We start from the raw sequence: 1,153,433 nt of genomic DNA on the forward strand, positions 1-1,153,433 counted from the left end.
CATGAGTTCTTGAGGCATGTTTCTATAGCATATACATACATATGCGGGAGGGTATGTGTGTGTGTAGCACAGCAAAGTGCATACTGGGAAGGGCAAAATACAAAGTATATGGAGGGCTGGAGAAGCACAAAACTGAAAATATAGATAGGGACATACATAATTGTACACAGACACAGAGGGGCACATACAGACAAAGAGGGGCGCACAGAAACATAGAGAGGAACACACAAACATAAAGGAGCACACACAGACATAGGGGGAGATGTACTCAGCAGTGATAAAAGTGAAGAAGTGAGCTAGTGGAGAAGTTGCCCATGGCAACCAATCAGCATTGACGTAACATTTATAATTTGCATACTATAAAAGTATACAGAGCAGCTGATTGGTTGGTATGGGCAACTTCTCCACTGGCTCACTTCTCCACTTTTATCACTGCTTAGTACATCTCCCCCATAGAGAGGCACACACAGACATAGAGGCATAGAGGGACGCCAGATGCTGGGATGCTGGGGAGTGACACCAAATTGCCGGCTGGGTGATGTGATGGCCACCGTGTTGCTGGATCAGGAGAGTATCCTTTGCTGAGGCAACGGGTGCTTTGCCCTGTGCAATTGCACGGCTCGCCTGGCCCTAGAAACAGCACTGTAACCGCTTCCTCCATGCTACGTGTGGTCTACGCTGCAGCCCAGGGGCTGCAGCAGCCACTGATAATGGCTAGAAGCTGGGTAACCTGTCTGGTCTTTTACTTACTGCTACGGAACATGCTCTTGCAGAAATTGCACATAACCATTTATTTGCATTATTTGTATTATTTTTCAACAAGTGTAGTCTTTGCTGAGATTCACAGCAACAACATTTCAGGGCGTCCAGGCATTAGTATGAAAATTGACTCTGTCTTGAGAAATCTGATGGTCAACCATAAAAATAGGAATACTTGGGTGTCTACAGTACATGGGTGTCTAAAACCATGCTAAATGCAATTTTATGTCCTTGCCTATACTCAACAGACCTGGATGCATCTGTGTACAGATTTACTGTAAAAATAAAAAAATGTATAATACTTTTTGGGTCATAACTGATCATTTAAGTAAGATGGGCCACTTTGAAGCCCCAAGGATATTGCATCTTCAAGCATCTGGCATGCTGTACATATCTTCACAGAACGTGGTTTGACTTTGGCATCTCTATAAATACAATGTCTTATAGAGACTCCTAGTTTATCTCCACATATAGAGCTTTCTGCATCAAATCTGATATTGATATGTCACCCGCAATCAGTGGACAGATGGAATGCATCAACTGACTCTTTAGCGATGTTTTAGGTATTTTGTTTCAAATCTGCAAGCTGATTTATTCATTTACAGTATTTACCATGTGTTGAATTTGCTGTAACAATATGACACACTCCTTTTCCAAAGTGTTTATGCATATATGTTTATCACTCATTGTTCACTTTTGTTGGTGCAATCTTCTGAGATTCCAGAAACTTTGGAGAAATATTAAAACTACCTTAAACCAATCTATATGCCAGTTCAAGAGGTTTGCTGATGAGCGATAGGGTTTAGACTTTAAATTTAAGTCAGGATAAGGTATGGTTACCCACTTGAAACATCTGGCTTAGACAGCCTTGTGCTAAACTAAACCCAGGTATATGGGTCCTTTAAGAATTAGAGATGAGCGGGTTCGGATGTAACGCCAGAATTAACGCCAGTTCGGTTTTATCTGGATTTTTCTGATTGGCTATCCAAGACACGTGACATCCGTGAGCCAATAAGATGCCGTTTTGAGAACCGAGTAAATTCGAGTAAAACCGAGTAAAACCGAGTAAAACCGAACCTGCTCATCTCTATTAAGAATATGTATAAATACGTATTAATCCTGTGGTTGTACAATAATTATCCATGAGGATACATCTGCATCTAGGGTATCTGCAAATGAAATGATACGCTACATTATTTTCACCTGTCATCGTCACTTATAAACTTGTACCCAGCTAGAAAAAAGGGAATTCTACATTTCTTCATGCAGAGGCTCCTCATAAATTAGTTGTAAATTAGCATATACTGTAGATCACTCCAGTCCAGTGTTCAAATGTGGTCTTCTGTCAGGGTAATCCCCCTCAGGAACATATTAACAATGGGGAGGATGATAATACAGCCCCAGGACGCCACATAAAAGTATATCTTAATAGCAGGATGATGACCAGCTGTCCAGCTGGCCAGTCAGCCATAAACCCTAATGGGTAAATTTACTAAAATGGGAGTTCTATTTAAGATGGAATGTTGCTCATAGCAACCAATCAGATCCTACTTCTCATTTACAGATTTAGCCCTGCTCATCTATCCCTTTAATAGGATTAAGTGAACCAGTGCTGTCGGACTTAATCCCCTGCTGTATTGTTCTCTCTGTATTGTTTGCATTGCAGCTGAGAACAATGCAAACCCCCCTTTTCTTTTGTTATGCTAATAAACCTTGGTGCACCTAGGCACAACAGGGAAGGCTAGATGAGCGAGGCTCCATCTATATCTGCCACCTTCTAGAAGATAATAGCTGGAATCTGATTGGTTCCTATCGGCAACATCCCTTCTTAAACAGAACTCCCTACTTAGTAAATTTACCCCAAAGTATCAAATTGGCAATGGGGACTGAAAGTGGGACATAGCCCCTTTAGCACTTGCTAAAGGGGTTATGTCTCATTGATAAATGGGGCCCTATGATACAATTTATCTACTTTTACTTATATAGAGAGACATTGGGGCTGATAGTGTAGGGGGTGTTTATGCCTACATACCACTGGTCCCACCCAAACTGGTCACAGCTTCTCCGCTTCTCACTATAAACCCTTGATGATTTTCAGCCACAGGGCCATGTGTCCCTTAATCCAACCCTGCCCTGAAGATAATGCACTGCATCATAAATGACTTCAGGGCAAGTATAAGGTGGATAGAGAACAATTTAAGCAAAATGTCATGTTTGACATTTAACTGACTATAGTGACAAAACCATTGTGTCCCTTGTGACCTCCTACACTATTTTTCCAGGAAAGATTAATTGACATTGGTAAAGCTTTAACATTTAGAAGGAAACCCAATGCCATGCAACCACTCGTAATAGCCGACAGCGTGGTTTCGTGGGTCGACTCCTTCAAATTCCTAGGGTCAAAAATTTCCCAGGACCTCAAATGGAGACCTAACATAAGCACTGTCATAAAGAAGGCCCAGCAGCAGATGTTCTTTCTGAGGCAACTCAGGAAATTCAACATCCCGCAGAAGCTGCTGCTCATATTCTACACAGCGATCGTAGAATCAGTCCTATGTTCCTCAATCACAGTCGGGTATGGAGCTGCCAATGAGAGTGACAGACAGAGGGTGCAAAGGGTGGTGAGGACAGCTGCAAAGATTGTTGGGGCTGACCTCCCTCCCGTCCAGGAATTATACAGGTCAAGGGTCAGGAAGCGAGTGGTGAATATTGTGGCAGATATGCAGCACCCAGGTCACAAACTGTTTGAACCGCTTCCATCAGGCAAACGCTACAGATCCATTCCCGCGAAGTCGTCCAGATTCATTTACAGCTTCTTCCCACTAGCTGTCCACCAGCTGAACAATATATAAAATGTCTAACATGTATAATATGTCTAATATGTCGAGTCTATCGTACAGTTGTAATGTGCAGTATGAACTCATATGTGTAACGTTTGTAATGTATGCTATGTTTTCCCCCCTTCTTATGCTATGTATTCCCCCTTCATGTTGCTGCTTGGCGATGCATTGTACCGCAAAAAATTTCTAGTGTACATGAGTGCACCTGGCCAATAAAGCTGATTCTGATTCTAATTTATAAACATCAGTCTCAAAGTGACTTGATTTGCTCCTTGACATGCTTTCATTTCAAACTTGTACAGTATTTAATATTTTATTCAGTTTAAAAATCACTATTTGTCATGTAATGTTTTGTGTGGAAATTTGTGGAGTAGCCCAATGGAATTTTATTTATAATAAATTAATTTTTAAAATAGTTTTTTCTTTTTATGGGGGGGGGGGGGTCATCTACTGAATTGATTTTACGTAGGTCCTTAATTTAAATTGTTGTCCTTATTTTTACAAATACATTTTATTTAAAGCAAAAAAAACTTTAAACGAGAGATATTTGTCTTTTTTTACATGTCCCCCCTCCCCAGTTACTAGAAAGCTGATATCCCATTGATATATCCTTATCAAGGAGGAATCCACTGACCTTCAGTACTTCTAGCAGAGTATTTGGTGCTGTATAAGTTGACTAGTTGATAAGAATTTCTGAAATCATTATTCTGATTACCATTATTTCTCAAGGAACGTGAAGTGTCCACAATTCAGACACCTCCTGATGGGAGGTGATAAAAAGACTTTACATCCAAAAATAGACTTTATATACTGTATAATTTGTTACTTTCACTAACAAATTATATTTCATGCTCTTTTATCTTTGTATATATTTGCTTCTTTGTGACATGCTTTTGAGTGTTCTGAAAAATTAATGAATAAATATATTTTCAGGGCATCATTTGATAAAATAAGTAACATAACTTTGCTTAGATCAAACCATCCTTGAGTCTGAAGCTTTTCAACCCTGCAGTAACAACATTTAAATAATGTTAGGGGTGAAAAACAGGATTAAAGTTAAAAGTTTATCATGATTAATGCAATGTGAGGCATGTTGATTTCAGAGTACTAAATAACAGAATGCCGATGCGGAGCATTAATAAGATTTGTGTTGTTTATTGACAAATCTGTATGCAAAATCTGATTGACTTAATTGAGGAGGCACATTTGCTCAAGAGCTTGCAATCTTGAGAGGGAAAGCAGAGAAAAGGTACCAATTGATCGTGGTGGTATTCATGTCTGAGGAATTTCACAATGTGTCCCGGCAATAGAAAATAGGATTTTAATACCTACCGGTAAATCCTTTTCTCTTAGTCCGTAGAGGATGCTGGGGACTCCAAACAGGACCATGGGGTATAGACGGGATCCGCATGGGCACACTATAAGACTTTGAATGGGTGTGAACTGGCTCCTCCCTCTATGCCCCTCCTCCAGACTCCAGTTAGAGAACTGTGCCCAGGGAGACGGACATTTAGAGGAAAGAATTTATTGTTTAAACACGGTGAGTGTCATACCAGCTCACACCTCGAACATGCCGCAGAACGTGGCATTCAATAGAACACCAGCTGACGGCATGAAAAACATACAGCAATATGCTGACCGAAAATGTAACACAACCTGTGTGTAAACAAGACCAATAATCACATACCGCATGCCACGGCATTAATAACAGCAGCAACAGACTTGACTGAAAAGAAACACCACATGAGTGTAACCACAACCAATAGCTGCAGATACAGTACGCACTGGGACAGGCGCCCAGCATCCTCTGTGGACTAAGAGAAAAGGATTTACCGGTAGGTATTAAAATCCTATTTTCTCATATGTCCTAGAGGATGCTGGGGACTCCAAAAAGGACCATGGGGTCTATACCAAAGCTCCAGACCGGGCAGGAGAGTGCGTATGACTCTGCAGCACCGATTGAGCACACATGCGGTCCTCATCAGCCAGGGTATCAAACTTGTAAAACTTAGCAAAAGTGTTTGAACCCGACCAAGTAGCTGCTCGGCAAAGTTGAACCGCCGAGCCTCCTTGGGCATCCACCCAAAAAGAACCCACCTTCCTGGTAGAATGGGCCTTCACTGACTTCGGTAACGGCAATCCAGCCGTAGAATGAGCATTCTGAATCGTATCACAGATCCAGCATGCAACCGTCTGCTTAGAAGCAGGAGCCCCAATTTTTGTTGGGAGCATACTGGGTAAACAGAGCCTCTGTTTCCCCAATCTGAGCCGTTCTGGCGACATAAATATTCCAAGCTCTGACTACCTCAAGAGACTTCGAATCACCCAAGGCTTCAGAAGCCACAGACACCACAATAGATTGGTTCATGTAAAACGCAGAAACCACTTTTGGCAGAAATTGTTGCCGAGTTCTCAACTCCGCTCTGTCCACATGGAAGATCAAATAGGGTCTCTTGTGAGACAAAGCCGCTAATTCCAACACCCACCAATACACATGACCACTTCCCAAGTGAGAAATTTTACCTCAACCTTTCGTAAAGGTTCCAACCAGTGTGACATAAGAAACTGCAACACCACGTTAAGGTCCCATGGTGCCACTGGAGGCACAAATGGAGGTTGGATGTGCAGCACTCCTTTCACGAAAGTCTGAACCTCTGGAAGGGTGGCCAATTCTTTTTGAAAGAAAATTGATTATGCCCAAATCTGCACTTTAATGGAGCCTAACTTTAGGCCTGCATCCACACCTGCTTGCAAAAAATGGAGAAAACGATGCAGCTGAAATTCTTCCGTAGGAGCCTTCTTGGATTCCCACCAAGACACATACTTCCTCCAAATACGGTGGTAAAGCTTTGTCGTTACTCCGCTCCGAGCCTGAAGCAATGTGGGAATGACTTTACCGGAAATACCCTATCGGACTAGGATATGGCGTTCAACCACCATGCCGTCAAACGCCGCCGTGTTAAGTCGTGATACATGCCCGATCCTTGCCGTAACAGGCCCTCTCGTAGAAGGCCAGGGATCTTCTATGAGTAAGTCTTGAAGATCTGGATACCAAGCCCTCCTTGGCTAGACCGGAACAATGAGGATCGCCTGAACCTTTGTTCTTCTCATGTTTATCACCTTTGGAAAGAGTGAAAATGGAGGGAACACATAGACCGACGGAAACACCCATGGTGTCACGAGGGCGTCCATTGCTATTGCTTGAGAGTCCCTTGACCTGGAACAATATTCCTGAAGTTTCTTGTTGAGGCGAGACGCCATCAAGTCTAATTGAGGAATTCCCCAAAGCCTTGCCACTTCTGTAAAAACTTCTTGATGAAGACCCCACTCTTCTGGATAGAGATCATGTCTGCTGAGGAAGTCTATTTCTCCATTGTCTACACCCGGAAAGAAGACCTCTAATAGAGCGTTTACATGCCTTTCCGCTCAGCGGAAACTTTTGCGGCTTCTACCATTTCTGCTTTTCTCCTCGTTCCGCCCTAGCGGCTTACTTACGCCACTGCTGTTAAGTCGTCGTCCAACAGAATTAAGACAGGCAGATTGCGAAGAAGATGTCCCGTTGTAAATAGCTCTTAATTCAAGAATGCTTATTGCAGACAAGCTTCCCGGCTTGACCTTTTCCCCTGGAAATTCTTCCCCTGGAAAGACTGCTTCTCAGCCTCGGAGACTTGTATCCATGGACACCAGGATCTAATCCTGGATCCCGAACCTTCGTCCCTCTAGAAGGTGAGAACTGTGAAGCCACCAAAGGAGATATATCCTAGTCCTGGAAAATAAGATAATTTCCCGGTGCATGTGCAGGTGAGACCCGGACCACATGTCCAACTGGTCCCGCAAAAAAACATTCTGGTATTTGACCTGCACACCGAAGGCCTCGTAGGCCTCAACCATCTTCTGCATCAACGGAACGTATTGATGGGTTTACACTATTGCAAATCCGATCCGACTCTGTATCCTCAGATCTCTTTCCACCGGAAAACAAACTCTTAACAGTTCAGTATCTAATCTTATTCCCAACTCCGACCTCTGTGTCGTTGGGATCAACAGCGATTCTCTGTGTTGAACAACTGTCATAGAGAAACAACGATTTGTACCACTTGTTTCTTGACCTCACCGTAGTCAGGAGAGTGTCCCAGTACAGACCCAAAATGGCTGCTACTATTGAAGGAAACCCATAATACTGCCATCACTCCTGTGAAAGGCAATGACAATCCCGAATAGCAAACCCAGATGAGCTTAATGCGGATGAAACCGCATTTAAATCCTCTTTCTTTTTGAGATTGTTCTGACCAAGCTGTCCGGGCTCATAAGCATGAAAAAGCTTGAATAATAGTTTTTGTTTTCTTGTGATAGGGACAGCAGGACAATGTCCTGACCCTGACCCAACTCTTGTATGGCGTCGCACACTACCTCCCCGTCCAGAGGAGAATTGATAAGATCTGTTTTAAAAATCAGCGAGGGGAATCATCTGGAAACTCCAGTATGTCCCCCTTTGGACTCTATTCTTAACTCACTGGTCCTAGTCCATTCCAGGACTTACCGAAGAGTATTAGACGAGTTCCCACCGGTGTGGGCTCCAGCAAGATAGACCCAGCGACATACGGTGGATGTGGTAGAAAACAGAGGACGATATCTGCTTCTGCGACCTTAAAAAGGCTGCAGACCTCTTACCTTTACACCTTCCTTTCCCTGCAAAGAAGGGGAAACAAACGGTATCCAACTGGCCAAAATGACTGCATCCTACAGAAAATGCGTCACCAACCACTGTGAGGGAACATAGCTCAAGAAGGTAAACTTACCAGTGGTATCTGCCGAGATCAACTTAACAAAGCATCCCCAAACCAGGTTTCACCTTCATAGGGAAGATACTCCAGTATTTCTCGGAGTCAGCCTCAGCATTCCCTTGGCGCATCCACCACGCCCTCCTAGTCGAGACGGTCATGGAATTGGCCTGCGAACCCAAGAGTCCCATACCTATTGTAGTCGCACGGCAGCAAGCTGCAATGTTCTAGATAAGACCCAACTCAAGGAATATCTCATCTCTCCCCAGGGTAATTATATCGGATGACAAGGTAACCAACCATTTCTGAATACAAGCACTCCCCCATACGTATGTAATGCCAATATCATCAAAGCATATAATTAAAATATCACTTAGCTTCCTGTATATGATCCTTTGTGACAGGGCCCCGTGCAGACCAGGGGTTGACTTTCACTTTATTCTATCCACGGCGGGAAAAGAATAAACACTCGGACTCCTCGTGAGGATTTGTCATCTTGTCACGGCTGACCAAGAGCTTTATCAACAGAGCGACCAGCACATGAGAAGGAACAACATCACTTCAGCATTCATTAGAATTGTAATAGAAATATACACATTTAAATACACATATACACACACATATATCTATATATACATCTCATATATATATATATATATTTTGTCAGGAACAGCAGGGTCCCTAGTGACACTAATGTGTTCTGAATGTGTATGAACATGTACTGAATGCCAAAGTTGTGGATCTAACGAGGAAACATTATGGTCGACATAAGACATAGTATTAGTCGACAACAGGGAGTAGTAACCGGGCAAAATAACATTCTTGCAACCCCGAGGGGTTTGAGGGAAATATATATATATATATATATATATATATATATATATACATAATTTTAATATCACGTATGTGCTCGAGTTACCTCTCAATGCAACTGTACCATACATATATACATATATACAGGTATAGGTTTTTACATTATCATGTTAAATTGCACCCAGTTAAAACAGTTGGTGTCGACAGGGTCAGCCACATATGACTGTGTCTCCAATACAGTGTTTACTTTGGAAAAGCTTACAATACTGACATTTCATCTCCTGAATCAAGTACAATCAGGAGTCGGCAATGCCGACAGAGGGATTCCCATAATTGTATGTGGCAGAGCACTCACACATGTCGACCAACGTGTACTAAAACACCGCCCGACATAGCTATAATGGGTAGTCCAGTGTGACAGGGAAAACACAGAAATCTTTAACAACTCCTTAACAACAACGCTCATTTATATATACAGTAAATGCACTAAACAACTGCGCCCACCCTCTTTTTTCACTGTTAGTGTTCAACAGTGTTCGTGGCGGGCCCAGCATCTCTGTGAGGAGAAAATGGCGCTGTATAGAGTTGTGAGGGCTAAGCCATGCCCCCTTCTCGGCGTGCTTCAGTCCCGCTATTTTTTTACTTTTTTATACTGGCGGGGGTCGGTATACAGTGCCTATTCACTGTCTACCTCTTTGCCAGGCATGTATGTGAGGTATTTTTGCTGCACAGGGCGCCCCCCCTGCGCCCTGCACCCTTGTAGTGCCGCTTGTGTGTGGGAGCAATGGCGCGCAGCGCGACCGCTGCGTGGTACCTCAGAGACCCTGAAGTCTTCTGCCGTCACTGAAGTCTTCTGTTCTTCTAATACTCACCCGGCTTCTTTCTTCTGGCTTTGTGAGGGGGGTGACGGCGCGGCTCCGGGAACAAGCAGCTAGGCGAACCAAGTGATCAGACCCTCTGGAGCTAATGGTATCCAGTGGCCTAAGAAGCAGAGCCCTTGAACTCAGAAGAAGTAGGTCTGCTTCTCTCCCCTCACTCCCACGATGCAGGGAGCCTGTAGCCAACAGGTCTCCCTGAAAATAATAAACCTAACAAAGTCTTTTCAGAGAAACTCAGGAGAGCTCCCCTAGTGTGTGTCCAGTCTTTCTGGGCACAGAGTCTAACTGGAGTCTGGAGGAAGGGCATAGAGGGAGGAGCCAGTTCACACCCATTCAAAGTCTTATAGTGTGCCCATGTCTCCTGCGGATTCCGTCTATACCCCATGGTCCTTTTTGGAGTCCCCAGCATCCTCTAGGACGTATGAGATACAGAGAATCTGACGGCAGATAAGAACCACTTGGCCCATCTAGTCTGCCTCCCCCCTTTTTTTTTTTTTTACATTATTATTATCTCTAACCTTGTTTGATCCTTATTTCTTTGTAGGGATATCCTTATGTCTATCCCATGCATGTTTAAATTGCTCTACTGTCTTAGCCTCTACCACCTCTGATAGGAGGCTATTCCACTTGTCCACTACCCTTTCTGTGAAGTCATTTTTCCTCAAATTTGCCCTGAACCTTCCCCCACCAGTCTCAGTGCATGTCCTCGTGTCCTGTTGCTTCTCTTCATTTGGAGAATGTTTCCCTCCTGGACTTTGTTAAAACCCTTGATATATTTGAAAGTTTCTGTCATGTCCCCCCTTTCCCTTCTCTGCTCCAAACTATACATATTGAGACTTCTTAGTATTTCTGGGTATGTTTTGTGATGTAGGCCATGCACCATTTTAGTTGCCCTTCTTTGTACAGTTTCTAATGTATTAATATCATTTTAAAGATATGGCCTCCAGAATTGAACACAGTATTCTAGATGAGGCCGTAGCAATGACATATGCAGTGGCATTATTACTTCTATCTGCTACTGATTCCCAGTGCTTAAAGTGGTCCTAGGGAGGTGGTGGAACTCACCCTCCCAGCCGCTGCCTTGTGGGTGCCATTTCACTAGCCCCTCCCTTTCTTGTCCACCTGGCAGAAGCCATGCCCATAGCCCCTCACCTTCTTGCCCACACTGCAAAACATAAATTTTCTGCTGCTCCACTCTGTCAGTCCCTCCATAGGCTGCCTGGAGTTTACCAATTTCCATATAAAATACTTCTACTGACACAATTCAATTAACAGAACTACACCAACATACATCTCTTCTGTTATCTTACAATATCTCCCAGCTCGCCCTTCCGTTATACACAAGATCTGCGTATCTCACACACGCATTACCTGCTCCCAGTCATAGTTACAGGACTTTTTTCGTGCAGCACCCACTCTGTGCAATACCCTCCCATGCACAAGACTTTCTTCAAGTCTCTAAACCTTTAATCGTTCCCTGAAAACTCAGACAGTTTATCATATTCCAGAACCACCACTACCTCCATAATCTATCCTACCCACTAACCTTCTACACAGTACACAAATAACTTTACATATTTTCTTTTTCTACACAGTGGTTGAAGTGGAAATTTTGAAGTGGGGGTATGCAAAAGTCAAGGACGCAATTATGCGCGCACCGAAGGTGTGTGCGCTCCAGAAATGGGCGCGTGGTCACACAAAAGGGGGCGTGTCCTGTGTAGTAGAATTCCTTATACTATCTAGTACTGGTGCCCCTTTCACCTTATAGCACACGGTACGAGCTGAAATTCCCATTATAGCACACGGTACAAGCTGAAATTCCCATTATAGCACACGGTACGAGCTGAAATTCCCATTATAGCACACGGTACGAGCTGAAATTCCCATTATAGCACACGGTACGAGCTGAAATTCCCATTGTAGCACACTGAACGAGCCAAAATTCACATTGTAGCACACTGAATGAGACGAAATTCACATTGTAGCACACTGAATGAGCCGAAATTCACATTGTAGCACACTAAATGAGCCGAAATTCACATTGTAGCACACTGAATGAGCCGAAATTCACATTGTAGCACACTGAATGAGCCGAAACTCACATTAAAGCACACTGAATGAGCCGAAATTCACATTGTAGCACACTGAATGAGCTGAAATTCACATTATAGCACACTGAATGAGCTGAAATTGTGACGACAGGGAGAGCCAGAGTGACGACAGGGAGAGCCAGAGTGACGACAGGGAGAGCCAGAGTGACGACAGGGAGAGAGACAGTGACGACAGGGAGAGAGACAGTGACGACAGGGAGAGGGAGTGACGACAGGGAGAGAGAGTGACGACAGTGACAGCAGGGAGAGAGTGACGACAGTAGGTACAGGGACGGTAACGACAGGGAGAGAGGTGACAGCAGGGGAACATTACCTCATTTGTTGCTGGTGGCTGGCAGCGGTGAGCGGTGGGCGGCGGCGGTGTGCGGCTGTGAGCTAATACAGCGCTCTACACAGCCGCCGGCCGCCGCGCAGGGACGGGGAGAACCATGTGCAGCAGGATGGCCACTTCCCTCGCCTCCTGCTGCACTTTCAGTTCCTCATTTCTGGGTCAGTGGAAGAAGTGGCGGTATACCATACCGCCGTATACCGCCCCACTTCGACCACTGTTTCTACACACACATATTGTCCCCAGACCAACATTTCTGTGTAACTGGATCATAGAGCCCACCAAACACCTCTGCAATCTGTCTAGACTCTAAATATAGACGCATACAATCCGACTCACAGCTCCCCCCTCCCGGCACATGTAATCCCTGAGTTTCCCCCTTCCCGGCAAAATAATCCCTAACACAGTTTATCCTACCCAGCGCATATAGTCTCTGACACAGATCCCCCTTCCCCAGCACATGTAATCCCACATACAGGTCCCCCCCACCAGCACATTTGATCCCTAACACAGATCCCCCCTCCCCAGCACATGTAATCCCACATACAGCTCCCCCCCCCCTCAATTCCTGACACAGCGCACAACATCTCTCCCTCTTCCGACACCCCCCTCTTTCCTACCTCTCTCCTTGTGCCAGTACTCCTGACTCTTGTCCCTGCCATTGAGAGCCACCAAGAACATGGGTCTCCTGTCCACTGTGCCTTTACACGGCAGGAGAGACAGACATGTGGAGATGACGCTGCATCGCCTGAATCCCGCAGCCGCGGCCGGCGGCGCTGTAGAAGGGAGGGGGACTTGTGGAGGTGGGCTATAAGGTAGTCCTAGTCCTGGCCGCCCCTCCCCATCTATTAATGTGGGTGGCGCGAGGCGGCGCAGCGCACAATGAGAGGCGGGGATGGTCTGCTCTAGTCAGTCAGGCAGCGCTGCCCCTAGAGTCACATGGCTGGGTAAAGTGGGCCGGAGGTGGCGGAACTAGTTCCGCCTCCCAATACAACTGACGGAACGCAGTTCCAGCCCGTACTTCCGGCCCACTTTAACCCCTACTGATTCCTCTCCCAATGCAGCCAAGCATCTGACTAGCCTTCCTCATTGCTTTGTTACATTGCTTACCTGCCTTTAAGTCACCTGAAATAGTGACATCTAGATCCCTTTCCTCCTCAGTAGTTTCCAGTATAGTGCCATTAATACGATATTTAGCCTTTGGAGTTTTGAGACCCAAGTGCATGATTTAGCATTTTTTGGCATTAAACTGTAATTGCCACACTCTTGACCATTCCTCTAGTCTACCTAGAATCTCAATAATATGTTTTACCCCACCTGGTGTGTCTCTACCCTGTTGCATACCTTTGTGTCATCTGCAAAAAGGCATACTTTCCCTTTAATACCATTTGCAATGTCACCAATGAAGATATTAAAAAGCACTGGTCCATAGAAACATAGAAACATAGAATTTGACGGCAGATAAGAACCACTTGGCCCATCTAGTCTGCCCCCGTTTTTTTTTTTTACATTATTTTTCTCTCTAAGCTTATTTGATCCTTATTTCTTTTTGTAAGGATGTCCTTATGTCTATCCCATGCATGTTTAAATTGCTCTGTCTTAGCCTCTACCACCTCTGATGGGAGGCTATTCCACTTGTCCACTACCCTTTCTATGAAGTCATTTTTCCTCAAATTTCTCCTGAACCGCCCCCCTTCCAGTCTCAGTGCATGTCCTTGCAGTGGCGGATCTTGCCACGGGCAAGCAGGACTTTTGCCCGGGGCGCCGCCTTCCGGAGGGCGCCGGCGCCATCCGGAGGGCGCCGCACCATGACAAGATCCTCCACTGTCAGTGTGCGCCCCAGCAGTGTCCCCCCGCTGTGCCCCCCCTCCCGCTGTGAGAAGGGAACCAGACGCTATGCGTCTGGTTTCCCTTCGTGGCGCTGGTCCTCCCCCGCTCTGAAGGGAATCAGACGCTAAGCGTCTAGTTTCCCTTCATGGAGAGGACCTTTGGTGTGCGGTGCGCGATGACGTCATCGCGCACCGCACAGCATTGTGGCATAGACGCTAGGGGTCATAATTGACCTCTAGCGCTTATGCTGTGCTATGGGAGAGACGTCATGACTGACGTCTCTCCCATAGATCCGAGGAGAAGAGCGGCGCCGGTCTGCAGGGTCTGGAAACAGGAGCGGGGTACAGTAAGTATACTTTTTTTTTTGTTTTTTTTTTCAGCGGCGCTACAAATGGGGGGCGTGACTGACCACGCCCCATGTTAAGCCACGCCCCTAACTTTTGCCCGGGGCGCCGCAAGGGCAAGAACCGGCCCTGTGTCCTTGTGTCCTATTGCTTCTCTTCATTTGGAGAATGTTTCCCTCCTGGACTTTAAAACCCTTAATATATTTGAAAGTTTCTATCATGTCCCCCCTTTCCCTTCTCTGCTCCAAACTATACGTATTGAGATTTCTTAGGTCTTTCTGGGTATGTTTTGTGATGTAGGCCATGCACCATTTTAGTTGCCCTTCTTTGTACAGTTTCTATTGTATTACTTTCCTTTTTGAAGATATGGCCTCCAGAATTGAACACAGTATTCTAGATGAGGCCGTACCAATGACCTATACAGTGGCATTATTACGTCTTTCTTTCTGCTGCTGTATCCTCTCCCAATGCAGCCAAGCTTCTGACTAGCTTTCCTTGAAGATGGGTGCAGGCAGTCACTTATGTATAAGCTCCTATCTTGCCAGATGGTGTGACTATGGCCTATAACTCCAAATCTCTCCTCATTGCACCATGTCCTTAGCCAAACATTGAAGTTTCTGATGCGATGAGTTCTGTTTTCCCCTCTGTGTACTGGCAATACTTCTGAAAAAGATACAGTGGTTTCCACCTGCTTCAGAGCAGTCCCTAACTTCCTAAATTCATCTTTTATGGCCATGAGTTATGCCAGGTCATTTGTCCCTAAGTGGACAATGACATCCACCTCCCCATCTTTTTTTGCTGCCTTCACAATTCTTAGCATGCACTTTTTATCCCTTGGAGCTGTGGCCCCAGGTAAGCAACTTACTTGTTTCTCTACTTCATTTGCATTTCCCAGATGTATTCCTCTAATAATGGAATCTCCCAAGAGAAGTGCAGTCCTTTTTGAAGATGCAATTTTCCTGTTCCATTTCCTGTTCCTATAGTTGGTAGAAATCCCCATATCCTCCTGTTATGTAGTGCCTCTATTTGTTGTATCTTCCAGCCCTGCAAGAGTAGCATATGAGTTTTGCAGTGTCACCGCTTGCGGGAGGTGTGCGTGTCCCTCTGTCCATGTACAGATCCCTGGGGTACTCCACTGGTAACATTTCCCTCTTGGGAATGCACTCCATTTACCACAACTCTCTGTTTTCTATCCTTCAACCAAGATCTTATCCATTCAATAATCCTAATATCCAATCCCAAACTTTCAAGTTTATTTAGCAGTCTGCGATGTGGAACAGTGTCAAAAGCCTTACTAAAGTCTAGATAAGCTATATCCATGGCTCCACCTTTATCCATCACTTTAGTCACACAGTCAAAAAAGTCAATAAGATTTGTTTGACATGCAACAGAGTGTCAGCTGAACAACCTGTCAAGAGGAAAGTGCAGTCAAGGGGTAATGTTAATAGCTATGAGTGGACAATGGGAGAGAGAGATCATGGGGCAATGGAATACAGAGATAAGCAGGGAAATGTCAGTGATATGCAGATTCTTTGATGTGGGACTTGTTTCCACCTTGTATATTCTATGTCCAAATGTTGCACCTCCTTTTATCTTTTAACTGCATATCCAGTCCCTGGCAGCATCTACATCAATCTACCCCAATCCAGTGAACAACTAAGATCGCAATCTTTTTACAGATACATCTGTTTTATTTTTCACTTTGGAATACTGTACAAGCACTTGCCACTTTTTTATTAGTCACAAATACATTAGAAGATATGTTATCAGGCACGTGTCCTTTTTCCATTTTTTTCACCCACTGTGTCTAGGTCTCCACCCCTAATGGGACTCTTTCATGTCTCCTTTCGGCCGTGTCCCTATTTCTAATTTCACTATGTTGGGATGTATTAGAATGAATGTTAAAAAAGTCATCATAGTCTAAATATTAAGTCGTTAAATTTGCAAATTAAAGTTGAAAGTGCATCAAAAGACCTAATTAGCCACATTATATGTTACAGTAAAACAACCAACAAACAAAGAGCAATGAGGACGTGAAATAAATGTATTTATACTAAATAATGTAGTGGTATGTTCAGATCACGTATTATATAGTGAACTATAAAAATAAAAGTCACAGCTCAAAAAGACAAGCATGAACAAAGTATGCGACAAGTACTCCCAACGGCAAAAACTTCATTAGTTAAGGCAAATAACAAAATAATGTAGAGTAACATATTTCTCCAGTGGGTATAGTGCAGCTGCACACAACTGCAATGAAGAATTCCTAGAGGAATTAGCACAGGTGGAAAATCTCAATGTTTTACTACTCCTGAAAATACATTGTATATATTTATAATGAATTTGGTGCCAAACACCTGCTTTCTGCACAAGACAATTTTGCTTTGACTTTCAAAGAAAAAGTAATTGAAGTTACAACTTTACAAACTGCAAGTGTGCACACTTCTGGAAGAACTAGTAGCTGTTTGCAGATAAATAATGGGCAATGCAGATCATGCAGAAGGCAGAGTGTAATGCATTGTGGGTTTTATTGCTCAAGTGGGTGAGATAGATTGAGCACTGTAGTACTATACTAATCAATGACAATAATAATAACAATTACCTTTACCCTCATATAGGGCTTCAAGGAGTATACCAATTGCATGTACTAATAAAATCAGTCTATAAACACTTTGTGGCAGATACAGGTTTGGTAACACAATAACTATAAAAAAAAGGTACACATAAAAATAGTGTAGCACATATATACAGAGCCATATACTGTAATTCTCAAGATGAGCATGCCTCGGCTTCCGCAGCTTCTACTCGTAGTTTAAATTGAATCCTCAGTGTGTATTTGCATCTCCATTCTAGCAGATATATAATTGCACATAGTTGTTTATTTGTATTTGCGTAAACACACCCTCTGTAGGAATGCATCTTCTGACTTGCATAGTCAAACAGTGCAATTTAACACCTTTGGTTAGTGAGACATTTGCATCACCTGTAGCCTGTGTTAATTTACCATAGTATATCTGTAAATGTAGCAAGGAATAGCTGTGCTGTCAGCTGTGCATTCAAATACTCAATGGTTTTCATATTGCTTAGTATTTTAAAAATTAACAGTTAAAAAAACAGTTGAACAATCATTGAACAACATCAAGAAAAGGTATTTAAAATTTAAGAACTTTAACTTAATTTGCACAAACCCCAAATAACTATAGACTTATTCAAACACACCATGCACTATAAATAGCTTTTTCTCATATCACTGCATGGTATTATTTGCTTCAAAAATATTATATCATTCAATCTACATGTAACTCACCCCTTGTTGCATATTGCTACCTCAATTATACACTCCCCTCTTATCAACACTCATGAGCTTTTTACTTGCTTATATACTTTGACTGTAACATCAACATCCTGTCACCATAAAAAAATCACAAATCTCCTATAACTATAACATATCACCAAATCCAGGCCCGACTGCTTGTCCCACTCACAGTCACCTGATTTGCAACAATATAGCTAACCTCATAAACCTCATATGTCTACCATCACCCTCCAAAACACTAAAAATGCCTTATGAAATGCACAAATTAACATCTATCCATGACCTCTTCATCTCTAATAGCCTCAATCTGCTGGCTATAACAGAAAACTTGGCTCACACAATCAGACACTGCCTCCCCTGCAGCACTGTCACATGGTGGGGTCTACTTTACATACACCACTAGGCCCGGCTATAGTAAAGGAGGTGGGGCTGGAATATTACCATCCCAATTTGTTACATACACTGTTCTACCACAGGCTCTTCTCGTCCTCTGTCTACACTACTTTCCTCTTATTTATTTATTTATTAACAGTTTCTTATATAGCGCAGCAAGTTCGGTTGCACTTTACAACTGGCCACAATAATAAGACAAAACTGGGTAATAACAAACAGTCAGAGGTAGGAATGCCCTGCTCGCAAGCTTACAATCTATGGGGAAATAGGCATTGATACACAAGGATAGGTGCTATCTGTTGCATAGTTGTCCACCAGATTGTAAAGGTTCTTGGTGGGCTGCATGATATCACAACACAGCAATGATGAACCAGGGTCAGAAGGAAGGGAGAGTGAAAAAAGAAAAAATATGTGGCGGATATGTGTGGACTGTACAATGGGGATATAATCAGATAGGAAAGCTTATGAAGGTAATGTGAGTGGTTCTGGAATTTGATAAGCTTGTCTGAATAGGTGAGTTTTCAGGAAACGCTTGAAGGTTTGAAGACTAGAAGAGAGTCTCATTGTATGTGCAATCGTGCATGGGAACAAGTAATGAATGTGGATGAGAGACTAGATCTTGTGAAGAGCGAAGGGGACGGGTTGGGAGATATTTTGAGATAAGAGAAAAGATGTATTTTGGTGTAGTATGGTTAATAGCCTTTTGTGTAAGTAAAAGAGTTTTATATTTAATACGGTAGAATACAGGTAACCAACGGAGGGACTGACATAGTAGATCTGCAGAAGATGAATGTCTAGCGAGGATGATTAGCCATACCATCACAAATCAGTAAAGCTCTGTCTCCTGTGCTCATCCTAACTTTAACTATAATCTGTAATCTCTCTTTCTCTCTCTCTCTCTCTCTCTCTCTCTCTCTCTCTCTCTCTCTCTCTCTCTCTCTCTCTGTCTTATGGTATCTTTCCATTACTGTTCAAGCACACAGTGATTACTCCCATTCTGAAGAAAACTCAATTCTGACCCTCACTCCATATCTCAGCTCCCATGCCTCTCCAAGCTGCTTGAGAGAATTGATTACACTCGCCTCACATACTTTTTTTTACTCACACAACTTATTGGACCCACTTCAGTCAGGTTTTCATTCCCAACACTCAACAGAGACAGCACTTTCTTTTTTTTTCCAATTTGACATCCTCTTGACCTCAGGTCAGCATTGCTGTGTGACTATATCATACAGCCCACCAGGGATGGTGCAAGGTCTCTCTGCACCCTAGGCACAGTTTTAGCTTTGCACCCCTAACCTGCAAACCCCAACACTACCACCTCTCAGAGGGGAGATGCCGGTGGCTACTAGGTGGGCTGGGGTGAATTGCACCATTAAACATATAAAGAAAAAAGGGACAACACTCAATGTCTTTTAAAGTGTAAAAGTATATTGAGCGATGACCATTCTTTCAGCCTATATATACATGCTAGCTGACATGTTAGGAATTTTATAGGACACTGAGGCCAATTTCACATTTTTGCTGAGTGCCACACACACACACACACACACACACACACACACACACACACACACACACACTGCTATTTTTATAGAAAAATAGGTTTAGGAACTCCTAGGGGTGGGAAGCGGTTGATGGAGCTGTCTGTAATATGGTAGGAAATGCAGTGTCGGGGCACCTTTGTAAAAATAAAGAATTATCCTGTGCAAGAACAAAGAATTTGCATGTGCCGTAGACGCGTGCCACAAACATTGCTGCAAGGGGCAAGGCCATGCATAAAAAGCCTAAATTATACCCCAGTTTTGCAAACTGCATACTCAGACATTGCCCACCACAGGAAAAAAAAATCCTAAATATGACCCTTACAATATTTGTCATTTTTCCTCCTTATAGTAATGCCCATTACGTTATTTCACACACCATAATGCCCATTACACATTATGCCATACACCATAATGCCATTACACAATATGCTAGACACTGTGTGACATTATTTCATACACCATAATGCCCACTACACATTATGCCATACACCATAATGCCATTACACAATATGCTAGACACTGTAATGCCCATTACACATTATGCCACACACCATAATGCCCATTACACAATATACCACACACCCTAATGCTCATTACACATTATTCCATACACCGTAATACCCATTACATATTATTCCATATGGTTTTGTACTGCGTTACCGGTGGTCGGGAGACTGCTGGTCACCATACGGATGCCAGCATCCCGTCATTGAAATGCCCGACAGGGGCGGGGGGGGATTGTCCTTGTTAGTAGGCATGCCGACTGTCGGGATTGTGGGTTGGCGGGATATAGGTGCCAGTATTGTGACCGGCAGTCTCCTGACCGCTGGTCACATAACTACATCCAATTGCACACAGTTATGCCCCTGATACCATTTTATGCCCCACACACAATAATACCCCTTACAAATTATGCCCCACAGTAAGGCTTTTAATTACTTTTAAATTATCTGCTCATTACCAAAGATTTCATGCTCGTTACCAGGGGTTCCAACTCATTGTCAGGGGTTTCATGCTCTGTGTTCCTTGCTCATTGTCAGAGGTTTCATGCTCGTTGCTCATCGGTTTCATGGCAGAAGATGCAGCTTTCTTCATTGTCTTGTGTTGGCAGCATTCCTGACACTTCCGGGTAACGCAAAATGCACTGTGCTTCCCTGATGCTAGAAGTCAAGTAGGCGGTCTCCATTTTTGGAGGGACGGTACCCCAAGCCACCGCGGGGTCTGCGGGGGCTAATGCTATGCCACTGTACATTACCCCTCCTCTCCCAGTGACAATATTTGGTCACTCTTCTCTAAACTGATTGTTATCCTTTCTCAGTTTGCAGATCACAGCGTGTAGTCACAGGGCTTATATACTGTATGCATGTGATCAAAGCACACTAGGGTGAAGTGCACCAAACAGTACAAACAATAGATCTATATATATATATATATTTTATTTTATTTTTTTAAATTACTTTTTTGTCTTATTTTTTACTTTTTTTGTTTTATTTTTTTTACTTTTTTCACAATGACAGAATACACACTGTAGTGCTGCTTATAAACAGACAGACACTTTAGATGGACACAGCACAGCCATTTTTACTAGCAGAGTACATTGCAGCATATAACAGTGTGCCACTACACATCAGTGACTATACAGAGCATTGGAGTCTGGAGTCTCAGCACAACCAATTTACAGCAGAGTACAGTGCAGCATACAGCAGTGTGCCATATACATCATTGACTATACAGAGCACTGGAGTCTCAGCATAAACAATTTACAGCAGAGTACAGTGCAGCATACAGCAGTGTGCCCTACACATCAGTGACTATACAGAGCATTGGAGTCTGGAGTCTCAGCACAACCAATTTACAGCAGAGTACAGTGCAGCATACAGCAGTGTTCCCTATACATCAGTGACTATACAGAGCACCGGAGTCTGGAGTTTCACTCTCAGCACAGCCAATCTACAGCAGAGTAAAGTGCAGCATGCCCCTCTACAGTCATCAGTGTGACTATACAGAGCACCAGAATCTGGAGTCTGTAAAATTGTTAGTGCTGAAGGTACGCTGCCCTGCCACTTAGCCTAGGGAGCTGACCGGCCTAGTGCAGGGGATAGTTAAGTATTAAAATCGCCACCAATAATCCCATGTGCCCTCAGCCCAACCTTGAAGTCTAACATAAAAAAATAAGAAAGCATTAGAACCCATGGGTGCATATTAATTAGCTACAGTGAAATGTTCCTCCTATAGTTGAAGATTGACAAAAATAAATCGTCCTTCCGGATCAAGTACACCAGGGGTAGGGAACCTTTTTTCTACCAAGGGCCATTTGGATATTTATAAAATCCTTCGGGGGCCATACAAAAATTATCAACTTAAAAATGACCCTGTCCCACAGTAGTTATGCCCCTTAGTGGTACTGAGTGCGCACGCCAAAAATGGGTGTGGCCAATTAAAATGGGACGTGATACACATATGCCCCCAATAGTGCAGTGCCAGATACACATATGCCAGTGCAGTGCCAGGTACACATATGCCAGTGCAGTGCCAGATACAATATGCTTCTACAGTGCCAGATACACATGCTGCCACAGTGCCAGATACACAAATGCCCTCACAGTGCCAGATACACAAATGCCCCACAGTGCCAGATACACAAATACCCCACAGTGCCAGATACACAAATGCCCCACAGTGCCAGATACACATTGCCCCACACAAGCCGCCCCCCCCCCCCCCAACCCACTGTGCTGCTCACCGCTGCTGCTGTGTGTCAGGGGAGGAGAGTGTAGCGTGCGCCTCTCCTGCCCCTTAGTGATCAGTCCAGCGGCGTGTCTCAGCTGTCAGGGGCCAGGCAGGGAGGAGAGCAGTGCTATGTCGGGCGGCGGCGGCGTGTAGGACATCAACCCAGATGCCGGTTTGTGAGCCAATCAGAGCTCATGGATAGGCAGCAGCAGCTCCTGATTGGCTGCCGGTGTGCGAGCTCTGATTGGCTCATGAACCAGTGGCTGGTTTGAGATCCTACCCGCCGCTGCCGCCGGACATAGCTGCGCTTTCCTCCCTGCCCTGACAGCTGAGACACAACGCCGCCGGACTGAGGGGTGGCCTGTCTAGCTGACATACAGCAGTTGGTGGGCCGGAACAAACAGCTTTGCGGGCCTTATACGGCCCGCGGGTCGGAGGTTCCCCACCCCTGAAGTAGACTGTCAACTATAGTGTAATGAGCCCTATTGCTAATCAATAGGACTAGCCTTCATTTTTTTTTGCTGTGAAAGGCCAACTGACAATCCCCTATCCATGAATCCCATAAAGTATTAGGGTCCCCCCACCTTCCAGTGGGTTTCCTGGAGGAGTACGACATCAGGAACGAGACGTTAAAAATGAATTTAATGTTTCCTCGTGATGGGTGTAAGGAGAACCTTAACATTCCAGGACAGGAATTTAATCGAGGTTTTCACTCTATGTTAGAAACCTGAGTAATATTTACATTGGCCATACTCGTCCATTGCAAAAATAAAGACCATTGCAAAAATAAGGACCTACCAATATTCCACACAAAAATTAGTGCAAATCAAAAACAAACCAAGGAAACTGGTGAACAGCAATAGAAAAATCTAAATGTGGACAATATAACCAACTATTCTATCTGAGAAGCTGAAGGTGAGGTACTGTAGACTGAAGGGAACCCGGGAAATATTTGCAGCAGTAGGAGAATCAAAATAATGGAGCTTGCCATTATGAGAGATCCAAAGTTTTACAGGGCACATGAGAGTGACGCGGACACCAGCTTCAAAAAGGGAACTACACACTGAGAACTCTCAATGTTTGGTCGCCATTTGATTAGAAAAATCTTGGAAAAGGAGAAGCTTGACTATATTGTGAGTGAGACCAGGATGTTTTCAATAAGCTTTAAAGATGTAAACTTTGGGCCTAATTCAGACCTGAGCGCAGCACCAAAATCTTTCTCTAATGGGCAAAACCATGGGCCTAAGTCAGACCTGATCGCTAGCAAGCGATTTTTGCACTGCTGCGATCAGATAGTCACCGCCGCCTACAGGGGGGAGTGTATTTTAGCTGTGTAAGTGTGCGAACGCATGTGTAGCAGAGCTGTACAAACAGATTTTGTGCAGTCGCTGCGCAGCCCAGGACTTACTCAGCCGCTGCGATCACATCAGCCTGTCCAGGACCAGAATTGACGTCAGGAACCCTCCCTGAAAACGCATGGACACTCCTGCGTTTTTACAAACACTCCGGTAAGTTGACACCCACAAATGCCTTCTTCCTGTGAATCTCCTTGTGATCGCCTGTGCGAATGGATCCATTCCACAAACCCGACGCTGAGTAGCGATCCGCTTTGTACCCGTGTGATGCGCCTGCGTATTATGGTGCATATGTATGCGCACTTTGGACCTGATTGCCTACTGTGCGAAAACGCACTGCATGAATCAGGTCTGAATTACCCCCTACGTGCAGTGCAGGTGGGGCAGATATAACATGTGCAGAGAGAGTTAGATTTGGGTGGGATGTGTTCAAACTGAAATCTAAATTGCACATGTTATATCTGCCCCACCTGCAGTGCACATGGGCCCTCATTCCGAGTTGTTCGCTCGCAAGCTGCTTTTAGCAGCTTTGCACACGCTAAGCCGCCGCCTACTGGGAGTGAATCTTAGCTTATCAAAATTGCGAACGAAAGATTAGCAATATTGCGAATAGACACTTCTTAGCAGTTTCTGAGTAGCTCCAGACTTACTCGGCATCTGCGATCAGTTCAGTGCTTGTCGTTCCTGGTTTGACGTCACAAACACACCCAGCGTTCGCCCAGACACTCCTCCATTTCTCCAGCCACTCCCGCGTTTTTCCCAGAAACGGTAGTGTTTTTTCGCACACACCCATAAAACGGCCAGTTTCCGCCCAGAAACACCCACTTCCTGTCAATCACATTACGATCACCAGAACGAAGAAAAAACCTTGTAATGCCGTGAGTAAAATACCTAACTGCATAGCAAATTTACTTGGCGCAGTCGCACTGCGGACATTGCGCATGCGCATTAGCGACTAATCGCTCTATTGCGAAAGAAAAAATAAGATTTTACTCACCGGTAAATCTATTTCTCGTAGTCCGTAGTGGATGCTGGGAACTCCGAAAGGACCATGGGGTATAGCGGCTCCGCAGGAGACTGGGCACAACTAAAGAAAGCTTTTAGGTCACCTGGTGTGCACTGGCTCCTCCCACTATGACCCTCCTCCAAGCCTCAGTTAGGACACTGTGCCCGGACGAGCTGACATAATAAGGAAGGATTTTGAATCCCGGGTAAGACTCTTACCAGCCACACCAATCACACCGTATAACTCGTGATACTATACCCAGTTTAACAGTATGAAAACAACTGAGCCTCTCAACAGATGGCTCAACAATAACCCTTTAGTTAACAATAACTATGTACAAGTATTGCAGACAATCCGCACTTGGGATGGGCGCCCAGCATCCACTACGGACTACGAGAAATAGATTTACCGGTGAGTAAAATCTTATTTTCTCTGACGTCCTAGTGGATGCTGGGAACTCCGAAAGGACCATGGGGATTATACCAAAGCTCCCAAACGGGCGGCAGAGTGCGGATGACTCTGCAGCACCGAATGAGAGAACTCAAGGTCCTCCTCAGCCAGGGTATCAAATTTGTAGAAGTTTGCAAACGTGTTTGCCCTTGACCAAGTAGCAGCTCGGCAAAGTTGTAAAGCCGAGACCCCTCGGGCAGCCGCCCAAGATGAGCCCACCTTCCTTGAGGAATGGGCTTTTACTGATTTAGGATGCGGCAGTCCAGCCGCAGAATGCGCCAGCTGAATTGTGCTACAAATCCAGCGAGCAATAGTCTGCTTAGAAGCAGGAGCACCCAGTTTGTTGGGTGCATACAGGATAAATAGCGAGTCAGTTTTCCCGACTCTAGCCATCCTGGAAACATAAATTTTCAAGGCCCTGACTACGTCCAGTAACTTGGAATCCTCCAAGTCCCTAGTAGCCGCAGGCACCACAATAGGTTGGTTCAAGTAAAAAGCTGATACCACCTTAGGGAGAAACTGGGGACGAGTCCTCAATTCCGCCCTATCCATATGGAAAATCAGATAAGGGCTTTTACATGACAAAGCTGTCAATTCTGACACACGCCTGGCCGAAGCCAAGGCCAATAACATGACCACTTTCCACGTGAGATATTTTAGATCCACGGTTTTAAGTGGCTCAAACCAATGTGATTTTAAGAAACTCAACACCACGTTGAGATCCCAAGGTGCCACTGGAGGCACAAACGGGGGCTGAATATGCAGCACTCCTTTCACAAACGTCTGAACATCAGGTAGTGAAGCTAGTTCTTTCTGGAAAAAAATCGACAGAGCCGAGATCTGTACCTTAATGGAGCCTAATTTCAGGCCCATAGTCACTCCTGCTTGTAGGAAATGCAGAAATCGACCTAGTTGAAATTCCTCTGTTGGGGCCTTTTTGGCCTCACACCAAGCAACATATTTCCGCCATATGCGGTGATAATGCTTTGCAGTTACATCTTTCCTGGCTTTAATCAGCGTAGGAATGACTTCCTCCGGAATGCCCTTTTCCTTCAGGATCCGGCGTTCAACCGCCATGCCGTCAAACGCAGCCGCAGTAAGTCTTGGAACAGACAGGGCCCCTGCTGCAGCAGGTCCTGTCTGAGCGGCAGAGGCCATGGGTCCTCTGAGATCATCTCTTGAAGTTCCGGGTACCACGCTCGTCTTGGCCAATCCGGAACCACGAGTATTGTTCTTACTCCTCGTTTTCTTATTATTCTCAGTACCCTTGGTATGAGAGGCAGAGGAGGGAACACATAAACTGACTGGTACACCCACGGTGTCACTAGAGCGTCCACAGCTATCGCCTGAGGGTCCCTTGACCAGGCGCAATATCTCTCTAGTTTTTTGTTTAGGCGGGACGCCATCATGTCCACCTGTGGCCGTTCCCATCGATTTACAATCAGCGTGAAGACTTCTGGATGAAGTCCCCACTCTCCCGGGTGGAGGTCGTGCCTGCTGAGAAAGTCTGCTTCCCAGTTGTCCACTCCCGAGATGAACACTGCTGACAGTGCTAGTACGTGATTTTCCGCCCATCGGAGAATCCTTGTGGCTTCTGCCATTGCCATCCTGCTTCTTGTGCCGCCCTGTCGATTTACATGGGCGACTGCCGTGATGTTGTCTGACTGGATCAGTACCGGCTGGTGTAGAAGCAGGGATTTTGCCTGACTTAGGGCATTGTAAATGGTAGAGATGTGCACCGGAAATTTTTCGGGTTTTGTGTAGTGATGAGCACCGGAAATTTTTCGGGTTTTGTGTTTTGGTTTTGGGTTCGGTTCCGCGGCCGTGTTTAGGGTTCGAACGCGTTTTGGCAAAACCTCACCGAATTTTTTTTGTCGGATTCGGGTGTTTTTTTCAAAAAACCCTAAAAAACAGCTTAAATCATAGAATTTGGGGGTCATTTTGATCCCAAAGTATTATTAACCTCAATAACCATAATTTCCACTCATTTTCAGTCTATTCTGAACACCTCACACCTCACAATATTATTTTTAGTCCTAAAATTTGCACCAAGGTCGCTGGATGACTAAGCTCAGCGACCCAAGTGGCCGACACAAACACCTGGCCCATCTAGGAGTGGCACTGCAGTGTCACGCAGGATGGCCCTTCCAAAAAACACCCCCCAAACAGCACATGACGCAAAGAAAAAAAGAGGCGCAATGAGGTAGCTGTGTGACTAAGATAAGCGACCCAAGTGGCCGACACAAACACCTGGCCCTTCTAGGAGTGTCACTGCAGCGTCACGCAGGATGGCCCTTCCAAAAAACACCCCCCAAACAGCACATGACGCAAAGAAAAAAAGAGGCGCAATGAGGTAGCTGTGTGACTAAGATAAGCAACCCAAGTGGCCGACACAAACACCTGGCCTATCTAGGAGTGGCACTGCAGTGTCACGCAGGATGGCCCTTCCAAAAACTACTCCCCAAACAGCACATGACGCAAAGAAAAATGAAAGAAAAAAGAGGTGCAAGATGGAATTGTCCTTGGGCCCTCCCACCCACCCTTATGTTGTATAAACAGGACATGCACACTTTAACCAACCCTTCATTTCAGTGACAGGGTCTGCCACACGACTGTGACTGAAATGACGGGTTGGTTTGGACCCCCACCAAAAAAGAAGCAATTAATCTCTCCTTGCACAAACTGGCTCTACAGAGGCAAGATGTCCACCTCATCATCATCCTCCGATATATCACCGTGTACATCCCCCTCCTCACAGATTATCAATTCGTCCCCACTGGAATCCACCATCTCAGCTCCCTGTGTACTTTGTGGAGGCAATTGCTGCTGGTGAATGTCTCCACGGAGGAATTGATTATAATTCATTTTAATGAACATCATCTTCTCCACATTTTCTGGATGTAACCTCGTACGCCGATTGCTGACAAGGTGAGCGGCGGCACTAAACACTCTTTCGGAGTACACACTTGTGGGAGGGCAACTTAGGTAGAATAAAGCCAGTTTGTGCAAGGGCCTCCAAATTGCCTCTTTTTCCTGCCAGTATAAGTACGGACTGTCTGACGTGCCTACTTGGATGCGGTCACTCATATAATCCTCCACCATTCTTTCAATGGGGAGAGAATCATATGCAGTGACAGTAGACGACATGTCCGTAATCGTTGTCAGGTCCTTCAGTCCGGACCAGATGTCAGCATCAGCAGTCGCTCCAGACTGCCCTGCATCACCGCCAGCGGGTGGGCTCGGAATTCTGAGCCTTTTCCTCGCACCCCCAGTTGCGGGAGAATGTGAAGGAGGAGATGTTGACAGGTCGCGTTCCGCTTGACTTGACAATTTTCTCACCAGCAGTTCTTTGAACCCCAGCAGACTTGTGTCTGCCGGAAAGAGAGATCCAAGGTAGGTTTTAAATCTAGGATCGAGCACGGTGGCCAAAATGTAGTGCTCTGATTTCAACAGATTGACCACCCGTGAATCCTTGTTAAGCGAATTAAGGGCTCCATCCACAAGTCCCACATGCCTAGCGGAATCGCTCTGTGTTAGCTCCTCCTTCAATGTCTCCAGCTTCTTCTGCAAAAGCCTGATGAGGGGAATGACCTGACTCAGGCTGGCAGTGTCTGAACTGACTTCACGTGTGGCAAGTTCAAAAGGTTGCAGAACCTTGCACACGTTGAAATCATTCTCCACTGTGCTTGAGACAGGTGCATTCCACCTCCTATATCGTGCTCAGTTGTATAGGCTTGAATGGCCTTTTGCTGCTCCTCCAACCTCTGAAGCATATAGAGGGTTGAATTCCACCTCGTTACCACTTCTTGCTTCAGATGATGGCAGGGCAGGTTCAGGCGTTTTTGGTGGTGCTCCAGTCTTCTGTACGTGGTGCCTGTACGCCGAAAGTGTCCCGCAATTCTTCTGGCCACCGACAGCATCTCTTGCACGCCCCTGTCGTTTTTTAAATAATTCTGCACCACCAAATTCAAGGTATGTGCAAAACATGGGACGTGCTGGAATTTGCCCAAATTTAATGCACACACAATATTGCTGGCGTTGTCCGATGCCACAAATCCACAGGAGAGTCCAATTGGGGTAAGCCATTCCGCGATGATCTTCCTCAGTTGCCGTAAGAGGTTTTCAGCTGTGTGCGTATTCTGGAAAGCGGTGATACAAAGCGTAGCCTGCCTAGGAAAGAGTTGGCGTTTGCGAGATGCTGCTACTGGTGCCGCCGCTGCTGTTCTTGCGGCGGGAGTCCATACATCTACCCAGTGGGCTGTCACAGTCATATAGTCCTGAGCCTGCCCTGCTCCACTTGTCCACATGTCCGTGGTTAAGTGGACATTGGGTACAACTGCATTTTTTAGGACACTGGTGAGTCTTTTTCTGAGGTCTGTGTACATTTTCAGTATCGCCTGCCTAGAGAAATGGAACCTAGATGGTATTTGGTACCGGGGACACAGTACCTCCAACAAGTCTCTAGTTGGCTCTGCAGTAATGATGGATACCGGAACCACGTTTCTCACCGCCCAGGATGCCAAGGCCTCAGTTATCCGCTTTGCAGCAGGATGACTGCTGTGATATTTCATCTTCCTCGCAAAGGACTGTTGGACAGTCAATTGCTTGGTGGAAGTAGTAAAAGTGGTCTTACGACTTCCCCTCTGGGATGACCATCGACTCCCAGCAGCAACAACAGCAGCGCCAGCAGCAGTAGGCGTTACACGCAAGGATGCATCGGAGGAATCCCAGGCAGGAGAGGACTCGTCAGAATTGCCAGTGACATGGCCTGCAGGACTATTGGCATTTCTGGGGAAGGAGGAAATTGACACTGAGGGAGTTGGTGGGGTGGTTTGCGTGAGCTTGGTTACAAGAGGAAGGGATTTACTGGTCAGTGGACTGCTTCCGCTGTCGCCCAAAGTTTTTGAACTTGTCACTGACTTATTATGAATGCGCTGCAGGTGACGTATAAGGGAGGATGTTCCGAGGTGGTTAACGTCCTTACCCCTACTTATTACAGCTTGACAAAGGCAACACACGGCTTGACAAATGTTGTCCGCATTTCTGTTGAAATACTTCCACACCGAAGAGCTGATTTTTTTGGTATTTTCACCAGGCATGTCAATGGCCATATTCCTCCCACGGACAACAGGTGTCTCCCCGGGTGCCTGACTTAAACAAACCACCTCACCATCAGAGTCCTCCTGGTCAATTTCCTCCCCAGCGCCAGCAACACCCATATCCTCCTCATCCTGGTGTACTTCAACACTGACATCTTCAATCTGACTATCAGGAACTGGACTGCGGGTGCTCCTTCCAGCACTTGCAGGGGGCGTGCAAATGAGGGAAAGGCGCATGCTCTTCACGTCCAGTGTTGGGAAGGTCAGGCATCGCAAACGACACAATTGGACTCTCCTTGTGGATTTGTGACTTCGAAGAACGCACAGTTCTTTGCTGTGCTTTTGCCAGCTTGAGTCTTTTCATTTTTCTAGCGAGAGACTGAGTGCTTCCATCCTCATGTGAAGCTGAACCACTAGCCATGAACATAGGCCAGGGCCTCAGCCGTTCCTTGCCACTCCGTGTGGTAAATGGCATATTGGCAAGTTTACGCTTCTCCTCCGACAATTTTATTTTAGATTTTTGAGTCCTTTTTTTACTGATATTTGGTGTTTTGGATTTTACATGCTCTGTACTATGACATTGGGCATCGGCCTTGGCAGACGACGTTGATGGCATTTCATCGTCTCGGCCATGACTAGTGGCAGCAGCTTCAGCACGAGGTGGAAGTCGATCTTGATCTTTCCCTATTTTTGGAACCTCAACATTTTTGTTCTCCATATTTTAATAGGCACAACTAAAAGGCACCTCAGGTAAACAATGGAGATGGATGGATACTAGTATACTTATGGATGATGAGCGACTGCCGACACAGAGGTAGCTACAGCCGTGGACTACCGTACTGCGTCTGCTGCTAGTATAGACTGGATGATAATGATATAAAAAATATATATATATATCACTACTGCAGGACAGGTATATATTATATAATGACGGACCTGCTGGACACTGTCAGCACTGCAGACTCCTAAAGTAAACTACTAGTATGAAGAAGATAGAAAAAAAAAAACACCACAGGTAGGTATACAATTATGGATGGACGAGCGACTGCCGACACAGAGGTAGCTACAGCCGTGGACTACCGTACTGCGTCTGCTGCTAGTATAGACTGGATGATAATGATATAAAAAATATATATATATCACTACTGCAGGACAGGTATATATTATATAATGACGGACCTGCTGGACACTGTCAGCACTGCAGACTCCTAAAGTAAACTACTAGTATGAAGAAGATAGGAAAAAAAAAAAACACCACAGGTAGGTATACAATTATGGATGGACGAGCGACTGCCGACACAGAGGTAGCTACAGCCGTGGACTACCGTACTGCGTCTGCTGCTAGTATAGACTGAATGATAATGATATAAAAAATATATATATATCACTACTGCAGGACAGGTATATATTATATAATGACGGACCTGCTGGACACTGTCAGCACTGCAGACTCCTAAAGTAAACTACTAGTATGAAGAAGATAGGAAAAAAATAACACCACAGGTAGGTATACAATTATGGATGGACGAGCGACTGCCGACACAGAGGTAGCTACAGCCGTGGACTACCGTACTGCGTCTGCTGCTAGTATAGACTGGATGATAATGATATAAAAATATATATATATATATCACTACTGCAGGACAGGTATATATTATATAATGACGGACCTGCTGGACACTGTCAGCACTGCAGACTCCTAAAGTAAACTACTAGTATGAAGAAGATAGAAAAAAAAAAACACCACAGGTAGGTATATAATTATGGATGGACGAGCGACTGCCGACACAGAGGTAGCTACAGCCGTGGACTACCGTACTGCGTCTGCTGCTAGTATAGACTGGATGATAATGATATAAAAAATATATATATCACTACTGCAGGACAGGTATATATTATATAATGACGGACCTGCTGGACACTGTCAGCACTGCAGACTCCTAAAGTAAACTACTAGTATGAAGAAGATAGAAAAAAAAACAAAACACCACAGGTAGGTATACAATTATGGATGGACGAGCGACTGCCGACACAGAGGTAGCTACAGCCGTGGACTACCGTACTGCGTCTGCTGCTAGTATAGACTGGATGATAATGATATAAAAAATATATATATATATCACTACTGCAGGACAGGTATATATTATATAATGACGGACCTGCTGGACACTGTCAGCACTGCAGACTCCTAAAGTAAACTACTAGTATGAAGAAGATAGAAAAAAAAAAAACACCACAGGTAGGTATACAATTATGGATGGACGAGCGACTGCCGACACAGAGGTAGCTACAGCCGTGGACTACCGTACTGCGTCTGCTGCTAGTATAGACTGGATGATAATGATATAAAAAATATATATATATCACTACTGCAGGACAGGTATATATTATATAATGACGGACCTGCTGGACACTGTCAGCAGAATTCGTTTATAGAATAAAAACACCACACGACGAGTGTTTAACTTTTTCAGGCAGACAATCACAATATACTGGAAAATTATATATAACAAGTATATATATTTATATATAACAAGTATATATATACAGGCGCTGTGATGAGTGTGCTTCTCCTAGCAGCTGAGTATATAAGGGGTAGTCAAACCCTTTGGTAACAAGAAGAGGAAAAGGAAAGGGATATGCAGCGCTTTTTGACACAATCTTTTCCAAAATAAATGTAAATATTTAATATTTTAAAAATGTAAAATACAGACATTAAACAGTTGTATAAACTATCAATCTAAAATATGTCTCAATAATGACTTCAGGTGGACTTGGATTTCTATTATTGCTGATGCCAAGAATATAGTACACTCATCAGATTGTTAACAACCAATATATCAACAGTCATGAATAAGGACCAAATAGAATTTGTTCATCCAATTAGATGTGATTACCGAGTCTGTGTTCCTGTTTAAAAGGAGCTCCCTTTAGGTGTAAGTCCGTATGGCAACGGCGGTAATTATTGGGGTCCTGGTTCACAGATCATTCGGAACTCCGTGTTCCAATAGGTGGATTCTCCTGTAGTTGTAATAGGCAATGGCAGTGCCTGTAGGAGTCCTGGTTCACGGATGTAGCAGATGGCAAGGTCCAGACTGTAGGTAATGGTATGATGATGGTGTTGGTCAGCAAAGGTCCAAAGGTTGAGACCTGTGTGGACCTTTGCTGACCAACACCATCATCATACCATTACCTACAGTCTGGACCTTGCCATCTGCTACATCCGTGAACCAGGACTCCTACAGGCACTGCCATTGCCTATTACAACTACAGGAGAATCCACCTATTGGAACACGGAGTTCCGAATGATCTGTGAACCAGGACCCCAATAATTGCCGCCGTTGCCATACGGACTTACACCTAAAGGGAGCTCCTTTTAAACAGGAACACAGACTCGGTAATCACATCCAATTGGATGAACAAATTCTATTTGGTCCTTATTCATGACTGTTGATATATTGGTTGTTAACAATCTGATGAGTGTACTATATTCTTGGCATCAGCAATAATAGAAATCCAAGTCCACCTGATGTCATTATTGAGACATATTTTAGATTGATAGTTTATACAACTGTTTAATGTCTGTATTTTACATTTTTAAAGTATTAAATATTTACATTTATTTTGGAAAAGATTGTGTCAAAAAGCGCTGTAAATCACAATATACTGGTGGTCAGTGGTCACTGGTCAGTCACACTGGCAGTGGCACTCTGGCAGCAAAAGTGTGCACTGTTAAATATGTACTCCTGCTATAACTGCTCCCCAGTCTCCCCCACAATTAAGCTGTGTGAGCAGTGAGCACTCAGCACAGTCAGATATACATAGATGATGCAGCACACTGAGGCTGAGCACAGATATGGTATGTGACTGTGTATCGTTTTTTTTTCAGGCAGAGAACGGATTATATTAAATAATAAAAATAAATAAAACTGCACTGGTGGTCAGTCACTAGTATAACTATCAGCAAAACTCTGCACTCTCTGAGTACTCCTCCTAATGCTCCAGTAAATCAAGTGTCTCACTCTCTATCTATTCTAAACGGAGAGGATGCCAGCCACGTCCTCTCCCTATCAATCTCAATGCACGTGTGAAAATGGCGGCGACGCGCGGCTCCTTATATAGAATCCGAGTCTCGCGATAGAATCCGAGCCTCGCGAGAATCCGACAGCGGGATGATGACGTTCGGGCGCGCTCGGGTTAACCGAGCAAGGCGGGAAGATCCGAGTCACTCGGACCCGTGTAAAAAAAGGTGAAGTTCGGGCGGGTTCGGATTCCGAGGAACCGAACCCGCTCATCACTAGTTTTGTGTTTTGGTTTTGGGTTCGGTTCCGTGGCCGTGTTTTGGGTTCGAACGCGTTTTGGCAAAACCTCACCGAATTTTTTTTGTCGGATTCGGGTATTTTTTTCAAAAAACCCTAAAAAACAGCTTAAATCATAGAATTTGGGGGTCATTTTGATCCCAAAGTATTATTAACCTCAATAACCATAATTTCCACTCATTTTCAGTCTATTCTGAACACCTCACACCTCACAATATTATTTTTAGTCCTAAAATTTGCACCGAGGTCGCTGGATGACTAAGCTCAGCGACCCAAGTGGCCAACACAAACACCTGGCCCATCTAGGAGTGGCACTGCAGTGTCACGCAGGTTGGCCCTTCCAAAAAACACCCCCCAAACAGCACATGACGCAAAGAAAAAAAGAGGTGCAATGAGGTAGCTGTGTGAGTAAGCTAAGCGACCCTAGTGGCCGACACAAACACCTGGCCCATCTAGGAGTGGCACTGCAGTGTCAGGCCGGATGGCCCTTCCAAAAAATACTCCCCAAACAGCACATGACGCAAAGAAGAAAAAAAAGAGGCGCAATGAGGTAGCTGTGTGACTAAGATAAGTGACCCTAGTGGCCGACACAAACACCTGGCCCATCTAGGAGTGGCACTGCAGTGTCACGCAGGATGGCCCTTCCAAAAAATACTCCCCAAACAGCACATGACGCAAAGTAGAAAAAAAAGAGGCGCAATGAGGTAGCTGTGTGACTAAGATAAGTGACCCTAGTGGCCGACACAAACACCTGGCCCATATAGGAGTGGCACTGCAGTGTCACGCAGGATGGCCCTTCCAAAAAATACTCCCCAAACAGCACATGACGCAAAGAAGAAAAAAAAGAGGCGCAATGAGGTAGCTGTGTGACTAAGATAAGCGACCCTAGTGGCCGACACAAACACCTGGCCCATCTAGGAGTGGCACTGCAGTGTAACGCAGGATGGCCCTTCCAAAAAACACTCCCCAAACAGCACATGACGCAAAGAAAAATGAAAGAAAAAAGAGGTGCAAGATGGAATTGTCCTTGGGCCCTCCCACCCACCCTTATGTTGTATAAACAGGACATGCACACTGTAACCAACCCATCATTTCAGTGACAGGGTCTGCCACACGACTGTGACTGAAATGACGGGTTGGTTTGGACCCCCACCAAAAAAGAAGCAATTAATCTCTCCTTGCACAAACTGGCTCTACAGAGGCAAGATGTCCACCTCATCATCATCCTCCGATTCATCACCGTGTACATCCCCCTCCTCACAGATTATCAATTCGTCCCCACTGGAATCCACCATCACAGCTCCCTGTGTACTTTGTGGAGGCAATTGCTGCTGGTGAATGTCTCCATGGAGGAATTGATTATAATTCATTTTAATGAACATCATCTTCTCCACATTTTCTGGAAGTAACCTCGTACGCCGATTGCTGACAAGGTGAGCGGCGGCACTAAACACTCTTTCGGAGTACGCACTTGTGGGAGGGCAACTTAGGTAGAATAAAGCCAGTTTGTGCAAGGGCCTCCAAATTGCCTCTTTTTCCTGCCAGTATACGTACGGACTGTGTGACGTGCCTACTTGGATGCGGTCACTCATATAATCCTCCACCATTCTTTCAATGGTGAGAGAATCATATGCAGTGACAGTAGACGACATGTCCGTAATCGTTGGCAGGTCCTTCAGTCTGGACCAGATGTCAGCATCAGCAGTCGCTCCAGACTGCCCTGCATCACCGCCAGTGGGTGGGCTCGGAATTCTGAGCCTTTTCCTCGCACCCCCAGTTGCGGGAGAATGTGAAGGAGGAGATGTTGACAGGTCGCGTTCCGCTTGGCTTGACAATTTTCTCACCAGCAGTTCTTTGAACCCCTGCAGACTTGTGTCTGCCGGAAAGAGAGATCCAAGGTAGGTTTTAAATCTAGGATCGAGCACGGTGGCCAAAATGTAGTGCTCTGATTTCAACAGATTGACCACCCGTGAATCCTTGTTAAGCGAATTAAGGGCTCCATCCACAAGTCCCACATGCCTAGCGGAATCGCTCAGTGTTAGCTCCTCCTTCAATGTCTCCAGCTTCTTCTGCAAAAGCCTGATGAGGGGAATGACATGACTCAGGCTGGCAGTGTCTGAACTGACTTCACGTGTGGCAAGTTCAAAAGGTTGCAGAACCTTGCACAACGTTGAAATCATTCTCCACTGCGCTTGAGACAGGTGCATTCCACCTCCTATATCGTGGTCAATTGTATAGGCTTGAATGGCCTTTTGCTGCTCCTCCAACCTCTGAAGCATATAGAGGGTTGAATTCCACCTCGTTACCACTTCTTGCTTCAGATGATGGCAGGGCAGGTTCAGGCGTTTTTGGTGTTGCTCCAGTCTTCTGTACGTGGTGCCTGTACGCCGAAAGTGTCCCGCAATTCTTCTGGCCACCGACAGCATCTCTTGCACGCCCCTGTCGTTTTTTAAATAATTCTGCACCACCAAATTCAAGGTATGTGCAAAACATGGGACGTGCTGGAATTTGCCCATATTTAATGCACACACAATATTGCTGGCGTTGTCCGATGCCACAAATCCACAGGAGAGTCCAATTGGGGTAAGCCATTCTGCGATGATCTTCCTCAGTTGCCGTAAGAGGTTTTCAGCTGTGTGCGTATTCTGGAAAGCGGTGATACAAAGCGTAGCCTGCCTAGGAAAGAGTTGGCGTTTGCGAGATGCTGCTACTGGTGCCGCCGCTGCTGTTCTTGCGGCGGGAGTCAATACATCTACCCAGTGGGCTGTCACAGTCATATAGTCCTGAGTCTGCCCTGCTCCACTTGTCCACATGTCCGTGGTTAAGTGGACATTGGGTACAACTGCATTTTTTAGGACACTGGTGAGTGTTTTTCTGAGGTCTGTGTACATTTTCGGTATCGCCTGCCTAGAGAAATGGAACCTAGATGGTATTTGGTACCGGGGACACAGTACCTCAATCAAGTCTATAGTTGGCTCTGCAGTAATGATGGATACCGGAACCACGTTTCTCACCGCCCAGGATGCCAAGGCCTCAGTTATCCGCTTTGCAGCAGGATGACTGCTGTGATATTTCATCTTCCTCGCAAAGGACTGTTGGACAGTCAATTGCTTGGTGGAAGTAGTAAAAGTCGTCTTACGACTTCCCCTCTGGGATGACCATCGACTCCCAGCAGCAACAACAGCAGCGCCAGCAGCAGTAGGCGTTACACGCAAGGATGCATCGGAGGAATCCCAGGCAGGAGAGGACTCGTCAGAATTGCCAGTGACATGGCCTGCAGGACTATTGGCATTCCTGGGGAAGGAGGAAATTGACACTGAGGGAGTTGGTGGGGTGGTTTGCGTGAGCTTGGTTACAAGAGGAAGGGATTTACTGGTCAGTGGACTGCTTCCGCTGTCGCCCAAAGTTTTTGAACTTGTCACTGACTTATGATGAATGCGCTGCAGGTGACGTATAAGGGAGGATGTTCCGAGGTGGTTAACGTCCTTACCCCTACTTATTACAGCTTGACAAAGGCAACACACGGCTTGACAAATGGTGTCCGCATTTCTGTTGAAATACTTCCACACCGAAGAGCTGATTTTTTTGGTATTTTCACCAGGCATGTCAATGGCCATATTCCTCCCACGGACAACAGGTGTCTCCCTGGGTGCCTGACTTAAACAAACCACCTCACCATCAGAATCCTCCTTGTCAATTTCCTCCCCAGCGCCAGCAACACCCATATCCTCCTCATCCTGGTGTACTTCAACACTGACATCTTCAATCTGACTATCAGGAACTGGACTGCGGGTGCTCCTTCCAGCACTTGCAGGGGGCGTGCAAATGGTGGAAGGCGCATGCTCTTCACGTCCAGTGTTGGGAAGGTCAGGCATCGCAACCGACACAATTGGACTCTCCTTGTGGATTTGTGATTTCGAAGAACGCACAGTTCTTTGCTGTGCTTTTGCCAGCTTAAGTCTTTTCATTTTTCTAGCGAGAGGATGAGTGCTTCCATCCTCATGTGAAGCTGAACCACTAGCCATGAACATAGGCCAGGGCCTCAGCCGTTCCTTGCCACTCCGTGTGGTAAATGGCATATTGGCAAGTTTACGCTTCTCCGACGACGATTTTATTTTAGATTTTTGAGTCCTTTTTTTACTGATATTTTGTGTTTTGGATTTTACATGCTCTGTACTATGACAATGGGCATCGGCCTTGGCAGACGACGTTGATGGAATTTCATCGTCTCGGCCATGACTAGTGGCAGCAGCTTCAGCACGAGGTGGAAGTGGATCTTGATCTTTCCCTATTTTTGGAACCTCAACATTTTTGTTCTCCATATTTTAATAGGCACAACTAAAAGGCACCTCAGGTAAACAATGGAGATGGATGGATACTAGTATACTTATGGATGACGAGTGACTGACGACACAGAGGTAGCTACAGCCGTGGACTACCGTACTGCATCTGCTAGTATAGAGATGATAATGATATAAAAAAAATATATATATCACTACTGCAGGTATATATAATATAATGACGGACCTGCTGGACACTGTCAGCAGACTCCTAAACTACTAGTATGAAGAAGATAGAAAAAAAAAACCCACCACAGGTAGGTATACAATTATGGACGAGCACTGACGACACAGAGGTAGCTACAGCCGTGGACTACCGTACTGCGTCTGCTAGTATAGAGATGATAATGATTTAAAAAATATATATATATATCACTACTGCAGGTATATATAATATAATGACGGACCAGCTGGACACTGTCAGCAGACTCCTAAACTACTAACCGTATATACTCGGCGCCTGTTCCTTTAGACCACTGGCAAACTACACCTGAGACTGAGCTGCAGCTTCCTAATCAGGGTTATTGCAAATACCCTTTGTAGCAAGCAAACTAAAATGTTGAAACCAAGGTTTCAATAGGAAGCGCTGTCCAGTCACAAATCAATTAATCAAATCAATTTAATTCCACAAACAACATATATGGCCATATATTAACATAAAATAAGAATTCATAAGACTTTAGTACAATGATAACAAATAAATAATTTAAAATTGTAAATCAATTATAAGCAATTAGTGTTGCTCCAAAATCACGGGCATGCAGTCTCATTCACTTATGTGGTTAGTCATCCACTCCTAATTTATATTCCAATAGCCAGATGGCAATCTTAATTAGTGAATCCAGAGAATGCAGGTGTCCTTTAAGAACAATGTTCAATGTCCTCCTCCCACCCGTATTTAACAATTAACGGGGGCTTTTTCGAAAGACGGGGACTGTTATTCCTTATAACTTTTTTGTTGTTCACTCCTTGCTGAGTGTTTAGAAAATACTCCTCCCTCCCGTAACTTTCTTACCGGGGATGTCTTGCTGAATGGAGGTTTTTCACGTGATTTGGCGTAGCAGTCCGGCAGTCTGAGAGTGCGAGTGTTCGTCTGCTGCTGTGTTAGAGCTGGGACCAGCAGTTGCACGGACATTGCAGAGGGTCGAATGCTCTCTGGCTGAGAGATCCCCTGTGTCCGGATATCCATAAGAAAAACCTCCATTCAGCAAGACATCCCCGGTAAGAAAGTTACGGGAGGGAGGAGTATTTTCTAAACACTCAGCAAGGAGTGAACAACAAAAAAGTTATAAGGAATAACAGTCCCCGTCTTTCGAAAAAGCCCCCGTTAATTGTTAAATACGGGTGGGAGGAGGACATTGAACATTGTTCTTAAAGGACACCTGCATTCTCTGGATTCACTAATTAAGATTGCCATCTGGCTATTGGAATATAAATTAGGAGTGGATGACTAACCACATAAGTGAATGAGACTGCATGCCCGTGATTTTGGAGCAACACTAATTGCTTATAATTGATTTACAATTTTAAATTATTTATTTGTTATCATTGTACTAAAGTCTTATGAATTCTTATTTTATGTTAATATATGGCCATATATGTTGTTTGTGGAATTAAATTGATTTGATTAATTGATTTGTGACTGGACAGCGCTTCCTATTGAAACCTTGGTTTCAACATTTTAGTTTGCTTCCTAAACTACTAGTATGAAGAAGATAGAAAAAAAAAACCCACCACAGGTAGGTATACAATTATGGACAAGCACTGACGACACAGAGGTAGCTACAGCCGTGGACTACCGTACTGCGTCTGCTAGTATAGAGATGATAATGATATAAAAAATATATATATATCACTACTGCAGGTATATATAATATAATGACGGACCAGCTGGACACTGTCAGCAGACTCCTAAACTACTAGTATGAAGAAGATAGAAAAAAAAACCCCACCACAGGTAGGTATACAATTATGGACAAGCACTGACGACACAGAGGTAGCTACAGCCGTGGACTACCGTACTGCGTCTGCTAGTATAGAGATGATAATGATATAAAAAATATATATATATCACTACTGCAGGTATATATAATATAATGACGGACCTGCTGGACACTGTCAGCAGACTCCTAAACTACTAGTATGAAGAAGATAGAAAAAAAAACCCCACCACAGGTAGGTATACAATTATGGACGAGCACTGACGACACAGAGGTAGCTACAGCCGTGGACTACCGTACTGCGTCTGCTAGTATAGAGATGATAATGATATAAAAAATATATATATATCACTACTGCAGGTATATATAATATAATGACGGACCTGCTGGACACTGTCAGCAGACTCCTAAACTACTAGTATGAAGAAGATAGAAAAAAAAAACCCACCACAGGTAGGTATACAATTATGGACGAGCACTGACGACACAGAGGTAGCTACAGCCGTGGACTACCGTACTGCGTCTGCTAGTATAGAGATGATAATGATATAAAAAATATATATATATCACTACTGCAGGTATATATAATATAATGACGGACCTGCTGGACACTGTCAGCAGACTCCTAAACTACTAGTATGAAGAAGATAGAAAAAAAACCCCACCACAGGTAGGTATACAATTATGGACGAGCACTGACGACACAGAGGTAGCTACAGCCGTGGACTACCGTACTGCGTCTGCTAGTATAGAGATGATAATGATATAAAAAATATATATATATCACTACTGCAGGTATATATAATATAATGACGGACCTGCTGGACACTGTCAGCAGACTCCTAAACTACTAGTATGAAGAAGATAGAAAAAAAAAACCCACCACAGGTAGGTATACAATTATGGACGAGCACTGACGACACAGAGGTAGCCACAGCCGTGGACTACCGTACTGCGTCTGCTAATATAGAGATGATAAAGATGATAGAGATGAACAAAAAAAATATAACACTACTGCAGGTAAATATTTATATAATATAATGAATGACGGACCTGCTGGACACTGTCAGCAGAATGCGTTTATAGAATTAAAAAAAAAAACACCACAGGAGTGTTTAACTTTTTCAGGCAGACAATATACTGGTGGTCACTGGTCAGTCACACTGGCAGCAAAAGTGTGCACTGTACTCCTGCTATAACTGCACCCCAGTCTCCCCCACAATTCAGCTGTGTGAGCAGTGAGCACTCAGCACAGTCAGATATACATATAGATGATATTATCATGCAGCACACTGAGGCTGAGCACAGATATGGTATGTGACTGTGTATCGTTTTTTTTCAGGCAGAGAACGGATTATATTAAATAATAAATAAAACTGGTGGTGGTCAGTCACTAGTAACTATCAGCAAAACTCTGCACTCTGAGTACTCCTAATGCTCCCCAAAATTACTAAGTAATCAACTCAAGTGTCTCTATCTATTCTAACGGAGAGGACGCCAGCCACGTCCTCTCCCTATCAATCTCAATGCACGTGTGAAAATGGCGGCGACGCGCGGCTCCTTATATAGAATCTGAGTCTCGCGATAGAATACGAGCCTCGCGAGAATCCGACAGCGGGATGATGACGTTCGGGCGCGCTCGGGTTAGCCGAGCAAGGCGGGAAGATCCGAGTCTGCCTCGGACCCGTGTAAAAAGGCTGAAGTTCGGGGGGGTTCGGATTCCGAGGATCCGAACCCGCTCATCTCTAGTAAATGGCCCTTAGTTCCAGAATATTTATGTGTAGGGAAGTCTCCTGACTCGACCATAGTCCTTGGAAGTTTCTTCCCTGTGTGACTGCCCCCCAGCCTCGAAGGCTGGCATCCGTGGTCACCAGGACCCAGTCCTGTATGCCGAATCTGCGGCCCTCTAGAAGATGAGCACTCTGCAGCCACCACAGCAGAGACACCCTGGTTCTTGGAGACAGGGTTATTAGGCGATGCATCTGAAGATGCGATCCGGACCATTGGTCCAACAGGTCCCACTGAAAGATTCTGGCATGGAACCTGCCGAAAGGAATTGCTTCGTAAGAAGCCACCATCTTTCCCAGGACCCGCGTGCAGTGATGCACCGATACCTGTTTTGGTTTCAGGAGGTCTCTGACTAGAGATGACAGCTCCTTGGCTTTCTCCTCCGGGAGAAACACTTTTTTCTGGACTGTATCCAGAATCATACCCAGGAACAGTAGACGTGTCGTCGGAACCAGCTGTGATTTTGGAATATTCAGAATCCAACCGTGTTGGTGTAGCACCTCCTGAGATAGTGCTACTCCCACCAACAACTGCTCCTTGGACCTCGCCTTTATTAGGAGATCGTCCAAGTACGGGATAATTAAAACTCCCTTTCTTCGAAGGAGTATTATCATTTCCGCCATTACCTTGGTAAACACCCTCGGTGCCGTGGAGAGTCCAAACGGCAGCGTCTGGAATTGGTAATGGCAATCCTGTACCACAAATCTGAGGTACTCCTGGTGAGGATAGTAAATGGGGACATGCAGGTAAGCATCCTTGATGTCCAGGGATACCATGTAATCCCCCTCGTCCAGGCTTGCAATAACCGCCCTGAGCGATTCCATCTTGAACTTGAATTTTTTTATGTATGTGTTCAAGGATTTCAAATTTAAAATGGGTCTCACCGAACCGTCCGGTTTCGGTACCACAAACAGTGTGGAATAGTAACCCCGTCCTTGTTGAAGTAGGGGCACCTTGATTATCACCTGCTGCTGGGAATACAGCTTGTGAATTGCCGCTAGCACAGCCTCCCTGTCTGAAGGAGTAATCGGCAAGGCAGATTTTAGGAACCGGTGGGGTGGAGACGCCTCGAATTCCAGTTTGTACCCTTGAGATACTATTTGCAGGATCCAGGGATCCACCTATGAGCGAGCCCACTGATCGCTGAAATTTTTGAGGCGGCCCCCCACCGTACCTGGCTCCGCCTGTGGAGCCCCACCGTCATGCGGCGGACTTGGAAGAAGCGGGGGAGGACTTTTGCTCCTGGGAACCTGCTGTTTGTTGCAGCCTTTTTCCCCTACCTCTGCCTCTGGACAGAAAGGACCCGCCTTTTCCACGCCTGTTTTTCTGAGTCCGAAAGGACTGTACCTGATAAAACTGCGCCTTTTTAGGCTGTGAGGGAACATGGGGTAAAAATGCTGACTTCCCAGCAGTTGCTGTGGAAACTAGGTCCGAGAGACCATCCCCAAATAACTCCTCACCCTTATAAGGCAAAACTTCCATGTGCCTTTTTGAATCTGCATCCCCTGTCCACTGGCGAGTCCATAAGCCTCTCCTAGCAGAAATGGACAATGCACTTATTTTAGATGCCAGCCGGCAGATCTCCCTCTGTGCATCTCTCATGTATAAGACTGAGTCTTTTATATGCTCTATGGTTAGCAGAATAGTGTCCCTGTCTAGGGATTTAATATTTTCTGACAGGGAATCTGACCACGCAGCGGCAGCACTGCACATCCATGCTGACGCAATAGCTGGTCTAAGTATAATGCCTGAGTGTGTATATACAGACTTCAGGATCGCCTCCTGCTTTCTATCAGCAGGTTCCTTGAGGGCGGCCGTATCCGGAGACGGTAGTGCCACCTTTTTAGACAAACGTGTGAGCGCTTTATCCACCCTAGGGGGTGTCTCCCAACGTGACCTATCCTCTGGCGGGAAAGGGAACGCCATTAGTAACTTCTTAGAGATTACCAATCTTTTATCAGGGAAAGCCCACGCTTCTTCACACACTTCATTTAATTCTTCTGATGGGGGAAAAACTACGGGTAGTTTTTTCTCCCCAAACATAATACCCTATTTAGTGGTACCTGGGTTTATATCAGAAATTTGTAACACCTCTTTCATTGCTTCAATCATGCAACGAATGGCCTTAGTGGACATTAGACTAGACTCATCGTCGTCGACACTGGTGTCAGTATCCGTGTCGACATCCGTGTCTGCCATCTGAGGTAGCGGGCGTTTTAGAGCCCCCGATGGCCTTTGAGACGCCTGGACAGGCACGAGCTGAGAAGCCGGCTGTCCCGCATTTGGCATGTCGTCAAATTTTTTGTGTAAGGAGTCGACACGTGCACGCAATTCCTTCCATAAGTCCATAAGTCCATCAGGGGGTGACATCCCTTCTATAGGCATCTGCTCCGCCTCCATATCATTATCCTCATCAAACATGTCGACACAGCCGTACCGACACACCGCACACACACAGGGAATGCTCTAACAGAGGACAGGACCCACAAAAGCCCTTTGGGGAGACAGAGTGAGAGTATGCCAGCACACACCAGAGCGCTATATAATGCAGGGACTAACTGAATTATGTCCCCTATAGCTGCTGTTATATATACTGCGCCTAAATTTAGTGCCCCCACCCTCTCTTTTTTACCCTTTTCTGTAGTGTAGACTGCAGGGGAGAGCCAGGGAGCTTCCTTCCAGCGGAGCTGTGAGGGAGAAATGGCGCCAGTGTGCTGAAGGAGATAGCTCCGCCCCTTTTTCGCAGACTATTCTCCCGCTTTTTTATGGATTCTGGCAGGGGTAATTATCACATATATAGCCTCTGGGGCTATATATTGTGGTATTTTTGCCAGCCAAGGTGTTTTTATTGCTACTCAGGGCGCCCCCCCTAGCGCCCTGCACCCTCAGTGACCGGAGTGTGAAGTGTGTATGAGGAGCAATGGCGCACAGCTGCAGTGCTGTGCGCTACCTTGGTGAAGACTGATGTCTTCTGCCGCCGATTTTCCGGACCTCTTCTTGCTTCTGGCTCTGTAAGGGGGACGGCGGCGCGGCTCCGGGACCGAACACCAAGGCCAGTTCCATGCGGTCGATCCCTCTGGAGCTAATGGTGTCCAGTAGCCTAAGAAGCCCAAGCTAGCTGCAAGCAGGTAGGTTCGCTTCTTCTCCCCTTAGTCCCTCGCTGCAGTGAGCCTGTTGCCAGCAGGTCTCACTGTAAAATAAAAAACCTAATTATATACTTTCTTTTTAGAAGCTCAGGAGAGCCCCTAGTGTGCATCCAACCTCGGCCGGGCACAAAATCTAACTGAGGCTTGGAGGAGGGTCATAGTGGGAGGAGCCAGTGCACACCAGGTGACCTAAAAGCTTTCTTTAGTTGTGCCCAGTCTCCTGCGGAGCCGCTATTCCCCATGGTTCTTTCGGAGTTCCCAGCATCCACTAGGACGTCAGAGAAATAACGAGCGAACAACTCGGAATGACCACCATTGTTTTGCCCATTAGATAAAGATTTTGCTGTGGCGATCAGGTCTGAATTAGACCCTTTATCCGCATAGCTCAAAATGCACATTATTACAGGTCTTGGGAGTTGCTCAGAGGTGGATTTAGACCTCATGGGGCCCTAAGCAAGACACTAATATGAGGTCCGCCTTCCTCAAACAATCCACTGTATTTTTGTTCCTGATTTATTTCTCTTTAAATTATGTGTGATTTTAAGTGATTAGCCTTCTGAGAAAAATAGCCCAAAAGAAAAAGAAAGCCTTCCTATGTTCTTTATTTCAGTGAATATCGGAAGAGCTGAAAATGTGAATGAGCTAGTATTCAGTCATCCCAATTAAATGCTATGGAGGGGAGTAATCACCTTAGTTCATACAAATTTCTTAAGTTGCAGCATTACATAACTATTGGGTCATCTATGAAGAGGAAGACTTTTATTTACTGTATTTTACAGCCAAGGTCCATCTGATCATTGAGCCTAATTCATGTTTGTATGAAATGGCCGATTATCACGCAATGGATTGATTATCGTCAAACTGTGCATGTTCTGTGATTGCAATGCTCATGCACCAAGATGCCACTGTAATCCTGCTCGTAATGATGATTTCCTGACCCCCATACATGAGCCAAGATCCTTACTCTTCCTGCCTGAGCTCCCTATTTAAAACTCAGTCAAATGGCAGTGATGCCCATTTTCTCCATCACTACTATCTCATCCCAGTAACTGCTTGCCATGAGTGGTACAGAGGCAGATCAGCTACTCTGTCCGGTTGGGATAAGTCTGTGTACATAACAGAGACATATATACAGTTACTGCGATCTTACAGCCATTCAATAAAATTTGCATTCACATGGGCATCCTGAGTGATCAGCAATGCAAGATGCACCTTACCACCAGTGTCTCCGGGTATTTACTCTGCTGCCAGACTATATGGAGGATCCTACCAGCACAACACACAATGCCCATACTGCCATCTGATGCTGGTGCATGGCTGGGGACATAGCAAGGCACAGTGTAACAGCACCGAGCTCCACCCACCAGTAGCACCTACAATTAACTGGTTGCTGAGTGCTGCTTTTTCTCTGCACTGCTGATGCACCCGCCAGGAGCCATCCCTGTCACTCTGACTGCTGCTGCTTCCTCCTTCCTGTTGCTCATTTTCCGAATCGCTTAGTGGGAGTGTCTGGCCAGCCTGCAAGGGCACAAAGTTGCCACCATCTGCTCCAGCCTGGTGGCGACACAGAGTCCTCCGTAGCAGCCGCACTCTCTTCACAGCAGGATATCACATAACCATGGCTGGATCTAGTGGCACAGCCTGCCCCAAAGTGCCCTCTCTAAAGCAAGGTTAACCTAGACAAGTGCTTATGCCCTGATGCCTGTTGCCGCTGTTACCACTTGCTTCCAAATGCTCCCTAACCCCCACCCCCCAGGCCACCCGCCCAGATACACACCTTTGCTACCAAAGCCCAACCATGGATAAGTCATCACTACCAATGCCCCTTCCCCCCACGGGATCTCCCACCTCCGCTACCAGATCTTGTATGTATTCCTATTTCCTATCTTATATCATCGCCTTTCTCAATTTTGTGGCTCTTCTCCCAGCGCAGCACACTGACAGTACACTGTGCAGAAGAACAGATGGAGCGGTGGGTGGCGCCAGCTCAAATAACACCCTCCATTCAATACACTTGCAGCAATCCCCCTGGAACCCGCCAGGCCCTTAGCAACCGATTGGGTTGCTTGGCGTTAAATTCGCTACTGGCGTTCTGATCAGAACAGTCTGGGCCAATACGATGACTCGCTCCACTGCCAGTGGCAGCATAGATTGCGGACAACCCAGTTCCTTAGGTAGCCTTTGTCTGACAAAATAATCCAAGTCCCTTGGTTTCACCATTTCAGATAAACCCATGATCCGAACACTATTTTTCCAGTTGCGATTTTCCAAAGCTAACATTTTATCACTTAAAGAGAAGATGACAGATTCCTGAGAGTGGAGTTGAGACTGGGCTGCATTCGAAACATCTTCTAGGGAAGATATGCATTGTTTAGCTTCATCTAATCGGTGAGAATGATTAGTAAGTTGTGACATGGCAGAGTCTATGGATTCCTTAAGACCGTCCAATTTAGTATCAAATAAGGGGCAAAGCAAGTCGTAAAGTTCCTGTGCCTTGTAGGTATATGGCGGCATAGATCCAGAGGGGTCAACTGTATCATCCAGAGACCCCAGCCCAGACGGTAAGGAAGGGGGACAAGCAAAGGCAGGCACAGGCTTGTTTTTCCCTTTGCAGACTAACTCCCCTTAGAACCACAAGATTGTTTGGCTACAAAATTCTCCATTGCACCAAGGCGGTAGGAGGGAAGGTCTCAGCCAAAGGATTGTAAATGTGGCTTAGCAACCATTAAAAAGGCAAATGTATGGTAGTATATACAGAATAAATGGCCTTAACATCAACCAACGGCAACAAAAAGGTACAATAGAAAATATATTGTAGATATAAAGTGGCAATATCACCAGGAAGCCCAGGTTCTAAATTGAAGGATGATGTGTTAATGCAGGCAAACAAATCAATGGCTACACGTTCTGACAGATTAGTTAGCTGCTCGTAAGTGATGTATTAGAACAAAACAGGTCGGAATACACACCAGGTAGAAGTGGATGTGCTGCAGGGAGGGAGCCATGCTTATGTCTCCAAGGTCTGCATCAGTGGCATGCGGTGAGGTCAGTGGCTGATGAGGCACTGCAGCCATAATGTTCGCCCAGTCCCTCTGATGACCCCTACCGCCGCTGAGGTGATGCCCACTACCACCCCCAAGCCGATGCCAGTTACCGCCGACGTCCCTTATGCGTCAGCTTGTGCAGGTCAGGGATCCCTGTCCGCTGTCTCCCCACCATTTCACAGCTCTACAGGACAGAGGAGGCAGGGACAGAACAGAGGGGTCAGGAGATAGGAGTGACAGGGACAAGACAGAGGTAATGGCAGAACAGAACAGAGAGGTCAGAAGACGGGAGGGACAGGACAGAGGTAACAGCACCAGGACAGTGGGAACAGGGACATGACAGTGAGGACTGGACAGAGGTAATAACACCAGAACTGTGGGGACAGGACAGTGAGGACAGGAAAGAGGTAATAGTGCCAGGACAGAGGGGACAGGACAGAACAGAGGAGATAAGAGTGACAGGGACAGGACAGAGGTAATAACACCAGAACTGTGGGGACAGGACAGTGAGGACAGGAAAGAGGTGATAGTGCCAGGACAGAGGGGACAGGACAGAACAGAGGAGATAAGAGTGACAGGGACAGGACAGAGGTAATAGCACCAGAAAAGTGGGGGCAGGGGCAGGACAGTGAGGACAGGAAAGAGGTGATAGTGCCAGGACAGAGGGGGCAGGAAAGAAGAGAGGCGACAGGAGTGACAGTGAAAGCACAACAGTGATATCGCCATTACAGTGGGGACAGGGACAGGACAGTGGGGACAGGACAGAGGTCATAGGACCAGGACAGAACAGAGGAGTCAGGATATAGGAATGACACGGACATGATTGAGATATATAGAGAAAATGTGGAGTGATAAAGCTATGTGTAATCATTTGAAGGTGGAATACCCTTTTCAAATATTTTAGATAATTCAGAAATTCCACTAGTAATTATGTCTGTCCTCCACACAATATAAACTGCTGGGTAGATAAGGCGATAGGATTGACTTACCTGTGAGAGATAGACAGAAGATGACAGAAAAAGAGACACAGAGGAAAGAAACAGACAGGCAGGCAGACAGAGGATGTGAAAGCATGGTGATAGAGAGACACAAAGGAAAGAGACAGACGGGCAGAGAAAGTGAGAGGAAGGTTGAAAGAGACACACATAGGAAAGAGACAGAAAGGCATACAGACACAGGATGTGAGAGGATGGTGGAAAGAGACAGACAGGTAGACAGAGGATGTGAGAGGATGGTGGAAAGAGACACACAGGCATACAGAGGATGTGAGAGGATGGTGGAAAGAGACACACAGAGGAAAGAGGCAGACAGAGGATGTGAGAGGATGGTGGAAAGAGACACACAGAGGATAGATAGATAGATAGATGATAGATAGATAGATAGATAGATAGATAGATAGATAGATAGATAGATAGATAGATAGACAGAGACAGACAGGCAGACAGAGGATGTGTGGGGATGGTGTAAAGAGACACATTGAAGAAAGAGGCAGGCAGAGGATGTGAAAGCATGGTGAAAGAGAGACACAAAGGAAATAGACAGACGGGCAGAGAATGTGAGAGGATGGTGGAAAGAGACACACATAGGAAAAAGACAGACAGGCAGACAGAGTATGTGAGAGGATTGTGGAAAGAGACACAGAGAGGATTGAGACAGACAGGCAGACAGACAGAGGATGTGAGAGGATGGTGGAAAGAGACAGACAGGCAGACAGAGGATGTGAGAGGATGATAGAAAGAGACACACAGGCAGACAGAGGATGTGAGAGGATGGTTGAAAGAGACACACAGAGGATAGAGACAGACAGGCAGACAGACAGAAGATGTGAGGGGATGGTGTAAAGAGACACATAGAGGAAAGAGACAGACAGAGAATGTAAGAGGATGGTGGAAAGAGACACATAGAGGAAAGAGACAGACAGACAGGCACACAGAAGATGTGAGAGGATGGTGGGAAGTCAGACACAGAGGAAAGAGACAGACAGAATGAAGAGGCAGGTGGCAGCGAGTAACAGAGAGATAGATGGGGAAGAGCAGTGGCGTAAGTTCATCACAGTTGCCCGGAGGCAAGATAAATGTTGGTGCCACTCTAATCCTGTGTGTGTGTGTGTGTGTGTGTGTGTGTGTGTGTGTGTGTGTGTGTGTGTGTGTGTGTGTGTGTGTGTGTGGTGTTCTGAAAACAATGTATATACTGTATTTATACATTTAATTGTCTTTTATTTTAAATCACACATTTCTTAGCAGTCAGACCCAGGATTAGAACCCATGACCTGTTACACTAACAGCAGACACTTTACTGATGGAGTTATTTGCTCCTGTAGAGGAAGCATGAGAATTCTAACTATATGAAGTTACGTGTAATTGTCAGAGAAGTAACTTCATATAGTTAAAATTCTCATATTTCCTGTACAGGAGCAAACAGCTTCATCAGTAAGGTGTCAGCTTCCAGTGTAATAGGTTGTGGTTTCTAATCCTGGGTGTGATACTTGTAAAATGAGTATATTCAGTATAATAAAGAGGGTGTGATTTGTAAGGTGCAGGGACCAGTGAGGAAGTCGGCCACTAAAAAGACAGCCACAGCTATCAATTAACCTAATTCAATGGTGTCACAGAATGGGAGTAGAGGTGCCCCCCTTCAGAGCAGGAGCCCGGCGGCAGATGACTCTGTTGCCTCCCAGAGTTCTGCCTCTGGGGAAGAGACAAACAGAAGGGACAGTCAGGCAGAAGAAAGATACAGAGGGAGGAAATCACATATCAGCCCCACAACCCTGAAGCCATTACATTGCTATGTATGCCCATACATGACACATCAACCTGCTCCTCGCTGGCACACTTTTTTTTTTTTATAAATCTGTTTATTTTGATTTTCATAGAATACAAGGCAATACAGGAACAAATCACAAGTATTTGATGAATTAAACAAGTAGATCACATAGGGGTGTACACCAATCCATATCAAGAAGTGAACATTCAACCTCGTCGGAGTAGGGAAACAGATGTAATGCAACAGTAACTACACCATATACTGGGATCCTGTAGTCACCAATGATATAAAAATCGGTAAATCCTGTACTCCAAGAATTAGCAATAAAATCATAGGGTGACAACAAAAAGAATAACACACGAAATTATAGGAATATGGGGGCAGAATAAGGTACATATACCCATAGATCAGGTTCACTGTACTTGAACCATAGCAACCCACAAGAAGTCACTCCTTGAAACTAAACATTAGTAACATCACATAAGACAAATTTCAATAAGAGAATAGGAGAAAGGAGAGTTTAGAGAGAGAAAGAGGAAGGCAGGGATACACACAAGGGTAAATAGGGAAGGAGGGTAAGGATGTACCCATCAATGAAAGTGAGGAAAGATAGCAATTAATACATCAATCTCAGGTCGGGGGGTAGGGGATCACAACCCTAGGGCTTATCATAATATAACGATAAAGATGGTCATGATATGGGCTCTTCCAATAACTTCCTATGGAGGAACCATTTGGTGCACTCAAAGACCTTAAATATTTGGGCCTGTGTGGTCTGATCCCGCGAATCTATATAGAGACCACACTTTTTGTAAAAAGATTTAACACCCAACTCTATATTAACTTGAGCCGATTTCCTATCGTAATATAATATCTGCAAAAGTTTACCATGAACTTCCACCAGTGTAGGGGAAGAGGACAATAACCAGTGGGATAGAATAATTTTCTTTGAGACTGTTACCAAAATAGTGAGAAACGGTATAACTCCCTGCTTCTCAGGTCCTAAGTTCCAGTCAGAAAAAATTGCACACAAACAAGATAAGGGTGTTGCTGATACATGTATATTTAACAGCTTATTAATGTAGGCCAGTAATTTGTGCCAAAAACGTCGGATCAGACCACACTCCCAAAACATATGGTAGAAGGAAGCCGTACGTACATGACATTTGGGGCATTCCCCAGTTTCCGTGGGGTGAAACCTGGCATGTTGACTTGGGGAGATATAGGCCCTCTGTAGGGTACGGAGGTGGACTTCCTGTAAGTAAGGTGACGCCAGAGCTTTTATGGTGGAAACATAATGATCACTAAGTTGGTGATGACTAGTCAGGCTAGGTATATCCTTATGCCATTGGGTAAGTAGTCTATCCCATCTACACTCTGTTGTACTGGATGTCAGAATGGTATAAATCTGTCTAATGCGTGTCGGGCCCGCCCTATGTATATTAAGCGAGAGTAGCAATGGGTAAGAAGAAGGGGGGGGTCACGTGGTATAGTGAACATATGGGTGACTGAGGCTAATTAGTGTCGGGTCTGGAGAAACATGAAAAAATTAGAATGAGGTAGGTCAAATTTCTCCTGAAGTGATGAGAATGAATATATAGAGCCTCCCGGGTCAAACACTTTGGAAGAGTTAGAGAGACCTTTCTCTTTCCAGAACCAGTAATTGGAGTTAATGAGAGACGAGGGAAAAGCTGGATTGCCCCATAGTGGGGTGCATATGGACATCTCGGGGTTACATTTAAATTTCTTGTGTAAGGAGCGCCAATTGTAATAAACATAGTGAAAAAGGGGGTTGTTGAGGATGTGATTCGGTATCAGTGAGGGCTTAGATAGGAGCAATGCCCCCGGGGAGTAGGGAGTAAATAGGGCCTCATCTAAAGCAGAGTCTGTAAAGAGTTCCCTGTCAAACAACCAGTCAGCAGCACATCGGAACAAAGACGCCATTGAGTAGGATGCGTAATCAGGAACACCAAAGCCACCTGCGGACTTAGGGGCCAGCAATTTATCTAAAGCAATGAACGCTTTTTTACCCTTCCATAAGAATTTTGACATAGCCTTCCGTAAATAGTGAATGTCATGTCTAGTAAGGCGGACTGGAAGAATCTGCATAAGATAAAATAGTTTTGGAAAGACTATACTTTGTTACACAGCTATTCTTCCCAACAGGAACAGGGGTAACAATTTCCAATTGTCCAACAGCGAGGTGACACGTGCCAGGACAGGAGTGTAATTTTCCTCATATAGTCTGGAGAGGTTTGCTGGGATTTGAATCCCTAGATAAGTAATCTTTGTGCGGGCAATTTTAAAGGAAAGAGATGGGAGGAGTGTGGAAATGGTACGGGAAGAGGGACCTAAGGGTAAAAGTTCCGACTTGGCCACATTAATCCTATACCCTGCCCTAATTCCGAATGCCTGTATCAGTCCAAGGATCTCTGGGATAGAGGTCGACGGATCTGAAACAAATAATAGCATATAATCGGCAAAAAGAGCAAGACGGAGGTCAACATTTCCAATTTTAATTCCCTTAAACACCTTTGACTGGCGTAAGGCTATCGCCAGAGGCTCCTGTGCTATTGCAAATAGTAGGGGTGATAAGGGGCAGCCCTGTCTGGTACCACGCTGAATCTCAAAGGGAGAAGAGAGAACTCCATTACAGGATATCTGAGTTTGTTGAGCAGTGTAAAGAAGTATTAGAAGATTTACAAAATCGGCAGGGAAACCAAAGTGAAGGAGAGTGGAAAAGAGGTGGTCCCAGTCCACCATGTCGAACGCTTTTTCAGCATCAAGGGAGAGAATAACTGGAAGAGAGGAAGGGGTGGCTGAAGAAGAAGCAGAAATGGCAGATAGTACTCTCCGTACGTTAATCTCAGAGTGTCTGCCCCAGATGAACCCAGTTTGATGCTTATGTATGATATGGGGGAGTAATAATTAAATCCGATTTGCCAAGATTTTAGTGAGTAGCTTGTAATCAAGATTTAACAGCGAAATTTGACGATATGATCCCGGTTGGGATAGGTCTCTACCAGGTTTGGGGAGGACCTTGAGTATAGCAGTGTTGAAATTTCTGGGAAGAGTGCCAGAAGACAAAATCACATTTAGGACAGACACCAGGGCGTCTCCTATTCGGGGTAGAAGAATTTTGTAAAAATCGGCACTAAAGCCATCAGGGCCTGGTGCCTTGTCTCTGCCAAATTGACCAATGACACTCTGGACTTCCTCCAACGAGATAGGAACGAGCAGTGATTGAACCATGGAAGAATGAAGCTGGGGAACAGAAATGTTGTCCCAAAATTCATTGGGCCATGGCGGCTGGGTGGGAGGAGTGGTGGGGGGGGGAGCCTGAGGAAGAGGAATATAAGTCCTCGTAAAAGGATTTCATAACATCAGAGATCTCCTGGTTATTAGTAGTTAATGAGCCAGCGGAGGTACGTAGGGGATGAGTTACCATGGGAGGGCGGGAGCCAGTGAGGAGTGTCGTTAATAATTTGCCAGTTCTATTGCCAAATTTGTAAAACCGATAGTTCACCGAAAAAGAGTATCTATTACCCATGGAAGACATGAATTCATCAAAGTGTGTTTTGGCTTCAATATATGTAAGACGATTATGAGGAGTTGGAAGAGATTTGTATTGCTGATAGGCTGCCGACAGGGGTCTCTGAAACTCTAAATACTGAGAGGCGTATTTTTTATTGGTGGCTGAGACATAGGATATGATGTCCCCCTGGAGGACCGATTTCGCGGTCATCCAGAACAAAATTGGATCGTCATCCAAATGGGATGCATTGTTAGTTTTAAAGGATTCCCAAGTAGATTCCAATCTTTGTTGAAATTTCAGGGAGTTTGCGAGGTATGAGGGGAATCTCCTCAGTTTAGGAGAGGAGGAAATGTCAGGAAAATGAAGTGTTGCAGTGACTAGGGCATGATCCGATAGGGAGATTGCCTCAATTTGAGAGTCTGACACATTTGTTAATAGAGAATGAGACAATAAAATATAGTCTATCCTAGATAGTGTGTGATGGGCCGCAGAAAGGCAAGTGTATTCCTTCTCTGTGGAATGTAGGGCTCTCCAAATATCTACCGCCTGTAGTCTGTCAGCCAGTAGAGGGACTCCAAATTTGGGCAGTAAAAGAGGTCTCGCTGGTATATGAGATTGGTCTAAATAGGAGGAGAAGATAAGGTTTAAATCTCCGCAGAGTATCAAGGGGTCTGTGAGAAGGGGAATCAGTTTGGCAAGTAAGGACTGAAAAAAATTCTTGGAGTAAACATTGGGTGCATATACATTACACAGTGAATAAGTTCTACCATTAATCTTAGCAGATATTATCACATAACGGCCATCATGGTCAATAGCAGTTGATAGGACTTCAGTGGGGATAGAACGTTTGACCAATATAACAACCCCTCTGGCCTTAGAATTGAAAGAGCTGAAACCCAGTACCCGCCAGTTCAAAGCATTTAATTTTGCCGTCTCCTCTGGAGTGAGGTGTGTTTCCTGGAGGAATGCCAGGTCTACCCGCTGTTTACCAAGATAGAGGAGTATTTTCCATCTCTTTGCTGGGGAATTAAAACCCCCAACATTCCAAGATCCCACCGTCAAATCTGGCATAATTCAGAGGAAAAGGCAAAACAGATGCATTCTATACCATCTTCACAAGAGGCATGAACGTAATCACATCCCAGTGGAGGGGGGTGGGAAAGAGGGGGGAGGGAAGAGACAAAACAAGAGAAGAAAGGAAGAAAGCAATAGTAAATAACAGGTCATACAATTGGAAAAGTAATACTGTAAAAAATTGCCAATACTTCTGTGACCAGCGACCTCCGGTCAACGAGCATGGGCGAACACCAATGGAACCGTTCCCGCACCGTGGCATTAAATATCGGGCACCAACAGTAAAGGAGGAGTCCCTCCCCACCGCGATATAAATAAACATACCCACCTAGAAACTCCTAACAAATAAGCAGTGTAATAGTATGCTCTAAAGAACAACATATTATAGGCGAGATGCAGTGAGCAGCATATAGTAGAATGTCAAATTTAGTGAATAAGCAAACATAACTACGGAAGTCCAGGATAGTGGGGTAAACCCCAGCCTGTGTAAAAGAAAACCCGGTGAGGATTTGTAGAATAAGCTTGTATATGAGAACATATCAAAAAATAGATCAAAACAGGATCCAAGAGCAGGCAAAACAATTACGGAGCAGCAACAGCTACTGTAGTGTCAGAGAATAATCGTTGCTATAACAAAATGAACCAAGGCAGTCCATGTGGAAGGAATGACTAGTCCGCAGGTAGAGGACCAGTGATATAAGATCAAGTTGCCGCTGAGAGGAGATCAGAAATATCCGCGTTGTCTTCTCTGGAGATATTACGGAGGTAGGCCACCGCATCAGCAGGCGACAGAAAATCTTTGTGGGAGGTACACTCATAAATGCGCAAGCAAGCGGGGTAGAGCAGGCCAAACTTGCGACCCTCTGATACAAGTTGAGTGCAAATAGGGGAAAAAGCTTTACGAGCCCGGGTCAATTCCACCGAATAGTACTGGAATATGAAAAGCTTATTACCCTCCCATTGGATATACTTCATTTTGCGGGATGCTGACCAGAATGCCAATTTATGAAGGTAGTTCAGACAGCCAAACAAAGTTACACGTGGACGCGGTCCGTTGGGGGTGGGAACAGGGCCCACACGGTGAACTCTCTCATTTACTAGATCACTACAGTCCCGTTCTATGCCCAAAATCGCAGGAAGGGTAACACGGACAAAATGAGCCAGCACTGTGCCTTTACGTGATTCCGGCAATCCCACTAGTCCAGAGGTTCCCAAACTGTGTGCCGTGGCTCCCTGGGGTGCCTCGGGACACTTGCAGGGGTGCCCTGGGTTGGCGGTCCAGGACCAATTCAAATTATGCATGGTCAATATAATAGGCAAAACCATTGCTGGTGGCTGCCAGTCATAAAATATGTGGCCAAACAGAAGCAAATCTTGTCCCTCACCACACAACTGACCCTAAGGATGACATATAAACGCGAACTACTTAATGTAATATTTCTTTCTAAATTTCTCAATAAGAAATTTTTGGATAAGGGGTGCCGTGAAAAAAATTCTGATATTCTAGGGCGCTGTGATTCAAAAAAGTTTGGAAACCACTGCACTAGTCTGATATTATTTCTTCTTGAACGATTCTCAATATCATCCAGTTTATTCCAAATCTGATAGTTCTCTGTAGTAAGAGATTTCACTGAGTGATGCAGCCCCTCTATGTCATGTGTAGCTGCTTGCAGCTGGGATTCAGTGTGGGAGACTCTCTGTTGCAGATGCTGCAGCTGTGTTGTTATATCACTAACAGCCTGTGAAAGCAGGGGGGCCATGGTGGCTTTTATCGCTGCCACAATGTCACGATCCGGGTATCTGGACGCCATTTCTTACCCATCAGATGCCTCCTAAGGCTGGCTCAGCGCTCCAGGACCGGATCCCATCTGTTATCCTGATGTGTACATTCCTGTATCCTCTCCTGTCACTCTGGGACGCTGTCAGTAAACGCCATATTACACCTGGCATGGCGTCTCCCGCGGCCTCCGCCGCCGTCCCTGAACTTCTGCATGCAGAGTGTCTGAGTGGCGATTACGTCAGCCGCGGCCTCCGCTGTGTCCGCGTGGTTGGATGTGCATCTGTCAGCCTGGCGCCTCCTGTCTCCGGTGGCCGGCGCCGCCATTACTGTTTTCATTACCACATGGATTACAAACCAAACTTCCCTCCAAGTGTCTGCATGGGCGCAGCCATCTTGGATTCTGTCAGCTGATCATTTCCACCAATCTGTTCTCAGTATTGATAATCTGCATAATTGCCTAGCCAATCCCTTCCTTGCTGCAGGTATAAATACACTGTGCCTGAGCAAGGAAGGCGTCAGTGCTTTGGTTGTCAAACCTAGTTCCTGTTTGTCTCTCTCCTGTGATTGTCTTCCAGGTTCCAGCTCCTGTCTCAAGACTTCCACCATAGAGACCCGCACCAGCATTCCACCTGCGGTGTAGCCTGACTCTCCAATCCATTGTGGATTCATCTGTTTCCAGCTACAACATTACCTGCTTCCAGCTCAGCTTCCAGCAGAGTACAGCTTCCCTTAAAGGGCCGGTGTCCTTTCTACACTTTACCACTCTCCACCGGTATTATTATTTCTCCGCTCTCAAGTTCTACATTTCAGTTCATATTTCATCGCTCCCAAGTTCATTTATTATTTAACTGGTTCCAGCCAGTATCCACTCCGTGCTAACAACAGTCTGGTTCCAGCCAGTATCCACAGCAGCTGTTTTATCTTCAGCAACCCAGCTTTTCCTGGAACACCAGCTGGCACAATCCTGGGTTATCTCCATTGCTACAGTCGGGCCTGGTAAGGACTTTCCATCTAGAAGATCATAAGAACTATCTCACACTACCAGTGCCCTGTGGCTCCTGCCATCCTGTAGTACCCAGGAACTGTATTTATTCTTTGCTGACTTTTACGTTTTCTTTTACTGCTGCTGTGTTGCGGAGTTGTCATAATAAACATCATTGACTTTTATCTAAGTTGTCGTGGTCACGCCTTCGGGCAGTTATTATTCATGTTACTTACATGTCCAGGGGTCTGATGCAACCTCCCAGGTTCCGGTACATCTCAGCCCCTACAACTGAGGCTGCCTCCCGTCAGCTCAGGCCCTCAGTTGTGACACACAACATCCCCATAAGTTACAGGGGCCTCAGGATTGCGGCATACCTGTGATCCTTCATGATCAGTCCCCTCTGCCGCAGCTTTCTTTGAAGCAGGAGAGGTGACTTCAGGGTCGGCGCCAGGCACCATATTGCTGCCCGCGCTGCGTTTCTCCAGCCTCGTGGCACCGCCGGCAGGAGCCTGTGGAGCCGCGGCTACGGGTGTCACGTAGCGGTCCATGGCGACCGCGGGTCTTGCCGGGGGTGATCTGGGCGGTGTGGAGGCTGCAGCAGCCGTTAAAAGATTAGTTGCGGTGGGCGGCGGGACGGAGCTCTGGCGGTGAGAGTCTCACTCCATGGGTCCCAGAACCGGAAGTCCACTGGCACACTTTTACATTTGCCACATGGGAGCTATTGCACAGTCAGGATCAGGAAGTGGAACAGTATCCTGCTCTGTAGAGGAATGGGGGGAGGTGCTGTAATGATGCTGCACAGTGGAAAGGGAGGAGCCCCAGAGACAGACTAGAAACTCAGTGTCTCACGAAATAGGGGAGGGAAGGGGCTGCAACTGGCCTCACAACCCCGATAGTTAAAATATAAAAAGTATGAGGAGAGACTTATGGGCTCCTGCATAGCCTTCCCCTGTATATGAGCCCACTACCCGGCTTCCGTGTATACTGGCTGCTGCGGCTGGAGTTCCGTGTGGGAGCTGCTGCTGCAGGGCATGCACAGCAGCCCTCCCACAGACATTGTACTGTAACCTGTGACTAAAGAAGGACCAGTGACCACTACCCGATCAGAGCATCGATCGCGGTAGCGGCCATCTGGCCCTGCACAAAGTGTGAACCAGCCCAGCAGAAGGGTGGCATGGGACCCAATGTCACAGGCACACACAGATCACCTTGGATCCACCACTGTCCCAGATGCTCTAGGCAATTGCTAGGGGCCAGCTCTGGGAAGGGGGTCACCGTGGCTGCAGACATGCCCCCTTCCTCACAGAGAACCTTTCTCATGCTGCCAGCCCAGGCAGACTTAGCAGTGATCCCTCCTTGCAAAAGAGCCATCTCACCCCACAGGGCTCCCAGAACCTGTAGAAATCCCCCTGTCACAGAGTCCGAACCATGGATCCATGAACCTCCCCTCCATGACACTCCCTGCTCATCTGGACTCCCGACCAATGCTCACCTGGACACCTACCGGTGGTGCAGTTTACAGAGAGGATCTGGGTATGGTGCAAGCAACTCTGTAACCAGGCACCCTCCTAAATGAGCCTTATACAGCATCGTACTAGGTCCAGAAGTAATGACAGGGCCGACCCTGCCCACTGCCCAATCACAGTTTTCTCAGGGACATGCTTTCATGTGAGCTGAAAGCACGTCCCTGTCAAAGCGGCACTTCTACTAAGTGCCGCTTCTGCCGCTTTTTTTAATGGGCTTTCTCTGCCCAATGCTTTTCCCCGCCCCCTGCTTCCTGCCTTTTCACACTGACAGCGGGAGGCACCGACAGCTGTGCCTCCAAAACACATTTAAAACAGTTATTTATAGGGTAAAAATTATTAAAATAATATAAAGGCTAAAGCAGATACATATGACATAGAATATGTGTCATAAGTATCTACGTTGTATTATTTTCATCATTAATGACAGCCTCCCCTGACTGCACGTGGTCGAGAGTAGGGATGTCCATTGGTGTGCCTACCATTAATGGTCACCATCAATGGAGAAATGGCATGTTTCCATCGATGGTCACATACTATGCAGTAGATGTCCATCGATGGTTACACAACCCGATGGTCATCCCTGTACTTTCACAAACTGGCCCATGTGCTCCATGTCTCTGCACTCTGTAGTGTGGGGGGGAAGAACCATTGGGTGGTTCTATACCATCGATGGCAGGAAACCATCAGGTTCTCCCCCATCGCAAAAAAAAATAGAAAAATTTACCATAAACCGTTGATTATTTTGAACCATTGATGGTCGAGGGCCATCCCTAATCGGGAGCAACAGGTGCATGGGAGCCACTGACGGGGCTTACCTGGCGATCCAAGTAGCAGGAGGACCCGCAGATGTGTTTTCAAGATGGTGGCTGGGTGTTTGCACCTTGCAATCGCGAGGTTAGGTTCTGGGAGGAATTACATAGTAATATAGTAACATAGGCCCTCATTCCGAGTTGATCGCACGTAGCAACTTTTTGCTGCTCGTGCGATCAACTTGACGCCGCCTATGGGGGAGTGTATTTTAGCATAGCAGGGCTGCGATCGCTTGTGCAGTCCTGCTATGCTAAAAAAGTTTCCTGCAAAACAACACCAGGGTCAGACCTACTTACCCTGTGTGACGGATCCAGCGATGAAGGTCCCGGGATTGACGACAGACATCCGCCCTCCAAACGCCTGGACACGCCTGCGTTTGGATCTCCACGTCCAGAAAACAGTGAGTAGACGCCCCGGAATGCCTCCCCGCCGTCAATCTTCTTGCAATTGCCGCTGCGATCGCTTTCTGCGCTGGCGGCGCTGCACAGCCACAGTCTTGGCCCGTTCGCACCGCTGCGTGCGAACAGGTCGGAATGACACCCATAGTTTCTGAGGTTGAATAAAGACAATTTGTCCATCGAGTTCAACCTGTTAGTGATCTCCTATACTGAACTATTTTTAAGACTAATTTTAACTGTGGTGAGTGATTAGCCGTAAACTAAAATACTGTTTCTCATATGTCCTAGAGGATGCTGGGGACGACATCAAGACCGTGGGGTATAGACGGGATCCGCAGGAGACATGGGCACTCTAAAGACTTTTCATTGGGTGTGAACTGGCTCCTCCCTCTATGCCCCTCCTCCAGACCTCAGTTTTAGAAATGTGCCCAGGTCGACTGGATGCACTCTGAGGAGCTCTACTGAGTTTCTCTGAAAAGACTTATGTTAGGTTTTTTATTTTCAGGGAGATCTGCTGGCATCAGACTCCCTGCTTCGTGGGACTGAGGGGGCAGAAGTAGGAACCAACTTCCTAAAGAGTTTCATGTCTCTGCTTCTGGCTGACAGGACACCATTAGCTCCTGAAGGGAACTAAACGCTAGCCGTGCCTAGATGCTCACTCCCACAGCACGCCGTCACCCCCCTCACAGAGCCAGAAGTCAGAAGACAGGTGAGTGTTAGAAGACAGATCTTCAATCAAGAAAGTGACGGCTAAAGGTACCGCGCGGCTGGCGGGAGCGCAGCGCGCCATGTTGCCCACACATACACAGGCACTGCAGGGTGCAGGGGGGGGGCACCCTGGGCAGCATGAAACCTATGGAAACTGGCATAAATAAGGGGCATAAGTTGCTGAGGCACAGTCCTACCCCCGCCAGTATAAAAAATTGCCTCATAAAAGCTGAGGAGAAACACACCATTGAAGAGTGGAGCTTCCTCCTCAGTCAGCCAGCACACTGCTCAGCGCCATTTTCTCTCTCTCCTCAGGCTGCAGAGACAAGGCTGGTCCTCCTCCACTACTGAACAAGTGTCAGGGTGCAAAACAGGGGGGCACAGTGAATTTGGTGCTATATAATTGTGTGATTAACATTATAAAAGCGCTGAATGGCAGTGGGTATTTTGTGTTCACAGACATTGTGTTACTGGCGCTGGGTTGTGAACTGGCAAATCCCATCTGTGTCCCTCTGACAGATTTTACTGTGGATCTGTCCCCCTATAAGTCCCGGAGTGTCTGTGGTGTGGTTCTGCACGTGTGTGACATGTCTTTGGCAGGGAACTCTGTGGAGACATGTTAGGGACACAGAGGTGTAATATGACACCAAGAGCCTGACTGGGTGAAAGGTTACATGATGGTGTGAATCATATCAGTAATAGGTTGGACTGAATCTCATACAGAAAATGAAAATAATCTGTTGAAGATGTGATTTTTAATAGTTCTGCCTTTCATCCACAGGGACCTTTCTGGGTCACATACAAATTTGCACAAGTAGTACAAACTGATACCGACACGGACTCTGATTCCTGTGTCGTCACAAGTGATTCCAGGGGAATAGGTCCTAAGTTAGCAAAAAAGCATTCAAAACATGTTTTAGCTATAAAGGAGGTGTTAGAAGTTACGAAGCCCCCTCTTTTACCACAAGGAGAGGGTTTACTTTAGTAAAGAAGTAATGTAATTTTCCCTCCACCTCAGGTCTGATTTAACATGAAAAGAAATTTCAGATTCCCAAAAGGAATTCAGGCAGCTTACCTTTTTTAAAAAAGGTGGGAGTCACCCCGCATTTTAGACAGGGCCCTGTCATAAAAGAGAAAAGGTGTTTCTCCCTGCGCCTGGAATGGCTTCACTTAAGGAGCCGACAGACCACAAGTGAGTGACGTGATTTATTGATGTGGCCAATGGGACACTACTCAGGCCTACCATTGTCTGTGAGTGGGTGAGTAGTGCTATTGAAAAGTGGTCAGAAAACTTGTCATTAGACATTGACACAATAGATGGAGATGAGATACTCCTAACGTTAGGTCATATCAAAGACGCTGCTGCGTACGTACTAGAATCCATGAAATATATTGGTTTCTTGGTATCAAGAACCGCTACCATGGCAGTATCGGCTCGGAGGGCATTGTGGATTCGCCAGTGGAATGCTGATGTAGATTCCAAAATAAAATATGGAGGCTCTCCCATATAAAGGTGAGGCCTTGTTTGGTGATGGGCTGGATGCGTTACTCTCGGCGGCTACTGCAGGTAAGTCAACATTCTTGCCTTATGCTCCTACACCGGCGAAAAAGACACATCACTCTCACATACAGTCCTTTCGGCCCAACAAATACAAAAAGGCCAAAGGTCTCCCCTGTTTTTGCAGGTAGGGGAAGGGCAAAAGGAAATAAATCTGCAGCGTCTCCCGGATCGCAGGAGCAGAAGTCCACCCCTGCTTCTGCCAAATCTGCAGCATAACGCTGGGGCTCCCTTGCGGGAGTCCGCTCGGGTGGGAGCACGTCTGAAACTTTTCAGCCAAATCTGGATTCAATCTGGCCTGGACCAATGGGTCTTACAAATAGTGTCCCATGGGTACAAACTAGAGTTTCAAGACGTCCCCCCATGCCGATTTTTCAAATCGACCTTGCCAGCTTCTCTTCCGGGAAAAGAGGCAGTAACAACGGCAATTAAAAAATTATGCCAGGATCAGGTCATTGTCCTGGTACCCTTGGCACAGTAAGGAGAAGGTTTTTTTTATTCAAGCCTCTTCGTAGTTCCGAAGCCGGACAGCTCGGTCAGACCGATTTTAAACCTGAAAATCTGAATCTCTACCTGAAAAGGTTCAAGTTCAAGATGGAATCCCTGAGATAGTGATTTCCAATCTGGAAGAGGGGGACTTCATGGTGTCAGTAGACATAAAAGATGCTTACTTGCATGTTCCCATTTATCCTCCTCACCAAGCTTATCTGAGATTCGCAGTACAGGATTGCCATTACCACTTTCAGACATTGCCGTTCGGACTCTCCACGGCACCGAGGGTATTCACCAAGGTGATGGTGGAGATGATGGTCCTCCTTCGTTAAAAAGGAGTCAATATAATTCCTTATCTGGACGATCTCCAGATAAAAGCGAGATCCAGGGAACAGTTGGTGCAGAACATCGCACTCTCCCTGTCAATACTCCAACAACACGGTTGGATCATGAATTTTCCAAAGTCGCAGTTGGAACCGACGACAAGATTGTCCTTTTTAGGGATGATTCTGGACACAGAAGTATGGAGAGTATTTCTTCCAGTGGAAAAAGCTCTGGAAATCCAGAAAATGGTCAAACAAATATTGAAACCAACAAGGGTGTTGATCCATCAATGCATTCGGTTGTTGGGGAAAATGGTAGCAGCCTACGAGGCCATACAGTTTGACCGATTTCATTCCAGAATATCCAGTGGGACCTGTTGGACAAGTGGTCTGGATGCCACCTACACATACACTGGAAAATAATCCTGCACCCAAAGCCAGGATTTTGCTCCTGTGGTGGCTGCACGGTTCTCACCTACTAGAGGGACGCAGGTTTGGGATTCACGATTGGGTCCTAATAACCACGGATGCAAGTCTCCGAGGCTGGAGAGCTGTCACACAGGGGGAAAGCTTCCAAGGAAAATGGTCAAGTCAGGAAGCCTGCCTTCACATAAACGTTCTGGAATTGAGAGCCATTTACAACGGCCTTCTACAAGCGGTACATCTTCTTCAAGATCCCGTGCAGATCCAGTCGGACAATGTAACAGCAGTTGCGTACATAAACAGGCAAGGCGGAACGAAAAGCAGAGCGGCAATGTCAGAGGTGACAAGGATTCTCCTCTGGGCAGAAAGACATGTTAGAGCTCTCTCAGCAATTTTCATTCCGGGAGTGGACAACTGGGAAGAAGACTTCCTCAGCAGACATGATCTCCATCCAGGAGAGTGGGGCCTCCACCAAGACGTCTTGGCAGAGGTGACGAGTCTTTGGGGAGTTCCTCAAATAGACATGATGGCATCTCGTCTAAACAAGAAGCTTCAGAGATATTGTTTCTGGTCGAGAGACCCTCAAGCAATGGCAGTGGATACACTGGTGACCCAGTGGGTCTTTCGGTCGGTATATGTTTTTCTTCCACTTCCACTCATTCCAAAAGTTCTCAAAATAATAATAAGAACAAGAGTTTGAGCAATCTTCATTGTCCCAGACTGGCCAAGGAGGGCTTGGTATCCAGATCTTCAGGAGTTGCTCATAGAAGATCCTCGGCCTCTTCCACCTCGAGAGGACCTACTACAGCAAGGGCCGTGTGTGTATCAAGACTTACCGTGGCTATGTTTGATGGCATGGCTGTTGAGCATCGGATCCTAGCCCGAAAGGGTATTCCCAAGGAAGTCATCCCCACTCTTATTCAGGCCAGGAAAGGAGTAACGTCTAAACATTACCACCGTATTTGGAGAAAATATGTGTTTTGGTGTGAATCCAAGAAGGGTCCTACGGAAGAGTTTGAGTTCGGATGTTTTCTCCATTTTCTGCAGGCTGGTGTGGATGCAGGCCTTAGATTGGGGTCAATCAAGGTCCTTATTTCGGCCTTATAAGTTTTCTTTCAAAAACAATTGGCCTCCTTTTCAGAAGTTCAGGTATTCGTGAAAGGGGTTCTGCACATCCAGCCTCCATTTGTGCCTCCAGTGGCACCATGGGACCTTAATGTGGTGTTGCAGTTCCTTCATTCGGGTTGGTTTGAGCCTCTACAAGAAATAGAGTTGAAGTTTCTCACTTGGAAAGTGGTGATGCTTTTGGCGTTGGCATCTGCAAAGCGGGTGTCTGAATTGGGGGCCTTGTCCCACAAGAGCCCTTACCTGATCTTCCATGAAGATAGGGCAGAGTTGAGAACTCGTCAACATTTTCTTCCAAAGGTGGTTTCCTCTTTCCACATAAACCAACCTATTGTGGTGCCAGTTGCTACTGACACGTTCGTTGAGTCTAAGTCTCTAGATGTGGTTAGAGCTTTGAAGATTTATGTCGCTAGAACAGCTCGAATATGGAAAACAGAGATTTTATTTGTCCTGTATGCTCCCAACAGACTATTGCACGCTGGATCAGAGGTACGATTCAGCAAGCTCATTCTACAGCTGGATTGCCGTTACCGATGTCAGTGAGGGCCCATTCTACTAGGAAGGTGGGCTCCTGCTGGGTGGCTGCCCGGGGGGTCTCGGCATTACAACTTTGCCGAGCAGCTACTTGGTCAGGGACAAACACATTTGCAAAATTCTACAAGTTTGACACCTTGGCCGATTAGGACCTAAAGTTTGGTCAATCGGTGCTGCAGGGTCATCCGCACTCTCCCGCCCGTACTGGAGCTTTGGTATAGACCCCATGGTCTTGATGTCATCCCCAGCATCCTCTAGGACGTATGAGAAAATAGGATTTTGATAACCTACCGGTAAATCCTTTTCTCCTAGTCCGTAGAGGATGCTGGGCGCCCGTCTCAGTGCGTACTTTACCTGCAGTTTAGTTATTACAGTTACACAAGTTGTGTTATCTTGGTTTCAGCATGTTGTTGCAATTAGTTCATGCCTGTTGGTGTGTGTTATGTTGAATGCCATGTGTGCGCCATGGTTGAGGGTGTGAGTTGGTAGATATCTCACCACTAGTTAAGTAATTCCTTTCCTCGAAATGTCAGTCTCCCTGGGCACAGTTCCTACAACTGAGGTCTGGAGGAGGGGCATAGAGGGAGGAGCCAGTTCACACCCAATGAAAAGTCTTTAGAGTGCCCATGTCTCTTGTGGAACCCGTCTATACCCCATGGTCTTGATGTCGTCCCAAGCATCCTCTACGGACTAGGAGAAAAGGATTTACTGGTAGGTTATCAAAATCCAATTTTTTTTATTACTATAGTACATGATTTAACCACCATAACCCTGTATATCCTTATCCATCAGGAATTTGTCAAGCCCATTTTTAAAAGTAGTGCTCTCTCTGGCAGGGAATTCCATATACGTATTGTCCTTACTGTGAAGAAACCTTTCTGTCTCTTTGTGCGAAATCTCCTCTCCAACCTAAACGGGTGACCATGTGTCCTTTTTGACGATCTTACCAAAAACAAATCCACCGCTAGCTCTGTGTATTGACCCCTGATATATTTGTAAATGTTAATCATGTCCCCTCTTCGTCTCCTTTTTTCCAATGTAAACATGCCTAGCCTAGCAAGCCTTTCCTCGAATTCTAGAGTCTCCATCCCCTTTATTAATTCAGTCGGTCATCTCTGAACCTTCTCTAGTTCCAGGAGATCCTTTTTGTAGTATGGTGCCCATAATTGTACACAGTATTCAAGATGTGGCCTCACTAGTGATTTATATAGTGGGAGTACAACACTCTCATCCCTTACATCAATTCCCCGCTTAATGCATGCTAATACTTTGCCTTTTTTTTTACTGCATTCCTACTTTGGGTACTGCTGTTAAGTTTGTTATCTATGTGAACCCCTACATCTTTTTCCAGTACAGAATTCCCTAGCTTCTTCCCATTTAGTATGTAGGTAGTGTTCTTATTTTTGTTACCGAACTGCATTACCTTACATTTTTCAATATTGACCCTCATTCTCCATTTTGAAGCCCAAGCTTCCAGTTTTAATAAGTCGTTCTGAAGAGACTCACCGAATTTATAACCTTACAGAATTTGGTATCGTCTGCATAAATTTACACTATATTCTCTAGATCTGTTAACAGATCATTCATTAAAATGTTGAACAATAGTGGTCCAAGTACAGACCCATGTGGCACACCGCTGAGTACCTCAATCCATTTAGAAAAAGTTCCATTTACCACCACTTGATGCTCCCTTTTATCCAACCAATTACTCTCCTAAGCGCATAATGTGTTCCCTAGCCCAAGTTCTCTTAACTTGTAGATTAGTCTCATGTGAGGTACTGTATCGAAAGCTTTAGCAAAGTCTAAAAATATAACATCCACCTCTTTACCCTGATCTAGGTTTGCACTGTTTCATAAAAGCCTATTAAGTTTGTTTGACATGATCTATCCTTCACCAATCCATGTTGGTTCCTATTAATTACCTTATTGGTTTCAAGGAACTCGTGTATTCTATCCCTTAAAATACTTTCCAGTACTTTCCCCACTATAGATGTAAGACTTACTGGTCTGTAATTACCTGGTTCAGATTTATTTCCCTTTCTAAATATTGGCACTACTTCCGCTATACGCCAGTCTTTGGGAACCATGCCTGATGTAAGTGAGTCAATGAAAATCAAATATAGGGGTCTTGCTAATTTGGAGTGTAGCTCCATGAGAACCCTTGGGTGAATTCCGTCGGGACCAGGTGATTTATTAATCTTAATTTTTCTTAATCGGTCACAGACTACTTCCTCACTTAAATAAGCATTTAGCAGTGGGACATTCTCATTGCTGAGGTTAAACGTCAATCCTGCCATCTGATCCTCTCTTCTGAATACTGATGAGAAAAAAGTATTTAATTCTTCCGCTATGTCAATGTCATCTTTGATTAGGACACCCAGCTAGCCATTTAAAGGGACTATACTCTCTTTCTTTAATCTTTTGCTGTTTATGTACTGTATTTAAAAAAACATTTTGGGGTTAAATATACTTTCCTTCGCTATTATCTTTTCCGTTTCTAATTTAAACGCTCTGATTTCTTTTTTGCATATTTTGTTACAATACTTATAGTACTGGAATGACTCCAGGACCAGGTACCGGGAGCCAAAACAAGATTCTGGAGGCTACTCCTCACTATGGCCCTCATTCCGAGTTGTTCGCTCGCAAGCTGCTTTTAGCAGCATTGCACACGCTAAGCCGCCGCCTACTGGGAGTGAATCTTAGTTTAGCAGAATAGCGAACGAAAGATTCTAAAAATTGCGAATAGAAATTTCTAAGCAGTTTCTGAGTAGCTCGGGACTTACTCTGCCACTGCGATCAGTTCAGTGAGTTTCGTTCCTGGTTTGACGTCACAAACACACCCAGCGTTCGCCCAGACACTCCCCCGTTTCTCCAGCCACTCCCGCGCTTTTCCCAGAAACGGCAGCGTTTTTTCACACACACCCATAAAACGGTCAGTTTCCGCCCAGAAACACCCACTTCCTGTCAATCACACTCCGATCACCAGAACAAAGAAAATTCCTCGTAATGCCGTGAGTAAAATACCTAACTGTTGAGTAAAATAACTAAGCGCATGCGCTCTGCGAACATTGCGCATGCGCAGTAAGCGACTAATCGCAAAATAGAGAAAATCGGCAACGAGCGAACAACTCGGAATGAGGGCCTATGTCCGAGTGGTGAACTGACTGTTGGGGCCTGGTAAAAAGGCATCCATAGATGGTAAGGAAGCACTGGGTGGGAGAATAGGTAAAATGCAGCTACACAGCTAGAAATCCCCTTTGATATATGTTTTACAGGTGTTTTTTTATATCTCTTTATTATCAATATAAGAAATATATAGAAAAAAGGGTATGGGAAACCATGAGTATTGACAATAATAGCAAAGTATAACAATCACAGATCAAGACATGTAGATTTTAAATGTATTTTTATATTTATTGATCTACTGTTTCGTGCTTTGAGTCATACATATATACAGTACAGCACTGTTTATTTTAAAGTTTTGTTTCTTGGTATAATATACAATCTATATTAGCCCCCTTTATCAATACAGATTAATTTCTATGATATAGCTAATAACAAAAGATTGGAGAGATATTTGGCCGAAGATTCCATTAAATGCTCATACATATGTTAAATATCATGATGAGGCAGAATTCACACCTGCCTTTAGGATATTAGCCAGGAAGCTGAGGGTGGGCTGGGTGCTCACACATGCACTGCAGCACTGGCCTCAGCAGACACACATGCAGCTCTGGCCTCAGCAGACACACATGCAGCTCTGGCCTCAGCAGACACACATGCAGCTCTGGCCTCAGCAGACACACATGCAGCTCTGGCCTCAGCAGACACACATGCTGCTCTGGCCCCAGCAGACACACATGCTGCTCTGGCCTCAGCAGACACACATGCTGCTCTGGCCTCAGCAGACACACATGCAGCACTGGCCTCAGCAGACACCCATGCTGCTCTGGCCTCAGCAGACACCCATGCTGCTCTGGCCTCAGCAGACACCCATGCTGCTCTGGCCTCAGCAGACACCCATGCTGCTCTGGCCTCAGCAGACACACATGCTGCTCTGGCCTCAGCAGACACACATGCAGCTCTGGCCTCAGCAGATACACACGCAGCTCTGGCCTCAGCAGACACACATGCTGCTCTGGCCTCAGTAGACACACATGCTGCTCTGGCCTCAGTAGACACACATGCTGCTCTGGCCTCAGCAGACACACATGCTGCTCTGGCCTCAGCAGACACACATGCAGCTCTGGCCTCAGCAGACACACATGTAGCTCTGGCCTCAGCAGACACACATGCAGCTCTGGCCTCAGCAGACACACATGCAGCTCTGGCCTCAGCAGACACACATGCAGCTCTGGCCTCAGCAGACACACATGCTGCTCTGGCCTCAGCAGACATACATGCAGCTCTGGCCCCAGCAGACACACATGCAGCTCTGGCCTCAGCAGACACACATGCAGCTCTGGCCTCAGCAGACACACATGCTGCTCTGGCCTCAGCAGACACACATGCTGCTCTGGCCTTAGCAGACATACATGCTGCTCTGGCCTCAGCAGACACACATGCCGCTCTGGCCTCAGAAGACACACATGCTGCTCTGGCCTCAGCAGACACACATGCAGACACACATGCAGCACTGGCCTCAGCAGACACACATGCAGCTCTGGCCTCAGCAGACACACATGCAGCTCTGGCCTCAGCAGACACACATGCTGCTCTGGCCTCAGCAGAAACACATGCAGCTCTGGCCTCAGCAGACACACATGCTGCTCTGGCCTCAGCAGACACACATGCAGCTCTGGCCCCAGCAGACACACATGCAGCTCTGGCCTCAGCAGACACACATGCAGCTCTGGCCTCAGCAGACACACATGCTGCTCTGGCCTCAGCAGACACACATGCTGCTCTGGCCTCAGCAGACATACATGCTGCTCTGGCCTCAGCAGACACACATGCCGCTCTGGCCTCAGAAGACACACATGCTGCTCTGGCCTCAGCAGACACACATGCAGACACACATGCAGCACTGGCCTCAGCAGACACACATGCAGCTCTGGCCTCAGCAGACACACATGCAGCTCTGGCCTCAGCAGACACACATGCTGCTCTGGCCTCAGTAGACACATATGCTGCTCTGGCCTCAGCAGACACACATGCTGCTCTGGCCTCAGCAGACACACATACGGACACACATGCAGCACTGGCCTCAGCAGACACACATGCTGCTCTGGCCTCAGCAGACACACATGCTGCTCTGGCCTCAGCAGACACACATGCTGCTCTGGCCTCAACAGACACACATGCAGCTCTGGCCTCAGTAGACACACATGCAGACACACATGCAGCTCTGGCCTCAGCAGACACACATGCAGCTCTGGCCTCAGCAGACACACATACAGCTCTGGCCTCAGCAGACACACATGCAGCTCTGGCTTCAGCAAACACAGATGCAGCTCTGGCCTCAGCAGACACACATGCAGCTCTGGCCTCAGCAGACACACATACAGCTCTGGCCTCAGCAGACACACATACAGCTCTGGCTTCAGCAAACACAGATGCAGCTCTGGCCTCAGCAGACACACATGCAGCTCTGGCCTCAGCAGACACACATACAGCTCTGGCCTCAGCAGACACACATACAGCTCTGGCCTCAGCAGACAAACATGCAGCTCTGGCTTCAGCAAACACAGATGCAGCTCTGGATGTATCTGAGCAGATGAAAACAAGCCAGGGTGAGCTTTTGGGGCTTTGAAGTGAACTGTAGAAAAAGTATGGGCCTAATTCTGAATCGCACACTATGTCATTGTCGGACATAGTTGTGCATTTTTTTTATTGTTCATGCATTTAAGTTGCATTCCAATCATGTTCGTAGAAAGTCGCAGTTATGATTTCATATGCACCAAAGTAGAAATGTATTGGAAATGTGCTGGGTGTTCGTGTGTGGTAACCGGGAGATTATGGGGGTGTTACAGGTGTGTTTCTCAAGTGTTTGCGTACACAGACATCGCAATCACTCATATTGAAAGCCACACTCAGACAGAGAATCTGCATATAGGCCCTCATTCCGAGTTGATCGGTCGCAAGGCGAATTTAGCAGAGTTACACACGCTAAGCCGCCGCCTACTGGGAGTGAATCTTAGCTTCTTAAAATTGCGACCGATGTATTCGCAATAATGCGATTACTAACTACTTAGCAGTTTCAGAGTAGCTCCAGACTTACTCTGCCTGTGCGATCATTTCAGTGCTTGTCGTTCCTGGTTGACGTCACAAACACACCCAGCGTTCGCCCAGGCACTCCCACCGTTTCTCCGGCCACTCCTGCGTTTTTTCCGGAAACGGTAGCGTTTTCAGCCACACGCCCCTGAAACGCCGTGTTTCCGCCCAGTAACACCCATTTCCTGTCAATCACATTACGATCGCCGGAGCGAAGAAAAAGCCGTGAGTAAAAATACTTTCTTCATAGTAAAGTTACTTGGCGCAGTCGCAGTGCGAACATTGCGCATGCGTACTAAGCGGATTTTCACTGCGATGCGATGAAAAATACCGAGCGAACAACTCGGAATGAGGGCCATAGCATAGGGCTGGTACAAGTTTCAATGGTGCAACGATGGTGTCACTGGGGTCTAAAAACACTCTTGGGGTAATGCAGACCTGATCCTAGCAGCAAATTTGTTAGCAGTTGGGCAAAACCGTGTGCACTGCGGGGGGGGGGGGGGGGGGGACAGATAAAACATGTGCAGAGAGATTTAGATTTGAGTGCGGTGTGTTCAAACTGAAATCTAAATTGCAGTGTAAAAATAAAGCAGGCAGTATTTACTCTGCACAGAAATAAAATAACTAGTGATGTGCACCGGAAATTTTTCGGGTTTTGTGTTTTGGTTTTGGATTCAGTCCGCGGCCGTGTTTTGGATTCGGACGCGTTTTGGCAAAACCTCCCTGAAATTTTTTTGTCGGATTCGGGTGTGTTTTGGATTCGGGTGTTTTTTTTTACAAAAAACCCTCAAAATCAGCATAAATCATAGAATTTGGGGGTCATTTTGATCCCATAGTATTATTAACCTCAATAACCATAATTTCCACTCATTTCCAGACTATTCTGAACACCTCACACCTCACAATATTATTTTTAGTCCTAAAATTTGCACCGAGGTCGCTGGATGGCTAAGCTAAGCGACCCAAGTGGCGGACACAAACACCTGTCCCATCTTGGAGTGGCACTGCAGTGTCAGACAGGATGGCAGATTTAAAAAATAGTCCCCAAACAGCACATGATGCAAAGAAAAAAAGAGGTGCAATGAGGTAGCTGTGTGACTAAGCTAAGCGACCCAAGTGGCCGACACAAACACCTGACCCATCTAGGAGTGGCACTGCAGTGTCAGACAGGATGGCAGATTTAAAAAATAGTCCCCAAACAGCACATGATGCAAAGAAAAAAAGCGGTGCACCAAGTTCGCTTGATGGCTAAGCTAAGCGACCCAAGTGGCCGACACAAACACCTGGCCTATCTAGGAGTGGCACTGCAGTGTCAGACAGGATGGCAGATTTAAAAAATAGTCCCCAAACAGCACATGATGCAAAGAAAAAAAGAGGTGCAATGAGGTAGCTGTGTGACTAAGCTAAGCGACCCAAGTGGCCGACACAAACACCTGACCCATCTAGGAGTGGCACTGCAGTGTCAGACAGGATGGCAGATTTAAAAAATAGTCCCCAAACAGCACATGATGCAAAGAAAAAAAGCGGTGCACCAAGTTCGCCTGATGGCTAAGCTAAGCGACCCAAGTGGCCGACACAAACACCTGGCCCATCTAGGAGTGGCACTGCAGTGTCAGACAGGATGGCAGATTTAAAAAATAGTCCCCAAACAGCACATGATGCAAAGAAAAAAAGAGGTGCACCAAGGTCGCTGGATGGCTAAGCTAAGCAACCCAAGTGGCCGACACAAACACCTGGCCCATCTAGGAGTGGCACTGCAGTGTCAGACAGGATGGCAGATTTAAAAAATAGTCACCAAACAGCACATGATGCAAAGAAAAAAAGAGGTGCAATGAGGTAGCTGTGTGACTAAGCTAAGCGACCCAAGTGGCCGACACAAACACCTGGCCCATCTAGGAGTGGCACTGCAGTTTTCTAGCGAGAGGATGAGTGCTTCCATCCTCATGTGAATCTGAACCACTAGCCATGAACATAGGCCAGGGCCTCAGCCGTTCCTTGCCACTCCGTGTCGTAAATGGCATATTGGCAAGTTTACGCTTCTCATCAGACGCTTTTAATTTTGATTTTTGGGTCATTTTGCTGAACTTTTGTAGTATACTTGACGACACAGAGGTAGAGCAGTGGACTACTGTACCGTACTGCTATATATATACTGGTGGTCAGCAAAATTCTGCACTGTCCTCCTACTATATACTGCGCACAACTAAAATGCAGCCCAGGTATGGATGCATAGTATACTTGACGACACTGAGGTAGGTAGAGCAGTGGACTACTGTACCGTACTGCTATATATATACTGGTGGTCAGCAAAATTCTGCACTGTCCTCCTACTATATACTGCGCACAACTAAAATGCAGCACAGGTATGAATGCATAGTATACTTGACGACACAGAGGTAGAGCAGTGGACTACTGTACCGTACTGCTATATATATACTGGTGGTCAGCAAAATTCTGCACTGTCCTCCTACTCTATACTGCACACAACTAAAATGCAGCACAGGTATGGATGCATAGTATACTTGACGACACAGAGGTAGAGCAGTGGACTACTGTACCGTACTGCTATATATATACTGGTGGTCAGCAAAATTCTGCACTGTCCTCCTACTCTATACTGCACACAACTAAAATGCAGCACAGGTATGGATGCATAGTATACTTGACGACACAGAGGTAGAGCAGTGGACTACTGTACCGTACTGCTATATATATACTGGTGGTCAGCAAAATTCTGCACTGTCCTCCTACTATATACTGCGCACAACTAAAATGCAGCACAGGTATGGATGCATAGTATACTTGACGACACAGAGGTAGAGCAGTGGACTACTGTACCGTACTGCTATATATATACTGGTGGTCAGCAAAATTCTGCACTGTCCTCCTACTATATACTGCGCACAACTAAAATGCAGCACAGGTATGGATGCATAGTATACTTGATGACACAGAGGTAGAGCAGTGGACTACTGTACCGTACTGCTATATATATACTGGTGGTCAGCAAAATTCTGCACTGTCCTCCTACTATATACTGCACACAACTAAAATGCAGCACAGGTATGGATGCATAGTATACTTGACGACACAGAGGTAGAGCAATGGACTACTGTACCGTACTGCTATATATATACTGGTGGTCACAGCAAAATTCTGCACTGTCCTCCTACTATATACTACAATGCAGCACAGATATGGAGCGTTTTTCAGGCAGAGAACGTAGATATTTTCAGCACACTGAGCACAGATATTTGCAGCACACTGAGCACAGATATTTGCAGCACACTGAACACAGAAACTGAGAGAACGCAGCCACGTCCTCTCGCTATCATCTCCAAAGCACGAGTGAAAATGGGGGCGACCCGCGGCTCCTTATATAGAATACGAATCTCGCGAGAATCCGACAGCGGGATGATGATGGTAGGGCGCGCTCGGGTTAACCGAGCAAGGCGGGAAGATTTGAGTCTGCCTCGGAACCGTGTAAAATGGGTGAAGTTCGGGGGGGTTCGGATCCCGAGGAACCGAACCCGCTCATCACTAAAAAATAAGATTTTAAACCTACCGGTAAATCTTTTTCTCGTAGTCCGTAGAGGATGCTGGGGACTCCCTAAGGACCATGGGGTATAGACGGGCTCCGCAGGAGACATGGGCACTTTAAGAAAGACTTCAGGTCTGGGTGTGCACTGGCTCCTCCCTCTATGCCCCTCCTCCAGACCTCAGTTAGAGAAACTGTGCCCAGAGGAGACGGACAGTACGAGGAAAGGATTTTTGTTAATCCAAGGGCAAGATTCATACCAGCCACACCAATCACACCGTATAACTTGTGATATACTACCCAGTTAACAGTATGAAAACAACATAGCATCAGTCCAAGACCGATGAAAACTATAACATAACCCTTATGTAAGCAAAACTATATACAAGTCTTGCAGTAGTAGTCCGCACTTGGGACGGGCGCCCAGCATCCTCTACGGACTACGAGAAAAAGATTTACCGGTAGGTTTAAAAATCTTATTTTCTCTTACGTCCTAGAGGATGCTGGGGACTCCGTAAGGACCATGGGGATTATACCAAAGCTCCAAAAACGGGCGGGAGAGTGCGGATGACTCTGCAGCACCGATTGAGCAAACAGGAGGTCCTCCTAAGCCAGGGTATCAAACTTATAAAACCTTGCAAGGTGTTTGAACCCGACCAAGTAGCCGCTCAGCACAGCTGTAGTGCCGAGACCCCTCGGGCAGCCGCCCAAAACCAGCCCACCTTCCTAGTGGAATGAGCCTTGACCAATTTAGGTAACGGCAATCCCGCCGTCGCACGCTCGCTGAATTGTGTTACAGATCCAGTGCGCAATAGTCTGCTTTGAAGCAGGAGCGCCAACCTTGTTGGCTGCATACAGGACAAACAGTGCTTCTGTTTTTTTCTGACTCTAGCCATTCTGGCTATGTAAGTTTTCAAAACCCTGACCACATCAAGGGACTCGGAATCCTCCAAGTCACGTGTAGCCACAGGCACCACAATAGGTTGGTTCATATAAAAAGATGACACCACCGTAGGCAAGAATTGAGGACGGTTCCGCAATTCCGCTCAATCCATATGGAAAAACCAGATAGGGGCTTTTATGAGACAAAGCCGCCAATTCCGACACTCGCCTATCCGAAGCCAAGGCTAACCACATGACCACCTTTCAAGTGAGATATTTTCACTCCACCATTTTAAGTGGTTCAAAACAGTGCGACTTAAGGAAACTCAACACCACGTTAAGGTCCCAATGCGCCACCGGAGGTACAAAAGGAGGCTGAATATGCAGCACTCCTTTCACAATAGTCTGTACTTCTGGGAGAGAAGCCAATTCTTTTTGAAAGAAAATGGATAAGGCCGAAATCTGAACCTTAATGGAGCCTAATTCTAGGACCAAATTCACTCCAGTTTGTAGCAAGTGAAGGAAAACGGCTCAGATGGAATTCTTCCGTAGGAGTATTCCTGGCCTCACACCAAGAAACATATTTTCGCCATATACGGTGATAATGTTTAGTTGTCACGTCTTTCCTAGCCTTTATCAGCGTAGGAATGACCTCATCCGGAATGCCCTTTTCCACTAGGATCCGGCGTTCAACCGCCATGCCGTGAAACGCAGCCGCGGTAAGTCTTGGAACAGACAGGGCCCCTGTAGCAACAAGTCCTGTCTTAGAGGAAGATGCCACTGATCTTCTGTGAGCATCTCCTGCAGATCCGGATATCAGGCCCTTCATGGCCAATCTGGAACAATGACAATTGTGTGCTCCTCTTTTTCCTATTATTCTCAACACCTTTGGGATGAGAGGAAGAGGAGGAAACACCTAGACCGACTGGAACACCACGGTGTCACTAGGGCGTCCACAGCTACCGTCTGAGGGTCTACTGACCTGGCGCAATACCTTTTCAGCTTTTTGTTGAGGTGGGACGCCCTCATGTCTATTTGGGCCAGTCCCCACTGACTTGCAATCTGTGTGGAGACCTCCTGATGAAGTCCCCACTCCTGGATGCAGGTCGTGTCTGCTAAAGAAGTCTGCTTCCCAGTTGTCCACTCCTGGAATGAACACTGCTGACAGTGCGCTTACATGATTTTTCGCCCAGCGAAGAATCCTGGTGGCTTCTTGCCACTCTGCTCCTTGTGCCGTCCTGGCGGTTTACATGAGCCACTGCGGTGATGTTGTCTGATTGGATCAGAACTGGTAAGTCGCGAAGCAAGGTCTCCGCTTGACGAAGGGCGTTGTATATGGCCCTCAGCTCCAGGACGTTGATGTGAAGACAAGTCTCTTGACTTGACCCAAGACCCTGGAAGTTTCTCCCCTGTGTGACTGCTCCCCAACCTCGGAAGCTCGCGTCTGTGGTCACCAGAATCCAGTCCTGAATGCCGAACCTGCGGCCCTCTAGAAGGTGAACACCATCACAGGAGAGATACCCTGGCCCTGGGGGACAGGGCGATCAAATGATGAATCTGTAGATGTGATTCGGACCACTTGCCAGTAAGTCCCATTGGAAGGCTTTGTATGACGCCACCATCTTTTCCAGGACTCGAGTGCAGTAATGCACTAACACCTGTTTTGGCTTCAATAGGTTCCTGACCAGAGTCATGAGTTCCTGAGCCTTTTCTATCTGAAGATAAACCCTTTTCTGGACCGTATCCAGAATCATGCCCAAGAAGGTCAGACCAGTTGTAGGAACCAACTGTGACTTCGGGATATTGAGAAAACAGCTATGTTGCTGTAACACCTTCAGTGAAAGTGATACGCTGTTTAGTGACTGCTTTCTTGATCTCACTTTTATGAGGAGATTGTCCAAGTACGGGATAATTGCGACATCCTGCTTGCGCAGGAGCACCATCATTTCCGCCATTACCTTGGTGAAAATCCTCGGTGGAAAGCCCTGGTAATGATAACCTGTACCGCAATTCTTAGGTACGCCTGATGAGGTGGATATATGGGAACATGAAGGTATGCATCCTTTATGTCCAGGGATACCATAAAATCTCCCCCTTTCTAGGCTGGTGATGACCGCTCTGAGCGATTGCACCTTGAACTTGAACCTTTTCAAGTATAGGTTCAAGGATTTTAAATGTAAAATGGGTCTGACCGAACCGTCCGGTTTCGGGACTACTAACAGGGTTGATTTACTACCCCTTCTCATGTAGAAGTAGGGGAACTTTGACCACCACCTGTTGATGATACACTTTGTGAATTGCATTTAACAGTAGCTCCCTTTCTGGGGGAGAAGCTGTTAAGGCCGATTTGAAAAACCGGCGAGGAGACACTTGTTCGAATTCCACCTTGTAACCCCGGGAAATAATTTCTATTGCCCCGGGGATCCACCTGTGAGTGAACCCAGATGTGGCTGACAAGTCGAAGACGTGCCCCACCTGGGGCAGACTCCCTCATCGGAGTTCCCGCATCACGCTGTGGATTTTATAGAGGCCGAGAAGTACTTCTGCTCTTGGGAACTAGCTGTGGTTGGCAGCTTGTTTTCCCTGACCTTACCTCTGCCAAGAAAAGACTATCTTCGTACTCTCTTGTTTTTATATAACCGAAAGGACCGCATGTGTTGATGTGGTGCTTTCTTATGCGAAAGAAAGGTAAAAAATACCCTGGAGTATTCGGGCGCTGTGAGATGAGGGGCTTAGCTAAGCAGCAGCCAATATTTAAGAGGGAAGTCACTCCCAATATATAATTACAAAGGAAAAAGGAGAGAAGGCTGCGCTTAGAGAGGAAATGAGCAATATCCACTAGTTGTGTAAAATTAATAACAATTTATTAAAAACATTAATTGCTTAAAAAAACAGTAATATTATGTGCAATTACATTATACCATAAGCATGCTATGGAATTGTAAAATTTTACCCAAGATGTTAGTTCCGGACATTTGTCATATAGACTCTGGAGGATCTGTTCCAAATATTGCCCAAGGATGGTTTATATCCAATAGTTTTCCACTATATGAGTCCCATTCAGATAATACCAGAAGAGTCCTTTGTAATTTCCATAGACCGCTAGAGGATTTTAAAAGGAATGAATGTTCCAAAAGTTTGTGGGTACCTCATGCAATGCGGTAGTTGGATGGTGCCTCTCTGGGATTCCTCTGGGTAGCTGGAAATTGTTGTGGGCTGGTTCAGATCCGGTTGGAGATAGTCGTGCTCAAAGCATGCAGTATCCTGGTAACCTGACGCGTTTCGCTGCATATGCCTTGCAGCTTTTTCAAAGGTATACAGTAATGCCTGGGTTTGGGCTTTATATACCCTAGACAAAATGGTGGCTTAATTGGCACCTGGATGCACATTTCCTGTTGATCATACATAGCTCTGTTTATAATAACAAAACCTGTTAAAATAGGTATAGGAGACAGACCTACTTGTAAATAAAAGCTTCTGGTGATATTATACTTTTGTTTTTAGTCCTAATCGGGGTTTGTTATACATCTAACTAATGCTTAGAGATATATTTTATCCAATCAATACTTTTGTTTACTAATGTGTAGTCGTGGAAACTGTCGGCTAAAGGATTTCATAGGTGGAATGGAAAGTCATGTGATTAGTGTTGGTCATGTGATTAATGTCACATGATCTAGTTAGAAACAACCTGTTGTTATATGTTCAATATTATGGAGGTAGTCAGACCATGCTGATCTACTATTTCAGGATGACCATTACTGATATCTTATTCCAGACCTTATTTTTACTCTTATATGCCGCTATATGCATTTTTTCTTTCTTGTGCGGAGGTTTCTTAGTTTACTCCCGGGCCGTTACCTAGGTAGTGGAAACCGGAAGTGACGTATCGTTAGTAAGTGGCCTATAAGGATTCCCCGGCCATCGTCATGGAGACGGGGCTTAGGTGTAACAATCCCCTTGTAGCGCCTCCCCCGGATGTGTCAGACGGGAGAGGTGTGTGCGGAAGTGCCTCCGTCGTCATGGTAACAATAAGACTCCGGCGAGGAGCGTGATTACGTATGCGGAAGTGTACGTGTCGCTCCCAGTCCGGTAGCCATGACAACCACATGCAAATAGATCGAGCAAGTTGTTAACCCCATTTCTGCGGGTGTGATCTCGCTAGACAATCTTTACTTGGGCTATAGTCTGCCCCGGGGATCCACCTGTGAGTGAACCCAGATGTGGCTGACAAGTCGAAGACGTGCCCCACCTGGGGCGGACTCCCTCATCGGAGTTCCCGCATCACGCTGTGGATTTTATAGAGGCCGGGAAGTACTTCTGCTCTTGGGAACTAGCTGTGGTTGGCAGCTTGTTTTGCCTGACCTTACCTCTGCCAAGAAAAGACTATCTTCGTACTCTCTTGTTTTTATATAACCGAAAGGACCGCATGTGTTAATGTGGTGCTTTCTTAGGCTGTGAGGAAATACATGGCAAAAATTTTATTCAGTTGCAGTAGTTGTGGAGACCAGGTCCGAGAGACCTTCCCCAACCAATTCCTCACCCTTGTAAGGTAAAACCTCCATATGCCTTCTGTCCATTGCCGGGTCCATAGGACTCGTCTAGCAGAAATCGACATAGCGGTGATTTCTAGAACTCAGTAAGCCAATGTCTCTTTGAGCATTTCCCATATATAAGACAGCATCTTTAATATGACCCAGGGTCTATAAACCGGTATCCTTATCCAGGGTATTAATTTCCGTCGATAAGGTACCTATCCTTGCTGCTACAGCGCTACAAACCCAAGCCGACACTAACGCCGGGTTCAGTAAGGTACTAGATTGTGTAAATAGACTTCCAGGTAGCCTGCTGTCTGCGATCAGCAGTATCCCTGAAGGTAGCCATAATGGCAGCGCTACATTTTTTGGATAAGCGTGTCCAAGCTTCTTACCGTATCCTGTCCATAGTCGGGAAAGGATACACCCTAAGAATCCATTTTTGGGAATCTGTAGTTTCTTATCTGGAGATTTACAAGCCTTTTCAATAACTCGTTCATGAGATGGGGGAAAGTTTACCTCAGGTTTCTTTACCCTATACATGTGTACCCTCGTGTCAGGGACAGGGGGTTTGATATGCAAATCATCTTTTATTACAATAATCATATAATGAATACTTTTAGCCAATTTTGGCAGTAACTTTGCATCATCGTAGTCGACACTGGAGTCAGAATCCGTGTCGGTATCTGTGACTATTATTTGGGATAGTGGGCGCTTTTGAGACCCTGAAGGCCCCTGCGACATAGGGACAGACATGGGTTGACTCCCTGGCTGTTCCTTCTCATCTTTTGTGCAATAAATTTACATTAGCACTTAAAACATTCCACATATCCATCCAGTCAGGTGTCGGCGTTGTCGACGGAGACATCACATTCATTTGTTCCCCCTCCTCCCTAGGAGAGCCTTTTACCTCAGACAAGTCGACACACGCGTACCGACACACCACACACTCAGGGAATCCTCTTATCTGAAGACAGTTCCCCCACAAGGCCCTTTGGAGAGACAGAGAGAGAGTATGCCAGCACACACCCCAGCGCTATATGACCCAGGAAAAAACACAATAAACATATGTTTACCCAGTAGCGCTGTGTATAAATGTATATATGCGCCTAATTATGTGCCCCCCTTCTTCTTTAAAACCCTCTTTAACCGTGGTATAAGCAGGGGAGAGTCAGGGGAGCTTCCTCTCAGCTGTGCTTTGGAGAAAATGGCGCTGGTGAGTGCTGAGGGAGAAGCCCCGCCCCCTCGACGGCGGGCTTCTGTCCCGCTTAAATATACTGAAAACTGGTGGGGGCTCTTATATATATACAGTGGCCAGCTGTATATATACTATTTTTGCCAGAAAAAAGGTTTATATGCTGCCCAGGGCGCCTCCCCTGCGCCCTGCACCCTTACAGTGACTGCCGTGTGTGAGGTGTATGGGAGCAATTGCGCACAGCTTCACCGCTGTGCGTTACCTCAGTGAAGAACATGAAGTCTTCTGCCGCCTCTGAAGTCTTCTTTTCTTCTCATACTCACGGCGCGGCTCCGGGACGAACTCCAGGGTGAGACCTGTGTTCTGACTCCCTCTGGAGCTAATGGTGTCCAGTAGCCTAAGAAGCAGAGCCTTGAAACTCACAGAAGTAGGTCTGCTTCTCTCCCCTAAGTCCCTCGATGCAGGGAGTCTGTTGCCAGCAGGCTCCCTGAAAATAAAAAACCTAACAAATATACTTTCTGTCAGAAAGCTCAGGAGAGCTCTCTGAAAAGCACCCAGTCTCCACTGGGCACAGTATCAAACTGAGGTCTGGAGCAGGGGCATAGAGGGAGGAGCCAGTGCACACCCAGACCTAAAGTCTTTCTTAAAGTGCCCATGTCTCCTGCGGAGCCCGTCTATTCCCCATGGTCCTTACAGAGTCCCCAGCATCCTCTAGGACGTAAAAGAAATAACCCACCCAAATCTAACTCTCTCTGCAAATGCTGTATCTGTCACACCTGAGGTGCACATGGGGGTCATTCCGAAGCCGTTCGCACGCAGCGGTTCTTCGCTGCAGTGCGAACAGGTCAGAAATGCGCATGCACGGTGGACGCATTGAGCACGCGCATTGTTGACGTCGCCGGGCTGCGACGACGCCAGCGAGAAAAGTGATCGCAGCGGCGATCGTGAGAAGACGGATAGGCGGGAGGCGTTCTGGGGTGGATACTCACCATTTTCCAGGCGGATCCAGGCGTTTGGAGGGCGGATGTCTGACGTCACAGCCAGGACCTTCATCAGTGGATCCGTCGCACTGGGTAAGTAGCTGCAGGGCTAGTCTTGTTTTACTTGAAACTTTTTTAGCATAGCAGGGCTGCACAAGCGATCGCAGCCCTGCTATGCTAAAATACACTCCCTCATAGGTGGCATCAGGTTGATCGCACGAGCAGCAAAAAGTTGCTACGTGCGATCAACTCGGAATGACCCCCCATGGTTTTGCCCAACTGCTAACAAATTTGCTGCTGCGATCAACTCTGAATTACCGCCTCTAAGCTGTACTACTACTCTGATGATGCACACAGTGGGTGTACTAGTCCCTGTACATTCAGATGCATGCTTTTATACAAGGGGAAGGGCTGATACTAGCTTTTGCATATAGGGCCAAAATCAGGGCTGTGATGTAGCTTGCTGAGCCCCAAAGGGGGGGTGGAGCAGGGGTTACTCAGATGACCGATGTTCATGTAGATGCTGTGTCCTCAGACGCAGCAGTGGACCAGAAAAGCCGTCAGGAGATGGGTATTTACTATTTATACAAGACACTGCCTGTGGCATTAGCATATTATTGCACAGCTGTGTGATATGCTTACATCTCTGAATTCGGCCTATAGTTGCAGACACAGATTACTGCAAAAGACACTACTAAGTGGTCACAGCAGCATGCAACTATATGTGCTCACATATGTATCATGTTTTACACTTTGCCCATTATTTATCAGTAAACACTTCAGATTGTTTCATGTAACTAAAATCAAACATGGGGGAGATGTATCAAGCCTTGGGAAGAGATAGAGTAGAAAAGTTGCCCAAAGGGACCAATCAACTTCTGCTTTCAACAGACTGTGCTAGATCAATGACAGAATTTGGTTGGTTGCTTTGGGCAACTTCTCTACTCTAGCTCTCACCAAGGCTTGATACATCTCCGCCAGATACTGTATATAACAGACAGAGTATCCAGACTATAGATCTACACTAAAAGGGTCTACAGTCAGTAGGTCTACCACTAATGGTAGACATGCATTAGGTCGACAGGGTCAAAAAGTCTAAATGACTGCATTGCAAATACTTCAGTATTTTTTGTATATTTTCATAATATTTCTGTGCTTGCAGCAATCCTATTCAGTCTCTATATTCCAGTTTTAAATGCAACCCTAGTCCCTTGCTCAGTATAAGCGTCCACCCATGCACTTCATACATCACAATCTGTGAACAGATGGATATGTATAACTGTCTATGCAAAAATAATTTTAAGTATACAAAAAAACATGACAGCAATGTTGCATTGAGCATCCGCAGTCTTTAGTGTCCATCCTGTGCACATATTGAAGGTCATCAATCAAGCCACTCCATGGCTTCACAAAAGTGGCAGCCCTCAGCCAAGCCAGCCATTGCGTGAGTGAGCTGTACAATTCATTGCTTGATCTGAGTAGACTGGACTCTGAGGGTCATTCAGATCTGATCGGAGATGTGCTAAATTTAACACATCTATGATCATTTACTCTGACATGCGGGGTGAAGCCCAGCACAGGGCTAGTCCACCCCGTATGTCTGGCCCTACCCCCCCGACACAGGTACAAAAGCATCACACTGCGGCAATGCTTTTGTACCTGGCGTGTAGCTCCCTGCCGGCACAGCTCCTGTGCACTGGCAGACCGCTACTCGCCGATTCCCGGGTCAGAGCGGCTGCATGTGATGTCATGCAGCCGCCGCAGCCCACCCCCACAAAGGTCTAGACACACCTCCGTTGTCCGCACCGTGCCCCACCAACAGCGTTCTAATGCCATTGGCACGCCCCATCCCGAACTGCGACCGCCTCTGCCTATCAATCAGGCAGAGGTGATCGCACCAGTGAGATGAGTTAGCATCTCACTGGGCTCCTGGGGTGCGCGAGCGCACTCCACAAAGTGATTCAGACTGTGATCGCTGCCGCTCTAGTGATGCAGTCTGAATTACCCCCTCTGCTCTTTTGCATTTCCAAGAAATCATGATCACTCGTATTGTCGGGTTTTGTTAAAATTAGGAGAATACTGTATATTTATCTCTACTAATGGAGTAGATTGACAATAAAGGTACGAGCTAGCCCCTGCTAGAGGAGGAAATGATGGTATAGGTGGTATGCTTTCTCCACAGCAAATTGCGCAGAGAATGCTTCTTCGTCAAACACTTTGGTCACCCATCTTTCTAAGAAAATAGTATTGCATCATTTAGCTCTCTCAGGCAGAGCCGTGATGTGCAGGTTGTAAATGCTGAATCTGCCCCCTAAATCTGCTAGCTCTGCTTGCAGAGGGTCACTTGTGTTGCTAGGTTGGCATCTTCCTCATTCATGGGTGCTGTAGTATTCTCAGTTGCACATTGTTTGATACCTTGCCAACATGTTGACTACAGAGATTGCTTGCTTTCATATGGTTATTGAAGGGACAAGACTCACAGAGGCAGTGTCAGACTGGGGCATGTAGGGCCCACCGGGGGTATGCAGTGGTAGGGGCCCATGTTTAGGGGTGTGACCAGTCCACAGAGGAGGCGTGGCCTGCTATCTCATTGGTCTGACTAACCATTAGAGAGTGCAACGTCTGGGCCCCTTCATAAGTATATACAGTAAATTCAGCAGCTGCATGCATGATAACATTCCAGATTAACAACAGAAATGCACTGTAGAAAATACACCATAGTCCAGCATAAGGTAACATATGTATGATGTACAATTCAAGTGCACAGTCTGGAACCTGATCCTTAGAGCAGGAGGTGGGCCCCCAGGCAGTGGGGCCCACCCAGAGCCGGATTAAGGCCCCGGGAGGCCTGGGGTACTAAATTGCAGGGGGCCCCCATGGACTAAAAAACTAATAATAAGAAAAAAAAATATATATATATATATATATATTTATTTATTTTTATTTTTTTTATTAGTTTTTTAGTCCACTGAAGGAGGAGGGATTTATAAATATATATATATATATATATATATATATATATATAAATAATTTATCTAAGAATCCCTCCTCCTTCAGTTCAGCGTGCGGCGCGCCAATGACTGAGCCGCAGGCTTGCTGAGCCGGACAGCAATTGGACAGCTGAGCCGTCGCTCAGCTGCCCTGACTACAGCTGTTAGAGCACTCTTCTTAGAGCTGTAGTCAGCGCAGCTGAGCGACGGCTCAGTTGTCCAATTGCTGTCCGGCTCAGCAAGCCTACGGCTCCGTCATCAGTGCGCCGCACGCAGGGCCGTTTCTAGACAATTTGGCTCCCAGTGTGAGATTTCAAAATACGCCCCCCCCCCCCCCCCTTGCTATAAAAAAAATTTGCGTGCCCCCCCCCCCCCCCCATATAGCCAGAAAAAGAAAAAGCATGCGCGCGCGCTCCCGACAAGGGTGTGTGGCCTGATTAAAATGGGCGTGGTCTCATTAAAGTGGGCGTGGCCTCGTCTGATATCATCACACCCACCACAGGGGGAAAAAATAAAAATAAAAAAAGTCCCCTTTTTACACATTACACCAGGCAAGTGTCCCCATATTACACAGTACACAGGCAGGTGTTCCCATTTTACACAGTACGATAGGCAGATATTCCCATTTTACACAGTACGCAGGCAGGTGTCCCCATTTTATACAGTACGCAGGCAGGTGTCCCCATTTTACACAGTACGCAGGCAGGTGTCCCCATTTTACACAGTACGCAGGCAGGTGTCCCCATTTTTCACAGTGCGGCTGGTGTCCCCATTTTACACAGTACGCAGGCAGGTGTCCCCATTTTACACAGTGCGGCAGGTATCCCCATTTTACACAGTACGCAGGCAGGTGTCCCCATTTTACACAGTACGCAGGCAGGTGTCCCCATTTTACACAGTGCGGCAGGTATCCCCATTTTACACAGTGCGGCAGGTATCCCCATTTTACACAGTGCGGAAGGTATCCCCATTTTACACAGTGCGGCAGGTGCCCCCATTTTACACAGTGCGGCAGGTATCCTCATTTTACATAGTGCGGCAGGCAGGTGTCAAGTGGGGGGGAGGAAGGGTGGAAGAGAGAGAGAGAAAGAGAGAAAAAAAAAATACTTACATCTTCCCGCTCTTCGGGTCCCGCCGACTCACGTCCCTCGCGCCGGCCGCCTCCTCCTTCGATGCTTATCTCCTCTCCTCCCTCTCTCTCCCCCCGAGCGCTCCTGCTCGGGGGGCGGGGCTTCGCGGAATGACGCGTTTGCGTCGTGACGTCACGACGCAAACGCGTTATTCCGCGAAGCCCCGCCCCCCACGCAGGAGCGCTCGGGAGGAGAGAGAGGGAGGAGAAAAGTAGTCACAAAGTGCCGCGGCGGGCGCCCCGTGCTCGCCCGCCGCTAAACGGCACTGGCCGCACGCTGTACTAAAGGAGGAGGAGGGACAGGGCAGCGTGGAGCCGGGGCTCGTGAGCGCTGCACCGCAGATCGGATTGAAGAAAGATCCGATCTGTGGTGTGGCAGGGGGCCCTTTTGGAAAGGGGGGCCCGGGGTACGTATCCCCGGGACCCCCCCCTTAATCCGGCTCTGGGGGGGAGGAAGGGTGGAAGAGAGAGAGAGAAAGAGAGAAAGAAAAAAAAATACTTACATCTTCCCGCTCTTCGGGTCCCGCCGACTCACGTCCCTCGCGCCGGCCGCCTCCTCCTTCGATGCTTATCTCCTCTCCTCCCTCTCTCTCCCCCCGAGCGCTCCTGCTCGGGGGGCGGGGCTTCGCGGAATGACGCGTTTGCGTTGTGACGTCACGACGCAAACGCGTTATTCCGCGAAGCCCCGCCCCCCGCGCAGGAGTGCTCGGGAGGAGAGAAAGGGAGGAGAAAAGTAGTCAAAAAGTGCCGCGGCGGGCGCCCCGTGCTCGCCCGCCGCTAAACGGCACTGGCCGCACACTGTACTGAAGGAGGAGGAGGGACAGGGCAGCGGGGAGCCGGGGCTCGTGAGCGCTGCACCGCAGATCGGATTGAAGAAAGATCCGATCTGTGGTGTGGCAGGGGGCCCTTTTGGAAAGGGGGGCCCGGGGTACGTATCCCCGGGACCCCCCCCCTTAATCCGGCTCTGGGCCCACCGGTGGTTTCCCCTGTACCCAGTGTGGGCCACTGGGCCAGTCCAAGCCTGCACAGAGGTAACAAGAAGCATATGTTGAATAAGTAGTGTTTACAAGAAGTAGACAACTAGACACAACCCTCTCTGGTGTTTGAATGTAATAATAGCAGCAGAGTTTTTTGTAGTCAGATCCCACATATTCTCCTTGCTAGTTTTGTTCCAGTATGCCAATGCAGCAAGTGTGCCAGGCTGATGAGTGTAAACAATACACTGCAGTTGCCGAGCAGGGTGTTTGCACCTCACACGTGCAGTACATTACAGTAAGACCTATAGAGGAGTAGATGTTCAAAAGAGAACATGTTCTTCAAATATACCACACACAGTATACAGTATGTTAGTGTATCAAATAAAAATTTATATTTTTTGATTGTCTAAACAAATGTGTCAATTATTACACATAAATTAATTATACTGGGAACAATATACATCTTGTCAGGTAAAACCCTAATGAGAATTAATTTTTGGGATTGGGTCGATTTATTTTTTATTGAGTCACTTAAAGAGGTAATTACTAAAATCAGACAGCCTGTCTGAGCCCCAGGGAGGCTGAAAGGGCAAAATTATTCTGCTGAAATTCTTCCGCTGTGTAATTACACCCATAAATACTCTTTATCATTGTAATCAGTTGTCACACATCCTTCTCAACAATCTAAAGGAAAACTCATTTTATTTCAACACTAAGGAGCGTCAGAAAACCTTTTTTTTAATTTATATAAAATATTAAATATTTATCAACACAGACCCTACAGTATAGTGAGTGTTTCTGTTTCGGTCAGATGCAGTTGCCGTAGAAACCACTAATCTGTTGGTATAAAAAGTGCTCACTCAGCAGTCCATGAAAGCCTGTCTCGACTAAGGCTAGACATATCATTAAAAAGTCAAAAGCCTTTTTCATTTTGAAACTCCGATCTCTCCCCCTCCCACTGCCATATGGTACGTGGAAGCTTTGCATTCATTCACAGGATTGGCAGCGAGCACGAGGCATTATTTAATTTAGTCTTCAAATAAATTCAGACTGTGACTCCAAAAATGTTCTGATTTCCACGTATTTTTTTTCTACTACCAGCTGGATTGTCATCTGTTCTTGAAAACAAAAACAAAACAAAAAGAGTCGCTATCTGGATGTTGATAGTGAGACAAGTCGAATCAGAGAAAGAAAACAAAACACTAATTCCAGTGAAATATTTGCTCCATATACAGTATATTCATAGATCTCTAAATAGCAATAAACAAATTCATAAAATGTGTCATTTCTGTAAATGAAACAATTTATTAGCATGATATGGATATCATTTTAGTGACACTTTGAGAGTCCCACTGTAAGAGGCTACAATTTAGTGACGCAGGGACTGATGGTTTGATAACAACTCCGATTGATGGAGTGCGCATGCACTGGAGCCATAGGACACATGTGCAATGATGCAGCTCCGGTCGCAGTTTTGGGGTAACAGCAGCCTCATTGGCAAGCTGCGGTAGTTTTGGGGGTGGGAGAAGGTAGCCGTTTCAGAGAACTGGAGGGCGTGTAAGCCCTATTTTCTGGATATACCAAGGCCAGTGTCTGCTTCTACTGACATAGCTTTACTGACCTTGGCTGCAGAGTTTGAGTGGCCATTCTGAGTAAGCTTAGGCTTATTACTCAGATGGCCAATGTTTGCCCGATGGTGATCTAATGCTTCATCTTCAGAAGCCGCACTGGGATGTGCAATGCCGGCCATGGCCATCATTTGTCCTCAGGGGCCTCCTGTGGCATTAGCATATTTTTGCATGGCTGCTGTGTCCAAAGTATTACAAATAGCGCACAGTATTATTGAGTACCATTGTCAAAGGACACATTTTAATGGTCACAAAAGAAGAAAGTAATACAAATTATAAAAACAGTAAACTACTGTATAGCAAGGCAAACCAAAAACGGGATTTTCGTACTTACCAGGTAAATCCTTATCTCGGAGTGCATAGGGGACACTGGGAAGCAGATTACAGTGGGTACAGACGGGGACCATGGAGCCTGTGCATTTTAAAATTTCACGTGTGTGAGTGTGTGTTTAGCTCCTCCCCTCTATGCCCCTCCTCACAGCTCAGTTCAGAAAAAAACATTTCCTCAAAGAGAGACAGAACCATATTGGAGAAGAGGAAATAGAGAAACCTTAACATCAGATGCCGCAAAAGTGTCAAAAGTATTTGCAACCTGGCATAATTGTAGCGCGGAAACCCAGCTGCCCAAGAGGAACCGACCAAGTGGAGTGTGCTGGAATAGAAGACAGCAATGAGCGAGAGGACACCACAGAAGCCTGGCGAATGGTGAATTTAATCCGACGAGCCAGAGTCTGCTTGGAAGCAGGCCAGCCCAGTTTGTTAGCATCATGCAAAACAAACAGAGTGTCAGATTTACGCAAATCATCAGTTCTGCTAACATAAATACGCAGAGCTCGCACCACATCCAAAGTAGGAGAAACCGCTGAGTCCCCTTGGTGAACGGGAACAACAATAGGCTTGTTAATATGGAAGGCCGAGACAACATTCAGCAAAAAGGCTGCACGGGTACGCAACTCTGAAAGTCTTCTAGCCGATGCCATGGCAAGGAGGAGAACGGTCTTCCAGGACAAGAACTTTAAGTCCGTAGTTTCCAGGGTTTCAAACATAGAGGACTGAAGGAACTGCAAAACCAAGTTCAGATCCCAAGGAGCAGTAGGCAGGACAAACGGAGGCTGTAACCTGAGAATTCCTTGCAGAAAAGTTTGGACATCTGAGAGGGAAGCCAAGCATCTCTGAAAATATATTGAAAGAACCGAAATCTGTACCTTTAGTGAGCCCAACCGCAAACCTGCGTCCAAGACTGTCTAAAGGAAGCGGAGAAGATGACCCTGTCAAAAATACGTTACCGGGAGCCGACATCTTTCGCATCAAACAATATATGCCTTCAAGATTCTGTATAATGCTTAGAAGATACTTCCTTCCTTGCTCACAGCATAGTGGGAATAGCAGCTGAAGGAATTCCTTTCTTCCTCAACAACGCCTTTTCAACAGCCAAGCCGTCATACTTACCTGCGGTAAGTCCAGATAAACGAAAAGACCCTGTTGAAGCAGATCATCTCTGAGAGGTAACGGCCAAGGTTTGTCCACTTGTAGAGACCGGAGATCTGCATATCACGCCTTGCGAGGCCATTCTGGGGAAATGAGTGTGAAGATACGGATTCTCAGATCACTCAGGTAAACAGTTTAGTAAAGTGGCAAATGCCTTTTATTGTAAAAATACACACACAGTACACAAAACAGCAACTATTACATGCCAGGATGGTATCTTACCTACTAGGTTCCCACAATAGTATAGGATTACAGATGTGTGAGGGAGTATCTGTATAGCAGAGCCAACAAGTCTGCACTCCCAGGAAAAGCTTGTCATCCAGTGTCCACAATGTATTCAGACACAATCCTCACTCAGCACACTGGCAGCCTCGTCCTCAGTGCACGTCCAGTAGCCTTTTTGAAACGAGAGGATAACAACAATACTTCTAGGCCTCAGCACACTGGAAGTGCTATCCTACCAGTAGCTTTCAGAAGCCATACACCTTATTCCTCTCAGGTCAAGAACTCCACTCTCTCTGCCCTTCTGTCCACAACTCTCCCCTGTCTGTTCATCACACAAGCTGGTCAGTCAGGAGGTTACAGAGGAGACGAGGTGTCTGGGCTCCTGCACACAATAGGGTGTATGTGATCAGATTACCTGCAGGCTCCATACATAACCTGTTTACTACTGAACCTACTCATCCTAATCACATCTGATTGTACAGCTAGGGGACTTACATTACAATGAATTGTTTACCATGTTAAATAACACTCTGGCACAGACTTATTCCTGTTAATTACACACATTGAACACAGTATAACCAAATAAACCGCATAGTCCAAATATAACATATAAAATATAACTGTACAATATAATAACACAACACAATACAATCATATATATATATACACATCTTCATATGCCTTCTGTACAAAACATCAGGCTAGACATATTATTCCCTGATAAACACAAACACATATAACAGAGGGATAATGTTTCACAATAATATGTGATGTCCATTTCTATTGGGAATCCAGGCAGCATGGTGTATAGGTGATAACCAAGTTCTGTCTTGTCTCTTTACCCTAACGCACTGAATCTAGAAACAGACTGGCAAAAAGTACTCCTCAAGAGCCAGCTGGGCTGCGTCCGTTACAGACCTCCCCTACTTTTTCCAGCCGCTGCGATTCAGTGACAAGAGTAACCCATTTGGGATGGGCAGACATCACATCTGGACCGCCTGGGTCAAACAAGTGTGGGCTTACATTTCCATCTGGCGGTGGAGGGTCTGGGCTCAGCAGTTCACAGTTTATAAGACCCCCTCCAGTATCCCAGGCACTGTGTTTAAACAGCCTGATTGGTGGTGGGTAACCCCTATCATCAGAGGTGCGTCCCTCACCACCCTCCTTTTTGGGTGACAACACTCCCTTTATCTTTGGTGCATCAGAGAGGAGAGTGAGCTGCATCAACAAAATCTGGTCTCTGGGGTCCTCACTCTCCCTCCCCAACACTATATTCCCTGGGAACTCCACCTCCATCACCTCTGGTGCATCTGGACAGTGGCTTACCTCCCCCTCCCCCATTTTGAGTGACGTTACTCCCTCTACTTCTGAGGTATCACAGGGTAGCACAATCTGCATCACCAGCCTTGCATCAGGAAAACTGGCAGGGATAGTCAGTGGCTGGGGCCCTTCTTCTGCACTTAACCACTGGGATGAATTTGACTGCAGGGGAGCAGTGAGTATCTGTAATTCTTCTCCACGTGCTCCCCCCTCAAAAGCCTCTACCCCCTCCCTTGGGTCTGAAATGTCTTCTACGCCCTCAATTGATAATTTCTGGGCCTCCCCTAGCATAGCAAACTGGACAGCTGGTTCAGGTGCCACTGGCAGACTAGACCTCACCTGCAGCAGTGAGTCCTCGGCCCTTATCAGCTCCTTGGTGCCCTTGACACCAACATCTTCTTGGAACTGGCATTCATTCACCATTTCTTCATTTTCCACCTCTGAAAAGGGAAAGCTGGGTAGCAGCACCTCTGCTTGGTCTGTAGTTATATCAAGCAGATCCTCACTCTGTGTCTTGTCCTCTGTGTGTGGGGTATCGAGCCCTCCCACCACAGGCACCTTAGCTGACTGGTTAGTACTTTGTAAAGGAATGCTATAACTCAGCTGTTCCTCAGATATTTCTTGCATAGAATAGCACAGGGTAGCATTCACTGCACTTACCCGCACAGTATGGTCCAGACTCCATGTACGCCTTTCTGGGGATAACTGCCTCCTGGAGTGATCCAACACACCTTGCTCCCTGGTCTGTTCATGCCACCTTAGAGTGGATTCCATCAGCCGACTGCTCGAGCTCTCCATCCTCTGACCCAGTCGCTGGTTTGGCAAATCTCCTCTGTATGAAACTTCAGGCGCCAGGTTGCGTCGCTGACAACTTCTCAGGGGCACATCCTGATGGGACAGGGCAGTCTGTAGAATGGTGTCTGCTGGTGCAAGAGTCCGCACTGTAGGACTGTCTTCTGGTAATCCCAGCACCTCCTTTATTACCCGCATCCGATCCTCGGGTGTCGCGCTATCTCCCAGTGCTTCTAGACGGGCCTGTAATAACTCTGGTGTCTTTTCAAACTTTTCTCCAACCTTCCCCTCTCCAAGGGCTTTCAGACGGGGTTGTACTAACCCTCGGGATCCCACCTCCGATCCTCCGCTATCCCTGCGGTTACTGGCATCGAATGTCCCGGCTGAAGGTCTCAACCATTCCGTCACTTGTTCCTCATCGTCCGACTCCTCAGAGTCCTCTTCTTCATTATCAGGGTGTTCTCGATCCCATAGAACCAATCTTGCAATTAGGGATTCCTTTACATCCATTACGGTCACCTTAATACCGCGCGCTCGGCAGACCATATGCAGGAATCTCTTGTTGAGGTTTATGTACATTTCTGTTTCTGCCTCCATGCTGCTGACTTTCCAAACGTACTAACAACTTTTCAGCAAGATACCTGGCTACTGTGTGCCAAACTGTTTACAAGGCTCTTAGGTGCCCTCCGCTGACACCTCTCGCAGCCTTACCCAGGGTAAACTGGGACTGAGTGATCCCACTGCTTGCCACCAATTGTGAAGATACGGATTCACAGATCACTCAGGTAAACAGTTTAGTAAAGTGGCAAATGCCTTTTATTGTAAAAATACACACACAGTACACAAAACAGCAACTATTACATGCCAGGATGGTATCTTACCTACTAGGTTCCCACAATAGTATAGGATTACAGATGTGTGAGGGAGTATCTGTATAGCAGAGCCAACAAGTCTGCACTCCCAGGAAAAGCTTGTCATCCAGTGTCCACAATGTATTCAGACACAATCCTCACTCAGCACACTGGCAGCCTCGTCCTCAGTGCACGTCCAGTAGCCTTTTTGAAACGAGAGGATAACAACAATACTTCTAGGCCTCAGCACACTGGAAGTGCTATCCTACCAGTAGCTTTCAGAAGCCATACACCTTATTCCTCTCAGGTCAAGAACTCCACTCTCTCTGCCCTTCTGTCCACAACTCTCCCCTGTCTGTTCATCACACAAGCTGGTCAGTCAGGAGGTTACAGAGGAGACGAGGTGTCTGGGCTCCTGCACACAATAGGGTGTATGTGATCAGATTACCTGCAGGCTCCATACATAACCTGTTTACTACTGAACCTACTCATCCTAATCACATCTGATTGTACAGCTAGGGGACTTACATTACAATGAATTGTTTACCATGTTAAATAACACTCTGGCACAGACTTATTCCTGTTAATTACACACATTGAACACAGTATAACCAAATAAACCGCATAGTCCAAATATAACATATAAAATATAACTGTACAATATAATAACACAACACAATACAATCATATATATATATACACATCTTCATATGCCTTCTGTACAAAACATCAGGCTAGACATATTATTCCCTGATAAACACAAACACATATAACAGAGGGATAATGTTTCACAATAATATGTGATGTCCATTTCTATTGGGAATCCAGGCAGCATGCTGTATAGGTGATAACCAAGTTCTGTCTTGTCTCTTTACCCTAACGCACTGAATCTAGAAACAGGCTGGCAAAAAGTACTCCTCAAGAGCCAGCTGGGCTGCGTCCGTTACAATGAGAATGGCAAGTACGTCCTCTCTCTTCAGCCACTTGAGAATTCAAGTAAGCAGAGGAAATGGTGGGAACAGGTAAACCCTGGGAGTTGATAGTACGTCCACCGCTGCCGTCTCAGGATCTGTTGTCTTGGAGCAGAAACAATGGAGCTTCTTGTTGTGTCGAGATGCCATAAGGTCTATCTGTGGCCTCCCCCATGAGAAACAAGTTGTTGGAAGAATTGGGGTTGGAGAACCTGTCTGCTGAGGAAGTCCGCTTCCCAGTTGTTGACGCCAGGTATGAAGATGGGCGATGTTGCGGTTGCATAGTTCTCTGTCCACTGCAGAATTCTGGAGACTTCTTTCATTGCCCCTCTACTCAGTGTACCAACCTGCCGGTTGATATAGGCCACAACCGTGGCATTGTCAAACGGAACTTGTATCACCAAACCCCGCAGAAGATGAAATGCCTGGCAGAGGGCATTGTAGACTGCTCTCAGCTCCAGGACATTGATTGGAAGAGAGGTTTCCTGGCAGGACCAACGGTCTTGGAATTGTAAATTCAGTGTCACTGCCCCTCAGCCCCTGAGACACGCATCTGTGGTAAGGAGTACCCAGTCCCACAAACCGAAGGAACGACCTCCCAGGAGGTGTGGGGTGTGTAACCACCACAGCAGGGAAATCCTGGATAGAGGGGAGAGTCGAATCAGCTTGTGCATGAAGAGATAAGATCCGGTCCATTTGGAGAGGAGGTCCAACTGAAATATTCTGGAATGGAACCGGCCATAAGGTATTGCTTCGAAGGCAGCTACCATCTTCCCCAGAACACGTATGCAAAGATGGATGGAGACACGCTGGGGTTGTAAGACAGCCCTGACAAGATGCTGAAGTGCCTGAACCTTGTCCCAAGGTAGGAAAACATGCTGGAGTGTCGTGTCTAGATTCATTCCCAGAAATTGAATCCTCTGGGTGGGTTCCAGGTGAGATTTCTGGAAGATGAGCATCCAGCCATGTTGTATCAGAAGATTATGTATAATCACAATGCTTTCTTGCAGTGCCTTCCTGGATAAAGCCTTTATTAACAGATCATCTAGATAGGTAAGATGTTTACTCCTTGTCTTCTCAAAAGCGCCATCATAACTGCCAACACCTTGGTGAAAACTCTCGGAGCTGATGACAGGCTGAAATGCAAGGCTTTGAATTAATAGTGAGAGTCCTGGATAGCAAAACGGAGATATGCCTGATGAGGCGTCCAAACGCGGACATGGAGGTATGCATCCTTGATATCCAAAGACACCAAGAATTCCTCCTTTTTCAAACCTGCAATTACAGAACATAGAGAATTCATCTTGAACTTGAAAACCCGCAGGCATGGATTGAGGAATTTCAAATTTAAGACTGGCTGGATGGACCCATCTGGCTTGGGAACCACGAACAAGTTTAAGTAAAAACCGTGGCCCCTCTAATGAGGGGAGACCAGGATGATAATTATTGACTCCAACAACCTGTTGATGGCTTTCTGCAGAGTAGCCCATCGTCTGAAGCTGGAAAACCTGACGTAGAAAACCGATTGGAGGGCTGGACCTTGAAATCTATCTTGTAATCCCTGAGATGTGCTCCCACTCTGGGATCCACCAGGTAAGAGATAAGACCGTCATGCAGTGTGTCAGCGTCCGGAGTCTTACTGGTATGCTGGGGCCGTGGGGCTGGCTTCTCTGGCGGTGTGCGGGCAGCGGCGGAGGTGGGCTGCTGCGCCGGATCCGTGGACAGCAGTGGCGGTGGTGAGGGGGTCCGCTCGTGGTGGCGGGACGCCGCTACAGCGGGTCGCTCTTGCTGAGCCGTTGCTAGGAGACCAGAGGCAGTGAGCAATGTGGCTTTGCAGAAAGGTCTGCATTACTGGGCGTCGCTATGTTGGAGACCAAGTTTTAAGCATAGTTCCTGTTTCCTGTTTCTTCCAGCCAATCCAGGGGAAGCTCTCCCTATAAAATGGGTCTGGTTTAGGACATGGACGCCAGTGCTTCAAGTTACAACCCTGTTGTAGGTGCTTTAGCCTGTGCTCCCAGGATCCTTGTCGTATTCTGGTTACTCCTGCTCCTGCTTGGTCGGTTCCCTATTGCTGCTGCAGTTCTGCCGTTCCTAACCTGCTACTGCCTGTGGCAGCGCTCCTGGAAAACCCGGTCAAGTAAGACTCTTTGGGCACAGTCGGTGCCTCGTCTTTCAAGCCACACTCCACAGTTCTACTTCACCAGCCACGTCTTTGTACCACCGACCACAACCTGCAGATTGTTATCTTCAGCCTCATTCTCCAAACCACAGTCCACAGTCCTTGTCTCCAGCCACTTCTTCAACTACCATCCACAGTTCCACAGTTCATCATCTACAGTCTCGTCTTTCATATCACAGTCCACAGTTCTTTACCTCCAGCCACGTCTTTTAACCACCATCCACAGTTCCGCAGTTCATTATTCACAACCTCGTCTTTCAAGCCACAGCCTGCAGTTCTTTATCCGCAACTACGTTCTTTAACCATCGTGCTCCAGTCACAGTTCTCAACCTCAGCCCTGTACATAATAAATACTATTTATTGACTTTCAACCCCACCTATGTTCTTCATTGCTCCGTGTCCCATGCGAAGGAATTATATCCAACCCCCTCATCTTGTTCACCCACAGCCATCTACCTCCTCGGGCAAGTCTCAGCTGCCGGATCCTCAAACTTTGCTAGACATGACAGTAAGCACTGGCCCAATGGATTCGACGGGTGATCAGGCCTCAGGAGGGGATTCAACTGCAGATATCTGGTCTCGCTTAAGTAAGCAGGAGGCCACACAGTCTCAAATTGTGCAGTTCTTGCAGAGTATGTCCGATCATCTCGACTCTCTCTGTGCTGCCATGACGGCCCCTCAAGTATCTACAGCTGCTCCCACATTAGCACCTCCGGTCCCGCTTCCTCCTGTACCAGTACCACTTCCACCGTTGCATTTGCTATCTCCCGGTAAGTTCGATGGGAATCCAAAACAATGCCGCGGGTTTCTTAACCAATGCGAAATCCAGTTCGAACTACAGTCGGACAATTTCCCATCAGCACGAACCAAAGTAGTTTATATAATTTCTTTACTTACCGGGCAAGCGTTGGAATGGGCTTCACCCTTGCGGGAGAGGATGGATCCCATCCTGTCTTACTATTCAGAATTCGTGGCCACCTTTCGAAGAATCTTCGACGAACCGGGCAGGACTTCTGCCGCCTCTTTGGAGATCCTGCGCCTGCATCAGGACACGTGTACGGTCAGTCAGTACGTGATCCAGTTTCGTACTCTCTCCTCAGAACTGCACTGGAACGAGGAGGCTCTCATTGCAGCTTTCTGGAGCGGTCTCTCCGAAAGATCAGAGATGACCTCGCAACTCAGGACGTACCTGATAAGTTGGATAAATTAATTTCTTTATGCAATAAATTAGACCTGAGGTACAGAGAACGCTGTATGGAGAGGCTCGCGGTCAGATCGCCCCAAGCCTAGAGTTGTTCTTCCACCAACACCATCATCACCAACTGCGGAAGAACCCATGCAGATCAATCGCTCCCGCCTCTCCAACGAAGAACGTCAGAGACAGCGACAAGGGAACCTCTGCTTGTATTGTGGTGCATCTGATCACTTTGTCAAAACTTGCAATCTACGTCCGGGAAAAAACACCCGCTTCTAGCTTGTGCTGGAGAGGTCAAGCTAGGAGAATTCTCAGAATTACATACCAAGAAAGAGTCTGTCTTGTTAACCTAATTGGAGCTCCCTTCTTCTTCTCTTCTCATCCCTGCACTACTCGACTCCGGAGCCACCGAAAGCTTCATTACATCAGCTCTGGTCAAATAATCTGGAATACAAATGGTTCCTTTGGATTGTACCATTTCTGTAACTGCAGTGGATGGAAGTTATATCCCTGAGGGTATTATATCCTTTCATACTAAACCCTCTCAAGATGAAGGTCGGAGTTCTTCATTCAGAAAAAAACTCTTTCCTTGTAATTCCTAAAGCCTCTCATGAACTGATCCTAGGGTTTCCATGTTTAATCAGGCACAATCCCCACATAGACTGGCAAACTATGGATGTTCTCTCTTGGAGACAAGACTGCTTCCAGAACTGTTTACCTTCAGTGAGACCTCTCTGTTCTTCTAGTCCTTCCAGCCTTCCTGTGTAATACCAAGCCTTTCAAGATGTTTTCAGTAAGCATGGGGCGGACACCTTGCACCCGCATCGTACTTGGGATTGTCCCATTGAGCTAGTACCTGGTAAGACTCCTCCCCGAGGTTGAATCTACCCTCTCTCACTTCCCAAGACACAGGCCATGTCGGAGTATATCCGGGAGAACTTCGATAAAGGGTTCATCAGGTCTTCCACATCTCCAGCCGGGGCGGGGTTTTTCTTCGTCAAAAAGAAGGATGGGGGTTTGTGACCCTGTATTGACTATAGAGGTCTCAATGACATAACAATTGAGAACAGATATCCGTTACCCCTGATTCCAGAACTGTTCGACCGTGTTAAAGGAGCTACTGTATTTACTAAGCTGGACTTACGGGGGGCCTACAATCTTATACGTATTCGTCCAGGTGACTAATGGAAGACGGCATTTAATACCCGCGACGGCCATTACGAATACCTGTAATGCCTTTTGGCCTATGTAACGCCCCAGCTGTCTTTCAAGAGTTCGTTAACAAAATCTTCAGAGACCTCCTCTATGACTGCTTGGTAGTGTATCTGGATAACATCCTAATTTTTTCTAGGGATCTGAAGACCCATCGGGAACAAGTCAGAGAAGTGCTAACTCGTTTACGAAGGAATCAATTATTCTGTAAATTAGAGAAGTGCACCTTCGAAGTACCCACGATTCCATTCCTCGGTTACATTCTTTCAGGGCAGAGGTTACAGATGGATCCCGCTAAAGTCCAGGCGATTCAGGATTGGGCACTTCCAGCTACCCTTAAAGGAGTTCAATGTTTCCTGGGTTTCGCTAACTTCTACCGAAGATTCATTCAAAATTATTCTTCTGTCATAGCTCCCATAACCGCATTAACTAGGAAAGGAGCCGATCCTGCCAAGTGGTCTCCGGAGGCTTTGGATGCCTTTTCGTCTTTAAAGGAAGCCTTCATGACCACTCCAGTTCTTCGACAACCTGATCTCAGCAGTCCGTTCTTGGTGGAGGTTGATGCCTCTACTGTAGGAGTAGGAGCAGTATTATCCCAGCTCTTCGAAGACAAGAAGGTCCATCCTTGTGCGTTCTTCTCGCAAAGATTTTCCCCTGCTGAACAGAATTACGCTATTGGGGAACAGGAATTACTGGCGATTAAGTTGGCCTTTGAGGAGTGGAGGTATTTGTTGGAGGGAGCTCAGCATCCAATCTCGGTAACCACGGATCACAAGAACCTCCTGTATCTACAGTCAGCCCAATGTCTGAACCCACGCCAAGCAAGATGGGCACTCTTCTTTACCCGTTTTAACTTCAAACTTAGCTACCGACCAGGTTCCCTCAACAAAAAGGCAGATGCAATATCTCGCTCCCTAAGTTCTGAAGAACCCTCTGACCGTTCAAAAGAGCAATTCATCCTGGAATCCACCTCTTTTTCAGCAACTAATACCTCTCCACTTCCTCCTCCAGGAAAGATTTTCGTTAAACCAAATCTTCACAAAAAACTTCTTACATGGGCTCACTCCTCCTCCTTCATAGGCCATGCAGGCAGTCATAAAACACTCAAATTCATTCAGCGCTCCTACTGGTGGCCTCATCTCAGGACTGACGTTTAGGAATTCGTGGCTGCCTGTCCAAAATGTGCCCAGAGGTCCTCCAGCCGGGTTACTCCATCCGTTACCTGTGCCACTAAGACCATGGACGCATATTTCTATGGACTTTATTACTGATTTACCTACGTTTGGTGGACGGAACACCGTATGGGTCATAGTTGACCGATTCTCTAAAAAGGCACACTTTGTTCCTCTGGCTAATCTTCCATCAGCATCCCAGTTGGCAAAATTATTTATAGCAGAGATCTTTCGACTTCATGGTCTACCGCAGGAAATCGTGTCTGATAGAGGTCCTCAGTTTGTGGCCAAGTTTTGGAGATCCCTATGTTCTGCTCTTGGTGTGAAATTAAACTTCTCCTCAGGATATCATCCCCAAACGGATGGTCAAACAGAGAGATTGAGTCAGGATATGGAGACTTTTCTGCGTTTATTTATGTCCTCCTCACAGGACGACTGGCTGGACTTCCTCCCATTCGCAGAGTTTGCCCATAACAATCTCTATCACTCTGCCACAAAATCTTCTCCATTCTTCATTAATTATGGTTACCATCTGAGAGTTCCTGACTTCTAACTTCTGCCTACGCTCGAGGTTCCTGCCGCAGAGTCAACACTTCGACAATTTACTGAAACCTGGAAACAAATTCACAAGGCCTTGCTCAAGACATCCAAGAGGTATAAGACTTATGCGGATTAGAAGCGAAAAGCTGTAACAAGCCTTAAGGTAGGAGATCGGGTTTGGGTTTCCACATGTAACCTAAGGTTAAAGGTTCCTACGAAAAAGTTTGCTCCCAGATTTATTGGGCCCTACCCAATCGAAAAAGTTTTGAATCCTGTGGCTTATAAAGTGAAGTTACCTCCGCAGTTAAGAATCCCTAATGCATTTCATATTTCTCTCTTAAAACCTCTGGTACCTAATCGATTCAGAGCTGCTTTGCCTAAAGCACCCAAGATCCAATCAGCACAAGGAGACGAATTTGAGATTCACAAGATCCTTGATTCTCGCAGGCATTATGGTCGCCTCCAGTACCTTGTTGATTGGAAGGGATATGGACCAGAGGAGAGATCTTGGGTAGAAGCAGAAGATGTCCATGCTCCAAGACTTCTTCGGACATTTCATGCCAAGTTCCCAACTAAACCATATAGGTGTCCGGAGTCCACCCGCAAAGGGGGGGTACTGTCAGCGTCCGGAGTCTTACTGGCACGCTGGGGCCGCTGGGCTGGCTTCTCTGGTGGTGTGCGGGCAGCGGCGTAGGTGGGATGCTGCGCCGGGTGCATGGACAGCAGTGGCGGCGGTGAGGGGGTCCGCTCGTGGTGGCGGGATGCCGCTACAGCGGGTCGCTCTTGCTGAGCCGTTGCTAGGAGACCAGAGGCAGTGAGCAGTGGGGCTTTGCAGAAACGTCTGCATTACTGGGCGCCGCCATGTTGGAGACCAAGTTTTAAGCATAGTTCCTGTGTCCTGTTTCTTCCAGCCAATCCAGGGGAAGCTCTCCCTATAAAAGGGGGCTGGTTTAGGACAGGGACCGTCAAAGTCGAAAAATATTGCAGTACACACATCACATACAAACTACACACAGATGGCCTCCGCGCGTGTACTTGTTCTGCCGTGCGTGCGCATATCCGCAATTTGCGTATGGTCGCTCCCGCGGTCCTGCGCATTAGCGCGTGGTATGAGTATTTACGGTAGAGTTTGTGAACGCATGGAAAGCTATCAAAACACATTACATATTTAATCCAAATAGTGCACAATGTACACATAGTCTCCCTGCACCACATCAGAAAGTAACAGCAGTTTAAATGGTAACAGAACAAAGGGATTCACCTTTACAGGATAGGAGGGGACAGAACAAGGTTATAAGGTGGTGTTTGGTATCCAGCTGTAGGGTATTTTAAGGGTAACATTCCGGTGTTGGTTTGAGAAAGATCGCATGTTCCTGTGGATAGTTATGTGCAGGAGCAGAATATAGATATAAACTGTATTTACTGTACATTATGTATGCGGCCGGAATCCAGAGGAGATCACCCACAAGAGCAGTTGGAATAGACATCGCCCACCTATTCAAACCGACCTATGACCTCTCCTGTACTGTAAATGACCATCCCTGTGTCCAATGGACAAAGAGATTACAGTATCCATTGTGTTAAATTTTGGATGAATTGTATAAAGAGAGCCTGCTGCAGGCCTGGTCAGACACAAGACTCACAAAGTTATCTATTAGATGACCGAGGACCGGACCGGGTAGCGCGGCGAATCCAATCACGTATGTACCATTGATTGTAGCCATTATTCTGTTGTATTGTATTGTTTATATTGTAACCCCCTTTCAGCTATAATACGCTGTGGTGTCAGAACCCAGTGGTTTAACTACAAACTGGTGTCGTGTCTTCCTTTCCCTGCTAAGGTTTAAAGTGTATTACTATCGCATTGCATTGCTGTAAAAGGTTTAAAATGTATCTCTGGGTGTGTACGCGCTGCGTGTACTCTGTACCGTCAGCGCGGCGTGTGTACGCAAAGTCCGTACACTGTACGGGACTCTGTACGCAAACAGTGTACAATGTACGTAGGGTGTGTATTAAGTTTAGCGGCCGCAGCGGCTTCATGGTAAAGTGTATTTGAAGTGTGTATAAGGTATAGCTTTTCATTCCTGCATATAAAACGGCATTATCAATTGGGGGCTCTCACGGGATATCACGTTCTTAATGATGCACTGTACATTACAAACGCGGCTGTAATTGACCGGCTCCAATGGACGCATCGCAAAGCTGATGAAAGTAACATCCACGTTAATGTATTGTTGTGTTATCAGTAAGCCGCTAATATGAAATTCAAGAGACAATGCGTTTCTCATAATATTTAAGATGCTAAAATGTATTTTTTTTGTGGCAAAACAAGGTTCAAATAAGTCATATTGTGTTTGATTCAGATTGGATTGTTTATCTGTTAAGTATATTTAAAAGTTGCTGCATAGCCTTGATATATATTTTTTTTAAACTCAGGCCTAAAATAACTTCTGTTGCTTGTATGATGTGTGATTTTTTTTGTGACAAAGGAAGCCGCATGGTCTGTCCTCCATTTTGGACTAGCCACATGGCCTGTCCACCATTTTGTGTAAAACTCATGGATGTGGATGGGGGAGGAGCAGCAGCCATTTTGGGAGGGTCATTTTCTGAATAGCTGATTTTCAGTCTGCTCAAAATAATCAGCTTTCCTTGGTCACATCAAGCACGATTTATGTGTTACCTATGCATTTATATAACCCATGCCATAGTCAATTACAAATAGTTTCAATTGGGCCTAGTGAAAGTTTATAGCGAGATGAATACTTGATGTAAGAATTACACACAGATACAGATGTATCCATGTTTATCTTGACGGTTAATAGGATTAACTGTGACTGGCCAGTCAGACTTAATCCCCTGCTGTAATGACTTAACCCCCTGCTGTATTGTATTGCAGTTGAGAACAATAGCTGAAGGGTTTATGCTAATAAGTCATGTTGTGACTAGGCACAGAAAACTACTCAAGTTACAGTGGATACATCTGTATAAACAAAGTTTTTGTTTTTTTTTACCTCTAGGATTTAGTTAACTCTGCTTGCTATAAGATAGACATTGAAATGCAAATTAACCTGTGTAACTGCTTTTTCTTAGCAGTGAAAACACACTTTTACAGGCAGGCAAAAAGCACATAGCATTGATATGCAAATTAGAAGCACTGAATGGGTAAATGAGTCTCATAGGAGACCAGTGAATGGTACATATATATATAATATTATAATTATGTGTGTGTTTATATCAATGTATGTTCTGCAAGATAGCTATCCAATCTGAATCATATCATTTAAATTATTGATCATTGCTAGATTCATATAGATCTGTGTGAAACCGAATACATTTGTTGCTATATAGTTAAGACAAAAAATAAATAAATAAATAAATAAATGTTTAAGGAAGTAAATGTAAAAGACACAAAACGCAGGTCTGGCCCAGTCGTAATAGGGTTTATACAGAAAGAATGTGTGTTGTGTTAAGTGAGCAATTATAGTTGGTATTGCTCACATTTATAGAAGTTGTGGGATTTGTTTAATTGCGGACGTACGGTTATATACACGTGTCTCGGACAAAGTACAGGACTGCGCACGCAGTGTAAGAGACACGCACGATCGCGTGTTTACGCAAATTGCGTAAGAGTACGGGCGCTAAGTACAAATTACACAATAATTCATTTAATTTAAAGGTGGGACAGTAGCCACGCTACAATAGCACAAAACTACCCGGTTTCTAAAAAAAAAAAAATTTAGTATAAAAACAAAATTTAGTATAAATAATTTTTTTAAATTGCCTCTGGGGGTAAAGCTGCCAACTTGAATGAATCCAAATTTTCTGTACAGAAAAACAAAGTATACCCGAATGAGCGAACGTAGGAGTGAGTGAAATTCGAACCCCGGAATTCGGGATCCCGTCGTTTGGTACACCAAGTAAGCTGAGGCTTGGTGGCGTGAAGTGGCTGGTTCATGTTAACATAGATTGAAATACGCAAATCGTGAGGTGATTTGTTGAGGAGCGTGATAGTGCATTGTATTGCGAATTATTGAAGTAAAAAGGTTTTTTTTGGTATTACGCTCCGGACTGAGGGTCCCAGTTTGTACAACGACCCGTGGTCGTATAGCAGATAAGTAACAAGTACCTATATGCTGTGCGATTGGACCACGCGTTTGTGGGTTCGATACATAGCGCAACGTGATATCCGTTTTACAAGCTTTTGTGTAAAATCGCGGTTTCATTAGCACTGTATAGAGCATTCGCAAGCGTGATTTGTGTATAATAAAGTGCATAGGGAGTTTTCGCTGGTCTCTCTCAGGAAAATCTCCAACAACCGATACTTTACTGGAAAAGGTAAGTTATTCCTAAAAACTTCCAGTAAATATAGGTTACTATAGAGCCCTAGGTTGGGTACATTGCCTTCGCTATCGACAGTGTATGGTAGTACTGGCCAACGTGGGCGTGAGTGGGTGGAAGCGCTCTGAGAACTTTCACCATCTATTCGGTGTGCATTGGGGATTGCGTTTATTGGCAAAAAGTCAGCGATGGGATCCAATTGCACAAGCGGTGGACGTTTTGTAACCAGGGTTCAGGTTGAATAGCCGCGGCCCAGGGGGTCAGCGAGGATTGTTATGTGTGAGAAATATGGTTCACACACGGAGGCTTTTTGCAATGAATGGGTATATATGACTGGCAAAGATAGGGTGCCATTCCCTAAAGTGGGCAGCTTTGAACCAGAGGCACTGCAGAATGTAGGCAGTAAAATATGTCTTCTTAAATCCAGAAAACAAAGGATTAGACATACAGATTGTTTAAATTTATGGCAACAGGAGGGGGATATACAAAGAGAATTAGCTCGCGCAGCAGGTTCCAATCCTAGCGGGAAAATAATGGCGACCACACCACCACCACTACCGTATATTGTGGGGGAGAAGATGGCTACAGTCAATGGTATATCCGTAAAATATAGTAGTATGTAAAAACAATGTATTAACCCTAATTATTTTTTGCAAGATGTATCCTGTTTTTGAAGTCTTTTCAAGGTTATAGGTCACAAGAGGATGATGGACTTGCTGGCAGATCAGTTCCTGTATTTATTTACAGAGAGAGAGAGACATAAGATGCATTGGAGGGAATGGTAATTGTATCGCTGGCCTGTAACTGTAATTGTATGTAACTGTATGTTTTAACTGCTTACTGTATGAGTTGTAACTATAGGTATACTGTACTTTGTAATATATATATTGAATTAATATCTTTTTTTAATAACAAATATATCCAGCCAAATCGCAGCTCTCCTCCAAGCAGTCACCTTGCTGCAGGAAACTCAGGTGGGGCCTGTCCAACCAGGTAGAGCAGTAACAATATTCCCCAATGAAAGAACTGGTGAGGTCACAGCTACCGGTAAGTGTGAGACAGTTCATTGCACAGAGACAACAACACCTCACAGTAAACAGATTAGGAACGGAATGGTAGGATTACACCCTGTCTTGGAGATAGTAACCCCCAATGGGGGAACCGATAGTCAGGGAATAATCCTCACCAGGAATAATGCAATGTATTGCCCGTGGCCCAGAGATGAGCTGCGATCAATCATTTCAGAATTCCCCGACCCTCGGAAGCATTTAGCCAGATGTCAGAAATTTATCAGAGATCTGGGTAATGCGTATGAACCGACAAACAAACAAACACTGGCGGATATTTTTTGAAAGCGTGCCTACCTCCTAATATTGACACCCAAAAATGTATCACTGATTGTAGATTAGAGTCGGATAGTCTTATGACTGACAAAACACAATCAGGAGAACTTAGAGCAAATTAACATGCAACTACAGTTGTATTTCCCCACAACTGTACAGTGGAGAAAAATTTTCTCCATAAAACAGAGGGAAAATGAAATGACATCTGAATATTTCCATCAGGACCTGCAAATAATAGATAGATACTTGGGGGTATCAGATACAGGGAACGATGCGAATTACAGGGAGGTAGCTGTTTCTGTATTAATGGACGGACTCAATTAGACAGTAAGGGACAGGGTACAAACATTTTTTGCCTGATTGGAGAGGGGCCACAGTAGCTTGTTGTAGAGAGTGCGCGATTGAACACCATAAGAATATTGCTAGGCGTAGAGAACTGCAGGAGGAAAGGCTGAGGATTGAAAGTATACAGGCTCTTACACCAGAGTCTCATCAGCCTATACCCCAAAACCCTGGTGGTAAGAAAAGACCGAGAAATTGTTACATTTGTAAAAAAATAAAGGACATTTTGCTAGAGATTGCAAGAGTAGTAGAGCACATAGCCAATATAGACCCCTAGACAGAGAAAAGAAGCCACGTTATTAAACACATAGACGGGATCAAGGGACATATAGTAAGGAGTCACGAGCCATATAGAAAACACAGATTCGGTTAATGGAAGAATGGAATAAATGCAACTTTACCCTTTTGACAGAACTTACTGGGGTTAGGAGGAGGTCTCTAAACTTCTGCTTCTTTCTCTAGCAGAAGTGACCTCTAATTAATTTAACAGAAGTTTTGTTAGAGATGGTATACATATAGCGCCCAGTAAGTACGAATTACATTGGATACCCACGAAGACTAATGTTGCATTTCATTCTTCTAGATACATGTCCATCACAGGTAGAGGAAATTATCTTAAAGATACCGGGTTCCCTAAGAACTTAGAATGGACAGGACACTGGATTGATGGCTGGGATAGTCCCAGTAGAGATATAACACACATAGATTTTTTTGGGGGGAGCAGACCGAGTAGAGAATCATTCCCCGTAGTGCCCAACGCAGATGTCAAACTTTGTAAAATCTTCTTCGCCTCTACCAACTTATCTGTTACTAAACTCTATGTGATTTGTCTTCAAATTTTCCTCTTCATCTCTTACGTTCACCGACAGGGTTACAGTTCAGACGCCACAGGCCTACTCGGTCTTTCAGAGTTCTGCCCAAATCCAGTATATCTCACCAGCATAGGGACACCACTATCAGTGTGCCTGGTCATGCACAAAGGGTGGAGAATGGGAATACGGGTGAAGGGAGACTGTATATAGACACCGATATGCAGGATGGCGTGACAGCCTGATGGTGAACGCAAATCTGAAAAATTTTCTTTTTATTATTTCCTTTCTCTTTTCACTTTCCACAGATGGTTTACTTCACACAACTGATAATACACAACAGTTAAACACATTGAAATGCAAGATTTATGTTCCCTACAGAAAGGTCGCTGACCCGGAGAGAACTCGTGACAAAGAGTAGAGTGTAGAGAACCTCGTATCACTGGAGTGTCTGTTCCGGGAAGGTTGAGAGGCAGGACTCTTGAAGGGCATCCGAGCACAGATCTAGAACGGTTGTAGTATCATTCTTTTTTTTCACCTCCTCCTGCATTTTCCTGTCTTTTCCCCTTCTTATTTTCCTCCTTTCCCTAAACGAAATGGATCGATCACAAGAGACTGCGTTTAGGGTTCTATTAGTAATTCTGGTTTTGATCAAGGACAGTTTGTTTTGGTGAGGGTCCCAGAGAGGTCGAGCAGGGATCTGGAATGGGTTCTGATGGCAAGTATGAATTTGTAGGATCTCAGGATCAGCACATCATTTTAGTAAAGGCTGGCATCAGTAAGCGCTCTGGTAGTCAGGGAGCTTGGAGGCACTGTGAGGGGTTATTGTCTAATGAATATTGTATTTGTAGGAATTGTGAGAATATAGTCAAAGATGGGTGCATCCAGAGATGTCAGTCCAACCTTAATATCAACATGGACCGTCATCCGTTGAGTGATTACCACTCACTAGTGGGTAAGGTCTTAAGCCAGACAGAATGCTGGGTGTGCTCGCAGGTACCTCAAGGTCAGAGCAAGTCAGGATTAGTACCGTACCCTTTAGCAATAGATGAGGTACTCGAATTACGGGGTGGGAGACCAGTGGACAAGAAATTCAATATTTCTAGGCCCCCTAGTTTGAAGCTTCACCAGTATCATGTAGACAGGTCCTTATTGTGTTTTAATATTTCCAATTACCGAAAACCAGGAAATTGGGAAGTGACGTGGAATAACCAGACAATGACCTTTTCACACAGAGCTGATAGGATACCCATAGACTCTGAACTTGTACCCCAAATAGCCAACAGTGGAAGGTATTTTCGGTATAGGTATACTCGTGGAAGCAAGACCATATGGGTTGGAAAAGTATCGCCAGGGTATTGTGCTCATATCATCCAGCCCGATACTTGTACTGAGCAGATGGGAGAACCAGGGATTGGTTTCTTCACGTGGAAAGTTTGTAATATGGTGATGTTATATTTTGTCCCCTATGTTCTCCCAGATGATGCCTATTTCATATGTGGGAGGAAGGCGTACAAGTGGCTTGCCCCGAGCTCAGAGGGATTGTGTTATATTGGGAGAGTACTGCCAGAGGTCATAACCATGACCCATGATAAAATGAAAGACGTTCACCGCAGTGCTCAGGCTCCTTATGCTCATACTCACTATGAACACATCATCAAGAGACACCTCATAGATAGGACAGAGCACGCAGCCTCTGATTTGATCCACGAATCCACCGGGATTCAATTCCTTCTCGCATTAGACATCACCCGCACTGCCAGAGGAATTATAAATTATAGGTATATCCATGCGCTAGCGAACTTGATAGATAATATCACTGAGATGTATGACGACACCTTCCGGTATACGGGAAGGGAGTTACAAGCTTACAAGAAGGAACTGATTCAGCACAGGATGGTCCTTAATTATATCACAGCCGTGACAGGTGGGTACTGTGTTACTCTGGCAACTCAATATGGTGTGAAGTGCTGTACGTATATTACGAACAGTACTGACGACCCCACGGAGATCATCGATCAAAAGATGGACGATATCTTGCAGTTGAAGTGGGAGTTCAGGAGGAAGCACAACCTTACCTTAGCGACTGTGAGTAATGAACTGACCGGCTGGGTCTCATGGTTGAATCCACGAAATTGGTTCTCAAGTTTAGGAGAGTGGGCTCAAAATGTTATTATGAGTGTAGGGAAGTTTCTCCTTTGTATCCTGGGAGTCATCATATTTATTGGTTCGATATTTAGGTGTGTTCGAATTCTGACGTGGCGCAAGCACGGCACAAAGTTGATTAGTCTAAGGAGCAAGGGTACTGTTACAGCAGTAGATTTAATTTACGACCCATCCATAGAGACTGTGATATGATAAGGATTGCAAATGAATTTCATGGCCTGTTTCGTTCACCCGTTTTTCTTTTGTCTCCCCCTCTACCCAGATACATCCATCCGGAAAAAGACATCAACCCTACCAAAATGTTTATGTAAATGTATTTTTATTTATATGTCTTATCTTCATCTCTGCAACCTCCAGTTAACAGCACACATAGTCGACAGGTGATATCCACATATACTAGCACTCACATATGTTTCCCCCTCCATGTATCATCAACTAAATATGCACCCCATTTGTTTTAACAAGAAGCCGAAAAGAGCTCGGTAGTGTTTGTTGGCCCACTTACAGACCCTTAATACGGGATAAGAAGGATTTAATGTATACTTCTCAATACCTCGAAGCTTATTTAGAACATATACGGCACGATGATACAGGCTCCTCAGACATGGATTCATACATACATGCTTTCTACTATCCCACTAGGTCATACATTTCCCACCTACAACTCTCCCCCGACCATCCAAACTTCTGTAGATATTGTATAGATATTTTTTTGTTTAGTGATTAGAAAGTGCCTGTTATTGGTGACTGCCAAAGGGTGGACTGTCAAAGTCGAAAAATATTGCAGTACACACATCATGTACAAACTACACACAGATGGCCTCCGCGCGTATACTTGTTCTGCCGTGCGTGCGCATATCCGCAATTTGCGTATGGTTGCTCCCGCGCAGGGCCGTCTTTTCGTATGGGTTCAATGGGCTCTTGCCCAAGGGCCCCAGGAGTATAAGGGCCCTAGGCTGATAGCTGAGGGTCCCCTCTTTCCAGGGGTACCAGATTTTTGAAAATCGGCCCTGGGGAACCGGAGATATCTGACTTGAAAGCAGAGGTCCCCATCCAAGCCTGTTTATTGCACTTCCCAGTCAGATATCTCAGGTTCTGTCTGACTTAGAGTTTTTCTGAGAGTATAATCCAAAAGCTGTGACTCTCCCCTTTCAGTGAACACTGGCAGCTTGTCTCTACTATGCACAGAACCAGAGATATCAGCCTTAAAGCAACTGGTCCTTGCTCCAGCTCCACACGCCTAATATGCACTTTTAGATTTTCGTTGGTGAATTGCTCTGGCTCCAGAACTCTGAACCTCAAGTCCCCAGTACCTCCTAAAAGATGGAACTACCTAGTTTTTTATCCCATTCAAATCTAAGAAATATATTTTCAGGAACTTGAGATATCTGTAGTAAAGCAAGCTGCCCTCCTACCGGAAAACAATAAATATTAAGCCCACTCCACTATCCACCCCTCCCCTACGAATTAAACACTCCCTAACACCCTGGAAGTCATGTACCAGGGCTTCTTCATTGAGCCCAATGCCCCCTTCTACAGTTTAGCCCCATCTGTGCAGTAAAGGAGTAATTAGCAGAAATTACTGCTCCAGGTCCTACATGCTGAGTGGAAGATAGAACACCCCCTACCGCCCGTGGGACATCAAAGCTGCCACTGATAGCACCCCCCCCCCACCCCTACCACTGGAGGATAGGTAGGGGGCCCAGTGCATTGCGGTGCCCAGGGGCCTACACTGCTGTTAGGACGGCCCTGCTCCCGCGGTCCTGCGCATTAGCGCGTGGTATGAGTATTTACAGTAGAGTTTGTGAACGCATGGAGAGCTATCAAAACACATTACATATTTAATCCAAATAGTGCACAATGTACACATAGTCTCCCTGCACCACATCAGAAAGTAACAGCAGTTTAAATGGTAACAGAACAAAGGGATTCACCTTTACAGGATAGGAGGGGACAGAACAAGGTTATAAGGTGGTGTTTGGTATCCAGCTGTAGGGTATTTTAAGGGTAACATTCCGGTGTTGGTTTGAGAAAGATCGCATGTTCCTGCGGATAGTTATGTGCAGGAGCAGAATATAGATATAAACTGTATTTACTGTACATTATGTATGCGGCCGGAATCCAGAGGAGACCACCCACAAGAGCAGTTGGAACAGACATCGCCCACCTATTCAAACCGACCTATGACCTCTCCTGTACTGTAAATGACCATCCCTGTGTCCAATGGACAAAGAGATTACAGTATCCATTGTGTTAAGTTTTGGATGAATTGTATAAAAAGAGCCTGCTGCAGGCCTGGTCAGACACAAGACTCACAAACTTATCTCTTAGATGACCGAGGACCGGACCGGGTAGCGCGGCGAATCCAATCACGTATGTACCATTGATTGTAGCCATTATTCTGTTGTATTGTATTGTTTATATTGTAACCCCCTTTCAGCAATAATACGCTGTGGTGTCAGAACCCAGTGGTTTAACTACAAACTGGTGTCGTGTCTTCCTTTCCCTGCTAAGGTTTAAAGTGTATTACTATCGCATTGCATTGCTGTAAAAGGTTTAAAATGTATCTCTGGGTGTGTACGCGCTGCGTGTACTCTGTACCGTCAGCGCGGCGTGTGTACGCAAAGTCCGTACACTGTACGGTACTCTGTACGCAAACAGTGTACAATGTGTATTAAGTTTAGCGGCATCAGCGGCTTCATGGTAAAGTGTATTTGAAGTGTGTATAAGGTATAGCTTTTCATTCCTGCATATAAAATGGCATTATCAGGACGCCAGTGCTTCAAGTTACAACCCTATTGTAGGTGCTTTAAGGTGCATACACACGGAGAGATTTTGACTATGAGAGATTTTGACTAACTTTTCCCTTGAACTGTCAGTAGGAGATTTTGACTAACTTGACCAGAGATTTTGTCTAACTATGCAAGAGATTTTGGCTATGGGAGATTTTGACTATCTCATTTAAAGAAGGGGATGAGTGTCATATATAGGACGATTTTACAGGGTGGCTGGTATTTAAATAGCTAAAAGTTAAAAAAATAATTTGCGTGGGGTCCCCCCTCCTATGTAAAACCAGCCTCGGGCTCTTTGAGCCAGTCCTGGTTGTTAAAATACAGAGGAAAAAATGAGTAGGGTTCCCCCATATTTAGACAACCAGCACCGGGCTCTGCGTCCGGTCCTGGTTTAAAAAATACGGGGGACAAAAGACATAGGGGTCCCCCGTATTTTTCAAACCAGCACCGGGCTCCACTAGCCAGGGAGATAATGCCACAGCCGGGGGACACTTTTATATTGGTCCCTGCGGCCGTGCCATTACCCCCCCCAACTAGTCACCCCTGGCCGGGGTACACTGGAGGAGTGAGGACCCCTTAAATCAACGGGTCCCCCCCTCCAGCCACCCAAGGGCCAGGGGTGAAGCCCGAGGCTGTCCCCCCCATCCGTGGGCGGTGGATGGGAGGCTGATAGCCTTTCAATAGTAATATTGTTCTTTACAGGTGGCCTACAGGTCCCAGCAAGCCTGCCCCAGCATGCTGGCACTTGGAGAACCACAAGTGCCAGCATGCCCGGACATAAAGGGCCCGCTGGCACCTGTAGTCCACCTGTAAAGAAAATATTGGGAAAAAAACACGACACATTCTTTAAAAAATCCTTTATTAAACTGGGTCTTCACCTGGGAGGCGGCGGCCTTTAAGCTCTTTTGCATGGCCGCCGCCTTCCCAGGACTTCCAGCATCTTCACCTGGTGGGCGGCGGCTGCTAAGCTCTTTTGCATAGCCGCCGCCCATCCAGGACTTCCACGGCGTCTTCAGTCTTCAGGAGCTCTTCTCCGCTCCTCCTCCGCCGTCGGACTGAAAGCCGCTGCCTCGCGCTGACTTATATAAGTCAGCGGGAGGGGGCGGGGCGATGACGCGGCGAGCCGTGATTGGCTCGCGGCGGCCATCTTGAATTTCAAAAATGACGCTGAGGCGCCATTTTTGAAACTGGTACTGCTCCGCTGCCAAACTCTGCAAGATAAAGGTAAATTTCCCCCGCCCGCACCGCTGCCGCAACCCGCCGCCGCCCACACCGCAACCCGCCGCCGCCCGCACCGCCGCCGCAACCCGCCGTCGCCCACACCGCCACCGCAACCCGCCGCCGCCCGCACCACCGCCGCCTGCAACATCGCTATCGCTGGGAAAAATCGCTGGCCTCTTAAAGTATTAGCGATTTTGACTAACTTTTGCAGCGACATAGCCAAAATTGACTTGCCTGCACTGACTATTTTTCCCAGCGATAGCGACCTAGCGGGGACGCGCATCGCTATCGCTGCCTGTATACACACGGAGCGATCTGCACTAACTTTCTGAGCGATTTTGACTATATAGTCAAAATCGCTCAGTTATATCGCTCCGTGTGTATGCACCTTTAGCCTGTGCTCCCAGGATCCTTGTCGTATTCTGGTTACTCCTGCTCCTGCTTGGTCGGTTCCCTATTGCTGCTGCAGTCCTGCCGTTCCTACCCTGCTACTGCCTGTGGAAGCGCTCCTGGAAAACCCGGTCAAGTAAGCCTCTTTAGGCACAGTCGGCCCCGGGTCTTCGGCCTCGTCTTTCCACACTCCACAGTTCTACTTCACCAGCCACGTCTTTGTACCACCAACCACAACCTGCAGATTGTTATCTTCAGCCTCATTCTCCAAACCACAGTCCACAGTCCTTGTCTCCAGCCACGTCTTCAACTACCATCCACAGTTCCACAGTTCATCATCTACAGTCTCGTCTATCATATCACAGTCCACAGTTCTTTACCTCCAGCCACGTCTTTTAACCACCATCCACAGTTCTGCAGTTCATTATTCACAACTTCGTCTTTCAAGCCACAACCTGCAGTTCTTTATCCGCAACTACATTCTTTAACCATCGTGCTCCAGCCACAGTTCTCTACCTCAGCCCTGTACATAATAAATACTATTTATTGACTTTCAACCCCGCCTACGTTCTTCATTGCTCCATGTTCCATGCGAAGGAACTATATCCAACCCCCTCATCTTGTTCACCCACAGCCATGTACCTCCTCGGGCAAGTCTCAGATGCCGGATCCTCAAACTTTGCTAGACGTGACACAGTGGTCTTTGTGGTGGGCTTAGTGTCCTGCTGGGAGGAGATCGCTGTTGTACGACCGCGACCTCTGGTTCCTTTGGCTGCTTTCGATGCTCCTCTGGTGCGGCCTCTGAATCTAGTATGAGGACGAAAGGACCAAAAGGAAGGACCTGTGTAGGGGCGTTGTTGTGGAGGCACTGCAGAGGGACGATATGTAGATTTACTGCCTGTAGCCTGCGATATCCACTTGTCCAGGTCAGGTCCAAACAGAGCCTCACCTCCATATGGTAACGCTTCTACACCCCGCTTGGATTCCGTGTCAGCCAGCCACTGGCGAAGCCACAAAGCCCTACAAGCAGAAATAGCCATAGTGGAAATATTTGAATTAAGCAGACCAACCTCACGTGAAGCCTCACTGAGGAATACAGCCGACTCTTGAATATGTTGAGCCAATGTCACTAAATCATTAGTGGAATGACCTTCCTGAATACCCATCAATAGCTTCTGAGCTCAGGCTCTGTTCACCGAGCAACTGACTATGATGGGACGTAGCGCAAATCCTGCAACTGATTTGATAGATTTCAGTGTATTTTCTAGTTTTCTATCAAATGGCTCTTTAAGAGTGATAGCTCCCGGTATTGAAAGTACAATTTTTTTAAAATAAGCGTGATACCGAAAGGTGTAACATAGGAGAAGTCTCCCACATACGCCTATTTTCTGAGGGAAAAGGATAAGTAATAATAAGTATTTTTGTTACCTGAAACTTCTTATCTGGATTCTTCCAGGCTTACACAAACTGGGAGTCCAGTTCCTGTGCAACAGGGTAAGTGAGAGAAGACCTCTGTTTCAGGCCAAAAAAACAAAGGTTGAGTAATTTCCGGATCCTCATTTGGAATCTTGAGTACTTCTCTAACCACCATAATGAGAGCTTCCACCCCTTGGGGGGCGTTATTCCTGCACAAACTCACCCTCTTCTAACTGTGGCATATCAGTGTCCGAATCGTCCGACTGCAACATTGCTGGCAGCTTACGTTTCTTTTGCACCTGTTGAGAAATTACAGGAGAAGTCTGTCTGGCCAAAGCCATGGCAGAAGCTAACCCCTTAACTGATTTCGTCACGTTTTGGACCCCAAACTGGTTCAGGGGCCTGAAAAGCATGCACCCAAAAATCAGCTCTATCTTTTCTGGCTGCAGCCAGCTCAGTAGAGATATTTGACATCACCCCGGTAAATGTAGATAACCAACCAGGGGCTGTGCCCTAGCATTAGCTTGTGGAGCAGATACCTAAGAGCACTGTTCACAATACAAAGAAATATCTGCGGAGGTCTGTGTAAACTTTACTGAGCAACCCTTACAGGTGAACACCTTTTGGGAAGCTTTAGATGTAGCACCCTTACCAGTCATTCTAACAGGAGAGCACTCAAGATACAGATCAGAATTTAATATATATGAATGAATCAAATAGACACAGAAAAACAGCGTAGCTATGGAGAAACAACACAGAAAAAGTAGGTGCCTTCACTACACCACACAGTTATTAAATAAAATTTAACAATATTGTTTTATGAACTTTCATCAGAAGTCTGGTGCTGTAATTCCTGCACTTCCGTCTTGCATCCTGTGGGGTCCTTTCCCCCTAGCCCCCACTGTAATCTTGTTTATGTGGGCGCTACGCCTGGATGCAGAAGCAGCAGCAGTCAGGCATGTAATGGCGGCCCCACATGTAACTCCGGGATGCTGGCACTGACTCTACTCCCCTTCACGCCGGGCACATTCAGCTGAGTGTATGGAGAGCGGAAAGGGACAACATCCCTTCCCATAACGCTCCCTTGCCATCCTAGCAATGCGCCAGCGCGCTGTTACACCATCCCGGGAGCGAAAAGGAAACTCACCCTTCAGCTGTATGCGGACACAGCGCGCAGCTGCTTGGACACCCGCCGCCCGCTGTGAAGAGAGGCGCTGGTTAAATGTACAGCAGCAGTTTGTAAGGGGCAAAAGAACAGTTAGTCCGAATTTACAATAGAGAGTCTCACTGCTTAAAAGTATATGCAACATGTACAGACTCCCAGGGACCCCACTAAAATCAACCAGGTTTGGTTAATGTCAGAGAGGCAGACCTGCTTTACCCCTCAGACACAATGACCACACACAAACACAGGATGCAAGTCCATTTTATTTATACATGAATAAAAGTAGCAACTTTACTTCTCACCAAAAGAGACTTCAATTTAGGAATGGTAATGATGAAACAGTGTCAATGACCGAACTCACAGTTTAATTAACTAGCATGTATGTGAATATGGAAAATACAATTTTGCATAACATTCCCTGCAATATAAACAGTTCACGTGCATAGTCCAATGCTTTGGGAAATGGAAAACGAGCGTTTATAGGTGGTCATTCCGAGTTGATCGCTAGCTACATTTGTTCGCAGCGCAGCGATCAGGCTAAAAATCGGCAGTTCTGCGCATGCGTATGCGGAAAAATGCGCGCGCGCATCGTACGGGCACAACGAACTATGTATTTTTGCACACGGTCTAGCGATGCATTTCAGTCGCGTTTCTGGGTGTCAACTGCCCGTTTTCAGGGAGTGTTTGGACAAAACGCAGGCGTGCCAGGAAAAATACAGGCGTGGCTGGCCGAACGCAAAAACAGGAACTAAACAGTCTGAAGTGATCGCAAGCGCTGAGTAGGTTTTGAGCTACTCTGAAACTGCACAAAAAAAAATCGGAGCTGCTCTGCGATACATTCGTTCGCACTTCTGTAAAGCTAAAATACACTCCCAGTGGGCGGCAGCATAGCGTTTGCACGGCTGCTAAAAACTGCTAGCGAGCGATCAACTCGGAATGACCACCATAGAGTGTAAGCATTAGGCTGAATCTTTGCAAGTTTAGCTCTTAGCAGAGCTAGCGCTACCTGCTCAGCAAGGTCTGCAAAGCAGGGAGGCACCACTCTGGAGAGGCGCTCTCCCCGCTCTGCTACCTTGCTGATGCGCCGCAAGTGTGAACAGAAGCTCTTCTGTCACTCAGTCACTCTGACAGTGTGATCTCCTCCTGTGAGTCAGGCTCCCACCCTCTCTCCTCCTTGCTCCTCCTCTGTGCCCATGTCTGCTGGAACACAGGCAGCAGCGTCGCCTCCCTGAACTCCTCTCTTCTCTCCCCTGCGTCACTGAAGACACAGCAGTCTTCAGCACCACCAACCTTTCTCCCCTTCCATCAGTGCTGGATTCAGAGAGGGGACATAGGAAGTCACATGATGTACATGTGACTGTGCAGTATGCACTGTCTGGAGGAGCAAGGCAAGCTGTCATCATGAGAAAAGGAGCAGCCAGCCTGTAGCAGCCTGCAGCCCTAGCAACAAGCCACAGAAGAGCTCAGACAGGTAACTTCTGCTGCAGATAAACAGAGGGGGGAATGCCCTATTCATGTGTCTGGGGAGGGGGTGGTAGTATCCTATTTGTGTGTTTGGGGAGGGGGGGTGTAGTATCTTATTCATGTGTCTGGGGAGGGAGGGTGTTAGTATCCTATTCATGTGTCTGGGGAGCGGGTGGTACAGAGGAGGAACTAGCGCCAGTGCAGGCAGTGCCTTGCACTGGGGCCCGCCTCTGTCAAGGGGCCCAAAGCCAGAGCGGCATGTAATGAGTCAAACCGACTCATTACATGCCGCCTGGCTGCCGCTGTGTGCCGCCGCCGAGGAGAGGATGCGCACCGGCTACAGGGGGGGAGGAGGGAGCCGCAGCAGCGCTATGTCATTGGTAGAAGCGCTGCTGCTGCTGGCCCTCTCCTTTACCATAGGCTGCCCTCCGCTGCTGTGAATGCTGGGATGCACATCCCAGCATTCACAGCGGCGGAGGGCAGCCTATGGTAAAGGAGAGGGCCAGCAGCAGCAGCGCTTCTACCAATGACATAGTGCTGCTGCGGCTCCCTCCTACACCACCCCTCCTCCTTCTTCTCCCCTGCCAGAGGAGCCTGAGCCAGCGGAAACGGTAAGTATACCGATTCTATCTATCTATCTATCTATCTATCTATCTATCTATCTATCTATCTATCTATCTGTCTATCTATCTATCTGTCTATCTATCTATCCTGTTTGCCATAATGTGTAAAAAAATGGGACGCTGTCTGCCGTAATGTGTAATAAATGGGACGCAGTCTGCCGTAATATGCAAAAAATGGGACGCTGTCTGCCGTAATATGCAAAAAATGGTACGCTGTCTGCCGTAATGTGCAAAAAATGGTACGCTGTCTGCCGTAATGTGCAAAAAATGGGACGCTGTCTGCCGTAATGTGCAAAAAATGGTACGCTGTCTGCCGTAATGTGCAAAAAATGGAACGCTGTCTGCCGTAATGTGCAAAAAATGGAACGCTGTCTGCCGTAATGTGTAAAAATGGGACGCTGTCTGCTGTAATGTGTAAAAAAGGAACGCTGTCTGCCGTAATGTGTAAAAAGGGGACGCTCTCTGCCGTAATGTGCAAAAAATGGGACGCTGTCTGCCGTAATGTTTAATAAATGTGACGTTGTCTGCCGTAATGTGCAAAAAATGGGACGCTGTCTGCCGTAATGTGTAATAAATGGGACGCTGTCTGCTGTAATGTGTTAAAAGGGGACGCTGTCTGCAGTAATGTGTAAAAAAGGGGACGCTGTCTGTCGTAATGTGTAAAAAAGGTACACTGTCTGCCGTAATGTGTAAAAAGGGGACACTGTCTGCCGTAATGTGTAAAAAGGGGGACGCTGTCTGCCGTATGTGTAAAAAAGGGGAAGCTGTCCGCCATAATGTTTAAAAGGGTCTCTACATGGTGTAGTGGTAGTACCGTGCGGCGTAATTTGAATAATGGAGACTACTGTGCACCGTTATATGAATTGGTATTATTGTGTGGCCACACCCCTTCCCCACGAAGCCACACCCTTATTTTTTTTGTGCGCCTGCGGTGCGCACTGCCCCTGTTTTACATAGATGAGCGGGGCTCCGATGCCGTTTCTTGCACACAGCACTAAAATGACTAATTACGGCACTGTTGCTAGGTATCCATTTCCCTGGCCCTGAGCAGGTCCCCCTCACCAGATCCTCTCCAGGGGTGAGGCGGTGGACTTAGATGGGGGGGGGCAAAGCATTTTGTCGCACATGGGCCCACCGCTCGCTAGTTCCGCCACTGGGGTGGTAGTATCCTATTCATGTGTCTGGGGGTAGGTGTAGTATCTTATTCATGTGTCTGGGGAGGGAGGGAGGTAGTATCCTATCCATGTGTCTGGGGGGGTAGTATCCTATTCATGTGTCTCGGGAAGGGGTGGTAGTATCCTATTCATGTGTCTGGGGAGGGGGTGTAGTATCCTATTCATGTGTCTGGGGGGGGTGGTATCCTATTCATGTGTCTCGAGAGGGGGTGGTAGTATCCTATTCATGTGTCTGGGGAGGGGGTGTAGTATCCTATTCATGTGTCTGGGGGTGTGGTATCCTATTCATGTGTCTCGGGAGGGGGTGGTAGTATCCTATTCATGTGTCTGGGGAGGGGGTGTAGTATCCTATTCATGTGTCTGGGGGGGGGGGGTAGTATCTAATTCATGTGTCTGGGGAGGGAGGGGGGTAGTATCCCATTCATGTGTCTGGGGAGAAACATAGAAACATAGAATTTGACGGCAGATAAGAACCACTTGGCCCATCTAGTCTGCCCCCTTTTTTTTTATCCTTTAGGTAATCTCAACCCTTTTTGAACCCTAATTCTTTGGTTGAAAAAGGGTTTGGTTCTTTGGGAGGGAGGGGGGTAGTATCCTATTCATGTATCATCTGGGGGGGTAGTATCCTATTCATGTTTTCTGGGGGGGTAGTATCTTATTCATGTGTCTGGGGGGTGGGGGGTAGTATCTTATTCATGTGTGTGGGGGAGGTAGTATCTTATTCATGTGTCTGGGGGGGTAGTATCCTATTCATGTGTCTGGGGAGGGAGTGTTGTATCCTATTCATGTGTCGGGGGGGTAGTATCTTATTCATGTGTCTGGGGGGTAGTATCTTATTCATGTGTCTGGGGGGTAGTATCTTATTCATGTGTCTGCGGAGGAAGAGGGGTAGTATCTTATTCATGTGTCTGGGGGGTAAGTATCTTATTCATGTGTCTGGGGGGGAAGTATCTTATTCATGTGTCTGAGGGGGGTAGTATCTTATTCATGTGTCTGGGGAGGAAGAGGGGTAGTAACTTATTCATGTGTCTGGGGGTGTAGTATCCTATACATGTGTCTTGGGAGTGGGGTGTAGTATCCTATTCATGTGTCTGGGGAGGGAGGGGGGGTAGTATCCTATTGGTGTGTCTGGTGAGGTAGGGGGTGTAGTATCCTATTTATGTGTTTGTGGAGAGAGGGGGGTAGTATCCTATACATGTGTCTGGGGAGGGAGGGGGGTAGTATCCTATTGGTGTGTCTGGTGAGGGAGGGGGTGTAGTATCCTATTTATGTGTCTGTGGAGAGAGGGGGGTAGTATCCTATACATGTGTCTGGGGAGGGAGGGGGTGGTAGTATCCTATTCATGTGTCTGGGGAGGGAGGGGGGGTAGTATCCTATTTATGTGTTTGTGGAGAGAGGGGGGTAGTATCCTATTGGTGTGTCTGGTGAGGGAGGGGGGGTAGTATCCTATTTATGTGTCTGTGGAGAGAGGGGGGTAGTATACTATTCATGTGTCTGGGGAGGGAGAGGATGGTAGTATCCTATTTGTGTGTCTGGGGATGGGGGGTAGTATCCTGTTCGTGTGTGCGGGAAGGGGGGCTGGTATGATATTCGTGTGTATAATCTGACACCCGTACTTGGACGTGTGGTGAGATAAATGGCTCAGGGGGCACTAGCTAGTACCAGCATTGGCGTTTCTATAATGGGTGCAATGTGTGCGGTGCACATGGGCCCCTGAGTCCAGGAGGGCCCACACCGCGCACATTGCACCCATTTAAAAACGTACCTTACCGGAGTCCAGTGGCGGGTGCAGCATTCACGGCGGAAATCGCCGACAAAATGACTGCCGCGCATGTGCAGTAGCCAAGTTGGTCTCTGGATCATGGTGGGCGCCATGTTTCCGGAGACCTGCGCATGCGCAGTAGACTCCGGCACAATGCCGGAGTTTACAGCGCCGTTCAGAGGAGGGGGCCCACACGGAGGTACACACGGGCCCCCTCCTCTGTAGAAACGGCCTTGAGTACCAGAGCAAGGTTTACACACAATGTATGAGCACAAGGGTATTAGGGCCCTCATTCCGAGTTGATCGGTCGCAAGGCGAATTTAGCAGAGTTACACACGCTTAGTCTACGCCTACTGGGAGTGTATCTTAGCATCTTAAAAGTGCGAACGAAGTTTACGCAATATTGCGAACAAAAAAAACTTAGCAGTTTTAGAGTAGCTCCAGACTTACTCTGCCTGTGCGATCAGTTCAGTGCTTGTCGTTCCTGGTTTGACGTCACAAACACTCCCAGCGTTCGCCCAGACACTCCCCCGTTTCTCCGGCCACTCCTGCGTTTTTTCCGGAAACGGTAGCGTTTTCAGCCACACGCCCATAAAACGCCGTGTTTCCGCCCAGTAACACCCATTTCCTGTCAATCACACTACGTTCGCCGGTGCGAACAAAAAGCCGTGAGTAAAAATCCTTTCTTCATAGCAGAATTACTTAGCGCAGTCGCAGTGCGAACATTGCGCATGCGCTCTAAGCTGATTTTCACTGCGATGCGAAAAAAAAGAACGAGCGAACGACTCGGAATGAGGGCCTATATACGGGTGCAGCAATATATACTGCTAGAAATTTGGTGAGTTTTGATCAGAGATGTGCGGATAAGGTAGACAGGGGAGGCACTGTCTTACCTGTCACAGACTTTTTACTTCAGAGTTTTGACTATAAAAATTCTTAGAATAATACAAAAAGATATTTCTTATATCTTATTTGTATTTTTCATATACTTTGTATAGTCACACCTTTGTCTTATACGTTAGTATGACAGGAAAGGCTCTGCCCTCCTGCCTCACCTCTCTGCACGTCACTGCCTCCCCATCACCTATCTTTCCTGTCACCCATTGATTCTCACCATTTCCCTGTTACCTCTCTCTCCTGTCACCCACTGACTCTCACCCTCTCCCTGTCATCCTCTCTTTTCACCCTCTGCTGGTCACTCTCTACCTCTCATTGTCACCTTCCGCCTCTCACTGTCATCCATTGCTTCTCCCAACGTCACTCTGTGCCCATCTCCCACTGCTTCTCCCTGCCGCTACCCTCTCCCTGTCACTTCTCTCTTGTTACCCACCGACTCTAATCTTATACCTGTCACCTTCTCTCTCCTGTCATCCTCTCTCTGTCACACACTGACTCTCACCCTCTCCCCATCACCCAATCATTCTTTTCACATTTTAATAGGCCCAAATGTTTTAAGACTTAAAGGTGATTAAGTGGAGATGGAAAAAGCGTGATAAAGTACCAGACAACCAGCCCTTAACTGTCATTTTTCAAACACAGCCTGTAACATCTCAATTAGGAAGCTGATTGGCTGGTTCTTTAGCCGTCTCCACATTATCACCTTTTAAGGCTTAATAAATTTGGGCCAATGACTATGATGCGGCCGTAAGAGGGCGCAAAATGTACAGTTTGCAGGAGGGCGCCGAACACCCTAGTACCGGCCCTGGCTCTTAGCATACGGAGGGCCCGATTTAGACCTGATCGCTGCTGTGCGTTTTCGCACAGCGGGCAATCAGCTATTAACTGCGCATGCACCGAAATGCGCACGTGCATCAGCAACAACAACAGGCATCGCTGGTCAGCGACAGGCTGGTGCAAAAAATCTAATCGAACATACACACTAGTTTGCAGGAATCTATGACCTGCAAACTCTCTTTGTTCTAGGGAATAGGATTGCCACCTAGCAACAGCTGGTGGGTTAGGTGCAAGCCTCCCTGACGATCGCTGGAAGGGTAAAGTGAAAGAAACTTTCACTTACCCTTCCACAGCCTGGGGAGAGCAGGGACAGAGCCGCGGCTAGCGGCCGCTCCCGGGACCCGTTCGCGCGCACCATATAAGGCGCTAGGCCACGCCCCCCCAGTTAGATTTTACGGAAGCTTACAGATGGCAATCCCAACTAGAACAAGAGAGTACATATTTAAAAAACGGGGAAAGATCACCCTAGCTCCTGTAACCTAGTAACAAAGGACACGGGAGACCATATATATGCAGAAAAGAAATGTGTTTACTGGAAAACCTTCAACGTTAATACATGTGATAAGAAGTAACAACTGGCGATGGCCAAGAAGGAACTGTTATGCTGTTGTGAAATTAGCATATAAGCAAAAACTCCTGCAACTTGCAGAACTTATTAAGGATATTTGTAAGGCTATTTCTGTTCTTTAGGTTGCTGCGTCTGCGGCTGCTTCTTCGGACCTTTCGGAGCGCCTGAAATTCAAAGAGATGAACAGGCATAATTAATGACTGTTGTTAGAGATTACAACCAACAGACCTAGCAAGGTATAGGGTGGGTAGGGTGGGAGCTTTTGCTAGGTGGCAATCCTATTCCCTAGAACAAAGAGAGTTTGCAGGTCATAGATTCCTGCAAACTAGTGTTTGTTCGTCGGGAGGCTTGCCACCTAGCAACAGCTGGTGGGTAGACTACCACATACCTGGTGGTTGCTCTAATGAATTCTATCCTTTGAGTATCAGAAGGCCTCCAATAATGTTTCACGAAGGTACGAGTGGACGACCAATGTGCGGCCTGCATTATGGATTGTAAGGTTAAGCCTCTTGCCGCTGCCGATGTGACGGCGGCTCCGCGGATGGAGTGTCCCTTGAAGATGGAGGTATCTATTCCTGAGCTTTTCATGGCAGAAACTATCCATCCCCTGATTGTAGAGGGTCTGGCCGGACAAAAAGGCTTTCGGCATGTGATAAAAAGGTTAGACATGTTATCTCTCCATGGAGCTGTTGTTGTGAGATAAACGGATAAGCACTCAACTATGCAAAGATCCGTGTCTGACTGGTCACTGATTAAGTCAAACTCTACCAAAGGGTTTTGAATAGAACTGGTCTTTGTGTGGCCTTTAAGGACGATATGGAACCCCATTGGAGTGGTTGTCATCCAGGGTTCGGATGTGTCTATCAAGGAAAGTTCGGCTCCTCTGGCTGCGAAAGCTAGAGCTAGTAGAGAAGCCAGTTTTCTTGAAAGATTGGAGATGTCGGAATCTGAAGGTATTGTGGCTAAATAATTTAGGAAAGGATTAATGTCCCACGTGGAAGAGTATCGCGGACATGGAGTCCTAGACAAGAAGATACCTTTGAGTAATCTAAGGTACATCTTGTTTTCCGTAAGCCCTGGAATGAGTAGAGCTAGGGCTGAGCCATAAGACCGTATGGTGGCGGATGCCAGGCCTGACTCGAACTTAACAGCTAGGAAGTCTATCGCTAAGTTAGGTTCGGAAAGAGAAGCTGAAGGAAGGTTTTGAGAAGCTTGCCAAGACATAAACTCATTTATGATGGACTGGTACCTGGATTTTGTTCTGGGTCTAAGGGAAGCATTGATCAAGGTTACTGAGGCGGTCGAAAGGTTAGTGGTGGTTAGCAACCGAGTAATGTCGCTATCCACATGCAATGTGGAAGTTTCTGAAGGAGGTCGGGAGTTCCTTGGAAACAATCCCTGGACATGCCTAGGGGAAGCTTGGGTCCCTTGCGAAGCGGGTTGATCAAGGGGAACCAAACTCGGGAAGGCCAAACGGGGTAAACCAAGACGAGTTGAGGCACTCTGTCTGTCTTGATCTTGTGAAGTACCTTCAATAGCATGGCTGGGGGAGGGAAAGCATATGGGAGAACTAGTTCTGTCCACGGAAAGGACATTGCGTCCGAGTGGAGAGCCCCTTGAGTCCAGATTTTGGACATGAAGGTTGGGACCTGTGTGTTTGATGGAGTTGCAAACAGGTCTACCTGCGGTTGACCAAAGGTTTTCACGATACTGGTGAAAACTTCCGGTCTCAGAGTCGCCCAATCCAGTGTTAATTTCTTCCTGGATAGGGAGTCGGCTAACTCGTTTAGCTCTCCTGGGACATACGTTGCAGAGAGAAGTATGGATCTTTCCACCGCCCAGTTCCATATGTCTATAGCTTCTTGACAGAGTGTTAGGGATCGAGTACCACCCATTTTGTTGAGGTAGGCCACTGCAGTCCTGTTGTCTAGACATAGGAGAACTGAGTTGTTCTGGAAGGTTGGGGGAACTAGAGAGGAAAGTGCTAACTTCGCCGCCCTCAATTCTAATAAATTGATGTGCGCTGTCGATTCTTGAGCGGACCATCTTCCCCTTACCGCTCGGTCTCTTGTAAATGCTCCCCAACCCGAGAGGGACGCATCCGATATGATGACGATATCTGGAGGAAGAGGTAGGAGAGGCCTGGGGGATGGTAGCTGAAGGTCCCTCCAACTGTGAATCTCTCTGAGAACCAAGGGTGTCAAGGTGATCTTGTCTGACCAAGTCCATCCCCGACGAAGGAGAGCTGAAAGAAGAATCCGAGAGTGTCTGCAGATGAGAGGAGCGTGGAGAAAGCCGGGATCTAAAGATCTCATCTTCCCTGTGACTCTGGCCAAGTCTCTCAGCGAGAAACGGTGTTTTAGGGTTTGAGTTACGAAGTCTTGAATGTCTTCCCATTTGTCTGGGGGAACTGCTATTGAGAAAGAAGGGGTATCTAGTAAGAATCCCAGAAAAACAATTGACTGGGTGGGTGTTAATATGGATTTGTCGTAATTTATTGTAAACCCTAAGTTCTGGAGGAGAGTAAGAATTAGTTCTTTGTGGAGCAGTAGGGTTTTGTGGTCTGCATGGACTACTAACAAGTCGTCTAGGTAGATTATACAACGGATCGTTTTCTGACGTAGGTGAGAGATCACTGCTTTCATAAGACGAGTGAACGTGTAGGGGGCGTTGGAGAGGCCGAAAACCATGACGGTCCACTGATAGAGAACGTCTTTCCACAGGAACCTTAGAAGTCTTCTGTGGTTTGGATGCATTTGGATTGTGTGAAAGGCCTCCTTGAGGTCTATTTTGATACAGAAATCGTTCCTTGTAAGTAGGAAAGGTATGTCGGCTAAGCCCTCCATACGGAAAGAGCGAGGTTTTATGTGTCGGTTGAGAGATTTGACATTTAAGACTGGTCTGTATGAACCATCCTGTTTCCTGACGGGAAAAAGGTGACTGACCCAGCCCTTTGTGGAAGTGTCTGCCAACTCTATTCTGCCTAACTGTAGGGCAAGGGACAGGACTCCATCTAAAAACGGACTGGCGTTTTTTGAGCAGGGAAAAATTTGTCGTGGAAAACGTAAAAGGGGGAGGGATAACCCTTTCTCCACGATTTTTAGCAACCATCTGTCTGTGGTAATCTGCCTCCAGGAGGCTATTGTATGGGAAAGACAAGGAGGAGGTTGCAAAGTAAAGTGACTTACCGTATCCTCTGTCTTTCCTGGGGGCGTATGTGCCGCCGGACCCTGTGCCTCTTGCGGTCCGTGTTCGGGGCGGACCGCCTCTGTGAGCTCTGGGTGCGCCTCTGTAGTCTCGGGTCGAGCTGCTGGCTCCCGCAGGACGACCCTCCTGATGAAAGGGCCGCCTGGAAGGCTGAGGTCCTTTCAGGTCCGCAAAGGATTTGCGAGCTTTATAGCGGATCTTCACTTCGTCTATGAAATCGGGTCTGAAAAGGTCAGAATCTATCAGATTGGGGACATCTACCGGTCTGGGTGCTAGGTTAGTTAGCCCTGCATTAGCTAGCCAGCGAGTTCTACGTGAGTTTGATATGAAATCAAATGCCTGACCAATTATTAAGGTAGCCCTGCTAATAGCTTTTATGAGTGCCATTTTGGAAGCTACCAGGGAATCTAGGGAGCCCCCTGAGACGCCTTCTTTTTCTGCTTTGTCAAGGACAAATAATAAAGGACCGGCGGCGTCTGACACCTTAAATTGAATTTTTCTTAGCAATTTATCCATAGCGTCACTCTGGACTTTTTCTCCCACGAGTGAAGTTAAGGCCGGATCGATGTCTGGGGCAAATAGGGCCGGAATATCTGGGATGCCTGTGTGGTTTCGGAGAACCATATCATCCTCCTTAACTAGTGCCGTTCTAAAGGCTAACTGGGCAAAATTGTATTCTTGGGAGCGTTCGCTCAAAGCCCAGTGGGCTGAATATATCTTGGAAGGTGGCATTCTACCTGCTAAGGCTACCCGGGCCATCTGCAGGTCACTATATTCGCCTCTGCGAGAGGATGCGCTAGTCCTGGTTACTTCCTCTGATTCCCAATCTACTGGAGGGTAACCAGTTTCCCTAAATGCATGGGTAAGGGGGGCTGTATGACTATGACTAGTCCCCTTATGAGCGCGGTCCTGCGCTGGTTGCCGATCAGTGACAGGGAATGTATGTCGGCTGTGGGCAGGAGAGGGGGGTTTGCTATGGCCCTTAGAGGTATTCCAAGCACTGGCAATACCTGGGAAAGAGATATTTCTACCTGAACAGGCATCTCTAGAAGAAACATGGTCAGTGTGTTTCTTTTTGCTTGTGCACTTTCTCACCACTCTGTGAGAATATGCAGGAGGAGAAGGAGTCTCAGCATTCTGACTGACTTGTCCCTCCTCAGAGCTGTCCCTGTTGTCATCCGACCTGACAGGGTTAATTATTTTTCTTCTTTTAAATATAATGTCCTCATCTGAGGAAGTGTCAGCAGGCTCTTCCAGGCTCTTCTTAGAAGGCTGCCTGCCTCTTTTGCTGCGCTGTGGGGACACTAGGAGGGTGTCTGTAGCTGACACAGACACTGTGTCCTCCATCCTGCAGCGCTGAGGTAAAATCTAACTGGGGGGGGCGTGGCCTAGCGCCTTATATGGTGCGCGCGCACGTGCCCAGCGTGCGCGTGCGTGCCCGGCGGTGCGCGCGCGCTCCCGTGACGCACGCAGTGCACGCGAACGGGTCACGGGAGCGGCCGCTAGCCGCGGCTCTGTCCCCGCTCTCCCCAGGCTGTGGAAGGGTAAGTGAAAGTTTCTTTCACTTTACCCTTCCAGCGATCGTCAGGGAGGCTTGCACCTAACCCACCAGCTGTTGCTAGGTGGCAAGCCTCCCGACGAACAAATTCTGGTGGCTACATTACTGCACTCCTCCCTGGCATGCTCCTATCTGTGTGTCTCTCTGAACTACATGGCTGCTCCTGCACAGGTACACTTCCCATCTGTGTTAGTTCTCTCTCTCACCTCAGCTGCTTCTCTCTCCTGCTACTGCTTGGTCCGCCTCTGCCTCAGGGTCTGCAGTCTCTCACTGGCCTTAGGACCCCTGGTAACAGCCAGCCCCTGCCCTGCAACCTAAGCATCCAATCCTCTGTGGGGGATTGTCTTGGGTAAAGGTTGTTGCTGGCCAAGGAAAAACTTTTCCTATGGGTGGCACCAAACACCCTGTCAGCTAGCCTGACAGGGTCAACTAAAGTTCACCCTACATTCTGCCATGGGTTTGTATTGAAGCAGCACTACTTGTGTGGAGAAAAAAACAGGGGGTCCCCTCTTTTTCCCCTTAATTCAATAAAATGGGGTATTACACATGCAAGTATTTTAGAGAGCATTATAAACCCTACCACAGAGATCACTTCTCAATAAAACCTATGACACCAGAGTTGTGAGACAGTAATACTAACCACTGTGCCACTATGCTACATGACAACAACATAAAACATGAAATTCTGTACTGAAGACTTGCAGTAAGGGGCTATATAACGTATACAATATCTGGGGAAGTTTTTTGGCATAAAGGGCCTTATGCAGAGATGGACTGCACTGCGTTCACACTGGCCATAGTGCACGACCCATCCCGAAAGGATGCGATTGCATAGTGATTGACAGCTGCTGGTGTCAGGTGGGAGGCACCGCAGTGTTTAGAGGGCTTAGTCCGGACAACACAGACGTGTCCGGACAATTTTGGGGGCATCTGCATGATGTCACATGCAGCCTCTCCAAGAAAAAAAATGGCACCGGACCATCTGCCAGCGCAGGGGTCATCCGCAAATGGCGCAACACACATGCTGGGCGGCCTTGCCCTGTACTGAACTGGCCACAGCAGGTGAATAGATAGATGTATATCTTGCTGTGGAAGCAAGATCTGCGTCCATCTCTGAATAATCCTCCCGAAATGCATGAACAAAATGAGTAAGAGGTCTACTAAATCATACTGTATAATAGAGATTAGGGGGTAAATTCACTAAGCTCCGTGTATGCCCGATTTTGCAAACACGGGAGTGTTTAGTAAATTTTTCAATCACAGATTTATCAAAGCAAAACATGGGAGTGTTGGCTCAAATAGAAGTTCAAAACATGGGTGTAATCACAAATATGATCAAATACATCGGTCAAACTCTGAGGTACTTTTCATAGAAAACAACAGAACACGGAAATTTACTAAGATTCGTGTTTGCAAACACAACCATGAATTGTCCAAACTCGCCCCAAAATAGAAGTTTCAAATGCACCACCTCACCAGCAGTATGCTTGCAAAATCACGTATCATCATTTTCTTACTTACAACAGAATATTTCTCATTTAACAAAAAAAGACATTAAGCATAAGCAATATACTTAAAACACAACAATAAAAAAAACAGCTCCCAATGATTTTGGATACAATAACCATACATGATTATTTTAGTTTTAACTTGATAAACTGATTATACACGTCTTTTTATTTTTTTTAAATGTGAAGGTGTTGTGACATGTTTTTTATTTTTATTTGGGTTACCCATATAATTGTTTAAAATAAATACACATATCCAGGCCCGGTGCAAGGTTTCATGGCAACCTAGGCAAAACTTTAGCCTACTACCCCCAACCACCACCAATGCCCACTTCCCAGTCCTTCTGATCAAAGTGCAACGTACAGTATAAGTTCCACAGCCACCACCATTAAGTACAACAAGGATGTTTCTTTCGGAGACATCCTTAATTATATGATAGGCAGACTCAGTGGCACCCCCCTGATCCCGGTGCCCTAGGAAGCTACCTAATGGTAGAGCCGGCCCTGCATATATCCTGACATATACAATAAATTGGCAGCAATGTTGCATTTAGCATCCATAGTCTTAGTGTCCATCCTGCTCACATATTGAAGGCCATCAATCAAGCCACTCCATGGCTTCACAAAGGTAACCTTTCATCAGTGACAACCCCCAGCCAAGCTAGCCATTGCGTGAGTGAGCTGTACATTTTGTTGCTTGACCTGAGTAGATTGGGCTCGCTCTTGCATTTCCCAAAAATTATGATCACTCGTATTGTCAGGATTGGTTAAAACTAGGAGAGTGCTGTATATCTATCTCTACTAATAAAGTAGATTGCCAATAAAGGTACTAGTTAGCCCCTGGTAGAGGAGCAAGTGATGGTATACGTGGTATGCTTTCTCCACAGTAAATTGCACAGAGAATGCCTCTTTGCCAAACACTTCGGTCACCCATCTAAGAAATTAGTATACCTTGCCCATGGATACTTAAAAATGTTAATATCTCAATGGGTTTTGTAGTCATGAATCACAAAAAATTTAATGTAAGCCTTTCTTTTGTAACATTTAAATGTAAGTGAAAAGGCTGTACTTTTCTTCAGAAATGACATATCAACAATGGTGTATGTACATTTTGCAAACACAGACTGGAATATGGACGTAATTGAAAAACACAGACTGGATTCAAACAAACCATTTACAGGAGTGTTTGGTGATTCTCGCCTGAAATACTCCTGTAAAATGTGATTACATATACCATTGGAAAGCACCCGAAACATGGGCTCATAGTAAATTTAAGTATTTCATTTAAAGAAAAATGCTCCTGTGTTCAGTTATTCCCACCCGTGTTTCATCTCAGACAAACATGGGTGAGATACGATTCTTAGCTAAGTAGGATGCCTCTGTCTGTTTCTCTTTACAGACATTTAGAAGTCACACATTTGGGGATTTAGGCAACATGTCAACATTGTGAGAATGTCAACATTAGAGTACAGCTGGGGGCTTGTTAGGTTAGACACTAGGGGGAAGTTATTGTGAAGCTATGAGGGGGGTTAGGGTTAGGTATTAGGGAGAAGATATGGTTATCTATGAGGTGAGTTAGGGTTAGAACTAGGGAGAAGTTATGATTAAACTATGAGGGTGGTTACAGTTAGGTACTAGAGGGAGATATAGGGCAGGTATAAACACCAGAACCGCTGCTCCATCAAATGGAAGGGACACTCACATAACTGCCAGTATCCAGAAGATGCTGCTACAGCCATCAGGTGCAGGTAAGTCACCACTGGGCCACCAGGCACGATATGTCTAACATGTCAACATTACATCAGCGTCTACATGATGAATATTGATATGTTCGATGTCGACGTTATGACAGCTGACATTCCATACCACACCCCAGTGGGACGTGCGGTGAGCTAAATGGCTCAGTAGGTACTGGCTAGCACCAGAGCCAGATTTACATGCAATATATGAGCCAAAGGGTACATGTGGGCATTATACACAGGCGCAGAGGTATAAACTCCTAGAAATTTGGTGGTTTGTGATCAGAGATGTGCGGAAAAGATAGGCAGGGGAGGCACTGCCTCACCTGCCATAGACTTTTTACTCCAGAGTTTTGGCAATAAAAATGATTAGAATAATGCAAAGACGATATTTCTAACATATTCTTTGTAGTTTATATATACTTTATACAGTCAAAACTCTGGCACAAACGTTAGTATGACAGGAAAGGCTCTGCCTCACCCCACCGCACATCACTCACTTCTATTAGAGGAAGTATAGTGCAAGCTGCTAGTATTCTCGTATCTTATTCTTACACTGTCATGGAGGATTTGGTTTGCCTGGTGCTATACTACAAGACATATTTATGACAATTGGGTTAAATGTATTCATGTTAATTATGTAATGACTCTAGAATCCCCGGTCCCAGAAAGGTTCATAGTGGTGATGTATAATATATCTTCTATCATCATGTAATGGTCATGTAATATTAATATTTATGATCATGTATCAGTAATTGTTTGGCGTTCTTGATGTAAGAAATAACCATATTTCCCCTGTATCTGCCATGTAAAAAAATGTAGCATGTTACTTTAGACCTACAGATTTTCAGCTAATGTATACTGTAGTTACTTGTTTTTTTTTTATATATATATATATATATATATATATATAGAAAAAGTATAAGACCTTTATCGCGCTATAGATATAAAGCTACACCAAGGGGAAGTACCCCCTGTTAGACGGGGTACAATGGTTAAGAATAAGAAAGGTAAAGTTTCCCCAGGGAGCTGGTGATTTTCTTTGGTATATCAAAAATTGTCACTTATAATGAAAATTTATAAGAAATAGACTTATTTATTTAATAAAATACAGTAAAATAAGCTGTATCACAATAATATGTCCAAAGTGACAATCAACAAAGTTTCATACAGATATTTGTGTTGGTAACAATTCATTTCAGTCACATATCAACATGATAATTGATCTTCCTTGAAGATAAGACAAAATCCGCTGTCTTAAACCAACGCGTTTCGTCCTACGGACTTCATCAGGGGTTATATTTATAATCTAAACAATGTAGAAAGCATTTCATAAATATATCGTTTTGTTTATCTGCAGTGTACTCATGTTAATTGCAGTTACAATGTATACATACCAAAGGATCACAGTATGGATAAGCAACTTAGCGTATCTTCAAAGATAAATAAAAACACATAAAAGCGATATCGAACTAGATCACCACATGGGATATCTGTAAATTCAAATAATGGCAGGATAAGAATATATATGAGGAGGAGTGGAGGATAACAACTGAATGATAGATAAATGGGGTTTCCTTTAATGGATCAAATCTGACCTATTAGGTCTGTGTTAACATTACAAACCAATATAGTTAAATTATTATAGGGATTTATTATATTCATCATTTATAAGCTAGATGGAACTGTTAGAATTTTTTTTATCATATTCATCATTTATAAACTAAAATGGGGGACGTATCATATTCAAATGATATATTTATACATACCAATTCAGCAGATAATTAGATGTAATTCATTCTACTGAGCCAAATTATGTTTGGAGATTTCTGAGAGCAATTGTATTTAAACCTATAATGGAAAACACATTTCCAATATTATATGGGTATGATATATACTTAAAAATGCTGGCCCATAATTTTTCATACATATACAGAATGGTAAAAAGATATATAAACCCTTTTTATCTAAATAACACATTATTTAATATTTAGATAAAAAGGGTTTATATATCTTTTTACCATTCTAAAATCAGATATGAATAAATTCTGGTAGAACCCTTCAGTATATTTTTGATAATGATTAACACCTTCCTAAAACATTAATTCTGACTAGAGCTTGAGCTGATCAGAATTATTTATGTATCCATATCTTTATTCCCTTATTTATACATTCTGCTCCACCATAGGTATAATTACCGTTTTCTGCCTTGTGTAAAATCCGCGTTTGGATGTGATTAAGTGAAAAGCTGCTCTATGAGCTATTTTTCAACGCAATTGGTATGTATGAAAAATTATGGGCCAGCATTTTTAAGAGGCGGGACTTGCCAGACGTGCATCTTCTCCCACCCGGCTCACACATCCCGGCTGCTTCACTGTGAGTGACCTGACGAGTTCGGCTTCTACCGGCGCGGTGCATGGTCCGGTCTTTGACTGCAGCAGGTTTGGTGGATAGCCTAGTGGATTGTTTCATGTGTTTTAACTGGCCCAAAGAGTGGGTCTGTTATGGTACGAGTCTTTTATAATCCATGGAATGTCCTGTTTTTAATTTGTGTGTGAAATAAATTTATCTGCACTATGGGCGCATTCTCCTGATTTTTTCCAGACACAATTTGCTCAAGGAGTTCTGAGCTTCATTTGGAGATTTGCAGCGGTGTTGGTTACACCAGTGCTACAGCCCAGGGATTCATTCACTGTGGACTGACAAACTATCATTATAGGATCACCAGCGCACCTGTACCTTTTTCTCCATATATATATATATATATATATATGTTAGGGTACTTTGACCACTCTAGGCCTGGTCTATCAACTCTCTTCAGTCATCAGTCAGAACTCTGTTCTTTTAGCAACCGGTTGGAGGTCAGTAAATGAAAAGATCACACACAGGTTTATGTGTAACCTAGACAGATCATGGCTGACCTGCCCAGGGCCCGTTAGGAGTTTATTTTATACTCTGAGAACAAAGAAACGATGCGTGCCAATAAATTTAGCCAATCAGAATACACCATGTATGTCTTGGAGTATGAAATACATCAACTGTCATATAAGATTATAATAAGCAATTAGAGCATCTTTGAATAGGTTTTATTGCTTCTCGTGCTATCAGCCTTCCGGACATATAGACAAGACATCCTTTCTGATGGTCAAATGGTCAGGGTCCCACTGTTCTCGATGTTCAGACATATTGGCGATCTGCCTGACTGGCCTTGAATACATCTTGTGTTGTATGTCCTTGAACAATTCATGCTTTTAATATAATATTCTGAATATTCAGTTTCTGAATATCTGTGCAGTATTTAAGGATACATCAATACATTTGTGATTAACAGTAAATATCTTAATCAATGCGAAAAAGCTTGAATCATTATATATATTTTTGCTATACTGCGAAAGCTCTTACACCATCATTTCCCCACTTTTTGATTCCACTTTTTCCCCCTATTCTACCTACACTAGGCTACATTAGTAATCCCTGTCATGATTCCGGCACCTATGTCACCACACTGGGGTGGGCAGCCTGCCATTAAATGCCCTCATGGCAAGAAAACTAATGCAACGAGTTCCATATTCTACAGAAGAACCTCTTGGGCATTTCTGATTGCATTCATCTTGTTCACATGTTTCCTGAACTTGCAAGAAAAATAGCAATTCCAAGCAACCAGCCCTATCAATACAATGACTATTGCCAGTAGTGGGTGTAGGACAGTTTTCATTAATCCTGTAGCTGATGGGGATTTTCCTGTGAAAATATTCCACCAGTGATGCTGTAAGTTATTTTTTAGCTGTGTGGCCATGTGTTTCAGTTCCCCTTATTCTACAACAGTTTGCATTTGCGCATGTCTTGTAGAATAATTAACTTCCCTTAAGTGCTCCTCCAATTTTTCCATATTGTTGATTATATTAATGATGTCCTGTATGTTTACAGTTATGTTATGGGGGGAAGAGTTAATGGCTTAAAAGCCTGGTCTAGGTAGTCAGTCTGATCCTTATAGAAAATAATGGTCTGATTTTTACATATTAAATGTGTTACATTAAACAGGCATCCTGAAAAAGAGTTTGGTAACTGGTATAGCTGGGTTATTTGTTTATCATATGTAATCATACAGACTATTTGTGGTGCCACTTCTATGAAGATGGGAACTACCTCAACGGCGCGCAGCTTAAAAAGTCCACTTAGATGTCTTACACGTTCAGGAATATGCCAGTCTGTAAAAAGAAAGGAGGTAGTCTTCCAATCTTTTTTTCTTTAGTCCATAGGATAAAAGAATTCTCTCTGGATTGATCCAATGTCCCTCAAAAGAAAAAAGGAAGAACAATATTGTGTAGTACGTCCTAGATTTTAGAGTGACTGGTCATTCTAGGTTTCGTGGTTTATCAAGATGGTTCGTACCGTACTCACGTCTAAAAAGAAAGAGTTTCCACACATAAAGGTTTCTTTATGGGTCCAAACTTCTCCTAACTGGATGGAGGGCTGTGCATATTCTTTCAATTCCTCCCAAGGTTGTACACCAACGTGAAAGATAATGGAGAGGAGAATAGCCCAATTAATAGACCACAGTGGAGTCTGTTCCACCAAACCCACTGATAGCCAGAGGGATAAACCAGCGTATCATACTTACACTCCAAGAGTGTTCAATAAACCCATAAGGGTATCTTTAACAGTAATTCACACTAGGACAGATCAATGAATGTCAGAATATAAATGGGCAAGCATACCCCACTTACAATCTTCTAATCGGTATCAAGCCTGTGAGAGCGTCCCTTATATATTCTGGGGGCATACCTAAAATTCATATAGATATCTTGTTTAGGCTTAAAAAACCCTAATTGGTGCCGCTGTGCGTTCCACCTTCCGATGGTGGAACGCACAGCTTCCGCCGGACCTACTATTTATGAGACATAAATAGTATGTCTCATTAAACCAGAAAAAGTTTACAACAACACGGTACAGCCATGGGCACCAGGTTCTCCCCAAGTTATGTCAATCTGTTCATGGCACACTGGGAGGAAAATTCCATATTCAGTGGCCATGAATTTGGGGCGGACCTGGTGCTATGGAAAAGATACATTGATGACATTTTCTTCATTTGGAAAGGGGACTCTGAGAGCCTGAATCTCTTTTGCGAACATCTCAACAATAATTATAAAAATATCCAACTCACTTTTGAGACCAGTCAGGAATCTGTTCATTTTTTGGATCTAACAATATTCATCAAAGATAACCAACTGAATACACGCACATACATCAAACCTACAGATTGTAATTCCTACATTCCCTCCTCCAGCAACCACCATCCTAATTGGCTCACCTCTGTCCCAAAAAGTCAGTTCCACAGAATACGGAAAAATTGTTCCAAACTCAATGATTACAAGGAACAAGGAAAGAACCTTATGAAACAATTTGAAGGAAAAGGCTATGTCAGGACACGATTAGAAGAACCTTATCAGGAATATGAGGCCACCGACAGAAACCTGATGTTGAAACCCAAAGAACAACCAGGAACCAAAATAGAAGAAAAGAAAGAGATTGTGTTCATAACCAAATTCAGTAGTCAATATAAGGAGGTGGAACAAATTATTAAGAAAAACTGGGACCTACTACTTCAAGACCCCATTATAAAGGACTACCTAACAGAAAAAACACGTTTTGTCTACCGGAAACCAGACAACATCAGAAAGAAGGTGGTCAGAAGTGTAGTAGAAGCACCCAAAAATCTCAGAACCATTCGGTCAAAGGGATTCTATAGATGCGGCATGTGCCAAATGTGTAGGAATTGAAGAGTAAAAATTCCACCATCACCGAGTACACATCCACATCAAATAAGAAGAATTTTGAGATTAAGGACTTCATTACTTGCGACAGCAAAAATGTTGTGTATCTGGTTCAATGTACTTGCAACAAGCAATACGTTGGAAGGACTACGCGGAAATTAAAAGAAAGGATGAATGAACACCTTAGGAACATCAAGAAAGGGGTGGAAACCCATGGAATCTCATCACATTTCAAAAAAGACCACATGTGTAAACCCTCGGAGATTGCTTTGTTTTGTGGAATACAACTAGCCCCAAGTAATTGGAGAAACACAGACATTGAGGAAAGACTAGCGAGGACGGAGATGAGGACCATCTTCAATCTGGGAACCCTACAACCCAGAGGCATGAACCTCGATTTTGAAATAAAATGGTTCCTGTAAAAACTCAGTCGAAACGCGTTGGTGTGAGGACTTATGCTCTATTGAAATAGAAAGGATCCTATCCACCTTTAGTCCCTCCTCCTTCCCCCTCCCCCCTTTTTTCTGACTGAACTCTTCTTTTCCTCCCATCATAGGCACCTGAAACATATTTTACCTATTTTCATGTGTGACATGAATTATTTTTCTCCATGTTTTCATTTTTATTCTCTCCATGTCTTTACATGTATTTTAAATCTATCAATGGACCTACATTTCCGTATATATTTCCCCCTGACAACATGGAGATTTACCTATTGGTGCCCTTGAACATTATTGCTAATGCACATTATATCAGTATGTATCATTTATATTATTCCTCATGTGTGAGTACTATTCAGTACAGTATGTCAACTTTATATACACTTTTATTGTTATCAATATGTATTTCGATCCATGAATATACATTCTCCATGTATTATTCCTTGGTAATATGGAGATTTATTCTACTGATGCTTATACATTATTGCTGCATTTTTATATATTTTTTATTGCATTCTATAGTCGTATGCATTATTGTTAATTTTACTTATATTTTATTGTGTGCTGTTGTATGAGCAATTTTAAATGTTTATCATGCTGTTGCACTATGCATGGAGACACTCCTTATGATACTGTGCCACTTCCGCCACACATGCGTTCCACTGGGACCTAGTGGAACACATGAAACCACCTCCCTATCTGCTACACACTTCCTTTCCCGAACTGCTAACCACAGCTAGCTATATGTTATTCCTAGAAATCCGAGCCGCGGCTAGCGATACGTCACTTCCTGGTGACGTCACCTCCGGCGGTAGTGCGTTCCACAGAGATCGAGTGGAACGCACGCCGTGCGCCGCATCCCGGACCTATGAGCACGTCCGGCGGAATCTGTGCATTCCACCATCGGCACCAATTAGGGTTTTTTAAGCCTAAAAAGATATCTACATGAATTTTAGGTATGCCCCCAGAATATATAAGGGGCGCTCTCACATACATAAGGACACATTGAATGTGATGTATTGTTTTAAATGTATTTTTTATTTGTTAATGAATTATGCACTAACCCCTCCCATATTGTGAGCACTTCCTGTTTAGGGGTATAAATAGATGTTAAGTTGCCCTCATTACACACCTTGACAAAGACCTCGGACGAAACGCGTTGGTGTGAGGGCTATGTACCACCTGCGGACCTTCCAGACCACCATTTATTGAGGTGAGGTAATCCGGATCTATCTCATCTTTCTGATTGTGGATGACATCTTCTGGACGGTCCATTTGGACTTTGCCTTAGTGTTATTGTTTTTACATCAAAAATTGTAATAAATTCCTTTTAATTACTTCCACTCTTGACACATATTTTATTATACCGAGATTGGAAGTAATCGACTTTGGAGTTTCACTTCCTGGGAAGGAAGTGGAAAAAGAAACCGCTACAGGCTTGATACCGATTAGAAGATTGTAAGTGGGGTACGCTTGCCCATTTATATTCTGACATTCATTGATCTGTCCTTGTGTGAATTACTGTTAAAGATACCCTTATGGGTTTATTGAACACTCTTGGAGTGTAAGTATGGTACGCTGGTTTATCCCTCTGGCTATCAGTGGGTTTGGTGGAACAGACTCCACTGTGGTCTATTAATTGGGCTATTCTCCTCTCCATTATCTTTCACGTTGGTGTACAACCTTGGGAGGAATTGAAAGAATACGAACAGCCCTCCATCCAGTTAGGAGAAGTTTGGACCCATAAAGAAACCTTTATGTGTGGAAACCCCTCCTTTTTAGACGTGAGTACGGTACGAACCATCTTGATAAACCACGAAACCTAGAATGACCAGTCACTCTAAAATCTAGGACATACTACACGATATTGTTCTTTCTTTTTTCTTTTGAGGGACATTGGATCAATCCAGAGAGAATTCTTTTATCCTATGGACTAAAGAAAAAAAAGATTGGAAGACTACCTCCTTTCTTTTTACAGACTGGCATATTCCTGAACGTGTAAGACATCTAAGTGGACTTTTTAAGCTGTGCGCCGTTGAGGTAGTTCCCATTTTCTCTATGTCTATTTATGTCTATGTCATATGGTGCTGAGTGACACTGGGTTCTACGCAACTGCAGCCGCCGTGAGCGCAGTGGTTTACTATCTCTTTATCTCCTGTGTAACTTTTATGAAGATGTCATCTTTTGGGTCATGCAACTCCCAATTACAAACACTAGTAGGATTCCTAAGCTGACATGACTCTGGTATGTAAGTAGTATGGGGACATGCCAGCCCATTATCAGTGCTAGTGCATAGGGATAGGTCATGAGTTTTGTTTTCTGGATCAATATACTGCCCTCTGAACTGTGGTGTCCATAAATCTTAGTTACCTGTTTTTGTGGTGAAGGGTACTGCTAAAATGAAGTATTTGCACATGAGCTTAGGTTCTGTTATGTTGTAGGTTTCAATTTGTCCCCAACACCACCTGTCTGTGCAATAAACCTCATGTCCATATTGCCTGACCCATAACTCAGATGCTATATTAAACATTTTTCTGTAAACCTGTATGTTCCCAGTCATTAACTGGGTCTGGGCTAGATTCTTCTGTTGTTCCTGATACACAGTTCTTATGGAGCATTCTGTCCACTTAAACAAACGAGAGATGTTTTTGGTCAGTTTTAACAAGACTGTGTTCATAAAAAGAACTATTGACCAAGGCTAGAAAAGAATGATCCCAATTAATGACCTTTAAAATTGGATTGAAGACAGTGGGCATCCATTTTGCCTGCATGTGAACCACTCTTTCCATATCACTGCCTGCATCACTCATTTTGTTAGTCAGTGTTTCTATGTCTATGGAATTTAGTGCTCCCATTGTTGCTCCTGCCCCACCCAACAGGATATCATACCATTCTCTTTTTATCCGGTTACACTTAGGGCCTTTGGGAAATGAAATATTAAATCGATGTAGTGTCCTAAATTGTTTTATTCCCACCTTCTGACAGGTTGCTGGTATTTTAACCAAAGTATCATTCTTTATTTCTGGCTTATTTTGCAAAATATAACATTTTGATCTGTGTCCTGTAATGTTACCAGGGAGACTGGATATGTTAGTACACACAATTACTGTGCTTGAGTAGTCTTGTGCGGACAATTCAGTATGAAAAGGTAGTTCCTTAGAGCCATTTATACATCTTGATATGGCCTAAGTTACCCCCTTATCTCTTATTGGGTTTGTGAATGGCTCTACACAGCATTTCATCTTAATTTTGGTACCACGGGACAATGTGAATGTGGTGCGGTTACTTGGCAATAGAAACAGATGCACTTCTGTACCGATTTTTTTCTTATACATTTTTCCTTCATTTATAATAATCTTAAGAGCTTTACATGCTCTCCACCGTTTTGTACCTTGCTCTGACATGTTTTTTGGTGTCTCATAAGTGAGAACTCCTCCTTTTTTATAAAAGTAAAAACAAACAGAGGGTTGTGTGGTTAGATTATAGTAATTCCACCATTGGTCATCAAAGCTCCACCAGCAGGAATCTGGTTTACCTTTACAGGGAGTCATATCATGACACTCCCTTTCAGTAAACCAGACCCCTGGATTTATAGCCCAAATCATGGGGATTACCCCTAACAACAACCAAAGGATATGCAACTTCATTCTTCTGGTTGGAGAGTTACTGTCAATTTCTTCGAGTGAGAGGCGTGTACCCAAGTATCGCATCCTTTCACCTTAATTGAGGCAGGCGTGGTTAGCAGCACTTGATATGGACCATCATATCTTGGTTCAAAGGTCTTTCTCACATGTCTTTTCAAATACACCCAATCTCCTGGATTTAGCTTATGTGTAGCTGATCCTTCTGGGTCTGGAATGGAAGAAAACACTTGGCAATGGAGGTTAGTGAACGCTTTACAGACCTTCTGTACATAACCTGTTAAATCACCATGATTATGTTGTAACTGTTGTGGATAATAACAACCTGTTCTTGGAGCTGATCCATACAATATCTCATATGGAGTCAGCTTGCTAGGTCTCATAGGTGTGGTCCTAATATTGAACAAAACTATAGGTAGGCATTCTGGCCCAGTTCTTTTGGTTTCTGTCATCATTTCCTGTAGTTTTAGCTTAAGGTCAAAGTTCAGACGTTCCACCCTCCCACTGGCCTGCGGCCTATAAGGTACGTGGAAAACCTGCTGTACCCCCAAATCTTTCATTATATGCTGCATGACTTCTCCTGTGAAATGTGTACCTCTATCTGATTCTATAACCTCAGGTACCCCAAATCTACAAAATACTTGTGCTGTCAGTTTCTTTGCAGTAGTTTTTGCTGTGGCTTTGCTCACTGGCCAGGCTTCGGCCCAGTGACTAAACATGACCGTTGCTACTAGTACATATTCATATGGACCGCTTCGTGGCAACTGTATATAGTCAATTTGTAGTCTCTGAAATTGGTAAGAGGCTTTGGGTATAGTTCCTAGAGGTGTCTTGGTTCTTTGTCCTGGATTGCTAATTTCACAGATCCAGCATCCTGCTACAAAGTTTGTTGCAGCTTTGTTGAAGCCTGGAGCTAGCCAATGCTCTTGTACTCTGTTCACCATGGCTTCCTTTGAATGATGTACTTGTCCATGAGCTACTTGTAACATAGGTGGAAATAGAGCTGCTGGTAGACAGTACTTCAATTCTCTTGATTTCCAGAGTCCATGTTCATCTTCTTCTGCTCCCAATTGTGTCCATTTTTCCTTTTCTCCTTGTGATGCTTGTTGTTGAATTTTGATCAACTCCTCTTCACTGGGCATTTGCTTCACATCTTGAGCTACTAAGACTTGCTCAGGTTCTTTTGATTGTAAGGCAATTCTCTTGGCTTTTGCATCTGCAAATGCATTTCCTTTAGCTTCCATGGTTTGGCTCTTAGTATGTGCTTGTACCTTGATTATTCCAATCCTTTTAGGTAGTTCCAATGCTCTAAAAAGTTCTATACTCAAACTGGCATGTTTGATGGGTTTTCCATTTGCACCTTTGAAGTCTCTACTTTTCCAAATAGGAACGTAATCCTGGGACACTCCCTAAGCATAGCGTGAATCCGTATTGATGTTAGCTGTCATGTTTTCAGCATGAATGCAGGCTTTAGTCATTGCTATGAGTTCTGCTTCTTGTGCTGACATGCTTGATGGCAATGGTCCAGAATCTATGACTTCAGTTTCAGTTGGTACTGCATATCCTGTCTTTGGGGATCCATTATCATAATATCTTGATCCATCGATGAACAGGTTCATGTCTGGATTGTCCAGTGGTGTATCTTGGACATTAGGAAGAGGTAAAGTCTCTAATTCCATGAGAGCTAGGCATTCATGTGGACATTTTTGTGTTATATTTTCTGCATCTGTAGCAGCATTTTCCTCATCTGACGATTCACCATCATCACCATTTCCCCCTCTCTTCCCCTCTTTTGAATCATTGATGGGAAGGAGTGTGGCTGGATTTAGCACAGTACATCTTGTGATGGTGACATGGGAGGTGCTTAATAGTGCTACTTCATATTTGGTAAGTCTGGCTGCAGAAAGATGCTTGGTTCTTGCTTGACTTAGTATTTCTGTTACAGCGTGAGGTACTTGTATACACAGTTGATGATCAAGCACAATGTCTGACACCGTTTCCTTGAGTATTGCTGCTGCTGCCACTGCTCGTACACAAGATGGCGCTACTCTGATAATTGGATCCAGCTGGGCTGAATAGTATGCCACTGGTCTTTGTTTTGTTCCGTGTCTCTGGGTGAGCACGCCTAAAGAATGTCCTTTGTCTTCATGGCAGAATAGGTTAAAAGGCTTCTTGTGATCAGGCAATCCCAATGCTGGGGCTGTTTTTATGGCTTGCTTTAGTTTTCTTACTGCTTCTTCAATGGTGTCCCTGTTTTCTGCTGACTCTTCTTTTTTTGTTAACTCATATAGAGGTTGCATCAGTAGAGATGCTGAGGGTATCCATTCTCTGCAGTATCCAATAAGGCCCAGGAAAGCTCTGATTTCTTTTAATGTTCTTGGAGTTTTTGCCTGAGTTATTGCTCTTGTCCTTTCATCAGTAAGGTGCCTTGTTCCTTGGGATATGCAATGTCCTAAAAAGACAACTTTTTCCTGTACTAGCTGTAGTTTGTCTTTTGACACTCTGCAATCTTCTTCTGCCAAAAAGATGAGTAGTGATACTGTTTCCTTTTTGCACTTCTCTTCTGTCTGTGCAGCAATAAGCAGATCATCGACATATTGAACCAACTTTGTGTATGTAAAGTGTGGTCTCCATTTCTGCAGGATTAATGCCATTGCTTCTGAGAAGTCTGATGGACTTGTTGCTCCCCCCTGGGGTAATCGTGTCCAACAGTATTGTTTACCTTCATGAGTGAATGTTAGGAACCTCTGGCTTTCTTCTGTAATTGGAACGGAAAAAAACGCGTTTGCTAGATCGATTACCGAGAACCATGCAGCTTCAGTTGGAATCTGATTGAGCAAAGTGTGAGGATTAGGTACTATTGGAGTATTGATAATCAGTCTTTTATTGATTTCTCTTAAATCATGCACAAGCCTGTATTGAACTTCATTTGTACTGGTTCATTTTTTCATGGGAAACAGAGGAAAGTTAAAAGGGGATCTGCATTGTTTAATGACCCCCACCTTCTTGTATTGTTCCACTTGCTGGGTTATGGCCTTTGATTGTGCTTCTGTGAGAGGATATTGTCTGATTGATACCGGTTGTGTTCCTGGTTTCAGCTGTAACTGTACTGGCTGAACCTGCATGTGTCCAACATCAGTCTTTCCTTTAGACCAGAGTTTTTCTGGTACTGTCTTCAACCAGTCAGGTACATCATCCAGATCTTATTTTGGTGCTGGGTTGGAATCTTGTCTCATATGATATATCTGCATGGCTGTTTCCATCTGTTGATGAACCTTTTCTGGTAACTTCCTGGAAAATGTAATTCCTTTTGGTGTGTACTGTATGCAGGCTTGAATCAACTTGAGAACAACTGCTCCTAATAAGTTTACTGGGTAAGTACTAGAGGTAAGGAATTGGACTGGAATGGGAGTTTCAACGTCTTCAATGGTTAATACCATAGGTTTTCTTTCCTATAATTCCACTGTAGTTCCTTCTATTAAACCAGTTGCTAGAAGTGTCTCAGTGGTCATTAATTCACTTGGTACCTCCTGTTGCTGTAAAATTGTTCGTCTTACTCCAGATTCTATAATGCATTGATATTGGTGACCTGTCGGCAGAACAAGGGTCACCTGATCATTTTCTTGTTCAGATGGTGTTTTGGCAGGGAGTTACCTCGGGAATCCACGTTTTCATGCTTTAGGTTTTTCTTGCTGGTTTTCACACCATTCCTTATATTTCCTGCAATTCTTCTTGAAATGTCCTTCTTGCTTGCAGAAATAACATTTTCTGTTATCTTGCTTGATTCCTTCTTTTGAGTTTCTCCTTGTGTTGGGCTCCTGATTTTCCACTTGCTTTGTTTCTGTACAACGTGTACTGTTACCTTCGGTATCGCATTCTTTTCTTTGGCTTTTCTTACTTTTTCATTCTCCCTTTCCTCCATTTCTTCTAGCACCTGACTATTGCGTTAAGTTCCATATAAGAGGTTTCTGGCCTGACCTGGAACAACTGAGTTCTGTAGGCTTCTGACAACCAATTTAGGAATTTAGTCTTCAACAGCCTTTTATGTTGAGGGTTATCCGCTGCATAACCTTCATCAGTGTGTCGTATAGTGACTTTATCATAGTAAGTTCTGATGGACTCAGTCTTTTCCTGTTTTAAATCTGGAGCTGCTGGTGCCCTGAGTTTCTGTTCGTGACACCATCTTTTAAGTCTTGTCATGTACATCTTTCCACTTTCAAACGTTGTTCTATTTTCCTCTGTCGGGGCGGCCACTATGGCTGGGCAATCATTTGCTGCTGCTGCTACTGGCATGGTGCTCACTGTTTGGGCGGTTCCTGGTCCTAGTATAGCCTCACACAACTGGTGATAGTCGACCCATGCCGGTGTCCATATGGATTTCATTCTTTCCATATAGGCATAAAATGCTGCTGAATTTTTTCTAGGATCTGGGGACTTGGCAACTATACTTATATTGATCGTTCACCCTGGCTGCATCATTTGGGTTGCGTATTCTCTGCACTTGTACTGGATACAGAGAAATAGGCAATGATGACCGTCTTTCAGCATTTCTAGTTGCATAGATATTTTGACATGGTGGTTCATGGGGTGAAACCCAGTTTCCACAATTCGGGGCAATGTGTTCATATCCTTCTGGAACACAAAACTGACATACTGGACACAATCTTTCTGGAAAATGTGTCATTTCATTTTGTACATTATGTACCTGGGTATGAAAAGCTGTAGAGGCTGTGTCTTGACTCTTTGTTTCTCCTCTCCATCTGAATTGCACCCTTTCGCTTATAGTTCCTGATTGTGGACTATTGTTTCCTGGACTCATAGCTTGATTCCAGGTGTCCACCACTCGTTTAAACATAAGGGGAGCTTTAGGTGGCCAATTTCTTTGATTTGATCTTGTTGGGGTTTCTTGTGAAAAAGTATCAGGACACTGGGGCATGCTCTGTACACATGGCCCAGGTAAATCATTCGGGTTTTCAACCACATATCCTTTCAAGATAGGGCTGACTATTCACCACTCCTTTCCTGGCTCATCTCTTCTTAATTTCACTGTTAGTGAGCTTGTAGATGATTCCATTCTGTTCATACTAGGGGTACCTGGGTGTGCATGCATGTCTGAGTATAGGGGTGAGGCATAGAGTGGAGGTGCTGTTGCTGATGTTACAGGCAGTGAGTTTAACGCTGGTTGTGGTGCTATTGGGTACTCTGGTACATTGGGGAAATCATTTTCCTCATCTCTTCTTCTATTTTCTGCTTCTAATTCTTTTGCTACAGTGATCCAGATGGATATTTTATCTCTACAATTATGTTTGATTATCCAACTCTTATTACAGGAGGCAAATTTTTCCCATTTTTCTAGGTCTAGTGTCCCCTCTGACGGAAAACCTGCTCTTTTGAAAATGTTACTTATTCCTTTCAGAGATTTCCTCCCCCCCTGTTACTAACAATATCCATGGGTTTGTCGGGCCCTGACATCTTTACAGACCGTGCTCCCATGCCTGGGTGTGCATGCGCGGAACCCTTCCTGATTTGGTATTTTAGTAACCCCGTATGAGGGACTCAAAATCTTCTTGTGAGACGCTGACTCTGAAGAATTTCTTCTATCCTTGCACCTAAAGAGATCCTTAAATCCGTCTGTGGACAAATGACTGGGGTTGTAGTATTGCCCCTTCCTCCCTGTAATGGCGGAAAATCTATTAGTACTGCTCCCCAAGTGAGACCTGCATAATAGATTATTTCTTCTGGATCACTGAGGTGCGTCCCTATAATTATAGTTAAATTACTCCAAGGGTCTATCCCCCTGCCTATATAGACTCCTGCTTGTACCAGTACCCCTGTTGTCCCTTGTGTTCTTGGTAAACTTCCCACTATTCTTGTAATATGTTCCCCTTGTGTTTGGAAAATGATGTGTCCTGTGTACCTTTGGCAATCATACCTGAGTCTCCTTGCTATTGGGTCTACCATAAATCTTATCCCTTGTTTCCTTTCAGACAGTAACTGTTCTTTGTTACTGACCCAATCCTACCCCTTAACTGTCTTGCACAGGGACATACAATAGGAGAATGCAAACCACCTTGTCCCCCTTGTTCAACTGGGGTGCCAACATGCGTTCCCACTATAAGTGTAAGGTTTTCCCAAGGGCGGATTTTTTTATTTAAAATATGCACCGGGAACTGCTTGGATTGGTAGAATTCCTACCACCTTAGGTGCTCTTGATCCTACAGTCTGAATTACAATATATGCAGTACAATGTGTGCAGGAGAATCTAGTTACTGGTACTGGTTCCATTGCCTAGCAGACACCGGACTCCCCTCACCTTTTCAAAAGCATATCGGCAGAGTACATACAACAGTCCAAGGATCCCAAGACAAAGAGTGACAATAAGTACTATATCTGACAGACTCTCGACCATCTCTTTTATCTGGTTTTCCTATCTTCTGGATACCCTCTCACTGCTATGTCTGTTATCTGTGTACGCGGCAGCTGTTTGAGGCTGTACGGGCAAATGGGTCTTAGACCTGGGATTATGTGGTTCCTAGGCCAATAGGTTATGATGTTAGACCAATCATTCTCAATGTAATGTTCCAACAATTCCCTTTTTAAATGACAACCTATTGTACAGTAAAATTCGTCATAATTTTCCACATAACCAAATGGGGCTTTACTACTTGTGATTGCTACCAATCTTGGTGCTACAGACCCTTTGTATTTTCTTAACACAACAACACAGGTACAAGATTTGCGCACACCTCTTTGGTTATTTATCAATTCAAACTGTTTATCAGCATCAGAGTATACCTTGGCCATACGCCACCTTGTGTTTTTTTCAAACAGTTTCGTTTTCTTAATAAACCTGTATTACTATTATCAAAATGTAAAAGTTTCCTGGATATTTGATTAATTCCCCCTGTGCACTTGTGATAAATCAGCTGAGGATATTTACCCACAATTCAACAATATACTTATACATGTATGGTACCTTAAAAAAAATTACTTCTGACAGACACTGGGTTCTTTAAGATATTCTCTGATCTTCCCAACTGGACTTCCACAGATACATACAAGAAGCGCTGAGTCAAGTGAGCAGGTAGAAATCTACACATTAAATCTCACTTACCGGTTTTTATCAGCGGTTCCTGAGAGATCAGAGGATTTTTTGCCAGTGGAGGAGTGTCACGATCCGGGTATCTGGACGCCATTTCTTACCTATCAGATGCCTCCTAAGGCTGGCTCAGCGCTCCAGGACCGGATCCCATCTGTTATCCTGATGTGCACATTCCCGCATCCTCTCCTGTCTCTCTGGACGCAGTCACAGTAACGCCTTATACATCTGGCATGGCGTCTCCCGCGGCCTCCGCCGCCGTCCCTGAGCTTCTGCATTCAGAGTGGCGATTACGTCAGCCGCGGCCTCCGCTGTGTCCGCGTGGTCGGATGTGCATCTGTCAGCCTGACGTCTCCTGTCTCCGGTGGCCGGCGCCGCCATTACTGTTTTCCAGACCACATGGATTACAATCCAAACTTCCCTCCAAGTGTCTGCATGGGCGCAGCCATCTTGGATTCTGTCAGCTGATCTTTCCTACCAATCCGTTGTCAGTATTATTAATTTGCATAATTGCCTAGCCAATGCCTTCCTTGCTGCAGGTATAAATAGGTTGTGCCTGAGCAAGGAAGGCGTCAGTGCTTTGGTTGTCAAACCTAGTTCCAGTTTGTCTCTCTTCTGTGAATGTCTTCCAGGTTCCAGCTCCTGTCTCCAGACTTCTGCTATAGAGACCCGCACCAGCATTCCATCTGCGGTGTAGCCTGACTCTCCGATCCGTTCTGGACTCACCTGTTTCTAGCTACAACATCACCTGCTTCCAGCTCAGCTTCCAGCAGTGTACAGCTTCTCTTAAAGGGCCGGTGTCCTTTCTGCAGTTTACCACTCTCCACCGGTATTATTATTTCTCCGCTCTCAAATTCTACATTTCATCTACATTGCATCGCTCTCAAGCTTTATTTATTATTTAACTGGTTCCAGCCAGTATCCACTCCGTGCCAACACCTGTCTGGTTCTAAGCAGTACCCACAGCTGCATTTTATCTACAGCAGTCCAGCTTTCCCTGGAACACCAGCTGGTACGACCCTGGGCTTTCCTCATTGCTACAGTTGAGCCTGGTAAGGACTTTCCAACTTGCAGATAATAAGAACTGTCTCATACCACCAGAGCTCTGTGGCCCCTGCCACCCTGTAGTACCCAGGAACTGTATTATTATTTCTCTGCTGATTTTTATGTTACTTTTTACTGCTACTGTGATGCATGGAGTTTGTCATAAATAAATATCATTGACTTTTACTCAAGTTGTCGTGGTCACGCCTTCGGGCGGTTTCTCTTCATGTTACTTACATGTCCAGGGGTCTGATACAACCTCCCAGGTTCCGGTACATCTCAGCCCCTACAACTGAGGCTGCCTTCCGTCAGCTCAGGCCCTCAGTTGTGACAGTAAGCACTGACCTAATGAATCCAGCCGGAGACCAGGATCAAGCGGCCAGGCCGATGCAAGAACTGGCATCCCGACTTGAACATCAGGAGGCTGCACAGGGCCACATCATCCGCTGTCTCCAGGATCTCTCTACTCGGCTGGATGGGATTCAGACAACTCTCCGTGGATCAGACGCATCTGGGGCGTCAACCACAGTGACTCCAACTATAACCCCACCCACCTTACCCGTTTCTGCTCCACGTCTTCATCTTCCAACGCCAGCAAAATTTGACGGATCTCCAAGATTCTGCAGGGGATTTCTCAACCAGTGTGAGATTCAGTTTGAGCTACAACCTGGCAATTTTCCCAGTGACCGTACAAAAATTGCCTACATCATCTCTCTTCTCAGTGGCTCCGCCCTTGACTGGGCATCACCGTTATGGGAGAGGTCCGACACCCTGCTATCTTCTTACACTGCATTCGTGTCAACATTCAGGCGCATCTTCGACGAGCCAGGCCGGGTAACTTCAGCTTCGTCTGAGATTCTCCGTTTACGCCAGGGATCACGTACTGTAGGACAATATCTTATACAGTTCCAGATCCTGGCATCTGAACTGGCATGGAACGACGAGGCCCTGTATGCTGCATTCTGGCATGGTTTATCCGAGCGTATTAAAGATGAGTTAGCTACCAGAGACTTACCCTCCAAGTTAGATGAGCTAATCTCACTTTGTACGAAAGTTGACTTACGTTTCAGAGAGAGAGCAATTGAGCGTGGAAGATCATCTGCTCCAAAATCTTCTGCTCCTCCTCCTCGCCAACTGTCACCAACTAAAGATGAACCCATGCAAATTGTCCGTTCCCGTTTAACTCCTGCTGAACGCCGAAGACGTCTCTCTGAGTCTCTTTGTCTTTACTGTGCAGCTCCGTGTCACACCATCAATGCCTGTCCCGAACGTCCGGGAAAACTCCAAACCCTAGCTCGCCCAGGAGAGGGCCGGCTAGGAGTAATGATCTCCTCTCCATCTCCTCATGATTGTAATCTCCCAGTCTCGCTTCAAGTTGCTCAACGTTATCGGAACGTCATTGCCCTCCTTGATTCCGGAGCAGCTGGGAACTTTATTACTGAAGCCTATGTTAAACGGTGGTCCCTACCCACCGAGAGACTTCCTTCCTCCTTTTCCTTAACTGCCGTGGATGGCAGTAAAATTTTTGATACTGTTATTGCTCTAAGGACTCTACCAGTTCGTCTGAGAGTGGGAGTTCTTCATTCCGAACTTATTTCACTTTTAGTCATTCCAAGAGCCACACATCCTGTGGTCCTGGGCCTTCCATGGCTCCGTCTTCACAATCCTACAATTGATTGGACGACTACGCAAATTCTGGCATGGGGTCCCTCCTGTGCTGAGACATGTTTGTTTAAAGTGTTGCCTGTCTGTTCTTCCTCCCCCAGGTCGTCTGATGTTCCACCTCCTCCATATCAAGATTTCACGGATGTGTTCAGTAAAGCTTCTGCTGATATCCTTCCTCCTCATAGAGAATGGGACTGCCCGATTGATCTCGTTCCAGGGAAGGTTCCACCTCGAGGCCGAACTTATCCGTTGTCTCTGCCTGAGACGCATTCTATGGAGGAATACATTAAAGAGAACCTAGTAAAGGGGTTCATTCGACCTTCTTCTTCTCCAGCCGGCGCAGGCTTCTTTTTTGTAAAAAAGAAAGATGGTGGTCTGCGGCCGTGCATCGACTACAGAGGTTTGAACGACATTACCATCAAGAACCGTTATCCTTTACCCCTGATTACTGAGCTCTTTGACAGAGTTAGCGGAGCTACCATCTTTACAAAGCTGGACTTGAGAGGTGCATACAATCTCATCCGGATCCGTGAGGGTGACGAGTGGAAGACCGCATTTAACACCCGTGACGGACATTATGAGTACCTCGTCATGCCCTTCGGATTGAGCAATGCTCCAGCTGTCTTCCAGCATTTCGTCAATGAGATCTTCAGAGACATTCTATACCGTCATGTCGTGGTCTATCTAGATGATATCCTCATTTTTGCCAACAATTTAGAGGAACATCGTTTTTGGGTAAAGGAGGTTCTGTCCCGTCTCCGTGTCAATCATCTCTATTGCAAATTAGAGAAATGCGTCTTTGAAGTCAACTCCATTCCGTTTCTAGGGTACATTGTGTCCGGTTCCGGACTAGAGATGGATCCTGAGAAACTACAAGCAATCCAGAATTGGCCGGTACCCTTAACCCTCAAAGGGGTCCAGAGGTTCTTAGGGTTCGCCAATTATTACCGAAAGTTTATACGAGACTTTTCCACCATTGTGGCGCCTATTACTGCTTTCACCAAGAAGGGTGCTAACCCGTCCAAGTGGTCTGAAGAAGCCATGCAAGCTTTTCATCTTTTAAAACAGAGGTTCATCTCTGCGCCTGTCCTGAAACAGCCTGACATCGACTCTCCTTTCATCTTAGAGGTGGATGCCTCCTCCGTTGGAGTAGGAGCGGTGTTATCTCAGAGGGCTAAAGATGGCCATTTACATCCTTGCAGTTTCTTCTCACGGAAGTTCTCCCCAGCGGAGCGCAACTATGCCATTGGCGACCAGGAGTTGCTAGCCGTCAAGCTCGCTCTAGAGGAGTGGAGATATCTGTTGGAGGGAGCTTCTCATTCTATCACCATCCTTACAGACCACAAGAACCTTCTATATCTGAAAGGCGCACAATGTCTCAACCCTCGTCAGGCCAGATTGGCACTTTTCTTTTCCAGGTACGACTTTAAACTCCAGTTCTGTCCGGGCTCTCAGAATCGCAAGGTCGATGCCCTTTCCCGCTCATGGGAGCAAGAAAATGAGTCAGAGTCTTCAGACAAGCATCCTATTATAAATCCGTTGGCATTCTCCACGGTAGGGATGGACTCTACGCCCCCATCAGGGAAAAGTTTTGTGAAGCCGACACTAAGGAAGAAGCTCTTGCATTGGGCCCATGCTTCCCGCTTTGCCGGACATACAGGTATCCAAAAAACCCTGGAGTTTATCTCTAGGTCCTATTGGTGGCCAACTCTGAAAAAGGACGTTTTGGAGTTTATTGCATCTTGCCCAAAGTGTGCTCAACATAAAGTATCCCGCCAGTCGCCTGCGGGGCAACTGGTTCCACTATCTGTTCCCCGTCGATCATGGACCCATTTGTCGATGGATTTTATTACAGATTTGCCCATGTGCAACAAGTTTAATACCATCTGGGTGGTAGTTGACCGGTTCACCAAGATGGCACACTTCATTCCTCTCACCGGTCTTCCGTCAGCTTCCAAGTTGGCTCAAGTATTCATACAAGAGATCTTTCGACTCCACGGTCTTCCAGAAGAAATTATCTCAGATCGAGGAGTTCAATTCACAGCCAAATTCTGGTGAAGTTTATGTCAAGTCCTCCAAGTCAAGCTAAAGTTTTCCACGGCTTACCATCCTCAGACCAATGGTCAAACTGAGAGGGTGAATCAGGACTTGGAGTCCTTCCTCCGCATCTATGTGTCCTCCTCTCAAGATGACTGGGTTCAATTACTTCCCTGGGCCGAGTTCTGTCATAACAACCAGTATCATTCTTCATCTTCTTCAACACCATTCTTCACCAACTTTGGATTCCACCCTAAAGTCCCTGAGTTCCAACCGCTTCCAGCAACTTCTGTTCCCGCAGTGGATATCACCTTGCATCAGTTTGCCAATATCTGGAAGAGTGTACGATCTGCTCTGCTCAAGGCATCGTTCAGGTACAAGAAGTTTGCGGATAAGAAGCGTCGGGCAGTTCCTGCTCTCAAGGTGGGTGATCGGGTATGGTTATCCACGAAGAATTTGAGGTTAGGAGTTCCCAGTATGAAGTTTGCACCTCGCTACATCGGTCCTTTTAAAATTGATCAAGTCATCAATCCTGTTGCTTACAGACTCCAGTTGCCTCCCTTCTTAAAAATACCCAGGACATTCCATGTTTCCCTGTTGAAACCGCTAATCTTGAATCGGTTTCATTCCTCACTTCCTCCAACTCCGAAAGTCCAAACTCAACGAGGCGTTGAGTATGAAGTAGCCAAGATCCTGGACTCACGTCACCGTTACGGTCAACTTCAGTATCTTATTGACTGGAAGGGTTATGGCCCTGAGGAACGTTCTTGGACCAATGCTTCTGATGTCCATGCTCCTGCCTTGGTCTGGAGATTCCATTCCAAGTTTCCTCAAAAGCCAAAGAAGTGTCCTGGGGCCACTCCTAAAGGGGGGGGGGGGTGCTGTCACGATCCGGGTATCTGGACGCCATTTCTTACCTATCAGATGCCTCCTAAGGCTGGCTCAGCGCTCCAGGACCGGATCCCATCTGTTATCCTGATGTGCACATTCCCGCATCCTCTCCTGTCTCTCTGGACGCAGTCACAGTAACGCCTTATACATCTGGCATGGCGTCTCCCGCGGCCTCCGCCGCCGTCCCTGAGCTTCTGCATTCAGAGTGGCGATTACATCAGCCGCGGCCTCCGCTGTGTCCGCGTGGTCGGATGTGCATCTGTCAGCCTGACGTCTCCTGTCTCCGGTGGCCGGCGCCGCCATTACTGTTTTCCAGACCACATGGATTACAATCCAAACTTCCCTCCAAGTGTCTGCATGGGCGCAGCCATCTTGGATTCTGTCAGCTGATCTTTCCTACCAATCCGTTGTCAGTATTATTAATTTGCATAATTGCCTAGCCAATGCCTTCCTTGCTGCAGGTATAAATAGGTTGTGCCTGAGCAAGGAAGGCGTCAGTGCTTTGGTTGTCAAACCTAGTTCCAGTTTGTCTCTCTACTGTGAATGTCTTCCAGGTTCCAGCTCCTTTCTCCAGACTTCTGCTATAGAGACCCGCACCAGCATTCCATCTGCGGTGTAGCCTGACTCTCCGATCCGTTCTGGACTCACCTGTTTCTAGCTACAACATCACCTGCTTCCAGCTCAGCTTCCAGCAGTGTACAGCTTCTCTTAAAGGGCCGGTGTCCTTTCTGCAGTTTACCACTCTCCACCGGTATTATTATTTCTCCGCTCTCAAATTCTACATTTCATCTACATTGCATCGCTCTCAAGCTTTATTTATTATTTAACTGGTTCCAGCCAGTATCCACTCCGTGCCAACACCTGTCTGGTTCTAACCAGTACCCACAGCAGCATTTTATCTACAGCAGTCCAGCTTTCCCTGGAACACCAGCTGGTACGACCCTGGGCTTTCCTCATTGCTACAGTTGAGCCTGGTAAGGACTTTCCAACTTGCAGATAATAAGAACTGTCTCATACCACCAGAGCTCTGTGGCCCCTGCCACCCTGTAGTACCCAGGAACTGTATTATTATTTCTCTGCTGATTTTTATGTTACTTTTTACTGCTACTGTGATGCATGGAGTTTGTCATAAATAAATATCATTGACTTTTACTCAAGTTGTCGTGGTCACGCCTTCGGGCGGTTTCTCTTCATGTTACTTACATGTCCAGGGGTCTGATACAACCTCCCAGGTTCCGGTACATCTCAGCCCCTACAACTGAGGCTGCCTTCCGTCAGCTCAGGCCCTCAGTTGTGACAGTAAGCACTGACCTAATGAATCCAGCCGGAGACCAGGATCAAGCGGCCAGGCCGATGCAAGAACTGGCAACCCGACTTGAACATCAGGAGGCTGCACAGGGCCACATCATCCGCTGTCTCCAGGATCTCTCTACTCGGCTGGATGGGATTCAGACAACTCTCCGTGGATCAGACGCATCTGGGGCGTCAACCACAGTGACTCCAACTATAACCCCACCCACCTTACCCGTTTCTGCTCCACGTCTTCATCTTCCAACGCCAGCAAAATTTGACGGATCTCCAAGATTCTGCAGGGGATTTCTCAACCAGTGTGAGATTCAGTTTGAGCTACAACCTGGCAATTTTCCCAGTGACCGTACAAAAATTGCCTACATCATCTCTCTTCTCAGTGGCTCCGCCCTTGACTGGGCATCACCGTTATGGGAGAGGTCCGACACCCTGCTATCTTCTTACACTGCATTCGTGTCAACATTCAGGCGCATCTTCGACGAGCCAGGCCGAGTAACTTCAGCTTCGTCTGAGATTCTCCGTTTACGCCAGGGATCACGTACTGTAGGACAATATCTTATACAGTTCCAGATCCTGGCATCTGAACTGGCATGGAACGACGAGGCCCTGTATGCTGCATTCTGGCATGGTTTATCCGAGCGTATTAAAGATGAGTTAGCTACCAGAGACTTACCCTCCAAGTTAGATGAGCTAATCTCACTTTGTACGAAAGTTGACTTACGTTTCAGAGAGAGAGCAATTGAGCGTGGAAGATCATCTGCTCCAAAATCTTCTGCTCCTCCTCCTCGCCAACTGTCACCAACTAAAGATGAACCCATGCAAATTGTCCGTTCCCGTTTAACTCCTGCTGAACGCCGAAGACGTCTCTCTGAGTCTCTTTGTCTTTACTGTGCAGCTCCGTCTCACACCATCAATGCCTGTCCCGAACGTCCGGGAAAACTCCAAACCCTAGCTCGCCCAGGAGAGGGCCGGCTAGGAGTAATGATCTCCTCTCCATCTCCTCATGATTGTAATCTCCCAGTCTCGCTTCAAGTTGCTCAACGTTATCGGAACGTCATTGCCCTCCTTGATTCCGGAGCAGCTGGGAACTTTATTACTGAAGCCTATGTTAAACGGTGGTCCCTACCCACCGAGAGACTTCCTTCCTCCTTTTCCTTAACTGCCGTGGATGGCAGTAAAATTTTTGATACTGTTATTGCTCTAAGGACTCTACCAGTTCGTCTGAGAGTGGGAGTTCTTCATTCCGAACTTATTTCACTTTTAGTCATTCCAAGAGCCACACATCCTGTGGTCCTGGGCCTTCCATGGCTCCGTCTTCACAATCCTACAATTGATTGGACGACTACGCAAATTCTGGCATGGGGTCCCTCCTGTGCTGAGACATGTTTGTTTAAAGTGTTGCCTGTCTGTTCTTCCTCCCCCAGGTCGTCTGATGTTCCACCTCCTCCATATCAAGATTTCACGGATGTGTTCAGTAAAGCTTCTGCTGATATCCTTCCTCCTCATAGAGAATGGGACTGCCCGATTGATCTCGTTCCAGGGAAGGTTCCACCTCGAGGCCGAACTTATCCGTTGTCTCTGCCTGAGACGCATTCTATGGAGGAATACATTAAAGAGAACCTAGTAAAGGGGTTCATTCGACCTTCTTCTTCTCCAGCCGGCGCAGGCTTCTTTTTTGTAAAAAAGAAAGATGGTGGTCTGCGGCCGTGCATCGACTACAGAGGTTTGAACGACATTACCATCAAGAACCGTTATCCTTTACCCCTGATTACTGAGCTCTTTGACAGAGTTAGCGGAGCTACCATCTTTACAAAGCTGGACTTGAGAGGTGCATACAATCTCATCCGGATCCGTGAGGGTGACGAGTGGAAGACCGCATTTAACACCCGTGACGGACATTATGAGTACCTCGTCATGCCCTTCGGATTGAGCAATGCTCCAGCTGTCTTCCAGCATTTCGTCAATGAGATCTTCAGAGACATTCTATACCGTCATGTCGTGGTCTATCTAGATGATATCCTCATTTTTGCCAACAATTTAGAGGAACATCGTTTTTGGGTAAAGGAGGTTCTGTCCCGTCTCCGTGTCAATCATCTCTATTGCAAATTAGAGAAATGCGTCTTTGAAGTCAACTCCATTCCGTTTCTAGGGTACATTGTGTCCGGTTCCGGACTAGAGATGGATCCTGAGAAACTACAAGCAATCCAGAATTGGCCGGTACCCTTAACCCTCAAAGGGGTCCAGAGGTTCTTAGGGTTCGCCAATTATTACCGAAAGTTTATACGAGACTTTTCCACCATTGTGGCGCCTATTACTGCTTTCACCAAGAAGGGTGCTAACCCGTCCAAGTGGTCTGAAGAAGCCATGCAAGCTTTTCATCTTTTAAAACAGAGGTTCATCTCTGCGCCTGTCCTGAAACAGCCTGACATCGACTCTCCTTTCATCTTAGAGGTGGATGCCTCCTCCGTTGGAGTAGGAGCGGTGTTATCTCAGAGGGCTAAAGATGGCCATTTACATCCTTGCAGTTTCTTCTCACGGAAGTTCTCCCCAGCGGAGCGCAACTATGCCATTGGCGACCAGGAGTTGCTAGCCGTCAAGCTCGCTCTAGAGGAGTGGAGATATCTGTTGGAGGGAGCTTCTCATTCTATCACCATCCTTACAGACCACAAGAACCTTCTATATCTGAAAGGCGCACAATGTCTCAACCCTCGTCAGGCCAGATTGGCACTTTTCTTTTCCAGGTACGACTTTAAACTCCAGTTCTGTCCGGGCTCTCAGAATCGCAAGGCCGATGCCCTTTCCCGCTCATGGGAGCAAGAAAATGAGTCAGAGTCTTCAGACAAGCATCCTATTATAAATCCGTTGGCATTCTCCACGGTAGGGATGGACTCTACGCCCCCATCAGGGAAAAGTTTTGTGAAGCCGACACTAAGGAAGAAGCTCTTGCATTGGGCCCATGCTTCCCGCTTTGCCGGACATACAGGTATCCAAAAAACCCTGGAGTTTATCTCTAGGTCCTATTGGTGGCCAACTCTGAAAAAGGACGTTTTGGAGTTTATTGCATCTTGCCCAAAGTGTGCTCAACATAAAGTATCCCGCCAGTCGCCTGCGGGGCAACTGGTTCCACTATCTGTTCCCCGTCGATCATGGACCCATTTGTCGATGGATTTTATTACAGATTTGCCCATGTGCAACAAGTTTAATACCATCTGGGTGGTAGTTGACCGGTTCACCAAGATGGCACACTTCATTCCTCTCACCGGTCTTCCGTCAGCTTCCAAGTTGGCTCAAGTATTCATACAAGAGATCTTTCGACTCCACGGTCTTCCAGAAGAAATTATCTCAGATCGAGGAGTTCAATTCACAGCCAAATTCTGGTGAAGTTTATGTCAAGTCCTCCAAGTCAAGCTAAAGTTTTCCACGGCTTACCATCCTCAGACCAATGGTCAAACTGAGAGGGTGAATCAGGACTTGGAGTCCTTCCTCCGCATCTATGTGTCCTCCTCTCAAGATGACTGGGTTCAATTACTTCCCTGGGCCGAGTTCTGTCATAACAACCAGTATCATTCTTCATCTTCTTCAACACCATTCTTCACCAACTTTGGATTCCACCCTAAAGTCCCTGAGTTCCAACCGCTTCCAGCAACTTCTGTTCCCGCAGTGGATATCACCTTGCATCAGTTTGCCAATATCTGGAAGAGCGTACGATCTGCTCTGCTCAAGGCATCGTTCAGGTACAAGAAGTTTGCGGATAAGAAGCGTCGGGCAGTTCCTGCTCTCAAGGTGGGTGATCAGGTATGGTTATCCACGAAGAATTTGAGGTTAAGAGTTCCCAGTATGAAGTTTGCACCTCGCTACATCGGTCCTTTTAAAATTGATCAAGTCATCAATCCTGTTGCTTACAGACTCCAGTTGCCTCCCTTCTTAAAAATACCCAGGACATTCCATGTTTCCCTGTTGAAACCGCTAATCTTGAATCGGTTTCATTCCTCACTTCCTCCAACTCTGAAAGTCCAAACTCAACGAGGCGTTGAGTATGAAGTAGCCAAGATCCTGGACTCACGTCACCGTTACGGTCAACTTCAGTATCTTATTGACTGGAAGGGTTATGGCCCTGAGGAACGTTCTTGGACCAATGCTTCTGATGTCCATGCTCCTGCCTTGGTCTGGAGATTCCATTCCAAGTTTCCTCAAAAGCCAAAGAAGTGTCCTGGGGCCACTCCTAAAGGGGGGGGGGTGCTGTCACGATCCGGGTATCTGGACGCCATTTCTTACCTATCAGATGCCTCCTAAGGCTGGCTCAGCGCTCCAGGACCGGATCCCATCTGTTATCCTGATGTGCACATTCCCGCATCCTCTCCTGTCTCTCTGGACGCAGTCACAGTAACGCCTTATACATCTGGCATGGCGTCTCCCGCGGCCTCCGCCGCCGTCCCTGAGCTTCTGCATTCAGAGTGGCGATTACGTCAGCCGCGGCCTCCGCTGTGTCCGCGTGGTCGGATGTGCATCTGTCAGCCTGACGTCTCCTGTCTCCGGTGGCCGGCGCCGCCATTACTGTTTTCCAGACCACATGGATTACAATCCAAACTTCCCTCCAAGTGTCTGCATGGGCGCAGCCATCTTGGATTCTGTCAGCTGATCTTTCCTACCAATCCGTTGTCAGTATTATTAATTTGCATAATTGCCTAGCCAATGCCTTCCTTGCTGCAGGTATAAATAGGTTGTGCCTGAGCAAGGAAGGCGTCAGTGCTTTGGTTGTCAAACCTAGCTCCAGTTTGTCTCTCTACTGTGAATGTCTTCCAGGTTCCAGCTCCTTTCTCCAGACTTCTGCTATAGAGACCCGCACCAGCATTCCATCTGCGGTGTAGCCTGACTCTCCGATCCGTTCTGGACTCACCTGTTTCTAGCTACAACATCACCTGCTTCCAGCTCAGCTTCCAGCAGTGTACAGCTTCTCTTAAAGGGCCGGTGTCCTTTCTGCAGTTTACCACTCTCCACCGGTATTATTATTTCTCCGCTCTCAAATTCTACATTTCATCTACATTGCATCGCTCTCAAGCTTTATTTATTATTTAACTGGTTCCAGCCAGTATCCACTCCGTGCCAACACCTGTCTGGTTCTAACCAGTACCCACAGCAGCATTTTATCTACAGCAGTCCAGCTTTCCCTGGAACACCAGCTGGTACGACCCTGGGCTTTCCTCATTGCTACAGTTGAGCCTGGTAAGGACTTTCCAACTTGCAGATAATAAGAACTGTCTCATACCACCAGAGCTCTGTGGCCCCTGCCACCCTGTAGTACCCAGGAACTGTATTATTATTTCTCTGCTGATTTTTATGTTACTTTTTACTGCTACTGTGATGCATGGAGTTTGTCATAAATAAATATCATTGACTTTTACTCAAGTTGTCGTGGTCACGCCTTCGGGCGGTTTCTCTTCATGTTACTTACATGTCCAGGGGTCTGATACAACCTCCCAGGTTCCGGTACATCTCAGCCCCTACAACTGAGGCTGCCTTCCGTCAGCTCAGGCCCTCAGTTGTGACAGTAAGCACTGACCTAATGAATCCAGCCGGAGACCAGGATCAAGCGGCCAGGCCGATGCAAGAACTGGCAACCCGACTTGAACATCAGGAGGCTGCACAGGGCCACATCATCCGCTGTCTCCAGGATCTCTCTACTCGGCTGGATGGGATTCAGACAACTCTCCGTGGATCAGACGCATCTGGGGCGTCAACCACAGTGACTCCAACTATAACCCCACCCACCTTACCCGTTTCTGCTCCACGTCTTCATCTTCCAACGCCAGCAAAATTTGACGGATCTCCAAGATTCTGCAGGGGATTTCTCAACCAGTGTGAGATTCAGTTTGAGCTACAACCTGGCAATTTTCCCAGTGACCGTACAAAAATTGCCTACATCATCTCTCTTCTCAGTGGCTCCGCCCTTGACTGGGCATCACCGTTATGGGAGAGGTCCGACACCCTGCTATCTTCTTACACTGCATTCGTGTCAACATTCAGGCGCATCTTCGACGAGCCAGGCCGGGTAACTTCAGCTTCGTCTGAGATTCTCCGTTTACGCCAGGGATCACGTACTGTAGGACAATATCTTATACAGTTCCAGATCCTGGCATCTGAACTGGCATGGAACGACGAGGCCCTGTATGCTGCATTCTGGCATGGTTTATCCGAGCGTATTAAAGATGAGTTAGCTACCAGAGACTTACCCTCCAAGTTAGATGAGCTAATCTCACTTTGTACGAAAGTTGACTTACGTTTCAGAGAGAGAGCAATTGAGCGTGGAAGATCATCTGCTCCAAAATCTTCTGCTCCTCCTCCTCGCCAACTGTCACCAACTAAAGATGAACCCATGCAAATTGTCCGTTCCCGTTTAACTCCTGCTGAACGCCGAAGACGTCTCTCTGAGTCTCTTTGTCTTTACTGTGCAGCTCCGTGTCACACCATCAATGCCTGTCCCGAACGTCCGGGAAAACTCCAAACCCTAGCTCGCCCAGGAGAGGGCCGGCTAGGAGTAATGATCTCCTCTCCATCTCCTCATGATTGTAATCTCCCAGTCTCGCTTCAAGTTGCTCAACGTTATCGGAACGTCATTGCCCTCCTTGATTCCGGAGCAGCTGGGAACTTTATTACTGAAGCCTATGTTAAACGGTGGTCCCTACCCACCGAGAGACTTCCTTCCTCCTTTTCCTTAACTGCCGTGGATGGCAGTAAAATTTTTGATACTGTTATTGCTCTAAGGACTCTACCAGTTCGTCTGAGAGTGGGAGTTCTTCATTCCGAACTTATTTCACTTTTAGTCATTCCAAGAGCCACACATCCTGTGGTCCTGGGCCTTCCATGGCTCCGTCTTCACAATCCTACAATTGATTGGACGACTACGCAAATTCTGGCATGGGGTCCCTCCTGTGCTGAGACATGTTTGTTTAAAGTGTTGCCTGTCTGTTCTTCCTCCCCCAGGTCGTCTGATGTTCCACCTCCTCCATATCAAGATTTCACGGATGTGTTCAGTAAAGCTTCTGCTGATATCCTTCCTCCTCATAGAGAATGGGACTGCCCGATTGATCTCGTTCCAGGGAAGGTTCCACCTCGAGGCCGAACTTATCCGTTGTCTCTGCCTGAGACGCATTCTATGGAGGAATACATTAAAGAGAACCTAGTAAAGGGGTTCATTCGACCTTCTTCTTCTCCAGCCGGCGCAGGCTTCTTTTTTGTAAAAAAGAAAGATGGTGGTCTGCGGCCGTGCATCGACTACAGAGGTTTGAACGACATTACCATCAAGAACCGTTATCCTTTACCCCTGATTACTGAGCTCTTTGACAGAGTTAGCGGAGCTACCATCTTTACAAAGCTGGACTTGAGAGGTGCATACAATCTCATCCGGATCCGTGAGGGTGACGAGTGGAAGACCGCATTTAACACCCGTGACGGACATTATGAGTACCTCGTCATGCCCTTCGGATTGAGCAATGCTCCAGCTGTCTTCCAGCATTTCGTCAATGAGATCTTCAGAGACATTCTATACCGTCATGTCGTGGTCTATCTAGATGATATCCTCATTTTTGCCAACAATTTAGAGGAACATCGTTTTTGGGTAAAGGAGGTTCTGTCCCGTCTCCGTGTCAATCATCTCTATTGCAAATTAGAGAAATGCGTCTTTGAAGTCAACTCCATTCCGTTTCTAGGGTACATTGTGTCCGGTTCCGGACTAGAGATGGATCCTGAGAAACTACAAGCAATCCAGAATTGGCCGGTACCCTTAACCCTCAAAGGGGTCCAGAGGTTCTTAGGGTTCGCCAATTATTACCGAAAGTTTATACGAGACTTTTCCACCATTGTGGTGCCTATTACTGCTTTCACCAAGAAGGGTGCTAACCCGTCCAAGTGGTCTGAAGAAGCCATGCAAGCTTTTCATCTTTTAAAACAGAGGTTCATCTCTGCGCCTGTCCTGAAACAGCCTGACATCGACTCTCCTTTCATCTTAGAGGTGGATGCCTCCTCCGTTGGAGTAGGAGCGGTGTTATCTCAGAGGGCTAAAGATGGCCATTTACATCCTTGCAGTTTCTTCTCACGGAAGTTCTCCCCAGCGGAGCGCAACTATGCCATTGGCGACCAGGAGTTGCTAGCCATCAAGCTCGCTCTAGAGGAGTGGAGATATCTGTTGGAGGGAGCTTCTCATTCTATCACCATCCTTACAGACCACAAGAACCTTCTATATCTGAAAGGCGCACAATGTCTCAACCCTCGTCAGGCCAGATGGGCACTTTTCTTTTCCAGGTTCGACTTTAAACTCCAGTTCTGTCCGGGCTCTCAGAATCGCAAGGCCGATGCCCTTTCCCGCTCATGGGAGCAAGAAAATGAGTCAGAGTCTTCAGACAAGCATCCTATTATAAATCCGTTGGCATTCTCCACGGTAGGGATGGACTCTACGCCCCCATCAGGGAAAAGTTTTGTGAAGCCGACACTAAGGAAGAAGCTCTTGCATTGGGCCCATGCTTCTGGCTTTGCCGGACATACAGGTATCCAAAAAACCCTGGAGTTTATCTCTAGGTCCTATTGGTGGCCAACTCTGAAAAAGGACGTTTTGGAGTTTATTGCATCTTGCCCAAAGTGTGCTCAACATAAAGTATCCCGCCAGTCGCCTGCGGGGCAACTGGTTCCACTATCTGTTCCCCGTCGACCATGGACCCATTTGTCGATGGATTTTATTACAGATTGCCCATGTGCAACAAGTTTAATACCATCTGGGTGGTAGTTGACCGGTTCACCAAGATGGCACACTTCATTCCTCTCACCGGTCTTCCGTCAGCTTCCAAGTTGGCTCAAGTATTCATACAAGAGATCTTTCGACTCCACGGTCTTCCAGAAGAAATTATCTCAGATCGAGGAGTTCAATTCACAGCCAAATTCTGGCGAAGTTTATGTCAAGTCCTCCAAGTCAAGCTAAAGTTTTCCACGGCTTACCATCCTCAGACCAATGGTCAAACTGAGAGGGTGAATCAGGACTTGGAGTCCTTCCTCCGCATCTATGTGTCCTCCTCTCAAGATGACTGGGTTCAATTACTTCCCTGGGCCGAGTTCTGTCATAACAACCAGTATCATTCTTCATCTTCTTCAACACCATTCTTCACCAACTTTGGATTCCACCCTAAAGTCCCTGAGTTCCAACCGCTTCCAGCAACTTCTGTTCCCGCAGTGGATATCACCTTGCATCAGTTTGCCAATATCTGGAAGAGCGTACGATCTGCTCTGCTCAAGGCATCGTTCAGGTACAAGAAGTTTGCGGATAAGAAGCGTCGGGCAGTTCCTGCTCTCAAGGTGGGTGATCGGGTATGGTTATCCACGAAGAATTTGAGGTTAAGAGTTCCCAGTATGAAGTTTGCACCTCGCTACATCGGTCCTTTTAAAATTGATCAAGTCATCAATCCTGTTGCTTACAGACTCCAGTTGCCTCCCTTCTTAAAAATACCCAGGACATTCCATGTTTCCCTGTTGAAACCGCTAATCTTGAATCGGTTTCATTCCTCACTTCCTCCAACTCCGAAAGTCCAAACTCAACGAGGCGTTGAGTATGAAGTAGCCAAGATCCTGGACTCACGTCACCGTTACGGTCAACTTCAGTATCTTATTGACTGGAAGGGTTATGGCCCTGAGGAACGTTCTTGGACCAATGCTTCTGATGTCCATGTTCCTGCCTTGGTCCGGAGATTCCATTCCAAGTTTCCTCAAAAGCCAAAGAAGTGTCCTGGGGCCACTCCTAAAGGGGGGGGTGCTGTCACGATCCGGGTATCTGGACGCCATTTCTTACCTATCAGATGCCTCCTAAGGCTGGCTCAGCGCTCCAGGACCGGATCCCATCTGTTATCCTGATGTGCACATTCCCGCATCCTCTCCTGTCTCTCTGGACGCAGTCACAGTAACGCCTTATACATCTGGCATGGCGTCTCCCGCGGCCTCCGCCGCCGTCCCTGAGCTTCTGCATTCAGAGTGGCGATTACGTCAGCCGCGGCCTCCACTGTGTCCGCGTGGTCGGATGTGCATCTGTCAGCCTGACGTCTCCTGTCTCCGGTGGCCGGCGCCGCCATTACTGTTTTCCAGACCACATGGATTACAATCCAAACTTCCCTCCAAGTGTCTGCATGGGCGCAGCCATCTTGGATTCTGTCAGTTGATCTTTCCTACCAATCCGTTGTCAGTATTATTAATTTGCATAATTGCCTAGCCAATGCCTTCCTTGCTGCAGGTATAAATAGGTTGTGCCTGAGCAAGGAAGGCGTCAGTGCTTTGGTTGTCAAACCTAGTTCCAGTTTGTCTCTCTTCTGTGAATGTCTTCCAGGTTCCAGCTCCTGTCTCCAGACTTCTGCTATAGAGACCCGCACCAGCATTCCATCTGCGGTGTAGCCTGACTCTCCGATCCGTTCTGGACTCACCTGTTTCTAGCTACAACATCACCTGCTTCCAGCTCAGCTTCCAGCAGTGTACAGCTTCTCTTAAAGGGCCGGTGTCCTTTCTTCAGTTTACCACTCTCCACCGGTATTATTATTTCTCCGCTCTCAAATTCTACATTTCATCTACATTGCATCGCTCTCAAGCTTTATTTATTATTTAACTGGTTCCAGCCAGTATCCACTCCGTGCCAACACCTGTCTGGTTCTCTAACCAGTACCCACAGCAGCATTTTATCTACAGCAGTCCAGCTTTCCCTGGAACACCAGCTGGTACGACCCTGGGCTTTCCTCATTGCTACAGTTGAGCCTGGTAAGGACTTTCCAACTTGCAGATAATAAGAACTGTCTCATACCACCAGAGCTCTGTGGCCCCTGCCACCCTGTAGTACCCAGGAACTGTATTATTATTTCTCTGCTGATTTTTATGTTACTTTTTACTGCTACTGTGATGCATGGAGTTTGTCATAAATAAATATCATTGACTTTTACTCAAGTTGTCGTGGTCACGCCTTCGGGCGGTTTCTCTTCATGTTACTTACATGTCCAGGGGTCTGATACAACCTCCCAGGTTCCGGTACATCTCAGCCCCTACAACTGAGGCTGCCTTCCGTCAGCTCAGGCCCTCAGTTGTGACAAGGAGATGCTGGAAGATCCCCGGATGATGCCCCCAGAAATGTTAGGGTACTTTGACCACTCTAGGTCTGGTCTATCAACTCTCTTCAGTCATCAGTCAGAACTCTGTTCTTTTAGCAACCGGTTGGAGGTCAGTAAATGAAAAGAACACACACAGGTTCATGTGTAACCTAGACAGATCATGGCTGACCTGCCCAGGGCCCGTTAGGAGTTTATTTTATACTCTGAGAACAAAGAAACAATGCATGCCAATACATTTAGCCAATCAGAATACGCCATGTATGTCTTGGAGTATGAAATACATCAACTGTCATATAAGATTATAATTAGCAATTAGAGCATCTTTGAATATGTTTTATTGCTTCTCGTGCTATCAGCCTTCCGGACATATAGACAAGACATCCTTTCTGATGGTCAAATGGTCAGGGTCCCACTGTTCTCGATGTTCAGACATATTGGCTATCTGCCTGACTGGCCTTTAATACATCTTGTGTTGTATGCCCTTGAACAATTCATGCTTTTAATATAATATTCTGAATATTCCGTTTCTGAATATCTGTGCAGTATTTAAGGATACATCAATACATTTGTGATTAACAGTAAATATCTTAATCAATGCGAAAAAGCTTGAATCAATATATATATTTTTGCTATACTGCGAAAGCTCTTACACCATTATTTATATATATATATATATATATATATATATTGCAGTACTTTTATGTTTACCGTTAATCAAATCCCTTTAACCTGCATATAGTCATTCAAAATGCACCAGATATAAGTTGTTGTATATTTGATATTTCTAGTTAGGATGCACAAGATGCAACTAATCCCAAAGTACTAAAGACAGAGGTAGGCAATAGTCCAACAGTACACGTAGTATGACAGGATTACACAGTACAGAGTTCCAGTCACTAAATAGGTCAGGATATTACACACTGCAGCAATCAGGCAGAAAGTAGAATAGGTCAGGACATTGCACACTGCAGCAATCAGGCAGAAAGTAGAACAAATACTTGGAATTCATGGTAAATATAGGCAGAGAGCTGCAGTGAGACCCAACCAAATTACCAAACCAAGTAATCCATCACAGATTCATTCCCAGATCACAGCACAAGTAGATAAACAATTATGATAAATAACAACAGAAAAGTAAAAAAAAAAGAACAACCCGAGTATTGGGCAACTACTGCACGCAGAACCAGTAAACAGCGCTTATGAAGAATAAAGTGTGTTTTATTTACACATGAAATTCATGTAAAACATACATAACAACAAACTAATGCACATTTATAACTACGGCCGTATCAGAAATAAAAAATAATAATAAAAAAGTTTTTTCTCATTAGAAACAGTTCATTCCCAGTTTGCTACTGGTATTTCAAAGGTTAGTAAAAAAAACTTTTCCTTTTTTGCCTCAGCTTGGTTAATGATTATTAGCAAGCAGGGGTTCTACAGCGCTGTTTGGTTAGTAGAGCATTAATTATATATCCATGTAGACATGCAGTCACTTATAGAGTGTTAGAGGCAGTCAAATAAACTTCACAGCTTAAATACCCGTTTTTGTTTGTTATGATCGGTTACCCAAGGTTAGTACAGTGGTTTCTCCCGGCTTCTGGTGCTCTCAACCGAATATAGGTACCATATCTGGAGAGTCCGTTTTTCTAAACAGGTAATGCCTGTGGTTTTTGCCATGGATAGCTGTACCGGTACCGGGTGCATCCATATTGCCTTTTTACTAATTTCTCCACCTATCTTGCTTCTCTGAGGAAGCCGCTGATGCACGATTTTGAAGCATGTGTCTACCTTCAGCTGTGATCATGTATGTAGTCAGTCTGCGTAGCTATAGGTCAACCCTAGAAGTCGATGTTCCTCATTATTGCATATGTGCTGCGTATGAATACGCAATTGTGGAGGACTTTCCGATGGCTCCGGTGGGCGTCTATCTTCTTTCCTAGATGACAGCTTCACTAGCGATGATTAGCAGTTCCGTAACCTGGAAAAACACAGCTGTATAGGCATTTGCGTACAGACATGAATTATGCCCTAAGTCAGAAAACAAGCAAATTCTGTAACTAAGCAGTCTGGCAAGAACTGACAGAGTATCCACCAGATAACTACACTACAGCAGGGCAGGTGGCTTCTGACAGGCAGAAGTTATAACCAGCAATGCACCAAAGCTCTGACTGTGCTTTGCTTATTCAGGGAGCCAATCAAAACCGAGACAGGCCCTGTGCAATACATTAGACTGAGCTAAGTAGCTGCATATACAGAGACAGACTCCTTACAATTAATCACAATTCATTAGACTGCAGCTGAGTCACTGCAAATACAGAGACAGACCCCCTTTAATTAGAGATGAGCGGGTTCGGTTTTCTGAAAACCGAACCCCCCTGAGCATCACGCCCCGAGCCCGGATCCAAGTCCTGCTCGGGACTTCCCGCCAGACTCTGAAACCAGAACGAGGCAAAACGTCATCATCCCGCTGTCAGATTCTTGCAGTTTTTGGATTCCATATAAGGAGCCGCGCGTCACCGCCATTTTCACTCCAGTCCTGGAGAGTGTAGTGAGAGAGCGTGTCTCCTCAGTGTGTCTGTGTGGGAAAGTGGTGTGGTGACCTGCTCTTATGTGTCCTACCAGTGCTGTCTTGTGCTGCTTCAGTCCAGTGGTGGTGTCTTGTGCTACATCAGTCCAGTCACAGTGGTGTGTCCTGTGCTGCCATAAGTCCAGTGCTGCTGTATAAGTCCAGTGCAGTGGTGCTGTGTTGTGCTGCATCAGTCCAGTGGTGGTGTCCTGTGCTTCCATAAGTCCAGTGTTGGTGTCCTGTGCTTCCATAAGTCCAGTGCTGCTGCTGTATAAGTCCAGTGCAGTGGTGCTGTGTTGTACTGCATCAGTCCAGTGGTGTTGTCCTGTGCTGCCATAAGTCCAGTGGTGATGTCCTGTGCTGCCATTAGTCCAGTTCTGCTGCTGTATAAGTCCAGTGCAGTGGTGGTGTCGTGTGCTGCCATAAGTCCAGTGGTGGTGTCCAGTGCTGCTGCCGTATATGTCCAGGGGTACTACCGTATAAGTCCATTCCAGTGGTACTGCCGTATAAGTCCAGTGGTACTGCCGTATAAGTCAAGTCCAGTGGTACTGCCGTATAAGTCCAGTGATGCTGCTGTATAAGTACAGTGGTACAGCCGTATAAGTTCAGGGGTACTGCCGTATAAGTCCAGACCAGTGGTGCAGCCGTATAGGTCCAGGGGTAATGCCGTATAAATCCAGTCCAGTGGTGCAGCCATATAATTCCAAGGCTACTGCCGTATAAGTCCAGTGGTACTGCCGTATAAGTCCAGTGGTACTGCCATATAAGTCCAGTGGTACTGCCGTATAAGTCCAGTCCAGTGGTGCAGCCGTATAAATCCAGTGGTACTGCCATATAATCCAGTGGTACTGCCTTACAAGTTCAGGGGTACTGCCGTATAAGTCCAATGGTACTGCCGGGGCCGGCGCTACCATTAGGCAGCTGCCTAGAGCGCTGGCCGCTGGAGGGCGGCACTTAGTCAGCAGCACAACTAGGAATGAGTGGCCGCCACTTTCCCCGCAACCCACAGCACCGATTTGTTTTAAAAAATTTAATCAGAGGCAGAAGCCGCCCGCCCCTCGACAGAAGCAACCAACTGCCCCGCTCCATCTGCAGCGCACTATGGACTCGGAGCCGGCGGCAGCAGCAGGAGCAGTGGCAGTGCCTCCCGGCCCTCCCCGCCAGCAGCAGCCGCCCACCCTCCCCTCACCAGCAACAGCCGTCCGTCCCCCCATCGGCTGCTGTGCACTATGGAGCCGGCAGCAGGAACAGCAGCAGCAGTGTCTTCCCGCTAGCAGCAGCGCTAACCGGGCGGCACCATGAGCTGGTTGATGGTGGCAGCAGCGGGAGCAGTAACCCCTCCACAGCATCCTGGCCAGCGGTAAGATTCCGCCCCTTTGGTGTGATTGTGGGGCACCCGGAGTAGTGGCTGCCTAGAGTCACACCCTGGTGAAGTGGTAGTGGCTAAAGTGTGCTCGGGGGAGGGGGAGAGGGTGGGTGATTGGATTTATGAACAGTATGTATGGAGCCATTATTTAAATGGATTTATGTATGGAGACAGTGTATATATGTGCGTATGCATGGAGGCAGTGTATGTATGTATGTATATATGTATGTACGTATGGAGGCAGTGTATGGATGTATAGAGGCAGTGTATGTACGTACGTACGTACGTACGTACGGAGGCAGTGTATGAATGTATGTACGTATGGATGTATTGTATATATGTCTGTATGTATGGAGGTAGTGTATGTATATGCATATATTTATGTATTGTACCTGCGTACGTGTATGGATACACTACCTCCATCCATATGAATGGATGCAGTGTATGGATGTATATATGTGTGTATGTATGGATGTATATATGTGTGTATGTATGGAGGCAGTGTATGGATGTATATATGTGTATGTATGGAGGCAGTGTATGGATGCATATATGTACGTACACATGTACGTAGGCAGTGTATGGATGTACTGTATGTATGTATGGAGGCAGTGTATGGATGTATATATGTATGTATGGAGGCAGTGTATGGATGTATAGAGGCAGTGTATGTTTATATATGTATGGTGGCAGTGTATGGATGCTCCCCCCCCCCTCCCCGCCGGCCATCTGACAGGATCCCGGCGTCTGTATGGTGACCGCGGTCTCCCAACTGCCGGTCACCTGATATCAACCCAGTGTTTATGTATGGAGGCAGTGTATGTATGTATGGATGGGGGCAATGTATGTATGTATGTATGTATGTATGTATGGAGGCCGTGTGTGTATGTATGGATGTATATATGAGTGTACAGATGTATGCATGGCGGCAGTGTATGGATGTATATTTGAAGGCAGTGTATGTATGTATGTATGGGGGCAATGTATGTATGTATGTATGTATGTGTGGAGGCCGTGTGTGTATGTATGGATGTATATATCAGTGTACAGATGTATGCATGGCGGCAGTGTATGGATGTATATTTGGAGGCAGTGTATGTATGTATGTATGTATGTATGTGTGTATGAGAGAGCCAGTGAATGTATGTATGTATTTATGAGAGTCAGTGTATGTATGTATGTATGTATGTATGTATGTGTGAGAGAGTCAGTGTATGTATGTATGTATGTATGTATGTATGTATGAGAGAGTCAGTGTGTGTATGTATGTATGTATGTATGTATGTATGTATGTATGAGAGAGTCACTGAATGTATGTATGAGAGAGTCAGTGTGTGTATGTATGAGAGAGGCAGTGTATGTATATACTATATGAATGTATGTATGTATGTATGAGAGAGTCAGTGTATGTATGTATGTATGTATGTATGAGAGTCAGTGTATGTATGAGAGAGTCAGTGTATGTATGAGAGGCAGTGTATGTATGTATGTATGTATGTATGAGAGAGGCAGTGTACTGTATGTATGTATGAGAGTCACTGAATGCATGTATGTATGTATGTATGAGAGAGTCAGTGTATGTATGTATGTATGTATGTATGTATGTATGAGAGTCACTGAATGTACGTACGAGAGAGGCAGTGTATGTATATATGTATGTACACTGCTCAAAAAAATAAAGGGAACACTAAAATAACACATCCTAGATCTGAATGAATGAAATATTCTTATTAAATACTTTGTTCTTTACATAGTTGAATGTGCTGACAACAAAATCACACAAAAATTATCAATGGAAATCAAATTTATTAACCCATGGAGGTCTGGATTTGGGGTCACACTCAAAATTAAAGTGGAAAAACACACTACAGGCTAATCCAACTTTGATGTAATGTCCTTAAAACAAGTCAAAATGAGGCTCAGTAGTGTGTGTGGTCTCCACGTGCCTGTATGACTTCCCTACAATGCCTGGGCATGCTCCTGATGAGGTGACAGATGGTCTCCTGAAGGATCTCCTCCCAGACCTGGACTAAAGCATCCGCCAACTCCTGGACAGTCTGTGGTGCAATGTGGCGTTGGTGGATGGAGCGAGACATGATGTGCCAGATGTGCTCAATTGGATTCAGGTCTGGGGAACGGGCGGGCCAGTCCATAGCATCAATGCCTTCGTCTTGCAGGAACTGCTGACACACTCCAGCCACATGAGGTCTAGCATTGTCTTGCATTAGGAGGAACCCAGGGCCAACCGCACCAGCATATGGTCTCACAAGGGTTCTGAGGATCTCCTCTCGGTACCTAATGGCAGTCAGGCTACCTCTGGCGACCACATGGAGGGCTGTGCGGCCCCCCAAAGAAATGTCACCCCACACTATTACTGACCCACTGCCAAACCGGTCATGCTGGAGGATGTTGCAGGCAGCAGAACGTTCTCCTTGGCGTCTCCAGACTCTGTCAAGTCTGTCACATGTGCTCAGTGAGAACCTGCTTTCATCTGTGAAGAGCACAGGGCGCCAGTGGCGAATTTGCCAATCTTGGTGTTCTCTGGCAAATGCCAAACGTCCTGCATGGTGTTGGGCTGTAAGCACAACCCCCACCTGTGGACGTCGGGCCCTCATACCACCCTCATGGAGTCTGTTTCTGATCGTTTGAGTAGATACATGCACATTTGTGGCTTGCTGGAGGTCATTTTGCAGGGCTCTGGCAGTGCTCCTCCTGTTCCTCCTTGCACAAAGGCGGAGGTAGCGGTCCTGCTGCTGGGTTGTTGCCCTCCTACGGCCTCCTCCACGTCTCCTGAAGTGATAAACCAGTGATAAATGCAAGGTGATACATGCACCAGCCAATCAGCTCCAATATGTAAATTAACAGGTAGGAGCTGATTGGCTGGTGCGTGTATCACCTTGCAGTCATCACTGGTTTATCACTTCCTTATGCCTTCTCCAGGTTAATACATCTGCCCCATTGTATTTAATAAGAATAATTCATTCATTCAGATCTAGGATGTATTGTTTAAGTGTTCCCTTTATTTTTTGAGCAGTGTATATATGTATGAGAGACAGAATGAAATAGAAAGAGAGATGTGTGTGTGGCAGAAATAAAGGGAGATAGTATATATGTAAAAGAGAGCGAGAACGAGAAAGACAGAGAAAAAGTAGAGAGATGTGAAGGAATGAGAGAGTATGAATGTATATATGAGAGAGGCAGTGTATGGATATGTATGTATGTATGAGAGACGAATGAAATAGAAAGAGATAAGCAGCTGCGTAGGGTGCCAGGATCTGGGAAGGGGGTGCCACTGAGTGTAGCTATAATATAATTAAGGATGTCTTTGAGCGATACATCCGTGTTGCACTCAATGTAGTCAGATGGCTGGGAAACGTATAAGACGCCGCCTATGAACTTTCACCTTAGTGACTGGGAAAGCGAGTAACTGATGATGTTGTGGGGCAGTAGGCAGAAATTTTGCCTAGGGTGCCAAGAAACCTTGCACCGGCCCCGGGTACTGCCGTATAAGTCCAGTCCAGTGGTGCAGCTGTATAAGCTCTTCTGTGCCGCATATTGGGGGTCATTCCGAGTTGTTCGCTCGTTAGTTTTTTTCGCTACGCAGCGATTAGTCGCAAACTGCGCATGTGCAATGTTCGCAGTGCGCCTGCGCCAAGTAAATTAGCACAAAAGTTTTGTATTTTACTCACGGCCTAACAAAGATTTTTCATCGTTCTGGTGATCGTAGTGTGATTGACAGGAAGTGGGTGTTTCTGGGCGGAAACTGGCCGTTTTATGGGAGTGTGCAGAAAAACGCAGGCGTGCCAGGATAAAACGCAGGAGTGGCTGGAGAAACGGGGGAGTGGCTTGCCGAACGCAGGGCGTGTTTGTGACATCAAACCAGGAACGAAACGGACTGAACTGATCGCAGTGTAGGAGTAAGTCTGGAGCTACTCAGAAACTGCTAAGAAATTTCTATTCGCAATTCTGCTAATCTTTCGTTCGCAATTCTGCTATGCTAAGATACACTCCCAGAGGGCGGCGGCTTAGCGTGTGCAATGCTGCTAAAAGCAGCTAGCGAGCGAACAACTCGGAATGAGGGCCATTGTTGTATATCTCCGTCCAAATAAATGGGTTATTATTATCCAAATTATTTTTACAGGCTTTGCCGTGTGTGTGTGTGTGTGTGTGTGTGTGTGTGTGTGTGTGTGTGTGTGTGTGTGTGTGTGTGTGTGTGTGTGTGTGTGTGTGTGGTTTAGGGGTATGCTCTTCCGTGATGCATATTGTTATCTATCGCCGTCCAAATAAATGGGTTATTATTATCCAAATTATTTTTACAGGCTTTGCCATGTGTGTGTGGTTTAGGGGTATGCTCTTCCGTGACGCATATTGTTATATAACTCCGTCCAAATAAAAGGGTTATTATTATCCAAATAATTTTACAGGCTTTGCCGTATGTGTGGGGTTTAGGGGTACACTCTCCTGTGCCACCAATATTGTTATATAAATCCATCCAAATAAAAGGGTTATTATTATCTAAATTATTTTTACAGGCTTTGCCTTGTGTGTGTGGTTTAGGGGTACACATTCCTGTGCCACCAATATTGTGCGTGTATTACATCTGGGCAAATTCCAGCACATCCCATGTTTTGCACATACAATTAATTTGGTGGTGCAGAATTGTTTGAGAAATGAAGGGTGCAGGTGCACCATACACCATTAAAATTATTATAACCATAATATAATATTTGAGGTTCTTGGCATATATTGGCCAGTATATGAGATTGCCCACCTGCTTCACGGTGACCTCATCGGACAGGTCCCTAACACTATAGGGGTTCACCTCCGGGACGCAGAGCACCCCAGACCACCCCAGCCACACCAACCCAGGGCACCACACAGAAAAAGGATAGGAGTGAAAGATCAGTGTTAAGCAAATGAAAGAGGCTGCTGAATGTAAAAGAAAAAAAAGGACAGCAGTAAAGTGTCAGAGTGTTAGAATGTGAAGTTTAGCTGAGCAGTGTTATAAGTGTAAAAGATATGTGAAAAATGCTACATAAATATACAACAAACACAATGTGATATAAGTTGTTTGAGAAATTGTTTGAGAAATGACAGGGGCGTGCAGGAGATGCACTCCTAGATGGGCCAGGTGTTTGTGCCGCACACTTGTGTTGCTTAGCTTATCCATCCAGCTACCTCATTGCACCTCTTTTTCTTCTTTGTATGAAGTGCTGTTTGGGGCCTATTTTTTAAATCTGCCATGCTGTCTGCCACTGCAGTGCCACTCCTAGATGGGCCAGGTGTTTGTGCCGCACGCTTGTGTCGCTTAGCTTAGCCATCCAGCTACCTCGTTGCACCTTTTTTTTTTCTTTGCATGATGTGCTGTTTGGGGCCTATTTTTTAAATCTGCCATCCTGTCTGCCACCACAGTGCCACTCCTAGATGGGCCAGGTGTTTGTGCCGCCCACTTGGGTCACTTAGCTTAGTCATCCAGCGACCTCGGTGCAACCTTTTGGCCTAAAAACAATATTGTGTGGTGTGAAGTGTTCACAATAGACTGGAAATGAGTGGAATTGAATGTTTTTGAGGTTAATAATACCGTAGGATCAAAATTACTCCCAAATTCTGTGATTTTAGCTGTTTTTGTGTTTCTTTCATCTAGATCCAAAACCAAAACCCAAAAGGGTGGTTTTGGCAAAACCAATCCAGATCCAAAACACGAGAGAGTATCTGGATCCAAAACACAAAACACGAAAAGTGCCCACCGCACATCTCTACTTACAATTAATAACACTGCAGCTGAGTCGCTGCAGGTACAATGGAAGCATCCCGGCTGCTTACTAACAGCCAGGACCAACAGACAGTGCTGCCATAGAGAGTCCCAGTTGCCAAGCAATCTTTGTGACCGTTGGCTGGCGTAATGTGGTGTTCAGACCAATGAGCCGCTGTGGCAGCTCCTAACAAGGAACCCCTATATCCATTTACACCCAGGAATGCTTTGAAGAAAGCCTTTATTGAGGTTATCTGCATATAAATGCCTTCTGGAAAACCACAACTTGTTTTAAGGGGGTAATTCAGACCTGATAGGTAGGTTGCGTTTTCATACAGCGGGCGATCAGGTCTAAACTGCGCATGCGTATGCACCACAATGTGCAGGCGTGTCGCACGGGTGCAAAGCAGATCGCCACTCAGCGATGGGTTTGTGTGAAGAATCCATTCGCACGGGCATTCGCAAGGAGATTGACAGGAAGAAGACGTTTCTGCGTGTCAACTGACTGTTTTCTGGGAGTGGTTGGAAAAACGCGGGCGTGTCCATGCGTTTGCAGGGAGGGTTCCTGACGTCAATTCCGGTCCCGGACAGGCTGAAGTGATCGCAGTAGCTAAGTAAGTACTGGGTGGTGCAGACCATATCTCCAGAAGGAAATAAATACATTAGAGAGTGTACAAAGAAGGGCAACTAAAATGGTTCATGGCCTACATCACAAAACTTACTCGGAAAGGCTAAAAGATCTTAACATGTATAGTTTGGAGGAGAGAAGGGAAAGGGGGACATGATAAAAACTTTCAAATATACAGTACCAAGAGTTTTAACAAAGATCAGGAGGGAAACAGTCTTCAAAGGAAGAGAAGTATTAGAACTCGAGGACATACACTGAAGCTCGAGGGAGGCAGGTTCAGGGGAAATTTAAGGAAAAATTACTTCACAGAAAGGGTAGTGGATAAGTGGAATAGCCTCCCATCAGAGGTGGTAGAGGCTAAGACTGTAGAGCAATTTAAACATGCTTGGGATAGGCGTATGAATATCCTTACAAAGAATTAAAGTTCAAAAAGGGTTGAGATTACCTAAAGGATAAAAAAAAGGGGCAGACTAGATGGGCCAAGTGGTTATTATTTGCCATCAAATTCTATATTTCTATGTATGTTTCTATGTGCAGAGACTGCACAAGATCTGTTTGTACAGCTCTGCTACACATGTGTTTACACACTTGCACAGCTAAAATACCCTCCCCCTGTAGGCGGCGACTATCTGTTCGCAGCAGTGCAAAAATCGCCTGCTAGCGATCAGGTCTGAATTAGACCCTTAAGGCCCATAGCCCTTCCAATGGACTAAGAAATGGACTTGGACTTGTACATTTTTGGAAACTAAGATTCTCTCAACAACATACTCTTGGTGGCCATCAGTCATAACTGAAGGTGGCTTCTTAGGATGGAAGAACTTGAATTTCCTGGAAACTAAACTAAACTCTTCATGGCTCTGGCTGTAATTACTTTGGCAAAATCATGTAGTTTAGACATTTAATGGGATATTGATTAATCTAATATAAGGTAACGAGAGACTCCAAAAATACAATGTTTTTAAATAGAGAGAATTCAATGCCGATGTGCGGATTGCCATCTACCACTGCCAAAAGGTTCCAGCATCCATGACACATTTTGGTCATTTAGAGCAACTACTTTTACCACACTAAAGGAGTTCCAGAGGTGTGTGATACATTCACTCTATGCAAAATGAATAGCTGTACCTGTCTGTGTTTACTAAGCATGGAGTCCCACTACTCATCACTAAACTATCCTAAGTCTGATTCCCAGTTGCTCCAACTTCCACCCTCAACTGTTCAGAAGAGTTAAAGCAATTGTTAACATAAAGCTGACCAAGTTCTGTGTCTTAATAACGGTGCCACATTGTAACTTTCCCAAGCTTAGGTATTCTGTAATGTTACAGTTATGCCAAAAAGATTAATCTGGGTTCACACCAGTACCATCCGTAGATTTAGATATCAAAAGCCAGATGGAGGAGTGGTTCAGATCACCTGGAAGCTGTGTTACCCAAAATGGTCTGTAAGGGAGAGTGGGAGGACCCTATATGTCCTTTCAGGAACCAACACAAGGTATCTCTGGGAGAGTCATCAATCTACAGTATTTGCTAAGATATGACAATTGTGTAGTCATGTATTTAGCTGTTGTAGGGTTGGCTCTGCACTGGACTGAAATGATAATTTCTTTAAAAACAAGCTAGTGTCAAAAACCAATGTTGAGTGTATACCACAAGTCCCAAATAGGGTATGAATAATTTCTCCTGTTGATGGTGCTCCCAGAGTCAGTGGTATTGGTAAACAAAGCAGAAAGGAAAAGAGGGACTCTGTATTGCGGCACACTTGTGTAGTCATGTAATAAGTTCTAAAATTAGGAAGGAGATCCAAACTATATCAGGAGGTAGATTTACTATAACTTCTGAAAATGGTGGTGTTGGCCATAGCAACCAATCAAATTCTGTCTATCATTTACTCGGATGCAATAGAAGAAATTATAACTAGAATCTGATTGGTTGATCTGGTGAACAACACCACTTTTGATCTTTAGAAGCTTTTGTAAATCTACCCTGGTGTTTTAACATTAATCCATGCCTTGCTTTCCCTCCAAACCAGAACAAAGAGGTATTATTAATCTTAAAAAAGGAATACAGATATAATAGAGAACACAGGAATTTATGTTGTAGACCATCTTAGTTTCACCCTTCCTGACAGTCAAAAACAGTATCTTATGATTATTAATTTTATCTCTGACATAATCCATAACCTGTTCTATATAAAAGTTTGAAGGTTCGGAGATTAACTCTGCTATTAATGAAATTGCTACGTGCAAAAGCCGCACCTTCCTTATCTGGGTTATATCCTAATAATCAAGATACTAAATAGAATAGGATTACATCTGGTGAGAACGCTAATGCATAGAGTAATGGATAAAATAGAGAAAATAAGGGGGCGTGATTTGGCTGGCAAGCGAAGCAGTTGCATCTCTCCTCAGCTCCTGCAGCCCTGCTACTTTGGGGACACTTAGAAAGGGGTACCACACCCCTATTTGGCTTAAAGTGCACCCTCATACTCCCTGATACTCAGGGGTACCTGACCTGCGGATTTTCTGGAAACTTGACCCTTGTCCGGTGTATCCCCGTGGCAAGGCCTACCTGTTGGGTGAAGCCGCGGCCTCAATTACAGCCTACTCCGGAGGTCACCGCAGAAGGTGATCTCCGCCTCCCACAGCACCAGGTTTGACACTGTTCGCGAACCCCTCTGACGCCTGCTGGGGTGAAGCTGTGCTTAATGGGTGGCTCCCTGCCATCTGAGACCCGAAGCTCCGGCAGCAGTACGGCACCCGAGTGACAGTGTCTTGCAGCAGAGGCTCCGCTTAAGAGACCTCCGTCAGTGTGCTTCAGTGAATGTCCGCTGCTCGCTACCCTGGACAGAAGCGGCCCCCCCTGCCCATTATCCGGACTACTGCGGCAGAGGAACTGCTTCATTACCAGCTGGTAGGGGCAGCGCTGGGCTCCTGCTCCCGTGACCGGAAGTGCTGGACCCGCCGTGACTGCTGCCTGTTATTCCCTTCAAGCTCTTCCGGATCACAGGGGCTCCGCTCTCTCTCCACCTTGCCTGGCTCTGGAAGCATTGGACTGGGCAGGTTCATGCCTGGGGTCTCCTGATTCTGCGGCTGCTCTCTGACGGTGAGTGTCTGACTACAAAGGTGACCCAGAGGGTCAATTCCTTATTCTAAAAGGTAGGTTGGGACATGAGGAGGTGACCCTAGCTAACATTTATGCTCCCAATTCAGGCCATTCCCAATTTTTCAATAAGTTATTTCATATCCTCTCTGAATTTAGAAGCGGTAAAACGCTAATATGTGGAGATTTCAATACAGCTCAACTCCCGTTGTTAGACAAATCAGGTATTCACAAGGAGAGGTCCCAAATCCCAGGCTTTGCAGCTCTACGTAAACACATGGCCGAGGCTGGTTTATTTTATATCTGGAGATCGCTCAATCCCTCAGTGAGGGACTATACTATCTATTCTAACCCCCATGATACTTACTCACGCATCGATTTATTTCTTGCTTGTGCTTTCTTGTCTCAAACAGCGATTCACTCCTCCATCTACCCTAATTCATGGTCTGACCACTCTATACTAAAAGCTTCTTTTGGGTTATTAGTAGGGATGAGCAGGTTCGGATTTTGGAAATATGAACCCCACCAAACACCCCCGATCTGAGTCAGAAACCGAGTCCGGCTCGGGTTTTCCCGCCAGACTTGGTTCCCAGAATGAGGTAAAAGTCATCATCCTGGTGTCGAATTCTCGCGAAATCAGGACTTTCTATATTTTGCGCCTCCTGCCCAGCCATCTTCACTCCAGTCCTGGAGAGTGTAGCGAGAGGACGTGCCTCCTCAGTGTCTTTGCGGGAAAGTGGCGTGGTGTGTGGGGTGGCAACCTGCTCTTTGGTATCATTCCAGTGGTGCTGTCTTGTGCTGCATCAGTTCAGTGGTGGTGTCTTGTGCTGCATTAGTCCAGTCACAGTGGTGCTGTCCTGTGCTGCCATAAGTCCAGTGGTGCTGCTGTATAATTCCAGTCCAGTGGTGCTATCTTGTGCTGCATCAGTCCAGTGGTGGTGTCTTGTGCTGCATCAGTCCAGTGGTGGTAACCTGTGCTGCCATAAGGCCAGTGGTGCTGCTGTATAAGCAGAGGTGTATCTACCCATTGGCCAGGATGGTACTCACCATGGGTGCCAGCTGAGCAGGGGGGCGCTGCCCGACGATGCTACCCTCGGCCGATGGGTGGAATCCCTTAAGCTGATGTGTCTGGCAATACCTGCTGTGCGAGCTGCCTGTGCATTGTCTGGGATGGAGGGCGGAAGATCGCTCAGCAGGCAGGAGCTGGCGCCGGTGTTCGGCACTGCAATGCACTACAGGGAAGAAACTGAAAATAAACTACAACTGCCAGCAACCCTTGCTGTTGGGAGCTCCCAGCGGCAAGGGCTGCTGGGAGCTGTAGATATTTTCAGCTTCTTCATGTAGTTTGGTGTGGTGCCAGACACCAGTGCCAGCTCCTGCCTGCTGAGCGATCCTCCGCCCTCCATCCCAGGCAGCTCGGCACAGCAGGTATTGCCAGACACTATGGCTATCTGCTGGGATGTTGTGGGGTGGGGAACTAGGGCTATGTGCTGTGTGGGGAGACTATGTATGTGCTGGGAGTGGGTGAGACTAATACTATGTGCTAAGGGTGGACTACAGCTATGTGCTGGGAGGGGGACTATGGCTATCTATGCTGGCAGGGAACTATTGTTATGGGATTGGAGGGGGTGGGGACAACTGTATGACTGTGTTGGGAGAGGTGGAGGCTAAGACTATGTGCTGGGGGACTATGGCTATTCCTTGGGGAGGTGGGGGCTATGGCTATTTACTGGGAGGGGGCTATGGCTATGTGCTGGGAGGGGGATGGGGACTATGACTATTTGACTGTGGGAGCTTATCTGGCACTGTGGGGGCATATGTGTATCTGGCACCGGGGGGGGGCATAGTTGGCACTATGAGGGCATATCTGGCAAAGTGGGGGCATATCTGTCACTGTGGGGGCATATCTAGCACTGTATGGGCATATCTGTCACTGTGGGGGCATATGTGTATCTGGCAATGTGGGTGCATATCTGGCAATGTGGGGGCATATCTGTCACTGTGGGGGCATATGTGTATCTGGCACTGTGGGGGCATATCTAGCAACAAGGGGGCATATCTGGCACTGTGGGGGCATATGTATCTGGCACTGTTGGGGCATATGTGTATCTGGCACTGTGGGGCATATGTGTATCTAGCACTGTTGGGGGTCATATGGCACTGCACTATTTGGGTTATGTGTATCATGCCCCCATTTTCATTGGCCATGCCCCATGAGGCCACACCCATTTTTTGGCATTCACTCGGCTTCGGCACGCGCACCCAATACCACTAAGATTTTTTTTATACTTGCACCACTGAGTAGTGCGCTGTACTGCACTTCTTTGCACCACTATTTGATTATACTACCTGGCCTTTGGTGGCATTGCCTACTCAGCCAGGCCAGGCACTGCTGATGTCTCCTCAGTGTTATAAGAATTACTGTGTAGGCATAATGTGTAAAGTGAACTACTACTGTGTGGGCATGATGTGTATAATTGCTACTACTGTGAATTGGGGGAACTATTGTATGGTCATGCCCCTTTCCCGCAAGATCATGTCCCTTTTTTGCACTTGCACCTTCCCAATTTCAAATATGGGGGGCGCCAGTCCCTTACTTTGCCAGGGGCACCCAGACCCCTAGATACACCCCTGTGTATAAGTCCAGTCGTGCTGCCGTATAAGTCCAGTTCAGTGGTACTGCCATATAAGTCCAGCGATACAACTGTGTAAGTCCAGTGGTACAGCCGTATAAGTCCAGCGGTACAGCCGTATAAGTCCAGCGGTACAGCCGTATAAGTCCAGCGGTACAGCCGTATAACCCAGTGGTACAGCCGTATAAGTCCAGCGGTACTGCCGTATAAGTCCAGCGGTACAGCCGTATAAGTCCAGCGATACAGCCGTATAAGTCCAGTAGTACTGCCATATAAGTCCAGTGGAACAGCCCTATAAGTTCAGCGATACTGCCATATAAGTCCAGCAGTACTGCCGTATACAGTAAGTCCAGTGGTACTGCCATATAAGTCCAGTGGTGCTGTTCTGTGCTGTATATTATTTGCTATAAAATAAAGGGGTTATTAATATTTAATCCAAATAATTTTTACAGGGTTTGCCCAGTGTGGTGTAGAGGTACGCTCTCCTGTGCTGCATATTATTATAATAACTCCAAATAAAAGGGTTATTATCCAAAATGTTTTTTACAGTCTTTGCTGTGTGTGTGGTTTAGGGGTACGCTCTCCTGTGACGCATATTGTTATATAACTCCAGAAAAATAATGGAGAACAAAAATTTGGAGGATAAAATAAGGACAGATCAAGAACCACTTCCTCCTAGTGCTGAAGCTGCTGCCACTAGTCATGACATAGATGATGAAATGCCATCAACATAGTCTGCCAAGGCCAATGCCCAATGTCATAGTAGAGGGCATTTAAAATCCAAATTTCAAAAAGTTCAGTAAAATGACCCAAAAAAATTAATTTAAATCGCCTGAGGAGAAATGTAAACTTGCCAATATGCCATTTACGATACGGAGTGGCAAGGAACGGCTAAGGCCCTGGCCTATGTTCATGACTAGCGGTTCAGCTTCACATGACGATGGAAGCCCTCATCATCCCCCTAAAAAAATGAATTGAGTTAAGCTGGCAAAAGCACAGCAAAGAACTGTGCTTTCTAAGATGGTATTAAAAATCTCCAAGGAGAGTCCAAGTGTGTCGGCGGTTGCGATGCCTGACCTTCCCAACACTGGATGGGAAGAGGTGGCTCGTTCCACCATTTGCAAGCCCTCTGCAAGTGCTGGAAGAAGCATCCATAGTTCAGTATCTGATATTCAAATTGAAGATGAAGTACACCAGGATGAGGATATGGGTGTAGCTGGCGTTGAGGAGGAAAGTTGACGAGGAGGATTCTGATGGTAATGTGGTTTGTTTAAATCAGGCACCGGGGGAGATAGTTGTTGTCCGTGTAATAAATAAGCCCATCATTATGCCTGGGCAGAAGACCAAAAAAATCCACCTCTTCGGTCTGGAATTATTTCTATCCAAATCCGGACAACTACTGTCTTGCCATATGTACCTTATGTAAAGGTGTAATAAGTAGGGGTAAGGGCGTTAACCACCTAGGAACATTCTCCCTTATACATCACCTGCAGCGCGTTCATAAAAAGTCACTGTCAAGTTCAGAAACTGTGGCTAAGACCGTAAGCAGTCCAGGGACACCTAAAACCCTTTGTCCTGTTGTATCCAAGCACCTGCAAACCACACCAGCAACTCCCTCCTTGTCAATTTCCTCCTCAATCAGGATCAGAAGTAGCCCTGCAGGCCATGTCACTGGCATGACTGACTCCTCTACTATCCGGGATTCCTCCGGAGGATCCTGTATTGCTATGCCTGCTACTGCTGCTGCTGTTGCTGCTGGGAGTCATTCATCATTCCGGAGAGGAAGTTAGAACACCACTACTTTCACTAAGCAACTGAGAGTCCAACAGTCATCCTGTTGAAAAGCGGATAACTAAGGCCTTGACAGCTATATTGGTGTTAGATGTGCATCCAGTATCCGCCATTAGTGCAGCGGGATTTAGACAATTGATAGAGGTAGTGTGTCCCATGTACCAAATCCCGTCTAGATTCCACTTCACTAGGCAGGCGATACTGAGATGTCAGAAAAAGTGTCCTCAGTGTTCTAAAAAATGCAGTTGTACCCACTGTCAACTTTACCACGGACATGTGGACAAGTGGAACAGGGCAGACTAAGGAATCCATGACTGTGACAGCCCACTGGGTAGATGTATCGCCTTGCGCAGCAACAACAGCAGCAGCACCAGTAGCAGCATCTCAGAAACACCAGCTCATTCCAAAGCAGGCTACGCTGTGTATCACCAGTTTCAGTAAGAGGTACACTGCCGACAAACTCTTAGAAAAACTGAGGGAAATCATCGCCTAATGGCTTACCCCACTTAGACTCTTCTGGGGATTTTTGATATCAGACAATGCCACCGATATTGTGTGGGCATTAAATCAGGACAAATTCCAGCATGTTCCATGTTTTGCTCACACAATAAATTTGGTGGTGCAGCATTTTTTGAGAAATGACAGGGCCATGCAGGAGATGCTTTCGGTGGGCAAAAAAATTTCGGGACACTTTTGCCATTCAGCGATTGCGTGCTGAATACTGGAGCGCCAGCAAACACTCTTGAACCTGTCCTGCCATCACCTGAAGCAAGAGGTTGAAATGCGGTGGAACTCAACCCTCTATATGCTTCAGAGGATGGAGAAGCAGCAAAAGGCCATTCAAGCTTATACATCCACCTATAACATAGGCAAAGGAGGAGTAATACACCTGACTCCAGGGCAGTGGAGATTGATTTGCGTGTTGTGCAAGGTTCTCTAACCCTTCGAACTTGCCACACTTGAAGTCAGTTCAGACACTGCCAGCTTGAGTCAGGTCATTCCTCTCATCAGGCTTTTGCAGAAACAGCTGGAGAAAGTGAAGGAGGAGCTAAGACGGAGCGATTCCGCCACCGTGCTCGATCCTAGGTTTAAAGCCTACGTGGTGTCTCTCTTTCTGGTGGATACAAGCCTGCAGAGGTGCAAAGACCTGCTGGTGAAAACACTTTCAGCTGAAGCAGAACGTGACACGGCAACAGCTCCTTCATTTTCTCCCACAACTGGGGCTCCCAGGAAATAACTTAGTTTATCCGATTCCTAACCAACCCACTGGCGGTGATGCAGGGCAGGCAGGACCAACTTTGGACTTCTGATCTGGACTGAAGGACCTGCCAACAATTTCTGACACGTCTACTGTCACTGCATATGATGCTGTAACCATTGAAAGCATGGTGGAGGATTACATCGGTGACAGCATCCAAGTAGACATGTCAGACAGTCCGTACCTGTACTGGCAGGAAAAAGAGGCAATTTGGAGGCCCCTGTACATACTGGCTTTATTTTACTTAAGTTGCCCCCCTCCAGTGTGTACTCTGAAAGAGTTTTTAGTGCAGCCGGTAACTTTGTAAGCGATAAGCGAGGTTACTTCCACACAATGTGGAGATGATGTTCATCAAAATGAATTATAAATTCTTCCGGGAAGACCAGCCTCCAGAAAGTACAGAGGGACCTGTGGTGGTGGATTCCAGTGGGGACGAATTAATACTCTGTGAGGATGAGGATGTACACAACACTAAAGGGGGTGAGGAATCAGTGGATGTGCAGGGACAGATTAATTGCCAGCTTGTTTTGTGGGTACCCGTCCCAAACGAACCAATAATTTCAGCCACAGTTGTGTGTATGTCCTGTTAATACAACATAAGGGTGGGTGGGAGGGCCCAAGGACAATACCAGGCTGCACCTCTTTTCTTTGGAGCATTGCCAGCTAGTGTTATGGGGGTCCAAACAAACCAATCATTTCAGCCAAAGTCGTGTGGCAGACCCTGGCGCTGAAATTATTGGTTTGTTAAAGTGGTAGTGTCCTGTTTATACAACATACGGGTGGGTGGGTGGGTGGGTCCAAGGACAATTCCATCTTACACATCTTTTTTTTCTTTGCATTATGTACTGTACTCTTTGTGGCCTAGTTTTTTAAACTGCCATCCTGTCTGCCACTGCAGTGCCACTCCTAGATGGGCCACATGTTTGTGCCGCCCATTTGTGTGACTTAGCATAGTCATCCAGTTACCTCGGTGCAACCTTTTGGCCTAAAAACAATATTGTGAGGTGTTCAGAATAGACTGGAAATGAGTGGAAATGAATGTTGAGGTTAATAATAGCATAGGCACACAAAAAAAAACAAATTCTGTGATTTTAGCTGTTTTTATGCTTTTTTCCAAAAAAATGACAGATCCAAAACCAGAACCCGCAAGGTTGGTTTTGGCAAAACCAATCCAGATCCAAAACACAAAGAAAGATCCAAAACCAAAACACAAAAATCTAATCTTCTGAATTGCAAACCTATGCCTCCCTTTCTGGGTACAAAGTTAATGGCTCTAAGTCTGAAGCCATGGCTCTCTGTGTTCCATCACAACAACTCTCTACACTTACTACAGTACCTCCTTTCCCTTCACTTGGCATCCTTCAGCAATTAAATACCTTGTCATTTCCATCACTAAGTCATATTCATTATATTATGCAAATTACTCCCCCATATTCCAAACACTAATAAAATATTTAACGCACTGGCAATCCCTCTTTATAGCATGGTTTGGTCGAATTAATACGATTAAAATGAATCTCCTTCCTAGACTGCTGTACCTATTCCAAACCTTACCCATACCTGTTCCGATCTCGGCTCTGGACTCCATGCAAGCCCTTTGGAACTGTTTTATTTGGGCACAAGCTAAACCTCGCATTCGTAGATCCATTTTAGCTAGGGCTGTTCCTGATGGAGGATTGGGTCTGCCAATTGAATCATATTATATTGTGGCACTCCGAACCCGGTTGTAAACGTTGGGTAGATTTAGAAAATTCCATGCTTCAGGTGGGTCGTGTGGACGGTATTGTATGGCTACCTAGATCACTTAGACCAGCCTCGGTCCGTACAAACCCGACCATACGGTTTACGCTTAACATATGGAATAAACGTTGCCCCTCATTGGATCTGGCCCAATTTCCCTCACCTATGTCCTCTATCTGGGACCACCCCTGATTTCCCCCGGGATGTGATGGTTCTATGGCATCCTTTTGGCAGAAATTACAAATTACAAGATTTAAGCATGTAAAAGGTCAATTTGCTCCGCCTTCATTTTTTGACCACCAAGTTAAACATTCAATCCCTGCCTCTTACCATTATCAATATAATCAAATTATGAGCTACATGAATTCACAATTCCCTTCTAGTAAACTTCATATGTTGACCAAATTAGAACGCCTTTATTCATACTCAGTAGGCCGCAAAGGTAACATTTATGTTATTTATCACTCAATTCTGGCCCCTGACTCTCCTGACCGAGAACCTCATGAACAGGCATGGGAGCCATATCTCCCGTCCCATTTTGACAATGAGGAGTGGTCCAATATTAGGACAAGAATTACTAAGGTTTCCATCAGTGTAGCTATCAGAGAGACGTGTTATAAAGTGTATACTAGATGGTATTTGGTACCTTCCAAGCTTTACACCCTCTTTCCATTAACCTCAAACCTATGCTGGAGGAATTGTGGAGAAGTTGGTACATTCCCCCACGTCTGGTGGTCTTGCCCGACCATTAAGGTTTTCTGGAATCAAGTGTGGGCACTTCTGTCACAGATTTTGGAGTCTCCAGTTTCAGGTAACAGCATTGTTATGTATGTGCCATGGTCCCATCGGTTAGCAAGCATCAAGACAAGCTTATCCTACATGTATGTATGTAATGCAGCTAAATCCCTGATAGCCAAAAACTGGAAGTGCTTGATGGCACCTTCAACTACTGCCCTTTTCAACCGTGTCCACTTTATTGCCTCAATGGAATATATTACTAGTTTGCAAAATAACACTGTGCCAACTTTTCACAAAATATGGTCCCCCTGGTACCTTATCCATTCCCCCCACTACCTGGACTCTGCTGATATTCCGTTGCCTCCACGTACCTTTTCCCTTAAGCCTTCAGCATATCATCTAAACTTAGTTTATCTTATTGTATTCCTGTTTTTCATTCTTACATTTTGTTATCTTTTTCTTTCTTTTTTATAAAGTTTTGTGCAGAGTCTGGCTATTTTGTTGTCAGTGCTATGTTTTTGTGCCCTTTCAGCTTCTCTATGATATCTTGAATGTCAATTCTTATAGTGCATCTTTGTATTGAAATTTTTTTTTCAAAAATAAATAAAAATACTGTTTTAAAAAAAAATAGAGAAAATAAATCACCAAAAGCAGTAAGAGAAAGTGGATGAAAATAAATAAACGTTACTTTCCTTTTGAGGTATATATATGTCTCTGTTGTTCTATGCTTTTTCTCCACATATGTATTTGTTGCTGTGTGGTGCTACATGTATAAGGAGTGCTACTGTGTGGTATAACGTGTATAAGTACTACTGTGCCTTGTAATGTGAATAAGGAGCACTACCATGTGATTTAACATGTATAAGAAGCACTACTGTGTGGCATAATATACATAAAGAGCCCCTTCTATATATAATTTTTTGGCATGCACTGTTCCTTTGTGGAATACTGGGAGGGGGCCCCAATGCATATTTTTGTACCTAGGCCCACCACTTTCTAGTTCCGCCATTGATAATGACAATAATTATACACAGGTAAAGATCTATGTGTGGGGTAACTAACGACTGTGGGGGTCATTTACTAACATGGGTCCGCATCACTTATTAGCACGGAAAAAAAACAACAATCACTAATCAGACCAGAACAAATCTTTACATAGTATACCTTAGGTGGATAGCATAATAATAATGACACTGATGGTAATGTAGGACAAGCTGTTGTTTCACATATCCCCCAGTGTAGGAAACAAGAGTGTGATTTTCAGGACAGAGAACAATTAGAGTCTCCTAGCTTCTCATCTGCTTCCTACCACATCCTTTCCCAGCTGCTGTTTCCAGCGTACAACATTGTCTGCTCAGATTGTCAGCATATTTTCTTGGCAGAACAAAATTATCCAGATTAAGACTGAAAGGACCTACTGTTTATGCCGCTGAGATCTTTCCTCTAAACTGAGAACTAGCTGTTCCAGATACAACTGGGCACCCTGATGTCTTAATAGGCTTTAACATTGTACGTTGTGCTTACTTTTCCAACAGATTATGTTAATAAACATAACAAACACAGTCCCGCTTTCTTTTGCCATATTTCTCCAAGGAGTCTTGTTGGAATGAATCTATCCAACTAAATGCAGTCATAAAAAAGATAATTATGTGGAAGTGATACAGTGCACTGCTGAATTCAATGGGCTGTGGGCACCTTAATCTAGCTCAGCCATGGTAACATGCAGGTGCCAACTCCAATACATTATTCAAGTTAAAATTTTATAGAAAAAGAAAGAAAAGTCTTAACCCAACACTTTTTCAGACAACATAACAGTAAAATACCAATAAAAATTATCAGAAAGGTAAAACGAATTAAGACATTAATGCAGAGTTGAATGTATGCATAGCGTACCCTGTGCAATTTGCATGGCGTTTTTTTGAAAATGCATTGTGACAGCAGTTACGGTTCGAGAGGTAGACGGGAGTGAAAATAAGATTTCTCATATAGGCAAAGTTCAGAAAGGGCATTCACATAAATGCGCCCCAAGTAGATAGGCAGCAAGCAAGTGTATTTACTGTTATTAGGAGACGTGTCTTTTGCACCTACTATAGGTCAGGTCAGGTGCAAGTACATGCTGGCACATTTTTGCATTGCCAAAGCATGCACTGCAATTTAAAAAAAAAAAAATTATCATAGCAACAGCATTTTCCCCTAAACTAAATATATAAATTTAAATTATCAAAATGACCAATGAGCTTCATGAATGTTATTTCTGTTTAATTTTTTTTAAAAAGGGATCCAGTTAAAAAATATAGGAGTCTATTTATCACGAACAGCCCCTTTGGGGCAATATGTAAGAAATATAATCGCTTCTTATCGCTTCAGTTTAACAAAAAATATATTGCAGGACAGCTGAGGGATCATACTCAGGCGCCACTAGCCTGGGGAGCTAATGATTTATATACAGCTTCACGGGCCAGTCACTGCAGATATGCCAGTACATGTGCTGACTTGCCAGATATGGCCCATCAGGTCCACTAATGTGGAAAAACTGGGAGAAAATAAAAAAACACCAGAATAAAAAACTTTTAAAACTTTGTGTTTTTTTTTTTTTTTTTTTAAAAAGCTATATTCATAAAATAAAGCATTTCTGAAAGTGTTTTATTTTGTTGCAGTCAGTCTCAGATGGTGATACAAGAAGCAGTAATCTTTAGCACATAGGGGAAAAAAATGTTCAAAAGGGCATCTCACGCATTGGCAAATCTTTAAAAATGCTTACAAGAATAATAGCAAAAAGAGTTGGGCTATTATTCAAAAAGAGGCACCACTATGTAGGGGTACCAGCGATCCGCAGGAGTGGGTGTGTGATATATAGGGGGTCAGGGTTGGACTGGCCCACAGGGGTACAGGGGAAACCACCGGTGCGCCCTACTGCCTGGGGCCCCACACCCTACTCTCGGAATCAGGTTCCAGACTGTGCTGTTAACTAATCTAGTACATTATCATGCATACACTACAGTATTTACTGTATATATTTATCTAGGGGACCAACCCATGCAATATGGTAAGGCAAACCAATGTGGTGGCTGGGCACACCACCTCTAGAGACTGGCCACACCCCTAAACATAGGCCCCTACCACTCTATTCCCCCGGGGGGCCATACATGCCCCAGTCCAACACTGTAGGGGGTACAGCCAGAACAAATGTACTGGGCCCAGGATCACAAGGGGGGCCGCAGTGTGTCAGTGATTTCACATTTTAACTGCTTCTTAACCACAGGCAAATGTCTACCTGTGAGTAAGAAGCAGTGTGTTATCGGGGTCACTGGCATGCTCTGAGTCCCCATGTCAGATACTGTGACTAGTGACAGTTGCATAATGGAATTATTTATATGAGGGCATGGGATGTGTGTGTCCCGTGCCCAGCTCTCACACCTATCCCTGCCAAAGTGTCTTTGACTCCCTATCCCCAAGTGTACCTGTGACACTCTAAAGAGTTATGTGACAATTCTGGTCTTACCGGTCGTACTTGGACTGCTGGTGTTCAGTTTGCTTCGCAGCGAGGTAAGTAAGATAATCTCACACCTTTCCCTTTGAATTGATGGGAACAACGATTTCCAAGGTTTCAAGTTTAATCAACTCAATAAACAGCACATATAGTACTCAATTCAATAACCAACATGCAAAGGCATATAATATCACATCTGAGTTGGAAATTATCTCTTGATTCGAATGACAATCAGGTAATGAATTACGAACACAAATGAGAATGCAACAGTCAAGTACAATTATAGGTGATGGTGATAGTCACGATGTCTCTTATGGTACAGCTGAATGCACTGGTTGGGTGTGAGATAATACACGATTTCCCAGATGAGTATAAACTCCACTTTGCGGAATTGGTTACTCGTGTGCAGGCCAGCAATATCGCCAAAGGCAAACACTAGCTTTACGGACGTCACGTGTATTACTGGTTAATATAGTGAAACAATTATTAGCACTATCAGTTTCACACAATATGAATGGCACAATAACTTGTTACTGTAAACAGTGTATCACTCTGTTATGGTATCCGGACTCCAGGTCGACAACAAAAAGGTCGACACACCTTAGGTCGATGCCAATTGGTCGACACACCTTAGGTCGACATGGACAAAAGGTCGACAGGAACAAGGTCGACATGGAAAAAGGTCGACATGAGTTTTTTATGTTTTTTTTCTTTTTTGGAACCTTTTCATACTTAACGATCCACGTGGACTACGATTGGAACGGTAATCTGTGCCGAGCGAAGCGAAGGCACCATGCCCGAAGCATGGCGAGCGAAGCGAGCCATGCGAGGGGACGCGGTGCACTAATTGGGGTTCTCGGTCACTCTACAAAGAAAACGACACCAAAAAAACATAAAAAACTCATGTCGACCTTTTTCCATGTCGACCTTGTTCCCGACGACCTTTTGCCCATGTCGACCTAAGGTGTGTCGACCAATTGGCGTCGACCTAAGGTGTGTCGACCTTTTTGTTGTCGACCCTGAGTCCCAGACCCCTCTGTTATTGGGTACCCGAATGTGATTATCAGTTCTGAACTTTATTTAGGAGCTGTAACCTGTGCACAGGATTTGCTCTGTTAGATGAGAAAAAGTTCATTTTTTCAAATAACTGAGGGGTCTCTCCAGGACACTGTCCAACTGAATTAAAGTCAACAATCCTCAAACAAGGCAAATGTATTAAGTAGGGAGAGCGGGTTTCAATATTGGATGTCTCTCTTTGAAGTGTAAACGATTCCAATAGCTGTCACTAGATGGCGAAGCATCTCTGTTAATCTCTAATTGAGGGAGGAAGGACCCCCTTTTCAAAGCCTCTTGTCAGGTGAAGCCTTTAACACAATTCCCATAAATAAGGGTATTAGAGATTTGGTGAAATCCTTCCATGTAGATAGTCTTGTAATGTTAGTAATGAGCATTAATACCGGACCCTCCCAGTTGGTACTCCACAGGGAATGCTTGTGAGGGGTCTGTGGAGTGTGTTCTACAATATATATATATATATATATATATATAAGAGCAATGGAGGTAAAGTGCCACATGTGTATGTGAAACAACAATAAATGCAGTCAGATATTGACAATAACCAAAAACACTCCCTTAGTTATAAGGCGTCAGCTATCCCTTAACTATTTAGCATAGGTAAAATGCTGTACAATTTAAAATATGTTGTGGGGAATAAGGTTCCAAGCAGCCAACGGTGTTCATAAAAGATTTTAAGAAAACAGTATCTTATGGTATAACATAAGGATGGGATATGGCTAATTACTTTTTAAAATAACATTTATTTATAGAGGACAATAAAAAAAAATCACATAAAAGAAGGTTGTTTAAACATAAATTAAAATAATTATTTTAAATGAACGAAAAATAAATTTAAAAAATACAGATTTTAAGAGAAACAATTGTTTTTTGTATGAAAGAATTTGCTTATCTTAGTATGGAGAGTCACATGAGAGATCACCCAATGCGTTTCGTCAGTCCGACTTCATCAAGGGGTAACAGTCAAGTGAGCAAGATCGATATTTATACCTAGTGGTAGTCTTGATACAGGAAATTACATAATTTCCTGTTAAAGTTTAAATTACTGAATTTCTTTTCTATTATACAGTCAGTTTAATCTGTTCATTAAACATGGATAAAGCTAGATATCAAAGTTCTTTAAAAAAAACGATCCAGGAGCGCATCCGGAAGAGAGGCAAAGATCAGACTCACAAAGGAACCCATATGACCGGAAGTGTGGCAGCGCAACCTGACGGAATGGCCGGAAGTGGGGCAGCTCATCAGTAGTATAGATGCATCACTGCCCACCTCAGCGGAAGTGGGGCCGCTGCGCATACTCAGTCCTCCGTCCACGATACAGGAAGGTTGGCTGAAGTACAATCAATTAAACAACGAACTTTGAATGATTCATTACTCGTGCTACAATGATCTTTTTTTAAAGAACTTTGATATCTAGCTATATCCATGTTTTATGAACAGATTAAACTGACTGTATAATAGAAAAGAAAATAAATTCAGTAGTTTAAACTTCAACAGGAAATTATGTCATTTCCTGTATCCAAACTACCACTAGGTATAAATATCGATCTTGCTCACTTGACTGTTACCCCTTGATGAAGTCGAACTGACGAAACGCGTTGGGTGATCTCTCATCTGACTCTCCATACTAAGATAAGCAAAGTCTTTCATACAAAAAACAATTGTTTCTCTTAAAATCTGCATTTTTTTATTTTTTGTTCATTTAATATAATTATTTTCATTTCTGTGTAAAGAACCCTCTTTTATGTGAATGTTTATTGTCCTCTATAAATAAATGTTATTTTAAAAAAGTAATTAGCCGTATCCCAGCCTTATGTTATACCATAAGATACTGCTTTCTTAAAATCTTTTATAAACACTGTTGGTCGCTTGGACCCTTATTCCCCACAACATATATATATATATATATATATATATATATATATATATATATAAAAGCAAAGAATGGGAGCACTCACCAGTCTTCATTAAGCAGAATTTTAATTACAGTCTCAGAGTCGTATTTGGTATGAGACTGTAATTAAAATTCTGCTTAATGAAGACTGGTGAGTGCTCCCATTCTTTGCTTGTATATTGAACTGGTGACCCTAAATAGGTCTCCAGTGTTGGATGGCACCCCAGCAGAAATCCTAAAACGTGAGTGTGGACCCAACGTCCGGTATATATATATATATATATATATATATATATATATATATATATACACACTGCTCAAAAAAATAAAGGGAACACTTAAACAACACATCTTAGATCTGAATGAATGAAATATTCTTATTAAATACTTTGTTCTTTACATAGTTGAATGTGCTGACAACAAAATCACACAAAAATTATCAATGGAAATCAGATTTATTAACCCATGGAGGTCTGGATTTGGAGTCACATTCAAAATTAAAGTGGAAAAACACACTACAGGCTGATCCAACTTTGATGTAATGTCCTTAAAACAAGTCAAAATGAGGCTCAGTAGTGTGTGTAGCCTCCACGTGCCTGTATGACCTCCCTACAATGCCTGGGCATGCTCCTGATGAGGTGGCGGATGGTCTCCTGAGTGATCTCCCAGAACTGGACTAAAGCATCCGCCAACTCCTGGACAGTCTGTGGTGCAACGTGGCGTTGGTGGATGGAGCGATACATGATGTCCCAGATGTGCTCAACTGGATTCAGGTCTGGGGAACGGGCGGGCCAGTCCATAGCATCAATGCCTTCATCTTGCAGGAACTGCTGACACACTCCAGCCACATGAGGTCTAGCATTGTCTTGCATTTGGAGGAACCCAGGGCCAACCGCACCAGCATATGGTCTCACAAGGGGTCTGAGGATCTCATCTTGGTACCTAATGGCAGTCAGGCTACCTCTGGCGACCACATGGAGGGCTGTGCGGCCCCCCCAAAGAAATGCCACCCCACACCATTACTGACCCACTGCCAAACCGGTCATGCTGGAGGATGTTGCAGGCAGCAGAACGTTCTCCTTGGCGTCTCCTGACTCTATCACGTCTGTCACATGTGCTCAGTGAGAACCTGCTTTCATCTGTGAAGAGCACAGGGCGCCAGTGGCGAATTTTCCAATCTTGGTGTTCTCTGGCAAATGCCAATCGTCCTGCACGGTGTTGGGCTGTAAGCACAACCCCCACCTGTGGACGTCGGGCCCTCATACCACCCTCATGGTGTCTGTTTGTGATCGTTTGAGTAGACACATGCACATTTGTGGCTTGCTGGAGGTCATTTTGCAGGGCTCTGGCAGTGCTCCTCCTGTTCCTCCTTGCACAAAGGCGGAGGTAGCGGTCCTGCTGCGGGGTTGTTGCCCTCCTACAGCCTCCTCCATGTCTCCTGATGTACTGGCCTGTCTCCTGGTAGCGCCTCCATGCTCTGGACACTACGCTGACAGACACAGCAAACCTTCTTGCCACAGCTCGCATTGATGTGCCATCCTGGATGAGCTGCACTACCTGAGCCACTTGTGTGGGTTGTAGACTCCGTCTCATGCTACCACTAGAGTGAAAGCACCGCCAGCTTTCAAAAGTGACCAAAACATCAGCCAGAAAGCATAGGAGCTGAGAAGTGGTCTGTGGTCACCACCTGCAGAACAACTCCTTTATTGGGGGTGTCTTGCTAATTGCCTATAATTTCCACCTGTTGTCTATTCCATTTGCACAACAGCATGTGAAATTGATTGTCAATCAGTGTTGCTTCCTAAGTGGACAGTTTGATTTCACAGAAGTGTGATTGACTTGGAGTTACATTGTGTTGTTTAAGTGTTCCCTTTATTTTTTTGAGCAGTGTATATACAGTGGGGCAAAAAAGTATTTGGACAGCCACCGATTGTGCAAGTTGACCCACTTAAAAAGATGATAGAGGTCTGTAATTTCCATCATAGGTACACTTCAACTGTGAGAGACAGAATCTGGAAAAAAAAAACAGGAAATCACATTGTATGATTTTTAAACAATTTACTTGTATATTCTTGTGGAAAATAAATATTTGAACACCTACCAAGCAGCAAGATTTCTGACTCTCACAGACCTGTTACTTCTTCTTTAAGAAGCTCTTCTATCCTCCACTCGTTACCTGTATTAATGGCACCTGTTTGAACTGGTTACCTGTATAAAAGACACCTGTCCACACCCTCAAACAGTCAGACTGCTACCTCTCCAACATGGCCAAGACCAGAGAGCTGTCTAAGGACACCAGGGACAAAATTGTAGAGCTGCACAAGGCTGGGATGAGCTACTCGACATTAGGCAAGCAGCTTGGTGAGAAGAAATCAACTGCTGACGCAATTATTAAAAAATTGAAGAAATACAAGATCACTGACAATCTCCCTTGACCTGGGGCTCCATGCAAGATCTCACCTCGTGGGGTATCAATTATCTTAAAAATGGTTAGGAATCAGCCCAGAACTACACGGGGGGACCTGGTCAATGACCTCAAGAGAGCTGGGACCACAGTCACAAAGGTTACCATTAGTAACACACTACATTGTCATGGATTGAAATCCTGCAGCGCCCAAAAGGTCCCCCTGCTTAAGCCAGCACATGTCCAGGCCCATCTAAAATTTGCCAGTGACCATCTGGATGATCCAGAGGAAGAATGTAATATGGTCAGATGAGAGCAAAATCAAACCTTTTGGTATAAACTCCACTCGCCGTGTTTGGAGGAAGAAGAATGATGAATGGCATCCCAAGAACACCATACCTACTGTGAAGCATGGGGGTGGAAACATCATGCTTTGGGGCTGCTTTTCTGCAAAGGGGAGAGGACGAATGATCCGTATTAAGGAGAGGATGAATGGGGCCATGTATTGTGAGATTTTGGGCAAAAACCTCCTTCCCTCAGTAAGAGCATTGAAGATGGAACGTGGCTGGGTCTTCCAGCATGACAATGACCCCAAACACACTGCCCGGGCAACTAAGGAGTGGCTCCGTAAGAAGCATTTCAAGGTCCTAACCCGCAGAAATACTAACAATATACATTTTCAACAACTTTCCACTTCTCTGCAACAACTTCTCTCACCAATCTCTACATTCACCACACCTGACACTGCTGTGTCCCACCTGCACCAGACCCTAGAGAGTGCCCTTGATGAAGTGGCTCCAGCTACCCATCACATTCCACGTAGGCTTAGATGCCAACCATGGCACTCTAAATCAACAAGAGACCTACAAAAACTGTCACGTAAAGTAGAACGTCAGTGGCGGAAATCTCTGAATCCAAGTGACTTTCTCACATATAAGACTACCTACCACTCCTATCGTCAGGCCCTGGACACTGCCAAACAAACATATTTCCAATCTCTCATCTCTTATCATGCCACCAACCCCAAGCGACCTTTTAATACATTTAAATCACTTTTTTACCCTCCCTCACCTCCCCCACTGGCTATCAGTGCACAAGAACTTGCTTCCTACTTCAAGGATAATATTGATAAAATCCAAGATGAAATGGTATGCTCTAACTCAGCCAGTGACCTGCTCAATTCCCTACCTGAACCCTCTGGCACTTTCTCTTCATTTGATCCCACAAGTGAAGATGAAGTATCAACACTCTTTTCATCCTCCTACTCCACTACCTCTCCCCTTGATCCTATACCCTCACAGGTCAGTAAAACATTGTCTCCTGTGCTTATCCCAACCTTAACTAAAATCTGTAATCTCTCTTTCTCTACTGGTATCTTTCCCTCTCTGTTTAAACATGCAGTGATTACTCCCATTCTAAAAAAACACAACTCTGACCCAAACACACTCTCTAACTACTGTCCCATTTCTCAGCTACCCTGTCCCTCCAAGCTACTTGAGAGACTTGCCTACACTCGCCTTACACACTTTCTTAACTCCCACAACTTATTAGACCCACTTCAGTCAGGCTTTCATGCCCAACACTCCACAGAGACGGCACTGACCAAAGTAGTGAATGATCTAGTCACTACTAGATCAAACGGCCATTGCACGCTACTTATTCTTCTAGATCTCTCTGCTGCTTTTGACACTGTTGACCACTCTCTTCTCATACAAACACTACAATCCCTAGGTCTTCAGGACACAGCCCTTACTTGGTTCTCATCCTACCTATCTAATCGCTCTTTCAGTGTTCACTTCTCCGATTCTACCTCCTCTTCTCTACCTCTATCAGTTGGAGTACCGCAAGGCTCAGTCTTAGGTCCTCTGCTTTTCTCAATCTATACCTCCTCTCTTGGTAAACTAATCAGCTCCTTTGGATTTTAGTATCATTTGTACGCTGATGATACTCAAATCTACCTATCCTCCCCAGATTTATCACCATCTGTATTGGCTCGTGTCACTGGATGCCTGTCTGCCATTTCATCTTGGATGTCATATTGCCACCTCAAACTCAACATTTCCTAAACAGAATTAATTATTTTCCCACCAGCTAAGAGTAGTAACCAGCCTGATATCTCCATAACTGTTGACAATGCAACTATCCACCCTACCCCACAAGCTCGCTGCCTAGGTGTCACCCTTGACTCTGAACTTTCCTTTGTTCCATACATTCAATCTGTCTCTAAATCATGTTACATGCACCTTAAAAACATATCCAAAATACGCCCTTATCTTACACAAGACACTGCAAAAACTCTAATCCATGCATTCATCATCTTCCGCATTGATTATTGTAATAGTCTCCTTACTGGTCTTCCCAAACATAGGCTCTCACCACTTCAATCCATTTTAAATGTAGCTGCGAGGCTAATCTTCCTCGCCAGACGTTCTTCATCTGCTGATCCGTTCTGTCAGTCACTCTATTGGTTACCGGTATTCTACCGTGTCAAATATAAAATACTTTTACTTACATACAAGGCTATTAACCAAACTGCACCATCATACATCTCCTCACTCATCTCAAAATATCTCCCTACCAGACCTCTCCGCTCTGCACAAGATCTGCGTCTCTCATCCACATGTATTACCTGTTCCCACTCAAAATTACAGGACTTTACACGGGCTTCACTCACTCTGTGGAATGCCCTCTGTCGCACAATAAGACTCTCCTCTAGTCTCCAAACCTTTAAACGTTCCCTGAAAACTCATCTCTTCAGACAAGCCTACCAAATTCCAGACCCACACACATAACCTTCAATGCTTCCCTATCCAGTTACATCCCCTCTGTACAGTCCACATAACCTCACATTTTGTCTTCCAACACTGCTGGGTGATCATATCATACAACCCATTAAGAACCTAGCAATCTGGGGAACCATTATGTAACAGGTAGCATCAATCCTTGTGTATCAATGCCTATTTCCCTATAGATTGTAAGCTTGCGAGCAGGGCCTTCCTACCTCTATGTCTGTCTGTCTTTGCCCAGTTTTTTTCTGTAACTGTTGTTCTAATTGTAAAACGCAATGGAATATGCTGCGCTATATAAGAAACTGCTAATAATAATAATAATAATAAGGTCCTGGAGTGGCCTAGCCAGTCTCCAGACCTCAACCCAATAGAAAATCTAAGGAGGGAGTTGAAAGTCCTAGTTGCCTGGCGACAGCCCCAAAACATGACAGATCTAGAGAAGATCTGCATGGAAGAGTGGGCCAAAATACCTGCTACAGTGTGTGCAAATCTGGTAAAGAACTACAGGAAACGTTTGACCTCTGTAATTGCCAACCGAGGTTATATTATAAAGTATTGAGTTAAACTTTTTTATTGTCCAAATATTTATTTTCCACAAGAATATACAAATAAATTGTTTAAAAATCATACAATGTGATTTCCTAGGCGAGTGGAGTTTATACCAAAAGGTTTGATTTTGCTCTCATCTGACCATATTACATTCTTCCTCTGGATCATCCAGATGGTCACTGGCAAATTTTAGATGGGCCTGGACATGTGCTGGCTTAAGCAGGGGGACCTTTTGGGCGCTGCAGGATTTCAATCCATGACAATGTAGTGTGTTACTAATGGTAACCTTTGTGACTGTGGTCCCAGCTCTCTTGAGGTCATTGACCAGGTCCCCCCGTGTAGTTCTGGGCTGATTCCTAACCATTCTTAAGATAATTGATACCCCACGAGGTGAGATCTTGCATGGAGCCCCAGGTCAAGGGAGATTGTCAGTGATCTTGTATTTCTTCAATTTTTTAATAATTGCGCCAGCAGTTGATTTCTTCTCACCAAGCTGCTTGCCTAATGTCGAGTAGCTCATCCCAGCCTTGTGCAGCTCTACAATTTTGTCCCTGGTGTCCTTAGACAGCTCTCTGGTCTTGGCCATGTTGGAGAGGTAGCAGTCTGACTGTTTGAGGGTGTGGACAGGTGTCTTTTATACAGGTAACCAGTTCAAACAGGTGCCATTAATACAGGTAACGAGTGGAGGATAGAAGAGCTTCTTAAAGAAGAAGTAACAGGTCTGTGAGAGTCAGAAATCTTGCTGCTTGGTAGGTGTTCAAATATTTATTTTCCACAAGAATATACAAGTAAATTGTTTAAAAATCATACAATGTGATTTCCTGTTTTTTTTTTCCAGATTCTGTCTCCCACAGTTGAAGTGTACCTATGATGGAAATTACAGACCTCTATCATCTTTTTAAGTGGGTCAACTTGCACAATCGGTGGTTATCCAAATACTTTTTTGCACCACTGTATATATATATATATATATATATATATATATATATATATATTAGAGATGTGAACAGGAAATTTTTCGGGTTTTGTGTTTTGGTTTTGGATTCGGTTCCGCGGCCGTGTTTTGGATTCGGACGCGTTTTGGCAAAACCTCCCTGAAATTTTTTTGTCGGATTCGGGTGTGTTTTGGATTCGGGTGTTTTTTTCAAAAACCCCTCAAAAACAGATTAAATCGTAGAATTTGGGGGTCATTTTGATCCCATAGTATTATTAACCTCAATAACCATAATTTCCACTCATTTCCAGTCTATTCTGAACACCTCACACCTCACAATAATATTTGTAGTCATAAAATTTGCACAGAGGTCGCTGGATGACTAAGCTAAGCGAACCAAGTGGCCGGCACAAACAACTGGCCCATCTAGGAGTGGCACTGCAGTGTCAGACAGGATGGCACTTAATAAAATTGGCCCCAAACATCATATGATGCAAAGATAAATTAAAGAAAAAAGAGGTGCAAGATGGAATTGTTCTTGGGCCCTCCCACCCACCCTTATGTTGTATAAACAGGACATGCACACTTAACAAACCCATCATTTCAGCGACAGGGTCTGCCACACGACTGTGGCTGAAATGACTGGTTGGTTTGGGCCCCCACCAAAAAAGAAGCAATCAATCTCTCCTTGCACAAACTGGCTCTACAGAGGCAAGATGTCCACCTCCTCCTCATCGTCCGATTCCTCACCCCTTTCACTGTGTACAGCCCCCTCCTCACAGATTATTAATCCGTCCCCACTGGCATCCACCATCTCAGGTCCCTGTATACTTTCTGGAGCCAATTGCTGGTGAATGTCTCCACGGAGGAATTGATTTTAATTCATTTTGATGAACATCATCTTCTCCACATTTTCTGGAAGTAACCTCGTACGCCGATTGTTGACAAGGTGACCAGCTGCACTAAACACTCTTTCGGAGTACAAACTGGAGGGGGGGGGGGCAATTTAGGTAAAATAAAGCCAGTTTGTGCAAGGGCCTCCAAATTGCCTCTTTTTCCTGCCAGTATACGTACGGACTGTCTGATGTACCTACTTGGATGTGGTCACTCATATAATCCTCCACCATTCTTTCAATGGTGACAGAATCATATGCAGTGACAGTAGACGACATGTCAGTAATCGTTGGCAGGTCCTTCAGTCCGGACCAGATGTCAGCACTCGCTCCAGACTGCCCTGCATCATCGCCAGCGGGTGTGCTCGGAATTCTTAGCCTTTTCCTCGCAGCCCCAGTTGCGGGAGAATGTGAAGGAGGAGCTGTTGATGGGTCACGTTCCGCTTGAGTTGACAAGTGTCTCACCAGCAGGTCTTTGAACCTCTGCAGACTTGTGTCTGCCGGAAAGAGAGATACAACGTAGGTTTTAAATCTAGGATCGAGCACGGTGGCCAAAATGTAGTGCTCTGATTTCAACAGATTGACCGCCCGTGAATCCTGGTTAAGCGAATAAAGGGCTCCATCCACAAGTCCCACATGCCTAGCGGAATCGCAACGTTTTAGCTCCTCCTTCAATCTCCAGCTTCTTCTGCAAAAGCCTGATGAGGGGAATGACCTGACCCAGGCTGGCAGTGTCTGAACTGACTTCACGTGTGGCAAGTTCAAAGGGTTGCAGAACCTTGCACAACGTTGAAATCATTCTCCACTGCGCTTGAGTCAGGTGCATTCCCCCTCCTTTGCCTATATCGTAGGTAGCTGTATAGGCTTGAATAGCCTTTTGCTGCTCCTCCATCCTCTGAAGCATACAGAGGGTTGAATTCCACCTCGTTACCACCTCTTGCTTCAGATGATGGCGGGCAGGTTCAGGAGCGTTTGCTGGTGCTCCAGTCTTCGGCACGCGGTGACTGAATGCTGAAAGTGGCCTGCAATTCTTCGGGCCACCGACAGCATCTCTTGCACGCCCCTGTCGTTTTTTTAAAAATTCTGCACCACCAAATTCAATGTATGTGCAAAACATGGGACGTGCTGTAATTTGCCCACATGTAATGCACGCACAATATTGGTGGCGTTGTCCGATGTCACAAATCCCCAGGAGAGTCCAATTGGGGTAAGCCATTCTGCAATGATGTTCCTCAGTTTCCATAAGAGGTTGTCAGCTGTGTGCCTCTTATGGAAAGCGGTGATACAAAGCATAGCCTGCCTAGGAAAGAGTTGGCGTTTGCAAGATGCTTCTACTGGTGCCGCTGCTGCTGTTCTTGCTGCGGGAGGCAATACATCTACCCAGTGGGCTGTCACAGTCATATAGCCATGAGTCTGCCCTGCTCAACTTGTCCACATGTCCGTGGTTAAGTGGTGATAGAGTCAGTTTTCTACCTTTTAACACAAGCTATTTACTAATACCTTCAAGCCGTAATGGCCGCTAAACCACGTGCACGTGTTACGCACTCCGTACGCTATTTGCGTACAAAGACCTTGCACGTGGCACCCAAGTTACGTACAAACGCTGCGCTGAGTGTACGGAATACACACAGCGAGCGTACACACAGATAATAACCTTTTAAACCTTAAACACAGAGTATGATTATACTGTAAGTCTTAGTATTGAGATACTGTAATGATATACCACTGGTTAACCTGGATATTTAAGCAAGCTGTTTGAGTGATTGAGATACTCAGAAACCCTTTGTACTAGCTAGAGAAACACAGACACCTTGCTGAGGTTCCAACACCTTTACTAACGAGATTTAGCTATGTAAAAAGGGAAAAATACAGTTAACAGCTTATACACTACACCACTAACATGAAACACCTAAACAGGATAACTGGACATAAATATACAATAGCGTCTTAATCCTAAACAATAACAGAGAGAGAGAGAGAGAGAGTATGGCAAATACAGACAGAGATTAAGTTGGTCACAGAGAAAAACTTACACACTGGGGAATGATCGCTGCGCAGTCCTGGAAACCAGCTCTCTAGTTAGTCAATGATGAAAACCTTTTGTGGAGAGTAGACTGAGCTGGCCCAGGCTGGCTTTTCTTATATACACAAAGTACAGTACACTACAAAGGGCCCCACAATCTTATTGTTCATTGGACACAGGAATCTGTCTTCGCATTATAACCAAAGGTCATAGGTTTGTTTGAACAGGTGGGCTGTGACTATTTCAAACTGCTCAGGTGGGAGGTATCCTCTGGATTCCCCCTGCATGTGTAATAAACAGCAAATACTTTTAAAGTCCATAAACTTCTTTTAAACATAACTATACGCTGGAGCGACCGATCTCTTCCTAACCAACACCGGAATGTTTCTAATAAAATACTCTTCGGTTAGGTACTAAACACCACCGCTCAGACCCTGTCTGACCCTTCGTATCATGCAAAGAGGAATTCCTTTGTCCCTGAACCAGTTACACTAATCATACTTACAGATATTATTAAGGGGATCATAACCTATAAAATACACTATTTAGATTAACTATGTAACGATCGAGTCGCCCGCCAGACGCACAAAAACTCTACCGTAAATGCACATACCACGCGCCTGAGCGCACGACCGTGGAGGCGCCGTCACGCAACTGCGAATATGCGCACGCACGGGAGAGAATGTGCACGTGCAGCGGGCAAGCGCATGGGGTTAGTACAAGGCATCATAGGTCGCTATATTTTTCGACTTTGACAGTCCACCCTTTGGCAGTCACCAATAACTGCCACTTCCTAAACAGTTCAAACAGAAAAATATATGTCATCATGTAAATACCTTTTTATGATTGGGTAAAGGGAGGAGAGGAGAAGGTGGGAAAAGTATGACCTAGTGAGACAGTAAAAGCATGTGTGTATGAAATCCATGTTTGAGGGGTCATGTATCATCGTGCCGTACGTGTTCTAAATCAAGCTTCGAGGTATTGCGAAGTATACATTTGAATCCTTCTTATCCCGTATTAAGGATCTGTGGATGGGCTGTCAAACTTTACCGAGTTCTTTTCGGCTTTTGGTTGCAACAAATGGGGGAGCACATTTAGTTGATGATACATGAATGGGGGGAACATGTGAATGCTGATATATGTGTCTATATTCCCTGTCGACTATGTGTGTCATTACCTGAAGGTTGTAGAAATGAGGATAAGAAACAATTGTTATAAATGCAGTCGTAAACTATGTGAGTTTAAATAAACAGTCGCCGATTGAGGTCTTGTCTGATGTCTTGTCTGATGTACATGTTGTCTGATGTCTCTCGGTGCTTTTGTTGTAAATGGCGAACAAAAGCTGTTCCCGTGTCCATAAAATTATAGTCTCTAAAGTATTGGGCTTTCGTAGAAAGTTAAAGTCACTAGGGATATTGGGGGTCTGTGACATAGTTCATCAATGGTCTGTATAAAAGAGGTTGTCAAATTCTTCTTCCAAGCGGATGTCTTTGTACCTTGGATGAAAACAAAGGAGAAACGGGTGAAAGAAACGGACCGTGGAATCACATTTTCATCACAACATTGTCTCTATCGTTGGGTCATAAATCAAATTAGTTGTTGTTATTACAGTGTCCTCGCTCCTCAGACTCATCACTCTGGTATTACCTTTACACTTCGTTAAAGTCCGAACGCATCTAAATATCAGACCAACCAATATGACGACTCCCAGAATACACAAGAGAAATTTCCCTACATCCATTATAATACCTTGGGCCCATTCTCCTAAACCAGAGAACCAATTTCGTGGGTTCAACCATGACACCCAACTGGTCAGCTCATTACCCACAGCAGCGAGAGTGAGATTGTGTTTCCTTCGAAACTCCCACTTCAGTTGCAAAATGTCATCCATCTTTTGGTCTATGACCTCGGCCGGGTCCTCAGTGCTGTTTGTAATATACGTGCAGCACTTTACTCCATATTGAGTTGCTAAGGTAACACAATACCCGCCTGTCACTGCTGTGAGATAATTGAGAATCATCCTATGCTGAACCAGCTCTGTTTTGTAGGCTTGTAACTCTCTCCCAGTATACCTTAACGCGTCGTCATACATTTCGGTGATATTGTCTATCAGGTTCGCAAGTGCGTTTATATACCTAAAGTTTATCACTCCTCTGGCGGTACGAGTGATATCCAACGCGAGTAGGAATTGAATCCCGGTGGATTCATGGATCAGATCAGAGGCCGGATGCTCTGTCCTCTCTATCAGGTGCCTTTTAACAACGTGCTCGTAATGAGTGTGAGTATAAGGAGCTTGGGCACCGCGGTGAATGTCTTTCATTTTGTTATGGGATACAGTCATTACTTCAGGCAGTACTTTTCCAATGCAACACAATCCCTCTGAGTTTGGGGCAAGGAACCTATACGCCTTTATCCCACATATGAAATATGAATCATCGGGGAGAACATATGGGACGGAGTATGACATAACCATGTTACAAACTTTCCATGTGAAATCTCCTAACCCTAATTCTCCCATCTGTCTAGTACACGTATCTGGTTGTACGATATGTGCACAGTATCCTGGTGATACTTCTCCAACTCGCATGGTCCTACTTCCTAGAGTGTACCTATACCGGAAATATTTTCCACTGTTGGCTATCTGGCGTATATGCTCTGAATCTATGGGCATTCTATCGGCTCTATGTGAAAATGTCATGGTTTGATTACTCCATGACACTTCCCAATTTCCCGGCTTTCGGGGATTGTAAATGTTAAAGCATACTAAGGACCTATCCACATGATATTGGTGGAGCTTCAAGCTAGGAGGACTAGAGATATTAAACCTCTTGTCCACCAGCCTCCCACCACTTAACTCAAGTACCTCTCCTACAGTTAAAGGGAATGGTACTAGTCCTGATTTGCTATGACCTTGAGGTACTTGAGAGCATACCCAACAGTCTGTCTGGTGTAACACTTTACCCACTAAGGAGTGATAGTCACTCAATGGATGCCGGTCCATGTGGATATTAAAACTGGACTGACATTTCTTGATGCACCCATCCTCAACTATATTGTCACAATGTCTACAGATGCAGTTCTCTTCAGCTAACAATCCTTCACAATTCCTTCTATTGTCAATGCTACCAGATCGTTTTCTGATACTCGCCTTTACTCGGTGATTATGTTGCTCTTGGAAATCTACGCCTCCATCCTGGTCATCAGAACCCATTCCAGATCCTTTCTCGACCTCCATGGTACTCTCACCGAAACAGACTGCTCTGGTCAACATCATGGTCAACAGGAAAATCCGGATCACAGTCTCTTGGGGCAAGTCCATCTTACAGGAGGAGAAGGAGAAATTTGTAATGGGGGTACAAAAAATAATTTGAGGGGAAAGAAAAATGTTACGATGCTTTTGTCCTCTAGTCTTGTTGTTCTTCTTGCTCTGTTGTCATCTTAAAGGTGCTGTCTCTCAATCTTCCAAACGAACATTCCGGTGATACAATATTCCTTCCAAATCTGCGATCTTTCTGTAAGGAGCAAAAATCTTGCATTACCATTTGTCTAACTGATGTGTGACATACCATCTGTAAAGCATGAGAACATGAGAGAGAAGAGGGAAAAAAAAAAACGAGAGAGAGAACAATTCATATATATGTTACATAAAACAACAAACAAAAAAACATTGTCAGATCTTCCGTTCACCATCAGGCTGTCACACCATCACATCCATTGGTATCTTTGCGCAGTCTCCCCCCACCAGTATTTCCACACTCCACCCTTTTGTGCCTGGCCAGGACACACCGATGACGGTAGGTCACACTGGGGTTGGGTAGACCTCTGAAAAGACCAAGTAGTCATGTGACGTTGGAGCTGTTGTGGTGAACGTCAGAGATGGGAAAAAGAAACATTTACAGATAAATTACAAAGCTTACCCGGCCGTTCCTGTGTCTACAAGGAACTGACCTCCCAATATCATTAGCTGTAACCTCAGGCTTACTATCAAGGCTACTGATTTACTGGCTGCAAATTACAGGTGCGGCCCAAAATTCTTCTTATATGATCCCTGATTACAATTTCGTGTGTCATAACTCTGCTCGTGTTCTTGTCTAGGGGGTCTGACTTTATGTGGGCTATTACAGTTGCTGGCATAATGTCCTTCTCTTTTACAAAGATAACAAACCCTTGGCTTCCTCCATGTGCCAGGGGCCTGGGGTTTTGGTCGATTTGATGCCTCCTCTAGTGCTTGGATGCTCATCACCATCAACCGCTCTCCCTGTGCTTCCCTGGTTCTTTGGATATTACGGTCATGCTCGATAGCGGACTCTCTTAATGCAGCCACCGAGATACCTCTCCAGTTAGGTAGAGAGGTCTGTACCCTGATTCTTAGTGTGTCTTTTAAGCCGTCCATTAATACGGACACAGCTACCTCCCTATGATGTACATTTGTTTTGATGTCCGTGATCCCAGTGTATCTAGATATTTCCTGCAGTGCTCGATGGAAATATTCCGCTGCCATTTCACCTTCTTTTTGTCGAATGGAGAAAATTTTGTTCCACTCGACAATAGTTGGGAAATATACTCCTAATTGCAGATTGATTCTTTTTACATTATCTTGGTTGTACGCATCCGTAAGGAGTACCTCTTCGTCTAATTTACAGTCAGCGATAAATTTCACTGAGTCGACATTGGAGGGTAAACATGCCCTCAGCAATGTCCGCCAATCTTTGTTTGTGGGTTCTGCGGCGTTACCTAATTCTTTAATAATCCTCTGACATGCGGCTAGATCTCTCCTGGGATCAGGAAATTCAGACATAATTGTCCTCAATTCCATCCGGGACCAGGGACAATGCATAGCAATGTCTCTGACGGGAGTGACTCCCTGAGCGTCAGTCTGTCCATTTGGGACTGTGATCACCCTGACAGGGTTAAGTTCAAATACATCATCTTGTGTTGGCTCTACAATATGAGGTACATTTGTTTGTGCGTGATATATAACACCGTACGTACCTGTGGACACGACCTCACCTGACCCTCCGTTAGGGGGTTCGACTACTGCCTTTACCGATTGGGTCGCGTCCACCTGGATGTCTTGTATGATGGCTGCTGGAAAAGGTGCCGACCTCGTGCTGGGCTCACTTTCTTGCTTGTAATCCTGAGGGAAGTTTAACATGGGGTGCAACTTGCATGGGTTAACAGTTGTACATTTAACAGTTTTACTTTTATCATTGTTACATTTGTTACAATTATTCTTATCATCAATACAGTTGCTAAGTGCATGTTTATCATACACCAGTGTGCCATTCTCTGTAACCACTTTCTCTCTTGTTGCCATATTTTTCTTACCAAAGTGAGAGTCAGCTGTGTAAGCTAATTCCCTTTGTATCTCACCTTCTTGTTGCCATATCTGTAAACAATCATAATGTCTAATCCGTTGCTTCCCGGATTTTATGAGACAGATCCTTCTCCTTAAATTATGCAATACCTCTGAGTCAAAACTACCTATCCCAGGAAATGGTGCTTTATCCCCCACAGTCATTCGTGTCCATTCATCACAAAAGGTCTCAGTGTGGGGACCATACTTCCCCCACATTACTAACCGAGCAGACCCTCGGGGTCTGCAAGCCTCTTCAGTCTGAACCCTGACTGCTAAACGTCCCTGTGTTGTGCACTTGGCTTCCATTGTGGACCTTTTTAACACATAAAAACTTCCTAAACTGCACCAAACACAGAAGTCTACGGTGGAAGTTTTCCAAGCTCTTCCACCAGCTTCTTCTGCTCCGAGTACAACGAATCCGCCCCTTTTAGCAGACCCACGTAATCGTTGCAGGCCCTAAAATTCCCTACCTTTATATTTTACGCAAATCACGCTTGCATGTGCTCCCTACAACACGTATGAGGGCAATTTAAATATACGACCTCATATCACGTTGCGTTATTGGTCACACATACAACCGTGCGGTCCAATCGTACCACTTATAGACACTTGTTGCCTATAAATGGTAGGATCATTGGAGTCTCCCTACTGTGCTCCAGAACAGCCGGGGTGTAATACCACAAAATTATCACACTTCGTCGCACGTGTTCACCAAGACCGTGCACGCACGTTTTCACCTAGACCGTGCTCATCACGTATACACCTAGACCGTGATTCACCAAGACTTACTTCACCAAGATTTACTTCACCAAGATTTCACCAAGACTTCACCAAGATTTCACCAAGACTTCACCAAGAGGAGTTCAATACACTCATACCGTTTTCAACCCACTATCATTCTATAGTTTTCTGATCAGAAAAAAAAAAAATCATTTCCCGTAATCTGATAGCTCTCCCCAGAGGTATTACAGTAAAGTAAGGTATTTAAACTAAATTTTGGAAACTGAAATCAATTTGTGCTATTATCGCGTTGCTTCCGTATCGCCTACTAAAACAATACTACTGTGTGATTTGTATTATGTGGGCGTACCCATACGCTCCGTTGCGTAATATACGCTATGTGTGTAAGCCCTTGCGTCGCGTACGCTTGTCCCGCCCTTTGTTAGGGACACGTGTACACAGGCCAGACACGTCCACAGTAACACAAGTAACACGTTTTTATCAATGCAAATGATATTTAACTGTAATCATTTACCGAACACCACACAGATTTCCCTTGTATCTTAGGCAAAGCCATGTGCGTGTTTTACAAATTACTCCCTTACGTATTAATTTTACTTTTAACTACCAATAGCAACAAATCTTTCTCAGCACGTTATCAATGATAAATGGCAAACAGGAAAGTGAGATATGTGAAAATACACAGATGAAAATGCAATTCTAAATTAATTTAATGACATACATTAATGTAAACACACACATATAATATTACATATATGTACTAATCACTATTACATCTATGAGACCTTATTCAGTGCTTCTAATTTGCATATGAATGTGCTTTTAACTATCTGTGAAGGCGATTTCTTTCACTGCTGGGAGAGAAAAAAAACCAAAACCCAGTTACACAGGTTCATTTGCATTTCAATGGCCCATCTCACAAGTAGCAGAGTTAAACAGGCTCTTGAAGGGAGAAAGAGAGAGAGAGAAAAAAAACCAACAACTTTGTTTTATTTGTGTATTTCCTAAATCAAATATTCATTTTACTATTATCTTACATTAAACTCTATCTAAACTATTTATAATTAATTATGATATGGATTAAATAAATGCATTAAAAAACTCATTAAATGGTGATTTCTTTTTTACAATGGATGGCTGATTATTTCCCGAGTCAACTGAAAATCAGCCATTCAGAAAAAAAAAATTGACCTTCCCAAAATGGCCGCTGCTCCTCCCCCTTCCACATTCATGAGGGTTACACAAAATGGAGGACAGACCATGCGGCTTCTTTTGTCACAACGAAAATCACCATGCCAGCCCCTAAAGTTATTTTAGGCCTGAGTTAAAAATAAAACTATCAAGCTATGCAGAGCGATTAAAAATACTTTTAAACCTATTTAAACAGACAAGCAATCCAATCTGCGTGTGCAGTTGGCACCAAATAGAAATTAAAATCAGATTTAAAAAGACAATAGCTTAATGTTCTTACCTTCTTCGGTTCCGGATTCCACCAGCACTCCTACAACGTAGCGATGCAGACGCTTATCTAGTCAGCACTACCATATCCCCAACCACCAACACGGATACCAAGGGATACTACCTTCCCCCTTTGCTGACAGATAAAGTCTGCTTGTGTTCGCTAGTGCGGATATGTGGAGGAAGGACGAGGCCCCAATTGATAGAGTCAGTTTTCTACCTTTTAACACAAGCTATTTACTAATACCTTCAAGCCGTAATGGCCGCTAAACCACGTGCACGTGCTACGCACTCCGTACGCTATTTGCGTACAAAGACCTCGCACGTGGCACGCAAGTTACGTACAAACGCTGCGCTGAGTGTACGGAATACACACAGCGAGCGTACACACAGATAATAACCTTTAAAACCTTAAACACAGAGTATGATTATACTGTAAGTCTTAGTATTGAGATACTGTAATGATATACCACTGGTTAACCTGGATATTTAAGCAAGCTGTTTGAGTGATTGAGATACTCAGAAACCCTTTGTACTAGCTAGAGAAACACAGACACCTTGCTGAGGTTCCAACACCTTTACTAACGAGATTTAGCTATGTAAAAAGGGAAAAATACAGTTAACAGCTTATACACTACAGCACTAACATGAAACACCTAAACAGGATAACTGGACATAAATATACAAAAGCGTCTTAATCCTAAACAATAACAGAGAGAGAGAGAGAGAGAGAGTATGGCAAATACAGACAGAGATTAAGTTGGTCACAGAGAAAAACTTACACACTGGGGAATGATCGCTGCGCAGTCCTGGAAACCAGCTCTCTAGTTAGTCAATGATGAAAACCTTTTGTGGAGAGTAGACTGAGCTGGCCCAGGCTGGCTTTTCTTATATACACAAAGTACAGTACACTACAAAGGGCCCCACAATCTTATTGTTCATTGGACACAGGAATCTGTCTTCGCATTATAACCAAAGGTCATAGGTTTGTTTGAACAGGTGGGCTGTGACTATTTCAAACTGTTCAGGTGGGAGGTATCCTCTGGATTCCCCCTGCATGTGTAATAAACAGCAAATACTTTTAAAGTCCATAAACTTCTTTTAAACATAACTATACGCTGGAGCGACCGATCTCTTCCTAACCAACACCGGAATGTTTCTAATAAAATACTCTTCGGTTAGGTACTAAACACCACCGCTCAGACCCTGTCTGACCCTTCGTATCATGCAAAGAGGAATTCCTTTTCCCTGAACCAGTTACACTAATCATACTTACAGATATTATTAAGGGGATCATAACCTATAAAATACACTATTTAGATTAACTATGTAACGATCGAGTCGCCCGCCAGACGCACACAAACTCTACCGTAAATGCACATACCACGCGCCTGAGCGCACGACCGTGGAGGCGCCGTCACGCAACTGCGAATATGCGCACGCACGGGAGAGAATGTGCACGTGCAGCGGGCAAGCGCATGGGGTTAGTACAAGGCATCATAGGTCGCTATATTTTTCGACTTTGACAGTGGACATTGGGTACAACTGCATTTTTTAGGACACTGGTGACTCTTTTTCTGACGTCTGTGTACATTCTAGGTATCGCCTGCCTAGAGAAGTGGAACCTAGATGGTATTTGGTACCGGGGACACACTAACTCAAGAAATTGTCTAATTCCCTGTGAATTAACGGTGGATACCGGACACACGTTTAACACCACCACAGCTGCCAAGGCCTGAGTTATCTGCTTTGCAGCAGGATGACTGCTGTGATATTTCATCTTCCTCGCAAAGGACTGTTGGACAGTCAATTGCTTACTGGAAGTAGTACAAGTGGTCTTCCGACTTCCCCTCTGGGATGACGATCGACTCCCAGCAGCAACAACAGCAGCGCCAGCAGCAGTAGGCGTTACACTCAAGGATGCATCGGAGAAATCCCAGGCAGGAGAGGACTCATCAGACTTGCCAGTGACATGGCCTGCAGGACTATTGGCTTTCCTGTCTAAGGAGGAAATTGACACTGAGGGAGTTGGTGGTGTGGTTTGCAGGAGCTTGGTTACAAGAGGAAGGGATTTAGTTGTCAGTGGACTGCTTCCGTTGTCACCCAAAGTTTTTGAACTTGTCAGTGACTTCTGATGAATGCGCTCCAGGTGACGTATAAGGGAGGATGTTCCTAGGTGGTTAACGTCCTTACCCCTACTTATTACAGCTTGACAAAGGCAACACACGGCTTGACACCTGTTGTCCGCATTTCTGTTAAAATAATTCCACACCGAATTTGTAATTTGTAATTTGACCAGGCATGTCAATGGCCATATTCGTCCCACGGACAACAGGTGTCTCCCCGGGTGCCTGACTTAAACAAACCACCTCACCATCAAAATCCTCCTTGTCAATTTCCTCCTCAGCGCCAGCAACGCCCATATCCTCATCCTGGTGTACTTCAACAGTGACATCTTCAATTTGACTATCAGGAACTGGACTGCGGGTGCTCCTTCCAGCACTTGCAGGGGGCGTGCAAATGGTGGAAGGCGCCACCTCTTCCCGTTCAGTGTTGGGAAGGTCAGGCATCGCAACCGACACAATTGGACTCTCCTTGGGGATTTGTGATTTAGAAGAATGCACAGTTCTTTGCTGTGCTTTTGCCAGCTTAAGTCTTTTCATTTTTCTAGCGAGAGGATGAGTGCTTCCATCCTCATGTGAATCTGAACCACTAGCCATGAACATAGGCGAGGGCCTCAGCCGTTCCTTGCCACTCCGTGTCGTAAATGGCATATTGGCAAGTTTACGTTTCTCATCAGACGCTTTTAATTTTGATTTTTGGGTCATTTTACTGAACTTTTGTTTTTTGGATTTTACATGCTCTCTACTATGACATTGGGCATCGGCCTTGGCAGACGACGTTGATGGCATTTCATCATCTCGGCCATAACTAGTGGCAGCAGCTTCAGCACGAGGTGGAAGTGGCTCTTGATCTTTCCCTATTTTACCCTACACATTTTTGTTCTCCATTTTTTAATGTGTGAAATTATATGCCAGTAAATATCAATAGCAATGGCCTACTGTACCGTGCTGCTATATATATATATATATATATATATATATATACTGGTGGTCAGCAAAATTCTGCACTGTCCTCCTACTATATACTGCGCACAACTACAATGCAGCACAGGTATGGATTGTATACTTGACGACACAGATGTAGAGCAATGGACTACTGTACCGTACTGCTATATATATATATATATATATATATATATATATACTGGTGGTCAGCAGAATTCTGCACTGTCCTCCTACTATATACTGCGCACAACTACAATGCAGCACAGGTATGGATTGTATACTTGACGACTCAGAGGTAGAGCAATGGACTACTGTACCATACTGCTATATATATACTGGTGGTCAGCAAAATTCTGCACTGGCCTCCTACTATATACTGCGCACAACTACAATGCAGCACAGGTATGGATTGTATACTTGACGACACAGAGGTAGAGCAATGGACTACTGTACCGTACTGCTATATATATACTGGTGGTCAGCAAAATTCTGCACTGTGCTCCTACTATATACTGCGCACAACTACAATGCAGCACAGATATGGATAGTATACTTGATGACACAGAGGTAGAGCAATGGACTACTGTATCGTACTGCTATATATATATATATATATATATACTGGTGGTCAGCAAAATTCTGCACTGTCCTCCTACTATATAATGCGCACAACTACAATGCAGCACAGATATGGACAGTATACTTGACGACACAGAGGTAGAGCAATGGACTACTGTACCATACTGCTATATATATATATACTGGTGGTCAGCAAAATTCTGCACTGTCCTCCTACTATATACTGCGCACAACTACAATGCAGCACAGATATGGATAGTATACTTGACAACACAGAGGTAGAGCAATGGACTACTGTACCGTACTGCTATATATATATACTGGTGGTCAGCAAAATTCTGCACTGTCCTCCTACTATATACTGCGCACAACTACAATGCAGCACAGATATGGATAGTATACTTGACAACACAGAGGTAGAGCAAAGGACTACTGTACCGTACTGCTATATATATATACTGGTGGTCAGCAAAATTCTGCACTGTCCTCCTACTATATACTGCGCACAACTACAATGCAGCACAGATATGGATAGTATACTTGACGACACAGAGGTAGAGCAATGGCCTACTGTACCGTACTGCTATATGTATATACTGGTGGTCAGCAAAATTCTGCACTGTCCTCCTACAATGCAGCACAGATATGGAGCGTTTTCAGGCAGAGAACGTAGATATTTGCAGCACACTGAGCACAGATATTTGCAGCACACTGAGCACAGATATTTGCAGCACACTGAGCACAGATATTTGCAGCACACTGAACAGTGAACACAGAAACTGAGAGAACGCAGCCACGTCCTCTCGCTATCATCTCCAAAGCACGAGTGAAAATGGCGGCGACGCGCGGCTCCGAATATAGAATACGAATCTCGCGAGAATACGACAGCGGGATGATGACGGGTTAACCGAACAAGGCGGGAAGATCCGAGGCTGCCTCGGAACCGTGTAAAATAGGTGAAGTTCGGGGGACCGAACCCGCTCATCTCTAATATATATATATATATATATATATATATATATATATATATGTATATATACACAGTACCACCCTCTCATTCAATGGTTTTTATTTATTTTAATTATTTTCTACAATGTAGATTGATACTGAAGACATCAAAACTATTAAAGAACACATATGGGGTTATGTTGTAAAAAAAAGTGTTAATCAAATCAAAATATGTTTTATATGTTAGATTCCTCAAAGTAGCCCCCTTTTGCTTTGATGACAGCTTTGCACACTCTTGGCATTCTCTCAATCAGCTTCATGAGGTAGTCTCCTGGAATGGTTTTGAATTAACAAGTGTGCCTTGTCAAGAGTCAATCTGTGGAATTACTTGCCTTCTTAATGTGTTTGAGACCATCAGTTGTGTTGTGCAGAGGTAGGGTTAGTACACAATGGACACCCCTATTTGACTACTGTTGTAATCCATATTATGGCACGAACCACTCAACTCAGCAAAGAGAAACGACAGTCCATCATTACTTTAAGACATGAAGGTCAGTCGATACGGAAAATTTCAAGAACTTTGGATGTATCCTCAAGTGCAGTTGCAAATACCATCAAACGTTATGATGAAACTGGCTCTCATGAGGACCACCCCAGGAAAGGAAGTCCAAAAGTAACCTTTGCTACAGAGGATAAGTTCATTAGAGTTACCAGCCTCTGAAACCGCTACTTAGCACCTCAGATTAGAGCCCACATAAATTCTTCACAGAGTTCAAGTAGCAGACAAATCTCAACATCAACTGTTCAGAGGAGACTGCGTGAATCAGGCCTTCATGGTCGAATTGCTGCGACGAAGCCCCTACTGAAGATGAACAACAAGAAGAAGAGAATTGTTTGGGCCAAGAAACACAAGGAATGGACATTAGACCAGTGGAAATCTGTATTTTGGTCTGATGAGTCCAAATTTGAGATTTTCGGTTCCAACCGCCATGTCTCTGTGAGAAGCAGAGAACATGAGCGGGTGGTTTCTGCATGTGTGGTTCCCACTGTGAAGCATGGAGGAGGAGGTGTGATGGTGTGGGGGTGCCCTGCTGGTGACACTGTTGGTGATTTATTCAAAATTCAAGGCACACTTAACCAGCATGGCTACCACAGCATTCTGCAGCACCATGCCATCCCATCTGGTTTGCGCTTACTGGGACCATCATTTGTTTTTCAACAAGACAATAACCCCAAACACACCTCCAGGCTATGTAAGGGCTACTTGACCAAGAAGGAAAGTGATGGAGTGCTGCATCAGATGACCTGGCCTCCACAATCACCCGACCTAAACCCAATTGAGATGGTTTGGGATGAGTTGGACTGCAGAGTGAAGGAAAAGCAGCCAACAAGTGCTCAGCACCTCTGGGAACTCCTTCAAGACTGTTGGAAAACCATTCCAGGAGACTACCTCATGAAGCTGATTGAGAGAATACCAAGAGTGTGCAAAGCTGTCATCAAAGCAAAAGGGGGCTACTTTGAGGAATCTAAAATATAAAACATATTTTGATTTGATTAACACTTTTTTTTACAACATAACCCCATATGTGTTCTTTTAAAGTTTTGATGTCTTCAGTATCAATCTACATTGTAGAAAATAATTAAAATAAATAAAAACCATTGAATGAGAAGGTGTGTCCAATCTTTTGACTGGTACTCCGTCAGACACTGGATGCTCTCCTCTGTATGGTGGGTCATTTAGCGCAGTGCAGCCCTCAAGTGCCACTCCACATTCGCGGGGTCACCGGACAAGGCGGACCCCCATGGTCACTCTGACCACAGCCTGAGTTGCCAGCCATCCAGTCAGATGCGGTCAATTCTAGCAGAGCCACCCTTGTGTATACATGCTCCACTCCCTGTTTTCTGCTCACTCTCTCTCCCCGGCGTCCTACGTCACACCACTCTTTAGCCAATACCGTTGTTCTCTCCCCACTCTCTCCTTCTAGGCTGGTCCTTTCTGCAGGGTCTCAGTGCCCACCAGATGGCCTCTTGTCGGAAGTCAGGGTTGCCTAGCAACCAGGTAGAGGACACCAGCCCCACAGTCGCAATTTAATAAGTTCACAAGCGGCACAGAGCACTTTCACAGTCTCATTGTCCTTGCAGTGGGATGCCACATACCTTTGCTTCCATCACTGCCACCACCCCAAGTGTGCTTCTGACTCCCCCTCTCCAAATGTACCTCTCAGTCCATCCCTGTCCAAGTATGCCTCTGTTCCTTTCATGTATGCCTCTGCCCCCATCCCTCCCCAATTGTGCCTTGATTCTCCCCAAGTGTGCCTCTGCCACTATCAGTAAGTGCCTCTGACTTCCCTCTATGGGGTAAATTTACTAAGGTCCCGATTTTGACCGAGATGCCGTTTTTTCTTCAAAGTGTCATCTCGGTAATTTACTAAACTGAAATCACGGCAGTGATGAGTGCATTCGTATTTTTTTGGAAGTTCAAGTTTAAAAATACGAATGAATACACCATCGGTCAAAACGCGGCTGTTTAGATATGAATCTCGGTCATTTACTAACCATTCGTATTTGTAATGTCTACCGTGAAAATGCATTTGCGGCCGCGAAAAAATACATTTCGTAAAAAAGTCCTAAAAAAAACCAGACCTGCTTTTGAGAAGCGTGTTTACATGTGTAGTCAATTATCCATTACTCACACCTGAATGTTTGGCCCTATAAAAGGGTCCCAGGAACATTTTGAATATCTCTCACTCTGAAATGGCTGCTGTGGTGTGTGCAACAGATTTTTTGTTTGCTGGGGGATACCTGAGAGTGCTCCATGACTCTTCAAGAAATCTGGCCCAGGTAAGTAAACATGGTCAGCAGGTTGAACAGGTGCCGCGGAGGCTGCACCAGCCACGTTTGTTTAGGGGACGTTTAAACTTAAACGCATTGTCTGATGATAGGGTCATACAGATGTTTCCCCTAAAAACATCCAACCTTTTCCGTCTGTATGACCTTGTCAAACTGGGACTAGATCCTGAGACAGCACGCTCACGCTCTGTCTCAGGCTTGCACAAACTCCTGGCTGTGTTGCACTTTATGGCTACTGGCAGCTTCCAGGCTGTGACAGGCGACGTCATTGGTATTTCCCAGCCAACCTTTTCAAAATTTTTGAAACAGGTGAGTTGAAAAATACATACACGTCTATGTCTAAGTGTTGCTTCTGGTAGGTCTTAGAACACAGTATTGTTTGTTCTTTATACTGGTGTGTAATTTTTTTTTTTTTTTTGAATAAAAACATTGACACTCATTACCCCATTAAACCATACACACATAGCGTGTTTTACAATGTTTGACACGGACACAGGATTTTTTGTGAAGACAATAGTTAAATTTTTATTGTGTTACACAAATGTCATGTCAGAATCATTATTTTTTCTTTTGTGTGCTGGGTGCCGAGGTTTGAGCAGGGTCGCTGGCCCGTGTTCTGGATGATCGTCGAACAGGGGAGGTAACTGGGGTCTAGCTAGGGGTAGTCGTTCCTGAGCTGGAGCTGAGATGTTGTGCTGACATCAGAGTGATGCTTTGGCTCAAGTTATGTATACTGGCATTCAGTTGATTATTACTGGCAGTGTGGCTGGCCACAATCCTAGACAAAGTCTCATTCACTACCTGATTGTGTTGGATCACTTGTATCAGGGCTTGTTGATGCCGCTGTTGCTCATCGATGATGCACGTCAAATTTGCCAGCATTTGCGTGTTGTCCGCCCTGATTTGCTCCATCGATGTAGCAATTCTGCCTACCTGAACAATCAGTCTGCCCGAGTTCCGACTAATGCGCGGAAGATGATGGGGCAGACTGGCAAGGTGTTGTGTGTGTGTGTTCAGGCAGGCAGTGTTTTGGGCCTGTTGTGTTGCCCAACTGGACCAAAAGTCTGCGGACATTTGTTGCTGGGGTGGAGTTGGTATCAATTGTGGACTTAAGGAGGCTTGGGGCATATCCTGCGGCTGGGTTGGCTGGGTAGAAACAACGGGCGTAAGTTGCAGTGTATAGGTTGCCTGTTGGTCTGGTTCCTGCTGGTCATCGTCTCCCATGAAGGTTGGTTCTGTATGGGGTGGCCAACAGGCACTGTTTAGTTATAATTAAATATCTTTGCTTGTCCTAAACATTCCATACTTAATAATATTTATTTAAATTTTTTATTTGAGGTGTGTTTTTTAAAACTAGGAATCTTTCCTTTACAAACACATATGTGCCATAACAGGCGTGCGCAGAGACTGACTGGCGGGTTCCGCACCGAACTTCCCCCCCTCCACAGCATTATAGTGTTCTCTCACCTCCCCTGTCCTCAGAGCCGGCCCTAACCAATATGATGCCCTAGGCAAGATTTTGGCTGGTGCCCCCTACACCACCGCTGGTTCACCTCTGACCTTGCACCTCTTTCCCAGCACCATCACCCCTCACCCATAGCAGTCCTTATTTTGGTGTTTGTACCCCCTATATTTTAAATAGGAACAGTTCGCACATTTGGTGCACAGCCCAAAAAGGGGTATGTTTTTGCTGGCAAGGGGCATGGTCACACAATAGTAACCCCAATTCCAATTACACCACGCAGTACTGCAACTTTATTCACATTTGATCATGCGATAGTGTCCATAATTCATATTACATCCCTCAGTAGTATCACTTTACCTTATAAACATTACTCCTCACAGTAGAGCCCCTTTTTCACATTACATCACACTGAATTGCTCCTTATTCACATTACCCCACACCTTATTGCTCTTTATTCATATTAGATGACCCTTTCTATACGCAACGCCACATAGTAGAGCACCTTATACACATAATGCCACACATTAGTAATGCATTTATATACATAATTCCACACAGTAATGCCCCTTACACATTATTAATGTACTTATAAACATAATGCGTCTTACACATTATGACAACCTTTATTAATGCCCTTTTACACATAATGTCCCTTACATATATGCCGCATATTATTAATGCCCTTATACACATGATGACACACATAGTGCCCCCTACACATTTGCTGCACATTATTAGTGCCCCTTTACACATAATGACACACATACAGTAGTACCCTGTTACACATATGCCGCACATTATTAATGCCCTTATACACATAATGACACACATAGTGCCCCTTACACATATGTTGCACATTATTAATGCATTTTTACATGACACACATAATGCTTCTTACACATATTCCGAACACTACTGCACAACCAACCCACTCACACGGCCGCTAACACTGTGACCTCTGCCTCTGCTTGGATACAGATGTGTCCTCATAAATCTTGCCTCAATGCTAACTTTGGGCACCTTTTTTTATGAAAATGCATCTTATTTGCATTGCTATGTGGCTAGGATGCACAAGCAGATTCTGCTGATTAAAATGATATGCAGCATGCCTATATATTGTGTGAGACTGTGGCTGTATCTGCATAACAAATGCTACACACAGAATATAGGCATGTCGCATATCATTTTAATCAGCAGAAGCTGCTGATGCCCCTAGGCATATCAAATGCCCTAGGCAATTGCCTAGTTTGCCTATGCCTATGGCCGGCTCTGCCTGTCCTGGATATAGACTTCTCACCTGGACGGACCAGAGGAGCGCATCAGGTAAGCAGTCTACATCCCGGACAGGGGAGGTGTGAGAACACTATAATGCTGTGGAGGGGGAAGGGGGTTAAGTCCGGTGAGAAACCCGCTATTCATATTCTGTGCACGTCTGTGGGTTCAATTTAGTAAGATGGGTGTTCTATTTAAAATGTGATGTGGCCCATAGCAACCAATAAGACTTTAATTCACATTTATTTGGCACCTTCAAAAAGATAATACCTGGAATCTGATTGGTTGCTACGGGAAACATGCCATCTCACATTGAGCTCACATCATAGTAAATGTACTGTGTCGAAATGTTTGAATGTATTTCTTTTAAGTTTTTACTCACCAGACAGCTGAGGTGATCGTGGCTCATCACTTTGGGGACTAGCCAAAATTGCCTGTGGTGGCTGGGGCAAGACTGCCGAGATGCGCCGCCTGGGTGGTGAAGAAGGAGGCGCAGATTCCGACTCCACACGCCACGTCTTAGTGGGCCTCCTAGTTAAAGTCACAGAGCCCTGTGATGGCCGCCTTAGAGGAGGGCGGCTTGCAGAAGAAGAACCTATGTGAAAATAGCAACATTAATATTTTGTGGTTCTATGTGTTTGCAGAATATGTGACTACACTGATTTCTTACCTGCATTCCCAGCAGCTTCATCAGTTGGCTGTGGCCTGTCTGTTGCGCTTCTCTGGCGTACTGTTGAAAAATTGCACAAAACATTATGACCATAGTTTGAATACTCATTGTTATCTGAAAATCATTATTGTAATGTAAACATCTTGCACCTAATGTTAAGTTAACTATTTTATGTTTAAGCTATTCAGGATTAATTAATTGGGTGTGTATTCTTAAATTAAGATGGTGTTGCACTAAATAATCCAGAAACATAGCTTAATTCGACACAATATATTGCAGAGAATTTTAATATTAAATTTCACACAAACAACATAAAAACCATATTAAAAAATGCAAAAATTTAAAGAAAAAGTAAAAAAAAAAAATGCCATTTGAAAAAACAGTTAGGGACAAGCAAAATCTATGATTATGTATTATAACTACACATACCAGCATGCACTGCAACAGATTTCACATTCACTAATAACAAAACTCTGGCAATGCATGATGGGACTTGTAGTTTTGAAACACATTTACAGCTACAGGTTGCACAGGCCTGCACGACATTACCAACACAATGTTTGCATATTTAAAAACACCGTAACAATTAGCAGCATTAACATTTTAAAAATAACAAGAGCCAACAAAATTAAATTAAAACTCACCATCCTGCCTTGGACGGTCCGAATCCCGGACATGAGTCGCTGACACCACTTCTGCAGGAATAAGTGACCGCACAGGCTCCTCCCAATCATGAAAAGTGGCACGGAAAGGGTGTCCACCCCCGGTTTGGCGGGCTGATTTGGCCTCCTTGGCCATCTTGGCCTTGACACGGCGCTTGATGTCATAAAATCTTTTTCTACACGTGTCCTCAGTCCGCCTCACCACACCCTCACTACGTGAGGACACCTTGGCAGCATCCTGCCCAAACAATTGGCGATGATGCCTCATCAGCTCCCGCACCAAAGCCATGTTTTCAGCATAGCTGAACTTCACATTGCGCCCAGTCTTGGTAGTGGTGCGTGGCTGCGGAGCCACAGCACCATCGCTATCACTGGAGAACGCTACAACAGGCACCCCCTCCTCCTCCTCACTAACCTTCTCCCTCTCACTAACCTCCTCCACCTCACTCACCTCCTCCCTCTCACTAACCTCCTCCACCTCACTCACCTCCTCCCTCTCACTAACCTCCTCCACCACACTGACCTCTGACTGAGACATAATCCCCACAAACTACACAAAACACTGAGAAAATAAAACAGAAAACACACTCCTCCACTACCACTACACACCACACACACAACACACAATCACTCACTCACAAACAATGACAATAGACTTGAAAAAAAAACAATGACAAAAAAGTAGACAAACTTCGAAAAAACTACACAACAAGTATGACAAGACTACTTACACACACAGTACAGCACTCAACAATCGCAAAACTCCGCTCCAAATCAACCAAAAACTCCACCAAACTCATCAACTCCTAATACACCTTCCTCTCTCCTCTCCACTAGCTAAACCCACGAGGTGCGGACGGTTTGGGGCGTTTTTATAGTAATGTGCACAGACACTCCTCCATCACGAATACAACCAATCACGGACGAGTGACAAAAACGAAACTTAGTAAAAAAACGCGTCCGGAAACGGAAAAACACTGCCGTAACAGACATGTGACGCAGTCGTAAAAAAACACTAAGAACACGGCCGCAAAACCACAAAATCGGCCGCATTACACATCAAAAAAACACGAATGACATCGACATCGGACAACACTAAAAATACAAATACGACAGCTTAGTAAATTAGTCGTAATCAATTCAAAAAGTTGCAGTTTTACACTTTCGATGTCATTCGTGATGATTCTCTCTCCAAATCGGTAACAATACGAATCTTAGTAAATTTACCCCTATGTATGCTTCTGACATCCTGTCCAATGTCTGCCTCTGACACCCCCTCTCCTTATGTTTCTCTTACCCCTTCCTATTCATGACCCTTCCACTACCCATCACAAACTCTCACTTTGACTCTACTTCCATAGCAAGTGGCTGACAATTAACAGTAGCATGGATGAATGGAGGAAAGAGTGTGTATAATTCCACATAACAACTTAATGATGAAGAGGAGGAGGAGAATCTTTAACACAACCCACACAAATCTAAATCTCTCTGCAGATATTACATCTGCCCAGTTGCTTGATTTTTTGCTTTACTTACACACATGAATCAGGTCCATTATACAGTACATAGATAATGAACATAGCACAGAGGTTTAGCTTTGCATGAAATACAGATACCATGGAGATAATGCAAAGGCTGTGGCAGCTGTTGTGGTTAATTATTTTCGGGATTATTCATCCCATCCACAAAGAATCCAGGTGATGCAGCCATTTTAGGATTACACTGGGCAGGATAGGCAATGCTTGAAACTGATGACACATAATGGGAGAGATATAAATTCTAGGCAAAGTCCTTGCAAGTTTATCAGAGCCATATATTTTTCACTGTACACAGAGCACCAGACTAGGCAGCCATGTTGGGTGCACTACATTGATTACAATGTGCAAATGAGCAATAACCAGTGATAAGACCTACAAGGGTAAAATTAATAATGAACTAATAATAATAATAATTAATAATTAAATAATTAAATGGTTTCAAAAAAATTAAATCAGTTAATCTAAATTTTAACTCCTGGGATGTCTATCATACAACATAATGTTTTTTTTTTCTTTAATATTATTTTTATTTATGTATAGTATTTTCCCATTCTTATAGGCCTAATAAAACAACAATACTGTGACGGTTTGGGGGCAATTGAAATCCAGGCGACGTGCATCCAAACTAACTGTACAATATGGCTGCGCGCATTTTGCCAACTTGCGTCCAATTCTTAGTGATGCCCAAAATGAATTAACTGACATTTTATTAAGCATGATCTTGATTGACATGGGAAAAACAAATGAAGTTACACATGTTTTATGTCATTCAACATATTAGCACAGCTCCTGGAAATTATCCACAATGGGGGTAATTCCAAGTTGATCGCAGCAGGAATTTTTTTAGCAGTTGGGCAAAACAATGTGCACTGCAGGTGAGGCAGATATAACATGTGCAGAGAGAGTTAGATTTGGGTGGGGTGCATTCAAACTGAAATCTAAATTGCAGTGTAAAAATAAAGCAGCCAGTATTTACCCTGCACAGAAACAAAATAACCCTCCCAAATCTAACTCTCTGCACATGTTATTTCTGCCCCCCCTGCAGTGCACATGGCTTTGCCCAATTGCTTACAAACTTGCTGCTGCGATCAACTCAGAATTACCCCCAATATTTTTAAGTTTGTTGTACAAGGAGTCCGAAAATGACAAGTTACAGATTACAAAAACTGAATAGTTCCAGGAGAAGGAAAATCCATGTTAATATTAATGTTACATTAATAAAAATGTGGATTATTCACAAATTAACTACTACCAATCAGATTATAATTCCCTTTTTCAGTGCAATTTACAAAAGGAAATGAAATATCTGCTTACACTGTTAGAGCACATTTGTGTACATGGCATTATATCATTGAATATGTCGCATTGTATCAAGTTATAATAACAAAATAGGTTTACAATTGCTACAAATTTTTGTCATGAATTTTCATTACATTACATAGTAGTGTTTTGCCCACAATTACAGGAAAATGCACATTCTGCTATACGTAATTCATTTCAAATCGAATTTATGAAGTGCATTAGTCCATAAATTGCTGACTTTTATACTGAAGACAATCTACCATTCCATGCCAATATTCTACCATGTCACCCTTCTTTTCTCAATATATTTCCCAGAAGACTGAATTATTCATTACAATTTTAATTCACAATTACTTTTTTTCCTGTATTCTATATTCATGTCATAAAATGAAAAGTCCAACTCTGAAACATTGTATTTATTATTTCAAGTCAGTTTATAAATGTAGTATGTTATGTGATTTATACATACAAATAATGGTCTCTTACACATGCTGTGTGATTGTAATACAACAAATGACATCCTATGTGAAAGAATAAGGAGCTCTAATAAAATGCCTGTCACTTATTTAGTGTAAGGGAATTTGGAGACCTCTAGTGTACAGAAGATTTGTTTGCATGATTTCTAAATACACTTTTTTATTTGTTTAACATATGCAAAAATTCATAATTAAAAAAATATTAATTGAAAAGATAAAATGATTGTATCATTATTGTTTAACTTCACGAACTGCATTTAAAGGTGGTTCTAATCGGGAGGTGTTTCCTTGGGGTGTAGTACGGGTGACCGGCGGTCTCCTGACCGCCGGTCACCTTACCGACGCCGGGATCCCGGCAGCATACCGACGCCGGGATCCCGGCGGGGAGGGGCGAGTGCAGCAAGCCCCTTGCGGGCTCGCTGCGCTCGCCACGCTGCGGGCTCGGTGGCGACCTGCGGTCGCCACGGGTTCTATTCCCACTCTATGGGTGTCGTGGACACCCACGAGTGGAAATAGTCCCTGTTGGTCGGCATGCCGACCATCGGGATAGTGAGCCGTCGGGCTCACGGAGGAGGTCATGTGACTGTCGGTCAGCCGACCGGCGGTCACATGACCACCACCCGTTTCCTTGCAAGAAAAAAACAGATTTCTGTATTGCTACTATTACTGATCACGATAGGGATGGCCATCAGTGGGCTTTCCATCGATGGTTGCAATCGATGGCACCATCGGTGATAACCATCGATGGCACTTAAACCATCTATGGTGAACCATCGATGGTTTGCACTACTCTGTGGCCATTGCTGTAAGGTGCTGGCCGGGCTGCGGACCAATAAAAAAATGGAGGCGGGCTTGGAGGGTGTCAGGGGCAGAGCTATGCTCCATGCCCCGTCACCTTTAAAAAAAAAAATTGTTTAGGCTGTGCCATCGATGGAGGGAAACCATCTGGTTCTCTTCCATTGAAGGCAAAAACATTCAACATCGACCATAAACCATCAATGATTTGGAATCATCGATGGATGATGGCCATCCTCGATCCTGTCCCATACCAATCCTCACTGCTAGATCACCCGCCACCCAAATTTCCAGACTACCCACACGCATTCAGAACCCAGCCAACCTGATCCCCATTTCCCCCGTCCCCTCTCTTCCCTTCTCCTGTGCACTCTGGAATGCTAGATCAATCTGCAACAAGTTGCCAACTATCCACGACCTCTTCATCTCCCACTCTTTTAACCTTCTCGCCATCACTGAAACCTGGCTCTCCTCCTCTGACACCACCTCCCCTGCTGCCCTCTCCTACGGAGGCCTCTCCTTCACCCACACGGTCAGACCTGATGGCCGCCAGGGTGGAGGCGTGGGCATTCTTCTCTCTCCTAACTGCACCTTTCGTGTCATCCCACCTGAGCCCTCCCTCACCTTCTCCACCTTTGAGCTCCACACTATCCGCCTCTTCTACCCCATTCACCTCCATGTGGCAGTGATCTACCGCCCCCCTGGCCGCTGTACACCTTTCCTTGACAACTTTGCTGCCTGGCTTCCCCACTTTCTCTCCTCCGACCTCCCCTCTATCATCCTCGGTGACTTTAACATCCCTATCGACATCACTAACGCAGCTTCCTCTAACCTTCTTGCTCTTTCCACCTCCTTTGGACTTTCTCAATGGTCCTCCACCCCTACTCACAATCTCGGCCACTCCCTCGACCTTGTCTTCACCCACCGATGTGATCTCTCTAATTTCTTCAACTCTTCCTTCCCTCTCTCTGACCACCATCTGCTTTCTTTCACCCTCTCATCTTCCCCTCTCTGCTCCACACCCAGACTCACCATCACCAGACGCAATCTCGGGTCCCTCAACCCCACTATCATGTCCTCCCTCGAGACCTTCCTCTCTCCTCTTTCCACTATGACTTGTCCCAACCAGGCAGCCTCCTTCTATAACTCTTCCCTTACTGCTGCTCTTGACTCTGTGGCCCCCCTCTCATCTGTCCCCCTCCGCCGCTCCAAACCCCAACCCTGGCACACCAAACTCACACGATTCCTACAAAAATGTTCACGGTCTGCAGAACGCTCCTGGAGGAGATCCCACTCTCTGGCGGACTTTCTCCATTTCAAGTTTATCCTCTCTTCCTATAGCTCTGCTCTTTCTCTAGCCAAGCAATCCTTTTTCCAAACACTCATCTCTTCTCAGTCCTCCAGTCCACGCCGACTCTTTGAAACTTTCAACACTCTCCTTCGCCCCCCTCCTCCTCCCCTCCCCTCTTCCCTCACTCCCACTGACTTTGCCTCCTTCTTCATCTCCAAAATTGAGGATATTCAAAATTACATCTCCTCCCGTCACCCCTCTGCTGCCCCCCTGCTCCCACCATCCCTCCCGTCCATCTATCCCACTCTGTCCTGCTTCCGTCCCACCTCAGACAAGGAAGTCCACTCCCTCATCTTATCCTCTCCCCCCACAACCTGCCACTTGGACCCCCTCCCCTCCCGTCTTCTCCGCTCCCTCCCCCCCTCTGCATGCTCCCACCTTGCTCACCTCTTTAACCTATCGCTCTCTACTGGCATCTTTCCCTCACCATTCAAACATGCTCTGGTGTCCCCTATTCTCAAAAAATCCAACCTCGACCCTTCATCACTCACTAGCTACCGCCCCATCTCTCTTCTCCCTTTCGCCTCCAAACTACTTGAACGACTGGTCTACAGCCGTCTCACAAGCTACCTCTCTGACCACTCCATCCTTGATCCACTACAATCTGGCTTTCGCCCACTCCACTCCACCGAGACTGCCCTGGTGAAAGTCACCAGTGACCTGCTTTCGGCCAAATCCAAGGGCCACTTCTCTTTGCTCATCCTTCTGGACCTCTCTGCTGCCTTTGACACCGTGGATCACCCTCTCCTCCTCCGCACACTCCAAAATGTTGGCCTCTCTAGCACCGTCCTTGACTGGTTTACCTCATACCTCACTAACCGCTCCTTCTCTGTGTCTGCCTCCGGAACCACCTCACACCCTTCCATCCTTCCTGTTGGTGTCCCTCAGGGTTCTGTCCTAGGCTCCCTTCTGTTCTCCCTCTACACCTCTTCCCTGGGTGCGCTCATTAACTCCTTTGGCCTTCAATACCACCTCTATGCTGATGACACACAACTCTACCTCTCCTCTCCTGATCTGTCCCCCTCTGTCCTCTCTCAGGTCTCCAGCTGCCTCTCTGCCATCTCCTCCTGGATGTCTGAGCGCTCTCTGAAGCTCAACATGGATAAAACTGAACTTATTATCTTTCCCCCAGCCAGAGCAACACCCCCTACAAACATCTCTATCACTGTTGACAACACTATCATCTCCCCCGTTCCCCAACTCCGCTGCCTGGGCGTCACTCTTGACTCCTCCCTCTCCTTTGCACCCTACATCCAAGCTCTGGCGCAATCTTGTCGGTTCCAGCTACGCAACATTGCTCGCATCAGGCCATTTCTCTCCCAGAGTGCAACTAAACTAATCATCCACTCACTGGTCATCTCACGACTTGACTACTGCAATGTGCTCCTCACTGGCCTCACTTGCTCCCACATCGCTCCCCTCCAATCTGTCCTCAACTCTGCAGCTAGGCTCATCTTCCTCTCCCGCCGCACCACTTCTGCCACTCCCCTTCAACAAAATCTACACTGGCTCCCATTCCCCTACAGAATCCTCTTCAAACTCCTCACCCTCACATACAAGGCCATCTCTAATTCCACTGCTCCCTACATCTCCAACCTCCTCTCCCTTCATACTCCCTCCCGCCCACTACGGTCGGCTGATGACCGTCGCCTCTCCTCTGCCTTGGTCACTGCTTCCCATGCACGAGTTCAGGATTTTGCCCGTGCTGCACCCCTTCATTGGAATGCGCTCCCCCGCTCCATTAGACTCTCCCCGACCTTGCAAAGCTTCAAACGGGCATTGAAAACCCACCTATTCATCAAAGCGTACCCCTCCAATGCATAACCTAGTCCTTAGGTTGCTCCTCCATCCCCCTGCCCCATGCCTTGGACATCTCTGCTTTGCTCGCATACCACCATCAGGCTTACCTGCTTGCACCTCATGTCATCTGTCTGTTGCCCCTCCCCACTAGATTGTTAGCTCTTCAGAGCAGGGCCCTCTTTCCTCTTGTCTAAACCCTCTTCTTGACACATTTCACTCAGCGACCATCTTTACCTGCTTTCTCTCCTGCTGGTAAAGGCTCATCTCTATCTATGGCCGCCAGCCCCAAGTAGTACAATGATTACTCCTTCACTACTTACATCTAAGCTGTATTATGTTTTGAGAATTGTGTTGCTCTTTGTTACCTGCACTCCATTTTTGTTATTTATTGTTATGCTAAGTTTTGTCTCCCTGTACTGTCCTTTGTACGGCGCTGCGAAACACTTGTGGCGCCCTATAAATAAAATGTAATAATAATAATAATCCCTAGATCAAGAACATGGCCATGGGAGGAATGCAGTAATGTACATAATTCCACAACCATTGGAAAAAAAATTAGGTTGTGTTTCTAAGATATTATAATGAATTTCAAGGTGTGGTTGTATTACTGATAATCACAGAGTCTTTTTTACAGATGAATTCAAGAATTTAAGCAGGAAGGAAGTACTACAGAGAGTAGCATATATCTATAACTTATTGTCAGTGTACATTGGAATAAGGCTTTTATTCTTGCTGTAGCTCTCCTGGAAGCTGCGGGAGGCTCCCGTTTTTTGGGGTAGACCCCCGCACACCCGGAAGAGTAGGCAGGTCTCCCGCATCCTGCTCACACCCTAGTGATGCGGGCAGTGGCGGATTTAGGGGGGGGGCACCAAGGCACGTGCCCCCCCTGTCATTTTTAGTGCAGACTGACATGCGGACGAGCGTCCGCATGTCAGTCTACGGTCTCGTTTCCTCCCCTGCTGTTAGGAGGGACACGGAGGGCACAGTGCGCGCCTCTCCTGTGTCCCTCCTGGGTCTCCGGCGGCCGCTGGTCTCATAAAGGAAGTGCCGTTCGTGAGCACTTCCTTTATTACAGTGACCCGCGGCCGCCGGAGACACAGGAGGGACACAGGGAGGCGTGCACTGTGCCCTCCGTGTCCCTCCTAACAGCAGGGGAGATGGGGGAACAGCGGCGGCGGCGGAGGAAGGAAGGGGGGGGGGACGCACTGGGGGGGAATATCTGGCACTGGGGGCATATTTGGCAGGGAGGGGGGGGAGAATATCTGGCACTGGGGACATATATGGCACTGGGGGGAATATCTGGCACTGGGGGCATATATGGCACTGGGGGGGGAATATCTGGCACTGGGGGCATATGTGGCACTGGGGGGGATATCTGGAACTGGGGGCATATGTGGCACTGGGGGGGGAATATCTGGCACTGGGGCATATGTGGCACTGGGGGCATATATAGCACTGGGGGGGGCGATATCTGGCACTGGGGGCATATGTGGCACTGTCGGGGAATATCTGGCACTGGGGGTATATGTGTACCTGGCACATGGGGGGGGGCTATATTTGGCACGGGGGGCATGTGAGTACCTGGCACCGTGGGGGAATATCTGGCACTGGGGACATATGTGGCACTGGGAGCACAGCCCTAGCAACAAGGACTACCTCCTAGCAACGAGCATGACACCCAGTGCATGAAACCCCTGGCAACGAGCATGACACCCAGTGCATGAAACGCCTGGCAACAAGCATGACACCCAGTGCATGAAACCCCTGGCAACGAGCATGACACCCTGAGCATGAAAACCCCTGGCACCGTGCATGGAACCAAGAGCATGAAACCCCTGGCAACGAGCATGACACCCAGTGCATGAAACCCCTGACAACGAGCAGGTATTTGAAAAGTAATTAGAAGCCTTACTGTAGGACTTAATGTGTAATGGGCATTACGGTGTGTGGCATAATGTATCACGGACATTGCGGTGTGTGTCATAATGTGTCACAGGCATTACGGTGTATGGTATACTATATCGCTGGCATTGTGATATGTGGTATAATGTCTCAGGGTCATTGCAGTGTGTGGCATAATGTATCACGGACATTGCGGTGTGTGTCATAATGTGTCAGGCATTACGGTGTGTGGTATACTATATCACGGGCATTGTGGTATGTGGTATAATGTCTCAGGGTCATTGCAGTGTGGCATAATATATAACGAGCATTGCGGTGTGTGGCATAGGGTATAACGGGCATTGCGGTATGTGTCACAGGCATTACGGTGTATGGTATACTATATCACGGGCATTGTGGTATAATGTCTCAAGGTCATTGCAGTGTGTGGCATAATGTATAACGGGCATTGCGATTCCTGTCATAATGTGTCACAGGCATTACGGTGTGTGGCATAATGTATCTGGGGCATTACAGTGTGTGCATATTGTGTCATGTGCATTATTGTGTGTGATATAATGTCTAAGGGCCATTGCAGTATGTGGAATAATGTATACTGGGCATTACTATAAGGAGGAAAAATGACAAATAATGTAAGGGGCATGAATCAGGATTATTTTTCTTTCCTGTGGTGGCCAACGTCTGGGCGTGCAGGTTGCAAAACTGGGGTATAAGGTAGCCTTTTCCTGCAATACCACGCCCATTCAAACAAAGCCACGCCCATTCCAATGAAGCCACGCCCCTTATGGTGCCCCCCCCCTGTAATTTTTTTCTGGATCCGCCCCTGGATGCGGGCAGGATGAAGAGATACACTACCATATTCGCGAGTCTGTGGGGTGGGGAATGGATTAAAATGACGCAAATTGCGTCATTTCAGCCCTGCCCCCTTCCCACAGACCCGCGAATTGTGGCGTTTCCCGATGTGGGGCGGGGCTTAATGATGTCACAGCCTGGCCCCGCCTCCTGAAGTCTCCTGCTGTGTCTCCTCTCCGGGCTTGTCCCGGAGAGGAGCTATTTAAAGTGGGCAACCCAGCTGTAGCATTATTGTCAGAAGGAACACTTTGAATGAAAACTAATTAGGAGAATCACACCATATCACAATTAAACTCATCTAAATCAGTGAAACACAGTCAATTAGGATTAAATATTTAAATAGAAAAGTATACAATTTTATTAGTACTCTATGATGCAGCTGGAAAAGGGCTTCTGTGAGTCTGGATATGCATTTAGGGGCAAACATTTTATTTTATGATGTGGGCACTATTCCTAAAAAAAATGAAATGTTGCCCTTGACATTATTATTTTTTTTGTACACCAATTAACAAGTAATATTGTTCCTTTAATATAATTAATAAATAATATTAATGTTAAAAAAGTAACCATTGTTTTTGTCCCCACATTTATTAAAATATAATGCTGCCCATATAAGAAAACTGTTAATGTTATTTGCCATTATTCAATACATAATGTATGCCCTCATTTTAAATGTGCTTTGTGATTCAGCACCTATTGATAGATGTAGTGGTTTCATGGAGTTTCCCTGGCATTTGAGAATGATCGTCCAAATTGTTTCATTGCAAATACAGTGATTTGGAGGTCAAAACCTCCAGAGATATACATACGGCAGTACAAATGCTTAATACATTTAGCCCACAGTCTTTAAAAGATGATGATTGTCAGCACACAAATCAGTTTTATTCTATAGATCAGTAAAACTCAAACTTTGAGGAATACTAATGTTCAATTACAGATAAGCATTTTCTTCAGGAGAAAAATACATATGGGGCTTATGCATCAATGCTTGGAGAGAGATAAAGTGGAGACAGATAAAATACCAGACAACCAGCTCCAAACAGGCTGTGTTTGAAAAATGACAGTTATGATCTAATTGGTTGGTACTTTATCTCTCTCCACTTTATCTCTCTCTGAGCATTGATGCAAATGCCCATGGCCAGAATAGGGGGAAGGTGCAGGGGATACTGTACCCCGGGTCCCCCTCTGTCTGGGGGCCCCTTAGCTGGGACACACTGATATCATTATCTCTCCCTCTTGTACAGCAGCAGAACCAGACAGCCAGAATGCATGCAGGACAGTATACAGTGCAGTCAGAGACACAGGAGGATTCATGAGCTACCGATGGAGCTTCCCGACCAGAAGAGAGATAGGAGGGGAGAGAGAGCTGTAAGTGATCCTGGGATCCCAGCTTCTTCTCACCCCCACCTGTGTGTCTGGGTCCTATGTAATCTGATTTCTAATGAGAGCATACGGGTCTAGAGGGACACACACACAAAGAGTCCTCCTGACTCCTGTTCCAGTGTGTAATAGTACAGAGGCTGCTGTGAATCTTCATGTGACTTGTAATCTTGTAAATTATATATATTTTACTTTTCTATGTGTATTTTAAGGTTGTTTAAGTTGTCTTTGTTCCAATACAAAAAAACTTTAGAAAATAGTTGTCTCTTAATCAGGTAGAGGTATAAACAGTATCCAGGCATTATTAAACTATTAATTTAAATCTAATATACATCATTGGTTTACATTTAATATACACAATCCATGCCTACCAACATGACCTATTCCAGGAGGGACAAAATACTTTCTACCTGGACTTCCCTATTAATTTGTGATTTGCAATCATCTTAAACATCTTAGTGATATTTGGTGGACCCCTTTCTTTGAAAGTAAAGCATTCATAACCTAGAACCAGAAATAACGACACTGAGACTTGAATTTTGGCAGAAAATTGCTAGCTATTTATTTGTCCCTATCCATTAGGAAACCTGTAATAAAGAAATTAATTTAATATGCCGCTCCAGCTGGCATATGGTGGCGGCCCAAAAGAACGGCTCAATTAATCTGAATTAACTTTAAATAACTAACCCTATAAATTTACTAAAACTTACTATAAACCGGTAATAGGTGACAACTCAACCCCCACAGTGACTACCCACCGCTCCTGGGTGCCCTGCCGCTGCCTTCCCGGACGGGTGGTCAAGCGGCCATAAGTCGATGGAGGTGAGTGCACCTAAACCACAACAAACTGTAAAAACACTACAGTTTTCCCTACAATACAAAACTGCCGTTCTTTTCCGCCAATAAATAGCCAACGAAAACAGCCAACAACTTAAAGCCAAAGCCCACGTGCCACAAATTCTTAATACCAGGGCGGGAGGGTGGGAAAGCAAATCACCAAGAGACTTAAGATGGCCTCTCCTTCCCTATATATAGCAAACCCTCCCCCTAAAGAAGGCTGTACTTTCCTCACAGCTAGGTCCACCCCTCCCCAGATGTTTAACTCTTTCCTCTCCTATGCAGTCAATACTCTCTCCTAAACATCTTAGTGATATTTGGTGGACCCCTTTCTTTGAAAGTAAAGCATTCATAACCTAGAACCAGAAATAACGACACTGAGACTTGAATTTTGGCAGAAAATTGCTAGCTATTTATTTGTCCCTATCCATTAGGAAACCTGTAATAAAGAAATTAATTTAATATGCCGCTCCAGCTGGCATATGGTGGCGGCCCAAAAGAACGGCTCAATTAATCTGAATTAACTTTAAATAACTAACCCTATAAATTTACTAAAACTTACTATAAACCGGTAATAGGTGACAACTCAACCCCCACAGTGACTACCCACCGCTCCTGGGTGCCCTGCCGCTGCCTTCCCGGACGGGTGGTCAAGCGGCCATAAGTCGATGGAGGTGAGTGCACCTAAACCACAACAAACTGTAAAAACACTACAGTTTTCCCTACAATACAAAACTGCCGTTCTTTTCCGCCAACAGCGAAAGACTCATCCCCAAAGTCTTTCGCACCGCCACCATAAACCTACCCTAACTCCTGCAAAGCGAAACCTAGATCCTCCAGAAAAAACATCATCCCCTCATTGGATAGATGTACTCCATCGCGCCGGAAAAGGTGGCTGTCTCTGAACCGTATCCTCGGGTGGCGAACCACCCTCCCACCGTGGGACAGCACCCACTTTGCCACCGCTCCGTTCACCTTTTTCCGGGCCTCATCAATCTGGCGACCATCCGCCACACCCCTCCAACACAATCTTGGCACCATCATGGAAAAAACCAACACACAATTGGTCCATGCCGCGGTCACACTTGCCAGATCCTGTATCATGGCCCACCGCAGATCCAAGGATGTCCTCTTCCCCAGGTCGTTGCCACCTAGATGGACAACCAAAACCCTAGGGACTCCATGCTTGCTGGCCTGACTCACTAACCTACTCCTCAGCTCACCCCACATCATTCCTCGCCAGCCAAGCCATCTGACACCCTGTGTTCCTAGCAATGCCTGAGACCCTTCCGAGGCCACAAACCTGGCCGCCCAGTAAATGTAAGAGTGGCCAACCACCCAAATGGGCAAATAGTCTCCGAACCATCCTGAAGGGAAAAAGAGGGGTAGAATTGATTACTAAGAGGCTTATTAATTGTTTATACTGAAGGATCTGCCAAAAAAGAAAACTTTAGATCTCGCCATTGCAGCAGTCACGGCCTAGCCGACTGCACCATGTTCCGTTGCCAATTTAAAGCGCAATTAAAGACACAAAGGGGAAGGATCAAATAAAACAAACGAAATAAAAAAAGGGGGGGGGGTATAAAATGGGAAACACATGTAATAACTCAGCTGGAGGTGAAACGTAAAGACCTGCTGAGGGACTCTGATTAGACCAAATTAGCCGAATTATAGATTAGAATTCAGTCCGTCAAGTCAGGCAAAAAATCGCAAATAACTCCAGACCCCCGCTGCCGACTCATGCCAGCAACGGCGAGTAGCTAATCCCTGAGTAGGATAAAAAAGGGGGAACACCAACAGACGCACAACGCCATAAAATCACAGAACTGGAACAACGTAATACATTGCCATTTAAACAAAGCCCCAAGCGCAAACCGACCTCTCATGTGACGGGGCGAATATATCGTCTGTAACTTGACGACTTCCATCGCCCCACCGCTTGGATTTCAGTTCTGGAGCAACCCGCCGCAGCAGCCGACGTCGCTGCGCCTATGCGAAAGGAATGGGTACCGAAAGCAGTGGGTGGGAGGCCCAAGCCCGCCAAACAACGACTCAGCATCCAACGAAACTGGTATTTCGTGACTGGCAGCCCATCATAATGCAACAGCCAAGACCCCTCCTTAACGGGTCGCACCACCACATATTGCCTTGCCAGCCAACTGGGCAAACGCTCTCCTCTAGCGCTGGAACCATTGTAACCCAGCGCCCTCTCCCCACTTGATCCGTCTTGGAGCGTCGCAACCTGCACAGCAAGGACCTCTCACCCACTACCACGTCCCCGACCAGCATGCGCGAATCTGCTCTCTTGGAAGGCGCTACCAACTCAGAAACTCGAAAGGCCCCGTGGTAAGCCATTGAGAACGCCAAACTAAACAAAAGCGTCTCAAACCTGGACGACGCGACTCGCCCTACCGCCTCGATGACGGCTTGCAACAAAGCCGCATCGATGGGCCGCCTCCTATCCGGTGGCGACGGCGCAACTCGCGCCCACCCTTTCATTGCCTTCCGCAGAACCTCGCTTTTCGTTACGTCAGGGACGCCTCGCAGCTTGCAGAAAAATGAGATGCCTGCCAAATACCGCGATACCACTGCTCGTGACCTACCGGAGACGTAAAGCTGCCACATAAAAGAAAGCATCAGCCGATGCCTACTCTTACCTTGATGCTGACGCCCTTGGACAAACTCCTCCCATTCACTCCAAGCTTGTTCGTAAGCCTTGAGCGTGGCTGGCGCTACTGACCGCAACGCTAGACCCTCCAGTCCGGCCCGATCACCTGCCAAACCTAACCGGGACAATGAAAACCTTGCTCGTTGGCCTCAGGTGCCAACAACCAACACCTCTCCCACTGTCCTCGCGACAAAGCGTCGACAATCCCATTCTCCAAACCGGGCACATGCTGCGCGCGGAACCACAGGTTCCTACGCAAGCATGTCAAAAGCAATTGCCCTAGCACCCGCATAACCACCAACGACTTTGCCCTCTGGTTATTAATCGCATGCACCACGCCCAGATAATCGCATCTAAACAAAATGCTGCGATTAGCCAGCCGATCGCCCCAGACCTCCAACGCCACCATAATGGGAAAAACTCCAGAAGCAAAAGGTCCTTCGTGAAACCCCCGCGATGCCATTCTGCCGGCCACGAGGCCGCGCACCAAGATCCCTCCAGATGGCAACCGAATCCAGAGGCGCCCGCTGCGTCGGTGAACAGCTGCAACCTAGCGCTGTCCGCCATTGGGGCCTGCCATATACACACCCCGTTGAAGTCCTCGAGGAACGAGGCCCATATTGCCAAATCCCTCTTAATCTCTGAGGACAAACGCACGAAATGGTGCGTTCTGGCACACTCCGCAGTCGCCCTTCACAGCTTCCGGCAGTACACACCTAAAAGCGAACTCAAATGAGCCGGAAGGCGCCTGGAGCCTTCTTAGGAACCACCCCCACTGGAGAGATGACCAAGTCATCCCCCGAAGGAACACGCCGCGTTGTTAAACGTGAAACATTTTCCTTTTGTGGTGGCACGCCCCCCTGCGCGGACTGCCGACCTACCTGACTTGGCCAATCCGCCGTCCGCGCCGAACCACTGGGAGGACGACCCTGCGTGGTGCCCGTCCGCCCCCGGCTTCCGGGGCTCCTCCGCCTGTAGCGAAGCCCGGGTGACCTTGAGCCCAACCTCAACGTCCTTGAACCCGAAGTCCATGACCTGCAAACCTTCCTGTTGTTCCCTGAATTCCTGATCGTACCTGCGCCACTCCGATCCCGAAGACGTGCGCTGCATGTCATGTACGAGATGCAGGTACCTAATTATATTCGTGTGCTCTGCCGGCCTGTCCTCCAGGTAAGATGCCGCGAAGACCCAGAACCCGGCCAGGCAATTATCGAAGGTACGGAATGCCTCAGCCCCGATGCCCTTCTTTGCGCCGCCACCTTATACTCTTTCTTCGCGACCTTCGTCAATACGAACACGTCCACGAAGTCCCCCCTCCAAATCTTCTTGCGGCAGCTATCTCGCAGCCCCCGCAGTACAGCAGTATAGACGAATCGCACGACACCGGGCAAATTGCGAGCTTCTTGGCCCTACGCGCTTCCTCGCTAAGCCGCTTGCGCCCGTTCCGCTGCCCTCTTGGCGAATTTATGCCCGCTTCTTTGCCCTAGTTGTGCTACTGACTTCGGACGCCTGTGACTACATTGAAGATGAGGAAGAGGAAGAACTACGCGAACTAGAGCTCGTGGAGGAACCCGAATACCGACTGCACCACCTTACCTGATGCCGCCGACTGCCCCGACATGGAATCTTCCGGCGCGTCCAAATCGTTGCCTTCCTCCTCGAAATCTGCCATCGCCTCATCCCCGAGCTCCCTTGAAAAAGAGGAAGAAGCGGAGGACCCCTCCAGCACTCGCGGCACATGCTGCGGCCTCAGTGCCGGGGGCGCTGCGGCCGTGAGCTCCCCCGCGTCCTGCCCTGGACCCTGTTGTAATTCTGCGGCAACCGTCCCGAGCTCACGGCAGGCGCGTGCCACCCGCTGCGCCGCCATAGCCCGCAGCCCGCCGGAACGAACAGCCGTTCTAGGGGAGGCAGCTGCGGCTAGCGGCCCTAACACCTTCACCGCTGTGGCCAGGGCCGAGCCAGCGCTCCGGAGGGGTCGTGACTGCCCCAAAACGCGGTCCTGGGTCCTTCGCCGGGGCCCACGTGCGACCACGCACTCGCCGCCCGACATGCGTGTGCCGGGCATCCGACGCACGCTGCCCTTGCGGGAAAGCGGAGGCACCGCTGTCGACGCCCGCACTGCCCTCGCCTCCGAATTTGTCCCCTCTTCCCGTGTATCGGAACTATCCGATGCCGCAGAGGGGGGGGGGGGGGACCGCCGCGAGCTCCTGCGGCGCGTGCAGCAGCCCCGCGGCCACTAACCCATTCCCTGTCCCCCCTCCTCCCCCGCAGGCCGCTAGATTCCGGCCCTGGGGGAGTGATCTGAAAAGACCGGGAACCCCGCGGCGCAGCAGAGCGCGCGCGCACTGCTCCGCTTTCAGTGGACACGGGCTCGCGCACCCGGTGACCTCTTGCTGCCGCACCCCTTCTCCTTGGTATCGCACTGCCCTGCCAGTGATCATAATTGCCCTGTCTCCCCTCTCCCCCCGGCTCCCGCCGGACTCCGGCTGCCTGGGAGATAGCAGGGGAGACAGCAGGGCCGGCGGCGCTGCTGCGCACACACGTGCGCGGCTAGCGGCGCCAGAGGCGAGCGTGGGCGCGCGCGCACCTCGGGCGCGCGCCCCACTGCTCTCTGTCACCACAAGGCCACTTGTCTGGGCTCCTGCATTAAGAGCTCCATTAGCTTAACCTGGTTGATCACTGCCTCTCCCCCTCCCTCCCCGCTCCACACCGTGTTCCGGCTGCGGGGGAGAGGGCTGAGGAGACAAGGAGGAAAGCGGCGCCGCTGCGCGCACACGTGCGCGAGCGGCGCCGCCGGAGCCGCGCGTGGGCGCGCGCGCGTCCCACCGCTTCCGGTCCGTGCTCTCTCAGCCGAAGCGTTTGGGGATGACGCCGTGCGAGGCCCTGCGACAGGCCTCGCTCGGCTGGCCACCGTCCCCCGCTCAGTGCCCTCCCCCCGCCTGGAACCACTAGCCGGCCCCGGCAAGGGGGAAGAGCTGGGCATCGAACTCAGTCTCCGGTCCCTGGATGAGCGCCTGGCGCGGCGCGCTCCCGCGGGCACCCGGCACTGGGGCTTCCCCGGCCATGCCCGGAGGCAAGGGCTGCTGCCCGCCCACCTCCGGGCGGCCTGACTCCCTCTCTGATCCTCCTCGTCGGCCGCTCCCGCCAGTCACATCCGGCCCGGCTTCCGCCAGATCCCTCGAGGAGGCCCTAGGAGACGGGACGCCGTCCCCAGGGCCAGCCAGCTCGCCCCCGGAACCAGCCCCCACCGCCCGATGAGCGGTAACGTGGGCGAGTGGCAGCCAGAGCACTGATGTGTGACCTAAATGTAGGGAGCTGACAATAGAGATGGCTACTGACTCTCTGTCTCAACACAGTGACTCGAATCATCAGGAAGTGTGAATGACTCGAGTCACTCACTGTTTCATGAGTCGAGACAGCAGCAGCAGCAGCAGCTTCTCTCAGACAGAGGGAGGAAACTCTGTGTCCTGTGTCCTTCAGTCAGTGTGTTCTGCTGTCTTTAGCTGTGATTGGCCAGAGGCTATACCAGGTGACACCCAGTGGGAGGGGGGAGGGAGCAGTCACGACTCACCAGTCAGTGAGTGCTGTGCTGCTGTGCCTGATCCATGTCATGAATCATGATTCATCCTGAGTCTGCCAGTGAGTGAGACAGTTGTACACTGTGTAGACTCAGTGAATGAATCTGATTCATGCAGCAGGAGGTGGAGCCCCTGTGGTACAGGGCTCTCGGCTCAGTGCTCACTGATCCTGCTCAGTGTGATTGTGGGTGGCAAACTCCCTGGAGGCTAGATAGTGGATAATATAATAAATCCAAGGCCACCTAAAATCATCCAATCAGCAAAGTATGCAAGATAAAAAAAAAAAAAAACGTTTTTATTTGGTTTAGTTACAGAATGAATTATGTGTTTCATGGCTGTTAAGCTTTCTCTCCTCAGCCAAAAGTAATGTCATATTCTATAACTAGTATGCAATAAGTGGTTATTAATAATATATCAACATAACAGTAAATCTATGTTAACATATTATTAACAATCAGGGCATAAGCAGCTGCCTCCCCCAGATACACTGTACAATCACTGCAGCTGAATAACTCCATGAGTCCAGCACTGATACTCCAGCACTGGCAACTCACTGATTCATGTGCAGTCTCTGCAACACATTCCACTACAGATGAGTCATGACTCATGTGCCGAGACACTGACTCCAGACACTTCACTGAACTGAGTCATGTGTCTCAGCTCAGTTCAGTGAATCACTTTGCCCATGACTAGCTGACAAAACACTGAAATGTATAAATCCGAAAAAGAAAATGGGGGGATTCTGCAAAGCAGCACTCACCCCAAAGCAAATCACCAAGAGACTTAAGATGGCCTCTCCTTCCCTATATATAGCAAACCCTCCCCCTAAAGAAGGCTGTACTTTCCTCACAGCTAGGTCCACCCCTCCCCAGATGTTTAACTCTTTCCTCTCCTATGCAGTCAATACTCTCTCCTTCTTATCAATTAAATAGTTCAACACAAGTGACGTCAATCATATATTAAGAAGAAAATCCAGGTAGAGAGCATTTTGTCCCTTCTGGAATGGGTCATGTTGGGAGGTATGCATAAGGTAACATACACCACCCCACCCCCTCCTATCCCCAGGTCCCCCTGTCTTAAGTGCCCTGCGGCCCCCCAAGTCTTAATCCAGCCCTGCATATGCCACATAATATCATAAGAGAGGAAAATAGCGTTTCATAATAATATTTCAAAAAGGCCATTCCCAGCTACAATGCTAACATCTTTGAAGCCAAGGATATGTCATTCAAATTAAGATCATCCACTCTGAGCTATGCAGCCATTTGCCATGCAGTAAGTGATCTAGATATTTCCCAAGAACCTCTCAGAAGTAGTCAGCTGCTGATTCACTCATCTGGAAAATACAGTTTGACTATAAATCTAAGTGCTTCAAAATCACCGCTCTGTAAGTAACTCCAGAACAGAAGTTTTACAGTCTTTTTCCAGTTACAGTCGAAACCCTGAGGCACTAGCAGTGGTGTGATTAATCTGCCTATACGTGTAGCAAAAAGACGTGTGAACATAACATTTGCAGTGATATGATTTGAAATTATATAATTTCCACATTAACACAAACTGCAAAAATGTGTTCCTTTGCAATCTAGCATAATTGTTTCATATCTAACTAGAGAAGTTAAAACTAGCATTGTTCACATAGACTTTCATCTGCAATGGACTATAAGTGTACATGTACAGTATGCTATATGCTTGGGAATTTGCTTTTTTCAGATACAGTAAGCTTTTACTTATATTTGAGCAATTAACCAAAAATATGCTAAATTACAGTACATTTCAAATTCAATTCTGTTTTTCCTCACATTCATCCTTATAGTCGCTGATTCCTCATTAAACCAATTAGCAGAACTCCTCACAGTAAACCGACAGAAGTAAAATGCAGTGTGCACATATGCAAATTAGGATGAATTGCAAAATGCGTGCAGCCCTGCAGTGTGCAGTAGTATTTGCAGCAGGCTTATGCCATGTGTACCCCAGAAACTCTTTGGTCGCATTTTTTAAAACTGATTTTTTGATACCATAATACACATTAGCTATTAGTTTTTAATAAAATTAGAAATACAGGAGGTATAACGCTGACTCTTATGTACAAATAATAATAATAAAGAAAACTTTATAAATAGATCATATAATATATGCATAAGCAAATAAGAAGTCCCCCAATCAGAAGCAGCTAGTACAGTCATGTCATCATCAGCTGTCTCTGCAGCAGTCCTCAGACACACGTAATGAATGCGCCTAGTGACAGGTGCATCTGCATCTTTGTGCAGGACTGGAGGTGTTTGTAAATACGTGTACTTAGTAGTGATGAGCGGGTTCGGTTCCTCGGAATCCGAACCCCCCGAACTCCACCCATTTTACACGGTTCCGAGGCAGACTCGGATCCTCCCGCCTTGCTCGGTTAACCCGAGCGCGCCCGAACGTCATCATCCTGCTGTCGTATTCTCGCGAGATTCGTATCCTATATAAGGAGCCGCGCGTCGCCGCCATTTTCACTCGTGCATTGGAGATGATAGGGAGAGGACGTGCAGCGTTCTCTCAGTTGTGTTCAGTGTGCTGCGAATATCTGTGCTCGGTGTGCTGAAAATATCTGTGCTCAGTGTGCTTGCAAATATATATGCTCAGTGTGCTGAAAATATCTACGTTCTCTGCCTGAAAAACGCTCCATATCTGTGCTGCATTGTAGTATATAGTAGGAGGACAGTGCAGAATGTTGCTGACCAGTGACCACCAGTATTATATCAGTACGGTACAGTAGTCCACTGCTCTACCTACCTCTGTGTCATCAAGTATACTATCCATCCATACCTGTGGTGCATTTAAGTTTTGCGCAGTATATATATAGTAGGAGGACAGTGCATAATTTTGCTGACCACCAGTATATAATATATAGCAGTACGGTACAGTAGTCCACTGCTCTACCTACCTCTGTGTTGTCAAGTATACTATTCATTCATACCTGTGGTGCATTTAAGTTTTGCGCAGTATATATAGTTGGAGGACAGTGCATAATTTTGCTGACCACCAGTATATAATATATAGCAGTACGGTACAGTAGTCCACTGCTCTACCTACCTCTGTGTCGTCAAGTATACTATCCATCCATACCTGTGGTGCATTTAAGTTTGCGCAGTATATATATTGCAGGAGGACAGTGCATAATTTTGCTGACCACCAGTATATAATATATAGCAGTACGGTACAGTAGTCCACTGCTCTACCTACCTCTGTGTCGTCAAGTATACTATCCATCCATACCTGTGGTGCATTTAAGTTTTGCGCAGTATATATAGTAGGAGGACAGTGCATAATTTTGCTGACCACCAGTATATAATATATAGCAGTACTGTACAGTAGTCCACTGCTCTACCTACTTCTGTGTCGTCAAGTATACTATCCATCCATACCTGTGGTGCATTTAAGTTTTGCACAGTATATATAGTAGGAGGACAGTGCATAATTTTGCTGACCACCAGTATATAATATATAGCAGTACGGTACAGTAGTCCACTGCTCTACCTACCTCTGTGTCATCAAGTATACTATCTATCCATACCTGTGGTGCATTTAAGTTTTGCACAGTATATATATAGTAGGAGGACAGTGCATAATTTTGCGGACCACCAGTATATAATATATAGCAGTACGGTACAGTAGTCCACTGCTCTACCTACCTCTGTGTCGTCAAGTATACTATCCATCCATACCTGTGGTGCATTTAAGTTTTGCGCAGTATATATAGTAGGAGGACAGTGCATAATTTTGCTGACCACCAGTATATAATATATAGCAGTACGGTACAGTAGTCCACTGCTCTACCTACCTCAGTGTCGTCAAGTATACTATCCATCCATACCTGTGGTGCATTTAAGTTTTGCGCAGTATATATATAGTAGGAGGACAGTGCATAATTTTGCTGACCACCAGTATATAATATATAGCAGTACAGTACAGTAGTCCACTGCTTTACCAACCTCTGTGTCGTCAAGTATACTATCCATCCATACCTGTGGTGCATTTAAGTTTTGCACAGTATATATATAGTAGGAGGACAGTGCATAATTTTGCTGACCACCAGTATATAATATATAGCAGTACGGTACAGTAGTCCACTGCTCTACCTACTTCTGTGTCGTCAAGTATACTATCCATTCATACCTGTGGTGCATTTAAGTTTTGCGCAGTATATATATAGTAGAGGACAGTGCATAATTTTGCTGACCACCAGTATATAATATATAGCAGTACGGTACAGTAGTCCACTGCTCTACCTACCTCTGTGTCGTCAAGTATACTATCCATCCATACCTGTGGTGCATTTTAGTTTTGGGCAGTATATATATAGTAGGAGGACAGTGCATAATTTTGCTGACCACCAGTATATAATATATAGCAGTACGGTACAGTAGTCCACTGCTCTACCTACCTCTGTGTCGTCAAGTATACTATCCATCCATAGCTGTGGTGCATTTAAGTTTTGCGCAGTATATATATAGTAGGAGGACAGTGCATAATTTTGCTGACCACCAGTATATAATATATAGCAGTACGGTACAGTAGTCCACTGCTCTACCTACCTCTGTGTCGTCAAGTATACTATCCATCCATACCTGTGGTGCATTTAAGTTTTGCGCAGTATATATATAGTAGGAGGACAGTGCATAATTTTGCTGACCACCAGTATATAATATATAGCAGTACGGTACAGTAGTCCACTGCTCTACCTACCTCTGTGTCGTCAAGTATACTATCCATCCATACCTGTGGTGCATTTAAGTTTTGCGCAGTATATATAGTAGGAGGACAGTGCATAATTTTGCTGACCACCAGTATATAATATATAGCAGTACGGTACAGTACGGTACAGTATTGATATATTACTGGCATATAATTCCACACATTAAAAAAAATGGAGTACAAAAATGTGGAGGGTAAAAAAAGGAAAGATCAAGATCCACTTCCACCTCGTGCTGAAGCTGCTGCCACTAGTCATGGCCGAGACGATGAAATGCCATCAACGTCGTCTGCCAAGGCCGATGCCCAATGTCATAGTAGAGAGCATGTAAAATCCAAAAAACAAAAGTTCAGTAAAATGACCCAAAAATCTAAATTAAAATCGTCATAGGAGAAGCGTAGGATTGCCAATTTGCCATTTACGATACGAAGTGGCAAGGAACGGCTAAGGCCCTCTCCTATGTTCCTCATGACTAGAGGGTCAGCTTCACATGAGGATGGAAGCACTCATCCTCTCGCTAGAAAAATGAAAAGAGTTAAGCTGGCAAAAGCACTGCAAAGAACTGTGCGTTCTTCTAAATCACAAATCCACAAGGAGAGTCCAATTGTGTTGGTTGCGATGCCTGACCTTCCCAACACTGGACGGGAAGAGGTGGCGCCTTCCACCATTTGCACGCCCCCTGCAAGTGCTGTAAGGAGCACCCGCAGTCCAGTTCCTGATAGTCAAATTGAAGATGTCACTGTTGAAGTACACCAGGATGAGGATATGGGTGTTGCTGGCGCTGAGGAGGAAATTGACAAGGAGGATTCTGATGGTGAGGTGGTTTGTTTAAGTCAGGCACCCGGGGAGACACCTGTTGTCCATGGGACGAAAATGGCCATGACATGCCTGGTCAAATTACAAAAAAAATCACCTCTTCGGTGTGGAATTATTTTAACAGAAATGCGGACAACAGGTGTCAAGCCGTGTGTCGCCTTTGTCAAGCTGTAATAAGTAGGGGTAAGGACGTTAACCACCTCGGAACATCCTCCCTTATACGTCACCTGGAGCGCATTCATCAGAAGTCATTGACAAGTTCAAAAACTTTGGGTGACAGCGGAAGCAGTCCACTGACAACTAAATCCCTTCCTCTTGTAACCAAGCTCCTGCAAACCACACCACCAACTCCCTCAGTGTCAATTTCCTCCTTAGACAGGAAAGCCAATAGTCCTGCAGGCCATGTCACTGGCAAGTCTGATGAGTCCTCTCCTGCCTGGGATTCCTCCGATGCATCCTTGAGTGTAATGCCTACTGCTGCTGGCGCTGCTGTTGTTGCTGCTGGGAGTCGATCGTAATCCCAGAGGGGAAGTCGGAAGACCACTTGTACTACTTCCAGTAAACAATTGACTGTCCAACAGTCCTTTGCGAGGAAGATGAAATATCACAGCAGTCATCCTGCTGCAAAGCGGATAATTCAGGCCTTGGCAGCCTGGGCGGTGTTAAACGTGTTTCCGGTATCCACTGTTAATTCACAGGAAACTAGAAAATTGCTTGAGGTACTGTGTCCCCGGTACCAAATACCATTTAGGTTCCATTTCTCTAGGCAGGCGATACCGATTATGTACACAGACCTCAGAAAAAGAGTCACCAGTGTCCTAAAAAATGCAGTTGTACCCAATGTCCACTTAACCACGGACATGTGGACAAGTGGAGCAGGGCAGACTAAGGACTATATGACTGTGACAGCCCACTGGGTAGATGTATTGCCTCCTGCAGCAAGAACAGCAGCGGTGGCACCAGTAGCAGCATATCGCAAACGCCAACTCGTTCCTAGGCAGGCTACGCTTTGTATCACCGCTTTCCATAAGAGGCACACAGCTGACAACCTCTTACGGAAACTGAGGAACATCATCGCAGAATGGCTTACCCCAATTGGACTCTCCTGGGGATTTGTGACATCGGACAACGCCACAAATATTGTGCGTGCATTACATGTGGGCAAATTCCTGCACGTCCCATGTTTTGCACATACATTGAATTTGGTGGTGCATAATTATTTAAAAAACGACAGGGGCGTGCAAGAGATGCTGTCGGTGGCCCGAAGAATTGCGGGCCACTTTCGGCATTCAGCCACCGCGTGCCGAAGACTGGAGCACCAGCAAACACTCCTGAACCTGCCCTGCCATCATCTGAAGCAAGAGGTGGTAACGAGGTGGAATTCAACCCTCTATATGCTTCAGAGGATGGAGGAGCAGCAAAAGGCCATTCAAGCCTATACAGCTACCTACAATATAGGCAAAGGAGGGGGAATGCACCTGACTCAAGCGCAGTGGAGAATGATTTCAACGTTGTGCAAGGTTCTGCAACCCTTTGAACTTGCCACACGTGAAGTCAGTTCAGAAACTGCCAGCCTGATTCAGGTCATTCCCCTCATCAGGCTTTTGCAGAAGAATCTGGAGAGATTGAAGGAGGAGCTAAAACGGAGCGATTCCGCTAGGCATGTGGGACTTGTGGATGGAGCCCTTGATTCGCTTAACCAGGATTCACGGGTGGTCAATCTGTTGAAATCAGAGCACTACATTTTGGCCACCGTGCTCGATCCTAGATTTAAAACCTACGTTGTATCTCTCTTTCCGGCAGACCCAAGTCTGCAGAGGTTCAAAGACCTGCTGGTGAGAAAATTGTCAAGTCAAGCGGAACGTGACCCGTCAACAGCTCCTCCTTCACATTCTCCCGCAACTGGGGCTGCGAGGAAAAGGCTAAGAATTCCGAGCCCACCCGCTGGCGGTGATGCAGGGCAGTCTGGAGCATGTGCTGACATCTGGTCCGGACTGAAGGACCTGCCAACGATTACTGACATGTCGTCTACTGTCACTGCATATGATTCTGTCACCATTGAAAGAATGGTGGAGGATTATATGAGTGACCGCATCCAAGTAGGCACGTCAGACAGTCCGTACGTATACTGGCAGGAAAAAGAGGCAATTTGGAGGCCCTTGCACAAACTGGCTTTATTTTACCTAAGTTGCCCCCCCTCCAGTGTGTACTCCGAAAGAGTGTTTAGTGCAGCCGCTCACCTTGTCAGCAATCGGCGTACGAGGTTACTTCCAGAAAATGTGGAGAAGATGATGTTCATCAAAATGAATTATAATCAATTCCTCCGTGGAGACATTCACCAGCAATTGGCTCCAGAAAGTACACAGGGACCTGAGATGGTGGATTCCAGTGAGGACGAATTAATAATCTGTGAGGAGGGGGATGTACACAGTGAAAGGGGTGAGGAATCGGAGGATGAGGAGGAGGTGGACATCTTGCCTCTGTAGAGCCAGTTTGTGCAAGGAGAGAATGATTGCTTCTTTTTTGGTGGGGGCCCAAACCAACCAGTCATTTCAGTCCCAGTCGTGTGGCAGACCCTGTCGCTGAAATGATGGGTTTGTTAAAGTGTGCATGTCCTGTTTATACAACATAAGGGTGGGTAAGAGGGCCCAAGGACAATTCCATCTTGCACCTCTTTTTTCTTTAATTCATCTTTGCATCATGTGCTGTTTGGGGACTATTTTTTTAAGTGCTATCCTGTCTGACACTGCAGTGCCACTCCTAGATGGGCCAGGTGCTTAGTCATCCAGCGACCTCGGTGCAAATTTTAGGACTAAAAATTATATTGTGAGGTGTGAGGTGTTCAGTATAGACTGGAAATGAGTGGAAATTATGGTTATTGAGGTTAATAATACTATGAGATCAAAATGACCCCCAAATTCTATGATTGAAGCTGTTTTTGAGGGTTTTTTGCTAAAAAAAACCCACCAGAATCCAAAACACACCCGAATCCGACAAAAAATTTTCAGGGAGGTTTTGCCAAAACGCGTCCGAATCCAAAACATGGCCACGGAACCGAATCCAAAACCAAAACACAAAACCCTAAAAATGTCCGGTGCACATCACTAGTACTTAGCCTATGTTAGGCCGCACTTCCCTCCCCTATCCTGCATCTCCAGTTGCAAGCACACGTAAGTATCAAATACTCGCATTTGCATGTGACATGCTTTGTGACCAGAACCAATCTGTGTATTTTACAGCAAGCAAACTGACTTATTGGAGTAGTTTGCATTTGGCCTCTAGTAGGACACATTTATGGTGTTCCTTTTTCCCAGCAATATTACACTATTGTGTGTTTTTGTTTATATTTTCTTTGCATTTTTTAGACCATACCATTGGAAAAATTTGAACAACTATAAGGACATTGTCAGCTGCTTGAACAATTCATAGTGCAAGTGAGGTCATTATTTGTCTGATTTGCCTCTAGTGTTCATATCTGTGTGTATGACAGTCTCACCATGCATCAGCAGTTATTTGCTTTTTGTCTTTCTATTTTTTTAGAATATTTTTGAGAACAAAAGGTTTTGGTTAATAGATCCCTGGGCCGGATGTAATGGCGTTCGAGTTGGCCAGAGGTGTGGGTTCCTGGCCGAACTTGAATTTTATTTTTTAAGTGTCACTCATTTACAAGGAATGGTTTAGTCTTGTAAATGATTGCCGCTTGAATAAAATGTCCGAGTTTGGCCAGCAATCCGCACCTCCGGTCAACTCGGACGTTATTACATATGGCCCCCTGTGTACAATTTGGAGTGAATGTATGCATATAATTTATTATACACTTCACGTGCTCCCTATACCTGTATGGGTAATGTGCTGCATAGGCATACCTCCCAGCTGTCCCAAATAAAGCAGGACAGTCCCGCTAATTGGACACTGCTCCGCTGTCCCATCCGTGGGCCGAAGTATTCTGCGGGCATGGGGGGGGGGGGGGGGGGGGCAGTTAGGAAAGCCAGTGATCACCGCTGCTCTGCTCAGCAGTCGGTGATCACTTATACCCCTTTTACACTGACAATTTTATCCCGGGATTTTGCATGTGAACGCGCATCATCCCGGGATTTTTGTCAGTGTAAAAGGGTACACTTACAATTTCCCGGGACGAGCATCCCGGGATTTCAACCCAGGTCTCGACTTGGGTTGAATCCGGGATCATCCCGGGAAGCTGTGCAGTGTGAACGGGTATACTGGGTCAAGGCGACCCGGCACCCGTTCTCTGCGCACCGCCTCCTGTAGAGTCAGCGGTGACGTCACTGACCCGGCAATATGCCGGGTTGGGACGCTAATGTAAAAGGGTCATTCCTGGGAATGTGTCCTGGGAAATATCCCGGGACACATTACTGGGAATGACCAGAGCCTGCGAGTGTAAAAGGGGTATAAATAGAACACTCTTCCCAACCGCCAACAATAAAAAGTTGGGACTCGGAAGTATGGCTTAGGTGTCATTCATTAAAGCACTGCTTGCTCTGCTATGTCTTTAGTTTATTTTCTCCGGCATTAGTTGTTCTAGAACATTTCCCCAAACTGTTTTTTCTTCTTTTGCTGAAAGATAATGAATCATCACCTTGGTCTCCTATTTTCACATTGATATTGGACTATAAAAGTCAGTTTCCTTCAGGCAAATTGTTTACTGCTGTTCAGGGAATCATTAAATCTCCCTGCTCTGTACTCATGAGAGTGTATCACAATTCCTGCACTGAGAAAATGTTTCCTTGAGTATTTTACAAAATTAAAAACACTGTTTTTATGTTTTTCCATGTCTTTCTGAGTCAGCTCTTCACATTGATATTCCTAATAAAGCTCATAATATATAGTATAATTCAGCTTTAGCCTTTCAACTACAGTACTGAAAATCTAGCATTATTAAAGTCTATACCTGAGGTTTTTAAACTTTCTAGTGTTGTACTGTAGAACACGATTTGCTGTTATGGAATGACAAACTGCATCCACCTACTTTATGCTTTACCTTGCACCACTTATAGGTGTGACTGTGCAGGCATACTTGCGATGCCACATAACCATAACTGGGCCAGTGCCATTACAGGTTTGTACTGCGCCTTGTGCCGGTCACGCCTGCTGATTGAATGATGTCATGATATTATGCAGAGGAGGTGGGGCTGCCAGCACTGGTAAGTGCATCTGTGCAGGCTGCAAGGTACATGTCTGGAGGGTCCAAAGGTGATGCAGCAGTGATACTAGCTGATTGTAAATATCAGTCACATTCTAATTTAATTTATCCCTCACAGGTTCAACACAGTTTTTGTCTACCCAGCAATAATCATCCACTGGCCATGCCTGTATTCAGGTGGTGAGTATAATAAAGAGATTGGTATCAATGCAGCTACATATGTTAGTTAAATAAAAACAATATTTATCATATACCAAGCTTCTGCCTCGCAGGCTCAGGCCCATTTTTTATCTGTCTAATCACATTCACACATAGAGGGGTATCAGCAGTGCATGGTAGGAATGCCAATGCACATTTCCCTGCTGACCGCTTTGTGGCGGTAACCCAACTTCCAGATGGATCTGCCTTTATCCTCCCTGTGTGTCCGGGTGGCAACCAATCAGGAAGCGACTATTGCTGATCATCCAGTCAGAAGCCTCCAGGTAACTGTATACCTTTAACCAATCCAATGGTAACATCTGCCTTATACCCCATCTTTCCAGCTTGTCAATCAAGAAGCATGGACAAGTGTGTTTACCTAGCAAGAGCTTCTAGATGTATAACACCCCATTCTGTATGCCTGTAACCAATCCCAGGTTCATATTCACCACAAGTACCATCTTACCAACTTGTCAATCAAGGGACATAAACATGTTTCATTGTCCAGCCATCACTTCTGACTATATATACACTCCATTCAAATTGGATTTAAATGAGATCCTTAATTAAAATGTATTAACACTACACGTGTGAATGCTAGTATCTTAAATACACGTGATGGAAAAAATAAATACTCATTTTATTTATTAATTTATTATTAACAGTTTCTTATATAGCGCAGCATATTCCGTTGCGCTTTACAATTAGAACAACAGTAATAGAACAAAACTGGGTAAAAACAGACAGATATAGAGGTAGGAAGGCCCTGCTCGCAAGCTTACAATCTATAGGGAAATAGGCATTGATACACAAGGATAGATGCTACCTATTGCATAATGGTCCACCAGATTGCTAGGTTCTTAATGGGTTGTATGATATGATCACCCCGCAATGTTGGCCAAGTGTCAGGAGGGTGTGAGAGAAAAGAAAGACAAAATATGTGATGTTATGTATACTGTACAGAGAGGATGTAATTAGATAGGGAAGCACTGAAGGTTATGTGGGTGGGTCTGGAATTTGATAGGCTTGTCTGAAGAGGTGAGTTTTCCGGGAACGTTTAAAGGTTTGGAGACTAGAGGCGAGTCTTATTGTGCGTGGGAGGGCATTCCACAGAGTGGGTGAAGCGCGGATAAAGTCCTGCCAATTTGAGTGTGAACAAGTAATGCGTGTGGATGAGAGATGTAGATCTTGTGCAGAGCGGAGAGGTCGGGTAGGGAGATATTTTGAGATGAGTGAAGAGATGTATGTTGGTGCAGTTTGGTTAATAGCCTTGTATGTCAGTAAGAGTATTTTATATTTAATACAGTAAAATACTGGTAACTAACAGAGGGACTGACAGAGCAGATCTGCAGACGATGAACGTCTAGTGAGGAAGATTAGCCTCACAGCTGCATTCAAAATGGATTGTAGTGGTGAGAGCCTATGTTTGGGAAGACCAGTCAGGAGACTATTACAATAATCAATGCGGGAGATAATGAGAGCATGGATTAGAGTTTTTGCTGTGTCTTGTGTAAGATATGGTCGTATTTTGGATATGTTTCTTAGATGTATGTAACATGATCTTGAGACAGATTGAATGTGGGGAACAAAGGACACCTAGGCAGCGAGCTTGTGGGGTAGGGATGATTGCCGAGTTCTCAACAGTGATAGAGATCAGGTTGGAAACTACTATTGGCCGGTGGAAATATAATTATTTTTTTTTGGAAATATAAAGTTTGAGGTGGTGAGATGTCATCCAAGATGAAATGACAGAAAGGCATTCAGTGACACGGCCCAATACAGATGGTGACAAATCAGGTGAGGATAGGTAGATTTGAGTATCATCTGCATACAGATGGTACTGAAATCCAAAAGAGTTGATTAGTTTGCCAAGAGATGTGGTATAGATAGAGAAAAGCAGAGGGCCTAAGACTGAGCCTTGAGGTACTTCAACTGAGAGAGATAGCGAAGAGGAGGTGGAATCAGAGAAACGAACACTGAAGGAGCGATTAGATAGGTAGGATGAGAACCAAGAAAGGGCTGTGTCCTGAATACCTAGAAATTGTAGTGTTTGTATGAGAAGAGAGTGGTCAACAGTGTCAAAAGCAGCAGAGAGATCAAGGAGAATAAGTAGAGAGTAATGTCCTTTAGATTTAGCAGTGACCAAATCATTCACTACCTTAGTCAGTGCTGTCTCTGTGGAGTGTTGGGCACGAAATCCTGACTGAAGTGGGTCCAGTAGGCTATGTGAGTTAAGAAACTGTGTGAAGCGAGTGTAGGCAAGTCTCTCAAGTAGCTTGGAGGGGCATGGGAGCAGAGAGATGGGACGGTAGTTTGAGAGAGAGTTAGGGTCAGAGTTTTGTTTTTCAGAATGGGAGTAATCACTGCATGCTTGTATAGAGAAGGAAAGATACCAGTAGACAGAGAGAGATTACAGATTTTAGTTAAGGTTGGGATGAGCACAGCAGACAGAGCTTTACTAATTTGTGAGGGTATTGAGTCAAAGGGAGAGGTAGTAGAGTAGGCAGATGATAAGAGTACAGATACTTCATCTTCATTTGTAGGATCAAAGGAACAGAAGGTGTTAGAGGGTTCAGGCAAAGAATTGAGCAGGACACTTGCTGTGGACGAGCATACCATTTCATTTCGGATCTTATCAATCTTGTCCTTGAAATAGGAAGCAAGATCTTGCACACTGACAGTGGCTGGTGGGTTGGGTGAGGGAGGGACAAGAAGTGATTTAAATGTATTAAAAAGTTGCTTGGGGTTAGAGGCTTGAGCAGAGATGAGAGATTGAAAATATGTTTGGCAGTGTCCAGGGCATTACGATAAGAGTGGTACACGGTCTTATATGTGAGAAAGTCACTTGAACTACGAGATTTACGCCACTGGCGTTCTACTTTACATGAGAGTTTTTGTAGGTGTCTAGTGTATTTAGAGTGCCACGGTTGACATCTAAGTCTACGTGGAGTGTGATGGGTAGCTGGAGCCACTTCATCAAGTGCTGTTTCTAGAGTTTGGTTAAAGTGTGACACAGCAGTCTCAGGAGAGGTGAATGTAGAAATTGGTGAGAGCAGTGGTTGCAGAGAGGTAGATAGTTGTTGAAAATTAATAGTGTTAATATTTCTGTGGGTTAGAGGAGTCTTGGTAGACTTCAGGGACATTGAGTTTGTAGTAATGGAGGAGAGCATGCAGGTGATAAGGTTGTGATCTGAGAGAGGGAAAGGAGTGTTAGTGAGTTCAGAAACAGAGCATAGTCTGGTGAATACATGATCAAGGCAGTGGCCCTCCTGATGAGTTGGGGAGTCAGTCCATTGGGAGAGGCCAAGAGAGGAGGTTAGAGAGAGTAGTTTAGAGGCATGGGGAGATTGTGGACTGTCAATAGAGATACTGAAATCACCCACAATGATGGTGGAGATGTCAGAGGGTAGAAAGTGAGGGAGCCAAGCAGAAAAATCTTCCAGAAACTTTTTGGGTTGCCCAGGTGGGTGATAGCTGCAACACGCAGAGAGAAAGGGGTGAAAATCCTAATAGAGTGTACCTCAAATGATGTAAATGTGAGTGAGGGAACAGGTGGTAAAACGATGTGTGTGTAAGATTTGGACAGTAATATTCCAACCCCACCTCCTTTAATATTACCTGGCCTGGGGGGGGGTGTGAAGTGGAGGCCACCATGTGACAGTGCTGCAGTTGGGGCATTGTCTGATTGTGTGATCCATGTTTCTGTTATAGCTAGCATATTTAATTTTTTTGCTATGAAAAGGTCATGAATAGATGTTAATTTGTTGCAAACAGAGCGTGCATTCCATAAAGCACATTTTAGTGACTTGGAGGGAGATGGGAGACATGTGATGTTGATAAGGTTTGCTGGATTTATATTCCGTTGTGAATCAGCTGAATGTGAGCGTGGTATGTGGATGGGACCTGGATTTGGGGATATGTCACCAGCTAGTAGAAGGAGAAAAAGGTCCTCACTTTTATTTTGACAGCGCTATATACATAGGGATACATTTTATTGTATAAAAAATTAAAGAAGTTAAAATGATGTTTCTGCAATAAAAAAATAAGTAAAAGTTTTGATATTTGCTTAAACATATTATTTGCTTGTCTTATCTCACTAGAAGGGTTTAGATTTTACAGGATTGTGTTTAGTTGTTCCACTTAGAGATTATAATGTGCACATAGTACTGTAATTCGATGATTTATTTTGAAGCTAAGCCTGCTGTGGGTGCTCCCAACTGTTTGTACTGTCACCTTATGATTTATTATTTACATTAAACATTACTGAGAGATTAATTTTATTTTACTCCTAAAGGCCAGATCGGTTGTACTTTAAATCTTAAAAAAAAATCTATTGTTTTGATCAAACTGTAATAATATGCTTAAGGCTATAAATTGTAGCATTGTGATTTAATAAGCAAAGCATGTACAGATGGTGTAATGGTTAGCATTACTGCCTCACAGCACTGAGGCCATGGGTTCGCTTCCCACCACGGCCCTAACTGTGTGGAGTTTGTAAATTCTCCCTGTACTTCCGTGGGTTTCCTCTGGGTACTCCGGTTTCCTCCCACAATCCCAACAAAAATATTGGTAGGTTAATTGGCTCCAAACAAAAAAATTAACCCTAGCGTGAATGTGTATGCGTGTACATGTGGTAGGGAATATAGATTGTAAGCTCCACTGGGGCAGGGACAGATGTGAATGGCCAAATATTCTCTGTAAAGTGCTGCGGAATATGTGTGCACTATATAATTAACTGGTAATAATAATAATAATAAATGTTAGTAAACCTATGTGAATTTCAAGGAGTTTGTTTTACACCGTTAAGGTTCGGTAGTAGCATCACGCGTTATGGTGGTCATTCCAAATTGTTCGCTCGTTGCCGTTTTTCGCAACGGAGCAATTAGGTGGAAAATGCGCATGCGCATGGTACGCAGCGCGCATGCGTTCAGTAATTTAACACCAAACTTTGGAGATTTGCACAAGCTCCAGCGACGTTTTTTCATCGCTCGAGTGATCGTAGTGTGATTGACAGGAAGTGGGTGTTTCTGGGCGGAAACTGGCCGTTTTCAGGGAGTGTGCTAAAAAACGCAGGCGTGCCAGGTAAAAACGCAGGAGTGGCTGGAGAAACGGGGGAGTGGCTGGCCGAATGCAGGGCGTTTTGTGACGTCAAACCAGGAACTAAACGGACTGAGGTGATCGCAATCTAGGAGTAGGTCTGGAGCTACTCAGATACTGCAAGGAATTATTTAGCAGCAGTTCTGCTAATCTTTCATTCGCTATTCTGCTAAGCTAAGATACACTCCCAGAGGGCGGCGGCCTAGCGTGTGCAATGCTGCTAAAAGCAGCTAGCGAGCGAACAACTCGGAATGACCACCTATGTTTCCATGTGATGTTTAGGTAATGATTTTTGATCATTTTTGTTTGCATCTCTGCAGTACCAGTAATACAGTATCTGCAGTACCATTCCTCTGTGTTGTGTTGTGTTGTGTTGTGTTGTGTTGTGTTGTGTTGTGTTGTGTTGCTGTACTGTTACTTTTCACTATAAGCTGCAAAATATAAATGTCTGTGTGTGGAGTTGTTTATGTGTGTTCCCTACTTATCCATTCTGTAAAATCACAGTTACCTTTAGGGCTACTATGCATCTACAATAATGATTTGTCCATTCCTATTCATTGATCGTAATGATTTGCAAATAATGATTTTGGAAGGCATGCATGCACAGTGAGCTAGGGCAAAAACGTTAGTCAATTCATTCAGTTCGCGGGTGGCTACATGTGTTTTTTACATGTTCCTGGGGGGAGAAAGAAAGGATACATTTACTCTCTCTTTATATATATATATATATATATATATATATATATTGTCAGTTGTGACATATGTAACTTATTTTTTTCTTTTATTAAATATAACCTTAGTTAATCCCCCAAATAAATAGGTATTCTATTGCTGCAATTTAATCACAACAATGCACTAATATATGTTTTATTTTCATGTTTCTATGTGAGCTGCGTCTACACCCTTTAAAACTGTTTGAAAACATGTCTGCGGCTCTAAGACTCTAAGAAAATGGCCGCCGCGATGATTGACAGCCCATCTCCTCCAATAAATGACTGAACCCAGCCGAACACCGCCGTGACAGGAAGTGTGTCACGTTTAATAAGACGAACTGGCCGGAAGTGGGGAATCTCTACATCTGAACCTTGACGCGGACACCGGAAGTGTGGCGAGGTGCGCATGCACACTACGATGCGGCGGGCTAAGGAAGTGGGGCGGAAGTGACGCAGGACGCGCCCCCGGACTGTTTCTAGGAATAACTTCAATTCTAATACTCGTTTTTGCACAAGAATTAGCTGTTTAGACCTATGACCAGATTCTCTACTCCTGACATGTGTCTATATTCAAACTCTAAGTATTTTCAGTAACTTGTAACCTTAACAGGAAGTGATGTCACAATCAATTATCACCCATGTTACCAGCTATACATAGGGTTACAGCTCATTAGCTCCTTACCCCTTGATGAAGTCTGACAGACGAAACACGTTGGGTGTACCTCAATTGATCCTCCATTTTTAAGATAAGCATTATATTCTTATCCTATTAGATTTTTTATCTTAGCTTTTTTTATTGTGAATTTTTTTAGTTTTCCACCTGATGCAGTTTTTAGTAATATTCCATACTTGTATTATTTTAGCCAACCATTTTAAACAATATTGTGTATAAATAAACCTATCTTTTACTTAAAAACGTATCCTGCCAGATTCTTCATTTTTATTGTATATATAGACACTGCAGGTCACTAGCACCCCTATCCCCCTTTCCCTATATATATATATATATATATATATTGTAACAAGAGTCTTGCTAGAATGTGTTCTGCTACAAAAATTCCACCAACGACCGACTCCAGGCTTGTGCAAAAACAACTATAACCTTTTATTCAGGTTGCTCAAAGACAAAGATATACATAAAACAAAGATCACTGTCTCTAGTATAAACAACCAGGGAGGTTAGGCCCTGCCTCACTCCCTTTTACTAGATAAGGAACCCTTCAGGTCCCGGCATCCTGACACTAGTGGCCCAGCCCTCCGGATCCCACTGTCCCTAGCAGACCTATCACCTGGACACTAATTGCCGTTAGGAGCCCTGACTAATGGGAGAGACTCTGCTTTAAACCCAGACTCTGCTGGCTGATGAAGCAGCTTCTTGGGCTAATAAGCCTATAAGACCTGGTCTGGGCCAAATGGATGGGAACCCGGTCCATCCACACTTCCCATCCACCCCCAGGACCCTGTGTGTAGCTTACAGGTGGCAAAGTACCTCTCCTGCCACATACCCTTTCCCTCAGCTTTTCGTTGCTCAGAAAAGTGGCATGTGACATTGGCAAGGTTTCACCTTCACCAGTTATTTTGGGCTGACAAATCTTTGGGACATAACTTGGGCCCATACACCTGTGTCCCAAGTTCCTCTCCCAAGTACACGTCCGATGCCCTTTTAACTGGCCTTGTTATCTATTTCCATTAAAGGTTGGTGGCACCGACTCCACTGTGGTGGCACAAACTCCACTTCACTTTCCCTCCACTTTGGCATAGTGGCCGAAGTGGTTGTTTTAATAGACAACTTCCTGTTGCCCACTAAACTTCCCCTTCTTTTCATCTTTCCACCTTTAGGGATGTTTCCCTTATCGGGCTCGGATTTACTGGCTACTGAGGAAGTTGCTTCATTCTTTTCTGGGTGTTTGTTACACCAGACATTAACCAACACTGGACTGATGAAGGTTTTCAAGTTTACTCTGGGCCAAGTGGTCACCCCGGCACTCACTGGTCTTGGCCTATATGGACAATTCCACCTTTTATGGCCAAGCTCTTGACACCGGTAACACCTAGTCTCTGCCCTGACTTTAATTGTTCTGAGGTCATGGTCCAACTTTGCCCCCACCCTTTCCCTCAGAGTGAGGCATTGGTCCCGAGTCTCAGAAAGTCCTTTCATTTGTTGAACTTTTAGTGCTTCCTTCAGTCTTTCCAGCTTTGGTAACATTTTCTTCATTAACATGACTGCTTCATCCTCAGATCTCCCATCTTTGACCCTAGTCACTGTCTCCTGCTGTTCAATGAACGGCACATAACCCATTTTGAGTCTCTTGTCCAGGTCTCTTATTCGACTCCGTCGTTTAGGAATCTCCTTCACTGTTTCTTTTAGCTGGCTATTACTCAGGGCCAGCTTTTGGAACTCTCCACTCAAATTTTCCAGCTCTCGTGTCTCATATAGAGAACTCTCCCTGGGTAGAGCAACCTCAGAAATGGGACTCTGTACCGATTCTTCTGAGACAGGCTCTTGCTCCTTACTTAGTGTGTCCTTTATGAACTGTTCCAGTTCAGCAATTGGATCTTGAACCTCTTGTGGTGGATCATGCCGGGGTGCAACAACCCCAAGTTCAAAATCTTGCACCTTATCCTCCTCATACACGAGGGGAACCCCTTCAGAAGCAGGTTCCTGGATGACTTCAGAAGTGGACTCCTGTATTGCAACTAGCTTAGCCATGACTAGCTCACGTGGGCGAGACACCTCCAAAGGGACGGTCTTTGTCTGTGATTCATCTGAGAAAGTCTCACATGTGTACTGGATATCCAGAACCAGGGGCTTCTGAACCTGTGATGTCCCTTCTGGGATTGACTTCTGAACATACATCGCGTCAACAGGAGAAGAAACCTGGGTTTCCCAGATCTCAACAGAAGCAACCTCCAGCTCAGATAAGACTTCCTGTTCTAGGATGGGCTCTTGAGTAGTCATCAAATTGCCATAAGTCCAGGTAGATTCCTGGGGTTCATCATTCTGCGCAAGAAAAAAAGGCATTTGTTTCCCCCAGCACCCTGAATGATAACCGTAACCAGATATAAATTCCACATGATAACAGAATTCAGAGATCTTCGTTACACATATTTGCGCAAATGTGTGAATAAGCCCCAAAGCCGCATCAAGGCGTCTCTGTATATTTGGGGTCCCTAGCACTATATCTAGGTGCAGGGTGTGGCACCCCAAAACACCAGCATAAGCTAGAAAGCCCAGCGTAGCATACCAGTGAAAAAACTATAGTGTTAATAAATTAGTATTTAGGAAGCCGAAGCTATAGAGGAAGTGATACAAAAATTAAATGCAATTAAAACAGAGAAATAGTGTTAAGAAATTAATAAGTGAAAAGTGTTAATAGAATGTAAAGGTATGCCACACTAAGGCCATCCAGCTCCGCCAGTCCAGAGGCACCACACCTCACACCTCCATTACCCCAATCTGGGTCTAAGATTAACCAGGAAGGAGCCACATGATAATGGCTCCTTACTACAATATGTCTAAGCTAAGAGCTACCTACCTTGGAGCAACCCCATAATGCTCCCTGTGGCATGTCAGGGCCTGCACCTCCTCCTAATGCAGGAACCTCTCTGCCTCTCACAACAAACATATATATTGGTAGATGCTCAATTAGCTTAATGATATCATTCAGGTGCTCGAAAGGGAGGGGTATTTCTAAGCAAGAAAAGCTTGCAGGCCCTGACCCCAGTAGGGGCACATGAGCAAGTATACTCATGTAATGCTCCCCTGGTGTGTGGTACATACACATATATATGCATCATTGATGTATTGGTGTATCTATCTGGGTTAACTGGGTCCAAACTGCACCCATTTTTACCTCTCTGGAGTCCTGCATCTGCACTACAGCAGAAATCTCCCTGGTAAAGGAGCTACAGCCATTTTATCTGTGATTTGAACATACAACTGAGTACATGGCAGGGACGTGCAGTCAGGGGAGGCAGTGCCTCCCCTGTCATTCCTGATTAAAATAATACAAAGAAGATACTTATGACACATATTTTCCATCATAAGTATATTTTTTATATTATGTTAATTTTTTTAGATTGTAAATGGCTGTTTAAATACATTTGCGCGGCACCGAGAATGGTGCCTCCCACTGTGCATTGTAATCGTCTGGAAGCAGGGGACGGGGCCAAGCAAAGGGCTGTAAAAGCACATTGAAACAAGTAATGGAAGCGGCACCTGCCCAAGTGCCGCAGAACAGCAGGGATGTGCTTTCAGCCTATCAGAGAGCACGCCCCTGTCACTGTGATTGGTCACTGGGCAGCAGCTGCAGCACTGACAGTGACTGCATCTGGCTGTCACTGGCAATGCTGTACGGAGCAAAGGACATGCATAGCAGTGGCAGCGTCTGAGTGCGGCTCTCCCCTCTCCTTTGTCTTCCACCGGCTCCTTTCTCCCAGGCAGCAGCATAACCAGATCGGGGACTCCTGCCGGCTCCTTCCTCCCAGGCAGCAGCATAACCAGGTCTCTATCTCTCCTTTTCCCCTCCTGTGGATTAGAACGAAGTTTGTAAATATATTTTTCATTTTTACAGGTACCCCTATTGGATTCTACATGGACAAGTGGACGTGATCGGCGTGGGATGTAGGTAAGTATGTGTGAGTGTGTAAGTGTGTTTTTATATATTTTTACTTTCATGGTGTGTGTGTTGTATTTTTAGTTGGGTATTTTTCTTGTTGTAGAACTACAGGTACCAGTGAGCCTGTTATTTCCCCGCATGCTGCTACTTGAGGTTCTCCAAGTACCAGCAAGCGGGGGAGGCTTGCTGGGCCTTGTAGTTTCATAACAAAAAACAATATTCATTTGTTTGACACATGTGTCATACAAATGAATAGGCTATCAGCCCAGCACCCACCACCCAGGGGTGCTGGGGACAGCCTCGTGCTTCAACCCTGGCCCTTGGGTGCCTGGAGAGGGGGACCCCTTGATTTAAGGGGTCCCTGCTCCTCCAGGGAACCCCAGCCAGGGGTGACTAGTTGGGGGGGGGGTAATACCACGGCTGCAGGGACCTACATAAATGTGTCCCCTGGCTGTGGCATTATCTCCCTGGCTAGTGGATAAATAGGTCAAAATAGCAGATTTGAGGCTACAGAAGGGATGACTGGGTTAGGCAAGGTTAGTGGGTGGGCGGGTGGTCTGGGCAAACTCTGCATAGTCTCTTAATGCCTAGCGGGATGGGCAGTCCTTCAGCCATGGGTCCCCAGAGGTTTCCTCCACAAGGGGTTTTTTCCTCTCCTGAGTGCTGAAGGATGACTCTTCGTGAGTCATGAGGCTCCCGCTATCTTGTTCCTCTTATAGGACAAGTTTGTAAGATTACTGGACCAATCTTAGTCCGAAATTACCTATTTTAGAATGCAGAGTAAATAATAACATGAATAATTACAAAATAATAATAATAATAATCATCATCATCAGAAGAAGAAGAATTAGAAGAAGTGCCTAAATTAATTTTACTTAAAATAAAAATAGACATTTGTTTTTTAAATATATTTTGCTTGAAGTTGTCTTTATTAATAAATTCTCTCAAAAGGTGAAGAAATGACAAATATTTGGGGAGATAAATATATTGGGAGAGTTCAGAACCATGCATTGTTTATTCTACACAACAGAGTACCAGGCGAGGCAGCCATGTTGGGCGCACTACATAGGTTACAATGTGCGATAAGCAAAACATGGCAGTAAGGCATACAAGGGTAAAATAAAAAGCAACTAACAGGACACCTAGGTCTTACTCTATAATTGCTTTTAGATAATTTTCTCTTTTATAAAAATGTTAAAGTGAGCTGAGGTGAAAATGACAAAAGAGGGTCCAGTCACATTTTGAAATAATAATAATAATAATAATAATAATAATAAAACTATATCTAACCAAAAAATAAAAAATAAAAATGTATAATAATTCTCCAACACTCCGAAGATGGTAAGCTCATATTGTGAATTGCATAAAATATTTATATTAATCCCACATAATCACTGTTACACACTGGTTCTCACTGAGCGGAGGTTGAGACGAGAGGGGTGTCATTCGGCTCCCTAGCTGATGAATGTATGCAACAGATAGCAGTGCAGGATCACTGGAAGTGTTGTGGATCTCTGATAATCTCAGGTCTCTGAGGAGTTAAGTGAAAAACTACTGTCTCCCACTGTGATGCTCTAAGACATTGACAAGATGGCGCCGCACTTATGATCAGTATTTTGGGTCAGCAGCCATCTTGGTACAGGGAGTAAAGCCTCCCTGAAGGAACAGTATGGCATCTGCACAGTAGCGCTCTCCCCTTTCAACACTTTTTACATACAAATAGGATAATAATGCTAAAACTCCCACATAGTCATCTAAATGGGATGTAGTCACCATCCCGGCGGTCAGCATACTGCCGCCGTGATCCCGGCCACCAGAATGCCGGCAGGGGGCCGAGGACTATTCCCACTCGTGGGTGTCCATGACACCCATTGAGTGGGAATAGAATCTGTGGTGAGCGCAGCAAGCCACCGAGCCCACAATGTGGAGAACGCTGTGAGTCCGCAAGGAGCTTCGTTTCGCTCGCCCCCATGCCGGCATTCTGGCAGCCAGGGATCCCGACATTGGTATGCTGACAACCAGGATCCCGGCTGCCGGTCAACCATACCCAACGCACCTGAATGACTACTTGTGCCTGGTGTAGGATTTTCAAATATGTGTAGTTTACTGTATGCAAGGATTTAAAACCTTATAGGAACTGACATTTAAGGTGTATTACATGTAGTTAAAAAAAAAGTTTATTTTATTGCAGTAGTTTCCAAACTGGGGGTTGTGACACCCTGGGGTGCCTCGGAAAAGGGAGGGGGAGGGAGGTGTTAGGGGGGCCTTGCAGTAGGGCCATAGTTTGAAGGTCCAGGACCAATTCAAATTATTTATACTTAATTAAATTGGCAAAACCAGTCCCTTATCACCAGTGGCGTAAGTTCGTCCCAGTTGCCCTGAGGCAAGATAATTATTGGTGCCCCCCTATTTACTATATTAAGATAAATATATGCATGTAGATGTGCATATATATATATATATATATATATATATATATAAATGGAGTAAATAAAGGCGCCTAATAGTGTCGGTGAATAAAACCTATGCAATCAGGTGTACTTATTAAAATAATGAATAGCAACTTAGCTCCAAATAGTTTCAGGCTGATGACACTTAGAAGCCGAGCATGTAAAGAGAAAATAAAAGCAACATAGTTTGTACTGTTTTTAAAAAACAATAATTTTTACAGCGGCTGAAAAAGTTAGGAATATGGCTCATTCCAAAATATCAGGTAAGTAAAACTGATGACTCTTAAAAGCATGTATAGAGAAGATAAAAGCTACATAAAACAATGTTTTCACAATGGCTTAGAAATTAGGAATGTGGCTCATTCCAATAAATATTAAGCAAGCATAGTAAAAAACAGCAACAATTTAATAGGCACAATCCTGCCAAACATATAGGTAGAAAACGTACAAGAGACTTATAAAAATAGGCAATTCATCTGTCCATAAATGCAGGTAACACACGTACAGGATTGAATAATAAAAACAGCTTATCTGTCCGCATATGGGGAGTCCAGAGGGTAAGTATCAGGTCCCTGTACCAACGCGTTTCGTCCTATTATGTGGACTTCATCAAGGGGATAGACACAAAATGGGGTGCTAAATACTCTTGTCAGCAAAACTTGATTTATTACTTTAGCCCTTGATTTTCTTGATTGTGAGAATCAAAGTATGGGCATAATTCAGTAGTTGTCGCAGACATCTCCCAACATGAGCCTCTCCAGCAGGGACAGAATGCTCTGCTCCTGGACTTCCCTCTTAATGTATGAAGTCCACATAATAGGACAAAACGCGTTGGTACAGGGACCTGATACTTACCCTCTGGACTCCCCATATGCGGACAGATAAGCTGTTTTTATTATTCAATCCTGTACGTGTGCTACCTGCATTTATGGACAGATGAATTGCCTATTTTTATAAGTCTCTTGTACGTTTGTTACCTATATGTTTGGCAGGACTGTGCCTATTAACTTGTTGCTGTTTTTTACTATGCTTGCTTAATATTTATTGGAATGAGCCACATTCCTAATTTCTAAGCCATTGTGAAAACATTGTTTTATGTAGCTTTTATCTTCTCTATACATGCTTTTAAGAGTCATCAGTTTTACTTACCTGATATTTTGGAATGAGCCATATTCCTAACTTTTTAAGCCGCTGTAAAAATTATTGTTTTTTAAAAACAGTACACACTATGTTGCTTTTATTTTCTCTTTACATGCTCGGCTTCTAAGTGTCATCAGCCTGAAAGTATTTGAAGCTAAGTTGCTATTCATTATTTTAATAAGTACACCTGATTGCATAGGTTTTATTCACCGACGCTATTAGGCGCTTTTATTTACTCAATTTTTCTATCTTTATTCACATACTGTATAAGAGCTGCCACTCATTCACTGATGAGGTGTGTTGTGTAAAGAAATTACTCTTGACCCCGGTTGTTCTATTAGATATACACAGGCGCTGTTCTTCACTGCTCTCATATATATATATATATATACACACACATATATATGTGCATGTGTGTGTGTGTGTGTGTGTGTGTGTGTGTGTGTGTGTGTGTGTGTGTGTGTAGTGTTCTGAAAACAATTTATATACTGTATTTATACATTTAATTGTCTTTTATTTTAAATCACACATTTCTTAGCAGTCATACCCAGGATTAGAACCCATGACCTGTTACACTAACAGCAGACACTTTACTGATTGAGTTATTTGCTCCTGTAGAGGAAGCATGAGAATTCTAACTATATGAAGTTACGTGTAATTGTCAGAGAAGTATCTTCATATAGTTAAAATTCTCATATTTCCTATACAGGAGCAAACAGCTTCATCAGTAAGGTGTCTGCTTCTAGTGTAATAGGGTGTGGTTTCTAATACTGGGTGTGACACTTGTAAAATGTGTATATTCCGTATAATAAAGAGGGTGTGATTTGTAAGGTGTAGGGACCAGTGAGGAAGTCGGCCACTGAAAAGACAGTGGCAGCTATTAATTAACTTAAGTCAATGGTGTCACAGAATGTGAGGAGAGGTGCCCCCTTCAGCGCAGGAGCCCGGAGGCAGATGACTCCGTTGCCTCCCAGAGTTCTGCCTCTGCTTATCACATAAATGAACCTAAGGATGACATATCATAAACACAATTGACTTCATTTTATATTTTTATCTGAATTTCTCAATAAGAATCTTTGGCCTAGGGGTGCCGTGAAGCTAATTCTGATACTCTAGTGCAGGGGTGTCACACCCGCGGCCCGCATGCTTCCCCTACCGCATCCTGCAGCGGCCCGACCACCTTGCTTGCAGCGAGAGGAGGAGAGTGCAGCACACGCTTATCCTGCTCCTCAGTCCGGTCTCCAGCGGAGGCGCGGGTATTTTAAATCAGGTGCCAGTTCGTGAGCCAATCAGAGATCGTGGACCGGCAGCCAATCAGGAGCTGTGCCAGAGTCTTTGCTTTGTATGTGTGGCGCCATCTTCCCGAAGAGATCACTGGGAAGATGGAGCCCCTTCCACTGGCTACAGCAAGGGCATACTGGGGAGGGGTAGCAAACTGGGACCCCTACCGGGCCCCTCCAGCAGCCCCTCCCCCAATGCACGTCTTTCTGAGTTTTTGGGGCCTTTTTTTCATGACAACATGGTGATGACACTGTAGCACAGAGATTTTCAACCTTTTACAACTCGCAGTACACTGATCAAGATTTAAATATTGCCAAGGCACACTCAAATATAATGGTGATGCATGTTGCAGTTGCGTGTCCTAGGATGTCATGTTGCAGCTTCTCCATAGGTAACACTGAACAGGCACGGCGATAGGGGGGACAAAGGGGATACTTGTGTAGGACCCCGAGGTACAGGGGGGCCCCAAGTATTAAGGACAGAAATAAAGGGGGCCACAGTGCGAATATTGCTTTTTAAAGTGTATGCTCCAGCTGCTCAATTTAAGCAGGAAAACAATTAACAGGCCACCTAAACCCTCCCCACTCCTTTTACCCCATCCCTTTGTCCAGTCCCTGTTTTCCGTACTGTATTGCCATCATTATGCATGTCGCTGCGCTCGGGCTTTTCTGTATGTCCCTGCCACCATCACCGAAGAGCCGGGTAACCCAGTATGAAAACCACCTGCCGGGCTCACTGGCAGGCTGAGTCAAAGGTTCTATTTTTTTTAAAAGATCCCCTCTGCCAAGTTATGGGAGGTTGAGGGGGCTCCAGAGATATCAGTGTACTGGGCCCCAAGATTTCTGTTGCTGGCCCTGACGCTAACATATACCCCTAAACTAACCCTAATGGCTGCAGTAAAAATCAATGTTTCTATGTATATAGTGTATTGCAAAAAATTATCTGTGAATCCAATGGTACTGTATGTGCGGTATATACTTGCACTTCTTTGCGGGATGAGAACTCCTCCCCTAAGTGAATTCAGCCCTATGAATAGAGGTTGTCTGATCCCTGTGCAGCAGTCACAGAAAGGGTTCATCTCTGCAGTTTGTCACACAAATTACATTGCTGCATTTTTTTCCAGAAGTGGAGCTGGGAGCTGTAACCCACAGACCAGCTGCAATAATTATGCTGGGTACACACTAGACCAGTGGTTCTCAAACTGTACCCTGGGGTTCCTCAGGACACTTGCAGGGGTGCCTTGGATTGATGGTCCAGGTCCAATTCAAAATATTTATAGTTAGTGTTATAGGCAAAACCAGGGCTGGTGGCTGGCAATCATAACATATGTACACAAACAGAAGCAAATCCTATCCCCTACCACAGGGCCAGTGCTAGGGTGTTTGGCGCTTCCCTGCAAACTATAAATTTGCGCCCTCTCTCCAATACTTAATAAAGGGACAGCGCGTGCCTTCAAAAAGATGGTGTGGTATCACAAGGAAAGGGCATGGCCACACAATAGAAACCCAATTCAAAGTATGCCACACAGTAGCACAATCTTATTGTCATTACACCGCATGTAGTAATAATAATAATGCCCACAGTAGAAGTACCCTTTATACACATGCCCACCATATCAGTGCCGCTTATACACATAATAATGGCAACAGTAGCAGTACCGCTTATATACATGCCCACGGTAGCAGTGCCACTTATACGCATGCCCACGGTAGCAGTGCCACTTATACACATGCCCATGGTAGCAGTGCCACTTATACACATGCCACGGTAGCAGTGTCACTTATATACATGCCCACAGTAGCAGTGCAACTTATACACATGCCCGCGGTAGCAGTGCCACTTATACACATGCCCGTGGTAGCAGTGCCACTTATACACATACCCACGGTATCTGTGCCACTTATATGCATGTCAACAGCAGCAGTGCCACTTATGCACATACCCACGGTAGCAGTGCCACTTATATACATGCCCACGGTAGCAGTGCCGCTTAAAAAAATATTCAGACAAAATTGGAAGCACACACTTGCAACAGAAGGATTCATAACATTTCTGTAGAGAACAAGGTTTTCAAGGAGTTAAACTCACTGTTGTGTTGGGCTGCCCTGAACCCAGACAAGTGCATCAGCATGTAGAGGGGGAAGGGCTCAAAAACCCGAGTGCAGGGAGAACTGTTCCTTGCTTAAATCACCAGCAGCAGGAACTGAAACTAGACAGCCCCTGCGGACAGAAGGAGTTTCAGACTGTTATGTAACCCCTCCTGCCACTGCGTGCTCTACTCTACTGGGAGGGAGGAACAGAGAGGAGATCAGTGGGTGGTCTGGACTGGAGCTTCATTCTGCCGTCAGAGTCTGACAGGTGCAGCGGAGCCAGCAGCAGGGTCGCAGATCAGGGAGAGCACCTATCTTGCCCAGCGCCTACTTGCTTTGCAGACTCTGCTGAGCGGGTAGCACCGGCTTTGCCCTACCATATAACTGAAACTAAGGATGACAGAGAGTGAGAGAGAGAGACAGAGAAATATACTATTTTGTTTTAAAGCTCCCCTCTGCCAAATTAAGGGGGGTTGTGGGGGCCGCAGAGATATCAGTGTACTGGGCCCCAAGATTTCTGTTGCTGGCCCTGCACCAGAGCCACATCTGAGAAAGCCAGAAGAGCCCAACAATGCCCAGGCCCAAAATTAGAACTGGCTCTGCAACCACTATTGATCATTCCAAGGCCTCAGTAGCGGCAAAACACTGACCGGCCTGGCTCTGCTTCTATGACGGCACACCTGGAGACTGCTCCACGGCACAGTGGTTAAAAAACATTGCTGTAGCATATGCAGAATCAGACCAATCGGATTATGTTTGTGCTTTTCACAGATATACTCCGATTTTTTCATCGTTATGTCCTTAAATGAGGTTATCACTGAAACACTGTAACAGTAATAAACAACATAACGACAGTGGAAATTGGGTTCATACAAAGCCTTACATAGCCAAAGATAAATAGGGAAACCCTACAGTAAAAATCTATACGTATAACAAAGCGGTAATAGGCCCTACACACTATGCGATAACACTGAAAGATATGAACAATCTCGTTCATTAATGAAAGAGATATCGTTCATATCTTTCAGTGTGTAGGCACCAATGATGAACGATGCGTGACCCCCGCGCTCGTTCATCATTGGTGCTGGCTCATTTATACATGCATGCCAATATGTATCTTTAAAATAAGTCACCGCATAAATACACTGATGGCCTTCATTTAAAACATCATGATGCACAGACGTACCTTGCTTACACAACAATATGTAGCTGTAATACCGTAGCAGTTTCTTTGTTCCTTACAGATCCCTATTTCCGTATATTGGCCCTCATTCCGAGTTGATCGGTCGCAAGGCGAATTTAGCAGAGTTACACACGCTTAGTCTACGCCTACTGGGAGTGTATCTTAGCATCTTAAAAGTGCGAACGAAGTTTACGCAATATTGCGAACAAAAAAAACTTAGCAGTTTTAGAGTAGCTCCAGACTTACTCTGCCTGTGCGATCAGTTCAGTGCTTGTCGTTCCTGGTTTGACGTCACAAACACTCCCAGCGTTCGCCCAGACACTCCCCCGTTTCTCCGGCCACTCCTGCGTTTTTTCCGGAAACGGTAGCGTTTTCAGCCACACGCCCATAAAACGCCGTGTTTCCGCCCAGTAACACCCATTTCCTGTCAATCACACTACGTTCGCCGGTGCGAACAAAAAGCCGTGAGTAAAAATCCTTTCTTCATAGCAGAATTACTTAGCGCAGTCGCAGTGCGAACATTGCGCATGCGCTCTAAGCTGATTTTCACTGCGATGCGAAAAAAAAGAACGAGCGAACGACTCGGAATGAGGGCCATTGTAAGGAAGGGAATGGACTTGCTTACTCTAAAACGGATGTTTTATAAAAACATAAAAAATCCACCAAAATGCCGGAATGAATGCATTAATGGCCTGTGTGATGGAATAATTACATACAAAACAAAGCCACCATATGTAAAAACCAGCAGAGGTGAATGGACATACATAATAAATAAAGGCAGAGAGCTTTCACTATTTTTTATGTATATCCATTCACCACTGCTGGTTTTTACATATAGTGGCTTTGTTTTAAAGATACCTTGATAAGTCTAAAGTACCCCACTGCAGTGTGAGTTTCGGTACGCTGTACCTATGCATATTGATATCCTGTGCACCTTTTGAGTGTAATCTTGCTGTGTTGTAAACGTACTACACAATATATCTTTTATCTTTTGTTTTCTGAATTTAACCGCATCATAAAGTGGGAACTTATACAAGTATCAAAGACTAAAGAAACTGCTACGTGTTTTGAATCACTTCACCATGTGTGAGTACGGTACGTCTTTTGTTTTGGGAAAGACGAAGTTGAAGTATCTGATTTTGTCGGTTCACACTGGCTGTTAAAGCTAAAGATACCTTTATGAGCCTAAGTGACCTCATCACTATGTGAGTTTAGGTACGCTATACCTGTTATATGGATTCAGCATAATCATCACTATACTCTTTGGTGGAGGTTGTCTCCAGAAATATCAAATATAGTACACTATATTTTCTGTTTTCTGGTTTTACTTTTGAGGATCTTTGTTTTGACGGACAATGGATTCCATATATGAATGAGAAACCGATAAATAGAAAATTGGGTTATATCCTTGTATTTAATGGACTAAAGGACTAAGTATTCCCTCATTTTGATTGGAACAGAATTATGCGTTATTTCCTGTAAACTTTTTTCCATAATAGACAACAAGGGCCTCAAATCAGAAATAACCAGTCTTAGCCGGTCTGGTGGGGTGTGTGAGGTCATGCTGTGATGACATAATGGCAACTGCCTATACAGGGCTCTGCTGTTGCTGTCTCTTGCATATGTCTCAGAGGCCTGGCATGGCATAGCACACTGGTAGAAGGTTAGTGACTGGACAAAGATAAGAGCAGCTTAATTCGAATCGTCGGCAGACTTTTAGCATGACTATTATAATATATGACTTATGACCTTGGGGATAGCATAGTATTGGATATAAACAAAATCTGACACCTGCTAGGACAGTACCGTTACCTAACAACCACAAGTGGCTGCAAATGGGCCATTGGAGATATTTCAACAGCGCTGTCTAGATGGGCCTATAAGGTTTCTAATGAAATCCTTTATGTGCGGCTGCACCTATGACGTCTCCTTGGAGTTGTTTGGTGAGCCTATAATGTAGCAACTTAAATCCTTTATTCTCTGTCTGCTTAAATCCCAGTGTGCCAGTATTGCAAGCTGATCCAATTCTACTAATGTAAAGAGATGTAAAAGAATTATATTGTGCTTTAATCATTCTTTTTGTTTTTATCCAATACTATATACAGGTGTAGCAAGGACGTGCAGTCAGGGGAGGCAGGGGAGGCAGTGCCTCCCCTGTCATTCCTGATTAAAATAATACAAAGAAGATACTTATGACACATATTCTGTGTCATAAGTATATTTTTTATATTATGTTAATTTTTTTAGATTGTAAATGGCTGTTTAAATACATTTGTGTGGCACCGAGAACGGTGCCTCTCGCTGTGCATTGTAATCATCCGGAAGCAGCGGGTGGGGTCAAGCAAAGGGCTGTAAAAGCCCATTGAAACAAGTAATGGAAGCGGCACCTGCCCAAGTGCCGCAGAACAGCAGGGATGTGCTTTCAGCCTATCTGAAAGCACGCCCCTGTCACTGTGATTGGTAACTGGGCAGCAGCTGCAGCACTGACAGTGACTGCATCTTGCTGTCACTGGCAGTGCTGTACGGGGCAAAGGACGTGCATAGCAGTGGCAGCGTCTGAGTGCGGCTCTCCCCGCTCCTTCATCTTCCGCCGGCTCCGTCCTCCCAGGCAGCAGCATAACCAGGTCAGGGACACTCTCTCTCTCTCTCTGCAGCTCTCCCCTCTCCTTCGTGTTCCGCCGGCTCCTTCCTCCCAGGCAGCAGCATAACCAGATCGGGGACTCCTGCCGGCTCCTTCCTCCCAGGCAGCAGCATAACCAGGTCTCTCTCTCTCTCTCTCTCCTTTTCCCCTCCTGTGGATTAGAACAAAGTTTGCAAATATAATTTTCATTTTTACAGGTACCCCTATTGGATTCTACATTAACAAGTGGACGTGATCGGCGTGTGATGTAGGTAAGTATGTGTGAGTGTGTAAGTGTGTTTTAATAAATTTTTACTTTCACGGTGTGTGTGTTGTGTTTTTAGTTGGGTATTTTTGTTATTTCCCCGCATGCTGCTACTTGAGGTTCTCCAAGTACCAGCAAGCGGGGGAGGCTTGCTGGGCCTTGTAGTTCCATAACAAAAACAATATTCATTTGTTTGACACATGTGTCAAACAAATGAATAGGCTATCAGCCCAGCACCCACCACCCAGGGGTGCTGGGGACAGCCTCGGGCTTCAACCCTGGCCCTTGGGTGCCTGGAGAGGGGGACCCCTTGATTTAAGGGGTCCCCACTCCTCCAGGGAACCCCAGCCAGGGGTGACTAGTTGGGGGATAATGCCACAGCTGCAGGGACCTACATAAATGTGTCCACCGGCTATGTCATTATCTCCATGGCTAGTGGATAAATAGGTAAAAATAGCACATTTGAGGCGACAGAAGGGATGACTGGGTTAGGCAAGGTTAGTGGGTGGGCAGGTGGTCTGGGCAAACTCTGCATAGTCTCTTAATGCCTAGAGGGACGGGCAGTCCTTCAGCCATGGGTCCCCAGAGGTTTCCTCCACAAGGGGGTTTTTCCTCTCCTGAGTGCTGAAGGATGACTCTTCATGAGTCATGAGGCTCCCGCCATCTTGTTCCTCTTATAGGACAAGTTTGTAAGATTACTGGACCAATCTTAGTCCGAAATTACCTATTTTAGAATGCAGAGTAAATAATAATATGAATAATTACAAAATAATAATCATCATCATCATCATCATCATTACCATCAGAAGAAGAAGAAGAAGAAGAAGAAGTGGCTAAATTTTACGTAAAATAAAAATAGACATTTATTTTTTAAATATATTTTGCTTGAAGTTGTCTTTATTAATAAATTCTTTCAAAAGGTGAAGAAATGACACATATTTGGGGAGACAAATATATTAGGAGAGTTCAGAACCATGCATTGCTTATTCTACACAAGAGAGTACCATGCGAGGCAGCCATGTTGGGTGCACTACATAGGTTACACTGTGCGATAAGCAAAACATGGCAGTAAGGCATACAAGGGTAAAATAAAAAGCAACTAACATGACACCTAGTTCTGCAGCTTACACAGTAAGGAAAATGGTCTTACTCTATAATTGCTTTTAGATAATTTTCTCTTTTATAAAAATGTTAAAGTGAGCTGAGGTGAAAATGACAAAAGAGGGTCCAGTCACATTTTGAAATAATAATAATAATAATAATAATAATAATAAAACTATATCTGACCAAAAAAAAAAAATGTATAATAATTCTCCAACACTCCGAAGATGGTAAGCTCATATTGTGAATTGCATAAAATATTTATATTAATCCCACATAATCACTGTTACACACTGGTTCTCACTGAGCGGAGGTTGAGACGAGAGGGGTGTCATTCGGCTCCCCAGCTGATGAATGTATGCAACAGATAGCAGTGCAGGATCACTGGAAGTGTTGTGGATCTCTGATAATCTCAGGTCTCTGAGGAGTTAAGTGAAAAACTACTGTCTCCCACTGTGATGCTCTAAGACATTGACAAGATGGCGCTGCACTTATGTACAGTATTTTGGGTCAGCAGCCATCTTGGTACAGGGAGTAAAGCCTCCCTGAAGGAACAGTATGGAATCTGCACAGTAGCGCTCTCCCCTTTCAACACTTTTTACATACAAATAGGATAATAATGATAAAACTCCCACATAGTCATCTAAATTAGAGATGAGCGGGTTCGGTTTCTCTGAATCCGAACCCGCCAGAACTTCATGTTTTTTTTCACGAGTCCGAGCGACTCGGATCTTCCCGCCTTGCTCGGTTAACCCGAGCGCGCCCGAACGTCATCATGACGCTGTCGGATTCTCGCGAGGCTCGGATTCTATCGCGAGACTCGGATTCTATATAAGGAGCCGCGCGTCGCCGCCATTTTCACACGTGCATTGAGATTGATAGGGAGAGGACGTGGCTGGCGTCCTCTCCGTTTAGACACTTGATTTACTAATTTTGGGGAGCATTAGGAGTACTCAGTAGTGTACAGTGCAGAGTTTTGCTGATAGTGACCAGTGACCACCACTTTTATTTATAATCCGTTCTCTGCCTGAAAAAAGCGATACACAGCACACAGTGACTCAGTCACATACATACCATATCTGTGTGCACTGCTCAGGCTCAGGCCAGTGTGCTGCATCATCTATATATATTATATATCTGTCTGACTGCTCAGCTCACACAGCTTATAATTGTGGGGGAGACTGGGGAGCACTACTGCAGTGCCAGTTATAGGTTATAGCAGGAGCCAGGAGTACATAATATTATATTAAAATTAAACAGTGCACACTTTTGCTGCAGGAGTGCCACTGCCAGTGTGACTAGTGACCAGTGACCTGACCACCAGTATATAATATTAGTAGTATACTATCTCTTTATCAACCAGTCTATATTAGCAGCAGACACAGTACAGTGCGGTAGTTCACGGCTGTGGCTACCTCTGTGTCGGCACTCGGCAGCCCGTCCATAATTGTATATACCAGTGACCTAACCGTGGTTTTTTTTTCTTTCTTTATACATACATACTAGTTACGAGTATACTATCTCTTTATCAACCAGTCTATATATTAGCAGCAGACACAGTACAGTGCGGTAGTTCACGGCTGTGGCTACCTCTGTGTCGGCACTCGGCAGCCCGTCCATAATTGTATATACCAGTGACCTAACCGTGGTTTTTTTTTCTTTCTTTATACATACATACTAGTTTTACGAGTATACTATCTCTTTATCAACCAGTCTATATATTAGCAGCAGACACAGTACAGTGCGGTAGTTCACGGCTGTTGCTACCTCTGTGTCGGCACTCGGCAGCCCGTCCATAATTGTATATACCAGTGACCTAACCGTGGTTTTTTTTTCTTTCTTTATACATACATACTAGTTACGAGTATACTATCTCTTTATCAACCAGTCTATATATTAGCAGCAGACACAGTACAGTGCGGTAGTTCACGGCTGTGGCTACCTCTGTGTCGGCACTCGGCAGCCTGTCCATAATTGTATATACCACCTAACCGTGGTTTTTTTTTCTTTCTTTATACATACATACTAGTTACGAGTATACTATCTCTTTATCAACCAGTCTATATATTAGCAGCAGACACAGTACAGTGCGGTAGTTCACGGCTGTGGCTACCTCTGTGTCGGCACTCCGCAGCCCGTCCATAGTTGTATATACCAGTGACCTAACCGTGGTTTTTTTTTCTTTCTTTATACATACATACTAGTTACGAGTATACTATCTCTTTATCAACCAGTCTATATATTAGCAGCAGACACAGTACAGTGCGGTAGTTCACGGCTGTGGCTACCTCTGTGTCGGCACTCGGCAGCCCGTCCATAATTGTATATACCACCTAACCGTGGTTTTTTTTTCTTTCTTTATACATACATACTAGTTACGAGTATACTATCTCTTTATCAACCAGTCTATATATTAGCAGCAGACACAGTACAGTGCGGTAGTTCACGGCTGTGGCTACCTCTGTGTCGGCACTCGGCAGCCCGTCCATAATTGTATATACCACCTAACCGTGGTTTTTTTTTCTTTCTTTATACATACATACTAGTTACGAGTATACTATCTCTTTATCAACCAGTCTATATATTAGCAGCAGACACAGTACAGTGCGGTAGTTCACGGCTGTGGCTACCTCTGTGTCGGCACTCGGCAGCCCGTCCATAATTGTATATACCACCTAACCGTGGTTTTTTTTTCTTTCTTTATACATACATACTAGTTACGAGTATACTATCTCTTTTTCTTTGCGTCATGTGCTGTTTGGGGAGGGTTTTTTGGAAGGGACATCCTACGTGACACTGCAGTGCCACTCCTAAATGGGCCCGGTGTTTGTGTCGGCCACTACGGTCGCTAATCTTACTCACACAGCTACCTCATTGCGCCTCTTTTTTTCTTTGCGTCATGTGCTGTTTGGGGAGGGTTTTTTGGAAGGGACATCCTACGTGACACTGCAGTGCCACTCCTAGATGGGCCCGGTGTTTGTGTCGGCCACTAGGGTCGCTAATCTTACTCACACAGCTACCTCATTGCGCCTCTTTTTTTCTTTGCGTCATGTGCTGTTTGGGGAGGGTTTTTTGGAAGGGACATCCTGCGTGACACTGCAGTGCCACTCCTAGATGGGCCCGGTGTTTGTGTCGGCCACTAGGGTCGCTTATCTTACTCACACAGCGACCTCGGTGCAAATTTTAGGACTAAAAATAATATTGTGAGGTGTGAGGTATTCAGAATAGACTGAAAATGAGTGTAAATTATGGTTTTTGAGGTTAATAATACTTTGGGATCAAAATGACCCCCAAATTCTATGATTTAAGCTGTTTTTTAGTGTTTTTGGAAAAAAACACCCGAATCCAAAACACACCCGAATCCGACAAAAATAATTCGGTGAGGTTTTGCCAAAACGCGTTCGAACCCAAAACACGGCCGCGGAACCGAACCCAAAACCAAAACACAAAACCCGAAAAATTTCAGGCGCTCATCTCTAATCTAAATGGGATGTAGTCACCATCCTGGCGGTCAGCATACTGCCGCCGGGATCCATGACACCCATTGAGTGGGAATAGAACCTGTGGCGAGCGCAGCAAGCCACCGAGCCCACAATGTGGAGAACACTGCAAGCCCGCAAGGAGCTTAGTTTCGCTCGGCCCCGGCAGCCAGGGATCCCGACGTTTGTATGCTGACCACCAGGATCCCGGCTGCCGGTCAACCATACCCAACGCACCTGAATGACTACTTGTGCCTGGTGTAGGATTTTCAAATATGTGTAGTTTACTGTATGCAAGGATTTCAAACCTTATAGGAACTAAGATTTAAGGAGTATTACATGTAGTTAAAAAAAAAAGTAAAAAAAAAAAGTTTATTTTATTGCAGTAGTTTCCAAACTGGGGGCCGTGACACCCTGGGGTGCCTCGGGAAACGGAGGGGGAGGGAGGTGTTAGGGGGACCCCCATAGTTTGAAGGTCCGGGACCAATTTAAATTATTTATACTTAATTAAATTGGCAAAACCAGTCCCGTTATCACATAACTGAACCTAAGGATGACATATCATAAACACAATTGACTTCATTTTATATTTTTTTCTGAATTTCTCAATAAGAATCTTTGGCCTAGGGCTGCCGTGGATCTAATTCTGATACTCTAGTGCAGGGGTGTCACACCCGCGACCCGCATGCTTCCGCTACCGCTTCCTTTGCGGCCCACGGGCAGGGGTCCTGCAGCGGCCCGACCACCTTGCTTGCCGTGAGAGCAGGAGAGTGCAGCACGCACTTATCCTGCGCCTCAGTCCGGTCTCCAGCGGAGGCGCGGGTATCTTAAATCAGGTGCCAGTTCGTGAGCCAATCAGAGATCGTGGACCGGCAGCCAATCAGGAGCTGTGCCAGAGTCTTTGCTTTGTATGTGCGGCGCCATCTTCCCAAAGAGATCACTGGGAAGATGGAGCCCCTTCCACTGGCTACAGCAAGGGCATACTGGGAAGGGGTAGCAAACTGGGACCCCTACCGGGCCCCTCCAGCAGCCCCTCCCCCAATGCACGTCTTTCTGAGTTTTTGGGGCCTTTTTTTCATGACAACATGGTGATGACACTGTAGCACAGAGATTTTCAACCTTTTACAACTCGCAGTACACTGATCAAGATTTAAATATTGCCAAGGCACATTCAAATATAATGGTGATGCATGTTGCAGTTGCGTGTCCTAGGATGTCATGTTGCAGCTTCTCCATAAGTAACACTGAACAGGCACGGCGATAGGGGGGACAAAGGGGATACTTGTGTAGGACCCCGAGGTACAGGGGGGCCCCAAGTATTAAGGACAGAAATAAAGGGGGCCACAGTGCCAATATTGCTTTTTAAAGTGTATGCTCCAGCTGCTCAATTTAAGCAGGAAAACAATTAACAGGCCACCTAAACCCTCCCCACTCCTTTTACCCCATCCCTTTGTCCAGTCCCTGTTTTCCGTACTGCATTGCCATCATTATGCATGTCGCTGCGCTCGGGCTTTTCTGTATGTCCCTGCCACCATCACCGAAGAGCCGGGTAACCCAGTATGAAAACCACCTGCCGGGCTCACTGGCAGGCTGAGTCAAAGGTTCTATTTTTTTTAAAAGATCCCCTCTGCCAAGTTATGGGAGGTTGAGGGGGCTCCAGAGATATCAGTGTACTGGGCCCCAAGATTTCTGTTGCTGGCCCTGACACTAACCCATACCCCTAAACTAACCCTAATGGCTGCAGTAAAAATCAATGTTTCTATGTATATAGTGTATTGCAAAAAATTATCTGTGAATCCAATGGTACCGTAAGTGCGGTATATACTTGCACTTCTTTGCGGGATGAGAAGTCCTCCCCTAAGTGAATTAAGCCCTATGAATAGAGGATGTCTGATCCCTGTGCAGCAGTCACAGAAAGGGTTAATCTCTGCAGTTTGTCACACAAATTACATTGCTGCATTGTTTTACAGAAGTGGAGCTCGGAGCTGTAACCCACAGACCAGCTGCAATAATTATGCTGGGTACACACTAGACCAGTGGTTCTCAAACTGTGCCCTGGGGTTCCTCAGGACACTTGCAGGGGTGCCTTGGATTGATGGTCCAGGTCCAATTCAAAATATTTATAGTTAGTGTTATAGGCAAAACCAGGGCTGGTGGCTGGTAATCATTACATATGTACACAAACAGAAGCAAATCCTATCCCCTACCACAGGGCCAGTGCTAGGGTGTTTGGCACCTCCCTGCAAACTATAAATTTGCGCCCTCTCTCCAATACTTAATAAAGGGACAGCGCGTGCTTTCATAAAGAAGGTGTGGTATCACAAGGAAAGGGCATGGCCACACAATAGAAACCCAATTCAAAGTATGCCACACAGTAGCACAATCTTATTGTCATTACACCGCATGTAGTAATAATAATAATGCCCACAGTAGAAGTACCCTTTATACACATGCCCACCATATCAGTGCCGCTTATACACATAATAATGGCAACAGTAGCAGTGCCGCTTATATACATGCCCACGGTAGCAGTGCCACTTATACGCATGCCCACGGTAGCAGTGCCACTTATACACATGCCCATGGTAGCAGTGCCACTTATACACATGCCACAGTAGCAGTGTCACTTATATACATGCCCACAGTAGCAGTGCCACTTATACACATGCCCGCGGTAGCAGTGCCACTTATACACATGCCCGTGGTAGCAGTGCCACTTATACACATACCCACGGTATCTGTGCCACTAATATGCATGTCAACAGCAGCAGTGCCACTTATGCACATACCCACGGTAGCAGTGCCACTTATATACATGCCCACGGTAGCAGTGCCGCTTAAAAAAATATTCAGACAAAATTGGAAGCACACACTTGCAACAGAAGGATTCATAACATTTCTGTAGAGAACAAGGTTTTCAAAGAGTTAAACTCACTGTTGTGTTGGGCTGCCCTGAACCCAGACAAGTGCATCAGCATGTAGAGGGGGAAGGGCTCAAAAACCCGAGTGCAGGGAGAACTGTTCCTTGCTTAAATCAACAGCAGCAGGAATTGAAACTAGACAGCCCCTGCGGACAGAAGGAGTTTCAGACTGTTATGTAACCCCTCCTGCCACTGCGTGCTCTACTCTACTGGGAGGGAGGAACAGAGAGGAGATCCGTGGGTGAGCTGGACTGGAGCTTCATTCTGCCGTCAGAGTCTGACAGGTGCAGCGAAGCCAGCAGCAGGGTCGCAGATCAGGGAGAGCACCTATCTTGCCCAGCGCCTACTTGCTTTGCAGACTCTGCTGAGCGGGTAGCACCGGCTTTGCCCTACCATATAACTGAAACTAAGGATGACAGAGAGTGAGAGAGAGAGACAGAGAAATATACTATTTTGTTTTAAAGCTCCCCTCTGCCAAGTTAAGGGGGGTTGAGGGGGCCGCAGAGATATCAGTGTACTGGGCCCCAAGATTTCTGTTGCTGGCCCTGCACCAGAGTCACATCTGAGAAAGCCAGAAGAGCCCAACAATGCCCGGGCCCAAAATTAGAACTGGCTCTGCAACCACTATTGATCATTCCAAGGCCCCAGTAGCGGCAAAACACTGACGGGCCTGGCTCTGCTTCTATGACGGCACACCTGGAGACTGCTCCACGGCACAGTGGTTAAAAAACACTGCTGTAGCATATGCAGAATCAGACCAATCGGATTATGTTTGTGCTTTTCACAGATTTACTCCGATTTTTTCATCGTTATGTCCTTAAATGAGGTTATCACTGAAACACTGTAACAGTAATAAACAACATAACAACAGTGGAAATTGGGTTCATACAAAGCCTTACATAGCCAAAGATAAATAGGGAAACCCTACAGTAAAAATCTATACGTATAACAAAGCGGTAATAGGCCCTACACACTATGCGATAACACTGAAAGATATGAACAATCTCATTCATTAATGAAAGAGATATCGTTCATATCTTTCAGTGTGTAGGCACCAATGATGAACGATGCGTGACCCCCGCGCTCGTTCATCATTGGTGCTGGCTCATTTATACATGCATGCCAATATGTATCTTTAAAATAAGTCACTGCATAAATACACTGATGGCCTTCATTTAAAACATCATGATGCACAGACATACCTTGCTTACACAACAATATGTAGCTGTAATACCGTAGCAGTCTCTTTGTTCCTTACAGATCCCTATTTCCGTATATTGTAAGGAAGGGAATGGACTTGCTTACTCTAAAACGGATGTTTTATAAAAACATAAAAAATCCTCCAAAATGCCGGAATGAATGCATTAATGGCCTGTGTGATGGAATAACGGCCGATTACATACAAAACAAAGCCACCATATGTAAAAACCAGCAGAGGTGAATGGACATACATAATAAATAAAGGCAGAGAGCTTTTACTATTTTTTATGTATATCCATTCACCACTGCTGGTTTTTACATATAGTGGCTTTGTTTTAAAGATACCTTGATAAGTCTAAAGTACCCCACTGCAGTGTGAGTTTCGGTACGCTGTACCTAGGCATATTGATATCCTGTGCACCTTTTGAGAGTATTCTTGCTGTGTTGTAAATGTACTACACCATATATCTTTTATCTTTTGTTTTCTGAATTTAACCGCATCATAAAGTGGGAACTTATACAAGTATCAAAAACTAAAGAAACTGCTATGTGTTTTGAATCACTACACCATGTGTGAGTATGGTACGTCTTTTGTTTTGGGAAAGACGAAGTTGAAGTATCTGATTTTGTCGGTTCACACTGGGTGTTAAAGCTAAAGATACCTTTATGAGCCTAAGTGACCTCATCACTATGTGAGTTTAGGTACGCTATACCTGTTATATGGATTCAGCATAATCATCACTATACTCTTTGGTGGAGGGTGTCTCCAGAAATATCAAATATAGTACACTATAATTTCTGTTTTCTGGTTTTACTTTTGAGGATCTTTGTTTTGACAGACAATGGATTCCATATATGAATGAGAAACCGATAAAAAGAAAATTGGGTTACATCCTTGTATTTAATGGACTAAAGGACTAAGTATTCCCTCATTTTGATTGGAACAGAATTATGCGTTATTTCCTGTAAACTTTTTTCCATAATAGACAACAAGGGCCTCAAATCAGAAATAACCAGTCTTAGCCGGTCTGGTGGGGTGTGTGAGGTCATGCTGTGATGTCATAATGGCAACTGCCTATACAGGGCTCTGCTGTTGCTGTCTCTTGCATATGTCTCAGAGGCCTGGCATGGCATAGCACACTGGTAGAAGGTTAGTGACTGGACAAAGATAAGAGCAGCTTAATTCGAATTGTCGGCAGACTTTTAGCATGACTATTATAATATATGACTTATGACCTTGGGGATAGCATAGTATTAGATATAAACAAAATCTGACACCTGCTAGGACAGTACCGTTACCCAACAACCACAAGTGGCTGCAAATGGGCCATTGGAGATATTTGAACAGCGCTGTCTAGATGGGCCTATAAGGTTTCATCCTTTATGTGCGGCTGCACCTATGACATCTCCTTGGAGTTGTTTGGTGAGCCTATAATGTAGCAAATTAAATCCTTTACTCTCTGTCTGCTTAAATCCCAGTGAGCCAGCATTGCAAGCTGATCCAATTCTACTAATGTAAAGAGATGTAAAAGAATGATATTGTGCTTTACTCATTATTTTTGTTTTTATCCAATACTATATACAGGTGTAGCAAGGACGTGCAGTCAGGGGAGGCAGTGCCTCCCCTGTCATTCCTGATTAAAATAATACAAAGAAGATACTTATGACACATATTCTGTGTCATAAGTATGTTCATTTTTTTAGATTGTAAATGGCTGTTTAAATACATTTGTGTGGCACCGAGAACGGTGCCTCCCGCTGTGCATTGTAATCGTCCGGAAGCAGGGGACGGGAAGGGGGCAGGTTCAAGCAAAGGGCTGTAAAAGCCCATTGAAACAAGTAATGGAAGCGGCACCTGCCCAAGTGCCGCAGAACAGCAGGGATGTGCTTTCAGCCTATCTGAAAGCACACCCCTGTCACTGTGATTGGTCACTGGGCAGCAGCTGCAGCACTGACAGTGACTGCATCTGGCTGTCACTGGCAGTGCTGTACCGGGGAAAATGACGTGCATAGCAGTGGCTGCGTCTGAGTGCGGCTCTCCCCGCTCCTTCGTCTTCCGCCGGCTCCGTCCTCCCAGGCAGCAGCATAACCAGGTCAGGGACACTCTCTCTCTCTCTCTGCAGCTCTCCCCTCTCCTTCGTGTTCCGCCGGCTCCTTCCTCCCAGGCAGCAGCATAACTCTCTGCGGCTCTCCCCTCTCCTTCGTGTTCCGCTGGCTCCTTCCTCCCAGGCAGCAGCATGACCAGATCGGGGACTCCTGCCGGCTCCTTCCTCCCAGGCAGCAGCATAACCAGGTTTCTCTCTCTCTCCTTTTCCCCTCCTGTGGATTAGAACGAAGTTTGTAAATATATATTTCATTTTTACAGGTACCCCTATTGGATTCTACATGAACAAGTGGACATGATCGGCGTGTGATGTAGGTAAGTATGTGTGAGTGTGTAAGTGTGTTTTAATAAATTTTTACTTTTACGGTGTGTGTGTGTTGTGTTTTTAGATGGGTATTTTTGTTGTTGAAGAACTACAGGTACCAGCGAGCCCTTTATTTCCCCACATGCTGCTACTTGAGGTTCTCCAAGTACCAGCAAGCGGGGGAGGCTTGCTGGGCCTTGTAGTTCCATAACAAAAAACAATATTCATTTGTTTGACACATGTGTCAAACAAATGAATAGGCTATCAGCCCAGGACCCACCACCCAGGGGTGCTGGGGACAGCCTCGGGCTTCAACCCTGGCCCTTGGGTGCCTGGAGAGGGGGACCCCTTGATTTAAGGGGTCCCCACTCCTCCAGGGAACCCCAGCCAGGGGTGACTAGTTGGGGGGTAATGCCACAGCTGCAGGGACCTACATAAATGTGTCCACCGGCTGTGGCATTATCTCCCTGGCTAGTGGATAAATAGGTCAAAATAGCAGATTTGAGGCGACAGAAGGGATGACTGGGTTAGGCAAGGTTAGTGGGTGGGCAGGTGGTCTGGGCAAACTCTGCATAGTCTCTTAATGCCTAGAGGGACGGGCAGTCCTTCAGCCATGGGTCCCCAGAGGTTTCCTCCACAAGGGGGTTTTTCCTCTCCTGAGTGCTGAAGGATGACTCTTCATGAGTCATGAGGCTCCCGCCATCTTGTTCCTCTTATAAGACAAGTTTGTAAGATTACTGGACCAATCTTAGTCCGAAATTACCTATTTTAGAATGCAGAGTAAATAATAATATGAATAATTAAAAAATAATAATAATTTTAATCATCATCATCATCATTACCATCAGAAGAAGAAGAAGAAGTGGCTAAATTTTACGTAAAATAAAAATAGACATTTATTTTTAAAATATATTTTGCTTGAAGTTGTCTTTATTAATAAATTCTCTCAAAAGGTGAAGAAATGACACATATTTGGGGAGACAAATATATTAGGAGAGTTCAGAACCATGCATTGTTTATTCTACACAAGAGAGTACCAGGCGAGGCAGCCATGTTGGGTGCACTACATAGGTTACACTGTGCGATAAGCAAAACATGGCAGTAAGGCATGCAAGGGTAAAATAAAAAGCAACTAACATGACAACTAGTTCTGCAGTTTACACAATAAGGAAAATGGTCTTACTCTATAATTGCTTTTAGATCATTTTCTCTTTTATAAAAATGTTAAAGTGAGCTGAGGTGAAAATGACAAAAGAGGGTCCAGTCACATTTTGAAATAATAATAATAATAATAATAATAATAATAATAATAATAAAACTATATCTGACCAAAAAAAAAAAATGTATAATAATTCTCCAACACTCCGAAGATGGAAAGCTCATATTGTGACTTGCATAAAATATTTATATTAATCCCACATAATCACTGTTACACACTGGTTCTCACTGAGCGGAGGTTGAGACGAGAGGGGTGTCATTCGGCTCCCCAGCTGATGAATGTATGCAACAGATAGCAGTGCAGGATCACTGGAAGTGTTGTGGATCTCTGATAATCTCAGGTCTCTGAGGAGTTAAGTGAAAAACTACTGTCTCCCACTGTGATGCTCTAAGACATTGACAAGATGGCACTGCACTTATGTACAGTATTTTGGGTCAGCAGCCATCTTGGTACAGGGAGTAAAGCCTCCCTGAAGGAACAGTATGGAATCTGCACAGTAGCGCTCTCCCCTTTCAACACTTTTTACATACAAATAGGATAATAATGATAAAACTCCCACATAGTCATCTAAATGGGATGTAGTCACCATCCCAGCGGTCAGCATACTGCCGCCGGGATCCCGGCCACCAGAATGCCGGCAGGGGGCCGAGGAATATTCCCTCTCGTGGGTGTCCATGACACCCATTGAGTGGGAATAGAACCTGTGGCGAGCGCAGCAAGCCACCGAGCCCACAATGTGGAGAACACTGCGAGCCCGCAAGGAGCTTCGTTTCGCTCGGGGCCGGCAGCCAGGGATCCCGACGTTGGTATGCTGACCACCAGGATCCCGGCTGCCGGTCAACCATACCCAACGCACCTGAATGACTACTTGTGCCTGGTGTAGGATTTTCAAATATGTGTAGTTTACTGTATGAAAGGATTTAAAACCTTATAGGAACTAAGATTTAAGGTGTATTACATGTAGTTAAAAAAAATAGTTATAAAAAAAAAGTTTATTTTATTGCAGTAGTTTCCAAACTGGGGGCCGTGACACCCTGGGGTGCCTCGGGAAAGGGAGGGGGAGGGAGGTGTTGGGGGGACCTTGCAGTAGGGCCATAGTTTGAAGGTCCAGGACCAATTTAAATTATTTATACTTAATTAAATTGACAAAACCAGTCCCTTATCACATAACTGTACCTAAGGATGACATATCATAAACACAATTGACTTAATTTTATATTTTTTTCTGAATTTCTCAATAAGAATCTTTGGCCTAGGGCTGCCGTGGATCTAATTCTGATACTCTAGTGCAGGGGTGTCACACCCGCGACCCGCATGCTTCCCCTACCGCATCCTTTGCGGCCCACGGGCAGGGGTCCTGCAGCGGCCCGACCACCTTGCTTGCCGTGAGAGCAGGAGAGTGCAGCACGCGCTTATCCTGCTCCTCAGTCCGGTCTCCAGCGGAGGCGCGGGTATCTTAAATCAGGTGCCAGTTCGTGAGCCAATCAGAGATCGTGGACCGGCAGCCAATCAGGAGCTGTGCCAGAGTCTTTGCTTTGTATATGCGGCGCCATCTTCCCAAAGAGATCACTGGGAAGATGGAGCCCCTTCCACTGGCTACAGCAAGGGCATACTGGGGAGGGGTAGCAAACTGGGACCCCTACCGGGCCCCTCCAGCTGCCCCTCCCCCAATGCACGTCTTTCTGAGTTTTGGGGGCCTTTTTTTCATGACAACATGGTGATGACACTGAAGCACAGAGATTTTCAACCTTTTACAACTCGCAGTACACTGATCAAGATTTAAATATTGCCAAGGCACACTCAAATATAGGCCCTCATTCCGAGTTGTTCGCTCGGTATTTTTCATCGCATCGCAGTGAAAATCCGCTTAGTACGCATGCGCAATGTTCGCACTGCGACTGCGCCAAGTAACTTTACTATGAAGAAAGTATTTTTACTCACGGCTTTTTCTTCGCTCCGGCGAACGTAATGTGATTGACAGGAAATGGGTGTTACTGGGCGGATACACGGCGTTTCAGGGGCGTGTGGCTGAAAACGCTACCGTTTCCGGAAAAAACGCAGGAGTGGCCGGGGAAACGGTGGGAGTGCCTGGGCGAACGCTGGGTGTGTTTGTGACGTCAACCAGGAACGACAAGCACTGAAATGATCGCACAGGCAGAGTAAGTCTGGAGCTACTCTGAAACTGCTAACTCGTTTGTAATCGCAATATTGCGCGTACGTCGGTCGCAATTTTAAGAAGCTAAGATTCACTCCCAGTAGGCGGCGGCTTAGCGTGTGTAACTCTGCTACATTCGCCTTGCGAGCGAACAACTCGGAATGAGGGCCTTAATTGTGATGCATGTTGCAGTTGCGTGTCCTAGGATGTCATGTTGCAGCTTCTCCATAGGTAACACTGAACAGGCACGGCGATAGGGGGGACAAAGGGGATACTTGTGTAGGACCACGAGGTACAGGGGGGCCCCAAGTATTAAGGACAGAAATAAAGGGGGCCACAGTGCCAATATTGCTTTTTAAAGTGTATGCTCCAGCTGCTCAATTTAAGCAGGAAAACAATTAAAAGGCCACCTAAACCCTCCCCACTCCTTTTACCCCATCCCTTTGTCCAGTCCCTGTTTTCCGTACTGTATTGCCATCATTATGCATGTCGCTGCGCTCGGGCTTTTCTGTATGTCCCTGCCACCATCACCGAAGAGCCGGGTAACCCAGTATGAAAACCACCTGCCGGGCTCACTGGCAGGCTGAGTTAAAGGTTCTATTTTTTTTTTAAAAGATCCCCTCTGCCAAGTTATGGGAGGTTGAGGGGGCTCCAGAGATATCAGTGTACTGGGCCCCAAGATTTCTGTTGCTGGCCCTGACACTAACCCATACCCCTAAACTAACCCTAATGGCTGCAGTAAAAATCAATGTTTCTATGTATATAGTGTATTGCAAAAAATTATCTGTGAATCCAATGGTACCGTAAGTGCGGTATATACTTGCACTTCTTTGCGGGACGAGAAGTCCTCCCCTAAGTGAATTAAGCCCTATGAATAGAGGATGTCTGATCCCTGTGCAGCAGTCACAGAAAGGGTTCATCTCTGCAGTTTGTCACACAAATTACATTGCTGCATTTTTTTACAGAAGTGGAGCTCGGAGCTGTAACCCACAGACCAGCTGCAATAATTATGCTGGGTACACACTAGACCAGTGGTTCTCAAACTGTACCCTGGGGTTCCTCAGGACACTTGCAGGGGTGCCTTGGATTGATGGTCCAGGTCCAATTCAAAATATTTATAGTTAGTGTTATAGGCAAAACCAGGGCTGGTGGCTGGCAATCATAACATATGTACACAAACAGAAGCAAATCCTATCCCCTACCACAGGGCCAGTGCTAGGGTGTTTGGCGCCTCCCTGCAAACTATAAATTTGCGCCCTCTCTCCAATACTTAATAAAGGGACAGCGCGTGCCTTCAAAAAGAAGGTGTGGTATCACAAGGAAGGGGCATAGCCACACAATAGAAACCCAATTCAAAGTATGCCACACAGTAGCACAATCTTATTGTCATTACACAGCAATGTAGTAATAATAATAATGCCCACAGTAGAAGTACCCTTTATACACATGCCCACCATATCAGTGCCGCTTATACACATAATAATGGCAACAGTAGCAGTGCCGCTTATATACATGCCCACGGTAGCAGTGCCACTTATACGCATGCCCACGGTAGCAGTGCCACTTATACACGTGCCCATGGTAGCAGTGCCACTAATACACATGCCACAGTAGCAGTGTCACTTATATACATGCCCACAGTAGCAGTGCCACTTATACACATGCCCGTGGTAGCAGTGTCACTTATACACATGCCCGTGGTAGCAGTGCCACTTATACACATACCCACGGTATCTGTGCCACTTATATGCATGTCAACAGCAGCAGTGCCATTTATGCACATACCCACGGTAGCAGTGCCACTTATATACATGCCCACGGTAGCAGTGCCGCTTAAAAAAATATTCAGACAAAATTGGAAGCACACACTTGCAACAGAAGGATTCATAACATTTCTGTAGAGAACAAGGTTTTCAAGGAGTTAAACTCACTGTTGTGTTGGGCTGCCCTGAACCCAGACAAGTGCATCAGCATGTAGAGGGGGAAGGGCTCAAAAACCCGAGTGCAGGGAGAACTGTTCCTTGCTTAAATCACCACCAGCAGGAATTGAAACTAGACAGCCCCTGCGGACACTGGACAGAAGGAGTTTCAGACTGTTATGTAACCCCTCCTGCCACTGCGTGCTCTACTCTACTGGGAGGGAGGAACAGAGAGGAGATCCGTGGGTGATCTGGACTGGAGCTTCATTCTGCCGTCAGAGTCTGACAGGTGCAGCGGAGCTAGCAGCAGGGTCGCAGATCATGGAGAGCACCTATCTTGCCCAGCGCCTACTTGCTTTGCAGACTCTGCTGAGCGGGTAGCACCGGCTTTGCCCTACCATGTAACTGAAACTAAGGATGACAGAGAGTGAGAGAGAGAAACAGAGAAATATACTATTTTGTTTTAAAGCTCCCCTCTGCCAAGTTAAGGGGGGTAGAGGGGGCCGCAGAGATATCAGTGTACTGGGCCCCAAGATTTCTGTTGCTGGCCCTGCACCAGAGTCACATCTGAGAAAGCCAGAAGAGCCCAACAATGCCCGGGCCCAAAATTAGAACTGGCTCTGCAACCACTATTGATCATTCCAAGGCCCCAGTAGCGGCAAAACACTGACGGGCCTGGCTCTGCTTCTATGACGGCACTCCTGGAGACTGCTCCACGGCACAGTGGTTAAAAAACACTGCTGTAGCATATGCAGAATCAGACCAATCGGATTATGTTTGTGCTTTTCACAGATTTACTCCGATTTTTTCATCATTATGTCCTTAAATGAGGTTATCACTGAAACACTGTAACAGTAATAAACAACATAACAACAGTGGAAGTTGGGTTCATACAAAGCCTTACATAGCCAAAGATAAATAGGGAAACCCTACAGTAAAAATCTATACGTATAACAAAGCGGTAATAGGCCCTACACACTATGCGATAACACTGAAAGATATGAACAATCTCGTTCATTAATGAAAGAGATATCGTTCATATCTTTCAGTGTGTAGGCACCAATGATGAACGATGCGTGACCCCCGCGCTCGTTCATCATTGGTGCTGGCTCATTTATACATGCATGCCAATATGTATCTTTAAAATAAGTCACCACATAAATACACTGATGGCCTTCATTTAAAACATCATGATGCACAGACGTACCTTGCTTACACAACAATATGTAGCTGTAATACCGTAGCAGTTTCTTTGTTCCTTACAGATCCCTATTTCCGTATATTGTAAGGAAGGGAATGGACTTGCTTACTCTAAAACGGATGTTTTATAAAAACATAAAAAATCCACCAAAATGCCGGAATGAATGCACTAATGGCCTGTGTGATGGAATAACGGCCGATTACATACAAAACAAAGCCACCATATGTAAAAACCAGCAGAGGTGAATGGACATACATAATAAATAAAGGCAGAGAGCTTTTATTATTTTTTATGTATATCCATTCACCAGTGCTGGTTTTTACATATAGTGGCTTTGTTTTATAGATACCTTGATAAGTCTAAAGTACCCCACTGCAGTGTGAGTTTCGGTACGCTGTACCTATGCATATTGATATCCTGTGCACCTTTTGAGTGTAATCTTGCTGTGTTGTAAATGTACTACACCATATATCTTTTATCTTTTGTTTTCTGAATTTAACCGCATCATAAAGTGGGAACTTATACAAGTATCAAAAACTAAAGAAACTGCTACGTGTTTTGATTTGAATCACTACACCATGTGTGAGTATGGTACGTCTTTTGTTTTGGGAAAGACGAAGTTGAAGTATCTGATTTTGTCGGTTCACACTGGGTGTTAAAGCTAAAGATACCTTTATGAGCCTAAGTGACCTCATCACTATGTGAGTTTAGGTACGCTATACCTGTTATATGGATTCAGCATAATCATCACTATACTCTTTGGTGGAGGGTGTCTCCAGAAATATCAAATATAGTACACTATATTTTCTGTTTTCTGGTTTTACTTTTGAGGATCTTTGTTTTGACGGACAATGGATTCCATATATGAATGAGAAACCGATAAATAGAAAATTGGGTTACATCCTTGTATTTAATGGACTAAAGGACTAAGTATTCCCTCATTTTGATTGGAACAGAATTATGCGTTATTTCCTGTAAACTTTTTTCCATAATAGACAACAAGGGCCTCAAATCAGAAATAACCAGTCTTAGCCGGTCTGGTGGGGTGTGTGAGGTCATGCTGTGATGTCATAATGGCAACTGCCTATACAGGGCTCTGCTGTTGCTGTCTCTTGCATATGTCTCAGAGGCCTGGCATGGCATAGCACACTGGTAGAAGGTTAGTGACTGGACAAAGATAAGAGCAGCTTAATTCGAATCGTCGGCAGACTTTTAGCATGACTATTATAATATATGACTTATGACCTTGGGGATAGCATAGTATTGGATATAAACAAAATCTGACACCTGCTAGGACAGTACCGTTACCCAACAACCACAAGTGGCTGCAAATGGGCCATTGGAGATATTTGAACAGCGCTGTCTAGATGGGCCTATAAGGTTTCATCCTTTATGTGCGGCTGCACCTATGACATCTCCTTGGAGTTGTTTGGTGAGCCTATAATGTAGCAAATTAAATCCTTTACTCTCTGTCTGCTTAAATCCCAGTGAGCCAGCATTGCAAGCTGATCCAATTCTACTAATGTAAAGAGATGTAAAAGAATGATATTGTGCTTTACTCATTATTTTTGTTTTTATCCAATACTATATACAGGTGTAGCAAGGACGTGCAGTCAGGGGAGGCAGGGGAGGCAGTGCCTCCCCTGTCATTCCTGATTAAAATAATACAAAGAAGATACTTATGACACATATTCTGTGTCATAAGTATATTTTTTATATTATGTTCATTTTTTTAGATTGTAAATGGCTGTTTAAATACATTTGTGTGGCACCGAGAACGGTGCCTCCCGCTGTGCATTGTAATCGTCCGGAAGCAGGGGGCGGGAAGGGGGCAGGTTCAAGCAAAGGGCTGTAAAAGCCCATTGAAACAAGTAATGGAAGCGGCACCTGCCCAAGTGCCGCAGAACAGCAGGGATGTGCTTTCAGCCTATCTGAAAGCACGCCCCTGTCACTGTGATTGGTCACTGGGCAGCAGCTGCAGCACTGACAGTGACTGCATCTGGCTGTCACTGGCAGTGCTGTACCGGGGAAAATGACGTGCATAGCAGTGGCTGCGTCTGAGTGCGGCTCTCCCCGCTCCTTCGTCTTCCGCCGGCTCCGTCCTCCCAGGCAGCAGCATAACCAGGTCAGGGACACTCTCTCTCTCTCTCTCTCTCTCTCTGCAGCTCTCCCCTCTCCTTCGTGTTCCGCCTGCTTCTTCCTCCCAAGCAGCAGCATAACTCTCTGCGGCTCTCCCCTCTCCTTCGTGTTCCGCTGGCTCCTTCCTCCCAGGCAGCAGCATGACCAGATCGGGGACTCCTGCCGGCTCCTTCCTCCCAGGCAGCAGCATAACCAGGTTTCTCTCTCTCTCCTTTTCCCCTCCTGTGGATTAGAACGAAGTTTGTAAATATATATTTCATTTTTACAGGTACCCCTATTGGATTCTACATGAACAAGTGGACATGATCGGCGTGTGATGTAGGTAAGTATGTGTGAGTGTGAAAGTGTGTTTTAATAAATTTTTACTTTCACGGTGTGTGTGTGTGTTGTGTTTTTAGATGGGTACTTTTGTTGTTGAAGAACTACAGGTACCAGCGAGCCCTTTATTTCCCCACATGCTGCTACTTGAGGTTCTCCAAGTACCAGCAAGCGGGGGAGGCTTGCTGGGCCTTGTAGTTCCATAACAAAAAACAATATTCATTTGTTTGACACGTGTGTCAAACAAATGAATAGGCTATCAGCCCAGGACCCACCACCCAGGGGTGCTGGGGACAGCCTCGGGCTTCAACCCTGGCCCTTGGGTGCCTGGAGAGGGGGACCCCTTGATTTAAGGGGTCCCCACTCCTCCAGGGAACCCCAGCCAGGGGTGACTAGTTGGGGGGTAATGCCACAGCTGCAGGGACCTACATAAATGTGTCCACCGGCTGTGGCATTATCTCCCTGGCTAGTGGATAAATAGGTCAAAATAGCAGATTTGAGGCGACAGAAGGGATGACTGGGTTAGGCAAGGTTAGTGGGTGGGCAGGTGGTCTGGGCAAACTCTGCATAGTCTCTTAATGCCTAGAGGGACGGGCAGTCCTTCAGCCATGGGTCCCCAGAGGTTTCCTCCACAAGGGGGTTTTTCCTCTCCTGAGTGCTGAAGGATGACTCTTCATGAGTCATGAGGCTCCCGCCATCTTGTTCCTCTTATAAGACAAGTTTGTAAGATTACTGGACCAATCTTAGTCCGAAATTACCTATTTTAGAATGCAGAGTAAATAATAATATGAATAATTAAAAAATAATAATAATTTTAATCATCATCATCATCATTACCATCAGAAGAAGAAGAAGTGGCTAAATTTTACGTAAAATAAAAATAGACATTTATTTTTAAAATATATTTTGCTTGAAGTTGTCTTTATTAATAAATTCTCTCAAAAGGTGAAGAAATGACACATATTTGGGGAGACAAATATATTAGGAGAGTTCAGAACCATGCATTGTTTATTCTACACAAGAGAGTACCAGGCGAGGCAGCCATGTTGGGTGCACTACATAGGTTACACTGTGCGATAAGCAAAACATGGCAGTAAGGCATACAAGGGTAAAATAAAAAGCAACTAACATGACAACTAGTTCTGCAGCTTACACAATAAGGAAAATGGTCTTACTCTATAATTGCTTTTAGATCATTTTCTCTTTTATAAAAATGTTAAAGTGAGCTGAGGTGAAAATGACAAAAGAGGGTCCAGTCACATTTTGAAATAATAATAATAATAATAATAATAATAATAAAACTATATCTGACCAAAAAAAAAAAAATGTATAATAATTCTCCAACACTCCGAAGATGGTAAGCTCATATTGTGAATTGCATAAAATATTTATATTAATCCCACATAATCACTGTTACACACTGGTTCTCACTGAGCGGAGGTTGAGACGAGAGGGGTGTCATTCGGCTCCCCAGCTGATGAATGTATGCAACAGATAGCAGTGCAGGATCACTGGAAGTGTTGTGGATCTCTGATAATCTCAGGTCTCTGAGGAGTTAAGTGAAAAACTACTGTCTCCCACTGTGATGCTCTAAGATATTGACAAGATGGCGCTGCACTTATGTACAGTATTTTGGGTCAGCAGCCATCTTGGTACAGGGAGTAAAGCCTCCCTGAAGGAACAGTATGGAATCTGCACAGTAGCGCTCTCCCCTTTCAACACTTTTTACATACAAATAGGATAATAATGATAAAACTCCCACATAGTCATCTAAATGGGATGTAGTCACCATCCCGGCGGTCAGCATACTGCCGCCGGGATCCCGGCCACCAGAATGCCGGCAGGGGGCCGAGGAATATTCCCTCTCGTGGGTGTCCATGACACCCATTGAGTGGGAATAGAACCTGTGGCGAGCGCAGCAAGCCACCGAGCCCACAATGTGGAGAACACTGCGAGCCCGCAAGGAGCTTCGTTTCGCTCGGCCCTGGCAGCCAGGGATCCCGACGTTGGTATGCTGACCACCAGGATCCCGGCTGCCGGTCAACCATACCCAACGCACCTGAATGACTACTTGTGCCTGGTGTAGGATTTTCAAATATGTGTAGTTTACTGTATGCAAGGATTTAAAACCTTATAGGAACTAAGATTTAAGGTGTATTACATGTAGTTAAAAAAAATAGTTAAAAAAAAAAGTTTATTTTATTGCAGTAGTTTCCAAACTGGGGGCCGTGACACCCTGGGGTGCCTCGGGAAAGGGAGGGGGAGGGAGGTGTTAGGGGGACCTTGCAGTAGGGCCATAGTTTGAAGGTCCAGGACCAATTTAAATTATTTATACTTAATTAAATTGGCAAAACCAGTCCCTTATCACATAACTGAACCTAAGGATGACATATCATAAACACAATTGACTTCATTTTATATTTTTTTCTGAATTTCTCAATAAGAATCTTTGGCCTAGGGCTGCCGTGGATCTAATTCTGATACTCTAGTGCAGGGGTGTCACACCCGCGACCCGCATGCTTCCCCTACCGCTTCCTTTGCGGCCCACGGGCAGGGGTCCTGCAGCGGCCCGACCACCTTGCTTGCCGTGAGAGCAGGAGAGTGAAGCACGCGCTTATCCTGCTCCTCAGTCCGGTCTCCAGCGGAGGCGCGGGTATCTTAAATCAGGTGCCAGTTCGTGAGCCAATCAGAGTTCGTGGACAGGCAGCCAATCAGGAGCTGTGCCAGAGTCTTTGCTTTGTATGTGCGGCGCCATCTTCCCAAAGAGATCACTGGGAAGATGGAGCCCCTTCCACTGGCTACAGCAAGGGCATACTGGGGAGGGGTAGCAAACTGGGACCCCTACCGGGCCCCTCCAGCTGCCCCTCCCCCAATGCACGTCTTTCTGAGTTTTTGGGGCCTTATTTTCATGACAACATGGTGATGACACTGTAGCACAGAGATTTTCAACCTTTTACAACTCGCAGTACACTGATCAAGATTTAAATATTGCCAAGGCACACTCAAATATAATGGTGATGCATGTTGCAGTTGCGTGTCCTAGGATGTCATGTTGCAGCTTCTCCATAGGTAACACTGAACAGGCACGGCGATAGGGGGGACAAAGGGGATACTTGTGTAGGACCACGAGGTACAGGGGGGCCCCAAGTATTAAGGACAGAAATAAAGGGGGCCACAGTGCCAATATTGCTTTTTAAAGTGTATGCTCCAGCTGCTCAATTTAAGCAGGAAAACAATTAAAAGGCCACCTAAACCCTCCCCACTCCTTTTACCCCATCCCTTTGTCCAGTCCCTGTTTTCCGTACTGTATTGCCATCATTATGCATGTCGCTGCGCTCGGGCTTTTCTGTATGTCCCTGCCACCATCACCGAAGAGCCGGGTAACCCAGTATGACAACCACCTGCCGGGCTGAGTCAAAGGTTCTATTTTTTTTAAAAGATCCCCTCTGCCAAGTTATGGGAGGTTGAGGGGGCTCCAGAGATATCAGTGTACTGGGCCCCAAGATTTCTGTTGCTGGCCCTGACACTAACCCATACCCCTAAACTAACCCTAATGGCTGCAGTAAAAATCAATGTTTCTGTGTATATAGTGTATTGCAAAAAATTATCTGTGAATCCAATGGTACCGTAAGTGCGGTATATACTTGCACTTCTTTGCGGGACGAGAAGTCCTCCCCTAAGTGAATTAAGCCCTATGAATAGAGGATGTCTGATCCCTGTGCAGCAGTCACAGAAAGGGTTCATCTCTGCAGTTTGTCACACAAATTACATTGCTGCATTTTTTTACAGAAGTGGAGCTCGGAGCTGTAACCCACAGACCAGCTGCAATAATTATGCTGGGTACACACTAGACCAGTGGTTCTCAAACTGTACCCTGGGGTTCCTCAGGACACTTGCAGGGGTGCCTTGGATTGATGGTCCAGGTCCAATTCAAAATATTTATAGTTAGTGTTATAGGCAAAACCAGGGCTGGTGGCTGGCAATCATAACATATGTACACAAACAGAAGCAAATCCTATCCCCTACCACAGGGCCAGTGCTAGGGTGTTTGGCGCCTCCCTGCAAACTATAAATTTGCACCCTCTCTCCAATACTTAATAAAGGGACAGCGTGTGCCTTCAAAAGAAGGTGTGGTATCACAAGGAAGGGGCATAGCCACACAATAGAAACCCAATTCAAAGTATGCCACACAGTAGCACAATCTTATTGTCATTACACCGCATGTAGTAATAATAATAATGCCCACAGTAGAAGTACCCTTTATACACATGCCCACCATATCAGTGCCGCTTATACACATAATAATGGCAACAGTAGCAGTGCCGCTTATATACATGCCCACGGTAGCAGTGCCACTTATACGCATGCCCACGGTAGCAGTGCCACTTATACACGTGCCCATGGTAGCAGTGCCACTTATACACATGCCACAGTAGCAGTGTCACTTATATACATGCCCACAGTAGCAGTGCCACTTATACACATGCCCGCGGTAGCAGTGCCACTTATACACATGCCCGTGGTAGCAGTGCCACTTATACACATACCCACGGTATATGTGCCACTTATATGCATGTCAACAGCAGCAGTGCCACTTATGCACATACCCACGGTAGCAGTGCCACTTATATACATGCCCACGGTAGCAGTGCCGCTTAAAAAAATATTCAGACAAAATTGGAAGCACACACTTGCAACAGAAGGATTCATAACATTTCTGTAGAGAACAAGGTTTTCAAGGAGTTAAACTCACTGTTGTGTTGGGCTGCCCTGAACCCAGACAAGTGCATCAGCATGTAGAGGGGGAAGGGCTCAAAAACCCGAGTGCAGGGAGAACTGTTCCTTGCTTAAATCACCAGCAGCAGGAATTGAAACTAGACAGCCCCTGCGGACAGAAGGAGTTTCAGACTGTTATGTAACCCCTCCTGCCACTGCGTGCTCTACTCTACTGGGAGGGAGGAACAGAGAGGAGATCAGTGGGTGGTCTGGACTGGAGCTTCATTCTGCCGTCAGAGTCTGACAGGTGCAGCGGAGCCAGCAGCAGGGTCGCAGATCAGGGAGAGCACCTATCTTGCCCAGCGCCTACTTGCTTTGCAGACTCTGCTGAGCGGGTAGCACCAGCTTTGCCCTACCATATAACTGAAACTAAGGATGACAGAGAGTGAGAGAGAGAGACAGAGAAATATACTATTTTGTTTTAAAGCTCCCCTCTGCCAAGTTAGGTTGAGGGGGCCGCAGAGATATCAGTGTACTGGGCCCCAAGATTTCTGTTGCTGGCCCTGCACCAGAGCCACATCTGAGAAAGCCAGAAGAGCCCAACAATGCCCGGGCCCAAAATTAGAATTGGCTCTGCAACCACTATTGATCATTCCAAGGCCCCAGTAGCGGCAAAACACTGACGGGCCTGGCTCTGCTTCTATGACGGCACACCTGGAGACTGCTCCACGGCACAGTGGTTAAAAAACACTGCTGTAGCATATGCAGAATCAGACCAATCGGATTATGTTTGTGCTCTTCACAGATTTACTCCGATTTTTTCATCGTTATGTCCTTAAATGAGGTTATCACTGAAACACTGTAACAGTACTAAACAACATAACAACAGTGGAAATTGGGTTCATACAAAGCCTTACATAGCCAAAGATAAATAGGGAAACCCTACAGTAAAAATCTATACGTATAACAAAGCGGTAATAGGCCCCACACACTATGCGATAACACTGAAAGATATGAACAATCTCGTTCATTAATGAAAGAGATATCGTTCATATCTTTCAGTGTGTAGGCACCAATGATGAACGATGCGTGACCCCCGTGCTCGTTCATCATTGGTGCTGGCTCATTTATACATGCATGCCAATATGTATCTTTAAAATAAGTCACCGCATAAATACACTGATGGCCTTCATTTAAAACATCATGATGCACAGACGTACCTTGCTTACACAACAATATGTAGCTGTAATACCGTAGCAGTTTCTTTGTTCCTTACAGATCCCTATTTCCGTATATTGTAAGGAAGGGAATGGACTTGCTTACTCTAAAACGGATGTTTTATAAAAACATAAAAAATCCACCAAAATGCCAGAATGAATGCATTAATGGCCTGTGTGATGGAATAATTACATACAAAACAAAGCCACCATATGTAAAAACCAGCAGAGGTGAATGGACATACATAATAAATAAAGGCAGAGAGCTTTCACTATTTTTTATGTATATCCATTCACCACTGCTGGTTTTTACGGGTTCACTACGGCTGGCCGGCGGTCGGGCTCCCGGCGACCAGCATCCCGGCGCCGGGAGCCCGACCGCCGGCTTACCGACAGCTTGGCGAGCGCAAATGAGCCCCTTGCGGGCTCGCTGCGCTCGCCACGCTACGGGCACGGCGGCGCGCTACGCGCGCCACACTATTTTATTCTCCCTCTATGGGGGTCGTGGACCCCCACGAGGGAAAATAAGTGTCGGTATGCCGGCTCTCGGGCTCCCGGCGCCGGTATACTGAGCGCCGGGAGCCCGACCGCCGGCAAACCACCCGGTTTTTATATATGGTGGCTTTGTTTTAAAGATACCTTGATAAGTCTAAAATACCCCACTGCAGTGTGAGTTTCGGTAAGCTGTACCTATGCATATTGATATCCTGTGCACCTTTTGAGTGTAATCTTGCTGTGTTGTAAACGTACTACACAATATATCTTTTATCTTTTGTTTTCTGAAATTAACCGCATCATAAAGTGGGAACTTATACAAGTATCAAAGACTACAGAAACTGCTACGTGTTTTGAATCACTTCACCATGTGTGAGTACGGTACGTCTTTTGTTTTGGGAAAGACGAAGTTGAAGTATCTGATTTTGTCGGTTCACACTGGGTGTTAAAGCTAAAGATACCTTTATGAGCCTAAGTGACCTCATCACTATGTGAGTTTAGGTACGCTATACCTGTTATATGGATTCAGCATAATCATCACTATACTCTTTGGTGGAGGGTGTCTCCAGAAATATCAAATATAGTACACTATATTTTCTGTTTTCTGGTTTTACTTTTGAGGATCTTTGTTTTGACGGACAATGGATTCCATATATGAATGAGAAACCGATAAATAGAAAATTGGGTTATATCCTTGTATTTAATGGACTAAAGGACTAAGTATTCCCTCATTTTGATTGGAACAGAATTATGCGTTATTTCCTGTAAACTTTTTTCCATAATAGACAACAAGGGCCTCAAATCAGAAATAACCAGTCTTAGCCGGTCTGGTGGGGTGTGTGAGGTCATGCTGTGATGTCATAATGGCAACTGCCTATACAGGGCTCTGCTGTTGCTGTCTCTTGCATATGTCTCAGAGGCCTGGCATGGCATAGCACACTGGTAGAAGGTTAGTGACTGGACAAAGATAAGAGCAGCTTAATTCGAATCGTCGGCAGACTTTTAGCATGACTATTATAATATATGACTTATGACCTTGGGGATAGCATAGTATTGGATATAAACAAAATCTGACACCTGCTTGGACAGTACCGTTACCTAACAACCACAAGTGGCTGCAAATGGGCCATTGGAGATATTTCAACAGCGCTGTCTAGATGGGCCTATAAGGTTTCTAATGAAATCCTTTATGTGCGGCTGCACCTATGACGTCTCCTTGGAGTTGTTTGGTGAGCCTATAATGTAGCAACTTAAATCCTTTATTCTCTGTCTGCTTAAATCCCAGTGTGCCAGTATTGCAAGCTGATCCAATTCTACTAATGTAAAGAGATGTAAAAGAATTATATTGTGCTTTAATCATTCTTTTTGTTTTTATCCAATACTATATACAGGTGTAGCAAGGACGTGCAGTCAGGGGAGGCAGGGGAGGCAGTGCCTCCCCTGTCATTCCTGATTAAAATAATACAAAGAAGATACTTATGACACATATTCTGTGTCATAAGTATATTTTTTATATTATGTTCATTTTTTTAGATTGTAAATGGCTGTTTAAATACATTTGTGTGGCACCGAGAACGGTGCCTCTCGCTGTGCATTGTAATCATCCGGAAGCAGCGGGTGGGGTCAAGCAAAGGGCTGTAAAAGCCCATTGAAACAAGTAATGGAAGCGGCACCTGCCCAAGTGCCGCAGAACAGCAGGGATGTGCTTTCAGCCTATCTGAAAGCACGCCCCTGTCACTGTGATTGGTAACTGGGCAGCAGCTGCAGCACTGACAGTGACTGCATCTTGCTGTCACTGGCAGTGCTGTACGGGGCAAAGGACGTGCATAGCAGTGGCAGCGTCTGAGTGCGGCTCTCCCCGCTCCTTCATCTTCCGCCGGCTCCGTCCTCCCAGGCAGCAGCATAACCAGGTCAGGGACACTCTCTCTCTCTCTCTCTCTCTCTCTCTCTCTGCAGCTCTCCCCTCTCCTTCGTGTTCCGCCGTTCCTTCCTCCCAGGCAGCAGCATAACCAGATCGGGGACTCCTGCCAGTTCCTTCCTCCCAGGCAGCAGCATAACCAGGTCTCTCTCTCTCTCCTTTTCCCCTCCTGTGGATTAGAACGAAGTTTGTAAATATAATTTTCATTTTTACAGGTACCCCTATTGGATTCTACATTAACAAGTGGACGTGATCGGCATGTGATGTAGGTAAGTATGTGTGAGTGTGTAAGTGTGTTTTAATAAATTTTTACTTTCACGGTGTGTGTGTTGTGTTTTTAGTTGGGTATTTTTGTTATTTCCCCGCATGCTGCTACTTGAGGTTCTCCAAGTACCAGCAAGCGGGGGAGGCTTGCTGGGCCTTGTAGTTCCATAACAAAAAACAATATTCATTTGTTTGACACATGTGTCAAACAAATGAATAGGCTATCAGCCCAGCACCCACCACCCAGGGGTGCTGGGGACAGCCTCGGGCTTCAACCCTGGCCCTTGGGTGCCTGGAGAGGGGAACCCCTTGATTTAAGGGGTCCCCACTCCTCCAGGGAACCCCAGCCAGGGGTGACTAGTTGGGGGATAATGCCACACTCTCTGAGGGACCTACATAAATGTGTCCACCGGCTATGTCATTATCTCCATGGCTAGTGGATAAATAGGTAAAAATAGCACATTTGAGGCGACAGAAGGGATGACTGGGTTAGGCAAGGTTAGTGGGTGGGCAGGTGGTCTGGGCAAACTCTGCATAGTCTCTTAATGCCTAGAGGGACTGGCAGTCCTTCAGCCATGGGTCCCCAGAGGTTTCCTCCACAAGGGGGTTTTTCCTCTCCTGAGTGCTGAAGGATGACTCTTCATGAGTCATGAGGCTCCCGCCATCTTGTTCCTCTTATAGGACAAGGTTGTAAGATTACTGGACCAATCTTAGTCCGAAATTACCTATTTTAGAATGCAGAGGAAATAATAATATGAATAATTACAAAATAATAATAATCATCTTCATCATCATCATCATCATCATTACCATCAGAAGAAGAAGAAGAAGAAGAAGAAGAAGAAGAAGAAGTGGCTAAATTTTACTTAAAATAAAAATAGACATTTATTTTTTAAATATATTTTGCCTGAAGTTGTCTTTATTAATAAATTCTCTCAAAAGGTGAAGAAATGACACATATTTGGGGAGACAAATATATTAGGAGAGTTCAGAACCATGCATTGTTTATTCTACACAAGAGAGTACCAGGCGAGGCAGCCATGTTGGGTGCACTACATAAGTTACACTGTGCGATAAGCAAAACATGGCAGTAAGGCATACAAGGGTAAAATAAAAAGCAACTAACATGACACCTAGTTCTGCAGCTTACACAGTAAGGAAAATGATCTTACTCTATAATTGCTTATAGATAGTTTTCTCTTTTATAAAAATGTTAAAGTGAGCTGAGGTGAAAATGACAAAAGAGGGTCCAGTCACATTTTTAAATAATAATAATAATAATAATAATAATAATAAAACTATATCTGACCAAAACATAAAAATGTATAATAATTCTCCAACACTCCGAAGATGGTAAGCTCATATTGTGAATTGCATAAAATATTTATATGAATCCCACATAATCACTGTTACACACTGGTTCTCACTGAGCGGCGGTTGAGACGAGAGGGGTGTCATTCGGCTCCCCAGCTGATGAATGTATGCAACAGATAGCAGTGCAGGATCACTGGAAGTGTTGTGGATGTCTGATAATCTCAGGTCTCTGAGGAGTTAAGTGAAAAACTACTGTCTCCCACTGTGATGCTCTAAGACATTGACAAGATGGCGCTGCACTTATGTACAGTATTTTGGGTCAGCAGCCATCTTGGTACAGGGAGTAAAGCCTCCCTGAAGGAACAGTATGAAATCTGCACAGTAGCGCTCTCCCCTTTCAACACTTTTTACATACAAATAGGATAATAATGATAAAACTCCCACATAGTCATCTAAATGGGATGTAGTCACCATCCCGGCGGTCAGCATACTGCCGCCGGGATCCCGGCCACCAGAATGCCGGCAGGGGGCCGAGGAATATTCCCTCTCGTGGGTGTCCATGACACCCATTGAGTGGGAATAGAACCTGTGGCGAGCGCAGCAAGCCACCGAGCCCACAATGTGGAGAACACTGCGAGCCCGCAAGGAGCTTCGTTTCGCTCGGCCCCAGCAGCCAGGGATCCCGACGTTGGTATGCTGACCACCAGGATCCCGGCTGCCGGTCAAGGGTCAACCATACCCAACACACCTGAATGACTACTTGTGCCTGGTGTAGGATTTTCAAATATGTGTAGTTTACTGTATGCAAGGATTTCAAACCTTATAGGAACTGAGATTTAAGGTGTATTACATGTAGTTAAAAAAAAAAGTTTAAAAAAAAAAGTTTTATTTTATTGCAGTCGTTTCCAAACTGGGGGCCGTGACACCCTGGGGTGCCTCGGGAAAGGGAGGGGGAGGGAGGTGTTAGGGGGACCTTGCAGTAGGGCCATAGTTTGAAGGTCCAGGACCAATTCAAATTATTTATACTTAATTAAATAGGCAAAACCAGTCCCTTATCACATAACTGAACCTAAGGATGACATATCATAAACACAATTGACTTAATTTTATATTTTTTTCTGTATGTCTCAATAAGAATCTTTGGTCTACGGGTGCCGTGAAGCTAATTCTGATACTCTAGTGCAGGGGTGTCACACCCGCGGCCCGCATACTTCCCTTACCGCATCCTTTGCGGCCCACGGGCAGGGGTCCTGCAGCAGCCCGACCACCTTGCTTGCAGTGAGAGCAGGAGAGTGCAGCACGCGCTTATCCTGATCCTCAGTCCGGTCTCCAGCGGAGGCGCGGGTATCTTAAATCAGGTGCCAGTTCGTGAGCCAATCAGAGATCGTGGACCGGCAGCCAATCAGGAGCTGTGTCAGATTCTTTGCTTTGTATGTGCGGCGCCATCTTCCCGAAGAGATCACTGGGAAGATGGCGCCCCTTCCACTGGCTACAGCAAGGGCATACTGGGGAGAGGTAGCAAACTGGGACCCCTACCGGGCCCCTTCAGCAGCCCCTCCCCCGATGCACGTCTTTCTGAGTTTTGGGGGCCTTTTTTTCATGACAACATGGTGATGACACTGAAGCACAGAGATTTTCAACCTTTTACAACTCGCAGTAGACTGATCAAGATTTAAATATTGCCAAGGCACATTCAAATATAATGGTGATGCATGTTGCAGTTGCGTGTCCTAGGATGTCATGTTGCAGCTTCTCCATAGGTAACACTGAACAGGCACGGCGATAGGGGGGGACAAAGGGGATACTTGTGTAGGACCCCGAGGTACAGGGGGGCCCCAAGTATTAAGGACAGAAATAAAGGGGGCCACAGTGCCAATATTGCTTTTTAAAGTGTATGCTCCAGCTGCTCAATTTAAGCAGGAAAACAATTAAAAGGCCACCTAAACCCTCCCCACTCCTTTTACCCCATCCCTTTGTCCAGTCCCTGTTTTCCGTACTGTATTGCCATCATTATGCATGTCGCTGCGCTCTGGCTTTTCTGTATGTCCCTGCCACCACCACCGAAGAGCCGGGTAACCCAGTATGAAAACCACCTGCCGGGCTCACTGACAGGCTGAGTCAAAGGTTCTATTTTTTTTTTTTTTTAAAGATCCCCTCTGCCAAGTTATGGGAGGTTGAGGGGGCTCCAGAGATATCAGTGTACTGGGCCCCAAGATTTCTGTTGCTGGCCCTGACACTAACCCATACCCCTAAACTAACCCTAATGGCTGCAGTAAAAATCAATGTTTCTATGTATATAGTGTATTGCAAAAAATTATCTGTGAATCCAATGGTACTGTATGTGCGGTATATACTTGCACTTCTTTGCGGGATGAGAACTCCTCCCCTAAGTGAATTAAGCCCTATGAATAGAGGATGTCTGATCCCTGTGCAGCAGTCACAGAAAGGGTTAATCTCTGCAGTTTGTCACACAAATTACATTGCTGCATTTTTTTTCCAGAAGTGGAGCTGGGAGCTGTAACCCACAGACCAGCTGCAATAATTATGCTGGGTACACACTAGACCAGTGGTTCTCAAACTGTACCCTGGGATTCCTCAGGACACTTGCCGGGGTGCCTTGGATTGATGGTCCAGGTCCAATTCAAAATATTTATAGTTAGTGTTATAGGCAAAACCAGGGCTGGTGGCTGGCAATCATAACATATGTACACAAACAGAAGCAAATCCTATCCCCTACCACAGGGCCAGTGCTAGGGTGTTTGACTCCTCCCTGCAAACTATAAATTTGCGACCTCTCTTCAATACTTAATAAAGGGACAGCGCGTGCCTTCAAAAAGAAGGTGTGGTATCACAAGGAAGGGGCATGGCCACACAATAGAAACCCAATTCAAAGTATGCCACACAGTAGCACAATCTTATTGTCAGTACACCGCATGTAGTAATAATAATAATGCCCACAGTAGAAGTACCCTTTATACACATGCCCACCATATCAGTGCCGCTTATACACATAATAATGGCAACAGTAGCAATGCCGCTTATATACATGCCCACGGTAGCAGTGCCGCTTATACACATGCCCACGGTAGCAGTGTCACTTATATACATGCCCACAGTAGCAGTGCCACTTATACACATGCCGGCGGTAGCAGTGCCACTAATACACATGCCCGTGGTAGCAGTGCCACTTATACACATACCCACGGTATCTGTGTCACTTATATGCATGCCAACGGCAGCAGTGCCACTTATGCACATATCCACGGTATCTGTGCCACTTATATACATGCCCACGGTAGCTGTGCCACTTATGCACATACCCACGGTAGCAGTGCCACTTATATACATGCCCACGGTAGCAGTGCCTCTTAAGAAAATATTCAGACAAAATTGGAAGCACACACTTGCAACAGAAGGATTCATAACATTTCTGTAGAGAACAAGGTTTTCAAGGAGTTAAACTCACTGTTGTGTTGGGCTGCCCTGAACCCAGACAAGTGCATCAGCATGTAGAGGGGGAAGGGCTCAAAAACCCGAGTGCAGGGAGAACTGTTCCTTGCTTAAATCACCAGCAGCAGGAACAGGAACTGAAACTAGACAGCCCCTGCGGACAGGAGTTTCAGACTGTTATGTAACCCCTCCTGCCACTGCATGCTCTACTCTACTGAGAGGGTGGAACAGAGAGGAGATCAGTGGATGGTCTGGACTGGAGCTTCATTCTGCCGGCGCCGCTGAAGCGCTGCCTGTCACAGATTCTGACAGGTGCAGCGGAGCCAGCAGCAGCACACAGCAGCAGGGTCGCAGATCAGGGAGAGTGCCTCTCTTGCCCAGTGCCTACTTGCTTTGAAGGCTCTGCTGAGCGGGTAGCACCGGCTTTGCCCTACCGTATAACTGAAACTAAGGATGACAGAGAATGAGAGAGAGAGATAGAGAAATATACTATTTTGTTTTAAAGCTCCCCTCTGCCAAGTTAAGGGGGGTTGAGGGGGCCGCAGAGATATGAGTGTACTGGGCCCCAAGATTTCTGTTGCTGGCCCTGCACCAGAGCCACATCTGAGAAAGCCAGAAGAGCCCAACAATGCCCGGCCCAAAATTAGAACTGGCTCTGCAACCACTATTGATCATTCCAAGGCCTCAGTAGCGGCAAAACACTGACCGGCCTGGCTCTGCTTCTATGACGGCACACCTGGAGACTGCTCCACGGCACAGTGGTTAAAAAACACTGCTGTAGCATATGCAGAATCAGACCAATCGGATTATGTTTGTGCTTTTCACAGATTTACTCCAATTTATTTATCGTTTTGTCCTTAAATGAGGTTATCACTGAAACACTGTAACAGTAGTAAACAACATAACAACAGTGGAAATTGGTTTCATACAAAGCCTTACATAGCCAAAAATAAATAGGGAAACCCTACAGTAAAAATCTATACGTATAACAAAACGGTAATAGGCCCTACACACTATGCGATAACACTGAAAGATATGAACAATCTCGTTCATTAATGAAAGAGATATCGTTCATATCTTTCAGTGTGTAGGCACCAATGATGAACGATGCACGACCCCCGCGCTCGTTCATCATTGGTGCTGGCTCATTTATACATGCATGCCAATATGTATCTTTAAAATAAGTCACCGCATAAATACACTGATGGCCTTCATTTAAAACATCATGATGCACAGACATACCTTGCTTACACAACAATATGTAGCTGTAATACCGTAGCAGTTTCTTTGTTCCTTACAGATCCCTATTTCCGTATATTGTAAGGAAGGGAATGGACTTGCTTACTCTAAACTGATGTTTTACAAAAACATAAAAAATCCACCAAAATGCCGGAATAAATGCATTAATGGCCTGTGTGATGGAATAATTACATACAAAACAAAGCCACCATATGTAAAAACCAGCAGAGGTGAATGGACATAAATAAAAAATAAAGGCAGAGAGCTTTTACTATTTTTTATGTATATCCATTCACCACTGCTGGTTTTTACATATAGTGGCTTTGTTTTAAAGATACCTTGATAAGTCTAAAGTACCCCACTGCAGTGTGAGTTTCGGTACGCTGTACCTATGCATATTGATATCCTGTGCACCTTTTGATTGTAATCTTGCTGTGTTGTAAACATACTACACCATATATCTTTTAATTTTTGTTTTCTGAATTTAACCGCATCATAAAGTGGGAACTTATACAAGTATCAAAGACTAAAGAAACTGCTACGTGTTTTGAATCACTTCACCATGTGTGAGTACGGTACGTCTTTTGTTTTGGGAAAGACGAAGTTGAAGTTTCTGATTTTGTCAGTTCACACTGGGTGTTAAAGCTAAAGATACCTTAATGAGCCTAAGTGACCTCATCACTATGTGAGTTTATGTACGCTATACCTGTTATATGGATTCAGCATAATTATCACTATACTCTTTGGTGGAGGGTGTCTCCAGAAATATCAAATATAGTACACTATAATTTCTGTTTTCTGGTTTTACTTTTGAGGATCTTTGTTTTGACGGACAATGGATTCCATATATGAATGAGAAACCGATAAATAGAAAATTGGGTTAAATCCTTGTATTTAATGGACTAAAGGACTAAGTATTCCCTCATTTTGATTGGAACAGAATTATGCGTTATTTCCTGTAAACTTTTTTCCATAATAGACAACAAGGGCCTCAAATCAGAAATAACCAGTCTTAGCCAGTCTGGTGGGGTGTGTGAGGTCATGCTGTGATGTCATAATGGCAACTGCCTATACAGGGCTCTGCTGTTGCAGTCTCTTGCATATGTCTCAGAGGCCTGGCATGGCATAGCACACTGGTAGAAGCTTAGTGACTGGACAAAGATAAGAGCAGCTTAATTCGAATCGTCGGCAGACTTTTAGCATGACTATTATAATATATGACTTATGACCTTGGGGATAGCATAGTATTGGATATAAACAAAATCTGACACCTGCTAGGACAGTACCGTTACCTAACAACCACAAGTGGCTGCAAATGGGCCATTGGAGATATTTGAACAGTGCTGTCTAGATGGGCCTATAAGGTTTCTAATGAAATCCTTTATGTGCGGCTGCACCTATGACATCTCCTTGGAGTTGTTTGGTGAGCCTATAATGTAGCAACTTAAATCCTTTATTCTCTGTCTGCTTAAATCCCAGTGAGCCAGTATTGCAAGCTGATCCAATTCTACTAATGTAAAGAGATGTAAAAGAATTATATTGTGCTTTAATCAGTATTTTTGTTTTTATACAATACTATATACAGGTGTAGCAGGGACGTGCAGTCAGGGGAGGCAGGGGAGGCAGTGCCTCCCCTGTCATTCCTGATTAAAATACTAATACAAAGAAGATACTTATGACACATATTCTGTGTCATAAGTATATTTTTTATATTATGTTAATTTTTTTATATTGTAAATGGCTGTTTAAATACATTTGTGTGGCACCGAGAACGGTGCCTCTCGCTGTGCATTGTAATCGTCCGGAAGCAGGGGGTGGGCAGGGGGCGGGGTCAAGCAAAGGGCTGTAAAAACCAATTGAAACAAGTAATGGAAGCGGCACCTGCCCAAGTGCCCAGGTCAGGGACACTCTCTCTCTCTCTCTCTCTCTGCAGCTCTCCCCTCTCCTTCGTGTTCCGCCGGCTTCTTCCTCCCAGGCAGCAGCATAACCAGATCGGGGACTCCTGCCAGCTCCTTCCTCCCAGGCAGCAGCATAACCAGGTCTCTCTCTCTCTCTCCTTTTCCCCTCCTGTGGATTAGAACGAAGTTTGTAAACATAATTTTCATTTTTACAGGTACCCCTATTGGATTCTACATGAACAAGTGGACGTGATTGGCGTGTGATGCAGGTAAGTATGTGTGAGTGTGTAAGTGTGTTTTAATAAATTTTTACTTTCACGGTGTGTGTGTTGTGTTTTTAGTTGGGTATTTTTGTTATTTCCCCGCATGCTGCTACTTGAGGTTCTCCAGGTACCAGCAAGCGGGGGAGGCTTGCTGGGCCTTGTAGTTCCATAACAAAAGACAATATTCATTTGTTTGACACATGTGTCAAACAAATGAATAGGCTATCAGCCCAGCACCCACCACCCAGGGGTGCTGGGGACAGCCTCGGGCTTCAACCCTGGCCCTTGGGTGCCTGGAGAGGGGGACCCCTTGATTTAAGGGGTCCCCACTCCTCCAGGGAACCCCAGCCAGGGGTGACTAGTTGGGGGATAATGCCACAGCTGCAGGGACCTACATAAATTTGTCCACCGGCTGCGGCATTATCTCCATGGCTAGTGGATAAATAGGTAAAAATAGCAGATTTGAGGCGACAGAAGGGATGACTGGGTTAGGCAAGGTTAGTGGGTGGGCAGGTGGTCTGAGCAAACTCTGCATAGTCTCTTAATGCCTAGTGGGACGGGCAGTCCTTCAGCCATGGGTCCCCAGAGGTTTCCTCCACAAGGGGTATTTTCCTCTCCTGAGTGCTGAAGGATGACTCGTCATGAGGCTCCCGCCATCTTGTTCCTCTTATAGGACAAATTTGTAAGATTACTGGACCAATCTTAGTCCGAAATTACCTATTTTAGAATGCAGAGTAAATAATAATATGAATAATTACAAAAAAATCATCATCATCATCATAAGAAGAAGAAGAAGAAGAAGAAGAAGAAGAAGAAGAAGAAGAAGAAGAAGAAGAAGAAGAAGAAGAAGAAGAAGAAGAAGAAGAAGAAGAAGAAGAAGTGGCTAAATTTTACGTAAAATAAAATAGACATTTATTTTTTAAATATATTTTGCTTGAAGTTGTCTTTATTAATAAATTCTCTCAAAAGGTGAAGAAATGACACATATTTGGGGAGACAAATATATTAGGAGAGTTCAGAACCATGCATTGTTTATTCTACACAAGAGAGTACCAGGCGAGGCAGCCATGTTGGGTGCACTACATAGGTTACACTGTGCGATAAGCAAAACATGGCAGTAAGGCATACAAGGGTAAAATAAAAAGCAACTAACATGACACCTGGTTCTGCAGCTTACACAATAAGGAAAATGGTCTTACTCTATAATTGCTTTTAGATAATTTTCTCTTTTATAAAAATGTTAAAGTGAGCTGAGGTGAAAATGACAAAAGAGGGTCCAGTCACATTTTGAAATAATAATAATAAAAATAATAATAATAATAAAAAACTATATCTGACCAAAAAATAAAAATGTATAATAATTCTCCAACACTCCGAAGATGGTAAGCTCATATTGTGAATTGCATAAAATATTTATATTAATCCCACATAATCACTGTTACACACTGGTTTTCACTGAGCGGAGGTTGAGACGAGAGGGGTGTCATTCGGCTCCCCAGCTGATGAATGTATGCAACAGATAGCAGTGCAGGATCACTGGAAGTGTTGTGAATCTCTGATAATCTCAGGTCTCCGAGGAGTTAAGTGAAAAACTACTGTCTCCCACTGTGATGCTCTAAGACATTGACAAGATGGCGCTGCACTTATGTACAGTATTTTGGGTCAGCAGCCATCTTGGTACAGGGAGTAAAGCCTCCCTGAAGGAACAGTATGGCATCTGCACAGTAGCGCTCTCCCCTTTCAACACTTTTTACATACAAATAGGATAATAATGATAAAACTCCCACATAGTCATCTAAATGGGATGTAGTCACCATCCCGGCGGTCAGCATACTGCCGCCGGGATCCCGGCCACCAGAATGCCGACAGGGGGCCGAGGAATATTCCCTCTCGTGGGTGTCCATGACACCCATTGATTGGGAATAGAACCTGTGGCGAGCGCAGCAAGCCACCGAGCCCACAATGTGGAGAACACTGCGAGCCCGCAAGGAGCTTCGTTTCGCTCGCCCCCATGCCGGCATTCTGGCAGCCAGGGATCCCGACGTTGGTATGCTGACCACCAGGAACCCGGCTGCCGGTCAACCATACCCAACGCACCTGAATGACTACTTTTGCCAGGTGTAGGACTTTCAAATATGTGTAGTTTACTGTATGCAAGGATTTAAAACCTTATGGGAACTACGATTTAAGGTGTATTACATGTAGTTGAAAAAAAAAAAGTTTCTTTTATTGCAGTAGTTTCCAAACTGGGGGCCGTGACACCCTGGGGTGCCTCGGGAAAGGGAGGGGGAGGGAGGTGTTAGGGGGACCTTGCAGTAGGTCCATAGTTTGAAGGTCCAGGACCAATTCAAATTATTTATACTTAATTAAATTGGCAAAACCAGTCCCTTATCACATAACTGAACCTAAGGATGACATATCATAAACACAATTGACTTCATTTTATATTTTTTTCTGAATTTCTCAATAAGAATCTTTGGTCTAGGGGTGCCGTGAAGCTAATTCTGATACTCTAGTGCAGGGGTGTCACACCCGCGGCCCGCATACTTCCCCTACCGCATCCTTTGCGGCCCACGGGCAGGGGTCCTGCAGCAGCACGACCACCATGCTTGCAGCGAGAGCAGGAGAGTGCAGCACGCGCTTATCCTGCTCCTCAGTCCGGTCTCCAGCGGAGGCGTGGGTATCTTAAATCAGGTGCCAGTTCGTGAGCCAATCAGAGATCGTGGACCGGCAGCCAATCAGGAGCAGTGCCAGAGTCTTTGCTTTGTATGATCACTGGGAAGATGGAGCCCCTTCCACTGGCTACAGCAAGGGCATACTGGGGAGGGGTAGCAAACTGGGACCCCTACCGGGCCCCTTCAGCAGCCCCTCCCCCAATGCACGTCTTTCTGAGTTTTGGGGCCTTATTTTCATGACAACATGGTGATGACACTGTAGCACAGAGATTTTCAACCTTTTACAACTCGCAGTGCACTGATCAAAATTTAAATATTGCCAAGGAACATTCAAATATAATGGTGATGCATGTTGCAGTTGCGTGTCTTAGGATGTCATGTCGCAGCTTCTCCATAGGTAACACTGAACAGGCACGGTGATAGGGGGGGACAAAGGGGACACATGTGCAGGACCCCGAGGTTCAGGGGGGCCCCAAGTATTAAGGACAGAAATAAAGGGGGCCACAGTGCCAATATTGCTTTTTAAAGTGTATGCTCCAGCTGCTCAATTTAAGCAGGAAAACAATTAACAGGCCACCTAAACCCTCCCCACTCCTTTTACCCCATCCCTTTGTCCAGTCCCTGTTTTCCGTCCTGTATTGCCATCATTATGCATGTCGCTGCGCTCGGGCTTTTCTGTATGTCCCTGCCACCATCACCGAAGAGCCGGGTAACCCAGTATGAAAACCACCTGCCGGGCTCACTGGCAGGCTGAGTCAAAGGTTCTATTTTTTTTAAAAGATCCCCTCTGCCAAGTTATGGGAGGTTGAGGGGGCTCCAGAGATATCAGTGTACTGGGCCCCAAGATTTCTGTTGCTGGCCCTGACACTAACCCATACCCCTAAACTAACCCTAATGGCTGCAGTAAAAATCAATGTTTCTATGTATATAGTGTATTGCAAAAAATTATCTGTGAATCCAATGGTACTGTATGTGCGGTATATACTTGCACTTCTTTGCGGGACGAGAACTCCTCCCCTAAGTGAATTCAGCCCTATGAATAGAGGTTGTCTGATCCCTGTGCAGCAGTCACAGAAAGGGTTAATCTCTGCAGTTTGTCACACAAATCACATTGCTGCATTTTTTTCCAGAAGTGGAGCTCGGAGCTGTAACCCACAGACCAGCTGCAATAATTATGCTGGGTACACACTAGACCAGTGGTTCTCAAACTGTACCCTGGGGTTCCTCAGGACACTTGCAGGGGTGCCTTGGATTGATAGTCCAGGACCAATTCAAAATATTTATAGTTAGTGTTATAGGCAAAACCAGGGCTGGTGGCTGGCAATCATAACATATGTACACAAACAGAAGCAAATCCTAATCCCCTACCACAGGGCCAGTGCTAGGGTGTTTGGCACCTCCCTGCAAACTATAAATTTGCACCCTCACCCCAATATTTAATAAAGGGACAGCGCGTGCCTTGTGGTATCACAAGGAAGGGGCATGGCCACACAATAGAAACCCAATTCAAAGTATGCCACACAGTAGCACAATCTTATTGTCATTACACTGCACGTAGTAATAATAATAATGCCCACAGTAGAAGTACCCTTTATACACATGCCCACCATATCAGTGCCGCTTATACACATAATAATGGCAACAGTAGCAGTGCCGCTTATATACATGCCCACTGTAGCAGTGCCGCTTATACACATGTCCACGGTAGCAGTGCCACTTATACACATGCCCATGGTAGCAGTGCCACTTATACACATGCCACGGTAGCAGTGTCACTTATATACATGCCCACAGTAGCAGTGCCACTTATACACATGCCCGTGGTAGCAGTGCCACTTATACACATACCCACGGTATCTGTGCCACTTATATACATGCCCACGGTAGCAGTGCCACTTATGCACATACCCACGGTAGCAGTGCCACTTATATACATGCCCACGGTAGCAGTGCCGCTTAAAAAAATATTCAGACAAAATTGGGAGCACACACTTGTAACAGAAGGATTCATAACATTTCTGTAGAGAACAAGGTTTTCAAGGAGTTAAACTCACTGTTGTGTTGGGCTGCCCTGAACCCAGACAAGTGCATCAGCATGTAGAGGGGGAAGGGCTCAAAAACCCGAGTGCAGGGAGAACTGTTCCTTGCTTAAATCACCAGCAGCAGGAACAGGAACTGAAATTAGACAGCCATTGCGGACAGAAGGCGTTTCAGACTGTTATGTAACCCCTCCTGCCACTGCGTGCTCTACTCTACTGGGAGGGAGGAACAGAGAGGAGATCAGTTGGTGGTCTGGACTGGAGCTTCATTCTGCCGACGCCGCTGAAGCGCTGTCTGTCACAGAGTCTGACAGGTGCAGCGGAGCCAGCAGCAGCGCACAGCAGCAGGGTCGCAGATCAGGGAGAGTGCCTCTCTTGCCCAGCGCCTACTTGCTTTGCAGACTCTGCTGAGCGGGTAGCACCGGCTTTGTCCTACCATATAACTGAAACTAAGGATGACAGAGAATGAGAGAGAGAGATAGAGAAATATACTATTTTGTTTTAAAGCTCCCCTCTGGCAAGTTATTGGGGGTTGAGGGGGCCGCAGAGATATCAGTGTACTGGGCCCCAAGATTTCTGTTGCTGGCCCTGCACCAGAGCCACATCTGAGAAAGCCAGAAGAGTCCAACAATGCCCGGGCCCAAAATTAGAACTGGCTCTGCAACCACTAAACTCACCACTATTGATCATTCCAAGGCCTCAGTAGCGGCAAAACACTGACGGGCCTGGCTCTGCTTCTATGACGGCACACCTGGAGACTGCTCCATGGCACAGTGGTTAAAAAACACTGCTGTAGCAGAATCAGACCAATCGGATTATGTTTGTGCTTTTCACAGATATACTCCGATTTTTTCATTGTTTTGTCCTTAAATGAGGTTATCACTGAAACACTGTAACAGTAATAAACAACATAACAACAGTGGAAATTGGGTTCATACAAAGCCTTACATAGCCAAAGATAAATAGGGAAACCCTACAGTAAAAATCTATACATATAACAAAACGGTAATAGGCCCTACACACAATGCGATAACACTGAAAGATATGAACAATCTCGTTCATTAATGAAAGAGATATCGTTCATATCTTTCAGTGTGTAGGCACCAATGATGAACGATGCGTGACCCCCGCGCTCGTTCATCATTGGTGCTGGCTCATTTATACATGCATGCCAATATGTATTTTTAAAATAAGTCACCGCATAAATACACTGATGGCCTTCAAATAAAACATCATGATGCACAGACGTACCTTGCTTACACAACAATATGTAGCTGTAATACCGTAGCAGTCTCTTTGTTCCTTACAGATCCCTATTTCCGTATATTGTAAGGAAGGGAATGGACTTGCTTACTCTAAAACTGATGTTTTATAAAAACATAAAAAATCCTCCAAAATGCCGGAATGAATGCATTAATGGCCTGTGTGATGGAATAATTACATACAAAACAAAGCCACCATATGTAAAATCCAGCAGAGGTGAGTGGACATACATAATAAATAAAGGCAGAGAGCTTTTACTATTTTTTATGTATATCCATTCACCACTGCTGGTTTTTACATATGGTGGCTTTGTTTTAAAGATACATTGATAAGTCTAAAGTACCCCACTGCAGTGTGAGTTTCGGTACGCTGTACCTATGCATATTGATCTCCTGTGCACCTTTTGAGTGTAATCTTGCTGTGTTGTAAACATACTACACAATATATCTTTTATCTTTTGTTTTCTGAATTTAACCGCATCATAAAGTGGGAACTTGTCATGACTGTGGTTTTGTGGACCCGGTGTTAGTGAAGTCCGTGCAGGCGACTGGAGGACAATGTGAATACTATTACTGACCTGGTTTGGGAGTGCTGTGGACTCTGGGTTTCTTCCGGTGACCGGGAAGAGGAACCGCAGCTGAGATGACCGAATCTAGGTTTTCCTCATGCAGGATTTGGTCGGCAGACAGGAGGCACGTATGGATGCTGGAGGTCTCCTGAAAGACAGAACTTGAAAAGGTGCTGAGGAATGAATGAAGGAGTACCGGATGCTGGAGACACCAATTACGCTCGTGAGCACTGGGTGTTTGGAGGTGCAGAAGTGCTAGGAGGCACTGAGGTGCTTGGAGGCACTGAAGTGCTTGTAGGTGCAGAAGTGCTTGGAGACACTGAGGTGCTTGGAGGCACTGAAGTGCTTGTAGGTGCAGAAGTGTTTGGAGACACTGAGGTGCTTGGAGACACTGAGGTGCTTGGAGGCACTGAGGTGCTTGTAGGTGCAGAAGTGCTTGTAGGTGCAGAAGTGCTTGGAGACACTGAGGTGCTTGGAGACACTGAGGTGCTCGGAGGCACGGAGGTCCTTGGAGGCACGGAGGTTCTTGGAGGCATGGAGGTTCTTGGAGGCACTGAAGCCACAGGGATACGGGAGCTCTGGAGATCACAACTACAATAGCAGTAAAGATGAAACATGGCAGCTGTGGTTTTCAGTTAAGACTATGGAATACTGTACTGTGCCTTTAAGATGAACCACTGCAGCTGTGCCTTTATGTTGAGACTCGTGGAAATAGTGAATATCAGTGGCAACACAAAAGTAAACCTAACTGGGTAACAAAGGAACAGAGTTTTCACAGGAACTAAAGTACAAAGGTTACCTTTAGGGAGCTCAGCTTCAAAGCTCACACAGAGCTGTGTGTGACACGAGGAACTGGCCCAGTTTCCAACTCAGACTCCCAACTTATACTTCCTGGTCCTTGGTGATTGGTGAGCAGGATTAGGTGATGCAGAGAGTCTCAGGCTGACAGAGGATTGGACAACTCTGGGTCAGGTGAACAGTCACTGTCATGTGAGTACTCTAGACTAGGCTGTGATGTAGAATGAGGCCTAGCAGGCCAAGAGAACACTGAAGCCTGAACTTCTGCAAAACATAAGATGCTGGCTTTTAGGCCTAAACTTCAGATTACTGAATTCAGCCTCACACAGGAGATCACCACAGGTGGAGCTAATTAACTATTACCTTTCAGGCAGAGAATTCAGGAAAACTCATAGTGCTGACAAGCTGTTTAACTCAGTGAGTAAAAAGACACAGGATCCGGGACAGATGGCAGGGGTAAGTCACCAAATATGAAACCTACAGTCAGGATTGTGACAGTACCCCCCTCTTCAAGGGTGGACTCCGGACACCCATCTTGAATCTTAGAGGAACTTGAGAAATTCATACAGAAGAACTTAGGACTTTCGTTGATGCCTCTTCTTCTTACGGAAACATTTGGTTTTGACCAAGGAGAGCGGAATCTCCTGTAAAGAAAAACCTTCCTTAGAAAACATTGGACCTCCCATGAAAGGAGTAGCATCATGAACTGGATCAAATTCAGAGTCTGAGTCCAAGTCTAATGAAAGATATGAATCTCCCTTAGATTCACAGTTTGCAGATGAAAAGGAAGTGCACTGGAGTTTTAAATTCTCTGGGCTAGGAGAGACTCCTACATGAGCAATTTTAATGGTCGGATTCTTACCGAAGGAGATTCTTAGATTATCCCTGGGAGGACAGCACAAACTTCCTTCTGCATTCCCTTTAGAGCATGATTCTTTTATCGAGTCAAATTCCAAAGGTTTAGGACTAAATTCTTTAACCACAGCATTACTAAAAGTCTGTAAGTCATGGAACACAGGATCATTACTCTCAAAAAGCGTGTTGGCCCACTCCAAAGCTCTTCCTCTGAATGCCAGGAACAGATATCGAGTAACGTTGGAAGGAGTTACTGCACCTGAAGGATCAGACTCCATCAGAGAGAGAAATTGTTCAACCAGAGCGGCATATTGCAATAAATCTCCATCAAAGTAAATAGGTGGTAAACCATCAGACGAAAGCTTAGAGACTGAAACCGATGATGCACTCTCAGAAGCTAGATTGGAGTTAGTTTGTAGAACGTCAGACTGATGAGAAACTATCCCTTCTGAAGTAGTCTGGCTGAAGTCCTCAAATAAGACTGAGAAATCACTTGAAATCTTCTGGATGGAGATGCTAGTAATTCTCCCCGAAGCAGCACCACTTGCGTCTGCGACTGACGTAAACAACTCTGGTGACTGGATTGAGGAAGTAACTTCGGTTTCCTTCTCAGCGAAATTAGCCTGAAGTCCTGTATCCAAATCAGCAGATGGAACATTAAGTTGCTCAGACAAGCTTAGGGACAAAGCTGAGAAAACTGTACTTAGATCAGTATCCAGCTCTGGAGCACGTTCAGACTTTAAATGAGTAGCCTTGGGATTTTTCTTGACTTTGGCGGCTACAGCAGAATTATTCCGACATTGATGAGAAGAGGTATTAGATTTCCCTGCAGACGCTGTGGACTCAATGCTGGAAGACGAGGAAACAGAATCAGAGACAGACTGAAGTCTAATTTTAGAATTAGATGGTGAAAGTCCTTTACTCGGACCAATGCTTGGAATTGGTTTGAGTCCAGATGAGCTTGAACAGACTGAAACTGGAGAAATCTTTGGCTGGACGAGTAGGACTGGATTGGATCCGAGGATACTTGAATTGGCTGGAGCCAAAGGAGACTGACCAGGCTGGTCCTGGAGTATTGCTGGACCGGATGGAACCGGGACGGACTGACCAGGCAGAACCTGGAGTATTGTTGGACTGGCTGGAACTGGGACGGACTGACCAGGCGAAGCCTGGAATATTGCTTGACTGGCAGGAGCCCTTACTTCACGGGGCTGAGCTGAGGCAAGAGCCCCCACTTCACGGGGCTGGACTGAGGCAAGAGCCCCCACTTCATGGGGCTGGGCTGAGGCAAGAGCCCCCACTTCACGGGGCTGGGCTGAGGCAAGAGCCCCCACTTCACGGGGCTGGGCTGAGGCAAGAGCCCCCACTTCACGGGGCTGGGCTGAGGCAAGAGCCCCCACTTCACGAGGCTGGGCAGCACTCTGTAGACTCTCTGGCTGGGCAGCACTCTGTAGACTCTCTGGCTGGGCAGCACTCTGGAGACTCTCTGGCTGGGCAGCACTCTGGAGACTCTCTGGCTGGGCAGCACTCTGAAGACTCTCTGGCTGGACAGCACTCTGAAGACTCTCTGGGGCTGGACCCTCTGAACCCCTCACTGGGGCTGGACGCTCTGAACCCCTCCCTGGGGCTGAAGATACGGACGCCCCTCCTTGGGCTGAGGACACGGACGCCCCTCCTTGGGCTGAAGACACGGACGCCCCTCCTTGGGCTGTAGACACGGAAGCCCCTCCTTGGGCTGTAGAGACGGACGCCCCTCCTGGGGCTGGACACTGAAGACGCCCCTCCTGGGGCTGGACACTATGAAGACGCCCCTCCTGGGGCTAGACACTCTGAAGACGCCGCTCCTGGGGCTGGACACTCTGAAGACGCCGCTCCTGGGGCTGGACACTCTGAAGACGCCCCTCCTGGGGCTGGACACTCTGAAGATGCCCCTCCTGGGGCTGGACACTCTGAAGACACCCCTCCTGGGGCTGGACACTCCGACTCCTCTGTGACTCTAAATGGCTTGAACATTCTTCCCTGGACACCCAACTTGGGATAAGGTCTTTTAATCACCGGACCCCAGTCAAAAATTTGAGTCTCTTTCAGAGTAGCCTTCTTGATACCCCCGTCAGCAGTAGCAGGATCGGCTACTGTGAACGACTTGTAGACATGAGCACCATGATACCGAGATTTGTCACCATTCCCTGGCTTGCGAAGAATGCAGTCTTTAACAAAATGACCGGAATTTCCACAGTAAAGACAGAGGTGTAGCTCCCTACGCCGCTGACGTTCAGCTTCAGAGAGCTTGGGACGTGGATAGCTCTGATGAACAACTTTTCCTTGCACAGAGAAAGAGACTTTATTAACTGGATGGGACAAAACAGGTTCAACAACGTTGGTAGTGTTCCTGAAAAGATCAGGCATCACAGAAAGAATACTAGACAAAAGTTCTTGTAACTGTAATAACATCTGGTAGAAAACCTGCAGTTGGTCAGGAGTCAGTGTAGAAGGTCTGAGAATCTCTGGAGAACGAATTCCGCTGCAGACACTGTGCCAATTGATGCTGAGTCGACTCCAAACCCTCCAAGCGTCCTGCAATATTGCTTAGGAGGTCCTGCGTCAGACAAACACTTTCGGCCGGATCCATGGGGCCAGTTCCTACTGTCATGACTGTGGTTTTGTGGACCCGGTGTTAGTGAAGTCTGTGCGGGCGACTGGAGGACAATGTGAATACTATTACTGACCTGGTTTGGGAGTGTTGTGGACTCAGGGTTTCTTCCGGTGACCGGGAAGAGGAACCGCAGCTGAGATGACCGAATCTAGGTTTTCCTCATGCAGGATTTGGTAGGCAGACAGGAGGCACGTATGGATGCTGGAGGTCTCCTGAAAGACAGAACTTGAAAAGGTGCTGAGGAATGAATGAAGGAGTACCGGATGCTGGAGACACCAATTACGCTTGTGAGCACTGGGTGTTTGGAGGTGCAGAAGTGCTAGGAGGCACTGAGGTGCTTGGAGGCACTGAAGTGCTTGTAGGTGCAGAAGTGCTTGGAGACACTGAGGTGCTTGGAGGCACTGAAGTGCTTGTAGGTGCAGAAGTGCTTGGAGACACTGAGGTGCTTGGAGACACTGAGGTGCTTGGAGGCACTGAAGTGCTTGTAGGTGCAGAAGTGCTTGGAGACACTGAGGTGCTTGGAGACACTGAGGTGCTCGGAGGCACGGAGGTTCTTGGAGGCACGGAGGTTCTTGGAGGCACTGAAGCCACAGGGATACGGGAGCTCTGGAGATCACAACTACAACAGCAGTAAAGATGAAACACGGCAGCTGTGGTTTTCAGTTAAGACTATGGAATACTGTACCGTGCCTTTAAGATGAACCACTGCAGCTGTGCCTTTACGTTGAGACTCGTGGAAATAGTAAATATCAGTGGCAACACAAAAGTAAACCAAACTGGGTAACAAAGGAACAGAGTTTTCACAGGAACTAAAGTACAAAGGTTACCTTTAGGGAGCTCAGCTTCAAAGCTCACACAGAGCTGTTTGTGACACATGAAACTGGCCCAGTTTCCAACTCAGACTCCCAATTTATACTTCCTGGTCCTTGGTGATTGGTGAGCAGGATTAGGTGATGCAGAGAGTCTCAGGCTGACAGAGGCTTGGACAACTCTGAGTCAGGTGAACAGTCACTGTCATGTGAGTATTCTAGACTAGGCTGTGATGTAGAATGAGGCCTAGCAGGCCGAGAGAACACTGAAGCCTGAACTTCTGCAAAACATGAGATGCTGGCTTTTAGGCCTAAACTTCAGATTACTGAATTCAGCCTCACACAGGAGATCACCACAGGTGGAGCTAATTAACTATTACCTTTCAGGCAGAGAACTCAGGAAAACTCATAGTGCTGACAAGCTGTTTAACTCAGTGAGTAAAAAGACATAGGATCCGGGACAGATGGCAGGGGTAAGTCACCAAATATGAAACCTACAGTCAGGATTGTGACAGGAACTTATACAAGTATCAAAGACTAAAGAAACTGCTACGTGTTTTGAATCACTTCACCACGTGTGAGTACGGTACGTCTTTTGATTAGGGAAAGATGAAGTTGAAATATCTGATTTTGTCGGTTCACACTGGGTGTTAAAGCTAAAGATACCTTTATGAGCCTAAGTGATCTCATCACTATGTGAGTTTAGGTACGCTATACCTGTTATATGGATTCAGCATAATCATCACTATACTCTTTGGTGGAGGGTGTCTCCATAAATATCAAATATAGTACACTATATTTTCTGTTTTCTGGTTTTACTTTTGAGGATCTTCGTTTTGACGAACGATGGATTCCATATATGAATGAGAAACCGATAAAAAGAAAATTGGGTTACATCCTTGTATTTAATGGACTAAAGGACTAAGTATTCCCTCATTTTGATTGGAACAGAATTATGCGCTATTTCCTGTAAACTATTTTCCATAATAGACAACAAGGGCCTCAAATCAGAAATATACAGGTCTCTGCTGTTGCTGTCACTTGCATATGTCTCAGAGGCCTGGCATTGCATAGCACACTGGTAGAAGGTTAGTGACTGGACAAAGATAAGAGCAGCTTAATTCGAATCGTCGGCAGACTTTTAGCATGTCTATTATAATATATTACTTATGACCTTGGGGATAGCATAGTATTGGATATAAACAAAATCTCACACCTGCTGGGACAGTACCATTACCTAACAACCACAAGTGGCTGCAAATGGGCCATTGGAGATATTTGAACAGCGCTGTCTAGATGGGCCTATAATGTTCCCATTTAAAGCCTTTATGTGCGGCTGCACCTATGACATCTCCTTGGAGTTGTTTGGTGAGCCTATAATGTTGCAAATGAAATCCTTTACTCTCTCTGTCACTGCTTAAATCCCAGTGTGCCAGTATTGCAGGCTGATCCAATTCTATTAATGAAAAGAGATGTAAAAGAATTATATTGTGCTTTAATCATTAATTTTGTTTTTATCCAATACTATATACAGGTGTAGCAGGGACGTGCAGTCAGGGGAGGCAGGGGAGGCAGTGCCTCCCCTGTCATTCCTGATTAAAATAATACAAAGAAGATACTTATGACACATTTTCTGTGTCATAAGTATATTCTTTATATTATGTTAAATTTTTTTAGATTGTAAATGGCTATTTAAATACATTTCTGCTGCACCGATAACGGTGCCTCCCGCTGTGCATTGTAATCAGCTGGAAGCAGGAGGCGGGCAGGGGGCGGGGTCAAGAAAAGGGCTGTAAAAGCCCATTGAAACAAGTAATGGAAGCGGCACCTGCCCAAGTGCCGCAGAACAGCAGGGATGTGCTTTCAGCCTATCTGAAAGCACGCCCCTGTCACTGTGATTGGTCACTGGGCAGCAGCTGCGGCACTGATAGTGACTGCATCTGGCTGTCACTGGCAGTGCTGTACGGGGCAAAGGACATGCATAGCAGTGGCAGCATCTGAGTGCGGCTCTCCCCTCTCCTTCATCTTCCGCCGGCTCCGTCCTCCCAGGCAGCAGCATAACCAGGTCAGGGACACTCTCTCTCTCTCTCTCTCTGCAGCTCTCCCCTCTCCTTCGTCTTCCGCCGGCTCCTTCCTCCCAGGCAGCAGCATTACCAGGTCGGGGACTTCTGCCGGCTCCTTTCTCCCAGGCAGTAGCATAACCAGGTCTCTCTCTCTCTCCTTTTCCCCTCCTGTGGATTAGAACGAAGTTTGTAAATATAAATTTCATTTTTACAGATACCCCTGTTGGATTCTACATGGACAAGTGGACGTGATTGGCGTGGGATGTAGGTAAGTAATCTCTCTCTCAATTTTACAGGTACCCCTATTGGATTCTACATGGACAAGTGGACGTGATCGGCGTAGAATGTAGGTAAGTATGTGTAAGTGTGTTTTAATAAATTTTTACTTTCACAGTGTGTGTGTTGTGTTTTGATTTGGATATTTTTGTTGTTGTAGAATTACAGGTACCAGCGAGCCCGTTATTTATCCGCATGCAGGTACTTGAGGTTCTCCAAGTACCAGCAAGCGAGGGAGGCTTGCTGGGCCTTGTAGTTCCACAACAAAAAACAATATTCATTTGTTTGACACACTATGTGTCAAACAAATGTATGGGCTATCAGCCCAGCACCAACCGCCCAGGGCTGCTGGGGACAGCCTCGGGCATCAACCCTGGCCCTTGGGTGCCTGGAGAGTGGGATTCCTTGATTTAAGAGGTCCCCACTCCTCCAGAGAACTCCAGCCAGGGGTGACTAGTTGGGGGGTAATGCCACAGCCACAGGGACCTACATAACTGTGTCCCTCGGCTGTGGCATTAACTCCCTGGCTAGTGGAGCCCGGTGGTGGTTACAGGGGACCCCTACATTTTTGTCCCCCGTATTTTTGGAACCAGGACCAGACTAAGAGCTCGGTGCCGGTTGTCTAAATATGGAGAACCCCTGTCCAATTTTTTCACAGTATTTAAACAACCAGGACCGGCTCAAAGAGCCCGAGGCTGGTTATACTTAGGAGGGGGGACCTCACACATTCTTTTTTAAATTTTTTAACCCATTCAGACCCTTTTCCATCAAAATGTTAATGGAAGCCCTGGACAGCAAAATTGCATTCATGTCCTCCCAGTCCCTTCCCTGTCCCAAACACAAATTTGTTTTTTCTATAAAAATGTACAATATATCACAAGTATGATGAGCAGGCATGCAGCGGGCATTGGCGGCGTCGGACTGAGGTGCAAATTAGTGGCGGAGGGCTGGGTCAGTTGATGGTGGGCGAGTTTGTACGCCATTGGCAGTGGCAGCAGGCATCGCGTCAGGGCCAGTAGCGGGCATTGGCTCGGTGGCGGTAGGGGTTATCGGCAGGATTCGGCAGACATTATGGCTGTAGTGCCTCACCAGCCACTGACCTCACCGCATGCCACTGGTACATGGTGAACACAATGCCCAGCTCAAGGCCTGCACACGGGCTCCCTCCTCTCTTAAACCGCCATTGATATGCATGCATACAATATTAGACTGGACAATTTCAAAGGTGGTCCAACCTACTCTATAGTATTATAATATTAATAATACACAAATAAACAGTGAAGAACAATGTTGCCTTCATTTTGATATTACGTGGTATTGTTTGAATGAAATACAGATAACAACCAGTACAATGTAATGTACACAGAGAAATATACAATAAAATATAAAAAAGAAATCACTAAAGAAAAATTCACTTGCAATTTAGATGCAGATTCTGTCCAACTCAGTATTTTTGTCACAATATGTGAACTTTTACATGTAAATCTGCCAATGTTATAAGCAGCTATTTTATATGAGGCAATTTTTTATAGAGTTCAGTACCTATTTAATCAAGACTATACATATTAATTTTGAAAATCTTACATGTCACCTTACTTTTAAATATTTTATTATTATTATTATTATTATTATTATTATTATTATAATCATTATTATTATTATTCCTCTTTTAGCAAAATACAATTTCACCAGTAGACTAAACAAAAACTCACATGTATTATAAAGTAATTTAAAAAAAATGCAAAAATAAAATGTCCTTACATATTTACCAATTTGTTAAACTTTTAAAACAATATTCTAGAATCTTCAAATTAAATACATTTACTCAATATATTTATGGTATCTAAAAATAAGTTAGAACTTGATTTCCTAACTGAATGGAGGAAAGTTGTACCCTGGATTACACCACCTTCCAGAGTATTTGGATTACCTCAATGTTATTATATATTGCAGGCTTGTGTCACCTATTCTCTCATGTTTCTTTCTTACTCTGAAATTTGTGTCCAAGTTCTTATTATTCTTCACAGCACCCTCATGACTTGATAGGTACTGGTGCAAACTATTTTAATCTTTCTCTTAAAGCCGATGGCATTGCTCTGTAATAATTGTCAAGAATTCAATCTGAGATCTAACACCATTGACCTCTGTAAAAGAGTTTACAGTTTTACTATGTACGTGCACTTCCCATATCAAACAGGTTTTATTAGTTTGTTTCTCAGTATAACTGAAACTTTTTTAAAGTGTATCCCTAAGACCAGGGGAGGATTTAGGGGTCATGCCACCCCATGGCACATTACTGCCCCTCCCCCCTCCAATCATCATTGCTCACTGCATTTCGGGGGCCGGTCCGGATGCCTCAAGACCAACAAAGCATAATTTGCTGCCCCTTGTCCCATCCCCATAATTTGCTATATAAATTATAAAAAATAAGTAGTAATGACGGGGAAAAAAAGAATCTCCTGGCCCTTACCAGACTGATGTGCCACCTCCCAGGAAGTGCCGCCCCTAGGCACGTGCCTAGTGGGAAATCCGCCATTGCTTAAGGCCTAACATATGCACTGTGATAATTAACTAGTGTCCTATAAAGTAAGCATATGGTCTATGGGCCAGATTCAGAGATGAATGCTAAGGGGGGGAATTCAATTGGGCACGAGGTTTAGCGATGTCAAAATCCTTGTGGACCACGCCCCCATTTTAAAAAATGGTCTCAGGGTTTTCAGTGCTGAATTAAAATAAATAAAAATGCTCACCTCTCCAGTAATCTCCGTGGCTCCCGGTGGTCTCCCATCCATCTTTGCACTGGGGAGGGAGCTGCTGGTAGGCTCAGGAGCTGCTGGGAGTGAAGATGACTGCTGAGAGATGTAGTTCTCCCAGCTGCTGCCTCCAGGGAGCAGAAATTGATTTTATAGTCAATTGTACTGAAACACATCAAGCATGTCATAGCAGAGGAACATCAAAAGTATAAAAATATATAATAGAATTGAATACAATAAGCATACTTATAATACAATTAAAGATATATATTCCAATCTGCAATTCTCAAAACCTTTGCTGATTATCATCAAAGAAAATTATTGAAACCCTGATGAAGGTAAAATATACAACATTATAAATGAGTACTTTATATTGCATAACTAACAACCGGGCAGACAACAACAAAAAAAGTTACAAAAACCATGTGATCTCAAATTCTTTGTTTAGTCCATCGTGGATGATGGTACCCAATTTATGAATCCAAGCCATTTCTGCTCTAGCTAGTAGACCCTTGTCTCTATCTTTCCAATTTATTTTGATTTGCGTTATGCCTAAAATGGTTTAATAGCTTTTGTAGAGCAGTTCTATGATACTCTAAAGTGGTTGTGCATTTCAAGGCATTTTTTATATTTCTGGCATGCTCCGCAATGCCTGTTTTTATCTTGGTATCCTTACAAAAAAAGGATACAATTATCTGTACTCGTGACGGAGGCACCTGCAGAACTGATTGACCAAACTTTAGGTCCCCAGAGGCCAAAGTATAGAACTTAGCAAACATGTTTGACCCAGACCAAGTAGCCACTTGGCAAAATTGTAAAGCCGAGACACCCCGGGCAGCCGCCCAGGAAGAACCCAGCTTACGAGTAGAGTGGGCCTTAACAGATTTTGGACACGGCAATCCTGCCGTCGAATACGCATGCTGGATAGTGAACCTGATCCAGCGAGAGATCGTCTGCTTAGAAGCAGGACACCCAATCTTCTTGGGATCATACAGAACAAACAGAGAGTCCTCTTTTCTGTGACGAGCAGTCCTCTTCACATAGATCTTCAGAGCCCTTACAACATCCAAGGACTTCAAAGTAATTGAGGAGTCAGTAGCAACTGGCACCACAATAGGTTGGTTGATATGAAAAGCCGACACAACCTTTGGAAGGAACTGCTGACGTGTCCGGAGCTCAGCTCTATCTTCATGGAAGATCAAGTAGGGACTTTTGCAAGACAAAGCCCCCAACTCCGACACATGTCTAGCAGAAGCTAAGGCCAACAAAGTGACAGCCTTCCACGTGAGAAACTTGACCTCAACCTCCTGTAGAGGCTCAAGACAATCCGATTGGAGGAACTGTAACACCACGTCAAGCTCCCAGGGCGCCGTAGGCGGTACAAAGGGAAGCTGGATGTGCAGAACCACTTTCAAAAAAGTCTGAACCTCAGGGAATGCAGCCAACAGTTTCTGGAAGAAAATGGATAAGGCCGAAATCTGGACTTTAACGGATCCCAACCGTAGGCCCATATCCACACCTGCTTGCAGGAAGAGGAGAAACCATCCCAGTTGAAACTCCACCATAGAAACTTCTTTGATTCACACCAAGATACATACTTTTTCCAAATGCGATGGTAATGTTTAGACGTTACTCCTTTCCTAGCCTGTATGAGGGTAGGAATGACTTTGTTTGGAATGTCCTTCCGAGCTAAGATCTGGCGTTCAACCTCCATGCCGTCAAACGTAGCCGCGGTAATGTTAGGGTCTCCTGCTCTGTGCTGCCACGTCGTCATGGCAACCGGGAGACAAGTGCTAGCGGAGTAACCTGAGCGTAGCTGATACTCCGGTTCGGGTCTTTTGCTGTGCAGTGGTTACAGGCTCTGTGCACGGCAGGGGATCCGGTGCTGGTTTTTGTGCTCACAGTCTGTGAGGTCTGAGTGGGGCGTGGACAGCACCTGCTATATAAACCCTCTTCTCAGGTTAGGCAGATGCTGCTGAATCTTTGTTGGTTAGTCAGTTCCTGAAAGCTAGCTAGTACTGTGTAAACTTTGTATTTGTTTGTTGCTTACTGCAAATAGGCCTTGGAATTTGGTATTACACTCTGCCAATCCAGACCTAGCAGTAAGACTGGAGTCAGTCGTTTAACCTGCTGGGGTTCTTTTGCTACTTTGTGAACCTAGCAGGTTTGCGGCTGTATTCTCAGACTTGCCTGCCAAAATCCTTTCTCACTGTGCAAGGTGTTCAGGAGTCAGTTTAGTGGCAGTAAGCTGAACCAGTGCACTGCAAGTGAAGACTAGGATTGTGGAGACTCTCCTTGTGTCTATTATTCCATCTCTGACCAAGGAGTTTACTGCCACACCCGTTGGTAACCCTTTAGGGTTTTGCTGTTGCCCTTAGCAACAGCATTTCGGGTTCTCTACGTATTAAATCACAACATCTCGCTTCTTTCTGTCACTCACCGCGGGCAGCGGAGGCCGCGCTTGTCCCTGCGGGTGACCTGGTCTGCCCGGCGCCTCTCTTCCCCCGGCGGTCTCCGGTCCCGGCGGCGGGTCGGCGCGTTCCTCCGGCGGCTTCCCGGAGCGAGGGCGCCACCATCGTAGTGATGTCAAGGAGGCGGAGCAGGACTGACGTCACCTGCCTGCTCCGCCAATCAGGCAAGGATGGGGAATTCAAAACCAGACGCCGGGCAGAGATCCGGTGCCTGAGTATCTTCGTTTCTCCCGCAGAAGCTGTGATTTCCGGAGCTCCCACGTTCCTGTGACCTCCGTGCCTCCAAGCACCTCCGTGCCTCCAAGCACCTCCGTGCCTCCAAGCACCCCGTGCCTCCAAGCACCTCCGTGCCTCCAAGCACCTCCGTGCATCCAAGCCCCCGTGCCTCCAAGCACCTCCGTGCCTTCAAGCACCTCCGTGCCTCCAAGCACTCCGTGCCTCCAGGCACCTCCGTGCCTCCAAGCACCCCGTGCCTCCAAGCACCTCCGTGCCTCCAGCACTTCAGTGCCTCCAGAGCCTCAGCATTTCAGTCTCACTGTGCTCCCGGCACCTTCGGGTCTCAGTACCTGTACTACCAGCACCTCAGTGCCTCCAACACCACAGTGCCTTCAACACCACAGTGCCTCCAACACCACAGTGCCTCCAACACCACAGTGCCTCAGCACTCAGCATTTCTGTGCCTCCGGCACCGCTGTGCCTCAATACCTGTGTCTCCAGCACTTCTGTACCTCGGTACCTCAGCATTCAGTATCTCTACAAGTCTTGTCTTTCAGGACACCTGCAAGAATTCTTCCGTGCTTCCTGCCTGCCGTCTTAATCCTGCATGAGGAAGACCTACATCCGGCCATCTCTACTGCGACCCAGTAGCGGTTCCTCTTCCCGGTCATCGGAAGAAGCCCCGAGTCCACAACACTCCCAAATCAGGTCAGTGACAGTATACTCAGGCCACATGGACCCGGGGAATCGGAACACGGACTCAAGTGCCATCCAGAACCTGGCTTCCCGAGTACAAAGTCAGGAAGCGGCACAAGGCCAGGTGATGCAGTACCTCCAGCAGTTGTCCGGGCGTCTGGATCAGATTCAGGCGTCTCTAGCCTCTGTCATTCCGGCACCTGTTCCAGTAGTCGCACCAGTTGCCATTGCCAGCAATGTCCAACCATCGGCCGGTATCACCCCACGCCTTCAGCTGCCTACTCCGTCCCGCTATAATGGGAATCCTAAAAATTGTCGCGGTTTCTTAAACCAATGCGAGGTACATTTCGAGCTACTTGCACACAACTTTCCTACAGACCGGTCCAAGGTAGCATATATTATTTCTCTGCTGGAAGGGTCTGCCTTGGATTGGGTGTCTCCATTATGGGAACGATCTGATCCCATGGTTTCCAACTATACCAACTTCATCAGGTCCTTTCGAAGAATTTTCGACGAACCCGGCAGGATGACCACTGCTTCTTCTGACTTGCTCCGTGTTCGACAGGGCGCCCGTTCCGTGGGTCAGTACGTGGTTCATTTCCAGACCATTGCCTCCGAACTACGCTGGAATAATGATGCCCTGAGAGCTGCCTTCTGGAACGGTCTCTCCGACCGGCTGAAAGATGAGCTGGTTACAAGAGATCTGCCAGATCCATTAGAAGACTTGATTTCCCTTTGCGTCAAGGTGGATCTTCGGATGCAGGAGCGTGGAAGAGAACGTAGCTGTTCGGATCGTTCCAGGTTCCGGAATCCTACTCCTAGACCGGTGGCCTTACCTAGCTCGGACGAGCCCATGCAAATTAACCGATCCCGACTGTCTCCGGAAGAACGACAGCGTCGTCGTGAGGGTAAACTCTGCCTTTACTGTGGAGCCGCAGATCATTTTCTTAAATTTTGTAAATCCCGTCCGGGAAACGGGCAGGCCTAGCTTGTTCCGGAGGAGTCAAGCTGGGAGTCACGACAAAAGCTTCTCCAACTTCGGACTGTTTGCTTCCTGTAACTCTAGTCTCCGATTCAGTCTCCAAGTCTTGTGAAGCCCTGTTGGATTCCGGGGCTGCGGGGAACTTCGTATCTTCCTTCTGTGCCCAAAGCTTGGGTTTAAAGTTACGGCCTATCGAGCGGCCAATTTCACTGACAGCTATCAACGGGACTAGAATTTCCAAGGGTCTTATAAGGTGGCGCACGGGGCCAGTTAAGCTGCAGGTCGGGGCTCTACATCAGGAAGGTCTGGAACTCTTGGTAATCCCAGAAATGCACCATGATCTGGTTCTTGGAATGCCTTGGCTAAAAAGTCATAATCCCCACATTGACTGGAAGTCTTCACAAATTTTGTCCTGGAGTTCCTTTTGTCACACTAATTGTCTCACTCCTGTTTGTCCGCTCCGTGTCTCCTCCAAGACGGATGAAGAGCACATTCCGGAGGCGTATCAAGGGTACAAGGACGTATTTTCGGAACAAGCAGCTGATCTGTTACCACCTCATAGGTCTTGGGACTGCCCTATTGACCTTGTCCCAGGGAAGACGCCACCCCGTGGTCGCACATATCCTCTATCACTTCCCGAGACTCAAGCTATGTCGGAGTATATTAAGTCCAATCTGCTCAAGGGATTTATTCGCCCCTCTTCCTCCCCTGCTGGAGCGGGCTTCTTTTTCGTGAAGAAAAAGGACGGGGGGTTGAGACCATGCATCGACTACCGCGGCTTAAACGATATTACTATCAAGAATAAATACCCCTTGCCACTAATCACAGAGTTATTTGATAGGGTTCGTGGTGCCCGCGTTTTCTCCAAACTCGACTTGAGGGGAGCTTATAATCTTATACGCATCCGAGAAGGGGATGAATGGAAGACTGCCTTCAATACCCGAGATGGGCATTACGAATACTTGGTGATGCCGTTCGGTCTCAGTAATGCTCCCGCTGTTTTCCAGGGATTTGTCAACGAAATCTTTCGTGACATGTTATATCTGAGTGTTGTGGTATATTTGGACGACATACTGATCTTTTCCAAGAATCTTGTCGAACACAGGACTCAAGTCAAAGAGGTGCTCCACCGTTTACGAGAGAATCATCTCTATGCTAAGCTTTCCAAATGTACCTTTGAAGTAACATCAATTCCGTTCCTCGGTTATATCATCTCGGGGACGGAGCTTCGCATGGATCCGGAAAAGCTGTCTGCCATTCGTGACTGGACTCAGCCTCTTTCTTTGAAAGCAATACAAAGGTTCCTAGGCTTTGCGAATTACTACAGGAAATTCATTAGGGGTTTCTCCACCATTGTTGCGCCCATTACTGCCCTGACGAGAAAGGGTTCTAATCCAAGTTTGTGGCCTCCCGAAGCCATTGAGGCCTTCTCCCACTTGAAATTAGCTTTCATGACGGCTCCAGTTCTCCAACAACCAAATTTCGATGAACCTTTCTTCCTAGAGGTTGATGCATCTTCAGTCGGGGTTGGGGCTGTTCTCTCTCAGTACTCCTCTGATAAGAAATTACATCCGTGTGGCTTCCATTCTCGTAAATTCTCTCCGGCCGAACGAAATTACACTATTGGAGACCAGGAACTCTTGGCAATTAAATCCGCCTTGGAAGAGTGGAGATATCTTTTGGAAGGGGCTAAACATGTGTTTACCATCTACACGGATCACAAAAATTTGCTGTACATCAAATCCGCACAATGCTTGAATCCTCGCCAAGCGAGATGGGCACTTTTCTTTTCTCGATTCTCGTTTGTTATCAAGTACCGGGCCGGGACTCTCAATATTAAAGCAGATGCGCTTTCCCATTCACAAGCTTCTACAGACGAGGATGAATCTCCTGAGCAGGGTTTAATTCTAAATCCAGTTTCTGTCTCTGCTGCTTTAACTACTCCAGCTCCTCCTCCTGGAAGAATGTCCGTACCAGCTAGATTCCGGCCAAGAATACTACAGTGGGTCCATAACTCCAAGTTTTCCGGTCATCCCGGTGCCCAGAAGATGTACAAGTTTCTGCAAAGGTCTTACTGGTGGAACACCATGAGGAAGGATGTACAGGATTACGTTAATTCTTGTCCACAGTGTACACAACATAAATCTCCTCGCCTGCCTCCTGCTGGGTTGCTTCGTCCTTTGCCTATTCCTGTGAGACCCTGGACTCACATTTCCATGGACTTCATCACTGACTTGCCCTGTTCCAAGGGTTGCAACACCGTTTGGGTAATCGTTGACCGTTTTTCGAAGATGGCACACTTCGTGCCTTTGACTGGTCTCCCGACAGCTCCGAAACTGGCTCTACTGTTCATCCAAGAACATTTTCGATTGCATGGGTTGCCACAAGAAATTGTTTCTGACCGTGGGGTACAGTTCACCGCCAGGTTTTGGAAGGCCCTCTGTTCAACTCTACAAATTAAACTTAAGTTTTCGTCCGCTTATCATCCCCAAACAAATGGTCAAACGGAACGAGTCAATCAAGATCTAGAGACTTTCTTTCGTTTGTATCTCTCCCCTTCACAGGACAACTGGGTGGAGTTGTTGCCTTGGGCGGAGTTTGCCCATAACCATTTGTTTCATTCTTCCACTGGGGAATCACCATTCTTCGTCAACTACGGGTTCCATCCACGTGTTCCAGAATTTCCAAGCCTTTCCGATAGAAGAGGTCCCAGCTGTAACATCCACTCTACGACACTTCGGACAAATTTGGAGAAAGGTTCATGCTAATCTTAAGAAGGTTTCAGTCCGGTACAAGTTCTTCGCAGATAAGAAACGGCGAGCCGCACCTCAATACAAAGTTGGGGACAGGGTATGGCTGTCCACACGTAATCTCCGGTTGAAGGTGCCCACCATGAAGTTCGCTCCAAGGTTCATCGGTCCTTACCCTGTGCTACAAGTCTTAAATCCTGTAGTCTGTAAGCTGGGTTTGCCTTCCCACCTTCGAATACCTAACGCCTTTCATGTTTCTCTCCTCCGTCCCCTCATTCTGAATCGGTTCCACTCAGCATCCCCTAGGCCAACGTCTGTAGTGACAGAAGCTGGAACGGAGTTTGAAATCAAAGCTATTCTTGACTCTCGTTATCTTCATAAAAAATTACAGTACTTGGTGGACTGGAAGGGTTATGGCCCTGAGGAGAGAAGTTGGATTAAGGCTACTGAAGTAACGGCTCCTAGACTGGTTCGGATCTTACACTCCAGACATCCAACTAAACCCGGAAAGTGTCCAGGGGCCACTCCTGGAGGAGGGGGTACTGTCACTCACCGCGGGCAGCGGCGGCCGCGCTTGTCCCTGCGGGTGACCTGGTCTGCCCGGCGCCTCTCTTCCCCCGGCGGTCTCCGGTCCCGGCGGCGGGTCGGCGCGTTCCTCCGGCGGCTTCCCGGAGCGAGGGCGCCGCCATCGTAGTGAGGTCAAGGAGGCGGAGCAGGACTGACGTCACCTGATTTCCGGAGCTCCCACGTTCCTGTGACCTCCGTGCCTCCAAGCACCTCCGTGCCTCCAAGCACCTCCGTGCCTCCAAGCACCCCGTGCCTCCAAGCACCCGTGCCTCCAGGCACCTCCGTGCCTCCAAGCACCTCCGTGCCTCCAAGCACCTCCGTGCCTCCAGCACTTCAGTGCCTCCAGAGCCTCAGCATTTCAGTCTCACTGTGCTCCCGGCACCTTCGGGTCTCAGTACCTGTACTACCAGCACCTCAGTGCCTCCAACACCACAGTGCCTTCAACACCACAGTGCCTCCAACACCACAGTGCCTCAGCACTCAGCATTTCTGTGCCTCCGGCACCGACGTGCCTCAATACCTGTGTCTCCAGCACTTCTGTACCTCGGTACCTCAGCATTCAGTATCTCTACAAGTCTTGTCTTTCAGGACACCTGCAAGAATTCTTCCGTGCTTCCTGCCTGCCGTCTTAATCCTGCATGAGGAAGACCTACATCCGGCCATCTCTACTGCGACCCAGTAGCGGTTCCTCTTCCCGGTCATCGGAAGAAGCCCCGAGTCCACAACACTCCCAAATCAGGTCAGTGACACTTTCCATCTGAGCATTCCTAATACTAGGGAGACACCCAGTTTCTTAGCCTTTGGGCTTCTCTGTTCACTTTGTGTTTATTTTGTTACCCTATCACCTTCTGTGTATGTAGTGTCATATTCCCCAGTCTGTCTGTGAGTTCATTTGTTTTGCATCCCTCTCCGTTCAGACACCAGTACATTCCTGCTAGCACTGGTGTGCATAACAGGTAAGTCTTGATAAGCGAATGGCCCCTGTTGCAGAAGGTCCTCGCGAAGAGAAAGAGGCCTCGGATCTTCCAGCAGCAAGTCCACGTACCAAGCTCGCCTTGGCCAGTCCGTAGCAATGAGAATTGCCTTAACCTTTGTTACCTTTATGAGCTTTAGAATTCTTGGAATGAGTGGAAGTGGAGGGAACACATATACTGACTTGTACATCCACGGAGTTACCAGGGCATCCACCGCCACTGCTTGTGGGTCTCTCGACCTGGAACAGTACCTCCGAAGTTCCTTGTTGAGACGTGAGGCCATCATGTCTATTTGAGGCACGCCCCAACGACTGGTCACGTCCGTGAACACCTCCGCATGGAGGCCCCATTCTCCTGGATGGAGATCGTGTCTGCTGAGGAAGTCCGCTTCCCAGTTGTCCACTTCTGGAAGGAGGATCGCTGACAGCGCCAGCGTGTGCCTTTCTGCCCAGAGGAGGATTCTTGTCACCTCTGACATTGCAGCTCTGCTCTTTGTTCCTCCCTGTTGGTTTATGTAGGCCACCGTCGTTACATTGTCCAACTGAACTTGAATGGCCCGATCTCGTAGAAGATGTGCCACCTAGAGAAGACCGTTGTACATGGCTCTTAGTTCTAGAATGTTTATTGGAAGAACGGCTTCCAGAGTTGACCATCTTTTTTGGAAGATTTTCCCTTGGGTGACTGCTCCCCAACCTCTGAGACTTGCATCTGTGGTTAGAAGGATCCAGTCCTGAACTACGAATCTGAGGCCCTCCAGAAGGATCTCCTGACCATTTGTCTAGGAGATCCAGCTGGAAGGATCACTCATGGAATCTTCAGTACGGTAGATCCTCGTAGGAGGCAACCACCTTCCCCAGAAGGTGAATGCACTGATGAACCGATAACGGGCAGGCTTCAAGACATCCCGGACCATTGATTGTATCACAAACACTTTCTCCACTGGGAAGAATACCCTCTGCACTTCCGTGTCGAGGATCATCCCCAGGAACGACAATCTCCTTGTTGGTTCCAAATGTGACTTTGGAAGGTTCAGGGTCCAACCGTGATCCCTGAGCAGTTGAATCATAAGAGCAATTGACTGCAACAACTTCTCCCTGGACACCGCCTTTATCAGCAGATCGTCCAGGTATGGAATTATGTTCACTCCCTGCTTGCGGAGGAGAACCATCATTTCTGCTATCACCTTGGTGAACACCCTCGATGCCGTGGAGAGGCCAAATTGCAGTGCCTGGAACTGATAGTGACAGTCTAACAATGCGAATCGGAGATAAGACTGATGTGGTGGCCAAATCAGAATTTGGAGGTATGCATCCTTGATATCCAGGGATACCAGAAACTCCCCTTACTCCAGACCTGAGACCACTGCTCTCAGAGATTCCATTTTGAATTTGAACTCCCTCAGATAGGGGTTTAATGACTTCAAATTCAAAATTGGCCTGACCGAACCATCCGGTTTTGGTACCACGAAAAGGTTCGAAAAGTAACCCTTGTTGTGCATATGAGGTGGAACTGGGACAATGACCTGTGACCCTTCCAATTTTTGGATGGCTTCCAGTAGGATAGCCCTGTCTGCCAGCAAACGTGGCAAGCCTGATTTGAAGAAACGGTGAGGCGGGAGCTCTTGAAATTTTAGCCTGTACCCCAGGGACACAATATCTTGCACCCAGGTGTCGAGGCCCGCCACCACCCAAACGTTACTGAACCTTCTGAGCATCGCCCCCACCGGTCCTTCCTCCAGGCCGTGCGGTCCACCGTCATGCTGAGGATTTTGATGTACCAGAAGCAGGCTTCTGGTCCTGGGAGCCTGCAGTAGCAGTTTTTTTTGGATTTTGCCCGCCCTCCTCTAAAGAAGGTGTTATACGATTTGCTCCTTCTTGATTTACGAGTCTGAAAGGACTGTGATGTAGCTGAAGAAAAGGGTTTCTTTGTAGCAGGCACAGCAGAAGGAAGAAAAGGTGACTTACCCGCAGTTGCCGTGGAAATCCACGCATCTAGCGCTTCCCCAAATAGAGCCTGACCTGTGTAGGGTAGGTTCTCCACGCCTTTCCTGGATTCCATGTCGGCAGACCATTGGCACAGCCAGAGTCCTCTACGAGCTGAGACAGACATGGAAGATATCCCTGCAGCCATCGAACCCAGGTTTTTCATGGATTCCACCGTAAATCCTGCCGAATCCTATATGTTACGTAAGAACAATTCAACGTCACTTTTATCCATTGTATCCAATTCATCTAGTAACGTGCCAGACCACTTTACTATAGCTTTAGAAATCCATGCAAAGGCAATGGTAGGCTGTAGTATCGCCCCCGAAGCCGTGTATATGGATTTGAGCGTAGTGTCAATCTTGCGATCAGCCGATTTAACATGGCAGATCCCGGGACAGGTAAAACCATCTTCTTTGACAGTCTGGATACAGATGCATCAACTATGGGTGGGTTTTCCAATTTCTTTCTATCCTCCACAGGGTAGGGGAATGCAACCAGAACTTTTCTTGGGATCTGGAATTTTTTCACTGGGTTTTCCCAGGACTTTTCAAATATAGCATTTAACTCCTTAAACGCACGATAGGTTAGTGAGGCTTTCTTCTTATCTGTGAAGAAAGCCTCCTCGACCTGCTCAGGTATTGCGTCAGCAATATTTAACACATCTCTAATGGCTTCAATCATCAACTGCACCCCTTTTGCAAGAGATGGCGCCCCCTCAGCATGTCCCCATCACCGTCTACCGTGTCAGAGTCTGTATCCGTGTCATCTTGCATAATCTGGGCAAGAGCATGTTTTTGAGAGTAAGTGACAGGGGGCCTTGAAGGTGCCGACCCGGACCAAACAGTCATAGAGTTCTGTAAAACCTGAGTTGCAGTTTCATTCTGTGCTACCCTAGTAGAAATCCAAGAGATCATACCCTTAATAGAGGTTAACCACTCAGGTTCTCTTATTTGAATCTGTGCTAAAACAGAGCAATCCTGATTACATAGAATGGGATCATCCTGAGAGGACATATTCTCTGCAGCATATGACACAGAGTCCCTAGACATGGCATTTTGTGAGACAACAATCACACACACACACACACACACACACACACACACACACACACACACACACACACACACACGAAAATGGCAGACAGAGTTTCCCCCCAAGAATGCCAAGAGAGACACAGAGTTTGGAGCCTACCCACACACAGAGCTTCTTAAGATAAAGGAGTCCCCTTACCAGCGCTAACTGTACACCTTAATAGGTTACACAGTCTATTACACAACCCCCCCCCCCCCCCACTTCTACAACCCCCTGGTACCGTACAAGGCAGCTGGATTTGATGTGGAGGGACAGCTCTTTCCTGTCAGCATCTCTACATGCAGGAAAGATGGTGCTGAACGCTGCTGGGTCTGCTCTGAGGATAAGCTCCACCCCTTTCATGGCGTTGATTCCTGCTCTGATTTGATTTTATACTGGCCTGAGGTATCTGCTGGCGGTGAGCTGGGGTCCCCAACAGGCTTGTCGACCAGTGTAGGGTGTAGGCACTGGCTCAGGGAACCCCTCACAGCGCCGCACCAAGTACCGCTGAGCCCTGGAGTGCAGTTAGTACTGTGCTCCCTACCCTGTTGCCGCCATCTTCACACCGGCTCCCCGCTTGCCAGAGGGGCCGGTGGCTAACTCGCCACGGAAGTCTTCTAGCTCTGTAAGGGGGTTGGCGGCAGGGCCGTAACTGGGAGTGCTCGAATGGTGCCTCACACACAGCGCAGAGCCCTGGGGAGCGCACAGTCTTGGCCCTGTATAACACTGTACGGAGAATCAGAGCTCTGTACAGCTCCATTGCCTAGCTGCAGCCCACCCCTGCACAGCAAGCCACCTCAGCTCCACTGTACGGAGCATGTGAGCTGGGTGGACCCGCCAACATGCCCCAGCCGCAAGCCACCTCAGCTCCACTGTACGGAGCTTCAGAGCGGGGAGGACCCGTCAACGTGCCCCAGCCCCAAGTCGCTTGAGCATTGGAGTGGGGATGACCCACCAGGCGCTGGCATTTCCCCGCAACAGGCCATCTCAGCTCCACTGTACAGAGCAAGGAGGACCCGCAAGCATGCCCCAGCCGCAGGTGCCTCTCAGCTCCATTGCCCAGCCGCAGCCCGCCCCAGCACAGCAGCACCAGCCAGTGTCACAGAGGACTGAGTAGCGGCTCCAGTCCCCCTCCCTCTTTCTCCCCAGCACGGGATCTGTCAGCATGAGGAGCCTGACTGCCTGAGCCAGCGGGGAGAGATGGTAAGTATCTGTCTGTCTGTGTGTGTCTCTCTCTCTCTCTCTATCTGCCGTAATGTGTAAAAAGGGGACACTGTGCCATAATGTGTAAAAAGGGGGACGCTGTCTGCTGTAATGTGTAAAAAGGGTACGCTGTCTGCCGTAATGTGTAAAAAGAGGACGCTGTCTGCCGTAATGTGTAAAAAGGGGACGCTGTCTGCCGTAATGTGTAAAAAGGGGACGCTGTCTGCCGTAACGTGTAAAAAGGGGGACTGTCTGCCGTAATGTGTAAAAGGGGCTCTACCTGGTGTAGTGGCGCTACTGTGAGGTGTAATTTGAATAATGGAGACTACTGTGCACCGTAGTATGAATTCGTATTATTTTGAAGCCACGTCCCTAAAAAATGTGCGCCTACGCCGTGCACTGCCCATATTTTACATTAAGGTGGTGGGGAGGCGCCAATGCCGTTTCTTGCACACAGCGCTAAAATGCCTAGTTACGGCACTGGTTGGCGGCATGCTGCTGGGGTGAGCAGTCCCCTGTGGCGGCGAACGTTCGATCCCCTCAGGAGCTTAGTGTCCTGTTAGCGGAGATAGTGGCTCAGACCCCTTAGGGTTGACATTACTCCTCCCCTTAGTCCCACGAAGCAGGGAGGCTGTTGATAGCAGCCTTCCTGTGCCTAAACTCTATTGAAAAAATGTAAACTAAAGAAACTCCTATGGAGCTCCCCTAGCTGTGACCAGCTCCTCCGGGCACATTTTCTAAACTGTCTGGTAGGAGGGGCATAGAGGTAGGAGCCAGCCCACACTCTGAAACTCTTAAAGTGCCAATGGCTCCTAGTGGACCCGTCTATACCCCATGGTACTAATGTGGACCCCAGCATCCTCTAGGACGTAAGAGAAATAAATAAGTAAATTATATTGTATATATATATATATATATATATATATATATATCTTTCAGAACTTTTTGACCCATGAAAAATTGCCTTTTCTAACATAAATTTAATTTCCATTCCCCTTGCCTCCCATACTTAATCGAGGGCAGGGGCGGATTGGCCCACCAGGACACCATGACAGATTCCGATGGGCCGGTCCCATACCCCACTCAGCCAGGCCTATTCACACTCAGGCTGGGCTGGCTCACACTGCTTCCAGTACTTTTGGTTCATTGGAATGCAATCCAGAAGTTAGGCTAGCGGGCACTTACAGGTGCTGCTAGCTGTGAAAAGTGGTGATGCTGTTTTACCAACAGGGTACCTGGAGAAATTTAACCAGCCCAGCAGCATCTTCTCCCTGGCCCCGGCCAAAGGTCTCTTCAACGATCCCGGCCCGGGAGCAGCAGCATAGCAATGGTCGAAGCTGGGTTCACTACACCCGCCGCCACCCTAGCTCCCGCACTCTCACTGAACTGGCCAGAGCGGCAACTGAGCACTGAAGGGGGCCTGGCAGAGAGGTTATTTTTAATTACATTATTTGCATAAATATGATGGTGTACGGGTTAGGGTGTCCCTGGTCAGAGTGTATGGTTTGGGGACTGGACAGGAGCAGAACGTACCTTGTTCTCAGGATTCCAGCTGATCAGGCTGCACTCACAGCCAGCCCTGGGGCAATCTCTAATGCAAAGTCCTTCAGCCCTATAGCTGCCCAATGTCTGTCCATGATGATGGGCCTATTTATGTAATGCGGTGCTATATGTGTAATGTGGTGCTATTCGTGTAATAATGTGGTGGCTATGTATATAATCAGGGGCGGATTGGCCACTGGGAAAGATTCCGGACCTCTGAGGAGTGACCAATCCCTCTTGACAGACCCCTCCCCCTCAACAGACACCGCCCCCATTAGGGCTGCTTCCATAAATTTCCCGGGCTGGTGTTCGATCCCAATCTGCCCCTGATCAAGGGACAGCATGCGCCGAAGGCCACACCATAGTACCCCAATTCAAATTACGCCGCACAGTAGCACAATCTTATTCACATTACACCGCACATAGTGTCCCTGATTCATATCACACCACACCACAAATTAGTGTCCAAATAAATACAATGTTTAAGCTCTTTATAAATATATTTTATGTGAGGTGAAGCACGCTGTCCCTTTCTTACCTAAGTCTTGTCTTCTCTGGCCCCGAAGAGATGGTTCAGTGCTAAGTCTGTGACCGCTCTCCATGTGCCCACTATACACATACTTAATACAATATACTCCATACATTTTCTATATAAACATATGAATCACTAAACAATCTTATTGTTCATTAATGAAATGCCATTAATGAACAATAAGATAGATGGCCAGGCAGACCAACACATCTTAAACTTATGTAAGTACAGAGACAGGCAATCTCCTGAAAACTGATTTTTTTAAACAGTGTTCTAACATAGGGGGTCATTCCGAGTTGTTCGCTCGTTATTTTTTTCTCGCAACGGAGCGAATAGTCGCTAATGCGCAATGTCCGCAGTGCGACTGCGCCAAGTAAATTTGCTATGCAGTTAGGTTTTTTACTCACGGCATTACGAGGTTTTTTCTTTGTTCTGGTTATCGTAATGTGATTGACAGGAAGTGGGTGTTTCTGGGTGGAAACTGGCCGTTTTATGGGTGTGTGTGAAAAAACGCTACCGTTTCTGGGAAAAACGCGGGAGTGGCAGGAGAAACGGAGGAGTGTCTGGGCGAACGCTGGGTGTGTTTGTGACGTCAAACCAGGAATGACAAGCACTGAACTGATCGCAGATGCCGAGTAAGTCTGGAGCTACTCAGAAACTGCTAAGAAGTGTCTTTTCGCAATTCTGCTAATCTTTCGTTCGCAATTTTGATAAGCTAAGATTCACTCCCAGTAGGCGGCGGCTTAGCGTGTGCAAAGCTGCTAAAAGCAGCTTGCGAGCGAACAACTCTGAATGACCCCCATAGGGGGTAATTCTGAGTTGATCGCAGCAGGAATTTTGTTAGCAGTTGGGCAAAACCATGGCCCTCATTCCGAGTTGATCGGTCGCAAGGCGAATTTAGCAGAGTTACACACGCTAAGCCGCCGCCTACTGGGAGTGAATCTTAGCTTCTTAAAATTGCGACCGATGTATTCGCAATATTGCGATTACTAACTACTTAGCAGTTTCAGAGTAGCTCCAGACTTACTCTGCCTGTGCGATCAGTTCAGTGCTTGTCGTTCCTGGTTGACGTCACAAACACACCCAGCGTTCGCCCAGGCACTCCCACCGTTTCTCCGGCCACTCCTGCGTTTTTTCCGGAAACGGTAGCGTTTTCAACCACACGCCCCTGAAACGCCGTGTTTCCGCCCAGTAACACCCATTTCCTGTCAATCACATTACGATCGCCGGAGCGAAGAAAAAGCCGTGAGTAAAAATACTTTCTTCATAGTAAAGTTACTTGGCACAGTCGCAGTGCGAACATTGCGCATGCGTACTAAGCGGATTTTCATTGCGATGCGATGAAAAATACCGAGCGAACAACTCGGAATGAGGGCCCATGTGCACTGCAGGGGGGGCAGATATAACATGTGCAGAGAGAGTTAGATTTGGGTGGATTATTTTGTTTCTGTGCAGGGTAAATACTGGCTGCTTTATTTTTACACTGCAATTTAGATTGCAGATTGAACACACCCCGCCCAAATCTATCTCTCTGCACATGTTATGTCTGCCTTCCCTGCAGTGCACATGGGCCCTCATTCCGAGTTGATCGGTCGCAAGGCGAATTTAGCAGAGTTACACACGCTAAGCCGCCGCCTACTGGGAGTGAATCTTAGCTTCTTAAAATTGCGACCGATGTATTCGCAATATTGTGATTACTAACTACTTAGCAGTTTCAGAGTAGCTCCAGACTTACTCTGCCTGTGCGATCAGTTCAGTGCTTGTCGTTCCTGGTTGACGTCACAAACACACCCAGCGTTCGCCCAGGCACTCCCACCGTTTCTCCGGCCACTCCTGCGTTTTTTCCGGAAACGGTAGCGTTTTCAACCACACGCCCCTGAAACGCCGTGTTTCCGCCCAGTAACACCCATTTCCTGTCAATCACATTACGATCGCCGGAGCGAAGAAAAAGCCGTGAGTAAAAATACTTTCTTCATAGTAAAGTTACTTGGCAAAGTCGCAGTGCGAACATTGCGCATGCGTACTAAGCGGATTTTCATTGCGATGCGATGAAAAATACCGAGCGAACAACTCGGAATGAGGGCCCATGTGCACTGCAGGGGGGGCAGATATAACATGTGCAGAGAGAGTTAGATTTGGGTGGATTATTTTGTTTCTGTGCAGGGTAAATACTGGCTGCTTTATTTTTACACTGCAATTTAGATTGCAGATTGAACACACCCCGCCCAAATCTATCTCTCTGCACATGTTATGTCTGCCTTCCCTGCAGTGCACATGGGCCCTCATTCCGAGTTGATCGGTCGCAAGGCGAATTTAGCAGAGTTACACACGCTAAGCCGCCGCCTACTGGGAGTGAATCTTAGCTTCTTAAAATTGCGACCGATGTATTCGCAATATTGCGATTACTAACTACTTAGCAGTTTCAGAGTAGCTTCAGACTTACTCTGCCTGTGCGATCAGTTCAGTGCTTGTCGTTCCTGGTTGACGTCACAAACACACCCAGCGTTCTCCCAGGCACTCCCACCGTTTCTCCGGCCACTCCTGCGTTTTTTCCGGAAACGGTAGCGTTTTCAACCACACGCCCCTGAAACGCCGTGTTTCCGCCCAGTAACACCCATTTCCTGTCAATCACATTACGATCGCCGGAGCGAAGAAAAAGCCGTGAGTAAAAATACTTTCTTCATAGTAAAGTTACTTGGCACAGTCGCAGTGCGAACATTGCGCATGCGTACTAAGCGGATTTTCATTGCGATGCGATGAAAAATACCGAGCGAACAACTCGGAATGAGGGCCATGGTTTTGCCCAATTGCTAACAAACTTACTGCTGCAATCAACTCAGAATTACCCCCATGGTTTTGCTCAACTGCTAACAAAGTTCCTGCTGCGATCAACTCGGAATTACCCCCTTAGATCATTATACAGCATACGAAATACGCACATCAGGCGACAGATATTGCTGGCTAATAAGCAATAATTGTGATCTCATGTATTGTACCCCTGGCGCCCTCTGCATTAACCAGCCTGCCCAGACCAGTACATAGCCCACATGTAACATTTGCACATATCATAAGCAACCTGTGAGGGGGGCACACATGTATGAACCTTGAGCCATGAGCACAGAACTATTGGAGGTGCCAGCTTGTAAATAAAGCAGTGTGTCAGGGGGTTCCCAGGACAGGGAGGACAGGTTTCTGGACTATGCCCTCAGTGGCCAGTCATATAGGGTGGGTAGGTTGGCTGGCAGCAGCGTCCGGCCTCATAGAGGACAGCAGCTACCCCCTCCCTCTTTATGAGGGTAGCAGGAACCTGCGTGTGTGTTTGTGGTAGGTGCATACATACCTCCCATTCTGCAGGATCTGCCTCCTCTCGCATGGCTCTCCTGTTGGCGGCAGGTGCATCCTTGGCGGTACACAGAGAGACACACTGGTTACGGCACGGCTGGGACAGGATGTCGCACTTCCATGAGAGGAGGTGTGCAGTGGGACCCCAGGGGATCGACCCCACTCACAGGCCGGGCTGTTGGGGAGGAAGTATAAGGGGGAAGGACTGGAGGCAACTACAGCTTCCCACGCCATCTACAGAGGAGAGAGGGACTTCCTGCTCCGCCGCGCACAGCACACTGCAGAGAGGAAATTGAAAGTAAACTACAGCTCCCGAGGGCTGCTGGGAGCTGTAGTATATTGTCAGTTTCATCACAGAAATGCGGCAGCTAAGAGTCTGGAGCTTAAGCTCCGACGGCTCTAAGCTACCGTTGCCGCATAGGGAGAGGGTGTTAGGGGTTCTCGGCGCCCCTTCCAATCCGACGCCCAGGTCTCTTGCCCCTCTAACCCCCCCTAGTTATGCCCATATCAGTACATTCAGGGACGAACCGGCTGACAGGGGAAATCACCAGTGGGTCCAACCCACTTGGGTGGTGCAGCCGCACCACACAGGATGCCCTGGAGGCGAAACCCGCTATACTCACTGGCCGCTGCAACACCCTATTGCCGGGCACCTTCTGTGCTGTGATTCATATTGCCCAGCTCCTTCTCTGCTATGCTTAGTAAATTTGTGATTTTGAGCGCTGAATATAAGACAAAATCAATTCTTAGCAAATTTACCCCCTTAGACATTGGCTGGCATGTATGGGGTTCCCTATCATATGTAGAGTACAGCATACCTCCCAACATTCAGCAGGGCCAAGTTGGTACTCCTGTACCAAAGACACGCACCGAAAAGGGTGCATGCTGAAAACGCGCATCCAAAAAGTGGGCATGGCTTCGCAGGGATGCAGCGATCCTGAGCCATGACTCCCATTTTTGTCACTGTGGTGGTATGCCCAGGGCTGAGCTGCTGGCATGCCCCCAAATGCTCTGTCTCCCGTGAATAGTTGCTGTGAGCATATGACAGATGGCTTCCCAACCCCCACTCCACACACACACCGTGGGACATTGCGGCCCGTGGGTGGGATAGTGGGACAGTGCCCAAAAGATGAGACTGACCCGCAAAGATTGGAGATATGGAGACTGACAAAATAGGCAGGCATCCTTATTATAGTTTACCTCTCCCCCCGATGTGATGTAACATCGCAATACGTGCAAACCTAGTTCTGCCACTTTGTATTGTCCCCCATGAATGAGGCCTGGAGCTGTATTAGGCACCTGGCCGAGCTGTCACATCCAGTGCTGAGCTACAGTATTCAGTTGGGTGTGGACACCAGTGGCTTCAAAGTAAAAAGTGCAGAGGCGCAGTTTGGAAACCCTGGAATGTGCAAAAGATGTAAGACTTCTCACCATAGGTAGAAGGTGCAGGCTAATTGTATGGCAGTCAGGAGTAGTATGGGTGCCACTGGACATCCACCTCCTACACATATTTACTAGTGATGTGCACCGGACATTTTTCGGGTTTTGTGTTTTGGTTTTGGATTCGGATCCGCGGCCGTGTTTTGGATTCGGACGCATTTTGGCAAAACCTCACCGAAAAAATTTTGTCGGATTCGGGTGTGTTTTGGATTTGGGTGTTTTTTACAAATAACCCTAAAAAACAGCTTAAATCATAGAATTTGGGGGTCATTTTGATCCCATAGTTTTATTAACCTCAATAACCATAATTTCCACTCATTTCCAGTCTATTCTGAACACCTCACACCTCACAATATTATTTTTAGTCCTAAAATTTGCACCAAGGTCGCTGTGTGACTAAGCTAAGCGACACAAGTGGCCGACACAAACACCTTGCCCATCTAGGAGTGGCACTGCAGTGTCGGGCAGGATGGCACTTCAAAAAAATTGTCCCCAAACAGCACATGATGCAAAGAAAAATTAAAGAAAAAAGAGGTGCAAGATGGAATTGTCCTTGGGCCCTCGCACCCACCCTTATGTTGTATAAACAGGACATGCACACTTTAACGAACCCATCATTTCAGCGACAGGGTCTGCCACACGACTGTGACTGAAATGACTGGTTGGTTTGGGCCCCCACCAAAAAAAGAAGCAATCAATCTCTCCTTGCACAAACTGGATCTACAGAGGCAAGATGTCCACCTCATCATCATCCTCCGATTCCTCACCCCTTTCACTGTGTACATCCCCCTCCTCACAGATTATTAATTCGTCCCCACTGGAATCCACCATCTCAGGTCCCTGTGTACTTTCTGGAGGCAATTGCTGCTGGTGAATGTCTCCACGGAGGATTTGATTATAATTAATTTTTATGAACATCATCTTCTCCACATTTTCTGGAAGTAACCTCGTACGCCGATTGCTGACAAGGTGAGCGGCTGCACTAAACACTCTTTCGGAGTACACACTGGAGGGAGGGCAACTTAGGTAGAATAACGCCAGTTTGTGCAAGGGCCTCCAAATTGCCTCTTTTTCCTGCCAGTATACGTACGGACTGTCTGACGTGCCTACTTGGATGCGGTCACTCATATAATCCTCCACCATTCTTTCAATGGTGAGAGAATCATATGAAGTGACAGTAGACGACATGTCAGTAATCGTTGGCAGGTCCTTCAGTCCGGACCAGATGTCAGCACTCGCTCCAGACTGCCCTGCATCACCGCCAGCGGGTGGGCTCAGAATTCTTAGCCTTTTCCTCGCACCCCCAGTTGCGGGAGAATGTGAAGGAGGAGATGTTGACAGATCACGTTCCGCTTGACTTGACAATTTTCTCACCAGCAGGTCTTTGAACCTCTGCAGACTTATGTCTGCCGGAAAGAGAGATCCAAGGTAGGTTTTAAATCTAGGATCGAGCACGGTGGCCAAAATGTAGTGCTCTGATTTCAACAGATTGACCACCCGTGAATTGTGGTTAAGTGAATTAAGGGCTCCATCCACAAGTCCCACATGCCTAGCGGAATCGCTCTGTTTTAGCTCCTCCTTCAATGTCTCCAGCTTCTTCTGCAAAAGCCTGATGAGGGGAATGACCTGACTCAGGCTGGCAGTGTCTGAACTGACTTCACGTGTGGCAAGTTCAAAGGGTTGCAGAACCTTGCACAACGTTGTAATCATTCTCCACTGCGCTTGAGTCAGGTGCATTCCCCTTCCTTTGCCTATATCGTAGGCAGATGTATAGGCTTGAATGGCCTTTTGCTGCTCCTCCATCCTCTGAAGCATATAGAGAGTTGAATTCCACCTCGTTACCACCTCTTGCTTCACGTGATGGCAGGGCAGGTTCAGGAATGTTTGGTGGTGCTCCAGTCTTCTGTACGCGGTGGCTGAATGCCGAAAGTGGCCCGCAATTCTTCGGGCCACCGACAGCATCTCTTGCACGCCCCTGTCGTTTTTTAAATAATTCTGCACCACCAAATTCAATGTATGTGCAAAACATGGGACGTGCTGGAATTTGCCCAGATGTGTAATGCTGCCTAGGAACGAGTTAGCGTTTGCGAGATGCTGCTACTGGTGCCGCCGCTGCTGTTCTTGCTGCGGGAGGCAATACATCTACCCAGTGGGCTGTCACAGTCATATAGTCCTGAGTCTGCCCTGCTCCACTTGTCCACATGTCCGTGGTTAAGTGGACATTGGGTACAACTGCATTTTTTAGGACACTGGTGAGTCTTTTTCTGAGGTCTGTGTACATTTTCGGTATCGCCTGCCTAGAGAAATGGAACCTAGATGGTATTTGGTACCGGGGACACAGTACCTCAATCAAGTCTCTAGTTGCCTCTGAATTAACGGTGGATACCGGAACAACGTTTCTCACCGCCCAGGCTGCCAAGGCCTGAGTTATCTGCTTTGCAGCAGGATGACTGCTGTGATATTTCATCTTCCTCGCAAAGGACTGTTGGACAGTCAATTGCTTACTGGAAGTAGTACAAGTGGTCTTCCGACTTCCCCTCTGGGATGACGATCGACTCCCAGCAGCTACAACAGCAGCGCCAGCAGCAGTAGGCGTTACACTCAAGGATGCATCGGAGGAATCCCAGGCAGGAGAGGACTCGTCAGACTTGCCAGTGACATGGCCTGCAGGACTATTGGCTTTCCTGGTAAGGAGGAAATTGACACTGAGGGAGTTGGTGGTGTGGTTTGCAGGAGCTTGGTTACAAGAGGAAGGGATTTAGTGGTCAGTGGACTGCTTCCGCTGTCACCCAAAGTTTTTGAACTTGTCACTGACTTATGATGAATGCGCTGCAGGTGACGTATAAGGGAGGATGTTCCGAGGTGGTTAACGTCCTTACCCCTACTTATTACAGCTTGACAAAGGCAACACACGGCTTGACACCTGTTGTCCGCATTTGTGTTGAAATAATTCCACACCAAAGAGCTGATTTTTTTTGTATTTTGACCAGGCATGTCAATGGCCATATTCGTCCCACGGACAACAGGTGTCTCCCGGGTGCCTGACTTAAACAAACCACCTCACCATCAGAATCCTCCTTGTCAATTTCCTCCCCAGCGCCAGCAACACCCATATCCTCATCCTGGTGTACTTCAACAGTGACATCTTCAATTTGACTATCAGGAACTAGACTGCGGGTGCTCCTTTAAGCACTTGCAGGGGGCGTGCAAATGGTGGAAGGCGCAAGCTCTTCCCGTCCAGTGTTGGGAAGGTCAGGCATCGCAACCGACACAATTGGACTCTCCTTGGGTATTTGTGATTTAGAAGAACGCACAGTTCTTTGCTGTGCTTTTGCCAGCTTAAGTCTTTTCATTTTTCTAGCGAGAGGATGAGTGCTTCCATCCTCATGTGAAGCTGAACCACTAGCCATGAACATAGGCCAGGGCCTCAGCCGTTCCTTGCCACTCCGTGTCGTAAATGGCATATTGGCAAGTTTACGCTTCTCCTCAGACGCTTTTAATTTTGATTTTTGGGTCATTTTACTGAACTTTTGTTTTTTGGATTTTACATGCTCTCTACTATGACATTGGGCATCGGCCTTGGCAGACGACGTTGATGGCATTTCATCGTCTCGGCCATGACTAGTGGCAGCAGCTTCAGCACGAGGTGGAAGTGGATCTTGATCTTTCCCTATTTTAACCTCCACATTTTTGTTCTCCATTTTTTAATGTGTGGAATTATATGCCAGTAACTATCAATAGCAATGGCCTACTACTATATATACTGCGCACAACTGAAATGCACCACAGGTATGGATGGATAGTATACTTGACGACACAGAGGTAGGTAGAGCAGTGGCCTTCCGTACCGTACTGCTATATATACTGGTGGTCACTGTCAGCAATCTGCAAAACTAAAATGCACCACAGGTATAGAATGTAGATGGATAGTATACTTAATGACGACACAGAGGTAGGTACAGCAGTGGCCTTCCATACCGTACTGCTATATATAGTATACTGGTGGTCACTGTGTCAGCAAACTGCAAAACTAAAATGCACCACAGGTATAGAATGTAGATGGATAGTATACTTAATGACGACACAGAGGTAGGTACAGCAGTGGCCTTCCGTACCGTACTGCTATATATAGTATACTGGTGGTCACTGTGTCAGCAAACTGCACAACTGAAATGCACCACAGGTATAGAATGTAGATGGATAGTATACTTAATGATGACACAGAGGTAGGTACAGCAGTGGCCTTCTGTACCGTACTGCTATATATAGTATACTGGTGGTCACTGTGTCAGCAAACTGCAAAACTAAAATGCACCACAGGTATAGAATGTAGATGGATAGTATACTTAATGACGACACAGAGGTAGGTACAGCAGTGGCCTTCCGTACCGTACTGCTATATATAGTATACTGGTGGTCACTGTGTCAGCAAACTGCAAAACTAAAATGCACCACAGGTATAGAATGTAGATGGATAGTATACTTAATGACGACACAGAGATAGGTACAGCAGTGGCCTTCCGTACTGCTATATATAGTATACTGGTGGTCACTGTGTCAGCAAACTGCAAAACTAAAATGCACCACAGGTATAGAATGTAGATGGATAGTATACTTAATGACGACACAGAGGTAGGTACAGCAGTGGCCTTCCTTACCGTACTGCTATATATAGTATACTGGTGGTCACTGTGTCAGCAAACTGCACAACTGAAATGCACCACAGGTATAGAATGTAGATGGATAGTATACTTAATGACGACACAGAGGTAGGTACAGCAGTGGCCTTCCATACCGTACTGCTATATATAGTATACTGGTGGTCACTGTGTCAGCAAACTGCAAAACTAAAATGCACCACAGGTATAGAATGTAGATGGATAGTATACTTAATGACGACACATAGGTAGGTACAGCAGTGGCCTTCCGTACCGTACTGCTATATATAGTATACTGGTGGTCACTGTGTCAGCAAACTGCAAAACTAAAATGCACCACAGGTATAGAATGTAGATGGATAGTATACTTAATGACGACACAGAGGTAGGTACAGCAGTGGCCTTCCGTACCGTACTGCTATATATAATATACTGGTGGTCACTGTGTCAGCAAACTGCAAAACTAAAATGCACCACAGGTATAGAATGTAGATGGATAGTATACTTAATGACGACACAGAGGTAGGTACAGCAGTGGCCTTCCGTACCGTACTGCTATATAGTATACTGGTGGTCACTGTGTCAGCAAACTGCAAAACCAAAATGCACCACAGGTATAGAATGTAGATGGATAGTATACTTAATGACGACACAGAGGTAGGTACAGCAGTGGCCTTCCGTACCGTACTGCTATATATACTGGTGGTCACTGTGTCAGCAAACTGCACAACTGAAATGCACCACAGGTATAGAATCTAGATGGATAGTATACTTAATGATGACACAGAGGTAGGTACAGCAGTGGCCTACTGTACCGTAATGCTATATATTATATACTGGTGGTCACTGGTCAGCAAAACTCTGCACTGTACTCCTCCTATATAATATTATACTGGTGGTCCCCAGTCCCCACAATAAAGCAGCACACTGAGCACATATATGGAGTGTTTTTCAGGCAGACAACGTATACTGGTGGTCACTGTCAGCAAAACTCTGCACTGTACTCCTGCTATATAATACAGCTGCTCCCCAGTCCCCACAATTAAGCAGTGTGAGCACAGATATATGCAGCACACTGAGCACAGATATGGAGCGTTTTTTTCAGGCAGAGAACGGATAACTGGTGGTCACTGATCAGCAAAACTCTGCACTGTACTCCTCCTATATTATACAGCTGCTCCCCAGCCCTCCCCACAATTAAGCAATAGTGCACAATCAAGTTCAACAATAACGGAGAGGACGCCAGCCACGTCCTCTCCCTAACATTTCCAATGCACGAGTGAAAATGGCGGCGACGCGCGGCTGCTTATATAGAATCCGAATCTCGCGAGAATCCGACAGCGGATGATGATGTTCGGGCGCGCTCGGGTTAACCGAGCCATACGGGAGAATCCGAGTATGGCTCGGACCCGTGTAAAATGGGTGAAGTTCGGGGGGGTTCGGTTTCCGAGAAACCGAACCTGCTCATCACTAATATTTACTGGGGGCATCCGTTGAGTGTGAGGTACCCGTTCACAGTGCCGGTGTGGACCAGACCCCCTCTCTGTCTCGGCCTGGGACTCAAGTACAAGTAGCCCCCCTCCCTATTGGTTGCCCTGATCCCATAAATCTTTCAAGTGATGTTGTACAATAAGCAGTTTGGTGATTCATAAATAATAATACAGTGGACATGAAAGTAATTTCCGAGCACATTTATTGGGAATTTCTTGATTCTGCATGTACAGTAGTGTTTGTATTTCTTCTCTGAGCTGTCACAGTTGATTGTGACAAAGCTGCTGAAGTATAATCAGCTCAGGCATACACTGGGAATTTAATCACGCCTTCAATCTGCAGACTTTTCATTCGGCTTCTAGTTGGGGTCAAGCAGGGCAGGCTGACATCCATGTTTCATAGGATTACTTGTCAAACCTATGACCATTACTATTTTCTCTTTTCTGCCAGTTATGTGCTGTACAGAGTGTTAATGTGATTCATGAGTCATGGATGGACATTTAGAGCTCAGGGCTATTCTTCAATTTCAGATCCATTCAAGAAGCAAGTTATCAAATGTTATATGAAGCTGTTTGCAATGGTGCATGGTGACATAGAACATGAGGCAGTCAATTAGGGCTCCTACAACTTCACAGTAAAATATTGGGATAGCCAAATTATTATTGATAGTATTGATTATTATTGATTTTCCCGATTTTGGAATATTTGCATACCATAATGAGTTATCTTGGAGATAGGACCCAAGTCTAAACACGAAATCCATTTAGGTTTCATATACACCTTATGGCCCTCATTCCGAGTTGTTCGCTCGCTAGCTGCTTTTAGCAGCATTGCACACGCTAGGCCGCCGCCCTCTGGGAGTGTATCTTAGCTTAGCAGAGTAGCGAACGAAAGATTAGCAGAACTGCTACAAAATAATTCTTTGCAGTTTCTGAGCAGCTCCAGACCTACTCCTAGATTGCGATCAGCTCAGTCCATTTAGTTCCTGGTTTGACGTCACAAACACGCCCTGCGTTCGGCCAGCCACTCCCCCGTTTCTCCAGATACTCCCGCGTTTTTCCCTGACACGCCTGCGTTTTGTAGCACACTCCCGGAAAACGCTCAGTTACCACCCAGAAACGCCCCTTTCCTGTCAATCACTCACGATCAGCAGTGCGACTGAAAAGCGCCGCAGGATCCACAGCAAATCTACTAAGTTTTTAGTTAAATAACTAAGCGCATGCGCCCTGCATGCCTTGCGCATGCGCATTTTGCAACAAATCGCAGCATAGTGAAAATCGGCAACGAGCGAACAACTCGGAATAACCCCCTATATACAGATAGCCTGAATGTAATTTTATACAATATTTTTAATAACTGTATGCACAAAACAAAGTTTGTGTACATTGAAACATCAGAAAGCAAAAGGTTTCATTATCTCAGTCGTGCTAAAAAAAATATATCAGATTTTGGAATTTTGAACATAGGAGACAAACTATAGTAACTAAAAGGGACAAAAAAATTCCATGGGATATCTGCCTACACTCGCATTTTGGTTGTTATTCAGGTTTGTTGGCAAACTAAAAAACCACACGAATGGGCAAAACCATGGTGCACTGCAGGTGTGGCAATGTGTACACGAGAAGGGACTATGGGCCTAATTCAGACCTGATCACAGCAGCAAAATGGTTCACTAATGGGCAAAACCATGTTGCACTGCAGGTGTGGCAGTGTGTACATGAGAAGGAACTATGGGGGTAATTCAGACCTGATCGCTGCTGTGCGTTTTCGCACAGCGGGTGATCAGGCCTGTACTGCGCATGCGTATGCACCGCAATGCGATGGTGCATTGGACGACTGCATCGGGATTCGGTGCATAGTGACGGGATTGTGCGAAAAACGATCACACAGGCGATCGCAAGGTGACTGACAGGAAGAAGCTGTTTGTGGGTGGCAACTGACCATTTTGTAGGAGTGTCCGGGAAAACGCAGGTGGGACCAGGCGTTTGGAGGGAAGGTTTCTGGCGTCAGCTCTGGCCCCGATCATCGCAGCTGCAGAGAAAGTTCTGGGCTGAGCAGAGATTGCACAAGCTCATCTATGTGCAGCTCTACAACAAATGCAATCGCACACAGCAAATACCCTCCCCCGACGGCGACTAGCGATCAGGTCTGAATTACCCCCTATATTCTACCTCCTTGTCTTATTCCAGCCCCTAGTGAATCCTCCACTACTCCTCCCGCCTTGTCAAGATCTGACACATTTTAAAGGTTCGATCCATCTCCCCCTGTGATTAAATATAGCTATGCTAAAGTTGAAATTAATGGAGGGGTAGTCCTAAAGTATTAGTAGGTTGGAATGTGATGCTTTTGACTGTATCCACAATGTACACTGGAGTATGAGCCAAACTGACAAAATAAGTCCAGACTTTGATTTTATGACTGTGGACCTCATTCAGCTTCATTAGCAGTTTTACTAAGATTGCAAAACTGCTAATGATAAAACCGCATGCTGGGGGCGGCCCAGCATGTAAATGGCCGGCGCGATCACATCGCTGATTTGTTGATGCCCCCTGCCTCAGCAGCCAGGCGGTGAAAGCAGGCGCAGAGTGGCCATTTTCCGGGTCTCGCAGCCGCATGAGAAATAGAGGACTGTACTTCAGCTATTACATAAAATGTTTTGGCATTTGGTAATTATGTCTGCCTTGTAAAATTCTATACACATTTCATTTTTGTTATGCCTGTTAGGAGAGCAACCTGTGGCCAAGAGCTAATTGGTTGTAGTTGTTTTACAAGTACTCCATGCACGTGTAAGGACACACAGCTGATAGTGGAACTGTGAATAGCTCATAAGTATAGTTATCAATTATTTTTATATCACAAACATTTGGGAAAATACTTGACTGAGACAGGGAGCCACACACCTTCAGAAAAACAATGAAAAATACTAGAAGACTGCTCTAGAGGGGCCTGATAAGTTGTGGAGAAGAAATTATCCCCTTTTTGTGGTGGCACTTATTGCAAAGGGGGTTATTTATACTCTTCCAAGGCTCACTGGGCTCCATACCGGCCTGTCAGACAATGCTGGGCCCCGGTAAATATTATATGCCCCCCTTCCTGGCTACATTATTGGCCATGTACTGTAGCACCAAACCTTTTGCAATTTTGTTTTTCTTTTTAAATAACGTTTCTATTACACAATACATTTGTTTCATATTTCATGATATTGTAGACCCGCTACAAAATAGTCTCTTGTCTGTAGCATATGTCGCTATGCTGCTGATCCCCCCCGTAACATCTCTGATCTTTCCAGTAGTGCAAGTAGAAATGTTTTCTTAGTGGTACTGATAGTTAAAATGGGTGTGGTCATGTGTCATGATGGGGCATGGTCACACAAAACTAGGGGAGTTGCTACTTGACAATAGGGGCATGGCCACATTATGCCACACACCGTAATGCCCTTTACACATTATGCCACACGATGTAATGCTTATTACATATTATGCCACACACCGTAATGCTCCTTACACATTATGCCAAACACCGTAATGCCCATTACACATTATGCCACACAACGTAATGCTTATTACACATTATGCCACACACCGTAATGCCCATTACACATTATGCCACACAACGTAATGCCTTACATATCATACCACATACCTAATGCCTATTACATATTATGCCACACACAGATATGCCACTGACACCATTTTATGTCCCACACACAAAAATGCCCCTTAGAAATTATGCCCCAGTGGAGGGCTGATGGTACTGCATACCACCACCAAATTTCTTAATGGTACTCCTTACCACCCCTCAGAGGCGTCACCGGGTGTGGTGACACCCGGTGCGCGCCCCTGATCTCCTGCCGCGATCGCGGCAAAAAGGGGCGTGGTCTTGTACTTAGGGGGCGTGGCTTCGTGGGGATCCCGGAATCGTCACTCTGGGGGCGTGCCCAGCATCTCCGGGGATGCTGGGCTTCCCCCAGAGCCAGTCTCCGTCCGCTGTCGGCTCCTCTTCTGTGACAGGAGCCGGGTGCTGTAGGAGACTTTCTCACTGCAGCACCTGGTTCCTGTCAGTGCGGAGGAGCTGACATTTGATGTCACCCTCCTCCAGGCGTCACACCCAGGTGCGGGCCGCACCCCCCTTGTGACGCCACTGCCACCCCTTACCACCCTACTTTCAGCACTGAATCATTCTGACACCTTGTGACAGCAGCTGAATTCAGAACACTTGTTGATTTGACATGTTTTTTTATTTTAAGAATTTGAACAATTATTGCACTTAAGAATGTACAAATTTTTATTTCTCCTACGTCCTAGAGGATGCTGGGGACACTTCAAGAACCATGGGGTATAGACGGTATCCGCAGGAGACACGGGCACTTTAAGACTTTAAAAGGGGTGTGAACTGGCTCCTCCCTCTATGCCCCTCCTCCAGACTCCAGTTTAGAATCTGTGCCCAGTGAGACTGGATGCACACTGAGGAGCTCTCCTGAGTTTCTCTGAAAAAAGACTTTTGTTAGGTTTATTATTTTCAGGGAGACCTGCTGGCAACAGGCTCCCTGCAGTGTGGGACTGAGGGGAGAGAAGCAGACCTACTTCTGTGAGTTTCAAGGCTCTGCTTCTTAGGCTACAGGACACCATTAGCTCCTGAGGGTCTGAACGCTAGGTACGCCTAGATGCTCGTTCCCGGAGCCCACCGTCACCCCCCTTACAGAGCCAGAAGTCAGAAGAATGGTGAGTAGAAGAAGATCAGAAGACTTCAGTGACGGCCTTGAGGTAACGCACAGTGGCCGCGCTGCGCGCCATGCTCCCACACACAGGGTGCAGGGCGCGGGGGGGGGGCGCCCTGGGCAGCATAAAATCCTCATTTTGAGACTGGCTATGAGGTATTTAAGTGCCTAGGCACTAAATCCGGACCCCCGCCAGTATAAATAATTTCAAAAATAGCGGGGCTGAAGCGCGCCATTAAGGGGGCGTTGCTTAGCCCTCGCAGCTCTCATCAGCGCCATTTTCTCTTCACAGAGCTGCAGAGATGCTGGTCCTTCCTCAACACTGCTGTATCAAGTAACAGGGTGCAAAACAAGGGGGGGCACAGTTAATTTGGTGCTGGATTAATGATATAAAAGCGCTCAGGTCTGAGGCAATATCTAAAAAGTTTCAGAACCGGGATAGGCGCTGGGCTGTGAGCTGGCACACTCCCTCTGTGTTTCTCTGACAGGCTTTACTGTGGGTCTGTTCCCTATATGCCCAGTGTGTTTGTGGTGTCGGTACACGTGTGTCGGCATATCTCAGGCTGAGTGCTCTTCCCAGGAGGAGACTAGATTAGGGAAAGAAACGACTGTGGGAGTGACCCTGTCGGCACCGCCGACACCTGATTGGGTAAATGTTTTGAGTGCTTTGAATGCGAATAAGAGACTGGATAAGTCTGAGTCTCAGACCCAGGCATGGAAGAAATCCGTGGAGGATGTGTTGTCACAAGTTCAGACCCCCTCGGGGTCACAAAAGCGTTCTTTTACCCAGATAGCAGATACAGATACCGACGCGGACTCTGACTCCAGTGTCGACTATAGTGATGCCAGATTAAATCCAAAACTGGCTAAAAGCATTCAGTACATGATTGTTGCGATAAAAGACGTGTTACATATCACGGAGGACCCTGCTGTTCCTGATACACGGGTCTGTATGTTTAAAGGAAAGAAACCTGAGGTAACATTCCCTCCCTCTCATGAACTGAACGCTCTTTTTGAAAAGGTTTGGGAAAATCCTGACAAGAAGTTTCATATTCCCAAGAGAATTCCGGTGGCATATCCGTTCCCCGCTGGGGATAGGGAAAAGTGGGAGTCAACCCCTACTGTGGACAAAGCTCTATCACGACTGTCCAAAAAGGTGGCGCTTCCGTCTCCTGACACAGCAGCCCTAAAGGAGCCTGCGGATCGTAAGCAGGAAAATACATTGAAATCCATTTATGTCACTACGGGTACGCTACTCAGACCTGATGTTGCTTCGGCGTGGGTGAGTAGCGCTATTGAAAAGTGGGCAGATAACTTGTCATCTGAATTAGATACCCTGGATAGGGATAGCATTCTTTTGACACTGGGTCATATCAGGGATGCTGCAGCCTACCTTAAGGAAGCTGCGAGGGACATTGGCCTTTTGGGATCAAGGGCCAATGCTATGGCAGTCTCAGCTAGGAGAGCATTCTGGATTCATCAATGGAATGCTGATGCTGACTCTAAGAAGGCTATGGAGTCTCTGCCATATAAAGGTGGTGTCTTGTTTGGTGACGGCCTCGCTGACCTGGTATCTATGGCTACCGCGGGTAAGTCATCCTTTTTACCTTATGTTCCTGCACAACAAAAGAAAACACACCACTATCAGATGCAGTCCTTTCGGCCCAATAAATACAAAAGAGGACGAGGGTCTTCCTTCCTTGCTTCTAGAGGAAGAGAAAAGGGAAAAAGGTCACCGGCTGTGGCAGGTTCCCAAGAGCAGAAGTCCTCTCCGGCTTCTACCAAATCCACCGCATGACGCTGGGACTCCTCTGCGGGAGTCCGCACCAGTGGGAGCACGTCTCCGACTCTTCAGTCATTTCTGGGTTCGTTCGGCCCTAGACCCATGGGTATTAGAAATAGTGTCCCAAGGGTACAAGCTGGAATTTCAAGACGTGCCCCCTTGACGATTTTTTAAATCAGCCTTACCAGTTTATCTTTAGGACAGGGATGTGGTATGCGGTGCTATACAAAAGCTATGGCCCTCATTCCGAGTCGTTCGCTCGGTATTTTTCATCGCATCGCAGTGAAATTCCGCTTAGTGCGCATGCGCAATATTCGCACTGCGACTGCGCCAAGTATCTTTGCTATGAAGATAGTATTTTTACTCACGGCTTTTTCATCGCTCCGGCGATCGTAATGTGATTGACAGGAAATGGGTGTTACTGGGCGGAAACAGGCCGTTTTATGGGAGTGTGGCTGAAAACGCTACCGTTTCTGGAAAAAACGCAGGAGTGGCCGGAGAAACGGGGGAGTGTCTGGGCGAACGCTGGGTGTGTTTGTGACGTCAAACCAGGAACGACAAGCACTGAACTGATCGCACAGGCAGAGTAAGTCTGGAGCTACTCTAAAACTGCTAAGTAGTTTGTGAGCGCAATATTGCGAATACATCGGTCGCAATTTTAAGATGCTAAGATACACTCCCAGTAGGCGGCGGCTTAGCGTGTGTAACTCTGCTAAATTCGCCTTGCGACCGATCAACTCGGAATGAGGGCCTATGTCAAAATCAAGTCATTGTCACGGTCCCCCCGTCACAACAGGGATAAGGCTTTTATTCGAGCCTGTTCGTGGTCCCGAAGCCGGACGGCTCGGTCAGACCAATTCTGAACTTAAAATCACTCAATTTCTATCTAAGAAAATTCAAATTCAAGATGGAGCATCTCCGAGCAGTGATTTCCAGTCTGGAGGAAGGGAATTTTATGGTGTCGGTCGACATAAAGGATGCCTACTTACACGTCCCCATATATCCTCCACATCAGGCTTACCTGAGGTTTGCCGTTCAGGATTGTCATTACCAATTTCAGACGTTGCCGTTTGGTCTGTCCACGGCTCCGAGGGTTTTCACCAAAGTTATGGCGGAAATGATGGTTCTCCTGTGCAAGCAAGGAGTCACAATTATCCCGTACTTGGACGATCTCCTGATAAAAGCCAGGTCCAAGGAACAATTACTGCAGAGCATGACGCTCTCCCTGACAATTCTGCAACAACATGGTTGGCTCCTAAACTTGCCAAAATCACAGTTGGTTCCGACGACAAGGCTGTCGTTCTTGGGTATGATTCTGGACACGGAATTACAGAGAGTTTTTCTTCCAATGGAAAATGCTCTGGAAATTCAGAACCTGGTCAAACAGATTCTGAAGCCAGCAAGAGTGTTGATTCATCAATGCACTCGGTTGCTAGGGAAGATGGTGGCGGCCTACGAGGCCATTCAGTTCGGCAGATTCCATGCCAGAGTGTTTCAGTAGGACCTGTTGGACAAATGGTCTGGATCCCATCTGCACATGCACCGACAGATAATCCTGTCTTCCAAGACCAGAATCTCACTCTTGTGGTGGCTGCACAGCTCTCACCTCCTAGAGGGACGCAGATTCGGGATCCAGGACTGGATCCTGGTGACCACGGATGCGAGTCTCCGAGGCTGGGGTGCAGTCACACAGGGGGAACATTTCCAGGGAAAATGGTCAAGCCAGGAAGCTTGTCTACACATAAACATTCTGGAATTAAGGGCCATTTACAACGGCCTTCTACAAGCGGAACATCTTCTTCGCGATCTGCCCGTCTTGCTTCAGTCGGACAACATAACAGCAGTGGCGTACGTAAACTGCCAGGGCAGAACGAAGAGCAGAGCGGCAATGGCAGAAGCCACAAAAGTTCTCCGTTGGGCGGAAAGGCATTTAAGCGCGCTGTCAGCGGTCTTCATTCCAGGTGTGGACAACTGGGAAGCAGACTTCCTCAGCAGACACGATCTCCATCCAGGAGAGTGGGGTCTTCATCAAGAGGTCTTTGCAGAAGTGACAAGTCGTTGGGGAATTTCTCAAATAGACATGATGGTGTCTCGCCTCAACAAGAAACTTCCGAGATATTGTTCCAGGTCGAGGGACCCTCAAGCAATAGCGGTGGACGCCCTAGTAACACCGTGGGTGTTTCAGTCAGTATATGTGTTCCCTCCGATTCCACTCATTCCAAAAGTGATAAAGATCATAAGAAGAACAAGGGTTCATGCAATCCTCATTGTTCCAGACTGGCCAAGGAGGGCCTGGTATCCAGATCTTCAGGAATTGGTCATAAGAGATCCCTGGCCTCTTCCTCTACGAGAGGATCTGTTACAGCAGGGGCCGTGCGTGTACCAAGACTTATCGCAGCTTCGTTTGACAGCTTGGAGGTTGAACGCAAGATCCTAGCCCGAAAGGGTATTCCCGGTGAAGTAATTCCCACACTGCTTCAGGCTAGAAAAGAGGTAACGGCGAAACATTATCGCCGTATTTGGAGAAAATATGTAAAATACGGAAGGATTTCAGATGGGCAGTTTTTCTCCATTTTCTGCAAGCAGGGGTGGATGCGGGCCTAAAATTAGGCTCAATTAAAGTACAAATTTCGGCCTTGTCAATTTTCTTTCAAAAAGAATTGGCCTCCCTTCCGGAAGTTCAGACTTTCGTGAAAGGCGTGCTGCACATCCAACCTCCCTTTGTGCCCACGGTGGCACCATGGGATCTTAACGTGGTGCTGCAGTTCCTGTAATGCCGAGCAGCTACTTTGTCGGGTTCAAACACTTTTGCAAAGTTTTACAAGTTTGATACCCTGGCTAAGGAGGACCTCTTGTTTGGTCAATCAGTGCTGCAGAGTCATCCGCACTCTCCCGCCCGTTCTTGAGCTTTGGTATAAACCCCATGGCTCTTGAAGTGTCCCCAGCATCCTCTAGGACATAGGAGAAAATAAGAATTTACTCACCGGTAATTCTATTTCTCGTAGTCCGTAGTGGATGCTGGGACTCCGTAAGGACCATGGGGAATAGCGGCTCCGCAGGAGACTGGGCACAACTATAAAGAAAGCTTTAGGTCTAACTGGTGTGCACTGGCTCCTCCCACTATGACCCTCCTCCAGACTTCAGTTAGGATACTGTGCCCGGAAGAGCTGACACAATAAGGAAGGATTTTGAATCCTGGGTAAGACTCATACCAGCCACACCAATCACACCGTATAACTCGTGATACAATACCCAGTTAACAGTATGATAACAACTGAGCCTCTCAACAGATGGCTCAACAATAACCCTTTAGTTAAGCAATAACTATATACAAGTATTGCAGACAATCCGCACTTGGGATGGGCGCCCAGCATCCACTACGGACTACGAGAAATAGAATTACCGGTGAGTAAATTCTTATTTTCTCTGACGTCCTAAGTGGATGCTGGGACTCCGTAAGGACCATGGGGATTATACCAAAGCTCCCAAACGGGCGGGAGAGTGCGGATGACTCTGCAGCACCGAATGGGCAAACTCTAGGTCCTCCTCAGCCAGGGTGTCAAACTTGTAGAATTTTGCAAACGTGTTTGACCCCGACCAAGTAGCTGCTCGGCAAAGTTGAAGAGCCGAGACCCCTCGGGCAGCCGCCCAAGAAGAGCCCACCTTCCTTGTGGAATGGGCTTTCACTGATTTAGGATGCGGCAGGCCAGCCGCAGAATGTGCAAGCTGAATCGTACTACAGATCCAGCGAGCAATAGTCTGCTTTGAAGCAGGTGCACCCAACTTGTTGGGCGCATACAGGATAAATAGCGAATCAGTCTTTCTGACTCCAGCTGTCCTGGAAACATATATTTTCAGGGCCCTGACTACGTCCAACAACTTGGAAGCCTCCAAGTCTTTTGTAGCCGCAGGCACCACGATAGGTTGGTTCAGATGAAACGCTGATACCACTTTAGGGAGAAACTGGGGACGAGTCCTCAATTCTGCCCTATCCATATGGAAAATCAGATAAGGGCTTTTACATGACAAAGCCGCCAATTCTGATACACGCCTGGCCGAAGCCAAAGCCAACAACATGACCACTTTCCATGTGAGATATTTCAAATCCACGGTTTTAAGTGGCTCAAACCAATGTGACTTTAGGAAATCCAACACCACGTTGAGATCCCAAGGTGCCATTGGAGGCACAAAAGGGGGCTGAATATGCAGCACTCCCTTAACAAAAGTTTGAACTTCAGGTAGTGAAGCCAGTTCTCTCTGGAAGAAAATCGATAGAGCCGAAATCTGGACCTTAATGGAACCCAATTTTAGGCCCATAGTCACCCCTGACTGTAGAAAGTGCAGGAAACGGCCCAGCTGAAATTCTTCCGATGGGGCCTTCCTGGCCTCACACCACGCAACATATTGTCGCCATATGCGGTGATAATGGTTCGCGGTTACTTCTTTCCTAGCTTTAATCAGCGTAGGAATGACTTCCTCCGGAATGCCCTTTTCCTTCAGGATCCGGTGTTCAACCGCCATGCCGTCAAACGCAGCCGCGGTAAGTCTTGGAACAGACAGGGCCCCTGCTGCAGCAGGTCCTGTCTGAACGGCAGAGGCCATGGGTCCTCTGAGATCATTTCTTGAAGTTCCGGGTACCAAGCTCTTCTTGGCCAATCCGGAACAATGAGTATAGTTCTTACTCCTCTTCTCCTTATTATCCTCAGTACCTTTGGTATGAGAGGAAGAGGAGGGAACACATAAACCGACCGGTACACCCACGGTGTCACTAGAGCGTCCACAGCTATCGCCTGCGGGTCTCTTGACCTGGCGCAATATTTTTCTAGCTTTTTGTTTAGGCGGGACGCCATCATGTCCACCTGTAGCCTTTCCCAACGGTTTACGATCAGTTGGAAGACTTCTGGATGAAGTCCCCACTCTCCCGGGTGGAGGTCGTGCCTGCTGAGGAAGTCTGCTTCCCAGTTGTCCACTCCCGGAATGAACACTGCTGACAGTGCTAACACGTGATTTTCCGCCCATCGGAGAATCCTTGTGGCTTCTGCCATCGCCGTCCTGCTTCTCGTGCCGCCCTGTCGGTTTACATGGGCGACCGCCGTGATGTTGTCTGACTGGATCAGTATCGGCTGGTTTTGAAGCAGGGGTTTTGCCTGACTTAGGGCATTGTAAATGGCCCTTAGTTCCAGAATATTTATGTGCAGGGAAGTCTCCTGACTTGACCATAGTCCTTGGAAGTTTCTTCCCTGTGTGACTGCCCCCCAGCCTCGAAGGCTGGCATCCGTGGTCACCAGGACCCAGTCCTGTATGCCGAATCTGCGGCCCTCTTGAAGATGAGCACTCTGCAGCCACCACAGCAGAGACACCCTTGTCCTTGGAGACAGGGTTATCAGACGATGCATCTGAAGATGCGATCCGGACCATTTGTCCAACAGGTCCCACTGAAAGGTTCTTGCATGAAACCTGCCGAATGGAATCGCTTCGTAGGAAGCTACCATTTTTCCCAGGATCCGCGTGCAGTGATGCACCGACACCTGTTTTGGTTTTAGGAGGCCTCTGACTAGAGATGACAGCTCCTTGGCCTTCTCCTCCGGGAGAAACACTTTTCTCTGTTCTGTGTCCAGAACCATCCCCAGGAACAGTAGACGTGTCGTAGGGACCAGCTGTGACTTTGGAATGTTTAGAATCCAGCCGTGCTGTTGTAGCACTTCCCGAGATAGTGCTACCCCGACCAACAACTGCTCTCTGGACCTCGCCTTTATCAGGAGATCGTCCAAGTACGGGATAATTAAAACTCCCTTCTTTCGAAGGAGTATCATCATTTCGGCCATTACCTTGGTAAAGACCCTCGGAGCCGTGGATAGACCGAACGGCAACGTCTGGAATTGGTAATGACAATCCTGTACCACAAATCTGAGGTACTCCTGGTGAGGATGGTAAATGGGGACATGCAGGTAAGCATCCTTGATGTCCAGTGATACCATGTAATCCCCTTCGTCCAGGCTTGCAATAACCGCCCTGAGCGATTCCATCTTGAACTTGAATTTTTTTATATATGTGTTCAAAGATTTCAAATTTAAAATGGGTCTCACCGAACCGTCCGGTTTCGGTACCACAAACATTGTGGAATAGTAACCCCTTCCTTGTTGAAGTAGGGGCACCTTTACTATCACTTGTTGTGAATACAGCTTGTGAATTGCCTGTAACACTGCCTCCCTGCCTGAGGGAGTGGTTGGCAAGGCAGATTTGAGGAAACGGCGGGGGGGGAGACGTCTCGAATTCCAGCTTGTACCCCTGAGATACTACTTGAAGGATCCAGGGATCCACCCGTGAGCGAGCCCACTGATTGCTGAAATATTTGAGACGGGCCCCCACCTTACCTGGCTCCGCCTGTGAAGCCCCAGCGTCATGCTGTGGACTTAGAGGAAGCGGGGGAGGACTTTTGCTCCTGGGAACTGGCTGTATGCTGCAGCTTCTTTCCCCTACCTCTGCCTCTGGGCAGAAAGGACGCGCCTTTAACCCGCTTGCCCCTATTGGGCCAAAAGGACTGTACCTGATAATACGGTGCTTTCTTTGGTTGTGAGGGAACATGGGGTAAAAATGTAGACTTCCCAGCTGTTGCTGTGGAAACGAGGTCCGAGAGACCATCCCCGAACAACTCCTCACCCTTATAAGGCAGAACTTCCATGTGTCGTTTGGAATCTGCATCTCCTGTCCACTGCCAAGTCCATAACCCTCTCCTGGCAGAAATGGACATTGCACTAATTTTGGATGCCAGCCGGCAAATATCCCTCTGTGCATCCCTCATGTATAAAAGTGCGTCTTTTATATGCTCTACGTTTAGCAATATAGTGTCCCTATCTATATTTTCTGACAGGGAATCTGACCACGCAGCAGCAGCACTGCACATCCAGGCTGAAGCAATAGCCGGTCTCAGTATAACACCTGTGTGTGTATATGTAGATTTTAGGATAGCCTCCTGCTTTCTATCAGCAGATTCCTTCAGGGCGGCCGTATCCGGAGACGGTAGTGCCACCTTCTTTGAGAAGCGTGTGAGCGCTTTATCCACCCTAGGGGATGTTTCCCAGCGTGACCTATCCTCTGGCGGGAAAGGGTACGCCATTAGTAACCTCTTAGAAATTACCAGCTTTTTATCAGGGGAAGCCCACGCTTCTTCACACACTTCATTTAACTCTTCAGATGGAGGAAAAGCTACTGGTAGTTTTTTCTCTCCAAACATAATACCCTTTTTTGTGGTACCGGGGGTAACATCAGAAATGTGCAACACATTTTTCATTGCCTCAATCATGTAACGTGTGGCCCTACTGGAAGTTACATTAGTCTCATCGTCGTCGACACTGGAGTCAGTATCCGTGTCGACATCTGTGTCTGTCATCTGAGGTAGCGGGCGTTTTAGAGCCCCTGATGACTTTTGAGACGCCTGGGCAGGCACAGGCTGAGAAGCCGGCTGTCCCACATTAGGTATGTCGTCAAACCTTTTATGCAAGGAGTCGACACTGTCGCGTAATTCCTTCCACAGCTCCATCCACTCAGGTGTCGACCCCGCAGGGGGTGACATCACGTTTACAGGCATTTGCTCCGCCTCCACATAAGCCTCATCAAACATGTCGACACAGCCGTACCGACACACCGCAAACACACAGGGAATGCTCTGACAGAGGACAGGACCCCACAAAGCCCTTTGGGGAGACAGAGAGAGAGTATGCCAGCACACACCAGAGCGCTATATAACACAGGGATCCCACTATAAATGAGTGTTTTCCCTTATAGCTGCTTTTTTATATATCATATATATATATCTATCTATACTGCGCCTAAATTTAGTGCCCCCCCTCTCTTTCTTACCCTTCTGTAGTGTTCAGACTGCAGGGGTGAGCCAGGGAGCTTCCTTCCAGCGGAGCTGTGAGGGAAAAATGGCGCCAGTGTGCTGAGGGAGATGGCCCCGCCCCTTTTTCGGCGGACTTTCTCACGCTTTTTCTGGAAAACTGGCAGGGGTAATTTTACATCTATATAGCCTCTAGGACTATATATGATGTAGATTTGCCAGCCAAGGTGTCATATATTGCCCTCAGGGCGCCCCCCCCCCCAGCGCCCTGCACCCATCAGTGACCGGAGTGTGAGGTGTACATGAGGAGCAATGGCGCTCAGCTGCAGTGCTGTGCGCTACCTTGGTGTAGACCGAAGTCTTCTGTTGCCGATTTTCCGGACCTCTTCGTTGCTTCTGGCTCTGTAAGGGGGACGGCGGCGCGGCTCCGGGAACAAACACCAAGGTCGGGTCCTGCGGTCGATCCCTCTGGAGCTAATGGTGTCCAGTAGCCTATGAAGCCCAAACTACCACCTGTTAGGTAGGTTCGCTTCTTCTCCCCTTAGTCCCTCGCTGCAGTGAGTCTGTTGCCAGCAGATCTCACTGTAAAATAAAAAACCTAAATATACTTTCTTTCTAGGAGCTCAGGAGAGCCCCTAGTGTGCATCCAGCTCAGCCGGGCACAAGATTCTAACTGAAGTCTGGAGGAGGGTCATAGTGGGAGGAGCCAGTGCACACCAGTTAGACCTAAAGCTTTCTTTATAGTTGTTCCCAGTCTCCTGCGGAGCCGCTATTCCCCATGGTCCTTACGGAGTCCCAGCATCCACTTAGGACGTCAGAGAAAATAGCATTTTAATAGCTACCGGTAAATCCTTTTCTCTTAGTCCGTAGACGATGCTGGGCGCCCGTCCCAGTGCGTACTGTACCTGCAGTTATTGGTTATGGTTACACACGTGTTGTGTTGCGTTTATAGTCATCCTGTTGCTGTCGTTATTCATGCCGTTGCATGCGTTGGGTTAAATGCCATGTTGTACGGCATGCTTGAGGTGTGAGCTGGTATGTATCTCACCTTAGTTTAAATCAAAATATATCCTTTTTCCTCGAAATGTCAGTCTCCCTGGGCACAGTTCCTATAACTGGAGTCTGAAGGAGGGGCATAGAGGGAGGAGCCAGTTCACACCCCTTTTAAAGTCTTAAAGTGCCCATGTCTCCTGCAGATCCCGTCTATACCCCATGGTTCTTGAAGTGTCCCCAGCATCCTCTACGGACTAAGAGAAAATAAGAATTTACTTACCGATAATTCTATTTCTCGGAGTCCGTAGTGGATGCTGGGGTTCCTGAAAGGACCATGGGGAATAGCGGCTCCGCAGGAGACAGGGCACAAAAAGTAAAGCTTTAGGATCAGGTGGTGTGCACTGGCTCCTCCCCCTATGACCCTCCTCCAAGCCTCAGTTAGGATACTGTGCCCGGACGAGCGTACACAATAAGGAAGGATTTTGAATCCCGGGTAAGACTCATACCAGCCACACCAATCACACTGTACAACCTGTGATCTGAACCCAGTTAACAGTATGATAACAGCGGAGCCTCTGAAAAGATGGCTCACAACAATAATAACCCGATTTTTGTAACTATGTACAAGTATTGCAGATAATCCGCACTTGGGATGGGCGCCCAGCATCCACTACGGACTCCGAGAAATAGAATTATCGGTAAGTAAATTCTTATTTTCTCTATCGTCTTAGTGGATGCTGGGGTTCCTGAAAGGACCATGGGGATTATACCAAAGCTCCCAAACGGGCGGGAGAGTGCGGATGACTCTGCAGCACCGAATGAGAGAACTCCAGGTCCTCCTTAGCCAGGGTATCAAATTTGTAGGATTTTACAAACGTGTTTGCCCCTGACTAAGTAGCCGCTCGGCAAAGTTGTAAAGCCGAGACCCCTCGGGCAGCCGCCCAAGATGAGCCCACCTTCCTTGTGGAATGGGCATTTACATATTTTGGCTGTGGCAGGCCTGCCACAGAATGTGCAAGCTGAATTGTATTACACATCCAACTAGCAATAGTCTGCTTAGAAGCAAGAGCACCCAGTTTGTTGGGTGCATACAGGATAACAGCAAGTCAGTTTTCCTGACTCCAGCCGTCCTGGAACCTATATTTTCAGGGCCCTGACAACATCTAGCAACTTGGAGTCCTCCAAGTCCTTAGTAGGCGCAAGGCACCACAATAAGCTGGTTCAGGTGAAACACTGACACCACCTTAGGGAGAGAACTGGGGACGAGTCCGCAGCTCTGCCCTGTCCGAATGGACAAACAGATATGGGCTTTTTTGAGAAAAAAACCACCAATTTGACACTCGCCTGGCCCAGGCCAGGGCCAAGAGCATGGTCACTTTTCATGTGAGATGCTTCAAATCCACAGATTTGACTGGTTGTAAACCAATGTGATCTGAGGAATCCCAGAACTACGTTGAGATCCCACAGTGCCACTGGAGGCACAAAAGGGGGTTGTATATGCAATACTCCCTTGACAAACTTCTGGACTTCAGGAACTGAAGCCAATTCTTTCTGGAAGAAAATCGACAGGGCCGAAATTTGAACCTTAATGGACCCCAATTTGAGGCCCATAGACACTCCTGTTTGCAGGAAATGCAGGAATCGACCGAGTTGAAATTTCCTCGTGGGGCCTTCCTGGCCTCACACCACGCAACATATTTTCGCCCCATGTGGCGATAATGCTGTGCGGTCACCTCCTTCCTGGCTTTGACCAGGGTAGGAATGACCTCTTCCGGAATGCCTTTTTCCCTTAGGATCCGGCGTTCCACCGCCATGCCGTCAAACGCAGCTGCGGTAAATCTTGGAACAGACATGGTACTTGCTGAAGCAAGTCCCTTCTTAGCGGCAGAGGCCATAAGTCCTCTGTGAGCATCTCTTGAAGTTCCGGGTACCAAGTCCTTCTTGGCCAATCCGGAGCCATGAGTATAGTTCTTACTCCTCTACGTCTTATAATTCTCAGTACCTTAGGTATGAGAAGCAGAGGAGGGAACACATACACCGACTGGTACACCCACGGTGTTACCAGAACGTCCACAGCTATTGCCTGAGGGTCTCTTGACCTGGCGCAATACCTGTCCCGTTTTTTGTTCAGACGGGACGCCATCATGTCCACCTTTGGTATTTCCCAACGGTTCACAATCATGTGGAAAAACTTCCCGATGAAGTTTCCACTCTCCCGGGTGGAGGTCGTGCCTGCTGAGGAAGTCTGCTTCCCAGTTTCCATTCCCGGAATGAAACACTGCTGACAGTGCTATCACATGATTTTCCGCCCAGCGAAAAGTCCTTGCAGTTTTTGCCATTGCCCTCCTGCTTCTTGTGCCGCCCTGTCTGTTTACGTGGGCGACTGCCGTGATGTTTTTCCCACTGGATCAATACCGGCTGACCTTGAAGCAGAGGTCTTGCTAAGCTTAGAGCATTATAAAATTACCCTTAGCTCCAGTATATTTATGTGGAGAAAAATCTCCAGACTTGATCACACTCCCTGGAAATTTTTTCCTTGTGTGACTGCTCCCCAGCCTCTCGGGCTGGCCTCCGTGGTCACCAGCATCCAATCCTGAATGCCGAATCTGCGGCCCTCTAGAAGATGAGCACTCTGTAACCACCACAGGAGAGACACCCTTGTCCTTGGATATAGGGTTATCCGCTGATGCATCTGAAGATGCGATCCGGACCATTTGTCCAGCAGATCCCACTGAAAAGTTCTTGCGTGAAATCTGCCGAATGGAATTGCTTCGTAGGAAGCCTCTTTTCCTGGTTTTAGGAGGTTCCTGACTAGCTCGGATAACTCCCTGGCTTTCTCTTCCGGGAGAAACACCTTTTTCTGGACTGTGTCCAGAATCATCCCTAGGCACAGCAGACGTGTCGTCGGGAACAGCTGCGATTTTGGAATATTTAGAATCCACCCGTGCTGTTGTAGCAGTATCCGAGATAGTGCTACTCCGACCTCCAACTGTTCCCTGGACTTTGCCCTTATCAGGAGATCGTCCAAGTAAGGGATAATTAAGACGCCTTTTCTTTGAAGAAGAATCATCATTTCGGCCATTACCTTGGTAAAGACCCGGGGTGCCGTGGACAATCCAAACGGCAGCGTCTGAAACTGATAGTGACAGTTCTGTACCACGAACCTGAAGTACCCTTAGTGAGAAGGGCAAATTTGGGACATGGAGGTAAGCATCCCTGATGTCCCGGGACACTATATAGTCCCCTTCTTCCTGGTTCGTTATCACTGCTCTGAGTGACTCCATCTTGATTTGAACCTTTGTAAGTGTTCAAATTTTTTAGATTTAGAATAGGTCTCACCTAGCCTTCTGGCTTCAGTACCACAATATAGTGTGGAATAATACCCCTTTCCTTGTTGTAGGAGGGGTAATTTGATTATCACCTGCTGGGAATACAGCTTGTGAATTGTTTCCCATACTGCCTCCTTGTCGGAGGGAGACCTTGGTAAAGCAGACTTCAGGAGCCTGCGAGGGGGAAACGTCTCGACATTCCAATCTGTACCCCTGGGATACTACTTGTAGGATCCAGGGGTCCTGTACGGTCCCAGCGTCATGCTGAGAGCTTGGCAGAAGCGGTGGAAGGCTTCTGTTCCTGGGAATGGGCTGCCTGCTGCAGTCTTCTTCCCTTTCCTCTATCCCTGGGCAGATATGACTCTTATAGGGACGAAAGGACTGAGGCTGAAAAGACGGTGTCTTTTTCTGCAGAGATGTGACTTAGGGTAAAAACGGTGGATTTTCCAGCAGTTGCCGTGGCCACCAGGTCCGATGGACCGACCCCAAATAACTCCTCTTCCTTTATACGGCAATACACCTTTGTGCCGTTTGGAATCTGCATCACCTGACCACTGTCGTGTCCATAAACATCTTGTGGCAGATATGGACATCGCACTTACTCTTGATGCCAGAGTGCAAATATCCCTCTGTGCATCTCGTATATATAGAAATGCATCCTTTAAATGCTCTATAGTCAATAAAATACTGTCCCTGTCAAGGGTATCAATATTTTTAGTCAGGGAATCCGACCAAGCCACCCCAGCTCTGCACATCCAGGCTGAGGCGATCGCTGGTCGCAGTATAACACCAGTATGTGTGTATATACTTTTTATGATATTTTCCAGCCTCCTGTCAGCTGGCTCCTTGAGGACGGCCCTATCTATAGACGGTACCGCCACTTGTTTTGATAAGCGTGTGAGCGCCTTATCCACCCTAAGGGGTGTTTCCCAACGCGCCCTAACTTCTGGCGGGAAAGGGTATACCGCCAATAATTTTCTATCGGGGGGAACCCACGCATCATCACACACTTCCTTTAATTTATCTGATTCAGGAAAAACTACAGGTAGTTTTTTCACATCCCACATAATACCCTCTTTTGTGGTACTTGTAGTATCAGAAATATGTAACACCTCCTTCATTGCCCTTAACATGTAACGTGTGGCCCTAAAGGGAAATACGTTTGTTTCTTCACCGTCGACACTGAAATCAGTGTCCGTGTCTGTGTCTGTCGACCGACTGAGGTAAAAGGACGTTTTAACGCCCCTGACGGTGTTTGAGACGCCTGGACAGGTACTAATTTGTTTGCCAGCCGTCTCATGTCGTCAACCGACCTTGCAGCGTGTTGACATTATCACGTAATTCCATAAATAAGCCATCCATTCCGGTGTCGACTCCCTAGAGAGTGACATCACCATTACAGGCAATTTGCTCCGCCTCCTCACCAACATCGTCCTCATACATGTCGACACACACGTACCGACATATAGCACACACACACAGGGAATGCTCTGATAGAGGACAGGACCCCACTAGCCCCTTCGGGAGACAGAGGGAGAGTTTGCCAGCACACACCAAAGCGCTATATTTTACAGGGATAGCCTTATAATAAGTGCTCCCTTATAGCTGCTTTTATAAAATCACAATTTCGCCAAATTTTGCCCCCCCCTCTCTTGATTTAACCCTGTTTCTGTAGTGCAGTGCAGGGGAGAGCCTGGGAGCCTTCCTGACCAGCGGAACTGTGTGAGGAAATGGCGCTGTGTGCTGAGGAGATAGGCCCCGCCCCTTTTTTGGCGGGCTCGTCTCCCGCTCTTTAACGGATTCTGGCAGGGGTTAAATATCTCCATATAGCCCCCGGAGGCTATATGTGAGGTATTTTATGCCAAAAAATAGGTTTACATTGCTTCCCAGGGCGCCCCCCCCCAGCGCCCTGCACCCTCAGTGACTGCCGTGTGAAGTGTGCTGAGAGCAATGGCGCACAGCTGCAGTGCTGTGCGCTACCTTAAGAAGACTGAGGAGTCTTCTGCCGCCGATTCTGGACCTTCTTCTCTTTTCAGCATCTGCAAGGGGGCCGGCGGCGAGGCTCCGGTGACCATCCAGGCTGTACCTGTGATCGTCCCTCTGGAGCTAATGTCCAGTAGCCAAAGAAGCCAATCCATCCTGCACGCAGGTGAGTTCACTTCTTCTCCCCTAAGTCCCTCGATGCAGTGATCCTGTTGCCAGCAGGACTCACTGTAAAATAAAAAACCTAAGCTAAACTTTTCTAAGCAGCTCTTTAGGAGAGCCACCTAGATTGCACCCTTCTCGGCCGGGCACAAAAACCTAACTGAGGCTTGGAGGAGGGTCATAGGGGGAGGAGCCAGTGCACACTACCTGATCCTAAAGCTTTACTTTTTGTGCCCTGTCTCCTGCGGAGCAGCTATTCCCCATGGTCCTTTCAGGAACCCCAGCATCCACTAGGACGATAGAGAAAAGGATTTACCGGTAGGTATTAAAATCCTATTTTTGTTCAGTTTGAAATGTGATGAATAGCAAAGGCATCACTGAATAGCAGATATAGGCACCTGAACATTGTTTAAACTATAGAAACACGATTTTAATTAGCACAGGATAGGTGTGCCAAATTTTACTACTTCCAATGGGTCATTCCTTTTGGATGCTGGCTGTGTATATATATGGACATCAGATTGCACTTAGATGTAAATATAAAATTTCATTTTGCAAAACAAAATAATTCCATGCGTCCAAGTGCATTTACCGAGGCTTTCCTAGGATAACAAATGGCTTCAAAGCCTATCCCATTCCCCTCTCCTTCCTGCATGTACTTGATTTTAACATTTACTTGGAAGCTTTGGAGCTTTGGCCTCTATTTATACTAATGGAATTCCGTTCGTACCTTCCAGATGCACTTTTTACGGGAAAGCACATTAACAGTTGTGATTTTATAATGCAATAAAAGCATTATAATGTACCATTGTGTAGTACAAAAATCATAATGGTGACCCCTTACTTTGAGTTATTTAAGGCATAAATGAAACATTACCCAACAAACTTTGATTATAAGGTTATAAATGTGGAAAAAAGTTAAGTAAATGATGTCTTACAATGTAACATACCTACTTTAATGTGTATAAGGTGAGGTACCTAGTCAGATGGTGGTGGTAGGGGATTCTATCATCAGGAAGGCAGATAGGGCAATCTGCTACCGGGACCGTGATCGTCGTACAGTCTGTTGTCTCCCGGGTGCTCGGATACGGCACATCGCGGACCGGGTAGATAGATTGTTGGGAGAGGCTGGGAAAGACCCGGCGGTCTTGGTGCACGTTGGCACCAATGACAAAGTTAGCGGAAGGTGGGATGTCCTTAAGAAAGACTATAGGGATTTAGGAAAGAAACTGAAGGCAAGGACATCTAAGGTAATATTCTCTGAATTATTACCCGTGCCACGCGCTAGTCCAGGGAGGCAGAGGGAGATTAGGGAGGTAAATGTGTGGCTTGGGGATTGGTGCAGGAAAGAGGGGTTTGTGTTCCTGGAACACTGGGCGGACTTCTCAGTCAGGCGCCATCTCTTTTGTCGTGACGGATTGCACCTGACTGAGGAGGGGGCACCGGTGCTGGGGGGAAGGATGGTTAGAAGGTTGGAGGAGATTTTAAACTAGGAGCCTGGGGGGAGGGTTTAGCTAGAAACTACGGGTCATGCAGTGAGAATAGTGGGGATGGCGGTAGTAAACGAAATGGGGGAGAAGTTGGGGGGAGGGTAAGAGCAGGCGGTAAGGTTACTAACATGGGTACTAAAAGAGATTTTACCAAAGCACTAACCAATGACGATTACAGGTCATCATTGCTACATAAGGTGAAAGATGTCCCTAACGCAAGGGAAAATACTAATCTTAGTTGTATGTATGTAAACGCCAGAAGCATTACTGGTAAAAAGGGTGAACTAGAAATACTTGCAGCAAGCAAACAGTATGATATTATAGGCATTACTGAAACTCGGTGGGACGAATCTCATGATTGGACAGTCAATCTAGAGGGCTATACACTGTTTAGGAGAGACAGACTAAATAAAAAGGGTGGAGGGGTGTGTCTTTACGTAAAGCCGTTTTTAAAACCTGATATACAGGAAGATATTCAGGAGGGGACTGTAGACACTGTCGAGACATTATGGGTAGAAATTGCATGCGGGGAAAAAGGAATAAAAAAGTTAGTATTGGGTGTATGCTATAGGCCGCCTGGTATCAATGCATCTGATGAGGAATTGTTACTAAAGCAAATTGAAAGAGCAGCAGGAGTGGGAGACATAGTAGTGATGGGAGATTTTAACTATCCAGAGATAAACTGGAAAAACGATTCATGTGATACTGCTAGGGGCAATATGTTTTTAAACACACTTAATGATAACTACTTAATTCAACTAATTGAGGAACCAACTAGGTACAATGCAATCTAAGACCTGGTATTAACAAACAATGGGGATTTGGTATCAGGTATTATAGTAGGGGAACCCATAGGAAACAGCGACCACAATATCCCATTCAATATCAGTTTCCATAAACAGCCCTATACTGGCTCAACTAGGACTCTGAACTTTAGCAAAGCAAATTTTGATAAGATGAGGGTATTTTTCAGGGATATTGAATGGGAAGGTTTGTTTTTAGGAGAAAATACTACGGAGAAATGGGAGGTACTAAAATTCCTGCTAGCTAAAAATACACTCAAATTTATTCCTACGAGCAGCAAAAAAAGGAATAAAAATCATAAACCGATGTGGCTTAACAAAAAGATTAAGGAACTTATGGGCAAGAAAAGGCGAGCATTTAAAAAATACAAATCTGACGGGGAAGCAGAGTCATTTCAGCACTATAAGGAATGTAACAAAATATGCAAAAAGGAAATAAGAGCGGCTAAAGTAGAAACTGAAAAACTAGTAGCAAAGGAAAGCAAAGCGAATCCCAAAAAATTCTTTAAATACATTTACAGCAAGAGATTAAAGAAGGAGAGTAAAGACCCTTTAAAAGACAAGTTGGGAGTCTTAAGCAAAAATGATAATGACATAGCGGACACACTAAGTTTTTTTCAACAGTATTTACTAGAGAGGACCCAATTCAGGGACTAACATATAATCTCAATAATGAGAATATCCCACTGATAGGTACTTATTTAAGCGAGGAAGTAGTTTGTGACCGATTAAAACATTTAAAGATTAATAAGTCACCAGGTCCCGATGGTATTTACCCAAGGGTTCTAACGGAGCTTCATTCTGAACTTGCAAAACCGCTATTTTTGATCTTTAAGGATTCAGTAATATCAGGTATGGTTCCCAAAGACTGGCGTATAGCGGAAGTAGTGCCTATATTCAAAAAGGGAAGTAAAGCTGAACCAGGTTATTATAGACCAGTTAGTCTTACATCTATAGTGGGGAAAGTATTGGAAGGTATTCTAAGAGATAGTATTCAGAAGTTCCTTGAAGTCAATAAGGTCATTAAAAGGAATCAACATGGGTTTATGAAGGACAGATCCTGTCAAACCAACTTACTTGGCTTTTATGAAACAGTAAGCACAAACCTAGATGAGGGTAAAGAGGTGGATGTAATCTTTTTAGATTTTGCCAAAGCGTTCGATACTGTACCACACATGAGACTTATCTACAAGCTACAAGAATCAGGGCTAGGAAGCACAATATGCACTTGGGTCAAAAACTGGTTAGATAATAGGGAGCAGCGCGTTGTGGTTAATGGATCTTTTTCAACTTGGACTGAAGTGCTAAGTGGTGTGCCGCAAGGCTCAGTATTAGGATCGCTATTGTTCAATATTTTCATTAACGACCTAACAGAAGGTCTAGAGAGCATGGTGTCAATTTTTGCAGATGATACCAAATTGTGTAACGTTATAAATGCAGAGGGGGATGCTGAGTCGCTTCAGAATGACTTAGTTAAATTAGAAGCTTGGGCAGCGAAATGGAGACTGCGCTTCAATACAGACAAGTGTAAGGTAATGCACTGTGGTAACAAGAACAAAAATAACACCTACCTACTAAATGGGCTAAAATTAGGGGATTCTGTACTGGAAAAGGACTTAGGTGTCCTCATAGATAGCAAACTAAGCAGTAGTACCCAAAGTAGGACTGCAGCAAAGAAGGCTAATAAGATATTAGCATGCATAAAACGGGGAATTGATGCTAGGGACGAGAGTATTATACTCCCGTTATATAAATCACTTGTGAGGCCACACCTTGAATACTGTGTACAATTCTGGGCACCTTACTACAAAAAGGATATCCTGGAGCTAGAAAAGGTTCAAAGGCGGGCGACCAAACTAATTAAGGGTATGGAGACGCTGGAATACGAGGAAAGGCTTGCAAGACTAGGCATGTTTACTCTGGAAAAGAGAAGAGTAAGAAGGGACATGATCAACATTTACAAATATATAAGGGGACAATATACAGATCTTGCGCAGGACCTGTTTTTGGTTAGATCAACACAGAGAACTCGTGGACACTCACTCAGGTTAGAGGAGAGGAGATTCCACACAATACGGCATAAAGGCTTTTTTACGGTAAGGACAATACGTGTTTGGAATTCCCTGCCTGAGGGAGTTGTAATGGCCAACTCAGTCAACACCTTTAAGAATGGGTTAGATTAATTCCTAATGGATAAGGATATCCAGGGTTACGGGGCATAGTCACGCACTATGGTTATTATAAAAAAAGAGGGGTTAATCGGAACGGCAGTCAACAACTTCAGTCAAAATTTTATACAAAATAATCGTGCATAGGAGACCACAAATAGGTTGAACCCGATGGACAATTGTCTTTTTTCAACCTTAGATACTATGTTACTATGTAAGATGGTGAAGATTGCTTGTGTCTTTAGTGAGCAAATCACTGAGCTCCGTCTGGTGAAAGAAGTTGGGCGAATTGGAATTGCTCTTTGCAGAGTTAAATACACAATACAATACTGCAGTTGTCAAAACAGGTCCAAATGGTGATGGCAATTTCTTGAAATATTTTCTGCAGAATTCAGTGAACTACAGATCTTGCTTTAATAAAGATTGTACAGTAAGTTATTTTAACTGGTTCACTACGTTCTTTGCTTCAGTAGTGTCTGAATAACTTTTATTAATTGTACAGTGCTGTATAAAATAATACTATTATAAATATTTTCTAATAGTACTCTGCCTCCTCACTGCTGGGGGCACCCCTGCCACTGGCATCCAAAGCCACCTCATACACCATTTTATGCAATACTTTCTGCAGTCTGGGATTTTGTTAACAAATGCTTCCAAGTTCTGCTCTTTAATAACCCTGATTTCCCCAGGGGCATTATTTTTTGTCATTTGAACCATGACTGGGAGGTAGGTCATGATTCCTATATGATATTACTCATGGGCACAACTTCCACACAGTCTTGAAATTGCAGGAAAAACACTGCATTCCCCATGGGTGTTTATACAGATTCCTTCAAAGGAGACACTTACATAGTGCCACTAAGAAGATCTATTGCACAAACCCCTCTCCATCTTTGATCTTATAATGTGCTGCTATTAAATGTTTTTGGTTTATACTATACTCAGAATTTTAACCATCACAGTAAATCAATAGGATCCCAAAGACTGGGAGGAGATATGTTTAGGTCTGCACGCACACTGTATAAAGGAAAATGTCTGTAAATTATACTGTATATCATTTTATATTATATTTTATACACACAAATATATATATATATATATATATATATATTTTCCTGGATTCATGGTCCAATCATACTCAGTGGCTCTCATTCCGAGTTGATCGCACCAAGCAACTTTTTGCTGCTGGTGCGATCAACTAATCTCCGCCTATGGGGGAGTGTATTTTAGCATAGCAGGGCTTTGATCGCTTGTGCAGCCCTGCTATGCTAAAAAAGTTTCCTGCAAAACAAAACCAGCCCTGTGCGACGGATCCTTACCCTGTGCGACGGATCCAGTGATGATGGGCTCGGCTTTGACGTCAGACATCCGCCCTCCGTTCGCCTGGACACGCCTGCGTTTTACTTACCACTCCCCGAAAACGGTCTCCAACGGAACGCCTTCCTGCAGTCAATCTTCTTGCGATCGCCGCTACGACCGCTTCTTCCGCTGTCAGCGTCATTGCCCGGCAACGGCTGTCGCCGGGCAACGACGCGCATGCGCATTACGGCCCCCGCGCATGGGCAGTAGTGACCCGGTCGCAGTTGTGCGAACGAAAGCACGCTGCGATCGGGTTGGAATGACCCCCAGTATTGCTGCTGGAGAGATTGGACGGTACATCAGAAAACTCCTACACCTATGCTGGCCCTTTCTGGACAGATATTAGCAATCTGATTACCTATGTTACTGCTGTTGTTCCTTTTTCCCCTAAGTTCTTCCTTCTGCTGTTGGGGGATTCAAACCAACCTGATATGTCACAATAGGGCAGATGTATTAAACTGAAGAAGGCATAAGGAAGTGATAAACCAGTGATAAGTGCAAGGTGATAAATGCACCAGCCAATCAGCTCAAATATGTAAATGAACAGTTAGGAGCTGATTGGCTGGTGTGTTTATTACCTTGCACTTATCACTGGTTTATCACTTCCTTATGCCTGCTCCAGGTTAATACATCTGCCCCATACGCTACATGCCAACTTGCAGCGGATTAGTGGAAACATCTTGCTCCTTCCTTGCAAGCCATCTTTCCAGGATTTTACACATTTAAAATGGAGTAGAAGTACATCATCTGTGTCCTCTAATACATACTTATCTGTGGACATCATATATCCACCTCTATCCGTTATAACTTAAAAGTCTAGAGTTCTTCCATCTGCTTCTCATTCCTCTTCAATATTCAAAAAAACAACTCTATTTTTGACAAACCGCTTGCATATCCTTTCCTACAATTCCGAGCTCCCCTTTTTTCTGTACCTGTTGATTTGTGTTGTTTCACCATGTAATCCTTACCTTTGTTTTACCATGGTTACCCTGTGGTCTTTGTCAATACATGCTTCTGTTTGAATTTTGTGTATTACATGTATTGCAGGCTTGTCTGTTTTTGCATGCTATTGATCTGCTCTATAAATAAAAAATAAGTCATCATATGCAGTCATTTTGCCTTTAAAATTGCTCCCTCAGTCACATAATGCAACAGTCTATGGGTTCTATTTAAAAACGAGGCATAATCCCCTTAATACTCGCTAATGTGGTTACAACATCTTTTTGTATTTAAAAACTGTGCAAAATTAGCATATCACCGTTTGTGACCGTACCAATTATGCCACCTATAGATAGCGTTAGTCGGTACGGACCACATTGCCGCAATTGGGACCCAACAAGTATTTACGGCTTCAGCAAACCCTTCCAGGCTTTGCTGTATCCCTGCAGGGTTTAAGATAATATGCATGTGCAGATGGCTGTCATGGAAACGCATTATAGATTGAATCTCGAAATGCTTGGGACCAGAAGTACTTTGGATATTGTATTTTTATGTATTTTGGAATATATGGATACCATAATGCGATATCTTGGGGATGGGACCCAAGTCTAAACACAGAATGCATTTACTATGGAATAAAAAATAAAATTTAATAATTTTGTGCATTACACAGAGTTTGTGTAACCATCAGAAATCAAAGGTTTCATTATTTCAGTCATGCTTAAAAAAGTCTGTATTTTGGAATATTCCGTATTTTGGAATTGTGGATATGGAAGACTCAACCTGTAGTTAAGAATTTGCTGGCAGCGGTGAGCCGTTGGGAGTAGGACACAGCCAAGGAGGTGGACACCGCTGGACCTCCCCGGACAGGTAAGTAATGGTAAATAATGGCAGCATATTCAGAAGGATCGGATTAAATATGCCGCTGTTTAGTATCATTGTGAAATGGAGCACTTTATGCTTTGAAATAATTTGTCTAAATTACCATCTCATACACATATGAGATGGTAATTAAGAACACCTTATAATGTAAAAGTTTGTCATCAACTCCAGCAAGGTCTCAAGCTCCTCAAGTCAGTACTACAATACATTATTTTATTTTATACTGTATAAAGGGTTTGAATAGACATTGTTTCAGTCCTACAGTGAATGCAAGTATAACCAATTGCAATATGTAACTGACGCCTTAACTTGCTAAAAAAGTTAATTTCTTCTTTTACATTATTCAAACTAGAAGGTTTTTCAGCTTCTACAAATCATCCTCTCCGTAATGGGTGCACGGTTTGTGTATTTAGAGGGTTATGGCCCCAATTTATCAAGCCTTGGAGAGTGATAAATTGCACGGTGATAAAACACCAACCAATCAGCTCCTGTCATTTTTCAAACACAGCCTGTAACATGGCAGTTAAGAGCTGATTGGTTGGTACTTACGGTAATCACCGTGCTATTTATCACTCTCCAATGCTTGATAAATCTGGACCTATATTTGTTACCTTATCTATGTATTTCAATTAAGAGGGAAAAAAGGTGTCAGTTTTATGTGTAGCCAAAAACTACAGGAAAGACATTAATAACCAAAGAATTTAATCATCAAGACAGAAAAGTAGCAGGGAAATTGCTCTATATTTTCAATGTCACCAGACCGGACACTAGTACATACAGAGGCAATCTTGTGCAGAAAAAATTCTTTTAATACCTACCGGTAAATCCTTTTCTCTTAGTCCGTAGAGGATGCTGGGGACGCTTCAAGAACCATGGGGTATAGACGGGATCCGCAGGAGACATGGGCACTTTAAGACTTTGAATGGGTGTGAACTGGCTCCTCCCTCTATGCCCCTCCTCCAGACTCCAGTTTAAGTAACTGTGCCCAGGGAGACGGACATTTCGAGGAAAGAATTTATTGTTAAACCACGGTGAGCATCTTACCAGCTCCAACCTCCAGTATGCCGCAGAACGTGGCATTCAATAGAACACCAGCCGACGGCATGAAGAATATGCAGCAATATGCTGACATAAAGCATAACACAACCTGTGTGTAAACACAACCAATAACAGCATAACGCATGCCACGGCATGAATAACGTCAGCAACAGGCTGACTTAAACGCAAGACACCACGTGTGTAACAATACCCAATAACTGCAGATACAGTACGCACTGGGATGGGCGCCCAGCATCCTCTACGGACTAAGAGAAAAGGATTTACCGGTAGGTATTAAAATCCTATTTTCTCATACGTCCTAGAGGATGCTGGGGATGCTTCAAGAACCATGGGGTTTATACCAAAGCTCTAGAACGGGCGGATGACTCTGCAGCACCGATTGACCCAACAAGAGGACCTCATCAGCCAGGGTATCAAACTTGTAAACTTTGCAAAGGTGTTTGAACCCGACCAAGTAGCTGCTCGGCAAAACCGTAATGCCAAGACCCCTCGGGTAGCCACCCAGGATGCGCCCACCTTTCTGGTAGAATGAGTCTTCACCGATTTCGGTAACGGCAATTCAGCCGTAGAATGAGCCTGCTGAATCGTATTACAGATCCAGCGTGCAATAGGTCTGCTTGAAAGCAGGATCCCAAATCTTGTTGGGAGCATACAGGACAAACAGAGCCTCCATTGTCCTATTCTGAGCCGTTCTGGCAACATAAATTTTCAAAGCTCTGCATACATCTAGAGACTTCTATTCTGTCAAGACTTCAGTAGCCACTGGCACCACAATAGGTTGGTTCATGCGAAACGATGAAACCACTTTTGGCAGAAAATTGCTGACGAGTTCTCAACTCCGCTCCATCCGTATGGAAGATGAAATAGGGTACACTTGTGGAACAAAGCCGCTGATTCAGACACCCGCCTTGCGGATGCCAAGGCCAGCAGCCTGACCACTTTCCAAGTGACGAATTACAACTCTACCTTACGTAAAGGTTCAAAACAATGAGATTGTCGGAACTGCAACACCACGATAAGAGCCCATGGAACTCCAGGGGGGCACAAAGGGAGGTTGGATGTGCAACACTCCTTTTACGAAAGTTCGAACTTTTGTAAAGGAGGCCAATTGTTTTTGGAATAAAACCGATAAGGCTAAATCTGAACCTTAATCGAACCCAACTTATACACCCGCATCCACAACATCTTGTGAAAAAAGGAGAAAACGATCCCACTGGAATCTTCCGTAGAAGCCTTCTTGGATTCGCACCAAAACACATACTTTCTCCAAATACGGTGGTAATGTTTTTACGTTACTCCTCTACTGGTCTGAAGTAAAGTAGGGATGACTTCACTGGAAATATCCTCTCGGCTAGGATCCGGCGTTCACCTGAAGATCCGGATACCAGGTCCTGTTAGGCCAGTCTGGAACAATGAGGATCACCTGAACCTTTGTTCTTCTTATGATCTTTAGCATTTTTGGAAAAAAATGGAAGCGGAGGGGACGCATAGACCGACTGAAACACCCACTGAGTCATTAGGGCGTCCACTGCTATAGCTTGAGGGTCCCTTGACCTGTAACAATATCTTTGAAGCTTCTTATTGAGGCGGGACGCCATCTTGTCTATTTTAGGAATCCCTCAACGACTTGTCACTTCTGTGAAAACCTCTGTATCACTGACCTGAGTTGGGAGTGTTGAGAACTCGGGGGTTCTTCCGATGGTCGGGAAGAGGAACCACAGCTGGGTCGGAGTAGAGATGGCCGGATATAGGTTTTCCTCATGCAGAACTTTAACAGTTATAATTGGTGTAAAACGCTAAAGAACTTTATGATGAGAAGGATTTGAGCACGATGCTGAAGCACATAGAAGAATGGGAACTTGTGAGCGATATCGAAAGACACGGAAGAATTTGTGAGCGATGTTTAAAGACACTGAAGAATGCAGAACTTGTGAGCGATGTTTAAAGACACTGATGAACTTGTGAGCGATGTTTAAAGACACTGATGAACTTGTGAGCGGTGGTGAAAGACACTGAAGAATTTGTGAGCGATGTTTAAAGATACTGAAGAATGAAGAACTTGTGAGCGACGTTTAAAGACACTGATGAACTTGTGAGCGATGATGAAAGACACTGATGAACTTGTGAGCGATGGTGAAAGACACTGAAGCATGAAGAACTTGTGAGCGATGTTTAAAGACACCGATGAACTTGTGAGCGATGGTTAAAGACACTGATGAACTTGTGAGCGATGGTGAAAGACTGATGAACTTGTGAGCGATGGTGAAAGACACTGAAGCATGAAGAACTTGTGAGCGATGTTTAAAGACACTGATGAACTTGTGAGCGATGGTTAAAGACACTGATGAACTTGTGAGCGATGGTGAAAGACACTGATGAACTTGTGAGCGATGGTGAAAGACACTGAAGCATGAAGAACTTGTGAGCAATGTTTAAAGACACTGATGAACTCGTGAGCGATGGTTAAAGACACTGAAGAATGCTGGAGACGCAGAGGTCTGTGCGGCAAAGGGGTACCAGAGCTTGTAAGCAGTAGTAGGAGTCACTTTGCCCACCGGAACTCTGGGGTTTTCAAAGCAGTAGCAGGTAACCATACAGACAGGAGCACTGGAGTCACTTTCAGGGAAAGAGAAGATACTCAGGCGCGGAGGCTCTGCCCGGTGTCTGCTTTTGAACTTCCCGCCCTGGTTTGATTGGCTGGGAGGAAGAGAGCCGATGACGTCACCCGCCCACCTCCTTGGACGCTGGACGCGCCGGCGCCGCCCATTCCCCGGAAGACCGCCGGGACCAGCGGAACCGGACGCCGGGACCTGGAGCCCACTAGCGGGAACGACCGCCAGGCGACCCAGCGCATCCGGAGAGGCAAGGGCGGTGGCCGCGGCGTTGTGACAGTATCCCCTCCTCTAGGAGTGGCCCCTGGACACTTCCCTGGCTCCGTTGGATGTTTAGAATGGAAGATTCAAACTAGTCGAGGAGCAGTGACCTCAGAGGCCTTTACCCAACTTCTTTCTTCAGGTCCATAACCCTTCCATTCTACCAAATACTGTAGATTCTTGTGATAGTAACGAGAGTCCAGTATGGTTTTGATCTCAAATTCTGTTCCAGATTCGGTCTCCACTGGGGTTGGACTAGAAGACTCCGAGTGGAAACGATTTAAAATGAGAGGACGAAGGAGAGAAACATGGAAAGAATTTGGTACCCGAAAGTGAGAAGGCAAACCCAATTTGCAGACAACAGGATTAAGGACTTGCACGATGGGATAAGGGCCAATGAATCTCGGAGCAAACTTCATAGTGGGTACTTTTAAACGAAGATTGCGGGTAGAGAGCCATACCCTGTCGCCAACCTTGTATTGAGGAGCTGCCCGCCGTTTCTTGTCCACAAAGAACTTGTATCGGCTGGAGACTTTCTTGAGATTAACATGAATCCTACTCCAAATCTGACTGAAGTGCCGAAGAGCGGAAGTTGCAGCAGGGACATCCTCTAAGGGAAGGAGTGGTAATTCAGGAACTCGTGGATGGAGTCCATAATTGATGAAGAATGGAGACTCGCCAGTGGAGGAGTGGTACAGATGATTATGGGCAAACTCAGCCCAGGGCAACAGTTCTACCCAGTCGTCCTGCGAAGGAGAGAGATAAACACGAAGAAAAGTCTCCAAATCCTGGTTGACACGTTCGGTTTGCCCATTGGTTTGCGGATGGTAGGCAGACGAGAACTTGAGCTTTATTTGTAAGGCTGAGCAAAGAGCCCTCCAAAATCTTGCTGTCAACTGCACCCCCTGATCCGAGAGCACCTCCTGAGGTAACCCGTGCAGGCGGAAGTGTTCTCAGATGAATAGCAGAGCCAACTTGGGAGCTGTTGGCAGACCAGTCAACGGGACGAAATGCGCCATTTTTGAAAAGCGGTCAACAATCACCCAGATGGTATTACAACCCTTGGAGAGGGGTAACTCGGTAATGAAGTCCATAGAAATATGGGTCCAGGGTTTTCTAGGAATGGATAGTGGACGAAGCAAGCCAGCAGGAGGCAGACGAGGAGTTTTGTGCTGGGCACATTGAGGACAAGAATTAACATAATCTTGTATATCCTTCTTCATGGTGTCCCACCAATACGACCTTCGCAGAAACTCGCACATTTTTTGAACTCCTGTGTGACCGGTGAACTCGGAGACATGGGCCCACTGCAGTAACTTTGGACGGAATTCCACTGGTACAGACATTCTCCCAGGAGGAGGACCTAAAGAAGTGGGAGCTGCAGAAATGGTGACTGGACTAAGAATTAGACTTTTCTCAAAGGAATTCTCTTCATCCGAGGCCGTGAGTGAACGAGACAAAGCATCAGCTTTAGCATTGAGAGACCCAGTCCGGTACTTGATAACAAAAGAGAACCGAGTGAAGAAGAGCGCCCATCTAGCTTGACGGGGATTTAAGCACTGGGCAGTTTTGTTATACAATAAGTTCTTGTGATCGGTGTAAATGGTGATTAGATGTTTAGCACCTTCCAGTAAGTACCTCCATTCCTCTAGGGCGGATTTTATTGCCAGAAGTTCCTGATCTCCAATAGTGTAATTTCGCTCAGCAGGGGAGAACTTACGAGAATGAAAACCGCAAGGATGCAGCTTCCCATCAGAAGAGTATTTTGACAGAACGGCACCGATGCCGACAGGGGAGGCATCGACTTCCAAGGAGAATGGTTCCAAGAAGTTCGGCTGCTGGAGTACCGGGGCTGACATGAAAGCTGATTTCAACCGAGCAAATGCTACTACAGCCTCAGGAGGCCAAAGACTTGGGTCTGACCCCTTTTTGGTCAAGGCGGTAATGGATGCAGCAATAGTGGAGAACCCCTTAATGAATTTCCTGTAGTAGTTTGCAAAGCCTAGGAATCTTTGTACTGCTTTCAAAGAGAGAGGCTGAGTCCAATCCCGAATGGCAGTAAGTTTTTCCGGATCCATACGAAGCTCCGTACCCGAGATGACATAACTGAGGAACGGAATTAAAGGAACCTCAAAGGTACATTTGGAAATCTTGCCGTAGAGACGGTTTTTCCGTAGGCGGAGAAGTACTTCTTTGACCTGTAGTCGATGCTCTGCAAGATTCTTGGAAAATATTAGAATGTCATCCAAGTACACCACTACGCTTTGGTATAACATATCTTGGAAGATTTAATTTACAAAACCATGGAAAACGGCAGGAGCATTGCTGAGGCCGAATGGCATTACCAGATATTCGTAATGCCCATCCCTGGTATTGAAGGCAGTCTTCCATTCGTCCCCCTGTCGGATGCGAATAAGATTATAAGCCCCTCTCAAGTCGAGTTTAGTAAAGACGTGGGCTCCACGAACCCTATCGAAGAGCTCAGTGATTAGCGGCAGGGGGTATTTATTTTTGATTGTGATATCGTTTAAGCCACGATAGTCGATACATGGTCTTAACCCCCCGTCCTTCTTCTTCACAAAAAAGAAACCTGCTCCACCGGGGAAGTAGAGGGGCGGATGAATCCTTTCAGAAGATTAGATTTAATATAATCTGACATAGCTTGGGTCTCGGGTAATGACAGGGGATATGTGCGACCCCGAGGTGGCATCTCAGTCCCAGGGTCTATGGGGTGATAACTGATCAGCCGCCTGCTCAGAGAACACATCTGTAAACTCCCAATAGGCCTCTGGAATGAGCTCTTCATCCGATCTGGCAGATGCACGGAGTTGGTAAACGGGAGTGAGGCAATTAGAGTGACAAAACGAACTCAAGGATAGAATTTGTGACGACTTCCAGTCGACATGGGGGTTATGAATTTTGAGCCAAGGCAACCCGAGAACAAGATCGTGAGGCATTTCTGGAATTACTAAAAACTCCAAAAGTTCTTGATGCAGAGCTCCGACCTGTAACTTGATTGGCTCTGTGCGACTTGTAATGAGACCATTGGATATTCTGGTACCATTGATAGCGGTCAACTTAATAGGTCGTTTGATGGACTGCAGCTTTAGGCCCAAACTCAGAGCACAAGAAAGAGAAACAAAATTCCCTGCAGCCCCAGAGTCCAGTAGGGCGTTAAAAGACTTGGCATTTGACTCGAAAAACAAAGATACAGAGAGTAGGCAATCCACCATCGGAGAAGATTTGGACGTGACCCCCAACTTGACTCCTCCAGAACAAGCTAGGCCTGCCCGTTTCCCGGACGGGACTTGCAGAACTTGATGAAGTGATCCGCAGCTCCGCAGTAGAGGCAAAGTTTACCCTCCCGTCGACGCTGTCGTTCCTCCGGAGACAACCGGGATCGGTTGATTTGCATCGGTTCGTCTGGACTCGGTACAACCGTTTGCTTAAAGGGAGGGAGCCGGAACCTGGATCGATCTGACCGGCTGCGTTCGCTTCCACGCTCCTGCATGCGAAGGTCCACTTTGACGCAAAGTGAGATCAATTCCTCTAAAGGATCCGGCAGATCCCTCGTAACCAGCTCATCTTTCAGACGATCAGAGAGCCCGTTCCAAAAAGCGGCCCTGAGGGCGTCGTTATTCCAGCACAATTCAGAGGCAATGGTCTGAAAATGAACCACGTACTGTCCGACTGAGCGGGAGCCCTGACGGACACGGAGTAAGTCGGAAGAAGCAGTAGTTGTTCTGCCGGGCTCATCGAAGATCCTACGAAAGGATGCAATGAAATTGGTGTAACTAGAAACCAATGGATCTGACCGTTCCCATAACGGGGACACCCAATCCAAGGCTGACCCTTCGAGCAAAGAAATAATATATGCCACTTTGGATCGATCCGTAGGGAAATTGTGTGAAAGAAGCTCAAAGTGCACCTCGCACTGATTAAGAAAACCTCGGCAATTCTTTGGATTGCCATTATAACGAGAGGGAGTGGGAAACTGAAGGCGGGACCTAATTCCAGCCGAGGATTGGGCATTACTGGGAACGGGCACTGGAGCGGATACCGGAACAGGAGCCGGAACTACTGAAGCCAGGGAGGCCTGAATTTGATCCAGACAGCCGGATAGTTCCTGGAGATACTGCATCACCTGGCCCTGTGCCACCTCCTGACTCTGAACTCGAGATGCCAAATTTTGGATGGCGCTTGACTCTGGGTTCCGATCCCCCGGGTCCATGGGGCCTGAGTATACTATCACTGACCTGAGTTGGGAGTGTTGAGAACTCGGGGGTTCTTCCGATGGTCGGGAAGAGGAACCACAGCTGGGTCGGAGTAGAGATGGCCGGATATAGGTTTTCCTCATGCAGAACTTTAACAGTGATAATTGGTGTAAAACGCTAAAGAACTTTATGATGAGAAGGATTGGAGCACGATGCTGAAGCACATAGAAGAATGGGAACTTGTGAGCGATGTCGAAAGACACAGAAGAATTTGTGAGCGATGTTTAAAGACACTGAAGAATGCAGAACTTGTGAGCGATGTTTAAAGACACTGATGAACTTGTGAGCGATGTTTAAAGACACTGATGAACTTGTGAGCGGTGGTGAAAGACACTGAAGAATTTGTGAGCGATGTTTAAAGATACTGAAGAATGAAGAACTTGTGAGCGACGTTTGAAGACACTGATGAACTTGTGAGCGATGATGAAAGACACTGATGAACTTGTGAGCGATGGTGAAAGACACTGAAGCATGAAGAACTTGTGAGCGATGTTTAAAGACACTGATGAACTCGTGAGCGATGGTTAAAGACACTGATGAACTTGTGAGCGATGGTGAAAGACACTGATGAACTTGTGAGCGATGGTGAAATACATTGAAGCATGAAGAACTTGTGAGCGATGTTTAAAGACACTGATGAACTTGTGAGCAATGGTTAAAGACACTGATGAACTTGTGAGCGATGGTGAAAGACACTGATGAACTTGTGAGCGATGGTGAAAGACACTGAAGCATGAAGAACTTGTGAGCAATGTTTAAAGACACTGATGAACTCGTGAGCGATGGTTAAAGACACTGAAGAATGCTGGAGACGCAGAGGTCTGTGCGGCAAAGGGGTACCAGAGCTTGTAAGCAGTAGTAGGAGTCACTTTGCCCACCGGAACTCTGGGGTTTTCAAAGCAGTAGCAGGTAACCATACAGACAGGAGCAATGGAGTCACTTTCAGGGAAAGAGAAGATACTCAGGCGCCGGGGCTCTGCCCGGCGTCTGCTTTTGAACTTCCCGCCCCGGTTTGATTGGCTGGGAGGAAGAGAGCCGATGACGTCACCCGCCCACCTCCGTGGACGCGCCGCCCATTCCCCGGAAGACCGCTGGGACCAGCGGCAACGGATGCCGGGACCCGGAGCCCACCAGCGGGAACGACCGCCAGGCGACCCAGCGCATCCGGAGAGGCAAGCGCGGTGGCCGCGGCGTTGTGACACTCTGGATGAAGACACCACTCTCCTGGATGGAGAACGTGTCTGCCGAGGAAGCTTGCTTCCCAGTTGTCCACTCCTGTAACGAACATCGCTGACAGAGCGCGCATATGATTTCGTCGCCCAGCGGAAAATCTTTCTGGGTTTTGCCATTGCTGCTACGGTCTTTGTTTGTAGAAAACCGTTATAAACGGCCCTTACCTCTAGACCGTTAATGTGGTGACAAGTATCCTAACTTGACCCTCTTCTGGAAGTTTTCCTCCAGTGTGACAGCTCCCCCGCCTCTAAGGCATGCATCCGTGGTCCCTAGGATCCAGTCCTGGAACCCGAACCTGCGCTTTTGAGAACTGCGCCGCTACCACAGGAGTGAAATTCTGGTCTTGAAAAAACAGGATTATGCCAGGTGGAAACCGGACCACTTGTCCAACTGGTCCCGCTAAAACACTCTGGCATTTAACCTGCTCACTGAATGGCCTCGTAGGCCGCAACCATCATTTTCATCAATGGAATGTAATGATAGATTGACCCTGTTGCAGATCTAACCCGACTCTGGATCCTCAGAGCTTTTTTCACTGGAAGAAACAAACTCTCAACAGTTCTGTGTCTAACAGTATTTCCAACGCCGACAACCACGTCGTTGGGATCAACAGTGATTCTGGCAAGTTCAGGAGCCAACCACTTTGTTGAAGAACTGTCAGGGAGAATGCAACGTTTTGCACCACTTGGTTTCTTGACCTCGCCGTAATCAGGAGAGCGTCCCCGTACAGAATAATAATGACTTTTACTATCGAAGGAAAACCATCATACCGCCATCACTCCGGTGAATTGGTAATGACAATCCTGAATAGCAAACCCAGGTAAGCCTAATGCGGAAGAAACCGTAATTAGACCCCCCTTTCTCCTTTTCCAGATTGGAGATCCCTGCCCTGAGAGATTCCAGCTTGTAGTTCAACTTCTTAAGTAGAAATTTTTGGGATTTTAGAGATAGGATTGTTCTGACTGAGCCGTCCGGCCTCGGGAGCACGAAAAAGCTTGAATAACAGCTTTTTTTTTTTTTTTTGTGTGTGTGACCGGGACAGCAGGACAATGACCTGATCCTGACACAAATCTTGTATGGCGTCACATACTACCTCCCTGTCCAGAGGAGAATTGGTAAGGTCTATTTGAAAAAATCGGTGAGGGGAAACGTCTGGAAACTGCAGTATGTCCCCCTTGGGACTCTATTCTTAAACTCACTGGTCCATGTCCGTTCCAGGACTGACTGAAGAGTATTATACGTGGTCCCACCGGTGTGGTCTCCCGCGAGATAGACCCAGAGTCATGCGGTGGATGTGGCAGAAACAGAGGATGACTTCTGCTACTGCGAACTTGAAAAGACTGCTGACCTCTTACCTTTTCACCTTCCTCTACCTGCAAAGAAAGGGAAATCCGTATCTATTCGGTCGAAATGACTGCATCCTACAATAATGCGTCACCAACCGTTGTGAGGGAACATAGGGCAAGAAGGTAGACTTACCAGTGGTATCTGCCGAGATCAACTTAACAAAGCCATCCCCAAACCAGGTTTCACCTTCATAGGGAAGAGACTCCAGTTCTTCTCCGAGTCAGCCTCAGCATTCCATTGGTGAATCCACAACGCCCTCCTAGTCGAGACCGCCATGGAATTGGCCCGCGAACCCAAGTGTCCTATATCCCTTGTGGTCGCACGGCAGTCTGCTGCAATATTATAGATATGACCCAACTTAAGGAGTACCCTGCATACAACTACTCCCCCATGCGCACGTAATGCAAGTATAATCAACGTACACGCGGACACATAATTAGAGTATCACATATCTTCCTGCATACGATCCTTTGTGACAGGGCCCCGTGCAGAACAGGGGGTGACTCTCACTTTATTCTATCCACGGCGGGAAAAGAATAAACACTCGGAATCCTCTTGAGGATTTGAAAACATCTTGTCACGGCCGCTCAGCACATGAGAAGGAATAACTTTACCTCAGCATTCATTATAAATTTTTTATATATATACCTTTAAATATACCTATACACACAAATATCTATATAACTCATAATAAGAATTTACTTACCGATAATTCTATTTCTCATAGTCCGTAGTGGATGCTGGGACTCCGTAAGGACCATGGGGAATAGCGGCTCCGCAGGAGACTGGGCACAAAAGTCAAAGCTTGAACTAGCTGGTGTGCACTGGCTCCTCCCCCTATGACCCTCATCCAAGCCTCAGTTAGGATACTGTGCCCGGACGAGCGTACATAATAAGGAAGGATATTGAATCCCGGGTAAGACTCATACCAGCCACACCAATCACACCGTACAACCTGTGATCTGAACCCAGTTAACAGTATGATAAACGAAGGAGCCTCTGAAAAGATGGCTCACAACAATAATAACCCGAATTTTGTAACAATAACTATATACAAGTATTGCAGACAATCCGCACTTGGGATGGGCGCCCAGCATCCACTACGGACTATGAGAAATAGAATTATCGGTAAGTAAATTCTTATTTTCTCTAACGTCCTAAGTGGATGCTGGGACTCCGTAAGGACCATGGGGATTATACCAAAGCTCCCAAACGGGCGGGAGAGTGCGGATGACTCTGCAGCACCGAATGAGAGAACTCCAGGTCCTCCTCAGCCAGGGTATCAAATTTGTAGAATTTAGCAAACGTGTTTGCCCCTGACCAAGTAGCTGCTCGGCAAAGTTGTAAAGCCGAGACCCCTCGGGCAGCCGCCCAAGATGAGCCCACCTTCCTTGTGGAATGGGCTTTTACAGATTTTGGCTGTGGCAGGCCTGCCACAGAATGTGCAAGCTGAATTGTACTACAAATCCAACGAGCAATCGTCTGCTTAGAAGCAGGAGCACCCAGCTTGTTGGGTGCATACAGGATAAACAGCGAGTCAGATTTCCTGACTCCAGCCGTCCTGGAAATATATATTTTCAGGGCCCTGACTACGTCGAGCAACTTGGAGTCCTCCAAGTCCCTAGTAGCCGCAGGCACCACAATAGGCTGGTTCACGTGAAACGCTGAAACCACCTTTGGGAGAAATTGAGGACGAGTCCTCAATTCTGCCCTATCCGTGTGAAAAATCAGGTAAGGGCTTTTATAAGATAAAGCCGCCAATTCTGAGACACGCCTGGCTGAAGCCAGGGCTAACAGCATTACCACCTTCCATGTGAGATATTTTAATTCCACAGTGGTGAGTGGTTCAAACCAATGTGATTTTAGGAACCCCAAAACCACATTGAGATCCCAAGGTGCCACCGGGGGCACAAAAGGAGGCTGTATATGCAGTACCCCTTTGACAAACGTCTGGACTTCAGGCACAGAAGCCAGTTCTTTTTGGAAGAAAATCGACAGGGCCGAAATTTGAACCTTAATGGACCCTAATTTTAGGCCCATAGACAGTCCTGTTTGCAGGAAATGTTGGAAGCGACCCAGTTGAAATTCCTCTGTAGGGGCCTCTTTGGCCTCACACCACGCAACATATTTTCGCCAAATGCGGTGATAATGTTTCGCGGTTACATCCTTCCTGGCCTTTATCAGGGTAGGGATGACTTCTTCTGGAATGCCTTTTTCCTTCAGGATCCGGCATTCAACCGCCATGCCGTCAAACGCAGCCGCGGTAAGTCTTGGAACAGACAAGGTCCCTGCTGGAGCAGGTCCTTTCTTAGAGGTAGAGGCCACGGGTCCTCCGTGAGCATCTCTTGAAGTTCCGGGTACCAAGTCCTTCTTGGCCAATCCGGAACCACGAGTATAGTTCTTACTCCTCTCCTTTTTATGATTCTCAGTACTTTTGGTATGAGAGGCAGAGGAGGGAACACATACACTGACTGGTACACCCATGGTGTTACCAGAGCGTCCACCGCTATTGCCTGAGGGTCCCTTGACCTGGCGCAATATCTGTCTAGTTTTTTGTTGAGACGGGACGCCATCATGTCCACCTTTGGTTTTTCCCAACGGTTTACCATCTCTTGGAAGACTTCTGGATGAAGTCCCCACTCCCCCGGGTGAAGGTCGTGTCTGCTGAGGAAGTCCGCTTCCCAGTTGTCCACTCCCGGAATGAACACTGCTGACAGTGCTATCACATGATTCTCCGCCCAGCGAAGAATCCTTGCAGCTTCTGCCATCGCCCTCCTGCTTCTCGTGCCGCCCTGTCTGTTTACGTGGGCGACTGACGTGATGTTGTCCGATTGGATCAATACCGCCTGACCCTGAAGCAGGGGTTTTGCTTGAGTTAGGGCATTGTAAATGGCCCTTAGTTCCAGAATGTTTATATGAAGAGATGTTTCCATGCTTGACCACAAGCCCTGGAAATTTTGTCCCTGTGTGACTGCTCCCCAGCCTCTCAGGCTGGCATCTGTGGTCACCAGGATCCAATCCTGAATGCCGAATCTGCGGCCCTCTAGTAGATGAGCACTCTGCAGCCACCACAGAAGAGACACCCTTGTCCTTGGCGACAGGGTTATCCGCTGATGCATCTGAAGATGCGATCCGGACCATTTGTCCAGAAGATCCCACTGAAACGTTCTTGCATGGAATCTTCCGAATGGAATCGCTTCGTAAGAAGCCACCATTTTTCCCAGGACCCTCGTGCACTGATGCACTGACACCTGGCCTGGTTTTAGGAGATTCCTGACTAGCTCGGATAACTCCCTGGCCTTCTCCTCTGGGAGAAACACCTTTTTCTGGACTGTGTCCAGAATCATTCCTAGGAACAGGAGACGTGTCGTTGGAATCAGCTGCGATTTTGGAATATTTAGAATCCACCCGTGCTGACGTAACACTAACTGAGATAGTGCTACTCCGACTTCTAACTGTTCCCTGGACCTTGCCCTTATCAGGAGATCGTCCAAGTAAGGGATAATTACAACGCCTTTTCTTCGAAGAAGAATCATCATTTCGGCCATTACCTTGGTAAAGACCCGAGGTGCCGTGGACAATCCAAACGGCAGCGTCTGAAACTGATAATGACAGTTTTGTACTACAAACCTGAGGTACCCTTGGTGAGAAGGGTAGATTGGGACGTGGAGATAAGCATCTTTGATGTCCAGAGACACCATATAGTCCCCTTCTTCCAGGTTTGCTATCACTGCTCTGAGTGACTCCATCTTGAATTTGAACCTCTTTATGTAAGTGTTCAAGGATTTTAGATTTAAAATTGGTCTCACCGAGCCGTCCGGCTTCGGTACCACAAACAGCGTGGAATAATACCCCTTTCCCTGTTGTAGGAGAGGTACCTTGATTATCACCTGCTGGGAATACAGCTTGTGAATGGCTTCCAAAACTGCCTCCCTGTCGGAGGGAGACTTTGGTAGAGCAGACTTCAGGAACCGGCGAGGGGGAGACGTCTCGAATTCCAGTTTGTACCCCTGTGATACTACCTGCAGAATCCAGGGGTCCACTTGCGAGTGAGCCCACTGCGCGTTGAAATTTTTGAGACGGGCCCCCACCGTGTCCGAGTCCGCTTGTAAAGCCCCAGCGTCATGCTGAAGACTTGGCAGAAGCAGAGGAGGGCTTCTGCTCCTGTGAAGAGGCTGCCTGGTTTAGTCTTTTTCCTCTTCCTCTGCCCCGGGGCAGAAATGAGTGGCCTTTAGCCCGCCTGTACTTATGGGGACGAAAGGACTGAGTTTGAAAAGACGGTGTCTTTTTCTGCTGAGAGGTGACCTGGGGTAAAAAGGTGGACTTTCCGGCCGTTGCCGTGGCCACCAGGTCCGATAGACCGGCCCCAAATAACTCCTCCCCTTTAAACGGCAATACTTCCATATGTCGTTTGGAATCCGCATCCCCTGACCACTGTCGCGTCCATAACGCTCTTCTGGCAGAAATGGACATAGCACTCACTCTTGATGCCAGGGTGCAAATATCCCTCTGTGCATCACGCATATATAGTAATGCATCCTTCAAATGCTCTATAGTTAGTAATATACTGTCCCTATCCAGGGTATCAATATTTTCAGTCAGGGAATCCGACCACGCAACTCCAGCACTGCACATCCAGGCTGATGCGATTGCTGGTCGCAGTATAACACCAGTATGTGTGTATATACCCTTCAGGATATTTTCCAGCCTTCTATCCGCTGGTTCTTTGAGGGCGGCCGTATCAGGAGACGGTAACGCTACTTGTTTAGATAAACGTGTGAGCGCTTTATCTACTCTAGGGGGTGTTTCCCAACGCGCCCTAACCTCTGGCGGGAAAGGGTATAGTGCCAATAATTTATTAGAAATTAGCACTTTTTTATCGGGGGAAACCCACGCTTTATCACACACCTCATTTAATTCATCTGACTCAGGAAAAGCTACTGGTAGTTTTTTCACTCCCCACATAATACCCTTCTTTGTGGTACTTGTAGTGTCAGAAATGTTCAATGCCTCCTTCATTGCCGTGATCATGTAACGTGTGGCCCTACTGGACATTACGTTTGTCTCCTCACCGTCGACACTGGACTCAGTATCCGTGTCTGGGTCTGTGTCGACCCACTGAGGTAACGGGCGTTTTATCGCCCCTGACGGTGTCTGAGACGCCTGGACAGGCACTAATTGATTTGTCGGCTGTCTCATGTCGTCAACAGTTTTTTGTAAAGTGCTGACATTGTCACGTAGTTCTTTAAATACAACCATCCAGTCAGGTGTCGACTCCCTAGGGGGTGACATCACTAATACAGGCAATTGCTCTGCTTCCACATCATTTTCCTCCTCATACATGTCGACACAATCGTACCGACACCCAGCACACACACAGGGAATGCTCTGATAGAGGACAGGACCCCACTAGCCCTTTGGGGAGACAGAGGGAGAGTTTGCCAGCACACACCAGAGCGCTATATATATCAATAGGGATAACCTTATATAAGTGTTACTCCCTTTTATAGCTGCTGTTTATAATTTAGCTGCCAATAGTGCCCCCCCTCTCTCGTTTTTACCCTGATTCTGTAGGGACTGCAGGGGAGAGTCAGGGAGCCGTCCTTCCAGCGGAACTGTGAGGGAAAATGGCGCTTGTGTGCTGAGGAGATAGGCTCCGCCCCTTCACGACGGCATTATCTCCCGCTTTTTTCTGGAAAACTGGCAGGGGTTAAATACATCCATATAGCCCAGGAGCTATATGTGATGTATTTATTTTGCCATCCTAAGGTATTTCTGTTTTTATTGCGTCTCAGGGCGCTCCCCCCCAGCGCCCTGCACCCTCAGTGACCGGAGTGTGAAGTGTGCTGAGAGCAATGGCGCACAGCTGCAGTGCTGTGCGCTACCTTAGTTGAAGATAGGAACGTCTTCTGCCGCCGATTTCACCGGACCTCTTCGTTCTTCTGGCTCTGTAAGGGGGCCGGCGGCGCGGCTCTGGGACCCATCCAGGCTGAACCTGTGATCGTCCCTCTGGAGCTAATGTCCAGTAGCCTAAGAAACCCAATCCACTCTGCACGCAGGTGAGTTCGTTTCTTCTCCCCTTAGTCCCACGATGCAGTGAGCCTGTTGCCAGCAGGACTCACTGAAAATAAAAAACCTAAAATAAACTTTTACTCTAAGCAGCTCAGGAGAGCCACCTAGCATGCACCCTTCTCGTTTGGGCACAAAAATCTAACTGAGGCTTGGAGGAGGGTCATAGGGGGAGGAGCCAGTGCACACCAGCTAGTTCAAGCTTTTACTTTTGTGCCCAGTCTCCTGTGGAGCCGCTATTCCCCATGGTCCTTACGGAGTCCCAGCATCCACTTAGGACGTTAGAGAAATATAAATATCCCTTTTGACAGGAACAGCAGGGTCCCTAGTGATGTTAATACGTTCTTAATGTGTATGAAATATGTACTGAATGCCGATTTTGTGGATCTAGTCAGGAAACATTATGGTCCACATAAGAAACAGTATTCGTGTCGATCTCCGGGAGTAGTAACTGGGCAAAATAAAAATTTTGCGATCCCGAGGGGTCTGAGGGAAATCTATTCTATGAATATGACACCATAAATATTACTATGTCTGTGTTCGTGCCACAGACCTATGCAACCTTACTATACATACATATACATATAGGTATAGCCCTTTCTGATATGCAACACATTATCATGCCAATTTTTACCCAGTCAAATATTGTTGGTGCCGACAGGGTCACCACCACATGTCTGTGTCTCCCATATAGTTTTCTCTTGAGAAGAACATACATCTACTGACATGTTGACACTTATTCACATGTACCAAGTGCCATTAGGAGTCGGTGGTGCCGACAGAGTCATTCCCACAGCCGTTTGTGGCAGAGCACTCACCTTCAGATATGCCGACACACGTGTACCAAACAACTTACACTGGCTATAAGGGATAGACCCCAGTACATTCTGTCAGGGAAACACAGAAGGAGTTTGCCAGCTCATTTCCACAGCACTCATTATATAATGTGCTTTTTATTTTTAACTTATAATGCACCAAACAAATGTGCACCCCCCCCTCGTTTTTCACTGTGATCTGTACATCAGTGCTTTGGAAGGACCAGCGTCTCTGTGAGAAAATGGCGCTGAAATGAGATGTGAGGTGTAAGCCCCGCCCCCTTAATGGCGCGCTTAAGCCCCGCTATTTCTTACATATATTTATACTGACGGGGGTTAAATCTAGTGTCTGGGCACTTATATATTCGTTTGCCAGTCTCTGTTGAGGATTTATATGCTGCCCAGGGTGCCCCCCCCCCCCCGCGCCCTGCACCCTACAGTGCCTGTGTGTGTGGGAGCATGGCGGTACCTCAAAGCAGTCACTGAAGTCTTCTGATCTTCTTCTACTCACCCGTCTTCTGGCTCTGCAAGGGGGGTGACAGCGGGCTCTGGGAACAAGCATCTAGGCGTAACTAGCGATCAGACCCTCTGGAGCTAATGGTGTCCAGTAGCCAAAGAAGCAGAGCCTTGAAACTCACAGAAGTATGTCTGCTTCTCTCCCCTAAGTCCCACGATGCAGGGAGACTGTTGCCAGCAGTGCTCCCTGAAAATAATAAACCTAACATAAAGTATTTTCAGAGTAACTCAGTAGAGCTCCCCTGTGTGTAACCAGTCTCACTGGGCACAGATTCTAAACTGGAGTCTGGAGGAGGGGCATAGAGGGAGGAGCCAGTTAACACCCATTCAAAGTCTTAAAGTGCCCATGTCTCCTGCGGATCCCGTCTATACCCCATGGTTCTTGAAGCGTCCCCAGCATCCTCTAGGACGTATGAGAAAAGTCTGAGAGCTAAGCCAAATGGAATGTGTGCTGTAAAAGGGATTATACAGTATTTAAAAGGATCCATGAAATTTCAACTTGGACTTTCAGCATTTGGAAAATGCAACCAATTGGATATGTGAATTTTTATGGTTATTATGTTTTGTTTATATGGCTCCCATCTGTAGCATTGTACAGGAGTAATTACAATAAACACACAAAAAAATACAATACTGTATATTCAGGTAGTACAAGGGGCAACATAAAACAGTGAGATCTGTTATCTGTAAGTGGATTGGGTTAGAGAAAATCCACCAGTTTATTTCTTGTGGAGGACCAGTCATCTGGACTAGCGGAGAGCTATCACCTACAGTATAACACAGAATACGCTGCAGCAGCCCATGAAAGTCTGAGACAGTTGTTAGCAGACCTGGGACTACAGCAGACAGAACTGATACACAAATACAGTATGAAGACATGCAAAGATGTCTTATGCTAGTGCAGGTGGAAAGCATTAAGAAGAGAGCGAAGCACATTGATGTGAAGTACCATTTTTTGAGAGATCTACAAGAATAAGGTCTTCTGGACTTACTGTACTGTCCAACTGAAGACATGATTGCAGATCTTATACAAAGCCTGGGGAAACACATTACAAGCTATTACGGAAACGGGGTTTAAAGGACTAATCTGCTGCTTAGTAAGGTCAAATTCAGACAGATGCAATGTTGAGGCAAGACGTAGTGGAGTGATTTTTTGCCACTGTGCAGCATCTAAATCGCACTGTGCACGTGCAGCAACGGTCTTACTATGGCGGTCACAGTGCACATTTATTTGCAAAGTGATTAACAGTAAGGGAGAGTTTGTGGGTTTTAACAAGGGGCGGCCTCTCAAACTCAGGTGTGTTGCGACCGCTTTGGGGTTTTGACACCGCATGCGACTGCGATCCTGTTCGCAATTAATTGGCTCGTGTCTTACCTACAACTGCCATGCTGTGCCACCATAGGGATACTAAGAAGGTCGATGATTGCCTGATGTGTGCCCAGTGATTGTGTCCCCAAACACTATCAGCGGGTCTGAGACGCAACCAAAGGGCGTCTAAGTGCAAATCACGGAGGCTGCAACATTTGCATATTTTCACAAAACCGCTGCCTATGGTATCGCAGCTGCGAAGGCATTTGTGAATCAGGCCCATAAACTGCAACAAGGTCTTCCGTTACTACCTAGAAATCAACAGAACTGAGAACCAGGCATACTGTGTGCAAGGAACTACAAGAACGGTCATTTTTTTAAAAACAACTTTAATTTTACTTTACAAAATGACATTAATATATAAGGAGCAATGAGAAAAATAAGATTTTACTCACCGGTAAATCTATTTCTCGTAGTCCGTAGTGGATGCTGGGGACTTCGTAAGGACCATGGGGAATAGACGGCTCCGCAGGAGACTGGGCACATCTAAAGAAAGCTTTAGGACTATCTGGTGTGCACTGGCTCCTCCCCCTATGACCCTCCTCCAAGCCTCAGTTAGGACACTGTGCCCGGAAGAACTGACACAATAAGGAAGGATTTTGAATCCCGGGTAAGAATCATACCAGCCACACCAATCACACCATATAACTCGTGATAGGAACCCCGGTTAACAGTATGATAACAATGGAACCTCTGAATAGATGGTTCGCAATAACAACCCGATTTGTGTAACAATAACTATTTACAAGTATTGCAGACAATCCGCACTTGGGATGGGCGCCCAGCATCCACTACGGACTACGAGAAATAGATTTACCGGTGAGTAAAATCTTATTTTCTCTGACGTCCTAGTGGATGCTGGGGACTCCGTAAGGACCATGGGGATTATACCAAAGCTCCCAAACGGGCGGGAGAGTGCGGATGACTCTGCAGCACCGAATGAGAGAACTCAAGGTCCTCCTCAGCCAGGGTATCAAATTTGTAGAATTTTGCAAACGTGTTTGCCCCTGACCAAGTAGCAGCTCGGCCAAGTTGTAAAGCCGAGACCCCTCGGGCAGCTGCCCAAGATGAGCCCACCTTCCTTGTGGAATGGGCTTTTACAGATTTAGGCTGCGGTAGACCCACCGCAGAATGCGCAAGCTGAATAGTGCTACAAATCCAGCGCGCTATAGTCTGCTTAGAAGCAGGAGCACCCAGCTTGTTGGGTGCATCCAGGATAAACAGCGAGTCAGTTTTCCTGACTCCAGCCGTCCTGGAATTATAATTTTTCAGGGCCCTGACTACGTCCAGTAATTTGGAATCCTCCAAGTTCCTAGTAGCCGCAGGCACCACAATAGGTTGGTTCAAGTGAAAACCTGATACCACCTTCGGGAGAAAGTGAGGACGAGTCCTCAACTCTGCCCTATCCATATGGAAAGTCAGGTAAGGGCTTTTTCATGACAAGGCCGCCAATTCTGACACATGCCTGGCCGAAGCCAGAGCCAACACATGACCACTTTCCATGTGAGATATTTCAAAACCACGGTTTTAAGTGGCTCAAACCAATGTGATTCCAGGAACTCCAAAACCACATTGAGATCCCAAGGTGCCACTGGGGGCACAAAAAGGGGCTAAATATGCAGCATTCCCTTACAACGTCTGAACTTCAGGCTGACCTCCTTCCTGGCTTTGATCAGGGTAGGAATGACTTCCTCCGGAATGCCTTTTTCACTCAGGATCCGGTGTTCAACCGCCATGCCGTCAACGCAGCCGCGGTAAGTCTTGGAACAGACAGGGCCCCTGCTGCAGCAGATCCTGTCTGAGTGGCAGAGGCCATGGGTCCTCTGAGATCATTTCTTGAAGTTCCGGGTACCAAGCCCTTCTTGGTCAATCCGGAACAATGAGTATAGTTCTTACTCCTCTTTTTCTTATTATCCTCAGTACCTTGGGTATGAGAGGGAGAGGAGGGAACACATAAATCGACTGGTACACCCGCGGTGTCACTAGAGCGTCCACAGCGATCGCCTGAGGTTCCCTTGACCTGGCGCAATATCTTTTTTATTGAGGCGGGACGCCATCGTGTCCACCTGTGGTCTTTCCCAACGGTTTACCAGCATTTGGAAGACTTCTGGATGAAGTCCCTATTCTCCCGGGTGGAGTCTGCTGCGGAAGTCTGCTTCCCAGTTGTCCACTCCCGGAATGAACACTGCTGCCAGTGCTACCACGTGATTTTCCGCCCAACGGGGAATCCTTGTGGCTTCTGCCATTGCCCTCCTGCTTCTTGTGCCGCCCTGCCTGTTTACCTGGGCGAGCGCCGTGATGTTGTCTGATTGGATCAGTACGGCTGGTTTTGAAGCAGGGGCCTTGTTTTGCTTAGGCCTTGTAAATGGCTCTTAGCTCCAGAAAATTTATGTGAAGTGAAATCTCCTGTTTTGACCACAGTCCTTGGAATTTTAATCCCTGTGTGACTGCACCCCAGCCCCGAAGGCTGGCATCCGTGTTTACCAGGACCCAGTCCTGTATTCCGAATCTGCGGCCCTCTAGTAGATGAGCCCTCTGCAGCCACCACCGCAGCGACACCCTGGTTCTTGCCGACCGGGTTATCCGCTGCTGTATCTGGAGATGGGACCCGGACCATTTGTCCAACAGGTCCCACTGGAAAATCCTTGCGTGGAACTTTCCAAATGGAATTGCTTCGTACGAAGCTACCATTTTTCCCAGGACTTGTGTGCATTGATGTACCGACACCTGTCCCGGTCTTAGGAGGTTTCTGACTAGAGATGACAACTCCTCGGCTTTTTCCACTGGAAGAAACACTTTTTTTCTGGTCTGTTTCCAGAATCATTCCCAGGAACAGAAGACGTGTCGTCGGGACCAGCTGTGACTTTGGAATATTGAGAATCCAGCCGTGCTGTTGCAGCACTTCCCGAGAAAGTGCTACCCCCACTACCAACTGCTCCTTGGACCTTGCCCTTATCAGGAGATCGTCCAAGTACGGGATAAATAAAACTCCCTTCTTGCGAAGGAGTATCATCATTTCGGTCATTACCCTGGTAAAGACCCTCGGTGCTGTGGATAATCCAAACGGCAGCGTCTGGAACTGATAGTGACAGTCCTGTACAACAACCCTGAGGTACTCCTGGTGAGGAGGGTAAATGGGGACATGTAGGTAAGCATCCTTGATGTCCAGAGAGACCCTGTAATCCCCCTCGTCCAGGTTCGCAATAATCGCCCTGAGCGATTCCATCTTGAACTTGAACCTTTTGATATAAGTGTTCAAGGATTTTAAATTTAAGATGGGTCTCACCGAACCGTCCGGTTTCGGTACCACAAACATTGTGGAATAGTAACCCTTTTCCTGTTGAAGGAGGGGTACCTTGATAATCACTTGCTGTGAATACAGTTTTTGGACAGCCACCAACACTGCCTCCCTAGCAGAGGGAGTTGCCGGTACGGCAGATTTTAGGAAACGGCGGGGGGGAGACGTCTCGAATTCCAGCCTGTACCCTTGAGATACTGTTTGAAGAACCCAGGGATCCACCTGTGAGAGAGCCCACTGTGCGCTGAAATTTCTGAGACGGGCCCCCACTGTACCCGGGTCCGCCTGAGCAGCCCCAGCGTCATGCTGTGGACTTACCGGACGCCGGGGAGGACTTCTGCTCTTGGGAACTAGCTGTGTGCTGCAGCTTTTTCCCTCTACCTTTTCCTCTTGGCAGAAAAGATGAGCCTCTAGCCCTCTACTTTTCTGGGGCCGAAGGGACTGTACCTGATAATACAGTGCTTTCTTTTGCTGTGGGGAAGCTTGTGGCAAAAGTTTTGATTTCCCAGCCGTAGCTGTGGAAACGAGGTCTGAAAGACCATCCCCAAACAGTTCCACCCCCTTATAGGGCAAACTTCCATGTGCCGTTTTGAATCGGCATCGCCCGACCATTGCCGAGTCCATAACCCCCGCCTGGCGGCAATGGTTTTACATAGCGCTTATTTGTGATGCCAGTCGGCAGATATCCCTCTGTGCATCACGCATGTATAAGACAGCGTCTTTTATATGCTCTATTTTCACCAAAATATTGTCCCTATCTATAGTATAAATATTATCCGACACGGAATCTGACCACGCAGCTGCCGCACTGCACATCCATGCCGAGGCAATAGCAGGTCTCAATATAATGCCCGTGTGTGTGTATATATCTTTAAGAGTAGTTTTCTGCTTTCTATCAGCAGGTCCTTCAGGGCGGCCGTATCCGTGACGGTAGTGCCACCTTTTTTAATAAGCGTGTAACCGCTTTATCTACCCTAGGGGGTATTTCCCAACGTGACCTATCCTCTGGCGGAAAAGGGTACGCTGCTTAGAAATTATCAATTTCTTATTGGGGAAGTCCACGCTTCCTCACACACCTCATATCAATTCCTCAGATGCAGGAAAAACTACTGGTAGTTTTCTCTCACCAAACATAATACCCTTTTTAGTGGTACCTGGGGTATTATCAGAAATGTGTAATACATTTTTCATTGCCTCAATCATGTAACGGGTGGCCCTATTGGAAGATACACTAGTCTCATCGTCGTCGACACTGGAGTCGGTATCCGTGTCAACATCTGTGTCTGCCATCTGAGGTAGCGGGCGTTTTAGAGCCCCTGATGACATTTGAGACGCTTGGACAGGCACAAGCTGAGTAGCCGGCTGTCCTATGTCATCAAACCTTTTATGTAAGGAGTTGACACTGTCACGTAATTCCTTCCATAAGTCCATCCACACCGGTGTCGACCCCGCAGGGGGTGACATCCCATTCACAGGCATTTGCTCCGCCTCCACATCATTATCCTCATCATACATGTCGACACAGCAGTACCGACACACAGCACACACACAGGGAATGCTCTGACAGAGGACAGGACCCCACAAAGCCCTTTGGGGAGACAGAGGGAGAGTATGCCAGCACACACCAGAGCGCTATATATCACAGGGATATCACCTATAGAGAGTGTTTTCCCTTATAGCTGCATATATATTCTATACTGCGCCTAATTTTGTGCCCCCCCCTCTCTTTTTAACCCTTTCTGTAGTGCAGGACTGCAGGGGAGAGCCAGGGAGCGATCCCTCCAGCGAAACTGTGAGGGAAAATGGCGCCAGTGTGCTGAGGGAGATGGCTCCGCCCCTTTTTCGGCGGGCTTTCTCACGCTATTTTAATATATCTGGCAGGGGTTAATATACACCTATATAGCCTCTGGGGTTATATATGGTGTCAGTTTGCCAGCCAAGGTGTTAATATTGCTGCTCAGGGCGCCCCCCCCCCCCAGCGCCCTGCACCCATCAGTGACCGCAGTGTGTGGTGTGCATGAGGAGCAATGGCGCACAGCTGCAGTGCTGTGCGCTACCTTGGAGAAGACAGAAGTCTTCAGCCGCCGATTTTCCGGACCTTCTTGCTTCTGGCTCTGTAAGGGGGACGGCGGCGCGGCTCCGGGAACGGACGACGAGGTCGGGTCCTGTGTTCGATCCCTCTGGAGCTAATGGTGTCCAGTAGCCTAAGAAGCCCAAGCTACCACCACTTAGGTAGGTTCGCTTCTTCTCCCCTTAGTCCCTCGTTGCAGTGAGCCTGTTGCCAGCAGGTCTCACTGTAAAATAAAAAACCTAAACTATACTTTCTTTCTAGGAGCTCAGGAGAGCCCCTAGTGTGCATCCAGCTCAGCTGGGCACAGAAATCTAACTGAGGCTTGGAGGAGGGTCATAGGGGGAGGAGCCAGTGCACACCAGATAGTCCTAAATCTTTCTTTAGATGTGCCCAGTCTCCTGCGGAGCCGTCTATTCCCCATGGTCCTTACGGAATCCCCAGCATCCACTAGGACGTCAGAGAAAATAGAGCATCCAAATATTTAAGAAACTAATTAGGAATGTTGTTATGGAATAATTACAGATTCCAGGATGTTATTTCATAGATTAATGCTTTCAGTTGTCTTGATTCATAAGTAACAGTGTTCTTGCCAATGTGCATCCTCTCTTCTTCTAGTGGTTGCTCAATTAGTGCTGGTATATTCTTACCGTAAACTGGCAAAGGAGAGAAAAATGTAACCGTTATCTTCTGAGCATATATATATATATATATATATATATATATATATATATATATACAGGTTGAGTATCCCATATCCAAATATTCCGAAATACGGAATATTCCGAAATACGGACTTTTTTGAGTGAGAGTGAGATAGTGAAACCTTTGTTTTCTGATGGCTCAATGTACACAAACTTTGTTTAATACACAAAGTTATTAAAAATATTGTATTAAATGACCTTCAGGCTGTGTGTATAAGGTGTAAATGAAACATAAATGAATTGTGTGACTATAGATACACTTTGTTCAATGCACAAAGTTACAAAAAATATTGGCTAAAATGACCTTCAGGCTGTGTGTATAAGGTGTACATGTAACATAAATGCATTCTGTGCTTGGACTTAGGTCCCATCACCATGATATCTCATTATGGTATGCAATTATTCCAAAATACGGAAAAATCCTATATCCAAAATACCTCTGGTCCCAAGCATTTTGGATAAGGGATACTCAACCTGTATAAGTGCATACATTTTACAGAATTATTGTACAAAACATGTTCTTATGACCACTTCATGATATCATGCAATGGGCATTGTCTGTTTCCTGAGCACATGCAGCCATGCTGAGGAATTACAGGAACGTCTGAAAACTTACTTTCACAATGCTCCAAAAACTGAATGCATTCGTAGATGACGCTGTCTTGTAGCATGATCATGTGCTTTGACATGTTCTCTAGCAGTGATAGGAAGCATCGCTTTGCATAAAACCACGTGTCTGTTCCCAGCTGGAATAAAAATAATGAATGATGTATGTTTTTGTTGCAAAATTATACAGATGATATTATCTTTAAAGCCTGAAAAAAAACTATCAAATAAAAATGCACACTATGGGGCTGAATCTGAGGAGCAGGCAAAGTGGCAGTAATTGCGGTTAGCTGCAGAAGCCTATCCGTAGGGGTCATCCAGGGGTTTGTGCATCTGCAAGTGAAAACTTGTGCCTCCCGTTGATATTATGCCAGCCGCTGCAACGGTCATCAGTAGTATGCATTGCTCAGAGGGGTTGATGTATCAAGCAGTGAAAAGAGTGGACATGTGAACCAACAGAGTAGTTTCCCACAGCAACCAATCAGCATTGACGCAGCATTTATCAAGTACACTCTATAAAATGATAGGTAGGTGATTGGTTGCCATGGGCAAATTCTCCACTGGTTCACTTCTCCACTCTTTTCACTACTTGATACATCAAACCCTGAATCACACAGAACTTTTGAGAGATGCCCATAACACTCCTATGACGCTCCAACAGGGCAGTTCCGTGCGATTGCATGGTTGCCACCCAATTGCCTCTCCGATATGCCCAATTTCACAGGAGGACAGATCGGACTGAATTTTGTTTAATGTTACATGTAAGCGATAACTCACTCATTGGCACCTTTATTATCAATCTATATAATAAAACTGTGGTGACAAACATTTTTCAATAACGTCTCCCCATAAAAAAAATAATAATAATTTTAAAAAAATAAAAAATTATATATATATATATATATATATATATATATTGCATTGTAGATGTCCGCACTCCCAGCTATATCACAGTCATCAGTGGGGTGCACCTCAAGGAGGCCTATATAAACCTCCACATATACCAGGTTATCTTCAAGACCCTAATGAGGGTCTCAAATAGAGGGCACTCACCAATCAGTTTCCATAGATAAAAAGATTTATTTAGACCATTGAAGTCATCACATACGTGTCGACGTTTCGGCTTCGCAGAGCCTTTCTCAAGCACACCACAGGAGACATCTGTTCAGCACGCTCTCTTTATTGTATATACACTGCTCAAAAAATAAAGGGAACACTTAAACAACACAATGTAACTCCAAGTCAATCACACTTCTGTGAAATCAAACTGTCCACTTAGGAAGCAACACTGATTGACAATCAATTTCACATGCTGTTGTGCAAATGGAATAGACAACAGGTGGAATTAGTAGGCAATTAGCAAGACACCCCCAATAAAGGAGTTGTTCTGCAGGTGGTGACCACAGACCACTTCTCAGCTCCTATGCTTTCTGGCTAATGTTTTGGTCACTTTTGAAAGCTGGCGGTGCTTTCACTCTAGTGGTAGCATGAGACGGAGTCTACAACCCACACAAGTTGCTCAGGTAGTGCAGCTCATCCAGGATGGCACATCAAACGCAGCCGCGGTAAGTCCGAAAACACGCATGGCCCCTGCAGTAACAGGTCCTCTCTTAGAGAAAGCGGCCAAGGATCTTCTACGAGTAATTCCTGAAGATCCAGATACCAGGCCCTCCGTGGCCAATCTGGAACGACGAGTATTGCCTGAACCCTTGTTCATCTTATAATCCTCAACACTCTTGGAATGAGAGTAAGTGAAGGGAACACATACACCGACTGAAACACCCACGCAGTTACCAGGGCGTCCACTGCACTGGCTTGGGGGTCCCTCGACCTGGAACAATACCTCGGAAGCTTCTTGTTGAGGCGAGACGCCATCATGTCTATTTGTGGAATTCCCCAACGCCTTGTCACTTCTGCAAATACCTCTTGATGAAGGGCCCACTCTCCTGGATGGAGATCGTGTCTGCTGAGGAAGTCTGCTTCCCAGTTGTCCACGCCCGGAAGGAAGACTGCTGACAGAGCGTTCACGTGTTATTCTGTACAGCGGAAAACTCTTGTGGCCTCCGTTATTGCCGCCCTGCTCTTTGTTCCGCCCTGGCGGTTTACGTACGCCACCGCTGTTATGTTGTCCGACTGGATCAGAACAGGGAGACCTTGAAGAAGGTTCTTCGCTTGCAGGAGGCCGTTGTAAATGGCTCTTAACTCGAGAACATTTATGTGGAGACAAGATTCCTGGCTTGACCATTTTCCCTGGAAACTTCTTCCTTGTGTGACTGCACCCCAGCCTCGGAGACTTGCATCTGTGGTCAGTAGGACCCAATCCTGGATTCCGAATCAGCGTCCCTCTAGAAGGTGAGAACTTTGCAGCCACCACAGGAGAGAAATTCTGGTCCTGGAAGATAGACTTATTTTCCGGTGTATGTGCAGGTGAGACCCGGACCATTTGTTCAGCAGATCCCACTGAAACACCCAGGCATGAAACCTGCCAAACGTAATGGCTTTGTAAGCTGCAGCCATCTTCCCTAGCACTCGAGTGCATTCATAAATCGACACTCTTGCCGGTCTCAGCATCTCCTTGACCATGGTCTTGATTTCCAGAGCTTTTTCCGCCGGAAGAAACACCCTCCGTAGTTCCGTGTCTAGAATCATGCCCAAGAAGGGCAGCCGAGTTGTCGGAATCAAGTGAGACTTTGGCAAAGTTAGAATCCAACCATGATGTTGCAGAACCGTCAGGGAGAGTTCCACATTTCTTAGCAACTGCTCTTTTGATCTCGCCTTTATCAGGAGATCGTCCAAGTACGGGGTAATTGTGACCCCCTGCTTGCGTAGGAGTACCATCATTTCCCTTGGTGAAGACCCTCGGGGCCGTGAAAAGCCCAAACGGCAATGTCTGAAATTGGTAATGACAATCCTGCACCGGAAATCTTAGGAAGGCCTGATGAGGAAGATATATCGGGACATGTAAGTAGGCATCCTTTATGTCGACTGACGCCATAAAATCCCCCCCTTCTAGGCTGGAGATCACAGCTCGAAGAGATTCCATCTTGAACTTGAACGTTTTCAAGTATGGATTGAGGGATTTTAGGTTCAGAATCGGTCTGACCGAGCCGTCCGGCTTCGGCACGACAAAGAGGCTCGAATAGAACCCTTCCCCCCTTTGGGACGGGGGAACCGGGACAATGACCCTCTGTTGACACAGCTTTTGTATCACAGCATTTACCACTTCTCTCTCTGGAAGAGAAACTGGCAAGGCCGATTTGAAAAAGCGGCGGGGGGGGGGGCATCTACTGAAACTCCAGTTTGTACCCTTGGGACACTATGTCTAAGACCCAAGGATCCAGGGCCGATTGAAACCAGACCTGACTGAAGATTCGGAGACGGCCCCCCACCGGCACGGACTCCCGCAGGGGAGCCCCAGCGTCATGCGGTGGACTTGGTAGAGGCGGGGGAGGACTTTTGGTCCTAGGCGCCAGACACAGCAGGCGACCTTTTTCCCCTTCCTCTACCCTTTGAAGCGAGGAAGGACGAGCCCTTTCCTTTTTTGTATTTATTAGGCCGAAAGGACTGCATCTGATAATGGGTTGCCTTTTTCTGTTGTGTGGGAACATAAGGAAGAAAAGACGACTTACCCGCAGTAGCGGTAGACACCAGGTCAGCAAGGCCGTCACCAAACAAGACACTACCTTTAAAAGGGAGAGCTTCCATAGCTTTCTTAGAGTCGGCATCAGCATTCCATTGAATCCACAGCGCCCTCCTGGCCGATACCGCCATGGCATTGGCCCTTGATCCCAAGAGGCCAATATCCCTCGCCGCATTCTTTAGGTAATCTGCAGCGTCCTTGATATAACCAAGAGTCAAAAGAATGTTATCCTTATCAAGGGTATCCATGTCAGAAGCTAAATCATCAGCCCACTTAGCAATAGCACTACTCACCCACGCAGACGCCACAGCAGGCCTGAGTAGTGCACCAGTAGTAACGAAAATGGCCTTCAATGTCGTCTCCTGCTTGCGATCCGCCGGATCCTTGAGGGCAGCCGTGTCAGGAGACGGAAGCGCCACCTTTTTGGACAGTCGGGACAGAGCCTTGTCCACATTGGGAGACGACTCCCATTTCTCCCTGTCGTCAGAGGGGAAAGGATATGCCATAAAAATTCTCTTGGGAATCTGCCACCTTTTGTCAGGCGACTCCCAAGTCTTTTCACAAAGAGCGTTCAGTTCATGAGAGGGGGGAAAAGTCACCTCAGGCTTTTTTCCCTTATACAAACAAACCCTCTTATCTGGAACATCTTTAATAGCCACAATCATGTACTGAATACTCTTAACCACTTTCGGATGTAAACTGGCCTCATTGAAGTCGACACTGGAATCAGAGTCTGTGTCGGTATCTGTATCTGCCATCTGGGTAAATGAACGTTTTTGTGACCCTGAGAGGGTCTGTACCTGAGACAAAGCGTCCTCCATGGATTTTCTTCATGTTTGTGTCTGAGAATCAGATTTATCTAGCCTCTTAGACAATAATGCCACGTTCGCATTCAATGTACTCAACATATTTACCCAATCAGCAGTCGGCTGTGCCGACAGAGTCATTCCCAAATCTTTCTCCGCGTCCCCAGTAACTTCCTCCGGGGAGGAACACTCAGCCTCAGACATGTCGACACGCAGTACCGACACACCCACACTCACACCGGCCAAAAGGGGACAGACCCACAGGGAAGCCTGTAGAGAGAACACAGAGGGAGTATGCCAGCTCACACCCCAGCGCCCATATACTACTAAATAAATAATATATGATGGCTGCGCTGTAAAACATATACATATATAGCACCAAATTGCCTGTGCCCCCCGTTTTGCTCCCTTATACTTGTAAGGAGAGTGGATGTCCGGGCCAGAGTCTCTGCAGCGGCTTTGAAGAGATAAAATGGCGCTGGTAAGCTGTGCGGCTAAGCCCCGCCCCTTCCCGGCGCGCTGTAGTCCCGCTTAAATTTGAATTTCTTTATACTGGCGGGCGTATCGTACACAGTGCCCGGGCACCGAATATGCATCTTTTGCCAGTCAAAAGACCCTCAGTAACTTGCTGCCCAGGGCGCTCTCCCCCAGCGCCCTGCACCCTGTGAGTGCCCTTGGTGTGTGTGTGGGAGCATGGAGCGCAGCGCGACCGCTGCGCTGCACCTCCGTTACTGAAGTCTTCTGCCGTCACTGAAGTCTTCTGTTCTTCTAATACTCACCTGGCTTCTTACTTCTGGCTTATGTGGGGGGGTGACGTGGCAGCTCCGGGAACAAGCAGCTAGGCGCACCAAGTGATCGAACCCTCTGGAGCTAATGGTGTCCAGTAGCCTAAGAAGCAGGTCTGACTTCTCTCACCTCAGTCCCACGAAGCAGGTAGCCTGTAGCCAGCAGGTCTCCCTGAAAATAAAAAAGCCTAATATAAAGTCTTACCAGAGAAACTCAGTAGAGCTTCCCTAGTGTGTGTCCAGTCACTGCTGGGCACAGAATCTAACTGAGGTATGGAGGAGGGGCATAGAGGGAGGAGCCAGTTCACACCCAGTCAAAGTCTTTTAGTGTGCCCATGTCTCCTGCGGATCCCGTCTATACCCCATGGTCATTTTGGAGTCCCTAGCATCCTCTAGGACGTAAGAGAAAATTATCTGCTTAAACTCATGCAATGAAAAATACAATACAAGCCCCAATTAGAGAAGCCTGAGAAAATTCATAATTTGAGAAAGTTAAACCCATGTAGTTTATAGAGTGTAGGAAACTATTGGTTCCATTGCAACATCATCATTACATGGTATTTACATTACATTGCATTTATCAATACGTGGCAGGAGACTGTACAGCAGCATGTATCTCAAGAAGCGGATGCGTTCAGCATCCCATATGACCAACGCCGGATCACCCACTCAAGAGACCGGCACCAGATCACCGACAGCCGGGATGCCAACGGTAAGTATCAAGGTCAGTGTTAGGGCCCCCCAGGGAGAAGGGGAGGGTTAGGTACTGGGGGGGAGGGGTTTAGCCCAAGCCGACAGCCCCCGAGACAGCCATAGCCCCCGCCCCCCCCAAGGGTAAGGGTTGGGTGGGTGGGGGTGTGTGTGTGTGTGTGTGTGTGTGTGTGTGTGTGTGTGGTGTAGAAATATTTACCAACTCCGATGTCGGGATCTTCAGTGTGGGGATGCCGCGGTCGGTCATGTGACCGTCAGCATCTCGACAGTCCGAATTTCATATGTATTCCTCAAGAAGTTATCTAACAGCAGGATGTAATCTGATCAAGTCATGTGCATATCCAATCAAATCTTTGGGGGGATATCCAATTAGCCCCGTTAATTTACCGGGGCTAATTGTCCCACCGGGGGCTATCCTCTATTACCCCCGATAAGCCAGCACGAGCGGTGGCTTATTGGGGGTTACCTGATGGTGCACTGGGTGCCAGCTGCTGACAGCTCCCGGTGCAGCGCTGCTCATTCGGCTCACCCCGGTCACATGGGTGCTCCCCGTCATGTGACTGCTGCCGAAGACGGAGAAGAGGGGGGGATGTGGTAACGGGCACTGCCCTGGCTTCCCCGCCGGGAGTCACCGTGCCAAGTGGCAGCTTTTGGACGTGGCGCCATGCCTGCTGCAGCAGGCATGGGACGCTGTAGGTTGTCCGCGGTCATCAGGGATTTTGCAGCCCCGTTGCTGTTTCTCCTGAAACCATACAGGTTTCACTGAACCTGTGTGTTTTCAGGAGAGAGGGCATTTTTTTTACAGGCGATCTATCTGGATAGCCTGTAAAAAAACAAACGGTAAAACATCGGGAAAAATAGCGAAAAACATACGCATTTTGCACCTGATGTTTTACCGGGGCTAATAGGATATCCCCCTTGGTCAGGTACATCCCACATCTGTCCGAATACCTTTAAGTGAATTATTTTAAAGTTACAAACGTGTGCATAATCATATTAACAAAAGACAATATATAAAAACCATTAACTAATCGTTTTGCATTGTAGATCAAGTGTGATTGCAAAAGAGGTCCAAAGACTACACCAAACATAGTTTTTATCAATTTAGAAGGACCTGTAATACTTTTATTATGGTCTAAATTACAAGTATGATTTTATGCTAAACAGTCATTTATGTGACAATAGCCAGCATGATTTTTACCAGTTAAATACCATAGTTAAATGGTAATCCAGTACGTATAGTCTAGTTTCATATTCTGAAACCTACCTTTTTATTGTACGGCTCCAAGCTTTTGATAACACGAGAAATGCCAAACTCATAATTCCCTTTGGCACAGTAAAGAGTTCTGTAAAAAAAAAAATTTTTTTATAAAATATCAGTAAGTGTTAAGAGTATAAGATGCTCTCCAGAGTTGGTAGGCAACCTTTTACCCGCCAACGTTCCACAAGTGGAACATCGCTTTGTGAAGCCGTAACTGTTTACATTTTTTTTTTTAAGCCACTGGACATTTGAAATACATCATATAGAAGGCATGTTGCAATATGTGTGAAATTATTAATGTTTTTGATGTTGTATAGTTTTTAATCTGCTGCTTGTTGAAATGTATAAAAAAAACATGCAAATAGTAGCCCTTGCTTTTAGCTCCAACTGTACAATTCAAATTGGTGTCCCATACCTGTGATAGTTATATTGTAAAGGGTTTGTCACTCAATTGTATGCATAAAACATTATTTTATCTGACTTAGTATTCCACCTGTGTATCTTTGACTGCGGTTGGTGCTTCGGAATATTGGAATATTGGAATGTTGGCGGTTCGGAAGTACAAAACGTTTTTTCTTCTGTTTTGTAGGAATTTGTTCATCTCTACATAGTTTTTACCCCACTGCTATTGTAAAATGCCCATGAGAAGGTGCCATAAAGTAGAAGATGCCTTAGCTGTGATTGCTGATTATTCAGATGTGGAAAGAGAACCAGAAACAGACATTTTGCCATATAGGTGATATTGATTTATTGGATCATTTGCTTACATCTGGTACTTCGATTAAAGAAAAATGGTGATTGAATCTGTTTGCAAATGGGCTAAATATGGCTGTTCTTGCTGTCTGGAGATTGCATTGTCATGCGGTAGGCTCAAAGGAAGCCCGGTGCAATTTGATTAGCCCGGGGTGCTTTAGTCTGGCTGCAAGTGCCGCTTTAAATTTTTACCTCCAACCCGCTGGGAAGGAAAATCTTGTATACACTACAGTATAGTTTTTTTACGAAATTTCACTGCATTAATGAGGGCATCAAACGTACTACTTAGATACCATAAAGAATAGAGTTCTTGGTTTCTGGAAGTGGTATTGCTTAAAAACTTGCTAAGAAATTCAGTGTTAGAAATTAAAGAAAAAGGAGCTTGGCAGAGCTCTAGTTTGGGGAAAAAAAATAAGATTTTACTCACCGATAAATCTATTTCTCGTAGTCCGTAGTGGATGCTGGGGACTCCGTCAGGACCATGGGGAACAGCGGCTCCGCAGGAGACAGGGCACAAAAAGTAAAAGCTTTTGGACCTAGGTGGTGTGCACTGGCTCCTCCCCCTATGACCCTCCTCCAAGCCTCAGTTAGGATACTGTGCCCGGACGAGCGTACACAATAAGGAAGGATTTTGAATCCCGGGTAAGACTCATACCAGCCACACCAATCACACCGTACAACTTGTGATCTGAACCCAGTTAACAGTATGATAACAGAGGAGCCTCTGAAAAGATGGCTCACTACAACAAAAACCCGATTTTGTTAACAATAACTATGTACAAGTATTGCAGACAATCCGCACTTGGGATGGGCGCCCAGCATCCACTACGGACTACGAGAAATAGATTTATCGGTGAGTAAAATCTTATTTTCTCTAACGTCCTAAGTGGATGCTGGGGACTCCGTCAGGACCATGGGGATTATACCAAAGCTCCCAAACGGGCGGGAGAGTGCGGATGACTCTGCAGCACCGAATGAGAGAACTCCAGGTCCTCCTCAGCCAGGGTATCAAATTTGTAGAATTTAGCAAACGTGTTTGCCCCTGACCAAGTAGCTGCTCGGCAAAGTTGTAAAGCCGAGACCCCTCGGGCAGCCGCCCAAGATGAGCCCACTTTCCTTGTGGAATGGGCTTTTACAGATTTTGGCTGTGGCAGGCCTGCCACAGAATGTGCAAGCTGAATTGTACTACAAATCCAACGCGCAATAGTCTGCTTAGAAGCAGGAGCACCCAGCTTGTTGGGTGCATACAGGATAAACAGCGAGTCAGATTTCCTGACTCCAGCCGTCCTGGAAACATATATTTTCAGGGCCCTGACTACGTCCAGCAACTTGGAGTCCTCCAAGTCCCTAGTAGCCGCAGGCACCACAATAGGTTGGTTTAGGTGAAACGCTGAAACCACCTTAGGAAGAAATTGAGGACGAGTCCTCAATTCCGCCCTATCCGAATGAAATATCAGGTAAGGGCTTTTATAGGATAAAGCCGCCAATTCAGATACTCGCCTGGCAGAAGCCAGGGCCAACAACATTACCACTTTCCATGTGAGATATTTTAATTCCACCGTGGCAAGTGGCTCAAACCAATGTGATTTTAGGAATCCCAAAACTACATTGAGATCCCAAGGTGCCACTGTGACACAAAGGGAGGCTGTATATGCAGTACCCCTTTTACAAAAGTCTGAACTTCAGGAAATGAAGCCAATTCTCTCTGAAAGAAAATCGACAAGGCCGAAATTTGAACCTTAATGGACCCTAACTTTAGGCCCATGGACAGTCCTGTTTGCAGGAAATGTAGGAAACGACCCAGTTGAAATTCCTCTGTCGGGGCCTTCTTGGTCTCGCACCACGCAACATATTTTCGCCAAATACGGTGATAATGCTGTGCGGTTACATCCTTCCTAGCTTTAATCAGGGTAGGAATAACTTCATCTGAAATGCCTTTTTCCTTCAGAATCCGGTGTTCAACCGCCATGCCGTCAAACGCAGCCGCGGTAAGTCTTGGAACAGACAGGGTCCCTGCTGAAGCAGGTCCCTTCTTAGCGGCAGAGGCCACGGGTCCTCTGTGAGCATCTCTTGAAGTTCCGGGTACCAAGTCCTTCTTGGCCAATCCGGACCCACTAGTATAGTTCTTACTCCTCTCCGTCTTATAATTCTCAGTACCTTGGGTAAGAGAGGCAGAGGAGGGAACACATACACCGACTGGAACACCCAAGGTGTTACCAGAGCGTCCACAGCTATTGCCTGCGGGTCTCTTGACCTGGCGCAATACCTGTCTAATTTTTTGTTGAGGCGTGACGCCATCATGTCCACCTTTGGTTTTTCCCAACGGTTCACAATCATGAGGAAGACTTCCGGATGAAGTCCCCACTCTCCCGGGTGTAGGTCGTGTCTGCTGAGGAAGTCTGCTTCCCAGTTGTCCACTCCCGGAATGAACACTGCTGACAGTGCTATCACATGATTTTCCGCCCATTGCAGAATCCTTGCAGCTTCTGTCATTGCCCTCCTGCTTCTTGTGCCAACCCTGCCTGTTTATGTGGGCGACTGCTGTGATGTTGTCCGACTGGATCAACACCGGCTGACCCTGAAGCAGAGGCTTTGCTAGGCTTAGAGCATTGTAAATTGCCCTTAGTTCCAGTATATTTATGTGAAGTGAAGTCTCCAGGCTTGACCACACTCCCTGGAAGTTTCTTCCTTGTGTGACTGCTCCCCAGCCTCTCAGGCTGGCATCCGTGGTCACCAGGATCCAGTCCTGAATGCCGAATCTGCGGCCCTCTAGGAGATGAGCACTTTGCAGCCACCACAGAAGAGATACCCTTGTCCTTGGAGACAGGGTTATTTTCTGATGCATCTGAAGATGCGATCCGGACCATTTGTCCAGCAGATCCCACTGAAAAATTCTTGCGTGGAATCTGCCGAATGGAATCGCTTCGTAAGAAGCCACCATTTTTCCCAGGACCCTTGTGCATTGATGCACTGACACCTTTCCTGGTTTTAGGAGGTTCCTGACTAGCTCGGATAACTCCCTGGCTTTCTCCTCCGGGAGAAACACCTTTTTCTGGACTGTGTCCAGAATCATCCCTAGGAACAGCAGACGTGTCGTTGGAATCAGCTGCGATTTTGGAATATTTAAAATCCACCCGTGCTGTTGTAGTACTTCTTGAGATAGTGCTACTCCGACTTCTAACTGTTCTTTGGACCTTGCCCTTATTAGGAGATCGTCCAAGTAAGGGATAATTAATACGCCTTTTCTTCGAAGAAGAATCATCATTTCGGCCATTACCTTGGTAAAGACCCGGGGTGCCGTGGACAATCCAAACGGCAGCGTCTGAAACTGATAATGACAGTTCTGTATTACGAACCTGAGATACCCTTGGTGAGAAGGGCAAATCGGGACATGGAGATAGGCATCCTTGATGTCCAGAGACACCATATAGTCCCCTTCTTCCAGGTTCGCTATCACTGCTCTGAGTGATTCCATCTTGAATTTGAACCTTTTGATATAAGTGTTCAAAGATTTTAGATTCAAAATCGGTCTCACCGAAACGTCTGGTTTCGGTACCACAAACAGTGTGGAGTAATATCCCTTCCCTTGTTGTAGGAGGGGTACTTTTATTATCACCTGTTGGGAGTACAGCTTGTGAATGGCTCCCAATACCGCCTCCCTGTCGGAGGGAGCTATTGGTAAAGCAGACTTCAGGAACCGGCGAGGGGGAGACGTCTCGAATTCCAATTTGTACCCCTGAGATACTACTTGCAGGATCCAGGGGTTCACTTGCGAGTGAGCCCACTGCGCGCTGAAATTTCTGAGATGACCTCCCACCGTACCTGAGTCTGCATGTAAGGACCCAGCGTCATGCTGAGGACTTGGCAGAAGCGGAAGAGGGCTTCTGTTCTTGGGAAGAAGCTGTCTGCTGCAGTCTTTTTCCCCTTCCTCTACCCCGGGGCAGATATGACTGTCCTTTTGTCCGCTTGCCTTTATGGGAACGAAAGGACGGATGCTGAAAAGACGGTGTCTTTTTCTGCTGAGAGGTGACTTGAGGTAAAAATGTGGATTTCCCAGTCGTTGCCGTGGTTACCAGGTCTGATAGACCGACCCCAAATAACTCCTCCCCTTTATACGGCAATACCTCCATGTGCCGTTTTGAATCCGCATCACCTGACCACTGTCGCGTCCATAACCCTCTTCTGGCAGAAATGGACAGCGCACTTACTCTTGATGCCAGAGTGCAAATATCTCTCTGTGCATCTCGCATATATAAAAATGCATCTTTTAATTGCTCAATAGTCAATAAAATACTGTCCCTATCCAGGGTATCAATATTCTCAGTCAGGGAGTCCGACCACGCCACCCCAGCACTGCACATCCAGGCTGAGGCGATTGCTGGTCGCAGTATAACACCAGTATGTGTGTATATACTTTTAAGGATATTTTCCAGCCTCCTATCTGCTGGCTCCTTAAGGGCGGCCGTTTCTGGAGACGGTAACGCCACTTGTTTTGATAAGCGTGTGAGCGCCTTATCTACCCTAGGGGGTGTTTCCCAACGAGCCATAACCTCTGGTGGGAAGGGATATAGTGCCAATAATTTTTTTGAAATTAGCAGTTTTTTGTCGGGGGTAACCCACGCTTCATCACACACTTCATTTAATTCCTCTGATTCAGGAAAAACTACGGGTAGTTTTTTCACACCCCACATAATACCCCTTTTCGTGGTACTTGCAGTATCAGAGATGTGCAAAACCTCCTTCATTGCCGTGATCATGTAACGTGTGGCCCTACTGGAAAATACGTTTGTTTCTTCACCGTCGACACTGGAGTCAGTGTCTGTGTCTGGGTCCGTGTCGACCCACTGAGGTAACGGGCGTTTTATAGCCCCTGACGGTGTTTGAGACGCCTGGACAGGCACTAACTGAGCTGCCGGCTGTCTCATGTCGTCAACAGTTTTTTGTAACGTGCCGACACTGTCACGTAATTCCTTAATTACGGCCATCCATTCAGGTGTCGACTCCCTAGGGGGTGACATCACCATTATAGGCAATTGCTCCGCCTCCACATCATTTTCCTCCTCATACATGTCGACACACACGTACCGACACCCAGCACACACACAGGGAATGCTCTGATAGAGGACAGGACCCCACTTAGCCCCTTGGGGAGACAGAGGGAGAGTTTGCCAGCACACACCAGAGCGCTATATATGTATAGGGACAACCTTACAATAAGTGTCTATCCCTTATAGCTGCTTATATCTGTTATTTTGCCAAATAAGTGCCCCCCTCTCTTTTTTACCCTGTTTCTGTAGTGCAGGATGCAGGGGAGATTCTGGGAGCCTTCCTACCAGCGGAGCTGTGTGGGAAAAATGGCGCTGTGTGCTGAGGAGATAGGCCCCGCCCCCTTCTCGGCGGGCTCTTCTCCCGCTTTTTTCTGGAAAACTGGCAGGGGTTAAATACATCCATATAGCCCAGGAGCTATATGTGATGTATTTTTTGCCAAATAAGGTAAATTCATTGCTTCCCAGGGCGCCCCCCCCCAGCGCCCTGCACCCTCAGTGACCGAAGTGTGCTGAGAGCAATGGCGCACAGCTGCAGTGCTGTGCGCTACCTTATGAAGACAGGAAAGTCTTCTGCCGCCGATTTATGGACCTCTTCTTGCTTCAGCATCTGTAAGGGGGCCGGCGGCGCGGCTCCGGGACCCATCCATGGCTGGGCCTGTGATCGTCCCTCTGGAGCTAATGTCCAGTAGCCAAGAAGCCCAATCCACTCTGCACGCAGGTGAGTTCGCTTCTTCTCCCCTTAGTCCCACGCTGCAGTGAGCCTGTTGCCAGCAGGACTCACTGAAAATAAAAAAACCTAAGTATACTTTTACTTCTAAGCAGCTCAGGAGAGCCACCTAGATTGCACCCTTCTCGGCCGGGCACAAAGATCTAACTGAGGCTTGGAGGAGGGTCATAGGGGGAGGAGCCAGTGCACACCACCTAGGTCCAAAAGCTTTTACTTTTTGTGCCCTGTCTCCTGCGGAGCCGCTATTCCCCATGGTCCTGACGGAGTCCCCAGCATCCACTTAGGACGTTAGAGAAATTACAATTTAACCTTTATTATGTTAATAAAACAGTTCAAAATGTGTTAGAGACAAAAACTCTTATAACTCTTCTTTATGTAAGTCCAAGCAAAATATAAACAAAAAAAATAAGAAAGATAGGGGTCCAAGTTTAGAACATGGAACCCCCAGATTAGCATAACTAAACTGCTTCAGAGCATCATTAAACTTGTTCAGAACATCAAAAAGTGTACCCTCGCCACACTTCAGTGTCTCTCTCCGCTTGGCTCGCCACAGGTTGCTATTCCATTAGATGTCCACATGGATAGTGAAACGGATAGCCCAAGGGTCCCATGTTCTCAACTTGAGCCAAAGATAGGTACTAAAATAAGTGAATAAGTGCATTGTGCATTGTGTTTAGTTACCTTAATTTCTCACAGGTATGTGTATCTTAGATTCTGAAGTATAGTAATTACAGTATATGACGTGTATGCACATCTTTCCCAGTGTCGTTTTCTCAGTTATAATAGATCTATTATATCACATAACAACCAACTAAACACCACTCCTATGAATACTTATCCTTTATGCTGTGCTTAGGTAACAGCAGTATATTAGTAATACTCTCACGCTATTACATTGGGTCTGATTCTGAGATGAATACTGTAGCGTACATCTGTGTTTGTGTGTCTTTTGCCGGTCTTATGTCTGCGACTTTATGCAAATACCACTACAAGGCCTTCCCTGGTGTACATACGTGCGTCTGCAAGGACTAACATGGCCACTTTGAGCATCTTTATAGGTTTTAACAATGGTGCGTCTTTAGACTTTAGATGCAACCATCTGTTCCACCAGCACCCATGCTAGGTGCAGATTCTCCATCTGAGTATGACCTTCAATGTGAGTGATTAGGAGTCTGAGTTCAAAACCACTTCAGCAACACCCACAACAATCCCATAATACAGACCATCTCCTTGCGTCTACATAGCCATCTCACTGTCAAAAACATTCAATACATTTTCAAGACATTTCTAAGCCTGTGCACCTTAATCAGTACTGCGAATCTATGCACGTACTCAGGTCGCATTCGCAGTGAGACTTAGACACAATCGCAGTAGCAAAAAAAAAAAAAAAAAAAAGACCCCTATACTGCATCCAATATTGACATTGCGTCTGACTCAGACCAGGGCAAATGTGTTGTAAAGAGGTTCCCAGTATTATATATGGTTCACTCACTAAGGAAATTAGCTGATATTCATGCAATAACACTTTTTACATTCATTGGTAAAGTTATATATTTGAAAAAAATACAATTTTTAGTACCTTATTAAAAGATATATGTTCAACTTCAGTTGATGTGTCAATATTTATAAATATTGATAGTGTTATTGCTTGGTGTTATTATCTTTGGTAACTCATATGGCTTGATTTACTTGTGAAAATCTCTGCAATACCCTAAAACACTAACAATAAATAATAGGGAGACTTACCCAGGAGGTTTAATGGGATAGTGCTCCCAATCCCACCCCACCCCCTCCTCATCCCCCCATTCCCTAGTATATTGTAATACACTAAACAGAATGATCTGTGTTTGGCTTCCTAAAAACATTCAATAACACAGTATAGCTGAAGGAATGGTAATGTATCCTAGAGAAAGTCATCCGCACGGTCATATCTATCAGCCTCTACACATTTCTGCTATTACTTAAATGTAAACAGAACAACAGAAATACATGGACAGATTTCTCTCCAGTAAGTTTTTGATGGCTCAAGTGCCAGGTATAATCATTCACAAGATTCTCACATCAACATGGCACCAGACAAAACTACCTAGTAAGTAAATGGGAAAGGGTTACAGTAAAAAAAAAAAAAAAAAAAAAAGCAATATAAGGCATCAAGTAAAAATAATAGACCTGGCAGAACCTTTAAGCAATAGAACATATGTTAGTGAGGAAAACGTTATTGTATTTTGGAGAAAATTGTACAACTTACCCAATAACTAAGTTAACTATACAAAGATGGTATATTTTCTTATCTGGATAATCATAAGCAATCTGCTCCTCTTCCTTTTCAATCTTCCTCATAAATTCTTCAGCCTAGAAAGAAAAGGATGTTTTATACTGTTACAGCCCTTTCTCTGAATCCATCCGAGGGAAACTGCTACTGTACCTTGGGCTTAGAGGGTGCCACTTGAGCAGTGGTCACTTCTTCTAACATAACTTGTTTGACACAAAACTCCTACCCTTTACATCCCAACCAACTGAAACAGTCAATAACTCTTACGTTTAAAACTAACCAGCCCAGCAGAGGAGAATAAATCATTCAACTAGAGCAGGCCTGGCCAACCTGTGGCTCTCCAGCTGTTGTAAAACTACAAGTCCCATCATGCTTTGCCACAGTTTTGCTATTAAGGAATGCTAAAACCATGGCAGGGCATGCTGGGATGTGTAGTTTTACAACATCTGGAGAGCCACAGGTTGGCCAGGCCTGAACTAGAGCATCACTCAAGAGAAATTAAAGATATCACAGAAGGGTAGAAAACAGTGTCTGCCATATGAATTCAAAGAAAGTACAAAAAAAAATCCTATTTTCTCTTTCATCCTATCTGGGGGACACTGCTACAGTACTTTGCAGATTTCCCAAAGCAGTCACAATTGTGAGGGACACTCAGCATCAGCAGTAAGCAGAAGTCTGCAGCCAAAGTTGGTGTTTTTGTTAAACCTATAGAACTTCCACCGAAACCCCATGTCATACAGGAAATGTCTACTGAATGAGTATAAACAGTGATTAGGGGGTCAGGAACTGAAACTCTCTTTAAATATACTACACAGGTATACAGTGCATCCGGAAAGTATTCACAGCGCTTCACTTTTTCCACATTTTGTTATGTTACAGCCTTATTTCAAAATGGAAAAAATTCATTTGCATGAAGCTCAGGTGCATCCTGTTTCCACTGATCATCTTTGAGACGTTCCTACAGCTTAATTGGAGTACACCTGTGGTAAATTTAGTTGACTGGACATGATTTGGAAAGGCACACACCTGTCTATATAAGGTTCCACACAGTGCATGTCAGAGCACAAGCCAAGGATGAATTGTCTGTAGACCTCAGAGACAGGATTGTCTCGAGGCACAAATCTGGGGAAGGATACAGAAAATAGAATATTAATTACCTACCAGTAAATCCTTTTCTCGTAGTCCGTAGAGGATACTGAGGTCCATTTAGTACCATGGGGTATAGACGGGTCCACTAGGAGCCATGGGCACTTTAAGAATTTGATAGTGGGGGCTGGCTCCTCCCTATATGCCCCTCCTACCATACTCAGTCTAGGAAACTGTGCCCGAGGAGACAGACATACTTTGAGAGAAGGATAGATAAGTTTAGTGGTGAGATTCTGAATCAGCACACACAACAAGAGGAAAGCCAAGCTAACCAAACCTGAAACAGGAACAGCAACGGCTGAACCAACATTACTTAACCAAGTAACAGTGCAGGTTGAACAAAGCACCAGGTGGGCGCCCAGTATCCTCTAAGGACTATGAGAAAAGGATTTACTGGCAGGTAATTAAAATCCTATTTTAGCTTACGTCCTAGAGGATACTGGGGTCCATTTAGTACCATGGGGATGTATCAAAGCTCCTAAACCGGGTGGGAGAGTGCAAAGTTTCTTGCAGAACTGATTGACCAAACTGAAGTTCCTCAGAAGCCAAAGTATCGAACTTGTAGAACTTAGCAAACGTGTTCGAACCTGACCAAGTAGCTGCTCGTCAGAGCTGTAAAGCCGAGACACCCCGAGCAGCCGCCCAGGAAGAACCCACCGACCTAGTAGAGTGGGCCTGTACAGATTTTGGACACTGCAAACTTGCCGTGGAATAAGCATGCTGTATAGTAAATCTAATCCAGCGTGCAATTGTCTGGACACCCAATCTTATTGGGATCATAAAGAACAAACAGCGAGTCCGTCTTTCTGTGACGAGCTGTTCTTTTCACATACAACTTCAAAGCCCTCGCAACATCCAAAAACTTTGAAGTATCAGAGGTGTCGGTGACAACCGGAACCACAATAGGTTGGTTGATGTGAAATGCGCACACCACTTTAGGAAGAAATTGCTGACGAGTTCTGAGTTCAGCTCTGTCCTCATGAAATATTAATTAGGGACTTTTGTGAGATAAAGCCCCCAGCTCCGACAAATGTCTTGCTGAAGCCAAGGCCAACAGTGTGACGGTCTTCCATGTAAGATATTTTACGTCCACCTCCTGTAACGGTTCAAACCAGTCCGATTGGAGGAACTACAGGACCACATCGAGATCCCAAGGTGCCGTGGGAGGCACAAAGGGAGGTTGGATGTGCAGAACACCTTTCAAGACTGTCTGGACCTCAGAGAGAGAAGCCAATTGTTTCTGAAAGAAAATGGACAAGGCCGAAATCTGGACTTATGGATCCCAGACGTAGGCCCACATCCACTCCTGCTTTTAGAAAAAGCAGGAAACGTCCTAGATGGAATTCCACCGCATAAAATTTTCTGCATTCACACCAAGAGACATATTTCTTGCAAATACGATGGTAATGCTTAGACGTTACCCCCTTCCTGGCTTGGATCATAGTCGGGATAACCTTGTTAGGGATACCTCTCCTGGCTAGAATCAGCCGTTCAACTTCCATGACGTCAAACGTAGCTGCGGTAAGTCCTGATAGATGAACGGGCCCTGTTGCAGAAGATCCTCGCGAAGAGGAAGAGGTCACGGATCTTCGAAGAGCATCTCCAGAAGGTCCGCGTACAAGGCCCTTCTTGGCCAGTCCGGAGCAATTAGAATTGCTTGAACCTTTTCCCATTTTATTCTCTTTAGAATTCTTGGGATCACAGGAAGTGGAGGAAACACGTACACCCTCTGATAGACCCATGGAGTAGTCAGGGCATCTGCCGCCACCGCCTGTAGGTCTCTCGACCTGGAACAATACCGCTTGAGCTTCTTGTTGAGACGAGAGGCCATCATGTCGATCTGTGGATATCCCCATCAACTTGTCAAGCAAATGAACACTTCCGGGTGAAGGCCCCCACTCCCCTGGGTGCAGGTCGTGTCTGCTGAGGAAGTCTGCGTCCCAGTTGTCTACTCCCGGAATGAAGACCGCTGATAACGCCACAGCGTTTATTTCTGTCCAGAGGAGAATTCTTGACACCTCTGACATTGTTGCTCTGCTTTTCGTTCCGCCCTGTCGGTTTATGTACGTTACTGCCATCACATTGTCCGACTGGACCTGAATGGCCTGATCTTGAAGAAGATGTGAGGCCTGCAGAAGGGCATTGTATATGGCCCTGAGTTCCAGAATGTTGATTGGAAGGACGACTTTCTGACTGGACCATCTTTCTTGAAACTGCACCCCCTGAGTGACTGCTCCCCAACCTCTTAGGCTTGCGTCTGTGGTTAACAGAATTCAATTCTGAATTCCGAACCCCCAACGAAGTGAGATGTCTGTAGCCACCACAGAAGGGAGATCCTGGCTTTTGGTGACAGACGGATCTTCTGGTGCATATGAAGATGCGTTTCGGACCATTTGTCCAACAGATCAAGCCGGAAGGGTCTTGCGTGAAACCTTACGTATTGAAGAGCCTCGTAAGAGGCCACCATTTTCCCCAGAAGGCAAATGCATAGATGCACAGATATCCGGGTTGGCTTCAGGACATCCCAAACCATCAACTGGATCACTATTGCCTTTTCCAACGGAAGCAACACCTTCTGCGACTCCGTATCCAGTATCATTCCCAGGAATGGGAGCCTCCGTGTTGGCTCTAGGTGAGATTTTGGAAGGTTCAGAATCCACCCATGATCCTGGAGAAGTTTGGTTGAGAGAGCAATGCTGTCCAGCAACCTTTCCCTGGACGGTGCTTTTATCAGGAGATCGTCCAGGTACGGAATTATGTTCACTCCCTGTTTGCAAAGTAGAAACATCATCTCTGCCATCACCTTGGTGAACACCCTCGGTGCCGTGGAGAGACCAAATGGCAGGGCCTGGAACTGGTAGGGACAGTCCTGCAGTGCAAACCGTAGGTAAGCCTGATGAGGCGGCCAGATCGGAATGTGAAGGTACGCATCCTTGATATCCAGAGACACTAGGAATTCCCCCTCCTCCAGACCTGAGATCACCACTCTCAGAGACTCCATCTTGAATTTGAACACTCGTAAGTACGGGTTCAACGATTTGAGGTTCAAAATTGGTCTTACCAAACCATCCGGTATCGGTACTACAAAAAAAGTTGGAATAGTACCCCTTGTTTAGCTGATGAGGTGGAACTGGAACAATGACCAGTTTTTGGATGGCATGGCAAGCCTAATTTGAAGAATCTGTGAGGTGGGAGCTCTTGGAACTCCAGTCTGTAGCCCTGGGAAATAAGATTTATGACCATGGGATCCTGGCACGATCTGACCAGGTTTGACTGAAGAATTGTAGGCGAGCTCCCACCTGACAGCCCTCCAGGCATTGCGGTCCACCGTCATGCTGATGTTTTTGAGTAAGCAGAGCGTGAGCTCTGTTCCTGAGCACCTGCTGTTGCTGGTTTGCGTGGATTACTTCTTGCGCCGCTGGAGGACGTAGAAGCACCTCTGGATTTGCCCTTGAACTTGGCCGTCCGAAAGGACTGTAACTTAGAAGCTGAATAAGTCTTCTTGGTTGGAGGGGCTGCGGAAGGAAGGAGTTTGCAGAGTCCTGTATATGCTACAGGAGTAAGACAACATCCCCTCTAGATAAGGAATCTAACCCCCTCAATTAGGTTACCTGACCATTTTGCAATGGCTTTAGTGATCCACGCACATGCAATTGTGGGTCTTTGGGCAACTCCAGCAGCTGTGTACAATGATTTGAGTGTAGTCTCAATTTTACGATCAGCCGTGTCTTTCAAGGAGGCTGTACCAGGAACAGGCAATACAATTTTACGTGACAGCCTAGAGACTGATGCGTCCACTATCGGTGGATTTTCCCATTTTTTTCCTATCCTCCAGAGGAAAAGGAAAAGATGAGAGTAACCTTTTAGGGATCTGAAACTTCTTATCAGGATTAACCCATGGTTTTTCAAACAGGGTATCCAATTACTTTGACGTAGAAAAAGTGACTGAGGACTTCTTTTTTACATTAAAATAAGATTCCTCACACTCCTCTGACACCTTATCAGGAATATGCAGAACATCTCTGATAGCATCTATTCTCTGTGACAGAGCTGCATCTCCCCCCTTTGAGTCCACCTCCCCCTCCTCCATGTCTGACCTGTCACAGTCAGACTGTAGGATATTGGCCAGAGATCGCTTTTGCGGACAAATGGGAGGGGATTGAGATGCTGTCTTGGGGACGGAGTCTCTATTCATAAACTCATCCACAGTCTGTTTTATGTATTGCGTCTCTTTCTCATTGCGGGACAATTTTGTAGAAAGAGCTGAGATCATTCCCTTAAGAGAATTAACCCATTCTGGTTTAGCCTCGCTAGTCTGTGAACCCTAAGTACCCAGTAGTGAGCCCCCTGGTGAAGAGGAACACTCTGCGGTACAAGACACACACTCTTTGCCTGACATAATGCAATGTGACAGCACACACACAGAGGAAAGGTTAAGCACAATTAACCCACAAAGAGCCCTTCAGGGAGACACAGAGATGTTTGGAGCCAGCCCCCACCACGCCCTTATCGCTAATGCCAAGCTTAGTCGGGTCACAGACTAAGTACCCTGATAGAGGACTTAGTACACTAGTAATCGCTCCCCCCCTGCTATGACCCCTGGTAGCGCTGAGGTCATTTGTAGTCACACTGTAGGAGCTGCGCGTCCCTGTCAGTCAGCATCTGTGTCCACTGCAGAGGGAAAATGGCGCTAGTAAGCTGCTGGATCCTCTCATAGTGAACCCGTTTTAAGGCTGTTGTATCAGTATGGGTACTGTGTACAGTGTACGGGGACGCAGTTGTGTACTGTGTCCGGAGACGCATTCTGCCCCGTTTAGAAGCCGTGCGTCTCTGTACCCTCCTGCCGCCATAATGGCCGGCGCCCTGCTAGCCGGGACGCTGGCTCAGTACTCACCACTCTTCATTCTTCTGGCTCTATTAGGGGTGGCGGCGTGCTGCATGACTGTACGCTCGCCATGATGGGCTTGCGAATAGATCCCTCAGGAGCTCAGTGTCCTGTCAGCGGGGAACGGGACCATTAACCCTTCAAGAGGTTGGGCCATCCTCCCCCACGAAGCAGGCAGGCTGGTGCCATCTAGGGAGGCCAATCCCGGGATCGGGATCGGCGGGATCCCGGGATTTAGGCCCAAAAACGGCAGGGATTCAATCCCGGGATTGGAAGCTCCAATCCCGGGGATTGAGGGATCAGAGTTGAACGTCCTCAGGACACTCAGACGCTGCCCGGCTCCCTCCTCCTGTCTCCCCCTGCGCAGCGTGACCTGTGACTGTGAGGTTACGCTGCGCTTTCAGCAGCCGCCGAGCCAGAAAGTACGGCGGTCTTCACCCGCCGCCTCCTCCCGGCTCACCCTGTACTCACCCGCTGCCTCCTCCCAGCTCCCCTACACTCACCCGCCGGCTCCTCATCACCCGCTACCTGGCTGGGCAGGTACGGGGTTTTTTTTATGTCTGCTGGGCGGGAGGGGCGGGGTATGGGGGGCGGCCGGACACAGTCTAAAGCCAATCCCGGGTATCCCGGGAATCTCGGGATTGACCATTTTTCAATCCCGATACCCGGGATTGAAAAAATGGCCCGGGATTGGCTTCCCTAGTGCCATCCAGCCCTGCCTGAAAATAACAAACATATAAAATAAATGCAGAAAACTCTTCAGGAGCTTCCTTCAGCGTGACCGGCTCCTCCGGGCACATTTTCTAAACTGAGTCTGGTAGGAGGGGCATAGAGGGAGGAGCCAGCCCACACTATCAAATTATTAAAGTGCCCGTGGCTCCTAGTGGACCCGTCTATACTCCATGGTACTAAATGGACCCCAGTATCCTCTAGGACGTAATAGAAAAATATCTGCTGCTTTAAAGGTCCCAATGAGCACAGTGGCTTCCACCATCCGTAGATGGAAGAAGTTCAGAACCACCAGGACTCTTCCTAGAGCTGGCCGGCTGTCTAAACTGAGCGATCGGGGAAGAAGGGCCCTAGTTAGGGAGGTGACCAATAACCCGATTGTCACTCTATCAGAGCTACAGCATTCCTCTGTGGAGAGAGGAGAACCGTCCAGAAGGACAACCATCTCTGCAGCAATCCACCAATCAGGCCCGTATGGTAGAGTGGCCAGATGGAAGCCACTTCTTAGTAAAAAGCACATGGCAGCCCGCCTGGAGTTTGCCAAAATGCACCGGAAGGACTCTCAGACCATGACAAACAAAATTCTATGGTCTTATGAGACAAAGATTGAACTCCTTGGCGTGAATGCCAGGCGTCATGTTTGGAGGAAACCAGGCACCGCTCATCACCAGGCCAATACCATTCCTATAGTGAAGCATGGTGATGGCAGCATCATGTTGTGGGGATGTTTTTCAGCGGCAGGAACTAGTCAGGATAGAGAGAAAGATCAATGTACAGAGACATCCTGGATGAAAACCTGCTCCAGAGCGTTCTTGACCTCAGACTGGGGCGACGGTTCATCTTTCAGCAGGACAACGACCCTAAGCACACAGCCAAGATATCAAAGAAGTGGCTTCAGGACAACTCTGTGAATGTCCTTGAGTAGCCCAGCCAGAGCCCAGACTTGAATACGATTGAACATCTGTGGAAAGATCTAAAAAATGGCTGTGCACTGACGCTTCCCATCCAACCGGAGCTTGAGAAGTGCTGCAAAGAGGAATGGGTGAAACTGGCCAGAGATAGGTGTGTCAAGCTTGTGGCATCATATTCAAAAAGACTTGAGGCTGTAATTGCTGCCAAAGGTGCATATAATTTCCCTATAGATTGTAAGCTTGCGAGCAGGGCCTTCCTAACTCTGTCTGTCTGTCTTTGCCCAGTTTTGTTCTATAATTGTTGTTCTAATTGTAAAGCGCAACGGAATATGCTGCGCTATATAAGAAACTGCTAATAAATAAATAAATAAATCAACAAAGTATTGAGCAAAGGCTGTGAATACTTATGTACATGTGATTTCTTAGTTTGTTTTATTGTTAATAAAATCTCCCCAAAAACTTTTTTTCACGTTGTTATTATTGGGTATTGTGTGTAGAATTTTGAGCGAAAACAATGAATTTATTCCATTTTAGAATAAGGCTGTAACATAACAAAATGTGGAAAAAGTGAAGAACTGTGAATACTTTCCGATTCACTGTATAGCACTCAACCCCTTACTTGTGGTGAACTGGTAATGCTGTAATGATCACAGAAAAAAGAAAGATGTTGCTTAAACAATGTTGTCTTTATTTTGTATATAGTATTAAGCACAATGTATATATACACGTAATATCATGAATGTCAACAATATAATTTACCAATTGCCGTGGTGCAATGGATTATATACAGTGTGCAATATTTATAATTCAGTGCAGTGCTGTGAGCTGTTACAGTCTCTTAACTCCTTACGTCTATGTACGTCTCAAACAGGCTTGTTACTGCGATAGAATTATCAAACCAATTGAATACAATATTACAGATTGCGGCGTCCCACTTACCTGTTATCTGTCCTGTGCACCTTCAGTTTTGGTCAGTTGTTCACCCAGGGGTGCTTAATTATATGCTTCGGGCAGGAGGATATGGGTTGGGGCGCGCGGAGTGTACCAGGGGCTCCGGACCGGCCCTGCTTGCTAACAGTGTGACTGCCTGTGGTGTTACCCGTTAAGGTTATCCACTGGCACCGCTCACTGCTGCAGGTGGGTGTTGGTCTGGGGCATAGGATACTCCTGCCGGAGCCGACTGCCGTGTTCCTCCCCCCTTACAGAATTCACCTGGATCCTCCTTGCCTATTTTAGACGTACATAAACGTAAGGAGTTAAGAGACTTTAACTACTTGCAGCACTGCATTGTATTATAAATACTGTACACTGTATATGATCCATTGCACCACGGCAACTGGTAAATTATATTGTTGATATTCATGATATTACGTGTATATATACATTGTGCTTAGTACTACATATAAAATAAAGACAGCACTGCTTAAGCAACATCTTTATTTTTTCTGTGATCATTGCAGCATTACCAGTGCACCACAAGTAAGGGGCTGAGTGCTATATACCTGTGTACTATTTAGTTAACCTGCAAGGTGGACAATCTTCCTAAAATATTAGCAGCACTCCCACACCATGCAGTTGATGTTCTAATTCCCTCTTTGAATATATGTCTGAGGAATGGTACACGTCATGCAGCAAGCAACTGACTCTAAGGGGGATATTCAAATGTTTGAAAAGTTAGTTAGGTGTCTGTTTTTGTCCTGTCTATTTGATAGGAAAAAACAGACACCCAACTGACTTTTCAAACAATTTAATATCCCCCTATGCTGGCCAATCTCATTTGTTAGCATCATATAAGAGGAGAAACCATTCTGTCTTCTGAATGGGCACTGATCTGTCAACATACAAATGCAAGGCTTATACAATGTCCAAAATGTCCAAAAGAGAATACGGCAATTGACGTTTGTATGACTTCTTTAGAAAAAAAGTATTTTGACCTCAACAGGTATGCCGTTAAATTCAGCTGAACTAGTACCGCTGGAATTAAGGAAAGTGGAGGAAAGTAATACACTAAATGATAGTTCCAAAACTTTGTCAGTGTCTACTACAGTGGCTTTTGGATCTTGAGCTCTTGCACCGTAAACTGTGATTTAGTCTAGATGCCATTAGGTCTATTTCGGTTGACACCAACAATCTATTAGTTTTTAAAATACTCTAAGATGTAGCAACCACTTTTCTGGATGAATTTTGTGTCAACTCCGATTGTCCGCCTTCAAGTTTTGTACACCTACAGTAGTATGTAAACTGCTGAAATGGCTGGAACGTATTTTTCTACTCCGCTGAACACTTTGTTTGTTTTTATCATTGCTAGGTGACTTCTTGAGACTTTCTGATGAATGATGCACAACAGTCACAGAACTGTCGGACAGAATATGTAGATGACGTCCCTGTAAGGGACAGTTGAGCCATCTGAGGACCTTGAGGACTGCCTGAACTTCCAAGACATTTATTGGTATTTTTGTTTCGACTCTGGACCAATTGACTTGGAGAAGTAGATAGATTGTCACAGCTCCCCAGCCCTGTAAACTGGAATCTGTTGTCACTATCGTCCATTACATGATTGACAGAGGCTGGCCTTCATTAGATTCTTTCTCTGTAATGAACACAGGAGAGACTGACACATCTGATAGCAATAACTGAATTTTCAGCTGTGCGTGCAACCAGTTCCATCTAGCTACTAGACTGAACTGAAGGGGCCAGGAGTAGAAACATATAAAGGGGAACAACTTGTCTCTCTGCTCTGTCTGAAAGACCCTGTTACAAAACGAGTCAAATAAAAGATCTAAAAAGGTCTAGCATGAGATGGTCAAGCACTGAGAATTGAGTTTGAAAAATGTATTATTCATCCTGAAAACTAGTGTTTCTATTACTAGATGAAGATGAGATTTGAGTAGAATCTCTGAATATGATTTTATCAGCAGATCATCAAGATAAGGAATCAGAGTGTCTTCTTGTGAATAAAGAATACCTGTAATTACAACCATGGTTTTGATAAAAAATCCTGGTGAAGTTGTAAGTTTAAATGAAATAGCTTGAAATTGTAAACTATACTAACTGCACATAGGAGGACACGGCGTACTTCCCAAATCGGAATGTACAGATAAGCATTCTTGATAATCAACACCAAATGGTTTGAAGTGAAACCATCCACCACTCCCAGAAGAGGAGACGACTGCTGCCTAATTTTATTGCAGACTTGGGACCTGGTTGTCATCTCCAATTTGTGTTCCTGAGAAGAATCTATCCCAGTGATATAAAAGGAACAAAAACAACTACTTATAAGTTATTCGTTTAGAAAACTTAACTGGTAGGAAAGAGCTGTTTCCCACCAGTGGCAGCTGAAATAAAAGTTTTTAACCCTGGTCCAACATGAACTGAACTAGAAGAGGAAGGAACAGCCTCAAGAGAATTTTTAGACTTTGTGCCAGCCTACCAAAATGTTGACTACAATGTACAGCTGATCGAAACGGACAATGCTGAATGAAATTCTGGAAAGGCACATTCTGCATCCATTACTATATCACCCAGATAGGATAAAGCTTCCTTTGTACAATCTAATAATTGTAATAATTCTGCTCTAGAAACACCACACTGTAAATCCTTCAACAACGTCTTTGCTGCTTTATTAGTCCAAATATATACGTTATGGTAAGAACTTGATAACGGTATTTCTCCTAAGTCCACAGGTTCCACAGGATAACAATGGGATATGATGGAGCGACAGCGGATTGGCACCAAACGATCACAAGCTTTCAGGCCTCCCAGGATGCAACGGGCCCGTCCAGATATCCCCGCCCACTGGCTCAGGCAAATCAGTTGGATTCCAAAGCATCTAGGCAGGAGCATCATGTAGAACCCTAATCAGGCGAGAAGAACACATATGCACACCCTTCCGTACAAGAAGGAAGAGGTTAGTGAGTAGCAAGATCCTCAAATCAGGTGCGTCAGGGTGGGATCCCTGTGGAACCTGTGGACTTAGGAGAAATACCGTTATCAACGGTAAGTTCTTACCATAACGTATATTTCTCCGGCAGGGTCCACAGGTTATCCACAGGATAACAATGGGATTTCCCAAAGCAATTTTAGTGGTGGGGACGCTCCTGATTGGGCAGGAGAACCTTTCGCCCGAATTCAGCGTCATGAGAGGCAAAAGTATCCAAGCATAATGTCTAATGAATGTGTTAATGGAAGACTATGTGGCTGCTTTACATATCTGTTCTGCTGAAGCACCATGTTGTGCTGCCTATGAAGGACCTACCTTACGAGTAGAGTGAACAGAGACATTAGCCGGCACAGGGAGATCCGCTTGAGAGTATGCTTCTGAAATCATCATTCGAAGCCCTTTAGCCAGTGTCTATTTAGTAGCAGGCCATCCTCTCTTGTGAATTCCGTAGAGAATGAAGAGAGAATCTGTCTTTCTAAAGGCACTTGTGCGATCCACGTAGATCCTTAATGCTCGGACTGCGTCCTGCGACGCATCTCCCGCAGAAAATCCCGATACCTGGGATTACATTTTCTTCATTAAGGTGGAATTTAGACACCACCTTAAGAAGATACCCAGACCTAGTTCTGAGAACTGCTATATCTGGATTAAAAAAAACAGAAAAGGAGAACAATATTACAGCGCTCCTAAATTTGATACTCTTCTAGATGACGCCATAACCAGCAGAAAGAGAACTTTAGCTGTCAACCATTTAAGATCCACTTTATTAAGTGGTTCAAACAGAGCAACTTGAAGGGCTTTGAGGACTAGACCTAAGTCCCAAGGCACTGTAGGAGGAATGAAAGGAAGTTGAATGCGCAGCATTCCCTGGAAAAAGTACGCACATCCTGTAAATTGGCAATTTTTCTTTTGGAACCCTACAGTCAATGTTGATACTTGTACTCTCAAGGAAGCCACCTTCAAACCCTTATCCATTCCTGCCTGAAGGAAATCTAAGACCCAGGAAACTTGGAAAGATTTCGGGTCCATATTTCTTTCACTGCACCATGAAAATAGGCCTGCCATATTCGGTGATAAATGCGAGTTGAGGAGGGTTTCCTTGCTCTGTGCAATGTTTGAATTTACCTGTAGCGAGAATCCTCGACTTCAGGATAGAGGTTTCAAGAGCCACGCCGTCATCGATAGTTGATCCAGATGCCTGTGATAACAAGGAACCTGCATTAGTAGATCTGGACATTGAGGGAGCAGACGTGGAGCATCCATCGACATTCTCTGTAGATCTGTGTACCATTGCCTTCTGGGCCAAGCCGGAGCTATTACAATCACAGCCCCTTTGCATCCCCTTTGCTTCTTTTATCTTCCTCACCACCCTGGTAGCAGGATGATCAGAGGAAATAGATACGCCAGATGAAACTCCCATTTCACTGACAAGGCGTCCACAAAGATCGCTCCGGGATCATTTGTTCTTGCCCCGTATGCGGGCACTTAGTTGTTCAGACGGGACGCCATGAGATCTACCTCTGGCAAACCCCACTTGTCTACCAGAGTCTGAAAGACTTCCGGGTGTAGAGCCCATTAGCTTGCTTGAATGGAGTGTCGACTGAGAAAATCTGCTTCCCAGTTTAGGACTCCCAGAACGAATACTGCGGACAGATGGAGTTCTGCCAACTTTAGTATGTGACTTATCTCCTTCATCGCTGTTTGGCTGTGCGTTCCGCCCTGATGGTTGAGGTACGCCTCCGCAGTTAAATTGTCCGAACGGATCTGTACTGGTCTTCCTTGAAGAGTGTCTTTTGCCTGAATCAGTACCATGTATATGGCCCGAAGTTCTAACAGATTTGTTGGCAGGCAACTTTCTTCTATGGTCCACTGTCCCTGGAACAATAATCTTCCGGACACTGCTCCCAAGCCCTGGAGACTGGCATCTGTTGTCAGGATCTCCCATGTGATATCCAAAAGATTCTCCCTTTGTCTAGATGGGATGTCTATAGCCACCAGGCTGATGACTTTCTTACCTTGTATGAAAGTACCGTAGTCTGTTTCTTTATTGTCTGATGTATTCCATTCCGTCTGGCTAGAATCAGAAGCTGCCGAGGTCTTGAGTGGAGTTGTGCATACTCCACTATATCGAATGTTGACACCATCAAACCCATCAGTAGCATAGCTGCGTGGATTGATATCGTTTGACTGTGTAACAACTCCTGAGTACTTGACTGTACCTTGGATATCTTGTTCCATGGTAATCCATTTTCTGCAGACTGGTATTCAGTACAGTCCCACAGTGAGTCATCCGTTCTGACGGAACCCGAGATGACTTTGCCCAATTTATGAACCACCAGTGCCTCTGCAGACAAGTCATTGTCTGTTGGAGATGGCACAGAAGCCTTTCCTGTGCCAGGATAAAAAAAAAAGGTGGTCGAAGTATGACAATTTTCTTATCCCCTTCTTGCGGAGATAAGCTGCCATAATCCTCATAATTTTGGTAAATACTCTGGAGGCTGTGGCTAACCCCAAGGTAAGGTCTGGAACTGAAAATGTTGCTGGAGAATGGTGCACCTTGAGATAACACTGATGGAACTGTGCTATAGGAACCTGTAGGTAAACATCCTGACTATCCAGGGATACCCTGTAATTCCCTGGCTCCATGCCAAAACTATGGAGCGCAACGTCTCCCTGTGAACCGTGGAACCCAAACTTATTTGTTTAGGATTTTCAGATTGGGGTGAAAGGATCCTTCCGAATCCAAACCTGGTTGGAGTAAAACCCCCTGTCCCTATTGTGCAGGGGTTACTGGAATGCCTATTCCTGACCAAAGCAATTTCTGAACTGCTTCTTGCAAACCCCTGTCCTTCGCCTCTACCCGAGACGGACTGGAACAGAAACCTTCGAGGAGGATGCTTCTTGAAGAGAAACATAACCTAGAGATACCGCTTCTTGCACCCAGGCATCTGTTTGTAAACTGTTACCAGATCTGTGCAAACTGAAGAAGTTGGCCCCCTATCCCCCAGAAGGAGGCCCGCACCATCATGCTGATGGCTTATCCTCTGGCTTGGAAGCTGGCCCTCTGGTTGCCTTTGCTTCTTTGCCTTACCAAACTTATTGTATTGGGGCTGTTATGTTCCTTTATGACCGACAAGGCCGAAACCCGGACCCCTATGTTTGGGGTTATATGTGGAAGGAAACGTGACCTTCTTGAAGTCTGATTTTGACTCCAGAATATCTGTTAACTCCTTACCAAACAGAAACTTCCAGCTAAAGGCAAATATTCCAGAACCTTCTTTGATTCTGTATCAGCTTTTTATGTATGTAAGCAACACTGCTCTGCGAGCAACTATTGTTAATGCTGATGACCTAGAACATTAGTGACCATATGAGCTATATGGGATTCTTGCACCCTTGCAGGCGCTGAAAAACCAGTACCTCGGCCCAGTGTACCTACAGCACCTGGTATTCGAAGATGGTCTCCCATCTAAGAACTAACCAAGCCCAACACTGCTTAGCTTCCAAGATATAGTGAGATTGGGCCCATCCAGTGTGGTGTGCTGTAGATTGCAAGGTGAAGTCATGGCTGGCCTTATGACTGCCCCAGACAGAGACAATATGGTTTTCAAAAAAAACATCCCTCTTTTGACGTTGACGGCAAAGGCCATATATATTTTCGCACTATCAAATGATATGCGTATCTCTATAAGAGGCATTTCCCATTTTTAAACAGTCCTCAGCTGGAAAAGGATATTTGGAATCCCATTTACTGGGAACCTATATTCTTTATTCGGTATAGAAGACCAAATGACAAACATATATTAAAGTCAGCAATCACACTAACAGTCAGTCACATGTTATATATTAGTCATATGAGCACATAATCAACTACAAACACATTTTAAAGTATGTAGTAGTACATATTACTGAATTCTGTTTTATACAGATCTTAATGTATTCAGATGCATTGCGAAGAAAACCACAGTTATGTACACAGACTCATATGCAATAGGCACTTAAACTTAACTATTCATACTGACAAAAGTAGATAGAAATTTAGTGCTGTATAACCCGTACTCGGTAGAGTGGGATACAGGGAGACTCACTTCACTTCCAAGATCGATCAATACGTTAGCGAACGCTGAGTGGATCCAGACGCTAGTAGTGTACACCGCCGCTCCGGGAACTTTAAGTGAACACAGACGCACTGTGCATACAGACGCAGCGGCCATACAGATGCTTGTATTGCGACCGGGTTTCCTCGCGGTAGCGTTTAGTGAACACAGACGCAGCGGCCTATGCTGTGCCCGAGACCCCTCGTGGTAGCGTCTGAGATGGAAGTGAGGCAACAGTTCATGGCGGGAGACTCGCGGAAACTGGTCATGAACTCGGGGGAGGGGCAACCAGGAGAGCGTCTAACTCCCCGCCGCTGACATCAACCCTAGGGATCGCAGCCTCATACTATTCCTGGTGCTTTATAATCCCTAAGGCCTAGCGCTGGAGCACCCGTGGTGGCAGCTCGTCAGCTACTGTTTGGTAGTCTCCTTCCAATACAGTGTGGCTGTGTCCATATTCCCCGACTACGGGGAACCAATGCCTTACCTTCTCCCCGTGCTCCGGCCACAGCCTGGTCACGTCTCCTGGACCTGCTAGTATATCCGACACAGACACCCACCGAGATAGCACTGTACACATGGGTAAGCGTTGTTGCAACCCGGCGGAGAGTTGTTGGAGCGACTCTTTACAATATGCGTATAAGACGCTGTTAAGAAAGATCACTCAAAAACATAGTAAGACTATAAAAATAAAATAAGAAAGCTTAGGGCTGCCCTAGAACAGCAGCTCCTCTGACCATGGTCCGGCTCCTGCCGCACCAAACAAAAATATTGACGGGCCCATTGCATCCTGGGAGGCCTGAAAGCTTGTGATCGTTTGGTGCCAATCCGCTGTCGCTCCATCATATCCCATTGTTATCCTGTGGATAACCTGTGGACCCTGCCGGAGAAAGCGCCAATACAGGTCTGAGTCTGGCCACTGAAGTGGAAAATATAGCTGTAGGTATACAATCACATATCCTATCTGCCATATCTTTAAGAGACACTGCACTAGGAATAGATATAATAGTGGATATGGACAAGCAAGCTATAGGTGCATTCACCCTTGGTGGAGTTTTTCATTTGTCCTTATCAAAGGAAATAATAAAGGAAAATGTCTGGGAAAATGCTTCTTCTTGCGAATAAGAAGAGAACACCTGAATCTTCCTGGGGATCAAGCTGATCCTGAATTTCAGTACCTCACAGATTCAAGACAATATCAAGTCATTCACACTGATTTACGCCGTTACGGAGGTGTCCAATTCCCAATCACAACCCTCCTCATCCTTCAAATCTTCCTGAACATCCTCTAAGTCTTCCCCAGACAGCTCTGTATCAGTTTCCCTCCAGAAATGAACAGGAAAAGGACCTCAACATTTTTGGTATTTACAAAAGGATGCTTCACATAAACAATCCAAGATGCCATTAAAGGAAAACTTTAGAGGAGATGAGACTCACAAAGGTTAATTTACCCAAGACAGGCAGCATACAGAGGTGTGGCCAGTCGTATATGATAAACTCAGAGCGCGGTTGCCATTTTCTAAATAAATGAATCTGTGCTAGGTATACTGTATACTGTAAATGTACAGGGGTTCATGTGTTTTAACACGTTATATGTAGTGCTCTATGCACAGATGTAGGATTACATATTTAAAATAAGAATTTACTTACCGATAATTCTATTTCTCGTAGTCCGTAGTGGATGCTGGGAACTCTGTAAGGACCATGGGGAATAGCGGCTCCGCAGGAGACTGGGCACAAAAGTAAAGCTTTAGGACTACCTGGTGTGCACTGGCTCCTCCCCCTATGACCCTCCTCCAAGCCTCAGTTAGGATACTGTGCCCGGACGAGCGTACACAATAAGGAAGGATTTTGAATCCCGGGTAAGACTCATACCAGCCACACCAATCACACCGTATAACCTGTGATCTGAACCCAGTTAACAGCATGATAACAGAGGAGCCTCTGGAAAGATGGCTCACAACAATAATAACCCGATTTTTGTAACAATAACTATGTACAAGTATTGCAGACAATCCGCACTTGGGATGGGCGCCCAGCATCCACTACGGACTACGAGAAATAGAATTATCGGTAAGTAAATTCTTATTTTCTCTGACGTCCTAGTGGATGCTGGGAACTCCGTAAGGACCATGGGGATTATACCAAAGCTCCCAAACGGGCGGGAGAGTGCGGATGACTCTGCAGCACCGAATGAGAGAACTCCAGGTCCTCCTCAGCCAGGGTATCAAATTTGTAGAATTTAGCAAACGTGCTTGCCCCTGACCAAGTAGCTGCTCGGCAAAGTTGTAACGCCGAGACCCCTCGGGCAGCCGCCCAAGATGAGCCCACCTTCCTTGTGGAATGGGCTTTCACAGATTTTGGCTGTGGCAGGCCTGCCACAGAATGTGCAAGCTGAATTGTACTACAAATCCAACGAGCAATAGTCTGCTTAGAAGCAGGAGCACCCAGCTTGTTGGGTGCATACAGGATAAACAGCGAGTCAGATTTCCTGACTCCAGCCGTCCTGGAAACATATATTTTCAGGGACCTGACTACGTCCAGCAACTTGGAGTCCTCCAAGTCCCTAGTAGCCGCAGGTACCACAATAGGCTGGTTCAGGTGAAACGCTGAAACCACCTTAGGGAGAAATTGAGGACGAGTCCTCAATTCTGCCCTGTCCGTATGAAAAATTAGGTAAGGGCTTTTACAGGATAAAGCCGCCAATTCTGAGACACGCCTGGCTGAAGCCAGGGCCAACAGCATTACCACTTTTCATGTGAGATATTTTAAGTCCACAGTGGTGAGTGGTTCAAACCAATGTGATTTTAGGAACCCCAAAACTACATTGAGATCCCAAGGTGCCACTGGAGGCACAAAAGGAGGTTGTATATGCAGTACCCCCTTGACAAACGTCTGAACTTCAGGAACTGAAGCCAGTTCTTTCTGGAAGAAAATCGACAGAACCGAAATTTGAACCTTAATGGACCCTAATTTTAGGCCCATAGACAGTCCTGTTTGCAGGAAATACAGGAAGCGACCCAGTTGAAATTCCTCTGTAGGGGCCTTCCTGGCCTCGCACCACGCAACATATTTACGCCAAATACGGTGATAATGTTGTGCGGTTACATCCTTCCTGGCTTTGATCAGGGTAGGGATGACTTCATCCGGAATTCCTTTTTCCTTCAGGATCCGGCGTTCAACCGCCATGCCGTCAAACGCAGCCGCGGTAAGTCTTGGAACAGACAGGGTCCCTGCTGGAGCAGATCCCTTCTTAGAGGTAGAGGCCACGGTTCCTCTGTGAGCATCTCTTGAAGTTCCGGGTACCAAGTCCTTCTTGGCCAATCCGGAGCCACGAGTATAGTCCTTACTCCTCTCCTTCTTATGATTCTCAGTACCTTGGGTATGAGAGGCAGAGGAGGTAACACATACACTGACTGGTACACCCACGGTGTTACCAGAGCGTCCACAGCTATTGCCTGAGGGTCCCTTGACCTGGCGCAATACCTGTCTAGTTTTTTGTTGAGGCGGGACGCCATCATGTCCACCTTTGGTTTTTCCCAACGGTTCACAATCATGTGGAAGACTTCTGGGTGAAGTCCCCACTCTCCCGGGGGAAGGTCGTGTCTGCTGAGGAAGTCTGCTTCCCAGTTGTCCACTCCCGGAATGAACACTGCTGACAGTGCTAACACATGATTTTCCGCCCAGCGAAGAATCCTTGCAGCTTCTGCCATTGCCCTCCTGCTTCTTGTGCCGCCCTGTCTGTTTACGTGGGCGACTGCCGTGATGTTGTCTGACTGGATCAGCACCGGCTGACCTTGAAGCAGAGGTCTTGCTAGGCTTAGAGCATTGTAGATGGCCCTTAGCTCCAGGATATTTATGTGAAGTGATGTCTCCAGGCTTGACCACAAGCCCTGGAAATTCCTTGGTGACAAGATTATCCGCTGATGCATCTGAAGATGCGACCCGGACCACTTGTCTAGCAGATCCCACTGGAAGGTTCTTGCGTGGAATCTGCCGAATGGGATTGCTTCGTAAGAAGCCACCATCTTTCCCAGGACCCTTGTGCATTGATGCACTGAGACTTGGCCTGGTTTTAGGAGATTTCTGACTAGCTCGGATAACTCCCTGGCTTTCTCCTCCGGGAGAAACACCTTTTTCTGGACTGTGTCCAGGATCATCCCTAGGAATAGAAGGCGTGTCGTCGAGATCAGCTGCGATTTTGGAATATTGAGAATCCAACCGTGTTGCCGCAGCACTATCTGAGATAGTGCTACCCCGACTTCCAACTGTTCCCTGGATCTTGCCCTTATCAGGAGATCGTCCAAGTAAGGGATAACTAAAACTCCCTTCTTTCGAAGGAGTATCATCATTTCGGCCATTACCTTGGTAAAGACCCGGGGTGCCGTGGACAATCCAAACGGCAGCGTCTGAAACTGATAGTGACAGTTCTGTACCACAAACCTGAGGTACCCTTGGTGAGAAGGGTAAATTGGGACATGTAGGTAAGCATCTTTGATGTCCAGAGAGACCATATAGTCCCCTTCTTCCAGGTTTGCAATCACTGCTCTGAGTGACTCCATCTTGAATTTGAACCTTTGTATGTAAGTGTTCAAGGATTTTAGATTTAAAATTGGTCTCACCGAGCCGTCCGGCTTCGGTACCACAAATAGTGTGGAATAGTACCCCTTTCCCTGTTGCAGGAGGGGTACCTTGATTATCACCTGCTGGGAATACAGCTTGTGAATGGCTTGCAATACTGCCTCCCTGTCTGAGGGAGACGTCGGTAAAGCAGACTTTAGGAAACGGCGAGGGGGAGACGTCTCGAATTCCAATTTGTACCCCTGAGATACCACCTGAAGGATCCAGGGGTCCACTTGCGAGTGGGCCCACTGCGCACTGAACTTCTTGAGACGGGCCCCCACCGTGCCTGAGTCCGCTTGTAAAGCCCCAGCGTCATGCTGAGGACTTTGCGGAGGCGGGAGAGGGCTTTTGTTCCTGGGAACTGGCTGTTTGCTGCAGCCTTTTTCCTCTCCCTCTGCCACGGGGCAGAAATGAGGCGCCTTTTGCCCGCTTGCCCTTATGGGGCCGAAAGGACTGCGCCTGATAATACGGCGTCTTCTTAGGTTGAGAAGCTACCTGGGGTAAAAATGTGGATTTTCCAGCAGTTGCCGTGGCTACCAGGTCTGATAGACCTACCCCAAATAACTCCTCCCCCTTATAAGGCAATACTTCCATGTGCCTTTTAGAATCCGCATCACCTGACCACTGCCGCGTCCATAAACCTCTTCTTGCAGAAATGGACAGCGCGCTAACTCTTGATGCCAGTCGGCAAATATCCCTCTGTGCATCACGCATATATAAAAATGCATCTTTCAAATGCTCTATAGTCAGTAATATACTGTCCCTATCTAGGGTATCAATATTTTCAGTCAGGGAATCCGACCACGCCACGCCCGCACTGCACATCCAGGCTGAGGCGATTGCTGGTCGCAGTATAACACCCGTGTGAGTGTATATACATTTTAGGATATTCTCCTGCTTTCTATCGGCAGGTTCCTTTAGGGCGGCCGTATCAGGAGAGGGTAGTGCTACCTGTTTAGACAAGCGTGTGAGCGCTTTATCCACCCTAGGGGGTGTTTCCCAACGTGCCCTATCCTCTGGCGGGAAAGGGTATGATGCCAATAACCTTTTAGGAATTATCAGTTTTTTATCGGGGGAAACCCACGCCTCATCACACACTTCATTTAATTCCTCGGATACAGGAAAAACTACAGGCAGTTTTTTCTCACCAAACATAATACCCTTTTTAGTGGTACTTGTATTATCAGAGATATGCAATACATTTTTCATTGCTTCAATCATGTAACGTGTGGCCCTACTGGAAGTCACGTTTGTCTCCTCATCATCGACACTGGAGTCAGTATCCGTGTCTGTGTCTGCCATTTGAGGTAACGGGCGTTTTAAAGCCCCTGATGGCGTTTGAGACCCCTGGACAGGCACAAGCTGAGTAGCCGGCTGTCTCATGTCGTCAACTGTCTTTCGTAAAGAACTGACACTGTCACGCAATTCCTTCCATAAGCTCAGCCACTCAGGTGTCGACTCCCTAGGGGGTGACAACTCTATAATAGGCAATTGCTCCGCCTCCATCTCATTTTCCTCCTCAAACATGTCGACACAATCGTACCGACACACCGCACACACACAGGGAATGCTCTGATAGAGGACAGGACCCCACTAGCCCTTTGGGGAGACAGAGGGAGAGTATGCCAGCACACACCAGAGCGCTATATATAGACAGGAATACCACTATAAAACGTGCTTTTCCCTTTATAGCTGCTGTTATTATTAGAACTGCGCCAAATTAGTGCCCCCCTCTCTTTTTTACCCTTTTCTGTAGTGCAGGACTGCAGGGGAGAGTCAGGGAGACGTCCTTCCAGCGGAGCTGTGATGGAAAATGGCGCCCGTGTGCTGAGGAGATAGGCTCCGCCCCCTTCTCGGCGGCCTTTTCTCCCGCTTTTTGGTGAGTTCTGGCAGGGGTTAAAATACATCCATATAGCCCTGGGGGTTATATGTGGTGTATTTTCGCCAGCCAAGGTGTTTACATTGCTGCTCAGGGCGCCCCCCCCTAGCGCCCTGCACCCTCAATGACCGAAGTGTGAAGTGTGCCTGAGTAACAATGGCGCACAGCTGCAGTGCTGTGCGCTACCTTGCTGAAGACTGATGTCTTCTGCCGCCGATTTTTCCGGACCTCTTCTTGCTTCTGGCTCTGTAAGGGGGCCGGCGGCGCGGCTCTGGGACCGGACTCCGAGGCTGGGCCTGTGTTCGGTCCCTCTGGAGCTAATGGTGTCCAGTAGCCTAAGAAGCCCAAGCTGGCTGCAAGCAGGCAGGTTCGCTTCTTCTCCCCTTAGTCCCTCGATGCAGTGAGCCTGTTGCCAGCAGGTCTCACTGAAAATAAAGAACCTAAAACTAAACTTTCACTAAGAAGCTCAGGAGAGCCCCTAGTGTGCACCCTTCTCGGCCGGGCACAAAAATCTAACTAACTGAGGCTTGGAGGAGGGTCATAGGGGGAGGAGCCAGTGCACACCAGGTAGTCCTAAAGCTTTACTTTTGTGCCCAGTCTCCTGCGGAGCCGCTATTCCCCATGGTCCTTACGGAGTTCCCAGCATCCACTAGGACGTCAGAGAAATGTATTTATATCTAAGATGTGTTTGAATGTATTGTAAAGGGACAAAATGCACTTACTCTGTATATGACTGGGGAAGGAATCACTATGTTCTGTGACTAGGAGATGGGATGCTAAATTGTCACTTGTTAGCAGTAGGTCTGATGAATGACCAGACCTTTTGATGTTGGTCAGTGCACAGCAGGTGATTTGCCTGGCGTTGCAGCTTCCTAGGGGAAGGTGTTAGTGAAGGGAGACTTTTGTGTGTATCTATGTAAAGTGTTTATGTAACCTTTTCTATGCAAAAATCTTTTGTGTTTGTTAAGATTCATACACACTTTAGTAATAACCGACACAGAAATAAAATAACACGTGTAATATAAAAATAAGAATTTACTTACCGATAATTCTATTTCTCGGAGTCCGTAGTGGATGCTGGGGTTCCTGAAAGGACCATGGGGAATAGCGGCTCCGCAGGAGACAGGGCACAAAAAGTAAAGCTTTAGGATCAGGTGGTGTGCACTGGCTCCTCCCCCTATGACCCTCCTCCAAGCCAGTTAGGTACTGTGCCCGGACGAGCGTACACAATAAGGGAGGAATTTTGAATCCCGGGTAAGACTCATACCAGCCACACCAATCACACCGTACAACTTGTGATCTAAACCCAGTTAACAGTATGATAACAGCGGAGCCTCTGAAAAGATGGCTCACAACAATAATAACCCGATTTTTGTAACTATGTACAAGTATTGCAGATAATCCGCACTTGGGATGGGCGCCCAGCATCCACTACGGACTCCGAGAAATAGAATTATCGGTAAGTAAATTCTTATTTTCTCTATCGTCCTAGTGGATGCTGGGGTTCCTGAAAGGACCATGGGGATTATACCAAAGCTCCCAAACGGGCGGGAGAGTGCGGATGACTCTGCAGCACCGAATGAGAGAACTCCAGGTCCTCTTTTGCCAGGATATCAAATTTGTAGAATTTTACAAACGTGTTCTCCCCTGACCACGTAGCTGCTCGGCAGAGTTGTAATGCCGAGACCTCTCGGGCAGCCGCCCAAGATGAGCCCACCTTCCTTGTGGAATGGGCCTTAACCGATTTAGACTGTGGCAGGCCTGCCTCAGAATGTGCAAGTTGAATTGTGTTACAAATCCAACGAGCAATCGACTGCTTAGAAGCAGGCGCACCCAACTTGTTGGGTGCATACAGTATAAACAGCGAGTCAGATTTTCTGACTCCAGCTGTCCTGGAATATATTTTCAGGGCCCTGACAACTTCTAGCAACTTGGAGTCCTCCAAGTCCCTAGTAGGTGCAAGGCACCACAATAAGCTGGTTCAGGTGAAACACTGACACCACCTTAGGGAGAGAACTGGGGACGAGTCCGCAGCTCTGCCCTGTCCGAATGGACAAACAGATATGGGCTTTTTTGAGAAAAAACCACCAATTTGACACTCGCCTGGTCCAGGCCAGGGCCAAGAGCATGGTCACTTTTTATGTGAGATGCTGCAAATCCACATATTTGACTGGTTTTAAACCAATGTGATTTGAGAAATCCCAGAACTACGTTGAGATCCCACAGTGCCACTGGAGGCACAAAAAAGGGGTTTGTATATGCAATACTCCCTTGACAAACTTCTGGACTTCAGGAACTGAAGCCAATTCTTTCTGGAAGAAAATTTACAGGGCCGAATTTGAACCTTAATGGACCCCAATTTGAGGCCCATAGACACTCCTGTTTGCAGGAAATGCAGGAAACGACCGAGTTGAAATTTCTTTGTGGGGCCTTCCTGGCCTCACACCACGCAACAAATTTTCGCCACACGTGGTGATAATGTTGTGCGGTCACCTCCTTTCTGGCTTTGACCAGGGTAGGAATGACCTCTTCCGGAATGCCTTTTTTCCCTTAGGATCCGGCTTTCCATCGCCATGCCGACAAACGCAGCTGCGGTAAGTCTTGGAACAGACATGGTACTTGCTGAAGCAAGTCCCTTCTTAGCGGCAGAGGCCATAAGACCTCTGTAAGCATCTCTTGAAGTTCCGGGTACCAAGTCCTTCTTGGCCAATCCGGAGCCATGAGTATAGTTCTTACTCCTCTACGTCTTATAATTCTCAGCACCTTAGGTATGAGAAGCAGAGGAGGGAACACATACACCGACTGGTACACCCACGGTGTTACCAGAACGTCCACATCTATTGCCTGAGGGTCCCTTGACCTGGCGCAATACCTGTCCCGTTTTTTGTTCAGACGGGACGCCATCATGTCCACCTTTGGTATTTCCCAACGGTTTACAATCATGTGGAAAAAACTTCTCAATGAAGTTTCCACTCTCCCGGGTGGAGGTCGTGCTGAGGAAGTCTGCTTCCCAGTTTCCATTCCCGGGATGAAAAACTGCTGACAGTGTTATCACATGATTTTCCGCCCAGCGAAAAGTCCTTGCAGTTTCTGCCATTGCCCTCCTGCTTCTTGTGTCGCCCTGTCTGTTTACGTGGGCGACTGCCGTGATGTTTTTCCCACTGGATCAATACCGGCTGACCTTGAAGCAGAGGTCTTGCTAAGCTTAGAGCATTATAAATTTACCCTTAGCTCCAGTATATTTATGTGGAGAAAAGTCTCCATACTTGATCACACTCCCTGGAAATTTTTCCCTTGTGTGACTGCTCCCCAGCCTCTCAGGCTGGGCTCCGTGGTTACCAGCATCCAATCCTGAATGCCGAATCTGCGGCCCTCTAGAAGATGAGCACTCTATAACCACCACAGGAGAGACACCCTTGTCCTTGGATATTGGGTTATCCGCTGATGCATCTGAAGATGCGATCCGGACCATTTGTCCAGCAGATCCCACTGAAAAGTTCTTACGTGAAATCTGCCGAATGGAATTGCTTCGTAGGAAGCCACCATTTTTACCAGGACCCTTGTGCAATGATGCACTGTTTTTAGGAGGTTCCTGACTTGCTCGGATAACTCCCTGGCTTTCTCTTCCGGGAGAAACACCTTTTTCTGGACTGTGTCCAGAATCATCCCTAGGCACAGCAGACGTGTCGTCGGGATCAGCTGCGATTTTGGAATATTTAGAATCCACCCGTGCTGATTGTAGCAGTATCCGAGATAGTGCTACTCCGACCTCCAACTGTTCCCTGGACTATGCCCCTATCAGGAGATCGTCCAAGTAAGGGATAATTAAGACGCCTTTTCTTCGAAGAAGAATCATCAATTCGGCCATTACCTTGGTAAAGACCCCGGGGTGCCGTGGACAATCCAAACGGCAGCGTCTGAAACTGATAGTGACAGTTCTGCACCACGAACCTGAGGTACCCTTAGTGAGAAGGGCAAATTTGGGACATAGAGGTAAGCATCCCTGATGTCCCGGGACACTATATAGTCCCCTTCTTCCTGGTTCGTTATCACTGCTCTGAGTGACTTCATCTTAATTTGAACCTTTGTAAGTGTTCAAAAAAAATTTTTTTAGAATAAGTCTCACCTAGCCTTCTGGCTTCAGTACCACAATATAGTGTGGAATAATACCCCTTTTCTGTAGTAGGAGGGGTAATTTAATTGTCACCTGCTGGGAACACAGCTTGTGAATTTTTTCCCATACTACCTCCTTGTCGGAGGGAGACTTGGTAAAGCAGACTTCAGGAGCCTGCGAAGGGGAAACGTCTCGACATTCCCATCTGTACCCCCGGGATACTACATGTAGGATCCAGGGGTCCTGTACGGTCTCAGCGCCATGCTGAGAACTTGTCAGACGCGGTGGAACGCTTCTGTTCCTGGGAATAGGCTGCCTGTTGCAGTCTTCTTCCCTTTCCTCTATCCCTGGGCAGATATGATCTTATAGGGACGAGAGGACTGAGGCTGAAAAGACGGTGTCTTTTTCTGCAGAGATGTGACTTAGGGTAAAAAACGGTGGATTTTCCAGCAGTTGCCGTGACCACCAGGTCCGATGGACCGACCCCAAACAAGTCCTCTTCCTTTATACGGCCATACTGTGCCGTTTGGAATCTGCATCACCTGACCACTGTCGTGTCCATAACATCTTCTGGCAGTTATGGACATCGCGTTTATTCATGATGCCAGAGTGCAAATATCCCTCTGTGCATCTCGCATATATAGAAATGCTCTATAGTCAATAAAATACTGTCCCTGTCAAGGGTATCAATATTTTTAGTCAGGGAATCCGACCAAGCCACCCTAGCTCTGCACATCCAGGCTGAGGCGATCGCTGGCCGCAGTATAACACCAGTATGTGTGTATATACTTTTTATTATATTTTCCAGCCTTGTCAGCTGGTCCTTGAGGACGGCCCTATCTATAGACGGTACCGCCACTTGTTTTGATAAGCGTGTGAGCGCCTTATCCACCTTAAGGGGTGTTTCCCAACGCGCCCTAACTTCTGGCGGGAAAGGGTATACCGCCCATAATTTTCTATCGGGGGGAACCCACGCATCATCACACACTTTATTTAATTTATCTGATTCAGGAAAAACTATGGTAGTTTTTTCACATCCCACATAATACCCTCTTTTGTGGTACTTGTAGTATCAGAAATACGTAACACCTCCTTCATTGCCTTTAACGTGTGGCCCTAATAAGGAATACGTTTGTTTATTCACCGTCGACACTGGATTCAGTGTCCCTGTCTGTGTCTGTGTCGACCGACTAAAGTAAACGGGCGTTTTAAAAACCCTTGACGGTGTTTTTGAGACGTCTGGACCGTACTAATTGTTTGTCGGCCGTCTCATGTCGTCAACCGACCTTGCAGCGTGTTGACATTATCACGTAATTTCCTAAATAAGCCATCCATTCCGGTGTCGACTCCCTAGAGAGTGACATCACCATTACAGGCAATTGCTCCGCCTCCTCACCAACATCGTCCTCCTACCTGTCGACACACACGTACCGACACACAGCACACACACAGGGAATGCTCTGACAGAGGACAGGACCCCACTAGCCCTTTGGAGAGACAGAGGGAGAGTTTGCCAGCACACACCAAAAACGCTATAATTATATAGGGACAACCTTATATAAGTGTTTTCCCTTATAGCATCTTAATATATATATAAGCATATCGCCAAATTAGTGCCCCCCCTCTCTGTTTTAACCCTGTTTCTGTAGTGCAGTGCAGGGGAGAGCCTGGGAGCCTTCCCTCCAGCCTTTCTGTGAGGGAAAATGGCGCTGTGTGCTGAGGAGATAGGCCCCGCCCCTTTTTCGGGCGGCCTCGTCTCCCGCTCTTAACGGATTCTGGCAGGGGTTAAATATCTCCATATAGCCTCCGGAGGCTATATGTGAGGTATTTTTAGCCAAAATAGGTATTCATTTGCCTCCCAGGGCGCCCCCCTCCCAGCGCCCTGCACCCTCAGTGACTGCCGTGTGAAGTGTGCTGAGAGGAAAATGGCGCACAGCTGCAGTGCTGTGCGCTACCTTTAGAAGACTGAGGAGTCTTCTGCCGCCGATTCTGGACCTCTTCTTACTTCAGCATCTGCAAGGGGGCCGGCGGCAAGGCTCCGGTGACCATCCAGGCTGTACCTGTGATCGTCCCTCTGGAGCTGATGTCCAGTAGCCAAGAAGCCAATCCATCCTGCACGCAGGTGAGTTCACTTCTTCTCCCCTAAGTCCCTCGTTGCAGTGATCCTGTTGCCAGCAGGACTCACTGTAAAATAAAAAACCTAAGCTAAACTTTCCTAAGCAGCTCTTTAGGAGAGCCACCTAGATTGCACCCTTCTCGGCCGGGCACAAAATCTAACTGGCTTGGAGGAGGGTCATAGGGGGAGGAGCCAGTGCACACCACCTGATCCTAAAGCTTTACTTTTTGTGCCCTGTCTCCTGCGGAGCCGCTATTCCCCATGGTCCTTTCAGGAACCCCAGCATCCACTAGGACGATAGAGAAAATACACTTCCTTTACTTATTAAAACTTGTATGAGTTGGGGTAGCACTGATACATTGTATTGTTTTGATACTGCTTTAGGGTAGAGCTGGCAACATCTGGATTAAGAATCACTCCAAATCACCTGGCAGATGGACTGGCCATTCCTTACTCTGCTGGAGAAGCCCTGGGGGTACCCACTTGGCACAGCCCTTACTTGTACTGATTCTCTATTGCTGTTTATAATGGCATCTTCAGAGAGCAATATCAAAATCATTAATAAGAGTGCTGTATGTTCTCAATGGCAGGTGAAGTTGCTTTCTGCAAGGGAAAGCAATCCTACATCTTTATATATTATTTATAGTTGCATACAGTGTATAGATCCTATATGCATTCATATTTTAACTATCAGTGTAGATGCTTTCTCAGGAGGTGATCGTCTAGAATTGGTGCTGTTCTTTGGTGTTCTACCGCCACAATACCTAGTTTGCCTGACCGTTATAATTCAATAGCTGGAGACTCTCCGAGTGCTTACTCCTCTACCTGACATTCATTTCATTTCCTGGCATGATAAACGGGGCAGCACAGACGGTGTAATAGTTAGCATTACTGCCTCACGGCACTTAGGTCATGGGTTCAATTCCCACCATGGACCTAACGGTGTGGCATTTGTATATTCTCCCCCGTGCCTGCGTGGGTCTCCTCCGGGTACTCCAGTTTCCTCCCATAATCCAAAAATATACTTGTACGGTAATTGGCTCCAAAACAAAACATTAACCCTAGCGTGAATGTGTGTGCATGTACATATGGTAATGCATATAAATTGTAAGCTCCACTGGGGCAGGGACTGATGTAAATGGCCAAATATTCTCTGTAAAGTGCTGCAGAATATGTGTGGCTATATAAATAACTGGTAATGAATAAACGGCCTGTAAGTAGTTATATTATTGTAAAATGCATACCAAATCATTTTGACTTGTCATGATGTACGAAACACACAGGTTTGCAAGGACGATTGCGCTGACATTCAAGATCTGAAAAATAAGAAAAATAAGAATTTGTAATACGTGCTTCTGAAAAGATTCCTGTCTGATTTGGACAATGCAAGGGTTATTCAATGAATGAGGATGCTGACAAGGCACGTAGCACCTCAAATCAGTATCACATGTTTGTAAGCAATATATCACATAGCAATAGACCAGAGAGTGTGATCAACATTGACAGGCATACTATATATTTAAAAAAGCAAACAACAATCTGATGCGATCAAATATCACATATATATGCATATATCTCTGGGATAAGCTGGCTGGAAGTTAACATACATTGGTAGATATACAGATAACAACGATAGAAAACTATGAAAAAACAAACAAAATGAAAAAGTCCACTAGTTATCTTAAATTTAACCAAACTTTTCCGAATAAAACCACTCTGGTGCATTTAAAACATGAAATGAGAATGTGTTTAGCTGGTAGCTAGCAGAGGAAATAAATGAATATAGCAAGCAGCTGTAGAACAGAAGGTCAACATAATATATGATTATATAGAAGATCTATGGACTCACTGAGACATACATCTAAACTGTCTTTTGGATCTAAATTTCCCTGGCACCTCTTTTCCTTGCCTGTTCTGGAACTGACAGATATTTTGTTATTTTACGATGCAAACTAACGTTGGTGTGTATAGGAAAGCCTCGTGCCATTGAATCACGTTCATCTTCGGCTTCTAACTGCGTTAGCATGTAACCGGTCTTTTAGCACTTTGTAACTTTTATACCTTTTATTTATGTCAAATATATTGTATAATTGGAATAGATACGGGAGATCGGCAGATGGGATGCCGGCTGTCACTATACCGACAGCGGCATCCTGTCAGCGAGTCCCCTAGAGGACTTGCCACGCTTCGATCCCGCTGGCAAGCTTTGTTCGCAACAGGTTATAACCCCACTTGGGTGGTGGCATGGACCCACAACCCGAGCGGGAATACCAACCAATCATAAATGCACTTTGTTGGGCATTTGATATGTTGAAGGGAATACTGTAAATAAAAGCTTTTTGGTAATACCATTATACCTCTATTTCTGGGTGAGCAGTACTATTTTTTAAGTGCATCTTCCCAATATAGTCTAGGAACCTGGGTGGGGGTCTAGGGAGAAGAAGGAGTTTTTCTCAGTCCACTACCCTAAGGGTGATATAATGTCACCCATTGTTGTGTACCTACACTGCATAAGATGAATGTAATCTACTGGATTCAAAGGGATTGATGTGCAGTATCAAGCAGTGAAAAAAATGGAGATGTGGACCAGTGAAGAAGTTGCCCATGGCAACCAAACAGCTTGTACCTATCATTTTATTGTACCTGATAAATGATACCTCAAAGCTGATTGGCTGCTATGGGCAATATCCCCACTCTTTTCACGGCTTGATACAACAACCCTTAAATATGTTTTTTCAATCTATTTTCGCAACCAGAATCATCTCAAATTAATGGAGCTACTAATGATGTAGTAATGATCATAAAAGGATTCATCCACAAGCAGTTCCATTTGTTCTACTGTATGCAGATAACAAAAATTGTTGAAAGGACTGATATGGTTCTGAAGTAAAGCAAAAGTAATAACACAAAGAAAACACTATTGTGCCACAATAAGTGCACGAGATGACAACTGATCCATGTTACTACATCGTATGAAGCAATCTGTAGAAAATAATTGTGCATGTCATAATCAACCTGTTGCTCAAATCCTTCAATTTAAAATTGCAGCTGTGAAGAAGATAATGGACACTATTGGTATCCCATATCCAAATATTCCGAAATACGGAATTTTTTGAGTGAGATAGTGAAACCTTTGTTTTCTGATGGCTTAATGTACACAAACTTTGTTTAATACACAAAGTTATTAAAAATATTGTATTAAATGACCTTCAGGCTGTGTGTATAAGCTGTATATGAAACATAAATGAATTGTGTGAATGTACACACACTTTGTTTAATGCACAAAGTTATTAAAAATATTGGCTATAATTACCTTCAGGCCGTGTGTATAAGGTTTATATGAAACATAAATGCATTCTGTGCTTAGACTTAGGTCCCATTGCCTTGATATCTCATTATGGTATGCAATTATTCCAAAATACGGAAAAATCCGATATCCAAAATACTTCTGGTCCCAAGCATTTTGGATAAGGGATACTCAACCTGTATATCCCTCTTTGGAGGAGCCCAATCTTACCAAACCAATGTTTATTAAAGCAACTTTTATTTTCAATATTAAATAATAGGTATACAAATCCAAAAGAATATTGGATTACCACATAAATTTGTTTCTTTAACACAAACTGAAACAAATGCTATGGAGAAAGGAAAAAGTAGGACAAATATTGCAAATACATTGATTACATAAAGGCTGATTGTTTTTTGTTTTTTTATAATGGAATGTATAAAATGAACATCATGGGCGGTATTCAATTCTTTTCACCCCTTTCCACACCCGTTCTGTTTCTGTCTTCGGGGGCATGGTGTCATCATTTCAGTTTGCTAACCCTGGGATAGCGAGGCACCCAACCCTTTACACAGCTAAACCTGATTACTATGGGTTCGATATGCGCGATAACAGGGTATCATTTCAAAAAGGAGATTGGGCGTGATATATAATTTGAATACCACCCCATGTGTTCTAGATGGATGACAACAGCTGCGACATTGATTGAAACTGAACTGAGAGTGGCTGCTATCATAATCACAAGTTATTTCATACACTGCTTGTGATTGGCTGAAAGGGTACTGACACTCTTGTTCAATTTGACTTTGCTGCAGTCCTCCATAAGGCGCAGTTTTCTCCGTCTTACAGGATTTTTTTCATGTTACTTTCAATTGAATTTTGGAAAGAAGATCACAATTGGACTACTTTGAGAATGAAGATGTTATTGATAGTGGTCAAAGAGGTGTTTCTGGGTGTTTGTAGGTAAATAAAATTGTAAATAAAAATTGTTTTCTATTACAGCTATTGTGGGGGCTCATGAGAAGGGTGGTCTTCAGTATGCCGAATGTCGGGATCCCGGCGCACAGTATACCGGCGCCGGAATCCCGACACCCGGCATACCGACAGCTATTCTCCCTCGTGGGGGTCCACGACACCCCTGGAGGGAGAATAAAACAGTGGGGCTCCTTAGCGCTCGCCACGCTGTCGGTATGCCGGTGGTCGGGCTCCCGGCGCCGGTATGCTGGTCGCCGGGAGCCCGAGCGCCGGCATTACATACTACACCCCATGAAAATGCAGCGTATCAATTTGCCAGAAAAAATGACATCACTAAAGCACAAAGTGCACCATGTCTAAGGCTAAGGCCACACATAGCGTTTTAGCGGGACCCACTTGGCAGGAAGGATCCTGAACAAGGACTCCTATGCGGCTGTCTACACATATGCAGTGGTGCCGTACTCGCCAGATCTAACCGTAGCATGCTGCAGTTGAACTGGATGACAGGAAGACCGGATTTCAAGTAGTACTTATACATTCGAATGTATGTGTTCACACAGCTGTGCCGCACTGTGTTCTACTTGAAATCCTGTCTTGGCACTAGTCGGTTTCTGTTCTGCTGCATACAGCGATGACAAGCGGGTCCGCAAAAATGCTATGTGTGGCCCTAGCCTTAGTGATGTCGGCGGCAGTACAATGACAGAAACAGTGGTTCAGGCACATAATTGCTGTCGTCTGTGAGTTGCCAATGCTTAAACTGTACTTTTCACCAAGTTAACAGTTAATGTCACATTCTTATTGCTTTCTTTTCAGATGTTTCATTACTAACAGCCCCTATCTAATATACTGTATACTGTATATATTTTGCAATGTCTCTGCAGCATACAGGATATGTGACTAATTTGCAACACATTTGTAAAAGTGTCCCTGATACCTTTGCAAATACAGCAACATTTTCTGAGAACCAATGCAGTAATACAGTAGTAGTCAGGGTTGGACTGGCCCACAGGGGTACAGGGGAAACCACCGGTGGGCCCTACTGCCTAGGGGCCCACCCCCTCCTCTAGGGATCAGGTTCCAGACTGTGCTAATCTAGTACATTATCTTGCATGCACTACAGTATTTACTGTATATATTTATCTAGGGGACCAACACTTGCAAAATGGTTAGGCAAACCAATGTGGTGGCTGGGCACACCCCCTGTAGAGACTGGCCACACCCCTACACATGGGCACCTACCACTGCATTCCCCCGATGGGCCCTACATGCCCCAGTCCGGCACTGGTAGTAGTACATGAAAATATAGAACAGATTTTATCCTGCGCAGTAATGACCACTCTATGGTACAGTAAGGTATCTCCAAACCCTTACATATTTGTAACGGTTACTAATCCATATACAGTAGTCACTAAAAAGATGATTAGGTAGTAATCTCCATAACTAATTCATAACTGTACAACAATTTTTACCCATTTCAGTCAGTTGTTATGGATATTTATTTCCAACTTCAGTGTTATTCCGACATTGAAACTACCATTCCAAACATGTAGAAATAAAGTGTTTCCAAAAGCAGTTAAAATCCCTTATTTACAGTATAATTTAAGTAGGCAGAACCTCCAACATAACCTCCAACATAACACCTTCCATCAGGTACAAAATGCTCCGCTCCTGGATTACCCTTGTTATCAGAATCTAGTCACCAGTGTTAAACTAAGTAATTGATGAGTAGGTTGTTTAGTAGGAGGTTACCTGCAATCATACATTAAGGCCGATATCCAATTAACCATGGTAAATTAGCGCAGCTAATTAGCGTGCCCGGGGCTATCCTATTAGCCTCAATGCCGGCGCTTATCGGGAGATTTTGTTTCCATTCTTTACACGATTGCGCCTGCGAAAATACAAAGGTCCGTGGCTTAGGATAGCGCAATAATACCACCAGGTAAAATAACAGAGAAAACCCACATTTTTTCTGTGCAAAAAATGATCGAGGGTAATAGGATAACCACCTAAATGAAAGGTCTGAGCAGAACATATTGTACCTGGTGGAATGTTAGTGGGCATAAGTATGCAGTATCAGATACATTTTGGCAGATGAAAAACAAACATAAAAAGCTAAATATAAAGAATAAAAATAAAGATAAAATATAAGAGAGATATCTCACTTTAAATGCTATACCTTACACAGAACTCTGCTTTCTCAGGAAGGAATTTAGCTCTCTGTATTGAAATGGGTACATTTTGGGGGTAATTCCAAGTTGATCGCAGCAGGAATTTTGTTAGCAGTTGTGCAAAACCATGTGCACTGCAGGGGAGGCAGATATAACATGTGCAGAAAGAGTTAGATTTGGGTGGGTTATTTTTTTCTGTGCAGGGTAAATACTGGCTGCTTTATTTTTACACTGCAAATCAGATTGACCACACCACACTCAAATCTAACTCTCTCTGCACATGTTAAATCTGCCTCCCTGCAGTGCAAATGGTTTTGCCCAACTGCTAACAAAATTCCTGCTGCGATCAACTTGGAATTACCCCCTTTGTTCTTTGGTTATTTTTCTATTATGGGGCTTACTACTGTGGCTGTAGACCTGGCATACATGGCCATGGCACTGAACAGGTGAACCCTCGTGCTACTGCACCATTTTTGAATGGACCAATAAGCCCTGAGGCGCCAGCTGTAAATGTAATAGCCATTGGCAAGGCTGTAGTGTAAGACTGTCCTCTGCGTGATGCTGGGATACAGCATAGGGAAGTGCTGGGAGCTGGGACTAGCGCTAACAGTAGTGCACACATACATAAAATAAACTGTATTAGCTCCACCCTCTGCCAGCTACCACGGAGGGACCATGAAGGACCAGTGGAATGGCACCAATCAGGGGTGGTGGCAGCAGTGTGCCCACACATACGCAGAAGTAAGCGGTTCCAAGTTCCGAATGTAGGAGCCTGGTGGTGGCAGCATTATCTGTCCACTGCGCAGTGGGTGGAGTCAGTAACAGGTGGTTACTGATAGTAAGAGGGACTCCCCTAATAGCCCAAATACAGAGGGATCAAACAAATCTGTGATCACCTGGCGCAGCAAGGAGCATCCAGTCACAACTACAGTACCTAATCATCTGAATTAAAAGCGTTAGTGTACCCCAAATATTTAAGTTTTTGGAAAGTCCTTACTTTACTATGGGGTTGTCATTACAGATCTGGAGAAAATCTATTCTGTATCTTATGAAAGCTGATTGGGAAGCTGTACTCTCTCCACTGGCTGCAGTTCTGTATCACTCTAAACTTCAATGCCTGCCACTGGCAAAGCCTTTTTTTGTACGTGAAACAGAACTTGCTCATTGAGCATTACACATCCATTCCTACTGTAGCACTGACTGATGACATTTTAAACTTTTACAATGTGAAGGCTGTTAATGCATACCTCCCAACATGACTCTTTCCAGGATGGACAGAATGCTCTGCTCCTGGACTTTCTTCTTAATTTAAGATTGCCATCACCTGTGGTGAACCACCTTTCTTATCCATTAACCTGTTCCAAACAGGTGTCGGCAATCATACATTAAGAGGAAAGTCCAGAAGCAGAGCATTGTGTCCCTCCTGGAGAGGGTCATGTTGGGAGGTATGGTTAATGGATGGTGTCAAGCTAGAATAGACAAAGTGAATGGTGGAGGCCTGAGGCGGCGCAACACACTTTACAAAGACAGGCACCCAGAAACGCCATGCAACCAAAACAATAAAAAAAAAAGGAAAATCAACAGAAAATAAAGTGACAAGTTCTAAGTTTACCAAAACTTTTCTCTTGCAAGGACATTCTTCAATGTTACACTGTCCCAGCTAAGAAGCACAGGAGAAAAATGATGCATAGATGATGTGTACTGTATGTTTCAGTAAACAGTAAGAATAAATAGAGCATTTGGCAAAAGTTCTTGTAATAAACTTGAAATTCAGAAAATATTTTGTAAAAATTAGATCTGATTTAAGAATTGTTTTTACGGTCAGCTAATCAATGAGCCCAACCCAGCATATTGCGATTTCCAAACAAATCAGTATTGCTTTTAGCCGATGTATTTTACATAGACAAGAAGATTCCAAATTCAAGGCTTTTGTTTTAGCTGCTTATCCTATTAAATAATTTACATTTTAAGATTATTTTTAAAGTTTGTTTTCCTTACTTGTCAATACAAAATGCTGACTGCCTCTCCACTGGAACCTCTTCAGTATTAAATCAGAAATATGACAGTAATACTTATTTTGAATCACAACGGGGAACCTTCACTGGGAACTGATGCAAAGGAAAAAGGCATTGGCCACAGGGCAATTCAACTGGTAACTGAATCAGTTTTTATAGTGATAAACTCTATTCATCATACACCTGCCACCACTAATGTAGACAAATCATCATAACCCAATAAATAAACCACAATAGACCCCATGGGTGGAATTCAATTGTTTGAAAAGTTGGTTGGGTGTCTGTTTTTTCCTGTCTATTAGATAGGAAAAAAAAGACACCCAACTGACTCTTCAAAAATTGAATGCCCCCCCATATATCTATCTTGTGTAAGTTATCCGTGATAAATCAGCCTACTTGTTAGTAATGGAATCACCATTCATGTTACTTTGTGTGTGCACAATTGATAAATTCAGCTTACAGAATGAACTCTAGATTTTCACAATTGAATGGCACAGTGGGGACATCCTGGGGATAAATCTACATAAAACTGCTAAAAGTATGACAATTTGTGTAACCTGGGCAGATTTATTAATACAGTAATGGAATCACCATGCTGTGGTAACGGAATCAACAATGGGTAATATCCATGGTGAAGTGAACTGATTACAATATGTTTGTTACCTAGTAATGAAACTACTACTACTTATATTTCCTATTATGTTTTACAAAGTATTTAAGGACAAAGGGCCTAATTCAGCATGAGTTGTAGTTGTGAAAAATCGTACAACTACAACTCTTTACACTAAGATGCGGGGGGACGCACAGCACACGGCAATTCCACCCCACATGCCGGTTCCTGCCCCCGGCTTAACGTAGCACTCACATGATTACGGTAGCCCCCTGACTTTGCAAAGGCAGACAGCTACCGCCATGTTTAGGCTTGCATCGGCTGCATGTGACATCATACAGCTGCCGCGGCACACCCCACAAAAGGTCCAGACACGCCTCCGTTGTCTGGACTGCGCACCCCAAACAGTGCGTCGACGCCCACAAAATGCGGCGTTGACACCATGTAACTGTCCCCTGCCAGGACTCATACTGCGTTCTGAAGAGAAAGCAGTAGACCTTGCGCATGAGTGCATTGGCGTAGGTGCATGTCTACATATGCTGAAATCGCCAAATAGCGATTTCAGAAAAATAGTTATCCATGCTGAATCAGGCCCAATATGACACAATTTAAAACCCATCAACATGACTCGATACATGGAATACAATACTTGTGAAGAAATGCTGACATAAATATTCAAACATAGATTCAAATACAAAACAAAAATATCAACTACAACACAAATGTGTACATTCAAAACAAAATCAAGACTAATCAAGTAGTAGTACATTTATAAAATGTAGCCTTTAATGAACCTCTGGAACTCACCAGAAACTCGTACTGTATGTTAAAATTCTGACAATAATAAAAAACACTCTTGTTCAGGATTATTTAAAAAATTACTCAGCACGTGGCATACTTACCTGCTTTTAATTTCTCCTCTCTGGGAGAAGTCCGGAGAGGAGACACTGCAGGGAACTTTAGGGGGCAGTGCCGGGCTGTGATATTAGAAAGCCCTGCCCCCACACCGGGAAAACGCTGTGATTCTAAGGAGGGTCAGGGATAAAATTATGTGATTTGTGTCATTTTAGACCCTCCCCCACCCACGGACCCCCGAATACCGGAGAGTATCTCTCCATCCTGCCTGCAACACTGGGGTGCGGGCAGGATGCTGAAGATCTGCCTGCTCTTCCGGGGGTGCTACCCCAAAAATCGGGAGACGCCAGCAGTTTCCTGGAGAGTAGGCATGTATGGCACATGGTTCATTGCAACATGTATATTAATTGACTGAGATCAACAATATAAGTTGTGGCACTTCCTATTTAGATATACTTCCTGATCAAAAGAGCAACCCACAGATGTGTCCTCATACATTACTGATGCAGTCACGTCAAACAGCCACTCTCGGCGCACCAGGTCCCATGTGACTCTTCTAGTACTGGGCGTGTTTTTTTGCATCTTTTTACCTGAAAAATCACTTAGTCGCAATGTGATGCCCTAGGATGTTCTGGAAGTCTGATCTGATTAATGTGATATGCGATATATATCTGTGGGCGACTGAGTCTGAATCTGGATAGAAATTGCTATGATGCAGCAGCTGTAACTTTTGCCATGCTGAGTTCTATTGTGGTACATGTACAGACTGAGTCGCACACAGATATATAAGTGTATGCATACCAAATTAATCAAAATTTAGCTACATTGCATTATGACTGAGTCATATGGGTAAAGAGACGCTAAAAATATGCCAAGACTTGGTGGCTGACTCGAACCAAGTGTCTTGTGTCTAATGTCATATTGAGTCTAGTTGTATGAGGACACATCTATAATTGTTACGATCTGAGTACCTGGAACTCTGGGGAGTGGGTGGCAACTGGGAAGTTCCAGTACTCACGAGTGAAGCTGCCGTCAGTTATGAATGGTGGCAGCAACGCCTACTCTAACCCCTGACTCCGTTACTCTCCCCCAGTGGTTGGTTGGTGCCTGCAGAGCTAGTCTTCTCCTATAGCAGCCACGTTTGAATAGGCGACTTAGGTCCTCCCAGACTCCGATGCCCTCAGACCTTACGAGGTAACAAGGCACCAACTGAGACTGCGAGTGAATAAGGGGGAAGCTAACTAAGACTAGCGTGACTACCAATGGGAGAGAATACAGAAAGGACAATGAACAGATTATATGCGGCGCGGATGCTGAAATCCCAACATAGGCACCAAGGCACAGAGTGTTGAAAGCTAAGACATTAAATATATGAGTGATTGTGAATGCAACAATGCATGAAGATGTTATAATACAGAAATACAGGCAAGCAGTGTCTGTGTGGGAACTCCACAGAAACCTGAGTAAAAGGTTAGCTGGTTCTGGTCAGGTAATCAATTTGGCAAGGTCTCCGGGTCACAGGTTCAACACAGGCAGACAGCATCTAATACAAGCGGACAGGTTCTCACTAAATGCTTTAAGATGTTATAATACAGAAATATAAGCAAGACAGTGTCTGTGTGGGAACTCCACACACTGCTTAACAAAAACTTAAATACAAGGCTGACTGGATCTGGTCTGGTTATCAATCGAGCAAGGTCTCCAGGTCACAGGTACAACACAGATAGACAGGATCTCTCTCGAGCTGACAGGTTAAAGATTCCACCATAGGACAGGGCCTGAACACAGGTACAAACAGGAACATGTACCTATTACCGGCGTCAGTTGAAGGGCAGGCTGGGTAATAAAGGAAGCATGCCCCAATCAGGATGACTGGAAGCCAGACACAAGATAATGGCCTAATAACTGACAGGTGGGACAGCCCAAGCCACACATACAGGAGACTAGCTGCAGTTACACAGACTCACCACATAATGGCCTAATTATATGACAGGTGAAGCTGCACAGGCCACACATACAGGAGACAAGTTGTAGTTACACAGACTCACCAAAGGCGGCCCTCAACAGTATTCTAAACAAGTACATGAAAAAATGTTGAAGTCTGATAAATGACACATACAATGACACAGAGAGTGGCGCTTCTCGGTGGTGGCGTAAGGACACAATTGACGCACCATGCTTCCTTACCGCGCATTGTGCATAGAATCGCACGGCGTGCGTGTTGCCACGTGGTGGGTGTGTATACAGTAGAAGGCGCAATCACTGAGAAATGCCATAAAGACGCACACAGACACATATTCATACAACACATAAATTACACATAGACAAAACATGTCCAACACAAGGATTGGATTGAATTGTATTTGTATATGCATAAAAGATTGTAAAACCAGACGTATGTATTACTGGGACGGAACAAGTTAATCATATCATGTTTAGTGTCAAAATGGTCAGGAGAACATGAGTAATAAACCGGTAGCTATGGGTAAATTGTCATACATTGCGACAATTAGTTATGATCAAATGTAGGATTATAAAGTCACATTCCATGAGACAAAGGACTTCCTGCAGCAGCATTTCCAGTGGCAAACAACTGTACATGCATCTTAAAACTGGACATTGCTCACATATGAACTGACCAATAACACACAATGAATGAGAAACCTCCCTCTCCTGGACCAATAGCAGAAGACCCAGCCCCAGATGTATATCTTCTCCAATACACAGTACATAAGTACTTTCCCTTGCCCAGGGAGCTCAGTGTTGCTGATTCTAACTGGTGATGTCTGTCCTTTGAGCTAAGGGTGATGTATACTGGCTGTAACTTTTTCTTATGTAACTGTAACACTGTAACCCTATCTTATATTTAAATATGTTATACTGAATAATATACTGTACATATGTTATTTTGTATGCATACCTTTTAATATCAAATACATTTATATATATCTGAGCGTTGGACCTCAGTAAATCATGTGTGTGACTACTTGCTTTCTCTTAAGAGACATAGGGGGTCACTGCAGTTTATCGCAGCGCAGCGATCGGGTCGGTGCATTCCAGACGGCTGAAAGCCGTCGTTGCCTAGCGAACGCCTCTGCCAGATTGACAAACAGAGACGGTCGCTGGGAGGGAGGGGGCTGGATGGCGGCGTTAAGTCGCCGTTTAGGGGGGCGTGGTCCGGCCAACGCAGGCGTGGCTGGACTGTTGGGGGGGGGGCACGGCAGCTGTGTGACGTCACATGCAGCCGCTGCGACCAGGTTGCATTAAGAAACTTTAATATAAAACTGAATTTTGAGGTTATATCTCAAAATCTGAATAACTTTTTATCATTTTCGGTAATGTAGTCACCATGGAATTAATTTAACCATATCATGGAGAATTTATAGATGTTAAATTGCATTATTTCCATTATATTAACCCTGATAAATGGATAGTATAACACTAAAATGGATAGTATGTGATCATTTAATCAAACACCTATATTTTAAATGCTTTTTATGCAAATGAATAAAAGCCTGTCCATAATATTGTTATCATTCAATGAACACGAATTGTTTAATGAGTTCCAAAATTAATTACTAGATCACAAACCAAAATAATATTCCTCTATAAGCAAAAAAGAGCACTTCAACTGATTAATTGATTAATAAAGACAATAGCTTGTACCTGTGTTGACGTTTATATTTTAGGCTCTATGGGCCTAATTCGGACATGATCGGAGATGTGCAAGAAAACGCAAATCTACGATCAATTTCTTTGACAGGAGGGGGACGCCCGCATGGGGCAAGTCCGCCCTGCATACCGGATCCAGCCCCCCCCCCCCCCCCCCCCCCTCCACAGACATGCAAGCGCATTGCACGGCAGTGATGCTTTCACATGTCTTGAGTAGACCTCTGCCTACGCTAACTGCTTGCAAAGGCAGATGGCTACACGCCATGTTAAAGATTGCAGCAGCTGCGTGTGACATCATGCAGCCGCCACGGTTCGCCCCTCCAACGGTCCAGACACGCCTCCGTTGTCTGGGCTGCGCCCCTATAATGGAGCGTTGACGCCCACAAAATGTGGCGTCAAAGTCCCGTTCCCACCCCCGTTCCGGTTCTTAAACTGCGTTCTGAAGAGAACTTAGTTTAGGACCTTGCACATGCGCACACCGGCGTACACGCAGATGTACAGAAATAGCTTCATAGCGATTTTGCACATCGGTGTCAGGGTCTGAATCAGCCCCTATATCCATAGTTTCATGGAATTGCCCCATCGCAAACATTTACATTCCATCTTTATTTCTGTGTGGTTTACAGGATAAAAGCAAATGTCTAAGTCGTTGTAATGGACAAAATAATCTTTCTTCTTTGCACTTGTTTTAAATAAATGCATTACCGATCTATATCACGCTTCCAAATAAAAAGATGGTGGCTTCCAGAGTCTTATATGCATGGGCATTGTAGGCATTTACAGTATGTAGTAAATCGGAGTAAGTCCTACTTAAGAAAAATAATTTTTCCCCATAACAGATTTCACATAATTATCAAGAAATTAGCTCCAGTAAACTAAATACAACATCACTGCAGTTATTCACTACTTTTAAGTGAAGATGCATAGCATATTATTTTCATGGCTTTTAAATGCAATTATGTTCCAAAAATAAATGATATAACCAGATGCTTAGAACACATAGACGTGTTTAACAATATAAATGACTTCTGGAACATAGTTATGTGACACAAATATTTCCCACAGTGTGATTGGTCAGCCTTCTGATGATCTGCAGTACAACTACCCTCATCCTCAAGCAACCACCAGTGTGCTCCTTTCATCATACCAGCAGTAGATCTCACTGCTAGCTGCTGCAGACAAAAGGCCAATAGTAGCTGCACATGAGAACCAGGAACAGTGTTATAGTCTCCTCTACTTTCATGCACGACTGCAATTTACATAATGACGTGAACAAGCAGCAACTACAGTAAAAGCTTACAAGAGTCCTAATGGAAATATCTAAATGCAGAATAATGCAGTCAGTTCGTCCTGTATTGGACTGGCTTTGTGTGACATATACATTTTCAACAATTTAGTATTTGAAAATAAAAATAAGATTTTACTTACCGATAAATCTATTTCTCGTAGTCCGTAGTGGATGCTGGGGACTCCGTCAGGACCATGGGGATATAGCGGCTCCGCAGGAGACAGGGCACAATAATAAAAGCTTTAGGATCAGGTGGTGTGCACTGGCTCCTCCCCCTATGACCCTCCTCCAAGCCTCAGTTAGGATACTGTGCCCGGACGAGCGTGCATAATAAGGAAGGATATTGAATCCCGGGTAAGACTCATACCAGCCACACCAATCACACCGTACAACCTGTGATCTGAACCCAGTTAACAGTATGATAACAACGAAGGAGCCTCTGAAAAGATGGCTCACAACAAGAATAACCCGATTTTTGTAACAATAACTATGTATAAGTATTGCAGACAATCCGCACTTGGGATGGGCGCCCAGCATCCACTACGGACTACGAGAAATAGATTTATCGGTAAGTAAAATCTTATTTTCTCTGACGTCCTAGTGGATGCTGGGGACTCCGTCAGGACCATGGGGATTATACCAAAGCTCCCAAACGGGCGGGAGAGTGCGGATGACCCTGCAGCACCGAATGAGAGAACTCCATGTCCTCCTCAGCCAGGGTATCAAATTTGTAGAATTTAGCAAACGTGTTTTCCCCTGACCAAGTAACTGCTCGGCAAAGTTGTAAAGCCGAGACCCCTCGGGCAGTCGCCCAAGATGAGCCCCCTTCCTTTTGGAATGGGCTTTTACCGATTTTGGCTGTGGCAGGCCTGCCACAGAATGTGTAAACTGAATTGTATTACAAATCCAGCGAGCAATCGTCTGCTTAGAAGCAGGAGCACCCATCTTGTTGGGTGCATACAGGCTAAACAGCGAGTCAGATTTTCTGACTCCAGCCTTCCTGGAAACATATTTTTCAGGGCCCTGACAACGTCAAGTAACTTGGAGTCCTCCAAGTCCCTAGTACCCGCAGGTACCACAATAGGTTGGTTCATGTGAAAAACAGAAAACACCTTAAGGAGAAATTGAGGACGAGTCCTCAATTCTGCCCTGTCAGAATGAAAAATTAAGTAAGGGCTTTATATATGATAAAGCCGCCAATTCTGACACACGCCTGGCTGAAGCCAGGGCTAATAGCATCGTCACCTTCCATGTGAGATATTTTAAGTCCACAGTGGTGAGTGGTTCAAACCAATGTGACTTTAGGAAACTCAAAACAACATTGAGATCCCAAGGTGCCACTGGGGCACAAAAGGAGGCTGTATATGCAGTACCCCTTTTACAAACATCTGAACGTCAGGCACTAAAGCCAGTTCTTTCTTTAGGCCCACAGACAGTCCTGTTTTCAGGAAATGTAGGAAACGACCCAGTTGGAATTCCTCTGTAGGGGCCTTCTTGGCCCCACACCACGCAACATATCTTCGCCAAATGCGGTGAAAATGTTTTGCGGTTACATCCTTCCTGTCTTCGACCAGGGTAGGGATGACTTCATCTGGAATGCCCTTTCAGGATCCGGCGTTCAACCGCCATGCCGTCAAACGCGGCCGCGGTAAGTCTTGGAACAGACAAGGCCCCTGCTGGAGCAGGTCCTTTCTTAAAGGTAGAGGCCACGGGTCTTCCGTGAACATCTCTTGAAGTTTCGGGTACCAAGTCCTTCTTGGCCAATCCGGAACCACGAGTATCATTTTTACTCATCTCCCTCTTATGATTCTCAGTACTTTTTGTATGAGAGGCATAGGAGGGAACACATACTCTGACTGGTACATCCACAGTGTTACCAGAGCGTCCACCGCTATTGCCTGAGGGTCCCTTGACCTGGCGCAATATCTAGTTTTTTGTTCAGGCGGGACGCCATCATGTCCACCTTTGGTTTTTCACAACGGTTTACAATCATGTGGAAGACTTCCCGATGAAGTCCCCACTCTCCCGGGTGGAGGTCATGCCTGCTGAGGAAGTCTGCTTCCCAGTTTTCCACTCCCGGAATGAACACTGCTGAGAGTGTTATCACATGATTTTTCGCCCAGCGAAGAATCCTTGCAGTTTCTGCCATTTCCCTCCTGCTTCTTGTGCCGCCCTGTCTGTTTACGTGGGCGACTGCCGTGATGTTGTCCCACTGGATCAATACCGGCTGACCTTGAAGCAGAGGTCTTGCTAAGCTTAGAGCATTGTAAATTGCCCTTAGCTCCAGTATATTTATGTGGAGAGAAGTCTCCAGACTCGATCACACTCTCTGGAAATTTTTTCCTTGTGTGACTGATCCCCAGCCACTCAGGCTGGCATCCGTGGTCACCAGGACCCAGTCCTGAATGCCGAATCTGCGGCCCTTTCATAGATGAGCACTCTGCAGCCACCGCAGAAGAAACACCCTTGTCCTTGGAGACAGGGTTATCCGCTGATGCATCTGAAGATGCGATCCGGACCATTTTTCCAGCAGATCCCACGTAAAGGTTCTTGCGTGAAATCTACCGAATGGGATCGCTTTGTAAGAAACCACCATTTTTCACAGGATCCTTGTGCAATGATGCACTGATACTTTTCCTGGTTTTAGGAGGTTCCTGACTAGCTCGGATAACTCCCTGGCTTTCTTCTCCGGGAGAAAACATCCTTTTCTGGACTGTGTCCAGAATCATCCCTAGGAACAGTAGACGTGTCGTCGGAAAAAACTGCGATTTTGGAATATTTAGAATCCACTCGTGCTGTCGTAGAACTACTTAAGATAGTGCTACTCCGACCTCCAACTGTTCTCTGGACCTTGCCCTTATCAGGAAAGCGTCCATATTTCTTTTAAGAAGAATCATCATTTCGGCCATTACCTTGGTAAAGACCCGGGGTGCCGTGGACAATCCAAACGGCAGCGTCTGAACTGATAGTGACAGTTCTGTACCACGAACCTGAGGTACCCTTGGTGAGAAGGGCAAATTTGGACATGTAGGTAAGCGTCCCTGATATCCAGTGACACCATATCGTCCCCTTCTTCCTGGTTCGCTATCACTGCTCTGAGTGACTCCATCTTGATTTGAACGCTTGTATGTAAGTGTTCAAATATTTCAGATCTCACCTAGCCGTCTGGCTTCAGTACCACAATATAGTGTGGAATAATACCCCTTCCCTTGTTGTAGAAGGGGTACTTTGATTATCACCTGCTGGGAATACAGCCTGTGAATTGTTCCCAATACTGCCTCCCTGTCGGAGGGAGACGTTGGTAAAGCAGACTTCAGGAACTTGTGAGGGGGAGACGTCTCGAATTTCCAATGTACACCTGGGATACTACGTGTAGGATCCAGGAGTCCACTTGTGAGTGAGCCCACTGCGTGCTGAAACTCTTGAGATGACCCCCTACCGCACCTGAGTCCGCTTGTACGGCCCCAGCGTCATGCTGCGGACTTGGCAGAAGCTGTGGAGGGCTTCTGTTCCTGGGAATGGGCTGCCTGCTGCAGTCTTCTTCCCTTTCCTCTACCCCTGGGCAGATATGACTGGCCCTTTTGCCCGCCTGCCCTTATGGGGACGAAAGGACTGAGACTGAAAAGACTGTGTCCTTTTCTGCTGAGATGTGACTTGGGGTAACAAAAGGTGGATTTTTCAGCTGTTGCCATGGCCACCAGGTCCGATGGACCGCCCCTTTATACGGCAATACTTCCATGTGCCGTCTGGAATCTGCATCACCTGACCACTGTCGTCTGGCAGATATGGACATCACATTTACTCTTGATGCCAGAATGCAAATATCCCTCTGCGCATCTCGCATATATAGAAATGCATCCTTAAAATGCTCTATAGTCAATAAAATCTTGTCCCTGTCAAGGGTATCAATATTTTCAGTCAGGAAATCCGACCAAGCCCCCTCAGCGCTGCACATCCAGGCTGAGGCGATTGCTGGTCGTAGTATAACACCAGTATATGTGTATATACTTTTAGGATATTTTTCAGCTTCCTATCAGCTGGCTCCTTGAGGGCTGCCGTATCTGGAGACGGTAACGCCACTTGTTTTTATAAGCGTGTGAGCGCCTTATTCACCCTAAGGTGTGTTTCCCAACTCGCCCTAACTTCTGGCGGGAAAGGGTATACCGCCAATAATTTTCTATCGGAGGAAACCCACGTATCATCACACACTTCATTTAATTTATCTGATTCAGGAAAAACTACAAGTAGTTTATTCACACCCTACATAATACCCTTATTTGTGGTACTTGTAGTATCAGAAATATGTAACACCTCCTTCATTGCCCTTAACATGAAACGTGTGGCCCTAAAGGAAAATACGTTTGTTTCTTCACCGTCGACACTGGAGTCAGTGTCCGTGTCGACCGACTGAGGTAAATGGGCGTTTTTACAAGCCCCTGACGGTGTCTGAGACGCCTGGACAGGTACTAATTTGTTTGCCGGCCGTCTCATGTCGTCAACCGACCTTGCAGCGTGTTGACATTATCACGTAATTCCTAAATAAGCCATCCATTCCAGTGTCGACTCCCTAGAGAGTGACATCACCAATACAGGCAATTTGGTCCGCCTCCTCACCAACATCGTCCTCCTACATGTCGACACACACGTACCGACACACAGCACACACACAGGGAATGCTCTGACAGAGGACAGGACCCCACTAGCCCTTTGGGGAGACAGAGGGAGAGTTTGCCAGCACACACCAAAAACGCTATAATTATACAGGGACAACCCCTTATACAAGTGTTTTCCCTTATAGCATTTTTATATATGTAATCATATCGCCAAATAAGTGCCCCCCCTCTCTGTTTTAACCCTGTTTCTGTAGTGCAGTGCAGGGGAGAGCCTGGGAGCCTTCCTCACAGCAGAGCTGAGCAGGAAAATGGCGCCGTGTGCTGAGGAGAATAGGCCCCGCCCCCTTTTCGGCGGGCTCTTCTCCCGGAGTTTGTGAGATCTGGCAGGGGTTAAATACATCCATATAGCCTCAAGGGCTATATGTGATGTATTTTAGCCATAAAAAGGTATTATACATTGCTGCCCAGGGCGCCCCCCCCAGCGCCCTGCACCCTCAGTGACAGTTGGTGACTGTTGGTGAAGTGTGCTGACAACAATGGCGCACAGCTGCAGTGCTGTGCGCTACCTTATGAAGACTGAAAGTCTTCTGCCGCCTGTTTCTGGACCTCTTCAACTTCGGCATCTGCAAGGGGGGTCGGCGGCACGGCTCCGGGACGAACCCCAGGGTGAGACCTGTGTTCCGACTCCCTCTGGAGCTAATGGTGTCCAGTAGCCTAAGAAGCAAATCCATCCTGCACGCAGGTGAGTTTTCTTCTCTCCCCTAAGTCCCTCGTAGCAGTGAGCCTGTTGCCAGCAGGACTCACTGAAAATAAAAAACCTAACTTAAACTTTTATTCTAAGCAGCTCAGGAGAGCCACCTAGATTGCACCCTTCTCGTCGGGCACAAAAATCTAACTGAGGCTTGGAGGAGGGTCATAGGGGGAGGAGCCAGTGCACACCACCTGATCCTAAAGCTTTTATTATTGTGCCCTGTCTCCTGCGGAGCCGCTATATCCCCATGGTCCTGACGGAGTCCCCAGCATCCACTAGGACGTCAGAGAAATGTATGTTTTTTTGTACTATTTACATTCTCCGAAAACAAAAGAAAAGTGTTCTTGGCATTCACCAAATAGTATATATTTACATTGTCCTAACTAATTCTTACTGATATTACTACTTATATATTATACATAGAAATATCCACACTAAAACAAATCCTGTCTTTGTACTACTGCCTCCTGGGAAATAGGACGTTACATGTTTTACTAACAAATGAGAGAAGATATAAAGTGGACAACACCATGATAACATATACCAATCTTAGAATTTTGATTGGGTTATTAATAAATCAATTGCCCAAACGTGCTTTAAGCACACAAACCAAAACTACAGATGGATAATGTTATTCAATACACATGCTTTGTATGATGTAAAGGTGCTCATGCCTATAGATATAGGGCTATAACTAGGGGAGTGTGATTGGTGCCTGCTACCCAGGGTATAAGGCCACAGAGACAGGTCAGTCATTGCTCAAGAGCCACCTGTATGTGGATTGTAATGTTGGGTACTCAGCTTTAAAGTCCCAAACCCATTTCCATGACATAATGTTGTCACATGTTCTGGGTGAAGATGTGCTAAAGCTGAGTCCAGTTCAATTCTCCATGGACAGGGGAAAGATAATTCTATACTGCATTTTGTTTAGTTGTGAACATAGGTGAACATAAGTGCTTGAATGAACCGAATAGTTAATCCACATTCATATGCTAATAGACGGGTAGGCAACCCTTGCCACTAGTGGTTTTGTGGGGTATCTATTGGGACAACTACTGTCCTACTATGCAGCTGAACCTCCCCCTCCTACATTTTTAGTGTGCTAGGCCATTTACAAATCAAAGAACCCAAGCATGGCCCGAATATACAGCAAACCCTCGGACTCAGTGTAGAGCGAACCCTGCCACAGTTATTACTGCTCACAGTACCAAATTCTAAAGCATGTCTTTGTCTGCAGACTACAAATTATCAACCTACTCTGAGCAAAATAGCTTCAATAGAGGAAGGACATTAACATTTTTAGCATCCATTTATAAGCTTTGATAAATGTTTGTACAGATGCATCCTCATACATCTTGCCTCATTACGCCACGTAGTGGGAGATGCTTGGCGTGAGTGAGCTGACAGGTCCCATGCAACTCCGTTAGCATTGGGAGTTTTTCTTTGCAGAAAATGTGTCTTATCCGCATAGCTATGCGACTAGGACGTACAAGCAGGCTCTGCTGATTAACATGATGTGCAGCATGCCTATATTCTGTGTGCGTTTGCGGCTGTAACTGCATTTGAAATGGTATATCACAGTGGTACGTTTACTAGGAAAACACTGTAACGTACCATTTCGTATGCAGATACAGCCACAATCGCACACAGAATTTAAGCATGCCGCATATCATTTCAATCAGCATGAGCTGCTTGTGTGCCCTAATCGTTTTGCAAATATGATGCATTTTAATTGAAAAAGTTGCACATAAAGACGCTCAGCGCTACCAAGTCAAGCCATGACACGATGTGACTAGAACGGCTATTTAACATGCAGGAAGGCTAGATGTATGTAGACACATCCGTATGTTGCGTTGGTGGTAAGCTTTCTGGCTTGCAATGTGATACGTTTGGCATCAAAAGAGAAAAACATTGCCTATCCCAGTACTAATAAAAACCTTACATATACTGAGTTAACTACACACAAGAAAGTATTAATTACATTGGCACTGCAATATTTATATGAACTACTGTATACTTACATTGTCATAGTGCTTTTTAACGATGGGCTCATAAAAACCAATGGCCTCCTTATATTTATTTTCCTGCATAAACAATACATGGGCCACATTCAGTTTCCACACATCATGTTCATTACAAAACTCCACCGATTTCCGAAAGATTTTCTCCACCATCTGGTAGTTCTCCATGTTCCAATATATCTTTGCCTGGGCCATTAAAACAGGTATGTATCTAAGATCCACAAGAAGAAAGGTTTGGTCAACAATAATGGTTAAAAATATCTAGTTGGATGCAGACTATGGATGATTACGAACAGAAGAGAAACACAGAATTCAAACGTCATGCCTACTCAAAGTTTTAGCATGCAAAATTCATTAACCCCTTGTTATCTTACAAAGCTTATACAATCAAATTTCTCATGCTATTGCTGTTCAAACCCAATATACATTTCCATAAATTAATTTGCTCTTACCCTAGTATTTTCAGTCAATGAGATGTTATAATTTGCCCTTACCAAAAATAAGATTTTACTTACCGATAAATCTATTTCTCGGAGTCCGTAGTGGATGCTGGGGTTCCTGAAAGGACCTTGGGGAATAGCGGCTCCGCAGGAGACAGGGCACAAAAAGTAAAGCTTTTCCAGATCAGGTGGTGTGCACTGGCTCCTCCCCCTATGACCCTCCTCCAGACTCCAGTTAGGTACTGTGCCCGGACGAGCGTACACAATAAGGGAGGATTTTGAATCCCGGGTAAGACTCATACCAGCCACACCAATCACACCGTACAACTTGTGATCTAAACCCAGTTAACAGTATGATAACAGCGGAGCCTCTGAAAGATGGCTTCCTTCAACAATAACCCGAATTAGTTAACAATAACTATGTACAATTATTGCAGATAATCCGCACTTGGGATGGGCGCCCAGCATCCACTACGGACTCCGAGAAATAGATTTATCGGTAAGTAAAATCTTATTTTCTCTATCGTCCTAGTGGATGCTGGGGTTCCTGAAAGGACCATGGGGATTATACCAAAGCTCCCAAACGGGCGGGAGAGTGCGGATGACTCTGCAGCACAGAATGAGAGAACTCCAGGTCCTCCTTAGCCAGAGTATCAAATTTGTAAAATTTTACAAACGTGTTCTCCCCTGACCACGTAGCTGCTCGGCAAAGTTGTAATGCCGAGACCCCTCGGGCAGCCGCCCAAGATGAGCCCACCTTCCTTGTGGAGTGGGCCTTTACAGATTTAGGCTGTGGCAGGCCTGCCACAGAATGTGCAAGTTGGATTTTGCTACAGATCCAACGAGCAATCGTCTGCTTAGACGCAGGAGCACCCATCTTGTTGGGTGCATACAATATAAACAACGAGTCAGATTTTCTGACTCCAGCTGTCCTTGCAATATATATTTTTAATGCTCTGACAACGTCCAGTAACTTGGAGTCCTCCAAGTCACTTGTAGCCGCAGGCACTACAATAGGCTGGTTCAGATGAAATGCTGACACCACCTTAGGGAGAAAATGCGGACGAGTCCGCAGTTCTGCCCTGTCCGAATGGAAAATCAGATATGGGCTTTTGTAAGATAAAGCTGCCAGTTCTGACACTCTCCTGGCCGAAGCCAGGGCTAGAAGCATGGTCACTTTCCATGTGAGATATTTCAAATCCACCTTCTTTAGTGGTTCAAACCAATGAGATTTTAGAAAGTCCAAAACCACATTGAGATCCCACGGTGCCACTGGAGGCACCACAGGAGGCTGTATATGTAGCACTCCCTTAACAAAGGTCTGGACTTCAGGGACTGAAGCCAATTCTTTTTGAAAGAAAATCGACAGGGCCGAAATTTGAACCTTAATAGATCCCAATTTGAGACCCATAGACAATCCTGATTGCAGGAAATGTAGGAATCGACCCAGTTGAAATTCCTCCGTCGGAGCACTCCGATCTTCGCACCACGCAACATATTTTCGCCAAATTCGGTGATAATGTTGCATGGTTACTTCCTTCCTTGCTTTAATCAAAGTAGGAATGACTTCTTCCGGCATGCCTTTTTCCTTTAGGATCCGGCGTTCAACCGCCATGCCGTCAAACGCAGCCGCGGTAAGTCTTGAAACAGACAGGGACCCTGCTGAAGCAAGTCCCTCCTTAGAGGTAGAGGCCACGGATCTTCCGTGATCATCTCTTGAAGTTCCGGGTACCAAGTCCTTCTTGGCCAATCCGGAACCACTAGTATCGTCCTTACGCCTCTTTGCCGTATAATTCTCAATACTTTTGGTATGAGAGGCAGAGGAGGAAACACATACACCGACTGGTACACCCAAGGCGTTACCAGCGCGTCCACAGCTATTGCCTGCGGATCTCTTGACCTGGCGCAATACCTGTCCAGTTTTTTGTTGAGGCGAGACGCCATCATGTCCACCATTGGTCTTTCCCAACGGGTTACCAGCAAGTGGAAGACTTCTGGATGAAGTCCCCACTCTCCCGGGTGAAGATCGTGTCTGCTGAGGAAGTCTGCTTCCCAGTTGTCCACTCCCGGGATGAACACTGCTGACAGTGCTATCACATGATTCTCTGCCCAGCGAAGAATCCTTGCAGCTTCTGCCATTGCACTCCTGCTTCTTGTGCCGCCCTGTCTGTTCACATGGGCGACTGCCGTGATGTTGTCCGACTGGATCAACACCGGTTTTCCCTGAAGCAGAGGTTCTGCCTGGCTTAGAGCATTGTATATTGCTCTTAGTTCCAGAATGTTTATGTGAAGAGACGTTTCCAGGCTCGTCCATACTCCCTGGAAGTTTCTTCCTTGTGTGACTGCTCCCCAGCCTCTCAGGCTGGCGTCCGTGGTCACCAGGATCCAATCCTGTATGCCGAATCTGCGGCCCTCCAATAGATGAGCACTCTGCAACCACCACAGAAGAGACACCCTTGTCCTTGGAGACAGGGTTATCCGCAGGTGCATCTGAAGATGCGACCCTGACCATTTGTCCAACAGATCCCTTTGGAAAATTCTTGCGTGGAATCTGCCGAATGGAATTGCTTCGTAAGAAGCCACCATTTTTCCCAGGACTCTTGTGCATTGATGTACAGACACCTTTCCTGGTTTTAGGAGGTTCCTGACAAGCTCGGATAACTCCTTGGCTTTTTCCTCCGGGAGAAAAACCTTTTTCTGAACCGTGTCCAGAATCATCCCTAGGAACAGCAGACGAGTTGTCGGCAATAACTGGGATTTTGGAATATTCAGAATCCACCCGTGCTGTTTTAGCACTTCTTGCGACAGTGCTAATCCCATCTCTAGCTGTTCTCTGGACCTTGCCCTTATTAGGAGATCGTCCAAGTATGGGATAATTAATACGCCTTTTCTTCGAAGAAGAATCATCATCTCGGCCATTACCTTTGTAAAGACCCGAGGTGCCGTGGACAATCCGAACGGCAGCGTCTGAAACTGATAGTGACAGTTTTGTACAACGAACCTGAGGTACCCCTGGTGTGAGGGGTAAATTGGAACGTGGAGATACGCATCCTTGATGTCCAAGGATACCATAAAGTCCCCCTCTTGTTGTAGAAGAGGTACCTTGACTATCACCTGCTGAGAGTACAGCTTGTGAATGGCTTCCAAAACCGTCTCCCTTTCGGAGGGGGACGTTGGTAAAGCAGACTTCAGGAAACGGCGAGGTGGATCTGTCTCTAATTCCAACCTGTACCCCTGAGATATTATCTGCAGGATCCAGGGATCTACCTGCGAGTGAGCCCACTGCGCGCTGTAATTTTTGAGACGACCACCCACCGTCCCCGAGTCCGCTTGAGAAGCCCCAGCGTCATGCTGAGGCTTTTGTAGAAGCCGGGGAAGGCTTCTGTTCCTGGGAAGGAGCTGCCTGTTGCTGTCTCTTCCCTCGACCTCTGCCTCGTGGCAGATATGAATAGCCCTTTGCTCTCTTATTTTTAAAGGAACGAAAGGGCTGCGGTTGAAAAGTCGGTGCCTTTTTCTGTTGGGGAGTGACTTGAGGTAGAAAGGTGGATTTCCCGGCTGTAGCCGTGGCCACCAAATCTGATAGACCGACTCCAAATAACTCCTCCCCTTTATACGGCAAAACTTCCATATGTCGTTTTGAATCCGCATCGCCTGTCCACTGTCGCGTCCATAAAGCTCTTCTGGCCGAAATGGACATAGCACTTACCCGTGATGCCAGTGTGCAGATATCCCTCTGTGCATCACGCATATAAAGAAATGCATCCTTTATTTGTTCTAACGACAGTAAAATATTGTCCCTGTCCAGGGTATCAATATTTTCAATCAGGGACTCTGACCAAACTACCCCAGCACTGCACATCCAGGCAGTCGCTATAGCTGGTCGTAGTATAACACCTGCATGTGTGTATATACTTTTTTGGATATTTTCCATCCTCCTATCTGATGGATCTTTAAGTGCGGCCGTCTCAGGAGAGGGTAACGCCACTTGTTTAGATAAGCGTGTTAGCGCCTTGTCCACCCTAGGAGGTGTTTCCCAGCGCTCCCTAACCTCTGGCGGGAAAGGGTATAATGCCAATAATTTCTTTGAAATTATCAGCTTTTTATCAGGGGCAACCCACGCTTCATTACACACGTCATTTAATTCTTCTGATTCAGGAAAAACTATAGGTAGTTTTTTCACACCCCACATAATACCCTGTTTAGTGGTACCTGTAGTATCAGCTAAATGTAACGCCTCCTTCATTGCCAAAATCATATAACGTGTGGCCCTACTGGAAAATACGGTTGATTCGTCACCGTCACCACTGGAGTCAGTGCCTGTGTCTGGGTCTGTGTCGACCGACTGAGGCAAAGGGCGTTTCACAGCCCCTGACGGTGTTTGAGTCGCCTGGACAGGCACTAATTGATTGTCCGGCCGTCTCATGTCGTCAAACGACTGCTTTAGCGTGTTGACACTATCCCGTAGTTCCATAAATAAAGGCATCCATTCTGGTGTCGACTCCCTAGGGGGTGACATCCTCATATTTGGCAATTGCTCCGCCTCCACACCAATATCGTCCTCATACATGTCGACACACACGTACCGACACACAGCAGACACACAGGGAATGCTCCTAACGAAGACAGGACCCACTAGCCCTTTGGGGAGACAGAGGGAGAGTTTGCCAGCACACACCAAAAGCGCTATATATAACAGGGATAGCCTTATAATAAGTGCTCCCTTATAGCTGCTTTATATATATCAAAATATCGCCATAAATTTGCCCCCCCTCTCTGTTTTACCCTGTTTCTGTAGTGCAGTGCAGGGGAGAGACCTGGGAGCCGTCCTGACCAGCGGAGCTGTGAGAGGAAATGGCGCCGTGTGCTGAGGAGATAGGCCCCGCCCCTTTTCCGGCGGGCTCGTCTCCCGCTATTTAGTGAATCCAGGCAGGGGTTAAATATCTCCATATAGCCTCTGGGGGCTATATGTGAGGTATTTTTAGCCTTTATATAGGTTACATTTGCCTCCCAGGGCGCCCCCCCCAGCGCCCTGCACCCTCAGTGACTGCGTGTGAAGTGTGCTGAGAGGAAAATGGCGCACAGCTGCAGTGCTGTGCGCTACCTTTAGAAGACTGCAGGAGTCTTCAGCCGCCGATTCTGGACCTCTTCTGACTTCAGCATCTGCAAGGGGGCCGGCGGCGCGGCTCCGGTGACCATCCAGGCTGTACCTGTGATCGTCCCTCTGGAGCTGATGTCCAGTAGCCAAGAAGCCAATCCATCCTGCACGCAGGTGAGTTCACTTCTTCTCCCCTCAGTCCCTCGTTGCAGTGATCCTGTTGCCAGCAGGACTCACTGTAAAATAAAAAACCTAAGCTAAACTTTTTCTAAGCAGCTCTTTAGGAGAGCCACCTAGATTGCACCCTTCTCGGCCGGGCACAAAAATCTAACTGGAGTCTGGAGGAGGGTCATAGGGGGAGGAGCCAGTGCACACCACCTGATCTGGAAAAGCTTTACTTTTTGTGCCCTGTCTCCTGCGGAGCCGCTATTCCCCAAGGTCCTTTTAGGAACCCCAGCATCCACTAGGACGATAGAGAAAATATGTGCAGCATATCAAATGTTCTACAAGAGTGGCCAAAACGCCAATCGTGATCTACTGATCAACCGCAGACAGTCAACCAGATGATCATGGTGACATCCAGTAGAAGCCAATAAGAATCAGGCTGATTCTTATTGGCTTGCTGCACTGCAGCGCCACAGCTGTCCCTGTCGGCTGTCACGCGTGACAGCAATAGTCAATAAGAATCAGGTGTATACTTATTGGCTGAGGCTGACCTGCACTCAGCTGTTACGGTTTCAACAGCCGTTATCCTCTCCACCACTACCACTGCATTCTGGACACAGTCTGCCCACAGCGCACAAGCTGCTAACAGTGCCTCTGCATCTATAACTGCAGCCATACAGAGACAAAGCACTGTGAACTACATGGTGCAAACCACCTGTGAACACGATCAAGATAATCAAAAGGCGGCATACTATGTGGTCAAATAGTGGAGTAAGAGTGCTATCAGCTCACTGTTCAATTCAGCATCACCTTTGTAAATAACATCTTGTTGCATGCAGCATTACTAACAACCAGTTTACTGTAGGATTTCATATTTTATTATTATCCTTTATTGACATGGCGCCATAAGGGCTCCGCAGCGCCTAACAAAGTACACAAACACAGGCGCGCACAAGAAAACAGTGATATACAATACAAGACAAAGCCAAACAAGTACATGGTTTATAAACACTGTTGGATCAGAGGTCATAGCTCTCAAATGAGCAGCATAGTGGCAGAAACCAATAGTTAAAGGGAACATGGAGTAGATGTTAGTATTAGTAGGGAAGCCAAAGCACATGAGGGGAGAGGACCCTGATGGTGAGAGCTTACATTCTAAAGGGGAGGGGCAGACAAACTGGGGTTACACGGATAGGGTGAGCAAGGGACATAGGGTTAGACTGAGAGATTGCTGGGTTTGGTGAAGAAGTGGGTCTTGAGAGCCCATTTCACGTTTTGTAGAGTGCTAGAGATACTGATAGGGAGAGGGATAGAATTTTAGAGGTAAGAGAGAAGGTTCAGCTCCACAGCCAAAATCTTGGAGACAGGAATGGGAGGACGTAATCAGTTGGCAGGAGAAGCGACATGCATTTGAGTAGCGAAGCCGGGCTGGAGTGTGAAGGAAGATGAGGTCAGAGATGTAAATGGGACAGGAATGGGTGAGGGCTTTGGAAGTGAGTGCGAGACCCTTGATTTGGGTTCTGAAGGGGATGGGGAGCCAGTGTAGGACTTGTAGGAGAGGGGAGGCAGATGTAATATGTTTGGAGAGGAAGATGAGCCGGGAAGCATCATGGATGACAGGCTGGACTGGAATGTGGACGTCAGGGAGGGCAGATAGGAGGAGGTTACTGTAACTCAACCTGGTGATGTACTTTACACACACTTGAAAAGTGCTGCCGGATTGACCGAGTAGCTTTCATTGTGTTTGCAGTTACGAGATGCATTGAATGGGATCAGCATTTGGAAGGCATGATGGTTCCTGTAGTGCTACTTGGAGATCCCAGGGGTGGCTTCTAGGTAAGCTAGTCCTCAATTTGGGTGTATTTCTGTATGTGCCTTTATCATGAGGCCTTACAATAGACAATTACATGGCCCTGAGTAGGTACTGTTATCATGCAGTGTAAGGACTGCCGGTAAACATAGAAGCCATGAATGGGCCCGGCAGCTTACCATATATTTGCAAATGCATGCAACAAATATCTCTGAATTTCTACTATCATATAGTTTTTTAAGTATTGCTGCAAGTACTATTTAGTGTGCAGGTGGACACATAGGGGGGAAAAACACCCTCCCCCCCTTTTTTTGTTTTCTCGATGTCCAGTGAGTGCATGAGGGTCTTAGTAGCATCTAGGATGAGAAATGGTCTGATCATGGTGATATTTGATCTTTGATGGAAAGGGCAGGGCTGCGACAGGTACTGAATGTGTGGTTTAAAGGAGGGGGAAGAGTCAATGGTAACTCCAAGACAGTGCACTTGGGGGCTAGAGGAGATGGTTATGCTGTCAATAGATAATTACATTTTGGAAATGAGGGTATGCAGGAGGGTGGGAAGATGATTACCTCAGTCTTAGACATATTTAGTTGGATAAGATGAATGTGGAGTGGTAGGCTGGGAAATCCAGACGTATGAGTTAAGTATGAGTCAATTTTAGATGTGAAGTAGGTGGCAAAGTCAAGGGCAGAGAGTCAGGAGGGAAGGCGTGGAGGACATGGACAGAGGAGGGTGTTGAAATTGGCAAGGTAACATCGGGGGTTTGAGGACTGGGGGAAGATGAGGTTTTTAAAATACGACTGTTTAGAGAGGGAAAAGGCAGCACCTGATATGTTTTCTTAGTTTACATTTCATTGGATCCGAGCAGTAAAAAGCATACCACCTAACCATCCCGATTTTTTGCGGGATGGTCCCCAATGCCCATTTCCGTGAGGACACACACCCTTTTCTGGTTGCATGCCTATGGAATATGCAAATGTCCCTACTTGGTAGATCGCAAAAGAGATCACCAAGTCCAAAAGTCTAACCACGCTAGAAGAAGCCTAAAAAAATTGAATTTTTAATACCTACTGGTAAATCCTTTTCTCATAGTCCATAAGGGATATTGGGGGAAACTAGTACGATGGGTATAGACGGAGTCCAAAGGAGCCAGTGCACTTTAAATTTCTTCAATGGGTGTGCTGGTTCCTCCCCTCTATGCCCCCTCCCACAGGCAGTTATAGGTAAAAACCTGACCGAAGGAGAAAGGACATATATGAAAGAAGGAACATGATAACAGAAAAGGTGGTGAGATTTACACACCAGCACACCACTAACATACAACAACCAGCAACGGCTGGTAACAACAATAGCAACAGTTGAACAGGTAACTATAGAACAAGAACCTGCAGAAAAGTCCACGCACTGAGGCGGGCTCCCAATATCCCTTATGGACTACGAGAAAATGATTTACCGTATTAAAATCCTATTTTCTCTAGCATCCATAAGGGAAATTGGGGGAAACTAGTATGATGGGGACGTCCCAAAGCTCCCAGAACGTGCGGGAATGTGCGGAGACTGCTGCAGCACCGCCTGCCCAAACTGGGTATCCTCTTTGGCCGGGGTATCAAATTTGTAGAACTTGACAAAAGTGTTCTTCCCCGACCAGGTAGCAGCTCGGCATAGTTGCAAGGCCGAGACTCCCCGGGCAGCCGCCCAGGAAGAGTCCACTGATCTAGTAGAGTGTGCCTTTAGAGACTTAGGAACAGGTAAGGCTGCCGACACATAGGCCTGTTGGATAGTAAGCCTAATCCAACGAGCAATGGTCTGCTTTGAAGCAGGGAAACCCTTCTTCTGCGCATCATACAGCACGAACAAGGAATCCGTCTTTCTGATCCGGGCTGTATGCTTGACATATATCTTCAAGGCACGTATAGCATCCAGTGTCTCTGGAGGGGCAGAAGTGTCAGAACTGGATGAAACCACAATAGGTTGATTCAGATGAAACGCGGAGACCCCCTTCGGCAGGAACTGCTGTCTAGTCCGGAGCTCCGCTCTGTCCTCGTAAATTCTTAAACATGTTGAGCAGAAGCCAGGGCCAGTAACATCACCGTCTTCCACGTGAGGTACTTGTCTTCTACCGTCATCAGAGATTCAAACCAGGAGAACTGTAGAAATTTCAACACTACATCCAAATTCCAGGGTGCTGTAGGCGGCACAAAGGAAGGTTGTATGCTGAGTTCCCGTTGCAAGAAGGTCTGAACTTCTGGCAACACTGCCAATTTCTTCTGAAAGAAAATGGAGAGAGCAGAAATCGGAACTTTAATGGAACCCAGACGTAAGCCCTTATTCACACCAGCTTGCAGGAAACGTCCCAAGTGAAACTCTGCAGGTGGATACGTGCGTTCCTCGCACCAAGAGACATATCTCCTCCAGATATGATAGTGTTTTGACGTCACAGGTTTCCTGGCCTGCACCATGGTCGCAATAACCTTCTTGGAAAGGCCCTTGTGAGTCACCGTAAGTCCGGGTAGACGAACGGTCCTTGTTGAAGAAGATCTCTTCTGAGTGGTAGAGGCCAAGGGTCTTCGACGGACATGTCCAGAAGATCCACTTACCACGCCCTCCTAGGCCAATCCAGGGCAAGTAGAATTGCCTGGACTCCTTGATTCCTGATTTGCTTTAGCACTCTTGGGAGCAATGGGATCGGAGGAAACAGGTAGACCAGTCGGTACGTCCAAGGCGACGCCAGTGCATCCACTGCCCTCGCCTGAGGGTCCCTGGTCCACGAGCAATACCAGGAAAGTTTCTTGTTGAGATGAGAAGCCATCATGTCCATCTGTGGGCAACCCCACCGGTCGATGATCTGCTGGAACACCAGATGGTGGAGCCCCCATTCTCCCCCAGGTGGAGATCGTGACGACTCAGGAAATCCGCCTCCAAGTTGTCCACACCCAGAATGAAGATTACTGACATGGCTCTTGCATTTCTTTTCGCCCAGAGGAGTATCTTTGATACCTCTTGCATGCAGGCTCTGCTTTTTGTCCCCCCTTGTTAATTGATATATGCCACTGCCGTGGCGTTGTCCGACTGTATCTGGATCGCGTGATCCTGGAACAGAGGAGAGGCTTGAAGTAGAGCATTGTAGATCGCCCAAAGTTCCAGAATGTTGATTGGAAGGAGGCTTTCGTGGGCTGACCACCTGCCCTGGAACTGTGCCCCTTGGGTGACAGCTGCCCATCCTCTCAGACTCGCATCCATTGTGAGGAGGGTCCAATTCTGTATCCCAAAACTCCTGCCCTCCAGGAGATTGGAGGACTGTAGCCACCACAGGAGGGAAATCCTGTCCTGGGGTGACAGCTGAATCCTCTGGAGATGCGATCCGGACCACTTGCTCAGGAGATCTAACTGAAACGTTCTGGCATGGAACCTCCCATACTGGATTGCCTTGTATGAGGCAACCATCTTATGCAGAGATGTATGGACACTCGAGTAGGTCGGAGCACCATGCGGACCATCTCCTGAAGTGTTTTCGTCTTGTCCTCTGGTAGAAACACTTTCTGGGCCACAGTATCCAGCAACATCCCCAGGAACAGGAGCCTCTGAGTTGGCTCCAGGTGGGACTTCTGTAAGGTGAGGATCCATCCATGGTCGGACAGGACACAGATGGTGCGGTCGATATGGAGCAACAAAAGCTCCCTGGATCTTGCCTTTATCAGAGGATCGTCCAGATACGGGTCACATTGATCCCATGGACCCGGAGTTGAAGCATCATCTCTGCCATCACCTTCGTGAACACCCTCGGGGCTGTTGACAGGCCGAAGGGCAGTGCCTGGAATTGGAAGTGATCGTCCAGTAGGGCAAACCGCAGGTACGCCTGATGAGGATGCCAAATCGGAATATGAAGATAGGCATCCTTGATATACAAGACCATAAATTCCTGTTCTTCCAGGCCAGCAATCTCTGCTCGCAGGGATTCCGTTTTGAACTTGAACACCTTCAAATAAGGATTCAAGGATTTCAGATTCAGAATGGGTCTAACCGAACTGTTCGGCTTCGGCAACACAAACAGGTTTGAGTAAAACCCCTTGCCGTGTTGCGGTAGTGGTACTGGAACAATGACATGGGACTGGACCAACTTTCGGATAGCCTGTTGCAACGTAACTTGCATATCCTCCAAAGCTGGTAAGCTTGATTTGAAAAATCGTTGGGGTAAAGTACTGTCAAACTCCAGCTTGTAGCACTGAGAAACGATCTCCTGACCCTGGCATCCTGGCAGGAGGTCTCCTAGACGCGGCTGAAGTGGCGCAGTCGGGCTCCCACCTTGAGGTCCCCTCGGGGTGGATGGGCACCGTCATTCTGAGGCCTTAGTGGAAGCAGAACTGGTGGACTGTTCCTGAGAACTGGTACTTGCAGGTTTTCTGGACTTACCTCTGGTGCCTCTAGTCGCATTGGAGGCACCGTTGGCCTTCGATCGAAATATGCAAGACCGAAAGGACTGGACAGACAGTCCCGGATAGGAGCGTCTCGCCGGCAGGGCCGCAGAGGGGAGAAATGTGGATTTCCCAGCCGTAACCTTGGAAATCCATGCATCCAGTTCAACCAAAAGTTATTCCCCAGAAAAGGGGAGGAATTCCACATTACATTTGGCTTCTGCATCTGCAATCCACAAGGCCCTGCGCGCCGACAATGCCATGGCAGACGTCCGAGCATTAATGTTCCCCATCTCCTTGAGGGAATCACAGAGGACACGGGTAGTGTTCTGAATGTGCTTCAGGAGGGTTACCATAGTAAATAAAGGCATATTCCCCGAGAAGCCCCCCTGAATTTGCGTGGCCCAAGAATGAATAGCATGGGTCAACTAGCAACCCGCAATGACCTGTCTTTGCGAAAGGCCGGCTGCAGTGTATATAGATTTTAGGGTAGTCTCTATCTTCTGATCCCCAGGATCCTTCACAGTAAAGGAGCCCGGGGCAGGCAGCACCGCCTTCTTAGACTGGCAAGAGACTGAGACATCCACCAGAGGGAGTTCCTCCCAAAATTTTCTACCTTGGGGAGCAAATGGGAAAGTGCGCAAAAATTTTTTGGACACTTGGAATTTTTTGGCTGGAATCTTCCAAGCCTGTTTGAACAAGTCATCTAACTCTGGAGAATCAGGGAAAGTGACATTGGGCTTGTTTTGTACAAAGAAAAACGACTGCTGTGATGCGGCGTCCTCTAGAGGGAGCTTTATAACACATTCATTACAGCCAAAATGAGGGATTCAATACCCGGAGTAGAATCGGGATCCCCACTAATGAGAGCCAGGTCATCCCCATCATCTTGAATATCATCATCAGAATCTGATAGCAGAGCAGGTAACCCATGCTTCTGTGGACCTGTATGAGAGAGGAAGGGGGGCTGAGCATCTGCCCTATCAGCTAAATCGGCAACAGTTTGTTGCAGTAGCTGAGTCTTCTGCCCATTAGCAGTGGGCTGGGAAGACATATCTGGCCACAAAGGGCTGATTTTTGCATAGATGCAAAAAAACAGAAACGACTATATGTCTATCCTGGGGCACACTTAGGGGTATATGCAATTGCGGTCGAATTCCGGCTGGAATTCAACAGTTTTTGGATTCGACACAATTCGACCGGAGAAACCCTCCCGCCGGGACCCGAATTCGACATATTCAATAAATAACAGATTCGACAGTACCGCTGTTGAAAAACGGACCAATTGACGAATAGTGGGCGGCATGGATTCGACTTCATGGACAGCACAAAAGTGTTCTATAAACCCTGAAAAAAAATGCGTGGTGTCCCCCTTCCTAAGCATAACCAGCCTTGGGCTCTTTGAGCCGGTCCTGATTGTAAAAATACGGGGGGGGGGGGGGGGGGGGGGGGGAATGACAGGGGTTCCCCTGTATTTTAACAACCAGCACCGGGCTCTGCGCCTGGACCTGGTGCCAAATAACGAGTTTTATGGTAAGAACTTACCTTTGTTTAAACTCTTTCTGCGAGGTACACTGGGCTCCACAAGGAAATACATAGGGGTGTAGAGTAGGCTCTTGATCTGAGGCACCAACAGGCTCAAAAGCTTTGATTGTCTCCAGAATGCATAGCGCCGCCTCCTCTATAACCCCGCCTCCCTGCACAGGAGCTCAGTTTTTAGTTAACCAGCCCAATGCAGTAGCAGGAAAACAGATGACAACAGTTAGTAGCCACATACACCCCACTCTCACGATAGGAGAAGTGTCAGCGGCTAATGCCATACCAACCCAAAGAAGCTAAGTGCGTCAGGGTGGGCGCCTTGTGGAGCCCAGTGTACCTCGCAGAAAGAGTTTTAACAAAGGTAAGTTCTTACCATAAAACTCGTTTTCTGCTGCGGGGTACACTGGGCTCCACAAGGAAAGACATAGGGGATGTCCTAAAGCAGTTCCTTATGGGAGGGGACGCACTGTAGCGGGCACAAGAACCCGGCGTCCAAAGGAAGCATCCTGGGAAGCGGCAGTATCGAAGGCATAGAACCTTATGAACGTGTTCACTGAGGACCACGTAGCCGCCTTGCACAATTGTTTAAGGGTCGCACCACGGCGGGCTGCCCAAGAAGGTCCAACAGACCGAGTAGAATGGGCCGTAATGTGAGCAGGAGCTGATAGACCAGCCCTCACATAAGCATGTGCAATCATCATTCTAATCCATCTGGCCAAAGTTTGCTTGTAAGCAGGCCATCCCCGTTTGTGAAATCCAAACAGCACAAAGAGAGAATCAGATTTCCTAACAGAAGAGTTCTCTTCACATAGATACAGAGAGCCCGTACCACATCCAAAGACCGCTCTTTGGGAGACAGATCATGAGAAACAAGTTCCGGAACCACAATCTCCTGGAACGAAGAAACCACCATAGGCAAATAACCGGGACGAGTCCTAAGAACCGCCCGGTCACGGTGAAATATCAGATATGGGGAACTACAAGACAAGGCACCCAAATCCGACACTCTTCTAGCTGAAGCAATAGCCAGCAGAAACACCACCTTAAGGGAAAGCCACTTAAGATCAGCTGAACCAAGAGGTTCAAACGGAGACTCTTGCAATGCTCCAAAACCACTGACAAGTCCCAAGGAGCCATAGGCGGGACATAGGGAGGTTGGATACGCTACACACCCAGAGTGAAGGTATGCACATCAGGTAAGGTCGCAATCTTTCTCTGAAACCACACCGACAAGGCAGATATTTGAAACTTGGGGGAGGCCAGACGAAGGCCTAAGTCCAGGCCCTGCTGAAGAAAGGCCAACAACTTGGCTATACTAAACTTGGAAGCGTCATAATTGTTAGATGCGCACCAAACAAAGTAAGAATGCCACCAAAACAGAAAAATGGGATGATTCCCAAGCGCTGTTCTACATATATAGATATTTTCCCATTGAACTTCAACCACAGGTATCCTTAGGAAGAGAGAAAAACACAAACACGTCCTGTGTATATAAATTATTCTCAATTCTTTATAATGAGGAGAAGGGATCCACCACTGACCTCAAAACAAGGCCCTATGTTCACGTAAAGGTATCTTTCTGGAACTTCACTCTAAGCATATCCAAGTATATTCATATTCGTTTTTACTTGACTTATTGGTATATAGCTCACCTCCAATAAGCACCCTATGTTCACCAAAAGGTATCTTTATTCCGTGGATCCACCGTAGCATAGAATCCTGCTCACAGTTTTTATAATCACCGGCAAAAAAAGTTAATGTATCTCGTGTATTATTTAAGCAATTTATTAAAAAAGAATAATAAAATTCATGAAGACATAACCCACTAGTAACGACAAGACCACATACCACTTCACAACCCTCAGATGGAAACAGAGGGGGGAAAAAAGATTTAAAGTGGAAAATAAGCTAAACCACAATTAAATGGCATAAAAAACAATCCACCAAAATATTCCAGTGGGTGGCAGTGTCAAGTCTGGGGTTGGTGACTGTAATCTCACCTACGCGTTTCGGAACTGACGTTCCTTCCTCAGGATGTGAAGTGATAATGGCCCTGCCGGTGCCCTTTTATCCCCCACAGTACAGTCACATGTTCTAAACAAACGAATAGGGTTAATTGTTCTTTAAACAACCCTATCCATTGCAATTACCTCCATACAGTGATAGGAATATAAAACATACAATACACATCTATAAACTAAAGCCGGTAATTATTCATAATAATACATGATATCAAAAGAAAGAATCTAATTTCATAAATTGGTAAAAACAAAACTATGTAATGGAATCTTGGATAGGAGTATCATCCACTCTAAAGGGGATAGGAAAATCCCAATCTCCATGGTGTCCAAGTCATTAATTCCTTATGTGTAAACTCCCATCATCCTCTCCTTTGTGATCACATGGTCCTGTGGAGTGATACGTCCTCCAATGTTGATATCCATCGCTATGACAACCGCACGTCCACTCTTTTCTATATTCATTATCGCGGCTTGTCTCCTTCATACCGGAAGTCGTCATCCCTCACTTCCTGTTGTTGAAACGCAAACAGGAAGTGTCCGATTGCCGCTGTGGAACGCATCCGTTTTTTATGAATATCTATGTCCCCGTTTCGTGCACACAAACGATGGACGGCCACGAAGGTTTTCATCTTAATTTTTGGGGTATTCAATCATTCCAACCACAATTGTGTATAGGTCATAACATAAAAGAGAGAATAGAACAAGGGTAAATAAATAAACGTGGTACCGATCAACATATTCAATAATCTATAAAGCATGTGTTTTTAAAATTATATATAAAATTGGTAAATATCTACATCCATATAAAACATATATGATAAAAGATTCCCACATAAAAATACATCCTATCATAAAAACCATTTGGTCTCAAATTCCACGTTTAATCCCCTAGGCACCAAGGTTTGTAGCTCATAGATTTTCTTCATTTCTGCTCGTGCTAGTTTTGATTCACCATTATTTTGACGCCAATCCGACGTTATGTTGGCAATACCACAGAAACTCACAAGATGTTCTATTTTGCAATTATGCTTTGTTTTAAAATGAGCAGATACATTATGACTTTCTAGACCCTTTTTTATGTTCCGTACATGTTCTGCCATACGAACTTTTAAAGGACGTGTAGTGCGTCCTACATATTGTGCACCACAGGAACATTCCAACAAATAAATACAGTTGCTAGTGTTGCAGGTGATGAAGTCCTTAATGGGATAAGAAATATTAGTCTGTGTGGACTTATATGTGTTGATTTTACTCCCTGTGCTCTTACATACTCTACACATAATACACATCCCACAACGATAGAATCCCTTTGATGTTATCCTTGTAGTTCTTTTACCTACAGATGTTACGCTTTTGACAATCTGATCCTTAATATTTCTCGCCTTACGATATATAAAGGAGGGTTTTTTTCTCCACATGATTAATTAATAAGGGGTCCCTTTCTAAGATACACCAGTGCTTCCTAAAAATACTTTCAATCTGTCTAAATTGACTATTGTACTCAGTAATAAATGGAATAGAATTCCTTGGCTTAAGTTTTTTTGACTATTCTTTTAAAATGTCCGTACTGGATAACAGAGCACTATCTTCCATGGCTTTTTTCACAGAGTTATCCTCGTACCCTTTTTCCATAAATTGAGTTTGTAATAGTTGTGCCTGTTGATGGTATATGTCAATATCTGTACAATTACGTCTTATACGCTGAAATTGGCCCGTAGGTATACTCCGTAGCCAATTATTGTGGTGATTGCTACTATAATCTATAAATGAATTACAGTCTGTTGTTTTAACATGGTTCCTAGTTTTGATGTTTCCATTCTCAATATAGATACATAGATCCAAGAAACTTACTTGTTCCTCACTAACGTCAAAAGTTAGTTTGATATTATTCTGATTGTTATTTAAATGAGTACAGAAGTCATTCAATGAATCTCTACCTCCCTCCCATATAAATAAAATATCATCTATATATCTACTCCAGGACACCAGACTGGCACCAAAGTCATGGCCACTCCACACATTAAACTCCTCCCAGTTTGCCATAAATAGATTGGCATAACTTGGTGCCAGTCTGGTGCCCATGGCGGTACCTGTCAACTGTAGATAGAAAGATTAATTAAACCAAAAAAAAAATAAGAATTTACTCACCGGTAATTCTATTTCTCGTAGTCCGTAGTGGATGCTGGGGACTCCGTAAGGACCATGGGGAATAGACGGCTCCGCAGGAGACTGGGCACATCTAAGAAAGATTTAGGACTATCTGGTGTGCACTGGCTCCTCCCCCTATGACCCTCCTCCAAGCCTCAGTTAGGAACTGTGCCCGGAAGAGCTGACACAATAAGGAAGGATTTTTGAATCCCGGGTAAGACTCATACCAGCCACACTAATCACACCATATAACACGTGATAGGAACCCCGGTCAACAGTATGATAACAAATGGAGCCTCTGAAGAGATGGCTCACAACAAAACCCGATTTTTGTAACAATAACTATGTACAGGTATTGCAGACAATCCGCACTTGGGATGGGCGCCCAGCATCCACTACGGACTACGAGAAATAGAATAACCGGTGAGTAAATTCTTATTTTCTCTGACGTCCTAGTGGATGCTGGGGACTCCGTAAGGACCATGGGGATTATACCAAAGCTCCCAAACGGGCGGGAGAGTGCGGATGACTCTGCAGCACCGAATGAGAGAATTCCAGGTCCTCCTCAGCCAGGGTATCAAATTTGTAGAATTTTGCAAACGTGTTTGCCCCCGACCAAGTAGCTGCTCGGCAAAGTTGTAAAGCCGAGACCCCTCGGGCAGCCGCCCAAGATGAGCCCACCTTCCGTGTGGAATGGGCTTTTACAGATTTAGGCTGCGGTAAGCCTACCGCAGAATGCGCCAGCTGAATAGTGCTACAAATCCAGCGCGCAATAGACTGCTTAGAAGCAGGAGCACCCAGCTTAGCGGGTGCATACAGGATAAACAGCGAGTCAGTCTTTCTGACTCCAGCCGTCCTGGAAATATAAAATTTTTAGGGCCCTGACTACGTCCAGCAACTTGGAATCCTCCAAGTCCCTAGTAGCCGCAGGCACCACAATAGGTTGGTTCAAGTGAAAAGCTGAGACCACCTTTGGGAGAAACTGAGGACGAGTCCTCAATTCTGCCCTATCCATATGGAAAATCAGATAAGGGCTTTTACAAGACAAAGCCGCCAATTCTGAAACCCGCCTGGCCGACGCCAAGGCCAACAGCATGACCACTTTCCACGTGAGATATTTTAAATCCAGTCTTAAGTGGTTCGAACCAATGTGATTTCAGGAATGCCAAAACCACATTGAGATCCCAAGGTGCCACTGGGGGCACAAAAGGAGGCTGAATATGCAGTACTCCTTTGACAAAAGTCTGAACTTCGGGTAGTGAAGCCAGTTCTTTTTGGAAGAAAATCGACAGAGCCGAAATCTGGACCTTTATGGACCCCAATTTGAGGCCCAACGTCACCCCTGCTTGCAGGAAGTGCAGGAATCGACCCAGTTGAAATTCCTCCGTCGGGGCCTTCATGGCCTCACACCAAGCAACATATTTTCGCCAAATGCAGTGATAATGTCTTGCGGTGACATCCTTCCTGGCTTTGATCAGGGTAGGAATGACTTCCTCCGGAATACCCTTTTCCTTCAGGATCCGGTGTTCAACCGCCATGCCGTCAAACGCAGCCGCAGGTCTTGTCTGAGCGGCAGAGGCCAAGGGTCCTCTGTAAGCATCTCTTGAAGTTCCGGGTACCAAGCTCTTCTTGGCCAATCCGGAACCACGAGTATGGTTTTCACTCCTCGCCTTCTTGTTATTCTCAGTACCTTGGGTATGAGAGGTAGAGGAGGAAACACATAAACCGACTGGTACACCCATGGTGTCACTAGAGCGTCCACCGCTATCGCCTGAGGGTCTCTTGACCGGGCGCAATATCTTTTCAACTTCTTGTTGAGGCGGGACGCCATCATGCCTACCTGTGGTTTTTCCCACCGATTGACCAGCATTTGAAAGACTTCTGGATGAAGTCCCCATTCTCCCGGGTGGAGGTCGTGCCTGCTGAGGAAGTCTGCTTCCCAGTTGTCCACTCCCGGAATGAACACTGCCGTCAGTGCTAACACATGATTCTCTGCCCATCTGAGAATCCTTGTGGCTTCTGCCATCGCCATCCTGCTTCTCGTGCCGCCCTGTCTGTTTACATGGGCGACCGCCGTGATGTTGTCTGACTGGATCAGTACCGGCTGGTTTTGAAGCAGGGGTCTTGCCTGGCTTAGGGCATTGTAAATGGCCCTTAGCTCCAGGATATTTATGTGAAGAGAAATCTCCTGATTTGACCACAGTCCTTGGAAATTTCTTCCCTTTGTGACTGCCCCCCAGCCCCGAAGGCTGGCATCCGTGGTCACCAGGACCCAGTCCTGTATTCCGAATCTGCGGCCCTCTAGTAGATGAGCCCTCTGCAGCCACCACAGCAGCAACACCCTGGTTCTGGCCGATAGGGTTATCCGCTGTTGCATCTGGAGATGGGACCCGGACCATTTGTCCAACAGGTCCCACTGGAACGTCCTTGCGTGGAACCTTCCGAATGGAATTGCTTCGTACGAAGCTACCATTTTTCCCAGGACTCGTGTGCATTGATGTACCGACACTTTTCCTGGTTTTAGGATGTCTCTGACCAGAGATGACAATTCCTCGGCTTTTTCCAGTGGAAGAAACACTCTTTTCTGGTCTGTGTCCAGAATCATTCCCAGGAACAGAAGACGTGTCGTCGGGACCAGCTGTGACTTTGGAATGTTTAGAATCCAGCCGTGCTGTTGTAGCACTTCCTGAGAAAGTGCTACCCCCACTATCAACTGTTCTTTGGACCTCGCCTTTATCAGGAGATCGTCCAAGTACGGGATAATTAAAACTCCCTTCTTGCGAAGGAGTATCATCATTTCGGCCATTACCTTGGTAAAGACCCTCGGTGCCGTGGATAACCCGAACGGCAGCGTCTGGAACTGATAGTGACAGTCCTGTACCACAAATCTGAGGTACTCCTGGTGCGGAGGGTAAATGGGGACATGCAGGTACGCATCCTTGATGTCCAGGGATACCATGTAATCCCCCTCCTCCAGGCTCGCAATAACCGCCCTGAGCGATTCCATCTTGAACTTGAACCTTTTGATATAAGTGTTCAAGGTTTTTAAATTTAAGATGGGTCTCACCGAACCGTCCGGTTTCGGTACCACAAACATTGTGGAGTAGTAACCCTTTCCTTGCTGAAGGAGGGGTACCTTGACGATCACTTTCTGTGAATACAGTTTTTGAATAGCCACCAACACTGCCTCACTGGCAGAGGGAGTTGTCGGCAAGGCAGATTTTAGGAAACGGCGGGGGGGAGACGTCTCGAATTCCAGCCTGTACCCCTGAGATACTACTTGAAGGACCCAGGGATCCACTTGTGAGAGAGCCCACTGTGCGCTGAAAAACCTGAGACGTGCCCCCACCGTTCCCGATTCCGCCTGAGCAGCTCCAGCGTCATGCTGTGGACTTACCGGACGCAGGGGAGGACTTCTGCTCCTGGGAACTAGCTGTGTGCTGCAGCTTTTTCCCCCTTCCTCTGCCCATCGGCAGAAAGGATGAGCCTCTAGCCCGCTTATTTTTCTGGGGCCGAAAGGACTGTACCTGATAATACGGTGCTTTCTTTTGCTGTGGGGTAGCCTGTGGCAAAAAAGTCGATTTCCCAGCAGTAGCTGTGGAAACGAGGTCTGAAAGACCTTCCCCAAAAAGTTCCACCCCTTTATAGGGTAGAACTTCCATGTGCCGCTTGGAGTAGGCATCACCTGACCATTGCCTAGTCCATAACCCCCGTCTGGCGGCAATGGACATAGCGCTTATTTTTGATGCCAGCCGGCAAATATCCCTCTGTGCATCACGCATGTATAAGACCGCGTCTTTTATATGGTCAATCGTTAGCAAAATATTGTCCCTATCCATGGTATCAATGTTTTCCGACAGGGAGTCTGACCACGCAGCAGCAGCACTGCACATCCAAGCTGATGCAATAGCGGGTCTCAATATAATGCCAGTGTGTGTGTATATAGCTTTTAGGGTACTTTCCAGCTTTCTATCAGCAGGTTCTTTTAGGGCGGCCATATCCGGAGACGGTAGTGCCACCTTCTTTGATAAGCGTGTCAATGCTTTATCTACCCTAGGGGGTGTTTCCCAGCGTGACCTATCCTCTGGCGGGAAAGGGTACGCAGCCATTAACCGTTTATAAATGATCAATTTCTTATCTGGGGAAGTCCACGCTTCCTCACACACCTCATTTAATTCGTCAGATGCAGGAAAAACTACTGGTAGTTTTTTCTCACCAAACATAATACCCTTTTTTGTGGTACCTGGGGTATCATCAGAAATGTGTAAAACATTTTTCATAGCCTCAATCATATAACGGGTGGATCTATTGGAGGGTACACTCGTCTCATCATCGTCGACACTGGAGTCGGTATCCGTGTCGACATCTGTATCTGTCATCTGAGGTAGCGGGCGTTTTATAGCCCCTGATGACATTTGAGACGCTTGGACAGGCACAAGCTGAGTAGCCGGCTGTCCTATGTCGTCAAACCTTTTATGTAAGGAGCTGACACTGTCACGTAATTCCTTCCATAAGTCCATCCACACTGGTGTCGACCCCGCAGGGGGTGACATCACATTCACAGGCATTTGCTCCGCCTCCACATCATTATCCTCATCATACATGTCGACACAGCAGTACCGACACACAGCAGACACACAGGGAATGCTCTTACAGAGGACAGGACCCCACAAAGCCCTTTGGGGAGACAGAGGGAGAGTATGCCAGCACACACCAGGGCGCTATATAACACAGGGATATCACTATACAGAGTGTTTTCCCCTATAGCTGCCTATAATATATATATACTGCGCCTAAATTGTGCCCCCCCTCTCTTTTTTACCCTTTCTGTAGTGCAGGACTGCAGGGGAGAGCCAGGGAGCTTCCTTCCAGCGAAGCTGTGAGGGAATAATGGCGCCAGTGTGCTGAGGGAGTTGGCTCCGCCCCTTTTTCGGCGGGCTTTCTCCCGCTATTTTATCGTTTCTGGCAGGGGTTAATATACACCTATATAGCCTCTGGGGCTATATATGGTGTTAGTTTTGCCAGCCAAGGTGTTATTATTGCTGCTCAGGGCGCCCCCCCCCCCAGCGCCCTGCACCCATCAGTGACCGCAGTGTGTGGTGTGCATGAGGAGCAATGGCGCACAGCTGCAGTGCTGTGCGCTACCTTGGAGAAGACAGAAGTCTTCAGCCGCCGATTTTCCGGACCACCTTCTTGTTTCTGGCTCTGTAAGGGGGACGGCGGCGCGGCTCCGGGAACGGACGACGAGGTCGGGTCCTGTGTTCGATCCCTCTGGAGCTAATGGTGTCCAGTAGCCTAAGAAGCCCAAGCTACCACCACTTAGGTAGGTTCGCTTCTTCTCCCCTTAGTCCCTCGTTGCAGTGAGCCTGTTGCCAGCAGGTCTCACTGAAAATAAAAAACCTAAACTATACTTTCTTCTAGGAGCTCAGGAGAGCCCCTAGTGTGCATCCAGCTCAGCCGGGCACAGAAATCTAACTGAGGCTTGGAGGAGGGTCATAGGGGGAGGAGCCAGTGCACACCAGATAGTCCTAAATCTTTCTTAGATGTGCCCAGTCTCCTGCGGAGCCGTCTATTCCCCATGGTCCTTACGGAGTCCCCAGCATCCACTAGGACGTCAGAGAAATTCTTTTTTAAAATGAGAGATATACCTTCCAAAACACAGTCCTTTTTGATATTATCCATATTATGTAGCCCCAAAAAGTATTCGGTAGCCAACAATCCCTGTACATGATCAATAATCGTGTACAGGGACGTGACATCAGCAGTCACCAATAGGAAACCCGGTTTCCAATCTATAGTCATAACTTTATTAATGACACTAATGGTATCCCTTAAGTATGATTTGGTGGACTTTACAATCGGTTGAAGTATATGATCTATATAGAGAGATAAATTAGATAAACAGGCATTGGTTCCTGCCACTATAGGGCGTCCCGGAGGGGCTTCCTTGTCCTTGTGGACTTTTGGAAGAATATATAGTACAGGTATTGATGGATCACTAATGTTTATAAAAGAACTTTCTTCCTCTGTAATAATGCCGCTCGATAAATATAGAGCTAGGAAAGTGTTGAGCTTTTCCTCTATATTCTTACTGGGATTGCCTCTAAGCTTTTTATATGTTGAACCATCCATAAGTTGCCTATACACCTCTTTGTTATAATCCTCTGTATTCATAATTACCACGCTCCCGCCCTTATCCGCGGGCTTGATAATTATTTCTCTATTCCTCCGGGACGCCCTATAGTGGCAGGAACCAATGCCTGTTTATCTAATTTATCTCTCTATATAGATCATATACTTCAACCGATTGTAAAGTCCACCAAATCATACTTAAGGGATACCATTAGTGTCATTAATAAAGTTATAACTATAGATTGGAAACCGGGTTTCCTATTGGTGACTGCTGATGTCACGTCCCTGCACACGATTATTGATCATGTACAGGGATTGTTGGCTACCGAATACTTTTTGGGGCTACATAATATGGATAATATCAAAAAGGACTGTGTTTCGGAAGGTATATCTCTCATTTAAAAAAATATTTTTTTTTGTTTAATGAATCTTTCTATCTACAGTTGACAGGTACCGCCATGGGCACCAGACTGGCACCAAGTTATGCCAATCTATTTATGGCACACTGGGAGGAGTTTAATGTGTGGAGTGGCCATGACTTTGGTGCCAGTCTGGTGTCCTGGAGTAGATATATAGACGATATTTTATTTATATGGGAGGGAGGTAGAGATTCATTGAATGACTTCTGTACTCATTTAAATAACAATCAGAATAATATCAAACTGACTTTTGACGTTAGTGAGGAACAAGTAAGTTTCTTGGATCTATGTATCTATATTGAGAATGGAAACATCAAAACTAGGAACCATGTTAAAACAACAGACTGTAATTCATTTATAGATTATAGTAGCAATCACCACAATAATTGGCTACACAGTATACCTACGGGCCAATTTCAGCGTATAAGACGTAATTGTACAGATATTGACATATACCATCAGCAGGCACAACTATTACAAACTCAATTTATGGAAAAAGGGTACGAGGATAACTCTGTGAAAAAAGCCATGGAAGATAGTGCTCTGTTATCCAGTACGGACATTTTAAAAGAAAAGTCAAAAAAACTTAAGCCAAGGAATTCTATTCCATTTATTACTGAGTACAATAGTCAATTTAGACAGATTGAAAGTATTTTTAGGAAGCACTGGTGTATCTTAGAAAGGGACCCCTTATTAATTAATCATGTGGAGAAAAAACCCTCCTTTATATATCGTAAGGCGAGAAATATTAAGGATCAGATTGTCAAAAGCGTAACATCTGTAGGTAAAAGAACTACAAGGATAACATCAAAGGGATTCTATCATTGTGGGATGTGTATTGTGTGTAGAGTATGTAAGAGCACAGGGAGTAAAATCAACACATATAAGTCCACACAGACTAATATTTCTTATCCCATTAAGGACTTCATCACCTGCAACACTAGCAACTGTATTTATTTGTTGGAATGTTCCTGTGGTGCAGAATATGTAGGACGCACTACACGTCCTTTAAAAGTTTGTATGGCAGAACATGTACGGAACATAAAAAAGGGTATAGAAAGTCATAATGTATTTGCTCATTTTAAAACAAAGCATAATTGCAAAATAGAACATCTTGTGAGTTTCTGTGGTATTGCCAACATAACGTCGGATTGGCGTCAAAATAATGGTGAATCAAAACTAGCACGAGCAGAAATGAAGAAAATCTATGAGCTACAAACCTTGGTGCCTAGGGGATTAAACGTGGAATTTGAGACCAAATGGTTTTTATGATAGGATGTATTTTTATGTGGGAATCTTTTATCATATATGTTTTATATGGATGTAGATATTTACCAATTTTATATATAATTTTAAAAACACATGCTTTATAGATTATTTAATATGTTGATCGGTACCACGTTTATTTATTTATTTATTTACCCTTGTTCTATTCTCTCTTTTATGTTATGACCTATACACAATTGTGGTTGGAATGATTGAATACCCCAAAAATTAAGATGAAAACCTTTGTGGCCGTCCATCGTTTGTGTGCACGAAATGGGGACATAGATATTCATAAAAAACGGATGCGTTCCACAGCAGCAATCGGACACTTCCTGTTTGCGTTTCAACAACAGGAAGTGAGGGATGACGACTTCCGGTATGAAGGAGACAAGCCGCGATAATGAATATAGAAAAGAGTGGACGTGCGGTTGTCATAGCGATGGATATCAACATTGGAGGACGTATCACTCCACAGGACCATGTGATCACAAAGGAGAGGATGATGGGAGTTTACACATAAGGAATTAATGACTTGGACACCATGGAGATTGGGATTTTTCTATCCCCTTTAGAGTGGATGATACTCCTATCCAAGATTCCATTACATAGTTTTGTTTTTACCAATTTATGAAATTAGATTCTTTCTTTTGATATCATGTATTATTATGAATAATTACCGGCTTTAGTTTATAGATGTGTATTGTATGTTTTATATTCCTATCACTGTATGGAGGTAATTGCAATGGATAGGGTTGTTTAAAGAACAATTAACCCTATTCGTTTGTTTAGAACATGTGACTGTACTGTGGGGGATAAAAGGGCACCGGCAGGGCCATTATCACTTCACATCCTGAGGAAGGAACGTCAGTTCCGAAACGCGTAGGTGAGATTACAGTCACTAACCCCAGACTTGACACTGCCACCCACTGGAATATTTTGGTGGATTGTTTTTTATGCCATTTAATTGTGGTTTAGCTTATTTTCCACTTTAAATCTCCCCCCCCCCCCCCTCTGTTTCCATCTGAGGGTTGTGAAGTGGTATGTGGTCTTGTCGTTACTAGTGGGTTATGTCTTCATGAATTTTATTATTCTTTTTTAATAAATTACTTAAATAATACACGAGATACATGAACTTTTTTTGCCGGTGATTATAAAAACTGTGAGCAGGATTCTATGCTACGGTGGATCCACGGAATAAAGATACCTTTTGGTGAACATAGGGTGCTTATTGGAGGTGAGCTATATACCAATAAGTCAAGTAAAAACGAATATGAATATACTTGGATATGCTTAGAGTGAAGTTCCAGTAAGATACCTTTACGTGAACATAGGGCCTTGTTTTGAGGTCAATGGTGGATCCCTTCTCCTCATTATAAAGAATTGAGAATAATTTATATACACAGGACGTGTTTGTGTTTTTCTCTCTTCCTAAGGATACCTGTGGTTGAAGTTCAATGGGAAAATATCTATATATGTAGAACAGCGCTTGGGAATCATCCCATTTTTCTGTTTTGGTGACTGTGATAAGGAGTGGTGCTCTTAGGGTTGGAACCCGAGCTGCTGTTTTTGGGCGCAAGTTACTATTATCCTTTTTTTCGATTTAAAGTAAGAATGCCAGACCCTATAGTAAATCCGAGCAGAAGCCGGTTTCCGGGCCCGCAACATAGTTTGAATGACCGCCTCAGAAAACCCTTTAGCCCTCAAGACGGAAGCTTCAAGAGCCACGCCGTCAAAGACAGACGGGCTAGGTCCTGGTAGACACAGGGGCCCTGAACGAGGAGGTCTGGGCATTGTGGAAGTAGAATTGGATGCTCTGACAATAGGCCCTGCGGGTCTGAGAACCAGTGCCGTCTGGGCCACGCTGGAGCTATGAGAAGCAGATTTCCTTTTTCTTGCTTGAACTTCCGAATTACCCTGGACAGGAATGACACCGGAGGGAACACGTACGGCAGCCAAAACCTCCACGGCACCGCCAGCGCATCCACGAATGCTGCTTGAGGATCCCTTGTCCTTGCTCCGAAGACCGGAACCTTGTGATTGTGTTGAGACGCCATCAGATCTACGTCTGGAAGGCCCCACTTTTCCACTAGGAGTTGAAACACTTCTGGATGGAGGCCCCACTCGCCGGCATGTACGTCCTGACGACTGAGAAAGTCCGCTTCCCAATTCAGGACTCCCGGAATGAATATTACCGATATGGCTGGTAGATGGCGTTCCGCCCAATGTAGAATCCGTGAGACTTCCTTCATTGCCAAACGGCTTTGAGTGCCGCCTTGATGATTTATGTAAGCCACTGTGGTGGCGTTGTCCGACTGTACTTGAACAGGACGGTTCTGAATTAAATGCTGGGCCAGGTTCAACGCATTGAAGACCGCCCGCAATTCCAGAATGTTGATCGAGAGGAGAGATTCCTCCTTGGTCCACCGACCCTGAAGGAAGTGTTGCTCCAGCACCGCTCCCCAACCTCTGAGACTGGCATCTGTCGTCAACAGGACCCAGTCGGATGTCCAGAAGGGACTGCCCCTGCACAATCGTTGGTCCTGGAGCCACCAGTGCAGCGACAGACGGACCTCCGGAGTCAATGAGATCATGTGAGACCTGATTCGGTGAGGCAGGCCGTCCCACTTGGCTAGAATCAGCCTCTGGAGGGGGCGAGAATGAAATTGAGCATACTCCACCATGTCGAATGCTGATACCATGAAGCCCAGCACCTGCATCGCCGAATGTATCGACACTTGCGGACGAGAAAGGAAGCAACGAATCCTGTCCTGAAGCTTCAGGACTTTTTCCTGAGACAAGAACAACCGCTGGTTGTGAGTGTCCAATAGCGCTCCCAGGTGCACCATGCTCTGAGCCGGGACCAGGGAGGATTTCTTCCAGTTGATGAACCACCCGTGGGCTTGTAGAAACTGGACAGTCATATCCAGATGACGTAGGAGAATTTATGGGGAATTTGCCAGGATTAACAAGTCGTCCAGATACGGCAGTATCCTGACCCCTTGACGGCAGAGTACCACCGTCATCACCGCCATAACTTTGGTGAAGACTCGCGGAGCCGTAGTTAAACCAAAAGGTAAGGCCGAAACTGGTAATGGAGGTTGCCAATCGCAAACCTCAGGTATTGCTGATGTGACACTGCTATAGGAATATGCAGGTAAGCATCCTGTATGTCCAGGGAGACCCTGTAGTCCCCTGGTTCCAAGGCCAGAACTATAGAGCGAAGGGTTTCCATACGGAATTTGGAAACTTTCACAAACCTGTTCAATGCCTTGAGGTTGAGAATGGGCCGGGAGGACCCATACGGTTTCGGGACCAGAAACAGCAGAGAATAGTACACCCGGCCCCTCTGAGCAAGAAGCACCTGTACTACGACTTCTGTATCCAGGAGGGTCTGTACCACCGAATGTAGAGTGTCTGCCTTTGTCTGGTCCAACGAGACGTCTGTCCGGCAACATCGATGAGGGGGGGTCGGTTTTTGAAGGCTATGGCGTAACCTCGAGTGACGACTTCCCGTACCCAGGCATCTGAAGTGGTCTTCAACCATTCCTGGGTATACCCTAGAAGCCGGCCCCCCACCCTGGGATCCCCCAGGGGGAGGCCCGCCCCATCATGCGGCAGGCTTATTGGTCTTGGAAGCAGGCTGATGGGCAGCCCAGGCTCTTTTGGGCTTTGGCTTACCAAGTTTGGAAGTGCGGGCCTGCTTGTTGTAAGCCTGACCTTTTGCTTTACTGAAGGTCGAAAGGGGCGAAAGGAAGTACCTTTAGCCTTCGACACAGAAGGAGCGGTACTTGGCAGTAGCCAAGTCAGCCACTATCTTGTTTAAGTCCTCCCCAAGCAGAATATCTCCCTTGAAAGGGAGTACCTCCAGGGTTTTTCTAGAGTCCAGATCCACAGACCAGGATCTCAGCCACAATATCCGGCGAGCCAGGACTGACGTAGTGACTGACGTAGTAGAGGCCTTGGCTGCTAGGATACCGGCATCAGTAGCCGCCTCTTTAATATAGTGAGAAGCTGTGACAATATATGACAAGCATTGTCTAGCATGGCCAGAAGAGATTTCAGCTTCTAACTCCAAGGCCCATGCTTCAATAGCCTCTGCAGCCCATGTTGCTGCAATAGTGGGCCTTTGTGCAGCACCCGTGAGGGTGTAAATCGCTTTCAAACAACCCTCCACACGTTTATCCGTAGGCTCTTTTAGAGACGTGACAGTAGTGACAGGTAGAGCTGAGGAAACCACCATCCTAGCCACATGTGAGTCTACTGGAGGAGGCGTTTCCCAATTTTTAGACAGCTCTGGCGCGAGGGGGTAGCGAGCCAGCATCTTCTTTTGAGGCACAAACTTCTTTCCCCAGGGTTCCTGACGTATATCCACTAGGTGTTCAGAGTGAGGTAAAACTTGTTTAACCACCTTCTGACGCTTGAACCTATCTGGTTTCTTAGGAGGGGCGGATGGCTCAGGATCATCCGTAAACTGTAAAATTAACTTAATAGCTTCCAAAAGATCAGAAACATCCACATGTGAACTACCCTCCCCATCAGCAGTATCTGTGTCAGAATCTGTGGGGTCAGTGTAAGCGCCATCTTCATCAGACGAGGTGTCAGTGACAGCAGTGGATTGTGAGGAGATAAGAGCTCGCTTAGAGGACCCCTTGGTCTTAGGCAAGCGAGGGTCAGACTTTTTAGTAGTCAAGGACTGGTTCAACTTCTTAAATTGAGCAGATAAATTGTCCGCCCAAGTCGGGTTAGCTGCGGGGACCACATACGGTTGCACCGGCATAGGAGGTCCCATAGGGGGTGTTAGTTTAGTAACTAGCGTATGTAGAAGCGTGGAGAGAGTAGCCCACGGTGGGTCATTATGTACCCCCGTTGCCACAGTCCCACTGGGGGGCAAGGATCCCCCAGAACCAGAGCCCACAGCTGCTATAGTCTCCTCATAGGGATCTGTGGCTTCAGCAACACCAGCAGTGTGTTCAGCCCCAGAACCGTTACCTTCAGAAGCAGACATGATATAATTTGCAGTATCAGGTAACACAGTACAATTGGCAGCAGCACAATACCTCTTACCCAAACCCCTGCGCTGTGTAGTCAGCACAAGCAGAGATACAGGAGAGATATGGTGACTAAAATCACAGAGAAAAATACTTATTAGAGTATATCTTGTGAAAATCCTATATAATTATAAAACCTGACGCACCAAGCCCCCTCAGGTTATAGAATATAGGGATAGCAAGTTGAGTGAGAGACACGAAATCGAAACCACTCAGCAAGCTAATGCACACACATATAGTCACAGTTAAACAATGCAGAGGTTATTACTAACAATAATACTGCACTGGACCAGCTTATATAGCTATGTAGTCAATAGATATAACACTGCACAGTAAGAACTGGATGTATATCACAGGGTCCTTGTACCAGAGAACCCTGACTAAATGCACTCTTTCTTAACTAACACTGTCTAACTGACATGTAGAATACTTAAGTGTCATGTAAAGTCACAACGCTGACAACCAGGCGGCTTTACACAGGAGGATTTGCCCAAGCAGTCCCAAGAACAGTGTAGCTGAGAGAAATGGCGCCCAAACACTGACAGGGAGTGAGGGAGAGACAGATATGCAGCTCCAGGGCAGGAATATTTGCTGGAAATGGCGCCCTGGGGCTGGGGGAGGGGCTCCAGGTCTAAGCCTTATCCCCATGCTGGCAAAACCACCGGGTACTGTGGGCTACCAGTAAAACAGTTTTAAGGGAAAACCTGACCTGCACCCATGCCCTGGTGATCTAGTGGGATCGCCTGTACTGCCACAGCGTCCACCGCCAGCGTGCGCGGCCCGCCTCCCACTGACCGCGCCGGATCGCGATAAAGTACGGGTCCCGCGAGCGGGACCCACTCACCACCTCCTGAAGCGCGGCCACGCGATCCCGGAGAGCCCCCGTAGTGTGTGCCTGACTTTAGAAGAAAACCGAAGCCTCCTGCTGTAGTTACCCGGCAACCAGGGCTCAGGAGTGTACAGTGCCGCTGGGGAGAGAGTGTACATGTCTAGTGAAACTCACTGCTGCAGCCCTTGAAGCCTATACTTTTCTTCTCAAAAAGCTCTTCTTAGGGCTGCCCAGAGCAGCCCCTCTGTTATGTGCCTGCTATCTGCGGCACCAACTACAAAACTGAGCTCCTGTGCAGGGAGGCAGAGTTATAGAGGAGGCGGCGCTATGCATTCTGGGAACAGTCAAAGCTTTTGAGCCTGTTGGTGCCTCGGATCAAGATCCTACTCTACACCCCTATGTATTTCCTTGTGGAGCCCAGTGTACCCCGCAGCAGAAATACGGGGGACAAAAGACGTAGGGGTCCCCCGTATTTTTAACACCAGCACCGGGCTCCAGAGAGATAATGCCACAGCCGGGGGACACTTTTATATTGGTCCCTGTGGCCGTGGCATTAAATACCCAACTAGTCACCGCTGGCAGGGGTACCCTGGAGGAGTGGGGACCCCTTAAATCAAGGGGTCCGCCCCCTCCAGCCATGCAAGGGGTGAAGCCCGAGGCTGTCCCCCCCCCCCCCCCCCCCCATCCAAGGGCGGCGGATGGGGGGCTGATAGCCTTTTGTGTAAAAAAAATAAGATTTTACTCACCGGTAAATCTATTTCTCGTAGTCCGTAGTGGATGCTGGGAACTCCGTAAGGACCATGGGGAATAGACGGCCAGGAGACTGGGCACTCTAAAAGAAAGATTAGGTACTATCTGGTGTGCACTGGCACCTCCCACTATGACCCCCCTCCAGACCTCAGTTAGGATACTGTGCCCGGAAGAGCTGACACAATAAGGAAGGATTTTGAATCCCGGGTAAGACTCATACCAGCCACACCAATCACACCGTATAACTCGTGATACTACACCCAGTTAACAGTATGAAATATAACTGAGCCTCTCAACAGATGGCTCAACAATAACCCTTAGTTAGGCAATAACTACATACAAGTATTGCAGACAATCCGCACTTGGGATGGGCGCCCAGCATCCACTACGGACTACGAGAAATAGATTTACCGGTGAGTAAAATCTTATTTTCTCTGACGTCCTAGTGGATGCTGGGAACCCCGTAAGGACCATGGGGATTATACCAAAGCTCCCAAACGGGCGGGAGAGTGCGGATGACTCTGCAGCACCGAATGAGAGAACTCAAGGTCCTCCTCAGCCAGGGTATCAATTTTGTAGAATTTAGCAAACGTGTTTGCCCCTGACCAAGTTGCAGCTCGGCAAAATTGTAAAGCCGAGACCCCTCGGGCAGCCGCCCAAGATGAGCCCACTTTCCTCGTGGAATGGGCTTTTACTGATTTAGGATGCGGCAATCCAGCCGCAGAATGCTCCAGCTGAATTGTGCTACAAATTCAGCGAGCAATAGTCTGCTTAAAAGCAGGAGCACCTATTTTGTTGGGTGCCTACAGGATAAAAAGCGAGTCAGTTTTCCTGACTCCAGCCGTCCTGGAAATATAAATTTTTAAGGCCCTGACTACGTCCAGTAACTTGGAATCTTCCAAGTCCCTAGTAGCCGCAGGCACTACAATAGGTTGGTTCAAGTGAAAAGCTGATACCACCTTAGGGAGAAACTGGGGACGAGTCCTCAATTCTGCCCTATCCATATGGAAAATCAGATAAGGGCTTTTACATGACAAAGCCGCCAATTCTGACACACGCCTGGCCGAAGCCAGGCCAATAACATGACCACTTTCCACGTGAGATATTTCAAATCCACAGTTTTAAGTGGCTCAAACTAATGTGATTTTAAGAAACTCAACACCACGTTGAGATCCCAAGGTGCCACAGGAGGCACAAAAGGGGGCTGAATATGTAGCACTCCCTTTACAAATATCTGAACTCCAGGCAGTGAAGCCAGTTCTTTCTGGAAGAAAATCGACAGAGCCGAAATCTGGACCTTAATGGAACCCAATTTTAGGCCCATAGTCACCCCTGACTGTAGGAAGTGCAGAAAACGACCCAGCTGAAATTCCTCTGTTGGGGCCTTCCTGGTCTCACACCACGCAACATATTTTCGCCAAATACGGTGATAATGGTTTGCGGTTACTTCTTTCCTGGCTTTTATCAGCATAGGAATGACTTCTACCGGAATGCCCTTTTCCTTTAGGATCCGGAATTCAACCGCCATGCCGTCAAACGCAGCCACGGTAAGTCTTGGAACAGACAGGGCCCCTGCTGTAGCAGATCCTGTCTGAGTGGTAGAGGCCATGGGTCCTCTGATATCATTTCTTGAAGTTCTGGGTACCAAGCTCTTCTTGGCCCATCCGGAACCACGAGTATCGTTCTTACTCCTCGTTTTCTTATTATTCTCAGTACCTTTGGTATGAGAGGCAGAGGGGGGAATACATAAACCGACTGGTACACCCACGGTGTTACTAGAGCATCCACAGCTATTGCCTGAGGGTCCCTTGACCTGGCGCAATATCTATTTTTTTGTTTAGGCGGGACGCCATCATGTCCACCTGTGGCCTTTCCCAACGGTTTACCAACAGTTGGAAGACTTCTGGATGAAGTCCCCACTCTCCCGGGTGTAGGTCGTGTCTGCTGAGGAAGTCTGCTTCCCAGTTGTCCACTCCCGGAATGAACACTGCTGACAGTGCTAAGACGTGATTTTCCGCCCATCGGAGAATCCTTGTGGCTTCTGCCATCGCCATCTTGCTTCTTGTGCCGCCCTGTCGGTTTACATGGGCGACTGCCGTGATGTTGTCTGATTGGATCAGTACCGGCTGGTTTTGAAGCAGAGGCCTTGCCAGACTTAGGGCATTGTAAATGGCCCTCAGTTCCAGAATATTTATGTGTAGGGACGACTCCTGACTTGACCAAAGTCCTTGGAAATTTCTTCCCTGTGTGACTGCCCCCCAGCCTCGAAGGCTGGCATCCGTGGTTACCAGGACCCAGTCCTGTATGCCGAATCTGCGGCCCTCTTGAAGATGAGCACTCTGCAGCCACCACAGTAGAGATACCCTGGTCCTTGGAGACAGGGTTATCAGCCGATGCATCTGAAGATGCGATCCCGACCACTTGTCCAAGAGGTCCCACTGAAAGGTTCTTGCATGGAACCTGCCGAATGGAATTTTGCTTCGTAAGAAGCTACCATTTATCCCAGGACTCGTGTGCAGTGATGCACCGATACCTGTTTTGGTTTCAGGAGGTCTCTGACTAGAGATGACAGCTCCTTGGCTTTCTCCTGCGGGAGAAACACTTTTTTTCTGTTCTGTGTCCAGAACCATCCCCAGGAACAGTAGGCGTGTGGTAGGAACCAGCTGTGACTTTGGAATGTATAGAATCCATCCGTGCTGTTGTAGCACTTCCCGAGATAGTGCTACTCCGACCAACAACTGCTCCTTTATAAGGAGATCGTCCAAGTACGGGATAATTAAAACTCCCTTTTTTCGAAGGAGTATCATCATTTCTGCCATTACCTTGGTAAAGACCCTCGGTGCCGTGGACAGTCCAAACGGCAGTGTTTGGAATTGGTAATGGCAATCCTGTACCATAAATCTGAGGTACTCCTGGTGAGGATGGTAAATGGGGACATGTAGGTAAGCATCCTTTATGTCCAGGGATACCATGTAATCCCCCTCCTCCAGGCTTGCAATAACCGCCCTGAGCGATTCCATCTTGAACTTGAATTTTTTTATGTATGTGTTCAAGGATTTCAAATTTAAAATGGGTCTCACCGAACCGTCCGGTTTCGGTACCACAAACAGTGTGGAATAGTAACCCCGTCCTTGTTGAAGTAGGGGCACCTTGACTATCACCTGCTGGGAATACAGCTTGTGAATTGCCTCTAGCACAGCCTCGCTGCCTGAGGGAGTTGTCGGCAAGGCAGATTTATTTGAGGAAACGGCGGGGGGGAGACGCCTCGAATTCCAGCTTGTACCCCTGAGATACTACTTGAAGGATCCAGGGATCCACCTGTGAGCGAGCCCACTGATCGCTGACATTTTTGAGGCGGCCCCCCACCGTACCTGGCTACGCCTGTGTGGAGCCCCCGCGTCATGCGGTGGACTCAGAGGAAGCGGGGGAAGAATTTTGATACTGGGAACTGGCTGACTGGTGCAGCTTTTTCCCTCTTCCCTCGTCTCTGTGCAGAAAGGAAGCGCCTTTGACCCGCTTGCTTTTCTGAAGCCGAAAGGACTGTACCTGATAATACAGTGCTTTCTTAGGCTGTGAGGAAACCTGAGGTAAAAAATTTTCTTCCCAGCTGTTGCTGTCGATACGAGGTCCCAGAGACCATCCCCAAACAATTCCTCACCCTTATAAGGCTCTATGTGCCTTTTAAAGTCAGCATCACCTGTCCAGTGTCGGGTCTCTAATACCCTCCTGACAGAATGGACATTGCATTAATTCTTGATGCCAGCCGGCAAAATATCCCTCTGTGCATCCCTCATATATAAGACGACGTCTTATGTTCGCAAAATAGTATCCCTGTTTGACAGGGTTACAGACCACGCTGCAGCAGCACTATCTGCAGGTCTCAGTCTAGTACCTGAGTGTGTAAATACAGACTTCAGGATAGCCTCCTGCTTTTTATCAGCAGGTACCTTCAAAGTGGCCGTATCCTAAGACGGCAGTGCCACCTTTTTTGACAAACGTGTGAGCGCCTTATCCACCCTAGGGGATATCTCCCAGCGTAACTTATCCTCTGGCGGGAAAGGGTACGCCATCAGTAACTTTTTAGAAATTACCAGTTTCTTATCGGGGGAACCCACGCTTTTTCACACTTCATTCACTCATTTGATGGGGGAACAAAACACTGCCTGCTTTTTCTCCCCAAACATAAAACCCTTTTTTAGTGGTACTTGGGTTAATGTCAGAAATGTGTAACACATTTTTTATTGCCGGGATCATGTAATGGATGTTCCTAGTGGATTGTGTATATGTCTCAACCTCGTCGACACTGGAGTCAGACTCCGTGTCGACATCTGTGTCTGCCATCTGAGGGAGCGGGCGTTTTTGAGCCCCTGATGGCCTTTGAGACGCCTGGGCAGGCGCGGGCTGAGAAGCCGGCTGTCCCATAGCTGTTACGTCATCCAGCCTTTTATGTAAGGAGTTGACACTGTCGGTTTATACCTTCCACCTATCCATCCACTCTGGTGTCGGCCCCACAGGGGGCGACATCACATTTATCGGCATCTGCTCTGCCATCACATAAGCCTCCTCATCAAACGTGTCGACACAGCCGTACCGACACACCGCACACACACACACACACACACACACACACACACACACACACACACACACAGGGAATGCTCTGACTGAGGACAGGACCCCACACAGCCCTTTGGGGAGACAGAGAGAGAGTATGCCAGCACACACCAGAGCGCTATATAATTTTGGGATTAACACTATATTGAGTGAATTTTTCCCAATAGCTGCTTGTATATACAATATTGCGCCTAAATTTTGTGCCGCCCCTCTCTTTTTAACCCTTTGAGCCTGAAAACTACAGGGGAGAGCCTGGGGAGCTGTCTTTCAGCTGCACTGTGAAGAGAAAATGGCGCCAGTGTGCTGAGGGAGAAGCCCCGCCCCTTTTTCAACTGACTTTCTCCCGCTTTTTCTGGAATACTGGCAGGGGTAATTTTACATCTATATAGCCTCTAGGACTATATATGATGTAGATTTGCCAGCCAAGGTGTCATATATTGCCCTCAGGGCGCCCCCCCCAGCGCCCTGCACCCTCAGTGACCGGAGTGTGAAGTGTGCATGAGGAGCAATGGCGCACAGCTGCAGTGCTGTGCGCTACCTTGGTGAAGACCGAAGTCTTCTGCCGCCGATTTTCCGGACCTCTTCTTGCTTCTGGCTCTGTAAGGGGGACGGCGGCGCGGCTCCGGGAACGAACACCAAGGCCAGTTCCATGCGGTCAATCCCTCTGGAGCTAATGGTGTCCAGTAGCCTAAGAAGCCCAAGCTAGCTGCAAGCAGGTAGGTTCGCTTCTTCTCCCCTTAGTCCCTCGATGCAGTGAGCCTGTTGCCAGCAGGTCTCACTGTAAAATAAAAAACCTAAAATAAACTTTCTTTCTAGGAGCTCAGGAGAGCCCCTAGTGTGCATCCAGCTCAGCCGGGCACAGAAATCTAACTGAGGTCTGGAGGGGGGTCATAGTGGGAGGAGCCAGTGCACACCAGATAGTACCTAATCTTTCTTTTAGAGTGCCCAGTCTCCTGCGGAGCCCGTCTATTCCCCATGGTCCTTACGGAGTTCCCAGCATCCACTAGGACGTCAGAGAAAAAGAATATTGTTTTTTGTAGCAGAACTACAAGTCCCAGCAAGCCTTCCCCGCAAGCTGGTACTTGGAGAACCACAAGTACCAGCATGCGGGGGGAAAACGGGCCCGCTGGTATCTATAGTTCTACTACAAAAAAAATACCCAAATAAATACAATACACACACACACCGTGATAGTACAACTTTATTACATACATGCACACCAACATCCACACATACTTACCTATGTTGACACAAAGAGTCGGTCCCCTTCTCCACGTAGAATCCACGGGGTACCTGTAAATAAAATTATACTCACAACAATCCAGTGTAGATCGGTCCTCTTCTGTTTGTAATCCACGTACTTGGCAAAATAAAAAAACGAAAAACACGATCCACGCACTGAAAGGGGTCCCATGTTTACATATGGGACCCCTTTCCCCGACTGGCGGGACCCCCCGTGACTGCTGTCAAAGAGGGTCCCTTCAGCCAATCAGGGAGCGCCACGTCATGGCACTCTCCTGATTGGCTGTGCGCGTCTGAGCTGTCAGTCAGGCGGCGCACTCGAGATACAATGTAGCGCATAGGCGCTCCATTATATCCAATGGTGGGAACTTTGCGGTCCCCCGGCTGTGGAATTTTAACACTTTCACACCCCTTCCAACTGAAAAACATGCACTGATCTCTCCATATTATTGTAGTTAGTAAAAAAAAAAAATATTCTTTTAAAAAAATTGATTAAATAATACTTGTGGCTCCTAAATAGACAAACCAAGTAGATAATCCCTTCTAATATAAATAGATATGCTATTAGCAATAAAAAAAGCACCAAAAAATTCATGTTTTTTAAAATTTTATTAGATCACGACAGGAAAATGAGGCGGAATTAAATTGACGAAATGACTGTCGAAAAGCACTGTTGTCGAATCGACATTCTTCAATTGAATATACTTTTGTCGAAAAGCTGCATATTAACATTGCAGACATGTCGAATTGAAAAAATGTCGAATTGCCAAAAGTCGAAAATGAAACGGCAGTTTTTTTGTCGAAAAGTACTGTATTGAATTGTCAAATCAAATTCGACAGGTTTTTTGTGTCGAAAATTACCCGTTTTTCTACATTTTTGGCAATTCGACCGCAATTGCATATACCCTTTAGAATGGATAAGAAAATTATTATAAATCGATACATAAAATATAACTTTTATTACAGTCATTTTAAAAGTAAAAAAGGAAACAGGAATAGAAATATATCCACATAAAATATATCATATAGCGATATAACTCCTCAAGCGAGAATAAATATAAAATTTAAATCTATCTCTCCTTGGTGAGACTAAACATTGTTCACCCCTCAAAAATAAAGGAAAATTATAGAGAAGAGAATTTTCACCAGGCTCAATAAATCCCCTGTTGTGCTATGTCTCATGTGGTACTGATAGTATTTCAAAAATGTGGCGGGCTCAATGCGGTGTTTTAGAGTAAAATACCTACAGTACCTGGTATTCCCTGTAGGTCTCCCAAGCAGGTACTGACCAGGCCCAACAGTGTATTGCTTCCAAGATCAGACGAGGTTGGGCATATGTGGTTTGAACGTAGGTGGATAAACTCCACAAAGCATTAAAAAGCCCAAAACACACTCTCGGAAATCACAATATATTAGAGATACACTTTATGCTAATTATAGCACATGGAATATATATATGTATCTCTGTTTTGCCAGTGAAGCAGTGATATAGCGTGGAAAAAGATTGTTACATATGCCAATTTTGCCTTTAAGACAGTATATGCTACTGTCTTTAATAACAGAGAATTGGGTCTAGGATACCTGCCACCAGGGGTGGATTGGGAAACAAAAGTGGCCAAGGAAAAAGTTCTAAAAGTGGCCTCATGTGGGTGGTACCAAACCAACTGTAGGCACAGCCAATACCAAAGTAGGCGGGATTAATACTTCAAAATAATATTACACCTCATAACCCAGTGATCGCGCTGAGATGAAAAAAAAAGTGGGTCTCAGAGACCCCTCACTTTTAAAAATTGGGGTCCTACCTGTCCTTTTCTGGGTCCCATCGGAATGAAGGTTCTTATTAATCTTATTAATGATTCAAATATAAAAACACAGAGTTGATTTGGATACTACAAAAGTGTTGCAAGGGTGGGGGGGAATGACAATGCTGCTTGGCTGTGTAGCATACAGGTCCCCCTGCACCAGAACTGCAAGTAGGCATTTTGGCGCCCCCTCCTATACCCAAAAGAAGGGACGGCGCGCAGCAAAAATTTAGGGGAGTGGCTTTGTGGGGAAGAGGCATGGCCACATAACAGTGCCAATTCACATTACACCACACAGTAATGCCGCTTATACACATTGCACCAGGTAGAACCTCCTATACACTCTGCGCCAAGCTGTAAGCAGAGGAAGGCGCCAAAACGCCTCAGGCCCCGCTCTGAGTTAGCTCCACCCCCTCTAATGGTGCCAGAAATATAATGAATACTTATACTGGCAAAGTCTCCTTCATGGCTTAAAACATCACACAAGTGCTTGTCAAGCCCTTTTGTGCCAGTTCTACACGGGGGATCTTAGCGGGACCCACCAGGAGGGTCCCGTATGCCGCACCTGTGGTCAGTCGCACTTTGAACCGGGGGAATACAATTATTAATATTATACTGCACTAATAAAATTTCTTGATCACAATACTAAATGTGCTGATAAGTTTGATAAGATTTGGTCAACTCCCAGTCACTGAATTGTAACCTGAATAATAATGTTCTTAATTTCCAGCTGATCTGACCGTTAAGGGCCTACTTTAGAGTTACGTGCAATCAAGCTGCAGGGTTAATATTTGCACCTGGACAAATCATGTTGTGATGTAGAAACATAGAAACATAGAATTTGACGGCAGATAAGAACCACTTGGCCCATCTAGTCTGCCCCCTTTTTTTTTTATCCTTAAGTCAATCTCAACTCTTTTTGAACCTTATAAGCAAGCGGTGGAAATACATTTAATAGGGAAATAATTGATCAAATATTAGAACCCTTGACATGTATATAATGGGTGCAGTGCGTGCCCACACAACTCACACCTTGCACCCATGTTTAGCTACTTACCTCTTTGGAGGCCCACATCTGGCAATCATTTTACCAGTGATATGCGCAGCAGAGTTTAGGCATCGGCAACATGGAGCACACCATGTTTCCGGAGACCTGCATGCGCAATAGACTCTGGCACGATGCCAGCGTCTACTGCGCCATAGATAGGAAAGGGTCCACGCTGCACACAGGAAGGCCAGGAAGGCACCCACTCCTAATTCTACATTTTACAGTAGGGAGCTGATTGGTTGGTACTTTATTTCTACTAAATGAGGCTCTTATAGACAAGATGAAGGATAACAGTATGTACTGCAAGAACAGGTCAGGTACACTCTAAAGGAATTTTAATGTACGTTTAGGTTCAAACATTATTTTTATGTTTTACTTTTTTTTTTAGTGAGCACAAAACTCAACATTTCTAAATGAATTGCTTGAGGACATCAAGAGACTATAGACAAGCCCGTATTAGCTATTGCTTTTTTTTTTATCACAAATTGAGTTATTGTTTTTTCAAAGTGTTTTATCTTTACTTTTCCAGAATATTTATACCATTTTTACATCACATTTGAGAACATGGGCTAGTGATTACTGGAAATTCCCAGTGTTTCACAATAATATCAAGAACAGTGCAATTAATGTACTCACTTTTCTAGAGCTTCGTCATAGTCACTCACAACCTTTTTAACTGCATCATCATCTCGGTTAAGTCTAGCTTCCTGTACCTTTAAAGACATACATTAATATAATTATTAACTTTTGTATTTAAAAATAAGAATTTACTCACCGGTAATTCTATTTCTCGTAGTCCGTAGTGGATGCTGGGAACTCCGTAAGGACCATGGGGAATAGACGGGCTCCGCAGGAGACTGGTCACTCTAAAAGAAAGATTAGGTACTATCTGGTGTGCACTGGCTCCTCCCTCTATGCCCCTCCTCCAGACCTCAGTTAGGGAAACTGTGCCCGGAAGAGCTGACACAACAAGGAAAGGATTTGGAATCCAGGGTAAGACTCATACCAGCCACACCAATCACACTGTACAACTTGTGATAACCATACCCAGTTAATAGTATGAACAACAACTGAGCCTCATTTAACGGATGGCTCATAACAATAACCCTTTAGTTAAGCAATAACTATATACATGTATTGCAGAGAGTCCGCACTTGGGACGGGCGCCCAGCAACCACTACGGACAACGAGAAATAGAATTACCGGTGAGTAAATTCTTATTTTCTCTGACGTCCTAGTGGATGCTGTGAACTCCGTAAGGACCATGGGGATTATACCAAAGCTCCCAAACGGGCAGGAGAGTGCGGAAGACTCTGCAGCACCGCATGAGCAAACTCAAGGTCCTCCTCAGCCAGGGTATCAAACTTGTAGAACTTAGCAAACTTGTTTGACCCCGACCAAGTAGCCGCTCGGCAAAGCTGTAAAGCCGAGACCCCTCGGGCAGCCGCCCAAGAAGAGCCCACCTTCCTTGTGGAATGGGCTTTCACCATTTTGTATGCGGCAATCCAGCCGCAGAGTGAACCAGCTGAATCGTGCTATAGATCCAGCGAGCAATAGTCTGCTTCGAAGCAGGAGCGCCAACCTTGTTGGCTGCATACAGAATAAACAGCGAGTCAGACTTTCTGACTCCCGCCGTTCCGGAAACATAAATTTTCAAAGCCCGGACTACGTCCAGCAACTTGGAATCCTCCAAGTCCCTAGTAGCCGCAGGCACCACAATAGGCTGGTTCAAATGAAACGATGATACCACCCTAGGGAGAAATTGGGGACGAGTCCTCAATTCTGCCCTGTCCATATGGAAGATCAGATAAGGGCTTTTACATGACAAAACCGCCAATTCTGACACACGCCTAGCCGAAGCTAAGGCCAATAGCATGACCACTTTCCACGTGAGATATTTTAGCTCCACGGTCTTAAGTGGCTCAAACCAGTGGGATTTCAGGAAATCCAACACAACGTTAAGATCCCAAGGTGCCACCGGTGGCCCAAAAGGAGGCTGAATATGCAGCACCCCCGGAACAACGTCTGAACTTCAGGCAGTGAAGCCAGTTCTTTTTGAGAGAAAATGGATAGGGCCGAAATCTTGACCTTTATGGATCCTAATTTTAGGCCCATAGTCACTCCTGACTGTAGGAAGTGCAGGAATCGACCCCGCTGGAATTCCTCTGTAGGGCCTTCCCGGCCTCACACCAAGCAACCTATTCTCGCTATATACAGTGAAAAAGTCTTGCTGTCACGTCTTTCCTAGCCTTTATCAGCGTAGGAATAACTGCATCCGGAATGCCCTTTACCGCTATGATCCGGCGTTCAACTGCCATGCCGTCAAATGCAGCCGCGGTAAGTCTTGGAACAGACAGGGCCCCTGTTGCAACATGTCCTGTCTGAGAGGCAGAAGCCCTGAGTCCTCTGAGAGCATTTCTTGCAGCTCCGGGTACCGAGTCCTTCTTGGCCAATTCGGAGCAAAGAATATTGTTCTCACTCCTCCTTTTATTACAATTTTCAGCCCTTGGGTATGAGAGGAAGAGGAGGGAATACATAGGCCGACTGGAACACCCACGGTGTTACTAGTGCGACCACAGCTATCACCTGAGGGTCCCTTGACCCGGCGTAAAACCTTTTTTAGCTTTTTATTGAGGTGGGACGCCATCTAGTCCACCTGAGGCAGTTCCCATCAATTTGCAAACTGCGTGAAGACTTACTGATGAAGTCCCCACTTTCCCGGGTGGAGGTCGTGCCTGCTGAGGAAGTCTGCTTCCCAGTTGTCCACTCCCGGAATGAACACTGCTGACAGTGCGCTTACTTGATTCTCTGCCCAGCGAAGAATTCTGGTGGCTTCTACCCTCGCCACCCTGCTCCTTGTGCTGCCTTGGCGGTTTACATGAACCCCGCTTGACTTAGGGCGTTGTATATGGCCCTTAGTTCCAGGATATTGATGTGGAGGCAAGTCTGTTGACTTGACCACAGACCTTGGAAATTTCTTCCCTGTGTAACTGCCCCCCACCCTCGGAGGCTTGCATCCGTGGTCACCAGGATCCAGTCCTGAATGCCGAATCTGCGGCCCTCGAGAAGGTGAGCACTCTGCAGCCACCACAGGAGAGACACCCTGACCCTGGGGGATAGGGTGATTAACCGATGCATCTGAAGAGGTGATCCGGACCACTTGTCCAGTAAGTCCCATTGGAAGGTCCTCGCATGGAACATGCCTAAGGGGATGGCCTCGTATGATGCCACCATCCTTCCCAGGACTCGAGTGCAGTGATGCACTGACACCTGTTTTGGTTTTAATAGATTCCTGACCAGTGTCATGAGCTCCTGAGCTCTCTCTATCGGGAGATAAACCCTTTTCTGGTCTGTGTCTAGGATCGTGCCTAGGAGAGGCAGATGAGCTGTAGGAACCAACTGCGACTTTGGAATATATAGAATCCAGACGTGTTGCCGTTACACTTCCAAAGAAAGTGATACGCTGTTCAGCAACTGCTCTCTTGATCTCGCTTGTATGAGGAGATCGTCCAAGTACGTGATAATAGTGACACTTTGCTTCCGCAGGAGCACTATCATATCCGCCATTACCGTGGTTATGACAATCCCGTACCGCAATTCTGAGGTACGCCTAATGAGGTGGATAAATGGGGACATGAAGGTATGCATCCCTTATGACCCGATTCACGATAAAGTCTCCCTCTTTTTAGGCTTGCCTTGTCCGCTCTTAGCGATTCCATCTTGAACTTGAACCTTCCCAGGTATATGTTCAGGGATTTTTAATTCAATATGGGTCTGACCGAACCGTCTGGTTTCGGGATTACAACATGGTCGAATAATAACACCCTCTTGTTGAAGGAGGGGACCCTTGACCACCACCTGTTAAAGATATAATTTGTGAATTGCAGTTAACACTGGCTCCCTCTCTTGGGGGGAAGCCCGCAGGGCCGTCGGTGAGGGGGCATCTTCTCACAGTCCAGCTTGTATCCCTGAGACACAATATCTATTGCCCAGGGACCTAACAGGGAGTGAACCCACTTGTGGCTGAACTTACGAAGGCGTGTTCCCACCGGGCCTAGCTCTGCCTGTGGAGCCCCAGCGGCATAGGTGGATTTTTGTAGGGGCCGGGGAGGACTTCTGTTCCTGGGAACTAGCTGTGTTGATCCCGGCTCTGACAAGAAAGGACGCACCTCAGACTTTCTTGTTTCTTTATTCGAAAGGCTGCATTTAATAATGTCGTGCTTTCTTAGGCTGTGCAGGAATATAAGGCAAACTAGCAGAATTACCAGCTATAGCTGTGGAGACCAGGCCCGAGAACCCTTCTCCACACAATCCTCAGCCTTCCATATGCCTCTTAAGTCGGCATCATCTGTCCAATGCATATTCTACAGGACACGTCAAGCAGAGATCGACATAGCTTTGACTCAGTATACTCATGTCTCTTTGGGCATGCTTTATAACTATATATCTATCACTTAAGACAGCATCTTTAAAATATATTTACTAGGGTCTCAATCTCTGCTGATAAGGTACCTGTCCACGCTGCCACAGCGCTATAAACCCATGCCGACACAATCGCCGGTCTGGGTAGTATACTAGAATGTGCACGCTATCTGCAGGATCCCTGAGAATAGCAAGTGCTACCGTCTGTGCAAACAGGACACCCTAGGGGAAGATTCTCAACACATCCTGGCCCTAGTGGGGAAAGGATACAGCCTGAGAATTCTCTTGTGGGAAGCTGCCGTCTCTTGTCTGGAGATTCCCGCTCTTTTTCCTCATGAGAGGAGGGAAATTTACCTCAGCATTCTTCCCCTTAAACATGTGTACTCTCGTGTCAGGGACAGATGAGTCATCAGTGATATGCAAATCATCTTTTATTTCAATAATCATATATTGAATACCTTCTAGCCATCTTGGCTGTAACTTTGCATTATCGTAGTCGACAGTGGAGTTAAACTCCGTGTCGATACCAGTGTTTGTTATTTTGGATAGTGAGTATTGTGAGACTCTGAAGGTCTCTGTGACATACGGACAGACATGGGTAGATTTCCTGTCTGTTCCCTAACCATTTGTGCAATAAATTCACCTTAGCACTTACACGTATCCAAACAGGTGTCGGCGTTGTCGACGGAGACACCCTCTCACACACATATCCGCTCTATCACCTCCTTAGAGGAGCCTTTTACCTCAGACATGCCGACACACGCGTACCGACACACCACACACACACACACAGGGGATGCTCTATTTGAGGACAGTTCCCCCACAAGGCCCTTTGGAGAGACAGAGAGAGAGTATGCCAGCACACACCCCAGCGCTATATAACCAAGGGATTACACTACAACTCAGTGTTTACCCAGTAGCTGCTGTATATACAATTTTTGCGCCTAAATTTATGTGCCCCCCCCTCTCTTTTCACCCTTTGTGTACCAGGATACTGCAGGGGAGAGCCTGGGGAGCTTCCTTCCAGCGCAGCTGTGAAGATAAAATGGCGCTGGTGTGCTGAGGAAGAAGGCCCCGCCCCCTCAGCGGCGGGCTTCTGTCCTGTTTCGGACTAAAAATGGCGGGGGTTTTACACATATACAGTCACAGACTGTATTATGTGTATTTTTATGCCAAAGGTATTTTTATTGCTGCCCAGGGCGCCCCCCCCCCAGCGCCCTGCACCCTACAGTGACCGGAGTGTGTGGTGTGCTGTGGGAGCAATGGCGCACAGCTGCGGTGCTGTGCGCTACCTTAATGAAGACAGGAGTCTTCTGCCGCCGATTTCATCGCTTGTCTTCTGGCTCTGCAAGGGGGGCGGCGGCGCGGCTCCGGACGATCGAGGTCAGGCCCTGTGTTCGAACCCTCTGGAGCTAATGGTGTCCAGTAGCCTAAGAAGCACAAGCTAGCTGCAAACAGGTAGGTTTGCTTCTCTCCCCTCAGTCCCACGTAGCAGTGAGTCTGTTGCCAGCAGATCTTACTGAAAATAAAAAACCTAACAAATACTTTCTTTCTAGCAAGCTCAGGAGAGCCCACTAGGAGCACCCAGCTCTGGCCGGGCACAGATTCTAACTGAGGTCTGGAGGAGGGGCATAGAGGGAGGAGCCAGTGCACACCATATAGTACCTAATCTTTCTTTTAGAGTGCCCAGTCTCCTGCGGAGCCCGTCTATTCCCCATGGTCCTTACGGAGTTCCCAGCATCCACTAGGACGTCAGAGAAATAACACGTAATCGATCAGTGCTAGTTATGTACTTAATTACAGACTCTATAGCAGAGATTCAATCGTTTTTTTGATGCTCTAAGTACAGCAATGGGCACATTGACGGAGCCATTCAGCTGTAGTTCAGATGCGACTGATTTAGACACGTCTAAATTACTGTTTAGGCACCCAAACCATGGACTCCTCAACAATTTCTGCTCAACACCTCAGTAGGGTGCATGCAAAAATATGAGTGCCCGTGGTAATTGAGCCTGTCAGCATAAACAATTGAATAGCTCCTGTAAGTTTAGACAGGGCCTTGGGGGTGCCCACGAACAACTGAATCTTCCCCTAGATGTGATATTAAAAAAATATTATTTATTGAACACACAACATTTTGACTGTACCAACATATATCAAATATAATAATAAAAAAGAACATGATATTTTTAAAAAAATACACCCTATAAAGAACAGATTTTTGATGAATTATGGCAGATTTGTTCATGCAATAAACATTCAGTAGTTCTAGATACAAGCAATACGTAAAGCTCCTTGAATAAAAGTAATCACTAATCTGACTATCCAGTACAGTATGCAATGTGAAAAATATACAGTTGTGTCTTTTTGTCTATACACTACCTATAAAGAAAGTGGTATTAGATGCAAAACAAGCATTAATACAGTCATGCTATTATTCCAAGAAAATGTATAATTTGGAGGAAGTAAGTTGATGAAAACATCATTTACCACAACATGTTGACTAGGAACTGCTGTAGAGATCACTATCAATATGTATTGTACAGTGCTGTACAGACATATGTTAATTTCATAAGTATTGTATCTACCAACAATGTAGAAACTAAAGATTTATATATTTTTGGTTCCTTACATGTTGCTGCCTCCCAATCATGCTGTCTGAGTAAGCTGCCTCAGTGTAGCTTACTATGCGCTGAACCTAGTAATACATTCCACACTTAACATACATTTACTGTACTATATGCATCTGAATGCTATGAATTACAGTGTATACCTGTTTTGTCAATTTTCTCAGTTGTTCTGTGAGCATCCCAGCTAGCTCATCCAGCTTTAGGAAAGCCTACAAATCAAAACAATGGTTCACAACAAGCTACTCTAATATTCTAAATAAATTACATAGATATCATCAATAAACATTTCAATAGAAGCATACAAAAATCAATGTATGAACGATTTACTGAACTGCTCAATATTAATACATTTTAATTTTGCTTTTGACAGAGGCTAGCTTATTTATTGAGCACCAGGAGTACAATGCGTCATAAAATTAATCATGGGTGCTGTTTTAACCAAAATGAGACCAGAAAACTGTAGGTGATTGCTTTCTATTAATTTTCATTATGTAGTCAAAAAGATGGCCAAATCTTAAGCTTTGCTATCTATATCCACAAAGTAATTTAAAATAAGAATTTACTTACCGATAATTCTATTTCTCGGAGTCCGTAGTGGATGCTGGGGTTCCTGAAAGGACCATGGGGAATAGCGGCTCCGCAGGAGACAGGGCACAAAAAGTAAAGCTTTCCGATCAGGTGGTGTGCACTGGCTCCTCCCCCTATGACCCTCCTCCAGACTCCAGTTAGGTACTGTGCCCGGACGAGCGTACACAATAAGGGAGGAATTTTGAATCCCGGGTAAGACTCATACCAGCCACACCAATCACACTGTACAACCTGTGATCTGAACCCAGTTAACAGTATGATAACAGCGGAGCCTCTGAAAAGATGGCTCACAACAACAATAACCCGATTTAGTTAGCAATAACTATGTACAAGTATTGCAGATAATCCGCACTTGGGATGGGCGCCCAGCATCCACTACGGACTCCGAGAAATAGAATTATCGGTAAGTAAATTCTTATTTTCTCTATCGTCCTTGTGGATGCTGGGGTTCCTGAAAGGACCATGGGGATTATACCAAAGCTCCCAAACGGGCGGGAGAGTGCGGATGACTCTGCAGCACCGAATGAGAGAACTCCAGGTCCTCTTTTGCCAGGGTATCAAATTTGTAGAATTTTACAAACGTGTTCTCCCCCGACCACGTAGCTGCTCGGCAAAGTTGTAATGCCGAGACCCCTCGGGCAGCCGCCCAAGATGAGCCCACCTTCCTTGTGGAATGGGCCTTAACAGATTTAGACTGTGGCAGGCCTGCCACAGAATGTGCAAGTTGAATTGTGCTACCAATCCCACGAGCAATCGACTGCTTAGAAGCAGAAGCACCCAGCATTGTTGGGTGCATACAGGATAAACAGCAAGTCAGATTTCCTGACTCCAGCCAACCTGGAAACTATATTTTCAGGGCCCTGATAACATCCAGCAACTTGGAGTCCTCCAAGTCCCTAGTAGCCGCAGGTACCACAATAAGCTGGTTCAGGTGAAACGCTGACACCACCTTAAGGAGAAACTGGGGACGAGTCCGCAGCTTTGCTCTGTCCGAATGGACAATCAGATATGGCTTTGAGATAAAGCCGCCAATTCTGACACTCGCCTGGCCGAGGCCAGGACCAACAGCATGGTCATTTTCCATGTGAGATATATCAAATCCACAGATTTGAGTTGTTTAAACCAATGTGATTTTTTAGGAATCCCAAAACTACGTTGAGATCGCCCAGTGCCACTGGAGACATCAAAGGGGCTGTATATGCAGTACTCCCTTAACAACTTCTGGACTTCAGGAACTGAAGCCAATTTCTTTCTGGAAGAAAATCAACAGGCCGAAATTTGAACCTTAATGGACCCAATTTGAGACCCATAGACACTCCTGTTTGCAGGAAATGTAGAAATTAACCTAGTTGAAATTCTTCCGTGGAGCCTTCCTGGACTCACACCCTGGCACATATTTTCACCTAAGTGGTGATAATGTTGTGCGGTCACCTCCTTCCTGGCTCTGACCAGGGTAGGGATGACCTCTTCCGGAATGCCTCTTTCCCTTAGGATCCGGCGTTCACCCGCCTTGGCGTCAACGCAGCTGCGGTAAGTCCCGGAACAGACACGGTTCTTGCCGAATCAAGACCCTTCTTAGTATCTCTTGAAGTTCCGGGAACCAAGTCCTTCTTGGCCAAACCGGAGCCACGAGTATAGTTCTTACTCCTCTCCTTCCTATCATTTTCAATACATTGGGTATGAAAAGCAGATGATGGAACACATACACCGACTGGTACACCGACGGTGTTACCAGAGCGTCCCAGCTATTGCCTGAGTGTCTCTTGACCTGGCGCTTCAGGTGGGACGCCATCATAACCACCTTTGGTCTTTCCCAACGGTTTACAATCATGTGGAAACTTCCAGATTAAGTTTCCACTTTTCCGGGTGGAATTCATTTATGCTGAGGAAATCTTCCCAGTTGCCCACTCCCGGAATGAACACTGCTGACAGTGTTATCACATGATTTTCCGCCCAGCGAAGAATCCTTGCTGTCATTGCCCTCCTGCTTCTTGTGTCGCCCCGTCTGATAACGTGGGCGACCGCCATGATGATGTCCTACTGGATCAGCACCGGTTGACTTTGAAGCAGGAGTCTTCCTAGGCTCAGAGCATTGTAAATTGCCCTTAGCTCCAGTATATTCATGTGGAGAGAAGTCTCCAGACTTGACCACACTTCCTTGGAAATTTTTTCCCTGTGTGACTACTCCCCAGCCTCTCAGGCTGGTATCCGTGGTCCCCAGAACACAGTCCTGAATGCTGAGTGTGCTGCCCTCTAAAAGATGAGCACTCTGCAGCCCCCACAGAAGAGACACCCTTGTCCTTGGAGACAGGATTATCCGCTGATGCATCTGAAAATGCGATCCGGACCATTCGTCCAGCAAATCCCCTGAGATCTGCCGAACGGAATCGCTTCGTAAGAAGCCACCATTTTTCCCAGGACTCCTGTGCATTGATGCACTGATACTTGGCCTGGTTTTAGGAGGTTTCTGACTAGGTCGAATAACTCCTTGGCTTTTTCCTCCCGGAGGAACACCTTTTTCTGGACTATGCCCAGAATCATTCCTAGGAACAGCAGACGTATCGTCGGAAAACAGCTGCGATTCTTGGAATATTTAGAATCCAGTCGTGCTGTCGTAGAACTACTTTAGATAGTGCTCTTCCGACCTCCAACTGTTCTCTGGAACTTGCCCTTTTCAGGATATCGTCCAAGTAAGGGATAATTTAGATGCCTTTTTTCTTTGAAGAAACATCTTTTCGGCCATTACCTTGGTAAAAGGCCCGGGGTGCCGTGGATAATTCAAACGGCATCGTCTGAAACTGATATTGACAGTTCTGTACCACGAACCAGAGGTACCCTTGTTGAGAAGGGCAAATTTGGACATGGAGGTAATCCTTGATGTCCAGGGACACCATATAGTCCCCTTTTTTCCGGTTCGCTATCACTGCTCTGAGTGACTCCATCTCGATTTGAACCTTTTATGTAAGTGTTCAAAGATTTCAGTTTAGACTATGTCTCACCAAGCCGTCTGGCGTCAGTACCACAATATAGTGTGGAAAAATAATACCCTTTTTCTTGTTGTAGGAGGGGTACTTTGATTATCACCTGCTGGATATACAGCTTGTGAATTGTTTCCAATGCTGCCTCCCTGTCGGAGGGAGCCGTTGGTAAAGCAGACTTCAGAAACCTGCGAGGAGAAGATGTCTCGACTCTCCAATCTGTACCCCTGGGATAATACTTGTACTATCTAGGGGTCAACCTGCGAGTGATCCCACTGCGCGCTGAGACTCTTGAGACTACCCCCCCACCTTGAGTCCGCTTGCATGGCCCCAGCGTCATGCTGAGGACTTGGCAGACGCGGTGGAGGGCTTCTTTTCCTGGGAAGGGGCTGCCTGCTGCAGTCTACTTCCCTTACCTCTATGTCTGGGCAGATATGACTGGCCTTTTGCCTGCATGCCCTCATGGGAAAGGAAGGATTGAGGCTGAAAAGACGGTGTCTTTTTCAGCTGAGATGTAACTTGGGGTAAAAAGGTTGGATTTCCCAGCTGTTGCCGTGGTCCCCAGGTCCGATGGACCGACCCCAACTAACTCCTTCCCTTTATACGGCAATACTTCCATGTGCCGTATGGGATCTGTATCACCTGACCACTGTCGTGTCCATGACATCTTCTGGGTGATATGGACAACGTACTTATCTTGATGCCAGAGAGCAAATATCCCTCTGTGCATCTCACGTACATATATATAGAATGCATCCTATTAAATGCTCTATATGAATAAAATATTTTCAGTCAGGGAATCCGACCAAGCCAACCCAGCACTGCATCTCCAGGCTGATGGCGATCGCTGGTCGCAGTATAACCACCGTATGTGTGTATATACTTTTTAGGATATCTTTCCAGCTTCCTATCAGCTGGCTCCTTGAGGGCGGCCGTATCTGGAGACGGTAACGCCACTTGATAAGCGTGTGAGCGCCTTATCACCCTAAGGGGTGTTTCCCAACGCGCCCTAATTTCTGGCGGGAAAGGGTATAACGCCAATATTTGCTATCGGGGTAACCCCACGCATCATCACACACTTCATTTTATTTTATCTGATTCAGGAAAAACTACAGGTAGTTTTTTCACTCCCACATAATACCCTTTTTTGTGGTACTTGTAGTATCAGAAATATGCAACACCTCCTTCATTGCCCTTAACGTGTGGCCCTAATGAGAAATACGTTTGTTTATTCACCGTCGACACTGGATTCAGTGTCCGTGTCTGTGTCGACCGACTGAGGTAAATGGGCGTTTTTAACGCCCCTGACGGTGTTTCTGAGACGCCTGGACCGGTACTAATAGTTTGTCGGCCGTCTCACGTCGTCAACCGACCTTGCAGCGTGTTGACATTCTCACGTAATTCCCTAAATAAGCCATCCATTCCGGTGTCGACTCCCTAGAGAGTGACATCACCATTACAGGCAATTTCTCCGCCTCCTCACCAACATCGTCCTCATACATGTCGACACACACGTACCGACATACAGCACACACACCGGGAATGCTCTGACAGAGGACAGGACCCACACTAGCCCTTTGGGGAGACAGAGGGAGAGTTTGCCAGCACATACCAAAACGCTATAATTATATAGGGACAACCTTATATAAGTGTTTTCCCTTATAGCATCTTTATATATATCTCAATATCGCCAAAATCAGTGCCCCCCCTCTCTGTTTTAACCCTGTTTCTGTAGTGCAGTGCAGGGGAGAGCCTGGGAGCCTTCTCTCCAGGCTTTCTGTGAGAGAAAATGGCGCTGTGTGCTGAGGAGATAGGCCCCGCCCCTTTTTCGGCGGGCTCGTCTCCCGCTATTTAGTGAATCTTGGCAGGGGTTAAATATCTCCATATAGCCTCTGGGGGCTATATGTGAGGTATTTTTCGCCAAAAAAGGTTTTCATTTGCCTCCCAGGGCGCCCCCCTCCCAGCGCCCTGCACCCTCAGTGACTGCCGTGTGAAGTGTGCTGAGAGGAAAATGGCGCACAGCTGCAGTGCTGTGCGCTACCTTTAGAAGACTGCAGGAGTCTTCAGCCGCCGATTCTGGACCTCTTCTTACTTCAGCATCTGCAAGGGGGCCGGCGGCGCGGCTCCGGTGACCATCCAGGCTGTACCTGTGATCGTCCCTCTGGAGCTGATGTCCAGTAGCCAAGAAGCCAATCCATCCTGCACGCAGGTGAGTTCACTCCTTCTCCCCTAAGTCCCTCGTTGCAGTGATCCTGTTGCCAGCAGGACTCACTGTAAAATAAAAAACCTAAGCTAAACTTTCTCTAAGCAGCTCTTTAGGAGAGCCACCTAGATTGCACCCTTCTCGGCCGGGCACAAAAATCTAACTGGAGTCTGGAGGAGGGTCATAGGGGGAGGAGCCAGTGCACACCACCTGATCGGAAAGCTTTACTTTTTGTGCCCTGTCTCCTGCGGAGCCGCTATTCCCCATGGTCCTTTCAGGAACCCCAGCATCCACAAGGACGATAGAGAAATCATGTTTCATTGGTATAATATATACGATTTACAAATGTAACTGCATTGCACTAAGACGAACAATGTTCCTGATTTGAGGAAAAAAAGTCCTGTTTCTACTAAGCCCTAAGATGCACTCTACTGTACAGCCACCAACCACTTCTTTATTGTAATTTCTATTATAGCAGTGGCAGCCCACTGGACACATGCATTAAGCTGGAAACCAGCTGCTGTTTTATTTTCTACATTTATGGGGTGCAAACTGAGATGTAATGGAAAGTCTAAATGCTGATAAACAGGATAAGGCCTATCAAGTTTCAAAAGTCTGAGATACTTGGTCTAGGCCAGATGCGCTTAAAATGCACCTCCAGCTGCTAGTGGAACTGCACATCCCAGAATGTCTTGCCACTGTTTTAGCATGCCCTAATAGCAAATCTGTGGTAGAAAACGCTGAGATGGGTAGTTCCACAACAGCTTGAGGTCTGCATGTTAAATACCCCTGGTTTTTCAGATTAACGATCCATGCTGAATTAAGGCCTAAATTCCCTATGCTTAACTAGTTGAAGTGCTCTCTATTGTGCGCATGGTTTAAAGAATGAGTGACTCTTGTACCTTGTGCTAATATAAACATTATATGACTTACCTCATCGGGTGCTGTTTGACAAGTTAACATTGCATCCAGGAAATCAAATAAATACTGGGGGGGAAAAACCACAAGAAATATTTATAAATCACTTTCTGTAATTTATCTAAGAACTCGATTAAAGTGGAGTACGTAGATGGCATTTCATTTTACATGTTCTACGCAAGCAACTTGACAGCTCCCATTTCTGTCACTACAGCCAAATAAAGAAGGTTATATCTGTAGAATGTCCATAAGCATTACTGGACACGAAATTAAACAAATGAAAACACTTTAAACAATTTAGTCCTGTCATACAGTCTCAGACATGCACACAGATATACAGTCAAAATTAGAAAAAAACTGTAGGTGCTACTTATTACACAAATATACAAGTGTGACTTTCAAATTACGAGAGTCTTATCTTTATGAGACTGAGTAATGGACCATTGCTTTAACATGTAAGTGTGCGTCTGTATACTGTATTTTTATTTATTGATTTATTTTTTTGGTCCTGACAAAGAATTAATATTTTCTACACATTTCAGCTCTCCACCCCCGGTGAAAGCTAGCTGCTGGCAGCCGATTGCGCTTGAACGGAGCTACATTTGAATAGCTCTGTTGGGTGCCATCTAGTGGCTGCCAGACAGATATACATTTGAATCTTGCCCATATTGTTTTATATTGATTTTTTTTTTTTTGGCCAGGCCTCCCTTATTTGGGCCACTTCCCCTCAGTACCTGGGACCCTGTGGATGTCTCAATGGCCCTCGTTCTGGAAGCAGGTTTTTCATGTTATCTGTAAGTAATGTACTTACCCTTCAATATCAAATTCCCTCGATATGCCAAGAACACCCACAAGAGAGCTCGCCCAGTTTGTAAATTGCTTAACTATATATAGCTGAGACGAGACATCCATGTGATCATTAGACACATAGGGAAAGCAGTGTTCTATGGAGCCCCATGCATCACCGTAAAACCCTGATGATAACATTATAAAGTCTAGCCCTATAAAATAAAGCTGTGGACTATAGTTTTATTTTCTATAAATTATATTATTAATTCTATTGTTGTCTTTTTATTATCTTATGCCAAGTACATTCATTGTTTTTATATATAGTGTCACCTAAACATTTTCTCTAATAGAAATTATATGGGTCATTCCATGAAATATAGGACACAATACATGAAAATTCAATTTTACTGTAAATAACAATTTAGTATATTTATGCTGCTAAAAGATCAAAGTGACTTCAAATGATGCCCGAATCGGCTATGCCCGATTCTCACTATGCGATAGGGGCTAGGTCGGCATCGCAAGCACATAATGACTGTGCTTGCGATACTGACTATGTGCGATTTTGGCTGTCAATTTTGACTATCTCTTCTATAGAGATAGTCAAAATTGACTTGCCTGCACAGTCTATCTAGGCTTGCGATGCCGACCACGCAGGACCGCGCATCGGTATCGAATCGGGATGGCAAAGTGACTTTCACCTTGCGATCTGCACTAACTTTTCCTACGATTTTGACAATATAGTCAAAATCATAAGAAAATATCTCACCGTGTGTACACACCATTACCCAGGTGACAGCAAGGATAATCAGAGATGGTGAATACTTAGTGAGGACGGTGCAGCAAGCTGGCAGCAACTGGAAATGGCCATCATGACCAAATTAAATTTCTCTAACGTCCTAAGTGGATGCTGGGGACTCCGTCAGGACCATGGGGAATAGCGGCTCCGCAGGAGACAGGGCACAAAAATAAAGCTTTAGGATTAGGTGGTGTGTACTGGCTCCTCCCCCTATGACCCTCCTCCAAGCCTCAGTTAGGTTTTTGTGCCCGTCCGAGCAGGGTGCAATCTAGGTGGCTCTCCTAAAGAGCTGCTTAGAAAAAGTTTTAAGGTTTTTTATTTTCAGTGAGTCCTGCTGGCAACAGGCTCACTGCATCGAGGGACTTAGGGGAGAGAATTTCAACTCACTTGCGTGCAGGATGGATTGGATTCTTAGGATACTGGACACCATTAGCTCCAGAGGGAGTCGGAACACAGGTCTCACCCTGGGGTTCGTCCCGGAGCCGCGCCGCCGACCCCCCTTACAGATGCTGAAGATTGAAGGTCCGGAAACAGGCGGCAGAAGGCTCTTCAGTCTTCATGAAGGTAGCGCACAGCACTGCAGCTGTGCGCCATTGTTGTCACACACTTCACACCAAGCGGTCACGGAGGGTGCAGGGCGCTGCTGGGGGCGCCCTGGGCAGCAATATTTAATACCTTTATGGCAAAAGAATACATCACATATAGCCATTGAGGCTATATGTATGTATTTAACCCATGCCAGATATCTAAAACTCCGGGAGAAAAGCCCGCCGAAATAGGGGGCGGGGCTTATTCTCCTCAGCACACAGCGCCATTTTCCTGCTCAGCTCCGCTGTGAGGAAGGCTCCCAGGACTCTCCCCTGCACTGCACTACAGAAACAGGGTAAAACAGAGAGGGGGGGCATTTTTTGGCGATATTTTGATATATTTAAGCTGCTATAAGGAACAACACTTATATAAGGTTGTTCCCATATATATTATAGCGCTTGGGTGTGTGCTGGCAAACTCTCCCTCTGTCTCCCCAAAGGGCTAGTGGGGTCCTGTCTTCGATAAGAGCATTCCCTGTGTGTCTGCTGTGTGTCGGTACGTGTGTGTCGACATGTATGAGGACGATGTTGGTGTGGAGGCAGAGCAATTGCCGATAATGGTGATGTCACCCCCCAGGGAGTCGACACCGGAATGGATGGCTTTGTTTATGGAATTACGTGATAATGTCAGCACATTACAAAAATCAGTTGACGACATGAGACGGCCGGCAAACCAGTTAGTACCTGCCCAGGCGTCTCAGAAACCGTCAGGGGCTGTAAAGCGCCCTTTACCTCAGTCGGTCGACACAGACACAGACACTGAATCTAGTGTCGACGGTGATAAAACAAACGTATTTTCAAGTAGGGCCACACGTTATATGATCACGGCAATGAAGGAGGCTTTGCATATCTCTGATACTGCAAGTACCACAAAAAGGGGTATTATGTGGGGGGTGAAAAAACTACCTGTAGTTTTTCCTGAATCAGAGGAATTAAATGATGTATGTGATGAAGCGTGGGTTAACCCAGATAGAAAAGTGCTAATTTCAAAAAAGTTATTAGCATTATACCCTTTCCCGCCAGAGGTTAGGGCGCGCTGGGAAACACCCCCTAGGGTGGATAAGGCGCTCACACGCTTATCAAAACAAGTGGCGTTACCGTCTCCTGATACGGCCGCCCTCAGGGATCCAGCTGATAGGAGACTGGAAACTACCCTAAAAAGTATATACACACATACTGGTGTTATACTGCGACCAGCCATCGCCTCAGCCTGGATGTGCAGTGCTGGGGTCGTCTGGTTGGATTCCCTGACTGAAAATATTGATACCCTGGATAGGGACAGTATTTTATTGACTATAGAGCAATTAAAGGATGCTTTCCTTTATATGCGAGATGCTCAGAGAGATATTTGCACTCTGGCATCGAGAGTAAATGCGATGTCCATATCTGCCAGAAGGAGTTTATGGACGCGACAGTGGTCAGGTGATGCGGATTCCAAACGACATATGGAAGTATTGCCGTATAAAGGGGAGGAATTATTTGGCGTCGGTCTATCGGATCTGGTGGCCACGGCAACTGCCGGAAAATCCACCTTTTTACCTCAGACCCCCTCCCAACAGAAAAAGACACCGTCTTTTCAGCCGCAGTCCTTTCGGTCCTATAAGAACAAGCGGACAAAAGGACAGTCATATCTGCCTCGGGGCAGAGGAAGGGGTAAGAGAGGGCAGCAAGCAGCCCCTGCCCAGGAACAGAAGCCCTCTCAGGGTTCTGCAAAGCCCTCAGCATGACGCTGGGGCCTTACAAGCGGACTCAGGAGCGGTGGGGGGTCGACTCAAGAATTTCAGCGCACAGTGGGCTTGCTCACAGGTGGACCCCTGGATCCTGCAGGTAGTATCTCAGGGTTACAGGTTGGAATTCGAGAAGTCTCCCCCTCGCAGGTTCCTAAAGTCTGCTTTGCCAACGTCTCCCTCAGACAGGGCGACGGTATTGGAAGCCATTCACAAGCTGTTTTCTCAGCAGGTGATAGTCAAGGTACCCCTCCTACAACAGGGAAAGGGGTATTACTCCACGCTATTTGTGGTACCGAAGCCGGACGGCTCGGTAAGACCTATTCTAAATCTGAAATCTTTGAACCTGTACATACAAAAATTCAAGTTCAAGATGGAGTCACTCAGAGCAGTGATAGCGAATCTGGAAGAAGGGGACTTTATGGTGTCCCTGGACATAAAGGATGCTTACCTGCATGTCCCAATTTGCCCTTCACATCAAGGGTACCTCAGGTTCGTGGTGCAAAACTGTCATTATCAGTTTCAGACGCTGCCGTTTGGATTATCCACGGCACCTCGGGTCTTTACCAAGGTAATGGCCGAAATGATGATTCTTCTGCGAAGAAGAGGCGTATTAATTATCCCTTACTTGGACGATCTCCTGATAAGGGCAAGGTCCAGAGAACAGCTGGAGGACGGAGTAGCACTAACCGACTAGTGCTGCAACAACACGGGTGGATTCTGAATTTTCCAAAATCTCAGTTGACCCCGACGACACGTCTGCTGTTCCTGGGAATGATTCTGGACACGGTTCAGAAAAAGGTGTTTCTTCCGGAGGAGAAAGCCAGGGAGTTATCCGAACTTGTCAGGAACCTCCTAAAACCAGGGAAAGTGTCTGTGCATCAATGCACAAGAGTCCTGGGAAAGATGGTGGCTTCTTACGAAGCGATTCCATTCGGCAGATTCCACGCACGAACTTTTCAGTGGGATCTGCTGGACAAATGGTCCGGATCACATCTGCAGCTGCATCAGCGGATAACCTTATCGCCACGGACAAGGGTGTCTCTTCTGTGGTGGTTGCAGAGTGCTCATCTGTTAGAGGGCCGCAGATTCGGCATACAGGACTGGGTCCTGGTGACCACGGATGCCAGTCTGAGAGGCTGGGGAGCGGTCACACAGGGAAGAAACTTCCAGGGAGTATGGTCAAGCCTGGAGATGTCTCTTCACATAAATATACTGGAGCTAAGAGCGATTTACAATGCTCTAAGTCTGGCAAAACCCCTGCTTCAGGGTCAGCCGGTGTTGATCCAGTCGGACAACATCACGGCAGTCGCCCACGTAAACAGACAGGGCGGCACAAGAAGCAGGACAGCAATGGCAGAAGCTGCAAGGATTCTTCGCTGGGCGGAAGATCATGTGATAGCACTGTCAGCAGTGTTCATTCCGGGAGTGGACAACTGGGAAGCAGACTTCCTCAGCAGACACGATCTACACCCGGGAGAGTGGGGACTTCATCCAGAAGTCTTCCACATGATTGTGAACCGTTGGGAAAAACCAATGGTGGATATGATGGCGTCCCGCCTCAACAAAAAACTGGACAGGTATTGCGCCAGGTCAAGAGACCCTCAGGCAATAGCTGTGGACGCTCTGGTAACACCGTGGGTGTTCCAGTCAGTGTATGTGTTCCCTCCTCTGCCTCTCATACCAAAAGTACTGAGAATTATACGGCAAAAGGGAGTAAGAACGATACTAGTGGCTCCGGATTGGCCAAGAAGAACTTGGTACCCGGAACTTCAAGAGATGCTCACAGAGGATCCGTGGCCTCTACCTCTAAGACGGGACCTGCTTCAACAGGGACCGTGTCTATTCCAAGACTTACCGCGGCTGCGTTTGACGGCATGGCGGTTGAACGCCGAATTCTAAGGGAAAAAGGCATTCCGGAAGAGGTCATTCCTACACTGGTAAAAGCCAGGAAGGAGGTGACTGCACAACATTATCACCGCATTTGGAGAAAATATGTTGCGTGGTGTGAGGCCAGGAAGGCCCCCACGGAGGAATTTCAACTGGGTCGATTCCTACATTTCCTGCAAACAGGATTGTCTATGGGCCTCAAATTGGGGTCCATTAAGGTTCAAATTTCGGCCCTGTCGATTTTCTTCCAGAAAGAATTGGCTTCAGTTCCTGAAGTCCAGACTTTTGTAAAAGGAGTACTACATATACAGCCCCCGGTTGTGCCCCCAGTGGCACCGTGGGATCTTAATGTAGTCTTGGATTTTCTCAAATCCCATTGGTTTGAGCCGCTCAAATCGGTGGAGTTGAAGTATCTTACATGGAAAGTAACCATGCTACTGGCCCTGGCTTCAGCCAGGAGAGTATCAGAATTGGCGGCTTTATCATATAAGAGCCCATATCTGATTTTCCATACGGACAGGGCAGAACTGCGGACGCGTCCTCATTTTCTGCCTAAGGTGGTGTCAGCGTTTCACTTGAACCAGCCTATTGTGGTGCCTGCGGCTACTAACGATTTGGAGGATTCCAAGTTGTTGGACGTGGTCCGGGCATTGAAAATATATATTTCAAGAACGGCGGGAGTCAGAAAGTCTGACTCACTGTTTATATTGTATGCACCCAACAAGATGGGTGCTCCTGCTTCTAAGCAGACGATTGCTCGTTGGATTTGTAGCACAATTCAACTTGCACATTCTGTGGCAGGCTTGCCACAACCTAAATCTGTCAAGGCCCATCCCACAAGGAAAGGGGCTCATCCTGGGCGGCTGCCCGGGGGGTCTCGGCATTACAACTCTGCCGAGCTGCTACTTGGTCAGGGGCAATGCAAAATTCTACAAATTTGATACCCTGGCTGAGGAGGACCTTGAGTTCTCTCATTCGGTGCTGCAGAGTCATCCGCACTCTCCCGCCCGTTTGGGAGCTTTGGTATAATCCCCATGGTCCTGACGGAGTCCCCAGCATCCACTTAGGACGTTAGAGAAAATAAGAATTTACTTACCGATAATTCTATTTCTCGTAGTCCGTAGTGGATGCTGGGCGCCCATCCCAAGTGCGGATTGTCTGCAATACTTGTACATAGTTATTGTTACAAACAAATTCGGGTTGTTATTGTTGTGAGCCGTCTGTTCAGAGGCTCCTACGTTTGTCATACTGTTAACTGGGTTCAGATCACAAGTTATACGGTGTGATTGGTGTGGCTGGTATGAGTCTTACCCGGGATTCAATATCCTTCCTTATTGTGTACGCTCGTCCGGGCACAGTATCCTAACTGAGGCTTGGAGGAGGGTCATAGGGGGAGGAGCCAGTACACACCACCTAATCCTAAAGCTTTATTTTTGTGCCCTGTCTCCTGCGCAGCCGCTATTCCCCATGGTCCTGACGGAGTCCCCAGCATCCACTACGGACTACGAGAAATAGAATTATCGGTAAGTAAATTCTTATTATTTTATACATCTTCACAGTTAATGCGAAAGACTAGATGATGTGCCCGGTTTCAGCCAGGCAAAGGTAAGCTGGGCAGAACATATTACCTCGTTTCACCCCCTTAGGAGTAGAAAAATCCATGCTTAATGGGTGGCGGCAATTGACTATGACAGATTCCAGGCCACGCAGCAGGTCACATGATCCAGGTCACCCGGCAGTTGCACAGGGAGAGTTGACCAACTGTCACATTTTCAAAGAGCGATGCATTGCAAATGGCAGGCGGACGTTCTGCCACATATCTCCTTAATGAAGCAGCCAGTTAAAACGCCCATATAATTCTGCAAATCTACAGATCGAAAGATTTAGGGGTATATTCAATTAACGTCGAATCCATTCCGACATGTATTTGTCGGAATGGATCCGACAACCCCTATTCAATCCCATCTAAAACTCGACTTTTTCAAGTCGAATTTAGATGGGACCCAGAGGAGGAGAGGGGGGGGCGAGCCGCGGGGGGACAGCCGGCGGCAGCCAGAGGAGATCAGCGCTACGGAGTAGCGCTGCAGCAGGATGTCATTCAGCCGCCCGACCTCACGGCAGCTTCCACCCGGCTCCAGCAGCGTGCTGGAGCCGGGTGGAAGCTGCCATGAGGTCAGGCGGGTGAGTGACATCCAGCTGCAGCACTACTGTAGCGCTGATCTCCCTGTATGCCCGCCGGCTGTCCCCCCGTCTCCCTGCGATCCCCCCCCCCCCCCCCCCCCCTTTGGGTCCATCTCATTCCGACATCATTTTGATGTCGGATTGAGATGGTCGAATCCGACAGGTTTTGGCCCAGTTTTCGACATCAACACGTGGATCGGCAGCTATTCCGCCGATCCATGTGCTTTTCGACAAGTCGAATGCCTCGTCTTGTCAAAAAGCATTGAATAGGTCGAATCACGTTTCGACCTTAAAAAGTCGAAAACTGACGTCTTTTCGACAGACGGCAGTTTTCGACTCCAATTGAATATACCCCTTAATTTGGTACATGATTTGCCCTGCTCATAAGTCACTCATAAAAGTCATCCTTCTGCTATTAATATATAAACAGGATATCACATATAATATATAATCATGTGGATTCTACAGGATTGAGTAATTTGTATCAGAGCCCTTTCACTGGAGACAGAAATGTAATGTGAGTCACATGCGTATGTAACATGAGTCACATGTATAGTATAGTATAGTATATTTATATATTATAGTTTGGTTAACATTTAGTTTGTTGTTTGTATGTCAAACTAAGTTTAGGGTCTTATAAGTATATTAGGAGAGCAGGTTTAAATAAATATATAAGTCCCCTTAGTTCCTACGTCCGTTCTGTTGTAACATGAGTCACGCATACAAACAATAAAATGTATCTACTAAGAGTGTACATTTGTTTCTGATTCTAAGCACTAATTATGACTACCTACTCCAAATATTAATGTCATACAGTATTTTTAAAATGTTGAATTTCAGCTTCTTTTTGTGTGTGGTGCATTTAAACTTTTAAAAATGAACATGAAAATGTAACGTGAGTCACATGGAATTACCCATATTCAGAACACGTATGTTACTTTAAAAATGTCAGGGTTACAAATGACACAAATGGGCTGCCATGGGGTAACCAGGTGGAAAATGATTGAGAACCACTGTTCTAAATAAACAAAAATAAGTGCCAATATTGCAAATAAAAACACAAATAATTGTATTATTACTGTAGCACATCGTTTTATGTACATTTATATGTGTGTGTGTGTAACAGAGTGAAAGTACATGACAGGAAAGTATAAATGCTTGGTTGATGTTCACATGACCCACTGAATGGAGAACACACATTTAACTGTGAACTGGAATTTTTGACACTTGCAGGAATTTTTATATTAAACTTGAACGTTTTATTTGATAACAGCCACTTACTGGAGTAAGAAACTTGTAGGTCAGATGAGCATTTTCAGCCAGCACATCTGCTGCAAGATCAAAGTACTGAACAGGAAACAAGGGATAGCAATACGTTAACGAGTAGCTGTATTTATATTCACATTCACTGTGGCAAACAATCTTCATGTAATTCATTTCTAGGGAAGCTGAACCACAACATAATAAAGAATAATTCTGCTACCTTAAACATTTAATAAATAAGAATTTACTTACCGATAATTCTATTTCTCGGAGTCCGTAGTGGATGCTGGGGTTCCTGAAAGGACCATGGGGAATAGTGGCTCCGCAGGAGACAGGGCACAAAAAGTAAAGCTTTAGGATCAGGTGGTGTGCACTGGCTCCTCCCCCTATGACCCTCCTCCAAGCCTCAGTTAGGATACTGTGCCCGGACGAGCGTACACAATAAGGAAGGATTTTGAATCCCGGGTAAGACTCATACCAGCCACACCAATCACACTGTACAACCTGTGATCTGAACCCAGTTAACAGTATGATAACATCGGAGCCTCTGAAAAGATGGCTCACAACAATAATAACCCGATTTTTGTAACTATGTACAAGTATTGCAGATAATCCGCACTTGGGATGGGCGCCCAGCATCCACTACGGACTCCGAGAAATAGAATTATCGGTAAGTAAATTCTTATTTTCTCTATCGTCCTAGTGGATGCTGGGGTTCCTGAAAGGACCATGGGGATAATACCAAAGCTCCCAAATGGGCGGGAGAGTGCGGATGACTCTGCAGCACCGAATGAGAGAACTCCAGGTCCTCCTTAGCCAGGGTATCAAATTTGTAGGATTTTACCAACGTGTTTGCCCCTGACTAAATAGCCGCTCGGCAAAGTTGTAAAGCCGAGACCCCTCGGGCAGCCGCCCAAGATAAGCCCACCTTCCTTGTGGAATGGGCATTTACATATTTTGGCTGTGGCAGGCCTGCCACAGAATGTGCAAGCTGAATTGTATTACACATCCAACTAGCAATAGTCTGCTTAGAAGCAAGAGCACCCAGTTTGTTGGGTGCATACAGGATAACAGCAAGTCAGTTTTCCTGACTCCAGCCGTCCTGGAACCTATATTTACAGGGCCCTGACAACATCTAGCAACCTGGAGTCCTCCAAGTCCCTAGTAGGCGCAAGGCACCAAAATAAGCTGGTTCAGGTGAAACACTGACACCACCTTAGGGAGAGAACTGGGGACGAGTCCGCAGCTCTGCCCTGTCCAAATGGACAACCAGATATGGGCTTTTTTGAGAAAAAAAACACCAATTTGACACTCGCCTGGTCCAGGCCAGGGCCAAGAGCATGGTCACTTTTCATGTGAGATGCTTCAAATCCACAGATTTGACTGGTTTTAAACCAATGTGATTTGAGGAATCCCAGAACTACGTTGAGATCCCACAGTGCCACTGGAGGCACAAAAGGGGGTTGTATATGCAATACTCCCTTGACAAACTTCTGGACTTCAGGAACTGAAGCCACTTCTTTCTGGAAGAAAATCGACAGGGCCGAAATTTGAACCTTAATGGACCCCAATTTGAGGCCCATAGACACTCCTGTTTGCAGGAAATGCAGGAATCGACCGAGTTGAAATTTCTTCGTGGGGCCTTTCTGGCCTCACACCACGCAACATATTTTTGCCACATGTGGTGATAATGTTGTGCGGTCACCTCCTTTCTGGCTTTGACCAGGGTAGGAATGACCTCTTCCGGAATGCCTTTTTCCCTTAGGATCCGGCGTTCCACCGCCATGCCGTCAAACGCAGCTGCGGTAAGTCTTGGAACAGACATGGTACTTGCTGAAACAAGTCCCTTCTTAGCGGCAGAGGCCATAAGTCCTCTGTGAGCATCTCTTGAAGTTCCGGGTACCAAGTCCTTCTTGGCCAATCCGGAGCCATGAGTATAGTTCTTACTCCTCTACGTCTTATAAGTCTCAGTACCTTAGGTATGAGAAGCAGAGGATGGAACACATACACCGACTGGTACATCCATGGTGTTACCAGAACGTCCACAGCTATTGCCTGAGGGTCTCTTAACCTGGCGCAATACCTGTCCCGTTTTTTGTTCAGACGGGACGCCATCATGTCCACCTTTGGTATTTCCCAACGGTGTACAATCATGTGGAAAACTTCCCGATGAAGTTTCCACTCTGCCGGGTGGAGGTCGTGCCTGCTGAGGAAGTCTGCTTCCCAGTTTCCATTCCCGGAATGAAACACTGCTGACAGTGCTATCACATGATTTTCCGCCCAGCGAAAAGTCCTTGCAGTTTTTGCCATTGCCCTCCTGCTTCTTGTGCCGCCCTGTCTATTTACGTGGGCGACTGCCGTGATGTTTTTCCCACTGGATCAATACCGGCTGACCTTGAAGCAGAGGTCTTGCTAAGCTTAGAGTATTATAAATTTACCCTTAGCTCCAGTATATTTATGTGGAGAAAAGTCTCCAGACTTGATCACACTCCCTGGAAATTTTTTCCTTGTGTGACTGCTCCCCAGCCTCTCGGGCTGGCCTCCGTGGTCACCAGCATCCAATCCTGAATGCCGAATCTGCGGCCCTCTAGAAGATGAGCACTCTGTAACCACCACAGGAGAGACACCCTTGTCCTTGGATATAGGGTTATCCGCTGATGCATCTGAAGATGCGATCCGGACCATTTGTCCAGCAGATCCCACTGAAAAATTCTTGCGTGAAATCTGCCGAATGGAATTGCTTCGTAGGAAGTCACCATCTTTACCAGGACCCTTGTGCAATGATGCACTGATTTTAGGAGGTTCCTGACTAGCTCGGATAACTCCCTGGCTTTCTCTTCCGGGAGAAACACCTTTTTCTGGACTGTGTCCAGAATCATCCCTAGGCACAGCAGACTTGTCGTCGGGATCAGCTGCGATTTTGGAATATTTAGAATCCACCCGTGCTGTTGTAGCAGTATCCGAGATAGTGCTACTCCGACCTCCAACTGTTCCCTGGACTTTGCCCTTATCAGGAGATCGTCCAAGTAAGGGATAATTAAGACGCCTTTTCTTCGAAGAAGAATCATCATTTCGGCCATTACCTTGGTAAAGACCCGGGGTGCCGTGGACAATCCAAACGGCAGCGTCTGAAACTGATAGTGACAGTTCTGTACCACGAACCTGAGGTACCCTTAGTGAGAAGGGCAAATTTTGGACATGGAGGTAAGCATCCCTGATGTCTCGGGACACTATATAGTCCCCTTCTTCCTGGTTCGTTATCACTGCTCTGAGTGACTCCATCTTGATTTGAACCTTTGTAAGTGTTCAAATTTTTTTAGATTTAGAATAGGTCTCACCTAGCCTTCTGGCTTCAGTACCACAATATAATGTGGAATAATACCCCTTTTCTTGTTGTAGGAGGGGTAATTTGATTATCACCTGCTGGGAATACAGCTTGTGAATTGTTTCCCATACTGCCTCCTTGTCGGAGGGAGACCTTGGTAAACCAGACTTCAGGAGCCTGCGAAGGGGAAACGTCTCGACATTCCAATCTGTACCCCTGGGATACTACATGTAGGATCCAGGGGTCCTGTACGGTCCCAGCGTCATGCTGAGAGCTTGGCAGAAGCGGTGGAACGCTTCTGTTCCTGGGAATGGGCTGCCTGCTGCAGTCTTCTTCCCTTTCCTCTATCCCTGGGCAGATATGACTCTTATAGGGACGAAAGGACTGAGGCTGAAAAGACGGTGTCTTTTTCTGCAGAGATGTGACTTAGGGTAAAAACTGTGGATTTTCCAGCAGTTGCCGTGGCCACCAGGTCCGATGGACCGACCCCAAATAACTCCTCTTCCTTTATACGGCAATACACCTTTGTGCCGTTTGGAATCTGCATCACCTGACCACTGTCGTGTCCATAAACATCTTCTGGCAGATATGGACATCGCACTTACTCTTGATGCCAGAGTGCAAATATCCCTCTGTGCATCTCGCATATATAGAAAATGCATCCTTTAAATGCTCTATAGTCAATAAAATACTGTCCCTGTCAAGGGTATCAATATTTTTAGTCAGGGAATCCGACCAAGCCACCCCAGCTCTGCACATCCAGGCTGAGGCGATCGCTGGTCGCAGTATAACACCAGTATGTGCGTATATACTTTTTATGATATTTTCCAGCCTCCTGTCAGCTGGCTCCTTGAGGACGGCCCTATCTATAGACGGTACCGCCCCTTGTTTTGATAAGCGTGTGAGCGCCTTATCCACCCTAAGGGGTGTTTCCCAACGCGCCCTAACTTCTGGCGGGAAAGGGTATACCGCCCATAATTTTCTATCGGGGGGAACCCACGCATCATCACACACTTCATTTAATTTATCTGATTCAGGAAAAACTACGGTAGTTTTTTCACATCCCACATAATACCCTCTTTTGTGGTACTTGTAGTATCAGAAATATGTAACACCTCCTTCATTGCCCTTAACGTGTGGCCCTAATAAGGAATACGTTTGTTTATTCACCGTCGACACTGGATTCAGTGTCCGTGTCTGTGTCGACCGACTAAAGTAAACGGGCGTTTTAAAACCCCTGACGGTGTTTCTGAGACGTCTGGACCGGTACTAATTGTTTGTCGGCCGTCTCATGTCGTCAACCGACCTTGCAGCGTGTTGACATTATCACGTAATTCCCTAAATAAGCCATCCATTCCGGTGTCGACTCCCTAGAGAGTGACATCACCATTACAGGCAATTGCTCCGCCTCCTCACCAACATCGTCCTCATACATGTCGACACACACGTACCGACACACAGCACACACACAGGGAATGCTCTGATAGAGGACAGGACCCACTAGCCCTTTGGAGAGACAGAGGGAGAGTTTGCCAGCACACACCAAAAACGCTATAATTATATAGGGACAACCTTATATAAGTGTTTTCCCTTATAGCATCTTTTATATATTTCTAACGCCAAATTAGTGCCCCCCCTCTCTGTTTTAACCCTGTTTCTGTAGTGCAGTGCAGGGGAGAGCCTGGGAGCCTTCCCTCCAGCCTTTCTGTGAGGGAAAATGGCGCTGTGTGCTGAGGAGATAGGCCCCGCCCCTTTTTCGGCGGGCTCGTCTCCCGCTCTTTAATGGATTCTGGCAGGGGTTAAATATCTCCATATAGCCCCCGGAGGCTATATGTGAGGTATTTTTAGCCAAAAAAGGTTTTCATTTGCCTCCCAGGGCGCCCCCCTCCCAGCGCCCTGCACCCTCAGTGACTGCCGTGTGAAGTGTGCTGAGAGGAAATGGCGCACAGCTGCAGTGCTGTGCGCTACCTTAAGAAGACTGAGGAGTCTTCTGCCGCCGATTCTGGACCTCTTCTCGTTTCAGCATCTGCAAGGGGGCCGGCGGCGAGGCTCCGGTGACCATCCAGGCTGTACCTGTGATCGTCCATCTGGAGCTAATGTCCAGTAGCCAAAGAAGCCAATCCATCCTGCACGCAGGTGAGTTCACTTCTTCTCCCCTAAGTCCCTCGTTGCAGTGATCCTGTTGCCAGCAGGACTCACTGTAAAATAAAAAACCTAAGCTAAACTTTTCTAAGCAGCTCTTTAGGAGAGCCACCTAGATTGCACCCTTCTCGGCCGGGCACAAAAATCTAACTGAGGCTTGGAGGAGGGTCATAGGGGGAGGAGCCAGTGCACACCACCTGATCCTAAAGCTTTACTTTTTGTGCCCTGTCTCCTGCGGAGCCGCTATTCCCCATGGTCCTTTCAGGAACCCCAGCATCCACTAGGACGATAGAGAAAACAGGGTATTATGCATGTATTCATGATGCTAAAGCAACCGGTCCATGAAGGAAATCTTCTTGTCTTCTTTACATGCACAGTCAAGTGAGAAGGTTATAACGCTGATGGAAAGTCCAATAAAGTGGATTTGAGTCTATCATAAAACAGGGATGACATCCAGCATTGTAAAACTGTCAATTATACCCCTTTTACACTCGCAGAAAAATCCCGGGATATTGCACGTGAACGCGCATCATCCCGGGATTCTTCTCAGTGTAAATGGGTACAGGGACAATTTCCCGGGACGAGCATCCCGGGATTTCATCCCAGGTCAAAAGCAGGGTTGGTCCCGGGACCGTCCCGGGAAGCTGGGTAGTGTGAAAGGGTCCGTCCCGGGATTCACTATCCCGGGACTGTTAAAAGGACTCGGATTGGAGCTTTCTTGGGCTCAGAAAAGCTGATGTCATCTTTTCTGAGCCCAAGGCCATTTCTAATGACATACTAATGCATTTGCAGGGATATCCCGGGATCAGTGTAAATGGGGCTGTCCCGGGTCGATCCCAGGTCTTAGTGCAGTGTGAAAGGGGTCAGTCCCGGGAAGGCATCCTGGGACGCATCCCGGGAAGCAACCCGGGAGTGACCCGGGAGTGCGAGTGTAAAAGTGGTATTAGTGACATTAAGACACTTTAGGCAAAGCCGAAGAAAATAAGGAAAAGAGAGGAATAAAGAAATGGCTATTGTGGTAGTCATAAATAAATACAGTGGGCGTTTACCGGGTCCTTACGGAATAGAAAATATATGTCCTAATGCTTTTAGTACTGTACATGCAAAAGTACCAACATTGGGCCTGATTTTACGTCTGGTAGCAGATAGGGAAAGGACGCAATGTACCAATGTTTGGTATGAGCCCTACATTGTCGGACGTAGTAAAGGCCAGTACTCACCAGCCGATGTCAGAGAGATGTGTGCTGAGCGAACCGCTCAGCACACATCTCTCCCGCTGCTCAGCACAGCGCGATCTGTGCTGAGCGTGCGGGGGGAGACGGAGGGGCCGCTCATTTCACCCAGCGGGTGAAGTGAGCGACCCGCTAGATTGGCCTGCATGCAGGCCAATCTAGCAGCAGCGATAGCGATGCGCGGGGCTGCGCATCGCTATCGCTGAGGGGGCTACACACGGAGCGATCGTGCTTAAAATCTAAGCAATCTAGTCAGATTGCTTAGATTTTAAGCAGCGATCGCTCCGTGAGTACCCCCCTTTAGGCTGCAGACGTCAGTTGATTGACAGTCTGTAGCCGTTTAGGGTTGGGTAGGGGAAAAAAGTAATAATTGCAGTGTTAACAAAGACAGTGGGAACTTTTATATCTCTTTTGAAAAAATATTTTATCTGCAAAACTCAATCATGAATAACACATACTGGGGGAAATTCAAATGTTTATGTCTATTAGATGGAAAAAAAAGACACCTAACTGACTTTTCAAACAATTGAATAGCACCCTATATGTTCATACTTGTGCGGTGTCAAAGCCCCATTGTTTCTCACTCTACACATGTGCAGACTGACTCCCGGGTCATAAGTCCAGTGACTGCCACTGATCGCAAAGGGCAGCTCTTATCAGGAGAGCTGTCCTTTGTGATACTAATCACATATGTAAGTACATAAACAATTAGTATCAATGCGATGTGTGGCGGTATGTACCGCAAATGCTTAGTACATCCTGCCCATAAAGTGGAGAGACATAAAGTACCAACCAATCAGCTCCTGTCCTTATACAGGCTTGGTTTGAAAAATGACAGTTAGGAGCTGGTTGGTTGGTACTTTAGCTCTCTGTCCACTTTATCTCTCACCAAAGCTTGTACATAGACCCCTTAATTTTATGGAGTGAGTTCACTGGATTAGGGGAGGAGGGAGCGCATGATTAGGCTGTACCATGTCAACTGGAAAAATGTGTGGCTATTTACACTGTACAAAACAACCTTTATTTTTTTTGTGAACTTAAAAAGTAGCACTATACCGCTAAACTCCTCCCCTTTTGGTGCCTGCTACATCTGTACTTATGATGGGATGCGTTAAAATTGCCAGCTGTCAGGATCCCGGCGGTCAGGATACCGACACCAGAATACCGAAAGACGACAATGCCGCCAGCCGGGGATAATCCCACTCGTCCTCGACACCCGTAGAGTGGGAATAAATATTGTGGCGAGCCACTGAGCCTGCAGCAAGCCCGCAAGGGGACTCTTTGCGCTCACCCTGTTGCCGCCATTCTGACGGCCGAGATGCTGCTGTCGGCCTCCCGTCCGCCGGTAAAGCATACTGAATCCCTTATGAGAAAACAGTAAACTAGACTGAATTAATGTATTCTGTTCCATTTAATTATTCAGCTAAAAGACTTTCCCTCATGTGTGTTCTTATTGCCTATAAATAATGATGGCAAAAATATCCAGATTTACTACCATGCGGGACAATGATATTGGCATATCTGAAAAATATCTATTTCGTTTTAATTGAAAGTATTTATTCAAAATGCAATGCTTGCACTAATATGGGTGCATAGTAATATTAACTGAGGTAATGAGCCATATATATGTCTAGGCAAAGTACAGCACTGTTTGTTGAAACTGAAAAATACAATTCAAATGTAGTATCATTGCATATACAGAAAATAATTACAACGCCAATGACCCGTATTACCTCATACTTGCAGTATAAAAGTAACAGATTGCCAAATGTCTCAGGAGGGAAAGGATTTTGCTGCAACAAGAACTGCAGCTTCTCAAATCCCTCTGTGGGTTTGGCATCCATGTTCATCAAGGCCTGATTATGAAGAGTAACTGGATCAAGTTCCTGAAAATAAATCAAGATTTCAGTTAATACAAAAGATAATATTGCTCTAGCTATTAAGGACTTAATCAGCAAGTAGAGAGTCCACAGAGCTGCCTATTGATGTAGCTCTATGGGGGAGATTCAGTCTGGCAAAATGTGCAGCTAGTCATCGCGCACATCAGCCAATAACAGTATTGATGACAATACAAGTTTTTACTCGCAACTCTATGGTTTGAAAGGGAAAAACTGCAACGCTGGCCGGACGCGTCAATGTCGGGCATTGAATTCCTCCCTATGTCTGTTAGGCTCGATCCCGCAAAGCCTGCTCACAGAGCACATGTTGTCATCTAGGCAATATGGGCTTTGCAGCAGGTTTAATAAACCAACAGGTTTTGGTGGTTTTGCCATTGGTTTAGTGAACCACTAATTTACTACAGGTTGAGTATCCCTTATCCAAAATGCTTGGGACCAGAGGTATTTTGGATATGGGATTTTTCCGTATTTTGGAATAATTGCATACCATAATGAGATATCATGGTGTTGGGACCTAAATCTAAGCACAGAATGCATTTATGTTACATATACACCTTATACACACAGCCTGAAGGTTATTGTAGCCAATATTTTTTGTAACTTTGTGCATTAAACAAAGTGTGTGTACATTCACACAATTCATGTATGTTTCAAATACACCTCATACACACAGCCTGAAGGTCATTTAATACAATATTTTTAATAACTTTGTGTATTAAACAAAGTTTGTATACATTGAGCCATCAAAAAACAAAGGTTTCACTGTCTCACTCTCACTAAAAAAAATTCCGTATTTCGGAATATTCCGTATTTCAGAATATTTGGATATGGGATACTCAACCTGTAAATGTAACACTAGAAACCACCCGCTACACATTGCTGTCATGGAATAGATTGAATCCTGCCCAATTAACTAGGAGGCAGTATAGGAAACTACCATAAATCCGCCTTCAAAAGTGAACAAATATGAGTAGCTTGTGACAGGTGTGCAAGCTCAGAAAACATGCTGTTTGACCTATCTGTCATTCAGAAGGTGAATAATTACAATACACATAGCGAGGTAAATATCTCACTCACGGCAATATTAAGACAAGAGGAGGAACAAGGGTTGGCTAGTGTAATTTCAGTCCATTAAAGGTTATACTGTACATTATATACACAAAACATTAAACAGTGCTGGAAATAGAACAATATGTATGCTATACTCAGGGCCGTCTTTTCGTATGGGCTCAATGGGCTCTTGCCCAAGGGCCCCAGGAGTCTAAGGGCCCTAGGCTGATAGCTGAGGGTCCCCTCTTTCCAGGGGTACCAGATTTTTGAAAATCGGCACAGGGGAACCGGAGATATCTGACTTCGAAGCAGTGGTCCCCATCCAAGACTGTTAATTGCTCTTCCCAGCCAGATATCTCTGGTTCTGTCTGACTTAGAGTTTTTTTGAGGATATTCTCCAAAATATGGGACTCCCCGCTTTCAGTGGACATTGGTAGCTTGTCTCTACTATGCCCAGAACCAGAGATATAAGCCTTCAAGCAACTGGTCCCTGCTCCAGCTCCACACGCCTGGTATGCAGTTTTATACTTTTGCCGGTGGATTGCTCTGGCTCCTGATCTCTGATCCCCAAGTTCCCAGAACTTCTTGAAAGGTTGGACTCTCTAGTTTGTTATCGCATTCAAAGCTAAGAAATCTATTTCCAGGAACTGGAGATATCTGCAGTCAAGCAAGCTGCCCTCCCACCGAAAATGATGAATATTAAGTCCTCTCCACTATCCACTCCTCCCCTGCGTATTACACACCCCTTACCACCCTGGAAGTTATGTAAAAGGGCCCCTTTATTCATCTCAATGCCTCTTCTACAGGTTAGTGTTCTCCCTCCCACCCCATCTTACACCATCTGTGCTGTGCAGTAAAGGAGTAATTAGCAGAAATTACTGCTCCAGGTCCTACACACTGAGTGGCATATAGAACACCCGCTACCGCCCACGGGACATCAATGCTGCGGCTGATAGCACCCCCACCCCTACCGCTGGAGGATGGGTAGGGGGCCCAGTGCATCGCTGTGCCCAGGGGCCTACACTGCTGTTAAGAAGGCCCTGGCTATACTATAATTAATAGACTAATATAGGTGCACATCACTAGACTACAGCCTTACCTCTTCAGACCTTGGAGGCATATCTGTCAGAGCTTCCTGTGCTGCATCATCTGAATATAAAAATTAGTTAACACATTTAGAAAAATAGGATTTTAATTACCTACCGGTAAATCCTTTTCTCGTAGTCCATAAGGGATATTGGGGGAATCTAGTACGATGGGGTATAGACGGGGTCCAAAGGAGCCGGTGCACTTTGAATTTCTTCAACTGGGTGTGCTGGCTCCTCCCCTCTATGCCCCCTCCCACAGGCAGTTGTAGGTAAAATAGTTCCCGAAGGAGAAAGGATATACTTGAGATAAGGAACAAACAACAAGGAGTAGTGAGATTTACACACCAGCACACCACTAACATAAAAACGATCATCAACGGCCGGTAACAAAACAGCAACAGCTGAACGGGTAACCATAGAAAAGAGAACCTGCAGAAAAGTCAACGCACTGAGGCGGGCGCCCAATATCTCTTATGGACTATGAGAACAGGATTTACCAGTAGCTAATTAAAATCCTATTTTCTCTAGCACCCAAAAGGGATATTGGGGGAATCTAGTATGATGGGGACGTCCCAAAGCTTCCAAAACGGGCAGGAATGTGCGGAGACGTCTGCAGCACCACCTGCCCAAACTGGGTATCCTCCTTGGCCAGGATATCCAACCTGTAGAACTTCACAAAGGTGTTCTTCCCTGACCAGGTAGCAGCTCGGCATAGTTGAAAGGCCGAGATTCCACGGGCAGCCGCCCAGGAAGACCCCACCGATCTTGTAGAATGGGCCTTCAGAGACTTAGGAACAGGTAAGGCTACCGACATATAGGCCTGTTGGATAGTAAGCCTAAGCCAACGAGCAATGGACTGCTTAGAAGCAGGGCAACCCTTTTTCTGCACATCAAATAGCACGAACAAGGAATCCGTCTTTCTGATCCGAGCCGTTCTCTTGACATAGATCTTCAAAGCTCACACAGCATCCAATGCCTCCGGAGGAGCAGAAGTGCCAGAAATTGACGGAACCACAATAGGTTAATTCAAGTGGAACACAGAGACGACCTTCGGCAGGAACTGCTGCCTAGTCCTGATCCTGAGCTCTGCTTTGTCCTCGTAAAAGACCAGGCAGGGACTTTTACACGATAAGGACCCCAATTCTGAGACACGCCAAGCAGAAGCCAGGGCCAATAACATCACTGCCTTCCACGTGAGGAACTTGTCTTCTACTGTCATCAGTGGTTCAAACCAGGAGGACTGTAGAAATTCCAACACTACATTTAAATCCCAGGATGCCATGGGCGGCACAAAAGGAGGTTGTATATGAAGTACCCCTTGCAAGATGGGCTGAACTTCTGGCAACACTGCCAATTTCTTCTGGAAGAAAATTGAGAGAGATGAAAGCTGGAACTTAATGGTACCCAGACGTAAGCCCTTATCCACACCAGCCTGCAGGAAACGTAGGAAACGACCCAAGTGGAACTCAGCAGGTGGATACGTGCGTTCCTCGCACCAAGTGACATATCTTCTCCAGATATGATGATAGTTATCACTGACCTGGTATGGAAGTGTTGTGGACTCGGGGTTTCTTCCGGTGACCGGGAAGAGGAACCGCCACTGGGTCGCAGTAGAGATGGCCGAATGTAGGTTTTCCTCATGCAGGATTAGGACGGTAGACAGAAGGCACGGGTGGACGTTTGAAGGTCTACTGAAAGACAAGACTTGCAAAGGTGCTGATGAATTGGTGAAGATTACCATAAGCTCACTGAGAGCGATGCTGAGGTGCTAGAGGCACTGAGGTGCTAGAGGCACTGAGGTGCAAGAGGTACTGAGGTGTTAGAAGCATGGAGGTACTTGAAGGTGCTTGAAGGCGCTGAAGCGCTTGGAGATGCTGAGGTGCTTGGAGGCACGGAGGTGCTGGAGGCACGGAGGTGCTTGGAGGCACAGAGGAAGCGCTGACGCCACAGGGATACGGGAGCTCTGGAGATCTCAACTACAGCAGTAGTAACGATGATACTCAGGCGCCGGAGCTATGTCCGGCGTCTGAATTTGTACTTCCCGCCAGCACCTGATTGGGGAAGCGCCGATGACGTCACCCGTCCCCCAGTGGACGCCGGGCGCACCTGCGACGTCCACACCATGAGCGCCGGACGGATCGCCGGGCGCCGGAGACCGCCAGGGAGAACGGCCGTCCGGAGAGCCAGCACCCCCGGAGAGGCAAGTACGGCGGCCGCGATGGCGGCATGACAGTACCCCCTCCTCTAGGAGTGGCCCCTGGACACTTTCCTGGTTTCGTAGGGTGTCTAGAATGGAAAATCCGGATTAGTCGAGGAGCCGAGACCTCAGAAGCCTTTATCCAACTTCTCTCCTCAGGACCATACCCTTTCCATTCCACCAGATATTGCAGATTCTTGTGAAGGTAACGAGAGTCCAGAATAGTTTTGATCTCGAAGTCTGTTCCTGTTTCAGTTTCCACTGAGGTGGGGCTAGAGGACTCAGAATGAAAACGATTAAGGACGAGAGGACGAAGAAGAGAAACATGGAAGGCATTTGGTATACGTAGATGAGAAGGTAAACCCAACTTACAGACCACGGGATTCAGGACTTGTAGCACAGGGTAAGGACCGATGAATCTTGGAGCAAACTTCATAGTGGGCACCTTCAAGCGGAGATTACGTGTGGACAGCCATACCCTATCACCAACCTTGTATTGAGGAGCGGCTCGCCGTTTCTTATCTGCGAAAAACTTGTATCGGATTGAAACCTTTTTAAGACTAGCATGAATCTTACTCCAAATTTGTCTGAAGTGTAGTAGAGTGGACGTTACAGCTGGAACCTCTTCTGTCGGAAGACTTGGTAACTCCGGAACTCGTGGGTGGAACCCATAGTTGACGAAGAACTTAGACTCACCAGTGGAAGAATGAAATGAATGGTTATGGGCAAACTCCGCCCAAGGTAACAACTCCACCCAGTTGTCCTGTGAAGGGGAGAGATAAAGGCGGAGGAAAGTATCTAGATCTTGATTGACTCGTTCCGTTTGTCCATTCGTTTGGGGATGATAAGCGGATGAAAACTTTAGTTTAATCTGCAAGGCCGAGCAGAGAGCTTTCCAAAACCTTGCGGTGAACTGTACCCCTCGATCAGAGACTATTTCCTGAGGCAACCCATGCAATCGAAAATGTTCTCGGCTGAATAATAGAGCTAGTTTAGGAGCTGTCGGCAGACCGGTCAATGGAACGAAGTGCGCCATCTTCGAAAAACGGTCGACGATCACCCAGACGGTGTTGCAACCTTTGGAACAGGGCAAGTCAGTGATGAAGTCCATGGAAATGTGAGTCCAGGGTTTTATAGGAATGGGCAGAAGACGAAGCAACCCAGCAGGAGGCAGGCGAGGAGATTTATGTTGTGTACACTGTGGACAAGAATTAACGTAATCCTGTACATCCTTCCTCATGGTGTCCCACCAGTAAGATCTTTGCAGAAACTTGTACATCTTCTGGGCGCCGGGATGACCGGAAAACTTGGAGATATGGGCCCACTGTAGTATTTTCGGCTGGAATTTAGCTGGTACGGACATTCTTCCAGGGGGAGGAACTGGAGTAGTTGAGGCAGCGGAGACAGAAATTGGATTTAGAATTAAACTCCGCTCAAAAGAATCATCTTCGTCTGTGGAAGTTTGTGAACGGGACAGCGCATCCGCTTTAGTATTGAAAGTCCCGGCCCGGTACTTGATAACAAAAGAAAATCGAGTGAAGAAGAGTGCCCATCTAGCTTGGCGAGGATTCAAGCATTGTGCGGTTTTGATATACAACAAATTTTTGTGATCAGTGTAAATGGTAATCACATGTTTGGCCCCTTCTAAGAGATATCTTCACTCTTCCAAGGCAGATTTAATTGCCAAAAGTTCCTGGTCTCCAATAGTGTAATTTCGTTCGGCTGGAGAGAATTAACGAGAGTGGAAGCCGCACGGATGTAATTTCTTATCTGAGGAGTACTGAGAGAGAACGGCCCCAACTCCGACCGAAGATGCGTCAACTTCTAGGAAGAAAGGTTCTTCAAAATTTGGTTGTTGGAGTACTGGAGCGGACATGAAAGCTGATTTCAAGTGGGAAAAAGCCTCAATAGCTTCGGGAGGCCACAAACTTGGGTTAGAGCCCTTTCTCGTCAAGGCAGTAATGGGCGCAACAATGGTGGAGAAACCCCTCACGAATTTCCTGTAGTAATTCGCAAAGCCCAGGAATCTTTGTATTGCTTTCAAATAGAGAGGCTGAGTCCAGTCACGAATGGCAGAGAGCTTCTCCGGATCCATGCGAAGCTCCGTCCCCGAGATGATATAACCGAGGAACGGAACCGATGTCACTTCGAAGATACACTTGGAGAACTTAGCATAGAGACGATTCTATCGTCAACGGTGGAGCACCTCTTTGACCTGATACCTGTGTTCAATAAGATATTTGGAAAAAATCAGTATGTCGTCTAAATATACCACAACACTTCGATATAACATGTCTCGGAAGATTTCGTTGACGAATCCCTGGAAGACGGCAGGAGCTTTACTAAGGCCAAACGGCATCACCAGGTATTCGTAATGCCCATCCCGGGTATTGAAGGCGGTCTTCCATTCATCCCCTTCTCGGATGCGTATTAGATTATAAGCTCCCCTCAAATCGAGCTTGGAGAAAACGCGGGCGCCACGAACCCTATCAAATAACTCTGTGATTAGTGGCAAGGGGTATTTATTCTTGATGGTGATATTGTTTAAGCCGCGGTAGTTGATACATGGTCTCAACCCCCCGTCCTTCTTCTTCACGAAAAAGAAGCCCGCTCCAGCAGGGGAGGAAGAGGGGCGAATGAATCCCTTGAGCAGATTGGACTTAATATAGTCCGACATAGCTTGAGTCTAGGGAAGTGACAAAGGATATGTGCGGCCACGGGGAGGCATCTTCCCCGGGATAAGGTCAATAGGGCAGTCCCAAGGCCTATGAGGTGGTAACTGATCAGCCGCCTGTTCCGAAAACACATCCTTGAACCCCTGATACGCCTCCGGAATATGCTCTTCATCCGACTTAGAAGAGACACGGAGCGGACAAACGGGAGTGAGATAGTTAGCATGACAAAAAGAACTCCAAGACAGAATTTGAGAGGACTTCCAGTCAATGTGGTGATTATGAATTTTGAGCCAAGGCATTCCGAGGACCAGATCATGATGCATTTCCGGAATCACCAAGAATTCCAGACATTCTTGATGAAGAGCCCCGACCTGCAGCTTAACTGGCTCCGTGTGCCACGTTATGAGACCCTTGGAAATTCTAATACCATTGATAGCCGTCAAAGAAATAGGCCGCTCGATAGGCCGTACCTTCAAATCCATGCTTTGGACACAGGAAGAAGAAACGAAGTTCCCCGCAGCTCCGGATCCAACAGGGCCTCACAAGACTTGGAGACAGACTTGGTGATTAAAGACACAGGAAGCAAACAATCCAAATTCGGAGAAGATTTAGTCGTGACCCCCAACTTGACTCCTCCAGAACAAGCTAGGCCTGCCCGTTTCCCGGACGAGATTTACAAAACTTGAGGAAATGATCTGCGGCTCCACAGTAAAGGCAAAGTTTACCCTCACGACGACGCTGTCGTTCCTCCGGAGACAGTCGGGACCGGTTAATTTGCATGGGTTCATCCGAGCTGGGCACAGCTGCCGGCCTAGGAGGAGGATGCCGGAACCTGGAACGATCTGAACGACTACGTTCTCCTCCACGCTCCTGCATCCGAAGATCCACCTTGACGCAAAGGGAGATCAACTCTTCCAATGGATCCGGCAGATCCCTAGTGATCAACTCATCTTTCAGCCGGTCGGAGAGACCGTTCCAGAAGGCAGCCCTCAGGGCGTCATTATTCCAGCGAAGTTCAGAGGCAATGGTCTGGAAATGAACCACGTACTGACCCACGGAGCGGGAGCCCTGATGAACACGAAGCAAGTCAGAAGAAGCAGTGGTCATCCTGCCGGGCTCGTCGAAGATTCTTCGAAAGGACGTAATGAAGTTGGTGTAGTCAGAAACCACGGGATCAGATCGTTCCCATAACGGAGACACCCAATCCAACGCTGACCCTTTAAGCAGGGAAATGATATACGCTACCTTATACCGATCCGTAGGGAAATTATGAGAGAGAAGCTCGAAGTGCACCTCGCACTGGTTTAGAAAACCACGGCAATTCTTTGGATTCCCATTATAGCGGGAAGGAGTAGGAAGCTGAAGGCGTGACCTGGTACCGGCCGGAGGTTGGGCGTTACTAGAAACGGCAACTGGAGCAGTTACGGGAACTGGAACCGGAATTACGGAAGCTAAAGATGCTTGAATTTGATCCAATCGGCCGGACAATTCCTGGAGATATTGCATCATCTGGCCCTGTGTCGCCTCCTGAGTCTGAACTCGGGAAGCCAAACTTTGGATGGCGCTCGACTCTGTGTTCCGATCCCCCTGGTCCTTGTGGCCTGAGTATACTATCACTGACCTGGTTTGGAAGTGTTGTGGACTCAGGGTTTCTTCCGGTGACCGGGAAGAGGAACCGCCACTGGGTTGCAGTAGAGATGGCCGAATGTAGGTTTTCCTCATGCAGGATTAGGACGGTAGACAGAAGGCACGGGTGAACGTTTGAAGGTCTCCTGAAAGACAAGACTTGCAAAGGTGCTGATGAATTGGTGAAGATTACCATAAGCTCACTGAGAGCGATGCTGAGGTGCTAGAGGCACTGAGGTGCAAGAGGTACTGAGGTGCTTGGAGGCACTGAGGTGTTAGAGGCATGGAGGTGCTTGAAGGCGCTGAAGCGCTTGGAGATGCTGAGGTGCTTGAAGGCACGGAGGTGCTTGGAGGCACGGAGGTGCTGGAGGCACGGAGGTGCTTGGAGGCACGGAGGTGCTTGGAGGCACGGAGGTGCTGGAGGCACGGAGGTGCTTGGAGGCACGGAGGTGCTGGAGGCACGGAGGTGCTTGGAGGCACAGAGGAAGCGCTGACGCCACAGGGATACGGGAGCTCTGGAGATCTCAACTACAGCAGTAGTAACGATGATACTCAGGCGCCGGAGCTCTGCCCGGCGTCTGAATTTGTACTTCCCGCCAGCACCTGATTGGGGAAGCGCCGATGACGTCACCCATCCCCCAGTGGACGCCGGGCGCACCCGCGACATCCACACCACGAGCGCCGGACGGAGCGCCGGGCGCCGGAGACCGCCAGGGAGAACGGCCGCCCGGAGAGCCAGCACCCCCGGAGAGGCAAGTACGGCGGCCGCGACGGCGGCATGACAAGAGTGTTTTGACGTCACAGGTTTCCTGGCCTGCACCATGGTAGCAATAACCTTTTTGGAAAGGGCCTTGTGAGCTAGGATGTCCCGCTCAACCTCCATGCCGTCAAACCAAGCTGCCGTAAGTCCGGGTAGACGAACGGTCCTTGTTGAAGAAGATCCCTTCTCAGTGGCAGAGGCCAAGGGTCTTCGACGGACATGTCCAGAAGTTCCGTGTACCAAGCCCTCCGAGGCCAATCCGGGGCAATCAGAATTGTCTGGACTCTTGGATTCCTGATTCGCTTTAGCACCTTTGGGAGCAATGGAATCGGAGGAAACAGGTAGACCAGCCGGTAGGGCCAAGGCGACGTCAGTGCATCTACTGCCCTCGCCTGAGGGTCCCTGGTTCGTGAGCAATACCAACGAAGCTTCTTGTTGAGAGGAGAAGCCATCATGTCTATTTGTGGGCAGCCCCACCAGTCGATGATCTGCTGAAACACCCGATGATGAAGCCCCCACTCTCCCGGGTGGAGATCGTGTTGACTCAGGAAGTCCGCTTCCCAGTTGTCTACACCCGGAATGAAGATTGCGGACATTGCTCTTGCATTTCTTTCTGCCTAGAGGAGTATCTCTGACACCTCTCTCATGCAGGTCCTGCTTTTTGTCCCTCCTTGCCGATTGATGTACGCCACTTCTGTGATGTTGTCCGACTGTAGCTGGATCGCGTGATCCCTGAGCAGAGGAGAGGCCTGAAGCAGAGCATTGTAGATTGCCGAAGATCCAGAATATTCATCGGAAGGAGGGCCTCGTGGGTTGACCACCTGCCCTGGAACTGAGCCCCCTCGGTGACAGCTCCCCATCCTCTCAGACTCGCATCAGTCATAAGGAGGATCCAATCCTGAATCCCGAAACTTCGGCCTTTCAGTAGTTTGGAGGACTGCAGCCACCACAGGAGAGAAATCCTGGCCTGAGGTGACAGCCGAAGTATCCGGTGCATCTGAAGATGTGATCCGGACCACTTGATCAGGAGATCCAACTGAAAAGTTCTGGCATGGAACCTTCCATACTGGATCGCCTCGTACGAGGCAACCATTTTCCCCAACAATCTTATGCAAAGATAGAAGGATACCCGAGTAGGCCGGAGAACCATGCGGACCATCTCCTGAAGTGGTCCCGTCTTGTCCTCTGGGAGGAACACTTTTTGGTCCACAGTATCCAACAACATTCCCAGGAACAGGAGCCTCTGAGTTGGCTCCAGGTGGGACTACTGTAAATTGAGGATCCACCCATGGTGTGACAGAAGCTGGATAGTGCGGTCTATATGGAGCAAGTAAAGCTTCCTGGATCTTGCTTTTATCAGAAGATCATCCAGGTAAGGGACAACATTGACTCCTGGGACCTGGAGTTGGAACATCATCTCCACCATCACCTTTGTCAACACCCTCGGAGCTGTGGACAGGCTGAATGGTAGCACCTGGAACTGGTAGTGATTGTTCAGCAGGGCAAACCTCAGGTAAGCCTGATGAGGTGGCCAAATCGGGATAGGGAGATAGGCGTCTTTTATATCCAGGGAGACCATGAACTCCTGTTCTTCCAGACCCGCAATCACTGCTCGCAAGGATTCCATCTTGAACTTGAAAACCTTTAGGTAAGGGTTCAAGGATTTTAGATTCAAAATGGGTCTTACCGAACCATCCGGTTTCGGTACCACAAAAAGGTTGGAGTAGTACCCCTTTCCTTGTTGTTGCAGCGGCACTGGAACAATGACTTGGGATTGGACCAATTTCAGGATGACCTGTTGCAGCGTAACACGAGTCTCTTCCAAAGCTGGAAAGCCTGATGGGTTGGGAGGAGCACTGTCGAACTCCAGCTTGTAGCCCTGAGAAATGAGGTCCTTGACCCAGGTATCCTGGCAGGAACTTTCCCAGACGTGGCTGAAGTGACGCAGCCGAGCTCCCACCTCGAGATCCCCTTGGGGTGGGTACTGTCATGCTGAGGCCTTAGAGGAATGCTGCACTGGTGCTCTCCTGAGAACCGGCGATCGCTGGTTTTCTTGTCTTACCTCTGGTGTCTCTAGCAGGAGGTACCTCTGGCCCAAGATCTAAATCTATTAGACTGAAAGGACTGGTTAGGAGCATCTAGTGGGCGGGGCCCCAGAGGGGAGAAACGTGGATTTTCACGTAGTAACTTTAGTAATCCACATATCCAATTCCACCGAAAAGGGGAGAAACTCGACACAGTGCTTGGATTCTGCGTCCGCTGTCCACTGATGCAACCACAAAGCCCTGCGCACCAACACTGCCATAGCAGTAGTCCTAGCGTTAATATTGCCTATCTCCTTAAGAGAGTCACACAGGACACGTGCAGTGTCCTGAATGTGCTTCAGAAGTGTCACTGTAGTGTACACAGACAAAGGAGGAGCAGATGCACTATGCGATCATTACATTTCAATATAATAAAATATCTATCATAAGAGGTTGTTAGTATATCGTTGTACTGTGTGACATTAGTACTGTTAGTACAGTACATACCTGCTGCTGTGTAGATAGACTTCAGTGTAGTCTCTAGCTTCCTATCCCCAGGGTCCTTTATGGTGAAGGAGCCCGGGGCTGGCAGTACTGCCTTCTTAGATAGGCGCAAGACTGATACGTCCACAGCCGGGGGTTCTTCCCAGAATTTCCTGCCTTCAGGAGCAAATGGGAAAGTGTGCAAAAACCGTATTGACACTTGGTATTTTTTATCTGGATTTTTCCGGGCTAACTTAAATAGGTCATCTAACTCTGCAGAATCATGGAAAGTGACACTGAGCTTGTTTTATGTGAAGAAAAATGACTGCTGTGACGCAGCGTCCTCTAGAGGGAGTTTTAACAGATCCCGTATAGCCAAAATAAGGGGTTCAATACCCTGTGCAGAAGGGGAATCCACAATAACGGGATCCAATTCCTCCCCCTCCTCCTGTATTTCCTCATCTGAATCTGAGAGTAAAGCAGGTAACCCAAGTTTTAGTGGTCCTGAATTAGAGAGGGGGGGTTGTGGAACATCTGCCCTAGCAGCTAGGTCTGTAAAAGCCTGCTGCAGTTGTTGAGCATTAGCAGTGAGCTGCGATGACAAATCGGACATCATGGTTTTTATGGCACCTAGCCAGGAAGGCTCTTGACCCTCACTGAGCTGTGAGGATTGACTACACTGTTCACATGATATTGAACCAGACATAGGGGGAGAGAATCTGTTGTGACATACACTGCACAATTTGTGTTTTACAATGTTTACAGTAAACAAAACTCATATACACTACACACAGATAAGTAATAAAATAGCTGCCAGTGTATACATGGGGGCTATAGAGGGATCCCCCCAGGTGGATCACGTATGCCGCCACTGCATTTTGCCGCACCATGAAGCGGGGTACCCCCCTAGCGGGGCCCCCGGTTTGTACTCACCACTGATGTCACCTTCAGGCTATTGTTAGGGGTGTGCGGCATGCTGCAATTGTGACCGCCAAAGCGCAGTGCCCCGCTGTACAACAACCTCTCAGGACGATGGTCCTGCAGCGGGGAAGCGGCTCTGACACCTCGCAAGGCTGGTGATCATTACCCCCTAACTCCCACGGTGCAGGTATGCTGTTGCCCATACAGTATACTGAAAATAACAAAGATTGAAAATAAACTGAAGAAAACTCTCCGGAGCTAGCAGAGTGTGCAGCCTCTCCTGAGGGCACTTTTTTCTAAACTGCCTGTGGGAGGGGGCATAGAGGGGAGGAGCCAACACACACAGCTGAAGAAATTTAAAGTGCACCGGCTCCTTTGGACCCTGTCTATACCCAATCTTACTAGATTCCCCCAATATCCCTTATGGATGCTAGAGAATATAGGATTTTAATACCTACCGGTAAATCCTTTCTCTTAGTCCGTAGAGGATGCTGGGGACTCCAAAAGGACCATGGGGTATAGACAGGATCCGCAGGAGACATGGGCACACTATAAGACTTGGAATGGGTGTGAACTGGCTCCTCCCTCTATGCCCCTCCTCAAGACCTCAGTTATAGGAACTGTGCCCAGAGGAGACGAACATTTCGAGGAAAAGGATTTTGTTAAACTAAGGGTGAGATACATACCAGCTCACACCACAAACACACCGTACAACATGGCATTTAATTAAAGCCAGTTAACAGTGTGAACTAAAACAGATCAGCAACATCCTGACCCTAACCAAACACAACCTTCGTGTAACTTAAGCAATAACTATATACAAGTACTGCAGATAGAGTCCGCACTGGGACGGGCGCCCAGCATCCTCTACGGACTAAGAGAAAAGGATTTACCGGTAGGTATTAAAATCCTATTTTCTCCTTCGTCCTAGAGGATGCTGGGGACTCCAAAAGGACCATGGGGTTTATACCAAAGCTCCAAACTGGGCGGGAGAGTGCGGATGACTCTGCAGCACCGATTGAGCAAACATAAGGTCCTCATCAGCCAGGGTATCAAACTTGCAGAACTTAGCAAAAGTGTTTGACCCCGACCAAGCAGCTGCTCGGCAAAGCTGTAATGCCGAGACGCCTCGGGCAGCCGCCCAAGATGAGCCCACCTTCCTAGTGGAATGGGTTTTCACCGATTTCGGTAACGGCAATCCAGCCGTAGAATGAGCCTGCTGAATCGTATTACAGATCCAGCGCGCAATAGTCTGCTTAGAAGCAGGAGCGCCAACCTTGTTGGCCGCATATAGGGCAAACAGCGCCTCTGTTTTTCTCACCCGAGCCGTTCTGGCTACATAAATTTTCAAAGCTCTGACCACATCAAGAGATTTTTTGAATCAGCCAAGGCTTCAGTAGCCACAGGCACCACAATAGGTTGGTTCATATGAAACGAAGAAACCACCTTCGGTAAAAAATGTTGACGAGTTCTCAACTCCGCTCTATCCTCATGAAAGATTAGATAGGGGCTTTTGCACGACAAAGCCGCCAATTCGGACACCCGCCTTGCGGACGCCAAGGCCAATAGCATGACCACTTTCCAAGTGAGAAATCTCAACTCAACCATTTGTAAAGGTTCAAACCAATGTGACGTAAGGAACTGTAACACCACGATAAGGTCCCATGGAGCCACAGGGGGCACAAATGGAGGTTGTATGTGTAGTACGCCTTTCATGAACGTCTGAACTTCAGGAATCGAGGCTAATTCCCTTTGAAAGAAAATTGATAAGGCCGAAATCTGCACTTTAATGGAGCCTAACTTCAGGCCCGCATCCACGCCTGCTTGCAAAAAATGGAGAAGCCGCCCCAGGTGAAACTCTTCCATAGGAGCCTTCTTGGATTCACACCAAGACACATATTTTCCCCAGATACGGTGATAATGCTTCGCCGTTACCTCCTTTCTAGCCTTAAGTAGGGTGGGGATGACATCCCCGGGAATACCCTTCCTAGCTAGGATTTGGCGTTCAACCGCCATGCCGTCAAACGCAACCGCGGTAAGTCCTGGAACATGCACGGTCCTTGCTGTAACAGATCCTCTCTTAGAGGAAGAGGCCAAGGATCTCCTGTGAGTAATTCCTGAAGATCCGGACACCAGGCCCTCTGAGGCCAATCTGGAACAACGAGTATCGCCTGAACCCTTGTTCTTCTCACGATCCTTATCACCTTTGGGATGAGTGGAAGTCGAGGGAACACATAGACTGACTGAAACACCCACTGTGTCACCAGAGCGTCCACTGCTACCGCTTGAGGGTCCCTTGACCTGGAACAATATGTCTGAAGCTTCTTGTTGAGGCGAGACGCCATCATGTCTATTTGAAGAATTCCCCAACGACTTGTCACTTCTGCAAAAACCTCTTGATGAAGACCCCACTCTCCTGGGTGGAGATCGTGTCTGCTGAGGAAGTCTGCTTCCCAGTTGTCCACGCCTGGAATGAAGATCGCTGACAGGACGCTTGCATGTTATTCCGCCCAGCGAAGGATCTTGGTGGCCTCCGCCATCGCCGCTCTGCTCTTTGTTCCGCCCTGGCGGTTTATGTGCGCCACGGCTGTTATGTTGTCCGACTGAATCCGGACGGGCCAGTCGCGAAGAAGATGTTCCGCTTGTAGCAGGCCGTTGTAGATGGCCCTTAATTCGAGAATGTTTATGTGCAGACAAGCTTCCTGGCTTGACCATTTCCCCTGGAAATTTTATTTTATTTTTTTCCCTGTGTGACTGCTCCCCAATCTCGGACACTCGCATCCGTGGTCACCAGAATCCAATCCTGGATGCCGAACCTGCGACCCTCTAGAAGGTGAGAACTTTGGAACCACCACAGGAGAGAAACCCTGGTCCTGGGGGACAGAGATATTTTCCGGTGCATCTGCAGATGGGACCCTGACCACTTGTCCAGTAGGTCCCACTGAAACATTCTTGCATGGAACCTGCCAGACATAATAGCCTCGTAGGCCGCCACCATTTTCCCCAGCACTCGAGTGCATTGATGAATCGACACCCTTGGCGATTTCAGAAGTTCCTTGACCATGTTCTGGATTTCCTGAGCTTTTTCCAACAGGAGAAAAGTCCTCTGCAGTTCCGTGTCCAGAATCATGCCCAAAAACGACAACCGCGTTGTCGGAATCAACTGCGACTTTGGCAAATTCAGGAGCCAGCCATGCTGTTGCAGCACCCGCAGTGAGAGCGCAACGTTTTTCAGTAACAGCTCCTGTGATCTCGCCTTTATCAGGAGATCGTCCAAATACGGGATAATTGTGACCCCTTGGAGCACAATCATTTCCGCCATTACCTTTGTGAAAATCCTCGGGGCCGTGGAAAGACCAAACGGCAACGTCTGAAATTGGTAGTGACAATCCTGAACAGCGAACCTCAGGTACGCCTGATGAGGAGGATAAATGGGGACATGTAGGTAAGCATCCTTTAAGTCGACTGACACCATAAAATCCCCCCCCCCCCCCCCTCCAGACTGGAGATCACCGCTCGGAGAGATTCCATCTTGAATTTGAAACTTTTCAAATACACATTGAGGGATTTTAAATTCAGAATCGGTCTTACTGAGCCGTCCGGCTTCGGGACCACGAATAGGCTTGAATAAAACCCTTCTCCCCGCTGTGACTGGGGAACTTCGAGAATGACTCGCTGCTGACACAGCTTTTGTATCGCCGTACACACCACCTCTCTTTCCGGAAGAGAAGCTGGCAAGGCCGATTTGAAAAAATGGCGTGGAGGCACGTCTTAAAACTCCAGCTTGTATCCTTGGGACACAATTTCCAGCACCCAAGGATCCATGCCCGAGAGAACCCAGACCTGACTGAAGAGTTGAAGACGCGCTCCCACCGGTGCGGACTCCCGCAGGGGAGCCCCAGCGTCATGCGGTGGACTTGGCAGAAGCCGGGGAGGACTTCTGCTTCTGGGAGCCTGCCACAGCTGGCGATCTTTTTCCTCTACCCTTACCTCTTGCCACAAGGAAAGATGAGCCGCATCCATTCCGGAATTTCTGCGACCGAAAGGACTCTATCTGATATGGGGGCGTTTTCTTTTGCTATGGAGGAACAAAATGCAGAAAAGAGGACTTACCTGTGGTAGCTGTAGAAACCAGGTCCGCGAGGCCTTCACCAAACAAAACTCCACCCTTGTAGGGGAGAGCCTCCATAGCTTTCTTAGAATTAGCATCACCATTCCACTGATGAGTCCACAACGCCCTTCTAGCCGAGACTGCCATAGCATTGGCCCTTGATCCCAAAAGGCCAATATCTCTCGCCGTCTCTTTTAGATAGACTGCAGCGTCCCTGATATAACCCGATGACAAGTTATCTGCCCACCGGTTCGGTGACCTGGTGAGATCACGCCCCGGTTTCTATGGTGCTATTGGTGCCCTCACACTCAATAGGACCGTGGACATGGCGTCTTAATGAGACTCTTCTACATGACACACATTGCAAAGGCGAGATAGACATGGCACTTGCTGAATATTTTGAGAATAATGTTACTGATGGGGTCTCTAAAGTAATTATATGGGAAGCGCATAAATGTACCTTGAGAGGTAAACTTATCCAGCTAGGTTCCTTAAAGAAAAAGAAAAAGTCTGCCCAAATAAACGAGTTACTACAAAAAATTAGTAAGTTGGAGACGTTGCATAAATCATCCTTATCACAGGAAGAATTTTTAAGTTAACGGAAGCACGGTTGAATTTAAACAAAATCCTTAGCGCAAACACCCAATTTTCTATACGCAAGTGTAAAGCTAAATTCTACCAGTGGGGTAACAAACTGGGACGTCTTCTAGCACATGCTCTTAGAGCTCAACGATCATCCATGTTTATTAATGCTATGAAAAATGATAGAGGTGTCCAGTGCTTCAAGACCCCTGAAATAACAGATTGTTTTAGAAAATATTACTCGCAGCTGTATAATTTGACTGAATATTCCCCGGATGCAGATCCTCTCTCGGATGTCCTTCAATCCAGGAGATATTTGGAGAGGGTTGCTTATCCCACATTGGCGTCGACTGAGATACTTCGGCTGGAACGGCCCTTTACCCTGCAAGAAGTAGAACTTGCCATATCGTCCATGCCCCAGGGCAAAAGCCCTGGCGGCTTTCCGTCCGCTTACTACAAGATATTTAAAGATAGATTGGCTCCCCACCTTCTTCAAGCTTTTAACGAAATTTCTGCAGATACGCATTTTTCTAAGCAATCCCTAGAAGCTCAAATAACAGTTATCCCCAAGCAGGGGAAGGATCCTTCGGTGTGCTCCAGCTACCGACCCATATCTCTACTAAATGTGGACATAAAACTATTTGCAAAACTGATGGCGACTAGACTCAACGAGTTCCTCCCTTATCTCATACACAACGACCAGGTGGGATTCGTGCCGGGTCGCGAAGCTAAAGACAACACGACTAAAATTCTGAATCTTATACATTTTGCTTCGCACGGACGGATCCCTGCCGTTCTTCTGTCAATGGACGCCGAGAAGGCTTTTGACAGGGTTAGCTGGAGTTTTATGAGGTCGGTTCTGGAGCACATCGGACTAGGTCCGCGGGTGTTGGGCAGGATTTTAGCTCTTTAGTCATCTCCGTCGGCACATGTCCGTATTAATGGCTCACTATCAGAATCTTTTTTAATAAGTAACGGGACGAGACAGGGTTGCCCTCTTTCCCCTATCATTTTTGTCCTCTGTATAGAAGCACTAGCCAGGGCTATCAGAGCCAACAAATGTATATCAGGCCTACAATTGGGTGATGAGGAATATAAACTAGCACTTTTTGCTGATGACATTCTAGCTTTGATTACCCGTCCCACGCATTCCATACCTCATCTTATGAGAGAACTCGACACATTTAGTGCCCTCTCTAATTTTAAGGTGAATGCTTCCAAGTCCAGCGCCCTGAACATCTCTGCAACGCCCTCCACAATAACTATTTTGAAACACTCCTTTCCATTTCTTTGGAAACCCTCACATATTACATACTTAGGAGTCCAATTGCCACAGGACCTATCACATTTACTATCTTTGAATTTCCTCCCACTCCTCCGAGCCGTAAGAAACGATTACTGTAGGTGGCACTTAAGATATTTGTCCTGGCTTGGTAGGGTGGGCGTAGTTAAAATGAACACTTTGCCTAAATTACTCTACACTCTTCAGACGCTGCCGATACAGGTCCTGGACTCATGGTTCAGGTCCATTCAGCTCCTTATACAGCAATTTGTGTGGTCCCGTAAGAGACCGGGAATAAGTAAATCAATTATGATAAGGTCAGCTTCACGAGGGGGTTTTCAACTTCCAGATATTAGGAGCTACTACGAGGCAATTTTGCTCAACAGAATTCTGGACTGGACCAGGAGTCGGGACACTAAGCAATGGGTGGGTTTGGAAGGCCTTTATACACGGCAATTCCCCTAAATTTTTCCATGGCTTCCCGCTATACCCAAATTGACTATAGCTCATCCTACCATCTCCCCCACATTATCTCTCTGGAAAAATATACGTCGCCGTTCGTATATTTCCTCAGACTTTGGCCCCTTAACTTCTTTCTTGGGTAACTCGGACTTTATACCAGGTATCTCTCCTGCGCACTTTCGTACATGGGCACTAGAGGGACTTTTCAGAGTTGGACAACTGGTACAAAAATCTGGAGTTAAACAATTTGCGGATATTCTAACCAAATGGAACATCCCACAAACAGATTTTTGGAAATATCTTCAGGTTAGACACTACTTAAATTCAGATAATAGACTTCCTCGGGCCACTAGAGAGTTAACACAATTTGAAAGACTATGCGTCGCTCCAATTCACCCTACTCACACGATTTCCACCCTATACAATCTATTACATATGCCCGACACTCTCACCCTTCCATCTTTCACTTCAAGATGGGAGAGAGACCTGAGTCTGCAGTTTTCTGACAAGGAATGGGAAGCTATTTTTCGCAAAACACAGAATAGTTCTATCTGTATCCAGATCAGAGAAACACAATACAAAATTCTAATGCGGTGGTATAGACATCCCACCCTTATGTATACCATCTCTCTTTCGGTTTCTGCTAATTGTTGGAGATGCTGTAAAGCTTTGGGTACATTCTTGCACATCTGGTGGAGTTGTCCCCTGTTAACCTCCTACTAGACTGATGTTATAACAACTTCCCAGGATATTTTGCATATTACTGTCCCCTCTACCCCGGCCTTTTGGTTACTGAATCACTCTTCTATGGCCCTATCGGATTATAAATCTTCACTACAGAGGCATCTCTGTAATGCAGCCAGAGCGACGGTACCGACTCTATGGAGATCTACCACCTCCCCCACACGTAAAAACTGGTTCTCTAGGTTAGATTATTATATGGCTATGGAGGAGACACTTTTAGCTTCTAGCGACAAGACTGTTGAATTTAATTCTATGTGGCTCCCCTGGTTGACCTATAAAACCTCGACACTATACAAAGACTATATATTCCTAATGCAGTAAAAGAGGTAGTTTACTCTCATCTCTAGCCTACTCCCTACAATTATTAATAGGATGTTTTCTGACTAAGATACCTCAGTGAGAATTCGGTCTCTCTACCCTGCTCTTTCCTCTCCTTCTCCTTGCTCTTTTTAATACCTTTTGCCCTCCTTTATTCTCTAGTCCCTCTTCCTAATTCTTAATTAAATTGTGCTTTATGTTGGCACATGCACCGTTTCGGCAGGACAAATTTTATTTTTTCATTTTTGATGGACTTATGTTACTAGGATTCACAGTGTTCTATTAGATTTTATTTTCAAAGCTTGCAAGGAATGTATATACACTGTTTTTCCTTTTCTTCTCTGTATCAGTAGGTCCATTGTATGTTTTCCGAGGCTGAACCGGTGTGTACTTTTTCATTGTTCTCAATAAAAACAGACTATATAAAAAAAGTTATCTGCCCAGTTTTCAATCACGTTACTTACCCACGCCGAAGCCACAGCCGGCCTGAGCAGTGTACCTGTCGTGACATAAATAGATTTCAAGGTAGCTTCCTGCCTCCGATCAGCAGGATCTTTAAGGGACGCCATTTCAGGAGATAGTAACGCCACTTTCTTGGACAATCTCGCTAGAGCCTTGTCTACCATGGGTGTTGCCTCCCACCCAACCCTATCCTGAGAAGGAAACGGGTATGCCATAGCAATTCTCCTGGGAATGTGCCATCGTTTGTCTGGCGTTTCCCAGGATTTTTCAAAAAGGGCATTCAGTTCATGAGAGGGAGGAAACGTTACCTCCGGTTTCTTGCCCTTATACATACAGACCCTTGTCTCAGGGACAGCGGGGTCTTCTGTAATATGCAACATGTCTTTTATAGCCACAATCATGTACTGAATACTCTTAGCCACCTTAGGATGCAAATTTGCATCATTATAGTCGACACTGGAGTCACAATCTGTGTCGGTATCAGTGTCTGCTACCTGGGTAAATGAACGTTTTTGGGACCCCGAGGGGGCCCGAGTGTGTGGTACCACTTCTCCCATGGATTGCCTCCATGCTTGGTTCTGAGACTCAGATTTGTCCAACCTCTTATGTAACAAAGCCACACTGCTATTCAACACATTCCACATGTCAAACCAATCACAGTCGGCGGTGCCGACAGAGTCACCTCTTCATTCTGCTCAGCGCTCACACTAATCTCCTCCTGGGAAGAGCATTCAGTTTCTGCCATGTCGACACACACGTACCAACATCCCCAAACACACTGGGCTAAAGGGGACAGACCCACAGCAAGGCCTTTCAGAGAGACAGAGAAGGAGTATGCCAGCTCACACCCAGCGCCCCACCGGTCTGAAAAGCACAATGCCCCAGACCTATCAGCGCTTGTAATATAATACAACCAACACCAAAATTAAGTGCCCCCCCCCCTTTGTTTTCAACACCCTGTTACTTGTGACAGCAGTGGAAGGGCCAGGAGCAGCATCTCTGCAGCAAGCTATGGAGAGGAAATTGCGCTGGTGAGAGCTGAGGAGGAAGCCCCGCCCCCTACAAGGCGCGCTTCGGTCCCACTGAGATTATACTGGCGGGGGTCACAAATAATGCCTATGCACCTTAAAATAGCCAGATATTGTCTAAAAGAGGTTTATATTGCAGCCCAGGGCGCCCCCCCTACGCCATGCACCCATGCAGTGCCTGTGTGAGCGGGAGCAATGGCGCGCAGCGCGACCGCTGCTCGGTAACTCAAGAAGACTGAAGTCTTCTGTCGCCTTCCGATGTCTTCTTTGCTTCGGTTACTCACCTGTCTTCGATCTTCTGAGCTCTGTGAGGGGGACGGCGGCGCGGCTCCGGGAGCGAGCAGCTAGGCGACCCAAGTGATCAGACCCTCTGTAGCTAATGGTGTCCAGTAGCCTAAGAAGCAGAGCCTATCAGTCTCACAGAAGTAGGTCTGCTTCTCTCCCCTCAGTCCCACGAAGCAGGGAGCCTGTTGCCAGCAGTGCTCCCTGAAAATAATAAACCTAACATAAAGTCTTTTCAGAGAAACTCAGGAGAGCTCCCCTGTTATGTGTCCAGTCTCTCTGGGCACAGAATCTAACTGGAGTCTGGAGGAGAGGCATAGAGGGAGGAGCCAGTTCACACCCCTTTTAAAGTCTCAAAGTGCCCATGTCTCCTGCGGATCCCGTCTATACCCCATGGTCCTTTTGGAGTCCCCAGCATCCTCTAGGACGAAGGAGAAAAGAGGTTTACACTTTCTTGAAGCAATAAAGAATTTCACAATACATATGGACAGCCCAGACAATTACAGCATGCCATACATTGCAGTCCATTCTGTAAGGCAATCCGGATTCTTCATTACCGAAAATGGACACTGTAATGAGGCATTTTTATGGATCTCATTTTTCAAAAATATAATTTATATCAACATAATACAATATCAAAAAATAAGATTTTAAACCTACCGGTAAATCTTTTTCTCCTTTTCCGTAGAGGATGCTGGGGACTCCGTAAGGACAATGGGGTATAGACGGGCTCCGCAGGAGACATGGGCACTCTAAAGACTTTAGATGGGTGTGCACTGGCTCCTCCCTTTATGCCCCTCCTCCAGACCTCAGTTAAAGAACTGTGCCCAGAGGAGACGGACAGTACGAGGAAAGGATTTTTGTTAATTTAAGGGCAAGATACATACCAGCCCACACCATCCACACCGTACAACTTGGAACAAACGAACCAGTTAAAAGTATGAAACAAAACCGCATCAGCCAGAGACAACTGTAACATAACCCTTATGTAAGCAATAACTATATACAAGTCTTGCAGAATTTAGTCCGCACTGGGACGGGCGCCCAGCATCCTCTACGGACTAGGAGAAAAAGATTTACCGGTAGGTTTAAAATCTTATTTTCTCTTACGTCATAGAGGATGCTGGGGACTCCGTAAGGACCATGGGGATTATACCAAAACTCCAGACCGGGCGGGAGAGTGCGGATGACTCTGCAGCACCGATTGAGCAAACATGAGGTCCTCCTCAGCCAAGGTATCAAACTTGTAGAATTTAGCAAAAGTGTTTGAACCCGACCAAGTAGCCGCTCTGCAAAGTTGCAATGCCGAGACCCCTCGGTAAGCCGCCCAAGAAGAGCCCACCTTCCTAGTGGAATGGGCCTTACCGAATTTGGTACCGGCAATCCAGCCGTAGAATGAGCCTGCTGAATCGTGTTACAGATCCAGCGGGCAATAGTCTGCTTAGAAGCAGGGGCGCCAACCTTGTTGGCTGCATACAGGACAAACAGTGCCTCTGTTTTCCTAACCTGAGCCGTCCTGGCTACATAAACCTTTAAGGCCCTGACTACATCAAGAGACCTGGAATCCTCCAAGTCCCCTGTAGCCACAGGCACCACAATAGGCTGGTTCATATGAAACGATGAAACCACCTTAGGCAGAAATTGAGGACGAGTCCTCAACTCCGCTCTATCCACATGGAAAATCAGATAGGGGCTTTTGTGAGACAAAGCCGCCAATTCAGACACCCGCCTCGCAGATGCCAAGGCTAACAACATGACCACTTTCCAAGTGAGAAATTTCAACTCAACTGTTTGAAGAGGTTCAAACCAGTGTGACTTAAGGAACTGTAACACCACATTAAGGTCCCATGGTGCCACTGGGGGCACAAAAGGAGGCTGGGTGTGCAGCACTCCCTTTACAAAAGTCTGTACTTCTGGGAGAGAAGCCAATTCCTTCTGAAAGAATATTGACAGGGCCGAAATCTGTACCTTAATAGAGCCTAACTTTAGGCCCATATCCACTCCTGTCTGCAGAAAGTGGAGAAAACGACCCAGGTGAAAATCTTCCGTAGGAGCATTCTTGGCTTCACACCAAGATACATATCTCCTCCAGATACGGTGATAATGTTTCGCCGTCACCACCTTCCTAGCTTTTATCAGAGTAGGGATGACCTCCCCCGGAATACCTTTCCTAGCTAGGATTTGGCGTTCAACCGCCATGCCGTCAAACGTAACCGCGGTAAGTCTTGGAACACGCAGGGCCCCTGCTGCAACAGGTCCTCCCTGGAAGGAAGAGGCCACGGATCTTCTGTGAGCATTTCCTAAAGATCTGAATACCTGGCCCTCCGAGGCCAATCCGGAACAATGAGTATTGTCTGGACTCTTTTTCGTCTTATGATTCTCAGTATTTTTGAGATGAGTGGAAGAGGAGGGAAGACATAGACCGACGGAAACAGCCATGGTGTCACCAGGGCGTCTACTGCTACCGCCTGAGGGTCCCTTGACCTGGAACAATACCTCCGAAGCTTCTTGTTGAGGCGTGACGCCATCATGTCTATTTGAGGAAGCCACCAACGACTCGTTATCTCTGCAAAAACTTCTTGATGAAGACCCCACTCTCCTGGATGGAGGTTGTGTCTGCTGAGGAAGTCTGCTTCCCAGTTGTCCACTCCCGGAATGAAGACTGCTGACAGCGCGCTTACGTGATTTTCCGACCAGCGAAGAATCCAGGTGGCTTCCGCCATTGCCACTCTGCTCCTTGTCCCACCTTTGGCGGTTTACATGAGCCACTGCTGTCACGTTGTCTGATTGAATCAGAACAGGCAGGTCGCGAAGAAGAGTCTCCGCTTGTCGTAGGCCGTTGTATATGGCCCTTAATTCCAGCACGTTGATGTGTAGACAAGCCTCCTGGCTCGACCACAGTCCCTGAAAATTTCTTCCTTGTGTGACTGCTCCTAATCCTCGGAGGCTCGCGTCCGTGGTCACCAGAACCCAGCCTTGAATGCCGAACCTGCGACCCTCTAGAAGGTGAGCACTCTGCAGCCACCACAGGAGAGACACCCCGGCCCTGGGGGACAGGCTTATTTTCTGATGTATTTGTAGATGGGACCCCGACCATTTGTCCAGAAGGTCCCACTGAAATGTCCTCGCATGGAACCTGCCGAAGGGTATGGCTAGGTAGGCTGCCACCATTATTCCCAGTACTCGAGTGCATTGATTAACTGACACTCTTTTTGGCTTTAACAGGTCTCTGACCATGCTCTGGAGTTCCTGGGCTTTTTCCGTTGGGAGAAAAACCCTCTTCTTTTCCGTGTCCAGAATCATGCCTAAAAATGATAGCTGAGTCGTTGGAATCAACTGCGATTTTGCCAGATTTAGGATCCAGCCGTGTTGCTGCAGCACTCTGGGGGAGAGTGACACGCTTTTCAGCAACTGATCTCTCGATCTCGCTTTTATCAGGAAATCGTCCAAGTATGGGATAATTGTGACTCCTTGCCTGCGTAGGAGCACCATCATTTCCGCCATTACCTTGGTGAAAATCCTCGGGGCCGTGGACAGCCCAAACGGCAACGTCTGAAACTGGTAATGACAGTCCTGTACAGCGAATCTCAGGTACACCTGATAAAGAGGATAAATGGGGACATGAAGGTATGCATCCTTGATGTCTAGTCACACCATAAAATCCCCCCCTTCCAGGCTGGAGATCACTGCCCGGAGAGATTCCATCTTGAATTTTAACTTTTTTAGATACAGGTTTAGGGATTTTAGATTCAGAATGGGTCTGACCGAGCCATCCGGATTCGGGACCACAAATAGAGATGAATAGTACCCCTTCCCCTGTTGCACTAGGGGAACCTTGATAATCACTTGCTGTTGACACAGCTTTTGTATCACAGCTAAAACTATTTCCCTCTCTGGGGGAGAGGCTAGCAAAGCAGACTTGAAAAATCGGCGAGGAGGCACTTCTTCGAATTCCAGTTTGTAGCCTTGGGATACAATTTCTATCGCCCAAGGATCCAAATCTGAGAGAACCCAGATCTGGTTGAAGAGTCGAAGACGTGCCGCCACCGGCGCGGACTCCCGCAGTGGAGCCCCAGCGTCATGCAGTGGATTTTGTAGAAGCCGGGGAGGACTTCTGTTCCTGGGAACTAGCCGTAGCAGGCATTCTTTTCCCTCTACCCTTACCTCTGGCGAAGAAGCCCCTTCTGGACTTATGCGACCGAAAGGACTGCATCTGATATTGAGGTGTTTTCTTTTGCTGTGGGGGAACATAAGGCACAAAAGAAGATTTATCCGCGGTAGCTGTGGAAACTAGGTCCGCGAGGCCCTCCCCAAATAAAACCTCACCCTTGTAAGGCAAAGTTTCCATATGTTTCCATATTTCTTTGAATCGGCATCACCCGTCCATTGGCGGGTCCACAGGGCTCGCCTAGCAGAAATTGCCATGGTATTGGCTCTTGAACCCAACAGCCCAACGTCTCTCATATATAACGCTGCGTCTTTTATATGACCCAAGGTCAATAAAATGCTATCCTTATCTAGGGTGTCAATGTCAGATGACAAGTTATCTGTCCATGCTGCTATTGCGCTACATACCCATGCCGACGCTACTGCCGGTCTGAGCAAGGCCCCTGTATGTGTATAAATTAATTGTAAAGTAGTCTCCTGTCTGCGATCAGCAGGATCCTTGAGCGCTGCCGTGTCTGGAGACGGTAGCGCCACCTTTTTGGACAAGCGCGTCAAAGCCTTGTCCACCCTGGGCGAGGATTCCCACCGTAACCTGTCCTGTGTGGTGAAAGGATACGCCATAAGAATTCTCTTGGGAATCTGCAGTTTCTTGTCTGGAGTTTCCCAAGTTTTTTCAAATAAAGCATTCAGCTCATGAGATGGGGGAAAGGTTACCTCAGGTTTCTTCTCCTTATACATGCATACACTCGTGTCAGGCACCGAGGGGTCCTCTGTGATATGCAAAACATCTTTTATTGCAATAATCATATAATGAATACTTTTGGCCACCCTTGGGTGTAACCTCGCATCATCGTAGTCGACACTGGAGTCAGAATCCGTGTCGGTATCAGTGTCTGCTACCTGGGACAGGGGACGTTTAAGAGACCCTGAAGGGCCTTGTGACACAGTCAAAGCCATGGATTGACTCCCTGTTTTTTCTCTGGACTCTGCTTTGTCCAATCTTTTATGTAATAAAGACACATTTGCATTTAAAACATTCCACATATCCATCCAATCAGGTGTCGACTGTGCCGACGGAGACACCACAATCATCTGCTCTACCTCCTCCTTAGACGAGCCTTCCGCTTCAGACATGCCGACACACACGTACCGACACCCCCACACACACTGGGATATATGTATATATATATGATGACAGTCCCCCAATAAGGCCCTTTGGAGAGACAGAGAGAGAGTATGCCAGCACACAACGAGCGCCACTGGACACTGAGACAAAATCCCAGTCTGTACAGCTCTTTTATATATCAATAATACACTCACTGCGCCAAATAAATGTGCCCTCCCCCCTCCTTTTTGCCCTCTGTACTTGTGTTCAGCAGGGGAGAGTCCAGGAGCAGCTTCTCTGCAGCGTGCTGTGGAGAAATGGCGCTGGTTAGTGCTGGAGGATCAAGTTCCGCACCCTCAACGGCGGGCTTCGATCCCGCTCAAATTCTTTATACTGGCGGGGGTTTATTTAATATACTGCCTCCGCAGTATATATATGTCAGACAGTGTCCCTTGAGGTTTATTATTATTGCCCAGGGCACCCCCCCTACGCCCTGCACCCATACAGTGCCGTCAGTGTGTGTGAATGTGGGAGCAATGGCGCGCAGCGTTACCGCTGCACGGTACCTCAGTGAAGATCTGAAGTCTTCTGCCGCCTTTGAAGTCTTCTTTCTTCTTATACTCACCCGGCTTCTATCTTCCGGCTCTGTGAGGAGGATGGCGGCGCGGCTCCGTGACGAACAAACAGCGAGGGTGAGACCTGCGTTCCGACCCTCTGGAGCTAATGGTGTCCAGTAGCCTAAGAAGCAGAGCCTATCATTTAAGTAGGTCTGCTTCTCTCCTCTCAGTCCCACGATGCAGGGAGCCTGTTGCCAGCAGTGCTCCCTGAAAATATAAAACCTAACAAAAGTCTTTTTCAGAGAAACTCAGTAGAGCTCCCCTGCAGTGCATCCAGTCTCCTCTGGGCACAGGATCTAACTGAGGTCTGGAGGAGGGGCATAGAGGGAGGAGCCAGTGCACACCTATCTAAAGTCTTTAGAGTGCCCATGTCTCCTGCGGAGCCTGTCTATACCCCATGGTCCTTACGGAGTCCCTAGCATCCTCTAGGACGTAAGAGAAATGTCTGTAAGCACTTTTTCAGTGACCGCTAACGAGTAGGGGATCAACTATACAGATAATAGTGTCTTGCCATGGATTACACGTGACCACAGAGCACTACAGCATGAATTCTGTTGATGAACGTGTAATACCAACTCACTATGGAATCAGTGACTGTCTGTCACATGACACAGTGCTGTGGTCACATGCAGACACAGATTAAGGGCCACATGGGCCTTGGGCTAAAAACAATAAATAGCCTCTGGTGGGAAGTGAAGGAGGTGTGGTCAGTGCTGTGTGGGTGTGACCAGAGCCATGTGGGTGTGGCCAGTCCCATGTGGGCATGTATACCCCCATACACTATCAGTCCTAATGTCTCCCTAAATACCTAAAAGTAGAAAACTAGACTTATTTTGTGAGGAAAACAGAAATACAATTTTAGTACTTAAGATTCATGACAGACTGCGTCGCCAGCTCTGCGTCTGGTCATCATCATGCTGTCATAATGTTAGACATATTTTTATGTGGAGGCCTGGAGCTGTTGTCCCGTCTGCCTCATTGTTAACCTGTATACCGGGTCCTGGACAGGTAATATTGCTAGTATAGGCTAGGATCTAGTTGCCTTTTGCAATATACAAATACATACATAATGGCACAACAGTTGTCGCATTATCAGAATGAAATATGTATTACTGATAGATAATCTTTCTTCCTGTATTTCATTTGTGGATTCTCATTGCTCGTTATCTCTAGAAGCATAATTATTATTGTTAGGAAGCATAAGTAAACTTGAGCTATACAACCCATAACAAAAAGACAGGACACAATGGACTTACAATTTTTTAACTGGTATTCAATAGCAGCCTTGAGGTTAAAAGCTTCAATCAGCTTGGTTTCGTGCAGCACCAGAGTGTTGCCCACACTACGGACATCAATGCCCTCTGTTGTCATGCCAACCCCAAGCTCTGGAAGGAGATACATAATAGCAGTCAGTGTCAGTGAATGAAAGGAACAGGCTCTCATAACCCTGTGAATCTTTATATGGTTATACAGAGTACATTGTTCATTAGAAATAATAAGAATTTACTTACCGATAATTCTATTTCTCATAGTCCGTAGTGGATGCTGGGGACTCCGAAAGGACCATGGGGAATAGCGGCTCCGCAGGAGACTGGGCACAAAAGTAAAAAGCTTTAGGACTACCTGGTGTGCACTGGCTCCTCCCCCTATGACCCTCCTCCAAGCCTCAGTTAGGATACTGTGCCCGGACGAGCGTACACAATAAGGAAGGATTTTGAATCCCGGGTAAGACTCATACCAGCCACACCAATCACACCGTACAACTTGTGATCTGAACCCAGTTAACAGCATGATAACAGAAGGAGCCTCTGAAAAGATGGCTCACAACAACAAGAACCCGATTTTTGTAACAATAACTATGTACAAGTAATGCAGACAATCCGCACTTGGGATGGGCGCCCAGCATCCACTACGGTCTATGAGAAATAGAATTATCGGTAAGTAAATTCTTATTTTCTCTAACATCCTAGTGGATGCTGGGGACTCCGAAAGGACCATGGGGATTATACCAAAGCTCCCAAACGGGCGGGAGAGTGCGGATGACTCTGCAGCACCGAATGAGAGAACTCCAGGTCCTCCTCAGCCAGGGTATCAAATTTGTAGAATTTAGCAAACGTGTTTGCCCCTGACCAAGTAGCTGCTCGGCAAAGTTGTAAAGCCGAGACCCCTCGGGCAGCCGCCCAAGATGAGCCCACTTTCCGTGTGGAATGGGCTTTTACAGATTTTGGCTGTGGCAGGCCTGCCACAGAATGTGCAAGCTGAATTATACTACAAATCCAACGAGCAATCGTCTGCTTAGAAGCAGGAGCACCCAGCTTGTTGGGTGCATACAGGATAAACAGCGAATCAGATTTTCTGACTCCAGCCGTCCTGGAAACATATATTTTCAGGGCCCTGACTACGTCTAGCAACTTGGAATCCTCCAAGTCCCTAGTAGCCGCAGGCACCACAATAGGCTGGTTTAAGTGAAAAGCTGAAACCACCTTAGGGAGAAATTGAGGACGAGTCCTCAATTCTGCCCTGTCCGTATGAAAAATTAGGTAAGGGCTTTTATAGGATAAAGCCGCCAATTCTGAGACACGCCTGGCTGAAGCCAGGGCTAACAGCATTACCACTTTCCATGTGAGATATTTTAAGTCCACAGTGGTGAGTGGTTCAAACCAATGTGATTTTTTATAATCCCAAAACTACATTGAGATCCCAAGGTGCCACTGGAGGCACAAAAGGAGGCTGTATATGCAGTACTCCCTTGACAAACGTCTGAACTTCAGGAACAGAAGCCAGTTCTTTTTGGAAGAATATTGACAGGGCCGAAATTTGAACCTTAATGGACCCCAATTTGAGGCCCATAGACAGTCCTGTTTGCAGGAAATGCAGGAAACGACCCAGTTGAAATTCCTCTGTAGGGGCCTTCCTGGCCTCGCACCACGCAACATATTTACGCCAAATACGGTGATAATGTTGTACGGTTACATCCTTCCTGGCTTTGATCAGGGTAGGGATGACTTCATCCGGAATGCCTTTTTCCTTCAGGATCCGGCGTTCAACCGCCATGCCGTCAAACGCAGCCGCGGTAAGTCTTGGAACAGACATGGTCCCTGCTGGAGCAGGTCCTTTCTTAGAGGTAGAGGCCACGGGTCTTCCGTGAGCATCTCTTGAATTTCCGGGTACCAAGTCCTTCTTGGCCAATCCGGAGCCACGAGTATAGTCTTTACTCCTCTCCTTCTTATGATTCTCAGTACTTTTGGTATGAGAGGAAGAGGAGGGAACACATACACTGACTGGTACACCCACGGTGTTACCAGAGCGTCCACAGCTATTGCCTGAGGGTCCCTTGACCTTGCGCAATATCTGTCCAGTTTTTTGTTGAGGCGGGACGCCATCATGTCCACCTTTGGTTTTTCCCAACGGTTCACAATCATGTGGAAGACTTCTGGGTGAAGTCCCCACTCCCCCGGGTGAAGATCGTGTCTGCTGAGGAAGTCTGTTTCCCAGTTGTCCACTCCCGGAATGAACACTGCTGACAGTGCTATCACATGATTCTCCGCCCAGCGAAGAATCCTTGCCACTTCCATCATTGCCCTCCTGCTTCTTGTGCCGCCCTGTCTGTTTACGTGGGCGACTGCAGTGATGTTGTCCGACTGGATCAACACCGGCTGACCCTGAAGCAGAGGTCTTGCCTGACTTATGGCATTGTAAATGGCCCTTAGTTCCAGGATATTTATGTGAAGTGACGTTTCCATGCTTGACCACAAGCCCTGGAAATTTCTTCCCTGTGTGACTGCTCCCCAGCCTCTCAGGCTGGCATCCGTGGTCACCAGGACCCAATCCTGAATGCCGAATCTGCGGCCCTCTAGGAGATGAGCACTCTGTAACCACCACAGGAGAGACACCCTTGTCCTTGGAGACAGGGTTATCCGCTGATGCATTTGAAGATGCGATCCGGACCATTTGTCCAGCAGATCCCACTGAAAAGTTCTTGCGTGGAATCTGCCGAATGGAATCGCTTCGTAAGAAGCCACCATCTTTCCCAGGACCCTTGTGCATTGATGTACTGACACTTGGCCTGGTCTTAGGAGGTTCCTGACTAGGTCGGATAACTCCTTGGCCTTCTCCTCCGGGAGAAACACCTTTTTCTGTACTGTGTCCAGAATCATCCCTAGGAACAGCAGACGTGTCGTCGGGATCAGCTGCGATTTTGGAATATTTAGAATCCATCCGTGCTGTCGTAGTACTACTTGAGATAGTGCTACTCCGACCTCTAACTGTTCTCTGGACCTTGCCCTTATCAGGAGATCGTCCAAGTAAGGGATAATTAAGACGCCTTTTCTTCGAAGAAGAATCATCATTTCGGCCATTACCTTGGTAAAGACCCGGGGTGCCGTGGACAATCCAAACGGCAGCGTCTGAAACTGATAGTGACAGTTCTGTACCACAAACCTGAGGTACCCTTGGTGAGAAGGGCAAATTGGGACATGGAGGTAATCATCCTTGATGTCCAGAGACACCATATAGTCCCCTTCTTCCAGGTTCGCTATCACTGCTCTGAGTGACTCCATCTTGAACTTGAACCTTTTTATGTAAGTGTTCAAGGATTTCAGATTTAAAATGGGTCTCACCGAGCCGTCCGGCTTCGTTACCACAAACAGCGTGGAATAATACCCCTTTCCCTGTTGTAGGAGGGGTACCTTGATTATCACCTGCTGGGAATACAGCTTGTGAATGGTTTCCAATACCGCCTCCCTGTCGGGGGGAGACGTTGGTAAAGCAGACTTCAGGAACCGGCGAGGGGGAGACGTCTCGAATTCCAATTTGTACCCCTGAGATACTACCTGCAGGATCCAGGGGTCCACTTGCGAGTGAGCCCACTGCGCGCTGAAATTCTTGAGACGGGCCCCCACCGTGCCTGAGTCCGCTTGTAAGGCCCCAGCGTCATGCTGAGGACTTGGCAGAAGCGGGGGAGGGCTTCTGTTCGTGGGAAGAGGCTGTCTGCTGCAGTCTTTTTCCCCTTCCTCTGCCCCGGGGCAGATATGAGTGGCCTTTTGCCCGCTTGCCCTTATGGGGACGAAAGGACTGAGCCTGAAAAGACGGTATCTTTTTCTGCTGCGAGGTGACTTGGGGTAAAAAGGTGGATTTTCCAGCCGTTGCCGTGGCCACCAGGTCCGATAGACCGACCCCAAATAACTCCTCCCCTTTATACGGCAATACTTCCATATGCCGTTTGGAATCCGCATCCCCTGACCACTGTCGCGTCCATAATCCTCTTCTGGCAGAAATGGACATCGCACTTACTCTTGATGCCAGAGTGCAAATATCCCTCTGTGCATCTCGCATATATAGAAATGCATCCTTTAAATGCTCTATAGTCAATAATATATTGTCCCTGTCCAGGGTATCAATATTTTCAGTCAGGGAATCCGACCAAGCCACCCCAGCACTGCACATCCAGGCTGAGGCGATTGCTGGTCGCAGTATAATACCAGTATGTGTGTATATACTTTTAAGGATATTTTCCAGCTTTCTATCAGCTGGTTCCTTGAGGGCGGCCGTATCAGGGGACGGTAACGCCACTTGTTTTGATAAGCGTGTGAGCGCCTTATCTACGCTAGGGGGTGTTTCCCAACGCGCCCTAACCTCTGGCGGAAAAGGGTATAATGCCAATAACTTTTTAGAAATTAGCAGTTTTTTATCGGGGGAAACCCACGCTTCATCACACACCTCATTTAATTCATCTGATTCGGGAAAAACTACGGGTAGTTTTTTCACACCCCACATAATACCCTTTTTTGTGGTACTTGTAGTATCAGAAATGTTCAAAACCTCCTTCATTGCCGTGATCATGTAACGTGTGGCCCTACTGGAAAATACGTTTGTTTCCTCACCGTCGACACTGGAGTCAGTGTCCGTGTCTGTGTCTGTATCGACCTGAGGTAACGGGCGCTTTAGAGCCCCTGACGGTGTTTGAGACGCCTGTACAGGTATTAACTGATTTGCCGGCTGTCTCATGTCGTCAACAGTCTTTTGTAAAGTGCTGACACTATCACGTAATTCTTTCCATAAGACCATCCAGTCAGGTGTCGACTCCCTAGGGGGTGACATCACTAACACAGGCAATTGCTCCGCCTCCACACCATTTTCCTCCTCATACATGTCGACACAACGTACCGACACACAGCACACACACAGGGAATGCTCTGATAGAGGACAGGACCCCACTAGCCCTTTGGGGAGACAGAGGGAGAGTTTGCCAGCACACACCAGAGCACTATATATATACAGGGATAACCTTATATAAGTGTTTTTCCCTAATATAGCTGCTGTATATATTTATATGCCAATTTAGTGCCCCCCCCTCTCTTGTTTTACCCTGTTTCTGTAGTGCAGGACTGCAGGGGAGAGTCAGGGAGCCTTCCTCCAACGGAGCTGTGAGGAAAAAATGGCGCCAGTGTGCTGAGGAGATAGGCTTCGCCCCTTTTTCGGCGGCCTTTCTCCCGCTTTTTTATGTAAAAATAGGCAGGGGTTAAATACATCCATATAGCCCAGGAGCTATATGTGATGTATTTTTTTGCCAAAAAGGTGTTTTTATTGCGTCTCAGGGCGCCCCCCCCCAGCGCCCTGCACCCTCAGTGACCGGAGTGTGAAGTGTGCTGAGAGCAATGGCGCACAGCTGCGGTGCTGTGCGCTACCTTAGTGAAGACAGGACGTCTTCTGCCGCCGATTTTCCGGACCTCTTCAGTCTTCTGGCTCTGTAAGGGGGACGGCGGCGCGGCTCCGGGACCCATCCATGGCTGGGCCTGTGATCGTCCCTCTGGAGCTAATGTCCAGTAGCCTAAGAAGCCCAATCCACTCTGCACGCAGGTGAGTTCGCTTCTTCTCCCCTTAGTCCCTCGATGCAGTGAGCCTGTTGCCAGCAGGTCTCACTGAAAATAAAAAAAAACTATTTAAACTTTTACTCTAAGCAGCTCAGGAGAGCCACCTAGATTGCACCCTTCTCGTTCGGGCACAAAATCTTAACTGAGGCTTGGAGGAGGGTCATAGGGGGAGGAGCCAGTGCACACCAGGTAGTCCTAAAGCTTTTTACTTTTGTGCCCAGTCTCCTGCGGAGCCGCTATTCCCCATGGTCCTTTCGGAGTCCCCAGCATCCACTAGGACGTTAGAGAAATCAGGTTAATTAAGCAATCAGAGATATATTAATGAAAATACTGCACATAATAGGTGATCTTCTTATACATTTATAGGAGTATTTTGAAGCAAAACTTAATTTCACTGGTAAAGTTGACAGGCCCAGCGACGGGTGGGGGGGACAAAGGGTGCAATCATCCCGGGCCCCTGGTACAGAGGGGCCCTGAGGTTGCCCCGCTACCGTGCTGACCTTTGCCTGTTGACTTCCTCTCTGGCAACCCCTGACACTACACTTCCGTGGGTCACGTGGGAGCACATGTTACCCGTCCCAGCTGTCCACCGTCCAGGTCCCTGCCACTTCAGGACTGCTCCTCCTGTTACAAAATGCCCAGCTGCACAGACATCAGGCTGTATCTACGGCCACGTAAGCCACTAAACAAGATACAGTAATCATACTTTTAGTCTCCCTCTAGTCTCTCTACTCTCTGGTGGGCCAACGGGTGTATAGGTGTGCTCCCCCTGCAATACCTTTGGCACCAGGGGAAGCATCCATACACCTCTCCTGCTAGATACCCTCCATCCCTTCCTTCATCCCACTGCTAGCCTCCCTCCCTCTCATTCTACATCCAATAACTTAGATAACACAGAGAAGAGCAGAGGAGGGTAGGCAATACAGATAAGTTACTGAGGCTTACAAATTTACCTGTCTGTGCTGTGTGTCCTGCTGGTATTGGCGTGTACCTAAGGAGTTCAATATTCCCTATTAACAGTGGACTGGACATATCTTTCTTGCTATATACTGTTTAACCTTATGAGTTGTAGGGCTTAGAGTCTTAGGGTGAGATTCAAATGTTCTATCCTCCCCTCCCACCCCCACCGGCAGTATTCAAATGTTGCTGCCGATGGGCACGATATCAGCATTTCAGCTCGCCACACCCAGGGGTGGTGAGCTGAAATGCGCAAAAAGTGACCTGTTTGGACGCCCAAACGGGACTTTTTGCGATCAGCACAATAACAGCGGACAATAGAATATCGCCCTGCGATCTCCCGTCACTTTAGACAGGAGATCCGACGCAATAAAACATTTGAATCTCACCATTAGAATCTTCTACAGTATGCACGTCAGGGTCTTTCCATGTACTCTCAAGAGGTTGGTACCCCAGATTGTCTACCAAGTAAGAAAATAGGGGAATAAAAGCATTTCATTCCATTGCACATGACATTCCATATATATATATATATATATATATATATATATATATATACAGGTTGAGTATCCCTTATCCAAAATGCTTGGGACCAGAGGAATTTTGGATATCGGATTTTTCCGTATTTTGGAATAATTGTATACCATAATGAGATATTATAGTGATGGGACCTAAATCTAAGCACATAATGCATTTATGTTACATATACACCTTATACACACAGCCTGAAGGTCATTTTAGCCAATATTTTTAATAACTTTTTGCATTAAACAAAGTGTGTGTACAGTCACACAATTCATTTATGTTTCATATACACCTTATGCACACAGCCTGAAGGTCATTTAATACAATATTTTTAATAACTTTGAGTATTAAACAAAGTTTGTGTACACTGAGCCATCAAAAAACAAAGGTTTCACTATCTCACTCTCACTCAAAAAAGTCCGTATTTCGGAATATTCCGTATTTCGGAATATTTGGATATGGGATACTCAACCTGTATATATATATTTAGAGCACTTCAAATTCATATAATAGACCAAACATAGGGGTATATTTACTAAAGATTGTTTTTTTTATCAATTTCAAATTGATGTTATGTTTCCATGGCTAAAACACACATATACTAATATTTAAAAATGTATATTAAAAAAATCTTTGTTAGTAAATCTGTGTTTTAGCCCCTGAAACCCAACAAAGATTCAGATCATCATCATTGCTTTGAAATCAGCCTATAGTAAATAAACCCCATAATGTTCTTTACTTTATCAAGGACACCTACCGGGATGCTCTCGGATTCCATGTTCTATAATATCGGCAATGTATTTTAATGCGGGCACATATTGTTTCATGCTATAGTAACATAAGGCAATGTTGTAGGATAAATCTGTCCAGATTAAAGGAGAAACAGAGAATTTACATAATTAAATAAAGTTGTTGTCTTTTTACTTTCAAGCACTGCTATTAAAACATTACACTGCAGCAGTATCATGTAAACCATTACATTACAAGCCTACAGACAGGTTAAAGTCTTAAACTTACAACAAAATTAAAATTATATTAAATTTATAAAACAAACAAGCACTAACATACAAGTAGTAGATACCCTAGCATCTATACTCTACACTGAGTAAACATTACAGCTGAATTTTCAAAGGAGACTACACAGGGGCTAATTCAGACCTGATCACTAGGCTGCGTTTTCGTACAGCCGGCGATTAGGTCTAAACTGCGCATGCGTATGCACCGCAATGCGCAGGCGCGTTGCACAGGTACAAAGCAGATCGCTGCTCAGTGATGGGTTTGTACAAAGGATCCGTTCGCAAGGGCCTTCACAAGGAGATTGACAGGAAGAAGGCGTTTGTGGTTGTCAACTGACCGTTTTCTGGGAGTGTTTGGAAAAACGCAGGCGTGTCCAAGCGTTTGCAGGGAGGGTTCCTGACATCAATTCCGGTCCCGGACAGGCTGATGTGATCGCAGCGGCTGAGTAAGTCCTGGGCTACTCAGAGACTGCACAAAATCTGTTTGTACAGCTCTGCTACACATGCGTTCGCACACTTGCAAAGCGAAAATACACTCCCCTATGGGCGGCGACTATGCGAATGCAGCACTGCAAAAAAAACCTAGCGAGCGAACAGGACTGAATTAGACCCATTAAGAGATACAGCTGATAATGGACAGTTCTATTGCAAGTTGCACAAGCAGCCTGTTGATGATGCAAATAATAGCCTACCTGCATTTCACCACTGCTATCCATCTAAGACTGTTTCATATAACATTTAGGTTAAAATAAGCATACCTTACATTGTGAGATGTCATATTGGCAGATACAGTTGATATTGGCCCTCATTCCGAGTTGTTCGCTCGTTGCCGAGTTTCGCTATATTGCGATTAGTCGCTTACTGCGCATGCGCAAGGGTCGCAGAGCGCATGTGCTTAGTTATTTTACTCAAAAGTTAGGTATTTTACTCACGGCATAACGAGGATTTTTCATCGTTCTGGTGATCGGAGTGTGATTGACAGGAAGTGGGTGTTTCTGGGCGGAAACTGGACGTTTTATGGGAGTGTGCGAAAAAACGCTGCCGTTTCTGGGAAAAACGCGGGAGTGTCTGAAGAAATGGGGGAGTGTCTGGGCGAACGCTGGGTGTGTTTGTGACGTCAAACCAGGAACGAAACTGACTGAACTGATCGCAATGGCTGAGTAAGTCTGGAGCTACTCAAAACTGCTAAGAAATTTCTATTCGCAAATCTGCTAATCTTTCGTTCGCAATTCTGCTAATCTAAGATACACTCCCAGAGGGCGGCGGCCTAGCGTGTGCAATGCTGCTAAAAGCAGCTAGCGAGTGAACAACTCGGAATGAGGGCCCATGTACAGTTTTCTACAAAGCAGTGACCTTTCTACAATAGCTGAGTGACATCGTAAAGGCTGTTGATGATCTGACCAAGTTACACGGCCAGCATCCTGAGGTGAAAAAAAATCTATCTATTTGAAATAAGCTTACATTACACTGTCAGTAGACATATTAGCAGATGATAGTTCTATACCAAGTCACATTGTCAGCATATAATCACATTTTACCTGCATTTCACCATTACTATCTATCTATCTATCGATCTATAATTTAGGTTAAAATAAACTTACATTACATAGTCAGCAGGCACACAAATGTGTCCTCATACACCTAGCCTCAATATTCCATATGGCGTGAGATGCCTGGCATGACTAAGCCACTCCAAGATTTGTAGTGTGCATATTCGCATCACAGACGCAGCGAAACACCACTCACAGGCCCAAATGTATTAAGCCTTTACAAGAGATAAAGTGGAGATGGATAAAGAGTGATAAAGAACCAGCCAACAAGCTCCTGTCATTTTTCAGCATGACCCATTGCTGTACTGTGTTGTTCCCCAGGCGGGACAAAGTGGCAGAGTCGTGTCAGTGTTCAGCACTTTGACACACCTGCACTTGTGGAAGCACACAGTCCAGCATGACCCATTGCAGGACTGTGTTGTTCCCCAAGGGCTAGCTGTCCAAAGAGGCAGAGTCGTGGTGTCAGTGTCCAGCACTTTGAGACGCCTGCACTTGTGGAACTACACAGTCCAGCATGACCCATTGCAGGACTGTGTTGTTCCCCAAGGGCTAGCTGTCCAAAGAGGCAGAGTCGTGGTGTCAGTGTCCAGCACTTTGAGACGCCTGCACTTGTGGAACTACACAGTCCAGCAAAACCCATTGCTGGACTGTGTTGTTCCCCAAGGGCTAGCGGTCCAAAGAGGCAGAGTCGTGGTGTCAGTGTCCAGCACTTTGAGACGCCTGCACTTGTGGAACTACACAGTCCAGCAAAACCCATTGCTGGACTGTGTTGTTCCCCAAGGGCTAGCGGTCCAAAGAGGCAGAGTCGTGGTGTCAGTGTGTGCAAGGTGATAAAGGAACCAGCCAATCAGCTCCAATATGTAAATTACCAGTTAGGATCAGATTGGCTGGTGCCTTTATCACCTTGCACTTATCACTGGTTTATCTCTTTCTTATGCCTTCTCCAGGTTAATACATCTGCCCCCTTGTTTCAAATCTTGACAACACTGTCATTAAAAAAATTATTTCTGGTAATTGGTTGTACATAGGAGAATCTGATTTTTAATAGAATAATAAAGGATATAGGGGTCTATTTACTAAGCCTTGGATGGAGATAAAGTAGACGGAGATAAAGTACCAGCCAATCGGCTCCTAACTGGCATGTCACAGGCTGTGTTTGAAAAATGACAGTTAGGAGCCAATTGGCTGGTACTTTATCTCCATCCAAGACTTAGTAAATAGACCCCTAAATGTTCTCCTTGGATTAGTATGGATGTTATTGGGTGTGGTATGCGTGACCGGCGGTCAGGAGACCTTCCCTTGGTATTCCGGCAGCGGAATGCCGTTGGGGGGCGAGCGCAACATGCCCCTTGTGTCGTGGACACCCACGAGTGGGAATAGTCTCTGTTGGTGATTGTGAGGAGGCGGGATGTAGGGGGAGGTTTTGGTCACATTAATACTATTCTTGGTTCTTGAGGTACGGTACCTCATATAACATTGTATTATAATAATAACTAGCGACCTGCCCAGCTTCGCACAGGAGCAATTTTGAATTTACAGAGATAAGCTTTTTTAACTGAGGTCTTAAAATAGGAATAGAAAAGAAAATAAGATTTTACTTACCGATAAATCTATTTCTCGTAGTCCGTAGTGGATGCTGGGGACTCCGTCAGGACCATGGGGATTAGCGGCTCCGCAGGAGACAGGGCACAAAAATAAAGCTTTAGGATCAGGTGGTGTGCACTGGCTCCTCCCCCTATGACCCTCCTCCAAGCCTCAGTTAGGATACTGTGCCCGGACGAGCGTACACAATAAGGAAGGATTTTGAATCCCGGGTAAGACTCATACCCGCCACACCAATCACACCGTACAACTTGTGATCTGAACCCAGTTAACAGTATGACAAACGTAGGAGCCTCTGAACAGACGGCTCACAACAATAACAACCCGATTAATTTTTGTAACAATAACTATGTACAAGTATTGCAGACAATCCGCACTTGGGATGGGCGCCCAGCATCCACTACGGACTACGAGAAATAGATTTATCGGTAAGTAAAATCTTATTTTCTCTGACGTCCTAGTGGATGCTGGGGACTCCGTCAGGACCATGGGGATTATACCAAAGCTCCCAAACGGGCGGGAGAGTGCGGATGACTCTGCAGCACCGAATGAGAGAACTCCAGGTCCTCTTTAGCCAGGGTATCAAATTTGTAGAATTTTACAAACGTGTTCTCCCCCGACCACGTAGCTGCTCGGCAGAGTTGTAATGCCGAGACCCCTCGGGCAGCCGCCCAGGATGAGCCCACCTTCCTTGTGGAATGGGCCTTGACAGATTTAGGCTGTGGCAGGCCTGCCACAGAATGTGCAAGTTGAAATGTGCTACAAATCCAACGAGCAATCGTCTGCTTAGAAGCAAGAGCACCCAGTTTGTTGGGTGCATACAGGATAACAGCAAGTCAGTTTTCCTGACTCCAGCCGTCCTGGAAACCTATATTTTCAGGGCCCTGACAACATCTAGCAACTTGGAGTCCTCCAAGTCCCTAGTAGCCGCAGGTACCACAATAAGCTGGTTCAGGTGAAACGCTGACACCACCTTAGGAAGAAACTGGGGACGAGTCCGCAGCTCTGCCCTGTCCGAATGGACAATCAGATATGGCTTTTGTGAGACAAAGCCGCCAATTCTGACACTCGCCTGGCCGAGGCCAGGGCCAACAGCATGGTCACTTTTCATGTGAGATATTTCAAATCCACAGATTTGAGCGGTTTAAAATGTGATTTGAGGAATCCCAGAACTACGTTGAGATCCCACAGTGCCACTGGAGGCACAAAAAGGGGGTTGTATATGCAATACTCCCTTGACAAACTTCTGGACTTCAGGAACTGAAGCCAATTCTTTCTGGAAGAAAATTGACAGGGCCGAAATTTGAACCTTAATGGACCCCAATTTGAGGCCCATAGACACTCCTGTTTGCAGGAAATGCAGGAATCGACCGAGTTGAAATTTCTTCGTGGGGCCTTCCTGGCCTCACACCACGCAACATATTTTCGCCACATGTGGTGATAATGTTGTGCGGTCACCTCCTTCCTGGCTTTGACCAGGGTAGGAATGACCTCTTCCGGAATGCCTTCTTCCCTTAGGATCCGGCGTTCCACCGCCATGCCGTCAAACGCAGCCGCGGTAAGTCTTGGAACAGACCTGGTACTTGCTGAAGCAAGTCCCTTCTTAGCGGCAGAGGCCATGAGTCCTCTGTGAGCATTTCTTGAAGTTCCGGGTGCCACGTCCTTCTTGGCCAATCCGGAGCCACGAGTATAGTTCTTACTCCTCTACGTCTTATAATTCTCAGTACCTTGGGTATGAGAAGCAGAGGAGGGAACACATACACCGACTGGTACACCCACGGTGTTACCAGAACGTCCACAGCTATTGCTTGAGGGTCTCTTGACCTGGCGCAATACCTGTCCAGTTTTTTGTTCAGGCGGGACGCCATCATGTCCACCTTTGGTCTTTCCCAACGGTTCACAATCATGTGGAATACTTCCCGATGAAGTCCCCACTCTCCCGGGTGGAGGTCGTGCCTGCTGAGGAAGTCTGCTTCCCAGTTGTCCACTCCCGGAATGAACACTGCTGACAGTGCTATCACATGATTTTTCGCCCAGCGAAGAATCCTTGCAGTTTCTGCCATTGCCCTCCTGCTTCTTGTGCCGCCCTGTCTGTTTACGTGGGCGACTGCCGTGATGTTGTCCCACTGGATCAATACCGGCTGACCTTGAAGCAGAGGTCTTGCTAAGCTTAGAACATTGTAAATTGCCCTTAGCTCCAGTATATTTATGTGGAGAGAAGTCTCCAGACTTGATCACACTCCCTCAGAGCCGGATTAAGGCCCCGGGAGGCCTGGGGTACTAAATTGCAGGGGGCCCCCATGGACTAAAAAACGAATAAATAAATAAATAAAATATATATATATATATATATATATATATATATATATTTTTTTTTTTTTTATTAGTTTTTTAGTCCACTGAAGGAGGAGGGATTTATAAATATATATATATATATATAAATAATTTATCTAAGAATCCCTCCTCCTTCAGTTCAGCGTGCGGCGCGCCAATGACTGAGCCGCAGGCTTGCTGAGCCGGACAGCAATTGGACAGCTGAGCCGTCGCTCAGCTGCCCTGACTACAGCTGTTAGAGCACTCTTCTTAGAGCTGTAGTCAGCGCAGCTGAGCGACGGCTCAGTTGTCCAATTGCTGTCCGGCTCAGCAAGCCTACGGCTCTGTCATTAGTGCGCCGCACGCAGGGCCGTTTCTAGACAATTTGGCTCCCAGTGTGAGATTTCAAAATACGCCCCCCCCCCTTGCTATAAAAAAAATTTGCGTGCCCCCCCCCATATAGCCAGAAAAAGAAAAAGCATGCGCGCGCGCTCCCGACAAGGGTGTGTGGCCTGATTAAAATGGGCGTGGTCTCATTAAAGTGGGCGTGGCCTCGTCTGATATCATCACACCCACCACAGGGGGAAAAAATTAAAATAAAAAAAGTCCCCTTTTTACACATTACACCAGGCAAGTGTCCCCATATTACACAGTACGCAGGCAGGTGTTCCCATTTTACACAGTACGGTAGGCAGATATTCCCATTTTACACAGTACGCAGGCAGGTGTCCCCATTTTATACAGTACGCAGGCAGGTGTCCCCATTTTACACAGTACGCAGGCAGGTGTCCCCATTTTACACAGTACGCAGGCAGGTGTCCCCATTTTACACAGTACGCAGGCAGGTGTCCCCATTTTACACAGTGCGGCAGGTGTCCCCATTTTACACAGTACGCAGGCAGGTGTCCCCATTTTACACAGTGCGGCAGGTATCCCCATTTTACACAGTACGCAGGCAGGTGTCCCCATTTTACACAGTACGCAGGCAGGTGTCCCCATTTTACACAGTGCGGCAGGTATCCCCATTTTACACAGTGCGGGAGGTATCCCCATTTTACACAGTGCGGCAGGTATCCCCATTTTACACAGTGCGGAAGGTATCCCCATTTTACACAGTGCGGCAGGTGCCCCCATTTTACACAGTGCGGCAGGTATCCTCATTTTACATAGTGCGGCAGGCAGGTGTCAAGTGGGGGGGAGGAAGGGTGGAAGAGAGAGAGAGAAAGAGAAAAAAAAAAAATACTTACATCTTCCCGCTCTTCGGGTCCCGCCGACTCACGTCCCTCGCGCCGGCCGCCTCCTCCTTCGATGCTTATCGCCTCTCCTCCCTCTCTCTCCCCCCGAGCGCTCCTGCTCGGGGGGCGGGGCTTCGCGGTATGACGCGTTTGCGTTGTGACGTCACGACGCAAACGCGTTATTCCGCGAAGCCCCACCCCCCGCGCAGGAGCGCTCGGGAGGAGAGAGAGGGAGGAGAAAAGTAGTCACAAAGTGCTGCGGCGGGTGCCCCGTGCTCGCCCGCCGCTAAACGGCACTGGCCGCACGCTGTACTGAAGGAGGAGGAGGGACAGGGCAGCGGGGAGCCGGGGCTCGTGAGCGCTGCATCGCAGATCGGATTGAAGAAAGATCCGATCTGTGGTGTGGCAGGGGGCCCTTTTGGAAAGGGGGGCCCGGGGTACGTATCCCCGGGACCCCCCCCCCTTAATCCGGCTCTGGGGGGGAGGAAGGGTGGAAGAGAGAGAGAGAAAGAGAGAAAAAAAAAATACTTACATCTTCCCGCTCTTCGGGTCCCGCCGACTCACGTCCCTCGCGCCGGCCGCCTCCTCCTTCGATGCTTATCTCCTCTCCTCCCTCTCTCTCCCCCCGAGCGCTCCTGCTCGGGGGGCGGGGCTTCGCGGAATGACGCGTTTGCGTCGTGACGTCACGACGCAAGCGCGTTATTCCGCGATGCCCCGCCCCCCGCGCAGGAGCGCTCGGGAGGAGAGAGAGGGAGGAGAAAAGTAGTCACAAAGTGCCGCGGCTGGCGCCCCGTGCTCGCCCGCCGCTAAACGGCACTGGCCGCACACTGTACAGAAGGAGGAGGAGGGACAGGGCAGCGGGGAGCCGGGGCTCGTGAGCGCTGCACCGCAGATCGGATTGAAGAAAGATCCGATCTGTGGTGTGGCAGGGGGCCCTTTTGGAAAGGGGGGCCCGGGGTACGTATCCCCGGGACCCCCCCCTTAATCCGGCTCTGCACTCCCTGGAAATTTTTTCCCTGTGTGACTGCTCCCCAGCCTCTCAGGCTGGCATCCGTGGTCACCAGGACCCAGTCCTGAATGCCGAATCTGCGGCCCTTTAGTAGATGAGCACTCTGCAGCCACCGCAGAAGAAACACCCTTGTCCTTGGAGACAGGGTTATCCGCTGATGCATCTGAAGATGCGATCCGGACCATTTTTCCAGCAGATCCCACTGAAAAGTTCTTGCGTGAAATCTGCCGAATGGAATCGCTTCGTAAGAAGCCACCATTTTTCCCAGGACCCTTGTGCAATGATGCACTGACACTTTTCCTGGTTTTAGGAGGTTCCTGACTAGCTCGGATAACTCCCTGGCTTTCTTCTCCGGGAGAAACACCTTTTTCTGGACTGTGTCCAGAATCATCCCTAAGGAACAGCAGACGTGTCGTCGGAAACAGCTGAAGTTTTGGAATATTTAGAATCCACCCGTGCTGTCGTAGAACTACTTGAGATAGTGCTACTCCGACCTCCAACTGTTCTCTGGACCTTGCCCTTATCAGGAGATCGTCCATTTTCTTTGAAGAAGAATCATCATTTCGGCCATTACCTTGGTAAGGACCCGGGGTGCCGTGGACAATCCAACCGGCAGCGTCTGAAACTGATAGTGACAGTTCTGTACCACGAACCTGAGGTACCCTTGGTGAGAAGGGCAAATTGGGACATGGAGGTAAGCATCCCTGATGTCCCGGGACACCATATAGTCCCCTTCTTCCTGGTTCGCTATCACTGCTCTGAGTGACTCCATCTTGATTTGAACCTTTGTATGTAAGTGTTCAAATATTTCAGATTTAGAATAGGTCTCACCGAGCCGTCTGGCTTCAGTACCACAATATAGTGTGGAATAATACCCCTTTCCTTGTTGTAGGAGGGGTACTTTGATTATCACCTGCTGGGAATACAGCTTGTGAATTGTTTCCACTACTGCCTCCCTGTCGGAGGGAGACGTTGGTAAAGCAGACTTCAGGAACCTGCGAGGGGGAGACGTCTCGAATCTCCAATCTGTACCCCTGGGATACTACTTGTAGGATCCAGGGGTCCACTTGCGAGTGAGCCCACTGCGTGCTGAAACTCTTGAGACGACCCCCCACCGCACCTGAGTCCGCTTGTACGGCCCCAGCGTCATGCTGAGGACTTGGCAGAAGCGGTGGAGGGCTTCTGTTCCTGGGAATGGGCTGCCTGCTGCAGTCTTCTTCCCTTTCCTCTATCCCATGGCAGATATGACTGGCCTTTTGCCCGCTTGCCCTTATGGGGACGAAAGGACTGAGGCTGAAAAGACGTTGTCTTTTTCTCCTTTATACGGCAATACTTCCATGTGCCGTTTGGAATCTGCATCACCTGACCACTGTCGTGTCCATAAACAACTTCTGGCAGATATGGACATCGCACTTACTCTTGATGCCAGAGTGCAAATATCCCTCTGTGCATCTCGCATATATAGAAATGCATCCTTTAAATGCTCTATAGTCAATAAAATACTGTCCCTGTCAAGGGTATCAATATTTTCAGTCAGGGAATCCGACCAAGCCACCCCAGCGCTGCACATCCAGGCTGAGGCGATCGCTGGTCGCAGTATAACACCAGTATGTGTGTATATACTTTTTAGGATATTTTCCAGCCTCCTATCAGCTGGCTCCTTGAGGGCGGCCCTATCTGGAGACGGTACCGCCACTTGTTTTGATAAGCGTGTGAGCGCCTTATCCACCCTAAGGGGTGTTTCCCAACGCGCCCTAACTTCTGGCGGGAAAGGGTATACCGCCAATAATTTTCTATCGGGGGAAACCCACGCATCATCACACACTTCATTTAATTTATCTGATTCAGGAAAAACTACAGGTAGTTTTTTCACACTCCACATAATACCCTTTTTTGTGGTACTTGTAGTATCAGAAATATGTAACACCTCCTTCATTGCCCTTAACAAGTAACGTGTGGCCCTAAAGGAAAATACGTTTGTTTCTTCACCGTCGACACTGGAGTCAGTGTCCGTGTCTGTGTCTGTGTCGACCGACTGAGGTAAGAGGACGTTTTAACGCCCCTGACGGTGTTTGAGACGCCTGGACAGGTACTAATTGGTTTGCCGGCCGTCTCATGTCGTCAACCGACCTTGCAGCGTGTTGACATTATCACGTAATTCCTTAAATAAGCCATCCATTCCGGTGTCGACTCCCTAGAGAGTGACATCACCATTACAGGCAATTGCTCCGCCTCCTCACCAACATCGTCCTCATACATGTCGACACACACGTACCGACACACAGCACACACACAGGGAATGCTCTGATAGAGGACAGGACCCCACTAGCCCTTTGGAGAGACAGAGGGAGAGTTTGCCAGCACACACCAAAACGCTATAATTATACAGGGACAACCTTTATATAAGTGTTTTTCCCTTATAGCATCTTAATACCGTATTTGCCGGCGTATAAGACGACTGGGCGTATAAGACGACCCCCAACATTTCCACTCAAAATATAGAGTTTGTTATATACTCGCCGTATAAGACTACCCCCTTCCACACACCAAATAAAACGTAAAAGAACATCAGATTTGTGACATACTTTATATTATGACCTGATAAGAGATTTGGATAGGGAGTATTTATCAAGGTATGCATAAGAAGCGGGGAGGGGGCGAGGAGAAAGTTGTAAAATGTATAAAAGTATACCCCTGTGTGCAATTAGTGTTACCGGTTTCACATGAGTGCCATTAGTATTAGTATTAGTGCCATTACAGTACCTGTCATTGTCACCATTGTACGGCCACAACGCGACTGCAGCGCCTCCGGCCAGTCCCTGCATCTCCCTGTAATTGGCACTAGTGACCCGCCGCGGCCGCACTGGATATCGCGCGATACTGGATGGTGAGTAAAATGAGGTGGGCGGGCATCGGGAGGCCACTATGGGCACCGGGCGAGTATCGGAAGGCCACTATGGCAGCTATGTCTATCCCAACTGAAGTGCACCCGGCGTATAAGACGACCCCCCCACTTGGAGGCATGGTTTTCAGGGCAAAAAAGTAGTCTTATACGCCAGCAAATACTGTATATATAATCATATCGCCAAATAAGTGCCCCCCCTCTCTGTTTTAACCCTGTTTCTGTAGTGCAGTGCAGGGGAGAGCCTGGGAGCCTTCCCACCAGCATTTCTGTGAGGGAAAATGGCGCTGTGTGCTGAGGAGAATAGGCCCCGCCCCCTTTTCGGCGGGCTTCTTCCGTTTTTCTGAGACCTGGCAGGGGTTAAATACATCCATATAGCCCCAGGGGCTATATGTGATGTATTTTTTAGCCAGAACAAGGTATTCTCATTGCTGCCCAGGGCGCCCCCTGCAGCGCCCTGCACCCTCCGTGACCGCTGGTGTGAAGTGTGTGACAACAATGGCGCACAGCTGCAGTGCTGTGCGCTACCTCATGCCAGCAGGACTCACTGTAAAATAAAAAACCTAAAAACTTTTTCTAAGCAGCTCTTTAGGAGAGCCACCTAGATTGCACCCTGCTCGGACGGGCACAAAAACCTAACTGAGGCTTGGAGGAGGGTCATAGGGGGAGGAGCCAGTGCACACCACCTGATCCTAAAGCTTTATTTTTGTGCCCTGTCTCCTGCGGAGCCGCTAATCCCCATGGTCCTGACGGAGTCCCCAGCATCCACTAGGACGTCAGAGAAAAAAGTAATATCTGAAATTTTGTATCAGTATCAGGCTTACATCATTTTTTCTGGAGAAACCGGATAATACATATCAATCTCTACAGAGTATAAAATAAAGTCCATAGTTATGATATATAGTGCTCGGACAGCCTGCTACATGGCAGTTAGGAAGCTGATTGGCTGGTACTTTATCATGCATTGGGGCAGATGTATTAAGCCTGGAGACGGGATAAAGAAGTGGTAAAGCAGTGATAATTGCGAGGTGATAACGCACCAGCCAGTCAGCTCCTAACTTTCATTTTTCAAATCCGAAATGATTGGCTGGTGCGTTATCATCTCGCACTTATTACTGCTTTATCGCTTGTTTATTCCTTCTCCAGGCTTAATACATCTACCCAAGTATCCATCTCCATTTTATCTCTTGTTAAGGCTTAATACAATTGGGCCCTAATTTTAAGCATGTACAAAGTCACAGACTGGGTTTCGACTTTAACTGCACAGGACTTAGGCCCAAATGTATTAAGCCTTATGATGAAGTGGAGACGGATAAAGAGTGATAAATGACCAGCCAATCAGCTTCCTAACTGCCATGTCACAAGCTGTGTTTGATAAATGACAGTTAGGAGCTGGTTGCCTGGTACTTTATCACTCTTTATCACCTCCACTTTATCCCTTGTTAAGGCTTAATACACTTGGGCCCTAATTTTAAGCATGTACAAAGTCACATATGAAGCACAACGGAACTTAGTGTGATAAAAAGACACATCCGATGCATCGTATTGCTTCCTATACAGATTCAGACTTAATTGCACATGTGTACAAATGTCCTACATCAAATTGATCAGTGCAATTTAGCAAAGTAGTTTTGTTGCTGACATTTGTTTTATTGGTGCAAATAAGACACACATTTTGAGCAAAAAAACCACCAAACAATCAGCAAGGCCGAGATGCCACGGACCAGGCACACTAAAAGGGGTTGTTTGGCACCCCTGAAGCCACAGTGTATGAGGACACATCTGTATTAGGGTCAGTCCATGAAAATTAGTAAAAATGTCCCATACATGACATTATAAAAAAAATCTGTAGCTATGTACAGTATCTTTTGAGTTTCAACATTGGTTGACAAATTAAGTATAGCTCTTTCACATAGGTTTTCATAAAAATTTGGCGTTGAAGGTAATTATCAAGTTGAAGTTTCCTTTACAAAATGGTGGGGAAATTGACTTTTCCCATAAGTGAGAACTAAATTTTGTAATATTGTGTTGAGTATAACGGGAGAAAATAGGATTTTAATTACCCACCGGGGATACTGGGAATTCATTTAGTACTATGGGGTATAGACGGGTCCACTAGGAGCCTTGGGCACTTTAAGAATTTGATAGTGTGTGCTGGCTCCTCCCTCTATGCCCCTCCTACCAGACTCAGTCTAGGAAACTGTGCCCGAGGAGACGGACATGCTTTGAGAGAAGGACAGATAAGGAAAGTGGTGAGATTACGAAACAGCACACATAGAACAATAGGAAAGCCATGCTAACCAAACTTGAAATATGAACAGCAACAGCTGAACAAACCAGAATACTTAACTGAGTAACAGTGCAGGAAGAACTAAGCACCGGGCGGGCACCCAGTATCCTCTACGGACTACGAGATAAGGATTTACGGGTAGGTAATTAAAATCCTATTTTCTCTTACCTCCTTGGGGGATACTGGGAATCCATTTAGTACCATGGGGAAGTACCAAAGCTCCCAAACCGGGTGGGAGAGTGCTGAGGTTCCTGCAGAACTGATTGACCAAACTGAAGGTCTTCAGAGGCCAAAGTATCGAACTTTTAAAACTTTGCAAACGTGTTAGAACCTGACCAAGTAGTTGCTCGGCAGAGCTGTAAAGCCGAGACACCCCGGGCAGCCACCCAAGAAGAACCCACCGACCTAGTAGAGTGGGCAGGTACAGATTTTGGAACCGGCAATCCTCCCGTGGAATAAGCATGCTGGATAGTGGGCCTGATACAGCGTGCAATAGACTGCTTTGAAGCAGGACACCCAATCTTATTGGAATCATAGAGAACGAACAGCAGGTCGGATTTCCTGTGACGAGCTGTCCTCTTTACGTACACCTTTAAAGCCCTCACAACATCCAAAGACTTTGAAGTAGTAGAGGTGTCCGTAACAGATGGAACCACAATAGGTTGGTTTATGTGAAACACGGACACCACCTTAGGAAGAAATTGCTCATGAGTTCCGAGTTCAGCTCTGTCCTCATGGAAAATTAATAGGGGCTTTTGTGAGACAACGTCCCCAGTCCCGACACACGTCTTGCTAAAGTCAAGGCCAACAGTGTGATGGTCTTCCACGTAAGGTACATTACGTCAACCTCCTGTAACGGTCCAAACCAGTCCGATTGGAGGAACTGCAGCACCAAATTGAGATCCCAAGGTGCCGTGGGAGGCACAAAGAGAGGTTGCATGTGCAGAACACCTTTCAAATAGACAAGGACAAAATCTTGACTTTAATCGAGCGTAGGTCCACATCCACTCCCGACTGCAGAAAAAGCAGGAGACGTCCCAGATGAAATTCCACCGCAGAATAATGTCTGCTTTCACACCAAGAGACATACTTCTTCCATATACGGTGGTAATGTTTAGACGTTACCCCCTTCCTGGATTGGATCATAGTCGGGATGACCTTGTCAGGAATCCCTCTCCTGGCTGGAATCAGCCGTTCAACTTTGATGCCGTTAAATGTAGCCGTGGTAAGTCTTTATAGACGAACAGGCCCTGTTGCAGAAGATCCTCGCGAACAGGTAGAGGTCACGGATCTTTGATCAGCATCCTGAGAAGATCCGCATACCAGGCCCTTCGAGGCCAGTCCGGAGAAATTAGGGTTGCTTGAACATTTTCCCTTTTTATTCTCTTTAGAATTCTTGGGATCAGAGCAAGTGAAGGAAACACGTACACCAGCTGGTAGACCCACGGAGTTGTCCGAGCATCTACCGCCACTGCTTGTGGGTCCCTCAACCTAGAACAATACTGCTTGAGCTTCTTGTTGAGTCGAGAGGCCATCATGTTGATCTGTGGATATCCCCACCGACGGGTCAACCACCGGAACACCTCCGGGTGGAGGCCCCAATCCCCCGGATGCAGGTCGTGTCTGCTGAGGAAGTCTGCTTCCCAGTTGTCTACTCCTGGAATGGAGACCGCCGACAACGCCACTGCGTGTTTTTCCACCCAGAGAATTCTTCACACCTCTGACATTGCTGCTCTGCTTTTCGTTCCGTCATGTCGACTGGACTTGAATAGCCTGATTCCGAAGTAGAGATGAGGCCTAGAGAAGGGCGTTGTAGATTGCCCTGAGTTCCAAGATGTTTACTGGAAGGACGACTTCCCCACTTGACCATCTTCCTTGAAACTGCACCCCCTGGTGACTGCTCACCAACCTCTGAGGCTTGCGTCTGTGGTTAGGAGAATCCAATTCTGAATCCTGAACCTCCAACCATCGACGAGGTGAGAAGTCTGTAGCCACCACAGAAGGGAGATCCTGGCTTTTGGCGACAGACAGATCCTCTGGTGCATGTGAAGATGCGATCCGGACCATTTGTCCAACAGATCCAGCTGAAAGGGACTCAAATGAAACCTTCCGTACTGAAGCGCCTCGTAAGGCCACCATTTTCCCCAGAAGGCGAATGCACAGGTGCACAGAGGTCCGGGTTTGCTTCAGGACAGCCCGATCCATCGACTGGATTCCCATAGCCTTCTCCAAGGGAAGGAACACTCTCTGAGACTCTGTGTCCAGTATCATTCCCAGGAAAGGAAGCCTCTGCGTCGGTTCCAGGTGAGATTTTGGAAAGTTCAGAATCCACGCGTGATCCAGGAGTAGTCTGGTTGAGAGGCCAATGCTGTCCAACACCTGGACGGTGCCTTTATCAGAAGATCGCCCTGGTACAGAATTATGTTCACTCCCTGTTTGCGGAGTAGAAACATCATCGCTGCCATCACCTTGGTGAACACTCTCGGTGCCGTGGAGAGGCCAAATGGCAGGGCCTGGAATCGGTAGTGGCAGACCTGCAGTGCAAACCGTAGATAAGCCTGATGAGGCGGCCAAATGTGAAGGTACGCATCCTTGATATCCAGAGAAACTAGGAATTCCCCCTCCTCCAGACCTGAGATCACTGCTCTCAGAGACTTCATCTTGAACCGTCCGGTTTTGGTACTACAAACAAGTTGGAATAAATAAGAATTTACTTACCGATAATTCTATTTCTCGGAGTCCGTAGTGGATGCTGGGGTTCCTGAAAGGACCATGGGGAATAGCGGCTCCGCAGGAGACAGGGCACAAAAAAGTAAAGCTTTTACCAGATCAGGTGGTGTGCACTGGCTCCTCCCCCCATGACCCTCCTCCAGACTCCAGTTAGGTACTGTGCCCGGACGAGCGTACACAATAAGGGAGGCAATTTGAATCCCGGGTAAGACTCATACCAGCCACACCAATCACACCGTACAACTTGTGATCTAAACCCAGTTAACAGTATGATAACAGAAAGAGCCTCTTAAAGATGGCTCCTTAACAATATAACCCGAATTTGTTAACAATAACTATGTACAGTATTGCAGATAATCCGCACTTGGGATGGGCGCCCAGCATCCACTACGGACTCCGAGAAATAGAATTATCGGTAAGTAAATTCTTATTTTCTCTATCGTCCTAAGTGGATGCTGGGGTTCCTGAAAGGACCATGGGGATTATACCAAAGCTCCCAAACGGGCGGGAGAGTGCGGATGACTCTGCAGCACCGAATGAGAGAATTCCAAGTCCTCTTTTGCCAGGGTATCAAATTTGTAGAATTTTACAAACGTGTTTTCCCCCGACCACGTAGCTGCTCGGCAGAATTGTAATGCCGAGACCCCTCGGGCAGCCGCCCAAGATGAGCCCACCTTCCTTGTGGAATGGGCCTTAACAGATTTAGGCTGTGGCAGGCCTGCCACAGAATGAGCAAGTTGAATTGTGTTACAAATCCAACGAGCAATCGTCTGCTTAGAAGCAGGGGCACCCAACTTGTTGGGTGCATATAGTATCAACAGCGAGTCAGATTTTCTGACTTCAGCCGCCCTTGAAATGTATATTTTTAAGGCTCTGACAACGTCCAACAACTTGGAGTCCTCCAAGTCGCCAGTGGCCGCAGGCACCACAATAGGTTGGTTCAGGTGAAACGCTGATACCACCTTAGGGAGAAAATGCGGACGAGTCCTCAGTTCTGCCCTATCCGAATGGAAGATTAGATAAGGGCTTTTATAAGATAAAGCCGCCAATTCAGATACTCTCCTGGCGGAAGCCAGGGCCAGTAACATAGTCACTTTCCATGTGAGATATTTAAAATCCACCTTTTTCAATGGTTCAAACCAATGGGATTTGAGGAAATCTAAAACTACTTTTAGATCCCACGGTGCCACCGGAGGCACCACAGGAGGCTGTATATGCAGTACTCCTTTAACAAAAGTCTGTACCTCAGGAACTGAGGCCAATTCTTTTTGGAAGAATATTGACAGGGCCGAAATTTGAACCTTAATAGATCTCAATTTGAGACCCATAGACAATCCTGATTGTAGGAAATGTAGGAAACGACCCAGTTGAAATTCCTCCGTCGGAACACTCCGATCCTCGCACCACGCGACATATTTTCGCCAAATGCGGTGATAATGTTTCGCGGTGACTTCCTTCCTTGCCTTAATCAAGGTAGGAATGACTTCTTCTGGAATGCCTTTCCCTTTTAGGATCTGGCGTTCAACCGCCATGCCGTCAAACGCAGCCGCGGTAAGTCTTGAAAGAGACAGGGACCCTGTTGTAGCAGGTCCCTTCTCCGAAGTAGAGGGCACGGGTCGTCCGTGACCAACTCTTGAAGTTCCGGGTACCAAGTCCTTCTTGGCCAATCCGGAGCCACTAGTATTGTTCTTACTCCTCCTCACCGTATAATCTTCAATACCTTTGGTATGAGAGGCAGAGGAGGAAACACATATACTGATTTGTACACCCAAGGTGTTACCAGTGCGTCCACAGCTATTGCCTGTGGATCTCTTGACCTGGCGCAATACTTGTCCAGTTTCTTGTTGAGGCGAGACGCCATCATGTCTACCATTGGTCTTTCCCAACAGTTTATTAGCATGTGGAAGACTTCTGGATGAAGACCCCCCTCTCCCGGGTGAATATCGTGTCTGCTGAGGAAGTCTGCTTCCCAGTTGTCCACGCCCGGGAAGAACACTGCTGACAGTGCTATTACGTGATTCTCCGCCCAGCGAAGAATCTTGGCAGCTTCTGCCATTGCACTCCTGCTTCTTGTGCCGCCCTGTCTGTTTACATGGGCGACCGCCGTGATGTTGTCCGACTGAATCAACACCGGTTTTCCTTGCAGGAGTGGTTCCGCCTGGCTTAGAGCATTTTAGATTGCTCTTAGTACCAGAATGTTTATGTGAAGAGACTTTTCCAGGTTCGTCCATACCCCCTGGAAGTTTCTTCCTTGTGTGACTGCTCCCCAACCTCTCAGGCTGGCGTCCGTGGTCACCAGGATCAAATCCTGTATGCCGAATCTGCGGCCCTCCAATAGATGAGCCTTTTGCAACCACCACAGAAGATATACCCTTGTCCTTGGCGACAGGGTTATTCGCAGGTGCATCTGAGGATGCGACCCTGACCATTTGTCCAACAGATCCCTTTGGAAAATTCTTGCATGGAATCTGCCGAATGGAATTGCTTCGTAAAAAGCCACCATTTTTCCCAGGACTCTTGTGCATTGATGTACAGACACCTTTCCTGGTTTTAGGAGGTTCCTGACAGGTCGGATAACTCCTTGGCTTTTTCCTCGGGAAGAAAAACCTTTTTCTGAACCGTGTCCAGAGTCATCCCTAGGAACAGCAGACGTATCGTCGGAAAACATCTGCGATTCTTGGAATATTTAGAATCCAGTCGTGCCGTCGAAGAACTACTTTAGATAGTGCTCTTCCGACCTCCAACTGTTCTCTGGAACTTGCCCTTTTTAGGTCGTGCAAGTAAGGGATAATTTAGATGCCTTTTTTCTTTGAAGAAACATCTATTTCGGCCATTACCTTGGTAAAAAGGCCCGGGGTGCCGTGGATAATTCAAACGGCATCGTCTGAAACTGATATTGACAGTTCTGTACCACGAACCAGAGGTACCCTTGATGAGAAGGACAAAATTTGGACATGGAGGTAATCCTTGATGTCCAGGGACACCATATAGTCCCCTTTTTTCCGGTTCGCTATCACTGCTCTGAGTGACTTTATCTCGATTTGAACCTTTTATGTAAGTGTTCAAAACATTTTAGATTTAGACTATGTGTCACCAAGCCGTCTGGCTTCAGTACCACAATATAGTGTGGAAAAATAATACCCTTTTCCTTGTCGTAGGAGGGGTACTTTGATTATCACCTGCTGGATATACAGCTTGTGAATTGTTTCCAATGCTGCCTCCCTGTCGGAGGGAGCCGTTGGTAAAGCAGACTTCAGGAACCTGCGAGGAGAAGATGTCTCGACTCTCCAATCTTTACCCCTGGGATAATACTCGTACGATCTAGGGGTCAACTTGCGAGTGATCCCACTGCGCCCTGAGACTCTTGAGACTACCCCCCCACCTTGAGTCCGCTTGCACGGCCCCAGCGTCATGCTGAGGACTTGGCAGACGCGGTGGAGGGCTTCTTTTCCTGGGAAAGGGCTGCCTGCTGCAGTCTACTTCCCTTACCTCTATGTCTGGGCAGATATGACTGGCCTTTTGCCTGCATGCCCTCATGGGAAAGGAAAGATTGAGGCTGAAAAGACGGTGTCTTTTTTAGCTGAGATGTAACTTGGGGTAAAAAAGGTTGGATTTCCCAGCTGTTGCTGTGGTCCCCAGGTCCGATGGACCGACCCCCAAATAACTCCTTCCCTTTATACAGCAATACTTCCATCTGCCGTATGGGATCTGTATCACCTGACCACTGTCGTGTCCCTGACATCTTCTGGGAGATATGGACAACGCACTTATCTTGATGCCAGAGAGCAAATATCCCTCTGTGCATCTCACATACATATATATAGAATGCATCCTATTAAATGCTCTACATGAATAAAATATTTTCAGTCAGGGAATCCGACCAAGCCAACCCAGCACTGCATCTCCAGGCTGATGGCGATCGCTGGTCGCAGTATAACCACCGTATGTGTGTATATACTTTTTAGGATATTTTTCCAGCTTCCTATCAGCTGGCTCCTTGAGGGCGGCCGTATCTGGAGACGGTAACGCCACTTGATAAGCGTGTGAGCGCCTTATCACCCTAAGGGGTGTTTCCCAACGTACTCTAATTTCTGGCGGGAAAGGGTATAACGCCAATATTTGCTATCGGGGTAACCCTACGCATCATCACACACTTCATTTTATTTTATCTGATTCAGGAAAAACTACAGGTAGTTTTTTCACTCCCACATAATACCCTTTCTTGTGGTACTTGTAGTATCAGAAACACGTAACACCTCCTTCATTGCCCTTAACGTGTGGCCCTAATGAGAAATACGTTTGTTTATTCACCGTCGACACTGTATTCAGTGTCCGTGTCTGTGTCTGTGTCGACCGACTGAGGTAAATGGGCGTTTTTAAAACCCCTGACGGTGTTTCTGAGACGCCTGGACCGGTCCTAATAGATTGTCGGCCGTCTCATGTCGTCAACCGACCTTGCAGCGTGTTGACATTCTCACGTAATTCTCTAAATAAGCCATCCATTCCGGTGTCGACTCCCTAGAGAGTGACATCACCATTACAGGCAATTTCTCCGCCTCCTCACCAACATCGTCCTCATACATGTCGACACACACGTACCGACACACAGCACACACACCGGGAATGCTCTGACAGAGGACAGGACCCACTAGCCCTTTGGGGAGACAGAGGGAGAGTCTGCCAGCACACACCAAAAACGCTATAATTATATAGGGACAACCTTATATAAGTGTTTCTCCCTTATAGCATCTTTTATATATATACAATATCGCCAAAATCAGTGCCCCCCCTCTCTGTTTTAACCCTGTTTCTGTAGTGCAGTGCAGGGGAGAGCCTGGGAGCCTTCTCTCCAGCTTTTCTGTGAGAGAAAATGGCGCTGTGTGCTGAGGAGATAGGCCCCGCCCCTTTTTCGGCGGGCTCGTCTCCCGCTATTTTTGAAGTTAGGCAGGGGTTAAATATCTCCATATAGCCTCTGTGGGCTATATGTGAGGTATTTTTTGCCTCTAATAAGGTTTTTATTTGCCTCTCAGAGCGCCCCCCCCAGCGCTCTGCACCCTCAGTGACTGTTGTGTGAAGTGTGCTGAGAGGAAAATGGCGCACAGCTGCAGTGCTGTGCGCTACCTTTATGAAGACTCAGGAGTCTTCAGCCGCCGATTTTGGACCTCTTCTCTCTTCAGCGTCTGCAAGGGGGCCGGCGGCGCGGCTCCGGTGACCATCCAGGCTGTACCTGTGATCGTCCCTCTGGAGCTAGTGTCCAGTAGCCAAGCAGCAAATCCACTCTGCACGCAGGTGAGTTCACTACTTCTCCCCTAAGTCCCTCGTTGCAGTGATCCTGTTGCCAGCAGGACTCACTGTAAAGTAAAAAACCTAAGCTAAACTTTCTCTAAGCAGCTCTTTAGGAGAGCCACCTAGATTGCACCCTTCTCGTTCGGGCACAAAATCTAACTGGAGTCTGGAGGAGGGTCATGGGGGGAGGAGCCAGTGCACACCACCTGATCTGGTAAAAGCTTTACTTTTTTGTGCCCTGTCTCCTGCGGAGCCGCTATTCCCCATGGTCCTTTCAGGAACCCCAGCATCCACTTAGGACGATAGAGAAATATCCATTGTTTTGCAGATAAGGTGGAACTGGAACAATGACCTGAGTTTGTACCAGTTTTTGAATGGCGTCCTGTAAGGTTATACTTGCCTCTTGTGTAACTGGTAAGCCTGATTTGAAGAAACTGTGAGGTGGGAGCTCCTGAAACTCCAGTCTGTAGCCCTGGGAAATAAGATCTATGACCGAGGGATCCTGGCACGTACCTGTCCAGATGTGACTGAAAACTTTTATTCAGGCTCCCACCTGCCAGTCTTCCAGGCATCGCGGTCCATCGTCATGCTGAAGGCTTTGAGGAAGCAGAGCTTGAGCTCTGTTCCTGTGAACCGGCAGTTGCTGGTTTGCTTGGTTTACCTCTAGCGCCTCTGGTGGCTGTAGAAGAACCTCTGGTTTTGCCCTTAAACTTGGCAGTCCGAAAGGACTGTAGATTAGGTCCTGAGTAGGCCTTCCTGGCTGGGGGAGCTGCAGAAGGAAGATACGTGGACTTATCCGCATTAGCCTCGGAGATCCATTTGTCTAGTTTATCTCCAAATAAGGACTCTACTGTGAAGGGTAGGACTTCCACGCCTTTCCTGGAGTCCGCGTCAGCTGTCCACTGGCGTAGCCCTAAGCCTCTGTGTCCTGACACTGCCATAGCATTAAACAAGCCTATGTCTTTTATGGCTTCCACCATAAAATTTGCAGAGTCCTGTATATGTTGCAGGAGTAAAATAATCTCCCCCTGAGGCAAGGTATCTAACCCCTCAAGTAGGTTACCCCGCCATTTGTCAATGGCCTTAGTAATCCACCCACATGCTATAGTGGGTCTCTGGGCCACCCCAGCAGCTGTTTACAAAGATTTGAGTGTATTCTCAATTCTACGATCAGTCATGTCTTTTAGGGATGCTGAACCCGGGACAGGCAATACAATTTTCCGTGACAGCCTGGATACTGATGCATCCACTATTGGTGGATTTTCCCATTTTTTCCTATCCTCAGGAGGAAAAGGAAAAGACGATATCAACCTTTTAGGGATTTGAAATTTCCTAGAAGGATTAACCCACGGTTCTTCAAACAGGGTATTTAGTTCCTTTGACACAGGAAAAGTACCTGAGGATTTCTTTTTTATATTAACATAAGATTCCTCAGTCACCTCTGTCACCTTATCAGGGATATGCAGAACTTCTCTGATAGCTTCTATGAAAGCATCTATTCCCTGTGACAGAGTAGCCTCCCCCACCTCTGAGTCCACCTCCCTCTCCTCTATGTCTGACCCTTCATCATCAGAGTCAGACTGCAAGATATGAGCCAAAGGACGTTTCTGCGGACAAATGGTAGGGGACTGAGACGCTGGTTTAGGTACTGAGTCTCTTTTCATAAACTCAGTCATGTCACGATCCGGGTATCTGGACGCCATTATTTGCCATTTAGATGTCTCCTGAGGCTGGCTCAGCGTTCCAGGGCCGGATCTCACCTGTGTTACTGATGTCCATGCTCTACATCTCCCTCCTGTCACTCTGAGACGCTGTCACAGCGGCATCACGTTTGGCGTCTCCAGCCTCTGCGGCCTCTGCGGCCTCCGCCGCCGCTCCTGTGTTTCCGGATTACTGATTGTCAGTGTGGCGTTTCATGTCTGCCGCGATCCCCGCTGTCATCCATGTGGTTCCAGTGTGCAGGTTGCCAGTGTGACGTCTCCTGCCCTCCGCGGTCTGCGCCGCCATTACTGCCGAATCTCCACATGGTTTCTCAAACTAACTTTCCCTCCAAGTGCTAACATGGGCGCAGCCATGTTGGTTTCAATCACATGCCTCAGTTTCCACCAATCCGCTGCTTCTGGAATCTGCATAATTGCCCAGCCAATGCCTGCCTTGCTGCAGGTATAAGTATCCTGTGCCTGGGCCAGGAAGTGGTCAGTGCTTTGGTTGTCAAACCTTGTTCCAGTCTATCGCTCTCCTGTGATTGTTTCTCCAGGTTTCCAGCTCCTGTTACCAGCAGCCACTAAGAGACCCGCACCTGCTTTCCATCTTGCGGTGCAGCCTGACTCTGCAGTCCTCCGTGACTACTCCAGCTTCCAGCTACAAACCATCTGCTTCCAGCGATCAGCTTCCAGCAGTATCCAGCTTCCTTAAAGTGCCGGTGTTGTTCCAACGGATATCTCCATACCAGCAGTATCCACAAACCATCGGTAACCACCTTTCATCTTTCCAGTATCCACGCTCCCTAGCTTCATCATATCACCTGGCTGGTTCCATCCAGCATCCACTCCGTGTTTTCATCATCTGGCTGGTTCCATCCAGCATTCACAGCAGTCCTTTCAGCTACAGTGATCCAGCTCCAAGAATTACATCTGCTGACGTGTTCCTCGGCTATCCTCACTACTACAGATAGGCCTGGTAAGGACAAACCATCTATGGGACTTTAACATCTGATCCATATCCTACCAGTGCTCTGTGGCTCCAGCCAAGATCTTAGTGATCCAGGAACTGTACCATTTTTATCACTGCTTAGTCTTTATTTACTGCTGTGCAAAATACGGAGTTTGTTAATAAAACTTTTATTGACTTTTAAACCCTGGGTGATCCTTCTCCACAATACTTACATGTCCAGGGGTCTGATTAAACCTTTTAAGTTTAAGTTTATCCCAGCCCCTACAACTGAGGCTTCCTCCTGTCAGCCCAGACCCTCAGTTGTGACAAGTCATCGATTGTCTTAAGTATTGCGTCTTTTTCTCATTGCGGGACAATTTAGTAGAAATATTGGAAATCATGCCTCTAATGAAGTCCAGCCAAGCTGGCTTTGCACCGCTAGCCTGGGAGGGTACACTGCACTGAGTACACTGTAGTGAACCCCCTGGAGAAGAGGAACACTGTGCCTTACATGAAACACACTCTTTGTCTGACATAATGTGACAGTGACAGCACACACACGCAGGAACAGGTTAAATGCACAATTAACCCATAAAGCGCTCTTCCAGTGAGACACAGAGATAGTATGGAGCCAGTACACCGTGCCCTTACTGCTAATGCCAAGCTTAGCCGGGTCGCAGACTAAGTACCCAGATTGGTTACTTAGGTGGTCATTCCGAGTTGATCGCAGCCAGCAACTTTTTGCTGCTGCTGCGATCAACTAGTCCACGCCTATGGGGGAGTGTATTTTAGCTTAGCAGGGCTGCGATCGCTTGTGCAGTCCTGCTAAGCTAAAAAAATTTTGAGCAAAACATGACTAGCCCTGGACATACTTACCCTGTGCGACGATCTTTGCGATACTGGAGCCAGCTTTGACGTCAGACAGCCGCCCTCCGTTCTCCAGGACACGCCTGCGTTTTCCTTACCACTCCCCGAAAACGGCAGCCAACGGTCCGGATCCGCCCAGGAATGCCTTCTTTCTGTCAATCTTCTTGCGGTCGGCTCTGCGACTGCTTTCTTCGTAGGACGCAATGTAACCTGGCGACCCCTGTCGCCGGGCAACGACGCGCGTGCGCAGGCCACACATTCCAGACCCGTTCCCACCGCAGCGACAAACCGCTGCGTGCGAACGGGTCGGAATGACCCCCTTAGTACAGTAGTAAGCGCTCCCCCCCGCTATGACTCCCTGGTACCGCTGAGGTAATCTGGAGTTTCTCCGGAGGAGCTGCGCGTCCCTATTAGTCAGCGTCTGTGTCCACTGCAGAGGGAAAATGGTGTGCTGCTGGATCCGCTCATAGTGAAGCCCTGCCCCCTCAATGGCGCGCGGTCTTCCCGCACTTTTATATACTGGCTGAGGTAATTTTGTACCTAAAATGGAGTCAGCCCCTTTTTAAGTCTGTAATGCCAGTCTGGGTACTGTGTACACATATAGTGTACTGAGACTCAGTTCGCTCCCTCAGAAGCCGTGCGTCTATACTGTGTACTGAATCTAGAGACCCAGCCGCCCCATGTAGAAGCCGTGCGTCTCCGTACCCTCATGCCGCCATAATGGCTGGCGACTCGATAACCGGGACACCAGCTTAGTACTCACCACTCTTCTAACTTCTGGCTCTGTTAGGGGTGGTGGCGTGCTGCGGGAATGTACGCTCGCCGTGGAGGGGCTTGCGAATAGGTCCCTCAGTAGATAGTGTCCGGTCAGCGGGGAACGGTACCATTAACCCTTCAAGAGGTTGGGCCATTACCCCCACCCCACCCTAAGTCCCACGAAGCAGGCAGGCTGGTGCCATCCAGTCCTGCCTGAAAATAACAAACAGATAAAATAAATGCAGAAAACTCTTCAGGAGCTTCCATCGACGTGACCGGCTCCTCCGGGCACATTTTCTAAACTGAGTCTGGTAGGAGGGGCATAGAGGGAGGAGCCAGCCCACACTCTCAAACTCTTAAAGTGCCAATGGCTCCTAGAGGACCCGTCTATACCCCCATTGTACTAATGTGGACCCCAGCATCCTCTAGGACGTAAGAGAAAACCTTAAAACGCTGTAGCAGGCGTAACAGTATTCCATACCATTATCAAAAAACACACTATCAAATTCTTAAAGTGCCCAAGGCTCCTAGTGGACCTGTCTAAACCCCATGGTACTAAATGGATTCCCAGTATCCCCAAGGACGTAAGAGAAAATAATTTTTCTTCTACGTGAAAAATAAACCTAGTTAGGCACTTTGGGGCAGATTGAAATGTGGTGCATGCCACGAGCTAGACATCTAAAGGAATAGGCTTCTATCGGAGCTATTCAATTGTACATCCGATAGATGCCCATTACCTGCGGTAGACACATTTATTCTTGAAGTCTCTGAAGGTGTGAGAAAAAATGTGCTTAAAGTCTGTAGTTTGGGCACCCAAAGACAGACTTTTAGATGCCCAAATGGCAACTTTAGATGGGTTTAGCGGCTTTGTGCGGCTAAACCTGGAGTTGTCAGCCACGTAAAATACTAATGGTCATCTGATCAGAGCCACAATTGAATAGCTCCGATATACGCCCATTAATATAGATGCCCAGTGGAAGGGGGGGAGCAACAACTGAATCAGCCTTATTGATATTACAGCCATCCTTTAAAAAAAAGTTTAAATAAAAATTGATATGTTAATACGTGACAGTGGAACAGACCATTATCAGATACAGTTAATAAGTGTTAAGGGGGTACACACGGATAGATCCGTGCTTAAAATCTAAGCAATCTTGCTAGATTGCTTAGATTTTAAGCACAGATCTGCCGTGTGTATGCCCTCCAGCGATAGCGATGCGCGGCCCCGCACATCGCTATCGCCGATGCTAGATTGAGCCTGCATGCATGCTCAATCTAGCGGGTCGCTCACTTCACCGTTGTGTGAAGTGAGCGGCCCCCCGTCGGCTTTCCCCCTCGCTCAGCACATCGCGCTGTGCTGAGCGGGGTGAGAGATGTGTGCTGAGCGGTCTGTGTTAAGATCGCTCAGCACACATCTCTCCCGTGAGTACCCCCCTTTAGTTCTACAGCAAGTGACATGATCAACCTATTGAGGTTATAAATCACATACTACCTGCATTTCCCCATTGCTATCCATCAACATATTGTTTTCATAGAACATTTAGGTTAAAAGAAGAATACCTCACATTGGGGGTAATTCCAAGTTGATCGCAGCAGGAATTTTGTTAGCAGTTGGGCAAAACCATGTGCACTGCAGTGGAGGCAGATTTAACATGTGCAGAGAGAGTTAGATTTGGGTGTGGTGTGTTCAATCTGCAATCTAATTTGCAGTGTAAAAATAAAGCAGCCAGTATTTACCCTGCACAGAAACAAAATAACCCACCCAAATCTAACTCTTCCTACACATGTTATATCTGCCTCCCCTGCAGTGCACATGGTTTTGCTCAACTGCTAACAAAATTCCTGCTGCGATCAATTTGGAATTACCCCCATTGTGAGATGTCATATTAGCAGATACAGTTGATATCTCACAGTTCTGTACAAAGCAGTAACCTATCTGCCAAAGCTCTTTCTATCCAAGGCTGGATTAATAATAGGGCAAATGGGACTATAGCTCCAAGTCTCAACATAAAAATAGGCCCATAGTCTTGATGACAAAACGATCACCAGCTGCCCAGCTTGACACACCGTCTAACATAAACCATAATATTAAACTTGAATTTCTATTTTCCTGACAAATTATGTAATTTTTCTGCTTTACCATATCTAGTGAGACACTGGGGCTGATAGTATCGGGTGCGTACACGTCCACATAGCTTTGGCCACTCCCACACTGCACTGGTCACAGCTCCTCTGCTTCTCACTATAGGCTCTTGATCATTTTCAGCCCCAGGCCCATGTGGCTCTAAATCTGTCCCTGCAAATATCCAAACCATAAATACAATAGTAAATATCTCTAAACCATTATTATTTACCTTGTTTATATCCAACAATCTGCATGGCAGTAATGAATTTCTTGCATGCTTCTTCATACTGTCCTTCCTTGTACAGCAAACTTCCCAAATTTATCTCACATTCTGGATCATCCGAAGGCATCTGTTCTACCAAACTCTAATAGATGGTATAAAAAACAATAAATCATACCATGCTGAAAAAGCAGTCACCATATGTTTTGTCGTATAGACTTACCCAGAGGGGGATAAGGCCTGACTGCGGACAGGGTGGACACTGGGCTGTCAATATATATTGACACTCCCCACGGACCCCGTGACAGCTTGCAGAGACCCTGCCCCCTTCCCCCTGGCGCTTCTGGTGACACTCTTGCACAGCCATAAACGCTTTGGACTCGCAGACAGATAGCACTGAGAGCCACAATCCCCCCCACCCCCTACAACCAGACCCGTTGACAGCTTACACAGGCAGCCACGACCGAACCCCCCCCCCCTCCCCCGCCGGTGGCAGTTTGCACATATAGCCACAACCCCCCACTGCAACTGGACCCAGTGACAGCTTGCACAAAGAACAATTGACCCCCCCCCCCCCCTTTCCCCAATGACAGCTTGCAGAGATACAACTCCCCCCAGTGATAGTGACTCTCCCCCCCCACACACACACACACAATGCAACTGGTCCTGGTGACAGCTTGTACAGATAGCCACAACCACCCTCCCCTACTCCCAGTTTGCACAGAACCCCCACCACTGACCCGGTGATGGGGTGGGGTGCCTGGGCACTACCTCAGCGGCAGATATCGGGCCTGGTGAGGGGTTGGGGATGGAGTGCTTTGGGCACTACCTCAGCAGCAGATGTCGGGCCTGGTGAGGCGGAACTTGGTCCTGGTGAGTGTCCAGACGATGGAGTGTCATGTGCTCCAGGGGAAGACACCGCCCCTCCTACACATATATAACTAGGAACTGCCAGGTTCAGAACTCGGGAGCGGCAGAATATTAATAATATAATTTTTTTCTTAAAAGCATGGTGCAGGGCGTTGCTTGCTGGGCCATCGGGCACCCAAAGCAGCGGGGCCCCATAGAAACGCAACCCTTGTACCCTCTACAGTTACGCCACTGCATGTAACTTTGCACTGTCACTTCATACCTTAGCTGCTGACAGGTCTTCTTCTCCATATTTGATGCAAGCTTGTAACTTCAACACCTAGAACCCAAAAAAATGCATCAGAACTATTTAATTTATATTTTTAAGATGAGGCAAACCAATTATTTAATATGTCCCATTATAGAATTTTTTATAAAGCTTTCCTATCTGTTATAATTATCCAGAATGGTATGTCCTGAGATGGCTTTTATTGCCACGACGGAGTGGGAACAGACCACAAGAGGAGTACCCAGCGCTGACCAGTTAAGTATTGCAGGGAGGGCAGGATATGGGTGGGCCGAGGTGACCCATCCATTTTTCTAAAGATTATTTTAGTAGAGACATAACTACACCTGTATAACACAAGCGATGCTCTTATTTTACTAAATATTTTTAGAAAGACAAAACAGTTATAAATAAAATAGGAATTTAATACCTACCGGTAATTCCTTTTCTCGTAGTCCATAGGGGATACTGGGAAGTATTAGTACCATGGGGTATAGATCGGGTCCATTGGAGCCTGGCACTTTAAGAAATCTTCAGTGTGTGCTGGCCCCTCCTGCAGACCAAGTCTAGGAAAATTGTGCCCGAAGAGACGGACATACTTTGAGAGAAGAAAAACATACAATAGCGGTGAGGTAACGAACCAACACACAACAGTAACAAAGGAAAGCAACGCTTATCAGAACAAAAGGAAAGCAACGCTAACCAGAACAGGAACAGGGACAGCAATAGCAGACCCAACCAAGAACTTACAACCAAGTAAGCAGGAAAAACGAAGCACTGAGGCGGGCGCCCAGTATCCCCTACGGACTACGAGAAAAGGAATTACCGGTATTAAAGTCCTATTTCCTCTAACGTCCTAGGGGATACCTTAGGGTAGTCCCAAAGCTCCCAGAATGGGTGGAAGAGTGCTGAGACCCCTGCAAAACCGCCTGACCAAACTGAAGGTCTTCACCGGCCAAGGTATCGAACTTATAGAACTTAACAAACGTGTTCGAACCCGACCGAGTAGCAGCTCGGCACAACTGTAAGGCCGAGATGCCATGGGCAGCTGCACAGGAGGAACCCACCGACCTAGTGGAGTGGGCCTGAATAGAACTCGGCAGAGGCAACGTTGCTGAAGAATAAGCCTGTTGGATAGTAAGCCTGAGCCAACGGGCAACGGACTGCTTAGAAGCAGAACATCCAATCTTGGTAGCGTCGTAAAGGACAAAAAGCGAGTGAGACTTCCTGTGATGAGCAGTCCTCTTGACGTAAATCCTCAAAGCCCAAACCACGTCCAAGGACTTTGAGCAACCGAAAATGTCAGACAATACCGGAACCACTATCGGTTGATTAATGTAAAAGCCGATACCACTTTTGGCAAAAACTGTGGGCGAGTCCTGAGCGCCGCCATATCCTTGTGAAATATCAAATAAGGGCGTTTACAGGATAAGGCCCCCCAATTCCGACACACGCCTAGCAGAGGCCAAAGCCAGCAACATGACGGTCTTCCATGTAAGATATTTCAAGTCCACCCTGTGTAAAGGATCAAACCAGTCCGATTGGAGAAAGGTCAGGACCACCGTGAGATCCCACGGAGCCGTGGGAGGGACAAAGGGTGGCTGAATGCGAAGGATACCCTTCAGGAACGTTTGTACCTACGGAATTACAGCCAGCTGTCTCTGGAAGAAAATAGATAGGGCTGAAATCTGAACCTTGATGGAGCCTAACCTTAGGCCCATATCCACGCCTGATTGCAGGAAGAGCAGAAAATGGCCAAGTTAAAAATCCATCGTAGAATATTTTCAACTTTCACACCAAGAAACATATTTCTTCCAGATACAGTGGTAATGCTTCGACGTGTCCACCTTTCGGGTTTGGACCAGAGTCGAGATGACCTTGGAAGGAAGACCTTTTCTGACTAGAATCTCCCTCTCAACTTCCAAGCCGTCAAACGTAGCCGCAGTAAGTCTGGATAGACGAACGGGCCTTGCTGAAGAAGATACTTTTGAAGTGGTAGAGGCCAGGGTTCCTTGAGAGACATGGTCAGGAGGTCCACATACCAGGCCTGGCGAGGCCAATCCGGGGCAATTAGAATTGCTTGAACTCTTTCCCTTTTGAGTCTTTTTAGAACTCTGGGAATGAGAGGAATCAGAGAGAACAGATAGACAAAATGGTAGGTCCACGGCGCCGTCAGAGCGTCCACTGCTGCAGCCTGCGGATCTCTCATCCTGGAACAGTAGCGACGGAGCTTCTTGTTGAGACGAGAAGCCATCATGTCTATAAACGGGCAGCCCCACCGTTGAACATTTATCGGAAGACTCCTGACTCGACCACCTCCCTTGGAACTGTGCCCCCTGGGTCACAGTCCCCCAACCACGGAGGCTCGCATCCGTTGTCAACAGAGTCCAAGACTGGATTCCAAAACTCCAATCCCTCCACAAGGTGAGAGACTTGTAGCCACCATAACAGGGAGATCCTTGCTTTCGGCGATAGGGATATCCTCTGGTGCATGTGCAGGTGAGACCCCCGACGACATGTCCAAAAGATCCAGCTGGAACGGACGGGCATGGAACCTGCCGTGTTGGATGGTATCCAGACTCTAAGTCGACACACATTAGGTCGACATTGAGTAGCTCGACAAAGACAATAGGTCGACATGACCATTTAATTTTTTTTTACTTTTTCATACTTTACGATCCACGTGGACTACAATTGGGAACGGTAACTTGTGCCGAGTGGAGCGGTAGCGGAGCGAGGCACCTTGCCCCGAGCATGGCGAGCAAAGCGAGCCATGCGTGGGGACGCGGTGCACTAATTGGGGTGCCCCGTCACTTTACGAAGAAAACGACACCCAAAAAAATTAAACTCATGTCGACCTATTTCTTGTGTCGACCTAGTCACTGTCGACCAATAGGTGTCGACCTAGACACTGTCGACCCAGAGTCCCATACCCATGTTGGTCTGCCTCATAGGAGGCCACCATTTTGCCCAGTAGTTGAATGCAAAGGTGCACCGAGAAACGACGTGGTCTGAGCACAGAGCGGACCATAGCCTGAATTGTCAAGGCTTTGTCCATAGGGAGGAAAACTTTCTGAGACACAGTGTCAGTATCACCACCAGGAACTGAAGCCTCTGTGACGGTTCCAGGTGTGATTTTTGGAAATTGAGGATCCACCCATGGTCCATAAGAAGACGTGTAGTCATAACAGAAGCTCCCTGGACACCGCCTTTATGAGGATATTGTCAAAGTAAGGGACTATGGGGGTCATTCCGACCTGATCTCATGCGCAGTTGTTTGCAGCGGTGCAATCGGGTCTGAACTGCGCATGCGCCGTGACCACAATGTGCAGGCGCGTTGCTGCCCGGCGACGGGAACCGCCGGCCAGCGTGGGACCTTACGAAGAATGCGATCGCAGCGGAGATCGCAAGGTGATTGACAGCAAGTTTCTGAGTGGCTACTGACCGTTTTCTGGGAGTGCCGTGGAAAACGCAGGCGTGTCCAGGCGTTTGCAGGGAGGGTGTCTGACGTAAATTCCGGGACCTGACAGGCTGAAGTGATCGCAGTGGCTGAGTATGTTCAGAGCTACTCAGAAACTGCACAAAAACTTTTTGCACAGCTCCCCTGTACAAGCGATCGTACACTTGCTATGTTAAAATACACTCCCCCCATAGGCGGCGACTATCTGATTGCACGGCTGCAAAAAATAAGAATTTACTCACCGGTAATTCTATTTCTCGTAGTCCGTAGTGGATGCTGGGAACTCCGTAAGGACCATGGGGAATAGCGGGCTCCGAAGGAGGCTGGGCACTCTAGAAAGATCTTAGACTACCTGGTGTGCACTGGCTCCTCCCACTATGACCCTCCTCCAAGCCTCAGGTAGGTACTGTGCCCGGACGAGCGTACACAATAAGGAAGGATTTTGAATCCCGGGTAAGACTCATACCAGCCACACCAATCACACCGTACAACTCGTGATATGAAACACAGTTAACAGTATGAAACAATAGAGCCTCTCAACAGATGGCTCAACAATAACCCGATTTAGTTAACAATAACTATGTACAAGTATTGCAGATAAACCGCACTTGGGATGGGCGCCCAGCATCCACTACGGACTACGAGAAATAGAATTACCGGTGAGTAAATTCTTATTTTCTCTAACGTCCTAAGTGGATGCTGGGAACTCCGTAAGGACCATGGGGATTATACCAAAGCTCCCAAACGGGCGGGAGAGTGCGGATGACTCTGCAGCACTGAATGAGAGAACTCCAGGTCCTCCTCAGCCAGGGTATCAAATTTGTAGAATTTTGCAAACGTGTTTGCCCCTGACCAAGTAGCTGCTCAGCAAAGTTGTAAAGCCGAGACCCCTCGGGCAGCCGCCCAAGATGAGCCCACCTTCCTTGTGGAATGGGCATTGACAGATTTTGGCTGTGGCAGGCCTGCCACAGTATGTGCAAGCTGAATTGTACTACAAATCCAACGAGCAATAGTCTGCTTAGAAGCAGGAGCACCCAGCTTGTTAGGTGCATATAGGATAAACAGCGAGTCAGATTTTCTGACTCTAGCCGTTCTGGAAACATATATTTTCAGTGCCCTGACAACGTCTAGCAACTTGGAGTCCTCCAAGTCCCTAGTAGCCTAGGCACCACAATAGGCTTGTTCAGGTGAAACGCTGACACCACCTTTGGGAGAAACTGGGGACGAGTCCTCAATTCTGCCCTATCCATATGGAAAATCAAATAAGGGCTTTTACAAGACAAAGCCGCCAACTTTGATACTCGCCTGGCAGAAGCCAAGGCCAATAACATAACCACCTTCCACGTGAGATATTTTAGATCCACGGTTTTTAGTGGTTCAAACCAATGTGATTTTAAGAAACTCAACACCACGTTGAGATCCCAAGGTGCCACAGGAGGCACAAACGGGGGCTGACTCTGCAGCACTCCTTTTATAAATGTCTGAACTTCAGGTACTGAAGCTAGTTCTTTTTTAAAGAAAATCGACAGAGCCGAGATCTGTACCTTAATGGAACCCAATTTAAGGCCCATAGTCACTCCTGCTTGCAGGAAATGCAGAAATCGACCTAGTTGAAATTCCTCTGTTGGGGCCCTTTCGGCCTCACACCATGCAACATATTTTCGCCATATGCGGTGATAATGAGTTGCTGTAACCTCTTTCCTGGCTTTAGTAAGCGTAGGAATGACTTCCTCCGGAATGCCCTTTTCCTTCAGGATCCGGCGTTCAACCGCCATGCCGACAAACGCAGCCGCGGTAAGTCTTGGAACAGACAGGGCCCTTGCTGCCGCAGGTCCTGTCTGAGTGGCAGAGGCCATGGGTCCTCTGATATAAATTCTTGAAGTTCTGGGTACCAAGCTCTTCTTGGCCATCCACGAGTATCGTTCTTACTCCTCGCCTTCTTATTATTCTCAGTACCTTTGGTATGAGAGGCAGAGGGGAGAACACATAAACCGACTGGTACACCCACGGTGTTACCAGAGCGTCCATAGCTATCGCCTGAGGGTCCCTTGACCCGGTGCAATATATTTTATAGCTTTTTGTTGAGGCGGGACGCCATCATGTCCACCTGTGGCCTTTCCCAATGGTGTACAATCCTATTGGAAGACTTCTGGAGGAAGTCCCCATTCTCCCGGGTGGAGGTCGTGTCTGTTGAGAAGATCTGCTTCCCAGTTGTCCACTCCGGGAATGAACACTGCTGACAGTGCTAACACAAGATTTTCCGCCTATCGGAGAATCCTTGTGGCTTCTGCCATCGCCATCCTGCTTCTTGTGCCGCCCTGTTGGTTTACATGGGCGACTGCCGTGATGTTGTCTGATTGGATCAGTACCGGCTGGTTTTGAAGCAGAGGCCTTGCCGGCCTCAGGGCATTGTAAATGGCCCTCAGGTCCAGAATATTTATGTGTAGGGAAATAACCTGACTTGACCAAAGTCCCTGGAAATTTCTTCCCTGTGTGACTGCCTCCCAGCCTCAAAGGCTGGAATCCATGGTCACTAGGACCTAGTCCTGTATGCCGAACCTGCGGCCCTCTTGAAGATGGGCACTCTGCAGCCACCACAGTAGAGATACCCTGGTCCTTGGAGACAGGGTTATCAGCCTATGCATCGGAAGATGCGATCCGGACCACTTGTCCAACAGGTCCCTCTGAAAAGTTTTTGTATGGAACCTGCCTAATGGGATTGCTTCGTAGGAAGCTACCATTTTTCCCAGAACTCGCGTGCAATGATGCACCGCTACCTATTTTGGCTTCAGGAGGTCTCTGACTAGAGATGACAACTCCTTGGCTTTCTCCTCCGGGAGAAACACTATTTCTGGTTTATGTCCAGAACCATCCCCAGGAACAGTAGACGTGTCATAGGAACCAGCTGTGACTTTGGACTGTTTAGAATCCAACCATGCTGTTGTAGCACTTTCCAAAATAGTGCTACCCCGACTACCAACTGCTCCTTGGACCTCGCCCTTATAACGAGATTGTCCAAATACGGGATAATTACAACTCCCTTATTTTGAAGGAGTATCAACATTTCGGCCATTACCTTGATAAAACACCCTCGGTGCCATGTACAGTCCAAACGGCAGTGTCTGGACTTGGTAATGGTAATCCTGTACCACAAATCTGAGGTACTCCTGGCGAGGATGGTAAATGGGGACATGCAGGTAAGCATCCTTGATGTCCCAGGATACCATGTAATCCCCCTCGTCCAGGCTTGGAATAACCGCCCTGAGCGATTCCATCTTGAACTTGAATTTTTGTGTTCAAGGATTTTAAATATAAAATGGGTCACACCGAACCATGCGGTTTCGGTACCCCAACCCGTGTGGAATAGTAACCCCGTCCTTGTTGAAGTAGGGGCACCTTGAGTATTACCTGCTGGGAATACCGCTTATTAATTGCCTCTAGCACAGCCTCCCTGCCTGAGGGAGTTGTCAGCAAGGCATATTTTAGGAAACGGCTGGGGGGAGACATCTCGAATTCCAGCTTGTACCCCTGAAATACTACTTAAAAGAAACAGGGATCCACCTGTGAGCGAGCCCACTAATTGCTGAAATTTTTGAGACGGCCCCCCACCGTACCTGGCTACACCTGTGGAGCACCCGCGTCATGGTGTGGCCTCACAGGAGGCGGGGGAAGAATCTTGATTCTGGGAACAGGCTGACTGGTGCAGCTTTTTTCCCTCTACCCTTGTCTCTGTACAGAAAGGAAGCGCCATTTGACCCGCTTGCTTTTCTGAAGCCGAAAGGACTGTACCTTTGTCTGTGAGGAAACCTGGAGGTAAAATTATTTCTTCCCAGCAGTTGCTGTGGATACGAGGTCCCAGAGACCATCCCCAAATAATTCCTCACCCTTATAAGGCTCTCTATGCGCTTTTTAAGTCAGCATCACCTGTCCAGTGACAGGTCTCTAATACCCTCCTGACAGAATGGACATTACATTTATTTTGGATGCCAGCCGGCAAAATATCCCTCTGTGCATCCCCCATATATAAGACGACGTCTTTAATATGTTTTTATGTTTGCCAACAAGTATCCCTGTTTGACAGGGTCACCGACCACGCTGCAGCAGCACTATCTGCAGGTCTCAGTCTAGTACCTGAGTGTGTAAATACAGACTTCAGGATAGCCTCCTGTTTTTTATCAACAGGTACCTATTAAAGTGGCCGTATCCTAAGACGGCAGTGCCACCTTTTTTTTTTTTTTTTTGACAAACGTGTGAGCGCCTTATCCACCCTAGGGGATATCTCCCAGCGTAACTTATCCACCTGGCGGGAAAGGGTACGCCATCAGTAACTTTTTATAAATTACCAGTTTCTTAACGGGGGAACCCACGCTTTCACACACTTCATTTATTCATCTGATGGGGGAACAAAACACTGCCTGTTTTTTCTCCCCAAACCTAAAACCCATTTTTAGAGGTGCTTGGGTTAAAGTCAGAAATGTATAACACATTTTTATTGCCGGGATCACGTCACGGATGTTCCTAGTGGATTGTGTATATGTCTCCACCTTGTCGACACTGGAGTCAGACTCCGTGTCGACATCTGTGTCTGCCATCTGAGAGAGCGGGCGTTTTTGAGCCCCTGATGGCCTTTGAGACGCCTGGGCAGGCGCGGGCTGCGAAGCCGGCTGTCCCACAGCTGTTACGTCATCCACCCTTTTATGTAAGGAGTTGACACTGTCGGTTAATACCTTTCACCTATCCATCCACTCTGGTGTCGGCCCCACAGGGGGCGACATCACATATATCGGCCTCTGTTCTGTCACCATATAAGCCTCCTCATTCAACATGTCGACACAGCCGTACCGACACACCGCAGACACACAGGGAATGCTCTAAACGAGGACAGGACCCACAAAAGCCCTTTGGGGGGACAGAGTAAGAGTATGCCAGCACACACCAGAGCGCTATATATATACAGGGACTAACTGAGTTATGTCCCTAATAGCTGCTTTTTATATAATATACTGTATACAGTGCCAATTTTAATGCCCCCCCTCTCTTTTCCCTCTTACTGTACTGTAGAATTGCAGGGAAGAGCCAGGGAGCTTCCTTCCAGCCGAGCTGTGAGGGAAAAATGGCGCCAGTGTGCTGAGGAGATAGGCTCCGCCCCTTTTTCGCGGCCTATTCTCCCGTTTTTTATGGAATTCTGGCAGGGGTATTTACCTCATATATAGCCCCTGGGGCCATATATTGAGGTATTTTAGCCAGCCAAGGTGTTTTTATTGCTGCCTCAGGGCGCCCCCCCCAGCGCCCTGCACCCTCAGTGACCGGAGTGTGAAGTGTGTGAGAGGAGCAATGGCGCACAGCTGCAGTGCTGTGCGCTACCTTGGTGAAGACAGAGTCTTCATGCCGCCGATTTTCCGGACCATCTTCTTGCTTCTGGCTCTGTAAGGGGGACGGCGGCGCGGCTCCGGGACCGAACATTAAGGCTGGGCCTGCGGTCGATCCCTCTGGAGCTAATGGTGTCCAGTAGCCTAAGAAGCCCAATCCGGCTGCAAGCAGGCGAGTTCGCTTCTTCTCCCCTTAGTCCCTCGCTGCAGTGAGCCTGTTGCCAGCAGGTCTCACTGAAAATAACAAATTCTAAGACTATAACTTTCTAAGAGCTCAGGAGAGCCCCTAGTGTGCATCCAACCTCGGCCGGGCACGAAATCTAACTGAGGCTTGGAGGAGGGTCATAGTGGGAGGAGCCAGTGCACACCAGGTAGTCTAAGATCTTTCTAGAGTGCCCAGCCTCCTTCGGAGCCCGCTATTCCCCATGGTCCTTACGGAGTTCCCAGCATCCACTAGGACGTTAGAGAAAACTGCTACCGTGCGATCAACTCAGAGTGAGGGCCCATGTTCACACCCATCATGCGTAGCTGCAGCATCATTTACGCCATAACTTTAGTGAACACCCTCGTGCCGTGGATAGGGCAAGGGGCAAGGTCTGGAACTGGAAGTGGCGGTCCTGTATTGCGAATCTGAGACACGCCTAATGCCAAGGCCATGTTGGGATGTGCAGATATGCATCCTTGATATCCAGGGATACCAGGAATTCCCCTTACTCCAGGTCAGAAACCACCGCTTTAAGAGATTCCATTTTGAACTTGAACACCTGTAGATACAGGTTCAGAGATTTGAGGTTCAAGATTGGCCGTACTGATCATCCGGTTTCGGTACCACAAATAGGCTTGAATAAAACCCCTTGCTTCTGAGCAGAGCAGGGACCGGAACAATCACCTGTGTGTGTAGAAGTTTTTGAATTGCGTCCTGCACGGTAACTTTTGCTACAGATAAAGCTGGTAAGCTTGACCTGAAGAATCTGTGAGGAGGGAGTGATTGAAATTCCAACCTGTACCCTTGGAATATGAGATCCCTCACCCAAGGGTCCCGGCAGGACTTCACCAATACATGGGCAAAATATTGCAGTCGAGCACCCACCTGAAAGTTCCCCTGCAGCTGGGACCAACCGTCACGCAGAATGCTTTGTGGAGGAAAAACCTGAGGTCTGGTCCAGTGATGTCACAGCCGCTGGTCTGCGAGATTTACCTCTATTTCCACTGCCCGCATTTGATGCACCCCTGGCCTGCCTCTAAACCTGGCCACACGAAAGGACTGTAGAAAGGACCGGGGTAAGGACGTCTAGCCGGAGACGCAGAAGACAGCAGATAGGTGGACTTACCTGCCGTTGCTTGAGAAATCCACTTATTTAATTCCTCCCCAAACAGGGCATCCCCCGTGAAGGGAAGATTATCCACACCTTTTTTGGAATCAGCATGCTCTGTCCATTGTCGCAGCCACAGAGCCCTGCGGGATAAGATCGCCATAGCTGTGGATCGGGCATTACTGAGGCCTATCTCATGAGGTTAGCAGCATCCTGGATATTTTGCAATACAGTCAGGATGTCATCCTGAGGCAAAGTGTCAAACCCATCAATGATATTACCAGACCACTTAACCCTTGTGATCCACCCACAAGCAATGGTGGACCTCTGTACGACTCCCACTGCGGTGTAAATGGATTTGAGTGTGGTCTCAATTTTACGGTCAGCAGGGTCTTTTAGACAGATAGCACCAGGTACAGGCAACACAAGGGAGAAAGGGAAGGAATTTAGCAACCGCTTAGAGGTTTGAAATTTGTCCGGATTAACCCATGCCTCTTTAAAAAGTGTGTTTAATTCCTTGGAGACGGGGAATGTGGCAGTAGATTTTGGTTTCACATTAAAAAAACAACTCTTCCTCAGGTTCTGTCTCTTTATCTGGTATATTGAGGACTTCTCTAATAGAATATATTAGGGCTTCCATACCCTGAGACACTGTATTATCACCCTCTACTTCCACTTCACCTTCTTCCAAATCTGGCAAGTCATTTTCAGAGTCAGATTGGAGTACGTGTGGGAGTGTGCATTTATGTGAGACCAGCAGGGGGGGCTGTGAAGCCAGTCTGTGGTCAGCAGCATTGACTAAAAAATCATCCACAGATTTCTTTAGTATTTGCCTTTACTGTCTGGCAGTAGCCATTTCAGAATTAATATTAGATATCATTCCTTTAAATTATTCTAGCCACTCTGGTTCCTGTATACTGCTTCCCAGAGAAGGGATAGAGCACTGATTACACAGTGGAGATCCCCCTGGAGAAGGAGAAAACTTTGTGTTGCAGGATGGACACACAGCCTTTTTACCAGACATGATGATAAACACACACACAGTAAGTGAAATAATACAGAAATAGTGAAAACACAGTAATATGAACACAGAACTCCAGACAGCCTGTATAGAGTGATATAGAGAGGGATGAGACCAGCACACAATGCCTCACAGCTAAAGCAGCGCTTTGCTGGGCACAAACCAGCGCCTTAGATAAGGTAACTGGTTAACTGATATTAGAAAAGCTCCCCCCTTTCTATAAATCCACCTGGTACCGTACAAAGTGACTCTGCAGTATCTGTGTAGGAGCAGCGCTTCCCTGCGTGCAGTCAGTAGGCTGAAGCAGCAGGAAATGGCGCCTCTACACCGCTGGTCCCGCTCTCCGGGAAGCCCCGTCCCCTCACATGTATTATATTGGCATTTGTGTCCAAATTGCAGGAAACAGGGTTAAAACCCCTTCCTATACTAGCGTCAGTTTGGGTGTCCGCAGCGGGCACCGCAGCCCGCAGCTAATTGCTTACCGTGCCCTTATGCCGCCACTGTCTCCGGGGACCCGCTAACCTGGGCCTCGGTGTCTGTACTCACCGCACCACGTCTTCAGCATATGTTAGGGGTGGCGGCATGCTGTCAGCGTGTGCGCACACCCTGAGGGTATGCAAAACAGCACCTCAGGAGCATAGTCCTGTCAGCGGGGATCAGGACCATTAACACTATAAGAGGTTGGTTCGGTTTCCCCCCAAAGTCCCACGACACAGGCAGACTGGTACCAGCCAGTGCTGCCTGAAAATAACAAAATAAACACATTTCTGAAGAAAACACTCTGAAGTTCCAGAGAATGCACTCGGCTCCTTGGACACATTTTTCTAAACTTGGTCTACAAGTGGGGCATAAAGGGGAGGAGCCAGCACACATTGAAGATTTTTTAAAGTGCCAGTCTCCAATGGACGCGATCTATACCCCATCGTACTAATACTTTCGAAGTATCCCCACGGACGTTAGAGAAAATGAGTTAAAAGGGTCCCTACTTATACCCCTTTTCCACCAACCAGCATACAACACGGGTTATTACACATGGACACGCATAACCCATTTGCTGGCTGGCGTAAAAGGGCTGAGTTGGAATAATCCAAGTCGACTGACCCGGTATTCCAACTCGGGTAGCTTGCAGGGTTGAACACGGGTTCAACCAGCCGGGTGGCACCCGTGTCAGGCTCCCGGCTGCGACCCACGTTATTAGATGGAAAAGGGGTATGACCAACTGAACATGTCCATTCAGGAGATCTACAGATATTGACATATTTATATGCAAAAGCAATGTAGAAAGCAGCTTTAGCATTTAATAAGCATTCTATCGATCAGAAGCAGCTAGCTAATGACTTTCATCATCTCGGCATGTATTTTCACCAGCCTTCAGGCACCTGCAATTGATACAGCTACTGATATATATATATTTACACACACACACACACACACACACACACACGCACACGTATATGTGTATGTATATATATATATATATATATATAGTGGTGAGAGGGCTTGCTGCTCATTTCTGTGGGATCAGCTCCCTCCAAGGGAGAGGAAAACAAAAACCTGCACATTCTCCATCTGCAGTAGTAATTTGAAACTCCGGGCTTTCTGGGTTGCACAGCTCCAAGTAGAAAAATAGAGGTCCGGGTTTTCCAGCTCACCCAGAGCCAGCAGGAAGTCAGCAGCAGGAGAGGGGTTTAAAACGCCAATACACTCACTGCACCGGGCACTGATGCCTGCTAAAGGCCAGTTAGTATTCCGGAGTCTCCGGAGTTCCATTGACTGATGACATTGGCTGTGCCAGGAGAGCATGGCAGATTGTGGCTGCAGACCATTGCAGCAGATGAACCATAAAGCACTGTTAGTGGTTGGACATTTAAGTTTCACCTGTTTATTTTATGTACCTGTATTTCCAGGACTAAGCCTGGCCATGCTGTTGTACAGTGTCTGCTGCCAGTAAAAAGACACTGTGACACCACACCCCACACTTCCATTACCCCAATCTGGGTCTATGATTAACCAGCAAGGAGCCACATGATAATGTCTCCTTACTTAAATATATCTAAGCTAAGAGCTACCTACCTTGGAACACCACCATAATGCTCCATATGGCATGTCAGGACCTGCACCTCCTCCTAATGCAGGAACCTATCTGCCACTCAAAACAGACATATAAAGTGGCAGATGCTCAATTAGCTTAGTGATATCATTCAGGTGCTTGAAAGGGAGGGGTATTTCCAAGCAAGAAAAAAAGACATTTTGTTTCCCCCAGCACCCTGAATGATAGCAGTAACCAGATTTAAATCCCACACAATATTGGAATTCAGAGATCTCAGTTACATATATTTGCACAAATGTATGAATAAGTTCCAAAGCCGCGTCAAGGCCTCTCTGTATATTTGGGGTCCCTAGCGCTATATCTAGGTGCAGGGTGTGGCACCCCAAAAAATCAGCATAAGCCAGAAAGCCCATTGCAGCATACCAGTGAAAAAACTATAGTGTTAATAAATTAGTGTTATTTAAGTAAGGAGCCATTATCATGTGGCTCCTTGCTGGTTAATCTTAGACCCAGATTGGGGTAATGGAGGTGTGAGGTGTGATGCCTCTGGACTGGCTGAGCTGGATGGCTTAAGTGTGGCATACCTTTACATTCTATTAACACTTATCACTTACTAATTTCTTTAACACTATTTCTCCAGTTTAATTACATCTCATTTTTGTATCACTTCCTTTATAGCTTCGGCTTCCTAACACTAATTTATTAACACTATTTTTTGGGGTGCCACACCCTGCACCTAGATATAGCGCTAGGGACCCCAAATATACAGAGAGGCCTTGACGCGGCTTTAGGGCTTATTCATACATTTGGGCAAATATATGTAACTGAGATCTCTGAATTCCAATATTGTGTGGAATTTAAATCTGGTTACTGCTATCATTCAGGGTGCTGGGGGAAACAAAAATGTCTTTTTATCTTGCTTAGATGTTTAAGGATACATGTGTTTGGATGGGTCTGATGGCAGATATGGGGCATGTGGAAGGATCTGATGGCATATAAGGAGCATGTGGAAGGGTCTGATGGCATATAAGGAGCATGTGGAAGGGTCTGGTGTGGCATAAAAAGGATATAAGGAGGGGTCTAAAGGCATTTAAAGGGCAAGTGAAGGAGTCTAAAGGCATATAAAGAGTACATGGAAGAGTCTGACGGCATATAAGGGACATGCAGATGATATAGTACTGGCACACTGAGCGTAAGTAGATTATATCCGACACTGATAGCAAAGTTTAACTACCATTGTACTAGAGAGTCATCTGAAAAGCATGGTGCATCTGGGTTGGATACGGTATTCCGGCTGACGAGGTGACGGCTGCCAGGATCCCCACAGTGGCATCCCGCCAGCCATAATACCGGCAATAACTCCCCTCGCGGGCTCGACATGCTTTGGGCCCGGTGCAAGGGTTCTATTCTCCTTCGGGTGGTGGTGTGGTCCCACCACCTGAGTGGGAATACCGGGGGATGGTCAGTATTCCAACCACCAGCATTTTACCAGCTGTCGGGATACAGGCATCGGGATCCTCAACGCTGGGATCCCGACAGCTGGTATATTAACTACATCCCGTGCATCTGTTGAACTTACTTTGCTATGATATGCAGGGTTATCCAACAGAAATGTTGCTTTCATGGCCTCTGGGTACATGCATGCCTTGTATAGGGATTGAGCATAATACAGTTTATATTCTTCGACTTCAGGGTTGATCTGCATTAGCTGTTCATAGCAATCTGCAGCATTTACAAAGTCTTGCATCTGAAAATAGCAGTAACCCAGGAGAGACAGGCCTGCCCTAGACTAAAACACAAAAGGCCAAAGAGTTAAAATCTGGAACAGAACAATTAATATTACTGCAGTAAGTGCATGTTCTTTAAAACATAAACATGAATGATACACAACTGTGCAAATGATAAGCAGAATTTGAAATGAAAAATAATTTGCTGTGTAACAGTAATCATACAAACTTTTCATTTTGTATAGATTAGTAATTATTATCATAGTTCATTTGTATGGCACCAAAGTAGTCTGCTGGGCTGGACAGTGGGGATCTAGCACATTAGATATGACAAAGCTACTTTGTCCCAGTTTCCTAGAAAGCAGTATCATTTAAGTCTTTGGAGGTAAATCTAAATGGCTTCAATGTGTACAGCATAGGCACACATTAAAAGATAACAAATGAAAAACAAGATCAAAGTGTATCATGTAAGAGACATCATACAAAATTGTGATATATGCAACAAAGTAATGTGATCTTAAATACCAAGTAAAATGTATAGTTCAGCCTTTCTGCACAAAGGTTTTAGTATGTTTATAAACTTATCCAAGGGAGGGGGAGGAGGAGGATGAGGAGGAGGAGGAGGAAGAAAGAAGCAGTAAAAGAACAATTTTATTTATATAGTGCTTTTCTCCAAAAGGACACAAGGCACTTTACAGATAGTATGAACAGAATACAGAGGTTTTAATAAAGATGCTTAATTCAAAACGTCTTTAACCAGAAGTGTGTAAACCAGGGTTCTCAAACGTGGTGCTCAAGGCACCCCAAAAGTCCAGGTTTTAGGGATATCGCTGCTTGTGCACAAATGAGTATGGTTCATAGGGTCAACCACACTTAGGTCGACAGTGTCTAGGTCGACACCCAAAATAGGTAGACACAAGAATTAGGTCGACATGAGCAATGTCGACATGACAAAAGGTCGACATAAGGTTTTTTGTTTGTTTTTTGTGTGTGTCATTTTCTTCATAGAGTGACTGGGAACCCCAATTAGTGCACCGTGTCCCCTCGCTTGGCTCGCTTCGCTCGTCATGCTTTAGGCAAGGTGCCTCGCTCCGCTACCGCTGCGCTCAGCACAGGTTACCGTTCCCAATTGTAGTCCACGTCGAACGTAAAGTATGAAAAAGTTAACAAAAATTAAAACAAATTGTGAAAAACTGATGTCGACCTTTTGTCATGTCGACTTAGAACATATCGACATAATACATGTCGACCAATAGTGGTCGACCTAGTGACTGTTGACCTAAGTGTGGTCGACCTAGAGACCAGTTACCGCACAGCTGGTATAATCAGACTGACTGAGGTACTAATTAAGTCGCCTGTACCCAAGCATGGATATCCTTAAAACCTGAACTGTTGGGAATCCTTGAGGACTGCATTGGGGAACTACTGGTGTAAACTAAGGTGAAAATATACGTTATGGTAAGAACTTACCGTTGATAACAGTATTTCTCCTTAGTCCACAGGTTATCCACAGGATAACAATGGTATATGATGAAGCGACGGCGGATTTGCACCAATCGGTCAAAGCTCTCTGGCCTCCAAGCATGCAACGGGCCGGTCCATATATCCCCGCACCTGGCTCAGGCAAATCAGCTGTATTCCAAAGCTCAAGGCAGGAGCATCATAGATAGCCCTAATCAGGCGAGAAGAACACACATGCGCATCCTTCCGTACAAGAAGGAAGAGGTTAGTGAGTAAATGGATCCTCAAATCAGGTGCATCAGGGTGGGATCCCTGTGGACTTAGGAGAAATACCGTTATCAACGGTAAGTTCTTACCATAACGTATAATTCTCCGGCAGGGTTCACAGGTTATCCACAGGATAACAATGGGATTTCCCAAAGCAATTTAGTGGTGGGGACGCTCCTGATTGGACAGGAGAATCCTTCGCCCAAATTCAGCGTCATGAGAGGCAAAGGTATCCATGGCATAATGTCTAATGAATGTGTTAATAGAAGACCATGTGGCTGCCTCACATATCTGTTCTGCTGAAGCACAATGTTGTGATGGACCTACCTTACGATTAAAATGAGCAGATACATTAGCCGGAACAGGGAGATCAGCTTGAGAATATGCTTCTGAAATAGTCATCCGAAGCCATCTTGCCAGTGTTTGCTTATCAGCAGGCCATCCTCTCTTGTGAAATCTGTAGAGAATGAAGAGAAAATCTGTTTTTCTGATGGCACTGGTACGATCCACGTAGATCCTTAATGCACGGACCACGTCCAGCGATGCATCGCCAGCAGAAAGGCCCGGTACCTGGAAAGCCGGGACTACAATTTCTTCATTAAGGTGGAATTTAGACACCACCTTTGGAAGATACCCAGATATAATTCTTAGAACTGCTTTATCTGGATAAAAAAAAATTCAGAAATGGCGAACGACATGATAAAGCCCCTAAATCTGACACTCTTCTAGCTGAAGCCATAGCCAGTAGAAAGAGAATTTCAGCTGTCAACCATTTAAGATCCACTTTATTAAGTGGTTCAAATGGGGCAACTTGAAGGGCTTTCAGGACTAGACTTAAGTTCCAAGGCACTATAGGAGGAACAAAAAGAGGTTGAATGCGCAGCATTCCCTGGAAAAAAGTACGTACATCCTGCAAGTTGGCATTTTCTTTTGGAACCATACAGTCAATGCCGACACTTGCACTCTCAAGGAAGCCACCTTCAAATGTTTATCTATTCCTGCCTGAAGGAATGCTAAGACCCTGGACACTCTGAAAGTCTTAGAGTCCATTTTCCGTTCACTGCACCAATGAATATAGGTTTGCCATATTCAGTGATAAATGCGAGCTGAGGAAGGTTTCCTTGCTCTAAGTATAGTTTGAATTAGCTGTTGTGAGAATCCTCTTAACTTCAGGATAGAGGTTTCAAGAGCCACGCCTTCAAAGACAGTCGATCCAGATGTCTGTGATAACAAGGACCTTGCATCAGTAGATCTGGAGGTTGAGGGAGCAGAAGTGGAGCATCCATCGACATTCTCTGCAGATCTGTGTAGCAATGCCTTCTGCTGGCAGGCCGGAGCTATTAGTATCATGGCACCTTTCCCTTGCTTTAACTTTCTCACCACCCTTGGTAATAGGGTGATTGGAGGAACACATAAGCCAGATGAAAGTCCCATCTCCCATCTTACCGACAGGGCATCCACAAAGTCCCATCTTACCGACAGGGCATCCACAAAGATCGCTCTGGAATCCTTTGTTCTTGACCTATATATATATATATATATATATATATATATATATATATATCCCACACACGCACACATATATATATATATATATATATATATATATATATATATATAAATATATACACACATACACTGCTCAAAAAAATAAAGGGAACACTAAGATAACACATCCTAGATCTGAATGAATGAAATATTCTTATTAAATACTTTGTTCTTTACATAGTTGAATGTGCTGACAACAAAATCACACAAAAATTATCAATGGTAATCAAATTTATTAACCCATGGAGGTCTGGATTTGGAGTCACGCTCAAATTTAAAGTGGAAAAACACACTACAGGCTGATCCAACTTTGATGTAATGTCCTTAAAACAAGTCAAAATGAGGCTCAGTAGTGTGTGTGGCCTCCACGTACCTGTATGACCTCCCAACAATGCCTGGGCATGCTCCTGATGGGGTGGCGGATGGTCTCCTGAGGGATCTCCTCCCAGACCTGGACTAAAGAATCCGCCAACTCCTGCACAGTCTGTGGTGCAACGTGGCATTGGTGGATGGAGCGAGACATGATGTCCAAGATGTGCTCAATAGGATTCAGGTCTGGGGAACGGGCGGGCCAGTCCATAGCATCAATGCCTTCGTCTTGCAGGAACTGCTGACACACTCCAGCCACATGAGGTCTAGCATTGTCTTGCATTAGGAGGAACCCAGGGCCAACCGCTACAGCATATGGTCTCACTAGGGGTCTGAGGATCTCATCTCGGTACCTAATGGCAGTCAGGCTACCTCTGGCGAGCACATGGAGGGCTGTGCGGCCCCCCAAAGAAATGCCACCCCACACCATTATTGACCCACTGTCATGCTGGAGGATGTTGCAGGCAGCAGAACGTTCTCCTTGGCGTCTCCAGACTCTGTCACATGACCTGCTTTCATCTGTGAAGAGCACAGGGCGCCAGTGGCGAATTTGCCAATCTTGGTGTTCTCTGGCAAATGCCAAACGTCCTGCACGGTGTCGGGCTGTAAGCACAACCCCCACCTGTGGACGTCGGGCCCTCATACCACCCTCATGGAGTCTGTTTCTGATCGTTTGAGTAGACACATGCACATTTGTGGCTTGCTGGAGGTCATTTTGCAGGGCTCTGGCAGTGCTCCTCCTGTTCCTCCTTGCACAAAGGCGGAGGTAGCGGTCCTGCTGCTGGGTTGTTGCCCTCCTACGGCCTCCTCCACGTCTCCTGATAGCGCCTCTATGATCTGGACACTACGCTGACAGACACAGCAAACCTTCTTGCCATAGCTCGCATTGATGTGCTATCCTGGATGAGCTGCACTACCTGAGCCACTTGTGTGGGTTGTAGACTCCGTCTCATGCTACCACTAGAGTGAAAGCACCGCCGGCTTTCAAAAAAGCCAGAAAGCATAGGAGCTGAGAAGTGGTCTGTGGTCACCACCTGCAGAACAACTCCTTTATTGGGGGTGTCTTGCTAATTGCCTATAATTTCCACCTGTTGTCTATTCCATTTGCACAACAGCATGTGAAATTGATTGTCAATCAGTGTTGCTTCCTAAGTGGACAGTTTGATTTCACAGAAGTGTGATTGACTTGGAGTTACATTGTGTTGTTTAAGTGTTCCCTTTATTTTTTTGAGCAGTGTATGTGTATATATATATATATATATATATATATATATATATATATGTATGTGTGTGTGACACAAATGAGGCGGCACTCAAAGACTGATGAAAAGGTGATCTTTGTATTGAAAAAAGTTGATGTTTCGGGGACGTGCTCCCCTTCCTCAGAGCAATTTAAACTATGTGACAAGTGAAACTTAAATACACACAACTTACCCCAAGGGCCTCCCACCACCGGCGTCCTCCCTCAGCACGTTGCCCGCAGCTCCGTCTGGCACTTCCGGCAGCGGGGCGGTAGTAACGCCGGAAGCCGGAAGTGCCAGATCCGGGCTGCGGGCAACGTGCCGAGGGAGGACGCCGGTGGTGGGAGGCACTTGGGGTAAGTTGTGTGTATTTAAGTTTCACTTGTCACATTGTTTAAATTGTTCTGAGGAAGGGGAGCACGTCCCCGAAACATCAACTTTTTTCAATACAAAGATCACCTTTTCATCAGTCTTTGAGTGCCGCCTCATTTGAGTCACATTTGTATTCTGGGGCAGCCCCCCGGGTGGAAGGCACCGGAGCAAGGTATTCGTGGCTAGTATAGGAGTGCCGGAGTTCACAACAAGTATATATATATATTTATATATTTATTTTTGTCCTTTTCCCAATCCTGGGATATTGAGCAACAATGGAAGTGTCCAATATCTCGTATGATTCTCAATTCCGATCAGTAGGATCTGGCTAGTATATTTGGACCACGCTTCAAATAGGGAGCACAAAAAATGCAATGATCATGCTTATTTAGCAAATGTATCCAATAAGAAAAGAATATACTAAAAACAATTACAGGTTGAGTATCCCATATCCAAATATTCCGAAATACGGAATATTCCGAAATACAGATTTTTTTGAGTGAGACTGAGATAGTGAAACCTTTGTTTTCTGATGGCTCAGTGTACACAAACTTTGTTTAATACACAAAGTTATTAAAAATATTGTATTAAATGACCTTCAGGCTGTGTGTATAAGGTGTATATGAAACATAAATGAATTGTGTGAATGTACACACACTATGTTTAATGCACAAAGTTATAAACAAATATTGGCTAAAATGACCTTCAGACTGTGTGTATAAGGTGTATATGAAACATAAATGTATTCTGTGCTTAGACTTGGGTCCCATCACCATAATATCTCATTATGGTATGCAATTATTCCAAAATACGGAAAAATCCGATATCCAAAATACTTCTGGTCCCAAGCATTTTGGATAAGGGATACTCAACCTGTAGTAGTGTAAGATTTGGTAGTGCTGCAGAGATTCAAAATATTAGTATTGGAAGTCAGCATATGAAGAGAGCGTCCTAAAGCTGAATATTAAGTCAGGAGTACTGCACGGCTGGGAACTGAATAATCGGCATGCAGAAAAAAAGTCAATAAGTATATATATTTCCGCTGTCCTGCGTATTGGAAGCAGACCTCCTTCCGGCCACGGGTGCTATTTATCCATTAATTGTTGGCCATATCCAGAGGTGGATAACAATGTCCAATTGCTGCAGGTGCCCCGGTGTGGGTGAAACTCCTGGGATATCTCTTTTGAGCAGGCAATCCCGCTAGCTGAGCGAGTTCAACTTTACTGCTGTGTGTGACCAGTAAACTGGTCCGATGGATATGCTGACACCTGAATGATGTAATCATATGTAGACGGCGTGCCCGCTGTGGAGAGCAAAGGTGCCGTACAAAGATGGCGCCAGAGAGGGTTAAGGGGCAAGGGTGGCAGGCGGCCCGCGGGCCAACGGCGCGAAGGAGAGGGGCGGGCAGGTACGCCCGTCCCCTCTTTCACACCTGTGGGCACTTGGGCAGCCAGTCAGGAGCTGGAGGGGCCGGACGGACACTAGGGGGTTAAATAGAAATGAGCAGGGGGGGGGGGGGATAAGTACCTGCAGGGAGAGCAGCGCTGCTAGCGTGACCCACCCGCCTACCCGTTAAAGCAAGCCGTTAGTGGGCCACACACCCCCATTTTGATTTTTTGCACTGCCTCTCTTGGTTCGCGTTATGCGCATATGCGGAACACGTATATCTTTTGGGGGGGAAAAAGGAAACGCAATTGCAATTGGGTGTGTTGTCACGGGGTGTCATGTGAAGTGTGATGGTAATCAAAGTTTATTATTGTGTGATTTGTGATGTGCAATCATGTGCAAGGTACAAAACGCTTTTATAACAAGCGAATGCATGGTATATGTATGTCACAGTCAGCAGGAAGAAGCGGTGTGCAAGGCATGGCGAGAATGGGGGGAGCCAGCTGATGTTGGCAGATTCACCCTCGGTGAATGGGCGCACGCTCGGCTCCAGCCTTTGACAGTTGGGCCAGTGGGCTGCGCGCCAGGCGAGCGTGATATGTGCCAGGAGGGCTGGTTTCCCAGGGGCGTTGCCGCGGTGCCTACTGGGTAGGCGGGGCACGCCCCCAGGTAATCAGGAGGGGTCAGTGACCCATTTGCGCCTTGCCCACCATTTCTGTTCGTGCCCTGCAACCTTGTAAGGTAACATGGAATGAGGTAATGGAAATAAACTGTGGCCAGTAATTCGATCCAAAGACATGTGTCAGACTCTTATTTAGGGGGGACGTTATCGAGCGGGAGCAGGGGGGACGCCGTGGGTCTACCTCTACCCCTTAATAAAACCGTGCAGCGCTGACCTCCGTAAGTGCGCTGGCTCCCATGTGTGGTAGGGTTAGTGCGGCTGCCGGGTCTGTAAATATTTGTCTGATGACGCCTTTCCCTGCCTTTGTAAAGTCAGCAGCTTCCTCAGATCACAGCAGCACTAACCCTACCACACACGGGAGCCAGTGCACATACAGAGCCAACGCACTTACGGAGGTCAGCGCTGCACGATTATATACAGCAGGCACGCTGTCTACATATGATTACATCATTCAGGTGTCAGCATATCCATCGGACCAGTTTACTGGTCACACACAGTAGTAAAGTTGAACTCGCTCAGCTAGCGGGATTGCCTGCTCAAAAGAGATATCCCAGGAGTTTCACCCACACCGGGGCACCTGCAGCAATTGGACATTGTTATCCACCTCTGGATATGGCCAACAACGAATGGATAAATAGCACCCGTGGCCGGAAGGAGGTCTGCTACCAATACGCAGGACAGCGGAAATATATATACTTATTGACATTTTTTCTGCATGCCGATTATTCAGTTCCCAGCCGTGCAGTACTCCTGACTTAATATTCAGCTTTAGGACGCTCTCTTCATATGCTGACTTCCAATACTAATTGTGTGTGTGTGTGTGTGTGTGTGTGTGTGTGTGTGTGTGTGTGTGTGTGTGTATACATACATATCTTATGGTGTAATTAATGTGGTTTTTACGGTCGGCCGACACATGTTGACAATATTGTATTAAGTGAGATATTGTGCTTTACTATTATCATTACCATTTTTAAGTAAATAAAGCTAATATTATTAGCCTAATACCAGCGCTTTTTCACTTTTTTTCTGCCATGAGATCTATCTCTGGCAACCCCCACTTGTCTACTAGAGTCTGGAAGACCTCTGGATGTAGAGCCCATTCGCTTGCCTGAATGGCGTGTCGACTGAGAAAGTCCGCTTCCCAGTTTAGGACTCCCGGAACGAATACTGCGGACAAGGCTGGAAGATGAAGTTCTGCCCACTTTAGTATGTGACTTACCTCCTTCATCGCTTTTCGGCTGTGAGTTCCTCCCTGATGGTTGAGGTATGCTACTGCCGTCGCATTGTCCAAGCGGATCTGGACTGGTTTTCCCCCGAAGAATGTCCTTTGCCTGAATCAGTGCCATGTATATGGCCCGAGGTTCCAATATATTTATTGGCAGGCAACCTTCTTCCTTGGTCCATTGCCCCTGGATACACAACCTTCCTGACACTGCTCCTCAGCCCTGGAGACTGGCATCTGTCGTCAGAACTTCCCCTTGTCCAGATGGGATGTCTGTAGCCACCAGGCTAATGACCTTCTTACTTCTATCGTAAGAACCATCCATAGTCTGTGTTTTTATCGTCTGATGCAGCCCATTCCATTTGGCAAGAATCAGACGCTGCAGAAGCCTCGAGTGGAATTGTGCATACTCCACCATGTCGAATGTTGACACCATCAAACCCATCACACGCATTGCTGCGTGAATGGATACATTTTGACTGTGTCTCTAGTCCTGAATCCTTGACTGAACCTTGGATATCTTGTTCCGAGGTAATATTACTCTCTGAAAACTTGAATCCAGTAGAGCCCCCATGTGAGTCATCCACTGTAAACGGAACTAGAGATAATTTTGCCCAATTTATGAGCCAGCCGTGCTTCTGCAAACACGTTATTGTCTGTTGCAGATGACATAGGAGCAATTCCTGCTACTGTGCCAGGATTAAAAGATCGTCGAGGTATGGAAAAATTCTTATCACCTGCTGTCGGAGATAAGCTGCCATTACCACCATAATCTTGGTAAATACTCTGGGGGCTGTGGCTAACCCAAAAGGTAGGGCCTGGAACTGAAAATGCTGTTGGAGGATAGCGAACCTGAGATAGCACTGGTGGGACAGTGCTATAGGAACATGTAGGTAAGCATCCTGTATATCCAGGGATATCATATAATCCCCTGGCTCCATGGCCAAAATGATGGAACGTAAGGTCTCCATGTGAAACCGAGGTACCCAAATGTATCTCTTCAGCAGTTTGAGATTGAGAATGGGCTGAAATGACCCATTTGGCTTCTGAACTAAAAACAGGTTGGAGTAAAAACACTGTCCTCGTTGTGCAGGAGGAACTCGAATGACTACTCCTGACTGAAGCAATTTCTGAACTGCCTCTTGCAAAGCCCTGGCCTTTCGTCTCTACACGAGATGGGCTGGTACGAAAAAAAAACTATGAGGAGGGTACTTCTTGAAGGCAAAAGCATAACCTAGAGATCCAGCTTCCTGCACCCAGGCGTCTGTTGTAGACTGCTGCCACATCTGTGCAAACTGAAGAAGTTGGACCCCCACCCTGGGCTCCCCCAGGCGGAGGCCCGTACCATCAGGCTGATGGCTTATTATCTGTTTTACCAACCGGTCCTCTGGTAGCCCAATGCTTTTTAGTCTTACAAGACTTGTTATATTGGGACTGCCTACTATCACTTTTGCCTTTAGCTTTTCCTTGAGACCGAAAGGGCAGAAAAGCTGGAACTTTAGGTTTGAAATTGCATGTGGAAGGAAACTTGACCTTCTTGGGAGTCTGCTTCCGACTCCAAAATATAGCTTGTAAGCTTGCGAGCAGGGCCTTCCTACCTCTGACTGTTTGTTTATTACCCAGTTTTGTTGTATCATTGTGTCCAATTGTAAAGCGCAACGGAATTTGCTGCGCTATATAAGAAACAGTTAATAAATAAATAAAATTTCTATCAATTCTTTACCATAAAAAATATCTCCAGAAAAGGGCAAAGATTCCAAAACCTTCTTATATTCTGAATAAGCTTTCCACGTACATAGCCAAACTGCTCTGCGAGCAGCTATTGTTGAAGCTGATGCCCTGGAGGCAATAGTACCCATATCCAATGCTGCTTCCTCCAAGAACATTGCAGCCTGTTTTATATGTGCTATATGGGATTTTTGCTCTCTAGATGCTATTGAAAAATCCACCTCCAATGCATCAGCCAAGGCAGCCACTGCCTTTGCCATCCAAGCTGAAGCCATGGCTGGCCTTATGAGTGCCCCAGACAGGGTAAAAATGGTTTTTAGAAAACCATCCACTCTCCTATCCGTGACATCATTTAATGATGTTGAAGGCAAAGGTAATGTAGATTTTCGCACTAATTGAATCATATGCGTATCTACTTTAGGAGACAGCTCCCTTTTTAAACAATCCCCAGCTGGAAGAGGATAATTGGAATTCCATTTCTTAGGAATTCTAAACTTATTAGGCGTAGCCCAAGCCTCTTCCATGATTACCATCAGGTGATCTGACCCTGGAAACTCAGTCTTAACTGTTTTGGGACGTTTAAACACAGGTGCCTTGGTTTTTAACACAGGCTCTGCTGCATCCTCTAAGGATAGAATGGCTTTCATTGCTCTAATTAACCAAGCTATGTCCACTGAGCTGAGACCTTCCTCCTCCTCTTCGTATGCCGAAGTAGAATTAATTGAGCTTTCATCCTCCGATGAATCCTCATCTGAACCATGTGTAGCCTGTGAGGATGAAGATTTACTTACCACCAGCTTATCAGCCTGTTTCTTTTGAGAGGCTGCTGCTGGAAGTGATACACCACAAGTGGGAAGCTGCATATGTAAGGGTTAAATTAATCGTGTAATCTATCCCTGGTACAGGAGTTGGATGAATTATCCGTTCAGCTATACTGGATAAAGTCTGTGCAAACATAGCCCAAGGTGGATCACCCTGCACCTGAAACTGCCTTGTATTTTTAAGAACCCCTGGTGAAAGCTAAAACAATTTGTACACAAACCATCCTGAACCAGATCCCGAGAGGATAACACAGCTTTGCAAGACAAACAGGATATGCGTGTTGGTGTTTTGATTTGAGTGTATCTTCTTCACCTTTGCCACTCTTAGACATGATAAATAATCAACACTTTCACAATGTACTACACGATTTGTGACTGTAATCACTTTAAGTTTTTTAAAGTGACATACAATCCGACCCTACCCATGCACCAGCATTGAGGATCGGAATAAAACAAAACTGACAGAATATAGTAAAGTCAGCAATCACACTAGCAGTCAGTCACATGTTATACATTAGTATAATAAGCAATATGAGCACATCATCAACTACAACTACATTTCAAGTATGTAGGAGAACATATTACTGAATCATGTTTACACAGATCTATGGTATTCAGACGCACTGCAAAAGAAACCATAGTATATGTATACAGACTCATATGCAATAGGCACTTATCTAACTATTCACACTCAAGAAAGGTAGATAGAGACTTAGTGCTGTATTGCCTTTACTCAGTAGAGTGCTATACAGGGAGACTCACCTCGCTTCCAGGACCGATCAATACGTTAGCAAATGCTGAGTGGATCCAGACGCTACTTGTGTACACTGTCGTTCCATGAACCTATAGTGAACAGAGACGCTCAGTCAACACAGACGCACCAGTCACACAGCCACCTATGCTGCAACTGGGTCCCCTTGTGTACAGCGACTGAGTCGGAAGAGTGAAACAGTTCATGGCGGGAGACTCCGAGGAAACTGGTCATGAACCGGGGGGAGACTAGGAGAGCGTCTGACTCCCCACTGCTGACTTAAAATAAGAATTTACTCACCGGTAATTCTATTTCTCGTAGTCCGTAGTGGATGCTGGGAACTCCGTAAGGACCATGGGGAATAGCGGCTCCGCAGGAGACTGGGCACAAAAGTAAAGCTTTAGGACTACCTGGTGTGCACTGGCTCCTCCCCCTATGACCCTCCTCCAAGCCTCAGTTAGGATACTGTGCCCGGACGAGCGTACACAATAAGGAAGGATTTTGAATCCCGGGTAAGACTCATACCAGCCACACCAATCACACCGTATAACCTGTGATCTGAACCCAGTTAACAGCATGATAACAGAGGAGCCTCTGGAAAGATGGCTCACAACAATAATAACCCAATTTTTGTAACAATAACTATGTACAAGTATTGCAGACAATCCGCACTTGGGATGGGCGCCCAGCATCCACTACGGACTACGAGAAATAGAATTACCGGTGAGTAAATTCTTATTTTCTCTGACGTCCTAGTGGATGCTGGGAACTCCGAAAGGACCATGGGGATTATACCAAAGCTCCCAAACGGGCGGGAGAGTGCGGATGACTCTGCAGCACCGAATGAGAGAACTCCAGGTCCTCCTCAGCCAGGGTATCAAATTTGTAGAATTTAGCAAACGTGTTTGCCCCTGACCAAGTAGCTGCTCGGCAAAGTTGTAACGCCGAGACCCCTCGGACAGCCGCCCAAGATGAACCCACCTTCCTTGTGGAATGGGCTTTTACAGATTTTGGCTGTGGCAGGCCTGCCACAGAATGTGCAAGCTGAATTGTACTACAAATCCAACGAGCAATAGTCTGCTTAGAAGCAGGAGCACCCAGCTTGTTGGGTGCATACAGGATAAACAGCGAGTCAGATTTCCTGACTCCAGCCGTCCTGGAAACATATATTTTCAGGGCCCTGACTACGTCCAGCAACTTGGAGTCCTCCAAGTCCCTAGTAGCCGCAGGCACCACAATAGGCTGGTTCAGGTGAAACGCTGAAACCACCTTAGGGAGAAATTGAGGACGAGTCCTCAATTCTGCCCTGTCCGTATGAAAAATTAGGTAAGGGCTTTTATAGGATAAAGCCGCCAATTCTGAGACACGCCTGGCTGAAGCCAGGGCCAACAGCATTACCACTTTCCATGTGAGATATTTTAAGTCCACAGTGGTGAGTGGTTCAAACCAATGTGATTTTAGGAACCCCAAAACTACATTGAGATCCGAAGGTGCCACTGGAGGCACAAAAGGAGGTTGTATATGCAGTACCCCCTTGACAAACGTCTGAACTTCAGGAACTGAAGCCAGTTCTTTCTGGAAGAAAATCGACAGGGCCGAAATTTGAACCTTAATGTACCCTAATTTTAGGCCCATAGACAGTCCTGTTTGCAGGAAATGCAGGAAACGACCCAGTTGAAATTCCTCTGTAGGGGCCTTCCTGGCCTCGCACCATGCAACATATTTACGCCAAATACGGTGATAATGTTGTGCGGTTACATCCTTCCTGGCTTTGATCAGGGTAGGGATGACTTCATCCGGAATGCCTTTTTCCTTCAGGATCCGGCGTTCAACCGCCATGCCGTCAAACGCAGCCGCGGTAAGTCTTGGAACAGACAGGGTCCCTGCTGGAGCAGATCCCTTCTTAGGAGGTAGAGGCCACGGGTCCTCTGTGAGCATCTCTTGAAGTTCCGGGTACCAAGTCCTTCTTGGCCAATCTGGAGCCACGAGTATAGTCCTTACTCCTCTCCTTCTTATGATTCTCAGTACCTTGGGTATGAGAGGCAGAGGAGGGAACACATACACTGACTGGTACACCCACGGTGTTACCAGAGCGTCCACAGCTATTGCCTGAGGGTCCCTTGACCTGGCGCAATACTTGTCTAGTTTTTTGTTGAGGCGGGACGCCATCATGTCCACCTTTGGTTTTTCCCAACGGTTCACAATCATGTGGAAGACTTCTGGGTGAAGTCCCCACTCTCCCGGGTGGAGGTCGTGTCTGCTGAGGAAGTCTGCTTCCCAGTTGTCCACTCCCGGAATGAACAGTGCTGACAGTGCTATCACATGATTTTCCGCCCAGCGAAGAATCCTTGCAGCTTCTGCCATTGCCCTCCTGCTTCTTGTGCCGCCCTGTCTGTTTACGTGGGCGACTGCCGTGATGTTGTCTGACTGGATCAGCACCGGCTGACCTTGAAGCAGAGGTCTTGCTAGGCTTAGAGCATTGTAGATGGCCCTTAGCTCCAGGATATTTATGTGAAGTGATGTCTCCAGGCTTGACCACAAGCCCTGAAAATTTCTTCCCTGTGTGACTGCTCCCCAGCCTCTCAGGCTGGCATCCGTGGTCACCAGGACCCAGTCCTGAATGCCGAATCTGCGGCCCTCTAGAAGATGAGCACTCTGCAACCACCACAGGAGAGACACCCTTGTCCTTGGTGACAAGATTATCCGCTGATGCATCTGAAGATGCGACCCGGACCATTTGTCTAGCAGATCCCACTGGAAGGTTCTTGCGTGGAATCTGCCGAATGAGATTGCTTCGTAAGAAGCCACCATCTTTCCCAGGACCCTTGTGCATTGATGCACTGAGACTTGGCCTGGTTTTAGGAGATTTCTGACTAGTTCGGATAACTCCCTGGCTTTCTCCTCCGGGAGAAACACCTTTTTCTGGACTGTGTCCAGGATCATCCCTAGGAATAGAAGTCGTGTCGTCGGGATCAGCTGCGATTTTGGAATATTGAGAATCCAACCGTGCTGGCGCAGCACTATCTGAGATAGTGCTACTCCGACTTCCAACTGTTCCCTGGATCTTGCCCTTATCAGGAGATCGTCCAAGTAAGGGATAACTAAAACTCCCTTCCTTCGAAGGAGTATCATCATTCTGGCCATTACCTTGGTAAAGACCCGGGGTGCCGTGGACAATCCAAACGGCAGCGTCTGAAACTGATAGTGACAGTTCTGTACCACAAACCTGAGGTACCCTTGGTGAGAAGGGTAAATTGGGACATGTAGGTAAGCATCTTTGATGTCCAGAGACACCATATAGTCCCCTTCTTCCAGGTTTGCAATCACTGCTCTAAGTGACTCCATCTTGAATTTGAACCTTTGTATGTAAGTGTTCAAGGATTTTAGGTTTAAAATTGGTCTCACCGAGCCGTCCGGCTTCGGTACCACAAATAGTGTGGAATAGTACCCCTTTCCCTGTTGTAGGAGGGGTACCTTGATTATCACCTGCTGGGAATATAGCTTGTGAATGGCTTCCAATACTGCCTCCCTGTCTGAGGGAGACGTCGGTAAAGCAGACTTTAGAAAACGGCGAGGGGGAGACGTCTCGAATTCCAATTTGTACCCCTGAGATACCACCTGAAGGATCCAGGGGTCCACTTGCGAGTGGGCCCACTGCGCACTGAACTTCTTGAGACGGGCCCCCACCGTGCCTGAGTCCGCTTGTAAAGCCCCAGCGTCATGCTGAGGACTTTGCGGAGGCGGGAGAGGGCTTTTGTTCCTGGGAACTGGCTGTTTGTTGCAGCCTTTTTCCTCTCCCTCTGCCACGGGGCAGAAATGAGGCGCCTTTTGCCCGCTTGCCCTTATGGGGCCGAAAGGACTGCGCCTGATAATACGGCGTCTTCTTAGGTTGAGAAGCTACCTGGGGTAAAAATGTGGATTTTCCAGCAGTTGCCGTGGCTACCAGGTCTGATAGACCTACCCCAAATAACTCCTCCCCCTTATAAGGCAATACTTCCATGTGCCTTTTAGAATCCGCATCACCTGACCACTGCCGCGTCCATAAACCTCTTCTTGCAGAAATGGACAGCGCGCTAACTCTTGATGCCAGTCTGCAAATATCCCTCTGTGCATCACGCATATATAGAAATGCATCCTTCAAATGCTCTATAGTCAGTAATATACTGTCCCTATCTAGGGTATCAATATTTTCAGTCAGGGAATCCGACCACGCCAGGCCCGCACTGCACATCCAGGCTGAGGCGATTGCTGGTCGCAGTATAACACCCGTGTGAGTGTATATACATTTTAGGATATTCTCCAGCTTTCTATCGGCAGGTTCCTTTAGGGCGGCCGTATCAGGAGAGGGTAGTGCTACCTGTTTAGACAAGCGTGTGAGCGCTTTATCCACCCTAGGGGGTGTTTCCCAACGTGCCCTATCCTCTGGCGGGAAAGGGTACGATGCCAATAACCTTTTAGGAATTATCAGTTTTTTATCGGGGGAAACCCACGCCTCATCACACACTTCATTTAATTCCTCGGATACAGGAAAAACTACAGGCAGTTTTTTCTCACCAAACATAATACCCTTTTTAGTGGTACTTGTATTATCAGAGATATGCAATACATTTTTCATTGCTTCAATCATGTAACGTGTGGCCCTAGTGGAAGTCACGTTTGTCTCCTCATCATCGACACTGGAGTCAGTATCCGTGTCTGTGTCTGCCATTTGAGGTAACGGGCGTTTTAAAGCCCCTGATGGCGTTTGAGACCCCTGGACAGGCACAAGCTGAGTAGCCGGCTGTCTCATGTCGTCAACTGTCTGTCGTAAAGAGCTGACACTGTCACGCAATTCCTTCCATAAGCTCATCCACTCAGGTGTCGACTCCCTAGGGGGTGACAACTCTATAATAGGCAACTGCTCCGCCTCCATCTCATTTTCCTCCTCAAACATGTCGACATAATCGTACCGACACACCGCACACACACAGGGAATGCTCTGATAGAGGACAGGACCCCACTAGCCCCTTGGGGAGACAGAGGGAGAGTATGCCAGCACACACCAGAGCGCTATATATAGACAGGAATACCACTATAAAATGTGCTTTTCCCTTTATAGCTGCTGTTAGTATCAAAACTGCGCCAAATTAGTGCCCCCCTCTCTTTTTTACCCTTTTCTGTAGTGCAGGACTGCAGGGGAGAGTCAGGGAGACGTCCTTCCAGCGGAGCTGTGATGGAAAATGGCGCTCGTGTGCTGAGGAGATAGGCTCCGCCCCCTTCTCGGCGGCCTTTTCTCCCGCTTTTTGGTGAGTTCTGGCAGGGGTTAAAATACATCCATATAGCCCTGGGGGTTATATGTGGTGTATTTATGCCAGCCAAGGTGTTTAGGCCCCCCCCTAGCGCCCTGCACCCTCAGTGACCGAAGTGTGAAGTGTGCCTGAGTAACAATGGCGCACAGCTGCAGTGCTGTGCGCTAACTTGTTGAAGACTGATGTCTTCTGCCGCCGATTTTTCCGGACCTCTTCTTGCTTCTGGCTCTGTAAGGGGGCCGGCGGCGCGGCTCTGGGACCGAGCTCCGAGGCTGGGCCTGTGTTCGGTCCCACTGGAGCTAATGGTGTCCAGTAGCCTAAGAAGCCCAATCCACTCTGCACGCAGGTGAGTTCGCTTCTTCTCCCCTTAGTCCCTCGATGCAGTGAGCCTGTTGCCAGCAGGTCTCACTGAAAATAAAAAACCTAAAACTAAACTTTCACTAAGAAGCTCAGGAGAGCCCCTAGTGTGCACCCTTCTCGGCCGGGCACAAAAATCCAACTGAGGCTTGGAGGAGGGTCATAGGGGGAGGAGCCAGTGCACACCAGGTAGTCCTAAAGCTTTACTTTTGTGCCCAGTCTCCTGCGGAGCCGCTATTCCCCATGGTCCTTACGGAGTTCCCAGCATCCACTAGGACGTCAGAGAAACCTTAGGGATCGTGGCCTCATACTATTTCTGGAACCTACGATCCCTATGGCCTAGCGCTGGTGCACCCGAGGTGGCAACCGCGTCAGCAAGTGTTTGGTAGTCTCCTCCCAAAACAGTGTGGCTGTGCCCGTATTCCCCTTCTAAGCGAAACCAATGCCTTACCTTCTCCCCGTGCTCCGGCCACAGCCTGGTAACGTCTGCTGGACATGCTAGTATATCCGACACAGAAGCACGCCGAAACAGCACTGTATTCGTGGGTAAGCGTTGTTGCGACCCGGCGGAGAGTTGTTGGAGTGACTCTTTCTAAGGTACGTATAAAGATGCTGTTTAGAAAGATTGCTCAGAAAAAATATTAAGACTATAAAATAAAATAAGAAAGCTTAGGGCTGCTAAAACCAGCAGTCATTGACCATGGTCCGGCTCCTGCCGCACCAAACAAAAAACTGGTTGGCCTGAGCCAGGAGGCAGGGATATAGATGGGCCCGTTGCATACTGGGAGGCCAGAAAGCTTTGACCGATTGGTGCAAATCCGCTGTCACTTCATCATATCCCATTGTTATCCTGTGGATAGCCTGTGGACCCTGCCAGAGAAATAAAGCATTTTTATTTCTATTGTTAAGTCAGTGGCGTTGTCTGATGAGTAACATTACCCGATATTGTTTCTGCAGTTCAGTATTAAGTATCTGTACAGCTTCTCCATATCTTCCTTCTTTTAGCTGAGAGAGGAGAGTAATGTTAATAGATTACAATAAGCAGGACATGTTTACTTTACTCCTATTATGGGATAAAGGGGCTGATTCAGACTGGATCGCTGCAGCGGTTGCAGTCTGAATCCATTTGTGGAGTGCGCACACACAGCGGCCGCACTGCGCGTGTGCACCCCAGGAGACCAGTGAAATGCTAATAGCATCTCAGGGCTGCGATCGCATCTGCCTGATTGACAGGCAGAGGCGGTCTCGGGGCAGGAGGGGCCGTGGCAATGGCGTAGGCACGTTGTTGGCGGGGCAGGATGGGCGTGGCATCGGTGTTAAAACTCCATTGGCAAGCGCGGTCCGGACAACGCAAGCATGTCCGGACCGTTGCGGGGGCAGGCCGCGGAGGCTGCGTGACATCACACGCAACCGCTGCAACCTGGGACGCGGTAGGTAGCCCCCTACCAGTGCGCAGGGGCTGCGCAGGCAGGGAGCTACTCGCCAGATGCAAAAGCATCACCACCGTTCAATGCTTTGCACCTTTGCCGGGGACGACGACACAGAGCCAGAGATGCGGGGCGGACTAGCCATGTGCTGGGCGTCCCCATGCAAGTCTGATCGTAGATGTGCTAAATTTAGCACATCTACGATCAGATCTGAATTACCCCCAAAACTCAATATGATTGGATGCTGAATCTGGTTGTGGTATGGAGAATGTACATGAACCTTTTTTAATGTACCACAGATGTATTTTCATTTTGGACAGAATTGTATTTAGATTAATTAAGCCTTAGATTAAAAAAAAAATCTAAAATTGAATACTTAAATAAATGATGGAATTAGCAAAGTGAGTTAAAAATGAAAATTCACATATAAAAATCTTAACGTAAGAGGAATATGCTATATTCATACTATTAAATATCTCAAATGGCATTCTAGCTATTTCATGTATTCTATGTTTAGTAACTACATATGAAATGCAACAAATATGGATTTCAGTTCACGTTTTAGCCAAGTACTATGGAGAAGATAAATGGCCTGATTTAGGTGCATATTTAATAATAGAATAGGCAATGTGCTGCAGAACTGTGATGTTCATCTGCATACATACTGTATCATATACGGTAGGCTTAACATTGCAAGTTTTAGTGTGCACATCTGTGGGCTGAGAGGAAAAACTTACAGTAGATGTTGCTGGCCGCAATGTGCCACATTGCAGCCAAGTCACTAAATTAATTGCCTCATTGTTGAATGAAAAATTGTGAATTTTAGCATTCATGCAAAAGTGTATACATACATTTACATTTCTGTGCCTTAATGTAAGTTACACATATCTACTTACCTTTATTTCTCTAACGTCCTAAGTGGATGCTGGGGACTCCGTCAGGACCATGGGGAATAGCGGCTCCGCAGGAGACAGGGCACAAAAATAAAGCTTTAGGATTAGGTGGTGTGTACTGGCTCCTCCCCCTATGACCCTCCTCCAAGCCTCAGTTAGGTTTTTGTGCCCGTCCGAGCAGGGTGCAATCTAGGTGGCTCTCCTAAAGAGCTGCTTAGAAAAAGTTTTTAGGTTTTTTATTTTCAGTGAGTCCTGCTGGCAACAGGCTCACTGCATCGAGGGACTTAGGGGAGAGAATTTCAACTCACTTGCGTGCAGGATGGATTGGATTCTTAGGCTACTGGACACCATTAGCTCCAGAGGGAGTCGGAACACAGGTCTCACCCTGGGGTTCGTCCCGGAGCCACGCCGCCGACCCCCCTTACAGATGCTGAAGATTGAAGGTCCGGAAACAGGCGGCAGAAGGCTCTTCAGTCTTCATGAAGGTAGCGCACAGCACTGCAGCTGTGCGCCATTGTTGTCACACACTTCAAATCAAGCGGTCACGGAGGGTGCAGGGCGCTGCTGGGGGCGCCCTGGGCAGCAATATTTAATACCTTTATGGCAAAAGAATACATCACATATAGCCATTGAGGCTATATGTATGTATTTAACCAATGCCAGATATCTAAAACTCCGGGAGAAAAGCCCGCCGAAATAGGGGGCGGGGCTTATTCTCCTCAGCACACAGCGCCATTTTCCTGCTCAGCTCCGCTGTGAGGAAGGCTCCCAGGACTCTCCCCTGCACTGCACTACAGAAACAGGGTAAAACAGAGAGGGGGGGCATTTTTTGGCGATATTTTGATATATTTAAGCTGCTATAAGGAACAACACTTATATAAGGTTGTTCCCATATATATTATAGCGCTTGGGTGTGTGCTGGCAAACTCTCCCTCTGTCTCCCCAAAGGGCTAGTGGGGTCCTGTCTTCGATAAGAGCATTCCCTGTGTGTCTGCTGTGTGTCGGTACGTGTGTGTCGACATGTATGAGGACGATGTTGGTGTGGAGGCAGAGCAATTGCCGATAATGGTGATGTCACCCCCAGGGAGTTGACACCGGAATGGATGGCTTTGTTTATGGAATTACGTGATAATGTCAGCACATTACAAAAATCAGTTGACGACATGAGACGGCCGGCAAACCAGTTAGTACCTGCCCAGGCGTCTCAAACACCGTCAGGGGCTGTAAAGCGCCCTTTACCTCAGTCGGTCGACACAGACCCAGACACAGACACTGAATCTAGTGTCGACGGTGATGAAACAAACGTATTTTCAAGTAGGGCCACACGTTATATGATCACGGCAATGAAGGAGGCTTTGCATATCTCTGATACTGCAAGTACCACAAAAAGGGGTATTATGTGGGGGGTGAAAAAACTACCTGTAGTTTTTCCTGAATCAGAGGAATTAAATGATGTATGTGATGAAGCGTGGGTTAACCCAGATAGAAAAGTGCTAATTTCAAAAAAGTTATTAGCATTATACCCTTTCCCGCCAGAGGTTAGGGCGCGCTGGGAAACACCCCCTAGGGTGGATAAGGCGCTCACACGCTTATCAAAACAAGTGGCGTTACCGTCTCCTGATACGGCCACCCTCAGGGATCCAGCTGATAGGAGACTGGAAACTACCCTAAAAAGTATATATACACATACTGGTGTTATACTGCGACCAGCCATCGCCTCAGCCTGGATGTGCAGTGCTGGGGTCGTCTGGTTGGATTCCCTGACTGAAAATATTGATACCCTGGATAGGGACAGTATTTTATTGACTATAGAGCAATTAAAAGGATGCTTTCCTTTATATGCGAGATGCTCAGAGAGATATTTGCACTCTGGCATCGAGAGTAAATGCGATGTCCATATCTGCCAGAAGGAGTTTATGGACGCGACAGTGGTCAGGTGATGCGGATTCCAAACGACATATGGAAGTATTGCCGTATAAAGGGGAGGAATTATTTGGCGTCGGTCTATCGGATCTGGTGGCCACGGCAACTGCCGGAAAATCCACCTTTTTACCTCAGACCCCCTCCCAACAGAAAAAGACACCGTCTTTTCAGCCGCAGTCCTTTCGGTCCTATAAGAACAAGCGGACAAAAGGACATTCATATCTGCCTCGGGGCAGAGGAAGGGGTAAGAGAGGGCAGCAAGCAGCCCCTGCCCAGGAACAGAAGCCCTCTCAGGGTTCTGCAAAGCCCTCAGCATGACGCTGGGGCCTTACAAGCGGACTCAGGAGCGGTGGGGGGTCGACTCAAGAATTTCAGCGCACAGTGGGCTTGCTCACAGGTGGACCCCTGGATCCTGCAGGTAGTATCTCAGGGTTACAGGTTGGAATTCAAGAAGTCTCCCCCTCGCAGGTTCCTAAAGTCTGCTTTGCCAACGTCTCCCTCAGACAGGGCGACGGTATTGGAAGCCATTCACAAGCTGTTTTCTCAGCAGGTGATAGTCAAGGTACCCCTCCTACAACAGGGAAAGGGGTATTACTCCACGCTATTTGTGGTACCGAAGCCGGACGGCTCGGTAAGACCTATTCTAAATCTGAAATCTTTGAACCTGTACATACAAAAATTCAAGTTCAAGATGGAGTCACTCAGAGCAGTGATAGCGAATCTGGAAGAAGGGGACTTTATGGTGTCCCTGGACATAAAGGATGCTTACCTGCATGTCCCAATTTGCCCTTCACATCAAGGGTACCTCAGGTTCGTGGTGCAAAACTGTCATTATCAGTTTCAGACGCTGCCGTTTGGATTGTCCACGGCACCTCGGGTCTTTACCAAGGTAATGGCCGAAATGATGATTCTTCTGCGAAGAAGAGGCGTATTAATTATCCCTTACTTGGACGATCTCCTGATAAGGGCAAGGTCCAGAGAACAGCTGGAGGACGGAGTAGCACTAACCCGACTAGTGCTGCAACAACACGGGTGGATTCTGAATTTTCCAAAATCTCAGTTGACCCCGACGACACGTCTGCTGTTCCTGGGAATGATTCTGGACACGGTTCAGAAAAAGGTGTTTCTTCCGGAGGAGAAAGCCAGGGAGTTATCCGAACTTGTCAGGAACCTCCTAAAACCAGGGAAAGTGTCTGTGCATCAATGCACAAGAGTCCTGGGAAAGATGGTGGCTTCTTACGAAGCGATTCCATTCGGCAGATTCCACGCACAAACTTTTCAGTGGGATCTGCTGGACAAATGGTCCGGATCACATCTGCAGATGCATCAGCGGATAACCTTATCGCCACGGACAAGGGTGTCTCTTCTGTGGTGGTTGCAGAGTGCTCATCTGTTAGAGGGCCGCAGATTCGGCATACAGGACTGGGTCCTGGTGACCACGGATGCCAGTCTGAGAGGCTGGGGAGCGGTCACACAGGGAAGAAACTTCCAGGGAGTATGGTCAAGCCTGGAGATGTCTCTTCACATAAATATACTGGAGCTAAGAGCGATTTACAATGCTCTAAGTCTGGCAAAAACCCCTGCTTCAGGGTCAGCCGGTGTTGATCCAGTCGGACAACATCACGGCAGTCGCCCACGTAAACAGACAGGGCGGCACAAGAAGCAGGACAGCAATGGCAGAAGCTGCAAGGATTCTTCGCTGGGCGGAAGATCATGTGATAGCACTGTCAGCAGTATTCATTCCGGGAGTGGACAACTGGGAAGCAGACTTCCTCAGCAGACACGATCTACACCCGGGAGAGTGGGGACTTCATCCAGAAGTCTTCCACATGATTGTGAACCGTTGGGAAAAACCAATGGTGGATATGATGGCGTCCCGCCTCAACAAAAAACTGGACAGGTATTGCGCCAGGTCAAGAGACCCTCAGGCAATAGCTGTGGACGCTCTGGTAACACCGTGGGTGTTCCAGTCAGTGTATGTGTTCCCTCCTCTGCCTCTCATACCAAAAGTACTGAGAATTATACGGCAAAAGGGAGTAAGAACGATACTAGTGGCTCCGGATTGGCCAAGAAGAACTTGGTACCCGGAACTTCAAGAGATGCTCACGGAGGATCCGTGGCCTCTACCTCTAAGACGGGACCTGCTTCAGCAGGGACCGTGTCTATTCCAAGACTTACCGCGGCTGCGTTTGACGGCATGGCGGTTGAACGCCGAATTCTAAGGGAAAAAGGCATTCCGGAAGAGGTCATTCCTACACTGGTAAAAGCCAGGAAGGAGGTGACTGCACAACATTATCACCGCATTTGGAGAAAATATGTTGCGTGGTGTGAGGCCAGGAAGGCCCCCACGGAGGAATTTCAACTGGGTCGATTCCTACATTTCCTGCAAACAGGATTGTCTATGGGCCTCAAATTGGGGTCCATTAAGGGTCAAATTTCGGCCCTGTCGATTTTCTTCCAGAAAGAATTGGCTTCAGTTCCTGAAGTCCAGACTTTTGTAAAAGGAGTACTACATATACAGCCCCCGGTTGTGCCCCCAGTGGCACCGTGGGATCTTAATGTAGTCTTGGATTTTCTCAAATCCCATTGGTTTGAGCCGCTCAAATCGGTGGAGTTTGAAGTATCTTACATGGAAAGTAACCATGCTACTGGCCCTGGCTTCAGCCAGGAGAGTATCAGAATTGGCGGCTTTATCATATAAGAGCCCATATCTGATTTTCCATACGGACAGGGCAGAACTGCGGACGCGTCCTCATTTTCTGCCTAAGGTGGTGTCAGCGTTTCACCTGAGCCAGCCTATTGTGGTGCCTGCGGCTACTAACGATTTGGAGGATTCCAAGTTGTTGGACGTGGTCCGGGCATTGAAAATATATATTTCAAGAACGGCGGGAGTCAGAAAGTCTGACTCACTGTTTATATTGTATGCACCCAACAAGATGGGTGCTCCTGCTTCTAAGCAGACGATTGCTCGTTGGATTTGTAGCACAATTCAACTTGCACATTCTGTGGCAGGCTTGCCACAACCTAAATCTGTCAAGGCCCATTCCACAAGGAAAGTGGGCTCATCCTGGGCGGCTGCCCGGGGGGTCTCGGCATTACAACTCTGCCGAGCTGCTACTTGGTTAGGGGCAAACACGTTTGCAAAATTCTACAAATTTGATACCCTGGCTGAGGAGGACCTTGAGTTCTCTCATTCGGTGCTGCAGAGTCATCCGCACTCTCCCGCCCGTTTGGGAGCTTTGGTATAATCCCCATGGTCCTGACGGCGTCCCCAGCATCCACTTAGGACGTTAGAGAAAATAAGAATTTACTTACCGATAATTCTATTTCTCGTAGTCCGTAGTGGATGCTGGGCGCCCATCCCAAGTGCGGATTGTCTGCAATACTTGTACATAGTTATTGTTACAAACAAATTCGGGTTGTTATTGTTGTAAGCCGTCTGTTCAGAGGCTCCTACGTTTGTCATACTGTTAACTGGGTTCAGATCACAAGTTATACGGTGTGATTGGTGTGGCTGGTATGAGTCTTACCCGGGATTCAATATCCTTCCTTATTGTGTACGCTCGTCCGGGCACAGTATCCTAACTGAGGCTTGGAGGAGGGTCATAGGGGGAGGAGCCAGTACACACCACCTAATCCTAAAGCTTTATTTTTGTGCCCTGTCTCCTGCGGAGCCGCTATTCCCCATGGTCCTGACGGAGTCCCCAGCATCCACTACGGACTACGAGAAATAGAATTATCGGTAAGTAAATTCTTATTATCTAGCATACAGGTAAGCCTGATGCAAAAATGCAGCCATCCTCATTATCAGAAACGTGCACTAGGCCTAAGGGGCAGGCACCTCATAAAATGTATGTGTACGTCAAAATTAAACACTTAGCTAAGGGGCATGGTTGGCTTACATTGTCAAGACCTTACTTTACTGTGCTGAAACATGACCTGACTCTTCAAGTATCAGATACCCTCATCTAAAAATATGGCAGAAGTTGTGCCACTAATGGACTGAAACCCAACTATTTATCAGGACCTTAATTTGAAGTCTGATTTAGTGAAGGATACACAGGTCTTTCAACAAATTACATTTCAGATGTGATTGTAATAATTAGATCACTGTTGTGTAATGTTGAAATACAGAAATAAGCGATTGCCTCTGACTCAATGGGGCAAATTCAATTGTGCCTCACGCCCCCTGCTGGCCATCTATAGTAATGGACGCTCATTAGCTGCGGCAGTCACATTTTTTCTTGCAGCCTCCAGAAGTGCGAGAAAAAATGTGAGAAAAGTCTGTAGTTTGCACCTAAACCCGGACTTTAATGCCAAATAGAGATTTTTAGATGGGTTTAACCACTTTGTATGGCTAAACCCTGTGCTTTCAGCCGCGTTCAATGCTAATAAGCATCTGATCAGAGCAACAATTGCTCTGATAGACGCCCATTACTAAAGATGGCCAGCAGGGGGCGCGTGGAACAATTAAATTCCCCCCAGTATTTGCCTATATTTATTGTAAATTAATATAGTATTTGACTGTTATAATATGGGTTGTCTAACTCCTAAGGTATAAACAGGTTGAGTATCCCATATCCAAATATTCCGAAATACGAAATATGGTATTTTGAAATAATTGCATACCATAATGAGATATCATGGCGATGGGACCTAAATCTAAGCACAGAATACATTTATGTTACATATACACCTTATACACACAGCCTGAAGGTCATTTTAGCCAATATTTTTTATAACTTTGGGGTCGATTCTATTCGGCAACTAATGAATAGCGCCGGGAATTAGCTCCCGACGCTATTCAATTCAGCAACTAATTACCTGCAATTGTCGGGAATTCTTCTCTCATCCCCGGGGGATGAGAAGAGAAACCCGACAAAAGTGCTGCCTCGCGGCCGGCGCGAGGCTGATTCTGTCGGGAATCAGCCTCGCGCCGGGGAGTTAAGTCGGAGAATGCCCGTTCTCCCGACAATTCAACCTGTTTTGTCGGCGAAAACGGGCCATCGCCGACGTAACTAGTTGCTGAATTGAATAGCGTCGGGAGCTAATTCCCGGCGCTATTCATTAGTTGCCGAATAGAATCGACCCCTTTGTGCATTAAACAAAGTGTGTGTACATTCCCACAATTCATTTATGTTTCATATACATCTTATACACACAGCCTGAAGGTCATTTAATACAATATTTTTAATAACTTTGTATGTTAAAGTTTGTGTATATTGAGCCATCAAAAAACAAAGGTTTCATTGTCTCACTCTCACTCAAAAAAGTCTGTATTTCGGAATATTCCGTATTTCGGAATATTTGGATATGGGATACTCAACCTGTATATATATTTCCAAGATAGGTCTCACTCACATCCATTCCATTCAAGATGATAAGCAGCCACTAGGGTGTCACCCACGGTCACCGATAAAGGTTTCCATATATACAAATAGAAAGATGGGGCGGCTCACCAGATTTTCATGCTCAATAAAAAGCTGTATGTTTATCATACCTTCCAACTGACCCGATTTTAGCGGGACAGTCCCGTTTTTCTGCCGGCCGCAATATATTCCGCGAACGGGGGGAGTTTAGGGGTAGACATCCGACACTTCACACACTCAAGGGTGGGAGCTGTCCAGCAGCTACAGGAGCACTAGGATAGCCCCCAGCATGACAAATAACTGGGGGTTGTGACTAGCGAATTCAACATTCCCCGTGAGGTCATGCCCCCTTGCTGCTAAGCCAGAGCAGCGCGTGCAAACATCACGACTGATCCACCACAAAAGTTGGGAAGTAACATCCTTACATAGGGGGTCATTCCGAGTTGATTGATTGCTGCCCATTTTTTCCGCAGCGATCAGGTGAAAAAACGGCATTTCTCGCATGCATATGCCCCGCAATGCGCACGCGCGATGTACGGGAACAAAGCTCTTTGTGGTTGTGCTCAGGTTCTAGCAAAGTTTTCCTTCGCACAGGCGGCCGCAAGAAGATTGACAGGAAAGGGGCGTCTGGGTGTCAACTGACCGTTTTCAGGGAGTGTTTGCAAAAACGCAGGCGTGGTTGGGCATTTGCTGGCGGGTGTATGACGTCAAATCCGGACACGAATAGGCTGAAGTGATCGCAAGCGCTGAGTAGGTTCAGACCTACTCTGAAACTGCAAAAACAGTTTTTGCAGAGTTCGGCTGCACATGCGTTCCCACTTCTGCTAAGCTAAAATACACTCCCCAGTGGGCGGCGGCATAGCGTTTGCACGGCTGCTAAAACTAGCTAGCGAGCGATCAACATGGAATGACCCCCATAATCAGAACAGGTTCATCTCAACGTTTCGGTCCTATTTAGGACCTTCCTCAGAAGTCACAACGGCATAGTAGATCTGTAGGGTTCACCATCCACCACCAGACCAACATGATGTGTGAACCCTACATCTGCTACGCTGTTGTGATGAATAAACATACAGCTTTTTATTATGCACGAAAATCTGCGCGCGCACAAACACAAATATATATATATATATATATACACATATACCACTTTATGTATACATATAACAATGACACAATTATGTCTGCAACTGTTACGTGTATAGTACAGCCCGTGCTTCTGTATGTCTCACCAGTTTATAAATGGTTGCAGTGAACTCCCCGTCCTTGATCTGCAGGGCAGCCATTTATATGTCGGGACGCAGCGGTTATTAGCGCAGTACCGCACAATCGTCTCTCCCAGCTCCGAGCCGCGTTACCAAGGCCGCTCACACAGCTCCCTAGCAACCAACCGGAACCTGCATTCGCCCCTCCCATGAAAGTGACGCCAGCAGTCACCTAACTGTTCGTGTGTTTTTTTCTCGATACAATAAACTTTATTGCTAGTAGACAATGCTGAATTGGAACTTTGTAGATAAGAGTCCATCTTCTCCTTGGCAACCAAACAGTAAGTTGTTATTTACTTTCTAACACAGACAGAACAATCCGCTATAGTCACTAAGCTGTGTGTTAGGCATATAGCTTTAGCTTTGTCATTCATAAGTCAGCTCAGTTGTTTTCGTGTCTGCTAATTGTACTAGAAAGTTTACACACAGTTCAGAGTATGAGAACGGTGCACTTTTGTCTTGTCTTTTTGTGTAACGGTTTAGTGATGTTCTCTCTGTTATACAGGTGACTCATTGGCTACATTTAGCGCACCGGCTACAGCTGTGGAACCTGCAGAACGTTTGTTAGCCTTCTAACAAATCTCGGTTTCATTTAGGGTGAGATTTTTTGAAACGTTTTAAAGAGGGTATTAGAAAGTGTATTGCCCATAACAACCGGTCGGATTCTAGCAATGCCGTAAGTAGACATTTTAGCGCTGTGTGCAAGAAAAAGCATTGTCGCTCCCAGGGCTGGTGCTAGGGTGTTTGGCGCCTCCCTACAAACTATAAATTTGCGCCCTCTCTCCAATACTTAATAAAGGAAAAGCACACACTGAAGGCACGTGTGGTCTCACAAGGAAGGGGTGTGCCCACACTTGTACCCCAAATTCAAATTACACCACCCAGTAGCACAAAAGTATTGTCATTACCCCTATTTCATATTTCGTCACACAGTACTGCCCCATATTCACGTTATGCTACACAGTAGTGCCCCATATACACAATTCCCATGATAGCAGTGCCGCTTATACACATAATAATGCCCACGGTATCAGTGCCACGTATACAGTTACACATATACGTGTGTGCCACTTATAGACATGCCCTCAGTTTCAGTGCCACTAATGCCGCTTTCACATTGCAAAACCTGCTTTTGAAACGGTTCTTTAAACGGGTCTGAGCAGTTAAACCCCCTTCACATCGCATGTTGTAACCAGTATATTACCATTTCATTACTGTTTTGGTACCTTTTACACTGAACCCGTTTTACCCATAGAAAGCAGTGGCTGTCATTATAAATGGACTTTTCTGGCCCACACATTATTAATAATTATTAATTAATGAATTATTAATAATTTGGATAGTCGTGCGATGGAACCCAGCAGCTTGAAGCATTTTAACCATGTTTTTATATATGAGTGCATCCTTCACTGTCCCAGTTATTTGTCTGCAGATTTCCTCATCCCCTCTGATTCTTAGCAGCTCCCTCACCTCTTCATCACTCCAAGTTGCCATTGTACAATATATTTGCAGTAAGAAAACGCTTCTAAACCCACTCTCATGTGTCTGATGTGTTTTTCCTCCAGCTTCCTGCTTCTGCCTGGTGACATCACACATGGAGACAGCCTATCACCTCCTGTGGCTTGGAAATACCATTTCAGAGCCTTTCACACTGCACAGTGAAACGGTTCTGAACCGGGTAGGACCCTGCTTTTTAACCGTTTCAAAATACCAGTATTTTGAAACCGGTAAATTCAAGGTGGCCCTTTCACACCGCAGCTAGAACCGTTTAGGAAGGCTGAAAAATCGGCAATTTACCGGGTTAAAGCTGCGGTGTGAAAGGGGTATTATACATATAATTGCCCCCCCCCCCCCCCCCGTGTGTAATAGATAATAGATAGAGCTCTGGTAAATAAACAAAAACAAATAGCACACACTTGTCGGCCTGCTCTGACCACACTCAAGCCCCTGCATCAGCATGTTGTAGAGGGGGAGGGCTGGAGCGCAGGGAGAAAGGAGAACAGCTTCATGTCATAAATTACAAACACGCAGGAAGTGGAGCAGAAAGTGAAAGTGGCCAGCCTGTGCGGACGATGGAGTGAAACCCCTCCTGCATGTTCTGCTGGTAGGAGGAGGGAGGGAAGATCAGCTGGTGGACTGGACTCGAGTCGAGCCTCTTGTTGCTGTGGCAGCCGGCAGCAGTGGCGCGCAACAGCAGAGTCTCAGAGCAGGGAGAGCGCTTCTCTTGGCCAGCGCCTCCCTGCTTCGCAGACTCTGCTGAGCGGGTTGCGCCGGCTCTGGTCGTTCCCCCCCATGTTTAAATTAGGGCCAGTGCCCATATTTAAAATAGGGCCAGTGCGCGCCGTAAATGCGTGTGAAATATATAGGGCCATGGCTTCATGGCGAAGGGATGTGGCCACAAAACAATACCAAGTCATATTGTGCTGCGCAGTAGTCTTGATTATTCAAATTACGCCGCACAGTAATGCCACTTACACACATTTCACCAGGTAGAGCCGTCACACATTATGCCATGTAGAGCCCCGTTTTACACATTACGGCAGGCAGAGCTCCCTTTTACACATTACGACAGGTAGAGCCCTCCTTTTTACACATTACAGCAGCAGAGTCCCTATTTTTACACATTATGACAGCAGAGTCCCCTTTCTCTAACGTCCTAGTGGATGCTGGGGACTCCGTAAGGACCATGGGGATTAGCGGCTCCGCAGGAGACTGGGCACAACTATAAAGAAAGCTTTAGACTACTGGTGTGCACTGGCTTCTCCCACTAAGACCCTCCTCCAGACTTCAGTTAGATTCTTGTGCCCGGCTGAGCTGGATGCACACTCGGGGCTCTCCTGAGCTCCTAGAAAGAAAGTATATTTAGTAGAGATGAGCGCCTGAAATTTTTCGGGTTTTGTGTTTTGGTTTTGGGTTCGGTTCCGCGGCCGTGTTTTGGGTTCGAACGCGTTTTGGCAAAACCTCACCGAATTTTTTTTGTCGGATTCGGGTGTGTTTTGGATTCGGGTGTTTTTTTCAAAAAACACTAAAAAACAGCTTAAATCATAGAATTTGGGGGTCATTTTGATCCCAAAGTATTATTAACCTCAAAAACCATAATTTACACTCATTTTCAGTCTATTCTGAATACCTCACACCTCACAATATTATTTTTAGTCCTAAAATTTGCACCGAGGTCGCTGTGTGAGTAAGATAAGCGACCCTAGTGGCCGACACAAACACCGGGCCCATCTAGGAGTGGCACTGCAGTGTCACGCAGGATGTCCCTTCCAAAAAACCCTCCCCAAACAGCACATGACGCAAAGAAAAAAAGAGGCGCAATGAGGTAGCTGTGTGAGTAAGATTAGCGACCCTAGTGGCCGACACAAACACCGGGCCCATCTAGGAGTGGCACTGCAGTGTCACGCAGGATGTCCCTTCCAAAAAACCCTCCCCAAACAGCACATGACGCAAAGAAAAAAAGAGGCGCAATGAGGTAGCTGACTGTGTGAGTAAGATTAGCGACCCTAGTGGCCGACACAAACACCGGGCCCATCTAGGAGTGGCACTGCAGTGTCACGCAGGATGTCCCTTCCAAAAAACCCTCCCCAATCAGCACATGATGCAAAGAAAAAGAAAAGAAAAAAGAGGTGCAAGATGGAATTGTCCTTGGGCCCTCCCACCCACCCTTATGTTGTATAAACAAAACAGGACATGCACACTTTAACCAACCCATCATTTCAGTGACAGGGTCTGCCACACGACTGTGACTGATATGACGGGTTGGTTTGGACCCCCCCCAAAAAAGAAGCAATTAATCTCTCCTTGCACAAACTGGCTCTACAGAGGCAAGATGTCCACCTCATCTTCACCCTCCGATATATCACCGTGTACATCCCCCTCCTCACAGATTATCAATTCGTCCCCACTGGAATCCACCATCTCAGCTCCCTGTGTACTTTGTGGAGGCAATTGCTGCTGGTCAATGTCTCCGCGGAGGAATTGATTATAATTAATTTTAATGAACATCATCTTCTCCACATTTTCTGGATGTAACCTCGTACGCCGATTGCTGACAAGGTGAGCGGCGGCACTAAACACTCTTTCGGAGTACACACTTGTGGGAGGGCAACTTAGGTAGAATAAAGCCAGTTTGTGCAAGGGCCTCCAAATTGCCTCTTTTTCCTGCCAGTATAAGTACGGACTGTGTGACGTGCCTACTTGGATGCGGTCACTCATATAATCCTCCACCATTCTATCAATGTTGAGAGAATCATATGCAGTGACAGTAGACGACATGTCCGTAATCGTTGTCAGGTCCTTCAGTCCGGACCAGATGTCAGCATCAGCAGTCGCTCCAGACTGCCCTGCATCACCGCCAGCGGGTGGGCTCGGAATTCTGAGCCTTTTCCTCGCACCCCCAGTTGCGGGAGAATGTGAAGGAGGAGATGTTGACAGGTCGCGTTCCGCTTGACTTGACAATTTTGTCACCAGCAGGTCTTTCAACCCCAGCAGACTTGTGTCTGCCGGAAAGAGAGATCCAAGGTAGGCTTTAAATCTAGGATCGAGCACGGTGGCCAAAATGTAGTGCTCTGATTTCAACAGATTGACCACCCGTGAATCCTTGTTAAGCAAATTAAGGGCTGCATCCACAAGTCCCACATGCCTAGCGGAATCGCTCCCTTTTAGCTCCTTCTTCAATGCCTCCAGCTTCTTCTGCAAAAGCCTGATGAGGGGAATGACCTGACTCAGGCTGGCAGTGTCTGAACTGACTTCACGTGTGGCAAGTTCAAAGGGCATCAGAACCTTGCACAACGTTGAAATCATTCTCCACTGCACTTGAGACAGGTGCATTCCACCTCCTATATCGTGCTCAATTGTATAGGCTTGAATGGCCTTTTGCTGCTCCTCCAACCTCTGAAGCATATAGAGGGTTGAATTCCACCTCGTTACCACTTCTTGCTTCAGATGATGGCAGGGCAGGTTCAGTAGTTTTTGGTGGAGCTCCAGTCTTCTGTACGTGGTGCCTGTACGCCGAAAGTGTCCCGCAATTTTTCTGGCCACCGACAGCATCTCTTGCACGCCCCTGTCGTTTTTTAAAAAATTCTGCACCACCAAATTCAAGGTATGTGCAAAACATGGGACGTGCTGGAATTTGCCCATATTTAATGCACACACAATATTGCTGGCGTTGTCCGATGCCACAAATCCACAGGAGAGTCCAATTGGGGTAAGCCATTCCGCGATGATCTTCCTCAGTTGCCGTAAGAGGTTTTCAGCTGTGTGCGTATTCTGGAAAGCGGTGATACAAAGCGTAGCCTGCCTAGGAAAGAGTTGGCGTTTGCGAGATGCTGCTACTGGTGCCGCCGCTGCTGTTCTTGCGGCGGGAGTCCATACATCTACCCAGTGGGCTGTCACAGTCATATAGTCCTGACCCTGCCCTGCTCCACTTGTCCACATGTCCGTGGTTAAGTGGACATTGGGTACAACTGCATTTTTTAGGACACTGGTGAGTCTTTTTCTGACGTCCGTGTACATTCTCGGTATCGCCTGCCTAGAGAAGTGGAACCTAGATGGTATTTGGTAACGGGGGCACACTGCCTCAATAAATTGTCTAGTTCCCTGTGAACTAACGGCGGATACCGGACGCACGTCTAACACCAACATAGTTGTCAAGGCCTCAGTTATCCGCTTTGCAGTAGGATGACTGCTGTGATATTTCATCTTCCTCGCAAAGGACTGTTGAACAGTCAATTGCTTACTGGAAGTAGTACAAGTGGGCTTACGACTTCCCCTCTGGGATGACCATCGACTCCCAGCGGCAACAACAGCAGCGCCAGCAGCAGTAGGCGTTACACGCAAGGATGCATCGGAGGAATCCCAGGCAGGAGAGGACTCGTCAGAATTGCCAGTGACATGGCCTGCAGGACTATTGGCATTCCTGGGGAAGGAGGAAATTGACACTGAGGGAGTTGGTGGGGTGGTTTGCGTGAGCTTGGTTACAAGAGGAAGGGATTTACTGGTCAGTGGACTGCTTCCGCTGTCACCCAAAGTTTTTGAACTTGTCACTGACTTATTATGAATGCGCTGCAGGTGACGTATAAGGGAGGATGTTCCGAGGTGGTTAACGTCCTTACCCCTACTTATTACAGCTTGACAAAGGGAACACACGGCTTGACACCTGTTGTCCGCATTTCTGGTGAAATACCTCCACACCGAAGAGCTGATTTTTTTGGTATTTTCACCTGGCATGTCAACGGCCATATTCCTCCCACGGACAACAGGTGTCTCCCCGGGTGCCTGACTTAAACAAACCACCTCACCATCAGAATCCTCCTGGTCAATTTCCTCCCCAGCGCCAGCAACACCCATATCCTCCTCATCCTGGTGTACTTCAACACTGACATCTTCAATCTGACTATCAGGAACTGGACTGCGGGTGCTCCTTCCAGCACTTGCAGGGGGCGTGCAAATGGTGGAAGGCGCATGCTCTTCACGTCCAGTGTTGGGAAGGTCAGGCATCGCAACCGACACAATTGGACTCTCCTTGTGGATTTGGGATTTCGAAGAATGCACAGTTCTTTGCTGTGCTGCTTTTGCCAGCTTGAGTCTTTTCATTTTTCTAGCGAGAGGCTGAGTGCTTCCATCCTCATGTGAAGCTGAACCACTAGCCATGAACATAGGCCAGGGCCTCAGCCGTTCCTTGCCACTCCGTGTGGTAAATGGCATATTGGCAAGTTTACGCTTCTCCTCCGACAATTTTATTTTAGGTTTTGGAGTCCTTTTTTTACTGATATTTGGTGTTTTGGATTTGACATGCTCTGTACTATGACATTGGGCATCGGCCTTGGCAGACGACGTTGCTGGCATTTCATCGTCTCGGCCATGACTAGTGGCAGCAGCTTCAGCACGAGGTGGAAGTGGATCTTGATCTTTCCCTAATTTTGGAACCTCAACATTTTTGTTCTCCATATTTTAATAGGCACAACTAAAAGGCACCTCAGGTAAACAATGGAGATGGATGGATTGGATACTAGTATACAATTATGGACGGGCTGCCGAGTGCCGACACAGAGGTAGCCACAGCCGTGAACTACCGCACTGTACTGTGTCTGCTGCTAATATATAGACTGGTTGATAAAGAGATAGTATACTCGTAACTAGTATGTATGTATAAAGAAAGAAAAAAAAACCACGGTTAGGTGGTATATACAATTATGGACGGGCTGCCGAGTGCCGACACAGAGGTAGCCACAGCCGTGAACTACCGCACTGTACTGTGTCTGCTGCTAATATAGACTGGTTGATAAAGAGATAGTATACTCGTAACTAGTATGTATGTATAAAGAAAGAAAAAAAAAACACGGTTAGGTGGTATATACAATTATGGACGGGCTGCCGAGTGCCGACACAGAGGTAGCCACAGCCGTGAACTACCGCACTGTACTGTGTCTGCTGCTAATATAGACTGGTTGATAAAGAGATAGTATACTCGTAACTAGTATGTATGTATAAAGAAAGAAAAAAAAACCACGGTTAGGTGGTATTTACAATTATGGACGGGCTGCCGAGTGCCGACACAGAGGTAGCCACAGCCGTGAACTACCGCACTGTACTGTGTCTGCTGCTAATATATAGACTGGTTGATAAAGAGATAGTATACTCGTAACTAGTATGTATGTATAAAGAAAGGAAAAAAAAACCACGGTTAGGTGGTATATACAATTATGGACGGGCTGCCGAGTGCCGACACAGAGGTAGCCACAGCCGTGAACTACCGCACTGTACTGTGTCTGCTGCTAATATAGACTGGTTGATAAAGAGATAGTATACTCGTAACTAGTATGTATGTATAAAGAAAGAAAAAAAAACCACGGTTAGGTGGTATATACAATTATGGACGGGCTGCCGAGTGCCGACACAGAGGTAGCCACAGCCGTGAACTACCGCACTGTACTGTGTCTGCTGCTAATATAGACTGGTTGATAAAGAGATAGTATACTCGTAACTAGTATGACTATAAAGAAAGAAAAAAAAACCACGGTTAGGTGGTATATACAATTATGGACGGGCTGCCGAGTGCCGACACAGAGGTAGCCACAGCCGTGAACTACCGCACTGTACTGTGTCTGCTGCTAATATATAGACTGGTTGATAAAGAGATAGTATACTCGTAACTAGTATGTATGTATAAAGAAAGAAAAAAAAACCACGGTTAGGTGGTATATACAATTATGGACGGGCTGCCGAGTGCCGACACAGAGGTAGCCACAGCCGTGAACTACCGCACTGTACTGTGTCTGCTGCTAATATAGACTGGTTGATAAAGAGATAGTATACTACTAATATTATATATACTGGTGGTCAGGTCACTGGTCACTAGTCACACTGGCAGTGGCACTCCTGCAGCAAAAGTGTGCACTGTTTAATTTTAATATAATATTATGTACTCCTGGCTCCTGCTATAACCTATAACTGGCACTGCAGTAGTGCTCCCCAGTCTCCCCCACAATTATAAGCTGTGTGAGCTGAGCAGTCAGACAGATATATAATATATATAGATGATGCAGCACACTGGCCTGAGCCTGAGCAGTGCACACAGATATGGTATGTGACTGACTGAGTCACTGTGTGTATCGCTTTTTTCAGGCAGAGAACGGATATATTAAATAAACTGCACTGTGTGTCTGGTGGTCACTCACTATATAATATATTATGTACTCCTGGCTCCTGCTATAACCTATAACTGGCACTGCAGTAGTGCTCCCCAGTCTCCCCCACAATTATAAGCTGTGTGAGCTGAGCAGTCAGACAGATATATATAATATTATATATAGATAATAGATGATGCAGCACACTGGCCTGAGCCTGAGCAGTGCACACAGATATGGTATGTGACTGAGTCACTGTGTGCTGTGTATCGCTTTTTTCAGGCAGAGAACGGATTATAAAGTAAACTGCACTGTCCTCACTAGTAAACTCTCTCCACTCAGTCTCTACACTTCTACAGTAACAGTACTCCTCCTAGTCAGCTCCAGTAAATCTCTCTCAGTCTCTTATAATCTAAATGGAGAGGACGCCAGCCACGTCCTCTCCCTATCAATCTCAATGCACGTGTGAAAATTAGAGATGAGCGCCTGAAATTTTTCGGGTTTTGTGTTTTGGTTTTGGGTTCGGTTCCGCGGCCGTGTTTTGGGTTCGAACGCGTTTTGGCAAAACCTCACCGAATTTTTTTTGTCGGATTCGGGTGTGTTTTGGATTCGGGTGTTTTTTTCAAAAAACACTAAAAAACAGCTTAAATCATAGAATTTGGGGGTCATTTTGATCCCAAAGTATTATTAACCTCAAAAACCATAATTTACACTCATTTTCAGTCTATTCTGAATACCTCACACCTCACAATATTATTTTTAGTCCTAAAATTTGCACCGAGGTCGCTGTGTGAGTAAGATAAGCGACCCTAGTGGCCGACACAAACACCGGGCCCATCTAGGAGTGGCACTGCAGTGTCACGCAGGATGTCCCTTCCAAAAAACCCTCCCCAAACAGCACATGACGCAAAGAAAAAAAGAGGCGCAATGAGGTAGCTGTGTGAGTAAGATTAGCGACCCTAGTGGCCGACACAAACACCGGGCCCATCTAGGAGTGGCACTGCAGTGTCACGCAGGATGTCCCTTCCAAAAAACCCTCCCCAAACAGCACATGACGCAAAGAAAAAAAGAGGCGCAATGAGGTAGCTGACTGTGTGAGTAAGATTAGCGACCCTAGTGGCCGACACAAACACCGGGCCCATCTAGGAGTGGCACTGCAGTGTCACGCAGGATGTCCCTTCCAAAAAACCCTCCCCAATCAGCACATGATGCAAAGAAAAAGAAAAGAAAAAAGAGGTGCAAGATGGAATTGTCCTTGGGCCCTCCCACCCACCCTTATGTTGTATAAACAAAACAGGACATGCACACTTTAACCAACCCATCATTTCAGTGACAGGGTCTGCCACACGACTGTGACTGATATGACGGGTTGGTTTGGACCCCCCCCAAAAAAGAAGCAATTAATCTCTCCTTGCACAAACTGGCTCTACAGAGGCAAGATGTCCACCTCATCTTCACCCTCCGATATATCACCGTGTACATCCCCCTCCTCACAGATTATCAATTCGTCCCCACTGGAATCCACCATCTCAGCTCCCTGTGTACTTTGTGGAGGCAATTGCTGCTGGTCAATGTCTCCGCGGAGGAATTGATTATAATTCATTTTAATGAACATCATCTTCTCCACATTTTCTGGATGTAACCTCGTACGCCGATTGCTGACAAGGTGAGCGGCGGCACTAAACACTCTTTCGGAGTACACACTTGTGGGAGGGCAACTTAGGTAGAATAAAGCCAGTTTGTGCAAGGGCCTCCAAATTGCCTCTTTTTCCTGCCAGTATAAGTACGGACTGTGTGACGTGCCTACTTGGATGCGGTCACTCATATAATCCTCCACCATTCTATCAATGTTGAGAGAATCATATGCAGTGACAGTAGACGACATGTCCGTAATCGTTGTCAGGTCCTTCAGTCCGGACCAGATGTCAGCATCAGCAGTCGCTCCAGACTGCCCTGCATCACCGCCAGCGGGTGGGCTCGGAATTCTGAGCCTTTTCCTCGCACCCCCAGTTGCGGGAGAATGTGAAGGAGGAGATGTTGACAGGTCGCGTTCCGCTTGACTTGACAATTTTGTCACCAGCAGGTCTTTCAACCCCAGCAGACTTGTGTCTGCCGGAAAGAGAGATCCAAGGTAGGCTTTAAATCTAGGATCGAGCACGGTGGCCAAAATGTAGTGCTCTGATTTCAACAGATTGACCACCCGTGAATCCTTGTTAAGCGAATTAAGGGCTGCATCCACAAGTCCCACATGCCTAGCGGAATCGCTCCCTTTTAGCTCCTTCTTCAATGCCTCCAGCTTCTTCTGCAAAAGCCTGATGAGGGGAATGACCTGACTCAGGCTGGCAGTGTCTGAACTGACTTCACGTGTGGCAAGTTCAAAGGGCATCAGAACCTTGCACAACGTTGAAATCATTCTCCACTGCACTTGAGACAGGTGCATTCCACCTCCTATATCGTGCTCAATTGTATAGGCTTGAATGGCCTTTTGCTGCTCCTCCAACCTCTGAAGCATATAGAGGGTTGAATTCCACCTCGTTACCACTTCTTGCTTCAGATGATGGCAGGGCAGGTTCAGTAGTTTTTGGTGGTGCTCCAGTCTTCTGTACGTGGTGCCTGTACGCCGAAAGTGTCCCGCAATTTTTCTGGCCACCGACAGCATCTCTTGCACGCCCCTGTCGTTTTTTAAAAAATTCTGCACCACCAAATTCAAGGTATGTGCAAAACATGGGACGTGCTGGAATTTGCCCATATTTAATGCACACACAATATTGCTGGCGTTGTCCGATGCCACAAATCCACAGGAGAGTCCAATTGGGGTAAGCCATTCCGCGATGATCTTCCTCAGTTGCCGTAAGAGGTTTTCAGCTGTGTGCGTATTCTGGAAAGCGGTGATACAAAGCGTAGCCTGCCTAGGAAAGAGTTGGCGTTTGCGAGATGCTGCTACTGGTGCCGCCGCTGCTGTTCTTGCGGCGGGAGTCCATACATCTACCCAGTGGGCTGTCACAGTCATATAGTCCTGACCCTGCCCTGCTCCACTTGTCCACATGTCCGTGGTTAAGTGGACATTGGGTACAACTGCATTTTTTAGGACACTGGTGAGTCTTTTTCTGACGTCCGTGTACATTCTCGGTATCGCCTGCCTAGAGAAGTGGAACCTAGATGGTATTTGGTAACGGGGGCACACTGCCTCAATAAATTGTCTAGTTCCCTGTGAACTAACGGCGGATACCGGACGCACGTCTAACACCAACATAGTTGTCAAGGCCTCAGTTATCCGCTTTGCAGTAGGATGACTGCTGTGATATTTCATCTTCCTCGCAAAGGACTGTTGAACAGTCAATTGCTTACTGGAAGTAGTACAAGTGGGCTTACGACTTCCCCTCTGGGATGACCATCGACTCCCAGCGGCAACAACAGCAGCGCCAGCAGCAGTAGGCGTTACACGCAAGGATGCATCGGAGGAATCCCAGGCAGGAGAGGACTCGTCAGAATTGCCAGTGACATGGCCTGCAGGACTATTGGCATTCCTGGGGAAGGAGGAAATTGACACTGAGGGAGTTGGTGGGGTGGTTTGCGTGAGCTTGGTTACAAGAGGAAGGGATTTACTGGTCAGTGGACTGCTTCCGCTGTCACCCAAAGTTTTTGAACTTGTCACTGACTTATTATGAATGCGCTGCAGGTGACGTATAAGGGAGGATGTTCCGAGGTGGTTAACGTCCTTACCCCTACTTATTACAGCTTGACAAAGGGAACACACGGCTTGACACCTGTTGTCCGCATTTCTGGTGAAATACCTCCACACCGAAGAGCTGATTTTTTTGGTATTTTCACCTGGCATGTCAACGGCCATATTCCTCCCACGGACAACAGGTGTCTCCCCGGGTGCCTGACTTAAACAAACCACCTCACCATCAGAATCCTCCTGGTCAATTTCCTCCCCAGCGCCAGCAACACCCATATCCTCCTCATCCTGGTGTACTTCAACACTGACATCTTCAATCTGACTATCAGGAACTGGACTGCGGGTGCTCCTTCCAGCACTTGCAGGGGGCGTGCAAATGGTGGAAGGCGCATGCTCTTCACGTCCAGTGTTGGGAAGGTCAGGCATCGCAACCGACACAATTGGACTCTCCTTGTGGATTTGGGATTTCGAAGAATGCACAGTTCTTTGCTGTGCTGCTTTTGCCAGCTTGAGTCTTTTCATTTTTCTAGCGAGAGGCTGAGTGCTTCCATCCTCATGTGAAGCTGAACCACTAGCCATGAACATAGGCCAGGGCCTCAGCCGTTCCTTGCCACTCCGTGTGGTAAATGGCATATTGGCAAGTTTACGCTTCTCCTCCGACAATTTTATTTTAGGTTTTGGAGTCCTTTTTTTACTGATATTTGGTGTTTTGGATTTGACATGCTCTGTACTATGACATTGGGCATCGGCCTTGGCAGACGACGTTGCTGGCATTTCATCGTCTCGGCCATGACTAGTGGCAGCAGCTTCAGCACGAGGTGGAAGTGGATCTTGATCTTTCCCTAATTTTGGAACCTCAACATTTTTGTTCTCCATATTTTAATAGGCACAACTAAAAGGCACCTCAGGTAAACAATGGAGATGGATGGATTGGATACTAGTATACAATTATGGACGGGCTGCCGAGTGCCGACACAGAGGTAGCCACAGCCGTGAACTACCGCACTGTACTGTGTCTGCTGCTAATATATAGACTGGTTGATAAAGAGATAGTATACTCGTAACTAGTATGTATGTATAAAGAAAGAAAAAAAAACCACGGTTAGGTGGTATATACAATTATGGACGGGCTGCCGAGTGCCGACACAGAGGTAGCCACAGCCGTGAACTACCGCACTGTACTGTGTCTGCTGCTAATATATAGACTGGTTGATAAAGAGATAGTATACTCGTAACTAGTATGTATGTATAAAGAAAGAAAAAAAAACCACGGTTAGGTGGTATATACAATTATGGACGGGCTGCCGAGTGCCGACACAGAGGTAGCCACAGCCGTGAACTACCGCACTGTACTGTGTCTGCTGCTAATATAGACTGGTTGATAAAGAGATAGTATACTCGTAACTAGTATGTATGTATAAAGAAAGAAAAAAAAACCACGGTTAGGTGGTATATACAATTATGGACGGGCTGCCGAGTGCCGACACAGAGGTAGCCACAGCCGTGAACTACCGCACTGTACTGTGTCTGCTGCTAATATAGACTGGTTGATAAAGAGATAGTATACTCGTAACTAGTATGACTATAAAGAAAGAAAAAAAAACCACGGTTAGGTGGTATATACAATTATGGACGGGCTGCCGAGTGCCGACACAGAGGTAGCCACAGCCGTGAACTACCGCACTGTACTGTGTCTGCTGCTAATATATAGACTGGTTGATAAAGAGATAGTATACTCGTAACTAGTATGTATGTATAAAGAAAGAAAAAAAAACCACGGTTAGGTGGTATATACAATTATGGACGGGCTGCCGAGTGCCGACACAGAGGTAGCCACAGCCGTGAACTACCGCACTGTACTGTGTCTGCTGCTAATATAGACTGGTTGATAAAGAGATAGTATACTACTAATATTATATATACTGGTGGTCAGGTCACTGGTCACTAGTCACACTGGCAGTGGCACTCCTGCAGCAAAAGTGTGCACTGTTTAATTTTAATATAATATTATGTACTCCTGGCTCCTGCTATAACCTATAACTGGCACTGCAGTAGTGCTCCCCAGTCTCCCCCACAATTATAAGCTGTGTGAGCTGAGCAGTCAGACAGATATATAATATATATAGATGATGCAGCACACTGGCCTGAGCCTGAGCAGTGCACACAGATATGGTATGTGACTGACTGAGTCACTGTGTGTATCGCTTTTTTCAGGCAGAGAACGGATATATTAAATAAACTGCACTGTGTGTCTGGTGGTCACTCACTATATAATATATTATGTACTCCTGGCTCCTGCTATAACCTATAACTGGCACTGCAGTAGTGCTCCCCAGTCTCCCCCACAATTATAAGCTGTGTGAGCTGAGCAGTCAGACAGATATATATAATATTATATATAGATAATAGATGATGCAGCACACTGGCCTGAGCCTGAGCAGTGCACACAGATATGGTATGTGACTGAGTCACTGTGTGCTGTGTATCGCTTTTTTCAGGCAGAGAACGGATTATAAAGTAAACTGCACTGTCCTCACTAGTAAACTCTCTCCACTCAGTCTCTACACTTCTACAGTAACAGTACTCCTCCTAGTCAGCTCCAGTAAATCTCTCTCAGTCTCTTATAATCTAAATGGAGAGGACGCCAGCCACGTCCTCTCCCTATCAATCTCAATGCACGTGTGAAAATGGCGGCGACGCGCGGCTCCTTATATAGAATCCGAGTCTCGCGATAGAATCCGAGCCTCGCGAGAATCCGACAGCGTCATGATGACGTTCGGGCGCGCTCGGGTTAACCGAGCAAGGCGGGAAGATCCGAGTCGCTCGGACCCGTGAAAAAAAACATGAAGTTCTGGCGGGTTCGGATTCAGAGAAACCGAACCCGCTCATCTCTAGTGAAAATGGCGGCGACGCGCGGCTCCTTATATAGAATCCGAGTCTCGCGAGAATCCGACAGCGTCATGATGACGTTCGGGCGCGCTCGGGTTAACCGAGCAAGGCGGGAAGATCCGAGTCGCTCGGACCCGTGAAAAAAAACATGAAGTTCTGGCGGGTTCGGATTCAGAGAAACCGAACCCGCTCATCTCTAATATTTAGGTTTTTTATTTTACAGTGAGATCTGCTGGCAACAGACTCACTGCAGCGAGGGACTAAGGGGAGAAGAAGCGAACCTACCTAACAGGTGGTAGTTTGGGCTTCTTAGGCTACTGGACACCATTAGCTCCAGAGGGATCGACCGCAGGACCCGACCTTGGTGTTCGTTCCCGGAGCCGCGCCGCCGTCCCCCTTACAGAGCCAGAAGCAACGAAGAGGTCCGGAAAATCGGCGGCAGAAGACTTCGGTCTTCACCAAGGTAGCGCACAGCACTGCAGCTGTGCGCCATTGCTCCTCATGTACACCTCACACTCCGGTCACTGATGGGTGCAGGGTGCTGGGGGTGGGGCGCCCTGAGGGCAATATATGACACCTTGGCTGGCAAATCTACATCATATATAGTCCTAGAGGCTATATAGATGTAAAATTACCCCTGCCAGTATTCCAGAAAAAGCGGGAGAAAGTCCACCGAAAAAGGGGCGGGGCTATCTCCCTCAGCACACTGGTGCCATTTTTCCCTCACAGTTCCGCTGGAAGGAAGCTCTCTGGCTCTCCCCTGCAGTCTGAACACTACAGAAGGGTAAAAAAGAGAGGGGGGGCACTAAATTTAGGCGCAGTATAGATATATATATTTGATATATAAAAAAGCAGCTATAAGGGAAAACACTCATTTATAGTGGGATCCCTGTGTTATATAGCGCTCTGGTGTGTGCTGGCATACTCTCTCTCTGTCTCCCCAAAGGGCTTTGTGGGGTCCTGTCCTCTGTCAGAGCATTCCCTGTGTGTTTGCGGTGTGTCGGTATGGCTGTGTCGACATGTTTGATGAGGAGGCTTATGTGGAGGCGGAGCAAATGCCTGTAAACGTGATGTCACCCCATGCGGGGTCGACACCTGAGTGGATGGTGCTGTGGAAGGAATTACGCAACAGTGTCGACTCCTTGCATAAAAGGTTTGACGACATACCTAATGTGGGACAGCCGGCTTCTCAGCCTGTGCCTGCCCAGGCGTCTCAAAAGTCATCAGGGGCTCTAAAACGCCCGCTACCTCAGATGACAGACACAGATGTCGACACGGATACTGACTCCAGTGTCGACGACGATGAGACTAATGTAACTTCCAGTAGGGCCACACGTTACATGATTGAGGCAATGAAAAATGTGTTGCACATTTCTGATGTTACCCCCGGTACCACAAAAAAGGGTATTATGTTTGGAGAGAAAAAACTACCAGTAGCTTTTCCTCCATCTGAAGAGTTAAATGAAGTGTGTGAAGAAGCGTGGGCTTTCCCTGATAAAAAGCTGGTAATTTCTAAGAGGTTACTAATGGCGTACCCTTTCCCGCCAGAGGATAGGTCACGCTGGGAAACATCCCCTAGGGTGGATAAAGCGCTCACACGCTTGTCAAAGAAGGTGGCACTACCGTCTCCGGATACGGCCGCCCTGAAGGAATCTGCTGATAGAAAGCAGGAGGCTATCCTGAAATCTATATATACACACACAGGTGTTATACTGAGACCAGCTATTGCGTCAGCCTGGATGTGCAGTGCGGCTGCTGCGTGGTCAGATTCCCTGTCAGAAAATATAGATACCCTAGACAGGGACACTATATTGCTAAACGTAGAGCATATAAAAGACGCACTTTTATACATGAGGGATGCACAGAGGGATATTTGCCGGCTGGCATCCAAAATTAGTGCAATGTCCATTTCTGCCAGGAGAGGGTTATGGACTCGGCAGTGGACAGGAGATGCAGATTCCAAACAACACATGGAAGTTCTGCCTTATAAGGGTGAGGAGTTGTTCGGGGATGGTCTCTCGGGCCTCGTTTCCACAGCAACAGCTGGGAAGTCTACATTTTTACCCCATGTTCCCTCACAACCAAAGAAAGCACCATATTATCAGGTACAGTCCTTTCGGCCCAATAGGGGCAAGCGGGTTAAAGGCGCGTCCTTTCTGCCCAGAGGCAGAGGTAGGGGAAAGAAGCTGCAGCATACAGCCAGTTCCCAGGAGCAAAAGTCCTCCCCCGCTTCCTCTAAGTCCACAGCATGACGCTGGGGCTTCACAGGCGGAGCCAGGTACGGTGGGGGCCCGTCTCAAATTTTTCAGCAATCAGTGGGCTCGCTCATGGGTGGATCCCTGGATTTTTCAGATAGTATCTCAGGGGTACAAGCTGGAATTCGAGACGTCTCCACCCCGCCGTTTCCTCAAATCTGCCTTGCCAACCACTCCCTCAGGCAGGGAGGCAGTGTTACAGGCAATCCACAAGCTGTATTCACAACAGGTGATAGTAAAGGTACCCCTACTTCAACAAGGACGGGGTTACTATTCCACAATGTTTGTGGTACCGAAACCGGACGGTTCGGTGAGACCCATTTTAAATTTGACATTTTTGAACACATATATAAAAAAATTCAAGTTCAAGATGGAATCGCTAAGGGCGGTTATTGCAAGCCTGGACGAGGGGGATTACATGGTATCACTGGACATCAAGGATGCTTACCTGCATGTCCCCATTTACCATCCTCACCAGGAGTACCTCAGATTTGTGGTACAGGATTGTCATTACCAATTCCAGACGTTGCCGTTCGGTCTATCCACGGCTCCGAGGGTCTTTACCAAGGTAATGGGCGAAATGATGATACTCCTTCGAAAGAAGGGTGTTTTAATTATCCCGTACTTGGACGATCTCCTGATAAAGGCGAGGTCCAGAGAGCAGTTGTTGGTCGGGGTAGCACTATCTCGGGAGGTGCTACTACAGCACGGCTGGATTCTAAACATTCCAAAGTCACAGCTGGTCCCTACGACACGTCTACTGTTCCTGGGGATGGTTCTGGACACAGAACAGAAAAAAGTGTTTCTCCCGGAGGAGAAGGCCAAGGAGCTGTCATCTCTAGTCAGAGGCCTCCTAAAACCAAAACAGGTGTCGGTGCATCACTGCACGCGGATCCTGGGAAAGATGGTAGCTTCCTACGAAGCGATTCCATTCGGCAGGTTTCATGCAAGAACCTTTCAGTGGGACCTGCTGGACAAGTGGTCCGGATCGCATCTTCAGATGCATCGGCTGATAACCCTGTCTCCAAGGACAATGGTGTCTCTGCTGTGGTGGCTGCAGAGTGCTCATCTTCAAGAGGGCCGCAGATTCGGCATACAGGACTGGGTCCTGGTGACCACGGATGCCAGCCTTCGAGGCTGGGGGGCAGTCACACAGGGAAGAAACTTCCAAGGACTATGGTCAAGTCAGGAGACTTCCCTGCACATAAATATTCTGGAACTGAGGGCCATTTACAATGCCCTAAGTCAGGCAAAACCCCTGCTTCAAAACCAGCTGGTACTGATCCAGTCAGACAACATCACGGCGGTCGCCCATGTAAATCGACAGGGCGGCACGAGAAGCAGGACGGCAATGGCAGAAGCCACAAGGATTCTCCGATGGGCGGAAAATCACGTGTTAGCACTGTCAGCAGTGTTCATTCCGGGAGTGGACAACTGGGAAGCAGACTTCCTCAGCAGGCACGACCTCCACCCGGGAGAGTGGGGACTTCATCCAGAAGTCTTTCAAATGATTGTAAACCGTTGGAAAAGGCCACAGGTGGACATGATGGCGTCCCGCCTAAACAAAAAGCTAGAAAAATATTGCGCCAGGTCGAGAGACCCGCAGGCGATAGCTGTGGACGCTCTAGTGACACCGTGGGTGTACCGGTCGGTTTATGTGTTCCCTCCTCTTCCTCTCATACCAAAGGTACTGAGGATAATAAGGAGAAGAGGAGTAAGAACTATACTCATTGTTCTGGATTGGCCAAGAAGAGCTTGGTACCCGGAACTTCAAGAAATGATGTCAGAGGACCCATGGCCTCTACCGCTCAGACAAGACCTGCTGCAGCAGGGGCCCTGTCTGTTCCAAGACTTATCGCGGCTGCGTTTGACGGCATGGCGGTTGAACACCGGATCCTGAAGGAAAAGGGCATTCCGGAGGAAGTCATTCCTACGCTGATTAAAGCTAGGAAAGAAGTTACCGCAAACCATTATCACCGCATATGGCGAAAATATGTTGCGTGGTGTGAGGCCAGGAAGGCCCCAACAGAGGAATTTCAGCTGGGCCGTTTCCTGCACTTCCTACAGTCAGGGGTGACTATGGGCCTTAAATTGGGTTCCATTAAGGTCCAGACTTCGGCTCTATCGATTTTCTTCCAGAGAGAACTGGCTTCACTACCTGAAGTTCAGACTTTTGTTAAGGGAGTGCTGCATATTCAGCCCCCTTTTGTGCCTCCAGTGGCACCTTGGGATCTCAACGTGGTGTTGGATTTCCTAAAGTCACATTGGTTTGAGCCACTGAAAACCGTGGATTTGAAATATCTCACGTGGAAAGTGGTCATGTTGTTGGCCTTGGCTTCGGCCAGGCGTGTATCAGAATTGGCGGCTTTGTCATGTAAAAGCCCTTATCTGATTTTCCATATGGATAGGGCAGAATTGAGGACTCGTCCCCAGTTTCTCCCCAAAGTGGTATCAGCTTTTCATCTGAACCAACCTATCGTGGTGCCTGCGGCTACAAATGACTTGGAGGCTTCCAAGTTGTTGGACGTAGTCAGGGCCCTGAAAATCTATGTTTCCAGGACAGCTGGAGTCAGAAAGACTGACTCGCTCTTTATCCTGTATGCGCCCAACAAGTTGGGTGCAAGTGCTTCAAAGCAGACTATTGCTCGCTGGATCTGTAGTACGATTCAGCTTGCACATTCTGCGGCTGGACTGCCGCATCCTAAATCAGTAAAAGCCCATTCCACGAGGAAGGTGGACTCTTCTTGGGCGGCTGCCCGAGGGGTCTCGGCTCTTCAACTTTGCCGAGCAGCTACTTGGTCGGGGTCAAACACGTTTGCTAAATTCTACAAGTTTGACACCCTGGCTGAGGAGGACCTAGAGTTTGCCCATTCGGTGCTGCAGAGTCATCCGCACTCTCCCGCCCGTTTGGGAGCTTTGGTATAATCCCCATGGTCCTTACGGAGTCCCCAGCATCCACTAGGACGTTAGATAAAATAAGAATTTACTCACCGGTAATTCTATTTCTCGTAGTCCGTAGTGGATGCTGGGCGCCCATCCCAAGTGCGGTTTGTCTGCAATACTTGTATATAGTTATTGCTTAACTAAAGGGTTATTGTTGAGAGGCTCAGTTGTTATCATACTGTTAACTGGGTATTGTATCACAGTTATACGGTGTGATTGGTGTGGCTGGTATGAGTCTTACCCGGGATTCAAAATCCTTCCTTATTGTGTCAGCTCTTCCGGGCACAGTATCCTAACTGAAGTCTGGAGGAGGGTCTTAGTGGGAGGAGCCAGTGCACACCAGTAGTCTAAAGCTTTCTTTATAGTTGTTCCCAGTCTCCTGCGGAGCCGCTAATCCCCATGGTCCTTACGGAGTCCCCAGCATCCACTACGGACTACGAGAAATAGAATTACCGGTGAGTAAATTCTTATTTTTTACACGTTACGGCAGGCAGAGTCCCCCTTTTTACACGTTACGGCAGGCAGAGTCCCCCTGTTTACACGTTACGGCAGGCAGAGTCCCCTTTTTACACGTTACGGCAGGCAGAGTCCCCCTTTCTCTTACGTCCTAGAGGATGCTGGGGACTTCATAAGGACCATGGGGTATAGACGGGCTCCGCAGGAGATATGGGCACTATAAAGAACTTTAGAATGGGTGTGCACTGGCTCCTCCCTCTATGCCCCTCCTCCAGACCTCAGTTAGATCCTGTGCCCAGAGGAGATTGGGTGTATTACAGGGGAGCTCTCCTGAGTTTCTCTGATAAAGAATTTTGTTAGGTTTTTTATTTTCAGGGAGCACTGCTGGCAACAGGCTCCCTGCATCGTGGGACTGAGGAGAGAGAAGCAGACCTACTTAGTGATAGGCTCTGCTTCTTAGGCTACTGGACACCATTAGCTCCAGAGGGAGTCGGAACGCAGGTCTCCCCTCGCTGTTCGTCCCGGAGCCGTGCCGCCGTCCTCCTCGCAGAGCCGGAAGATAGAAGCCGGGTGAGTATAAGAAGAAAAGAAGACTTCAAGGCGGCAGAAGACTTCAGATCTTCACTGAGGTAAGCGTGCAGCGGTAATGCTGCGCGCCATTGCTCCCACACAATACACACACTAGCGGGCACTGATGGTTGCAGGGCGCAGGGGGGGCGCCCTGGGCAGCAATAAAACCTCTATATCTGGCATTATTAGGTTGGACACTGCAGAGGCAGTAATTCTTTGAATCCCCCGCCAGGTTTGAGATACTTTGAGCGGGACCGAAGCCCGTCGCTGGAGGAGGCGGAGCTTGGTCCCTCAGCACTAACCAGCGCCATTTTCTCCACAGAGATCTGCAGAGAAGCTGGCTCCCCGGTCTCTCCCCTGCTGAACACGGTGACACAGGGCTGAAAAGAGGAGGGGGGGCACTTGAAAGGCGCAGTGAGTGTATTAACACAGTAATTAATATAAAAGCGCTATTATCTGGGAGTTTATTTTCCAGTGTCAGTTGGCGCTGGGTATGTGCTGGCATACTCTCTCTCTGTCTCTCCAAAGGGCCTTATTGGGGAACTGGCTCCTTATAACTATATCCCTGTGTGTTTGGGGGTGTCGGTACGAGTGTGTCGGCATGTATGATGCGGAAGGCTCAGCTAAGGAGGAAGTGGAGCAGATGATTGTGGTGTCTCCGTCGGCAACGCCGACTCATGATTGGATGGACATGTGGAATGTTTTAAATGAAAATGTGACATTATTACATAAGAGATTGGACAAAGCAGAGTCCAGGGAAAAAGCAGGGAGTCAATCCACGGCTTCGGCTGGGTCACTGGGCCCTTCTGGGTCTCAAAAACGTCCCCTATCCCAAATAGCAGACACTGATACCGACACGGACTCTGACTCCAGTGTCGACTACGATGAAGCGAGGTTACACCCAAGGGTGGCAAAAAGTATTCATTATATGATTGTTGCAATTAAAGATGTTTTGCATATCACAGATGACCCCTCGGTCCCTGACACGAGGGTGCGCATGTATAAGGAAAAGAAACCTGAGGTAACCTTTCCCCCATCCCATGAACTTAACGATTTATTTGAAAAAGCTTGGGAAACTGCAGATTCCCAAGAGGATTCTTATGGCGTATCCTTTCCCTGCACAGGACAGGGTACGTTGGGAATCTTCACCCAGGGTGGACAAGGCTTTAACACGCCTGTCCAAGAAAGTGGCGCTACCGTCTCCGGACACGGCAGCCCTCAAGCATCCTGCTGATCGCAGACAGGAAACTACTTTAAAGTCTATTTATGCGCATACAGGTGCTTTGCTCAGACCGGCAATAGCATCGGCATGGGTGTGTAGTGCGGTGGCAGCTTGGACAGAAACCTTATCAGCTGACCTTGATACCCTAGATAGGGATACCATTTTATTGACCTTAGGCCACATTAAAGACGCAGTCTTATATATGAGGGACGCTCAAAGAGACGTTGGGCTGCTGGGTTCGAGAGCCAACGCCATGGCGATTTCTGCTAGGTGAGCCCTGTGGACCCGCCAATGGACGGGTGATGCCGACTCAAAGAAGCATATGGACGTTTTGCCATACAAAGGTGAAGTTTTATGTGGGGAAGGTTTCGCGGACCTGGTTGCCACAGCTACCGCGGGTAAATCTACCTTTTTGCCTTTTGTTCCCCCGCAGCAAAAGAAAACTACACAATATCAGATGCAGTCCTTTCGGTCGCATAAGTACAGAAGAGGTCGGGGCTCATCTTTCCTCGGCAGAGGTAAGGGTAGAGGAAAGAGTGCTTCTGCTCCGGCTAGTTCCCAGGAGCAGAAGTCCTCCCCGGCTTCTACTAAATCCACCGCATGACGCTGGGGCTCCACTGAGGGAGTCCACACCGGTGGGGGCACGTCTTCGACTCTTCAGCCAGGTCTGGGTTCTGTCAGACGTGGATCCTTGGGCGATGGATATTGTATCCCAAGGCTACAAACTGGAATTCGAAGAGGTGCCCCCTCGCCAATTTTTCAAGTCGGCCTTCCAGCTTCTTCCCCAGAGAGGGAAGTAGTGTTAGCTGCAATTCAAAAGCTGTATCAACAGCAAGTGATTGTCAAGGTTCCCCTAGTTCAACAGGGGAAAGGGTACTATTCGACCCTGTTCATGGTCCCGAAGCCGGATGGTTCGTCAGACCCATTTTAAATCTAAAATCCCTAAACCTGTACTTGAAAAAGTTCAAATTCAAGATGGAATCGCTCCGGGCTGTGATCTCCAGTCTGGAAGGGGGGGATTTTATGGTGTCACTCGACATAAAGGATGCATACCTTCATGTCCCCATATATCCTCCTCATCAGGCGTACCTGAGATTCGCTGTACGGGACTGTCATTACCAGTTTCAGACGTTGCCGTTTGGGCTTTGCACGGCCCCGAGGATTTTCACGAAGGTGATGGCGGAGATGATGGTGATCCTGCGCAGGCAGGGAGTTACAATTATCCCATACTTGGACGATCTCCTGATAAAAGCAAGATCGAGAGATCAATTGCAGAAGAGCGTGTCGCTCTCCCTGAGAGTACTACAACAACACTGTTGGATTCTCAATCTGCCAAAGTCACAATTGATTCCAACGACTCGACTATCATTCCTAGGCATGATTCTGGACACGGAACAGAATAGGGTTTTTCTCCTGATGGAAAAAGCCCATGAACTCCAGAACATGGTCAGAGACTTGCTAAAACCTAACAGAGTGTCTGTTCATCAATGCACTCGAGTTCTGGGGAAAATGGTGGCAGCCTACAAGGCCATCCCCTTCGGCAGGTTTCATGCAAGGACGTTTTCAGTGGGACCTCCTGGACAAGTGGTCAGGGTCCCATCTACTAATACATCAGAAGATAAGCCTGTCCCCCCGGGCCGGGGTGTCTCTCCTGTGGTAACAATAAAGAAAAAATAGCAGCGCTAAATTCAATTAATATTACAAAGAGATGGATTAGATGAAAACAGGTAAAAACATTTATTAATGATTCTGATAAAATACCAATTAAGATCAATAAGATCACCGGCAAACTTAATGATACCAGAAATGTCCGTTCCTTTTGAATAACTGGACACCAGTTTAGGCAGATTTATATAGGCTTGAAAAAGCTGCAGGACCTGCAGCGAAACGCGTCAGGTGCCATCCTGATCACCGGCTGTTTGCTTGTACAAAGAGAAGGGTTTTTGATCCTGCACCGACCTAGATTCAAAATACAAAAGTGATAATGTAAACCAGAGATGGACAATATCGTTTAGGCAATTCCTATCCGTCCGTATGGCGGTGCGCCCAGAGTCAAAAGTAGGGGAAAAACACAATGTATACGTAAAGAGAAAAGTATGACTCTTGTTTGGGCGCACTCTTCAGTTAACTAGATGTAAAGAAATAGTATCTAAAAATTGATTCAATCTTTATTTCAACTTTCTAAAATGCACTAAGAAGCAGAACTAACTAAAAGGTGTTGGGACAAGTATACTTGTCCCTACTGGAGAGAGAGATCTCCCAGGATGGGAATAAAAATGTTCAGATCTCAATTATGCCTGGATAACAGCATATCGGAAGATGGCTACATGTTAAGCTACTTCCGTCTGCTCAAGGTCTGTACAAACTGTGTTTGTATTGATACAGCCCTAAGAAGGGTTAATTCGTGAGTGGGAGAACCCAAACACTAAATGACAATTCTATTAGGCACCACTGTTGTATTGATGTAGCCCTAAATTGGGTTAATTCGTGCGTGGGAGGACCCAAACATTGAATGCCAGTTCTCTCGAGCACCACTGTCTAGGTGAGAGGAGAGAGAGTAAAAAGGGAAAATAATTAGGTGTGAGTGGTGATACTGCTGTTGGTGTGGTTTTCACAGGAAAAGGAGTCTTCCTACTTCACTGGGTATTCCCTAGTGGTCGCCCATCTAGGTACTAACTCAGCCCACCTAGGTTTAGCTTCCAAGATCGAACGAGATTGGGCGTGAACGTAGGGGTATGGTCGTAGGAATGTAATCCTATGGCACCAATGAGAGTGCACCGAAAAGGAGGATTGATTCCTCCTGGGAAACAAAATGCTAGGAATGCACAAGGAAGGAGAAAGATGAGGGCTAGATGAGTAGGTGTGAATCTGCTGTCCACGTTAGACTGAAGAGACGTGTCCCCTGGGGGACACGTACCCCAGAATCATGGATGAGAGTTCACAGAAGGAAGGAAAGTGGGAAAAATTAGGAGAATTGAGGACACGTGGTTAACACAGGGCCGTGATGTCTGATTGAGTCCCTTTGGGTCACCTCTATTATTGGAAAATATCGGATCCAGGTTAAAAAAGTGATAATAACACTGTAATTACTGTCCGCAAAAAATTCACAGGAAGAATAATGCTGTTGAATCAAGGTAATGCAAGTTGTACATCAAATCACTGGATATGTCTGATACCCCTGTTACATGCAGATTTCAGCAATATCTAATGAACACGGTTCTATCTAGTGCACCGTGCCCAAGCAGACACTGGTGATATTATCAGGAAGTCGTCTATGGACAAAAAAGTGTGTGTATATCCTATAAACCAATATATGAGGCGGAGTGACTATCACCTATGCGAACATCGTTTTGGTGATATGTCCCAAAAGAAACAAAAAGACATGATACATACAGTTTGAAAAACACTTTGGCAGGCTATAAGGCGGGATTACATAACATCTGTTAAATATTTTAAATGCAAGAGACAAATGTGTTTCTTGTAGCGAGAGTGGGCAGAAAAATATATTAATGAATAACCGTGGATATTTTAAGCTCGTTCACTGAAAAATATATCAGAGAATCTGTCAAAGACTCTTCCAATAACCAACATATAGCATTTTTTTGCTGGAATGGAGAAACTGAGCTGTCACAGATAAGTAATGGATGTCGTTCATTCAATTAGTGAGTCATCAGGGTGCCTGTATCTGGGGCTGGGTGGTCAGTGAAGCCCTGCCCCTGTCACAGGATTAGATCACTTGTACCTAACTGACAGTTACATATACATGCAATACAATTGGGCTGGAGCCACCAGCAATATAGGTAATTTCTAATATAAACAAGGTATGAACTTATTAAGTTTAGGACAGGTACAATGAAATATTGAATAAGTATCTAAGTGACCTGAGTATCTAAGTAAGTGATCAGGGTGCCTGTACTTGGGGCTGGGTGGTCAGAAAAGCCCTGCCCCTGTCACAGGATTAGGTCAAGATGTTCCTAACTGGCAGTTACATATACATGCAATACAGTTGGGCTGGAGCCACCAGCAATATAGGTAATTTCTAATATAAACACGGTATGAACTTATTAAGTTAGGACAGGTACAATGAAATATTGAATAAGTATCTAATATCACCCAATCGGTTGTCAAATCGGTAAGGTGCCCATAAGAAACAGATGTAAGGTAGATAGAGTGCCCACTAGGAAAACGCGTTTCACCCGGTTCCGGGCTTGTTCACTTCCATTCTGAGCTGCTGTTTGCTACAGAACCAGTGCCCGGACCATACTGGACGTCCAGATTCAACATTTGGTGGATATAAATAGGCCTATTAAGGACCGTTTCTGCAAGTCAAACTCTGCATACTGGTGAGGACTGAGACTATGTTACCAACTCCTGATTGAAGAATCTTCTAATTGGAACTTTCTTCCTCCAGCGGCATAAGAAGCGGTAATATTTTCTTTGGGACTGTGCAACCAGCTCCTAAGCCTATATAAATCTGCCTAAACTGGTGTCCAGTTATTCAAAAGTAACGGACATTTCTGGTATCATTAAGTTTGCCGGTGATCTTATTGATCTTAATTGGTATTTTATCAGAATCATTAATAAATGTTTTTACCTGTTTTTTCATCTAATCTATCTCTTTGTAATATTAATTGAATTTAGCGCTGCTATTTTTTCTTTATTGTTTGTATGGTTTCCTGTATCAGGATTGACTAATCCTGTTGTTTAGCAGCAGCATTAGAACAACAGCCCAACCTGCGCCCGAGCATTAACCTTGGTTACTTTCTTTCTGTTGCGTCTCTCCTGTGGTGGCTGCAAAGTGCTCTCCTTCTAGAGGGTCGCAGGTTCGGCATTCAAGACTGGGTTCTGGTGACCACGGACGCGAGCCTCCGAGGATGGGGATCAGTCACACAAGGAAGAAGTTTTCAGGGCCTATGGTCAAGCCAGGAGGCTTGTCTACACATCAACGTACTGGAATTGAGGGCCATATACAACGGCCTACGACAAGCGGAGAATCTTCTTCGCGACCTACCGGTTCTGATTCAATCAGACAACGTCACAGCCGTGGCTCATGTAAACCGCCAAGGTGGGACAAGGAGCAGAGTGGCAATGGCGGAAGCCACCAGGATTCTGCGCTGGGCGGAAAATCACGTAAGCGCTCTGTCAGCGGTCTTCATTCCGGGAGTGGACAACTGGGAAGCAGACTTCCTCAGCAGACACGATCTCCATCCAGGAGAGTGGGGACTTCATCAAGACGTTTTTACAAAGATAACAAGTCTTTGGGGAATTCCACACATAGACATGATGGCGTCACACCTCAACAAGAAGCTTCGGAGGTATTGTGCCAGGTCAAGGGACCCTCAGGCAGTAGCGGTGGACGCCCTGGTGACACCTTGGGTGTTTCAGTCGGTGTATGTGTTCCCCCCTCTTCCTCTCATCTAAAAAATATTGAGAATCATAAGACAAAAAAGAGTGATAACAATCCTCATTGTTCCAGATTGGCCTCGAAGGGCCTGGTATTCAGATCTTCAGGAGATGCTCACAGAAGATCCATGGCCTCTTCCTCTCAGGGAGTACCTGTTACAACAGGGGCCCTGCGTGTTCCAAGACTTACCGCGGTTACATTTGACGGCATGGCGGTTGAACACCGAATCCTAGCTGGGAAAGGTATTCCGGAGGAGGTCATCCCTACTCTGATAAAGGCTAGGAAGGAGGTGACGGCAAAACATTATCACCGTATCTGGAGGAAATATGTTTCTTGGTGTGAAGCCAAGAATGCTCCTACGGAAGATTTCCATCTGGGCCGTTTTCTCCACTTTCTACAGACAGGAGTGGATATGGGCCTAAAATTAGGCTCCATTAAGGTACAGATTTCGGCCCTATCTATTTTCTTTCAGAAGGAATTGGCTTCTCTCCCAGAAGTCCAGACTTTTGTAAAGGGAGTGCTGCACATCCAGCCTCCTTTTGTGCCCCAGTGGCACCCTGGGACCTTAACGTGGTGTTACGGTTCCTGAAGTCTCACTGGTTTGAACCTTTTCAAACGGTTGAATTGAAATTTCTCACTTGGAAGGTGGTCATGTTGTTGGCCTTGGCATCTGCAAGGTGGGTGTCCGAATTGGCGGCCTTGTCTCACAAGAGCCCCTATTTGACCTTCCATGTGGATAGAGCAGAGTTGAGGACTCGTCCTCAATTTTTGCCTTAGGTGGTTTCTTCATTTCATATGAACCAACCTATTGTGGTGCCTGTGGCTACGGGTGACTTGGAGGATTCCAAGTCCCTGGATGTAGTCAGGGCCTTAAAAATCTATGTAGCCAGGACGGCTCGAGTTAGGAAAACAGAAGCACTGTTTGTCCTGTATGCAGCCAACAAAGTTGGCGCTCCTGCTTCTAAGCAGACTATTGCCCGCTGGATCTGTAACACGATTCAGCAGGCTCATTCTACGGCGGGATTGCCGTTAACAAATTTAGTAAAGGCCCATTCCACTAGGAAGGTGGCCTCTTCTTGGGCGGCTGCCCGAGGCGTCTCGGCTTTACAGCAGCTACTTGGTCAGGTTCAAACACTTTTGCAAAGTTCTATATGTTTAATACCCTGGGTGATGAGGACCTTGCGTTTGCTCAGTCGGTGCTGCAGAGTCGTCCGCACTCTCCCACCCGGTCTGGAGCTTTGGTATAAACCCCATGGTCCTTACAGAGTCCCCAGCATGCTCTAGGACGTAAGAGAAAATAAGATTTTAAACCTACCGGTAAATCTTTTTCTCCTAGTCCGTAGAGGATGCTGGGCGCCCGTCCCAGTGCGGACGAAATCTGCAAGGCTTGTATATAGTTATTGCTTACATAAGGGTTATGTTACAGTTGAGATCAGTCTTTAGCTGATACTGTTTTTTTGTTCATACTGTTAACTGGTTGCGTATATTCCAGGTTATACGGTGTGGATGGTGTGGGCTGGTATGAATCTTGCCCTTAGATTAACAAAATCCTATCCTCATATTGTTCATCTCCTCTGGGCACAGTTTCTCTAACTGAGGTCTGGAGGAGGGGCATAGAGGGAGGAGCCAGTGCACACCCATTTTAAAGTTCTTTATAGTGCCCATATCTCCTGCGGAGCCCGTCTATACCCCATGGTCCTTACGGAGTCCCCAGCATTCTCTACGGACTAGGAGAAAAAGATTTACCGGTAGGTTTAAAATCTTATTTTTTACACATTACGGCAGCAGAGTGAGTCAGTCCTCCTTTTTACACATTACGGCAGCAGAGTCCCCCTTTTTACACATTTCGGCAGCAGAATTCCCCAGTTACACATTATGGCAGATACAAGCATTTTTGGAATAATATCACTTAAGGTGCATACACACTGGGCACTGTGTATGCTGAGCGATGATGTGAAAATCGCTGGTGCATACACACTGATCGATTTTCACCGACCCAGCCATTTTCAAGGCGGTGAGCCACTTTCCACAGTAGGAGACTGTGGAAAGTGGTTCGCTCGGCCGGTAAAACAGGCCGACAGATGGCGGCGCCCAGCAATGATGCGGGAGCAAGCATCAGCGCTCACCGCTCATCGCCCAGCCATACACACTAGGCGATTTTGAGCTCAAAACGCCAAAAGTGAGCTACTTTGAGCTCAAAATCGCCTAGTGTACATGCACCTTTACAAGTGCCAGCCAGTTGAGGGACTGTGGCAGTCGAAGGTTACAGCAGCTGCCAAGTGCCAAGACACACAGCACAAGTGCACAACCCGTGATTCGCGGGTCTTTGAAGGAGGCGGAGCCAAATTCCAGAGGTGCGGGGCTCAAATAGCGGCCCACTGCTCTGGCTTCTTTGCAGGGCAGCGCTGTGGTCGGCAAGAGGCAATGAGAGAGAGAGCAGGCAGCAGCCGTGTGGGTGGTGCTGCCACATGGTGTGCCCACAGTGCAGTTGTGCAGTGTGCAAGGCACCACTGGCACACACGTAGTTAGGGCCCTGGATTCTAGCTATCCTTTATCTGGTGCATTCTAAAAAATTATAGTTAGACTCTGCTTGGCTGCTATGTGCAACACCTCCACCTGATCTCTTTATCTGGAGGTTTACAACTGGAGAGGGAGAACAGGTTTGGACAAATGTACGTTGGGGGTAATTCTGTGTTGATCGCAGCTGCAAGTTTGTTAGCAATTGGGCAAAACCATGTGCACTGCAGGGGGGGGCAGATATAACATTTGCAGAGAGAGTTAGATTTGGGTGGGTTATTTTGTTTCCGTGCAGGGTAAATACTGGCTGCTTTATTTTTACACTGCAATTTAGATTTCAGCTTGAATACACCCCACCCAAATCTAACTCTCTCTGCACATGTTATATCTGCCCCCCTCCTGCAGTGCACATGGTTTTGCCCAACTGCTAACAAATTTGCTGCTGCGATCAACTCAGAATTAGGCCCATTAAGCGGTATATTTACTAAAGTGCAGATTTATAGAAGTTGAGATGTTTTCCATAGCAACCGATCAGATTCTACTTATTTACCTTGCACCTTTTGTAAGATAATAGGTAGAATCTGATTGGTTGCTATGGGCAATATCTCCACTTCTATAAACCTGCACTTTAGTAAATATACCCCTGAGCTGTGTTCATGTAAGTGCCTGCAATTAGACGTGGGCACATCCCTAGCTTTGCTTTTTGGAGGTGCATCTCTTAGGGCAGGGGTGGGGAACCTTTTTTCTACCGAGGGCCATTTGGATATTTATAAAATCCTTCGGGGGCCATACAAGTCTGCCCCCACGCGCGCCAAAAAAATGGGTGTGGACAGTTAAAATGGGACGTGATACACATATGCCCCCAATAGTGCAGTGCCAGATCCACAATTGCCCCCACAGTGCCAGGTATACAAATGCCCCTCACAGTGCCAGGTATACAAATGCCCCCACAGTGCCAGGCATACAAATGCCCCCACAGTGCCAGGTATACAGATGCCCCCACAGTGCCAGGTATACAGATGCCCCCACAGTGCCAGGTATACAGATGTCCCCACAGTGCCAGGTATACAGATGACCCCACAGTGCCAGGTATACAGATGACCCCACAGTGCCAGGTATACAAATGCCCCCACAGTGCCAGGTATACAAATGCCCCTCATAGTGCCAGGTATACAAATGCCCCTCACAGTGCCAGGTATACAGATGCCCCCACAGTGCCAGGTATACAAATGCCCCCACAGTGCCAGGTATACAAATGCCCCTCACAGTGCTAGGTATACAGATGCCCCCACAGTGCCAGGTATACAAATGCCCCTCACAGTGCCAGGTATACAGATGCCCCCACAGTGCCAGGTATACAGATGTCCCCACAGTGCCAGGTATACAGATGCCCCCACAGTGCCAGGTATACAGATGACCCCACAGTGCCAGGTATACAGATGACCCCACAGTGCCAGGTATACAAATGCCCCTCACAGTGCCAGGTATACAAATGCCCCTCACAGTGCCAGGTATACAGATGCCCCTCACAGTGCCAGGTATACAGATGCCCCTCAGTACCAGGTATACAAATGCCCCTCACAGTGCCAGGTATACAGATGTCCCCACAGTGCCAGGTATACAGATGCCCCCACAGTGCCAGGTATACAGATGCCCCCACAGTGCCAGGTATACAGATGACCCCACAGTGCCAGGTATACAAATGCCCCTCACAGTGCCAGGTATACAGATGCCCCTCACAGTGCCAGGTATACAGATGCCCCTCAGTACCAGGTATACAAATGCCCCTCACAGTGCCAGGTATACAGATGTCCCCACAGTGCCAGGTATACAAATGCCCCCACAGTGCCAGGTATACAAATGCCCCCACAGTGCCAGGTATACAAATGCCCCTCACAGTGCCAGGTATACAAATGCCCCTCACAGTGCCAGGTATACAAATGCCCCTCACAGTGCCAGGTATACAAATGCCCCTCACAGTGCCAGGTATACAAATGCCCCCCACAGTGCCAGGTATACAGATGCCCCCACAGTGCCAGGTATACAGATGCCCCCACAGTGCCAGGTATACAAATGCCCCTCACAGTGCCAGGTATACAGATGCCCCCACTGTGCCAGGTATACAAATGCCCCTCACAGTGCCAGGTATACAGATGTCCCCACAGTGCCAGGTATACAGATGCCCCCACAGTGCCAGGTATACAAATGCCCCTCACAGTGCCAGGTATACAAATGCCCCTCACAGTGCCAGTATACAGATGTCCCCACAGTGCCAGGTATACAGATGCCCCCACAGTGCCAGGTATACAGATGTCCCGACAGTGCCAGGTATACAGATGTCCCGACAGTGCCAGGTATACAGATGCCCCCACAGTGCCAGGTATACAGATGCCCCCACAGTGCCAGGTATACAGACGACCCCCACAGTGCCAGGTATACAGATGACCCCCCCTTCCCCCCCCCCCCCCCCCCCCCCGTCCCGCTTACCGCTCCTTTCGGCGGGTACACGGAGGAGAGCACGGCTATGTTGGGCGGTCGGCGTGTAAGACTTGAAACCAGCCGCCGGTTCGAGAGCCAATCAGAGCTTGCGGACCGGCAGCCGCGGCTCCTGATTGGCTGCCGGTCCGCGAGCTCTGATTGGCTCACGAACCGGCGGCTGGTTTCAAGTCCTACACGCCGCCACCGCCGCCCGACAATAGCCGCGCTCTCCTCCGTGTGGTGACAGCTGAGACACGCTGCCGCCGGACTGTGCGGCGGCGTGTCTCACTGAGAGGAGTGGGTGGGCCGGACCAAACGGCTTCGCGGGCCTTATACGGCCCGCGGGCCGGAGGTTCCCCACCCCTGTCTTAGGGCAAGGGTGGGCAGCTATTTCACTTGAGAAGGTTTAGTGCAGAAAAAATTGCAATGTTTGGCAATGGCCATTACCGCAATGGCCATTTTTATGTGCACAACGCCCACAGCTGAATTAGCCCCAATGTAGGCCTATGCACTTGTATACGCATTTGTATTTTGATTATTTTGTTAAGTGCCTCTTTTCCTATGTATGTTTGCAGCACTTCTAATTTAACCTCTTAGACTTCCATATTATGGCCGCTTTCAGGGAGGAGGTAAGGGGTCCCCTTGACGGGACCTGCTGTAAATCGCGATCCGGCGCGGCCGATGGGAGGCGGGCCGCGCGCGCTGGCGTGGACACTGTGGTAGTACAGGGACCCCACTAGACCACCAGGGCATGGGCACAGGTCGTTTTTCTCTCATAAAACCGTTTTATTAAGCCCCCAGTACCCGGTGGTGAAGTCCAGCAGGGGATAAGGCTTTGACATGTAGCCTATCCCCCAGCCCCAGGGCGCCATTTAGAGTAAATGTTCCCGCCCTGGAGCTGCATATCTCTCTCTCTCTCCCCCAGTCAGTGTTTGGGTGCCATTACACAGAGCAGCACTGTTCCTGGGACTGTTTGGCAAATCCTCCTCTGTAAAGCCGCCTGCCTGTCAGCGGTGTGCATTTTACAGGACACTTAAGTATTCTACATGTCTGCTGACAGTGTTAGTTAAGAAAAAATGCATTTAGTCAGGGTTATTTAGTACAAGTACCCTGTGATATACATCCAGTCTTTACTGTGCATTGTTATATCTAATCCAGTGTATAGCTATACATAGTACTACTCTGTATTGCTAGTCCAGTGCAGTTTTATTGCATGACATAATTTCTGCATTGTACATTATGACTAAGTGTGTGTGCATATAGCTGCTGTGTGACCTCCATTTCGTGTATCTCACTCAGATTGCTATCCCTATATTCTATAACCTGAGGGGGCTAAGTGTGTCAGGTTTATCATAATATAGGCAGTTCACAGGATATACTCAGTGTGTATTTTTCTTTGTGATTTTTAGTCACCATATACCTCTTGAATTCCCTGTTTGTGCTGATGCACTGCACAGGGGGTTCTTGTCAGGTATTGTGTTACTGATATTGTACTGTGTTGCCTTGCATTGAGCTTTTGATTATGTCAGCTCCAAATGGCAATGGAGCTGGGGCTGATCCCACATTGCGTGGTGTTGACGCTGCAGACACATTTGAGGATAACATAGCAGCTGAGGGTTCAGGTTCTGGGGGTTCCTTAGTGGGACTGTAGCAACGGGGGTGCAAAATGACCCACCTTGGGCTGCCTTCTCCACACTATTGAATACGCTGGTAACTAGACTTACGCCCCCTATGGGACCTCCTGTGCCGGTACAACTGCTTATGGTCCCCGTAGTTAACCCGCCGTGGGCAGATCAACTGTCCAATCAGTTACAGCAATTGAACCAATCACTGACTGCTCAAAAGTCTAATCCTCGCTTACCTAAGACCAAGGGGTCCTCTAAGTGGGCAATTACTTCCTCACAATCCACCAACGTCCCAGACACCTCGTCTGATGAGCATGGAGTTTATACGGACCCCACAGATTCTGATCCTGATGCTTCTGATGGGTAATTTGTTTCGCAGGTGGATGTTCCTGACTTGTTAGAGGTATCAGGCTCATTCTTCAGGTTGATGATGAACCGGAGCCTGACGCTGCTCCTAAGAAACCGGACAGGTTTAAACGTCAGAAGGTGATTAAATAAGTTTTACCTCACTCTGAACATTTAGTTGACATACGTCAGGAGTCCTGGAAAGAAGTTCACGCCTCACAAGAAGACGCTGGCTCACTACTCCATCGCTGCGGAGCTTAGTAAAAATTGTGAAACACCCCCGCCAGTGGATTCGCAAGTGGCGCGGCTTGTGGTATCCTCAGCCCTGCCTGTAACTACCGTCACGTCATTGAGAGAGTCGACGGACAAGTGTGTGGAGGGTTGTTTGAAGGCAATCTGCAACGGTGCGGTGCATAGGCCCACTATTGCAGCGACATGGGCTGCAAAAGCTGTGGAAGCGTGGGCTCAGGAGCTGGAGGCGGAGTTACCTTCCAATGCTTCTGATCATGCTAGACAATGCCTGTCGTATATTGTTACAGCGGCTCATTACATTAAAGAGGCGGCTTCTGATGCCGGTATTCTGGTGGCCAAGGCTTCTACTACATCCATTTTGGCTCGCCGAATTCTCTGGTTACGGTCCTGGTCTGTGGACATGAACTCTAAGAAAATCCTGGAGGTACTCCCCTTCAAAGGAGACATTCTTTTTGGAGACGACCTTAACAAGATAGTGGCTGACTTAGCGTCTGCTAAAACAGCATGTCTTCCTAGTACTGCTCCTTCGTTGCCGAAGGCTAAGAGTACTTCCTTTCACTCCTTTCGTCCTTCAGGGAAAGCAAAAGGTTAGGTGTACCCAAAACAGGTTCGCACTTCCAAACCCAATAAGCCCAAACCCAAACGGGCCTAGGCTGCCCGTCAGCCTGCTTCCAAAACTGACAAGTCTGCTGCATGACGGGGCGGGCCTCCCTCTGGGGGATCCCAGAGTGGGCGGCCGACTTCTAGGGTTTACCCAGGAATGGTTGAAGACCACTTCCAATGCCTGGGTACGGGAAGTCGTCACTCGAGGTTACGCCGTATCCTTCAAGAATCGCCCCCCTCATCGATTTTGCCTGACAGACGTCCCTTCGGATCAGGTGAAGGTAAAAACTCTTCATTCGGTGGTACAGTCCCTCCTATACACAGGAGTGGTTGAGCCAGAGGCACCGGCACTGAGAGGCAAGGGGTACTATTCACCGCTGTTCCTAGTCCCGAAACCGAATGGGTCTTCCCGACCCATTCTCAACCTCAAGTCCTTGAACAAATTTGTGAAGTTCTCCAAGTTTCGTATGGAAACTCTTCGCTCTATTGTTCTGGCCTTGGAGCCTGGGGACTACATGGTCTCACTGGACATACAGGTTGCTTACCTGCATATTCCCATTGCAGTGTTGCATCAGCAGTACCTGAGGTTTGCGGTTGGCAACCTCCATTACCAATTTCAGGCGTTACCTTTTGGTTTGACCACGACTCCGCAAGTCTTCACCAAGGTCATGGCGGTGATGACGGCTGTTCTCCGCCGTCAAGGGGTCAGGATTCTACCGTACTTGGACGACTTGTTGATCCTGGCAAATTCCCCAGAGATTCTCCTACGCCATCTGGATCTGACTATCCAGTTTCTGCAAGCCCACGGGTGGCTCATCAACTGGAAGAAATCCTCCCTGGTCCCTGCTCAGAGCATGGTGCACCTGGGGTCGCTGTTGGACACTCACAACCAGCGGTTGTTCTTGTCTCAGGAGAAAGTCCTGAAGCTTCAGGACAGAATTCGATTCTTCCTATCTCGTCCGCAAGTGTTGATGCATTCGGAAATGCAAGTGCTAGGTCTCATGGTGTCGGCTTTCGACATGGTGGAGTACGCTCAATTCCATTCCCGTCCTCTCTAGAGGCTGATTCTTGCCAAGTGGGATGATCTGCCTCACCGGATCAGGTCTCAAATGATCTCATTGTCTCCGGAGGTCCGTCTGTCACTGAGGTGGTGGCTTCAGGACCAACGATTGAGCAGGGGTCGTCCCTTCTGGATCTCCAACTGGGTCCTTCTGACGACGGACGCCAGTCTGAGGGGTTGGGGCGTGGTGTTGGAGCAACACTCCCTTCAGGTTCGGTGGACCAAGGAGGAGTCTCTCCTCCCGATAAACATTCTGGAATTGCGGTCAATGTTCAACTCATTGATCTTGGCCTAGCATCTAATACAGAACAGACCTGTTCAAGTACAGTCGGACAACACCACCATGGTGGCGTACATAAATCATCAAGGTGGCACTCGAAGCCAAATGGCAATGAGGGAAGTATCACGGATTCTTCAGTGGGCAGAATGCCATCTACCAGCCATATCGGCAGTGTTCATTCTGAGGGTCCTAAACTGGGAAGTGGACTTTCTCAGTCATCAGTACGTACACGCCGGAGAGTTGAGCCTCCATCCAGAAGTTTTTAAACTCCTCGTGGACAAGTGGGGCCTTCCAGAGGTGGACCTGATGGCATCTCGACACAATCACAAGGTTCCGGTCTTTGGAGCAAGGACAAGGGATCCTCAAGCAGCATTCGTGGACGCACTGGCAATTCCATGGAACTGTCGGCTGCCATACGTGTTTCCTCCGGTGTCACTCCTACCCAGAGTAATAAGGAAGTTCAAGCAAGAAGTTGGAATCCTACTTCTGATCCCTCCAGCGTGGCCCAGATGGCATTGGTTCTCAGACCTTTAGGGTCTCTCGATAGAGCGTCCCCTTCTACTTCCACAGCGCCCAGATCTCCTCGTTCAGGGACCCTGTGTATATCACGATTTAGCCCGATTGACTTTGACAGCGTGGCTCTTGAAGCTTCCGGCTTAAGGGCCAAAGGATTTTTTGAGGTGGTCATTCAAACCATGTTGAAGGCCCGAAAACCGGCTTCTGTTCGGATTTGTCATAGGGTCTGGAATTCTTACTTTGCTTGGTGCGCCACTAACAATCATGACGCTTACAAGTTTAGTACGGCCAAACTTTTGGCCTTTCTACAACAAGGCCTGGACTTGGGCTTTCGTCTGGCCTCCATCAAGGTTCATATTTCTGCCTTGTCGGTTTGGTTTCAGAGAAAAATTGCAACATTACCTGATGTGCATACGTTCACTCAGGGTGTATTGCGAATTCAACCTCCTTACGTCCCGCCTGTGGCCCCTTGGGACTTGTCGGTGGTTCTGGAGGCATTGCAAGGGTCTCCGTTTGAGCCTCTTGAATCTGCTAACCTTAAGTGGCTTACTCTTAAGGTAGTGTTTCTGCTAGCTATTGCTTCCGCTAGACAGGTGTCAGATTTGGTGCCTTGTCTTGTAGGTCACCCTATCTGATTTTTCACCGTGATCGGGCGGTTCTTAGAACACGTCTCGGATATTTACCTAAGGTGGTGTCTTCTTTCCACCTTAATCGGGAGATTGTGGTTCCGGCCTTAGCCTCTCCCGATTTGTCTTCCAAAGAAAGGTCTTTGGATGTGGTACGGGCTCTCCGTATCTACGTGAAGAGAACTGCCTCCATCAGGAAGTCGGATTCTCTCTTTGTTCTGTTTTGGTTTTTAACAAACGTGGCTGGCCTGCTCACAAGCAGACCCTAGCCAGATGGATTAGAATGGTGATTGCACATGCTTATGTACAGGCTCCTGCTAATATAAAGGTCCATTCTACTCGGTCAGTTGGACCTTCTTGGGCGGCCCGCTGTGGTGCGACCCTTGAACAATTGTGCAAGGCAGCTACATGGTCCTTAGTCAACACGTTCATAAGATTTTATGCCTTTGATACTTCCGCCTCTCAGGATGCTTCCTTTGGACGCTGGGTTCTTGTGCCCACTACAGTGCGTCCCCTCCCATAAGGAACTGCTTTAGGACATCCCCAATGTCATTCCCTGTGGAGCCCAGTGTACCCTGCAGCAGAAAACGAGATTTATGGTAAGAACTTTCCTTTGTTAAATCTCTTTCTGCGCGGTATGCTGGGCTCCACAGGGCGCCCACCCTGACGCACTTAGCTTCTTTGGGTTGGTATGGCATTAGCCGCTGACACCCTCTCCTGTCATGAGTGTGTGGTGTATGTGGCTACTAACAGTTGTCGTCTTTTTTGCCTGCTACTGCATTGGACTGGTTAATAAAAACTGAGCTCCTGTGCACGGAGGCAGGGCTATAGAGGAGGCGGCGCTAGGCATTCTGGGAACAGTCAAAACTTTGAGCCTGTTGGTGCCTCGGATCAAGATCTTACTCTACACCCCTATATCATTCCCTGTGGTGCCCAGTGTACCTCGCAGAAAGAGATTTAACAAAGGTAAGTTCTTACCATAAATCTCGTTTTTTCCTGTCTAAAAGATGCTAGCTCGTTATCCCCACGCTGCAGAGTTAAGTAAAAATTGGGAAACACCACCGCCGGTGGACTCACAAGTCGCGCGGCTGGTGGTGTCCTCTGCTCTGCTGGTCACTACCGTCACCTCGCTGAAGGAACCGACGGATAAGTGTGTGGAGGGTTGCTTGGAGTCCATTTACACTCTTGCAGGAGCTGTGCATAGGCCCACTATTGCAGCTTCTTGGGCTGCAAAAGCTATTGAAGTCAGGAAGTTGAAGTGGAATTACCGTCTGATTTTCCTGATAATGCCAGACAATTTCTTTCATATATTATTACAGCCTCTCATTATATTCAGTAGGCGGCATCTGATGCAGGTGTCCTGGCGGCCAAAGCGTTTACTACGTCCATTCTGGCTCGCCAAATTCTCTGGCTGCAGTCCTGGTCTGTAGATCTGGACTCTTAAAAAGACCTTGGACGCGATTCCTTTTAAAGGAAACACACTTTTTGGGGAAGATCTCAACAAGATTGTAGCTGACTTAGCGTCAGCTTAGACTGCATGTCTGCATAGTACTTCTCCATCGGTTCCGAAGGCTAAAAGTACTTCCTTTCGTTCCTTTTGACCTCCAGGTAAAGCAAAGGGTCAGGCGTACCCGAAACAGGCTAGCCCTTCCAAATCCACTAAGCCCAAACCTAAACGTGCCCATCAGCCTGCTTCCAAAACAGACAAGCCTGCTGCATGACGGGGCGTGCCTACCCCTGGGGGATCCCAGGGTGGGAGGCCGACTTCTACGGTTTACCCAGGTATGGTTACAGACCACTTCAGACGCCTGGGTAAGGGAAGTCGTCACTCACGGATATGCCATCTCTTTCTAGAAACGTCCCCCTCGCCAGTTTTGCTCAACAAACATCCCTTCGGATTAGGTCAAAGCAAAAACTCTCGGTGGTGCAATCACTCCTGGACACTGGAGTAATAGTGCCGGTGCCTCTGGCTTAGAGAGGCAGGGGGTACTATTCAACGCTGTTCATAGTCCCGAAACCGAACGGGTCCTCTCGGCCCATTCTCAACCTCAAGTCTTTGAACAAATTTGTGAAAGTTTCCTAATTCCGTATGGAAACGCTTCACTCTATTGTTCTGGCTTTGGAGCCCATGGACTATATGGTATCCCTGGACTTACAGGATGCTTACCTGCATATTCCTATTGCTGTGTCGCATCAGCAATACCTGCAGTTTGCTATTGGCAATCTACATTTTCAATTCCAGGCCTTGCCTTTTGGTCTGACCACGGCTCCACAAGTTTTCACCAAGGTCATGGCAGTCATGACGGCTCTCCTCCGCCGTCAGGGTATCAGGATCCTGCCATATCTAGACGACTTGTTGATCCTGGCGAACTCACCAGAGGTTCTCCTTCGTCATCTGGAACTGACGGTCCAATTCCTACAAGCCCACGGGTGGCTCATCAACTGGAAGAAATCCTCCCTGGTCCCTGCTCAGAGCATGGTGCACTAGGGGGCATTGTTGAACACCCACAACCAGCGGTTGTTTTTGTCTCCGGAGAAGGTCCTGAAATTTCAGGACAAGATAAGATGCTTCCTATCCCGCCCACATTTGTCGATACACTCAGCGATGCAAGTACTAGGTCTCATGGTGTCGGCTTTCGATATGTTAGAGTACGCTCAATTTCACTCCCCCCCCCTACAGAGGTTAATCCTTTCCAAATGGGATGGCCTGCCTTACCGGATCAGGACTCGCATGATCTCTTTGACTCCGGAGGTCCACCTGAACTGACCTTGTGGCTACAGGACCAGCAACTGAACAGGGATCATCCCTTCTGGATCTCCAGCTGGGTCCTTCTCACGACGGATGCCAGTCTGCGGGGTTGGGGTGCGGTTTTGGAGCAACACTCTCTTCAGGGTCGGTGGACCAGGGAGGAGTCTCTTCTCCCGATAAACATTCTGGAATTGCGGGCAGTGTTCAGTGCATTGACACTGGCCCTGCGTCTGGTACAGAACAGGCCTGTTCAAGTACAGTCAGACAACGCCACCACAGTGGCATACATAAATCATCAAGGCTGCACTCAAAGCCGCATGGCAATGATGGAAGATCCATCAGTGGGCGGAACGCCATCTGCCTGCCATATCGGCAGTGTTCATTCCTGGAATCCTCAACTGGGAAGCGGACTTCCTCAGTCATCAGGACATACACGCCGGAGTGTGGGGCCTTCATCCAGAAGTCTTTCAACTCCTAGTGGACAAGTGGGGCCTACCAGATGTAGACCTGATGGCGTCTCGACACAATCGCAATGTTCCGGACGAACTGGCAATTTCATGGAACTTTCGGATGCCGTACGTGTTCTCTCCGGTGTCACTCCTGCCCAGGGTAACAAGGAAGTTCAAGCAAGAAGGAGGAATACTACTTCTAATCACTCCAGCGTTGCCCAGACGGCATTGGTTCTCAGACCTGCAGGTTCTCTTGCTAGAGCGCCCTCTTCTACTTCCGCAACACCCAGACCTCCTCGTTCAGGGCCCTCGTGTCTGCTAGGATCTGGCCCGACTGGCTTTGACGGCGTGGCTCTTGAAGCTTCAGTTCTGAGGGCGAAGGGATTTTCTGAGACTGTCATTCAAACTATGTTGAAAGCCCGTAAACCGGCTTCAGCTCGGATTTATTATAGGGTCTGGAAATCTTACTTCACCTGGTGTGCTGCTAAGAATTATGATGCGTACAAGTTCAGTACTGCCAAACTTTTGGCTTTCCTGCAACAGGGCCTGGACATAGACCTTCGTCTGGCCTCCCTCAAGGTTCATATTTCGGCCTTGTCGGTGTGGTTTCAGAGGAAAATTGCGACTCTGCCTGATGTTCATACTTTCACCCAGGGTGTCTTACGGATTCAACCTCCCTATGTTCCTCCTGTGGCTCCTTGGGATTTGTTGGTTGTTCTGGATGCCCTACAAGAGTCTCCGTTTGAACCTCTAGAGTCTGTGGACCTTAAGTGGCTTACTCTTAAGGTCTTGTTTTTGCTGGCTATTGCCTCTGCTAGATGGGTTTTAGAATTGGGTGCCTTGTCCTGTCGGTCACCCTTTCTGATTTTTCACCGTGACCGGGCGGTTCTTAGAACTCGCCCAGGTTATCTGCCTAAGGTGGTGTCATCTATCCACCTTAACCAAAAGATTGTGGTTCCGGTCTTTACCTCTCCTGGTTTATCCTCCAAAGAGCGGTCTTTGGATGTGGTACGGGCTCTCCGTATTTATGTGAGGAGAACAGCTTCCCTTAGGAGATCTGATTCTCTCTTTTTGGTTTTCACAAACGTGGCTGGCCTGCTAATAAGCAGACATTGGCCAGATGGATTAGAATGGTGATTATGTACAGGCTGTCCTTCCAGCTCCTGCTACCATCAAAGCCCATTCCACTCGGTCTGTTGGACCTTCTTGGGCGGCCCGCCGTGGTGCGACCCTTGAACAATTGTGCAAGGCGGCTACGTGGTCCTCAGTGAACACGTTCATAAGGTTCTATGCCTTCGATACTTCCGCCTCCCAGGATGCCTCCTTTGGATGCCATGTTCTTGTGACCGCTACAGTGCAAGGTACACTGGGTTCCACAGGGCGCCCACCCTGACGCACATAGCTTCTTTGGGTTTGTATGGCATTAGCCGCTGGTACCTTCTCCTGTCGTGAGAATGTAGTGTATGTGCCTACTAACGATTGTTGTCTCTTTTACCTGCTAGTACATTGAGCTGGTTAACAAAACTGAGCTCCTGTGCACGTAGGCAGGGTTATAGAGGAGGCGGCGCTATGCATCCTGGGAACAGTCAAAGCTTCTAGCCTGTTGGTGCCTCGGATCAAGATCCTACTCTACACCCCCGATGTTATTCCTGTGGTACCCAGTGTACCTCGCAGAAATAGATTTAACAAAGGTAAGTTCTTACCATAGATCTCCTTATTTGCATTGCTATGTGGCTAGGATGCACAAGCAGCTTCTGCTGATTAAATTGATATGTAGCATGCCTATATACTGTGTGCGACTTTGGCTGTAACTGCATATGAAATGCTACACACAGAATATAGGCATGCCGCATATCATTTGAATCAGCAGAAGCTGCTGGTGCCTCTAGGCATACCAAATGCCCTAGGCATTTGCCTAGTTTGCCTATGCCTAGGGCCAGCTCTGGTCATCCTGATAAATGTAAGCCCAAAATGTGGGATTTAGTTAGTACTCTTTGTACCAGGCAATTGAGATAAGTCTCCTAAATTTCAGTCACTGACCACAAAATGCTTAAGTTATAAATTACTGTTTGTAGAGTTGGCTGTACCAGACTATTTACCAGACTACAGTTATTGGGGTCAGTATAAGAATATTTAGACATTTTGTTAAAATATGAGACAATCTACACAGCATTTAAGTTCTCAAAAGAAAGAATTACTTAAAAATAAATATCTTTAAATTTCATAAAGTAATATTAATAACTTGTTACCAGCCCGGCAAAATGACGGAACAACATAACAGTAATGTCAGCGCCCAAACAGAGCAACACTTGAATTGCTCTGTCAGGCGCCATCTAGTGGCCGCCAGCGCGCAAAACACTTGAATTCTCCCCACAGAGGTGAGGAGCAGCGCTAGTCTTTTATTATATAGGATATGTAAACCTGAAGAGAATAGCATTTATGGTGTGAAATTAGGGTAGTGATACCTTTCTCATACGTCCTAGAGGATGCTGGGGTAACATCAAGAACCATGGGGTATAGACGGGATCCGCAGGAGACATGGGCACTTCAAGACTTTCAAAGGGGTGTGAACTGGCTCCTCCCTCTATGCCCCTCCTCCAGACTCCAGTTTAGAATCTGTGCCCAGTGAGACTGGATGCACTCTGAGGAGCTCTACTGAGTTTCTCTGAAAATACTTTGTTAGGTTTTTTATTTTCAGGTAGAACTGCTGGCAACAGGCTCCCTGCTTCGTGGGACTTAAGGGAGAGAAGTCAGACCTACTTCTGTGAGTTTAAAGGCTCTGCTTCTTTGGCTACAGGACACCATTAGCTCCTGAGGGTCTGATTGCTAGGTACGCCTAGATGCTCGTTCCCAGAGCCGGCCGTCACCCCCCTTACAGAGCCAGAAGTCAGAAGGCAGGTGAGTAGAAGAAGACAGAAGACTTCAGTGATGGCTTCAGAGGTACCGCACAGCGGCCACGCTGCACGCCATGCTCCCACACTCAGCGGCACTACAGGGTGCAGGGCGCGGTGGGGGGGCGCCCTGGGCAGCATATACACCTCTAAAAAAGTGACTGGCAAGAGGGGACAAGGTGCCAAGCCACTGTCCAAACTCCCGCCAGTATAAAGATTTTGGAAAAATAGCGGGGCTGAAGCGTGCCATTATGGGGGCGGGGCCTAGTCCCCACAGCTCACATCAGCGCCATTTTCTCTTCACAGAAGCTGCAGAGACGCTGGTCCTTCCTCACACTGCTGTACAAGTAACAGGGTGCAAAACGGGGGGGGGGGGATGACATTGATTTTTGGTGCAATGTAAGTTATTATAAAAGCGCTGCAGGTCTGGGACATTCTGTGTAACTGTTTCAGAACCGGGTTTAAGCGCTGAGTTGTGAGCTGGCAAACTTCCTCTGTGTCTCTCTGACAGGCTTTATTGTGGGTCTGTCCCCTATATGCCCAGTGTGTCTGTGTGTGCTGGGTGCACGTGTGTCGGCATGTCTGAGGCTGAAGGGTCTTCCCAGGAGGAGACTATGTCAGGGACACAAACGGCTGTGGAAGTGACCCTGTCGGCACCGCCGACACCTGATTGGGTGAATGTTTTGAGTGCTCTGAATGCTAATGTGGCTCTGATACATAAGAGATTGGATAAATCTGAGTCTCAGAACCAGGCTTGGAAGAAATCCGTAGAGGATGTGTTGTTACAATCCAGACCCCCTCGGGGTCACAAAAACGTTCATTTACCCAGCTGGCAGACTCGGATACCGACACGGACACTGACTCAAGTGTCGACTATAGTGATGCCAGATTAGATCCAAAACTGGCAAAGAGCATTCAGTACATGATTGTGGCTATAAAAGATGTATTACATATCACTGAGGATCCTACTGTTCCTGATACTAGGGTCTGTATGTATAAAGGAAAGAAACCTGAGGTAACGTTTCCTCCCTCTCATGAACTGAACACACTTTGTGAAAAGGTTTGGGAAAATCCTGACAAAAAGTTTCAGATTCCCAAAAGGATTCCAGTGGCGTATCCGTTTCCCTCTGGGGATGGGGAAAAATGGGAGTCACCCCCCATTGTGAACAAAGCTCTATCACGGTTGTCCAAAAAGGTGGCTCTTTCGTCCCCTGACACGGCAGCCCTAAAGGATCCTGCGGATCGTAGGCAGGAAAATACATTGAAATCCATTTATGTCACCACGGGTACGCTACTCAGACCAGCCATTGCATCTGCGTGGGTGAGTAGTGCTATCGAAAGATGGGCAGATAACTTGTCATCTGAAATAGATACCCTGGATAGGGATAGCATTCTTTTGACACTAGGTTATATCAGGGACGCTGCAGTCTACCTAAAGGTAGCTGCGAGGGATATTGGCCTCTTGGGATCCAGGACCAATGCCATGGCAGTCTCAGCTAGGAGAGCATTGTGGATTCATCAATGGAATGCTGATGCTGACTCTAAGAAAGCTATGGAGTCTCTACCATATAAAGGTGGTGTATTGTTTAGTGACGGCCTCGCTGAGTTGGTATCTACGGCTACCGCGGGTAAGTCATAATTTTTACCTTATGTGCCTGCACCACAAAAGAAAGCACACCACTATCAGATGCAGTCCTTTCGGCCCAATAAATACAGAAAAGGCCGAGGGTCTTCCTTCCTTGCTACTAGAGATAAGGGAAAAGGCAAACGATCACCGGCCGTGGCCGGTTCCCAGGAGCAGAAGTCCTCCCCGGCTTCTGCCAAATCCACCGCTGGACGCAGGGGCTCCTCTGCGGGAGTCCGCACCGGTGGGGGCACGTCTCAAGTTCTTCAGTCAGTTCTGGGCTCGTTTGGCCCTGGACCCATGGGTTTTAGAAATAGTGTCCCAGGGGTACAAACTGGAGTTTCAAGACGTTTCCCCTCGCCGATTTTTCAAATCGGCCTTACCAGCTTCTCTTCCGGACAGGGAGGTCATATGCGCCGCAATACAAAAATTGTGTCTCAATCAAGTCATTGTCAGGGTCCCCCCGTCGCAACAGGGAGAAGGCTTTTATTCGAGCCTGTTTGTGGTCCCGAAACCAGACGGCTCAGTCAGACCAATCCTGAACCTCAAATCCCTCAATTTCTACCTAAAAAAAATTAAAATTCAAGATGGAATCTCTCCGGGCAGTGATCACCAGTCTGGAGGAGGGGGATTTTATGGTGTCGGTAGACATAAAGGATGCCTACTTACATGTTCCCATTTATCCTCCACATCAGGCTTACCTGAGGTTTGCCGTTCAGGATTGTCATTACCAATTTCAGACGTTGCCGTTTGGTCTGTCCACGGCTCCGAGGGTTTTCACCAAGGTAATGGCCGAAATGATGGTTCTCCTGCGCAAGCAAGGAGTCACAATTATCCCGTACTTGGACGATCTCCTGATAAATGTGAGATCCAGGGAACAATTACTGCAGAACATTACGCTATCCCTGACAATTCTGCAGCAACATGGTTGGCTCCTAAACTTGCCAAAATCACAGTTGGTTCCGACGAGACGGCTGTCGTTTTTGGGAATGATTCTGGACACAGAATTACAGAGAGTTTTTCTTCCAGTGGAAAAGGCTCTGGAAATTCAGAACCTGGTCAAACAAATTCTGAAACCACCAAGAGTATCAATCCATCAATGCACTCGGTTGCTGGGGAAGATGGTGGCGGCCTATGAGGCCATTCAGTTTGGCAGATTCCATGCCAGAGTGTTTCAGTGGGACCTGTTGGACAAGTGGTCTGAGTCCCATCTGCACATGCAACGAAGGATAACCCTGTCTTCCAAGACCAGAATCTCACTCCTGTGGTGGCTGCACAGCTCTCACCTCCTAGAGGGACGCAGGTTCGGGATCCAGGATTGGATCTTAGTGACCACGGATGCGAGTCTCCGAGGCTGGGGAGCAGTCACACAGGGGGAAAGCTTCCAGGGAAGATGGTCAAGCCAGGAAATGTGTCTACACATAAACGTTCTGGAGTTAAGGGCCATTCACAACGGCCTTCTGCAAGCGGAACATCTTCTTCGCAATCAGTCCGTCTTGATACAGTCGGACAACATAACAGCAGTAGCGTACACAAACCGCCAGGGCAGAACAAAGAGCAGAGCGGCAATGGCAGAGGCCACAAAGGTTCTCCGTTGGGCGGAAAGGCATACAAGTGCTCTGTCAGCGATCTTCATTCCAGGAGTGGATAACTGGGAAGCAGACTTCCTCAGCAGACACGATCTCCATCCAGGAGAGTTGGGTCTTCATCAAGAGGTCTTTGCAGAAGTGACAAGTCTTTGGGGAATTCCTCAAATAGACATGATGCCGTCTCGCTTCAACAAGAAACTTCAGAGATAATGTTCCAGGTCGAGAGACCCTCAAGCAATAGCAGTGGACGCCCTAGTGACACCATGGGTGTTTCAGTCGGTGTACGTGTTTACTCCACTTCCACTCGTTCCAAAAGTGATAAAGATCATAAGAAGAACAAAGGTTCAAGCGATCCTCATTGTTCCAGACTGGCCAAGGAGGGCTTGGTATCCAGATCTTCAGGAATTACTCATAGGAGATCCCTGGCCTCTTCCTCTGAGGGAGAATCTGTTACAGCAGGGGCCGTGCGTGTTCCAAGACTTTCCGCGACTTCGTTTGATGGCTTGGAGGTTGAACGCCGGATCCTAGCCCGAAAGGGTATTCCCAAGGAAGTCATCCCCACTCTTATTCAGACCAGGAAAGGAGTAACGTCTAAACATTACCACCGTATTTGGAGGAAATACGTGTCTTGGTGTGAATCCAAGAAGGCTCCTACGGAAGAATTTCAGTTAGGACGTTTTCTCCATTTTCTACAAGCAGGTGTGGATGCGGGCCTAAAGTTGGGCTCAGTTAAAGTACAAATTTCAGCTTTATCGGTGTTCTTCCAAAGACAATTGGCCTCCCTTCCAGAAATTCAGACTTTCGTGAAAGACGTGTTGCACATCCAACCTCCCTTTGTGCCCCCTGTGGCACCATGGGATCTTAATGTGGTGTTGCAATTCCTTCAATCTCATTGGTTTGAACCTTTACAGAAGTTAGAGTTGAAATTCCTCACTTGGATAGTGGTCATGCTGTTGGCCTTGGCATCCGCAAGGCGGGTGTCTGAATTAGCGGCCTTGTCTCACAAGAGCCCTTATTTGATCTTCCATGAAGATAGAGCAGAGTTGAGGACTCGTCAGCAATTTTTGCCGAAAGTAGTTTCGTCTTCCACTTTAACCAACCTATTGTGGTGCCAGTGGCTACTGACGCCTTGCTGGAATCTAAGTTTCTCGATGTAGTCACTGCTTTGAAAATTTACGTCGCCAGAACGGCTCAGTTTAGGAAAACGAAGGCTCTGTTTGTCCTGTATGCTCACAACAAGATTGGGGCTCCTGCTTCCAAGCAGACTATTGCGCGCTGGATCTGTCATACGATTTAGCATGCTCATTCTATGGCTGGATTGCAGTTACTGAAATCGGTGAAGGCCCATTCTACCAGAAAGGTGGGCTCGTCCTGGGCGGCTGCGCGGGGGGGTCTCGGCATTACAACTTTGCCGAGCGGCTACTTGGTCGGGTTCACACACCTTTGCGAAGTTCTACAAGTTTGATACCCTGGCTGATGAGGACCTCATGTTTGGTCAATCGGTGCTGCAGAGTCATCCGCACTCTCCCGCCCGTTCTAGAGCTTTGGTATAACCCCATGGTTCTTGATGTGACCCCAGCATCCTCTAGGACTTAAGAGAAAATAGGATTTTAATACCTACCGGTAAATCCTTTTCTCTTAGTCCGTAGAGGATGCTGGGCGCCCGTCCCAGTGCGTACTGTATCTGCAGTTTTTTGTTACGTTTCAACACATGTTGTGTTACGTTTTTAGTCAGACTGTTGCTGACGTTGTTCATGCCGTTGACTTGCGTTATGTTGAATACCATGTTGTACGGCCTGCTTGAGGTGTGAGCTGGTATGTATCTCACTTTAGTTTAACAATAAATCCTTTTCCTCGAAATGTCCGTCTCCCTGGGCACAGTTCCTATAACTGGAGTCTGGAGGAGGGGCATAGAGGGAGGAGCCAGTTCACACCCTTTGAAAGTCTTGAAGTGCCCATGTCTCCTGCGGATCCTGTCTATACTCCATGGTTCTTGATGTGACCCCAGCATCCTCTACGGACTAAGAGAAAAGGATTTACTGGTAGGTATTAAAATCCTATTTTTTAAACCATATTTAATAAAAGTTGTTTTTACATTTTATTAAGAAGGGACTGAGTGCACCCTGCTGGTAACTGATTCCCTTTTCTATGGTCCATTTGTAAAAAAGAAAAGTTTCCAACATGTGTAGCACTTCAAGATAGATTGGTAATGTTTTATTTTACAAACAACACACACAAGATCGCTTCTGGACTTGCTTTGCTATATTCCATTTGTTGTCTTTCAGCATGTGTTATGGTTATGGAAAGGTAGCAGTGTGATATAGAGATCTACACCTATCGCAATGGGGACAGCTTCATCCCTGGTAAGCCCTGGCGAGGTGATTGAAGATACTTATGGTGGTGGTGGTGGAGAGGCTTGTGAGATTCCTGTAGAAGTGAAGCCCAAAGCACGTCTTCTCCGCAGCTCTTTCAGACGTGGCCCTAGAGTAATTGGGGCCAGTTTTAAATCCACTGCATCAGTGGACCTGGAATATGCTGCTGAATATGAGCGGCTGAAGAAGGAGTATGAAATATTTCGGGTCAGCAAGAATAATGAGATTGCTTCCATGCAGAAGAAAGAGGTGAAACTGGATGAGGAAAATAAAAGGCTGAGAGCGGAGTTACAGGTACACATGCAAAATGTACTCATTTATTTCCGTCAGCGGTCTGAGGTACACAAACTACCTAATGAGGTCAAAGGCCCATATACACTGGCCGATTTTGAGCTCAAAGTAGCTCACTTATGACATTTTGAGCTACTTTGAGCTCAATCTCGGCCAGTGTGTATGGCTGGGCGATAAGCGGCGAGCGCTGATGTGCGCTCCCGCGTCATCGCTGGCCGCCGCCGTCCGTCGAGCTGTTTGAACAGCCGAGTGAAGCACTTTCCACAGTCTATTACTGTGGAAAGTGCTTCACCCCCACGGGCACAAGAAAATGGCTCAGTGTGTATGCACTGAGCTATTTTTCTGCCAGTGTTTATGCACCTTTAGTCAGACACCTCTGTACTAACACAACACAACAAAATCCTAGCGCTAGCAAGCCACCAAGCTTATCCGATTGATTTAAATGTAATTTCAATGCAGCTCCCAATAAGGCAGTACTGTTCTGCCAGTTACTAGTAAAGAAGATAAATTCAACAGAGCGCATTAACAATTTATTACAAATACTCATAAAACACACACATATTATATACACTTCAGTTGATACACGTATAAAATATATAAAATTGACATTAAATCTCCAAAAGGAGATCCTGAGCTACAGAATTTATCTTTTTTCTTTTCACCTCTGTACTAAATAAGATTTTCATATTTTTCAAAGGATGGCATCAATATCTAAGGGTGTGTACACATGGTGAGATATTTTTTTTCGATTTTGACTATATAGTCAAAATCGCAAGAAAAGTTAGTGCAGATCGCAAGGTGGAAAACACCTTGCGATCCCGATGCGCGGTCCCGCCAGGTCGGCATCGCATGAAAAGATAGACTGTGCAGGCAAGTCAATTCTTGCTAGATCGGTGTACTATCTAGTTCATCTCACATGTCATTGACATCTCACATAAGCCAAAATCGTAAGCACACATAGTCCATATCTCAAGAAAAGTTAGTCAAAATCTGTGCTGTCTGGGCTCTGGGGAGTTCAAGGGAAATCACAAGTGAAAATCGGGCATAGCAAGGATCTCACCGTGTGTACACACCTTAAGAGCCCTCTTTTATGCGCCCTACACACTGGGCGATAACACTGCAAGATATGAACGATCTCGTTCATTAATGAACGAGATAACGTTCATATCTGTCAGTGTGGAGGCACAACCGATGAATGATGCGCGACCCCGCGCTCGTTCATCGCTGGTGCCCCGTCGGCTGTGCCAGGTGACGGTGGAGTGAAGAAACTTCACTCCCCCCGTCACTACCCCCCCACCGCCGGGTCGCCCGTCTGCCGTATCGGCGGTCGGGCAGCTCAGCGGCGGATCGCCGTGTCTGTAGGGCCAATTAGTCTCTGACACAGGTTTTCTCTAACGTCCTAGTGGATGCTGGGGACTCCGTCAGGACCATGGGGATTAGCGGCTCCGCAGGAGACAGGGCACAAAAAGTAAGCTTTTAGGATCACATGGTGTGTACTGGCTCCTCCCCCTATGACCCTCCTCCAAGCCTCAGTTAGGTTTTTGTGCCCGTCCGAGCAGGGTGCAATCTAGGTGGCTCTCTTAAAGAGTTGCTTAGAAAAAGTTTTTAGGTTCTTTATTTTCAGTGAGTCCTGCTGGCAACAGGCTCACTGCTACGAGGGACTTAGGGGAGAGAAGTGAACTCACCTGCGTGCAGGATGGATTGGCTTCTTAGGCTACTGGACACCATTAGCTCCAGAGGGAGTCGGAACACAGGTCTCGCCCTGGGGTTCGTCCCGGAGCCGCGCCGCCGACCCCCCTTGCAGATGCTGAAGATTGAAGAGGTCCGGAACCAGGCGGCAGAAGACTTTCAGTCTTCATCAGGTAGCGCACAGCACTGCAGCTGTGCGCCATTGTTGTCAGCACACTTCACACAGCGGTCACGGAGGGTGCAGGGCGCGGGGGGGGCGCCCTGGGCAGCAATGTATAATACCTGTATGGCGAAAAATACATCACATATAGCCCTTGAGGCTATATGGATGTATTTAACCCCTGCCAGATATCACAAACTCCGGAGAAGAAGCCCGCCGAAAAGGGGGCGGGGCCTATTCTCCTCAGCACACAGCGCCATTTTCCCTCACAGAAATGCTGGTGGGAAGGCTCCCATGCTCTCCCCTGCACTGCACTACAGAAACAGGGTTAAAACAGAGAGGGGGGGCACTGATTTGGCGATATGAATATATATTAAATGCTATAAGGGAGGAACACTTATATAAAGGTTGTCCCTGTATAATTATAGCGTTTTGGTGTGTGCTGGCAAACTCTCCCTCTGTCTCCCCAAAGGGCTAGTGGGTCCTGTCCTCTATTAGAGCATTCCCTATGTGTGTGCTGTATGTCGGTACGTGTGTGTCGACATGTATGAGGAAAATGTTGGTGAGGAGGCGGAGCAAATTGCCTGTAATGGTGATGTCACTCTCTAGGGAGTCGACACCGGAATGGATGGCTTATTTATGGAATTACGTGATAATGTCAACACGCTGCAAGCCGGTTGACGACATGAGACGGCCGGCGATCAAATTAGTACCTGTCCAGGCGTCTCAAACACCGTCAGGGGCTGTAAAACGCCCATTTACCTCAGTCGGTCGACACAGACCCAGACACGGACACTGATTTCAGTGTCGACGGTGAAGAAACAAACGTATTTTCCTTATAGGGCCACACGTTAAGGGCAATGAAGGAGGTGTTACATATTTCTGATACTACAAGTACCACAAAAAAGGGTATTATGTGGGATGTGAAAAAACTACCTGTAGTTTTTCCTGAATCAGATAAATTAAATGAAGTGTGTGATGATGCGTGGGTTTCCCCCGATAGAAAATTATTGGCGGTATACCCTTTCCCGCCAGAAGTTAGGGCGCGTTGGGAAACACCCCTTAGGGTGGATAAGGCGCTCACATGCTTATCAGAACAAGTGGCGGTACCATCTACAGATAGGGCCGTGCTTAAGGAGCCAGCTGATAGGAGGCTGGAAAATATCCTAAAAAGTATACACACACATGCTGGTGTTATACTGCGACCAGCGATCGCCTCAGCCTGGATGTGCAGAGCTGAGGTGGCTTGGTCGGATTCCCTGACTAAAAATATTGATACCCTTGACAGGGACAGTATTTTATTGACTATAGAGCATTTAAAGGATGCATTTCTATATATGCGAGATGCGCAGAGGGATATTTGCACTCTGGCATCAAGAGTAAATGCGATGTCCATATCTGCAAGAAGATGTTTATGGACACGACAGTGGTCAGGTGATGCAGATTCCAAACGGCACAAAGATGTATTGCCGTATAAAGGGGAGGAGTTATTTGGGGTCGGTCCATGGGACCTGGTGGCCACGGCAACTGCTGGAAAATCCACAGTTTTTTACCCTACGTCACATCTCTGCAGAAAAAGACACCGTCTTTTCAGCCTCAGTCCTTTCGTCCCTATAAGAGTCATATCTGCCCAGGGATAGAGGAAAGGGAAGAAGACTGCAGCAGGCAGCCCATTCCCAGGAACAGAAGCCCTCCACCGCTTCTACCAAGTTCTCAGCATGACGCTAGGACCGTACAGGACCCCTGGATCCTACAAGTAGTATCCAAGGGGTACAGATTGGAATGTCGAGACGTTTCCCCCTCGCAGGTTCCTGTAGTCTGCTGTACCAATGTCTCCCTCCGACAGGGAGGCAGTATTGAAAACAATTCACAAGCAGTATTCCCAGCAGGTGATAATAAAATTACCCCTCCTACAACAGGGAAAGGGGTATTATTCCACACTATATTGTGGTACTGAAGCCAGAAGGCTAGGTGAGACCTATTCTAAATCTGAAATATTTGAACACTTACAAAGGTTCAAATCCAGATGGAGTCACTCAGAGCAGTGATAGCGAACCGGGAAGAAGGGGACTATATGGTGTCCCGGGACATCAGGGATGCTTACCTCCATGTCCCAAAATTTGCCTTTCTCACCAAGGGTATCTCAGGTTCGTGGTACAGAACTGTCACTATCAGTTTCAGACGATGCCGTTGGATTGTCCAAGGCACCCCGGGTCCTTACCAAGGTAATGACCGAAATGAGGATTCGTCTTCAAAGAAAATGGACGACCTCCTGATAAGAACAAGGTCCAGAGAACAGTTGGAGGTCGGAGTAGCACTATCTCAAGTAGTTCTACGACAACACGGGTGGATTCTAAATATTCCAAAACCGCAGTTGTTCCGACGACACGTCTGCTGGTCCTAGGGATGATTCTGGACACAGTCCAGAAAAAGGTGTTTCTCCCAGAGGAGAAAGCCAGGGAGTTATCCGAGCTAATCGGGATCCTCCTAAAACCAGGAAAAGTGTCAGTGCATCATTGCACAAGAGTCCTGGTAAAAATGGTGGCTTATTACGAAGCGATTCCATTCGGCAGATTTCACGCAAGAACTCTTCAGTGGGATCTGCTGGACAAATGGTCCGGATCGCATCTTCAGATGCATCAGCGGATAACCCTATCTCCAAGGACAAGGGTGTCTCTCCTGTGGTGATTACAGAGTGCTCATCTTCTAGAGGGCCGTAGATTCGGCATTCAGGATTGGATGCTGGTGACCACGGAGGCCAGCCTGAGAGGCTGGGGAGCAGTCACACAGGAAAAAAATTTCCAGGGAGTGTGATCAAGTCTGGAGAATTCTCTCCACATAAATATACTGGAGCTAAAAGCAAATTTATAATGCTCTAAACTTAGCAAGACCTCTGCTTCAAGGTCAGCCGGTATTGATCCAGTGGGATAACATCACGGCAGTCGCCCACGTAAACAGAAAGGGCGGCACAAGAAGCAGGAGGGCAGTGGCAAAACTGCAAGGATTTTTCGCTAGGCGGAAAATCATGTGATAGCACTGTCAGCAGTGTTCATTCCGGGAGTGGACGACTGGGAAGCAGACTTCCTCAGCAGGCACGACCTCCACCCGGGAGAGTGGGAACTTCATAGGGAAGTTTTCCGCATGATTGTGAACCGTTGGGAAAGACCAAAGGTGGACATGATGGCATCCCGCCCGAACAAAAAACGGGACAGGTATTGCGCCAGGTCACGAGACCTTCAGGCGATAGCTGTGGATGTCCTGGTAACACCGTGGGTGTAACAGTCGGTGTATGTGTTCCCTCCTCTGCTTCTCATAACCAAGGTATTGAGAATTATAAGACGTAGAGGAGTAAGAACTATACTCGTGGCTCCGGATTGGCCAAGAGGGACTTGGTACCCGGAACTTCAAGAGATGCTCATAGAGGACTAATGGCCTCAGGAGCTAAGAAGGGACTTGCTTCAGCAAGTACCATGTCTGTTCCAAGACTTACCGCGGCTGCGTTTGACGGCATGGCGGTTGAACGCCGGATTCTAAGGGAAAAGGCATTCCGGAAGAGGTCATACCTACCCTGGTCAAAGCCAGGAAGGAGGTGACCGCACAACGTTATCACCACATGTGGTGAAAATATGTTGCGTGGGTGAGGCCAGGAAGGCCCCACGAAGAAATTTCAACTAGGTCGATTTCTGCACTTCCTGAAAACAGGAGTGTCTATGAGCCTCAAATTGGGGTCCATTAAGGTTCAAGTTTCGGCCCTGTAGATTTTCTTCCAGAAAGAATTGGCTTCAGTTCCTTAAGTCCAGACATTTGTCAAGGGAGTATTGCATATACAGCCCCTTTTGTGCCTCCAGTGGCACCGTGGGATCTCAAAGTAGTGTTGGGATTCCTCAAATCATATTGGTTTGAACCGCTCAAATCTGTGGATTTGAAATATCTCACATGGAAAGTGACCATGCTGTTGGCCCTGGCCTCGGCCAGGCGATTGTCAGAATTGGCGGCTTTGTCTTACAAAAGCCCATATTTGATTTTCCATTCGGACGGGGCAGAACTGGGACTCGTCCCCAGTTTCTTCCTAAGGTGGTGTCAGCGTTTCACCTGAAACAACCTATTGTGGTGCCTGCGGCTACTAGGGACTTGGAGGACTCCAAGTTGCTAGACGTTGTCAGGGCCCTGAAAATATATATATATATATATATAATTCCAGGCCGGCTGGAGTCAGCAAGTCTGACTTGCTGCTTCTAAGCAGACTATTGCTCGTTGGATTTGTAGTACAATTCAACTTGCACATTCTGTGGCAGGCCTGCCACAGCCAAAATCTGTAAATGCCCATTCCACAAGGAAGGGGGGCTCATCTTGGGCGGCTGCCCGAGGGGTCTCGGCTTTACAACTTTGCCGAGCAGCTACGTGGTCAGGCGGGAACACGTTTGTAAAATTCTACAAATTTGATACCCTGGCTGAGGAGGACCTGGAGTTTTCTCATTCGGTGCTGCAGAGTCATCCGCACTCTCCCGCCCGTTTGGGAGCTTTGGTATAATCCCCATGGTCCTGACAGAGTCCCCAGCATCCACTAGGACGTTAGAGAAAATAAGATTTTACTTACCGATAAATCTATTTCTCATAGTCCGTAGTGGATGCTGGGCGCCCATCCCAAGTGCGGATTGTCTGCATTACTTGTACATAATTATTGTTACAAAAATCGGGTTATTATTGTTGTGGGCCATCTTTTCAGAGGCTCCTTCGTTGTTATCATACTGTTAACTGGGTTCAAATCACAGGTTGTACGGTGTGATTGGTGTGGCTGGTATGAGTCTTACCCGGGATTCAAGATCCTTCCTTATTGTGTACGCTCGTCCGGGCACAGTACCTAACTGAGGCTTGGAGGAGGGTCATAGGGGGAGGAGCCAGTACACACCATGTGATCCTAAAAGCTTACTTTTTGTGCCCTGTCTCCTGCGGAGCCGCTAATCCCCATGGTCCTGACGGAGTCCCCAGCATTCACTACGGACTATGAGAAATAGATTTATCGGTAAGTAAAATCTTATTTTTGTTGTTTGTTTGTTTGTTTGTTTATTTATTTTAAAGGAAGTTATTTTCTGTCTTTTAATACATTATTCGAACTATAGGAGATATTCAATTAGCCGCGGTAATTTAACGTGGATAATGTAGCTGGGATAATTGAATACTCCATGGGGGTAATTCCAAGTTGATCGCAGCAGGAATTCTGTTAGCTATTGGGCAAAACCATGTGCACTGCAGGGGAGGCAGATATAACATGTGCAGAGAGAGTTATATTTGGGTGGGGTGTGTTCAATCTGCAATCTAATTTGCAGTGTAAAAATAAAGCAGCCAGTATTTACCCTGCACAGAAATAAAATAACCCACCCAAATCTAACTCTCTCTGCAAATGTTATATCTGCCACACCTGCAGTGCACATGGTTTTGCCCAACTGCTAAAAAAATTCCTGCTGCGATCAACTTGGAATTACCCCCCATGTCTGAAAACTAGAATGGCCATTCCCAGCTAGCTTTTCGAGCTCCCTATATTGCCACTTTGCTCATATAGGGAGATACGGTAATTTATGTAAATGTTCTTCTTTTGGTTGTCACCAGTTCTTTGGTTTACTGTGTTAGGCACTTCAGAAGACTTATCAGAAGATCTTAAGAGAGAAGGAGAGTGCAGTTGAAGCTAAATACCAGGCCATGGAAAGGGCTGCCACCTTCGAACATGACAGAGATAAGGTGAAAAGACAGTTTAAGGTGAGTCATTGTCAGCTACAGAGTGTAGTGAGGATTGAATCATGGTGGTGATTCAGACTTGATCGCTAGGCTGCTAAAATTGTTGTCCTGCGATCAGATAGTCGCCACCCAAGGGGAGTGTATATTTGTCCATGCAAGTGTGCGATCGCATGTGTACACCGAGCTGCAAAAATCCAATGTGTGCAGTCTGTGCACAGCCCAGTAATTAATCCTACAGTGCGATGAGAACAGGCTGATTCGGGGCGGAATATGTAGACCCACTGGATAGTCACAGCTGACGTCAGACACCTTCCCTGAAAACACTTGGGAACGCTTTCGTTTTTCCGGACACTCCCAGTAAACGGTCAGTTACCACCCACAAATGGCCTCTTCCTGTCAATCACCTTGCAAACGCCTGTGCAGTCGGAATTTTAGCAACATCCTGTCGCTGACCGGCGATGCCTACTGTTGTTGGCCGACGCGTGTATGCATGCGCAGTCTATTGCTGATCGCCCACTGTGCGAAAACGCACAGCAGCGATCAGGTCTGACTCACCCCCCACGTCTCCCCAAATACACATACTAGACTAACATTGGGGATAGAACATTCCAGTATGTTTATCTATAGCTAGATGTTATCCCTGGTGTTGCCTGTTTTTTTGTTTTTCCCTTTCAGTACTGCCCTGACTTTGGTACTTTTTCCAGTCTTTTTCTCCTGTCACCACCTCTTACTCCATCTCTGTCTTCCCATCACTCCTCCCTTTGTCTATTTCTGTCTGAAGCTCTTCTCCCAATTTCTCTCCCCTTTTTCTGTTTTCCTTTTTCTTTTTGTCCTGCTACTGTCTCTTTTGCACCCTCTCTCTCTTCAGTGCTCCCACCAGTCTCTCTGTGTCTTACCTTCCTCTTTATCTCTCTCTTCCCCCTCATCCATCTATTTCTCTTACTAGCAGTTGATTTTATTATATAGATTATCGTTAGACCTTGTTTTTTTAAATCTTAACTGTTGTACTTTTTGGGACATCCAAACCTTAACTTCTCCTACAGAATGTTTTTTTTTTTTACATTTTTGTATGTGGCCCGTACATCCCTGCTTGCATTTTTTTTTTCTTCTACCTGTATAGTGTTATACATTTTTAGTTGTGGATAATGTTGTGTTGTTGTTATTGTTTCTCTGTGTTGTCATCATGTTATGAGGAACTATGAGAAATAACATTTATGTTAGGGAGACTGTAGTTGTGTGTTGTGTATGAACTAAAAAAAAAAAAAGAAAATGCAGATGCACACTCTATAGTACTAAGCACTGCTAATCAGAATAATCACAATACACTGCAATATAACATTAGAGATGTGCACTTGAAATTTTTCGGGTTTTGTGTTTTGGTTTTGGGTTCGGTTCCGCGGCCGTGTTTTGGGTTCGACCGCGTTTTGGCAAAACCTCACCGAATTTTTTTTGTCGGATTCGGGTGTGTTTTGGATTCGGGTGTTTTTTTCAAAAAACACTAAAAAACAGCTTAAATCATAGAATTTGGGGGTCATTTTGATCCCAAAGTATTATTAACCTCAAAAACCATAATTTCCACTCATTTTCAGTCTATTCTGAATACCTCACACCTCACAATATTATTTTTAGTCCTAAAATTTGCACCGAGGTCGCTGGATGACTAAGCTAAGCGACCCTAGTGGCCGACACAAACACCGGGCCCATCTAGGAGTGGCACTGCAGTGTCACGCAGGATGGCCCTTCCAAAAAACACTCCCCAAACAGCACATGACGCAAAGAAAAAAAGAGGCGCAATGAGGTAGCTGTGTGAGTAAGATAAGCGACCCTAGTGGCCGACACAAACACCTGGCCCATCTAGGAGTGGCACTGCAGTGTCACGCAGGATGGCCCTTCCAAAAAACATTCCCCAAACAGCACATGACGCAAAGAAAAAAAGAGGCGCAATGAGGTAGCTGTGTGAGTAAGATAAGCGACCCTAGTGGCCGACACAAACACCGGGCCCATCTAGGAGTGGCACTGCAGTGTCATGCAGGATGGCCCTTCCAAAAAACACTCCCCAAACAGCACATGACGCAAAGAAAAAAAGAGGCGCAATAAGGTAGCTGTGTGAGTAAGATAAGCGACCCTAGTGGCCGACACAAACACCGGGCCCATCTAGGAGTGGCACTGCAGTGTCACGCAGGATGGCCCTTCCAAAAAACACTCCCCAAACAGCACATGACGCAAAGAAAAAAAGAGGCGCAATGAGGTAGCTGTGTGAGTAAGATAAGCGACCCTAGTGGCCGACACAAACACCGGGCCCATCTAGGAGTGGCACTGCAGTGTCACGCAGGATGGCCCTTCCAAAAAACACTCCCCAAACAGCACATGACGCAAAGAAAAAAAGAGGCGCAATGAGGTAGCTGTGTGAGTAAGATAAGCGACCCTAGTGGCCGACACAAACACCTGGCCCATCTAGGAGTGGCACTGCAGTGTCACGCAGGATGGCCCTTCCAAAAAACCCTCCCCAAACAGCACATGACGCAAAGAAAAATTAAAGAAAAAAGAGGTGCAAGATGGAATTGTCCTTGGGCCCTCCCATCCACCCTTATGTTGTATAAACAGGACATGCACACTTTAACCAACCCATCATTTCAGTGACAGGGTCTGCCACACGACTGTGACTGAAATGACGGGTTGGTTTGGACCCCCACCAAAAAAGAAGCAATTAATCTCTCCTTGCACAAACTGGCTCTACAGAGGCAAGATGTCCACCTCATCATCATCCTCCGATATATCACCGTGTACATCCCCCTCCTCACAGATTATCAATTCGTCCCCACTGGAATCCACCATCTCAGCTCCCTGTGTACTTTGTGGAGGCAATTGCTGCTGGTCAATGTCTCCACGGAGGAATTGATTATAATTCATTTTAATGAACATCATCTTCTCCACATTTTCTGGAAGTAACCTCGTACGCCGATTGCTGACAAGGTGAGCGGCGGCACTAAACACTCTTTCGGAGTACACACTTGTGGGAGGGCAACTTAGGTAGAATAAAGCCAGTTTGTGCAAGGGCCTCCAAATTGCCTCTTTTTCCTGCCAGTATAAGTACGGACTGTGTGACGTGCCTACTTGGATGCGGTCACTCATATAATCCTCCACCATTCTTTCAATGGGGAGAGAATCATATGCAGTGACAGTAGACGACATGTCCGTAATCGTTGACAGGTCCTTCAGTCCGGACCAGATGTCAGCATCAGCAGTCGCTCCAGACTGCCCTGCATCACCGCCAGCGGGTGGGCTCGGGATTCTGAGCCTTTTCCTCGCACCCCCAGTTGCGGGAGAATGTGAAGGAGGAGATGTTGACAGGTCGCGTTCCGCTTGACTTGACAATTTTCTCACCAGCAGGTCTTTGAACCCCAGCAGACTTGTGTCTGCCGGAAAGAGAGATCCAAGGTAGGTTTTAAATCTAGGATCGAGCACGGTGGCCAAAATGTAGTGCTCTGATTTCAACAGATTGACCACCCGTGAATCCTTGTTAAGCGAATTAAGGGCTCCATCCACAAGTCCCACATGCCTAGCGGAATCGCTCCGTGTTAGCTCCTCCTTCAATGTCTCCAGCTTCTTCTGCAAAAGCCTGATGAGGGGAATGACCTGACTCAGGCTGGCAGTGTCTGAACTGACTTCACGTGTGGCAAGTTCAAAGGGCAGCAGAACCTTGCACAACGTTGAAATCATTCTCCACTGCGCTTGAGACAGGTGCATTCCACCTCCTATATCGTGCTGAATTGTATAGGCTTGAATGGCCTTTTGCTGCTCCTCCAACCTCTGAAGCATATATAGGGTTGAATTCCACCTCGTTACCACTTCTTGCTTCAGATGATGGCAGGGCAGGTTCAGGCGTTTTTGGTGTTGCTCCAGTCTTCTGTACGTGGTGCCTGTACGCCGAAAGTGTCCCGCAATTCTTCTGGCCACCGACAGCATCTCTTGCACGCCCCTGTCGTTTTTTTTAAAATTCTGCACCACCAAATTCAAGGTATGTGCAAAACATGGGACGTGCTGGAATTTGCCCAGATTTAATGCGCACACAATATTGCTGGCGTTGTCCGATGCCACAAATCCACAGGAGAGTCCAATTGGGGTAAGCCATTCCGCGATGATCTTCCTCAGTTGCCGTAAGAGGTTTTTAGCTGTGTGCGTATTCTGGAAAGCGGTGATACAAAGCGTAGCCTGCCTAGGAAAGAGTTGGCGTTTGCGAGATGCTGCTACTGGTGCCGCCGCTGCTGTTCTTGCGGCGGGAGTCCATACATCTACCCAGTGGGCTGTCACAGTCATATAGTCCTGACCCTGCCCTGCTCCACTTGTCCACATGTCCGTGGTTAAGTGGACATTGGGTACAGCTGCATTTTTTAGGACACTGGTGACTCTTTTTCTGAGGTCTGTGTACATTTTCGGTATCGCCTGCCTAGAGAAATGGAACCTAGATGGTATTTGGTACCGGGGACACAGTACCTCCAACAAGTCTCTAGTTGGCTCTGCAGTAATGATGGATACCGGAACCACGTTTCTCACCACCCAGGATGCCAAGGCCTCAGTTATCCGCTTTGCAGCAGGATGACTGCTGTGATATTTCATCTTCCTCGCAAAGGACTGTTGGACAGTCAATTGCTTGGTGGAAGTAGTAAAAGTGGGCTTACGAGTACGACTTCCCCTCTGGGATGACCATCGACTCCCACCAGCAACAACAGCAGCGCCAGCAGCAGTAGGCGTTACACGCAAGGATGCATCGGAGGAATCCCAGGCAGGAGAGGACTCGTCAGAATTGCCAGTGACATGGCCTGCAGGACTATTGGCATTCCTGGGGAAGGAGGACATTGACACTGAGGGAGTTGGTGGGGTGGTTTGCGTGAGCTTGGTTACAAGAGGAAGGGATTTACTGGTCAGTGGACTGCTTCCGCTGTCGCCCAAAGTTTTTGAACTTGTCACTGACTTATTATGAATGCGCTGCAGGTGACGTATAAGGGAGGATGTTCCGAGGTGGTTAACGTCCTTACCCCTACTTATTACAGCTTGACAAAGGCAACACACGGCTTGACAAATGTTGTCCGCATTTCTGGTGAAATACTTCCACACCGAAGAGCTGATTTTTTTGGTATTTTCACCAGGCATGTCAACGGCCCTATTCCTCCCACGGACAACAGGTGTCTCCCCGGGTGCCTGACTTAAACAAACCACCTCACCATCAGAATCCTCCTTGTCAATTTCCTCCCCAGCGCCAGCAACACCCATATCCTCCTCATCCTGGTGTACTTCAACACTGACATCTTCAATCTGACTATCAGGAACTGGACTGCGGGTGCTCCTTCCAGCACTTGCAGGGGGCGTGCAAATGGTGGAAGGCGCATGCTCTTCACGTCCAGTGTTGGGAAGGTCAGGCATCGCAACCGACACAATTGGACTCTCCTTGTGGATTTGGGATTTCGAAGAACGCACAGTTCTTTGCGGTGCTTTTGCCAGCTTGAGTCTTTTCATTTTTCTAGCGAGAGGCTGAGTGCTTCCATCCTCATGTGAAGCTGAACCACTAGCCATGAACATAGGCCAGGGCCTCAGCCGTTCCTTGCCACTCCGTGTGGTAAATGGCATATTGGCAAGTTTACGCTTCTCCTCCGACAATTTTATTTTAGATTTTGGAGTCCTTTTTTTACTGATATTTGGTGTTTTGGATTTTACATGCTCTGTACTATGACATTGGGCATCGGCCTTGGCAGACGACGTTGCTGGCATTTCATCGTCTCGGCCATGACTAGTGGCAGCAGCTTCAGCACGAGGTGGAAGTGGATCTTGATCTTTCCCTAATTTTGGAACCTCAACATTTTTGTTCTCCATATTTTAATAGGCACAACTAAAAGGCACCTCAGGTAAACAATGGAGATGGATGGATACTAGTATACTTATGGATGGACGAGCGACTGCCGACACAGAGGTAGCTACAGCCGTGGACTACCGTACTGTGTCTGCTGCTAATATAGACTGGATGATAATGAGATGAAATCAATATATATATATATATATATATATAATATCACTAGTACTGCAGCCGGACAGGTATATATATTTATTATGTAATGACTGATGACGGACCTGCTGGACACTGTCAGCTCAGCAGCACCGCAGACTGCTACAGTAAGCTACTATAGTAGTATGTATAAAGAAGAAAGAAAAAAAAAAACCCTGGGTAGGTGGTATACAATTATGGATGGACTGCCGAGTGCCGACACAGAGGTAGCTACAGCCGTGGACTAACGTACTGTGTCTGCTGCTAATATAGACTGGATGATAATGATATGAAATCAATATATATATATGTGTATATATAATATCACTAGTACTGCAGCCGGACAGGTAGATATATATTTATTAGGTAATGATGACTGATGACGGACCTGCTGGACACTGTCAGCTCAGCAGCACCGCAGACTGCTACAGTAAGCTACTATAGTAGTATGTATCAAGAAGAAAGAAAAAAAAAAACCACGGGTAGGTGGTATACAATTATGGATGGACTGCCGAGTGCCGACACAGAGGTAGCTACAGCCGTGGACTACCGTACTGTGTCTGCTGCTAATATAGACTGGATGATAATGAGATGAAATCAATATAATATCACTAGTACTGCAGCCGGACAGGTATGTATATTTATTATGTAATGACTGATGACGGACCTGCTGGACACTGTCAGCTCAGCAGCACCGCAGACTGCTACAGTAAGCTACTATACTATAGTAGTATGTACAAAGAAGAAAGAAAGAAAAAAAACCACGGGGAGGTGGTATACAATTATGGATGGACTGCCGAGTGCCGACACAGAGGTAGCTACAGCCGTGGACTACCGTACTGTGTCTGCTGCTAATATAGACTGGATGATAATGAGATGAAATCAATATAATATCACTAGTACTGCAGCCGGACAGGTATGTATATTTATTATGTAATGACTGATGACGGACCTGCTGGACACTGTCAGCTCAGCAGCACCGCAGACTGCTACAGTAAGCTACTATACTATAGTAGTATGTACAAAGAAGAAAGAAAAAAAAAAAACCACGGGGAGGTGGTATACAATTATGGATGGACTGCCGAGTGCCGACACAGAGGTAGCTACAGCCGTGGACTACCGTACTGTGTCTGCTGCTAATATAGACTGGATGATAATGAGATGAAATCAATATAATATCACTAGTACTGCAGCCGGACAGGTATGTATATTTATTATGTAATGACTGATGACGGACCTGCTGGACACTGTCAGCTCAGCAGCACCGCAGACTGCTACAGTAAGCTACTATACTATAGTAGTATGTACAAAGAAGAAAGAAAAAAAAAAACCACGGGGAGGTGGTATACAATTATGGATGGACTGCCGAGTGCCGACACAGAGGTAGCTACAGCCGTGGACTACCGTACTGTGTCTGCTGCTAATATAGACTGGATGATAATGAGATGAAATCAATATAATATCACTAGTACTGCAGCCGGACAGGTATGTATATTTATTATGTAATGACTGATGACGGACCTGCTGGACACTGTCAGCTCAGCAGCACCGCAGACTGCTACAGTAAGCTACTATACTATAGTAGTATGTACAAAGAAGACAGAAATAAAAAAACCACGGGGAGGTGGTATACAATTATGGATGGACTACCGAGTGCCGACACAGAGGTAGCTACAGCCGTGGACTAACGTACTGTGTCTGCTGCTAATATAGACTGGATGATAATGAGATGAAATCAATATAATATCACTAGTACTGCAGCCGGACAGGTATGTATATTTATTATGTAATGACTGATGACGGACCTGCTGGACACTGTCAGCTCAGCAGCACCGCAGACTGCTACAGTAAGCTACTATACTATAGTAGTATGTACAAAGAAGAAAGAAAAAAAAAAACCACGGGGAGGTGGTATACAATTATGGATGGACTGCCGAGTGCCGACACAGAGGTAGCTACAGCCGTGGACTAACGTACTGTGTCTGCTGCTAATATAGACTGGATGATAATGAGATGAAATCAATATATATGTATATATAATATCGCTAGTACTGCAGCCGGACAGGTATATATATTTATTATGTAATGACTGATGACGGACCTGCTGGACACTGTCAGCTCAGCAGCACCGCAGACTGCTACAGTAAGCTACTATAGTAGTATGTATAAAGAAGAATGAAAAAAAAAAAAAACCACGGGTAGGTGGTATAATACAATATTATATATATATATATATATATATATATATATATATATATAATATACAATTATATATATATATATATATATATTAAACTGGTGGTGATTGATTATTAAACTGGTGGTCAGGTCACTGGTCACACTATCAGCAACTTGCAAGTAGTACTCCTAAGCAGACAATAACAAAATATATTATACTGGTCTGGTGGTCAGTGTGGTCACAATGGCAGTGTGGCACTGACTCTGGCAGCAAAAGTGTGCACTGTACGTTATATGTACTCCTGAGTCCTGCTCTCAGACTCTAACTGCTCCCCACTGTCAGTGTCTCCCCCACAAGTCAGATAATTAATACAGTCACACTATCTAATCTATATCACTTCAGCAAGTAGTAGTAGTATAGTAGTACTCCTCCTAATAATGCTACCCAAAATTACTACTACTGTGTCTCTCTCTACTGTCTCACTCTCTTCTCTAAACGGAGAGGACGCCAGCCACGTCCTCTCCCTATGAATCTCAATGCACGTGTGAAAATGGCGGCGACGCGCGGCTCCTTATATAGAATCCGAGTCTCGCGATAGAATCCGAGCCTCGCGAGAATCCGACAGCGGGATGATGACGTTCGGGCGCGCTCGGGTTAACCGAGCAAGGCGGGAAGATCCGAGTCGCTCGGACCCGTGAAGAAAAAACTGAAGTTCGGGCGGGTTCGGATTCAGAGGAACCGAACCCGCTCATCTCTATATAACATAGAGCAAAATTGGGGTGGTTAGCATAATTTTGGGCCAAAAATATATGGGCCCACCAACCGCGACAAGGTGTCTCCATCTAGTGGGTTTCTAACACTAACATGTGTACACTTGAAGGCGAAGACTGCTTCAGCTTAGATTAGCACCCCTCCCACATACCCAAGGGTGTTTTTAATTAGCAAGGATCTCTGGCATTTACAGACTGCATATCGGAAAAGACACTATGATGGTAAGTCCTGAATTAATTTATACAATTTGTCAGTTTTAGGGATAAGTTTGGCGCGCGGGGCCCCCTGGGTTGGCGTGGCCTGGTTTCTTTGGAGTATCACATTGTAATTCTTAATCTAGCACTTTTTTTTAGCACCTAATTATCTACCTGTTTAATGCCTAACATTCTAATTCTTACTTTTCACCAATGTAACACAACTAACACATAGCTTCTACTTCTGTTATGCGTTGGGGCAGTTGGTCTGTGCTGACTTGGGGGGTCCTGTGTCCTACACCTGAACCTTAGTGTTATGTAGCCACCAGATGAGGTCACCTGCTTGTGGTTGGTGGGCCCATATATTTTTGGCAAAAATTTTGCTAAGCACCTCAGTTTTCTATATTAGATGCAGAGTTTATTAGAATGATTCTGATTGGAAGTGCATAATACTATAGAGTGTGAACCCTCATTTTCTTTTTTTCTGCGTAGAACTACAAGTCTCAGCATGATGGTATCTTTAATTATGTTTGGAATTAGGGTGTTCAGTCCAAAGCGCCCCCTCCCCCCATCATATATTCTATGTTATGTACATGTGTACACTTGAAGACGCAGACTCCTTAAGCTTAGAAACTTAACTTCAGGACTGTAACTTCACCAACATGGGTGGGATTGATCTGAGTATCTGAGTGCAGTATATTCTTCAGAAATATGTGTGTTTGTTCCGTTGCTTGCATTCACGTAACCGTTATCAGCATATGGGTGCATTTCATCCAAGATTTTACACAAATCACTCCAAATTTGGAAATTTGCATAAAAGCAAATAGAAAAGAGGGCACTGACCAAATTTACAAGTATCCAAAACATTGCAGTTTTATTATCATAAGTAAATGTCCATCAGAGCCATCAGGTAACAATCAAATAGCAGTTCGGTGTTTCACTTGGGATGTATTTTAATGTTTCTTGAAAATGGTTCTGAAAAGAATCAAACTGCCAACTTACTATAATATGATTTTCTCTTACGTCCTAGAGGATGCTGGGGTCCACATTAGTACCATGGGGTATAGATGGGTCCACCAGGAGCCATGGGCACTTTAAGAGTTTAATAGTTTGGGCTGGCTCCTCCCTCTATGCTCCTCCTATCAGACCCAGTTTAGAAAATGTGCCCAGTGGCGCCGGTCACAGCTAGGGGAGCTCCTAGGAGTTCTTTTTAGTTTTAGTTTTTTTTAAACAGTTAGATACAGGAAGGCTGCTGGCAACAGGCTCCCTGCTTCGTGGGACTTAGGGGGGGAGTAGGATCCAACCCTCTGAGGTTAATGGCCCTTATCTCCACTGACAGGACACTGAGCTCCTGAGGGGGCCGATCGCAAGCCCCCAAGGCGACCGCTCGCTCCCGCAGCCCTGCCGCCACACCCTAACAGGGCGAGAAGACGTTGGTGGCGAGTAGGACGTCGGCGCCTCGACAAGCGGGGAGCCGTGAGAATGGCGGCATCAGGGTGGGAGCACAGCGCTGATGCTGCGCTCCGGAGGGCTCAGAGGTACATTGTGGGCCAGCGCAAACACCCTTACACTGGTCACTATTGCTATCAGGGACATCTGTACTACTGCTAGCGCCATTACCTCAGGCCTGTATAATCTTTATAAGTGCGGGAAGACGTGCCATTTTAGGGGGTGGAGCTACTCCTTAGAGCGCGGACCCTCCACATAACTCCAGCTATCCTGTGTGGTACCAGGGAGTTATAGAAGGGGGGGGGGGGGGGGAGTGTTTATTCACATTACTGTGTAGTCTGTTTAGGTTACTCAGTCAGCACCAGGCATTTATTATTATAACTGTCTACTGGTGCGCTGTGTGGGCTGGCTCCCTAACTCTTTGTCTCTCTGAAGGTACTTGGGGGAAACTGTGTCTGTGTGTGTCTGTCTGTCTGTGTGTGTGTGTGTGTGTGTGTGTGTGTGTGTGTGTTATATATCTCACATTACCATTTCTAGGGACTCTGTATCTTGTGCTGCAGAGTATGTATCTTCTCCAGAAAAGTCTATTCCCTGTACTCAGGAATGCAATATACTGTCTCAGCCCTCTGAATTCGAACCCCAGTGGGTGGCTTCTATTAAGGGTATCATATCCCAGATTTCATCTAGGATACAGTAGCTCATTATGAGACTGAAACACAGGTTTTTAAAAACTCTGTAGAGGTTTTGTCCTATTCTACTCCCACTACCTCAACAAACTCTCCTAGTATATTCCCAAAAAAGCGTGCTCTTGCCCAGGTAATGCAAGTCGACACGGATACCGACTCTGACACAGGTGACGGTGATGGGGATATACTGCGAGGGGAGGTATCCCTTGCTAAAGGGGTGCAGCTAAAGATTGAGGCCATTCGGGACATTTTACACATTACTGACAAGGTACCTGAACAGGTCGAGGAGGCTTAATTTACAGACATAAAGAAAGTCTCCCTTACCTTCCCTGCGTCTAGGGAATTAAACGCATTATTTGAAAAATCCTGGGAGAAAAAAATTCCAGATCCCAAAGAGAGTTCTAGTTGCTTTTCCTTTCCCTGAAGAGGATAGGAAAAAGTGGGAAAACCCTCCTATAGTAGATGCTTCTGTTTCTAGATTGTCTAAAAAGGTGGTTTTACCTGTCCCTGGGTCTACCGCTTTGAAAGAACTGGCAGACCGCAAGATTGAGACTACTCTCAAATCCATATACACTGCTTCAGGCATGGCGCTTAGGCGCACTATTTATTGTGCATGGATTTCTAAAGCCATAGTAAAGTGGTCAGGCACGTTACTAGACGATTTAGATACTATGGATAGAAGTGACATTGAAATGTTTTTACGTCACATACAGGATTCTGCGAATTTCATAGTGGAGGCCATGAAGGACCTTGGTAATCTAAATGCACGGACGTCTTCCATGGCTGTCTCGGCACACAGGGGACTCTGGCTGCACCAATGGTCTGCGGATGCGGAATCCAAGAATAGTGTGGAAATCCTACCCTTCACAGGTCAGGCTCTATTTGGGGAAGCTTTGGATGCGTGGATCTCCACGGCAACCGAGGTTAAGTCAACCTTTCTTCCCTCAGCCACTCCGACGCTGAAAAAATCCTTCTCTGCGCCTACAATGCAGTCCTTTCGGACCGCAACGGTTAAGAAGTCCAAGGCCCCTTCCACCTTCTTCAGAGGTGGTCGGGGAAAATCCAGAAAACCTGCACCGGCAGGTTCCCAAGAACAGAAGCCGGGTTCTGTTTCCTCAAAATCCTCAGCATGACGGTGGACCTCCCAGCCTGGATGTCGGGCAGGTGGGAGCACGTCTAAGAAATTTCAGTCATGTCTGGACGTCCTCAGGCCTGGACCCCTGGGTACAGGATATTGTATCTCAGGTGTACACACTGGAGTTTCAAGAGCTCCCACCTCACAGATTTTTCAAACCAGCTTTGCTTTTAAAAACTATGATTATTACTGCGCTTATATGTCTATAGCTGCTTCAACAAAAAGTCCCGTTCTAACTGACCCTGCTCTCCCTACCTCATGAGCCGCTGATCGCGGCTCACTTCTGGATTCAGAACCTGGTTTCCTCCCGCGGGCTGACGATAAACGAGTGTGCTGCACTTCGAGCGCACGGCAGTGCAGCACACTCGTGTATCGTCAGCCCGTGGGAGGAAATCAGGTCCGGAATCCGGAAGTGAGCTGCGATCAGCGGCTCACGAGGTAGGGAGAGCAGGGTCAGTTAGAGCGGGACTCTTGTCTACAACACCCGATCCAGGGCATTTAATTGGAATCCTCGTTGCTCCATACACAAACCTCCACTGACATATTTCTAAAAAGAGCTGTAAACATTTTAACTAACCAATCCTTTTTTTACAGGTATGAGCGGCAAACAAACATAAAGCGCTTCTATATTATACCCATTTACCAGCTTTGCTGACAGAAAGGGCTATCTTACAGGAAGCCATTAAAAAATTGGAAAGGGCAAATGTCATTGTTCCAGTTCCACCTCATCTGGTAAACAAGGGTTACTACTCAAACCTTTTAGTGGTGCCGACGCCGGACGGTTCGGTCAGACCAATATTGAACCTCAAATTGTTAAATCCATATTTGAGGGAATTCAAGTTCAAGATGGAATCTCTGAGAGCGGTGATCTCAGGTCTGGAGGAGGGGAAATTCCTGTTATCCTTAGATATCAAGGATGCATACCTTCACATTCCTATTTGGCCGCCACACCAGGCTTATTTCAGGTTTGCGCTGTTGGACTGTCACTATCAGTTCCAGGGGCTGCCATTTGGCACCGAGGGTGTTCACCAAGGTCATGGGGAAAATGATGCTACTCCTCCGCATGGAGGGTGTGAACATAATTCCTTATATGGACGATCTGCTGATTAAAGCATCGTCCAGGGAGAAGTTGTTGCAGTCCATTGTTCTCACAACTCGACTGCTCCAGGATCATGGTTGCATCCTAAATCTTCCCAAGTCACATTTGGAGCCGACAAGGAGATTGTCTTTCCTAGGGATGATACTCGACACGGGAGTGCAGAGGGTGTTTCTACCACTGGAGAAAGCGTTGGTGATACAAACAATGGTCTGGGATGTCTTGAAGCCAGGGACGTGCGCTGAGCTAAATGGCTCAGGAGGCACTGGCTAACCCCAGAGCCAAATTTACATGCAATATATGAGCCAAAGGGTACATCTGGGCATTATACACAGGTGCAGCATTATAAACTCCTGGAAATCTGGTGAGTTTTGATTAGAGATGTGCGGAAACGTTAGCCAGCTGAGGCACTGCCTCACCTGCCATAGACTTTGTACTCCAGAGTTTGGGCTATAAAAATTATTAGAATAATGCAAAGAAGATATTTCAAACAAATTATCAGTATTTTTCATATATTTTTTCAGTCAAAACTCTGGTTTAAACGTAAGTATGACAGGAAAGGCTCTGCCTCACACCAATGCACGTCACTGCTTGAAGCCTACCTGGGTATCGGTTCATCAGTGTATTCGTCTTCTGGGGAAGATGGTTGCCTCCTACGAGGCTCTACAGTGTGGAAGATTTCATGCACGGTCCTTCCAACTGGATCTTCTGGACAAGTGTTCGGGATCCCACCTACACATCCACCAGAGGATACGTCTGTCGCTGAAAGCCAGGATTTCACTCCTATGGTGGCTGCAAATACCTCACCATCTCGAGAGCCGCAGGTTCGGGATTCAGAACTGGATCCTTCTAACCACGGATGCAAGTCTCAGAGGTTGGGGCGCGGTAACCCAAGGGGAAAACTTCCAAGGAAGGTGGTCAAGTCTGGAATCCATCCTTCCAATAAACATTCTGGACCTGAGAGCCGTATTCAACGGCCTTCTACAAGCGGCACATCTTCTGCAAGGTCAGGCTATTCAGGTGCAGTCGGACAATGTAATAAAGGTGGCCTACATCACAACCGACAAGGCAGAACAAAGAGCAGAGCTGCAATAACAGAGGTAACAAAAATCCTCCTCTGGGCATAAAGACACGCAATGGCGCTGTCAGCAATCTTCATTCCAGGAGTGGACACTTGGGAAGCGGACCTCCTCAGCAGACACGATCTCCATCCAGGAGGGTGGGGACTCCACCCAGAGGTGTTCGCAGTGGTGAAAAGTCTTTGGGGTGTACCTCACATAGACATGATGGCCTCCCGCCTCAACAAGAAGCTTTACTGGTACTGTGGTCCAGGTCGAGAGACCCACAGGCAGTTACGGTGGATGCACTGGTGGCTCCGTGGATCTTCCAGTCTGTGTATGTGTTCCCTCCACTCCCACTCATCCCAAGGATTCTAAAATGTATAAAAAGAACAAGAGTTCAGGCGATCCTCAGTGCTCCGAACTGGCCAAGAAGGACTTGGTACGCGGATCTTCTGGAGTTACTGCTGGAAGATCCGAAGCCTCTTCCTCTTCAGGAGGACCTTCTGCAACAGGGGCCGTTCGCTTATCAAGACTTACCGTGGCTACGTTTGACGGCATGGAGGTTGAACGCCAGATCTTAGCTCGGAAAGGCATTCCGAATAAGCTTATTCCTACCCTGATCCAGGCTAGGAAAGGAATAACGTCTAAACATTACCATCGCATTTGGAAAAAGTATGTGTCTTGGTGTGAATCCAATAAGTTTCCTACGGTGGAGTTTCAAATTGGGTGGTTTCTCCTCTTCCTGCAGACAGGTGTGGATGTTGGCCTACGTTTGGGCTCCATAAAAGTCCAGATTTCGGCCTTGTTCATTTTCTTCCAGAAACAGTTGGCTTCCCTCCCTGAGGTTCAGACTTTCTTGAAAGGGGTGCTGCACATCCAGCCTCCCTTTGTGCCTCCTATAGCACCTTAGGCTCTTAACCAGATGCCAGTGGTTTACTTTTTTTGGATGATCCATGTCAAATATTCAGATGTAGATTATAGTTGCAGGGGTGCGGCGTCCTGCTTCCCTGAATAGTAAAGTTTGTGCACAATAAGGTAGTGTACCTTTTTGCTCGATCAGTCCAGGGATGATTTCTCGATTCTTGGTGAGGGTGACAGAAGATGGGGAATTGCAGGGGCTTTACATTCTCACTGACCTCAGTGCAGTCAGTGCAGCACAGTCAGGCACATTTTAGAGTCCAGCTCCAGCCTCCCGCTCCTCGTCGCCGCCTTGGGGGATGAGACGTCATGACATCTCATCCCCCAGTGTCAGCTGCACAGCGCCGTCAGCATCTTGTAGTCTCTGGCACCGCCGGAGGAGGGAAAAATGCAGCACGGTCGGAGGAGGGAAGAATGCAGCGCAGCCGGAGGAGGGAAGAATGCAGCGCAGCCGGAGGAGGGAAGAATGCAGCACCGCCGGAGGAGGGGAAAATTCAGTGCCGGAGGAGGAGGAAAGAATGCAGCACCGCGGGTACAGTTGCTGAAGTCGGGGATGATTCTTCTTCCGTCCATACTCTGCCGGCAGCAGCAGCTCTCCCAGCAGCTGCCGGTGCTGCTGAGAGTGCTGCTTCTGACGTTGGAGCCTGGAGACCAGCAGTATCATCCCTGCACTGCAGCTCCAGCCGGGGTGGCTTGTCTGATGGTCCGTCTTCCGCGTGTAATGTCTCTCCTAACAACCGCGATCAGCGTGCAGACGCGTTAGTTGTTGCGTGGAGCCATGCAGGAGGTGGAGAGCAGCTGGCTGAGGGAGTTGGGCAGAGCTCTCAGCGCCCCCTCAAATCAGGCGCCTGGGGCACGTGACCCCTTAGGCCTCCCCCCCTAGTTGCAGCCATGCTATGGGGCCCAGTGGTATTACACAAAACCCTGATCTATCAAGGCCATATCCATATTTACATAAATTGAGAATACTGTATGCTCATTTTTACAACTCTTTCGAAACAGATCTTTAGAGAAACAAAAGAAAAGGAGATCCAGGATTTACTCAGAGCCAAGAGAGACCTTGAGGCTAAGTTCCAAAGACTGCAGGCCCAGGGAATACAGGTGTTTGATCCTGGCGAATCAGATTCTGACGACAATGACACAGAAGTGACAGGTAATCATCACACACACACAAAAAAAGCAATAAGGCATATTTATTGCCTCGCATTTCACAGACAGCATAACAGTAGTATTGGGCTATTGGCACACATATGCATTGTGCACCTGCATATAAACGTGGCACATGCACTCTTATGTGCCTATCAATAGCAGGAAGTGTAACACTGCGTTCCTGTCACATGTGTGCTGATATGCTTTAAGAACATTGTACATGTTCTGTTACCTTTATAGACAAGGGGGTAAATTTACCATCATTCATGTTTTGGCCAAGATTAAACTCGGCTGGTTATGAACGTACGCAGGTATTTTTTTTCTAAACAAAAAATCCCAGTAATTTACTAAACTTCTGTCTATTTGAGCAAACACTGCCCTATTTTGTGTTTAGTAGATCACCGAGATGCATTTTTACGGCCGTGAATGCAAACTCGAATGAATACGGATGATAGTAAATTTACCCCAAGCTCTCACTTTGTTGTTAGTGTCGGAAAGTAAAATAATGACAATCATTTCTGGAAATTTATCTTTAACATTTCTAATTTCTCTTACGTCCTAGAGGATGCTGGGGACTCCAAAAGGACCATGGGGTATAGACGGATCCGCAGGAGCCTGGGCACACTATAAAGACTTAAACTGGGTGTGAACTGGCTCCTCCCTCTATGCCCCTCCTCCAGACCTCAGTTAGACTTTGTGCCCAGGAGTGAATGGACACACACTAGGGGAACTCTCCTGAGTTTCTCTGGAAAGTCTTTTGTTAGGTTTGTTATTTTCAGGGCGACCTGCTGGCTACAGGCTCCCTGCATCGTGGGACAAGTCAGACCTACTTCTTCTTAGTTCAAGGGCTCTGCTTCTTAGGCTACTGGACACCATTAGCTCCAGAGGGTTCGATCACTTGGTGCGCCTAGCTGCTTGTTCCTGGAGCCGCGCCGTCACCCCCTCACAGAAGCCAGAAGAAAGAAGCCGTGTGAGTATTAGAAGAACAGAAGGCGTCAGTGACGGCAGAAGACTTCAGTAACGGAGGTACAGCGTTCGCGCTGCGCTCCATGCTCCCACACACCAACGGCACTCACAGGGTGCAGGGCGCTGGGGGGGAGCGCCCTGGGCAGCTGTTACTGAGGTCTGATTTTACTGGCACAAGAGCATACTACGGGCCCCAGGTGCCGTGTATGATACCCCCGCCAGTTCATAGCAGCGGTCGCGCTGCGCTCCGTGTTCCCACACTCCAGCGGCACTCACAGGGTGCAGGGCGCTGGGGGGGAGCGCCCTGGGCAGCAGTTACTGAGGGCTGGTTTTGCTGGAAAAAAGTGCATACGATGGGCCCCGTGCGCCGCGGACGATACCCCCGCCATTTGATAGCTGCGGGCGCACTGCGCGCCGGTGCTCCCACACGCCGACGGTTTACTTGGGTGCAGGGCGCAGGGGGGGGCGCCCTGAACAGCATTAGTTTCAGGTGGTATATAGTGTCTTTACACTATATACGGTGCCTGACCTGTATATATAATATAAAGGAGCTAGAGCGCGCCGAGGGGGGCGGGGCTTAGCCCTCACACATACAGGGTCAGCCCCATTTTCTCTCTGTCCCCGCCAAGAAGTATGTAATGCACAAACAAGGGGGAAGGGGGGGGGGGCACAGTTTTTTAGTGTTATGTTACACATATATAACACTAGTTGATTTAGGAATAAGCATGAAATCATTCTTGTGTGTATTTTCTGTGTGCTCCCTGTCAGATATACCCATTTTAGTAAACTTGTGTCGATAGGCGTGAGTGTTCTGTTATAAACACCTATGGTGTTCACTGTCGGCATCGCCGACGCACGTGGGTACTTGCTACAACAGGGCGGTAGTGATATGCTTGAAAAAAGTAAATATTATATGGGAGGCACAATGGTATGTGGGTGACCCTGTCGGCACCAACTGTTGTCACCGGGTGTAAATAGACATGCTGTATCTGACTTATACCTGTGTATATACAGTTGTACGTTACTTCCCTCGGACCGCTTGGGGTTTCAAGACGGTAATTTTGCCTGGTTACTAATTCTTGCTGTCGACAAATACTGGGGTTTTCTGTTGACTATAATGTTTCCTGGTAGATTCACGACTGGGGCTTTTCAGTACATGGTCATACACGTTCAGAACACATTAATGTCACTGGGGACCAGAAGGCTCGGGACAATCCGATTATATGTTATATATATATATATATATATATATATATATATATATATATATATATATATATTTAGGATATGTGGCTATATGTGTATTACAATATGTAAATTCATATTATGATTTATGATGAATACTGGAGTAATAGTATTCCTTCTCATGTGCTGATCGCTCTGTTGATAAAGCTCTAGGTCGGCTGTGACTCACACCCTCTCCAGAAGTCCGAAGGGTTATTCTTTTTCCGCCACGGATGGAATATTGTGAAAGTCAATGCCTGGTCAACACGGGGCCCTGTCTCAATGGATCGTATACAGGAAATCTAAGTGATATGATTACTTTTCTATACTGTGGGCTTTTTGCATTACAGGCACATGAGGGAGTGTTTGTGTTCGGTAAGTCATAAAATAGATTTACCCTAAAGAGAGAGGGGAGGTTCCTTATGTTGGATCTTCTCTATAAATTTGCGGCAGGCTGCCGTACGTATACAGGTAGTGTGGCTGGGGGACTGCTGAGGCTGACTCCGAGAGTTACTGGAGTTTTTCCTGGGATGGTGTACCGCTAGTTGGGGGGATGCCTCAGTTCAGCCAATCTCGGTGGATATTCCTGGTAAGTCTAACTTCGGGAGTTAGATTCCCTAACAACAGTTGGTGACGCATTCTTTTGGGGGATGCAGTCATTTTAATCGGTTAAATACAGTTTTTGTTTTTCCCTTTCTGTACAGCCTGTGGAAGGTGAAAAGGTAAGAGTTCTGCAGCCTTGTTAGGTTCGCAGAAGAGGATGTCGCAGAGTCTAGATGGCGGGACCCCGCTCCGGTGAGGACTCCGTTATGTCTTTCAGTTAGTCCGGGAATGGTCTAGGACCGGTGAGTTACTTATGGAATCCAGGGGGGACATTCTGGTGTTACAGATCTTTCCCCTCCTTGATTTTATAATGGATTTTGCCGTTTCCCCTCTGGAACGGGAGGTAGTACGCGACGCCATACCAGAGGTGCGTCGGGTCCGGGGCCCTGTCCGCCTGTCCCGATAAAAAAAAAAGTTTACATGCGTTGTTTTACGCATTCAGATTACCTGGAGGGATAGCCAGGATTGTGTTTGACATTTCACTGGAGTGATGGTAGTATGGTGGTTTTCTTTCAATTGTAAGAGCCATTGTTATTCTGTACTGAGATGTTCGCCTGCTTGAGGCGAGGTCAAGAAACATGTGGTGCAAATCGTGATTTCTCTCTGACTGTTCTTCAGCACAGGAAAGGGCTGTTGTCCCCAACGCCGCAAATGTCGGAGGTGGTATCATGGTAAATACTGAACGGTTGAGGTTCTGTGTTTTCCTGCGGAAAGAGAGCTGAGGATTCTGAGTCGGATCAGATTTGCAGTGACACTCCATCAATGTGTTCCGTTGATAAAGAAGTTGGGTGCAGCCTAAGAGGCCTTTTCGATGAGCAGGTAGAATGCAAGAGTGGTTGTCACGGGACCTGTTGGGAAGGTGATCCGGGTCTCACCGGCACATGCACCGGAATATAATTCTAATGGCCAGGATATCACTCCTGGGCTGTCTGCTCAGTTCTCACCTCCTAGTGGGACGAAGGTTCGGGATCCGGGATTAGATCCTGGTGTCCTTGTTTGCAGATCTCCGAAGCTGGGGAGCAGTCCTTACAAGGGTAGTATTTCCAGAAGGAAGGGTCAAGCTGTGAAGCTGGTCTACGATAAGCTTTCTTGAATTAAGAGCTGTTTCAACGAACATATTCTTCGTGTTCTGCCCGTGTTCATTCTGTCGGACGACTTGACAGCAGTGGTGTAAGTGAGTCGCTAGGACGGAACAAGGAGCAGAGCGACCATGGCAGAAGCTGAAATAGTTTTCCGCTGGGTGGAAAGACTGGTAACCGTTATATTTACAGTCTTCGTTCCGGACGTAAATGACGGAGAAATAGATTTCCTCTGCAGACGCGCTCTTCATCAGGAGAAATGCTGTCGTCATCGAGATGTTTCACCGAAGTGACAGGCTTTTGAGGAGTGCCTCAATTGGGCAGGTTAACGTCTCACCTCAACCAGAGACCTCAGGAATACGGTTCCAGGTGAAGGGACACTCCAGCTATAGCAGTGGATGCCCTCGTGACACCTTGGGTGTTTTCGGTTGGTCTATGTGTCCCCTCCGCTTTCACTCTGCTGAAGGTGATTAACATAAGAGGTACAGAGGTTCCGGCGATCCTCATTGTTCCGGTCCAGCCAAGGAGGGCTTGGTATCCAATTCTTCAAGATATATTCATAGAAGATCCCTGGCCTCTTCCTCTACGGGAGGAACTGTTACATCAAGATCGGGACGTGTATCAGGTCTTACCGCGGATGCGTTTGATGGCGTGACGGTTGAACGTGATATTCTAGTCAGAATGGGTATTCTCAGTGTGGTCATTTCTACACTTCTTCAGGCTAGAAAGGAAGTATTTTTCCGCCACGTATGGAATATTGTGAAAGTCAATGCCTGGTCGACACGGGGCCCTGTCTCAATGGATCGTATACAGGAAAGCTAAGTGATATGATTACTTTTCTATACTGTGGGCTTTTTGCATTACAGGCACATGAGGGAGTGTTTGTGTTCGGTAAGTCATAAAATAGATTTACCCTAAAGAGAGAGGGGAGGTTCCTTATGTTGGATCTTCTCTATAAATTTGCGGCAGGCTGCCGTACGTATACAGGTAGTGTGGCTGGGGGACTGCTGAGGCTGACTCCGAGAGTTACTGGAGTTTTTCCCTGGGATGGTGTACCGCTGGTTGGGGGGATGCCTCAGTTCAGCCAATCTCGGTGGATATTCCTGGTAAGTCTAACTTCGGGAGTTAGATTCCCTAACAACAGTTGGTGACGCATTCTTTTGGGGGATGCAGTCATTTTAATCGGTTAAATACAGTTTTTGTTTTTCCCTTTCTGTACAGCCTGTGGAAGGTGAAGAGGTAAGAACTGCAGCCTTGTTAGGTTCGCAGAAGAGGATGTCGCAGAGTCTAGATGGCGGGACCCCGCTCCGGTGAGGACTCCGTTATGTCTTTCAGTTAGTCCGGGAATGGTCTAGGACCGGTGAGTTACTTATGGAATCCAGGGGGGACATTCTGGTGTTACAGATCTTTCCCCTCCTTGATTTTATAATGGATTTTGCCGTTTCCCCTCTGGAACGGGAGGTAGTACGCGACGCCATACCAGAGGTGCGTCGGGTCCGGGGCCCTGTCCGCCTGTCCCGATAAAAAAAAAAAGTTTACATGCGTTGTTTTACGCATTCAGATTACCTGGAGGGATAGCCAGGATTGTGTTTGACATTTCACTGGAGTGATGGTAGTATGGTGGTTTTCTTTCAATTGTAAGAGCCATTGTTATTCTGTACTGAGATGTTCGCCTGCTTGAGGCGAGGTCAAGAAACATGTGGTGCAAATCGTGATTTCTCTCTGACTGTTCTTCAGCACAGGAAAGGGCTGTTGTCCCCAACGCCGCAAATGTCGGAGGTGGTATCATGGTAAATACTGAACGGTTGAGGTTCTGTGTTTTCCTGCGGAAAGAGAGCTGAGGATTCTGAGTCGGATCAGATTTGCAGTGACACTCCATCAATGTGTTCCGTTGATAAAGAAGTTGGGTGCAGCCTAAGAGGCCTTTTCGATGAGCAGGTAGAATGCAAGAGTGGTTGTCACGGGACCTGTTGGGAAGGTGATCCGGGTCTCACCGGCACATGCACCGGAGTATAATTCTAATGGCCAGGATATCACTCCTGGGGTGTCTGCTCAGTTCTCACCTCCTAGTGGGACGAAGGTTCGGGATCCGGGATTAGATCCTGGTGTCCTTGTTTGCAGATCTCCGAAGCTGGGGAGCAGTCCTTACAAGGGTAGTATTTCCAGAAGGAAAGGTCAAGCTGTGAAGCTGGTCTACGATAAGCTTTCTTGAATTAAGAGCTGTTTCAACGAACATATTCTTCGTGTTCTGCCCGTGTTCATTCTGTCGGACGACTTGACAGCAGTGGTGTAAGTGAGTCGCTAGGACGGAACAAGGAGCAGAGCGACCATGGCAGAAGCTGAAATAGTTTTCCGCTGGGTGGAAAGACTGGTAACCGTTATATTTACAGTCTTCGTTCCGGACGTAAATGACGGAGAAATAGATTTCCTCTGCAGACGCGCTCTTCATCGGGAGAAATGCTGTCGTCATCGAGATGTTTCACCGAAGTGACAGGTTTTTGAGGAGTGCCTCAATTGGGCAGGTTAACGTCTCACCTCAACGAGAGACCTCAGGAATACGGTTCCAGGTGAAGGGACACTCCAGCTATAGCAGTGGATGCCCTCGTGACACCTTGGGTGTTTTCGGTTGGTCTCTGTGTCCCCTCCGCTTTCACTCTGCTGAAGGTGATTAACATAAGAGGTACAGAGGTTCCGGCGATCCTCATTGTTCCGGTCTAGCCAAGGAGGGCTTGGTATCCAATTCTTCAAGATATATTCATAGAAGATCCCTGGCCTCTTCCTCTACGGGAGGAACTGTTACATCAAGATCGGGACGTGTATCAGGTCTTACCGCGGATGCGTTTGATGGCGTGACGGTTGAACGTGATATTCTAGTCAGAATGGGTATTCTCAGTGTGGTCATTTCTACACTTCTTCAGGCTAGAAAGGAAGTATTCGCGAAGCCTTACCACCGTATTTGGCGTGCATATGGGTCTTGGTGTGAATCTAAGAAGGTTCTTACGGTAGACTTTCAGCTGAGTCGGTCTTCTCCATTCTTTGCAAGCAGGTGTGGATGCAGGCCTAAAGTTAGGCTCCGTTTCAGGGCAGTTTTGGCCTTATAAGTTCTCTTTAAAAAAAAAAAAAAGAATTGGCCACCTTACCGGAAGTTCAAACTTTAGTGAAAGGTGTACTGCACATCCAACCTCCATTTGTGCCCCATTGGCACAGGAGGATCTTGACGTGGTGTTGCGTTTCTTGTGTCTCACTGATTGGAACCTTTACTGAAGGTTGGGTTAAAAATTTCTCTCTTGGAGAGTGGTCATGCTTTTGCCTTTTGGGCGACCGCAAGGCTGTTGTCCGAAGTGGCGGTTTTGTTTCACAAGAGCCCCTGTTTGATTTTCCAAGTGGGTAGACTTGAGAACTCGGTTGGTAGTTCTGCCGGAAGGGTTTTCGGTGTTTATCAAAAACCTCCCTATTTTGATACCTGTGGTAACTTCTGCATTGGTTGATTTTACGTCGTTCGATGTAGTCAGGGCTTTGAAGATTTATGTCGCCAATTGGACTCAGTTTGGCGTAACAAAGGCTCTGTTTGTCTGGTATGATCCCAGCGTGCTTGGGGCGCCTGCGCCTCTGCAGTCTGTTACACGCTGGATCTGTGATACGTTTCGGCGCGCTAGTTCTACGGCTGGTTTGCCATGACCGAAATTGGGGGTGACCTGTTCTACTAGGTAGATGGCCTCTTTTTGGGTGGATGCCCGTGGTGTCTCGGCAGGTTCCCTTTGCCGAGCGGCTATTTGGTCGGGTTTCAAACACCTTTGCTAAGCTCTACATGTTTGATACCCTGGCTGATGGGGACCTCATGTTTGCTCAATCGGTGCTGCAGAGTCGTCCGCACTCTCCCGCCCGGTCTGGAGCTTTGGTATTGACCCCATGGTCCTTTTGGAGTCCCCGGCATCCTCTAGGACGTAAGAGAAAATAGGATTTTAGTACCTATCGGTAAATCCTTTTCTCCTAGTCCGTAGAGGATGCTGGGCGCCCGTCCCAGTGCGTACTGTGTCTGCAGTTATGGGTTTTGGTTGCACTTTGTGGTGTTTCCTCTCTGTCAGGTTGTGGCTGACGTGGTTCCTGCCGTGGCATGCGGTTTCTTGTTATTGGTTGTGTTGACACACAGGTTGTGTTGCATATTCTCTCAGCATATGGCTGTATGTTTTCATACCGTGGACTGGTTTTCTGTTGAATGCCATGTTTTGCGGTATGTTTGTGGTGTGAGCTGGTATAACACTCACTGTGTTTAAAATTATAAATTCTTTCCCCGAAATGTCCGTCTCTCCTGGGCACAGTTTTCTAACTGAGGTCTGGAGGAGGGGCATAGGGGGAGGGGCCAGTTCACACCCAGTTTAAGTCTTTATAGTGTGCCCAGGCTCCTGCGGATCTGTCTATACCCCATGGTCCTTTTGGAGTCCCCAGCATCCTCTACGGACTAGGAGAAAAGGATTTACCGGTAGGTACTAAAATCCTATTATTTGATCACCTGAGAAACATTTTATTTCTCTTTATACAAAGTTCCTGGCACGCAGTGCGACTACTGGACCAGTGGAGCACTAGGCAGCGAGCCTTCCATGGGCAGCATGATGCAGCTCCAGCAGTCCTTCCGAGGCCCAGAGTTCGCTCACAGTTCTATTGATGTTGAAGGGCCATTCGCAAATGTAAACAGAGGTAAGTCAACTCCACATTAACTGGGTCCTGGAGCAATTTGCACCTTTGCAAAACCATGTACTGTAGCACCGCAAGTGAGCAGATTTAAAATGTGTAGAGATATTTAAAGTTGGGAAGGAGGTGTTCTAGCTTAATTCCAAATTTCACTGTGAAAACTAAGTTGTCTAGTATTTGTTCGCTACATGAAAAGCAGTCAGTATGTTCTTTGCATGTATAGGGTCAACTTTGGAGTGAAATGCAGCTATGGCCGTCCTTGCATCATTTGTCGCAGTTGCGTCTGTGACTTTATGCTGATACAGTTCAAAACCTTTCCTTGGTGTACAACTGTGTGTCCTAATGTGCAAGGTCTGAGACACCCAGACGCTGTATTATAGTCTGGTGTGTCTTTAGATGAACCATCAATACTTGCAACAGTCCAGTGATAGGTCCAGTTTGCTCTGTCTTAGCATGGACCCCTGTGTGAGCGGTTCAGCATCTCTGTATGCGTCCACTTCAGCGACACTCCTGTAAAACGCAACATTGTGCTTCTTTTTAGCCACCTAATTATCTCCCATTCACAATCCAAGAACGCCCCGTACATTTCTGCTACCGTGCATCTAGATTTTTGCTGCAACTTTGTATGAACAAAACGTCAAACTAACAGGACGAAAAACAACGCTCCACTACATTCAACATTGCCGACTACGTCCGACTCAGTATCGGGGCCATAACTGCATTTGCACCCCTTGTATTGCATCATCTTTTGTTCAAGGAGCAAGTTGCTCTCTTTGGTCATTTTTTTGTATTTGCTGCTAACCCTCAATCAGGGCTGTTCTCTCATTGAAAGCATTTTCCTTGCAGCCTACATTATGATCACTCATCCAAGGCACATTGGTTAGATTGCTGCACCACAGCACTGGAGTTTGATACATGAACAGTGCCGTATTTGTGTGCTGTTAGTATGTTCTCCCTATAGAACACTTGCATGGGTCTTCTTCAGAAGTACAGATAAAGCCACGCTTATCTTGGCTTCTCTGCTGCGCCTAGGCACACCATGGTTTATTAGCATAAACCTTTCATCTATTGTTCTCAGCTGCAATACAATACAGAGAGAACAATACATCAGGGGATTAAGTCATTACAGCAGGGGATTAAGTCCGACTGCCCTGGATCAGTTAATCCTATTAAAGGCCAAGATAAAGGTGGCTACATCTGTACGTGTACATGAGTTGGGTCATTTAGGGGCCCATTTATCAAACAATATTTGCGGCTATTTCTCAGAAAACACCTGTTGTATGAATGTATTTAGAAGGCACCAAAACAGATATTGCGGATACCTGCTGCGATCAGTCCCTCCATTCCCGCTGGCAGCAGCATTCCCCGTAGGTTTCTATGAGGGATGCAATGCTGCAAGACTTTCCAATGTCCACAATGTAAAGCGTTCTGGAGATAGGCCCCCGCAACTATCTACACTTCGCATTTGCACCCAGTAGAACCCAAACCGGAACTGGGCACTGTGCATGTGCGGTCAGCAGAACCGCCCATGTTCAGCAGCCCCGACACCACACTTGGCACATCGCAGAGACAGGCCCCTTTTGGAGCCCCTGTCCCTGTGGGTGTCATATCATGCATCCTGCTGATGTGGTCACATTCTGCAATGCAATTTTGGTAGCTAATATCGCGCCCAGATCGCATTGCAAATGCGATCAATGATAAATGGGCCCCTTAGACTGTAAAGCTTCAGTTGTGCAGGGACTGATGTGAATAGCAGATAATCTCTGCACCGTGCTGTGTAATTGGTGGTGCTATAAACATAAACAATGATAATAATAAATATATTATACCACCCTTTAGGGTAAAACCTCACAGGTGTTTTAGCATCTGCCCCTGTATGCTGAACTGCATTCACTGGAAGGTGAGCACAGCTCAAATGTCAAAATAGTTCTTAGTAGGTACTAACTGTAGCTATAGCCTGTCTGATGTTTGTTAAAATGACTCTGACTACAATGTTTGTCATTATGAAGTGCTTTGCAAGCTTCAGCTATGCTTACGTACGAGTTTACTCCTGTGGCACAGCCTACGGTAGTGTCTGGCAAAGTTAGAGCCTTGATCCATACCATTCTCTGATGTTGTTGTAGATGATTGGGATGCAGCAGTAACCAGCTTGCTACAGGTCACACCTCTCTTCTCTCAGTCTCTGTGGAGTAACACTGTGCGTTGTTACCTTATAAGCACGAAGGATACCCAGGCTGAACTGGATGTTTTTCTGAGGGTGAGTACTAATATAAATGAATCTAGTGCACTTTTTAATAATCTAGGAACAGTCACTTTCATTGTGTGCTTGTAGGAATATTCCCCAAAGCTTCAGAGGATTTGTGAAACATTGGGCTATTTTTTCCAAGTGGTGCATTTCCCGGAAGAATGTGAAAACCAGTACATTGCTGTGCGGAAGATGGAAATTGAGAAGAGCTCTATGGTTATATTATTCATGTGTTCCTCGTTATCCAGGTAGGGATTGCATAGATATTAACGTGGGTCACCACACACTCACAAGACAGCAGTTGTCTCTCTTCTTTCCTAGCAGGGGTCAGGTGCAGACTATCAGGTAACAGTAGAAATCTGAAGATGGAACAAACAACAATGCGCTAAAGGAGAGGAAATACTCATGTAATGAGGTGTTGCTTTTAAAAGTGAAATCCTTTATATATACAGTATTTAATAGCAGCTACACTGATATGCAGTCTTACAAAACTTCCTTCCAGGGCTACATACGCACACAACAGTCTTTTTGTATGCACTAGAAAAACAATGTCAATTATAATGGTAAATTGCACCTTGATAGCAGGTAATTATGCTATAAATTCAAGATGGTGAGCAATATTCTGTAAAATAAGAGGTATTCAATAGGAGGCACAATAGTTCCCAAAGTTCATAACATGCAACATCTCAAAGGATAGTATATTTGTGTGAATAATAGAAAATGTCATTAAAAGTTCAGCGTCTTATGGGCCAAAAATAGATCCATAATAACTGGATATATGGTCCCTGTTTATGTCATAACAATCTTACCCTCTAGTGAACACCAACTATAAAAGTCTTGAAACCATAACATTGTACATTGCTTCTGATAATTCTGATTAATTACCTTATAACATTCACTATATGTGGGTAAGAGACTCAGTACGCAATTGGCGTATGGGGTACCGTAAGGGTACGCAATTACCGTAGCAGATGCTTAGCCGTGGTCGAGACGCACATGCGGCACGCTCGCTCACAGCTTAACGCTTGGTGTCGAGCACGCTATAGGTGGCCGACTACCGTAATGCTACGCTACCAGCGTAGCGGACGCTCGTGACCACGAGCGGCGCAGACGCTCACGGGATGACACTCAGTAAACCTTGTATGCAACACAATGAAAGGCTGAGCCTATACTGTAAACCTTGGTTTTGTAATGTGAGCACAATGCAATGCTAATTAACCTCTATTGTATGAAAGCCTCTTGAGCGATTGAGACGCTCTGAATACTCTCAGCAATGTAATAAACACACAATACCTTGCTAAGGTTCCAACACCTTTACTAACAATATCTAGCTATGTAAAAGTTAAAAACAGTTAACAGTTCATACACTACAGGCTAACATCAATATCTAAGCAGAATAACTACACATAAATATACAATAGCGTCACAATCTTATACAATAACAGAGAGAGAGAATATGGCAAATACAGTCAGAGATTTAGAATGGTCACAGAGAATAACTTACACACACTGGGGAATGATCGCAGCGCAGTCCTGGTACCAGCTCCGAGTTAGTCAAGATGAAAACCGTTTGTGGAGAGAAGAGTCTTGTGTCCCCAAGCCTATTGCAAACTATATTTATGTACTAGCTCAAGACATACTACAATAGATACTGTTGTGCCCTCTTTCCATTGGTTAGGGGGTGGGACAAGTACTGCACCTGGGATCATTGGTTAGTTCAAGAAGTGGGCGCTGGCTAGGACTTTTTAGTATTCTAAATTCCTCTCTGGTTGTATTGTGGAAACCTATTGTTTGGATCTTCCAAACAAACTCTGTCTCTGGGCTTTGTTTACCCCACGGTCACCTCTTTCAGTTGAGACAATGACATCTCAGCACTCATTATTCTGGAGAGAAACCTGGACCTATTCATAAACAAAGGTGTAAGCCCTCTTCATAGAATCTCAAAGCTTAGTGTAAATAAGGCTATTTGTTTTCAGTCTGTGGGAAAGAGGTGACTGAATTCCAGTCACCCACCCTGCATTTATGTGTAATTTATTCTGAATGCAATTAATCTTATGTTCTACTTCTGTGCATAACCATGAGCAGGAACTATGCGAATCCCTCCCAACTGTCATAGACACAACACCTCTTCAATACCCCACAGCTGGACACCATACACTACCCTCCAACCTTTGTCTGAGCCCTCCCAGCATGCAAAGAGGAATCTCTCTGTCTAAGAGGTTTTAAACTTACCATACTTGCTGACATTATGAAGGGGAATATTAACTATAAAACGCATTATATTGGTTAAATATGTAGCGATCGAGTCGCTCGCTAGTCGCACACAAACACCGCCGTAAATACCCATCTCCATGCGCAGGCGACGTCAGAGCGTCCCCTACGCAACCTGAGGGGATGCGTACGCACGGGGGAGTCGGTGCGCGAGCAGCGGGCACGTGCATTGGGGTTAGTACAAGGCATCATAGGTCGCTATATTTTTCGACTTTGACAGTCGACCCTTTGGCAGTCATCAATAACTGCCACTTAACAATTCAAACAGAAAAATATATGTCATCATGGAATACCTTTTTATGATTGGGTAGAGGGAGGAGAGGAGAAGGTGGGAAAGGTATGACCTAGTGAGATAGTAGAAGCGTGTGTGTATGAATCCATGTTTGAGGGGTCATGTATCATCGTGCCGTACGTGTTTTAAATCAAGCTTCGAGGTATTGCGAAGTATACATTTGAATCCTTCTTATCCCGTATCAAGGGTCTGTGGATGGGCTGTCAAACTCTACCGAGCTCTTTTCGGCTTTTGGTTGCAACAAATGGGGAGCACATTTAGTTGATGATACATGAAGGGGGGATACATGTGAATGCTGATATATGTGTCTATATTCCCTATCGACTGTGTGTCATTACCTGGAGGTTGTAGAGATGAGGATAAGAAACAATCGTTATAAATGCAGTCGTAAACTATGTGAGTTTATATAAACAGTCGCCGATTGAGGTCTTGTCTGATGTCTTGTCTTGATGTACATGTTGTCTGATGTCTCTCGGTGCTTTTGCTATAAATAGCGAGCAAAAGTTGTTCCATTGTCCATAAAGTTACAGTCTCTAAAGTATTGGGCTATCGTAAAAGTTAAAGTCACTAGGGATATTGGGGGTCTGTGGCATAGTCCATCAATGGTCTGTATAAAAGAGGTTGTCAAATTCTTCTTCCAAGCGGATGTCTTTGTACCTTGGAGGAAAACAAAGGAGAAACGGGTGAAAGAAACGGACCGTGGAATCACATTTTCATCACAACATTGTCTCTATCGTTGGGTCATAAATCAAATTAGTTGTTGTTATTACAGTGTCCTCGCTCCTCAGACTCATCACTCTGGTACTACCTTTACACTTTGTTAAAGCCCGAGCGCATCTAAATATCAGGCCAACCAATATGACGACTCCTAGAATACACAAAATAAATTTCCCTACGTCCATTATAATACCTTGGGTCCATTCTCCTAAACCAGAGAACCAATTTCGTGGGTTCAACCATGACACCCAACTGGTCAGCTCATTACCCACAGCAGCGAGTGTGAGATTGTGTTTCCTTCGAAACTCCCACTTTAATTGTAAAATGTCATCCATCTTTTGGTCTATGACCTCGGCTGGGTCCTCCGTGCTGTTTGTAATGTACGTGCAGCACTTTATTCCATATTGAGTTGCTAGGGTAACACAATACCTGCCTGTCACAGCTGTGAGGTAATTGAGAATCATCCTATGCTGAACCAGTTCTGTTTTGTAGGCTTGTAACTCTTTCCCAGTGTACCTGAACGTGTCGTCATACATTTCGGTGATATTGTCTAACAAATTTGCAAGAGCAGATATATATTTATAATTTATCACTCCTCTGGCGGTACGAGTGATATCTAACGCGAGTAGGAATTGAATCCCGGTGGATTCATGGATCAGATCAGAGGCTGGATGCTCTGTTCTTTCTATCAGGTGCCGTTTAACGATGTGCTCGTAATGAGTGTGAGTATAAGGAGCTTGGGCACTGCGGTGAATATCTTTCATTTTGTTATGGGATACAGTCATTACTTCAGGCAGTACTTTTCCAATATAACACAATTCTTCTGAGTTAGGGGCAAGCCACTTATACGCCTTCCTCCCGCATATGAAATATGCATCATCGGGACGAACATATGGGATGGAGTATGACATAACCATGGTACAAATTTTCCATGTGAAATCTCCTAACCCTAATTCTCCCATCTGTTTAGTACACGTATCTGTTTGTACGATATGTGCACAGTATCCTGGTGATACTTCTCCAACTCGCATGGTCCTACTTCCTAGAGTGTACCTATACCGGAAATATTTTCCATGGTCGGCTATCTGGCGTATAAGTTCTGTGTCTATGGGCATTCTATCGGCTCTATATGAAAATGTCATGGTTTGATTACTCCATGACACTTCCCAATTTCCCGGCTTTCGGGGATTGGAAATGTTAAAGCATACTAAGGACCTATCCACATGATATTGGTGGAGCTTCAAACTAGGAGGACTAGAGATATTAAACCTCTTGTCCACTGGCCTCCCACCACTTAGCTCAAGTACCTCTCCTATAGTTAAAGGGAATGGTACTAGTCCTGATTTGCTATGACCTTGAGGTACTTGAGAGCATACCCAACAGTCTGTCTGGTTTAACACTTTACCCACTAAGGAGTGATAGTCACTCAATGGATGCCGGTCCATGTGGATATTAAAACTGGACTGACATTTCTTGATGCACCCATCCTCAACTATATTGTCACAATGCCTACAGATGCAGTTCTCTTTAGCTAACAATCCTTCACAATGTCTACAAATAACATGGCTGCTAGATCGTTTTCTGGTACTCGCCTTTGCTTGGTGATTGTGTTGCTATTGGAAATTTACGCCTCTGTCTCAGTCATCAGAAACCCATTCCGGATCCTTTCTCGACCTCACTGGTACTCTCACCGAAACAGACTGCTCTGGTCAACATCATGGTCAACAGGAAAACACGGACTGCAGTCTCTTGGGGCGAGTCCATCTTACAGGAGGAGAAAGAGAAATTTGTAATGGGGGTACAAAAAATACTTTGAGGGGAAAGAAAAATGTTACGATGTCTTATGTCCTCTAGTCTTGTTGTTCCTCTTGCTCTGCTGTCATCTCAAAGGTGCTGTCTCTCAGTCTTCCAAACGAACATTCCAGTGATACAATATTCCTTCCAAATCTGCGATCTTTCTGTAAGGAGCAAAAATCTTGCATTACCATTTGTCTAACTGATGTGTGACATACCATCTTTAAAACATAAGAACATGAGAGAGAAGAGAGAAAAAAAAAAAAACGAGAGAGAGAACAATTCATCACATTTTACATTAAACAACAAACAAAAAACCATTGTCAGATCTTCCGTTCACCATCAGGCTGTCACACCAACACATCCACTGGTATCCTTGCGAAGTCCCCTCCCCACCAGTATTTCCACACTCCACCCTTTTGTGCCTGGCCAGGACACACCGATGTCGGTAGGTTACACTGGGGTTAGGTAGACTTCTGCAAAGACCAAGTAGCTATGTGATGTTTGAGTTCTGCCGATGAACGTCAGAGATGGGGAAACAGAAACATTTACAAATAAATGACAACGTTTACCCGGCCGTTCCTGTGTCTACAAGGACCTGACCTCCCAATATCATTAACTGTAACCTCAGGTTTACTATCAGTCCTAATGATCACCTTTCCTGATTGCATATTACAGGTGCGGCCCAAACTTCTTCCTAGGTGATTCCTGATTACAATTTCGTGTGTCATAACTCTGCTCGCGTTCTTGTCTAGGGGGTTTATATAACCTTTGTCTATTTCTTGATCTACAATCTCTTGCATAATGACCTTCCTTCTGGCAATTATAACACCTTATCACCTTTGACTTACCCACAGGGATCTGAGGCTTCTTACTTCTCTGTGTTTCCCTGTGCTTGCTGATGTTTTGCTCATGCCCAACAGCGGACTTTCTTAATGCAGCCACCGAGATATTTCTCCAGTTTGGGTTGGTGGTCTGTACCCTTGTTCTCAATACAGGTTGAGTATCCCATATCCATATATTCCGAAATACGGAATATTCCGAAATACGGACTTTTTTGAGTGAGAGTGAGATAGTGAAATCTTTGTTTTTTGATGGCTCAGTTTACACACACTTTGTTTAATACACAAAGTTATTAATAATATTGTATTAAATGACCTTCAGGCTGTGTATACAAGGTGTATATGAAACATAAATTAATTGTGTGTATGTACACACACTTTGGTTAATGCACAAAGTTATAAAAAATATTGGCAAAAATTACCTTCAGGCTGTGTGTATAAGGTGTATATGAAACATAAATGCATTCTGTGCTTAGATTTAGGTCCCATCACCATGATATCTCATTATGGTATCTAATTATTCCAAAATACGGAAAAATCCGTTATCCAAAATACCTCTGGTCCCAAGCATTTTGGATAAGGGATACTCAACCTGTACTTCCTTTAAACCATTTATTAACACAAATACTGCTACTTCTCTGTGCGGTGCACTTGTTTCGATGTTTTCTATACCTGTATACCTAGTCATGTCCTGCAATGCCCGATGGAAATAATTAGAAGTACTTTCCCCTTCGTTTTGTCTTCTGGAGAAGATTTCGTTCCACTCGACAACGGCTGGGAAATATACTCCTAACTGTCGGTTGATCTGCTTAATACATTCCTGATTGTGTTCCTCCGTTTGAGGTACTTCCGTGTCTAATTGACAATCAGTAATAAATTTCGCAGGGTCAACACTGGAGGGCAAACATGCCCTCAGCACTGTCCGCCAATCTTTGTTGGTGGGTTCTGTGGAGTTTCCTAGTTCTTTAATGAACCTTTGACATGCAACTATATCTTTCCTAGGATCAGGAAATTCAGACATAATTGACCTCAATTCCATCCGGGACCAGGGACGGCGCATTGCACCGTCCCTGACGGGAATGGTTCCCTGAGCGTCAGTCTTCCCATTGGGGACTGTGATCACCCTGACAGGATTAAACTCAATTACATCATCTTGTGTTGGTTCTACAATATGAGGTACATTTGTTTGTGCGTGATATATAACACCGTACGTACCTGTGGACACGACCTCACCTGTCCCTCCGTTAGGGGGTTTGATTATTGCCTTTACCGAATTGGTCGCGTCCACCTAGATGTCTTGTATGATGGCTGCTGGAAATGGTGCCGACCTCGTGCTGGGCTCACTTTCTTGCTTGTAATCCTGAGGGAAGTTTAACATGGAGTGCAACTTGCACAGGTTAACAGTTGTACATTTAACAGTTTTACTTTTATCATTGTTACATTCGTTACAATTATTCTTATCATCTATACAGTTACTAAGTGCATGTTTATCACACCCCAGTGTGCCATTCTCTGTAACCACCTTCTCTCTTGTTGCCATATTTTTCTTACCACAGTGAGAGTCAGCTGTGTAAGCTAATTCTCCTTGTATTTCACCTTCCTGTTGCCATAACTGTAAATAATCATAATGTTTGATCCGTCTCTTTGCAGATTTAATGAGACATATCCTTCTCCTTAGATTTTGTAACACCTCGGGACCAAAACTGCCTACTTGTGGGAACTTTTCCCCATCATGCACAGTCATTCTTTCCCATTCATTGACCTTTGCGTGTGATCCATTTCGGACTTCCCGGTCTGTATCACACGTTATCCTTGCCGACTCTATTGGCCGGTTTACTAAGTCAACCCGAACCGAGGTTGATCGTCCCCTACCTGAACAACTGGCCCCCATCTTTGCAGGTGTTGCTTTCACTACCTCTGACCTTCAAATCAGGGTCTTCAGCGAACCCTTACAAAAACCAAGATGTCCGGGGTAGGCCGGCGGCGGAAGTTTACCGAGTACCTCCACTCACTCGCCCACGTCGACCAATACGCCCACACACTGCCTTAGCGCTGGCGTACTCAACCTAGGGCCCCTGCGACCTGAACCTCTATTTACTGGAACATGTGGGTGTGATCCGAAGAGCACTTAACCCTTCCCAGTAACTATTGGTTGTTAGAGAATTCCCGAGTGACCAGCGAACCTCCCTTAAAATAAAAAAAATTACACAAATCACGTTAGAATGTACAAATAGCGTTTATGACCCCTCTAACGTACGCAAATGGTACTGGGTCAAGTTACTAACTAATGCACACAATTACGTGCGGTACAATCGTTCTGCACATAAGCAACTAATCTTATGTGCGGAGCGACCAGTGGAATCGAAAATTGTGGCTGCGAATTCCTTCAGCCAGAGCTTAATGGCCTATATGGGTACCGCACCAACCCTTCCTGGTGTTGTGCTCCTTTACTCTTTATCTATAGCGGACTTCCTAGTCTGCTGTACCTAGACCTCCTGGTCTGTCTGGACCTCCTGGTCCGTGACCTCCTGGTCTGTGCTACAGTAGACCTCCTGGTCTGCTATACTCTAATGCTCTTATTTTAATATGTTTAACAAGGGATGCCTCCCAAGCCACCGTGCCGTCACTTACACATATGTACCTCACGAGAACTCGATGATTTCCTGTGGTTCCACCCCAAAATTTAAAAACTTATATATATGTATACACACTCTTTCACCTCATATACTCTTTACTTTCATTTCTGCGCAGAAATCCCTTTCATTCAATATCGCAGGCTAATCCCGAGGAGTTGCAACTAGAGAAGGATCTATTAGCTTAAAATTTTGGACACTGTGATTGATTTGCGCTATTATCGCGTTGCCTCCGTATCGCCTACTAAAACAATACTATCGTGTGATTTGTATTATGTGGGCGTACCCAGACGCTCCGTTGCGTAATATACGCTCCGTGCGTCGGCCCTTGCGTTGCGTACGCTAGTCCCGCCCTTTGTTAGAGACACATGTACGCAAGCCAGGTATAACCACAGAAATACAACTAACACGTTTATATCAATGTAGATGATCTTTAACTGTAATCATCTACCGAGCACCACACAGATCTTTCCTTGTATCTTTAGGCAAAGCCGTGTGCGTGTTTTACAAATTACTCCTTAACGTATTAATATTACTTTTAACTACCAATAGCAACAAATCTTTCTCAGCACGTTATCAATTGTGAAATGGCAAACAGGAAAGTGAGGTGTGAAAATACACAAATGAAAATGCAATTCTAAATTAATCTAATAACATACATTGATGTAAGCACGCACGTATAGATATTACATATATGTACTAATCACTATTACATATATGAGACCCTATTCAGTGCTTCTAATTTGCATATGAATGTGCGATTTCTTTCACTGCTGGGAGAGGGAGAAAAAAAAAACAAAACCCAGTTATACAGGTAAATTTGCACTTCAATGGCTATCCTACACCAAGCAGAGAATCCTAGAATAGGGAGGTAAAGAAACAAAAAAAAAAAAACCCAAAACTTTGTTTTATCTGTGTATCGTTCTTAAATCAAATACTCATTCCACTATTAACTTATATCAAACTCTATCTGAACCACTCATGATTGACCATGACATGGACTAAACAAATGCATTAAAAACTCATTAAATGATGATTTCTTTTTGACAATGGATGGCTGATTATTTCCTGAGTCAACTGAAAATCAGCCGCTTAGAAAAAAAAAATTTGACCTTCCCAAAATGGCCGCTGCTCCTCCCCCTTCCACATCCATGAGGGTTACACAAAATGGAGGACAGACCATGCGGCTCCTTTTGTCACAAAGAAAATCATCATGCCAGCCCCTGAAGTTATTTTTAAGCCTGGGTAAAAACTATCGCGCTATGCAGAGCGATTAAAAATACTTTTAAACCTATTTAAACAGACAAGCCATCCAATCTGCGTGTGCAGTTGGCACCAAATAGAAATAAAACCAGATTTACAAAGACAATAGCTTAATGTTCTTACCGTCTTCGGTTCCCGGATTCCACCAGCACTCCTACAACGTAGCGATGCAGACGCTTATCTAGTCAGCACTACTGTATCCCTCACCACCAATACGGATACGAAGGGATACTACTTTCCCGCCCTTTGCTGACAGATAGTCTGCTTAGTTTCGCTAGTGCGGATATGTGGAGGAAGGACGAGCCCTCAATTGATAATGCTGATTAATTACCTTATAACATTCACTATATGTGGGTAAGAGATTTAGTACGCAATTGGCGTATGGGGTACCGTAAGGGTACGCAATTAGCGTAGCAGATGCTTAGCCGTGGTCGAGACGCACATGCGGCACGCTCGCTCACAGCTTAACGCTTGGTGTCGAGCACGCTATAGGCGGCCGACTACCGTAATGCTACGCTACCAGCGTAGCGGACGCTCGTGACCACGAGGGGAACACGAGCGGCGCAGACGCTCACGGGATGACACTCGGTAAACCTTGTATGCAACACAATGAAAGGCTGAGCCTATACTGTAAACCTTGGTTTTGTAATGTGAGCACAATGCAATGCTAATTAACCTCTATTGTATGAAAGCCTCTTGAGCGATTGAGACGCTCTGAATACTCTCAGCAATGTAATAAACACACAATACCTTGCTAAGGTTCCAACACCTTTACTAACAATATCTAGCTATGTAAAAGTTAAAAACAGTTAACAGTTCATACACTACAGGCTAACATCAATATCTAAGCAGAATAACTACACATAAATATACAATAGCGTCACAATCTTATACAATAACAGAGAGAGAGAATATGGCAAATACAGTCAGAGATTTAGAATGGTCACAGAGAATAACTTACACACACTGGGGAATGATCGCAGCGCAGTCCTGGTACCAGCTCCGAGTTAGTCAAGATGAAAACCGTTTGTGGAGAGAAGAGTCTTGTGTCCCCAAGCCTATTGCAAACTATATTTATGTACTAGCTCAAGACATACTACAATAGATACTGTTGTGCCCTCTTTCCATTGGTTAGGGGGTGGGACATGTACTGCACCTGGGATCATTGGTTAGTTCAAGAAGTGGGCGCTGGCTAGGACTTTTTAGTATTCTAAATTCCTCTCTGGTTGTATTGTGGAAACCTATTGTTTGGATCTTCCAAACAAACTCTGTCTTTGGGCTTTGTTTACCCCACGGTCACCTCTTTCAGTTGAGACAATGACATCTCAGCACTCATTATTCTGGAGAGAAACCTGGACCTATTCATAAACAAAGGTGTAAGCCCTCTTCATAGAATCTCAAAGCTTAGTGTAAATAAGGCTATTTGTTTTCAGTCTGTGGGAAAGAGGTGACTGAATTCCAGTCACCCACCCTGCATTTATGTGTAATTTATTCTGAATGCAATTAATCTTATGTTCTACTTCTGTGCATAACCATGAGCAGGAACTATGCGAATCCCTCCCAACTGTCATAGACACAACACCTCTTCAATACCCCACAGCTGGACACCATACACTACCCTCCAACCTTTGTCTGAGCCCTCCCAGCATGCAAAGAGGAATCTCTCTGTCTAAGAGGTTTTAAACTTACCATACTTGCTGACATTATAAAGGGGAGTATTAACTATAAAACGCATTATATTGGTTAAATATGTAGCGATCGAGTCGCTCGCTAGTCGCACACAAACACCGCCGTAAATACCCATCTCCATGCGCAGGCGACGTCAGAGCGTCCCCTACGCAACCTGAGGGGATGCGTACGCATGGGGGAGTCAGTGCGCGAGCAGCGGGCACGTGCATTGGGGTTAGTACAAGGCATCATAGGTCGCTATATTTTTCGACTTTGACACTTCCTAGTCAGTGTAGCTATAATCATACATGCCTATTTTTGAAAACTAGTCTCAGGGAGATTACAGTTTAGCACAATACACCACACAAAGTGCATCATGCTGTTGAGGGGGGAGTGTCATTACACACCCAATGGGTGTGTCTAGCTCCACATATGGTCGTATCGATGCTTAAATAATTGCTGCAAAATATTTCTATATAACATTAATAATATATTTTGGGAAATATTGCAAGTATTGATACTAATATCGATGCCTGCAATACTGGATTTCCTGTTTGCAACTATTCATATTTCTTTTCTTTCCTCACTCAGCACAATAAACATGATAAATGTGATGCCTATGCAATCAATTCTTTACCCTCAGTCACAGCACATTAGCAGCAAACGCTATGGCTCACTGCAGACACACATAAGAAGACACTGTGTGATCATGTGGTGCTCTGCTGCTGTCTCCCCTGCCGGGGGAGACAGCGTCATCAGCTGATGAGAGTCATCAGCAGAGACTTCTGAGCAACTACAGCAATATAGACTGCTACAAATCACTGTCCCTGGCCAAAAACTCCTTGGTGCACACGGGAGTATAGATGAAGACTGTCACATCTGTGAAATGCGTTCCGTGTACAGCAGGTGTCTCACCATGGGGAAGGTGTATTAAGCCTTGGAGAGTAATAAAGTTAAGGGAGATAAAGTACCAACCAATCAGCTTCAAACTGCCATGTTACAGGCTGTGTTTGAAAAAAGGAGATTTATGTTCCTACCTTGTTAAATCCTTTTCTCTTACGTCCTAGAGGATGCTGGGGACTCCGTAAGGACCATGGGGTATAGACGGGCTCCGCAGGAGATAGGGCACCTAAAAAGAACTTTGACTATGGGTGTGCACTGGCTCCTCCCTCTATGCCCCTCCTCCAGACCTCAGTTAGATCTTGTGCCCAGAGGAGAATGGGTGCACTGCAGACAGCTCTCCAGAGTTTTCTGTTTTAAAGCATTTTGTTAGGTTTTTTATTTTCAGGGAGTCCTGTTGTCAACAGGCTCCCTGCATCGTGGGACCGAGGAGAGAGAAGCAGAGCTGGCTTGTCAAGTTGGGCACTGCTTCTAAGGCTACTGGACACCATTAGCTCCAGAGGGAGTCGGAACACAGGTCTCACCTGGGGTTCGTCCCGGAGCCGCGCCGCCGTCCTCCTCACAGATGCCGAAGATAGAAGCCAGATGAGAAGGCAGAAGACATCTTAGGCGGCAGAAGACATCAGATCTTCATGAGGTAAGGCGCGCCATTGCTCCCAGTCACACACACAGAGCAGCACTGAAGGGCGCAGGGGGGGGGCGCCCTGGGCAGCAATAAACCTCACATTTGGGCACTGACAAGGTAGATTAGGCTGCTGGGCAGTAATTCTACGATCCCCCGCGATTTTCTATAAAAAAATCACCGGGACCAAAGCCCACCGTCGGGTGGGCGGAGCTTGATCCCCAGCACTAACCAGCGCCATTTTCTCCACAGAAGCTGCTGGAGGAAAACGCTGGCTCCCTGGTCTCTCCCCTGCTGAACATTCAGGCTGGAAAAAAAGAGGAGGGGGGCATTTTGAGCGCAGTGAGTGGGAATCTGGTCATTTTATAGATATATAAAAGCGCTATCTGGTCATATCTTTCCAGTGTTATTAAGCGCTGGGTGTGTGCTGGCATACTCTCTCTCTGTCTCTCCTAAGGGCCTGGTTGGGGTTTTGTCCCCTTATAGGTTAATCCCTGTGTGTGTGTGTGTGTGTGTGTGTGTGTGTGTGTGTGTGTGTGTGTGTGTGGGGGGGGTGTCGGTACCTGTGTGTCGACATGTCTGAGGCGGAAGGCTTCTCCAAGGAGGCGGTGGAGCAAACGAGTGGTGTGTCCCCGTCGGTTGTGCCGACTCCTGATTGGATGGACATGTGGCATATGTTGAATGCAAGTGTGGCATCTTTACATAAAAGGCTTGATAAGGCTGAATTAGGGGGGACATCAGGGGGTTAATCCTCGGATTGGACCGACTCACAGGGCCCGTCGGGGTCTCAAAAGCGTCCCTTAACACAAGACACTACTACCGACACGGATTCTGACTCCAGTGTCTACTACGACGAAGTAAAATTGCACCCTAGGGTGACTAAAACCATTCAGTGTATGATTGTGGCAATAAGGGATGTGTTACATATTGAGGATGAACCCTCGGTCCCCGACACAAGGGTACACATGTTTAAGGAAAAGAAACAGATTATTAATTTTCCCACATCTCATGAATTAAATGATTTCTTTGGGAAAGCTTGGGAGACTCCGGACAAGAGACCGCAGATCCCCAAAAGAATTTATATGGCATACCCCTTCCCTAAGCAGGACAGGGAGATTTGGGAATCATCCCCCACTGTGGACAAGGCCCTGACGCGCTTGTCCAAGAAAGTGGCGCTACCGTCTCCTGACACAGCGGCCCTTAAGGACCCTGCAGATCGCAGGCAGGAAACTACCTTAAAGTGTATTTATTCTCATACAGGGGCTGTGCTAAGACCGACAATTGCGTCGGCATGGGTGTGTAGCGCAATTGCAGCTTGGACAGATGAGCTGACAGATCAATTTGATAATATGGATAAGGATACTATATTCTTAACTCTAGCCCACATAAAGGACGCAGTCTTATTTATGAGGGATGCTCAAAGGGACATTGGATTGCTAGCTTCTAGGGCCAATGCCATGTCTATCTCAGCGAGAAGATCCTTATGGACTCGCCAATGGACGGGTGATGCGGATTCCAAGAAACATATGGAAGTACTACCCTATAAGGGTGATGTTTTGTTTGGGGATGGGCTGACGGACCTAGTTTCCACAGCTACAGCAGGTAAATCAAATTTTTTACCATATATTCCCCAACAGCAAAAGAAAGTAACACCCTATCAGATGCAGTCCTTTCGGTCGCACAAGTCCAAAAAAGGTCGGGGATTCTCTTTCCTCGCCAGAGGAAAGGGCAGAGGCAAAAGAGCACCTGCTTCGACAGGTGCCCAGGAACAAAAGTCCTCCCCGGCTGCTCCAAAACCCACAGCATGACGCTGGGGCTCCCCTGAAGGAGTCCGCACCGGTGGGGGCACGTCTTCGACTTTTCAGTCAGGCCTGGGTCAGTTCGGACCTGAATCCCTGGGTGTTGGAAATAGTTTCCCAGGGTTACAAATTGGAATTCGAGGAGGTGCCCCCGCGCCAATTTTTCAAATCGGCCCTACCAGCTTCCACATCGGAAAGGGATGTAGTGTTAGCGGCAATTCAAACGCTGTGTATACAGCAAGTGATTATCAAGGTTCCTCTGCACCAGCAGGGAAGAGGTTACTACTCAACCCTATTTGTGGTCCCGAAACCGGACGGTTCGGTCAGACCTATTTTGAATCTGAAATCCCTAAACCTGTACATAAAAAGCTTCAAATTCAAAATGGAATCTCTCAGAGCGATAATAGCCAACATGGAGGAGGGGGAGTTTATGGTGTCTCTGGACATAAAGGATGCGTACCTTCATGTCCCCATGAGATTCGCTGTACAGGATTGTCATTACCAATTTCAGACGTTGCCGTTTGGACTCTCCACGGCCCCGAGGATTTTGACCAAGATAATAGCGGAAATGATGGTGGTCCTGCGCAAGCATGGAGTCACAATTATCCCATACTTGGACGATCTCCTGATAAAAGCGAGATCAAGGGAGAAATTGCTGAGCAGTGTGGCGCTCTCTCTGAGAGTGCTCCAGCAACACGGTTGGATTCTAAATCTACCGAAGTCACAGTTGATTCCGACAACTCGACTACCGTTCCTAGGTATGATACTGGATACGGAACAAATGAAGGTCTTCCTCCCAATAGAGAAAGCCCAAGACATCCAGAACATGGTCAGAGACCTGCTAAAACCGAAAAGGGTGTCAGTTCACCAATGCACTCGGGTTCTGGGAAAAATGGTAGCGGCCTACGAGGCCATTCCCTTCGGAAGGTTCCATGCAAGGACTTTTCAATGGGACCTTCCGGACAAGTGGTCGGGGTCCCATCTGCACTTACATCGGAAAATAACTCTGTCCCCAGGGGCCAGAGTGTCCCTCCTGTGGTGGTTGCAAAGTGCTCACCTCCTGGAGGGTCGCAGGTTCGGAATTCAGGATTGGATCCTGGTTACCACGGACGCAAGCCTCCGAGGATGGGGAGCGGTCACACAGGGAAAAAATTTTCAGGGTCTTTGATCAGACCAGGAGTCCTGTCTACACATCAATGTGTTGGAACTCAGGGCCATTTACAACGGCCTTCGACAAGCGAAGAGTCTTCTTCGAAACCTACCGGTTCTGATTCAATCAGACAATGTCACAGCAGTGGCTCATGCGAACCGCCAAGGCGGGACAAGAAGCAGAGTCGCGATGGCGGAAGCCACAAGGATCCTTCGCTGGGCGGAAAATCATGTAAGCGCTCTGTCGGCTGTCTTCATTCCGGGAGTGGACAACTGGGAAGCAGACTTCCTCAGCAGACACGATCTCCATCCAGGAGAGTGGGGACTTCATCAAGAGGTCTTTGCAGACGGAACGCGTCTTTGGGGAACTCCTTAAATAGACATGATGGTGTCACACCTCAACAAAAAGCTTCGGAGGTATTGCGCCAGGTCTCGGAACCCTCAGGCAGGAGCAGTAGACGCTCTGGTAACACCGTGGGTGTTCAAATCGGTCTACGTGTTTCCTCCTCTTCCCCTCATCACAAAAGTGTTGAGGATCATAAGATGAAGAAGAGTACAGACGATACTCGTTGTCCCAGACTGGCCTCGAAGGGCCTGGTACTCGGATCTACAAGAGATGCTCACAGGGGATCCCTGGCCTCTTCCTCTGAGGGAAGACCTGTTGCAACAGGGGCCCTGTGTATTTCAAGACTTACCGCGGTTACGTTTGACGGCATGGTGGTTGAACGCCGAATCCTAGCGAAAAAGGGGATTCCGGAAGAGGTCATCCCTACTTTAATAAAGGCTAGGAAGGAGGTGACGGTAAAACATTATCACCGTATCTGGCGAAAGTATGTGTTTTGGTGTGAGACCAAGAATGCACCTATGGAAGATTTTCATCTGGGTCGTCTTCTCCACTTCCTACAGACAGGAGTGGATATGGGCCTGAAATTAGGCTCTGTTAAGGTACAGATTTCATCCCTCTCGATTTTCTTTCAGAAGGAATTGGCTTCTCTTCCAGAAGTCCAGACGTTTGTAAAGGGAGTGCTGCACATCCAGCCCCCTTTTGTGCCTCCGGTGGCACCATGGGACCTGAACGTGGTGTTGCAGTTCCTACAATCACACTGGTTTGAACCGCTTAACAAGGTTGAGTTGAAATTTCTTACCTGGAAGGTGGTCATGTTGTTGGCCTTAGCATCAGCAAGGCGAGTATCAGAATTGGCGGCTTTGTCACACAAGAGCCCCTACTTGATTTTTCATGTGGATCGAGCTGAATTGAGGACATGTCCGCAATTTTTGCCTAAAGTGGTTTCTTCATTCCATATGAATCAACCTATTGTGGTGCCTGTGGCTACAAGTGACCTGGAGGATTCCAGATCCCTGGACGTAGTCAGGGCCTTAAAGATTTATGTAGCCAGGACGGCTAGAATTAGGAAAACAGAGGCTCTGTTTGTCTTGTATGCTGCTAATAAGATTGGCGCACCTGCTTCGAAGCAGACTATTGCTCGCTGGATCTGTAATACGATTCAGCAGGCTCATTCTACGGCTGGATTGCCGGTACCAAATTCGGTTAAAGCCCATTCCACTAGGAAGGTGGGCTCTTCTTGGGCGGCTGCCCGAGGCGTCTCGGCATTACAGCTTTGCCGAGCGGCGACTTGGTCGGGGTCAAACACTTTTGCTAAATTCTACAAGTTTGATACCCTGGCTGATGAGGACCTAGCGTTTGCTCAGTCGGTGCTGCAGAGTCATACGCACTTTCCCGCCCGATTGGATGCTTTGGTATAAACCCCATGGTCCTTACGGAGTCCCCAGCATCCTCTAGGACGTAAGAGAAAATAAGATTTTAAACCTACCGGTAAATCTATTTCTCCTAGTCCGTAGAGGATCCTGGGCGCCCGACCCAGTGCGGAAACTCTGCAAGACTTGTACATAGTTGTTGCTTACATAAGGGTTATGTTACAGTTGGAATAGGTCTTGGACCGTTACTGTTGTTTGTTCATACTGTTAACTGGTTATGTATATTCCAGGTTACATGATATGGTTGGTGTGGGCTGGTATGAATCTTGCCCTTGGATTGCTAAATCCTGCCTTGTATTGTCCATCTCCTCTGGGCACAGTTCTCTAACTGAGGTCTGGAGGAGGGGCATAGAGGGAGGAGCCAGTGCACACCCATAGTCAAAGTTCTTTTTAGGTGCCCTATCTCCTGCGGAGCCCGTCTATACCCCATGGTCCTTACGGAGTCCCCAGCATCCTCTACGGACTAGGAGAAATAGATTTACCGGTAGGTTTAAAATCTTATTTTCTTTGACTCCATGGGGGCACAAAGATACTCTGTCAATAGTCTGAAAGGAGAGCCAGGGCACCTAACAGTTACTATTTTTTTCCCCAGGAGCCCAGGGCTCCCGCTGCTCTATACCCTTTCTCCAGCCATCGGCCAGCCAGTTAAGTTAGCAATCCCATGACCAGAAGCGAACACACACACGCACCCCCTATGGAGTCTAAGAAAAGGATTTAACAAGGTAAGAAAATATATCTCCTTTTCTTAATCCTCTACTGGGGGAACAGGGATACTCTGTGATGTCATAAAGCAGTCCCTCTATGGGGGAGGGGATGCTCCTGAGCTGCACGGAGAAACCCTTCGCCTGAAGGCTGCATCCAAAGACGCAAAGGTGTCAAATGCATGAAAACGAGTGAAAGTGTGGGCAGAGGACCACGTGGCATCTTTAGAAAACTGCTCCACAGATGTGCCATATTGAGCTGCCTAAGATGCTTCCACAGACCAGGTGGAATGAGCAGCCACCACGGCAGGGGCAGGAAGATATGCTGCAGTATAGGCATGGCAGATGGTGAAATGTAGCTTCCTGGCCAAAATCTGTTTAAAAGCCGGTCAGGCCCGCTTGTGAAAATTATACAGGACAAACATAGAATCAAATTTGCGAAGATCTCTGGTCCTGTCCACATAAATCCAGAGAGCCCTCACTACAGCTAGAGAGGCTTCCTTCAGTGAAGAGCGCGGACCATTGAAAGCTGATACCACAATCTCCTGATTTAAGTGGAACCAAGACATGACCTTGTGTAGGTAACTCAAGTGCATCCACAGAATGGACCAATACGAATGAAAGATCAGAAAGGGGGAGCGACAAGATAAAGTGCTCATGTCAGACACCTGCTGGGCAAACGCAATGGCAATTAAGAAGTCTTCAACGTAAACCAATGAATGTCCACATCCTCCAAAGGATCAAAGTAAGCAGATTGCGGAGCCCTAAGACCCAAGGACAAGTTATATGGCTGCATGTGGAGGACGGTGGCTGCATGTGGAGGACGCCCAGAAGAAATGCCCTTACATCCAGTGAGAGTGTAATCTGTTGCTGATAGAAGGCAGAGACCTGTACTTTTAAAGAAGAGTGCTAGAGGCCCAAATCCAGACCTGCCAGTTGAAAGGAAAGGTCTCGCGTGGGGCTGAAACCATGCAAAGTAGGTTGGCAAATGCGGGTATAAATTGTAGCTGAAGAAGGCTTTCGGGCATTAAGCATAGTACCGATGACCCTTCGGGAAAACCCCTTTGCGCTCAGGATGGATGTCTCAAGAACCACCTCATCAAAGCGAGAAAGGCCAGCTCTGGATGTAGGCACGGGCCCTGAGAAAGAAGATCCAGCCACAGAGGTAGATGCAGAGGAGCATCGATGGAGAGACCCAGAAGATCGGTATATCACACTCGCTGCGGGCAATCCAGAGCCACCAGGATCACTGTGCTGCCCTACATTTTGAATTTATGGAGAAACCACTGGATTATAAAGATTGGAGAGAAAATTTAGATGAGTGGAAACGTCCATGGCCCTGCCACAGCATTGACCAGGAGAGTTCTGGGATCCCTGGTGAGGGAACAGTATCTCTGTGGCTGGTAGTTTATATAGGCAACAGCTGTTGTGTTGTCCGACTGCACCTTGACCAGATGTCCGTGGAGGAGAGACTGAGCTAAGCCAAGATCCCTGTACACCACTGTGAATTCCAGGACATTGATGGGTAGCTGGCTCTCCTGAGCCGTTTACCATCCCTGGAATTTGTGCTGACTAGATACTGCCCCTGAAGATTTGAGTCAGTGGTGAGCGGGACCAAGTCCCAGATCCAAAAGGGGCAGCCTTTATCCAGGAGGGACCGAAGTACCCACCACAAGATGGAGTGACAAACCTCGTGACAAAATGATCGTCTATGCCTTGAGGTGCAGATAGGACTTGTTCCACCTGGCAAGAACTTTGAGTTGAAGAGGACAGGAGTGAAACTGGGCAAAATCCACAATGTCAAACGTGGAGACCAAGGAACCCAGGATCCGCATGCAAGAGTAGATAGACACCCGATGATGACAGAGGAACATGTGAACTCTGTCCTGAATATTGTCTGCCAGAAGTAAGGCCCATTGAATCCTGAAATCCAGCAAAGCTCCAATTGCAAAATCTTCGGAGAAGATGTCAACATATATTTGCTTCAGTTGATCTTCCACCCGTGTGACTGCAGCAGATCCACCGTCAGACAAATGTGGTCCATCACGACATCCAGAGACTGGGGCAGAAGAAGAAGGTCATCCAGATAAGGCAGGATTTGCAACAAAGGTGCGTAGCCATGACTGCCATGACCTTATTGAACACCAAAGGGGCCATGGACAGGTAATGCCTGAAATTGGCAGTGATCAGACTGCACTGCAAATCTGAGAAACACTGGTGGCTGACTCAGATGGGAATGTGCAAAGAGGCATGCTGGATGTCCAAGGATGCCATAAAGTCCCCCGGTTCCAAGGCCAAAATGAAGGAGCAAAGAGACTCCATGCGGAACCCGGGGACCCGCAGATATTTGTTTAGTGCCTTCAGATTGAAAATGGGCCAAAACAAGCCAGCTGGATTCTGGACCAGGAAGTGGTTGGTGTAGAAACCTGTATATAATATGCCTTGGAAAATGAACATCAAAGTTCCGAAACGCATTGGCGCCAGCACCTCCAGGGACACCACAGGAAAATTTGCAGTGTAAGGACTTTTAAGATCTGGGAGCTTGTGCAGGGTAAGTCCGGACTACTCTGCACTCCATCGTAACCTGCAGCTCCCCTTCAACCTTTCCTGTATGACTCCTTGTTTGTACAAATGTCTACCTAATATTCAATAAGATATCTAATATTACTGCACATCCTGGATACCTGCTAACTTTGGGTACGCCCTCCCCCTTCAGAGCACCCTACCAGGACCGGACTGGGCCACTCTACAACTGCTACTAGAATCCCTGGTTACATGGTGGTAAATCACCACGGGAGCCGTAAAACAACACTCATTGGCAGCTTGTAAACGCTGCCGCGGACTGAGCTCCTCTTGCGCTGTGGATGGCACTAAGTGCCGGCTCTCAATTCAATCCTTTTGTGGGTGAGAATGTTGATCTTAACATAGGGGTAGAAGCATAGCGTACCTGATCAGAATTAAACAACAGCTTGGAAATTACCAATTGTGTGAACCTTGTCTGGGACTGCATATGATAGACTTATATTAAATATTATTCTTCTTTTGGATATAAATCAGTCATACAATTATCAAGGGTACCGACCCTTGTTTACGACAACGGCATGTGACTTATTATTGGTATTTTGAAAGAATCTGACAATGTGTATTGTGTTTTTAAATGTGATTACATGTTATTCTAACTTTTAATGTATCAGCGCTCCTTGTTGTTACTTAGTAAAAAAGTAACAATTTATTCCTTTTTGTTTACATTACTGATTTTCAGATAATCGAATAGGAGCTGCTATTATATTTCATTAAGGTGACAATTGATGGAGTTGTATAGTTAAGTGCGCTCAATTCTGTCTATTCTATATGACTAGACAGTCTGACTAAATTGTCTTGGAATTAATGTCCCCACCACAGGAATGCAGCCAGAGAGCTCTCCTGGCTACCACAGTGGACGCCACCACTTTAAAAGTCAAGACTCCTTCATCAATGGCCGCCTCATTCAGGGAAGAACCTGCCTCCTTTATGAGCCAGTAATTAGTACCAGAGGAGAGCCTGTCCTTTTAGAGTGTCTGCCCAATGGCCAGTGGCCTTTTTCAACCAGGCCGACTCAAGTGTGGGCATGCAATAGCACCCGCATTAGTATTAACATCCTTAAGAAAGTTCTCTAGCTCTCCATCCGTGGGATCCCTAATGGAAGCGGTATTTGGAGTAGGCAGGTTGATCTAAAAAAGTTGGCGACATGGGCATCAACTGTGGGAGTGGTCTCCCACTTAGTGGATAAAAAGACACAAGGCACTTGGACAACTGGAAGTGCCTAGTAGGGGGAACCCACGCTGCCACATGGAGGTCCTTCAGCTGGCCAGAAGAGGGGAACTCTGTTGTCACCCGTTTCTGAAGCTTGAATACCGTGGCCTTGGACTTAGGAGTCTGCTCGAAATCCTACCAGAGAGGGACAGAGAGCTCTTCCTTCTAGAAGGCCTGCGCTTGGATGTCCTATCGTTGTCTAGCATCTGCTGAAAACATGCTCACACCTGCGCCATCCCCTGCATAGACTGAGTAAACAACTGCATGCACAGGGGCTCTATGGCAGACAGCTGCGCTGTCTGAGCAGTCAAAACTTGGGTAACAGGGAGTGCAGACAAAGCAAGGATAGCAGGGGGAGTTGACCCGGGTTCCGCAAGCCAATTTAACTAACGAGACATTACATGCTTCAATGCTGTAGACCAAGCCGGTTCCTGACTTTATGTTGTGGCAGAAGGAGCTTTCCTCAAAGTAGTCGTGATGCATGGACACAAAGGCCTTCGTTGTCTGGGTCCTTGGCAGAAATCGAAATCATGTTAACACAGGATTTACAACTTTGCAGTACTGGAGCACCCACCTGTTCTTGGAAGACATTTTAATGTAATCCGAGGATAATCACACACACACAAACTGATGCAGTGGTATGTACCAGAGGGGAGTGCAAAGAGTGGCAAATGATCGCATTAGATATATAGAGATACAGATATATATCATATAGTAGTGCAAACTTATATATATATATATATATATATATATATATTGTCGAAAAATGGAGAGCGCACTCTTGATTATATAAGAAATAACAACTTTTACTTTGTAGCATTTGATTACATACATCAAAGGTTAAAATTCATCAGCAAGGTGTTTCCACCGCAACTTAGCCGGTATATCTCCCGAACCACAGCTTGTCTGGTCTCCGGCTCTGAATCCGGGGGATGACGTCACAGCGTCTACGTCACTTAGCCACGCCCAACGCGTTTCGTACGTCAGGTACTTCGTCAGGGGGTGTGGTTAGTTAACAACTTGATCCCTTCATATACCCATTCTGGGTGTTGTACTCAATTAATTAATTAAAACATAGTTTCACTTAAAAATACAAATAAACATTTCATATAACTTATACACCGTTGGCATTTCACAATTACATCACCAAGAATAAGCTCAAATTATCCATATTTTCATTAGCGATTGTCAAGAACTAATAACTAATGGATCTATACACTAAACACACTGGCTCCAGATGGTTTGAATGAAGGTTGTGATATTGTGCCGTTCTTGGAAGGCTGACTCCGTGTACATGTATTTTAGAGCGTACCAGTGGCAGTGGCTACGTCCCGACTGGTGTTTTCGGAAAGCATGTGCACGGCGGATAGCTGAGAGAATAAGCACATCAGTTCTAAAGATCAGAACTATTCCAATTAGCTTCCATCTGGATTTTTTTAGAGAAAAGTAGTGTATAAAAGTACTATATACAGGGTAGGATCTATACTATTGTGTGAATGGATCATACAAACTGATCTGTAGATAATTTATGTATGAGATGGACTCCAGCTGTAACGTTAATTAAGAGATTCATTAATTTGAAATCGTTTAAGGTTATTATTAGTTCTTGACAATCGCTAATGAAAATATGGATAATTTGAGCTTATTCTTGGTGATGTAATTGTGAAATGCCAACGGTGTATAAGTTATATGAAATGTTTATTTGTATTTTTAAGTGAAACTATGTTTTAATTAATTAATTGAGTACAACACCCAGAATGGGTATATGAAGGGATCAAGTTGTTAACTAACCACACCCCCTGACGAAGTACCTGACGTACGAAACGCGTTGGGCGTGGCTAAGTGACGTAGACGCTGTGACGTCATCCCCCGGATTCAGAGCCGGAGACCAGACAAGCTGTGGTTCGGGAGATATACCGGCTAAGTTGCGGTGGAAACACCTTGCTGATGAATTTTAACCTTTGATGTATGTAATCAAATGCTACAAAGTAAAAGTTGTTATTTCTTATATAATCAAGAGTGCGCTCTCCATTTTTCGACAGTCTTTACCTTTACTCCAGTGGCTTGGAGGGGATCTGAAGCTGCACTCAGTGTGGTATTATAACTCTGATTCACAACAGCTCCTGGTGCGCAACACCTGAACACTTTGAAAGATATATATAGCAGCGCAAACTGACCCAGGGGTGTCCCTGGTGTGATCGGTACACAGCAGCAGGACACACACACACACACACACACACACACACACACACACACACACACACACACACACACACACACACAAAAGAAAAAGCACTGTACATTCACATTCACAAATAGTGGGCAAATAATGCTCAACAGTCCAGCCCTAGAGAGGAGAGTACCTGAGCCTGGCTGTCTGCTGTGAAGGAGCGTGGGGGTGCGGGAAGAGCTAACAAGAAGAGACTGCCTCCCTCCAAATGGCTGCACTGCTGTAAGCAGGTATCCTGTTCCTTCAGGGCCCTGATGGTCTAATGTGTGGAGATGGGACCCCCAGGCTGACACTCAAAAGTACCATCGATGTTCTCCAATACCAGCGGTAGCAAGCCACTCTTACCTGTTCCCTTACACGTCCTTTCTCTAACGTCCTAAGTGGATGCTGGGGACTCCGTAAGGACCATGGGGATTAGCGGCTCCGCAGGAGACTGGGCACAACTATAAAGAAAGCTTTTAGACTACTGGTGTGCACTGGCTCCTCCCACTAAGACCCTCCTCCAGACCTCAGTTAGATTCTTGTGCCCGGCCGAGCTGGATGCACACTAGGGGCTCTCCTGAGCACCTAGAAAGAAAGTATATTTAGGTTTTTTATTTTCAGTGAGATCTGCTGGCAACAGACTCACTGCAGCGAGGGACTAAGGGGAGAAGAAGCGAACCTACCTAACAGGTGGTAGTTTGGGCTTCTTAGGCTACTGGACACCATTAGCTCCAGAGGGATCGACCGCAGGACCCGACCTTGGTGTTCGTTCCCGGAGCCGCGCCGCCGTCCCCCTTACAGAGCCAGAAGCACGAAGAAGGTCCGGAAAATCGGCGGCAGAAGACTTCAGTCTTCACCAAGGTAGCGCACAGCACTGCAGCTGTGCGCCATTGCTCCTCATGTACACCTCATACTTCGGTCATTGATGAGTGCAGGGCGCTGGGGGGGGGGCGCCCTGAGGGCAATAAATAACACCTTGGCTGGCAAAATATACAGCATATATAGTCCCAGAGGCTATATAGATGTAAAATTACCCCTGCCAGTATCACAGAAAAAGCGGGAGAAAGTCAGCCGAAAAGGGGGCGGGGCTTCTCCCTCAGCACACTGGCGCCATTTTTCCCTCACAGTTCCGCTGGAAGGAAGCTCCCTGGCTCTCCCCTGCAGTCTGAGAATACTACAGAAGGGTAAAAAAGAGAGGGGGGGCACTAAATTTAGGCGCAGTATAGATATATATATATATGTAATATATATATAAAAAAAAGCAGCTATAGGGAAAACACTCATTGATAGTGGGATCCCAGTGTTATATAGCGCTCTGGTGTGTGCTGGCATACTCTCTCTCTGTCTCCCCAAAGGGCTTTGTGGGGTCCTGTCCTCTGTCAGAGCATTCCCTGTGTGTTTGCGGTGTGTCGGTACGGCTGTGTCGACATGTTTGATGAGGAGGCTTATGTGGAGGCGGAGCAGATGCCTGTAAATGTGATGTCACCCCCTGCGGGGTCGACACCTGAGTGGATGGTGCTGTGGAAGGAATTACGTGATAGTGTCGACTCCTTACATAAAAGGTTTGACGACATACCTAATGTGGGACAGCCGGCTTCTTAGCCTGTGCCTGCCCAGGCGTCTCAAAAACCATCAGGGGCTCTAAAACGCCCGCTACCTCAGATGGTTGACACAGATGTCGACACGGATACTGACTCCAGTGTCGACGACGAAGAGACTAATGTAACTTCCAGTAGGGCCACACGTTACATGATTGAGGCAATGAAAAATGTGTTGCACATTTCTGATGTTACCCCCGGTACCACAAAAAAGGGTATAATGTTTGGAGAGAAAAAACTACCAGTAGCTTTTCCTCCATCTGAAGAGTTAAATGAAGTGTGTGAAGAAGCGTGGGCTTCCCCTGATAAAAAGATGGTAATTTCTAAGAGGTTACTAACGGCGTACCCTTTCCCGCCAGAGGATAGGTCACGCTGGGAAACATCCCCTAGGGTGGATAAAGTGCTCACACGCTTGTCAAAGAAGGTGGCACTACCGTCTCCGGATACGGCCGCCCTGAAGGAATCTGCTGATAGAAAGCAGGAGGCTATCCTGAAATCTATATATACACACACAGGTGTGATACTGAGACCGGCTATAGCTTCAGCCTGGATGTGCAGCGCTGCTGCTGCGTGGTCAGATTCCCTGTCAGAAAATATAGATACCCTAGACAGGGACACTATTTTGCTGAACATAGAGCATATAAAAGACGCACTTTTATACATGAGGGATGCACAGAGGGATATTTGCCGGCTGGCATCCAAAATTAGTGCAATGTCCATTTCTGCCAGGAGAGGGTTATGGACTCGGCAGTGGACAGGTGATGCAGATTCCAAACGACAGAAGTGCTACAACAGCACGGCTGGATTCTAAACATTCCAAAGTCACAGCTGGTCCCTACGACACGCCTGCTGTTCCTAGGGATGGTTCTGGACACAGAACAGAGAAAAGTGTTTCTCCCGGAGGAGAAGGCCAAGGAGCTGTCATCTCTAGTCAGAGGCCTCCTAAAACCAAAACAGGTGTCGGTGCATCACTGCACGCGGATCCTGGGAAAAATGGTAGCTTCCTACGAAGCGATTCCATTCGGCAGGTTTCATGCAAGAACCTTTCAGTGGGACCTGTTGGACAAGTGGTTCGGATCGCATCTTCAGATGCATCGTCTGATAACCCTGTCTCCAAGGACAAGGGTGTCTCTGCTGTGGTGGCTGCAGAGTGCTCATCTTCAAGAGGGCCGCAGATTCGGCATACAGGACTGGGTCCTGGTGACCACGGATGCCAGCCTTCGAGGCTGGGGAGCAGTCACACAGGGAAGAAACTTCCAAGGACTATGGTCAAGTCAGGAGACTTCCCTGCACATAAATATTCTGGAACTAAGGGCCATTTACAATGCCCTAAGTCAGGCAGAACCCTTGCTTCAAAACCAGCCGGTACTGATCCAGTCAGACAACATCACGGCGGTCGCCCATGTAAATCGACAGGGCGGCACGAGAAGCAGGACGGCGATGGCAGAAGCCACAAGGATTCTCCGATAGGCGGAAAATCACGTGTTAGCACTGTCAGCAGTGTTCATTCCGGGAGTGGACAACTGGGAAGCAGACTTCCTCAGCAGGCACGACCTCCACCCGGGAGAGTGGGGACTTCATCCAGAAGTCTTTCAAATGATTGTAAACCAGTGGGAAAAACCACAGGTGGACATGATGGCGTCCCGCCTAAACAAAAAGCTAGAAAAATATTGCGCCAGGTCAAGAGACCCGCAGGCGATAGCTGTGGACGCTCTGGTAACACCGTGGGTGTACCGATCGGTTTATGTGTTCCCTCCTCTTCCTCTCATACCAAAGGTACTGAGGATAATAAGGAGAAGAGGAGTAAGAACTATACTCATTGTTCCGGATTGGCCAAGAAGAGCGTGGTATCCGGAACTTCAAGAAATGATGTCAGAGGACCCATGGCCTCTACCGCTCAGACAGGACCTGCTGCAGCAGGGGCCCTGTCTGTTCCAAGACTTACCGCGGCTGCGTTTGACGGCATGGCGGTTGAACACCGGATCCTGAAGGAAAAGGGCATTCCGGAGGAAGTCATTCCTACGCTGATAAAAGCTAGGAAAGAAGTTACCGCGAACCATTATCACCGCATATGGCGAAAATATGTTGCGTGGTGTGAGGCCAGGAAGGCCCCAACGGAAGAATTTCAGCTGGGCCGGTTCCTGCACTTCCTACAGTCAGGGGTGACTATGGGCCTTAAATTGGGTTCCATTAAGGTCCAGATTTTGGCTCTATCGATTTTCTTCCAGAGAGAATTGGCTTCACTACCTGAAGTTCAGACTTTTGTTAAGGGAGTGCTGCATATTCAGCCCCCTTTTGTGCCTCCAGTGGCACCTTGGGATCTCAACGTGGTGTTGGATTTCCTAAAGTCACATTGGTTTGAGCCACTGAAAACCGTGGATTTGAAATATCTCACGTGGAAAGTGGTCACGTTGTTGGCCTTGGCTTCGGCCAGGCGTGTTTCAGACTTGGCGGCTTTGTCATGTAAAAGCCCTTATCTGATTTTCCATATGGATAGGGCAGAATTGAGGACTCGTCCCCAGTTTCTCCCCAAAGTGGTATCAGCTTTTCATCTGAACCAACCTATCGTGGTGCCTGCGGCTACGAATGACTTGGAGGCTTCCAAGTTGTTGGATGTAGTCAGGGCCCTAAAAATTTATGTTTCCAGGACAGCTGGAGTCAGGAAGACTGACTCGCTTTTTATCCTGTATGCGCCCAACAAGTTGGGTGCACCTGCTTCTAAGCAGACTATTGCTCGCTGGATTTGTAGTACGATTCAGCTTGCACATTCTGCGGCTGGACTGCCGCATCCTAAATCAGTAAAAGCCCATTCCACGAGGAAAGTGGGCTCTTCTTGGGTGGCTGCCCGAGGGGTCTCGGCTCTTCAACTTTGCCGAGCTGCTACTTGGTCAGGGGCAAACACGTTTGCTAAATTCTACAAATTTGATACCCTGGCTGAGGAGGACCTTGAGTTCTCTCATTCGGTGCTGCAGAGTCATCCGCACTCTCCCGCCCGTTTGGGAGCTTTGGTATAATCCCCATGGTCCTTACGGAGTCCCCAGAATCCACTTAGAACGTTAGAGAAAATAAGAATTTACTCACCGGTAATTCTATTTTTCATAGTCCGTAGTGGATGCTGGGCGCCCATCCCAAGTGCGGATTGTCTGCAATACTTGTATATAGTTATTGCTTAACTAAAGGATTATTGTTGAGCTATCTGTTGAGAGGCTCAGTTGTTATCATGCTGTTAACTGGGTATTGTATCACGAGTTATACGGTGTGATTGGTGTGGCTGGTATGAGTCTTACCCGGGATTCAAAATCCTTCCTACTTGTGTCAGCTCTTCCGGGCACAGTATCCTAACTGAGGTCTGGAGGAGGGTCTTAGTGGGAGGAGCCAGTGCACACCAGTAGTCTAAAAGCTTTCTTTATAGTTGTGCCCAGTCTCCTGCGGAGCCGCTAATCCCCATGGTCCTTACGGAGTGCCCAGCATCCACTACGGACTATGAGAAATAGAATTACCGGTGAGTAAATTCTTATTTTTGCAGCTGCGGGTTCCGGGAGCGGTGTTCTATGTCCCTCTTGGAGTCCCGCAGAAAAAGTCTATAACCCAGTTGCTTGTGCTGACGCCACCGAGCTGGGTGTTGGAGCGGCAGTGTGGGCGTCCTGTAGGACGCAGAACTGAGGAAAAAACTAAATCAAACAAATAAAAGTAACAGGAAGACCACCTAATGCAGACCACCCGTCCCCTTCCCAAAAGCAGTGCCCGGTCATGCTGGCACCAAATTAAAACTGGCTAGCAGGTGGCTGGGGGTGGGGTATAGAGGAGAGGGAGTCCTGAGTTGCTGAGAAAACATTATTAAACATTTGGTTCCCAGGCACTCCTCTCCAGTTTTATATCCCAGAACAGTGGTTCCCAAACTCTTTGCCTAGGCACCCCAGGGTGCCGCGAGGCTCTTGGCAAGGGTGCCTTGGGTTGGTAATCCAGGACCAAATCAAATTATTTATGGTAAAGTGAAAGGCAAAACCAGTGCTAGTGGCTGCAAACATAAAACGTGGACAATCAGAAGCACAACTGTACACCACCACATAACTGACCCTAACAATGACAGGTAGGCACAATTTACTTATTTTAATATTTATTTTCAAAATTAATCAATAAAAAAATGGGGTGCCATGAAAAAAAATGCTGATACTCTAGGGGTCCGGTATTCAAGAAAGTTTAGAAACCACTGCTCCTGAGTATCCCTGTGCTACATAGAGGAGACTGACGAAATTGCTGTTAGGAGTTGATTGGTTGGTAGTTTATCTCTCTCCACTTTATCACTTCCTTAGTACTTCAGGTGAAACAGGCTTAAGATTGGCATGCACAATCGCTGTAACAGTAATGTCTGCTTGTTTTAGCTTCTGAATATAAATCAGTTTTCATATCTTTTACTCTGCGCAGTAGTACCATCTATTGCTGAGTGCTGTGCACATCTACAAATAGGGAGATTCCAATGTTGCTTTTATCAATATGGATGTCATTATATTATGACTCTTAATGGAGCAACTGAGACATCTCCAGTATTTTAAGAATTATTGAAAGCATCCACTTCAACCTGATCATGGAAAGTAATGCTCTCAGAGTATAATAGTGTATTTAGCAAGTATATGTCTGCCTGTATCCTTCACCTTCCATTATTTACCTTCTTTTTCCTTTCTTTTTTTGCCCCTCTTTTTTGAGTTCTAGTTACCTAATTTTTAACTTTTTTGTTTTATTATACAATTATTTTTCATTAGAATATGATTAGTACATTTATCATATACAGTGTTACTATAAAAAAATAGACACTTTCAGCGTTTAAAAAAAGCAAAGTATTATTAATATAGTCAAAAATACTTACATGGATATGTAGTATATGTCTGTAAGTTTCTATAACTAAGTTACAAGTGTTCTATCTGTGAGACTTTTATCACATGACAGATATCAATACGATAATCTAGTTTGTGTCAAACACACCGTCGCATGTCCTCACCTGCACTCGCAACAGCTGCTGTGATGCATTGCTTCAGATCGTTTACACTTACAGGAAGTAGAGGAACAAAAAAAAATATCACAGCTGGAATGAAATTTTTTATGACTGCAGCATCGCGTGAGTGACCTCTGTGTCATGTAAGCAAAATGGCTGCTTTGCCAGTAGAGAAGGCTATTTGTGGGTTAGAATTAGCTAAACCAAACTCTGTTACTAGTGTGCAGTGGCATTTTAGAGCACAATAATGGGAAACCCCCACTTAAAAGGTAATCCATCTACGACTGGAACAAGAAATTTACAAACAGGTTTTCATGCATAGGGTAAAGTTCTGGGAGGCCACCTGTATCAGAGGAACAAGTGTCTCGTGTCTGTGGGATCTACACGTTCAGCCCGAAGAAGTCGACAACACGTGCGACTTTAGAATGACAGATTCCTCAACAAACTGTATGGAAAGTTTTGCGGAAATGTTTACAGATGTTTCTGTATAAGCTACAGTTACTGCAAAGTTTATGTAACGACAACTAACTCGTACGTCATTCTTTCTGTGTTTGGAACAAACTGGATTATCGTATTCAAAAAAAGGGGGGTGAGTCAGTGGTCTCTTTTGGCGCATGGGAGACGGGAACAAGGGAGACCTATGGAACCGATATAGATAATTTCCCTCAGTATATTGGAACTAAACTTGAAGGGAATGGTTTGCGTACCCCCACTCACACTGTACGGGGGTGAGATGTATCCATAAAGGTATCTTTTTCTATTTGAAATGCTGAACTACAGGATGATGTCACTTCCTTTACATCAATTTCCTGTTAGTGCACAATTGGCTACTCGTATCATAAATACCTGGCTTCTCACACAGTTGGTCATGTCTTGAGGAAGGTCCCAGGACCGAAACGCGTCGACATACCACTGTGTGAGTAGCCATCAATTTCTTTTAATAGACTACACTGGAGTACATTTTGGATACATTGTGATTTTTTAAGGAATTTTTTTCTTTTTTATTTATTTTTTGAATTTATTTTGTTCAACTTGGTTGGAAAACCCATCCTGGTATCAATCAATGAATGACTTGCGGGAAGTTTTTTAAATTGTTTTTTTGGTTTTGTGGACTTTGCACATATTCCATCAGTTTGATGGAATTCTGTTTGGAAACAATAAACTGCTTTATGGATTATATACAATAAGAAGAGTTTCCTGAGTCTAATTGTCTAACGATTAAGAAAGATATCAAGACAAAAAAGAAACCCAGATGAGAATTGGTCCACATCGTCACTCGTGAGTTGGGGTACGCCAATTAGAGGTGTTTGGTGGTGTAAAGATACCTTGATGGGAGTCACCCCATTTTTTCTTGTGTGAGTGAGGGGTACGTTTTGGCTTCATTCTTCCACCATTGGGAAAGGCTGATTCACGTTGCACCCAGTAAACTTAATATCTACACACCACACGATCACGGTGTAGGTTACCCATATTCCATGTTATTTCACATGATAGTGGGGTTATCTTGAAATACTACACATTGTGTGTTTGTTTTATCTTTACAAATCCCATGAGACCGTCGTTGTGCTGAGAAGGTACATCATAAACCTACATAGAACACTTAAAAGATACCTTGATAGGAGTCATCAAGTTCCTTATCACGTGAGTTGGGGTACGACACTTCGTCTTTTTTCCCTACATTTCTGACTGCCTGCCCGAGAGAAGGCCTAGATACATGTAAACCCTGTTTGACGATTGAGAAAGATACCTTTATGGATACATCTCACCCCCGTACAGTGTGAGTGGGGGTACGCAAACCATTCCCTTCAAGTTTAGTTCCAATATACTGAGGGAAATTATCTATATCGGTTCCATAGGTCTCCCTTGTTCCCGTCTCCCATGCGCCAAAAGAGACCACTGACTCACCCCCCTTTTTTTGTATATGTGTTTGGATAAAGGTGAAATCCTGTTTTGAAGTCAGTGTTTTCCCAGGCTGCATTTCCCTTGCGCCACTGTTTGTATTTGTTACAGTAACATCATTCTTTCACACCGTGGATTATCGTATTGATGACAAACAGTGGTAGCTGCTCAATCATTCCTGGAGATAATTAAATATCAGGTGCTAGAAAGGGGAGGGGTCACAGACAAACAGCAGACAGAGAGGGGAGGTGCTTTTCCCCCCCTGGTATCCCCCCCAGCTCACTAAAAAAATTACCTGTAACCATACCTGAACCTATCTGGTAATAGAATTTCAGAGAAATTGGTCTGAGCCACGTCAAGGTTTCTTCGATATCAGCAGTCCTAACAATACATAATAGCAGTGCCCACATAGGGTCATGTGATTTGTCTACAGTAAGGCCTCATGATAAAGGCTCATATAAAAATGCATCCAGACAGGGCTAACTTACCTGGGAGCCACCCCTAGGATCTCCCATTAGCACTACAAGGACCAGCATGCCTTCCAAATGCTCCCATTCAATGCCTTCTCACACATGCAGACAAAAAGTGGTAGCTGCTCAATCATTTCTGGAGATAAATATATATCAGGTGCTAGAAGAGGGGAGGGGTCACAGACAAACAGCAGACAGAGAGGGGATGTGCTTCCCGTCTCTCCCCCTACCCCCCCCCCCCATCTCCAACTCCGGTATCCCCCCAGCACACAAAAAAATTGCCTGTGTCCATACCTGAACCTATCTGGTAATAGAATTTCCGAGAAATTGGTCACGTGTTTGCAAAGACAGTTTAGCACCTGATATATATTTATCTCCAGGAATGATTGAGCAGCTACCACTGTTTATAGGTAATTTTCAGTGTGCTGGGAGGATACCAAGGGGAAAAAAAGCACCCCCCCTCTCTGTCCGCCATTATTGTATTGATATCTGTCGTGTGACAAAAGGCTCGAACATTTTTAACGTAGTCATAGAAACTTGCAGACATATACTACATATCCATGTAAGTAATTTGACTATAGCAATAATACTTTGGTTTATATAATACATTGAAAGTGTCTAGTTCTTTATAGTAACTCTGTATTATCACTGTACAATTACTGTGTTTTAGTAACCAGGGGCGTATCTACCCCATGGCCTAGAAGGCACTCACAAAAGCCGCCGACCGAGGAGTGGCACCGCCCTGCAGTACCACTCGCGGCTTGGAGGTAGAATCATGTAGTTTTGTCCAGGTAGTCCCGCATACCCCATTCTCTCAACATTCCACTTCCCCCGATTCTCCCCCCCCCCCCCCCGCCCTTCCCCCACGTGCACTCCCAGCTGCAAAACCGCAAACACTAGTCTTCTCCTTGCGCCTTGCTTCAGGTCACTGCTATGTGGGGCATAATGTGTGAGGGGCACTAGAACTGTGTGGGCAAAATGTGTAAGGGGCACTACTGTGTGGCATAATGTGTATAAGGAGTACTACTGTGTGGTGTAATTTGAATAAGGGGTACTGTTGTGTGATCACGCCACTTCCTCACGAGAAAGCAACCCATGTTTTACACTATCCCTATTTAAAATAAGGGTGGGCGGCAGTCCCTTAATTTGCCAGTGGTGCTCGGACCCCTAGATACACCCCTATTAGTAACAGTGGCGACTTCTAACATTTAATGTAGGGGCGCTATCCGGGTCCCAGATCTGGTCAGTGCTTTGTTGGTCTGGGCAGCAGATGCTACACTTGGCCTATACTTTATGCATGTGCCTGCAAGTCACTATTTGCGCATCTACTCTAAAACAGCTTCTAGTGACTGCACACTCTGCAGCCCCTAGAACCAATGTAAGTCCAGTGATTTAGCACAGTGTGGTCTTCCCGCTGCAAGCTCTAATCGTATTGTAGACTGGCCCACATAAGGGCAGGAGTTTCCTCACCCTGGGACTGCCAGCCCGGTTTGAGATTAGCAGAGGGAGCTTCCAATGGCAAGCCATTCACTCCTAGTCACTCCTCCTCATAGGAGCTAGTTCCCATGCATAGAGACTGGGGCTTATTAGCAGAGCTAGTGGCTTTTACTACAGCCCCTAGGTAAAATCCACCAGTAGTAACGTCTATATTTCTATAGCTTTTTACAATTAATTTTTTTTTCATCAATAGTTTATTTATTAGGAGAGAAAAAAATCAATTTTTATGGGTTACAGAAAAGAAAAGAGGGGGGACATTAGGGGACACTGGGGAGTGGGAGGGGGGGTACATGGGGGAAAAATATCCAGATACAGGTACATTCACTGTAATAATAGTAAGGGAAGCACTGATAGTAAGGGAATCACATGGAAAACAAAATGTAGTCTAGATAGCTGGTGCGAAGTATTGGTAATGTGAAAATGAATATCTTATAAAGAGATACAGTAAATAGCGGTACAGATACACAATTGTGTCCAAAGAAAACAAACAGACATCATAGTAAAGTCAATAAGAAGGGGAAAGGAAAATACCCAAGTCCAAAATGGATAAAATGCCATTCAGTTAATTAGAGGAAGGAGTACTCAATGAGGGGGTCTCGTTTACACTAAATTGGAGTGGGTCGCTTTGTGATGCGTTTGGGAAATATTGTGATCCTTCGCCTTCAGTCACAAATAAGTGCAACTGGGACCAGTGTTCTAAGGGAGAGGATGCAGTGTTTGAGTAGGGGATGAATTCAGTTTCCATAAGGAAATGGTAGTTCGTTTTATGAATTACTTTCAGAATCGTCGGGGATGAAGGCTGTTTCCACAGCTGAGCAAGGTTTGCTCGAGCAGCTATTAGGATATGGCCTAAGACGTATCTGCTGGAGAGGGGGGAACAATGTGGAGTAGCGCCAAAGTTGGTTCTGGAGAGATATTTAGGTCTAATACTTTATTAATTAATACAAAAACTTCGGACCAATAGTTAGAGATCACTGGACAAGACCAAAACATGTGATAGATATGACCAACATTACCACAGAGTCTCCAACATTTGTTGCTACATGAGGGCCAAAATGTGTGTAACCGTTCTGGGGTCAAATACAATCTATGGGGTACATTTACTAAGATTCGTAATTTCCCGTTTCAGGTCAAAGTTCAATCACGAATGACATCGAAAGTGTAAAACTGCAACTTTTTGAATTTGTTACGATGGATTTACTAAGCTGTCGTATTCGGGTTTTTCTTTTCTTCCGATGTCGATGTCATTCGTGTTTTTTTTGTGTTTTTTACGGCAGTGATTAGCAAAACACTGCCGACTTTTTTACAATTAATCTCGGCCGGATCTGTGTGATCCGTGCTGGGGTTCTATTTTTTTTTTTTTTTTAATTAAACACTGTAAAATTAAAAAAAAAAATTGCGTGGGGTCCCCCCTCCTAAGCATAACCAGCCTCGGGCTCTTTGAGCCGATCCTGGTTGCCGAAATATGGGAAAAAAAATGACAGGGGTTCCCCCATATTTAAGCAACCAGCATCGGGCTCTGCGCCTGGTCCTGGTCCCAAAAATACGGGGGACAAAAAGAGTAGGGGTCCCCCGTATTTTTAAAACCAGCACCGGGCTCCACTAGCTAGACAGATAATGCCACAGCCGGGGGTCACTTTTATATAGTGCCCTGCGGCCGTGGCATCAAAAATCCAACTAGTCACTCCTGGCCGGGGTACCCTGGGGGAGTGGGGACCCCTTCAATCAAGGGGTCCCCCCCCCAGCCACCCAAGGGCCAGGGGTGAAGCCCGAGGCTGTCCCCCCCCATCCAATGGGCTGCGGATGGGGAGGCTGATAGCCTTTTGTGATAATGAAAAGATATTGTTTTTAGTAGCAGTACTACAAGTCCCAGCAAGCCTCCCCCGCATGCTGGTACTTGGAGAACCACAAGTACCAGCATGCGGCGGAAAAACGGGCCCGCTGGTACCTGTAGTACTACTACTAAAAAAATACCCAAAAAAACACAAGACACACACACCGTGAAAGTATAATTTTATTACATACATACACACATACATACTTACCTTATGTTCCCACGCAGGTCGGTCCTCTTCTCCAGTAGAATCCAAGGGGTACCTGTTGAAGAAATTATACTCACGAGATCCAGGGGCCCAGGGTCCTCGGAGAAATCCTTTGTAATCCACGTACTTGAAAAAAAAAACGCTTACCCGAGCCACGCACTAAAAGGGGACCCATGTTTGCACATGGATCCCCTTTTCCCGACTGCCAGAAAACCCACTCTGACTGATGTCTAAGTGGGTTTCCTCAGCCAATCAGGGAGCGCCACGTTGTAGCACTCTCCTGATCGGCTGTGTGCTTCTGTCCTAACTGACAGGCGGCACACGGCAGTGTTACAATGTAGCGCCTATGCGCTCCATTGTAACCAATGGTGGGAACTTTCTGCTCAGCGGTGACGTCACTTTAGGTCAACCGCAGGGCAGAAAGTTCCCACCATTGGTTACAATGGAGCGCATAGGCGCTACATTGTAACACTGCCGTGTGCCGCCTGTCAGTTAGGACAGAAGCACACAGCCGATCAGGAGAGTGCTACAACGTGGCGCTCCCTGATTGGCTGAGGAAACCCACTTAGACATCAGTCAGAGTGGGTTTTCTGGCAGTCGGGAAAAGGGGATCCATGTGCAAACATGGGTCCCCTTTTAGTGCGTGGCTCGGGTAAGCGTTTTTTTTTTTTTTTCAAGTACGTGGATTACAAAGGATTTCTCCGAGGACCCTGGGCCCCTGGATCTCGTGAGTATAATTTCTTCAACAGGTACCCCTTGGATTCTACTGGAGAAGAGGACCGACCTGCGTGGGAACATAAGGTAAGTATGTATGTATGTGTGTATGTATGTAATAAAATTATACTTTCACGGTGTGTGTGTCTTGTGTTTTTTTGGGTATTTTTTTAGTAGTAGTACTACAGGTACCAGCGGGCCCGTTTTTCCGCCGCATGCTGGTACTTGTGGTTCTCCAAGTACCAGCATGCGGGGGAGGCTTGCTGGGACTTGTAGTACTGCTACTAAAAACAATATCTTTTCATTATCACAAAAGGCTATCAGCCTCCCCATCCGCAGCCCATTGGATGGGGGGGGGGACAGCCTCGGGCTTCACCCCTGGCCCTTGGGTGGCTGGGGGGGGGGACCCCTTGATTGAAGGGGTCCCCACTCCCCCAGGGTACCCCGGCCAGGAGTGACTAGTTGGATTTTTGATGCCACGGCCGCAGGGCACTATATAAAAGTGACCCCCGGCTGTGGCATTATCTGTCCAGCTAGTGGAGCCCGGTGCTGGTTTTAAAAATACGGGGGACCCCTACTCTTTTTGTCCCCCGTATTTTTGGAACCAGGACCAGGCGCAGAGCCCGATGCTGGTTGCTTAAATATGGGGGAACCCCTGTCCATTTTTTCCCCATATTTCTGCAACCAGGATCGGCTCAAAGAGCCCGAGGCTGGTTATGCTTAGGAGGGGGGACCCCACGCAATTTTTTTTAATAAAATAACAACTTTCCCACCCCTTCCCACTGATATACATGCACGGATCTCATGGATCCCTGCATGCCTATCCAATCACGGAAAAAAAAAGTAGGTCTGTTTTTTTTTAGCACTTTTTTACGAGTTGTAATTTTTCACGGCAGTGTTTGTTTTTTTTTTGCTGTGCACTTCTTAGTAAATGACCGAGATTCATACTTAAACAGCCGCGTTTTGACCGGTGGTGTATTCATTCGTGATTTTTTTCTTGGACTTCAAAATATTACGAATGCCCTCATCACTGCCGTGATTATTGCTTAGTAAATTACCGAGATGACACTTTGATGAAAAAACGGCATCTCGGTCAAAATCGGGAGCTTAGTAAATTTACCCCTATGAATTAGTTTTATGTGCATTTCAGTGTGGTCCCCCTAGTGCCCTTGGCAATACCATTTTAGAGCGTGCTAATGTGGGAGGTTTCGAGGACCAAACATATTTCTCTTACGTCCTAGAGGATGCTGGGGACTCCAAAAGGACCATGGGGTATAGACGGGATCCGCAGGAGCTTGGGCACACTAAAAAGACTTAAGACTGGGTGTGAACTGGCTCCTCTCTCTATGCCCCTCCTCCAGACCTCGGTTAGACTTTGTGCACAGGAGTGACTGGATGCACACTAGGGGAGCTCTCCTGAGTTTCTCTGGGAAAAGACTTTTGTTAGGTTTTTTATTTTCAGGGAGCCCTGCTGGCTACAGGCTCCCTGCAGCGTGGGAGTGAGGGGAGAGAAGCAGACCTACTTCTGTGAGTTTCAAGGCTCTGCTTCTCGGCTACTGGACACCATTAGCTCCAGAGGGTTCGATCACTTGGTGCGCCTAGCTGCTTGTTCCCGGAGCCACGCCATCACCCCCTCACAGAAGTCAGAAGTCGGGTGAGTATGAGAAGAACAGAAGACTTCAGGACGGCAGAAGACTTCAGTGACGGAAGGTAAAGCACGGCGGTAACGCTGTGCTCCATGCTCCCACACACACATCACCAACGCTTGTCACTAGGTGCAGGGCGCTGGGGGGGGCGCCCTGGGGGGCATGTTACTGAGGTTACTGAGCCGGCAAAAGATCGTAGGTGCCGAGGCACTTTATTACAGACCCCCGCCGGGCATTTTTTGTATGTTAAAATTTGGCGGGCCGAAGCCGCCGGGAAGGGGGTGGAGCATCGGTACGCGACTCACTCGCGCGCCATTTTCTCCCTACACAGCACCGAGGGAGAGATGCTGCCGGGACCTCCACGTTTTCTGCAAGTATAGGGGGCATCTCCAGTGGGGAGCCGCTGTGGGGTACCAGTTGTGAATTATAAGGCAGCGCTGGGTACACTTAATCTTCTGTGTCCCAATACAGGCGCTGGGGTGTGAGCTGGCATACTCCCTCTGTCTCCTCTTCTGGGCTGAATTGTGGGCCTGTCACCTTGCTGGAACAGTTCTGGGTGTTGTGGGTGTCGGTACTACGTGTCGACATGTCGGAACCTGAATGTTATTCACCAGAGGAGGTTATAGGAGGTGGGGATGCGGGGCTAGAGCTAGCACTGTCGACGCAGCCGACTCCTGATTTACTAGCACTCCTTACTACAATAAATTCCAATGTAGCTTCTTTATCTAAGAGGTTAGATAAGTCTGAGTCACAGACCCAGGTGTGGAAGAAATCTATGGAGGAGGCTTTATCTCAGGTACAGACCCCATCCGAGTCCCATAAGAGGCCTTTTACTTAGGTGGGGGATACGGATACCGACACGGACTCTGATTCCGAGGTCGATTTCACTGAGGCGGCGTTACATCCACGTTTGGTTAAGAGTATTCAGTACATGATTATGGCTATAAAGGATGTGTTGCAGATTTCTGATGAACCTGCGGTGCAGGAAACAAGGATTTGCTTATTCAAGGGGAAGAAACCTGAGGTAAAGTTTCCCCCCTCTCATGAAATGAATACTCTTTGTGAAAAGGCTTGGGAATCGCCGGATAAGAAATGGCAGATTCCCAAGAGGATTTTTGTGGCGTATCCTTTTCCCTCTGATGACAGGGAAAAATGGGAGACATCTCCAACCGTTGATAAAGCTCTATCCCGTTTGTCTAAGAAGGTGGCGCTTCCGTCTCCTGACACAGCAGCTCTCAAGGATCCGGCGGATCGCAAGTTGGAGACGTGTCTGAAGTCCATTTTCGCTAATACGGGTGCATTGCTCAGACCTGCTGTGGCATCGGTATGGGTGAGTAGTGCTATTGCTAAATGGGCGGAGAATTTAGCTAGTGACATGGATACTCTTGATAAAGATAATGTCCTTCTAACTCTTGGTTATATTAAGGATGCTGCAGATTACCTGAAGGACGCGGCAAGGGACGTCTGTCTCTTGGGATCAAGGACCAATGCCATGTCGATATCTGCCAGGAGGGCTTTGTGGATCCATCAATGGAATGCTGATGCCGACTCCAAGAGGTCTATGGAAGCTCTACCCTTTAAAGGTACGGTCTTGTTTGGGGACGGCCTGGCGGACCTAGTCTCGACCGCGACTGCGGGTAAGTCCTCTTTTCTTCCTTATGTTCCCACACAACAGAAGAAGGCACCACATCAGCAAATGCAGTCCTTTCGTCACAATAAATACAGATGTGGAAAGGGTTCGTCTTTCCTCGCCTCAAAGGGTAGAGGACGGGGAAGAAAAATTCCTGCAACCTCAGGTGCACAGGACCAGAAGTCCTCCCCGGCTGCTACCAAGTCCACTGCAGGACGCTGGGGCTTCCCTGGGGGAGTCCGGACCGGTGGGGGGCCGTCTTCAGGTATTCAGCCAGGTCTGGATTCAATCAGACCTGGATCCTTGGGTGTTAGGAATAGTGTCTCAGGGATACAAACTGGAGTTTCAGGAGATGCCCCCTCACCGGTTCTTCATTTCGACATTACCAGTGGTTCTTCCGGACAGGGAGGTGGTCCGGGCGGCCATTCAAAAATTGTGTCTACAGAGGGTCATTGTTCCCTGTCCCTCCGTCCCAGCGGGGGGAGGGGTTCTACTCGAGCCTCTTTGTGGTACCGAAACCGGACGGTTCGGTCAGACCAATTCTAAATCTAAAATCCCTCAATCCATACTTGAAAGTCTTCAGGTTCAAGATGGAATCCCTTCGAGCGGTGATTGCCAGCCTGGAGGGGGGGATTTTATGGCGTCAGTCGACATAAAGGATGCCTACTTACATGTGCCGATATATCCTCCGCATCAGGCTTTCCTCAGGTTTGCGATACAGGATTCTCATTACCAATTTCAGACGTTGCCGTTTGGGCTTTCCACGGCTCCGAGGATTTTCACCAAGGTCATGGCGGAAATGATGGTTCTTCGCAAACAAGGGGTTTCAATTATCCCGTACTTGGACGATCTCCTGATAAAGGCGAGGTCCAAGGAACGATTGCTGACAAGTGTAGAGTTGTCTCTATCGGTTCTGCGACAACACGGATGGTTCCTCAATTTGCCGAAATCCCAGTTGATTCCGACCACTCGGCTTCCTTTTCTGGGCATGATTCTGGACACAGAGTTACAGAAGGTATTCCTTCCAAAAGAAAAGGCTCTGGAATTGCAGACGATGGTCAGAGAACTTCTGAAGCCGACGAGTGTGTCGATCCATCATTGTACTCGGGTTCTGGGGAAGATGGTTGCTGCGTACGAAGCCATTCCATACGGCAGATTTCACGCCCGCGTGTTTCAGTGGGACTTGCTGAGCAAATGGTCCGGGTCTCACCTACACATTCACCGGAAGATAAGTCTATCTCCCAGAGCCAGAATTACTCTCCTGTGGTGGCTACAAGCTCATCACCTCCTGGGGGGACGCCGATTCGGTATCCAGGATTGGGTACTTCTGACAACAGATGCAAGTCTCCGGGGCTGGGGCGCAGTCACCCAAGGAAGTAATTTCCAGGGAAAATAGTCGCTCCAGGAAGCCTGTCTCCACATAAATGTTCTAGAGTTAAGAGCCATTTACAACGGCCTGCTCCAAGCAAGAAGTCTTCTTCAGGGTCGACCGGTCCTGGTACAGTCAGACAACATCACAGCGGTGGCCCATATAAACCGGCAAGGCGGAACGAGGAGCAGAGCAGCAATGGCGGAGGCCACAAAGATACTTCGCTGGGCGGAACAACACGTCAGCGCACTGTCAGCAGTTTTCCTACCGGGGGTGGACAACTGGGAAGCGGATTTCATCAGCAGACACGACCTCCATCCGTGAGAGTGGGCTCTGCACCAAGAGGTATTTGCAGAAGTGACAAGACGCTGGGGAATTCCGTTGATAGACATGATGGCGTCTCGGCTCAACAAGAAGCTCCCGAGGTATTGTTCCAGGTCAAGGGACCCACAAGCCACGGCGGTGGACGCCCTGGTGTCTCTGTGGGTCTTCCAGTCGGTGTATGTGTTCCCTCCTCTTCCTCTCATTCCAAAGGTGCTGGGGATCATTCGTCGAGCAAGGGTTCAGGCGATTCTCGTCGTCCCAGACTGGCCAAGAAGGTACCCGGATCTTCAGGACTTACTGGTGGAAGATCCTTGGCCGCTTCCTCTAAGAGAGGATCTGTTGTTACAGGGTCCATGCATGTTTCCGGACTTACCGTGGCTGCGTTTGACGGCATTGAGGTTGAGTGCCAGATCTTAGCTCGTAAGGGTATTCCCAGGGAGGTCATTCCAACTCTCATTAAGGCTAGGAAAGAGGTTACGGCGAAACACTATCACCGTATCTGGAGGAAATATGTTTCCTGGTGTGAGGTTAAAAAGGCTCCTGCGGAGGATTTTCACTTGGGTCGTTTTCTCCACTCTTTACAGGCGGGTGTAGATGCAGGCCTGAAATTGGGTTCCATCAAAGTGCAAATTTCAGCTTTGTCTATTTTCTTTCAAAAAGAGTTAGCTGCCCTCCCAGAGGTTCAGACTTTTGTAAAGGGTGTAATGCATATCAATCCACCATTTGTACCGCCTGTAGCGCCATGGGACCTTGATGTCGTCTTACGGTTCCTCATGTCTTCCTGGGTTGAACCTTTGCGGACGGTTGAATTAAAATTTCTCACTTGGAAGGTAGTTATGCTTTTGGCGCTGGCATCTGCCAGGCGAGTATCGGAATTGGCAGCTTTATCTCATAAGAGTCCGTACTTGATTTTTCATGCGGATAGGGCAGAATTGAGGACTCGTCAACAATTTCTACCGAAGGTGGTTTCGTCATTTCACATTAACCAACCTATTGTGGTTCCGGTAGCTACGGAAGAAGTGGCGATTCCAAAATCTCTGGATGTTGTAAGAGCGTTAAAAGTTTACGTTTCTAGGACAGCTGTTACTAGGAAAACTGAAGCGTTGTTTGTTTTGTATGCGGCCAACAAGGTTGGTCATCCCGCGTCAAAACAGACTATTGCACGCTGGATTTGTAGTACGATCCAGCAGGCTCATTCTTCGGTGGGGTTGCCGGTGCTGAAGTCGGTTAAAGCCCATTCTACCAGAAAGGTGGGCTCATCTTGGGCGGCTGCCCGAGGTGTTTCGGCGCTACAGCTTTGCCGTGCGGCTACTTGGTCGGGTTCGAACACTTTTGCTAAATTCTATAAATTAGATACCCTGGCCGATGAGGACCTGGCGTTTGCTCAGTTGGCGCTGCAGAGTCGACCGCACTCTCCCGCCCGTTCTGGAGCTTTGGTATAATCCCCATGGTCCTTTTGGAGTCCCCAGCATCCTCTAGGACGTAAGAGAAAATAGGATTTTGGTACTCACCGTTAAATCCTTTTCTCCTAGTCCGTAGAGGATGCTGGGCGCCCGTCCCAGTGCGGACTATTACTTGCATTATATATTTTCTTACTGGTTAAGTTAGTTTACACACGACTTGTGTATTGGTTTGTTGCAGCTGGTTGCTGGAGTTTTATGCATACTGTTATCTGGTTTGGCGTTATTCCGGTTGTACGGTATGTTTATGGTGTGGGCTGGTAATTTGGTAGCCCTTAGTTAAGACAAAAATCTTTCCTTGTAATGTCCGTCTCTCCTGGGCACAGTTCCTATAACTGAGGTCTGGAGGAGGGGCATAGAGGGAGGAGCCAGTTCACACCCAGTCTAAGTCTTTTTAGTGTGCCCAAGCTCCTGCGGATCCCGTCTATACCCCATGGGTTCTTTTGGAGTCCCCAGCATTCTCTACGAACTAGGAGAAAAGGATTTAACGGTGAGTACCAAAATCCTATTTTTGTTAAAATGGAGGAGCAAGTCTGAAGGGCCTTTTTTGGAAAAATATACGGAATTGTGCGGAACAAATACATTAATTTAGGCAAAAGGTACATTTTAAATGCAGCCATGCAACCCAGCCAGGAGACATCGTACGACAGCCAGGAGGTTGATAAGGCCTCTAGCGTCACTACAAGAGGGGAGAGATTAGAGGTGAAAACTGCGGAGGTAGTAGTAGGAATGTTGATTCCTAAATATTTTATTGTGTCTTTATGGGTAAGAGGATTGAAGGGAAGACAGGTAGGTGGTTAGGTTAATGGGCATGGCATCTGTCTTTGTGGTATTAAGTTTATAATAAGAAGCTAAACTATAGGCGTCAAGGATAAAATGAAGAGAAGGGAGAGTAACAGAGGGATCAGAGACAGAAAAGAGGACATCGTCAGCAAAAAGGCTCAGTTTGTGACAGTAAGGACCAATCCTCAGACCTAAGAAATCTGGATCATTACATATAGAGATGGCAAGAGGCTCAATTGATAAGACAAATATTAAAGGGGATAAGGGACATCCTTGCCTCGTGCCATTTGTAAGAGGGAATGGATCGGACAAAAATCCATTACTGAACACCCGGGCCATGGGAGAGCTATACAAAAGATAAGATAGACGATAGAATGTGATCCTTAAACCCAAAGCGAGTAAGAACTGCACGCATATAAGAACAGTTCAGTCTGTCAAATGCTTTCTCAGCATCAAGTGACAGCAAGAGGAGACCTTGGTCTCTAGATAGGGAATCAATTAAATTAAAGACTCTGCGTGTGTTGTCTGATGATTGTCTCCCAGGAACAAAGCCAGTTTGGTCCGGGTGTATTAGCAATGGAAGAAATGTATTAATACGGGTAACTTTTAGTTTGGCATATAATTTAATGTCCCAGTTAAGCAACGCAATAGGGCACTAGGATGGGTCTTTCCCAGGTTTGGGGATGGTTACAATACGTGCTTCTAACAGTTTTGTAGGGAGGGTGCCTAGGTTGGAGAACTCATTAAAAAGGTCAGTCAAATAGGGAGATAATAGGTCACGGAATGTGGCATGGAAATCAGTGACAAAAGCATCTGGGCCCGGCGCCTTGCCTTGGGGAAGTGACTTAATAGCCGTAAGAATTTCTGTGGGGGAGCATTAAGTGCAGATAGTTGTTCCGGGGTAAGAGTAGGTAAAGTCAATTTGTCTAGGAAAGAAGAAATAGAGGATGAAGTGGGTTGGGGAGTGGAAGAGTCAGATATTAAGTTGTAGAGTTGAGAGTAGTATTGTGCAAAATGATTCGGAATGTCTTTAGGGCCAACATTCTACCTGATCTATTACCTAATAGGTAAAATTTTTGCCGCTTTCTATGTAATGCCGCTTGCGTGCGAGCTAGGAGTAGTTTCTGAAGTTGGCTGCGAACACTTGACAGTTCTTTCTTGAAAGCTCTGGAGGGATTGGACACATTCTCAGAGTCTAGGTCCTTTAGCTTAGCCTCTAAATAAGACTGTAGTCGGACGGCTTGCTTTTTAAGAGTGGCTCCAGCTTGAATGGCAGCCCCGCGTGTGACTTTGAAAGCACACCAGTTGTTAATAGTGGACGTATCTAGAGGGGAGTTGACGACTAGATAGGAGTTTATAGAATATAGGATAATTTTCTTGGACAGGGGGTTCTTTAGCAGGTGGGGGTAGAGACGCCATAGTCGGGACAGTGTCTGGGTAGAAGTGAGAGTCCATTTCCATAGAATAGGGGCATGGTCAGACCAGGTAATTGGCAAGATATCAATATCTTTAGTTTTTTGAAGAGACCGTTTATCACATATGATCAAATTGATCCTAGAATAAGAGTTGTGAACCGGGGAGTAAAATGTATATTCTCGACCAGAAGGGTTGTGGGTTCTCCAAATATCATACAAGTCAAATTCAGCAAGCAAGTTGCGAAAGGCTAGGGAGGGACCTGTCAGGGAAGATGGGATGGTATGAGAAGGGCGATAGGATTTGTCAATCTTGGGGTCTATAACTAAATTATAGTCACCTAGTACAACCTGGGAGCCTTTAAAAGATTTGTGCATTAAGAGGAACAGTTTGCGAAGAAATGGTACTTGGTTAGAATTGGGGGCATAAAGACACACTAAGGTTGTGAGTTTGTCGTTTAGGAGGCCTGTAATGATCAGGTAGCGACCACTTTTATCTGCGATTTAGGAGTGAAGAACAAAAGAAACATCTTTACTAAACAATATAGCAACACCATTGCGCTTAAACGGGCCATTTGCATGGTATCCTACAGGGAAATTATTGTTTTTGAAGAGAGGGGGATAATAGAGGAAAAATTAGTTTCCTGTAATGCCACAATATATGCCTTTTGTTTTTGAAAAAAAGATAGGGCTAATCTACGTTTATTGAGGGAGTTTAATCCATTAACATTGAGAGAAAGGAGATTCGGCATTGAAAATATAGGTCAGAAGTGATTTTCAAGTATTTTAGTATAGAGGAATAGCAACCGATTATGGCGAGATCATCTTGCTGGACAGTAAAATAGTGAATATCTAGAATAGAGGGGGAGGGGAAACAAGGGGAGAGCTGAAAGCGTAGCATCAGCTGGAGGACATAGGGGGGAAACCAAAACGGTCCGGTATATTGGACCTGCATGACTACTGCAGGGGAGAGGGAGAGCAGGAAAAATTTGCACGGTAAAGAAATGAACTCTGAGGAGAGTGTCTTTAGGCAGGGCGGACGAAACCGTGCGGGGTGTAGGGAGACGATGAATGCGATCAACCAGGAGTTCTTTGGCATCAGCAGCCGGGAGAAGTTTTCTGAATAAGGCACTGACATAGGGTTCCAGTTCAGAATTGGAGACAGAGCAGTATATTCAATAAGAGTCGGGTCCATTCCCACATGCAGTTGTCTGAATGGACCCGACAACCCCTATTCAAAGAGCGTCCAAATCCGGCTGTCGGATTTGGGCGTTCCCTGTGTCCTGTCCTGCTGCTGCTGTCAGCGGCTGCCGGGTGCGTTGACAGCAGCAGTGGGGGGAACAGCGTGCGGCGGCCGGCGGGGAAGCAGCGGCCGGCAGGGGGAGCAGCGCGAGGCGGCCGGCGGGGGGGAGCAGCATGAGTCGGCCGGCGGGGGGGAGCAGTGTGGCTATCGGCGGCTGGAGCTGGCAGCGGTGGTGATGTCTGCGGCGGCGGGGGAGGCACTGCAGGGAGAGAGGTGCCTGGCCGGGGGATGGCCATCAAGGTACCTCTCATCCTCGTAGCCCGCCGCAGCGTTCCCAGTCTCCTCACCTCAATCCGACTTGTTTTCAAGTCGGATTGAGTTTGTTGGAAAGGGGGCCAAAACCTTTCGGATTTGGCCCCGTTTCCGACAGCAGCAGGTGGATCGGCTAGTATTCCGCCGATCCATCTGCTTTCCAACAGCATTCCGACAAGTCAGGTTTCCCGACTTGTCGGAAAAATGTGCCCCTATTGAATAGGTCGAAACCCCTTCTGACCTATTCCAGTCAGAAGCTGCCGTCTTTCCGACAAGACGGCAGTTTCCGACTCTTATTGAATATACCCCAGAGTCGGGGATGCCTCTAATCTTGATATTATTGCGTTGAGATCTGTCCTCTAAATCCGCTAGTTTTGTCTTAAACTGTTCCATATCTCGCTGCTGACGATCGTGGGAGGAGATCAGGACGTTGTGGGAGGCAACAAGTTCCTTCATCTTACGTTCTAGGTGGTCAGTTCTGTCGCCAATTGCAACTAATTCGGTCTTGACCACACGGACAGCTGATGTTAGATCTTTAGAAAGTTCCGACTTGAAGGCTGACAGAATTTGGCAAAGGCACTTCACAGTCAGAGGTACGTCTGATTCGTAGTCCACTTCTGAGGCTGAGAAAGTGGACATCAAAACGTCCGACACAGCAGAGTCTGGGTTGGTGGACGGAGGGAGAGTACCCTGTGAGGGAGATATTTGGAGGGGATACCTGGGGGGGGAAGGAGATTTTGGAGGGGATTGGGTCTTTGTTTTTTTTTGGTAGGCATATCTCGACGTCAAAAAGGGCTCAAACAAATGTATATATAGCCTATCAACACAGCAGGATTCCAGTCACAAAACAGGTGTAGAAAAAAAAAAAAAAGGTTTACTCAGTCACGTTAGTTACATGTAAGTTAGTCAGACATGAGTGGCGGTGAAAAGGAGAGCTGGGCATTCACATGTTGAGATGCGGGAGTATATAGAAGAGCTTAAGGATCTTTGTAACCTTGGTAGGGCAGAGTTATGTATATGCCATTGAGGTAGGAAGAGGTGCAGCAGAAGGCTGTGCCTGTTTGCCTTTGAGAACCACCAGCAGTGGGGGAGCGTGCAGGTAGTCTGAGAGTGGAGCCCAGTTAGTTAGTATAGTGGTCCAGCATACAGGGCAGCTCTGCAGCTATGAGTCTGGAGAACAGCTTGCACTGGAGTTTAAAGATGGCCACCACCCTCTGTCTTTTGGGCCAGTGAAACACTTCTGATTAAGGTGTAAAAAACCTTTGGAGGTGAGGGCTGTTGGGGAGAGGACCTAGGGGTGGTATAGGGGCAGCTGTCAGCTGGTAGCTTGCAGCTTCCCGGGCTCCTGTTTCCGCAATCGCGTCCGCAATCCGGCCACTGAGCTCGCCACCGGCCAGGAGAGAGAAATCTAGCCCCCGGCTTCCGGATCGGGAGTAGGCCGTGGCTCTGAAATGCAATATCAGGCGGTACTACCTCCTGGGGTGAGTTCCGCAGGCTTCCCACTGCCATGGGCAGTGACAGTAGCGGTGCAGGGGCGTCCAGGGATCAAGGATTGAGCACTTTAGGGCATAGATCGTAGGAGCTCCCTAAGTGCACTTCTGCTCAGCTCTGCCGCCAGGCCACGCCCCCTTTCTATAGCTTTTTAATGATTATTTGTATTACAATTTCTTTTTAATTCTGTTATTTTAAAAAGTATATTAATGTAATGTGGAGCATATACTGCAACTGATGTTTTTCGGCAAAAGATTTGTTTTTGCAAAACTCAATAAGTTGTTAAAAGTACTTCTGTGTTTTAAAATCAATTTATTTATAAGGCTTAGGAAAACTATTGAATTATGATCTGCTGACACTGGTCATTATAGCAGATGTTTCAAGCAATATTATAAATTAGATTCCCATGGAAAAAATTGTACCTAACCTATCTTGGTGTAACTAACCTATCTTGGTGTACATTTGTCCATAACATTGTTTCTAACTCACAATGTAGCTCTCTGTGGGAGGACTGTAAGGAAGCATTCCTGAAGAATACTGAGGCGAAGCCTCGGATTGTTTATCACAAAATTGAGGATGGCGACAGCAGCTCAGACTGCATACAGCAGCTAATAGAGCATGATCCAAATAAAACAAATAAAACTAAGGTATGAAGTGGGGCTTCAATGATCGGGGACATTTTCCAGATGATTCATATTAGACAGTATATGGGGTAAAAGTGGCAAGCATCTATTTGGTTAAATTGCCTCTCTTAGCAAGTTCTCACATCGTTGGATTTAATAAAGTCAAAACCACCAGAAAATCTCTACAAAAGTGACACTTTCCATCCTGACAGGCTACATATCTTCCTCCCAATTGTTCTACATGAAAACTAGTATTTAATATCAGTAATAAATGGGCAATATAAGTAATAAACAGCCACTATAATTATTATGAATATGGCTGTACTATTACTATTAGAAATAAGAGAGCACTCATTATTATGAATAATTAGGAACTGTTCTCCTTGTGAATAATTACTATGTTGAATAGGAGGGAATTATAAGTCATAGAAATTAATAGGGGGCACTATTTTTAGCTATCATATCTGTTGGTGCACTTATTTAGTTTCTTCCCATGGTGCTCACAGTCCAGGAGTGCCAGGAAGTCCCAGTGCTACTTGGCAAACTTTGTTCAGAACCCCCGTAAGTGTTCAGTACTAATGCTAAGGAACACGGCCTGTTACTGTTGGGAAGGAAGAATTTTTTACTCTATAATTGGGACTTCGCCTAAACCACATATAATTTAGGGGTTTAAAATGGCAAAAAAGGCACCCTCATAGATTTACCCCTATGTCTGTTAGTGCTGCCTTGCTGAATATGGTAAAGAGTTGTGCCCTCACTTTAAGGGGGCTTTCTGTGAACATTGCATAGCCATGGGCCATTTAGAAGAAGTATTTTTTATGTAACATATATCTTTATTTAAATGAAACTTGCTGTTAATGTAACCAGCAGACTACTAAAATATATGTGCTGTGATGTATGTTTCAGATAATTGACCACTGTGGAGATCCGGAAGAAGGAGCATATAAAACATTTTGTGAAGTAGAACAGGTCATACAACAGGTATTTAAGGACAAACATAGTAAACATAGTAAATAAGTGAAAGGAAGGGAAACAATTGTGTAAATTGAGGAATAGACAATGGTAGTTATGTAACTATTCCATAAACATCACAGTTGCCTTAGGATGATCCTAGATGAGCTTTTTAATCATAACCATGGGCCTAATGCAGACCTGATTGCAGCAGCAAATTTGTTAGCTAATGGGCAAAACCATGTGCATTGCGGGAGGGGGTGGGGGGGATAAAACATGTGCAGAGACAGTTAGATTTGGGTGGGTTATATTGTTTCTGTGCAAGATAATTACTGGCTTCTTTATTTTTACACTGCAATTTAGATTTCAGTTTGAACACACCCCACCCAAATCTAAATCTCTCTGCACATGTTATATCCCTCCCCCCCCCCCCCTCCCCCTGCAGTGCACATGGAGATCAAGTCTGAATTAGGCCCTATGATGGCTACAAAGTGAAATCTCTGGGAGTTTTAATAAGCGCATCCATTTCACAAGTCAGCATAACCAAAGTCTAGTCTACATCGCTCTGGCAGACTGGGCTGCATTGGATCCATCACTAAAATTGTTGTGAGGTGCCATTTTTATCTTATTTTGTTTCTGTTAGTTTGTTTGCTATACCCAGAGGCAGAGCCAGAGCCCGTGGGCTCTTGGCTAGACACCAGTATCTCCATATCCAGATTTTAATTTAATTACAATTTACCATATACATGCACCCTAAATTATCAAGCCAGGCCCCTCATGAGTCCGGTTAGTGAGACCATGAGTCAAGTTCTGATACAGCTTATATCAGCCTCTTACAAGTGCAAGCATTAATTAGCCTGCACTCAGGCTGAAGGCCTATAACCCCGAAATGTTCTTTGTTTGGAGCCCTCCTTTCTTTCTCACACCCATACCCCCTGGACCTCTTATCCAGCTTTTACTAAAAACTAATCAAGTCGTTTTGGCAGAAACAGACATTTCCTGGGGGTTTAAATCACATAGGTCAAAAACTTGGGACAAACATATGTACGGTTTATCACTTTACCAGTGCTTTTATCCCAATAGTCGTAGCATTCCTCGTACTCATTATAAGTTCCATAGGCCTGCATTTGCGCCACAGTTGGTACAGTGGCAAATAACCTCTATTTCTTCAAAGTACAGGTAGAGTATGTTTATAACTGCTTTTACCAGTTTAGGATCAGGTCAGTGTAAACCAATTAATGTTAAGCCAATATATCTTTCAAACTCTTTTCGGCTGGTAGCAGCCTCCCGCAGGTTTCCTTGTCCTAGCTGTTGCTATCTGGCATATAAGCAAGGTCCTCGCGGACTTCTCACTCCAAAATGCATAATATTTATTCACTTATATGTATTTTTCTTTTGTGTAATATTAACATCTATTTATTTGAGTAGAATTGTATTACACTGCATTGTCACTTTATTACTTTCATCTACCCAACAGTGATTTAGGGGTCTATTTACTAATAAGCGTTGGAGAGAAATAAAGTGGATGGCGATAAAATATCAGTCAATCAGCTCCTAACTGCCATGTTACAGGCTGTGTTTGAAAAATGACAGGAGCTGGATGGTTGGTACTTTGATCTCAGTCCACTTTATCTCTCTCCAAGGCTTAGTGCAGGGGTTCTCAAACTCGGTCCTCAGGACCCCACACAGTGCATGTTTTGCAGGTAACCCAGCAGGTGCGCAGGTGACACATTTTAAGAAGGTCCACAGGTTCAGCTAATTATTTCACTTTTGATTCTGTGAGGAGACCTGCAGAACATGCACCGTGTGGGGTCCTGAGGACCGAGTTTGAGAACCTGTGGCTTAGTGCATAGACTACTTACCGATTTACACTCATATGTTCAGGAAAGATCAAAACAGTGGTGAAAGTGGAGTGTCTTATAAATACTATTTTTATTACTATCATTAATGATAAAATTTACTTATATGGTGCCTGTACTACAGCATGGGTGGGGAACCTTTGGCCCTCCAGCTGTTGTTGAACTACAAATACCAGCATGCCCTGCTACTGTTTTGCAGTTTGGCCATGCTGAAACTCTTGTAGGGCATGCTGGTATGTGTAGTTCAACAATAGCTAGAGGGCTTCAGGTTCCTCACCCCTGCTCTACAGCATGTTATAGTTGTAGAAAATGATCTGAGGTTGTCTCACTGCTTCAAATGTTCCATGTTTTATCTCATTCAATAGATTATTGATTGCATGCAGATATGGTGACCGGCGTATTAATTTGTACTTTCTGTACTGTTCATTAAACCATCCCAGGGCCGTCATGCCATTATTAGCATGTGCAATGTTATAGTTAGAAAGAAGTGATCTTCCTTTGCAGGATTTGCTTGGTGGTGAGATCTCAGACCCTGAAGCCAAGGATGACCCGGCGGTTCAGGAAGATGATGACTTTGGAGATGTGCTGTGGGATGTTCATGATGAACAGGAGCAGATGGAGGCTTTCCAGCAGGCCTCTCACTCTACGTGTGAGCTGGGATTTGACAAGGTTAGTCATTTTAAAGTTATGGTTATTATTTTTACGTTAAAATACTGAATGCAGTCATCCACTTCTCTCTTACGTCCTAGAGGATGCTGGGGACTCCGTAAGGACCATGGGGTATAGACGGGCTCCTCAGGAGACATGGGCACTATAAAGAACTTTAGAATGGGTGTGCACTGGCTCCTCCCTCTATGCCCCTCCTCCAGACCTCAGTTAGATCCTGTGCCCAGAGGAGACTGGGTGCACTACAGGGGAGCTCTCCTGAGTTTCTCTGAAAAATAATTTTGTTAGGTTTTTCATTTTCAGGGAGCACTGCTTGGCAACAGGCTCCCTGCATCGTGGGACTGAGGGGAGAGAAGCAGACCTACTTAAATGATAGGCTCTGCTTCTTAGGCTACTGGACACTATTAGCTCCAGAGGGTCGGAACGCAGGTCTCACCCTCGCCGTTCGTCCCGGTGCCGCGCCGCCGTCCTCCTCACAGAGCCGGAAGATAGAAGACGGGTGAGTATAAGAAGAAAGAAGACTTCAAAAGCGGCAGAAGACTTCAGACTTCTCTGAGGTAACGCGCCATTGCTCCCACACACAACACACACAGCGGGCACTGAAGGGTGCAGGGCGCAGGGGGGGCGCCCTGGGCAGCAATAATAAACCTCTAGGGACTGGCTAACATATATATAGGTTGCGGACGCATTATATTATATAATCCCCCGCCAGTATTGGAAATTTGAGCGGGACCGAAGCCCGCCGCTGAGGGGCGGAGCTTGATCCTCCAGCACTAACCAGCGCCATTTTCTCCACAGCACACTGCAGAGAAGCTGGCTCCCCGGACTCTCCCCTGCTGAACACGGTGACAGAGGGCAAAAAAGAGGGGGGGGGGGGGGGCACTTTTAATTGGCGCAGTGAGTGTATATATATATATATATAGTTATATAAAAGCGCTGTTTTATCTGGGAATTTTGTTTCCAGTGTCAGTTGGCGCTGGGTGTGTGCTGGCATACTCTCTCTCTGTCTCTCCAAAGAGCCTTATTGGGGAACTGTCTCCATATAGATATATCCCTGAGTGTGTGGGGGTGTCGGTACGCGTGTGTCGGCATGTCTGAAGCGGAAGGCTCATCTAAGGAGGAGGTGGAGCAGATGATTGTGGTGTCTCCGTCGGCAACGCCGACACCTGATTGGTTGGATATGTTGAATGTTTTAAATGCAAATGTGTCTTTATTACATCAGAGATTGGACAAAGCAGAGTCCAGGGATAGAACAGGGAGTCAATCCATGGCTTTAACTGTGTCACAGGGCCCTTCAGGGTCTCAGAAACGTCCCCTGTCCCAAGTAGCAGACACTGATACCGACACGGATTCTGACTCCAGTGTCGACTACGATGATGCGAGGTTACACCCAAGGGTGGCCAAAAGTATTCATTATATGATTATTGCAATAAAGGATGTTTTACATATCACAGATGACCCCTCTGTCCCTGACAAGAGGGTACACATGTTTAAGGAAAAGAAACCTGAGGTAACCTTTCCCCCATCTCATGAGCTGAACGAGTTATTTGAAAAAGCTTGGGAAACTCCAGACAAGAAACTGCAGATTCCCAAGAATTCTTATCCTTTCCCTGCACAGGACAGGTTACGGTGGGAATCCTCACCCAGGGTGGACAAGGCGTTAACGTGCTTGTCCAAAAAGGTGGCGCTACCGTCTCCAGACACGGCAGCCCTCAAGGATCCTGCTGATCGCAGACAGGAAACTACCTTAAAATCAATTTATACACATACGGGTGCCTTGCTCAGACCGGCAATAGCGTCGGCTTGGGTTTGTAGCGCTGTTGCGGCTTGGACCGATACTTTGTCAGCTGACATTGATACCCTGGAGAGGGATACCATTTTATTGACCTTAGGTCACATTAAAGACGCAGTCTTATATATGAGAGACGCTCAAAGAGACGTTGGTCTGCTAGGTTCGAGAGCCAACGCCATGGCGATTTCTGCTAGGCGAGCCCTGTGGACCCACCAATGGACGGGTGATGCCGACTCAAAGAAGCATATGAAAGTTTTACCTTACAAAGGTGAGGATTTATTTGGGGAAGGTCTCGCGGACCTGGTTTCCACAGCTACCGTGGGTAAATCTACTTTTTTACCTTATGTTTCCCCACAGCAAAAGAAAACACTGCAATATCAGATGCAGTCCTTTCGGTCGCATAAGTCCAGAAGAGGTCGGGGCTCTTCCTTTGCTCGCCAGAGGTAAGGGTAGAGGGAAAAGACTGCCTGCTACGGCTAGTTCCCAGGAGCAGAAGTCCTCCCCGGCTTCTACTAAATCCACGCATGACGCTGGGGCTCCACTGAGGGAGTCTGCGCCGGTGGGGGCACGTCTTCGACTCTTCAGCCACGTCTGGGTTCAGTCAGACGTGAATCCTTGGGCAATGGAAATTGTATCCCAGGGTTACAAGCTGGAATTCAAAGACGTGCCTCCTCGCCGGTTTTTCAAATCGGCTTTACCAGCTTCTTCCCCAGAAAGGGAGATAGTTTTAGCTGCAATTCAAAAACTGTGTCAACAACAAGTGGTTGTCGAGGTTCCCCTAGTTCAACAGGGGAAGGGGTACTATTCAACCCTATTTGTGGTCCCGAAACCGGATGGCTCGGTCAGACCCATTCTAAATTTAAAATCCCTAAACCTGTACTTGAAAAAGTTAAAATTCAAGATGGAATCTCTCCGGGCAGTTATCTCCAGCCTGGAAGGGGGGGATTTTATGGTGTCACTGGACATAAAGGTCGCATACCTTCATGTCCCCATATATCACCCTCATCAGGCTTACCTGAGATTCGCTGTACAGGACTGTCATTACCAGTTTCAGACGTTGCCGTTTGGGCTTTCCACGGCCCCGAGGATTTTCACCAAGGTAATGGCGGAAATGACGGTGCTCCTGTGCAGGCAGGGAGTCACAATTAGTCACAACGTGGCGCTCCCTGATTGGCTGAAGAAACCCTCTTAGACCTAAGTCAGAGGGGGTTTCTGGCATTCGGGGAAAGGGGTCCCATGTGAAAACATGGGGCCCCTTTCAGTGCGAGGTCGGGTGTCCGTTTTTTTATTTTTACAAGTACGTGGATTACAAATGGATTACCCGAGGAGCCCTCTACACTGGATTTGGTGAGTAGGATTTTTTCCAACAGGTACACCATGGATTCTACATGGAGAAGAGGACCGACCCTCGTGTGAACATAAGGTAAGTATGTGTATATGGTGGTGTGTATGTATGCATTAAAGTTATACTTTCAAGGTGTGTGTGTAATGTCTTATTGGGGTATTTTTTTTGTAGTAGTACTACAGGTACCAGCGGGCCCGGTTTTCCGCCGCATGCTGGTACTTGTGGTTCTCCAAGTACCAGCTTGCGGGGGAGGCTTGCTGGGACTTGTAGTACTGCTACTAAAAACAATATTCATAACTTTCAACAAAGGCTATCAGCCCCCCATCCGCAGCCCATTGGATGGGGGGGACAGCCTCGGGCTTCACCCCTGGCCCTTGGGTGGCTGGGGGGGGACCCCTTGATTGGAGGGGTCCCCACTCCCCCAGGGTACCCCGGCCAGGGGTGACTAGTTGGATATTTGATGCCACGGCCGCAAGGCACTGTATAAAAGTGACCCCCGGCTGTGGCATTATCTGTCCAGCTAGTGGAGCCCGGTGCTGGTTTCAAAAATACGGGGGACCCCTACGCTTTTTGTCCCCCGTATTTTTGGAACCAGGACCAGGCGCAGAGCCCGGTGCTGGTTGTTTAAATATGGGGGAACCCCTGTCAATTTTTTTCCCATATTTTTGCAACCAGGGCCGGCTCAAAGAGCCCGAGGCTGGTTTGGCTTAGGAAGGGGGACCCCACGCAATTTTTTTTTTAAGTTTAAACATTTTTTTTTTTTTTTTTACAAGGTGCACAATGAAGCCCAGCACGGATCTCTCAGATCCGGCCGAGATTCATTGTATTAAAGTCGGCAGTGTTTTACAAGTCACTCACGTAAAACACTGCCTAAAAAAACGAATGACATCGACATCGGAAAAACCGAAAATGCAGAATACGGCAGCTTAGTAAATTAGTCGTAATCAATTCAAAAAGTTGCATATTTACACTTTCGATGTCATTCGTGATTGAACTTTGACCTCAAACGGGAAAATACGATTCTTAGTAAATTTACCCCATAGTTTTGTTAATTCTAAATCATTGGGCCTAATTCAGACCTGATCGCAGCAGCAAAATTTTTCTCTAATGGGCAAAACCATGTGCACTACAGGTGGGGCAGATGTAACATGTGCAGAGAGAGTTAGATTTGGGTGGGTTATTTTGCTTCTGTGCAAGGTAAATACTGGCTGCTTTATTTTTACACTGCGATTTAGATTTCAGTTTGAATACACCCCACTCAAATCTAACTCTGCACATGTTATATCTGCCCCACCTGCAGTACACATGGGGGGTCATTCCGAGTTGATCGTAGCTGTGCTAAATTTAGCACAGCTACGATCAGGACCACAGACAAGCGGGGGGATGCCCAGCACAGGGCTAGCCCACCCCGCATGTCAGTCACTGTCCCGTCGCTGCAGTACAAAAGCATAGCGACGATGCTTTTGTACTTCAGGAGTAGCTCCCGGCCAGCGCAGCTTTTGTGCGCTTGCCAGTAGACAGTCGTCGCTGCCTGGCTCGCAGCGGCTGCGTGGGACGTCACGCAGCTGCTGCGGCCCACCCCCCGCACGGTCTGGCCACGCCCACTAAACGGAAGCCAAACGCCGCCGTGCCGCCCCCTCCTGCCCAGCGACTGCCTCTGCCTGTCAATCAGGCAAAGGCGATCGCTAGGCAACGACAGCCGTCAGCTGTCAGCCATGCGCTGTGGGAATGCGGCGCCGGCTTATGCGCAGTTCTGACCTGATCGCTGCGCTGCGATAAACTGCAGCGAGCGATCAGGTCAGAATGACCCCCCTGGTTTTGCCCATTAGAGAAAGATTTAGCTTTTGCAATCAGGTCTGAACTAGGCCCCTTATTTTGTTAGTTGCTCTTGGACCTAATTCAGAGCTGGGCGCATTTTGTTCAGCAGCTGTATCTGTGGAAAATATGTAAATTCTGCAGGAGGTGTCTTGTGTAAATAGACTCCTCCTGCCGGTTTCTGTGAACTGCTGCTGCTTCCGAAGATGGAGCATCAGATCATTTTGCGTGACCATCGGCTGTCTGAGTTACCATCATGTTACTAAGGTTGACCGGGGATTTTACGCTGCCAGGGCCAGGAAATCTGCGTCAGTGGAGGCAGACCCTGGCCTCGGTATGTCCACAAAAGGAGGTTAACATGACCTCTTTTTGTAAAATGGTTTCCAACGCCACCCCTTCTATGCCCCCAAACAGCCGCAGAATGTCAGTCATGCTGCATCTTAGGGGGCACTGCATGCGGCAACGCAGTACTACAAACATCAGACATGTACGCAAACCATCGGTATGCGTACATCTTTGAATTAGGCCTAGTGTCATTAGTAACCAATTTATTACCAGGATTATGTGTAGATTTGATTCCTGTAATAGTTAAAAAACATTATAACATTTATTCAGATCAAAACACAAAGTGTGATTTATTATTCACATTTATAAACTGCTCTCTGGGTATAAGTTTTGTCTTTCTAAATTGAAACTATTAACATATTCTCATGACAAATCATAATTTATACATAGTGGGCACAACATTTTGCACACAGGTAAAGCAGGTCCTTAGTGAAGACAGAATGCCTATGTTGGGAGCCAATGTTTGGCTATGAACTAGTTAAATGGATTGACTAAAGACATGTCTATATAATTTATATTCTTTATTTTGAATGTGTATTATTTTGTGGCAGAATTATAATAAAACAATTAGAATGACTTTAAGACATATACTATAAAATAAACATATAGTAATTGGTATTAAAACAGTAATACCATGTAGGAACCATACAATGTTATAAGATATAAATACTACATTGCTAATAAATAAATATATATATATAATTTTTTTTAAATAAGAATTTCTAGGGCCTTCTTTCCTCATGTGCCTTTCCTTTTCTTACTTACACTATCTTATACTCCATACTCCCTTTGATGGCCCCTAACCCCTGGTTTTCTATACCTGTCCTATATTGTCTTGAACTATAAGTGCTGTTTTCTTGTTTACTCATTTGATTATGCACTGTGTAATGGGCGCCGCGGATCCCTTGTGGCACCATATAAATAAAGGATAAAACAGGTTGAGTCTCCCTTATCCAAAATGCTCGGGACCAGGGGTATTTTGGATATGGGATTTTTCCATATTTCGGAATAATTGCATACCATAATGAGATATCATGGTGATGGGACCTAAATCTAAGCACAGAATGCATTTATGTTTCATATACACCTTATACACACAGCCTGAAGGTAATTTTAGCCAATATTTTTTATAACTTTGTGCTTTAAACAAAGTGTGTGTACATTCACACAACTCATTTATGTTTCATATACACCTTATACACACAGCCTGAAGGTCATTTAATACAATATTTTTAATAACTTTGTGTATTAAACAAAGTTTGTGTACATTGAGCCATCAGAAAACAAAGGTTTCACTATCTCACTCTCACTCAAAAAAGTCCGTATTTCGGAATATTTGGATATGGGATACTCAACCTGTAATAATCAAAACTTGTAATTAATGTTCATGGTAGATATGAGTGTGGAGCGTCTGTTACTTTGAAAATATGAGTCGTGGTGCGCACAACTCCTACCTTGTGAGTGAATAGGTATGTTTCCAGCTGGTGAGTCTCCACGTCTCCCTCCTGCAGCATTCCATTCCAGATAACGTGCAGGAATTTGAGCTGAGTTTCCGGGGTGCTGCACTCTGAAGTGGGAAGCTTATGCCATTATTATTTCTAAAGCGGGTTACACTGGGGTTCCACAGGGATAACATTGGGGTGTAGAGTTGGATCTTGATCCGAGGCACCAACAGGCTAAGTGGTTTGACTGTTCCCAGGATGCTTGGCGCCGCCTCCTCTATAACCCCGCCTCCGTGCACAGGAGCTCAGTTTCGTTAACCAGCCCAATGCAGTAGCAGGTACTAGAGACGACAAACGCTCGTAGCCAATTACACCACACACTCACCACAGGAGAGGGACGGCCTGCCTCACCGGATCAGGTCTCACGTGATATCATTGACTCCGGAGGTCTGTCTGTCACTGACCTGGTGGCTGCAAGACCAACAACTGAGCAGGGGTCATCCATTCTGGATCTCCAACTGGGTCCTTCTGACGATGGATGCCAGTCTGTGGGGTTGGGGCTCGGTGTTGGAGCAACACTCTCTTCATGGTCGGTGGACCAGGGAGGAATCTCTCCTTCCGATAAAACATTCTGGAATTGCGGGCAGTGTTCAATGCGTTGACACTAGCCCTGCCTCTAGTACAGAACAGGCCTACTCAAGTTCAGTTAGACCACGCCACCACGGTGGCGTACATAAATCATCGGGGTGGCATCCGAAGCCGCAAAGCACTGATGGAAGTGTCAAAGATTCTTCGTTGGGCGGAACGCCATCTGCCAGTCAAATCGCCAGTGTTCATTCCGGGGGTTCTAAATTGGGAAGCGGACTTCCTCAGTCGTCAGGACGTACACGCCAGAGAGTGGAGACTGCATCCGGAGGTCTTTCAACTCCTAGTGGACCAGTGGGGACTACCAGATGTAGACCTGATGGCGTCTCGACAAGATCACAAGGTTCCGGTCTTCGGAGCAAGGACAAGGGATCCTCAAGCAGCGTTCGTGGATGCACTGGCAATTCCATGGAGCTTTCGGCTGCCGTACGTGTTCCCTCCAGTGTCACTTCTGCCCAGGGTGATAAGGAAGTCAAAGCAAGAAGGAGGAATACTACTTCTAATCGCTCCAGCGTGGCCCAGACGGCATTGGATCTCAGACCTGCAGGGTTTCCCTATAGAGCGTCCTCTTCTGCTTCCGCAGCGACCAGACCTCCTCGTTCAGGGCCCTTGTGTCTACCAGGATATGGCCCGGCTGGCTTTAACTGAGTTACTCTTGAAGCTTCCGTACTGAGGGCCAAAGGTTTTTCGGAGGCGGTCATTCAAACTATGTTGAAGGACCGTAAACCGGCTTCTGCTCGGATTTATCATAGGGTCTGGAATTCTTATTTTGCTTGGTGTGCAACTAACAATTATGATGCATACATATTCAGTGCTGCCAAACTCTTGGCTTTTCTGCAACAGGGCCTGGACTTAGGCCTTCGTCTGGCCTCCCTCACGGTTCATATTTCTACCTTGTCGATATGGTTTCAGAGAAAAATTGCGACTCTGCCTGATGTTCATACATTCACTCAGGGTGTTTTACGTATTCAACCTCCCTATGTCCCGCCTGTGGCTCCATGGGATTTGTCGGTTGTTCCGGAGGCCTTACAAGAGTCTCTGTTTGAACCTCTTGAGTCTGTGGACCTTAAATGGCTTACTCTTAAGGTCATGTTTCTGCTGGCTATTGTCTCTGCTAGACGGGTTTCAGACTTGGGTGCCTTGTCCTGTCGGTCACCCTTTCTGATTTTTCACCGTGACCGGGCGGTTTTTCAAACTCGCCCTGGTTATCTACCTAAGGTGGTGTCATCTTTCCAGCTTAACCAAGAGATTGTGGTTCCGACCTTTACATCTCCTGGTTTATCCTCCAAACAGCGGTCTTTGGATGTGGTATGGGCTCTCCGTATTTATGTGAAGAGGCTACTTCTCTTAGGAGATCTGATTCCCTCTTTGTCCTTTTTGGTTTTCACAAACGTGGTTGGCCTGCTAACAAGCAAACCTTGGCCAGATGGATTAGAATGGTGATTGCACATCAGGGCCGTAACTACGTGTGTGCCAGGTGTGCCTGGGACACAGCGCAGTTGCCCTAAGGGCGCAACGGCCAGCGGCATGTAATGAGTCAAATTGACTCATTACATGCTGCCTCTGCTGTGTGCGCCGCACTGGGGAGGAGAGCAGCAGCGCCGGAGGCAGCGGAGAAGGAGGAGGAGGGAGGGGGACTGGAGCAGCAGCAGCACTACGTAATTGGTAGTAGCGCCGCTGCAGCTGTCCCCTCTCCTTCCGTATTGGCTGCCTGGTGCTGCTGTGAATGCTGGGATGCGGTTCCTTCATCCCAGCATTCACAGCGGCGGCGGGCAGCCAATACGCAAGGAGAGGGGACTGCTGCAGCGGCGCTACTACCAATTACATAGCGCTGCTGCGGCTCCAGTCCCCCTCCCTCCTCCTCCTTCTCCGCTGCCTGCACCGAGGGATCTGCCAGCACGAGGAGCCTGACTGCCAGCGGGGAGAGAAGGTAAGTATCTCTCTCTCTCTCTCTATTTCTTGATTTCTCTATCCTTTCAGCCGCAATGTGTAAAAAGGGGGACTGGCTGCCATAATGTGTAAAAAGGGGGACGCTGTCTGCCGTAATGTGTAAAAAGGGGACGCTGTCTGCCGTAATGTATAAAAAGGGGGACTGGCTGCCGTAATGTGTAAAAAGGGGGACGATGTCTGCCGTAATGTGTAAAAAGGGGACGCTGTCTGCCGCAATGTGTAAAAAGGGGACGCTGCCTGCTGTAATGTGTAAAAAAGGAGACGCTGTCTGCCGTAATGTGTAAAAAGGGGATGCTGTCTGCCATAATGTGTAAAAAAGGGGACGCTATCTGCCGTAATGTGTAAAAAGGGGGACGCTGTCTGCCGTAATGTGTATAAAGGGAGACGCTGTCTGCCGTAATGTGTATAAAGGGAGACGCTGTCTGCCGTAATGTGTATAAAGGGAGACGCTGTCTGCCGTAATGTGTAAAAAGGGGACGCTGTCTGCCGTAATGTATAAAAAGGGGACGCTGTCTGCCGTAATGTGTATAAAGGGAGACGCTGTCTGCCGTAATGTGTAAAAAAGGGGACGCTGTCTGCCGTAATGTATAAAAAGGGGACGCTGTCTGCCGTAATGTGTAAAAAGGGGACGCTGTCTGCCGTAATGTGTAAAAGGGACGCTGTCTGCCGTAATGTGTAAAAGCTGCTCTATCTGGTGTAGTAGCGCCACTGTGCAACGTAATTTGAATAATGGAAACTACTGTGCACCATAGTTTGAATTGGTATTATTTTGTGGCCACGCCCTTATATATTTTTCGCGCGCACTGCCCCTATCTTGCATGGGGGAAGGGGGGCGACAATGCAGTTTCTTGCACACAGTGCTAAAATGCCTAGTTACGGCACATGCTTATGTACAGGCTGGCCTTCCAGCTCCTGCTACCATCAAAGCCCATTCTACTCGGTCTGTTGGACCTTCTTGGGCGGCCCGCCGTGGTGCGACCCTTGAACAATTGTGCAAGGCGGCTACGTGGTCCTCGGTGAACACGTTCATAAGGTTCTATGCCTTCGATACTTCCGCCTCCCAGGATGCCTCCTTTGGACGCTGGGTTCTTGTGCCCGCTACAGTGCGTCCCCACCCATGAGGAACTGCTTTAGGACATCCACGATGTTATACCTGTGGAACCCCAGTGTACCCCGCTGCAGAAAAGGAGATTTATGGTGAGAACTTACCTTTGTTAAATCTCTTTCTGCGAGGTACACTGGGTTCCACAGGGCGCCCACTTGACGCACTTTGCTTCTTTGGGTTTGTATGGCATTAGCCACTGATACCTTCTCCTGTCGTGAGAATGTAGTGTATGTGGCTACTAACGGTTGTCGTCTCTTTTACCTGCTACTGCATTGGACTGGTTAACAAAACTGAGCCTCCTGTACATGGAGGCGGGGTTATAGAGGAGGCGGCGACAGGAGAAGATATCAGCGGCTAATGCCATACTAACCCAAAGAAGCTAAGTGCGTCAGGAAGGGCGCCCTGTGGAATCCAGTGTACCTCGCAGAAAGAGATTTAACAAAGGTAAGTTCTTACTATAAATCTCCTTATCGATCTGCATATTACTGTGGCTATTTTCATTTTTAGGGGTACATTTACTAAGCAGTGATAAGAGCGGAGAAGTGAGCCAGTGGAGATATTTCCCCATCAAACAATCAGCAGCTCTGTATCATTTTATAGTATGCAAATCATAGATGTTACTTCAGTGCTGATTGGTTGCCATGGGCAACTTCTCCACTGGCTCACTTCTCTGCTCTTATCACTGCTTAGTAAATGTACCCCTTAAACTGCAACAGCATTTCTGTAAATTGTGCCTTACAATTTTTTTTTCTGTTTTGTTTTATCAGTATTATGATCGCTTGAATGATTTAGTGGCTGCTCCTGCACCAATTCCACCTCTCCTCATATCTGGGGGACCAGGCTCTGGGAAATCTCTTCTCCTTTCAAAGTGGTATGTCTTGGTTTGTTACTTTCCACGCCTAGATGCTGCCAGAAGCCTTAACTCCACATAACAAGCAGCTTATGCAGTTAGACTTATACAAGATCAAAGAACATCAGAAATATTCGGACAATATACCATTGTCCAAGTCCCCGTGCTCTGCATATAGAGATATATATTGGCTCATTCCATGAAATAAAAAAAAAATATGTGACACTGTAAAAAAAAATTGTAGCTGTGTATTTTTTGAGTTTTCAATATAGGTTGACAAGTTAAATTATAGCTCTTTCTCATAGGTTTTTATATAAAAATATTTAAATATCAAAATTTATTTGCTTCATGCAAGTTATACAATTGGTCGAGAAGAAGTTATTTATTACGTGCCCTGACTGCACGAAATTACAGGTTCTCGTGAACAGAGGCGTAACTAGGGTTTTTGGAGCCCAGGGCAAGATCAATAATGGCGCCCCCCCCCAAAAAAAAAAATTTTTTTTCTTAATACAAATAATAAATTAATAAAATGATAATTAAAAAAAAAATACAAAAGGAAAGTATGTGCAGACGCCACCGGTGTCACTGCATATAAAGATGTCAGGGTGTGTGTGTATGTATGTGTATGTAGGTGCGGTGGTCGAAGTTGAATTTTTGAAGGTGGAATGAAAGAGTGCAGATAGCAATTATGCGCGCGCCGAAGGCGCGCGCGCTCCGGAAAAGGGGTGTGGTCACTCAAAAGGGGCGTGTCCTTCAGTGTAGTAGGACCCCTTATACTATCTAGTACTGGTGCCCCTTTCACATTATAGCACACGGTATGAGCCGAAATTCACATTATAGCACACAGTATGAGCCGAAATTCACATTGCCCCACACTGCATGAGCCGAAATTCACATTATAGCACACAGTATGAGCCGAAATTCACATTACCCCACATGGTATGAGCCAAAATTCACATTATAGCACACGGTATGAGCCGAAATTCACATTATAGCACACGGTATGAGCCAAAATTCACATTACTCCACATGGTATGAGCCAAAATTCCCATTATAGAGTTAGGGGATCCTACCCCCAGAATTAACATGGCCTGTGGGGCACTATGATGAGGGGAGCCCACCCCCTTAATAGACTAATTGCAGAGTTTAGCAGCGGAAGGGCTGCAGCAGTTTCTCACCCCAAGCTGCGGCGCTTCTGCCACCTCCGACACTCCACATCTTCGGCACCACCCGGGATGCAGAGCACCGCACCGGGTATGCACCCTTTTCAGTGTGGCCTGCTGCGCTCCGAAGGGGTTCTTGTTTCATGCTGCAGGATCCCGATGTGCGCCTTCCTCCCCGCTGTTACTGTCACGGTAAGCATTAGTATCGTTTACCGCAGAGGCCATTTTCTGAGGCATATGTGTTAAACCTCAGGAACTGAGATGCCCTTCTCACCATACAGCTGTGTGGCCGAGCCGGGCGGGGGGACAGCCAGCAGCAGCATGCCGGATATCAGCAGCAGAGGGTGCGGGCTGTACATACTTGAGGCAGCTGGATATTCAACAGTGCTGAAAGCCTCCGGAGCCCGCACCCCCGGAGCTGCAGTACACCGGCAGAGGACACCCATCCCCCGAACCCTGCGTAGCCCAAAGCCGGAGATCAGCAGCATGTTGAACGCGGAAGCAGAAGCTGCTTATTGCCGGTCAGCATGCTGCTGATCTCCGGCTTTGGGCTCCGCATGTGCATTACAGCCCCCACCCTCGGCTGCTGATATCCGGCATGCTGCCCCTGCTGCTGGCTTTCCACCCGCCCGGCTCGCCCACCCAGCTGGATGGTGAGTGAGAAGGGCATCTCAGTGCCCGTGGTTTAATACATATCTCTCTTCGGTAAATGGCCATTAGTACATCCCACACACACTGATTACACACACACAGACTGGCCACCCCCAAATCCTACACACACCCACTCAGACTACACACACACACACATTCTCATACTTTCCTCTCCCCCACACACACACTGGACTGCAAAAATTTACACACACTGACACTGTTCCACACACACACAATTAACACACACTCACACTGTCCCACACACACAATTAACACACACGCACACTGTCCCACACACCAGTGGCGTGCGGTGAGGTCAGTGGCGTGCGGTGAGGCACTACAGCCATAATGTCCGCCGAATCCTGTCGATGAACCCTACCGCCACCGAGCCAATGCCCACCACTGCCTCTGAGCCGATGCCCGCTGCCACCACCAATGGCTTACAAACTCGCCCACCATCAACTGACCCAGCCCTCCGCCACTAATTTGCAACTCAGTCCAAAGTCGCCAATGCCCGCTGCATGCCTGCTCATCATACTTATGATATATTGTACATTTTTATAGAAAAAAATAATAATCAGTGTTTGGGACTGGGAAGGGAGCGGGAGGAGGACATGAATGCAATTTTGTTGTCCAGGGTTTCCATTAACTTAATGGAGAAGGGTCTGAATGGGTTAAAAATGTAAAAAAAAACTGCGTGAGGTCCCCCTCCTAAGTATAACCAGCCTCGGGCTCTTTGAGCCGGTCCTGGTTGTTTAAATACTGGGAAAAAATTGGACAGGGGTTCCCCGTATTTAGACAACCAGCATCGGGCTCTTAGTCCAGTCCTGGTTCCAAAAATACGGGGGACAAAAGATGTAGGGGTCCCCCCGTATTTTTAAAACCAGCACCGGGCTCCACTAGCCAGGGACATAATGCCACAGCCAGGGGACACATTTATGTAGGTCCCTGCGGCCGTGGCATTACCCCCCCAACTAGTCACCACTGGCCGGGGTTCCCTGGAGGAGTGGGGACCCCTTAAATCAAGGGGTCACCCCCCCTCCAGGCACCCAAGGGCCAGGGGTGAAGCCCGAGGCTGTCCCCCCCATCCGTGGGCTGTGGATGGGAGGCTGATAGTCATGTAAGTAAAAAAAGAATATTGTTTTTTGTTGTGAAACTACAAGGCTCAGAAAGCCTCCCCGCTTGCTGGTACTTGGAGAACCTCAAGTACCAACATGCAGGGAAATAACGGGCCCGCCGGTACCTGTAGTTCTACAACAGAAAAAATACCCAAATAAAAACACAACTCACACACCGTGACAGTAAAAATTTATTAAAGCACACTGACACACTCACACATACTTACCTATATCCCACGCCGGTCACGTCCACTTGTCCAGTAGAATCCAATAGGGGTACCTGTAAAAATGAGAGACAGATTACTTACCTACATCCCACGCCGGTCACGTCCACTTGTCCAGTAGAATCCAATAGCGTTACCTGTAAAAATGAGAGACAGATTACTTACCTACATCCCACGCCGGTCACGTCCACTTGTCCAGTAGAATCCAGTAGGGGTACCTGTAAAAATGAGAGACAGATTACTTACCTACATCCCACGCTGGTCACGTCCACTTGTCCAGTAGAATTTAATAGGGGTACCTGTAAAAATGAGAGACAGATTACTTACCTACATCCCACGCCGGTCACGTCCACTTGTCCAGTAGAATCCAATAGGGGTACCTGTGAAAATGAGAGAGAGATTACTTACCTACATCCCACGCCGATCACGTCCACTTGTCCAGTAGAATCCAATAGGGGTACCTGTAAAAATGAGAGACAGATTACTTACCTATATCCCACGCTGGTCATGTCCACTTGTCCAGTAGAATCCAGTAGGGGAATCTGTAAAAATGAGAGACAGATTACTTACCTACATCCCACGCCGGTCACGTCCACTTGTCCAGTAGAATCCAATAGCGTTACCTGTAAAAATGAGAGACAGATTACTTACCTACATCCCACGCCGGTCACGTTCACTTGTCCAGTAGAATCCAGTAGGGGTACCTGTAAAAATGAGAGACAGATTACTTACCTACATCCCACGCTGGTCACGTCCACTTGTCCAGTAGAATTTAATAGGGGTACCTGTAAAAATGAGAGACAGATTACTTACCTACATCCCACGCCGGTCACGTCCACTTGTCCAGTAGAATCCAATAGGGGTACCTGTGAAAATGAGAGAGAGATTACTTACCTACATCCCACGCCGATCACGTCCACTTGTCCAGTAGAATCCAATAGGGGTACCTGTAAAAATGAGAGACAGATTACTTACCTATATCCCACGCTGGTCATGTCCACTTGTCCAGTAGAATCCAGTAGGGGAATCTGTAAAAATGAGAGAGAGATTACTTACCTACATCCCACGCCGATCACGTCCACTTGTCCAGTAGAATCCAATAGGGGTACCTGTAAAAATGAGAGACAGATTACTTACCTATATCCCACGCTGGTCATGTCCACTTGTCCAGTAGAATCCAGTAGGGGAATCTGTAAAAATGAGAGACAGATTACTTACCTGCATCCCACGCCGGTCACGTTCACTTGTCCAGTAGAATCCAGTAGGGGTACCTGTAAAAATGAGAGACAGATTACTTACCTACATCCCACGCTGGTCACGTCCACTTGTCCAGTAGAATTTAATAGGGGTACCTGTAAAAATGAGAGACAGATTACTTACCTACATCCCACGCCGGTCACGTCCACTTGTCCAGTAGAATCCAATAGGGGTACCTGTGAAAATGAGAGAGAGATTACTTACCTACATCCCACGCCGATCACGTCCACTTGTCCAGTAGAATCCAATAGGGGTACCTGTAAAAATGAGAGACAGATTACTTACCTATATCCCACGCTGGTCATGTCCACTTGTCCAGTAGAATCCAGTAGGGGAATCTGTAAAAATGAGAGACAGATTACTTACCTACATCCCACGCCGGTCACGTCCACTTGTCCAGTAGAATCCAATAGGGGTACCTGTGAAAATGAGAGAGAGATTACTTACCTACATCCCACGCAGATCACGTCCACTTGTCCAGTAGAATCCAATAGGGGTACCTGTAAAAATGAGAGACAGATTACTTACCTACATCCCACGCCGGTCACGTCCACTTGTCCAGTAGAATCCAATAGCGTTACCTGTAAAAATGAGAGACAGATTACTTACCTACATCCCACGCCGGTCACGTCCACTTGTCCAGTAGAATCCAGTAGGGGTACCTGTAAAAATGAGAGACAGATTACTTACCTACATCCCACGCTGGTCACGTCCACTTGTCCAGTAGAATTTAATAGGGGTACCTGTAAAAATGAGAGACAGATTACTTACCTACATCCCACGCCGGTCACGTCCACTTGTCCAGTAGAATCCAATAGGGGTACCTGTGAAAATGAGAGAGAGATTACTTACCTACATCCCACGCCGATCACGTCCACTTGTCCAGTAGAATCCAATAGGGGTACCTGTAAAAATGAGAGACAGATTACTTACCTATATCCCACGCTGGTCATGTCCACTTGTCCAGTAGAATCCAGTAGGGGAATCTGTAAAAATGAGAGACAGATTACTTACCTACATCCCACGCCGGTCACGTCCACTTGTCCAGTAGAATCCAATAGCGTTACCTGTAAAAATGAGAGACAGATTACTTACCTACATCCCACGCCGGTCACGTTCACTTGTCCAGTAGAATCCAGTAGGGGTACCTGTAAAAATGAGAGACAGATTACTTACCTACATCCCACGCTGGTCACGTCCACTTGTCCAGTAGAATTTAATAGGGGTACCTGTAAAAATGAGAGACAGATTACTTACCTACATCCCACGCCGGTCACGTCCACTTGTCCAGTAGAATCCAATAGGGGTACCTGTGAAAATGAGAGAGAGATTACTTACCTACATCCCACGCCGATCACGTCCACTTGTCCAGTAGAATCCAATAGGGGTACCTGCAAAAATGAGAGACAGATTACTTACCTATATCCCACGGTGGTCATGTCCACTTGTCCAGTAGAATCCAGTAGGGGAATCTGTAAAAATGAGAGAGAGATTACTTACCTACATCCCACGCAGATCACGTCCACTTGTCCAGTAGAATCCAATAGGGGTACCTGTAAAAATGAGAGACAGATTACTTACCTACATCCCACGCCGGTCACGTCCACTTGTCCAGTAGAATCCAATAGGGGTACCTGTGAAAATGAGAGAGAGATTACTTACCTACATCCCACGCAGATCACGTCCACTTGTCCAGTAGAATCCAATAGGGGTACCTGTAAAAATGAGAGACAGATTACTTACCTACATCCCACGCCGGTCACGTCCACTTGTCCAGTAGAATCCAATAGCGTTACCTGTAAAAATGAGAGACAGATTACTTACCTACATCCCACGCTGGTCACGTCCACTTGTCCAGTAGAATCCAGTAGGGGAATCTGTAAAAATGAGAGACAGATTACTTACCTACATCCCACGCCGGTCACGTCCACTTGTCCAGTAGAATCCAGTAGGGGTACCTGTAAAAATGAGAGACAGATTACTTACCTACATCTCACGCTGGTCACGTCCACTTGTCCAGTAGAATTTAATAGGGGTACCTGTAAAAATGAGAGACAGATTACTTACCTACATCCCACGCCGGTCACGTCCACTTGTCCAGTAGAATCCAATAGGGGTACCTGTGAAAATGAGAGAGAGATTACTTACCTACATCCCACGCCGATCACGTCCACTTGTCCAGTAGAATTCAATAGGGGTACCTGTAAAAATTAAAATGATACTTACAAACTGCAATCCACAGGAGGAGAGAGAGAGAGAGAGAGAGAGAGAGAGAGAGGGGTGGGGTGGGGGAGAGACTAACCTGCTGCTGCTGCTGGGGAGACCGGCACACACTGCAGGGCCACGTCGGGAGGACGGAGCCGGCGGAGGAGGGGGAGAGCCGCACACCGCCGCTCCTGTCAGCGACAGCGGAGGAGGATGGGGCGCACACTACAGACGCCAATAACCGCCGGGACAATTAACACACACACACACAATTAACACACGCACACTGTCCCACACACAATTAACACGCACGCACGCACACTGTCCCACACACACAAATAACACACACGCACACTGTCCCACACACAATTAACAAACACGCACTTTCCCACACACACACAATTAACACACTCACACTGTCCCACACACACACACAATTAACACACACACACAATTAACAAACACGCACTGTCCCACACACACAATTAACACACGCACACTGTCCCACACACACACACGCAGTCACACACACACAATTTACACACACTCAAACTGTCCCACACACACAATTAACACTCACACTGTCCCACACACACACACAATGTCCCACACACAACACACACGCACACTGTCCGACACACACACACTTAACACACACACAAAAAAAATGTCCCGCACCCCCTTCCCGCTCACCTGCACGCCACTCACTGCTGCCTGTCAGGGCTGAGGGCAGGGGCCGCACACACGCCCCCCCCCCCCCCCCCCCGAGGTCGCGCACGCGCGCACCTCCGCGGTCGCGATCGCGTACACACACAGTCACTTTGCAGGGGGGAGTAGGGGGAGGCTCCTGGCTGCCGCTGCCTGTCTATTGTGACAGGCACAGCAGCCGGGGAGACAAGGAAAGCGCCGCGGGTAGCACCGGCGGAATCCCTGAAGCATGGGGTGAGTGGGCCGTGCAGGTGCCGGTGGCGCCCCCCTCTGTTGGGGCTGCCATGGCGCCCAGGGCACGTGCCCTGCTCGCCCCGTGCTAGATACGCCTCTGCTTGTGTACCATCTGTGGTTAAACTAAGGGACTGTCTGTGTAGTATTGCAATACCCAATTATGCAACCACTACTAATTGTACACTTACACCAGGGGCAAACGCAGGATCTGTGAAGGGGGGTTTCTGTCCTCCCTGAGCTTGCCTATGTGGATTGGAGACTAGCATAGATGGGGTAAACTGGGTGCAGCGGAGACTGAGGTGACATACATATATATCTACATAGTGTATTATGCACTCTGTAAATGTAAATACATTTGTGCATAGACAGACTTAAGGGGGGTATTCACGGAGCGATCGCTGCTTAAAATCTAAGCAATCTGACTAGATTGCTTAGATTTTAAGCAGTGATCACTCCCAGCTTACCCCATCTATGCTAGTCTCCAATCCACATAGGCAAGCTCAGGGAGGACAGAAACCCCCCTTCACAGATCCTGCGTTTGCCCCTGGTGTAAGTGTACAATCGCTATCGCTGGTGCTAGATTGGCCAATCTAGCAGGTCGCTCACTTCACCCGCTGGGTGAAATGAGCGCCTTTCCCCCCCGCACGCTCAGCACACATCGTGCTGTGCGTGGGGAGAGATGTGTGCTGAGCGTACCGCTCAGCATACATCTCTCCCCAAATCGTGCCGTGAATACGGCCCTTTAAGGCCAGTACACAAGGGGAGATGTGTACTGAGCGATCTATCACAGAACGCTCAGCACACATCTCCCACCCCGCTCAGCACACAGCGTGTGTGTGAGCGATCTACTAGATTGTGGGCCAATCTAGGCCAAACTAACACCGGCGATAGCGATGCGCGGCCTATCGCTATGGGGCATACACATGGAGAGATCCGTGCTTAATTTCTAAGCAATCTAGTCAGATTGCTTAGAAATTAAGCACGGATCTCTCTGTGTGAACCCCTTTTACACAATTTATAGTCCCAGCATGTTAATCCTGCCTAAGAACCCCACTTAGTAGCCTCTTTAAATCCCAAACAACCAAGGTATCCAGAAACATATTCTAACTTATATACATTATATCTTCCCTATCATATCACTACCCTCCTTCCACTAAACCCCCACCATACACACAGTACAGCTTCCCTCCCCACCCATGCATACACATAGTACAGCTTCCCCCTGCGCATGCACCCAGTACAGCTTCCCCCTGCGCATGCACCTAGTACAGCTTCCCCCTGCGCATGCACCCAGTACAGCTTCCCCCTGCGCATGCACCTAGTACAGCTTCCCCCTGCGCATGCACCCAGTACAGCTCTCCGGTCTCCTACCCTCCACGCGCATACACACAGTAGAGTAGAGCTTCCCTCCCCACCCTCGCATACATAGTACAGCTCTCCTCCCCTCGCATACACACGGTGCAGCAACAGCTCCCTTTCCCTCCACGCATACACACAGTACCGTTTGATGCAGGGCGCATTACCGGCTGCTATCACAATGGAGAAGGAGTGCATCTGCCGGGCATCTCTGAAAGCCCGTGGTCACTGCCTTGGAGGAGCTATGCACTGCAGCTCCCCCTAGTGTCAACAAGTTGCAAGCTCAGCCGTCTGTATATGAGGAGGCAGCTGCAGCGGCACGCAGTCCTCCCCAAAAAAAGAAAATAAAATGGTACATTTTGGAAATGAATCGGCAGCAGGGGAGGTTTCTAGGTATTTAGAACCCCCCCCCCTGCGTGCGCTACAGTATACTATATCTTGAATATTGTGGTTTTTGGATGTTATTGTTTGTTTTGCAATAAAGGGCAGTATCATAATACCTCCGATGCCATTTCAGCCGTTCAGAGCGTCCGGATATGCACAGAAGTGCGGAAATTGCCAAATAGCGATTTCCGCACTTCAGCGTCCAGTGCTGAATTAGGCCCAAAGTGTCTTACATTTTTAAATATATGTAGCCTTTTGTTACTGTTTTACATTTTTATTTTGGTTGTTATATTGGAGGATTGCGCTGTCTTCCAGATATTTTTCATGTCTTTATTATTTATAAACATCACACTTTATTTTGATGGCTGCAGACACTGATCTATTATCAGCGTCTGTAGCTTAATGTTTAATAGTTTGTTTGAATTTACTTACTTGAGACATGATTTTGTTGTACAAAGGAAATTTATTCTATGGTAACATAAATGTTAGCTCTCCGATTAACAAAATCCTCTTTGCATTGTAATTTATTTCTTGTTGTATTGTTATTAGAAATTGGTGAAATGTAATTTGATTTTATTCTTGTCATGTAGCAGTGGCAGTATATTATTATTCTGCATTATCTACAGAAATAATGTTCATGTCAGCAGCTTCAGATCCTAATGGCAGCATTTTATATGTACAGGATTCAGCTTCAGCAAAAACATTCCCCAAGCACTCTTATGCTGTATCACTTTGTTGGGAAACCATTGTCAACCAGCTCAGAGCCGGCATTGATCATTAAAAGACTGACTCTCAAGGTAACATTCCTCAGTTCTGTGGGTGTTGTATACGGCAAAAAGTTTACAAGGTTTCAGAGAATGTTAAACATTAATCAAATGTATAGTGGACATTCTGTTATTTTTGTACATTTTCAATAAGTGCTGACATTATTTGGGCTTTATAAGTATACAGAGCAAACCGAAAACAATCCTTCCTGGCCTCCGCTAACCCTCTTCCCGCACCCCTGTAATATTTACCTCCATTGCTGATGCAGGGTCCACCTCTGCTGGTGTTTCCCCTCTCTTTCGCTGCTGTGAGATTCATTGGCAGTGTAAGGGAGGGGTTGCATGTGCCTCACTCAGAATGCACATGTCTATCTCAGGATATGCCAGTCTGCATTATTATACAATATAAATTACTGTAGCAGCTTCTCCTGTAGGATTCTTGAAACAAATATACACTATGAGACTTACACCAACCAGGATATTTTTGCCTTTTAAATAATTGCTCTTATGTAATATACAGTATGAGCAGACTCCCCAAGGCTATTGCATAAGCCCATATTGAGCATACAGTAGCTATATAAGGAATGCTTTCAAATGACAGAAATTGTAGTGTACCTTAACTGAGCTGCACATGTTCCTCAAACAGTGTCCTTGAAAGATGGTTAAAAAAATAAAAATAATGTTTATGTTTTCATAATAGATAGACTTTTACTAGCATCCCAGCTATATGCTCAATAACATGGGCAGACATATATTAACGTGAAACATTAAGGAGCCTATTCATTAACCTTTTTTGGCATAAAATGATGTAGAAACTGCAGAAGACTAATTAGTACTGAAGATCGTTGTCCCCATCAGTTGCGGTTCCAGAGTTGGGGCTGCAGCACAGTCCAAAATTCAAATAGGGGAGCCACACCTACTGCCAGTGAGTCCCGGCTGGCGATGTTTGGCAGTGTTTGGGGTGACAGTTGATGCGGCTCCCCTATTTGAATTTTGGACTGCTGGAGCTGCCACCGGTCCCCATTATTTTTAATGGGGACTATGATCTGAACTCTATGTACTAAGCAGTGATAAGAGTGTGGAAGTTGCCCAAGGCAACCAATCAGCATTGAAGTAACATTTATAATTTGCGTGCTATAAAATTATACAGAGCAGCTGAATGGTTGCCATGAGCACCTTCTTCACTGGCTCACTTCTCCACTCTTTTCACTGCTTAGTACATCTCCCCCCTAAACCCTGAAAAGCAAAGCTTTTAGCCAAGTTAGTTTACACCATTTAAACTGCCTTAAGCCTATGGAGACATAGGGGTGTATTCAATAGCTGTTGGAAGCTGCTGTCTTGTCGAAAAGACTGCAGCTTCCAATAGATTAAGGTCGGAAGGGGTTCCGACCTATTCATTAGCGGGTCGTTTTTTCCGAGAAGTCGGGAATTCTCAACATGTATTGTCGGAAGCGTGGCCCAACCCGACAGGTTTTAGCCCAGTATCCGACAATGTCAATCCGACTTTTAAAAAAGGTCGGATTGACATTGCCGCCGCCTCATCCATCCACCCTGCCGTGCGATTGATCTCTCTCTTCATCCCGGGACCCGGCTTGGTGACACCGCTCCCACTTGTACCTGTCACAGGCTGCTGCCTCGTATACAGACGTGCTGCCAGGCCAGCGCCTACCCCCACGCTGCACACAGGGAGCGCGGGCGCCGCACTGCAGGTGACTCCCGTAACTGGTGCCTGCGACGGGGGGAGGGATGTCACCTGGGGGGGTCCTCCCGCTAACTGCTGCTGTCACATGCGTAACTCATCCCCGGGAACACGAGCTGCTGCTTCGCCCTCGCCCGAGTCGCCTGGGATAGGGGCACCGGTCACAGCAATATGTCTCTCATCATGCTGTTGTCGCTTCTAGCAAGTATGACCGGTGCCCCCTATCCCAGGATGAGGGGCAGCTACTCCGAGCTTGGAGAAGAAGAGCCAGACTGGGCTGCGCACGGTGCCGGGGTGAGCAGCAGCAGCAGGGAATATGAGGACGCCCGGCCAGCACTGGAATCGGGGTGAGCAGCAGCCAAATCCAACAGTCGGATTTGGCACAAATCCGACAGTCGGATTTAGCAGTTTACTGAATAATAAGGATCCGACAATGCTTGTCTGAAAGGATCCGACACTTATTGAATATACTGCATAGTAGTAGGAGAGAGATCTCTCGATTCACCCCCGTAGCCCCCCGTCTAGTACTAGACCTGATTCCAATAACTGACATTGTGCGCATGTGCAGTGTCAGATTCCCCCAGAGGAGTCTTTCACAAACATAAAAATTCCAAACTTGAGGGGAAGTAACTTGCAGGGATATTATTAACAGTGTGTTAATCATGGCAGTGTAGCATTTATTCATCTATAGATCCCCATTTGTCATCCCTAAATATGTAACAATACAGTATATTTGAGAACTAGAGACATATTTTGTATTTGATCAATCTTCCTCTTTAGAGCACAATTATTTGTCTGATGTTGCTCCACCTCTGTTCTTCTTTTGAGGCCATTATAAGTGGTCTTTATGTGGAATCTGTAAATATAACTGTGAGAGACATTACTAAATCGCATGCATATGGTTTTATTTATGTGAACACAAGTGACTATAGAACTATTCCAATTACAGTATGTCCATGAATTTTGTATTTGGTAACAGCTAATGCAACATTCCTGGTCAGTGTCATCATTCTCAATGGATCCTGGGAAGTTCTTAGAAGAATTCCCTCACTGGCTTGAAAAACTTTCCATTCGCTACCAAGGCAACATCATCATCATTATTGACTCCATTGACCAGATAGAGGTAAAAATGAATTGTGTGTTTTCAACACTTCTTCTACATTATGCTAACATGTAGAAGAATTCAGCTATTGGTACACACATTGCCTGTCAACCTGACTACAACTGAAAGATAACTTTTAGTCCAACTGAATCAGGCCCTATGTTTTGCTTTGCCAATGTTGGTGGTACAAATAATGCAAATGTATACCAATGAATACCAATGCCCTATAGTTTGGAGGGGGTCACTTTAATAACCTCTGCAGGTGCCGAAGGGGTTTTCTGGAGTTTTTGCGCATGTGTAGTAGCAACTAATTGCTCAACTGCCCAATCATCGGCATTGCATCCACTTCTGAATCATGCTCTCTATTTTCAGCAGCCTATCATGACATATTTAACAGCCAGCAGCCTGTCTCCTCAGCTTGACAAAGCTTTCCTTCTGCAGACAGACTCATGTCCAGCAACATTAAAGGACATAGTAGCACTAGCATGAGTTGTCTGGCACTTTCTCCTGCCCTCCTTGCAAAAACTCTACTTTTATTATCTATTCCTACTTTTCCAAATAGCCTAGTTTTAAATGTGTGTGATTCTCTAGAACCCAATAGAAGAGGAGAGGAGAATATGTCACCATTAGTTGACCATAGTTATGTCTGCAGAATGCAAAACCAAACAGCCTGCATGGAAATCAGTCTTCTTCTGTACTCCTGCTACCCCATAAATCCTGTCTGCATCTTCTGAAAATTCCTGAGTCTTCCGATAATTTATTCACTTTATGGATCATTATTCCCACTTCCTAGCCCTTGTAGATTTGTTATGGAATGGGCACAAGAAATGTATATGGGCTACATCCTATAGTGCATTTCAAATTTCTCTGGCTGGGTCCACAGGATTATCCACAGGATAACATTGGGATATGGTTGAGCGACAGCGGAAATGGTACCAACACGGTCACAAGCTTTCTGGCCTCCCAGGATGCATCGGGGCCTTCACCATATAGTCCCGCCCACTGACTCAGTCAAATCAGTTTTTTGTTTGGTGCGGCAGGAAGCCGAATGGTCAGGGGGCTGCTGTGAATAAAGCAGCCTCAAGCTTTTATTATTTTATTTTTATAGACTTACTATATTTTTTTGAGCGACTTTTCTTAACAGCTTCTTAAACGCATACTAGAAAGAGTCGCTCCAACAACTCCCCACCGGGTCGCAACAACGCTTACCTTCGCGGTAATAGTGCTGTCTCGACGGGCGTCTGTGTCGGATGTTCTAGCAGGTGCAGCAGACGTAACCAGGCTGTGGCCGGAGCATGGGGGGAAGGTAAGTCTATGGATTTCCTCTTACTAGGGGCGTCCAGACACAGCTACACTGTATTGGTGGAGACTACAAACAGTGTGTTGATGCGCCGAACATCTCGAGTGCGACAGCACTACGCTCCAGGGATCATAGACGCCTGGACTAGGTAGAGGCCGCGATCCTTAGAGTTTAAGTCAACAGGGGGATTCAGGCGCTCTCCTGGCTGCCCCTCCTCCGAGTTCATGACCAGTTTCCGCGCGTCTCCTGTCCATGAACTGAATGACCTCACTTCCGTCTCAGACGCTACCACGAGGGTGCTCGGTCGCAGCTTAGACGCTGCGGTTGTGTACACTAGAGATCCCGCCTAGACTGAGTTGCAGGCCTTAGCGTCTGCATACACGTGGAAGTCGCTGAGCGTCCGTGTCCGTCAGTGAGCGACTGTGTCCGTTATCAGTTACAGCAGTGGTAGTGTACATCAGTAGCGTCTGAATCCACTCAGCGTCTTACGAGCGCATTTGCTTGGATATGGAAGTGTGGTGAGTCTCCCTGTATCCCGCTCTCCAGAGGAAGGGTATACAGTACTAAAAATTCTCTCTACTTGTTAGTATGAATTGTTAATTTTTAGTACCTATTGCATATGAGATCTGTATATTAGTGTGTTTTCTGCATGTCATGTTGAAAAAGAACCAGTTAAAAACAGAAGTACAATTTTCCTACTTATTTATAAGTTGTAATGGGGGTTGTATTCTCAAATGACAATGTCTAATGCTTTAACATGTGACTGACTGCTAGTATAAGTGCTGACTTTTCTGTGTAACGTCAGTCCTGTTCTGACCCTCAATTCAGGTGCACTGTGGTCAGATTGATCTCACTTCTATATACTCATATATAGGTGATTTTCAGTCACAAATTGTGTAGTCATTAACAGATTATTACTAGTGATGAGCGGATTCGGTTTTACTCGGTTCTCAAAACGGCATCTTATTGGCTATCCAAAACACATGACATCCGTAAGCCAATAAGATGCCGTTTTGAGAACCGAGTAAAACCGAATCCGCTCATCACTAATTATTACCATGTCTGTGAGCTGCAAAAGTGACGAGGAGAATTTATCAAGCACTCCTATATCCCTAACATGCTTATTTTGTAAGATAGGGTTAATTGGTATGGACCAATTACTCACTTATGAGGGCTTGTGTGCGAACTGTTTTGCTTTTCAGCAAAGTAAAAAACAGGAGTTGGTTCAACCACCAACAGAGCCACCATGAAATATGTTCGCAAAGACTTTATCTTCAATAGCGGACAAGTTAACTCCGGTAGCACCACCTCAAGGGTTAGTTTACACTATTAACCCATACATGCAGCTCCCTTCTTACGGCTTGGTTCCAGTAGCCTCTACAAGCAACCATGGGACAGGTAAGACTAAGACAGATGCTTCTATGTGGCAGACTACACAAGATGATACAACAGATGATGATACAGTATATTCAAATACTCCGTATGATGATCAGTCGCAGAGTTTTAGTTCAGAAGATGTAGCTGAACTTATTAATGCTGTGAAGGCTGTTCTCTCTTTGGAAGAGCCAGCCAAGACAGTGTTAAAATCTAAAGCACCTGTGTTTAAACGAACAAAATCAGTTAAAACTGAATTCCTAGCGTCAGATGAGCTGACGGAAATGATGGATGAGTCTTGGGCGACGCCCAGTAAGAAATATAAGATTCCGAAAAGATGGGATTCTTATTATCCATTTCCAGCTGCGGAGTGTTCAAAAAGAGAAGTTCCTCCAAAAGTAGATGCACATGTTCTGCGACTTGTGCATAAATCTGCTTTACCACTTTCATCTACCTCACTAAATGATGTCACAGACAGAAGGGTAGATAGCCTCTTGAAAAATGTATTTTCTCTAGTAGGAGCAGTGGTAAGACCTGCTATGGCTTCGGCCTGGGTAGCAAAGGCAATGGGCGAGTGGATAGAGGAACTAGAGAATGACATCTCCTCTCCTACTACAGAGCAAGAGTATCATTTAAGCTGTTTAAGACAATCTGCCCAATACTTGGAAGAAGCAGCAATTGATATGGGTACAGTTGCTTCTAAAGCTTCAGCCTTAACAGTAGCCGCTCACAGAGCAGTTTGGCTATGTACCTGAAGGCAGATGCGGAGTCCAAGAAAGAATTGGAAGCATTGCCTTTCATTGGTAATGTATTGTTTGGGAAACCATTATCTGATATCCTAGAATCAGAGGCTGAGTCAAAGAAGGTCAGATTTCCGGCTACTTATAACCCTAAGTCCAAGGGTTCAAAGTTTCGCTAATTTCATTGGCAAAGCTAAAGAGGAGTCTAAGCAACCCCAGTTTAAAATTAGGGGTTAGAAGCAGTGGGCTAGCAAAAAGCCAGCTTCCAAGCCTGAACAGAAACCATCAGCCTGAAGAGACGGGCCTCCGCCTGGAGGATTCCAGGGTTGGGGGCCGACTCCTTCATTTTGCACACATATGGCAACAGTCAACAACAGATGCTTGTGTGCAGAAGGTGGTATCTCAGGGGTATGGGTTCCCATTCAGGAGGCAGCCTCCTCAAAGATATTTTTACACCAGCCCGTCTCATATAGAGTCAAAGGCCAAAGCCCTGCAAGAAGCAGTCCAAAAATTACTGCAGTCGGGTGTGATTGTCCCAGTACCTCCATCACAAAGGGGACAGGGGTTTTACTGCAATCTATTTCTGATCCAGAAGCCAAATGGGTCATATCGACCAATTCTCAATCTGAAAATGTTGAACAAATACATTTGGATCCCAAGGTTCCACATGGAGACATTACGCTCCATAATGTTGGCTATGGAACCGGGAGATTACATGGTATCTCTGAATGTACGGGATGCTTACCTACATGTGCCTATAGCACTGTCTCATCAGTGTTACCTCAGGTTTGCCATTCTCCAGGAACATTTTCAGTTCCAAGCTTTGCCCTTCGGGCTAGCAACGGCACCCAGGGTGTTTATCAAAATTATGGTGGTTATGGCAGCTTGTCTGCGCAAACAGGGGATAAGAATATTCCCATACCTCGATGACCTGTTAATCTTAGCACATTCGCAAGATTTACTTTTGAGCCATCTTCAACAGACAATAGTTTGTTTACAGAGACACGGGTGGCTCATAAATTGTGAAAAGTCGTCTCTGAATCCGTCACAGTGGATGGTTCATTTGGGGGCCATATTGGATTCAGACCTACAGAAAGTTCTCTTACCAGAGAAAAAGATAGTCACGGTGCAGGTCATGACTCAGGAAGCGTTGCACGCCCAGACAATGTCAGTCCATGCAGCAATGCGACTGTTGGGTCTGATGGTATCAACCTTCGACATGGTGGAATATGTGCAATTCCACTCCAGACCATTGCAGCACCTTATTCTGACCAAATGGAACGGAAATCATCAGACGATAAAAAAGCAGATGATAAAGTTTCCAGTAAACGTAAAAAGGTCTCTAGCGTAGTGGCTACAGACAGTCCATTTAAACAAGGGGAGACCCTTTTGGATAAAAGAATGGCAAGTCCTGACAACAGATGCCAGCCTGCAAAGTTGGGATGCGGTACTTGGAAGCCTGTGGTTCCAGGGAAGATGGACCGCAAGGGAAAGTCGCCTGCCAATAAATCTGTTGGAAATAAGGGCCATTTACATGGCTTTGGTTCAGGCAAAGGACAGTCTGCAAGGAAGACCGGTCCAGATTCGCTCAGACAATACGTCAGCAGTAGCGTACCTCAATCATCAAGGAAGAACTCACAGCAAGAGACTGATGGAGAAAGTAACTCCCATTCTAAGATGGACAGAACTCCATCTTCCAGCATTGTCAGCAGTGTTTGTCCCAGGTGTACTGAACTGGGAAGCAGATTTTCTCAGTCGACACACCATTCAGGAAACCGAATGGGCATTACACCCAGAAGTGTTTCAGGCAATAGTGAACAGATGGGGTCTACCAGAGATAGACCTCATGGCGTCTCGTCTAAACAACAAAGTTCCAAGGTACGGCTTGAGAACGAAGGATCCCGGAGCGGTCCTTGTAGACGCACTATTTCCATTCAGTAGAATGGAAATTTCATCTGGCGTATCAGTTCCCTCCAATATCTCTGTTACCCAGAGTAGTGAGAAAAATAAAGCAAGCAAAGGGAGCCATAATTCTAATAGCTCCAGCTTGGCCAAGAAGGCATTGGTACACAGATCTCCTAAGAATGTCCGTGGAAGCACCGATACTGCTCCCTCAACGTCCAGATCTGCTAATGCAGGGTCCTTGTTGTCACAGTCATCTGGATCGCCTGTCTTTGACGGCGTGGCTGTTGAAACTTCTATCCTAGAAGCTAGAGGATTCTCAAAACAAGTAATCCAAACTATGCTTAAAGCAAGAAAGCCTTCTTCGGCTCGTGTGTATCATAGAATACGGCAAGCCTATATTCATTGGTGTACTGGAAAAAGTTTGAAGCCAAGATCTTTTAAAGTATCCAGGATTTTGGATTTCCTTCAAGCAGGATTGGATAAAGGTTTGAAGGTGGCTTCCTGGAGAGTTCAAGTATCAGCGTTAACTGTATGGTTTCAGCGAAAGGTTGCTGATTTACAGGATGTACGTACTTTCTTTCAGGGAGTTGTACATATTCAACCTCCATTTGTTCCTCCTGCAGCTCCTTGGGATTTGAATTTAGTTCTTAAATTCCTCCAGGGTCCTCCGTTTGAACCACTTAAGAGAGCAGATCTTAAATGGTTAACGATCAAAGTACTTTTTCTACTGGCAATGGCGTCAGCCAGAAGAGTGTCAGATTTGGGAGCGTTATCGTGTAAGTCTCCTTTCCTAAGTTTTTTTCCAGATACAGCAGTTCTCAGAACGAGATCTGGTTATCTTCCGAAGGTGGTATCAAAGTTTCACCTGAATGAAGAGATTGTAGTCCCAGCTTTTCAGGTATCGGGACTATCTGCTGGAGAAGCGTCGCTGGACGTAGTCCGAGCTTTAAGAATCTACATAGATCGTACTACTGCCATCAGGAAAACGGATTCTCTTTTCATCCTCTACGAATTTCATAGAAGAGGATGGCCTGCTAGTAAACAGACGCTGGCGAGATGGCTCCGAATGGTAATATCGGAAGCTTATTCTCGTGCAGATCTCCCTACTCCGGCTAATGTCTCTGCTCACTCTACACGTAAGGTAGGTACTTCATGGGCAGCACAATAGGGTGCTTCAGCAGAACAGATACTGTATGTAAGGCAGCCACATGGTCTTCCATAAACACATTCATCAGACATTATGCCTTGGGATACTTTTGCCTCTCATGACACAGACTTCGGGCGAAAGGTCCTCCTGTGTAATCAGGAGCATCCCCACCACTAAAATTGGCTTTGGGAATCCCAATGTTATCCTGTGGATAATCCTGTGGACCCAGCCAGAGAAATATACGTTATGGTAAGAACTTACCGTTGATCACGTGATTTCTCTTATGTCCACAGGTATCTACAGGGATCCCACCCTGATGCATCTGATTTGAGGATCTTGACAATCACTAAACCTCTTCCTTCTTGTATGGAAGGGTGTGCATGTGTGTTCTTATCGCCTAAACAGGTCTCTACCTGATGCTCCTGCCTAAATCGCTGTGGAAATAACTGATTTGACTGAGTCAGTGGGCAGGACTATATGGTGAAGGCCCCGATGCATCCTGGGAGGCCAGAAAGCTCGTGACCGTGTTGGTGCCATTTCCGCTGTCACTCAACCATATCCCAATGTTATCCTGTGGATACCTGTGGACATAAGAGAAATCACGTTATCAACGGTAAGTTCTTACCATAACGTATATTTGTCAAGTGTTAAGGGCTTCTGCAATTTTAAAGTGAAACCTTTCTCCCCTCCAATTACATTATTGTGCAGTCTTAACGGAATAAGTCATTGGTGGATCCCTCCTCAGGCAAAGTCAGCAAGTGAGGCTAAGCATTACTCTGCTGCACCATCAAAATTCCAGCAAGTCTCTCCATTACATTTTTAGGACATGTCATCTGCTGTTTTTCTTAAGGACATCACTTTAATGAGACGATATTGGCGATATGGGTGGATCCAGACAACATTTTGGGCATTATCTCCATTTACATTATCTCTTTTCAAGGCTTAGTAAATAGACACCATAGTCTTAAATAAATGTAATTGTCTCCAAGAGATGCATGTGTATGAAGGGGCATACACATGGTGCGATTCTTCCTATGTGGCAAATTTGCACTATGCGATTTCCCTTGATCACCAAAAGCCACCGATATTGACTATACACACGTGCAATTTTGGCTCTGGGCGATTTTTGCTATGGTAAATTTTGACCATACAGTGTACTAGATTGTACACTATGGGGTCTATTCAATGCCTGTCGGAAATGCCATCTAGTCGGAAACATGTCAGTTTCCGACTTTTTTAGGTCGAATCGGATTCGACCTATTCAATGGAGCTGCTATTTTTCCGACTTGTCTGAAAACACGTGGATCGGCAGATTAGCTCCACGTATTTTGTCTAATTTGCGTCCTATTTCGACAATGCTGATTCGACTTCAAAAAAAGTCGGATCAGCATTGTTGAAAACGGGCAAAACCTGTCGGAAATGCGCGCAAATTGAATACTGCACTGTCGGATCCTCTCCGTCGGAGAGGATCCGACAAGCATTGAATTGACCCCTTTATGGTCAAACTTGACCTGCCTGCACAGTCTATTTTTACTTGCGATGCTGACTCCGCAGAAGCGCGCATTGCCATCGCTATATAGTCCATACCTGTAGTTAAAATCTCACCGTGTGTATGCGACTTTATGTTTGAGATTAGTGTAACCACAGCAATGGGACGTTAGCACTATATACTTGATTACCATGGTAAAAATCTAAATCAGACACATAACCTAAATAATATATAGGAAATACAAACAAGATAAAATATACTGTAAATTTTGATAGACTAAGCATCAGATGACATACTAGTTGGCATCTGAATCTCTACATTAGGTCTGGAAGGTCCAGCATTCTTAATGGATCTGGTGCTGGGTTGCCTTCCCTGTTCCTAAGTAGGGAAGCGGAGTGTTTTAGGATAGATTAGATCAGGAGAGTCTGTTTTGCTACTTACTGGGGATGGCAAAGATTAATTTCTGTGTCACATAGCATCAGAAAAATGGTTATGAAAGTAAGTACAGGTGAGCTCTATATCATAGTTGGAGATGTTGTCCAAATATACCAATATTCTGGAATAAATTGCATACTTTTAATAACTCCGTAGTTTAGTAAACTATTTTGCTAAAGCTCCAAAGGAACCATGGATGTTCCTGTTATCCTCTATACCCAAGGATATTAGTAATCAAGCCAAAAATTGGTTTCCCATATTCTAGCAGCAATAGCACAATGTCTGATTGCTAGGAAATGGAAAGAAAGGAACCCCTCTCTGTCCTAACACATGGAAATGTTATCTCTCACCAGCCACCTAAGCAACAATACAATGACCTACATATTAAGTCATCCAAATTCAATCTAGTCTGGCAGTTCTTCTTTTTTTTCTATAATAATAAATGAGACCACAATCTAAATATAACTGTATCGCACTACTTAATGCTCTGATATACATAAGATCTTCCTGAATCAGACATAGGGGGATATCCAATTACTCGTGATACATTACCGCAGGTAATGATATCTCCTGGGGCTATCCTATTAGCCACGATAAGCCGGCACGTGCGCGGCTTATTGGGGATTGTCACCTTCCTCAGCACCAGTGGTTCCCCAGCAGCTCCGGTTCCTGCTGCCCCATCACATGCAGTTACCCGGCTCTGGCTCCCGCGTCACATGACCCCTGCCTTGCCAGTGCATCTGGGGCAGAGGAAGAGGGGTACATGATGTTGTGAGTCATGGGACTGAATGATGGCTCCTGAACGCCCTCCGCGCAGTCCCCAGCCGATGCTCTTGCTGTGGCAGGCGTGGGGAACTGACTGGAGGGGTTGCCACTGCTTATCAGGAGTTGTTTCACCTGGCTCAGGCAGGTGAAACAAAATCCCAGATCAGCGTCAGCTTTTCGGGTCCTCGGATGTGGAGGCGGTTTCACTGAACCTGTGTGTTTTCGCGCAAAAATTTTTATTTTTATTTTTTTATGGCAAATCTAATTGGCTACCCCGTAAAACAATATCTGTAAAGCATAAGGAAAAATCGTGAAACGCTACCATTTTTCGCTCCCGATTCTGCATCGCAGGTAATAGGATACCGCCCATAGATTCAGAGCAGGATTCAGGTTAAGCTTTGAGTATATATTGAGTATATATTTCATCCTGTAAATCATAACCAGAAAATCATAACATGAAGACTTAAATATCTACTACTATTAACTCTGAAACACCTGCTTTTTCCCTTTCTCCTTTCCCAATATAATTGGCTTAAAATAAAGAAAAAAGTTTTGTATTCTTGTTTCTTTATTGTTACAAGGATAAAAAACACAGTATATTAGAACTACTGTTTATTGATTTTACCCTTTATGGTTTTAATCTTTAATTTTGAGGTTATTTGTTTTTTTTCTCTTTTAACCATAAATATCTATTACATAATTTTCCATCTTCACTGTAAAAATAAGCTTTATAGCCACAGTTAGAAAAATGTTATGTGTAATATGATGACAATCCAATTTTCTGCAGCAATCTGAAAAACATATGAAATGGTTAATTGACCCATTACCTGTGAATGTTCGAGTAATTGTCTCTGTGAATGTTGAAACTTGTCCCCAGGCATGGAGGTAAGTTACATGGAGCTAATGCTTTCATTGTCTATCCCTCTGCTTTTCTCTATCTCTACATAGTATAAATTAAGTCCTCTGTACAATAAGTGTCTGTTTGGGCTAATCTCCAGAAGCACTGCATGGACATTGATGCGGTTTGCAAAATTCTGTAGAGTATTTGTCGAGGAAGGCTTAGGTATATGAAACATTAATCTATAACAAAATGGAGCCGAGCAGGGACAATTTTAGTGAAGCAAGTCAAAGAAAAAATGGCCGTCCCAGCGCTTTCTTGGCTTGCTTTAGCTAATACAGGGTACAGGGTATATAAACATAACCTGCATCAGCAGACGACACTGAAATAAGTATTATGGTGGCAGAAAACCGAGGGATTTGATGTCTTTGAAAGGAGTATGGATTAGCAGATGGTTTAAGTAAGAGAAGGTAAAGCACATAAGGGAAGAGGGCTTTGCTCATGAGAGCTTACATTCTAAAGGGGAGGTCTTAAAAGACCTCGGTTAAAAAAGTTAATCTTCGTAAATTCAAAATTGCTCCCATGCCAAGCTGGGGCGGGTCCCTAGTTGGCATATAAAATGTTCTACTGTCCTTACTTTTGAACTTTTATTTTTCTCCACATATCCTTTACATTAGCCTAAAGAGTAATTGTAAAGTCCTTGTTTATATCTGCAGTTTTCACCTTTCTGAGGACATCTGCCACATGACACAAGTCACCATATTGACTGTTAGCAGAATACTTGTATGTTACTCCCTTATTTCCTTACCTGAGACATCATCTGAAACAGTAGTATGGATCTTATATCACAGTCATAGCCCTAGAACAATTTGTTAACCAGCCCTCTTGCAACCAAAACATTAAGTTTAAGTTTCTGCTACCAGGTAGTTAGTTACAGATAGAAAACAGCCGACGTCTTACATTAGGTAAACAAGGCAAGAGCTACAGCTAAAAAGAATTCTGTGAGACCTTGTGGTAAAGGATCAAAAATGATTTAAGAAATGTACCCACATTTTTTTATTATTTTTTATATTTATTCTGGTCCATCTGTGTGAATATCAGCGAAAGGACAAACCGGTGTCAGAGTGTGACCTCCGAATACTATGACCTGGCGCTAGTGTAAAGTCATTAAATTACATAAATAGTCAGGCTGCCAGTTGGGATAGGACAGATACACAAGTACACAAAGAAAAAGGTTCCCAGTTGCGTACAGTAGGTGTAATAAATTATTCACATAAACCTACAGTTAGCAACAAAATAACAAGCTTCGCCTTTTACATTTTTTTTACTATATAATAATTAAGCAATAAATATCACACGTCAGATAACATATCTAAACGTTAGATAAAGAATTAAACCGCAGCAATATAAGCATTTACAGTACATTAAGGATGTCACATATGGGGTAATTCAGACCTGATCGCTCGCTAGCTATTTTCTCTGACGTCCTAGTGGATGCTGGGAACTCCGTAAGGACCATGGGGAATAGCGGCTCCGCAGGAGACTGGGCACAACTAAGAAAGATTTAGGACTACCTGGTGTGCACTGGCTCCTCCCTCTATGCCCCTCTTCCAGACCTCAGTTAGAATTTTGTGCCCGGCCGAGCTGGATGCACACTAGGGGCTCTCCTTAGCTTCTAGAAAAGAAAGTATAAATTAGGTTTTTTATTTTCAGTGAGATCTGCTGGCAACAGACTCACTGCTACGAGGGACCGAGGGGAGAGAAGCGAACCTACCTGCTTGCAGCTAGCTTGGGCTTCTAGGCTACTGGACACCATTAGCTCCAGAGGGATCGAACACAGGCCCAGCCTCGGTCGTCCGGAGCCGCGCCGCCGTCCCCCTTGCAGAGCCAGAAGCAAGAAGACGTTCCTGGAAATCGGCGGCAGAAGACTTCGGTCTTCATTAAGGTAGCGCACAGCACTGCAGCTGTGCGCCATTGCTCCCCATGCACACCACACACTCCGGTCACTGATGGGTGCAGGGCGCTGGGGGGGTACGCCCTGGGCTGCAATAAGAGTACCTTACTTGGCAAATTACCACATAATATAGTTATTAAGACTATATATGTGTAAAATCCCCTGCCATAACTTCCATAAAAAAGCGGGAGAAGTCAGCCGAAAAAGGGGCGGAGCTATCTCCCTCAGCACACTGGCGCCATTTTCCCTCACAGCTCCGCTGGAAGGACGCTCCCCAGGCTCTCCCCTGCAGTTTCCAGACTCCATAGGGTAAAAAAGAGAGGGGGGGCACTAAATTTAGGCGCAATCTGTGTAATATTAGCAGCTATAGGGGAAAAATCACTGTGTGTAGTGTGAATCCCTGCATTATATAGCGCTCTGGTGTGTGCTGGCATACTCTCTCTCTGTCTCCCCAAAGGACTTTGTGGGGTCCTGTCCTCAGTCAGAGCATTCCCTGTGTGTGTGCGGTGTGTCGGTACGGCTGTGTCGACATGTTTGATGAGGAGGCTTATGTGGAGGCGGAGCAAGGGCCGATAAATGTGATGTCACCCCCTGCGGGGTCGACACCTGAATGGATGGACATGTGGAAGGAATTACGTGACAGTGTCAACTCCTTACATAAATGGTTTGACGACATAGCAGATGTGGGACAGCCGGCTTCTCAGCTCGTGCCTGCCCAGGCGTCTCAAAAGCCATCAGGGGCTCTAAAACGCCCGCTACCTCAGATCGCAGACACAGATGTCGACACGGATACTGACTCCAGTGTCGACGATGATGAGACTAGTGTACATTCCAATAGAGCCACCCGTTACATGATTACGGCAATGAAAAATGTGTTGCACATTTCTGATATTACCCCAGGTACCACAAAAAAGGGTATTATGTTTGGGGAGAAAAAACTACCAGTGGTTTTTCCCCCTTCTGATGAATTAAATGAAGTATGTGAAGAAGCGTGGGCTTCCCCCGATAAGAAACTGGTAATTTCTAAAAAGTTACTAATGGCGTACCCTTTCCCGCCAGAGGATAGGTCACGTTGGGAGACATTCCCTAGGGTGGATAAAGCGCTCACACGCCTATCAAAGAAGGTGGCACTACCGTCTCCGGACACGGCCACCCTAAAGGAACCTGCTGATAGGAAGCAGGAGGCTATCCTGAAGTCTGTTTATACACACTCCGGTATTATACTGAGACCAGCTATTGCTTCAGCATGGATGTGCAGTGCTGCAGCTGCGTGGTCAGATTCCCTGTCAGAAAATATTGATACCTTAGACAGGGACACTATATTGCTAACCGTAGAGCATATTAAAGACGCAGTCTTATACATGAGAGATGCACAGAGGGATATTTGCCGGCTGGCATCTAAAATAAATGCAATGTCCATTTCTGCCAGGAGAGGATTGTGGACTCGGCAGTGGACAGGAGATGCAGATTCTAAAAGGCACATGGAAGTTTTGCCTTACAAGGGTGAGGAATTGTTTGGGGATGGTCTCTCGGACCTCGTTTCCACAGCGACAGCTGGGAAGTCAGCATTTTTACCCCATGTTCCCTCACAGCCAAAGAAAGCACCGTATTATCAGGTACAGTCCTTTCAGCCCCAGAAAGGCAAGCGGGTTAGAGGCGCGTCCTTTCTGCCCAGAGGCAGAGGTAGAGGGAAAAAGCTGCAACATACAGCCAGTTTCCAGGAACAAAAGTCATCCCCCGCTTCCTCTAAGTCCACCGCATGACGCTGGGGCTCCACAGGCGGAGCCAGGTACGGTGGGGGCCCGTCTCAAGAACTTCAGCAACCAGTGGGCTCGTTAACGGGTGGATCCCTGGATTCTACAGGTAGTATCTCAGGGGTACAAGCTGGAATTCGAGACGTCTCCCCCTCGCTGTTTCCTCAAATCTGCCTTGCCGACAGCTCCCCCGGACAGGGAGGCAGTGCTGGAGGCGATTCACAAGCTGTATTCTCAGCAGGTGATAGTCAAGGTACCCCTCCTTCAACAAGGACGGGGTTACTATTCCACAATGTTTGTGGTACCGAAACCGGACGGTTCGGTGAGACCCATTTTAAATTTAAAATCTTTGAACACTTATATAAGAAGGTTCAAGTTCAAGATGGAATCGCTCAAAGCGGTGATTGATGATACTCCTTCGGAAAAAAGGAGTTTTAATTATCCCGTACTTGGACGATCTCCTTATAAAGGCGAGGTCCAGGGAACAGTTGTTGATCGGAGTAGCACTAGCTCGGGAAGTGCTACAACAGCACGGCTGGATCCTGAATATTCCAAAGTCGCAGCTGGTTCCAACAACGCGTCTACTGTTCCTGGGGATGGTTCTGGACACAGAACAGAAAAAAGTGTTTCTCCCGGAGGAGAAGGCCAAGGAGTTGTCGTCTCTAGTCAGAGACCTCCTAAAACCAAAACAGGTGTCGGTGCATCACTGCACGCGAGTCCTGGGAAAGATGGTGGCTTCTTACGAAGCAATTCCATTCGGAAGGTTCCATGCAAGGATCTTTCAGTGGGATCTGTTGGACAAGTGGTCCGGGTCGCATCTTCAGATGCATCGGCTGATAACCCTGTCTCCAAGGGCCAGGGTGTCGCTGCTGTGGTGGCTGCAGAGTGCTCATCTTCTAGAGGGCCGCAGATTCGGCATACAGGACTGGATCCTGGTGACCACGGATGCCAGCCTTCGAGGTTGGGGGGCAGTCACACAGGGAAGAAACTTCCAAGGACTATGGACGAGTCAGGAGACTTCCCTACACATAAATATTCTGGAACTAAGGGCCATTTACAATGCCCTAAGTCAGACAAGACCCCTGCTTCAACACCAGCCAGTGCTAATCCAGTCAGACAACATCACGGCGGTCGCCCATGTAAACCGTCAGGGCGGCACAAGAAGCAGGATGGCGATGGCAGAAGCCACAAGGATTCTCCGATGGGCGGAAAATCATGTGGTAGCACTGTCAGCAGTGTTCATTCCGGGGGTGGACAACTGGGAAGCAGACTTCCTCAGCAGGCACGACTTCCACCCGGGAGAGTGGGGACTTCATCCAGAAGTCTTCCAAATGATTGTACACCATTGGGAAAGGCCACAGGTGGACATGATGGCGTCCCGCCTCAACAAAAAGCTAAAAAAATATTGCGCCAGGTCAAGAGACCCTCAGGCGCTAGCTGTGGACGCTCTAGTGACACCGTGGGTGTACCAGTCGGTTTATGTGTTCCCTCCTCTGCCTCTCATACCCAAGGTACTGAGAATAATAAGAAGGAGAGGAGTAAGAACTATACTTGTGGTTCTGGATTGGCCAAGACGAGCTTGGTACCCAGAACTTCAAGAAATGATCTCAGAGGACCCATGGCCTCTGCCGCTCAGACAGGACCTGCTGCTGCAGGGACCCTGTCTATTCCAAGACTTACCGCGGCTGCGTTTGACGGCATGGCGGTAGAACGCCGGATCCTGAAGAAAAAGGGCATTCCGGAGGAAGTCATCCCTACGCTGATTAAAGCTAGGAAGGAGGTGACCGCAAACCATTATCACCGCATATGGCAAAAATATGTTGCGTGGTGTGAGGCCAGAAGGGCCCCAACGGAGGAATTTCAGCTGGGTCGATTTCTGCACTTCCTACAGTCAGGGGTGTCTGTGGGCCTAAAATTGGGTTCCATTAAGGTCCAGATTTCGGCTCTGTCGATTTTCTTCCAAAAAGAACTGGCTTCACTGCCTGAAGTTCAGACGTTTGTTAAAGGAGTGCTGCATATTCAGCCCCCTTTTGTGCCTCCAGTGGCACCTTGGGATCTCAACGTGGTGTTGAATTTCCTTAAGTCACATTGGTTTGAGCCACTTAAAACCGTGGAACTAAAATATCTCACGTGGAAAGTGGTCATGCTGTTGGCCTTGGCTTCGGCCAGGCGTGTCTCAGAATTGGCGGCTTTGTCATGTAAAAGCCCTTATCTGATTTTCCATATGGATAGGGCGGAATTGAGGATTCGTCCCCAATTTCTTCCTAAGGTGGTATCAGCTTTTCATTTGAACCAACCTATTGTGTTGCCTGCGGCTACTAAGGACTTGGAGGATTCCAAGTTACTGGACGTAGTCAGGGCCCTGAAAATCTATGTTTCCAGGACGGCTGGAGTCAGGAAAACTGACTCGCTATTTATCCTGTATGCACCCAACAAGCTGGGTGCTCCTGCTTCAAAGCAGTCTATTGCTCGCTGGATCTGTAGTACGATTCAACTTGCACATTCTGCGGCTGGACTGCCGCATCCTAAATCTGTAAAAGCCCATTCCACGAGGAAAGTGGGCTCTTCTTGGGCGGCTGCCCGAGGGGTCTCGGCTTTACAACTTTGCCGAGCTGCTACTTGGTCGGGTTCAAACACGTTTGCTAAATTCTACAAGTTTGATACCCTGGCTGAGGAGGACCTTGAGTTTGCTCATTCGGTGCTGCAGAGTCATCCGCACTCTCCCGCCCGTTTGGGAGCTTTGGTATAATCCCCATGGTCCTTACGGAGTTCCCAGCATCCACTAGGACGTCAGAGAAAATAAGATTTTACTCACCGGTAAATCTATTTCTCGTAGTCCGTAGTGGATGCTGGGCGCCCATCCCAAGTGCGGATTGTCTTGTATATAGTTATTGCCTAACTAAAGGGTTATTGTTATGAGCCATCTGTTCGTGAGGCTCAGTTGTTATTCATACTGTTAACTGGGTATAGTATCACGAGTTGTACGGTGTGATTGGTGTGGCTGGTATGAGTCTTACCCGGGATTCCAAAATCCTTTCCTTATTGTGTCAGCTCTTCCGGGCACAGTTTCCTAACTGAGGTCTGGAGGAGGGGCATAGAGGGAGGAGCCAGTGCACACCAGGTAGTCCTAAATCTTTCTTAGTTGTGCCCAGTCTCCTGCGGAGCCGCTATTCCCCATGGTCCTTACGGAGTTCCCAGCATCCACTACGGACTACGAGAAATAGATTTACCGGTGAGTAAAATCTTATTTTTTTTTGCATGTGCAGCTGAGCGGTATAAAAAACTTTGTGCAGTCTCTGAGTTGCCCAGGACTTACTCAGCCGCTGTGATCACTTCAGCCTGTCCAGGGCCGGAGTTGATGTCAGACACCCGCCCTGCAAACGCTTGGACATGCCTGCGTCTTTCCAAACACTCCCAGAAAATGGTCAGTTGCCACCCACATACGTCTTCTTCCTGTCAATCACCTTGCAATCGGCTGTGCAAATGGATTCTTCGTAAAAACCCATCACACAGCAACGATCCGCTTTGTACCCGTGTGACGCGCCTGCGCATTGTGGTGCATACGCATGCGCAGTTCTGACCTGATCGCAGCGCTGCAAAAAAACGCTAACGAGCGATCAGGTCTGAATTACCCCCATAGTCATTAAAAAGCACATTGCACAATGATCAGATGAGGTCTCTAGGGATAATGCCTGCAGGTAAGTCCCTTCCAGCATAGAGCCAGTGGTAAATTAAAATACAGTAGTAAATCTCTGTGAAGTCCACAGTTGGAGCACTCCACTGCAAATGTATAATGGGGCCGCAAGTAGTTTTATCAAAGTCAGCACAATGTGAGTCCCGGTCACACTAAGCATGTATCACCCACGATAAGAAGCTACAACAGCCTCAGCAGCCCAGATGAATCCACAGGCACTCCTGGCCACCAGACACCCTCTATCTTTGCCCGCTATGGGGGACCGGTCTAGCGGCATGTGTGAGGTTACGTCCCAGAGCAGTCACCCAGCAGCTGGCTGACCTTAGTCTGGCAGGGGCTGAATAGCAGGAGACTTAGCGTTATTCTTGGGGGCATATTTACTAAGATGGGAGTTCTACTTAAGTTGGGATGTTGCACATAGCAACCAATCAGATCCCAGGTATTATCTTCTAGAAGGTGCTAGATAAATGAGAAGTAGAATCTGATTGGTTGCTATGGGCAACATCCCATCTTAAATAGAACTCCCATCTTAGTAAATTTACCCCTTAGTGCAGTTCAATGTAGGTACAGCAAGGACATCTTAATGCCATGTAATTGAAATTGCATCAGCAGATTAGTATGGGGGCTCCCAATGCTCCAAAAAGCAGTCCAATATAAAATCAGGGTCAGAGAACAACAGTCAACATGTTTCACTCAGTCAATATTCAACTTCAGTCTTGAATATTGACATGAATATTTATCATTGGCTTTTAACACTCCCTTCATATGACTGGTATATTCATACTGTATCTTCATCACCAGTAGAGCATTCATATCCCAACAGTGGAGATCTTTTCCCACTGCAATTAGCATTATTTTTTTCACTGATGCTTTTTGGTATACAAATACTATAAAATTCATCCACTCGCTACTCGTGAAAAACAGCTTAGCCGTGTTTTGCATGTTGTGCCAAATTGGTAAAAAAGCAAAGATGTAAGTGGACACATCTGTATATGCATTAATTGATATTGAAGTCGACTATTATTCCTTTGTACCCATAGCCTTATACCCTATGGGGTATATTCAATTGAAGTCGAAACTACCGTCTTGTCGGAAAGACGGCAGTATTCGACTTTTTCAGGTCGGAAGGGGTTCTGACCTATTCAATCCCCGTCTTTTTTACCCGACAAGTTGGGGAATTCGACTTGTCGGAGAGCACGTGGATGGGCGGAATAGCCCCGATTCCGACCATCTCAATCCGACTTTAAAAAAAGTCGGATTGAGATGAGGGAGCCGAGAGGAGGAGAGGGGGGAGAAAGGGGAGAGCCGCGGGGAGAAGGGCGAGAGCAGCGCTACAGCCTCGTAGCTGGAGGATGTGTCGCAGCCGCCGCTCACAGCAGCGTCCATCCGACTCCAGCAAGCGAGACCTCGCTTGCTGGAGCCGGGTGGACGCTGCCGTGAGCGGCGGCTGTGACACATCCTTAAGAATTCCTTTTGAGCTGTACCGTACCCCACCCTCCTAGTTCACTAACTTTAATTGTGTTCCCTTCAGATAAGTTTTAAATTTCTGCAGCGGGGTACACTGGCATTCCACAGGGAATAACATCTTTGACTGTTCCCAGGATGCATAGCGCTGCCTACTGTATATCCCCGCCTCCAGGCACTGGAGCTCAGTTTATAAGTTGGTGCCTGCAGTGCAGGCAGGATCACTAACAGGTGGGCTGCTCCAAGCAGCCCTGAAAAGAGCTTTTTTTGAGAAGATTGAAGACTTCAAGGGTCGCAGCATAGCACTGACAAGTGCTGGATGTCAGTCTGACATTAAATGCTACGGCTCCACCATCTCCCCTGGCGGCGCTGTATACTCCCGTGTCCCTGGTTGCCGGGTACTTACAGCGAAGGGCTCCGGTTCCCGGCGCATAGCACACACATCCACCGCAGCTCTCCAGGATCGCGTGGCCGCATCAGGGAGGAGGTAAGAGGGCCCCCCAGGCGGGACCCGCCACAAACCGCGACCAACGCGGTTCCTAGTCCCGAAACCGAATGGGTCCTCACGGCCCATTCTCAACCTCAAGTCTTTGAACAAATTTGTGCGAGTATCCAAGTTCCGTATGAAGACTCTTCGCTCTATTGTTCTTGCTTTGGAGCCCGGGGACTATATGGTATCCCTGGACATACAGGATGCTTACCTACCTATTCCTATTGCCATGTCGCACCAGCAGTACCTGCGGTTTGCTATCGACAACCTACATTGTTAATTCCGGGCCTTCCCTTTTGGACTAACAACAGCTCCGCGAATCTTCACCAAAGTCATGGCGGTGATGACGACTCTACTCCGCCGTCGGGGTATCAGGCTCCTGCTGTATCTGGACGACTTGCTGATCCTGGCCAATTCACTAGAAGTTCTCCTCCGTCATCTGGATCTGACGGTCCAGTTTCTGCAAGCCCACAGGTGGCTCATCAACTTGAAGAAATCATCCCTGGTCCCTGCTCAGAGCATGGTGCACCTTGGGACACTGTTGGGCACTTACAATCAGCGGTTGTTCTTGTCCCAGGAGAAGGTCCTGAACCTTCAGGACAGAATAAGATGCTTCCTGTCTCGCCCGTGTGTGTCGATACACTCGGCGATGCAAGTACTAGGCCTCATGGTGTCGGCTTTCGACATGATAGAGTACGCTCATTTTCATTCCTGCCCTCTCCAGAAACTGATTCTGGCCAAGTGGGATGGCCTGTCTCACCAGATCAGGTCTCACATGATATCCTTGTCTCCAGAGATCCGTCGTCGCTAACGTGGTGGCTACAGGACCAGCAGTTGAGCAGGGGTCATCCCTTCTGGATCTCCAACTGGGTCCTTCTGACGACGGATGCCAGTTTGAGGGGTTTGGGGTGCGGTGTTGGAGCAACACTCTCTTCAGGGTCGGTGGACCTGGGAGGAGTCTTGCCTACCGATAAACGTTCTGGAATTACGGGCAGTGTTCAATGCGCTGACACTAGCCCTGCCTCTGGTACGGAACAGGCCTGTTCAAGTACAGTCAGACAGCGCCACCACAGTGGCGTACATAAATCATCAAGGCGGCACTCAAAGCCGCATGGCAATGTTGGAAGTGTCAAAAATTCTTTGATGAGCGGAATGCCATCTGCCAGCCATATCTGCAGTGTTCATTCTGGGAGTTCTCAACTGGGAAACGGACTTCCTCAGTCGTCAGGACGTACACGCCGGAGAGTGGAGCCTTCATCCGGAAGTATTTCAACTCCTAGTGGACAAGTGGGCCCTACCAGATGTAGACCTGATGGCGTCTCGACGCCATCACAAGGTTCCGGTCTTCGAATCAAGGACATGGGATCCTCAAGCAGCGTTCGTGGATGCACTTGCAATTCCATGGAACTTTCGGCTACTGTACGTGTTCCCTCCGGTGTCACTCCTGCCCAGAGTAATAAGGAAGTTCAAGCAAGAAGGAGTAATCCTACTTCTGATCGCTCCAGCGTGGCCCAGACGGCATTGGTTCTCAGACCTACAGGGTCTCTCAATAGAGCGTCCTCTTCTGCTTCCGCAATGACCAGACCTTGTTCAGGGCCCCTGTGTCTACCAGGATTTGGCCCGGCTGGCTTTGACGGCGTGGCTCTTGAAGCTTCAGTACTGAGAGCCAAAGGTTTTTCTGAGGCGGTCATTCAAACTATGTTAAAGGCCCGTAAGCTGGCTTCTGCTCGGATTTATCATAGGGTCTGGAATTCTTACTTCACCTGGTGTGCCGCTTAGGATTGTGATGCTTTGAAGTTCAGTACTGCCAATCTTTTGGCTTTTCTGCAACAGGGCCTGGACTTAGGCCTTCGTCTGGCCTCCCTCAGGGTTCATATTTCTGCCTTGTCGGTTTGGTTGCAGAGAAAAATTGTGACTCCTCCTGATGTTCACTCATTCACTCAGGGGGTTCTTCGGATTCAACCTCCCTATGTTCTTCCTGTGGCTCCTTGGGATTTGTTGGTTGTTCTGAATGCCCTACAAGAGTCTCCGTTTGAACCTCTTGAGTCTGTGGACCTCAAATGGCATAGGCTTAAGGTCTTGTTTTTACTGGCTATTGCCTCTGCTATACGGGTTTCAGACTTGGGTGCCTTATCCTGTAGGTCTCCCTTTCTGATTTTTCACCGTGACCGGGCAGTTCTTAGAACGCGCCCTGGTTATCTACCTAAGGTGGTGTCTTCTTTCCACCTTAAGCAAGAGATTGTGGTTCCGGCCCTTATCTCTCCTGATTTGTCCTCCAAAGAGCGGTCAGCCTCCATTAGGAAGTCTGATTCTCTCTTTGTACTTTTTGGTTTTCACAAACGTGGCTGACCTGCAAATAAGCAGACCCTGGCCAGATGGATTAGAATGGTGATTGCACAAGCTTATGTTCACTGTGGTCCTCAGTGAACACGTTCATAAGGTTCTGTGCCTTCGATACTTCCGCCTCCCAGGATGCTTCCTTTGGATGCCGGGTTCTTATGCCCGCTACAGTGCGTCCCCCATGAGGAACTGCTTTAGGACATCCCCGATGTTATTCCCTATGGAATACCAGTGTACCCCGCTGCAGAAAAGGAGATTTATGGTAAGAACTTACCCTTGTTAAATCTCTTTCTGCGAGGTACACTGGATTCCGCAGGGCGCCCACCCTGACACACTTAGCTTCTTTGGGTTGGTATGGCATTAGCCGCTGATATCTTCTCCTGTCGTGAGAATGTGATGTCTGTGGCTACTAACTGTTGTCGTCTCTTTTACCTGCTACTGCATTGGACTGGTTGACAAAACTGAGCTCCAGGGCCTGGAGGCGGGGATATAGAGGGGGCAGCGCTATGCATCCTGGGAACAGTCAAAGCTTTTAGCCTGTTGGTGCCTAGGATCAAGATCCTACTCTACACCCCGATGTTATTCCCTGTGGAATCCAGTGTACCTCGTAGAAAGAGATTTAACAAGGGTAAGTTCTTACCATAAATCTCCTTTTTTGCTGTAACTTTATATGGAACAGGTTTCAAGCATCTCTCCGCCATAACTTACTGCTCTACATATTTATCTAGATAAACTAATTCTATTGCCCATATTCATAGGATTGATCCCATCTTGCTTGCTTAAATATACATCGACTTAAGTAATTTGTCTTAAATAATTTAAATTCATATGTCACTTACAGGTTGTGGCCCACTCTTCATCTCGATCCATTGACCTCAAAGGATGTGAAGTCACTTATAAATGTTGAATGTGGTGGAGCCAATATTGTTTTGACCAAAGAACAGGTTGGATATTTTGTAATCCCTCTCTAAACTTAGTGGGCCTGATTCTGATTTGGAAGTAAAGCAAGTAACTGTGCATATGGGAAAAACCATGTTGCGCTGCAGGTGGGGCAGATGTAAAATGTGTAGAGAAATTTAGATTTGGGTGGGGTGTGTCCTAACTGAAATCTAAATTGCTGTAAAAATAAAGCAGTCTAACATTTGTGGTCTACTGTAATGATACTCCCGAATTATTATATAAGATTCCTTGAGTCTTCTTCCTATAACAACCGCTCGTTGTTCCATAGAATACGATATGCTCACTCTGGACAGTAGGAGCTTATATAATAAACGGGAGATCAACGGAGATAAGCTGAAGCAGGTAACAGCAGAACTGAAACACAAATAATGGTATGTGTAGGACTGGGCCAGAATAGCAGCATAAAATGGTAACGCAGCAGTGCAGGAGTGTACAGATCTCCCACAGCAGAGAAACACAATATGGCATACAGGTGTACTATTGCAACAGTGCAGGAGAGTACAGATTCTCACAGTAACTATAAATGAGGTAGCAGCGATGAGTCACAATGCATGCAATGCACAGGTGCATCCACAATGAGGATTATACACAGATTTTCACAGAACCTTTAATATGCGTAGCAGTGGTAATACTCAGTGATAGCTGAGGAAACAGGTCTGGAAGCACAGCCATGCAGCAGCAGCAAGACACAAGAACTAGTCAGCCAGGAACAGGGCCCAAGTGACAAGGCTCCAGGAAGAACTATCAGCGTCATGGGTGTGTGGGACTTAGTGCCTTTAACACCAACAGAAACCAATCACACAGACCAGCCCACAAATGACAGGAATGGATTGCAGCTGTAAAGCTGCATGTGCAGCCAGCGTCCCATCTGCTAGACAACAGCCGGGGCCAGGAATCACCGCAGCTGCCTGGAGTTTTGTTTGCCTAGCAACAGCCGGGACCATCATCAGTGCGACCGGTGTGATGCAGCGTCCCGGTTGCCTAGCAAAGACTGGGGCCTGCAGTGGAGAAAAACCACGACGGCAGCTCGTAACATCTACATGCAAAAGCAGCCAGTATTTACCCTGCACAGAAAATGTATAAAATGTATTTGCTCCCTTGCTTTATCACATGGTTTGTTCTAGACACTATGTTACTTTCTCTAACGTCCTAGTGGATGCTGGGAACTCCGTAAGGACCATGGGGAATAGCGGGCTCCGAAGGAGGCTGGGCACTCTAGAAAGATTTATGACTACCTGGTGTGCACTGGCTCCTCCCACTATGACCCTCCTCCAAGCCTCAGTTAGATTTCGTGCCCGGCCGAGGTTGGATGCACACTAGGGGCTCTCCTGAGCCCTTAGAAAGAAAGTTTAGATTTAGGTTTTTTATTTTCAGTGAGACCTGCTGGCAACAGGCTCACTGCAGCGAGGGACTAAGGGGAGAAGAAGCGAACTCGCCTGCTTGCAGCCGGATTGGGCTTCTTAGGCTACTGGACACCATTAGCTCCAGAGGGATCGACCGCAGGCCCAGTCCTTGGTGTTCGGTCCCGGAGCCGCGCCGCCGTCCCCCTTACAGAGCCAGAAGCAAGAAGAGGTCCGGAAAAACGGCGGCAGAAGACATCAGTCTTCACCAAGGTAGCGCACAGCACTGCAGCTGTGCGCCATTGCTCCTCATGCACACTTCACACTCCGGTCACTGAGGGTGCAGGGCGCTGGGGGGGGGGCGCCCTGAGCAGCAATAAAAACACCTTGGCTGGCAAAAATACCACAATATATAGCCCCAGAGGCTATATATGTGGTAAATACCCCTGCCAGAATCCAGGAAAAAGCGGGAGAATAGGCCGCGGAAAAGGGGCGGAGCTATCTCCCTCAGACACACTGGCGCCATTTCTCCTTCACAGATCCGCTGGAAGGAAGCTCCCTGGCTCTCCCCTGCAGTCTACACTTCAGAACAGGGTAAAAACAGAGAGGGGGGGCACTAAATTTAGGCGCAATATATATATATAATATAAAAAGCAGCTATAGGGGACATAACTCAGTTAGTCCCTGCATTATATAGCGCTCTGGTGTGTGCTGGCATACTCTCACTCTGTCCCCCCAAAGGGCTTTTGTGGGTCCTGTCCTCATTCGGAGCATTCCTTGTGTGTGTGCGGTGTGGCGGTACGGCTGTGTCGACATGTTTGATGAGGATAATGATGTGGAGGCGGAGCAGATGCCTTTAGAAGGGATGTCACCCCCTGCGGGGCAGACACCTGAGTGGATGGGCTTATGGAAAGTAATGAGTGCACGTATAGACTCCTTATATAAGAAAATCGACGACATGCCAAATGTGGGACAGCCGACTTCTCAGCTCGTGCCTGCCCAGGCGTCGCATGGGTCGTCTGGGGCTCTAAAACGCCCGCTACCACAAGCAGACCCAGATGTTGACACTGATACTGACACCAGTGTCGACGACGATGAGTCTAACCTGATGCCTACTAAGGCCATTCACTGCATGATTGAGGCAATGAAAGAGGTGTTACACATTTCTGATATAAGTACAGGTACCACTAAAAAGGGTATTATGTTTGGAGAGAAAAAACTACCCGTAGTTTTTCCCCCATCAGATGAATTAAATGAAGTGTGTGAAGAAGCGTGGGCTTTCCCTGATAAAAAAATTGGTAATTCCTAAGAAGGTACTAATGGCGTTCCCTTTCCCGCCAGAGGATAGGTCACGTTGGGAAACACCCCCTAGAGTGGATAAAGCGCTCACACGTTTGTCTAAAAAGGTGGCACTACCGTCTCCGGATACGGCCGCCCTCAAGGAACCTGCTGATAGAAAGCAGGAGGCGATCCTGAAGTCTGTATATACACACACAGGCATTATACTTAGGCCAGCTATTGCGTCAGCTTGGATGTGCAGTGCTGCCGCTGCGTGGTCAGATAAACTGTCAGAAAATATTGACACATTAGACAGAGACACGATCCTGTTAACCATAGACCATATAAAAGACTCAGTCTTATATATGAGAGATGCACAAAGGGAAATCTGCCGATTGGCATCTAAAGTAAGTGCATTGTCCATCTCTGCTAGGAGAGGCTTATGGACTCGCCAGTGGACAGGAGATGCAGATTCAAAAAAGCACATGGAAGTGTTACCATATAAGGGTGAGGAATTATTTGGGGATGGTCTCTCGGACCTAGTTTCCACAGCAACGTCTGGGAAGTCAGCATTTTTACCCCATGTCCCCTCACAGCCTAAGAAGGCGCCGTTTTATCAGGTTCAGTCCTTTCGGACCCAGAAAAACAGGCGTGGAAAAGGCGGGTCCTTTCTGTCCAGAGGCAGAGGTAGGGGAAAAAGGCTGCAACAAACAGCAGGTTCCCAGGAGCAAAAGTCCTCCCCCGCTTCTTCTTCCAAGTCCGCCGCATGACGGTGGGGCTCCACAGGCGGAGCCAGGTACGGTGGGGGGCCGCCTCAAGAATTTCAGCGATCAGTGGGCTCGCTCACAGGTGGATCCCTGGATCCTTCAAATAGTATCTCAGGGGTACAAACTGGAATTCGAGGCGTCTCCACCCCACCGGTTCCTAAAATCTGCCTTGCCGATTGCTCCCTCAGACAGGGAGGCGGTGCTAGCGGCAATTCACAAGCTGTATTCCCAGCAGGTGATAATCAAGGTACCCCTACTTCAACAAGGCCGGGGTTACTATTCCACACTATTTGTGGTACCGAAACCGGACGGTTCGGTGAGACCCATTTTAAATTTGAAATCCTTGAACACATACATAAAAAAATTCAAGTTCAAGATGGAATCGCTCAGGGCGGTTATTGCGAGCCTGGACGAGGGGGATTACATGGTATCCCTGGACATCAAGGATGCTTACTTGCATGTCCCATTTACCATCCTCACCAGGAGTACCTCAGATTTGTGGTACAGGATTGCCATTACCAATTCTAGACGCTGCCGTTTGGACTGTCCACGGCACCGAGGGTATTTACCAAGGTTATGGCGGAAATGATGATACTCCTTCGAAAAAAGGGAGTTTTAATTATCCCGTACTTGGACGATCTCCTAATAAAAGCGAGGTCCAAGGAACAGTTGTTGGTGGGAGTAGCACTATCTCAGGAGGTGCTGCACCAGCACGCTGGATTCTGAATATCCCAAAGTCACAGCTGGTTCCGACGACACGGCTACTGTTCCTGGGTATGATTCTGGATACAGTCCAGAAAAAAGTGTTTCTCCCGGAGGAGAAAGCCAGGGAGTTGTCATCTCTAGTCAGAGACCTCCTGAAACCAAAACAGGTATCAGTGCATCGCTGCACGCGGGTCCTGGGAAAGATGGTGGCTTCTTACGAAGCAATTCCCTTCGGCAGGTTCCATGCCAGAATCTTTCAGTGGGACCTGTTGGACCAGTGGTCCGGATCGCATCTTCAGATGCATTGCTTGATAACCCTGTCTCCAAGAACCAGGGTGTCGCTACTGTGGTGGCTGCAGAGTGCCCATCTTCTAGAGGGCCGCAGGTTCGGCATACAGGACTGGGTCCTAGTGACCACGGATGCCAGCCTTCGAGGCTGGGGGGCAGTCACACAGGGAAGAAACTTCCAAGGACTATGGTCGAGTCAGGAGACTTCCCTTCACATAAATATTCTGGAACTAAGGGCCATCTACAATGCCCTAAGTCAAGCAAAATCCCTGCTCCTACACCAGCCGGTGCTGATCCAGTCAGACAACATCACGGCAGTCGCCCATGTAAATCGACAGGGCGGCACAAGAAGCAGGATGGCGATGGCGGAAGCCACAAGAATTCTCCGATGGGCGGAGAATCATGTACTAGCACTGTCAGCAGTGTTCATTCCGGGAGTGGACAACTGGGAAGCAGACTTCCTCAGCAGACACGACCTCCACCCGGGAGAGTGGGGACTTCATCCAGAAGTCTTCCAGATGCTGGTAAACCGTTGGGAAAAACCACAGGTGGACATGATGGCGTCCCGCCTCAACAAAAAATTAAAAAGATATTGCGCCAGGTCAAGGGACCCTCAGGCGATAGCTGTGGACGCTCTAGTGACACCGTGGGTGTACCAGTCGGTTTATGTGTTCCCTCCTCTGCCTCTCATACCAAAGGTATTGAGAATAATAAGAAAGCGAGGAGTAAACACCATTCTCGTGGTTCCGGATTGGCCAAGACGAGCGTGGTACCCGGAACTTCAAGAGATGCTCTCAGAGGACCCGTGGCCTCTACCGCTCAGACAGGACCTGCTACAACAGGGGCCCTGTCTGTTCCAAGACTTACCGCGGCTGCGTTTGACGGCATGGCGGTTGAACACCGGATCCTAAAGGAAAAGGGTATTCCGGAAGAAGTCATTCCTACGCTTATTAAGGCCAGGAAAGATGTTACGGCAAAGCATTATCACCGCATATGGCGGAAATATGTTGCATGGTGCGAGGCCAAAAAGGCCCCAACAGAGGAATTTCAACTAGGTCGATTTCTGCATTTCCTGCAAGCAGGAGTGAATATGGGCCTAAAACTAGGCTCCATTAAAGTACAGATCTCGGCTCTGTCGATTTTCTTTCAAAAGAACTAGCTTCAGTACCTGAAGTTCAGACATTTGTGAAAGGAGTGCTGCATATTCAGCCCCCATTTGTGCCTCCTGTGGCACCTTGGGATCTCAACGTGATGTTGAGTTTCTTAAAATCACATTGGTTTGAGCCACTAAAAGCCGTGGATCTAAAATATCTCACGTGGAAAGTGGTCATGTTATTGGCCTTGGCTTCAGCCAGGCGAGTGTCAGAATTGGCGGCTTTATCATGTAAAAACCCTTATCTGATTTTCCATATGAATAGGGCAGAATTGAGGACTCGTCCCCAGTTTCTCCCTAAGGTGGTGTCAGCGTTTCACCTGAACCAGCCTATTGTGGTGCCTGCGGCTACTAAGGATTTGGAGGACTCCAAGTTGCTAGACGTTGTCAGGGCCCTGAAAATATATGTTTCCAGGACGGCTGGAGTCAGAAAATCTGACTCGCTGTTTATCCTGTATGCACCCAACAAGCTGGGTGCTCCTGCTTCTAAGCAGTCTATTGCTCGCTGGATTTGTAGTACAATTCAGCTTGCACATTCTGTGGCAGGCATGCCACAGCCAAAATCTGTAAATGCCCATTCCACAAGGAAGGTGGGCTCATCTTGGGCGGCTGCCCGAGGGGTCTCGGCTTTACAACTTTGCCGAGCAGCTACTTGGTCAGGGGCAAACACATTTGCAAAATTCTACAAATTTGATACCCTGGCTGAGGAGGACCTGGAGTTCTCTCATTCGGTGCTACAGAGTCATCCGCACTCTCCCGCCCGTTTGGGAGCTTTGGTATAATCCCCATGGTCCTTACGGAGTTCCCAGCATCCACTAGGACGTTAGAGAAAATAAGAATTTACTCACCGGTAATTCTATTTCTCGTAGTCCGTAGTGGATGCTGGGCGCCCATCCCAAGTGCGGATTGTCTGCAATACTTGTAAATAGTTATTGTTAACTAAAGGGTTATTGTTGAGCCATCTGTTGAGAGGCTCAGTTGTTTTCATACTGTCAAACTGGATATAGTATCACGAGTTGTACGGTGTGATTGGTGTGGCTGGTAAGAGTCTTACCCGGGATTCTAAATCCTTCCTTATTATGTCTGCTCGTCCGGGCACGGTGTCCTAACTGAGGCTTGGAGGAGGGTCATAGTGGGAGGAGCCAGTGCACACCAGGTAGTCATAAATCTTTCTAGAGTGCCCAGCCTCCTTCGGAGCCCGCTATTCCCCATGGTCCTTACGGAGTTCCCAGCATCCACTACGGACTACGAGAAATAGAATTACCGGTGAGTAAATTCTTATTTTCTTTTTGTGCTTAACTTCAAAATCAGAAAGGGGCCCAGTATCAGAATGACTTATTTGCTAAAGTTAATAAATGTGCATTGGGGCAGATGTATTAAGCCTGAGGAAGTGACAAAGCAGTGATAAGTTCAAGGTGATAACGCACCAGCCAATCAGCTCTGAACTGCCATTTTTCAAACTCGTAATGATTGGCTGGTGCGTTATCACCTTCCACTTATCATTTCTTTATCACTGCTTTATCACTTCTCCAGGCTTAATACATCTGCCCTATAGGGTCTTATTCAGGTTTGTTAGCAGGGTCGTGTTTTCGTATGGGCTAAATGGGCACTTGCCCAAGTGCCCCAGGAGTATAAGGGGCTTAGGCTGATAGCTGAGTGTTTCCTCTTTCCAGGGCTACCAGATTTTTTAAAATCGGCCCTGGGGAATCGGAGATATCTGACTTCAAAGCAGTGGTCCCCATCCAAGCCTTTTAATTGCTATTCCTAGCCAGATATATTGGGTTCTGTCTAACTTAGAGTTTTTGTGATGGTATACTCCAAAAGCTGGGACTCTCCCCTTTCGGTGGACACTGGCAGCTTGTCTCTACTATGCCCAGAACCAGAGATATCAGCCTTCTAGCAGCTGGACCCTGCTCCAGCTACACATGCCTGGTATGCAGTTTTATATGTTGGTGGATTGCTCTTTCTCCTGAACTCTGATCCCCAAGTCCCCAGCACCTCCTGAAAAGTGGAAATCTCAATTTTTTGTTCTTTAACCCATTCAAAGCTAAGAAATCTATTTTCAGGAACTTGAGATATCTGCAGTCAAGCAAGCTGCCCTCCCACCAGAAAATTATGAATATTAAGCCCAATCCACTATACACCTCTCCCCTACGTATTAAACACCCCCTACCACCCTGGAAGTCATGTACCGGGCCCCTTCATTCAGCCTAATGCCCCTTCTACAGGTTAGTGTTCTCCCTCAGCGGCGGGCTTAACATGACAATACTTACCAACCAAAATGCCAATATTTGGGATCAAGTTATGTGATTGGTTTATTAGCTACAAATGTTTCATAGAATAGATCACACTATATATTTATCAGGTGAAATTGTAGCCTATTGCTTATTGTTATACCTACAGTAAGTAATCACTTAACAACAGAAAGTTTAAATGTTAATACTAAAAAATAATGTTTCATTTATTTGCAATTGATTCAAGTGCAGAATCCCTGAACTCTTCATAATTTTTCTTTTCTTTCTTTTCTTTTTTCTATTTTAATCTTTGAATTTTCTTTATTAATTCCAGGAGAGAAAATTGGAGAGACACTGTCGGTCTGCCACTACCTGTAATCCTTTATATGTAACGCTACTAGCCAGAATACTCATCTGGTAAATTGAAATTACTGTGTTGTAATTAGTTGTAATTGTGTAATCTGTGGTCTGTTTATAATATTTGTGAGAAGAAACTTTTGAAATTTGTAATAATTTAATAATTTGGCAACAAGGTGTTGTTAATTTGGCCATTCAATCCATAGTTCTTTAGCTGTGCAGAATGTGCTTAACTAAACTGTATGTCATTAATCTTTTTTATTTATAAGGTTCTAAATAAAACCAATAAAACCACAGCACCATACAAAGGGGAAGTAGAGTATATTATAAATATTACATAATGTTATAAGCTGCGCCCTTCAGTGTGGGTCCCGGTCGTTGTCAGGTGACTGGGATGCTGCGTCAGATCTGCTACACTGATCGATGGTCCCGTGGTGGCTACAGTGTCTGTAGTTCCATACAGTGTCTGCAGTTCCTTGCTGGGTTTAGACAGCTGGGACCAGACTCTGTGCTGGTACGTGTAGCTGCTCAGCTGTGGCTGCTTTGAGTAATTATGGGCTGGTCTCTCTGCAGCTTTGCGATTGGTTCATGCTTCTGTTAAGGCAGTCAGTCCTGTGCTTCATTGCCGGTGATAGTTTCTTTATGGGGCTTTGTCTTTTGATCCTTGTTCCTGGCTGCTGGTTTTATGGAGTCTTGTTGCTGATGCCCTGAGCATGCTTCCAGCCCTATTCCTTTCTGCTAAGTGCTTCTATCTTTGTATATTACTACCAATGGCTTACATGAACCAAGTTACCTTATTACTGCTGCTTCATTAGTAGTTGCTGTGCTGGAACTGTGTTTATCTCCCTTGCTGTGGATACTACCTGTGACTTACATGAACTACTTTATACATACAATCATTGCTACTTCATTAGTAGTTGCTGTGCTCTCAAAACATACCTCTCTTGTTGTGAGTACCTTCTGAGATTGCACTGGGGAGCTTATGCTATCACTTACGTTATCAACATATATACTGCCTGCATATTACTCACCTTAAGGTATTCTTAATAGCATTTGTTTTATTGTCTTTGGAGAATCCTGTTATTATTAAAAGTGTGTTACTATTATCTCTCTGCCATATCTGCCATTATCCTGCATTACTTCGCCAGCTATATCCTGTAATCTCCTGCTAGTTTTATTATCCTAGGTACCAGTATATGCATTTAACACTAAGGTAAAAATGGGCGGTTGTTATAGTCAGAAGAGCCTTCCTAATGGCTCTAGGAGTCTTATGTAATCGTGGAAGTCACAGTGGTACATAGAGTGTAATATTAAACCCTAACATGTTTTTGATAGTACAAATAAAAAGAATTACATATAATGCTATATGTGATTTTCTTCAAATGTTATCAAGAGCATATTAAAAGATACAGTCACATCTTATATTTCATCAGATAGTGCAGCTCTTTGTCTTTCATTATAACCGAGAAAACGTAGTTGAAAAGAATTACATTTAGAAGTATGACCATAACCATAAAGCAAAAAAAAACAGTCCAGAACACATAATAGACAAAGTGAATAATTGGTGATGTAAAAACAGTGCGCAGGGACTAAATGACCAGGATGTTGCTGAAAGGAGAGCAGACGAGGAAGGAGGGTGCAGCTTATAGGATGTTATATTCTAAAGGGGAGGGGCTGACATAGGTAGTCTCTAGGTAACTTTCTCCAACAAATCCCATGAAGGTGGAGAGGGTCACAGTCATTCAGGTGGTTCTGGAGTGGCCACGACCGTCTTGTTTCACCAGCATTTTTCTGGTGGTGCAACTTCCATAGAGACTGCCTGATCTAAGGGGGTAATTCCAAGTTGATCGCAGCAGGAACATTTTTAGCGGTTGGGCAAAACCATGTACACTGCAGGGGGGGGGGGGGAGATCTAACATTTGCAGAGAGAGTTAGATTTGGGTGGGTGAGTTCAATCTGCAATCTCAATTGCAGTGTAAAAATAAAGCAGCCAGTATTTACCCTGCACAGAAACAAAATAACCCACCCAAATCTAACTCTCTCTGCAAATGTTATCTCTGCCCCCCCTGCAGTGCACATGGTTTTGCCCAACTGCTAAAAAAAAAAATCCTGCTGCGATCAACTTGGAATTACCCCCCAAGTCAAGATTCCTTTCTCCAAACAAACTTAGCTGCATTGACTTTAATGGATTGCTTATTGAAGCCAGGACATGTTTTATTTCTCTAACGTCCTAAGTGGATGCTGGGGACTCCGTCAGGACCATGGGGAATAGCGGCTCCGCAGGAGACAGGGCACAAAAATAAAGCTTTAGGATTAGGTGGTGTGTACTGGCTCCTCCCCCTATAACCCTCCTCCAAGCCTCAGTTAGGTTTTTGTGCCCGTCCGAGCAGGGTGCAATCTAGGTGGCTCTCCTAAAGAGCTGCTTAGAAAAAGTTTTTAGGTTTTTTATTTTCAGTGAGTCCTGCTGGCAACAGGCTCACTGCATCGAGGGACTTAGGGGAGAGAATTTCAACTCACTTGCGTGCAAGATGGATTGGATTCTTAGGCTACTGGACACCATTAGCTCCAGAGGGAGTCGGAACACAGGTCTCACCCTGGGGTTCGTCCCGGAGCCGCGCCGCCGACCCCCCTTACAGATGCTGAAGATTGAAGGTCCGGAAACAGGCGGCAGAAGGCTCTTCAGTCTTCATGAAGGTAGCGCACAGCACTGCAGCTGTGCGCCATTGTTGTCACACACTTCACACCAAGCGGTAACGGAGGGTGCAGGGCGCTGCTGGGGGCGCCCTGGGCAGCAATATTTAATACCTTTATGGCAAAAGAATACATCACATATAGCCATTGAGGCTATATGTATGTATTTAACCCATGCCAGATATCTAAAACTCCGGGAGAAAAGCCCGCCGAAATAGGGGGCGGGGCTTATTCTCCTCAGCACACAGCGCCATTTTCCTGCTCAGCTCCGCTGTGAGGAAGGCTCCCAGGACTCTCCCCTGCACTGCACTACAGAAACAGGGTAAAACAGAGAGGGGGGGGCATTTTTTGGCGATATTTTGATATATTTAAGCTGCTATAAGGAACAACACTTATATAAGGTTGTTCCCATATATATTATAGCGCTTGGGTGTGTGCTGGCAAACTCTCCCTCTGTCTCCCCAAAGGGCTAGTGGGGTCCTGTCTTCGATAAGAGCATTCCCTGTGTGTCTGCTGTGTGTCGGTACGTGTGTGTCGACATGTATGAGGACGATGTTGGTGTGGAGGCAGAGCAATTGCCGATAATGGTGATGTCACCCCCCAGGGAGTCGACACCGGAATGGATGGCTTTGTTTATGGAATTACGTGATAATGTCAGCACATTACAAAAATCAGTTGACGACACGAGACGGCCGGCAAACCAGTTAGTACCTGCCCAGGCGTCTCAGACACCGTCAGGGGCTGTAAAGCGCCCTTTACCTCAGTCGGTCGACACAGACCCAGACACAGACACTGAATCTAGTGTCGACGGTGATGAAACAAACGTATTTTCAAGTAGGGCCACACGTTATATGATCACGGCAATGAAGGAGGCTTTGCATATCTCTGATACTGCAAGTACCACAAAAAGGGGTATTATGTGGGGGGTGAAAAAACTACCTGTAGTTTTTCCTGAATCAGAGGAATTAAATGATGTATGTGATGAAGCGTGGGTTAACCCAGATAGAAAAGTGCTAATTTCAAAAAAGTTATTAGCATTATACCCTTTCCCGCCAGAGGTTAGGGCGCGCTGGAAAACACCCCCTAGGGTGGATAAGGCGCTCACACGCTTATCAAAACAAGTGGCGTTACCGTCTCCTGATACGGCCGCCCTCAGGGATCCAGCTGATAGGAGACTGGAAACTACCCTAAAAAGTATATACACACATACTGGTGTTATACTGCGACCAGCCATCGCCTCAGCCTGGATGTGCAGTGCTGGGGTCATCTGGTTGGATTCCCTGACTGAAAATATTGATACCCTGGATAGGGACAGTATTTTATTGACTATAGAGCAATTAAAGGATGCTTTCCTTTATATGCGAGATGCTCAGAGAGATATTTGCACTCTGGCATCGAGAGTAAATGCGATGTCCATATCTGCCAGAAGGAGTTTATGGACGCGACAGTGGTCAGGTGATGCGGATTCCAAACGACATATGGAAGTATTGCCGTATAAAGGGGAGGAATTATTTGGCGTCGGTCTATCGGATCTGGTGGCCACGGCAACTGCCGGAAAATCCACCTTTTTACCTCAGACCCCCTCCCAACAGAAAAAGACACCGTCTTTTCAGCCGCAGTCCTTTCGGTCCTATAAGAACAAGCGGACAAAAGGACAGTCATATCTGCCTCGGGGCAGAGGAAGGGGTAAGAGAGGGCAGCAAGCAGCCCCTGCCCAGGAACAGAAGCCCTCTCAGGGTTCTGCAAAGCCCTCAGCATGACGCTGGGGCCTTACAAGCGGACTCAGGAGCGGTGGGGGGTCGACTCAAGAATTTCAGCGCACAGTGGGCTTGCTCACAGGTGGACCCCTGGATCCTGCAGGTAGTATCTCAGGGTTACAGGTTGGAATTCGAGAAGTCTCCCCCTCGCAGGTTCCTAAAGTCTGCTTTGCCAACGTCTCCCTCAGACAGGGCGATGGTATTGGAAGCCATTCACAAGCTGTTTTCTCAGCAGGTGATAGTCAAGGTACCCCTCCTACAACAGGGAAAGGGGTATTACTCCACGCTATTTGTGGTACCGAAGCCGGACGGCTCGGTAAGACCTATTCTAAATCTGAAATCTTTGAACCTGTACATACAAAAATTCAAGTTCAAGATGGAGTCACTCAGAGCAGTGATAGCGAATCTGGAAGAAGGGGACTTTATGGTGTCCCTGGACATAAAGGATGCTTACCTGCATGTCCCAATTTGCCCTTCACATCAAGGGTACCTCAGGTTCGTGGTGCAAAACTGTCATTATCAGTTTCAGACGCTGCCGTTTGGATTGTCCACGGCACCTCGGGTCTTTACCAAGGTAATGGCCGAAATGATGATTCTTCTGCGAAGAAGAGGCGTATTAATTATCCCTTACTTGGACGATCTCCTGATAAGGGCAAGGTCCAGAGAACAGCTGGAGGACGGAGTAGCACTAACCCGACTAGTGCTGCAACAACACGGGTGGATTCTGAATTTTCCAAAATCTCAGTTGACCCCGACGACACGTCTGCTGTTCCTGGGAATGATTCTGGACACGGTTCAGAAAAAGGTGTTTCTTCCGGAGGAGAAAGCCAGGGAGTTATCCGAACTTGTCAGGAACCTCCTAAAACCAGGGAAAGTGTCTGTGCATCAATGCACAAGAGTCCTGGGAAAGATGGTGGCTTCTTACGAAGCGATTCCATTCGGCAGATTCCACGCACGAACTTTTCAGTGGGATCTGCTGGACAAATGGTCCGGATCACATCTGCAGATGCATCAGCGGATAACCTTATCGCCACGGACAAGGGTGTCTCTTCTGTGGTGGTTGCAGAGTGCTCATCTGTTAGAGGGCCGCAGATTCGGCATACAGGACTGGGTCCTGGTGACCACGGATGCCAGTCTGAGAGGCTGGGGAGTGGTCACACAGGGAAGAAACTTCCAGGGAGTATGGTCAAGCCTGGAGATGTCTCTTCACATAAATATACTGGAGCTAAGAGCGATTTACAATGCTCTAAGTCTGGCAAAACCCCTGCTTCAGGGTCAGCCGGTGTTGATCCAGTCGGACAACATCACGGCAGTCGCCCACGTAAACAGACAGGGCGGCACAAGAAGCAGGACAGCAATGGCAGAAGCTGCAAGGATTCTTCGCTGGGCGGAAGATCATGTGATAGCACTGTCAGCAGTGTTCATTCCGGGAGTGGACAACTGGGAAGCAGACTTCCTCAGCAGACACGATCTACACCCGGGAGAGTGGGGACTTCATCCAGAAGTCTTCCACATGATTGTGAACCGTGGGGAAAAACCAATGGTGGATATGATGGCGTCCCGCCTTAACAAAAAACTGGACAGGTATTGCGCCAGGTCAAGAGACCCTCAGGCAATAGCTGTGGACGCTCTGGTAACACCGTGGGTGTTCCAGTCAGTGTATGTGTTCCCTCCTCTGCCTCTCATACCAAAAGTACTGAGAATTATACGGCAAAAGGGAGTAAGAACGATACTAGTGGCTCCAGATTGGCCAAGAAGAACTTGGTACCCGGAACTTCAAGAGATGCTCACGGAGGATCCGTGGCCTCTACCTCTAAGACGGGACCTGCTTCAGCAGGGACCGTGTCTATTCCAAGACTTACCGCGGCTGCGTTTGACGGCATGGCGGTTGAACGCCGAATTCTAAGGGAAAAAGGCATTCCGGAAGAGGTCATTCCTACACTGGTAAAAGCCAGGAAGGAGGTCACTGCACAACATTATCACCGCATTTGGAGAAAATATGTTGCGTGGTGTGAGGCCAGGAAGGCCCCCACGGAGGAATTTCAACTAGGTCGATTCCTACATTTCCTGCAAACAGGATTGTCTATGGGCCTCAAATTGGGGTCCATTAAGGTTCAAATTTCGGCCCTGTCGATTTTCTTCCAGAAAGAATTGGCTTCAGTTCCTGAAGTCCAGACTTTTGTAAAAGGAGTACTACATATACAGCCCCCGGTTGTGCCCCCAGTGGCACCGTGGGATCTTAATGTAGTCTTGGATTTTCTCAAATCCCATTGGTTTGAGCCGCTCAAATCGGTGGAGTTGAAGTATCTTACATGGAAAGTAACCATGCTACTGGCCCTGGCTTCAGCCAGGAGAGTATCAGAATTGGCGGCTTTATCATATAAGAGCCCATATCTGATTTTCCATACGGACAGGGCAGAACTGCGGACGCGTCCTCATTTTCTGCCTAAGGTGGTGTCAGCGTTTCACCTGAACCAGCCTATTGTGGTGCCTGCGGCTACTAACGATTTGGAGGATTCCAAGTTGTTGGACGTGGTCCGGGCATTGAAAATATATATTTCAAGAACGGCGGGAGTCAGAAAGTCTGACTCACTGTTTATATTGTATGCACCCAACAAGATGGGTGCTTCTGCTTCTAAGCAGACGATTGCTCGTTGGATTTGTAGCACAATTCAACTTGCACATTCTGTGGCAGGCTTGCCACAACCTAAATCTGTCAAGGCCCATTCCACAAGGAAAGTGGGCTCATCCTGGGCGGCTGCCCGGGGGGTCTCGGCATTACAACTCTGCCGAGCTGCTACTTGGTCAGGGGCAAACACGTTTGCAAAATTCTACAAATTTGATACCCTGGCTGAGGAGGACCTTGAGTTCTCTCATTCGGTGCTGCAGAGTCATCCGCACTCTCCCGCCCGTTTGGGAGCTTTGGTATAATCCCCATGGTCCTGACGGAGTCCCCAGCATCCACTTAGGACGTTAGAGAAAATAAGAATTTACTTACCGATAATTCTATTTCTCGTAGTCCGTAGTGGATGCTGGGCGCCTATCCCAAGTGCGGATTGTCTGCAATACTTGTACATAGTTATTGTTACAAACAAATTCGGGTTGTTATTGTTGTAAGCCGTCTGTTCAGAGGCTCCTACGTTTGTCATACTGTTAACTGGGTTCAGATCACAAGTTATACGGTGTGATTGGTGTGGCTGGTATGAGTCTTACCCGGGATTCAATATCCTTCCTTATTGTGTACGCTCATCCGGGCACAGTATCCTAACTAAGGCTTGGAGGAGGGTCATAGGGGGAGGAGCCAGTACACACCACCTAATCCTAAAGCTTTATTTTTGTGCCCTGTCTCCTGCGGAGCCGCTATTCCCCATGGTCCTGACGGAGTCCCCAGCATCCACTACGGACTACGAGAAATAGAATTATCGGTAAGTAAATTCTTATTTTTATGTTCAGTGCTATTACATTTTGAATCCCGTGGGCAAAACCACAGAAAATCGGCATCTCTGAAAGCTTGATGCTAAGTAAATACACTCAAAAGTGCTGAAAGACATTTATAACATGGTCTCGCTACAATAAAATATCTCCTAGTCATAGTGTGCATGATATAACCTTTATTTGCACTATTTGCTTTACAGTATGTCACATTGAAGTGTTTCTCTGTCTTCTCTGAAAGACATGATTGGACCATATTAAACAGAAAGGGGGATGGAGTATTGAGAGGCAGGAGGAAGGCTGTATTTATTTGACTTATTATAACTCTCTAGACCAGTAGTCTCCAACCTTAATTGGGGAGTGAGCTACTTTCGGAAAATTAAATCTCTGAAGGAGCTACCCCCTCCCCCCAATGCGCGTGCGTTCCTGTGAAAGTGGGGGTGGCCTCACAAAAATGGGTGTGGCCTCACAACTACAAGTAATGCCCCCCCTCGTAGTGCCAGACACACAAATAATGCCCCTCAGCAGTGCCAGATACACAATTAATGCCCCTCAGCAGTGCCAGATATACAAATAATGCCTCCCAGTAGTGCCAGATACACAAACAATGCCCCCAGCAGTGCCAGATACACAAATAATGCCCCCCAGCAGTGCCAGATACAATGCCCCCACCAGTTTCCCCTGCAGTGCCATTTAAAATGCCCCCCCCCCTCCCCCGCAGTGTCCGATACAGTGCCCCACACAGTGCTAACCCTTGCTGGCTTCTTCTACTGCCGCTGGTGCTGCTCCTCTTGTATTAGTGACGCGCCTCTCCTGTGAAGTCCGGGGAGCAGCTGCGGTGAGGGCGACAGAGTCTCCGGCGGTGGCGGGCATTTAAAATATGGTGCCGGTAAGTGAGCCGATCAAAACTCGCAGTCCGGCAGCCAATCAGGTTCCGCCACTGCCGGTCCACGAGCTCTGATTGCCTGATGGCCGGCACCATATTAAAAATGAAGGGGGGAGGAGGAGTGCCAGTTACTGCCCAAGCCCATGCGCTCTGTGAGCTACCGAAAATACTATGGCGAGTTACCGGTAGCTCACGAGTTACGGGTTGGAGTTCACTGCTCTAGACCAATCAAGCAAGTTGTGGCCAGTCTCATTTTAGTGTAAATTGTTGAAAGCTACAGTACATGACAGTTATGCATAATCACCTTGCTGAACACACTCAGGGGTCTATATACTAAGCCTTGGATGGAGATAAAGTGGTATATCCAAGTGGTATATCCAATTAGTGTCGGATCCTCTCCGACAGAGAGGATCCAACACTTCACTATTCAATTTGCGGGCATTTCCGACAGGTTTTTTGCCGTTTTCGACAATGCCTATCCAACTTTTTTAAAGTTGAATCGGCATTGTCGAAACGGGCCAAAAACCTGTCTGAAATGCCCGCAAATACGACAAAACAGGTGTATTGGCGGGCAAATTCGCTGATCCACCTGTTTTCCGACATGTCGGAATAATGGCCCTTTCATCGAATAGGGCGAATCGAAATTCACCTTAAAAACAGCGAAAACTGACGTTTTTTCGACCCCGGGTATAATATAGAACATTTAAAAATAATGTATTCTCAATTTAGAAAAAAAAAAGAAGAATGCCACTGCTTTAGTACTGTAGTAACACCTTGTTATCACTGGGAACTGCAGTTCCTTAGTCTTAGTCATCCAGCTGAGCAGACATCTGAATTTGCCGACCCAGCTGTGATGTCCGTCCCTGTAGGCAGGGTACGGGCGGTTGGTGGACCGCCCATACGCACAGTCAGATGTGCCGATATATCTAATTCTGCAGATATACTGGCCATCGGATGTGCGGCACAGATATATCGTTTGTATACACCTCCATACATGCTAGCGATATATCGGCCAATATATTTGCCAGTGTATATTGGCCATTTAAAATACTTGCAAATCATATTTATTTCTGCAAATTTCACTGCTCTCTCATTCAGCCACCACTCCTCCTCCTATTCTCATTTTACTACCATTATTTACCCCATCCACACTATGGCCAGGCTGGCAACATCCCACATTAATCCTTGTCTTCCTAATCATTTATTCTGTCCCCTGGTACCACCTTTATCACTCTCTCCCAGTCTCCTACATCTCATCCTCTCTCATGAATTGAATATACACCATAAAGTACAAGCCAATCAGCTCCTCACTGCCATGTCACAGTCATGAGGCTGCTACTTTATCTCCATCCACTGTATCATCCAAGGTTTAGCAAATAGACCCCTGTTGTTTATTATACAACTGCAAAGAATATCCAATACACCACATATTATATAATTGTGACCCATGTTACCGTGATGTCTGAAATCCAGGTCATCACTTTTTTTATTCTAAGGGTGGAATTCAATTGTTTGAAAAGTCGGTTGGGTGTCTGTTTTTTTCCTGTCTATTAAATAGAAAAAAACAGACTCCCAACTGACTTTTCAAACAATTGAATTCCCCCCTTGAATGTTCAGTAAGATATGTGTTCTTTTGCCATAAAAAAGTAATGTAGATATCTACAGTGCTGACAATGAGAAGCCTACCATTCTGTAGGGTTTTCATAAATAACTGCACTGTTTTGCTACTATCTCGGGGTGATGTATACAAAATAAAAATAAATGTAAAACATTAAAATTATTTTGAAATAACCCTAAAAATGTTTTAGGTTGTTTATATTAAATCACATTTTATTCTATATAATAAATTGATATGAGATGTCTAGTTGAAATCAATTTGAAACGTAAACCTCTTTTTGTGCAGGGCAGGGAGCATGGGAAATGTTGCCGATGTTTTACAGAAATGCCTGCAGTGCCAGGATACAGTGTCATTATATAGACTTGCACTCCGATCTGTGCAGGACTTTATGCCGACTGCAAAAGACAAGGACCTAATGAGGGAGGTAAGAACCCTGAAAGGTTTCAGCTTAAGCTATCAAAAATGTTCTCATATATGTTATCTGAAATCAGGGGAATCATGGGGGAAAGACTGAACCACGTGACATTTCTGCTCTTATCAGTGAGATACCTCATCATCGTAGGCAAGTTGTGTGTGTAATGGACAGTTTCTTGCAGCTTAAACGCATAGCACGGTATCCGTTCACATGGTCGACCATGTTATGGTCGACCACTATTGGTCGACATTGACATGGTCGACATGGACACATGGTCGACGCATGAAAAAGTCGACATGAGTTTTTTTACTTTTTTTTCTTTTGGGGAACTTTTCCATACTTTACGATCCACATGGATTACGATTGGAACGGTAAAGTGTGCCGAGCGAAGCGGCAGCGGAGCGAAGGCACCATGCCCGAAGCGTGGCGAGCGAACCGAGCAATGCGAGGGGACGCGGTGCACTAATTGGGGTTCCCAGTCACTTTACGCAAAAAACGACACCAAAAAAAGTTTAAAAAACCCATGTCGACCTTTTCATATGTCGACCTTTCATGTGTCGACCATTTTCATGTGTCGACCATGTGTCCATGTCAATGTCGACCAATAGTGGTCGACCTAATGACTGTCGACCATAACATGGTCGACCATTCATACCGGAACCGCATAGCACTCACATGCCTGTGTATTACCAGCCTATGGGTCATATATTACATATGAAAAATTTGGATGTGCTACACAAATACAATGTATTTTCCTTTTGTGAAATAAAGCACATATTTCTGTGCATTTGACAAATGCATGGCTTAATGTGTTTTAAGTGGATGAAGAATATTACTGCTGTTGTCGGAACTGGGCTTTCTTTATGAAAAGCAGGCTAGCTGCAGTAATGTGCCTTCTTCTGTTGTCACAATTTTCTTGCAGGTGAGAATATTGTCGTGCTTGATAAGGGGTCTGGAAATGGCTTATAAAAAATCTAAAGTTTGTTTACCAAGATGCCAGAGACAAAGAATACCTATGCGTTATATGCCAATCTTTTTTTCTGAGGGTCAGGTATATCAATGACAATAGCTCCACATCTTGTTTCCGGTCACTGATAATTCTAAGATATTAGGAATTTAGACAGTGGATGACAGTAGAAGTCAATCTACAGTACATTGGTGCCAAAGGATTGGTGAACACTTTAGAATTGTCTGAATTTCTACATAACTGTGACCTTAAATGTGTTCAGACCTTCATCTAAGTCATAATAGTAGATAAAAAGAACCCGATCAATAAATAACACACAAAAAGATATATACTTCTTCATTTATTTATTGATCAAAATGAACTACAGTAACACTTTATTCTTCAAGTAAATTGCTACAATTCAGTGATTATTCTGACTCCCTTAAATGAAGGTCTGTACACATTTAAGGAAACATACGTATATGCAAAAATTAAGACAATTCTAAAGATACCACAAACTTTCAGTTCATATAATCGGGAATACATCATAATTTTAATAAAATACTGTCATTTAAAGTTTAAAATGTACATACAGTATGTAAACGATAATATAAAGGCAGACCAAAGTCCCATAAGCTCATAATGTATTTAAGGCACAAATTAGGCTTACAGAAATTTAGGGGGGAATTTTGTACTTAATGAAGATTATAGTACACAAGTAAATTTATATAGGACTATTTTACTTTTGCCATTGAGCACAGTCCAACCAAAGACCCTCAAATGTTTGTGCAGAGTGTCTGCATAAAGGTACTTTAAAAAAGTGAAATGGGAGTGTGCACTTATGTATTTCAAAAGTCAGCAGAGGGACGTTTGGGAAAAAGTTATGTACATTGTATGTGTGGGGGATGGGCATGGGGGCGGGGCTGTAATTGGCCCTAAGTGTGTTTTAGTTCTACATAAGAGCATATTCAATTAGTGGCGTTTTTTCGACCACTCGAAAAAACTGTACTTTTTGCCCATTTTTAGGACGAAAAATCCGGCACTGGCCAAAACCACGTGTATTGGCGAATTTGCGCCGATAACCCTGTATTGGCGAATTCACATTTTTAGCGCAATTTTGGGTGAAAATGGATAAAAAAAATAGGCGAAAACGCCCACTATTGAATACACACAGGTCGAATTAGTGCCGCTTTTCTGACACTAATTCGGCACTAATTGAATATACCCTAATGTCAATTGAGTGAATTTCAAAGTGAACATCAACTTTCCATTTTTTGGAGAAGATTCTTCACTCATTTTGTTTTAATAATTTTTCGCAAAATAAAATCTTATTTTCTATTGCTCCTGCTTTCATTTTCTCTGCTCAACTCCTCAAATCCGCTGGTACCACTGGTATAAAGTTCTGCAAACACCACCATCTTGCGTCACAACCCCATACATATCAGTGCATAGATATATCAATGCAGCAGTGCAGATTGAGGCATGTGAACACACTAACAATATTTTATATTGCAAATCAGTAACTTTTATACCTTTTTTCTCTTACGTCCTAGAGGATGCTGGGGACTCCGTAAGGACCATGGGGAATAGACGGGCTCCGCAGGAGACATGGGCAAAAAAAAGAACTTTAGATATGGGTGTGCACTGGCTCCTCCCTCTATGCCCCTCCTCCAGACCTCAGTTTGATACTGTGCCCAGAGGAGACTGGGTGCCCTACAGGGAGCTCTCCTGAGTTTCTCTGAAAGAAAGAATTTTGTTAGGTTTTTTATTTTCAGGGAGTCCTGCTGGCAACAGGCTCCCTGCATCGTGGGACTGAGGAGAGAGAAGCAGACCTACTTAAATGCTAGGCTCTGCTTCTTAGGCTACTGGACACCATTAGCTCCAGAGGGAGTCGGAACGCAGGTCTCCCCTCGCTGTTCGTCCCGGAGCCGCGCCGCCGTCCTCCTCACAGAGCCGGAAGATAGAAGCCGGGTGAGTATAAGAAGATAGAAGACTTCAGAGGCGGCAGAAGACTTCAGATCTTCTCAGGAGTAACGCTGCGCGCCATTGCTCCCACACACAACACACAGCGGCAGGCACTGATGGGTGCAGGGCGCAGGGGGGCGCCCTGGGCAGCAATAATAAACCTCTAGGACTGGCCAGTATAGATATATAGGCTCTACGGACTGTATATTTAAAACCCCCGCCAGTTTTGAAGAAATCGAGCGGGACCGAAGCCCACCGCTGAGGGGGCGGAGCTTGATCCCTCAGCACTAACCAGCGCCATTTTCTCCACAGCACACCGCTGGGAAGCTGGCTCCCCGGACTCTCCCCTGCTGAACACGGTGACAGAGGGTTTTAAAAAAAGGGGGGGGGGGGGCACATAATTTAGCGCAGTGATTATGTAAAGAAAAGCGCTATATATATCTGGGATTTTTCCAGGGTCATTGGCGCTGGGTGTGTGCTGGCATACTCTCTCTCTGTCTCTCCAAAGGGCCTTGGTTGGGGAACTGTCTCCAGATAAGAGATTTCTCTGAGTGTGTGGGGTGTCGGTACGCCTGTCGGCTTGTCTGAAGAAGAAGGCTCTTCTAAGGAGGAGGTGGAGCAAATGAGCGTGGTGTCTCCGTCGGCAACGCCGACACCTGACTGGTTGGATATGTGGAATGTTTTAAATGCAAATGTGAATTTATTACACCAGAGGTTGGACAAAGCGGAGTCCAGGGAATGTACAGGCAGTCAAGCCCTGCCTTTCACTATGACGCAGGGACTTTCTGGGTCTCAGAAGTGCCCACTATCCCAAGTAGTTGACACTGATACCGACACGGATTCTGACTCTAGTGTCGACTATGATGATGCGAAGTTGCAGCCTAAATTGGCTAAAAGTATTCATTATATGATTATTGCAATAAAGGATGTGTTGCTTATAACAGATGACCCCTCGGTACCTGACACGAGGGTACACACAAGATACCGCAGCCCTCAAAGATCCTGCTGATCGCAGACAGGAGACTACCTTGAAGTCTATTTACACACATACTGGTACATTACTCAGACCGGCGATAGCGTCGGCTTGGGTTTGTAGCGCTGTAGCAGCGTGGACAGATACCTTATCTGCTGATATTGATACGCTGGATAAGGAAACCATTTTATTGACCTTGGGTCATATTAAGGATGCTGTCCTATATATGAGAGATGCTCAGAGAGACGTTGGCCTACTGGGTTCCAGAGCCAACGTGAAGGCGATTTCTGCTAGGCGAGCCCTATGGACCCGACAATGGACGGGTGATGCCGACTCAAAGAGGCATATGGAGGTTTTGCCTTACAAGGGTGAGGACTTATTTGGGGAAGGTCTCACGGACCTGGTTTCCACAGCTACTGCAGGTAAATCAACTTTCTCTGACGTCCTAGTGGATGCTGGGACTCCGTCAGGACCATGGGGATTAGCGGCTCCGCAGAAGACAGGGCACAAAAATAAAAGCTTTAGGACTAGGTGGTGTGCACTGGCTCCTCCCCCTGTGACCCTCCTCCAAGCCTCAGTTAGGTTTTTGTGCCCGTCCGAGCAGGGTGCAATCTAGGTGGCTCTCCTAAAGAGCTGCTTAGAAAAAGTTATTAGGTTTTTTATTTTCAGTGAGTCCTGCTGGCAACAGGCTCACTGCAACGAGGGACTTAGGGGAGAAGAAGTGAACTCACCTGCGTGCAGGATGGATTGGCTTCTTAGGCTACTGGACACCATTAGCTCCAGAGGGATCGAACACAGGCCCAGCCATGGAGTCCGGAGCCGCGCCGCCGACCCCCTTGCAGATGCCGAAAAGTGAAGAGGTCCAGAAACCGGCGGCAGAAGACTTTTCAGTCTTCATGAGGTAGCGCACAGCACTGCAGCTGTGCGCCATTGTTGTCAGCACACTTCACACCAGCGGTCACTGAGGGTGCAGGGCGCTGGGGGGGGGGGGGCGCCCTGGGCAGCAATGATAATACCTTGTTCTGGCTAAAAATACATCACATATAGCCCCTGGGGCTATATGGATGTATTTAACCCCTGCCAGGTCTCACAAACACCGGGAGAAGAGCCCGCCGAAATAGGGGGCGGGGCCTATCTCCTCAGCACACAGCGCCATTTTCCTGCACAGCTCCGCTGCGAGGAAGGCTCCCAGGACTCTCCCCTGCACTGCACTACAGAAACAGGGTAAAAAAAACAGAGAGGGGGGGCACTTTTTTGGCGATATTGATATATTAAGCTGCTATAAAGGAAACAACACTTCTGTAGGGTTGTTCCTATATATTTATAGCGCTTGGGTGTGTGCTGGCAAACTCTCCCTCTGTCTCCCCAAAGGGCTAGTGGGGTCCTGTCTTCGATAAGAGCATTCCCTGTGTGTCTGCTGTGTGTCGGTACGTGTGTGTCGACATGTATGAGGACGATGTTGGTGTGGAGGCAGAGCAATTGCCGATAATGGTGATGTCACCCCCCAGGGAGTCGACACCGGAATGGATGGCTTTGTTTATGGAATTACGTGATAATGTCAGCACGTTACAAAAATCAGTTGACGACATGAGACGGCCGGCAAACCAGTTAGTACCTGTCCAGGCGTCTCAGACACCGTCAGGGGCTGTAAAACGCCCTTTACCTCAGTCGGTCGACACAGACCCAGACACGGACACCGAATCTAGTGTCGACGGTGAAGAAACAAACGTATTTTCCAGTAGGGCCACACGTTATATGATCACGGCAATGAAGGAGGCTTTGCATATCTCTGATACTGCAAGTACCACAAAAAGGGGTATTATGTGGGGTCTGAAAAAACTACCTGTAGTTTTTCCTGAATCAGAGGAATTGAATGAAGTGTGTGATGAAGCGTGGGTTAACCCCGATAGAAAACTGCTAATTTCAAAGAAGTTATTGGCATTATATCCTTTCCCGCCAGAGGTTAGGGCGCGCTGGGAAACACCCCCTAGGGTGGATAAGGCACTCACACGCTTATCAAAACAAGTGGCGTTACCGTCTCCTGAAACGGCCGCCCTCAAGGATCCAGCTGATAGGAGGCTGGAAACTACCCTGAAAAGTATATACACTCATACTGGTGTTATACTGCGACCAGCCATCGCCTCAGCATGGATGTGCAGTGCTGGGGTGGTTTGGTCGGATTCCCTGACTGAAAATATTGATACCCTGGATAGGGACAGTATTTTATTGACTATAGAGCAATTAAAGGATGCTTTTCTTTATATGCGAGATGATCAGAGGGATATTTGCACTCTGGCATCGAGAGTAAGTGCGATGTCCATATCTGCCAGAAGAAGTTTATGGACGCGACAGTGGTCAGGTGATGCGGATTCCAAACGGCATATGGAAGTATTGCCGTATAAAGGGGAGGAATTATTTGGGGTCGGTCTATCGGATTTGGTGGCCACGGCAACAGCCGGGAAATCCACCTTTTTACCTCAGGTCCCCTCCCAACAGAAAAAGACACCGTCTTTTCAGCCGCAGTCCTTTCGTTCCTATAAAAACAAGCGGGCAAAAGGACAGTCATATCTGCCCCGAGGCAAAGGAAAGGGTAAGAGAGTGCACCAAGCAGCTCCCTCCCAGGAGCAGAAGCCCTCCCCGGCTTCTGCAAAGCCCTCAGCATGACGTTGGGGCTTTACAAGCGGACTCAGGGGCGGTGGGGGGTCGACTCAAGAATTTCAGCGCACAGTGGGCTCACTCACAGGTGGACCCCTGGATCCTGCAGGTAGTATCTCAGGGTTACAGGTTGGAATTCGAGAAGTCTCCCCCTCGCCGGTTCCTACAGTCTGCTCTGCCAAAGTCTCCCTCAGACAGGGCGACGGTATTGGAAGCCATTCACAAGCTGTATTCTCAGCAGGTGATAGTCAAGGTACCCCTCCTACAACAGGGAAAGGGGTATTATTACACACTATTTGTGGTACCGAAGCCGGACGGCTCGGTAAGACCTATTCTAAATCTGAAATCTTTGAACCTGTACATACAAAAATTCAAGTTCAAGATGGAGTCACTCAGAGCAGTGATAGCGAATCTGGAAGAAGGGGACTTTATGGTGTCCCTGGACATCAAGGATGCTTACCTGCATGTCCCAATTTGCCCTTCACATCAAGGGTACCTCAGGTTCGTGGTGCAAAACTGTCATTATCAGTTTCAGACGCTGCCGTTTGGATTGTCCACGGCACCTCGGGTCTTTACCAAGGTAATGGCCGAAATGATGTTTCTTCTGCGAAGAAAAGGCGTATTAATTATCCCTTACTTGGACGATCTCCTGATAAGGGCAAGGTCCAGAGAACAGCTGGAGGACGTAGTAGCACTAACCCAAGTAGTGCTGCAACAGCACGGGTGGATTCTGAATTTTCCAAAATCTCAATTGACCCCGACGACACGTCTGCTGTTCCTGGGAATGATTCTGGACACGGTTCAGAAAAAGGTGTTTCTTCCGGAGGAGAAAGCCAGGGAGTTATCCGAACTTGTCAGGAACCTCCTAAAACCAGGAAAAGTGTCTGTGCATCAATGCACAAGAGTCCTGGGAAAAATGGTGGCTTCTTACGAAGCGATTCCATTCGGCAGATTCCACGCACGAACTTTTCAGTGGGATCTGCTGGACAAATGGTCCGGATCGCATCTGCAGATGCATCAGCGGATAACTTTGTCTCCACGGACAAGGGTGTCTCTTCTGTGGTGGTTGCAGAGTGCTCATCTGTTAGAGGGCCGCAGATTCGGCATACAGGACTGGGTCCTGGTGACCACGGATGCCAGTCTGAGAGGCTGGGGAGCGGTCACACAGGGAAGAAACTTCCAGGGAGTGTGGTCAAGCCTGGAGATGTCTCTTCACATAAATATACTGGAGCTAAGAGCGATTTACAATGCTCTAAGCCTGGCAAAACCCCTGCTTCAGGGTCAGCCGGTGTTGATCCAGTCGGACAACATCACGGCAGTCGCCCACGTAAACAGACAGGGCGGCACAAGAAGCAGGAGGGCAATGGCAGAAGCTGCAAGGATTCTTCGCTGGGTGGAAGATCATGTGATAGCACTGTCAGCAGTGTTCATTCCGGGAGTGCACAACTGGGAAGCGGACTTCCTCAGCAGACACGATCTACACCCGGGAGAGTGGGGACTTCATCCAGAAGTCTTCCACATGATTGTGAACCGTTGGGAAAAACCAAAGGTGGATATGATGGCGTCCCGCCTCAACAAAAAACTGGACAGGTATTGCGCCAGGTCAAGAGACCCTCAGGCAATAGCTGTGGACGCTCTGGTAACACCGTGGGTGTTCCAGTCAGTGTATGTGTTTCCTCCTCTGCCTCTCATACCAAAAGTACTGAGAATTATACGGCAAAGGGGAGTAAAAACGATACTCGTGGCTCCGGATTGGCCAAGAAGAACTTGGTACCCGGAACTTCAGGAGATGCTCACGGAAGATCCGTGGCCTCTACCTCTAAGACGGGACCTGCTTCAGCAGGGACCGTGTCTATTCCAAGACTTACCGCGGCTGCGTTTGACGGCATGGCGGTTGAACGCCGAATTCTAAGGGAAAAAGGCATTCCGGAAGAGGTCATCCCTACCCTGGTAAAAGCCAGGAAGGAGGTGACTGCACAACATTATCACCGCATTTGGAGAAAATATGTTGCGTGGTGTGAGGCCAGGAAGGCCCCGACGGAGGAATTTCAACTGGGTCGATTCCTACATTTCCTGCAAACAGGATTGTCTATGGGCCTCAAATTAGGGTCCATTAAGGTTCAAATTTCGGCCCTGTCGATTTTCTTCCAGAAAGAATTGGCTTCAGTTCCTGAAGTCCAGACTTTTGTAAAAGGAGTACTACATATACAGCCCCCGGTTGTGCCCCCAGTGGCTCCGTGGGATCTTAATGTAGTTTTGGATTTTCTCAAATCCCATTGGTTTGAGCCACTCAAATCGGTGGATTTGAAATATCTTACATGGAAAGTAACCATGCTACTGGCCCTGGCTTCAGCCAGGAGAGTGTCAGAATTGGCGGCTTTATCGTATAAAAGCCCATATCTGATTTTCCATTCGGACAGGGCAGAACTGCGGACGTGTCCTCAGTTTCTGCCTAAGGTGGTTTCAGCGTTTCACCTGAACCAGCCTATTGTGGTGCCTGCAGCTACTAGCGATTTGGAGGATTCCAAGTTGCTGGACGTTGTCAGGGCATTGAAAATATATATTTCAAGGAAGGCTGGAGTCAGAAAATCTGACTCGCTGTTTATACTGTATGCACCCAACAAGCTGGGTGCTCCTGCTTCTAAGCAGACGATTGCTCGTTGGATTTGTAGCACAATTCAACTTGCACATTCTGTGGCAGGCCTGCCACAGCCTAAATCTATCAAGGCCCATTCCACAAGGAAGGTGGGCTCATCTTGGGCGGCTGCCCGAGGGGTCTCGGCATTACAACTCTGCCGAGCAGCTACGTGGTCGGGGGAGAACACGTTTGTAAAATTCTACAAATTTGATACCCTGGCTAAAGAGGACCTGGAGTTCTCTCATTCGGTGCTGCAGAGTCATCCGCACTCTCCCGCCCGTTTGGGAGCTTTGGTATAATCCCCATGGTCCTGACGGAGTCCCAGCATCCACTAGGACGTCAGAGAAAATAAGATTTTACTTACCGATAAATCTATTTCTCGTAGTCCGTAGTGGATGCTGGGCGCCCATCCCAAGTGCGGATTGTCTGCAATACTTGTACATAGTTATTGTTACAAAAAAATCGGGTTGTTATTGTTGTGAGCCGTCTGTTCAGAGGCTCCTACGTTTGTCATACTGTTAACTGGGTTCAGATCACAGGTTGTACGGTGTGATTGGTGTGGCTGGTATGAGTCTTACCCGGGATTCAAAATCCTTCCTTATTGTGTACGCTCGTCCGGGCACAGTATCCTAACTGAGGCTTGGAGGAGGGTCATAGGGGGAGGAGCCAGTGCACACCACCTAGTCCTAAAGCTTTTATTTTTGTGCCCTGTCTCCTGCGGAGCCGCTAATCCCCATGGTCCTGACGGAGTCCCAGCATCCACTACGGACTACGAGAAATAGATTTATCGGTAAGTAAAATCTTATTTTTTTGCCTTATGTTTCCTCACAGCCTAAGAAAACGCCACATTATCAGATGCAGTCCTTTCGGTCGCATAAATCCAAGAGAGTACGGGAATCTTCTTTTCTTGCCAGAGGTAAGGGCAAGGGGAAAAAGCTGCCAACTACAGCTAGTTCCCAGGAGCAGAAGTCCTCCCCGGCTTCTACAAAATCCACCGCATGACGCTGGGGCTCTGCTGAGGGAGTCCGCTCCAGTGGGGGCATGTCTTCGACTTTTCAGCCACGTCTGAGTTCAATCACAGGTGGATCCCTGGGCAATAGACATTGTTTCCCAGGGTTACAAGCTGGAATTCGAAGAGGTGCCTCCTCGCCAGTTTTTCAAATCGGCCCTACCGGCTTCTTCCCCAGAGAGGGAGGTAGTTTTAGCAGCAATTCAAAAATTGTGTCTTCAACAAGTGGTGCTCAAGGTTCCCCTGATTCAGCAGGGGATGGGATATTACTCAACCCTGTTTGTGGTTCCGAAACCGGACGGTTCGGTCAGACCCATTCTGAATTTAAAATCCTTAAACCTTTACTTAAAAAGGTTCAAGTTCAAGATGAAATCACTCAGAGCGGTCATCGCCAGCCTGGAAGGGGGGGATTTTATGGTGTCACTGGACATAAAGGATGCATACCTTCATGTCCCCATATATCCGCGTCATCAGGCGTTCCTGAGATTTGCTGTACAGGATTGTCATTACCAATTTCAGACGTTGCCGTTTGGGCTTTCCACGGCCCCGGGGATTTTCACCAAGCTAATGGCAGAAATGATGGTGCTCCTGCGCAAGCAGGGAGCCACAATTATCCCGTACTTGGACGATCTCCTAATAAAAGCGAGGTCAAGAGAGCAGTTGCTGAACAGCGTAGCACTCTCCCTGAGGGTGTTGCACCAGCACGGCTGGATTCTCAATCTCCCGAAGTCACAGTTGGTTCCAACGACCCGTTTGCCTTTCTTAGGCATGATCCTGGATACAGACCAGAGAAGGGTTTTTCTCCCGATGGAAAAGGCCCAAGAACTCATGAACTTGGTCAGGGACCTCTTGAAGCCAAAAAGGGTGTCGGTGCATCACTGCACTCGAGTTCTGGGAAAGATGGTGGCGTCTTACGAGGCCATTCCATTCGGCAGGTTCCATGCAAGGACTTTTCAGTGGGACCTTATGGACAAGTGGTCCGGGTCACATCTACAGATTCATCAGATGATCAGCCTGTCCCCCAGGGCCAGGGTATCTCTTCTGTGGTGGCTGCAGAGTGCTCACGTTCTAGAGGGTCGCAGGTTCAGCATTCAGGACTGGGTTCTGGTAACCACGGACGCGAGCCTCCGAGGATGGGGAGCAGTCACACAGGAAAGAAACTTCCAATGTCTATGGTGAAGCCAGGAGGCTCGTCTTCACATCAACGTACTGGAATTAAGGGCCATATACAACGGCCTTCGTCAAGCGGAGAATTTGCTTCGTTACCTACAATTCTGATTCAGTCAGACAACATCACTGCAGTGGCTCATGTAAACCGTCAAGGCTAAACAAAGAGCAGAGTGGCAATGGCAGAAGCCACCAGGATTCTTCGCTGGGCGGAAAATCATGTAAGCGCTCTGACGACAGTCTTCATTCCGGGAGTAGACAACTGGGAAGCGGACTTCCTCAGCAGACACGATCTACATCCAGGAGAGTGGGGACTTCATCAGGAAGTCTTTGCAGAGTTTGCAAGTCAGTGGGGACTGCCTCAAATAGACATGATGGCGTCACACCTCAACAAGAAACTTCCGAGATATTACGCCAGGTCAAGGGACCCTCAGGCGGTAGCAGTGGACGCCCTGGTGACACCATGGGTGTTTCAGCCGGTCTATGTGTTCCCTCCTCTTCCTCTCATCTCCAAGATATTGAGAATCATAAGACGAAGAGGAGTACAGACAATTCTCATTGTTCCAGATTGGCCTCGAAGGGCCTGGAATCCGGATCTGCAGGAAATGCTCACAGAAGATCCGTGGCCTCTTCCTTTCGGAGAGTACCTGTTGCAACAGGGGCCCTGTCTGTTCCAGGACTTACCGCGGCTGCGTTTGACGGCATGGCGGTTGAACGCCGTATCCTAGCGAAAAAGGGCATTCCGGATGAGGTCATTCCTACTCTGATAAAGGCTAGGAAGGACGTGACATTGAAACATTATCACCGTATATGGAGGAAGTATGTGTCTTGGTGTGAGTCCAGGAATGCTCCTCCGGAAGAATTCCATCTGGGCCGTTTCCTTCACTTCCTACAGACTGGAGTGAATTTGGGCCTAAAATTAGGCTCCATTAAGGTTTAGATTTCGGCCCTATCCATTTTCTTTTAGAAGGAATTGGCTTCTTTCCCAGAAGTCCAGACTTTTGTGAAGGGAGTGCTGGATATCCAGCCTCCTTTTGTGCCTCCTGTGGCACCATGGGACCTTAACGTGGTGTTACGGTTCCTTAAGTCTCACTGCGGTGGAATTAAAGTATCTCACTTGGAAAGTGGTCATGTTGTTGGCCTTGGCATCGGCAAGGCGAGTGTCTGAGTTGGCGGCTTTATCTTATAAAAGCCCCTATCTGATTTTCCATGTGGATAGAGCGGAGTTGCGGACTCGTCCTCAATTTTTGCCTAAGGTGGTTTCCTCCTTTCATATGAACCAACCTATTGTGGTGCCTGTGGCTACGCGGGACTTGGAGGTTTCCGAGTCCCTTGATGTGGTCAGGGCATTGAAAATTTATGTAGCCAGAACGGCTCGGTTAGGAAAACAGAGGCACTGTTTGTCCTGTATGCAGCCAACAAGGTTGGCGCTCCTGCTTCTAAGCAGACTATTGCTCGCTGGATCTGTAACACGATTCAGCAGGCTCATTCTAAGGCTGGATTGCCGTTACCAAATTCAGTAAAGGCCCATTCCACTAGGAAGGTGGGTTCTTCTTGGCGGCTGCCCGAGGTGTCTCGGCATTACAGCTTTGCTGAGCGGCGACTTGGTCAGGTTCAAACACCTTTGCAAAGTTCTACAAGTTTGATACCCTGGCTCAGGAGGACCTCATGTTTGCTCAATCGGTGCTGCAGAGTCATCCGCACTCTCCCGCCCGTTTTGGAGCTTTGGTATAATCCCCATGGTCCTTACAGAGTCCCCAACATCCTCTAGGACGTAAGAGAAAATAAGATTTTAAACCTACCGGTAATTCTTTTTCTCCTAGTCCGTAGAGGATGCTGGGCGCCCGTCCCAGTGCGGACTAAATTCTGCAAGACTTGTATATAGTTTTGGCTTACATAAGGGTTATGTTACAGTTTTGATCAGTCTCTCACTGATGCTGTTTTGTTTCATACTGTTAACTGGTTCGTATATACCATGTTATACGGTGTGGATGGTGTGGGCTGGTATGAATCTTGCCCTTAGATTAACAAAAATCCTTTCCTCGTACTGTCCGTCTCCTCTGGGCACAGTTTTCTAACTGAGGTCTGGAGGAGGGGCATAGAGGGAGGAGCCAGTGCATACCCATATCTAAAGTTCTTTTTAGTGCCCATGTCTCCTGCGGAGCCCGTCTATTCCCCATGGTCCTTACGGAGTCCCCAGCATCCTCTACGGACTAGGAGAAAAAGATTTACCGGTAGGTTTAAAATCTTATTTTTTTTATAGATGAACTCCATTGTATCTCCTGTTCCAGGTACTCTTACCTCTAATCTAGCCTCAGATCATTGTTTTATGTTTGCTCTCTGTTTCTTTAAGGGGCGTGTAGTAAGAAAGTGTTCATCTTGGTTTTTCCTAGTGTCAATGTCAGAAAAATATCTCTATGCACACTACCATATTTGCACCTCACACAGGTCCGTGCTGCGCATGCGTACGCTCTCCCGTACGTGCGCATACTCACAGTCGCGGGCACCCGCAGGCGCACGGTATGCGTATTTACGGTAGAGTTTATGTGATCGTAGCGTGCGACTCAATCGTTACATATTTTCACTATATAATGTATTTTGTAGATCATGGTCCCTTTGATAGATTCTGAAAGTTTGGTTAATATAGAATGTTCGTGAATAGAGAAATCCCTCTTTGTTTGATACGAAGGGTCAGACAGGAGTAATACAGTGGTGTTTAGTACCCATCGGAAGAGTATTTAATTAGCAATATTCCGGTGTTGGTTTGAAGCGGATTAATCGCTCGTGCGAATAGTTATGGACATAGGAAGTTTATGAACATTTACTGTATTTGCACTTACTTATCCATGCGGCGGGAAACCCAGTTTCCCTCCCACCTGAGCTGTTGGAAATAGTCACAGCCCACCTGTATGAATCAACCTATGACCTTTTGTTATAATGCGAGGAGGAATTCCTGTGTCCAATGAACAATGAGATTGTAGGGACCATTGAATTGTATTGTGTGTGGGGCATAAATAGACAAGCCGATCACATCCAGCTCTCACTCTTCAACGGTTATCATTGCTGAAAATCGGGAGCTGGATGTCCAGAGGCGCATGCGATCGTTTCCTTTGTGCGTAAGTTTTCTCCGCAACTATATTGATCTTCTTGTTATTGTGGGCCAATCTCTCTTTCTCTCTCTCTTCTCCTCTTTCTCTCTTATTTTCCCTTAAATAGTAATTGTATTGTATTTCCTGTGTAGTTATCTGGTTAGGTAGTCTATGTTATATTGTAGTGTATGATTTGTATTTGTATTAATTCTTTTGCAAGTATATAATTCATAATATATATATATTAGGCGTTGGACCCTAAGCCCAGGTATCTGTGTATTTCTTATAGTGTTTAGTATTCTCAGAGCGTCGGTGACGCTCAAACAGCTTTTAAGTTAATAAGGTTACACTGTGTTGCATCTACACCCTATCTCTACACAAAGGTTTTACAGCATAGTACATTGTTTATGGTTTAGATATAAAGGTTTAACATTGTGAGCGTCTGCGCCGCTCGTGATCTCCTCGTGGTCTCGAGCGTCCGCTACGCTGATAGCGTAGCATTACGGTAGTCGCTCACCTATAAGTGTGCCCGATACCAACAGCGTATTCTCGTGAGCGTCCGTATCGCTCGAGCAGCCCGCTCCCGATACAGCGTCCGTTACGCTATAGTGAACCATTACGTTAGTCGGCAGCCAATAGCGTGCCTGCCTGTGATCTCTTGGCCGTGAGTGAACGTGACGCTTGAGCGTCTCGACCACGGCTAAGCGATTGTTACGCAACGAGCGTACCCTTACGGTACTCCATACGTAAATAGCGTACAGTGTTCTTAGACCTCATAAAGGGTTTTATATAAGATAAATATTTAGCTTTATCAATTGGCGGCTCGCCCGTCCTTCACATATCTGCACTAGGTAATTTCAGCAGACATTATCCAGCAGCAAAGGGCGGGAGATCATATTCCTCGTAGTGCTGTTTGGATAAGCGTCTGCTTCGCTTAGTAAAGGGTGCTGAAGGAATCCGGGACCGGAGGTAAGAACAAAACGATAGTGTCCTTTTAAAACTGTTTATTTCTGTCTTGCGTACACACGCACGCATATCTGCATTTCTTTTAATTCGTGTATTTTCATATATCACTCTCCTGTTTGCCATTGTATAATTGATAAACGTACTAAGAGAGAGTTGTCGCTATTCCATAGTTAAAGTGTAAAAATAATGCGTTAAGGGATAAAGTGTAAAAGCACACACAGCTCTACCTAAAGGTAAAAGGAGAGATTGGTGTGTTGCGCGGTAGACGATCGAGGATCATCTACATTGATAAAACGTGTTAGTTGTGTTACGGTGGACATTGGTTTTGTGTACACGTGTCTCTAACAAAGGACTGAGACTCGCGTACGCAAAGGCCGACGCACGCAGCGTAAATTACGCAACGGAGCGTCTGGGTACGCCCACGTAACTCAAGTCACACGATAGTGTTGATTTTTAAGTAGCGCAACAGGCGATAAGTAACGTAGCGCAACAGGCGATAAGTAACGCAACAAGCGATAAATAGCGCATCAGGCGATAAATAGCGCAAATCTATTTTAAATCCGAAATTTAAATTAACAGATCCTTCTCCAAATTTACAACACATCTGGTCTAAAGAAAAATGTCTGCGCAGAAATAGAAATAGAAACAAAAGTGTGTATGTGATGAGTGAGTGTTTTTAAGTTTTACAATTTTGGGGATTGAACCAAAGAAATCATCGAGTTCTCGTGAAGGTACATACGTGTAAGTGACATACATGGTGGCTAGGGAGGCATCTCTGGTTAAACATATATAAAATTTTGAGCATTAGAGTGTAGCAGACCAGGAGGTCATACTGTATCAGACCAGGAGGTCAGACCAGGAGGTCGCATAACAGACCAGGAGGTCCAGGTACAGCAGACAAGGAAGTCCGCTATAGAAACAAGGCACAACACCAAAGAAGGGTTGGTGCGACACCCATATAGGAAAACAAAGCTCAGGCTGAAGGAATTCGCAGCTGCTGAATGTCGATTCCACTGGTCGCTCCGTACATAAGATTAGTTGCTTATGTACTGAACGATTGTACCGCACGTAATTGTGTGCATTAGTTAGTAACCTGACCAGTACCATTTGTGTACAAACCCGGTCATAAACGCTATTTGTACATTCTAACGTGATTTGTGTAATTTTTTATTTTAACCAAAAAGGGAAATTCTCTGGTCACTCAGGAATTATCCGACAACCCCACCTTTACTGGAAAGGGTTAATGCTCTTCGGATCACACCCACATGTTCCAGTAAACTCAGGTTAATAGGGGCCCTGGGTCGAGTACGCCAGCACTATATCAGTGTGTGGGCATATTGGTCGGCGTGGGCGAGTGAGTGAGGTGCTCGGTAAACTTCACCGTCAACCTATCTTTGAATATTTTGGTTTTTTAAGGGTTATCAACACCTGCAAATTATGGGGGCCAGTTGTTCAAGAAGGGGGCGATCAACCTCGGTTCGGGTTGATTCTGTAAACCGACCAGTCGGGTCGGCAAGGTACGTAATGTGTGAAAAATACGGAAGGCACACAGAAATTTTATGTGATGAATGGGAAAGAATGACAATGCATGACGGGGAGAAATTCCCAAGAATAGGTAGCTTCAGCCCAGAAGTGTTAATGAATTTAAGGAGAAGGATAGGTCTTATTAAACCAGCAAAGAGACGGATCAAACATTATGATTGTTTAAAATTATGGCAACAGGAAAGTGAAATGCAAAGAGAGTTAACTGACATATCTGACTCTCATCTTGGGAGGAGAGACATGGCAATGGAGAGAATTATGGTTGCGGAGAAAGGCACAATGTTGAACAATAAAAACGCACTTAGCAACTGTAGTATAGATGATAAGAATAAGTGTAATAAACATAACAATGATAATTGTAATGCTGTTAAATGTACAACTGTTAACCCGTGCAAGTTGCACGCCATATCAAACTTCCCTCAGGAATACGAGCAAGAAAGTGAACCCAACACGATGTCGGCACCTCTTCCAGCAGCCATCACACAAGACATCCAGGTGGACGCGACCAAATCGGTAAAGGCAATAATTAAACCCCCTAACGGAGGGTCAGGTGAGGTCGTGTCCACAGGTACGTACAATGTTTTATATCACGCACAAACAAATGTACCCCATATTGTAAGACCAAAACAAGGTGATGTAATTGAGTTTAGTCCTGTCAGGGTGATCACAGTCCCCAATGGGAAGACTGACGATCAGGGAATCCTTCCCGTCCAGGACAGTGCAATGCGCTGTCCCTGGTCCCGGATGGAATTGAGATCAATTATGTCTGAATTTCCTGATCCCAGGAAAAATCTAGTAGCGTGTCAAAGGTTTGTTAAAGAACTAGGAAACTCCACAGAACCCACCAACAAAGAGTGGTGGACAGTGCTGAGGGCATGTTTGCCCTCCAGTGTTGACCCTGCGAAATTTATTGCTGATTGTAAATTAGACACGGAGGTACCTTGTACAGAGGAACACAATCAGGAATGTATTAAGCAGATCAACCGACAGTTAGAAATATATTTCCCAGCCATTGTCGAGTGGAACAAAATCTTCTCCATAAGACAAAACGAAGGGGAAAGTATTTCCAATTATTTCAATCGAGCACTGCAAGTAATGGCTAGGAACACTGGGATCACAGACATCAAAACAAGTGCACCGCACAGAGAAGTAGCAGTATCTGTGCTAATGGATGGTTTAAGGGAAGTGTTGAGAGCAAAGATACAGATCACCAATCCATACTGGAGAGATAAATCAGTAACTGCATTAAGGGACTCTGCTGTTGGGCATGAGCAAAGCATCATCAAGCACAGGGAAACAAAGAAGCCTCAGATCCCTGTGGTTAAGCCAAAGGTGACAAGGTGTTATAATTGCCAGAAGGAAGGTCATTTTGCAAGAGATTGTAGATCAGGAAGTAAACAAAAGTCACATCAGCCCCCTAGACAACGACATAATCATGGTATCCAAGGAATCAGGGAAGCACAGGGAAAACGGTTGATGGCGATGAGCATCCGAGCGTTTGAGGAGGCATCAAATCAACCAAGACCTCAGGTCATTGACACTTGGAGGAAACCCAGGGTTTGTTATCATTGTAGAAGAGAAGGGCATTATGCCAGCAACTGTAATAACCCACATAAAGTCAGACCCCCTAGACCAGGAAAATGAGCATAAATATGACACACCAAATTACAATCAGGGATCACATAGGAAGAATTTTGAGCCACACCCATAATGTGCAATCAGGAAAGGTGATCATTAGGACTGATGGTAAGCCTGAGGTTATAGTTAATAAATTGGGAGGTCATTCCCTGAAGACACAGGAATGACCGGGTGAAACGTTGTAAATGTATCTGTGAAATGTTTCTTTTTCTCTCTCCCCATCTCTGACGATTATTGGTAGGATTCAAACATTGCATATACACTTGGTCTTTGCAGAAGTCTACCAAACCCCAGCATGACCTATCCGCATCAATGTATTCTGGCCAGATACAGAGGGTGGAGTATGGAGGTGCTGGGGGGAGGGACTGCGCAAGGAAACCATTGGACATGTAGATATGACAGCCTGATGATCTGACAATGTTTTAGAAAATGTTTATGTTTGAAAGATGTTTCTTTTTTTTTTCTGTTGTTTAGTGATGTGTTATGTTATATATACATATATGAATTGTTCTCTCTCTCTTTTGTTTTTTTTTTTGTTTCCTCTCTCTTCTCACTCATGTTTTCATGTTTTAAAGATGGTATGTCACACATCAGTTAGACAAATGGTAATGCAAGATTTTTGCTCCTTACAGAGAGATCGCTGGTTTGGAAGGAATATTGCTTCACCGGAATGTTCGGTTGGAAGACTGAGAGACAGCACCTTTGAGATGACGACAGAACAGGAAGAACGACAAAGACTAGAGAACTTAATTATCGTAACAAGTTTCTCTCCCCCTCAAACTGTTTTTCTGTACCCCATTACAAATTTCTTCTTTTCTCCTCCTGTAAGATGGACTTGCCACAAGAGACTGTGATATGGATTTTCCTGTTGACCCTGATGTTGACCAGAGCAGTCTGTTTTGGTGAGAGTACCAGTGAGGTCGAGAAAGAAGTTTTGACACCAGAAAGGTTCCAATGACTAAGACGGAGGTGTAAATTTCCAATAGCAACACAAGCACCGAACAAAGGCGAGTACCGGAAACAATCTAACAGCCATGTTATTTGTAAACATTGTGAAGGATTGTTAGCTGAAGAAAACTGTATCTGTAGGCTCTGTGACAATGTAGTTGAGGATGGGTGCATTAAGAAATGCCAATCCAGTTTTAATATCCACATGGACCGGCATCCATTGAGTGACTATCACTCCTTAGTGGGTAGTGTGTTAAATAAGACAGATTGTTGGGTATGCTCTCAAGTACCTCAAGGTCATAGCAAATCAGGGCTAGTACCATTTCCTTTAACGTTAGGGGAGGTACTTGAGTTAAGTGGTGGGAGACCGGTGGACAGGAGGTTTAATATCTCCAGCCCTCCTAGTTTGAAGCTCCACCAATACCATGTGGATAGGTCCCTATTATGTTTTAACATCTCCAATCCCCGAAAGCCGGGAAATTGGGAAGTGTCATGGAGTAATCAAACCATGACCTTTTCGCATAGAGCAGATAGAATGCCTACAGATACAGAGCTTATACGCCACATAGCCAGTAGAGGAAAATCTTTCCGGTATAGATATACCTTAGGAAATAGGATTACGAGAGTTGGAGAGGTATCACCAGGATACTGTGCACATATCGTACAACCTGATACGTGTACTAAGCAGATGGAAGAATTAGGGTTAGGAGATTTCACATGGAAGGTGTGTAATATGGTTATGTCCTACTCCGTCCCATATGTTCTCCCCGATGATGCATATTTCATATGCGGGAGAAAGGCGTATAAGTGGCTTGCCCCAAACTCTGAAGGATTGTGTTATATTGGAAAAGTACTGCCTGAAGTAATGACTGTATCACATGACAAAATGAAAGACATACACCGTGTTGCCCAAACTCCTTACACTCACACCCATTACGAGCACGTAGTTAAACGGCACCTGATAGAAAGAACAGAGCATCCGGCCTCTGACATGATCCATGAATCCACCGGGATTCAGTTTCTAATCGCGTTAGACATCACTCGCACCGCCAGAGGAGTGTTGAATTATAAATGCATATCTGCGCTTGCAAATTTGTTAGATAATATCACTGAAATGTATGATGACACGTTTAGGTATACTGGAAGAGAACTTCAAGCTTATAAAACAGAACTGGTACAGCATAGAATGGTTCTTAATTACCTCACAGCAGTGACAGGCGGATATTGTGTCACACTGGCAACACAATACGGCGTGAAATGTTGCACATATATTACGAATAGCACCGAGGACCCGGTCGAGGTCATAGACCAAAAGATGGACAATATTCTCCAACTGAAGTGGGAATTTCGCAGGAGACACAATCTCACTCTTGCTGCTGTAGGTAATGAGCTGACTGGTTGGGTGTCATGGTTGAACCCGCGAAATTGGTTCTCTGGTTTAGGAGACTGGGCTCAAGGAGTCATAATGGATGTTGGGAAGTTTCTCCTATGTATCTTAGGTGTTATCATAACGATTGGCTTGATATTTAGATGCGGGCAGGCTTTAATGAAGTGCAATCGTCGTACTAGGGTAATGAGTTTAAGGAGTGAGGAAACTGTAATTCCAATGGACTTGATTTATGACCCAACGGTAGAAACAATGATGTGATGAAAATGCGATTTCTACGGTCCGTTTCTTTCACCTGTTTTTCCGTTTTCTCCAAGGTAAAAAGACCCACTTGGACGAGGAGTTTGATGAGCCGATATACAGACAACAGATGGATTAAAGAAGAAGTTTTGACAACCTGATACACAGATTTTTGATGAACTATGCCATGGATCCCCAGTTTCCCTAGAAATTTTAAAATTACGCTAGCCCAACACTTTTGTAAATCTATGGACATTGACAGCTTTTGCTCGCACCTTATGGGCAAAAGCACAAAGAAGACTGCATTCAACAGACACCAAACAAGACCTCAATCGACGAATGTGCATTTACCTGACATAGAATACCACCGCATTTACCGTAATTATGTCTTTTCTTCATTTCTACAACCCTCAGGTAATGACACACATAGTCGATAGGGAATACAGGCACAGATATCAGCAATCACATATCTCCCCCATTCATGTATCATCAACTAAAATGTGCTCCCCCATTTTGTTACAACCAAAGCCGAAAAGAGCTCGGTAAAGTTTGACAGCCCATCCACAGACCCGTACCACGGGATAAGAAGGAATTCAAATGTATACTTCGCAATACCTCGAAGCTTGATTTAAAACACGTACGGCACGATGATACATGACCCCCAAGCACGGATTCATACACACATGCTTCTGCTATCTCACTAGGTCATACCCTTTTCCTACCTTCTCCTCTCCTCCCCTACCCAACCATGTAAATGTATTAACCCCTGACATATATTTTTCTCTTTTTGAAATGTTTTAGAAGGTGGCAGTTATTGTTGACTGCCAAAGGGTGGACTGTCAAAGTCAGAAAAATATCTCTATGCACACTACCATATTTGCACCTCACACAGGTCCGTGCTGCGCATGCGTACGCTCTCCCGTACGTGCGCATACTCACAGTCGCGGGCACCCGCAGGCGCACGGTATGCGTATTTACGGTAGAGTTTATGTGATCGTAGCGTGCGACTCAATCGTTACATATTTTCACTATATAATGTATTTTGTAGATCATGGTCCCTTTGATAGATTCTGAAAGTTTGGTTAATATAGAATGTTCGTGAATAGAGAAATCCCTCTTTGTTTGATACGAAGGGTCAGACAGGAGTAATACAGTGGTGTTTAGTACCCATCGGAAGAGTATTTAATTAGCAATATTCCGGTGTTGGTTTGAAGCGGATTAATCGCTCGTGCGAATAGTTATGGACATAGGAAGTTTATGAACATTTACTGTATTTGCACTTACTTATCCATGCGGCGGGAAACCCAGTTTCCCTCCCACCTGAGCTGTTGGAAATAGTCACAGCCCACCTGTATGAATCAACCTATGACCTTTTGTTATAATGCGAGGAGGAATTCCTGTGTCCAATGAACAATGAGATTGTAGGGACCATTGAATTGTATTGTGTGTGGGGCATAAATAGACAAGCCGATCACATCCAGCTCTCACTCTTCAACGGTTATCATTGCTGAAAATCGGGAGCTGGATGTCCAGAGGCGCATGCGATCGTTTCCCTTGTGCGTAAGTTTTCTCCGCAACTATATTGATCTTCTTGTTATTGTGGGCCAATCTCTCTTTCTCTCGCTCTTCTCCTCTTTCTCTCTTATTTTCCCTTAAATAGTAATTGTATTGTATTTCCTGTGTAGTTATCTGGTTAGGTAGTCTATGTTATATTGTAGTGTATGATTTGTATTTGTATTAATTCTTTTGCAAGTATATCATTCATAATATATATATATTAGGCGTTGGACCCTAAGCCCAGGTATCTGTGTATTTCTTATAGTGTTTAGTATTCTCAGAGCGTCGTGACGCTCAAACAGCTTTTAAGTTAATAAGGTTACACTGTGTTGCATCTACACCCTATCTCTACACAAAGGTTTTACAGCATAGTACATTGTTTATGGTTTAGATATAAAGGTTTAACATTGTGAGCGTCTGCGCCGCTCGTGATCTCCTCGTGGTCTCGAGCGTCCGCTACGCTGATAGCGTAGCATTACGGTAGTCGCTCACCTATAAGTGTGCCCGATACCAACAGCGTATTCTCGTGAGCGTCCGTATCGCTCGAGCAGCCCGCTCCCGATACAGCGTCCGTTACGCTATAGTGAACCATTACGTTAGTCGGCAGCCAATAGCGTGCCTGCCTGTGATCTCTTGGCCGTGAGCGAACGTGACGCTTGAGCGTCTCGACCACGGCTAAGCGATTGTTACGCAACGAGCGTACCCTTACGGTACTCCATACGTAAATAGCGTACAGTGTTCTTAGACCTCATAAAGGGTTTTATATAAGATAAATATTTAGCTTTATCACTAGTATAAATACTTTTTCTTAAGGTCATAGGTAATAAAACGCCAGCAGAGTTGCTTATTTTTTGTCTGGGCTAATCTCAGTTACAGGTTTGATACCAAGTTCATAATTATACTCTTTGTATGTTATGTAATTTGTCTTTTTCCTTCTTCTGTCTTATAGCTTGGCAGCTAGTTCTCCTTGATCCATTCTTTGAATCTTTGGCTGATTTGCCACTACCACTGCTCAGTGGGATTCAGAATTCTTCCTTCTCAATGCTTCATCAGGTTAGGGCAGTAGCTTGTTGCATGGCAAACTTTCTGCCACAAATGCTATTCTGATTCCACCTCAATAACTTTGTGTTGGCCATGGATTCTAAATTGAGTACAGAAGGAGGTTGTTCATTGGACAGACAAAGTTCTGGTCATACAGGGTACTGTTTATCCACATTTAAGGTGTTTACTTCAGTTATAGTTACATTTATATGTGCCGTAGATTATCTTGTATTGTACATTCTTTTAGGCATTCTGACTCTTCCTTAATAACAAAGAAGCCCACATCAACAACCTACAAGGTAACACCCACTGGCATCTGGTAAGGCGTATACTTCTCTGGATGTGCCACCACCATTGCAGATCACTGCACATTTGGCTATGAGTACATAAGGCCATGAGGACTTCCTAGACATTCATAACAGAGAAGCCTATGGACTAACTTCTTAAGGTTCTACCATCTTCAGTTGGTGGCTATGACTGAGTGCTTCTTATGATGCAAGGCTCTGCATGCAACCTTTCTGTTGTATACTGAAGAATTCAGGTCTTTGCTACTCTTAGTTGGTGGTCAATTTGCTTCTGGGTTATTATTGGCTATTAGTATGCTTGTTTTGTGGTTTCTATCTAGTGCTGCTTTTTGCTACATTTTCTGTTTTCTTCCTTCATTATTGGGCTAGACTGATATGTCAGTGTCTTCCCATACCCATGAGTAATGTATCATCTATATACTCTTTGTGCCATTTCACTTCAACGAGTTACATGAGTAAAATATTTAAAGGCAACCCTCTTTCTTGCCAATTTGGTAACAGCATTGTATGTTCTTTGCAGATACTTTCCCTGATCAGCATCAGCCACAATGGAGTGAGTGAATGTGAACTGATGGAGCTCTGTTCTGGACTCACATGGCCAATATTAACATTCTTGGTGTATCACCTGCATAAGATGGTAGCCCTGCGATATAGCTGTGGGCTGCTTCAGTTTCAGCACCTCCAGGTACAGTAATACGGTAGTCCTTTATTAAAAGTCATTATTAAGTATGAAAAAATTAAGTATGATGAAGACTTAATAATAATAATTTTCATGTTTTATGATCCTGCACAATATGCAACTTAAGTAACACACTGATTGCTAGCATTCTGTTGTGTATGCACCATATACCACTTCACACTCTTCATTTCTCTGACGTCCTAAGTGGATGCTGGGACTCCGTAAGGACCATGGGGAATAGCGGCTCCGCAGGAGACTGGGCACAACTAAAGAAAGCTTTAGGACGACCTGGTGTGCACTGGCTCCTCCCACTATGACCCTCCTCCAGACCTCAGTTAGAATCTTGTGCCCGGCTGAGCTGGATGCACACTAGGGGCTCTCCTGAGCTCCTAGAAAGAAAGTATATTTTAGGTTTTTTATTTTACAGTGAGATCTGCTGGCAACAGACTCACTGCAGCGAGGGACAAAGGGGAGAAGAAGCGAACCTACCTAACTGGTGGTAGTTTGGGCTTCTTAGGCTACTGGACACCATTAACTCCAGAGGGATTGACCGCAGGACCCGACCTTGGTGTTCGTTCCCGGAGCCGCGCCGCTGGCCCCCTTACAGAGCCAGAAGCAAGAAGTGTTCCGGAAAATCGGCGGCAGAAGACTTCAGTCTTCACCAAGGTAGCGCACAGCACTGCAGCTGTGCGCCATTGCTCCTCATGCACACCTCACACTCCGGTCACTGATGGGTGCAGGGCGCTGGGGGGGGGGGGGGGGGGCGCCCTGAGGGCAATATAAGACACCTTGGCTGGCAAATCTACACCATATATAGTCAGGAAGGCTATATAGGTGTAAAAATACCCCTGCCAGAATTCCAGAAAAAGCGGGAGAAGTCCGCCGGAAAAGGGGCCGGGACATCTCCCTCAGCACACTGGCGCCATTTTTTCTTCACAGTGCAGCTGGAAGACAGCTCCCCAGGCTCTCCCCTGTAGTTTTCAGGCTCAAAGGGTTAAAAAGAGAGGGGGGGCACTAAATTTAGGCGCAATATGTGTATACAAGCAGCTATTGGGGGAAAAATCACTCAGTTATAGTGTTAATCCCTGCATTATATAGCGCTCTGGTGTGTGCTGGCATACTCTCTCTCTGTCTCCCCAAAGGACTTTGTGGGGTCCTGTCCTCAGTCAGAGCATTCCCTGTGTGTGTGCGGTGTGTCGGTACGGCTGTGTCGACATGTTGGATGAGGAAGGTTACGTGGAGGCGGAGCAGAGGCCGATAAATGGGATGTCGCCCCCTGTGGGGCCGACACCAGAGTGGATGGATAGGTGGAAGGTATTAAGCGATAAATGTCAACTCCTTACATAAAAGGCTGGATGACGTAACAGCTGTGGGACAGCCGGCTTCTCAGCCCGCGCTTGCCCAGGCGTCTCAAAGGCCATCAGGGGCTCAAAAAACGCCCGTTACCTCAGATGGCAGACACAGATGTCGGCACGGAGTCTGACTCCAGTGTCAACGAGGTTGAGACATATACACAATCCACTAGGAACATCCGTTGCATGATCTCGGCAATGAAAAATGTGTTACACATTTCTGACATGAACCCAAGTACCACATAAAAGGGGTTTTATGTTTGGGGAGAAAAAGCAGCCAGTGTTTTGTTCCCCAATCAGATGAGTGAATGAAGTGTGTAAAGAGCGTGGGTTCCCCCGATAAGAAAATGGTAATTTCTAAAAAGTTACTGTTGGCGTACCCTTTCCCGCCAGAGGATAGGTCACGTTGGGAGATATCCCCTAGGGTGGATAAGGCGCTCACACATTTGTCAAAAAAGGTGGCACTGCCGTCTTGGGATACGGCCACTTTGAAGGAGCCTGCTGATAAAAAGCAGGAGACTATCCTGAAGTCTGTATATACACACTCAGGTACTATACTGAGACCTGCATTTGCCTCAGCATAAATAGTGCTGCTGCAGCGTGGTCTGATACCCTGTCAGATAATATTAATACCCTAGACAGGGATAATATTTTGCTAACATAGAGCATATTCAAGACGTCGTCTTATATATGAAGGATGCACAGAGGGATATTTGCCGGCTGGCATCCAGAATTAATGCAATGTCCATTCTGCCAGGAGGGTATTAGAGACCCGGCAGTGGACAGGCGATGCTGCCTTTAAAAGGCACATGGAGATTCTGCCTTATAAGGGTGAGGAATTGTTTGGGGATGGTCTCTGGGACCTCGTATCCACAGCAACAGCTGGGAAGAAAAATTTTTACCTCAGGTTTCCTCACAGCCTAAGAAAGCACCGTATTTTCAGATACAGTCCTTTCGGCTTCAGAAAAGCAAGCGGGTCAAAGGCGCTTCCTTTCTGCACAGAGACAAGGGAAGAAGGAAAAAGCTGCACCAGACAGCCAGTTCCCAGGATCAAAAATCTTCCCCCGTTTCCTCTGAGTCCACCGCATGACGCTGGGGCTCCACAGGTGGAGACAGGTGCGGTGGGGGCGCGTCTCGGGAACTTCAGGGACCAGTGGGCTTGCCCACAGGTGGATCCCTAGGTTCTGCAAGTAGTATCAGAGGGATACAGGCTGGAGTTCGAGGCGACTCCCCCTCGCCGTTACCTCACATCAGCCTTGCCTGCTGCCCTCGGAGAAAGGGAGGTAGTACTGGCGGCAATTCACAAGCTGTACTTCCAGCAGGTGAAATCAAGGTACCCCTCCTTCAACAAGGCCGGGGTTACTATTCCAAAATGTTGTGGTACCGAAACCAGAAGGTTCGGTGAGACCCATTCTAAAATTGAAATCCTTGAACACTTATATACGAAGGTTCAAGTTCAAAATGGAATCACTCAGGGCGATTATTGCAAGCCTGGAGAATTTCATGGTATCACTGGACATCAAGGATGCTTACCTGCATGTCCGATTTACCCTCTTTACCAGGAGTACCTCAAAATTGTGGTACAGGATGGTCATTACCAATGACCAATAATGCCCGAAATAATTATCCCGTGCTTGGACGATCTCCTTATAAAGGCGAGGTCCAGGGAGCAGTTGTTCGTCGGAGTAGCACTATCTCGGGAAGTCCTACAACAGCACGACTGGATTCTGAATATTCCAAAGTCGCAGCTGGTTCCTACGACGCGTCTACTGTTCCTGGGTATGGTTCTGGACACAGAACAGGATAAAAAGGGTTTCTCCCGGAGGAGAAGTCCTAGGAGTTGTCGTCTCTAGACAGAGACCTCCTAATACAAATAGAGGTGTCGGTGCATCAATGCACGCAAGCCCTGGGAAAGATGGTAGCTTCTTACGAAGAAATTCCATTCGCCAGGTCCCATGCAAGGATCTTCCAGTGGGATCTGTTGGACAAGTGGTCCGGGTCGCATCTTCAGATGCATCGGCAGATAACCCTGTCTCCAAGGGCCAGGGTGTCGCTGTTGTGGTGGCTGCAGAGTGCTCATCTTCTAGGGGGCCGCAGATTCGGCATACAGGACTGGGTCCTGGTGACCACGGATGCCAGCCTTCGAGGCTGGGGGGCAGTCACACAGGGAAGAAACTTCCAAGGACTATGGAAAAGTCAGGAGACTTCCCTACACATAAATATTCTCGAACTAAGGGCCATTTACAATGTCCTAAGTCAGGCTAGACCCCTGCTTCAACACCGGCCGGTGCTGATCTGGTCAGGCAACATCACGGCGGTCGCTCATGTAAACCGACAGGGCGGCACAAGAAGCAGGATGGCGATGGCAGAAGCCACAAGGATTCTCCGATGGGCGGAAAATCATGTGTTAGCACTGTCAGCAGTGTTTATTCCTGGAGTGGACAACTGGGAAGCAGACTTCCTCAGCAGACACGACCTCCACCCGGGAGAGTGGGGACTTCATCCAGAAGTCTTCCAAATGATTGTACACCGTTGGGAAAGGCCACAGGTGGACATGATGGTGTCCCGCCTCAACAAAAAGCTACAAAGATATTGCGCCAGGTCAAGGGACCCTCAGGCGATAGCTGTGGACGCTCTGGTAACACCGTGGGTGTACCAGTCGGTGTATGTGTTCCCTTCTCTGCCTCTCTTACCCAGGGTAATGAGAATAATAAAAAGGAGAGGAGTAAGAACTATACTCATTGTTCCGGATTGGCCAAGAAGAGCTTGATACCCAGAACTCCAATAAATGATCTCAGAGGACCCATGGCCTCTGCCGCTCAGACAGGACCTGCTGCAGCAGGGGGCCTGTCTGTTCCAAGACGTACCGCGGCTGCGTTTGACAACATGGCGGTTGAACGCCGGATCCTGAAGGAAAAGGGCATTCCGGAGGAAGTTATCCCTACGCTGATTAAAGCTAGGAAAGAAGTGAACGCAAACCATTATCACCGCATATGGCGGAAATATGTTGCGTGCTGTGAGGCCAGGAAGGCCCCAAAGGAGGAATTTCAGCTAGGTCGATTTCTGCACTTCCTACAGTCAGGGTGACTATGGGCCTAAAATTGGGTTCCATTAAGGTCCAGATTTCGACTCTATCGATTTTCTTCCAAAATAGAACTGGCTTCACTGCCTGAAGTTCAGACTTTTGTTAAGGGAGTGCTGCATAGTCAGCCCCCGTTTGTGCCTCCAGTGGCACCGTGGGATCTCAACGTGGTGTTGGATTTCCTGAAGTCGCATTGGGTTGAGCCACTTAAATCCGTGGAGCTACAATACCTCACGTGGAAAGTGGTCATGCTGTTGGCCTTGGCGTCGGCCAGGCGTGTATCAGAATTGGTGGCTTTGTCAAGAAAAAGCCCGTATCTGATTTTTTTATATGGATAAGGCGGAATTGAGGACTCGTTCCCAATTCTTTCCTAAGGTGGTATCAGTTTTTCATGTGAACCAACCTATTGTGGTGCCTGCAGCTACTTGGGACTTGGAGGATTCCAAGTTACTGGACGTAGTCAGGGCCCTGAAAAGTATATGTTTCCAGGACGGCTGGAGTCAGGAAAACTGACTCGCTATTTATCCTGTATGCACCCAACAAGCTGGGTGCTCCTGCTTCTAAGCAGACTATTGCTCGCTGGATCTGTAGCACGATTCAGCTTGCACATTCTGCGGCTGGACTGCCGCATCCTAAATCAGTGAAAGCCCATTCCACGAGGAAAGTGGGCTCTTCTTGGGCGGCTGCCCGAGGGGTCTCGGCTCTACAACTTTGCCGAGCAGCTACTTGGTCGGGGTCAAACACATTTGCTAAATTCTACAAGTTTGACACCCTGGCTGAGGAGGACCTAGAGTTTGCCCATTCGGTGCTGCAGAGTCATCCGCACTCTCCCGCCCGTTTGGGAGCTTTGGTATAATCCCCATGGTCCTTACGGAGTCCCAGCATCCACTTAGGACGTCAGAGAAAATAAGATTTTACTCACCGGTAAATCTATTTCTCGTAGTCCGTAGTGGATGCTGGGCGCCCATCCCAAGTGCGGATTGTCTGCAATACTTGTTTATAGTTATTGCCTAACTAAAGGGTTATTGTTGAGCCATCTGTTGAGAGGCTCAGTTATATTTCATACTGTTAACTGGGTATAGTATTACGAGTTATACGGTGTGATTGGTGTGGCTGGTATGAGTCTTACCCGGGATTCTAAATCCTTCCTTATTGTGTCAGCTCTTCCGGGCACAGTATCCTAACTGAGGTCTGGAGGAGGGTCATAGTGGGAGGAGCCAGTGCACACCAGGTAGTCCTAAAGCTTTCTTTAGTTGTGCCCAGTCTCCTGCGGAGCCGCTATTCCCCATGGTCCTTACGGAGTCCCAGCATCCACTACGGACTACGAGAAATAGATTTACCGGTGAGTAAAATCTTAGTTTAAACTCTGTGTATATTTCAATAACCTTACAGTTGTTGTAGGGGCTGACTCAGAGGTGGACGCTAATTGCACTGCTGCTGTGTCTTTGTATGCAGCAGCGATGTGATAATATGCAACAGCCGCAGGAGGCATTTTGCATTAAAAGACTGGTTCTTTAAAATGCTGGGTTCTTTGATCCGCCGCTGCTGCATCCGAGGACGCAGCACTGAATCAACTGTGTGACCATCAGACATCTGAGTAACCCTCAGGTTACTCAGGCTGTCCGGTGACATTGCACTGCCCAGAAAATGGGGCCAACATGCCCCTGTTTTCTGTAACGCTACTTGACACTGCCCCAAACGCCAGCAGCATGTCAATCATGTTGCAGCGTTTGGGGCACTGTAAGCATTATCGCAGCCCCAGATCTGCACTTGCAAGAATCTAATAACTTGAGAGATGTGCATAAACATTGGGTTTACATACATATCTGAATTAGACCCATAGACAAGTGATATGCACTTCGCATAGCTTAGGCCCAAAGCTGACCACACACAAAAAAATCACTGTGGCGATTTTTGTTACCGAATTGTCCTGTTACCCTTATATGTGAGCCACAATCAATGATTCCATTTGATCATTAGCCAACCAGAGTGTATAGGACACTTGTCAATTTTTATTTTTGGCGTGATCACTGTCTGGTTGTCCCAACAAAACTATACTGATTAATATACTTTAAAGAACACACAATAGTAATATGTTTTCATTAATTTCAAGTTCTCTGTGAAAATAGATTCCCGTAAATAAATGTAGATGAGCTCTGTTACCAGGGGAACGCTGCTGATTCTTTTCCCGACCTGCATAGGGGTGAGTTTGTGTGACCGGCGTTTGGGATCCCGCCAGTCACCATACCGACACCGGGTTCCCGTGCTGTAGATTTCCGGGGGGGGTGGGGGGGGTAATAACACGCTCACCACAGGTTCTCTTCCCACTCTATGGGTGTCGTGGACACCCACGTTTAGGAGCAGTCCATCAGTCGGCATGCTGACTGTCGGGCTGTTCATCGGTCGGGATCTCAGTGTCGGTATAGAGACCGGCGGTCGCATAACTACATCCCCTGCAAAGGATGAATTTATTTTTGTAGTTTTAGTTTGTAACTGTCCTAAGGAAGGACAAATAGTGAGGTTTGTCTTCACAGTTTCAGTCAGAATGTTTTGAAGGATATAAAAGTGTTACAGATATGTGAGGTTGGATTCATAAAGAGGGTTACAAATATAATGTAAGCAGCAGCGATAGCTCCTGTGTCCACATCTGAATCAGGCACATTATGTGTTCATTAAGACCTACAATTTTCCTATGGTAATTGAAGCATTTATGTAGCTTAATGTCTATACTACAGTACTATATGCACTCACTGCAAATGGGATGCAAGAATACATTTATTTCTCCTTCATCCACTAGGGGCCACTGGAGTGCAGATACAATGGGGATATAGTGGGCAGTAACTGGGAGCTGGCACTTTAAGTTTAGAACCATGTGACTAGCTCCTCCCCTACTATGTCCCCCCTCCAAGCCAGTCTTTAATTTGTGCCAAGGGAGCTGGTTCACTTTTGGGACTTTTCCTGAAGATTTTTTAGTTTTATTTTATTTTATTGTTTTTATTATTCTTTCTTACACTCAAAGATTGGCAGCTCTGCCTCTGCCAGTCTGCACCGCGGGAGCTGCCGGCGGGGTCCCATCGCAGCTGTGTGCGGCTTGGGATGGATCCCCGGCTGAAGGAGACACTTGCTCTCTGGAGATGGCCGGACACCGCTGCCGGGGCCGCTCCATCAGCAGAAGAGTCAGCAGTGCAGCAGCGGTAAGTATACCCCCCCCTTCCCGCCCGCGACTCGCATTGCCGGTGGTGGATGCATCCTCCCCACCGCTACGATTGCGCTGGCGCTTCTACATTTTAAATTAGTCGCCATAATGAGAGGGGCGGAGCTTAATCCCAACATGGGCCTCAGCTCCCAGCTGCCCCGGCGTCTCTGTGCGCGCTGGTGGCCATTTCCACACTGCATTGGAGGCTGAAGGGGACCTTGTAACAGGCCTGTACTAGTGGACAGACGGATGTCAGCAGAGCGTCTCCAGTCGGCCTGGAAACATCTGGATGCACGCTTTCAGCTATCACACTATTTTTGTCTTCCTATCCTTTCCCCGCAGATAGCAGGAAATGATATGAGATCCCTCCACTTGTATACCCCTCGGTATCTCCCGGTCCAAGAAGCTGCCGGTTCCTGGAGTAACCACGTTGAAGGAGCCATCTGAGAGAATTATGCGGCGGAGGTTCTACATTGCCCAGCGCAGGTAGGTTGTTGGGGAACAATGGTCCTCAGGGCTACATGACGACTTGCATCAGGATCAACTGATACCTTGGGCAGATCATATTCACAAATCTGCTTTATATCCTTTTGAGATCTCCAGGACGTCTGTATCCTCGGAGCCTGAATTTCCACTTTGGCTAACTTGACCCGAAGAGCTCTCTGACTGCGACAGTGGCAGGCGGAGACTAAATCCTAGAGGGCAGCAGTGGCGTTGCCCTTTACGGGCCTGGTCGGGAAGGATATTACTGCCTGGATTTCTCAGGCCACTGGGGGTAAGTCCACTTATCTTCCCTCTGCTGCTCCAGCTCCTCGACGGACTTATACCGGTCCTTTAGTGCCCTTTTCAGGTTTTGAGGCCATGCCCCATCACCCGTGGATCTCGATGTAAGAGGCCGAGGCAGAAGTTCAACAACCTTGGTCCAGTTTGAGGGTAGGTCCTCCACCACACCCAACGCATGACGGGCCTCCCTCCCACCTGGGGGATCCCAGGGTGGGCGCTTGTCTGTGCATTTTCGGGGAGGCCTGAGTACAATCATGTCCAGATGCTTGAATTAGGTTTCCAACCGCCTCAGTGTTTCGTCACCACGGGTTTGCCGGTTTCCGACAGCAAGAGGGTCGTCCTGCAGGCAGCGTTCCAGTAGCTTCTATCCGCAAGGGTGCTGATCCCTGTTTCCTCACATCATCGGATGCGGGGCTGTTTCTCAGGCCTTTTTCCCGTACCGAAAACGGACAGCTCGACCAGGCCTATTCTGAACTTAAAGGATCTCATTCCATTTTTGAGGAATCCCTTCAGTCGGTTATTGCCAGTTTGGAGCAAAACGAGTTTAGCCGTCCTTAGACCTCAAGGATGCCTGCTTCTGTGTTCCCGTTTGGCTTCCTCATTAGGCTTTTCTCAGGTTCGCGATCACTTTCAGACCCTTCCGTTCAGTCTCTGTTCCGCTTCCAGGGTGTTCACGAAGGTCATGGCAGTCAGGATGGCCCTACTTCAAGGGCAGGGAGTGACGTTTGTCCCCTAAGCTGGACAATCTAATGCTGGAAACCCACTCTGCAGACCTGTTGCTTCAGAATATCCAGATCTTCTGATTCGGCACGGGTCTCCTTTATGCCCCTCGCACAGTCTTAGTTCTTTGGGATGATTCTCAACACTATCCGTCAAGGGATTTTTCCTTCCTCAGGACAAGCCCCTCTCTTCAGTCAAGTGCGGCGCTGAGATAGGTCACCAAAGTCCTCCTCTGGGCGGAGACAACGATCTTCATTCCAGGGGTGGAAAAGCGGGAATCCGATTATCTCAGCCGCCAGGTCAGGCACCCGAGTGAGTGGACACTCAATCCCCGGTGTTTCGTCACCGGTCCGCCGATGGGAGAGACCTCTGATCGGCCTCATGGCGTTCCGACTTACTTTTCAACTGCCTCTTTACTACTCTCGGACGAGAGCCCTGGCGGCAGTAGCCGTGGATGCCCTCACGGCTACTTGGAACATCTGGTTAGTTTATCTTTCCTCTTTTCCTGTTGCTACCTCGGTTTCCACAACGCATAAAGGGAGAATATGCGCTTGTCCTCCTAGTGACTCCAGATTGGCCACGCACTTAGAACTCCGCCCTACACCTGTTGTCAGTAGAGGAGCCTTGGCACCTGCCTCTCTGGGATGATCTACTGCAACGGGGTCCTTTTCTTTGTTCAGCCTTCCGCAGGCTTCGTTTGACGGCGTGGCTGTTAGCCAGACCTTCTAAGAGGTTATACCTAATATGCTCCGAGATCAGAAGTCAGTCATTTTGTTTAGCTATTACCAAAACTTGGAAACTTTATGTGGCCTGGTGTGAACGACGAGAGGTTTCCCCTTCGGTTCTTCATTTCTCTAGGTGGTTTTCTCGGCAGAGCTTCAATTAGATTCACCTGAGGTTCAGGTCTCTGCTTTTTCGGTTTTCTTCCATAGGAAATTAGCCTTGCTGGCGGAAGTTCGGCTTTCTTGCAGAGAGTTCTCTAAACGCAACCTCCCTTTCGCCCTCCAACGGCACTGTGGGACCTAAAACTGGTTCTCACTTTTCTGCAGTCTCCGTTTTTTGAATTTCTGGAATCGGTGGAGATGAAATAGCTCACCTGGATGGGGGTCCTTCTCCTGGCTCTGACTTTGGCCAGATGGATGTCGAAACTTGGTTCTATCTCTTTCTCTCTCTCTCTTGTCTGCCTTCTTGCCTGATATTCCATGAGGATATGGCTGAGCTTCATGCTCAGATGTTGTTTCTTCCAAAGGTGCTGTTCGCTTTTCACATAAATCAGCCACTTGGGTTTTCGACCCTCTCGGCGGATTCACCAAATTCGAGATATTTGGATGTTGTCAGGGCGCTCCGACTCTCGTGGAGAGGACTTCAACTATTTGGAAGTCTGATTTCTTATTTGTTCTGTACGATGCTCCCGTCCTGGATGGCCAGTTTCCAAGCAGACGGTGGCCCGTTGGATCCATCTGACCATAAGTCAGGCTTATTTGGCGGTTGCTCGAGAGCCTCCATCTTCCATTTCGGCGCACTCTACATTCTCTGTGGGACCTTCGTGGGTGGCCGCCCGCGGGATTTCCGTGACTACTTCATGTCACGATGCCGCTTGGTCGGGCCATCATATGTTTGTCATGTTTTACAGGTTTTGACACTTTTGCGCCTCTGTGTCACAGTTTGGCCGGGCTGTTTTGCAGGAATCTCAGCGCTCTCCCTCCCGTCTTGGGAGCTCTGGGACATCCCCATTGTATCTGCACTCCAGTGGCACCTAGTGGATGAAGGAGAAATCAGGATTTTGATACTTACCGATAAATCCCTTTCTCCGATCCACAGGGGCCACTGGACGCCCACCCTACACTGTTTTCCCTGCTTCACTTATTTGTTTGCATGTCACTGTGTGACTGCTAGTTTTGTTCAGGTTATCCTTTCACTTTGTTTCCAGGTTTCCTAGGTGTTATCCTGTTTTAAAGGGCTTAGCTAACCTCCTCTACTTTAACGTTGGTCTTTTCCAGCTCTCCTCGGGCACAGTTTTAACTAGACTGGCTTGGAGGGGGGACATAGTAGGGGAGGAGCTAGTCACATGGTTATAAATTTAAAGTGCCAGCCCCCAGTTACTGCCTACTATATCTCCATTGTATCTGCACTCCAGTGGCCCCTGTGGAATCGGAGAAAGGGATTTATCGGTAAGTACCAAAATTCTGATTTTTGCACAGTACACATACTGTATAAACAGTAAAAGACATAAAATATAGCATCACTTATGTTTTATCTTTTTTACTGTTAATATATTATTTATTTATTAACAGTTTCTTTTATAGCGCAGCAAATTCTGTTGCGCTTTACAACTGGACAGAATGAGAAGACAAAACTGGGTAATAACAAAGTCATAGAGGTAGGAGTGCCCTGCTTGCAAGCTTACAATCTATGGGGAAATAGGCATTGCTAAACAAGGACAGGTGTTATTTATTGGTTGTCCACCAGATTGCAAAGGTTCTTGGTGGACTGCATGATATCACATCACAGCAGTGATGAACCAGGATCAGGAAGAAGGGAGAGTGAAGAAAGAAAATATGTGGGGGATATGTGTGGACTGTACTGATGTACCATGTGAATGCAATGATTGCTAACTCCACCCAATACAATCCCCCTTTAAAGCTAAGGCCATAAATTAGCTAAGACAAACAGGCAATACATTCCAATAAGGCTCCCAGTGCGAGATTTAAAAATGCCCCCCCATTCACATAAGAAAAAAATCACGGCCACCACAGGATAAAAAAAAAAAAGTCCTCATTTTACACATTACAGCAGGCAAGTGTCCCCATTTTACACAGCACGGTAGGCAAGTGTCCCCATTTTACACATTGCGGCAGGCACGTGCCCCCATTTTACACATTGCGGCAGGCACGTGCCCCCATTTTACACAGTACAACAGGCATGTGTCCCCATTTTACACATTGCGGCAGGCACGTGCCCCCATTTTACACAGTACGGCAGGCAAGTGTCCCCATTTTACACATTGCGGCAGGAAAGTGTCCCCATTTTACACATTGCGGCAGGAAAGTGTCCCCATTTTACACATTGCGGCAGGCACGTGCCCCCATTTTACACAGCATGGCAGGCAAGTGACCCCATTTTACACATTGCGGCAGGCAAGTGTCCCCATTTTACACATTACGGCAGGCAAGTGTCCCCATTTTACACATTATGGCAGGCACGTGCCCCCATTTTACACATTCCAGCAGGCAAGTGTCCCCATTTTACACATTACGGCAGGCAAGTGTCCCCATTTTACACATTACGGCAGGCAAGTGTCCCCATTTTACACATTATGGCAGGCAAGTGTCCCCATTTTACACATTGCGGCAGGCACGTGCCCCCATTTTACATAGTACAACAGGCAAGTGTCCCCATTTTACCCATTCCGGCAGGCAAGTGTCCCCATTTTCCATATTACGGCAGGCAAGTGTCCCCATTTTACACATTCCGGCAGACAGGTGTCCCCATTTTACACATTCCGGCAGGCAAGCGTCCCCATTTTACACATTCCGGCAGACAAGTGTCCCCATTTTACACAGTACGGCAGGTCGGGGGGGGGGGGGGAGGGAGAGAGGGGGAGAGGGGCTGACTTACATTTGAAGCGGTTCTTCCCGCTCTTCAGCCGCCTCTCCCTCATCTGCGCAGCGCTGGCCGGCTTGGCTCCCCCTTCTCCCTCCTCCCGAGTGCCCAGCTCGGGGGGCGGGGTTTCGCGGAATGACGCGATTGCGTCGTGACGTCACGACGCAAACGCGTCATTCCGCAAAACCCCGCCCCCTGAGCTGGGCACTCGGGAGGAGAGGGGAGGGGGTTTGAAAGTGCTCAGGAAGTGCCGCGGCGGGCGCCCTGTGCGGTTGCACGGCTCGCCCGCCGCAAGAAACGGCACTGCCTATGTAATACAACACAGCTATGCCACACAATCCTATTTCATTTGCATTCGATGGTAGTAATGATAGTTCAATGTACCTATGTAATACAACACAGCTATGCCACACAATCCTATTTCATTTGCATTCGATGGTAGTAATGATAGTTCAATGTACCTATGTAATACAACACAGCTATGCCAGACAATCCTATTTCATTTGCATTCGATGGTAGTAAGGATAGTTCAATGTACCTATGTAATACAACATTGCATTGTTTGTATGAAGAGAGTGTGGTCAACAGTGTCAAAAGCAGCAGAGAGATCTAGAAGAATGAGAAGTGAGTAATGGCCTTTAGACTTTGCAGTGACCAGATCATTCACTACTTTAGTCAGTGCTGTCTCTGTGGAGTGTTGGGAGGGAAAGCCTGATTGATGTGGGTCCAACAAGTTGTTTGAGTTAAGGAAAAGTAGCCACGCAGCTGCATTCAGAATGCATTGTAATGTTGAGAGTCTCTTCTTGGTAAGACCAGTAAGAAAACTATTGCAATAATCAATGCGGGAGATAATGAGAGCATGGAATACAGTTTTAGCAGTGTTTTGTGTAAGTTTTGATCGTATTTTGGATAGGTTTCTTAGATGCATGTAACATGATTTTGAGACAGATTAAATGTGGGGAGCAAAGGACAGTTCTGAGTCAAGTATGACACCTAGGCAACGAGCTTGTGGTGTAGGGTTGATTGTCGAGTTCTCAACAGTGATAGAAATATCAGGTTGGTAACTGGTATTGGCCAGTGGAAATATAATTAACTCTGTTTTGGAAATACAGAGTTTGAGGTGGCGAGATGACATGCAAGATGAAACAGCAGAGAGGAATTCAGTGACCTGGCCCAATACAGATAGAGACAAATCAGCAGAAGATAGGTAGATTTGAGTATCATCTTCGTACAGATGATACTGAAATCCAAATGAGCTGATTAGTTTCCCAAGAGATGAGGTATACATTGAGAAAAGCAGAGGACCTAAGACTGAGCCCTGCGGTACTCCAACTGAAAGAGGTAGCGAAGAGGAGGTAGATTCAGAGAAACGGACACTGAAAGAGCGATTAGATAGGTAGGATAGGGACCAAGAGAGGGCCGTGTCCTGAAGACCTAGGGATTACATAGAAACCTAGAATTTGACGGCAGATAAGAAACACTTGGCCCATCTAGTCTGCCCGTTTTATTTTTTATCCTTTAGGTAATCTCAACCCTTTTTGAACCTTAATTCTTTGTAAGGATATTCATATGCCTATCCCAAGCATGTTTAAATTGCTCTACAGTCTTAGCCTCTACCACCTCTGATGGGAGGCTATTCCACTTATCCACTACCCTTTCTGTAAAATAATTTCTCTAACGTCCTAGTGGATGCTGGGACTCCGTCAGGACCATGGGGAATAGCGGGCTCCGCAGGAGACAGGGCACATCTAAAAAAGCTTTTAGGTCACATGGTGCGTACTGGCTCCTCCCCCTATACCCTCCTCCAAGCCTCAGTTAGGTTTTTGTGCCCGTCCGAGAGGGTGCAATCTAGGTGGCTCTCCTAAAGAGCTGTTTAGAAAAGTTTTTTTTTAGGTTTCAATCTCAGTGATTCCTGCTGGCAACAGGATCACTGCATCGAGGGACTTAGGGGAGAGATTTCCAACTCACCTGCGTGCAGGATGGATTGGAGTCTTAGGCTACTGGACACTTAGCTCCAGAGGGAGTCGGAACACAGGTCAGCCTGGGGTTCGTCCCGGAGCCGCGCCGCCGATCCCCCTTACAGACGCTGAAGAGACGGCAGAACGGAGGTCCGGAAAGCAGGCGGCAGAAGACTCCTCAGTCTTCTTGAAGGTAGCGCACAGCACGGCAGCTGTGCGCCATTGTTGTCACACGGCTCACTGACTCAGTCACGGAGGGTGCAGGGCGCTGCTGGGGGCGCCCTGGGCAGCAATATAATTACCTTTAGTGGCAAAATAAATACATCACATATAGCCATTAAGGCTATATGTATGTATTTTAACCCAGGCCAGTTTCTTAAAAACCGGGGAAAAGCCCGCCGAAAAAGGGGCGGAGCTTATTCTCCTCAGCACTCAGCGCCATTTTCCTGCTCAGCTCCGCTTGTGAGGAAGGCTCCCAGGTCTCTCCCCTGCACTGCACTACAGAAACAGGGTAACAAAGAGAAGGGGGGCATAAATTGGCGATATTTATATATTAAGAGCGCATATATAGTAAACAACACCTTCTAGGGTTGTTTATATACATTTATAGCGCTTTTGGTGTGTGCTGGCAAACTCTCCCTCTGTCTCCCCAAAGGGCTAGGGGGTCCTGTCTTCGATTAGAGCATTCCCTGTGTGGCTGCTGTGTGTCGGTACGTGTGTGTCGACATGTATGAGGACGATGTTGGTGTGGAGGCAGAGCAATTGCCGATGATGGTAATGTCACCCCCTAGGGAGTCGACACCGGAATGGATGGCTTTAGTTATGGAATTACGTGATAATGTCAGCACATTACAAAAGTCAGTTGATGAAATAAGACGCCCGGCAAACCAGTTAGTACCGGTTCAGGCGTCTCAGACACCGTCAGGGGCTGTAAAACGTCCTTTACCTCAGTCAGTCGACACGGGTACCGACACAGATGAATCTAGTGTCGACGGTGAAGAAACAAACGTATTTTCCAATAGGGCCACACGTTATATGATCACGGCAATGAAGGAGGCTTTGCAGATCTCTGATACTGCTGGTACCTCAAAAAGGGGTATTATGTGGGGGGTGAAAAAACTACCTGTATTTTTTCCAGAATCAGAGGAATTGAATGACGTGTGTGATGAAGCGTGGGTTTACCCCGATAGAAAACTGCTAATTTCCAAGAAGTTATTGGCATTATACCCTTTCCCACCAGAGGTTAGGGCGCGCTGGGAAACACCCCCTAGGGTGGATAAGGCGCTCACACGTTTATCAAAGCAAGTGGCGTTGCCGTCTCCTGATACGGCCGCCCTCAAGGATCCAGCAGATAGGAGGCTGGAAACTACACTGAAGAGTATATACACACATACTGGTGTTATACTGCGACCGGCAATAGCCTCAGCCTGGATGTGCAGTGCTGGGGTAGTGTGGTTGGATTCTCTGACTGAAAATATTGATACCCTGGATAGGGACAGTATTTTATTGACTCTAGAGCAATTAAAGAATGCTTTCCTTTATATGCGAGATGCTCAGAGGGATGTTTGTACTCTAGCATCAAGAGTAAGCGCGATGTCCATATCTGCCAGAAGAAGTTTATGGACGCGACAGTGGTCAGGTGATGCGGATTCCAAGAGGCATATGGAAGTATTGCCATATAAAGGAGAGGAATTGTTTGGGGTCGGTCTTTCGGACCTGGTGGCCACGGCAACTGCCGGCAAATCCACCTTTTTACCTCAGACCCCCTCCCAACAGAAAAAGACACCGTCTTTTCAGCCGCAGTCCTTTCGCTCCTATAAAAAGCGACCAAAAGGACAGTCTTATCTGCCGCGAGGCAGAGGAAAGGGTAAGAAAGGGCAGCAAGCAGCCCCTGCCCAGGAACAGAAGCCCGCCCCGGCTTCTACAAAGCCATCAGCATGACGCTGGGGCTTTACAAGCGGACTCAGGAAAGGTGGGGGGTCGACTCAAGATTTTCAGCAATCAATGGGTTCACTCACAAGTGGACCCGTGGGTCCTGCAGATAGTATCTCAGGGTTACATGCTGGAGTTCGAAAGGTCTCCCCCTCGCCGGTTCCTAAAGTCTGCTTTACCAACGTCTCCCTCAGAAAGGACGTCGGTTTTGGAAGCCATTCACAAGCTGTATTCTCAGCAGGTGATAGTCAAGGTACCCCTCCTACAACAGGGAAAGGGGTATTATTCCACACTATTTGTGGTACCGAAACCGGACGGTTCGGTAAGGCCTATTCTAAATCTGAAATCCTTGAACCTGTACATAAAGAAATTCAAGTTCAAGATGGAGTCACTCAGAGCAGTGATAGCGAATCTGGAAGAAGGAGACTTCATGGTGTCCTTGGACATAAAAGATGCTTATCTACATGTCCCGATTTACCCCTCACACCAAGGGTATCTCAGGTTCGTGATACAAGACTGTCATTATCAGTTTCAAACGCTGCCGTTTGGGTTGTCCACGGCCCCTCGGGTCTTTACCAAGGTAATGTCCGAAATGATGGTTCTTCTACGAAGAAAAGGCGTATTAATTATCCCTTACTTGGACGATCTCCTGATAAGGGCAAAGTCCAGAGAACAGCTGGAAGTCGGTGTAGCGCTAACACAAGTAGTGCTTCAGCAACACGGGTGGATTCTAAATCTTCCAAAATCTCAATTGACCCCGACAACACATCTGCTGTTCCTGGGCATGATTCTGGACACGGTTCAGAAAAAGGTATTTCTCCCGGAAGAGAAAGCAAGGGAGTTATCCGAACTTGTCAAGAACCTCCTAAAACCAGGAACTGTGTCAGTACATCAATGCACAAGAGTCCTGGGAAAGATGGTGGCTTCGTACGAAGCGATTCCATTCGGCAGATTCCATGCACGAACATTTCAGTGGGATCTGCTGGACAAATGGTCCGGATCGCATCTGCACATGCATCAGCGGATAACACTGTCACCGAGAACAAGGTTGTCTCTCCTGTGGTGGTTGCAGACTGCCCATCTGTTAGTGGGCCGCAGATTCGGCATACAGGACTGGGTCCTGGTGACTACGGATGCCAGCCTACGAGGTTGGGGAGCAGTCACAAAGGGAAGAAACTTCCAGGGCGTGTGGTCAAACCTGGAGACGTCTCTTCACATAAATATACTGGAGCTAAGAGCGATCTACAATGCTCTAAGCCTGGCAAAATCGCTGCTTCAGGGTCAGCCGGTGTTGATCCAGTCCGACAACATCACGGCAGTCGCCCACGTAAACCGACAAGGCGGCACGAGAAGCAGGAGTGCAATGGCAGAAGCTGCAAGGATTCTGCGCTGGGCGGAGAATCATGTCGTAGCACTGTCAGCAGTGTTCATCCCGGGAGTGGACAACTGGGAAGCAGATTTCCTCAGCAGACACGACCTTCACCCGGGAGAGTGGGGACTTCATCCAGAAGTTTTCCACATGATTGTGAACCGTTGGGAAAAACCAAAGGTGGACATGATGGCGTCTCGCCTCAACAAAAAATTGGACAGGTATTGCGCCAGGTCAAGAGACCCTCAGGCAATAGCTGTGGACGCTCTGGTAACACCGTGGGTGTACCAGTCAGTGTATGTGTTCCCTCCTCTGCCTCTCATACCAAAGGTACTGAGAATTATACGGAAAAGAGGAGTAAGAACAATACTGGTAGCTCCGGACTGGCCAAGAAGAACTTGGTATCCGGAACTTCAAGAGATGCTCACGGAGGATCCGTGGCCTCTACCTCTAAGAAGGGATCTGCTTCAGCAGGGACCTTGTATGTTCCAAGACTTACCGCGGCTGCGTTTGACGGCATGGCGGTTGAACGCCGGATTCTAAAAGAGAAGGGCATTCCTGAGGAAGTTATTCCTACTTTAATTAAAGCCAGGAAAGAAGTGACCGCACAACATTATCACCGCATTTGGAGAAAATATGTTGCGTGGTGTGAGGCCAAGAAGGCTCCAACGGAAGAATTTCAATTGGGTCGATTCTTACATTTCCTGCAAGCAGGATTGTCTATGGGCCTCAAATTGGGGTCCATTAAAGTTCAAATTTCGGCCTTATCAATTTTCTTCCAGAAGGAATTGGCGTCAGTGCCTGAAGTACAAACTTTTGTCAAAGGTGTACTACATATACAACCCCCAATAGTGCCTCCAGTGGCACCGTGGGATTTGAACGTGGTTCTAAATTTTCTCAAATCTCATTGGTTTGAGCCTTTAAAATCGGTAGATTTAAAATACCTTACATGGAAGGTAACCATGCTGTTGGCCCTGGCTTCAGCCAGGAGAGTTTCGGAGTTGGCAGCTTTGTCATACAAAAGCCCATATCTGATATTCCATTCGGACAGGGCAGAATTGAGGACACGTCCTCAATTTCTCCCTAAGGTGGTTTCGGCATTTCACTTGAACCAGCCTATTGTGGTGCCTGCGGCTACTAGCGACTTGGAGGACTCCAAGTTACTGGACGTTGTCAGAGCATTAAAAATATATATTTCAAGGACAGCTGGAGTCAGAAAATCTGACTCGTTGTTTACATTGTATGCACCCAACAAGTTGGGTGCTCCTGCGTCTAAACAGACGATTGCACGTTGGATATGTAGTACAATCCAACTTGCACATTCTGTGGCAGGCCTGCCACAGCCTAAATCTGTAAAGGCCCATTCCACAAGGAAAGTGGGCTCATCCTGGGCGGCTGCCCGAGGAGTCTCGGCATTACAACTTTGCCGAGCAGCTACGTGGTCAGGGGAGAACACGTTTGTAAAATTTTACAAATTTGATACTCTGGCTAAAGAGGACCTGGAGTTCTCTCATTCGGTGCTGCAGAGTCATCCGCACTCTCCCGCCCGTTTGGGAGCTTTGGTATAATCCCCATGGTCCTGACGGAGTCCCAGCATCCACTAGGACGTTAGAGAAAATAAGAATTTACTTACCGATAATTCTATTTCTCATAGTCCGTAGTGGATGCTGGGCGCCCATCCCAAGTGCGGATTGTCTGCAATGCTTGTACATAGTTATTGTTACAAAAATCGGGTTATTACTGTTGTTGTGAGCCATCTGTTCAGAGGCTACTTCGTTTGTGTTATCATACTGTTAACTGGGTTCAGATCACAAGTTGTACGGTGTGATTGGTGTGGCTGGTATGAGTCTTACCCGGGATTCAAGATCCTTCCTTATTGTGTACGCTCGTCCGGGCACAGTACCTAACTGAGGCTTGGAGGAGGGTCATAGGGGGAGGAGCCAGTACGCACCATGTGACCTAAAAGCTTTTTTAGATGTGCCCTGTCTCCTGCGGAGCCCGCTATTCCCCATGGTCCTGACGGAGTCCCAGCATCCACTACGGACTATGAGAAATAGAATTATCGGTAAGTAAATTCTTATTTTTCCTTAAATTTCCCCTGAACCTGCCTCCCTCCAGTTTCAGTGTATGTCCTCGAGTTCTAATACTTCTCTTCCTTTGAAGAATGTTTCCCTCCTGAACTTTGTGAAACCTTTGGTATATTTGAAAGTTTCTATCATGTCCCCCCTTTCCCTTCTCTCCTCCAAACTATACATGTTAAGATCTTTTAGCCTTTCCGGGTAAGTTTTGTGATGTAGGCCATGCACCATTTTAGTTGCCCTTCTTTGTACACTCTCTAATGTATTTATATCCTTCTGTAGATATGGTCTCCAGAACTGGACACAGTATTCCAGATGAGGCCGCACCAATGACCTATACAGTGGCATTATTACTTCTATTTTCCTGCTACTGATTCCTCTTCCTATGCAACCAAGCATCTGACTTGCCTTTCTCATTGCTTTGTTGCATTGCTTTCCTGCCTTTAAGTCACTTGAAATAGTGACTCCTAAATCCCTTTCCTCCTCAGTAGTTTCCATTATAGTACCCTTGATACTATATGTAGCCTTTGAGTTTTTGAGACCCAAGTGCATGATTTTGCATTTTTTAGCATTAAACTGTAGTTGCCATGTTCTTGACCATTTTTCAAGTCTAGCTAGGTCATCAGTCATTTGTTTTACCCCTCCTGGTGTGTCTACCCTGTTGCATATCTTTGTATCATCTGCAAAAAGGCATACTTTCCCTTCAATACCATTTGCAATGTCACCAACAAAGATATTAAAGAGAACTGGTCCAAGTACAGATCCCTGGGGTACTCCACTGGTAACATTTCCCTCCATAGATTGCACTCCATTTACTACAACTGTCTGTTTCCTATCCTGCAACCAGTTTCTTATCCATTTAACTATTTTATAATTCACCCCCACACTTTCAAGTTTATATAGCAGTCTGCGATGTAGGACAGTGTCAAATGCCTTACTAAAGTCTACTAAGTCTTACTAAGGTCTACAGCTCCCCCTTGATCTATTATTTTCATCACAGAGTCAAAAAAGTCAATAAGATTTGTTTGGCATGATCTCCCACCAGTAAATCCATGCTGTTTTGAATCCTGTAAGTTGTTTGATTTAAGATATTCCACAACTCTTTCTTTTAGTAGTTTTTCCATTACTCTCCCTACTACTGATGTAAGGCTTACTGGTCTGTAGTTACTAGAGATGAGCGGATTCGGTTTTACTCGGTTTTACTCGGTTCTCAAAACCGAATCTTATTGGCTATCCAAAACACGTGACATCCGTGAGCCAATAAGATTCGGTTTTGAGAACCGAGTAAAACCGAGTAAAACCGAATCCGCTCATCTCTAGTAGTTACTTGTTTCTTCCTTGCTTCCACTTTTGTACAGTGGAACTACATTTGCTCTTTTCCAGTCCTCTGGAATGGCACCTGTATTTAGTGACTGGTTAAATAATTCTGTTAATGGTGCCACCAGCACATCTTTTAGCTCTTTGAGTATCCTTGGGTGTATCCCATCTGGCCCCATTGATTTATCCACTTTTAGTTTTGAAAGTTCAGTTAGGACCTTCTCCTCTGTAAATGTACTTTCATCTACCTTATTTTTATGAATGTCCTTGCAACTTAACTCTGGCCCCTTCCCTTCTCCTTCTGTAGTAAATACTAAGCAAAAATAATTATATAGGTGATCTGCTATTGCCTTGTCTCCCTCCACCAAATTCTCATTCTCTGTCTTAAGTCTTATTTCTCATATGTCCTAGAGGATGCTGGGGATGCTTCAAGAACCATGGGGTATAGACGGGATCCGCAGGAGACATGGGCACTTTAAGACTTTAAAAGGGGTGTGAACTGGCTCCTCCCTCTATGTCCCTCCTGCAGACTCCAGTTAGATTATGTGCCCAGTGAGACTGGATGCACACTGAGGAGCTCTCCAGAGTTTCTCAGAAAAAATACTTTTTGTTAGGTTTATTATTTTCAGGGAGACCTGCTGGCAACAGGCTCCCTGCATCGTGGGACTGAGGGGAGAGAAGCAGACCTACTTCTGTGAGTTTCAGGGCTCTGCTTCTTAGGCTACTGGACACCATTAGCTCCAGAGGGTCTGATCGCTAGGTACGCCTAGATGCTCGTTCTTGGAGCCGCGCCGTCAACCCCCTTGCAGAGCCAGAAGTCAGAAGCCGGGTGAGTAGAAGAAGATCAGAAGACTTCAGTGACGGCAGAAGATTTCAGACGGCTTTTAAGGTACCGCGCTGTGCGCCTTGCTCCCACATACAAAACGGCACTGCAGGGTACAGGGCGCAGGGGGGGTCGACCTGGGCAGCATAAAACCTCAATAGCGATTGGCACAAGTGTATACAGTGCCTGGGCACTAAATACAGACCCCCGCCAGTATAAATATGTAAAAATAAGCGGGACTAAAGCGCACCATTAAGGGGACGTGGCTTAGCCCTCACAGCTCTGACCAGCGCCATTTTCTCTTCACAGCTGCAGAGACGCTGAGCCTGGCCTCCCACACTACTGTACAAGTAACAGGGTGCAAAACAGGGGGGGGGGGGTACAAGTGATTTGGTGCTATTTTATTGAATTTAAAAGCGCTAACAGGTCTGGGCAGTATATTACTCGCTTCAGTACCGGGATAGGCGCTGGTTTGTGAGCTGGCAGAACTCCCTCTGTGTTTCTCTAACAGGCTTTGCTGTGGGTCTGTCTCCTATAGCCCCAGTGTGGTTGTGGGTGTCGGTACGCGTGTGTCGACATGTCTGAGGCTGATTGCTCTTCCCAGGAAGAGACTGGAGTGGGGACAGAAAAGGCTGTGGGAGTGACCGTGTCGGCATCGCCGACGGCTGATTGGGCAAATATGTTGAGTGTTTTGAATGCCAGTGTGACTCGGTTGACTAAGAGATTAGATAAATCTGAGTCTAAGAACCAGACATGGAGGAAATCAATCTATGGAGGATGCATTGTCGCAAGCTAAGACCCCTTTGGGGTCACAGAAACGTGCATTTACCCAGATAGCAGATACAGATACCGACACGGACTCTGATTCCAGTGTCGACTATAGTGATGCCAGATTGAATCCTAAACTGGCTAAGAGCATTCAGTACATGATTGTGGCGATAAAAGACGTATTACATATCACGGAGGACCCTGCTGTTCCTGATACAAGGGTCTGTATGTTTAAAGGAAAGAAACCTGAGGTAACGTCCCTCCCTCTCATCAAGTCATTCTCACGGTACCCCCGTCACAACAGGGGGAGAGCTTTTATTCGAGTCTGTTCGTGGTCCCGAAGCCGGATGGCTCAGTCACACCGATTCTGAACCTAAAATCCCTCAATTTCTTTCTAAAAAAATTCAAATTTAAGATGGAATCTCTCCGAGCAGTGATCTCCAGTCTGGAGTAGGGGGATTTTATGGTGTCGGTCGACATAAAGGATGCCTACTTACACGTCCCAATATATCCTCCACATCAGGCTTACCTGAGGTTTGCTGTTCGGGATTGTCATTACCAATTTTAGACGTTGCCGTTGTTATGCACACCAGTGCCTGCAGGAAAGTACTAGTGTCAGAACTGTTATGCACTCCAGTGTCTGCAGGAATGTACTGGTGTTTGAACTGTTATGCAAAACAAATGGACTCACAGACAAACTGGGGAATATGACATAACGTACACAGAAGGTGATAGGGTAACAAAATACACACACAGTGAACAGAGAAGCCCAGAGGCTAAGGAACTGGGTATCTCCCTTGTATTAGAACTGCTCAGATGTAAAAAGCAAGATGTTGTGTTTTAATACGTAGAGAACCCGAAATGCTGTTGCTAAGGGCAACAGCAAAACCCTAAAGGGTTACCAACGGGTGTGGCAGTAAACTCCTTGGTCAGAGATGGAATGATAGACACAAGGAGAGCCTCCACAATCCTGATTCTCACTTGCAGTGCACAGGTTTAAACTTACTGCCACTAAACTGACCCCTGACACCTAGCACAGTGAGACAGGATTAGACAGGCAAGTGTTAGAATACAGCCGCAAACTTGCTAAGTTCACAGAGTAATAATAGAACCCCAGCAAGCTAAACGACTGACTCCAGTCTTACTGCTAGGTCTGGATTGGCAGAGTGTAATACCAAATCCCCAGGCCTATTTGCAGTAAGCAACAAACAAATACAAAGCTACACAGTACTGGCTAACTTTCATGAACTGACTAACCAACAGAGATTCAGCAGCATCTGCTTACCCTGAAAAGAGGCCTTATAAAGCAGGTGCTGTCCACGCCCCACTCAGACCTCACAGACTGTGAGCACAAAAACCAGCACCGGATCCCCTGCCGTGCACAGAGCCTATAACCACTGCACAGCAAAAGACCCGAACCGGAGTATCAGCTGCGCTCAGGTTACTCCACTAGCACTTGTCTCCCGGTTGCCATGACGACGTGGCAGCACAGGGCAGGAGACCCTAACAGTACCCCCCCTCTGACGAGGGGTCAAAGAACCCCTACCACCGGGTTTATCGGGGAACTGCGAGAAGAAAGAGCGTATCAGTCTGGGGGCATGAAGATCACAACTGCGCACCCACGACCGCTCCTCCGGGCCATACCCCTTCCAGTGCACCAAAAATGACAGCCGACCCCGAACCACCTTGGAGTCAAGAATCCTTTCAACAACAAACTCCCTCTGGCCACGTATCAGAAGAGGGGAAGGTCTTCCACTGGAAGAAGGATTACTAATCGCCCGTTTTAAAAGGGAACAATGAAATGTTTTATTGATACCCAAAGAACGGGGCAGATCTAACTGAAATGCCACCGGATTGATAACCCTGGTGATCTTATAAGGGCCGATGAACCGGGGCCCTAACTTATGAGATGGCTGTCTCAACTTCAAATTCTTGGTAGACAACCAGACGAAGTCTCCTAATTTGAAGCTGCAGGGTCTTTTCCGCTTATCAAAAACCCTTTTGGTCACTAATGACACAGACACAAGGGCTTTCTTCACTTTCCGCCAAATACCTCTAAGGACCGAAACCACAGAGGAACCACCAGGCGTGGAGTCCAGGGGGTCAAAAGAATTGGCCTTAGGATGATGCCCATACACACAAAGGAAGGGAGAGATCCCTGTAGCAGAGTGAGCCGCGTTGTTATAGGCAAACTCCGCCATGGACAGATGAGCAACCCAGTCAGTCTGACACTTGGAGACATAACACCTGAGGAACTGCTCCAAGGACTGGTTCACCCTTTCAGTCTGCCCATTAGACTGCGGATGGTAGCCTGACGACAAGCTGACAGAAATCTGGAGATCGGAACAAAATGCCCTCCAGAATTTGGCCACAAACTGGGATCCGCGGTCAGAGACCACATCAAGTGGCAACCCGTGGAGACGCACAACATGCAGCATAAATAATTCAGACAGGCGTCTGGCTGATGGCAGCCCAACCAGTGGAACGAAGTGCGCCATCTTCGAAAACCTGTCAACGACAACCCAGATGGCTGTCATCCCCGAGGATTTGGGCAAGTCCACCACAAAATCCATTGAAATGTGGGTCCATGGCTTAGATGGGATAGAGAGTGGATGTAATGGGCCAACAGGAACCCCTCTAGGAGTCTTATTTCGGGCACAGATGTCACATGCCCGAACCCACTGATCCACATCCTTAGCCACCGAGGGCCACCACACCGCCCTAGATAGCAACTCCCGAGTTCTGGCAATACCCGGGTGACCTGCCGACTTCTTGGCATGGAATTCCAGGAACACTCGCTGTCTTAACCTAGGAGGCACAAACAAAAGACCTACCGGAAGGTCTGGAGGAGCCTGCTCCTGTGCTCTAAGGACTAATGATAAGAGGTCCTGGGTAATGCCCACTTTAATACATGATGGGGAAACAATGGGCAACGGCTCCTCGGTGGTCTCCTGGATTGGAGCAAAACTCCGCGAGAGCGCATCAGCCTTGATGTTTTTTGACCCAGGGCGATATGTTATCAAAAAATTAAAGCGAGCAAAAAACAAAGCCCATCGTGCCTGCCTGGCATCGAGACGCTTCGCTGACTCTAAATATGCCAGATTCTTATGGTCAGTGAGAATTGAGACCACAAACTTAGCCCCCTCAAGCCAGTGTCTCCACTCCTCGAGTGCATCCTTAATAGCCAACAATTCCCGGTTACCCACGTCATAATTCATCTCGGCAGGCGAAAATTTACGGGAAAAGTAAGCACAGGGATGAAGGCGATTATCAGACACTCCCATCTGAGAAAGCACTGCCCCAATACCCATCTCAGAGGCATCCACCTCCACCACAAAAGGACGCTCTGGATCTGGGTGTCGCAGCACCTTGGCCGAAACAAATGCCCTTTTGAGACGGGCAAAAGCCGCTTTAGCCTCACAAGACCAGTGAGCAACATCCGCCCCTTTCTTAGTGAGTGCCACCAAGGGCGCCACTATAGACGAAAATCCAGCGATAAATCGTCTATAAAAATTCGCAAAGCCCAGGAAACGCTGAAGCGCCTTCAAACTAGTGGGCTGCACCCAATCCAGGACTGCCTGTACCTTGGAACCCTCCATTTGGAAACCTTCTGGGGAGATAATATATCCTAGAAATGCGATTTGCTGAACTTCAAATTCGCACTTCTCCAGCTTCGCCCCAAGCCGGTGGTCTCTGAGTTTCTGGAGGACTAAGCGTACATGCTTCCGATGTTCCTCCAGGAAATGGGAGAAGATTAGGATGTCATCTAAGTATACAACTAAGAATCTATCCAAATATTCCCTGAGCACATCATTCATGAAATCCTGGAAGACTGCCGGGGCATTACAGAGCCCAAAAGGCATCACCAAATATTCATAATGCCCTGAGTGGGTATTAAAGGCAGTCTTCCATTCATCCCCCTCTCTTATTCGGATTAGATTGTACGCACCGCGTAGGTCAATCTTAGAAAAAATGGTGGCAGTACGAAGCTGGTCAAACAAGACCGAAATGAGAGGCAGTGGGTATGAGTTTTTAATCGTGATACGGTTCAATTCCCTGAAGTCGATGCAGGGTCGCAACGAACCGTCCTTTTTACCCACGAAGAAGAACCCCGACCCAACTGGAGACTGTGAAGGTCTGATAAATCCCTTAGCCAAGTTCTCCTGAATGTACTCTGCCATAGCCTGAGTCTCAGGACGTGACAGGGAGTACAACCTGCTCTTGGGAAGCTTAGCATTTGGCAACAAATCAATGGCACAGTCATAGGGGCGATGGGGAGGTAGTACCTCTGCAACTTTTTTGGAGAACACGTCCGCAAAATCTGCATAACACCCTGGCAATCCTGGCAAACTTAGCTGCGAGAGCCTGACTGGAAGGCTCAAGCAACTCCTGAAACAATCAGTACCCCAACTAAGAATCTCCCCAGAGACCCAGTCAAATTGAGGATTGTGGGCCCTTAACCAGGGTAACCCCAACACCAATGGGGCAAAAGTACAGACAGTCACATAAAAGGACAATTTTTCAGAGTGTGTGGCTCCAATAAACAAAGAAATCTGGCTAGTGCAAGAGGTAATTTTACCTTGGGATAATGGTTCCCCGTTTAACCCACAAATCTCAATTTCCGATGCCAAGGGTACTAAGGGAACAGAGTGTTTTAGGGCGAATTGGCGGTCCATAAAAACCCCGTCGGCCCCACTGTCCACAAAGGCCTCAGTCTTGACAGTTTGACCGAGGATCTTCAAGGTCACCGGAATGATAAAAGTCTTCTTGGGAAATTCTGACTTCTGGCCTGACAGGATATTTCCCATCACCCTCAGGCCCTGAAGTTTTCCGGCTTTTCTGGGCATGATACTACCACATGACCTTTATTCCCACAGTACAAACACAACCCCTGCTGTCTCCTCCGCGTCTTCTCACGCGAGGAGAGGCGGGTAGCCCCAATCTGCATAGGCTCCTCAGAAAATTCCTCAGAGTCTGAGGTTCCCTTGGGAAGGAAGGAAATCTCAGTCTCCCTTTCAAGCCTACGCTCTCTCAGCCGTCTATCCACCCGGATGGATAACTGCATGAGCTGATCCAAGCTATCAGGCAAGGGATATTGTACCAGTTGGTCCTTTATCTGGTTAGAAAGACCTCTTCGGTACTGGTGTCTCAGGGCTGGGTCATTCCACTGGGTATCATGGGCCAACCTCCGAAACTCCGTACAGTAAACCTCAACTGGCCTTCGCCCTTGCTTAAGGATCGAAATCTGAGCCTCGGCTGAGGCCGTCTTGTCAGGGTCATCATACAACATGCCCAGTGCCGTAAAAAAAGCATCAACACTTTTAAGCGACGGACAGTCAGGCTGCAACCCATATGCCCAGACCTGTGGGTCTCCTTGTAGCAAGGAAATCACTATGCCCACCCGCTGAATCTCCGACCCAGAAGACTGAGGCCTAAGCCGGAAGTATAGCTTGCAGCTCTCCTTGAAACAAAAGAACTGCGAGCGATCTCCAGAAAAACGATCCGGGAGATTTACTTTCGGCTCCTTAACCCCTGCAGGTGCTGCTGCTGCGGGAGCTCCGCCAGCAGCCTGGGAGGTGTGCATTTTAATGGACAAATCATTAAATTGTCGAGTCAGGACCTGCACCTGATCGACCACCTGTTGCAACGTATTTTGAGGGGTATGCTCCATATTCCCACAAAATTTCAACAGGAGTATTAGGCTGCTGAATATGTTATGCACACCAGTGCCTGCAGGAAAGTACTAGTGTCAGAACTGTTATGCACTCCAGTGTCTGCAGGAATGTACTGGTGTTTGAACTGTTATGCAAAACAAATGGACTCACAGACAAACTGGGGAATATGACATAACGTACACAGAAGGTGATAGGGTAACAAAATACACACACAGTGAACAGAGAAGCCCAGAGGCTAAGGAACTGGGTATCTCCCTTGTATTAGAACTGCTCAGATGTAAAAAGCAAGATGTTGTGTTTTAATACGTAGAGAACCCGAAATGCTGTTGCTAAGGGCAACAGCAAAACCCTAAAGGGTTACCAACGGGTGTGGCAGTAAACTCCTTGGTCAGAGATGGAATGATAGACACAAGGAGAGCCTCCACAATCCTGATTCTCACTTGCAGTGCACAGGTTTAAGCTTACTGCCACTAAACTGACCCCTGACACCTAGCACAGTGAGACAGGATTAGACAGGCAAGTGTTAGAATACAGCCGCAAACTTGCTAAGTTCACAGAGTAATAATAGAACCCCAGCAAGCTAAACGACTGACTCCAGTCTTACTGCTAGGTCTGGATTGGCAGAGTGTAATACCAAATCCCCAGGCCTATTTGCAGTAAGCAACAAACAAATACAAAGCTACACAGTACTGGCTAACTTTCATGAACTGACTAACCAACAGAGATTCAGCAGCATCTGCTTACCCTGAAAAGAGGCCTTATAAAGCAGGTGCTGTCCACGCCCCACTCAGACCTCACAGACTGTGAGCACAAAAACCAGCACCGGATCCCCTGCCGTGCACAGAGCCTATAACCACTGCACAGCAAAAGACCCGAACCGGAGTATCAGCTGCGCTCAGGTTACTCCACTAGCACTTGTCTCCCGGTTGCCATGACGACGTGGCAGCACAGGGCAGGAGACCCTAACAGCCGTTTGGTCTGTCCACGGCTCCGAGGATTTTCGCCAAGGTTATGGTGGAAATGATAGTTCTCCTGCGCAAGCAGGGAATCACAATTATCCCATACCTGGACGATCTCCTCATAAAGGCGAGATCTAAGGAACAATTGCTGAAAAACGTTGCGCTCTCACTGACGATTCTGCAACAACATGGTTGGCTCCAAAACTTGCCAAAATCATCAGTATGGCAGGTTCCATGCCAGGGTGTTTCAGTGGGACCTGTTGGACAAATGGTCCGGGTCTCACCTGGACATGCACCGGAAAATAATCCTATCTTCCAGGACCAGGATCTCCCTCCTGTGGTGGCTGCACAGTTCTCACCTTCTGGAGGGACGCAGGTTCGGGATTCAGGATTGGATCCTGGTGACCACAGATGCAATCTCCGAGGCTGGGGAGCAGTCACACGGGCGAGAAATTTTCAGGGAAAATGGTCAAGCCAGGAAGCTTGTCTGCACATAAACATTCTGGAATTAAGGGCCATTTACAATGGCATTCTGCAAGCGGAACTACTTCTTCGCGGTCTGCCCGTCTTGATCCAGTCAGACAACATAACAGCAGTGGCGTACATAAACCGCCAGGACGGAACAAAGAGCAGAGCGGCGATGGCCGAGGCCACAAAAGTTCTTTGCTGGGCGGAGAGACATGCAAGCGCTCTCTCAGCAGTTTTCATTCCAGGAGTGGACAACTGGGAAGCAGACTTCCTCAGCAGACACGATCTCCATCCAGGAGAGTGGAGTCTTCATCAAGAGGTCTTTGCAGAAGTGACAAGTCGTTGGGGAATTCCTGAAATAGACATGATGGCGTCCCGCCTCAACAAGAAACTTCAGAGATATTGTTTGAGTTCGAGGGACCCTCAAGCAATAGCGGTGGACGCCCTAGTGACACCATGGGTGTTTCCGTCGGTCTATGTGTTCCCTCCACTTCCACTCATTCCAAAGGTGATAATGATTATAAGAAGAACAAGGGTTCAGGCGATACTCATTGTTCCAGACAGGCCAAAGAGGGCCTGGTATACAGATCTTCAGGAGTTGCTCATAGAAGATCCCTGGCCTCTTCCTCTACGGGAGGACCTGTTACAACAAGGACCGTGCGTGTATCAAGACATACCGCGGCTGCATTTGACGGCATGACGGTTGAACGCCAAATCCTAGCCCGAAAGGGTATTCCCACACTTCTTCAGGCTAGAAAAGAAGTAACGGCAAAGCATTACCACCGTATTTGGAGGAAATATGTGTCTTGGTGTGAATCCAAGAAGGCTCCTACGGAGGAATTTCAGCTGGGGCGTTTGCTCCATTTTTTGCAAGCAGGTGTGGATGCGGGCCTAAAGTTAGGCTCTATTAAAGTACAAATTTCGGCCTTATCAATCTTCTTTCAGAAAGAATTGGCCTCCCTTCCGGAAGTTCAGACCTTCGTGAAAGGCGTGCTGCACATCCAACCTCCGTTTGTGCCTCCTGTGGCACCGTGAGATCTTAATGTGGTATTGCAGTTCCTGCAATCTCATTGGTTCGAACCTTTGCGTAAGGTTGAGTTGAAATTCCTTACTTGGAAAGTAGTCATGTTGTTGGCCTTGGCATCCGCAAGGTGGGTATCTGAGTTGGCGGCTTTGTCTCACAAAAGCCCCTATTTAATCTTCCATGCTGATAGAGCGGAGTTGAGAACTCGTCAGCAATTTCTGCCAAAAGTGGTTTCATCATTTCACGTAAACCAGCCTATTGTGGTGCCAGTGGCTACTGATGCCTTGGCGGAATCGAAGTCTCTCGATGTGGCCAGAGCTTTGAAAATATATGTCGCCAGAACGGCGCAGATTAGGAAAACAGAGGCTCTGTTTGTCCTGTGGGCTCTCAACAAGATTGGGGCTCCTGCTTCCAAGCAGACTATTGCGCGCTGGAACTGTAATACGATTCAGCAGGCTCATTCTACGGCAGGATTGCCGTTACCGAAGTCGGTGAAAGCCCATTCTACCAGAAAGGTGGGCTCATCCTGGGCGGCTGCCCTGGGGGTCTCGGCATTACAACTTTGCCGAGCTGCTACTTGGTTGGGTTCAAACACCTTTGCGAAGTTTTACAAGTTTGATACCCTGGCTGCGGAGGACCTCTTGTTTGGTCAATCGGTGCTGCAGAGTCATCCGCACTCTCCCACCCGTTCTAGAGCTTTGGTATAAACCCCATGGTTCTTGAAGCATCCCCAGCATCCTCTAGGACATCTGAGAAAATAGGATTTTAATACCTACCGGTAAATCTTTTTCTCTTAGTCCGTAGAGGATGCTGGGCGCCCGTCCCAGTGCGGGCTGTATCTGCAGTTTGGTTATGGTTACACTCATGATGAGTTAAGTTCAGTCAGTCTGTGGCTGATGTTGGTCATGCCGTTGCATGCGTTGTTGTTGAATGCCATGTTGTACGGCGTGTTTGAGGTGTGAGCTGGTATGTATCTCACCTTAGTTTTAAAAAATGAAATAAATCCTTTTCCTCGAAATGTCCGTCTCCCTGGGCACAGTTCCTATAACTGGAGTCGGGAGGAGGGGCATAGAGGGAGGAGCCAGTTCACCCCCTTTTTAAAGTCTTAAAGTGCCCATGTCTCCTGCGGATCCCGTCTATACCCCATGGTTCTTGAAGCATCCCCAGCATCCTCTACGGACTAAGAGAAAAGGATTTACCGGTAGGTATTAAAATCCTATTTATTCCTCCTTTTGATTTTCTCCTTTCATTTATATACTTAAAAAAAAGTTTTGCCCCCTTTACACTACTGACTAGGCCATTTTCTCCTCAGCTTCTGCCTTTGCACGTCTGATCACTTTCTTAGCATCCTTCCGTCTGTCAAGATACACCTCTTTGTCATTATTATTTTGAGTCTGTTTGTATTTCCTAAAGGCCATCTTTTTTGCTTTCACACTAGTTGATACTTCTTTTGTAAACCACACTGGCTTCCTTTTCCTGGTGCTTTTCCTAACCCTTTTGATACAAAGGTTTGTTGCCCTTAGTATTGCACTTTTCAGTTTTTCCCACCTCTCCTGCACACTTTCCAAGTTCCCTCAGTCCACCAATTAATCACTTAAACATCTCCCTATTTTTGCAAAGTCAGCATTTCTAAATTCCAACACCTTTGTTTTTGTGTGACAGGAGTTGGATCCTGTCTTTATACTAAACCATACTGCTTGATGATCACTGGATCCCAGGTGCTCACCCACATATATGTCTGATATCCTGTCACCATTTGTAAGAATTACATCTAATATTGAGTCTTTGCGAGTGGGCTCCCTCACCAATTGCTTGAGAGATGCTCCCTGTAAGGAATTTAGAAATTTGACACTTGTAGCTGAACTTGCAAAGGACCTCTCCCAATTTACATCAGGTAAATTAAAGTTTCCCATTATTATGACTTCTCCCTTTAAAGCCATTTTAGAGATGTCCAACAATAGGTTCCGGTTCAAATCCTGCCCCTTGCCTGGTGGTCTATAGATCACCCCAATGCGAATAATGTCCTTTTCCCCAGTTTCCGTGGTGACCCAAAGGGCCTCAGTTTTGTCCTCAACATTTTGTATTAAAGTAGCATTTATGCTTTTTTTCACATTGCTACCCCTCCTCCTATTCTTCCCATTCTATCCTTCCTAAATAAAGTGTATCCTGGTATAGCTATGTCCCAGTCATGATTCTCATTGCACCATGACTCAGTAATTGCAACAATATCCAGGTTATCCCTAGTCATTATCGCAATTAGCTCTGGAATTTTGGGGGTAATTCTGAGTTGATCGCAGCAGGAACTTTGTTAGCAGTTGGGCAAAACCATGTGCACTGCAGGGGAGGCAGATATAACATGTGCAGAGAGAGTTAGATTTGGGTGTGGTGTGTTCAATCTGCAATCTAAATTGCAGTGTAAAAATAAAGCAGCCAGTATTTACTCTGCACAGAAACAAAATAACCCACCCAACCTTGTAACCTAAGCTCCTAGCATTTGCACGCATAGCTTTAAGAATTGTGTCTGTGCATCTGTTATTAGTAGCCATGTCCAGACAGTACAAAATAAATGTCAAGTTTAAAGTTGAAATTACCTGTTTGGTGATGTTGTTCAGTGTTTGGAATTTATTTATTTTTTTCAATAATCAGGAATCACACTCTGTCCTTTACACCACGACTACACCTCACTAAATGTAAAGATATAGTACACCTGTCCACAATGGCCAAATGGTCAAAGGTGGTAAACACCAGACAGCATGCAGTAATAAACTGTTTCACTGAACAACTTCCCCACACATGCAACGCCAATTACAAGCAAATCATTACATCAAAAACATACATGAGTTTGCATAAGAGAGAACAGTAGTGAGCAGATTGGGGCTGTCTTTTCTTGGTTTAATGACAGATAATATGCATAAGATAAATTACATACTTTTGAGGCATTAAGGCAGTCCATATGTCATAGTTTTGGTGTGTTGTTGTTTCCCCTCTGTTTTCCTTGGGTTTAACGCAGGTATAACGCTAATATTATAATAACACTTTTATGTCAGCACTTCTATGGAAGCACTACCAGCCGTATACTAGACTTTAAATAGGAAAAATTGCCATGTGAATGCAATGATTGCTAACTCTACCCAGTACAATCCCCCATTAAAGCTAAGGCCATAAATTAGCTAAGACAAACAGGCATTACATTCCAATAAGGCAGCCAACTAAATCTTTACAAATAACAAAAAAAACAAAACCTTTTTCAATGTACCTATGTAATACAACACAGCTATGCCACACAATCCTATTTCATTTGCATTCGATGGTAGTAATGATAGTTCAATGTACCTATGTAATACAACATTGCATTGTTTGTATGAAGAGAGTGTGGTCAACCGTGTCAAAACCAGCAGAGAGATCTAGAAGAATGAGAAGTGAGTAATGGCCTTTAGACTTTGCAGTGACCAGATAATTCACTACTTTAGTCAGTGCTGTCTCTGTGGAGTGTTGGGAGGGAAAGCCTGATTGATGTGGGTCCAACAAGTTGTTTGAGTTAAGAAAGTGTGTGAAGCGACTGTAGGCAAGTTTCTCAAGCAGCTTGGAGAGACATGGGATCTGAGAGATGGGACGGTAGTGTGAGGGAGAGTTAGGGTCAGAATTTTGTTTTTCAGAATGGGAGTAATCACTGCAGGCATGAATGGTGAAGGAAAAATACCAGTAGAGAGAGAGAGATTACAGAAGTTAGTTAAGGTTGGGATGAGCACGGGAGACAGAGCTTTACTTATTTGTGAGATTATAGGATCAAGAGGAGAGGAAGTAGTGTAGCAGGATGAGAAGAGTTTTGATATTTCCTCTTCATTTGTGGGGAAGAGAAAGTGCCAGAGGGTTCAGGTAGGGAATTGAGTAGGTCACTGGTTGAGGAAGTGCATACCATCTCATCTTGGATCTTATCAATCTTGTCCTTGAAGCAGGAAGCAAGTTCTTGCGCCTTGATAGTGGCTGGCGGGTTGGGTGAAGGAGTGTTAAGAAGTGATTTAAATGTATTAAAAAGTCATTTGGGGTTAGAGGCTTGAGCAGAGATGAGAGTTTAGAAATATGTTTGTTTGACAGTGTCCAGGGCATTACTATAAGAGTGGTAGACAGTCTAATATGTGAGGAAGTCACTTGGAATACGAGATTTATGCCACTGGCGTTCAACTTTACGTTTCTCTAACGTCCTAAGTGGATGCTGGGGACTCCGTAAGGACCATGGGGAATAGCGGCTCCGCAGGAGACTGGGCACATCTAAAGAAAGCTTTAGGACTATCTGGTGTGCACTGGCTCCTCCCCCTATGACCCTCCTCCAAGCCTCAGTTAGATCTCTGTGCCCGAACGAGAAGGGTGCACACTAGGGGCTCTCCTGAGCTTCTTAGTGAAAGTTTTAGTTTAGGTTTTTTATTTTCAGTGAGACCTGCTGGCAACAGGCTCACTGCATCGAGGGACTAAGGGGAGAAGAAGCGAACTCACCTGCGTGCAGAGTGGATTGGGCTTCTTAGGCTACTGGACATTAGCTCCAGAGGGACGATCACAGGCCCAGCTTGGATGGGTCCCAGAGCCGCGCCGCCGGCCCCCTTACAGAGCCAGAAGGCAGAAGAGGTCCGGAAAATCGTCGGCAGAAGACGTCCTGTCTTCAACAAGGTAGCGCACAGCACTGCAGCTGTGCGCCATTGCTCTCAGCACACTTCACACTCCAGTCACTGAGGGTGCAGGGCGCTGGGGGGGGGGGCGCCCTGAGACGCAATAAAAACACCTTGGATGGCAAAAAAATGCATCACATATAGCTCCTGGGCTATATGGATGCATTTAACCCCTGCCAGAATACATAGAAAAACGGGAGATAAGGCCGCCGATAAGGGGACGGAGCCTATCTCCTCAGCACACTGGCGCCATTTTCCCTCACAGCTCCGTTGGAGGGAAGCTCCCTGGCTCTCCCCTGCAGTCACTACACTACAGAAAGGGTTAAAAAAAGAGAGGGGGGCACTAATTAGGCGCAGTATTAACTATACAGCAGCTATAAGGTGAAAAACACTTATATAAGGTTATCCCTGTATATATATAGCGCTCTGGTGTGTGCTGGCAAACTCTCCCTCTGTCTCCCCAAAGGGCTAGTGGTGTCCTGTCCTCTATCAGAGCATTCCCTGTGTGTGTGCTGTATGTCGGTACTTTTGTGTCGACATGTATGAGGAGAAAAATGATGTGGAGACGGAGCAGATTGCCTGTAATAGTGATGTCACCCCCTAGGGGGTCGACACCTGAGTGGATGAACTGTTGGAAGAAATTACGTGACAGTGTCAGCTCTGTATAAAAGACAGTGGTTGACATGAGACAGCCGGCTACTCAGCTTGTGCCTGTCCAGACGTCTCATAGGCCGTCAGGGGCTCTAAAGCACCCGTTACCTCAGATGGCAGATATAGACGCCGACACGGATACTGACTCCAGTGTCGACGGTGAAGAGACAAATGTGACTTCCAGTAGGGCCACACGTTACATGATTGAGGCAATGAAAAATGTTTTACACATTTCTGATAATACGAGTACCACCAAAAAGGGGTATTATGTTCGGTGAGGAAAAACTACCTGTAGTTTTCCTGAATCTGAGAAATTAAATGAGGTGTGTGATGATGCGTGGGTTTCCCCCGATAACAACTGATAATTTCTAAAATGTTATTGGCATTATATCCTTTCCCGCCAGAGGTTAGGGTGCGTTGGGAAACACCCCCTAGGGTGGATAAAGCGCTCACACGCTTGTAAGGGCTCTACCCTCTCCTGAGATGGCCGCCCTTAAGGATCCTGCTGATAGAAAGCAGGAGGGTATCCTAAAATGTATTTACACACATACTGGTGTTATACTGCGACCAGCAATCGCCTCAGCCTGGATGTGCAGTGTTGGGTTGGCGTGGTCGGATTCCCTGACTGAAAATATTGATACCCTAGATAGGGACAGTATATTTTTGCCTATAGAGCATTTAAAAGATGCATTTCTATATATGCGTGATGCACAGCGGAATATTTGCCGACTGGCATCAAGTCTAAGTGCGTTGTCCATTTCTACCAGAGGGTTATGGACACGTCAGTGGTCAGGTGATGCGTATTCCAAACGGCATTTGGAAGTATTGCCTTATTAAGGGGAGGAGTTATTTGGGGTCGGTCTTTCAGACCTGGTGGCCACGGCAACAGCTGGGAAATCCACGTTTGTACCCCAGGTCGCCTCTCAACATGAGAAGACGCCGTATTATCAGGCGCAGTCTTTTCGTGGACAAGCGGGCAAAAGGTTCCTCATTTCTGCCCCGTGACAGAGGGAGAGGAAAAAGGCTGCAGAAATCAGCCAGTTCCCAGGAACAGAAACCCTCTCCCGCCTCTGCCAAGCCCTCAGTATACGCTGGGGCTTTACAAGCAGAATCAGGCACGGTGGGGGGCCCGTCTCAATGAATTTCAGCGCGCAGTGGGCTCACTCGCAAGTAGACCCCTGGATCCTTCAGGTGATATCTCAGGAGTACAAATTAGAATTCGAGACGTCTCCCCCTCGCCGTTTCCTAAAGTCGGCTTTACCGATGTCTCCTTCTGACAGGGAGACAGTTTTGGAAGCCATTCACAAGCTGTATTCCCAGCAGGTGATAATCAAGATACCCCTCCTGCAACAGGGAACGGGGTATTATTCCACACTGTTGTGGTACCGAAGCCGGACGGCTCGGTGAGACCGATTCTAAATCTAAAATCTTTGAACACTTACATACAGAGGTTCAAATTCAAGATTGAGTCACTCAGAGCAGTGATTGCGAACCTGGAAGAAGGGGACTACATGATGTCTCGGGACATCAAGGATGCTTACCTTCATGTCAAAATTTACCCTTCTCACCAAGGGTACCTCAGGTTTATGGTACAGAACTGTCACTATCAGTTCAGACGCTGCCGTATGGATGGTCCATGGCACCCCGGGTCTTTACCAAGGTAATGGCCGAAATGATGATATTCCTTCGAAGGAAGGGAATTTTAGTTATCCCTTACTTGGACAATTCCCTGATAAGGGTAAGATCCAGGGAACAGTTGGAGGTCGGTGTAGCACTATCTCAGGTAGTGTTGCGGCAGCACGATTGGATTCTCAATATTCCAAAATCGCAGCTGGTTCCGACGACTTGTCTTCTGTTCCTAGGGATGATCCTAGACACAGTCCAGAAAAAGGTGTTTCTCCCGGAGGAGAAAGCCAGGGAGTTATCCGAGCTAGTCAGGAACCTCCTAAAACCGAGCCAAGTCTCAGTGCATCAATGCACAAGGGTTCTGGGTAAAATGGTGGCTTCCTACGAAGCAATCCCATTCGGCAGATTCCACGCAAGAACTTTCCAGTGGGACCTGCTGGACAAATGGTCCGGGTCGCATCTTCAGATGCATCAGCGGATAACCCTGTCACCAAGGACAAGGGTGTCCCTCCTGTGGTGGTTGCAGAGTGCTCATCTTCTAGAGGGCCGCAGATTCGGCATTCAGGACTGGGTCCTGGTGACCACGGATGCCAGCCTGCGAGGCTGGGGAGCAGTCACACAGGGAAGGAATATCCAGGGCTTATGGTCAAGCCTGGAGACATCACTTCACATAAATATCCTGAAGCTAAGGGACATTTACAATGCTCTAAGCTTAGCAAGACCTCTGCTTCAAGGTCAGCCGGTGTTGATCCAGTCGGACAACATCACGGCAGTCACCCACGTAAACAGACAGGGTGGCACAAGAAGCAGGAGGGCAATGGCAGAAGCTGCAAGGATTCTTCGCTGGGCGGAAAATCATGTGATAGCACTGTCGGCAGTATTCATTCCGGGAGTGGACAACTGGGAAGCAGACTTCCTCAGCACGACCTCCACCCGGGAGAGTGGGGACTTCATCCAGAAGTCTTCCACATGATTATAAACCGTTGGGAAAAACTCGACAGGTATTGCGCCAGGTCCAGGGACCCTCAGGCAATAGCTGTAGACGCTCTGGTAACACCGTGGGTGTACCAGTCAGGGTATGTGTTCCCTCCTCTGCCTCTCATACCCAAGGTACTGAGATTGATAAGATGGAGAGGAGTAAGCACTATATTCGTGGCTCCGGATTGGCCAAGAAGGACTTGGTAACCGGAACTTCAAGAGATGCTCACGGAGGATCCGTGGCCTCTACCTCTAAGAAGGGACCTGCTCCAGCAAGGACCCTGTCTGTTCCAAGACTTACCGCGGCTGCGTTTGACGGCATGGCGGTTGAACGCCGGATCCTGAAGGAAAAAAGGCATTCCGGATGAAGTCATCCCTATCCTGATCAAAGCCAGGAAGGATGTAACCGCAAAAACATTATCACCGCAATTGGCGAAAATATGTTGCGTGGTGCGAGGCCAGTAAGGCCCGACGGAGGAAATTCAACTGGGTCGATTCCTACATTTCCTGCAAACAGGAGTGTCTATGGGCCTGAAATTGGGGTCCATTAAGGTTCAAATTTCGGCCCTGTCAATTTTCTTCCAAAAACAACTAGCTTCAGTCCCTGAAGTTCAGACGTTTGTAAAAGGGGTACTGCATATACAGCCTCCTTTTGTGCCTCCAGTGGCACTTTGGGATCTCAATGTAGTTTTGGGTTCCAAAAGTCACATTGGTTTGAACCACTTAAATCTGTGGAGTTAAAATATCTCACATGGAAAGTGGTCATGCTGTTGGCCCTGGCCTGGGCCAGGCGCGTGTCAGAATTGGCGGCTTTATCCTGAAAAAGCCCTTATCTGATGTTCCATTCGGACAGGGCGGAATTGAGGACTCGTCCTCAGTTTCTCCCTAAGGTGGTTTCAGCGTTTCACCTGAACCAACCTATTGTGGTGTCTGCGGCTACTAGGGACTTGGAGGACTCCAAGTTGCTAGACGTTGTCAGGGCCCTGAAAATATATGTTTCCAGGACGGCTGGAGTCAGGAAATCTGACTCGCTATTTATCCTGTATGCACCCAACAAACTGGGTGCTCCTGCTTCTAAGCAGACTATTGCTCGTTGGATTTGTAGTACAATTCAGCTTGCGCATTCTGCGGCTGGACTGCCGCATACTAAATCAGTAAAAGCCCATTCCACAAGGAGCAGCTACTTGGTCAGGAGCAAATACGTTTGTAAAATTCTACAAAATTGATATCCTGGCTTAGGAGGACCTGGAGTTCTCTCATTTGGTGCTGCAGAGTCATCCGCACTCTCCCGCCCGTTTGGGAGCTTTGGTATAATCCCCATGGTCCTTACGGAGTCCCCAGCATCCACTTAGGACGTTAGAGAAAATAAGAATTTACTTACCGATAATTCTATTTCTCATAGTCCGTAGTGGATGCTGGGCGCCCATCCCAAGTGCGGATTGTCTGCAATACTGGTACATAGTTATTGTTACCAAAAAATCGGGTTATTGCTGTAGTGAGCCATCTTTTCTAGAGGCTCCTCTGTTATCATGCTGTTAACTGGGTTCAGATCACAAGTTGTACGGTGTGATTGGTGTGGCTGGTATGAGTCTTACCCGGGATTCAAAATCCTTCCTTATTGTGTACGCTCGTCCGGGCACAGTATCCTAACTGAGGCTTGGAGGAGGGTCATAGGGGGAGGAGCCAGTGCACACCAGATAGTCCTAAAGCTTTCTTTAGATGTGCCCAGTCTCCTGCGGAGCCGCTATTCCCCATGGTCCTTACGGAGTCCCCAGCATCCACTACGGACTATGAGAAATAGAATTATCGGTAAGTAAATTCTTATTTTTTGTAGGTGTCTTGTGAATTTAGAGTACCACGGTTGATATCTAGGCCTACGTGGAGTGTGATGGGTAGCTGGAGCCACTTCGTCAAGGGCTATCTCTAGAGTCTGGTTCAGGTGTGATACAGCCATCTCAGGAGAAGTGAATGCAGAAATAGGAGAAAGCAGTTGTTGCAGAGAGGTGGAAAGTTCTTGAAAATGAATTGCATTAATATTTCTGCGGGTTTGAGGAGGATTGGAGGATGTCAGTGACACTGAGTTTGAAGTATTAAAGGAGAGAATGCAGGTGATAAGGTTGTGATCTGAGAGAGGGAAGGGCATGTTAGTGAATTCAGAAATTAAGCATAGTCTGGTGAATACTAGATCAAGGCAGTGGCCCTCCTGATGAGTGGAGGAGTCAGTCCACTGTGAGAAGCCGAGAGAGGAGGTTAGAGAGAGTAGTTTGGAGGCATGAGCAGCAGATTTTGGACTATCCATAGCAATATTGAAATCTTCCATGATAATGGTGGAGATGTCAGAGGATAATAAGTGAGTTAGCCAGGCAGACAAAATCATCTAGAAATTGTTTGGGTTGCCCAGATGGGCGATAGATAGTGGCAACAAAAGGAATGTAAATTTTTATAAAATGTACTTCAAATGATGTAAATGGGAGTGATGGAACCTGTTGTAGAACTGTGTATGCGAAAGATTGGGATAGTAATAATTCAACCCCCACCTCCTTTACTGTTATCAGGCATGGGGATGTGTGTGAAGTGGAGACCACCGTGTGACAGTGCTGTATTGTGTAAAATTTACTCTTGCATCCCATTTGCAATTAGTAATACATGGTTTTATCCCAATATCTGTACAATTTAATATAATGGTTATCTCATCGGTTTCCTTTTTTACATGTATTTTGTTATTTGGGTTGACAATCCCTAACAGCTGATGAGCACGAGCAGAGGCAGATTGTCCATAGGGCCTGGTGGACTGATGGGCATGTGGGGCCTGTTTGTTGACTTGTGAGGGGTGTTGCTGCCGCCATGGTTACACAGTATACCTCTGGTGCTGCCCATGTGAGGACACTTCTACAAATTTTTCCAAGGCCACTTTCTGTTCCCAATTCGCCCCTGAGCGCAAGTCCCAGTTTGCACCAGGGTTAGTTTATCTTTTTACTTAGTATTGAAAAACTCAAAGAGCATGGGGTCCCCCGATTTTACATTAACTATAACTAGGCTTTACCGGCCAGGGCTGGTGGGCACTATAACAGGGGGGCACTCAGCAAGGGGTCTCCATGTTACAGTGCCTACCATCCCCAGAATGATCTGCACAGGACTGGAATCCTTAGGGAAATAGGATCCACAAGAAACAAAATATAAAAAACATGTGGGCTGCTCCTAGGGACAAACAACACCTTACTTTTAGCATTGGCTGATGGGTGTGGGGTTCATAATATGTTTAAATGAAAGGAATAATAACCTTACCTGGTGCATTACAGGTGCCAGCTAGCTGTGTGATACCCAATTTAAATTACTGTCAGGTCACTCCGACACTTGGAGAAACAGACGTGCCAGCATACTCTTGCAAATAAGGCACACTGCCACCTCTAGAGCTCATGTAAAAAATATTACAAATGAGAGGACACAGGGTGAATGAAGAGTCGCACAGACGCCTATTTTCGTTAAGTATTTTTGTTAAATTTTTTTCATATGTAGTGTATGTCCTTTCTCTTATATTCAATAGTGCAGGTATGTACCTTTTATATATTGGCAGACAAACAATTTGGCAGTTGCTCAATCATACCTGGAGATAATTATATATCAGGTGCTGGAAGGGGGAGGGGTCACAGACAAACAACAGACAGAGAGGAGGGGGGTGCAAATCCCCACCCCTAAATTCCCTTCCGCACACTGAAAATTACCTGTAACCATCCCTGAACCTATCTGGTAATAAAATTCAGAGAATTAGTCACAAATGTTTGCAAACACATGTTTAGCTGCTGGCCACGTCACGGCTTCTCCGATACAGCAGTCCTAACCTACATAATAGCAGTGCCCACACCTGATATATAATTATCTCCAGGTATGATTGAGCAACTGCCAAATTGTTTGTCTGCTTGTGTGCAAGAGGCATTGAATGGGAGCAGCATTTGGAAGGCATGCTGTTCCTTGTAGTGCCAATGGGAGATCCTGGGGGTGGCTCCTGGGTAAGTTAACTCTCTGTCTGGAAGTGTTTTAGTAATAGCCTTTATCATGAGGCCTACTGTGACAAATTACATGGCCCTATGTGGGCACTGCTATTATGTAGGTTAGGACTGCTGTATCGGAGAAGCCGTGACGTGGCCAGCAGCTAAACATGTGTTTGCAAACATTTGTGACTAATTCTCTGAATTTTATTACCAGATAGGTTCAGGGATGGTTACAGGTAATTTTCAGTGTGCGGAAGGGAATTTAGGGGTGGGGATTTGCACCCCCCTCCTCTCTGTCTGTTGTTTGACCTTTTATATATTGGCAGGTGCTCCAAGGAATAATATAAATGTAGAAAGTCAAAAAGAAGAAGATTCCCTATATTGGGCACACTCGGACTTGTGTAATTTCTTAAAGTCAAATATCTATTATGATAGATGACCACAAATTCTAAAATATAACTTTTATTATAATCTTTAAAACATTAGCGAAATTGAACAGTGTTTCAATTATGTAACAATATTAGTTGCCAAATATCTTGCAATGATACATTCATATCTGGGACTGGACAGCTCCCAGGTGTAATAAGATTGTGTCACCACTATTATAATTCAGCTCCGTGTTTCCAGCGTGCGCATCACTGGCTATAATACACTCTATTTTTGCTTAAGTGGTGAACCAAGTTATTTATAAAGTGCCTACTATAATTGTATTTATTTATTGCTGCTAGGGGGATTGATGTCCCTATGCTCCTGTCTCTGGCAGATAGCTATATGATGGCTTGTGCGTATCTTAATTCTCTCCTTATCTTAAACTCCCTTACGTTATGTCTACCAAAATGTAATACACGGACAAATGGAGCTTATTCTCGTTCTCTCTGCCTTTTATGTGTGTATATCACTTATGTTAAAGGTGCTCCGTTCTGTATGACAGTAAGCCGTATTGTTTCACATTACTTGCACAGACATATGATATGTTATTATAAGATCTTTAAAGTGCATATCCATACAGCTTTTATTTATTGTGGGTAATAGAACAGTTATTCCTTTTATATAATAATAAAGATACTCAATTTTGCATAGCAATCACCCCTATTTATGACTGCACCAAATATACACACATATGTAACATATTGTAGATTAGTTTATATCACATTTGCCATATAGCTTTTGTTTGTATTGGAACAGTGTTTATTATTGTGTTTAGCACATGTATGTAATTTTGTTCCTATATATGGTAACGCAGTGCATTTGTACTACCTACACACTGTGCTGAATATACCAGAGATATGTTTAAATGAAAGGAATAATAACCTTACCTGGTGCATTAGAGGTGCCAGCTAGCTGTGTGATACCCAATTTAAATTACTGTTAGGTCACTCCGACACTTGGAGAACCAGACGTGCCAGCATACTCTTGCAAATAAGGCACACTGCCACCTCTAGAGCTCATGTAAAAAATCTTACAAATGAGAGGACACACACCCCATAGACAAAGGCATCCATCATTTATAACTTTATCACTCACTCTGATCCTTTGGGAAAGGTATGGCGCTCTTACAGATAAGTCCACCTCATCCTTGTTGTTAGCCTCGGCAGTCACCAGTCGAATTGCCATGACTAGTGTGCCCGCGGCTGTGCGAGTGCACATGAGTACGCACCTGCTTTCATTAGGAATGCACTGTTGTGTATGTACCCGCGTCTAGTTGCAAGCGGGTGCGAATAGTTGTCGCGATCCATTCACACTTGCGAATGGAATGTGGCAAGGATGAGGGAGGATGCATTTATACCTCTAAAGAGGTTCTAATGCTAATGGCAGGTTACTTAGTCATCCCTGTGGTGCTTGAAGAGCTAACATGCCCTGCAGCCATTTAAATTGGGCATGGCAGTGCTAGGTGGGACCTGTAGTGTGCCATGAAAGAGGAATGTTACTTCTTTCATTTAAACATATTTATTAAACCAGCACCCACCACTCAAGGGGTGTGGGAATAGCCCCAGTACTATCAGCACATGGTTGGTTGTCTCTATGGGATGCCTGCATATTTTTTGCATGACCCACTTTCTTAGGGATTCTAGCTGATGTAGCCAAGTTTACACTATGGTGCTATGCTTGAAATGTTTTGATTGCATGACGTTAACAAATTATCAGTGACGTTAACAAATTATCAGTGTACACTAGATGTGGTATAAGCACATTTTGCTAACTACAGTTGTAGAGAGCAAGATTGTAGTCATTTTATACTACACTTTGTCCCCAGGCATGGGAAGCTGTGAGACTGGAATATATGCAAGGAGGCCAGAATATTGTGTCTGAGTACAGAGAGAAACTCATACAATACTTTACCACACAACTAAGGTATAGTATCCTAAAATAAATCTATTTTACTTTGTGTGTGGCATATGGATTATTTATTCCTAGATTTAGACTCTGCAGCATTGCACATAATGAATTAGCCGTTGTCAACCATATTTTTGGAAACGTAGAATTTGACGGCAGGTAAGTACCTCTTGACCCATCTAGTGTGCCCCTTTTTTATCAATATTATTACCTCAAACCCTATTTGATCCTTTTTTCTTTGTAACAATATCCTTATGTCTATCCTATGCATATTTAAATTGCTCTACTGTCATAGCCTCTACCACCTTTGATGGGGGGCTATTCCATTTGTCCACTACACATTTTATAAAGTAATTTTTCCTCAAATTTCCCCCGAATCTACCTCCTCCAGTTTCAGTGCATGTCCTCGTTTTCTAATACTTCTTTTCCTTTGAAAAATGTTCTCCTCCTGTACCTTGTTAAAACACTTGATATATTTGAAAGTTTCTATCATGTCCCCCTATTACATTCTCTGCTCCAAACTATACATATTAAGACCTTTTAGTCTTTCCAGTTGAGTTTTGTGATATAGGACTATTTATTATACACTTCTTTGTGATCTGTCACAAACGCAATCTGCATTTATAATCATGTTATGATATAATTCTACTGATCATTTAAGGAAAAGTAAACTAGTCAAATCTGTAACAATTTGTAGTCAATTGCAGAATGAGGGGAATATTTTTAAGAACAGTTTTAAATTTGTTCTCTAGTTAAAAAGTTACCCTGACAGCCACCAGAGGGCCCCCTAGTCCACCAATACCCTGTGAAGTAGACACGGTATTACTGGATGTATTATGATCCCTCCTGTATTCAGTGCTGTGTAGTACTGCATGTCCACACTTAATAGATAAAGATGCGGAATATGTGTACGTTACATAAATAAGGGTTAAGAATTAATTTTATTAGCTTTTATTTATAAAGTGCTGACATATCATGCAGCGCTGAATATTGAAGGGATCATAATTCAAAGAAATTCCGTACAATGACAAGAACCAGACGGTAAAGATGGACCTGCCCAAATGAGTTCACATTTAAATAATGGTGGGAAGCATCTGATACATTAGGTTGCCAGATAAAAAACAAGTAGCTATTGCTGGAGTAAGTGTGTGTGGCTTCTGTATGGCAGAGGGGATGTAGTTATGGGACCGGCGGTCTCGCAATACCTCCCCCTACATCCTGAAGCCCCACAAACCCGACAGTCTGCATGCTGACTAAAAGGGACTATGCCCATAGAGTGGGAATAGAACCTCTGGTGAATGCAGCTCGCCACCGAGCCTGCAAGGGGCTTCGTAGCACTGACCCCCCCCCCCCCCCCCACCGGCATTCTGCGGCGGGGTACCCGACATCGGGATGCTGACCACCGGGATTCTGGCCGCTGGTAAAACATACCCAACCCTGGCAGAGTTATCAGCCAACCATGTTAACACAGCCAACTGGCTATTTTGTACAGCTGCCAGCAGTTGCTTGGCTTCAAACGAGGAAAAACAGTGGAAGGTGGAGGTATAAGAGGTGTCTGTCACTCACCTTCTGCAGTACCCAAACCTCCTTCATGCTATGAGTCTTTTGTTTTTGGTTACGTGGATACTCTTGTGGGTATCAGACTAGCTGTGTGTTCAGAATATTGGGGCAGATGTATTAATCCTGGAGAAGTGATAAAGCAGTAATAAGTGGAAGGTGATCACGCACCAGCCAGTCAGCTCCTAGCTGTCAATTTACATATTGGAGCTGATTGGCTGGCGCGTTATCACCTTGCACTTATCACTTCTTTATCCCTTCTCCAGGCTTAATACATCTGCCCCATTGTTTGATTATACCACTTCAATCACTATTATAGAATAGTGTCCAATATAATTTGTGATGCCTTTATTTCTAGTCGAGACCGAGTGACATGGAGAAGCGCAGATGAGCTAACGTGGCTGTTCCAGCAGCAGGGGGAGAAGCAGAAGCTGCACCGGTGTCTCATGAACCTCTTTGTATCGCAGAACCTTTACAAAAGGTGTGTGTTCAAGTGTATGTGTCGTCTGTCAGAGCGACAGTTCAGTGGATGCAAAGTGATTGCTGGTGTGTAAGTTTATTTTGGGATGATAAAACTCGTTGCATATGATAAATGGTGCTCCAGCCAATTAGCTCCTAACTGTCATATGTTTGAAAAATAACACTTGGTAGCTGATTGGCTGGAGCACCATTTACCATACTCAGTGGGGGGAATTCAAATGTTTGAAAAGTCAGTTGGGTGTCTGTTTTTTCTAATAGACAGGAAAAAACAGACACCCAACCGACTTTTCAAACATTTGAATTCCTCCCAGTGAGTTTTATCATTCACAACGAGTTTTATCACTCTCTCATAAATGGACCCCAGTGTCTTGCACTATAAATATTATAGATAAGTTATATCTTATTATGTTTGTGGCATGATAATTATTCCATAGTACTGTAGGTCCAAGAAACAAATTGGTCCGTCAAATTCAACCTTTGTAAATTTTATTGCTTTGCTTTTAGGGGCCATTTTGCTGAATTGCTAAGTTACTGGCAACTTGTGGGAAAGGACAAGATCTCAATGGCCACAGAATACATTGATGCGCTAAAGCAGTACGAGAAAAGCTGTGAGGGAGAAGAGAGCATGACTTGCCTGGCAGACTTGTATGAAACACTGGGGCGCTTTCTCAAAGACTTGGGTCTCCTCAATCAGGTGACTTGTCTTGTATAAGATTTATTTGTCATCTTCATAGATAAATATGATAGTGAGTAATCAATGGCGCTGGGATATCAGCATCAACAATGAATGGTTGACTGTTTTTTCAAGTGTGTGCCAATAGCAATGACTTATACCCCTTTCTCACAGAAAATGAAATTCCTGTGTGAAGCAGTTCTACCCAGTAACTTGCCAAAAAAACACGAGTCCTTTTTATATGTGAAAGGGTCAACCCGGGTTGAAATTCCCAGGACTTCGACCCAGGAATTTACCAGGAAATTTCAACCCAGGTTGACCCTTTCACGCAGACAAATACCCGTTTTCATCCGCAAAATACGGGGTAGAAATTCTTGGCCTGGCAATTTGCTTCTCTGTGTGAAAGGGGGGGGGGGGGGGGCAGTCAGAGACCGGCAAAACGACTCGGCACTCAAATACCGGGTAACTGCTGGAATTTCTGCTGAAAAGGGTATTGCTGTAATCCATAGTAATTAGATGTCTGTCTAGGGGATAATGGGACAGCTATGGGTTGCTAACTTGCTATGGAATATTTATACATCATTACCATTTTACAACCTCTTATTAACCCATTCATGCAGAGAAACATTTACAAATATTGTGTTTGCCGATGTTGTGGCACAGTATAACATTTGTAAGCATAAGGATGAAAATTAGGATATCCTGCCATGTGCACCTCCATCACCCCACGACCACAACTGACACAAAGCAGTAAAACCAGAGCTTATAGAAATAAATTACATTCTTTCATCTTGTTGTCAAGTTATTTGCAGATTGTCATAAATAGTTATCTTTTATATTATTGTTTTCAGCTATTACAGGTTTTGTAGTGGATTAAACAAAGTTATGTTTCTTGTGTGGCAACATGTATTTGTTTTTGTAATGCTTAGTTTTGTATATTCTTGCGTTCAAACTGCAAGACTGTGCAGGAAACATCAGCATCCTCTTCTATAGGGCCAACATGCAGAAATAACTAATGCTTTTCCATATAATTGTACCTTCACTTATCGGACAGTACCGGCGGAGGTGCCAGCTCAGTATTTAGGAGAATCAAGGCAACTTTGTCCACTGCCTATCCCACATGGTACTTTGCCACTTGCTGGATAATGACTGAAAACTGATTTCTTAATTTATAGTTGACATTTTTTACATGCTATTGTAAAATCATGATCTGTTATACCAATTATAGGCTTTTCTTATTCTGTAGGCTGTGACACCTCTTCAGCGTTCCCTGGAGATTCGAGAGACTGCTCTAGATCCAGATCATCCCAGTGTGGCCCAGTCACTGCACCAGCTGGCAGGGGTTTATGTGCAGTCCAAGAAGTTTGGGAATGCAGAACAGCTCTATAAGCAGGCTCTAGAAATAAGTGAAAATGCCTATGGCAGCGAGCACCTGAGAGTAGCTTGGGAACTAAATGCCTTGGCTGTGTTGTATCAGAAGCAGAACAAGTAAGACAGGGCAAACAGTCGTAATGCAAATATGTCTTTATAATGATGATTCTCTCTGACCAAAAATGTACACTTAAAATGTACATGCATTCAGAACCGGTCTCAAGCATAGGCAAACTAGGCAAATGCCTAGGGCATTTGGTATGCTTAAGGGCACCAGCAGCTTCTGCTGATTAAAATGATATGCGGCATGCCTATATTCTGTGTGTGACTGCGGCTGTATCTGCATACGAAATGCTACGTTGCAGTGTATTCCTGGAAAACACTGTAATGTAGCATTTCGTATGCAGATACAGCCGTAGTCGCACACAGAATATAAGCATGCATATCATTTGAATCAGCAGAAGCTGCTTGTGCATCCTAGACACATAGTAATGCAAATAAGATGCATTTTCATAAACAAAAGGCGCCAAACGTTAGCAGAGCTGCCAGGTGACTCATGCCAGGCATCTCCTGCAGAACTAGCGGCGGTGCTAGGGGGCACCAGCCAAAATCTTGCCTAGGACATCATATTGGTTAGGGCCAACTCTGCATGCATTGCATGTATATATGTATGTGCATTTATATTTACTATTGCAAAGTGAAGGTTCTTGTATACACATTTATAAAATTAAGAGCATAGAATTTAAATTAATTTGGGAAACAATAGCTCATTGCACCATTTTGTTTATAACATTACATTAGCATCAAGCCTTCTCTTGCCCTAACTGTACACAAGGCCTGCAGAAACATCATTGTGCAGCATAATTTTTCCCCTGACGTCCTTATTATGTTCATTATATAAACTTTCTGTTCTGTAGGTATGAGCAAGCAGAACAACTGAGGAAAAGAGCATTAAGAATCCGACAGAAGGCTGCAAAAAGAAAAGGGAGCATGGTAATACTAAAATGTATTACAGTCATTGAAACTACACTGTATATTTAATCTTAGAGGAGTCTGCTGTTTAAATCTGAACAATTCCTTTAAAAAAAAAAAAAATCCTTTTAAGAAAAGCTCCATTCCTTTTTTTTCTTTTCCATCAGATGCAACAGTGTTTGAAAAAAAACGTGCTGCACTCTAAATAATATTCAGTATCTAATGCAATTCCCCGTCACAGATCCAGTACACTGATCGCTGATCAGAAACACCGATTTGCGGACATCGATGATGGGCAGTCCATCAGGAAATTGGGGAAAAACAGCATGCTAAAAATCCCAAATTCTGCGATCCTGATAATTTTTGGTAGGAATCGTCGAATCAAGGATTTCCAACATGTTGGCTTTACCCAATCCACAGTCACAGGGATCTGGAGAACAGGAAATTCCCCCAATTATCCCCTGATGTGTGTGCCCCTTAAGACATTGGGCCTAATTCAGAGTTGATTGCAGCAGCAAATTTGTTAGCAGTTGGGCAAAACCATGTGCACTACAGGGGGGTGGGGCAGATATAACATGTGCAGAGAGAGTTAGATTTGGGTGGGGTGTGTTCAAACTGAAATCTAAATTGCAGTGTACAAATAAAGCAGCCAGTATTTACTCTGCACAGGAACAAAATAACCCACCCAAATCTAATTCTCTCTGCACATGTTATATCGGCCACACCTGCAGTGCACATGGTTTTGCCCAACTGCTAACAAATTTGCTGCTGCGATCTGAATTACCCCCATTGTGCATAGGATTGCGCACTATGAATTACCAAAAGCATGTTCAATGTGTGCTAACAATAGACAAGTATATTTAACACTAGAATCTGATATCTAACACTATAATCTCTCCCCTACTCTCTAGTATGGGTTTGCCTTATTAAGACGCCGTGCTCTTCAACTGGAGGAACTCACACTGGGCAAAGACACTTCGGACAATGCCAGAACACTAAACGAACTCGGAGTTCTCTATTATTTGCAGAATAACTTAGAGTAAGTACTCATAAATAAACAAAAACATACAAAAATACACACAATTCTCCATAACTCCAAGGTATCCAATTAGCCCAGATGCCGGTACGGCCGATAAAAACAGGCACTTATTGCGATTAATGACCGATGGTCATTATAATGGTTTCCAATTTTTATCAGCCGAAATTGGACCCGCGATTACCATTACACATGGGAATGAGGATAATTCCCTGTTCCCATATGTTATCGCGGCATCGGCAGGACACTTATCGCAGGTTATGCTTCGGGTGCCTGAGGCACCCGAAGCATAACCCCTGATAATTGCCAGCATCGGGGGAAGGAGTGAGTCACATCGGGGCTCTTTGGATAGCCCCAGGCGATACAATTACCTGCAGTCATTGACCACAAGTAATTGTATACCCCTCAAAAGGAGCGGACTAGGGGGGGCCAGTAGTTTATTTTCTAATCCTATGTTTCTGTTTTTCCATCTTCTTTATCTTCTGTATATAATTGTGTTCATATTACAAGCTGTTTTATTTAAAGTGGTTTGCATTGAACTTTTGCATGTGAAATTTAGTGACCTCTTACAGCAGTTATTTTCAACCTTTTTTTACTCGCGGCACACCGAACAATATTTTAAAATTGCCAAGGCACACCATCAGTTCCCCACAGAAAAAAAAAACACGCACATTGGCCCTCACAGTAAAAAAAAAATCCACACATACATTGGCCTATACAGAAAAAACAATCACATTGCTCCCCACATAAATCATGTTGCTCAATACATAAATCCTATTTCTCCCCACATAAATCAATCACATTGCTCCCCAGATAAATCATGTTGTTCACACATAAATCAATCACATTTCTCCCCAAATCCTATTGTTCCCCACAGGAGAAATAAAATAACAAATATCAGCCCATACCGGTCAGCTGTCCTTCTTCCTGTCCCTCAGTGGCGGGGGTTGTTCATAGTGGAGTGCTGAGAATACTGAGCAGCGGGTGGGCGGGCAGGTGTGGATGTGGGTGGGAAAAGAAAGTTGTGTATGCAGGCAGGAACTGGAAGATGTGTATGCGGGTGGGCTGGCTGGGTGGTGAGACGCAGCAGCCATGACCTATGATATCACACCGCTGCGTCTTCAAGTCATAGGTCACGGCCGGAGCACGACTGATCCTCTAAGAAGAGCCCGGGCCAACAGTTCACTCTGAAGGTGCAGGAAGCTGCTCTGGCTTCGCGGCACACCTTGCAACTGGTCGCGGCACACTAGTGTGCCACGGCACACTGGTTGAAAAAGCCTGTCTTACAGGGAAACCACCATTTCTACATTTAAACTTTATATAAAATAAAAAAGTAAAAAACAAAACAAACTTCAAGTAAAACAAGTAATAACTTGTAGGTTAAATTACGAATGACTAAAGTGATTAATTACATCAAATAATCTGTTCAAGAGTTTAAAAAAATTAAATATTATCTTAGAAAATCCTTTTTATCACAATCTAATCTCCTGTATACAAGATGTACAGTATTTTGTAACCTTTGCACTAATACAGCATAAACCACTGTATTGCACGGAACACTTGTAGTAGTACAGGTAGTATAGAACAGAAAAAGTACTGTGCAGCATTATGGCAATTATGTTGTGATGTAAAATGCGGGAAAATATAACCAGTGAAATGAGCGCTGTATTTATAGATAGATACATAATGGGAGCAGCTAATCATATAAGACAACTAATTCCTCCCATTAGACACATTACTAATTAAATTATAAATGTTATATAAATAACATACGTTGAAGACTAAAAAGGCAAAGGACAAATACACATTAATATTAAAATGAGTTAATTAAGGAAAAAAATCATAAAGGAATGCCGGTATTTCTCTAGCATCCATAAGGGATATTGGGGACAGATTAGTACAATGGGGGTATAGACGGGTCCAAAGGAGCCAGTGCACTTTCAATTTCTTCAACTGGGTGTGCTGGCTCCTCCCCTCTATGCCCCCTGCCACAGGCAGTTTAGAAAAAAAGTGCCCTCAGCAAAGGATGCACACTCTGCGAGCTCCAGAGTTTTTCTTCAATTTCTTTTAAACTTTTTGCTTATTTCGGTATGCTGTTTGGGCAACAGCATACCTGCGCCGTGGGAGTTAGATGGGGGGACGGTCACCGGCCTCATGAGGTGCAGGGCCGCTTCTGTTTGTTCAACGGGGCAATGCGCCTTAGCTGTCGCAGCATGCTGCACACCCCTAACAGAGCCTGAAGGTGAGTACAAACCGAGAGCCCCGGTTCATTGTGCGGCAGAGGCGCGGGTGAGGCGTATAGGTCCCTCCTGGGGGGGACCCGCTGGTGCACCTGCGTGAGACTGGCTGGAGGTTTTGTACCAAGCATTTATGTGAGGTTACAAAGGGTGTTGGAGACATAGGGGTATATGCAATTGCGGTCGAATTCGCGGCAATTTTCGCCGTTTTTTAATTCGACTCAATTCGACAGGTGAATCCCGGAAGGTGGCTTCCGGAATTCACCATATTCAATGAAAAACGGATTCGCCAGAGTCGCGGGCGAAAATCGGCCGATTTGGCGGATTTTGCCGCGATTTTAAAAAACGGGAAAAAACGGGAAAAACCCGAAAAAAAAATGGCGTGGGGTCCCCCCTCCAAAGCATAACCAGCCTCGGGCTCTTCGAGCTGGTCCTGGTTCTAAAAATGCAGGGGAAAAATTGGGCAGGGATCCCCCGTATTTTTAAAACCAGCACCGGGCTCTGCGCCTGGTGCTGGTGCCAAAAATACGGGGGACAAAAAGAGTAGGGGTCCCCCGTATTTTTAACACCAGCATCGGGCTCCACTAGCTGGACAGATAATGCCACAGCCGGGGGTCACTTTTATGCCGTGCCCTGCGGCCGTGGCATTAACTACCCAACTAGTCACCCCTGGCCGGGGTACCCTGGGGGAGTGGGGACCCCTACAATCAAGGGGTCCCCCCCCCCAGCCACCCAAGGGCCAGGGGTGAAGCCCGAGGCTGTCCCCCCCCATCCAATGGGCTGCGGATGGGGGGGCTGATAGCCTTTTGTGATAATAAAAAGATATTGTTTTTTCCATTAGTACTACAAGTCCCAGCAAGCCTCCCCCGCAAGCTGGTACTTGGAGAACCACAAGTACCAGCATGCGGGAGAAAAACGGGCCCGCTGGTACCTGTAGTACTACTGGAAAAAAAATACCCAAATAAAAACAGGACACACACACCGTGAAAGTAAAACTTTATTTCATACGCCGACACACACATACTTACCTATGTTGACACGCCGACTGCCACGGTCTCCGACGATCCGAGGTACCTGTGAAAAAATTATACTCACCTTCCAGCGTCCAGAGGTACATCCAGGTCCAGAGATAATCCACGTACTTGGCAAAACAAAAAAACGAACAACGATCCATACCGGACTAGAAAGGGGTCCAATGCTTTCACATCAGACCCCTTTCTCCCGAATGCCGGGACATCACGTGACTCCTGTCACTGAAGTCCCTTCAGCCAATCAGGAAGCGCTACTTCCGTGGCGCTCATCTGATTGGCTGTGCGCTGTCTGTGATGTGACAGCGCATCGCAAAGCCGCTCCATTACTTTCAATGGTGGGAACTTAGCGGCTAGCGGGGGGGTCACCCGCCGGTCAGCCGCTGACCGGCGGGTGACCTCACCGCTAGCCGCTAAGTTCCCACCATTGAATATAATGGACTGGGCTGTGCGATGCGCTGTCTGCTCAGACGCACAGAGCCAATCAGATGAGCGCAACGAAGTTGCGCTTCCTGATTGGCTATAGAGACCTTTCTGTGACAGCTGTCACTGACAGGTCTCTCTGCATTCGGGGATAGGGGTCCCATGTGTCAGCATGGGACCCCTTTCAGTCCGGCATGGAGCGGGTGTTCGGTTTGTTTTTTTCTCCAAGTACGTGGATTTATCTCTGGAGCCTGGTTGAGGTGAGTATATTGATCTTTTATTTTCAGGTACCCCTGGATTCTACATGGAGAAGAGGACCGATGTCGGCGTGTGAACATAGGTAAGTATGTGTGTGTCGACGTATGAAATAAAGTTTTACTTTCACGGTGTGTGTGTCCTGTTTTTATTTGGGTATTTTTTTTCCAGTAGTACTACAGGTACCAGCGGGCCCGTTTTTCTCCCGCATGCTGGTACTTGTGGTTCTCCAAGTACCAGCTTGCGGGGGAGGCTTGCTGGGACTTGTAGTACTGCTGGAAAAAACAATATTCTTTTCATGATCACAAAAGGCTATCAGCCCCCCCATCCGCAGCCCATTGGATGGGGGGGGACAGCCTCGGGCTTCACCACTGGCCCTTGGGTGGCTGGGGGGGACGGACCCCTTGATTGAAGGGGTCCCCACTCCCCCAGGGTACCCCGGCCAGGGGTGACTAGTTGGATATTTAATGCCACGGCCGCAGGGCACGGCATAAAAGTGACCCCCGGCTGTGGCATTATCTGTCCAGCTAGTGGAGCCCGATGCTGGTGTTAAAAATACGGGGGACCCCTACGCTTTTTGTCCCCCGTATTTTTGGCACCAGCACCAGGCGCAGAGCCCGGTGCTGGTTTTAAAAATACGGGGGATCCCCTGTCAATTTTTTCCCCGCATTTTTAGAACCAGGACCAGCTCGAAGAGCCCGAGGCTGGTTATGCTTTGGAGGGGGGACCCCACGCCATTTTTTTTTAGGATTTTACCGTTCCAGCAATAAAAAAAATAAAAAATAATAATAATATTTAAAAAAATATATAAATAATATTTGTGCCTCCAAAAAAAAAAAAAAAGTACCTAATCCCTTCTAATATAAATAGATCTGCTATTCCCAAAAAAAAAAACACAAAAAAAAACATGTTTAAATTTTTTTTATTTGTTTTCACCCTCCAAAGTGTGGCGGATTGAAAATGACGAATTTGCTGTCTAAAAGCACTGCTGTCGAATTTCCAAACTTGAATTGAATATGCTTTGGTCGAATTGCAGCACTTATATCATTGCAGAAAAGTCGAATTTGCAAAAATTCGAATTTCAAAAAGTCGAATTTTGAAAGTCCGTTTTTTGGTCGGAAAGCACTGAATTGCATAGGCGAATTTTTTTTTTGGTCGAAAATGACCCGAAATTCGACAATTTCGGGAATTCGACCGCAATTGCATATACCCCATAGCCAGTATAAACTTTATTAGTAGCTCCAGCGACATTGCAGGAGGCGGAGCTACATCAGGGCTCAGCTGCATTTTGGCACCTTCCCCTGCATAATCAGCAGCAGCAGCCTCATACAGAGGGGGAGAGCCGCTATTAGTGCACAGTTTACATTCCTCTGGGGAATTCTCTGTACAGACATTATCACTGTTATATAATATACATAAAACGCTGACAGTGCGCTTGTGTCCTCTCTTCTGTGTCTCCTCTCACATGCAATAGGGCAGGCTTGTATTGTATTCAGTCTGTGTTGTATGTGTATTGTATCTGTATTTCATAATGGTGAAACAGAAGTTGTGCAGTGTATGTCAGATTCTCCCCTATTTCATCTGGCTCCATATCATGTGAGCAGTGTAGTCAGTCATCACAAGATGCTGATAACAATGTGGGGGAGAGTCCAGAGCCTTCCTGGCTGGGGGCTATCAAACTATGATGTCTGATATATCATCTCAGCTCACTGCCAATGCCAATAAAACACAAGAACTGCAACAAGCAGTGGCTAGCCTAACTGCCAAGGCTGATGTTTCCCATCCACCACTGTCTACTACAGATGCACAAAAACGTGCTTTATCTGCAATCCTATCAGATTCTGATGATGATGTACAGGTTGATGGGGATGATGTGGATCCCATTAGTGGGGATTCCACCCCTACACAGGGTATTGAACCCCTCTTATTGGCTATACGGGATGTGTTACAGCTCCCCCTGGAGGACGATACTAATCAGCAGTCATTTTTCCTCCCACAAGACAAACTGACAGTCACTTTTCCTGATTCCAAGGAATTGGATGATTTATTTAAATTAGCCTGGAAAAATCCAGATAAAAAATATCAGGTTTCCAATAGGTTTTTGCATACCTTCCTCTTTGCCCATGAAGGCAGGAAATTGTCGGTAAAAATATCCAGCAGTAGACATCTCAGTCTCTCGCCTCTCTAAGAAGGCGGTGCTCCCATCTCAGGGCTCCTTTACGGTAAAGGCTCGGGGGTAAGAAAAATTTAAACCACTCTGAAATCTGTCTACACTGCTGCAGGTGTAGCTCAAAGACCGGTCATTGCTGGTTGCTGGATGACGCATGCAATTCATATGTAGGCTACTCAAATTCAGGAGGGTCTTTCGGGTGATATGACCATAGTTACTACTTTAACTTTCCTAAAACACATTCAGGACACGGCAAGAGTCCTTTGTGACTCCCTTAAAGAGATTGGCAATATTAATTCTAGGACCACTGCTATGGCTGTGTCTGCACGCAGAGCCATATGGTTGCGTCAGTGGATTGCAGATGCTGACTCCAAACGTAATGTGTAATCTCTTCCCTTCGCAGGGGAATGGCTCTTCGGAGGTGAGTTGGATGCATGGATCTCCAGAGCTACTGCTGGGAATTCCACGTTTCTCCCCTCAGGCGCTTCACTTGCTAGGCGTGCCTATCCGGGACGTCTACTCAGTACTTTCAGTTCTCCAGATTTCGATCTAGAGCGAGGGGTGTCTCCAGCGCAGCTAGAGGCTCCAGAGATAAACCTAAAAAACAGCCGTTGCTGGTTCTCAAGAACAGAGCAACAGTTCAGCTTCCACAAAGACTACGACATGATGGTGCCCACCCACCCCGAGGGGATCTCGTGGTGGGAGCTCGGTTACGTCACTACAGCCACATATGGGACAGTTCCTGCCAAGATGCCTGGGTAAGGGACCTTATCTCTCAGAGTTACAAGCTGGAGTTTGACGGTGCTCCTCCCCAACAATTTTTCAAATCAAGCTTACCAGCTTTGGAAAATATGTGCGTTACGCTACTACTGGCCATCGACAAGTTGGTCCAGTCCCAGGTTATTGTTCCAGTACCCCTGCTACAGCAAGGACAAGGTTACTACTCCAGTCTGTTTATAGTGCCAAAACCAGACGGGTCTGTGAGACCCATTTTGATTCTGTAGTCCTTGAATCCTTACTTGAAGGTTTTAAAATTCAAGATGGAATCTTTGAGAGCGGTGATCGAGGCCTGGAACACCAAGAATTCCTAGTGTCCCTGGATATCAAGGACGCTTACCTCCATATCCCAATTTGGCCTCCTCATCAGTCCTATCTGCAGTTCACCCTATGGAGCGATCACTACCAGTTTCAGGCTTTACCCTTCGGCCTGTCTACAGCTCCGAGGGTGTTCACGAAGGTGATGGCGGAAATGATGTTTCAACTCAAAGTCCAGGGGGTCAACATTGTCCCTTACCTGGACGATCTCCTGATAAAACCGAGTTCCAGGGAGCTTCTACTGCTCCAGATAGATCATACTATCCAACTTCTGTCTCACTACGGGTGGATTCTCAGTTTACAGAAGTCCCACCTGGAGCCGTCTCAATGTCTCCTGTTTCTGGGCTTGATACTGGATACTGTAGCTCAGAGAGTGGTCCTCCCAGAGGACAAAGTGAGAAGACTTCAAGAAATGGTTCGCATGGTTCTCCGACCAGCTTGAGTTTCCATTCATCTTTGCATAAAATAGTTGGGAAAGATGGTGGCCTCATACAAGACGATACAGTTCGGAAGGTTCCATGCCAGACCCTTCCAATTGGACATCCTGAACATGTGGCCCAGTTCCATTCTTCAAATGCACTGGATGATTCGGCTGTCACCCCAGGCTAGGATTTCACTCCTGTGGTGACTACAGTCTTCCAACCTACTGGAGGGTCAACGCTTCGGGTTTCAGGATTGGATACTCCTCACGACGGATGCGAGTCTGAGAGGATGGGGAGCTGTCACCCAGGGGTCGCAATTTAAGGGCAGATTGTCTGACCAAGAGGCCCTACTTCCGATCAACATACTGGAACTTCGGGACTTCGGGCTACCTACAATGCTCTGATTCAGGCCTCCCCTCTACTCTGGGATCAGGCAATCCAGGTTCAGTTGGACAACGCCATGGCAGTGGCATACATCAGTCGACAAGGAGGGACAAAAAGCAAGGCCTGCATGCGAGAAGTGTCCAAAATACTTCTCTGGGTGGAAAGAAATGCAAGAGCACTGTCCACAATTTTCATTCCGGGAGTGGGCAACTGGGAAGCGGACTTCCTGAGTTGCCACGATCTCCACCCGGGGGAGTGGGGATTACACTCACAGGTGTTTCAACAGATTGTCGACAGGTGGGGATGCCCACAGATCGACATGATGGTGTCTCGCCTCAACTAGAAGCATCGCTGCTACTGCTCGCGAACCAGAGACCCTCAGGCGAGCGCAGTGGATGCGTTGACATCGCCTTGGCCTTACCAGCTGGTCTACCTATTTCCTCTGATTCCATTGATCCCAAGGGCGCTCAAGCAGATCAGACATCACGGAGTACAAGCAATCTTGATTGCACCGGATTGGCCCCGGAGAGCGTGGTACGCAGCTCTTCTGGACATGTCCATAGAAGACACTTGGCCTCTGCCACTAAGAAGGGATCTTTTTCAGCAAGGACCGTTCATCTACTCAGACTTAAGGTGGCCTCGTTTGATGGCATGGAAGTTGAACGGAACATCCTAGCTCACAAAGGGCTTTCCAAAAAGGTCATTATTGCCACTATGATGCAAGTCAGAAAACCTGTGACTTCAAGACACTATCATCATATCTGGCGGAGATATGTCTCTTGGTGCGAGGAACGCACATATCCATCTGCAGAATTCCACTTGTGAAGATTCCTTTGTTTCCTACAGTCTGGAGTGGATAAAGGCTTACGTCTTGGATCCATTAAGGTTCAGATTTCTGCCCTTTCCGTCTTCTTCAAGAAGAAGTTGGCTATCCTGCCAGAAGTTCAGACCTTCTTGCAAGGGCTGCTTCACAAACAACCTCTGTTTGTGCCGCTTGGCGCCATAGGATTTGGGTGTGGTGTTACGATTTCTACAGTTTTCCTGGTTTGAACCTCTAATGACGGTAGAAGACAAGTACCTCACGTGGAAGATGGTGATGTTACTGGCCCTGGCTTCTGCTAGACCTATCTCAGAATTGGGGGCCTTATCGTGTAAAAGTCCATACTTAGTCTTTTACGAGGACAGAGCAGAGCTCAGAACTAGGCAGCAGTTCCTGCTGAAGGTGGTCTCCGCATTTCACTTGAATCAACCTCTTGTGATTCCATCCAGTTCTGGCTCTTCTGCCCCTCCGGAGGCATTGGATGCAGTGCAAGCCTTGAAGATCTATGTCAAGAGGACGGCTCGGATCAGAAAGACGGATTCCTTGTTCGTGCTGTATGATGCACAGAAAAAGGGTTGCCCTGCTTCAAAGCAGTCCATTGCTCGTTGGATTCGGCTTACTATCCAACAGGCCTATGTGTTGTCAGCCTTGCTGCTTCCTAAGTCTCTAAAAGCCCACTCTACTAGATCGGTGGGCTCCTCCTGGGCGGTTGCCCGAGGAGTCTTGGCCTTGCAACTATGCCGAGCTGCCACCTGGTCGGGGAAGAACACCTTTGTGAAGTTCTACAAGTTTGATATCCGGGCCGAAGAGGATACCCAGTTTGGGCAGGCGGTGCTGCAGATGTCTCTGCACGTTCCTGCCCGTTCTGGAAGCTTTGGGACATCCCCATCATCTAATCTGTCCCCAATATACCTTATGGATGCTAGAGAAAATAGGATTTTAATACCTACCGGTAAATCCTTTTCTCATAGTCCATAAGGGATTATTGGGCGCCCGCCTCTGTGCGGTGACTTTCTGCAGGTTCTCTGTTATGTGTTACTTGTTCAGCTGTTGCTGTTTCTATTGCCAGCCGTTGCTGGCCCGGTTATGTTATGGTGTGCTGGTGTGTAAATCTCACCACACTTGTTGTTATGTTCCTTCTCTCAAGTATGTAATTTCTCCTTTGGGCACTGTATACCTATACTGCCTGTGGCAGGGGGCATAGAGGGGAGGAGCCAGCACACCCAGTTGAAGAAATTTAAAGTGCACTGGCTCCTTTGGACCCGTCTATACCTCCATCATACTAATCTGTCCCCAATATCCCTTGTGGACTATGAGAAAAGGATATACCCGTAGGTACAGTATTAAAATCCTATTTTTGCAGTAACTATATACAGTATATATCAACATATATAGTCTTTCTGAACAAATCTGTTCTTAGCAGGAGGCAATTTAGCCCAAATAATTGTAGGGAAAGTCCAGCTGAATAATAAGGACACGTTTAGCAGTTACTGTATTCCAGCATGTTTAGTTCTCTGTTGCCTGGACACCATGGGGGCAATTCAAATCTGATCGCTGGGCTGCTAATTTTGCTGTCCTGCGATGAGATAGTCGCCGCCTCCATGGGGAGTGTAAATTCGGCGTGCAAGTGTGCGATCGCATGTGTAGCTGAGCTGTGAAAATCCACTTTGTGCAGTCTTTGAGCAACCCAGGACTTACTCCTCCAGCGCGATGAGAACAGGCTGATCGGGGTCGGAGCTGACGTCAGACACCCCTCCTGAAAATGCTTGGTAACGCCTGCGTTTTTCCGGACACTCCCTGTAAATGCTCAGTTGCCACCCACAAATGGCTTTTTCCTGTCAATCACCTTGCGAATGCCCATGTGATCAGATTTTCGCACCATCCTGTCGCTGACCGGCGATTCTGTTGTTGTTGTCCGATGTGCGTTCATATTGCGGTGCATACGCATGCGCAGTTAGGATCTGATTGCCCGCTGTGCGAAAACGTACAGCAACGATCAGATCTGAATTACCCCCCATGTTGGAATAGGCTCTGCTAGCACTGTGAACCAGTTGAACAGCACCTGCAATGATTATCATGTCCAATTGTTACTGTGGCTCAGCAATGAACCAAGAATTCCTTTATCATGCTTGTTCCATTCGGGTAACAATGCGAATCCGGACCCTGGCTTCTTTCTATACCACATTGCTGGAACAGACTGATGGATGGTAGTCAAAGGCAATTTCTTTTTGACAATACCAGATAATTGACACGTTTTGTAAGTTAGCTAAAATGTAAAGTGTGTATTAATTAATTAGAACAGAGATCTAATAGTGATACCCTGGAGAAGCTAAAATTAAGGGAAACACATAGACCACTTGAAAAAGTCCTGTGGTGGAAACAAATCGTGTTGATTATATAGTGCTGTCAAGCAGGATTTCAAGGGCATTCCAGGAGGGTATCCGGTCTATAGAGCTACACTAAAAAGGTCTACAGTCAATAGGTCGACCACTAATGTTAGACATGCATTAGGTTGACAGGGTCAAAAGGTCAACATGACAATGTTCGACACAAGTTTTTTATTTTATTGTTTCAACTTTGTCATACTTTACCATCCACGTGGACTTACAGGACTTACACCTGTGCTAAGTGCAACGGTAGCGGAGCAAGGCACCTTGGTGGTCATTCCGAGTTGTTCGCTCGGTAAAAATCTTCGCATCGCAGCGATTTTCCGCTTAATGCGCATGCGTAATGTCCGCACTGCGACTGCGCCAAGTAAATTTGCTATGCAGTTAGGAATTTTACTCACGGCTTTTTCATCGTTCTGGCGATCGTAATGTGATTGACAGGAAATGGGTGTTACTGGGCGGAAACAGGCCGTTTTATGGGCGTGTGGGAAAAAACGCTACCGTTTCCGGAAAAAACGCAGGAGTGGCCGGAGAAACGGAGGAGTGTCTGGCCGAACGCTGGGTGTGTTTGTGACGTCAAACCAGGAACGACAAGCAGTGAAATGATCGCAGATGCCGAGTAAGTCGGAGCTACTCAGAAACTGCTATGAGGTGTGTAATCGCAATATTGCGAATACATCGTTCGCAATTTTAAGATGCTAAGATTCAATCCCAGTAGGCGGCGGCTTAGCATGAGCAAATCTGCTAAAATCCGCTTGCGAGCGAACAACTCGGAATGAGGGCCCTTGTCTGAAGCATGGCGAGAGAAGCTAGCCATGCGAGGGGACATGGTACACTAATGGGGCTTGTTTGTGGCAGAAAAGTGAAAAAAACACAAAAAAAGAAACCTGTTTTGTGCTGACCATTTCCATGTCGACCTTTTCCTGTCATCCTTTTTTTACTGTCTACCTATTTGTTGACCTTTTGACCCTGTCGACCTAATGCATGTCTACTATTAGTGGTAGACCTATTGACTGTAGACATTTTTAGTGTAGATCTAATAATACACGACCTTCCAGGAGGAGCTTTCCTCAAAATGGGAGAAATTGTATTGTCACTTGGCCAGACAACAACAGTTCAGTCTGTCTTCAGAAACTGGTTGTGGCTGAGAGACATAAGACTCAGCAGTGAATGTCCTTTTGCCATTTGGAATGGGAGAATTGATTCCTGACTGAAGGATTTGGTTTGTTATGCAGACATTTTAGTATAAAGGTCTTATGGAAGAGAACCCAGGCTCTTTGACTGGACACCTTTTTTTCCAGACAGATATTGTTAGGGGCTCACAAAAGTGTATTTTTCAGCTATGTTTTCTCCCTCCTGCTACTTGCAGAACAGCGGAAATGTTTCTTAGACGTTCACTGGAAATGAGAGAGCGAGTTCTGGGCCCAGAACACCCGGACTGTGCCCAGTCGTTAAACAATCTGGCTGCTTTATACAATGAGAACAAGCAGTATGACAAGGCAGAGGAATTGTATGAGAGAGCGCTAGACATTCGCAGGAGAGCTCTATCTCCAGACCACCCATCATTGGCCTATACTGTGAAACATCTTGCTGTGCTCTACAAGAGAAAAGTAGGTAAACCTTTTATCTGAATTACATGTCTCACACCATGTTAAAATGAGTCCTTAGGCTAGGTACGCACGATACAATTTTTGGGCCAACCTGGCAGATATTAGGTTGATAGCTCGATAATTGTTTAGTTTGTACACTGCGTCAGGGCCTGATGGTCGGTCCACAACATGTAGAATCCGCTTCAGATATAGCATGTGCTGCGATTTCATTCTTGACATTTTAGAATCGTTCAGAAAATGCAGTGTGTATGGACCTCGGCCGGATTTCTGCTGATAGTTGTATGGAGACACTGATTGGTGAGATGATTTGGAATCAAAGGGATCATTTACAACTAAATGATTGTTGGGTAGTGTGTACACTGCATATAACCCATTTTCAGGATAATTTTGGTCTGTCAAAATGGGGTGTAGTATGGTATGGCTCCCAGCAGCCAGCATACCAGTGCTGGAATCCCGACAGCCTGCATACCGACAGCTGGGTGAGAGCAAATGTGCCTCTTGCGGGCTCGCTGCGCTCGCCACTCTACGCGCGCCACGCTATCTATTCTCCCTCCAAGGGGGTTGTGGACCCCCAAGAGGGAGAAAAGGTGTCGGTATGTCGGGTGTCAGGATTCTGGCGCCTGTATACTGTGCGTCAGGATCCAAACAGCTGGCAAACTGAAGATCACCCGTCAAAATGGGTCTACTAACAATATATTTTAAAATGGACCTACAGCCTATATTTTATATCACTGACTTATACCACTACTAATCCTCTGAATGATTTTGCAGACAAAAGGGTATATATACATGCTGTTGTTGGAATGGATCCGACAACCCCTATTCAAAGAGTGGCCAAATCCGACTGTCGGATTTGGGCGTTCCTGGTTTCCTGACCTGCTGCTGCTGTCAGTGGCTGCGCGGACAGTGGCGCCGGGGTGGAGATGTCTGCGGCGGTGGGGGGAGCAGCGGGGAGAGCAGCAGAGGAGACGGGGCAGACGGGGGGAGGAGCGGCTGCAGCAGCGTAACAGGAGACTAACGGCAGCGTCCACCCGGCTCCAGCAAGCGGGACCTCGCTTGCTGGAGCCGGGTGGACGCTGCCGCTGGGTTCCTGCTCTCCCCGCTGCTCCCCCGTCTCCTGCTCTCTGCTCCCTCATCTTAATCCGACTTTTTTTAAAGTCGGATTGAGATTGTCAGAAACGAGGCTAAAACCTGTCCGGTTTGGCCCCGCTTCCGACAATGCACGCTGATCGGCGGCTGAAGCCGCTGATCAGTGTGCATTCCGACAAGTCGGGCTTCGCGACTTGTCGGAAAAAATGGGGCCGTAATAATAGGTCGGAACTCCTTCCGACCTAAAACTGTCGGAAGCTGCCATCTTTCCGACAAGACGGCAGCTTCCAACAGTTATTGAATATACCCCCAAAACTACTATTTATACCAATTTGTGTTGGGTTTTTGCAGCCTGATTTATTTACACATTTGCATTGAGTAAAATTCTTATTTAAATACAATTCTAGTTTTCTCTTCTTTACAAGTGTCGTTGAGCCGAGCGCAGTACCAGTTGTGTTATATATACCAAGTTGTCTGACCAGTTTGCTCTACTTGTACAGTAGTACACAATGGGGATGATGCACTATGAGAACTACTGCATGTGTGTGAAAACTCTGTGTTCATGCCCTAGAAAGCAGTTGTACACATATGCGCCTGATTCCGGCACTTACACCTGGAGAGACAGGATGGGGGGAGGAGGGGCGTTTTAAACTTGGTCAAGTACAGTAAGCACAAGCTCCAACTGATGCAGTATGGCACTCAGACACATATATGCCTGGCAAAGCCACAATATTTGCAGGTCATGAAGCGCAGGGGCAGATTTCAGGTGAAGATGTTAAGAGGCGCTGGCACTCGAAAACTGCTTGTGATTGACTGGAACTAAGGAACAGAGGGCTATTTTATAATCCGCCACAGTGCGTGTGAAACGGTGTATACAGTACACGATGTGCAGCCACTTACTTTTCAGAAATGCTGCATGTAACATTCAGCAGCATTTTCCAACAACTTGGGGGGAGGGTACCACAGTAGCGGTGCACATTTGACGCAGTTAATATTTTTGTGTTTGGTAAATTAATGTAACATCACGTATAGCTAATACACTAGACATACATTAGACCACAGTTATCGTGCAATACTAATCGGATGCCTCTTTCCCATTATCAGAATAGCTGCGTGTTGATGTTATTTTGCTTGTTTTATAAAATGTTATTTAATTCCTCAGGGAAAGCTTGATAAAGCCGTACCTCTTTATGAGTTGGCTGTAGAAATACGTCAGAAGTCATTTGGTCCCAAGCACCCCAGTGTTGCCACAGCCTTGGTGAATCTTGCTGTGCTGTACTGTCAGATGGTAAGAGCTTCAGCTTTGTGATACAGTATTTATTCTGAATACAGTGTATATTGTTTACAGCAGACCTTTGTACTTCCTAAGGGAATGTTAGAAAATTCAAGACGTACTTCAGCCTGGTAAGTATTAATCAAAATGTGTGTATATATATTGTGAGATGGACAGCAAAACTTGCTGTGCCTCTCAAAAGATACAAGGGAGTAAATAATAAAGAACTGTCTTATTGGCGCCTCTTCCAAATATTACTCTGGGCCAGTTGTATCATCACTTGGAAAGTGTTAAAATGGAGAGTGAAAAGGCATCAGCCAATCAGCTCCGCCTGTGACATGACAGTTAGGAGCTGATTGGCTGGTACTGTTTCACTCTCCATTTTATCACTTTCCAAGCGATGTTGCATCTAGCCGTAAATCTTGGTTGGTTTGTGTAGCAATGTCATTTTATGTAACCTAGTAACACCTTCCCATCACCACCCACCCCTAATCTTATTCTGAGCTGTAACAGTGCACATGCCCAGCACACTAACTTTTATGTTGGTTTGTAACCGCTTTCAGTCATCACCAATAACCCTGGCTACTTGTGATTTTCACGTATAGCAGTCTGTACTCACCAGTAATCTGTTAATCCTGCGATATCAGCACAGAGGGCCTGATTCAGAGGTGGACGAAGTGCACAATCAGTGATTGACAGTCTGCTGCCATTTTGGGTGGGGGGATGGGGGTGGTGACAGCATCAGTTTCTCAAAATGGAGATATGCCGCCGTCACTGTAGGGGACGTGGCCAGGACCTCCGTCAGAGGACGGACATTTCCTGGACTCTTGGTAGCTCCTGCAGCAGCTGGCTTGCGCAACACAATGGAGATGATCTGATACTGCATCCTAGTACGCAGTTCGGATCAGTTATGCATGCAGGAGGCGTAATGCCACTTGCTGCATTACCATATTACTGCTATCGCTGCTGCTTCTCTGTAATCAGCAGCGATAGCAACTCCAATCACGTCTGAATCAGGCCCAGAGTTATTAGATAATAGGCATGAGCAGGGAAGGCAAAGTCAAACAAACCAGGTTATGGCAATGGCAGTAGAAAAAGCCATGGTCAAAAGAAAAGTGGACATTTTATTTGACAGCCTGAAATCAGCAGATATCATGAGCATGTACTATAAGATATGTCACAGTGCGAAGCGCATACACTGCCAGATGCGGCCACCAATGATTGGATCAGCTGGCCATGTTGTAAGATTTCTCATGCCCGATCATCACTGTCATACACTATGCAATTATTTGCCCAATCCACTAATTGCATATGCACGGCTTTAGGAATTTAATTGATCTGCATGAGAGGATGTCGACTGGTATTTCCGATAATTTGACTATGTTTTAAATGAAAAGAGAATCTAATTACTTGTTTGAATGCAAATGAGCCAGTGGTAGAAACTAGTTTTACAAAAGTGGTCAGCCATCATCAAGATCACTTTAGAAAGCGTTAAGTCAACAATGGATTCCCTGTTTTCTGGGGGTAATGCATTTAACATTCCAAAAATAAATGTTCTGGCATTTTACTTATCACAGATCTCCTAAAAATTAACATATTATTTCGTTGTTTTTTTTTTTTTAAATAAGGCCGCCAACTGTATAGTAAATAACTCTTTTATTTAAAAAATAAATAAAAATGCCTGGATGACATGCTAATTTACTAATATGACCCTTTGATGCTTGTTGGAGAATTTGTCACGGTAGTTTGAGAAGGGTGTCTGCTGGAGACTGATTATGCTGCTATGCGGCAGATAAATCTAGAGTTATATTACAGTATGAAATAATATTCTGGCACCTTCAAGATTTTAAATGTTTTCAATACTTAAGATTCAGTAATGACACTTCCAAGGCAAACCGTGGCATTTTACGCCTGTTTTATTGTTAGAAGCAGTGATTCCAGAATGCAAAGCATAAATCAGACTCCATCAGTAAACATTGCCACTTGACTTCTCAATAAAAAGTATAGCCAACATCCTTCAGGCTTCTCTTCCCATCAGACAAATACAGCTGAGAGCTCACGTAGTCGCTTCAAAGGTATTATCCAGCACAGAAATCCAATCTGCCCAATAACAGTTAACCCTGTGGTTTTTCTTTCCTTATTCATCATGGCTTACTACATGTGGATATCCAACAAACACAAGTTGGTGAGACATTTTTCCATATTCTGTTGGTAACATTGCATAAGTAGTGCTTGAATTGTTGGTTAGCAACAGCATCACTTGGGTAATATGGGTCCAGTAAGTTAGGTCGACAGTTATCATGTTGACATGCATATAGTCAACATTAAATTGTTGACATGGTTGAAATGTCAACATGCTTAGCAACCCTAACATCTCATCTCCCTCCCCTCAGCTTAGCCCTAACCATCCCAGCAGTGCAGCTACCTGTTGGCATTCTGAGAATGTCAACATGTTGAACCATGAAAACATTGTGGTGTCTACATTATGTATATTTACATGGTAACTGTCCATTGGCGTTTCTATAATGGGTGCAATGGGTGCGGTGCCAATGGGTCCAGGGGGGGCCCACACTGCACCCATTGCACCCATTTTAATACTTACCTTTCTGGAGTCCAGTGCCGGGAGCTGCGATCTCGGCGGAAATCGCCACCAGTAGCCAAATTGGTCTCCGTAATATGGCAGGCGCCATGTTTCCAGAGACCTGCGCATGTGCAGTAGACTTCTACAGCGTCATACAGAGGAGGGGGCCCACCCGGAGGTGCACATGGGCCCCCTCCTCTGTAGAAACGCCCCTGTAACTGTCGACAGTGTGACTTGATACTGGGTAATGCAGCATGTTGTATTCTACTTAACTAGTGTTTTGTTGCACTTGATTGATTAAAATGTATGATAACCAGTGTACTGAATTAAAATAAAATAAAAATAAAATAAAAATTCTGTTCTATTAATCATGGCATCCTTCCAAGGCTGCTACCGTGCTTCTTTCTTCTATCTATATTTTCATAGTACCATGTGCGCTGATCAGGATTAGTAGAAACTGTTCCTGCATGTTTGGTGCAGCATCTTTTAGGTCTATGTACAAGTTACGTAAATCCTGTTACTCCTGCCCCAGTGTGCAGATCTGTTATATTTGTATTTCCGAAATTGTATTCTACAGCTCTCACTGTGATACTTATTTGTGTGTTTTGCTGCTATTCTCAGAAGAAACAAGTGGAAGCACTACCTTTATATGAGCGTGCTATGAAGATCTATGAGGACAGCCTGGGTCGTATGCACCCCAGGGTGGGAGAAACGCTCAAAAATTTAGCTGTACTAAGGTAATTTTTATGTCATTCTTTATTTTATTTGTTTTGATAGATTTTGTAATGCTAATTTAATTTATTGTACAGTACAGTATATTAAATTCTTAGAAAGGAATTGTTTAGAGAAAAGAAATAACTATGTCTTTAGTTTCAGGATAAAACTTTGAGGTTCTGGGTAAATCGCCATGTTTTGCCTGAAGAATTGTAACCAGAACATTTTAGGGATGATTCAATTAGTCGTGGGACTTACCGCAGGGTTTTAGCAAGTGCCCGGAGATATTCAGTACTATCTGTGGTAATCCCGTGACTATTCCAGGCGGTGCACTTAACATGGATTTCTGCTAGCACCCTAATGAGGTTTGAATAGACATCCACATTAGCTATTGTTTCCGTGTCTAGTTGCAATGTTAATTGCATAGCTGTGTGCAGCTTAAACTGAGAGCTATGACTTACCATGCAAAATAATGGAATTGCTCCGGTCACTTAAACTAGGAGCTAAAACTCTGAAGTTAGTAATCCAGCTAATGGAACTGCCTTCTTTTTAAACTAGGTACACACTGGCCAATATATCAGCCGTTCAAGTGTACGGCCAATATATTGTGAGTCCGTCGGCAGGTGTGTACCCCTGATGTGTCTATGAATTATATTGTTCACAGACCTATCAAGTCAGCTGTGCAGTACAGCCAACGGTCTATATATACTGTATATTGGCCCATCTGACGGTGTACAGGCAGTCGGCTGCAGGGACCACCAGTGACTAACATCACAACTGGGCAGGCACAATTAAATGCTGAGACTTTTTCTGTACATAAAAAAAAAACTTTCTACAGTGACTTGTGATTTGGAATATTACTGATCCGTCTATGCAGTATTTCAGCAACTGAGACCAGTTAGGGTTCCGTTTTTTTTTACATACAGATGAAACTCAGAAAATTAGAATATCGTGCAAAAGTTCAAATATTTCAGTAATTCAACTTAAAAGGTGAAACTACTGTATTATATAGACTCATTACATGCAAAGTGAGATAGTTCAAGCCTTTATTTGTTATAATTTTGATGATTGTGGCTTACATCGTAAAAAAACCCCAAATTCAAAATCTCAAAAAATTAGAATATTACATAAAATCAATAAACAAAGGATTTTTAATACAGAAATGTCAGCCCTCTGAAAAGTATAATCATGCATATGTACTCAGTACTTGGTTTGGGCCCCTTTTGCATGAATTACTGCCTCAGTGCGGCGTGGCATGGATTCTATCAGCCTGTGGCACTGCTGAGCCTTCAGCTCTTCTGCATTGTTCGGTCTCATGTCTCTCATCTTTCTCTTGGCAATGCCCCATAGATTCTCTATGGGGTTCAGGTCAGGTGAGTTTGCTGGCCAATCCAGCATAGTAATCCCACGGTCATTGAACCAGGTTTTGGTATTTTTGGCAGTGTGGGCAGGTGCCAAGTCCTGCTGGAAAATGAAGTCAGCATCTCCATAAAGCTTGTCTGCTGAAGGAAGCATGAAGTGCTCTAAAATGGCCTGGTAGACAGCTGTGTTGACTCTGGACTTAATAAAGCACAGTGGACCAACACCAGCAGCTGACCTGGCTCCCCAAATCAACACAGACTTTGGAAACTTCACACTGGAATTCAAGCATCTTGGATTCTGTGCCTCTCCATTCTTTCTCCATACTCTGGGACCTTGGTTTCCAAATGAGATGCAAAATTGGCTCTCATCAGAAAATAGGCCTTTGGACCACTGAGCAACAGACCAGTTCTTTTTTTCTGTAGCCCAGGTAAGACGCTTCTAATGTTGTTTGTTGTTCAAGAGCGGCTTCACAAGAGGAATACGACAGCCTCAGTCCACTCCTTGTGAATCTCCCCCACACTTTTGAATGGCTTTTCCTGACAATCCTCTCCAGGCTGCGGTCATCCCTGCTGCTTGTGCACCTTTTTCTTCCACTTAACTTTCTATTAATGTGCTTTGATACAGCACTTTGAGAACATCCAACTTCTTTTGCAATTTCCTTTTGAGGCTTTCACTCCTTGTGGAGGGTGTCAATGATGGTTTTCTGCACAACTGTCAGGTCAGCAGTCTTCCCCATGATTGTGAATTGTACTGAACCAGACTGAGAGACCATTTAAAGGCTCAGGAACCCTTCGCAGCTGGTTTGGATTAATTACCTGATTAGGGTGTGACACTTTGAGCCTACAATATTGAACTTTTTCACAATATTCAAATTTTCTGAGATTTTGGATTTTGGATTTTCTTAAACTGTAAGCCACAATCATCAAAATTATAACAAATAAAGGCATGAAATATCTCGCTTTGCATGTAATGAGTCTATATAATATATTAGTTTCACCTTTTAAGTTGAATTACTGAAATAAATGAACTTTTGCACGATATTCTAATTTTCTGAGTTTCACCTGTATAGTACCTGCATGTACCGCTTATATATGTTTTTGTTTTGTGCCTTTTCAGTTTGTGCTCATGTGAGAACATACCTTTTTATATGTACTACTATTAAATGCTAAGTTTTATACAGAACCTCTATTCTACTCTCGGTAGGTAAGTGCTCCACCAAGAGAGTACTTTTCTTTTTCTCTCACCTGTTACATATTAAATACCTGTCCAGTTGTGACGTCAGGCACAATATATTGGGTGGATGATTGGTAAGTGTGTATGCACTTACCAATAGTCAGGCTGGCGGATCGGCCGACCCGCCGGCAGGGTGTGTACCTAACATTAGTTTGAACACATATACATAAAATCATAGTAACACGAGTGACGCTTGGGTTTATGTGCTCAGTCTTGTAGAGAGATAAAGTGGACGGAGATAAAGTACCAGCCAATCAGCTCCCAACTGCCATGTTACAGGCTCTGTTTGAAAAATGTCAATCAGGAGCTGATTGGATGGTAGCTTATCACTGTCCACTTTATAACTTTTTAAGGTTTAGTAGATCTGGCCCTATGTTTGAAAAATGACAGGAGCTGGTTGGTTGGTACGTTATCTCTCTCCAATCTCAGTACATAGACCCACCAATCAGTTAATGCCACTATTTTATAGCTAGCATCCTTTAATTTCTTTTTATCCTTTATCACTTGTTACAGTCTACATTTATCTTACTTACATAGAGTGCAGTGTTCAATGAAACTCTATAGCACACCTGTCATAAATAGTTATTGACTCATTTATTTTACTGCATAATTTACAAGTTCATAGAATAATTTCATTGATATAATAACCATATGAAAAGTAACCCGGATATTGTTCTTCCTTTAAAGGTATGAAGAGGGTGACTTTGAAAAAGCAGCAGAACTCTATAAAAGGGCAATGGACATTAAAGAAGCAGAGACATCTGTACTAGGGGCAAAAGCTCCCTCTGGTCACTCATCCAGCGGGGGTGAAACATACAGCCTCAGGAACACATTACCAGTGACTGCATTCACTGAATAAAGGGATCAAAACCTAATTTAAAATATTGCGACTGTAAAGAGAAAAAAACTAGAAAGTCTGATACACAAGATCTTACCGCTTTAAGTGATCTTAGGAACTGGCATTAATCCAACATGCTACAGTAAGTCTTACTGCTGCAGAAAATCCTGATACGCCATCACCCCTGCAATATTTGCACTTCAGCTCCCATGTGTGAAATTTACAAGATGCCAATCCCTATATTAGTCATTATTAGTATGCCATCATGAAAATACAGTTTTTATAATATAGCTCACCTGTATATTCTGCATTATTTGGTTCTTGGGTATGTCACCTCCATTAGTTTTTTTCATTTACTGTAAGTGAAGTCAGACATGCTGATGGGATCATGCTGTTGTAGTCTTTCTTGGCTGTATCAAAACACTCTGAAGATTCAGGGCTCCATTTAATAAACAATTGTTATTACCAGACACATATTTCATTTAGTATCACATTGATCCTTACGAATGCCTTACTGACCTCTTTGGCGAGGTGCCACAGTGTCCCCATTCTCGGCTGCATCCTCTGCTGTGTGATCAGCGGCCTACCACTGAGCAGTGAATATGCATGACTACCGCCTGAGCATGCGATTTGCATTATCACCAGGTGGGGTCTCAGCAAAGCCTGTAAGGCTTCGCTGACTATGGGAAAGACTTTTCTGTGTCCCCATTGCCAGCAATGGGAACTCTACCTCTAATGTCATCTATACTGTAGATGGCATAAGCAGTACTATCACAAACTAAATACTGACCGTAGGTCATATATCCTTGAGTGAGTGTTAAATGGGTTATGGCTCGTTGTTAAATGGAGCCCTCAGTGTGTTAAACGGTGAGATTAATAAATCGTTCACTGGTTTTAAATATATATTGAAATGCACTTATTGCCATGAATTACTATGTTACGGTTCTAGTATTTTTGTAAAATAAATTGACATTTCAAGTTTTCCATTTAATGCAAAAAAATCTACTTTTTGTAGAAATGTACCATTATTTAATGGGTAGGCAGTCACTATGTCAACAATCAGAATGTATAATTTTCAACAACATAATGTTGTTATAGTCTGAATGTTGACGTGTTCAGAGTGTCGACATTCACAATATCAGTAGTCAGATTGTCGACACATGATTTTAGGGTTTGGCTTAGACTTAGGTGTCCATGTAAAATTGCATTGTTGACATGATATCTCTGTATTCTGGCAATATTGACATTATATAAGTGTCCTTATTGTGAATGTCAACATTTGAACATATCAACATCATGCTGTTGATATTTTGAATGTCAACATACCACACTTATTTAATCTACCTTCGTCTTCTATCATAATAGTATTAAATATATATGGCCCATGTGCTTTAGCTAGAGCTGGGTTGTCCAGTCCAATTTCCATTTATAGCCACATATTAGCAACCAAAGACAACAAAATATTGGGTGTACTACGATATCCAGGCACCGGGATCCCGACCGCCGGAATGCCGGCAGTGGGGCGAGTGCAAAAGAGCCCCTTACGGGCTTGCTGCACTCGCCACACTATTTATTCTCCCTCCAGGGGTGTCGTGGACACCCTAAGAGGGAGATTAGTTGTCGGGATCCCTACAGCTGGGATATCGAATGCTTCCGCAAAATGACTGTTGAATCTCAAAACAATTATATTGCGTTAAAAAAAATTTTTTAAAGCAATTCCTAAATTCACCACTGATTTTATATCACAAAAAATACATACTGTATAAAGGCCCTCATTCCGAGTTTTTCCCTCGCTAGCAGATTTTAGCAGCATTGCACACGCTAGGCCGCCGCCCTCTGGGAGTGTATCTTAGCTTAGCAGAATTGCGAATGAAAGATTAGCAGAATTGCGAATAGAAAATTCTTAGCAGTTTCTGAGTGGCTCGAGACTTACTCCTACACTGCGATCAGCTCAGCCCGTTTCGTTCCTGGTTTGACGTCACAAACACGCCCTGCGTTCGGACAGCCACTCCCCCGTTTCTCCAGATACTCCCGCGTTTTATCCTGGCACGCCTGCGTTTTTCTGCACACTCCCAGAAAACGGTCAGTTTCCGCCCAGAAACACCCACTTCCTGTCAATCACACTCCGATCACTTCAACGATGAAAATTCTTTGTTCGGACGTGAGTAAATCTACTAAGTTTTGAGCTAAAATACTTAGCGCATGCGCAATGCGTACTATGCGCATGCGCATTTTTGCCTTAATCGCTCCGTTGCGAAAATCGGCAACGAGCGAAAAACTCAGAATGACCTCCAAAAAATGGTACATTTTAAACCCTTGCGGTGCATAATTCAGACAGACACATCTGCAGGCTGCTCCTGGAAAAACCATTGGAAGAAAGACTGCAGTTATCAATAGGAGATAGATAGGAGACCTAGAGCCTATTATAAACGGTCAAGTCACGTTATTATGACCATCAGCTAATAGCCAGAGTAACCGCTTCAGAGCCCCTTACACAGCAGGGGTCGCTGAACTGTCATTTCAGACACATGTCTTGTAGCCCCCAGGTTCATTTTGACAGTGAGCTGCTCCGCTGTAGGATGTCGGTCGGCCCTCGCGCACCTTCATAGCCAACGTTCACATCTCACAGCAATGGCACTTGGTGCTCCACGGTTTCCATGTTGGTTATTCGCAACGAAGCCATTTGTCCAGTCACTATACACCTTCAGTACAGCAGCACGCGAACAGTTCACAAAATGTGCTGTTTCAGAAATACTGCCACCCTTGGCCCAAAAGCCCATAATCGTCTGTTTTAGCAACTCGGAGAGAGCAACGAGTGATATGTGTTCAGACGGCCTATAGCACACCTTATATATCCACCTAGCCAGCACACGACACATGACGTACGTCATGGGCTATGTATTGCCGACGTCAAATGTAGGAGGTGGTCATACTAATGTGAATCCACTGTGTATCACACTAGATGAGCTATTATGAGCAGAATGTTTTTATTAGTTATAATTCACCTCCCTAATTATCTCCTGTAGGCCACACTACAAGTGTTTTTAAGACCTATTCTCAGAGTGGTGTTTGAGCCTATTGCTCATGCAGAATCCCTAACTACCTCAAGAGCACTTGGGCCAAGCCTTGAGTATCCTGAATACCCTGAATGGCAAAAGAATTTTCTCGCTAAGGTCCAAGTTAGATTTTTGGTAATTAATTACCCACACATGGGATTCCATTATCTGCAAGCGAGTCTGGAAAAGAGCCAAGAATCCCGTTTCTATCAGCAAGTCATCCAAGCAAGGAACTACTGTTAAGGTGCCCATACACTAGTGCAATTTTTTTTTGCCCAATTTCATCCGATTCCGATTTATTTAAACTGCAAAAAAATAAAGCTCTGTCTTTCATATGTGTGTTGACCATTTGCACTTGTTGACAATAAGCACTGGCAACCTTTTACATGTCGACCTATTGTCCATGGCGATCTACTGCATGTCGACCATTAGTGGTTGACCTAATGACTGTCGACCTTTATATGGTTGACCTAGAGCCCAGATACCCTTTTGTGAATAAGACGCATTTTAATGGGAAAAAAATCTCAACAAAAGACACTCTGTGCTATCAAGTCATGGCATGACGTGGCATTACTAGAAAGGCTGTTTAACATGCTAGATGTAAGTGGACACATCTGTATGTTGATGAACCATCTGTTTGTTCGTCCTTAGATAGCCGTCATCTAGATTTGCTCCATAATTCCACTGACCTACTTTTATGAAGGGGAATTGAGCCTGCTGTGTGGAGTGGTACCCAATCATGCTAAGTGCTTATCAGGTCTGGTGGCTAGTTGCCTGTTTCCCTTTCTCCACAGCAGAGGACTGTCATTTAGCAGTGTCAGCTTAATTTTCAGGAGAACTTAAGGAATGGAAATTCCGGTCTATGGACCTGGAAGCATTGACAGGAAAGGTAGGAACTCCTTATTTCCTGGGACCTGAATGATTTTGTCCATTTCTGGCCAAAGCAACACACTCAAACTAAGGGTCAGATTCAGAGGTGAACGCTGATCCCGCAGCTACGGTGTGATAATATACGAGTGCTACAGGAGGTGCCTTACGTAAATAGATGCCTCCTGTAAGCATCTATGATCTGCTACTTCAGGATCAGATCACTCTGCGTGAACATTGGCCATCTGAGCAGCTCAGGTTACTAAGGATGGTCAGTGTAATCACGCAGCAGAGGCCAGGAAATCTGCATCTGAAGACGCATACGCTGGCCTCCGCATGCCTACAAAATGGGGTTTGCATACAAATGATCCATGGGGTTTGCGTACGTCTCTGCATCAAGCCCTAAATGCAATGATTCAAGAGTCCTGTTGTATTCTGCATTGTGCAGCGACCACTTCAAAGTCCTAGTCTCAATCAGGGCTGCATCACCCAGATTTTCTGATGCTTCTCAAATACTGTACGGTCTATTAAAGTTAATAATTTAGCCTCTGATTTAAAGATTGTAGTACTACTGAAATCTGTTGTGACCATTTTCCCTCTGCCTTAATAACACATGATCGTTGCCAGAAAGAGCAGTTCCCACTGCCCCATAAACGCACTATAAGATAACATAAAATTTCTTGTAAATTGTAGATTTTGCTTCTTAAATAGAAGTATTTAGATTCTGAAGTTCATCCAGGTCTTATTAGTTACAGGCATATAGTACAGTTAGAAAGAAATAATTTACACATATTCTCTTGTAGGGATCCTCCTCAAATCCTCTGGTTCATAAAATGTGAACAAACAGAATCACCACCCTCTCCGCCACCACATAACCGACCCTAAGTATGACTAGTAAGCACAATTTACTTCATTTAATCATTTTGCTGAATTTCTCAGTAAGAAGCTTTTGGCCCAAGGGTGTCATGAGAAAAATGCTAATACTCTAGACCAGGGATGGGGAACCTTTGGCCCTCCAGCTGTTGCTGAACTACACATACCAGCATGCCTTGCAACAGTTTTGCAATTTGGCCATGCTAAAACTGTTGCAGGGCATGCTGGGATGTGTAGTTCAACAACAGCTGGAGGGCCAAAGGTTCTTCATCCCTTCTCTAGACGCAGTGATGGGGAACTTTTTGGCACCGCAGCTGTTGTTAAACTGCACATCCCAGCATGCCTTGCCACAGATAGAGTATGGCCAAATAGCAAAACTGTAGCAGGGCAAGCTGGGATGTGTAGTTCAAGAACAGCTCGCGTGCCAAAGGATCCCCATCACTGCTCTAAGGTGCTATGATACGTAACACATTGGTTCCCAAACTTTCTTGTGATTCTTAAATTAATAAGTGGAGTATTTGATGCACAAGGAATTATTGATAACATTCACTGTTTTCCTCTTCAGTCCTCCATTGCAGCCATTCCAAGCAATATAGCAGAGAGCGCTGGAAAATAAGCTAACCACAGCACATACAATTTTGAGCCAAAACAGTTTATCTTTGGGGTGCACACTAAAATCAGCATGTAGAGTTACTGTTAATATTGTCAATGCAGGCAGACGCACGTGGCAATCCCAACATCTCTCTAAATATAATAAAGAGATTTATGGTAGACTTACCATTGCCTCATATCCCGCTAAGGCACGTCCCCTCCCTTGAGGAATGCTTTAGGACATCCCCGATGTATTCCCTGTGGAACACAGTATACCCCGCTGCCGCAAAGGAGATTTATATTAGACTTGCCATTGTTAAATCTCTTTCGGCGAGGTACACTGGGTTCCACAAGGAATACATCGGGGTGTAGAGATGGATCTTGATCCAGGCACCAACAGGTTAAAGCTTTAGCGGTCCCAGGATGCATTGGGGCCTCCCCTATAACTCTGCCTCCAGGCACTGTGAGCTCAGTTACGTTAACCAGTCCAATGCAGGAGCAGGTAAAAGAGAAGGCAGATGTTAGTCACATAGACCCACATTCTCACGACAGGAGAAGGGACCAGCGGCTAATGCCATACAAACCCATAGAAGCTAGGTGCGTCAGGGCGGGCGCTCTGTGGAACCCAGTGTACCTCGCAGAAAGAGATTTAACAATGGTAAGTCTACCATAAATCTCCTTTTCTGCAGCGGGGTACACTGTGTTTCACAGGGAATACATCGGGGGGATGTCCTAAAGCAGTTCCTCAAGGGAGGGGACGCGCCTTAGCGGGTATGAGAACCTGGCGTCCAAAGGAAGCAACCTGGGAAGCGGAAATATCAAAGGCATAGAATCTAATGAACGTGTTCACTGAGGACCACGTAGCCGCCTTGCACAATTGTTCTGTGGACGTGCCACGGCGGGCCGCCCAAGAGGGTCCAACAGACCGAGTAGAATGGACTTTAATAGCAGCATGAGCTGGAGGTTCAGCCTGTGCATAAGCTTGTGCAATCACCATTCTAATCCATCTGGCCAAGGTATACTTAGTCGCAGGCCAGCTACGTTTGTGAGGCAGTCCTCTCCACGGATATACGGAGAGCCCGTACCACATCCAAAGACCACTCTTTGGAAAACAAACCAGAAGAGATGAAGGCCGGAACCACAATCTCTTGGTTAAGGGGAAAAGATGACACCACCTTATGTAAAAACCAGGGCGAGTTCTAAGAACTGACAGGTTACGGTGAAATATCAGGAAGGGTTGACGACAGGACAAAGCACCTAGGTCTGACACCCTCCTAGTAGAGACAATAGCCAGTAGGAACAGGAGCTTGACCGTGAACCATTTAAGGTCGACTGACTCAACAGGTTCAAATGGAGACTCTTGCAGGGCTTTCAGGACAACTGACAGATCCCATGGAGCCACAGGAGGGACACAGGGAGGCTGAATCCTTAAAACACCCTGAGTGAAAGTATGAATGTCAGTAATAGATGCAACTTTTCTCTGAAACCACACCAACAAGGCAGATATATGAACCTTGAGGGAGGCCAGATGAAGGCCTAAGTCCAGACCTTGTTGCAGAAAAGCCAGAGGTCTGGAAGATCTGAATTTGTATGCATCGTAATTCTCAACAGCACACCAGGTGCAGTAAGAATTCCAGACCTTGTAAAATATCCGTGCATATGCCGGTATTCGGGCCTTTAGCATAGTTTGGATAACCGCCTCGTAGACTCCTTTGGCCCTCAGGAGTGATGCTTCAAGAGCTGCGCCATCGAAGCAAGTCTGGCCAGGTCCGGGTAGACACAAGGGCCCTGAACGAGGAGATCTGGACGTTGAGGAAGTAGAAGAGGACAATCCATCGATAGACCCTGTAGGTCTGAGAACTAATACCGTCTGGGCCACGCTGGAGCGACTGGAAGTAGTATTCTTCCTTCTTGTTTGAACTTCCGTAGTACCCTGGGCAAGAGTGATACTGGAGGGAACACGTAGGGCAGCCGAAAGTTCCATAGTATTGCCACTGCGTCCACGAACGCTGCTTGAGGATCCCTGGTTCTTGATCCGGAGACCGGAATTTTGTGATAGGGTCAAGACGCCATCAGGTCTACATCTGGTAGGCCCCATTTCTCTGACGTCCTAGTGGATGCTGGGACTCAGTCAGGACCATGGGGATTAGCGGCTCCGCAGGAGACAGGGCACAAAAATAAAAGCTTTAGGACTAGGTGATGTGCACTGGCTCCTCCCCCTATGACCCTCCTCCAAGCCTCAGTTAGGTTTTTGTGCCCGTCCGAGCAGGGTGCAATCTAGGTGGCTCTCCTAAAGAGCTGCTTAGAAAAAGTTATTAGGTTTTTTATTTTCAGTGAGTCCTGCTGGCAACAGGCTCACTGCAACGAGGGACTTAGGGGAGAAGAAGTGAACTCACCTGCGTGCAGGATGGATTGGCTTCTTAGGCTACTGGACACCATTAGCTCCAGAGGGATCGAACACAGGCCCAGCCATGGAGTCCGATCCCGGAGCCGCGCCGCCGACCCCCTTGCAGATGCCGAAAAGTGAAGAGGTCCAGAAACCGGCGGCAGAAGACTTTTCAGTCTTCATGAGGTAGCGCACAGCACTGCAGCTGTGCGCCATTGTTGTCAGCACACTTCACACCAGCGGTCACTGAGGGTGCAGGGCGCTGGGGGGGGGGGCGCCCTGGGCAGCAATGATAATACCTTGTTCTGGCTAAAAATACATCACATATAGCCCCTGGGGCTATATGGATGTATTTAACCCCTGCCAGGTCTCACAAACACCGGGAGAAGAGCCCGCCGAAATAGGGGGCGGGGCCTATCTCCTCAGCACACAGCGCCATTTTCCTGCACAGCTCCGCTGCGAGGAAGGCTCCCAGGACTCTCCCCTGCACTGCACTACAGAAACAGGGTAAAAAAACAGAGAGGGGGGGCACTTTTTTGGCGATATTGATATATTAAGCTGCTATAAAGGAAACAACACTTCTGTAGGGTTGTTCTTATATATATTTATAGCGCTTGGGTGTGTGCTGGCAAACTCTCCCTCTGTCTCCCCAAAGGGCTAGTGGGGTCCTGTCTTCGATAAGAGCATTCCCTGTGTGTCTGCTGTGTGTCGGTACGTGTGTGTCGACATGTATGAGGACGATGTTGGTGTGGAGGCGGAGCAATTGCCGGTAATGGTGATGTCACCCCCTAGGGAGTCGACACCGGAATGGATGGCTTTGTTTATGGAATTACGTGATAATGTCAGCACGTTACAAAAATCAGTTGACGACATGAGACGGCCGGCAAACCAGTTAGTACCTGTCCAGGCGTCTCAGACACCGTCAGGGGCTGTAAAACGCCCTTTACCTCAGTCGGTCGACACAGACCCAGACACGGACACCGAATCTAGTGTCGACGGTGAAGAAACAAACGTATTTTCCAGTAGGGCCACACGTTATATGATCACGGCAATGAAGGAGGCTTTGCATATCTCTGATACTGCAAGTACCACAAAAAGGGGTATTATGTGGGGTCTGAAAAAACTACCTGTAGTTTTTCCTGAATCAGAGGAATTGAATGAAGTGTGTGATGAAGCGTGGGTTAACCCCGATAGAAAACTGCTAATTTCAAAGAAGTTATTGGCATTATATCCTTTCCCGCCAGAGGTTAGGGCGCGCTGGGAAACACCCCCTAGGGTGGATAAGGCACTCACACGCTTATCAAAACAAGTGGCGTTACCGTCTCCTGAAACGGCCGCCCTCAAGGATCCAGCTGATAGGAGGCTGGAAACTACCCTGAAAAGTATATACACTCATACTGGTGTTATACTGCGACCAGCCATCGCCTCTGCATGGATGTGCAGTGCTGGGGTGGTTTGGTCGGATTCCCTGACTGAAAATATTGATACCCTGGATAGGGACAGTATTTTATTGACTATAGAGCAATTAAAGGATGCTTTTCTTTATATGCGAGATGCTCAGAGGGATATTTGCACTCTGGCATCGAGAGTAAGTGCGATGTCCATATCTGCCAGAAGAAGTTTATGGACGCGACAGTGGTCAGGTGATGCGGATTCCAAACGGCATATGGAAGTATTGCCGTATAAAGGGGAGGAATTATTTGGGGTCGGTCTATCGGATTTGGTGGCCACGGCAACAGCCGGGAAATCCACCTTTTTACCTCAGGTCCCCTCCCAACAGAAAAAGACACCGTCTTTTCAGCCGCAGTCCTTTCGTTCCTATAAGAACAAGCGGGCAAAAGGACAGTCATATCTGCCCCGAGGCAAAGGAAAGGGTAAGAGAGTGCACCAAGCAGCTCCCTCCCAGGAGCAGAAGCCCTCCCCGGCTTCTGCAAAGCCCTCAGCATGACGTTGGGGCTTTACAAGCGGACTCAGGGGCGGTGGGGGGTCGACTCAAGAATTTCAGCGCACAGTGGGCTCACTCACAGGTGGACCCCTGGATCCTGCAGGTAGTATCTCAGGGTTACAGGTTGGAATTCGAGAAGTCTCCCCCTCGCCGGTTCCTAAAGTCTGCTCTGCCAACGTCTCCCTCAGACAGGGCGACGGTATTGGAAGCCATTCACAAGCTGTATTCTCAGCAGGTGATAGTCAAGGTACCCCTCCTACAACAGGGAAAGGGGTATTATTCCACACTATTTGTGGTACCGAAGCCGGACGGCTCGGTAAGACCTATTCTAAATCTGAAATCTTTGAACCTGTACATACAAAAATTCAAGTTCAAGATGGAGTCACTCAGAGCAGTGATAGCGAATCTGGAAGAAGGGGACTTTATGGTGTCCCTGGACATCAAGGATGCTTACCTGCATGTCCCAATTTGCCCTTCACATCAAGGGTACCTCAGGTTCGTGGTGCAAAACTGTCATTATCAGTTTCAGACGCTGCCGTTTGGATTGTCCACGGCACCTCGGGTCTTTACCAAGGTAATGGCCGAAATTATGTTTCTTCTGCGAAGAAAAGGCGTATTAATTATCCCTTACTTGGACGATCTCCTGATAAGGGCAAGGTCCAGAGAACAGCTGGGGGACGTAGTAGCACTAACCCAAGTAGTGCTGCAACAGCACGGGTGGATTCTGAATTTTCCAAAATCTCAATTGACCCCGACGACACGTCTGCTGTTCCTGGGAATGATTCTGGACACGGTTCAGAAAAAGGTGTTTCTTCCGGAGGAGAAAGCCAGGGAGTTATCCGAACTTGTCAGGAACCTCCTAAAACCAGGAAAAGTGTCTGTGCATCAATGCACAAGAGTCCTGGGAAAAATGGTGGCTTCTTACGAAGCGATTCCATTCGGCAGATTCCACGCACAAACTTTTCAGTGGGATCTGCTGGATAAATGGTCCGGATCGCATCTGCAGATGCATCAGCGGATAACTTTGTCTCCACGGACAAGGGTGTCTCTTCTGTGGTGGTTGCAGAGTGCTCATCTGTTAGAGGGCCGCAGATTCGGCATACAGGACTGGGTCCTGGTGACCACGGATGCCAGTCTGAGAGGCTGGGGAGCGGTCACACAGGGAAGAAACTTCCAGGGAGTGTGGTCAAGCCTGGAGATGTCTCTTCACATAAATATACTGGAGCTAAGAGCGATTTACAATGCTCTAAGCCTGGCAAAACCCCTGCTTCAGGGTCAGCCGGTGTTGATCCAGTCGGACAACATCACGGCAGTCGCCCACGTAAACAGACAGGGCGGCACAAGAAGCAGGAGGGCAATGGCAGAAGCTGCAAGGATTCTTCGCGGGGCGGAAAATCATGTGATAGCACGGTCAGCAGTGTTCATTCCGGGAGTGGACAACTGGGAAGCGGACTTCCTCAGCAGACACGATCTACACCCGGGAGAGTGGGGACTTCATCCAGAAGTCTTCCACATGATTGTGAACCATTGGGAAAAACCAAAGGTGGATATGATGGCGTCCCGCCTCAACAAAAAACTGGACAGGTATTGCGCCAGGTCAAGAGACCCTCAGGCAATAGCTGTGGACGCTCTGGTAACACCGTGGGTGTTCCAGTCAGTGTATGTGTTTCCTCCTCTGCCTCTCATACCAAAAGTACTGAGAATTATACGGCAAAGGGGAGTAAGAACGATACTCGTGGCTCCGGATTGGCCAAGAAGAACTTGGTACCCGGAACTTCAGGAGATGCTCACGGAAGATCCGTGGCCTCTACCTCTAAGACGGGACCTGCTTCAGCAGGGACCGTGTCTATTCCAAGACTTACCGCGGCTGCGTTTGACGGCATGGCGGTTGAACGCCGAATTCTAAGGGAAAAAGGCATTCCGGAAGAGGTCATCCCTACCCTGGTAAAAGCCAGGAAGGAGGTGACTGCACAACATTATCACCGCATTTGGAGAAAATATGTTGCGTGGTGTGAGGCCAGGAAGGCCCCGACGGAGGAATTTCAACTGGGTCGATTCCGACATTTCCTGCAAACAGGATTGTCTATGGGCCTCAAATTAGGGTCCATTAAGGTTCAAATTTCGGCCCTGTCGATTTTCTTCCAGAAAGAATTGGCTTCAGTTCCTGAAGTCCAGACTTTTGTAAAAGGAGTACTACATATACAGCCCCCGGTTGTGCCCCCAGTGGCTCCGTGGGATCTTAATGTAGTTTTGGATTTTCTCAAATCCCATTGGTTTGAGCCACTCAAATCGGTGGATTTGAAATATCTTACATGGAAAGTAACCATGCTACTGGCCCTGGCTTCAGCCAGGAGAGTGTCAGAATTGGCGGCTTTATCGTATAAAAGCCCATATCTGATTTTCCATTCGGACAGGGCAGAACTGCGGACGCGTCCTCAGTTTCTGCCTAAGGTGGTGTCAGCGTTTCACCTGAACCAGCCTATTGTGGTGCCTGCGGCTACTAGCGATTTGGAGGATTCCAAGTTGCTGGACGTTGTCAGGGCATTGAAAATATATATTTCAAGGACGGCTGGAGTCAGAAAATCGGACTCGCTGTTTATACTGTATGCACCCAACAAGCTGGGTGCTCCTGCTTCTAAGCAGACGATTGCTCGTTGGATTTGTAGCACAATTCAACTTGCACATTCTGTGGCAGGCCTGCCACAGCCTAAATCTATCAAGGCCCATTCCACAAGGAAGGTGGGCTCATCTTGGGCGGCTGCCCGAGGGGTCTCGGCATTACAACTCTGCCGAGCAGCTACGTGGTCGGGGGAGAACCCGTTTGTAAAATTCTACAAATTTGATACCCTGGCTAAAGAGGACCTGGAGTTCTCTCATTCGGTGCTGCAGAGTCATCCGCACTCTCCCGCCCGTTTGGGAGCTTTGGTATAATCCCCATGGTCCTGACGGAGTCCCAGCATCCACTAGGACGTCAGAGAAAATAAGATTTTACTTACCGATAAATCTATTTCTCGTAGTCCGTAGTGGATGCTGGGCGCCCATCCCAAGTGCGGATTGTCTGCAATACTTGTACATAGTTATTGTTACAAAAAAATCGGGTTGTTATTGTTGTGAGCCGTCTGTTCAGAGGCTCCTACGTTTGTCATACTGTTAACTGGGTTCAGATCACAAGTTGTACGGTGTGATTGGTGTGGCTGGTATGAGTCTTACCCGGGATTCAAAATCCTTCCTTATTGTGTACGCTCGTCCGGGCACAGTATCCTAACTGAGGCTTGGAGGAGGGTCATAGGGGGAGGAGCCAGTGCACACCACCTAGTCCTAAAGCTTTTATTTTTGTGCCCTGTCTCCTGCGGAGCCGCTAATCCCCATGGTCCTGACGGAGTCCCAGCATCCACTACGGACTACGAGAAATAGATTTATCGGTAAGTAAAATCTTATTTTTTCCACTAGGAGTTGAAAGACTTCCTGATGAAGACTCCACTCTCTGGCATGCACGTCCTGACAACTGAGGAAATCCGCTTCCCAGTTAAGGACTCCCGGATGAACACTGCCGATATTGCTGGCAGATGGCGTTCCACCCAACTAAGGATTTTTGACACTTCCATCAATGCCATGCGGCTTTGAGTGCCTCCTTGATGGTTTATGTATGCCACCGTGGTGGCGTTGTCTGACCGTACATGAACAGGCCTGTTCTTTAACAGAGGCAGGGCGAGAGACAAAGCATTGAACACTACCCGCAATTCCAGAATGTTTATCGGGAGGAGTGATTCCTCCTGGTCCACCGACCATGGAAAAAAAAAAAGTGTTGCTCCAACACTGCGCCCCAGCCCCTCAGACTGGCATCCATAGTAAGGAAGACCCAGTTGGGGATCCAGAAGGGACGTCCCCTGCTGAAATGCTGGTCCTGTAGCCACCGGGTCAGCCATAGACGGACCTGCGGAGTCCAGGAGATCATGTGAGACCTGATCCGATGAGGTAGGCTGTCCTACTTCGAAAGGATTAACCTCTGCAGAAGGCGGGAATTAAATTGAGTGTAATCTACCATGTCGAAAGCCGACACCATCAGGCCTACTTGCATTTCCGAGTGTCTTGGGAGGAAATATCTTATCCTATCCTGAAGCTTCAGGACCTTCTCTGGAGACAGAAACAGCCGTTGACTGTGTGTGTCCAGCAGTGCTCCCAGGTGCACCATGCTCCGAGCAGGGACCAGCGAGGACTTCTTCCAGTTGATGAGCCATTTGTGGGCTTGTAGGAAGTTTACCGTCAGTTGCAGATGACTGAGGAAGACATCGTGGGAGTTTGTCAGGATCAGCAAGTCGTCCAGATACGGCAGGATCCTTACCCCCTGGTGACGGAGATGAGCAGTCATCACGGCCATAACCTTGGTGAAGATCCGAGGGGCCCATGGCCAGTCCAAAAGGCAGAGCCTGGAAATGATAGTGAAGGCTGGCAATAGCAAACCGCAGATATAGCTGATGCGATATGGCAATAGGTATATTCAAGTAAGCATCTTGTATATCCAGGGACACTATATACTCTCCAGGTTCCATGGCCAGTACAATTGAGCGCAGTGTTTCCATACGGAACTTAGATACTCTCACAAACTTGTTCAGTGATTTGAGGTTGAGTATAGGCCGGAAGGACTCATTGGGTTTTGGTACTAGAAACAGGGTCGAGTAGTATCCTCTGCCTCTCTGGGATAGAGATATCGGCACCACCACCACTCCTGTATCCAGGAGGGAACTCACAACCATTTGTAGAGCTTGCGCACTTAACAGATCCGAAGGAATAACAGTTGTGCAGAACGGACGAGTGGGACGCCTCTTGAAAGAGACTGCGTACCCGTGAGACAACTTCTCATACCCATGCATGTCTGATATGGTCTTTAACCAGACCTGGGTGAATCGCAGAAGTCGGCCTCCCACCCTGGGATCCTCTAGGAGGAGGCCTGTCCCATCATGCAGCAGGCTTGACGTGTTTAGAAGCAGGCTGACGGGCTACCCAGGATTGTTTAGCCTTGGGCTTTGTAGTTTTGGAAGCACGAGATTGTCTCGGGTATGCCTAACCGTGTGCTGTCCCTTGAGGCCGAAATGAGCAAAAAGTGGTACCTTTTTGCCTTCTGTGCAGAAGTCAGCCACAATATTAGTCTTTTTGGAGTCCAGGAACACCATCCATGACCTCAACCACAGAATACAGCGAGCCAGGATAGACGTAGTCGATGTCTTGGCCGCCAACACACCTGCCACAGAGGACACCTCCTGAATGTAATAGGCGGCGGTAGTACTGTGAGACAGGTACTGTCTGGCAATGTCAGATATATCCTGAGGCCGCTCTTCCTCTAATGCCTGAACTCATGCTTCAATTCCTTTTGCAGCCCAAGAGGCTGCTATAGTGGGTGTACGTACAGCACCTGTAAGGGAGTAAACAGACTTCAGGCAACCCTCCACATGCTTATCTGTCAGTTCCTTCAGTGAGGTGACAGTGGTGACAGGCAGAGTAGACGACACCACTCGACGGGTGACATGGGAATTCACTGGTGGTGAATTTTCCCACTTGTTACATAACTCTGTAGGGAGAGGATAGCGAGCTATCATCCTTTTAGACAGGGAGAATTTATTTCCTGAAGACCAGGGTTCTTGTCGTATGTCCACTAAATGGTCAGAATGTGGTAATACGTTTCAGTTACCTTCAGACTTTTAAACTTATCAGATTTCTTAGACACCGTAGTGAAATCCTCATCATCAGTGATTTGTAGGATACACTCAATAGCAACTACTAAGTCAGGGACATTAAACTGAGTAGTAGATTCCTTGTCAGAAGCAGCTGTGTCAGTGCCTGATGGGACAGTATACTCCCCATCCTCATCAGAAGACTCTTCTGAGAGATTAGTGGAATGTGAGGAGGAAGTAGCCCGCTTAGATGACCCCGTGACGCGAAAGTGACTTGGGGCAGTTTTATGTCTGAACAAGGATTGACTTAATTGCTGCAACTGGGTAGACAAATTATTCGCCCAATGCGGATTTACCATAGGTACATAGGGGGCATAAGGCATGTCACAAGCATATTTAACATAAATGTGAACACCGCCCCAGGTGGCTCCTAATTGGTTACAGGAGCTGCAGACTGACTGGGAGATGTATAACACGTAGTACACAGACCCTCATACAAAACTTCCCCCTTAGACAAATCCTTGGCGCATGCGCTACATGATGCAGGAGCGTTCTCAGATTTCCCGCCCTGTTTGTTAGACATTCTCAGATATGTAACAGCAGAGCCTATCAGTACGATACAGCCAGACAGAGTACAATACCTGCGAATAAATCCCCTAGTATGTGAGTGTACACAGTACACAACACCAGCGACTAAATCTGGTATTATGTGACAGAGTACACAGTATAGTACACTTTAATCGGTAAATACTGTGAAGCACTATATATGGACCCTGACGCACCTAGTCCCTTAGGGTACAGAATACAGTGAGAGAGATATAGCTGGGATACACTGAAAGTGAAATTCACACAGCAGATCCAGGCACAAACAGTGGAACATGTAAGAGGGATGATTCCGCACCAGTCACTGAATTAATAAGAAACCAAAATTAGACAGTCAAAGGAAATGTACCCAGATAAAGTCAATGTGGTGGTGCACCCTGAGTCAAAAAGTAATACTAGAGAGAGTAAATAAAGAAGAAGTAAATAATAGAGACTTCTTCTTTATTTACTCTCTACAGGCACAGTCACAGTGACAATGCAGATAATAATTATTTTAGTAGCACAATAAAACTGCACTGTACTATTATATATAACAATGCACGGTCTGAGACCGGATGTATATATCAGAATACTCGTACAATATATTCTGGCACAGGTACACTTGTTCTTAACTAACGCTGTCTTATTATTGACATGTAGAATACTTAAGTGTTTGTAAAACCACGGCGCTGATGTACAGGCGGGTTTACAAAGGAGACCTTGCCCTGCAGTCCCGGAGACCAGTTGCATCTATTTTAGAAAATGGCGCCCAGCGTCTGTCAGGGAGTGAGAGGAGAATGTGAGGCAGCTCCAGGGCAGGAACACCAGCAGTAGATGATGCCCGAAGCTGGGGGAGGGGCTACAGGTCAAGCACCTTCTCCCCTATGCTGGTCCTCACCACCTGGTACTATGGAGTCTTAATAAAGAGGATATTTATATATCTGACCTGTACTCCTATGCCCTGGTGGATATAGTGGGGTCCCTGCTTTGTTACAGTGTCCACGCCAGCGTCGCAGTCCGTCTCTTTAGAATGCGACCGGAACGAAATTTAAGGGCGGGTCCCCCGCCTGGAGGACCCTCTTACCTCCTCCCTTCAGTTGCAGCCATGCGAACCAGGAGAGCGTCTGCGACCGTGTGCCTAGAGCCTGAGCGTCTCCGCCGCAAGTACCCGAGAACAGCGGGAGTATGCGACGCCACTAGGGAAGTGACGGAGCCGCAGCACATAATGTGACCCTGACATGTAAGTGCTACGGCCCTTGAAGTCTTCTAAAAGCTTTTTTCAGGGCTGCCCAATGCAGCCCCCGTTAAGTGACCTGCTTCTGCAGGCACCACCTCGAAACTGAGCTCACAGTGCCTGGAGGCGGGGTTATAGAGGAGGCCCTAATGCATCCTGGGACAGCTAAAGCTTTAACCTGTTGGTGCCTGGATCAAGATCCATCTCTACACCCCAATGTATCCCGAGTACCCTGCTGCAGAAATGGCCCATATACTGATTCATGATAGTGCACTGTATCAATCGCAGCTGCGATTTGTCCGCCTGCAGATGGGACACAGTGTGCAAGTGTAGCAGCCACCCAGAAGTCAACAGACCCAACCACCAGGGCTATCGTAAAATACAACAACAGCATACACATTCACAATGCTTGTAAAGATCTTCCAATACTTGACTGCTTGAAGCGAGTCTTTTGCTACACAGAATGTCTACCTGAACTGATATGCCGGAGCCATGCTCATGGGATCGTATGGAATCGCAGACTGCGCAAAAAACACATGGATAAAATGACTGCGACAAGCCTGCATTTTTCACACTACCTGTTACCTCCCCAAGACTTAGCCAGCATGTCAATCACCCTGTGTGGAGTGAAGCAATGCATGCGGGTTTGCAGAAGTGTTTTTGCACATGTGCAGTGCAATGCATACATTTTTACCAATAATCCCTTGTTTGAAAAAAAAAAAAAAAAAAAAATGGTTTAGCATACATACCATGAATCTGGCCCAATATATCAATAGGACTGTGAAAATGATCCATAAAATAGTTACAACAGGAGTAGTTTTGGATAGATTTACATCCTGCTGCCTCTCAGAACGCGTCCCAGAAGCCTTAGCGCTATTTGCCCAATATATTACCATTACTCGTGTTGTGTGGGCTTTAAATGCCTTAGCTTGAAGGGGCATGACCCTTCTGAGGTCATATTGGAATATATAGTGATTGCTCCCCCCAGATCTAGCAAATCAAGTTCTCTGTCTTTTTTTAATCCACTGGCTGTGGGTAAAAAGATGATAATACAACCTCCTGTTTGATGTGCAATGTAACCTGGTCTTTGTAGATAATTAACGTGGGTCTCTTGTACCATATTACTGCCACCAGTAACACTATCTTCTGCGTCATCCAACTCAGATATGTGTTCAAATGGAGGCCATAATCTCAGCATTTCACAGTAGATTGGGGATTAACTGAGTAGGATCCTAATCACAGCCTGGAATGATTGTTTCAAAAGTCCAAATAAAAGAAATGCATACCTTATGAAAAGTAATACTCAATCCTTGTGAAACAAGTATTCAAGAGAGAGAGGAGATCCTACGCCTCTCTAGGCCACAGCTCCAGCCGTCACTTTCCAACCATTAGGGCTGTAACACACGCGCCGGTTTCTCCCGGATGGCAAAAAGCCAGACAAACTTTGTCCGTCTTTTTGCCATACGGTAGAGTCTTTCACACACAATGGCTTTGAGCCGTGTGTAATGCTGTGCGCATGCGCAGCAGCAGACAAGGCTTGCAAAAAAACTGTTGTGTGTGAAAGCTCACCTTCACACACACGGTCCACTGCCTTCAAAGATGGTACGGCCCGGCAGCCGGACCTTCCAGTGGATATTTCCGGATGCAACCCGGCAGCCGGGCCGGGGCCGTGCAGTGGGAAAGGACCCTACCACTCACACTGATAATTACAATATCGGCACGGGAAAAAGCCATCCGGCCTTTTCCAAGCCGGCGCGTGTGTTTCAGCCCTTACTCCTCAGAACGTACACGGTTCTATTTCTGTGCACTTATCAGCTGTTTATTCTACTTTGCCTCATACAGGCAGACAGAGCAAAGAAGGGCTGTAAAGGTGTATACTCAACCCTGCATAGCCCACAATTCTGTTGTCGTACCCTCACTGAACTTTGCATATGTGAGGATACACCTCTTTAGTTTAACTGCGTTACCCATACTCACATAGGTTCAGTTCCAGAGCACACATCAGGCCACAGATCTTCAGCATCCGTTTCTGTCTAACCAGTCTGAGACATGCTGTAGAACAGGGGTTCCCAGGCACAGTCTTCAAGACACATTAACAGTCCATGTTTTATGGCTATACTGGAGCACAGGTGACTTATTTTAGTACCTCCATTATTTTGATTTAACCATCTGTCCTCAAGAATGGATATCACTATAACCTGGACTGTGAAGCTGGGTACACACTTGCACGATATTGTGCAGATTTGTCCGAACCGGAATGATAAATAGTCCATATCGTGAAGTGTGTATGGCGCGCTCCCACAGGTTGCATGCGAGGTTGTGCGACTGGCCGTGTGGCCAATCGTACAACCTCGCATGTAATGCAATGAATATTGATAAGGTATGGAACAGTGATCCTTTCGTCGCTCATTAATATCGGCTTAGTGTGTACCAGCAATCCCATGAGGAGCAGGGCAGACGTCTAAATCGCCCAGGATATGCACATCTAGTCGCACTAGTGCGGAGGTTCTCAAATGCGGTCCTCAAGGCACCCCAATGGTACAGGATTTAGGTATATCCATGGCTCAGCACAGATGGTTAAATCAAATTGACTGAGGCGCTTATTAAGTCACCTGGGCCCAAGCCATGGATAAACTAAAAACATGGACCATTTGGGTGCCTTGAGGACCGCGTTTGAGAACCTCTCCACTAGTAGGTACCCAGCCTTAGTGTGCCTTGAAGACCAAAGTTGGGAAACACTGCAGTAGGATCACCAGGCTGGAAGCATGGAACCGGCACAACACAATATAGGAGGCCTTTTATTGTATCTTGCATTGTACTGATGTTTTCTCTGACGTCCTAGTGGATGCTGGGAACTCCGTAAGGACCATGGGGAATAGCGGCTCCGCAGGAGACTGGGCACAAAAGTAAAGCTTTAGGACTACCTGGTGTGCACTGGCTCCTCCCCCTATGACCCTCCTCCAAGCCTCAGTTAGATTTTTGTGCCCGGCCGAGAAGGGTGCATTCTAGGAGGCTCTCCTGAGTTTCTTAGTAAAAGTTTAGCAAAACCATGTGGATGGATTCAATAGCATGAACACATTTTATCAATGCATTGGAAAGCAAGACATTATAGATATATATTTAAATATAGAGCAACATTTATTAGTAGAGAGTAAGTACAATTTGAGATGGGTATAACTTCTGTAGTTCGCTGCCAGAAAACCGATGCAGAACAATATGAATGCATTAAACAGTGTCTCTGTAGCCTATGGGATCAACAGTCACGAACTCAAACGATGAGTTACATGTTTTTCATCTGAGCCATGAGCTCCTCCAGACTCTGCTCCGAGTCTTCCACTGTGACTCCGGACGTAGGCTTCTGTGGGCAGAATCACACAGTATTATATCTATATATAATCAGCTATGCAATAAGACATTTTCTATCACTGTACTGGTTATATACAGTATTAGGAAATAAAAAGTTTTCTGTCAGAAGCTGAATAACCAAAGCAGGTTAAGGCACACCATGGAAACCATTCCCATATAACAGTGCTATTCCTATCGTGCAGGTAACCCTGTAAGAATTGCAAATCTCTAAAGAAAGTCAAGTTTAACCTCAATGAGTCTCTAAGAAAGCTAACCCGGTCCTTACCGGATGTGAGCTGTAATGGAGTAAACGTACAAGTATATATCTTGTGTCTGCTTCTTTACATGTGCTGTAAGAGTTTGTACACACATACCTTTTTTAATCAATAGATGTCATAAGTGCAAGTCTGTGGCTATTTGTACATTACAGTGTCCTGTAAAAATAAGAATTTACTCACCGGTAATTCTATTTCTCGTAGTCCGTAGTGGATGCTGGGAACTCCGTAAGGACCATGGGGAATAGCGGGCTCCGAAGGAGACTGGGCACTCTAAGAAAGAATTAGGACTACCTGGTGTGCACTGGCTCCTCCCTCTATGCCCCTCCTCCAGACCTCAGTTAGGGAAACTGTGCCCGGAAGAGCTGACACAATAAGGAAGGGATTTGGAATCCCGGGTAAGACTCATACCAGCTACACCAATCACACCGTACAACTAGTGATACTATATCCAGTTAACAGTATGAACAACAACTGAGCCTCACGAACAGATGGCTCATAACAATAACCCTTTAGTTAGGCAATAACTATATACAAGTATTGCATACAATCCGCACTTGGGATGGGTGCCCAGCATCCACTACGGACTACGAGAAATAGAATTACCGGTGAGTAAATTCTTATTTTCTCTGACGTCCTAGCGGATGCTGGGAACTCCGTAAGGACCATGGGGATTATACCAAAGCTCCCAAACGGGCGGGAGAGTGCGGATGACTCTGCAGCACCGAATGAGCAAACTCAAGGTCCTCCTCAGCCAGGGTATCAAACTTGTAGAATTTTGCAAATGTGTTTGAACCCGACCAAGTAGCAGCTCGGCAAAGTTGTAAAGCCGAGACCCCTCGGGCAGCCGCCCAAGAAGAGCCCACTTTCCTCGTGGAATGGGCTTTTACAGATTTAGGATGCGGCAGTCCAGCCGCAGAATGTGCAAGTTGAATCGTGCTACAGATCCAGCAAGCAATAGTCTGCTTAGAAGCAGGAGCACCCAGCTTGTTGGGTGCATACAGGATAAATAGCGAGTCAGTTTTCCTGACTCCAGCCGTCCTGGAAACATATTTTCAGGGCCCTGACTACGTCCAGTAACTTGGAATCCTCCAAGTCCCGAGTAGCCGCAGGCACCACAATAGGTTGGTTCACATGAAAAGCTGAAACCACCTTAGGAAGGAATTGGGAACGAGTCCTCAATTCCGCCCTATCCATATGAAAAATCAGATAAGGGCTTTTACATGACAAAGCCGCCAATTCTGATACACGCCTGGCCGACGCCAAGGCCAACAGCATGACCACTTTCCACGTGAGGTATTTTAGCTCCACGGTTTTAAGTGGCTCAAACCAATGCGACTTTAGGAAATCCAACACCACGTTGAGATCCCACGGTGCCACTGGAGGCACAAAAGGGGGCTGAATATGCAGCACTTCTTTAACAAAAGTCTGAACTTCAGGCAGTGAAGCCAGTTCTTTTTGGAAGAAAATCGACAGAGCCGAGATCTGGACCTTAATGGAACCCAATTTTAGGCCCCTAGTCACTCCTGACTGTAGGAAGTGCAGAAATTGACCGAGCTGAAATTCCTCCGTTGGGGCCTTCCTGGCCTCACACCAAGCAACATATTTTGGCCATATGCGGTGATAATGTCTTACGGTCACATCTTTCCTAGCTTTAATCAGCGTAGGAATGACTTCCTCCGGAATGCCCTTTTCTTTTAGGATCCGGTGTTCAACCGCCATGCCGTCAAACGCAGCCGCGGTAAGTCTTGGAACAGACAGGGCCCCTGCTGCAGCAGGTCCTGTCTGAGCGGCAGAGCCCATGGGTCCTCTGAGATCATTTCTTGAAGTTCTGGGTACCAAGCTCTTCTTGGCCAATCCGGAACCACAAGTATAGTTCTTACTCCTCTCCTTCTTATTATTCTCAGTACCTTGGGTATGAGAGGCAGAGGAGGGAACACATAAACCGACTGGTACACCCACGGTGTCACTAGAGCGTCCACAGCTAGCGCCTGAGGGTCCCTTGACCTGGCGCAATATCTTTTTAGCTTTTTGTTGAGGCGGGACGCTATCATGTCCACCTGTGGCCTTTCCCAACGGTGTACAATCATTTGGAAGACTTCTGGATGAAGTCCCCACTCTCCCGGGTGGAGGTCGTGCCTGCTGAGGAAGTCTGCTTCCCAGTTGTCCACTCCCGGAATGAACACTGCTGACAGTGCGAACACATGATTTTCCGCCCATCGGAGAATCCTTGTGGCTTCTGCCATCGCCAACCTGCTTCTTGTGCCGCCCTGACGGTTTACATGGGCGACCGCCGTGATGTTGTCTGACTGGATCAGCACCGGCTGGTGTTGAAGCAGGGGTCTTGCCTGACTTAGGGCATTGTAAAAGGCCCTTAGTTCCAGAATATTTATGTGTAGGGAAGTCTCCTGACTCGTCCATAGTCCTAGGAAGTTTCTTCCCTGTGTGACTGCCCCCCAACCTCGAAGGCTGGCATCCGTGGTCACCAGGACCCAGTCCTGTATGCCGAATCTGCGGCCCTCTAGAAGATGAGCACTCTGCAGCCACCACAACAGCGACACCCTGGTCCTTGGAGACCGGGTTATCAGCCGATGCATCTGAAGATGCGATCCGGACCACTTTGGTGCACCGACACCTGTTTTGGTTTTAGGAGGTCTCTGACTAGAGATGACCACTCCCTGGCCTTCTCCTCAGGGAGAAACGCCTTTTTCTGTTCTGTGTCCAGAACCATCCCCAGGAACAGTAGACGCGTTGTAGGAACCAGCTGCGACTTTGGAATATTCAGGATCCAGCCGTGCTGTTGTAGCACTTCCCGAGCTAGTGCTACTCCGATCAACAACTGTTCCCTGGACCTCGCCTTTATAAGGAGATCGTCCAAGTACGGGATAATTATAACTCCCTTTTTTCGAAGGAGTATCATCATTTCGGCCATTACCTTGGTAAATACCCTCGGTGCCGTGGACAGACCAAACGGCAACGTCTGGAATTGGTAATGACAGTCCTGTACCACAAATCTGAGGTACTCCTGGTGAGGAGGGTAAATGGGGACATGCAGGTAAGCATCCTTGATGTCCAGTGATACCATGTAATCCCCTTCGTCCAGGCTTGCAATAACCGCCCTGAGCGATTCCATTTTGAACTTGAACCTTCTTATATAAGTGTTCAAGGATTTCAAATTTAAAATGGGTCTCACCGAACCGTCCGGTTTCGGTACCACAAACATTGTGGAATAGTAACCCCGTCCCTGTTGAAGGAGGGGTACTTTGGTTATCAGAAAAAAAGTAACCAATTAATTGGAAGGGGTGCTCAAGCTGTGGCTCCAATTTGTGAGTGATTAGCAGCTGTCTGAATAGGCTAGTCACACCTATAACATCATACAAACAGGATTAACCAAAAAAATATATAGCGCTGTCATATATTTTTTTGGTACTTTGGTTATCACCTGCTGGGAGTACAGCTTGTGAATCGCCTCCAGCACCGCCTCCCTGTCTGGGGGAGTAGTTGGCAAGGCTGATTTGAGGAGACGTCTCGAATTCCAGCTTGTACCCCTGAGATACCACTTGTAGAATCCAGGGATCCACCCGTGAGCGAACCCACTGGTCGCTGAAGTTCCGGAGACGGGCCCCCACCGCACCTGGCTCCACCTGTGGAGCCCCAGCGTCATGCGGTGGACTTAGAGGAAGCGGGAGAGGACTTTTGTTCCTGGGAACTTGCTGTTTGGTGCAGCTTTTCCCCCTACCTCTGCCTCTGGGCAGAAAGGACGCGCCTTTAACCCGCTTGCCTTTCTGGGGCCGAAAGGACTGTACCTGATAATACGGTGCTTTCTTTGGCTGTGAGGGAACATGGGGTAAAAATGTCGACTTCCCAGCCGTCGCTGTGGAAACGAGGTCCGAGAGACCATCCCCAAACAATTCCTCACCCTTGTAAGGCAAAACCTCCATGTGCCTTTTAGAATCCGCATCACCTGTCCACTGCCGAGTCCATAATACTCTCCTGGCAGAAATGGACATTGCATTTATTCTAGATGCCAGTTGGCAAATATCCCTCTGTGCATCTCTCATGTATAAGACTACGTCTTTAATATGCTCTACAGTTAGCAATATAGTGTCCCTGTCAAGGGTATCAATGTTATCAGACAGGGAATCTGACCACGCAGCTGCAGCACTGCACATCCATGCTGAAGCAATAGCCGGTCTCAGTATAATACCTGAGTGTGTATATACAGACTTCAGGATAGCCTCCTGCTTTCTATCCGCAGGCTCCTTTAGGGCGGCCGTATCCGGAGACGGTAGTGCCACCTTCTTTGACAAGCGTGTGAGCGCTTTATCCACCCTAGGGGATGTCTCCCAACGTATCCTATCCTCTGGCGGGAAAGGGTACGCCCTTAGTAACTTTTTGGAAATTACCAGTTTCTTATCGGGGGAAACCCACGCTTCATCACACACTTCATTTAACTCTTCAGAAGGGGGAAAAACCACAGGTTGCTTTTTCTCCCCAAACATAATACCCTTTTTTGTGGTACCAGGGTTAATGTCAGAAATGTGCAACACATTTTTCATTGCCGTAATCATGTAACGGATGGCCCTATTGGAATGTACACTAGTCTCATCGTCGTCGACACTGGAGTCAGTATCCGTGTCGACATCTGTGTCTGCCATCTGAGGTAGCGGGCGTTTTTGAGCCCCTGATGGCTTTTGAGACGCCTGGGCAGGCACGGACTGAGAAGCCGGCTGTCCCACATCTGCTATGTCATCAAACCTCTTATGTAAGGAGTTGACACTGTCACGTAATTCCTTCCACATATCCATCCACTCAGGTGTCGACCCCGCAGGGGGTGACATCACATTTATCGGCACCTGCTCCGCCTCCACATAAGCCTCCTCATCAAACATGTCGACACAGCCGTACCGACACTCCGCACACACACAGGGAATGCTCTGACTGAGGACAGGACCCCACAAAGTCCTTTGGGGAGACAGAGAGAGAGAGTATGCCAGCACACACCACAGCGCTATAAATCACAGGGATGTACACTATAATTAGTGATTTTACCCTATAGCAGCTATATATATATATATATATATATATATATTAGTATTTGCGCCTAAATTTAGTGCCCCCCCTCTCTTTTTTACCCTATTGAGCCTGGAAACTGCAGGGGAGAGCCTGGGGAGTGTCCTTCCAGCGGAGCTGTGAGAGGAAATGGCGCCAGTGTGCCGACGGAGATAGCCCCGCCCCCTTCACGGCGGACTTCTCCAGCTTTTTTTTATGGATATATGGCAGGGGATTTTACACATATATAGTCTTAATGACTATATTATGTGTATTTTTTGCCAATGTAAGGTAATCTTATTGCAGCCCAGGGCGCCCCCCCCCCCAGCGCCCTGCACCCATCAGTGACCGGAGTGTGAGGTGTGCATGGGGAGCAATGGCGCACAGCTGCAGTGCTGTGCGCTACCTTAATGAAGACCGGAGTCTTCAGCCGCCGATTTCCTGGACGTTCTTCTTGCTTCTGGCTCTGCAAGGGGGACGGCGGCGCGGCTCCGGGACCGGACGACCGAGGCTGGGCCTGTGTTTGATCCCTCTGGAGCTAATGGTGTCCAGAAGCCTAGAAGCCCAAGCTAGCTGCAAGCAGGTAGGTTCGCTTCTCTCCCCTAAGTCCCTCATAGCAGGGAGTCTGTTGCCAGCAGATCTCACTGAAAATAAAAAGCCTAAATATACTTTCTTTTTCTAGAAGCTCAGGAGAGCCCCTAGTGTGCATCCAGCTCGAGCCGGGCACAGATTCTAACTGAGGTCTGGAGGAGGGGCATAGAGGGAGGAGCCAGTGCACACCAGGTAGTCCTAAATCTTTCTTAGAGTGCCCAGTCTCCTTCGGAGCCCGCTATTCCCCATGGTCCTTACGGAGTTCCCAGCATCCACTAGGACGTCAGAGAAAAGTCATGTTTACATGTAATCTGCACAATGCAATGTAGTTTTCTGTGTATGTACGAGTGCAACTTGCTGCTAGACTGCATATGTGTCCGTGTGATAATGTTACTATCGCTTTCCCTATGTCTGCAAATAATCATAAAATAATACATTAGAACATATATTTGTTGTTTATTTCTACATTTGAATGGCAGCCCCCATGTGTAGGTGCCAGCATGTATAGATCGCCCCCTCCCCCTAAAATTGTGACTGGCCAAAACCAGGACGGTTGGGAGGTATGCAGTGATGCATTAGATGGCACATACAAGGACAACATGCATGGAGTTACTACTGAGGCAGGGATGGTGTGCACAGCGCAGATAGACATATGCTTTACATACAAAAAGGTAGCATTCGCTGCACAGCAATTAAACACATAGGGGTGAATTTACTAAGATGGGAGTTATATTTAAGATGGGATCTTACCCATAGCAATCAATCAGATTCTACTTCTCATTTATTTAGCACCTTCTAGAAGATAATACCTGGAATCTGATTGGTTGCTATGGGCAACATTCCATCTGAAATAGAACTTCCATCGTAGTAAATGTACCCCATACATAGGGCTTACATGGAGACAAGGGATGAAGAGTTGTCAATAGACTTATTATTAAAACAACTAGCATGCTGAAATTACTCCCTCCGATGTAACAGAAATGCATATAGTAGGTGCTTAAGTACCCAAAGAGCTGGCACTTATGTAACCAGATGTTGTTCAGTTATAAACATGCAGTGATATAGCAGAGACTGAATGCCCCGGCCTTCCTTGCAGCAGGGTGCTTCTCCAGGCAACCTACAAGGGAGAAAGGTGGGTGCACTAGTCACACACCCCTCGCTGCGGCCCTGCAAATATGGTTGGCCTTACCAAACCTGAAATGTTGACTACACTTAATTTACATGCATGTTGCCTGCCCAAATACTGCAGTCATGTTTGTAACCATACACAATGTGTTATATATATTTACTGATTTAGATGGCTAGTTTGGTAACCCTAGACACAGATTACGTCTACACAGCACATACAGTACAGATCTAGTGTTAACGCTACTCATCTATGTCATTTGAGCAGGACGCTGCGCCTTGCCCATTTTATAAACATCAAATATGCTCTGCCCTTTTCCAGAGCACCACGGATGCAGGCGATTACTGCCACTGTATGACATATTGATGTGTATCCTGCTTGATCATCCCGATCCATTCCTTCTCTCTGTGTGTGGGCAACCATAACGTATTAGCCCAATGACTAAGGTCTACTCCCCCACCATAGCTATCTTGCTGTAAGCAATAAGCCTGCTCTTATCAAAGATCCCCCTACTAGCTGCGTCCAGGGGGAACATTCTAAAGATCTTATAAGAAAACAAACATAAAATAGTACCTGTGTACTTTTCAGTCTTGCCTGTATGGAATGTGGACATACAAAACATATCCTGTGCATAATGATAGGAAATACTCGTTATCATACCGTTATTGGAATTGTATATGCCACAGTGATTCCCTCTGGCAGCTCAGGGATCGGTCCAGAAGCCTCTTTCAGCTCTTCTTCTGAGACCTCTGACACCAACTCAATGCCTAGGAAATCAATATACCTGTACTGTTAGAACGGTAGATAATGGAACATTCAGGAATTACACCATACACACTGCAGTTACAGTATGTTGGCCTACTGGTATTGAGCACAAATGATAGTAACTGGACAGCTCCGCGGATCAGCGCACTTACATAGCGTTAGGTATGTTTTTCTTCCATGGGAGAACAAATGAAACAATACATTACTGGCCTTGTTATTGCCAATGGAATGGAATTTCCAGATGAATGTTTGAAAATGAAGGACATGGGTATATTTTTAACCTACAAAGAAATGTGACTAATATATACGTATCCAAGTGGACAGGTGCAATATCAGTCACTGCACGCAGATCAGATTTTCTATTTATGCAAATTGACAAACTATTTTCCAACAATCTCATGCACTTTACTAGCCTTCAGCTGCGTAGGCTCTTTGATAGAATAAAATATCACACACTACTGTCCGAGGAGATGTTGACTCCACACCTCAGTCACACGCAAAGCAGCACATGTGCAATCTGTCGCAATGTGTATACATATGGGCCATTCAGTCGCATTGCCACTTGTGGCTACATGGGTGGAAATTGGCTGCAATTGGGCATCCACACATAGGATAGGTTTGCAGTGGGATATTCAGAGCCTATTCTGCAAGTATAGGTGCAAATACACACCCATAGTGGTGACAGGTACTCTACTTTCACAAGTGGATGTATAGGACAGTGCAGCTGCATTGATGTTGCCAATTCTGAATACAAGCAGAGATTTGTATCTATTGTGCGACTCTGGATAAGGTTCACAATGAGGAATTTTAACTTCAATGACAATAGTGCGGAGACAAAATTAGGGTAATTACAGTTTTATACACTGGCACTGCTGGTGTAAGTGTGTATGAGGAAATGGTTGGTATAACTGTCTGGCGAACGGCTGTTATGGCACAGCTAGGATTTATTTTGTGAGGATGCATAGGGATGGAAGCTTCAATAAGAACTGAGGCTTTAATATTATAAAGGCACAAGAGAAAGAAGAATAAATTGGGGTAGCAGAGGCCTAAAATTATTGTCTTTTAATATATGGCACCACAAGAGTTGCTGTCCATGGGCAAATGACATAAATAAATTGGTATACAGTGAATTGTATAGACAGATACAGGCAAACAACAAACAGATACAGAATGACAACCCACAAAATACATAAATACATAACAAGGAAAGGGGACAATGCTAGCAAGAGATTACATTGTAAGGTAAATGGAGGGGATGTAATGAGAGAGCAGGAATGTGTTTGATAACCCAGATCAGCACAATTTGGCAAATCACTTGTTTGGTGTCACTGCTCATTGACCAGGCTGTTCTTTATGAGGCACTGTTACTTCAGATGGATTAGAATCTAAGTTGATAAACTCCTACACAAATGAAAGTGCAATGTACTGCAAGATAAGGTAGATTCAAATGACTTTGCAAGCCGATTCTGCTTGCGCCTCCATAGGCTGCAAGAAAAATCATCCTCAGTCACTTAGCAAACCTCTAGAACAGGGCCTGGCGGCTTCCATGCTTAACTGAAATAAGGGAAGATATACTAAGCAGTGATAGACGTGGAGAAGTTGCCCATGGCAACCATTCAGCTGCTTTGTATACTTTTATAGTATGCAAATTATAAATGTTACGTCAGTGCTAAGTGGTTGCCATAGGCAACTTCTCCACTGGCTCACTTCTTCACTATTATTACTGCTTAGTACATCTCCCCCGTAGTCTATAACTGAATCCAATAATGCATCGGATCATACCCCACTTAAATGTTAGTTTGCACTTCAGTTTAATAAATGTAGATATGGCTTCTGTTCTTACCCCAGTCATTATTCTCGTGTACAACCGGCAACACTTCTTCAGCTACAGCTTCTGGTATCGGTTTTGCAGCTTCTTTTAACTGGATAATGAAATACAGTCACTGTGCATGATAGCCATAATGTATTTCTGAATTGATAGGGTAAATTAAGCTCTTAGCATACTTGCAAGCAGTTTATTGTCCACCGGGGACACAGGGATCACGATAGGTATAGGTTTTGTGCTGAAAACAATTACATTTCTTTAACCAGGCAGCACAGGATCACTTTTCCCTATACCCTGCCCCCAGCTTAAAAGGACCAGTTCAGTTAACAAGCCCTAGGCAAGGAGCAATAGGAAGGAGAAGGATGAACTGCACACACACAGATCACACATTTATAGCGATGGTGAAAGGAGGAACCGATTATAGTGCTAAAGAATCCTGCATGCCAGTGGCGTCAGGGTCGGCATCCTGTGTCCCCCATGGACTACAATAAAAATTATTTAAAAGCTTTATAGGACAAAAATCCCCTTTTCTCATTCATCCATGGGGTACACACTGACCACGATGGGGCATCCCAAAGCTATCTAAGGGAGTAGATGCTCCTGTGCACTGAGAACTCTACAGCTGAAACCCACATCTTTGAAGGTGAAGGCATCAAAAGGAATAGAATTGAACATATGAGCAGAGGACCACATAGCTGCATTACAAATTTGGTCTGCAGAGGCAGCATGCCAAGCTGCCTAAGAAGTGCCCACTGTCCTTGTGGAATATGCACACCCAGAGGCATGGGCTGGAAAGTCCACCAGGAAATAGGCATGGCAGATAGTAAGTCAAAGCCACCTATCTAAAGTCTGCATAGTGGCCGGCCAGCTTCGTTTAAGTCATGCAGAAAGGAGAGGGAATCAGATCTCCTCCAGTCCCAGGTTTTGTCTACATAAATCCAGAGGGCCCTCACAACGTCCGAGGAGGCCTGTTCTGGAGAAGCATTGGGTATACATGGAACCACAAATTCCTGGGTGATGTGGAACCAGGACACAACCTTCAGAATGTAACCCTGACAATCCGAAAGATGGCTCGGTCAGGAGAGAAAACCAGAAAAGGAGAGCGACAGGACAAAGCACCCAAATCAGACACTCTCTGGGCCGGAACAATTGCAGGGAGGAAAACGTCTTCTATGTAATTCAGCAAAGGAGACCCTGCAGGACCTATGATTAGTTTCATGGAGCCACCGGTGGAACAAAAGGAGGCGGCACATGGAGAACTCCTTGCATAAAGGTCTGTACATCCAGCTTAAGCGACACCTTATGCTAGAAAAGGGCAGGAAGCGCTGAAATCTGTACCTTAAAAGATGAAAGTCCGAGGCCCAAATCCAGACCCATCTGTAGAAAAGACAGGATCTGGAATAGACAGAAGGACCCAGGGTTGAAACCCTTGAGCTACACACCAATCGAAATAAGTTATCCAAATCCTGTGGTGGATCCTAGCTGAGGAAGGCTTCTTCGTGTGAAGCATAGTATGGATCATGGACAGGAAGAACAGTTTAGCTCTTAGGAAGGATGTCACAAGAGCCACCCTGTCAAAGCGATATTAGCCAGATCCAGATGCAAGCACATGTCTTGAGACAGAAGATCCGGCCAGAGATGAAGAGGCCATAGGGCAGTGATGGCTAACCTTGACACTCCAGCTGTTGTTGAACTACACATCCCAGCATGCCCTGCATCAATTTAACATAACCAAATAACAAAACTGTAGCAGGGCATGCTGGGATATGTAGTTCAACAACAGCTGGAGTGTCAAGGTTAGCCATCACTGCCATAGGGTGTCGATGGAGAGACTAAAAAGCTTGGAATACAAAACTTTACGCAGCCAATCTGGAGCAATGAGGATCATGGTTACACTCTCCCAACTTCAAATTGCGAAGAATCCGTGGAATCTTTGAAATTGGAGGACAGATGTAGACTGGAGTATACGACTCACCTTGCTCATTGAACCTGGACTGTGGGTGCCGCCCTGATGATTTATGTATGCGTTTACGGTCGCAGTGTCTGATTGCAATCGGGCTGATGGTCAGACCGAATTCCCTTTGGGCCGCACCATGGTGGTCATTCCGAGTTGATCGCAGCCAGCAACTTTTTGCTGCTGCTGCAATCAATAGTCCACGCCCATGGGGGAGTGTATTTTAGCTTAGCAGGGCTGCGATCGCTTGTGCAGCCCTGCTAAGCTAAAAAAAATTCAAGAAAAACTAGACTAGGGCTGGACATACTTACCCTGTGCGATGGATCCAGCGATGCTGGGCCCGGCTTTGATGTCACTCCTCCGCCCTCCGTTGTCCTGGACACGCCTGCGTTTTACTCACCACTTCCTTGAAAATGGTCTCCGCCAGTCCACGCCTCCTTCTTGTCAATCTTCTTAGCGGTCGCCGCTGCGATCGCTTCCGTCGTATGCCGCGACGTAACCCGGCGACCCGTCGCTGGGCAACGTTGCGCACGCGTACAGTGGACGCCGCGCATGCGCATTCTGCATCCGTTCGCACTGCAGCGAAAAACCGCTGTGTGCGAACGGGTCAGAATGACCCCCCCATGCCTGATTGACTGTACACACGAGCAAGATTTAATGAAAGATTGAACTGAGTGAATGAAAGACACTGTTCCTTATTTTATTAATATGCACCAGGTCGCTGCATTATCTTCCGATTGGCCATGCTGCACGGCCCACTGGAAGGTATCGCATGCAACGTGCGGGAGCGAGCAATCGCAGCTACACACTGTATGATCCAGCCTATAGGTCGTTCCGATTCAACAAGAAACGACATCTTTCAGGTGTGTACTCACCCTAAGAGAAAAGTCAACAGCAGTAGACAGAAAGTATAGAGGCTACTAAAGAACTCCTATACACCTTGAAATAACACAGGCACACAGAAACACTCAATGCTAAATTAGAAGAAACGGGCAATATATTGCTCAACAAACCAGCCCCAACAGGGCAGGAAGGAGCTAAATGTATAACCTGACAGTGGTGTGAGGTATACAGGAAAACAGAAGCCCAGGTCTCTCTCAAGTTCAGCAGAGGCAGGCAGGGAGCCGCCATACATGATCCCAGATGCGCAGGCTGCAGTGAGCTGGGGAGCCTGGCTAGGGACACAGGTGCAGATGTATTAACCTGGAGAAGGTATAAGGAAGTGATAAACCAGTGATATGTGCAAGGTGATAAAGGCACCAGCCAATCAGCTCCAAAATGTAAATTAACAGTTAGGATCTGATTGGCTTGTGCCTTTATCACCTTGCACATATCACTGGTTTATCACTTCCTTATGCCTTCTCCAGGTTAATACATCTGCCCCACAGACTTTGTTGCTAGCACTCTGTCCACCAGGCAGGAGAATAATGGAGCAGTGGTTGGGGAGTCTAGGATACGGTTCTGCCGCCCACTCAGTTGTACAAAAGAAAGTAAATCTAAGATTTAAAAAAAGTAAAGGAGGCCAAAAAAAAAAATCTCCCTAAAAAGTGTGCCCTTGCTGCAGGCACCAAACTGAAACTGGTCCTCTAGGCTGGGAGAGGGAGCCTGTGCTGCTGGATAAAGAAATGCAACTGTTTGGCCATGCCTATTGGAGCTTAATACATAACTTGTCTACCACAGGAACATTTTTGTCAGAAGTTAATTAAATCTATCATGTTTGTATTTCAGGCTTCTTACCTTAAATTCTTTCTGCCGTTGTTTGCAGTACTTGTCATCACAGTCGGGGTTGGGTTTCAAGGCCATGGTTGGGAAAAAATCCTGCATGGCATTGTATCCCAGGTAGAAACTCACTGTGCCGAAATTCAAGAGATACCTACAGTATAAAGAACAGGCTAGTGAACCACCACTATGGTAAGACCATGGGGGTTTATTCAGAGTTGTTAGCAAACCAAAAATGTTAGCAATTGGACAAAACCATGTTGAAGTGCAGGTGGGGTAGATGTAACATGTGCAAAGAGTGTTAGATTTGGGTGGATTATATTGTTTCTGTGCAGGGTAAATACTACATGCTTTTTCTGCTGCGGGGTACACTGGGCTCCACAAGTCTGGACAATGGGGTGTAGAGTAGGATCTTGATCCGAGGCACCAACAGGCTCAAAGCTTTGACTGTTCCCAGAATGCACAGCGCCGCCTCCTCTATAACCCCGCCTCCCAGCACAGGAGCTCAGTTTGTCAGTTGGTGCTGCAGTAAGCAGTCACTTAACAGAGGGGCTGCTCCAGGCAGCACTAAGAAAAGCTTTTTATGAGGTAAAAAGTGAAGACTTCAAGGGCAGCAGCGGTGGTAAATGTCTTCTGACATTCTCTGCTGCAGCTCCAGCTCTCCCCAGCGGCGCTGTACACTCCCGAGCCCTTGTTGCCGGGTACCTACAGCGGAGGCTCCGGTTTACTTCACGTTAGGCACACACGTCTGGGGCTCTCCAGGATCGTGTGGCCGCGCTTCGGGAGGTGGTAAGTGGGTCCCGCTCGCGGGCCACGGTCTTTATCGCAATCCGGCACGGTCAGTGGGAGGCGGGCCGCACGCACTGGCGGTGGACACTGTGGATACAGGCGATCCCACTAGATCACCAGGGCATGGGCGCGCAGGTCAGATTTTCTCTTAAAACCGATTTTAATATCGCCCATAGTACCCGGTGGTTTTGCCAGCAAGGGGGATAAGGCTTAGACCTGAAGCCCCTCCCCCAGCCCCAGGGCGCCATTTCCAGCAAGTGTTCCAGCCCTGGAGCTGCATCTCTGTCTTTCCTCACTCCCTGTCAGTGTCTGCGGCGCCATTACTCCTCAGCTCACTGTTCCTGGGTCTGCTTGGGCAAATCCTCCTATGTAAAGCCGCCTGGTTGTCAGTGCTGTGACTTTACATGACACTTGTATTCTACCTGCCTTTTTAGTCAGTGTTAGTAAGAAAGAGTGCATTAAGTCAGGGGTTTATAGTACAATTACCCTGTGATATACCATCCAGTTTCTTACTGTGTAGTGTTGGGTGTGGTTCATCAAATCGACAGTGTCTAGGTCGACAATGTTTAGGTCGACCACTATAGGTCGACAGTCACTAGGTCGACATGGATGGAAGGTCGACAGGGTTTCTAGGTCGACAGGTCTAAAGGTCGACAGGAGGATTTTTTTTTTGGGTGTCGCTTTCTTCGTAGAGTGACCGGGATCCCAAATTAGTGCACCGCGCTCGCTCGCCATGCTTCGGGCATGGTGCCTTCGCTCCGCTACCGCTTCGCTCGGCACTCTTTACCGTTCCAATCGTAGTCCACGTGGATTGTTAAGTATGAAAAAATTCAAAAAAAGAAAAAAAAATGTGAAAAACTTGTCGACCTTTAGACCTGTCGACCAAGCACATGTCGACCTTCCATCCATGTCGACCTAGTGACTGTCGACCTATAGTGGTCGACCTAAACATTGTCGATCTTCAGACCAGATCCCGTAGTGTTATATCTATTGACTATATAGCTGTGTAAGCTAGTCCAGTGCAGTATTATTGTCTGTAATAACCTTTGCACTGTACAAACTGTGACTATTTGTGTGTGCATTGATAGCTGAGTGGTGTCCATCTCGTGTCTTTCACTCAACTTGCTATCCCTATATTCTATAACCTGAGGGGGCTTGGTGCGTCAGGTGTTATTTAATATAGGATTTTCACAAAGATATACTGTATTACGTATTTTTCTCTGTGATTTAGTCACCATATCTCTCCTTTATCTCTGCTGGTGCTGACTACACTGCGCAGGGGTTTGGGTTTAGGGATATAGTGCTGCTAATAATTGTACTGTGTTACCTCATACTGCAAGTTATATCATGTCTGCTTCTGAGGGTAACGGTTCTGGGGCGGAACACACTGCTGGTGTTGCTGAAGCCACAGGCACATATGGGGAGAATATAGCAGCTGTGGGCTCTGGTCCTGGGGGCTCCTTGCCCCCCAGCGGGACTGTGGCAACGGAGGCACATACTGACCCTCCGTGGGCCGCTTTTTCCACGCTTCTGCATACGCTAGTTCATAAACACCTCCTATGGGACCCCCAATGCCGGTACATCCGTATATGGTCCCTGCAGCTAACCCACCGTGGGCGGACGATTTATCTGCTCAATTAAAGAAGTTGAACCAGTCCCTGACTACTAAAAAGTCTGACCAACGCTCGCCTAAGTCCAAGAGGTTCTCTAAGCGAGCGCTCGTCTCCTCACAATCCACTGCTGTCACGGACACCTCGTCTGATGAAGACAGCACATACACTGACCCCACAGGTTCTGACTCAGATACGGCTGATGGGGAGGGTAGTTCACATGTGGATGTTCCTGATCTTTTGGAGGCTATTAAGTTAATTCTGCAGATTACGGATGATCTCGAGCCATCCGTACCTCCTAAGAAACCAGATAGGTTCAAGCGTCAGAAGGTGATTAAACAAGTTTTACCTCACTCTGACCACCTAGTGGATATACGTCAGGAACCCTGGCAAAGCCCGGGTACAAAGTTTGTGCCTCAAAAGAAGATGCTGGCTCGCTATCCCCTCGCGCCAGAGCTGTGTAAGAATTGGGAAACGCCTCCTCCAGTAGACTCACATGTGGCTAGGATGGTGGTTTCCTCAGCTCTACCTGTCACTACAGTCACGTCTCTAAAAGAGCCAACGGATAAACGTGTCGAGGGTTGTCTAAAAGCGATTTACACCCTCACGGGTGCTGCACAAAGGCCCACTATTGCAGCTACATGGGCGGCAGAGGCCATTGAAGCATGGGCCTTGGAGTTACAGGCTGAAATCTCCTCTGACCATGCTAGACAATGCTTGTCATATATTGTCACAGCTTCTCGCTATATTAAAGGGGCGGCTTCTGATGCCGGTATCCTAGCAGTCAAGGCCTCTACTACGTCAGTCCTGGCTCGCAGGATATTGTGGCTGAGATCCTGGTCTGTGGATCTGGACTCTAGAAAAACCCTGGAGGTACTCCCTTTCAGGGGGATATTCTGTTTGGGGAGGACTTAAATAAGATTATGGCTGACTTGGCTACTGCCTGTCTGCCTAATACAGCTCCTTCTGTGTCGAAGGCCAAAGGCATGTCCTTTCGCCCCTTTCGTCCTTCAGGTAAAAGCAAAAGGTCAGGCGTACCATAAGCAGGCCCGCACTTCCAAACCTGGTAAGCCGAAGCCCAAAAGAGCCTGGGCTGCCCGTCAGCCAGCAGCCAAGACCGATAAGCCTGCCGCATGACGGGGCGGCCTCCCCCTGGGGGATCCCAGGGTGGGGGGCCGGCTTCTAGGGTATACCCAGGAATGGTTGAAGACCACTTCAGATGCCTGGGTACGGGAAGTCGTCACTCGAGGTTACGCCATAGCCTTCAAAAACCGACCCCCTCATCGATTTTGCCAGACAGACGTCCCTTCGGACCAGACAAAGGCAAACACTCTGCATTCGGTGGTACAGACCCTCCTGGATACAGGAGTCTTAGTACAGGTGCCTCTTGCTCAGAGGGGCCGGGGGTACTATTCTCCGCTGTTTCTAGTCCCGAAACCGAATGGGTCCTCCCGGCCCGTTCTCAACTTCAAGGCACTGAACAAATTTGTGAAGGTTTCCAAGTTCCGTATGGAAACCCTTCGCTCTATAGTTCTGGCCTTGGAACCTGGGGACTACATGGTCTCCCTGGACATACAGGATGCTTACCTGCATATTCCTATAGCAGTGTCACATCAACAATACCTGAGGTTCGCTATTGGCAACCTCCATTACCAGTTTCGGGCGTTACCTTTTGGTTTAACAACGGCTCCGCAAGTCTTCACCAAAGTTATGGCGGTGATGACGGTGGTACTCCGCCGTCAAGGGGTCAGGATACTGCCGTATCTGGACGACTTGTTAATCCTGGCAAATTCCCCAGATCTTCTCCTGCGTCATCTAGATATGACGGTCCGGTTTCTACAAGCCCACGGGTGGCTCATCAACTGGAAGAAATCCTCCCTGGTCCCTGCTCAGAGCATGGTGCATCTGGGAGCGCTGTTGGACACTCACAACCAGAGTTTGTTCTTGTCTCAGGAGAACGTCCTGAAACTTCAGGACAGGATTCGTTGCTTCCTTTCTCGTCCGCAAGTGTTGATACATTCGGCAATGCAGGTGCTGGGCCTCATGGTGTCAGCATTCGACATGGTGGAGTATGCTCAATTCCATTCTCGCCCCCTCCAGAAGCTGATTCTAGCCAAGTGGAAACGGCCTGCCTTACCGGATCAGGTCTCACATGATCTCTTTGACTCCGGAGGTCCGTCTGTCGCTGCTCTGGTGGCTCCTGGACCGACAATTGTGCAGAGGCTGTCCCTTCTGGATATCCAACTGGGTCCTGTTGACGACAGATGCCAGTCTAAGAGGTTGGGGCGCGGTGCTGGAGCAGCACTCCTTGCAGGGTCGGTGGACCAAGGAGGAATCTCTCCTCTCGATCAACATTCTGGAATTGCGGGCGGTCATCAATGCGTTGAACCTAGCCCAGCATTTGATTCAGAACCGTCCTGTTCAAGTACAGTCGGACAACGCCACCACAGTGGCTTACATAAATCATCAAGGCGGCACTCGAAGCCGTTTGGCAATGAAGGAAGCCTCACGGATTCTACGTTGGGCAGAACGCCATCTACCGGCAATATTCATTCCGGGAGTCCTGAATTGGGAAGCGGACTCTCTCAGTCGTCAGGACGTGCATGCCGGCGAGTGGGGCCTCCATCCAGAAGTGTTTCAACTCCTCGTGGAAAGGTGGGGTCTTCCAGATGTGGATCTGATGGCGTCTCGACACAATCACAAGGTTCCGGTCTTCGGAGCAAGGACAAGGGATCCTCAAGCAGCATGCGCTGGCAGTGCTGTGGAGGTTTCGGCTGCCGTACGTGTTCACTCCGGTGTCACTCCTGCCCAGGGTAATTCGGAAGTTCAATCAAGAAAAAGGAAATCTGCTTCTCATAACTCCGGCGTGGCCCAGACGGCACTGGTTCTCAGACCTGCAAGGCCTATCGTCAGAGCGTCCACTTCTACTTCCACAACGCCCAGATCTCCTCGTTCAGGGCCCCTGCGTTTACCAGGACCTAGCCCGGCTGTCTTTGACGGCGTGGCTCTTGAAGCTTCCGTCTTAAGAGCTAAGGGTTTTTCTGAAGAGGTCATTAAAACTATGTTGCGTGCCCGGAAACCGGCCTTTACTCGGATTTACCATCGGGTCTGGCATTCCTACTTTGTTTGGTGCGCATCTAACCATTATGACGCTTCCAAGTTTAGTACAGCCAAACTTTAGGCTTTTCTACAGCAGGGCCTAGATTTAGGCCTGCATCTGGCCTCCCTCAAGGTTCATATTTCTGCCTTGTCGGTGTGGTCTCAGAGAAAAATTGCGACTTTACCTGATGTTCATACTTTCACTCAGGGTGTGTTGCGTACTCCCTATGTCCCGCCTGTGGCTCCTTGGGACTTGTCGGTGGTTTTGGAGGCGTTGCAGGAGCCTCCATTTGAACCTCTTGGTTCAAGCTGACCTTAAGTGGCTTTCCCTTAAGGTGGTGTTCTTGCTGGCTATTGCCTCTGCTAGAAGAGTGTCGGATTTGGGTGCCTTGTCTTGTAGTTCCCCATATCTGATTTATCACCGTGACCGGGCGGTTCTTAGGACTCGTCCCGGATATTTACCTAAGGTGGTTTCTTCGTTCCACCTTAATCAGGAGATTGTGGTTCCAGCTTTTGTCTCTCCTGATTTGTCTCCCAAAGAACGGTCTTTGGATGTGGTACGGGCTCTCCGTACCTATGTGAAGCGAACTGCTTCTATTCGAAAGTCTGATTCTCTCTTTGTTTTGTTTGGATTTCACAAACGTGGCTGGCCTGCTCACAAACAGAGAAACACTAGAAAGGAAAGGATTGTCTCTTTGTTGGCGCACTTGTAAGAGAAAGGTAAGTATAATTAAAATTTAACTTTTATTTATCATACAATTAAAAGTGCCTGATGGTGTGAAAAATTACAAGACAAAAATTACAGACAATACATTGAATAAAATGAATATCAAATACACTTGTGTGTCTTTTTGATTTATGTTGCTTTTATATGTGTGCAAAAATTGGAACCAACTTCAAATATATTACAGGTTGAGTATCCCATATCCAAATATTCCGAAATACGGAATATTCCGAAATACAGACTTTTTGAGTGACAGTGAGATAGTGAAACCTTTGTTTTTTGATGGCTCAATGTACACAAACTTTGTTTAATACACAAAGTTATAAAAAGTATTGTATTAAATGACCTTCAGGTTGTGTGTATAAGGTGTATATGAAACATAAATGAATTGTGTGAATGTACACACACATTGTGCATTAAACAAAGTTATTAAAAAATATTGGCTAAAATGACCATCAGGCTGTGTGTATACGATGTATATGTAACAAATGCATTCTGTGCTTAGATTTAGGTCCCATCACCATGATATCTCATTATGGTATGCAATTATTCCAAAATACGGAAAAATCTGATATCCAAAATACCTCTGGTCCCAAGCATTTTGGATAAGGGATACTCAACCTGTATTGGAATTATACCCTTATTCACTAAAATACCCCATAAATGGCCTGACGGTATCTATTCAGGTTGCCAGCGGGTGTATAACAGTATCTAGTGATCAGTATACCCTAAAAATTGCCTGTCCATGTGGTATGAGATATATTGGAATACTGTAAGCCTAGTAATGCCCCACCTTTAATCAGAACTATCATAGCTTATGGTTGAGGCATACTGTAAATTGTTTATCATATGGGTATTGTATTCAATAACTTGTATGATATGAGTATTACTGATCCCATAAACGGTACAGTGTAATTTTACTATCCTTATATCATGTAGCTTGGTTAGAGTTAAATGCTCTCCAAATACAATAACCATATGATAAACAATTTACAGTATGCCTCAACCATAAACTATGATAGTTCTGATTAAAGGTGGGGCATTACTAGGCTTACAGTATTCCAATATATCTCATACCACATGGACAGGCAATTTTTAGGGTATACTGATCACTAGATACTGTTATACACCCGCTGGCAACCTGAATAGATACCGTCAGGCCATTTATGGGGTATTTCTCTATCGTCCTAAGTGGATGCTGGGGTTCCTGAAAGGACCATGGGGAATAGCGGCTCCGCAGGAGACAGGGCACAAAAAAGTAAAGCTTTTACCAGATCAGGTGGTGTGCACTGGCTCCTCCCCCTATGACCCTCCTCCAGACTCCAGTTAGATTTTGTGCCCGAACGAGAAGGGTGCAATCTAGGTGGCTCTCCTAAAGAGCTGCTTAGAGAAAGTTTAGCTTAGGTTTTTTACTTTACAGTGAGTCCTGCTGGCAACAGGATCACTGCAACGAGGGACTTAGGGGAGAAGTAGTGAACTCACCTGCGTGCAGAGTGGATTTGCTGCTTGGCTACTGGACACTAGCTCCAGAGGGACGATCACAGGTACAGCCTGGATGGTCACCGGAGCCGCGCCGCCGGCCCCCTTGCAGACGCTGAAGAGAGAAGAGGTCCAAAATCGGCGGCTGAAGACTCCTGAGTCTTCATAAAGGTAGCGCACAGCACTGCAGCTGTGCGCCATTTTCCTCTCAGCACACTTCACACAACAGTCACTGAGGGTGCAGAGCGCTGGGGGGGGCGCTCTGAGAGGCAAATAAAAACCTTATTAGAGGCAAAAAATACCTCACATATAGCCCACAGAGGCTATATGGAGATATTTAACCCCTGCCTAACTTCAAAAATAGCGGGAGACGAGCCCGCCGGAAAAGGGGCGGGGCCTATCTCCTCAGCACACAGCGCCATTTTCTCTCACAGAAAAGCTGGAGAGAAGGCTCCCAGGCTCTCCCCTGCACTGCACTACAGAAACAGGGTTAAAACAGAGAGGGGGGGCACGGATTTTGGCGATATTGTATATATATAAAAGATGCTATAAGGGAGAAACACTTATATAAGGTTGTCCCTATATAATTATAGCGTTTTTGGTGTGTGCTGGCAGACTCTCCCTCTGTCTCCCCAAAGGGCTAGTGGGTCCTGTCCTCTGTCAGAGCATTCCCGGTGTGTGTGCTGTGTGTCGGTACGTGTGTGTCGACATGTATGAGGACGATGTTGGTGAGGAGGCGGAGAAATTGCCTGTAATGGTGATGTCACTCTCTAGGGAGTCGACACCGGAATGGATGGCTTATTTAGAGAATTACGTGAGAATGTCAACACGCTGCAAGGTCGGTTGACGACATGAGACGGCCGACAATCTATTAGGACCGGTCCAGGCGTCTCAGAAACACCGTCAGGGGTTTTTAAAAAACGCCCATTTACCTCAGTCGGTCGACACAGACACAGACACGGACACTGAATACAGTGTCGACGGTGAATAAACAAACGTATTTCTCATTAGGGCCACACGTTAAGGGCAATGAAGGAGGTGTTACGTGTTTCTGATACTACAAGTACCACAAGAAAGGGTATTATGTGGGAGTGAAAAAACTACCTGTAGTTTTTCCTGAATCAGATAAAATAAAATGAAGTGTGTGATGATGCGTAGGGTTATCCCGATAGCAAATATTGGCGTTATACCCTTTCCCGCCAGAAATTAGGGTACGTTGAGAAACACCCCTTAGGGTGATAAGGCGCTCACACGCTTATCAAGTGGCGTTACCGTCTCCAGATACGGCCGCCCTCAAGGAGCCAGCTGATAGGAAGCTGGAAAAATATCCTACAAAGTATATACACACATACGGTGGTTATACTGCGACCAGCGATCGCCATCAGCCTGGAGATGCAGTGCTGGGTTGGCTTGGTCGGATTCCCTGACTGAAAATATTTTATTCATGTAGAGCATTTAATAGGATGCATTCTATATATATGTATGTGAGATGCACAGAGGGATATTTGCTCTCTGGCATCAAGATAAGTGCGTTGTCCATATCTCCCAGAAGATGTCAGGGACACGACAGTGGTCAGGTGATACAGATCCCATACGGCAGATGGAAGTATTGCTGTATAAAGGGAAGGAGTTATTTGGGGGTCGGTCCATCGGACCTGGGGACCACAGCAACAGCTGGGAAATCCAACCTTTTTTTACCCCAAGTTACATCTCAGCTAAAAAAGACACCGTCTTTTCAGCCTCAATCTTTCCTTTCCCATGAGGGCATGCAGGCAAAAGGCCAGTCATATCTGCCCAGACATAGAGGTAAGGGAAGTAGACTGCAGCAGGCAGCCCTTTCCCAGGAAAAGAAGCCCTCCACCGCGTCTGCCAAGTCCTCAGCATGACGCTGGGGCCGTGCAAGCGGACTCAAGGTGGGGGGGTAGTCTCAAGAGTCTCAGGGCGCAGTGGGATCACTCGCAAGTTGACCCCTAGATCGTACGAGTATTATCCCAGGGGTAAAGATTGGAGAGTCGAGACATCTTCTCCTCGCAGGTTCCTGAAGTCTGCTTTACCAACGGCTCCCTCCGACAGGGAGGCAGCATTGGAAACAATTCACAAGCTGTATATCCAGCAGGTGATAATCAAAGTACCCCTCCTACGACAAGGAAAAGGGTATTATTTTTCCACACTATATTGTGGTACTGAAGCCAGACGGCTTGGTGACACATAGTCTAAATCTAAAATGTTTTGAACACTTACATAAAAGGTTCAAATCGAGATAAAGTCACTCAGAGCAGTGATAGCGAACCGGAAAAAAGGGGACTATATGGTGTCCCTGGACATCAAGGATTACCTCCATGTCCAAATTTTGTCCTTCTCATCAAGGGTACCTCTGGTTCGTGGTACAGAACTGTCAATATCAGTTTCAGACGATGCCGTTTGAATTATCCACGGCACCCCGGGCCTTTTTACCAAGGTAATGGCCGAAAAGATGTTTCTTCAAAGAAAAAAGGCATCTAAATTATCCCTTACTTGCACGACCTAAAAAGGGCAAGTTCCAGAGAACAGTTGGAGGTCGGAAGAGCACTATCTAAAGTAGTTCTTCGACGGCACGACTGGATTCTAAATTTTCCAAGAATCGCAGCTGTTTTCCGACGATACGTCTGCTGTTCCTAGGGATGATTCTGGACACGGTTCAGAAAAAGGTTTTTCTTCCCGAGGAAAAAGCCAAGGAGTTATCCGACCTGTCAGGAACCTCCTAAGACCAGGAAAGGTGTCTGTACATCAATGCACAAGAGTCCTGGGAAAAATGGTGGCTTTTTACGAAGCAATTCCATTCGGCAGATTCCATGCAAGAATTTTCCAAAGGGATCTGTTGGACAAATGGTCAGGGTCGCATCCTCAGATGCACCTGCGAATAACCCTGTCGCCAAGGACAAGGGTATATCTTCTGTGGTGGTTGCAAAAGGCTCATCTATTGGAGGGCCGCAGATTCGGCATACAGGATTTGATCCTGGTGACCACGGACGCCAGCCTGAGAGGTTGGGGAGCAGTCACACAAGGAAGAAACTTCCAGGGGGTATGGACGAACCTGGAAAAGTCTCTTCACATAAACATTCTGGTACTAAGAGCAATCTAAAATGCTCTAAGCCAGGCGGAACCACTCCTGCAAGGAAAACCGGTGTTGATTCAGTCGGACAACATCACGGCGGTCGCCCATGTAAACAGACAGGGTGGCACAAGAAGCAGGAGTGCAATGGCAGAAGCTGCCAAGATTCTTCGCTGGGCGGAGAATCACGTAATAGCACTGTCAGCAGTGTTCTTCCCGGGCGTGGACAACTGGGAAGCAGACTTCCTCAGCAGACACGATATTCACCCGGGAGAGGGGGGTCTTCATCCAGAAGTCTTCCACATGCTAATAAACTGTTGGGAAAGACCAATGGTAGACATGATGGCGTCTCGCCTCAACAAGAAACTGGACAAGTATTGCGCCAGGTCAAGAGATCCACAGGCAATAGCTGTGGACGCACTGGTAACACCTTGGGTGTACAAATCAGTATATGTGTTTCCTCCTCTGCCTCTCATACCAAAGGTATTGAAGATTATACGGTGAGGAGGAGTAAGAACAATACTAGTGGCTCCGGATTGGCCAAGAAGGACTTGGTACCCGGAACTTCAAGAGTTGGTCACGGACGAACCGTGCCCTCTACTTCTGAGAAGGGACCTGCTACAACAGGGTCCCTGTCTCTTTCAAGACTTACCGCGGCTGCGTTTGACGGCATGGCGGTTGAACGCCAGATCCTAAAAGGGAAAGGCATTCCAGAAGAAGTCATTCCTACCTTGATTAAGGCAAGGAAGGAAGTCACCGCGAAACATTATCACCGCATTTGGCGAAAATATGTCGCGTGGTGCGAGGATCGGAGTGTTCCGACGGAGGAATTTCAACTGGGTCGTTTCCTACATTTCCTACAATCAGGATTGTCTATGGGTCTCAAATTGAGATCTATTAAGGTTCAAATTTCGGCCCTGTCAATATTCTTCCAAAAAGAATTGGCCTCAGTTCCTGAGGTACAGACTTTTGTTAAAGGAGTACTGCATATACAGCCTCCTGTGGTGCCTCCGGTGGCACCGTGGGATCTAAATGTAGTTTTAGATTTCCTCAAATTTCATTGGTTTGAACCATTGAAAAAGGTGGATTTTAAATATCTCACATGGAAAGTGACTATGTTACTGGCCCTGGCTTCCGCCAGGAGAGTATCTGAATTGGCGGCTTTATCTTATAAAAGCCCTTATCTAATCTTCCATTCGGATAGGGCAGAACTGAGGACTCGTCCGCATTTTCTCCCTAAGGTGGTATCAGCGTTTCACCTGAACCAACCTATTGTGGTGCCTGCGGCCACTGGCGACTTGGAGGACTCCAAGTTGTTGGACGTTGTCAGAGCCTTAAAAATATACATTTCAAGGACGGCTGAAGTCAGAAAATCTGACTCGCTGTTGATACTATATGCACCCAACAAGTTGGGTGCCCCTGCTTCTAAGCAGACGATTGCTCGTTGGATTTGTAACACAATTCAACTTGCTCATTCTGTGGCAGGCCTGCCACAGCCTAAATCTGTTAAGGCCCATTCCACAAGGAAGGTGGGCTCATCTTGGGCGGCTGCCCGAGGGGTCTCGGCATTACAATTCTGCCGAGCAGCTACGTGGTCGGGGGAAAACACGTTTGTAAAATTCTACAAATTTGATACCCTGGCAAAAGAGGACTTGGAATTCTCTCATTCGGTGCTGCAGAGTCATCCGCACTCTCCCGCCCGTTTGGGAGCTTTGGTATAATCCCCATGGTCCTTTCAGGAACCCCAGCATCCACTTAGGACGATAGAGAAAATAAGAATTTACTTACCGATAATTCTATTTCTCGGAGTCCGTAGTGGATGCTGGGCGCCCATCCCAAGTGCGGATTATCTGCAATACTGTACATAGTTATTGTTAACAAATTCGGGTTATATTGTTAAGGAGCCATCTTTAAGAGGCTCTTTCTGTTATCATACTGTTAACTGGGTTTAGATCACAAGTTGTACGGTGTGATTGGTGTGGCTGGTATGAGTCTTACCCGGGATTCAAATTGCCTCCCTTATTGTGTACGCTCGTCCGGGCACAGTACCTAACTGGAGTCTGGAGGAGGGTCATAGGGGGAGGAGCCAGTGCACACCACCTGATCTGGTAAAAGCTTTACTTTTTTGTGCCCTGTCTCCTGCGGAGCCGCTATTCCCCATGGTCCTTTCAGGAACCCCAGCATCCACTACGGACTCCGAGAAATAGAATTATCGGTAAGTAAATTCTTATTTTTAGTGAATAAGGGTATAATTCCAATAATATATTTGAAGTTGGTTCCTATTTTTGCACACATATAAAAGCAACATAAATCAAAAAGACACACAAGTGTATTTGATATTCATTTTATTCAATGTATTGTCTGTAATTTTTGTCTTGTAATTTTTCACACCATCAGGCACTTTTAATTGTATGATAAATAAAAGTTAAATTTTAATTATACTTCCCTTTCTCTTACAAGTGCGCCAACAAAGAGACAATCCTTTCCTTTCTAGTGTTTCTCTTCAACTTTTTTGTCTATGGCAACACCCCCGAAATAGCATTGTGAATTAATCTGTAATATTCAAAATTGGGGAACTTCACTATCTATTTATCTAATAAGAGTCTAGTGCAGAGGATTTCCATCTCCCTATTTCCTTAATCTACTGCTCACAAGCAGACCCTGGCCAGGTGGATTAGAATGGTGATTGCGCATGCTTATGTGAAGGCTGGTCTGTCAGCTCCTGTTCACATTACGGCCCATTCTACTCGGTCTGTTGGACCTTCTTGGGCGGCCCAACGTGGTGCGACCCTTGACCAATTGTGCAAGGCGGCTACGTGGTCCACCAGGAACACGTTCATAAGGTTCTATGCCTTCGATACTGCCGCTTCCCAGGATGCTTCCTTTGGACGCCGGGTTCTTGTGCCCGCTACAGTGCGTCCCCTCCCATAAGGAACTGCTTTAGGACATCCCCATTGTCCAGACTTGTGGAGCCCAGTGTACCCCGCAGCAGAAAACGAGTTTTATGGTAAGAACTTACCCTTGTTAAAACTCTTTCTGCGAGGTACACTGGGCTCCACAAGGCTCCCTGACGCACTTAGCTTCTTTGGGTTGATATGGCATTAGCCGCTGACACTTCTCTTGTCGTGAGAGTGTGGTGTATGTGGCTACTAACCGTTGTCGTCTCTTTTCCTGCTACTGCATTGGGCTGGTTAACTAAACTGAGCTCCTGTGCTGGGAGGCGGGGTTATAGAGGAGGCGGCGCTGTGCATTCTGGGAACAGTCAAAGCTTTTGAGCCTGTTGGTGCCTCGGATCAAGATCCTACTCTACACCCCATTGTCCAGACTTGTGTGGCCCAGTGTACCTCGCAGAAAGAGTTTTAACAAGGGTAAGTTCTTACCATAAAACTCGTTATTTTTACACTGCAATTTAGATTTAAGTTTGAACACACCCCATCCAAATCTATCTTTCTGCACGTTACATCTGCCCCACCTGCAGTGCAATATGGATTTGGCCAATTGCTAACTTTTTGAGTTTGCTATCAACTCTGAATAAATCCCCTAATCATTTCCAATGCTGGGTGCTTCTTAATCGCTTCTTTAAATAACCCACTCCCCATTTCAATCTCCCCATTAAAATGTTCATTAGGAACATGTAAATCTCATGGATCCGAATTACTGTGCAGGGTGTACTCCTTAATATTATAATTCGGTCTTTAGGTTCTCAGGCTGGCTCACAAGATTATGTATATGGGGGGTAATTCCAAGTTGATCGCAGCAGGAAATTTTTTAGCAGTTGGGCAAAACCATGTGCACTGCAGGGGGGCCAGATATAACATTTGCAGAGAGAGTTAGATTTGGGTGGGATATTTTGTTTCTATGCAGGGTAAATACTGGCTGCTTTATTATTACACTGCAATTTAGATTGCAGATTGAACACACCACACCCAAATATATCTCTCTGCACATGTTATATCTGCCTCCCCTGCAGTGCACATGGTTTTGCCCAATTGCTAACAAATTTGAAGCTGCGATCAACTCAGAATTACCCCCATGATTCACATATGTTATAGACCAAACAGAAAATGTAACAACTGAAAAACAAAGAAGAACCACCATGTAGGGAGGAAGGGTATCTCACAAACGTCAGGGCTCCGTATTGCAAGGGGAGTGGGGAATGGGGTGTGGGAGGGTTTCCATTACAATTTTAGTCTCGTGTGGTGACATTTCCCAGTCGATAACTTACTTAAGGACATTCTGTACTAGTATTCCAGCCACAACCCCCATTGTTGTTGGGAGACTTGCCGCACAGACTCCTTCCCGTTTCAATGTCTTTTCATCGATGTTTGCTGCAACCACTAGCGGAGGTGCACACTGGGGAAGACAAATATACTAGATGACAAAGGTCAATACATACTGTTATAATAACTAATAGTTTCTTTATAGCTCCCCAGCTGGTGGAAGGCAAGACTGTATAGAACCCTCCACCAGTGGTAATGCCAATCGCTTGCATCTCTGTAATTTTACATTGAAGATGCTGCAGTTGTGGAGAAGTTCCATGGGCAGAGCTTTCCACAAGTGGCACAATTCCTCAATCTAATAAAAACAATACAATATTATTTAGAGCTACTGAAACCGGTCTGTAACCTCACAGTCACAGGGAAGCGATGGGATTGCAGGGAAAAGGAAGTTACACCAAATAGACACTTTATATTAGTAGAGTCAACTTTTAAATGGGAGGAATATTAAAATAAACAAAAATCTTCCAGGTATCTACACAGGTAAATTGCCGCCAAGAATGATATGGGAGCATTTTACACGGGTGTAGTATGGTATGCTGGCGGCCAGGCTCCCGGCAACCAGCATACCAGCGCCGGGAGCCCGACCGCCGGCATACCGACAGCGTGGCGAGCGCAAATGAGCCCCTTGCGGGCTCGCTGTACTCGCCGCGCTGTGGGCATGGTGGCGCGCTACGCTATTTTATTCTCCCTCCAGGGGGGTCGTGGACCCCCACGAGGGAGAAAAAGTGTCAGTATGCCGGCTGTCGGGATTCCGACCACCCTTTTACACAAAGGAAGATTCTACAGGGGTGTGACTGTACTACACAAGTTTAAGAAAGTAAGCAACAAGTCTGACGTGAATATAGAGAAGTAGGGACAAATAGAATTCTAACGTGAACCTCCTGCCATTACAGTAACCATCTACATGATTCTACAAATGAACAGAATATGAAATACATGGTAAATACCGCAAAGCAGGCCGTCTCCCCAGGTTTAATAAGCTGAATGTGTCCAGACACTGCATTTTCACTGACTCCAGACTCCATCCACACTTGACCAAGCTCATTGCATGCCTTTAAATTAAACAAAACCATTCACAATCAGACATCTAAAGAGGTTGGAAAAATAATTGTATAACATAAGTTGTGTTAAATATAAAAAATAAATTATATATATGTGAAGTACTAGTATTAAAAAACAATAGGAGCACATCTATTTCTAAAAGCTATTTTATTATATGCTGTAATGTAAGTAAAGACAGTGGAACCAAGATTTTTCGGGTGCTAATTACTTGGGCCTGATGGACAGCAGCTTCTGTCTGCCCTGCACACGCTACTTGGACAGTGGTGGGTGCAGGAGGCTGCTGCAGCAGCAGCAGTGTCCTCTTGCTGTGAGGGTGGGGGGAGCGATTGCACTTATTACACCTCCCTTTGATCTGCTCCTGGCTGAACAATGCGGAGTCACAAACTTTGTTTCTCCTAAAGTTTTTATTGCAGGCCGCGCCCCCCAAAGTAGCCCGACCCTGAGTAGAGATCATTTCTCAGTGGCAGCAACGCGACCAAGGGACATAGGGAGTGTATGCATAGAGCACCTTATATGAATTCGCATTGTGCATGCATGTATCAAACTTTACGACTGGAGAGGCATACTACAGGTGTGAAGATGTGCTCTCGCATAGCCAAAGTTCAGCAAAGGCGTGTGGCTCATACAGGGCAGTAGCTACGCACATGTTACTGTTAGGAGGTATATGCTCTGCACCTGCTATAGAACAGGTGCAAATACACTGAGATTATAACTACTTCCTGTAGAATAGGTGGGTTATCAGTCGATGTGGAGGTATATGCATCGCCAGATGTGCGGAAATATGCAATTTCTGCAAAGACCATTTTAAATAATTACATCACTCGGAAAATAGGCTTACAGTGTTAATTGCCATGCGTGCTTCAAAGTTGTCGACACAGCTAAGTACAAGGTCTACGGGTTCCCCTTCTTTTAAACCAGCTTTGCTAAATAAACAGGAAAGGTAACCTTAATTTGTGAATTAAAAGAATTTAAAACAAAACAACAACAAAAGGTATCAAACAAGTGGCATTTAATACAAATGAGGTCATGCCTGTTTATGTACATTCACTGTGGAGATAGTGGTATGGTTATCAAGGAGAGTAAAAAATATTTAAAACAAAAAAAGGTTTGAAAGGTCTTTACTGGTTCAGTGTGAAAAAAAAAAAAAAAGAATAAAATAAAAAATATTAAGGGCATGAACAGTACAATATAATTGTACAGTTTAGCATTGGTAAGAACCATTAAGTAAATATGTACATAATATCCCTCTACCTTATTCTGTCCATGAAATGTTGGAAGTTGTCTATAGTTGTTATGTTGTAGTTATTAACCTCAAACTGGACATCAGGATTTATATTCCTATAACAAAGTGAAATAGCAAGTCATAAAGCGCTCATCGTAGCCAGCCCTGGGGAACAACACGCTGCACGTCACAGATGTTTGGGTTTCTGTTACACATCGATTTTCCTGCACCACAAAGTAAACAAACAAATGCCATCTGAACTATAATTTTAACCCTAATACTAAATTAGTATTTATTCTTGTTTTAATAAAAATAACGCTATCCACATCAGTGTTAGAAATGAATATAAAGTCAGAGCTTATTCCTAGCACTACTATCCCTGGCAAGTAGCCCCAACACATGTATACAAATGTGCAACTGAAGTTTACAGATAGGTGATAATTCCAGGATGAGAATAAAGGAATTTTAGCCAAATAAACTTCTTAATCTATCTGTGACGTATGCATGGTAAAAGCATGATGGAATGTATTCCTTTGTGTGTGTGTTCACCAATGCACCACGTGTTTTACCCAGGAATATGAGTGCATAACGAACACACAAGATACGCGTCTTCAAACACTGGGGCAGATGTATTAACCTGCAGGAAGCATAAGGAAGTGATAAACCAGTGATATGTGCAAGGTGATAAAGCCACCAGCCAATCAGCTCCAATATGTAAATTAATAGTTAGGATCTGATTGGCTGGTGCCTTTAACACATTGCACATATCACTGGTTTATCACTTCCGTATGCCTTCTCCAGGTTAATACATCTGCCCCACTGGGCCTAATTCAGACCTGATCGCTGTTGTGTGAAATCACACAGTGGCCAACTTATGAAATGACTGCGCAGGAGCAAGCCCAAACAGCGACAGGATGGTGCAAAAATGTAGATCGCTAGGCGTACGCAAGGTGATTGACAGGAAGGGGACGTTTGTGGCCATTTTCTGGGAGGGTCAGGAAAAACGCAGGCGTTCCCAATCGTTTTCAGGGAGGATGTGTGACGTCAGCTCCGGCCCCCATCATCCTATTTGTATTGCACTGTAGGAGTAAGTCCTGGGCTACGCACAGACTGGAAAAATCATTAGATGGTGAGTGAGTTGTGAACGGATTTGCAGCTGTCTGGCAAACGTTTCGCACGGCGTACACATGCATTCGCACACTTGCATGGGGCGGGTTTTCACTCTCAATAGGCGGCAGCTATCTGATCACTCCTCTGCGTTTTTACAGAGGTCTGCGATCAGGTCTGAATCAGGACCATTATCCATTCCTAAAGTCCTTTCTCCTGAGGTGCGTGCACACTGGCCAATATATCGGCCGCTATATTGCGGGTCTGTCGGTCAGTGTGTACAAGCAATATGTCTGTGAACTCAGTCGTTCACAGACACATTGAGTCGACCCCGCTGCACAGCCAACGGCCATCGTTAGATATATTGGCACGTCAGTGTGTGTGTACGGGCGGTCAGTACACAAGCTGCCGGAGCCAGCGGTGACTGACAGCTGAACTTGGCAGGCGTGTGTAAATGCCCGCCCAGTTCATGACGTCAGTCCCTGACGGATCGGGCAGTGTGTATGCACAGCACACTGCCCAATCCGGCTACAGATATATCTGCAGATATATCTGTAGGTGTGTACCCAGCATTAGTATTCTGTGAAAACGTAATAAAACAGGTCAGTGCAATCTCTACATAGAGTAACTTACCTCAATGTGTGCTCTGCAGCCTCAACTTTGCTAAGACCAGCCTGATGTGGCTGGAAGAAGAGTCGGTTCATATTTGCCAGTTCCACCTTGTCATAATCAAACAGCAGTAGCTGAAAATAAAAAAAGGTTTGCTTTAAGACTTGAGAAACATAAATTTGCAGGAGAGAAAGCATGTTCTAGACTAGGCCTGGCTAACCTGTGGCTCTACAGATGTTGTGAAACTACACATCCCAGCATGCCCTGAACAGTTTTAGCATTCCCTAATAGCAAAACTGTGGCAAGGCATGATGGGACTTGTATTTTTGCAACAGTTGGAGAGCCACAAGTTGGCCAGGTCTGTTCTAGATCTAGACCACCAGTGCAGAGCCTTTTTTTGCTTTCATGCTTTAAAGCTGGTTCCCCCAGCATGCTGTTTACCAGAGATACCAAAAGAAGCGATTAGATGCCATTGCAACGGTGTGGAACCACACTAACTAGCGGGTAATTGAATTAACTCCTATATCATAATCAGGGAAAATTTAGCAAATCTTGGAGGGATAAAATACGAACCAATCAGTTGGTAACTGTCCTGTTTCTAGCACCACCTGTTAAAAGACAGTTAAGTTGATTGGTTGTTACTTTATCACAGCTCACCATTTTGATACTAATCCACAGATGAAGCAGTACAGGACTAAACAAATAAATCTGTTACAAGTAAAATAGGATTTTAATACCTACCGGTAAATCCTTTTCTCGTAGTCGATAAGGGATATTGGGGACACATTAGTATGATGGGGTATAGACGGGTGCTCTTTAAATTTCTTCAACTGGGTGTGCTGGCTCCTCCCCTCTATGCCCCCTCCCACACGCAGTTATAGGTAAAACAGTGCACGAAGGAGAAAGGACATACTTGAGAGAAGTAACTAAACAACAAATAGTGGCGAGATTCATACACCAGCACACCACAACAAAACTTGACCAGCAACGGCTGGTAACAAAACAGCAACAGTTGAAACGGTAACCATATTAGATAACCTGCAGAAAGTCACCGCACAGAGGCAGGCGCCCAATATCCCTTATGGACTACGAGAAAAGGATTTACCGATAAGTATTAAATTCCTATTTTCTGTAGCATCCATAAGGGATATTGGGGACACATTAGTATGATGGGGGATGTCCCAAAGCTTCAAGAACGGGCGGAGACATCTGCAGCATCGCCTGCCCAAACTGGGTATCTTCTTTGGCCAGGGTATCAAACTTGGAGAACTTCACAAAGGTGATCTTCCCCGACCAGGTACCCGCTCGGCACAGTTGCAGGGCCGAGACTTCACGGGCAGCCGCCCAGGAAGACCCCACCGATCTTGTACAGTGGGCCTTCAGAGACTGTGGAACAGGTAAGGCTGCCGACACATATGCTTGCTGAATAGTGAGCCTAAGCCAACGAGCAATGGACTGCTTTGAAGCAGAGCAACCCTTTTTGCTGTGTATCATATAGCACGAACAAAGAATCCATCGTTCTGATCAGAGCCGTCCTTTTGACATAGATCTTCAAGGCTCACACAGCAACCTATGCCTCCGGAGGGGCAGAAGTGCCAGAACTTGACGGGTTCACAATAGGTTGATTCAAGTGGAACGCAGCGAAGACCTTCGTCAGGAACTGCTGCCTAGTCCTGAACTCCGCTCTGTCCTCGTAAAAGACCAAGTAGGTACTTTTACACGATAAGGCCCCCAATTCTGAAACACGTCTAACAGAAGCCAGGGCCAGCAATATCACCGCCTTCCACGCAAGGTACTTTTCATCTGCTCAACAGAGGTTCAAACCAGGAGGACTGTAGAAATGTCAACATCACATCCAAATCCCAAGGTGCCGTGGGCAGCACAAACGGAGGTTGTATGTGAAGCACCCCTTGCAAGAAGGTGCGAACTTCAGGCAACACAGCCAACTTCTTTTGGAAGAAGATTGAAAGAGCAGAAATCTGGACTTTTAGGGAACCCAGCCTTAAGCCTTTAGCCACACCACCCTGCAGGAAGTGGAGGAACCTCCCCAAGTGGAACTCTGCAGGCCGATATGTGCGCTCATCGCACTAGGAGACATATCTCCTCCAGATATGATAGTGTCTTGACGTCACAGGCTTTCTGGCTTGCACCATGGTGGCATTCACCTTCTTGGAAAGTACCTTATGAGCTAGGATGTTCCGCTCAACTTCCATGCCGTCAAACGAAGCCGCCGTAAGTCCGGATAGACGAACGGTCCTTGCTGAAGAAGATCCCTTCTTATTGGCAAAGGCCAAGGGTCTTCTACGGATATGCCCAGAAGATCAGCGTACCAAGGTCGCCGAAGCCAATCCGGGGCAATCAGGATTGCCTGCTCTCCTTGCACACCCTTGGGATAGACGGAATCGGAGGAAAAGATAGACCAGCCGGTAAGGCCAAGGTGTCGTCACTGCATCCACTGCGCTCGTCTGAGGGTCTATGGTTCGCGAGCAATAACAGCTAAGTTTCTTGTTGAGGCGAGATGCCATTATGTCGATCTGTGGGCTTACCCACCTGTCGATGATCTGTTGAAACACCTGGAGGTGTAGACCCCACTCTCCTGGGTGGAGATCGTGACGACTCAGGAAGCCCGCTTCCTAGTTGTCCACACCCGGAATGAAGATTTCGGACAGTGCTCTTGCATTTCTTTCTGCCCAGAGGAGAATCCTCGACACCTCTCGCATGCAGGCCCTGCTTTTCATTCCTCCTTGTCGATTGATATACACCATAGCCGTGACATTGTCCGACTGTACCTTGATCGCATGATCCGTGAGCAGAGGGGAGGCCTGAATCAGAGCATTGTAAATAGCCCTAAGTTCCAGAATGTTGATCGGAAGTAGGGCCTCTTAGGCAGACCACCTGCCCTGGAACTGCACCCCTTGGGTGACAGCTCCCCATCCTCTCAGACTTGCATCCGTCGTGAGGAGGATCCAATCCTGAATCCCGAAGCGTCGACATTCCAGGAGATAGGAAGACTGTAGCCACCACAGGAGTGAAATCCTGGCCCGGGGTGACCGTTGTATCATCCGGTGAATCAGAAGATGTGAACCGGACCACTTGTTCAGGCTATCCAATTTAAAAAGGTCTGGCATGGAACCTTCCATACTGGATCGCCTCGTACAAGGCTACTATCTTCCCCAACAATTTTATGCAAAAGATGAATGGATGCAGGTCGGAGAACCATGCAAACCATTTCCTGGAGTGTTCTCGCTTTGTCCTCTGGGAGGAACATTTTCTGTGCTACATTATCCAGTAGCATTCCCAGAAACAGGAGCTGCTGAAATGGCTCCAGGTGAGACTTATGTAGATTGAGGATTCACCCATGTCGTGACAGAAGTTGGATAGTGCGATCTATATGGAGCAATAGAAGCTCCCTGGAACTCGTGTTTATCAGGAGATCGTCAAGGTAAGGGACCACATTGACCCCCTGGACCCGGAGCTGTAACATCCTTTCCACCATCACCTTTGTGAACACCCTCTGAGCTGTGGACAGGCCAAAGGGTAATGCCTGGAACTGGTAGTGATCGTTCAGCAGGGCAAACCTCAGTTAGGCCTGATGAGGAGGCCAAATCGGGATATGGAGATAGTAGTCCTTGATATCCAGGAATTCCTGTTCTTCCAGGCCTGTAATCACTGCTCTCAAAGATTCCATCTTGAACTTGAAAACTTTCAGGTAAGGGTTCAAGGACTTCAGAGTCATAATGGGTCTTACTTACCCGTCCGATTTCGGCACTACGAACAGATTGGAGTAGTAACCCTGTCCTTGTTGTTGTAGTGGTACTGGAACAAAGACCTGGGACTGAACCAGCTTGTTGGTGGCCAGCAGCAGCATATCACGCGTATGCTCCAAAGCTGGTAAGCTTGATTTGAAAAATCATTGCAGAGGAGCACCGTCGAATTCCAGCTTGTATCCGTGATAGATGAGGTCCCATACCCAGGCACCCTGGCAGGAACTTTCCCAGATGTGGCTAAAGTGACGCAACCGAGCTCCCACCTAGAGATCCCCTTGGGGTGGGCCGGCACAGTCATGCTGAAGCTTCAGTGGAAGCTGCACTGGTGCCCTGTTCCTGAGAGCCGGCAACGGCTGATTTCTTAGGCTTACCTCTGGTGGCTCTAGCTGCGTTGGAGGCCCCTTTGGCCCTAGATCGAAGTCTGGTGGACCGAAAGGACTGAGTAAACAGTCCCGGATAGGTACGTCTAGCTGGTGGGGCCCTTGAGGGAAGAAACATGGATTTTCCAGCAGTAACCTTAGAAATCCACGCGCCCAATTAGCCCCTGAAGAGCCATTCCCCTGTAAAGGGAAGGGATTCCACATTACGTTTGGATTCTGCGTCCGCAATCCACTGACGCAACCACATTGCCCTGCGTGCTGACACTGCCATAGCAGTAGTCCTAGCATTAATATTGCCAATCTCTTTGAGCGAGTCAGAGGACACGTGCCGCGTCCTGAATGTGTTTAAGGAGAGGCACTGTAGTAACCAGGGTCATATCCTCAGAGAAGCCCTCCTGAATTTGAGTAGCCCACGTATGACTAGCATGTGTAATCCAGCAACCTGCTATGACCGGAGTCACATTTAAATACAGAAAGGAGGATCACAAATTATATGTGATCTAAGGTGTGGTGATTACCTGCAGGAATAATCACCAATAATGTTTTCGAGTGAGTGTGTGTATATATATATATATATATATATATATATATATATATATGTGTGTATATATATATATATATATATATATATATATATATATATATATATATATATATATATATATATATATATATATATATATATATATATATATATATATATATATATATATATATATAGTCCATGGAAGGAGACGAAATAAATGCACTTTCTGCTTTGATTAACTTGGAAGTGAAAGTCTCTGAGTGCCGCCGTCTCTCTCCATCATATATATATATATATATATATATATATATATATATATATATATATATATATATATATATATATATATATATATATATATATATATATATATATATTTGTATTCTTTTCAGCCGAGATGCGACAACATGTTTGACAGGCAGTATCCTGCATTCGACCTCAATAGACCAGGCTGGGGGAGATCTGTAGACCATAAACTTTGCGATGACATGTGCAAGGACCAGACCAGAGGTTATAAATACTGATAAGGGGGAGATGGCCAGATCAATTACATGTTTAGATAACGGAGCCGAAACTTCCTGGCTAGTCATAAAGCTGTCCAGGGGTGACAAGGTACAAATCCTCCCAGACCTCATTCTCTTTGAAGGAGATTTCAATGCCTTTGGGCTACACCCCCTCCCCTTCTCCTGTGTTTCTTTCTATCACCAACAAAATGTAAACCTGGTGTAGGTGTTTTTTACAGCAGGAAAGTGGTTAAAAATCCCAAGGGAGGGGGCCTGATGAAGCTGGAGACTATGGGGTATATGCAATTGCGGTCGAATTCCCGAAATTGTCGAATTTCGGGTCATTTTCGACCCAAAAAAAAAAATCGCCTATGCAATTCAGTGCTTTCCGACCAAAAAACGGACTTTCAAAATTCGACTTTTTGAAATTCGACTTTTTGCAAATTCGACTTTTCTGCAATGATATAAGTGCTGCAATTCGACCAAAGCATATTCAATTCAAGTTTGGAAATTCGACAGCAGTGCTTTTAGACAGCAAATTCGTCATTTTCAATCCGCCACACTTTGGAGGGTGAAAACAAATAAAAAAAATTTAAACATGTTTTTTTTTGTGTTTTTTTTGGGGGGAATAGCAGATCTATTTATATTAGAAGGGATTAGGTACTTTTTTTTTTTTTTTTGGAGGCACAAATATTATTTATATATTTTTTAAAATATTATTATTATTATTTTTATTTTTTTTTATGCTGGAACGGTGAAATCAAAAAAAAAAATGGCATGGGGTCCCCCCTCCAAAGCATAACCAGCCTCGGGCTCTTCAAGCTGGTCCTGGTTCTAAAAATGCGGGGGGAAAATTGACAGGGGATCCCCCGTATTTTTAAAACCAGCACCGGGCTCTGCGCCTGGTGCTGGTGCCAAAAATACGGGGGACAAAAAGAGTAGGGGTCCCCCGTATTTTTAACACCAGCATCGGGCTCCACTAGCTGGACAGATAATGCCACAGCCGGGGGTCACTTTTATGCCGTGCCCTGCGGCCGTGGCATTAAATATCCAACTAGTCACCCCTGGCCGGGGTACCCTGGGGGAGTGGGGACCCCTTCAATCAAGGGGTCCCCCCCCCCCCAGCCACCCAAGGGCCAGGGGTGAAGCCCGAGGCTGTCCCCCCCCATCCAATGGGCTGCGGATGGGGGGGCTGATAGCCTTTTGTGATAATAAAAAGATATTGTTTTTTCCAGTAGTACTACAAGTCCCAGCAAGCCTCCCCCGCAAGCTGGTACTTGGAGAACCACAAGTACCAGCATGCGGGAGAAAAACGGGCCCGCTGGTACCTGTAGTACTACTGGGAAAAAAATACCCAAATAAAAATAAGAATTTACTTACCGATAATTCTATTTCTCGGAGTCCGTAGTGGATGCTGGGGTTCCTGAAAGGACCATGGGGAATAGCGGCTCCGCAGGAGACAGGGCACAAAAAGTAAAGCTTTAGGATCAGGTGGTGTGCACTGGCTCCTCCCCCTATGACCCTCCTCCAAGCCTCAGTTAGGATACTGTGCCCGGACGAGCGTACACAATAAGGAAGGATTTTGAATCCCGGGTAAGACTCATACCAGCCACACCAATCACACTGTACAACCTGTGATCTGAACCCAGTTAACAGTATGATAACAGCGGAGCCTCTGAAAAGATGGCTCACAACAATAATAACCCGATTTTTGTAACTATGTACAAGTATTGCAGATAATCCGCACTTGGGATGGGCGCCCAGCATCCACTACGGACTCCGAGAAATAGAATTATCGGTAAGTAAATTCTTATTTTCTCTATCGTCCTAGTGGATGCTGGGGTTCCTGAAAGGACCATGGGGATTATACCAAAGCTCCCAAACGGGCGGGAGAGTGCGGATGACTCTGCAGCACCGAATGAGAGAACTCCAGGTCCTCCTTAGCCAGGGTATCAAATTTGTAGGATTTTACAAACGTGTTTGCCCCTGACTAAGTAGCCGCTCTGCAAAGTTGTAAAGCCGAGACCCCTCGGGCAGCCGCCCAAGATGAGCCCACCTTCCTTGTGGAATGGGCATTTACATATTTTGGCTGTGGCAGGCCTGCCACAGAATGTGCAAGCTGAATTGTATTACACATCCAACTAGCAATAGTCTGCTTAGAAGCAAGAGCACCCAGTTTGTTGGGTGCATACAGGATAACAGCAAGTCAGTTTTCCTGACTCCAGCCGTCCTGGAACCTATATTTTCAGGGCCCTGACAACATCTAGCAACTTGGAGTCCTCCAAGTCCCTAGTAGGCGCAAGGCACCACAATAAGCTGGTTCAGGTGAAACACTGACACCACCTTAGGGAGAGAACTGGGGACGAGTCCGCAGCTCTGCCCTGTCCGAATGGACAAACAGATATGGGCTTTTTTGAGAAAAAAACCACCAATTTGACACTCGCCTGGCCCAGGCCAGGGCCAAGAGCATGGTCACTTTTCATGTGAGATGCTTCAAATCCACAGATTTGACTGGTTTTAAACCAATGTGATTTGAGGAATCCCAGAACTACGTTGAGATCCCACAGTGCCACTGGAGGCACAAAAGGGGGTTGTATATGCAATACTCCCTTGACAAACTTCTGGACTTCAGGAACTGAAGCCAATTCTTTCTGGAAGAAAATCGACAGGCCCGAAATTTGAACCTTAATGGACCCCAATTTGAGGCCCATAGACACTCCTGTTTGCAGGAAATGCAGGAATCGACCGAGTTGAAATTTCTTCGTGGGGCCTTCCTGGCCTCACACCACGCAACATATTTTCGCCCCATGTGGTGATAATGTTGTGCGGTCACCTCCTTCCTGGCTTTGACCAGGGTAGGAATGACCTCTTCCGGAATGCCTTTTTCCCTTAGGATCCGGCGTTCCACTGCCATGCCGTCAAACGCAGCAGCGGTAAGTCTTGGAACAGACATGGTACTTGCTGAAGCAAGTCCCTTCTTAGCGGCAGAGGCCATAAGTCCTCTGTGAGCATCTCTTGAAGTTCCGGGTACCAAGTCCTTCTTGGCCAATCCGGAGCCATGAGTATAGTTCTTACTCCTCTACGTCTTATAATTCTCAGTACCTTAGGTATGAGAAGCAGAGGAGGGAACACATACACCGACTGGTACACCCACGGTGTTACCAGAACGTCCACAGCTATTGCCTGAGGGTCTCTTGACCTGGCGCAATACCTGTCCCGTTTTTTGTTCAGACGGGACGCCATCATGTCCACCTTTGGTATTTCCCAACGGTTCACAATCATGTGGAAAAACTTCCCGATGAAGTTTCCACTCTCCCGGGTGGAGGTCGTGCCTGCTGAGGAAGTCTGCTTCCCAGTTTCCATTCCCGGAATGAAACACTGCTGACAGTGCTATCACATGATTTTCCGCCCAGCGAAAAGTCCTTGCAGTTTTTGCCATTGCCCTCCTGCTTCTTGTGCCGCCCTGTCTGTTTACGTGGGCGACTGCCGTGATGTTTTTCCCACTGGATCAATACCGGCTGACCTTGAAGCAGAGGTCTTGCTAAGCTTAGAGCATTATAAAATTACCCTTAGCTCCAGTATATTTATGTGGAGAAAAGTCTCCAGACTTGATCACACTCCCTGGAAATTTTTTCCTTGTGTGACTGCTCCCCAGCCTCTCGGGCTGGCCTCCGTGGTCACCAGCATCCAATCCTGAATGCCGAATCTGCGGCCCTCTAGAAGATGAGCACTCTGTAACCACCACAGGAGAGACACCCTTGTCCTTGGATATAGGGTTATCCGCTGATGCATCTGAAGATGCGATCCGGACCATTTGTCCAGCAGATCCCACTGAAAAGTTCTTGCGTGAAATCTGCCGAATGGAATTGCTTCGTAGGAAGCCTCTTTTCCTGGTTTTAGGAGGTTCCTGACTAGCTCGGATAACTCCCTGGCTTTCTCTTCCGGGAGAAACACCTTTTTCTGGACTGTGTCCAGAATCATCCCTAGGCACAGCAGACGTGTCGTCGGGAACAGCTGCGATTTTGGAATATTTAGAATCCACCCGTGCTGTTGTAGCAGTATCCGAGATAGTGCTACTCCGACCTCCAACTGTTCCCTGGACTTTGCCCTTATCAGGAGATAGTCCAAGTAAGGGATAATTAAGACGCCTTTTCTTTGAAGAAGAATCATCATTTCGGCCATTACCTTGGTAAAGACCCGGGGTGCCGTGGACAATCCAAACGGCAGCGTCTGAAACTGATAGTGACCGTTCTGTACCACGAACCTGAAGTACCCTTAGTGAGAAGGGCAAATTTGGGACATGGAGGTAAGCATCCCTGATGTCCCGGGACACTATATAGGCCCCTTCTTCCTGGTTCGTTATCACTGCTCTGAGTGACTCCATCTTGATTTGAACCTTTGTAAGTGTTCAAATTTTTTTAGATTTAGAATAGGTCTCACCTAGCCTTCTGGCTTCAGTACCACAATATAGTGTGGAATAATACCCCTTTCCTTGTTGTAGGAGGGGTAATTTGATTATCACCTGCTGGGAATACAGCTTGTGAATTGTTTCCCATACTGCCTCCTTGTCGGAGGGAGACCTTGGTAAAGCAGACTTCAGGAGCCTGCGAGGGGGAAACGTCTCGACATTCCAATCTGTACCCCTGGGATGCTACTTGTAGGATCCAGGGGTCCTGTACGGTCCCAGCGTCATGCTGAGAGCTTGGCAGAAGCGGTGGAAGGCTTCTGTTCCTGGGAATGGGCTGCCTGCTGCAGTCTTCTTCCCTTTCCTCTATCCCTGGGCAGATATGACTCTTATAGGGACGAAAGGACTGAGGCTGAAAAGACGGTGTCTTTTTCTGCAGAGATGTGACTTAGGGTAAAAACGGTGGATTTTCCAGCAGTTGCCGTGGCCACCAGGTCCGATGGACCGACCCCAAATAACTCCTCTTCCTTTATACGGCAATACACCTTTGTGCCGTTTGGAATCTGCATCACCTGACCACTGTCGTGTCCATAAACATCTTGTGGCAGATATGGACATCGCACTTACTCTTGATGCCAGAGTGCAAATATCCCTCTGTGCATCTCGTATATATAGAAATGCATCCTTTAAATGCTCTATAGTCAATAAAATACTGTCCCTGTCAAGGGTATCAATATTTTTAGTCAGGGAATCCGACCAAGCCACCCCAGCTCTGCACATCCAGGCTGAGGCGATCGCTGGTCGCAGTATAACACCAGTATGTGTGTATATACTTTTTATGATATTTTCCAGCCTCCTGTCAGCTGGCTCCTTGAGGACGGCCCTATCTATAGACGGTACCGCCACTTGTTTTGATAAGCGTGTGAGCGCCTTATCCACCCTAAGGGGTGTTTCTCCTTTAATTTATCTGATTCAGGAAAAACTACAGGTAGTTTTTTCACATCCCACATAATACCCTCTTTTGTGGTACTTGTAGTATCAGAAATATGTAACACCTCCTTCATTGCCCTTAACATGTAACGTGTGGCCCTAAAGGGAAATACGTTTGTTTCTTCACCGTCGACACTGAAATCAGTGTCCGTGTCTGTGTCTGTCGACCGACTGAGGTAAAAGGACGTTTTAACGCCCCTGACGGTGTTTGAGACGCCTGGACAGGTACTAATTTGTTTGCCAGCCGTCTCATGTCGCCAACCGACCTTGCAGCGTGTTGACATTATCACGTAATTCCATAAATAAGCCATCCATTCCGGTGTCGACTCCCTAGAGAGTGACATCACCATTACAGGCAATTTGCTCCGCCTCCTCACCAACATCGTCCTCATACATGTCGACACACACGTACCGACATATAGCACACACACACAGGGAATGCTCTGATAGAGGACAGGACCCCACTAGCCCCTTGGGGAGACAGAGGGAGAGTTTGCCAGCACACACCAAAGCGCTATATTTTACAGGGATAGCCTTATAATAAGTGCTCCCTTATAGCTGCTTTTATAAAATCACAATTTCGCCAAATTTTGCCCCCCCTCTCTTGATTTAACCCTGTTTCTGTAGTGCAGTGCAGGGGAGAGCCTGGGAGCCTTCCTGACCAGCGGAACTGTGTGAGGAAATGGCGCTGTGTGCTGAGGAGATAGGCCCCGCCCCCTTTTCGGCGGGCTCGTCTCCCGCTTAAAAATGGATTCTGGCAGGGGTTAAATATCTCCATATAGCCCCGGAGGCTATATGTGAGGTATTTTTTGCCAAAAAAAGGATTTTCATTGCTGCCCAGGGCGCCCCCCCCCCCAGCGCCCTGCACCCTCAGTGACTGCCGTGTGAAATGTGCTGAGAGCAATGGCGCACAGCTGCAGTGCTGTGCGCTACCTTAAGAAGACTGAGGAGTCTTCTGCCGCCGATTCTGGACCTTCTTCTCTTTTCAGCATCTGCAAGGGGGCCGGCGGCGAGGCTCCGGTGACCATCCAGGCTGTACCTGTGATCGTCCCTCTGGAGCTAATGTCCAGTAGCCAAAGAAGCCAATCCATCCTGCACGCAGGTGAGTTCACTTCTTCTCCCCTAAGTCCCTCGATGCAGTGATCCTGTTGCCAGCAGGACTCACTGTAAAATAAAAAACCTAAGCTAAACTTTTCTAAGCAGCTCTTTAGGAGAGCCACCTAGATTGCACCCTTCTCGGCCGGGCACAAAAACCTAACTGAGGCTTGGAGGAGGGTCATAGGGGGAGGAGCCAGTGCACACCACCTGATCCTAAAGCTTTACTTTTTGTGCCCTGTCTCCTGCGGAGCCGCTATTCCCCATGGTCCTTTCAGGAACCCCAGCATCCACTAGGACGATAGAGAAAACAGGACACACACACCGTCGACAGTAAAACTTTATTTCATACGTCGACACACACATACTTACCTATGTTCACACGCCGACATCGGTCCTCTTCTCCATGTAGAATCCACGGATACCTGAAAAGAAAAGATCAATATACTCACCTCAGCCATGGTCCAGAGATAAATCCACGTACTTGGCAAAAAAACAAACCGAACACCCGCTCCATGCCGGACTGAAAGGGGTCCCATGCTGACACATGGGACACCTTTCCACGAATGAGACCTGTCAGTGACAGCTGTCACAGAAAGGTCTCTAAGCCAATCAGGAAGCGCAACTTCGTTGCGCTCACCTGATTGGCTGTGCGCTGTCTGTACTGTGACAGCACATCGCAAAGCCGCTCCATTACTTTCAATGGAGGGAACTTAGCGGCTAGCGGTAAGGTCACCCGCCGGTCAGCGGCTGACCGGCGGGTGACCCCACCGCTACCCGCAAAGTTCCCACCATTGAAAGTAATGGAGCGGCTTTGCGATGTGCTGTCACAGTACAGACAGCGCACAGCCAATCAGGTGAGCGCCACGGAAGTAGCGCTTCCTGATTGGCTGAAGGGACGTCAGTGACAGGAGTCACGTGATGTCCCGGCATTCGGGAGAAAGGGGTCTGATGTGAAAGCATTGGACCCCTTTCTAGTCCGGTATGGAGCGGGTTTTTGCGTTTTTTTTTTTTTTAAACAAGTACGTGGATTTTACTCTCTGGACGTGGATTTATCTCTGGACGCTGGAAGGTGAGTATAATTTTTTCACAGGTACCCTCGGATCGTCGGAGACCGTGGCAGTCGGCGTGTCAACATAGGTAAGTATGTGTGTGTCGGTAGTGTGTAATAAAGTTTTACTATCAAGGTGTGTGTGTCCTGTTTTTATTTGGGTATTTTTTTCCCAGTAGTACTACAGGTACCAGCGGACCCGTTTTTCTCCCGCATGCTGGTACTTGTGGTTCTCCAAGTACCAGCTTGCGGGGGAGGCTTGCTGGGACTTGTAGTACTGCTGGAAAAAACAATATCTTTTTATTATCACAAAAGGCTATCAGCCCCCCCATCCGCAGCCCATTGGATGGGGGGGGACAGCCTCGGGCTTCACCCCTGGCCCTTGGGTGGCTGGGGGGGGGGGCCCCTTGATTGAAGGGGTCCCCACTCCCCCAGGGTACCCCGGCCAGGGGTGACTAGTTGGATATTTAATGCCACGGCCGCAGGGCACGGCATAAAAGTGACCCCCGGCTGTGGCATTATCTGTCCAGCTAGTGGAGCCCGATGCTGGTGTTAAAAATACGGGGGACCCCTACTCTTTTTGTCCCCCGTATTTTTGGCACCAGCACCAGGCGCAGAGCCCGGTGCTGGTTTTAAAAATACGGGGGATCCCTGGCCAATTTTTCCCCTGCATTTTTAGAACCAGGACCAGCTCGATGAGCCCGAGGCTGGTTATGCTTTGGAGGGGGGACCCCACGCCATTTTTTTTCGGGTTTTTCACGTTTTTTTTACCGTTTTTTAAAATCGCGGCAAAATCCGCCAATTTTCGCCCGCGACTCTGGCGAATCCGTTTTTCATTGAATATGGTGAATTCCGGAAGCCACCTTCCGGGATTCACCTGTCGAATTGAGTCGAATTAAAAAACGGCGAAAATTGCCGCGAATTCGACCGCAATTGCATATACCCCTATATCTGTCCCACTCATGAAAATAGAAGTTGTGATCTCTTGGGGACAGCTAGTATGCTGGAGATGACCTGAGTTATTCTGTGAAGCCCCCACGGCAGAAATCTAAAATTCGCTTGCGTAAGTGAGTAGGGTTTCTGTAAGTTTTATTTCCTTTTCATTTATTGAGATTGCTGTATTCTGTGTGTTTTTAAAATATTCTTAATAATCTTTGTAACCTTTTTCTAACCAAAAGCTCTGAAGTATTCTTGAAATTAAAATCCTAATTTTAGTTCTGATTTCTGTTGTTCTTATGAACTCAACGCCTGTGTGGCTCACGCCTAACTATTTTTCTAAGTATTGCAGTGTGTGTGTGACAGGTAAAGCTAAAGACGCCTGCAACGTCCGTAATACGTTGAAAAGTCTTTGCTGGTGGCAGCTGAAAGCATTTAAGTAATCCCGTGTGTCAAAAGTGACCCCATACGTCGCATGTGGCAGTTCTCAAATTGGAGTATTTGTGGAGTTGGCCGACAGCGTCGTCACAACCGGTCTCCGAGATATACCTGCAGCTGTTTAGGCAGATTTCAGAATGGTCTCAATCTTCCTATCCCCGGGGTTCTTCATGGTAAAGGAGCCCGGCGCAGGGAGTACCGCCTTCTTAGAGAGGCGAGAGACAGACTTCTGCAGCCGGGGATTCTTCCCAGAATTTTCTGCCTTCAGGTGCAAAAGGGAAAGTATGAAAAAAACCTTTTGACACCTGATATTTCTTATCTGGATTTTTCCAGGCTAACTTAAATAAGTCATCTAATTCTTTAGAATCAGCGATGGTGACACTCTGTTTTGTGTGAGGAAAAACGACTGCTGTGTTGCAGTGTCCTCTAGAGGGAGTTTTAACACATCCTGTATAGCCAGAATGAGGGATTCAATACCCGGTGTAGGAGTGGAGTCCCCACTTACAGGGTCTACATCGACCCCATCCTCCTATATATCATCATCAGAGTCTAATAGTAATGCAGGTAATGCACATTTTTGTGGACCTGCAGCAGAGAGGGGGGAATGGGGAACATCAGCCCTAGCAGCTAAATTTGCAACAGCCTGCTGCAATTCTTGCATTTTATGGGCATCTGCAGTGAGCCGAGATGACACATCAGACATCATAGTTTTGATGGCACCGAGCCAGGGAGGCTCCTGATCCTCCCCAACCGTCTCCTCAATGTTTTGTGAGGAATGACTACATTGTTCACAAGAAATGGAGCCAGAATAAAGTGGGGAGGACCTGGTGTTACACACACTGCATAACTTGTGTTTTACCATGATGAAAGTAATACACCAACATATACATACAATACAGACAATATAATGCAAGCCTGCTTCACTGTATGTGAGAGGAGACAGAGAGAAGGCACCAGCACACCCAAGCTATAAAGCCTCAGTGAGGCTGCTAGCTGCAACTCAGTGAAACACTGCATTTACATATCTAACTTCCTTAATGGGATGTAGGAATGTGCACAATAGCGGCTCTCCCGAGTAAAGGTGGGTACACACTAATAGATATATCTGGAGGTCAATTGATCTGCAGATATATCTATGGACGGTTTGGGCAGTGTGCTGTGCATACACACTGCCCGATCCGTCGGGGACGGACGTCATGAACTGGGCGGGCGTGTACACACGCCCGCTCAGTTCAGCTGTCAATCCCCGCCGGCTGCCGCAGCATGTGTACGGGCGACCAGATGGTCGCCCGTACACACACAGCGATGTGCCAATATATCGGTAGATATATTGGCAGTCGGCTGTGCTGCGGAGCCAACGCGATAGTTCTGTGAACGACGGAGTTTACAGACATATCGCCCGTACACACTGGCCGACGGACCCACGATATACTGGCCGTTCAATAGAACGGCCGATATATCGGCCAGTGTGTACCCACCTTTACACCCTGTACCAGTGATAGAGCGTGTCCCAGCGTCTGGAGGAGCTGTGTGAGACTGCTGCTGCTGTGCAGAGGAAGGCACCAAAATGCAGCTGAGCACACTGAGGTAGCTCCGCCCCCCCCCCCCAATAGCGCCAGAGCTACGGATAGCTTTATACTGGCAAAGTCTCCCAAAAGTGTTTACGACGTCACACAAGTGTTAGGTTAAGCCACCGCTAGCCAGTTTACACAGGGTGCTTTAGCGGGTCACCCCCAGGAGGGTTCCGTATGCCTCCCCTGCGTGTCAGCTGCTAATTGAACCAGGGGACCCCCCCCCCTAGCGGGGCCCCCCGGTCTGGACTCGACACGGTTGTCACCTTCAGGTTTAAGTTAGGGGTGTGCGGCGATTGCTACAGCTAAGGTGCAGTGCCCTGCTGAACAAACAACCTCTCAGGACAGTGGTCCTGCAGCGGGGAAGCGGCTCGGACACCTCACCTAACTCCCATGGCGCAGGTATGCTGTTGCCCAAACAGCAAACCGAAAATAATAAAAGTTTGAAAGAAAACTGAAGAAAACTCTGGAGCTTGCAGAGTGTGCATCCTCTCCTGAGGGCACTTTTTTTTTTAAACTGCCGGTGGGAGGGGAGGAGCCAGCACACCCAGTTGAAGAAAATTAAAGTGCACTGGCTCCTTGGGACCCAGTCTATACCCCATCGTACTAATGTGTCCCCAATATACCTTATGGATGCTAGAGAAAAATACTTTGTGCCCATTTCAATGAGCAACAGAAGTGTTGAATAGGATTAAAGTTCCCAGTTCATAAAATAAACTGAATCTAGATATATGAAAGGCAAAAAAGGAGATCGTCTAATCACAAATCTCTTAAACCACAAGGCCTACAATCTTGAAACTTTGCAGGTAGCTTCTCCTTGGGTCCAAGGTACTTGCTAAGAACCGGTTTTAAAAAGGTCACTGTTCATCCACAGAAATCACCAGTTATATAGTGGAAGGAGCAGGGTCCCCAGCAGCAGAAAATAAGAATTTACTTACCGATAATTCTATTTCTCGGAGTCCGTAGTGGATGCTGGGGTTCCTGAAAGGACCATGGGGAATAGCGGCTCCGCAGGAGACAGGGCACAAAAAGTAAAGCTTTATGATCAGGTGGTGTACTGGCTCCTCCCCCTATGACCCTCCTCCAAGCCTCAGTTAGGATACTGTGCCCGGACGAGCGTACACAATAAGGAAGGATTTATGAATCCCGGGTAAGACTCATACCAGCCACACCAATCACACCGTACAACCTGTGATCTAAACCCAGTTAACAGTATGATAACAGAGGAGCCTCTGAAAGATGGCTCCCTACAACAATAACCCGATTTAGGTAACAATAACTATGTACAATTATTGCAGATAATCCGCACTTGGGATGGGCGCCCAGCATCCACTACGGACTCCGAGAAATAGAATTATTGGTAAGTAAATTCTTATTTTCTCTATCGTCCTAGTGGATGCTGGGGTTCCTGAAAGGACCATGGGGATTATACCAAAGCTCCCAAACGGGCGGGAGAGTGCGGATGACTCTGCAGCACCGAATGAGAGAACTCCAGGTCCTCCTTAGCCAGGGTATCAAATTTGTAGAATTTTACAAACGTGTTCTCCCCCGACCACGTAGCCGCTCGGCAGAGTTGTAATGCCGAGACCCCTCGGGCAGCCGCCCAAGAAGAACCCACCTTCCTTGTGGAGTGGGCATTTACCGATTTTGGCTGTGGCAGGCCTGCCACAGAATGTGCAAGCTGAATCGGACTACAAATCCAGCGAGCAATAGTCTGCTTAGACGCAGGAGCGCCCAACTTGTTGGGAGCATATAGTATAAACAGTGAGTCAGATTTCCTGACTCCAGCTGTCCTTGAAATGTATATTTTTAAAGCTCTGACAACGTCCAACAACTTGGAGTCCTCCAAGTCGCTTGTAGCCGCAGGCACAACAATAGGCTGGTTCAGATGAAATGCTGACACCACCTTAGGGAGAAAATGCGGACGAGTCCGCAGTTCTGCCCTGTCCGAATGGAAAATCAGATATGGGCTTTTGTAAGATAAAGCTGCCAGTTCTGACACTCTCCTGGCCGAAGCCAGGGCTAGTAGCATGGTCACTTTCCATGTGAGATATTTCAAATCCACATTTTTTAGTGGTTCAAACCAATGAGATTTGAGAAAGTCCAAAACAACATTGAGATCCCACGGTGCCACTGGAGGCACCACAGGGGGCTGTATATGCAGTACTCCCTTAACAAAAGTCTGGACTTCAGGAACTGAAGCCAATTCTTTCTGAAAGAAAATCGACAGGGCCGAAATTTGAACCTTAATAGATCCCAATTTGAGACCCATAGACAATCCTGATTGCAGGAAATGTAGGAATCGACCCAGTTGAAATTCCTCCGTCGGAGCACTCCGATCCTCGCACCAGGCAACATATTTTCGCCAAATGCGGTGATAATGTTGCGCGGTTACTTCCTTCCTTGCTTTAATCAAGGTAGGAATGACTTCTTCCGGAAAGCCTTTTCCCTTTAGGATCCGGCGTTCAACCGCCATGCCGTCAAACGCAGCCGCGGTAAGTCTTGAAACAGACAGGGACCCTGCTGAAGCAGGTCCCTTCTCAGAGGTAGAGGCCACGGATCCTCCGTGATCATCTCTTGAAGTTCCGGGTACCAAGTCCTTCTTGGCCAATCCGGAGCCACTAGTATCGTTCTTACGCCTCTTTGCCGTATAATTCTCAATACTTTTGGTATGAGAGGCAGAGGAGGAAACACATACACCGACTGGTACACCCAAGGCGTTACCAGCGCGTCCACAGCTATTGCCTGCGGATCTCTTGACCTGGCGCAATACCTGTCCAGTTTTTTGTTGAGGCGAGACGCCATCATGTCCACCATTGGTCTTTCCCAACGGGTTACAAGCATGTGGAAAACTTCTGGATGAAGTCCCCACTCTCCCGGGTGAAGGTCGTGTCTGCTGAGGAAGTCTGCTTCCCAGTTGTCCACTCCCGGGATGAACACTGCTGACAGTGCTATCACATGATTCTCCGCCCAGCGAAGAATCCTTGCAGCTTCTGCCATTGCACTCCTGCTTCTTGTGCCGCCCTGTCTGTTTACATGGGCGACTGCCGTGATGTTGTCCGACTGGATCAACACCGGTTTTCCTTGAAGCAGAGGTTCTGCCTGGCTTAGAGCATTGTAGATTGCTCTTAGTTCCAGAATGTTTATGTGAAGAGACGTTTCCAGGCTCGACCACACGCCCTGGAAGTTTCTTCCTTGTGTGACTGCTCCCCAGCCTCTCAGGCTGGCGTCCGTGGTCACCAGGATCCAATCCTGTATGCCGAATCTGCGGCCCTCCAATAGATGAGCACTCTGCAACCACCACAGAAGAGATACCCTTGTCCTTGGAGACAGGGTTATCCGCTGGTGCATCTGAAGATGCGACCCTGACCATTTGTCCAGCAGATCCCTCTGGAAAACTCTTGCGTGGAATCTGCCGAATGGAATTGCTTCGTAAGAAGCCACCATTTTTCCCAGGACTCTTGTGCATTGATGTACAGATACCTTTCCTGGTTTTAGGAGGTTCCTGACAAGCTCGGATAACTCCTTGGCTTTTTCCTCCGGGAGAAAAACCTTTTTCTGAACCGTGTCCAGAATCATCCCTAGGAACAGCAGACGTGTTGTCGGAATTAACTGGGATTTTGGAATATTCAGAATCCACCCGTGCTGCTTTAGCACTTCTTGAGACAGTGCTAGTCCCATCTCTAGCTGTTCTCTGGACCTTGCCCTTATTAGGAGATCGTCCAAGTATGGGATAATTAATACGCCTTTTCTTCGAAGAAGAATCATCATCTCGGCCATTACCTTGGTAAAGACCCGAGGTGCCGTGGACAATCCAAACGGCAGCGTCTGAAACTGATAGTGACAGTTCTGTACGACGAACCTGAGGTACCCCTGGTGTGAGGGGTAAATTGGAACGTGGAGATACGCATCCTTGATGTCCAAGGATACCATAAAGTCCCCTTCTTCCAGGTTCGCTATCACCGCTCTGAGTGACTCCATCTTGAACTTGAACTTTTTTATGTACAGGTTCAAGGATTTCAGATTTAGAATAGGTCTTACCGAGCCATCCGGCTTCGGTACCACAAATAGAGTGGAATAATACCCCTTTCCTTGTTGTAAAAGGGGTACCTTGACTATCACCTGCTGAGAGTACAGCTTGTGAATGGCTTCCAAGACCTTCACCCTGTCGGAGGGGGACGTTGGTAAAGCAGACTTCAGGAAACGGCGAGGTGGAGACGTCTCTAGTTCCAACCTGTAACCCTGAGATATTATCTGCAGGATCCAGGGATCCACCTGCGAGTGAGCCCACTGCGCGCTGAAATTCTTGAGACGACCCCCCACCGCCCCCGAGTCCGCTTGAGAAGCCCCAGCGTCATGCTGAGGCTTTTGTAGAAGCGGGGGAGGGCTTCTGTTCCTGGGAAGGAGCTGCCTGTTGCAGTCTCTTCCCCTTTCCTCTGCCTCGTGGCAGATATGAATATCCCTTTGCTCTCTTGTTTTTAAAGGAACGAAAGGGCTGCGGCTGAAAAGTCGGTGTCTTTTTCTGTTGGGGAGTGACTTGAGGTAAAAAGGTGGATTTCCCGGCTGTAGCCGTGGCCACCAAATCCGATAGACCAACACCAAATAACTCCTCCCCTTTATACGGCAAAACTTCCATATGCCGTTTTGAGTCCGCATCACCTGACCACTGTCGCGTCCATAAACTTCTTCTGGCCGAAATGGACATAGCACTTACCCGTGATGCCAGTGTGCAAATATCCCTCTGTGCATCACGCATATAAAGAAACGCATCCTTTATTTGCTCTAAAGACAGTAAAACATTGTCCCTATCCAGGGCATCAATATTTTCAATCAGGGACTCTGACCAAGCTACCCCAGCACTGCACATCCAGGCTGTCGCTATAGCTGGTCGTAGTATAACACCTGTATGTGTGTATATATACTTTTTTGGATATTTTCCATCCTCCTATCTGCTGGATCTTTAAGTGCGGCCGTCTCAGGAGAGGGTAACGCCACTTGTTTTGATAAGCGTGTGAGCGCCTTGTCCACCCTAGGAGGTGTTTCCCAGCGCGCCCTAACCTCTGGCGGGAAAGGGTATAAAGCCAATAACTTCTTTGAAATTAGCAGTTTTTTATCGGGGGCAACCCACGCTTCATCACACACCTCATTTAATTCATCTGATTCAGGAAAAACTATAGGTAGTTTTTTCACACCCCACATAATACCCTGTTTTGTGGTACCTGTAGTATCAGCAATATGTAACGCCTCCTTCATTGCCAAAATCATATAACGTGTGGCCCTACTGGAAAATACGGTTGATTCGTCACCGTCGCCACTGGAATCAGTGCCTGTGTCTGGGTCCGTGTCGACCGACTGAGGTAACGGGCGTTTTACAGCCCCTGACGGTGTTTGAGGCGCCTGGACAGGTGCTGATTGATTGTCCGGCCGTCTCATGTCGTCAAACGACTGCTTTAGCGTGTTGACACTATCCCGTAATTCCATAAATAAAGCCATCCATTCTGGTGTCGACTCCCTAGGGGGTGACATCCCCATATTTGGCAATTGCTCCGCCTCCACACCAATATCGTCCTCATACATGTCGACACACACGTACCGACACAGCAGACACACAGGGAATGCTCTTAAAGAAGACAGGACCCCACTAGCCCTTTGGGGAGACAGAGGGAGAGTTTGCCAGCACACACCAAAAGCGCTATATATGACAGGGATAGCCTTATAATAAGTGCTCCCTATATAGCTGCTTTAATATATATAATTTTGCCACAATTTTGCCCCCCCTCTCTTGTTTTACCCTGTTTCTGTAGTGCAGTGCAGGGGAGAGCCTGGGAGCCTTCCTGACCAGCGGAGCTGTGTGAGGAAAATGGCGCTGTGTGCTGAGGAGATAGGCCCCGCCCCCTTTTCGGCGGGCTCGTCTCCCGCTCTTTAACGGATTCTGGCAGGGGTTAAATATCTCCATATAGCCCCCGGAGGCTATATGTGAGGTATTTTATGCCAAAAAATAGGTTTACATTGCTTCCCAGGGCGCCCCCCCCCAGCGCCCTGCACCCTCAGTGACTGCCGTGTGAAGTGTGCTGAGAGCAATGGCGCACAGCTGCAGTGCTGTGCGCTACCTTAAGAAGACTGAGGAGTCTTCTGCCGCCGATTCTGGACCTTCTTCTCTTTTCAGCATCTGCAAGGGGGCCGGCGGCGAGGCTCCGGTGACCATCCAGGCTGTACCTGTGATCGTCCCTCTGGAGCTAATGTCCAGTAGCCAAAGAAGCCAATCCATCCTGCACGCAGGTGAGTTCACTTCTTCTCCCCTAAGTCCCTCGTTGCAGTGATCCTGTTGCCAGCAGGACTCACTGTAAAATAAAAAACCTAAGCTAAACTTTTCTAAGCAGCTCTTTAGGAGAGCCACCTAGATTGCACCCTTCTCGGCCGGGCACAAAAACCTAACTGAGGCTTGGAGGAGGGTCATAGGGGGAGGAGCCAGTACACACCACCTGATCATAAAGCTTTACTTTTTGTGCCCTGTCTCCTGCGGAGCCGCTATTCCCCATGGTCCTTTCAGGAACCCCAGCATCCACTAGGACGATAGAGAAAGTTTATTTAGGAGATGCATAACATGTCAGGCAGGACAGGGCTGCATGTGACAGTGGCAGTGACGATGTCAGGAGGGGAATGGAGGTAGCACGAACCCACACACAGAAAGTTATATTGTGGAAGTAGCAGGGTCCCCCAGCAGCACAGAGTATATCAGGAGATGCATAATGTGCTGCGCTGTAAAAGAAACTGTAAATAAATAGATAATTTCACAGGAGCACAGACATGATATGAGGAGGGGAATAGAGGCAGCAGGAAGCCACAGACAGAGTTGTATAGTAAGAGGAGCAGGGTCCCTTGGGGGACCAAAAAGGAATCCGGACACTACACAAAGTGGGTCAGGGAAGCAAGATATGCCTATATACTAGATCTCCAACGTAAATTAACGAGCAACTATAATTCTAATTTACCATCCTCATCCTGTAGCAAAGCACAGGTATTCAGCTAGTGCTTAATATATTTGATTTGTAAGGCTCCCCAGCACCACAGGAATTCTTTATAACAAAGACAAAAGAGGGTAGAGGAGTTAAAAATATTTCAGGCAGCTGCCCCCTTGGTTCCATAAATGTATTCCTATTCCGCCCCACCCATTGAAACCATTACTCAAGACAAATATTTTACATTTTCAGTTGAAGTTTTTATAGCTTACATTATATGCACAATGTGCATACTGTACATCTTTCTTTTCTTGATTTTATGTTGCTGAAAACTTGTTTACTATAGAGCATGAGTGGACATTTATTCAGTTTTGGAGTCACTTAGTAAGTTTTTGTAAACTGTTCAGGGCTACAAATAAAATAATTTGTATTTATAATAGCCATCAATCAAATGGTCATGGCATTTGTTGCACCTAGCTGTTTTCAGAAGGTACTATATAATTAGAAATATGAATGCTAACACCAGAAGGAAAGTGAGACTTAACGGCTACCATTTAATAGCATGGTACAAAATGCTAAAATATCAGACTTTAGCTTATAACAGTCTAATATACTAATTAATTAACAAAAATCCTTAAATGTTAAAAAATGTTATACTAATCATATTTGTTTTTCCCCATTATGTAAAGTATAATGATTTATTATTTTTTTTTACTCCAGCCACTGGCCATAATAAAATAAGATTTTACTCACCGGTAAATCTATTTCTCGTAGTCCGTAGTGGATGCTGGGTACTCCGTAAGGACCATGGGGAATAGACGGGCTCCGCAGGAGACTGGGCACTCTAAAGAAAAGATTAGGTACTATATCTGGTGTGCACTGGCTCCTCCCTCTATGCCCTTCCTCCAGACCTCAGTTAGGGAAACTGTGCCCGGAAGAGCTGACATTACTAGGAAAGGATTTGGAATCCAGGGTAAGACTCATACCAGCCACACCAATCACACCGTACAACTTGTGATAATTATACCCAGTTAACAGTATGAACAACAACTGAGCCTCATTAAACTGATGGCTCAGAACAAAAAAAACCCTATAGTTAAGCAATAACTATATACAAGTATTGCAGAATTCCGCACTTGGGACGGGCTCCCAGCATCCACTACGGACTACGAGAAATAGATTTACCGGTGAGTAAAAGCTTATTTTCTCTGACGTCCTAGTGGATGCTGGGTACTCCGTAAGGACCATGGGGATTATACCAAAGCTCCCAAACGGGCGGGAGAGTGCGGATGACTCTGCAGCACCGAATGAGCAAACTCAAGGTCCTCCTCAGCCAGGGTATCAAACTTGTAGAATTTTGCAAATGTGTTTGATCCCGACCAGGTAGCAGCTCGGCAAAGTTGTAAAGCCGAGACCCCTCGGGCAGCCGCCCAAGAAGAGCCTACCTTCCTCGTGAAATGGGCTTTGACTGATTTAGGATGCGGCAGTCCAGCCGCAGAATGTGCAAGTTGAATCGTGCAACAGATCCAGCGAGCAATAGTCTGCTTTGAAGCAGGAGCACCCAGCTTGTTGGGTGCATGCAGGATAAATAGCGAGTCAGTTTTTCTGACTCTAGCCGTCCTGGAAACATAGATTTTCAGGGCCCGGACTACATCCAGCAACTTGGAAGCCTCCAAGTCCCAAGTAGCCGCAGGCACCACAATAGGTTGGTTCAAATGGAACACTGATACCACCGAAGGGAGAAAATGGGGACGAGTCCTCAATTCTGCCCTGTCCATATGGAAGATCAGATAGGGGCTTTTGCATGACAAAGCCGCCAATTCTGACACACGCCTAGCCGAAGCCAAGGCCAAAAGCATGACCACTTTCCACGTGAGATATTTCAACTCCACGGTCTGAAGTGGCTCAAACCAATGTGATTTTAGGAAATCCAACACAACGTTGAGATCCCAAGGTGCCACTGGGGGCACAAAAGGGGGCTGAATATGCAGCACTCCCTTAACAAACGTCTGAACTTCAGGCAGTGAAGCCAGTTCTTTTTGAAAGAAAATAGACAGGGCCGAAATCTGGACTTTAATGGATCCCAATTTTAGGCCCATAGTCACTCCTAACTGTAGGAAGTGCAGAAAACGACCCAGCTGAAATTCTTCTGTTGGGGCCTGCATAGCCTCACACCAAGCAACATATTTTCGCCATATGCGGTGATAATGTTTTGCTGTCGCATCCTTCCTAGCTTTTATCAGCGTAGGAATGACTTCAACCGGAATGCACTTTTCCATCAGGATCCGGCGTTCAACCGCCATGCCGTCAAACGCAGCCGCGGTAAGTCTTGGAACAGACAGGGCCCCTGCTGTAGCAGGTCCTGTCTGAGAGGCAGAGGCCAAGGGTCCTCTGAGATCATTTCTTGTAGTTCCGGGTACCAAGTCCTTCTTGGCCAATCAGGAACGATGAGTATAGTTCTTACTCCTCTCTTTCTTATTATCCTCAGTACCTTTGGTATGAGAGGAAGAGGAGGGAACACGTAAACCGACTGGTACACCCACGGTGTCACTAGAGCGTCCACAGCTATCGCCTGAGGGTCCCTTGACCTGGCGCAATATCTTTTTAGCTTTTTGTTGAGGCGGGACGCCATCATGTCCACCTGTGGCCTTTCCCAACGATTTACAATCAGCTGGAAGACTTCTTGATGAAGTCCCCACTCTCCCGGGTGGAGGTCGTGTCTGCTGAGGAAGTCTGCTTCCCAGTTGTCGACCCCCGGAATGAACACTGCTGACAGTGCCTGCACGTGATTCTCCGCCCAACGAAGAATCCTGGTGGCTTCTGCCATCGCCACCCTGCTTCTTGTGCCGCCCTGTCGGTTGACATGGGCCACTGCAGTGATGTTGTCTGACTGAATCAGCACTGGTTGGTCTCGAAGCAGAGGCTCCGCTTGGCTTAGGGCGTTGTATATGGCCCTTAGTTCTAGGATATTTATGTGCAGACAAGTCTCCTGACTTGACCACAGCCCTTGGAAGTTTCTTCCCTGAGTGACTGCCCCCCAACCTCGGAGGCTTTCATCCGTGGTCACTAGGACCCAGTCCTGTATGCCGAACCTGCGGCCCTCGAGGAGGTGAGCCCTCTGCAGCCACCACAGAAGAGACACCCTGGCCCTGGGGGCCAGGGTGATCAGCCGATGCATCTGAAGATGCGATCCGGACCACTTGTCCAACAGATCCCACTGAAAAATCCTGGCATGGAACCTGCCGAAGGGAATGGCTTCGTATGACGCCACCATCTTTCCCAGGACTCGCGTGCAGTGATGCACAGACACCTGTTTTGGTTTCAGGAGGTCCCTGACCAGAGTCACGAGCTCCTGAGCCTTCTCCTCCGGGAGAAACACCATCTTCTGGCCTGTATCCAGAATCATGCCCAGGAAGGGCAGACGCTTCGTAGGGATCAGCTGCGACTTTGGAATATTAAGAATCCAGCCGTGCTGCCGCAACACTTCCTGAGAGTGTGCTACGCTGATCAGTAATTGCTCCCTGGACCTCGCCTTTATGAGGAGATAGTCCAAGTATGGGATAATTGTAACTCCTTGCTTCCGAAGGAGCACCATCATCTCCGCCATCACCTTGGTAAATATTCTCAGTGCCGTGGACAGGCCAAACGGCAGCGTCTGGAATTGGTAATGACAGTCCTGTACCACAAACCTGAGGTACTCTTGATGAGGCGGATAAATGGGGACATGCAAGTAAGCATCCTTGATGTCCAGAGACACCATGAAATCCCCCTCTTCCAGACTTGCAATGACCGCTCTGAGCGATTCCATTTTGAACTTGAATTTCCTCAGATAAATAAGAATTTACTTACCGATAATTCTATTTCTCATAGTCCGTAGTGGATGCTGGGGACTCCGTCAGGACCATGGGGAATAGCGGCTCCGCAGGAGACAGGGCACAAAAGCAAGCTTTTAGGATCACATGGTGTGTACTGGCTCCTCCCCCTATGACCCTCCTCCAAGCCTCAGTTAGGTACTGTGCCCGGACGAGCGTACACAATAAGGAAGGATCTTGAATCCCGGGTAAGACTCATACCAGCCACACCAATCACACCGTACAACTTGTGATCTGAACCCAGTTAACAGTATGATAACACAGAAGTAGCCTCTAAAAAAAGATGGCTCACAACAATAATAACCCGATTTTTGTAACAATAACTATGTACAAGTATTGCAGACAATCCGCACTTGGGATGGGCGCCCAGCATCCACTACGGACTATGAGAAATAGAATTATCGGTAAGTAAATTCTTATTTTCTCTAACGTCCTAGTGGATGCTGGGGACTCCGTCAGGACCATGGGGATTATACCAAAGCTCCCAAACGGGCGGGAGAGTGCGGATGACTCTGCAGCACCGAATGAGAGAACTCCAGGTCCTCCTCAGCCAGGGTATCAAATTTGTAGAATTTTACAAACGTGTTCCCCCCTGACCACGTAGCTGCTCGGCAAAGTTGTAAAGCCGAGACCCCTCGGGCAGCCGCCCAAGATGAGCCCACCTTCCTTGTGGAATGGGCATTTACAGATTTTGGCTGTGGCAGGCCAGCCACAGAAAGTGCAAGCTGAATTGTACTACAAATCCAACGAGCAATAGTCTGCTTAGAAGCAGGAGCACCCAGCTTTTTGGGTGCATACAATATAAACAGCAAGTCAGACTTTCTGACTCCAGCCGTCCTGGAATTATATATATATATATATATTTATTTTCAGGGCCCTGACAACGTCTAGCAACTTGGAGTCCTCCAAGTCCCTAGTAGCCGCAGGCACCACAATAGGTTGTTTCAGGTGAAACGCTGACACCACCTTAGGAAGAAACTGGGGACGAGTCCGCAGTTCTGCCCTGTCCGAATGGAAAATCAAATATGGGCTTCTGTAAGACAAAGCCGCCAATTCTGACACTCGCCTGGCCGAGGCCAGGGCCAACAGCATGGTAACTTTCCATGTGAGATATTTCAAATCCACAGATTTGAGCGGTTCAAACCAATATGATTTGAGGAATCCCAACACTACGTTGAGATCCCACGGTGCCACTGGAGGCACAAAAAGGGCTGTATATGCAATACTCCCTTGACAAATGTCTGGACTTCAGGAACTGAAGCCAATTTTTTCTGGAAGAAAATCTACAGGGCCGAAACTTGAACCTTAATGGACCCCAATTTGAGGCTCATAGACACTCCTGTTTGCAGGAAGTGCAGAAATCGACCTAGTTGAAATTTCTTCGTGGGGCCTTCCTGACCTCACTCACGCAACATATTTTCACCACATGTGGTGATAACGTTGTGCGGTCACCTCCTTCCTGGCTTTGACCAGGGTAGGTATGACCTCTTCCGGAATGCCTTTTCCCTTAGGATCCGGCGTTCAACCGCCATGCCGTCAAACGCAGCCACGGTAAGTCTTGGAACAGACATGGTACTTGCTGAAGCAAGTCCCTTCTTAGCTCCCGAGGCCATTAGTCCTCTGTGAGCATCTCTTGAAGTTCCGGGTACCAAGTCCCTCTTGGCCAATCCGGAGCCACGAGTATAGTTCTTACTCCTCTACGTCTTATAATTCTCAATACCTTGGTTATGAGAAGCAGAGGAGGGAACACATACACCGACTGTAACACCCACGGTGTTACCAGGACATCCACAGCTATCGCCTGAAGGTCTCGTGACCTGGCGCAATACCTGTCCCGCTTTTTGTTCGGGCGGGACGCCATCATGTCCACCTTTGGTCTTTCCCAACGGTTCACAATCATGCGGAAAACTTCCCGATGAAGTTCCCACTCTCCCGGGTGGAGGTCGTGCCTGCTGAGGAAGTCTGCTTCCCAGTCGTCCACTCCCGGAATGAACACTGCTGACAGTGCTATCACATGATTTTCCGCCTAGCGAAAAATCCTTGCAGTTTTGCCACTGCCCCCTGCTTCTTGTGCCGCCCTTTCTGTTTACGTGGGCGACTGCCGTGATGTTATCCCACTGGATCAATACCGGCTGACCTTGAAGCAGAGGTCTTGCTAAGTTTAGAGCATTATAAATTTGCTCTTAGCTCCAGTATATTTATGTGGAGAGAATTCTCCAGACTTGATCACACTCCCTGGAAATTTTTTCCCTGTGTGACTGCTCTCCAGCCTCTCAGGCTGGCCTCCGTGGTCACCAGCATCCAATCCTGAATGCCGAATCTGCGGCCCTCTAGAAATGAGCACTCTGTAATCACCACAGGAGAGACACCCTTGTCCTTGGATATAGGGTTATCCGCTGATGCATCTGAAGATGCGATCCGGACCATTTGTTCATCAGATCCCACTGAAGAGTTCTTGCGTGAAATCTGCCGAATGGAATCGCTTCGTAATAAGCCACCATTTTTACCAGGACTCTTGTGCAATGATGCACTGACACTTTTCCTGGTTTTAGGAGGATCCCGATTAGCTCGGATAACTCCCTGGCTTTCTCCTCTGGGAGAAACACCTTTTTCTGGACTGTGTCCAGAATCATCCCTAGGACCAGCAGACGTGTCGTCGGAACAACTGCGGTTTTGGAATATTTAGAATCCACCCGTGTTATCGTAGAACTACTTGAGATAGTGCTACTCCGACCTCCAACTGTTCTCTGGACCTTGTTCTTATCAGGAGGTCGTCCATTTTCTTTGAAGACGAATCCTCATTTCGGTCATTACCTTGGTAAGGACCCGGGGTGCCTTGGACAATCCAACGGCATCGTCTGAAACTGATAGTGACAGTTCTGTACCACAAACCTGAGGTACCCTCGGTGAGAAAAGGCAAATTTTGGGACTTGGAGGTAAGCATCCCTGATGTCCCGGGACACCATATAGTCCCCTTCTTCCCTTCGCTATCACTGCTCTGAGTGACTCCATCTGGATTTGAACTTTTGTAAGTGTTCAAATATTTCAGATTTAGAATAGGTCTCACCTAGCCTTCTGGCTTCAGTACCACCATATAGTGTGGAATAATACCCCTTTCCTTGTTGTAGGAGGGGTACTGTGATTATCACCTGCTGGGAATACAGCTTGTGAATTGTTTTCAATACTGCCTCCCTGTCGGAGGGAGACATTGGTACAGCAGACTACAGGAACCTGCGAGGGGGAAACGTCTCGACATTCCAATCTGTACCCCTTGGATACTACTTGTAGGATCCAGGGGTCCTGTACTGTCCCAGCGTCATGCTGAGAACTTGGTAGAAGCGTTGGAGGGCTTCTGTTCCTGGGAATGGGCTGCCTGCTGCAGTCTTCTTCCCTTTCCTCTATCCCTGGGCAGATATGACTCTTATAGGGACGAAAGGACTGAGGCTGAAAAGACGGTGTCTTTTTCTGCAGAGATGTGACTTAGGGTAAAAAACGGTGGATTTTCCAGCAGTTGCCGTGGCCACCAGGTCCCATGGACCGACCCCAAATAACTCCTCCCCTTTATACGGCAATACATCTTTGTGCCGTTTGGAATCTGCATCACCTGACCACTGTCGTGTCCATAAACATCTTCTTGCAGATATGGACATCGCATTTACTCTTGATGCCAGAGTGCAAATATCCCTCTGCGCATCTCGCATATATAGAAATGCATCCTTTAAATGCTCTATAGTCAATAAAATACTGTCCCTGTCAAGGGTATCAATATTTTTAGTCAGGGAATCCGACCCAGCCACCTCAGCTCTGCACATCCAGGCTGAGGCGATCGCTGGTCGCAGTATAACACCAGCATGTGTGTGTATACTTTTTAGGATATTTTCCAGCCTCCTATCAGCTGGCTCCTTAAGTACGGCCCTATCTGTAGATGGTACCGCCACTTGTTCTGATAAGCATGTGAGCGCCTTATCCACCCTAAGGGGTGTTTCCCAACGCGCCCTAACTTCTGGCGGGAAAGGGTATACCGCCAATAATTTTCTATCGGGGGAAACCCACGCATCATCACACACTTCATTTAATTTATCTGATTCAGGAAAAACTACAGGTAGTTTTTTCACATCCCACATCATACCCTTTTTTGTGGTACTTGTAGTATCAGAAATATGTAACACCTCCTTCATTGCCCTTAACGTGTGGCCCTAAAGGAAAATACGTTTGTTTCTTCACCGTCGACACTGAAATCAGTGTCCGTGTCTGGGTCTGTGTCGACCGACTGAGGTAAATGGGCGTTTTACAGCCCCTGACGGTGTTTTAGACGCCTGGACAGGTACTAATTTGTTCGCCGGCCGTCTCATGTCTTCAACCGGCTTGCAGCGTGTTGACATTATCACGTAATTCCATAAATAAGCCATCCATTCCGGTGTCGACTCCCTAGAGAGTGACATCACCATTACAGGCAATTTGCTCCGCCTCCTCACCAACATTTTCCTCATACAGGTCGACACACACGTACCGACATACAGCACACACATAGGGAATGCTCTGATAGAGGACAGGACCCACTAGCCCTTTGGGGAGACAGAGGGAGAGTTTGCCAGCACACACCAAAACGCTATAATTATACAGGGACAACCTTTATATAAAAGTGTTCCTCCCTTATAGCATTTAATATATATTCATATCGCCAAATCAGTGCCCCCCCTCTCTGTTTTAACCCTGTTTCTGTAGTGCAGTGCAGGGGAGAGCATGGGAGCCTTCCCACCAGCATTTTTGTGAGGGAAAATGGCGCTGTGTGCTGAGGAGAATAGGCCCCGCCCCCTTTTCGGCGGGCTTCTTCTCCGGAGTTTGTGATATCTGGCAGGGGTTAAATACATCCATATAGCCTCAAGGGCTATATGTGATGTATTTTTCGCCATACAGGTATTATACATTGCTGCCCAGGGCGCCCCCCCCGCGCCCTGCACCCTCCGTGACTGCTGTGTGAAGTGTGCTGACAACAATGGCGCACAGCTGCAGTGCTGTGCGCTACCTGATGAAGACTGAAAGTCTTCTGCCGCCTGGTTCCGGACCTCTTCAATCTTCAGCATCTGCAAGGGGGGTCGGCGGCGCGGCTCCGGGACGAACCCCAGGGCGAGACCTGTGTTCCGACTCCCTCTGGAGCTAATGGTGTCCAGTAGCCTAAGAAGCCAATCCATCCTGCACGCAGGTGAGTTCACTTCTCTCCCCTAAGTCCCTCGATGCAGTGAGCCTGTTGCCAGCAGGACTCACTGAAAATAAAGAACCTAAAAACTTTTTCTAAGCAACTCTTTAAGAGAGCCACCTAGATTGCACCCTGCTCGGACGGGCACAAAAACCTAACTGAGGCTTGGAGGAGGGTCATAGGGGGAGGAGCCAGTACACACCATGTGATCCTAAAAGCTTGCTTTTGTGCCCTGTCTCCTGCGGAGCCGCTATTCCCCATGGTCCTGACGGAGTCCCCAGCATCCACTAGGACGTTAGAGAAATTCAGGGATTTTAAATTCAAGATGGGCCTGACCGAACCGTCCGGTTTCGGTACCACAAACATAGTGGAATAGTAACTCCTTCCCTGTTGAAGGAGGGGAACCTTTACTACCACCTGCTGGAGGTATAGCTTGTGAATTGCCGCCAGCACTACCTCCCTTTCCATGGGGGAAGCTGTCAAGGCCGATTTTAGGTAACGGTGAGGGGGCGTCACTTCGAACTCCAGCTTGTATCCCTGAGACACAATTTGTATAGCCCAAGGATCCACCTGTGAGCGAACCCACTGGTGGCTGAAATGTGGAGCCCCAGCGTCATGCGGTGGATTTAGTGGAAGCTGGGGAGGACTTTTGTTCCTGGGAACTAGCTGCATGGTGCAGCTTTTTTCCTCTACCCCTGCCTCTGGCAAGAAAAGATGCCCCTGACTTTCTTGCTCTTTTGCGAACGAAAGGACTGCATTTGGTCATACGGTGCTTTCTTCGGCTGTGAGGGAACATAAGGCAAGAAATTTGACTTCCCTGCCGTAGCAGTGGAAACTAGGTCAGAGAGACCGTCCCCAAATAATTCTTCACCCTTATAAGGCAAAACCTCCATGTGTTTTATAGAGTCGGCATCCCCTGTCCATTGCCGAGTCCATAAGACCCTTCTGGCAGAAATGGACATTGCGTTTATTCTAGAGCCCAGCAGGCAAATGTCCCTCTGGGTATCGCGCATATATAGGACAGCGTCCTTGATATGTCCCAGGGTCAGTAGAACAGTGTCCATGTCCAGGGTATCTATCTCCTCCGAGAGATTATCAGTCTAAGCTGCTACAGCACTACACATCCAGGCCGAAGCAATTGCTGGCCTCAGTAGAGTACCAGAATGTGTATAAACAGACTTCAGGATAGCTTCCTGCTTTCTATCCGCAGGATCCTTTAGGGCGGCCGTATCCTGAGACGGCAGGGCCACCCTCTTAGATAAGCGTGTCAACGCCTTGTCTACCCTCGGGGAGGATTCCCAGCGTAACCTGTCCGTTGGCGGGAAAGGATACGCCATCAGTAATCTCTTGGAAATTACTACTTTCCTATCAGGGGAATCCCACGCTTTTACACATAATTCATTTAATTCATGTGAAGGGGGAAAAGTCACTTCTTGCTTTTTCTCCCCATACATATAAACCCTCTTGTCAGGGACAGGGTTTTCCTCTGATATGTGCAATATATCCTTCATTGCTATAATCATGTAGCGGATGGCTTTAGTCATTTTAGGCTGCAACTTTGCATCATCGTCATCGACACTGGAGTCAGACTCCGTGTTGGCATCTGTGTCAACCATCTGGGATAGTGGGCGCTTGTTAGACCCTGACGGCCTCTGCATTGTAGGATCAGGCATGGGTTGAGACCCTGACTGTCCCAAGGCTACAGCTTTATCCAACCTGTTATGTAAGGAGCTTACATTATCATTTAACACCTTCCACATATCCATCCAATCAGGTGTCTGCACCGTCGGTGGCACCTCATTCACCTGCACTTGTTCTGCCTCCACATATCCTTCCTCATCAAACATGTCGACACTGACGTACCGACACACCGCACACACACAGGGAATGCTCTGACTGAGGACAGGACCCCACAAAGGCTTTTGGGGAGACAGAGAGAGAGTATGCCAGCACACACCCCAGCGCTATATAACCCAGGGATTACACTGTACCTTAGTGATTACCCAGTAGCTGCTGTTTGTGATCGTTTTGCGCCTAAATTTATGTGCCCCCCCCCTCTCTTTTTACCCTTTTTGCACCTGGATACTGCAGGGGAGAGCCTGGGGAGCGTCTTTCCAGCGGAGCTGTGAAGAGAAAATGGCGCTGGTGTGCTGAGGAAGAAGGCCCCGCCCCCTCAGCGGCGGGCTTCTGTCCCGCTTCTATGTGTAAAAAATGGCGGGGGCTCGAACATCTATCCAGTGCCTGACTGGATATATGTGTTATTTTGCCAAAAGGTACCTTAATTGCTGGCCAGGGCGCCCCCCCCTGCGCCCTGCACCCTACAGTGACCGGAGTGTGCGGGTGTGCTGCGGGTGCAATGGCGCACAGCTGCAGAGCTGTGCGCTACCTTAAGTGAAGACAGGAGTCTTCTGCCGCCGATTTCGATGTCTTCATGCTTCTGCTGCTTCTGTACTTCTGGCTCTGCGAGGGGGACGGCGGCGCGGCTCCGGACGATCAAGGTTAGGTACCTGTGTTCGATCCCTCTGGAGCTAATGGTGTCCAGTAGCCTAAGAAGCGCAACCTAGCCGCAGTTAGTAGGTTTGCTTCTCTCCCCTCAGTCCCACGTAGCAGAGAGTCTGTTGCCAGCAGAAGCTCTCTGAAAATAAAAAAACCTAAACTAAAATACTTTCTTCTTAGCAAGCTCAGGAGAGCCCACTAAAAGCACCCAGCTCTGGCCGGGCACATATTCTAACTGAGGTCTGGAGGAGGAGCATAGAGGGAGGAGCCAGTGCACACCAGGTAGTACTAAATCTTTCTTTAGAGTGCCCAGTCTCCTGCGGCGCCTGTCTATTCCCCATGGTCCTTACGGAGTCCCCAGCATCCACTAGGACGCTAGAGAAATATGTAACCACTACCAACATTAGCCTTGAATATAATACTCCATATAACACAAATATTGCCCGGCCAAAACACGTGCAGGGGTTAAGGGGCCGTAGCCCCTTATGACGGTGTGAAGAGCGCCCGTAGGGCGCGATGAATTGCCTAATATATATTTTCCAAAAAGGCAGGCACTCCCATTCAGTGTATAAATAACGCCAGGGTGCCAGAGAATATAATGGCACTCCATGGTCTTATTCAAAAAATAATTCACACCAGCAGCATTTTCATGCAACGTTTCGGGGTCTTTTATTCCCCATCATCATGTATGTGTTGCTGACGATGGGGAATAAAGGGCCCTGAAACGTTGCATGAAAATGCTGCTAGTGGGAATTCTTTTTTGTATAAGACCATGGAGGGCAGTTTGTTGGTACTTCTATACGAGCCAGTGGCTGGAGAAATAAAAAAAACTTTACATAACAGGAAAATATTAAATTAATCATTTAAAAAATAAATAAATAAAAAACACACAACAACCAAATGACAAATGTGTTAAATAATGCAAACTGGCAAAATGTATGTATGCAACGCTAGTAATATATTATGCTAAATAACGGCTATTTGTATTAATGCTTTGCTTACAAACAGAAATGGTTTAAAAAGAAAAATATATTACCTTACCAATGCCACATCTTGTTAGCATTTCCGCAGCGACACTGCCCACACCACCGACACCCACTACAGCCACGGTAAATGTGCGGATTTTCTAGGTAGAGCATAAAGAATGTAACAATAAGAATGGGAAAAGAAGCTGCTCTGGTATATGGTGGTTGTTAAACGATACAAAGGATAGCTTTGAAGAATACATTGCCGACGATGGTCTTATCACAAATCCCTGTGATTTTGTAGAAAGCAAATATATTAAGAAAAGGGGAAATAATGAAATAAACATAACAAAACTAAAATCTAAAGAAAGACTGCCCATCTTGTGGTCCCCTGCATACCTGGCAACCAAAAAATAAATAAAATAAGAATTTACTTACCGATAATTCTATTTCTCGTAGTCCGTAGTGGATGCTGGGAACTCCGTAAGGACCATGGGGAATAGCGGCTCCGCAGGAGACTGGGCACAAAAGTAAAGCTTTAGGACTACCTGATGTGCACTGGCTCCTCCCCCTATGACCCTCCTCCAAGCCTCAGTTAGGATACTGTGCACGGACGAGCGTACACAATAAGGAAGGATTTTGAATCCCGGGTAAGACTCATACCAGCCACACCAATCACACCGTACAACCTGTGATCTGAACCCAGTTAACAGCATGATAACAGAGGAGCCTCTGAAAAGATGGCTCACAACAATAATAACCCGATTTTTGTAACAATAACTATGTACAAGTATTGCAGACAATCCGCACTTGGGATGGGCGCCCAGCATCCACTACGGACTACGAGAAATAGAATTATCGGTAAGTAAATTCTTATTTTCTCTGACGTCCTAGTGGATGCTGGGAACTCCGTAAGGACCATGGGGATTATACCAAAGCTCCCAAACGGGCGGGAGAGTGCGGATGACTCTGCAGCACCGAATGAAAGAACTCCAGGTCCTCCTCAGCCAGGGTATCAAATTTGTAGAATTTAGCAAACGTGTTTGCCCCTGACCAAGTAGCTGCTCGGCAAAGTTGTAACGCCGAGACCCCTCGGGCAGCCGCCCAAGATGAGCCCACCTTCCTTGTGGAATGGGTTTTTACAGATTTTGGCTGTGGCAGGCCTGCCAGAGAATGTGCAAGCTGAATTGTACTACAAATCCAACGAGCAATAGTCTGCTTAGAAGCAGGAGCACCCAGCTTGTTGGGTGCATACAGGATAAACAGCGAGAAAAGGTCAGTATGGTGCCGCACAGGACCCTAAAGAATTTTTCTTTGTAATGGGCTCTTATGAAATTTGTACCTTGTAAACCAACAGTGCATATGCATGCGAAATGCCTGTATAGGTCTTTAAGGAGTTACTGTAGTTGGTGGTGCACCCAGAGTCAATAATACATGTCAATATTAGCAAAAGAAAAAGATAGACTCTGTGTTGGGGCACGCTTGAAAAAATAAGAATTTACTTACCGATAATTCTATTTCTCGGAGTCCGTAGTGGATGCTGGGGTTCCTGAAAGGACCATGGGGAATAGCGGCTCCGCAGGAGACAGGGCACAAAAAGTAAAGCTTTACGATCAGGTGGTGTGCACTGGCTCCTCCCCCTATGACCCTCCTCCAAGCCTCAGTTAGGTACTGTGCCCGGACGAGCGTACACAATAAGGAAGGATTTATGAATCCCGTGTAAGACTCATACCAGCCACACCAATCACACCGTACAACCTGTGATCTAAACCCAGTTAACAGTATGATAACAGCGGAGCCTCTGAAAAGATGGCTCACAACAATAATAACCCGATTTTTGTAACTATGTACAAGTAATGCAGATAATCCGCACTTGGGATGGGCGCCCAGCATCCACTACGGACTCCGAGAAATAGAATTATCGGTAAGTAAATTCTTATTTTCTCTATCGTCCTAGTGGATGCTGGGGTTCCTGAAAGGACCATGGGGATTATACCAAAGCTCCCAAACGGGCGGGAGAGTGCGGATGACTCTGCAGCACCGAATGAGAGAACTCCAGGTCCTCCTTAGCCAGGGTATCAAATTTGTAGAATTTTACAAACGTGTTCTCCCCCGACCACGTAGCCGCTCGGCAGAGTTGTAAGGCCGAGACCCCTCGGGCAGCCGCCCAAGAAGAACCCACCTTCCTTGTGGAGTGGGCTTTTACCTATTTTGGCTGTGGCAGGCCTGCCACAGAATGTGCAAGCTGAATCGTACTACAAATCCAGCGAGCAATAGTCTGCTTAGACGCAGGAGCGCCCAACTTGTTGGGAGCATATAGTATAAACAGCGAGTCAGATTTCCTGACTCCAGCTGTCCTTGAAATGTATATTTTTAAAGCTCTGACAACGTCCAACAACTTGGAGTCCTCCAAGTCGCTTGTAGCCGCAGGCACTACAATAGGTTGGTTCAGATGAAATGCTGACACCACCTTAGGGAGAAAATGCGGACGAGTCCGCAGTTCTGCCCTGTCCGAATGGAAAATCAGATATGGGCTTTTGTAAGATAAAGCTGCCAGTTCTGACACTCTCCTGGCCGAAGCCAGGGCTAGTAGCATGGTCACTTTCCATGTGAGATATTTCAAATCCACAGTTTTTAGTGGTTCAAACCAATGAGATTTGAGAAAGTCCAAAACAACATTGAGATCCCACGGTGCCACTGGAGGCACCACAGGGGGCTGTATATGCAGCACTCCCTTAACAAAAGTCTGGACTTCAGGAACTGAAGCCAATTCTTTTTGGAAGAAAATCGACAGGGCCGAAATTTGAACCTTAATAGATCCCAATTTGAGACCCATAGACAATCCTGATTGCAGGAAATGTAGGAATCGACCCAGTTGAAATTCCTCCGTCGGAGCACTCCGTCGGAGCACCACGCAACATATTTTCGCCAAATGCGGTGATAATGTTGCGCGGTTACTTCCTTCCTTGCTTTAATCAAAGTAGGAATGACTTCTTCCGGCATGCCTTTTTCCTTTAGGATCCGGCGTTCAACCGCCATGCCGTCAAACGCAGCCGCGGTAAGTCTTGAAACAGACAGGGACCCTGCTGAAGCAGGTCCCTTCTCAGAGGTAGAGGCCACGGATCCTCCGTGATCATCTCTTGAAGTTCCGGGTACCAAGTCCTTCTTGGCCAATCCGGAGCCACTAGTATCGTTCTTACGCCTCTTTGCCGTATAATTCTCAATACTTTTGGTATGAGAGGCAGAGGAGGAAACACATACACCGACTGGTACACCCAAGGCGTTACCAGCGCGTCCACAGCTATTGCCTGCGGATCTCTTGACCTGGCGCAATACCTGTCCAGTTTTTTGTTGAGGCGAGACGCCATCATGTCCACCATTGGTCTTTCCCACCGGGTTACCAGTATGTGGAAAACTTCTGGATGAAGTCCCCACTCTCCCGGGTGAAGGTCGTGTCTGCTGAGGAAGTCTGCTTCCCAGTTGTCCACTCCCGGGATGAACACTGCTGACAGTGCTATCACATGATTCTCTGCCCAGCGAAGAATCCTTGCAGCTTCTGCCATTGCACTCCTGCTTCTTGTGCCGCCCTGTCTGTTCACATGGGCGACTGCCGTGATGTTGTCCGACTGGATCAACACCGGTTTTCCTTGAAGCAGAGGTTCTGCCTGGCTTAGAGCATTGTAGATTGCTCTTAGTTCCAGAATGTTTATGTGAAGAGACGTTTCCAGGCTCGACCACACGCCCTGGAAGTTTCTTCCTTGTGTGACTGCTCCCCAGCCTCTCAGGCTGGCGTCCGTGGTCACCAGGATCCAATCCTGTATGCCGAATCTGCGGCCCTCCAATAGATGAGCACTCTGCAACCACCACAGAAGAGATACCCTTGTCCTTGGAGACAGGGTTATCCGCTGGTGCATCTGAAGATGCGACCCTGACCATTTGTCCAACAGATCCCTCTGGAAAATTCTTGCGTGGAATCTGCCAAATGGAATTGCTTCGTAAGAAGCCACCATTTTTCCCAGGACTCTTGTGCATTGATGTACAGACACCTTTCCTGGTTTTAGGAGGTTCCTGACAAGCTCGGATAACTCCTTGGCTTTTTCCTCCGGGAGAAAAACCTTTTTCTGAACCGTGTCCAGAATCATCCCTAGGAACAGCAGACGTGTTGTCGGAATTAACTGGGATTTTGGAATATTCAGAATCCACCCGTGCTGTTTTAGCACTTCTTGAGACAGTGCTAATCCCATCTCTAGCTGTTCTCTGGACCTTGCCCTTATTAGGAGATCGTCCAAGTATGGGATAATTAATACGCCTTTTCTTCGAAGAAGAATCATCATCTCGGCCATTACCTTGGTAAAGACCCGAGGTGCCGTGGACAATCCGAACGGCAGCGTCTGAAACTGATAGTGACAGTTCTGTACGACGAACCTGAGGTACCCCTGGTGTGAGGGGTAAATTGGAACGTGGAGATACGCATCCTTGATGTCCAAGGATACCATAAAGTCCCCTTCTTCCAGGTTCGCTATCACTGCTCTGAGTGACTCCATCTTGAACTTGAACTTCTTTATGTACAGGTTCAAGGATTTCAGATTTAGAATAGGTCTTACCGAGCCATCCGGCTTCGGTACCACAAATAGAGTGGAATAATACCCCTTTCCTTGTTGTAAAAGGGGTACCTTGACTATCACCTGCTGAGAGTACAGCTTGTGAATGGCTTCCAAGACCGTCACCCTGTCGGAGGGGGACGTTGGTAAAGCAGACTTCAGGAAACGGCGAGGTGGATCCGTCTCTAGTTCCAACCTGTACCCCTGAGATATTATCTGCAGGATCCAGGGATCTACCTGCGAGTGAGCCCACTGCGCGCTGAAATTCTTGAGACGACCCCCCACCGCCCCCGAGTCCGCTTGAGAAGCCCCAGCGTCATGCTGAGGCTTTTGTAGAAGCGGGGGAGGGCTTCTGTTCCTGGGAAGGAGCTTGTCTCTTCCCCCTTCCTCTGCCTCGTGGCAGATATGAATATCCCTTTGCTCTCTTGTTTTTAAAGGAACGAAAGGGCTGCGGTTGAAAAGTCGGTGTCTTTTTCTGTTGGGGAGTGACTTGAGGTAAAAAGGTGGATTTCCCGGCTGTAGCCGTGGCCACCAAATCCGATAGACCGACACCAAATAACTCCTCCCCTTTATACGGCAAAACTTCCATATGCCGTTTTGAGTCCGCATCGCCTGACCACTGTCGCGTCCATAAACTTCTTCTGGCCGAAATGGACATAGCACTTACCCGTGATGCCAGTGTGCAGATATCCCTCTGTGCATCACGCATATAAAGAAATGCATCCTTTATTTGCTCTAAAGACAGTAAAACATTGTCCCTATCCAGGGTATCAATATTTTCAATCAGGGACTCTGACCAAGCTACCCCAGCACTGCACATCCAGGCTGTCGCTATAGCTGGTCGTAGTATAACACCTGTATGTGTGTATATACTTTTTTGGATATTTTCCATCCTCCTATCTGCTGGATCTTTAAGTGCGGCCGTCTCAGGAGAGGGTAACGCCACTTGTTTTGATAAGCGTGTGAGCGCCTTGTCCACCCTAGGAGGTGTTTCCCAGCGCGCCCTAACCTCTGGCGGGAAAGGGTATAAAGCCAATAACTTCTTTGAAATTAGCATTTTTTTTATCGGGGGCAACCCACGCTTCATCACACACCTCATTTAATTCATCTGATTCAGGAAAAACTATAGGTAGTTTTTTCACACCCCACATGATACCCTGTTTTGTGGTACCTGTAGTATCAGCAATATGTAACGCCTCCTTCATTGCCAAAATCATATAACGTGTGGCCCTACTGGAAAATACGGTTGATTCGTCACCGTCGCCACTGGAATCAGTGCCTGTGTCTGGGTCTGTGTCGACCGACTGAGGCAAAGGGCGTTTTACAGCCCCTGACGGTGTTTGAGGCGCCTGGACAGGCACTAATTGATTGTCCGGCCGTCTCATGTCGTCAAACGACTGCTTTAGCGTGTTGACACTATCCCGTAATTCCATAAATAAAGGCATCCATTCTGGTGTCGACCCCCTAGGAGGTGACATCCCCATATTTGGCAATTGCTCCGCCTCCACACCAATATCGTCCTCATACATGTCGACACACACGTACCGACACACAGCAGACACACAGGGAATGCTCTTAACGAAGACAGGACCCCACTAGCCCTTTGGGGAGACAGAGGGAGAGTTTGCCAGCACACACCAAAAGCGCTATATATGACAGGGATAGCCTTATAATAAGTGCTCCCTGTATAGCTGCTTTAATAATATAGTTTTGCCACAATTTTGCCCCCCCTCTCTTGTTTTACCCTGTTTCTGTAGTGCAGTGCAGGGGCGAGCCTGGGAGCCTTCCTGACCAGCGGAGCTGTGTGAGGAAAATGGCGCTGTGTGCTGAGGAGATAGGCCCCGCCCCTTTTTCGGCGGGCTCGTCTCCCGCTCTTTAGTGGATTCTGGCAGGGGTTAAATATCTCCATATAGCCCCCGGAGGCTATATGTGAGGTATTTTTAGCCAAAAAAGGTTTTCATTTGCCTCCCAGGGCGCCCCCCTCCCAGCGCCCTGCACCCTCAGTGACTGCCGTGTGAAGTGTGCTGAGAGGAAAATGGCGCACAGCTGCAGTGCTGTGCGCTACCTTAAGAAGACTGAGGAGTCTTCTGCCGCCGATTCTGGACCTCTTCTCGTTTCAGCATCTGCAAGGGGGCCGGCGGCGAGGCTCCGGTGACCATCCAGGCTGTACCTGTGATCGTCCCTCTGGAGCTAATGTCCAGTAGCCAAGAAGCCAATCCATCCTGCACGCAGGTGAGTTCACTTCTTCTCCCCTAAGTCCCTCGTTGCAGTGATCCTGTTGCCAGCAGGACTCACTGTAAAATAAAAAACCTAAGCTAAACTTTTCTAAGCAGCTCTTTAGGAGAGCCACCTAGATTGCACCCTTCTCGGCCGGGCACAAAAATCTAACTGAGGCTTGGAGGAGGGTCATAGGGGGAGGAGCCAGTGCACACCACCTGATCGTAAAGCTTTACTTTTTGTGCCCTGTCTCCTGCGGAGCTGCTATTCCCCATGGTCCTTTCAGGAACCCCAGCATCCACTAGGACGATAGAGAAACTAAAACTTAACTTTTAATTATAACATGATAAAATTTATGGTACACAGTTCAACACACATATAGTTTATAACATTTAAAGAGAAAAAAATAATAAATGATTCTCACTTTAAGAAGTAATAATTTTGGAGTAATAATTCTCCAAATGATATTATTTGTGGTGACAGTGACACCTGAGATGAAAATATTGAGAATTCTGTTTCTGCATAGGAGAAAATTCTTCCAATGCCTGTTATAGTGGTGTGTCCTGGTAACGATTAATCTGCTATTTCAAAATCACGAAATTTACGGATCAATAATAGTAATATGCCAAAGAACTCTAGATGAGTGTATGAACAGAGAGAAAATTCTATAAGAGGAAGGAAAATTAGAAATGAAAAGTGGTAATGGTCAAAGGTTGCTCCACCACCTCTACTTTTCACACGGATACAGAGATATTTATTACTGCTCCTAATATTCCCTGGAAGTCTCCCATCCAGGTACTGATCAGGCTAATCACTGCTTAGCTTCCAAGATCAGACGAGATTGGGCGTAGCCAGTGAGATATGGCAGTAATATCACATAGATTGTGAATGAGAGAATGTATGGTTATTGACATATACCAGTTAGAGTACTTCTGCTGTCCATTGATGCGTACAGTTATCCTGTTACTTTAAGCATTGCAGGGTAGTTATTTAACTGTCGTCAGGATGAGAGAGTACCGAACAAGTAAGATTCAGGAAACGTATAGGTTCAGAGCCCGTCTTCTGCTGTCAACTGTCATATAATTTAATACAGCGGACAGTGGATGAGAGAGGCGGGTTGTCTGTGCCTATTGAATAATGGTATGAAACTACACAGATATCTTAAGGTTTCTTGTAATAGTGCATATTCCCATTACATACTGTTAATCCTAATAGTGGTAGTCAAGGAGATTTACGCTATTAGCGATGCCCCTGAATTAATGCAGAGGAAATTCAAAGACAGTTATAAGTGATATCTCAAACCATACGTAATAGTATGAAATTTTGTCTCACTAACTGGAGTATGGGAGTGAGAGAGAAAAGAGATATCAGAATAATGTAAAATATCCTAACACTATGAGTAATAAGTAGCAGATTAGGCAAAGAAAATTAATAAACAATTAAGGACAAGACATTTTTTTGTCAAATATACGATACCAGGAGATGAGTGGGCTGAACCGTGCACTGTTCAGCACCACTAGTCACAGACGGCCGTTTCACCTGGAGGTGGCTTGTTCACTGTGTGAAGTGATAGTGGAAGAAAGTCTATTTAAGGCAAAAAGGAAGGGGTGGTCTTAAAATTTTGGGGGTGGTCTAAGGAGTTCAGACCAATCTCAGAAAAGAGGGAATTAGAATGCGTGATGTCACTAAGACATCCTGCATATCACTTCCGGTTTCAAAATCCGGAAGATGTTATTATAAATCTGCATGGAGCCATGTATATGGTTAAGTAGTGCTTATGATATGGCACTAGAGAGGATAGTATTTAAGATTAATTAATAGGGCCGAGATCGAAGTGTTGGCTCCATTGCCGATAGTTTAGCAGTCACTGGAGTTGTCAAGGACGCGTCCCTGGATACGGTAGCGTCATTTCCGGTCGAAAAGACCGGAAGTGGCGTAGATTACCGTTATATTAGGTTCGTGTAAGGCTAAAAAGAGAAGATCACATGGGGCTGAGGATAACTGGGGATGGGCCACTAATAAAGTGAGGGGGTATATATTAAATCAGATGGTGTGGTCATACTAGGAGTGAATACTCCGTGATCGGCGATGGCATAAGTGTACCGTCTTACAGGAAATGTTCAGTGGCGTCACTTCCTGTTTACATCTCTGCATTCATAGTCTGCAGACTTGTGTGGGCATATATCGGGACATGGACACATCATAACTTCCGGTTTAAAAGGCCGGAAGTAGTGAAACACTGTAAACTTTAATTTTATGTATGGCTGATTAAATGGTAGTTATAGACTGGGGATAGCTAATAAGGCCCGCGGAATACTGGAGGAATGTAAAATTTCGTGTTTTGATGTTCCTATTGGTGGGACCATGTACGAGGTAAAGACTCCGTGACCGGAAGTGGCGTCGGAGCGCATTAGTACAGAAAAAAGTTTAATTATAACACTTCCTGTTCTAAAAGGACAGGAAGGGCTGTGTGTAACCATAATTGTGGACAAGAAAAATATAACAAGTAGTATATAAATAATGTTTATGTTATATTGGTTGCTGAGCAACCATGAGGTAGATGAATTAAAAGGGATGTAGAATAGAGAGTTTGTGTTTATAATTTAAGTATATAGATTGTTAGTTGAGTGGCGTCTCTTCTTATTAATATATCTACATTAATAGTATACGGACTACTGTGGGTATCTGTCGGGACATGGACATATGACTTCCGGTTTAAAAGGCCGGAAGTAGTGAGGTCTGTCTCCTTTAATTTTATGTGCAGCTGATTAGAAGGTAATAATAAACTAGGGATGGCTGTTAAGGCCTGCGGAATACTGGAGGATTATGAAAATACATATTTTGATGTCCCTATTAATGGGACCGTATACAAGGTAAAGGCTCCGTGACCGGAAGTGGCGTCGGAGCGCAAAGAGAAAAGCATGGAATTAACTACAAGATTACGTGAACGTGGCTACAGTCATAGGTCTATCAAAAAAGCCAAATGGCACACCAGCCAGACACCAAGGGACAAGTTGATCTTTCCACAGACGAAAACTCACAGATCACGGGAACAAGATAACAAGCTCAGATTCGTGGGCACCTTTTGTAGAGAGTGGAAGGAGATACAAGAATCCATTAACAGACACTGGCCAGTCTTACTTCTAGACAAAGACCTAGCAGAAACAATAGGACAAAAACCCTCCATGAGTTGGAGAAGGTCCAAAAATCTCAAAGACAAACTCACCAGTAGCCATTTCACTAAAAACCCCAAAAAACAGCCAACCATCAAGGGCTCCTTCCCATGTGGAAATTGCAAAGCATGTCCACACATGGTTAAAAAAATCTTCCATTATTGATCGCTATGGAGAAGAGAAATCAATTAACCAATTCATCAACTGCAATGCAGTTGGAGTTGTATACTGCATATCATGTAGTTGTGACATGAAATATGTGGGCATTACCACAAGAGCCCTAAAACAACGTATCCTGGAACACGTAGGCTCTGTAAGAAATGCATCATCTGATTATAAAAAAATGAAAAAAATTAACATCAGTGGCGCGCCACTTCTTTAATCATCATCAGGGCAACCCTAAAGAACTCAAAGCCTTTGGTCTGGAAAGAATCAACTTAGGAATACGCGGAGGAGATTTGATGCAGGAATTGCTTAAACATGAATCTGAATGGACCTTCAAACTTAACTGTCTTGCGCCTCAAGGCATGAACGAACACATAAATTATGGAGTTTTTATCTGATGTTCCATAAGATACCTATACTAATGCTCCCCAATCCAACCTTTTCCCTTCCAATAAATTTCTTTTATCTGGTCTCATCCAATCCACCTCTTCACTTAATATTTTTCACTTAGTCTCTCAGATTTACACCAACCCACACACGTATATAAATGCCTATCTGTCCCTATCTAACCACCTCCTCATTCAATAATCCCACTTACTCCTTCACATTTACACTTATTCACACTCATAAGACATTTCCTACACACCCTTACTTTGACTCACTCATTTATTCACATGCAAACCCATCACCACACACTCCTATTGCACCTACTTGGCACCTAATTCTACTCCCATTACAGTCACTCACAATTCACCCAAACTTACTTATTATCATACAACCTTCTCTGCTTCACTATAGAAACTGTATTTAATTTTAATTTCCTCTTTTTCTCTTTTCTCAATAAACCCATTTGCAACTTTGCTGAATATAATATCCCCATACGTTTCTACTAGATTATTATTCCAAATGAGCTAAAAATTATCATATAATTATTATTATTGGTCATTATTCAACCTTTTTTATCATTATTACATAATTATCATCATTCATCAATATTCATAATTTTTCTTAATTTTTGTTTTTCCCCTTTTAATAAATCTTTATCCCCCTTCTCTTCCTTATTCCCAACTAGCAATCCGTATACAAAAATTATAAAGGCAAACTCCTAATTCTACATTCTTTTATTTCATTTACCCTATGGTTGCTCAGCAACCAACATAACATAAACATTATTGATAGATCACCTTTTACAATTTTGGTTTTGTTTTTGTTTTTATTTGGTTTTTGTTTTTGTCCACAATTATGGTTACACACAGCCCTTCCTGTCCTTTTAGAACAGGAAATTATGTAGCTAAGCTGTTTTCTGCACTTTGCGCTCCGACGCCACTTCCGGTCACGGAGCCTTTACCTTGTATACGGTCCCATTAATAGGGACATCAAAATATGTATTTTCATAATCCTCCAGTATTCCGCAGGCCTTAACAGCCATCCCTAGTTTATTATTACCTTCTAATCTGCGGCACATAAAATTAAAGGAGACAGACCTCACTACTTCCGGCCTTTTAAACCGGAAGTCATATGTCCATGTCCCGACAGATACCCACAGTAGTCCGTATACTATTAATGTAGATATATTAATAAGAAGAGACGCCACTCAACTAACAATCTATATACTTAAATTATAAACACAAACTCTCTATTCTACATCCCTTTTAATTCATCTACCTCATGGTTGCTCAGCAACCAATATAACATAAACATTATTTATATACTACTTGTTATATTTTTCTTGTCCACAATTATGGTTACACACAGCCCTTCCTGTCCTTTTAGAACAGGAAGTGTTATAATTAAACTTTTTTCTGTACTAATGCGCTCCGACGCCACTTCCGGTCACGGAGTCTTTACCTCGTACATGGTCCCACCAATAGGAACATCAAAACACGAAATTTTACATTCCTCCAGTATTCCGCGGGCCTTATTAGCTATCCCCAGTCTATAACTACCATTTAATCAGCCATACATAAAATTAAAGTTTACAGTGTTTCACTACTTCCGGCCTTTTAAACCGGAAGTTATGTGTCCATGTCCCGATATATGCCCACACAAGTCTGCAGACTATGAATGCAGAGATGTAAACAGGAAGTGACGCCACTGAACATTTCCTGTAAGACGGTACACTTATGCCATCGCCGATCACGGAGTATTCACTCCTAGTATGACCACACCATCTGATTTAATATATACCCCCTCACTTTATTAGTGGCCCATCCCCAGTTATCCTCAGCCCCATGTGATCTTCTCTTTTTAGCCTTACACGAACCTAATATAACGGTAATCTACGCCACTTCCGGTCTTTCCGACCGGAAATGACGCTACCGTATCCAGGGACGCGTCCTTGACAACTCCAGTGACTGCTAAACTATCGGCAATGGAGCCAACACTTCGATCTCGGCCCTATTAATTAATCTTAAATACTATCCTCTCTAGTGCCATATCATAAGCACTACTTAACCATATACATGGCTCCATGCAGATTTAGAATAACATCTTCCGGATTTTGAAACCGGAAGTGATATGCAGGATGTCTTAGTGACATCACGCATTCTAATTCCCTCTTTTCTGAGATTGGTCTGAACTCCTTAGACCACCCCCAAAATTTTTAGACCACCCCTTCCTTTTTGCCTTAAATAGACTTTCTTCCACTATCACTTCACACAGTGAACAAGCCACCTCCAGGTGAAACGGCCGTCTGTGACTAGTGGTGCTGAACAGTGCACGGTTCAGCCCACTCATCTTCTGGTATCGTATATTTGACAAAAAAATGTCTTGTCCTTAATTGTTTATTAATTTTCTTTGCCTAATCTGCTACTTATTACTCATAGTGTTAGGATATTTTACATTATTCTGATATCTCTTTTCTCTCTCACTCCCATACTCCAGTTAGTGAGACAAAATTTCATACTATTACGTATGGTTTGAGATATCACTTATAACTGTCTTTGAATTTCCTCTGCATTAATTCAGGGGCATCGCTAATAGCGTAAATCTCCTTGACTACCACTATTAGGATTAACAGTATGTAATGGGAATATGCACTATTACAAGAAACCTTAAGATATTTGTGTAGTTTCATACCATTATTCAATAGGCACAGACAACCCGCCTCTCTCATCCACTGTCCGCTGTATTAAATTATATGACAGTTGACAGCAGAAGACGGGCTCTGAACCTATACGTTTCCTGAATCTTACTTGTTCGGTACTCTCTCATCCTGACGACAGTTAAATAACTACCCTGCAATGCTTAAAGTAACAGGATAACTGTACGCATCAATGGACAGCAGAAGTACTCTAACTGGTATATGTCAATAACCATACATTCTCTCATTCACAATCTATGTGATATTACTGCCATATCTCACTGGCTACGCCCAATCTCGTCTGATCTTGGAAGCTAAGCAGTGATTAGCCTGATCAGTACCTGGATGGGAGACTTCCAGGGAATATTAGGAGCAGTAATAAATATCTCTGTATCCGTGTGAAAAGTAGAGGTGGTGGAGCAACCTTTGACCATTACCACTTTTCATTTCTAATTTTCCTTCCTCTTATAGAATTTTCTCTTTGTTCATACACTCATCTAGAGTTCTTTGGCATATTACTATTATTGATCCGTAAATTTTGTGATTTTGAAATAGCAGATTAATCGTTACCAGGACACACCACTATAACAGGCATTGGAAGAATTTTCTCCTATGCAGAAACAGAATTCTCAATATTTTCATCTCAGGTGTCACTGTCACCACAAATAATAATATCATTTGGAGAATTATTACTCCAAAATTATTACTTCTTAAAGTGAGAATCATTTATTATTTTTTTCTCTTTAAATGTTATAAACTATATGTGTTGAACTGTGTACCATAAATTTTATCATGTAATAATTAAAAGTTAAGTTTTAGTTTTTCAAGCGTGCCCCAACACAGAGTCTCTCTTTTTCTTTTGCTAATATTGACAGGATAAACAGCGAGTCAGATTTCGTGACTCCAGCCGTCCTGGAAACATATTTTCAAGGCCCTGACTACGTCCAACAACTTGGAGTCCTCCAAGTCACTAGTAGCCGCAGGTACCACAATAGGTTGGTTCAGATGAAACACTGAGACCACCTTAGGGAGAAAATGAGGACGAGTCCTCAATTCCGCCCTGTCTGAATGGAAGATCAGATAAGGGCTTTTACAGGATAAAGCCCGCCAATTCTGACACGCGCCTGGCCGAGGCCAGGGCCAACAACATGACCACTTTCCATGTGAGATATTTTAACTCCACAGATTCAAGTGGTTCAAACCAATGTGACTTTAGGAACCCCAAAACTACATTGAGATCCCAAGGTGCCACTGGAGGCACAAAAGGAGGCTGTATATGCAGTACCCCTTTTACAAACGTCTGAACTTCAGGTAGTGAAGCTAGTTCTTTCTGGAAGAAAATTGACAGGGCCGAAATTTGAACCTTAATGGACCCCAATTTTAGGCCCATAGACACTCCTGTTTACAGGAAATGCAGGAATCGACCTAGTTGAAATTCCTCCATCGGGGCCTTACTGGCCTCGCACCACGCAACATATTTTCGCCAAATGCGGTGATAATGCTTTGCGGTTACATCCTTCCTGGCTTGATCAGGGTAGGGATGACTTCATCCGGAATGCCTTTTTCCTTCAGGATCCGGCGTTCAACCGCCCTGCCGTCAAACGCAGCCGCGGTAAGTCTTGGAATAGACAGGGTCCTTGCTGGAGCAGGTCCCTTCTTAGAGGTAGAGGCCACGGGTCCTCCGTGAGCATCTCTTGAAGTTCCGGGTACCAAGTCCTTCTTGGCCAATCCGGAGCCACAAGTATAGTTCTTACTCCCCTCCGTCTTATAATTCTCAGTACTTTTGGTATGAGAGGAAGAGGAGGGAACACATACACTGACTGGTACACCCACGGTGTTACCAGAGCGTCCACAGCTATTGCCTGAGGGTCCCTTGACCTGGCGCAATACCTGTCCAATTTTTTGTTTAGGCGGGACGCCATCATGTCCACCTTTGGTTTTTCCCAATGGTTTACAATCATGTGGAAGACTTCTGGGTGAAGTCCCCACTCTCCCGGGTGGAGGTCGTGCCTGCTGAGGAAGTCTGCTTCCCAGTTGTCCACTCCCGGAATGAACACTGCTGACAATGCTATCACATGATTTTCCGCCCTGCGAAAAATCCTTGCAGCTTCTGCCATTGCCCTCCTGCTTCTTGTGCCGCCCTGTCTGTTTACGTGGGCGACTGCCGTGATGTTGTCCGACTGGATCAGCACCGGCTGACCTTGAAGCAGAGGTCTTGCTTGGCTTAGGGCATTGTAAATGGCCCTTAGCTCCAAAATATTTATGTGAAGTGATGTCTCCAGGCTTGACCACAAGCCCTGGAAATTTCTTCCCTGTGTGACTGCTCCCCAGCCTCGCATCCGTGGTCACCAGGACCCAGTCCTGAATGCCGAGTCTGCGGCCCTCTAGAAGATGAGCACTCTGCAACCACCACAGGAGAGACACCCTTGTCTTTGGTGACAGGGTTATCCGCTGATGCATCTGAAGATGCGATCCGGACCATTTGTCCAGCAGGTCCCACTGGAAAGTTCTTGCGTGGAATCTGCCGAATGGAATTGCTTCGTAGGAAACCACCATTTTTCCCAGGACCCTTGTGCACTGATGCACTGACACTTGGCCTGGTTTTAGGAGGTTTCTGACTAGTTCGGATAACTCCCTGGCTTTCTCCTCCGGGAGAAAACACCTTTTTCTGGACTGTGTCCAGGATCATCCCTAGGAATAGAAGGCGTGTCGTCGGGATCAGCTGCGATTTTGGAATATTGAGAATCCAACCGTGCTGCCACAGCACTATCTGAGATAGTGCTACCCCGACTTCCAACTGTTCCCTGGATCTTGCCCTTATCAGGAGATCGTCCAAGTAAGGGATAACTAAAACTCCCTTCTTTCGAAGGAGTATCATCATTTCGGCCATTACCTTGGTAAAGACCCGGGGTGCCGTGGACAATCCAAACGGCAGCGTCTGAAACTGATAGTGACAGTTCTGTACCACAAACCTGAGGTACCCTTGGAGAAGGGTAAATTGGGACATGTAGGTAAGCATCTTTGATGTCCAGAGAGACCATATAGTCCCCTTCTTCCAGGTTTGCAATCACTGCTCTGAGTGACTCCATCTTGAATTTGAACCTTTGTATGTAAGTGTTCAAGGATTTTAGATTTAAAATTGGTCTCACCGAGCCGTCCGGCTTCGGTACCACAAATAGTGTGGAATAGTACCCCTTTCCCTGTTGCAGGAGGGGTACCTTGATTATCACCTGCTGGGAATACAGCCTGTGAATGGCTTGCAATACTGCCTCCCTGTCTGAGGGAGACGTCGGTAAAGCAGACTTTATGAAACGGCGAGGGGGAGACGTCTCGAATTTCTTGAGACGGGCCCCCACCGTGCCTGAGTCCGCTTGTAAAGCCCCAGCGTCATGCTGAGGACTTTGCGGAGGCGGGAGAGGGCTTTTGTTCCTGGGAACTGGCTGTTTGCTGCAGCCTTTTTCCTCTCCCTCTGCCACGGGGCAGAAATGAGACGCCTTTTGCCCGCTTGCCCTTATGGGGCCGAAAGGACTGCACCTGATAATACGGCGTCTTCTTAGGTTGAGAAGCTACCTGGGGTAAAAATGTGGATTTTCCAGCAGTTGCCGTGGCTACCAGGTCTGATAGACCTACCCCAAATAACTCCTCCCCCTTATAAGGCAATACTTCCATGTGCCTTTTAGAATCCGCATCACCTGACCACTGCCGCGTCCATAAACCTCTTCTTGCAGAAATGGACAGCGCGCTAACTCTTGATGCCAGTCGGCAAATATCCCTCTGTGCATCACGCATATATAAAAATGCATCCTTCAAATGCTCTTATAGTCAGTAATATACTGTCCCTATCTAGGGTATCAATATTTTCAGTCAGGGAATCCGACCACGCCACGCCCGCACTGCACATCCAGGCTGAGGCGATTGCTGGTCGCAGTATAACACCCGTGTGAGTGTATATACATTTAAGGATATTCTCCTGCTTTCTATCGGCAGGTTCCTTTAGGGCGGCCGTATCAGGAGAGGGTAGTGCTACCTGTTTAGACAAGCGTGTGAGCGCTTTATCCACCCTAGGGGGTGTTTCCCAACGTGCCCTATCCTCTGGCGGGAAAGGGTACGATGCCAATAACCTTTTAGGAATTATCAGTTTTTTTATCGGGGGAAACCCACGCCTCATCACACACTTCATTTAATTCCTCGGATACAGGAAAAACTACAGGCAGTTTTTTCTCACCAAACATAATACCCTTTTTTAGTGGTACTTGTATTATCAGAGATATGCAATACATTTTTCATTGCTTCAATCATGTAACGTGTGGCCCTAGTGGAAGTCACGTTTGTCTCCTCATCATCGACACTGGAGTCAGGATCCGTGTCTGTGTCTGCCATTTGAGGTAACGGGCGTTTTAAAGCCCCTGATGGCGTTTGAGACCCCTGGACAGGCACAAGCTGAGTAGCCGGCTGTCTCATGTCGTCAACTGTCTGTCGTAAAGAGCTGACACGGTCACGCAATTCCTTCCATAAGCTCATCCACTCAGGTGTCTACTCCCTAGGGGGTGACAACTCTATAATAGGCAATTGCTCCGCCTCCATCTCATTTTCCTCCTCAAACATGTCGACACAATCGTACCGACACACCGCACACACACAGGGAATGCTCTGATAGAGGACAGGACCCCACTAGCCCTTTGGGGAGACAGAGGGAGAGTATGCCAGCACACACCAGAGCGCTATATATAGACAGGAATACCACTATAAAATGTGCTTTTCCCTTTATAGCTGCTGTTAGTATTAAAACTGCGCCAAATTAGTGCCCCCCTCTCTTTTTTACCCTTTCTTGTAGTGCAGGACTGCAGGGGAGAGTCAGGGAGACGTCCTTCCAGCGGAGCTGTGATGGAAAATGGCGCCCGTGTGCTGAGGAGATAGGCTCCGCCCCCTTCTCGGCGGCCTTTTCTCCCGCTTTTTGGTGAGTTCTGGCAGGGGTTAAAATACATCCATATAGCCCTGGGGGTTATATGTGGTGTATTTATGCCAGCCAAGGTGTTTACATTGCTGCTCAGGGCGCCCCCCCCTAGCGCCCTGCACCCTCAGTGACCGAAGTGTGCCTGAGTAACAATGGCGCACAGCTGCAGTGCTGTGCGCTACCTTGTTGAAGACTGATGTCTTCTGCCGCCGATTTTTCCGGACCTCTTCTTGCTTCTGGCTCTGTAAGGGGGCCGGCGGCGCGGCTCTGGGACCGAGCTCCGAGGCTGGGCCTGTGTTCGGTCCCTCTGGAGCTAATGGTGTCCAGTAGCCTAAGAAGCCCAAGCTACCACCACTTAGGTAGGTTCGCTTCTTCTCCCCTTAGTCCCTCGGTGCAGTGAGCCTGTTGCCAGCAGGTCTCACTGAAAATAAAAAACCTAAAACTAAACTTTCACTAAGAAGCTCAGGAGAGCCCCTAGTGTGCACCCTTCTCGGCCGGGCACAAAAATCTAACAGAGGCTTGGAGGAGGGTCATAGGGGGAGACGCCAGTGCACACCAGGTAGTCCTAAAGCTTTACTTTTGTGCCCAGTCTCCTGCGGAGCCGCTATTCCCCATGGTCCTTACAGAGTTCCCAGCATCCACTAGGACGTCAGAGAAAAAATGTTATATAATATACACACACATTATTATGACCACCTCCTACATTTGACGTCGGCAGCGCGTAGCCCATGAAGTACGTCTTGTGTCGTGTGCTAGCTTGGTGGGTATATAAGGTGTGCGATAGGTCATCTGCACACATATCACTCATTCCTGTCATGGGTAGCAAAAGTTGCAAGGGCGGCAGTATTTCCGAAACAGCGCAGTTTGTGAACTGTTCGAGTGCTACTGTGGTGAAGGTGTATCGTGACTGGACAAATGGCACCATTGCGCATAACCGACATGGCAATTGTAGAGCACCACGTGCCATTAATGTGAGAGGTGAACGTCAGCCACGAAAGTGCGTGAGGGCTGACAGACACGCTCCAGTGGAGCGGCTCACCGTCAAAATAAACCTGGGGTCTACCAGACGTGTGTCTAAAACAACAGGTCAGCCCATCTAGCTGCTGTCCGTGCTGCACACGACGGTTACTCTGGCTATTAGCTGGTGGTCATAATAATGTGACTCATATACACATACAGCAGAATATGCCAGCATAAATCTTTACTATGAATATTACCTCATAATCCTCAACGATTCCCATTCGTTTTAAAGCCATTAAGCGACTGCAATGTAAATAAAAAACATTAAAATCATATTTTTAATTATTTTGCATACATGAATACAACACGTTCTTATGTTACAAAGTGTGTTAAATATTAACTATAATCACATGTTTGATGAGTAATAGGCATAGCTTAATGTACCATTCTTTACTACATGTGATTTTTTTTTTATAGGAATTATTAAACCATACCAAACTTAAAGTCAGTGGTATAATTAAATTGCGCCCGATCTTCTAACTAAAGTGACGGGAGAATGTGGGGGCGATATTCAATTGTGTCTTGTTATCTTGCCCATAGAGTCTTTACGCGGCTAAACCCGACCAAAGTGCTGGGCACGATCACAAAAAGTGCTATTTGGGTGCCCAAGCGGGTCACTTTTTGTGCATTTCAGCTCACCACCCCCGGGGGGTGCGAGCTGAAATGCAGACGCCAACAGCCATCATGCCCAAACAGAGCTACAATTGAATAGTTCCGTTTGTGCGCCATTTAGTGGCTGCCAGAGGGATAGGCTTTGCATTCAGCCCAATGAATTCTTTCTAAATACGATAACCCATAAATTTACACAGTAAACGTTTGTTAGTCAGAAAATAATAGAAAAAAAAAAGTGCACACATTGTTTCCAAGAATGTTGTTTCCTACTAACAACTATAAAGCTATTGTTTCTTCGATAGACGCCCATTGGCCGTTGCAGTCACATTTTTTCACACAGTCTCCAGAGGTGCAAGAAATAAGATTTTAAACCTACCGGTAAATCTTTTTCTCCTAGTCCGTAGAGGATGCTGGGGACTACGTAAGGACCATGGGTATAGACGGGCTCCGCAGGAGACATGGGCACTATAAAGAACTTTAGAATGGGTGTGCACTGGCTCCTCCCTCTATGCCCCTCCTCCAGACCTCCGTTAGAGAAACTGTGCCCAGAGGAGACTGACAGTACGAGGAAAGGGTTTTGTTAATCTAAGGGCAAGATTCATACCAGCCCACACCATATAACATGGAATATACTAACCTGTTAACACAGTATGAAACAAAACCGCATCAGTCCGAGACTGATCAAAACTGTAACATAACCCTTATGTAAGCAATAACTATATACAAGTCTTTCAGAAATATGTCCGCACTGGGACGGGCGCCCAGCATCCTCTACGGACTAGGAGAAAAAGATTTACCGGTAAGTTTAAAATCTTATTTTCTCTTACGTCCTAGAGGATGCTGGGGACTCCGTAAGGACCATGGGGATTATACCAAAGCTCCAGACCGGGCGGGAGAGTGCGGATGACTCTGCAGCACCGATTGAGCAAACAGGAGGTCCTCATCAGCCAGGGTATCAAACTTGTAAAATTTTGCAAAAGTGTTTAAACCTGACCAAGTCGCCGCTCGGCAAAGCTGTAATGCCGAGACGCCTTGGGCAGCCGCCCAAGAAGAGCCCACCTTCCTAGTGGAGTGGGCCTTCACCGAATTTGGTAACGGCAATCCAGCCGTAGAATGAGCCTGCTGAATCGTGTTACATATCCAGCGAGCAATAATCTGCTTAGAAGCAGGAGCGCCAACCTTGTTGGCTGCATACAGGATAAACAGAGCCTCTGTTTTACTAACCCGAGCCATCCTGGCTACATAAATTTTGAAGGCCCTGACTACGTCCAGGGACTTGGAATCCTCCAAGTTACTCGTAACCACCGGTACCACAATAGGTTGGTTCATATGAAACAAAGAAACCACCTTAGGCAAAAATTGAGGACGAGTCCTCAACTCCGCTCTATCCACATGAAAAATCAGATAGGGGCTTTTGTGAGACAAAACCGCCAATTCAGACACCCGCCTTGCCGACGCCAAGGCCAACAACATGACCACCTTCCAAGTGAGAAACTTTAATTCCACTGTTTGAAGGGGCTCAAACAAGTGAGATTTCAGGAACTAACACCACGTTAAGGTCCCATGGTGCCACAGGAGGCACAAAAAGGAGGCTGCATGTGCAGCACTCCCTTTACAAAAGTCTGGACTTCTGGGAGAGAAGCCAATTCCTTCTGAAAGAAAATCGATAAAGCCGAAATCTGTACTTTAATGGAGCCCAATTTAAGGCCCATATCCACTCCTGTCTGCAGAAAGTGGAGAAAACGGCCCAGATGGAAATCTTCCGTAGGAGCATTCTTAGCCTCACACCAAGATACATACTTTCTCCAGATACGGTGATAATGTTTCGCCGTCACCACCTTCCTAGCCTTTATCAGTGTAGGGATGACTTCTTCCGGAATGCCTTTCCCAGCTAGGATTCGGTGTTCAACCGCCATGCCGTCAAACGTAACCGCGGTAAGTCGTGGAACACGCAGGGCCCCTGTTGCAACAGGTCCTCTCTGAGAGGAAGAGGCCACTGATCTTCTGTGAGCATTTCCTGAAGATCTGAATACCAGGCCCTTCGAGGCCAATCTGGAACAATGAGTATTGTCCGCACTCTTTCGTCTTATGATTCTCAATATCTTTGAGATGAGTGGCAGAGGAGAAAACACATACACCGACTGAAACACCCACGGTGTCACCAGGGCGTCCACTGCTGCTGCCTGAGGGTCCCTTGACCTGGCACAATACCTCCGAAACTTCTTGTTGAGGTGTGACGCCATCATGTCTATTTGAGGAAGTTCCCAATGATTTGTTATCTCTGCAAAATTTGATGAAGTCCCCACTCTCCTGGAAGGAGATCGTGTCTGCTGAGGAAGTCTGCTTCCCAGTTGTCCACACCCGGAATGAATACAGCTGACAGAGCACTTACGTGAATTTCCGCCCAGCGAAGAATCCTGGTGGCTTCCGCCATTGCCACTCTGCTCCTTGTCCCGCCTTGGCGGTTTACATGAGCCACGGCTGTGACGTTGTCTGACTGAATCAGAACCGGTAGGTCGCGAAGGAGATTCTCCGCTTGACGAAGGCAGTTGTATATGGCCCTCAATTCCAGTACATTGATGTGTAGACAAGCCTCCTGGCTTGACCATGTCCCCTGAAAGTTTCTTCCTTGTGTGACTGCTCCCCATCCTCGGAGGCTCGCGTCCGTGGTCACCAGAACCCAGTCTTGAATGCCGAACCTGCGACCCTCTAGAAGGTGAGCACTCTGCAGCCACCACAGGAGAGACACCCTGGCCCTGGGGGACAGGCTTATTGTTTGAAGAAGTTGAAGATGGGGCCCGGACCACTTGTCCAGAAAGTCCCACTGAAACGTCCGCGCATGAAACCTGCCGAAGGGGATGGCCTCGTAGGACGCCACCTTTTCCCCAGAACTCGAGTGCATTGATGGACTGACACGCTTTTCGGTTTTAACAGGTCTCTGACCATGTTCTGGAGTTCCTGGGCTTTTTCCACTGGGAGAAAAACCCTCTTTTGTTCCGTGTCCATAACCATGCCCAAGAAAGATAGCCGAGTCGTTGGAACCAACTGCGACTTTGGAAGATTTAGAATCCAGCCATGCTGCTGCAGCACACTCAGGGAGAGTGACACGCTTTTCAGCAACTGATCTCTCGATCTCGCTTTTATCAGGAGATCGTCCAAGTACGGGATAATTGTGACTCCCTGCCTGCGCAGGAGCACCATCATTTCCACCATTACCTTGGTGAAAACCCTCGGGCCGTGGAAAGCCTAAACGGCAACATCTGAAACTGGTAATGACAGTCCTGTACAGCGAATCTCAGGTACGCCTGATGAGTGGGATATATGGGGACATGAAGGTATGCATCCTTTATGGCTAGAGACACCATAAAATCCCCCCCTTCCAAGCTGGAGATAACCGCCCTGAGCGATTCCATCTTGAATTTGAACTTTAAGTACAGGTTTAGGGATTTCAAATTTAGAATGGGTCTGACCGAGCCATCCGGTTTCGAGACCACAAATAGGGTTGAGTAGTACCCCTTCCCCTGTTGTACTAGGGGAACCTCGACAACCACTTGTTGTTGACACAGTTTTTGAATCGCAGCTAACACTATCTCCCTGTCTGGGGAAGAAGCTGGTAAAGTCGATTTGAAACACCGGCGAGGAGGCACGTCTTCGAATTCCAGCTTGTAGCCTTGGGATACAATTTCCATTGCCCAAGGATCCACGTCTGACTGAACCCAGATGTGGCTGAAGAGTCGAAGACGTGCCCCCACCGGGGCAGACTCCCTCAGTGGAGTCCCAGCGTCATGCTGTGGATTTAGCAGAAGCCGGGGAGGACTTCTGCTCCTGGGAACTAGCCGTAGCAGGCAGTTTTTTCCCTCTACCCTTACCTCTGGCGAGGAAGGAAGAACCCCGACCTCTTCTGGACTTATGCGATCGAAAGGACTGCATCTGATATTGCAGCGTTTTCTTCTTTTGCTGTGGAGAAACATAAGGTAAAAAGGTAGATTTACCCGCGGTAGCTGTGGAAACCAGGTCTGCGAGACCTTCTCCAAATAAATCCTCACCTTTGTAAGGTAAAACTTCCATATGTTTCTTTGAGTCGGCATCACCCGACCATTGGCGGGTCCACAGGGCTCGCCTAGCAGAAATCGCCATGGCGTTGGCTCTCGAACCTAGCAGACCAACGTCTCTCTGAGCGTCTCTCATATACAAGACGGCGTCTTTTATGTGATCTAAGGTCAATAAAATGGTATCCCTATCTAGGGTATCGAAGTCAGCTGACAAGGTATCAGTCCAAGCTGCTACAGCGCTACAAACCCAAGCCGACGCTATTGCCGGTCTTAGCAAGGTCCCTGTATGTGTATAAATTGATTTTAAGGTAGTTTCCTGTCTGCGATCAGCAGGATCCTTGAGGGCTGCTGTGTCTGGAGACGGTAGCGCCACCTTTTTGGACAAGCGCGTCAACACCTTGTCCACCCTGGGTGAGGATTCCCACCGCAACCTGTCCTTCGCAGGGAAAGGATACGCCATAAGAATTATTTTGGGAACCTGCAGCTTCTTGTCTGGAGTTTCCCAAGCTTTTTCAAATAACTCGTTCAGCTCTTGAGATGGGGGAAAAGTTACCTCAGGTTTCTTTTCTTTAAACATGTGAACCCTCTAGTCAGGGACAGAGGGGTCATCCGTGATATGCAAAACACCTTTTATTGCAATAATCATATAATGAATACTCTTGGCCACCCTTGGGTGTAACCTTGCATCCTCGTAGTCGACACTGGAGTCAGAATCCGTGTCGGTATCAGTGTCTGTTATTTGGGACAGTGGACGTTTTTGAGACCCTGAAGGGCCCTGTGACACAGTCAAAGCCATTGATTGACTACCTGTATTATCCCTGGACTCTGCTTTGTCCAATCTCTTATGTAACAAAGCCACATTTGCATTTAAAACATTCAGCATATCCATCCAATCATGTGTCGGCGTTGCCGACGGAGACACCACAATCATCTGCTCCCCCTCCTCCTTAGAAGAGCCTGCCGCTTCAGACATGCCGACACACGCGTACCGACACCCCCACACACTCAGGGATATATCTATATGGAGAGACAGAGAGAGAGTATGCCAGCACACACCCAGCGCCAACTGACACTGGAAACCAAATTCCCAGACAAACAGTGCTTTTATACAAATATATAATATACACTCACTGTGCCAATAAAAAGTCCCCCCCCCTCTTTTTTGCCCTCTGTGACCGTGTTCAGCAGGGGAGAGTCCAGGGAGCCAGCTTCTCTGCATGTGCTGTGAAGAAAATGGCGCTGGTTAATGCTGGAGGATCAAGCCCCGCCCCCTCAGCGGCAGACTTCGGTCCCGCTCAAACAATCAAAAAACTGGCGGGGGTAAATAATATACTGCCTCTGTAGTATATGTACATCTGCCAGTGTCCCTTGAGGCTATTAATTGCTGCCCAGGGCGCCCCCCCTGCGCCCTGCACCCTTACAGTGCCCGCTGTTGTGTGTGTGTGTGTGTGTGTGTGTGTGTGTGTGTGTGTGTGTGTGTGTGTGTGTGTGAGCAATGGCACGCAGCGGTTACCTCACTGAAGAACTGAAGTCTTCTGCTGCCTTTGAAGTCTTCTTTCTTCTGCTACTCACCTGGCTACTATCTTCCGGCTCTGTGAGGAGGACGGCGGCGCGGCTCCAGGACGAACGGCGAGGGTGAGACCTGCGTTCCGACCCTCTGGAGCTAATGGTGTCCAGTAGCCTAAGAAGCAGAGCCTATCAGTTAAGTAGGTCTGCTTCTCTCCCCTCAGTCCCACGATGCAGGGAGCCTGTTGCCAGCAGTGCTCCCTGAAAATAAAAAACCCAACAAAATTCTTTTTACAGAGAAACTCAGGAGAGCTCCCCTGTAATGCACCCAGTCTCCTCTGGGCACAGGATCTAACCGAGGTCTGGAGGAGGGTCATAGAGGGAGGAGCCAGTGCACACCCATTCTAAAGTTCTTTATAGTGCCCATGTCTCCTGCGGAGCCCGTCTATACCCATGGTCCTTACGGAGTCCCCAGCATCCTCTAGAACGTAAAAGATAAAAATTTGTTAAAAAGTCAGTAGTGTGTGCACCCAAACCTGGACTTTGGATGCCCATTCAAGTGTTTTTGACCGGTTTAGCCGATTTGCCCGTCTAAACATGGAGCCGCTAGTAGCTATTGCCTGGTGATCACCAAACACTACTACTCTGCACTATGGAAAACACATTTTATATGGACAAGAGGCCACTATGTGTCCTTTCACTCCCATTATTACACCTGTAAACAGTGTGGTACCCACACATGAAAGGATTTCCCCTCTTTCAAATGATGCAGCCATTAGCAGCATGTCAGACAATATCACCATGAAATAAATTAGTTTTCCATAGATGGGGAAGGAAGGCTCCACATCTCCTCCATACTGGCCCAAAAACACGAGGGTACAATAGTCTGAAAGAGGAGAGTCCCATCTCTCAGATAATTCCCCCCCCCTTCCCCTTTTCGGAGTGGGAGAAGGGACCTTCTGACGTATCTAGGGGAGGAGACACGTCACCAGGGGGAGGAGCTACGGGCGAATAGGGCACCCGAAACAGGGCCGTCTTTTCATATGGGCTCAATGGGCACTTGCCCAAGGGCCCCAGGAGTATAAGGGCCCTAAGCTGATAGCTGAGGGTCCCCTCTTTCCAGGGGTACCAGATTTTTGAAAATCGGGCAAGGGGAACCAGAGATATCTGACTTCAAAGCAGTGGTCCCCATCCAAGCCTGTTAATTGCTCTTCCCAGCCAGATATCTTGGATTCTGTTTGACTTATAGTTTTTCTGAGGGTATACTCCAAAAGCTGGGACTCTCCCCTTTTGGTGGACACTGGCAGCTTGTCTCTACTATGCCCAGAGATATCAGCCTTCCAGCAGCTGGTCCCTGCTCCAGCTCTGCACGCCTGGTATACAGTTTTATATTTTCATTGGTGGATTGCTCTGGCTTCTGATCTCTGATCCCCCAAGTCCCCAGCACCTCCTGAAAGGTGAGACTCTCTAGTGTTTTATCACATTCAAAGCTAAGAAATCTATTTCCAGGAACCGGAGATATCTGCAGTCAAGCAAGCTGCCCTCCCACCGGAAAATGTTGAATATTAAGCCCACTCCACTTTCCACCCCTCCCCTGCGTATTAAACACCCCCTACCACCCTGGAAGTCATGTACCAGGACCCCTTCATTCAGCCCAATGCCCCCTTATACAGTTCAGTGGTCTCCCTCCCCATTTCCCACCATCTGTGCAGTAAAGGAGTAATTAGCAGAAATTACTGCTCCAGGTCCTACATGCTGAGCTGAAGATAGAACACCCCCTACCGCCTGCGTGACATCAAAGTTGCCGCTGATAGCACCCCCAACCCCTACAGCTGGAGGATAGGTAGGGGCCCCAGTGTATTGCTGTGCCCGGGGGCCCACACTGCTGTTAAGACGGCCCTGACCCGAAAAGTACCCTCGCGGGCTCGCTTCGCTCGCCACGCTTCGGGCTCGGTGGCTCGCTCCGCTCGCCACCTGATTACTAAAGGTAATAGTTGGTGGCGTGGATAGTAGAGGAACTATCCCGCTGGCATAGCTCCTCCCCCATGTGTCGTGACTCCTCCCCCTTACGGAAAAGGTCCCTTGATTCTAGCATCTACCTTCCCCTTAGTAGCTATAGCATAGTGATAACTGGGCAATGACTGAAACATTACACAAAAATGTCATTAATGCAGACTGGGGAGGACAGTTGAACACCAGGAACTTTTGTTGTCCATTCATCAGTAACAACATGATGAATGTCGATGTGGTCAATGTCAGCATACTAAGCTTGTCGACACATAGCATCCCCATGTCAGCAGCAGCAGCAATGCAGTGTGTGCAGTACCTGTACGGGTTAGAGTCCACCACCTCTGCGCTCATCTTCTCAATCTTTCCCCTGTGGGCCTCCTGCCTCCTCACCCTGCCCAGCTCATCCTCCAGCTCCCGAACCCGAGCCCGCAGCTCCTCAAGCAGCCTTATAGAGGCCATCACAGTGCACGCAGGGGATTAGGAGGCTGGGGGCCCTGCTCGGTGGTGCCGTGGCCTGTGTGATGTAGGGGGAGGAGTGGCACAGCGCTGCTGCCCGGTACGTAGGCGCTGGACAGGAGCACAGTGATGCCGGTAGCCGGGGTACCAGTGCGATGTGTGACAGCTGCTGAGCTGCGCTATAGAGACACGTCTGCAGCCAGGAAGAGGAGGGGCCGCGTCCTGCTCCATGCTGCTTCCCTCATCCTGTAATGACACAACATGCGGGAATACAAATACAACCGGGCATGCTGCGACTTGTAGTAGTCCTGCGTTAGTTGGTGTGTCACATGTTGTGATCTGTCACCAAGCACCTTGCGTGACATGGAAACTCTATGGCACACGGCATATACTGCCTATGATCCCTGGAGTTATACACGATCGTTTTCCTCATGTACTAGAGTAATAAGCCATATTACGTTAAAAAAAAACCCCATCTCATAGAAAGGGCGCCTGCCCACTTCCAATATGGCCGCCATAGCTCACAGCCACTACTTCCTATGAGCTCAGATGCAGGAGGCGTTACCTCTTTTTCAAACAAGTTTTTATCTTTAAGCTTTATTTACAAACTTAACACAGACAAATGGAAAAAATGTGTTAAAGGTACTATTACAGAGGGCAGTCACAACAAGACTGGACTTTATACCCGGCCAGGCTGTTCTTCTCGTTGGGAAATGGCGCAGCAGGAGGCAGACACCAGTGCTGTCAGGGAGAAGCACAGGTTTGATGAGCGCAGGTTAGATGAGTACCTGGCCGTACACCTGCCGGGCTTTGGTTCCTATCCCTCCGCAGCGCTGACAGTCCGGCAATACAGGTGAGAGATGGCACTCCAGCTCCCCAGGCACTCAGCTCCTGTCTGGATTTAATTAAGGGAGCGAAGGTGCGCAAGCCAGTCCCCTTTTCAGCACCTAGCCGGCCTTACTGGCCATGGAAATTGTATAATTTTGTCATACCCTCCAACATTTTACACACAAAAATCGGTACAAATTAGAAAAAGGGGCGTGGCCACGGGTAAAGGGGGCGTGTCCACGCCCCTTTTCCTATACTTTCAATGGAAGTTTGGAGAGCCAAAAATAGGTACAGACCATAAAAAAAAGGTACTGTACCTATTAAAAAGGTACAGTTGGAGGGTATGTTTTGTATGATTGTGTCATCACATGTATTATTGTAACAGTGTGCTTTGCGTAAATAATAATAATAATAACCAAAAAATAAATAAAGGAACAAATGAAGGGGAAAAAAAATCTTTTTTGTACTTGCATTCCGTATTCAAGTGGATGTTAATCATACCCCTTTTACACTCGCAGGAAAATCCCGGGATATTGCACGTGAACGCGCATCATCCCGGGATTCTTCTCAGTGTAAATGGGTACATGGACAATTTCCCGGGACGAGCATCCCGGGATTTCATCCCAGGTCAAAAGCAGGGTTGAACCCGGGACCGTCCCGGGAAGCTGTGTAGTGTGAAAGGGTCCGTCCCGGGATTCACTATCCCGGGACTGTTAAAAGGACTTGGATTGGAGCTTTCTTGGGCTCAGAAAAGCTGATGTTCTCTTTTCTGAGCCCAAGGCCATTTCTAATGACATACTAATGCATTTGCAGGGATATCCCGGGATCAGTGTAAATGGGGCTGTCCCGGGTCGATCCCAGGTCTTAATGCAGTGTGAAAGGGGTCAGTCCCGGGAATGCATCCCGGGAGTGACCCGGGAGTGCGAGTGTAAAAGTGGTATCATAGTTGCCTACCCTCCTTCATTCTGCAGGAGACTCCCTGAAATAGCAGCAATCTCCCTCACTCCCTGACTAGAAATGCAATCTCCCTGATTTCACTTTATCCCCATTATGCAGCTATTACATTTTTTGGGGGGGAAATAAATCAGAGATACATACATTCGAATGGGATCATTAGTGCCATGTCCCTACATTGGTTATAAGGCACAATGGGTAGATGTATTAATCTGGAGAAAGCATAAGGAAGTGATAAAGCAGTGTTAAGTGCAAGGTGATAATGCACCAGCCAATCAGCTCCTAACTGTTAATTTACATATGGGAGCTGATTGGCTGGGGTGTTTACCACCTTGCATTTATCACTGGTTTATCACTTACTTATGCCTTCTCCAGGTTAATACATCTGCTCCAATGATCCCTATGGCCACTTACAGTATATGGAACCTCTTGTAAAACACAATATACGAACAAATCCTGCAAAATATCAGTGTCTTTTCTTCAACAAATAGATCTTATTAACTTTGGGGCTCATTTACACTTGGATGTAAGTCATTTTCATGACACGCCTCTCTGATGTAGCAGTATTCGTCCGTGCTGATAGGTGTTACTTTCACAGTCTCCCTGAAATGCTTTTTCAAAAATAGGCAAGTATGATGTTAATTGATATTTTCTTGTCACAGTATGTACGCAGTAAGGGAGCAGAGCACAAGGCATGATGAGTAGGGGATTGTTAGAATGTCTCGCATATTCACTAATAGGCGGCCGCACGCCTGGTTCCAGCAACAATGCGGCTTGGGCCATACAGGCTGCTCACCAGGTGAGGGTGTTGTGTAGATAGTAGCTGGTCCCAAATGGTAGGGGGTGTGGTCGTGTACCTACAAGGTTAGGACGGGCACGCACCAGCGGTGCACAAGGTATGATAAGTAGGGGATTGTCAGAATGCCTCGCATATTCACCAATAGGAAGCCGCACGCCTGGTTCCAGCACTAATGCGGCTTGGGCCATACAGGTTGCGCGCAAGTGAGGGTGTTATGCAGATGGTAGCTGGTCCCATATGGTAGGGGGCGTGGTCACTTACCAACACGGTTAGGACGGGCACGTCCCAGGTGGTTTCAGTGTTGAGAGACCTTTTACTTGTTTTGTTGTGATTATATTATGGAAATAAAGCTGTGACTTTATTTTATTGGCCAGTTTGCCTGGTCTTATCTCAGTTATTCGTTAGCGCCAAGGCGGGTCGCCGGTAAGTCGGCCTCTCCTTCCTTATGGGTCTGGCAACTTATTTGGGTATACAGAATACCGTCCATGTGATAAACTGTATTCTTTGTATGTTTCTGATTACATTCAGTAACATCGAAACATAGAATTTGACGGCAGATAAGAACCACTTGGCCCATCTAGTCTACCCATTTTTATTTAATTTTTTTTTACCATATTTCTCTAACGTCCTAAGTGGATGCTGGGACTCCGTAAGGACCATGGGGAATAGCGGCTCCGCAGGAGACTGGGCACAACTAAGAAAGCTTTAGGACTAACTGGTGTGCACTGGCTCCTCCCACTATAACCCTCCTCCAGACCTCAGTTAGAATCTTGTGCCCGGCTGAGCTGGATGCACACTAGGGGCTCTCCTGAGCTCCTAGAGAGAAAGTATATTTTAGGTTTTTTTATTTTACAGTGAGATCTGCTGGCAACAGACTCACTGCAGCGAGGGACTAAGGGGAGAAGAAGCGAACCTACCTAACTGGTGGTAGCTTGGGCTTCTTAGGCTACTGGACACCATTAGCTCCAGAGGGATCGACCGCATGGAACCGGCCATTGATGTTCGGTCCCGGAGCCGCGCTGCCGGCCCCCTTACAGAGCCAGAAGCAAGAAGTGATCCGGAAAATCGGCGGCAGAAGACTCCTGTCTTCAACAAGGTAGCGCACAGCACTGCAGCTGTGCGCCATTGCTCCTCTTGCACACCTCACACTGCGGTCACTGATGGGTGCAGGGCACTGGGGGGGGGGGCGCCCTGAGCAGCAATATAAACACCTTGCCTGGCAAAATCATCACAATATATAGCCCCAGAGGCTATATATGTGATAAATACCCCTGCCAGAATCCATAAAAAAGCGGGAGAAAAGTCATCCGAAAAAGGGGCGGAGCTATCTCCCTCAGCACACTGGCGCCATTTCTCCCTCACAGCTCCGCTGGAAGGAAGCTCCCTGGCTCTCCCCTGCAGTCTACACTACAGAGGGGTAAAAAAGAGAGGGGGGGCACTAAATTTAGGCGCAATATACATATATAGCAGCTATAAGGGGATATAATTTAGTTAATCCCTGTATTATATAGCGCTCTGGTGTGTGCTGGCATACTCTCTCTCTGTCTCCCCAAAGGGCTTTGTGGGGTCCTGTCTCCTGTCAGAGCATTCCCTGTGTGTGTGCGGTGTGTCGGTACGGCTGTGTCGACATGTTTGATGAGGAGGCTTATGTGGAGGCGGAGCAGATGCCTATAAATGTGTTGTCACCCCCTGCGGGGCAGACACCTGAGTGGATGGACTTGTGGAAGGAATTACGTGAAAGTGTCGACTCCTTACATAAAAATTTTGATGACATGCCAAATGCGGGACAGCCGGCTTCTCAGCTCGTGCCTGCCCAGACGTCTCAAAGGCCATCAGGGGCTCTAAAACGCCCGCTACCTCAGATGGCAGACACAGATGTCGACACGGATACTGATACCAGTGTCGACGACGAAGAGACTAATGTAATGTCCAATAGGGCCACTCGTTACATGATTGAGGCAATGAAAAATGTTTTACACATTTCTGATGTGACCCCAGGTACCACAAAAAAGGGTATTATGTTTGGAGAAAAAAACTCCCAGTAGTTTTTCCCCCTTCTGAAGAATTAAATGAAGTGTGTGAAGTAGCGTGGGCTTGCCCAGATAAAAAATTGGTAATTTCTAAAAAGTTACTAATGGCGTACCCTTTCCCGCCAGAGGATAGGTCCCGTTGGGAAACACCCCCTAAGGTGGATAAAGCGCTTACACGCTTATCAAAAAAGGTGGCACTACCGTCTCCGGATACGGCCGCCCTAAAGGAACCTGCTGATAGAAAGCAGGAGGCTCTCCTGAAGGCTATATATATACACACTGGTATTATACTGAGACCAGCTATTGCTTCAGCATGGATGTGCAGTGCTGCAGCTGCGTGGTCAGATTCCCTGTCAGAAAACATTGACACCCTAGACAGGGACACTATATTGCTAAACATAGAGCATATTAAAGACGCTGTCTTATACATGAGAGATGCACAGAGGGATATTTGCCGGCTGGCATCAAAAATAAGTGCACTGTCCATTTCTGCCAGGAGAGGGTTATGGACTCGGCAGTGGACAGGTGATGCAGATTCTAAAAGGCACATGGAAGTTTTGCCTTATAAGGGTGAGGAGTTGTTCGGGGATGGTCTTTCAGACCTAGTGTCCACAGCAACGGCTGGGAAGTCAGCATTTTTACCACATGTCCCCTCACAACCAAAGAAAGCATCGTATTATCAGGTACAGTCCTTTCGTCCCCAAAAGAGCAGGCGGGGTAGAGGCGCGTCCTTTCTGCCCAGAGGCAGAGGTAGGGGAAAAAAGCTGCAGCATACAGCCAGTTCCCAGGAACAAAAATCCTCCCCCCGCTTCTTCTTCTAAGTCCGCCGCATGACGCTGGGGCTCAACAGGCGGAGCCAGGTACGGTGGGGGCCCGTCTCAAAAACTTCAGCGATCAGTGGGCTCGCTCACAAGTAGATCCCTGGATCCTTCAAGTGGTATCTCAGGGGTACAGGCTGGAATTTGAGACATTTCCCCCCCGCCGTTTCCTCAAATCTGCCTTGCCAACAACTCCCTCAGGCAGGGAGGCTGTGATAGAGGCAATTCACAAGCTGTATTCCTAGCAGGTGATAGTCAAGGTGCCCCTACTTCAACAAGGACGGAGTTACTATTCCACAATGTTTGTGGTACCGAAACCGGACGGTTCGGTGAGACCCATTTTAAATTTGAAATCCTTGAACACATATATAAAAAAATTAAAGTTCAAGATGGAATCACTCAGGGCGGTTATTGCAAGCCTGGAAGAGGGGGATTACATGGTATCACTGGACATCAAGGATGCTTACCTGCATGTCCCCATTTACCAACCTCACCAGGAGTACCTCAGATTTGTGGTACAGTATTGTCATTACCAATTCCAGACATTGCCGGTCGGCCTGTCCACGGCACCGAGGGTATTTACCAAGGTAATGGCCGAAATGATGATACTCCTTCGAAAAAAGGGAGTTTTAATTATCCCATACTTGGACGATCTCCTGATAAAGGCGAGGTCCAGGGAGCAGTTGTTGGTCGGCGTAGCACTATCTCAGGAGGTGCTACACCAGCACGGTTGGATTCTAAATATTCCAAAGTCACAGCTGGTTCCTGCGACACGTCTACTGTTCCTGGGCATGATTCTGGACACAGTCCAGAAAAAAGTGTTTCTCCCAGAGGAAAAAGCCAGGGAGCTGTCATCTCTAGTCAGAGGCCTCCTGAAACCAAAACAGGTGTCGGTGCATCACTGCACGCGAGTCCTGGGAAAGATGGTAGCTTCCTACGAAGCAATTCCATTCGGCAGGTTCCATGCCAGAACCTTTCAGTGGGACCTGTTGGACCAATGGTCCGGATCGCATCTTCAAATGCATCGGTTGATAACCTTGTCTCCAAGGACCAGGGTGTCTCTGCTGTGGTGGCTGCAGAGTGCTCATCTCAAAGAGGGCCGCAGATTCGGCATACAGGACTGGGTCCTGGTGACCACGGATGCCAGCCTTCGAGGCTGGGGGGCAGTCACACAGGGAAGAAACTTCCAAGGACTTTGGTCAAGTCAGGAGACTTCCCTACACATAAATGTTCTGGAACTGAGGGCCATTTACAATGCCCTAAGTCAGGCAAAACCCCTGCTTCAAAACCAGCCGGTTCTGATCCAGTCAGACAACATCACGGCAGTCGCCCATGTAAACCGACAGGGCGGCACAAGAAGCAGGACGGCGATGGCAGAAGCCACAAGGATTCTCCGATGGGCGGAAAGTCACGTGTTAGCACTGTCAGCAGTGTTCATTCCGGGAGTGGACAACTGGGAAGCAGACTTCCTCAGCAGGCACGACCTCCACCCGGGAGAGTGGGGACTTCATCCAGAAGTCTTCCAACTGATTGTAAACCGTTGGGAAAGGCCACAGGTGGACATGATGGCGTCCCGCCTAAACAAAAAGCTAGAAAAATATTGCGCCAGGTCAAGGGACCCTCAGGCGATAGCTGTGGATGCTCTAGTGACACCGTGGGTGTACCGGTCGGTTTATGTGTTCCCCCCTCTTCCTCTCATACCCAAGGTACTGAGGATAATAAGGAAAAGAGGAGTAAGAACTATACTCATTGTTCCGGATTGGCCAAGAAGAGCTTGGTACCCGGAACTTCAAGAATTGATCTCAGAGGACCCATGGCCTCTGCCGCTCAGACAGGACCTGCTGCTGCAGGGGCCCTGTCTGTTCCAAGACTTACCGCGGCTGCGTTTGACGGCATGGCGGTTGAACACCGGATCCTAAAAGAAAAGGGTATTCCGGAGGAAGTCATTCCTACGCTCATTAAAGCTAGAAAAGATGTAACCGTACAACATTATCACCGCATATGGCGAAAATATGTTGCGTGGTGTGAGGCCAGGAAGGCCCCAACGGAGGAATTTCAGCTGGGTCGATTTCTGCACTTCCTACAGTCAGGGGTGACTATGGGCCTAAAACTGGGTTCCATTAAGGTCCAGATTTCGGCTCTGTCGATTTTCTTCCAAAAAGAACTGGCTTCACTGCCTGAAGTTCAGACATTTGTTAAGGGAGTGCTGCATATTCAGCCTCCTTTTGTGCCTCCAGTGGCACCGTGGGACCTCAACGTGGTGTTGGGTTTCCTGAAGTCACATTGGTTTGAGCCACTTAAAACCGTAGAGTTAAAATATCTCACGTGGAAAGTGGTCATGCTTTTGGCCTTGGCTTCGGCTAGGCGAGTGTCAGAATTGGCGGCTTTGTCATGTAAAAGCCCCTATTTGATTTTCCATATGGATAGAGCAGAATTGAGGACTCGTCCCCAGTTTCTCCCTAAGGTGGTATCAGCTTTTCACTTGAACCAACCTATTGTTGTGCCTGCGGCTACTAGGGACTTGGAGGACTCCAAGTTACTGGACGTAGTCAGGGCCTTGAAAATTTATGTTTCCAGGACGGCTGGAGTCAGGAAGACTGACTCGCTATTTATCCTGTATGCACCCAACAAACTGGGTGCTCCTGCTTCGAAGCAGACTATTGCTCGCTGGATTTGTAGCACAATTCAGCTTGCGCATTCTGCGGCTGGCCTGCCGCAGCCTAAATCTGTAAAAGCCCATTCCACAAGGAAGTTGGGCTCTTCTTGGGCGGCTGCCCGAGGGGTCTCTGCTTTACAACTTTGCCGAGCTGCTACTTGGTCAGGGGCAAACACGTTTGCAAAATTCTACAAATTTGATACCCTGGCTGAGGAGGACCTTGAGTTCTCTCATTCGGTGCTGCAGAGTCATCCGCACTCTCCCGCCCGTTTGGGAGCTTTGGTATAATCCCCATGGTCCTTACGGAGTCCCAGCATCCACTTAGGACGTTAGAGAAAATAAGATTTTACTCACCGGTAAATCTATTTCTCGTAGTCCGTAGTGGATGCTGGGCGCCCGTCCCAAGTGCGGACTGTCTGCAATGCTTGTATATAGTTATTGTTAACTAAAGGGTTATTGTTGAGCCATCTGTTGAGAGGCTCTGTTATGTTCATACTGTTAACTGGGTATAATATCACGAGTTATACGGTGTGATTGGTGTGGCTGGTATGAGTCTTACCCGGGATTCAAAATCCTTCCTTATTGTGTCAGCTCTTCCGGGCACAGTATCCTAACTGAGGTCTGGAGGAGGGTCATAGTGGGAGAAGCCAGTGCACACCAGTTAGTCCTAAAGCTTTCTTAGTTGTGCCCAGTCTCCTGCGGAGCCGCTATTCCCCATGGTCCTTACGGAGTCCCAGCATCCACTACGGACTACGAGAAATAGATTTACCGGTGAGTAAAATCTTATTTTTTTTCTCAAACCTTATTTGATCCTTATTTCTTTGTAAGAATATCATTATGCCTATCCCATGCATGTTTAAATTGCTCTACTGTCTTAGCCTCTACCACCTCTGATGGGAGGCTATTTCACTTGTCCACTACCCTTTCTGTGAAGTAATTTTTCCTAAAATTTCCCCTGAACCTCCCCCCCTCCAGTCTCAGTGCATGTCCTTGTGTCCTATTGCTTCTCTTCATTTGGAGAATGTTTCCCTCCTGGACTTTGTTAAAACTCTTGCAATATTTGAATGTTTCTATCATGTCCCCCCCTTTCCCTTCTCAGCTCCAAACTGTACATATTGAGATTTTTTAGTCTTTCTGGGTATGTTTTGTGATGTAGGCCATGCACCATTTTAGTTGCCCTTCTTTGTACAGTCTCTAATGTATTAATATCCTTTTGAAGATATGGCCTCCAGAATTAAACACAGTATTCTAGATGAGGCCGTATCAACGACCTATACAGTGGCATTATTACTTCTTTCTTTCTGCTGCTGATTCCTCTCCCAATGCAGCCAAGAATCTGACTAGCCTTCCTCATTGCTTTGTAACATTTCTTATCTGCCTTTAAGTTACATGAAATAGTGACTCCAAGATCCCTTTCCTCCTCCGTAGTTTCCAGACTAGAGGGGGGGGGGGGGGGCGCGCTAAGGTGGCATGCTGATTTGAGGGGGCGCTGAGGAGTTACGGAGGAGCAGGGTTTTTTTGTTTTACTGGCAGTGCTGTGCTTCTCCAGTGAAACAGCAGACGGCTTCCGGGGTCTCTGACCCACCTGTCTGCCCACAGCTGGTTCCGACACTGTGCGGGTGATGTCCAGTACCTGGGATCACTCCTATGGGGTATATGCAATTGCGGTCGAATTTCCGAAATTGTCGAAAAACTGGACTTTTTCGCCAAAAAAAAAATAATCGACAATGCAATTCAGTACTTTCCGTCAAAAAAACGGACTTTCAAAATTCGACTTTTTGAAATTCGACATTTGTCAAATTCGACTTTTCTGCAATGGTACAAATGCGGCAATTCGACAAAAGTATATTCAATTGAAGTTTGGAAATTCGACAACAGTGCTTTTAGACAGTAAATTCGTCATTTTCAATCCGCCACACTTTGGTGGGTGAATCTAATAAAAAAAAATTAAAACATGTTTTTTTGTGTTTTTTTTTTTATTGGTAATAACATATCTATTTATATTAGAAGGGATTAGGTACTTGGTTTGTCTTTTTGGGAGGCACAAGTATTATTTATATATTTTTTAAAATATTATTTTTTTTTTATTTTTTTAAATGGAATGGTAAAATCCCGAAAAAAAATGACCACCGAGTCACCGAGGTCACCGAGTCACCGAGGTCCCTTCAGCTAATCAGGAAGCGCTACTTCGTTGCACTCACCTGATTGGCTGTATGCGCGTGTGACCTCAGACAGCGCATCGCAAAGCCTCTCCATTACTTTCAATGGTGGGAACCTTGCGGGTAGCGGTGGGGTTACCCGCGGTCAGCCGCTGACCGCGGGTGACCTCACCGCTGACGCAAAGTTCCCACCATTGAGTATAATGGAGAGGCTTTGCGAGGCGCTGTCCGACAGCTCAGACGTGCAGCCAATCAGCAGAGTGCCAGGACGTTGCGCTCGCTGATTGGCTGAAGGGACCTCGGTGACAGCAGTCACGTGGTGTCCCGGCATTCGGGGAAAGGGGTCTCGTGTAAACATGGGACCCCTTTCAGTGCGTGGTCCGGGTAAATGCGGTTTGTTTTTTTGCCAAGTACGTGGATTTATATCTGGACACTGGATTGAGGTGAGTATAATTTGATTCACAGGTACCCCGGATCGCCGGATCAGGAGACGTGGCAGTCGGCGGGTCAACATAGGTAAGTATGTGTGTGTCGGCAGGTGTGCAATAAAGTTTTACTCTCAAGGTGTGTGTCTCCTGTTTTTATTTGGGTATTTTTTTCCAGTAGTACTACAGGTACCAGCGGGCCCGTTTTTCTCCCGCATGCTGGTACTTGTGGTTCTCCAAGTACCAGCTTGCGGGGGAGGCTTGCTGGGACTTGTAGTACTACAGGAAAAAACAATATTCTTTACATTTTCTCAAGGCTATCAGCCTCCCATCCGCAGCCCTTGGATGGGGGGGGGGACAGCCTCGGGCTTCACCCCTGGCCCTTGGGTGGCTTGGGGGGGGACCCCTTGATTGAAGGGGTCCCCACTCCCCCAGGGTACCCCGGCCAGGGGTGACTAGTTGGATATTTAATGCCACGGCCGCAGGGCGCTGTATAAAAGTGACCTCCGGCTGTGGCATTATCTGTCCAGCTAGTGGAGCCCGATGCTGGTGTAAAAAATACGGGGGACCCCTACTCTTTTTGTCCCCCGTATTTTTTGCACCAGAACCAGGCGCAGAGCCCGGTGCTGGTTTTAAAAATACGGGGGATCCCCTGTCCATTTTCCCCCCGGATTTTTAGAACCAGGACCGGCTCGAAGAGCCCGAGGCTGGTTATGCTTTGGAGGGGGGACCCCACGCCATTTTTTTCCGTGTTTTTCCCCGTTTTTAAAAAAACGGAACAAATCCGTCAAATCGGCCGTTTTTCGGCAGCGGGACTGTCGAATCCGTTTTTTATTGCATATGGTCAATTTCGGCACCCACTTGCCGAAATTAGCCTGTCGAATTGAAAAACGGCCGATAATTTGCCGCGATTCGCCGCTAATTGCATATACCCCTATGTCGGCTACTGTCTTAAACTCTTTTCTTTGCCATGCAGTGCTACGGATAGCGTGCAGTGCACCGTACAAGCTATAGAAGTGAGCTGTTGGTGCTGTTTATCAGCAGGCTATGATTCCGGCTGCCTGCCCAGCACCAACTGATAACAAGTTGCAGGCTACACCACATTGAGAGGACACACTGCCCCAGGCTTATGCTTGTTAACAGGTGCAGTCACCGATGTTACAGGAATCAAAGGTTCACTTTGCTAGCTATCCAATTGACAGTGGAAACTAAGAGCCTGGACAACCTCCAACTCTCACCAAGTATCACTACAGCAGCTTTGTGGTGAGTTTAAAGACAGACTTTATTATCGGCACTGTGCATTAAACAAAATTTGGGTACATACACACAATTCATTTGTTTCATATACACCTTATACACACAGCCTGAAGGTCATTTAATACAATACTATTAAGAATTTTGTGTATTAAACAGAGTTTGTGTACATTGAGCCATCAGAAAACAAAGGTTTCACTATCTCAGTCTAACTCAAAAAATTCTGTATTTCGGAATATTCCGTATTTCGGAGTATACATGGCCAATAAAGTCGATTCTGATTCTGATGTAGTGTAGTGATGTAGCTCAGCGTGTAGGGGATGTAGTATAGTAGTGCAGTGGAAAGGCGAATATAGTGTTATGATATAGTGCAATGTATGGGGACACCCAGAGGAGCATGTATTTGAACACTCTGCTGGAGGTGCATGTGACGCATAGGGCACACGTAGGGGAAAATGGTCCAATAGTATCCCCTTTTTTTCAAAATTTTTGATAATCTAATTACAGGGTATTTCAGTCTGACAGGGTATTGTTTTTTTTTTTTGGGGGGGGGAGAGGTTTTAGGGGCAGGCGCCAAATTACTGTCTTGCCCCGGGTGACGAAAATCCTAGTTTCGGCCCTGCATTTAGCCTTTGGATTTTTGAGACCCAAGTGCATGATTTTGCATTTTATGTCATTAAACTTTAATTGCTACACTTTTGATCATTCCTCTAGTCTACCTAGATCCTCAATCATTTGTTTTACCCCACCTGGTGTGTCTGCCCTGTTGCATACCTTTGTGTCATCTGCAAAAAGGCATACTTTCCCTTTAATGCCATTTGCAATGTCACCAATAAAGATATTAAAAAGCACTGGTCCAAGTACAGATCCCTGGGGTACTCCACTGGTAACATTTCTCTCCTGTGAATGCACTCCATTTACCACAACTATCTGTTTTCTATCCTGCAACCAAAATCTTATCCATTCAATAATCCTAGTATCCAATCCCAAACTTCCAAGTTTATTTAGCAGTCTGCGATGTGGAACAGTGTCAAAAGCCACTAAAGTCTAGATAAGCTACATCCACGGCTCTACCTTTATCCATCACTTTAGTCACAGTCAAAAAAGATGATGGATGAGTGTCAGTGTATGATGTATACAGATGATGTATGCATATAAAGCTAAGGTAAATGGAGAAAGTACATGTAGTGCATACCTGCTTGGTATGCAGTATGTGTCCATTTAAAGGACCTGTAGACACAATTCAATATATCTACCGATATGTACTATACAGTCCATATCTGTAGAAAACAGTGCATATCGCTCTGCGTGGAAACACCTTGCGATTCCTATGCACTGTCCCGCGGGATCGGCATCGCAAGGAAACATATAGTCAGTATTGGCCCTGCCTGTACACTCTATCAGAGGTTTATGCTTCTGGCCACAATATGGGCAATATTGGCGTTATCCTGCATTGCACTATGTGTAGGCGGCTTAAAGGTTCGGTCAATTCTGTTGATATTCTGCATGTCGACACTGATTAAATGTTGACATGGGTCCAGATTCAGACATGGGAGTAAAAGACGCAGCTGCTGTGCAAATATATGCTATGGGGCGTCTTGTTTAAATAGACCCCTCCCTCCAGGCTTCTGTAATCCACTACGTCCGACGTAACCAAGGAATTCATGCTGCTGGTATAGCCAGATTAAGGGGGTGACGTAGGGGATACTGTACCCTGGGCCCCCTTTGTCAGGGGCCACGTCAGCCGAAGCATGCTGACTTTACTAGCTCTCCTTTTTGTGCGTCAGCAGAACCAGGTAGCCAGAATGAGAGGACAGTATACAGTGCAGACCGAGACACAGGAGCAGTGCCGTAACTAGACACTTTAGCGCTGTGTGCAAGAAACCGCATCGGCGCCCTCCCCCCCTCCTCCCCCGTATATAAAATAAAGCCGGCGCGTGCCAAAAATATAGGGGTGTGGCGCTTCATGGGGAAGGGTGTGGCCACAGAGATCTCTTCTACACATTATGGCAGGCAGATTCCCCCTTTTTACACATTACGACAGGCAGAGTTCCCTTTTTACACATTACGGCAGCAGAGTCCACTTTTAACACATTAGGCAGGGTCTCCCTTTTTACACATTAGGCAGGCCAGAGCGGTAACTAGACATTTCTCTATCGTCCTAGTGGATGCTGGGGTTCCTGAAAGGACCATGGGGAATAGCGGCTCCGCAGGAGACAGGGCACAAAAAGTAAAGCTTTCCGATCAGGTGGTGTGCACTGGCTCCTCCCCCTATGACCCTCCTCCAAGCCTCAGTTAGATTTTTGTGCCCGGCCGAGAAGGGTGCAATCTAGGTGGCTCTCCTAAAGAGCTGCTTAGAAAAGTTTAGCTTAGGTTTTTTATTTTACAGTGAGTCCTGCTGGCAACAGGATCACTGCAACGAGGGACTTAGGGGAGAAGAAGTGAACTCACCTGCGTGCAGGATGGATTGGCTTCTTGGCTACTGGACATCAGCTCCAGAGGGACGATCACAGGTACAGCCTGGATGGTCACCGGAGCCTCGCCGCCGGCCCCCTTGCAGATGCTGAAACAAGAAGAGGTCCAGAATCGGCGGCAGAAGACTCCTCAGTCTTCTAAAGGTAGCGCACAGCACTGCAGCTGTGCGCCATTTTCCTCTCAGCACACTTCACACGGCAGTCACTGAGGGTGCAGGGCGCTGGGAGGGGAGCGCCCTGGGAGGCAAATGAAAACCTATTTGGCTAAAAAATACCTCACATATAGCCTCCGGGGGCTATATGGAGATATTTAACCCCTGCCAGAATCCACTAAAGAGCGGGAGACGAGCCCGCCGAAAAAGGGGCGGGGCCTATCTCCTCAGCACACAGCGCCATTTTCCTTACACAGCTCCGCTGGTCAGGACGGCTCCCAGGTCTCTCCCCTGCACTGCACTACAGAAACAGGGTAAAACAAGAGAGGGGGGGCAAAATAGTGGCAAAAATTATATTATAAAAGCAGCTATACAGGGAGCACTTATTATAAGGCTATCCCTGTCATATATAGCGCTTTGGTGTGTGCTGGCAGACTCTCCCTCTGTCTCCCCAAAGGGCTAGTGGGGTCCTGTCTTCGTTAAGAGCATTCCCTGTGTGTCTGCTGTGTGTCGGTACGTGTGTGTCGACATGTATGAGGACGATATTGGTGTGGAGGCGGAGCAATTGCCAAATATGGGGATGTCACCTCCTAGGGGGTCGACACCAGAATGGATGCCTTTATTTTTGGAATTACGGGATAGTGTCAACACGCTAAAGCAGTCGTTTGACGACATGAGACGGCCGGACAATCAATTAGTGCCTGTCCAGGCGCCTCAAACACCGTCAGGGGCTGTAAAACGCCCTTTGCCTCAGTCGGTCGACACAGACCCAGACACAGGCACTGATTCCAGTGGCGACGGTGACGAATCAACCGTATTTTCCAGTAGGGCCACACGTTATATGATTTTGGCAATGAAGGAGGCGTTACATTTAGCTGATACTACAGGTACCACTAAACAGGGTATTATGTGGGGTGTGAAAAAACTACCTATAGTTTTTCCTGAATCAGAAGAACTAAATGAGGTGTGTGATGAAGCGTGGGTTGCCCCCGATAAAAAGATGCTAATTTCAAAGAAGTTATTGGCTTTATACCCTTTCCCGCCAGAGGTTAGGGCGCGCTGGGAAACACCTCCTAGGGTGGACAAGGCGCTCACACGCTTATCTAAACAAGTGGCGTTACCCTCTCCTGAGACGGCCGCACTTAAAGATCCAGCAGATAGGAGGATGGAAAATATCCAAAAAAGTATATACACACATACAGGTGTTATACTACGACCAGCTATAGCGACAGCCTGGATGTGCAGTGCTGGAGTAGCTTGGTCAGAGTCCCTGATTGAAAATATTGATACCCTGGATAGGGACAATGTTTTACTGTCTTTAGAGCAAATAAAGGATGCATTTCTTTATATGCGTGATGCACAGAGGGATATCTGCACACTGGCATCACGGGTAAGTGCTATGTCCATTTCGGCCAGAAGAAGTTTATGGACGCGACAGTGGTCAGGCGATGCGGACTCAAAACGGCATATGGAAGTTTTGCCGTATAAAGGGGAGGAGTTATTTGGAGTCGGTCTATCAGATTTGGTGGCCACGGCTACAGCCGGGAAATCCACCTTTTTACCTCAAGTTACTCCCCAACAGAAAAAGACACCGACTTTTCAACCGCAGCCCTTTCGTTCCTTTAAAAACAAGAGAGCAAAGGGATATTCATATCTGCCACGAGGCAGAGGAAGGGGGAAGAGACAGCAACAGGCAGCTCCTTCCCAGGAACAGAAGCCCTCCCCCGCTTCTACAAAAGCCTCAGCATGACACTGGGGCTTCTCAAGCGGACTCGGGGGCGGTGGGCGGTCGTCTCAAGAATTTCAGCGCGCAGTGGGCTCACTCGCAGGTAGATCCCTGGATCCTGCAGATAATATCTCAGGGATACAGGTTGGAACTAGAGACAGATCCACCTCGCCGTTTCCTGAAGTCTGCTTTACCAACGTCCCCCTCCGAAAGGGAGACGGTCTTGGAAGCCATTCACAAGCTGTACTCTCAGCAGGTGATAGTCAAGGTACCTCTTCTACAACAAGGAAAGGGGTATTATTCCACTCTATTTGTGGTACCGAAGCCGGATGGCTCGGTAAGACCTATTCTAAATCTGAAGTCCTTGAACCTGTACATAAAGAAGTTCAAGTTCAAGATGGAGTCACTCAGAGCAGTGATAGCGAACCTGGAAGAAGGGGACTTTATGGTATCCTTGGACATCAAGGATGCGTACCTCCACGTTCCAATTTACCCCTCACACCAGGGGTACCTCAGGTTCGTCGTACAAAACTGTCACTATCAGTTTCAGACGCTGCCGTTCGGATTGTCCACGGCACCTCGGGTCTTTACAAAGGTAATGGCCGAGATGATGATTCTTCTTCGAAGAAAAGGCGTATTAATTATCCCATACTTGGACGATCTCCTGATAAGGGCAAGGTCCAGAGAACAGCTAGAGATGGGATTAGCACTGTCTCAAGAAGTGCTAAAACAGCACGGGTGGATTCTGAATATTCCAAAATCCCAGTTAATGCCAACAACTCGTCTGCTGTTCCTAGGGATGATTCTGGACACGGTTCAGAAAAAGGTTTTTCTCCCGGAGGAAAAAGCCAAGGAGTTATCCGAGCTTGTCAGGAACCTCCTAAAACCAGGAAAGGTGTCTGTACATCAATGCACAAGAGTCCTGGGAAAAATGGTGGCTTCTTACGAAGCAATTCCATTCGGCAGATTCCACGCAAGAATTTTCCAGAGGGATCTGTTGGACAAATGGTCAGGGTCGCATCTTCAGATGCACCAGCGGATAACCCTGTCTCCAAGGACAAGGGTATCTCTTCTGTGGTGGTTGCAGAGTGCTCATCTATTGGAGGGCCGCAGATTCGGCATACAGGATTGGATCCTGGTGACCACGGACGCCAGCCTGAGAGGCTGGGGAGCAGTCACACAAGGAAGAAACTTCCAGGGAGTGGGGACGAGCCTGGAAACGTCTCTTCACATAAACATTCTGGAACTAAGAGCAATCTACAATGCTCTAAGCCAGGCAGAACCTCTGCTTCAGGGAAAACCGGTGTTGATCCAGTCGGACAACATCACGGCAGTCGCCCATGTGAACAGACAGGGCGGCACAAGAAGCAGGAGTGCAATGGCAGAAGCTGCAAGGATTCTTCGCTGGGCAGAGAATCATGTGATAGCACTGTCAGCAGTGTTCATCCCGGGAGTGGACAACTGGGAAGCAGACTTCCTCAGCAGACACGACCTTCACCCGGGAGAGTGGGGACTTCATCCAGAAGTCTTCCACATGCTGGTAACCCGTTGGGAAAGACCAATGGTGGACATGATGGCGTCTCGCCTCAACAAAAAACTGGACAGGTATTGCGCCAGGTCAAGAGATCCGCAGGCAATAGCTGTGGACGCGCTGGTAACGCCTTGGGTGTACCAGTCGGTGTATGTGTTTCCTCCTCTGCCTCTCATACCAAAAGTATTGAGAATTATACGGCAAAGAGGCGTAAGAACGATATTAGTGGTTCCGGATTGGCCAAGAAGGACTTGGTACCCGGAACTTCAAGAGATGATCACGGAAGATCCGTGGCCTCTACCTCTAAGGAGGGACTTGCTTCAGCAGGGTCCCTGTCTGTTTCAAGACTTACCGCGGCTGCGTTTGACGGCATGGCGGTTGAACGCCGGATCCTAAAGGAAAAAGGCATGCCGGAAGAAGTCATTCCTACTTTGATTAAAGCAAGGAAGGAAGTAACCGTGCAACATTATCACCGCATTTGGCGAAAATATGTTGCGTGGTGCGAGGATCGGAGTGCTCCGACGGAGGAATTTCAACTGGGTCGATTCCTACATTTCCTGCAATCAGGATTGTCTATGGGTCTCAAATTGGGATCTATTAAGGTTCAAATTTCGGCCCTGTCGATTTTCTTCCAGAAAGAATTGACTTCAGTCCCTGAAGTCCAGACTTTTGTTAAGGGAGTGCTGCATATACAGCCTCCTGTGGTGCCTCCAGTGGCACCGTGGGATCTCAATGTGGTTTTGGACTTTCTAAAATCTCATTGGTTTGAACCACTAAAAAATGTGGATTTGAAATATCTCACATGGAAAGTGACCATGCTACTAGCCCTGGCTTCGGCCAGGAGAGTGTCAGAACTGGCAGCTTTATCTTACAAAAGCCCATATCTGATTTTCCATTCGGACAGGGCGGAACTGCGGACTCGTCCGCATTTTCTCCCTAAGGTGGTGTCAGCATTTCATCTGAACCAGCCTATTGTAGTGCCTGCGGCTACAAGTGACTTGGAGGACTCCAAGTTACTGGACGTTGTCAGAGCATTGAAAATATATATTGCAAGGACAGCTGGAGTCAGAAAATCTGACTCGTTGTTTATATTGTATGCACCCAACAAGATGGGTGCTCCTGCGTCTAAGCAGACGATTGCTCGTTGGATCTGTAGCACAATCCAACTTGCACATTCTGTGGCAGGCCTGCCACAGCCTAAATCTGTAAAGGCCCACTCCACAAGGAAGGTGGGCTCATCTTGGGCGGCTGCCCGAGGGGTCTCGGCATTACAACTTTGCCGAGCAGCTACGTGGTCAGGGGAGAACACGTTTGTAAAATTTTACAAATTTGATACTCTGGCTAAGGAGGACCTGGAGTTCTCTCATTCGGTGCTGCAGAGTCATCCGCACTCTCCCGCCCGTTTGGGAGCTTTGGTATAATCCCCATGGTCCTTTCAGGAACCCCAGCATCCACTAGGACGATAGAGAAAATAAGAATTTACTTACCGATAATTCTATTTCTCGGAGTCCGTAGTGGATGCTGGGCGCCCATCCCAAGTGCGGATTATCTGCAATAATTGTACATAGTTATTGTTAACTAATTCGGGTTATTGTTGTAGGGAGCCATCTTTCAGAGGCTCCTCTGTTATCATACTGTTAACTGGGTTTAGATCACAAGTTGTACGGTGTGATTGGTGTGGCTGGTATGAGTCTTACCCGGGATTCAAAATTCCTCCCTTATTGTGTACGCTCGTCCGGGCACAGTACCTAACTGAGGCTTGGAGGAGGGTCATAGGGGGAGGAGCCAGTGCACACCACCTGATCGGAAAGCTTTACTTTTTGTGCCCTGTCTCCTGCGGAGCCGCTATTCCCCATGGTCCTTTCAGGAACCCCAGCATCCACTACGGACTCCGAGAAATAGAATTATCGGTAAGTAAATTCTTATTTTTGGTGCCCTGTGCCAAAAATAGTGGTCAGTCTCATTACACCTCACAGTAGCCTCCGTCAGTCACATTACACCGCACAGTGGCATCCGTCAATCACATTACACTGCACAGTGGCATCCGTCAATCACATTACACTGCACAGTGGCATCCGTCAGTCACATTACGACTTCTGTTCTGTCCCCCCTAGAGTGGGAAGCACTCTCTCACTGCCTGCTGCTGTAATGTAATCTGCATACAGCAGACAGACATTGGGGCAGGAGGGGTGTCACGAAGAAGTGGGCGCGGCTTTGGGCAGCCACTGTGATAGGATTAGCTGCGGCTGGATATGGGGAGCCGGAAGGGGGTGGGCAGCTACAGCGCTGGTGCCGCGGCATTTGCAGGAGAAGGGGCCAGGCGTACTACCTCGCCAGTTAGTGCTGCAGCGAGCGGCAGTAGTCGCTTTTGCGCTGTGTGCCAGGCACTGCTCGCCCATAGGTAGTTACGGCCCTGCACAGGAGTACCAAAGTAGAAATAGGAAGGGGGAGAGCTGTAAGTGACCCAGGAATCTCCTTCTTTTCTGTGTTGAAATACCTTTCTTATCAATTAAATAGTTCAACACAGGTGAAAGATGCGATCACACTGTGATTGGTGGCGAGCGGGTTTCAACACAGCATTATGGTAGAGTGGCATGTCCGGACCGTTTTAAGGGTGGTGCGTGACATCACACGCAGCCGCTGCTGGAAAAACATGGCAGTGGTGTGACCTCCTTCCCAGTCAGGCTGTGCAGGCAGGAGTCGACCCTAGTTGCTGCGATCATTATCTAATTGCAATACGATTGCAGCGCAGGGAAGTGATTAGCATGCCGGGCAGCCACCAGTATGCGATCCTAAGCAGTTGCAGTTTTGCTATTTTAGAAAAACTGCAACTGAAGCTGAATAAGGTCCATGATCTTGATTTACAAGCGAAGCAAAAAACAAGCAACTAGGCAAATCCATGCTGCACTGCAGGTGGGGCAGCTGCATACTGTGCTTGCCTACTCTCCGGTATTCTGTGGGAGACACCCAGTTTTTCAGGTAGTTCCCTTCCCTCCCCCTTCCCTGCATCTCCGGAAGTGTATGTACCCCTTCCGCATTCTGTTCACTTCCCAGAGAAGTGGGCAGAAGGCCGAAATAAATACAAGGAATCAGCATTGCTAGTAGAGGGGGTTGGGTCTAATGACACAATTGTATGCTAAGCGTATAAATGTAGCCCCACCCATATGCACATTTTTAGCCAATCCTACCGCTTTCCCTTGAGGGGCGGGGCCTAACTAATCACTTAGCCCGGCCCTGTCACCGCCCACCTGCTTCTCCTCTCCGGTCATCTCCCAGAGAGGAAAGCTTTAAAGTAGGTAAGTATGGGCAGATGTAACATGTGCAGAGAAATTTAGATTTGGGTGGGGTGCCTGAAAACTGAAGTCTAAATTGCCGTGTAAGAATAAAGTTTTAACATTGTGGGCTACATGCAAAAGCAGCCAGTATTTACCTTGCGCAGATAAAATATAAATTTTTATGCTCCCCCTCCAGACACAAAGTAACTTGCTTTTTTTGCTTTACGTACAAATTTAAATCAGGCCCTGTGTTAGATTATCTCCAAGTGATAATTAGATTGTGTTTAAGTGTGTGATATTCTGACCATATAGTGCACATTTATGTATCTAATGCCATAAGTCATATAATAACATTATTATTTTTGTAGATCAGGACAGTCCAACCCTACATTTTTTCTACAGAAGGGTCCAAAGAAATTTGTTCTCAGGAAGAAGCCTCATGGCCCACTGCTACCTGGAGCACATCGGGTAACTTTTATTGTTTTCATCTCCTTTATTAAAAGTGAATTTTCAAGTCGCTTATGCGTACTCTATTTCATTGTGCAGGTATAGAAGAAGCGCATAGAAACATGAGAGACTGATTTTCTTTACTTGTTTTTGATTATGTCCCAGAATCTTGAGAATTATGTTTTTTTTCTTATGAAATCCTGTATTGTACCACACAATTAAGAAACAATTCAACATAGGGCAGGGGGAAAATAATTTGGTATAAAATTTCCAAAAGTTGAAATACAACAGAAAGTGAAAAATATTGAAAAGACACATAGGGGTATATGCAATTCACGGCGAATCGCGGCAAATTATCGCCGTTTTTTAATTCGTCACAATTCGACAGGTGAATTCCGGCAGGTGCCTGCCGGAATTCACCATATTCAATGAAAAACGGATTTGACAGTCCCGCGGGCGAAAAACGGCCGATTTGCCGGATTTTGTCGCGAATTAAAAAAACGGGGAAAAACGGGAAAAACCCGGAAAAAAATGGCGTGGGGTCCCCCCTCCAAAGCATAACCAGCCTCGGGCTCTTCGAGCTGGTCCTGGTTCTAAAAATGCGGGGTAAAAATTGACAGGGGATCCCCCGTATTTTTAAAACCAGCACCGGGCTCTGCACCTGATGCTGGTGCAAAAAATACGGGGGACAAAAAGAGTAGGGGTCCCCCGTATTTTATACACCAGCATCGGGCTCCACTAGCTGGACAGATAATGCCACAGCCGGGGGTCACTTTTATACAGCGCCCTGCGGCCGTGGCATTAAATATCCAACTAGTCACCCCTGGCCGGGGTACCCTGGGGGAGTGGGGACCCCTTCAATCAAGGGGTCCCCCCCCCAGCCTCCCAAGGGCCAGGGGTGAAGCCCGAGGCTGTCCCCCCCCCATCCAATGGGCTGCGGATGGGAGGCTGATAGCCTTGTGAAAAATGTCAGAATATTGTTTTTTCCAGTAGTACTACAAGTCCCAGCAAGCCTCCCCCGCAAGCTGGTACTTGGAGAACCACAAGTACCAGCATGCGGGAGAAAAAACGGGCCCGCTGGTACCTGTAGTACTACTGGAACAAAAATACCCAAATAAAAACAGGAGACCGACACCGTGACAAGAACAACTTTATTACACACTGCCGACACACACATACTTACCTATGTTGACACGCCGACTGCCACAGTCTCCGACGATCCGAGGTACCTGTGAAAAAAATTAGACTCACCTCAATCCAGTGTCCGGGAGATAATCCACGTACTTGTTAAAAAAAAAACACGAACACCCGTACCAGCGGACTGAAAGGGGTCCCATGTTTACATATCAGACCCCTTCCCCCGAATGCCGGGACACCACGTGACTCCTGTCACTGAGGTCCCTTCAGCCAATCAGGAAGCGCTACTTCCGTGGCGCTCACCTGATTGGCTGTGCGCGTGTGACCTCAGACAGCTCATCGCAAAGCCTCTCCCATTACTTTCAATGGTGGGAACTTTGCCGTCAGCGGTGGGGTTACCCGCGGTCAGCCGCTGACCGGCGGGTGACCCCATCGCTAGCCGCAAAGTTCCCACCATTGAATATAATGGAGAGGCTTTGCGATGCGCTGTCAGCTCAGACGCGCACAGAGCCAATCAGCAGAGTGCAAGGACGTTGCGCTCGCTGATTGGCTTACGAGACCTTTCAGTGACAGCTGTCACGAGGGGGTCTCTCTGCATTCGTGGAAAGGTGTCCCATGTGTCAACATGGGACCCCTTTCAGTCCGTGTGGTACGGGTGTCCGGTTTGTTTTTTTGACAAGTTCGTGGATTTACCTCTGGACCATGGATGAGGTGAGTGTATTTATCTTTTCTTTTCAGGTACCCCTGGATTCTACTTGGAGAAGAGGACCGATGTCGGCGTGTGAACATAGGTAAGTATGTGTGTGTCGACGTATGAAATAAAGTTTTACTTTCACGGTGTCGGTCTCCTGTTTTTATTTGGGTATTTTTTTCCCAGTAGAACTACAGGTACCAGCGGGCCCGTTTTTCTCCCACATGCTGGTACTTGTGGTTCTCCAAGTACCAGCTTGCGGGGGAGGCTTGCTGGGACTTGTAGTACTACTGGAAAAAACAATATTCTGACATTTTTCACAAGGCTATCAGCCTCCCATCCGCAGCCCATTGGATGGGGGGGACAGCCTCGGGCTTCACCCCTGGCCCTTGGGTGGCTGGGGGGGGACACCCCTTGATTGAAGGGGTCCCCACTCCCCCAGGGTACCCCGGCCAGGGGTGACTAGTTGGATATTTAATGCCACGGCCGCAGGGCGCTGTATAAAAGTGACCCCCGGCTGTGGCATGATCTGTCCAGCTAGTGGAGCCCGATGCTGGTGTATAAAATACGGGGGACCCCTACTCTTTTTGTCCCCCGTATTTTTTGCACCAGCATCAGGCGCAGAGCCCGGTGCTGGTTTTAAAAATACGGGGGAACCCCTGTCAATTTTCCCCCCGCATTTTTAGAACCAGGACCAGCTCGAAGAGCCCGACACTGGTTATGCTTTGGAGGGGGGACCCCACGCCATTTTTTTCAGGGATTTTACCATTCCATCCAAAAAATAAAAAAATATTATTTTTAAAAATATATAAATAATACTTGTGCCTCCAAAAAAGACAAACCAAGTACCTAATCCCTTCTAATATAAATAGATATGATATTACCAAGAAAAAAAAACACAAAAAAAACATGTTTTAATTTTTTTTTATTAGTTTCACCCTCCAAAGTGTGTCGGATTGAAAATGACGAATTTACTGTCTAAAAGCACTGTTGTCGAATTTCCAAACTTCCATTGAATAGGCTTTGGTCGAATTGCAGCATGTGTATCATTGCAAAAAAGTCGAATTTGTCAAAAGTCGAATTTCAAAAAGTCGAATTTTGAAAGTCCGTTTTTTTGTCGGAAAGTACTGAATTGCATTGTCGATTTTTTTTTTTTTTTGGCGAAAAATTCCCGAAATTCGACAATTTCGGGAATTCGACCGCAATTGCATATACCCCATAGGGGGATATCCTATTTCCTGTGGTACTTTAATGTTGCTAATAGGTTTGCTGGGGACTATCCTATTCATCTCAAAGCCGGTGTCCTTTTCTCCCCCGACGCCGGCACTTATTAGGGATTATGGATAAGCAGCGATAACATCATCGTACAATCGAAGGTCCAATTTCGTCCATTAAAAACTGCCTCTAATTGGATACCGCGATAATGACGGTCAGTCATTAACCGCGATTTTGCCCAGTTTTAGCGGTCGAAATTGCATTGGGGCTAATTGAACCCCCCCCCCATCATATTCCCTGAAGTACAGGGAACATAGAAACATAGTACAGGTTGAGTATCCCATATCCAAATATTCAGAAATACGGAATATTCCGAAATACGGACTTTTTTGAGTTAGATTGAAATAGTGAAACCTTTGTTTTCTAATGGCTCAATGTACACAAACTTTGTTTAATACACAAAGTTATTAAAAATATTGTATTAAATGATCTTCAGGCTGTGTGTATAAGGTGTATATGAAACATAAATGAATTGTGTGAATGTATACACACTTTGTTTAATGCACAAAGTTATAAAAAATATTGGCTAAAATTACCTTCAGGCTGTGTGTATAAGGTGTATATGAAACATAAATGCATTCTGTGCTTAGATTTAGGTCCCATCACCATGATATCTCATTATGGTATGCAATTATTCCAAAATACGGAAAAATCCCATATCCAAAATACCTCTGGTCCCAAGCATTTTGGATAAGGGAGACTCAACCTGTAATAGGGAATAAAATACACACTAATAAAGAATATCCACAGTAGAAAGGGGTACTAATGTAACTAAAAGAAGGGTCAGAAATAATAATGGACAAAAGTAAAAGGATGCAGTTACTTTAGCAATGGGCGTGTATCTGGCAGCCTTTCTGTATAGAAATACAAGTGAGGAACATCATAAAGGAAAGGGGGATGGGGGGGGGGGGGGGGGGGACTATCACTGACAGTTGTTATACAACACCTCTCAACTAATCATGGAACTAATAACTAAGGATTAAACCGAATACGTACGTATTCCCGGCTGACGGGATGGCGGTTGTCAGTATCCCGACAGTGGCATCCAGCCCTCCAGAATGCCGGTAGCGGGGTGAGCGCAAAGAGTCCCCGTGTGGGCTCGCTGCGTTCGCCACAGGTTCTGTTCCCACTCTATAGGTGTCGTGGACAACCACGAGTGGGAACAGTTCCTGGGCGCTGGGATTCCGGCTGTCGCCATTTTTTGCTGTCGGGATTCCGGCATCTGTGCCCTGACTGCCGGGATCCTGACAGCCGGCAAATTAACTGCATCCCAATTAAACATGACATCCATAATCATGCAATCCTTCAGCATTGTAAATCAAGCGTTATGTTTGCTCTTTGAAGGATTCAAGATTGCAAATGGTCTAGGAGTCTCCTTTATGTATACTCCCCAGTTTGAAAAAAACTTTATCTCCTGACTCAGTATCAAAGGTGGTAATTCTCTGTTCAAGGTACAATAGTCTATGATTATTTGCTTAAAGATAACAAGGGAGCAGTATTTTCTCTATCGTCCTAGTGGATGCTGGGGTTCCTGAAAGGACCATGGGGAATAGCGGCTCCGCAGGAGACAGGGCACAAAAAGTAAAGCTTTTCCAGATCAGGTGGTGTGCACTGGCTCCTCCCCCTATGACCCTCCTCCAGACTCCAGTTAGATTTTTGTGCCCGGCCGAGAAGGGTGCAATCTAGGTGGCTCTCCTAAAGAGCTGCTTAGAAAAAGTTTAGCTTAGGTTTTTTATTTTACAGTGAGTCCTGCTGGCAACAGGATCACTGCAACGAGGGACTGAGGGGAGAAGAAGTGAACTCACCTGCGTGCAGGATGGATTGGCTTCTTGGCTACTGGACATCAGCTCCAGAGGGACGATCACAGGTACAGCCTGGATGGTCACCGGAGCCGCGCCGCCGGCCCCCTTGCAGATGCTGAAGTCAGAAGAGGTCCAAAATCGGCGGCTGAAGACTCCTGCAGTCTTCTAAAGGTAGCGCACAGCACTGCAGCTGTGCGCCATTTTCCTCTCAGCACACTTCACACGCAGTCACTGAGGGTGCAGGGCGCTGGGGGGGGGCGCCCTGGGAGGCAAATGTAACCTATATAAAGGCTAAAAATACCTCACATATAGCCCCCAGAGGCTATATGGAGATATTTAACCCCTGCCTGGATTCACTAAATAGCGGGAGACGAGCCCGCCAAAAAAGGGGCGGGGCCTATCTCCTCAACACACGGCGCCATTTCCTCTCACAGCTCCGCTGGTCAGGACGGCTCCCAGGTCTCTCCCCTGCACTGCACTACAGAAACAGGGTAAAACAGAGAGGGGGGGCAAATTTATGGCGATATTTTTATATATATAAAGCAGCTATAAGGGAGCACTTATTATAAGGCTATCCCTGTTATATATAGCGCTTTTGGTGTGTGCTGGCAAACTCTCCCTCTGTCTCCCCAAAGGGCTAGTGGGTCCTGTCTTCGTTAGGAGCATTCCCTGTGTGTCTGCTGTGTGTCGGTACGTGTGTGTCGACATGTATGAGGACGATATTGGTGTGGAGGCGGAGCAATTGCCAAATATGAGGATGTCACCCCCTAGGGAGTCGACACCAGAATGGATGCCTTTATTTATGGAACTACGGGATAGTGTCAACACGCTAAAGCAGTCGTTTGACGACATGAGACGGCCGGACAATCAATTAGTGCCTGTCCAGGCGACTCAAACACCGTCAGGGGCTGTAAAACGCCCTTTGCCTCAGTCGGTCGACACAGACCCAGACACAGGCACTGACTCCAGTGGTGACGGTGACGAATCAACCGTATTTTCCAGTAGGGCCACACGTTATATGATTTTGGCAATGAAGGAGGCGTTACATTTAGCTGATACTACAGGTACCACTAAACAGGGTATTATGTGGGGTGTGAAAAAACTACCTATAGTTTTTCCTGAATCAGAAGAATTAAATGACGTGTGTAATGAAGCGTGGGTTGCTCCTGATAAAAAGCTGAAAATTTCAAAGAAATTATTGGCATTATACCCTTTCCCGCCAGAGGTTAGGGAGCGCTGGGAAACATCTCCTAGGGTGGACAAGGCGCTAACACGCTTATCTAAACAAGTGGCGTTACCCTCTCCTGAGACGGCCGCACTTAAAGATCCATCAGATAGGAGGATGGAAAATATCCAAAAAAGTATATACACACATGCAGGTGTTATACTACGACCAGCTATAGCGACTGCCTGGATGTGCAGTGCTGGGGTAGTTTGGTCAGAGTCCCTGATTGAAAATATTGATACCCTGGACAGGGACAATATTTTACTGTCGTTAGAACAAATAAAGGATGCATTTCTTTATATGCGTGATGCACAGAGGGATATCTGCACACTGGCATCACGGGTAAGTGCTATGTCCATTTCGGCCAGAAGAGCTTTATGGACGCGACAGTGGACAGGCGATGCGGATTCAAAACGGCATATGGAAGTTTTGCCGTATAAAGGGGAGGAGTTATTTGGAGTCGGTCTATCAGATTTGGTGGCCACGGCTACAGCCGGGAAATCCACCTTTCTACCTCAAGTCACTCCCCAACAGAAAAAGGCACCGACTTTTCAACCGCAGCCCTTTCGTTCCTTTAAAAATAAGAGAGCAAAGGGCTATTCATATCTGCCACGAGGCAGAGGTCGAGGGAAGAGACAGCAACAGGCAGCTCCTTCCCAGGAACAGAAGCCCTCCCCGGCTTCTACAAAAGCCTCAGCATGACGCTGGGGCTTCTCAAGCGGACTCGGGGACGGTGGGCGGTCGTCTCAAAAATTACAGCGCGCAGTGGGCTCACTCGCAAGTAGATCCCTGGATCCTGCAGATAATATCTCAGGGGTACAGGTTGGAATTAGAGACAGATCCACCTCGCCGTTTCCTGAAGTCTGCTTTACCAACGTCCCCCTCCGAAAGGGAGACGGTTTTGGAAGCCATTCACAAGCTGTACTCTCAGCAGGTGATAGTCAAGGTACCTCTTCTACAACAAGGGAAGGGGTATTATTCCACTCTTTTTGTGGTACCGAAGCCGGATGGCTCGGTAAGGCCTATTCTAAATCTGAAGTCCTTGAACCTGTACATAAAGAAGTTCAAGTTCAAAATGGAGTCACTCAGAGCAGTGATAGCGAACCTGGAAGAGGGGGATTTTATGGTATCCTTGGACATCCAGGATGCGTATCTCCACGTTCCAATTTACCCCTCACACCAGGGGTACCTCAGGTTCGTTGTACAAAACTGTCACTATCAGTTTCAGACGCTGCCGTTCGGATTGTCCACGGCACCTCGGGTCTTTACAAAGGTAATGGCCGAGATGATGATTCTTCTTCGAAGAAAAGGCATATTAATTATCCCATACTTGGACGATCTCCTAATAAGAGCAAGGTCCAGAGAACAGCTAGAGATGGGATTAGCACTGTCTCAAGAAGTGCTAAAACAGCACGGGTGGATTCTGAATATTCCAAAATCCCAGTTAATGCCGACAACTCGTCTGCTGTTCCTAGGGATGATTCTGGACACGGTTCAGAAAAAGGTTTTTCTCCCGGAGGAAAAAGCCAAGGAGTTATCCGAGCTTGTCAGGAACCTCCTAAAACCAGGAAAGGTGTCTGTACATCAATGCACAAGAGTCCTGGGAAAAATGGTGGCTTCTTACGAAGCAATTCCATTCGGCAGATTCCACGCAAGAATTTTCCAAAGGGATCTGTTGGACAAATGGTCAGGGTCGCATCTTCAGATGCACCTGCGGATAACCCTGTCTCCAAGGACAAGGGTGTCTCTTCTGTGGTGGTTGCAGAGTGCTCATCTATTGGAGGGCCGCAGATTCGGCATACAGGATTGGATCCTGGTGACCACGGACGCCAGCCTGAGAGGCTGGGGAGCAGTCACACAAGGAAGAAACTTCCAGGGAGTATGGACGAGCCTGGAAACGTCTCTTCACATAAACATTCTGGAACTAAGAGCAATCTACAATGCTCTAAGCCAGGCAGAACCTCTGCTTCAGGGAAAACCGGTGTTGATCCAGTCGGACAACATCACGGCAGTCGCCCATGTGAACAGACAGGGCGGCACAAGAAGCAGGAGGGCAATGGCAGAAGCTGCAAGGATTCTTCGCTGGGCAGAGAATCATGTGATAGCACTGTCAGCAGTGTTCATCCCGGGAGTGGACAACTGGGAAGCAGACTTCCTCAGCAGACACGATCTTCACCCGGGAGAGTGGGGACTTCATCCAGAAGTCTTCCACATGCTGGTAACCCGTTGGGAAAGACCAATGGTGGACATGATGGCGTCTCGCCTCAACAAAAAACTGGACAGGTATTGCGCCAGGTCAAGAGATCCGCAGGCAATAGCTGTGGACGCGCTGGTAACGCCTTGGGTGTACCAGTCGGTGTATGTGTTTCCTCCTCTGCCTCTCATACCAAAAGTATTGAGAATTATACGGCAAAGAGGCGTAAGAACGATACTAGTGGTTCCGGATTGGCCAAGAAGGACTTGGTATCCGGAACTTCAAGAGATGATCACGGAAGATCCGTGGCCTCTACCTCTAAGGAGGGACTTGCTTCAGCAGGGTCCCTGTCTGTTTCAAGACTTACCGCGGCTGCGTTTGACGGCATGGCGGTTGAACGCCGGATCCTAAAGGAAAAAGGCATGCCGGAAGAAGTCATTCCTACTTTGATTAAAGCAAGGAAGGAAGTAACCGTGCAACATTATCACCGAATTTGGCGAAAATATGTTGCGTGGTGCGAAGATCGGAGTGCTCCGACGGAGGAATTTCAACTGGGTCGATTCCTACATTTCCTGCAATCAGGATTGTCTATGGGTCTCAAATTGGGATCTATTAAGGTTCAAATTTCGGCCCTGTCGATTTTCTTTCAAAAAGAATTGGCTTCAGTCCCTGAAGTCCAGACCTTTGTTAAGGGAGTGCTGCATATACAGCCTCCTGTGGTGCCTCCAGTGGCACCGTGGGATCTCAATGTGGTTTTGGACTTTCTAAAATCTCATTGGTTTGAACCACTAAAAAAGGTGGATTTGAAATATCTCACATGGAAAGTGACCATGCTTCTAGCCCTGGCTTCGGCCAGGAGAGTGTCAGAACTGGCAGCTTTATCTTACAAAAGCCCATATCTGATTTTCCATTCGGACAGGGCAGAACTGCGGACTCGTCCGCATTTTCTCCCTAAGGTGGTGTCAGCATTTCATCTGAACCAGCCTATTGTAGTGCCTGCGGCTACAAGTGACTTGGAGGACTCCAAGTTACTGGACGTTGTCAGAGCATTAAAAATATATATTGCAAGGACAGCTGGAGTCAGAAAATGTGACTCGTTGTTTATATTGTATGCACCCAACAAGATGGGTGCTCCTGCGTCTAAGCAGACGATTGCTCGTTGGATCTGTAGCACAATCCAACTTGCACATTCTGTGGCAGGCCTGCCACAGCCTAAATCTGTAAAGGCCCACTCCACAAGGAAGGTGGGCTCATCTTGGGCGGCTGCCCGAGGGGTTTCGGCATTACAACTTTGCCGAGCAGCTACGTGGTCAGGGGAGAACACGTTTGTAAAATTTTACAAATTTGATACTCTGGCTAAGGAGGACCTGGAGTTCTCTCATTCGGTGCTGCAGAGTCATCCGCACTCTCCCGCCCGTTTGGGAGCTTTGGTATAATCCCCATGGTCCTTTCAGGAACCCCAGCATCCACTAGGACGATAGAGAAAATAAGATTTTACTTACCGATAAATCTATTTCTCGGAGTCCGTAGTGGATGCTGGGCGCCCATCCCAAGTGCGGATTATCTGCAATAATTGTACATAGTTATTGTTAACAAATTCGGGTTATTGTTGAAGAAAGCCATCTTTCAGAGGCTCCGCTGTTATCATACTGTTAACTGGGTTTAGATCACAAGTTGTACGGTGTGATTGGTGTGGCTGGTATGAGTCTTACCCGGGATTCAAAATCCTCCCTTATTGTGTACGCTCGTCCGGGCACAGTACCTAACTGGAGTCTGGAGGAGGGTCATAGGGGGAGGAGCCAGTGCACACCACCTGATCTGGAAAAGCTTTACTTTTTGTGCCCTGTCTCCTGCGGAGCCGCTATTCCCCATGGTCCTTTCAGGAACCCCAGCATCCACTACGGACTCCGAGAAATAGATTTATCGGTAAGTAAAATCTTATTTTTTTATACAGAATGGGAGACTAGTCTGCTTACTTATCGTCACACATACAATTAGAAAGAGAATTAACGGTTTGACTCAGACATGAGATCTCCAGGCTGTAAAATCTGCAAAAGATAGTGCCTGAGCATACAGACATAATTGAAGGTGAAATTGCCATTAAGATAATTGAAAAGTGTTTCCCACAAAACCACAAGTTATGAGCTAAAGTAGCGTTAAACAATGGAATGTAGCACAATCCGCTTCATTAATTACAAAATCTATCCTGTGAAATGGAGAAACATACATTCTGTTCAAGTGCAGAGAAGCATTTTCTGTAGCGATGCGAATGGCACGGCAGGCAGATAACTGTGTATATTCAAGCAAGAAAATGCAGCATCAAAATGTAAAGAAGTCATCAGAGTCCCATGAGGGAATACACAGAACAGGTTAATGAATCATACATTTTACCTCTTTGGAATAGACAAGTAGCCTAAACAGGGGTCAAAAATAGAAATTGCGGAACGCTTTATAGAAGTGATATAATGAGAAGCATTGGATAAACATTAAGAAATATTCATGCAGGAGAAGGCATTTTTCTCAAAGTAGTTGGAAACTTAGGAGAAAATCTCTGGGATCTAAGGCATCCTTTATAGTTTGAATGCCTTTGGAAGACCATAACATAAATGTAGGGTTGTCTAATGACGGAGGGAAAGACCAGTTACCCCATAAGGCAGTGGTGGGGAACCTCCGAACCGCGGGCCGTATAAGGCCCGCGAAGCCGTTTGGTCCGGCCCACCAGCTTGTGTCAGTGAGACACGCTGCTGCTCAGTCCGGCGGCAGCGTGTCTCAGCTGTCAGAACAGGGAGGAGAGCGCGGCTGTCGGGTGGGAGCGGCGGCGTGTATGACTTGAAACCAGCCGCCGGTTCGTGAGCCAATCAGAAGCCGCGGCTGCCGGTCCGCGAGCTCTGATTGGCTCTCGAACCGGCGGCTGGTTTCAAGTCCTAGATGCCGACGCCGCCCAACATAGCCGCGCTCTCCTCCGTGTCCCGCCGAAAGCAGCACGGTAAGCAGCACGGAGGGGAGGGGGGGCAGGGCAGGGCATCTGTATACCTGGCACTGTGGGGGGCATCTGTATACCTGGCACTGTGGGGGGCATCTGTATACCTGGCACTGTGGGGGGCATCTGTATACCTGGCACTGTGGGGACATCTGTATACCTGGCACTATGAGGGGCATCTGTATACCTGGCACTGTGGGGGCATCTGTATACCTGGCACTGTGGGGGCATCTGTATACCTGGCACTGTGGGGGGCATCTGTATACCTGGCACTGTGGGGGGCATCTGTATACCTGGCACTGTGGGGGGCATCTGTATACCTGGCACTGTGGGGACATCTGTATACCTGGCACTATAAGGGGCATCTGTATACCTGGCACTGTGGGGGCATCTGTATACTTGGCACTGTGGGGGCATCTGTAGACCTGGCACTGTGGGGACATCTGTAGACCTGGCACTGTGGGGACATCTGTAGACCTGGCACTGTGGGGACATCTGTATACCTGGCACTGTGAGGGGCATCTGTATACCTGGCACTGTGGGGACATCTGTATACCTGGCACTGTGAGGGGCATTTGTATACCTAGCACTGTGGGGGCATCTGTATACCTGGCACTGTGAGGGGCATTTGTATACCTGGCACTGTGGGGACATCTGTATAAATGGCACTGTGGGGACATCTGTATACGTGGCACTGTGGGGACATCTGTATACCTGGCACTGTGAGGGGCATTTGTATACCTGGCACTGTGGGGGCATCTGTATACCTGGCACTGTGGGGGCAATTGTGGATCTGGCACCGCACTATTGGGGGCATATGTGTATCACGTCCCATTTTAACTGGCCACACCCATTTTTTGGCACGCGCGCCTCCGGCGCGCCCACACAGTACCTCTAAGGGGCAGACCTACTGGGGGGCAGGGTAATTTTTTAAGTTGAGAATTTTTGTATGGCCCCCGAAGGATTTTATAAATATCCAAATGGCCCTCGGTAGAAAAAAGGTTCCCCACCCCTGCCATAAGGAGACATAGTGCGGAATATTGATAATTACTGGAAAAAGACTTGTTGAGCGCAAGCCAGTAGTAGGGGCCACCTGCTTGGTAGAGATGTGGTCAGGATCCTGGCAGTTGGATCCCAACAGAATACCAACAGCGGAATCCCGATAGTAAATACTGGGCTTAGGGTTAGGCACTAGGTTGGGGAGGTTAGGGTTAGGCTGCGGGAGGGGACTATTACAGTTAGGCTTTGGGGGATGGGGGAGGTTGGAGTTAGGCTGCGTGGGTGGAGGTTAAGGTAAGGCTGTGGGAGGGGTGATTTAGGGATAGGGGTAGAGTGAAAATACTTACCGGGATTCGTTGGGATGCTGCTGTCGTGATTGTGATTGCCGAGATGTCGTACTCAACCCACGTAGTGGGGTCTGAATCAAATCTGCACAGGCATTTGGATGAAGGTGTTCTTGAATACAAAAATGCAAAGATAAAAAAATTATTAGCTAAAACCTGCATTAAAGGGGCAGTATTGAGAACGCGTAATACTTGGAAAAGTCGATCAGGAAAGCCAAACCTAGATTAGCTAAGATTTTGGTGAAAAGTTTATAATCAGAGTTTAAAAGAGAAATGCGGCAATAAGAACAAGGGGATCACAACCCAGTTACAGGAGTACTTTAATAATTGCAGAGTTAAAGTGTGGGGCAGAAGGGGCACCTCCCAGAAGGCCATTAAAAAAACTCAGCAAGAGAATCAACCAGCATGAGGGCTAAGACGTTTATAAAGCTCCCCACCAGATCCATCAGGACCAGGTGATTTCAGCAACAGGGCAAAGACGTTTATAAAGATCCCCACCAGAAACATCAGGACCAGGTGATTTCAGCGACAGGGCAAAGATGTTCATAAAGATCCCCACCAGAAACATCAGGACCAGGTGATTTCAGCGACTTTTAAGGTTTTTAATAACCTGATGTACCTCCTCAGCTGTCATATGAACTATAAGAGACCACTTTTGTCAGGGTAGGTAAGTTAACCTCACTCCAAAAAAAAAATCCTGGAAAAAAAACAGATAATGATATTTCCCAGAATGACAAAGTTGGTCTCCATGATCTGAAAGTACTGCTGAATAAGTGATGCTCTGCTCACCCCTAAGGAGATTGAAGAAAGGCCTACCAGGTTTATTACCTTGTCTGAAAAAATGAGATTCCCCCCTGGTAAATATCTATTATTCGTTTGGGTTGAAAGCCTGTTAGAAATGCGCTTTGCTGTCTTGATATGCTAACTCAGGGTCTAATTCATGTTTGTACACGCATGCCTGCGCAGCTGCATTTTTTTCAGCCTACAGACTTGCTAATCACTGCAAGTGAAGCAGACGCCCATAGAAGGCTACAGACACCCACTGTAGCCATCACAAGGTCCTCAGCAATTGCATACACATACACAGCATTGACGCAGTAATGAGGAACATCACCTCCCTCAATGAGTCTGTGGTCACTCAGACTGGCCACTGCAGCACGACGCTTCTGCCATGTTTCTCTGCATACATGATCGCAGCTGAAGGCAGATAAATGCCCAGAAAATGACAATAACTCAGCTACGTTTTTGCGTCCACCCCTTGTTACCTCCCCCAAACGGTCCCTCCTGTCAATCACTCTGTGTTTAAATTCTCACTGCAAGTAGCATCACAAAGGTACTTTAGCACATGCGCAGTACAATCACGGCGCATGCATAGTCTACCGTTAATTGACAAGATGCAGGAAATACACTTAATGAAAACACATTGCAGTAAGCAACTACCAACATTTTTTTAAATAAATAATAAAGGGGTATATAAACCAGAGAAAAAGAAAACAGCAATAAACCAGCAAGGTGAAGAACAGAAAGAAGAAAAAAATACCACCCACGCAGCAGAGAGGCAAAACCATTGCATATCTGACATAAAGAACATACAGTACAATGTAACAAAACACAAGTGGCACAACATAGTAAAAATTCAAACAATTAAAGAATGCATGAGCAAAACATGTAAAAACAAGCAGAACGTTAAAAATGGTCGATCCCAGACTTCAACAATGGTAATTACAGTAAGTGGTTTCCTGTAATAAAAGTCTGGAGACAGCACAAACATTGCACAGCACCTTGTTTAGGGAAATCGCTATCGCATTCCATTAGGATATTATAATAGGATGTATCAGTCTAGGACCTGTTAAAAAAAAAAAAAAAAACAGCAAAAAATTAAAACTGCACAATTAACAAGAGGTGTCTGGTAATTTATCCACTGCAATTTCCTTTTGTAAATATGCTTTAGCATCTTTTGCAGAGGTAAAGTCCTTTTAACCTTGAGCTGTGAAGAGCCAGGGTTCAGCTGGATAAATTGAAGCAAATTTCCTCTTAATTTGCCAAGATAGGAACATATTGGCGTCATCTCTTTCTGGGCTCTCGTGACCTAGACTGAATAATCATGAAAAATATAAAGACTTTCCCATTGAATATAACATAGTCTCTCCTGCAGACTAGATGATATCTGTGTACATACTATAGTTTAAGCATCAGAATACGACTACAAGGACGTGAAGTAGTCTCATCTCTGGCCCAATCTGTGAGTTTGCTCAATGGCTAGTGACTGAAAATCAGCAACATTCAGAAGTTTTTGCGAATGTGATAGGAGACCCTTCATAAGATACGGGTCTTTGTATGTCTCGTAAACTCACCAGCGAAGATCTGTTCTCCAAATCATCGACTTTGGCTAATAAATAACACTGGTTAGTAGTAAGGTCAGCCGTGTGCTGTTTCAGTTCAGCTATGAAAATTGACCCCAATTTGATGTTTATTAAGCAACACTTGATGCAACGTGGAGCGAAGCTTGTCTTTTGATTTTTGTCAGGGTGGTCATAATCTTGTCAGCTTGTTGCTTCATAAGAGGTTCCATGGTTTGTTATACAGCAGTGACATGCAGTGGGGTGAGGTAGAGCCTTTCCTGTCATACTAACGTTTGCGCCAGAGTTTTGACTGTATAAAGTATATGAAAAATACAAAGAATATGTTTGAAATATCTTCTTCGTATTATTCTAATCATTTTTTTAGACAAAACTCTGGTAAAAGTCTGTGGCTGGTGAGGCAGTGCCTCACCTGCTTATCTTTTCCACACATCTCTGATTAAAACTCAACAAATTTCCAGGAGTTTATGCTGCTGCATCTATGTATAATGCCCAGATGTACCCGTTGGCTCATATATTGCGTGTAAATCTGGCACTGGTGCTAACCAGTGCCTCTTGAGCCATTTAGCTCACCGCACGTCCCTGCTATACAGATGTAGCAACATTCATTGTTGCAGTGATACGTGCGCAAGCATCGCAGCGACCGTGTGCAAATAATTGCAGGTGCGGTGAAGTGGCCACATCTGTATTTCCTTGACAACCTCCCAATAAGACAAGGAGGGACAACTGAATTTTGGCCATTAAGTTTTTACTGAGGGCGGAGGAAAAGTCCAGTAGGAGATATTTAACAACACAAAGCAAGAGAGTTGACAGTAATGTAGCTTAAAAAACTGAATATTAAGCCATCCAGTTTTGTCACATTAAAAATTAAAGGATTATAGAGTCCATGGTGGAAGCTCCACCTGGCAGGGTAAACATAGAAAATACTGTCGCAGCTTGAAAATTAAATAAAAAAATATAGGTCGGTAGATGTTCCAATATATCAGTCAATAAACGGCACGTAAATATCACAGTAGAGGAAAGCATTTGTCACGATCCGGGTATCTGGACGCCATTTCTTACCCATCAGATGCCTCCTAAGGCTGGCTCAGCGCTCCAGGACCGGATCCCATCTGTTATCCTGATGTTTACATTCCTGTATCCTCTCCTGTCACTCTGAGACGCTGTCACAGTAAACGCCATATTACACCTGGCATGGCGTCTCCCGCGGCCTCCGCCGCCGTCCCTGAGCTTCTGCATGCAGAGTGTCTGAGTGTCGATTACGTCAGCCGCGGCCTCCGCTGTGTCCGCGTGGTTGGATGTGCACCTGTCAGCTTGGCGCCTCCTGTCTCCGGTGGCCGGCGCCGCCATTACTGTTTTCATTACCACATGGATTACAAACCAAACTTCCCTCCAAGTGTCTGCATGGGCGCAGCCATCTTGGATTCTGTCAGCTGATCATTTCCACCAATCTGTTCTCAGTATTGATAATCTGCATAATTGCCTAGCCAATCCCTTCCTTGCTGCAGGTATAAATACACTGTGCCTGAGCAAGGAAGGCGTCAGTGCTTTGGTTGTCAAACCTAGTTCCTGTTTGTCTCTCTCCTGTGATTGTCTTCCAGGTTCCAGCTCCTGTCTCAAGACTTCCACCATAGAGACCCGCACCAGCATTCCACCTGCGGTGTAGCCTGACTCTCCGATCCATTGTGGATTCATCTGTTTCCAGCTACAACATTACCTGCTTCCAGCCCAGCTTCCAGCAGAGTACAGCTTCTCTTAAAGGGCCGGTGTCCTTTCTACAGTTTACCACTCTCCACCGGTATTATTATTTCTCCGCTCTCAAACTCTACATTTCATTCATATTGCATCGCTCTCAAGCTTCATTTATTATTTAACTGGTTCCAGCCAGTATCCACTCCGTGCCAACATCTGTCTGGTTCCAACCAGAACCCACAGCAGCTATTTTATTTACAGCAGTCCAGCTTTCCCTGGAACACCAGCTGGTACGATCCTGGGCTTTCTTCATTGCTACAGTCAGGCCTGGTAAGGACTTTCCAACTCGCAGATAATAAGAACTGTCTCATACTACCAGAGCTCTGTGGTCCCTGCCACCCTGTAGTACCCAGGAACTGTATTATTTCTCTGCTGATTTTATGTTTCTTTTACTGCTACTGTGATGCATGGAGTTTGTCATAAATAAACATCATTGACTTTTATTCAAGTTGTCGTGGTCACGCCTTCGGGCGGTTCTTCTTCATGTTACTTACATGTCCAGGGGTCTGATACAACCTCCCAGGTTCCGGTACATCTCAGCCCCTACAACTGAGGCTGCCTCCCGTCAGCTCAGGCCCTCAGTTGTGACAATAAGCACTGACCTAATGAATCCAGCCGGAGACCAGGATCAAGCGGCCAGGCCGATGCAAGAACTGGCAGCCCGACTAGAACATCAGGAGGCTGCACAGGGCCACATCATCCGCTGTCTCCAGGATCTCTCTACTCGGCTGGATGGGATTCAGACAACTCTCCGTGGATCAGGCGCGTCTGGTGCGTCAACCACAGTGACTCCAGCTATAACCCCACCCACCTTACCCATTTCTGCTCCACGTCTTCATCTTCCAACGCCAGCAAAATTTGACGGATCTCCAAGATTCTGCAGGGGATTTCTCAACCAGTGTGAGATTCAGTTTGAGCTACAACCTGGCAATTTTCCCAGTGACCGTACAAAAATTGCCTACATTATTTCTCTTCTCAGTGGCTCAGCCCTTGATTGGGCATCACCGTTATGGGAGAGGTCCGACACCCTGCTATCTTCTTACACTGCATTCGTGTCAACATTCAGGCGCATCTTCGACGAGCCAGGCCGGGTAACCTCAGCTTCATCCGAGATTCTCCGTTTACGCCAGGGGTCACGTACTGTAGGACAATATCTGATACAGTTCCAGATCCTGGCATCCGAACTGGCATGGAACGACGAGGCCCTGTATGCTGCATTCTGGCATGGCTTATCTGAGCGTATTAAAGATGAGTTAGCTACCAGAGACTTACCCTCTAAGTTAGACGAGCTAATCTCACTCTGCACGAAAGTTGATTTACGTTTCAGAGAGAGAGCAACTGAGCGTGGAAGATCATCTGCTCCAAAATCTTCTGCTCCTCCTCCTCGCCAACTGTCACTAACTAAAGATGAGCCCATGCAAATTGGCCGTTCCCGTTTAACTCCTGCTGAGCGCCAAAGACGTCTCTCCGAGTCTCTCTGTCTTTATTGTGCAGCTCCGTCTCACACCATTAATGCCTGTCCCAAACGTCCGGGAAACTCCAAATCCTAGCTCGCCAAGGAGAGGGCCGGCTAGGAGTAATGATCTCCTCTCCATCTCCTCAAGATTGTAATCTCCCAGTCTCGCTTCAAGTTGCTCAACGTTATCGGAACGTCATTGCCCTCCTTGATTCCGGAGCAGCTGGGAACTTTATTACCGAAGCCTATGTTAAACGGTGGTCCCTACCCACCGAGAGACTTCCTTCGTCCATTTCTTTAACTGCCGTGGATGGCAGCAAAATTTTTGATGCAGTTATTTCTTTAAGGACTCTACCAGTTCGTCTGAGAGTGGGAGTTCTTCATTCCGAACTTATTTCTTTTTTAGTGATTCCAAGAGCCACACATCCTGTGGTCCTGGGCCTTCCATGGCTCCGTCTTCACAATCCTACAATTGATTGGACGACTACGCAAATCCTGGCATGGGGTTCCTCCTGTGCTGAGACATGTTTGTTTAAAGTATTGCCTGTCTGTTCTTCCTCCCCCAGGTCGTCTGATGTTCCACCTCCTCCATATCAAGATTTCACGGATGTGTTCAGTAAAGCTTCTGCTGATATCCTTCCTCCTCATAGAGAATGGGACTGCCCAATTGATCTCGTTCCAGGGAAGGTTCCACCTCGAGGCCGAACTTATCCATTGTCTCTGCCTGAGACGCATTCTATGGAGGAATACATTAAAGAGAACCTAGCAAAGGGGTTCATTCGACCTTCTTCTTCCCCAGCCGGCGCAGGCTTCTTTTTTGTAAAAAAGAAAGATGGTGGTCTGCGGCCGTGCATCGACTACAGAGGTTTGAACGACATTACCATCAAGAACCGATATCCTTTACCCCTGATTACTGAGCTCTTTGACAGAGTTAGCGGAGCTACCATCTTTACAAAGCTGGACTTGAGAGGTGCATACAATCTCATCCGGATCCGTGAGGGTGACGAGTGGAAGACCGCCTTTAACACCCGTGACGGACATTATGAGTACCTCGTCATGCCCTTCGGATTGAGCAATGCTCCAGCTGTCTTCCAGCATTTTGTCAATGAGATCTTCAGAGACATTCTATACCGTCATGTCGTGGTCTATCTAGACGATATCCTCATTTTTGCCAACGATTTAGAGGAACATCGTTTTTGGGTTAAAGAGGTTCTGTCCCGTCTCCGTGTCAATCATCTCTATTGCAAATTAGAGAAATGCGTCTTTGAAGTCAAGTCCATTCCGTTTCTAGGGTACATTGTGTCCGGTTCCGGACTAGAGATGGATCCTGAGAAACTACAAGCAATCCAAAATTGGCCGGTACCCTTAACCCTCAAAGGGGTCCAGAGGTTCTTAGGGTTCGCCAACTATTACCGAAAGTTTATACGAGACTTTTCCACCATTGTGGCGCCTATTACTGCTTTCACTAAGAAGGGTGCTAACCCGTCCAAGTGGTCTGAAGAAGCCATGCAAGCATTTCATCTTTTAAAACAAAGGTTCATCTCTGCGCCTGTTCTGAAACAGCCTGACATCGACTCTCCTTTCATCTTAGAGGTGGATGCCTTCTCCGTTGGAGTAGGAGCGGTGTTATCTCAGAGGGCTAAAGATGGCCATTTACACCCTTGCAGTTTCTTCTCCCGGAAGTTCTCCCCAGCTGAGCGCAACTATGCCATTGGCGACCAGGAGTTGCTAGCCATCAAGCTCGCTCTAGAAGAGTGGAGGTATCTGTTGGAGGGAGCTTCTCATTCAATCACCATACTTACAGACCACAAGAACCTGTTATATCTGAAAGGCGCACAATGTCTCAACCCTCGTCAGGCCAGATGGGCACTTTTCTTTTCCAGGTTCGACTTTAAACTCCAGTTCTGTCCGGGCTCTCAGAATCGCAAGGCCGATGCCCTTTCCCGCTCATGGGAGCAAGAAAATGAGTCAGAGTCTTCAGACAAGCATCCTATTATAAATCCGTTGGCATTCTCCACGGTAGGGATGGACTCTACGCCCCCATCAGGGAAAAGTTTTGTGAAACCGATGCTAAGGAAGAAGCTCATGCATTGGGCCCATGCTTCCCGTTTTGCCGGACATACAGGTATCCAAAAAACCCTGGAGTTTATCTCTAGGTCCTATTGGTGGCCAACTCTGAAAAAGGACGTCTTGGAGTTTATTGCATCTTGTCCAAAGTGTGCTCAACATAAGGTATCCCGCCAGTCGCCTGCGGGGCAACTGGTTCCACTATCTGTTCCCCGTCGACCTTGGACCCATTTGTCGATGGATTTTATTACAGATTTACCCATGTGCAACAAGTTCAATACCATCTGGGTGGTAGTTGACCGGTTAACCAAGATGGCTCACTTCATTCCTCTCACCGGTCTTCCGTCAGCTTCCAAGTTGGCTCAAGTATTCATACAAGAGATCTTCCGACTCCACGGTCTTCCTGAAGAAATTATCTCAGATCGAGGAGTTCAATTCACAGCCAAATTCTGGCGAAGTTTATGTCAAGTCCTCCAAGTCAAGCTAAAGTTTTCCACGGCTTACCATCCTCAGACCAATGGTCAAACCGAGAGGGTGAATCAGGACTTGGAGGCCTTCCTCCGCATCTATGTGTCCTCCTCTCAAGATGACTGGGTTCAATTACTTCCCTGGGCCGAGTTCTGTCATAACAACCAGTATCATTCTTCATCTGCTTCAACACCATTCTTCACTAACTTTGGATTCCACCCTAAAGTCCCTGAGTTCCAACCGCTTCCAGCAACTTCTGTTCCCGCAGTGGATATGACCTTGCATCAGTTTGCCAATATCTGGAAGAGCGTACGATCAGCTCTGCTCAAGGCATCGTTCAGGTACATGAAGTTTGCGGATAAGAAGCGTCGAGCAGTTCCTGCTCTCAAGGTGGGTGATCGGGTATGGTTATCCACGAAGAATTTGAGATTAAGAGTTCCCAGTATGAAGTTTGCACCTCGCTATATCGGTCCTTTCAAGATTGAACAAGTCATCAATCCTGTTGCTTACAGACTTCAGTTGCCTCCCTTCTTAAAAATACCCAGGACATTCCATGTTTCCCTGTTGAAACCGCTGATCTTGAATCGGTTTCATTCCTCACTTCCTCCAACTCCGAAAGTCCAAACTCAACGAGGCGTTGAGTATGAAGTAGCCAAGATCCTGGACTCACGTCACCGTTACGGTCAACTACAATATCTTATTGACTGGAAGGGTTATGGCCCTGAGGAACGTTCATGGACCAATGCTTCTGATGTCCATGCTCCTGCCTTGGTCCGGAGATTCCATTCCAAGTTTTCTCAAAAGCCAAAGAAGTGTCCTGGGGCCACTCCTAAAGGGGGGGGTGCTGTCACGATCCGGGTATCTGGACGCCATTTCTTACCCATCAGATGCCTCCTAAGGCTGGCTCAGCGCTCCAGGACCGGATCCCATCTGTTATCCTGATGTTTACATTCCTGTATCCTCTCCTGTCACTCTGAGACGCTGTCACAGTAAACGCCATATTACATCTGGCATGGCGTCTCCTGCGGCCTCCGCCGCCGTCCCTGAGCTTCTGCATGCAGAGTGTCTGAGTGTCGATTACGTCAGCCGCGGCCTCCGCTGTGTCCGCGTGGTTGGATGTGCACCTGTCAGCTTGGCGCCTCCTGTCTCCGGTGGCCGGCGCCGCCATTACTGTTTTCATTACCACATGGATTACAAACCAAACTTCCCTCCAAGTGTCTGCATGGGCGCAGCCATCTTGGATTCTGTCAGCTGATCATTTCCACCAATCTGTTCTCAGTATTGATAATCTGCATAATTGCCTAGCCAATCCCTTCCTTGCTGCAGGTATAAATACACTGTGCCTGAGCAAGGAAGGCGTCAGTGCTTTGGTTGTCAAACCTAGTTCCTGTTTGTCTCTCTCCTGTGATTGTCTTCCAGGTTCCAGCTCCTGTCTCAAGACTTCCACCATAGAGACCCGCACCAGCATTCCACCTGCGGTGTAGCCTGACTCTCCGATCCATTGTGGATTCATCTGTTTCCAGCTACAACATTACCTGCTTCCAGCCCAGCTTCCAGCAGAGTACAGCTTCTCTTAAAGGGCCGGTGTCCTTTCTACAGTTTACCACTCTCCACCGGTATTATTATTTCTCCGCTCTCAAACTCTACATTTCATTCATATTGCATCGCTCTCAAGCTTCATTTATTATTTAACTGGTTCCAGCCAGTATCCACTCCGTGCCAACATCTGTCTGGTTCCAACCAGAACCCACAGCAGCTATTTTATTTACAGCAGTCCAGCTTTCCCTGGAACACCAGCTGGTACGATCCTGGGCTTTCTTCATTGCTACAGTCAGGCCTGGTAAGGACTTTCCAACTCGCAGATAATAAGAACTGTCTCATACTACCAGAGCTCTGTGGTCCCTGCCACCCTGTAGTACCCAGGAACTGTATTATTTCTCTGCTGATTTTATGTTTCTTTTACTGCTACTGTGATGCATGGAGTTTGTCATAAATAAACATCATTGACTTTTATTCAAGTTGTCGTGGTCACGCCTTCGGGCGGTTCTTCTTCATGTTACTTACATGTCCAGGGGTCTGATACAACCTCCCAGGTTCCGGTACATCTCAGCCCCTACAACTGAGGCTGCCTCCCGTCAGCTCAGGCCCTCAGTTGTGACAGCATTACTGCCACTTCCAAGCAGGAGCTCCTGCATCCACTCCGGCATGCAACTAGGTCACATAACCCCCCCGGGAATTTTTGTCGTTTTAAATAAGGATATAAATTGCATGGTGTGCAGATGGCTCTAGTAATCCTATTTTATATACCATTGCTATTATCGTAGTTTGAGCCACCTGCTAAAGGGAGGGGGGGTTTCTAGGCAACCGGATCCCCCCTCTGTGTTTGCCTATGCTGTTTATGATCATTTTGACTACACACCTCTGATGAAGTTCCAGTCATGCGGTGAAACACATTCTTTCTACAGTTATGATCATTCACTTGTACTGAGTTTTCAAACACTAAGCATCTTCCACAAAACATCTGAGACCAAACTTGCAGACTAACCCGGTGGTTTGGAGAAGACTATACAGTTGCAATTCACTTGCCCAAAGCCCTCCCGAGAGATACCAATAGAAGTTTGTAAACATTTATTAGCCCTTGTATATCATATTTTTAGACTTTACAGAGTCATCTACCACTCCCATACTATCTCTATTCTGGATTCCTATGAGAAGATAACATCTGCGCATATAGAAGGACGATAATTCTACAATAAGCAATAAACCGAGACACTGCCTTTAGAAAAAGACTGTTTTGTAGGCTCAGTGGTGGTATTCAAATAATATATCACGCCCAATCTCCTTTCTAAAATGATCCCCGTTATTGCACATATCGCGCCCATAGTAATCAGGTTTAGCGCGTAAAGGGTTGGGAGCCTCGCTATACCAGTGGTAGCAAGCTGAAATGATGATACCATGCCCATCAGCATAAACAGAACGGGTCTGGAAGGGGGTGGAAAGAATTGAATACCGCCCAGTGCTTCATATATTTCTGTGCCCGTTTTGCTTGTGCAATAATATATTTCTCTTACGTCCTAGAGGATGCTGGGGACTCCAAAAGGACCATGGGGTATAGACGGGATCCGCAGGAGCTTGGGCACACTGAAAAGATTTAAAACTGGGTGTGAACTGGCTCCTCTCTCCATGCCCCTCCTCCAGACCCCAGTTAGACTTTGTGCCCAGGACTGACTGGACACTCACTGGGGGAGCTCTACTGAGTTTCTCTGGAAAATACTTTTGTTAGGTTTTTTATTTTCAGGGAGACCTGCTGGCTACAGGCTCCCTGCAGCGTGGGAGTGAGCGGAGAGAAGCAGACCTACTTCTTCTTAGTTTAAGGGCTCTGCTTCTCGGCTACTGGACACCATTAGCTCCAGAGGGTTCGATCACTTGTTGCGCCTAGCTGCTTGTTCCCGGAGCCACGCCGTCACCCCCTCACAGAAGCCAGAAGAAAGAAGTCAGGTGAGTATGAGAAGATCAGAAGACTTCAGGACGGCAGAAGACTTTGGTAACCAGGTACAGCGCAGCGGTAATGCTGCGCTCCATGCTCCCACACACGATCACTGACGGCACTCACAGGGTGCAGGGCCCTGGTGGGGGGCGCCCTGGGCAACAGGTTACTGGGGTCCGGGAAGCCGGCAAAAGCTTTTTCGGTGCCTCGGCACCGTTTCTCAGCCCCCGCCGGCATTTTCAAATCTGGCGCGCTGAAGCCCGCCGGGAAGGGGCGGAACTTAGCGCGCGGCTCACCAGCGCCATCTTTTTCTCCACGCGGCTGAAGGAGACGCTGGGCCGGGACCTCCATCTCTCCTCACAAGTAACGGGGAATATTTCAGGGGGGGGGCGCAGTGTGGTGCATTTATTACCATTATTTATAGCAACGCTGGTCATATATATCCCGTATAGGGGTATATGGGCGCTGGAGTGTGAGCTGGCATACTCCCTCTGTGTCCTCTGTCTGGGCTTCACTGTAGGCCTGTCCCCTAGCTGAGACATTCTGAGTGGGTGTTGGTTTGCCGATTACACGTGTTGGCATGTCTGAGGCTGAATGTGATTCGCCGGAGGAGGTTGTTGGAGGAGCGGTTGTGGGTCTGGATTTAGGCCTGTCGGTGCAGCCGACACCTGATTTACTCACATTACTAAGTACAATCAATACGAATGTAGCTTCTTTATCAAAGAGGTTAGATAAGTCTGAGTCACAGACGCAGGTGTGGAAAAAGTCCATAGAGGAGGCTTTGTCTCAGGTACAGACCCCATCGGGCTCACAAAAGCGGCCATTTACTCAAGTGGTAGATACTGATACCGACACGGACTCTGATTCTGAGGTCGATTTTTCTGAGGCTGCTTTGCATCCACGTTTAGTGAAGAGTATTCAGTACATGATTGTGGCTATAAAGGATGTTTTACACATTTCTGATGAACCTGCGGTGCAGGAAACAAGGATTTGTTTGTTCAAAGGGAAAAAACCTGAAGTTTCCCCCTCTCATGAAATGAATACTCTTTGTGAAAAAGCTTGGGAGTCGCCAGATAAGAGGTGGCAGATTCCCAAGAGGATTTATATGGCGTATCCTTTCCCCTCTGATGACAGGGAAAAATGCGAGTCGTCTCCAAATGTTGACAAAGCTCTATCTCATTTGTCTAAGAAGGTGGCGCTTCTGTCTTCTGACACGGCAGCTCTCAAGGATACGGCGGATCGCAAGCTGGAGACGTCTCTGAAGTCCATTTTCGCTAATTCGGTGGCGTCGGTGTGGGTGAGTAGTGCTATTGCTAAATGGGTTGAGAATTTAGCTGCTGATATGGATACCCTTGATAAAGATAATGTTCTTTTGACTCTTGGTTATATCAAGGACGCTGCAGATTACCTGAAGGATGCGGCGAATGATGTTTGTCTCTTGGGTTCAAGAGCCAATGCCATGTCAATATCGGCAAGGAGGGCGTTGTGGATCCATCAATGGAATGCGGATGCCGACTCCAAGAGAGCTATGGAAGCTTTACCCTTCAAAGGTAGTGTCTTGTTTGGGGACGGTTTGGCGGACCTGGTCTCTACCGCGACGGCGGGTAAGTCCTCTTTTCTTCCCTATGTTCCCACACAACACAAAAAGGCACCACATCAGCTGATGCAGTCCTTTCGTCCCAACAAATACAGGCATGGAAAAGGTTCGTCCTTCCCCGCTTCAAAAGGTAAAGGAAGGGGTAGGAAGTCGCCTGCCGTGTCAGGCGCCCAGGACTAAAAGTCCTCCCCTGCCTCTACCAAGTCCACCGCATGACGCTGGGGCTTCCCTGGGGGAGTCCGGACCGGTGGGGGGCCGTCTCCGAGTCTTCAGTCAGGTCTGGATGCATTCAGGCCTCGATCCTTGGGTCCTAGAGATTGTATCTCAGGGATACAAACTGGAGTTTCGGGAGGTGCCCCCTCACCGGTTTTTCGTTTCGCCCTTACCAGCGTCTCTTCCGGACAGGGAGCTGGTGCTGGCAGCAATACAAAAATTGTGTCAGCAGAGGGTCATTGTTCCCGTTCCCCCGTCTCAACGGGGGGAGGGGTTCTACTCGAGCCTATTTGTGGTGCCGAAACCGGACGGTTCGGTCAGACCGATTCTGAACCTAAAATCCCTCAATCCATACTTGAAAGTTTTCAAGTTCAAGATGGAATCTCTTCGAGCTGTGATTTCCAGCCTGGAAGGGGGGGGGGGGGGGGATTGTATGGCGTCAGTCGACATAAAGGATGCCTACTTACACGTCCCGATATTTCCTTCGCATCAGGCCTTCCTCAGATTTGAGATACAGGATTCTCATTACCAGTTTCAGACGTTGCCGTTTGGCCTTTCTACGGCCCCGAGGGTTTTCACCAAGGTCGTGGCAGAAATGATGGTTCTCCGTTGCAAGCAAGGGGTTTCAATTATCCCGTACTTGGATGATCTCCTGATAAAGGTGAGGTCCATGGAAAGATTGCTAAGGAGTGTAGATTTGGTGCTGTCGGTGCTGCGACAGCACGGTTGGGTGCTAAATTTGCCAAAATCTCAGTTGATTCCAAGCACCAGCCTGTCTTTTCTGGGCATGATTCTGGACACGGAGTTACAGAGAGTATTTCTTCCACAGGAGAAGGCTCTAGAACTGCAGTCGATGGTCAGGGAACTTCTGAGGCCGAAGACTGTGTCCATCCATCAATGTACGCGGGTTCTGGGGAAGATGGTTGCGGCGTACGAAGCCATTCCATTCGGCAGGTTTCATGCCCGGGTGTTTCAGTGGGACTTGCTGAGCAAATGGTCCGGGTCTCACCTGCACATGCACCGGAAGATAAGTCTATCTCCTCCCAGAGCCAGAATTTCACTCCTGTGGTGGCTACAAGGGTCTCACCTCCTAGAGGGACGCCGGTTCGGTATCCTGGACTGGGTACTACTGACAACGGATGCAAGTCTCCGGGGCTGGGGTGCAGTCACCCAAGGCAGGAACTTCCAGGGGAGATGGTCGCTCCAGGAAGCGGGTCTCCACATAAATGTTCTCGAGTTAAGAGCCATTTACAACGGCCTGCTGCAGGCGAGAAGCCTTCTTCAGGGTCGATCTGTCCTGGTACAGTCAGACAACATCACAGCGGTGGCACATATCAACCGTCAAGGCGGCACAAGGAGCAGAGCGGCAATGGCGGAGGCCACAAGAATCCTTCGCTGGGCGGAACAACACGTGAGCGCTCTGGCAGCAGTTTTCCTTCCAAGAGTAGACAACTGGGAAGCAGACTTCCTCAGCAGACACGATCTCCATCCGGGAGAGTGGGCTCTTCACCAAGAGGTATTTGCAGAAGTGACAAAGCGTTGGGGACTCCCTCTGATAGACATGATGGCGTCTCGTCTCAACAAGAATCTCCTGAGGTATTGTTCCAGGTCAAGGGACCCTCAAGCCAGTTCGGTGGACGCCCTGGTGTCTCCGTGGGTGTTCAAGTCGGTGTATGTGTTCCCTCCACTTCCTCTCATTCCAAAGGTACTGGGGATCATTTGGCGAGCAAGGGTTCAGGCGATTCTCGTAGTTCCAGATTGGCCAAGAAGGGCCTGGTATCCGGATCTTCAGGAATTACTTGTGGAAGATCCTTGGCCGCTTCCTCTAAGAGAGGACCTGTTGTTGCAGGGTCCATGCGTGTTTCCAGACTTACCGAGGCTGCGTTTGACGGCATGGAAGTTGAGCGCCAGATCTTAGCTCGTAAAGGTATTCCCGTGGAGGTCATTCCTACTCTCCTCAAGGCTAGGAAGGAGGTTATGGCGAAGCATTACCACCGTATTTGGAAGAAGTATGTTTCCTGGTGTGAAGCTAAAAGGGCTCCTGCGGAAGAATTTAATTTGGGGCATTTTCTCCACTTTTTGCAGGCTGGTGTATATGCAGGCCTGAAGTTGGGCTCCATCAAGGTGCAGATTTCGGCATTGTCTATTTTCTTTCAAAGGGAATTGGCTGCCCTCCCAGAGGTTCAGACGTTTGTCAAAGGAGTTTTGCATATCAATCCTCCGTTTGTGCCTCCTGTGGCCCCATGGGATCTTGATGTGGTCTTACAGTTTCTCATGTCTTCCTGGTTTGAGCCTTTGCGTAAGGTTGAGTTGAAGTTTCTCACCTGGAAGGTAGTCATGCTGTTGGCACGGGCATCTGCCGGGCGAGTGTCTGAGTTGGCGGCCTTATCTCATAAGAGCCCGTACTTGATCTTTCATTCCGATATGGCGGAACTGAGGACTCGTCAACAATTTTTACCAAAGGTGGTGTCTTCGTTTCACATTAACCAACCTATTGTGGTACCGGTGGCTTTAGATGCTGTGGTAGTTCCAAGGTCTCTGGATGTAGTGAGGGCTTTGAAGATCTACGTCGCCCGTACGGCTGTTGCCAGGAAAACTGAGGCGCTGTTTGTCCTGTATGCTTCCAACAAGATTGGTCATCCTGCGTCAAAACAGACTATTGCGCGCTGGATTTGTAGTACGATTCAGCAGGCTCATTCTTCGGCCGGATTACCGGTGCCGAAGTCAGTGAAAGCCCATTCTACCAGTAAAGTGGGTTCGTCTTGGGCGGCTGCCCGGGGCGTTTCGGCTTTACAGCTTTGCCGAGCGGCTACCTGGTCAAGTTCAAACACTTTTGCTAAGTTCTAGAAGTTTCATACCCTGGCTGATGAGAACCTTGCGTTTGCTCAGTCGGTGCTGCAGAGTCGTCCGCACTCTCCCGCCCGGTCTGGAGCTTTGGTATAAACCCCATGGTCCTTTTGGAGTCCCCAGCATCCTCTAGGATGTAAGAGAAAATAGGATTTTGGTACTTACCGGTAAATCCTTTTCTCCTAGTCCGTAGAGGATGCTGGGCGCCCGTCCCAGTGCGGACTGTTTCTTGTAGTGTTCTCTTGTCGGTTCACATAGTTTATACACGGGTTGTGTATTTCTGATTTCAGCTTGTTGCTGTTGTTCTTTCATACTGTTATCTGGTTTACGGTTACTCGGGTTGTACGGTATGGTTGTGGTGTGGGCTGGTATGTTTGTAGCCCTTAGTTTACACAAAAATCCTTTCCTCGAAATGTCCGTCTCTCCTGGGCACAGTTCCTGTAACTGGGGTCTGGAGGAGGGGCATGGAGGGATGAGCCAGTTAACACCCAGTTTTTAGTCTTTTCAGTGTACCCAAGCTCCTCTGGATCCCGTCTATACCCCATGGTCCTTTTGGAGTCCCCAGCATCCTCTACGGACTAGGAGAAAAGGATTTACCGGTAAGTACCAAAATCCTATTATTCCTCATTTGTGACATCTTAATTATTTTTTGAAAATTATATAATAAAATATCCATTGAATTTAAGTGAAACATGATCTACACATTTATCTACATATATAAAAGCCAAATACCACTGACTGAGTCATCACAGAATCCCCAGATCCATGAGGACTAGGAACTTGAAATTTGGACAGTAGCTATGTTTTATGATGTAGGCACCGACTAAGGCCCTGGTTCTAAAAATACGGGAAACAAAACTTTTACATTTGTTTCATCTTCCTCTTCCTCATATTTTTTTTCCTTCTTCCTCTTCCCTCTTCCTCCTATTATTTTTCTTCGTTCTTCCTCTTATGTTTCTTCCTTCTTCCTCTTCTTTCTTACTTCTTCCTTTTTCTCCTTCCTCCTTATGTTTCTTCCTTCGTCCCTCTTCCTCTTATTTTTCTTCCTCTTCCTTCTTATGCCTCCTTATTTTTTTCCTTCTTGCTCTTCTTCCTCTTATTTTTCTTCCTTCTTCCTCTTCCTCCTTCCTCCTTATTTTTCTTCCTCTTCCTTCTTCCCTCTTCCTCTTATTTTTCTTCCTCTTCCTTCTTCCTATTTTTCCTTCTCTTCTTCCTCCTCTTATTTTTCTTCCTCATCTTTCTTACTTCTACCTCTTCATATTCCTTCTTCCTCTTCTTATTCTTCCTCTTATTTTTCTTCCTCTTCCTCCTTTTATTTTTGTTCTCCCTCTTCCTTCTTCCTCCTCTTATTCTTCTTCTTCATCCCCTTGTTTCTTCCTTTTCCTTCCTCTTTCTTACTACTTCATCTTCCTTCTTCCTCTTCTTCCTCCTCTTTTATTTTTCTTCCTTCTTCCTCTTCTTTCTTACTACTTCATCTTTCTCTTCCTTTTTCTTCCTCCTCTTCCTTATTCCTCCTAATTTTTCATCCTCTTCCTCCTTCCCTCTTCCTCCTATTTTTCCTTCTCTTCTTTTTCTTCCTCTTCTTTCTTCCTTCTTCCTTCTCCCTTTTATTTTTCTTCTCCTTCCTCTTCTTTCCTTCCTCTTCCTTCTTCTTCCCCTTTCTTCTTCCTCTTCCTCCCTCCACCTTCTTTCTTTTTCCTCCTTCCACATTCCTTCTCTTACTCTTCCTTCTTCCTTCCATCTTCCGCTTTCTTCCTCTTCCTCCTCTTATTTTTCTTCCTCTTCCTCCTCTTATTTTTCTTCCTCTTCCTTCCTCCTGTTATTTTTCTTCCTTCCTCCTTTTACTTTTCTTCTTCTCCTTCCTCTTCCTTCTTCCTCTTCTCTCTTCCCTCTTCTCTCTTCACTCTTCTTCCTCCTCTTCCTTCTTCCTCTTCCTATTCCTCCTCTGCCTCCTTTTTTCTTCTTCCTCTGCCTCCTTCCACCTTCCTTCTCTTACTCTTCTTCCTCCTTCCACCTTCCTTCTCTTACTCTTCTTTCTCTTCCTCCTTCCTTCTCTTACTCTTCTTTCTCTACCTCCTCTTCCTTCCTTCCTCCTCTTTTCTTCCTTCTTCTGCCTTTTATTTTTCTTCCTCTTCCCTCTTCTCTCTTCCTTCTTCCACCTTCCTTCTCTTCCATCTTCTTCCCCTTCCTTCTCTCTTCCCTCTTCGTCCTCTTCCTTAATTTCTTCCTTCTTCTCCCTTTGCTTCTACCTTTCTTTTTCCTCTTCCTTCTCCTTCAACCTTCCTTCTTCCGCCTTCCTCTTCCTCCTTCTTTCTCTTCCTCCTCTTCTTCCTTCTTCCTCTTCCTTCCTTCCTCCTCTTACTTTTCTTCCTTTTTCCTCCTTTTATTTTTCTTCCTCTTCTCTTCCTTCTTCCTCTTCTCTCTTCCTTCTTCCTCTTCCTCCTTTTTCCACCTTCCTTCTCTCTTCCCTCTTCTTCCTCCTCTTCCTTCTTAATTTCTTCCTTCTTCCTCCTCTTCCTTCTTAATTTCTTCCTTCTTCCTCCTCTTCCTTCTTCATTTCTTTTCCTCTTCCTTCTCTTCCACCTTCTTTCTCTGGCTCCTCCTTCCTCTTCCTCCTCTTCCTTCCTCTTATTTTTCTTCCTCCTTTTACTTTTCTTCTTCCTCTTCCTTCTTCTTCCTCCTTCCTTCCACCTGCCTTCTCTTACTCTTCCTCCTTTCTCTTCCTTCTTCCTCCTCTTCCTGCCTTCTTCCTCCTCCTCCCCCTCGTCTCTCTTCCCTCTTCTTCTTCCTCCTCTTCTTTCTTCCTCTTTATTTCTTCCTCCTCTTCTTTCTTCCTCTTTATTTCTTCCTTACTCCTCTTCCTACTTCCTCTTTATTTCTCCCTCTTCCCCTCTTCCTTCTTCCTCTTTATTTCTTCCTCCTCTTTTTCCTCTTCCTCCTTTTCCTTCCTCCTCTTTTTCCTCTTCCTCTTCCTCCTTCTTCCACCTTCCTACTCTTCCCTCTTCCTTCCTCTTCCTCTTCCTTTCTCTTCTTCCTCCTTCTTCCCCTTCCTTCTTCCTCTTCGTCTTCCTTCTTCCTCTTCATTTCTTCCTTCCTCCTTTTTTTTTCTCTTGCTCCTCCTCCTTCCTCTTCCATCTTCCTATTCCTTCTCTTATTTTTCTTCCTCCTTTTACTTCTTCCCCTTCCTTCCCTCTTCCTTCTTCCTCTTCCTTTTCTCTCTTCCCTCTTCCTCCTCTTCCTCCTTCCTTCTTCCTTTTCCTCCTCTTCCTCCTTCTTTCTCTTTCCTCCTTTCTCTTTCCTCCTTCTTCCTCTTTCTTCCTCCTTTCTCTTCCTCCTCTTATTTCTCTGACGTCCTAGTGGATGCTGGGGACTCCGTAAGGACCATGGGGAATAGACGGCTCCGCAGGAGACTGGGCACATCTAAAGAAAGCTTTAGGACTATCTGGTGTGCACTGGCTCCTCCCCCTATGACCCTCCTCCAAGCCTCAGTTAGATTTCTGTGCCCGGCTGAGCTGGATGCACACTAGGGGCTCTCCTGAGCTCCTAGGAAGAAAGTATATGTTAGGTTTTTTATTTTCAGTGAGACCTGCTGGCAACAAGCTCACTGCACCGAGGGACTAAGGGGAGAAGAAGCGAACCTACCTAAGTGGTGGTAGCTTGGGCTTCTTAGGCTACTGGACACCATTAGCTCCAGAGGGATCGAACACAGGACCCGATCTCGTCGTCCGTTCCCGGAGCCGCGCCGCCATCCCCCTTACAGAGCCAGAAGCAAGAAGGTGGTCAGGAAAATCGGCGGCTGAAGACTTCTGTCTTCTCCAAGGTAGCGCACAGCACTGCAGCTGTGCGCCATTGCTCCTCATGCACACCACACACTGCGGTCACTGATGGGTGCAGGGCGCTGGGGGGGGGCGCCCTGAGCAGCAATATTAACACCTTGGCTGGCGAACTGACACCATATATAGCCCCAGGGGCTATATAGGTGTTTATTAACCCCTGCCCGAACTTTTACAATAGCGGGAGAAAGCCCGCCGAAAAAGGGGCGGAGCCATCTCCCTCAGCACACTGGCGCCATTTTCCCTCACAGCTCTGCTGGAGGGATCGCTCCCTGACTCTCCCCTGCAGTCCTGCACTACAGAAAAGGGTTAAAAAGAGAGGGGGGGCACAAATTAGGCGCAGTATATATATATATATATTATGCAGCTATAAGGGAAAACACTCTCTATAGGTGATATCCCTGTGATATATAGCGCTCTGGTGTGTGCTGGCATACTCTCCCTCTGTCTCCCCAAAGGGCTTTGTGGGGTCCTGTCCTCTGTCAGAGCATTCCCTGTGTGTGTGCTGTGTGTCGGTACTGCTGTGTCGACATGTATGATGAGGATAATGATGTGGAGGCGGAGCAAATGCCTGTGAATGGGATGTCACCCCCTGCGGGGTCGACACCGGTGTGGATGGACTTATGGAAGGAATTACGTGACAGTGTCAACTCCTTACATAAAAGGTTTGACGACATAGGACAGCCGGCTGCTCAGCTTGTGCCTGTCCAAGCGTCTCGCATGTCATCAGGGGCTCTAAAACGCCCGCTACCTCAGATGGCAGACAGATGTTGACACGGATACCGACTCCAGTGTCGACGACGATGAGACTAGTGTACCTTCCAATAGGGCCACCCGTTACATGATTGAGGCAATGAAAAATGTATTACGCATTTCTGATAATACCCCAGATACCACAAAAAAGGGTATTATGTTTGGTGACAGAAAACTACCAGTAGTTTTCCTGCATCTGAGGAATTGATATGAGGTGTGTGAGGAAGCGTGGACTTCCCCCGATAAGAAATTGATAATTTCTAAGCAGCGTACCCTTTTCCGCCAGAGGATAGGTCACGTTGGGAAATAACCCCTAGGGTAGATAAAGCGGTTACACGCTTATTAAAAAAGGTGGCACTACCGTCACGGATACGGCCGCCCTGAAGGACCTGCTGATAGAAAGCAGAAAACTACCCTTAAAGCTATATACACACACACGGGCATTATATTGAGACCTGCTATTGCCTCGGCATGGATGTGCAGTGCGGCAGCTGCGTGGTCAGATTCCCTGTCGGATAATATTTATACTATAGATAGGGACAATATTTTGCTGAAAATAGAGCATATAAAAGACGCTGTCTTATACATGCGTGATGCACAGAGGGATATTTGCCGACTGGCATCACTAATAAGCGCTATGTAAAACCATTGCCGCCAGACGGGGGTTATGGACTCGGCAATGGTCGGGCGATGCCGATTCAAAACGGCACATGGAAGTTTGCCCTAGAAGGGGGTGGAACTGTTTGGGGATGGTCTTTCAGACCTCGTTTCCACAGCTACAGCTGGGAAATCAAAACTTTTGCCACAAGCTACCCCACAGCAAAAGTAAGCACTGTATTATCAGGTACAGTCCCTTCGGCCCCAGAAAAGTAGAGGGCTAGAGGCTCATCTTTTCTGCCAAGAGGAAAAGGTAGAGGGAAAAAGCTGCAGCACACAGCTAGTTCCCGGGAGCAGAAGTCCTCCCCTGCGTCCGGTAAGTCCACAGCATGACGCTGGGGCTGCTCAGGCGGACCCGGGTACGGTGGGGGCCCGTCTCAGAAATTTTCAGCGCACAGTGGGCTCTCTCACAGGTGGATCCCTGGGTTCTTCAAACAGTATCTCAGAGGTACAGGCTGGAATTCGAGACGTCTCCCCCCCGCCGTTTCCTAAAATCTGCCTTACCGGCAACTCCCTCTGCCAGGGAGGCAGTGTTATTGGCTATCCAAAAAACTGTATTCACAGCAAGTGATTATCAAGGTACCCCTCCTTCAACAGGAAAAGGGTTACTTTTCCACAATGTTTGTGGTACCGAATCCGGACGGTTCGGTGAGACCCATCTTAAATTTAAAATCCTTGAACACATATAACAAAAGATTCAAGTTCAAGATGGAATCGCTCAGGGCGATTATTGCGATCCTGGACGAGGGGGATTACAGGGTCTCTCTGGACATCAAGGATACTTACCTGCATGTCCCCATTTACCCTCCTCACCAGGAGTACCTCAAGATTGTGGTACCGGACTGTCACTATCAGTTCCAGACACTGCCGTTTGGATTATCCACGGCACCGAGGGTCTTTACCATGGGTAATGACCGAAATGATGATACTCCTTCGCAAGAAGGGAGTTTTAATTATCCCGTACTTGGACGATCTCCTGATAAAGGCGAGGTCCAAGGAACAGTTTGTAAGGGGGTAGCACTTTCTCGGGAAGTGCTGCAACAGCAGGACTGGATTCTCAATTCCAAAGTCACAGCTGGTCCCGACGACACGTCTTCTGTTCCTGGGAATGATTCTGGAAACAGACCAGAAAAAACTGTTTCTTCCAATGGAAAAAGCCGAGGAGTTGTCATCTCTAGTCAGAAACCTCCTAAGACCGGGACAGGTGTAGGTACATCAATGCACACGAGTCCTGGGAAAAATGGTAGCTTGGTACGAAGAAATTCCATTCGGAAAGTTCCACGCAAGGATTTTCCAGTGGGACCTGTTGGACAAATGGTCCGGGTCCCATCTCCAGATACAGCAGCGGATAACCCGGTCGGCAAGAACCAGGGTGTCGCTGCGGTGGTGGCTGCAGAGGGCTCATCTACTAGAGGGCCGCAGATTCGGAATACAGGACTGGGTCCTGGTAAACACGGATGCCAGCCTTCGGGGCTGGGGTGCAGTCACACAGGGAGTAAAACTCCAAGGACTGTGGTCCAAACAGGAGATTTCACTTCACATAAATTTTCTGGAGCTAAGAGCCCTTTACAAGGCCGTAAGCCAAACAAGGCCCCTGCTTCAAAACCAGCCGTACTGATCCAATCAGACAACATCACGGCGCTCGCCCATGTAAACAGGCAGGGCGGCACAAGAAGCAGGAGGGCAATGGCAGAAGCCACAAGGATTCCCCGTTGGGCGGAAAATCACGTGGTAGCACTGGCAGCAGTGTTCATTCCGGGAGTGGACAACTGGGAAGCAGACTTCCGCAGCAGACTCCACCCGGGAGAATAGGGACTTCATCCAGAAGTCTTCCAAATGCTGGTAAACCGTTGGGAAAGACCACAGGTGGACATGCTGGCGTCCCGCCTCAATAAAAAAGATATTGCGCCAGGTCACGAGAACCTCAGGCGATCGCTGTGGACGCTCTAGTGACACCGCGGGTGTACCAGTCGGTTTATGTGTTCCCTCCTCTCCATCTCATACCCAAGGTACTGAGGATAATAAGGAAAAGAGGAGTAAGAACTATACTCATTGTTCCGGATTGGCCAAGAAGGGCTTGGTACCTGGAACTTCAGGAGTTGATCTCAGAGGACCCATGGCCTCTGCCACTCAGACAGGATCTGCTGCAACAGGGGCCCTGTCTGTTCAAAGACTTACCGCGGCTGCATTGACGGCATGGCGGTTGAACACCGGATCCTGAGTGAAAAAGGCATTCCGGAGGAAGTCATTCTTATCCTGATCAAAGACAGGAAGGATGTCAGCCTGAAGTTCAGACGTTGTAAGGGAGTGCTGCATGTTCAGCCCCTTTTTTGTGCCCCAGTGGCACCTTGGGATTTCAATGTGGTTTTGAAGTTCCTGGAATCACATTGGTTTGAGCCACTTAAAACCGTGGATTTGAAATATCTCACATGAAAAGTGGTCATGTGTTGGCTCTGGCTTCGGCCAGGCATGTGTCAGAATTGGCGGCTTTGTCATAAAAAAGCCCTTACCTGACTTTCCATATGGATAGGGCAGAGTTGTCCTCACTTTCTCCCGAAGGTGGTATCAGGCTTTCACTTGTACCAACCTATTGTGGTGCCTGCGGCTACTAGGGACCTGGAGGATTCCAAGTTACTGGACGTAGTCAGGGCCCTGAAAAATTATATTTCCAGGACGGCTGGAGTCAGGAAAACTGACTCGCTGTTTATCCTAGATGCACCCAACATGCTGGGTGCTCCTGCTTCTAAGCAGACTATAGCGCGCTGGATTTGTAGCACTATTCAGCTTGCGCATTCTGCGGTGGGACTACCGCAGCCTAACTAGGGTATTCAATTATCCGCAAATTCGCTGCAATTTTTTGGCCGAAAATTTTTCGCGGCAATCGGCCGAAAATTGCCGCGAAAACGCTCCGTTTTTCGACCTATTCAATTCCGACCGGGTTTCACGTGAAAATTCTTGCAGTGAAAAGTGCAGGTGAAAATGGGGAAATCAGCCTGTACCCCAAAAAATGCTAAACTAACATAGGAAAACAGAAGAGAAGTGTGTTAGAGATCACATTAGAGAGTTTTTGGGGACTTAAATTGTGTGAAATGGCGGTTATATGCATTTTTTTTTTAAATGCAAAAAAATGATAGAAAGCAAGTTTTTTTGAGCAAAATAAATGCTCTCACTAAATTTGGGGTACATGAAAATGGGTATAAGTATATATTTGGGTCATTTTAGGGTACTTTAAAAAAAAAAGTGGAAACAGACCGATTACTCCCATCTGCAAGCCTAAAAAACACCTGTCCCACTCATAAAGCACCCCAATATACCTGTCCCATAACTTGAACCCCAATTTCCATCACTTTTTACTTTTTCACCCCAAAAATGACATGTCATTATTGGCCAATTAAAAATAATTAAAAACTTTAACGTGCCTAATTAGTCATAAAGGGGGGTGTCCCAGGAGTTCTGTACCATATCCAAACATTTTTACCTTAAAATAGTGACTTTTCCCAACTTTTCACCTGCTTCAGAGAAGGTGAAGTGAAATTAGTGAAAACATGATCACCGATAAATTTTCCAGGATAATTGAATAGGCTGTAATTGCATTTCACGTGAAAAGTCCGGTTTTTCACCCGAAAACCGGACTTTTCACGTGAAAAGTCCGTTATCACTGCTAATTGAATATGGCCCTAAATCTGTAAAAGCCCATTCCACATGGAAGGGGGCTCATCTTGGGCGGCTGCCCGTGGGGTCTCGGCTTTACAACTTGGCCGAGCTGCTACTTGGTCAGGGGCAAACGCGTTGCAAAATTCTACAAATTTGATACCCTGGCTGAGAAGGACCTTGAGTTCTCTCATTCGGTGCTGCAGAGTCATCCGCTCTCTCCCGCCCGTTTGGGAGCTTTGGTATAATCCCCATGGTCCTTACGGAGTCCCCAGCATCCACTAGGACGTCAGAGAAAATAAGATTTTACTCACCGGTAAATCTATTTCTCGTAGTCCGTAGTGGATGCTGGGCGCCCATCCCTAGTGCGGATTGTCTGCAATACTTGTAAATAGTTATTGTTACACAAATCGGGTTGTTATTGCGAACCATCTATTCAGAGGTTCCATTGTTATCATACTGTTACCGGGGTTCCTATCACGAGTTATATGGTGTGATTGGTGTGGCTGGTATGAGTCTTACCCGGGATTCAAAATCCTTCCTTATTGTGTCAGCTCTTCCGGGCACAGTGTCCTAACTGAGGCTTGGAGGAGGGTCATAGGGGGAGGAGCCAGTGCACACCAGATAGTCCTAAAGCTTTCTTTAGATGTGCCCAGTCTCCTGCGGAGCCGTCTATTCCCCATGGTCCTTACGGAGTCCCCAGCATCCACTACGGACTACGAGAAATAGATTTACCGGTGAGTAAAATCTTATTTTTTCTTCTTCCTCTCTCTTCCTTCCTCCTCTTCCTTCCTCTTCCTCCTCCCTTCCTCCTTCTTTCTTTTCCTCTTTCTCTTCCTCTTTCTTTCTCTTTCCTCCTTCTTCCCCTTCCTTCGTCCCCTTCTCTCTTCCCTCTTCTTCCCCTTCTCTCTTCCCTCTTCTTCCTCTTCATTTCTTCCTCTTCCTTCCTCTTCCTCCATCTTCCTCCTTCCTTCTCTTTCCTCCTCCTTCCTCTTCCTCCTTCTTTCTCTTGCTCCTCCTTCCTCTATACCTTCTTCCTCCTCTTCCTTCGTCTTCCTCCTCTTATTTTTATTCCTTCTAACTCCTTTTACTTTTCTTCTTCCTCTTCCTTATTCTTCCTTTTCTTTCTCTTTCTCCTTTCTCTTTCTCCTTTCTCTTTCTCTTCCTCCTTTCTCTTTCTCTTTCTCTTCCTCCTTCTTTCTCTTTCTACTTTCTTTCTCTTCCTCCTTCTTTCTCTTCCTCCTTCTTTCTCTTTCTCTTTTTCTTCCTCCCTCTTTCTCCTTCTTTCTCTTTCTCCTTTCTCCTTCTTTCTCTTTCTCCTTTCTCTCTCTCTCTCTTCTTTCTTCTTTCTCTTCCTACTCCCTCTTCCTTCTTCCTCTATCCTCTTCCTTCTTTCTTTTTTTTTTTTCATGGAAGGCACGACTTGTCCTTCCCATACCTAAAATATTCCCATGAATGGCTACTTCTTGAGTTTTATGTTTCCTCTTTTGCTAATTCCAGTGACCTGGAACACAGACCTCGCCTTGTTCCAGCCTTTGGGGGTCATTCAGAGTTGATCGCTCGCTGCCGTTTTTCACAGCGCAGCAAACAGGTTACTACTGCGCATGTGTATACACCGCAATGCGCACGCGCGTCGTACGGTTACAAAGCGGAGGAAGAATCCATTCGGACAGCCGATCGCAAGGAGTGTTTGGTAAAACGCAGGCGTGTCCAAGCGTTTGCAGGGCGGGTGCCTGACGTCAATTCCGGGACCAAAAATACTGAAGTGATCGCAAGGGCTGAGTAAGTCCAGAGCTACTCAGAAACTGCAAAAAACTTTTTTGTCCCGCTCGGCTGCACGCGTTCGCACACTTACAAAGCGAAAATACACTCCCTTGTGGGCGGTGACTATGCGTTTGCACGGCTGATAAAAGTAGCTAGTGAGCGATCAACTCGGAATGACCCCCTTTATCTCTACTTTTACCATTACCTGCTTAAAAAGTGGCCATGTACTTTTTTGTTTTCTATCACTGTATTAGTATAAGTCCTGTACCTTGTGTCTTTTGAAAATAAACAGTAAGAAAAAACCTTGACATGCAATATTTAGCATAATGCTGCCTCTGCAGAAACAGTGTGCTATTTGCAGTATGTGAATCTTTCAAATAATGTCTACTGTTTTTTTTAGATTGAGCGAGAATATGAAGTACAGAAGGCATTATTCACTGCCGGATTCCCCGTACCAAAGCCCTTGCTATACTGCACAGATGTGACTGTCATTGGGACGGAATTCTATGTGATGATGCACGTGCAGGTCACTCATATATTTGCTAATACATCAAAATAGTTGATCCAAAAAACAGAAAAAAAATGGAGAAAATGTTCTATCTGTGTTTTTTATTTCACTTCTAAGCTCTGACATATTCATTCCTCACATAAAATTGTGTTGTATACTTTATACAATATTATTTATTATTATTATTATTGTTATTATTATTAACATACGTAAGATTATGCAAATGCATGTTTTTTGGAAGTCTATATTTAAAAATCAGCTTTCAAATATCTGTTTCTGCTGGATACAGCTGGATACATAATTTTTACAATATATTACCTGTACAGCTGACTAACAATTTATTGTACTGACTATCTGCAGGTGTGTCCACACGACATATCTATGAACGATGTCTTTCACAGATATATCATGTCGGCTGTGCAGCACAGTTGATGCAATATATCGTGCATATCTGCCTGTGTTTACAGACAACTGACTGACCCACATGCTGTCAGCTGGAACCACCAACAATGATGTCAACACTGGTTCCTGTAGCCAGACATGTTGGTCGGTTGGTAAGTGTATATGCTGTGTAGCATACTTACCAAATCAGTCGGTCTGCCAGTCGAACGTTCGGTGTAGTGTGCAGCATAGTTCTATTTGTATATTTTTCTTATGTTTAGTTATTTTCGGTAGTTTGGGGTTTATAGAACTTCCTATACACAATTATTACAATGTCTTCTGTACCAAACTTCTATATAGAAGTACACAATTAAGGAAAGAATCAAACTAACAAACACTAAATACATGTACAGAACCCATACAAAATGCCTAGAGATTTTGGTAATAGGGTGTGAGTTTGCAAAAGGTATGAGTCTCGGCGGGTGCTGAGTTGATAGCAATCAGTAAAAGTTAGATTTTATTAATATTATCTTTAAGAATAGGACTACAGGTCCTAGCAAGCCTCCCCCACATTCCGGTACTTCAGAACCACAATTACCATCATGTGGTACTATGGGCAACTTCACCACTTGCATACTTCAGTCTTTAGAAGGCTTGATACTGCTTGCCCTAAGTTCAGTTTACAAAAATGTGATAATAATCCATATGAAGTGCTTAAAGAATAAATGTCTGTATATCATCATTCCCTTTCTATTGGTGCATTTCATATTTTATTATGTTTTGCTTGCTTTGCTTAATTTCTTGTAATGTTGTAATTTGGACTGAGACCGCTTTGAGTCCAGAAAGTGAATGGTTTCTTTTTGCTTTGCTCAGGGTCGTGTATTCCGTGATGTTACCCTGCCAGAAGTCAGCCCTGCCGAGAGATCAGCTTTGTATGTTGCTCTCACTGAAACACTGGCCCAGCTCCATTCATTTAACATACACACATTAAATCTTGCAGGATACGGCAAGGGAAAGGGATACTGCCAGAGACAGGTAACACATACTTTTTCTTTACAAAGAATATAACATGATTCCTACTTTGGGAAACAGAAGGCTGCTGATATGTTTATTAGAGTGGACCTTAAAAACTAAAACAAAGAAAAAGTGTTTTTTATTTTTGCATTTTGTTTCATTTGCTATTAACATGCTTTCTGCGATGTGGGTACTGATTATCTACACTTTCCGGTGAGTTACTGTAATGTGTACAGTATGAATTTTGTAGTACTGTGTTTTTGCCCGTGTTTTGTACACACAGTGAAGCCAAACCAGGTCGTATTGCTTGCGCATCTGCTACTGTTATTTGCAGGGGAGGCACATTTGCTTCTTATGCAGATTTGATTGCATCTTACGTTTGTGGCATAGGTAGCAAATTGCAAATAAATCTGAATAAGATCCATGACAAATGACCATTCTCTAGCACATGGCCAGGGGCTCACCAAACGATCCAGATTTGCAAAATAGCCTTGTGAAGGCATTGCAGGACCTTGTTAAGGTCTTATCTCCTATTGCAACTATAATGGAATCTACCTCTTCAGCTAAACCATAGGAGGCCCAAACTCCTGTTGCATTTCAGTCTTGAGAGGCAGAGTCTGAGTGTAGACTAGACCTTTCCAAGTCTCATGCAGGCTGTAAGTCTTTTCTCCTTCATCCTAGAGGATGCTGGGGACTCCAAAAGGACCAAGGGGGTATAGACGGGATCCGCAGGAGACATGGGCACTTTAAGACTTTAAATGGGTGTGAACTGGCTCCTCCCTCTATGCCCCTCCTCCAGACCTCAGTTAGATTCTGTGCCCAGAGAAACTGGACACCCACTAGGGGAGCTCTACAGAGTTTCTCTAGAAAAGACTTTTGTTAGGTTTTTTATTTTCAGGGAGCACTGCTGGCAACAGGCTCCCTGCTACGTGGGACTGAGGGGAGAGAAGCAGACCTACTTCTGTGAGTTCAAAGGCTCTGCTTCTTAGGCTACTGGACACCATTAGCTCCAGAGGGTCCGATCACTTGGTGCGCCTAGCTGCCCGTTCCCGGAGCCGCGCCGCCGTCCCCTTCACAGAGCCTGAAGAGAGAAGCCGGGTGAGTAGCAGAAGCAAGAAGACTTCAGAGGCGGCAGAAGACTTCTGATCTTCGGAGGGGCCGCGCAGTGGTCGCGCTGCGCGCCATTTCTCCCACACACTAACGGCACTATATGGGTGCAGGGCACAGGGAGGGACGCCCTGGGCAGCAATTAAACCTCGTTTGGGACTGGCACGACAGTATACAGTGCATAGACACTGTATACAGACCCCCGCCTGTATAAATAAAAGCGGGACACAATCGCGCCATGTAGGGGGCGGGGCTTCATCCTCCAGCTCTAATCAGCGCCATTTTCTCTTCACAGCAAGCTGCAGAGACGCTGGTCCTGGCCCTTCACTTCTGTCTCAAGTAACAGGGTGCAAAAGCAGGGGGTGGCACAGCATATTTGGCGTTGTATTTATTTACATATAAAAGCGCTGCTAGGTCTGGGGTTTTTGTATATTCCTTCAGACCGGGTGAGGCGCCGGGTGTGAGCTGGCAAACTTCCTTTCTGTCTCTCTGAAGGGCCTTACTGTGGGTCTGTCCCTTATAGCACAGTGTGATAGTGGGTGTCGGTATGCGTGTGTCGACATGTCTGAGGCTGGATGCTCTTCCCAGGAGGAGGCTGGTGCGGGGGCAGAACAGAATGTGGGAGTGACTCCGTGGGTACCGCGGACTGCTGATTGGGTAGATATGTGGAATGTTGTAAGTGCAAGTGTGGCTTTGATGCATAAGAGATTAGACAAATCTGAGTCTCAGAACCAAGCGTGGAGACAATCCATGGGAGATGTTTTGTCACAAACTCAGACTTCAGGGTCACAGAAACGAACGTTTACCCAGATAGCAGATACAGATACCGACACGGATTCGGACTCCAGTGTCGACTATAATGATGCCAAGTTGAATCCCAAACTGGCTAAGAGCATTCAGTACATGATTGTGGCGATAAAGGACGTGTTACATATCGCTGGGGACCCTGCTGTCCCTGAGACAAGGGTCTGTATGTTTAAAGGAAAGAAACCTGAGGTAACGTTTCCTCCCTCTCATGAACTTAACGCTCTTTTTGATAAGGCTTGGGAAGCTCCTTACAAAAAGTTGCTGATTCCCAGGAGAATTTCTATGGCATACCCGTTTCCCTCTGAGGATAGGTTAGGGTGGGAGTCAACTCCCACGGTGGACAAAGCTCTAGCACGATTGTCCAAGAAGGTGGCGCTACCGTCCCCTGACGCGGCAGCCCTTAAAGATCCTGCAGATCGTAAACAGGAAACTACCTTGAAATCTATTTATGTCACTACGGGTACGCTGCTCAGGCCGGCCGTAGCATGGGCATGGGTGAGTAGCGCGATTGAAAAATGGCCAGATAACTTGTCATCTGACATAGACACACTGGATAGGGATAGCGTGCTTTTGACGCTGGGTCATATCAAGGACGCTGCAGTCTATCAAAGGGAGGCTGCGAGAGATATTGGCCTCTTGGGATCAAGGGCCAATGCCATGGCAATCTCGGCTAGGAGGGCATTGTGGACTCATCAATGGAATGGGGATGCTGATTCTAAAGAGGCTATGGAGGCTCTGCCCTGTAAAGGTGGAGTTTTGTTTGGTGAGGGCCTCGCGGACCTGGTTTCTACAGCTACCGCGGGTAAGTCTTCTTTTCTGCCGTTTGTCCCTCCACAGCAAAAGATAACGCCTCACTATCATATGCAGTCCTTTCGGTCTAATAAATTAAAAAAAGGACGAGGGTCCTCCTTCCTTGCTGCTAGAGGGAAGGGAAGGAGAAAAAGATCGCCGGCTGTGGCAAGCTCCCAGGAGCAGAAGTCCTCCCCGGCTTCTGCTAAGTTCACCGCATGACGCTGGGGCTCCCATGCGGGAGTCCGCACCGGTGGGGGCGCGTCTTCAGCTCTTCAGTCAGGTCTGGGTTCACTCGGGTGCTGGAAATTGTGACCCAAGGATACAAACTGGAGTTTCAAGACGTGCCCCCACACCGATTTTTCAAATCGGCCTTGCCAGCTTCTCTTCCAGAAAGGAAGGTGGTGTGTGCTGCGATACACAAGCTGTGTCAGCAGCAAGTCGTTGTCGCGGTACCCCCGTCACAACGGGGGGAAGGGTTTTATTCAAGCCTGTTCGTGGTCCCGAAGCCGGATGGCTCGGTCAGACCGATTCTGAACTTAAAATCCCTCAATCTGTTTTTAAAAAGATTCAAATTCAAGATGGAATCTCTCCGAGCAGTGATCTCCAGTCTGGAAGGGGGGGATTTTATGGTGTCAGTCGACATAAAGGATGCTTAGCTGCATGTCCCCATATATCCTCCTCATCAGGCGTACCTGAAGTTCGCTGTTCAGGATTGTTATTACCAGTTTCAGACGTTGCCGTTTGGTCTTTCCACGGCCCCGAGGATTTTCACCAAGGTAATGGCGGAAATGATGGTGCTCCTGCGCAAGCAGGGGGTCACAATTATCCCGTACTTGGACAATCTCCTGATAAAAGTGAGATCAAAGGAGCAATTACTAAAAAACGTTGCGCTCTCTCTGACAGTTCTGCAACAACATGGCTGGCTCCTAAATTTGCCAAAGTCACAGTTGATTCCGACAACACTGCTGTCGTTCTTGGGCATGATTCTGGACACGGAACTACTTAGAATTTTTCTCCCGTTGGAAAAGCTCTGGAAATCCAGAACATGGTCAAGGAAATTCTGAAACCGGCAAGAGTGTCGATTCATCAATGCACTCGAGTGCTGGGGAAGATGGTGGCGGCTTACGAGGCCATCCCGTTTGGCATGTTTTATGCCAGAGTTTTTCAGTGGGACCTGTTGGACAAGTGGTCCGGGTCCCATCTACACATGCACCGGAAGATATGCCTATCTCCCAGGGCCAGGATTTCTCTCCTGTGGTGGCTCCGAAGTTCTCACCTCCTAGAGGGTCGCAGGTTCGGGATCCAAGATTGGTTCCTGGTGACTACGGATGCGAGTCTCCGAGGTTGGGGAGCGGTCACACAGGGGGAAAATTTCCAGGGAAAATGGTCGAGCCAAGAAGCTTGTCTGCACATAAACATTCTGGAACTAAGGGCCATTTACAACGGCCTTGTACAAGCGGAACATCTGCTTCGCGGCCTACCCGTCCTGATTCAGTTGGTCAACATAACAGCAGTGGCGCACATAAACTGCCAAGGCGGAACAAGGAGCAGAGCAGCGATGGCGGAGGCCACAAGGATTCTTCGCTGGGCAGAAAAACATACAAGCGCTCTGTCAGCGGTCTTCATTCCAGGCGTGGACAACTGGGAAGCAGACTTCCTCAGCAGACACGATCTCCATACAGGAGAGTGGGGCCTCCACCAAGAAGTCTTCGCAGAGGTGACAAGTCTTTGGGGAGTTCCTCAAGTAGACATGATGGCATCTCGTCTAAACAAGAAGCTTCAGAGATATTGTTCCAGGTCGAGAGACCCTCAAGCAATAGCAGTGGATGCACTGGTGACCCAGTGGGTGTTTCGGTCGGTATATGTTTTCACTCCACTTCCCCTGATTCCAAAAGTTCTCAAAATAACAAGAAGAACAAGAGTTTGAGCAATCTTCATTGCCCCAGACTGGCCAAGGAGGGCTTGGTATACAGATCTTCAGGAGTTGCTCATAGAAGATCCTCGGCCTCTTCCTCCTCGAGAGGACCTACTACAGCAGGGGCCGTGTGTGTATCAAGACTTACCGTGGCTATTCATTGGGGACTTCCTCAAATAGACATGATGGCGTCTCGCCTCAACAAGAAGCTTCAGAGGGACCCTCAAGTGATAGCAGTGGACGCACTAGTGACACCGTGGGTGTTTCAGTCGGTCTATGTGTTCCCTACACTTCCACTCATCCCAAAGGTGTTAAGGATCATAAGAAGAACAGGGGTTCAGGCGATACTCGTTGTTCCAGATTGGCCACGGAGGGCCTGGTATCCGGATCTTCAGGAATTACTCATAGGAGATCCCTGGCCTCTTCCTCTAAGAGAGGATCTGTTACAGCAGGGGCTGTGCGTGTTCCAGGACTTACCGCGGTTGCGTTTGATGGCATGGCGGTTGAACGCCAAATCTTAGCTCGAAAGGGTATTCCCGGAGAGGTCATCCCCACTCTACTGAAAACTAGAAAGGAGGTAACGGCGAAGCATTACCACCGTATTTGGAGAAAATGTGTGTCTTGGTGCGAATCCAAGAAGGCTTCTACGGAAGAATTTCAGCTGGGTCGGTTTCTCCGTTTTTTGCAAGCTGGTGTGGAGGCGGGCCTAAAGTTAGGATCTATTAAAGTGCAGATTTCGGCCTTATCAATTTTCTTTCAAAGGGAATTGGCCTCGCTTCCAGAAGTACAGACTTTCGTGAAGGGCGTGCTGCACATCCAACCTCCATTTGTGCCCCCAGTGGCACCATGGGACCTTAACGTGGTATTACAGTTCCTTACGTCACATTGGTTTGAACCTTTACAAAAGGTTGAATTGAAATCTCTCACTTGGAAAGTGGTCATGCTATTGGCCTTGGCGTCCGCGAGGCGGGTGTCGGAATTGGCGGCTTTGTCTCACAAAAGCCCCTATTTGGTTTTCCATGTAGATAGAGCGGAATTGAGGACTCGTCAACAATTCCTCCCAAAGGTGGTTTCTTCATTTCACATGAACCAACCTATTGTAGTTCCTGTGGCTTCTGAAGCCTTGGGTGATTCAAAGTCTCTCGATGTGGCCAGAGCTTTGAAAATGTATGTAGCCAGAACGGATCGTATCAGGAAAACTGAGGCGCTGTTTGTCCTGTATGCTTCCAACAAGATTGGGGCTCCTGCTTCTAAGCAGACTATTGCACGCTGGATTTGTAATACGATTCAGCATGCTCATTCTACGACTGGTTTGCCGTTACCGAAATCGGTGAAATCCCATTCCACTAGGAAGGTGGGCTCGTCTTGGGCGGCTGCCCGGGGTGTCTCGGCGTTACAACTTTGCCGAGCAGCTACTTGGTCGTGTTCAAACACTTTTGCAAAATTCTACAAGTTTGATACCCTGGCTGATGAGGACCTCATGTTTGCTTAATCGGTGCTGCAGTCATCCGCACTCTCCCGCCCGGTCTGGAGCTTTGTTATAGACCCCATGGTCCTTTGTGAGTCCCCAGCATCCTCTAGGACGAAGGAGAAAATAGGATTTTAATACCTACCGGTAAATCCTTTTCTCTTAGTCCGTAGAGGATGCTGGGCGCCCGTCCCAGTGCGGACTCTATCTGCAGTACTTGTTATTAGTTATTGCTTTTGTTACACAAAGGTTGTGTTTGGTTCAATCAGCCTGTTGCTGATTTTTTGGTTCATGCTGTTAACTGGTTAGTTAAATGCCATGTTGCACGGTGTGTTGTGGTGTGAGCTGGTATGTGTCTAACCCTTAGTTAACAAAAATCCTTTCCTCGAAATGTCCGTCTCCCTGGGCACAGTTCCTATAACTGAGGTCTGGAGGAGGGGCATAGAGGGAGGAGCCAGTTCACACCTATTTAAAGTCTTAAAGTGCCCATGTCTACTGCGGATCCCGTCTATACTCCCTTGGGCCTTTTGGAGTCCCCAGCATCCTCTATGGACTAAGAGAAAAGGATTTACCGGTAGGTATTAAAATCCTATATTTTCTTATCTGTGAGGATATGGAAACATGTGAGTCGCCATCTAGGATGCTCCCATAGGGGGTAATTCCAAGTTGATTGCAGCAGGAAATTTTTTAGCAGTTGGGCAAAACCATGTGCACTGCAGGGGGGGCAGATATAACATTTGCAGATAGAGTTAGATTTGGGTGGGTTATTTTGTTTCTGTGCAGGGTAAATACTGGCTGCTTTATTTTTATACTGCAATTTAGATTGCAGATTGAACTCGCCACACCCAAATCTATCTCTCTCTGCACATGTTATATCTGCCCCCCCTGCAGTGCACATGGTTCTGCCCAACTGCTAAAAAAATTTCCTGCTGCGATCAACTTGGAACTAAAACTACCACCATTCCAATTCTGGAAGCTATGGGCCGGGGGTGGGTTAACACTGATAGGAAGGCCATTTACATAGGTTTTTTTTGTCAGAGCAAAGAGTCTCTTTCCTATAGGGGCTAGTGAAGTTTGCAAATGAATTTCTGTCTATTTTTGCTTTTTCAATTGAGAAAGCTGCAGAACTTCTATCAAAATGTAACAAGTCCTGATAGCATCTCATCAACTCATCAGGATGTCTACAAGGTGTTTCGTTCTCAACTTTGAAGGTTGACAACGTTAACAGGGGTCGCAGCTTCACATTTGGGATCAGACCGTTTGTACAATAGATGGCAGTCTCAAGGATTGGCTTATTGTCACTCTTTGGTTCCAATTGCAGTGTCTTTGGGCTCCAGAGTTGCTTAGAGCTAAAAAGCCAGTTTCAGGAGAAAAAAAAATCCATCTCTTGGTGTAAAGAATGGGTTTCGTACTTCTTTTTGATCATCTTCTGTTATATGGTTTTTCTGTGAGCTATCTCCACAGCTAGGATAGTTTTGTTGCTGAGACTCCTCCCTTATAGATTTCCTTATATTATTTTAATGATGACAGGTCTGTTCTTTGGTCTGTGTCTCTTTTTTGGCTAAAAGTTTTTTCCATGTTCAATTTGAATCAAGTCTTTGGTTTTGTTTGCCCTGGATAGGTCTTTGGAGTAAGAGGAACACCCTCTGGATGTTGGCAGGGTCCTATGGACCTATGTTTATAGGACCTGTTAGGTGCACAAAATAATGACCTTCTAATTCTCTATGATGTAGAGTTTGGACAACTTTAAAGCATACTATTGCTAGGTGGATTACAGCAGTAATTATCCCGGATTACATTGGGCAGCATATTTCTAAAAATGTGATTGAACATTCTAGCAGACCGGTTAGAGATTCCTGAATGGCATAGTACAGGGCTTTGACTGAGTTGCTGTGCTGGATGGTTACCTGGTCTGTGGTCCAGACATTCACTACGTTTTAAAGATTCAACAATTTTGCATCCAAGCTGCCCATTTTTGGACAAACGGTGCTATGCTTTAGGACATCTCCTGTGTTCTAGTGTCCCCCATATGACTGAAAGAGAAAAATTGTATTTTATACTTCTGTTTAAATCTTTTGCTCTAAGTTCATTTGGGAAATCGGGGTGTCCACTCTTTTTATAATTCTGTTCTCATTACAAAAGGTTTGTTTCCAGTGGTTGTTTGTGAATATCACTGCTTTATCCTCTTTCAGGATATGGTTAAAGATATGAAAAAAACAATTCTGATAAAAGTAAACATTTTCCAAAGGGGCTTTTTGTAAATGTTACAGGTAACTACCTGGAAGAAGCAGTATGAAAGGGCTGCACATCAAGATATTCCAGCAATGACCCAGCTGGCTGACTGGCTTATGGGGAACTTGCCAAGCAATGATACTGAAGAGTCTCTGGTCCATGGAGATTTCAGGATTGATAACATCATTTTCCACCAAACTGAGGTAATTTGTCCTTAAAAGAAACAACACATATTCTGAAATATACATCATTTACAATTATATACAATCTGTGGTTATGCATTTTATTTATTTTAGGATATTTGTCTGCTTTGCCTATAACAACAAACATACCTAAAGTCTGGGTGTGTGTAAGTGCCCTTTATACAACTATTTGTAGGTTAGTGGTTCAGTCAGAAATGGGCACTACTGCTTTAGGACTAATCTGTTCATTTATTTCAACTTGGTTGCTGTTATCCTAAAGTACTACACCATAGAGCTTCATTTATGTCTCCAAATATTTATTTATTTATTTATTACCAGTTATTTATATAGCGCACACATATTCCGCAGCACTTTACAGAGAATATTTGGCCATTCACATCAGTCCCTGCCCCAGTGGAGCTTACAATCTATATTCCCTACCACATGTACACACAGACACATTCACGTTAGGGTTAATTTTTGTTAGGAGCCAATTAACCTACCAGTATATTTTTGGATTGTGGGAGGAAACCGGAGTACCCGGTGGAAACCCACGCAAGTACTGGGAGAATATACAAACTCCACACAGTTAGGGCCATGGTTGGGATCGAACCCATAACCTCAGTGCTGTGAGGCAGTAATGCTAACCATTACACCATTCGTACTGCCCTAAATATGAGACAGTACTGCATGTCATTACTGTACACTTGCATTATTATAGGAATGCAGCACATTGGTAGATAATGCATTTTTCTCATATACACCTTTAAGGAGCATATCACAGCTCATATCAGTTGACATCAACATGTAAAAGGATAAAACTTTTTACAGTAAAAATAAGGCTCTACTGCCACTAATGTGCTCTCTACACCCCTTGAATCTCTCTTAAATAGCTTTTCCCACACAATCCTTGCCTCCCCCACTCCCCACCAACTACTGCTCATCAGAACATGGTAAATATTACACCCCAGAAGAAGCAGTGATTCTAAAATGCGAACTCATGTACTGTACTTCATGCAGGCGTGTCCGTACCATTTCCGGGGTGGGCCGCGACGGCTGCGTGACATCACACGCAGCCGCTGCAAGCCTAAACATGTCGGGTAGCCATCTGCCTTTGTAGCTAGGATGTGTAGGCAGAGGGCAACCCTAAACATGCACGAGCATCGCCGTCATGCCATGCGCTCAAATGTTTGCAGGGGGTGGTCTTGCCCTGTGCTGCCCCCCCGCATGTCAGAGTAAAGAGGTAGGTGTGCGTTTTTTCGCCCATCTACAACTCATACTGGATTGGGCCCTAAGTACAGTAAGTTCCCCTGTAAGCTAAACTAACTTCTCATAGTATATGTCTATATTAAATAGTATTTTAATGTTCCTTTATATTTATATGAACGTTTATATTACATGATTCCTATTAATATGTTCTGAATAATGTGCCGTAGGCCCGTGTGGTTGCCGTTCTGGACTGGGAGCTGTCCACAATTGGACATTCTATGTCAGACTTGGCTTACTTCACATCACTCTATTTTTGGCCACGAGAAGTCCGGCTATTTGGGCATACTAGTGCCAAATCCTTTGCCGATATTGAAGGTAAGTAGTAAAAATGAAGGTATAGAACTTCTATCAGCATCAGGTTTACAACTTTTACACTCTTACCTACACTTTTCTGTGCCATGACCACCACTATGGCAATCCATGGTTTCAATTCTCCCACATCTCATCTGTCTAAAATAAATACACATACAGTATATAATTCAGCCCTTTTCATAAATGAACATACAAAATTACTTGTCAAACTTCATCCTGGTGAAAATATGTTTTCCTAGTCTCATATTACATTTTGGAATGCACCCTATCATTTTAAAATATGGGGTGAAGAATAAGGTTTCCAGTATTTTCAGGTTTTTTTTATCCATTCAGTTTGCAAATGTTTCTTTTATGTATTGTAAATAAAATATATGATTCAGATTTAGAAAAATGCCATATTCTCTTACGTCCTAGTGGATACTGGGGAATACTAGATTACTATGGGGTATAGATTGGGTCCACTGGAGCCTGGCACTTGTGTGCTGGCTCCTACCCTCTATGCCCCTCCTAGCAGACTCGGTTTAGAAAATGTGCCCAAGGAGCCGGGTGCATTCTGTTGCTCTCCAGAGAGTTTTCTTCAGAAATGTATTTTAGTTTATTATTTTCAGGCAGACTGGTTGGCAACCAGTCTGCCTGCATTCTGGGACTTAAGGGAGCGACCGAACCAACTTCCTTAGAGTTAATGGTTCGTCATCCCAGCTGACAGGACACTGAGCTCCTGATGTGATGTTCTCACACCCCCAGAGGGTGAGCCCATGCAGGCAGCATGCCGCCACCCCTTAACCACGCGCCATTATGGGGGCGGGGCTTCCCGGAGAGCGGGAGCAGAGGCCAAACGGCACCATTTCCTGCTGCTGCACAGGCTGCACGTGGATGCTGCTCCTCCAGGACCCACTGAATCACCATTGTAAACTGGTACCAGGGGATTATAGTGAAGGGGGGAGCTCGTTATCAGTGGTTTTACCGCTGTGTGGTAAATTACACTCAGAGGTCACCCAGCGGGGCTCTGCTTACTCTGTGGTGTAGTGTGCTGGTTCCTGTCTGGGTTAGTTTGCATATCTCACTAAAACTGCTGTGTTTTTCATACTAATCTGTGTACTTTCTGTTCAAGCATGTCTGCAAATAAGTCTGTGTGTACTTTATGCAAGGATAGGTTTACTCTTTCTTCACAGGTGTCACTTATGGGTACCCAATGCTCAATTCCTTCACAAGGTAGTGATATGCAGGCACCAGAGTGGATGGAGTCATTTAAAATTATGATTTCCAATATTAATTCAGAGTTGGCTACGGCTAGGCATGAAAGACAAGCCCTGAAACAACTATGGACACGTTTATGGTAACTGCTGCTGACCACAGACAGGCTTTTCAGCCCCCCTGTTGGTCTCTCACAAATGCACTCTCCCTCTATTGTTACAATCTGATTCTGAACTACCAGAGCTTGATGAGGGAGAGGCTGAGGTAGACGAGGATGATTCCCTGTCCCCGGGTGTAGAAGCCCTCATTTATGCCATTAGAGAGGTGCTTAATATCCCTTATAAGGAGGAAAAGCAGGCAGGGAAATTGTATTTTAATGTGAAGCCAAAGTCCTCTGCAACCTTCCTGGTTTCTAAAGAATTAGATTTCCTGGCTAGGGCAGCATAGATTAATCCTGTGCACATTTATGGCTAGGCTGTGTTGGTATGGCTAAGCTGCTTCAGGTTGGCACACCCTAACACTTTATTAACATTTATGTTTTTCCCTGTCACATTGTATATATTTTTGTATTATTTTAATCACACCTTACTTACATAGCACTTGTGTGCTTCTTATTAACCCTTACTAATTTTTAATGTGCTGCCCTGGGGAAGCCGACCTGTGCCGACATGATGGGGTCCCGCACGCCGGACCCACACCTAGTATTAGGGACCCCCAGTGACAGAGACGCCTTGCCGTTCGGCCTGGGGGCTTAACTCTATATCTGCAGATATACGCAACCCCGATCTCTGTATTATCTGATTATAATGTAGTCTTATTTCTCACTCAGGGGTATATGCAATTAGTGGCGAATCGCGGCAATTTTTCGCCCGTTTTTTAATTCGACACAATTCGACCGTCGAATTCCGGCAAGTGGGTGCCGAAATTCACCATATTCAATAAAAAAAGGATTCGACAGTCCCGCTGTCGAAAAACGTCCGATTTG

The 1,153,433-nt window shown here is 46.6% G+C and overlaps 4 protein-coding genes, 1 long non-coding RNA gene and 3 pseudogenes across 11 annotated transcripts in view; 4 read left to right on the top strand and 4 right to left on the bottom strand.

The window, feature by feature from the left end:
* The first annotated feature begins 275,822 nt into the window (after positions 1–275,822).
* Positions 275,823–277,972, top strand: LOC134928990 (uncharacterized). The gene is made up of 3 exons (XR_010178188.1): positions 275,823–275,853; positions 276,845–276,950; positions 277,029–277,972. It is a non-coding gene; the product is annotated as an uncharacterized LOC134928990 (long non-coding RNA).
* Positions 277,973–405,100: 127,128 nt separating this feature from the next.
* LOC134927634 (intraflagellar transport protein 70A) lies at positions 405,101–659,813 on the bottom strand. Of its 4 annotated transcripts, XM_063922382.1 has the most exons (20): positions 659,613–659,813; positions 649,708–649,773; positions 633,331–633,460; positions 631,128–631,337; positions 616,333–616,389; positions 615,210–615,345; positions 587,405–587,509; positions 579,550–579,678; positions 552,459–552,508; positions 550,145–550,297; positions 541,731–541,796; positions 532,492–532,545; positions 525,933–525,998; positions 519,374–519,450; positions 477,958–478,168; positions 456,948–457,019; positions 427,240–427,343; positions 418,470–418,548; positions 411,271–411,400; positions 405,101–410,606 (listed from the first exon to the last, which is right to left on the bottom strand). In XM_063922382.1, the coding sequence occupies exons 2-20, from the start codon at positions 649,755–649,757 to the stop codon at positions 410,470–410,472; spliced, it is 2,016 nt and encodes a 671-aa protein (XP_063778452.1). In that variant the 5' UTR covers positions 649,758–649,773; positions 659,613–659,813; the 3' UTR covers positions 405,101–410,469. The 4 variants fall into 4 exon arrangements, with proteins under 4 accessions (XP_063778452.1, XP_063778454.1, XP_063778453.1 ...); XM_063922384.1 differs by lacking the exon at positions 649,708–649,773 and having other exon boundaries at positions 410,339–410,606; positions 659,613–659,812; XM_063922383.1 differs by lacking the exon at positions 633,331–633,460 and having other exon boundaries at positions 410,339–410,606; positions 659,613–659,812.
* NPHP3 (nephrocystin 3) lies at positions 659,729–962,729 on the top strand. 2 transcript variants are annotated; one of them, XM_063922378.1, is made up of 29 exons: positions 659,729–659,926; positions 660,151–660,242; positions 709,586–709,966; positions 717,441–717,566; positions 734,074–734,224; positions 742,635–742,787; positions 744,905–745,038; positions 745,114–745,274; positions 794,834–794,984; positions 795,867–795,941; positions 798,275–798,439; positions 809,643–809,746; positions 819,708–819,822; positions 822,468–822,611; positions 832,533–832,630; positions 845,121–845,223; positions 853,339–853,421; positions 864,031–864,169; positions 888,747–888,911; positions 934,172–934,269; positions 936,167–936,289; positions 936,793–936,982; positions 938,208–938,449; positions 939,250–939,325; positions 940,216–940,343; positions 952,931–953,171; positions 955,423–955,548; positions 958,736–958,851; positions 962,111–962,729. In XM_063922378.1, the coding sequence occupies exons 3-29, from the start codon at positions 709,643–709,645 to the stop codon at positions 962,280–962,282; spliced, it is 3,903 nt and encodes a 1,300-aa protein (XP_063778448.1). In that variant the 5' UTR covers positions 659,729–659,926; positions 660,151–660,242; positions 709,586–709,642; the 3' UTR covers positions 962,283–962,729. The 2 variants fall into 2 exon arrangements, with proteins under 2 accessions (XP_063778448.1, XP_063778449.1); XM_063922379.1 differs by lacking the exon at positions 660,151–660,242.
* On the bottom strand, positions 684,921–685,039 carry LOC134929977 (5S ribosomal RNA; annotated as a pseudogene).
* Positions 962,730–982,579: 19,850 nt separating the features above from the next.
* Positions 982,580–1,078,592, bottom strand: UBA5 (ubiquitin like modifier activating enzyme 5). Of its 2 annotated transcripts, XM_063922386.1 has the most exons (12): positions 1,078,048–1,078,592; positions 1,069,749–1,069,794; positions 1,050,411–1,050,500; positions 1,015,213–1,015,322; positions 1,013,502–1,013,588; positions 1,013,089–1,013,173; positions 1,012,136–1,012,240; positions 1,011,134–1,011,261; positions 996,135–996,270; positions 992,462–992,540; positions 990,514–990,620; positions 982,580–982,822 (listed from the first exon to the last, which is right to left on the bottom strand). In XM_063922386.1, exons 1-12 carry the CDS (start codon positions 1,078,188–1,078,190, stop codon positions 982,745–982,747), a joined length of 1,194 nt encoding a protein of 397 aa, XP_063778456.1. In that variant the 5' UTR covers positions 1,078,191–1,078,592; the 3' UTR covers positions 982,580–982,744. The 2 variants fall into 2 exon arrangements, with proteins under 2 accessions (XP_063778456.1, XP_063778457.1); XM_063922387.1 differs by lacking the exon at positions 1,050,411–1,050,500 and having other exon boundaries at positions 1,078,048–1,078,588.
* Positions 1,057,912–1,058,030, bottom strand: LOC134931521 (5S ribosomal RNA; annotated as a pseudogene).
* Positions 1,063,841–1,063,959, top strand: LOC134931523 (5S ribosomal RNA; annotated as a pseudogene).
* Positions 1,078,593–1,078,733: 141 nt separating the features above from the next.
* ACAD11 (acyl-CoA dehydrogenase family member 11) overlaps positions 1,078,734–1,153,433 on the top strand; it is a 279,715-nt gene continuing 205,015 nt past the window's right edge. Inside the window, exons 1-6 of one of the 2 annotated variants that reach the window (XM_063922380.1) lie at positions 1,078,734–1,079,040; positions 1,099,637–1,099,736; positions 1,139,668–1,139,793; positions 1,141,030–1,141,191; positions 1,149,530–1,149,694; positions 1,151,110–1,151,257. In XM_063922380.1, the coding sequence (XP_063778450.1) occupies positions 1,078,901–1,079,040; positions 1,099,637–1,099,736; positions 1,139,668–1,139,793; positions 1,141,030–1,141,191; positions 1,149,530–1,149,694; positions 1,151,110–1,151,257 (841 nt within the window). In that variant the 5' untranslated portion in view covers positions 1,078,734–1,078,900. The remainder of the gene's footprint in view (positions 1,079,041–1,099,636; positions 1,099,737–1,139,667; positions 1,139,794–1,141,029; positions 1,141,192–1,149,529; positions 1,149,695–1,151,109; positions 1,151,258–1,153,433) is intronic. The other variant, XM_063922381.1, reaches the window with a different exon arrangement.

This window comes from Pseudophryne corroboree, chromosome 5 (assembly GCF_028390025.1).
Source record: "Pseudophryne corroboree isolate aPseCor3 chromosome 5, aPseCor3.hap2, whole genome shotgun sequence".
Taxonomy (NCBI): Eukaryota; Metazoa; Chordata; class Amphibia; order Anura; family Myobatrachidae; genus Pseudophryne; species Pseudophryne corroboree.

What these genes read in the sequence shown, in the direction of transcription:
- UBA5 (XM_063922386.1), bottom strand. Translation starts at nt 1,078,190, where the DNA reads ATGGCCTCTATAAGGCTGCTTGAGGAGCTGCGGGCTCGGGTTCGGGAG. An exon ending in CATTTCATGGACAGAATAAG is followed by an intron (nt 1,013,174 to 1,013,501) that starts GTAGAGGGATAT and finishes CTGTTTATTTAG; the next exon opens with CAAAGCTGGTTTAAAAGAAG. An exon ending in ACACGAGAATAATGACTGGG is followed by an intron (nt 990,621 to 992,461) that starts GTAAGAACAGAA and finishes TTGATTTCCTAG; the next exon opens with GCATTGAGTTGGTGTCAGAG.
- LOC134927634 (XM_063922382.1), bottom strand. Translation starts at nt 649,757, where the DNA reads ATGGAGAAGCTGTACAGATACTTAATACTGAACTGCAGAAACAATATC. An exon ending in TGGAATCCGAGAGCATCCCG is followed by an intron (nt 579,679 to 587,404) that starts GTAGGTGTCCTT and finishes ATCTCCTTCCAG; the next exon opens with AGCTTGGGGTTGGCATGACA. An exon ending in TGACAAGTCAAAATGATTTG is followed by an intron (nt 427,344 to 456,947) that starts GTATGCATTTTA and finishes TTTTCTTTCTAG; the next exon opens with GCTGAAGAATTTATGAGGAA.
- NPHP3 (XM_063922378.1), top strand. Translation starts at nt 709,643, where the DNA reads ATGGGGACAGCTTCATCCCTGGTAAGCCCTGGCGAGGTGATTGAAGAT. An exon ending in ATTCGCAAATGTAAACAGAG is followed by an intron (nt 742,788 to 744,904) that starts GTAAGTCAACTC and finishes ATGTTGTTGTAG; the next exon opens with ATGATTGGGATGCAGCAGTA. An exon ending in TCTCTTCTCCTTTCAAAGTG is followed by an intron (nt 809,747 to 819,707) that starts GTATGTCTTGGT and finishes TTATATGTACAG; the next exon opens with GATTCAGCTTCAGCAAAAAC.